Consider the following 1,153,433-nt stretch of genomic DNA (forward strand, 5'->3'; position numbering starts at 1 on the left):
AGGCGGATTTTTCCGGTCTTGGAGTGAGCATTGCCAGAAAATGCCGCCCCACGAATGTGGCGACTTCGACCATTTGGACCTAGTTGATGATGTCATGTTGTGCACCAATTTTCTATTTATCTATAACTTTCATGCACGTTCAGTCTCATCCCTGCAGAAAAGAACCACAAAATTGTATTCAATCCTTTTGAAAGTCCTTGAAAGTGATGGGTTCACGGCCACTCCCGTTCCAAAGCTCCTTATGCTAATTCAATTCCATTATTCATGACATATTTCCTTTCATCTCATATCTGGTATTTGCCATCCTCTGAATTCAGTGAGGCCTTTGTTTAACCAATTGCCTCTCTGATCTAATACTTTCTGCTAAACCTTCAGCAACATTCTTCGCTTGTATTTGCATGGCTCATTTTCAATCCTATCTGCAAAGTTCAGATACTTGCCCTGCTTTCATGTCCAAGTCATTTCTATAGATCGGAAACAACATTGGACTCCAATGTTTTTAGTTTAGCAAGTACATCTCCTCACTTAGTTAAGTGTTCGTTGATGCCACAATTAGTCAGCCTTCATCCTGATGTGGAGAAATGTGATGCGTTCTGGAGGGAAGGTGAGAGTGACTGTGTTCACATCCATTCAGCACTTGACCCTGTGTACTTAAAGAACCACAAGAACTTGGAGCAGGAGTGAGAATTCAGCCCCACAAACTCCGCCGTTTCATACAATCATGGCTGATCTCATCTTGGCCTCAATTCCACATTCCTCCCCATTCACCATTGCCCTTCAAACTCGCATTAATTAAAAGTCTGTCCACCTCTTCCTTAAATTCACTCAAAGTCACCAAGGAACTTAGTTAAAAGTAAGTGTCAGTGGCAACCCGGGGCGAAGTCCTTCACTGGTTGGAGGTGGTTGTATTTTTTGGTGGCCAATCATCTCACTCAGCCCGCGGACATTTTTGCAGGCGTTGCTCAAGTTAATTTTCCAGATGCAACCGTCTCAACTGCTTCATCATTGACCATCTTTGACCATCACCTGGGACGTGGAGACATTCGCTGACGATTACGCAGTTTTCCATGCCACTCCCAGCTGCTCCAATGCTGAAGCATGCACAGCAAAGACCAGGGAATGACCATCTCCAACGGGAGAGAAAATCTAACCGCCTCACCTTGGCATTCCAGAAATTACCATTGCTGGATACCATGTCAGCAACACATTGGGGTGATTACTGAGCAGAAACATAACTGGGCCAGCCACAGGATTACTGTGGCTACCACGGGAGGCAGGGCTGGGCATTCTGTGGTGAGCAACTCACCTGACACCATGTAGATGGATGAAATGCTCCCATGAATGCAGCTCGAATTACACTAAAGAAGCATAGCAGTATCAAGGACAAAGCAGCCCATTTGTTTGGCATGCCTTCTAGAACCTTAACCATTCCCTCTCTCCACTACTGGTGCATCATGGCAGCAGGATCTACAAGGTGCAGTGCAGCAACTCCCCAAAACCCCATTGATATCAGCTTCCAAACTTGTAACTTTCACCATCCAGAAAGGCCAGAAGAGCAGGCACATGGGAACATCATTACCTGCAAACTTCCCTCCAAGTCACACACCAAGCTGACATGGTAAACTCTTGTTGCATCAGCCACTTATGGTGCCCAACCGGGCACTGCCAGGCAGACCCTGCCTGATGACACTGCCTACCCAGGGGCTTCAAAGGCGTCCGACCCCATCCCGGAGCATGACTATGACACCTGGTCCCTGCTATTGCAAAGCACCAGTGAATCATGCTGGTGGGGCATCACGCTGGCAAGGGGACAAATTCTAGGATGCCAGAAGATGGCGTGCAGGAACAGGTAAGTGGTTTTAACTCAGATTACTCTTATGTAAATCGGCTTTGTGCCTTTTTTGGGTGTGAAGCAGTTCTCATCAACAAGACAGGTCCCCTCGTGCTGTCTTCCCAGCTCGCTATGCCGATTGATCAGCGTGGCAAGCCGGTAAGATTGCAACCGTAGCTCGCACACGTTTTAAAGAGATCCTCTTTGCACAGAACAGAAAGTGAAACTAAGACAGAAGCCTGTGAAACACCCCAATGACCTCATGGTCAAGTCATGTGACTTGCTCTTAAAGCAATCATGCAACCACTTAAATATATAATGCCATTCATTAGCATGGTTAAGCGAATTGGCCATGCTAAATTAACCTTTAGTGTCCTAAGATGTGTAGGTTAGGGAGATTAGCCATTGGAATCCCTGCTCTCTGGAATCATCCCCCCATGCTGAATCATGGGTCCGTGACCTGCACTTCACTCCGCACTTCGAGGTTCGTTCACCTACTTCATTTTGGGAAGCGCTGGCTGTACTCAGTGCCAGGCCTTGCCTGGTGTGTTGGCATGCTGGCACTTTCACCTCGAACTGAAGGCGGGCGGATGGACTCCTCCATCGACCATTGCAATCTGAGGAGTGCAGCTGTCATTCCTTCACGATATTCCTGTGCTTGCTGCTGCTGATCCAGAAACCGATTCACGCCCAAGTCTGGTGACCTATCACCTGACTCGGACTCAGCAGAATCGTGGCCTCTGGCAGTCCTCCCCGTGCTGGTAACCTCGGATCTCTCTTCCTCCGCCTGCTGTAGAGCAGGTAACCAGGGCTCGGTAACCTTCGTGGCCTTTTGTTATCCTTCATTTATTTTGATGTTTTTGGGTTGTTCCAGTTGCAATGTGGCTGAGCTAGATTTTGGAGCATATTTTTCACGCTATGTGAGTGATCTTATAGGAACTGTGGTAAACCACTGTTATCTGTTGTGGTTAACCACTGTTAGTTAGTATCTGTTATTACCTGTATATGTGGCACATCCCTGTCGGCTCCGCCCAACTCTCCCCCCCCTGGTCCAGGTATAAAGGCGATGGCTCCTCCCCTTAGCCTTTAGTACAGACCAGATCTCCGACAGGGATGGCTCCAAGTTCTTGTAAATAAAAGCCTATTTGTTCTTGCATACAACTAGTCTTTGCTTGATTGATGGTGCATCAATTTTATTAACAAGATTTTAAAATGGAGCAGATGTTAAAACCCGACAGATTGAATCTGGATCCTCAAACTGTAGGAGCGTCAAACACGTTTGATCATTGGCTGAAATGCTTCGAAGACGACATCGACGCCTCCGCTGCTGTCCGTACGGATGCCGACAAACTACGAGTGCTCCACGGCCAGGTGAACGACGTAGTATATTCTACAATTCAGGACGCAGAAAATTACAAGGACGCCATCGAACTTTTAAAGGGCCAGTATAACAAACGGCCTAATGAAGTTTACGCGAGACATCTCCTCGCTACGTGCAGACGGCAGCCAGGAGAATCGGTTGACCAATTCCTGCGCGCGTTGCGACAGCATGGCCGGAACTGCAACTGCAAGACTGTGACTGCCACCCAATATACAGAGGGCTTAATCAGGGATGCCTTTGTCACGGGCATTGGGACGACCTATATCCAAAAACGGCTACTGGAACAGGGTGCGCTGGACTTAAAGAAAACTGTGGAACTGGCCAAACCCTTAGAGGTGACCACCCAATATCTCGAGGCCTACTCACCTGGCCTACTCACCGCAGCCGTCGTTACCCCTGTACTTGGGAGGGCCACAGACCTACGCCGCACCACGTCTCACCGGTGATCTGACCGCTGCAGCAGTCTCTGGAGGCCCGAAGTGCTACTTCTGCGGCCTGGGTAAGCACCCCCGACAACGCTGCCCGGCGAGGGAGTCGTTCTGCTCCGCATGTGGCAAGAAGGGACACTATGCCAAAGTCTGCCGTAGGTCCACCTCCAAATCCACGAGCGCCGCATGTGACCCGCGGGGGCCACCATCTTGGACGACCCCGGCCGCGTGTGACCTGCGGGGGCCGCCATCTTGGATGACCCCGGCCGCGTGCGACCCGCGGGGGCTGCCATCTTGGATGACTCCGGCTGCGTGCAACGTGTGGGGGCCACCATCTTGGATGATGTCATCGGCCGCCGGTGACCCGCGGGGGCCGCCATCTTGGACGACTTCGGCCGCGAGCGACCAGCAGAGGCCGCCATCTCCTACCTCATCAGCCCCCTATGGTTATCTGCAAGACTCAACGGTGGCGTCAGTTACCCTGGACCAGTCCAAGCCTCATCGACTCGCCAAGTCCATTATGGACATCGAGGTAAACGGGCACAGGGAGCATTATTTGTTTGACAGTGGGACTACGGAGAGCTTCATTCACCCTGATACGGTGCGTCGATACGCCCTTTCCATGCAGCCCGTCAAGCAAACAATCTCCATGGCATCGCAGTCCCGCTCTGTAAATGTCCTCGGGTACTGCGTGGTGACCCTGAAGGTGCGGGGCACGGTATATGATAACTTCAGGCTCCTCGTGCTGCCACATCTCTGCACTGCTGTACTCCTGGGTCTAGATTTCATGACCTATCTGAAGAGTGTCACTATACAGTATAATGGGCCATTTCCCCCGCTCTCCGTCTGCAATCAGCAGCGTCTAAATTGCCCACCGTGCACCACCTGTAGTCTATCGACCCTTAAAATCGCCCCTCCCTCCTTGTTTGCGAATCTCACCCCCGACTGCAAGCCCATTGCCACCAAGAGCAGGCGGTATAGTGCTGGAGACAGGGCCTTTGTCAGGTCCAAAGTCCAGCGGCTCCTCAAGGAAGGGATCATCGAGGCCAGTACCAGCCCCTGGAGAGCACAAGTGGTAGTCGTTAAGACTGGGGAGAAACACAGAATGGTTATTGACTACAGTCAGACCATTAATCGATACACGCAGCTGGGCGCGTACCCTCTTCCCCGCATATCTGACATGGTCAATCAGATTGCACAATATCGGGTGTTCTCCACCATTGACTTGAAGTCGGCGTACCACCAGCTCCCTCTCTGCCCGGAGGACCGCCAATATACAGCGTTCGAGGCGGATGGTCGCCTTTACCACTTCCTTTGGGTCCCTTTTGGCGTCACCAACGGGGTCTCGGTCTTCCAGTGTGAAATGGACCGAATGGTAGACCAGAACGGGCTGCGGGCCACCTTCCCGTACCTGGATAACGTCACCATCTGCGGCCATGACCAGCAGGACCACGATGCCAACCTCCACAGATTCCTGCACACGGCTAGCCTCCTTAACCTGACCTACAATAAGGAGAAGTGCGTATTCCGTACACACCGCCTCGTCATCCTCGTGTACGTAGTGGAGAATGGAGTCATCGGCCCCGATCCTGACCGTATGCGTCCCCTCCTGGAACTTCCCCTCCCCACTAGCCTCAAAGCACTGAGAAGATGCCTGGGTTTCTTCTCGTACTATGCACAGTGGGTCCCCAAGTATGCGGATAAAGCCCGTCCGCTCATAAAATCCACCTCTTTTCCCCTGACGGCAGAGGCCCGTCTGGCCTTCGACTGCATCAAAGCTGACATCGCGAAGGCCATGATGCACGCTATAGACGAATCCATCCCATTCCAAGTAGAGAGCGATGCATCTGACTTCACCCTAGCCGCCACCCTTAACCAGGCGGGCAGATCCGTGGCCTTCTTTTCACGAACCCTCCAAGGCCCCGAAACTCGACACTCCTCTGTCGAAAAGGAGGCCCAAGCCATAGTGGAAGCTGTACGGCACTGGTGCCACTATTTAGCTGGTAAACGGTTCACTCTATTCATGGACCAACGATCCGTTGCCTTCATGTTCAACAATACGCAGCGGGGCAAGATCAAGAACGATGAGATATTGCGGTGGAGGATCGAACTCTCCACCTACAATTACGATATCTTGTATCGGCCCGGGAAGCTCAATGAGCCACCTGACGCCCTGTCCTGTGGAACATGTGCCAGTGCGCAGGTGGACTGGTTACAGGCTCTCCACAACGACCTCTGCCACCCGGGGGTCACCAGGTTTTTTCACTTCATTAGAGCCTGTAACCTGCCCTACCCTGTTGAGGATGTCAGGTCTATAACTCGAAATTGCCAGGTCTGCGCGGAATGCAAGCCACACTTCTACCGACCAGACAGGGCACACCTCATAAAAGCCACCCGCCCGTTTGAACGCCTAAGCAGCGACTTCAAAGGCTTCCTCCCCTCATCTGATTGCCTCAATGTCATTGACGAGTATTCACGTTTCCCCTTCGCGATTCTCTTCCCAGATATGTCCTCGGCCACGGTCATCGGGGCCCTGCGCAGTCTCTTCACTCTGTTCGGTTTCCCTAGCTATATTCATAGCGACCGGGGATCCTCCTTCATGAGTGATGAACTGCGACGGTACCTGCTCTCCAAAGGTATAGCCTCGAGTAGGACTACTAGCTACAACCCCCGGGGAAATGGACAGGTGGAGAGAGAGAACGCAACAGTCTGGAACACCGTTTTACTAGCGCTACGGTCTAAAGGCCTTCCAGTCACCCGCTGGCAAGAGGTCCTACCGGAGGCACTACACTCCATTAGGTCCCTCCTGTGCACGGCAACCAATGCCACCCCCCACGAACGGATGTTCGTTTTCCCCAGGAAGTCTTCCTCAGGGACTTCACTACTGTCGTGGCTGGCATACCCGGGCCCTGTCCTGCTTCGGAAGCATGCCAGGACCCGTAAGTCTGACCCCCTGGTCGAAAGGGTTCAACTCCTCCACGCCAACCCCCAGTACGCCTACGTGGCGTACTCCGATGGGCGGAGGACATGGTATCTATCCATGACCTAGCACCCGCAGGTGACCCAGGGACCACTATGGTCCCCAACCCCTCACCTCCAATCCCCAACTTTGTCCCTACCACATCAGAACCACTATTCACTCCTCTCACCCCCGTATACAGCTCGCCTGAGCCCCAGGAGTCGTCACCATGCACTCGACGATCGGACGAGACTACTGATGACAACAACGTCCTGGCGCTTGAAACAACACCGCGGCCTGAACCTACATCGGAACCGGCACCACGGCGGTCGCAGCGGCAGAGCGAGCCTCCAGATAGACTGAACCTGTAAATATTGCTCATTCTGCCTCACCCCCGACGGACTCTTTTTTTAAACAGGGGGTGAATGTGGTAAACCACTGTTAGCTGTTATCTGTTGTGGTTAACCACTGTTAGTTAGTATCTGTTATTACCTGTATATGTGGCACATCCCTGTTGGCTCCACCCAAGACTCCTCCCCCTGGCCCGGGTATAAAGGCGATGGCTCCTCCTCCTAGCCTTTAGTACGGACCAGATCTCCGACAGGGATGGCTCCAAGTTCTTGTTAATAAAAGCCTATTTGTTCTTGCATAAAACTAGTCTTTGCTTGATTGATGGTGCATCAGGAACATTTAGCCTGTTAAACCTGCTGCGTCATTAAGTTAGACCTCAGTGTCACTTCCCCGATTTCAAAGCTCACTGACTGAGCTTACACAGACATCTGGAGCAGAGAATTCCAAAGGCTCACTGTCCTCATCCCAGTCTTAAATGTCCTGCTTCTTATCCGGAGATACTGCCCTTTGGTTCCAGACTAACAGTCATTGGAAACACCCTGTCCACCCTGACACCCCCTGCCAGCAGTTTGTAAAGTTTCAATGAGATCACCTCTCATTCTTCGAAACTATGGGGAGAATACAGGCCCCAGTTTCCTCAATCTCTCCTCGTGAGACAGTCCCGCCATCCCAGGAATTATCACAGAATCATAGAATCCTGACTATGCAGAAAAGGCCATTTGATCCATTGAGTCTGCACCAACTGTCTGACAGTATATCTTACACAGACTCTATCCCCATAACCCCACGCTTTTCCCATGGCTAATCTCCCTAACCTGCACATCTTAGGACACTAAGGGTTAATTTAGCATGGCCAATCCACCTAACCTGCACATCTTTGGACTGTGGGAGGAAACCAGAGCACCCGGAGGAAACCCACGCAGACACGGGGGGAACTTGCAGACTCCACACAGTCAGCCAAGGCCGGAATCAAACTCGGGTCCCTGGAGCTGTGAGGCAGCAGTGCTAACCACTGTGCCGCCGTGCCACTGGGAATATTACTGGGAAAATTATCTGAGGAATTGTATCAACCAATCAAATGCGTGCAGATGAATCAAAGGCAGCATGGATTTGTAAATGGAAGGACGTGTTTGACTGAATTGTCTGAAGAGGTAACAAGGAGAGACGATTAAGCCCATTCGATGCAGCAGACGTGGATTTTAACAAGGTTTTTTTTGACAAGGTCCCACAGGGCAGTCTGGTCAGAAAGATAGAAGATTGGAGGCATGCGTCCCTGGCTCCACAAAGGCTGGTAAATTCTGATATTTGTTTGGGATGAAATCCCAATGTTGACAGTCGTGCTTTGTCTTTGTTTAAAAAGAGAAAAATTGACAGAGAACCTTGAGGTCCAGCTGTTACAATAGATATTTGCCAATTCTCTGCAGATTGCGAGTCTTCTCAGCACCACACAAACGTCGTGTCCCCAGCACTGTGACAAGAAGTGATTTGTTGTGTCTGTTTCCTCTTCTAATCTTCCGGAAATCAAATAAGACCCAAAGCCTCTATTTATCAATTTGAGCCTTCTTTCAGGCTGCCGGCTCGCAATGAGTTTGGTGCAAACAGTCATATTGTGATAATGAGCAACTCCAGCTTCAGTCGCTGCCTCCTGTCCTTCACCTTCACTCTGCTGCAGCTTTTGTACAGGCCTTTTGGAGCTGCGATCTTGCTAATTAGCCGGGTAGCTGCATGTTCTGATATTCCACACTCTCTGGATACAACCAGCAGCGCTCACATGCAGTGTACATTCAGATTGCTTTCAGGAGTTTGAATGCCCGTCTCAACAGCAATATTTTATTTTCTCCACACAGAGTTTCTGTGACGATGGAACTTCTAACTGGGAGCATCCGTTCATCAATCCAGTTTTCCTCTCCTTAATGTTTGACTGGCCTTCTCTGTAAGAACTAGTTTGTGCTGCTCTTTGATGCTGCTTTCTGAAAGAACGTCAGTCTCCATAAACAGGCTGGGGCTCAGACTTTCACCATGACAGCGAGGCTCTCCATCAAAGAAAACACAACAAAGAAAAGTATAGCACAGGAACAGGCCCTTCAGCCCCCCAAGCTCATACTGATCATGACGCCCTAACTAAACTATCAGAACCTCTGCCCTTACTCAGACCATATCTCTCTATTCCCTCCCTATTCATGTACCCATCCAGATGCCTCTTAAATATTGCTCATGTGCCTGTTTCCACCACCTCCTCTGGCAGCGCGTCCCTGGCACCCAGCACTCTGTGCGTGAAAAACTTCCCCCGCACATCTCCCTTAAACTTTCCCCCTCTCACCTTGAACCTGTGCCCCCTTGTAATTGACTCTTCCACCCAAGGAGAAAGCCCTGACTATCCACCCTGTCTATGCCTCTCATAATTTTGTAGACCTCTATCAGGTCTCCACTCAGCCTCTATCTTTCCAGTGAAACAATCCTAGTTTATTCAACCTCTCCTCATAGCCAACGTTGGCATTGGCCGTGGTGGTGGGGGCGAGACTGGAGTCAGGCCGCAGTTCACAACTCGCAGCCGACCATTTCAATCACCAGCTGCCCCCACTGAAGTGGGGTTTTGGAAGGCCGTTGCCCATTCCTAATTGCCCCTTGGGAAGGTGGTGGTGAACTGCCTTCTTCAACCGCCGCAGTCCATGTGGTGTAGGTACATCCACAGTGCTGTTAGTGTGGGAGATCCGGGATTTTGACAGAGATAGAAAATGTGAAGGAACGGCGGTAAGGCCAGGGTGGTGTGCAATTTGGAAGGAGTCTTGCGCAAGTGAAAGTGTTCCCATGCAGCTACACGGAAGGTTCTGGAGCACGAGTCTTCAGTACTATTGCTAGAATATTGTCAGGGCCCATTGCCTTTGCTGATCCAGCCTTCAGCCGTTTCTTAATATCACATGGAATGAATTGAATTGGCTGAAGACTGCTATCTGTGATGCTGGGGACCTTTGGAGGAGGCCGAGATGGATCATCCACTCGGCACTCCGGGCTGAAGATTGTTGCAAGTTCTTCAGCTTCATCTTTTGCACTGGGCGTTTTGCTGAGCTCCTCCATCATTGAGGGTGGGGATATTTGTGGAGCCTCCTCTTCCAGTGAGTTCTTTAATTGCCCACCACCATTCACGACTGGATGTGGCAGGACTGCAGAGCTTAGATCTAATCCCTTGGTTGTGGAAATCTTCGCTCTGTCCACTACTTGCTGTTTATGTTATTTGGCATGCAAGTAGTCCTGTGTTGTAGCTTCACCAGGTTGACACCTCATTTTTAGGTTTGCCTGGTGTTGCTCCTGGCATGCCCTCCCGCACTCTCCATTGAACCAGGGTTGATCCCCTGGCTTGATGGTAATGTAGAGAGGGGGTTATGCCGGGCCATGAGGTTACAGATTGTGGTGAGTACAATCCTGCTGCTGCTGATGGCCCACCGTGCCCCATGGATTCCAGTTTTGAGCTGCTCGATCTCTCATAGAACTCCTACAGTGAATAAGGAGGCCATTCGGTCCATCAAGTCTACACTCATTCTCCAACAGAGCATCTTACTGAGGCCCATGCCCTGTCCTAACCCCGTAACCCCACGCATTTACCCCACTAATCCACCAAACCACATCTTAGGACACCAATGGCCAATTTAGAAAGGCCAATGCACCCAACCTGCACATCTTTGGAGTGTGGGAGGAAACGGGAGCACCCAAAGGAAACCCACACGGACACGGGAAGAATGTGCAAACTCCACACAGACAGTGACCCAAGCCGGGAATTGAACCCGGGTCCCTGGCGCTGTGAGGCAGCAGTGCTAACCACTGTGCCACCCTTGTGTTTCTGTACCATTTAGTATGGTGGTAGTGCCACACAACACGGAATGTGTCTTCAATGAGGAGTATGTCAGGATGACCAACGCTGACCATCAGACTTTTGAATGGACCTACTTCACACTAAGTTGATCTTTCTCTACACCCTAGCTATGACTGTAACACTACATTCTGCACTCTCTCCTTTCCTTCTCTCCAATGTGCTCTATGAACGGTATGCTTTGTCTGCATAGTGCGCAAGAAACAATACTTTTCACTGTATACTAATACATGTGACAATAATAAATCAAATCAAATGCTGCCATCAGACTTTTGAATGGATCTACCTTGCATTAAGTTGATCTTTCTTGACACCCGAGCTATGACTGTAACACTACATTCTGCACCCTCTCGTTTCCTTCTCTATGAACGGTATGCTCTGTCTGTATAGCGCACAGAAACAATATTTTTCACCGTATGTTAACACATGTGACAATAATAAATCAAATCAAATCAGGATGGTGAGTGATTTGGAAGGGTCCTCCAGATGCTGGTGTTTCCATGTCCTTCTCGGTGCTTGAGACTGTGGGTTTGAAGGCTGCTGTGGAAGTTTACCTCTCAAGCCTCATTTGTTGGCTGTTTTCACTCTCCCCTGTCCCTTCCCTGCCTCGCTATTCATGTTGGAGCTAATTGCTAACACCACCTCCAGCTCCCAGTGTAATGGACTCACTTACTGAGTAATCAGTCAAAACTATCACCTTGATTGAGAAACCTTCAGCTGTGGTGAACGTATTGAATGAAAACCATTCTAGCTTCAGAGGTGAAAACAGCTTTAGTGCTGCCGAGTGTCTCGAAAATTCTCTGATGACTGTGTGTGAGATGACACAGGCTGTTTCATCTAGTATTCTAATTAATGACCTTAATCGAAATCCCACATAGCTTGTGTGGGTCACTGAGCTTACCCTCTGTAAATTAAATCGACATTTGTAGCATATTGGTCAAAGCAAAATCCTATCCCAGATTAATGATGCTGATAACATTTCAGAATGTTGTACATGTTGCAGAAAGTGGATTGAGAGACAGACAGATGTTGTTCATTGTGTCCACTCATCTGCATTTGTGGCATCTTTGAGAAACTTGGGCGGACATAAGGGTGGCACAGTGGTTAGCACTGCTGCCTCGCAGTGCCAGGGACCGGGGTTCAATTCTGGCCTCGGGTCACTGTCTGTGTGGAGTTTGCACATTAGCCCCGTGTCTGCGTGGGTTTCCTCCGGGTGCTCGTGTTTCCACCCACAGTCCAAAGGATGTGTGGGTTAGGTGGATTGGCTATGCTAAATTGACCCTTAGCGTCAGGAGGATTGGCAGGGTAAATACGTGGGGTTACAGGAATAGGGCCTGTGTGGGATTGTTGTTGGTGCAGGCTTGATGGGCCAAATAGCTTCCTTCTGCTCTGTGTAAGCCAATCACGTGTAGGGCAGACCAGGTAAGGATGGCAGATTTTGTTCCCTAAAAGACATTAGTGAAGCAGAGGGTGAGTTTTCATGGCAATCAGCTATGCTCACTATTACTGAGACGAGCATTCATTTCCAGATTTTCATGAATTGAATTTAAATTGTTATTGTGCTCTGATTTGACCCAGTGAGCATTAAACCTGGAGATTACTACTCCAGTGACATTAGCACTGTGTCACCATCCCCCCAACCAGCCATTGCTAGTTTCAGGCATTCAGCATTGCTCCTGCTGTCAGCACGAGTGTCCCATTTCAGGTCATTTTGTGTTCATTGTGCAGTAATGGGAATGGAGGGAGACTGACCAGCCTCCCTCGCCCTGAATGGAGGGAGACTCACCAGCCTCCCTCGCCCTGAATGGAGGGAGACTGACCAGCCTCCCTCGCTCTGAATGGAGGGAGACTCACCAGCCTCCCTCGCCCTGAATGGAGGGAGACTGGGCAGCTTCCCTCGCTCTGAATGGAGGGAAACCAGCTTCCCTCGCCCTGAATGGAGGGAGACTGGACAACTTCCCTCACTCTGAATTCCGTCAGTTGTTGTTGTAATTCACCAGGACACAGAAGGGAGGGGCGGCAATGAGTCTAGCTGGTGGTGGATGAAGAAAGTAGAGATCTTATTCCTCTGGGTGAGATCCAGCAGCAAGCTGGTCTGCCACCTTCTGCCCAGCCCCTCTCGGCTCCCGATTCTGGGTGGTACAGAGCAGGAGGAATTCTTGTGCGGTATTCCTACGAGGTGCTGAATGAGGTGCTTTTCTCTCCCTCGATTTTGTTTCAGTACAAATCACCCCTAGATGGGGCTAAGAGATTCTTCCCTTTGTGCAACCTTGTTCTCACTTTAGAAATGAACTGCAATTTAATTTCTGTATTGAGGTCATTTGTCTAAGTTCACAGTCGATTTAAAAAGACTGAAGCAATCTGTTAGGGTAATTCCGTTCCAAAATCAAGTGTGACAAGCTGATGACTAATAGAGTAACAAAACCGCCAGGAGCTCTGGGCTGAACGATAGGCCCCAGAAAAACAGCAGCAGGAGCTCAAAACATAGATACTAAGCTAGGCCACTGACAACAACTCATTTCGTAACATGGATCAAGAAATACTGGAAAATCCTGCACTCCCATAAACCCACCAGTCTGCTCGATTCTCCAAAAGCACACGGATAAAAGATTCCGGTGTCATTAATTGAATTTAAATTCCACCAGCTGCCATGGTGGGATTTGAATCAATGTTCCCAGAGCATCCTCCTGTGTTTCGGGATCACCAGTACAGCAGCAAACATTAAAAAAAGGAGCAGGGGGAGGCCATTCGGCCCTTTGAGCCTGCTCCGCCATTCATTATGATCATGGCTGATCATCCAATTCAATAGCCAGTCCCGCCTTTCCCCCATTTCCTTTAATCCCTTTCGCCCCAAGAACTATATCTAACTGCTCCTTGATTTGATTTATTATTGTCACATGTATTGGGATACATGTTTCTTGCGCGCTATACAGACAAAGCATACCGTACATAGAGTACATAGGGGAGAAGGAAAGGAGAGGGTACAGAATATAGTGTTACAGTCATAAACATTATTAGAGAGCCCTTCCAGCTAATCCCAATTTCTCATGCTTGGCCCATATCTCTCTAATCCTTTCCCATCCATGTGCTTATCCAAATGCTTTTTAAATGTTGCTATTGTACCTGCCTCAACCACTTTCTCTGGCAGCTCATTCCATACACGCACCACTCTCTGTGTGAAGAAGTTGCCCCTCAGGTCCCTTATAAATCTTTCCCCTCTCACCTTAAACCTATGCCCTCTAGTTTTCAATTCCCCTACCCTGGGAAAAAGACTATGCGTTCATGCTATCAATGCCCCTCATGATTTTATACACCTCAATAAGGTCATAGGTCATAGAGTCCTACAGTGCAGATGGGATGAGCAATAAATGAGACTTTGCCAATGAATGCATTTAAAAATAAATTAAGTAAGACTCGGCCCATTGAGTCATCACTGACCACAATCCCACCCAAGTCCTGTCCCCACAACCCCATGCGTTTACCCTAGTTAGTCCCCTTGATACTAGGAGGCAATTTAGCATGACCAATCCACCTAACCCACACATCTTTGGACTGTGGGAGGAAACGCACCTGGAGGAAGCCCACACAGACACGGGGAGAACATGCAGACTCCACACAGACAGCGACTCAGGCTGGGAATCGAACCCAGGTCCCTGGCTCTACGAGACAGCAGTGCTAACCACTGTGCCACTGTACCACCCCTTTATTCACCCCTCATTCTCCTACATTCCAAGGAATAAAGTCCTAGCCTGGCCAACCTCTCCCTATAAATTATCTATGTTTTTTATTTTGCTCTAATTTGAACTAATGTTGCTTGGAATCTGATGGCGTCAGGGACAAGCATCATGGATAACCCACAGCCTCCCCTCCTCACAGTGCACCACATCATTATTTTCCAGACAGCATCTACCAGGCTCGGCTGCCTGCTGAAGACTGTCTCCTTGAATACTTTGGCCGTATTCTTTTTACAACGTGTCATGTACAGTCCTTCCTAAATTAAAATGAAAAAATAAATTACAGACTTGAAATGGACAAAGTGCACACAGCTTGTTACAATTAACATAACAGAAGCTTGTATTCATGTCAGCGTTTGACTCAGTGCTGCCTCGGGTGCAGCCTGCTTCTATTCCGGTTAAAGGATTGCAGCAGATATACATACAGTGTCTGCAAGAGGTTACCTTCAGCAAGTGAAGAGGCCTCTTGCTGAATGGAGATGTTGTAAACAGCTGTTATGTAAATTAGTTGCCTTCCTAGCACACCAAGAGTGTACTCACTCCAGTGTGAGCTGCAACAATATTTATTTAACATTACAATTCCTCCTGTGCCTTCACTGACGGCTACTGACCCATTTTTCACTCAGCTTTTTAAGGATATAATTGGGTGGGACTTCACTGGATCTGCTGGCCCTATTTTCCTTGGGTTGAGGGGTGGGTGGTGCCATTTCGTACCCAGGGTGGGTTTGGAACCGATCCTTATTGGTTCTTCACTGCAGTGTGTGTGTGTGTGTGGGGTGGTGGGAGGGGGGGGTGGGGGGTGGGGGGAGTGTGGGGGAAGGAGGGAGTGTGGGGGGAGGAGGGAGTGTGGGGGGAGGAGTTGAACCTCAGCTCTTTAAAGGCCACTTGCAGCTTAATGAATAATGCATTAGAATGAGGGGGAGGGGGGAGGTGGGTGGAGGGGGAGAGAAACTGTGTGTGAGATAGCCTATGTAGAGTAATGGGTTAAATAATATGTTGCTGATACTACCAGGGGGCATGGTGGCACAGTGGTTAGCACTGCTGCCTCACAGTGCTAGGGACCTGGGTTCAATTCCTGGCTCGGGTCACTGTCAATGTGGAGTCTGTATGTCCTCCCTATGTCTGCATGGGTTTCCTCTGATGCTCTGGCTTCCTGCCACAGCCCAAAAAACATGCTGGTTAGGTGCATTGACCATACTAAATTTTCCCTCAGTCTACCTGAACAGGTGCCAGAGTGTGGCAACTAGGGGATATTCACAGTAACTTCATTAAGCCAGCTTACTTTAAACTTGTGACACTAATGAATAAACTTTTTTTAAAATAGTAATATCAGTGATAAAACTATGGCATCAATCTCTCTTTGGGATTTGGCACTGACCACCCACCAACTCATAATAATATCTTTATTTCTTAAACCCCAGGACCCTATGCGCCATTTTAATCATTTTCTCAGCCTGCCTTGTCACCTACATGTACAGATACCCCAGCACTCTCTGTTCCTGCACTCCCATTTGAATTGTGGCCTGTATTTTATCTTGCTCTTCCCTGTTCTCCAGATAACCCTCTTGCAAGCACAGGGTTCAGAGTCTAATGATTTTCACGGCCTGGATCGCGGGGTCATCTGTCTTGGTGGACTGTGTAACTGTTCTCAATAACATCCTCCTTTTTAGAAGACAGAAATGCAAAAGCAGAATCTGTTTATTCGAATTATCTTTAGCTGCCTTTGGTTTATCCAAATTTAGAAACTTAGCAGGCCATTCAGCCCTTGATCCTGTCACTGCCTCAGTATTTAACCCCCATTTACCCACCTGAGATCCATATCCCTTAATACACTGACCTAACAAAAATCTATTTATTGAGGTCTTAAAAATTGCAATAGACCCTCGCTCCCCCTGCCACACCACACCCACCCCTCCCCCCCCACCCCCCCAGCCTCATCTGCTTTTGGGGGAAGGGACTTGGAGATATCCACTACCCTTTGCTTTCTGATTTCACCCCTAAATAGAACCCACAATTTAAAGATCTGGTCCCGTTCTTCTGGAGCCTCCAATCAGAGGAAACCTTTCTTCCAATGGTGCTGTTGAATTATTTTATCATTTTCAATACTTTGACCCCAAGGCCTCTAAGCTCAAAGGAATACAAAGCGTGTATCTATGCAACCTGTCCAGGTATTTAATCTCTTGAGTCCTCATATCATTCCAGTAAATCTGCAGTGTACCTCCAAGGTCAAAAACGAAAGCATTACTCCACACTGGGTCTGATCTTGACTTTGTACAACTGAAGTACAACCTTTGAGTTGCCGTAATTTGAGATAAAGACACAGATTCCATTAGTCTTTTTCAAGTCCTTTTTGTACCTGTGTGCAATGACCTAGCTATGTTAGAGGTTGTGGGTTTTAAACAAAAAAGAAGTTGTGGCTTACACACATGGATTCAAAATAACACATAACAAGTTTATTGCAGGAGTTGTTGCCTGTCCAGAGTAGAAAATGAAACTAAGCCGGAGCTTGTCAAACACCCCAATGACATCACCATCAAACCATTCGACTGGCTTTTTTATTTATTTGTTCGTGGGTTGCGGGCATCGTTGGCTGGGCCAGTATTTATTGCCCATCCTTTAGTGCCCTCCAATTCAGAGGGTATTTGAGAGTCATAGAATCCTACACTGCAGAAGGAGGCCATTCAGCTCATTGAGTCTGCACTGACCACAATCCCACCCAGGGCCTATCCCCATGACATTTACCCAAGCTCGTCCCCCTGATGCTAAGGGGAAATGTAGCATGGCCAATCCACCTAATCTACACATCTTTGGACTGTGGGAGGAAAGTGGAGCACCCAGAGGAAACCCACGCAGACACGGGGAGAATGTGAAAACTCCACACAGACAGTGACCCAAGCCGAGAATTGAACTGAGTCCCTGGCACTGTGAGGCAGCAGTGCTAACCACAGTGCTGCCCACATTGCTGTGGGTCTGGAGTCACATGTAGGCCAGACTAGGTAAAGATGGCAGATTACCTTCCGTAAAGGACATTAGTGAACCAGATGGGTTTTTATGACAATTGGGAATGGTTTTATGGTCATCGTTAGACCATGCTCTTAAGGCAATCATGCAACCACTGAAATATATAACACTGTGCACTAGGCTTTAGTGATGCACTCACATGGACACCCAATTGCTTTTGCTTCTGTATATCACCAAGTCTCTCACCCTATCTCCATACTCCGAAGTTGCTGAGCATTGCTGGGTTGATGGATGCCAGCCACCAGTCCATCACCAGGTACCCTTTTTACATATATGATTGTGAGTATGTTTAAGCAGATGGAGGGCACCAGAACAGCTCTCCCGATCCTCGTCAATGTTCACCCATTTGGCAAATTCTGGCAGAGATCCGGATTTTTCCCTTTCATCACCCCAGGGATGGTGAGCTAACTGTAATGTCTCCTTACTGTCTTCACTGTGATCGACTCTCCCCGTGCTACACCTGCCGATTACCTGCTCTCATGATCTTCAACCTGTCGGTGAAATAAAGTCGCAGAAATACTCTGTGTTCCTTTCTGTTTCAGAGTTCTGTACCAGCACATTCTTGATCTAACATGAGTACAACCTTTCATTGAAACAAACTCTTCCAAAAAAAGCCATGCTGATTTAAACTAATTTGATTGAGACAGTGATAGTAATTAGGTAATTAAGAAAATTACACACTTAAGGCCATACAAGTCCTGAGTGATATTTGCAGTTTATTTCCACTTAACAAACTGTGTCCAGCCTAGCAGAAAGCTCAATGACTACACAGAACATTGTCACATTCATTCTGTTCAGTATGCACAAACCCAATGAAAGGATGGAAAGAAGAGGAACGATTACTGAGGGAGACAAGAGAGGAAATTGCTGGGCCTCTAACAGAAATCTTTGTTTCTTTGTTGACCACAGCTGAGGTCCCAGAGGATTGGCGGATAGCCAATGTTGTCCCGTTATTTAAGAAGGGTAGCAAGGATAACCCAGGTAATTATAGGCCAGCGAGCTTGACGTCGGTGATAGTGAAATTGTTGGAGAAGATTCTTAGGGATAGGATCTATACACATTTGGAACTGAATGGTCTTATTAGCGACAGACAGCATGGTTTTGTTCGAGGCAGGTCATGTCTCATTAATCTGATTGAGTTTTTTGAAGAGGTGACCAAAATGATTGATGAGGGAAGGGCCATGGATGTTGTCTACATGGACTTTAGTAAAACATTTGACAAGGTCCCTCATGGCAGGCTGGTGCAAAAGATTAAATCACATGGGATCAGGTGTGAACTAGCTAAATGGATTCAGAACTGGCTTGGTCATAGAAAGAAGTCTCACAACACCAGGTTAAAGTCCAACAGGTTTATTTGGCAGCACAAGCTTACGGAACACTGCTCCTTCATCAGGTGAGTGAGGACTTGTGTTCACAAACAGGGCATATACAGACACAAACTTTTGAGTTTGTGTCTGTATATGCCCTGTTTGTGAACACAAGTCCTCACTCACCTGATGAAGGAGCGACACTCCGAAAGCTTGTGCTGCCAAATAAACCTGTTGGACTTTAACCTGGTGTTGTGAGACTACTTACTGTGCTTATCCCAGTCCAACGCCGGTATCTCCACATCTTGGCCATAGAAGACAGAGGGTAGCGGTGGAAGGGTGTTTTTCTGAATGGAGGTCTATAATTAGTGTTCTGCGGGGATCAGTGCTGGGACCTCTGTTGTTTGTAATATATATAAATGACTTGGAAGAAAGAATAGCTGGTCTGATTAGCAAGTTTGCAGATGATACTAAGCTAAGATTGCTGGAGTTGCAGGTAGTGATGAAGATTGTCAGCAGGAAATAGACTGGAAAATTGGGTGGAGAAATGGCAGATGGGATTTAATCTGGACAAATGTGAGATGATGCATTTTGATAGCTCCAATTCAAATGGGAGCTATAAAATAAATGGCAGAACCATCAGGAGCATAGACACACAGAGAGATCTGGGAGTACAGGTCCACAGACCCTTAAAAGTGGCAGCACGGTGGAAAAGGTGGTGAAGAAAGCATATGGCATGCTTGCCTCCATCGGCCAGGGCATCGAGTACAAAAGTTGACAAATTATGTTACAGTTATGTAAAACGTTGGTTAGGCCACATTTGGAATACAGTGTCTAATTCTGGTCACCACACTCCCAGAAGGATGTGGAGGCTTTGGAGGGAGTACAGAAAAGGTTTACCAGGATGTTGCCTGGTATGGAGGGTATTAATTATGAGGAGAGATTGAATAAACTGGAATTGTCCTCCCTTGAAAGACAGAGGCTGAGGGGCGACCTGATAGAAGTTTATAAAATTATAAACATAGATCAGGTGAACAGTTGGAAGCTTTTTCCCAGGGCAGAAATGACAATTCCAAAGGGGGCACAAGTTCAAGATAAGGGGGGAAAGGTTCAGTGGAGATGTGCGGGGGATGTTTTTTTACACACAGGGTGGTGGGGGCCAGGAATGCACTGCCAAATGAGGTGGTTGAAACAGACACGTTAGTGACATTTAAGACTTATCTGGATAGACACATGAACAGGCGGGGAATGGAGCGATACAGACGGTTGGTTTAGACAGGACAATGTGATCGGCGCAGGCTTAGTGGGCCGAAGGGTCCGTTCCTATGCTGTACTGTTCTTTGTTCTTTGAGAGTGTAAGGATGAGAGAGTGAGCCAGAGACAAAGATAGATGTGGGAGACAGCATGAAAGAGAATTTGAGAAAAGATAAGCAGAATGATTAGGCCATATTAGAGAGCTTTATTTCAGAGAAAGAAAGCTTAAAAACCGGTTTGACCACCTAGCTATTGGTAACAAATGAATTGAACTGTTTTGACAACCCTGAACCAACCACAACGTGAAGCCGACAGCCACTGCCTGTCACTGTTGAACAAGGCAGAATTACAAATGCCTTCCCAGCAGCCGTACAGAATTTCAGATAGAGAGGAGGAAACCACAGAACACCATGAAAGACAACTGGAAAATAATTGGGAATACAAGAGCAAAATACAATGGAAAATTGAAATAAAAAAAGGAAATATTCAGCAGGTCAGGCAGAATCTGTACAGATAGAAACAGGGTTAACATCTCAGGACAATGGCTGGAATTCTCCGGCCGTTCATGCCGGTAAGATTCTCCGGTCCCGGAGGCAGCGCACCCCCCACCCCCCCCCCCCCCCCCCCCCCCCCCCCCCCCCCCCCCCACCCTGCAGGTTTCCTGCCAGCGTGGGGTGATGTCAATGGGAATTCCCATTGACAGCAGCGGGACCCGGGAATCCCACCGCCAGCAAACAACGTGCCACCTCCCGATGGTGGGAAACACGCGGCTGGTGATGCCGGAGAATCTCACCCACTGACTCTGCGTCAAGAACTTGTAAAGACGAAGGGGAAGAAGACAACAGACTGAGATGGAGAGGAAATGGCTTTAAATGAAGCTGATGTGAACATGATTGAAAATAAAAATGGGTGAGTCAGATTAGAACAAGCAATGTGAGTTTATCAAAGTGGAGCGTTATAGCATGTTGAATATCACAGCTAGGGCATCCAGGTAATGATGTCAATGGCGATCCTGACTGCTTTGCGGACTGCCTCGCTGGGGTCCTGCAGCTTTTCCTGTAGGAACGGCACATGCTCCAGCAGCAGTTTCCTGCCCTCGGGACTCTCAGACACCGTCGTGATGGCTTTGATGACATTGAGCCGCACTTTAGTCATCGGATCGTTCACGAGGACGAGTAAGGATGGAATGATGTCAGCCTTCAGTGCTGCATATTTTCCTGTAAAAGCATAACAGAGTCCACGTTACGGACACACTCACTCACCATGGTCAAAGACTACTTGGCAAAAGTTTTGAAACATTAGTAACAAAACAGAGCCAATCCTACAAAAGCAATTAGTTGATAAATCCATAAGAGTGCAAATATTTTTTTGAAGAACAAGATAAACCATTAGGCCTAACAAATCCAGCCACAACTTCACCCACATCCCTTCTCACTTACCTCAATCCATTCTCTCCTCAGAAACACATTAGCTAGCTGCCTCTTTTATTCTTTTATTGGCATCACAATTACAAGACAACATAGTCTAGACATTACTATTGCCAATATTAATGGATCATTGCTTAATGCACTGATACTGGCTGCTATGGTATCTCATTCTTCTGTCCGCTGTTTGATAGAGGCATTGCCCTTTCATTTTAAATGGATAACTCCCTACCCTAACAGTGGTTTGCAATCACATTCATAACTCATACCAACACCAGGCACTTCTGAGTTCAAATCTTAACAAAAAGTCATGATTGTGCTTCTACTTTCCACGCCTAATGCTTCAGGGATTTAAGATAAAAGGGTATAAACTTTAAAGGCTTGTAATGTTATCATACTTTGGGTGGGATTTATTCGTCATCCTGATTGCTCTGATCAGTCCTTATCCACATGACACATTTTTATGGTTCAGGTTTAGTTTAAGTTTATTTATTAGTGTCACAAGTAGGCTTACATTAACACTGCAATGAAGTTACTGTGAAAATCCCCTAGTCACCACACTTCAGTGCTTGTTCGGGTACACTGAGGGAGAATTTAGCATGGCCAATGCACCTAACCAGCACGTCTTTCAGACTGTGCGAGGAAACCGGAGCACCCGGAGGAAACCCACGCTAACACGGGAAGAACGTGCAAACTCCACACAGACAGTGACCCAAGCTGGGAATCGAACCCGGGTCCCTGGCGCTGTGAGGCAGCAGTGCTAACCACTGTGCCACCGTGCTGCCCACACGCTATGTTTATGAAGAAAGTAACTGTCCAGTAATTGGACCAAGGGGTTGAGAGGCAGCTTTTGGAGTAGAACTTAGAGTCCATCATCTTCTGGGGTCAATTTTCAAGTCTAGACACCACTTGATTTTTTTTATTTCTCTCAAAGTCAAGTTTACGAAGGATACCGGCCTTACTCATGGGTGACAAATTGAACATCCAACTCATCACATGGGACCTTGAGCAGAATCTTCCCCACTTTAAAGTTTTTCAGACATTGGGCCCACTTGGCACTCCTGGCCCTGCTTGTTTCCAAGCACCCAGCAGTGAAATGTTACAGGAAACGGTCATTTAACAGTCTGTCCCTTCATTCGCCATCCAATTAAGGATGGCAGGTGGGACATGAATGCAGGAGGTCCAGTGGAGTGCCTGTAGGGATGGCCACACAGGAGCACCACTGGGAAAGCTACGTGTTGCTGAGGGGGTTGCAAAGCATGACGATGCCTCAAAATGGAGGTGCTATTGAAAGGCTTTGGGGTTCTGAATATAAATGAAGGGCCTTGAGTGTGGAGAGGCAACCTATGCACTAAAATGCTTTTTGCCAAGGCTGGACCTGGTTAGGCCTTGTGTTACGGACAGAGGACAGAATTTTCCTGTCCCACCCACAACAGGGATCGTAGCGGGCAGAACACGGCCATGCAAAGGTCCATTGACCTCGGGCGGGAGTTTCTGATCTTGGGGCGAGTGTGGCCAGAAAATCCCACCCAGAATTTATGTTTTTTGTTTAGTGCCTACGATCAATATATTTGTATGTAAGGGGTGTGTATTTTCTTAGCTCAGAGTGATTGTCCCATCTAATAGGAAGCTTTATTATCACATACTTGTCCCAGATGGTTAAAAAAGCAAGATGACTCACTCACTCATCTCTCACAAACTATCAAACATGCCAAGATTAGATAAAGATGAAAGTAAAACAATGCCAGGTGTCTAAGACCACCATGCCAAGGAATAACAGCAGAGACCCTATGGCAGCAGGAATGGAAACAACACGTCACCATTACAAACCACCTCCCCACCAGACGATTCCACAGCCGTCCACCCGGCTTCAACATGTCAACATTGGGCACTCCTCAACCGTTCCGCACCAAGCCTTTGTGCTGCAAATTGGCACAAATGGGGCCTGACAGGCTGGACTGCAGCTGTGGTACACCTCAATCAATGATTCACATTAGGACTGCCCACTGACAAAATACAGTGGAGGGCTCAGAGCTCCATTTCGCCACTGCGGAAGCTATTGCCTGGCTTGGTCCTTACTGTACACATGGAAAAAAATATGGGAGCGATTCTCCCAGCCGCTGCACTGCTCTAGCAACACAGCAGGCCGGGAGACTCGAGCGGAGGTCATGGAGCAGGCTTCCCGCTGGGTGCCATGCCTTCCACGCGTCTCCGGTCGCCGGATTTCCAGAAATTGGCGTAGAGCTGAATGAATGATTCAAATGCTGATTTTAATCTCATTGGCGAGCCGGGGACTGAAGCCTTTGGGCCCGGTATTCCCCCCCAACCTTCCCTCGTAAGGAGTGTTTCACTCCAGTGGGTTTACAATAGCTCCCCACTATCTGGGAGCTGGCGGCCCGATCCCGCTGGAGTGAAGGGAGGTCATGGAGGCCCCCCCAGAGGGTCGAGGGTGAGGGGAGGTGCCCCGTGTGGATTGCCAGCTTGGCAGTGCCAGCCTGGCCCCTGGCACTGCCCAGCAGGCATCGGGCAGTGCCAAGGGGCGGGGCAATTGGGGGCAGGCCCTTCAGAGGCAGGGCCTCTGGGCGGGAAGTTGGTGGGGATGAGTGGTCCCGCTGCCTCTCTGCACTCAGCGGTGACAGAGAGAGGGTGGCCAGCGATCGGGCTGGCCATCGGTTTGGGGGGGGGGGGGGATGGAAATCGGCCTGCCAGGGGGATCGGGGCTGCTGGTGGGCGGAGGGGATTTCCGAGTGGGGGTGAGGCGGGGAGACCGAGGCTGGCCCGGACACATCAGGGAGCCCAGCAATTGGGTGGTGGGGGGAATCGCACAGCCAGCAATGCAGGGTCGCGAGGCTGGCCAGTGATCGGGAGGCCAGCAGTGGGGGCTACTGCGCATGTGCCGATCTCGGCGCTGACAGATCAGCACATGCACAGTGGCCCACTCAGCGCTATGCTGCCGGCCTCTCCAGCAGGAATAGGCTCTGCCCCCTGATTTTCAGCGTGATTTCACTAGTGCACTCTGAGGTGCTCAGACTATGGGAGATTCATTTTGAAACTGAAAAGACCAGCGCGATTTACTCCAGTTTTTACGTGAATTCGACACATCAGTGTGACAACTCAAAGCTGGGGCTGTTTGGGGAAATCTCTTCTCCCATTTTGAAGATATTACTGTTTGTTGCCCTGGTGCTTCGATGACCTGCAGCTGGTTCAATTGATTTCTTCTGGAACTCTGTCTCTGCAGAGCTGTTTCTTGCTGTTATTTTAAAAGCAAATAATATGCTTTCTCATCATGTGACTTCCACAAGTTCAAAGTGTTTTTCTAAATCAGGAAGGTGGTTAAGTCAATGGTATACCTTGTATTGTGGCTTTCACAGCTTGAGAGTTTGAGATAGCTAATGTATTTGAAAAACCCATTCAATTCACAACATCCTTTTGAATTGGTTTCAGGAAAAGGCATTGAGTCAACATCAAAGAAGGTTCTTTTTGTCGATGATCCATCCTTAAACAAGAGGAGGGATGAATTCTTCTGATGAGTGTGAATGTCCATTAGAATCTTAGAATCTCTACAGTGCAGAAGGAGGCCATTCGGCCCATCGAGTCTGCACGATCACAATCCCACCCAAGCCCGATTCCCATAACTCCACTTATTTACCCTCGCTAATCCCCCTGACACTACGGAGCAATTTAGCATGGCCAATCCGCCTAACCCACACATCTTTGGAGTGTGGGAGGAAGCCAGAGCACCTGGAGGAAACCAACACAGACACGGGGAGAATGTGCAAACTCCACACAGTCACCTGAGGCTGGAATTGAACAGTGGCTAACCACTGTGCCGCCCCTTATTAGGTATGTGTTTGATACTCAGGACTGTCTGGAGCTCGAAATGCCAAAGGTCACTTGATTTTCAGCAGAAATTTTAATTGTTCATGTTCAAAATTATAAAGTATTGGCTGAAAGTTCATTCTTTACTAGAACATGATACTTGCAACTCCCTGAAAGTACCATAGCCAGCAGTCTGCAAAGTCCCTCTGATCTGCTACCATGACACCTCCTTTGATGCCCTGCTGGGTGCCTGGAAGCATAGGATCTTTCAGTAATCCTTTTCAACAAATGAACTCAGCATTTGTAACAATCAATTTTTCAGGGATTGACTTGAAATAATCCGTCAACAGTCCGATAAAGTTAATAGTACTGGCGGATGGCATTGTAATGCTGAGCCGTTCAAAAGGGGCAAGGTTCCAAGTGATGGAAAGCACCTTGCAGTACGGAGTTCTATTTCTTCTTCCTTATTTTTCTTGTGATTGTGTTTGATGTGTTTCCAGGGTTTCCCTTGATTGAGTTGCCCAAACACAGCATCTCCGGCTCAGTTCAGCACCTTCTCGGAGAAGGCAGTGCCGGTACAATGCTAAGCGCCAATGTGGAGCTTCTCTTGAACATCAGGTGGTGAACCCGCCTCAGCACCGGCCATCTTGTATCAGACTCCATTGCTGCTCACACTTAAAGGCTAATTGGCGTTTTACAAACTTGGATTGGCTGTACATCCGCAGGAAGTCTGCCCGCCGCCTCTGGGGGAATATTAGGGAGGTAGTGAGTGAATTTGAAGTGCCTCAGATTAAATTTTCACATTCCTGTGCCTCCAACACTTGTCCCTCCGTGATGCTATATTTGGGCATTCCACTGTGCCACTATCAGATTACGTTCAGATTTTCTTTGTATCTCCTCCCAAGGTAATCTGGATTTAGAAATCATAGAAACCCTACAGTACAGAAAGAGGCCATTCGGCCCATCGAGTCTGCAACGACCACAATCCCACCCAGGCCCTACCCCCATATCCCTACATATTTACCCACTAATCCCTCTAACCTATGCATCTCAGGACACTAAGGGCAATTTTTAGCATGGCCAATCAACCTAACCCGCACATCTTTGGACTGTGGGAGGAAACCGGACCACCCGGAGGAAACCCACGCAGACACGAGGAGAATGTGCAAACTGCACACAGACAGTGACCCAAGCCGGGAATCGAACCCAGGTCCCTGGAGCTGTGAAGCAGCAGTGCTAACCACTGTGCACTGTGCTACCGTGCCGCCCTTATTTTGGTGCAGGGAGAAAAGCCTGAAATGATTGAAGCTGAAAACATCCGAGTGTGACAGTGTGGTTAGAAAGTCAACTTTGACAAATAAAGGCATTATCAGTGTGCTAACTCAGGTTGATTTCTGACTTCTCGTGTGAGGAACATTGCACTAATACAGTTATAACAATGTCCAATAACAGGCATAGAAACAGTCCATTGGGCCCAAAACAATGCATGATTCACTCGAGCCGACTTCCATGGGGCGGCACAGTGGTTAGCACTGCTGCTTCACAGCGCCAGCGATCAGGGTTCAATTCCAGCCTCGGGTCACTGTCTGAGTGGAGTTTGCACATTCTCCCCGTGTCTGCGTGGGTTTCCTCCAGGTGCTCCGATTTCCTCACACAGTCCAAAGATGTGCGGGTTAGGTTGATTGGCCATGCTAAATTGCCCCTTAGCGTCAGAGGGATTAGCAGGGTAAATACGTGGGGTTACGCTGATAGGGATTGGGTGGGATTGTTGTTGGTGCAGGCTTGATGGGCTGAATGGCTCCTTCTGCACTGTAGGCATTATATGGTTCTATGATGCTCCCTCATCTGAATCTACCATTGTAACCCGCTATTCCCTTCCCCCTCATGTGTTTGTCGAGCATCCCTTCAAATGAATCAATATTATTCACCAACCATTCCCTGTGGTATCGAGTTTCCCACCACTCTCTGGGTAAAGAAGTTTCACTTGAATTCCCTGTGGGGCTCCTTGCTGATTATCTGATATTGATGCCTCTCGTTATGCTCTTCCCCATTGTATCTAATCCATTGAAACCTTTCATTCTTGTAAAGATCTCGATTAAGCCATCCCTCAGTTGTCGCTTTATGGAGAAAAGAGACCCAGCCTGTTAATCGTTTCCTGCTATTTATATCCATGCATTGCTGGGATCATCCTTGTAGATTATCTCTGCACTCTCTCCAATGTCCCTATTTCCTGATAATATGGCAGCTTGAACTGCACACGGTATTCTCATTAATTATTTCATGAATTAGCTATTTAACAATTGCCAATAATTTGCCCACTCTAAAGTTTATGAATAAGAACAAAGAACAAAGAACAATACAGCACAGGAACAGGCCCTCCAAGCCCGCACCGCTCCCTGGTCCAAACTAGACCATTCTTTTGTATTCCTCCATTCCCACTCCGTTCATATGGCTGTCTAGATAAGTCTTAAACGTTCCCAGTGTGTCCGCCTCCACCACCTTGCCTGGCAGCGCATTCCAGGCCCCCACCACCCTCTGTGTAAAATATGTCCTTCTGATATCCGTGTTAAACCTCCCCCCCTTCACCTTGAACCTATGACCCCTCGTGAACGTCACCACCGACCTGGGGAAAAGCTTCCCACCGTTCACCCTATCTATGCCTTTCATAATTTTATACATCTCTATTAAGTCTCCCCTCATCCTCCGTCTTTCCAGGGAGAACAACCCCAGTTTACCCAATCTCTCCTCATAACTAAGCCCCTCCATACCAGGCAACATCCTGGTAAACCTCCTCTGTACTCTCTCCAAAGCCTCCACGTCCTTCTGGTAGTGTGGCGACCAGAACTGGACGCAGTATTCCAAATGCAATGACCTTCTGTCATTTGTTTTAGACCTTCTCAGTGTTGACTATTCCTCCCCCACAACAGAGTGTTGTGTCATCCACAAATTTACAAATTGGGTGGAATCTTACGGCCTCGCTTGAATGAGATCAGAAATTCTCACCCGAGGTCAACGGACATTTCCGTTGTCCGTCCCTCGCCCGCTCTGATTCCGTGGCGGGTGAGGAGGCAGAATTCCGGCTATTGTTTTTTGATTCCAAAGTCTGAATCGCTGATGTAAATTGTGAACAGCAGTGGTCCCAGCATTGATCCTTTTCCCAGTCTCCATCACTACCGCCAGTAGTAAATAATTATAATTTCACTTGGGTTAACACAGCCAGGGCCCATTCTGGCTAACATCAGGCAGTATCAACTGATAAATCACAATAGGAATCTGAGTATTGCAACATTCACATATCATAGGATCATAGAATCATAGAATCCCTACAGTGCAGAAGGAGGCCATTGGGCCCATCAAGCCTGCACTGCCAACAATCCCACCCAGACCCTATCCCTGTAACCCCATATATTTACTCTGCTAATCCCCCTAACACTGAGGGGCAATTTAGCGTGGCCAATCCACCTAACCCGCATATCTTTGGACTGTGGGAGGAAATGGAGCACCTGGAGGAAACCCACGCAAACACGAGGAGAATGCGCAAACTCCACACAGACAATGACGCAAGCCGGGAATCGAACCCGGGTCCTTGTCGTTGTGAGGTAGCAGTGCGAACTACTGCACCACCGTGCCACCCCCGGGCATGAATGAAAGGAGAGAACATTGAAGGGTGCATGATTCCATTCTCTGAACACAACCTCTGCCCTGGTTTTCCAATCCAGCATTCAAAGTTTGCAACTCTTGCTTTGTTACATAACTGCTTGGATGTTAATTAACTCTCTGGACTGTACAAAAATATGAAATATTCAAGAAAGCAGCAGTGAGTAGTCTTTTTGATTATTCTCGCATGTGGCTGTGCCAGCCAATTAATGAAATGCTGTAAATCCTTTTAAATTATGCTTCGGTGTGTATTTTCTATCCTCCCCTGAAGATCTTGAATCCTTTCCTTAATTAATTCTGTTGGATCTGTGTTTAACTCTTTCATTTAAAATTAATTTTTTAGTTTTGATACAATTTTTAGGCATTTTATGCATTTGGGGGCGGGGGGGAGATTTCAGTTTGAGGTAGGGGTGGATATTGATTTGTGAGACAACTGCCGATGCTGGAATCTCAAACAAAAACAGAAAATGTTGGAAAATCTCAGCAGGTCTGACACCATTTGTGGAGAGAGAATAGAGCCGACGTTTTGAGTTTGGACAAAGAGTCATCCAGACTCGAAACATTGACTCTATTCTCTCTCCACAGATGCTGTTAGGCCTGCTGAGATTTTCCAGCATTTTCTGTGATCGTTTTATACCTCTCCAGATTCTTATATCCAAAGAAAATTGGACTATTTCTTTCATGGGTAATCAATGTCAGGACATTCGTTTTAAGACTAAGTAACAAGCTAAAGATCAATTTCAGCATCTCAAACTACTCCCATAACCTTTGTACCTGATAATGCTTTCACCAGAAATTTGGGTGCATTTGTAGTTGCCCAGGGATCACACGGGCAGCTTCTTCACTTTTGTTGGGTTACCTGGGCAGAACTTAAACTGAGAAACAGGTGTGGGTCCGGGTGCAGGCAAGGATTCAACCTCCCCAAAATGTTGGCATATCCAAGACTCAAGAGGAACCTGTTCACCTCCAGCTTTTAACTGGCGTTCCAGAGCTACACAGGAAAACTCTCATGATGACAAATCACTATGTGGCAACATAGAATTCTGGCTTTAACAGTCAATGGCTTCCTGGGCCGTGTGAAAGTTGCCAGCATCAACACGGAAATAGTGCAGCCAGGGTTTGTTACATGTGGTGACCCACTGTAATTAGATGTTGTATGCCTGGACACACCCCTGCTGCGCCTGACCCAAGACTCCTCCCTTTCCACCTGAACGAGGTATAAAGGTGACGGCTCCTCCCCCCTGCCTCAGTCTGGGCCAGGCTAGCTACAAGGGTGTGTTCCAGTTCTTTGCGATTAAAAGCCTGTTATTTTCACTCACTCGCTGGAGTCCTCGTAAATTGATGGTGCATCAATTTTAATCGCAAAGAAAAAAAAACAGAACTCATAGGATGGAGCAAATTTTAAAGCCCGATAAATTAGACCTGGATCCTCAAGCTGTGGGAGCTGCCAACAGCTTCGATCACTGGCTGAAGTGCTTTGAAGCCTTCGTCAAAGCCTCCGCTGTCGTCCAGTCCGAATCAGACAAGCTGCACATGCTCCACGCCTGGGTAAGTGATGTGGTATATTCTACCAACCGCGACGCTGAGATGTACAGGGACGCGCTAGAGCTCCTAAAGAGCCAGTATAGTAAACGGACGAACGAAGTCTACGCCAGACACCTTCTGGCTGCCCGAAGACAGCTGCCGGGAGAATCGAGTGCGCAGTTTCTCCGCAAACTACGGGTACTCGGCAGGGCCTGTAATTGCAAGGCTGTATCCGCCGCGCAGTATACGGAGGACTTAATCCGCGATACCTATGTTACGTGCATCACGTCCAACAACATTCGGCAGCGACTGCTGGAGCAAGGTGGGCTGGACCTACCAAAAACAGTGACGCTCGCTGAATCTTTAGAGGTGGCCTCCTGTAACCTCGAGGCTTACGCACCCGACCACGCGGTTGCATCGTGGGCACCACGGCCACTACCACCCCAGTATCTAGGAGGGCTGCAGACTTACGCCACACCGCGCCTCACCAACGACTCGACTGCTGCGGCTGTTGCAGGTCCGAAGTGTTACTTTTGTGGCCTGGGGAAGCACCCACGACAAAGCTGCCCAGCAAGGGAGGTGTTCTGCTCTGGGTGCGGGAAGAAGGGCCACTATGCTAAAGTCTGCAGGGGCGGCACGGTAGCACAGTGGTTAGCACTGCTGCTTCACAGCTCCAGGGACCTGGGTTCGATTCCCGGCTTGGGTCACTGTGTGGAGTTTGCACATTCTCCTCGTGTCTGCGTGGGTTTCCTCCGGGTGCTCCGGTTTCCTCCCACAGTCCAAAGATGTGCGGGTTAGGTTGATTGGCCATGCTAAAAATTGCCCTTAGTGTCCTGAGATGCGTAGGTTGGAGGGATTAGTGGGTAAATATATAGGGATATGGGGGTAGGGCCTGGGTGGGATTGTGGTCGGTGCAGACTCGATGGGCCGAATGGCTTCTTTCTGTACTGTAGGGTTTCTATGATTTCTATGATTTCAAAGTCGTCCTCGAAGCCAAACAGTGCTGCGTGCGACCTGAGGGAGCCGCCATTTCGGACGCCATCGGGCACGTGTGAGTCAAGGGAGCCGCCATTTTGGACGCCATCGGCCGCGTGTGAGACAAGGGAGCCGCCATTTTGGATGCTGGTCGACCATCCTCCAGGATCCACGGTGGCAGCTGTCCAGCTAGATCAATCCCGTCCGCATCAACTCACCAGGTCCATGATGGACATCCAGGTAAATGGCCACGTGGGAAATTGTTTGTTCGACTGCAGGAGTACGGAGAGTTTCATCCACCCCGATACAGTGCGCCGCTACGCCCTTTCTGTGCAGCCAGTCAAACAAACCACTCCCTTGGCCTCGAAGTCCCGCTCGGTGGATGTCCTCAGGTACTGTGTGGTGACCCTTACGGTTCGGGGGACCGAGTACGAAAATTTCAAGCTCCTGGTGCTGCCACACCTCTGCGCTCCTGTACTCCTGGGGCTCGATTTCCTGACCCATCTCAGGAGTGTCACGTTGCTGTACAACGGGCCTCTTCCCCCGCTCTCCGTCTGCAACCCACAGTTCTTAGACTGCCCACCACGCACCACTTGCAGCCTTTCGATCCTTCAAGTCACCCCTCCGTTAATATTCGAACACCTCACCCCTGAATGTAAGCCTATTGCCACTAAGAGCAGATGGTACAGTGCGGGGGACAGGACCTTCATTAGGTCCGAGGTCCAGCGGCTCCTGAAGGAAGGGATCATTGAGGCTAGAACTAGCACCTGGAGAGCACAAGTGGTGGTGGTCAAAACTGGGGAGAAACACCGTATGGTCATCGATTACAGTCAGACCAACAATCGGTACACGCAGCTGGACGCGTATCCCCTTCCGCGCATATCTGACATGGTCAATCAGATTGCGCAATACCGGGTATTCTCCACTATTGACCCTAAATCGGCCTACCACCAGCTCCCCACCCGCCCGGAGGACCGCAAATATACTACTTTCGAGGCGGACGGCCACCTCTATCACTTCCTTAGGGTCCCCTTTGGCGTCACCAATGGGGTCTCGGCTTTCCAGCATGAGATGGACCGAATGGTGGACCAGAACGGGCTGCAGGCCACCTTCCCGTACCTGGATAATGTCACCATCTGCGGCCATGATCAGCAGGACCACGACGCAAACCTCAATAAATTCCTTCACATGGCCACTCTCCTTAACCTGACTTACGATAAGGAGAAGTGTGTCTTCCGCACTCACCGTCTCGCCATCCTGGGGTATGTAGTGGAGAACGGGGTCATCGGCCCCGATCCTGACCGCATGCGCCCCCTCCTGGAACTTCCCCTTCCCACCTCAAAACACTGAAGAGATGCCTGGGCTTCTTCTCATACTACGCCCAGTGGGTCCCTAATTATGCGGATAAGGCCCGTCCGCTTATCATAATCCACCCTTTTTCCCCTGTCGGGAGAGGCCCGTTTGGCCTTCGACTGCATCAAAGCGGACATCGCAAAGGCCACGATGCACGCTGTGGATGAGTCAATCCCCTTCCAGGTGGAGAGTGATGCGTCTGACTTCGCCCTGGCCGCCACCCTTCACCAGGCGGGCAGACCCCTGGCCTTCTTCTCACGAACCCTCCAAGGCTTGGAAATTTGATACTCCTCTGTCGAGAAGGAGGCTCAGGCCATCGTCGAAGCGGTGCGACTACTTAGCTGGCTGACGGTTCACTTTGCGCACGGACCAACGTTCAGTGGCTTTTATGTTCAACAACGCGCAGAGGGGCAAGATTAAGAATGATAAGATACTGAGGTGGAGGATTGAGCTCTCCACCTACAATTATGATATCTTATACCGGCCCGGGAAGCTCAATGAGCCCCCGGACGCCCTGTCTCGCGGAACATGTGCCAGCGCACAAGTGAACCAACTACAGACTCTCCACAATGACCTCTGTCACCCGGGGGTCACCAGGCTCTACCACTTTATTAAGGCCTGTAACCTGCCCTATTCTGTAGAGGACGTCCGGTCTATAACCGGACACTGCCCGGTCTGCGCGGAGTGTAAGCTGCACTTCTATTGGCCGGACAGGGCTCACCTCATAAAAGCCACCCACCCCTTTGAACGTCTCAGCATTGATTTCAAAGGGCCCCTTCCTTCTTCTGACCGCAACATCTATTTCCTCAACTTTATAGATGAGTACTCCCGATTCCCTTTCGCCATTCCCTGCTCGGATATGACTTCAGCCACGGTCGTCAGGGCCCTGCACGACCTCTTCACCCTGTTCGGTTTCCCTAGCTACATCCATAGAGACCGGGGATCCTCCTTCATGAGTGATGAGCTGCGTCAGTACCTGCTCTCTAAAGGCATAGCCTCGAGTAGGACTACCAGCTATAACCCCAGGGGTAACGGGCAGGTAGAGAGGGAGAATGCGACAGTCTGGAAGGCCATTTTACTAGCGCTACGGTCTAAAGGTCTTCCAGTCACCCGCTGGCAAGAAGTCCTCCCTGATGCACTACACTCAATTAGGTCCCTCCTGTGTACGGCTACCAATGCCACCCCCCATGAGCGGATGTTTGCTTTCCCTAGGAAGTCCTCCTCGGGAATCTCACTACCGTCGTGGCTGACATACCCAGGCCCCGTTCTGCTCCGGAGGCATGTGGGGCCCATAAGTCGGACGCCCTGGTTGAAAAGGTCCAGCTCCTCCACACCAACCCCTAATATGCCTATGTGGCATACCCCGATGGGCGGGAGGACACGGACTCTATCCGGGACCTGGTGCCTGCGGGTGCCCCGGAGCCCACTATGACCTCCCATCCCACATCCCTAGACCCCTCTGTTTTTAAGGTAGCACCAGGTCCTTCTTTGTTCCCTGTATGCAGCTCGCCTGAGCCCCCGGAGTCACCGCACAGTACCCGACCAGAAGGGACGATGGCAGACTCGAGCGGTTTCACCCTGCCATCTGAAACAACACCTCAACCGGTACTACGGCAGTCGCAGCGACGGATCAAACCGCCCGACAGGCTGAACCTGTGAGGGGTCGATGTCTTACTTCAGCCGTGACTCTTGTATATATTTTTGTGCCTCTGTTTATATTATTCCACCCATCTCACCCCTGCCGGACTCTTTTTTAAAAATGTGGTGACTCACTGTAATTAGATGTTGTATGCCTGGACACACCCCTGCTGCACCTGATCCGAGACTCCTCCCTTTCCACCTGAACGAGGTATAAAGGTGACAGCTCCTCCCCCCTGCCTCAGTCTGGGCCAGGCTAGCTACAAGGGTGTGTTCCAGTTCTTTGCGATTAAGAGCCTGTTATTTTCACTCACTCGCTGGAGTCCTCGTAAATTGATGGTGCATCATTACATTATGATACTGACAGGCTATAAACTCTTTAAAGACCCAAATTGTACAGCTGCTTCTCTGTCTGTGAAATACTTGTTTCCCTGTCTGTGTGAAAGACTTGTTTCCCTGTCTGTGTGAAACACTGGTTTCTCTGTCTGTGTGAAAGACTTGTTTCTCTGCCTGTGTGAAACACTGGTTTCTCTGTCTGTGTGAAAGACTTGTTTCTCTGCCTGTGTGAAAGACTTGTTTCCCTGTCTGTGTGAAACACTGGTTTCCCTGTCTGTGTGAAACACTGGTTTCTCTGTCTGTGTGAAACACTGGTTTCCCTGCCTGTGTGGAGAGATAGTGTTCTAAGAGTGTATCTTCACAGCTTCATTGGTGATTCCAAAATGTTCCAAATGTTCCCTCATGGTGTGCTTTTTTTGTTGCCAGTGCTGCCAGTGGAACGGGAGCAGTTTATGAAGTTCGGGTTTGGGCCATGACTGAAAAGCAGCCCCAACCCCAAAAGCAGCAGGAGTAACCATAGCAGCTGCCTTTAGCTCAGCCACATGCTGCTTCATAGGCAGAGGAGATGGGTATAGGGGCCCAACCAGAAGGAGGAGATAGCCGATAGCACAGCATATAAGGGCAGGCAATCAGCTTTCTCGACATGCCAGGCCCTCAGCAGACCCAGGCCTTCCCAGTAGCGTGTGGTGATATCTGCAGCATTGCAGCACCTCCAGCTCCTTGCAGGTATTTTTATGGTGGCACCTGCAGGACTTCACAATCTGCTGCCCACACGTGGCCGATGCCATGTTTGCCAGGGCCACCACTTACAACCACTTTGCTACTGATGAGGACAGTCAGAAGCAGAGGGCTCTCGCTTTTTGCTGCAGTGGATGAATCTCCACAGGTGTACAGTTTTACTGTACAGTTTTGGTCACTATCTAGTTTCACTATTCACTACATTGGAGTTTGTCATTGGGTTATGGGGAGAGTTACAGAGCAAAGAGATCAAGGGGTACATGTTCATAGCTCCTTGAAAGTGGAGTCACAGGTGGACAGAGTGGTGAAGAAAGCATTCGGCATGTTTGGTTTCATTGGTCAGAACATTGAATACAGGAGTTAGGACGTCTTGTTGAAGTTGTACAAGACATTGGTAAGGCCACACTTGGAATACTGTATACAGTCCTGGTCACCCTATTCCAGAAAGGGTATTATTAAACTAGAAAGAGTGCAGAAGAGATTTACTAGGATGTTACCGGGACTTTATGGTTTGAGTTATAAGGAGAGGCTGGATAGACTGGGACTTTATTCCCTGGAGCGTAGGAGGCTTAGGGGTGATCTTATAGAGGTCTATAAAATAATGAGGGGCACAGTTCAGCTAGATAGCCAACATCTTTTCCCAAAGGTAGGGGAGTCTAAAACTAGACGGCATAAGTTTAAGGTGAGAGGGGAGAGATACAAAAGGGCCCAGAAGGGCAATTTTTTCACAGAGTGGTGAGTGTCTGGAACAAGTTGCCAGCGGCAGTCGTAGAGGCAGGTACAATTTTGTCTTTTAAAAAGCATTTAGTTACATGGGTAAGATGGGTATAGAGGGATATGGGCCAAATGCGGGCAATTGGGACTAGCTTAGTGGTAAAAACTGGGCAGCATGGACAAGTTGGGCCAAAAGGCCTGTTTCCATTCTGTAAACCTCTATGACTCTAGGTACAGGGAGTTAGCGTCTGTACACAAGTGGTTACTGAGGCACTCTCACATCAACTAGCAGTCGTGGTCATTAGAAAGGGGTTTCATTCCATCAATGTTCAGCTGGTATATGACAACAGGGTGGACGTGATGCATGTCTGGGCAAGATATCCAGGAAGCTGTCCTAATGCCATCGTTCTGAACCAGCCACATCTCCTATAGGCCGACACACCTTTCAAAAGAACCAGTGTGCGTCTTCTTGGAGATGAGGACTGTCTTTGAAGGATGTGGCTGGTGATATCAGTGAGGAGTCCTGCCATTGATGCAGAGCAAAGACACAGCCAGAGCCACACAAGCACAAGGGCACTTTTCGAACTGCTTATTCCACATGTTAACATAGAAAGGTGATCGCTCTGAGCAGTTCCATAGTTGCCAGTGCTTCAACCACAGTGGCCACTCTTTACACTTGAATGTGGGCATTGGTTGGCATGGGGTAATTCGGACATGAGCTACATCACAGCTCAGCACAGTCTCATCTGCATGATGCATCCACTGTCTCCCATAAACAGCTGGATGGGAATCAGGATCCCTCTGTGGGAGAATCTAGGACTTGGGGCTCATTGTTTAAGAATAAGGGCTTGCCCATTTAAGAGAGCTGAGGAGAATTGTTTTTCTCGTGTGAGCCTCAGGGACTCTCTTCCCCAAAAGGCATTGGAACCAGAGTCTTTGAATATTTTTTAAGGCAGAGTTAGATAGATTCCTGATAAGCAAGGGGTCGGTGGTGGTGAAAGGTTACCATGAGTAGGTGGGTGCCCAGAACACGCTGCCAGAGGAGGTGATGGAAGCAGACATATTAACAAAGTTTAAGAGGGATGGGTACATGAATAGGGAGGGAATAGAGGAATACAGACCGAGAAAGGACAGAAGGTATTTTTTTGTAGTTTAGATAAGGCATCATGATCGGCACGGGCTTGGAGGGTCAAAGGGCCTGTTCCTGTGCTGTAATTTTCTTTGTTCTTTGTTCATTACAATCATATGAGCCATGATTTTATTGAATGGTGGAGCAGGCTCGAAGGGCCGAGTGGCCTACTCCTGCTCCTAATTTCTATCTTGGAGCAGGAGTACTGGTTGCTGTTTCCCCCATTCATTAATTTCACCGTGTGCCTTCAACATTGCCCTGGCTGAGGTGATCTGATTCAGAATAAACCAGGGATGGACCTGGGGACCATTATGGTCTATATTACAGAATATACCTTACATTCAGCCACACAATCACTGAGAAAGTCTTGCTATTCTGTTTTTATCAAAGTAAAATAAATTGGACAAAAATATAGAGACATATAAATACACGGAGACAGAGGAAATCTCATTCTGTTGTGCGCTGTCTATACAACCATCGTCAGAAATAACCCAATTATTAGTCCCTGTGTCCCATAGCTGCATCATTCGCTCAGGCAAATGATAATTTCTTGTAAATTTCAGATCCAATACAGAGTGTGCAGCGTAACTTCCCACTGAAGTGCCTGTAATTGGAAGGACTCGTGGTAATTTCCATCTCCTGTGGCTTATTTCCTCTTTCTTCTTCACTGAATGTATCAAATATTCAAACTCTGTGACCTGAAGCAATCCATTCAGCCAGCCATCACACTGCAGGACTTTGAGGACATGAAGAGCACATTGATGGCTCCCAGAAGAACAAACTACATCACCAGATTGCAACCACTGTCAGCCACTCATCCTAATCCTCCCTATTTCATGACAGGGAGTTGAGAGTTTGGGGCTCGTATGGTTTAAGATATTGTTCAGTAAGAGAGAGGTCACAGAATCATAGAATCCCCACAGTGCAGAAGGCAATCCCACCAGCCCCTATCCCCGTAACCCCACATATTTAGCTTGCGAATCCCTCTAACCTATACATCTTGTGACACCAAGGGTCAATTTACCATGGCCAATCAACCTAATCTGCACATCTTTGGACTGTGGGAGGAAACCAGAGCACCCGGAGGAAACCCACGCAGACATTGAGAGAACGTGCAAACTCCACACAGTCACCCGAGGCCAGAATTGAACCCGGGTCCCTGGCGCTGTGAGGCAACAGTGCTAACCACTGTGCCACTGTGGCGGTAAATGGTAGGAAGTAGTCCTTGTTAGAATGTAACCGGTGACAACCTTGTATCAGATGTAATTTGACCAATGGTAACAAGCTGTAAGTGTCAGCTGACCCAGTAAACCATGGAACCAATTACAGAAAGATGTGATGGTCAGCTGACCAGCAGACTTACTATAAATAAGAACCTGTTGGGGATTGTGGGGAGCTTGGAGTGGCCCAGGGCGAGGCCCCACGTTTGGAGTAATGAAGTTTCTTTATTAAATCCTTTCTTTGATTTATAAGTTGGAGTAATTTGTGTTATATTTTTATTGTCTGCATTTGAAGAGTTCCTTCTGAGGAAACATCCCTCCCTGTTCTCTTTGCAGAATCACAGATTTCTTACAGCATAGAAGGAGGCCATGTGTGCTGGCTATCCACAGGAACAATTTACCTTGTGCCACTCCCACCTTCTCCCTGTGGCCCTGCACATTCTGACTTTTCAGATAATAATCCAATTCCCTCTTGAATGCCTGTGGGTTAGCACTGCTGCCTCACAGCGCCAGGGACTCAGGTTCAACTCCAGCCTTGGGTCACTGACTGTGTGGAGTCTGCATGTTCTCCCCGTGTCTGCGTGGGTTTCCTCCGGGTGCTCCGGTTTCCTCCCACAGTCTAAAGACGTGCGGGTTAGGTGGATTGGCCATGTTAAATGCGCAGGGTTAAGGGGTGGTGGGAGGGGGAGATGGTCTCCTTCTACAATGTAGGGATTCTATGAATCTGCCTCGGCTACACTCAGGCAGTGAATCCCAATCCAAATGAGCTGTGTGGAAAAGATTTTCTTCATGATGTCATTGCTCCTTTTGCCAATTAATTTAAATCTATGTCCTCTTGTTCTCAATTCTTCCACCATTGAGAACAGTTTTTCCCTATCCACTCTTTTTGATTACTCTAATGGCCACTCTGAATAAAAGGAGGAACAGTTTGTTCCTACACCTCAACTTGGGTATAGTCCGGAATGCTCACTGATTCTACAATTAAAATTTGGTCCTTAACAAGGTGAGGACAGGGGAGGGGAGGAGGAGACGGGTGGCCCATGTTGGGGGGAGGGGTGGTGGGGGGGGGGGGTGGGGGGGTGGAATGGCAGTTCCATTGCATGTTTCCAGAACAGTGCACTATTCCGTGCATGGACCACAATCAAATATTGGAAAACTAAGCACTCCCAACCTGTGATTTTCCATCCGTTAACTTCATTGTAATTATTTGCTGCCAGCACATGTCAACAACAACAACTTAAATTCATGTAGTGCCTTTAAAAAAGAAAGACTTTTCACCACCGCCCGATATCTCAAAGCATTTACAGCCAATGATGGACTTTTCTTGGAGTGCAGTTGCGGTTGTAATGTAGGAAATATGGCAGCTAATTTATGCTCTGCAAACTGTCACAAAAGCAATTCCATATTATTTTATTTATTAGTGTCAAAAGTAGGCTTACATTAACACTGCAATGAAGTTACTATGAAAATCCCCGAGTCGCCACACTCCGGCACCTGTTTGGGAACACGGAGGGAGAATTTAGCATGGTCAATGCACCTAAACAGCATGTCTTTCGGACTGTGGGAGGAAACTGGAGCACCCGGAGGAAACCCTCGCAGACACGGGGAGAACGTGCAGACTCCTCGTCAGGAATCAAACCCGGGTCCCTGGCGCTGTGAGGCAGCAGTGCCAGCCACTGTGCCACCATGCCGCTGAATGAGCTGATAATCTGTTTCTTTGTGATGTTGATCGAGGGATGAATATTGGTCAGGACACCAGCGATAACTCTTTGAAATTGAGCCATGAGATTTTTTAAACCCATCGAAGCAAGCAGGTGGGGCATTAGTTTAACATCTCATCTGAAAGGCAGCACCTTCGGCAGTGCAGCACTCCCTCAGTACTGCACCGGAGGGTCAGCCTCCATGTTTGTGCTCGGGAATGTCTGATCAGCCATGATCCTATTGAATGGTGAAGGAGGCTCAAGGGGCCGAATGGCCTATTTCTTCTGGTCTTCAGAGCTTTGAGTTTTTTGTTGAGTTTTTGACTCAAAATGCTAACTCTGGTTCCCTCTCCCGTACTTCCGATTTCATTTCAGTTTGCAGCACCAGCCGTATTTTGCTGTTATTTGACATTCCGAGAGGCTTAACGGGGAAGATGCTGAGAGGATGTTTCCCCTTGTTAGGGAATCTGGAACTCATTTCAGAATAAAGGATCTCCCATTCAAGACAGAAATGAGGAGGAATTTCTTCTTTCAGAGGGTCGTTATTGTTTGGAATTCTCTTCCCAAGAGCACAGTGGAGGCTGGGTCATTGAATATATTCAAAGTTAAATCAGGCAGAATTCTAGTTCACTCGGGCGTTAAGGATTGTGGGGCAGGGCAGGCAAAATAATGCAGTTAAGGACACAATTGGATCAATCTTACTGAATGACAGAGCGGGCTCGATTGGCCAAATGGCTTCCTGCTCCTATCTCTTGCAATCTCCAGCACTCAGTTCAATCCAGCCCAGGAGCGCAGCTGCAGACTAGTGAGTTTGATGTGTTTCCCAGTTCAATCTGCATTGGTTGACAAGATGGGCATCGATTTTCCCTGGATGCTTTAGGTGCTGAGGAATCTAAATGGTGGTCAGGATGGCATCCTTACCCTGCCCCCCCCAAGTTCAGCCATCTTGGTAAAGGAGCTGGAGGATCATTAAGAAAACCTGGAGGATCATTAAGAAAATGTGTTGGTCAGGTGCTCCTCTCTTAACACTGACCAGCTGACTGTAAGTAAACAGTTCATATTGTTCACTTGCTGCTGCTGGTTTGAAGAGGACTTTTGGAACACATCAGAGACTTTCTCGGGCATTTTATCAAGACTTCCCCAACAATTCAACAGCATTCATTCTGGAAATTTCCTGACTAGTTCATTAAGTGCTGTGCTGCTGTAGCTATTGGACAAGAATCATAGAATCCCTACAGTGTAGAAGGAGGCCATTTGGCCCATTGAGCCTGCACCGACCACAATCCCACCCAGACCATATCCTTGTAACCCCATATATCTACCCTGCTAGTCCCCCTGACAATAAGTGACAATTTTCAAAGGCCAATCTGCCTAACCCGCACATCTTTGGACTGTGGGAGGAAACCAGAGCACCCAGAGGAAACCCACGCAGACATGGGGAGAATGTGCAAACTCCACACAGACAGTCATCCAAGGCCGGAATTGAACCTGGGCCTCTGGCACTGTGCCACCATACCAACTTATAAAAGACAGCAAGAGAAAGGGAGTGTTTGATTGTACGCATCTTCACCCCCTTGGTCTGTACGAGGAATTGGAAGAGGGCAAGAGGCCAGGTAGAGCAACCCAGCTGCTGCAGAGGAGAGGAACAGAAGAAAGCGGTAGACCCCTGTCTCCCCTCAGCCCTTGTGTACAGGACATCCATCCTCTGCATCTTCTCCACCAGACCACTGGTGCAATGTGTGAGAAACATGTGTACCCTCCTCCTCGGTCCCTGATGAAACCTAAAGTTTTTTTTAATTCATTCATGGGACATGGGCGTCGCTGGCTGGCCAACATTTATTGCCCAGAGGGCTGTTGAGAGTCAACCATATTGCTGGGCTCTGGAGTCACATGTAGGCTAGACTGGGTAAGCGTTGCAGATTTCCTTCCCTAAAGGACATTAGTGAACCAGATGGATTTTTCCAACAATCGACAATGGTTTCATGATCATCAGTAGATTCTTAAAACCAGATTTTTTTTATTGAATTCAAATTCCACCACCTGTCATGGCGAGATTCGAACCCAGGTCTCCAGAACACTAGCAGAGTTTCTGAATTAATAGCCTAGCGATAATACCACTAGGCCATCACCTCCCCATATCGAGAGTTAGCCAGGACACTCCACACATTCAGTGGGAGTGGGTGTGTATAGCTCAGATTCTCTGCGTCACAAAACTTGTACCTAATCACAGCTTGGATGGTAAAACCTGCAGGGGTCTGCTCAGCACCTCCAGGCAAATTCAAATTCAAGTCATCAGCAATTAGGCCCAAAACTGGGTGTTAAAGTCAGACTTTCAAATAGGCACATTGTATTATTACAGCACCGATTCAGCACCTGTTTGTACCCTTCCATCAAAATAACCTCCAACGACTATATCGACTGTCGATCACTCACCTTGTGTGGTGATGGTGGCAAACATTAACGCTCCAGCTGCCGCAGCCCTGACCTCAGGCTCTGAATCATTTAGCAACTCCACCAGGATGGGAATCACCTCCTCATTGCAAACTTTATTCTTCCCTTCTAAAGGCACACTGAATGACAAAGAAAACACAAGATGTAGTCAACAAGGCACACTTGTTCCTGTATATCAGACTAGAATCTTAAAAAGAATTATATAGGCAGAGTAATTTCCTACAGAAAACAGAGTACATGATTAATCTGCAGCCATTCATCGCGATGAAGCCAGCATGTTAAATTCACCACTTTAGGTGATTGCTGCAAACAACCAGCACAAACTGCATTGGTTTCACACGCAGGGAAACCAATAACCTAAGCGCTACTCAATGGCAGCCTATACCTCTTAAAGGGGAGGCGAGAGTGGCTGGAATAGTTGTTGGGAGTCTTTTGTGAACTGAATTGGTGCCATCAAAGATTAAAGAATGATGGAACATTATAGAGAGTGTCGCCAGGTTTTCACTGGAGGCTTTGGGGAAAGGGATGGAACAGAGGGTCAACGTCCTAGGGGGCAGGACATCTGCAATGCATGCTGAGGAGGCAATGGGAAGAAAAAATGGCTGGGATTCTCCGGCCTCGTCCGCGGCTGAGATTCTCCAGCCTCACCCGCGGCTGGGAATCTCTGGCCTCGCCCGCGGCTCGGATTCTCCAGTCTCGCCCGTGGCTGGGAATCTCTGGCCTTGCCTGCGGCTGGGATTCTCCAGTCTCGCCCATGGCTGGGAATCTCTGGCCTCGCCCACGGCTGGAATTCTCCAGTCTCGCCCGTGGCTGGGAATCTCTGGCCTCGCCTGCGGCTGGGATTCTCCAGTCTCGCCCACAGCTGGGAATCTCCAATACTGTGACTGTGAATGGAGATTTGGCAAAGCACCAAATTCCCCATTCTCACTGGTAGCGGAGAATGCAAGACCATTTTCTGGTGGGGGGCAGTGGCGGGGGAAGGAGGGAGGGCCCGATCGTTCTCTGGTGGGGGTGGGGGGGGTGGCCAAATGTTTCTCTGTTGGGGGGGGCAGGGGGGGACCGCTGCCACTCTGCGGGCGATCAGTCGGGGGGGGGGGGAGGTGGGGCAGGTGGTTGCGATCGATCTGGGTAGCGGGGGATTGGATGGATAAGTTATGTTGTGGGAGCGGGGCGATGTCCTGCTTTACGCCTCGTGCCGCTTTAGCTGCTTTTTGCGGCCCGGGAGCAATGTGACAGGGACGTGTTTTTCTAATTTTTTTTCACTGCGCATACAAAGTTCAAAACTGCGATCGGAGCTGCAGCGTTTCGGGCGCGATAAGCCCCGCCCACAGCGCAATCAGACACGCGACTTTTTTTTCAGGCTGAGTGCGTACAGGGGCGCCTGAGAGCAGATTCCCAAGTCGGATCTGAATTACGCCCAGATTCAGCACTTAGAATCAAAATGGTAAAACCGGGCCCAGTGTTTCTTCTTCATCACTGTCTCCTGTTCTTCCATCTCCTGCTCCTCTATCACCACCAGGCCAGGATGCAATATTTCAGTATCTGTAAAGCAAAGGCTAGGGTTATGGTGGAGGGAGAGTGCAAGGTGTCTGGATCTCTTTTCCCCTGTGGATAGATCACATCTTTATCCCCTCCACAAGGCTTCTAGTGCATTGTCAGTGACATTAGAGCACCATCTCTCCCTGCTACACCAAATTCATTCTTCTTCCTGTCCAGACTCTCCACTCACACAATCCCAGCACCTGGTGCAGCCAGGATGCGCCTCCGCTTTAAGAGATACAGGTGCCCTCACAGAGAGCTGGGCCTCCTGCTGAGGTGTGCAGTCACTCAACAGCATGTGTAGCACTTACTGCACGCAGCAATCATACAGATTAGCAGGCAGCACTAACCTGGCAGCCAGCACACTGCAGCAGCCAACATGGTGCCGCTTCTCATGGCCAATGTCTCAGCTTCCCTTGAAGCAAAAGCTGCCAGCACCAAAGGGGTGAGCATTGCAGCAGAGGCTCCAATTCAAGTCAAACAAGCTTTGACTGCCACCGTCCTGGCTCTGGATGCTAATGTTCAAAGAGGCACCCAAGGCATCACAGCAATCCTTCAATCGGTTTGCGACAGATTACTTGGTGTGAAGCTCGGACCTGGGAGATCGCCAGAGGCTCCTGGAGTACAAACCTGATGCCATCTCTCAGGGTGACAGCTTTCATACTCTCATCCTTGCAACCAGTGCCCCTGTTGTTGGTGCCAGCCAGCCAGCCGTGATTGCTGGAGCCCAGGCTGTGCTGCTGCAGTCTGAAGCTGGGTCTGATAGACCCAGAGCCATTCAGATTCACTCTCTCAGCCTGGCTGCTGTCTCCTCAATTAGTTGAGCAGCCTTCCCTCAACCGTGGTGCAGTCACCGGGGAAGCAACTCATTGAACCAAAACAGATGTCTAGAAGAACGCAAGGGAAATTGTTTATTTTTCTATGGCATAGAATAGAATCCCTACAGTGCAGAAGGAGGCCATTCGGCCCATTGAATCTGCACCGACCACAATCCCGCCCCGGCCCTGTAACCCCACATATTTACCCTGCTAATGCTAGTCCCCCTGACACGAGGGGCAATTTGGCATGGCCAATCAACCTAACCTACACATCTTTGGACTGTGGGAGGAAACTGGAGCACCCAGAGGAAACCCACACAGACACGGGGAGAATGTGCAAATTCTACACAGACAGTGACCTGAGGCTGGAATTGAACCCAGGTCCTTGGTGCTGTGAAGCAGTGCTAACCCCGTGCTACCGTGCTGCCCACATATCATGAATTAATTTATAAATTTGGATTAGAATGTAAATTTTCTGTTTTTTTAAAACATTTCTTGTGTCAGGAAGGCTTTATGGTCAGTGATGGAGGAAACACTTTGAACTGCTGATGAACGGGGAGGTGTAGCTGAGTTTACCTCTATCACTCTGAACCGTGAGGAAGCCTGCAAAATGAACAAATCTTTCCGCTTGTTTCCAACTGCTTAGCTCTGGCAAGAGTCATAGATAGTCATGATGTGGAGATGCCGGCGTTGGACTGGGGTAAGCACAGTAAGAAGTCTCACAACACCAGGTTAAAGTCCAACAGGTTTATTTGGTAGCAAATACCATAAGCTTTCAGAGCACAGCCCCTTCGTCAGATGGAGTGGATATCTGTTCTCAAACAGTGCACAGACACAGAAATCAAGTTACAGAATACTAATTAGAATGCAAATCTCTACAGCCAGCCAGGTCTTAAAGGTACAGACAATGTGGGTGGAGGGAGCATTCAACACAGGTTAAAGAGATGTGTATTGTCTCCAGACAGAACAGCTAGTGAGATTCTGCAAGATCAGGGGAAAGCTGTGGGGGTTCCTGATAATGTGACATAAATCCAACATCCCGGTTTAGGCCGTCCTCATGTGTGCGGAACTTGGCTATCAGTTTCTGCTCAGCGACTCTGCGCTGTTGTGTGTCGTGAAGGCCGCCTTGGAGAACGCTTACCTGAAGATCCAAGGCTGAATGCCCGTGACTGCTGAAGTGCTCCCCCACAGGAAGAGAACAGTCTTGCCTGGTGATTGTCGAGCGGTGTTCATTCATCCGTTGTCGTAGCGTTGTCAGACCGCAACCCGCTTCCCGGGGAGGGTGCACTGTGGCGGCCTCTTAAACCAATCTCCCCTCCCCTCCCCGCCTGTGCGCCTAATGGGGCGGCTGTGCCGGGGCTCCGGCCTGGCTGGCAGGCCGGGCCGGTAACCTTGGCGCGGCCTCCCAGGGTCAGAGCAGCCGAAAGGAAAGTGGCGAAGCCGGAGTCGCGGCCTCTCCTCAGTAGCCACTCCCTGGGTGAGGGTGGGGCCTACTTATCCTGGGGAAGATGCAGGCAGCCCGGGGGGGAAGCGTGGAGTGGGTGAGGGTCCCCCAGGGAGATTGGGGTAATGTCCAGGTGGAAATAATCAATTGGGTAATCATAAGGAGAAAGGGCCGAATGGTCAGCTTGTGCTTTCTATTGTGTAAATGTGAATGAGGGGCTCAGGTGAAAAAGATAATAAATTTAAACAAACGAAAGGAAAGTGAGTTAGATTAAAATTAAGGTAGCAATTGATTGTGCTTTAAGCAATATGGGAAAAGGCATAAGTTTTGAAAAAAAGGGTGGCATGGACAAGTTGGGCCGAAGGGCCTGTTTCCATACTGTAAACCTCTGACTCTAATCTGATAAATATCCCCTGAATTTTCTGCTAGAATGATTATGACTCCCTTATACTTAAAACTCCTAGTTCCGGCCTCCCCCCAAAGCGAAGAATCTTCATATTTAATAGAATTTTAAAACCAATTTCTGCATAATTTATTCTATTGAATATTTGAAATCCATGAAGGTTAAGAGTTCATTCCTAATTAATTTATTGTAAAACACATTGATACCGAGGGATTAATTTTCTCTGGTAACACACAGGTTAATATGTTCAGCGAAAATTCATTTCTGCATCATATTAATGCGGTGAAGATTAATTTTCAATGCATTAAGAACACACATGCGAAGGATATTAAACCCCTCAGCATATATCTATCTCATTCTGTGCTCATCATCATGACTGCTTGATGAATATATTTGCACTCTATTTTTTAAAACTTTTGTTTATTCATTCTCGGGATGTGAGCATCGCTGGCTAGACCAGCATTTATTACCCATCCCTAATTGCCCTTGAGAAGGTGGTGGTGAGCTGCCTTCTTGTACCACTGCAGTCCACATGCTGTAGGTACACCCATAGTGCTGTTAGGGAGGGAGTTCCAGGATTTTGATCCAGCGACAGTGAAAGAACGGCCGATATATTTCCAAACCAGGATAGTGAGTGGCTTGGAGGTGACCCTGCAGGTGTTCCCATGTGCCTGCTGCCCTTGCTGTTCTAGGTGGTAGAAGCCACAGGTTTGGAAGGTATGGGTCAAAGGAGCTTTGGTGAGTTGCAGCAGTACATTTTGTAGATGGAAACACTGCTGCCACTGTGCATCAGTGGTGGAAAGAGTGAATGTTGAAAGTGGTGGACAGGGCGCTGATCAAGTGGGCTGCCTTGCCCGGATGGTGTCAAGTTTCTTACGTGTTGTTGGGGCTGCACATATCCAGCCAAGTGGAGAGTATTCCATCACACTCCTGACTTGTGACTTGCAGATGTTGGTCAAGCTTTAGGGTGACAGGAGATGAGTTATTTGCCACAGGATTCCCAACCTCTACCCTGCTCTTGTAGCCTCTGTATTTATATGGCTGTTCCAGCTTAATTTCTGGTGAATGGGAACCCCAGGATGTTGACATTGGAGGATTCAGCAATAGCAATGAAATTGAATATCAAGGGGAGATGGTTAGATTCTCCCTTTTTGGTGATGGTCATTGCCTGGCATTTGTGTGGCGCGAATGTTATTTGCCACTTATCAGCCCAAGCCTGGATATTGTCCAGGTCTTGCTGCAGATGGACAAGAGCAACTTCAGTCTATTCTATTCTATTCTGGAGCTGCTGTGTCTTGTTAGATGACAATTCGAAGGATACTGGTGGGCATTCTGTACCTGACTATGAAGACTGTCGTACTTAATGCCAGGAGCTGGCTGTTGCACAACAAACTGTGCACAAGACCCAGTTACATCTCTGAATGGGTGGCACACTGCAGCATTGCTCAGAGCAAGTCCATCAGCAAGACTTTCCGCTTTAGGGAACACCTTCACTCAGCCCACAAGCATGACCCGAACCTTGCTGTTGCTTGTCATTTCAACTCACCATCTTGTTCTCATGCCCACATGTCCATCCTTGGCCTGTTGCAATATTCCAGTGAAGCCCAGTGCAAACTGAAGCCGCGCTCGCCCTGAAACCGGAAAATCCCGCCCAAGGTCAACGGACCTTTCTATGGTCCGCCCCTCAATCACTCTGATTCCTGTGGCAGGCAGAATGGGAAAATTCGCCACCTCATCACTCGATTAGGCATGTCACAGCTGTCATGACTCCATATTGTGTTCTATAACTTTAACTGTGACCTTTCTCCTCCATCTTGACCCTATTTTAAAATCCAAACTTTTTTTTGTCCCAACGCAAACCCACCAATGCCCGCCCTCCCCCATTGGACCATTTGTCACTTGTTCTTAAGTTTTGCTTTCACTGAGCACTGACTTTTGTTCTCCTAAAAACACACACTGCTATCTTATCTTTCTGCCACAATCAGCAGCTCCCATAGTCCTTCACACTGCCATTAACACTTCTTCTGTCTTGTGCCCTACACGTCTTTGTTGCAATTTCTCCCAACTCCCACCTATCACTGACCTTCGACTCTGCTCTCTACCCCCTCTTATACCAGATAAAATTCAGCACGTGTCTCCCTCTCTTTAGCTCTGGAGAAGGGTCATATGGACCCGAAACATTAACTCTGTTTCTCCCTCCACAGACGCTGCTGGACCTGCTGAGTTTTTCCAGCATTTTCTGTTTTTATTTTTTATTTCCTCTGTCCATGGGAATATAGATTTTACCCTTCAGCGCCATGTTTGAGCCCTTCACGTGAAATTAGGACATTACAATAACAAACCCTTGCATTTATATCGCATCTTTGAAATACAATTTGCAAATGCATAATCATTCTACTGAATTCAATGGAGGGTAAAATGGAGGGTGGGGTGAAAAGCCAATCCAATCCAATCAATTTCCCACTGGACAGGTTAGGTTAGCATCTATTGCTCTCTGGTGTTTGGAGTAGGATATTGACTGATGTCCAGTTATGATTATGTATCTAATTCAGAAAGCACGTCCTTTACCTGATGTCCATGAGGTCTTGTGCAGCCAGGGTCCTGATGATTGGTGAGCTATGAGTGAGTTTGGTCTTCAGAACTGATATGCCGTTGGCGTCCAGGGCCTGCTTGGTGTCCACAAGCAAACAAAAGTGCAGGGTCTTCAATATTAACTCCTGAATCTCATCCAGCTCTGTGCGAAGCTTTCTAATCAGATCAGGAATCAGCCCGGCGTAGACAATCGCAGTCGCACCTGAAGGGGGAGTTTGATGCAAGCATTTAGGAGACATTGTAATCAGCTCTGTAATGAAGTCTGTATTTCAGCTGTCACAGTTAGTGGGTTCAGGCAGGGAATGGGGATGAGATACAGTTCACATTCCTGATCACTGTCCTGTGATTCCTGCTGCTCAATGTATGTGCGCAGATGTGGGGTGTGGGCAGGATACCTGAACTGTTGCTAATTCATTTGTAGGTGAGGCTACAGAAATTGGAGCCCCTGGAGAATAGAAGGCACAGAGGGTGCTGGAAATTTTATGGCTAAAGGTACTGTTGCCTCAGAGCACCAGGGACCTGGGTTTGACTCCCGGCTTGTGTCACTGTCGGTGTGGAGTTTGCACATTCTCCCCGTGTCTACCTGGGTTTCCTCCGGGTGCTCCGGTTTCCTCCCACATTCTGAAAGATGTGCTGGTTAGGTGCATTGGCCGTGCTAAATTCTCCTTCAAATGTACCCGAACAGGTGCCGGAGTGTGGCGACTAGGGGATTTTCACAGTAACTTCATTGCAGTGTTAATGTAAGCCTAGTTGTGTCTAATGAATAAACTTTTTGCATAATCATAAGCAATACAAAGTATGTGAAATCAGGTTCAGAGAGCAAAGGTGAACAAAGATGGTGGTGAGTGTCTTTTGAACATGGAGATATACTGCCATACACAAGAAACATTTTGTATTAAAGTTCCATCTAACTCTGTTACATGCTATAATGGTTCATATTTATATAAATATAGATACAGCACATTGTTCTCTAATTTTTAGTTAGGTTTATGTTGTATCCAAAACTGACAGCAAAGCTTTTGCGGGAGGAACTCAAACTTATTCACATATAAACAGTACAACAGTTAGATTACAGAAATCAGTATCCTGTAGACAATCAGATTATCTAACAAATACATACGGAAGAATGTTTAAGTTCCTGTAGACTGATTTGATCTCTATGGTTACAAGAGTATTCGTTTTATTCATATCTTTCCGTGTTTTCAATTTTTGTGTAATTAGTTTACTTGTAAATAAATTAGTCGGTTAGTTTTAGCCTGAATCTGACATTTACCAAATGTTAGTATGGCCAGGAGAGTCTGGTGGGCAGTAAAGTTTCACTGTTAATCCTGGGACACACTATCCCCCTCCCCCCAACCCCCTGACCATCTCTGTGTATCAGTTCAGGACACAGTAAGAAGTCTCACAACACCAGGTTAAAGTCCAACAGGTTTATTTGGTCGCAAATACCATGACAGTAGTCTGCGGGGACTTTTAAGAGGCTCAAGGGGAGGACTGTTGCTCCTACACACTACAACAAAAATAGTCGGCTGCCAGGCCATATTGTGAGCAGCTTCCTGTTATCCCTGTAAGGACAGCTGGTAGGGCTGCTCTAGGCCTGGCAGACTGGGCAGAAGTGCATGGCACTTGTGTCTGAAAATTGTATTGGGGGATCTTGGGTGTTAAAGAAGGAATGGGCCAGTTGCCTCCCCATGCTGACCACTTGCCTTTCAGATGGGAACAGGCAGCCAAGTGTTGACAATCGCCCTCCCCCCGGCACTCTTATAATCTTTGCCAGTCCAAAGATGTGCGGGTTAGGTTGATTGGCCAGGTTAAAAATTGCCCCTTAGAGTCCTGAGATGCATAGGTTAGAGGGATTCGCGGGTAAATATGTGGGGGTAGGGCCTGGGTGGGATTGTGGTCGGTGCAGACTCGATGGGCCGAATGGCCTCCTTCTGCACTGTAGGGTTTCTATGATTTTATGATTCTATGATAACTTTTCAGAACATTTTCATCTGCCTCTACGTTTGGGTTTGGCTGTGAGAGACCTTGTGGATAAATAGCCTTGATGTGGAGATTCCGGCGTTGGACTGGGGTAAACACAGTAAGAAGTCTCACAACATCAGGTTAAAGTCCAACAGGTTTATTTGGTAGCAAAAGCCACTAGCTTTCGGAGCGCTGCTCCTTCGTCAGGTAAGTGGGAGTTCTGTTCACAAACAGGGCATATAAAGACACAAACTCAATTTTCAAAATAATGGTTGGAATGCGAGTCTTTACAGGTAATCAAGTCTTAAAGGTACAGACAATGTGAGTGGAGAAAGCGTTAAGCACAGGTTAAAGAGATGTGTATTGTCTCCAGACAGGACAGTTAATGAGATTTTGCAAGCCCAGGCAAGTCGTGGGGGTTACAGATAGTGTGACATGAATCCAAGATCCCAGTTGAGGCTGACCTCATGTGTGCGGAACTTGGCTATCAGCTTCTGCTCAGCGACTCTGCGTTGTCGTGTGTTGTGAAGGCCGCCTTGGAGAACGCTTACCCGAAGATCAGAGGCCGAATGCTCGTGACCGCTGAAGTGTTCCCCAACAGGAAGAGAACACTCTTGCCTGGTGATTGTCTAGCGGTGTTCATTCATCCGGATACTGGAGACAATACACATCTCTTTAACCTGTGCTTAACGCTCTCTCCACTCACATTGTCTGTACCTTTAAGACTTGATTACCTGTAAAGACTCACATTCCAACCATTATTTTGTAAATTGAGTTTGTGTCTTTCTATGCCCTGTTTGTGAACAGAACTCCCACTCACCTGACAAAGGAGCAGCGCTCCGAAAGCTAGTGGCTTTTGCTACCAAATAAACCTGTTGGACTTTAACCTGGTGTTGTGAGACTTCTTACGATAAATAGCCTGCCCATGTTCATTGTCTAAGTTCATTCACAAAACGTAGGAGTGAGTGCAAAGCTCCGGTAGATAAGACTCATATCCCTGTGTGAAATCAGAGACGGCCTCACCTCACTAGAGAAAATTTAAAGCAGAAAAACAACACTTCCTGACATTCAAAGAATAGATGAAGGAATGAATGTTGCTTTTACAGAAATAATAGTCCCTCGAAGGCTTAGTAAGACATCCTTTGATGTTTAATTCATTCTCATTTATATTCTGATTCAGTTGTGTAATTGACGAGACTTTTTATATCCATGTCAGTTTGGTCACAAGTTAAACCATCATCAAAGTTTAATGGAAGGGACATAATCTTCATTTCAATCCGTTCAGTAGTGCATGTGCACAGTCAATCATCTTATAACACTCACGCCACTGGTCACATTCCACAAATTAATGATTTTAAAGCTCATTGGTGAGAAAAATCTGCTTTGCAAAACTTTGCAGTAGAGTAAGTATTGCTTGTACAGCAGCTGCAGAGAGGCCACACTGGTTATGCCGAAACTTAGCAAATCTCAGTGTGTTCGCTAAAAGCAGGTCCTAAACCCACAGGGACAGACAATGAGGCACAGAAGGGATTTCTCTGGCCAACTAGGAGACCGATGCTGGGATCACTATCCAATTGTGGAAGGTTGCCTCCCTCTCAGTTACTTGTCCAATCAGAGGGTCAGTCTTCTGGCCCAATCAGAGGGTCAGTAGTCTGGCCCAATCAGAGGTTCAATAGTCTGGTCCAATCAGAGGGTCAGTAGTCTGGCCCAATCAGAGGTTCAGTAGTCTGGCCCAATTAGAGGGTCAGTAATCTGGCCCAATCAGAGGGTCAGTAGTCTGGTCCAATCAGAGGGTCAGTAGTCTGGCCCAATCAAAGGTTCAGCAGTCTGGTCCAATCAGAAGGACAGTAGCCTGGCTCAATCAGCGGGTCAGTAGTCTGTCCCAATCAGAAGGTAAGTAGTGCGGCCCAATCAGAAGGTCAGTAGCGCGGCCCAATCAGAGGACTGGCAGCTTGGGCAACCTCAGCAGCCGCACTGAAAGAATTGGCTGCTGCTAAGTCAGTAAGGGGAAATAAGAGGGCACCTTCATGTTGAGGCATCTTCAAGGCCAGATTTTCTTTTACAGTGCTGGTTTCTGAACCCTCCAGCAGTGGCATTAGAGCTGTAGGATTGGTCATTGGCAAAGGCTGGCCAGTTCCCCAGAACATAAGCTAACATGAAGGAAAGCCCCACTCCCAGACCCCCCGGATTTTGGAAGTAAAGCTATGGGACCTAATGAAGAATGTTGTTAAAATCAGTAGCAGCCACATTAAACATTTATACACCCACACTAAACATAGCTCCATTAAAACAAAGAATATACAGTGAACCAGTAAAATGCTGGCTGGCACAGGCTGTTTACAGGTGAAGAGATGCTGGTGGTTTGTGGGGGGGGCAGAGTGGGAGTGGTGCCAATGTATTGAAGGGTGTTGCGGCTTGTTGAAATGTACCCTGGCAACAATTGGTCATTCAGAATAAGAAGTGAAGAAAAAGAGGAATAGTGTAGAAAACACAAACTCAAATCTTATAGAATAACAATATTTTGGGGAGGTGATGGCCTAGAGATATTATTGCTAGATTATTAATCCAGAAACTCAGCTAATGTTCTGGGGACCCGGGTTCGAATCCCGCCACGGCAGATGGTGGAATTTGAATTCAATTAAAAAACTCTGGAATTAAGAATCTACTGATAACCATGAAACCATTGTCAAAAAAACCCATCTCGTTCACTGATGTCCTTTAAGGAAGGAAATCTGCCATCCTTACCTGGTTTGGCCTACATGTGACTCCAGAGCCACAGCAATGTGGTTTGTTCTCAACTGCCCTCTGAACAAGGGCAACTAGTGATGGGCAATAAATGCTGGCCAGCCAGCGATGTCCATGTCCCATGAATGAATAAAACAAAATCCCATTGCACCACATTGGAAGTAAAGCTATGGGACCTAATGAAGAATGTTGTTAAAATCAGTAGCAGCCACATTAAACATTAATGCACCCACACGAAACATAGCTCCATTAAAACAAAGAACATACAGTGAGCGGGATTCTCCTGTCTCCCGCTGGTGATTTCTCAGTGGCAGGAGGTGGCGCGCCATTGATTGATGGCAGGTTCCTCTAGTCCCGCCAATGTCAATGGGAATCCTCACTGAAGCCATCCCCCGCCACTGGGAAACCCGTGGTAGGGGGTGCGCCATCTGAGAATTCCGGCCAGTATTTCCGTTTTGAACTATTAAAATGGCAAGTTGCTAAATTGAATTTGAAACCATGGATGAGATTTTACGACCTCGCTTGTCCCAAAACCGTAAAATCCCGCCTGCGGTCAGAGGACCTTCCCATGCTCCCCCCTCGCCTGCTCCAATTCCTGTGGCAGGTGGGCCAGTAAAATTCCGGCCAATGTGCTTTGATATCCACACTATTGACTCTCCAGATGTGAGGGGAGGAAAAGAACAGAAATGGCATTCAAGATTTTAATCAAAGCATTCAAAATATTAATGCACCTATGTTGATGAGACGGTGGTGTCTCTTTCTATCTCTCTCTCTCTCGCACCCTCTCTAATTTCTGTTGCTCCAAGCATCTTGGATTTATGTTTTATGCTTGTATCGGTCTCTGTGTGTCTCAATTACAAACCTGTATCAGCTTTATACTGACCCAGATGGACTGCACATTAAGAAACCTAAAGAAGGAGCTTGGAAAAATGGTTATATGCCTGTCACTTTAATTAGAGATGTTGAGAATGTCTAAGAATTGGTAAGTAGCCAACATAGCACAAACCCTGTTAAAAGGGAATACGGGTAACCTAATGTCACGACCGGGATGGGAGGAGTGCATAGATTCCCTTGCTCCACCACTCCACAGGTTACAGCAATAGTGTAAATATTTAATTCACTCACCAGAATGGCCAACTGTTTACCATTGCTACTGACGGATGCAGAATAAGAGAGAGACATTAAACAGGCTTCTTCCAACAAACTCAGAATAATTTATTTATTATGAGACAAAACTTTTTTTTATAACAATTCGTAAAACTTGAGCATACAATTTATAATCCTTAAGTATAATGATTTACGCCTTCCAAAAAATCTCAACACACACAAAATAAAAGACAAGATGAATAAGATCTCTGCAGAGGTTAACATCAGGGAACACTCCCTCGTGCCAGGATCCGGGATGTTTCTGATCGCGTCCAAGAAATCCTGAAGTGGGAGGGAGAAGAGCCAGAGGTCGTGGTACATATTGGTACCAATGACATAGGTAAGAAAAGGGAAGGGGTCCTGAAAGGAGAATATAGGGAGTTGGGAAGGGAGTTGAGAAGAAGGACTGCAAAGGTAGTAATCTCGGGATTGCTGCCTGTGCCACGCGACAGTGAGAGTAGGAATGGAATGAGGTGGAGGATAAATGCGTGGCTGAGGGATTGGAGCAGGAGGCAGGGATTCAGGTTTCTAGATCATTGGGACCTCTTTTGGGGCAGGTGTGACCTGTACAATAAGGACGGGTTGCACTTGAATCCCAGGGGGACCAATATCCTGGCGGGGAGGTTTGCTAAGGCTACTGGGGAGAGTTTAAACTAGAATGGTTGGGGGGTGGGAATCAAATTGAAGTGACTGGGAGAGAGGAGGTTAGCTCACAAATAGAGAAAGCTTGTCGACAGTGTGAGAGGGAGGATAGGCAGGTGATAGAGAAGGGGAGCGCTCAGACCGAAGGTTTGAGATGTGTCTATTTTAACGCAAGGAGTGTTGTGAACAAAGTGGATGAGCTTAGAGCGTGGATCGCTACTTGGAAATATGTGGTGGCCATTATAGAGACTTGGATGACTCGGGGACAGGACTGGTTACTTCAAGTGCCGGGTTTCAGATGTTTCAGAAGGGACATGGAGGGAGGCAAAAGAGGTGGGGGAGTGGCACTGTTGATCAGAGATAGTGTCATGGCTGCAGAAAAGATGGACACCATGGAGGGATTGTCTATGGAGTCTCTGTAGGTGGAGGTTACAAACAGGAAGGGGTCAATAACTTTACTGGGTGTTTTCTATAGGCCGCCCAATAGTAACAGGGATGTTGAGGAGCAGATAGGGAAACAGATCCTGGAAAGGTGTAATAATAACAGAGTTGTCGTGATGGGAGATTTTAATTTCCCAAATATTGATTGGAATCTCCCTAGAGTAAGGGGTGTAGATGTGGAGGAGTTTGTTAGGTGTGTTCAGGAGGGTTTCTTGACACAGTATGTAGAGAAACCTACAAAAGGAGAGGCTGTACTTGATTTGGTATTGGGAAATGAACCTGGGCAGGTGTCAGATCTCTCAGTGGGAGTGCACTTTGGAGATAGTGATCATAATTCTATCTCCTTTACAATAGCATTGGAGAGAGATAGGATCAGACAAGTTAGAAAAGTGTTTAATTGGAGTAAGGGGAATTATGAGGCTATCAGGCAGGAAATTGGAGGCTTAAATTGGAAAGAGGTTTTCTCAGGGAAATGCACGGAAGAAATGTGGCAAATTTTCAGGGAATATTTGTCTGGAGTTTTGCACAGCAACGCTCCAATGAGACAGGGAAGTTATGGTAGGTTACAGGAACCGTGGTGTACAAAGGCTGTGATGAATCTAGTCAAGAAGAAAAGAAAAGCTTACAAAAGGTTCAGGAGCTAGGTAATGTTAGAGATCTTGAAGAGTATACGGCTAACAGGAAGGATTTTAAGAAGGAAATTAGGAGAGCCAGAAGGGTTCATGAGAAGGCCTTGGCAGGCAGGATTAAGGAAAACCCCAAGGCATTCTACAAGTATGTGAAGAGCAAGAGGATAAGACATGAAAGAATAGGACCTATCAAGTGTGACGGTGGGAAAGTTTGTATGGAACCGGAAGAAATAGCAGAGGTACTTAATGAATACTTTACTTCAGTATTCACTATGGAAAAGGATCTTGGTGGTGGTAGTGCAGACTTGCAGCGGACTGAAAAGCTTGAGCATGTAGATATTAAGAAAGAGGATGTGTTGGAGCTTTTGAAAAGCATCAAGTTAGATAAGTCGCCGGGACCGGATGGGATGTACCGCAGGCTACTGTGGGAGGCGAGGGAGGAGATTGCTGAGCCTCTGGCGATGATCTTTGCATCATCAATGGAGACGGGAGAGATTCCGGAGGATTGGAGGATTGCGGATGTTGTTGCTTTATTCAAGAAAGGGAGCAGAGATAGCCCTGGAAATTATAGGCCGGTGAGTCTAACCTCAGTGGTTGGTAAGTTGATGGAGAAGATCTTGAGAGGCAGGATTTATGAACATTTGGAGAGGTATAATATGATTAAGAATAGTCAACATGGCTTTGTCAAAGGCAGATCATGCCTTACGAGCCTGATTGAATTTTTTGAGGATGTGACTAAACACATTGATGAAGGAAGAGCAGTTGATGTAGTATATATGGACTTCAGCAAGGCATTTGATAAGGTGCCCCATGCAAGGCTTATTGAGAAAGTGAGGGGACATGGGATCCAAGGGGATATTGCTTTGTGGATCCAGAACTGGCTTGCCACAGAAGGCAAAGAGTGGTTATAGATGGGTCATATTCTGCATGGAGGTCGGTCACCAGTGGAGTGCCCCAGGGATCTGTTCTGGGACCCTTACTCTTTGTGATTTTTATAAATGACCTGGATGAGGAAGTGGAGGAATGGGTTGGTAAGTTTGCTGATGACACAAAGGTTGGAGGTGTTGTGTAAAGTGTGGAGGGATGTCAGAAGTTGCAGTGAGACATTGATAGGATGCAAGACTGGGCGGAGAAGTGGCAGATGGAGTTCAACCCAGAATAGTGTGAGGTGGTTCATTTTGGCAGGTCAAATAGGACGGCGGAATAGAGTGGAAGATCAGAAGGATCTTGGGGTCCGAGTTCATAGGACGCTCAAAGCAGCTGTGCGGGTTGAGGCTGTGGTTAAGAAGGCATATGGTGTACTGGCCTTCATCAATCGAGGAATTGAGTTTAGGAGTCGTGAGATAATGTTGCAGCTATATAAGACCCTGGTCAGACCACACTTGGAGTACTGTGCTCAGTTCTGGTCGCCTCATTACAGGAAGGATGTGGAAGCCATAGAAAGGGTGCAGAGGAGATTTACAAGGATGTTGCCTGGGTTGGAGAGCATGCCTTATGAGGATAGGTTTAATGAGCTCGGCTTTTTCTCCTTGGAGAGACGGAGAATGAGGGGTGACTTGATAGAGGTGTATAAGATGTTGAGAGGTATTGATCGAGTGGATAGTCAGAGGCTTTTTCCCAGGGCTGAAATGGTTGCCACAAGAGGACACAGGTTTAAGGTGCTGGGGAGTAGGTACAGAGGAGATGTCAGGGGTAAGTTTTTCACTCAGAGGGTGGTGAGTGCATGGAATGGGCTGCCGGCAACAGTGGTGGAGGCGGATTTGATAGGGTCTTTTAAGAGACTTTTAGATAAGTACATGGAACTTAGTAAGATAGAGGGTTATAGGTAAGCCTAGTAATTGCTAAGGTAGGGACATGTTTGGCACAACTTTGTGGGCTGAAGGGCCTGTATTGTGCTGTAGTTTTTCTATGTTTCTATTACAGTAAAGGATAAAGTTCAAAAAGGTCTTGACGCTGTCGATCTGACAGCATTGGTTACAGTAGCTATCGGGAAGTCTTCAGATGGATCTTCAGGGAAACACTGTTTTTGTTAATTCTTGCTTGTCACAGCTTCAAGATACAGATGACATACTTAGATGAGAATTGTCTGGCTACAGGTGAACACTCTGGGACTGCAGGAAATACAAGGGAAGAGAGAGAGGGAGAAGCAGTCTTCCTTCACAGTTTGTTCCCAAGGCGCACGCATGCATGCACGTGCACACAAAACTGAGTTCAAAATAAAATACTCAGAGAGAATTTCTCCCAGCCCAGATGTTTTCAGCCAATCAGCAGGAGCTCAAGGTCTGGCAACAGCTGTTTATTTTGTGTTAACTCAAGCAAACAAAATAACTGTTATCTCAGCAGGTATCTTGCTGGTCATCTAGCTGAGCTCCTGTGATTTCTTGCAAAAAGCAGCTTGCTCACAGACTAAAGTGATCTTGTATTAAAATTATTCAAACAATGAAATGTCCCTCCAGTTCTTCAAAAGAACATGTAGTTCCTGGAGATATGGACTCCTAATACTCAGAAACTGTATCGACAGTGAAGAAACAGTGGCCCAATGTCTATTGTACAGATGTTTCACAAGGCATCATGAAAGAGGGATTAAGTGTACAATTGAACTGGTGTATTACATAGAATCGACGGCACAAAAATAGGCCATTCAGCCCACATGGTCTCTGCCAGTGTTCATGCTTCACACAAACCCCATCGTATTTCTCTACATCCAACCATATCAACATATCCTTCTATTCCATTCTTTTTCACATGTTTGTCTAGCTTCCATCTAATGCGTCTAGATCTTTTGTCTATAGTTGTGAGTTCATAACTAATGGATTTGGTAAAGACTTTTCTCCAGATTTCACTGCTGGGTTTGTCTTATATTTAGAGCCAATAATATTGTACTTCATTATAGTTTTCACTTATACACAGGATAACGGTGGCACAGTGCTTAAGCACTGCTGCCTCACAACGCCAGGGACCTGGATTTGATTCCCGGCTCGGGGGTCACTGTCTGTGTGGAGTCTGCACGTTCTCCCCGTGTCTGCGTGGGTTTCCTCTGGGTGCTCTGGTTTCCTCCCACAATCTGAAAGACATGCTGGTCAGGTGCACCAGCCATGCTGAATTCTCCCTCAGTGTTCCCGAACAGGCACCAGAGTGTAGCAACACACAGTTACTATTTTCACAGTAACCTCATTGCAGTGTTAGTGTAAGCCTACTTGTGACACTAACAAATAAACTTAAAAACTTAACCTCTGTAAACCTATATTCACAACATTTTATTTAATTGTTTCTAGACATCATTTCAAACATGAAAGTGCTCACTCCCTTTTCTAAGACTCCCTGTGCCAATTCTATTGCATTGTTCATCACATGTTCTTTCACATTTCATTTCATATCTGGCATTTGCTAGCATTAAATTTAACTTGGCCTTGGCATGGCCAATTGCAGCACAGATCTTAAACCTTTAGCAATATTTTAAACTGTATCCTTTGCTCATAATGCACTGCCTATTTGAATAGAGGCTGCAAAGCTCAGAAGTTTACAAATGGCTGTGATCAGGTCATTTATTTAGATAAAAACAACACAGGTTGAAGCATTGACCTTGCAATAATCTATTAAGTTTCACAGGTACACCTCCTCACTGGTTTAAATATTCATTGATACCACAATTGTATTGCATGCAATTCCATCTAAATAATTGGATTGTGAATCTATTCCTTCCTCCCTAGTGCACATTTCTGAAAGATAAACATTAAGTTAATTGAATTATTTCCACTTTATCTTCAATTTTTATTTATCCGTTCACTGATTGTGACTCTTTTTGGCAGGGCCAGAATTTACTGCCAGGCCATCAATGCCCTTGAGAAGGTGGTGGTGCGCTGACTTCTTGAACTACTGCAGTCCTGCTGTGTAGGTACACCCACAATGCTGTGAGGGAGGGAATTCCAGGATTTTGACCCATCGACAGTGAAGGAATGGCGATATAGTTTCAAATCAAGATGGTGAGCGACTTGGAGGGGACCTTGCAGGAGGTGGTAACCCCATGTGCTTGCTGCCCTTAGGGAGGCAGCAGGGGTTTTGGGTTTGGGAAGTGCTGTCGAAGGAGAGTTACTGTGGGGCATTTTGTATATGGTTGAAGTGGGGAAAAACATAAAGATGGGTACGTAACACATAAAATAGCTGCCTGGCACATAAACAGTCATCTGGGAGAGAGACATTAAACAGGCACTGACTTTTAGTGCAGACAGCTACTTGAAATTAAAACATGAAGGACAGACAGTTATTTAAAGTTAAACATGCAGGAATCAGGTACTGAAGGAAGCCAGCCAGGGCTTGAGGCACTTTAAGATAAGGACAATAGGGTCTGATAAAGAGATTAGCCACAGATGGGAACGGGAATACATAAATGCAGGAAAATCAATTACTGTATGTATAGACTGAAACTAAAGTCATTGATAAATCACTGAAAGAGGAAATGTATCCATTCTATGAAACAATGCGATGTCAAAAGCTAATGTCTGTATATGTCTGGCTGTAACGATGTGTTAACTATCGATCCTACTCAACTGTAACGATGTGTTAAATGGCTAATGTCCGGACTATCCATTGTCTGAAAAGTATAAAAATGAACCACTCCTATTGTATCATTGAGAGAAGGTAGCTGCCTAAAGCACTGTGGAGTGACAGTGCCTTTTCTCCATGAAGCTTCGTCAAATAAAACTATATTGTTGAACCTCCAGTCTGACTCCGGTGGTTTTCCCACAACATGGTACACACTGCTGCCACTCTCCAAAGTGGTGGAGGGAGTGAATGTTTAAGGTGATGGATGGCGTGTCAATCAAGTGGGCTGCTTTATTTTGGATGGTGTTGAGCTTCTTGAGTGTTGTTGAAGCTGCACTCATCCAGGCAAGTGGAGAGTATTCCATCACACGCCTGACTTGTGCCTTGCAGATGGTGGACAGACGTTGGGGAGTCAGGAGGTGACTTATCATTTTTAAAAAATCCTAACAGTGTGGTAAGAGGGAATCAGCACAGATTTATGGGAGGGAAGGAGGGAGGCATCACCTAATTGAAAAACTGGAATTTGTTGAGGAAATGATAGATTACTGGTGTTGCACTCTGTTACACACCATTCAATTCCTCAGATTGTCCATTCCCAATTCTCAAGCAGTTCATTCCCACATGCAGCAAGACCTACATAAATACAGGCTTCAGCTGATAGTTGGCAAGTAACATTCATGCTATCCAGGTGCCAGGCAATGGCTGTCTCCAATAAGAAACAGTCTAACCACCTCCCATAACGTTCAATGGCTTTACTATTTTCAAATCCAAACCTCCGTCCACCCCACCTTCCCAACCCCATTTCCCCCCCCCTCTCCAGTCAACATCCTGGAGGCTGCCATTGACCAGACCTCAACTACAACCACATAAGTACCATTGCTCCTACAGCAGGTCAGAGAGTGGGAATTCTGCAACGAGTAACTCACCTCCTGATTCCCCAAAGCCTGTCCATTACCTACAAGGTAGAAGTCAGGAGTTTGATGGAATACTCCTCGCTTGCCGGGATGGGTGTAGCTTCGGCAACACTCAAGAAGCTCCAAACCATCCAGAACAAAGCAGCCCACTACCTTAAACATTTACTCCCTCCACTGCCAGTGCATGGTGCCTGCAGTGTGTACCATCGAGAGAATACACTGCAGCAACTCATCAAAGCATCTTCAACAGCATCTCCCATACCCACAGCCTCCAATACCTAGAAGGACAAGGGTACATGGGAACACTGTCACCTCCAAGTCATACACTACCCCAGCTTGCAAATATCTCACCTTCTTCGACCACTTTGTCAAAAGCCTGTTGTTCCCTATGTCAAACAGTACTCCTTGTACCTCCACTATTCAAACTGCAAACGTTCAGAAAGCAGCTCATTACCAACTTCTCAAGGGAAACCAGCAACAGGTTGGCCTTGCCAGTGATGTCCATATCCCAGGGCATGATGATGGAAAATTTAGATCCCAGCCATACTGTAGGCGAATTGAAAATTGGCTGAACTGGAGAGAATGAAAGGTTAGCTGTGAGTGAAGCAGCTTCGCTGTGGGAGGGGATGACACCGGGCTGTCATCAAGATCAGTCCGAGGGACATTACTGGTTGAAATGTTTTTCAATTACTTGGAAGCTAGGGGCAGAAACAAAAGCGTCCAATTTTGCATTTGACACTAAGTTGGGTTAAGGGATAGGGGATAGGGATGTTAAGAAATATGGAAGATCCAAGCCAAATACTAAGGCACCTGGGAAATGATGAGGGGGCTGATGAGTGGCAAATGGCATTTAAGGTGATGGATGCAAACCTGGGAAGAACAGTAAATATGCCAAACTCACTGCCACTAAGCAACAGTATAACACAGGAGAGAGCTTATTGTTGGACAGATGACTGAGGCCAATAGAGTAACCTTCAGCATCAGGGAAAGATAAAGGAAGGCAACCGGATATTGGGATGTATAACTAGAGGAATAGTGCACAATTTCCAATAGCTGATAGTGTCCAGGAATTTCTCCTGCTTCACTGCCGTAACTTCACTGGTGGTGAGGTGGAAATCCCACTTGTATAGGTAAACGGGTGAGACTGCACTAAGAGCAAAGCTACGGTGACAAAGTCCGAGGTAACTCCCAGCTACTGAGTGTCTAGATGGCACTGGTACAGCTATGTCTGGAGTTCTCAGTTCAGTTGGGCACTGAGCAATAGTAAAAACATCCAGACACTGAAAACAGGACAGGGAACAGCAACCAAACTGAGAACTAGTTTAAGAAATCAAAGGTTTAAACATCTTTTCACACAGGAGAAACAGGACTTGGGAGAGACATTATTAAATGGTACTTAAGTACTTAAAGGAATCGATAAACTGAACCTGAAAATGTAATGGAGATTGGGAGAATGTAACTCTGGGACCATGGAACACGGGCCCACGTGTAGCGGAGGGGAAGGACCTAGGATTGCCAACTCTCCAGGAATTTAAGATCAATCTCCCTGACATTTTCTATGTGAAACCCTGTCATAGGCAGATTAAAAAAAGCCAACTTTTTAAAAAGTCCTTTCAATGTTTCTCCTTACCAGATATAAAAATGTTGAAAATGTAAATTAAAGGTTGTTTGACTGACAGTTAAGCATCATCTAGTTGGGTAATGAGACTTTATGCTTTTGGATTGGTGTAGGAAGTCGGTGTGTCACAAGAATGGATGTGTTGGTTGACTAATGAAGTGTGGGGGCAAGTCATGTGATGAAGCCTCCAGGAAAACATTGAATCACAGTTGGCAACCCTAGGAGGATTACAGTTCAAATTAAACTATTTAATGCAGAGATGAGGACACATGGTGTAGAAAAAAATTAAAAGAAAATTAATGGCAGTATGGTGGCACAGTGGTTAGCATGGCTGCCTCACAGCAACAGGGACCCAGGTTAAATTCCGGACTTCGGTCACTGTCTGTGTGGAGTTTGCACGTTCTCCCAGTGTCTGCGTGGGTTTCCTCCGGGTGCTCCGGTTTCCTTCCACAGTCCAAAGATGTGCAGGTTAGGTGGATTGGCCATGGTAAATTGACCTTTAGTGTCGAGGGATTAGCAGGGTAAATATGTGGGTTTAAGGGGATAGGGCCTGGGAGGGATTGTTGTCGGTGCAGGCTCGATGGGCTGAATGGCCTCCTTCTGCACTGTAGGGATTCTCTGAAAATTGGATAACATTTGAGTGGCGGGTGATTGAATGGGAGTAATTTTTGGGAGCAGACAAGTGTACTGCAAACTTCTCTGGTTGTACATTTTCCAATGAGAATATGTGTATAATGTTCAAACTAATATAACTTTAAACCTTTCAGTGACCCGCTCTCAGCACATATCTGCTGTTAAGCTTCTTCGGCAGGCAGGTTTGTGTCCCTCACTAACCTGACCAGAGAGGACTGTTCAACTTTGCGTTTTTGCGAATTATTGCTGACAGAGTTCTGAACCCAGTTTAATTAAATGGTTGTTCCAAGTCACTGATGCATCAGATTAATGGTTTGGCAAATATTTACCTCAGCATCTCCTGCAGCATGTGACAGTGCTTTTGCATGGACTGTTGATTCGCGATGATAGCACCAAATTCTCAAGCCCAGAGCTGCAGTGGATTTTCTGAGCTAGGCCAACAATTAAGCATATGGCCCAGTTCAAAGTCTAATGTTTAGCTGATACTGCTGCCATTTGCTGAGCTTGGCTAACATCTATTTGATCTGTAATCACCTAGCTGTGTTTGAAGCCTAGATTTCACAATATTACACCTTCTTTGATTTGTGTTTTTGCAGCAGTGTGAGATAACGATAGCTTCCATTTTAATTAAATCTTGTCAGAACTGCAACAGAACGTTAAGTGAACAGGGTTTCTGGCAATAGTCCAGATACTTGGCCATGCAGTTTGAAGCCTGAAGCCTAAACTGCATTAGTGACCTTTTACCAATCAAGGTCTCCTTGTACTGAGAGATATTCCTGTTTAATCTCTGCCCTGTGCCTTTTTAAAATTTATTCGTGGGGCAAGGGCGTCGCTGGCTGGCCAGCATTCATTGCCAAAACCTAATTGCCTGAGAGCAGTTGAGAGTCAACCACATTGCTGTGGCTTTGGAGTCACATGTAGGCCAGACCAGATAAGGAGGGCAGATTTCCTTCCCTAAAGGACATGAGTGAACCAGATGGGTTTTTCTGACAATGGTTTCATGGTCATCAGTAGATTCTTAATTCTAATTCTTAATTGGATTCAAATTCCACCATTTGCCATGGCGGGATTTGAACCTGGGTCCCCAGAAAATTAGCTGAGTTCCTGGATTAATAATCGAGCGATAATACCACTAGGCCATCGGTTCCCCTAGTGAACTGATTCTCAGCATTTTCATGCAGTGAGCGCACTTTGAGTCACCTTACCAAGACCGCAAGAAACTACAAAAGGATGTGAATGTAGCCCAGTCCATCACGCAAACCAGCCTCCCATCCATTGACTTGGTCTACACTTCCCGCTGCCTCGGGAAAGCAGCCACCATAATCAAGGACCACACACACCCCATACTCTCTTCCACCTTCTCCCATCGGGAAAAAGATACAGAAGTCTGAGGTCACGTACCAATTGACTCAAGAACAGCTTCTTCCCTGCTGTCATCAGACTTTTGAATAGACCTACTATGTATTAAGTTGATCTTTCTCTACATCCTAGCTATGACTGTAACACTATATTCTGCACTCTCTTTTCCTTCTCCCCTATGTACTCTATGAATGGTATGCTTTGTCTGTATAGTGTGTGTGGTGAACCATTGTTGGTTCCCACCAGGTAGTGCTGAGCCATGGTCTGGCCAGTACTATGAGTCTGTATATATGTTACTGTTGGGGTTAGGGTTGGGCTGTTCTACCTGTTAATATAGTTGTTATGGTACACCCCAGTCGGCTCCGCCTCCTGGGAGAGGTATAAAGGTCACTGCTCTGCCTGGTGACCTTTAGTCTGGGATCGTGTACTGTATATGGTAGCTCTGTTATTGTTGGCAATAAAAGCCTTTATTTCCCGAGTACATCATGCCTCTCGTGTGTTATATCGCGCTTCAATTTTATTGCCAACAAGTAAATTCTTTTTCTTTGAAAAAAAAACGACAAAGAAAACATGGAGCAAATGCTTAAGCCCGAACGGCTTACGTTGGACCCACGTGCGGCAGGAGCTTCGAACACTTTCGACCACTGGTTGAAGTGTTTCCAGGATTACCTTGACGCCTCCACAGCGGTCAACGACGACGCCGACAGATTCCGGGTCCTCCACGCGAGGGTAAGCGACGCTGTATACCTGGCGATCCGTGGGGCCACCGACTACAAAGGGGCCCTCGAGCTTCTCAAGAAGCGATACAACAAACCGCCGAACGAGATGCATGCTCGATACCTTCTAGCCACTCGACGGTGGCAGCCCGGCGAAACGACGGAACAGTACGCGTGCGAGCTTCAACAGCTAGCCAGAGCCTGCAACTGCAAGGCAGTGTCGGCAGACCAATACATGAACGACCTAGCTCGAGATGCGTTCGTGGCGGGAATCGGCTCGTCGTACATCCGTCTTCGGCTGTTGGAGCAAGGTAACCTCGATCTCACTAAATCCATAGAGTTAGCTGACGCTCTAGAAACGGCCTCCAAAACTCTGGCGATGCACCCCGACGACCACGTGGAGACAGCGTGGCAGGGGCAGTCACAGACCCCACTTCATTCAGCGGGACCGAAAAACTGCGCGATCGCGTTCCCAGCCTCGGACCTGACGACGGCAGCAGCTCCAGGTGGCCCGCGGTGTTACTTCTGTGGGGGGGGGGGGGGTGAAACACACTCAGCAGCGATGTCCAGCTAAAGCGGTGTTGTGCTCCGCCTGCGGCAAGAAGGGGCACCATTCCAAGGTATGCCGGTCCAAACCTCCATCCAAGAACAGCAGTGCGGCGTGTGACTCCCCGGAGCCGGCCTCCTTGTCTTCTGCATCTTCGAGGTCTTCCGCCACGTGCGATTCCAGGACGTCGCCATTTCGAACGATGGAGTCACAAGACACGTGCGACCTGCAGGGGCCGCAGGTTTTGGCGCCATCGTCCACGTGCGACCCATGGGGGCAGCCATTTTGGTCGGCACCGCGAATGACCAGCAGGGGTCGTCATCAACCATCTCAGCTGCCTGCAGTTGCGCCCACGAACCAACGGTGGCGTCGATCATCCTGGACCAGGCCAAGCCTCACAGACTCGACAAGTCCATGATGGACATACAGGTAAACAAACGCCCGATTTATTGTTTGTTTGACAGCGGGAGCACGGAGAGCTTCATTCACCCTGACACCGTGAAGCGGTGTGGTCTCCAGATTCGGACTGTCAAGCAGACAATTTCGATGGCGTCAAGGTCCCGGTCTGTCACCGTGCTAGGGAGTTGCGTGGTAAATCTGACGGTGCAGGACACAGTCTACGAGAACTTCAAGCTCCTGGTGTTACCGCACCTTTGCGCGCCAATACTCCTAGGACTAGATTTTATGGTCCACTTGAAGAGTGTAACCCTGCAGTACGGTGGGCCACTCCCTCCGCTTTCAGTGGGAGACCCGCAGCCTCTAAATTGCCCAACGCGCTCCACATGTAGTCTCTCAACGCTTAGGATTACCACACCCTCCCTATTCCAGAATCTTGTGCCAGGCTGCAAGCCCATCGCAACAAAGAGCAGGCGTTACAGCGCTGAGGATCGGATCTTCATTCGATCTGAGGTTCAGCGGCTCCTCAAGGAAGGGATCATCCAACCTAGCGCTAGTCCTTGGAGAGCGCAAGTCGTGGTGGTTAAGAATGGGAACAAACTCCGGATGGTCATAGACTATAGTCAGACCATTAACAGATACACGCAGCTGGATGCGTATCCCCTCCCGCGCATATCTGACATGGTCAATCAGATTGCGCAGTACCGAGTGTTCTCCACCATCGACTTAAAATCTGCTTACCACCAACTCCCCATTCGCCCAGAGGACCGACAATACACGGCCTTTGAGGCAGATGGTCGCCTGTATCATTTTTTAAGGGTTCCTTTTGGTGTCACGAATGGGGTCTCGGTCTTCCAGCGTGCTATGGACCGAATGGTGGACCAGAACGGACTGCGGGCTACCTTCCCGTACCTGGATAACGTCACCATCTGCGGCCATGACCAGCAGGACCACGATGCCAACCTTCTTAGATTCTTACGCACTGCATCTCGCCTGAATCTGACCTACAACAGGGAGAAGTGTGTATTCCGCACGCGCCGCCTAGCTATCCTCGGATACGTGGTGGAAAACAGGGTCCTTGGCCCTGATCCAGACCGTATGCGTCCTCTCCTCGTACTTCCCCTGCCCACTAGCGTCAAAGCACTGAGAAGATGCTTAAGCTTCTTCGCATACTACGCACAGTGGGTTCCCAATTACGCGGACAAAGCCCGTCCGCTCATCAAGTCTACCTCTTTTCCCCGAGCAACAGAGGCTCGCTTAGCCTTTGCAAGAATAAAAGCCGACATCGCGAAAGCCACGATGCACGCTATCGATGAGTCCATCCCCTTCCAGGTGGAGAGTGATGCATCTGATTTCGCCCTGGCCGCCACACTTAACCAGGCGGGCAGGCCCGTCGCCTTTTTCTCTCGCACCCTCCAAGGCCCTGAAATTCGACATTCGGCGGTGGAAAATGAGGCCCAGGCCATTGTGGAGGCCGTTCGGCATTGGCGCCATTACTTGGCGGGAAAACGGTTCACTCTGCTCACGGACCAGCGGTCCGTGGCGTTCATGTTCAACAACACGTTACGGGGTAAGATCAAGAATGATAAGATCTTGAGGTGGAGAATCGAGCTCTCCACCTACAATTATGATATCATGTATCGTCCAGGGAAGCTCAACGAGCCCTCGGATGCCCTGTCGCGTGGAACATGCGCTAGTATGCAGGAGAATCGATTGCAGTCTCTCCACAATGACCTCTGCCATCCGGGGATCACTCGGCTCTTCCACTTCATAAAAGCCCGGAATCTACCCTACTCGGTGGAGGATGTCAGGTCCATAACCAGAAGCTGCCGGGTATGCGCGGAATGCAAACCGCACTTCTACCGACCTGACAGGGCACAACTCGTTAAGGCCACTCGTCCCTTCGAAAGACTGAGTGTGGACTTTAAGGGCCCCCTTCCCTCGACAGATCGGAACGTGTACTTCCTCAATGTGGTTGATGAGTACTCACGATTCCCTTTTGTCATTCCCTGTTCTGATATGACCGCTGCCACGGTTATCAAGGCATTTCGTGATCTTTTCACCCTGTTCGGTTACCCCTGTTACATCCACAGCGATAGGGGCTCGTCGTTCATGAGCGATGACTTGAGGCAATACCTGCTCTCGTATGGGATTGCCTCTAGTAGAACCACGAGCTACAACCCAAGGGGTAACGGACAGGTCGAACGAGAGAATGCTACAGTCTGGAAGGCTGTCTTACTGGCGTTGAGGTCTAAAGGTCTTCCAGTCTCCCGTTGGCAAGAGGTACTCCCTGATGCGCTCCACTCCATACGCTCACTCCTGTGTACGGCAACCAACGCTACTCCTCATGAGAGAATGTTTTCATTCCCTAGGAAGTCTTCCTCTGGGACCTCATTACCGTCTTGGTTGACGTACTCAGGAACTGTCCTCCTGCGGCGACATGTTAGGACCCGCAAGTCCGACCCTTTGGTTGAACAGGTCCATCTCCTCCACGCCAACCCTCAGTATGCCTACGTGGCATATCCTGACGGGCGAGAGGACACGGTCTCGATTCGAGATCTGGCGCCAGCAGGGGGCTTGGAAACCCCTGTCGCTCCCACACCTACTGTTAGGGACCCCCCAACCATTATTTCCCCTCCTGACATGGCGCGGGCAGTATCGGGACCACCACTTAACCCTCTTACTCCCGTGTACAGCTTGCCTGAGTCCAGGAGATGGTCGCCACTTCAAGGCGTGCCCGAGTTCAGCGGATTGTCACCACCTCGGGGTCTACCGGCCTGTGAGGCACTGGAGGAGTCGCTGGACATCGCCTTGGAGAGAACGTCACCGCGATTGCCTGAACCGGTGTCATCGCCGGTGTTGAGGAGGTCACAACGACGGTGCGGTCCCCCAGACCGTTTGAACGTATAGACAATTGTTCTGTGTTTTGTACCCCGCCGGCCTTTGTTTTCAAAGGAGGGGTGAATGTGATGAACCATTGTTGGTTCCCACCAGGTAGTGCTGAGCCATGGTCTGGCCAGTACTATGAGTCTGTATATATGTTACTGTTGGGGTTAGGGTTGGGCTGTTCTACCTGTTAATATAGTTGTTATGGCACACCCCAGTCGGCTCCGCCTCCTGGGAGAGGTATAAATGTCACTGCTCTGCCTGGTGACCCTTTAGTCTGGGATCGTGTACTGTATACGGTAGCTCTGTTATTGTTGGCAATAAAAGCCTTTATTTCCCGAGTACATCATGCCTCTCGTGTGTTATATCACGCTCCAGTGTGCAAGAAACAATACTTTTCACTGTATCCCAATACAAGTGACAATAATAAATCAAATCAAATCAAAAATAAGTGGTTAATGGTGGAGAAACAGATCAGTCATGGCCCTGGCCCCTGATCACTGCTTTTGAAGCTTGCTAGTAAGAATCGATGCGTTGAGGTGGCCTGGATATGATTGCTCCCACAGTTGAATAGTTCATTGGTGCGATGCGGGTAGTTTCCCAGTCAGCCACTGTGACGTCAGGGGAAGGTCGGAAGAAACTTCACATCCTTGGTTAATCTGCAGTTCTGCTGAAGTTACAGCAGCTGATCAAGCGCCCCGCCACTCAACACACGCCTCAGAGGAACAATTGTCTTGGGTCTTGAACGCAGAATAGTTTCTCCGACCCGGATAAAGAGGGCAAGTATTAGCTCCACTTACAACCTGAAATTGTCTCTCCAAAAATGAAGCATTGAAGTGGCACAGCACTTGTTGATTTCAGAGAAGCAAAACATTGGAGCCAGCCAGCATCTGAAATGGAAAAGATTTGTTCAATGTTTTAGGAGTGCTGCAACATCACAACGGGTTTGACCAGAAGGACAAGGGCTGACCAGAACAATAAGCAGAGATTATTCATTCAAATGTGGCAGAGTTCAGTGGAATGGGTTTGAGGGGCTAGAATGATCGAACTGCTGTTCTGTTGACTTTTGTTAAAAAGGGGTCAAACTGATTTTAAAAGTTCTAAACAAATTTTAAAATGGAAGATTTGAAGGAGTTGTAAAAGATTCTTTACAATTGAAATTTCATCTCCATCAGGCATGGATTGCTCAGTCACAGGCTCATGGTGATACAGAAGGAGGCCATTCAGTCCACTGAGGCTCCAAAATGGAAGGGAAAGCACTGGGTTATGAGCCAGTGGATAAGGGGGAAGTCTGGTGGTGCAGTGGGTAGTATCCCTGCCTCTGAGCCAGAAATCCACATTGGGACTTGATGGCTGAGGAAGATGTGTTCAGAATGCGGCCAAGTAGGTTGAGTATCAACTCTTCAATCCTTCCAATATGCCTATGGCAGGTGGTAAGAGTGTGAAAGTCTCCCGGTCAGCTTGAACCCTGCAGAAGGCAATGGCTAACCAGTGCAATGTCTCACCAAGCATAACCATGGAAATCCATGGTTGTCAATGCCCCCTTAGGGCATGGTACCTGACGAGAGAGAATGAGAGAGAGAGAATTGATAGGCATGTTTACCTTGCGGGTGTCAAATGTGCACACAGCCTCAAAATAGTCCAGAGCTAGGGGTTATAGTGTGAGGATAAGGGGTAAACCTTTTAGAACTGGTGAGAAGAAATTTCTTCACCCAGAGAGTGATGAATGTGTGGAATTCACTACCAGAGAAAGTAGTTGAGGCCAAAACATGATGTGATTTCAAGAAGAAATTAGATATGGGTTTAAAGGGATCAAGGGATATGGGGGGAAGGGGGTATCAGGATATTGAATTCGATGATCAGCCATGATCAAAATGAATGGCGGAGCAGACTCAAAGGGCCGAATGGTCTGCTCCTGCGCCTAGTTTCTATGTAAATTTCCTGAGATTGAGTTAAATATAAGGTGATTATCCATAGTCTACAAAAGAGCATTGGCATCTCTCTTCATGAGAGAGAGGCAATTGTCTATGCGTAGCTTGAGGGGCACCACGACAGAAGTAGGATACAAGTTGAGGAAGCAGGCCTCCATGAACTACTACAACTAGTATGGAGATTGAGCCTGTGCCCTGGGTATCAGTCTGCATCACACTCTCGCCATCTAAGTAGCACTTTGAGATTTGTAAAGTACACATCCTGGGTTGTAATGGATCCTCTACATTGTTGCTGGACTAAATGCCTTCAGCCCTGGCCTGTAAAAACCATGTGAAGCCACTTCAGTCGATCAGCTTGCTTCATAGTCTGATGAAAAGTAGCATCTTGATATAATATACTGACGCAAGGGAGCAATACAGCATCTAACTTCCCTGGGCAAGCTCAAAGAGTGTATGATGGCTTTCTGAACTAAATGAATTACAACTTACTGTTAAAGCAGATGTTGACAAAATCAGTAACAATATAAATAAAGAGGAAGATCATTCCTATATCCAGATTTAAAGTAATCCACTCATTCATTTATTTTCAAATTTATTCTCAGTCAAGTTTTACACTAACAGCAACAGACAAACTACTGGTTGCTTCTCCTAAATTGGAATATTAATATTTTATTACATATAATTAATTCCTACGAAACTCATCTCCAAACTCCGTGGCCTGGGCCTCGGCTCCTCCCTCTGCGACTGGATCCTGAACTTCCTAACTCACAGACCACAGTCAGTAAGGATAGGCAACAACACCTCCTTCACGATCATCCTCAACACCGGTGCCTCACAAGATTGTGTCCTCGACCCCCTACTATACTCCTTATACACCTATGACTGTGTGGCCAAATTCCCCTCCAACTTGATTTTCAAGTTTGCTGACGACGCCACCGTAGTGGGTCGGATCTCAAACACTGATGAGACAGAGTACAGGAATGAGAGAGAGAATCTGGTGAACTGGTGCGGCGACAATAATCTCTCTCTCCCAATGTCAACAAAATGAAGGAGACAGTTATTGGCTAAAGGAAACGTAGTGGAGGACATGCCTATACATCAATGGGGACGAAGTAGAAATGGTTGAGAATTTCAAGTTTCTAGGTGTCTAGATCACCAACAACCTGTCCTGGTCCCTCCATGCAGACGCTATCACTAAGAAAGCCCACCAACGCCTCCACTTACTCAGGAGACTAAGGAAATTTGGCATATCAGTTACGACTCTCACCAACTTCTACAGATGCACCATAGAAAGCATTCTTTCTGGTTGTATCACAGCTTGGTATGGCTCCTGTTCTGTCCAAGACCGCAAGAAACTGCAAAGGGTCATGAATGAAGCCTAGTCCATCATGCAAACCAGCCTCCCATCCATTGACACTGTCTACACTTTCCACTGCCTCAGAAAAGCAGCCAGCATGATCAATGATTCCACGCGCCCCGGACATACTCTCTTCCACCTTCTTCCATCGGGAAAAAGATATAAAAGTCTGCGGACACATACCAACCAACTCAAAAACAGCTTCTTCTCAGGTTTGAGATTCTTGCTCCCTATGTGGACAAGAGCGGGTACTGTAGGGAGGATGAACAAACTGACCACGGCACCGTGGTACAGGGAGCTGTTCAATTGCAGGGGGAGAGAAAAGAGAAATGTAGTTCTAATTGGGGACAGTATAGGCAGGGGTATATTCACTATTCTCTGTGGTCAGGACCGAGCATCCCAAAGGCTATGTTGTCAACCTGGCGCCAGGGTTCGGGATATCTCATCTGGGCTGCAGAGGAATTTGGACAGTGAGGAGAAAGATCCAGTGTCATGGTCCACATAGGTACCAATGATATAGGTAGAACAAGGATGGAGTTTCTGCTGAGGGGATATGAGCAGCTCAGGGCTCAATTAAAAAGCAGAACCAAAAGGTAATAATCTCCGCATTACCAGATGAGACATGAGCTGATTGGCGCAGGGTCAATAAGATTAAAAACGTAAATGCATGGCTCAAAGGTTGGTGTAGGAGAAATGGGTTCTAATTCATGGGACAGTGACACCAGTACTGGGGAAGGAGGGAGCTGTTCCTTTGGGAGGGGCTCCACCAGAATTATCCTGGGACCAGAGTCCTGGCAAATCGCATTACTAGGGCTGTAGATAGGGCTTTAAACTAAATAGTGGGGGGAGGGTACAGATGCATGGAAAATTAGAAAATCAAAGTTAAAGGAGAAGGTAGGAGTGCAGGTTAGTGATGAGGCTGATTGTTACCAGAAAATAGAAGAGATAGAACATGTGAACATCATATTGCACTAAGGAATCATGTAAAAGTAGGGAAATTTGATAATAAAACAAACTCAAAGGCTTTGCATATGAATGCATAAAGCATGGTTGGCAAGATGTAACTAGTAGGTACAGTAGGTAATAAGGCAAGCAAATGGAATTTTAGCATTTATTGCAAAAGGAATAGAGTATAAAAGTAGGGAAGTGTTGCAACTATACAAGGCATTAGTGAGACCGCACTCAGAGAATTGTGTACAGTTTTGGTTTCTTTACTTGAGGAGGGATATAGCTGCATTGGAGGCAGTTCAGAGGACGTTCACCAGATTGATTCCAGGATGAGGGTTTGTCTTATGAAGAGAGATTGAACAGTTTCGGCTGATACTCTCCAGAGTTTAGAAGAATCAGAGGAGGTCTAATTGAGGTATAAAAGATGACAAAGGGATTTGACAGGGAAGAATTGGAGAGGATGCTTCCTCTTGTGGGGCAATCTGGAACAAGAGGTCAAAGTTCTAGGATAAGGGTAGCAGAATTAAAACAAAAATGAGGAGAAACTACTTCTTTCAAAGGGTGATGAGTCTGTGGAATTCACCTCCCCAGAGTGGGGTGGATGCCGGGACATTGAGTAACTTTAAGCAAGAAATAGGCAGATTTTTAATTAGTAATGGGTTGAAGGGTTATGGAGAACCAGCAGGAAAGTGGAGTTGAGGCTGAGATGAGATCAGCCATGATCGTATTGAATAGCGGAGCAGGCTCAAGGGGCAGAATTGCCCACTCCTGCTCCGAGTTCTTACATTCTTATAACTGCAAGAATCCCTTTTCTATTTTCCCTGCAGACATGTTCTGAAGTTACTCTCAAGGACCCCTCCAAAATCATATCCATCCAGCCCTAGCCCCCACAACCTCTGCATCAGGAAGGATAAGAGAACAAATGTCATGGGAATACTATCAGGTGCAAGTTTCCCTCTAAGTCGTACATTCATATGTATCAACATTCCTTCATAGTTGCTGCTGGGTCCAGGAATGCCATTGTGTGTGTGCTGTCACCACAAGGATTAAAGTTGTGCAAGGAGAAATCCTGCCACCATTTTCTTGGAGCAGGAAGTAAATGCATTGACAGCGTTGCCCATATCCACAGAATAGACAGGGAAAATTATATCGAGCCTCTGGTTTCAGAACTGGCCTCCAGGAAGCACAGTAAGAAGTCTTACAACACCAGGTTAAAGTCCAACAGGCTTATTTGGTAGCACAAGCCACTAGCTTTCGGAGTGCTGCCCCTTCATCAGGTGACCCGATGAAGGGGCAGCGCTCTGAAAGCTAGTGGCTTGTGCTACCAAATAAACCTGTTGGACTTTAACCTGGTGTTGTGAGACTTCTTTCTGTGTTTGCCCCAGTCCAATGCCGGCATCTCCACCTCCAGGAAGCACAAAAAGACCAGAATTCAATGGTAATAAAATTGGAGAGATCGTGACTGCAGGTCACACTGGTGCCATTCCCTCTGGTCCTAGTCTGTTTCTAACTGTGTGATGCCTGCATTGACTGACTGAGCTTACAGGCTGTTGGATTATACAACTGACATCATTTGTTCCTTTACTTTCCAGTGAACCACCAAATCCCATCAGCCTTCTGAGTATTCATGTTATAAAATTGCTTAATCTCAAAGAATTGAATCTGAACCTTTGGAACATTTTCAATTGCAAGTAAACAATATTACGAGAGCATTAAGGGACCATTACAGAACAGTGGCTGCATTACTTTCAGCAGGGACCTTAATTTAAACAATGTCCTTTGAAGATTTGCATTCAAACTTGCAGTTCCCTGAGCAATCATGACTACAGAAGTAATCAGATTTTCTTGCAGTAATGATGCGAATGAGTCACAGGATGCCATTTCTTTGCACTGTGGAGTAATGAAAAGACAACTTTTCTGATAAAAGAGTTTATTGGCATAGGAAACATAGTGCATATAAACCTGTGTAAAAACTATGGTGCACCAACAGGAGAAAAACATCTTGGAAATCTGACATTGCTTCGAACGGAAAGGATTTACTCACATTTGGGAAGGATATTCAGACCTATATCTCCACTGGAGACTGCAATTCTGCCCTCGCGTGATGTATTGCCAATATGGCACCTCATGTTGAGAAGGGCACTCGTGCAGGCGTCCCCTATCTATGCCAAAAACAGCCTCTGCCAAGTTGGAGCCGGGCTCCTCCATGCTTGGGTGGCCCAGTGGCATGATGGGTTACACTGCAGCCTCTCAGCGCCAGGGATCCGGGTTTGAATCCAGCCTCGGGAATGTGTGGAATTTGCACATTCTCCCTGTGTCTGTATGGGTTTCTTCCAGGTGCTCCAGTTTCCTCCCACAGTTCAAAGATGCGCAGGTTAGGTGGATTGGCTAACTTGCCCCTTAGTGTCAGGGGGACTAACTAGGGTAAAATGCATGGGGTTACAGGAATAGGACCTGCATGGGATTGTGGTCAGTGAGACTCGATGGGCTGAATGGCCTCCTAATGCGCTGTCGGATTCAATGATTCTATGCTCCTTGACAGTGACAGGAGGCTGTCTGATAGGCAAGCCATTGTATACAGCATCTCAGTCTGCATACTGATTAGCCCTTGCCTGTATTCTGGCTATTTGAGGGTCTTATTTGAATCCTTTGGAGTAGAACTCAGCTGTAACTTTGAGCGGTGAGGAGTTGGCAAATGAGCCATCTTTTACCCCTGTGCGGGTTGCAGCTCGCTCGTGCCCGGTGACTCATCACATGTTGACCCTGAATCTATATTCCGAAACTAAAAGTAAGGATGTTACACTTCAGTTATGATGTGGAGATGCCGGCGTTGGACTGGGGTAAATACAGTAAGAGTTTTAACAACACCAGGTTAAAGTCCAACAGGTTTATTTGGTAGCAAACACCATTAGCTTTCGGAGCGCTGCTCCTTCGTTTCCACTCCATTTCCACTCCATCTGACGAAGGAGCAGCGCTCCGAAAGCTAATGGTGTTTGCTACCAAATAAACCTGTTGGACTTTAACCTGTTGTTGTTAAAACTCTTACTGTGTACACTTCAGTTATACAGGGCATTAGTGAGACAATATCTTGAATATTGCGTGCAGTTTTGGTTTCCTTGTTTAAGAAAGGATGTCAATGAGTTGGAGACGGTTCAAAGGAGGTTTACTCAATTGATATCTTTCCTCATTAGACAATCCATTCATTCAAGGTATCAATCGAGTAAACCTCCTCTGAACCATCTCCAACGCCCTGTATAACTAAACCATAACGTCCTTTTATGTTCAATTTCTCTCATAATAAAGGATAGCATTCCATTAATCTTCATGATTACATGCTGTATCTGCATACGAACTTCATGCAGGAGAATGCCCAGATCCCTCTGCACTTTGGAATTCTGCAGTCATTCCCTGTTTAAGTAGTACTCTGCTTTTATTATTCTTCCTGCCAAAGTGAACTTCATGTTTTCTCACAATATCCCCCATCTACCAGACTTTTGCCCACTCATTCAACCTACCTATATCCATCTGCAAACTCATGAAGGCTCACCTTGTCAACCTTGCCCCTTTGCCTGACTTGTGGTGACCCTCACATTAAATCACCACCAATCAGTTCTCCCCCTCAAAGGTGACAGCAGCCTATGGCCATCTGGGACTATGGCAACTTTACTTTTTTATCTTTAATTGAAGACAGAAGAAAAATATTTAATTTCATCCGTCATTTCCTCATTATCTACTATTAACTCCCCATTCTCACTCTCAAGAGGACCAACACTCACTTCATTTACTCTTCTCCATTATAAAAGATCTGTAGAAAGTCTTGCTATCAATTTTTACATTCCTATCTTTCTCATACTATAATTTCTTTCTCCTGATTAATCTTTTAGTCGTTCTCTGCTGTGCTTTATATTGTTAGCGAGCCAGATCAGAAACCCCAAGGTATATTCCGAAGCCAGACTAGACCCCAACAATTTTCTATTTTGGCATTAATGTGAGGACAGGATGTTTCAATCCAGGCGCGATTCTACTGACAAACTCGGAAGCTTTTATCAAAACAAGCTTTAATTAACAATACAGTTTAACTATAACAAATGAATTCGCTTAACCTTTAACAATTAACAAGACTTAATGACGAGATACAATTTGTAACTGTAACCTATCACTGTGAGTTCCAATCAAGCAAAATTTCCCTTATAGACTTAAACCTCTCTTTAAAATTAGTCAGCAAAACACAGATATACTTGTGTTGACTCAGGCTACCTAGCCTAGAGCCTTCAGAAAGCCTTTGGAGAGAGAGAGAGAGAGAGAGAAAGACACTGCTATCTTTTGCCAGCCCCAGACAGCAAATGCTTGTACCTTAAGATGAAACTGAAACTCTTTCTTTCCTGCAAGCTTAGCTCCTACCATTAATCACATGATTCTGTCTCTGTAAATCAACCTAATCAAAACTCCACTCTGAAACCCTCTGGGAAATCCAAGTAAACACAAATGCATTAGCTCTGCTTAAACAAACACTCTATGTCCAAAATGAGTATTTACCTTGTTCTCCTCGCTACTAATTTAAAGGTTTTCCTAGATTGATCATTGCCTTACAAAACAGAGCTGAATGTTAAACATGTCCCTTACAAGAAACATAAGGCACAATATCATCAGAATATTCTGACCAATCATCTAACCTGCACAGTCATATGTTATTTCCTTAATTATGAGGCTTTCTTTAACTTCTTTAGTTAACCATGGATGGTGGGTCCTCCCTTTAGAATTTTTCTTTAAATAATTGTATTCTGAGTATCCTGAAATATCCCTTAAATGTCTGCCACTGCTACTCTATTGATCTATCCCCTGGACCAGTATCCCAGTTCACTTCGGCAAGCTCAGCTTTCATGCCCACATGGTTGCCCTCATTTAAGTTTAAAATACTAGTCTTAGACCCACTCTTCCCTTCAAACTGGATGTAAAATTTAATCATGCTGTTGTTGCTGCTACCTCGGGGTGCCTTTATTCTGAAGGTCATTAATTAATTCTGTCACATTATACAATACCAAGTCTAATATAACCTGGTTGGTTCCAGAACGTGCCACTCTAAGAAACTATCTCAAAAGCATTCTATGAACTCCTCATCCAGGCTACTGCTGCCAATCTGATTTTTCCAGTTTATATGGAAATTAAAGTCACCCATGATTATTGCCATCTCTTCATCACAAGCACTCAATTTTTTTCTGGCATACTTCATTCAGCATTGTGGTTACTGTTAAGGGACCTGTAGACTAGTCCCATGAGTGATTTATTTCCCCAGCTACTCATCTCCACCCAAACCAATTCTACATCCTGATCTGAATAAATTCTTTTCTAACTATTGCACCAATGGCATAATTGATTAACAATGCTACCCCAGGCACTGCTGCCTCACAGCGCCAGGGACCCAGGTTCGATTCCTGGCTTGGGTCACTGTCTGTGTGGAGTCTGTATGTTCTTCCCATATCTGCGTGGGTTTCCTCCGGGTGCTCCAGTTTCCTCTCACAGTCCTAAAGATGTGCGGGTGAGGTGCATTGCCCTAAGTTAGGTGCATTAGGTGCTAAATTCCCCCTCAGTGTACCAGAACAGGTGCCGGAGTGTGGCGACTAGGGGATTTTCACAGTAACTTCATTGCAGTGTTCATGTAAGCCTACTTGTGACACTAATAAATGAACTTAAACTTTGCCCAGCTTCCTAATCTTCTTGAATGTCATATACCCTTTAACATTGAGGACCCAATTCCTGTCATCCTGCATTCCTGTCTCCGGGATGTGTGCTAACAATTCATTTACTTTGGTATGAATGCTGCGTGCATTCAGATACAGAGTCTTTAGTTCTGTCATTTTGTTTTCTTTGTCACATCCAGCATTGATTGTTGGTACCTTCTTGAGTTTTTTCTCTCTGTGCCTTCCTGCCATTCTCTGGCCCTCGTTTCCCATTTTATTATTTTCCTCTCCTACCTGATCTCTATTTGATATATCACATCTTTCCACATTTGATCCCTTGCCCCTGCTATGAAAGTTGAACACCCTCTCTACTTCCTTGGTTATGTGGTTCACAAGAACACTGGTGCCACGTGGCTCAATGCACAACCTCTTTCCTAGTTCTATCTATGTCATTGGTGCCTACATGGACCAGAACAACTGGATCCTTCCCCTTCCACTGGAGCAGATGTCAAGAGCCCTGGCACCGGGCAAACAACATAGGAATCTGGACTCTGGTTCTTTGCTGCAGAGAACAGTGTCAATCCTCCTCACTATACTGTCCCCTACCACTGTTACATTCCTTTTCACTCACCCCACTTGAATGGCTTCCTGTGCCATGTTCAGCTTGATTGTCACCCTGCATACACTTTCATTGCTGTACCTGAAGGAACGCTCTGTAACAGGTTTGGCGGATTGACCATGCTAAATTGCCCATACTAAATTGCCTCTTAGTGTTAGGGGGATTAGCAGGGGTAAATACATGGGGTTATGGGGATAGGACCTGGGTGGGATTGTTGTCGGTGCAGGCTCGATGGGCCGAATGGCCTCCTTCTGCACTGTAGGGATTCTAATACAGTTGAAGCATCTCTCGGCCAGTTCAGTTTCATTGCTCTCTTTTCAAATGATGCGAAATATCCTTCAACTCCACCCTCTAGACACTAACTGAAGGTTCTTGGCGTGATTTTCTAGTTGCCCCCTTCCCTGGACCAGAAACTCCTGCCTGAGCTAAATGGACCAGTCAACAGTCTGTGAAATTGTCCGTCCTGCCCGTGACGATTCCTGCAGTGGGCAGGACTGGAAGGTTCACCCCTTAGTGAAATCAGACTTCTCAAAGGAACCAATGTCACACTCTGAATCACTATCTCTCCTTCTTTCATTTTAAGTTTCACTTTAGAGAGTTCATACTGTTTCACTTCTTTCTTTAGCAGGGTAATTGTGTGGGGTTATGGGAATCAGGCCTCGGTGGGATTGTGGTCGGTATGGACTCGATGGGCGGAATGACCTCCCTCTGTACTGTAGGGATTCTATGATTCTCTCTCTGAAGCTCTCTATCTCTTAACCTATTCCTTTCCTCACTAATCTGTCTCTCTGAAGTTCAAGCTTTCGCATTTCTACCTCTTGCAATCTCTTCTTTTCCTTATCCTACCCCTTTTTTCCCATTGAAACCTTTTCACTTCTATTTCTTTCAATCTATTCCCTTCCTTTTCTTTTGCCTTTCTTTCTAACTCGAGATTTTTCTACCTAACTCCTTTATCAGGGAATCTTTGCCACCTCCAACCAGGCCCATGTTCCGAATTTACTTTCCCCACTCCTCTCCTGGGGCTGTTAACTCTTACTGGGATCTAGTTCCTGGCATGAACAGTTCTCCATTACCATCCCCCCAGTCCATTCTTCATAGGTTGGGCCTTGGTAGTGAGGGTCAATGGGCTATTCAACACAGAAGACATCACACTTGCCTCTGAAGTTCTCAATGCTCACACACTATCCCCCTTTACACAGTGACCAGACAACAGTGAGGAATGACATCCCAGAGCGTTTGCCCTCTCTCTCTCTCTCTCTCTCTCACCTAGAGTGCTGAGGAGAATTCTGCTGCTGGGGTACCTTTTTTTATTCATTCATGGGATGTGGGTGTTGCTGGCTGGGCCAGCATTTATTGTCCATTCCTGAGGGCAGTTAAGAGTCAACCACATTGCATGTGAATGTGGAGTCACATGTAGGCTGGGTAAGGACATAGAAACGTAGAAAATAGGAGCAGGAGTAGGCCATTCATATTTCCTTTCCTAAAGGACATTAGTGAACCAGGTGGGATTTTACAACAATCGGCAGTGGTTTCATGGTCACCGTTAGACTTTTAATTCCAGATTTTTAAAATTGAAGTCAAATTCACCATCTGCCATGGTGAGATTTGAACCCGGGTCCCCAGAGCATCACCCTGGGTCTCTGGATTACTCGTGCAGCGACAATACCACTACGCTGCCACCTCCCCTAATGCCCTGGCTGAGATCAGCAAACTGCACAGACCATGGAGCAGATGCGAGTTGGCAGGCCTCATGCACAGCTCTGCGTAATAGCTTAACTCACTGAACCACCCATGAAGCGAACATAGTAAAACTACGTACGAATGGGTGACTACATGTTTGAAATATCATACCAGGCTAGCTGGCAAAACAAAACCTCATCGCAGGATCACACTGCTCAGTGGGAAATTACTGTCACCTACATTGTGCATGCAGCTCAAATGTTGCCGAATAATTGGATTTTCCAGGTGTTTGATTTCACATCTGATTCTCAAAGATCGGAGCTACCTGCCCTTTTCCAACACAAACACTTCCACCTTCGGTCAACAGCAACATTCCAAACTAAAGGCAGCCAACACGAGGATGACAACAAAGGGAATAATTAGACAGAACAGGCACCTGAAAGAACAGGCACTTCCGTGTCGCTAAGGAAGACTTGCTTGTTGCTAGGAGAACAGCTGTTGCTCCAAGCGACACATTTAGCTTGGAAGAAATTTCTGTGAATTTAGCATTGAGCAACTGTTAAAGACTCACAAACTGGTGAATGAGGAACAGTCTCTTCTCAGCTCACAGGCTGGAATTCTCCTCTCCCGCCCACAGCGGAGAGAGACAGAGAATCTAGCGGGAGACAAACGTCAGAAACCCGCCAGTGTAAAATGCCATTGTAATTCTGTCAATGGTGGGTCATAGAATCCATAGAGTCCCGACAGTGCAGAAGGAGGCCATTCAGCCCATCAAGTCAGCACCGCCCACAATCCCACCCAGGCCCTATCTCCATGACCCCATGCATTTACCCTAGCTAGTCCCCCTGACATTAAGGGACAATTTAGCATGGCCAATCCACCTGCACATCTTTGGAGTGTGGGAGGAAACCAGAGCAGACATGGGGCGAATGTGCAAACTTCACACAGACAGTGACTGAAGCTGGGAATCGAACCCGAGTCCCTGGCACTGTGAGGCAGCCATGCTAACCACTGTGCCACTCTTGATGAGGGGGTTTGGTCTTCCCATTGGCTGGTGGCGTGAATTCTATTTGCATTCATTTGCATCTCATGAATGCTCATTAAAACAGCCCATCAGGCCAGTGGGAACTCCTGTTGGCATCAAACTCAATTTCCAAAGACTGGTGGTCCTCAGCTGGTCAGAGACTTTGTGGCGAGTGCAATTTCTGTCATCATGCTGTGCCGTTCCTGATGCGCTGTTCACCACTCTGCTGGAACAGACTGGTTCCTCCATCTCCATGCCAAGCTGGGCTTCATGGACCATGCCACTGGACCCTCCTGTGTCACTGTCTCGGTTCAGTACTGAGCCTGGGGCTGGTGTGTACAGGGGTCTCCTTCCCTCTGGTGCCACACACCAGTATCTATCTGAACAGCACTGTGCAGTGGGACTCATGCGGCCACCACAACAAAGGTCCGAAGTTTGACCAGGGCTGGAGAGGGAGGTGAGGCTGGGTGGCTAGTGGGCCTGATGAAGACGAAGGGGCAATGTGGAAGGCCAGAATGCATCCGGTTTGAGGGAAAACTGACCTTTTTCTCATTCTATGTTCTCTGAATGCAAGCACACCCCAAAGAAACAGAAACATTTGTTATATTCATGTAGAAACAGCGTTTCCACCATTCCGTTTTAAATGGTGGGTCCTCAAAGGGCCCAGAGGAAATCACTAGCTTTTTGCAGCTGATATATCTTCAGTTCTCAAGTCTTGAGTCTTGCACGGACATATTTTACTTGTGTGTTTGTTCCCCTCCCATTTACTGTTTGTTAAATATTTCTAAAGCACCCCCCCTTCCCCCCCCAGCCCACCCTCCCCCTTCCCACTAAACAAATATTTTGCATTGCGCTGTGGAATGGCCAATGCTGGGAATGGGTGAGGGTCATAGCGAAAGGAAAGAAAAGAAGAAAATGCATCTATTTTCCGTCATTTTCTTTCTAACCAACCAATTTAAAAGAAAACATCCAAAAAGTCCCTCAAACTTGATTTTGAGAATTTGGAATGTGAGGAAATGTGAATTTAATTAGAAAGGGAAATCTTTGCATAAAATTAGATCATTATTTTGTTTCAAGGGTTGGACTTTTGCCCCAGTCAGGAGCCTCCCACCCCCCCACCCACCATCCTCTCACCGCCCCCCCACTCACCATCCTCCCACCCCCCGCATGCACCATCCATCATCCCCCCAACCACCACCATCCCCCAAAGCCCCCACCACTGCATCTACCACCCAAACCTCTCCGACCACCCCATCTACCACCCACCACGATCCCACAAATCCCCCCACCACCACACCAACCACCCTCACTGTCACCCCCGCACTCCTCCACCCCCACCATCCAGCAATCCCCCTCACCACTCCATCCATCTACCACCCAAACCCCTCACCAGCCCATCTACCACTCAACCCCGCCACTCCCCACCATATCCACCCCTACCCACCATCCTCACCCCTGCCTTCCGACCAAGAATACCTCCGTGATCAAGATTTCCCACTGCAAAAAGGATTGCCTCTTTTGAAGGGTGTGCCCCCCACATCTTCCACACCCCCCCCCCCCCCCCCCCCACCGCCCCTGCCGCCACCAGCCCCTTCCTACAGAATTCCTCCCATTGAACAGGATTCATCTCAAGATCAGGACTCACCCGCACGCCCATCGAGAATTCTCCACCCCATCCTGGATATAAATGCACATTGTTGCCATTGGTATGAAGGAGCAGGGCTCACTTCCAGGACTGTATAAATGTGTAATTTCCCTCCTACTAGTATGAACCTCAAGAATTGGATTCTTATTTCCCATTCAAACAAATAACACATCAAGTAACCATTGCTGATCAGGCTTTTTGAATTGTCGCTATTTACAGGAGCTAGGCTGCGTTGCTGTGGCAATAAAGACACTTTATCATTTTATATTGATGGCAAAGAGAATAATTCCATGCCTAATTCTGCAGTGTATTTTGTTTTAGCTTGGACATGATCTGTCACATTAAGCAATGCATTCTCCTGACTTGAAGCATTTTTTCCCATAGTTTTTTTAGATAAGGGCCAGGATTCTCCAATCTCGTCCGTGGCTGGGATTCTCCAGTCCCGCTGCTGTGAATGGAGATTTGGCTGAGCGCCAAAGTTTCCGTTCTCGCTGGCAGCAGTGGCAGGGTGAACAAGATCGGAGAATTTCGGCAAGGGTTGTCTGCCTCCCTACAATATCAAAATCCATCCTAAAAGATCTCAAAGTCTCTCCTCCACTTGCTCTGTCCTAAAACCTGCGTACAAGTGAATCTTGTCACTGTTTCAGGGCCAATGAAGTATTGGGAAGGGTTGATGAGAGAAGTACAGTAGTTGCATAGATGGACATTGATAGGATATTTGATACAGCACCACATTCAGAATAGAGGAGAGCAGACGATTAAAGGGACAGTAATAATTTGGGTGTTTGTAGTGTTCTGAAGAGGAATCAAATTGGATTTGAAACATAGGTTGGAATTTTCCAGCCCTCTCCTGTGGGCTGGCAAGCTATTGAAATGTTCGTTCACATCAGCGGAACCGGAAGGTCCCACCGGTGTGAAGGTCTGGAATATTGACTGGAATTCTCCCAAAGTGTCGAATTTGCATGGAAACTGGAGTAATTCACGCTGGCTTTTTCAGCCGGAGTTCAGAGAAGAATCTCCCACACTCTGTGCACTGCAGAGGCCACCAACCTGTATATCATAAAAAATCAGGGGGCAGGGCCTATTCCCGCTGGAATGGCTGGCAGTGTAGCGCTGCCGCTCTCCCGATTGCTGGCCAACTCAATCACTGGCCAGCCCCGCACTCCCCTCCTGAGCCACACTCCCCCACCGCCACCCCCCGCCCCGATCGCTGCCCCCCAACCATTCCCAAGCCCAGCTTGGAACCCCCCCCCCTCCTGGCCTGCCCCGGACCCACCCCCCCCCCTTCCCCCACCCCAGCCTGCCCTGAACACCCCTTCCTGGCCTGCCCTGATCTCCAGCCCCCGCTGCCCCGGGGAGTCCTGACCACATCCCCCGCAGTCCCGACCCTCAAAAAATTAGCACAGCGGGATGGGAGAATTGTGGCAATTAACTCTGTTTCTCTCTCCACAGATGCTTCCTGACCTGTTGGGTTTTTCCAGCACTTCCTGTTTTTATTTAGGATTTCCAGCTTCTGCAGCATTTTGCTTCTATTACTGGACTATTTAACTGGTTAAGGGATAGGAGGCAGTGATTAGTGATGGACAGATGTTCTCTTACTGGAGAGAAGTATACAGTGGGGTTCCCTGAAACTGGTATTAGCAATGGCTTTTTGTATTATTTTGAAATGACCGAGGAGTACATTTTTGTGGTTTGAAGGTGATATCGAACTTGGTCACAGTGAGAAAGCAAAAACTCAAGGGTAAAATATGACACCCACAGGATTTTACAGTGGTGTTGAGTCAATGGAGTTTTGTACGGTTCACCGGGACAGGCTGTAAAATTCACTCAGGTTACAAAGCTTCACTGCAAAGTCCAAACACAGTGAGAAATAAGTGAGAACGGAATAGAAGGGTATGCTATTCGGTTTAGGTGATGATGGTGAGGAGGAAGCTGGTTTGCAGCATATTCCCATTCACTCCAGTTTCGCTAGGGCTTCTTGATGTCAAATGTTGCCTCTGGAATTCAACTCATTTGTCTACAGGGTTTAGTTTGACCAAGGCTGTAATGAGGTCAAGATCAGAGTGACCCTGGTGGAACCCAATCTGAGCGTCAGTGAGTAAGTTTTGCCGAGGAAGTGTCTTAATCTCTAGAAATCCTATTTTGATCCCAACACTTCCGCTAACACTCAGTCCTAATCTCAGTCCTAACTGCTGAATATGTCTTCATCAGCAGGTAGGAGCCTCCCATTTGCACCAATTGAAGGGTTTGCAAACCACCTTCAGGTTAGTTGCTGACTGAGTTCTACTGGCTCTTACTGAGTTATTGGAATTGTTTGGAGGTTTTTACTGCTTCTTAAAATGGGTGAGGTTCACAGGGATTGGTGTGGCATGTGCTGAAGGCACTGACATCTGACTCAGAGGTCAGAGATAAAAGGTTGGGAGCCGCCTGAATTGATTTCGAGTAAATATTCTGCCCCCATCTGGGAGTAAGTCGCACCTGAGAGAGCAGCTTTGTGGTCGCAGCAACACCAGGATCAAGCAATGGCCATTGCTGTTGGGATGCCAGCCAGTCCCCAAGGAGGCAGAGTCATGGAGGCCGGACTCTGGTATTTTGGATGGGCCAGGCTGGAAGATTTGGAGGGGTGGGGAGGGGGGGGGCGGAGAGAGGGTGGTAAAGGGTGGGGCTGGGTTAGAGAGGTTAGGAGGGGAGGGTTAAAGAGGGGGTGGCGTCTGATTTTGAGGGGGCCTCCAATGGGCACAGGCCAGTCCCGAGAGGAGGCACCCTCTTTCTTGCCCGGCAGTCTGGGCTAACAGCTGCTGGTCTACCTGCCTTGCCCTGTCGCACGTAAAATAATTGGAGGTGGAATGAGGTCCTTACGTAGCTATTAGTTAGCTTAAGGACGGGCTGTCTGACACCCTCCCCAACCACCATCGTATGGGAGACAAGTTAGGGGTGGCTGGACAGGCAGTGCGATGGTCACTCATGGTCATGATCCCTCCCGCTGGGGTGGGGGTGGGTAAAACGGACAGCGTACTGTTTGTGAGCAGTGTGGGGAGAGGCAGTGTGTGTGTTCAATCTGTTGTTCTGTTGAAGTGAGTGGAAAGCACAATCATGTCTCTGAACAGTATTACAGTCAGCTGCCGTTTACAACTTATAGCAGGTCCCTTCATGAATGTTCTAACTTCTGAAAATTATTCACAAAATATCATCACCGTTCTTCAGTTCTGGCTTTTCACTGCAGAGCTGGGTAAATTTGCAAGATTCAGGCACGCAGAAACATAAATCAATCGGCTGCGGCACTCCAGAAGCTGCCTCGGCCCAGGGTTATTTCATTGTCCTCTCTGGGCCTTTGTTAGTTTAATGCTCTTTTTTTGCTGGCTTATGGAGCTGAAGGACAAGGAGTGGAGGAGATGTGCCAGACCGTTACACTGGCAACGTAAACGCTTCTTGACAAACACACTCAACAACACACAGCTGTACAGAACCAGACATCTGTATCTGTACCTGGTTGTGCACAAATACAGTTGCACACAGTAACAATGATTTGCCAAGTCAACCATGACACAACTGAGCACAATCCTGCAGCCACACTTGTAAACCACCTCCGTGACAGGGCTGGCTCTAGTAGGTGGCCGTCAAGGTAACATGGGCTGCAAGTCCAGTCTCCTGACCTATGGAACACCCAGCTTCCCAATTGAAAACATACAGGCCGGAATACCAGGGCGGGCGAGGCTCGCAGAACGACATTCTCTGTTGGCCTCGGGCGGGATCTTAGAAGCCTCGGGCGGGTGAGGCGGTAAAATTCCGGCAACAGTCACACAGTGTATCCTCTGAAGGGGACTTGCCATGAGGCAGAGAGGAGGAAATATGGTGGAACACAAATATGTTTTAAACACTGTCCATCTGTCCATTCTCGCAAAATTTACAAACTCTTCTGAGTGAAACTGAAGTCAGTTATTGGAAGCAGTTTCTTCTGGGAACCCAAAGCAGCAAATACATGATGCAAATTGTCTAGAGTTTTGCTAGTTCTTGTTCGATTCATCCAGAATCTGCCAACCCACTTCAAATGAATAGGATGGGAATAGAGGGATATGGTCCCCGGAAGGGTAGGGGGTTTTAGTTACGTCGGGTAGCACGATTGGTGCAGGCTTGGAGGGCCGAAGGGCCTGTTCCTGTGCTGTAATTTTCTTTGTTCTTTGTTCTTTTAAATGGTGATCACAATGAACAGCTGTTGCCCTTCAATTTCTGTGAATTCTATGAGCAGCCATTTTCATGTTTGCGAAAGTGCTGATGGTGGCTTCTGTGGTGGCTTCCCTGCTGCCATCAGACTTTGGAATGGTCCTATCACATATTAAACTGATCTTTCTTTACACCCTATCTGTAACTGCAACACCAAATTCTACATACGCTCCTTCTTCCCTATGTACTCTATGAACGGTATATTTTTGTCTGTAATAGCGCGCAAGAAACAATACTTTTCACTGTATCCCAATGCATGTGACAACAATAAATCAAATCAAATCAATTTTCTACAGTTGACATATTCCACACTGTTCCACTCTGTCTTCTATGGCCTTATCTAACGCTGGACGCCAAAGATAGCTTCTCGCAAGACTCTTTGCCAAGCTCAATCTCAAATGTTAATCATGAAGATCACATTGCAATGTACCTTTCAGGAATTGTAATTCTGGCTCCCCTAAAAACAACTTTTATCAACTGACGGCTCATTCTTATGCATAAAAAATGGCCTGATTTCTGTATCAGTATCTGTGATGGCCACCTGTTTTGATCTGGTCATATACCTTTGCCAAAACACGGTATCTGTGAGCTGTTCCACAGCTGTTAGCAGCGGTGACACCTGACAACTCATCCATGTGTGAAAAGAAAAATACATCTTCCCTGTCGTGCTGCACGTCGGATGGGGATGGTAATCTAGACCTTGCATCCTATCATCCATCTGTACTTAATATTGTTCTTATAGACAAAATCAAAGCCAATTACTGAATGTGGGTTGCAGCTAAAGTATGTACTGGAGACCTTGGATTCAATACTCAATGCCATTGATCAGTTTTGATTGTGAAACTACAGCCAGACAGTGTTTATGAAATCTTACTCCAAAAATCAAAGACAATGCTTCACTTTCTATCTGAGTATAATTTCACTCACTGGCACTGAGAATGGGTGAGGCAAATGAAGTCAGTCTCCCCTCACCATAATCCGACGCGTGGACGATCTCAGCACCTACTCTGTACAGAGAGACATCACACGCTAACTTAGTCTTTTTGGACACATTGCAATGTATACTCATTGTACCGTCAACCAGACTTACACACAACTTGAATGCTTTATCACACTCTTTGTCCAATTTCACAGAACATCCTTCCTCAAGCGCTCATTCAATGGATGTAGTAAGGTTGTCAATAATTGCAGTAATTCACTACAAGAAACCTAAAAAGGATCTAAGCTCAGGCATATTGTGAGGGTGTGGTGCATTTCTTATTGCTTGGACTTTATTCTCGGTGGGATCCCATCTTTTTCTACCCTGTGACCCAAATACACTGGAGAGTTGAAACATTTTACATGAGTGTTCCTTCCCCTGGACTTCATGCTTTTCCAAACATTGGAGCACCCTTTTCAGCCTATCACCATGGATCTACCTGTTTGGAGCTGAAATAAATACATCGTCCAAATAGCACGCGACTCCCTGAACTCCTTGCAAAATTGGGTTGGAAAATTCTGGGAGCTGAAGAAACACTAAATGGCGACCAGTGGGCAGAATTTTCCCTGGGTTCAGCCTGGGTTTGTAAACTCAGGGCATTCCTTGGAGGCTTCCCACTGGGCTCTTGCCCACCTCAACCTCTCTGCAATTAATTGTCTGGTGAGCCAAGTGAGGCCAAGGCCAACATTCTTTTGGGTAAATCAATTGAATTGAATAAAATGAAGTAAGGGACAGAAGGGCAGCCCCAAAAAGAAGGGAAAAACATCAGTTCAGGCACTTAAGAAAGCAATTAATTACCACTTAAGGGATGTTTCCTGCTCAGCCTCAGTTTTCAGGCTGGTGGGAAGAGTTCAGGTGCAGGAAAGTTTTGAAAACTCTGCTCATGCCTCAGGCAGGAAGGTGAAGCGGAGGGTAGGGTAGGGTGGGGGAAATGGCATCTTCATAAATGGCCTCCTTTCAACAACAGGCACCCCTCTCATGAGGTCTGTGCCAGATGGGTGATCCCTGTCCCACAAGGTCACCTTCCACAGGGAGGTGAGTCCCGGGGTCTCACCTCCCCTTCCTGTACTGAGACCACACTTAGCTGTTCCTGGAGTCCTGGGATGTAGTTTCGGGGGACTACATGCAACCCCGCCCTGTCCATTGCAGCTTCTGTTGGGACTAGACAGCTGCTGGCCAATCCAATTGGTCCTCAGCTCTCTGAGGTGGGATTTCCTCCCAGCACCAGTCCCATCTCCAACCAATGAACATTCTTGGGAGTGTTCAATGGCTATGGGACAACCAGTATTGGCGGCATTCTCCACCAACTCTTTGGGTGGCATATTGGGAGACCCCACCATCCTAAAAACCCGAACCTATGAAACTGAATCACCCCATGCAGGTATTATTAGTCTTAGACTCAGAGACTTAGACTCGTCTAACTCACCATGGATCAATAGGCATTTGTCAAATCTAACTTCCAAAAAATATGGTCTCCTGACAACATTGCAAACAAATCCTCCACGTCTGGTAACGTATTGGGGTGATTACATTCCAATACCTGATTTACAGATACCTTATATTCCTCACCAATTCTTACACACCCATCTGACTTTGATACTGCCATTATGAGACTACTACTCTGTTCTACTGAATAGAACTACTAGTAGAACTACTCTGTTGTACTTTAAAAATATTCCCAGTCTCAAGCCTTTTCAGCCTTTCCTCTACTTTGTCCCTGAGAGCATAGGGTACTGAACAAGGCCTGCAATAAATGGCTCATGCTCCTCTGAACCTGTACATTAGCCTTAGGGTACTTGTTAATCATGTTGTGTGGTATTGTGAATTTTGCTTCGAAACAAGAAAGCTTATCACAATTTAACTTAGGGTGTTAACCAGTTTCTCTTTCTAACAAGACTCATATTTCACTCTTCACCACAATGAAGGGCAATTTTGTGTATTGCTCATTGCATATGACTGGAATTAACATTTCCAATTATGGGAGTTCTCTCTCTTCTCTATAACTGTAACTCAATGTGAGATTTCCTCAAGTGATGCTGACTGAACTTTTGAAGAGACAGTCATTAAGGAATCACAATAACTGATGCATCCAGGTGGCACAGTGTGGCACAGAGTGGCACAGTGTGGTATGGGATGGCACAGTGTAACGTTAGCACTGCTGCCTCACAGCACCAGGGACCTGGGTTCAATTCTGGCCTTGGGTGATTGTGTGTGTGGAGTTTGCATGTTTTCCCCATGTCTGCGTGAGTTTCCTCCGGGTGCTCAGGTTTCCTCTCACACTCCAAAGATCTGTGGATTAGGTTGGCTGGCCATGATAAATTGCCTCTTAGTGTCAGAGGAATTAGGGCCTTCCCCTGGTGTGGGGTAACGGGGTTAGGGCCTGGGTGGAATTCTTGTCGGTGCAGGCTCGATGTGCCAAATAGCCTCTTTCTGCACTGTAGGGATTCTATGATCTGTGTTGACCTTCATGTTTACTGGAGTTCCATCCAACTCTATTTGGACCACAATGCCTTATGAATTTCTACTAGACATCCTTGTGCTTTGGAATGTATGGGTCTCAACTGACCCCTCATCGACCTGCCGTTCAACAGCTGTATGCAGTGACTACCATTTCTGCCAACCAGCTTTCAATGTGTCTTGGCAAGACAACCTTTCCTTTTGCACTGTAGCACTCTGCCTTCAGAAATTCTGTGCCCAGTGTTGGCCTGAGCACTAGTAAGAGGACTTTATTGTACCATGGCTACTAATAACTGCCTTCATTGCAGCCTCCAGCTTACTCAGCTGCAGCTTATTTACTTCAGCAGACAACAGACGCTTGTTAATTCTCGTAAGTCACATTCCACCTTGTCCATGGTCAATACTGTTTGGTAAGCAATGTCGAAAGTTACATTTGGCAATGTCAGCAAATGTGTTCACTTTTTAAATCACACATAAATCCGTCCTACAATGCTCTCTCCGAAACTCTCCAAAATGACAATGAATCGATAGTTTTCTCAAAGCCACAATATACTCTCCAATGTCCCCACCGAATCCTGGTTATAAATTTCAGCTTTCTCCAACGGCTTGGGACTGTGGTGCTGCTCAAGCTTACAAAAACATGTCCAACAGTGATGTGTCTTTTAGTTTTACTGGAATGAACAAATTCTTGAGTATTTCATACACTTCAAGGCCTTCTTCAGTCAAGAGATGTCCCTTTTCCTTTCCCCATTGCTTGGTTAATAGCTGGATTAACAAGATCGTTCAAGATATTGCTGACAGCAAAAAACATCTCCAGCTGCTCTGTATATGCAGCGAAAGATGCTCAAATACAGATATACACTTCCAGTCGCACAATAATGCGTGCTAATGCAGCCATCTTCAACAATCTGCCCAGCCATGTGTACAAACAGCTTTTTCACCAAGAGCAGATTTTTAAATTCAAGTTCTTCTGCTGGGTTTCTGGAAGCTTCTCCAACCCAAATTCGTTCGGCTAGAGAATCTGCAATCCTATCCTTATTGCCTGACTATGATATATTTGCAGGACGAAAAAGACTGTGTGCCAGGTGGAGTTTAAGTACCCAACTGAATTGGTTTACTCCAGTTGTGTTTATATACGCATATGCATACACAAATGACCACAAGATGGTGCTATTACAGGAAGTGAATCATAGAAATCATAGAAACCCTGCAGTGCAGAAAGAGGCCATTTGGCCCATCGAGTCTGCACCGACCACAATCCCACCCAGGCCCTACCCCCATACCCCTACATATTAACCCGCTAATCCCTCGAACCTACACATCTCAGTACACTAAGGGGCAATTTTAGCATGACCAATCAACCTAACCCGCACATCTTTGGAATCATCAAGTGATCACTGAAATTACATTATGTAAAATAATGTAAAAATCAAAGCACAGCCACAGGTCATTCAGCCCAACTCCACACAAACATCAGGGAGTATTTCATGGAAATACCCACTCTCCACAAATCCTTGAAGGTGGCAACACAGGTGGAGAAGGTGGTGAAGAAGGCATATGGTACGCTTGCCTTTATAGGACGGGGTATAGAGTATAAAAGCTGGAGTCTGATGATGCAGCTGTATAGAACGCTGGTTAGGCCACATTTGGAGTACTGCGTCCAGTTCTGGTCGCCGCACTACCAGAAGGACGTGGAGGCATTAGAGAGAGTGCAGAGAAGGTTTACCAGGATGTTGCCTGGTATGGAGGGTCTTAGCTATGAGGAGAGATTGGGTAACCTGGGGTTGTTCTCCCTGGAAAGACGGAGAATGAGGGGAGATCTAATAGAGATGTACAAGATTATGAAGGGGATAGATAGGGTGAACGGTGGGAAGCTTTTTCCCAGATCAGAAGTGACGTTCACGAGGGGTCACGGGCTCAAGGTGAGAGAGGCGAAGTATAACTCAGATATTAGAGGGATGTTTTTTACACAGAGGATGGTGGGGGCCTGGAATGCGCTGCCAAGTAGGGTGGTGGAGGCAGGCACGCTGACATCGTTTAAGACTTACCTGGATAGTCACATGAGCAGCCTGGGAATGGAGGGATACAAACGATTGGTCTAGTTGGACCAAGGAGCGGCACAGGCTTGGAGGGCCGAAGGGCCTGTTTCCTGTGCTGTACTGTTCTTTGTTCTTTGTCCTGATGAAGGTGCAGTGCTCCATAAACTCGTGATTCCAAATAAACCCGTTGGACTTTAATCTGGTGTTGTGAGATTTCTTACTATTTCATGGAAGTAATGGGGTTCTCACCAGCCTGCTGGAGAGCTGGTGAGAATCCCTTGTCATCTCTTTTTGGGAAGGCCTGCCAGTCAGGCACTTAGCTGGGAAGCTAAATCCAGGACCCCAGGGCCGGAAAGCTCATCCGCTGAGAGCTGCCAGCCAATCAGAATAATACACACACCTGAGTGTAAGGATCACTAATGGACCCAGGCACAGGTAAGTGAAGGTGGGACAAGGATCACGAGGTGGGGTTGTGGTGGAGGGGGTGCGGGGGTTGGCAGCAAAGGGAGGGGAGTGGCTCTGAATAGGCCTCCCTTTCCTGATCCTGAGTTCTTTGAACAAGCTCTGTGTGTCTTTGAATTTGGAAGTCCTCATGCAACGCTGACAGGGTTTGCTCTTCATGCTTCCTGCATGACCACTGCTGACTGAATACCAACTGCTGCCGGATTAAACCCTTCAATAACTATACTTACCCACTTCAGAGCCTCAACTGGCTGTCGGGTGGGAAGGTGGACCATGGGCATTCCTGCCATGGACCTAATCGGCAGAGTTGTTGGCATAGTGGACAGTGAAGAAAGTTATCTCCAATTGCAGCGAGATCTTGATCAATTGGGCCAGTGGGCTGACGAATGGCAGATAGAGTTTAATTTAGACAAATGCGAGGTGATTCATTTTGGTAGATTGAACCAGGGCAGAACTTACTCAGTTAATAGTAGGGCACTGGGGAGAGTTACAGAACAAAGAGATCTAGGGGACATGTTCATAGCTCCTTGAAAGTGGAGTCACAGGTGGACAGAGTGGTGAAAAAGGCATTCAGCATGCTTGGTTTCATTGGTCAGAACATTGAATACAGGAGTTGGGACGTCTTGTTGAAGTTGTACAAGACATTGGTAAGGCCACATTTGGAATACTGTGTAGTTCTGGTCACCCTATTATAGAAAGGATATTATTAAACTAGAAAAGGTACAGAAGAGATTTACTAGGATGTTACCGGGACTTGATGGTTTGAGTTACAAGGAGCGGCTGGATAGACTGGGACTTTTTTCTCTGGAGCGTAGAAGGCTGAGGGATGATCTTATAGAGATCTATAAAATAATGAGGGACACAGATCAACCAAATAGTCACTATCTTTTCCCAAAGGTAGGGGAGTCTAAAACTAGAGGGCGCAGGTTTAAGGTGAGAGGGGCGAGATACAAAAGCATCCAGAGGGGCAATTTTTTCACACAGAGGGTGATGAGTGTCTGGAACAAGCTGCCAGAGGTAGCAGTGGAGGCGGGTACAAATTTGTCTTTTAAAAAGCGTTTAGACAGTTACATGGGTAAGATGGGTATCGAGGGATATGGGCCAAATGCGGGCAATTGGGATTCGCTTAGGGGTTTAAAAAAAGGGCGGCATGGACAAATTGGGCCAAATGACTCTATGAGTTGGGAAAGGGGGGATGGGGGAGGGGGAAATCATGCCTCCCAGCTGATTAAACGCACCACACCACCAAACTTGCCATGGGGAGGAAGGTATTAAATTGCACGCTTCCTCTCACTCCTCTTCATCTAACTCTATCAGCCTAACCTATTCTTTTCAGTTTATCTAGCTTCTCTCTCAATGCATCTCTGTTAATTGTCTTAACTATTTCTCAGAACATAGCTCTGTAAATTCTGTATTAGCCACAAGTTCAGGTGTGTCGGAGAATAAAATGGCATTTGGCTCTAATTCATTTTATTTTGTTATAAGGTTATTTATTCTTTTTTATGAACCATCCCTCTTTCTGTAGATATTAATTTTCCCTTACACTTGGGGCCATTGCTGATCTATTTCGCATTTTGATACGTGTGTATTTTCCAGCAGGGACCAGTCCTGCTTACTCACTGATTTATTTTCTTTCTTTCCTATTTACATTTCTCTCTTTACCAATTACCCTTGGCAACAAGCACACCTCCTACCTCCTCCCCACTCAAAATTCAACACATCCCACGGCTCCCTATAGATACATCCCCGAGCTAAGAGTTGCCAGGAATGCTGAGCGACCATGTCCTCCACCATTACTGCATCCACTGTACGCACGTAGGTGACAAATTTTCCCCCTTTCCAGCACAGCACCGGGTATACTCAGGAAAACAACCAAACACAAAGATCCCCTTCCTGCAGCTAGCAAGCTTAAAGATTACTGCTCCACGTGTTCTCTATGGTGTGAGGCAGGCAAGATCCCCTTCTCTTCGTCCTACTTACCATGCAAGCATTTCAAGAGGTGTTAATTATTATGCAGCTGATATAGAGGGAGGACAGTGTGGCAAATTATATTTCCCTAATACAAACTGCAGCAGAATGGTTAAGAATCTTGCTGAATTCTCCAACTTCCCATGAGCAACACAATACATTTAACAATTGCGCTGTGTGCTGAAAGCAAAAGATAACAACCTGGTTTAATAAATCTCTCAGGAGATATTCGTAAACCACTAATGATTAGGTTATTCATTTCAGCATGAGGGATATAATTGCTGCACTGCAGGCGAATCTGATTTAAAGGTCAGGACATATTGTTATGCTTAGACATCTTGCACTAGATGTGCAACTATAACCATCCCACTTCTTGAAAGTGTTACATTCCAAAAAGCGTCACGCTCCTATATGGCAATAAAGATTGTGACTGTGTGATCTCAGACCCTGTGGGGTGGCACGGTGGTTAGCACTGCTGCCTCACAGCACCAGGGACCCGGGTTTAATTCCAGCCTTGGGTCACCGTCTGTGTGGAGTTTGCACGTTCTCCCCGTGTCTGCGTGGGTTTCCTCCGGGTGTTCCAGTTTCCTCCCACAGTCCAAAAGACATGCTGGTTGGGTGGATTGGCCATGGTAAATTGCTCATAAGTGTGCCAAGGTGCGTAGGTTAGATGGAATAGCCATGGTAAATGTGTGGGGTTACGGAGATAGGATGGGGAAGAGGGCCTAGGTAAGATAATCTCTCAGAGACTTGATGGGTCAAATGGCCTCTTCTGCACTGTGGGAATTCTAACCATTGACTTGTGCTATTGGATCCGGTTAGATGTAAGGTTGATGTGTTTACTGTCCTCAGAATTAACAGGTCCGCTGGGGTGGTCAATTTGGCCAAAGGATGAACACAGGTGTTGAATGGGGGTGACACTAATAGGGTTAGCCTGTTTGGGAGTCTGGGTTTAGCACACCGTTTTAATCCAAATTGCTGATTGCTGTAATTAGAACGTGTTTGGAGTCTTGAGAGAACTGTCCCAAAAAGTCACCTGATTTATATCACAGGTCCATCTCATAGCTTCAACAGTGACTATGAGATGGTGAGTATCCCTTTAAGGCGTGAGTATTCCTTTGAGTAGTGCTTCAAATCGAAATCAGTGATTTATGTGGAGAATTAGGGGAATGAGCAGAGTAATTTAGCAGCCTGAGGAACCCCAGGAGAAAATATTCATTCTTGAATTGCATAAACACTAAACCAGGTTCTTCGGTCTAAGCAATCTGTGCAGGTGGTCATTCTGTTCTACACGAGCAGGACTTTCCATGTGCCTTCCCTGTTCCCGTATCTTGTTATTCCCTTTCCTTCCGCATCTAACCTATTTAAACGCTGATATACTATATCTGCTTCAATCACGAACTCTGCAGCCACATGATTCGGAATTATAGCACAGAAACAGAGAACAGTTACAGCAGGAGGCCATTCAGCCCAGCTTCTCTGTGTCAGCTCTCTACAGAGGCAGTTCAGCTAGTCCCACTCTCCTGCCTTTTTCCCTGTAGCTCTTACAGTTCTTCACTCATCAGATAATTTTCCAATCCCTTTTTACAAGCCATGACTGAATCTACCCTCCACCATACTCTCAGGAGATGGTGGCTTAATGTTAATGTCACTGTACTAAATATTCTTGATGCCAGGTTAATGCTGAGATAAAGGTTCAAATCCCACCACAGCAGCCGGTGGAATATAAATTCAAATATAAAGCTGGAATTGAAAGCTCGTTTAAACAATAGTGACTGTGAAACTATCGTTGATCTTTAAAAATAAAAACCCATATGGTTCACTAGTGTCCTTTAGGGAAGGCAATCTGACATCCTTACCCGGTCTGGCCGACATCTCACTCCAGACTCACACAATGGGCCCGATTTTACCATTGCGTTGCGCCTGTTTCCGGGCGTGAAAATGTGGTAAAGTCGGGCATGAGACCATTAACGCGATCCGTGCCCGCGTCTGTGCAGATGGCCACTTTACCGAGGCTCGGGAATGGCTGCGATCCGATTCGTACCCGAAACGGGCGCAACGGCGATTTAAATGTATTTGCATGTATTTAAATTGAATTAATGAACTGCCCACCCAACGTTATCAGCATTTCCCCCTTTACTGCTGCGATCACCAATCTGGAATCGCGCTGAAATGGACATGCTAAATAAGTCTGTTTCGGGTGCTCCAGCTGCTGAAGAGGTAAGTTCGGAGCTTCCAATGGCTCTCTGACTCAGATTGGTGGTTGCGGGGGGGCGGGGGGGGAAGGCGGGCCAGATCATTCTCTGGTGAGGGGGGTGAGGGAGGAGGAGGGCCGATCGTTTTCTGGTGGGGGGGGGGCGGGGAGGGCAGATCGTTGTCAGGTTGGGTGGGGGGAGGGAGGCAGGCCAGATCATTCTCTGGTGAGGGGGTAGGGAGGGAGGAGGAGGCAGGTCAGATGTACCTCTCGGGGGGAGGGGAGGGAGGCTAGATCGTTCTCTGGTTTGGGGGGGGGAGAAGGAAGGTGGGCAAGATGTATCTCTGGTGTGTGGGGGGTGGGGGGAGGCCAGATGGATCTCTGCTGGGGGGAGGGGGGGGAGAAACAAGGGGGCAGGGGGGTCCGCTGCCACTCTGCGGGCGATCGGTGGGGGAGGAAAAGGAAGGGGGCAGGAGGTCGTGATCGGTCTGGGTAGTAGGGGGAGGGTGGATAAAGGGGACAGTGATGTCTGTGGGGGCCATTGCTCCCGCTTTTTGCTCCCCGGCTGCTTTATCCGCTTTCTGTGGCCCGGGAGCAATCTGACACAGGCGCGTTTTTTCAATTTTTTTTCTAATTGCGCATGCGTAGTTCAGAGCTCCGGTCGTTTCAGGCGCGCTAAGCCCCGCCCACAGCACGATTCAGACCCTCAATTTTTTTTCAAGCTAAGTGCGTATGGGGGCGCCTGAGAGCAGATTTCCAAGTCGGATCTGAATTGCGCCCAGATTCAGCACTTAGAATGAAAATGGTAAAATTGGGCCCAATGTGGTTGACTCTTAACTGCCCTCTGAGATGGCCAAGTAAGTCACTCAATTCAAGGGCAGTCAATGATGGGCAACAAATGCTGATCATGCCAGTGATGCCAACAGCCCAGGAAAGAAAAAAAAAGTCTGGCATCAAATTTTCTTGGCTACTCTCTGTTTCCTACCACTCAGTCAGCTTCTTACCATACTGCCCCTGTTCTCTCCCTTTTATTTCATGGGCTTCAACTTTTATGAGAAGTCTGTAATGTAGCACTTCATCAGATATCTAGTACTCTCACGCACCCTCTCTGTTACTCAAGCTGGTTAGTTAAACATGATTCACCTGTAACAAATCTGTGCTGGTTTTCCTCAATTAATCCACATTTATCCAAGTGACTGTTCATTTTGTCCCAGTTTATTGGCTAGGACTTTGTGTCAGCGTTCGCCACAAACGTAAATGACGACTTGGGCGCAAAATCCCACGAGAGGCCAAAAGCAAGATTATCACCATCAAGATCTCACAGTGCGATCGTCCCCACTCCCAGCTGTTGAGGCAACAAAGTTCCATCCCAGCAAGTTCGGGAACCTCATTTTTAATACATTAACATTGCATTAGTGAGCTTCCCCCAGTGTATTGTTCCCATCACGGTGCACAGGTGAATACAGCCCTCAGTGGGGAGAGGGACATGATTGAGCAGTGCCAAAGGCGGGGGGGGGGGGGGGGGGGTGGAGAGAAGGGTTCCTCTGGGGAGCTCCATGGCGGGGAGGGAGGGGGTGGGGAGTCCCTGTATACATGTGCATGTTGGGAGGGGTCCCCGGTGGGCAAGGTTCCTGTATACATGAGGGGGGGAATTCCTCGTGTGTGTGTGTGTGTGTGTGTGGTGGGGGTCTCAATGTCTATTGGAGCATAAAATTGATTGGATGGAATTCCATGGAGAACCTGCCCACCCAAATCCAGATGCAATTTCACGCTTGAGCAGGTGAGGCCTCAGGCAGGAATCTGCCCATTCACCATTTAAGGCTCTTAAGTGGCCACTTAATGGCTTTTTTCCACCCAGCCTCAATTTTGAGGCTGGTGGGAATGGGTGCAGCGAGGTTGGGAAAGCGACATTTACACATTTCCCATCTCAGGCAGGAAATGGTGGGGCAGGGGGACGCCACACTCTGAAGCCCCCTCAGAGCTCGGGTGTCCTCCCCCCGGGACATTGGAGCTCCGGGACCCCCTCCCAACCTGGCTTACCCCCCCAACGCCATGTTCACCCCCCCTTCCCCCAGCGCCCCTTACCCTTCCACCCCCCCGAACTCCTGGGACTTATCTTTCAAAATTCCCAAGGCTTAGAATTCCAGGCAGAGTGCTGCAGTACCGCTTCTGGCCATTGTAGCGCTGTGTCTGGCCAGGTTGAAGAGCTGTCAGCCAATCTGATTGGCCATTAAAACAGTTGCTTAGAGTATCTTAATACTCACTCAAGTTAACACACAGGGGTGGCACGGTGGCACAGTGGTTCGCAGGAGCAGGCTGAGGGTAAGGCAGTGTGTTTGTGCATGTGATTTATTTATTTAGTTTTCAGTTAAATTTGTGTAAAAAAACCGGAGGTTTTTTTAATCCAAAACAGGAGAAGCCTGGGAAGGTTTTTGGAGGGTTTAAAAGCAGGCCGCACTTTTGAGCGGGCAGTGTCGGGAGCGGGCAGCAGAGTGAGCAGGGAGTAGAGTGTGAGCTGTAAGGGCTTTGGCTCACAGGGCTTCGGGGGGAAAGGGCGAAGCAGAGTAGGTTTTTTTTTTCTTCTCCATTCCTATAAAGGAAAAGGGTAGCTATGAGTGATAGGCCAGTTTGTTGCTTTTGGTGTGGAATGTGGGAGTTCCCGGAAACACCTAGCCGCCCGGAGGTTCATATTTGCGCCAGGTGCGTGGAACTGCAGCTCCTGAGGGACCGCGTCAGGGAACTGGAGCAGCGGCTTGATGACCTTAGTCTAGTCAGGGAGAATGAGAGACAAATAGACATGAGTTATAGGCAAGTAGTTACACCGGGGCCTCAGGGGGAAGACACGTGGGTTACAGTTAGGAGGAGTAAAGGTCATAAGGGTAACGTACCAGAGAGTACTCCAGTGGCTGTCCAGGGCTTGGCGACAGGTGTGAGAGGGGAAGGGTGTGAGCAATTAGTGGCGGGGTCACCTGTGGTTGTCCCCCTCCAAAACAGGTATATTGTTTTGGATAGTGTGGAGGAGGATGAGTCTCCAACGGTAAGCCACAGTGACCAGGTCACTGGTACACAGTCAGGCTCTGTGGTCCGGAAAGGAAAGAGAGGGATTAGGAGAGCAATAGTGGTGGGGGACGCGTCGGTTAGAGGCACAGACAGGCGATTCTGTGGGTGTGAACGGGAATCCAGGATGGTAGTCTGCCTACCTGGTGCTGGGGTACTGGATGTCTCCGAGTGGATAGGAGGCATATTAAAAGGGGAAGATAAAGAAACGGATGTCATTGTACACATTGGTGCAAATGACGTAGATAGGAAGAGCAGGGGGATCCTACGAGAGCAATTCAGGGAGTTGGGAAATAGGCTAAAAAGTAGGGCCTCCAGAGTGGCCATCTCTGGACTGCTCCCAATGCCTAGGGCCAGTGAGGCTAGGAATAGGGAGATAGTACAATTGAACGCTTGACTAAAGGACTGGTCCAGGAGGGAGGGTTTCATATTCCTGGATCACTGGGAAGTTTTCAAGAGAGGAGGGCACCTGTACAAGGATGGGTCACAACTAAATTGGAAGTGCACGAATATCCTGGCTGGGAGTTTTGCTAGTGCAGTTCGGGTGGGTTTAAACTAATATGGCAGGGGGGTGGGGATCAAAAAATTATGTCTACAACTGTAGAGGCTGGGGACGAGCTTGGGGCCAGGACAAGGCTGGCAAAGAAGAAGAGCACTCTGGGGGAGGATGACCTCACTGGGCCTGGAGGTCTGGAGTGCATCTACTTCAATGCAAGGAGCGCAGCAGGTAAGACAGATGAACTTAGGGTCTGAATACTTACGAGGAATTTGGATGTGGTTGCGGTGACAGAGACTTGGTTGAAAGAGGGACAGGCCTGGCAGCTGAATATTCCGGGGTACAAGTGTTTTAGGCGAGACAGAGGAGGGGCCAAAAGAGGTGGGGGAGTAGCAGTATTAGTTAGAGAGCATATTACAGCGGTGCAGAGGGAGGACAATTCAGAGGGGTCGTGTAACGAGTCACTGTGGGTGGAGCTCAGAAACAGGAAGGGCGCAGTCACTATGTTGGGGGTATACTACAGGCCCCCCAACAGCCCAAGGGAAGTGGAAGAACGGATGTGTCAGGAGATAATGGATAGGTGCAGGAAAAATAGGGTTGTTGTAGTGGGAGACTTCAATTTCCCTGGTATAGACTGGAAATCACATAGGGCTGGGAGTCTGAATGGGGAGGCATTTGTAAAATGCGTACAGGAAGATTCTTTGGAACAATATGTAGATAGCCCGACTAGAGAGGGGACTATACTGGACCTGGTACTGGGGGATGAGCCCGGTCAGGTCTTCAAAGTTTCGGTAGGGGAACATGTGGCAAATAGTGACCACAATTCTGTTAGCTTTAGGATAGTGATGGAAAAGGATGAGTGGTGTCCCAAGGGTAAGGTGTTGGATTGGGGGAAGGCTAACTTTAGTGGGATTAGGCAGAATTTGGCAGCTGTTGATTGGGAGAGGCTGTTTGAGGGTAAATCCACATCTGGCATGTGGGAGTCTTTTAAGGAACAGTTGTTAGGGCTGCAGGATAGGCATGCGCCTATAAAAAAGGATAGGAAGGGTAGGATTCGAGAACCGTGCATAACCAGGGAAATTGAGCGATTGGTCATAAAGAAAAGAGTGGCGTACGTTAGGTCCAGGCAGCTAAAAACGGAGGGAGCTCTGGAGGAATACAAAGAAAGTAGGAAAGAACTCAAACGAGGAATTAGAAGGGCAAAAAGGGGTCACAAAATGTCCTTGACAGACAGGATTAAGGAGAATCCCAAGGCATTTTATTCATATGTTAGGAGCAAAAGGGTTGTCAGGGAAAAAATCGGACCTCTCAGGGACAAAAGTGGGGAATTATGCTTCGAGCCCAAAGAAGTAGGGGAGATCCTAAATGAATACTTTGCCTTGGTATTCACAAAGGTGAGGGATGTGTTGACTGGGTGTGTCTCGGAGGGGAGTGTTGACCCGTTAGAGAAAATCTCCATTACAAGGGAGGAAGTGTTAGGTTTTTTAGGGAATATAAAGACTGACAAATCCCCAGGGCCTGATGGAATCTATCCCAGGCTGCTCAGGGAGACGAGAGATGAAATCGCTGGGCCTCTGACGCAAATCTTTGTCTCGTCACTGGACACAGGTGAGGTCCTGGAGGATTGGAGGATAGCTAATGTGGTCCCGTTATTTAAGAAGGGTAGGAAGGATAACCTGGGAAATTATAGGCCGGTGAGCTTGACGTCCGTGGTCGGGAAGTTGTTGGAGAGGATTCTTAGAGATAGGATGTATGCGCATTTAGAAAGGAACAAACTCATTAACGATAGTCAGCATGGTTTTGTGAGAGGAAGGTCATGCCTCACTAACCTGGTGGAGTTTTTTGAAGAAGTGACTAGAATGGTTGATGAGGGAAGGGCCGTGGATGTCGTCTATATGGACTTTAGTAAAGCGTTTGACAAAGTCCCACATGGTAGGTTAGTGCAAAAGGTTGGATCTCATGGGATAAAGGGGGAGGTGGCTAGATGGGTGGAGAACTGGCTTGGTCACAGAAGACAGAGGGTGGTAGTGGAAGGGTCTTTTTCTGGCTGGATGCCTGTGACTAGTGGTGTTCCGCAGGGCTCTGTATTGGGACCTCTGCTGTTTGTGTTTTATATAAACGATCTGGAAGAAGGTGTAACTGGGGTGATCAGTAAGTTTGCAGACGACATGAAAATGGCTGGACTTGCAGATAGTGAGGAACATTGTCAGAGGCTACAGAAGGATATAGATAGGCTGGAAATTTGGGCAAAGAAATGGCAGATGGAGTTCAATCCAGATAAATGCAAAGTGATGCATTTTGGTAGAACTAATGTACGGGGGAGCTATATGATAAATGGCAGAACCATAAAGGGTGTAGATATGCAGAGGGACCTGGGTGTGCAAGTCCACAGATCCTTGAAGGTGACGGCACAGGTGGAGAAGGTAGTGAATAAGGCATTTGGCATGCTTGCTTTTATAGGACGGGGCATAGAGTATAAAAGTTGGGGTCTGATGTTGCGGTTGTATAGAACGTTGGTTCGGCCGCATTTGGAATACTGCGCTCAGTTCTGGTCGCCACACTACCAGAAGGACGTGGAGGCTTCAGAGAGAGTGCAGAGGAGGTTTACCAGGATCCTGCCTGGTATGGAAGGGCTTAGTTATGAGGAGAGATTGGGTAAACTGGGGTTGTTCTCACTGGAAAGACGGAGGATGAGGGGTGACCTAATAGAGGTGTATAAAATTATGAAAGGCATAGATAGGGTGAACGGTGGGAAGCTTTTTCCCAGGTCGGTGGTGACGTTCATGAGGGGTCATAGGTTCAAGGTGAGGGTGGGGAGGTTTAACACGGATAGCAGAAGGACGTATTTTACACAGAGGCTGGTGGGGGCCTGGAATGCGCTGCCGGGCAAGGTGGTGAAGGTGGACACACTGGGAACGTTTAAGACTTATCTAGATAGCCACATGAACGGAGTGGGAAAGGAAGGATACAAAAGAATGGTCTAGTTTGGACCAGGGAGCGGCGCGGGCTTGGAGGGCCGAAGGGCCTGTTCCTGTGCTGTATTGTTCTTTGTGGAGAACATGGAGAACAGTGACCACGACACCACACAACCCTGCCACAGCAACCTCTGCAAGACGTGCCGGATCATCGACACGGATGCCATCATCTCACGTGAGAACACCATCTACCAGGTACACGGTACCTACTCTTGCAACTCAGCCAACATTGTCTACCTGATACGCTGCAGGAAAGGATGTCCCGAGGCATGGTACATTGGGGAAACCATGCAGACACTACGACAACGGATGAATGAACACCGCTCGACAATCACCAGGCAAGACTGTTCTCTTCCTGTTGGGGAACACTTCAGCAGTCACGGGCATTCAGCCTTGGATCTTCAGGTAAGCGTTCTCCAAGGCGGCCTTCACGACACATGACAGCGCAGAGTCGCTGAGCAGAAACTGATAGCCAAGTTCCGCACACATGAGGACGGTCTAAACCGGGATGTTGGATTTATGTCACATTATCAGTAACCCCCACAGCTTGCCCCCTGGGCTTGTAGAATCTCAACTAGCTGTTCTGTCTGGAGACAATGCACATTTCTTTAACCTGTGTTTAATGTTCCCTCCACCCACATTGTCTGTACCTTTAAGACCTGGCTGGCTGTAGGATTCGCATTCTAATCAGCATTCTGCAACTTGATTTTGTCTGTTTGCACTGTTTGAGAGCACATTTCCACTCCATCTGACGAAGGAGCAGTGCTCCGAAAGCTTATGGTATTTGCTACCAAATAAACCTGTTGGACTTTAACCTGGTGTTGTGAGACTTCTTACCGTGTTCACTCCAGTCCAACGCCGGCATCTCCACATCTTGTTCTTTGTTGCCAGGGACCCGGATTCAATTCCAGCCTTGGGTGACTGTGTGGAGTTTGCACGTTTTCGCCATGTCTGTGTGGATTTCTCCAAGTGCTCCGGTTTCCTCCCACATTCCGAAGGACGTGCTGGTTAGGTGCATTGGCCATGCTAACTTCTCACTCAGTGTACCCGAACAGGTGCCAGAGTGTGGCGACTAGGGGATTTTCACAATAACTTCATTTCAGTGTTAATGTAAGCCTACTTGTGACGCTAATAAATAAACTCAGATAACTTACCTACATAACTCACCCAGCTAACTGACCCTGTTACCTTAGCCAGTTACCTTAGCCAGTCAGCTTATCAGCATAACACACCTGAAATAATCCACCCTGATCATTCCCAGATAATTCATCCAGCCAGCCTACCTGAGCTAACTGACCTCGATAAATTACCCAGATAACTTTCCAAACCACAATTTTAGAAGCTGTGCAGAAATTCACCACAACCCTTAGATCTGAAACAATTATCCAAAAGATTTGAGCAGATTGTTGCTTCATAGCAGCAGAACTAATAATTTATCCGAAGCAGCTGGAATCCTGATGGTCATCTCTTGCTTTCAAGTTCCAATTCCTGCCACATTCATAAACATAGTAACTGTGATAATAGGCTGCAGTGTAATGATATGCAATTATGCTAATATCTCAATCATATTGTCAAACAAAGTTGGAATGTAAATTATTCTGCAACATCAGGGCTTTTGGATCTGACTGTGGTGAGGCCACCAGGAGCTGAGTAACAGCCAGCATTGTAATCAGGTCCTTTCAAAGTGACACAGTACCAAGGTCAGGGTGTGTTCCCAGCTGCTTCACCCACATGGAAATCTGCCTGGCTTGAACGGCTGGCTCTCAGCATGGCGGGGAAGCAGAGTTGGGGGTGGGGGAACTACTGCTGGGTTTTATCTGTTGGTTGGTAGCCTGAGTGAGAAGAAGACTCTCCAGGTTAAACTCCACCCTGCTCAGCTTGATGGCTTTGACTGAGACATTGATGCCGCGTCGAGCTCCTTCTCAGAGCCTGAGGTTTTCAATTTCTTCTGTTTGGAAATTCCTTTTAAGCAATGTCAACATGGTGCTGACTCAAAGTATTGTAGATGCTTAGAGTTTGCACTTTCTGATTAGAACTCCTTTTATTATTATCACAGACTAGTCAAGCAACAGTCAACTTCATATTCATAGAATCATACCTTCCAGACTATGTCCCAGACACCACCATCAACATTCTTGGGTACGTCCTGTCTCACAAGCAGGAAAGACCCAGCAGAGGTGGTGGCACAGTTTTTAAAGTTTATTTATTAGTGTCACAAGTAGGCTTACATCGACACAGCAATGAAGTTACTGTGCCACCAAAGACCGAGCTGGCCGGGTCCTAAAGGACAGAGCTGCTAGACTGGGACTGCAGCAGGTGGTGAGAGAAAAACAAGAAGGAAAAACATACTTGACCTCATCCTCACCAACTTGCCAGCCGCAGATGCATCTGTCCATGACAGTATCAGTAAGAGGGACCACCGCACAGTGCTTGTGGAGACAAAGCCCCACCTTCACATTAAGGATGGCCTCCATCGTGTTGTGTGGCCTATCACTGTGATAAATAGGATAGACTTTCAACAGATCAAGCAGCTCAAAATGAGGCATCCATGGGGCACTGTGGGCCATCAGCAGCAGCAGGATTGTACTCACCACAGTCTGTAACCTCATGGCCCGGCATAACCCCCTCTCTACATTACCATCAAGCCAGGGGATCAAGCCTGGTTCAATGGAGAGTGCGGGAGGGCATGCCAGGAGCAATACCAGGTATACCTGAAAATGAGGTGTCAACCTGCTGAAGCTACTACAACACAGGACTACTTGCGTGCCAAACAGCAAAAGCGGTAAGTAATCGACAAAGCTAAGCAATTCCACAACCAATGGATCAGATCCAAGCTCTGCAATTCTGCCACATCCAGTCATGAACAGTGGTGGACAATGAAACAACCCACTGGAGGAGGAGGCTCCACAAATATCCCCATCCTCATTGATGGAAGAGCCCAGCACATCTGTGCAAAAGATAAGGCTGAGGCATTTGCAACAATCTTCAGCCAGCTATGCCAAATGAATGATCCATCTTGACCTCCTCCAGAGATCACAGAGTCACAGCGTCATAGAGGTTTACAGCATGGAAACAGGCCCTTCGGCCCAACTTGTCCATGCCACCCTTTTTTTTAAACCTCTAAGCGAGTCCCAATTGCCCGCATTTGACCCATATCCTTCTATACCCATCTTACCCATGTAACTGTTTAAACGCTTTTTATAAACCAAATTGTACCCACCTCTACTACTACCTCCGGCAGCTTGTTCCAGACACTCACCACCCTCTGTGAAAAAATTGACCCTCTAGACCCTTTTGTATCTCTCCCCTCTCACCTTAAACCTATGCCCTCTAGTTTTAGACTCCCCTACCTTTGGGAAAAGATATTGACTATCTAGCTGATCTGTGCCCCTCATTATTTTATAGATCTCTATAAGTTCATCCCTCAGCCTTCTATGCTCCAGAGAAAAAAGTCCCAGCCTCTCCTTATAACTCAAACCATCAAGTCCCGGTAGCATCCTAGTAAATCTCTTCTGCACTCTTTCTAGTTTAATAATATCCTTTCTATAATAGGGTAAACAGAACTGTACACAATATTACAAGTGTGGCCTTATCAATGTCTTGTACAACTTCAACAAGATTCCCAACTCCTGTATTCAATGTTCTGACCAATGAAACCAAGCATGCTGAATGCCTTCTTCACCACTCTGTCCACCTGTGACTCCACTTTCAAGGAGCTATGAACCTGTACCCCTAGATCTCTTTGTTCTGTAACTCTCCTCAACGCCCTACCATTAACTTAGTAAGTTCTGCCCTGGTTCAATCTACCAAAATGTATCACCTTGCATTTATTTAAATTAAACTCCATCTGCCATTCGTCAGCCCACTGGCCCAATTGATCAAGATCCCGTTGCAATCGGAGATAACCTGCTTCACTGTCCACTATGCCACCAATCTTGGTGTCATCTGCAAACTTACTAACCATGCCTCCTAGATTCTCATTCAAATCATTAATATAAATGACAAATAACAGTGGACCCAGCACCGAGTCCTGAGGCACACTGCTGGTCACAGGCCTCCAGTTTGAAAAACAACCCTCTACAACCACCCTCTGACTTCTGTCATCAAGCCAATTTTGTATCCATTTAGATACCTCACCCTGGATCCCGTGAGATTTAACCTTATGCAACAACCTACCATGTGGTACCTTATCAAAGGTGTCAGTCACAGATGTCAGTCTCCAGCTGATTCGATTCACTCCACGTGATATCAAGAAACCACTGAAAGGACTGGATACTGCAAAGGCAATGGGGTCCTGACAATATTCTGGCAATAGTACTGAAGATTTGTGTTCTAGAACTTGTCGCTCCCCTAGCCAAGCTCTTCTAGTACAGCTACAATTCTGGTATCTACGTGACAATTTGGAAAATTGCCCTGGGATGTCCTGTATACAAAAAGCAGGACAAATCCAACCCAGTCAATTATCACCCAATCAGTCTACTCTCGATCATCAGTAAAGTGATGGAAGGGGTGATCAACAGCGCTAACTCAGCAATAACCTGCTCAAAGACGCTCAGTTTGGGTTCTACCAGGGCCACTCAGCTCCTGACCTCATTACAGCTTTGGTTCAAACATGGACAAAAGAGGCGAGACTGACTGCCCTTGACAGCAAACAACTTTAACTGAGCGTGGCATCAAGGATCCCTAGCAAAACTGGAGTCAATGGGAGTTAGGGGGAATGCTCTCCATTGATGGGAGTCATGCCTGCACAATGGAAGATGGTTATGGTTGTTGGAGATCATTCATCTCAGCACCAGGACATCACTGCAGGAATCCCTCGGGGTAGTATCCTAGACTCAACAATCTTCAGCTGCTTCATCAATGTTCTTCCCTCCATCTTAAGTTCAGAAGTGGGGATGTTTATTGATGATTGCATGCTCAGAACCATCCACAACTCCTCAGATACTGAAGTAGTCCATGTCCAAATGCAGCAAGAAGGGCAATATCCAGGCTTGGGCTGACAAGTGGCAAGTAACATTTGTGCCACACAAGTGCCAGGCAATGACCATCTGCAACAAGAGAGAATCTAACCATTGCCCCTTGACATTCAATGGCAATACCATCACTGAATCCCCCACTATCAACACCCTGAGGGTTACCATTGACCAGAACCTGAACTGGACCAGCTATATAAATACAGTGAGATCTTGCGAAAAAAAATTCTAAGTGCCAAATGAGTGAGATAACGGGGGAGAATCGCGCTGGTTTTTTGGGTGAACTGCGAGTCGCAATTTTAAGGCACTTAGTGCAAAGAAAGTGCCAGGGTGCGATTCCTACCAGCGGAGGGACACAGCCTGAGCTCGCTGGGAAGCCGGCAGATGAGCTGTTGGGCCATTGTGCAGGCATCCCGATCTCCCAGCAATCTCCTGCAATCTTCCCCCACCCGCCCACGGACATCAGGTCCCCCCACTGCCCCCCCTCCCCTCCACCCCACCCGCCAATCATCCCCTGTGCCAGTCTAACCCCCATTCACATCTGTCCCATGGTCATCGGACCACCCCCTCCACCGGCCTCAAAAGACATCGGACCCCTCCGCCGATCTCCCCCATCTGCAGAGTTCCCTCCCTCCCACTCCTGCACTCCTGCGGAGCTCCCCTTAACTACCACTCCCTACCCCCCCCCCCCCCCCGCCCCCCACCCCGGTCATAGCTCCACTCAAATTCTTACTCTACCCCAACTCAGGCCCCACCCCATTGGCACTGCCACTGGCACAGATATGGTGCTGGGTGGTCAGTGCCAGGTAGGCAGTGCCAGGCTGGCACTGCCCCATGGGCACTCCCCGACCCTGTCCCCCACCACCCAGGGGCTTCAATGCCCTCTGATCCCCCCGACGAGGCCATCATATCTGCTCTCCCACTGGGGGAGACCAGCTGTGTTTCTTACTGAGGAGAACCTCGGTCAGAGAGCAGGTACAGGCAAGTGAGCCTGGACAAAGCATCCGAGACTCGCTCATGATGTCATTAGTATTGTAAGGGCGTGAGGCTGATTACACAGGCAAATCAGGGCCGCTACGATCACTGAAAGTCGGGTAGACAAAGTCATAAGATTGCACCCTGAGGCAACAAGAACAGGTCAGAGGCTAGGAATCCTGTGGCGATTAACTCACCTCCTGATACCCCAAAGCCTGTCCACCATCTCGACGGCACACGTTGGGAGTGTGATAGAATACTCACTACTTGTCTGGATGAGTGCAGCTCCAACAACACTCAAAAGCCTCAACACCATCCAGGAAAAAGTAGCCCCACTTGATTGGCACCCGACCCACAAACGTTCACTCCCTCTGATGAACAGTGGCAGCCGTGCGTACAATCTACAAGATGCACTGCAGGAACTCACCAATGGCAGCACCATTCAAACCCATGACCACTATCATCTAGAAGAACAAGAGCAGCAGGTAACTGGGAACACCACCACCTTGAAGTTCACCATGTTGACTTGGACATATATCTCTGTTTCTTCACTGTCGCTGGGTCAAAATCCTGGAACTCCCTCTCTGACAGCACTGTGGGGTGTACCTACACCACTGTAACTGCAGTGGTTCAAGAAGGCAGCTCACCAGCACTTTCTAATAAATAAACTTAAAAATTTGAACTTAAAGGGTAATTAGAGATGGCAATAAATGTCGGCCTGGCCAGCAACGCCCACATCCACAAATTAATTTTTTAAAATAATTGATTTTTCAGGAGGATTTCCCTGTCAATCCTGTTCCATCTACAGGCAACCTAGAGTATCTGATTCCAGAGCTTGAATAGATTAATCTATTTGTTTTTCAATACAGATTTGTGTCAATGAGAGCATTCTGTACCTCAGGTGATATATAGCTTCTGCCATGGAGTTCTCAATAATACTTGACTCCAAAGCCAGCCTATCGTGGCAGACTTTGGTGAAGATAGATGTGAGAGGCAAAATTGATCATGTGCTGATCAATTAGGGAGGTAGGAAGAAAACAAAGTGACCAATCAATAAATGTTCCTCCAGTCAGACAAGAAGGAATATTCTACCTCAGTGAAATGCTCAGCCTGACTGAATTGACTGGGTTGGTTCTGACATGGTCTGATGGAAAAACTAACTTTTGAATGAACCATAAGTGGAAGAGTATATTTTTGGGAAAGGATCACTGGAAGTCGAGCGGACAAAGTCGTAATATCGCACCGTGAGGCGACAAGTACAGGTCAGAAGCCTGTCAGCAGCTCGCATTAAGAGAGAGCTATTTACCTCCGCTTTAGCAGGTAAAATCTATGCAACTTGAATTTGTCAGAGTCCATCAGGTGTAACCGACTGAGGTGTGACTGATGGCAGACTGGTGCAGAAGGTGAAGTCGCATGGGATCAGAGGTGAGCTGGCAAGGTGGATACAAAACTGGCTCGGTCAAAGAAGACAGAGGATAGCAGTGGAAGGCTGTGTTTCTGAATGGAGGGCTGTGACAAGTGGTGTTCCCCAGGGATCAGTGCTGTTTGTAATATATATATATAAATGATTTGGAGGAAAATGTAACTGGGTTGATTAGTAAGTTTGTGGATGACACAAAGGTTGGTGGATTTGCGGAAAGCGATGAGGACCATCAGAGGATACAGCAGGATATAGATCAGTTGGAGACTTCGGCGGAGAGATGGCAGATGGAGTTTAATCCGGACAAATGTGAGGTTATGCATTTTGGAAGGTCTAATACAGATAGGAAATATACAGTAAATGGCAGAACCCTTACGAGTATTGATAGGCAAAGGGATCTGGGTGTACAGGTACACAGGTCACTGAAAGTGGCAATGCAGGTGGAGAAGGTAGTCACGAAGGCATACGGCATGCTTGCCTTCATCGGCCGGGGTATTGAGTTTAAAAATTGGCAAGTCATGTTGCAGCTTTATAGAACCTTAGGCCGCACTTGGAATATAGTGTTCAATTCTGGTCGCCACACTACCAGAAGGATGTGGAGGCTTTGGAGAGGGTACAGAAAAGATTTACCAGGATGTTGCCTGGTATGGAGGGCATCAGCTATGAGGAGAGGTTGGAGAAACTTGGTTTGCTCTCACTGGAGCGATGGAGGTTGAGGGGAGACCTGATAGAAGTCTACAAGATTATGAGAGGCATGGACAGAGTGGATAGTCAGAAGCTTTTTCCCAAGGTGGAAGAGTCAATTATTAGGGGGCATAGGTTGAAGGTGCGAGGGGCAAGGTTTAAAGGAGATGTACGAGGCAGATTTTTTACACCGAGAGTAGTGGGTGCCTGAAACCCGTTGCCGGGGGAGGTAGTGGAAGTGGATTCGGTAGTGACTTTTAAGGGGCATCTTGACAAGTACATGAATAGGATGGGAATAGAGGGATATGGTCCCCAGAAGGGTAGGGAGTTTTAGTTAAGTCGGGCACCGTGGTTGGTGCAGGCTTGGAAGGCCGAAGGGCCTGTTCCTGTGCTGTAATTTTCTTTGTTCTTTGATTGAGGTGTAACTGACTGAGGTGTAACTGACTGAGGTCATAGAGGTTTACAGCATGGAAACAGGCCCTTCGGCCCAACTTGTCCATGCCGTCCTCTTTTTTTTAAAAACCCCTAAACTAATCCCAATTGCCCGCATTTGGCCCATATCCCTCTATACCCATGTAACTAACTAAATGCTTTTTAAAAGATAAAATTGTACCCGCCTCTACTACTACCTCCAGACACTCACACCACCCTCTGTGTGAAAAAATTGCCCCTCTGGACGCTTTTGTATCTCTCCCCTCTCACCTTAAACCTATGCCCTCTAGTTTTAGACTCCCCTACCTTTGGGAAAAGATATTGACTATCTACCTTGTCTATGCCCCTCATTATTTTATAGACCTCTATAAGGTCACCCCTCAGCCTCTTACGCTCCAGAGAAAAAAGTCCCAGTCTATTCAGCCTCTCCTTGTAACTCAATCCATCACGTCCTGGTAACATCCTAGTAAATCTTTTCTGCACTCTTTCTAGTTTAATAATATCCTTTCTATAATAGGGTGACCAGAATTGCACACACTATTCCAAGTGTGGCCTTACCTGTACAACTTCAACAAGACATCCCAACTCCTGTATTCAATGTTCTGACCGATGAAACCAAGCATGCCGAATGCCTTCTTCACCACTCTGTCCACCTGTGACTCCACTTTCAAGGAGCTATGAACATGTACCCCTAGATCTCTTTGTTCTGTAACTCTCCCCAACGCCCTCCCATTAACTGAGTAAGTCCTGCCCTGGTTCAATCTACCAAAATGCATTACCTCGCATTTGTCTAAATTAAACTCCATCTGCCATTCGTCAGCCCACTGACCCAATTGATCAAGATCCCGCTGCAATTGGAGATAACCTTCCTCACTGTCCACCATGCCACCAATCTTGGTGTCATCTGCAAACTTACTAACCATGCCCCCTATATTCTCATCCAAATTATTAATATAAATGACAAATAACAGTGGACCCAGCACTGATCCCTGAGGCACACCGCTGGTCACAGGCCTCCAGTTTGAAAAACGACTCTCTACAACCACCCTCTGGCTTCTGTCAAGAAGCCAATTTTGTATCCATTTAGATACCTCACCCTGGATCCCGTGAGATTTAACTTTATGCAACAACCTACCATGCGGTACCTTGTCAAAGGCCTTGCGAAAGTCCATGTAGATAACATCAACTGCACTGCCCTCATCTACCTTCTTGGTTACCCCTTCAAAAAACTCAATTAAATTTGTGAGACATGATTTTCCACTCACAAAGCCATGCTGACTGTCCCTAATCAGTCCTTGCGCCTCTAAATGCCTGTAGATCCTGTCGCTCAAAATACCTTCCAACAATTTACCCACCACAGATGTGAGGCTCACTGGCCTGAGTTCCCAGGCTTTTCCCTGCAGCCCTTTTTTAAACAAAGGCACAACATTTGCCACTCTCCAATCTTCAGGCACCTCACCCGTGACTATTGATGATTCAAATATCTCTGCTAGGGGACCCGCAATTTCCTCCCTAGCCTCTCACAACGTCCTGGGATACACTTCATCAGGTCCCACAGATTTATCTACCTTGATGTACTTTAAGACTTCCAGCACGTCCTTCTCTGTAATATGTACACTCCTCAGGACATCACTATTTATTTCCCCAAGTTCCCTAACATCCATGCTTTTCTCAACAGTAAATACTGATGAGAAATATTCATTTAGGATCTCGCCCATCTCTTGTGGATCCGCACATAGATGACCTTGTTGAGCCTTAAGAGGCCCTACCCTCTCCCTTGTTACTCTTTTGCCCTTTATATATTTGTAGAAGCTCTTTGGATTCTCCTTTGCCTTATCTGCCAAAACAATCCCGTGTCTCCTTTTTGCCCTCCTGATTTCTCTCTTAACTCTACTCCTATACGCCAAGAGATTCACTTGATCCCAACTGCCTATGCACGTCATGTGCCTCTTTCTTCTGCTTGGCCAGGGCCTCAATATCCCGAGTCATCCAGTGTTCCCGACTTCTGCGAGCCTTGCCCTTCACTCTAAGAAGAATGTGTTTACCCTGAACCCTGGTTAACACACTTTTGTAACCGACTGAGGTGTAACTGATTGAAGCATAAACAATTGATGTGAAAATAATGCATTTTACCATTATTAAAAAAGCTCTGTATTGCTCTCACCCTGATTGGATACCAAAAGACTGCTCCCATATGTCTCTGAGTTGGCAAAGTATTGATGTTGGTTCTATATAATCACTGAAACATCGAATGCCCACTGCACAGAAGGAGACCGTTCTGGCCACTAGCTCCCAGCTGGATCTCTGGAAGGGCAACTATCTGTTCCTACTCCCCACCTTTTCCCAAAAAGCCCTTGCAAACATTTTCATGTGTTAATCCAATTCCCTTTGGAAATTCAACTGAATCTGCTTCCACCGTACTCTCAGGCAGTGCATTCCAGATCTGAGCCTATCGTTGCATTAAATAAGATTTTCCTCGTGATGCCAATCTCCTTAAACCAGCACCTTCTGATTCTCACTCTTCCACCACTAGGAACAGTTTTTCTCGATCTACTTTGCCTTGACTCCTTATTACACCTTCCTTAAGATTTAGAGGGATAGAGAAAACAGGGAATGGCAGACCTGTTAGCTTTACATCAGGAGTAGGGAAAATGCTGCAATCTTCCAAAGGATGTGATTAATGGACGGATAATAATGATCGGATTGGGTATAGTCAATATGGATTTAGGAGTGGCAATTGTTTGATGAACCTGATGGAGATTTTTTGAGGATGTTACTAACATAATGGATAATGGGGAGTCGATGGATATTGTCATGAATAAGTCACTGAAAGCATGTACAACAAGCAATTAGGAAGGTTAATGGCATGTCAGTCTTCATCGCATGAGGATATTGCACAAGGCTATGGGCCAAGTGCTGGTAAATGGGATTAGGTAGGCGGGCGGGCAGGTGTTTCTCACCTGTCAGTGCAGACTCGATGGGCTGAAAGGCTCTTCTGCACTGTATGATTCTACGATTCTATGATTTGAGTTCAGGAGTAGCAAAGTCTTGCTTCAATTGTGTACCTAACAAGAAGGCAGCTTAGTTAGACCGTGTTCCCTTACCTCAGCAAGGATATTATTGCCATAGAGAGAGTGCAGCGAAGGTTCACCACACTTGTTCCAGGGATGGCGGGACTGTCTAATGAAGAGAGATTGGGGAAACTGGGCCTGTATTCTCTGGAATTTTCAAGAATGAGAGGTGATCTCATTGAAACCTGCAAAATATTTAAAGGGACAGACAGTAGAGACAGAGTAGATGCAGGTGAGATGTTTCCCTTGGTCGGGGAGTCTAGAACCAGGGAACAGAATTTCAAAATAAGTGGGAAGCCACTTGGGACCGAGGTGAGGGGAAATTCGTTTACTCAGAGGGTTGTGAGTGTTTGGAATTCTCTAACCCAGAGGGCTGTTGAAGCTCAGTCATTGAGTATGTTTAAAGCAGCGATCGACAGGTTTCTAAATACCAATCATATAAAGGGATACGGGGTAGTGGATGATCAGCCATGATCATATTGAATGGTGGGAGCAGGCTCGATGGGCTGAATGGCTTACTTCTGCTCCTATGTTCCTATGATACTACTTCTATAAAATATTCCAACCTTCTATCAGGAAAACAATCCCAGTTTCTTCAACCTATCCACATAACTGGAGTCCCATGGAACCACTTCTGCACTTTTGTTGAAGCCTTCACATCTTTGCTAAGGTGTGCTGCCCAGAGTTGAGACCAAACCCGAGTTTTACAAAGGTTCAGCATAACTCCCTTGCTTTTGTATCTGTCTCAAGGCCGAAGAATTCATGTGCTTCATGTTTTCAACCTGCCCTGACAGCAGCTGTGGCTTCCTCAGTGGCCTTGCTGAGCGGATGAGCTCCTGACTGCTGCCACCAGGGTCTTGATCCTGGGATAAGGGCAAATGAATGCCTTGTCACTGCCTGACTGTCTTCTGCTTCAGAGGACCTTCAAGTACCTTGGGCGGCATGGTAGCACAGTGCTTAGTACTGCTGCTTCAGAGCTCCAGGGACCTGGGTTCAATTCCCGGCTTGGGTCACTGTCTGTGTGGAGTTTGCCCATTCTCCTCATGTCTGCGTGGGTTTCCTCCGGATGCTCCGGTTTCCTCCCACACTCCAAAGATGTGCGGGTTAGGTTGATTGGCTATGCTAAAAATTGCACCTGTGTCCTGAGATGCGTAGGTTAGAGGGATTAGCGGGTAAAATATGTTGGGATATGGGGGTAGGGCCTGGGATGGATTGTGGTCGGTGCAGACTCGATGGGCCGAATGGCCTCTTTCTGTACTGTAGGGTTTCTATGATTCTATGAAGACCCCACAATGGTCTCTCTGCCTCTCCAGCCAGCAGGCAAGAACCCCAATGCCTCAACAGGATTCTGCCCCATGTTACCTCCCCCCATCGGCTCTTCCAAAATGCATCACCTCACATTTTTCTGTATGAAATTCCATCTTTTCCCTGTGTACACATTCTGCTAACCTTCCCACGACCTACTGCGGGCATTTTGTATTATCCTCGTGTTTACTACTCTTCCAACTTTGGTATGATCTGCAGATTTTGAAATCTGTATTCCAAGATTCAAGACCTTTATGCATAGCAAGAGAAGGCAATGACCCTAACAATGACTCTATGGAGAACATCACTGGCTACTACTCTCCAGTCTGGAAAACAACCACCTACAACTGCTGTCTGTCCTTAGACCAAGGCACCTTGGGACCAAGTCTACCTCAGCATAGTAATACACCAAACAGTACCTTCATCCACTATCTATAATCTGTTAAAAAATCTTGCATCTGTGCGAATGTCCAGTCAACACTGACATTACAAATTCCTACAGCCACAGGGATTGTGCAATTTCAATTAGTGGGGAGATGTCAGAAGTTATTCTCCTGGAGCAGAGAAGTTACGGGTATATCTGATTGACATGCTGAAAACAATGAAGGATTACGTTGTTTAAAGTTTATTTATTAGTGTCACAAGTAGGCTTGCATTAACACTGCAATGAAGTTACTGTGAAAATCCCCTAGTCGCCACTGAGGGAGAATTTAGCATGGCCAATGCCCCTAACTAGCACGTCTTTTGGAGGAAACCGAAGCGCCCGGAGGAAACCCACACAGACACGGGAAGAATGTGCAGACTCCACACAGACAGTGACCCAAGCCGGGAGTAAGCCCCAAGTAAGGAGAAGCTGTTTCTGGTGACAAGGGTTTTAAGGTAATTGGCAAAAGAACCAGAGGCTTTCAGATTTGTGGACCTAGCAAAAACAATCTACAATTCTGCTGGTGGACAAGGGATTGAAACATTGAAGTTAAATGCAGTGAGTCTCAAGATAGATCTGACTGAGCTTCTCCGCAATCACAGTTTAACATTTTGAGATGGGCACCTGAAGATTAGTTGCTTATGCACCTCTGAAAATTAGAGTTGAAGAGCTATCTTCTGTCCCGGCCGGAGGTGCGGTTAAATTTTAGATTCTTAGAAGAAGGATGATGGATGCAGTAGCAAATGAAGGATGTGTGGTTTTAGTTTAGGTTTTGTGTTTCGGGGAAAATTGAAAAGCAGGAATGTGTTCCCTAACAGGTTACAGATGTACTTGAAGCAGCTCTTTTAGAACATGTGTGAAGTTATTGAACCTGAGAGGTGGACAGCGGATACAGATCATTGTGCTCCCCACAAGATGTGGTAACTGCTTCTGAGATGCCTTTTGGTCTCTCATTTTCTTCACTCGTTTTCCCTTGGTGGTTCTTGCAACACCTTATCGTAGACGCGAATAAAGCAGCATTTATATTGGTGGCACGGTGCCACAGTGGTCAACACTGCTGCCTCACAGTGCCAGGGATCCAGGTTCGATTCCCAGCTTGGGTCACTGTCTGTGTGGAGTCTGCACGTTCTCTCCGTGTCTGCGTGGGTTTCCTCCGGGTGCTCCGGTTTTCTCCCACAGTCTGAAAGACGTGCTGGTTGGGTGCATTGACCATGCTAAATTCTCCCTCCGTGTACCCGAACAGGTGCCAGAGTGTGGCGACTGGGGGGTTTTCACAGTAACTTTATTGCAGTGTCACTTGTGACAATAATAAATAAACTTCATAAATTTTATAACTTTTATTGATAAGACCAAAGCCAAAATACTGCAGATCCTGGAAATTTGAATGAAAACAAAGTGCTGGAAGTATTTGCTGTTATTTTGATCCCAAGGCTGTTTGTGAAGCATGAAACAAGACACTAATACTTTTCTTGATAATGGGTTTATTTACAGAATGCAGCATTAGGTATGTCTGCTTCCTACCTGCCAACCCCAGTGTCCCAGCCATCTCTCTTTACACTCTTTGAGTACCGATGACAGAAAACTAATTGATCGATAAAGAAAAGCCAATTAACCCAACTGATAGCCTTTTAAAGGGCACTGTGACTAAATAACCAAGCAAGAATTTAAAGCAAGCTTACATAATTAAATGAGATTGTAATTTTTGTGGGCTAATAATGCACTTCCGACCCTGCAGTGCCCACTGGTCATGGAAGGCCTGAAGCGTGCCAGTGGAGACTGCATGTTCCCTCCATGAACAGAGGGACAGTCAGGCTAGGCCACTCCCTGAACCACCCACTCCCTGGACCCATTTAGTCTCGCTTTATACTCTTTTTTTTAAAAAGCAGAAGCAATTAACAAACAGATTAAAGTAATAGCACCTTAAAGAGGCACAGTAACAGAAAGAAACTCCAAAGGAAACTATTCTTAATTAATATGCTGTTTTGGGGGCCAATGAAGCACCCCAGTCCCTGGTCACGTAAGGCCTGAAGACTGCCAGTGGACACCATGTACTCCTTCTGCAAGGGCACCTGGCCATGAATATAAATGCTGCTTTGCTCTAGCCGTGAAAGAGGGGCAAAAAGACAGTCCAGATGACCCCCTCGATCGCTGTCTATTTAGCCTTGCTTTATACTCTTGGGTAAATCAGTGTAAAGAAAAAGATTAATCAAATTAACCAATTACCAAGTTAAATGGAAGTGATAGTCTCGGTCTCACTTTATACTCATTTGAGTATGAACTTCAAACAAATGAGAAAATCTACAAGTTAACAAATCAAATAAAATAATAGCCTCTTAAAGTGACACTAACAGACCAACACTCCAAAGGAAACTAAATGTCACTTTGTGGAGTGAGTGCAGTCCAGTCCCTGGTGGTGCCCATCAGTCATCGTGCAGGCGGACACCGCATCCTCCCTATCTCGGGCCACCCAGCCACAAACATAGCCACGTAAGAGGGGCAGACAGTCAGGCCGGACAAGCCCCTGACCACCCGCTGCCTGGACCCATTTAGTCTTGCTTTATACTATTTTAGGTTGAAAGAATTGGAATAAATTAAACAATCCAAGAGACAAATCAAGAAAGCGGCCTCTTAAAGGGACGCTGCCTCAAACAAAAAAAACTAATTGCAAAGGAAACTTAAAACATCAAGCTAAAATGTGATTATTGGACTGGATAAAACACCCCATTCCCGGTGGTGCCTATCAGGCCTCTACGGTGCGGGTAGACACCATGTTCCCCCTCCAGGGTCACCTAATTGTGAACATAACTATGGAAGAGGGGCAGACAGTCAGGCCAGACGAGCCTCTGGACGGACCACTGCCTGGACCTGATTAGTCTCGCTTTATAAGTGTTCTAAAGACTTGACTGAACAATGCACTTCCCCTGTGTATCCTAACAATATAATTAACATACGAGTAACACACATATGGTCAGGCAGCATCTGTGGCGAGAGAGAGTGAAACTACTTTGATGCCATTGTAAAGAGGCAAAGAGGGGCAACAAGTTTCATTGTTCACATTCAGCCTAGAAGAATGTAAGGAAGACTGTAATTATAGCATCACATAATAATCAATGATCATCACCATAAAGAATTTACATTTAACTGTACTGTGGGCGGCACGGTAGCCCAGTGGTTAACACTGCTGCTTCACAGTGCCAAAGACCTGGGTTCAATTCCCAGCTTGGGTCACTGATTGTGTGGAGTTTGCATGTTCTCCCTGTGTCTGCATGGGTTTCTTCCAGGTGCTCCAGTTTCCTCAAACAAGTCTCAGACGTGCTGGTTAGGGTGCATTGACCTGTACAGGCACCGGACTGTGGCGATTAGGGGAATTTCACAGTAACTTCATTGTAGTGTTAATGTAAGCCTTACTAATAAATAAACTTTAATTTTACCAAAATCAACCTTTATTATATTAATATTTCATTTCTTGAGCATTAGTGACCTGCACCCTGATACATTTTCCATGCCCATGCGTGGCTCTCCAGCTGAAAAGTTTCCCATTCCTGTACTTAACAGCTGGCAAAAGTTTGGAACTAATTCCCCCTGACACACTAACAATAATGAATCAAAAGTCCAAGGTGCCTAACTAACCGTATCATCTTCATTATTCAACTCTGGACAGTTGTTTTTCACAGACAACATTCCAATGGCCTCAAAAACATTGTGATCCTTGAAGTTCATATTCACTTGTGTTCTTATCCACATGACCTTCAAGACAAATCAAAACAGATTGTCCTCTTGCTATTTTGGAAGAACGTATTGAAGATGCAATCAACACATTCTGTTGGGAGTCTTCAACATATCCATCACAATCTGGAGGTTAAAAGATCTGCTAACTTCTATTCTCATCAGCTGTATGTCCCGGAAATATCTTCTCTGAAGCTTTGTCAAGATATAAATACCATTTAAGAGCAAGGAACTGAGAATTGTACATAGCTTTGACTGTTAACTCAGACCTACTAAGTTGAAGCAGATGACACAAAGTTGGCCTATGTTGCTGACTGTAATTTTTGCAAGGCCAGCTCATTTGCAGAATAATTTATCTTGGTACAGCTTTCAGCTTGTACATGGGGATTTCCAAAGGAGACGTGGAGCCACTACATCAGCTACGTAAAGATCAGCAGCTGTATATTGGGGGTGTTAAACACTAAAACATTTAGCGGTGCCGGAATTCATTTCAGCTCCTTGGTAGGTTCTGGAAAGATTGGAGGGAGAGTTGAGAGAACGAATTGTCAGGAAACTAGCTGAAGGAAACCATGAGCCGTGACATGAAATAGAATCCGCTGGCAATTGACAACAACAAATTGCATTTATATAGCACAAGGTGCTTCACAGGAGTGCTGTCAAATCAAATCTGACTCTGGGTCACGTAAGAGATTATTGAGGCCACCCCCGTAACCCCACTCATCAATCCATCTAACCTGCACATTTCTGGACCCGGAGGAAATGGGCAGGAATGGGGAGAACGTGCAAATGCCACACAGTCACCCAAGGTCAGAATCGAACCTGGGTCCCTGTTGCTGTGAGGCAGCAGCGCTATATCAATGGCTTTTGACTGAAACTCCTTCACTTTGAAAGACCACCATTTGCTTTTCATTGTGTATCAATGGCCATTCATCATTTGATTGAAACTGACCCGTGATCCAAAAACTGAGAAAGAGGGAGACGGGGCTGTCTGCAGACCACCAGGAAAAGAAATGCAAAGAAAGACTGTATCAGCTCATCTTTTCATGACTTGCAAAACTTTTAAAAGCCTCTTCCAACTTGTTTCGAACAGTTCCAAGTTCACCTGGAAGGAATTGCACCTCTGGTTACAACAGCCATCGGTGCCAATCTACACACCCTGCTGAACAGTCTTTATTTCGAAGGAACCATGCAGTTAATCCAGCCGTCTGAACATACCTAAAATTTAATTCCAGGATGGGAAAAGCTGCCTCCTTGACTGGACTCTCAAAGACCCATGAACTGCTAACTATGCTGTTTGAATTTAGTATTTGTCGAAGTGCACAGCTGTCTTTAATTGTATCTTTCCTGGGTGTATGTTGTGTGATTAGCGTAGCAATAGACATTTGGGGAGGAGTGTGTAAATAAATAATACTGTTTTTAAATCTGTGAAAATCAGCTACTGGTGTCTTTTAAATTGGCAGCAGATTAAGGTGAGGGAGGAGACAGGGTGGAGATTGGGATCACATATCAGAATTACATGTATTCTGTTCTGATTAGACAGAAGGCAAATGAAATTGAGGGTTTCAGCCTATCTCTCTCCCGTCTGTAACAAACGACATGATCACTGCTTTGACTTGAATTTGAAAAGTACATTTAAAACCATGATGTATGGTGTCATCAATGATTGTCTCTGCTGTTTCTCCTTAACCAGCTAATTAATGTGACAGTATGGATGTTCAAATCATCCATAATTCACAGAACACGTTAGCTTAAGATTAATCAGTTAATCAGCCCACCGCCGCCCCCTGCCCCCATGCCCCACAATATTGACCATTTATCATACATTACCCGTAACAAAGCAAAAAGACTTCAGTACAGCATCTATTGCCAGCTCTCTACAAACACAGCTTCATGAGCTAAGAGAAGTCAAGGCTGTGCTGCAGACATGTAGAGATAACAAGCTGTTCAAAGCTCCCGAGCCTGCATCAAATCTCGTTTCCAAACAGCTTCCATTGTCTTGACCTTCACTGCACCCTAGCTGTGCAAACGTGTCCGTGTCAGTGCAAGTACTTGCCGATCAGTTTTTGCATTTTCTTCAATGATGCACACAGTCCTGGAGTATTCTGAAGTGAGCATTCTGCTTTGGGTCCAGAATCGAAGCTTTTTAATTTGAAATACAACAACTTTAATCATAATACCCTGAGGGTAATTGCAACAGGAGTTGGAGATGGTAATGGGAAGATGGTAGGGTTGGAATTCTGGATGGATAAGATTGAATGGGTCCAGGGCCCTCCCCATCAATAGGTTGTGGGGTATAATGTGCTGTGACTGCCTCAAACATAGCTTTCACTACAAATAACTACTTTAGCACTGAAATAAGCCCTTTGATTCAACTGATCCTTGCTGATGTTTCTATTCCTCTAGAGTTCTATTCACCTTACTAATCTCACCCTATCAAGTATCCATCTATTCAGTTCCATCTTGTGTGTTTATCTCAATTCCCCTTAAATGCACCCAAGGCTATTCACCTCACCCAGGGACCCGGGTTCAGTCCCCGGCTTGGGTAACTGTCTGTGTGGAGTTTGCACGTTCTCCCCGTGTTTGTGTGGGCTTCCTCCGGGTGCTCCGGTTTCCTCCCACAGTCTGAAAAGACATGCTGGTTTGGTGCATTGGCCATGCTAAATTTTCCCTCAGCGTACCCCCGAACAGGCACTGGAGTGTGACGACTAGGGGATTTTCACAGTAACTTCATTGCAGTGTTAATGTTAGCCTACTTGTGACACTAATAAATAAACTTAAACTTTTACTTCACACAAGAGTGAGTTCCATATTCTCACCACCTTCAGGGCAATGTAGCTTCTCCTTAGTTCCTACTGGATTTGCTGCGGGTTGTCAAATGTCAGGAGCTGTTGGGCGGTGACTCCTGAATCCATGCCAACTTTAGGAGCATTCAAAGTTTCCCACATCGAGTGAAACAAGTTGAGTCTCCAGTCAGCTTTTCATGAATTGCCATGAGACATGTGGAGCACCTTTACAGAAGATGGGTAGGACAGAAAAAAGTGGAAAGGTTTTTGATGATGCAAAGTAAAAACCAAATACTGCGGGTGCGGGAAATCTGGAATAAAAACAAAGAATGTTGGGACAACTCAGCAGGTCTGGCAGCATCTTTGGAGCGAGAAACAGAGTTAGTGGGCAGGATTTTCCATGCCCCCCCCCCACCATGTTTCACGGCAGCAAACTCAGCGCGCCATAGGTCGGCGGTGGGTTCTTTTGGTCCCATCACTGTCAACGGGGTTTCCCATTGTATGTACCACCCCCCCACCTGTGGCAGGGATCTGCAGCCGATGGGTCCGGAAAATCCCACTGGTGGGAACTGCCAGAAGATTTCGGCCAATGTCACGTGTGCGCCTGACTCTTCAGTAATATGGACTCGAAACATTAACTCTGTTCCTCGCTCCACAGCTGCTGCCAAACCTGCTGAGTTCTTCCAGCATTTTCTGTTTTGTGATGCTGCAGATTGGCTATGTTAAAACAGAACATAATTTGTTTGCGTGCAAATACGGACTGCAAGTGCTGCATCAGAGGCTGATCCAGGAACAGTGCCCGTCCAATAAATTCTCTCTCGTATCCCATTGAGGAGCCAGCGTGCTTGGACAGAACTTTTCCCAGTGTTCAGTAACAACCAGGTCTGATCTCTGATCTGTTGATTCCAGTGAAGGTGGCAGTACAGAACCTTCAATCTTGGAGAAGGAATAAAAATGAGCTCGGTTTTTTACTCCTGAACAATAGTCACTGTAAAATGCAAGCACATGAACATTGACTGAGGATACTATTTGGTTTAACTGTAGCATCCTCATGTTACATGCTGACACTCTGTCTGGGTGAGTGATTATACGACACACGACAGCGCAGAGTCGATGAGCAGAAACTGATAGCCAAGTTCCGCACACATGAGGACGGCCTAAACCGGGATGTTGGATTTATGTCACATTATTAGTAACCCCCACAGCTTGCCTCCTGGGCTTGTAGAATCTCACGAGCTGTTCTGTCTGGAGACAATACACATCTCTTTAACCTGTGTTGAATGCTCCCTCCACCCACATTATCTGTACCTTTAAGACCTGGCTGGCTGTAGAGATTTGCATTCTAATTAGTATTCTGTAACTTGATTTCTGTGTCTGTGCACTGTTGGAGAACAGATATCCACCCCATCTGACGAAGGAGCTGTGCTCCGAAAGCTTATGGTATTTGCTACCAAATAAACCTGTTGGACTTTAACCTGGTGTTGTGAGACTTCTTAGAGTGATTATATTGCAGAAATGTTGCATTGTCACTACAACTGGTGGAAGCATCGAATCCCAACACAGGTCCAATACATCAAACAGGGGAGATGCTTCCTTTGTTGCTTGTTGCAGTTTTATGAAGATGGGTTTGAATTCTGATTGGCTTTGTAAAATTTTGTAAAAGACTGAGCAAATCTCTCCATGGCTTCATCCCTCTTTCTCCCTGTAAACCCTTGTACCAGAGAACCAGTGGGCTTCCTGCAATTTTCCTCTTGCGTATCCCCTCACTTCCTTTACCCCACCATTGTTGGCCATTCAGTCTTAAGGGCAGCACAGTGGTTAGCGCTGCTGCCTCACAGCGCCAGGGACCCAGGTTCGATTCCCATCTTGGGTCACTGTCTGTGTGGAGTCTGCATGTTCTCCCAGTGTCTGCGTGGGTTTCCTCCGGGTGCTCCGGTTTCCTCCCACAGTCCAAAGATGTGCAGGTTAGGTGGATTGGCCATGTTAAACTACCCCTCAGTAGGGATTAGCAGGGTAAATGCATGGGATTATGGGGATTGGCCCTCGGTGGGATTGTGATCAGTGCAGACTCGATGGGCCGAATGGCCTCCTTCTGCACTGTAGGGATTTTATGATTCTAGGTCTTAACTTCTGGAATTCCCTCTCCACATTTCTTCACCTCTCCTTCCTCCTTTAAGACGTTGATTAAAATCTACATCTTCAACCAAACATTTGGTCACCCATCTCCGTGTCTCTTTTTACAGCTCAGTGTCTGATGAATGGTCATCTAGACTCGAAACATTGGCTCTATTCCCTCTCCACAGATGCTGTCAGACCTGCTGAGATTTTCCAGCATTTTCTGTTCACATATTGAATGTTTTTAAGGGGAGGGTCTTCCACCTACAGACATTTGAATGATTTTTCAGAACTAGGTTCAGACATGAGTTAATCCTTGTCCACCCAGAAATCGCAAAAGACCACCGAACCGTCAGCCTCATCTTGTAGCATAATGTCCACTTTTTAAAGGAGAAATCAATTGCAAAGAGTCCCCATGATTAAAATCTGTATCTTGAAGGCTCGGAAAATGCCAAATCAGCACTGGGCATGACACTCGGCCCTGTTCCTCGAACAGTGCAGCACTCCTTCAATGCTAACCCTCCAACAGAACAACACTCTCTGAGTACTGCTCCTCCAAAATTAAAGCACTCCCTCAGTATTGCTCTTTTGACAGTAAATCACGACCTCAGTGCTATTCCTCTGACAGTACAGGACTCCTTCAATACTGTTCCTCTGACAGTCAGAGTGCTCACTTGGTACAGATCCTCCAACAGGGTGGCACTCCCTCAATAGTGATCTTCTGACAGTACAGTATTCCATCAGTACTGTTCCTCTGACAGAACATCACACCCTCAATACTCTTCCTCTGATGTTTGAGCCTCTTGGTTGCTGTAAAGGAGACACGAGTTCTGTTTCTTCATAAAATACCTTTATTTCTTTGATCCAACTTTACACACAATTCTCCACCAACAAAATAGTGCCACCTGTGACCCCTTTATATATCACTGACTTCTATTGAACAATTGACATCAAATTAGGACTTAATTGGAGGGTCTGTTAACCCATTCTCACATCTGACAGTAAAGGTCTCTCTCATTACAGCTCCTCTGACAGTGTAGCCTTCCCTCAGTACTGTTCCTCCAATAGTACAACACTCCCTCGGGACAGTTTCTCCAACTGTGGAGCACCCCCTCAATATTGTTCCTTCGACAGTGCAACTTTGTCCTCTCCACCTGTTTTTGTGAGAAAATCTTTGGTGTGGAGCACATTTCAAAATGCTTAGATAAGATAAATTATTTAGGATAGGTTTTGCTGCACATATCCAAAGCTGCTGGAATAACTCCAATGAGCTTGTCACCCTCTCCCCACTAAAAAATATCCACATTATTAACACAAAATGCTCAGAAAACATGAATCAAAGCAGATTGCTGCTTCATGCTGACATTCTGAATGAGGTAAAACAATGTAGGATGATGGGGTGGGTACACAGTCTACTGCATGAGTAAAGATTGAGATATAATCAGAGATCAACGTGTCTCTGAATTATAGAAGTCTTACTCAGAAGAATACATATTCCTAATCCTCCTGGCTTACTCTAATGAACCCACTCATGCACCAAACTTGGCAAGTATCTTCATATCAAATTTATATCCTATGGAATTTGACACAAATCGGCAAAGATATTCCTCTGGCTGTCATGGCGACCGTGCACTTGAACTGAAGGGCTGATTTTAACTCTTAATGGGAGCAGGTTTTAACTACTGGCCCACACTGCAATGCTGCCGCTGAGGAGATAGCACATTTCAGGCAGAAAGAGGCAGCTGGTCGGGGGTAGGTGGGGGAAGGGCTTAAGTTTGGATGCCCCAGAGACTTACTAAGAGAAAGTTACTGACAGCAAGGTAACGCGCTGCAAGTGGTAGCTATAATGAGGGGTTCCTGGTGGAGAAGGTCAGTAAGAAGTCTCACAACACCAGGTTAAAGTCCAACAGGTTTATTTGGTAGCAAATACCATAAGCTTTCGGAGCACTGCTCCTTCGTCAGATGGAGTGGATATCTGTTCTCCAACAGTGCACAGACACAGAAATCAAGTTACAGAATACTAATTAGAATGCAAATCTCTACAGCCAGCCAGGTCTTAAAGGTACAGACAATGTGGGTGGAGGGAGCATTCAACACAGGTTAAAGAGATGTGTATTGTCTCCAGACAGAACAGTTAGTGAGATTCTGCAAGATCAGGGGGAAAGCTGTGGGGGTTACTGATAATGTGACATAAATGAAACATCCCGGTTTAGACCGTCCTCATGTGTGCGGAACTTGGCTATCAGTTTCTGCTCAGCGACTCTGCGCTGTCGTGCGTCGTGAAGGCCGCCTTGGAGAACGCTTACCTGAAGATCCAAGGCTGAATGCCCGTGACTGCTGAAGTGCTCCCCCACAGGAAGAGAACAGTCTTGCCTGGTGATTGTCGAGCGGTGTTCATTCATCCGTTGTTGTAGCGTCTGCATGGTTTCCCCAATGTACCATGCCTCGGGACATCCTTTCCTGCAGCGTATCAGGTAGACAACGTTGGCCAAGTTGCAAGAGTAGGTACCGTGTGAAGAAGGTGGCAGGGGTTGGAAATCCAAAAGCTGGTCTTTTCTTCATATACCTTCAGAGGCCTTGCTGGTCCCATGACAGCTTTATCTGGCTGAACAGTCTCAGCAGGAGGCCCAGGAGCAGGTTACCATAACAACTAGGATCCCAATATCACTAGAATTAGAAGTGGGGTGGGTGAACTCAGTGGGAACAGAATGGCAGCTGCTCCATTTTAACTACTCTTCATTCCTTTCCTGTTCATTGGGTAAAGTTCCCTCCCTGGCCGCCATGCTAGTTCATATTATTAATGGTTTTCTCTCCTCGGGTATTGTCTGCCTCCTCTTCGAATCTGTCATCACCACCCTTCCTCTCAAAGAACTGACTCTTAACTCCTCTGTCCTTGCAAACAGTGTCTATTTTCGACCTTGCTTTCCTCTCCAACCATAAATCTCTCACTTTCCAAATCTGTGCCCATCTTTCCTGGACCTCTATATTTGGATCTTTCCAAACTGGTCCCAGCCTCTTCTACACTACTGAGGCAGTTCTTGCTAAAATCACAAATGATACCTTATGTAACTGTCACTGTGATAAACTTTCCTTCTTTATCCTTCTCGACTTATTCACAGCTTCAACATGGTTGATCATACCATCCTAGTCCAGCTGGGTGGGACTGCTCTCACCTCGTTCTGTTGTTATCTATCTAGGTGTAGCCAGACTACTACTTGCAATGGCTTCTCTTCCTACTCTTCACCGTTCCCTCTGATTTTGGTTTATTCATATGGCTGGGGGAAGCAGTTAAAGATCAATGTCAAGCTTCCCTCTGATGGTAACCAAGGATCTAATCCTGGGCACCTCCTGTTTTCTATTTGCACGCAGCCCTTCAGAGATACTATCTAAAAACACAGCTTCATTTTCAATATGTACACTGCCATTCAGCTCAATCTCACTACCACCCCTCTGAACTCTCCACTGTCTCCAAATTCTCATATTACCAATGTAAGCTAGTACTGGATAATCTGAGATACCCTTCAATTAGTGGAGTTTGCACATTCTCCTCGTGTCTGCGTGGGTTTCCTCCAGGTGTTCCGGTTTCCTCCCACAGTCCAAAGATGTGCGGGTTAGGTTGATTGGCCATGCTAAAATTGCCCTTTAGTGTCCTGAGATGCGTAGGTTAGAGGGATTAGCAGGTATGTATGTGGGGATGTGGGGGTAGGGACTGGGTGGGATTGTGGTCGGTGCAGACTCGATGGGCCCAATGGCCTCTTTTTGCACTGTAGGGTTTCTATGATTCTGTGATAAACATTGGAAAGACTAAAGCCATCGGCTGGAATCTTATCACGGTTCACTCTGGCGGGATTTTCCCATCCCGCTGCAGCTCACCGCCAAATTCTCCGACCTCGCTGCAGCGGGAGCATGGCGTGAACGGCAGGTAAGATCGCACACATTGTCTTTGGTCCCTGCCACAAACTCCATTCCCAAACCACTGATTCTATCTCTCTCCTCGGCAACTGTGTGAGGATGAACCAGAGTGTTGACCAGCTTGGTGTCTGACTTGATCCCGAAATGAGCTTCCGATTACATTTCTGTTCCATTGCCATGACCTCTACCTCCTGACTCCATCCACCTCAACTCCTCTGCTGCTGATGAATGCACACTGGTATCTCTGGTGGAGCCATTATTCTCACACAACCATGTGTGCTCCAACTCTTTAAAGGCCAAAGAACAGCGAACATTGTCTTTTGGTTTACCCATCTGGAATCAGAGGTGCTCTTGTATGATGATAAAGAATGGTCTTACAGCTGTTTCTCCCAGGGAAAGCTGCATCATCCAAATCCCTGTTATTACTATAGACCACTTACCCCCCGCAATCCTTCTCTCAGGGATTTCAAAACATGCTGATGGCAATACTGAAAGTGGGAGAGGAATCTTTGGATAGTCAATGGGAACACATCCCTGCTGATACTGGCTTCCTTTTAACATTCAGCAGGGCATTAATTGACTCAGGACAAGACCCCCATCTGGGGAGAAAGTCCCACCTTAGAAAGCTGCTGGCTAATTCAATTGGCTGGCAGTTCTGTGGTCTCAGCTGTGCCAAGTTCAATCTCCACTGATGGGACTGAAGTCCCTGAAGAAGAGGAATGAATGGAGGCCCTACTTCAGGCAAATCCTCGGTGTTGGTGGGGCCTGTCTGGTAGTCCCCACAGAAAAGAGGGGTTAGGGGCTAGGTTTTAGAAGCCGTGTGGGGTGGTTAAAGGAGGGTATGTGGAAGGGTGCCTTCAATGGGCATGGGAAACACGCAAAGTAGGTTCCCCCCCTTGTCAAACACCAGCTCACCTGGTAAAGGCTGCCAAGCTACCCACTAGGTGTGTGTAAGATAGAAGTAGGGATGGGATGAGACACTTCAGTTGCCATGAATTGGGAGACAGGCTGGCAGTGGGACGGTAGGTGGTGGTAAGGCCATGTGCTACATTCTATGAGCTCCTTTGCCTTCAAGGCCGGGTTCTGGAAAATTCTGCCACTGGTATGATCAGAATCCTGTTAATGGTTGGTTGAGGATGTTGTTAAAGATACAGAGGTGATGGGAAATGTTTGATTGAGGACTGGGAGCAGACAAAGAGAATCAGACGAGCTTTCTCACTCTCAAGGCCTGCCCATACATAGCTGCCCTTTTGTTCAAATTGAGAAACTATTGCAGCTCAAGGTCTTTCTGCCCTTCTGGCCATTGCTGTCTCTCTGCAACACACCGATAAAGAGAGTCAGCTGGGTTAGGGTTTGGAGGCAAAGATCAATAATGCTGCCTCTTGTGAACAAAACTACTAACAAGGAAAAAATCTCAGCAATGTTTCATACTTTACCATCTAGCTTGGATCCAGTGAACAGACCCTGGGGGAATCACTCACTCTAACACAGTATGGAACTGTGTGACTCTCTAGAGGGCGGGACTTTTGGGCTACACTTAGCCAAAGACCGGAAAATCCTGCCCAAGGTCAACAGACCTTTGCATGATCCTGTCCCGCCGCTACAATTCCCGAGGGAAAATTCCGCCCCCTCTGTCAGTGTGTAGCACCCGAGGAAACTAGAAGACTTGAATTGCTTCCTGTCAATCAGATGCCAATTTTTATAATGCATGTCCCACTTGCAAAATGCAAAGAATACTGTAGTAAATGTTATTTGTTTGGAATAAACAAAATATAAAACAAAGGCAATGAAAGTGGAAGAAAGAATGAGGAATGGCAGGAAGAGACTAAATTTCAAATTGTTCTTAAGCATTTTATTTTATAACCTGTGAAATATGAAGTAATAAAGCTAGCCCTGATATTTAATCAGGTACACTGCTACAATACTAATGTTCTTTTCAGCGTCACTGTATGTGAGTTAAAAACGTTCATAGCCAACGTGCTAATTCGAGAGGTTAAAAGAGAAATGAATTGTAGGAAGCCATGCGCAGCCGAGTCAAGTGTTACGGTGAGACATTTTTCAGGTGACTATTTATCAATTCCGAGAGGCCACTTCAGCTACACAGAAAATAAAAGCTGGGGAGTCATTGTCTTCTAAACGCCAGATTATGATTTATGCGGGAAGGCAACTAATGCCCAGCCAGGGACTGTGCGATTCATATTATTATGCCCAGCAGAAGATTACAAAAGAAACTGTGGCTCAGACTGTCAATTTATAAAACTGGGGAGAGACTTCCATGCCGGCGAATGCAGTTGCTTTAATGAACTATTCTGATGTCTCCTTTTTCAACATCATTGGGGGCATGACAACACACTGTGGTACCAGGCGAAAGATGGATGGCACCTTTCTTGCATGTGCCAGTTTGAGCTAACATCCGCCTCTTGCCATGGATCATTGTGCTTCATAAAAATGAAGAAGCAGAGGTGTGTGCTCTGAATACCAAGCCGCCGGGACACACCAAGGTTAACACAATAAGAACATTCATAACACATAATCACTGCCTCTTGCCAGTGTAAGAACATAATGGAGTGTTTCAGTATTCTGGGAAAATTACCAGTGTACCATATTACATCATACTATCTGCACAATTTGAGATTTTTATTGCCTGATGGAGAAATAATTCACACTTGCAAAAGAAAATAGAAGATAATTGAGGAGTCTGAAATTACTCTTAACCTTACAAATGCTGAAATACATTTTCACAGATTCACTGACACAACCTGGTGTAAGATTTAACTCTTATGCTGGAACTCTATCACCTCACCCGCCACAGAATCGGAGCAGGTGAGGGGAGGACAACGGAAATGTCCACTAATCTCGGGCGGGAATTTCCGGCCTTGCTCAAGCGAAGCCGTACAATCCTGCCCTTAAACTCCAAAATGTATAGCCCTAACCTCTTCAACCTTTCTTCATAAGATAAGTCCCTCATCCCAGAAATGAGTCGAGTGAACCTTCCTTGATCTGCTTACATATTTTTTCAAATAAACGGACCAAAACGGTACACGGTATTCCAGATGTGGTCACTGCAATAAAGCTTCCCCACTTTTATATTTCATCCCACTTGCCTTCCTAATCATTTGCTGTACCTGCATGCTAACCTTTTGTGATTCATGAACCAGGACACCCAGATCCCTCTGTACATCAATTTCTGAAATCTCTCTCCATTTAAATAGTATACTGCTTTTCTATTCTTCCTGCCAAACTGGACAAGTTCACATTTGCCCATGTTATATTCTATCTGTCAAATTTTTGCCCACTCTCATAATGTGTCTATATCCCTTTACAGACTCTCTACCTCCTCTTGGCAACTTACTTTCCAACCTATTTTGGTATCATTGCCAAATTTAGCTATCATACACTCAGTCCCTTCATTCAAATAATTGATAAAGACTGTAATAGTTGAGGCCCCAGCACTGATCCTCGTGGCACTCCATGAGTTACAGCTTGCCAACTGCAAAGAAGACCAATTTATCCCTACTCTCTGCTTCCTGCTAACTAACCAATCCTTTATCCATGCTAATATGCTGCATCCCTACACCATATGCTCTTACCTTGTGTAGTTACCTTTGATGTGGCACCTTATCAAATGTCTTTTGGATATTCAAGTACGCCACATCTACCAGTTTCCCTTTTTCCACCTTGGATGTTACTTTTTTCAAAAACTCCAACAGATTGTTTAAATATGATATTCCTTTCACAAAGCCACTTTGGCACTGCCTGATTACATTGTGATTTTCTAAGTATCCTTTCCATCATCTTAATAATGGGTTTTAGCACTTTCCCTATGGCAGGTGTTAGACTAACTGGCCTATAGTTCCCTGCTTTCTGTCCCCCTCCTTTCTTGAATATTGGTGCTATATCAGCTATTTTCCAATCTGATACAGTCTTTCCAAAACCTAAAGAACTTTGGAAGTTTATAGCCAATGCTGCCACTTATTTTAAAACCCTAGGATGCAGGTCATTTGGTCCTGGGGACTTGTCAGCCTTTAGGTCTAATAGTTTTCCCAGTTCCTTTTCCCTGGTGATGGTGATTGTTTTAAGTTCCTTCCTCCCAATCATCTCTTAATTTTCAATTATCTTTGAGAAATTTTCTAAGCCTTCTACAGTGAAGACAAATACCTGTTCAATGCCTCTGCCATTGCATTGTTTTCCACTATCAATTCAGACTCACTCTCGAGAGAACCAAAATTAGCTTTAGTTACTTGTTTCCTATTCAAATACTTGTAGAAATATTTACTATTTTTATATTACTGGCTACCTTTCTCTCATACTCTGCTTTCTGCCTCTGTGTTATCTTTTCAGTCATTACTTGCTGGCTCTTAATGCCTGTCCAATCCTCTGACCTACACCAATCTTTGCAGCTGTGTACAGTGCTTCTTTCAATTTAAAATGATCCTTACCTTCCTTATTTAGCCAATGATGTATCCTTATCAGTGAGCCTTTCTTTCTCACTGCGATAAATCTTTGCTGAGAGTTATTAAATATCTCCTTAAAAGTTTGCCACTACAACTTTTAGCCTAGTTCCCCAGTTCACCTCAGCCAGTTCTGCTTTCACACCCTTGTAGTTACCTTTATTTAGGTTTAAGATACTAGTCAAGGACCCACATTTCTTGGTTTAAAATTGTCATTGTCTCCCCTTGAAAGGTACTCAGATGACAGTTCGCGGTTCTACTGTGAGCCCCGATACAAATAAGTTGTTTAGAATATCTACCAGCATTGGTTAGTCAAAATTGTGTCCTTCTCAGGATCCTTCAGGTGCCCTGAGCACCTGTTTGCTCTGAATATATTTACAAAAACCTTTCACACACTGCATTTTATATTCACCACAATCTTGACCTGTATCTCAATGTTAACTTTCAATCTCTTTTACAGCTGTCCTCTGATCTGCAGAAACATTAAAGAAGCATTTAGATCACCACTTGAAATGTCATAGCATACAAGGCTATGGACCAAGTGTTGATCTGATAGATGGCTAATGCAGACACAATGGGTTTTTGTGCTGTAAAACTCTATGGGGTAAATTTTCTGGACCCGCCAATCGTGAGAATCATCATGGGGGGATGGGCGATTTGATGGACCATTGAAAGCTCATCGAATCCCTACAGTGCAGAAGGAGGCCATTCAACCCATCAATTTTCTGCCCCAACAACAATCCCACCCTATTCCGTAACCCCACATATTTACCCTACTAATCCCCGTGACCCTAAGGAGCAATTTTGCATGGCCAATCAATCTAACCCACACATCTTTGGACTGTGGGAGGAAACCAGAGCACCATGCAGACACGGCGAGAACGTACAAACTCCACACAGGCAGTCACCCGAGGCTGGAATCAAACCCGGGTCTCTGGTGCTGTGAGGCAGCAGTGTTAGCCACTGTGCCACTCCACAGGGTCTGAGATCACGCAGTCCATTGTCCTTGAGTGGAATTTCCAGCATTGGGGTGGGCGGGACTGGGAAATCATAGAATCCTAGCGTGCAGAAGGAGGCCATTCAGCCCATCAAGTCTGCACTGACCACAATCCCACCCAGGTCCTATCCCCATAACCCCATGCATTTACCCTAGCTAGTCCCCCGACACTAATTTAGCATGGTCAATCCACCTAACCCATATATTCTTGGACTGTGGGAGGAAACCGGAGCACCCGGAGGAAACCCACGCAGGTACGGGGAAAACGTGCAAACTCCACATAGTCACCCAAGCTGGGGATTGAACCCGGGTCCCTGGCGCTGATTTGATTTATTATTGTCACATGTATTAACATACAGTGAAAAATATTGTTTCTTGCGCGCTATACAAAGCATACCATTTATAGAGAAGAAAGTGGGAGAGTGCAGAATGTAGTGTTATAGTCATAGCTCGGGTACAGAGAAAGATCAACTCAATGCAAGGTAGGTCCATTCAAAAATCTGACAGCAGCAGGGAAGAAGCTGTTCTTGAGTCGGTTGGTACATGACCTCAGACTTTTGTATCTTTTTCCCGACGGAAGAAGGTGGAAGAGAGAATGTTTGGGGTGCGTGGGGTCCTTAATTATGCTGGCTGCTTTGCTGAGGCAGCGGGAAGCGTAGACAGAGTCAATGGATGGGAGGCTGCTTTGCGTGATGGATTGGGCTACATTCACGACCTTTTGTAGTTTCTTGCGGTCTTGGGCAGAGCAGGAGCCATACCAAGCTGTGATACAACCAGAAAGAATGCTTTCTATGGTGTATCTGTAAACGTTGGCGAGAGTTGTAGCTGACAAGCCAAATTTTCTTAGTCTTCTGAGAAAGTAGAGGTGAGGCAGCAGTGCTAACCACTGTGCCACCGTGCCGCCCCAATCCCACTATATCACTCTACGGCTGTACATGGAGCTCCATGCTTCAGCATCATTTCATTATTTGTTGCCCACGTCAGCTTTCTTCATTGTCTGCTTTAAATTTAAATTTCAACTGTTTGCAATATAAAATAAAACACTGCAGTGCAATGAGGGCAGGTTGAACAGGCTGAAGGTAATGACTGTGGTCTAACAAGGCAATGAATCTGATGTTGTAAATGCCTGGTCCCCCGGCCTGTAACTGGCCTCATTGCATTGGAGACCTAATGACAAGGAAACCATTAAATTTAAAATTTACATCTTGTAAAATTGCACTTAGTCCATCAGATGTACAAGTATCATTTCAAACGTTATACAAGTTCAAAGGTATCCCAATGCAGTCTACTTTTTTATACAGTGTATTTACAAGCATTCATCACAGTAGATGACTTACTTCCAAGCAATGGCTTAGCTTTTCAGATCAACGGACACCATCTGCTGTTCAATAATAACTACAATAAACAATGCAAGCAAGTGAACTCTCCCCACCACCAAAAACCATCCACTTCACAACTTTTCTATAAATGCTGGGTGTAAACAGGTTTTTTCATTTAAAAAAACGCCTTGGACTCACCATCAAAGTGGACCCTCATCATTCCTTGTGCAAAGTTTTCCCCAGGTTACTGGAACCTTTGCCTTCATTACAGTTAAAGGCAGCCCTGTGTTTTGAAACAGCCATGATATTGCAGTTGGTTTCCTTGTCATTAGGTCTCCAATGCAATGAGGCCAGTTACAGGCCGGGGGACCAGGCATTTACAACATCAGATTCATTGCGTTGTTAGACCACAGTCATTACCTTCAGCCTGTTCAATCTTCATTGCGCTGCAGTGTTTTATTTTATATTACAAACAGTTATCAAAAATCACAAGTGGGAAATAACTGGTGAATTTCATAACCGAGATATGGAGTGCAGCAGAAACAAAGCCCACAGCTTCAATAACCACACTCATACACCAACATTTTGTCTCCTGAAGTTCCTTGCAACGAAAAAATTATTTGAATGTTTTTTCATTTCGAGGCAGCAAAATCATCAAATGCCAGCTGTCCAGTACCGCAAGAGCTGTATATATTTTAACATAGAACCTAAAGTTTAAAGTTTATTTATTAGCCACAAGTAAGGCTCACATTAACACTGCAATGAAGTTACTGTGAAATTCCCCTAGTCGCCACAGCCCGGCGCCTGTTCGGGTCAATGCAACTAACCAGCACGTCTTTCAGAAGGTGGGAGGAAACCAGAGCACCCTGAGGAAACCCACACAGACATGGGGAGAATGTGCAAACTCCACACAGACAGTGACCTGAGCTGGGAACCGAACCTGGGTCCCTGGCACTGTGAAGCAGCAATGTTACCATTCCGCCCGAACCCGAACCTCTGAACTATAGTTATCTCTGTATTGAGATATGTATCTATATACATAGTAAGAAGTCTCACAACACCAGGTTAAAGTCCAACAGGTTTATTTGGTAGCAAATGGTATTTGCTACCAAATAAACCTGTTGGATTTTAACCTGGTGTTGTGAGACTTCTTACTGTGTTCACCCCAGTCCAACGCCGGCATCTCCACATCATGTCTATATACGTACCCAGAAATATATCATTAAATAGTTTCACAGTTTCATCTCATGCTTGCTGACCTTGCAAATTGCCCCTTCCCCATAGGATCTGCCCTTTTCTGTCTCAAAACCACACATATTACCCTCTCTGCAAAAAAACTCACTCTTGACTGCTCTCTCTATGCAAAGTACCGCTGCATCAACTCCCTTTCCTCTTCAATGTTACTGATCATGTTGTCACCATTCAAACCCCTGCTTCTCTTTCCTATGTTTGAATCTCTCTATTCAGGTCTCTCCCCCCCCACCCCAATGTGGCAGCGCCAGAATGATTCTAACCCAAGTCACAAATGACATCCTTAGTGACTCTGGCTATGGCCATGGATCATTATCCCCCCCTCATTCTTCTCCACCTCTCCATAGCCTTTGACACAGTTAACCAGAGGTGGATTTACAGTTAGTGGGTCCCTGTGCTGACCTTCATTTCTGAGACCCTCCAACTGAACCGCACCCCTCTCCCCTCGCTCCCACCTGCCTCCAGAACGCAAAGGCAGAAACCACAAAAAACACCTATTGATCATGGCTTCTTCCCTTGTAAAAACATGCCTGTATGAATAACTGCTTTGCTGAAATCCAAGCTTATCTCTTGTATGTAACTGTGATTCTGATCAGGGATTTTCTGTAACACCCGCTCTCGCCCCACCCATGCCACGCTCATATGCTCTCCCTCCCATCACACACTCCCACTCTCACATCGCTCACCTCAGGGGTCTCCATTCTGCTCTACTGCCTCCCCTGGGGCTGCCATTTGCTACTGGTCTGGGGTCCGCTGCCTCACCCACACCTGGTGCTCGTTGTGGCCACATCTCACTCACCTCGGGGCCTCGCTCTCCTGCTATCTCTGACTAGGCCTGTATTCACTGGAGTTTAGAAGAATGAGAAGGGATCTCACTGAAATGGATGCAATTCTGACAGGACTGGACTAACTGAATGCAGGGATTGGGAGTCTAGAACAAGGGGTCACAGTCTCAGGATACTGGGTAGGCCAGTTAGGACTGAGGTGAGGGGAAATTTATTCAATCAGAGGGTGGTGAACCTGTGGAATTCTCTACCATGTTTGGCTGTGGAGACCAAGTCACTAAAGAAAGAAATAGATAGATTTCTAGACACTATAGGTGTCAATGGGTATGGGGAGAATGAAGGAGTATGGCATTGAGATATAGGATCAGCCATGATCATATTGAATCATGGAGTAGGTTTGATGGGTTGAATGGCCTACTCCTGTTCCTATTTTCTATGTTTTGGTGTAATTTGGAATTTAAAAAAAGGATTTACGCATGGAGGTATAGGGCATGGCTGAGGTATTAATTGAGTATTTGAGTATCTTTACAAAGGAAGAAAATGCAGCCAAAGTCATATTGAAAGAGGTAGTTGAGACTAAAAATTAAGAAAGACGAGGTATTGGAGAGTTTGGCTGTACTTAAAGTTAATAAGTCACCAGGACCAGGTGGGGTCTGATGATAGTGAAGGAAGTATAGGAGGAAGTTACGGAGGCACTGGCTGCAATCTCCCAATTCCCCTGTTACATCTTTGTTCAAGAAAGGTTGTAAGGATAAACCCAGCAATTACAAGCCAGTCAGTATAATCACAAGGTTGGTAAAGGTTTTAGAAACATTAGACCAGAACAAAATTAACATTCACTTAGCAAGTGTGGATTCATTAAGAATAGGTGGGATGGACTTGTTAAAGGCAAGGCATGTTTAACTAACTTGATTGAGATTTTTGATGAAATAACAGAGAGGATTCATGAGGATAATACAATTGTTGCAGTGTACATGGACTTATAAAAGGCATTTGATAAAGTAACAGAAAATACGCTTGCCAGCAATGTAATAAAATGGAAAGTGGCAGCATGAGTACGAAGTTGACTGAGTGAGAGGGAAAGGAGACATGGTGAAAGGTTGTTTTTCAGACTGGATTGGTACCAGCATCATTGCTTTTTTTAACATACATTAATGACCCAGACTTGGGTGAGCAGGGCACAACTTCAAAGTTCGCAGATGATATAAAACTTCATAGAATAGAATCATAGAATCCCTACAGTACAGAGGGAGGCCGTTTGGCCAATCGAGTCTGTGCCGACAACAATCTCACCCAAACCCTATCCCCACAACCCCACATATTTACCCTACAAATCCCCCTGACACTGAGGGAGAATTTAGCATGGCCAATCAACCTAACCCGCACATCTTTGGACTGTGGGAGGAAACCGGAGCACCCGAAGGAAACCCACGCAGACACAGGGAGAACATGCAAACTCTGCACAGACAATGACCCAAGCCCGGAATTGCCAGGAATTGAACCCAGTCCCTGGTGCAGTGAGGCAGCAGTGCTAACCACTGTGCCACCGTACTGCCCATCACTTGAAGCATTGTGAACTGTGAGGAGGACTTTAAGAGGTCAGAGACAGGCTGATGGATTGGGTGGACATGTGACAGATGAAATTTAATGCAGAGAAGTGTGAAGTGGTACATTTCAGGCAGCAGAATGAGGAGAGACAATATGAAATAACAGATACATTTCTATAAAGGGGTGTAAGATCCCACAGATAAATGGCCAAAGGTGGCAGGGCAGGTTAAGAAAGACACCCTGGGCTTTACAAATAGAGGCATCGAGGACAAAAGTAAGCAAGTTGTGATGAATCTTTAAAAAACACTGGTTCAGCCTCAATTGAAGTATTGTATCCAAAGACTAGGCACTGCACTTTAAGTAGGCTGTGAAGGTTTTAGAGTGAGTGCAGAAAGGATTTGCAAGAAAGGATCCAGGGATAAGAGAGTTCAGTTACGAGGATAGATTGGAGAATTGTGGGCTGTTCTCCTTGGAGAAGAGGAGACCTGGTAGAGATGTTTAAAATTATGGAGCATCTAGACAGTGAATAAAGAGAAACTGTTTCCACTAGTGATAAACCAGAAGGCACCAACTTAAGGTGAATGGCAAAAATACCCGAGGTGATATGGAGAAAAGTGTTTTTACACCTTTTAAGGGCCTCCTCTTGTACTGTAACTGTGGCCACCTGATACGCTGCAGGAAAGGATGTCCCGAGGCATGGTACATTGGGGAGACCATGCAGACGCTACGACAACGGATGAATGAACACCGCTCGACAATCACCAGGCAAGAGTGTTCTCTTCCTGTTGGGGAACACTTCAGCGGTCACGGGCATTCGGCCTCTGATCTTCAGGTAAGCGTTCTCCAAGGCGGCCTTCATGACACACGACAATGCAGAGTCGCTGAGCAGAGACTGATTGCCAAGTTCCGCACACATGACGACGGCCTCAACCGGGATCTTGGGTTCATGTCACACTATCTGTAATCCCCATGACTTGCCTGGGCTTGCAAAATCTCACTAACTGTCCTGTCAGGAGACAATACACATCTCTTTAACCTGTGCTTAACACTCTCTCCACTCACATTGTCTGTACCTTTAAAACTTGATTACCTGTAAAGACTCGCATTCCAACCATTATTTTGTAAATTGAGTTTGTGTCTTTATATGCCCTGTTAGTGAATAGAACTCCCACTCACCTGACGAAGGGGCAGCGCTCCGAAAGCTAGTGGCTTTTGCTACCAAATAAACCTGTTGGACTTTAACCTGGTGTTGTGAAACTTCTTACTATGTCTGCTAGTCAATGTTTAGTTCTACTGTGCTAGTGTGTGCCGTGAAGGTCACAGTTGAAGAACATCCACTAGGCATCTATGTAATTACAGGTAAAAGTTCTCACTCCCTCTGTTTGCTGGAAGCAAATTGTAAGTCATAAAAGCCACAGTTGAAAAGGAATCAGGACAATTGCTTTCAGCTAGTCTGCAGAACCAAGAATCTTCAAACCAATTGCTCACCTGCCAAAGTCAGTGCGACTGGAATCACCCAACTTGACAGCAACAATGTTTCATCATCTACTCATCATGGATTTCACTGTGTAAATCATTTGTTCAGATAGACTGTTAGATCTAAGGCAGTGGTTTCCATACTGTGGTTCACCTGTAGAATGTTTCAGGGGTTCATGGGATAAATCCCATAATGGCCGATGCAGAAGTGTCTGTCCACCAAAATTAATCTCGGTTCGAGAGTAGCCTGTTACTCAGGGTGGTCAATGTCCAAGGGAGCCAATCAGGAATGTAGACCATTCTGATTGACAGGCTACTTGGCCAATGTTGCCCGAATGACAGCAGCCATTAGCCCAGCAGAATAATACATTGCGTAAGACCATCGGCGGTATACTTTGAGAAAGGGGGTTTGGTCTACTATAAAAGAGAGGGCCTGAGACGGAGGAAGGGACCCGGGAAAGTGATAGGGACAGATAACAAGATAATTATATTATAATTATACACGGTAACCAGATAGTGCAAGCCCACTCTTCAAGAGTAGCGTGAATGGGTATGAATTTGGAGCATTTGAGCAAGATGTAGAAGTGCAGGAGGCACCTTGTACCTCGCATACATATATCCTGAGCTATGATGAGGATCAGTCAACAATAGATGAGGGGGAACCTGATGATCAACAAAGTACCAGTGAAGCAGGGGATAAAGCTGCTACTTCAAAGGTTCAGCAACCCAAAGTAGGCACAGTGATATCAAACATACCCGAAGGGTTAAGCGAGTGGGGGGAGGCCACTATAATCGGGAAAGCAGGAAAGGCCTCAGGAAAGTACAAACACTGGCTCAACATCCAAGAGCGGTGGAAAGAAGCCAAAGCTATAGATTGGGAAAATGGAGTGGACAGATGGAAGGAACAAAAGCGAGGTCTAAGTCCTGAGGGATGAGACAGTAAGCATTCGTGAATCCAGGAAAAAGTCACAAATCTGTGACCGAAGTTGTGTCAACAGAGACCAGTGGTCTGAGAGTAGCAGCCCTGACAGGAACAGACACGGCAGTAGAGACTGGAGTTTAACGAGGAAGGCGAGGAATCAAACCGATGATAGCAATAGGAGTAGAAGTCTCTATGATAGGGAAGTGTTGGTAGCTGCCCACAAAATGGAGCTCACGGAAATAAGAGAGGCAAAACAAAGAGTTGCACAGGAAAGAGTTTGGGGTGTACACCAAGATACCAGATGAAGGGCAGCTTGCTTTGTCCCATAGGTGGGTTTGCACAGAGAAAGTTTTGCAAGATGGGACGGATAAAGCTAAAGCCAGATGAGTAGCCCATGGGTATGAGGAGCATTTGGATAGGAGAAACGTTAGGGCCGATTCACCCACAGCAGGGAAAGTGGTACTGAAATTTTTTTTTGCTGTTCTAGCATCTAATAATTGGATGCATAAATCAGTGGATAATAAATAGAACATAGAACATAGAACATTACAGCGCAGTACAGGCCCTTCGGCCATTGATGTTGTGCCGACCTGTGAAACCAATCTAAAGCCCATCTAAACTACACTATTCCAATATCATCCATATGTTTATCCAATGACCCTTTAAATGCCCTTAATGTTGACGAGTCCACTACTGCTGCAGGCAGGGCATTCCACGTCCTTACTATCTGAGTAAAGAACCTACCTCTGACATCTGTCCTATATCTATCGCCCCTCAATTTAAAGCTATGTCCCCTCATGCTAGCTATCACCATCCAAGGAAAAAGGCTTACACTGTCCACTCTATCTAATCCTCTGATCATCTTGTATGCCTCTATTAAGTCATCTCTTAACCTTCTTCTCGCTAACGAAAACAGCCTCAAGTCACTCAGCCTTTCCTCATAAGACCTTCCCACCATACCAGGCAACATCCTGGCAAATCTCCTCTGCACCCTTTCCAATGCTTCCACATTCTTCCTATAATGCGGCGACCAGAACTGTATGCAATACTCCAAGTGCTAACTTTCAGGGATCTATGCACATGGACACCGAGATCTCTCTGCTCATCCACACTACCAAGTATCTTACCATTAGCCCAGTACTCTGTATTCTTGTTACTCCTTCCAAAGTGAATCACCTCACACTTTTCCGCATTAAATTCCATTTGCCACCTCTCAGCCCAGCTCTGCAGCTTATCTATGCCCCTTTGTAACCTGCAACATCCTTCCGCACTGTCCACAACTCCACCGACTTTAGTGTCATCCGCAAATTTACTAACCCATCCTTCTACCCCCTCATCCAAGTCATTTATAAAAATGACAAACAGCAGTGGCCCCAAAACAGATCCTTGCGGTACATCACTAGTAACTGAACTCCAGGATGAACATTTCCTATCAACCACCACCCTCTGTCTTCTTACAGCTAGCCAATTTCTGATCCAAACCGCAAAATCACCCTCAATCCCATGCCTCCGTATTTTCTGCAATAGCCTACCATGGGGAACCTTATCAAACGCTTTACTGAAATCCATATACACCATATCAACTGCTTTACCCTCATCCACCTCTTTGGTCACCTTCTCAAAGAACTCAATAAGGTTTGTGAGGCACGACCTACTCTTCACAAAACCGTATTGACTATCCCAAATCAAATTGTTCCTTTCTAGATGATTATAAATCCTATCTCTTATAATCCTTTCCAAAACTTTGCCCACAACAGAAGTAAGGCTCACTGGTCTATAATTACCAGGGTTGTCTCTACTCCCCTTCTTGAACAAGGGGACAACATTTGCTATCCTCCAGTCTTCTGGCACTATTCCTGTAGACAATGAAACAATAAAGCAGCATTTCTGCAGGGGAAAACATTTCAAAAAGTTTTTTGAGTCTGCCCAAAGAAGCAGGTAACACACAGTGACATTTGTGGAAATTGAACAATATGGGTTAAGTGATGCATCAAGGGTTTGGTATTTCTCTATACGTTCTGTATTGCTGAAGACTGGCTGTGCCCAGTTAAAAGCAGATCCTGCAACGTTTTACTGGAAGGCTAAAGGAAAATTAGCTGGAATTTTTGTGATGCATGTGGCTGATTTCCAATGGGGTGGCACAGAAGAGTTTGAGAAAAGGATAATTGAGAAGCTGAAAACAGAATTTAAAGGAAGGAGTCAAGCAGCTGGTGCTTTTCGATATCTCGGTCTTGATATCCGATAAAGTACCTCTGCGATAACGATGAGTTAAGAGAGATATCTAAACAGCATTGATCCCATTCCCATCACCAGAGAAAGATCAATGGAAAAAGAGGAATGGGCCAATGAAAAAGAAACAGAATTGTTGAGGAGTATGATAGGACAGCTAAATTGGCTATACACACAGACAAGACTGGATGGGAGCTATAATGTCCTAGAGCTAAGTAATATGTTGAGGCGCACCACAGTTGGGGAGAGATCTTGCAGGCTAATAAAACTTTAAAAAAGCTAAAATTAGAGGAATGTGTAATTAAATTCCCAGAACTAGGAGAACCAGAAGACATGAAGTTAGTTATGTTTAATGATGCTTCACATGTCAAACTACCAGACGGACATTCGAGCGGTAACGGATTCATAATATTCTTGGGAGGTAAGGAGTTATTTTTTTATGGCCACATTGGGAAAGAAAGTACAAATTGAGTCAGGAAAGAAAGTACCAATTGTAGACAATGTTCACTCAACAAAAAATGTAACAGAAAAGCGACTGAGAATTGATTTGACCAGCATTAAACAAGGAGGTTTCAAAGCTTAACTGGGTTGGTGCAAATCTACAACTATCTGACTGTTTTACTAAAAGGGGTGCAGGTACTGGAAAGTTATTAAGAATACTGGAGGATGGTTGGATTAAATTATTTTGAAAAAACACAATAAAGGGAATCTGTTAGAATGTAACCGGTGATAACATTGGATCTGTTATAATGTGACCAATGGTAATAAGCTATAAGAGTCAGTTAACCCAGTAAACCATGTAACCAATGACAGAATGATGTGCTGATCAGCTGACCAGCTGACTCAGTATAAATTAGAACATATTGGGAATTGTGGGGAGCTTGGAGTGGCCCAGGATGAGGCCTCAAGTTTGGAGTAATGAAGTTTCTTTATTAAACCTTTGATTTATAAGTTGAAGTAAGTTTTGTTATATTTTTATTGTCTACATTTGAAGAGTTCCTTCTGGATTAACATCCTGATCTCTGTGCAGCCGGGTCGTGCTGGTATGTTGAGGCCACCCCACCCCTCCCACCCCACACATGACAGCGTGAATCATGCCCCCTTGATTTCTTTTTAGCAGTGTGGTAAGATCTGGAGAGAAAACCGCCATGTTTCTCTGGAGAGAAACAAAATTCTGCCATTTTAGGTAAGTTTTCCTCCAGAGCGCACACAACAGTTGTGCTTGACATATTGGGCAGCTTTTGAATAATGGGGTTCTGGGTGAAGTTGACGATGAAGTCAGTGTCATGAACATGAAAGAGGTTGGATATGATTTTTGGACCAAGGATAGGTGGCGACTTCATATGGAATCAATGGTTCTTTGTGCTGAGTTGGCATATGCTCTTGACATATCTCACACGTCATGACAACTTCATGTCACTGTTCACATCCAACCAATAGACTGTCTTGCTTGAGAATCTTCTCGTCCAATCTATGCCCGTGAGTGAGTGATGAAGTTGTTGGAGAATATCAGATTGCAAAGGATTGATGACCTGCCTGACTTTATAAGTGACTCCCCTGGAGATGCCTGGCTTGTCCCACTAATGTCAATATGGTGTCCTCATGTGTTCGTGGATATGTTGATTTGAATCAGGTCATCCTTCGACATTGGTTTTCACAGTTTCTGTAGTGTAGAATTTTATTGTCGTTTCTTCTTCTAACTGATGGCATTAATGTTGCACAAAATGTATCAGACTGATTAGAGCATCTTCCAGTTTGATGTCTGTAAGTTGTAGATCTAAGGATTTATCTGCTGCTTTCACTGGATTAGGTAATTTGCTATGTGTATCCGACGTAATCATCAACTTGAATCTTTATCAAGAGACATCACAAGCTTGGTGGTGCATTAGTCAATGGTTTCCACCAAATCATCTCCAGTTGCTTCTGGTCAGTCTCCATCACAAATGTTTTGCCAAATAGATACGTATGAAAATGCATGATTCCAAATACTAAAGATAATGTTTCCTGCTAAATGTTGGAGTAGTTAGATTGTATTATGGACAGAGATTTTGAAGCAAATGCAAACATTTTGCCTTTTTGCATGTTGCATACTCCATATATTCCTGTGTGGCATCTATCTCCAGGATAGCTGTCTCCCTACGATGGTAAAACTACAATGTTGTTGTTTCTGATAATGACTGTTTTAATGCATTATTAAGAAATTGGTGACCTTTGTGCCACAGAAAAGGCACATCCTTTCTCACAATTCTCTTAGCAATGAAGATTTTTGAGTGAAATTGATGGGGCCAAGAAATTAAAAAGACATACATTTTTGAAGATCGTTCTTATCTTGAGGCATTGGCATGGCTTTAATACTCTATTTTACATAGAAACTAGGAGTAGGCCATTTGGCCCTTCAAACCTGCTCTGCCATTCATTATGATCATAGCTGATCATCAAATTCTGATTCACCCCTTCACCCCATATCCCTTTAATCCCACTTTACTTGGATTGGGACATATGCCAGCACTGAAATAAATAGAATTGAAGAATTTGATCAGCTACATGTTGATGTCACATTTCAGACTGTTGAACACTAATCATTCGTTACATGTCGCTTGCATCAATAAGTGCAGATTATGATCATATTCTCATTTTGTTCTTCCCACAACAACTACATCACCTGTGATACAGATTCATCCTGGTACAGTGCATCTAATGCAGTCCTGGCGAACAGCCTGAAAGGAAGTAATTGAAAACAATGGCGTGCAAAATGTAGTAAGCTCTGGCGACTTCTCCATGAGATGGACTGACGAGTAACCATGGTCATATAATAGAGGTAGTATGTTGGCACTTGCCCCTGTGTCAATCTTGGCCAATAACCAACTTTCTTAGGGCAGGTATTTTGAATCTTGGCAAACACTTTGGGCAGTGTGATGGGATCTATGTTTTTCATGAGATTAATGGTTTAAAACATGTGTATGCCACTCTTCGTCTTGTCATGCACATGGTTATTTCCTGGTTTGTCAGTCACCTCTTATATGTTTCTGACAAGACACTGGATGATCATCCTTATTGCTTGAAGGTACTTGTGGTGTATGGTCTTTTTGGATCAGTGCACAGCTCTCTGTAGCTGCATCAGCCTTTGTTTCAGTGCACTTCCGCTGCCAATGGCCCTTTCTGTCACAGGTCTTGCAGAATTGGTGAAAAGCTGGGGGGCACCAATTGCTCATAAGGGATAGGGCAAACATGCTGTGTGTTAATTAAAGCATGAGAACAGTTATATATAGGCATCAGAGCTGTGTAGTGTGTGATCTGCTCAAAGCAAAAGTGAAACCAAGACTGGATCAAATGACATGTTTTCCTTTTATTGATGTCATACAGCTATTCCTTGAAGGCATATTACAACAACTACAATAGGTTAACAGCCTGATGTAAGTGAGGAGCATAATGGGTTAATTAACATTGGGAGCAAGCAACCATGGGCATGTATAGAGAGCCTGTAGATTGAGGTTAGAGATACCTTTGTGCAAAAACTAACTACTCAAGCAAGACAAAGTTTAACAGTAGATTGAAATGTAGCTGGTGAGTTGTCTTCACTATAGTTTGATCAAACTTAGTTTAGACAACAGAATTTTAGATGAAACATATAGCCCATGAATTTATGAGTGTATAAGTTAAAATTGGAGGAGTTAACATAGAACACAACTGGAACAGCAAGCAATTGCAGAAAGGTACTGAAAGGGGCAAGAAAAACGCGAGGCAATAACCGGAGTAAGAAAAAGAGCTGATGCCTCATGCTTGAAACTCTGTCAAGTTTCGGACAAAGGGATAGCACATCATGCTAGAGCTATTTCATAACTTTGTAACAAAATGTATAAATGTAGGTTGCAATGTGCCTTCAGGGCATACTGCTGATCACGAACCAGCCTGAATTGTTGATTCTCTAATTTTCTTGTAGTTAGGCTACTTCTATGCGTGATGCAAGAGCAAAATACTGCAGAGGCTGGCAATCAAAAAAGAAAACAGAAAATGCTAGAAATGCCCATGCAACATGCAAAAATGCCCTTCAAAGGAGAAATTTTGAGAGTGCAGAGTTTGTATGTTCCTGTCAGGATTAAAGGCAAAGTAAATAGGAATAAGGAACCTTGGTTCTCGAGGGAGATTGTAACACCGATTAAGAGGAAGAGAGAGTTGTATGAAATGTACAGGCAGCAAGGAACACATCAGATGCTCGAGGAGTATAAAAAGTGCAAGAAGCTACTTAAGAGGGAAATCAGGAGGGCTAAAAGAAGACATGAGGTTGCTTTGGCAGACAGAGTGAAGGAAAATCCAAAGAGCCTCTATAGGTATGTTAGGAGCAAAAGGATAGTGAGGGATAAAATTGGTCCTCTTGAAGACCAGAGTGGTACACTGTGTATGGAACCAAAAGAGATGGGGGAGATACTAAATGGTTTTTTTGCATCAGTATTTACTGAGGAAACGGGCATGGAGTCTACGGAAATAGGGCAAACTGGTAGGGAGGCCATGGAACCTTTACAGATTAAAGGGGAGGAGGTGCTCGCTGTCTTGAGGCAAATCAGAGTGGATAAATCCCCAGGACCGGACAGGGTATTCCCACGGACCTTGAGGGAAGCTAGTGTTGAACTTGCAGGGGCCCTGGCAGACATATTTAAAATGTCAGTATTCACGGGGGAGGTGCCGGATGATTGGAGAGTGGCTCATGTTGTCCCGTTGTTTAAAAAAGGTTCAAAAAGAAATCCGGGAAATTATCGGCCAGTAAGTTTGACGTCGGTGGTGGGCAAGTTATTGGAAGGTGTGATAAGGGATAGGATCTACAAATATTTGGATAAACAGGGACTTATTAGGGAGAGTCAACATGGCTTTGTGCGTGGTAGGTCATGTTTGACCAATCTATTAGAGTTTTTCGAGGAGGTTACCAGGAAAGTGGATGAAGGGAAGGCGGTGGATGTTGTCTACCTGGATTTCAGCAAGGCCTTTGACAAGGTCCCTCATGGGAGGTTAGTTAGGAAGGTTCAGTCGCTAGGTATACATGGGGAGGTAGTAAATTGGATAAGACACTGGCTCAATGGAAGAAACCAGAGAGTGGTTGTGGAGGATTGCTTCTCTGAGTGGAGGCCTGTGACTAGTGGTGTGCCGCAGGGATCGGTGTTGGGTCCATTGTTGTTTGTCATCTATATCAATGATCTGGATGATAATGTGGTCAATTGGATCAGCAAGTTTGCTGATGATACAAAGATTGGAGGTGTAGTGGACAGTGAGGAAGGTTTTCAAAGCTTGCAGAGGGATTTGGACCAACTAGAAAAATGGGCTGAAAAATGGCAAATGGAATTTAACGCAGACAAGTGTGAGATATTGCACTTTGGAAGGACAAACCAAAGAAGAACGTACAGGGTAAATGGTAGGACTCTGAAGAGTGCAGTTGAACAGAGGGATCTGGGAATACAGGTACAGAATTCCCTAAAAGTGACGTCACAGGTGGATAGGGTCGTAAAGAGTGCCTTTGGTACATTGGCCTTTATAAATCGGAGTATCGAGTATAGAAGTTGGAGTGTTATGGTAAGGTTATATAAGGCATTGGTGAGGCCGAATTTGGAGTATTGTGTACAGTTTTGGTCACTTAGTTACAGGAAGGATGTAAATAAGATTGAAAGAGTGCAGAGAAGGTTCACAAGGATGTTGCCGGGACTTGAGAAGCTGAGTTACAGAGAGAGATTGAATAGGTTGGGACTTTATTCCCTGGAGCATAGAAGATTGAGGGGAGATTTGATAGAGGTGTATAAGATTTTGATGGGTATAGATAGAGAGAATGCAAGCAGGCTTTTTCCGCTGAGGCTAGGGGAGAAAAAAACCAGAGGGCATGGGTTAAGGGTGAAAGGAGAAAAGTTTAAAGGGAATATTAGGGGGGGCTTCTTCACGCAGAGAGTGGTGGGAGTGTGGAATGAGCTGCCGGATAAAGTGGTAAATGCGGGGTCACTTTTAACATTTAAGAAAAACTTGGACGGGTTCATGGATGAGAGGGGTGTGGAGGGATATGGTCCAAGTGCAGGTCAGTGGGACTAGGCATAAAATGGTTCGGCACAGACAAGAAGGGCCAAAAGGCCTGTTTCTGAGCTGTAATTTTCTATGGTTCTAGGTCTGGCAGCATCTGGGAAGGGTATATTACTGGCAATGCTCTTATCTAAAGATGAGCGAGAGGCTTACATCTGCCAGCTTGTCCAGTACGAGCTGTAGCTGCAAGGACCCTATAGGAATAGTGTGTAAATCCTTGTCTGCAATGAGTGAATATCTGTCCAGGTGCTCTTTAAATATGGCACCCGGACCTTCGAGCCCATGAGGTAATGGTGGAATGGGCAACTTCCTGCTTCCCATGCAGCAAGATTTACTGAGTTCCTCGCAGATGCATAATTAATGAGCTGAAAAGCAGAAGAATGCATTCACCTGCCCTGCCTCCCAGTGGGAATCACACTGAACTTCCTACCCTCCACCGTACTTAGTCTCCAGAATACAAAATTGCACCCTAAGATAGAACATAGAATCCCTACAGTGCAGAAGGAGGCCATTCGGCCCATTGAGTCTGCGCCGACTCTCTGACAGAGCATCCCACCCAGGCCCTATCCCCTAATCCTACGTATTTACCCTGCTAATCCCTCTAACCTATACATTTTGGGACACTCAGGAACAATTTAGCATGGCCAATCCACCTAACCTGCACATCTTAGAACTGTCGGAGGAAACTGGAGCACCCGGAGGAGGCGCTACTCACCTCACACCTGATTTTACCAAGTTTTCAAGCCCGAAAATGGGCACAACGTGATGGTAAAATCAGGCCCATCATGTCTCAAGTCCATCATACACTATATCCCTAAATGTTATTTCCTGAAAGAGATCTATTTAATTTGCAGGTAAGGATGACATGTTTCCTTCCCCAAAGGACATTAGTGAACCAGATGAGTTTTTACAACAATCGACAATGATTTCATGGTCATTATTAAACTTTTAATTCCAGATTTTTAATGAATTCAAATTTCACCATCTGCCATGGTGGGATTCGAATCTGGGTCTCCAGAGCCTGAGTCCTTGGATTACTAGTCCAATAAAAATACCACTATATCACTGCCTCCCTATACATGCCTATTCTGTGTGATGAAAGATTTTTCCAATTAGTTGTACCTTTTTAATCTCCCTTAATCTTCTCTTATTAGTCTAAATGAGACGATTTTAACCTGTAGTCTTCCTCCATATCCGTAATAAGAAAAGATTAGGATAGATTTTTGTCTTTATCACCTGTACAAAGAGATCTGGTTGGGGATGTTGTGGGGTGGCACAGTGATTAGCACTGCTGCCTTATTAGCGCTAGTGACCTGGGTTTAATTCTGGCCTCAGGTAACTGTCTGTGTGGAGTTTGCACGTTCTCCCCATGTCTGTGTGGGTTTCCTCCGGGTGCTCCGGTTTCCTCCCACAGTCCAAAGATGTGAGGGTTAGGTTGATTGGCCATGCTAAATTGATCATGAGTGTCAGGGGGATTAGTAGGGTAAATACATGGGGTCACGGGAATACAGGTGAGACTGTGGTTGGTGCATGCTCGATGGGCCGAATGGCCACCTTCTGCACTGTAGGAATCCTATGATGTTCACATACTGGTAACAGAACAGGTCTGATTTATGGGGATGGTTTTCTAGGGGCCTTGGTGATCCTCCCAGTGAGATTTTCCTCTGTGTCCTCTGCTCAGGCAATGCTTAACATTCAGATGATCAAGTTGAAAATCCAGCACATTTGGGAGAAAGAACTGTTTACATGATCCTCTGTGGGCTCTGGAATTCAGTTGGGATTGAGTGACCCTGAACTGGAATTTGATTTTGGTCAGAGTTTTACAGCTTTTTGTAAATCAGACAAATGGCACACAGCATTAGCCTTCAATATCCATCAGATGAGTTTGTTCAGCTGACTGTCCTCGCCTTCCAGGGGCCATGGATCAGCACAATCATTCATTGATGATCCTTCCCGATTGAATGTGTTTTTGTATGGGGGCAGAGATTGATGTAGTCACATCCATGAATCAACTATGTCATTCTTTATGACCTTGGCATTCAACCAGCTGAATAACAACTTCTGTAGCTGTTTATGTCCAATTGAATGGTACATTTTTTAAAAATTGCCATCCAATAATTGTCAGTAACTGCGGAGCCAGGAAAAAAAATCCTTTAACTGGACAATTTTGAAATGAAAAGAGATTTTACAAAAGGATGGAATATTCTTGAATACAAAGTAAAGATCAAATTAAAATGAAAGATAAAATATAAGGGACACAGAATAAAGAAAAATAGGGAAAAAAAGGACAAAGCAAATAGAAATGAGCTTTATTTCTTTACTGTTGTTTAAAACTATCTTGTAAGTAATTATTTTTGAGGCAGCACGGTATTTCAGGCGGCACAGTAGCTCCAGGAACCTGGGTTCGATTCCCGGCTCGGGTTGATGTCTGTGTGGAGTTTGCACATTCTCCCTGTGTCTGCGTGGGTTTCCTCCGGGTGCTCCGGTTTCCTCCCACAGTCCAAAGATGTGCAGGCGAGGTTGATTGGCCTTTCTAAGTTGCCCCTTAGTGTCCTGGGATGCATAGGTTAGAGGGGTTAGTGGGTAAATATGTAGGGATATGGGAGTAGGGCCTGGGTGGGATTGTGGTTGGTGCAGACTCGATGGGCCAAATGGCCTCTTTCTGCGCTGTAGGATTTTATGATTTAAGAGAGACTTTAATTTGTATAATGCTTTAATGTGCCTTAAGATGTCTTAATTACCAACCAACAAAATATATTTGAAATGCAATCATTGATTTTCTGCTAAGCAAAACATTCAATTTGTTTACAGAAAGCTCATACAGCAAATGAGATAAGCAAGTTTTTTTTATTGGTGGAGGTGATATGGGGAGGAATGTTGTCCAGAACCCTGAGAGATCCCTCCTCGTCCACAAATGCAGCCGGAAGAGGCACCAGTTCAATATCACATTGAAAGGAGGACACTTCTTAGAATGCAGGACTCCCTCAGAACTGAACTGAAGTGTCATCCTTAGATTATGTGCTCAAGTCCATAGTAGGACTTGGCTGGATCTTGTGCTCTCTCCCTAGTGAATCTGCCAATGGGATAGACACTTAATCAAGCAAGCCCTGACGTGTTTTCTGGCAGACTCCCCGAGGGGGTCCCTCACTCAAAGGCACTCAGTACCTGATTAAGAGACCTGGCATTGGGAAGTGAAGACCCGCTGAGAGCCTGCCCTTGCTGCTGACTCCTCTACACCTTCCTCCCCTGCAAACTTCCATTCAGTGAATCGCCGCCTCTTGCCATTAACCTGTGTCCTGGGTCCTATACCTCGGGTGGTTGTTGTTCCAGCAGCAGCCACTGCCTGCCCAGTAGTGCTAGTGTTCAAAAGAGCTGCTAACCACTGGTCAGCAATTCATGATGGATGCATCAAGATCCTGCCCAATGCTACATTCATAAACAAGACATTTGTTTTTATTCATTCACCTATGGGATGTGAGCATAGCTGGCTGGTCCATCGCTAATTGCCCTTGAACTGAGCAGCTTGCTGGGTTATTTCAGAGGGCATTTAAGAGTCAACCACATTGCTGTGGGTCTGGAGTCACATGTAGGCCAGATCAGGTAAGGATTTCCTTCCCTAAAGGACATTAGTGAACCAGATGGGTTTTTACAACAATGGTTTCATGGTCATTGTTAGACTTCTAATTCAATTTTTTTTTAAAATTCAAATTTCACTACCTGCCATGGTGGGATTCAAACCCTAGTCCCCAGAACATCACTCTAGGTCTCTGGATTGCTAGTCCAGTGACAATAGCACTGTGCCACTGCCTCCCCATCTGAATTTTGACGTTTGTTTCAGAATCACATGTGGGAGTTGAAGACCATTCCAGTGAGACAGTGATTTCCCTGGACCTGCTAGCAGTCCTCAGTTAAATTACATCCAACATGGGCACAACATGAATGAAACTAGAGAGGAAGTAAGATAATCAGCATAGTGTTGTCCACTGACACAAGCAAATGGAGGAGGGATGAAGTGAAGGTGCACTAGGTGTTATGGGAGAGGCTGGTCATGGTGACAGCATGAATTATTTCATGGAATGTGAGTGTCCCTGGCAAATCTAGCATTTGTTGCCCGTCCTTAACTGCCCTTGAACTGTGTGGTTTTCTCAGCCATTTCAGAGGACAGTTAAGAGTCAATCGCATTGCTATGGGACTGGAGTCACATGTAGGCCAGACCGAGTAAGGCATTCGTGAGTCAGATGGTCACCATTACTGAGAATGGCTTTATATTCCAGATTTTAAGAACCAAATTTGAATTCCACCAGCTGCTGTGGTGGGAGTTGAACCAGTGTCCCCAGAGCATGAGCCTGGGTCTCTGGATTAGTAGTGCAGTGCCACTGTACCTTAATCAGCCCATGAAAGCCTCTGCTTGAATTTGTAGACTGATAATACTTAGAGTTTTTGAAGTTGTTTGAAAAAAAACTAAATTTGATATATTTTGTGTTGAGTGTAAACATATTATTTAAACATTTTTTAATGTTATTTAATTATACTGAGCATGTTATATGGCTCTAATTACTAAATTTGTCATCCATAGTAAGAGGTTACTTATTAATGAAATCTATCATCTGTATTTAGTGACTTTACATTTACAGTTGCTATTGGCTCTGATCCAACCAGCTGAAACCTATTAGATGGGGAAATACATTTGGCCAATAACAGCCACAAATGTACAATTTCCAAATTTGCAGTTAATCTTACCTCATTAATGAGCAAGCTCAGGTGGTAGAGTAAAGAAAGCTTACAATGGTCTCGGGACAGCTGGGGCAATAGGTTTCTCAGGCCTTCAATATCTTAACTAAACCGAAAGCTTGATTACTACATGAGATGATGCTCCCATCGGGCATTGATTCTGTAATGTGCAGGATTAATGGCTGTAAAAGTGTATTAGACACAGATGGTCAACTCTGTTTTGTATCAGGCAGTCCTGGACAGACAGGATGCTTGCAGTAGGTGAAATCAAAGCACAATGAAGTGTGTGTGCAGAATTTATTAGGCATCAAAATTGTAGACAACGCCATTGCCTGTGTTACTAATGACTTCCAATCAGAGACCCCCTCCCTGAGATTTTCAGACAGGCAGTGACGCCCGTGCAAACAGACGGGAGTCTCATTACGCTATGAAAATTCAAGTCCTCTGATGTAGTTAGGACCCAAATGTCATTTTGGCAAAATACAGCCCAGCGTATCCTGGATATTGAACCTGTTTACTATACAGACTGTGAAACAGCAATAACAGTGCTGTCAGAATTGGGAATGTTCGCTAGTGATTCTAGAGTGTTCAGTATCATCCACACCTCCTCAAATACTGAAGTCGTGCATGTCCATATGAAACAAGACACACACAACATTCAAGTCTGGACCATACAATTGCCAGCAATGACCATCACCAGCAAGAAAGGACCTACCCATCTTCCCTTGACATTTATAGCATTACCATCACTCAATCCCCTGCCATCAACATCCTGAGGGTTACTATTAACCAGGAACTGAACTGGACTAACCATATAAAAACTGTGGCTGCAAAAGCAGCTCAGAGGCCAGGAATACTGTGGACAGTAATTTACTTTCTGACTCCCCAAAGTCTGTCCACCATCTAGAAGGCCAGGTCAGAAGTGTAATGGAATACTCTCCATTCGCCTGGGTGAGTGCAGCTCCCACAACTCTCAATAAATTTGACACCATTCCCCAGGACACAGTAGCTTGTTCGATCTGTACCCCGTCCACCAACTTAAACATTCATTCCCTCCTCCACTAGTGCACAGTGGCAGCAGTGTGCACCATATAGAAAACACACTGCAGCAACTTGCCAAGGTTCCTTTAACAGCCTCTTGTAAACCTCTACCAGCTCTAAGGGCAGCAGGCACATGGAACACCACTGCCTGCAAGTTCTCCTCCAAGCCACTCACCATCCTGACTTGGGACAATATTACTGTTCCTTCACTGTCCCTGGGTCAAATCCTTTCCTAAAGCACTAAGAAGTCTGCAATGGTTCAAGAAGATGGTTCATCGCCATCTTCTCAAGGGCAATTAGAAAGGAGCAACAAATGATAGCCTTGCCAGTGACAGTCACATCCTATGAACGAGTAAAAGAAAAGTGAATATATCCATGCAATCCCTGTCTCGGGACATGGAACTTAGCTGTAAGCAACATTTCCTATTAATTACTGCACTGAACTACAATTTTGCAATAAACATTAACTGTAATTTTCTCCCTAGAGAGGGACAGTGTGACAGAAGGGAGAAACACTTTTGGAAAGAAGCTGATAGCTGCCTGTAAACCATGAGCCTGATTCAGAATAGCAGAAATCAGCTTCAGAGAGCGGGTGTTGTCAAGCACCATGGACAGAAGCTGACTGACAGCCTGAGGGGACTCCTGTGATTGTGTCAGATATGATGTGGAGATGCCGGCGTTGGACTGGGGTAAACACAGTAAGAAGTCTCACAACACCAGGTTAAAGTCCAACAGGTTTATTTGGTAGCACAAGCCACTAGCTTTTGGAGCGCTGCCCCTTGCTGTGTCAGATACACAGGGCACCTTACTGCTCAGCCTTCCATTTCAATAGCGAGCCACTCAGCTCTCAGTCTACGTTTTGCTGACGCAAGGATCCTCTCCACAGGGCACTAAATTTTTGTGGATCACTGGTTAGCAGACTGTATCGAGCGTAATGTGAAACAAACCTGCGTTAAAATAGAGAGCAGGCGAAAATCGCAAGGACTTCTTAGTGGTATCGCCTGATAATATTGCCAAAGATTAATTCTCGGCACATGATGTTTTCATTCTTATTACGATAGGGACAAGAGTTGGCCATTCAGCCCCTCATCTGTTCTACCATTCACCTAGCCCATGGCTGATGTGTGGTACAAGATGTTGGTTTCTAGAGGACACTGCAATTCTGTACTCTGCATCCATTCAGGTGAATTTTGTAGTTAGAGGAACGAGATCAGGGCTGACAGAGGATATTTCTCCCCAAATGTTGCCACTCAGAGTCAGCACCTAGTATCCCAAGGGGAGCTTTAAACAGCAAGGAGCAGAATGAAAGGTTTACTTTACTCTGCCTGAAGTAACGTAATGTAACCCTAATCTTAGTACCAAGATGACAATTTTTCATTCTCCATACCAGCTAAGCCCTGGTGTCTGGAAATGAGCTTTGTAGTATTCATCTTTCAGTTCTGATTCTGTGAACCCCGACTGGGTCTTAAGCTGTTAAATCTGTTTTCCACAGTTCCACAGCAAACTCACAGACTGAGTCCAGACACCTGCCACCAGCCTCCAGAAAATAGATGTCATACTGTTACCATGGGTTGATGACTCACTGACCCGCGCAATTGAACAATTTGGAAAATATTCTAATGTCAAGTTAAGGAAGTGAGAATATCGACATGAAGTAGATTGTAACCTGGTCCTGCATGACGTGAGCTGCAGGAGTGAGATGAATGACCATTTTGGGGAAAGCAACTTCTCCCATTTAGTCCAAACCTACACCGTGTTATTTTGCATTCTTGGTGAGTTCAATATGACTATCCAGCAGTGTAGAAGACAAATAGATTGTGGCAATCAATAGTTTGTTCCACCCAGGGAGCTAAGAACAAATCATGTCAACAAAGTCACGGTCTGAATGGCACATCCATAAAGGAGTGTGGAAACACAGAATTTGCTTTACGATTAATGCTGTAATAAATAAGGCTATATTTTTTGACTGAAATTCTCATTACTATTTCACTACCTGAACAACTTCAAAAATTCAGAGCTACCATAAAAAAATTACGATGTCAAATATCCGGGGTTTTTTTTCTGTCCCTTGCGGTTAACTTTGATTTAAAGACTGGAAGTGATGATTTTGTCGGGATTCTGAAATGTGTCAGGCCTTGCTCAGTGGGTAGTACTCTCACTTTTCAGTCAGTAGCTTGTGTGTTCAATTCCCACTCTGGAGATTTAAGCACTAAAATCCAGGCTGACAAGCCCGTGGCACCTGACAGGGAATAAATTCCTAGGGTACAATATTTAGTGCATTTCAAAAAGTGCTCCTTTGGCTGTAAAGTACTGTGGAATGGCCTAAGACCATGGAACGTTGTGTATAAAGACAAGTCCTTTATCCTGAGCAAGTGTTCGTTCTTTTCAAAGAGATGTTAAACTTCCCAGGTGAGTATAAAAGATCCTACGGCACTATTCCAAGGAGCAGGAGAGTTCACCTGAGTGTCCTCGATTTGATTTATTATTGCCACATGTATTAGTATACTGTGAAAAGTATTGTCTCTTGCACGCTATATAGACAAAACATACCATTCATAGAGTACATAGAGGAGACGGAAAGGAGAGGGTGCAGAATATAGTGTTGTCGTTTCAGGTAGGGTGAAGAGAAAGATCAGCTTAATATATGGTAGGTCCATTCAAAAGACTGAGAGCAGGAAAGAAGCTGTTCTTGAGTCAGTTGGTACGTGTTTTCAGATTTTTGTATCTTTTTCCCAATGGAAGAAGATGGAAGAGCATGTTCAGGGTGCGTGGGGTCCTTAATTATGCTGGCTACTTTTCCAAGGCAACAGAAAGTGTAGACTGTCAATGGATGGGAGGTTGGTTTGAGTGATGGACTGGGCTACTTTCACAACCATTGTAGTTTCTTGGTCAGAGCAGGAGCCATACACCAAGCTGTGATACATCTAGAAAAGATGTCTTCTATGGTGCATCTGCAAAAATTGGTGAGAGTTGTAGTGAATATGCCGAATTTCCTTAGCCTCCTGAGAAAGTAGAGGCATTGGTGGGCTTTCTTAACTATAGCATCAGCATGGAGGGTCCAGGACAGATTGTTGGTGATCTGTACACCCAGAAACTTGGAGCTCTCTACTTCATCACCATTGACGTAGACAGGGGCATGTCCTCCATTACATTTCTTGAAGTTGATGACTGTCTCCTTCGTTTTACTGACATTGAGGGAGGAATTATTGTCGTCGTACAATTTCACCAGATTCCCTATCTCTTTCCTGTGCTCCATCTCATCATTGTTTGAGATCCAACCCACTACAGTGGTGTCATCAGCAAACTTGAAAGAATGCTTGGGAGTCTAGAACAAGGAGTCAGGAGAAGGGGATGCCCAGTTAGGACTGAGTTGTGGAGAAATTTCTTCATTAGGAGGCTGGTGAATCTTTAGAATTCTATATCCCGGGGGATTGTGGATGTTCAGTCATTGAGTATCGCAAAGGCTGAGACTGATAGATGTTTAGTCTCTGAGGACATCAAGGGATATGGGGATGGGGTTGGAAATAGAATTGAGGTCTAAGATCAACCAACATCTTACAGAGTGGGAGAGCAGGCTCTCGGGCTTTGGCCTGCTTCTGCACATGTTTCTAATGTTCTTGTCTGCTTCAGGTTGCCTTGTGATGAGGGTGTTGGCAATGTTAAGCCTTACTGAATTCAGTGTGATTTAGCCTTTAAGACTTGTGCACTTCCATGGTTCCTGGTAGCTCAAGCTTTAGTTTGCTCGTTGTATACGTAAAGAGTGTAAAATCCAAAGATTTCAGAAACATGCAACAAAGCAAATTAAAATAAAGGTAAGAGAATAGTCTGAAACAACGCACACAAAAATCGTGTCAAAATATACCTTTCAAATCGGAACCACGTAACTTGTGACTAACTCAATGACTCATCAAAAATCAATTGTTGATACTCTGCCTCACAATGCACGTCAGAAGCTGTAGTGCTAGAACAGCAGGAATTAGATTGGGAACACTAGTTTATTTTGCTTGGCAGATTTCACCAGCTTGGTAGTAATGAGTCCCACTGCTGCTTTCCCTAGCAGCACCAGTTAATGTTGCAACATCTTGATTAAAATGTGAGCTGTGTTAACTGCTTGTGATCTTTTCCAGAGAATATAAATAATAGTTTAATATCTTACAATCGTTCTTAAATGTTTTGATTTATGTTATTGACATTCATTGCTAAGCAAGGTGTCATATGCCAGGATGTAGGAAAATTCCATCCAAGGACACAAGAGTTGAAATAACATGAACTTAGCTGACAATAGATAATTGGTGCAAAGTGTGATACAGTCTCTGCATTTACTATCTGGCAGGTCACATTTGGTCCCAAAATACCACAAGGGTTATCTCCAGCCCCACCTAAACAACACAAAGCAATTTACATAGTTTAATAGGGACTCCTTGGGTTATGGCAGGAGATTGTGAGAATTGCTTTTGAATATCAGGATCTGTGTTTCTGTATCTGACAGACCAGTCTGTGCTGTTATATCTTGTCTCTGCTGAATCAGTCTGTGCTGAATCATTTCTGTATGTCTGTACCAGCAAGTCTCTGCTCTTCCACAACTACTTTGTCTGTGCATGCCAGAGATTAGTTTGCATCTGTGTCTAAGTCTGATTCAGTTTAGTCAATGTGCTATTTGCCCTGGGTACTAACAGAATTGAAACCTCTGTCTTTATTCACAGTTGCATCTGGGCAGGTACTGCAGAAGTCTAACAATTAAGGTTGACTATAGTAGGCTATGGGAGTGTAGGGGTAGAGTAGTGTAATGTCCTAACTATGTTAGCGATCATGGGTTTTAAACAAAAAGAAAAAGATGTGGTTTGCACACATAGATTTATTAACAGGTTTATTGAAAGAGAGGTTCGCTACACAGAACAGAAAATGAAACTAAGACAGAAACCTGTGAAACACCCAATGACATCATGATCAAGCCATGTGACCTGCTCTTAAAGCAATCATGCAACCACTTAAATAAGTAACATCACGTCTCCTTTACTTCTGTGGTCATGACAACAAATTACTAAAATGTTATACTAGAATCAATAATACCCTGGACACAGTACTATCCATCATTAATCAAAATACACAGTCAATAAGAAAGTTGGATTGGATGTTCTGCAATTAGTCTGTTCTTGATGCTGGAAATATGATTTGGAACTCTAGAAGACACTTCCTCACTTGGAACTAATTCTGCATCTGTTCTGAATTCGGGGAATTACTGTGGATGGCTTGGCCCCCTTAACAGGATGGTCATGTGACCACTCCATGGCATCACCGGTGTCTCCACATCTGATTGGCAGTTGGGGATTGGAACCTGCACAGTGAACACCTAAAATAAACCTGCCGGTTGTTTTTATTGAAACCTGTGTGGACCTCCTGAATAGAACTTATCTCTGCACCCCCTCCCCAGCCACAGACAACACAACAGCATCATTCTCACATGGTATAGTAGCAAAGACACAACCATCAGGCATCTCAGATTCAACTAACTTTTCCCTAGTAGTATTGGCAACACTAGGGACTAAAGAAGTTGGTACTTCTGGAGATGATTTGGAGAAATCATTTCGCGATGACAATTATTGGTTAGCATGGCGCCACCAAACTAATTCATCTTCAGTTTGAACCGTGTAAGAAATTAGACCTGTTTTTACTAAATCTCTGGCTGGTATCCATTTCTCACAGTGGCATAATTACCGCTAACACTCAATCTCCTTGTTAAAATGAACGCTGTTTTGCCCTCACTTCTCGTCTAGTAGTTTGAGGTTGTTGTTGATGCTCTACAATCTCTGAAGTTTCTGCAGGTAATAACAAATCAACTCAACTTTCTCTTTAAGAGTAGTAATGCAGCTGAACTCTGGGTAGTTGCATTAGGAGTGTTTCTGTAAGATCCAAAAAACTGTTCACACAACATGACAACGAACTTTGCTCTCTTGAAGCTTTTAAAGAACATTTCAAGGATTGTACAAATCTTTGAGCTAATCCATTGGTTGATGGATGATGAAGTGTATATATTATGTACTGAATATTATTTACTTTTAGATAATCTCCAAATCTTGCAATGGTTTTGTTAACTTTTTCAATGGTTTGTTCAGATGAAGTAGATCACATGATAGCAATTCTGGCCGGTTTGAGTGAACATCAGTTATGACTAAGAACATAGAACCCTCAGGTTGACCAGCAAACTCTGCATGCAATCATCGCCATGGTATTTTAGGCCACTCCCAAGTGTGTAGTTCCTTCATCCGGACTATACCAGGATGTCCTTCCTATAGTTGTTCAAGAACCTTTCCCACGCAGACTAGGGGAAATGGTCACTCAGATTCCCCACAATAGACTCCCACCTTGGACAGAGAAACATACATAGAAACTAGAAGCAGGAGGAGGCCATTTGGCTCTTCGAGCCTGCTCCACCATTCATCTTGATCAAGGCTGATCATCAAATTCAATACCCTGATCCTGCTTTCCCCAAATCCCTTGATCCCTTTAGCCCCAAGAGCTATATCTAATTCCTTCTTGAAATCGCACAAAGTACTGGCCTCAACTACTGTCTGTGGCCGTGAATTTCACAGATTCACCACTCTCTGGGTGAAGAAATTTCTCACTTCAGACTTAAAAGGTTTACCCTACTCCTCAAATTGTGACCCCCAATTCTGCGCCCCCCCACCATTGGGGGAACTTAGTCTCTCCTCATATGACAGACCTGCCATCCCAGGAAGCAGTCTGGTAAACCTTTGCTGTACTCACTCGATAGCAGGAACTTCCTTCCTCAGACAAGGACACCAAAACTGCACACAATACTCCAGGTGTGGCTTCTCCAACACCCTATACAATTACAGTAAAATATCCCTATCCCCATACTCAAATCCCCTCACAATGAAGGCTAACATACCCTTTGCCTTCTTTACTGCCTGCTGCACCTGCATGCTTACTTTCAGTGACAGATGCACGAGGCCACCAAGGTCTTGCTCTCAATTTACACCCATTCAAATAAAAATCTGCTTTCTATTGTTGCTACCGAAGTGGATAACTTCACATTTATCCACATAATACTGCAGATGCCCACTCACTCAGCCTGTCCAAATCACACTGAAGCATCTCTGCACCCTCCCACCCAACTTTGCATTATCTGCAAATTTAGAGATAATACATTTAATTCCCTCATCCAAATCGTTAATATGTAATGTTAACAGTTGGGGTGCTAGCACAGATTCCTGCGGTATCCCACTACTCACTGCTTGCCAATTGGAAAAAGACTCATTTACTCAAACTCTTCACTTCCTGTCTGCTAACCACCTTTCGATCCACCTCAAGACACTACCCACAAACTCATGCGCTTTAACTTTACATAATAATCTGCTATGTGAGACCTTGTCGAAAGTCTAAATAAACCACATCCATCAGTTCTCCCTGGTTAACCAATTACATCCTAAAAGAATTTCAGTAGATTTGTCAAGCATGATTTCCCTTTTGTAAATCCATGCTGACTTTGTCTGATTATATCACTGCTTTCCAAATGCTGTGCTATGAAATCCTTGATAATGGACTCTAGCAACTTCCCCAGTACTGACGTTAGGCTCACTGGTCTATAGGTCCTGTTTTCTCTCTTCCTCACTTTTTGAATAATGGGTTTACATTAGCTATCCTACAATCTGTAGAAACCAGTCCAGAGTCCAAAGAATTTTGGAAAATGACCACCAATGGATCAACAATATCTAGGGTCACTATCTTAATGTACTGTGGGATAAAGATTATCAGGATCTGGAGGTTTATCCACCTTCAATCCCATTAATTTCCCCAAAACCATTTCTCTACTAATATTGATTTCCTTCAGCTCCTCACTAAAACTTGTGTTTCTCAAAACTTTTGGTACATTATTCATGTCTTCCTTTGTGAAGACAGAAACAAAGTACTAATTTATTTCCTCAGCCATTTCTTTGTTCCCCGTTATTAATTCCCCAGTTTCTGACTGTAAGGGGCCTACATTTTTGTCAATCTTTTTCTCTTTACATACCTATAGAAACTTTTGCAGTTAGTTTTTATGTGCCCCACCATTTTACTTTCATACTCTATTCTTCCCTTCTTAATCAATCCTTTGGTCCGCCTTTGCTGAATTTTAAACTGCTCTCAATCCTCAGATATATTGCTTTTTCTTGCCAATTTGTCTGCTTCTTCTTTGAACCTAACGCTATCTCTAATTTCCCTTGTAAGCCATGGTTTGGCCACAGTTCCCTTTCTGTTCTTGCGCCAAATGGGAATGAACAACTTCTGGAGTCCACTTAGTCATTTCTTGAATCCCTGCCATTGTCTGTCCACTAGTAAGACTACTGCCCCGGTGCCAACTTCTATGGTAAAGAATTCCACAGGCTGGCCACTCTGGGTGAAGAATTTTCTCCTCATCTCCAGTCCTAAAAGGTTTACCCCGTAGCCTCAAACTGTGATCCCTGGCTCTGGACACCCCCATCATCGGGAACATCCTTCCTGCATCTACCTTGTCTAGTCCTGTTAGAATTTTAAAGGTTTCTATGAGAGCCTCCTTCATTCTTCTGAAATCCAGTGAATACAATCCTAACTGACTCAATCTCTCCTCATATGTCAGTCCCGCCATCCCAGGAATCAGTCTGGGAGGTAGCAGGAAGGGGTTGAACTGTTAAATGGATGCACTCTGAGCCTAATCCACCACACGAAAGTGTGTTTAGTGTTTTACAATGGTAGGTTTCAGGGTTCTGGAGTGCCCTGCCACGGGAGGTGAGACTTCATTAATATCCTTGTATCAAGTTCCAGAGAGCAATTGGAATTCCGATTTGAGAGTCCTTGCTTCTGCTGCATAGGCTTCCTATGGATCAGCAAAGCTAAAGAGAGGCCAGAGCTGCCAGGTCAGAGGGTTTTGCACTGTTTCATTGCTACATGGCGGCCAGGAGCAGTAGGAATGCTCCCACCAATCCGTGGAGGAAGTCTCCAACCTCCTCCAGATTTCTGCTTACATCCCAGCCACCATCTTCCCTCACATATTATCTTGAGCTCCCCTTAGCCCAGCCCCAACTTACCCCCAGCCCAATCTCCCTCTTCTGTGGCCTATATCACCCCCTTCTATCCAAGCCCCGATCTCCTCTCCCACTCAGTCCCAATTTCCCTGCCCCTTAGGATCTGATCTCCCTCCCCACTCAGTCACAATCACCCATCCCCCTCAGCCATGACCTACTCTCCCCCATCCCGATCTCTTCCCCTCCTCAGCCCCCATCTTCCTCCCCCCCCTCCCTCCATTCCCAATCTCTCCCTGCACCATGAGCTCCGACCTCTCTCTTTCCTCCTGCTGTGATAGCTGAGCACACTGGTCCCCCTCTGCATTGTCTGACTGTCCCCTCACCAGATTGGCAACCTCCAAATCCCCAGCTAATTGGGTCCCCAGTTTCAGCTGCTCATGTCCCTCTCTCCAACTGATGACCATTTGTCTGGCTGCCTGAGGAAAATGTAACTAAAAAATTGTTGAGAGCCTGAATTTGACAGAATCCTCTCAACCCAGCGTTGACTAATTCTTTAGATGTTTTAATATTTCCTTTCACTCCCCCATTCCCTTCTCCTTTCCTCTCCCATTCCCTCCCTACTCCCTTTCCGGTCCCTTTCTTGTTCCCACCCTTATTCCCTCCTTCACTTCTTCTCTGCTCCCTCACTCATTCTCTCCCTCATTCTATCCCCCATTCCTTCCCTCGCACCCTCCCTGCTCCCTGTCATTCAATCCCCATTCCCTTTCTCATTCCCTCCTTTATTCCCTCCCTCACTCCATCCCCCCCCCTTCTGTCCCTCACTCCCTCTCTCATTCCTCTCCTTTTCCTTTCTCATTCCCCCTTTTGTTTCCTCCCTCATTCCACCTCCCTATTCCCTCCCTCTCTCCCTATCCCCCTCCACCTGAAATAATTTGGAACATTGAAACAAAACTGATGTTCTTTCTCCTTTACTCCCTTTGTAAGATGCACAGGTGGGTGCGGGATAGGTGATGTGGAGCTGTGAGTGATTCCTGTGTTGTTCCATGCTGTTTTACTGTGTTTGAGTTGATGTTTTGTGTGTGGAGCACCCCCATTGTGACACTGTGAGTTGAACTGACAATGCAGACATTGTGGACAATATTTCCCATTCACCGGCTCCCTGCAGGTGGACTGAGAAGCACAATGTCTTCTCGCAGGTGGTCTCTGAACAGAGGGTTTACAAGAGTGAAATAAGGGAAGCAGGGAATCACTGCAAACTCCACCGGCTCCACATGTGTATCTGTCTGTGTACGAGCACGAAGCAGGCACATCTTTGTGCAACGCCCACTTGCATTTATCAATGCGGGAAATCAAACTGAAATGACAGTGAGTTGAACCTCCCAGGGCTGTTAGTGACCCATTCTGTAAATTGTATTCACCTGCACATCACAATAGGACAGGACTGGGTTGTCTGTCCCCTCCACGCCCAACATCTCCATGTCACCGACACTTGGTAGTAACACATCAAAAAATGTCTACTAAGACACCAGAAAATTGCCAGATCTATGGAATAGTATTCCAGCAAGAACCAATGGCATAATGTATCTGCGTAGCAACCTGTCAGGGCAGATCACCCACCATTTGACAATACATCCAGTTCTCAATCCACTGCTTTCAACAGTATAAAAATCAATTAGGTCCATAAAAGGATGATTCTCCAGCTGATTACGGCCCTCTGTCATGGATATGCCAGCAAGTTCAAAGCCACCAGCATTTTGAAAGAAATTTCACAGAATGTGAGTCTCAGTAATGGCAGTGCATACAGGCCAGACGCATACATCGTTCTGCTAATAGGAAACACTTTGGGTAGACAATTGCACTATCCAGGGAAGGCACACATGTATTAATCTTTAAGAACTAACAGAAGCTGACGGGACAGACAGCAAATGTACAAAGAGAATCTTCAAAAGGAAACAATGGTACACATGGCAACCTTTTCGTGGAAGCAGGGGGAAGATTCCACCTGGCAGCCCGAGGGGCAGAGTCCACCTAGCAGCCCGTAAGCTGGTTCTAGCTAGCAGCCCAGAAGCAAGAGTGCAGAAACCTTTGTGGAGACAGTTAAAATCGTATCTTCACTGAACCAAGTAGAGACATTCCCCAGAACTCAATCATATACATTGTGGTAACTATAAGCTGGGCTTTACTTATGGGTCTATTGAATTGGACGTTGTTTGAGAAGAGAGAAGTTCTGGAAGAATTCAGATCTCGTAAATGTATTTTGAATCAAAAAGGGTAATTTCTGTGGGTGTGTTTAGTAGTTTCTTATACATAACTGTCTGAGATCATTATAGTCCTGTTCGTGTATATGTGTATTTTTCTTTATTGTAATAAATAGATTTAAATAAGTGTTATACTGCAACTGGACTGATTACTGCTCTCACTGGGTCTTGCACGTGACTCCTCACACAATTTCTGTAGACAAAAATATATACCACCACGAACTGGTGTTTCCAGCTGAGACACCCTCGCAGATAACATCACCCAAGTTTGTGAAACTCCCAACTTCACAGGATCAGCCACAAAGCAAGGGAAGGACATATGAGGACAGGTGATCAAAGAAATAGAGAGAGGAGAAAAGGGAGGGAAAAACAGAGTTTGGGGACCAGTCAGCCAATGGTGCAGCGCTTAAATTCAGGAAGCTCGAGAGACCAGAATTGGAGGAGGGCCCTGAGCTCGGAGCGCTGTAGGACTGGGGGAGATTGCTGCGATGTGGAGAAGGGGAGAAAGTGCCCATCACCAGAGTCCTACTGTCAATACAGAAGGCACAATAGCCTTACGGGAGCTGAGTTGTGAGGGGTGTTTACAATCAAACAAACAGACAAAAATAAAGTGTGAATAATTCCAAGCAACATTCACTACAGCAACACAGAGAGAGGCCGTTTCATTTTAATTACAATCATTGCATCTTTTCAGCAATGTCTCACCAGATCAAAGGTCTCATTTCTCCATTACTACCTGACCTGTAAAACCAAGCTGCAGGAGGAACATAAGAACATAAGAAATAGGAGCAGGAGTAGGTCATCTAGCCCCTCGAGCCTGCCCCGCCATTTAATAAGATCATGGCTGATCTGAAGTGGATCAGTTCCACTTACCCGCCTGATCCCTATAACCCCTAATTCCCTTACCAATCAGGAATCCATCTATCCGTGATTTAAACATATTCAACGAGGTAGCCTCCACCACTTCAGTGGGCAGAGAATTCCAGAGATTCACCACCCTCTGAGAGAAGACGTTCCTCCTCAACTCTGTCCTAAACTGACCCCCCTTTATTTTGAGGCTGTGCCCTCTAGTTCTAGCTTCCTTTCTAAGTGGAAAGAATCTCTCCACCTCTACCCTATCCAGCCTCTTCATTATCTTATAGGTCTCTATAAGATCCCCCCTCAGCCTTCTAAATTCCAATGAGTACAAACCCAATCTGCTCAGTCTCTCCTCATAATCAACACCCCTCATCTCTGGTATCAACCTGGTGAACCTTCTCTGCACTCCCTCCAAGGCCAATATATCCTTCCGCAAATAAGGGGACCAATACTGCACACAGTATTCCAGCTGCGGCCTCACCAATGCCCTGTACAGATGCAGCAAGACATCTCTGCTTTTATATTCTATCCCCCTTGCGATATAGGCCAACATCCCATTTGACTTCTTGATCACCTGTTGCATCTGCAGACTGGGTTTTTGCGTCTCATGCACAAGGACCCCCAGGTCCCTTTGCACAGTAGTATGTTGTAATTTTTTTCCATTTAGATAAGAATCCAATTTGCTATTATTTCCTCCAAAGTGAATAACCTCGCATTTGTCAATGTTCTCCTCCATCTGCCAGATCCTCGCCCACTCACTCAGCCTGTCGAAATCTCTCTGCAGACCTTCTACGCCCTCCACACAATTCACTTTTCCACTTATCTTTGTGTCGTCAGCAAACATTGTTACCCTACACTCAGTCCCCTCCTCCAGATCATCTATATAAATGGTAAATAGTTGAGGCCCCAGTACCGATCCCTGCGGCACGCCACTAGTTACCATCCGCCAACCAGAAAAGCACCCATTTATTCCGACTCTCTGCCATAGGCAAAGTCATTCTCTGTCATAGGCAAAGTCACATACCTATCTTAAAACAACTACAAATGCATGTCAAAAATGAATGGCAATTGTTTATAAACACCAAATATAAAATCACATGCAAATGCAGCGATGGTATTGCTTTTTTGGTTCAGTTTCAAGAGTATCTTAAAAAACAATGAAAATAATTTGTTTTTTGTTCTTTCTCGCCTCATCCTAAGACGCTTAAGGGACACAATTTCAAACTATGGGAAGTCACGAAGGATTGAGATAAGGCAAACTTTGTTTTACTCTGAGGATTGTGAATCTTTGGAATTCTCTATCCCAGAGGGCTGTGGAAGCTCAGACATTCAGTATGCTTAAAACAGAGATTGACAGATTTTTAAATGTCAATGACGGAAAAGGATATGGAGATAGTGGGGGGGAAAGGCACTGGAGTGGACGATCAGCCATTGATTGTATTGGATGGTGGAGCAGGCTCGATTGGCCTGAATGGCCCACTCCTGTTCCTTGGTTCCTTTGCCCAAGTGCTCTTCCTTTACATTTGAGTGGGATAGTGAGGGTTGGCAGCTGTCTAATGAGGCCTGTGTAGAGTTGAGCTCATTGTCTTGTTCTGGCCAGTTAACCTGTTCTTTGTGGAGTTTGGGGAGGGTTGGGAGGGACTGTAGATCTGTTCTGCCCACCAGATTACATTGGACCGAGGACTAACCATGCCTGGGAGATGCCAAGGCGCAGTGCTCGGACAGGGGGTGTTATCTGGGGGGGGTGATTCCGTTTCTGTGGTGGCGATGGGGGTCAGGTTCCATAGGAGAAGTGGGATGGGTGGAGTTGGGGAGGAGGGTGTTCCGTAGTGGGGGGGGGAGTTTCTATTTTTATTATTTTACATCGAACACCCTTAACCTGAGTTGCTGGCGCGACGGTTTCAATCAGGACCTGCCTGACCTGCGTTATGTCGAGGGAAATGCCCCTTCCTTTTTATCGTCCATCATTTTAAAAATAAGGCGGAGAAACCTGCCATCGCTGCGGTGGGCTAACCTCTGCTTTTCCCGCCTGAGATAACACCCATGATGTTGCAACTTAGAACTAACCACCTAGAGCACCACACCGACTAACTTAATGATCCTTGTTTTCAAATATCTCCACAGACTCACCCCACTCTATCCTGAAACCTTTTCCTCCTGTCCACATCATCTGTTCTGCGGACTCTGGATTACTGCGCTGCTCCTCCAGCTGTTACCCTCCTGAATACTCTTCCAAAACCACTTTGCCTAGTTCAGGGGTCTGTTACATGTGGCTCCAGAGTTACATGTGGTTGATTAAGGACTTATCTGTGGCTTCTGACCCTGATCAATTAAACCCATTTAAATAATAATTAAATGCTTGTTTCATTTAGAATCCTACAATGCAGAAGGAGGCCATTCGGCCCATCGAGTCTACACTGACCACAATCCCACCCAGGGCCCTATCCCCATAACCCCATGCGTTTACCTAGCTAGTTGTCCCCCTGACGCTAAGGGGCAGTTTAGTATGGCCAATCCACCTAAACTGCACATCTTTTGACTGGGAGGAAACTGGAGCACCCGGAGGAAACCCACATAGACACGGGGAGAATGTGCAAACTCCACACAGACAGTGACCCAAACCGAGAATTGAACCCAGGTCCCTGGAGCTGTGAAGCAGCAGTGCTAACCACTATGCTGCCATGCAGCCTCTTTTATTCTTAAAAGCTTTTATTAATATTGTACTTGAAAGCATCATTCAAGTAATAACATGCAACAAGTTTAAAATATTGTTCAAATGTGACTCCTTCTTGCTTACATTATTATCCATATTCAAGTAACCGCATTGTAGCACTTAAGATATCACATTTTTGACTAAATGTAAAAATAGAGCTTCTTGTTATTCAGGTGCCAAGCCCTGGTCTAGGCAGTTCACTCCCGACTTTCTAAACACACCTAAACATTGACTTTTACTTTTGACTTTAACTCGATTTTCAAGTTTGCTGATGATACCACTGTAGTGGGCCGAATCTCAAACAATGACGAGACAGAGTACAGGAATGAGATAGAGAATCTGGTGAATTGGTGCAGCAACAATAATCTCTCCCTCAATGTCAATAAAACGAAGGAGATTGTCATCGACTTCAGGAAGCGTACTGGAGAACATGCCCCTGTCTACATCAACAGGGATGAAGTAGAAATGGTCGAAAGCTTCAAGTTTTTAGGTGTCCAGATCACCAACAACCTGTCCTGGTCCCCCCCATGCCGACACTATAGTTAGGAAAGCCCACCAACGCCTCTACTTTCTCAGAAGACTAAGAAAATTTGGCATGTCAGCTACGACTCTTTCCAACTTTTACAGATGCACCATAGAAAGCATTCTTTCTGGCTGGGTCACAGCTAGGTATGGTTACTTCTCTGCCTAAGACTGCAAGAAACTACAAAAGGTCATGAATGTAACCCAATCCATCATGCAAACCAGCCTCCCATCCACTGACTCTGTCTACACTTCCCGCTGCCTTGGCAAAGCAGCCAGCATAATTAAAGACTCCACACACCCCGGACATTCTCTCTTCCAACTTCTTCCGTCAGGAAAAAGATACAAAAGTCTCTTTGTACCAACTGTCTCAAGAACAGCTTCTTCCCTGCAGTCATCAGACTTTTGAATGGACCTACATCATATTAAGTTAATCTTTCTCTATACCCTAGCTATGACTGTAATGCTACATTCTGCACTCTCTCCTTTCCTTCTCTATGAATGGTATGCTTTGTCTGTATAGCGTGCAAGAAACAATACTTTTCACTGTAATACTAATACATATGACAATAACTAATCAAATAAAATCACATCAATTTAAAAAAGTCTTTCATGGGGTTTTAACATCGTTGACTCAACCAGCATTTCTTGCCAATCTCTAATTGCGCTTGAGAAGGTGGTGGTGAAACGCTGCAGTCCATATGGTGTAGGTACACCCACAGTGCTGCGAGGGTGGGAGATCCAGGATTTTGACCCAGCGACAGTGAACATATAGGGCCCGATTTTACCATTTTCATTCTAAGTGCTGAATCTGGGCGCAATTCAGATCCGACTTGGAAATCTGCTTTCAGGCGCCCACATTAGCACTTCGCTTGAAAAAAAATCACGGGTCTGAATCGCACTGTGGGCGGGGCTTAGCGCGCCCGAAACGATTGGAGCTCTGAACTGTGCATGCGCAGTTAGAAAAAAAATTGAAAATCGCGCCGCTGTCACATCGCTCCCGGGCCGCAAAAAGCAGAGAAAGCGGCCCGGGAGCGAAAAGCGGGAGCGGCCCCCACAGACATCACCCCCACCCCTACAACATAACCTCCTCCCTTATCCACCCAACCCCCCACTACCTAGACCGATCGTGAACCCCTGCCCTCTTCCCCCCACCGATTACCCACAGAGTGGCAGCAGACCCCCCTTCCCCCCTCCATCCCCCCCACCAGTGAGCGATCGGGTCTCCCCCCGCCCCGCCACCAGAGATGCATCCTACCCTCCTCCCCCGCCCCCAACCAGAGAATGATCTGGCCTCCCTCCCCTTCTCCCCATTCTTCCCCCCTCCACCTCCCCCCCCAGAGGTACATGTGACCCGCCTCCTCCTCCCTCCCCACCCCCTCACCAGAGAATGATCTGGCCCGCCTCCCTCCCCCTCCCAACCAGACAACAATCTGCCCTCCCCCCGCCCTCACCAGACAGCAATTGGGCCTCCCTCCTCCCTCACCAGAGAATGATCAGGCCTGCCTCCCCCCCCCCCCCCCCCCCCCCACTACCGATCCGAGTCAGAGAGCCGTTGGAAGCTCTGAACTTTACCTCTTCAGCAGCTGGAGCGCCCGAAACAGACTTTTATTCAGCATGTCCATTTCAGCCTGATTCCGGATTGGCGAACACGGTGGTAAAGGGGGAAATGCTGATAAAGTTGGGCGGGCAGTTCATTAATTCAATTTAAATGCATGCAAATGCATTTAAATTGCCGTTGCACCCGTTTCAGGCGCGAATCGGATCGCGGCCATTCCCGGGCCTCGGTATAGTGGCTATCTGCGCGGACACGGGCACAGATCGCGTTAACAGCCTCACGCCCAACTTTACCACGTTTTCGTGCCCGAAAACGGGCGCGACGCAATGATAAAATCGGGCCCATAGCAACATATTTCGAAGTCAGGATGGTGAGTGGCTTGGAGGAAACTTGCAGGTGGTGGTGTCCCCATGCCACCTGCCCTTCACATTGGTAGAGGTTTTCAGTTTGGAAGGAGCTGCGACAGAGCCTTGGTCAGTAGCTGCATTGCATCTGGTATATTGTACATCCTGCTGCCACTCTGTATCAGTAGTGGAGGGAGTAAATGTTTAGATTGGTGGGTGGAGTGCTGATCTAATGTGCTGTTTTGTCCTGGCTGGTATCAAGCTTTTTCAGTTTGTTGGAGCTGCACTCAATCAGGCAAGTATTCCATCACAATCCTGACCAGTGCATGTGGATGATAGACAGGCTTTGGGGAGTCAGTGAGTGTGTGACTTGCCAGAGAATTGTCAGCTTCTAGCCTGTTCTTGCTATTTATATGGTTGGTCCAGTTAAAATTCTGGTCACTGGTAACCCCCTGTTGGCAGATACTATTGAATGTCAAGCGGAGGTGGTTAGAATCTTTCTTGTTGATGGTCTTTGCCTGGTAAATGTGTAGCACAATTGTTATTTGCCAGTTATCAGCCCAAGCCTGAATGTTTTCCAAGTCTTGCTGCATTTGGACATGAACTTCTGCTGCTTCTGAGAAGTTGTAAATGATACTGAACATTATGCAGTCATCCACAAACATCCTCACTTTTGATGGAAAGAAGGTTATTGAAACAGCTGAAGATGTTTGGGCTTCGGACACTACCCTGGGGAACTCCTGCAGCAGTGGCCTCGGATTGTGGGTTGGTTGGCCCCCAACAATCACTATCATAAGAACATAAGAACTAGGAGCAGGAGTAAGCCATCTGGCCCCTCGAGCCTGCTCCACCATTCAATAAGATCATGGCTGATCTTTTTGTGGACACAGCTCCACTTACCTGCCAGTTCACCATAACCCTTAATTCCTTTCCTGTTCAAAAATTTATCTATCCTTGCCTTAAAAACAGTGCCAGTATATCATTTCTCAAGTAAGGAGACCAAAACTGTACACAGTACTCCAGGTGTGGCCTCACCAGCACCTTATACAGCTGCAACATAACCTCACTGTTTTTAAACTCCATCCCCCTCACAATGAAGGACAAAATTCCATTTGCCTTCTTAATTACCTGCTGCACCTGCAAACCAACTCCTTGAGATTCCTGCACAAGGACACCCAGGTCCCTCTGCACAGCAGCATGCTGCAATTTTTTACCATTTAAATAATAGTCCATTTTGCTGTTATTCCTACCAAAATGGATGACCTCACATTTACCAACATTGTACTCCATCTGCCAGACCCTCGCCCACTCACTTAGATTATCTATATCCCTTTGCAGACTTTCAGCGTCCTCTGCACACTTTGCTCTTCCACCCATCTTAGTGTCATCTGCGAATTTTGACACACTACACTTGGTCTCCAACTCCAAATCATCTATGTAAATCGTAAACAATTGCGGTCCCAACACTGATCACTGAGGCACACCACTAGTCACCGATCGCCAACCAGAAAACCCCCCATTAACCCCCACTCTATCCTTTCTGTTAGTTAACCAATCCTCTATCCATGCTAATACATTACCCGTAACACTGTGCGCCTTTATCTTATGTAGCAGTCTTTGGTGCGGCACCTTGTCAAATGCCTTCTGGAAATCCAGATACACCACATCCACAGGTTCCCCATTGTCCACTGAACATGTAATGTTCTCAAAAAATTCCACCAAATTAGTCAAACATGACCTGCCCTTTATGAACCCATGCTGCATCTTACCAATGGGACAATTTATATCCAGATGTCTCGCTATTTCTTCCTTGATGATAGATTCAAGCGTTTTCCCTAGTACAGAAGTTAAGCTAACTGGCCTATAGTTACCTGTCTTTTGTCTACCTCCTTTTTTAAACAGTGGCATCACATTTGCTGTTTTCCAATCTGCGGGAACCACCCCAGAGTCCAGCGAATTTTGGTAAATTACCACTAGTGCATTTGCTATTTCTCCCGCCATCTCTTTTCGTACCCTGGGCTGCATTCCATCAGGATCAGGAGACTTGTCTACCTTTAGCCCCATTAACTTGCCCAACACTACCTCTTTCGTGATAATGATAGTTTCTAGGTTCTCACCTGCCATAGCCTTCCTGTCATCAATTTTTGGCATGTTATTTGAGGATGTTATTTGAAGATGTTATCATCTTCTTTTCTGCTAGGTCTTATGGACAGGAGGGGGTTTAGTTTAAAACAGTCCCAACAGCTCCTCTCACTAGCCATCTGTAAACAGAAAGTTGTGTTTTTGATTTTTGATTTCCTCCTTTATAAGTGGTGGCATATTTTCCCAACCCTTCAGTTTTGGAATGATCCAATCCTCTACTAATAACTCCACAACAAACTCGCGATAGGATAAAATCAGAGGGTTAGTTTATTCTACAAACATTCAAAACGCAGGAAGAGAGTTTGCAATGTTCCCTCCTCCTTTTTGCATCCATCCAATATGAAGGATAAGGGAAAGAAAGAGGTGCAGGGTAAAGACCACCGGCAAAATACGAATCTTGTTTCACCTGAATCCAGAATCCAAATCCAATGACATGTTCTTTCAGAGAGGCTATCAGGCTGAAATCGATGTAGGGTGATCCACCTTTTCAGTAGTGCTAACTTCCACAATGGAGAAGCTCGTACAGATGAATTAGACTTGTAGTAGACACTGGTACAGAAGTTCAAACATTCCAGTGGAGACAGATTATGAAGGCCAGGCAATTTAAACCTGAACAGAGCACTGGCTCTGTTGCTGTTTTAATTGTTGGAAGATGACAGACTGCCTCCTTTAGCTTCATGAGGCAATATTACAGGTTCTAGCAGCTTGGGGGGGCAGGGGACATGTGACATAACTCCCACTTCTTCCCTTTGGTTTGGACAAAGGATGTATATTCTTGACTTTACTGGAGGTATCAAGGTCTTTTGTCCTCACAGATAGATTGTTTCCTTGGCCAGGGATGTAAAGGGGTCTTTGCGCATTTTCTTGGAATTTGATTACTGTGGTTTTCTGAAGGCTAGAAATTCCTTTTGTGTGAGTCATAGCCAGTCATGGTTTTGGTCAGTGTAAAGACTTTGTCCACATATTATTTTAATATTGATTTTAATAAATAATATTGATTTTATGTCTCTTGGCCTAACATTAGCATGACCCTAACCAGCGGAGAGTTTCCCCACTGTTTCCCAATGACAATCTCACTAACTGTCCTGGCTGGAGACAATACACATCTCTTTAACCTGTGCTTGGCCCTCTCTCCACTCACATTGTCTGTATCTTTCAGACTTGATTACCTGTAAAGACTCGCATTCCAACCATTATCTTGTAAATTGAATTTGTGTCTTTATATGCCGTTTGTGAACACAACTTCTCACTCACCTGAAGAAGGAGCGAGACTTCGAAAGCTTGTGCTGCCAAATAAACCTGTTAGACTTTAACCTGCTGTTGTGAGACTTCTTACTGTCCCAATGACTTCACAGAATTGTTATGGTGCAGAAGGAGGCCATTCGGTCCATTGTGTCTGCACTGGCTCTCCAAATGAGCATTATAACTTTGTGCCATTCTCCTGCCTTTTCTTCATATTCTTGTAGCACGCTACTTAATGCCCTCTTGAATGCCTCAATTGAACCTGTCTCTATCACACTTCCAGGCTGTGCATTCCAGACTCCAACCACTCATTGGGTGAAAATGTTTTGAATTTTGCTTGGGCTCCTTGATGCCACACTTGGTCAAATGCTGCCTTGGTGTCAAGGGTAGTCATTCCCACCTCTGGAATTCTGCTCTATGGTCCATGTCTAGACCAAGCTTGTAATGAGATCGGGAGTTGAGTGGCCCCGGTGGAATGCAAACTGAGGTTATTGCTGTGCAGTGCTGTTTGATAGCACTGTCAGTGATACCTTTCATCACTTCCCTGAAGATCAAAAGAAGGTTGATGGGGTGGTAACTGGCCAGGTTGGATTTGTCCTGCTTCTGTGGACAGGGCACACCTGGGCAACTTTCCACATTTTCAGGTCGATGGCTGGGTTATAGCTGTACTGGAACAGTATAGCTAGTTGCAAGGCTAGCTCTGCAGTACAAACCTTCAGTATTATTTATGGGATATTGTCAGGAGATAGTCATTGACTTCAGGAGGACAAGCCCCTGTCTATATCAACGGCGATGAAGTGGAAATGGTCGAGAGCTTCAAGGTTCTAAGTGTCCAGCTCACTAACAACTGTCCTGGTCCCCCCACATTGATGCTATAGTTAAGAAAGCCCAACAGCACCTCTACTTTCTCAGAACGCTAAGGAAATTCAGCATGTCCGCTTTGATTCTCACCAATTTTTACAGATGCACCATAGAAACCATCCTTTCTGGATGTATCAGAGCTTGGTATGGCTCCTGCTCTGACCAAGATCGCAAGAAACTAGAATGGGTCGTGGATCTAGCCCAGTCCATCATGCAAACCAGCCTCCCATCCATTGACTCCATCTACACTTCCCACTGCCTTGGAAAAACCTCAGAAAAACAGCCAGCATAATCAAAGACTCCACACAGCCCGAACATTCTCTTTTCTGCCTTTATCCATCGGGAAAAATATATAAAAGTCTGAGATCACGTACCAACCGACTCAAGAACAGCTTCTTCCCTGCTGCCATCAGACTTTTGAACGGACCTACCTTGCACTAAGTTGATTTTTCTCTACATGCTAGCTGTGACCGTAACACGATATTCTGCACTCTCTCCTTTCCTTCTCCCCTCTGTACTCTATGAACGGTATAGAAACAATACTTTTTACTGTATTCCAACACATGTGACAATAATAAATCAAATCAAATCAAAGGACCTCTAGTCTTTTCAGTAACCAATACCTTCAGTTGTTTCTTGATATCATGAGTATTTAACTAAATTGGCTGAAGACTGGCATTTGTATTGCTGGGGACCTCAGGAGGAGGCTGAGGTGGATCTACTTGGTTGAAGGTGATTGCAAATGCTTCCACTTTGTCTTTAGCACTGATGTGCTGGGCTGTCTCATTATTGGGAATGGGAATATTTGTGGAGCTGCTTCCTCTGGTTAATAGTTTAATTATCCACCACCATTTAAGACTAGATGTGGCAGGATTGCAGAGCTTAGATCTGACCCATTGGTGTGGAATTTCTCAACTGTACCTATCGCATGCTGCTTTTGCTGTTTGGTAAGTAGTCTTGCGTTGTAGCTTCACCAGATTGACACCACATTTTTAGGTTTGCCTGATGTTGCTCTCCCGTACCCTCCTGCACGCTCCATCGAACCAGGGTTGATCTTCCAGCTTGAGGGTAATGGTAGAGTGCGGGATCTGCTGGGACTATGAGGTTACAGATTGTGGTTGAGTACAATTCTGCTGCTGCTGATGACCCACAGTACCTCATGGATGTCCAGTTTTGAGCTGCTAGCTCTGTTTTGAATCTTTCCCATTTAGCACTGTGGTAATGCCACACAACACGCTTGGAAGGATGCTCAGTATGAAGATGGGACTGTTGGGTGGTCACTTCTGCCAGTACTATTGTGGACAAATGCATCTCTGGCAGTAGAATGGGGAGGACAATGTCCAGGAGTTTTTTCACCCTTGTTGGTTCCTTCACCACCAGCCACAAGCCCAGTCTGGCAGATACATCCTTCAGGTCTTGGTCAGCTCAGTAGGTCCTGGTAATACTGAGCGACTCTTAGTGCTGCACATTGAAGTCCCCAACCCAGAGTATATTCTGTGTCCTTGCCACCCTCAGTGCTTCTTCCAAATAGTGTTCAACATGGAGGAGCACTGATTCATCAGCTGAAAGAGGCTGGTAAGTGGTAATCAGTTGAAGGTTTCCTTTCCCATGTTTGACCTGATGCCATGGGACTTCATGGGGTTCAGAGTCAACTCCCAGGGCAATCCCCTCCTGACTGTATACCACCGTGGCCTCTGCTGCCACTGTCCTACTTATGGGATACCCAAGGATGGTGATGGCGGTATCTGGGACATTGTGTATAAGATACGACTCTGTGAGGATGACTATGTCAGGTTGTTGTTTGACTAGACTGTGGTACAATTTTGGCACACTCCCCGTGATAGACTTTGCAGGGGCAACAGGGCAGGCGTGCAGTTGTCGTTTCCAGTGCCGAAGTTTTATTCCTTTTTGACTTTTCTGTCGTGGTTGGGTACAACAGAATGGCTAAGAATCAGCCACATTGCTGTGAGTCTGGAGTCACAGGCAGACCAGGTAAAGATGGCAGATTTCGTCCCCATGGAGGGTTTTAGATCAATCGATGATAGTTTCATGGTGCCATTACTGAGATCAGTTTTCAATTCTTGATTTTTATTTTAAGTAATTCTAACTATTGCTATGGAGGGATTTGAACTTGTGTTTCTGGAGTATTAGCTTGGGACCTTTGGATTACTATTCCAGTGCCATTACCACTGCATCACCGTCTCTCTATTGTGCCTTTGGCCTCACAATAAATTTGCTTTGTTTCACTGTCTGTGTCCACCTCCTTTGTAAAGGACACTGACATGTTCACTAGGTAAAGAGGATTATGTAATTCCAAGGTGCTGCTGGGTTAGAATGATGCTTAGATAACTGGGAATACTCAGAGGGGTAGAACCTCTGGCCTCCTGTCCTAACTTTGGCAGAGGTTTAGCGAAGAAAGCCACAGACACAGAAATTTCACCAGGTTTCTGGCTGGTTACAGCAGAGTTGAAAGATGCTCATCAGTGTGAAGGAGAAAAGCCAAAAGGGACATCCGATTGAATCCGCCAGCTGCACGGCCTTGTCCCCCCAGCTGGGAATGTCACTCAGCAGACGAGACTAAAGAGAAGGGTAAAAGAAAGCTGGAAAGTTTAACTAATCAAAAGTGATTTCCTCTTCACTCTTGGTGCCAAAGTCACCTCACAGATAGGGCTGCGTCCCAGCTTTCAGTGTCCTCAGCAGTGGTTTCACCTTCAGTCTGAATACTTTAATCTTCTTTTCAAACTACAAGATTGGCATCACGACTTGTTGATTTATAGCACATTTTCTTTCCTATTTTAGTCGACGTCCTTGTACTGCATTATGGACCTTGGGCCTTTACCTCGATTCGTTATTCTTCCAAACTGACTTAAAACAGACTAAAGGAAAACATTTGCTGTCAGAAATAAAGCTGGAAGATTCTGAAATATCCAACAGCCCAGAAGGAGCTAAGATGAGCTGCCAGTTCCAGTTGGGGCTTTTATTTATTGATGCCTGTGAGCAGCAGTACTCAGAAAAGCCACTAGATGGGGCAGGGCCATTTTGTTTTTGGGAGGGTGAAAGAGAAGACATTTTCCTGACATTTGAGGGTAATTTTCTGCCAGTCCCCAGGTGCTCCCTGTTTGGGAGCACGCCCACACTGGGGGCGGGTGGGGTGGGATAGATGCAGTAAATAAAGTGATGCCGCAGGATATAAGGTCTTAAAACCATTACCAGCATTGCTTCATTTGCAAGAAATTATTTTATTCTTATCCCGGAAGAACATACGAACCCAAGAAAGAAGAGTAGACCATGCGGCCCATCGAATCTGCTCCACCATTCAATCCTATCATGGCTGATTGGCAGCCTCAGCTTCACTTGCCTGCCTGTTGCACACATTCCCCTTGATTCTCTGAGAGATCAAAACTCCGTCTATTCCAGCCCTAAATATACTCAACAATGGAGAATCCCCACTCTCTTGGGTAGAGAATTCCAAAGGCAAATCTCTGAGAGACGAAATTTCTCCTCATCTCAATTCTACATAAGCTGATAACTGATAAACCCAACTTTCACTCTGTGTTGCTGGAGGTCAGGATAGAATTGAGTCAGACCCATCAGCCCCGGAAGCGACAGCCCAGGTGAGCTGGCTACAAGGCCTGCCTCGGTTCTCTGGGACTCGATCGAGTTGAGTTAGAAGCTGATTTAGAAGCACTCACCCTTCACACCCCTCCATCCTCACCCATGCCCTCTCATATTCCCATGGCACCTCCATGCTGCAAGAAGTCTCACAACACCAGGTTAAAGTCCAACAGTTTTATTTGGTAGCACAAGCTTTTGGAGTATCACTCCTTCTTCATATGAAGAAGAAGCGACACTCCAAAAGCTTGTGCTACCAAACAAACCTGTTGGACTTTAACCTGGTGTTGTGAGACTTCTTACTGTGCCCACCCCAGTCCAACGCTGGCATCACCACATCATGACCTCCATGCTGAGCAGCTAAACAAAGCAAAGCAGAGGAGCGTTTTTAGCCTATGCTGAGTTTACAAGCTCACCCGCTACTGGAGGAAAAGAATATCTGAGGCACAATGGGAGACTTTCTGGGAAAGAACTTGAAACCAAATAGCTATTCCATAAAAGGATGCTGGGTTAGCAACTGGATTTCCATTGATCTTAGTTCAGCTCTCTTACACATGTCATTTTAAAACTGTTTCTGTTATAAAGCTTCACTTTGTTGCTGTACTAAGCCACAAAGACCAGAAAGTCCCAGGTTCAATCTGTGCTGAGTTTCCTGATCACAGCAGTATAATTGGCCATAAGTTGCACGGGGACCATCAGACTGGGAGCCTGCTCCTATCGTCAGCTTTAGGTTAGTTATGGATAAAGACAAGAAGCAGTCGAGAGTAAAAATACTGAATTGAAGGAGGGCTGAGAATGGTGCTGACCCAGGTAAACTGCAATCAAAGATAGGCCAGCAAAACTATAATGGAATAATGGCCTGCCTTTAAAGAACAGATGGTTCAGGTACAGTTGACATACATTCCCAAGATGGTTAAAAGTAGGATTAACAAAGTCAGTACTCTCTGGACAATGAAAGAGATAGAGAGTAAGATGAAACAGAAAAAGGGTGCATATGACAGATATCAGGTTGCTAATACAAGTGAGAACCAGGCTGAATATAGAACTTTCACAGGGGAAGTGAAGAAGGAAATAAGAGAGACAAAGAGAGAGTATGTGAAGAGACTGGCAGCTAACATAAATGGGCACTTCAAAAGACTTCTGTGGCCATATAAGTAATAAAAGGGAGTAAGGTGAGGATTCAGTCAATTCGGAATTAAAAAGGGATCTATTCAAAAATGAATACTTCGTAACTATCTTTACCAAGGAAGAAGAAGCTGCTAAGATCATGGGTAAAGGGGAGTTAGCAGACACTAGATGAACTAAAAACTGATAAACAGAAGGTATTAAAAGGGTCGGCTGTTTATAAGACACCAGGATCAGATGAGGATACTGAGAGAAATTGTGGAAGTACTCTTTGTAATCTTCCAATCTTCTTCAGCTATGAGGTTTGGTGTCAGGGGACTGGAGAACTCTGAATGATATTCCTTTGTTCAGAAACGGGTCTAGGATAAATCCAGCAACTACAGGCCAGTCAGTTTAACCTCAGTTGTGGGAAAACTTTTATAAATGGAACTCCATTCCAATTCTCTTCCTGCACCTAGTGGTGCATTAGGGCAGACTTTTATCTGTTTCCATAGCTAGTAATTCCCAGCACAAGTCACTAGTCTTTAGCAAGGAACTTATAGCTTAATGGCCACCACTCCACATCAAGCGTGGCTGACTAGGAGTCTCTCCCGCACTTACCACCAGCCATTGGGAATGTTTGGAAGGATTTGCAGACACACTCACCTGTCTCACACAAGCACTTATCTCTCTCTCACCTGTCTCGCACAAGCTCTTATCGCTCTCTCTCACCTGTCTCACACAAGCACTTATCTCTCTCTCTCTCACATTCTCAAGTGTGTATATACACACACACACACACACACACACACACACACACACACACACACACACACACACACACACACAACATACATTCAACCTGTTTGACTGTGTTATAATGCATCTTCCTTGACCATTACATTCTGAGGTAGGACTCGAACCTGAATCTTCTGAATCAGAGGCAGGGACATTACCCACTGCACCACAAGACCATTCAGAAATGATAATCTGGGACAAAATTAACAGTCACTTGGGCAAGTGTAGATTCGCAAAGTTTTCCAAACTATTCCAGCCATGAACTCTTTTGGCCTCTAAAGAGTACCAAAGGAACCCATGAGAAACATTCTTGTTGTGTTGAAGATCTGAACCAAAAATGATTGCTTCCCTGCACCAGGTATTAACATACAAAACCTAATTTATAGAAATATATTCTATTTCTTAAATGCATATATTTAAGTTCTCTTATTAATAAACATACTTAGGTCTTATCTTTCTTGTCATTTTTAATATGAAGAGTGCTGCTGGAATGTTGGACTCTCTCTCTCACACACACACTCTCAGACACACAGACTGGCGCACTCTCTCATCTGTTACACACACTCTCTCTCTCTCACACACTCTCACCTGTCTCGCACAAGCACTTATCTCTCTCTCTCACACACTCTCACCTGTATACACACACACACACACACACACACACACGGTTTTCCAAACTGTTCCAGATAGCCGCCGATTGGATGGGCTGGAAACAGTGCGAAACTCAAATTGTATCAATCCGCCTGGTCTGCTGTGGAAGCCCCGTGAGGATCCGGGTTCTGTGGAACCTGGCTTGGGAACCCTGAGTTATGAAAAGCAAGCACTAATTTATTAAAGGCAAATCACATTTACCGGACTTGATTGCGTTTTCTGATGAGGTAACAGAGAGGGTTGATGAGGGTGTTACTGTTGTAGTGGTGTACATGGACTTCCAAAAAGCAGCTAATAAAGTGCCAATAATCAGTTTGACAGCAAATCTGAAGGCTATACAATAAAAGGGACAGCAGCAGCATTGGTACAACATCAACTGAGTGGCAGGGAACAGACAGTAGTGGTCAATGGTTGGGTGCGATCTTACGACCTCAGTGAGACAAGGTGGTATGGTTAGGTGAGAGGCAAAAATCAGAAACATACCAGGTTTCTCACCTCCCCCGATCGTACTGGCCCGGTTTTGCCGGTGAAATCAGATTTATGACATGCTTACAGTGTCATTAGCGAGTCAAGGACATTATCATCTGGGATCACTTGCATTAACCCCCTCGCCAGCTGGAAACCTCCGACTGGCGAGAATCACAGTTGGTCTCCATCGGTGGAGACCAGATGTGATGGCCTTGCCAAGGGAATCAGAGACCATTGAAACCCCTGGGTGGTCAGGGGCAGGGCCAGGCAGTGCCCATTGGGCAGTGCCAGCCTGGCAATGCCCACTAGGCACCCTGGCACTGCACACTGGGTACCCCAGCACTGGCCACCGGGCACCATAACATGCCAAGGTTGTGCCAACAGGGTAGGGCCTGAGTGGGGGTGGGGCTATGACGGGGAGGAAAAGGGGGAGCTCTGCAGGGGTGGTAATTGGGGGAAGCAGATGAACTCCGCAGGGAGGGTCGATCAGGGAGGGAAGGGGGACGTCTGCAAAGGTGATGATCGGGGAAGGAAGGGAACTCTGCAGCGGTGGTGATCAGGGAGGGAAGGGAACTCTAGAGGGATGGTGATCGGGGGGGAACTCTGGAGGGGTGGTGATCGGGGAGGGAAGGGAACTCTGGAGGGGTGGTGATTGGGGAGGGAAGGGAACTCTGGAGGGGTGGTGATCAGGGGGGGAACTCTGGAGGGATGGTGATCAGGGAGGGATTGGGGGATCTCTGCAGCAGTGGTGATCGGGGTGAATGGGGAGGAACTGTGCAGACGGGGGGGTGGAGGGGGCGCTGATCGGGGGGAACTCTGCAGATGGGGACAATCGGCGGAGGGTCTCGATGTTCTTCGGGGGGTGGCGGGGATGGCAATCTCCCTGTACACTGGGAGATTGGGGCACCTGTGCAATGGCGCCCCAAGAGCTCAGCAGTCGGCTTCACCGGCGAGCACAGGCTCTGCCCCCACCCACTCCCCTCACCCCCCCCCCCCCCCCCCCCGCCCCTCCTCAACTCACTGGTGAGAATCACATCCCAGCATTATTTTGTACTAAGTGTCATGAGATTGTGAATTGCAGTTCCCCGGGAAAAAAGACTCGATTCTCTCCTGCTTTCTCACTCGTTTGGCATTTAGGATTTTTTTCCGTAAGATCACACCCATTGTTTCTCCAACTGGATTTAGGGAGAATGTGAAGAGATTAGAGAGGGTGCAGAATTGATTTATGAGAATATTTCCCAGGCATGAGGAACTTCAGTTAAGTGGATAGTTTGGAAAAGCTGGGGTTGTTCTTCTCAAGAAGAGGAGGTTGAGAGGAAATTTGACAGAAATGTTCAAAATCATGAGTGGTCCGGACAGAGTAGACGGAGAGAAATTCTGAGCATTGGCGGAAGGGTCAAGCTGATTTAAGGTGACTTTCCAAGGAAGCAATGACAGCATGAGAAAAAATATTGTTACATAGCATGGTTAGGATCTGGAACACACTTCCTCAGATTGCAGTGGAGGCAGGGTCAATTGTGACTTTCAAAGTGAATTGGGTAATTATGTGAAGGGAAAAAAAATTCCAAGGCCGCGGGAATAGGGCGTGGAGGAGGCTGAGCTGAATTGTTCTTGCAGAGAACCAGCGTGTTCGCAATGGGCCAATGGCCTCCTTCTGTGCCGTAACCATGTTATGACTGTATGATGTCTAACTGCTACCCCTGGTGCAACATGTTCACATGCAAATGTGAAATGGAAAAAGAAACAGGCTCAAATATGAAGCCCACCAGAGTCAAATAGTCCTGCATCATCCTATGTCTAGTTTCAAAGAAGTAAGTCACTTGAGGTACTGGAGGGTCGATGTCAATTGAACATGGAGTCAGAAAAATAGATAAAAGCTTCACTGGAGGAGAGGAGGACAAGGGAAAGGTGAGGAAGGAAGAGAGGAGGGCATGGAAAGGTGAGAGGATTGAGGAGAGGCAAGAGGAGAAGAATGTGGAGAGGACAGGAGGGAAGGAGAGGAGAGGAGGGAAGCAGAGAGTTTTGGGGAGGAGGGGAGCAGAGAGGAAAGAAAGTAAATGGGAGAGAGATGAGAGAGAGAAGATGAGGGGAGGGGAGAGGAGAAAAAAGGAGAGCAAGATGAGAGGAGGATAGGATGCAGGACAACAAAAGAGCGAGGTGAGATGAGGTGAGGGGAGAGATGAGAAGGGAGAGAGAGAGAGGGAAGAGGTGAGAAGAGGCAAAGAATTGAAACAGAAGAATTTTGTTTTGCTATTTAAAACTCTAATCCGATCAGTGCTTTGTGATTTTTTTTCACTTGGACAAGTTATGCCTCGTCCCTTCCCCCAACTAATCAAAGGGATGATGATCCAGCTACAGATTTACTCACATTTTCTGTGATGTGCGTTTGCATGAATGCTCTAGTGCCTCTCCATTTGGTCAAGGGTCATAAATCAAGAGGAACCAAATTGATCGCGAGTATTCATAATGCTTTAACAGGACCTTTGATTAGTTACGTTTCTTCTTCACTAGCCACATGTAGTTTCTAATCATTATAAATCATGTCATTCCTTGGATGTGTTTTATCCGTGAAGTTTTCTTGGGGGGGTGGGGGGGAGGGTTCATTCGGAAAATTCTATTATCTGTGCAATTATCAGCAATGATTTTCAAAATGCCCGTGCTTTTTCTGGTCTATATATATTTGTACATAAGTGGTTTAAATATCCTTTTTTCATTTAACTGTAAGTCTTTTACTGAAATCCACCTACTGGATCCTGAAAGCTTGATTGTGGTGTTCTGGAACAGTAGCTGCCTTCATATCATTTCAATCACTTTGCCTGCCTCTGTCCACAGACAGTGTATTTTCAGAAATGAAGAAACCTCACTTTCAACAAATCATACTGTAACAAAATTATTCTGTTTGTTCTAAAAACCAGTTAAAGCAAGAGACTTGCGGAAAATTTTCATCATTTTCAGTTTTTATTTCAGATTTCCAGCATCCGCCGTGTTTTTGGTTTGTTAAGCTAAAACCCTGATTAGAAGAATAACTTGGAGCCCGAAGGGTTTGCAATAACACAAGTGCAGTTCTCTAACTGGTTTTAAAGCCTCTTTCATGGAAATCTGGAGGCAAGTCATACCTCCTATTTACTGTTGAGCTGAATACAGAAGAAGAGACCTTAATTATTCAGACTTGGCCCACGTTCAATAAATCTTTGCCTACACAACAACAATCACTGCATTTCAAAGTAATTTATTGGATAGGAACTGCTTTAGGATGTATCTGAGAAACCTGATAAGGTGTAATATACAAGTGAGTTCCTTTCTTCTTAACGTACACAGAATGCCACCTACAGCAACTGGCAAAAAAAGAGAACATTTCAGAATGTAATTAATCTCCTGAATTCAGTCAAAAGGCTTATCACTATCGGCTAATGTCATTCACTTCAGCAACAGCTTCTTGGCCTGGGGGGAAGGGGAGGTGGGGGGGGGGGGGGGGTGGTGGTGAAGGAGAATAACGTTTGCTGTGGTTAGTGGGGAATGGGGTTCAGCCAGCCCCTCCATGCTGCCTAATATCACAAACTCGCAAGATAATTGTAGATGAAAGACCTTCATCCCCTCTTGACACATCCAATGAGAAAGATCCCAACACATCCCTATTACAACGTCCAATACGTTCTTAAATAATGCATCCAGCCACTTGCTTATCCATTCCCAGTGTTTACCCATTGCTTTGAGTTTAATTAATAACCTTTCCTATGGATCTTTATCAAAGGCCTTTTAGAATTCACAATACATTAAAGAATCCACCTGGATTGTCACCTGTAACAGAAGCTGAAGAACTTGCTCAGGCAGGATTGTCATACTGTCTGCTTTTGGATGATACTGGAGTAGCTGTGATATCTGAATGACCCCCAGGGTGTGATCAACCCGGCCCTTTTGCGAGGCTCAGGTCCAGCTAGCCCAGTTGATGGTACAGTGCCAGCCTGGCAGTGCTCAACAGGCACCCTGGCACTGCCCACCAGGCACCCAGGCAGCGCCCCTGCTCAGGGCGCTGGCCAATGGAACATCTGGCAAATTCTATGGTGGTGAAAATGGAGGAGCTATGGCCTCAGAGGACAATGGCAGGCTGGTGCAAGGTGGAGGATCCTCTGGGACGAGGGTCTGTGTTCCCTTCAAACACACATGAGGAAGACAATGGGAAAGCATCTCATGCTTCCCCCCTCAAATATGGTCAGCACAAACAATTCAGATGGAATGGGATTGGCACCACTCACTGCCAACAGCTCACTTGGTACGGACATCCATAAACTTGGTCATCCACTGTTGCTGCTGAGAGTTTGGAAGACCATGGTGCCTATGCCACTCACCATGGTGATGATTGCTGTAATATAATCCTGGTTTATTCCAGATATATATTCCTTTATTTTCCATGGAATGGAAGTGTGATCAATGAGTCTATTGCTGAGTCTGTAGCCAGGATTTTCTGGCCCCCCCTGCAGCGGGTATTCTGGTAGCAGAGGCGGTTCTCCAATGGCCACCTCCGGGATCTCCCAGTCCCGCTGAAGTCAATAGCCATTTGTGTTAGTCACCAGCCATACCACCGGGGAACCCATGGCGGGGGGAGTTGACTTCGGTGGGAGTGGAAGATCCCACTGGTGGGAAGGATCCGAAAATCCCAGCTTGTGTCATTTTTGTCGTCTTTATTTTATGTGAACACTTTATTGGACTATTTGCAGTTGACTGCTAACCTCCAGGTCTCCTTCATAACTGTCAGTGCCTCACAAATCTCTTCCTTGGTCCTACTGAAAATGCTGCTAAAATATATTTGATTCCTGAGGAACTTAGTTGCGTGAGACCTGATCAGCTAGGCTAAGATTTCCATCTTATATATGATAAAGTTACAGATAAAAGTCTATCCAGAATCAACTTATTCACAAAAAATGCTTCCATGATATTTGGGTCAGTAGCCATTTTTAAAAAGGACATGTTCATTTAAAAGGCATTGCAGCATGGCGGTTCTGCTATTCTGCTCCAAGTCAGCGCAGCAGGAGTTCCCAGGTCCAACCATCTTCAGCTGCCTCATCAATGACATTCCTTCAATTGTTTGATCAGAACTGAGTGTGTGCAGTGTTTGGTTGCAATCAGAATTCCTCAGACACTAAAGCGATCCGTGTCCTCAGACAGCAAGACCTGGACAACATTCAACTTTGGGCTTATAAGTGGCAAGTAACGTTCAACACATAGGTGCATGGCAACGATTGCCTCTGGGAGAGAATCTAACCATCCCCCCATAACGTTCAACAACATTACTATCTGTGACTTCCTCATCACCAACATCCTGATAATCATCATTGATCAACTGGACCAGCCAAATACATCCTGTGGTTAAAAAAGCAGATCAGAGGCTGCAAATTCTTCAGTGATGGTTCATCTCATGACACCCCAAAATTTCCACCACCTACAAAACATAAGCCAGGAGAGTGATGGTATACTTCCCACATCTCCACTTGCCTGGATGAGTGCAGCTCCAACAACACTCAAGAAAGCCTGGTTAAATTGACCCCTAGTTAAACATAATTATTGCATCTAGCAAAGGGAAATTGTTAGCTTAACCCTTTGTTGCCACCAGCGGAGGGTGGGTTGAATACAGACAAGGAACCAGTCATCCCTCCTCATCCAAGTTTGTAACAATTTGGATGTATCCCAGCTGGACAGTGACAAATCAAGGAGTCTCGTCCAGATCAACAACTTCTGGCGAATCTCACCTGAGGCTGGTCATAACAGTAGCAAAAAAGTTTGGATATTGTTACCAGGGATTCAAGGTCATTACTATGGTGTTATGATGTACTATGATGAGGTCAGTTAGCTCAGTTGGCTGGATGACTGGCTTGTGATGCAGAGCAACGCCAACAGTGTGGATTCAATTCCCATACCGGCTGAGGTTATTCATGAAAGGGCATGAGGTGTGGTGATCCTCAGTTTAAATCACCACCAGTCAACTCTCCCCCTCAAAGCAGAGAGCAGCCTATGCTCATCTGGGACAATGGTGACTTTTTATCCCTGTATCATGCTTCCTGTACAGCCTAACAAGGTACCATGCAGACATTGTTCATTCTAGCCTGCCCTTAAATTATAAGGCTATCATGCTCGTGTGTACTGCTTTACGTCACATACAATGCCTTTTATTTGAGTTAGCCTTATCTATCCAATCAATGAGCTGACAACCAGCTTTACAATACAAAAAAGGAGGAAAATGTATTTGGTGATGTTCATTTCTTGGTTGGTAATACGTATCATCAAAAATGGCAATGCAAGTACATAGGACTTTGAAAAGGTTATATCTGTGCCACACAAGTGCCAAGCAATGACCGTCTCCAACAAGAGAGAACCTCACCATCTCCCCTTGACATTCAATGGCATTACCATCACTGAATCCTCCACTATCAGCATCCTGACTCACCAGAATTCCATTCACCCGAAATTAAACTGGAACAGCCATATAGATACTGTGGCTATAATAGCAGGTTAGAATCTTGGAATTCTGAGGCAATTAACTCACCTCCTGACGCCCCAAAGCCTATCCACCATCTACAAGGCACAAGTCAGGAGTGTGATGGAATACTCTCCCCTTGCCTGAATGAGTGCAACTCCAACAGCACTCAAGAAGCTCAACACCATCCAGGACAAAGCAACACACTTGACTGGCACCCCATCCACTAACTTAAATACCACCACCTGCAGAAAGTGACAGCAATGTGTACCATATATAAGATGCACTGCAGCAACTCACCAAAGCTCCTTCAACAGCACCTTTCAAACCCACAACCTCTCATACCTAGAAGCACAAGAATAATAGACGCAAGGTAACATTACCACCTGCAAGTTCCCCTCCAAGTCACACACCATCCTGCTTTGGAAATATATTGCCGTTCCTTCACTGTCACTGGGTCAAAATCCTAGAACTCCCTCCCTAACAGCACAGTAGGTGTATCTACAGCACATGGTCTGCAGCGGTTCAAGGAGGCACTACCTGCTTTCAAGGGCAATTGGTGATGGGCAACAAATGTGACTCGCACGCCCATGAAAGAAGCAAAAAGCCTGACACAATCCTCAGCTTTATAACAAGAAGCACCAAATACAAAAGGCCAGGGTAAATGCTGAACTTGTACAAAACCTTATTTTGGCTGTAGTTGGAGCACTGTGCGCATTTTCAGGTACACCAGTACAGGATGTTTCTGAAAGCAGAGGGTATAGGTTCACCAGGACAGTACCAGCTATGCAATAGAAACTTGAGAAGTTTTGGTTTTGTCACCAGACCTGAGAAGGTCCAAAGATGTACGGGTTAGGTGGATTGGCCATGCTAAATTGCCCCTTAGTGTCGGGGGACTAGCTAGGGTAAATGCATGGGGTTATGGGGATAGGGCCTGGGTGGGATTGAGGTTGGTGCAGACTCGATGGGCCGAATGGCCTCCTTCTGCACTGTAGCATTCTATGATTCTATAAGGTTAACAGGCAACCTGATGGAGGTGAAGATCATAAAGGGTCATGGGAAGATAAACAGCGATATATATTTTCTATTGATCGACACTATTGTAGCATGGGGACACAAAGTTAAGATAATCCCAAAAAAGAATGTAAGTAATTAGAAAATAAATCTTCACACAGAGAGACTGAGATTGTAGCATTCTCTCCCATGGATCACTGTTACATAAGTTCATAGGATTTAGGAGCAGGAGAAGTCCATTCAGCCCTTCGGGCCTGTTCTGCCATTCAATAAGATTGTAGCTGATCTGATTGTGGTCTCAACTCCACTTTCCTGTTTGCCCCCATAACCCTCAACTCCCTTATCTCTCAAAATCTATCTAGCTCAGCCTTGAATAAATTCAATGAGCTCCAGTGCTTTCTGGGGAAGCGAATTCCACAGACTAGCAACCCTTTGAGAGAAAAGACTTCTCAGCTCTGTCTCAAAAGAATGACCTCTTATCCTGAAACTGTGTCCCCTAGTTTTAGTCTTCCCCACAAGAGGAAACATCCTCCTGGTATCCATCCTACCGAGCCTTATATGTTTCAATAAGATCAGCTCTCACTCTTCTAAACTCCAGTGGATAAAGGCCCAACCTGTCTTCAGAAGATAAACCCTTAATTGAGTGAACTTTACCTGGACTGCTTCAAACACAATTATATCATTTTTCAAATAAGGAGACTGAAACTGTACACAATACTCCAGATGTGTTCTCACTAAGGCCCTGTCCAGCTGCAGCAAAACTCCCCTACTTTAATATTCCATTTCCCCTGCAATAAGTGCCAACATTCCATTTACCTCCCTCATCACTTGCTACATCTGCATGCTAACTTTTTGTGACTCGTATCAAGACACCCAGATACCTGTGTACCACCAAGTTCTGCAATGTCTGCAACATTTGAAATAATATGCTGCTCTTCTATTCTTCCTGCCAAAGTGGACAAGTTCACGTTTTCCAAATTTTTGTCCGTTCACTTATCCTGTCTATATCTCTTTGTAGACCCCTTACCTCCTTTTGACAACTTATTTTCCGACCTATCATGGTTGCATCAACAAATTTAGCGACCACTCATTACATCCCTTAATCCAAGTCATTAATATAGATTGTATATAGTTGAGGCTCCAGCATTGATCCCTGTGGCAGTCCACTAGTTTCAGCTTGCCAACTGCATAAAGGGCCTGTTTTTCCCTATCTCTCCGCTTCCAGTCATCGAGCCAATCTTTTATCTATGTTAATATGTTACCTCCTACACCATGAGCTCTTACTTTGTGTGGTAACTGTTAATGTGGCACCTTATCAACTGCCTTTTGGAAATCCATGTACACCCCATCTACAGGGTCCAAGTTATCCACATTGTTCGTTACATTTTCAAAGATACCATTTCTTTTCCATAAAACTGTGTTGATTCTGCCTGATCCTATTATGATTTTCTAAGTATCCTGAGGTGATGCACGCTCACAAACTTTATCAGAACACAAGAGGTATTTATTGACACGGAAAATCTTTACAGAGGCCAGCATCACCCCCCTGCCTAGTCGACCCAATATTTTCTCATTGGACAAGTCCCTCATCCCTAATCAACCTTTCTTGCACTCCCTTTAAGAGAAGTATATCCGTCCATGGGTAAGGAGACCAAGTTTGTACACAGACCTCCAGGTACGTCACACCAAGGCCCAAAATAATTTTAGTAAGACTTATTTACCCACGCTGTCATCCTTTCATAATGAAGTTTGCAATCAGTCATTTTATCTTGTTTTAATGTCTTCTCTAGAGCTTTAATTCCTTTTGCTGATTCCTTTTGTGTTTAATAGTTTCTAGTTTCTTTTGAAGTCTTTAATTTCTGTGTTTTCTCCAAGGGAAATTCATCATTTTCTTACTGGACATATGTATTTTATAAATGGAATCTACTTGTCTTAATTTTTTTGGCTTCACTGTTGGTCAGGTCTGATTCTGACAAAGGGTTGACTTGTTTCCATTCTGCAATTGTCTCATTGTCCTTCATTTGGTCTTTTAAAGTCTTCCGTTGCCCTTCTGGGGTCTTTCGGTGCCTTCTATTCTGGGGTCTCTGGGTGGTAACCTTCCGGAGTCCTCAGTGCCTTCTCTGGGGTCTTTCTTTGTCTCCTCTGATGCTTTCCGTTGCCTCTTATTTGAGGTACTTGTTGCTAATGGACCTTTTTTGAAAATTACTGTCTATCTGGGGTCTTCTCCAATTTTCCTGTCCAATGCCCTCTGTTTCTCCTTGTGCTTTCTGCTTTAAATGCATTACCACATGAAATGCATTTCCGCTTTAAGACTGTCAACTTTTTTTTAACTGTCTGCAGCTGCCAGTTCTCTCCATGTGCTTTTCCCATGTTTTTGAAGTTTTGGCAGGAATCCTGGCTGCTCCTTTATGAACCTTTTAAAACACTTTTAGAACTTCTCTTCTGGTAAAAAGCCCTTCTAGCGATCTCTGCAGCTTTCTTCCTTTGGCTGTATGGAGATTCAGTTCTCCGTCCTCTCCCCGATGTGCTGGTTTCTCTCGTCCGTTTCAAGAGGAGATCCAGAATGTTCTGTTCAGGGCTGTTCTAAAAAAGCTTATAAACAAGTTGGGCATTTCTCTTCTCCTCAAAACTTTGGAACCTCACTGCCTGCACTCCCTCAGTGCCTATTTTTTAAAATGCATTCCTTTCTCAGAGTTACAAAGCCAATGTGCAGAATAGACAGGACAAAGCCCTGGATTGAGGCCCCTAATCCAGCTCCTTGCTTGCTCCTAAAAACAATTCAAATTCACATTGAATCCAATTCATGGAGCTCACCAGAGAGACAAACTAGATCCAAGCTGACAAGAGCAGGCATTACATTGAGGCCGGAATCCTCCCATCCCACCCACCACTGGAATTCTAGCGGGCGGGGGGGGGGGGGGGGCGGACCATGTGAAGATCCATTGAACTCGCTCGGGCAGGAATCTCCGGTTTTCAGGCAAGCGCGGCAGGAGAACCCCCTCCCCCCCCCCCCTCAATCTCTGGCTTGATCCTACGCTTGATCTTAGTCAAAAGGCCGATATAAAGTGCCTGTTTGTAAACCTTCAGGTTCAGATTGTGCTGCAGGTTAAAGTGGCCTTTTATTAACTCAGTGTCTTGAGTCACACCTGAGGACTGATCACTTGGAAAGAGGTACCAAGAGGCAGACAACACCTGTGATTCTTTCAGGGGATGAGAAAAGTGGAGCGACAGATATGGCAAATGCTGACAGCCTTTGCACTTATGATTATGAGTAACAGTGGTGACAGTACAGGGTTAAAATTTGAATAGTGTTGACTAGCAGTCTCTCCAACCCTGTATCCATATTCATGCAATTTATGAAAGCAGGTTTAAAAATGGTCCAGGTCTGCACAGTAATGGTGGAGGATCTTTCAGTCTCATTCTCTCTCCTCAATCCCAATCACTTTCCAGTGATGCTTTGTAAATGAAGTGTATTGGCTGAATTATAGGATCTGTTTGCATTGTTAACATTTGCCTGGATTTACGTATTTCTGGGTGTTCAGTCACAGCACAATAGGGTACAGAATATAATGAGAAATGGACAACGTAACATTTACTCAGCTTCTCACATTTCATATTGGGCACAGGGCTGTCCAGGGATTTGTTGACAAGTTTCATTGAATCCAAATGGAATTATTCTGTATCAGAGTAATATTTAATCAGCTGACAGGAGTCAGTCATTGCTTAGCTATTACTATCACTGTCCTTCGGAACTCAGCAACAGGAGACAATTTTACCCTGGCCAGGGAAAAATAAAATACATTTTGTCGTTTGAAATGAGAAACAATTCCAGGTGCAGCTCGCCTGATTATTTTTACTGTCGACATGGTCTGGCTATTACTGCTCTTTTACACTTCAAAGCACATCATCTCATTTCCCTCCCCCAGTATCCAAGCTGATAAAGCTGTATCACATGTACAATGTAACAACTGCCTGTTTTCCGCTGGTCAATTAGTTTTGTCTCCGGGAGGTTCGTTTTCAGCTACCTAGTTGCTATAATGTAGGAACAGTAGCAAGTGATATTAGTGTACAAAACAAGCAGGACTGTGCTGTCTGGCTGCTCATCTCCATTGTCTTCCACAGAGCTGAACATTGCACTGAAATGTAACAGGCAGCCGATGCTATTTCACCTGCCTAATGCCAATTCTCCCTCCAATTTCCTTTTGCTGTGCACATTTGTTGTACTGCATGCTCCCGCTAAGTTTGCTGCGCAGCCACACGCATGAACATTTGTACACAGTTTGTATGTTCTCTGCATGGTAAGTTGGGTGGCACAAGTGGTTAGCACTGCTGCCTCACAGCGCCAGGGACCCGGGTTCGATTCCCGCCTCGGGTCACTGTGTGTGTGTGTGGAGTTTACACGTTATCCCTGTTTCTACGTGGGATTCCTCCCACACTCCAATGTTCAAAGATGTGCGGGTTAGGTGGATTAGCCATGGTAAATTGTCCCTTAGTGTCAGGGGAATCAACAGGGTAAATACCTGGGGTTACAAGCATAGGGCCTGGGTGGGATTGTTGTCGGTAGAGGCTCGATGGGCTGCATGGCCTCCTTCTGCACTGCAGGGATTCGAGGATTCTAGATTGCCATGTGGCCGTGCATTCACATCACTTAAAGGGTACACCGACTGGCTCTAACACCCAAAATGGATTTCTACCTCATCTCATTCATATGAATTTTCCAGTTTTAAAATCTATTCATTCACGGGACATGGGCTCGGCCAATATTTATTTCCCATCCTTAATTGCCCCTGAGACAGCAGTGGTGAGCCGTCTTCTTGAACTGCTGCAGTCCATCTGGTGTCCATAGTGCTGTCAGGGAGGGTGTTTCTGGATTTTGACCTAGCGACAGTGAAGGAATGGCGATATAGTTTCAAGTCAGGATGGTTTGTTGCTTGGAGGGAAACCTGCGGATGGTCCTGTTTCTATGTATCTGATGCCCTTGTCCTTCTAGGTGGTAGAGGTTGTGATTTGAGGGATGCTGTCATTTATGTGAGGCTTTAAGTAGTAAACTATTTAAATGAGGCTGTAACTATTAAACAGGTAAATAAATATCTGTTAAAATAGTGGACAAAGTCACATAATACAAACACTTTAAACATATCACTCAGTCATTCCAAAGCCTCGAGGCTGGGTGCGGAATCAGAACAACCGTCATGTCTCAATTCTGGAAGTATTTTGCCACACCTGTGCTAAAACACCAGCTGTAATTGAAACACTTTCTCTCGCTCCCTGCAAACACTTTGAGAACTTGACTGCTTTAAGGCGTATTTGAGCAGTCTGACTGTTGAACTGTCAGAGGTTTCCTTCCATTGCTGCCAGGTTTGGGGCGGTTTCAGGCTGATATGGATATGGGGCATTGGTGAAGTTCACCCAGTCTGGAACAGCACCAGCTTCAGGTCTCAATGCACTTTCTGGTGGGCAGGACTAGAAACGTCAGAATACAAATTTCAGTCCAAAGATGTGCGGGTTAGGTTGATTGGCCATGCTAAATTGCCCTTTAGTGTCCTGGGATGCGTAGGTTAGAGCGATTAGTGGGGCAAATATGTGGGGTTACGGGGATAGGGCCTGGGTGGGATTGTTATCGGTGCAGGCTCGATGGGCCGAATGGCCTCCTTCTGCACTGTAGGGATTCTCATTCAATATGCATTTGGGGGTTTGGATGTGCCGGACACATATTAACTTTAAGCAGATGTTTAGGACTGTAGCAGACTGTAGAGTGTGAGGTCATGAAATAGATAACATCCATATAAAGATAAGAGCAAGGACAAAATTCAGACTGGCATTCCAGTGAAGCAATCCTTCAGGTAAGAAGTTAAATCAAGGCCCTCTCTTTCCTCTGAGAGCGCAGATGGAGAAGTAGCTTAATATCATTCTGGAAAGACAGTGCAACACTCCCTCATTACACTGCCCTGCACTGTTAGCCATGATGTGGAGATGCCGGCATTGGGCTGCATTGTTAGCCCAGATTTCATGCTGCAGTCAGCGGAGTTGGCTTTGAAGGAGTTGGAATAAATTTCTCAATGGGGTATCGGAGCTCTGATGAAAGTTTCCACTCACATGGTTAAGCTGCTTTTTCTCTTTACCGCTCATTTTACATTTTTTTTTAGTGCAGCGAAGCACTGTTGCTATTTATTCATCGACATCTGTTAGATATTTGTGAACTCCACCTACACTGCCTGTGAAACTGTGACTTAAACTGAAGGAGGGTTTAGCAGCAAACCACAAAAATATCCTGTAGTGATTCAGAACTCTAAATCGCAGTAGCACCGACGTTCCTTTATCCCAACTTTGCAATCAATTTAGTTGTTCTATTGAAGAATCCTGATTGGAATTATTTAACATTGGGCATAAGAAGGATCCAGATGTAGCCATTTAAATGTTTATGTACAAGATACACGTCAGTTGGAATCGTTTGCAAAGAATTAGCTTAGCAGGGGTCCACGTGACATCATAAACCAGGGAGAGGAGTGTGAATGGATCATCAACACCCTCTCCAGCCCATCTGATTCTGGCAGACACAAAGAGGGGGAATGGAAGCAATGCTCAGGATCCAATCTTCTCATTTTTTAAATAAAAGTACAATCATAAATTAAGTTGTAATCTCACATAGTCCCTACTGTAACCGCAATAGCTCTGGTGCACCCTCAATAGAAGCTGTTATAATATTCTTGGTATTGATAGACTAATACAGAATATTTACTGAGTCCACAAAGGTCAAAAGAACAGGAGCTTTACTGCAATACATCTTACTGCAATAGCTACTGCATCTTACAGGAGACAGCAAGAGAAAGCAAATTTTGCTGATGTACAAGGTATCTGATTAACATATTACACAGTTTGAATTAACCCTTATACATCTCCCCTCAAGTTTCTGACTCCCATATCATTGCAAAGATCAAAGAAACTGCATACATCTGGATATGTTGCAGCCTTTAATCTTGTTTTCTTAGGTCCTCTTCTTTCCTCCAAGGACAACTGCTGTGGCGGTTTCATCAGCCTACCAGAATTGGTCTTGTTTGGAGGGGACCGCCTGCGGGTGGTCTCTCAGACTCTGCTAGACAGGAGGGGAGTTACTGGATGACTCAGATTCACCAGTCAGGTTGTCATCTGGATTGGTGGATGAATTCAGCACCTCTGGTCAGTTAAGATTGGGTAGATTACTGCTTCCACAGGGTAAGAGGTTGCTTCTACGTGACAACCAGTGCACATATGTTCCATCTCACTGTGCCGTGCTCTGTTTGGATGAGGTCGGACTGTGGATGTGCTGCCCGTAAAACCGCTTGTCCATAGCAAGTTTGGTCTCAAATCCACACTGGCTCTCCTGGTTGGAGGTTTGGCAGGTTGTATGCTTTGTGATGCTTGTCATAGTTCTATATCTGGTGGGAATGATATTTGTCCTCTTACCCTCTCACTTTGTCCAAGTCATCAGCTTGTACTTGCGGCAAGTGTGCGCATGGGAGAGTAGGGAGTTGAGTTCTCAGTCTTCTTCACTTGAGGAGTTCACATGGTGATAAACCATGAACAAAAGCTCAGAAGTGTAAGATGCATCAGAAGATGTCATCATTCTTCTTCTGCAATGCTTTCACTGTACACACACCTCTTTCAGTCTCACTATTAGCTTGAGGGTATCTTGGTGAGCTGGTGATATGGACAAATCCATATGTTGCTGTGACCTCTTCAAAAGTGTTCAAAGAACAAAAGAACAAAGAACAGTACAGCACAGGAAACAGGCCCTTCGGCCCTCCAAGCCTGTGCCGCTCCTTGGTCCAACTAGACCAATCGTTTGTATCCCTCCATTCCCAGGATGCTCATGTGACTATCCAGGTAAGTCTTAAACGATGTCAGCGTGCCCGCCTCCACCACCCTACTTGGCAGCGCATTCCAGGCCCCCACCACCCTCTGTGTAAAAAACGTCCCTCTGATGTCTGAGTTATACTTCGCCCCTCTCAGCTTGAGCCCGTGACCCCTCGTGATCGTCACCTCCGACCTGGGAAAAAGCTTCCCACTGTTCACCCTATCTATACCCTTCATAATCTTGTATACCTCTATTAGATCTCCCCTCATTCTCCGTCTTTCCAAGGAGAACAACCCCAGTCTACCCAATCTCTCCTCATAGCTAAGACCCTCCATACCAGGCAACATCCTGGAAAACCTTCTCTGCACTCTCTCTAACGCCTCCACGTCCTTCTGGTAGTGCGGCGACCAGAACTGGACGCAGTACTCCAAATATGGCCTAACCAGCGTTCCAAACAGCTGCATCATCAGACTCCAGCTTTTATACTCTATACCCCGTCCTATAAAGGCAAGCATACCATATGCCTTCTTCACCACCTTCTCCACCTGTGTTGCCACCTTCAAGGATTTGTGGACTTGCACACCTAGGTCCCTCTGTGTTTCTATACTCCTGATGACTCTGCCATTTATTGTATAACTCCTCCCTACATTATTTCTTCCAAAATGCATCACTTCGCATTTATCCGGATTAAACTCCATCTGCCACCTCTCTGCCCAATTTTCCAGCCTATCTATATCCTGCTGTATTGCCCGACAATGCTCTTCGCTATCCGCAATTCCAGCCATCTTCGCGTCATCCGCAAACTTGCTGATTACACCAGTTACACCTTCTTCCAAATCATTTATATATATCACAAATAGCAGAGGTCCCAGTACAGAGCCCTGCGGAACACCACTGGTCACAGACCTCCAGCCGGAAAAAGACCCTTCGACCACTACCCTTTGTCTCCAATGGCCAAGCCAGTTCTCCACCCATCTAGCCACTTCTCCTTGTATCCCATGAGCCTTAACCTTCTTAACCAACCTGCCATGTGGGACTTTGTCAAATGCCTTACTGAAATCCATATAGACGACATCCACGGCTCTTCCTTCATCAACCGTTTTTGTCACTTCCTCAAAATCTCCACCAAATTTGTAAGGCACGACCTCCCTCTTACAAAACCATGCCGTCTGTCACTAATGAGATTGTTTCGTTCTAAATGCACATACATCCTGTCCCTAAGAATCCTCTCCAACAACTTCCCTACCACGGACGTCAAGCTCACCGGCCTATAATTTCCTGGGTTATCCCTGCTACCCTTCTTAAACAACGGGACCACATTCGCTATCCTCCAATCCTCAGGGACCTCACCCGTGTCCAAAGAAGCGACAAAGATTTCCGTCAGAGGCCCAGCAATTTCCTCTCTCGTCTCCCTGAGCAGTCGAGGATAGATGCCATCAGGCCCTGGGGCTTTGTCAGTTTTAATGTTCCCTAAAAAACCTAACACTTCCTCTCTTGTAATGGAGATTTTCTCTAACGGGTCAACACCTCCCTCCGAGACACTCCCGGTTAACACGCCCCTCTCCTTCGTGAATACCGATGCAAAGTATTCATTTAGGATCTCCCCTATTTCCTTGGGTTCTAAGCATAATTCCCCTCCTTTGTCCCTGAGAGGTCCGATTTTCTCCCTGACAACTCTTTTGTTCCTAACGTATGAATAGAATGCCTTAGGATTCTCCTTAATCCTGCCTGCCAAGAACATCTCGTGACCTCTTTTTGCCCTTCTAACTCCCCGTTTGAGATCTTTCCTACTCTCTCTGTATTCCTCCAGAGCTCCATCTGTTTTCAGTTGCCTGGACTTAACGTACGCCTCCCTTTTCATTTTAATCAGATCCTCAATTTCCCTGGTTATCCACGGCTCTCGAATCCTACCTTTCCTATCTTTCCTTTTTACAGGCACATGCCTATCCTGCAGCCTTATCAATAGTTCCTTAAAAGACTCCCACATGCCAGACGCGGACTTACCCTCGAACATCCTCTCCCAATCAACATCCACCAATTCCTGCCTAATCCGGCTATAGTCAGCCTTCCCCCAATTTAGCACCCTAATTGGCAGACCGCAATCCATTGTCTCAGATTACAATGTCTGGGATTCCATACGTTGCAAATATCGCTTTCAGAACATAATCCATCTACGATCAAGAACATCTTACCACTGGTGTTTAAAAAGGTCCATCCCAAGACATTCCCTTAGTCATGATGGGAAGAAGATAACATCAATGGTTCTCTTGTCTCCTGACAATGAATAGCCCAAGTAAAATAACTTGACATCACCTCTTCCATTGACTTTGGGAGACCAGGCTCGCAAACAGAATATCTTACCCTGACTCAGCATTTTGCGATGATGGAGATTGAATTCTTTCCCAAGTTAACTAAGCTCTCATCCACAGACAGCATAGGGTGAAATTCACATTAACTACTTTGTTCAGCAGTGTAAGATCTACACAATTTCTACTCGATCCATTGGGTATTGGCACTGGGACATTCCCGAATGCTGGCACGTTGGTTCTGTTACAGGTGAAATAATCCCTGCTTCAACATAGAATCAATTTCCTTCTTTAGCTTTGGCAGGAGTGGATGGGGAAGGTTTCTGGGGTTAGACAGTCACACACATTGGCTTTGTTTCTGGGTGTAGAGTTGTGTGGTATTTGGTCTTCAGCTTTCCTAGTCCTGTGAACAGCTGTGAGAATTCAACTCTTGGAATCTCTGTGCTGATCCTCTTGGCTTTTCAGCTCTTCTGCTCTGCCGATTAGCTCTGGTCGGTAGAGTCCTTCCTACTGGACAGTGAGCAACTCTGGTTCTGAATCACCAGAAATGGCCCAAACTTTTTCCTCAGTGTGAACTCAAAGTCAGCGCGGCTGGAAGCAGAGGCAAAACCCACTCCCACTCAGGGTCACATTTTCCAAGCGATACTATGCCCAGCGTGAAACACATTCCCAATTGGATCTCTGTGGGGTGGGGCCGGGAACACGTCGGGTGCCAGGAGCATGGGGCACCTGGCAAGTGGGTTGTAGAAGTGCAGGGGCCGCTGTCCATGAACGCTGCCAGGAGGGTGTCTGGGAGGCTGAGGGAGCTCTAACAATCGAGTGCTGCAACAGACATTTATATAGAATCCATAGAAGCCCCACAGTGCAGAAGGAGACCATTCAGCTCATTGAGTCTACACTGATTCTCCAAAAGAGCATTTTACCTTACGCCCTATCCCTGTAACCCCACACATTCACCATGGCTAATCCCCCTAACCTACACATCTTGGGACACTGAGGGTCAATTTAGCATGGCCATTCCAACTAACCTGCACATCTTTGGACTGTGGGAGGAAACCGGAGCACCTGGAGGAAACCCACGCAGACATGTGCAAGCTCCATACAGACAGTCACCCGAGGCCGGAATTGAACTCAGGTCCCTGGAACTGTGATGCAGCAGTGCTAATCACTGTGCTGCCCATTTGACCATGGTCTCAGCGCCTGGCGGCTACTGGAGGTAGCAGAGACACCCAGTGGCATATGGCCCTCCACTTCTCAGATATCAACCTGGATGTCCTTGTTCAGGAAGTAACAGCCAGGTAAGACATCCTGATGCTCAGGGATGGCAGGAGAAGGCTGCCCAACTGCCCAAGAAGGATTGAAGTAAGGTGGAAGTTCAGGTCAGTGGGCATGACATGGTGCTCCACATCTGGATGTAGTTGTGCAAGAGGTTCAATGATCTGCTGCAGTCGGCAAGGGTAAGTGCTGAGATGACATGGAACTGTGCTGAGAAGTGTAATTGGGTATCTGTTCCTTGGATCAGGTAAGATTGCAAGGTGGATTGTGATAACTAGTTCTGAAGCATGTGATTCCAAGCCTGGAATATCTGACCACTTGGCCACTGTGCATTGGAGGGTGAGGTGTCCCATAGCATTAGTAACTAGCTTGACACAACAGTGTGTGGCAGGCGGACTGAGAAATGCCGCACAGATCCCCCACTGAGCCCTGAAATGAAGCAGAGTTGTAGAAGTTAAGGGTCACTGGTGATCTTCAACACCACCAACATGAGGTGCCTCCCATGCAGTTGGAGACAATCTTGGGACCTATGACGTCAGTATGTCCCTGGAGAGGTGGAGCATCCTGCGGCATTGAGCCTCAGACATCTAGAGGTTGTTGGTGCACTGCCTGTATACTTTAACCTCTGGGTAGTGGTGCCTTGGTATTCCATCTTGCCTTAGCCTCCCTGCAGGCCCAGCACTAACTGAGCCGTGCCTCTCATCTTACAGGTCTCTGCCTGGGATGCTGCCTGCAATCACCTTGCCTCTTCTCCATCCTGCCTCTCTCTTCCTCTTCAGAGGAAGTCTGTCTCTATTGGAGTAGGTGCAGGGGAGTAGTGCTTTGCAAATGATGGAACACAGTCCCAAATCCTCAGGAAAACCTTCCAGGGAAGTGCTGAAATGCTAAAAGTCACACCTTAAATGCTAAACAATAACTGGGAAATCCGTTGAACTCTATACTCACACAGCTATGAGCTCTATCACAGAGAAAGTGCTTTTATCCTGCCCTTGGATGAGGTATTGCAAAAACTTATAGGTGCCCAGCTCTTTTCCCCATGAGCTAGAAATTATATGGGCAGCATAAAATCACTGCTGATTGGCCTTTTAACAGCTTCAATCGTCAGTGGGCGTTCATCCAAATAACGCACAAGCCTGCTGAGCTCAGAATTGTGCACATGCAATCCCCTCCCCCACTCCCTCCCCCAATCCCCTCTCCCACTCCCCTACCCCACTCCCAATCCCTCCCTCTCCCCCAATCCCTCCCTCTCTCCCCAGTCCCTCCCCCTCTCTCTCCCATTCCCTCCTCCTCTCTCCCAATCCCTCCCCCTCTCTCTCCCATTCCCTCCCCCTCTCTCTCTGATTCCCTCCCCCTCTCTCTCCCATTCCATCCCCCTCTCTCTCTCCCAATCCCTCCCCCTCTCCCAAGCCCTTCTCCCTCTCTCCCCCAAACCCTCCTCCTCTCTCGCCCAATCCCTCCCCCTTTCTCCCAATCCCTCCCCCCTCTCCCCCAATTCCTCCCCCCTCTCCCTCCCCCTCTCTCTCCCAATTCCTTCCCCTCTCTCCCCCAATCCCTCCCCCTCTCTCCCAATCCCTCCCCCTCTCTCCCCATCCCTCCCCCTCTCTCCCCCAATCCCTCTCCCTCTCTCCCAATCCCTCCCCCTCTCTCCCCATCCCTCCCCCTCTCTCCCCATCCCTCCCCCTCTCTCCCCATCCCTCCCCCTCTCTCTCCAATCCCTCCCCCTCTCTCCCCATCCCTCCCCCTCTCTCCCCAATCCCTCCCCCTCTCTCCCCATCCCTCCCCCTCTCTCCTCAATCCCTCACCCTCTCTCCCCAATCCCTCCCCCTCTCTCCCCAATCCCTCCCCCTCTCTCCCAATCTCTCCCCCTCTCTCCCAATCCCTCCCCCTCTCCCAATTCCTCCCCCTCGCTCCCAACCCCTCCCCCTCACTCCCAGTCCCTCCCCCTCTCTCTCAATTCCTCCCCCTCTCTCCCAACCATATTGCTGCCACCCATGACACAGAACACAATTTGCATTTCTATTGTGTTTTCACATTAGGAAAACAGCTCAAGGGGCTTTATGGAAACATAGCAATATCTACCAAGCCAAAGGAGTAGATGTTAGGAGGAAGGACCAAAAGCTTGATGAAAGATATGAATTTCAAAGAAGATATTAAAGGAATAGAGAAGGGAGAATGGTCGAGGGGTTTTGGGAGAGAATTTCAGACCCTGAAAGCTCAGCAGCTAAAGATATAGCCTTGAGTGGTAGAGCAAAGTGAGCTGGATGCACAAGAGGCCAGAGATAGACAGAAGCTGGCTCATTCTAGATTAGCACTCGTGTGCGCCTGCATTTTTATCCATGGAGTGGATAGCAGAGTTGGAGACGGTATAGAGGCAGCTGGACAAAGCAGGATTGACTCATTTTAGCTGACTCAGACACACACAACATTAATGATCTCCCTCAAGTAGTCACAAAATATAATACTGCACATAATGCAGAATAAATTGGTGCTGAGATTGTTTTGAGCAGCACATTCACCCAGAGCATTGACGTCACTGACATTTCAAATAAACATGAGCAATATTAGCATAACATGTTTCAAGACAGCCTCTCCAGAAAAGCAATGTTTTTTGAAAAATAGTTCCTTCATACATTATCGTAATGAATGCCAGTTAACCATTGAAGAAATCTTAGGCAGCTCTGAGAAAATCTACCCACATTCATATCAATGCTTCTCTTATACTAATCCAAGTGAGCAAGTGAGCTATTCTGCATCACGGCACTTATTCCTGCCAGCCAGCTGAGCTGGTCATGTAGAATTTGTACACTAGCACAGTGCTGCATCTTTTACATTTGATGTTAAAACAACTGCCTTCTCAGGTGGATACAAAAGATCCCAAAGTAGTGGTCAACATCTGGCCACTTTCACATTGCTGCTTCTGGAAGATGTTTGTGTGTATATAGAGGCACAGCTCTGACATCACAGCAACACCGCTCTGACATCACAGCGACACTGCTCTGACATCACAGCAACACCGCTCTGACATCACAGCGATATCCCTCCAACTTTCTGACAATACAGCTTTGACGTGCAAAGATGAAGAGCACCGTGGGATGAGTAACTCCTCCAGGACATCAGGCAGCAAGCTGAACAAAACTGTACCGGCATTTATCGAGACCAGTTACCAAATGTTAAAGTTTCAGCTTGAAGTGACCTTGATGGTGGTCCTATTGTTCAATGGAAGTTACTGTACAAATAAAAGTTTGATTCTTTCACTGTGGGAGAGATTGGAACATAAGGGAGTGCCTATGAACAGAATTTATCTGGATTTGCAGGAGACATTAAGCTAGATTCCACCTAAGCGTTGGTTGAGAGTGGATAGAATTTGAGTCAAACAATTGGTTAAATGGGGAGTTGGTTAGAAGATAGGAAACAGAAAGGGATCATGAGTGTGTACTCAAACTGGCAGAAAATGTTCATTGGTGGCCTCAGGAATTTGTAATGGGGCCTCAGCTTTTTAGTACATTTATAAATTACTTAGATGAAGGAATAAAGGGTTTCTACATTTGTCTACATTTGGTGACACAGTAAACAGTGGATGGGATTCCAAAATTGCAAATGGATATTGAAAAAATTTATTTATTAATGACAAGTAGGTTACTGTGAAAATCCCCTAGTCGCCACACTCCGGCGCCTGTTTGGATACATTGAAGGAGAATTTAGCATGGCCAATGCACCTAACCAGCACATCTTTGGACTGTGGGAGGAAACCGGAGCACCCAGAGGAAACCCACGCAGACACAGGGAGAATGTGCAAACTCCAACAGACAGTGACCCAAGTTGGGAGTTGAACCCAGGTCCCTGGCGCTGTGAGGCAGCAGTGCTAACCACTGTGTCACCGATGGATGAAGTGAGTGGGCAAAACAGTGAAAAGTGGATTTCAATTCACTTTGGCCCTGAGAAAAGGTTTGTAAAGGAGCCTTTATTCCTGAAGTAAAGATGTCTTATTTCAACTGCACAGAACCTTGGTGAGAGCACAACTGGGGCATTGTGTACAGTTTTGGTCTCCTTATCTAAGGAAGGATATACGTGCCATAGAGGGAGTGCAACAGAGGTTCACCAGACTAATCCCTGAAGTGATGGAATGCCTTATGACAGAAGATTGAGGAAACTGGGCCCACATTCTCTAGAGTTTTGAAGAATAAGAGGTGATTGCATTGAAACTTACAAATGTTTTACAGGGTGTGATAGGATAGAAGGGACAGAATGTTTCCTCTGGTTGGTGAGTCTGGAACTAGTAGACACAGTCTCAGAATAAGGGACAAACCATCTAAGTCGGAGATGAGGAGGAATATTGTCACTCAGAGGGTGATGAACCTTTGGAATTCTTTACCCCAGAGGCTGGGGAAGCTCAGTCATTGAGTGTGTTCAAGACAGAAATCAATAGGTTTCTGAATACTAATGGCACCAAGGGATATGGCGACAGTGGGGAAAAATGGAGTGGAGGCAGATGATCGGCCATGCTCTATTCAAATAGCAGAGCAGGTTCAATGGACCGAATGGCCATATTCCTGCTCCTATGTTCTATTTTCTAAACAGTGAAAAACTAAGAAACTGGACCATTTTAGGAGTCCAGGATTTAAGGATCCAAGCACAATAATCGCTGATAGCTAATGGACAGGGACAACAAACAATTTTAAAAATCTAATGGAATGTTGGCCTTTATCTCAAAAGGCTTTGGTTTTGTCACTTGTCTGATACAGATCTCTGACCAGGTAGGGAAACCATCGATGAAAGAAAAGCTGCAAAAGGAGGAAGGAAGCAGGGACAGGTGAACAGATCAATATCAGTTGCAGAATTCAACATTGACTGTACAAACCATAATTGTTGGAATTGCGTTAGTTTATGAGCAAGTTGTGAATTATTCATTCATATCAGAATACATTTTCTCAGTTATTCATGCGGCTGCCAAATTGTAGGGTCAAATTAGGGGGACATTTTATCCGGGTGACAGTTGACTCTGCTCCAGCCTGTTTTTATGCTTGTTAATATATTTTTTAATACATGGAAAGTACACCAGAGCCTGTATTAACACAGCAATTGTAGGTACATGTTAAAGAAAGCTTATTAGGCCTGCTCTAGGGAGAAAATTACACTGTTTCCTGCAACAATGTACAAGATTTGGATGCAAAATCATACAATCAGAATAAAGGGATGAATAATTAGACACTTCAGAGTGTCACAAACAAGAGGAGATTGTGATGAGAATAAATATTTGCCTCAGGAGAATATCTCATTAAAAAAGATATTGCATTGTGACATTGCATGGATTCCAAAGAGATTTTTAAAAAGATAGTCCATCAGCAACTTGTGGCTTCTCTATTTCAAATATGGAACGGTTATCAGTCCAACCACAGATTTCAAGGGTAACTAGATAGTTCAGCTTCAAGATGCGTAGAATCATAAGGTTGCACAGAACAGAAAGAGGCCATTCAGCCCATCATGACTATGCCAGTCCTTTGAATATACTGTCCAACTGATCCCATTGCTCTTTTCTTGTGGTCTTGTTTTCTTTCTCCCTTTCAAGAATATATTCATCTCTTTATTGAAAGTTACTATGAAATCTGCTTCCACCATTTTTTCAGACAATGCATTCCAGATCTTAACTACCAAATGCATAAATATTGTTAATATGCTTTATCCTGAGAGCAATCCTCAGATACAGGCTAAAGGCAGACTTTTCAGTCATTGTACTCAAGACCGGCCAGTTACATAGAAAATTGTTTCGAATCTGATGAGACTTCCAACCAATTAACTTTTGATTGTATTTAACATAATACACTGAAATGAAATATTACCAGGAGAAATGCAGTGGCTTGCTTGGATTTGGACTGAGCACCAGACTAATGCGATTAAAGCGTTCTCTCTCATTGCCAGTTGTGAGGATCCTAAATTGAAATTAGTTTGGGAAGTTTCAATCCAAGTTTCAATGGGCAAAAGTCCAGAGCACAAATTGGCAAGTTGGCTGCCAACCCATTTCTCTCTAAGCTGCAGGCCTTCCTTCCAGAATGGTTGCCAAGAATTGGTACAAGTTTAAAGATGAAGGAAGAACAGAGAGAACTCGGTACATACCTTTTTCAAGATGGCAGTACAAAGAAGGCTGCTAAAATACATATGCTTTTATAAACATAAGCATAGAGTAAAGAATATCAAACCTTTCCAAACACTGTTAGGTGCCAGCTGCAACCATTTCTGGGCACCACATATTAGGAAAAGCCTTGAAGAAGGTGCAAAGGAGATTAACTTGTAGAATCGTAGAAATGTGGAACATCAGTTACCTGGAGAGACTGGAGAAGCTGAGGTTGTTCTTCTTAAAGCAGAGAGCACAAAGGAGACTGAAGAAAGAGACTTTGTGAGGCAAACAGAGACTGAGAATAGATTAGTGGTAAATATGAAACATTATAAGTATCTTATAAACACATAAATAGAAAAAAGTGTAGTGACAGGAAGGGTGGGACTGATATTGGATAACAAAGGAGATCTTCTTGTGGAGGCGGAGGACATGGCTTAGGTACAAAGAAGAGGATGTTGCCAACGTCACGGTGCAGGGGGAGAAATTGGATAGGATATAAACAGATAAAAATTGGCAGTACGCAAAGTAGAAAAGTCCCTTAATTGAGATAGGACACATCCAAGGTGACTGAGGGAAGTGTAATAAATGAGATGTGGAGTGCACATGTGCTGTGGCCATGTTGGGGTGAGCATCATGTGGTCAACATCATTGTGAAGGAGAGACCCGAGATGCTTGTACACAAATCTTTGAAAGGGGTAGGACAAGTAAAGGCAATTGTTAAAAAGGCACAGGGGATCCTTGGACATCACTGGTGTTTCCAAGATTATTGAAAGTAACACGCAGGCTAGTATGCTATCTGTTCCAGTTAGCAAGGGCAATATTAACACCACCATTTTGTTGCAGTTACTACCAGGTTATAGCTACTTGGAAACTAGTGATCAAATTCTGAGTGAATCCCCACATTGCTGATTTTAATCTGAGCTCGAAGAATAGATTTGATAAATGCAGAGCCTGACTGCCTTTCTATTCTGTGAAGGTGACTAACTCCAATTAGTCTAACATTGTGAAGTCAGATTTGACGCACAGGTGTGGATTTTCTCTTGACAAATGGCATGTTATCAGTCAGTTTTAAGAGTCAAAAAGGATCAAAATGCAGCAAAAGTTGTTTGTGAATATTGCTGGTTTCCTTCACCCAGCTAACGACACAGAGAGTGAATGATAGATAAGGGGACATGGTGGGGGGGAGGGAGGTCATGCATCTGTGATTCTTACAGGATATGGATAGGAAATTGTGTCTGCACTTAGCTTGGACAGCCTTGTGAGATCAGTCCTGCAGGATTCTGCTGTGTCCTTTTTCCTACACTGCCTCCCCTGAAGGGTGCTCCTTCAGTCATCCTTGGAGTCTTTCCAAACTCAACATAGGTTGCATGGCCCTCTATTCAGCTACAATTTGACTTTCCGCCCTTCAAGCAGTAATAAGCCAAGGATTAGCACGTTTACCATTGTAAAGCTCCTCCACATACATAAAGAGAGTCACTGCAGGAAAGATAGTGGATCACAGGCCTAATATGGATAGCAAAACTTTCACTCCGTGAGTAACCACCAATTAGAGGTAAAGCCAACTCACAGTTGAAGATACCTCTGTGAATACAAAGGGGGAAAACTGGATAAAGCCTGAAAGAAGGCACAGGGGCGGCATGGTGGCACAGTGGTTAGCACTGCTGCCTCACAGCGCCAGGGATCCGGGTTCAATTCTGGCCTCAGGTCACTGTCTGTGTGGAGTTTGCATATTCTCCCCGTGTCTGCATCGGTTTCCTCCAGGTGCTCCGGTTTCCTCCCACAGTCCAAAGATGTGCGGGTTAGGTGGATTGGCCATACTAAATTGCCCCTTAATGTCAGGTGGATTAGGAGAGTAAATATATGGGGTTATGGGGATAGGACAGGATCTGAGTGGGATTGTTGTCGGTGCAGGCTCGATGGGCCAAATGGCCTCCTTCTGCGTGTAGATTCTATGCCTCTATGAACCCCTCCCTGTTTCCAGACAAGGTACTTCTAAAGGCATTCAGAGACTGATTACCATCTCCAGTAAAGACTAAGGGATATAATGGCCATCTGATCTCAAGAAATCCTATGAGTAATGCCTAAACAGAATAATGGATTCACCATTCACTTGCAATATACAAAGAATGAGCTTAAAGCCAGCAAAGAAAGCTGTTCCAGTGTAGTCTGTGTAAGCTCTATGAGGATAAGCAGCTGGGAGTCACTCACACTGAAGGTGTGGAACACAGTAACATAAGCAGCAGCAGTGTCCTGCAAAATAGCAAATTTTGCAGATATATCTTGAATCTGTCTCTCTCTCTCTGTAACCGTGGAAGTCAGCCCAGCCAGCAAAAAGGTCACAAAGAGACCTGGGGAATTTCTCTGGCAAACCATAGAATACTGGAATTGAAGTTCCAACTGTTTGCCTGCTGAAAACAATGCTACTAGCATCTCAAATCATAACAACCTCAACATTTCATCATCTACTCTTCTCAAGCCAACTGTTCTGTGTAGTTTGTTAATGTTTACTTCTTTGGAATCAATTCTCACTTCTAATCTGTACAAATGTGTTTACTCCTTGCTCTTTCAGTAGTCAACTTTATCAAACTCACTTTCTCTTAACTCAAGAAAGCCTGGTTAAATTAGCTCCTTTTAAAACATAACTATTGAGTTTGCGAAAGGTGCGCACGGGAAAAGGAACCTTGTGAGATTAAATCTTCTTGTTACCAGCAGAGGGTGGGTTGAATAAAGACAGAAGCCTATTCACCCCTCCTCACCCGGGTTTCTAACAATGTGGTGGTTTCCTTGCCAAATGTTGACAAATTGGATCAACAATTTTGGGAAACCTCACCTGGGAGGTGGTCATAACAACAACACCACCTGCATATTCCATCCTAACTTGGAAATATATCGGCCGCTCCTTTACTGTCACTGGGTCAAAATCCTGGAACTCCCTCCTTAACAGCACTGTGGGTGTACCTACTTACATGGACTGCAGCGGTTCAAGTTGACAGCTCACCACCACCTTCTCAAGAGCGATTAGGTACAGGTAATAAAACGTACTGGCCTATCATGTAATAAATAGAATGTGGTATACCAGATAGAATTAAGCAACATTAAAATAATCATTGAAAATAATAGCAATGAAGAGAAGGCCAGCTAAGGCAATTTGAGTTTAAATATATTAGTTCTGGATGAATGTTACAATAACAAAAGCTCTCTTGATAATTATTCGCTTTATTAGTTTAACATTTGAATTGTTCTACTGTCACATTAGAACAATTTCCAGCAAGGCTGAACTTTCCCTGAACCTGTTGGCAATCAAAGGATTAAATCTGATCTACAAGTAAATCACGATTGTGAAAACACCACTGTTACATTGTCAATGGCCCAAGGTGTTTCTCATTGAAGAAAACATGCAGTAGGTGGTAGTGAAGGAGCTTTGAAAAATCACAAAGTCTGGTGGATTGGAGGAGGGTTTAGGTGAAGAATATTAGACAGGAGTTAGGATTGGAATTGCTGATGGCTGTATCACCAACATAGAGAGGTGAGGGGTGGGATACAGAGGGGGCTAAGGTCAAGGTCAATGACACAGGATGGAGCATGGGGCTGGAGCAAAGCACAGCAAGCCCATGTTAAATGTATAAAGACTATGATTTAGTGAGGCTATTAATTTATGGTGTGGTTCTTAATTTGTCTTCATAAATACAGCTGAAGTAAACAATGTTGAAAGAAGGAACAACAATGGGGAAGGACTTTCTCTTCTCCCTCATTAATTTCAATAGAAATGACTTAACTGCACAGTAATTGCTGGTCCTCATATTTTACAATTATAGGGGGTTATTCTATCACTTTGACATTTACGCAGTCGTACCTGGGAATTCCATTTTCTTACAAAAACACCAACTCAGTGAGCATAATAATAAGATACCGGACATGTAGCTTTAAGCTCGAGTCTCTATGACAACTAAGCTGAGTTGGTATTCAGAGGAGGATATCAAACGCCATAAATATCGTGTCTGAATTAAATGCAAGGGCATAATTAACGCTTCCTAACACAACCTATGTGCTGGGCTGATGAAGTAACTGTAAGCTAAGAGTGCCACTTTGCTGATCTAATTATTACTTTAAGGGTCCTTATTCGTTATCAGTCACTTTCATTCTTAAAGTAATAATAATTAGTGAGTGTAGTATAAGGGTCTGGCACAAGCGATGCTGGAACCAAGTAACAGCTATCCATTGATGACAGTGCACCGCACAAAAGCAAAGGTGAGCTTACTACCCAGCCACTTCCTCACAATGGGAAGAGCCATCTTTCATCCCAGCGTCCGTCACAGTGAGCTGCACAAAGGAAGAAAAGGAAAAAAAACAGTACCAACAAGCCCAGAGTTCACCTGCCCCTAAAGAGTGGGATAAACCAATCGGCATCGATCACTACAACTGGGGAATCGGCATCAATCACTACAACTGGGGAATCGACAAAGAGCAATTCAATGCCAAAGAATGGAAAAAGAGGATGAAAAGACACCCAGATGCCAGGCCAACCTGGCACGGTGGAGGGGTGGAAATAGAGTATAAGTAATGATTTAATATGTGAAGTAAACTGGAATAATTTGTAGATATGTTGGATAAAGACTTGGGGGTAGGTGTATTTAAGGCACACAAAGAGTTAACATGGGACTGAGTACAGTATCACCCACATACTGATGCAAGAGAACACATGACCTGCACCTAGGGATCAAAAGAGTGTTGAACAGAGCCATGTGTAGAAGAAAGCATGGAGCTAGCTCCTAACTATACCTATGTAGATAGTTTCTGATAGTATTTAATAAATAGTTACTGTTGAACTACCTAAGATTACAAACACCTTAATAAGATCTACCAAACTATGCCCAACACCGTACAACAGTGAGTTGTGCCAGGTTGAATTATCTATTCCTGGACCTCAGTACAGTTCCTGATCTCCATTTGTAAGATTCAGTGAAGTATCAGATTAATAAAATGATGCAGGCTTTAGATTCTAGGACATTGGGACCAGTTCAGCAGAAGGTTGGATCTGTACAGGCCAGATGCATTGCACCTTATCAGGGCTGGGACCAGGGTTGGATTCTTGCAGGTAGAGTAGTTTACTAGCAGTTTTGGGGAAGGTTTTAAACTAAGTTTGCAGCAGATGGGAACCAGGATGTAGCATTAGGAAGGATAAACAAGGTGCACAAAGAATTGGGAGAGGCAAATAGCACAAAATAAATAAATATTAGATGGGGTCAGACCAAATAATAAGATCTAATTTAGGTGTACAGTACATGTTACTCAAATGCACGGAGCATGGTAAATAGTGTCAGAAGGGCTGCAAGCACAAATAGCCAGATGGGAATCTGATGTCATGGCAATGGCAGAGACCTGGCTCAAAAAAAGGAAAGAACTGGATCCTAAATATTCCTGCAAGTAAGGTGTTCAGGAAAATAGAGAAGGAAAGGAGGAGGGTGCAATATTGATTAAAGAGAATACCACAGTGCTAGTGATAGAGTATATCCACAGAGCATGTCCGAGAGGGGTCAAGGGCTAAATCTGTTGGGTTAGAGTTAAAAAGAATGACGGAGGTGCCAATACACGGGAGGCACGGTTGCACAGTGATTAGCACTGCTGCTTCAGGCGTCAATGACCCAGGTTCGATTCCTGGCTTAGGTTACTGTCTGTGTGGAGTTTGCGCGTTCTCCCCATGTCTGCGTGGGCTTCCTCCGGGTGCTTCAGTTTCCTCCCACAGTCTGAAAGGCATGCTGGTTAGGTGCATTGACTGTGCTAAATTCTCCCTCAGTGTACCTGAACAGGCGCCAGAGTGTGGTGACTAGAGGATTTTCACAGTAATTTCATTGCAGTGTTAATGTAAGCCTACTTGTGACACTAAGAAATAAAGTTAAACTACTGGCTATATTCTACAGGGCACCAACTACTGGGAAAGATATAGTGGGCAAATTTGCAGGGAAGTTGCAGTGAAGTGCAAAAATCATAGAGTGACAATGGGGGACTTTAATTAGCCTTATACTGGGATAGTCAGTGTACAAATTCTGAAGAGAATGTTCTTGATCAGTACATTTCCCACCCAAGAAGGAATGAGGTATTGCTGGATCTGGTGCCGTGGAATGAGGTAAGTCAAGTCAGTGAGCAACATTTAGGGAACAGTGATCATAATATCATAAGGTTTAGATTAGCTATGCTAAAAGAGAAGAGAAAACCAGAGTAAAAGTACTTAATTGGAGGAGGGCCAATTCTGGTGGGTTATAATTGGACCAGTCTGGGTAAATGAATGAAACGAAAACTATAACACAATAATGCGTTGCCCTTAAAGAAGAGATCCTTCGGGTATATTCTCGCAAGGGAGAAAATAAGGTGTGACAAAAGCTAGAGCTCCCTGGATGACAAAAGAGATAAAGTAAGATGAAGTACAAAAAGGGGATATATGACAGATCTCAAGTTGATAATATGGGAGAAGCATGCTGAAAATAGAAAGTTGAGAGGGGCAGTGAAAAATAAATAAGAGTGGCAAAGAGAGTATGAGATGATACCAGCCACTAAAAGTGGAATCCAAAATATATAGACGTATAAATAGTAAAAAGAGTAAGGCAAAGGTCCTAGTCCTAGTTGATCGTACACTACTTTGAGAGGGAGAACTGACTGGTTGTGATTTAACCTGAGGATCACCATGCCTCAGGCAAGGGGTAAGGTTGAAAAGGTGGACCTTCATGAATAACCTCAGCCACAGGAATTGAACCTGCACTGTTGGCATCACTCTGCATCACAAACCAGCTGTCCAGCCAGCTGAGCTAAGCTGATAGTAATGAAAGGAATGAGGCTGATTAGTGACTGTGGAGGAATTCTATACAAGGAGGCAGAGGGCATGGCTGAAGTACCAAGTGGATATAAAAACAGAAAATGCTGGGAAAACTCAGCAGTCTGGCAGCATCTGTGAAGAGAGAAAGGGTTAATGTTTTAAGTCTGTATAATTCTTCTACTCAACTAAATGGATACACTGCAAACGTCTTATCAAAGAAGAAGGTGCTGCCAAGGTCATAATTAAAGAAGAAGCAACCAATACACTGGATGGGCTAAAAATTGACAAAGAGGAGGTATTAGAAAAGTTGGCTGAAAAAGTTGATAAGTCATCAGGATTGGATGGGCTGAAATTGTAGAGGTACTGGCCATAATTGTCCAATATTCTATAGATATAGGGGTGGTGCCAGAGGATTGGAAAATTGTTCAAAAAAGGGTGTAAGTATAGAGTCCTAGGCTCAACCATCTTCAGCTGTTTCATCAATGACTTTCCATCATAAGGTCAGAAGTGGGAATACTCGCTGATGATTGCACAATGTTCAATACCATTTGCAATGCTTCAGATACTGAAGCAGTCCATGTCCAAATGCAGCAAGACCTGGACAATATCCAGGCTTGGGCTGCCAAGTGCTAAGTAATATTTGAGCCAAGAAATAACCATCTCCAACAAGAGGGAATCTAACCATCATCTCTTGTGATTCAATGGGATTACCATTCCTGAATCCCCCATTATCGACATCCTGGGAGGTTACCATTGACCAGAAACTGAATTGACAAGCCATTTATGTACTGTTGCTACAGGAGCAGGTTACAGGCTGGGAATTCTGCAGCAAGTAACTCACCTCCTGACTCCCTAAAGCCTGTCCACCATATACAAGGCACTCTCCCTTGCCTGGATGGATGCAGCTCCAACAGTGCTCAAGAAGCTCAATGCCGTCCAGGACAACGCAGCCCATTTGATTGACACGCCATCCACAAAAATTCAATCATTCTACCACTAAAGCAGCAGCAGTGTGTACCATCTATAAGATGCAATGTAGGAACGCACCAAGGCTCACCAGTACCATCCAAACCCACGACCATTACCATCTGGGTACAAGTTAAAAACGATGTGCGGGAAGAGAGCGAGACCTGGGTGGCACATCGTTGAAGGTGGTAGGGCAGGTTGAGAAAATTATACAGGATCCTGTACCTTATTAGTGAAGTATTGCATACAAAAGCACTTTAGCAAATATATGAAACCTTAAAGAAGGTGCAGTAAACACTTAATAGAATGGTTCCAGGGTTAGAAAGCTTCAGTTCTGAGGATAGATTGGAGAAGCTGTGTTTGTTCTCCTTTGAGAAGACAATGTTGAGAAGAGACTTGATGGAGGTGTTTAAGATCACGAAGGGTCAATAGATTGGTAGAAGAACAAAAGGAGACTTAAGAAAACATATTTTTTACACAGTGAGTTGTTAGAATCTGCTTGAGAGCGTGGTGGAGGCAGGTTCAGTCTTGGCTTTCAAAATGGAATTGGATAAACACCTGAAGATAAAAGAAAGTGCAGAACAATGGGGGAAGGATGAGGGAGTGGGAGTAGCTGAACTGTGATCGTAGAGGCCCAGCAGATCACATGACTCCCTCTGGGCTGTAACCATTTTATGATTTCTGATTTCTAGTGTAACTTGAGTGCAATGAGTACACCCAAGAGATTCTATTCCTATCACATTGGTTGTTATTCTTTTAATGGACCTCCTGTGGTTTTGCTCATGCCAATTCAGGGAATATGTTATCTCTTTCACACCTTTCTATCTTTTTTTTGCAAAGTTTCATTCACTGCTTTGTGTGTCTTTCTCTCACCCCTCTGTCTCTTCTGCCTCTCTCTCATCTTCTCTCGTGGTTCTCGTTCCTGATTTAATGTGGATGATGAGACTCAGGAATTAATATCTGAAGCTGTTGGTGTTGACTGTTTCCTGTCTCTCCTCCTGGTCCCTCCTTTATCTTTTTAGATGAAAATTAGTGAGGCATGTTGTGAGGGAGGAAAATATGTTTTTAGTGTCATTAGGGTGCCATGCGGGGGAGATCTATTGGTTGTAAGTGATTTTTGGGATGCTACTGGGGTGGGAGGTAGTAGGATGCAATGCAACTGCCAATATAACTGAAGCAAGATTGTGTTCCTCCTCCTTCTCCTTTTGGTACCCTGTCTGAAGAGGATGTTGGCGACCATGAGTTGCATTGGATTGATCCATGATTATGCATGATAACTTACTGCAATGGTTTACCATTGCTTTCTGCAGTGTAGCTCACCAGGAAACTCTCTTGCTCTTCCCACCTGCCATCAGGCATTCAGGAAGGGTTTATAGACTGATTAATCAAACTGTTTGGTTACTTTATGAACACACCTTTTGTGGCCATCAAATCCTGGTGTGGCTCTTGAAGCTGGAGGTAGGGACAATAACCACTCCGCCACGAGACTCTGAAGGTCATATGGCCCATAGATTAAGGTGCAAAGCCACCATGACAGGTCATTGCGTTGTCACATGGCACATCACAAGGACAGGAGCAGGTGTTGAAGATAGGAACAGCATTGGACAGTCTGTTGGAGGGCTCAGGGTATTCCGAGCTCTACTCATTTGGATGTGGATGATGAGCCTCAGGAATTGTTGAAGGAGAGGACAATTCAGGGGCAGCAACAGAAAATGTGTCAGCAGTTCCAGGGACAGAGCATGATGGGAGAGAGATTGGGGGAAGCATCGCTAGCATGAGTGGTGTGAATGTCTCAGGCCTTCTGAACGCAATGAGGGATGGTCAATGAATGCTGGCCTTACTAAAAAAAAATGCAATGGCTACATCCATGGAAAGAGTGGGCTACATTGACCAACAGACGCAAGCTGACCCTCACCAATGGCCTACACAATCAGTCTATCCGCTAAAGTAGAGTTGACCTTGGCCACCCAAAGCCTCATTAAAGTGACACAAAGTGCTCTCTGTATCTAGCCTTTCAATGAAGTGCAGGTGGGCCATGAGGAGAAAGATGGAGAAAGGGCACATCAAACTGGGGACTATGTCTAAAGCATTGGATCTGTCTCCTCAGTCAGAGACCCACACACTGCCTCCGGTCCAAATGACCAAGTCTACCACCACAATGCAGGTAGAGCAGTCTTTAGCTTGGCTCTCATAGACTCCAAAATCCAACAGGCATCAGCCAAAAGCATCTGAATGGTCAGAGCAGAGAGATGAGCAGCCTGCCCCTAGCTCTGCTGAAGCCATAGAGATTGCAACACACTGTAGGAAAAGGAAGAGAAAGGCTTTGTAGTTGTACCTATTGGGTGTTTAACACTGTTATATTGATTTCTGTTCAGTGTTTAGGAACTGTAACATTTATTTCAATCTTTGCCTTCTGGCTGGCCAATGACCTTCTGCCTTGTGAAGAATGGTATGACAAGGATAAGAGATGAGAAATGGGTGTCTGTAAAATGATGAATTGATGATTGTGGGAGTGCTTAGTGCTGGGCCTGGTGGTTGGACAGTGGGTTCAGAACTGGAGTGTCAGAGTTGAGTGCTCTTCCTCAAATTAGCTGAAGGGTTGACAGCTGAATCAGTGCCCCCCGCGCCCCCCCCCCCCCCCACCCCACCCCCACCCAGCATTCCTGAGAGTTGAGTGAGGGATTCCGGGTGCCCATATCCCATCAAGCTCCCCCTCCTCTTCTTTGGCTCCTTCAAGGATGCAGAGTAACCACCACCTTTTCCCATCTGCAGTTCCAGTTTTCTCTGCTGTGCAATGTTGTGTAAGATGCAGGTCGCTATCATTCTGGGAACCCTGACTGAATACTGAAGGGTTCCCCCTGATCTTTCCAGGAACTTCAATGGCATCTTCTGTATCCCGATTGCTTGCTCAATTACAGCTCTTGTGTTCATGTGGCTTCTGTTGTACCTTTCCTGTGTGTCAGTGGCAGGGTTCTTCACATGTGTAGTCAGCCATGTCCTTTGAGGTTAGCTCTTGTCTCAAAGAAACCTCCAGCTGGCTCGGTTTGGAGGTATCTGGAAGAGGCTTGACTGGCACAGAATCAACCATCATTGCAACTCCCAGGGCATCTTGCATAAGGACCGTTTGGTGGTTACAGACCAGCTAGACATTAAAGAGGTGGAATCCCCTATAATTGATTAATATTGTTGGTTGTTGAGAGAGAACCTTGGTTGCTACTTGTGTGAAGTCTATGACTCCAATTATCTGTGGAAATCCAGTCTGAGCAACAAATGCGAATGTCCTCTCATTCTGGCTGGCTCCATTAGTTGCCAAGTACATATAAGTACCAGCTCTGGCAAACAGTCCAGCACTCACTGTGGCAATGTACTCGTGGAAAGCAAATTGCGAGATTTGAAAAATAACAGTAGGAGATGCCTGGAAGGAGCCAGGATGTGGAGATGCTGGCTTTGGACTGGGGTGGGTCTTTAACCTGATGTTCTGAGACTTCTTACTGGAAGGAGCCAGATAAAAAGAAATTCAAGGCTATGGTGCCCTCGACAACCACTGGCAATACATGTTTCCCAGCGCACCAGTAGTTTCTAATCTTTTAACCTGAACCCCACCTACCCTGGCGTTTTAAAATTCCTTCAGAATTCTAGAGCTTGGAGCTTTGGTATCTGAATGCATGGCTTCCAATGGTGGGAGTGATTGTAATCAGGGATGCTCAAGAGGCCAAAATTGGCAGAGTTTTCAGGGAGTTCTAGGGCTGGGGATGATGACAGAGATAGGAAGGGCAAAGATCATGGACAGATTTGAAAAGGTGCATGAGAATTTTTAAATTGAGCTATTGTTTAACCGCGAGCCAATGTAGATCAGCGAGATCAGAGGAGATGGGTGAATGAGATTTGATGCCAGTTAGGACTTGAGCAACATAGATTTGAATGGCCTTAAGTTTGCAGGGGGTAGAATATGGGGAGTTGGCCAATAGATTAATCAAGTCCAGAGGTATCAAAGGCTTGGGTGAGGGTTTTGGCAGCAGATAAAGGGAGCCAAGGGTGGAATCGGGCAATGTTCAGGAGTCGGAAATGGGTGGTTTTAGTGATGGTGCAGATGTATGGTTAGAAATTCATCTCAGACTAAATCTAATAACAAGGTTGGAAACAGTTGATTATAGCCTTAGACGGGAGAGGAATAGAGTTCATAGCAACTGGGCTGAGATTTTGGTGTGCAACAAAGACTATGGCTTCTATCTTCCCAATAATTAATTGGAGGAAATTTTGGAGGTGATGGGTGATGAGAGTAGATCTGAAAGAAAAGGGTCTATAGCAGAGGGGGAGAGCTATTAATAACATCAGTTAACACGAGAGCCAGGAAGGGAAGTTGGTGATCAGCAATTTGACGGAAAGGATGTAGAGAGGCAAGAGGTGAGTCTCGTGGACAAGATGAGCTCGAAGAGAGCACAAGAGGACATAGGCGAGAAAGGGCCTGAAAAAGGTGAATCAAGGGCTATGTGAATCAAGGGCGATGGCGGGCAGGGTGGACAAACTCCATGGGAAAAAAGTAACAGGCGTTGTCGCGATGAGGGGAGGGGAGGTTTATCAATGGTGGTGAGAGGTGGTGAGGAAGAAGAGGGTGGGGGCACTAGTGACCAGAGGAAGAAGAGGGTGGTCTGCTGCACTCTCCATAATAAGGCCCTCCAAAGAAATGCGGATGTTGAAGGTGATGAGGCTCTGAAAATGGACAGCTCATCAGGGGAGACGCAGGAAGAGAGGAGAGGAGGCAGCATTGGAGGCAGAGGGAGATTATGCTGAACAGAGAGGTGTCCCTGCTGCCACCCTCTGAGGACAGGACCTCTCTCTTCTCACTCTTCACTTTCCTGTGGTACACAAACTCTGTCCTCCTCAGGACAACCGGCAGCCTCAGTGAGGACTGCCGTGGGTGCTTGAATAAATCCCTCACTTCATTTGACCTGCTCCCATTGCTGCCCCGCTGGCTGTAATTGGACAGGAAAGCCATCTCCATTCAATTCAGTTTCCCACTGAAGGCTGGATCCTGACACAGAAACAGACCCACCTCCTGTTTCCTGCCTCCAGGTGAAAATCCAGATCCAAAATAAATCCAATAAGGAATTCAACAGATACCTTTTTCGGAGTGTAATGAGAATACGGAATTTGCTATCATATGGGTTAATTGATAGCATAGATAGATTCAAAGGGAAGCTAGATAAACATAAGATATAATTGGAAGATTTTATGAATTGGATGAGATAAAGTAGAGTGGGAGGAAGTTCATGTGGAGCATAAACATTGGCATGGACCAGTTGGGCTGATTGGCCTGTTTCAGTATTTTTGTGTAATTTGCCAAAAGATATGTAATTGGGGAAAATGTTTATTTTCTGAAACAATGACGAGACAGAGTACAGAAAGAGATAGAGAATCTGGTGAACTGGTGCAACGACAATAATCTCTCCCTCAATGTCAACAAAACAAAGGTTGTAACACAGCTTGGTATGACTCCTGCTCTGCCCAAGACCGCAAGAAACTACAAAGGGTTGCGAATGTAGCCCAATCCATCACGCAAACCAGCCTCCCATCCATTGACATTGTTCATATTTCCCGCTGCCTCAGAAAAGCAGCCAGCATAATTAAGAACCCCATGAACCCCGGACATTCTCTCTTCCACTTTCTTCCATCGGGAAAGAGATACAAAAGTCTGAGGACACGTACCAACCGACTCAAAACCAGCTTCTTCCCTGCTGCCGTCAGACTTTTGAATGGACCGACCTCGTATTAAGTTGATCTTCCTCTACACCCTAGCTATGACTGTAACACTACATTCTGCACTCTCTCCTTTCCTTTCCTATGTACGGTATGTTTTGTATAGCAGGCAAGAAACAATACTTTTCACTGTATACTAATACATGTGACAAGAATAAATCAAATCAAATCAAATTATTTGGAATCAGGATTTCCTATTTCGAGTTCAGGCCCAGGTGCGGGTGAGGAGCTATGGAAACTGACAAAATTATGACACCACCCATTCCCCACCCCCAGACCCCACTTCCACCTCACTAGGAACAGGTCGATTACCCCAGCCCTCCAGGAGTTCCTTTCACTGCCATTGCATCGTAGGCAGCATACGGACCTCCGAGACAGAAGACTGTGGGTTCAAGTGCCATTCCAGAGGCTCGGGTTCAGTGTAGTCCTGAGGGATTGCTGCACTGTCAGGGATGTCATCTTTCCAATGAGATATTAAACTGAGCCCCAGCCTGCCTTCTCGGGTAAATATAAAAGATCCCACAGCACTATTTAAAGAAGGACTTTTGCCCAATGTCCTAGCCAACTATCTGAATAAAGAATTTTCTCCTGATTAATCATCCAGTTGTTAATAATTGGCAGGTTAAAAGGAGCACCCGATTAGTTGCATTTCATCCAGTTTCACGAAGATTTCCTTTTGTAATTTACATTGAAATCTACAGTGATTCAATTTTGTTGCACTGGTAAAATGACTTTGGAACAACACAAGGACGTTTAACAGATTGGTGCTGCCATCTGTCCATCCCGTTCATGTGCAAGTTTTATCGGCACTGCACCGGAGGACTAACATCCCTTGTTACATTCAAATTAATATAATACAGTCGGCATTCAAAGATGAGCAGAGATAACTGAAGAAAATAAAGCCCACTGAGCAAATGCATCACCCCATTGATTTAACACTTAGTCACAAGAATCTGAAGATCATACCTCCTGTGCAACAGAACTCATTTTGTTCTATAGAAATTCTTGTGTAAAGGAGTTATTTGCATAAAGTGTTAGTTTTCAGACTGATTCCCATCTGATCTTTCTTTCATTTATCATCCCCGCTCGGGCTCCTGCTCTAATGGGCCACACACTGTGCCCTGCTTTGCCAGAAAAGGATGCATTAATAGGCAACTGCAAATTAAATTGGCTCACTGTATGAGTAATTTAGATTGTGTTTCTGACATGTTATCAATGGGACAAAATGGTTTGCATTTAGGGACTTACACTGATTTTTCAGCCATTGCATATTCCTTCATAAAGCTTCCAGACCCCACACACTCATACAATTACAATCACCAGGCAGAAGTGTTCCCTTCCTGTCAGGGAACACTTCAGCAGTCAAGGGCATTCAGCCTCTGAGCTTCGGGTAAGCGTTCTCCAAGGTGGCCTTCAAGACACACAACGCAGAATCGCCGAGCAGAAACTGATAGCCAAGTTCCGCACACATGAGGATGGCCTCAACCAGGATCTTGGGTTCATGTCACACTATCTGTAACCCCCATGACTTGTCTGGGCTTGCGAAATCTCACTAACTGTCCTGGCTGGAGATAATTCACACCTCTTTAACCTGTGCTTAACCCTCTCTCCACTCACATTGTCAGCACCTGTAAAGACTCGGTTACCTGTTAAGATTCGCATTCCAACCATTATCCTGTAATTGAGTTTGTGTCTATATTTGTTTGTGAAACAAATCCTGCACTCACCTGATGAAGGAGCAGCGCTCTGAAAACTCGTGCTACCAGATAAACCTGTTGGACTTTAACCTGGTGTTGTGAAACTACTTTCTGTGCCTACCCCAGTCCAACGCCGGCAACTCCACATCATAATTAAAAGCAAGGTGAGATGTTGTCATAAAACAGAAGACTGAAATCGCACGGTCATTTTCGCAAGGTGAGGATTATATTTAAACAGGAAAGATATACTGTGGATACTGGAAATGTGAAACAAACACAGAAAGTGCTGAAAATACTCAGCAGCTCTGGCAGCATCTGTGGAGAGAGAAACAGCATTAACCTTTCTGGTCAATGACCTTTCACAGATGCTGCCTGACCTCCTGAGCATTTCCAACATTTTCTGTTTTTGTTCAATAACATTCATTCAAGGTAACAGTAAACTTGCCACGCTCATACATGCTAATTGTATTCTATTTTTACCGCTATTAACATTGGCAATTACTGAACCAATGGCAGAGTTAATGGGTGGAATTTTACACTCTGTGTACAAGGTGCTGGCTGAGGCAAGGAAATGTGTAGCATTTGCCAACGCCTGTGCCAGATCCCTGACTGGCATGGAATTCCAAACGCTGATCCCAAGCTGTCCTAGCAGTGGGTGCCCTGTAAAAGTTCACCGTGTCACATAGCCACCCCCCACCTCCTGGACATTGAATCGGATGGTTGAGCCCCCAGCCCTCATTCAGACACTCACTATCTACACTTCCCACTGCCTCGGCAAAGCAGCCAGCATAATTAAGGACCCCACGCACTCCGGACATTCTCTCTTCCACTTTCTTCCGTCAGGAAAAGATACAAAAGTCTGAGGTCACGTACCAACTGACTCAAGAACAGCTTCTTCCCTGCTGCTGTTAGACTTTTGAATGGACTTACCTCGCATTAAGTTGATCTTTCTCTACACCCTAGCTATGACTGTAACACTACATTCTGCACTCTCTCGTTTCCTTTCTATGAATGGTATGCTTTGTCTGTATAGCACGCAAGAAACAATACTTTTCACTGTATGATAATACATGTGACAATAATAAATCAAATCAAATCAAATCAGACATGGGCCCAGGTGCCAGTGTGCAGTCAGAGAACACTTGTGTGGCACCAGGGCTGCATCACAGCATGCTGCATAGCAAGTTGTCATCACCCTCCCGCCTGGACCAGTAACTCACTAACATGGCCAACCCAGGCCCATCACCCTGATGTGATGTCAATGGGACCCATGGCGAGGGTATGGACAAGGGTTGGAGGGGGGTGCAGGGTGAGGTTGCAGGCTCTGGGGGGAGGGAATGGGGGTTGGAGATGGTGGACTGCATCCCCCTAGTCGTTGAACTTTGTGGCAATGCGGGCCTCCCTTGTCACCCTGCCCTGTTGGACCCTTGCTGCCACATGTCCTCTATCCCGGCTCCTCCTCAGCCTCCTCCTCCTCCATCCACATCCTCTTAGTCCCCCTCCTCCTCAGGGGTATCTGCCTGCTCACCCTCCTCCTCCAGGAAGCCTTCCCCCTGCTGCGCCAGGTTGTGGAGCGCACAGCAGACCCACTATGATGTGGGAGGCCCTCAGGGGGGCTGGCACGATATGGGTTTCCATCGAGGGCAGCACTGTGGAGTCCATGCAGAGTGAGGAGCCGTGTTAACACCTGCAGAACTCCCTTGATTGGAGCAGTAGCTAACAGAGCTGCTGTTTCTGTTTGTGGGGTCTGGGATGGAATGTCTGCAGTCAGCCACAGAGCCTGCCCAGCAGACAGATGACAAGGTAACCATGGCGATGTCAGTGGGGTTGAGGGTTGATCTCATATGCAACCCCTGTGGGTCGTTCAGTGAGCAGCGGATTGCGCACAACACAAGCCACGCCAACCTCCAACTGTTGGAACCCAGGATTGGCATGAACACCCCCCCCTCCACCTCCCCCAAACCACTGCACCCATGCAACCTCCCCCCCCCCCCCCCTCCCATACTCTGGAGGCTGGTACTCACTCCTTTAACACGACTCTGTCTGAAACTCACTCACATAGAGCAACTGTAATTCTCGCCGGTGTCATGTCTGACCAGCGAGGTGGTTAACGTAAGTGAAGAAGGGATGATAGCGTGCTGCACTTGCTAATTATATTGAAATGCATTCAAATGTATGCAAATAGACGTCTCAACCATTTTGGGCGCGAAACTGGTCATGCCCAGAAGGTGGCTGGTAAGATTGGAACTGGCGTGAAACTGGGGCATGTTTCTGAAATTTCACTTCATACACAATCTTACCACCTCGCCTTGGCAAACGACGGTCAGGACGGGGTCATAATACCTTGATGGCTGTGATAAATGTGGGGAATTGCGTGGTTGCCTGTCCCTGTAAGCTGCTGCAGGCATTGGTCTCTGCAGCATTGGCTACATGACATAAAGGATTTATTTTTCATCTGTATTGCAATTTTTAACAAAAAATATTTCTGTGCCATTGGAATTGGCCTGGAAGAAGTTAACGCCATCAGCCACACAAAGTAGCTCATCAGGCAAAAGTTAACCGCTCAAAGCAGATATTCCACATCCCTCTCCTCGAGATGTAAACTCATTTCAGCTCACACAGTGGAGTCAGATGTGTTAGTTAATTCAGGCAGACTGGAGTTTATAATCTCAAACATCTTGTGCAATGTTGGAGATTGTTTCACTGGCCTAAAGAACTACCATCGTAACACCAGATTGCTTGATCTGATCCAACCAATTCCTGAACCAGCTCCCAATTATCAGCAAACTGAAGAAGAATCCAATAATCAAGCAACATCCACTCACCAACAACCTGCTCCCTGAAGTTCAGTTCGGGTTCCACCAGATCTGCTCAACTCCTGAACATTTTCACAGCCTTGAACCAGGAAAGCAGAGCTCGGAGTAGCTGCCCTCAAAGTCAAGGTAGCATTCGATTAAGTGTGGCAAAGTCCTAGTAAAACTGTCAACCGGAAAGCCCTTCAGTGGCAGGAGTTAAACCCGATACACAGGAAGGTGGTTGTGGTTGTTGGAAGCAGTGAGTTCAATCCAGGCAAGTTGCTTCATAACCTTCTTCCTGCTACAAGGTCAGGAATGGAGATGTTTTGTGGAAGATTCCACTGTGTTTAGTTACACTCATAACTCCTTTGATAATGAAGCACCTAGCACAGGATCAACATAACATATAGCCTTTGAATGACATGTGAAAGGTAACATTTACACAACCTAATCGTCAGGCCATTACCATTATTGAACAGTAAAAGTCCCAATCAATGCTCCTTAACCTTCAAATTCCCTGTCTCCAATAGTTTGGATTCACCATTGACCAGAAGCTCAATTTGACCATCTATATCAACACCTTGGCTGGAAGAGAAGGGGAAATGCTGAGCTCTCTAATGAATGGTTCAGCTCCTCATCCCTCAGTGCTTCTCCAGCACAGACATGGTTCAAGTTAAGATTGTGATGAAGCTCTCAGCATTACTCAGATGGCAGCAGCACTATACCAGTTAAGAATCTTGACACCAGCTTGGTAACGGTCAGGTTACCAGCAGTCCTATCAGTGACGTCAATGTCCATCAACCCAGCCATTAATGTACTGAGGTTGTAGTGGAAATAATCTACCTAACACACTGTAACATTGGCCAAAGGTTACAGTAACAGCATTGTTATCACCTAGAACTACAAGATCTTCAGGATCATGGCAATCCTGATCTCAATGCTCCCCTCCAACTCAGGCACCATTCTAACTTGGCTATATATCACCCTTGCTTCATTATCACTGGGCCAAAATCCTGGATTTTCTTCTCACCATCACCCCAAAGAACTGCAGCAGATGTAAAAGAAAGTCCCTCAATTACCTTCTCAGGAAAGCAAGGGATTGTCAATCACTGCAGCATTGCTTAGGCTCTGAGGCGATTTTCCCATTGTGACCCGCAACTTTTCTATCGGGTCAGGCCGGGAGATGCGCGTGTTGGCCATTTCGCGGATTCCTCGACAGCTTTTACGAACCGCGCGCATCTCCCAGCCAGAGAAAAATGGCGCCGCAAGGAACCTGCTGAAAATCGGCGGGCCACTGATTAGCATGAGTTTACATACCTTAACATGCCATTATCGGGATCCACACGGCAATCTCCGCCCACGTCTGCGTCTCCCACCTCTTTGGCGTGATGTAATTTTGACGCAAATCAGAATAGGTATTTAAAAGTTGCAACCTGGCGTGGCAGCTTTCAACTGGCGTGAGGAGGTAAGGGCTGCAAGTGGAGCATGGGAGATGTTGCAGGCAGGCCCTGGAGATGCCTGGTGGCCTTCCTCCTGCTGTCTTCAGGTTTTGGCCAATTGACGAGTGACATCTGTGGAGGCGGGGGGGAGGGGGGGGGGGGGGAGAGTTGTCGGAGGGGGCTTCCATTTCCTCACAAGTCCCTGGGTGAGGTTCCGCTCCTCCCCCCACCCACCCCCTCCAAGCAGTGCTGAAGCTCACTGTGAGAGGAGCGTCAAGTGCTCCCACTCCCCCTGCAACCCCCCCTCCAAGCAGTGCTGAAGCGCACTGTGGGAACCAGCCTCGAGCCCCCCCCCCCACAGCATTTTGCAGTGGCATTGTCTTTCTGCGGGTGTGGTCAGGGACTCAACTAAATGCTGGTGTTCTGGGATGGGAGAGGAGTGTACCATGTGCTGACTGAGGCCTAAACAGATGAAGTAGCTGCATCTCCAAGCCGGGTTGCAGAGATTCAGACATGGACTACATGGAATCTGCTGTCACTGGGCACACTTTGCAGTCTGTCCTTGCCCTGCGACACGGACCAGCAACACATGCCTGTAGCAGATGCTGCAGTTGCACATGTAGCAATGGCTCAAGGGTGCGCATTGCCCATGTCTGCACACTGACCTGCATAATCTGTGCTAGCATTTGTCATGATGGGAATCTCACACAATCCTAATCGGGCCACGGATGGCACCATGGATTGTATGGAGTTGCCAGCTCCCACAAGTGGGGATTCTGGCCAAGTGAGGGATTGGGGTGGTTCTGGGTCTATGCAGCCAATGAGAATAATCCGTCATTCTTTGCTCTTTCCAAACCCCACTGTGCAGATGGATCGCGGTTTGCTCGATCTGGAGCTGGCCATGTTGGTGGCAGCAGGGGCGGAGGAGGAGGCGGCTCAGGAGGTGGCGGGCATGGAGAGACTACCGCAAGAGCAGCCACCACCAGACCCTCAGGAAGGAGGGCAGGGGGCTGCCACTGAGGGACAGGAGGTGGTTGAGCAGGCTTCCGAGAGGGTGCACAGAAGGCGGACGGTGTCGAGGCTAAGGAGGTACAGGTCCTGCAATTCCAGCCGCGCCTGTCAAAGACCCCTGTGCGACACATTTGTGAGGTGCTCTCACACCTAGCACCTCGGGGGAGGGGCGGCCATCCGCTCCCTGTGGATGTGAAGGTGACGGCTGCCCTCAATGTCTATGCCTCCAGATCATTCCAGGCACCCAGTGGCGACCTAGCTGGGATCTCCTCGGCCTCCGTGCACAGATGTGTGCGGCAGGCCACAGATGCCCTGTCTCCCCGGACAGGGCAGTTCACTCATTTCAATGTGGGCCGTGCACAGCAGGAGGCCCAGGCTCTCGGCTTTGCCTCCATCACCGGGATTCCAAATGTGCAGGGTGCAGTGGATGGCACGCACATCGCCTTGCGGCCCCCCATGCAGAGCCGCAGCAATTTTTGAACCGTAAGGGGTTCCACTCCATGAGCGTTCAAATTGTCTGTGACCATTGGCTCAAGATCCTGCAGGTCGATGCACGTCACCCAGGGAGTGTCCATGACAGCTTTGTGATCCGGCAGTCGGACATCCCTGGGCTGTTTGAAGACTATCCCAGGCTCCCGGGATGGCTACTGGGTGACCAGGGTTACCCGCTAAGGTCATGGCTGATGACGCCTGTGCGGAGGCCCGAGACCGAGGCGGAGACCCGCTACAACGAGGCTCATGCAGCCACCCGGTCCGTCATTGAGCGGTGCATCGGCCTGCTAAAGATGCGGTTCCGCTGCTTGGACCACTCTAGGGGGCCCTCCAGTATGAGCCTGTACATGCTTCACGCATCATTATCGTTTGCTGTGCTCTTCACAACATTGCCCACCAGCAGGGAGACCAGCTGGAGCAGGAGGAGGAGAGGAGGAGGAGGAGCGGCAAGGGGGTGAAGTGGGTGCCCCACCACATGAAGAGCTGGAGGAAAGACAGCGGGCGGCGATGGCAGGTGTCTGGCAAGGAAGGGCAGCGACGGACGCCTTGATTGCAGCCCGCTTCTCCTAGCTGGTGCTGTGCAGTAAGGAGGGTGCAACCAATACACATCCTCCACACCCCAGGAGCAAATGCAGCCGCTATTCCCCCTCCAAATCGACCTGGGCCCTCAAACCACCACATCACCCTTCCCCTGCTCCTGTCATCCCACCACCCTTTCCCCCAGAAACATCTGACCCTATTAATGTGCCTGGGCTGGCAATGGTTGTGAGTCTTGGTTGAAGGCTGGAGGATGATGATGACTTGCTGTTGTGCACACTGGGATCCTGCCCCTGGTGCAACTCAAGTCTGGCTCCTACCTGTACTCCGAATACATGCTGCCACCGTGGCCCGCGCATCTGTAAGGGTTGGGGACACATGTTTTTTGCCCGTTGGGGTGGGACCACTTGCACCAAGGGTCTGATGGATGTTGGGGAAGGTAGGACAGGCACTCTGAAATATGGGCTGAGTCTGCAAGGCTCAACAGACAGCAAGACAGCACCTCTATGTTTGGGCATTGGGGGTGAGGGGAAGGGGTTAGATTCTGTTCCTGGGGGAAGGGTAACTTGTTGCATGCCCTTCAGGTGTCTAAGCAGGATTGGAGATCTGTGCCAAGCATGTGCGGGGTTCCAAGTGGAATGCTCCCTCTTGCTGCTCGCAGAAGATCGTACATTTTTTTGCGACAGTGCCGGCCAGAGCACGGTGTCAGGCTTCTGGCATTCACCACTTCTGCCATGTCCTCCCACAATGCTGTGGCAGATACACCGCTTGGTATAGGACTCTGGCCAGGGAACAGACGATGACGCCTCTCCTCCATGGCATCTAGCAGGTGCTCCTGGTCTACCTCTGAAAATCTGAGAGCCGGTTTACGAGCACCCATCCTTGTGGCGTGACTGACTGGCTGAGTCCATTCCTGCAGCTTATATACAGCTCTGGCTTATTAGGGGATAATTCAACCCTACGGCATCTCCTCCGGAGCCTTCAACATGTCATTGATGAAGACGAACATCTCGCCAAGGCCATCCCCACACCCCCACTTCTTTCCTTCAAACAACCACGCAACCTCAAACAGACCATTGTCCGCAGCAAACTACCCAGCCTTCAGGGGAACAGTGACCACGGCATCACACAACCCTGCCACAGCAACCTCTGCAAGATGTGCCAGATCATCGACACGGATGCCATCATCTCACGTGAGAACACCATCTACCAGGTACACGGTACCTACTCTTGCAACTCGGCCAACATTGTCTACCTGATACACTGCAGGAAAGGATGTCCCGAGGCATGGTACATTGGGGAAACCATGCAGACACTACGACAATGGATGAATGAACACCGCTCGACAATCACCAGGCAAGATTGTTCTCTTCCTGTGGGGGAGCACTTCAGCAGTCACGGGCATTCAGCCTTGGATCTTCAGGTAAGTGTTCTCCAAGGCGGCCTTCACGACACACGACAGCGCAGAGTCGCTGAGCAGAATCTGATAGCCAAGTTCCGCACACATGAGGACGGCCTAAACCGGGATGTTGGATTTATGTCACATTATCAGTAACCCCCACAGCTTGCCCCCTGGGCTTGTAGAATCTCAACTAGCTGTTCTGTCTGGAGACAATACACATTTCTTTAACCTGTGTTTAATGTTCCCTCCACCCACATTGTCTGTACCTTTAAGACCTGGCTGGCTGTAGGATTCGCATTCTAATCAGTATTCTGCAACTTGATTTTGTCTGTTTGCACTGTTTGAGAGCACATTTCCACTCCATCTGACGAAGGAGCAGTGCTCCGAAAGCTTATGGTATTTGCTACCAAATAAACCTGTTGGACTTTAACCTGGTGTTGTGAGACTTCTTACTGTGTTCACCCCAGTCCAACGCAGGCATCCCCACATCATTATTAGGGGAGTGCAGGTGCAGTGAGTGCGGCCAGTCAAGGGCCCATTGGCAACAAATACTTGTGAGAGATTTTGAAGGCTGCATTCAGTTGCGTGTCATTCATCCCTCAGGGTGCTGATTGGCTGCCATTCAATAGGCTGCTGTGTCCGAGTGGGTGCAATACTCAAGGCTCCCATTCAGGAGAGGGAATGATCACAAGCTGGGATTGTGCATGTCAGCACAACGCTAGTTTTCTGCAGGGCAGCAGTGAGGACAGTATGTTCAAGGGGTGGAGGGATTGCGTTCCCACATTATCCGGATCCATGGGGGCATGAGGTGAGCGGGCAGCCATGTTTGTGTGTGGGGGGGGAGTCGGGAGGCGGGCAACGAAAAGGCCAGTGATGTGTGTGGGGGGGGTTATGGGGGCCAACAATGTGTTGGGGGGGGGGTTGTGGGGGCCAGTGATGTGTGTGGGGGGGTTGTGGGGGCCAGCGATGTGTATGGGGGGGTTGTGGGGGCCAGCGATGTGTGTAGGGGGGTTGTGGGGGCCAGCGATGTGTGTGGGGGGGTTGTGGGGGCCAGCGATGTGTGTGGGGGGGTTGTGGGGGCCAGCGATGAGCCAGCGATGTGTGTGGGGGGATTGTGGGGGCCAGCGATGTGTGTGGGGGGGTTGTGGGGGCCAGCGATGTGTGTGGGGTGATTGTGGGGGCCAGCGATGAGGCCAGCGATGAGACCAGCGATGAGGCCAGCGATGTGTGTGGGTGGGTTGTGGGGGCCAGCGATGTGTGTGGGGGGGTTGTGGGGGCCCGCGATGAGGACAGCGATGTGTGTGTGGGGGGGGAGGGGGGGGTTGTGGGGGCCCGCGATGTGTGTGGGGGGGTTGTGGGGGCTAGCGATGTGTGTGGGTGGGTTGTGGGGGCAGCGATGAGCCAGCGATGTGTATGGGGGGGTTGTGGGGGCCAGCGATGTGTGTGGGGGGGTTGTGGGGGCCAGCAATGTGTGTGGGGGGGTTGTGGGGGCCAGCGATGTGTGTGGGGGGGTTGTGGGGGCCAGTGATGTGTGTGGGGGGGTTGTGGGGGACAGCGATGTGTGTGGGAGGGTTGTGGGGGCCAGCGATGTGTGTGGGGGGATTGTGGGGGCCAGTGATGAGGCTAGCGATGTGTGTGAGGGGGTTGTGGGGGCCAGTGATGAGGCTAGCGATGTGTGTGGGGGGGTTGTGGGGGCCAGCGATGAGGCCAGCAATGTGTGTGGGGGGGTTGTGGAGGCCAGCGATGTGTGTGGAGGGGTTGTGGGGGCCAGCGATGTGTGTGGAGGGGTTGTGGGGGCCAGCGATGTGTGTGGAGGGGTTGTGGGGGCCAGCGATGTGTGTGGAGGGGTTGTGGGGGCCAGCGATGAGCCAGCGATGTGTGTGTGGGGGGGGGGGGGGAGGGGGGGGGGGGTTGTGGGGGCCAGCAATGAGGCCAGCAATGTGTGTGGGGTTTGATGGCATTGATCTGGATGCTGAGAGGTCTATTCCACGATCTCCCAGCGATGTGCACATGCGCGGGTTCCCACTCATCCCACCGATTTCAGGCTCTTTGGACCCGCCCCTCCCGAGCAGTTAATGAGATTCACGACTGGGCCCTCTGCAGTGCACAGAGTGCGGAGATTTGGGTGAGAAGCTGAACTGAGAAAACAGTCAGGATTTAGAACAGTTCTCCCGCCAATTCAACACTTTTGGGAGAATCGCGGTCATTGTGTGTCGGTGTAGAGCTAGGTAGTGGGCTTGGTCACACATTGAACGATAAGCAGGCCCTCAAATCATGGGAAGAACTTTGATTAGTTGTCACCCTCTGTTATTGTCAGGGGCTTGATCACACAGACATACAGCAATCAACTCTGTGGTCTATAAAGAAAGGAAATTTGATGGAGAGTTTTCCATTACAGTCAGTGGGCAATGCTACTGAATAACTCAAAAGGTAAAGGTGCACCTTTCTCACAAGTGAAGTCCATTCTATGGCTGACCAGTACTGCCAAACCTGACAAAATATTGAATATTAAAACCCCATAAATCAAGCATGGTGTCACTAATCACCACTTCCTGCTTGAGTTACATCGCTTTCCTGTTTAATGGTGTCCTTCGCTATACTACTTCAACGGAATTGTACAGTTTAAATTGAGAAAGCCTCCGTGTCCGATTGTCAGTTGAGGATAGGAGCAGGTTTGCCAGTGGTGCCTCCTGGATATAAACAGCCTACGATCATTCAGGGCAGGACATTTCTCCCCCGCATCCCCCCGCTCCCCCCCCCCCCCCCCCCCACCCCACCCCAGTGAGTGGTGAGGTCTCTGGAAATCATACAGAAAATAATTACTGACCCCGAGAGCTTTCTGTGGGTCAACATTAGGCGACTCTGGCAACTAAACATTCTATCCAGCCAATGTCATGAATAGTCACTTGTACATTACACAGAAGGGCACTTACGGAGGAGGGTAATCTTCAGCCTGAATTTACTCCACCAGCAGAGGAGGGGAAAATATTAAAGTGATGGGGAAAAAAAGTTTAATAAAAGATACCCACTTATATTTGTAACACAAGTGCAGTGTAAATGAATTAGCAAAGTCTGAACAGCTATTGAAACAGAAATATTCAATGATAGAATTGCTGGCTTGAAGGAAAATTAAAGTGGTGAGATTCATTTTGTGTTCCTCTCTTTTATTAGTCTCATGAGGTCATTAATAAAACTCCGCACGGGACTTTACAGCACCTTCCCTGTCTTGAAGGAGGGTTAATTGATGCATCATCCTGATTGGAAAGGCTTCAACACATCGATCATTGTAGTAGCACTGTCAACAGTGACAGCTGGAGAGTGCACCTCTGAGCTATGCAGCAAATTGAAAGGCTCCGCAGACCCCTGGTTACTTTTACAACACTAATTCCTGGAAATTTCTGCTCCCCACCTAGCAGGTATCATGTCGGATTACTTGGGTAAATACTTTTAGTAACACAAACAGCAACACCTGCTGTCTCCTCCCACGTGCAGATATCAGGCTATCAGGCGTTGCCAGGCATCATCATGACTTCAGGCGCATTTTACCGTGAAGACCAGTTGCTGAAGATGCCAAATTGTATTCCTGTCGGACTCTGCATGACCACTGGACTTGAAGACTTTCTCACTTGTTGAGAAATTCATCACAATATCCCCCGGCACGGTGGCACAGTGGTTGGCACTGCTGCCTCATAGCACCAGAGACCCAGGTTCGAATCCCGGCTTGGGTCACTGTCTGTGCGGAGTCTGCACCTTCTCCCAGCGTCTGCGTGGGCTTCCTCTGGGTGCTCCAGTTTCCTCCCATGGTCTGAAAGACATGCTGGTTAGGTGCATTGGCCATGCTAAATTCTCCCTCAGTGTACCCGAACAGGTGCCGGAGTGTGGCGACTTGGGGATTTTCACAGTAACTTTGTTGCAGTGTTAATGTAAGCCTACTTGTGATACTAATAAATAAACTTTAAAAACTCCCCTGCAACTCGAAATTATAAAAAGTTATTCTTGGAATGTGAGCATCAGTGGCTCGGACAGCATTTATTGCCCATTCAAAGAACAAAGAACAAAGAACAAAGAACAGTACAGCACAGGAAACAGGCCCTTCGGCCCTCCAAGCCTGTGCCGCTCCTTGGTCCAACTAGACCAATCGTTTGTATCCCTCCATTCCCAGGCTGCTCATGTGACTATCCAGGTAAGTCTTAAACGATGTCAGCGTGCCTGCCTCCACCACCCTACTTGGCAGCCCCCACCACCCTCTGTGTAAAAAACGTCCCTCTGATGTCTGAGTTATACTTCGCCCCTCTCAGCTTGAGCCCGTGACCCCTCGTGATCGTCACCTCCGACCTGGGAAAAAGCTTCCCACTGTTCACCCTATCTATACCCTTCATAATCTTGTATACCTCTATTAGATCTCCCCTCATTCTCCGTCTTTCCAAGGAGAACAACCCCAGTCTACCCAATCTCTCCTCATAGCTAAGACCCTCCATACCAGGCAACATCCTGGAAAACCTTCTCTGCACTCTCTCCAATGCCTCCACGTCCTTCTGGTAGTGCGGCGACCAGAACTGGACGCAGTACTCCAAATGCGGCCTAACCAGCGTTCTATACAGCTGCATCATCAGACTCCAGCTTTTATACTCTATACCCCGTCCTATAAAGGCAAGCATACCATATGCCTTCTTCACCACCTTCTCCACCTGTGTTGCCACCTTCAAGGATTTGTGGACTTGCACACCTAGGTCCCTCTGTGTTTCTATACTCCTGATGACTCTGCCATTTATTGCATAACTCCTCCCTACATTATTTCTTCCAAAATGCATCACTTCGCATTTATCCGGATTAAATTCCATCTGCCACCTCTCCGCCCAATTTTCCAGCCTATCTATATCCTGCTGTATTGCCCGACAATGCTCTTCGCTATCCGCAATTCCAGCCATCTTCGTGTCATCCGCAAACTTGCTGATTACACCAGTTACACCTTCTTCCAAATCATTTATATATATCACAAATAGCAGAGGTCCCAGTACAGAGCCCTGCGGAACACCACTGGTCACAGACCTCCAGCCGGAAAAAGACCCTTCGACCACTACCCTCTGTCTCCTATGGCCAAGCCAGTTCTCCACCCATCGAGCCACTTCTCCTTGTATCCCATGAGCCTTAACCTTCTTAACCAACCTGCCATGTGGGACTTTGTCAAATGCCTTACTGAAATCCATATAGACGACATCCACGGCCCTTCCTTCATCAACCGTTTTTGTCACTTCCTCAAAAAACTCCACCAAATTTGTAAGGCACGACCTCCCCCTTACAAAACCATGCTGTCTGTCACTAATGAGATTGTTCCGTTCTAAATGCACATACATCCTGTCTCTAAGAATCCTCTCCAACAACTTCCCTACCACGGACGTCAAGCTCACCGGCCTATAATTTCCTGGGTTATCCCTGCTACCCTTCTTAAACAACGGGACCACATTCGCTATCCTCCAATCCTCAGGGACCTCACCCGTGTCCAAAGAAGCGACAAAGATTTCCGTCAGAGGCCCAGCAATTTCCTCTCTCGTCTCCCTGAGCAGTCGAGGATAGATGCCATCAGGCCCTGGGGCTTTGTCAGTTTTAATGTTCCCTAAAAAACCTAACACTTCCTCTCTCGTAATGGAGATTTTCTCTAACGGGTCAACACCTCCCTCCGAGACACTCCCGGTTAACACGCCCCTCTCCTTCATGAATACCGATGCAAAGTATTCATTTAGGATCTCCCCTATTCCCTTGGGTTCTAAGCATAATTCCCCTCCTTTGTCCCTGAGAGGTCCGATTTTCTCCCTGACAACTCTTTTGTTCCTAACGTATGAATAGAATGCCTTAGGATTCTCCTTAATCCTGCCTGCCAAGAACATCTCGTGCCCTCTTTTTGCCCTTCTAACTCCCCGTTTGAGATCTTTCCTACTCTCTCTGTATTCCTCCAGAGCTCCATCTGTTTTCAGTTGCCTGGACTTAACGTACGCCTCCCTTTTCATTTTAATCAGATCCTCAATTTCCCTGGTTATCCACGGCTCTCGAATCCTACCTTTCCTATCTTTCCTTTTTACAGGCACATGCCTATCCTGCAGCCTTATCAATAGTTCCTTAAAAGACTCCCACATGCCAGACGCGGACTTACCCTCGAACATCCTCTCCCAATCAACATCCACCAATTCCTGCCTAATCCGGCTATAGTCAGCCTTCCCCCAATTTAGCACCCTGCCCGTAGGACAGCACTCATCCTTGTCCATTACTATCCTAAAGTTAACAGAGCCACCTGTCAGAAGGTGGCAGTGAGCTGTCTTCTGGAACTGCTGCTGTCCAAGTGGTGGAATTGTCTAATTACCCATCACCTCCCAGATGTGGAAGGACTGCAGATTGATCTGATCCATTGATTGTGGGAACTATGTCGGTAGCTTCCACTGTTTATCATACATGTAGTCCTGTGTTGCAGCTTCACCAATACCTCATATTTAGATATGCTCCTGGCATGCTCTTCAGCAGTCACGGGCATTCAGCCTTGGATCTTCAGGTAAGCGTTCTCCAAGGTGGCCTTCACGACACACGACAGCGCAGAGTCGCTGAGCAGAAACTGATAGCCAAGTTCTGCACACATGAGGACGGCCTAAACCGGGATGTTGGATTTATGTCACATTATCAGTAACCCCCACAGCTTGCCTCCTGGGCTTGCAGAATCTCACTAGCTGTTCTGTCTTGGAGACAATACACATCTCTTTAACCTGTGTTTAATGCTCCCTCCACCCACATTGTCTGTACCTTTAAAACCTGGCTGGCTTTAGGGATTCACATTCTAATCAGTATTCTGCAACTTGATTTTGTGTCTCTGTGCACTGTTTGAGAGCACATTTCCACTCCATCTGACGAAGGAGCAGCGCTCCGAAAGCTTATGGTATTTGCTACCAAATAAACCTGTTGGACTTTAACCTGGTGTTGTGAGACTTCTTACTGTGTTCACCCCAGTCCAACGCCGGCATCTCCACATCATGCTCTCCGACACCAGGATTCAACCAGTGTTGGTCCTGAGATTTGATAGTAATGGCAGAGTGAGGGATTTGCTGAGGTTACACATTTGTGGTTGAGTACAATTCCACTGCTATTGATGGCCTGCAGCACCTCATTAATGCCCAGTTTTGAGCTGTTGGACCAGTTTAGCATGATAGTGTCAAACAACATGAAGGAGGATGCCCTAACTCAAGTGGAAATCATACAGAAAATAATTACTGACCCCGAGAGCTTTCTGTGGGTCAACATTAGGCGACTCTGGCAACTAAACATTCTATCCAGACAGGACTTTGTCTCCACAAGGACTGTATGGTGGTCACCCCACCAATACTGTCATGGACAGATTCTCCTACAACAGTAGATTGGTGAGGGAAAGGTCAGGTAGGATTATTCTACTTACTGAATCGCCCATCAGCAGCTACAGTTGACAGCTATGTTGATCAGGACTCAGCCAGTGGTGGTGCTATTGAATCATTCTTGCTCATGGACTTGATGTCTTCCAGGAGCTTATGTTGCGTGCAGTGCTGCCCTCAGTGTTTCTTCCAAGTGGTGCTCAGTGTGGAGGAGTACTGATTCATCAATTAAGGTGGACGGGGGGGTGAAGGGTTTGTAGAAGATTTCTTTACTCAGTTGACCTGATATCATGTGACTTCATGGGGTCCCCAGTCAATGTTGAGGACTCCCAGGGCAACTCCCTCCTAACTATATACCACAGGGCTATAGCTTTGGTGGATCTATCCTGTCGGTGGGGCAGGTCATACCCAGAGATGGTGATGGATAAGTATGTGTGTTGGCTATAAGGTATGATTCCGTGAGTATGGCTATGTCATGCTGTTGCTTGACTAGTCTGTGGGACAGCTCTCCCAATTTTGCCACAAGCTCCTAGATGTTAATAAGGAGACCTTGCAGGGTTTTCTGGGCAGAATGACTGGTGCCTAAGTGAATTTCAGGTGGTCTGTCTGGTTATATTCTTATTTTCATCGCAGTTTGATACAAATTGAGTGGTTTGCTTGGCCATTTCAGAGAGCTACTCAGAATCAACCATCCTGCTGCAGGTCTGGAGTCTTGTCTGGGTCAGAATGGGTAAGGACAACAGATCTATTTCCTACAGGATAGAGTGAACCTGATGCGCTTTATAAAAATCCAATAGCTTCATGATCACAAAAAAAGGAAAATCAACAGAAAATTCTGGAAACATTCAGCAGGCCAGGCAGTATCTGTGGAGATGGACTTACCTTCCATCATAAGGTCAGAAGTGGGGATGTTTGCTGATGATTGCACAATGTTCAGCACCATCTGCGACGTATCTGATACTGAAGCAGTCCTTACCTATATGCAGCAAGACCTGGATAATACCCAGGTTTGGGCTGATAAGTGGCAAGTAACATTCTCACCACAAAAATATCAGGCAATGACCATCTCCAACAAGAAAAGATCCAGCTATCTCCCACTGACATTCAGCAGCATTATCCTCACTGTATCCTGCATTATCAACATCCTGGGGCTTACCATTGAGCAGAAACTGAACTGGACCAGCCTTATAAATACAAGAGCAGGTCACAGGCTGGGAATTTTGCTGAGAATAAATCCCCTTCTGACCTCCCAAGCCTGTCCACCATCTCCAAGGCACAAGTCAGGTGTGTGATGGAATACTCTCCACTTGACTGGATGTCCATAGCTTCAACAACACTCAAGAAAATTGACACCATTCAGAACAAAACAGCATACTTGATAGGCAGCAGTGTGTGCCATCTATAAGATGCACAGCAGCAATTCACAAAGGCTTCTTCAACAGAACCTTCCAAACCCAAGGCCGCGACCACCTAGAAAGACACGGGCAAGAGACACATTGATGCGCGTTAGAACATAAGAACATAAGAAATAGGAGCAGGAGTAGGCCATCTAGCCCCTCGAGCCTGCCCCGCCATTCAATAAGATCATGGCTGATCTGACGTGGATCAGTACCACTTACCCGCCTGATCCCCATAACCCTTAATTCCCTTACCGATCAGGAATCCATCCATCCGCGCTTTAAACATATTCAGCGAGGTAGCCTCCACCACCTCAGTGGGCAGAGAATTCCAGAGATTCACCACCCTCTGGGAGAAGAAGTTCCTCCTCAACTCTGTCTTAAACCGACCCCCCTTTATTTTGAGGCTGTGTCCTCTAGTTTTAACTTCCTTACTAAGTGGAAAGAATCTCTCCGCCTCCACCCTATCCAGCCCCCGCATTATCTTATAAGTCTCCATAAGATCCCCCCTCATCCTTCTAAACTCCAACGAGTACAAACCCAATCTCCTCAGCCTCTCCTCATAATCCAAACCTCTCATCCCCGGTATCAACCTGGTGAACCTTCTCTGCACTCCCTCCAATGCCTATATATCCTTCCTCATATAAGGGGACCAATACTGCACACAGTATTCCAGCTGCGGCCTCACCAATGCCCTGTACAGGTGCATCAAGACATCCCTGCTTTTATATTCTATCCCCCTCGCGATATAGGCCAACATCCCATTTGCCTTCTTGATCACCTGTTGTACCTGCAGACTGGGCTTTTGCGTCTCATGCACAAGGACCCCCAGGTCCCTTTGCACGGTAGCATGTTTTAATTTGTTTCCATTGAGATAGTAATCCCATTTGTTATTATTTCCTCCAAAGTGTATAACCTCGCATTTATCAACGTTATACTCCATTTGCCATATCCTCGCCCACTCACTCAGCCTGTCCAAATCTCTCTGCAGATCTTCTCCGTCCTCCACACGATTCACTTTTCCACCTATCTTTGTGTCGTCTGCAAACTTTGTTACCCTACACTCCGTCCCCTCCTTCAGATCATCTATATAAATGGTAAATAGTTGCGGCCCGAGTACCGATCCCTGCGGCACGCCACTAGTTACCTTCCTCCAACCGGAAAAACACCCATTTATTCCGACTCTTTGCTTCCTGTCGGATAGCCAGTCCCCAATCCACTTTAACACACTACCCCCAACTCCGTGTGCCCTAATCTTCAGCAGCCTTTTATGGGGCACCTTATCAAACGCCTTTTGGAAATCCAAAAACACCGCATCCACTGGTTCTCCTCCATCAACCGCCCTAGTCACATCTTCATAAAAATCCAACATGTTCGTCAAGCACGACTTTCCCCTCATGAATCCATGCTGCGTTGATTGATCGAACCATTTCTATCCAGATGCCCTGCTATCTCCTCTTTAATAATGGATTCCAGCATTTTCCCTACTACAGACGTTAAGCTGACCGGCCTATAGTTACCCGCCTTTTGTCTCCTTCCTTTTTTAAACAGCGTTTAAACAGCGTTATCACACACGAGGCTTGAGATGCTCAGGAAATAAAGGCTTATATTTACTGTTACAACGAAGCTACTATGTATAGTACACGATCCCAGACTGAGGGGTCCCAGACAGAGCAGTGACCTTTATACCTCTCCCAGGAGGCGGAGCCCGACTGGGATGTACCATAATAACTATAATACAGGTGTAACAGCCCAACCCTAACCCCAACAGCAACAAGTAGAACAACCCATCCCTAACCCCAACAGCAACATATATACATACTTGTAGTACTGGCCAGACCCTGGCTCAGTTATATCTAGTGGGAACCAACGATGGTTCACCACACACATGGAACGCCATCATCTGCAAGTTCCCGTCCAAGCCTCTCACCAACCGGACTTGTAAATATATTGCTGTTCCTTCCCTGTCGCTGGGTCAAAATCCTGGAACATCCTCCCTAACAGCACTGTGGGTGTACCTACACCACATGCACTGCAGCGGTTCAAGGCAGCGGCTCACCACTACCTTCTCAAGGGCAATTAGGGATGGGCAATAAAAAATGCTGGCCTAGCCAGTGACGCACACATCCTATTAAAAGAATAAAAACAATGTTAACTTTGTTGCTTTCCACAGGTTCCACCAGACCTGCTGAGTATTTTTAGCTTCATGATCACCATTACAAATACTATTGCCCTGTTCCTAGTCTATTTAATTAACTGAATTTAATTTCCCAGCTGCCATGGTGGAATTTGAATTCGCATCTCTGGATCATTAGCCCACGTGTCTGGATTATAGTACAGTATATATAGCCAATTTGTTACCACACTAGACTTCCTCTCAATGCCAGGCTTCTCAAGAATCTCTTCACTTATCTTCACTTATCCAAAGCATGCACGTCACACTTCTACTCTGTGTCTTTGTACACAGCCACCTTTAATGTAGGCACTCACCTGAAGAAGGAGCAGTGCTCCGAAAGCTCGTGCTACCAAATAAACCTGTTGCACTTTAACCTGGTGTTGTGAGACTACTTACTGTGACTACCCCAGTCCAACTCCGGCAACTCCACATCACCTTTAACCCTGTTGTGGTTAAACAGGAGAATGTCCGTGTTCCTGCCACACGACACTATAAATTAGCTCAAAATAAAATGTAAGTTGTCTTCCTTTACCCAATTTTCAAAATAGAAACTGGCAGATGAAATGTATTTGGAACCAGGTCAGTTTGATTAATCTGGGATTTAATATTTCAGGTACTAACTGAGTTATAAAATGCTGGGTATGTGAGATTTAGACATTGTGTGAGCATTAACATCGTATCCAATATTTTCTACCATAATAACCAGAGACTTATGAGATTTACTTCCATTCCATGTAAAAGAAAGGAATTGATGATCATGAATAAACATAAGGATTGTCACAACAATAACTCAACCAGATTCAGTCAGCAGAAGGAAACTATCCTGCCTGACCAACTTCTTTAGCTTCTTAGAGGAAGCGACAGCTACTGTAGACTACAGAAAGCCTTATGATGTGATGTGTCTTGACTTCTAAAAAACTTTTGATAAAGAGCAACATGAAATGCTATTAATTAAAGTCAAACCTGTGGGGATTCAGGATAAACTCTGGGAATAGATTAAAAAATCAGCTGTCGGGTAGGAACCAAAGAGGAACCTTTTACAAACACATGGAACATACACATTAGGAGCAGGAGTAGGAGACTGCTCCACCATTCAATAAGCTTATGGCTGATCTGATTGTAACCTCCACCACATTCCTGCTTATCCTGATAGCCTTTCATCCCCTGTTAATCAATAATCTATCTAGCCCTACATGAAAATTGTTCAAGGACTCTGCTTCCATTGCCTTTTAAGGAAAAGAGTTCCAAGACTCACAGCCTTCTGAGAGAAAGAATTTCTCCTCATTGCTGTCTTAAATGGGCAACACATTGGGCAAGATTTGCCGGCCTCCCAGCCAGGAGGTGGCGCGCTGTTTGCTAGCGGCAGGATTCACTGGTCTCACCGCTGTCAATGGGAATTCCCATTAACATTACCCCACGCCGGTGGGAAACCCGCGGGTGGGGGTGTGTTGCTGGTGGGACCAGAGAATCCCGCCGGAGTGAATGGTCAGAGAACTCCAGCCCTTATTTTTAAACAGTGACCCCCCCCAGCTCTAGATTCTCCCACAAGAGGAAACATCCTCTCCACATCCACCCTGTCAACTTCCCTCAGGATCTTAAAGGTTTCAATCAAGTCTCCTCTTACTCTTCTGAACGCCAGTGGACACTAACCTAGCCTCTCCAGCTTTTCCTCATAAGACAATCTGCCCATTCCTGGTATTAGTCTAGTAAACTTCCTCTGAACTGTTTCTAATGCATTTACATCTTTCCTTATATAAGGAGACCAATACTGTCAACACTACTCCAGAAGTGCTTTTACCAGTGCCCTGTACAACTGAAGCATAACCTCCCTAATCTGGAATCAATTCTCCTCACAATAAACAATAACATTCTAGTAGCTTTCCTCAGTACTTGCTGTACCTGTATACTATCCTTCTGTAATTCATGTACAAGGACACCCAGATCCCTCTAAATCTGAGTTCTGCAACCTCTCACCGTTTAGATAATATGCTCATTCTTATTCTTCCTGCCAAATGGACAATTTCACATTTGCCCACATGTTACCCCATTGGCCAAATCTTTGTCTACTCACGTAACTTATCTATTTCACTTTGTAGCGTCCTTACATCCTCTTCACAACTTACTTTCCGACCTATCTTTGAGTTAGACACGATATGTAAGTGGGCAGAGAAATGTTGTTTGTGTTAAATGTGACACAGGAAGGGGAAATGGACAACAGATGCACTTAATGAATGGGGTTGAAATATCTAAGGGTGAACCTGGAAAAAGTAGATTTGATAGTAAACATGTCCAAATAATGCAGAGTAATAATCCAATAACATATTGAACTATACAAATTGTAGAGTTTCAAATTCTAGAATTGGCCATGCCCCTCGCCAAGCTGTTCCACTACAGCTACAACACTGGCATCTAATCAACAAAGTGGAAAATTGCCCAGTAATGTCTTCTGCACAAAAACAGGACAAATCCAATCTGGCCACTTACCACTCCATCACTCTGTTTCCCAATCTCAGCATAGTGTTGTTGGCAGTGCTCAGTTTGGGTTCCATTTGGACCACTCAGTTCCAGAGCTTACTACAACCTTGCTCCAAAACATGGACAAAACAGTTGCATTCCAAAGGTGAGTAAAGTGGCAGCCTTTGACTTCAAGGCAGCATCTAACCAAGTGTGGCATCAAAGAACCTATAAAACTGGAAGTCAGTGCAAATCAGAGTGAAAACTCTAATGGTTAGAGTCATGCCTAATTCAAAAGAATATGGCTGGTGCCTGTTTGAGGCCAATCATCACAGTCACAGGACAGTGTCCTACGCCCAACCATGATCAACCGTTTTATCAATGGCTTTGTCTCCATCATAGGGTGAAAGTTGGGGATATTACCTGATGATTGACCCTTTCATATCTCCCCAGATAATGAGGCAGTCCATGTCTACATGCGGAAAATCTGGACAACATTCAGAATAATGGAAGTAATGCTCACATTGCCAGGCAAAGGCCATCTTGAACAAGAATCTAACATCTCCCCATAACATTCATCTGCATTACCATTGCCGAATCTCTTACCGTCAACCAGAACCCTAACTGGATCAGCCATATAAATGCCGTGATTATTAGTGTAGGGCAAAGGCTGAGAATTCTGCGACAAATAACTCACCTCCTGACTCACCAAAGGCTGCCCAAAGCCAAGAGTGTGATAGAATAATTTCCACTTGTCTGGATATGTACATCTCTAACACACTCAAGAAGCTTGACACCATCCAGGTCAAAGCAGCACACTTGATTGGCACCCCATCTTAAGCATTCACTCCCTCCAAAACTGATACACAGTGGCATTAGCATCTACCATCCACAAGATACAATTTACCAAGGCTTCTTTGACAGCATCTTCCAAATCCACAACTTCTACCAATTAGAGGAACAATGGCAGCAAATGCATAGAAATACCATCACCTGCGAGTTCATCTCCAAGTCACACACCATCCTGACTGACCTACATCGCTGCTCTTTCAATACCTTTGGGTCAAAATCCAGGAACTCTAAGACACTAGTTAGACCTCAGCTGGTACTGTTGTGTAAAGTTCTGGGTGTCACATTATGGGAAAGATATGAAAGCATTTGAGAGAGTGAAGAAGAGATTTACAAGAATTGTTCGATGGATGAGAAACCACTGTTTTGAGAATAGATAGGAAAGGTTGGATTGTTCTCCTCGGACAGAAGGGGATATTTGATAGATGTGTTCAAAATCATGAGGAGGTTGGACAATAGATAGGGAGAAACTGTTCTTGCTCATAAAAGGATCGAGAACAAGAAGGCTCAGACTTAAAGTGAATGGCAGCAGAAGTAAATGTGATGGAAAATAAACTTTTTCACGCACTGAGAGGTTCAGGTCTGGAATGCACTGACTGGAAGTGTGGTGGGGGCAGGTTCAATTGAGGTATTCAAGAGGGCATTAGATGATTATTTGAATAGAAACAATGTGCAGAGGTACAGGGAAAAGGCAGGGTAATGGCACTACATCATAATGCTCATTTGCAGAGTCAGAATGGACAAATAGCCTTCATCTGCGCCATACAAATTCTGTGATTCTGTGAACTCCTTCCCTAACAGCACTATGGGTGTATCAAGACCACATAGACTGCAGTGGTCCAACGCCGGCATCTCCACATCGTGGTTAAAGAAGACAGCTCGCCACCACCTTTACACAGGCAATTAGGAATGGGCAATAAATGCTGGTCTTGTCAGCAAAGCCCACATCCTGAGAATGAATAAAACATTATCAATCAGGAGATCCAGCAATCAAGTTCTTTTGTGTTTTGGGCATACCATACTTTGAACGCAGATTCCAGTTCTGGTCGCTAAGAATTAAGAGAAACATTGGTATGTTAGCACTGTGGCACAGTGGTTAGCACTGCTGCCTCACAGCGCCATAGACCCAGGTTCGATTCCTAGCTTGGGTCACTGTCTGTGTGGAATCTGCACATTCTCATGTCTGTGTGGGTTTCCTCCGGGTGCTCCAGATTCCTCCCACAGTCTGAAAGACGTACTGGTTAGGTGCATTGGCCATGCTAAATTCTCCCTCAGTGTACCCGAACAGGCACCGGAGTGTGGTGACTAGGGGATTTTCACAGTAACTTCATTACAGTGTTAATGTAATAATGTACTTGTGATAATAATAAATAAACTTTTAAACTAAACATTAGAGACAGTTCAGAGACAACCACAAAACCACTTCTTGGTCTCAGTGAATTGCAAGAAAAAACTGGAGAACCTTGAATTTTGCAGCTGAGAAATGAAGCATTTATCTGTTGGGGGTACAAGATTGCAGAGGTATAGATAAAAGGTGGAGGCAATTTTACACTAAATTAAAATATTTGAGTAGAATAGGGAGATACATCTTCAAACCAGTGAAAGGTAATTTTCGGGCTTCTGTTAGGAAATTTGTCTCAGAGCTCCAAGGTGAGCCTTGATCATCGAATTCAATATCCTGAACCAACCTTCCCCCCAATACCTACAAGGCCCCTTAAGCAGCACCTTCCAAACCCACAACCACTACCATCTAGAGGGAGAAGGGCAGCAGAAACCGATCCAACCCCACCGCCGGAGATTCCCCTCCTAGCCACTCACCATCCCGACCTTCAGGGAGGTTTCTCTCAAGTTGAATGTTCCCAAGTCTGCGTACCTGACTCATGAACGAAGGTTCAGCTCAAAACCTCTGGAATCGTTAAAGATAATTGTATTTAAAATGACAGGGTGTTTGGATATCTCTGGAAGGATTAATTAGTATTAGTTAATTTCCACTCCATCTGACGAAGGAGCAGCGCTCCGAAAGCTAATGGTATTTGCTACCAAATAAACCTGTTGGACTTTAACCTGGTGTTGATAAAACTCTTACAGGATTAATTAGGACAGGCTGAGTGACCTTTTCTTCCTTCGTTACCCTCTGGTTGTGCCTTTGATCGGGGATGATTTATAAAACTGCCCCCAGTAATCTTTGATCTGAAATAAGCATCGAAGAATTCTCTACTGTTGTCATTCCTAGATAGAAATCGAAACTCGTTGAATGAACAGAGATTTGTATGATCAATATAAACATTTGCATTGTGAATGTCCACTAAGCCAGTTTCATTGATAAACCCTGTCCATTATCAAATTGGTGAAGTATAAGCTTAAAATTCAAGCTGGGGTTCTTTCGCAAATGGTGTGCACACTGAAACACGTTGTCTGTCTGGTTTCCTGGGAATTCCATTAGTCTTCCATTGATGTTACGTTGGAGGTCAGTCAAACCCCCATGGAATTCAAGGTCACAATCTCAAAAAGGCATTCAACACATTGAGTTGAATTTCAATGTGTAATATTGTTTCATTACATTGCTATATTATTACAAAATGATTTAGGAACAATATTGTCATGCGCATGTAACATGCATACCCAGGATATGCTACATCATTCACTACTGCACCACAGTCTGTGTACCAAACCAACATTCGATCATTCTGCCACACATATGGAGTGATGTGGAAAGTATACTCTCTGAAAGCAAGTTCCAGTATCGGTGCCTAAATGTGTGACTACTTCAGACTTCTGGGAACCACAAGACATAGCATGGTGGCAGCAGGTGTTTGTGAGTAAAACCCAAATGACATAAATGAAATAAATACTGAATTAGATGGAGAAATTCAACATAAATTACTGCCAGAGCGAGAAAAATACTTGAGTGAATCATGCGAAAACAAAATGGTTGCCCCCACAGCGATGAGTGTGTGATCAGGACAAATTGGAAGGCCCATGATATCATGGAGGCACTTGAGAAGTTTAAAACAAAAGTGCAGATTGACATTCAGTGGTTTTCTGAAAGGCACTAACAAAGTTAGGGCAGGGTCAGCTACATTCTTTAATGGGCAGGAGAGAAAAGATTAGATTTTTAAAATAGCTGTAAAACCGGTGACAAGTGGTGTCCCGCAGGGTTCAGTGTTGGGGCCACAGCTGTTCTCTTTATATATTAACGATCTAGATGACGGGACTGGGAGCATTCTGGCCAAGTTTGCCGATGATACAAAGATAGGTGGAGGGGCAGGTAGTATTGAGGAGGTGGGGAGGCTGCAGAAAGATTTAGACAGTTTAGGAGAGTGGTCCAAGAAGTGGCTGATGAAATTCAACGTGGGCAAGTGCGAGGTCGTACACTTTGGAAAAAAGAATAGAGGCATGGACTATTTTCTAAACGGTGACAAAATTCATAATGCTAAAGTGCAAAGGGACTTGGGAGTCCTAGTCCAGGATTCTCTAAAGGTAAACTTGCAGGTTGAGTCCGTAATTAAGAAAGCAAATGTAATGTTGTCATTTATCTCAAGAGGCTTGGAATACAAAAGCAGGGATGTACTTCTGAGGCTTTATAAAGCACTGGTTAGGCCCCATTTGGAGTACTGTGAGCAATTTTGGGCCCCACACCTCAGGAAGGACATACTGGCACTGGAGCGGGTCCAGCGGAGATTCACACGGATGATCCCAGGAATGGTAGGCCTGACATACGATGAACGTCTGAGGATCGTGGGATTATATTCATTGGAGTTTAGGAGGTTGAGGGGAGATCTGATAGAAACTTACAAGATAATGAACGGCTTAGATAGGATGGACGTAGGGAAGTTGTTTCCATTAACAGGGGAGACTAGGACGCGGGGGCACAGCCTTAGAATAAAAGGGAGTCACTTTAGAACAGAGATGAGGAGAAATTTCTTCAGCCAGAGAGTGGTGGGTCTGTGGAATTCATTGCCACAGAGGGCTGTGGAGGCCGAGACGTTGAGCGTCTTCAAGACAGAAATTGATAAATTCTTGATTTCTCGAGGAATTAAGGGCTATGGGGAGAGAGCGGGTAAATGGAGTTGAAATCAACCATGATTGAATGGTGGAGTGGACTCGATGGGCCGAATGGCCTTACTTCCGCTCCTATGTCTTATGGTCTTATGGTCTTAAAATGACTGAGGATGACAATTAAAAACCCAGACAATATTTCAGAGAAATTCAGTACATATTTCCAGGCAAAGTCAAATCATCGGATCCACCAATTTAAATTTTAGAACCTGAGGCAGAACACAAGTAAGCTTGTTGACAATTTCTTAAATAGATTGAGAAATGTATCAGGCAAGTGTAAATCCAAGGAAGCAGATGAAAGGCTGGTAGATAGCTCATTTGAGGCTCTGCACCCACAGATATGCAAAAAGCGTTAATCGGAAAGGACAAACTCACAATATCACAGGAGGTTGACACTGCCTGAGCACACGAAGCCATCAGTAGATAGATGAAGACGTTGACAATCTGAATGGTTACTTTCAGTTAATTCAAGGAAAAGGTAGACGGGCTGACACAATGAAACAGCAACAAAAAAAACTGCACTCCAGACAGAGAGAAAGATGGAACAAAAACAAGAGCGGCGGATGAACACATGTGTTCACAGACTGAAGAGAGTGTTCTGCATACAGATCAAATTGAAGAGCTTGTGTAAGGCCCAATCACTGGAAAAAGATGTGCAGAACAAAGAAAGCAGTTGGGATTACCAGAGGCAGAGAAACAGGGTGAATGAGAAAGAAAAGACATCAAAATATCCATTCCCTGGAAGATGACAGTAATTTAAGGATACAATAAACAAAGGGGCTATACAAGTACATGAAATGTTAGAATGCAACAACTCGCAAAGAAAAGAAATTTGCACAAGCATTCCACTCAGGAAGGAGGTCAATGGTACAAGGCTATGCCCCCTTATTTTTGAAAGTATGATTTTTCAACTTGTAGCTGACTGGAAATTTTGCAATTTGAACTGAGACAGAGCAAACTGCTTAAAAATGCAAGGCCACACTCAAAGCGAAGGTAAGAAACAAACTAATCACCCTCAGGGAAGTGTGAAGAGAGAGCCATTTCCTATAATCCAGACACCCATCAAAATTCATAACTGTCTAGGGAAGAACTATTAATAATGCAAAGTATTGGATATTGAAACAACGCTGTCACAGACAAAGACATCAAAAATCTCTTGGAAATGTAAAATGGGTGAAGTATTTCAAGGTAAAGCTTCCCACTCGAGAGAGATTGGGGTTGACACTTGAGCAGAGGAAACAAGCTGAGGGCTATTCTCTCTTTTTCTGCTTTGGAATTAGTGCATTGCCCAGTTTCAGAAGGCAACAAACTATCAGCGAACCGAGATCTCACGAGAGCTGCAACTTCTTCCACATTCGACTGTCTTCAATAAACCAGCCAACTCAAATCAGCTGCAGCATTTAAAATCTACACCTCAAAGAAAATCAAAGGACACTTAACCATATATTCCTTTACCTTTTTGTTACTGTACTCTAACTCCCCTTATATCTGATACATATCTGCATCTGCATGTGCACCTTAGGAATGTGTGTGCATGCATGTTGGCCTAAATGAGTGCATGGGGGTTAATACTAACTATCTGTATATGATGGAGGAATAATCCAGCAGCTTGCCTTTTACCTTCGGCAAGCATATTATGTATTCAACTCGGCAGAGATACAAACTCCATATAAAATCTCCACATTAAAAAAAAAATTCATTCATGGGACATGGGCATTGCTGGCTGGCCAGCATTTATTGCCCATCTCGAGTTGCCTTTGGAGGGCAGTTGAGAGTCAACCACACTGCTGTGACTCTGGAGTCACATGTAGGCCAGACCGGGTAAGGGCAGCAGATTTCCTTCCCTAAAGGAGATTAGTGAACCAGATGGGCTTTTCTGATAATCAACAATGGTTTCATAGTCATCAGTAGATTCTTCATTCCAGATATTTTTTATTAAATTCAAATCCCACTAGCTACTGTGGTGGGATTCAAACCTGAGTCTACAGGAAATGAGCTGAGTTTCTAAATCATTAGTCTCGCGATAATACCACTAGGCTATCACCTCCCCATACCTCTGTTCAAACTGAGTCCATTCATGCTCCTTTGGAGGTTGAGCCAATAACCATCACCTGTCTCTGACAAGGCAATTAGTCCAACAATGCAATTTGCCAAAGCATGCACTTGCTGATACATTGACTCATGGACATAAGGGTTTTCCTCACATTTAGTGGTTAATAAATGTGCTCTTTCTTTGACTCCTTGTTTGACTGGCTCCTTATTACTAACAGCTTAAAAAGTAAAATGCATTCTGATTTGGAAACCTTGTGAAACCTTTGTTGTGACCAGGTTGAATAGAGAAGAGCCAGTTCATCCTTCTCCACCTGGCCAAAACAGTGAGAAATACACCCAACACCATAAATCTGAAGCTTGGTACCGGAGCACAGAGTAATATCAGTCTGCTCAGGCCATACCAGAAAATCTTCCCTAAAAATGTGAAAGAAAATGGCTACCCAAAGTGAGATGCTCTGAAACCGAGCAAACACTATGCTGACAACACATGGTGAAACTGAGATCTGACAGCTAGGAACAATCCAAATCAAAGGGACACGTAAAGGAAAAGACTTTACTTGTATGTTCTCAGTCACTGAAACAGCTGATCCTATTATCCTGGAGTTGAATTGTTGCAAAAAACTGCAGCTGGTCTCAGTAAACCAGAATGTGAAGGAGGTGTCGCTGACAGTTAAAAGTAGTACAACATTAAAACCACGCTCCAATCAGAAGCAAATCAGACCTGGTCCAAATGTATCCAGTGTTTTGATGAACCAGCTGGATGCTTTGAAGGTTTTGTGTACCATATCACCATTGACCCAGAGAAAAGAACAGTGATTCATCCCCCAATAAAGTGCTATTAGTGGTGGTGGTGGTAGAGTGGTATTGTCGCTGGACTAGTAATCCTGAGACACAGGGTAATGCTCTGGGGATCTAGCTTTGAATCCCGCCATGGCAGGTGGTGGAATTTGAATTCAGTAAAAACCTGGAATTAAAAACCATTGTCCAATATTGGGCTATAATTCAGGACTACTTGTGTGCAAATAACATAAGCAGCAAGTGATAAACAGAGCTAAGTGGTCCCACAACCGATGGATCAGATCTAAGCTCGACAGCCCTACCATATCCCACCATGAATGGACAATTAAACTTACTGGAGGAGGTCACTCCACAAATATCACCATCCTCAGTGATGGGGGAGCCTAGTATATCAATTGAATATTTGGCTGAGGCAAAGGTAAGGCTGAGGCATTTGCTACAAATTTCCATGTTGAGTGGATGATCTATCTCGGAATCTTCTGGAAGACTCCAGCATCACAGTCTTTAGCCAGTTTGATTCAGTCCACTTAATGCCAAGAAACATAGAAAATAGGTGCAGGAGGAGGCCATTCGGCCCTTTGAGCCTGCACCACCATTCAATATGACCATGGTTAATCATGCACTTTCAGTATCCCATTCCTGCTTTCTCGCTCTATCCTTTGATCCACAAGGGCCACATCCAGTTTCCTTTTGAACATATCTAATGAACTGGCCCCAACAGATTTCTGTGGTAGATGTCAGGCTAACCGGTCTATAATTCCCCGTTTTCTTTCTCCCTCCTTTTTTAAAAAGTGGGGTTACATTAGCTACCCTCCAATCCACCGGAACTCTTCCAGAGTATATAGAATTCTGGAAAATTATCACCAATGCGTCCACTATTTCTCGGGCCACTTCCTTTAGTACTCTGGGATGCAGAGCAACAGGTCCTGGGGACTTATTGGGTTTTAATCCCAGCAATTTTCTCAATACAATTTCCTGACTAATAAGGATTTCCTTCAGTTTCTTCTTCATGCTAGACCCTCTGTCCCCTAGTATTTCTGGAACGTCATTTGTGTCCTTCTTAGTGAAGAGTTGGCGGGCAGCTCCACTTTAGATGCCAATTCTTATGATGGTAAGAGCCAATCGGTCACTATCCTTTAAATTCTACCGCATGACTACCATCTATGTGAAACTGTGAAGAAAACCAAGGAAACTGGGATCAAGCTAAGAGCAAACAAATGCACTGTGAAGGTGACAGAATGACAATTCTTCAGAATGGTGTACACACCTGACAGACTCAAGCAAAGTCCTGAAAAAGTCAATCATCTCTGAGACGGAGACTCCAAGAGATGCAAAAAAACAGAAGTTTCCTTAACCCAGCACATGAAGCTAACATGCAGGTGCAGCAAGCTGGTAGGGAGGCGAGTGGAATGTTAGCCTTTATCGCAAGATGATTTGAGTACAGGAGTAATGAGTTCTTGCTTCAATTGTATAGAAACTTGGGTTAGACTGCACCTGGACAATTGTGTGCAATTTTTGTCCCCTTACCTCAGAAAGGATATTATTGCTGGAGAGGGACTGCAACAAAGGTTCACCAAACCTCTTCCAGGGATAGCAGGACCGTCTTATGAAGAAGATTGGGCAAACTAGACCTGTATTCATTTGGAAGAATGAGAAGATGATTTCATTGAAACCTACAAAATAGTCAGAAATAAAAGGAATAAGCAGGGTAAATACAGGTAAGATGTTTCCCTTGGTTGGGGAGTCTAGGGACACAATTTCAAACTAAGGGGGTTGCCACTTAAGACTGAGATGACAAAGAAATTTATTTACATAAAGGATTGTGCATCTTTGGAATTCTCTACCCCAGGGGACTGTGGAAGTTGGTCATTCAGTGTGTTTAAGGTTTTAGATTTCAGATTAACGATAACTTAAAGGATTGTGGGGATAGTGTGGGTAAAAGGCATTGAAGTGTCCCATCAGCCATGATTGTATTAAATGGCGGAGCAGGTTCGATGGGCTGAATGGCCTACTTCTGTTCCTATGAAATCTTTCATTCCTCACATCAGACACAACCAACCTAGGAGAGCTGATGAGGGAAGATGCTAAGTATTAGTGGTCAGAGTAACATGGGAGGAGTTTCAGTAGACCCAAAAGAAGTAGAATAGAGAGAAGCGAGTCATTCTGCAATTGATGTTTCTACAAAAGGTCTGTGAGCAGCCCTGGCACAAGGAGGAAAGCCAATAAAGAGCATTCACATCTAAAGCTCTAACACCTGCTGAGACTGGAGACTATTATTCAAAGTTCCCATTCATCAGAAAGGTGAAGGATCTGAGAGCGACAACAATCACCACAGCAGAGTCCTATTTGTTGAACAAGGTATTCCTGAAAGATTAAATTGTGATACTGGAACCCAATTCATCTCCAGAAACATTTAAGGGGTTTGCTAAACAATATGGGTTCAACATCATGAATTCATCTCCACGTTACAACACATCCAAATGGTCAACAGGTCACTTATCAAGTGCCAAGAGACAAAAGAAGATCCAAACATTGCCTTATTGTTACTTTGAGCCAAAACTCTCAAGGTTCACATGACATTGCCTGCAGAGCTACTGAACAGCAGAAAGTAGAAGCAAACTTCGACAAGCAAAATACATCCTCCAACAGGAGGAAGTAAGACAGTAATTCAGGCACAGGTAGGAGGTCAATGATTCAAGCAGCATGCTAATTCCTTGCCTGAGCTGTTGAGAGGACAAACTGTGCATGTACAAGACCCAATCTTGAAAACCTGGAACTCAGCAAAAGTTATTGGTGAAGCTGAGACCGCATCATTGAGGCTGAAACTTGCAAGCAGCTGAGAAGGAACAGAACCCATATCTGACCTACACCAAAACTGGTAAAGCAGTAAAGGTCACCAGCAAAACCAACATGTGACACAACATCAAGCACAACTCCTACAACACCAAGAGGAACATCGGCAGTACAGCACACCAAATCATCACTGCGAACGATAACTACCAAATCCACGAAATGGAGGTACAGCATCTTACCACCTAGTGAGCCGTGAATAATGTTTTTTTTTTAAGAAAACAACCTTAAAGTGTTCAGAATGACAAGTTTAAGTGTAAAAGTCGATTGTAAATTTTCACCCTCTGCTGCCCCAATGGACAAACAAAATTCTTAACTGTGCTTTATAATAGTCATATTCTCCATGCTGCTGCACCCCACTGTCAAGAACCCGCAATACCTGATTATGACACCATTTAGTGCACCCTCATTGTAGCAACTAGACAAACTTCATTTGAAATTGACCACTCCCTTCCCATACACAGAACATCCTGGGCAGATCTCTAGGCTTACCTTAGCTGGCCAAATGTCACAAACGCCTCCAGAAAGATCTGAAACTGACTTTGACTCATACGCTACAACAGACTCAGTGTTGTGGCGAGCTGCCTTTCATAGGTTTCCACAGATCTCGCCCATTTCAAGTGTTTCATTGACTCTGCTGAATAGCCATTGTCATCCTTCTTTACTTCCTGTGATGATACTGTGCCTTTAAGAAATGTATTTGAGTCATGTTCTTGTGCAGGGTCTGTTGTAGCAGTTCTCTGCTCTCAGAGCCATTCTGTCTACAACTGGCATTCTGTATTGTTGCTGCGGCAGCCTACTTGCTTAATCTGAACTGATGCTGTTCTGCTGTGTGTGGTGTTCTCCTGAGTGGGGTTCGATTGGGATGATTGACAGATATGGTGATGTGATGGGGTGAAGCTGGGTTTACACAGAATATTCAAGCTTAGAGGCTGTTTTTGAGTTGAGAGACAGGAGTGCCTCTCTTTTACCCTCTCTGAAGTTGGAGACTGGAATCTGCCAGGAGATAAATCTGTTTCTCAGAGATTCCACTGTACGAGAGTGGATCTTTCTCTGGGAGTTGCCCTTTTGGAAGTAGCGGAGAGAAAAGGATCCCTTTCTATTACTGATGTCTGGAGACTGGGAACTGCCAGAGACGAGGTTTACTTCTCTGGGGTTTTGCTGTTTTGAGGATATATCCTTCTCTGTAAACTGCTGATTGGATCACTCTCCAGAAGTGTCAAAAGGCTGGCAATCTAGTATCTACTTTGGTTTCTGTGCTAACTTGTTCTAAAGAAGGAATTCATGCCTATATAGGGATACTGCTGAATTGGAACAATAGGGATAGCTAGCTGTTAAGAATTATATTTTGTCATGTTTAAGTATTTCAATTGGTACAAGTTATGTTAATTATTTTTGTTATATTCTGCGTTCTTAAACAAAGTTTGTTTTGATAAAAGCTTCCTAGTGGGTCACTTGAATCATACTTGGAGTGAAACACCTTACGCTCACTCTAATGCCAAAATCAAATGTAAAAGTTGGGGTCTACGTTAACTTCACAAAATACCTTGGAGTTTCAGATCTGGTCCTTAACAAGCTTCTTACAGCCAAATTACTGTATTCTCTTCTTCTATGTGAGAAGCAACGTGTTTCTGTTTGGTGGCTCCTTGAGTAGATCAATCTAGGATCTCGCTGCAAAAGAAACTGAATTGCCAACCTGGTAGCAACACTTTCTATGCAAGTCTAGCAGTCATCAAGCCACTATTCCACTTTCAGTACAATTAATTAATATTACACTACTTCAAACTAAAGACTCAGAAAGTGCACTGGCATTAACATATGGGACAGTGAAATACTGCAGAAGCCTGAATAAGAGTCCATCTACCACAGCATCTTGGAGCCTGTGTCACTGGTCACAGTGTGGAGGTACAGTGGGGGGTGGGGGTGATGCACAGCCAAATATAGAAGATAAACCAAGTCAGACTGGAAGGCAGTGCAAAGAGAAACATGGTAAAGCACAGGGAATAAGGCAAGGCTGGAAGGCATTTATTTAATGCCAGCCCCCTGATTGCCATCCCCCTGATTACCGCTCCCCACCCCCCAATGCAGAGCTCCCCCCTTCCCTCCCCTCCTATGAACATCCCCACCCTGACTTCCCCTGTTGGGCCTTGCCCTCTATCATGGGCTTGCTCCGTTCAAGCCCTGTCCCTCCTCTTAGGATCCAGCCCTTTGGCTTGCCCGGTGCCTAATGGGCAGTGCCAAGGTGCAAGACCGGCACTGCCAGGGTCCCAGGGGTGTACGACCTTACCCCTGACCATCCTTCAATGGGAAAGGAAAGTGAGCCCAGACAATTATGTCCCAGACTTGTTAATGACATGTAGAACGTGCAATTAATATTTAAGTCAGCCTTGTGTCTTTCCCGGACGTGAGGCTGATTTTGCTGGCTGGCAATATCGCGAAAAGCGAGGAATTGGGTGGGGGTGATAAATTGGGCGAGAGATGAGAAATCGAGCGGGAGGTGAGAAATCAGGTGCGAATCCAATTTTTCGCCTTTCACTCATATTTCCCGACCCACTACACTACTCAACCAGTGCAGCGGGGTAGAAAAATACCGCACATTGACTCCATTTGCTCAGTGCTCTGAAACCTACTGTACAAGCCATACTATCTTGTAGATTTTATGTCTTCTAAGTACAGTATGAGGGGATGGGTGGCTCCTTGGGCTTTAACCCCCATTGGGACTGGTAATCTATGAAGATTAGAGTTGCTACCCTGCCCATTTTCTGAAAGTTTCCACAAATTACAGCCTCATATCTTCCCATGCACTCCCGCAAACAACATTGGAACACAGGAATAAAAAGGGAAACTGCTTCCAAAGAAGAATCATACGGATTAGGAATGTTGACTCTGTTTCTCTCTCCAGAAGTGCTGCCTGCCTGCTGCATTTTTCTGCCACTTTGTTTTTATTTCAGATCTCCAGTATCCACAGTATTTTGCTTCTATTATTGGAACATATGATTTGGACGGCATGGTAGCACAGTGGTTAGCACTGCTGCTTCACAGCTCCAGGGGCCTGGGTTCAATTCCCGGCTCGGGTCACTGTCTGTGTGGAGTTTGCGCATTCTCCTTGTGTCTGCGTGGGTTTCCTCCGGGTGCTCCGGTTTCCTCCCACAGTCCAAAGATGTGCTGGTTAGGTTGATTGGCCATTGTAAAATTGCCCCTTAGTGTCCTGAGGTGTGTAGGTTAGAGGGATTAGCGGGTAAAAATAGGTAGGGATATGGGGGTAGGGCCTGGGTGGGATTGGCCTCTTCCTGCACTGTAGGGTTTCTATTTCTATGATTACCGGGTGTGGGTGGAAATTGAAAATCGTAGTCTCAGTGAGTTCATTTTGGCTTCCCAACACCTCCGCTGCTACCTGCCTTTGTTGCTGGCACGAGGCAGACAGCTCTCATCTCCTACACTCAGTGCCTTCGAATTAGGGGCAAAACTCACTTCTTGGCTGGTTCGGCCATTTATATTTGAACTTGGCGTCCAGCTCAGATTCCCAACCCCACATTGAAATTCCAGCCCCGCGCCTTTAGCGCAGTAAAATGCCCTAAGGTATCTCTTAGGAGCCATTATTTGAAACATTTTGACACAGAGCCACATACAGAGATTAGGAAAGGTGTGGTAAGCTTTAAGATGCAAATAAAGGAGGAACTGGTGGTAGTGAGGTAGGGAGGTCTGGGGAGCGAATTGCAGAATTCATGCCCGGACAGCTGAAGGCATGGGCACCAATGGTGGATCAGTGGAAATCCACAATGTGCAAGGGGCCAGAATTGGAAGAGTACAGAGGGTTGGAGGGTTGGAGGAGGTTGCAGAGATAAGAAGGGACGTGATCATGGAGGGATCTGAATATGGAAAGAAGTACCGCAATATTGCATAAAAGGATTTTAAAAATGAACTATTTAATTAACCATTATTACCTTTATTGCCAATGATCTATGTCAATTGCATGTTGTGAAAGTGATCAAATTAATTTATCACCATTTCTATTTAAAAACACAAGCAAATGTTAAAAGTGCATAACCATTCAAATGCTATTTTATAGATCATAAAAATTTTACATAAAATCCCTTCAGTGAAAAGATTTTTTAAAAATCAAAATGGTTTAAGACGTATAATTACTTAAATTATTTTTTTAACATTTTAAATTCCATTCATAAATATTACTTTTGTTTTTTTTAAGAGTTCTGTCTATCTCTTTTGTCAATATTCCAACATGGTAACTCAGGCAGCTGCCAGCATCTCTCTCCCAAGTCTCCACCATGGGAGTGCTTGAACCAGTCAGAGGGATACACATTAGGGCAGCCTGCATTGGCTCCACTGCCCTCAAAATGTCCTTCCTCTGTCCTCGCGAGGAATCATTGACCTTCATTATGGCCTGGAGCAGAGTTGCATCATTTTACAGTGATGTGCACTGGAACCCTCTGGCTAGTGGAATCTTTTCCTGGCTGGCGATTATAATGAGTGAAAAGACATACACTGTGGAGGTCATTCAGCCTGAATTTTTAGTTTAATAAGTTTCCAGGTCATTTGTTTATGGTGAAATGAGATGAATCATTGCATTTATGCACATGGCAATATGCTTTTCTGCAACTTACTCTACAAATAAAACTACTGGTCTGTACTAAATGAGGCTCTGCAGTGCACATCTAATTGAACCTCAAACCTTGGATCTGAAATCAATAACATAATTTGTTCTACATCCTGCACAGTCACCTTCAAACACAATAGCATTGCACCACAATGGCATTTTACGGGGAACAAAATCACTACCATGTGCAAATTATTTACAGTAGCAGCAAATGGAAGAATATAACTGATTATTGCTCAGTCGACTATCAGATCAGACTTAAGTAAATTATTCTAACCACAAATACATCACTGGTGAGGCTACAATTTTTAAAACTGCACTGTTTTGAGCACCACGCCTCCAGAAAGGGAGTTGGTGTAAGGGTGAGAATTCAGAAAAAGGTGGCAAGGGTAGATTTAAGCATCAGAAATTAATTACACAGCCCCAGTAGGAGCAGCACATTTTAATTGTTGTTAGTAGTGGCTTTGATGGGGATGAATCAAGTGAATGTGTACTCCTGGGGCTCTGATGATGCTGTCAGACCCGCTGAGATTTTCCAGCATTTTCTGCTGTTTCAGATTCCAGCATCCGCAGTATTTTGCTTTTATATATTTGAATGTGTGCTGATCTCCAATAAGTCCAGGTTGAAGTGGATATTTGGCAATGGCAGGTTTGGGCTTGGCTGTGAATCAACAGAGGTCAAAAATAGCCTATGGACATCATTTTTCAGGTCTATTGTCCTTTAGGTGAGACAGGTTCCAGCATTAGTCAACAGAGAACTGGATTTCTACTTGAAAAGAAAAAACATTGCAGGGCAATGGGGAAAAGCTGGGTAGTGGAGTTAACTGATAGCTCTTTCAAAGAACAGGCACAGATACACTGAGTCGAGTACCCTCCTGTACACATAGGCACAATGGATCTAATGCCTTCTGTCTGTGCTACATCATCATTTGAAACGGTAGATGTTGCACTGGAAGGGAAGAAATCTTCAATATGCACAATTGACTGATGCCCTCTTCATTCCTATTGTTTTAATACCACCTCACTCTATCATTTTGTCTTTCTTTTTTAGAGAAAACATTTCCACTTGTGTGGAAGTCCAAAACCAAGAGTCATACATATAAGATAGTCACTAATAGTAAGGAATTGAGAGAAACTTCTTTACTCAGAGTGTGATTAAAATGAGAAATCGGATACCACAGGGAGTGGTGCAGACAAATAGCATAGATGCATTCAAGGGGAAGCAATGTAAGTACATGAGAGAGAAGGGAATAGAAAGTGACGCTGATAGGATTAGATGAACAGTGATGGCAGGAGGCTCATGTGGAGCATAACCAAGCTCAGAGACCACTTTACATTCCATGTAAATCTATATATCACTTATGTTAAAATAGCAATTATTTCCAAAATTAAAACACCACCTATCTGTAGGATTATTTATTAACTCCAATCTGTTGCTATTTTAATTTTTGGTTGTCTTCAGCAACAATTCTGATGTTCCATCGCTTCTGGGGCCAATGTTAATTTTGAGTAACAAAGTGTCATCAAGACTACCAAAGGTTCTATTAGCCACCTGCAACACCTGCTGACTGCATAATAAATCATTAACAGGTACAATTAGCTCAGAGATATTAACACAGCAGCCAGCAGCCTTCTTCCAATGCCTGAACTATTTCCTGAATAACTCGGAATGTGCTTGATTTCCTCCACATAAACATGAGAGCCTTCAAGCGTTGAGTTTTTCAATGTGACTTGAAAGACAACAACCTGTTTTCTGCAAATTTTAACCAATGCATCTGTCAGCTTTGTTTGTAAGTTCACTGATTCAGAGCTATCTTTTAAAAATGCCAATTTTACGAATCCATTGTGAAAGCTTTTGATTCATTTTACACGGGAAGGCAATCACATTGCTTTTCTAAGAACAAAATAGTGAGGGAAGCTGACAACAGTAAAACATAACATTCATTATAAGATTCTAGTTACATGAACATGTAAAATATTAGTGTGGGAAATATCGGGAGCTCTCCCAATGCCCTTGTGAGTAAATGAGCTGTTCGAGGTAGCACGAAGCTAAGCAGCTCATGAGGTACGATGAGGGATTAATCTGTGGTCAGCACTGTTAGCGAAGTTACACATTTTCATAACTGCAGAACTAATTTCATGAGAATTCACATCTGAGCAGCTGAGCGGAGGAATTATGGAATAGTTGGCAGAACATGGAGTTTTGTTACAGAACACAGAGTTCTCAAGCTCAGTACCTAATCCTTAAATCCAGTATTAAAAGTGGTGTATTCCCTTCTATAGACAGACAGGCAAATCTCTGAAATTCAGTTTGTGTTCTGGATACTGGCACTGATTTCACTGGAAGGCATAATATTTCAACAGAATTATGAAAACAGACTAATTAAGAACAAATTATGAGGATACGAAGAAAGTGGCAATTATTTTAGTCTGAGTTTCACTGCAGAACAAAATACATGAAAGGGGATAACATTGAGCTTTAAAGATAATGTCATTAACTGATCAACTTCCTTTCTAAATTACAGAAGTTTGGGCCTGGAGTAGACCAAGGAATAATTCTCTCATGCAGAGTTCCTCTGAACTAAATTAAGAGATTAAAAAATGCCGAAAAGGCCAGGAGTGGGTCTGTAGCTGCACAAAATCTAAAACCGAGGGCTGCAATGGTTGCCAAATAGAGCTTGAAGCTGCCCAAAGCCAAATAATGCGGCACAAAATGGGTCATGGTTGGTGTTAAGATTGCTAGATGTTTTAAGATGGTTACATTTTAAACTGTCTCCTTTCATTCAAGGTAAAATGGGTTCATTTGGAGTGGGGGATGTGACCTCCATCGGGATCTGCCGAGAGACAAGCCCATGTGACTCAATACTAAATCTGCTCAGAGCCAAGCCCACAACACCCACTTATTACGGAGACAGAAACTCAAATTTAAACTTATTCCAAGTCAGGTGCAAATTTTAACACCTTGACACAAAAGAGGAGGCGGGCGTTCTTGCTGTATTTTGACTCTCACACTGTTAGAGGCAGTCAGACCAAAAAGATTTGGGAGAAAAGACCAAAAGCAGGTTCTGCTGTTCCAGGCAGGATAAAACGACTGCTTTTGGGTTAATGGTTAGTGAGGACAGAGGGAACAAGGATTGTGGAGAATTAAAAACCAAGTAGTCACCAGAGGCTGCCATGCAAACGGAAGTCCATTTGATTATGCTCAGAAGATTGAGTGAAGGGGACTTTGGACTTTGTTTAACAGGACACTGGAAAATTAACCCCATTGGGGCGGAGGGTGGGGAGGGGTGGGTGTGGGGGAGAGATCCTGTTAAAGAAGGGAGGAGCTTGAAATTTTAAAAACAAGGCTACATTTCTGCGGAGCACATGGTATAATGTAGAAATGTGACGTGGAGTTTGTGGTTGTGTACAGAAGTTATGAAGGAATATCTTTTCGGTAATTTGGAGTATTAGTTGCTGACCAAACAATATTTAGTCAATCTTAGAAATCTTAGAATCCCTACAGCACAGAAAGAGGCCATTCGGCCCATCGAGTCTGCACCGACCACAATCCCATCCAGGCCCTACCCTCATATCCCTACATATTTACCCACTAATCCCTCTAACCTGCACATCCCAGGACACTAAGGGCAATTTTAGCTTGGCCAATCAACCTAACCCGCACATCTTTGGACTGTGGGAGGAAACCGGAGCACCCGGAGGAAACCCACGCAGACACGAGGAGAATGTGCAAACTCCACACAGACAGTGACCCAAGCCGGGAATCGAACCCAGGTCCCTGGAGCTGTGAAGCAGCAGTGCTAACCACTGTGCTACCGTGCCGCCCAATGTTGATTTTAGTTTGTTACAGTAAAGGTATTGAAATGTGAAATTTTGCCATGTGATTCTTTCCCTAAATCACTGGGAAATTCATATTTTATTTAAATTATTGGTCTTCCCTGAGTTTGTAACTGCTTATGTTTGAGAAATGGTTGTGAAATAGATTCTAAGGGCACAATCTCATTAGCTCATCCCACCGGTTGATCGGGCAAGCCGGTAAGATGTCACAAGAGGCTAACAATCAGGATCGCACCTGGTTTCTCACCTCTCATGATCTTACCAGCGCTGATTTGCCGGCGAAATTGGCTTCAAGCCCAGAAAGCCGATTTAAATATGCCTGACATGTTTAGCAAGTCATTGGTGAGTTCCGGAAGCTTTCGCCTGGGCTCACTTGTATTTAGCCCCATGCCAGTCAAGGTCCTTACCGATGAGAATCACGCATGTTCTCCACCAGCGGAGACCAGATGTGATGGCGTCACCAGTGGGACCGGAGGTCATTGAAACCCCCGGCAGGGTCGGACAGTGTCAGCCTTGCACTCTGGCAGTGTCCCCCGGGCAGTGACAGTGCCAAGGGGGCAGAACCTGAGAGGGGTTGAAGCCTAAGAAAGGGTGCAGCCATGACAGGGGGTGCAGGGAAGGGGAAACTCTGCAGGGGGTGTTGGTCAGTCGGTGGGGGTGGCGATTGGGGGGTGGGAGGAACTCTGCAGGGTTGGTGATCGGGGGAGGTGGGGAGAACTCTGCACAGATAGCGTTCAGCGGTGGGTCTCGATATCCATGGGGGGAGGTGTGGGGTGTGACAGGAGATCTCTCAGTGCACTGGGAGATCAGAATGCAATGGCGCACCAAGGGCTCAGCAGCCAGCTTCACCGGCGAGCTCAGACTCCACACCCTCACTACTGATGAGAATCGCAAGTGGGCTTTTTTTTTTAAGTGTGTACAATTGAGACAGGGAGCCCCCCCCCCAAAAAATCAGCGCAATTCTCCCGTTTTCACACTCGTTCGGCACTTAGAATTTTTTCGTAAAGTTCCCCCCTAAGTGTAAGTAAAAGAGATAGCCACAGAACTCATGTTCAGCAATGCACAGATTTTGCCATTTGGATTAGATATGCGTCCAATAGCACAATAACCACAGCTTCAACTAGAGATCAGATAACAAAGTTCAGCCAACAGACCAACCTAATTAAAGCAGTGACAGTCAAATTTGTCATTTCTTTAATATGTCAAAGATAACAGGGTAGAAGTTGGACTTTGTTTTATGTTCCATGCCCCAGGGATACCTGCAATATATGCAATGATCTGACATTTTTTCAGGGTTCTCTGCCAATCACCTAAAACAGGTGTTTGGCCCCCTACATATGTAAATGAGGAGTACAATCACCTGTGTAGTCCCCCCTTTGCAAAAAAAACTGATTGCAATGAGCAGAGTAGGCACTGACTCCACATCCCTAATCTCCACTCCACCATAATCTAGAGTCACCACTGGCGAGGCAAACAGCCCGGCATTCAGCTATTTAAAATGGGTGAGGTGGCAAGTTGTTTGCAACTTGCCCAAACCGTATAAATAAGCTCTGAGGTCCAATTTCCAGTTGACCTCCTGGTTTGAGCATTGCTAACCTTATATGGTTAACGAGGCAAAAATAAGTTTTGCCCGAATGTCAGCAGCTGATAAACCGGACAGTATTGAAGTAGAATGTATAACAACAATAATCTGGATTGCATTCTTTTCTGGATGTGGGCATCACTGGCTAGGCCAGCATTTATTGCCCATCCCTAATTGCCCTAGAGAAGGTGGTGGTAAGCAGCTTGAACCAATACAGTATACATCTACAGGCAGGAAACTAGCATCTTTAATGTAATGAAGTATTCCACGGTGCTAAATGCAATCAAAAATATCTATTCAGAGCTTTTTATAACCAACATTCTGTTCTGTAGTTTTCCCCCTTCATGTCCTAAAGGCAGTTAATGCTCTCTCTGAGGTGCAGTCTGATGCGGCCCTGCTTTAGCCAAATCTAATCTTGTGTCAGCCAATGTGATTTTTCAGCAGCTACTGTTTGCAAGTAATAAAACTCTGACTAATTTTTCCTCCTCACTATCCCAGAGGCCCCCAATTGCCATTACAGTGCACTTACCACTGTGCCAACTGAGATCCAGTAAATCAAGACAGACTGGGGGCAGAGTGATGAAATCTGGGACAGTGCATTTCAGTACAACAATGTAGGAGTGGAGTGAGAGCAGTGTGGACTGTGTACACACACTCACAATCATTGATTTACATACTGCAAACCTCCAAAACAGGAATCAGGCACCAGTAGGGACAGAGATATCGCTGCTGCAGTATGTGGCAGTTCAAATAAGTACATTGACTTTTAATCCTATTTAGTTTTCAGTTTGTGCCAATTTTTAATACAGCCAGGAGTTGAAAGTACCAAAGTTGCTTGGACATTATGGAAGTTAATTATACAAAAAAAGGAAGCTTTGCCAAGCTCAGCTTCAGATTAAAGCACTGATATTTGTTTCCTTCCAGCAAAGCAGTAATATCTGAATTACGGTGTTGCTGTCCCTGGCACTCCATCACATAGTTCCTACCTCCTGACCACTTAAACCCATTTGACTTCTTGCTATCTGACTGTGTGATTTTTCATTAACCTGAACATTTCTGATGGAGATTGGCCAGTGGAAGTGGATTGTGCAGCATCACAAGCAGGATTTAGCTGCATTCTTTCCACTGAGGATTACTGAATTCCCTGATGCTCAGGAGCATTCATTAAGTTGCAGCATGTATTTAAGGTGTACCACCAGCACTGGGGAGTTCCTTCTCGCCCTGCGCTCGATTGTAAACAGTCTATGTTATTTGCGTGCTGATAGTCATTCTTGATCACATTTTAGTGACTCTGGGCACAATTCTCCGAAGAAAATCTCAGTGCTGCTGCCAGCGGGAGAACTGGAGTATTTCCCGTTGGTGCTGGGAACGCTAACCAGGTGGGATTCAATCACTGTATGGTTACAAAAAAACCCCAATGTGAAACATGCTGGCAAGCACGGTTTTACAGAGATCAGGGTACCATTTTTAAAGGGTGCCCCAATCTCACAGTACCAGCTCCCCTCCTCCCGCCCTCCACAGACATTGCAACCCACCCACAGAGTACCGCCAACCATTCACCACAGAGGGGCAACATCCCCACCACCACTAAATGTTCTGGACATGCCCTCTCCTGCATTATGCAGGCATGAGGGTGACCCACACCCCCTCAGTCAGAGGCCTCACCCATGCCTCACCCCCACCCCATCCTCAGTTAGAGGCCTTATCCTCACCGCAACCCCCTCTTGGCAGTGCCAACCTGGCACTACCCATAAGCTCATAAGATATAGGAGCAGAATTTATGCCATTTGGCCCGTCAAATCTGCTCTGCCATTCAATCATGGTTGATAAGTTTCTCAACCCCATTCTCCTGCCTTTTCCCTGTAACCCTTGATCTCCTTACCAATCAAGAACCTATCTATCTCTGTTTTAAATACACTCAATGACCAGGACTCCACAGCCTTCTGTGGCAATGAATTCCATAGATTCACCACTCTCTGGCTGAAGAAATTCCACCTTATCTCGGTTACTCAGAGGCTGTGCCCTCGGATACTAGTCTCTCTTACTAATGGAAACATCTTCCCCACATCCACTCTATCCAGACCTTTCAGTATACTGTAAGTTTCAATAAGATCCTCTCTCAGCCTTCTAAACACCATCGAGTACAGATCGAGAGTCCTCAAACGGTCCTCATTTGTCAAACTTTTCAATCCCGGGATCATTCTCGTGAACCTCCTCTGGACCCTTTCCAGAGCCAGCACATCCTTCCTTAGATACGGGGCTCAGAATTGTTCACAATATTCCAAATTATAGTCTGACCAGAGCCTTATAAAGCCTCAGCAGTACATCCCTGCTTTTGATTTCTGCCCACTAGCATCCTGGCAGTGACACTAGGTGTATTTAAATGTATTTAAAACAGTTATGACCTGCCCTGGGCAGGCACAGTGGGCCAGGAGACTCACAACGGGATGGACGATTGGTGAGAATCCCAGTTTGGCCCTCTTGCTTGATTCAACAGGCCATTGAAATTCCCAGTTGGGGCTAGAGGTGAAGGGGGAAACGCCCCCTCTGTTGGAAAGAGGTTTGTGTCGAAGAGAAACAGGTAGTCACAAACACGAGGAGATTGATCTAAAATGATTTTTAAAAGCCAAGGGAGAGATGACAATTTTTTATTTTCACTCAGCAAATTGCGATGTTCTGGAATGCATTGCCTGAAAGTGGGTGTTGGGGGTTGTGGTTGGAAATAGATTCAACAGTAACATTCAAAATATCTACTTAAAAAGGGAAACATTTGCGAGACTATGGAGAAAGAGCTGATACGGGAATGATGGACCAAATGGTCTCCATTTGTGCTATATAATTCGACCAAATGGCCTCCTTCGATATGATATAATTCATTGACTATAATTCTACAAGGCTAGAATAAGTATGCAGAAATGCATTCTTTTTCATCCTTCTTATTCTTGTCCTGCCACCACTAGTTTTTAATTTTAGAGTGGGGCATGTCAGCCAGGAACAAGACAGTGACTTCCTTCACGTGTACCATCATCCCATTTTCTCATCAGTTGTGAAGGCAAGGATGGCTAAAGCATGAATATATTAAAGATCAGTTCTCATATAACATGCTCATTTTCTTTCATCTGACTGCGGGTGTTCAGTCAAAAAACAAGTGTTTAAGAAACAGGCGAAACTGAGACTTCTCTTTGGAGTGTGCAATCATCTCACATTCCTTACTCAGTGCAAGAAATGTACCAGCTTTGGCTCAAAGTTGCTGCTACTCTGATCTCTCATGTAGATGTTGGGTTTAAAACCCCTCTGCAGATTGTGAAGATCATTTTCAACTTATCTGCTGGGCGTGAAACCAGCAGCAACGGAACTGGGACAGTTTCTGTGGTGAGTGGTTGATCCACAAAGAACATAGAACATTACAGCGCAGTACAGGTCCTTCAGCCCTCGATGTTGCGCCGACCAGTGAAGCCAATCTAAAGCCCATCTAACCTACACTATTCCAATATCATCCATATGTTTATCCAATGACCATTTAAATGCTCTTAATGTTGGCGAGTTCACTACTGCTGCAGGCAGGGCATTCCACGCCCTTACCACTCTCTGAGTGAAGAACCCACCTCTGACATCTGTCCTATATCTATCACCCCTCAATTTAAAGCAATGTCCCCTCGTGCTAGCTATCACCATCCGAGGAAAAAGGCTCTCACTATCCATCCTATCTAATCCTCTGATCATCTTGTATGCCTCTAATAAGTCACCTCTTAACCTTCTTCTCTCTAACGAAAACAACCTCAAGTCCCTCAGCCTTTCCTCATAAGATCTTCCCACGTTCCCACGCAACATCCTGTAAATCTCCTCTGCACCCTTTCCAATGCATCCACATCCTTCCTATAATGCGGTGACCAGAACTGTACGCAATACTCCAAGTGCGGCCGCACCAGAGTTTTGTACAGCTGCAACATGACCTCCTGGCTCCGAAATTCAATCCCTCTACCAATAAAAGAATCTGAGATGATTCGAAATAATAAACTCCTAACAGTATTTCATTCTAAACTGTCACCTGTTACGATCCTAGCTGATACTGGGCAAGTCAGATCCCAGAGTGAAACCTGGCTACATAGATCCTCAATTTTATTTCATTTTTTTAGAAACTCTGGAGGTTAGTTACTGAACAAATTTATGGGAATCTGCTGAGGAATGTTTAAATAAGAAAAATGAACTATATTACACCAGACTAAAAGGTTTGGAATGATCTCAATAGAAACATGAGGGCCGGAGTTTTACAGCAGTTCACGCCCCACCACTGCTGGAAGCAAGGACGGAAAATTTGGTGCTCAGCCAAATCTCTGTCCACTGTGGGTGGTACGGTGGCACACTGGTTAGCACTGCTGCCTCAAAGCACCAGGGACTGGAGTTCGATTCACGTCTTGCGGCACTGTGCGGATTCTGCACGTTCTCTTCGCGTCTGCATGGGTATCCTCCGGGTGCTCCAGTTTCCTCCCACAGTCCAAAAGTGCTGGTTAAGCGCATTGGCCGTGCTAAATTCTCCCTCAGTGTACCAAAACAGTAGCCAGAGTGTGGCGACTAGGGGATTTTCACAGTAACTTCATTGCAGTGAAAACATAAGCCTATTTGTGGCACTAATAAATAAACTTTAAACTTTGCAGCGGGAACAGAGAATCCTACCGGCATGAATGGCTGAAAAATTCTGGCTGAGAAAATTACTCAAATATTCACAATTCCTTCACCCCAGCTAATCTTTACAGACACATACAAACTCGGAAAGAGAAAATAATTTACCACATTTATTTTATGTTCTAATCTTCAGAATAATACCCAACTGGTGATCTATGGACAGACACACCACACTCCAAAGTAAATGACAGATATGACCAACACAGATTTGATGGATTTCTTAGCAATTTATCCAAAAGCTTGCCACACCATGAGCCAACCGGTTTCACTGAAACACTATCTTCCTCATGGGGGTTTCAAATCTCCACATTTGAAGAACTCACCTTGGAATTCTCTCCCAAAATTCACTCCTACTCAGACAGCTTCAACAATCCATCTCCACGGTTTCAACCTCACCCTTTGAGATTCCTTTCCATTTTATTTTACCTTCCAAGCACAATTTCAGATCTTTGGCCACATCAAGCAGAACACCACTGCTCCAAAAGGGTACCTTTGCCCTTATAATCCGCAGAATGGAGTCACCAACCTTCAGCTGACCTGCGGATCGTCATTACTTCTATCGAGCCCATTTTCCTTCAAGTCTGCTTCCTGCAGCTCTTGCTCTTTAATTCGGATACAATGGCTCTGCTCCTTTCTGTCAACTTTGTTTAATAGGATCTATTTCGGATCTCCCTCCTCATTCTTTACCAAGGACTGACTTCTGGGATCTGTTTCTGTCCCACTCCTTTGTTTGGGACTTTCTGTCTGCTGGAAATTATTTTCCTGAACTTTGAACTCTTAAGTTTATTCTCTCTTGGGTTTCATCACTTACCTCAGCATTCTACTCAGTTGTTGCACTAAAGGAGATGTTACCTTTCAAATAAAATATTAAACCAAGGGCCTATTTGGCCTCTCAGGTGGGTGCGAAAAATCTCACACTGCTATTCAAGGAAGAACCTGGGAGTTTTCACTGAGGTCCTAATCAATAAATTGTCTTATTTTTAAAGAATCACAGAATTGTTACAGTGTCGAAAGCCATTCAAACCATCATATGTACACCGGCTCTCCGAATGAGCAATTAATTTGTGCTATTTTCCTGCAAATTCTTCCTTTTCAGATTACAGTTCAAATCCCTTCTGAATGCTTCAATTGAGCCTGCCTCTATTACAATCTGAGGCTGTGCATTGAATGTGACACAGTGGTTAGCGCTGCTGCCTCACAGCACCAGGGACCCGGGTTCAAAATTCCAGCCTTGGGTGACTGTCTGTGTGGCGTCTACAAGTTCTCCCCATGTCGGCGTGAGTTTTCTTCGGGTGCTCCAGTTTCCTCCCACAGTCCAAAGATGTGCGGGTTAGGTGGATTGGCCGTGCTAAATTGCCCCTTAGTGTCAGGGGGACTAGCAGGGTAAATACGTGGGGTTACGTGGGCCTGGGCAGAATTGTTTTTGGTGCAGTCTCATTAGGCTAAATGACCTCCTTCTTCACTGTAGGAATTCGATGATTCCAGACCTTAACTACTGGATGTGTGAAAACATTTTCTCTCATATTGCCTTTGCTTCTCTTGCTGCTGTTTCTGGGAGCTTGCTGTGGGGGAAATTGGTTGCTGCATTTCCCTACATTGCAACAGTGACTACAATTCAAATGTACTTCATTGGCTGTGAACTGCTCTGGGTTATCCTGAAATATGCTATATAAATGTAAGTTCTTTATTTTTAATTAACCATTAGGCCAGGCTAATAAGCTGCATTTAAAGTCCTGCCTTTAAATCTGACCAGTGTGCAAAAAAATGTAGCACTCCCAGATGTGCCCTATGAAAATGTAGCCTAATCATTTGAGAATTGATGTTGCTGTTTCACAGCAAAACCATAGCCCAAAGGTAGAACGTACAACACTTGAAGATTAAATAGAAAACCGGCCTTGGCTTTCAGGGAGGTGGTGCTGTTAAATACTGTGACTAATAGCTTGCTATTACAATCAATTTATCAACTGTTGACATTTCACTACATCAATATTTTACACACGTTTTGTATGTCAATAAATTGTGACTTTCAGAGTGATGTCAACCTTCATAACCTATGGATATCTTGACTTTGGAGTTGAGCAAGACTCTTTCTTTCAGGAAACTATTCTGAAATGGAAAGACTATTACAATGTGCCTCAGATGTGCTGTTGTTAGCATTCAATCAACTGCTGTGTAGAACAAGCTGCTTACAAAGCTAAGACTTATCTAGATAGACACATGAACAGGCGGGGGAAAGAGGGATGCAGGTGGTTGGTCTAGACAGGACAACGTGATCGGTGCAGGCTTAGTGGGCCTAAAGGCCTGTTCCTGTGCTGCACTGTTCTTTGTTCTAAGTTGCATGCTTGATTTTACTCAGTAAAACTACACTCATTCTTCCCCAAATAGGGGTATAACACGATAGATGCAACACAAACATATTGTATAGCCATATTTTTATTCAAGTCACGTTAGTTCTATATCGGACATTGTCCTGGAGCATTTGGTCATAAAAAATCTACAACACAGGAGGCCATTCAGTCCATTGCGATGAACAAAGACTTTCCCAGCCTAATCCCACCTTCCTGCTTTAGGTCCGTATCCCTGCATTTCGCGGATCTTCAAGTGGGTGTCAAAGAACTTAAGTGTAGTGAGAGTTTCTGCCTCTATCACTCTTCCAGGTAGAGATCTAGGTCCTTATCAACTCTTTCCACCTCCTCTCCACTTCTTTTACCATTTATTTTAAATCTTTGACACCTATATTTGATGTCTTAAATGTCCCTATTTACTCTATTTAGGTCCCTCATAATTTTATACACCTCAATTAAGTCACGTCTCAGCCTCCTCTGATCCAAGGAATACAACAGCAGCAGATCCACCTTTCCCATCACTGCAATTCTCCAGTCCTATCAACATTTTCTTAATCTCCACTTCACCCTCTCCAGTGGAATCACATTTTTCCTGTAATGTGGTGACCAGACCTGTTGGCTGTCCTCAAGCTGTGGTCTAACTAATATTATATACAGTTCTAGCACAATCTCTCTGTTCTTATATTGAATGCCTCAGCATATGCCTCCTTAACCACCTTAACAAACTGTCCCTAATTTATGTTACTAAGCACATAATTGTGCTGTGTAATTCTACCTTAAGATTCTGGCCAACATGTTGTCAATAAGATTGCCCTTCACAACCCAGCATGCACACACAGATCAGCTTGCGTTAATCAGTAATTAATAGGTATTGTGAGGACATTATTGAATTGAGCCTATTGTTTAAATGCAATATCTAAAGATGTTGGAACATGAATAAACTTTCAATTGTGCAAAATGCACATCCTAATTATGGCTTGAGACTATCGACTCCAATCCTCTTGTGTGCTGCATGCTAACAAACTGTGGGATTATGTTGTAGAGAAAAATAAAACTCGGATCCCACTGTCTTCATCTTTGGTTTGTTAATGAGACTGCATCAGGATACGCATTCAACAAAATATCACATCAAATACCTCTCTCACCTGTGAGTCGAGCTGTTAATAATTTTACACACACTGAGAAAAACCATAAGCACAGAACACATGTATTTATGTTTCTTCTCAATATTCTCCCCTCCTCTGCTGAAAGTGCAAACACTTTTTGTCACAAAGTGTCTTGGTCTCAATGTTGCACACTATACTTTATCCCGGATTGTTGCAGTCATAGCGATTACGAAACCATTTAAGATAACAGGGCAGAACCCAATCCTGGGATTCTGTCCCCATTCCCAATTCTTACACACTAAGGGTGTAGTAGGGAGCCTGCATCCTGCTTTCCTGACCTGGCCAGCTCCATTGTGGGGATGGGCATCTGCTAGCCCCCTACGATATTCGTGGAGTCGGGCCAGCTTCTGGATGACTCGCGTTTTACGGCCCCTCAGAGGGGTTCCGAACCATAATCTGATATTGGGAACCTTTCAAAGTAAGTTCAAAAGATCTTACCCATGCCCCCATGTCAGGTGCCCAACATGTCAACACATGTCCCCCACCCATCCCTATGGTTACTCCAAGTCCTCATGGCACCTTAAACCTGCCCATTTACCCAGTCTATGCTATGTACAGAAATAATGAGCAATATAGTAATAATAGCATGTGTGGAACTGCTCAGAAAAAAACACCCATTTATAAATCCTCTTTTATAAAACCTGCTATTCCTACAACCCGATAAAAATGTCAATCAGACAGGCCATTCAAGTATCAAAGACAGAGGGGCATGATCTTAACGGATCGGTAAGATAGGGCGAGATGCAAAAAATTGGGTTCACCCCTGGTTTCTTGCCTCTCCAGATCATACCTGATTGAGGTCTTCACTGGCGAGAATTACAGCATTAAGAGCATTGCACTAAGAGCCATAAGATTGCGACACGAAGCTCATCCAAAAAAATGCCACAATTCTCTTCCATTTCCCCACTTGTTAGGCACTTCGAATTCTTTTCAGAAAATTCCACCCAGAGGTTTCAAACATTTCACACCTCTTCACCGTATATAAATAAATATAGAGACATTAACAAAAGAGATCATAGAAAGAACCACTTAAAGATGTCAATCAAGCAGTCAACAAGTCAACAATTTTCTCCAGCTCTCAAAACAGAACTCCATTGAGATAATCCTGTCATGTGTCTGGGCTGTCAGTTAGGCATATATAATGAGATGGCATGGGGAGTGGGTGGGCCTGGGTGTGGAGCATATGAGGGCTAGAGGGTCTTGAAGGTGACCATAGAACTGGGACAAAGTCCCAGAAAACTGAGGCTGCCCTTCTAACCAGTCTGCCTCAGCTACCCCTGTGGGTGCCCTCGCTCAGCTTCCAGGGGGCAGCAAACCCAACTCCATCCTGCACCCATGCTCTGCACTATTTTGGAACCTTTCTACTATGGTGGGTTCAGCAAGTCACAAAATTCCCTGACTCTGTAGCGAAGATCCAGGTTTTTGTGTCAGACAGTTTCAGGCTCAAATTCCACTCCAGAGACCTCAACATATCATCTAGTTTAGCGCAGTACTGAGGAAATGCAGCATTGTCAGAGCTGCTGTATTTCAAATTGGAATCAAAACATACATAAAATCAAAAATAAAATATAGCCTGGTCATAGGGGAGGCGATGGCCTAGTGGTATTATTGCTAGACTATTAATCCAGAAATTCAGCTAATGTTCTGGGGACTCGTGTTCGAATCCCGCCATGGCAAGTGGTAGAATTTGAATTCAATAAATAAAAATCTGGAATTAAGGGTTTACTGATGACCATGAAAGCATTGTCGATAGTTAAAAAAACCCATCTTGTTCATTCATGTCCTTTAGGGAAGGAAATTTGCCGTTCTTACCTTGTCTGGCCTACATGTGACTCCAGAGCCACAGCAATGTGGTCGATTCTCAACTGTCCTCTGAATGGCCTAGCCAGCACTCAGTTCAAGAGCAACTAGGGATGGACAATAAATGCTGGCCAGCCAGCAACACCCATGTCCCACGAATGAATTTTAAAAATGCATGCTGTTGAGGGGTGTGAATACACAACACCTAGGGCAGGACTTTCCAGCCACACTCGCCCCAAGACTGGAAAATCCAGCTCGAGGTCAACGGACCTTTGCATGCTACGATTCCCGTGGCGGGTGGGACGTGAAAGTTCCACCCTTGAGCATAAAATTCACACAGTTTTCAAATTCCTTTGTTTTCAAATGCCTCTATGGCCTCATGCTCCTAATCATCATAACCCCATCCTGCCCTAAAATCCTCTAAGAATGCTTCATTCCTCCAATTCTGGTCTCTTCTGCATCCCTGATTTCATTCATCTGATTCCCCAACACGGTGAATCTAAAGAAGACCATGTACTGATGGAAATTATATTTGACCATCTTATTTTGCTAAATGGAGTGGGTGGGATTCATTGCAGAAGACCAGAGTGTGGTCAAGCTGTCTATGCTGGTCAGGCAGGCAAGCAGAACTGAACAGATGTGGGTTCTGGGCTCCTCCAAAAATGATCCCAAACCATACAATTCGTTTGGCACTATTCAGTAGTGGGCAATTTACCAGCTGAAGTCAGAAGTAAAGAACATACAACTTGTGGTTTGCTGCACTCAACAGGGAGTTTTTATTCACTGACAGTCACTGTAAGGTTCCAGACAGGACTGAAACTAAAGGCTAATTACATCACCAGTGCTCACATGACTCAAGGGGCATAACAGGCACACCAGCAAAATACTAATTATAGCAAGAGCTGCTGATGCCAAATAACTTTTGTACACTAGCTCCGTGAAGTCCGATTCCTGGACTGGCAGCTGCTCAAACGAAAGGGCTATCACTGCAGCCAGCAGATTCTGTGGATGTGACCTTACCAGCCATTCACCCACGCTCCCAATGCAGCAAGGTTGGAAAATTTGGCATCCAGCCAAATCTCCATTCACTGCAGTGGGATGGGAAAATCCAACCGTGTAAACGGTTGTAACGTTCCAGCCACATCTTGAAATTCCAGTTGCGTTTGCTTCTCTTGTTGTATTTCCCCACATGCTCCCTCCTGGAATTCACAAAACAACTCCTCCGCTATACCTGAAGTCTACATATCTGTTTTGGTACTTGCTACTGTGGGCATGGGTAACAGTGGGGGGTGCAGTGACATGCTTGGTTGAGGATGATTATTATTATTAGGAACCAAGAGGAACTGCATATGAGCAGTTGAAAAAAAGCTAACAGGGAATCCCTCCATTAAGCAGAGCTTTATATCGCAAAACATTGCCACAATATGCGTCCAAAGGAAGATAGGACAGTTGTCAGCCATTTTTTCCCTTAGCCAGCTGCCTGCCATTCAATAAGACCATGGCTAATCTGAAAGCATGACTTGCATTTATTTAAATAACGTCTCCCATAACCTCAAAGCACTTTACGGCCAATTAAGAATTTTTAAAGTGCAGTTGCTGCTGTAATGTAGGAAACACAGCGGCTAATTTACGCACATGTCGATTTAAACACAGCAAACACTCCCACAAATAGCAAAATGATAATGATCAGATAATCTATTCTTTTGATGCTTATGCAGGATAAATATTAGACAGGGGCGAATTCCCCTGCTCGTCTTCAAAGTTGTGGCACAGGCTCCTTTATGCTCACTTTAGAGAGCAGATGAAGCATGGTTTAATGTCTCATCAAAGAGATTGTGGAATTGTATGAACTAAGCAGTAGCATGCTGGGAAAATTGGTCAACTCTCTGGTATAATGTAAGAACGCTGACCAAAGCTATTTCAAAATGCCAGACCCCTGTAAGAGTTAATAAGGCTGCATGAGTAAATAAAACAAGATAAGGTCAGGGAGGAAGGAGTCACCGACCTTCTTCTGTTCCATTAAAGGACAAAATAAGGGTATGAATAATGGGACGAGTTCTGGGAGGTCAGCAAGTTAAAACCTGATTAATGATATTGCTCACGATTCTATTACTAATCGAATTCCTGAATATGCTCTGGTCACGAAAACTTATAATGATTATGTACAAATACTGAACTGTTTCTCTGTGTAATTGCGGACTTGTGGAAGAATCAGCAGCTGTATCAACTGCTCTCTGACCTCAAGTCTCAGCCATATACTTCATGCAGTTATTAGTAAATAAATGCTTGTTATATTGACGAAACAAATTTTGTAGAGTCTATTTTTCACAGTCAAGAAGCAGGAAAAGTTTCCACTTCAACGTTTGGCGCTGCTGGAGCAGAAACCAATATCCTGGGTGAATTCCGTGAGGGACCGAAGAAGTGATCGAGCCACGGCCCGGAGGGCAGAGACGGACGCCGGCACAAGGTAAGATTCACCTGGGTCTCTCTCTCTCTCTCTCTCGGATCGGTGCTACGACCCCTCGTCCCTAACGGAGGACACTGACAGGTGACGGTATTCGAACCCATTTGTGACTGTGAGTAGAGTATTTAGGGTCAGCGGCCCGATAGAGTGTTTAGGGTCAGGGACCCGATTGTGTTTAGGGTCAGGGACCCGATTGTGTTCAGGGTCAGGGACCCGATTGTGTTCAGGCATCTAGCCTGAGGTCAGGGACCCCTTGATCCCGTGTTGCATCCGGATCAAGGTTACACAGGCTTAGTTTGGGTCAGGGACCCTGTGATTTGAATATTTTGGGTCAGGGACCCTGTGATTTGACTTGGTACCAAGAATTCTTTTTTTTACCACATTTTTGCCAGGGGCACAGTATACTGATGCTATGGGACAGACTTTAGACAAAACGGGGGGCAACTCTCCGTTGCTTTTTATGTGTTCTGAGTCCCCTACTCAAGAACAAAATTTACGTCGCTTATCTGCCTCACTGAATAGTAAATGAGGTACCGATATTTGGCCACTCGGCGGGACATGGAACTTGGCAAATTGCGCTGCTGCAGAAAAAGCTATTTGGGAGAAAAATGCAGGTTGTAATTGGAAAACTTTAATTACAAATTGGAAAAAAGAGTCGACTAGGCACCATGAACAATCACTATTAATGAGTTGGAGGGATAACGCCCGCAAAAAAGGGATTGATGAGTGTGTGGACGGGAAACCTAAGGATTGGGAAACTTTAAAATTAGAATGTGGACTTTGGGATAGGAAGCATCAGGGGACAAAATGACAGGGTGGGGGTACGAAATCATTGGGTGATAGGCAGGTTGGGCTAGCCCATCAGGTTAAACAACAGGAGGATCCTCCCAGTTGCTCTGGCATGCCGCTGTTTCCCTATTCAGGCCTTTGGTGTAACCCACGATTTTGGCCGCCTCTGGCAACAACGAGGTTTTCTCACCTCTGCAGGAACTCCCATTCAAAACGCTCTTTGGGTTAAAAATCTCCTCGATGCTGTTCAGCTTCCTCGTCAATTGGCTGTTATTAAATGTGCTGCGCACACGAAGGGGAACACTCCTGTGCAATTAGGGAATGCCCGTGCTGATTCAGCTGCTAAGGAGGCAGCTGTATCGGCCTCTGTGATTGTTCCCACTGGGGGTAATCAGGCTCTAAACCAGGTACCTGCATTGGGAACGAAGGGCATGCCGGAGATAACTGAGGCTCAACAATTACAGAGGGGCGCCTCTGATTCTGAGCGCAAACTATGGAAGTCAATGGGATGTTCGCACTACTTGGCACGGGACCTCTGGCTTACCCCAGTTGGTCAAGTTTGTATTCCGGATTCTTTATTGCCGGTACTTATTGACTATTTGCATTCTTGTACCCATCTCGGCAAGGAGGGAATGGTACAGCTACTTCTAAAGACTTGATGGCACCCAGATTTGAATACAGCAGCGCAAACGCGGCTGGATCGATGCCTCATTTGCATGAGAAATAATAAGGGTAAAGGCATTAAATGCCCTCCCAGAACCACTCCCTCGCCAGATGGCCCTTTTGCCTGTATACAGCTTGATTTTATTGAATTACCAAAAGTAAATGGCTATAAATATTGTTTAGTAATAATCGATGTGTTTAGTAAATGGATTGAAGCCTTCCCCACCACGAATTGTACTGCACATACGGTGATGAAGTTATTGTGGACAGAAGTTATTCCCCGTTTTGGGGTACCCAAAATGGTGAGCTCAAATAATGGACCACATTTTGTGGCGCGGATTAATACTGAATTGTGCGAAGCACTCGTAATTAAACAACAACTGCACTGTGTGTATCACCCGCAGGCAGCAGGAATTGTGGAAAGAGACAACGGGACTTTAAAAGAAAAATTATCTAAATTGATTGAAAATACTGGGTTAAATTGGCTAAAGGTATTGCCCTTGGCACAGTTTCACATGCGGGTGACTCCTCATTCGCGGACCGGACTGCCAGCTGCAGAGACAGTCTACGGTCGGCCAATGAGGACTCCCTGGGATGCCCATGAAAAACCCCTGGAGGGAGTAGACCGCCATGTGATGGGGGAACAGATGCAGAATTATTTGAAGCAATTAACACTTTCTCTGAAGTTTCTCCACTCACAGGTGAAACAAGCCCATCTCCTAGTACCAGGAGGGACAGCCACCCTTCGATATCCAGCGATCGAACCCGGAGACTACGTATTGGTGAAGCACTGGGATAGAAAGAAGCTAGGACAACGCTGGAGTGGTCACGAAAACTAATTATGATTATGTATAAATACTGAACTGTTTCTCTGTGTAAGTGCGGACTTGTGGAAGAATCAGCAGCTGTATCAACTGCTCTCTGACCTCAAATCTCAGCTATATACTGCATGCAGTTATTAGTAAATAAATGCTTGTTATATTGATGAAACAAATTTTGTAGAGTCTATTTTTCAGTCAAGAAGCAGGGAAGGTTTCCACTTCAACAAGATGGCACCTCTGACAGTGCAGTATTCCCTCAATACTGCACCAGAGCGTCAGCCTGTATTTGTGTGTGCTAGACTCTTGCAGTGGGGTTTGAAACTCACAATGTTCTGACTCATGGGTGATGGTGCTACCAACTGAGCCACAGATGATATGGATTATCTAACTCCATATATTCACCTTTATCCTATATCATTGAATATCTTTGGACAACAAAACTATGTCAAGGTCAGATTTAAAATTTACATTTGATCTCGCATTAATTGCCACTTGTGAAAGAGAGTTCCAAACTGTTGTGTGTAGTAGAGCTTCCTGATTTATTCCTGAAAGGACTGGCTGTAATATTCAGGCTACGCTTCCAAGTTCTAGATTTCCCACGCAGCTGAAATTGTTTATATGTACTCTATCTGTTCCCCCAATACCTTGAAAACTTCAATCAAATCACCCTTTGCCATCTAAAATCAAGTGAATACAACTCTAGTTTGTGTAATCTCTCACGGTCATTTAACCTTTGGCTTTCAGGTATCATTCTGGAAAATCTCCTACATTACAACAGTGACCACACTTCAAAAGTATTTTCTTGGCTGTAAAACTCTTTGTGGCATCCTGAGGTTGTGAAAGGTGCTATAAGGAGAGGCGATGGCTTAGTGGTATTATCACTAGACTATTCATCCAGAAACTCAGCTAATGTTCTGGGGACCCAGGTTCAAATCCCACTGAGGTAGATGATGGAATTTGAATTTAATTTAAAAATCTGGAATTAAGAATCTACTGATAACCACGGAACTGTTGTTGCTTGTCGGAAAAACCCATCTGGTTTACTAATGTCCTTTAGGGAAGGAAATCTGCTGTCTTTACCTGGTCTGGTCTACATGTGACTCCAGAGCCGCAGCAATGTGGTTGACTCTCACATGCCCTCTGAACAAGGGCAACTAGGGATGCCCATCTCCCATGAATGAATTTTAAAAAAGTATTTCTTCCTTTTCTTAAATCTTTGCTGCATTCCCTGCAAGGCCACTATCCCCTTCCTAACTTGTGGTGCCCAGAACTGATTACAGGTGTGGTCTAACTAACATTTTGTAAAGCATGACCTCTCCCCCTTGTATTCCAGTTTTCTAGATATTCATGATCCTTCGTGATTACTTTTTAATCCTGTTCATGACATTTTAACAATCTATATTCCTTTGCAGCGCCACTGTTTCTACCTTTTCACCACTGTGAAACTATCCCGTTCAATCCTTTCTCGTTCCCAAAAGGATCATAGCACATTTTTTTAACACTGAAATTCATTTGCCATTGTTTTGTCTATTCACTTGATTTATTGATATCTGTGTGCTTTTGTGTTCATTTACATTGCTTACAATGCCTCTTCTTTTTGTGACATTGGCTTTCTATCTCATCATCTAATTATAAAATGGTGAATGGTGAATAGCTGAGGCCCCAACACATTTCATACAGGATCACTTGTGCTCCTCTCTCCTCCAGGGGGGCAAGTTGGCAGGCTGGTGTGTGCAGAATTGAATACCGTGCCTTAGGCACCGATCATGGCACCTTGCCAGCTTCCCCCATCCCTGCTGCAATTTGACCAGCAGCAGGAGAGGTCCATGTCAAGCGAGCAGCAATGGTGGCTGCTCAAGAGGGGAGGATGCTTCCTTTGCACGCCCCCTTTGCTTATCGGAGCGCCCCCCCCCTCCCCCCACCCCCCCAACCTTTTCATCCCTTTCCCTTCCCACCCTGTCCATCCTCACCCAAGCCTGCTAGCCTGGCAAACCCACCTCCTCCCCTTCCCTGCCACCACTCCCACTTACTGGCCTATCTGAAATCACCGTTGGGAGCTGAATGTAGTCTCAGCAGTGGTCACTGTTTTTTGTGGCAGTGATGGAACCAGAGTTCTACCGTCCACTTGACTGACTGGAAACTCTCAGAAGCAGAACTTCCTCCCTAGATGTGAGCCAAAGGACCACTTCTCACCAATTAACCAACTGTTAAATGCCTGCAGGGAGAGTCGGCAAAGCGGGGGCTGGCTGAATGCTACCTTATGTAAGTACAGTGTGCATTTGGGAAGCAAGTGAACAGCTGAAAGAGAGTCATGCATTGTTCATCTGTAATGTTGCACCATTATGAAGCCTTGTAGAACAACACAGCTGGATTATACAAATTGTGAGTGCACTTACCTGATGTAGCCCAGCAAATTTCTTCTTCCTCTGGCTCCAGGTTCAGGCCATTGGTGAAGCAGCATTAATGCTATCTGTCACCACATGTTCAAAAAAGATTGGCTATTTTCTAAAGCATTTCCTTCAAAGCAGCCCCTTATAAGCTTCAGCCACTGTACTGCATTTTCCAATGACTTTGTACCTGTGTGGAATAGTCACTTTGGTCTAACAGTGAGAGAAACACTCAGCAAGCCGGGATGATTCAGGTAAATAGGAGAAGGTTGGTGTAAAAATAAAATGAAATATTGTGGATACTCTATAAATCTCAAAATGTAAAGTACCGACTGAAACAGGTTTAATAATGTTTATAATTCTGTATAAGACTGGATATGGAATTGAATACATGCTATTTCCATATTTTAATACAATACAATAAAGCTGAAAAATCCACCTAGGACGGATCGATTTATACATTAATTAATGACTAAATATTACTCCACTGATCAAGACCATTTTTACAAATTATTATCTCTCGGTGAATACTGTAGATAAGCGAGCTATTTCATTGTTAGGTGAAATCTCACCTTGTTTGTTTAAGTAATTACCACAGCAATGCATCACTGATGACAGGTAAATAATTTACCCACAAGGTCAGACTGTGGAGGATTGCTGTATTGCAGCAGGATATGTGACACAGTCGGATGGCAAAATCTTGACTGGACTCAGACACACAGGGTGGAATTTAATGCCCTCCCCCAAGATAGCAAGGGCATTTAATCAGTCAGATGGGTGGCAGGTGGGCACACCCTTTTATAAGGCAGGTCTGGGACCGGGCCAGCTGAACTGTAGTGCCAGGCAGGGACAAGTGTGTGTATACCATGGTAGTGGTTTTACTTTGCATTCTGTAATAAACTATGTTCGTTTCCAGTTGAGCTTCCTGAGTCATTACAATGAGAATGGTTCCAGGGATAAGAAACCTCAGTTACATGGATAGATTGGAGAAGTAAGGCCTGTTCAGGAGATTTGACAGAGGTATTCAAAATGATCAGGGATCTGGACAAAGTAGGTAGCGAGAAACTGAAGATCAAGAACCAGAGAGCACCAATTTTAGATGATGGGGAAAAGAAGCAGTGGTGACATGAGGAAAATTTTTTATGTGCAGCAAAGGGGTTAGGAGCTGGAATGCACTGCTTGAGACAGTGTGTGTGTGTGTGTGTGTGTTGGGAGGGGGGGTGGGGGTGGTGGATTCAATTGTGGCTTTCAAAAAGGAATTAGTTAGCTGAAAACAAGAAAATGCAGGACTATGGAAAAAGTCAAGGGAGTGGGATTAGGTGAGCTGCACCTGCAGAGAGTCAGTATGGACGGAAAGGATCAATGATTTCCTCTGTGCAGTAACCATTCTATGGTTCTATGGAACTTAATCAAGAATTGCATTTGGTAACATATGCTTATTAGTGAAGGAATATTCCCAATTTTCTTCCACGTTTGTCTTCCGAAATGACCTCCCCGGAGGGCGATTTTCCAAAAAATAAATCATGCCCATTTTTTGGGCGAACCTAATTGGTTGAATCTCTGGCAATCAGTGCTTCACAGAGTCTGCTGGGGGATTCACACCGGGAGTTGGGGGGGGGGATGGGATCCAATCCCATCCGAGAGGCCAGCGTCAGCACGCTGAGCAAGCCACTATGCATCCGCCAATCACCCAGAAGGGCTATCAGCACATGTGCACTGGCCCCTCCCCCCAATCCACCGGCCCCAACACCCCACTGTCCCCACCAGCGAGGCCATCATGTCTGGCCTCTGTTGCTGGTGACCAGCTTTAACCTCCGCTGGTGGGAACCTCCCCCACTGGGGTCGGAAACGTTAGCGAGCCCGAATGATACCGTCCCGGGCTTGCTAATGAGACTCAAATGCTGATCATATTATGGTAATCAGCCTCATGCTGTTTCCTGGCGTGAGGCTGATTACGTCATAAAAGATGGCCTGGGAAAGTCGCAACCAGCATTCAATTCCCATTTCAGGCCTCCCACTGTATATCCCTGCCCACTGCATTACTCGAGCAGCGCAGCGGGAAGTGAAAATCACACCGTGAAGTCAACTAAAACTACTTGAGAAGAAATGGAGATACATAACATAAGCATATTGGCAAGCTATTAGACAATGGTGAGCATCACAGCCGAGTTTAAACATGCCCACAACACACATAAAATATGAGGCCATTGTCCAAAGTATTAACCTGGCCCATCTGAAAAGCCGGTTATAATTCTAGACATAGAATGATGAGAAAGTCAACAGAGCATTGCAGAGGGTGTGTGAAGGGTAACTAAATTAATAGCTGGTGGTAGACATGTGAGTTAAGAAGAGAAGATGCAGAAGCTGTGAATGTTTACACTGGAGTAGGGAGGGTTCATGGTTAATCTTGTGGAAGCATTCAATATTCTCAAGATAAATAAAATAAATGTCAATGCATTTAATGCAGTCACAGATTATATAAGCAGAGGAAGTTAGAAGTGGGAGAGAGGTTAACCGCATTATTTAGATTTAACTACTTTACACAGAGGATGGTGAATTTATGGATCAAACTGCCAAGGGAGATAGTGGGTGATGAATGTATTATCAAGTTCAAGAGAGAGCTAGTTAAATTCGCAAAGAAGAATTTGATAAATGAGGTGTGGCAGGTATTGTATGATATGTTACGCTATGGACACTAGAGGGCAACTTTTCATGGAGGAGACAGGAAGGTTGCGTCAGGAGGTTTCCCAACTTGGCAGACCCATCCACTTTAAGAAGGCCTTAGGGAGGTGGGGTGGGGGTGGAATGTAATCAGGCTCACCGGCCCCGTTAGTCAGGTCTAAGGCAGCAATGGAGGCAGGCAATCGGAGAGCAAAATCAGAAAATCATCTTGATTGATTCCTCAAACCTGTTAAATTTGCCAAATTATTCTGAAAGCTGATACTGTTAATGACTCTATAGGAAAGTCAGCTGGTTTCTGCATAGCTTGAACTGTTTCCTTTCCCCAAACAAATAAATGGGTTCGGGATGGTGGCGGGGGTGGGGGGGGATGACGGTGAAGTATCAGCTACCTTTAATACTTTTTAATCATGAATGGGTGAAAGGCGGTAGTAATCCATCACATGTCCTTGGAGAAAGAATCTGTTTCCATAACTTAGCTGTAATAGCACTCCCTTGAGTCCATTTGTGTATGTATGTATAAGTAAAACAGAAGAAACCAGTTCAGTTGGGTATTAGAAATCCACATATATATTTCAGTATTTCTGTCCTGCATTGTGATCACTTGAAATTCTCCAAATTGAAATAGATAAACTGCTTTTTCAAAGTCATGATAAAGTCTCAGATATCCTCATTGGGCAACCGATTCCAAATTGTCCTTGTTCCAAATTGATTGCTTTCTGCAACCTTCAGTGGCTTGGGACTGTGCTGCTGCTCCAGCTTCCACAAAGTGTCCTACAATAGCGTATCTTGTGGCTTAGCAAAGGCAAGAAAATTCTTGAGAGTTTCATACACTTCTGAGCCCAGAAGTGCAAGTTCAGTGGTTGGATAAACTTCCACTGTGGAAATGCCAAAGGCATTTGAAAATGCTGAGTCAAGTTGAAGCACTAAGCAAAATCCATCCTTAAAAGAAAGGAAAACATTACCAGATTATTCCAAATATTTTCTGAAAATGCCATCAGCTGTCCCTTGGGTTCTCCAATAAGCTGTGCACTTGCAACGTACAACCCAATTCTGTAGCATTAAATAGGCTTTCAAAATTAAAATGTGATTAAAACTATTGACTCAACAACATTTTTAAACGGGAAAATTGCCCTCGTATTTCCTAAACAAATTTCCAAAACAGGACAAATCCAATCTGGGCAATTACTGCCCCATCAGTCCAATCTCAATCATCATCAAAGTGATGGAAGATATCATTGACAGTGCTGTTAAGTGGCAGTTACTCAGCAATAACCTGCTCACTGCTACTCAGTTAGGGTTGATAGATCATAGAATCATAGAATCCAACAGTGCAGAAGGAGGCCATTCGGCCCATCGAGTCTGCACTGACCACAATCCCACCCAGGCCCTATCTCCATAAGCCCATTCATTTACCTTAGTTAGTCCGTCTGACACTAAGGGGCAATTTAGCATGACCAATCAACCTAACCCGCACATCTTTGGACTGTGGGAAGAAACCGGAGCACCCGGACGAAACCCACACAGACATGGGGAGAACGTGCAAACTCCACACAGACAGTGACCCGAGTCGGGAATCGAACCCAGGTCCCTGGCGCTGTGAGGCAACAGTGCTAACCACTGTGCCACCACGCCGCCCCAACCACTGGGTTCCGCCAGAAGTACTCAGCTCCAAACCTTATTAGAGCCAAACAAGGACAAAAGAGCAGAATTTCGAAGGTGAGCTATGGATACTGCCCTTAATATCAAAGCAGCATTTAATAGTGTGGCATCAAGGAGACCTAGCAAAACTGAATTCAATGCAAATTGGGGGAGAGAATCTCTCCACTGGATGGAATCATACCAAGCACAAAGGAAGATGATTGTAGTTGTTAGAGCCTAATCATTTCAGCCCCGGAACTTCATTGCAGGAGTTCCTCAGGTCTTGGGCCCAACCATCTTCAACTGCTTCATCAATGACCTTGCTTCCAACATAAGGTCAGAAGTAGATTTGGTTGTTAATGATTGCACCGGGTTCAGTGCCATTTACAACTTGTCAGATGCTGAAGCAGTCCACGTTCACAAGCAGCAAGACCTGGACAATATTCAGGTTTGGACTGATGACTGCTAAATATAATTAGCACCACACAAGTACGAGGTAATGTCAAAAGAAAATCTAATAATCGCCCCTTGACATTCAACAATATTACCATAGCTGAATTCTACACTGTCAATAAACCGCTTGCGGTGGCGGGGAGGGGAATCATTTACCACTTAACTGGCCCAGCAATGTAAATACTATCAACTCGGTCCTGAAGTCCAGGTGTAGCAACAGCATTTTGATGTTCCAGAGCAATGGCATTGTTCACAAATTAAAGTGAGATTGGTTCTGTTTGGGAGGATCACTACACTGGGCTGTGATGCTCCTGTCTGGGAGGCACACTCACATGTTGGTGCCATTACAGTTGACAGAATCCAGGTCAATTACAAAGGAGAGAAACCCCGTTGTCCAGGATGCAACTGAAAGCCAATCATTTCATTCGGCATAGCTAAAGGGAAAGGCAGAACTCAATAGTCTCAACATCAGCTGAGTATAAGGTGGGAATGCAGCCTTGGAGCGTGAATGCAAAAAATGGAGAATTCTGCCCTCTGTGTATAAGTAACAGAAGAAACTTAGATGAGTATATATTTTTTTAAATGCACAAAATCCAAAGGGAAACAGCCAGTTTCTAGTGAAAGAAAACAAATGCATTAAATTATTATTACAGATTTATTAATGTAATCTGTGAATGAAAAATCACAGTCAATTGTCATATAAATCAGGATAATGCTTTAAAAAATTTGCAATGAAAGCTAGGGATGGAAGATGATGGCTAATACTGGTTGCTAATGATACAAACATTTGCCATAGTTCAAAAATAAACACTCCCACATGGGATTAAATCAAATACTGGCAATATTTATTTACACTCTTGCCTGCAGACACTTTGATTACCTCGCTCTTTAAAGAGCTTTCCCCAACCAGTTCTGACATTCACACAAAGACTAAGCTCCACAAGGACACTCTGGGAGACCTGCTAATGTAACTTCAATGTTCCATGAAATAGTTTGGTTTCACTAGCAGATCTCCTATAGTATTGCTCATTGTTAGTCTGATGTGAAGGTCCTCGAAGGAAGACCAAACCTCGTTAAACCTTGGGCTGGTAAGTGGCAAGTAACATTTGCGACATACACGTGTGAGGCAATGACCATCTCTAACAGGAAAGAGTCTATACAGCCACCTCCTCTCAACATTCAACGGCATTGCCGTCATCAAATTCACCATTCCCCAAAGTCACTATTGACCAGGAATTGACTGGACTGGCCAAATAAATTCAACAACTGCAAGGTCAGGTCAGAGGTTGAAAATTCTGTGGTGAGTGACTCGCCAATGTTCCCCAAAGCCTATCCACCATCTACAAGGCATAAGTCAGGAAAGTACTGGTGTTCTCTCCACTTGTCTGGATGAGTACAACTCCAACCACACTCAAAAAGCTCGACACCATCTACAACAAGGCAATCTGCTTGACTGGCATCTCATCTGGCATAATCAACATTCATTCCCTCCACCACCAAAGCACGGTGGCAACACTGCAGCAACTCATCATTGGCTTCTTTAACAGCACCTTCAAAACCCATTACCTCTACCACCCAAAAGAACAAGAACAACAGACACATGGGAATACCAGCACGTGTCAGTTCCTGTCCAAGTCACCCACGCATCCTGACTAGGAATGACATCACTGTTCCATCATCTTGTATAAGTCCCTCCCCAACAGCACTGTGGATGTACTTACACAACATGTACTGCAGCAATTCAAGAAGGCATCTCACCAGCATCTTTTCAAGGGCAAGTAGGAATGAGCAAGAGCTGGAAGAGCTGGAACTATATGTAATCTTGTCTGTTCCTTCAAGCCCAATGTAGGAAAATGGTCAAAGAATGTTAATACTAATGTCAATTAGAGACTAAATGTAGACAAAGTTTTTGTAGGTTGAAAACTACTTGTAAATCCTGTACTTATTATTCATACTCCAATATATTTTATCTTTGGATTCATAGAAGCAATCTTGGTTCTGACTCAGAGTTTCGAATCATCAGACATGAATTCAGATCTAGAATTCTGGTTTGGCATGAAGGCTACTCATACCCAGTGGGTGTAGTTGCCCTGCTTCATTATTTGGACTGTGAAAAGCCATGAAACCTCCCTCCATACATGGTACAAAATTGCTTATGGCCATTAGAGAAGCATTCACATCACAACCTGTCAGAGTGATAACCATCCTGCAATTCCTTCCACTACTTCATTCAGTTCTCCAAAGGGGAAGTGTGAAGATATGTAAACAATATCATTGCCATCAGCCAGAGCTCCTGTGATGGTGGACTGAGCAGGGATGTGAATGTTTTGTTCGGGACAGTCCATGGTCGCCTTTCATTGACCTGTTCTGTGGCTATGTCACAGCTGCAGATTGTGCACACTCATCGTCATTTTGATGGCATTTCTTCTATCGAGAGTCCTATTGACACTCCTCCAGGGACCCACCTACCCAAAGCCAATGGTACTTCTGACTGTGGCCACTTTACTTCTCCTGCTCATTAGATGAAAAAACAGAGAGTATATCTAAGTTTGCTGACAATACAAAGTGGTGAGAATGCAAGCTATGAGGGAGAAACAAAGAGGCTGTAAAGAGATACAGACACATTTGTTGAGTGGTAAATCCCATTACAATACTACCCAAGTGTCAGGAACATAAGAAATAGTGTCAGATGTAGACTACAGCCTGCGAAAGCTAAAGTATAATATGGAAAAGTATCAGGTTATTCATTTTGTTGAAAGAACAAAAAGGCAGAATATTTTTAAAAGGCATAAAACTTGTAAATGGTAATGTTCAGAGGGACTCGGGTGTTCTCATACAAAGAAGACCAAAAGTTACAATGCAAGCAATTAGGAATGCAAATAACATGTTGGCCTAATTGCAAAGGGGTTGGAGTGTGACAATAAAAAGTCTTGCTACAATTGTACCGAGCTTTGGTGAGACCACATCTGAAATATGGGGTGCAGTTTTGGTCTCCATATTTAAGGAAAGATAACTTTGCATTAGAGGCAATATAGCGAAGGTGCACTAGATTAGTCTTTGGGATGAGAGAGTTGTCCTACAATGAAAGGCTGAGTAAATTGGTCTATATTCTCTGAAGTTTAGAAGAATGAGAGGTGATCTCATCAAAACAGTCAGGATTATGCAGGGATTTGACAGGGTACACGTTGAGAGGTTGTTTCCCCTGGCTGGGGAATCAAAAGCACAAGGACAGTCTCAGTGTAAGGGGCTGATTACTTAGGACTGAGGTGAGGAGAAATTTCCTCACTCAAATGTTGCGAATCTTTGGAATTTTCTACTCCACAGGGTTTCAGATGTTCCATCATTGAGTATACTTAAAGCTCAGATATATTAGGAGCAGACAGGAAAGTGGAGTTGAAGCTGAAGATCAGCCATGATCATATTGAATGGTGGGCTGGTTATGTTCCTGAAACCTGGCATTGACTGGTCATGGGTAGTGCTGTCTACTATCATTATGGTAATGGGTTTTACCACCTCACCTGAGCACTGCAATTATTTTGGAAAAGACTTTACCCAAAAATTCCAAACAAGAAAACAAGATCATATCGACTCTATTGAAGCATGCAAGTCATGAGGTGATGGCCCAATTTCTATGTAGCAATCCAATCCAAACAGCAATCAACCAGCTCAGACTGACTTCTGTATTCATTTCAACTGTAATGCTGAATGCACCAAAACCCAAAGCTGAAAAATGTGACATTGATGGTTGAATTGGATTGGAGGAGAATGACAAAGCCTGGGAGATAGTGGGGCGGCTTGGCCACAGCTCAGGCCTGCGCATCAATTTGGACTCTCATTTCTGTTATGTCCTTTCCCACTTTGCATGCCATGATATTTTGACTCTCTAGAAACCCGAGGTCATGGGCATAACCAATGAATCTCCAACCTTTGTCCCACACTGTCTATTTCACTGACATTGTAAGGGGTGAGCACAAACCATTCCCTCACAAGAGCCATTCTGCAACTCCAGCACAGACCTGGACTAGTATGCAGCCCTTCTCAGGAGTGTTGTGGTGCGTGTGTGTGTGTGTGCGTGTGAATGCATGCGCGTGTGTGTGCGCGCGCGTGTGTGTGTGTGAATGCGTGTGTGTGTGTCCATGTGTGTGTGTGTGCATGTGTGTGTGTGAATGCGTGTGTGTGTGTCCATGTGTGTGTGTGTCCATGTGTGTGTGTGCGTGTGAATGCATGCGCGCGTGTGTGTGTGTGCGCGCGTGTGTGTGTGAATGCGTGTGTGTGTCCATGTGTGTGTGTGTGCGTGTGTGTGTGTGCTTGTGCGTGCTTATGTGTGTGAGTACATGTGTGTGTGTGTACATGTGTGTGTGTGTGTGTGAATACGTGTGTGTGTACACACTGTGGAATTTCAGCTCTTCTATGCTTTATGCTGTATAAAAAGAATAGTGAGTTAAAAAAAATACCCCTTTATTCTCACGCCATTGTAAATAATTTGGAATCTTAGGAGGCATTTGTCACTTGTTAATAAAACAATGGCAGCCGTTGCATATTCCAGATTTATTGTGACAAACCCCAGTCACTATAATATCAGCAGGAATTAATTCTTCCAACTTCCTCCCCATCTCCTCTGGATTCTCTTGAATTTTACAGAGTGATCGAAAATGTGGTATCGAGGTACGTCAGGGAAGATTCATAGGCAACTGTCATTGCCCACCAGCCTAAAAATTGAGGTTGAGCAGGAAAAGACCCTTAGGTGTTCATTAAATGGCCACTGGGGTCCTTAATTGGGACACGTTCAGGCTTCTTCTCTAAGGCCCTGCCTGTTCCAGTGTGAAATCCCAGAGGGAATCCCAACCACTCAATTTCACAAGTATCCCACCCACCTCAGAACCTGCTGAGAGGGGAGCATAAATTCCGTCCTAAGACTATGAGAAAAACTAAGGAAAGACTAGGGGAATTTCACAGTAACTTCATTGCAGTGTTAATGTTAGCCTTACTTGTGACTAATAAATAAACTTTTGGGTTCATAAAAAACTGAAAAGGTAACGTGTGGAGGCAGAAGATATGGGTATAGTTCGTAAGGAATAATTTGCATCTGTCTTTACAAAAGAGGGAGATGATGTAGACTTACAGTTGAAGTGATTATATAGATTATAACTCTAGCCCCAAGTATAGATTATCCAAGATCAAAAGCACTCCCTCAACAATCACCCTCATCCGAGTTCAAGGCAGCAACTTCACACAGACACTTATTTTGGGTCTGAGAAAGTGAATCACATCTCCCATAAGGAAAACGACTATTAAGAGATATATTATCTTTTCCCAGATAGCTTGTTCTATCATTTGTTTTGCCAAGTTATAACTACCCGTGGTTATACAAGTTATAACTATGCGTGGAGCCAGAGGAAATGGGTGAGGTAATAAATGAGTATTTTGTATCAGTATTCATCAAAGAGAAGGACTTGGTGGATGATGAGTCTGGGAAAGGATGTGTAGATAGTTTGAGTCATGTTGAGATCAAAAAGGAAGAGGTATTGGGGTTCTTGAGAAACATTAAGGTAGACAAGTCCCCAGGGCCTGATGAGATATACCCCAGAATACTGAGAGAGGCAAGGGAGGAAATTGCTGGGGCCTTGAAAGAAATCTTTGTATCCTCACTGGCTACAGGGGACGTCATGATGTGGAGATGCCGGCGTTGGACTGGGGTAAACACAGTAAGAAGTTTAACAACACCAGGTTAAAGTCCAACAGGTTTATTTGGTAAGGACGTCCCAGAGTATTGGAGAATAGCCAATGTTGTTCCTTTGTTTAAGAAGGGTAGGAAGAATAATCCAGGTAATTACAGGCCGGTGAACCTTACATCAGTGGTAGGGAAATTATTGGAGAGGATTCTTCGAGACAGGATTTATTCCCACTCGGCAATAAGTGGACGTATTAGTTAGAGGCAACATGGTTTTGTGAAGGGGAAGTCGTGTCTCTCGAACTTGATCGAGTTTTTCAAGGAAGTGACGAAGATGATTGATGAGGGTAGGGCAGTGGATGTTGTCTACATGAACTTCAGTAAGGCCTTTGACAAGGTCCCTCATGGCAGACTGGTGCAGAAGGTGAAGTCGCATGGGATTAGAGGTGAGCTGGCAAGGTGGATACAAAACTGGCTCAGTCAAAGAAGACAGAGGGTAGCAGCGGAAGGGTGCATTTCTAAATGGAAGGCGGTGACAAGTGGTGTTCCTCAGGGATCAGTGCTGGGACATTTGCTGTTTGTAATATATATAAATGATTTGGAGGAAAATGTAACTGGATTTATTAGTAGGTTTGCGGACGACACAAAGGTTGGTGGATTTGCGGATAGCGATGAGGACCATCATAGGATACAGCAGGATATAGATCAGTTGGAGGCTTGGGCGGAGAACTAGCAGATGGAGTTTAATCCGGACAAATGTGAGGTAATGCAAATGTGAAGGTCTAATGCAGATAGGAAATATACAGTAAATGGTAGAATCCTTAAGGGTATTGATAGGCAAAGGGATCTGGGTGTACAGGTACACAGGTCACTGAAAGTGGCAATGCAGGTAGAGGAGGTAGTCAAGAAGGCATACGGCATGCTTGCCTTCATTGGCCAGTGTATTGAGTTTAAAAATTGGCAAGTCATGTTGCAGCTTTATAGAACCTTAGTTAGGCCGCACTTAGAATATAATGTTCAATTCTGGTCGCCACACTACCAGAAGGATGTGGAGGCTTTGGAGAGGGTACAGAAAAGATTTACCAGGATGTTGCCTGGTATGGAGGGCATTAGCTATGAGGAGAGGTTGGAGAAACTTGATTTGTTCTCACTGGAGCGACGGAGGTTGAGAGGAGACCTGATAGAATTCTACAAGATTATGAGAGGCATGGATAGTCACAAGCTTTTTCCCAAGGTGAAAGAGTCAATTACTAGGGGGCTTAGGTTTAAGGTGCGAGGGGCAAGGTTTAAAGGAGATGTACGAGGCAGATATTTTACACAGAGAGTAGTGGGTGCCTGGAACCTGTTGCCGGGGGAGGTAGTGGAAGCGGATACGGTAGTGACTTTTAAGGGGCGTCTTGACAAGTACATGAATAGGATGGGAATAGAGGGATATGGTCCCCGGAAGTGTAGGGGGTTTTAGTTAAGTCAGGCAGCATGGTCGGTGCAAGCTTGGAGGGCCGAAGAGCCTGTTCCTGTGCTGTAATTTTCTTTGTTCTTTACCCGGATATTATAAGGGTCCAGGGGTCTCTCTTCAAAAAATCTATCTTTCCACTTTCAGAAAATACAAGAGAGATTGGTTCTTTTTTTTGTTTTGTTTTTATTCCATTTCAATCAAATCAAGTCCAATTCAGAGTCTCAACAAGACAGGGCTCTCACCTCCTGCCTTGTGCTTGATCTACATGATCCAAGCTGATTGGAGTAGGCATAGCTCCTCCTCCAAGGCTTGATCTCATTTGCATCCTAGCCAAAAGGCCGAGATGCCGCTTTTAAAAATTGCTTCAAATGAAGCTAAAATGTAACCTAATGATTTCAACCAAGCACAGCATGTCGATAATACACTTGATCTTAGCCAAAAGGCCGAGATTGGTTCTTTTTTTTTGATTCTCATACTACATGCGGAAGACTACAAGAGACATTATTCTATTCCAATTTATTTACAAGTTTATTACAAAACTACTTAGCATGCAATACACTTTAAACTGAGGAGCATGTGAGAGGACTATGCAACGTTAATGACTATAAAAGATAACAAACATAGCCTTAGTTCTAATACAGAATCCAATAAAACTTTAAAAACACAATACTACAGTTAACCATAATTTAGGAATACCTATCAATATTCAAAGTAATGTTTTATTTAAATCCCCAAGTAAATCAGTTGTTGGCAGTTGGGCAAAAAAGCTATCTGCTTTACGGTATCCAAAATATTGAGGGTGTTCTCCCTGCACCCTTCTACAGTATTCCTCATGTTCTGAAAGGAAACTGGAACAGTCATACTCTTCTAAACCAGATCACATCATTCTTTAGCAGCAATGGGTGTTAGCTCTTTGATTAACTCATCTTAGCTGTCCCCTTATTTTTCTCTAAGATGCAAATGAGATCAAGCCTACTCCAATCAGCTTGGATCATGTAGATCAAGCCCAAGACAGGAGGTGAGAGCCCTACTCCAATCAGCTTGGATCGGGAATGTCTCAACTTGTTGAGACTCTGAATTGGACTTGATTTGATTGAATTGGATTTTTTTTTTAAATTTTTTAAATTTAATTGTTAAAATTGTTTTATTATTCACACTGAGAGTCTGACATATGGTCATACTATTCTAAAATATGTCTTTAATATCTTTCCTGTTTCCCTCCAATTGTTTCTATTTTTTAGAGAAGTGATTTCAAACTTTTAATAGGGGAATAGATTTTTTAAAGCTTGTTTGAGGTAAGATTTAAGAATGACTTCTGAATAGATAAGCAGATGCAATACCATGATACAAGCTTTTAAAGCTCCTTTGAAAATGACTTTAGAGCTTTTTCTTAGCTTTCCTTAGTGTGAAGAGAACATGAAAGGCCCTGATGTTACTTTAAGCGTGATACAGATGATGTTTGTTTAACACCCTTTGAAACCAAAGCTGTCAGCTAGCACCGCCCATGCTTTAAGGCTTTTGGAGAAAAATGGTCATATAAAATATAATATTGGAATTCCAAATTAATTCTTCTATTTATTCATGCATTTCCTTCACAGAAGAGGAGTGTGAAGTAAATGTTATGATAAACAAAAGAGTGAGGAAGTACTAAGGGGATAGACATCCTTGCAAGTAGCTAAATCAGCAGGGCCAGATAAGTGTGCTCTAGGCTGTTGGGAAGAAACAGAGAAAGGGCTTATCATCAATTCCTGATCCTCACTGGACATAGGTGAGCTCCGGAGGATTGGAGGTCTGCTAATGTTGTACTTCTGTTTAGAAAGGGAGTGAGGGATAGACGGAATAATTATCGCCATTAGGCTAACTTCAGGAGTGGAAATATTCTTGGAAACAAATCTGAGAGACAGGATAAACTGTCACTTAGAAAGGCATGGATCATTCAAGGATAATCAGCATGGATTTGTTAAGGAAAGGTCATGTCTGAGTAACTTGATGGAACCTTTTGAGGAAGTAACTAGGAAGATTGATGAGGGTAGTGCAGTTGATGTGGTCTCCATGGATTTTAGCAAGGCTTTTGACAAGGTCCCACATGGCAGACAGGTTGAAAAAAAAGCCCATGGGATCCAGGACAATGTAGCAGGCTGGATGCAAAATTGGTTCAGTGGCAAGAAACAAAGGGAAACTATTAACAGATGTTTTTGCGACTGGAAGGCTTGGTATTGGATCCCTTGGTTTTTGTGGTATTAACTCTTTGGAGATAAATAATCAAGAACTTTATAGGTGACCCAAAAATTCGCCGTGCAGTTGATAGTGAGGAGGATTGCTGTAGTGAGGATAGACTGCAGGAAGATATCAATCGACTGGTCAAGTGGGCAAAAAAATGGCAAATGGAATTCAACCCAGAGAAGTGTGAGGTGATGCATTTGGGGAGGTCAATAAGGCAAAGCATTACACAATAAATGGGAGGATACTGAGAGTGTAAAGGAAGTGTGAGAACTTGGAATGAATGTCCACAGGGTGAAAAGGTGGTTAAGAAGCCAATGGAATCATTTTCTACATTAGTCAAGGTGTAGAATATAACAGCAGGGAAGTTATGCTGAAACTATATAAAACATTAGTTAGGCCACAACTTGAGGTTCTGTGTGCAGTTCTGGTCACCTCATTATAAAAAGGATGTAATTGCATTAGAGAGGGAACAGAAGAGATTTATGAGGATGTTGCCAGGACTGGAAATTTTCAGTTATGAGGAAAGATTGGATAGGCTGGGGTTGTTCTCCTTGGAACAGAGGAGGCTGAGGGGAGATTTGATTGAGATGTACAAAAGTGTGAGGGGCCTTAATAGAGTGGATGGTAAGTGTCTTTTTACCTCAGCAGAGAGGTCAGTGAATAGGGGGAACAGATTTAAAGTGATTGGCAGAAAGATTAGAGGGAAAATTAAGAAAAGACTTTCACCCAGATAGGGATCTGGAACGTACAACTTGAAAGGGTAGTAGAGGCAGAAAATCTCATCTCATTGAAAAGGTGTCTGGATGTGTACCTGAAGGGAAGTAACCTGCAGGGCTATGGGCCGAATGCTGGAAAGTGGCATTAGGCTTCTTAAAAAATGGCCAGTGCAGATACGATGGGGCAAGTGGCCTGTCTCCATGCAGTACACTTTCTATGATTCTATTAAATGAACGATACCAGAGATGGCTATTTTGTTCATCGTTGAGAGCTGGTATTATTCCAATACCGTTGGCGATTCATTTTCCTATTATTAATATATATCCACACATAAATTTGAGATTTTACAAAGCTGCTATTATGAAATGGTACTCCCCATGATGCAGGGTGATAATGGATTATGTTGATTGCAGTGACCATCTAAAGTAGCTCAACACATATCCAAACATCCCTTTGATGACTGATCGCTGCTCTGATAGAGCACTACACATATTGAAAAGAAGAAAAATTTCATTTTATCCCATGCAGTTTTATACAGGACCTATAAATAATGAAGCTGTGTTTCTAGCTGACCTTAAGGCACGATAATGTACTATTCATCAAGACATAGGAAACTGGAATCACAGGCAGACCCTGCTATTCGCATGAACACACGCATGCTTTGTGTTATCACAGTTTACCTTGTGATCTGTTATTGAAAAGATGGCATTTTCCTCAATAGGCCATGTAACAGTGACATGCTGCCAGGGAATGGGGAAGGGATGCATACTGTTCTTTATAAAGCTACTTTCATGTGTCCTTTACTCCTGTGACAGGACTGTCTCAGGCCATGTCCTCACACATCACATTTGCCAGCTACCAGAATGCCTGCAAGAGCAGCTTATGGAGTGGCTGGTTTGCTTTCTGTCCCACTGCACTGGGTTAAAAGCATGGCCTCTGCTCAGCATCTACCCGAAGTAACATGCATGGCATGGTCAATCCTACATTATCACCTTGCTGTGGCACTCTGCACTGGTTCTCCTTCATACTGTGGACATCTTCAGCAGCACCACTGGAAATGGAGAATAGACACCATGTGAAAAACACAAGAGTTCACTACACAGACAGATGAAACTTGCATTTATATAGCACCTTTTGCATCTCAGCCAAAACACCATTCACAGCAGTGGGAGTGGAGAATGTTAGTCGCGGGTTAGGTCGGAGAATCCCGGCAATACTTCTGACAAGCAACACTCCCCCATTATTGCACTGGAGCATCAGACTGGATTTTGTATCCTGGGGTGGAAGATGAACCTACAACCATTTGACTCAGAGGCAAGAATGTCACTTCAGAGCCATGGGCAACACATTCACCCAATATAGCAGATGGCAAAGAAATAGTTACTCACTGACCTGTGTCAGCTTTTATTTACTTGGCTTGAAGAGAAATATTACACAGATATTGTTACTTAGTTCCTTGTTTGCACACTTAACATTGAGATATGTTCCAATGATTTTTGAAGGCTTAAACAGTGTACAGAAGTAAATATAATTAGGTGAATCATTCTTAAAAAAACAGCCAGTGAATATTGTGATTGGGAGAGTCAGGAAGGCAATATGAACCGTCAGCTGTTCTTTCATTTACTACTTAGTTTACAATTGTTTAGACAGACAGGGGACAAAATTTAACTTCAGTTTGGTGATAAATAGACCAGTGCTGATACTGGATACTGCAAAGGCTATGGGCCCTGACAATATTCCATCAATAGAACAGGACAAATCCAACCTGGTCAATTACCTCAGTTTACATCAGTAAAGTGATGGAAGGGGTCATCAACAGCGTAATCTAGCAGCACTTACTTAGCAATAACCTGCTCACCAATGCTCAGTTTGTGTTCCACTGGGGTCACTCAGTTCCTGACCTTGGCTGAAATATGGTCAAAAAAGCTGAATGCCAGAGATGAGCTTAGAGTGACTACCCTTGACATCAAGGCAGCATTTGATCATGTGTGACACCCTTAAAACTCAAGTACCCTAGCAAAACTGGAGTGAATGGGAACCGGGAGAAAATCCTCCACTGGCTGGAGTCATACCAGGCACAAAGGAAGGTGATTGTGGAGATTGATGGTCAATCATCTCAGTTCCAGGAGATCCTCAGATTAGTGTTCTGGGCCCAAAATACTCAGCTCTTCAGCATCAACGTTCCTTTCATCATAAGGTCAGATTTGGGGATGTTCACTGATGAGGAAATCTTGTATTGGTTTCAGAATTGAAAATGAACTACTATGTGTTTTGCGCACAGAATATTTGCTGGCTGTATATTATCTATACTGTGTGCATGTTTAGTTGATGGTGATCTTCGGGGATTGATTTATAATCAAACACTTGGGTGCCGAACTCCAAGTGACCTAGCTCACCAGATATCTGGCTAAACGTGAGAACCCAGTTTAGAAATTTGTGTTGAATTTAAAGAAAAGAGAGGTGTACATTTTCAGCACGGTGGCACAGTGGTTAGCACTGCTGCCTCACAGTACCAGGTTCAATTCCGGCCGTTCTCCCTGTGTCTGCTTAAGTTTCCTCCGGGTGCTCCAGTTTCCTCCCACAGTCCGAAAGACATGCTGGTTAGGTGCATTGGCCGTGCTAAGTTCTCCCTCAGTGTACCCGAACAGGCACTGGAGTGTGGCGACTCGGGGATTTTCACAGTAACTTCATTGCAGCGTGAACGTAAGCCTACTTGTGATACTAATAAATAAACTTTAAAACTTTAAACATTCGCGACTCCTCAGGCAGTGAAACAGTCCATGTCCAAATGCAGCAGGACCTGGGCAACATCCAGGCTTGGGCTGATAAGTGGCAAATACTGTTTACACTCCACAACGTAATGACCATCTCCAACAAGGGAGAATCTAACCATCGCCCCTTGACATTCAGCATTACCATCCTTGAATCCCCAACTATCAACATCCTGGGTGTTACCATGGACCAGAAACTGAACTGGATTAGCCATATAAATACTGTGGTTACTATAGCAGGTCAGAGGCTGAGAATCCTGTGTCAAATAAATCACCTCCTGACTCCACAAAGCTTGTCCACCATCTACAAGTCAGAATGTGATGGCATACTCTCCACTTGCCTGGATGAGTGCAGTTCCAACAATATTCATGAAACTCAACATCATCCAGGACAAAGCATTCCACTTCATTGGTACCCCCTCCACAAACATTCACTCCCTCCATCACAGATGAACACTGGCAGCCATGTGCATCATCGACAAGATGTACTGCAGAAACTCATCAAGGCTCCTTATGCAGCATCTTCCAAACCCAAACTGCTACCATCTAGAAGGACAGAGGCAGCAGGTACCTGGGAACACCACCATTTGGAGTTGCCTCTCCAAGTCACTCACTTGGAAATATACAGCTGTTCCTTCACTATCTCTAGGTCAAAATCTTGGAATTCCCTCCCTGACAGCATTGTTGGTGTACCTACACCTCAGGGACAGCAATGGTCAAAGAAGGCAGTTCATTATTGCCTTCTCAAGGGCAACTAGGGATGCGCAATGGTCAGCTAGCCAGCGATGTCCACACCTCATAAATTAATTTTGAGAAACCATAGCCAATTGGCCACCCCACCTGTCCTTTCTTTCCATTCTGCAGCCCACAGATGTACTATGGCAGGGACGGAGCATGTTTCCTGCTGCAGAGGTTAACGGGAAACCACATAATGGGGTGAATTTTCCCGTTCTGCCCACCGTGGGAATTGTAGCGTGCGAGGGACGGCCCATAGAAAGGTCCATTGATCTCGGGCAAAATTTTCCAGTTTTGGGACGAGCGCAGTTAGAAAATCCCGCCCAATGTCTTCTGGTCCTGACCGGCTTAATTATGCATCCAGGTGTTTTGCTTCATCTTCGGTGGCAGGGTAGGCTTGATAGTACCATCAGGGTAAGAGGCACATTTTCAGGATGGCAACCTGTAGCTTAGGGAGTGCCACAGGGTTCAGTGCTGGGGCCACAATTAGTTACAATATATATTAATGACTTGGACGAGGGAAGTGAATGTACTATTGCCAGGTTTGCAGATTACACGTATATTGGTGGGAAGGCAAGTGGTGAGGATGACACAAAGTGTCTATAGAGGGATATAGACAGGTTAGATAAGTGGGCAAAAACTTTGCAGATGGAGTATAAAATAGGAAAATGTAAAGTTATCTTGGTAGGAAGAATAAAGGAGCTGAATATTATTTAAATGGAGAAAGATGGCAAAAAGCTGCAACACAGAGGGATTTGGGAGTCCTCATGCATAAATCACAAAAAGCTAGCATGTAAGTTCAGCAGGAATTGGGAAGGCAAATGGAATGTTGGTCTTAGGGAATGGAGAATAAAAATAGGGAAATTTTCCAAAAACATACAAGGCACTAATTAGACTACACCTAGAATATTGTGAACATTTTTGGTCCCCTTATCTCAGGGAAGATATTGGGGGGGGAATTGGGGTAATACTGGAGGGCGGATGTTGCAAAGGTCTAGAACAAAGAACAAAGAAAATTGCAGCACAGGAACAGGCCCTTCGGCCCTCCAAGTTCCAGACATGTCCCAGAACCGTGTGTTTTCCCGCTGGTATTGTGTAAAATTGGGCATGCGGCACAATTCCGGTCAGGCCTCCATCTGCATCCTATTAGCAGGATGCAAATTGGTTTCATGAGGAATCCCAGATCCACCATAGTGATCACCAGTGGAAGATCCCACACACAGGAAATTCATGGTAGCCTGAAACCAATTTTTGGGCCTCCTACCAAACTCCCCCCCTCCTTCCCCTGCCCCCCCAATCCTGCCATTGAACCTGTTGGTGGAGGCATGGGAGAATACTGCCTATAGTGTTTTGTACATGGATAAGGGTTCTGCTAAATATGTTTTGTTTATTGCCAAATGGCAAAAAGATGGTTCACTGAACATTGTTGCAAAGTCACCACGAATGGCACTGTGTTAAATCAAGGCCCAGGGCTGTGGGGAGGCCCAGGTTCGGTGCATCAGAGTTTCTTGTCTTCCACACTGAATAACCAGAGCTTCAGACTTGACAAACTGGCTTAACAAAAACATCGATCGGGCTGAGGGATATACAGAATTTTCCTGTCCCGCCTGCCATGGGAATCGTAGCAGGCAGGACATGGACCAAGCAAAGGTCCGTTGACCTGGGGTGGGATTTTCCGGTCTTGAGGCGAGCACAGTGGAAAATCCTGCCCATGATTTTTAAAGCCAGTCTGCCAGTGTCAGGTTAGTTTCATTGCGTTGTTGCCGTGCTTCCAACCTTTAAGCAGCTTTGTAGCTGTGATTTTTTTTTGGAACAATTACAAGAAAATTAGCAGAAAATTACGAAGTTGCCCAAAGGTCAGCAGCAGACGCATAACAAATGAGAGTATGGCTTGCTTGAAATATGGGCTGGAATCCTCCAGCTGCTCATGCCGGCGGGATTCTCTAGTCCAGCCAGCAGTGCACGTCCTGCCACGGGCTTCAATGGGAATTCCCATTGACAGCAATGGGACTTGAGGATCCCGCTGCCAGCAAACAGAGTGCCACCTTTCACTGCTGAGAAAACTGCAGAGGACAGAGAATCTCAGCCATGGTAAGTCAAACCCCTATTTCAGAGCCAACTGGATGCTGTGTGCGTCGGCGTGCGTGTGAGAGAGAGTACAGGTGGGCAGGAGGGTGTGTGGCTGGGGGTTACAGGAAGCATTTGCAGGGAGATTGGAGGGAATGTTGAGAGAGATTGAAGGGGGCTGGGGGTGAGATTCAAGGGGGACTGTGGGGGAGTTTGATATGGAATTGGAGTGTGATTGAAGGGAGTTGGGAGAAGTTAGAGAAGTGGTTAGAGGGGATGTTGGGGGGAGGTTAGCTACTGTGGTGAACCATCGTTGGTTCCCACTGTGGGGTTGTTCTAATGTTGTTGTTGGGCTAGGGTGTTCACACTGTGGGATTGTTCTAATGTTGTTGTTGGGCTAGGGTGTTTACACTGTGGGATGAATACACCTGTGGTTGTTGCTGTTGTGGCACATCCCAGTCGGGCCCCGCCTCCTGGGAGAGGTATAAGACCCCCTGCTCGGGCGGGACCTCGTCAGTCTGGAGTGGTGTACTTATGTTCTAATAGTTCCATTGTTAGGCAATAAAAGCCTTCAGTTACCGAAGCCTTGTGTCTTGTGCTCGATTGACGTGCATCAATTTTATTGCCTAACAATAAGCTCTCGACGGAAAGGAGAGTATGGAACAAATACTAAAGCCAGAGCGTTTGACGCTGGATCCACGTGCGGTCGGCGCCTCTAACACCTTCGACCACTGGCTGAAGTGTTTCGAGGACTACCTGGCAGCCTCTGCAGCGGTCATCACAGATGACGACAGACTCCGGGTCCTCCATGCGAGGGTAAGCGACACTGTCTACCTCGCGATCCGTGCGGCCACCACTTACCCGAGGGCCCTCGAGCTTTTAAAAAAGCGCTACACGAGACCTCCCAACGAGATCCACGCTCGTTACCTCCTCGCTACACGACGTCGGCAGTCGGGCGAAACCATGGAGGATTACGCCAATGAGCTCTTGCAGCTTGCCAGGGGCTGCGACTGCAAAGCTGTGTCGGCTGAGCAGTACATGTACGACCTCGCCCGAGATGCGTTTGTGGCAGGGGTAGGGTCTTCGTACATCCGTCTCAAGCTGCTGGAAAAGGGGAATCTCAACCTGACCCAAGCTATGGAGACGGCTGAAATGCTTGAGGCGGCTTCGAAGAGCTTGGTCCTGTATCCGGAGGACCACGTGGAGACAACGTGGCAGGAGCAGTCACAAATCCCTCCTCGCCCCACGGGCTCGAAGTGCAGTATTATGGCGTGCTCCCATATAGACCCGACGACGGCGGCAGCCCCAGGCGGCCCGCGGTGCTACTTCTGCGGAGGAGCCAAGCATCCACGACAAAGGTGTCCTGCTAAAGCGGTGGTCTGTAATCAATGCGGTAAAAAGGGGCACTACGCGAAGGTCTGCAGATCGAAGCCCAAGAACGGCAGTGCAGCCTGTGACCCTCCAAAACGGGGATCATCACCATCGACGTCGAAGTACCCACGGGGTCCGTCCACGTGCGAGTCCAGGACGACGCCATTGTGGTCGGCGGAGTCGGAGGAGGATGACCACCAGGAGTCGCTACACTTGGCGCCCTCAACCATGTGCGATTCATGGGGGTGGCCATTTTGGTCGACGACGACCAGGAGCGACCAGCAGGGGTCCTCAGCATCGACCTCAGCTGCCTGCAGTGACGTCCAAGGGCCAACGGTGGCGTCGATCACCCTGAACCAGGCTAAGCACCACAGGCTTGACTGTTCAATGATGAACATTAAGGTAAATGGTCGTACAGTTTATTGTCTGTTTGACAGCGGGAGCACTGAGAGCTTTATTCACCCTGACACTGTAAAGAGGTGTGGACTCCAGGTTCTACCTGCCAAACAGACAATTTCTATGGCATCACGGTCCCGATCTGTACTGGTTCAAGGACGTTGTGTGGTAACTCTGAAAGTGCAGGGCACAATTTACGAGCGATACAGGCTCCTTGTGTTGCCGCATCTTTGCGCACCAATTCTCGGACTAAACTTTATGGCCCACATGAAGAGTGTGATCCTACAGTACGGTGGGCCACTCCCTTCGCTGACAGTAGGGGACCAGCTGCAGCCTCCAAATTGTCCAAAGCGCCCCGCATGCAATCTTTCCACATTAAAGATCACCACACCCTCTTTATTTAAGAATCTGGTACCAGGCTGCAAGCCCATCGCTACTAAAAGTAGGCGTTACAGCGCTGAAGATCGGATCTTCATCAGATCTGAGATTCAGCGGCTCCTCAAAGAAGGGATCATACAGCCCAGCGTTAGTCCGTGGAGAGCACAGGTCGTGGTGGTTAAGAGCGGGAACAAACCCCGGATGGTCATTGATTACAGTCAGACCATTAATCGATATACGCAGCTGGATGCGTATCCTCTCCCGCGCATATCTGATATGGTCAATCAGATTGCGCAGTACCGGGTGTTCTCCACCATAGACCTTAAGTCCGCCTACCACCAGGACCGACATTACACGGCTTTTGAGGCGGATGGTCGTCTGTATCAGTTTCTTAGGGTTCCATTTGGTGTCACCAATGGGGTCTCGGTCTTCCAGCGTGCTATGAACCGAATGGTGGACCAGAACGGGCTGCGGGCTACCTTCCCGTACCTGGATAATGTCACCATCTGCGGCCGTGATCAGCAGGACTATGACACAAATCTCCAGAACTTTTTGCGCACTGCATCTCGCCTGAATCTGACCTACAACAGGGAGAAGTGTGTATTCCGTACGCGCTGGTTAGCCATCCTGGGATACGTGGTGGAAAACGGGGTCATCGGCCCTGATCCAGACCGTATGCGCCCCCTTGCTGAACTTCCTTTGCCCGCTAGCGCAAAAGCACTGAGGAGATGCCTAGGCTTCTTCTCCTATTATGCGCAGTGGGTCCCCAACTACGCGGACAAAGCCCGTCTGCTTATTAAGTCCACGACTTTTCCACTCACGCCAGAGGCCCAATTGGCCTTCAAGGCATTGAAACACGACATTGCGAAAGCCACGATGCACGCGGTGGACGAATCCATCCCTTTTCAGGTGGAAAGTGATGCATCTGATTTCGCCCTGGCCGCCACACTAAACCAGGCAGGCAGGCCCGTCGCGTTTTTTTCCCGCACCCTCCAAGGTCCCGAAATTCGGCATTCAGCGGTGGAAAAGGAGGCCCAGGCCATTGTGGAGGCCGTCAGACACTGGCGCCATTACCTGGCGGGGAAGCGGTTCACCCTGATCACGGACCAGCGGTCCGTGGCGTTTATGTTCAATAACACGCAGAGGGGCAAGATCAAGAACGACAAGATCTTGCGGTGGAGAATTGAGCTCTCCACCTATAATTACGATATCATGTATCGTCCAGGGAAACTCAATGAGCCCTCGGATGCCCTCTCGCGCGGAACATGCGCTACTATGCAGGAGGACCGCTTGAACGCCCTCCATAATGACCTGTGCCATCCTGGGGTCACTCGGCTCTACCACTTCATCAAAGCCCGCAACCTGCCTTACTCGGTGGAGGACGTCAGGTCAGTGACAAGGAGCTGTCGGATTTGCGCGGAATGCAAACCGCACTTTTACCGACCTGACCGGGCACATTTGGTCAAGGCCACTCGCCCCTTCGAGAGGCTGAGTGTGGATTTTAAGGGCCCCCTTCCCTCAACAGATCGGAACGTGTACTTTCTTAACATCATAGACGAGTACTCCTGGTTCCCGTTTGTTGTCCCCTGTGCAGACATATCGATTGCCACGGTGATCAAGGCATTCCGTGATCTTTTTACCCTGTTCGGGTACCCCAGCTATATACATAGCGACAGGGGCTCGTCGTTCATGAGTAATGACTTGAGGCAATTCCTGCTCTCATACGGGATTGCCTCTAGTAAGACCACGAGTTACAACCCTAGGGGTAATGGACAGGTGGAGAGAGAGAATGCTACAGTCTGGAAGGCTGTCCTATTGGCGCTGAAGTCCAAAGGCCTTCCAGTCTCCCATTGGCAGGAGGTCCTCCCAAATGCGCTTCACTCCATTCGCTCCCTCCTGTGTACGGCAACCAATGCTACTCCCCACGAGAGGATGTTCTCATTCCCTCGGAAGTCGTCCTCGGGGATATCTTTACCAGCCTGGTTGACGTACCCAGGACCCGTCCTTCTGCGGCGACATGTAAGGGCCCGCAAGTCCGACCCCTTGGTCGAACCGGTCCACCTCCTCCACGCCAACCCTCAGTATGCCTATGTGGCATATCCTGACGGGCGAGAGGACACAGTCTCGATCCGAGACCTGGCGCCCGCAGGGGACGTAGCAACTCCTGTCGCTCCCATACCCCCAGTCACGAATCCCCTATCTCTTATTTCTCCCCCGGACGTGGCGCGGTCAGCACCGGGACCAGTGCATAACAGTTATACTCCACTGTACAGCTTGCCTGAGACTCGGAGATCGGCGCCATCGAAGAATGTACCGGGATCCCCTGCACTACCGCTTCATCAGGGTCAACCGGCCCGTGAGTCCGCGAGAGGACAGCCGGACGCTGTTTTGGAGAGAACGCCACCGCAAGCACCTGCTCCGGTGTCACCGCCGGTATTGAGGAGGTCACAACGACGGTGCGGTCCTCCAGACTGTCTGGACTTGTAGATTGTTGACTTTTTTTTATATAGTCTGTTTTCGCACCCCGCCGGCCTTTGTTCTCAAAGGAGGGGTGAATGTGGTGAACCATCGTTGGTTCCCACTGTGGGGTTGTTCTAATGTTGTTGTTGGGCTAGGGTGTTCACACTGTGGGGTTGTTCTAATGTTGTTGTTGGGCTAGGGTGTTCACACTGTGGGATTGTTCTAATGTTGTTGTTGGGCTAGGGTGTTTACACTGTGGGATGAATACACCTGTGGTTGTTGCTGTTGTGGCACATCCCAGTCGGGCCCCGCCTCCTGGGAGAGGTATAAGACCCCCTGCTCGGGCGGGACCTCGTCAGTCTGGAGTGGTGTACTTATGTTCTAATAGTTCCATTGTTAGGCAATAAAAGCCTTCAGTTACCGAAGCCTTGTGTCTTGTGCTCGATTGACGTGCATCAGCTACAGAGTTGAATTGTTTTTGTAAATATGATTAGGAGGGATTGAGGGGTTTGAAGGGAAAATTGGAAGATTGGTTGGGGGAGTTTGGAAGAGGATTTGGAGGAAATTGGAGGATTGATTTGGGGGTGTAGAGTGGAGAGCGAAAGGTTGGGGGAGGTTGGTTGGGGTAATGTTGGAAGGGATTTGGGGTGAGGTTCGAGAGGGGTTTAGGGGGGAATGTTAGAGGGTGGTTGGGTGAAAGTTGGAGAGCTGTTTGAGGGAGGTTGGAGAGGAGATTGGGGGAGGAAATTTGAGGGCAGTTGAGGTGGAGGTTGGGGGCAGACTGGAGGGGTGTAGGTGTAAAGTTAGAAAAAGGTTTAGAGAGGGAGTTGGGAGAGTTTGATTGGGGATAAGTTGGAGTAGGGGTTGGGGGGAGACTGGTGAGAGATTGTCAGGGGTGGGATGTTGGGGGAAGTTAGCTACAGAGTTGAAATGTTTTTGTAAACGTAGTTACGTTTTGTAGCCACTTTCCTAACATCAATTGACTGTTCTGTGATTAATGATCCTTAGAGATTCATTATTGGGCCTCCAGTTCCATCATTATTACCGTCACACTGCTGACTGCATGCAGGTGTATTGAAAAAAAGACAAAACCTACATTTATACAGCACCCTTCACAATGTCTCAAATCATTTCACAGCCAATTAAGTACTTTTGAGTTTGTAGTCACCGATATAATGTAGCTAATGTTATTAAATAACAGAGCATGCTCAAAGGGCCAAATGGCCGACTCCTCTTCCAATGCCAATGTTCATATGTCATTCTGGGATGGATTGGTGAATGTCGTAGATGGTAAACACTGCGGCTGCTGTGTGTTGTTGATGGAAGGGATGACTGTTGAAAGTGGTGGATGGGGTGCTAATCAATTTCAGAGAATCCATACAGTGCAGTAGGAGGCCATTCAACCCTTTGAATCTGCACTGACTCTCCGAAAGAGCATCTTACCCCAGCCCAACCCTATCCCTCTAATCAAGCACATTTACCGTGGCTAATCCACTGAATCAGTACTTTTTAAAATATATTATTTTCAGTTTCTAATTCTTATTAGATCTTTGGTTCGCCACAATGTCCAATAGTTTCTTTGTGTCTTCTGCCATGATAACATGCAAAGTATTTGTTTAAAATCTCCACATTTCCTTGTCCCCACTTTAATTTCTCCTCTCTCTGCCTCTAAGATCTTCATCATTCTCTTGCTTGTTAGACGCTTATAAAATTGATTCCAAACTGTTTTTATATTTCTTGTTAATTTACTCTCATATTATTACAGCAAAGGAACAGGCCCTTCGGCCTTCCACGCCTGCACCGACCATGCTGCCCGACTTAACTAAAACCCCCTACCCTTCCGGGGACCATATCCCTCTATTCCCATCATGTACTTCTGAAAACGCCCCTTAAAAGTCACTACCGTATCTGCTTCCACTACCTCCCCTGGGAACGAGTTCCAGGCACCCACCACACTTTGTGTAAAAAATCTGTCTCATACATCTCCTTTAAACATTGCCCCTCGCACCTTAAACCTATGCCCCCTAGTAATAGGCTCTTCCACCCTGGGAAAAAGCTTCTGACTATCCACTCTGTCCATGCCTCTCATAATCTTGTAGAATTCTATCAGGTCTCCTCTCAACCTCTGTTGCTCCAGTGAGAACAAACCAAGTTTCTCCAACCTCTCCTCATAGCTAATGCCCTCCATACCAGGCAACATCCTGGTAAATCTTTTCTGTACCCTCTCCAAAGCCTCCACATCCTTCTGGTTGTGTGGTAACCAGAATTGAACACTATATTCTAAGTGCGGCCTAACTAAGGTTCTATAAAGCTGCAACATGACTTGCCAATTTTTAAACTCAATACACCGGCCAATGAAGGCAAGCATGCCGTATGCCTTCTTGACTACCTTCTCCACCTGCATTGCCACTTTCAGTGACCTGTGTACCTGTGCACCCAGATCCCTTTGCGTATCAATACTCTTAAGGGTTCTGCCATTTACTGTATATTTCCTATCTGTATTAGACCTTCCAAAATGCATTACCTCACATTTGTCCGGATTAAACTCCATCTGCCATTTCTCCGCCCAAGTCTCCAACTGATCTATATCCTGCTGCATCCTCTGATGGTCCTCATCGCTATCCGCAAATCCACCAACCTTTGTGTCATCCGCAAACTTACTAATCAATCCAGTTACATTTTCCTCCAAATCATTTATATATATTACAAACAGCAAAGATCCCAGCACTGATCCCTGAGGAACACCACTTGTCACAGCCCTCCATTCAGAAACACACCTTTCCACTGCTACCCTCTGTCTTCTTTGACCGAGCCAGATTTGTATCCACCTTGCCAGCTCACCTCTGATCCCATGCAACTTCACCTTCTGCACCAGTCTGCCATGAGGGACCTTGTCACAGGCCTTACTGAAGTCCATGTAGACAACATCCACTGCCCTACCTTCATCAATAATCTTTGTCACTTCCTCAGAAAACTCGATCAAGTTTGTGAGACACGACTGTCTTTATCTATTTCTTGGTCTTCCTTTGTTGATTTCTAAAACGCACATAATTCTCACATTTTGTGCTCTTTTTGGCAACATTGTCAGCCTCTTCTTTTAATCCAATACAATCCCTAGATTCTCTAGTTAGCTCAGGCTGGGCCCCCTTTCCATGGAACTTCCATTTCCTGAGGGAATGCATGTTTGTTAAGAATGATGAATTATTTCTTTAAATGTTAGCCATTGCTTATCTGCTGTCATATCAGATAATCTACTTTCCCAATCCACCTTAGCCAACTCACCACTTAGGCCTATGTAATTGCTTTGTTTAAATATGTCAGCCATTTCCTACTTGATGTTTCATTTAATTCAATTAACTGAGACAGCTCTACTTCAACAGTAATTTAAGAAGATGACTTTTGCCTTATCTCACTCGAGACTAACAAAAAGGTGCTTGTGTTCACCTGTGGCTGGTAGCTTGCTTGCGGATTAACCAGGGTTGGCAGCCAAGGTGTGGACGGCCAAATTAGGAAAACGGAACATTGAAGCATCTGGCACTATGTTTTCACATGAAGATATTTTTTTCACAATTTGCACCTTTCACTGTGAAATTACATCCTTCTGTTCCTCTGAACAAATATAGGCAGGTGATCCATTCCTAAAGTCTCTGTTTATGCTGCTGAAAAATGCATGAGATATGTTTGTTAGATATCTCACTCACACTTTATGTGGGATGCACCAATAGCACAGTCAAAACTGCAAACACTTCTCTGGTAAACCATGGGGTAAATTCTCTTGTATTGTCCGCCACGGGAATCATAGCGGGCAAAGGGCGGACCACACTAAAGTCCGTTCATCTCGGGTGGGATGCTCCGGTTTTAGGGCGAGTGTGGCCAAAGAACCCCACCCCATGTGTTTAAAGGTAGTGACGGGTTGGGAGCTCTTAAAACAAACTAGATAGGTTGTTTACTACCTACCCACCCACCTCTCCATTATCCTACATTACGGTGGCTGCGGAAGGCAACAGGTAGCCTGTCTGCCCTTTGGCCCAATTAATGACAACTTAAGAGCTTCATTCTGCCTCTGCCACTATGTTACATGAGGCAGGGAAAGGAAGAGGTAAGACAGTCTGCTTTTAACAGGAAGGAGGGAGTCTCCCATTTGAGGGTGTGTCTTGTGAGCCATTGGAGGACCCCAGCCCCCCCACCAAGATCATAACGGCGGGCCTCTAAAACCTGACACACTGCCACCCCTTAACACCCCTCGTTGGGTTCTGCCAGGCATACAAATCCAAATCTGTGGTTTATCTGAAGCCTGGGATCCATTACATTCCTCCTTCAGGACAGCAGTGACCACTATTTGTTTCTGGTGCTGCCAGTAGCTCTCTCAGACAGACTTCCTTCCAGGTGGGGGTGGAAGCCCAATCTAGATCAATTAAGGCTCCTCCGAGTGAAATATCGCTGCAAGGCAGCCGGCTTTCAGGTGGGCAGGTTGACGGGTGAGCAGGTTGACAGGACGGGGGAAGGGGGGTGCAGGGACTATATCCTGTTAGAAAATCAAACCTTCAGAATCATAGCATTTCACTTCAGTGCTGCACCACAGAGCATCTTGGCCATGATTTTACCACCTCATCACACCTGGCGATCAGCGTGGCGAGCTGCGAAAACAGTGTGCAGAGCTAAAAATCAGATTCAAATGGTTTGCTATCTACCCAGCTCCTTTTTAATGGCACAGGGGGGGCAGCTGTTTCCTTGGCTCCGGCAAAACTTCACCTAACTGATCCCTCGGAGGTTCCTGCCTCTACCAGGCTTGCATATAGGGCAGTGTGATGCACATCAGAAAGTGTCCCAGAAGCCTCACCACCAGTGAGTGTCCCACCATGGTGACTGTATCCATGCTGGTGGATGGTGCTTGTGATGCCTGTGCCGACTGCTCGATGCTTTCCTCCGAGGTGTGGACAGGGGCCGGAGCGGGGGGCACGGAGTCATGACGACCCGGCTTCATCGGCTCATCTCCTGCAAAAGACACATGGTCCAGTGTAAGAGAGGGACAAGTATCTGGGCAGATTGCAACTTACTTGAGATAGGTCACATGAATGAAGGTTTTGTGGCTCCTCACTTCCGTGGCGCACGCTGACCTGGCTGTCAGTCGCGGCTCTCTCCTCGGTCCAACATGTGCGACTCAAAGGGAGTCAGGAGACCCGGCTCCGCTTTTCTCCTGTTCCCTCCTGTTATGGGCCACCTTTTCCTATGGGGACAAAAGGGGCGATTGAATGTCAAATGCCAGAAGGCCACCGGGATGCCAGGGAATGAATCAACGTGGACACTCCAGGCATGACTTATGGGACTGATGCCAGGAAGAATGGACACTTACTCTTGCTGCCCGAACAAGGTTGCTTATTTTCTTTTGACCCTGGTTGCCAGTCCTCTATGCCAGTGCACGGGCACCGACAGCCGCTGCCACCGCTTCCCAGACCGCATTGCTGGCCCGACCGCTGTATCGTCGACCCACTCGGGGGAAGAAGATGGCCTTCCTCTTCTCCATGGCGTCCAGCAGCCCTCCCAGCTCTCCCTCTGTGATGCGTGGAACTGCTCTAGGTTATGCCATCTTTCTGGCGTAACTGACCGTGGGTGCATTGTTAGCGTTTAAGTGCTTGTTAACGGCTCACAGTTGTGGCCATTTTTGGCAAGTCACGCACCCGGAGTCTCCATGATTTGCATGGAGGCTCTTTCATTGCACTGAGTGCCAAATGCATACAATGTGCCTGAGACTGGCACGGGACACTCCTGCTTTCTCGCCGTTATGAAGTATTTTGGGAAAATACCGTCCAAAGTCTCAGTTCCCAATCAAAGAACAAACCAAAGAACAATGCAGCACAGGAACAGGCCCTTCGGCCCTCCAAGCCCGCGCCGCTCCCTGGTCCAAAATCCTCAATCCTCAATAAAAATTTATTAATCTATTTTAATTTATCATGAATGTCTTTCAATGTACTTTTCCCAGTTGATATTTTGCTATGATAATTGAGCATTAACATTGCCCCGCTGTATTTTTAACTGAAGGCTTATTTCTGGTGAGTACAAAAGCACTGCAGAGGAATGCAACGTTCAGTCAAACAGAGCTGATTGAAGAGATAAGCACAAGGCTGTATCACAGGACTCACATCAGATAAAAGGTGATAGTTTCTGATTGCTGCAAGGGCAGTAATCAGAGTGTGAAAATTTGCGAGTCATTCCTCGACTGTGAAAGAGAAAAGAAGCACCAGACTCCTCTTTCTGATTGGAATTAAGGATTTTGCTGTAAAAATTATAGAACCACAGGAATTTACAACAAGTCCAGAAAGGGGCTTTCCAGCCTAATCCCACTTTCCAGTTTTTGTTTAGTAACCCTCTAGGTTATAGTTTTTCAAGTGCATATTCAAGAGTGCACATTCAAGTACTTCTTTAGTGAGTTCCAGAACTCTCTACCCTCTGGCTGAGAAAATCTTGTCTCAAGTCAGCTCTAACCATTCTACCAATTACATGATTATATATGCCCCCTATTTGCTGGTCTCTCTGCTTGGGAAAGTGGGTCCTTACACTTTATCTAAGCTGCTCATAATTTTATACACTACAATTAAATCTGCCTCAGCCTCCTCTGTTCAAAAGAAAACAGCCTAGCTTATCTAGTCTTTCTTCATCGGTAAAGTTCTCCATTCCCGGCAACATCCTCCTAAACCTTCCTTGTACCGTCTTTCATGTGATCACACTCTTCCTATAATGCTGTGACAAGAACTGTACTCAGTACTTTAACTGCGGAACAAGTCATGCTTTTAGACAGTTCTCTCGTAACCTCTATGTTCTATGCCTTGGCTAATACAGGCAAATATCCCATATGTCAATTTAAAGTTATTCCAGATTTACTCTGCTAAATATCTAAACAAATATCCTCAAATGCCCCACAAACCTGGCTCCTATTTCTAAATTCTACTCTAATTAATAATAGATTTCTCAAATTTTACAGACCACTCCATAACAAGGAGAACTATCATACAGCACAGAAGGCAATTTGGGATTTCATCCACAGATGAAATGATATGACTATATCCTCCAACCATTTGGAGTAAATTCTTTGCATGCCAAGGCAATAACTTGCAGTTGATTGGTTAAAATGGCGCGGTGGCACAGTGGTTACCACTGTTGCCTCACAGCACCAGGGACCCAGGTTCAATTCCCAGCTTGGGTCACTGTCTGTGCAGAGTCTGCACGTTCTCCCCGTGTCTGTGTGGGTTTCCTCCGGGTGCTACGTTTTCCTCCCACACTCCAAAGGTTAGGTTGATTGGCCATGCTAAATTGGCCCTAGTGTCAGGTGGTTAGTAGGGTAAATAGGGTTATGGGGTTTGTGGTCAGTGCAGACTCAATGGGCTGAATCGCCTCCTTCTGCACTGTAGGGTTCTATGATTCTGGAAAACTTGATCGCGACATGATGCCTTGCATTGGCTCTATTGTTGAAAGGACTTTCAGCTGTTGTATTCATGTCTATGATGTTCATGTTTTCAAACACGTGTTAGAATGCTTCACTGGTAAATTCCTCTCCATTATCAGTCAGAAATGTCATTGTTCCTCAAAGTCTGGTCCCAATCTGTTTCTTCGTGTTTTTGTCTATCATAACCCTTCTGTCCTTACTAAATACTTTTATAGAAAGACTAAATCTGGTAGCCAGGTCTACAAAATGCAGAAAGAAAATATTTTTGATTTGATTTGATTTATTATTGTCACATGTATTAGTACACAGTGAAAAATATTGTTTCTTGCACGGTATACAGACAAAGCATACCGTTCATAGAGAAAGAAGGGAGAGAGTGCAGAATGTAGTGTTACAGTCATAGCTAGGGTGTAGAGAAAAATCAACTTAATGCAAGGTAGGTCCATTCAAAAGTCTGATGGCAGCAGGGAAGAAGCTGTTCTTGAGTCGGATGGTACGTGACCTCAGACTTTTATATCTTTTTCCCAATGGAAGAAGGTGGAAGAGAGTATGACCAGGGCGTGTGGGGTCCTTAATTATGCTGGCTGCTTTTCCAAGGCAGTGGGAAGTGTAGACAGTGTCAATGTGTGGGAGGCTGATTGAGTGATAGACTGGGCTTCATTCACAATCCTTTGTAGCTTCTTGAGGTCTTGGACAGAGCAGGAGCCATACCAAGCTGTGATACAACCAGAAGGAATGCTTTCTATGGTGCATCGGCAAAAGCTGGTAAGAGTCATAGCGGATATGCCAAATTTCCTTAGTCTTCTGAGAAAGTAGGGGCATTGGTGGGCTTTCTTAACAATAGTGTCGGCATGGGGGGACCAGGGCAGGTTGTTTGTGATCTGGACACCTAAAAACTTGAAGCTCTCGACCCTTTCTACTTCATCCCCATTGATGTAGACAGGGGCATGTTCTCCACTACGCTTCCTGAAGTTGATGACCATCTCCTTCATTTTGTTGACATTGAGGGAGAGATTATTGTCGTTGCATCAGTTCACCAGATTCTCTCTCTCATTCCTGTACTCTGTCTCATCATTGTTTGAGATCCAACCCACTATAGCGGTGTCATCAGCAAACTTGAAAATTGAATTGGAGGGGAATTTGGCCACACAGTCATAGGTGTATAAGGAGTATAGTAAGGGGCTAAGGACACAGCCTTGTGGGACACCATTGTTGAAGATGATTGTGGAGGAGGTGTTGTTGCCTATCCTTACTGATTGTGGTCTGTGGCTTTGGAAGTTGGATTAGGTTTGGATCTGTCGACACTTCCCACTGCCTCGGCAGAGCAGCCAGCATAAAAATGGACCCCCCGCCCCCCCCCCGCCCGGACATTCTCTCTTCCACCTTCTTCCTTCGGGAAAAAGATACAAAAGTCTGAGGTCACGTATAGCGCACAAGAAACAATACTTTTCACTGTATGTTAATGCATGTGACAATAATAAATCAAATCAAATCAAGTTCAGGATTCAGTCGCAGAGGGAGGAGCCGAGCCCCAGGCCATGGAATTTGAAGATGTTTTTTGCAGGAATAATGGTGTTGAAGGCTGAGCTGTAGTCAATAAATAGGAGTCTAACATACGTGTCTTTGTTATCTAGGTGTTCCAGGGTTGAGTGCAGGGGCAGGGAGATGGCGTCTGCTCTGGACCTGTTGTGGTGGTAGGCGAGCTGTAGTGGATCCAGGCAATCTGGGAGACCGGAATTGATTTGTGCCAAGACTAACCTTTCGAAGCACTTCATAATGATGAATGTCAGAGCCACCAGATGATACTCATTAAAGCACGCTGCTTGGCTTTTCTTAAGTACCGGGATAATGGTCATCTTCTGGAAGCAGATACAGAACTCAGATTATTGTAAAGAGAAATTGAAGATGTCTGCGAATACCCCCGCCAGCTGGTCCGCGCAGGATCTGAGTGCTTGTCCAGGTACCCCATCCGGGCCAGTCACTTTCCATGGGTTGACCTTCGAGAAAGCTGTTCTGACGTCTGCAATAGTGATCCCGGACACAGTTTCATCCAAGGCTTCCAGGGTGGATGGCGGGCTCTCGCAGACCTCTTGCTCAAAACAGGCATAGAATGCATTGAGCTCATCAGGGAGGGGTGCGTTGGTGCCGGTGATTTTACATACCTTCATCTTGTAGCCTGTTATGTCTTGCAGACCTCGCCATTGTCAGCGGGTGTCTGTGTGGCTAGCCTGGGACTCTTGCTTGGTCCGGTACTGTCTTTTGGCATCTTTGATGGATCTCCTTTTGCCCCATACCTTGCTAAAATCAGGTGCCGATGGACAGCTTATAACAGGACATCCCCTACTTTTATAGATTGTACTTTCACTAATCTCTTTTATTAGACTCGAGTATTCTTCATCAACCAGATCTGAATTTAAAGTTTTAAAGTTTAAAGTTTATTTATTAGTATCATAAGTAGGTTTACATTAACATTGCAATGAAGTCACTGTGAAAATCCCCGAGTCACCACACTCCAGTGCCTGTTTGGGAGGGAGAAGTTAGCATAGCCAATACATCTAACTAGCATGCTTTTTGGACTGTAGGAGGAAATCAGAGCACCTGGAGGAAACCCACGCAGACGTGGGGAGAATGCGCAGACTCTGCACAGTCAGTGACATAAGCCGGGAATCGAACCCAGGTCCCTGGTGCTGTGAGACAGCAGTGCTAACTGACCACTGTACCACTATGCTGCCCCAGTTATTAGCAAGGTTTTTAACCATTGACAAGTAGAGTGAATAAATTATCTTTGTAACTTAAAGACAATTTTGATTTTTTTTCTCTCTGAATTTTATCACTTGTTGCCATTAATACTTGATTAACACTCTGGTGAGACTCATCAGGTTTTGTTAAGGTGATACAATAATGTCCTGACTGGTAAACTGCAGATCCATTGACTTTCCAAAAGTAATTGCGTTATTTTACTAGAAAGTATATCAGTACTATAAACAGGCTTACTCCAGCCAATATTGTCATGACAATGGATCACAGCGCCAAATAACATTCGGCATATTGAACTTTTAAATAAGACATGATTTTTTTTAAATGACATAAAAGCAAAAACTGGTTGAGACTACAAGTAACCACTTGCTGGAATCCCTCCATTTACTGTACTCAGTTCTGAGAATGTCACAGCCACTTTCAGACAGCAACAATTTAAAAGGAAGAAACTTAACTCTGAATCACCTATGGACATAATAACTAGGAGCAGGAGTAGGCAATTCAGACCCTGGAACCTGCTTTACCGTTCAATGTGATCACGGTTGATCTTATCCTCATCTTTGGTCCTCAAGACCCAACTAATTAAAATCTATGTTAATGACTTGGATGCAGGGACAGAATGTATGATAGTCAACACTAGAATAGGTGGGAAAGCAAGTTGTAATAAGGAAATAAAAGAAATTTACAAATGGATATGGCTAGGTTTGGCGAGTGGACCAATGGAATTTAATGTGAATAAGTGTGAGGTTATCCATTTTGGTCGGATGAATAGAAAAGCAACTTATTATCTAAATGGGGTGAAACTTCAAAATGCTTCAGTGCTGAGGGATCTGGGTGACCTCACGCATGAATATCAGAAAGCTAGTATGCAGGTGCAGCAGATAATAAGGAAAACAAGGAAAACAAATGAAATTTTAGCATTCGTTGATAATGGAATGAAGTATAAAAATAGGGAAGTGCTGTTGCAACTTTATAGGGCATTGGTGAGAGCACATTTGGAGTATTGCGCACAGTCTTGGTCCCTTTCCTTGAGGAAGGATGTAACTGTATTTGAGGTCGTTCAAAGGAGGTTCATTAGATTGATTCCAGGGCTAAAGGAGATTGAACAGTTTAGGCCTATACTGACTGGAATTTAGAAGAATGAGAGGAGAACTAATTTAGGTGTATAAGATGATAAAGAGGATTGACAGGGTAGAGATAGAACAAATGTTTCACCTTGTTGGAGATTCTAAAATAAAAAAACATAGTTTTGGGTGAAGGGGTGGCAGATCTAAAGCAGAAATGGACATAAATTACTTCAGTTAAAGGATCATTGTGCATTGGTGATGAGGAAGTGTATGTTGAAGGTAGTGGATGTGGTACCGATCAAATGGACTACTTTATCTGGATGGTGTTGAGCTTCTTGTTGAACATATCAGTGTCTTCTGGTTCTCGGCTCTTACACTAAGTCTCTTTCCATCTATTCTGGCCAATTCCCTCATGATTTTGAACATTTCTATCTCAACCACCTATTTTCTGAGGAGAAAAAAACCCCAGTTTTTTCAACAAGGCACAGAACAGAGGGAGACCATTTGGCCCATTGTACCTGTGTTAGCTCTTTGGTGGATTGGTCCCAGTCGCTGATTCCTTCACACTGTCCTTTTGACAGTTACCAATTAATCTGTTTCTACCATCCTTTCAAGCAGTGCATTCTTGATCCTAACCACTCCATGTATAAAAAGAATGTTTCCTGATGTTGTTTCTGGTTCTTTTGGCCAATCACCTTAAAACTGTGTCCTTTGGTTACTGATGCTTCTGCCACTGGAAACGGTTTCTCTTTATTAGTCCATCAAAATCCTTCATGATTCTAGGGGCAAAAGGTATGTAAAGCCCCTGTGTCACTTCAAGAAAGCCCAGTATTCCTGAAGATAGACAGTCACTCAATTTCACCCTCGCAAGCACCATCTCCAACACTGCCACCAGGAATCCTTCATGCCTTTGATCACCTCCCTCTAACCATCTCTGTTCTAAGGATGTCCACAGGATAAAAGTTTGGCTTGAACAGTGTCATACAGGCTGTCTGTTACTCACCCCGTTCGACATTCAGATTGAACAAAGTCAGCTGCAGATTGGGGTGTAACAGGCGCTGATGTGATACTACTCATTTTGTAATATTGATCAAGACAAATTTCTACCTTATTAATCCAAAGCAAAATACTGTACGTGTTGGAAATCTGAAATAAAAACAGATAATGCTGGAAACACTCAGCAGGTCAGGCAGTATCTGTGGAGAGAAACAGAACTAATAGGTGGAATTTTACAGCCCCATGCCCCAGTGAGGCTTTCCACTCCAGCCAAAGTCAATGGACTATTGATCAGCTACATTTTCCAGCCCCGCCCCAGCCACGACAGGTCTGTAAAATTCCACTCAATGTTTCAGATTAGTGACCCTTCATTAGAATCCATGACGAAGGGTTGTCATCAACCTGAAATATTAACTCTATTTCTCTCGACAGATACTGTATGACCAGCTCAGTATTTCCAGTGTTGTCTATTTGCATTTCAACTCGTTTGACTTGTGTAAGTGATCATAGAATACATAATGACATTTTGTATTGACTTCACATTGCATTTTACTATGCTGATAGACTGATCCAGTGACAGAATACTGCCTCCCTCAGTGGCGAATTCTTGTTCTCACTTCATCCATCTGAGAGGGAGCTCTGAGGGATGGAGACAGCAAATAATGCTCCATAATTCCTCCTATTTCTACTTGTAATAATGCTCCTATCATTTTATCGGGGTAACCTGGAGTTGAACCAACTAACTATTGGACCAAGACAAGAACAGTCTCCAAACACCTCACAAGGATGTCACTAACAATTTCTTATTTTTTGCAGGAAAAGAATGTCACTAAGCAGGCAGAAACGGCCTGTACGTGCACTCACCTCTCCAGGTAAATGTGTTGGCCATCACATGAAAGGCAACAGTCAGGACTGTAGCAATCAGAGGTGTTGGAGGAGACATTGTGCAGGTTTTGTCATGCCTTCTTTTCTTGTACCACACTGTGCTTGGCAATCTACAAGTGCTTTCACAAGTCAGTTCTTTCTTTGCTCTCCCTCCACATGCAAGCTAATCTGTGTCCCTCTCTTTCAATTTTAGGTGCAGAAAATGTGGAAGCCCCCGTGTCACTTCAAGAAGTTCGGGCATTCCTGGAGATAGATGGTCACCCGATTTCACCTTTGCAAGCACTAGTTCAGAGATTGGCACCAGGAATACTTTGGCAGGTATGGTAGAGGAGGGATCTTGACTTGATGGATCACTGGTCATATGTTCAGAAAAGAGGGTAGAGGGGATAGGACATCAGAAATGCCAATTCACCAGAGGACAAGATCAGTATTAAGTTAACTCCTCCTCTTCCTCGGGCATCATTCCCTAACAGAATGTTGATGATCATGGACATTTGATTAGTCCATGGTGATGCATGGTAACTTACTGTAGTGGTTTTCCATTGCCTTCTGCAGTATGGCTGACCAGGAAGCTCTCCCCCCTTTTACCACCTACCATCAGGCATATTGTAAAGATTTACAGGCTTATTATCAAACTGTTTGGCATATTATGACTGCACCTTCCACGGCCATCAAGTAATGAAGTTGAACTTGAACCTGGAGTTCTGCCCAAAGGTAGGGATGCGACTTCTTGCACCACAAAACCACCCTTTGAGTCAGATTGAATTACAGAAATTTGAAAGTTAAGACACATACGTAACAGCAAAGTCTTGATGTAAACAGCTGAAACAGTTGGGATGAAATATTTCTCTGCACATTATCACATGGGGGATTATGAATCATCAATCACAAAGCAGCGGGCAAACTTTGTTCTGCCATCTTATGTGCCTGTTTTCTGTGTGCAGCCATTGCGACCTACACTACTGGCCTTGCTGCACAGGGGTTCACGCAGCATGAGGACAGCGTATGATCCAGCTAGCCTCCAGCTTTTAAAAGCCATCTGTTGGCTTTAAACGGAAGCTTCGTTGACTGAAAGGAAGCTGCTGCTGACTGTCAGCATTGCAATTGGTGCGATTGTGGCACTGTCGAGCACAATCAGTATGACAGCATTTGTGTTCCCACTATTGCCATTCTGCCAGTGCTTTTGCTGTTGCTTGTCAGTCAGCCCGCCAGCCAGCACAGACTGCTACTTCCAATTCCGAATGATGTCAGCCAAAGCCAGGCCTTTTAAACCCAGAGCTGCTGTCCGGCAAGACCAACTGCATTCTCACCCACTAAAAGTCAATAGCCATGCTGCAGCCATTGGGGTAGCGCCGCACTGGGGGTGGGGCGGGGGGGGGGGCTAGAAAAGGCAAAGCAACACTGAAGAGAGACGCCAAGGGAATGCATAACGTGATTAGTTCATTATTGGTTATAAAAGTGGATGTGTTTTTGAATAAATGTGTCATAGAAAGCTGATTGGTGGTGGCTTTTTTACTTGATAAAAGGGGACACTGATGAGGCTTCCCAGATAAATGATAAAGTGCAGAATCATTGGTGGTGAAGGAATACTCCCCAAAGAGTAGGAAGGCAGAGCAGGTGTTCTTGGGCAGTCCATCTAGAATGAGGGCTGCCTCCTCCCTGCCACCTCCACTTCCTCCTCCTGAGGTAGCCTCTGAATTCCTGGTGGCTGTTTCCTCATGGTAATCATGTTGTGGAGAATCCAGTAGACCACCATGAACTTGGGAACACACTCCAGTGGGTATTGGGGAAGGAAGGAGGAGGGGGAAGAGGAGGAGGGGGAGGGAGGGGGGGGATTCAGTGAAGAGGGGAAAGCAAATGTTTGCTCCCCTTTGCTTTCTCTATTTTTCTCACCCTTTAGGACCAGATCCTGCTCTACTACAGGGAAAGGAGCTAGCTGTTCAGTGAGAATCTGTTAAGTGGGTAAGTTCTACTCTCTTCCAAAGGTTTGAAACAGTACACAACGTGGTGAAGTGAATAAAATATAGAAAAAGCACGTTGGGCAGGATTTTATGGCCTCGCTCAAGTGAGACCGGAAATTCCCGTCCGAGGTCAAGGGACATTTCCGTTGTCTGCCCCTCACCCGCTCTGATTCCGTGGCGGATGATGCGGTAGAATTCCGGTGCATAAGTTTATAAATAAATTAAGTAATTAAGTAAATTAAGTTTCCACATTAAGATGGCAAGACAGGTGATATGTCAAGGCTGCAGCATGTGGGAGTTCCGGGATAACATTGTGATCCAGGGAAAAACCCCTCTGCAGTAAGTGATTGCGGCTTGCGGAACTTTGGCTCAGAGGCATTGAGCTGGAGGCTGAGCTGCAGACACTGCGACACAGCAGGGAGGCGGAACTTTACCTGAATGCTTTGTACCTGGGGGCAATCACATCACAAAGGACAGGATGTTCTGAATTGGTCAGTGGTCAGGGACAGGAGAGTGCGATTGTGAGTGAGGCAAGTGAAGGGACCCAGAGGTCAGGAGTGCAGGAGTGTCAATCTCTGCAATTTCAGCTTGTTTGGATGAGTGGGAGCTGTAGGTTGGATGAGCTGACTGACCATGGCACTGTGGTACAGGAAGTCATTCAAGTGAGGGGAGCACATAGGAATGAAGTGGTAGTAGCGGACAGGATAGGAGGGGAATTGACACTTAGAATCATAGAAACCCTACAGTACAGAAAGAGGCCATTCGGCCCATCGAGTCTGCACCGACCACAATCCCACCCAGGCCCTACCCCCATATCCCTGCATATTTACCCACTAATCCCTCTAACCACGCATCTCAGGGCTCTAAGGGGCAATTTTTAGCGTAGCCAATCAACCTAACCCGCACATCTTTGGACTGTGGGAGGAAACCGGAGCACCCGGAGGAAACCCACGCAGACACGAGGAGAATGTGCAAACTCCACACAGACAGTGACCCAAGCCGGGAATCGAACCCAGGTCCCTGGAGCTGTGAAGCAGCAGTGCTAACCACTGTGCTACCATGCCGCCCTCTGGAGCAAGGAACAGGAGTTCTGTGCTACTTCTCTGTAGCAAGGAACGGGAGTTCAAATGGCGATGTTGCCTACTTGGTGCCAAGGTTCAGGATATCCACTTCAGGCTGACGAGGAACTTGCAGTGGGAGGGGGAATGCCCATGTAGGTACCAATAACACTGGCAGGATGTGGAAGTGGGTTCTGCATAGTCAGTATGAGGGATTAGGCATCAAATTAAGAAGCAGTACCTCAAAGGTAATAATTTCTGGATTAATACCAGAGCCACGTGCAAATTAGCATTGGATGAATGTGTTGTTCAAAGATTGGTTCAGAGAAGTGGGTTCTGGCTCTTGGGGCACTGGCACCAGTAGTGGGGAAAATGGGATCTGCACCGCTAGGATGGTCTATATTTGAACTGTGCTGCTGCTGTAAAAAAAAAGCAAAGTAAAGTTTATTTATGTGTCACAAGTAGGCTTATATTAGCACTGCAATGACGTTACTGTGAAAATCCCCTAGTCGCCACACCCCGGCGCCTGTTCAGGTATACCGAGAGAGAATTTAGCATGGCCAATGCACTTAACCTGCACATCTTTGAACTGTGGGAGGAAACCGGAGCACCCGGAGGAAACCCACACAGACACGGAGAGAACGCACAAACTCCACACAGACAGTGACCCAAGCCAGGAATTGAACCCAGGTCCCTGGCGCTGTGAGGCAGCAGTGCTATCACTGTGCCACCCTGCTGCCCCATGTTGTAGCAAGCAGTATAACTGGGAAGTAGAGAGAATTTTAAGCTGAATAGTGGGGTCAAGGGATCAAATTGGGGAAGATGTGTAATACCAAAGTAGAGATAAGGCAAGGGAGAAAGGTACTAATATGGAAAATGATGAACAGACTGTGGCAGGCAGCAACAGAGAGTACAAATCTAAGAGTAAATCAGCAGGTAAGGCAAGATGTTACAAAAATAATAAAAGGACAAACCTAAAGGCTCTGTATCTAAAGTATGTAGCATTTGAAACAAAATAGTTGAACTGATGGCGCAAATACAAATGAATAAGTATAATCTGACAGTCATTACAGAGACATGGTTACAGGATGACATAGATTGGGACCTGAATATTAAGGATTATGTGACAATAAGAAGGACAGGAAGTTAAGAAAAGGTGGAGGGGTGGCTCTGTTAGTTAATTATGGTATTAGCACATTAGCAAGGGATGACCTAGTTCAGGAAACCAGAACATAGAAGCAGTTTGGGATAAGATGAGAAATGATAAAGGCAAGAAGTCACTTGAGCCAGTGGTGTACAGGTTCCCTAATTGCAATTACATGGTAGGAGCTTTTCAGAAAGATACAGCAATTATCAGGGGGGATTTTAATCTGCATATAGATTGGAAAAATCAGATGGATAAAGGTAGCATAGAAGAGGATTTCATAGTATGTTTTAAACAGCATGTACTGGAGCCAACCAGATGGCATGCTGTACTAGATCCATACAGCAGGAGCTTTTCAGAAAGACACAGCAATAATCAGGTGGGATTTTAATTCTCCCCCCCCCCCCCCCCCCCAACCTCCCTCCCAACTGCACCCCAGAAACTCTGCCCCACACTTTTCCCACCAACCACAGTGCCCCCCCCGCCCTCCATGGACAGGTAACCCCTCCCACGGAATATCCCCCTGGCATTGCCTAGTCAGTGCCAAGGCAGTGCCGACGGCAGTGTCTGGACAGTGCCAGGGCAATGCTGGAGTACTACCTGGTCATGACCGTTTCACCCATGAGGGCTGTACTCACCTGCGTGCCTCTGGCAGGTTCTGCTTGCCAGGTGCATGTCATGAGGAATGTCTTATGATTATTGCATGCCTTCATGCCGATGTGAATGGATTATCCAAAGTCGGGGGGTGGCGGGGGGGTGCGCTATCAGACGTAAAGGCCTGATCATTATACTGAACAACATTCAAAATTGGGATTCTCATTATGTCATTGACAGGGTGCAGGGACATTCAATCCGGGAAATCCCATCAGCGTATAGGCCGTTTTGGGACTGCCGCAGGATTTTTCCACCCCTATTGCTGTTCCCAGCCCCCAAAAACATGAGTAGAAAATCCAGCCCCCTAGTATTTTAAATGTAAATTAGGGCAGTCATGAGGGCATGAAAGTGGAGCTGTCTAGAGTGAACTAGCAAATAAGCTAAAGAGATTGATCAATAGAGATTCAGTGGCAGACATTTAAAGGAATATTTCAGAATACACAGAATAGACACATTCCAATGAGAAACAAAAATTACAAAGGGAGGACTTGTCATCAGTGGTTAACCAAAAAACTTAAAGATGGTATTAAACTTGAAGAAAGAGCACATATTTGCACAAAGATGTGTGGCAGATCAGAAGATTGGAAAGAACATGAAGAACATCACCAAATGACAAAAGGATTGATAAGGAGGGAAAATCAAGAGTACATAAGAAAACTAGCTAAGAATATTAAGATGGAGAGTAAAACCACAATCATCCCACAGGTCAATCAGTGAGACGAGCTGGTAAGATAGGGCAGGAGGCAAAAAATCAGGATTGCGCCCAGTTTTTCGCCTCTTGCGATCTTACTGGCACTGATTTGCTGGCAAAAGAAAGGGCATGAAGCGGATTTCAACATTCATTTAATGTCATAAGTGAGTCCCAGACACTCGAGGTCTTTGCGAGTGAGGATCACATAAGGTCCCCGCCAATGGGAACCAGACGCAGTGGCCACGCCAGAGCGACCAGAGGTCATTGAAGCCCCCCTGGGTGGTCGGGGGCAGTGCCCACCAGTCACCCTGCCATTGCTCACTGGGTGTCTCAGCACTGCCAGCCTGGCACCGTGGCAGTGCTAGGGTCAGTGCCAAGGGGGTGGGGCCTGAGAGGGGGATGTCTGGGGTAGTGATCGGGGGTCATCGGTGGCACAATGTCTGGAGCGGTAATTGGGGGTGTGGGAGAACTCTGCAGGGTCAGCAACAGAGAGGTGCATGGAGCTCTGCAGGTGTGGCGATCGGCTGGGGGACGGGTGATGTCTGGAGAAGTGCGGAGGGGAGATGGCGGGGGAAAAAGCAAATGCACTAGTGGTAATTTACCAAAATTTGCTGGACTTTGGGGTGATTCCCGCAGATTGGAAAACAGTAAATGTGACGCTACTGTTTAAAAAAGGAGGTAGACAAAAGGCGGGTAACTATAGGCCGGTTAGCTTAACTTCTGTAGTAGGGAAAATGCTCGAATCTATTATCAAGGAAGAAATAGCGAGACATCTGGATATAAATTGTCCCATTGGTAAGACGCAGCATGGGTTCATGAAGGGCAGGTCATGTTTGACTAATTTGGTGAAATTCTTTGACAACATTGCATGCACAGTGGACAATGGGGAACCTGTGGATGTGGTGTATCTGGATTTCCAGAAGGCATTTGACAAGGTGCCGCACCAAAGACTGCTACATAAGATAAAGGTGTACGGTGTTACGGATAATGTATTAGCATGGATAGAGGATTGGTTAACTAACAGGAAGCAAAGGGTGGGGATAAATGGGTGTTTTTCTGGTTGGCAAACAGTGACTAGTGGTGTGCCTCAGGGATCAGTATTGGGACCGCAATTGTTTATGACTTACATAGATGATTTGGAGTTGGGGACCAAGTGTAGTGTGTCAAAATTTGTAGATGATACTAAGATGAGTGGCAGAGCAAAGTGTGCAGAGGACGCTGAAAGTCTGCAAAGGGATATAGATAGTCTAAGTGAGTGGGTGAGAATCTGGCAGATGGAGTACAATGTTGGTAAATGTGAGGTCATCCATTTTGGTAGGAATAACAGCAAAATGGACTATTATTTAAATGGTAAAAAATTGCAGCATGCTGCTGTGCATGGACTTGTGCATGAATCACAAAAAGTTGGTTTGCAGGTGCAGCAGGTAATTAAGAAGGCAAATGGAATTTTGTCTTTCATTGCTAGAGGGATGGAGTTTAAAAACAGTGAGGTTATGTTGCAGCTGTATAAGGTGAGGTTATGTTGCAGCTATATAAGGTGCTGGTGAGGCCTGGAGTACTGTGTACAGTTTTGGTCTCCTTACTTGAGAAAGGATATACTGGCACTGGAGGGGTGCAGAGGAGATTCACTTGGTTGATTCCGGAATTGAGAGGGTTGGCTTATGAGGAGAGACTGAGTAGACTGGGGCTATACTCATTGGAATTCAGAAGAATGAGGGGAGATCTTATAGAAACATATAAGATTATGAAGGGAATAGATAAGATGGAAGCAGGGAAGTTGTTTCCACTGGCAGGTGAAACTAGAACTAGGAGGCATGGCAGAAGCAGATTTAGGACTGAGTTGAGGAGGAACTTCTTCACACAAAGGGTTGTGAATCTGTGGAATTCCCTGCCCAGTGAAGCAGTTGAGGCTACCTCATTGAATGTTTTTAAGGCAAGGATAGATAAATTTTTGAACAGTAAAGGAATTAAGGGTTATGGTGAGCGGGCGGGTAAGTGGAGCTGAGACCACAAAAAGATCAGCCATGATCTTATTGAATGGCAGAGCAGGCTCGAGGGGCCAGATGGCCTACTCCTGCTCCTAGTTCTTATGACTAGCAATGGGAGCAATCAGCGGCTGGTCCCAATGTCTGTGGGGGAAGGGTGGGGGGGGGGGGTGCGGCAGGAGATCTCCCAATACACTGGGAGATCGGGCGCCTGTGCAATGGCGCCCCGAGAGCTCAGCAGCTGGTTTCACCGGCGAGACTAGGCTCCGCCCCTATTGCATCTGGGTTTTTATTACTACAGTGTCGTACGATTGTGACTGGGAGTTCACCCAAAAATTTGGTGCAATCTCTCCCATTTTCACAATCATTCGGCACTTAGAATTTTTTTTCAGAAAAGTCTGCCCTTAGAATCTCTGTAGATATATCAATACAAAAAGAGTTAACAAAGTGAGCAAGTGAGCATTGCTCCTGTTAAAAGTGCGTCTGGGAAATTGATCATGGAAAACAGGGCCATGGCAGATAAATTAAACAGGTATTTTGCATCGGTCCTCAGCAGAGGACACAAGTAACATCCCAGAAATAGCTGTAAATCAGGAAGTGGAAGGGAGGAATTCAGGAAAATTTAAATTAACAGGGAATTGAGCAAATTGTTGGATCTGCAGACTGACAATTCTCCGGGTCCGAATAGACTACACTCTAAGGTCTTGAAAGGAGTGTATTTAATTTTCCAAAATTCCCTAGATTCAGGAAAGCTGCTATTAAATTGGACAATAACAAATGTAACTCATTTATTGAAAAATTGAAAGCAGAATATTACAGACTAGTTAGCCTAACATCTGTCATTGGGAAAATGTTAGAAGGCATTATTAAACATATTATAGGAGAACACGTGGAAAAATTCAAGGCAATCAGGCGGAGTCAACATGGCTTTGTGAAAGGGAAACCATGTTTAACCAATTTATTGGATTTCTTTTAAGGAGTCACATGTGCTGTAGATAAAGGGGAACTGGTGAACGTACTGTCCTTAGATTTCCAAAAGATATTTGATAAGGCATCACATCAAAAGTTATTGTGGAAAATAAAAGTGCATAGTGTATGGGATAACATATTGGCACGGATTGAAGATTGGCTAACACGAACAAAGAGTTGACGTAAATAGGTCTTTTTCTGGTTGGCAGGATGTGATGAGTGGTGTGCCACGGGATCTGTGCTGGGACCTCAACTATTTACAAATTATATAAATGATTTGGATGAAGGGACTGATGGTATGGTTGCTGATAGGTAGGAAAGTAAATTGTGAAGAGGACATAATAAGGCTACAAAGGGACATAGATAGGTTATGTAAGTGGGCAAAAAAATGGCAAATGGAATATAATGAGGGCAAATGTATATTTAGGCAGGAAGAATAAAGAGCAGTTTACTATCTAAATGGTGAGAGATTGCACAGCTCTGAGATGCAAAGGGATCTGGGTGTCCTAGTGCATGAATCACAAAAGGTTAGTATACAGGTACAGCAGTAAATAGGAAAGCTAATAGGATGTTATTGCTTATTGTGAGGGGAATTGATTACAAAAGTAGGGAGATTATGCTTCAGTTGTACATTGGTGAGACCACATCTGAAGTATTTGGTACAGTACTGGTCTCCTTGTTTAAGGATGTAAATGTGTTAGAAATAGTTCAAAGAAGGTTTACTAGACTAATTTTTATTAATTAATTTGTGGGAAGTGGGCGTCGCTGGCTGGGCCAGCATTTCTTATTTGCGGAAGGATATATTGGCCTTGGAGAGAGTGCAGAGAAGGTTCACCAGGTTGATAATAGAGATGAGGGTGTTGATTATGAGGAGAGACTGAGCAGATTGGGTTTGTACTCATTGGAATTTAGAAGCCTGAGGGGGGATCTTATAGAGACCTATAAGATAATGAAGGGGCTAGATAGGGTAGAGGTGGAGAGATTCTTTCCACTTAGAAAGGAAACTAGAACTAGAGGGCACAGCCTCAAAATAAAGGGGGGTCAGTTTAGGATAGAGTTGAGGAGGAACTTCTTCTCTCAGAGGGTGGTGAATCTCTGGAATTCTCTGCCCACTGAAGTGGTGGAGGCTACCTCGCTGAATATGTTTAAATCACGGATAGATGGATTTCTGATCGGTAAGGGAATTAGGGGCTATGGGGATCAGGCGGGTAAGTGGAACTGATCCACTTCAGATCCTTTTTCTTATGTTCTGATGTTCTTGCCCATCCCTGAGGGTATTTAAGAGTCAACCTCATTGCTGTGAATCTGGAATCACATCTAGGCCAGACCAAATAAGGACTTCCCTCCCTAAAGGACATTAGTGAACCAGATGGGTTTTTACAATAATCAACACTGGTTTCATGATCATCATTGGACATTTAATTCCAATTTTTATTGAATTCAAATTTCAGCATCTGCCATGGTGGGATTTGAATCCGAGTCCCCAAAGCATCTGCCTCCCCTAATATCAGGAATGGGCGGGTTGCCTTATGAGGAAATGTCGGAGAGGTTAGGTTTGTGTCCACTAGAGTTTAGAAGAGTAAGAGGTGACTTGATTAAAACTGTTATGATCGTGAGGGTTATTGACAGGGTGGATGTGAAGAGGATGTTTCCTCTTGTCGAAGAATCTAGAACTAGGAGGCTCCTGTTTTTTAAAAAAATGTCGCTCATTGAAGATGGAGCTGAGGAGAAATATTTTCTCTCAGAGGGCTGTAAGTCTTTGGAACTCTTTTCCTGAAAAGAAGAGGAATCATTGAATATTTTTAAGGCAGAGCTAGATAGATTCTTGATCAACGAGGCATAAAAGATTATCGGGGGTAGGCAGGAATTTGGGGGTGCCTGATCAGCCATGATCTTCTTGAGTGGCAGAGCAGGTTCAAGACACTGAGTGGCCTACTCCCGTTCCTAGTTTGTATGAATGTTTGCAGGTAGTGGTAATGTTACTGAACTAGTAATCCAGAGACTCAGGATAATGTTCTGGGGACAACACTTTGAGATCTCTGAAATCCTCCAATTCTGGTTTCCTTCTCTTGATTTCCCACTGTTGTGGTAGCAGGAAGCTGGTGAAACCTCCAGAATAGCAGCACAAACTGCTGCAAACAGGCATCTGCCCTAATTATGCAGCTCGGTGTCAGATTTTATTTGATAATGCTCTTGTGAAGTGCCTTGGGGCAAATTATGACATTAAAGGCACTATATAAATGCAACGAGTTGTTGTTTCCTTCAGGTTCTATGCAGCTCCCACTGATGTTCTGCTGGATGAGTGGGAGAGACCCACACCCCGTGAGAGCAAGGACAATATTACTGATACAGCATATATGGATAATGACAAGGCTGTGGAAAGAAACTGAGCCTGAGGGCGTGTGAGAGCTGAATCAATTTGCACAGCCTGGTTAATCCTCACATGGAGGTTCTGACTATACTGTAGCGTGGATCACTGCTGTCAGGAAATCAAAGACAAAAATAAAATTACCTCAGTGGCAATTTTGAGTCACAGTTTGATTTCTAAAAGGCATACTACTGAGGAGAACATTTTCTCATCAACTTAGCAATTCAGCCATTTGGTGCACCAGCCAAGAATCACGCAGATACACTTCAGCAACATAAAACATTGCTGGAGCATTTTATTATGAATCAACCGCATGGAACAAGGCCAAAATGTAGAATAATTGGGAAAAATATCCTTCATGTTGGCAATGTGCTTCAAACAGATACAGCTTTGTGTTTCCCTACATTACTGGAATGCCAGTTCTGCTCGCAGTGAGGATGCTAGCACACACTGCACCATCCAGATGAAAAGATGAGTTCTAATACTGACTTTTCTATTCATAGTTACTTTCAATTACAAAAGAAATCCACATTTCTGCTACGCGTTTGTTGCTGCTTATTAAATCAGAGGCATCTGGTTAATGAAGGATAGAAATAATAATCGATTGGAGGCTTTATTTCCAAATCCCCCCCTTTTCCCTGAACAGCTATGGAGTAGGCAGCAGGCAAATGATTTGCCAGCAGTAATGGCAGTCCAGACAGCATCCTCCACTGGCAGCCAATCGGGGGCCATTCTGATTTTCTGTTAGCGCGCACCTCAAACAGATCAGCTGTGCTACTGTAGCTGATGTGAGTGGGTCTTGGTAAGAGCTGCTCAAACCTTCCTGTCAAAAGGAATATCGGCTCTGTGGCTGGTGCTGGCGTGGACCAACGTGTGCCCCCCACCCCCTCTCCCACATCATCCCCACCCTCTATATACACACATACACACAAACACGACAGCTTGATCACTGCACTCGAATCAAATCACAGCCATGCACATTCTGGAGGAAGCAGGGAGAAGCAGGGGAAAGGAAGACTGCTGCTAGCTGCTGGCTGCTGAGGTCTGTCTTCAACACACAGTACTGCAGTGATCCTGGCTTCCTCCCCCGGCAGGCATTGATGCTGCTGTGAAGGACAGGGAGGCACTCTAACAGTGTGTGTACACAAAACAGCCCGACAGGACAAGAAGCTGACTGCTGAAGCGCGCAGGGGTAAGTGGAGCTCTCCTGTCTTTTGCTCAATACGCTCACCCTCTTGCTGTGCTCTCTTGTGGGTTTGCTGTACTTTCAAATAAAGGCTATTTTTTTGGTCCATGTACTTCTCTGTGAAACTTGGATTGCTGCCATTATTCCCCCATAAATAATTTGCAATAGAGTGTTAGAAAAAGTGGTGTATGGATTGGAAGTGAGGATGAGGGTGAGGATGGGGGAAAATTGATCTGGGTATCAATGCTATTCAAGGACCCCTGGACTGCAGTGCAATGCATTTATGAATGATTCAATATCACTCCAATAATTGTGAGATCGTTCAGCTATGATTGTGCAATGCTTTTCACAGCAATCATTCCAGTTACTAATGTATGAAAAAATCCAAAACCCAGTCTCGGGGTTAAAAAAATCATTGAGGAAAGGGAAAAAATAACATTTGAGGTTTTTGATACAAGCTTGCTGAATATTGTTGTGAGTGTTTCTAACCTGCAGAGTATGTTGGCTTCCTTATAAAGAAGATTGGACAGCGTTTGTTCCCGATGCCATTTCAGATATGATAGTCCAAAGGAATAAAAGACCTCAGGGAAATGTATGCTATTTTGTACTGCCTATGAGCATCCAGTGGTCAGCTCCTGTTTCATTTATTGTAATGATGTCATCTACAAGGTATTTCAATTGAGCATTTTTTTGCCTGTTCCCTTGTAAGATTCTGTGCCAGGATTTCAATAGGTACATTCCGAATGCAGCTCACACAGAGACAGATCAAGCTGGACCCTTTCTGTGTTTGGACTTCTTACTGAAACTGGGATCCAGACTGTGGTTCCAGTCACAGATGCTCTTGAAACATTGCCACAGCCCATTTGAAGGTTGGATTAAAGGGCAACCAACTAAAATCAATCTTCCCCCTTTACATTCACCTACATTCAACATCCCTGCCTGCAAGAATTGCCCCTGTAATTAGAAGGACAAGGCAGCGTGTGACCTCTGCATGGGCACGATAGCTGCCAACAGGCAGGTTTTAGAGGGTGGGACAGATTTTACTAACATCTCTTCATGCTGTCTGAACAGTATGTTCTGCTGCCACAACATGTTATATCTTAGGTGCACCTGTCATCCACCCAGAGGATTGCTGGAATTGGTTCTGAATGCAGGAATTTTTTGGAACTAGTAATCTACCTTGAGGGTCAGTAGTTTACACTATTTAGGTGTCCCAATAATGAGGTTGTTTAATTGCATATTTTGCATTTCTGTCGATCCAACTTCATGTCCTAGGAGAACCTTGCACTTTAATCCAGCACCAAGGCAGTTGATTAATTTCATTAACTTCACCATTATTACTGTACTGGGTTTATTTTGTGGTAACGACAGCACTTCAGTTCTTTGGGGAAAGGTGGAAAGTGACGGCTTTAATCATGGGATGTGTTTGCTTGTGCTACATTGTGGAGCCGCCCTTGAAATCCCTGTCACAAAACAACCGTGGTTCTGACATCTTTACTCTCATAGCTGAAGGAACAAGAGACTCAGCATGGGAGTAGACCAAATGGGGAGAGTGTCAATTTTTAAAAAGAGTATTGTTGATTTAAAAAATTGTAATGAAATTCTAGTCTGCATATTATAGAAGAAGCATTTTTTGAATATCTGAAAGCATCAATGTTCCCATTTCGCTATGTGAGAAAGGCGGCTAAAGGGATTAGACTTTTCTGCAAATAAAGGACAGGTAGGTGGGAAACAAATTTAAAGGGCAAGTCTACATACATATTTGCACATCTCCCTGCAGTTAATTTTGAAGGCAGCTCTTTGTTAATGCTCGTGAGTACCCTCAGTTAAAGAATAATACAAAGGCTGGAGATTTAAAAGGGGAAGGAAGGGGAATGAAAAATTGAATTGGAAAGAACCAAATGATCTGGTGATAAATGAACGGCCTCTCTACTCAATGGGTTCAGGTCCTGTTGTCACCACTGAAAAGAGTTTGGGGAATTTTTGATCTGTTGGACTGCAAAATGTGCCAAGATGTCATCCTAGGAGAGTTGCAAAAGAAGTGAATTTGTCTCCTCCCATGACAAGCATGTCTCATGACATACAAATATAGTGGGTGGGAATTTCTGCACAATCCACCGCGTGTTTTGTGGAGGCAGACCGCCATTTGCTGGCAGTGGGATTTTCTAGTCCTGCCATTGTCAATGGGGTCTCCCATTGAATGCTCCCCTTGCCACTGGGAAACCCAAGGCGGGGAGTGCGTTGGCGGCAGAACCAGAAGATCCTGCTGGCGTGAACGGCCGGAAAGTTCCGGCCAATGTGTCAGTTACAGCTAGGATGGTATCCACTGCCCACTCAGGTAGTAATCCGGAGCGGAGGAGGTCCTGCAGAGAATTTGGGGTAAGAACATGAAGGGAATTAGCACAGACCAATGTAACGGAAACAGGAATGTGCTGTGAACACTCAGCAGTTTTGGCAGCATCTGTGGATAGAGAAGCAAGGTTAATATTTCAGGGTAATGACCTTCTATCAGAACCCAAAGTATGGCTGTTTGACATCATGAAGTCCGTTCTCTTCAAAGGCAATTTACAATTAACCCTATTACCGATTCCACCCATCCCTCCCAATTGGGACGTGGGTTCAAATCCCACCATGACAGCTGGCAGAATTTAAATTCAATTGATAAATCTGGAATAAAAAGCTCGTCTCAGTAATGGTGACCATGAAACTATCATTGATTGCTGCAAATACCTATTTGGTTCACTGGTGTCCTTTAGAGAAGGAAATTTACCATCCTTACCCATCTGGCCGACTCCAGGTCCACAGCAATGTGGTTGACTCTTAACTGCCCTCTGAAATGGCCTAGCAAGCCAATCAGTTCAAAGGCAATTAGGTATGGACAACAAATGCTGGCCCAGCCAGCGATGCCCATTAAAGAACAAAGGACTAAAAATCTCTGAATTAAATTTATAAATAACAAGTAAAATGGATAAGATTCCTTACTGATCTACGTCCTCCATCCAGGCAAACAAATGTAATGCCAGGATACTCCTTCTTCCAGTACCAGTGCCCCAAGAGGGGATTGGCAACCATGGACTTCCATTGGATTGGTCCATGATTATGGGTGATGAAATATTGCATTGATTTGCCATTGCCTTCGGCAGTTTGGCTGACCAGGAGACTCTCCTGCTCATACCACCTGCCATCAGGCATATTGGAAAGATTTAGCAGCTGACCATCAACCTGTTTGGACACATTACAAACACACCTTTGTGACCATCAAATCTGGCCTAGTGGTAGGGATACAAACCACTGCACCACAGGACCTCTCTAGATGCCAGGATATTAACCAAATCAAACAGTACAATCGTACACATAAAGTACAATTTTACAACACTGAATGGTTCTTTTTGCTCACAAGAGGGTTTAACCAGACCAATGTCAACCAAATTCTTGTGGAATGTTTTTGAATAATAAATTTGTTGGAAGACACCAAAAGATTCCTAGCGCATATGCAGAATAGTGAGATTTCACTATCAGGTGTGAGATCATCTCTGCAATGAAGTGTCACAATAATTTACAGAATCCTGCAGCCCCTCCAAAGCATATTTTCACACTTAGAAATGATAAAAACTTCTCAGCGCCCTTTCCCATGGCCCAGCTTGTTCACCCAGTTGTGGATGAGTGCAAAGGCTAGGAAAGCTCCAGGTATCAGCCCAAAAGGTATGGGTTTAGTCCATCTCAGCTAGGGCAGTGGCAGATGTGAGAAAATTGATCTTGCAGAGGGTGCAGTGCAAATTCACTGCAATTAGGCCCGAGTTGAAAGGGTTATATTATAATGTTGCACAGACTAAGATTATATTCTCTGGAGTAAAGAAGATTAGGGCTGATCTAACTGCAATGCTTAAGATGGTTTAAAATGTTGATAGGGTAGAGAGAAAGAAACCATTTCCTCTGGTAGGGGAATCAAGGACAAGGGGAAAGAACTTTAAAATTAAAATTAGATGTTTCACGGGTGATGTCGGGAAGAAAAGGGCCGTGGAATTCTGGAAGACTCTCCCTCAAAAAGCTCTTGAGGTCAACTGAAAAATTTAAGACTGAGATCACTAATTTTTTTTGTATGTAAGGCTATTCAGGGTTACAGAATCAAACCGGTTGGTCAAGTTAAAATACAGATCAGCTGTGATCTAACTGAATGGCAGAACAAGTTCAATAGGATGAATGACCGACTCCTGTTCCATGGCCTCATTCATTTTGAGGGGGAGGTTGGGAGAAGTCAGTGGTGCAGTAGTAATGTCACTGAACTAGTAATCCAGTGACCCAGGATAATACTCTGGGGACAAAAACAGAAAATGCTGGAAAATCTCAGCAGGTCTGACAGCATCTGTGGAGAGAGAATAGAGCCAACGTTACGAATCAGGATGACCCTTCATTAGAGCTAATGATCTGGGGACATGAGTTCAAATCCCACCATGGCAACTGGTAAAAGCTATCATCAATTGTCGTAAAAATCCATCTGGCTTTTTAATGTCCTTTAGGGAAGGAAATCAGCCATCCTTACCTGGTCTGGCCCACATGTGACTCCAGACCCACAGCAATGTGCTTGACTCTTAACTGCCCTCTGAAATGGTAAGCCACGCAGTTCAAGGACATATAGGAATGGGCAACAAATGCTGGCCTTGCCAGCAATGCCCCTATCCTGTCAAAGAATAAAAATAAATCCTGAGTTAGGGAAGGGAATGCTGGCCAGAATGCAACATATATATTCTTGAAGAATTGGGTTTCACTGTAATACCATTTTATTTCCTTCCGCAGTTAAATAGCATAAAAACATGCACTTGTATTTATAGCCCCACATCAAAAATTTTATAACGACTTGGACTGCATATTAAATTAGAAATCTGTAGGCACTTCACTGTGATAATGATGGTTTGATTTGACTTATTATTGTCACATATTAGTATACAATGAAAAGTTTTATTTCTTGCATGCTTTACAAAGCATACCATTCATAGAGAAGGAAAGGAGACAGTACAGAATGCAGTGTTACAGTCATAGCTAGGGTGTAGAGAAAGGTCAACTTAGTGCGAGGTAGGTCCATTCAAAAGTCTGATGGCAGCAGGGAAGAGGCTGTTCTTGAGTCAGGTGGGACATGACCTCAGACTGTTGTATCTTCTTCCCAACGGAAGAAGGTGGAAGAGAGTATGGCCGGGGTGTGAGGGGTTCTTAATTACGCTAGCTGTTTTCCCGAGGCAACAGGAAGTGTAGACAGAGTCAATGGATAGGAGGCTGGTTTGCGTGACGGACTGGGCTTCATTCACTCATGGGGGGGGGAGGTTTAACACGGATATCAGAAGGACGTATTTTACACAGAGGGTGGTGGGGGCCTGGAATGCGCTGCTGAGCAAGGTGGTGGAGGCGGACACACTGGGAACGTTTAAGACTTATCTAGATAGCCACATGAACGGAGTGGGAATGGAGGGATACAAAAGAATGGTCTAGTTTGGACCAGGGAGTGGCGCGGGCTTGAAGGGCCGAAGGGCCTGTTCCTGTGCTGTATTGTTCTTTGTTCTTTGTTTGACCCTTTGTAGTTTCTTGCAGTCTTGGACGGAGCAGGAGCCATACCAAGCTGTGATACAACCAGAAAGAATGCTTTTTATAGTGCATCTGTAGAAGTTGGTGAGAGTTGTCGCGGACATGCCAAATTTCCTTAGTCCTCTGAGACAGTTCAGGCATTGGTGGGCTTTCTTAACTATAGTGTCCGCATGGAAGGACCAGGACAGGTTGTTGCTGATCTGGACACCTGTGTTGTGGATTTAGACATGTACAACAAATCCAAAACGATAGCCCTCAGGCTTATGTGAATGGATAAAGTGAAATAGAAAGCATTGATTTTTTTTTAAATTGCAGGCTTCTTCTTTAAAAAAAAGGCTCAGAAATGTAAATGCCTTGACAGTTTCCTTGATAGTTCCAATGAGTTTATCCACATTTTCCTGCACATTCATGTATACTTTAAACAATCCTAAAGAGCACTTAATCTCTCCCATAGGACACTTAATGTCACCCAAAGATTATTTGACCTCTGCGAAAGGTATTCCTGGACCTATCCAAAATGGGTATCCAACCTTTCCAAATAGGTCCAGCAGCTTCATACCTTCTTCTGAAAAGTGTAAAATCGACAAGTTGTGTTTTGACATCCCACCAGTGAAAATTTGATCTTTTTGAAGCATTTTAACATGTTCAGCTGCTTCCATGAATGTCAGATGAGAAAACTACAGCCCCGTTTCCCCCTACCCGTCGAAAATGCTGGGTGTCAGATTTGGGGGCATGTGCCATTTTGGCTCAGCTGGAGACCTTCTCTGTCTTTCTGAAAATGCAAATCTCGGTTTGTGTTACAGAGCTTTGTCTTTTCTGACTAAACAGGCGGGCAAGTGTAACTTTGTCCCAACTGCTCCTACCACTCTAGAAATGAACTGCTGTCAAACATACCTGCAGCCCATTTAACAATGGCCAAATGGCCCCACATGTAGCATGCACATAATCCCGAGAATCTGATGTGTTCTTTGATTATTTTCATCCATTTCATCTTCAAGCCCATTTTGTAACAGGAAACTAGTCAAGTCTTATTTAAACGAGTTAGGCAACGTGGTGAAAGCTGCTTTTACTGGACACTCATTCATCAAATACACTATTCTTATGATGGGGTAAAGAACCTTATTCTGAAGCATTATAATTTGGTGGATATGTCCTCAAGTGGGTCTGAGTTCAATGGTTTGCTGAAATCTATATCCTGTCTGTCATTATTTCATGTTCCCTCTCAATCTTCCTCTCCCTAGTGAAAAGAAGTTCACTCTGGAAGTCACTGTTCATAACTTTATGCCCAAACCCTGCCATTAGATCAAGGTTGAAGAAGAATTGTCGGAGCTAAAAAGCCTTTTTTAAAAAAAATCAATAGTTTTTAAAAATGTTTTTGACAGATTCCTCAGCTTGTTCAGAGAAAAGCAGAATTTACTCAGCTGAACAAACTATTTTGAGTAGAAACATTACAGGACACAATGGCCCTGAAATTCCATGGGAGTTTGTTCAGTCTCCTGTTGTAACTCTGGCAGCAGAACCTCCCCAAAAAATGCTGGACCATCAGGGCTGGTAGTGTTAGGGTAAGTTTCAATGGTGATAAAACAGAAAGTCATGCAATACAATGGCAACCAAGAGTATCTGTAATGAAGGCAGTAGAGGTGAGCATTGTCTCCGAAGTACTTAGGGGCTAGAAATTGGTCCATGCAGTACCTGTGTATCAGGCACTACTCAGACTACTATTGCCCCAGTATGATGGGCAGGAAGCTTGCACACATTTCAAGCTATAAGGGCACCCATCATATTGGTTTGGGCAAAGAGAGGGCATCTTCACTCACACATTAAGCTGTCTTGAGCTCTTAGCACGTGTGTTTGAGCTCCTCACATCAAACTGGTTTGCATTGAGACAGTCAGCACCATCACAGGTTTTACTATGTGATAGCAGGGCTAAGGGTCACATGCATCAATAAAGGCATATTATTTATATGTAAGCACTCCTGCTGCTCCATACCAATTGCTGCAACTACCAATGCCAGTATCCTCTCTGGTTCCCTCTTCCTAACTCCACCACCTATCCTCCTCTCTTTATTCCTCCACCAGCTTTGCCTGCTAGCTCCAATCATTGTCCACCGGTCTCCTCTGCTGATCCTGGGCCCAGGTCAAACCCCCAGCCCAGTTCCATGGCTCTCACTACTCAGTTCAGGCATCAATCTGATACTTAGGTGTAGGTTTTTTCTTGGAGGACAATTAAATTCTGCCCAAAGGCCAATATCTGGAGAATTTCAGCACTCCTCACTCACCTGGGAGGGAGATTCCACAAATATTCCCATCCTCAATGATGGAGGAGCCCAGCACATCAGTGCAAACAATAAGGCTGAAGCATTCACAACAACTTTCAGCCAGATATGCCAAATGGATGAACCATCTTGGCCTCCTCTGGAGGTCACCTGCATCACTGATCCAACCCAGCCAATTACCGCCTCATCAGTCAACTCTCAATCATCAGTGAAGGGATGGAAGGGGTCATCAATAGTGCTGTCAAGCAGCACTTGCTTAGCAATAACCTGCTCACTGATGCTCAGTTTGGGTCCCACCAGGGTCACTCAGCTCCTGACATCAAAGCAACATTTGACAGAAGGTGGTACCAAGGAGTCCTCACAAAACTGAAGTCAATGGGGATCAGGGGGAAAGCTCTCCACTAGTTGGAGTCATACCTGGCATAAAGGAAGATGGTTGTGATGGTTGGAGGGCAAGCATCTCAGTTCCAGGACATCACTGCAGGAGTTCGGCAAGGTACTGTCCTAGGCCCAACCATCTTCAGCTGCTTCATTAATGATCTTCCTTCCATCATAAGGTCAGAAGTGGGGATGTTCGCCGATGATTGCACAATGTTCCACACCATTCACAATGCCTCAGATACTGAAGCTGGAGTAGGCCATTCGGCGCTTTGAACCTTTCTCTGTCGTTCATTATGATCATGGCTGATCATCCAGCTCAGTAACCTGTTGCTGCTTTGCCCCATAATTTTTATTCTCTTTCATCCCAAAAGCTATTTCTAACTCCTTTTGAAACAAAACAATGTTTTAACCCTAACTGCTTTCTGTGGTAGTGAATTCCACAGGCTTACCACTCTCTGGGTGAAGAAATCTCTCCTTATCTCAGTCCTAAATATCCATATCCTTAGACTGTGACCCCTAGGTCTGGACTTCCCCACCTTTGGGAACATCCACCCTATCTAATCCTGTTAGAATTTTAGAGGTTTCTATGAGATCTACCCTCATTCTTCTAATCTCCAATTAAATATAATCCTCAAAAACTCAATCTCTCCTCATATGTCAATCCCGCCATCCCAGGAATCAGTCTGGTAAACCTTCACTGCAATCCCTCCATAGCAAAAACATCATTCCTCAGATAAGGAGACCAAAACTGCACACGGTATTCCAGGTGTAGCCTCACCAAGGCCCTGTATAATTGCAGCAAAACATCCCTGCTCCTATACAGTCGCTATGAAGGCCAAAATACAATTTGCCTTCTTTACTGCTTGCTGCATGCACCTGCATGCTTACCTTCTATCTCAATCTATAGCCATCCAGATAATAATCTACCTTCCTGTTTTTGCTACCAAAATGGATAACCTCACATTTATCCACATTATACTGCATCTGCCATGCATTTCCCACTCACTTAATTTGTCCAAATCACACTTAAGTATCTCTGCATTGTCCTCACAGCTCACCCTCCCACCAAGCTTTATGTCATCTGCAAATTTGGAGATATTACATTTAGTTCCTTCATCTAAATCATTAACATATAATGTGAATAACTGGGGTCCTAGAACTGATCCCTGTGGTACCCTACTAGGCACTGCCTGCCATTTGGAAAAAGACCCATTTATTCCTACTCTTTGTTTCCTGTCTGCCAACCAGTTTTCTATCCATTTTAATACCCTATCCCAATCCCATGCACTTTAATTTTACACGCTAATCTCTTATGTGGGACTTTGTCGAAAGCCTTTTGAAAATCCAAATAAACCACATTCACTGGTTCCCCCTAGTTTACATCCTTGAAGAATTTCAGTAGATTTGTCAAGCATGATTTTCCTTTCGTAAATCCATGCTGACTCTGACTGATCCTGCCACTGTTTTCCAAACGCTCTGCTATCAAATATTTTATAATGGACTCTAGCATTGTCTCCGACATCAAGCTGACAGGTCTATAATTCCTTGTTTTCTCTCTACCTCTCTTTTAAAATAGTGAGATTACACAAGCAACCCACTAATCCGTAGAAACTGTTCCAGAGTCGATAAAATCTGAAAAGATGACCACAAATGGATCCATTATTTCTAGAGCCATTTTCTTAAGTAGATTATCAAGGCCTTGGGGATTTATCATCCTTCCATCCCATCAATTTTCCCAGCACCATTTCCCAATAATACTGATTTCCTTTAGTTCCTCCCTCTCACTAAACCCTGTGTTCTCCTACATTTCCGGTACGTTTTTTGATTTTATTTGATTTATTGTTGTCACATGTTTTGATATACAGTGAAAAGTATTGTTTCTTGCGTGCTGGACAGACAAAACACACCATTCATAGAGAAGGAAATGAGAGTGCAGAATATAGTGTTACAGTCATAGCTAGGGTGTAGAGAAGGAGCAACTTAATGCGAGGTAAGTCCATTCAAAAGTCTGATGGCTGCAGGGAAGAAGCTATTCTTGAATTGGTTGGTACATGACCTCAGACTTTTATATCTTTTTCCCCGATAGAAGAAGGTGAAAGAGAGAATGTCTGGGGTGCGTGGGGTCCTTCATTATGCTGGCTGCTTTGCCGAGGCAGTGGGAAGTGTAGATAGATTTGTGTCCTCCGTTGTGAGCCCAGAACTAAAGTGTGTATTAAGTTGGTCAGCTATTTCTTTGTTCCCTGTTATAAATTCTCCTGTTTCTGACATTTGTCTTCACCAATCTTTTTCTCTTAACACACCTTTTGAAGCTTTAACAGTTATGTTCCTTGCAACCTTACTCTAGTACTCTATTTCCCCTTCTTAATCAATCCCTTCGTGCTCCTTTGCTGAATTCTAAACTACTCCCAATCCTCAGGTCTGCTGGTTTTTTTTGGCCAGTTTGTATGCCTCTTCCTTGGATCTAATACTACCTCTAATTTCCCTTGAAAGCCTTGATTTGGCCACCTTTCCCATTCTACTATTGCACCAGACAAGAATGAACAATTGTTGCAGTTCACCCGTGTGCTCTTTGAATGTTTGCCATTACCTATCCACTGTTATCCCTTTAGTTCCCCCAATCCATCGGAGCCAACTTGAGTCTCATACCATCGTAGTTTCCTTTATTAAGATTCAGGACCCTTGTCACAGAATCAACTTTGTCACTCTCCATCCTGATGAAAAATTCTATCATATTATCAAGGGTCTTGTACAACTAGATTGCCAATTATTTATTTCTCATTACACAATACCCAGGATAGAATAGCCTGTTCTTTAGTTGGTTCCTCAATGTATTGGTCCAGAAAACCATCCCATTTACACTCCAGGAATTCCTGCTCTACAGTATTGTGACTAATTTGATTTGTGCAATCTATCTGTAGATTAAAGTCACCGATAATTAAAGATGTTCATTTATCACATGTGTCTCTAATTTCCTGTTTAATGCCATTCACAAAATCACAACTACAGCTTGGGGATCTATATACAACTCCCACTAACATTTTTTTCCCCTTGGTGTTTCCCAGCTCTACCCATACAGATTCCACATAGTCAGAGCTGATATCTTTCCCCACTATTGTGTTAATTTCCTCTTTAACCAGTATTGCAACCCCACCACCTTTTCTTTTTTGTCTGTCCATCCAAAATAATGAATACCCCTGGATGTTCAGTTCCCATCCCTTGAAACCCTGCAGCCATGTCTCCGTAATCCTGACTATATCATACCCGTTTACATCTATTTGCGCCATTAATTTATCTACTTTATGGCAAAAGCTCCGCACATTAAGGCACATAGCCTTAAGGCTTGTCTTTTTAACATTCCTTCCCAGAAGGAGAAAACAGTTCGGGCCAGTAATTTTACTTCCCTGTTTTACTAGTGTTCCATTTTAAAGCATACAAGACCAGTTCAGACCAGTATTCTTATTTCCCTGTTTTTCCCCCTCTGGGTTATCCTGTCCTGTTCCCATTATTTTTCACTATGACCCAGTTTAATTCTGACCTTTGATTTCTCTGCCTATCACTTTTCTTATACCCGTTACTGTCTTTCGTTCTTGTCCTTGATTCCCCCTTCTCTAACGGCTGCCATTTTAGTTTAAACCCTCCCCCATCACTCTAACAAATACTCCCTCTCGGACATCAGTCCTGTTTCAGTTGCTTCTTCCCTTCATTCTCCTCCTCCTTCTCTTCATCCTCCTCCTCAGCTGGTCACCATTTAGCTGGTGTGGGCTGTGCCCCCATGATGGTGATGTGATGCAGCATGTAGCCGATGACCACATATCCTAGCACATGCTCTGCCAAGTACTGCAGGGCTGTTCCAGAGTAGTGGAGGCATTGTTTCATCACCCCTGTAGTCTGCTCTAATTACATTTTGTATGGCAGCAATGTTTCCATTAGCTACTTAACAGAATCATAGAATCCCTACAGTGCAGAAGGAGGCTATTTGGCCCATCGAGTCTGCACCGATCACAATCCCACCCAGACTCTATTCCCGTAACCCCACATATTTACCCTGCTAATTCCCCTGACACTAAAGAACAATTTATCATGGCCAATCAACCTAACCAGCACATCTTTGGACTGTGGGAGAAAACCCACATAGATACACGGAGAATGTGCAAACTCCACACAGACAATGACCCGAGGCCGGAATTGAACCCGGGTCCCTGGCGCTGTGAGGCAGCAATGCTAACCACTGTGCCACCTTGCTGCCCATCTGTGCATGGATTGCATACCGGAGTCATGAAACGGGTCAAAGGATAGTCCTTGTCACCCAGTAGGCACCTCTAGTATGGTGACCTCAAATGCAGATGGCACAAATGTCTGCCACTGAATGAAGGCATTTGGTTGCATAGCATCTCCGAGTTGATATGTGTTACCCACCGACATGCATTTAGTCAATGGAATCTTGCACATGGAGAAAACTACTACCTGTGTGCAAACTCCACACAGACAGTGACCCAAGCTGGGAATCAAACTTGGGTCCCTGGTGCTGTGAGGCAGCAGTGCTAACCACTGTGCCACCGTGTCACCCTTTGCTACTGTACATTTGCTATCCTTCCATCAGGTCATCTGATCCAGGAGATTTGTCGACATTAAGTCCCATCCATTTCTGCAGTACTATTTCTTTATTAATATTATTCCTAAATTCCTCAATCTCATTCGACCCTTGGCTCGACACTATTCTTTTGCCTTCTACTGCAAAGCCAGTAAGCCGGGTTGGATTTTCGCGTTGTTGGGCTGTCTCTGGAGGTCTTTACAAATGATGGATGAAATGCAGGGGAAGTCCCATCCCATTTCTGACAGATCCCATTTTTCCCAGTCAGGGAGAAGGGGCGTGAATCACACAGATGGGAAACCTGGACTCAGCAGGACCATTTTGTTATAGAGTTAGGTGGCTGCAGGTTACTTTAAGAGCTGATCAGATGATTTGTGATGTTATTAGGGTGTTGCAGAGGCTGCTGTTCTACTTTCAGTTTGTATTCTGTACAGGAAAAAGCTTCTAGAATAAATCTGTTGCTGTTCGCTTGAACATACATGTGTAAACCACATATTTTCTTTTTGTTAAATACTATAACCCCTAACATAGTTACCAAAAGAAAATTGGCGATGAGTCGGGATTTTGTTTCATCGAGAACATTGAGAAAAGATCCTAAGTAGATGAAAAAAAACATCGTGCGTCCTCACACTTCGAATATGAGATGGCTAGGAAAAGTCAACCACAGGATTAAAGATTGCAGTGCCAATCCAGGAAGACAAATAAGAAAAAGCTCTCTGTGCGGTTTTAAAAGAGGGGATTTTTCTGATCAGAGATGGGTGAGATTTCTGGCAGTGTCTGGCATATTTGAAAAGAAGGGATGCTCTGCTGTATGGCTGGGGCCGTACAGATGAAAGGACTACATAAAGCCAATGGTCACCAGGGTAAAAAGGGCACTGGGAAGACAGTAAAAAAAATATATACTGAGAAATTTCGAGTGGCTCGTGTCTGCAAGAGAAATGGCAGATCAATTAGGATCCATGGGTACATTTATTGAAGAAAATGAATTATGGAGTTCCAATGCTGAGCGTTTTCAGTACTTTATACAAGTGAATAAAATTGCAGACAAGTTGCTTATACCAGCTTTTCTCAGTGCAATAGAAAGTAAAACCTTCAATTTGCTCCGGAACTTGGTTGATCCAAAAAAGCCAGGGACCAAAACCTATGACGACTTGACAAAGATTCTTGAAGGGCATTACTCTCCAAAGCCACTGATCATCTCAGAATGGTTCAGGATCCACCAAAGGAATCAAGTGGAAGGCAGAAGTATTGCTCAGTTTGTGGCAACCTTAAAAAGGCTGGAACGGAGAATCAAAGATGGAGCTGGTGTGAGAGGAAGCATGATCCACAGGTGGCAAGATCCTTCTTGAAATCCAGCTGTTTGTTGAGGTCTGGAGAGAAGTTAATGTACATCAAGCAAGCTTTAAACATACCTGGAGTGCAGTTGCAAAGAGAGAACTTTGAAAGTCCAGCTGGAAAGGGTTATTTTTAGATTCCTTCCTGCCAGTTGGAATTTACTGTGTGCTCAGCAGGGGGAGGGGCTGTGGATTTCAGCTCAGTCTGCAAACTCTCTCTTTGTTCCTTTTTCACCCAAGAAAGGGTGAATTAAAGTGGGAAGCAGGAGCTACTGAGGTCCTGCTGCAAATTGCAAGCTGCTACTTCTACTTTTGGATTGCTTTTTTTGCAGCTAGAGCTCTATGAGGGGCATGTTGGGACTTGCAGCTCAGCTTGGAACCATCTTGTAGTTTTTCAGTCAGTCAAGTGTGAATTGGTTTAAAGTGAAAGGGAAGAACTCCTGTGTCATAAAAACTGCAACTGTCAGATCAACCTGGGGACACCGTGCTGTTTCTTTTTTCACCCAACCAAGGGTGAATTAAAGTGAGGGACAAGAGTTGCAACTTGCAGCTCGGCTGGGAACCCTTTGCTGCTTCTGTTCGCCCAGTTAAGGGTGAAGTAAGATGAAAAGCAATCCATGTAAGAACTCTGGTAGATCGAACAGCGAGACAGCTTGATACGTGGGCCAAGAAATCGCGCTCCAGGCTGGAAGAAATGGGTAAGCCCACAGGCGCTGACACTGGCAAAATGGCAGGAGGCAAACCAAAATCGAAAAGTGAGACCACAGGGGCAGAGGGGAGGGGTCCCCACCACACGCTCCTGGAGGGATCTCTGAACAGAGCATGATGAGTGAAAGGACAGGGGAAGCTATTATAGAGGCCATGCAATGATTGGACAGTAAGTTGGACCGGTGGGCCACTGAGTTGCAGGCCAAGATGGACAAACTGAGAGAGGAGCTAGGATCATCTGTTAAGTCTCTCCAAGGTGCCACCATCGCCCATGAGAACCGCTTGAAGGAGCTTGAGGACTCGGAAACATTTAGTGGAAACACTACCTCCGAGCTGAAGAGCCAAGTTACTCATTTGACATTGGAGGTTAAATCCCTAAGGGAGAAATGTGATGAGATGGAAGGACGCCAAAGACGAAATAACATCTGTCTGATAGGCCTTCTGGAGGGAATCGAGGGCCCAAATATCACAGACTTTGTCGCCCGGCTATTGAAGAATGTGCTGAAACTTGAGGATGAGCTGCTTCTGTATTGCGCATACAGAGTGTTACGGGCAAAGCCCAGACCGGGAGAAGCTCATCGGCCCATTATTGCACGAGTACATTACACCTCAGCATGAGACAGAATCCTGCGGCAAGCAGCACAGGCTACCACTCTGAAGTACCAGGAAAATAAGCTGTTGATATTTCCAGATTTTACCCCGGTGGTGGCAAGGAGAAGGGCAGCCTTCGCTGACGTCAAACGACTTCTGTGTGACTGTCCTGGAGTCAGGTTTGGGCTTCGCTTTCCAGCCTGCTTGAGGCTGACTCTCAACAATGGAACCGAGCACAAGTTCATGGATCCGGCAGCGGTGATGAAATTTGTGGAGCAGACTTTTGAATCGGGTGACCACAGGGCAGATGTAAATTGATATTTGTTTTTTTATGAACCTGCATATTATACCCGGATCGAATTGTCGGCCAGGAAAGGATAATGGGTTTTGTGACTGTTAGGCTAAGTGTTAGGTATTTCTACAGAGCTTTTCAGGTTATAGCGCCTGTGACAGCGATGGGAATGGAGATCGTGGCCCATGCGGAGTGTTTGAAGGCGCCACGATAAGGAGGTGTTGGAGGCACAGGCGCCCTGTTTGGGAGGGCGCGTGCGGGAGTGGGGGGAAAACGCTGTGTTTGTGGGTTTGGTTTGTGTGCGTGTTTTTGTGCTTTGCTGTATTTGTTTTTCTCTGTGGGTGTGGTTTGGCCTCTCTCAAGCCCACCCTCTCTTTCTCGTGGTTGGTTCCTCGCGGCTGGAAAGGAGGGTGGGGCCCTGGGGTGTGGCATCTGCCGATGTCAGTGGTTGGGGGGAGACTCCCCAGTGAAGAGGGATACCAGGCTACTGTTAGGAATGTGGGATGCTGGCTTGGAGGCCCTTACGCTCCGACTTCGGAGCGATCAAGTTCACTAGCTGGAATGTCAGGGGATTAAATCATCCGGTTAAGCGTGGTAAGATACTTCAACATCTTCAACAACTGGGTACCCAAATTGCATTCCTCCAAGAGACCCACTTCAGGCCAGTGGACTATTTTAGGCTCCGTAGAGGAAGGGGGGGGGGCGGTCAATGCTTTCACTCAGCTTTTCACACCAAGACGCGGGGACAGCAATCCTCATCCACAAGTCCTTACCCTTGGTAGTAGCCAATGTCATTTCTGACTCAAATGGCCGATACGTCATTGACAGGGGTAAACTATTTGGGATTCTCCTGGTGTTAGCCAATGTGTATGTCCCAAACTGGGACTGTGAAAACTTTTTCCAGACGTTTTTCGCGCTACTTCTAGATTTGAATTCACATCGGTTGATACTGGACGGAGATTTCAATTGTTGGTTGAATCCTGTCCTAGACCGCTGCTCCCCCAGGACCGCTGTATCTTCCAAGTCGGCAGAAATTATTAAATTCTCACAGAATAGGCGGTGTCGGACCCATGGAGGTTTCTTAACCCCACTAGTAGGGAATATTCTTTTTTTTCACCTGTCCACTGAATGTATTCACGTATAGATTACTTTTTGGTCGATAATAAGTTGCTCCCGGCTGTGTGCTTGTGTTCCTACCAAACCATTGCAATCTCGGACCATGTTCCCTTGACAATAGACTTGGTAGTGGGGAGGAGGGTGGGCCCTCGTACGCCTTGACAATTTGATACTTTTCTGCTCTCTGATGAATTTGTTAGATTTCTGTTAACCCAGATCGATGATTTTTTAGAGTTTAATGATGCTCTGGGAGTCTCGGAAGCTACCTTATGGGAGACATTGAAGGCTTATTTAAGGGGCCAGATCATATCTTATTAAGCGCATGAGGTGAAGCAGAGGTAGGAGGTTATTGGAATTGCTGGGGTGTATTGCCCAGGTTGATGCCACGTACGCTGTGGGCCTGTCCCAGAGGTATATAAGGAACATTTACTACAAAGGCGGAGTTTGAGACCTTGTCCTCACGTCAAGTGGTAGAGATGCTGTTCAAATCTAAGTATACACACTATGAGCATGGGGACAAGGCAGGCAAGCAAGCTACTAGCTCATCAGCTGAGCCAATTCTCCGCCAAAAGTCTAATACCACAAATGCAGACTCCGAATGGGGTCTCTACTGATCCTCAGCGAATAAATGAACTGTTTAGGGACTTTTACTCAACCCTCAATAGCTCGGAGTCTACCGCCAATGAGGCCGACTTTCAGAAGTTCTTTGGGGCACTGAATCTCCCCGTGGTGGACAGGGGAGAGGCTGCGGCACTGGAGAAGCTAATCGATGTTGAAGAAATTGTTAGGGCAGCCAGAACTATGCTGAGTGGGAAATGCCCGGGACCAGATGGATACCCCATCAAATTCTACAAAAGATTTATGGATAGGTTGGCTACCCTGTGACTGCGCATGATCAATGAATCATGTGAGAACCGCTCTCTCCCGCAGACTTTGAGGCAAGCGACAATTTTGCTTATCCTTAAAAAGAATAAGGACCTGTAAATTTACAACTCCTATTAACCAATCTCATTGCTGAATGAGAATCTCAAACTGATCTCTAAGATTCTGGCCATTCGCTTGGAGGACATTCTGCCCTCTATCATCTCGCCTGACCAGACTGGGTTCATTAAAAACAGACATATGTACTCGAATATTCGGCAGCTGTTTATGTATGTGCCTGCCACCTCCAAGCTGCCAGAGATGTTAATCCCGCTGGAAGCTGAAAAAGCATTTGATCGGATGGAATGGGATTATTTATTTTATGCTCTCGGGAGGTTTGGGTTCGGCCCAAAACTCATCTCCTGGATCAAAATACTGTACTCTACCCCTCTAGCCTCGGTTCGGACAAACGATGTGCATTCAGCTTTTTTCCTTTCATCCCAGGGCACTAGGCAAGGATGCCCCCTCTCCCCCCCTGTTATTTGCCATTGCTATTGAATCTCTTGCTGCGGCTTTTCGCAACAGCAAATGAGTGGTGCGGATTGGTTGGGGGGGAATCCAGTGGAGAGTATCACTGTATGCGGATGACCTACTATTGTATGTCAGCGACCCCTCCAACTCGATTCCCGAAGTCTTATCTATACTAGAGAGGTTTGGTCGTATTTTGGGGCACAAGCTTAACTTGAATAAGAGTGAGCGCCTTCCTTTGAATGCAGCAGCTCGTAGCCTCCCGCTCCACACCCTGCCTTTCAAGATTGTCACTAGGCAGTTTACTTAATTGGGAGTGCAAGTGAGTAGCAAATTTAGTGGGCTCTTTGGAGCTAACTTTACTCCACTCAGGGGGCAGATGGAACAGGACCTCAAACGTTGGTCCATCCTCCCGTTATCGTTAGCGGGCCGTATCAATGCGGTGAAGATGAACATACTACCTAAGATTTTATGTCTCTTTCAGTGCATCCCAGTGTTCATCTCCAAATCCTTTCTTCACAGACTTGATCAGCTCATTTCAAGCTTTGTCTGGAATAGAAAAACCCAAGAATGTGGAGGACAGTCTTGCAAAGCCCTAAACAGGAGGGGATATGGGATTGCCCAATTTTCTGTTTTATTATTGGGCAGCCAATATGAGAGTGATAGTGTGTTGGGTGCAGAGAGAGAGGCAATAGGAGGTTCCTTGTTGGCTGCAGTTAGAATCCTCCTCCTGTGCTCCGTCTTCTTTGGCTGCCTTGATATGTTCCCCGGTAAATTTTCCCTCCTCCCAGTATACTAGGATTGCACTTGTCAAGTCAACTCTTAGAATTTGGACGCAATTTAGACGCCACTTTGGGTTTCAGGCCTGGTCGATAGCCTTCCCAGTATCGGCTAACCATTTCTTTCCTCCATCTGTTTTGGATGGTGCCTTCAACACATGGGTCAAGCACAGGATCAGAACATTCCGGGACAGCGCATTTGCGTCATTCTAGCAGGTGGGTGGATACGTTTGCTTTACCTGCAACGCACTTTTTCAGATATTTGCAAATTCGAGACTTTGTACGTAGGACCGACCCCCAATTCCCGATGCTCCCACCTTGTGCCTCCATTGACATCATCTTAGCGCCTTCTATTACTGTGCATGGTGTCATTTCTGTTCTTTATTCTCAAATTCAGTCCCAACAAAACTCTCTATCAGTGGTTAAATCTTTATGGGAATGAGATCTGGAGGAGCAGTTCTCGGAGGAGGATTGGGACATGGTGCTGCATCAAGTACACTCCTCCTCAATATGTGCCAAGCTGGGTGTGATACAATGTAAACTCCTTCACAGAGCATATCTAACTAGGGTTAGACTCCTAGAATACACCCAGGCACAAGCCCCATTTGTGAATGGTGCCGGCAAGTTCCCACCACCCTCATAGAATCATAGAATTCTCACAGTGCAGAAGGAGGCCATTCGGCCCATCGAGTCTGCATTGACCACAATCCCACCAGGCCCTATTCCCGTAACCCCGCATAGTTACCCTGCTAATCCCCTGATACTAGGGTCAATTTAGCATGGCCAATCAACCTTACCTGCACATCTTTGGACTGTGGGAGGAAACCAGAGTTCCCAGAGGAAACCCACGCAGACACAGGGAGAAGGTGCAAACTCCACACAGACAGTGACCCGAGGAACTGAACCTGGGTCCCTGGCACTGTGAGGCAGCAGTGCTAACCACTGTGCCACCGTGCCACCCTCTTACATATGTTCTGGACTTGCCCATCACCGTATAACTACTGGACATCGATATTTAAGACGATTGCGGCAACTGTAGATCGGGACATAAGTGCACCCCCCCCCCCCCCCCCCCCCAGGCTGCCCCGTTTGGGGTTGTGCCTTTAAATCCGCCACTGCCAAAATTCCAAGCAGATTTTGTAGCTTTCACTACACTCCTGGCAAGACGACTAATCCTGTTTAGGTGGAAATCAGGTGCACTCCTGACACACTCACAGTGGGTGAAGGACGTGGTAGATGCCATTAAGCTGGAGAAGATAAGGTGCACGCTACATGGGTCCACTGCTAGGTTCTATAAGACCTGGCAACCATTTACAGTGTATGTTGGGACGCTGCAGTTGGAGCCGAGTGAGTAGATGCCCGATGGCCCCAGGACCCCGGTGCTCCCACAGAGCCCTCCCTCCCCCGATTTGGACGCACCCTGGCCCTTTACCTGAGTACATCCGCCCACCCTGCCGAGGTGTGGGGACCAACACAAGAACTTTTCTCTTTTCCCCCTCACTCTCTTTCTTCTCCCTCCTTCGCTGTCTCTCTTTCTTTTCTCTGCTCACTAGTTTATAGCCTGGGCTGCATGGGCACTCAGTTGGTTCTCCACTCTGCCTTTTTGTTTTTATATTATTACCGTCAATACCGATGCAATTAGATGGGACTTGGACGGGGTGGATGCCGGGGGTACCAGGGCCTTGTTCCCTGGCCACGGAGAGCCCTGTGCCCAGTCATGTTGAAATGTACACGCAAGCACTGTGTGAATCTGTATCTGTGTTTGTTTGCTATGTAAAATGTTAGAAAATGTTCAATAAACATACCAAAAAAAGGCTGGCACAACATTTTGAGTTTGGCGAGTCATTTGAAGATACTCTTCAAGATCGTCCAGTTTGTGGACTTCAAAATGAGGCTATCCAAACAAGATTGTTTACTGAACATGCTTGGACTTTAAAGACAGCAGTAGTAATCTCGGTGTCAATAGAACTGGCTGCGAAAGAGGCTTTATAATTTGGTGCAGGAATGAAGATCCACAAATTGGGAATTGCCCAATAGAAATCTAAACAGCAACAAGCATGTCACAGAGGTGCCAAAATTAGCCATTCAGCGAGTGAATGCTGGAGCAAGAAGGTCAATGCAAAAATTGTGGCAAAATGGGTCACACTGCAAAAGCTCGTAGGGCTCGGCCGGCTTCCCCTGAGAAGAATATTCAGAAGAAGAATCTGGGTACCTATAAGAAGTAGACCAAGTTGCATTCTACAAGGGAATTTACAACATGGAAGAAAAGAATTATGACCGTGAAGAAGAGAATGGGATATGATGAGAGCTTCAACTGAACGTCTTATCAATACAGGATGGGTCACATAGATTCTGGTTGATTCTGGAGTTAAGTGGACAACATATTAGGATGGAGGTTGATACTGGTGCTGGTGTATCTTTAATTCCTGAGACTACATACCAACAAAAGCTGAAGCATCTTTCTTTAAGACCAGCTGATGTGATTTTAAGGGCATACATGGAAGAGATTGTGCTGTTAAAAGGTTACATCATGGTCAATGTAGAGTTGAGTGGACAAACAAGGAAGTTGCCTCTCCATGTGGTCGGTGATAATTTTCCAGCTCTATTGGGGAGATCATGGTTGGAGAAGATAAAACTTAACTGGAGTGCTGTCAATAGACTGGTTAATGTCAAAACAGTCCTACAGTACCTTCTGGATAAATATGAGAGTGTATTCGAAGAGACACCTGGCTCAACGAAGGGAGTTCAAGTGAAACTCAAGATAAAGCCTAATAGTTAACCAAAAAGTCACAAAGCAAGAGCGGTGCCATATGCAATTTGTCCAAAAGTCGCAGAAGAATAAGTACAACCTGTTAACACTGGTGTGTTAGAGCTGGTTACAATGAGTGATTGGACTACCCCCATTGTACCTGTCATGAAATATCTACTGTACAATGTTATCTGAATGATACTTATAGCGGTCAGTGAAAAGGAGCACTTGAATAGAAAAGAAAGTTTATTTATTAGTCACAGGTAAGGCTTACATTAACACTGCAATAAAGTCACTGTGAAATTCCCTTAGTCGCCAAAGTCCGGCGCCTGTTTGGGTCAATGCACCTAACCAGAATGTCGGAGGAAACCGGAGCACCCGAAGGAAACCCACGCAGACATGGGGAGGATGTGCAAACTCCACACAGATATTGACCCAAGCCGAGAATCGAACCTGGGTCCCTGGCACTGTGAGGCAGCAGTGCTAACCACTGTGCCACCGTGCCCCTATTTAGAATAATTTAGAAGCAACACTGGAACGTCTTCAAGCACATGGTCTGCGTATCAAGAAAGAAAAGTGTGACATTTTCCAGACGTCAGTTTAGTATATGGGTCACATTATGTAAGGCCTACATAAAGCACCTAAAAAGATCGACACTACTTTAGAATCGCCACATCCGCAAATGTGAAGCAACTGAGGTCCTTTCTAGTATTAGTAAGTTATTATGGCAAATAGCTACATTATTGAAGCTATTGCATAATTTACTATGTGTGAAACAGTCATGGGACTGAACAACAGAATGTGAGAAAGCATACAAGGATGTCAAAGATGCCTTGCAGAAATCTGAGGTATTGATCCATTTTAATCCAAACCTATTATTATTGCTTGCTTGCGATGCATCACCTTACGGACTAGTAGCAGTGGTTTCACATATTATGTCTTTAGGAGATTAATGACCAATAGCTTTTGCTTCGTGAGTTCTGACTGTGCTGGGTCTAACTATGCTCAGCAAGAAAAATAAGCATTGAGTATAAATTTTGGAATAAGAAGGTTTCATCATAATAAATAATAGTCGTCATTTCACATTCATGACTGATCATCAACCCTGAACCACAATTTTTGGGCTGTATAAAGGTAGACCTTTGTTAGCTGCTCGCTGATTGCAAAGATAGTCAGTGATCTTGTCTACACATTCTTCAGAGTGCCATTATCATGCTTATCTTTACCTATCGAGCTGATGCCACCAACTAGTTTTGCTAATGTTATTTATTTGTTGCTAGTAGATCATTTGCCTGTGACAGCTTCTCAAACTCCCCAGGATGGGGAAAGTGATGGATATGATATTGAAAGGAATGATAAATGAAATGCATCATCCGCATCCTGATTTAAAACCATATTTGTCAAGGAAGCTTGAGTTTACTGTCTAAGATGGGTGTCTATTGTGGGGATTCCAAATGATCATTCCTCCTATTCTGCTTGGAAGAGTTCTTGAACAACTACATGAACAATCTCCTGGTATAGTCCAAATGAAGGAATTAGCATGTACTTATTTTTGGTGGCCAGGTCTGGATGCTCAGATTGAAGAAAAAGTGGGACACTGTCAATCCTGTGCACAAATAAGAAATACACCACCATTGTCACCTTTCCATTCTTGGGAGTGGCCGAAAATGCCATGGCAATGATTACATGCAGATTTTGCTGGTCTGTTTGAGGGTTACACGTTCTTAGTCACAACTGATTCACACTCAAAGTGGCCAGAAGTCATCATGAGATCTACTACATCTAAACAAACTATTGAAAAACTTGACAAATGTTTTGCAAGATTTAATAAACCAGAATGGATTGTTAGCAATAATGATTCATAGTTTACTTAGCAAGAGTTTGAGGATTATCTCAACGTCAATGGTATTCAATTTATAAAATATACACCTCATCATCCATCAACCAATGGATTAGTTCAAACTGAAGGTAAACTAGTTTGGCGGTGCCATGCTAATTGTTGTCATGTCAAACTGATTTCTCAGAATCATCTCCAGAAATATGAACTTCTTTAGTCCCTAGTGTTGTGAATACTACTATGGAAGATTTAGTTGAATCTGAGTTGCCTGATGATTGTGTCTATGTTACCATATTACATGAAGATGATGAAGAATTAGTTCCATGAGAAGAAGCGTCTACTGAAGTTCCAAATCAAACTACTAGGGTCAAGGAAAGCCAAATTCCAAAAGAATATTAAGGTCTCTGCCCCTGAAATTTCCACTTTCATCTCCTTCAATGTCTTGGGATGCATCTCATTGGATCGCGGTGCGTTGTCAGCTTTAAGTACCAACAGTTTATTCAATACCTCTTCCTTATTAATTTTGAATCAATATACTGAGCATCCACATTTCAAAGACTTCTAACTTCTTCTACAGATCTTTATTTGTTGTCCAGGTTTCTGAAGCATTCAGGATAGTGGATAGAATGTAGCGTCTTCTGTGATTTTTACAGTTCTGAATTTTCTTGTCGTTTACACCCCCTTCAGCTTCACAAAATTAGTTTTGACTACCCTTCTAATTTCGGTATTGCATCGACCATCTTATTATCATTTGTCTTAAATAGACAAACTTTTTGCTGTTCATACTCAATTCATACACTAAACTTTATTTGATTTGATCTACAACATTTTGTAGGGTGTCTTCTGATTCTGCAACTGGTGCTGTGTCATCAGAGTACAAGTTTATACTTGTTATGTTGTCAACACAGAAATGATAAAAAAAGACCAAATGGCCTATTTATTTCTTTTCAAAAACATTACATTGAACACAAATGAATTATCACCACTCAACTGATCAGCGTAGTAGTTGGTGTATAATTTCATGAATTAATCCCATAAATAGAAGTATCACATGTAAAATATTAAATAAAACAGTCCTGTGATTGTAATGGTTCCGTCAACATCCTGACTGAAACATGCATCACATTTCTGTAATATTAGTTCCAAACTGAGGAAAACTAAGAGCACTGAGAAAGAGGCCAGTCAGCAAAGCAAGATTAGAAACTGCTCGCAAGGACATTTTGTAACTGACCAGTTCATCTTCTAAAGGCTTTTTGTACCAATTCATAACTTATGTTGCTCATAATGGAGTAAGTTTTCATTAATTTTTTGCATTATGGTAGTCACTGCTTTGAGCTCAACTAATTCAAATTAAAATGGCATCCCTGAGGGTGATGATGGATCCCAGCCCCCGCGGTGCCCACCGGTCACGGAAATCCTGAAGTGTGCCAGCGGACACCGTGTGGTCCCTCTCTCAGGTCACCCTGCCGTGGTGGTGTCACCATGCAGCTGCTGTTCTTCTGGGTGGTAGAAATTGTGGGCTTGGAAGCAGGTTGCTGTGATGCTGATGTAGATGGTATATACTGCTGCCACTGTGCACTGGCTGTGGAGAGTGTGAATTTTTGAGGTGGCAGATGGGGTGCCAATCAAACGGGTTGCTTTATCTTGGGTTATATCGAGCTACTCGAATATTGTTGAAGCTGCACTCATCTCGGCAAACGTAAAGTATTCCACCACCCTTCTGACTTGTGTCTTGCGGATGGTGGACAAGTTTTGGAGAGTCAAGAGGTGGGTTACCCACTGTAGGATTCCATTATGACCTGCTTTGGTAATCACAGTATTTATATGGCTGCTCCAGTTAAGATTCTGGTTAATACTGATCCCCAGGATGTTTTGATGGTGTGGTATTCAGTGACAGTAATGTCATTTAAAATCCAAGTGCAAGTTAGCTTCTTTTTCATTGGAGATGGTCATTGTGTGGCACATCTGTGGCACAAATCTCACTAAGCACTTATCAGCCCAAGCCTAAGTGTTATCCAGGTCTTGCTGCGTGCAGTCATGGACCACAAATTTCTGAGAAATTGCAAATGGAACTAACATTGTGTAATTATCAGCAAACATTCCTACTTTTGACCTTACAATAGAAGAAAGATCTTTGATGAAGCAGCTGAAGATGGTTGGGCTCAGGACACTGAGAAAGAACTTCTACAGTCTTAGCCTGAGGCTGAGACAGTTTGGTTTCTGTGCTGCAAGTTCTCTGCATGTAGTTCTATATGGAACTACATTTTATATGGTTGGGTAAACAGAATGGAATACTCAAACAAAGTACAGAACTTAAATCTTGCTGAAAAGAGAGACATGTTGCTGAAGCCTTGCATCTTGCCCTCGTCAAGACAAATGCAATAATGCCAAATTTCAAATGATAACAATTTTTGCTACAAGAGAAAAGGTTGCTGATTGGTTGGCAAGTCAACTCTGATTAGCAATCTCCAGTACCATTCTAGTTAATCATTTCTGTACCCTCTCCAAGGTTTTGACATTTTTTTTCTAAAAGGTGGTGCTCAGAATTAGACACAGTAGTCCAGCTGAGGCCTAACAGTGTTCTATAAAGATGTAGCAATTTTTTTCCAACTGTACTCTATTCTTTGGTTAATAAAGCCAAGGATCCCAGACATTTTTTTAAGCAACCTTCTCAGCTTGTCCTCCACTTTGAAGATATATGTACAGACACTCCCAGATCTCTCTATTCCTGCATCTACTTTAAAATTGTACCATTTACTTCATATTGCTTCTCCTCATTTTTTTACTAAAATATATGACTAAACATGTCTATGTATTACATTTAATCTTCCACCTGTCTGCCCATTTTACCACTCTGGACATGACCTCTGTAAGTATATTACTATTCTCCTCACTGCTAGATGCATTTTCAAGTGCAGGCGATGTAATTTATATGGATTTCAGCAAAGCCTTTGACAAGGTCCCACATGGGAGACTTGTAAAGAAGGTAAATGCACAAGAGATATAGGGTAAAAATGGGCAGATAAGTGGCAGATGGAATTTAACCCTGAAAAGTGTGAGGTACTTTGGAAGGAGTAATTTGGCAAGGAAGTATTCAATGAATGGTAGGACACTCAGAAGTTCTGCAGATTAAAGGAACCTTGGCGTGTTTGTCCACAGATCTCTGAAGGCCGAAGGGCATGTTAGTACAGTGGTGAAAAGGCATATGGGACACTTGCCTTTATCAATCGAGGCATAGATTATAAAAACAGGGAGGTCATGTTGGAGTTGTATAGAACTTTGGTGAGGCCACAGCTGGAGTAGTGTGTGCAGTTCTGGTCACCACATTATAGGAAGGATGTGATTGCACTGGAGGGGGTGCAGAAGAGATTCACCGGGATGCTGCCTGGGATGGAACATTTAAGTTGTGAAGAGAAGTTGGGTAGTTTGAATTCTTTTCACTGGAGCAGAGAAAATTAAGGGGCAATCTGATCAAGGTGTACAATATTATGAGGGACATGGACAGAGTGGATAAAGAGCAGCTGTTCCCTTAGTTCAAGAATCAGTCAGGAGGGAACATAGGTTCAAGGTGAGGGGCAGGGGGTTTAGGGGAGATGTAAGGAAAAACCTTTTCACCTAGATGGTGGCGACGGTCTGGACTGCACTGCCTGTGATGGTGGTAGAGGTGGGTTGCCTCACATCCTTTCAAAGGTACCTGAGCACTTGGCACATCATAACATTCAGGGCTATGGGCCCTGCTGGCAGATGGGATGAGGTGTAAGTTCAGGTGTTTCTAATGTGTCGGTGCGGACTCAATGGGCCGAAGGGCCTCTTCTGCACTGTATGATTCTATGATTCTAAGTTTCATGTCATATGCAAACTTTGAAATTATGTTCCGTATACCCAATTCCAGGTCATTAAAAGTATCAAAAAGAGCAGTGGTTCTAATATTGACCCATGGAGAACACCATTGTATACTTCCCTGAAGTCTGAAAAACAACCGTTCATCACTACTCTCTGCTTTTTAACCCTTAAGTCCATTCTGAATCCATACTGCCACTGTCCTTTTAATCCAATGAGTTTTAATTTTTCCAAAGAACTTCAATATGTAGTACAAACTTTCAAACTTGAGAAAGTAACCACTCAGCACATGTACTTTCACACAAGCAGACAAGAAAACAGCTGTAGAGTTAGAGTACTTATTGGCATATTTCCCCATCATGCCTTCAGTTCCCTAAATTGCTGTTGCATTCTCACCTTGCTTTCACTGGTGAGTTTCAGGAAACCTGGGAAAGCCATGCATCCACAGTTAAATTCCAAAAGCCATATTAATATTGCTGCAATTGAGCAATTAACATTGGAATAGACAGCCCATCTCTCCCAAGGGGGTTACTCTCACGCAGCAATTAAATGCAGAACTCAGAAGGCTGAAGCGGCTCCCAGACACACTATTGATTGTGGCCTTTTAATACCTTACGTTCTTCCAAATTAAAATTCATCACAATGTTTCTGTTAACAGCTTTTGATGAGAAGGTCAACTAACACTCCTTTTGATGTGCTACCATTATCAATGCTGAATTTAGAAATCCTTCATATGATGAGAAAAGACTTCTCTGAAAAAAATAGTCAACAACACTAATAACCATGTGAGAGTACTGAAAATCAGTTAGGAAGCATTGCTACATGGTTATTATCAGATTGAGGGTTCTAGATGTGCCTGTAATTTGATGTACAATGGACTCCTTATTATCTTTTCAACGCTTTGTGATATCAGGGTTAAGAATGCAATGTAGCACAGTTCACCTGAGGAAGGATTTATTGGCTTTCGAAGAGAAATAAAAAGATTCACCAGAATGATCCCAGAGTTAAAATGGTTGCAGAGACTAGGTCTGCATTCCACGCAGGATAGAAGATTAAGGCGCGATCTAATTGAATTGTTGAAGAAGTTAAAGGATTTTACAGAAATCATAGAATCCCCACAGTGCAGAAGGAGGCCATTCAGCCCATCAACTCTGCACCGACCACAATCCCACCAAGGGCATTATCCCCATAACCCATTAATCCCTCTAACCTACACATCCCGGAACACTAAGGGACAATTTAGCATGACCAATGCACCTAACCCGCACATCTTTGGACTTGGGGAGGAAATCCACGCAGACACGGGGAGAACATGCAAACTCCACACAGACAGTGACCTAAGCTGGGAATTGAACCCAGCTCCCTGGAGCTGTGAGGCAGCAGTGCTAACCACTGTGCCAGCGTGGTTAAGGGTAGAAAGAGAAATACTGTTTTCTCTGGTGGGGGAAACAAGGGAGCAGAATCTTAAAATTAGAGCTAGACAGTTCTGAAATGAGGTCAAGGATGTCTTCTTCACACAGAGAATGATGTAAATCTGAAAATTTCTCCCCCTGAAGAGCTGTTTAAAGCTAAGGTCAATTGAACATTTCAAAACTCAACTGATGTATTTTTGTTAGGCAAAGATATTAAGAGATATGAAACTCAGGCAGATTTGTTTTTATTATTTATTCGTGGGACATGGGCGTCACTGGCTGGCCAGCCTTTATTGCCAATCCCTAGTTGCCCTTGAACTAAGTGGCATTATATCATCCAGAAACAAAGAACTTGCATTTTCAGGATGCCCAAAAGCATTCCACAATTAAGGAAGCACTTTTTGAAGAGTGATCACTGTTGTTATGCAGGCAAGCATGCCAGCCAATTTGTACACTGCAAAATCCCACAAACGCCAATAAGATAAGTGACCCAATCATCGGTTTTGGTGATACTGGTTCACAGATAAATGTTGGTCAGGACATTGGAAAAGCACCCCTGCCCTTCTTCGAATGGTGCCACTGAATCTTTCATGCTTGCTTGAACAGGCAGACTGGCCCCCAGTCTAATGACTCATCCTGGGTGGCACAGTGGTTAGCACTGCTGCATCACAATGCCAGTGTTCAATTCCCGGCTTGGGTCACTGTCTGCAAATTCTGCACCTTCTCCCGTGTCTGTATGGGTTTCCTCCGGGTACTCCAGTTTCCTCCCAAAGTCCAAAAGATGTGCCAGTTAGGTGCATTGACCATGCTAAATTCTCCCTCAGTGTACCCGAACAGGCACTGGAGTGTGGCGACTAGGGGATTACAAACCAGTTTCGATTATCTAAAATATTTGCAATTTGAAGTGCCTTAAACAACCTTGTGCCGCAAAAGTACATTGTCAATATACAGATGGAGAAGAGAATTTGACTTGATGAATGGTAGAAGAACATTCCAACTAAAATATATAACTGCACAATCAACCATTTGCTCGGCAAGAGTCTTAACATTGGGTGTAATAGTGTCCAAGCTTTCATCTTTTTAGACCACATTGGCATGTGACACAGAGCTTGGGGGCCACATATATAATTTAAATTTATATTCCCATTAACATGCATATGTATATCTGAAATTGCTGCTATTAATAGATCATGGTGTTCTGATTTAAGATTTAGTGATTAATTAAGACATCTGCATTAAACAAAGTGCTTTTGAAACCACCAGCACCAAACAAGACAAGCAAGACATAAATGCAAAAGCGGCTGAGCTTTGAGTGACACAGTGGTGATGCCTGTGGAACATGTGACTCCAGTTCCACAGATTGGATATTACTGCGCTAACAGATTATCAATTACTTGTAATATCCAGTGCCCAAAGACATCTATCTACTCATGTGTTCAGTACATTGGGAAAGAACAGGGCCACTGCCATTACTCCCAACCTTATAGCAGAAACCAAGAATAGTGCAACATTTCTTCACAAGTACCTTAATTTATTTCATCCAAGGTGAATTGCCTCAAAGATGGCCATACCCAAAAATGTGCGTTGCAAAAGTATATTCTCCTTCATGTTGTTGCATGGTTTGTGGGTTCTAGTTCCTAACCATGTACCCGTTCTGTTTTCCATGAAATGTATATATAAGTTAGATGGATTAGCCATTGTAAATATGTGGGGTTACAGGGATAGGATGGGGGAAAGGGCTTGGATAAAATACTCTGTCAGAGAGAATCAGTGCTGACTCGATGGGCCAAATGGGCAGCACGGTAGCACAGTGGTTAGCGCTGCTGCCTCACAGCGCCAGGGACCCAGGTTCAATTCCTGGCTTGGGTCACTGTCTATGTGGAGTTTGCGCATTCTTCCCGTGTCTGCTTGGGTTTCCTCTGGGCACTCCAGTTTCCTCCCACATTCTGAAAGACATGCTGGTTAGGTGCAATGATCCGAACAGGCACCGGACTATGGCGACTAGGGGAATTTCATGGTAGCTTCATTGCAGTGTTAATAAGTAAGCCTTACTGGTGACTAATAAATAAACTTTACTTTACTTTAAGAATGGCCACTTTCAGCACTGTAGGGATTCTATGATTCTATTGGTTGCTGTGTCTACATCAGTAGGTGATGATGGCCCACAACCTTTTTTGCTGGGTCAGTAGATTCCCTGCTAATGAAAATGCTACAGGTTTTGTTTCTGCGGACACCTGTGATTGTATACCAACTAACACATGTCAAGGAAATTAGAAAAGCTGAGTTTTAAGAATGCAACATTCTGAGAGACACGGTTCACAACTCTCCGAGCTCCTTAATTGGATTTGATTTATTATTGTCACATTTATTAGTATACAGTGAAAAGTATGGTCTCTTGCATGCTATACAGACAAAGCATGCCATTCATAGAGAAGGAAATGAGAGAGTGTAAAATGTAGTATTACAGTCATAGCTAGGGTGTAGAGAAAGATCAACTTAATGCAAGGTAAGTCCATTCAAAAGTCTGATGGCAGCAGGGAAGAAGTTGTTCTTGAGTCGGTTGGTATGTGATCTCAGACTTTTGTATCTTTTTCCCAATGGAAGAAGGTGGAAGAGAGAATGTCCAGGATGCATGGGGTCCTTAATTATGCTGGTTGCTTTGCCAAGGCAGCGGGAAGTATAGATTGAGTCAATGGATTGGAAGCTGGTTTGCGTGATGGATTGGGCTACATTCACGACCTTTTGTAGTTTCTTGCTGGTCTTGGGCAGAGCAGGAGCCATACCAAGCTGTGATACAACCAGAAGGAATGCTTTCTAGTGCATCTGTATAAGTTGGTGAGAGTTGTAGCTGACATGCCAAATTTCCTTGGTCTTCTGAGAAAGTAGAGACGTTGATGGGCTTTCTTAACTATAGTGTTGGCATGGGAGGACCAGGGCAGGTTGTTAGTGATCTGGACATTTAAAACACTGAAGCTCTCAACCCTTTCTACTTCGTCCCCATTGATGTAGACAGGGGCATGTTCTCCTCTACGCTTCCTGAAGGTGATGACAATCTCCTTCGTTTTGTTGACATTGAGGGAGAGATTATTGTCGCCGCACCAGTTCACCAGATTCCCTATCTCATTCCTGTACTCCGTCTAATCATTGTTTGAGATCCGACCCATTACAGTGGTGTCATCAGCAAACTTGAAAATTGAGTTGGAGGGGAATTTGGCCACACAGTCATAGGTGTTCAAGGAGTATAGTAGGGGGCTGAGAACACAGCCTTGTGGGGCACCAGTGTTGAGGATGATCGTAGAGGAAGTGTTGTTGCCTATCCTTACTGATTGTGGTCTGTGGGTTAAGAAGTTCAGGATCCAGTCGCAGAGGGAGGCTACGGAATTTGGAGATGAGTTTCATAGGAATAATGCTGAAGGCTGAACTGTAATCAATAAATAAGAGTCTGACATAGGTGTCTTTGTTATCTGGGTGTTCCATGGTTGAGTGCAGGGCCAGGGAGATGGCGTCTGCTGTGGACCTGTTGCAGCGGTAGGCAAACTGTATGGATCCAGGCAGTCTGGGAGGCTGTAATTGATTCGTGCCATGACTAGCCTTTCATAGCTCCATCCTATTGCTGGATGATTCATCAGCATGGTGGAACATTTGTGCACAAATAGGCCATGGGCAGCAATAAGGTTGTTGAAGTCTAGCAAATGCTTGTTTTAATCTGACTTTCCAAAGTGCTGAATCCAGACTAGGTAGACTGCACAGATTGAACAGCAAGATCTCCAGAGCCCTAGCCAGAGTATTCATAATGGAAGCTACACCTAACTTTAGGACCTCAGCCAAGGAGATTTCTCTACAACAGGCACTGCAATGGCCTCCTCCACAATTGGAGTGGATCAGGGAGCACTGACTGTGCCCCCAAACTATGCAAACTACACACACTCAAATGACTGCATGAATTGTTGACACTCCACTATCAAATTGTATTTGTAGAAAGGCTCTGTGAGATACAAAGTCTTCACTTGCCAAGGGGCAAAATGAAGAAGAAGGAAGAAAATAAATCCTTGGGGGTTCTAAGGTTAACAGTGCAGTGGCAAGAAGAGAATACATTGTTGGAGATGCTTTGGCAGCAATTAATTGGAATGCAGGACATTGGAGAAAAATACTCATCACAACTTACAGTTAATGTAATGAAATGTCCCAAGACACTTAGACGAGCTTTATAAAACAAAATATGACATTGAGCCAAAAAAGGAGATCGTGGGTCAGACAACCAAAGGTTTGGTCAAAGAGGCAGGTTTTAAGCAGTTTCTTAAAGGAAGAAAGTAGAGAGGTTCAGAGGTGTCGGGAGGAATTCCAGAGTTTGGGATCTAGGCAACTGAAGGCATGGCTACAAATGGTGGAGCAATTATAATTGAGAATGCACAAAATTCTAGGATTAAAGAATTCACCAAGGATCCTTAGGCAACACCTTCCAAACACATGACCACTTTCATCTAGAAGAACAAGGGCAGCAGATATATGGGAACCACCTGCAAGTTCCCTAAGCCACTCATCATCCTGACTTGGAAATGTATCGCCGTTTCTTCACTGTCACCGGGCAAAATCCTGAAATTCCCTCCCTAATAACATTGTGGGTCAACCACAGAAAGTGGAGTGCAGCATTTCAAGAAGGCCACCACTTTCTCAGGGGCAACTAGGGATAGGCAATAAAGGCTGGGCTAACCAGTGACACCCATCTCCCACGAATGAATAAATAAAAAGTGCAGAAATCTCAGAGGACTGTGGAGGTGGAAGAAATTACAGAGATAAGGATGGGCAAGGCTATATATCATGTCAAAGGATACAGATAGGTCAGGATGGACAAAGAGGGATGGTGCACCATGGTCAAAATCACAGAGAATATCAATTGTCATTTTGATTAGAGCTCTTTCGATCCTATGTCAAGGCCAGAACTTTGACTGGAGACACACAGGACAGAAATTAATGGAGGGCACTGGGTGTCACCCACCAAAGTCCCATCAACTGAGAGCTGCTAACCAGAGACGAGCAGCTCTTCATTACTCAGCAGCACCATCGGGGAGGCGGTGGCTACTGCTGCTATTATACCTACCCATAGCCCAGGATCACTGATGGACCCCTTTCCATGAAGCCTCGCAATGACTGCAACTCAGACTCCAGCTCAGCAATGCGGGGTCAAAGTTGCTCAAGCTGTTGACACTTACCATAGGTATGGCTGGCTGGGACTATAAAGCATTCCACAGATTCCCACATGTTGCAGACATGGCATTACACCAGTCCTGCCATGTCTGTCTAACATTATTGATTTATTTGATTAACTAATTAGCCACTAAGCCAGTTGGCTAAAGTAATAGCGAGTAACAGTCTCCTAGCTTAGAGAGAAAAAAGACATCCACCAGCTATAGGAGGTAAAAAAAGAATAAAAAGCAACATCTTCTCCTCCTCTGCAACATATTCTCTCTTAAACCAAATTCCCAACATAACACTTGGTTCACGAAGCACTGTATTCTCGGATTTCTCTGAGCTTCCCCATTCTGGCATTTATTAAAACCTACCCCTGACCAAGCTTTTGGTCTCCCCATCTGACGTATCTGTCTTTGGTTCATTGTTCATCTGATTATGCCTCTGTAAAGTGCCTTCTATGTTAAAGGTACAAATGCAAGTTGTTGTTGAGCACAACTTGAGAAAATTACCTTCCTTATTGCACCAGTGTGAATGAGATTTCCAAGCAGTCAAGTTCGAAGAGAGCCCATAACTGCTATGAAATGGACTGAAGTTACATTTATTTCACATGGGCCCTGCAGAGCTAACTATATCATCAATCTGCACTGGATTTGAACCCAAGCACCAGAGAAAAGATATAATCAATATGTAACACATCATTTTTACATTAAATCTTTAAGATAAAAATCAATGACAATATTTTATACAATTAATGATGAATGGGCACCATGCTGTCAGTTGCTTTACTATGTTTTCCTCTGTATATAAAGGGTGTCTGGCAACAAACTGCACCTTTGTGCCTAAATGGAGCATTCTCCTTGTGAAAAAGAACGTGGTGGCAACATTTTATTTGCACATAAAGACATGTAAATTCAAGTGCTTCAATACTGTGTTTCCACCATTGACATTATTGCAATGCACTTGTAAACAAATATGGAAAACAATTGCCAAACCCTCTTCACGCAGATGGTATTTTAATCGGCTATCTGCTAGCCACATTACATTTGGTCGAAGATGAGGAATTACATGATTGTGAAGGTGAGGAGTGAAGGTGTTTACAGTTTTCACAGTCAGTGCTGGTATTACCAGTTGTCCAGTAAAGTAGAAAGAGGAGTGAGGTGTGCTGGCATATTTTAGGTAGCTGAGAAACGAATTAAAAAGTGGAACCACAAAGATAGCAATTTCTGGATTACTCATGTTGTCATATGATAGTGAGTAGAGAAATGAGCAGGGTGTAGAGATGATTACCTGGCTGGAAAGATGGTGCAAGAGGAAGGACTTTAGATTCATCAGGTTTTGGAATCAATTCTGGGGACCTGTATAGGCCTGACTGGGTTCACCTCATCAGGGCTTAGAACAATATAAAAGTTTGCTGGAGCTGTTGTGGAGAGTTGAAACTAACTTGGCAGGGGATGGGAACTCAAGAATGGACTTAGAATGGAGAGAGCAAAACTGTAAATGGAAGGCAGAAAATTAATAAAGGAGAATGGAGGGCAGAGAAAACAAGGCTAGAAAATAGATTAATGGTACATACCTCAATGCAAGGTGGCTAGTGAATGAGGCAGATGAGCTGAGGGCACAGTTGGACACTTGAAAGTATATCAGAGTTATTATTGAAACATGGCTCAAAAGGCAGCTCAACATTATTACTTACAGGATTTTCAGACAAGATCGAGAGGGGGAAAAAAAAAGGAGGCTTGCAATGTTGGTTAAAGAACCAATCATAACTGTGAGTAGGGATGATATGCCTACTCACAGGATGATATGAGGATCATCAAATGAGGCCACATGGGTTGAACTGAGGAATTAAAAAGGGGCAATTGCATTAGCTTCTTGGCCTTTTGGCTAAGATCAAGTGTAGTATTGACATGCTGCGCTTGGTTGAAGTCATTAAGTTACATTTTAGCTTCATTTGAAGCAATTTTTAAAAGCGGCATCTCGGCCTTTTGGCTAAGATGCAAATGAGATCAAGCTTTGGAGGAGGAGCTATGCCTACTCCAATCAGCTTGGATCACGTAGATCAAGCCCAAGACAGGAGGCGAGAGCCCTGTCTTGTCAGCTCGGATCGGGAATGTCTCAACTTGTTGAGACTCTGAATTGGACTTGATTTGGCTGAATTGGAATAAAAACAAAAAAAAAATTGTGTGTGTAGCAAAGACAGTCAAACAATCAGAGATAAAAGAGTAAATATGTGGACAAATTGCTGCAAAGTGTAGACGCAATAGTACAGTAATAGTGGGAATTTCAGCGATCCAAATAATATTTGCAGCCAGAGGTAGTACCTATGGTACTAATGACATAGATAGGAAGAGTGACGAGGTCCTGCAGGAGCAGTTTAGAGAGTTAGGTAGAAAGTTAAAAAGCAGGACCTCTCGGGTTATAATCTCAGGATTACTCCCCGTGTCATGTGCCAGTGAGGCTAGGAATAGGGAGATAGTGCAGCTCAACACGAGGCGAAACAGCTGATGTAGGAGGGAGGGTTTCAGATATCTGGACCATTGGGATCTCTTCCGGGGCAGGTGGGACCTGTACAAGGAGGACGGGTTGCATCTAAACTGGAAACGCACAAATATTCTGACCGGGAGGTTTGCTAGTGTCACACGGGAGGATTTAAACTAGTTTGGCAGAGGGGTGGGAACCAAAGCAAAGGTGAATTAGCTGAAGGGGAACGAGGGAGTAGGGCCAGTAAGACTCAGAGAAAGAGCAGGCAGGGTGGGATTGCAAATCAGAGAGGGTCTGGTGGACTGAAGTGCATTTGTTTCAATGCAAGAAGTGTAAAAGGTAAGGCAGATGAACTTAGAGCTAGATTAATACTTGGAACAATGATGTTGTTGCTATTACAGAGACTTGGTTAAGGGAAGGACAGGAATGGCTGCTTAACATTCCAGGATACAGATGTTTCAGGTGGGATAGAGGGGGATGTAAAAGGGGTGGGGGAGTTGCACTATTGGTTAAGGAGAAAATCACAGCTGTACTGCGGGGAGGACACCTCGAAGGGCTCATACAGCGAGGCAATATGGGTAGAGCTCAGGAATAGGAATGGTGGAGTCACAATGTTGGGGGTTTACTATAGGTCGCCCAACAGCCAGCGGGAGACGGAGGAACAGATATGTAGGCAGATTTTGGCAAGGTGTAAAAGTAACAGGGTTGTTGCAGTGGGAGATTTTAACTTCCCTTATATTGACTGGGATTCACTTAGTGCCAGGGATGTGGATGGGACAGAGTTTGTAAGGAGCATCCAGGAGGGCTTCATGAAACAGTATGTTGATAGGCCAACTAGGGAAGGGGCCATACTGGAACTGGTATTGGGGAATGAGCCCGGCCAGGTGGTTGACGTTTCAGTAGGGGAGCAGTTCGGGAACAGTGACCGCAATTCAGAAAGCTTTAAGGTACTGATGGATAAAGAAAAGTGTAATCCTCTAGTTAAGGTGCTAAACTGGGGGAAGGCTAATTACAACAATATTAGACAGGAACTGAAGAATGTAGATTGGGGGTAGATGTTTGAGGGCAAATCAACATCTGGCATGTGGGAGGCTTTCAAGTATAAGTTGATAGGGATTCAGGACTGGCACATTCCTGGAAGGATGAAGGATGAGTATGGCAAGTTTTAGGAACCTTGGATAATGAGAGATATTGTGAGCCTAGTCAAGGAGAAAAAGGAAGCATTTGTCAAGGCTAGGAGGCTGGGAACACACAAAGCAAGTGTGGAATACAAGGAAAGTAGAAAGAAACCTAAGGAGTAAGGAGGGCTAAAAGGGGTCATGAAAAACATTGGCCAGCAGGATTAAGGAAAATCTCAAGGTTTTTTATACATTTATAAAGAGCAAGAGGGTAGCCAGAGAGAAGGTTGGCCCACTCAAGGACAAGGGAGGGAATCTATACGTGGAGCCAGAGGAAATGGGCGAGGTATTAAATGAGTACTTTGGTGAATACTGATGCAAAGAGAAGGACTTGGGGGATAATGAGTCTGGGAAAGGGTGTGTAGATAGTTTGAGTCAGGTTGAGATCAAAAAGGAGGTGGTATTGGGGTTCTTGAGAAACATTAAGGTCGACAAGTCCCCAGGGCCTGATGGGATATACCCCAGAATACTGAGAGAGGCAAGGGAGGAAATTGCTGGGGCCTTGAGAGAAATCTTTGTATCCTCACTGGCTACAGGGGAGGTACAGTAAGAAGTTTAACAACACCAGGTTAAAATCCAACAGGTTTATTTGGTAGCAAAAGCCACACAAGCTTTCGGAGCTCCAAGCCCCTTCTTCAGGTGAGTGGGAATTCTGTTCACAAACAGGGCATATAAAGACACAGACTCAATTTACATGAATAATGGTTGGAATGCGAATACTTACAGCGAATTAGCTATTTTATATGCCCTGTTTGTGAACAGAATTCCCACTCACCTGAAGGGGCTTGGAGCTCCGAAAGCTTGTGTGACTTTTGCTACCAAATAAACCTGTTGGACTTTAACCTGGTGTTGTTAAACTTCTTACTGTGCTTACCCCAGTCCAACGCCGGCATCTCTACATCATGACTACAGGGGAGGTCCCAGAGGATTGGAGAATAGCCAATGTTGTTCCTTTGTTTAAGAAGGGTAGCAAGAATAATCCAGGTAATTATAGGCCGGTGAACCTTATGCCAGTGGTAGGGAAATTATTGCAGAGGATTCTTCGAGACAGGATTTACTCCCACTTGGAAATAAGTGGACGTATTAGCGAGAGGCAACATGGTTTTGTGAAGGGGAGGTCATATCTCACTAACTTGATCGCGTTTTTCGAGGAAGTGACGAAGATGATTGATGAGGATAGAACAGTGGATGTTGTCTACATGGACTTAGTAAGACCTTTGACAAGGTCCCTCGTGGCAGACTGGTGCAGAAGGTGAAGTCGCATGGGGTCAGAGGCGAGCTGGCAAGGTGGATACAGAACTGGCTCGGTCATAGAAGACAGAGGGTAGCAGTGGAAGGGTGCGTCTCTGAATGGAGGGCTGTGACAAGTGGCGTTCCTCAGGGATCAGTGCTGGGACCTTTGCTATTTGTAATATATATAAATGATTTGGAGGAAAATGTAACAGGTTTGATTAGTAAGTTTGCGGACGACACAAAGGTTGGTGGATTTGCAGATAGTGAAGACCTTCAGAGGATCCAGCAGGATATAGATCAGTTGGAGATATGGCAGATGGAGTTTAATCCGGACAAATGTGAGGTAATGCATTTTGGAAGATCCAATACAGATAGGAAATATATCGTAAATGGCAGAACCTTTAAGAGTATTGATAGGCAGAAGTAACCTGGGTGTACAGGTGCACAGGTCACTGAAAGTGGCAACACAGGTGGAGGACATAGTCAAGAAGGCATACGGCATGCTTGCATTCATCGGCTGGGGCATGTCATGTAGCAGCTTTATAGAACTTTAGTTAAGCCGCACGTGGAATATAGTGTTCAATTCTGGTCGCCGCACTACCAGAAGAATGTGCAGGCTTTGGAAAGGGTACAGAAAAGCTTTACCAGAATGTTGCCTGGTATGGAGGACATTAGCTATGAGGAGAGGTTGGAGAAACTTGGTTTGTTCTCACTGGAACGACGGAGGTTGAGGGGCGACCTGACAGAAATCTACAAGATTATGAGGGGCATGGACAGAGTGGATAGTCAGAAGCTTTTTCCCAGGGTGGAAAAGTCAATTACTAGGGGGCATAGGTTTAAGGTGCGAGGGGCAAGGTATACGAGGCAAGTCTTTTTAACACAGAGGGTGATGGATGCCTGGAACTCACTGCCGGGGGAGGTAGTGGAAGCTGATATGATAGTGAGTTTTAAGGGGCATCTGGACAAATACATAAATAGGATGGGAATAGAGGGATAGGTTCGTTGGAAGGGTAGGGGGTTTTAGTTCAGTCGGGCAGCATGGTCGGTGCAGGCTTGAGGGCCGAAGGGCCTGTTCCTCTGCTGTAATTTTCTTTGTTCTTTGTAATGTCAATGAGAGAGATATAGAGGACACAAAATTCTTAAAATGCATTCAGAGGAAAATTTCTTGCTGGTACACAGCAAGCCCGAAAAGAGAAGGGGCAGATCTGGATTTCGTTTTTGGAAATAAATCTGGGCAGGTGGAAGGGGTATTAGTAGGAGATTATTTTAGTGGTAGTGATCATCATCCAGTTAAAGTTAGAGTGGTTTTGGAAAAGGACAAAGATAGATGAAGAGCAAAAGCTTTAAATTGGGGTAAGCCAATTTTACTTGGCTGAGATGTAATTTGGTAAAGGTAGTCTGGTAACAATTATTTGCAGGTAAACCAGCGTCAGAAAAGAGGGAGGCTTTCAAGAAGGAGATAAAGAGAGTTCAGAACAAATGTATTTCCAGAAAGAAAAATGGTGGATCCCCTTAACCAACCACCCCCCAACCCACAACCCAGGTGTCAAAAAGTATCCAAAGTAGGACAAGAAGCTTACATCATATACTGAGGGCTCAATGCTTGCAGGAAGCCTTTAGAATATAGAAAATGCAGGGGAGAAATTAAAAAGGAAATTAAGAAAGCAAAGACAAGGCATGAAAAAATATCACTGCACAAAATCAAGGAAAGCCCAAAGATGTTTTATAAATACACTAAAAACATGAGGATAATTAAAGAGAGACTAGAGGTTGGATTTTCCGAACGTGCTCGCCCCAAGAAATTCCCACCTGAGGTAAACGGACCTTTGCATGGTCCATCCCCGCCCGCTATGATTCTCATGGTGGGCAGGTTGGGAAAATTCCATCCTAGCGCTGCTTATTAGAGGCCATAAAGGTAACCACTCTGTGAATTTGGAAGATGTAGGCATGGTTATTAATGAGCATTTTGGCTGTGATTTTCTGACCCTTCTCGCTGGCATGATCTTTCGTTCCTACCAAATGTGACCCCTGTGGTGGGTTCCCCAGCAGCGTGATGGGCGAACCACGCAAAACACTAGACGTCAGTGGGCTGGAAGATCCCGCCGGCGGCCAATGGTGAGCTGCCTCCGTTGCTGGTAAACACATCATTGAACCATAGAATTTCTACAGTGCAGAAGGAGGCCATTTGGCCCATTGAGTCTGCACCAACTCTCTGAAAGAGCATCTTACTCAGGTCCACATGTACCCCCTCCCCGCCCTATGTCTGTAACCCCACAACTTTGCCCCACTAATCCACCTAACTTAAACATCTTTGGGCACTGAGGGGCAATTTAGCACAGCCAATCCACATAACCTGCACATGTGGGATTGTGGAAGAAACCCACACAGGCACGGGGAGAACATGCAATCTCCATCCAAGGACGGAATCGAATCGGTCACTGACGCTATGAGGCAGCAGTGATAACCACTGTGCTACATTGCCATGGGGAGCTGGAAAATCCTGCCCTTAGTGTCTGTCTTTATATGAGAGGGACAATTCGAACATTGGAGCCAAGGAGCAAATGTGTGAAAGATTAGATAACGTGTGAAATATTGGAAATATAAATACAGCGAGAGGGGAAATAGTAAGGGGTTTAGAACCTTGAAGGTAGATAAATCACAAGGGCTGGATGAAATATATGTCAGGTTGGAAAGAGAAGCCAAGGTGAAAACGGAAAGAGATGCCAGGATGAAAATAGTGGAAGCTTTGACCATCATCTTCCACTCCTCTCTGGTTATAGGACATGGTGTCAGAGGACTGGATGACTGCTAACTTCTGGCTTTTTTGCTGTTCAAGGTATATATCGATAACCCAACTTAAGTTTAGGAGGCATGATTAAGAAGTTTGCAGATGATATTAAAATTGGTTGTCTGCTTGACAGGAAGGATAACAGATATAAATTACAGCAAGATAAAGTTCTGGTCAGGTAAGCAGAAAAGTGGAAAGCAGAATTGAGTTTGGAGAAATGAGACATAATGCATTTGAAGAGGGCAAACAAGGCAAGAGAATACGCAATAAATGCATACTGAGAGGTGTCGAGAAATAGAAGCACCTTTGAATGTCTATCCATAGAGCCCTGAAGGTGGTACAGGATGATTTCCTTTATTAGCTGAGGCATGGAATGTAAGAGCACAGAGGTTATACTAAAATAATATGAATTACTAATTAGGCCATAGCTAAAGTACTATCTTTGGTTCTGGTCACAGTATTGCACACTAGAGGGTACAAGATTTACAAGATATGGTCAGGAATGGATAATTTTAGCTGTGAGACAATATTGGATAGGCTTGGTGTTATGAAAGCCATGGAGGACACGGGGTATCTTCAGTAAATCTCCCCATGGGCTTTGTGGAGTACAAACTCCTTTATTGAGTGAGCGGAGACTTGCCCAATGGGAAGTGAGCAGCAGAGGATTAAAACCCGTTGCTTCAATCTGCTTCAATTCTGTAGGTCCCTAAATACTGAATTACATGTTCTTTCAGAATTCAAATCCAATACATGCTGATAGGATTGTATGTTGTAGCAAAAATGCAGGCAAGGCATTTCATGCATGAGGAGCCCATAACTGCGTAGCAACAGCTTTTTGAAAAAGCACCATCCATTGCCACCAATGATCCAGTTTCGGACATGGCTCACTGCACAGAGTACATTCTGTGACAAATGCAAATGCAGCAAAGTACTGGGCACAGCAGATGACCAATATTACTTGCAAGATACACAGCTTCTCGAATTGTGATGCCTACACTTAGGTTGGCATGTAACACTTCAGTACAGATGAATGTCTTGCACCCAGAACTCATGCTGCCTAGTATCTGTTGAGAGAGTCTGGTCACTGAGTCTCTCTTAAAGTCACATTTGGATGAACAATGAAAGATACAGAGAACATCTCGGTGCTTGAGTCTTTGAACATTGGAATCTTATGTGATACAGCAGAGAAGGAAGGAGCATCACAAATCAGATCCTGTTGATAGTACATTGAAATAGAGCTCAGTATGCCACCCTTATTATTACTGGTGAGAACCGCCTTCATAATGTTACTGTTCTTTTTGACCTCTCTACAGTGTACAAACACTCACCATGCCATGTACAAGTGTAAAAATAATTCAGAAAGTGCTCAAACATCCTATATGCAATGGCAAGGGCGGGGGGTTACAGTTTATCTTTAGCGCAGATCAGGGAGCCCATTAAAGATGGCTCCCTGATCTCTGTGGAGCTGTGTTTGCCAGCTCTATCAGACCCCACCCCGCAAGACTGATGGTGTAGCCCACAACCTCACATTTTCTCTTGCAAGTCCCAGTAAATCTGGTCTAAAAACTCGGCTGTGCATCTGGAGAGATACGTGCTGGTTTTTTATCAGAGCATAACACTCTGACAAATTTTGAACACTTGTATACGATGTCCCCATATTGCCCAAGAGGCAGTGGCAGCAGACTGTTCACTTCGCTGTCAAAATGAGCAGTGTGATGGCACCCATTGGGGCCTCCTTCAGACTGCAACCTCCGTATCGGCAGTCGTGTTCACCGGCACATGAGCCAGATGAGGTTTCTGGTAGAGGGGCTAGGGAGGTGGAGGAGGACGGGTGCTGAAGAACTTTCAGTACCTTCATCCTCCTCAATGACTTACATAGCCTTATGTTGGCCTTCAAGACAAGCTGCTGGCACACAAGAGTTTCATTCCAGTGTTGTGGGAAAATCACCACTCGGAGTCAGACTTAAAGATTCAACACGCAGTTTTATCGGACAAAGCTTTGGGAGAAGCGTTGGGCTCTCCGCAGTGTGTGCAGTCACCTTCTCAACTTTACAATGGCAGTTGAGCATCTTTATACTTTTTCAAATAATAGACAAGTACGGACATTAGCCGTTCGCACATCGTTATACATAGAGTAGACAAGTACGGACATCGGCAGTTAACACATCATTACACATAGAGTAGATACATTTATGCATTTATTTCCCCCATCAAAGACTGATCTCGTTACAAAAACTCATTGTTTTGGTCCTGCTTTTATCTCAAGCTAAGTTGCCTCAAGGTCTGATCTGTTTCCTACAGCAATTCAAACACTAACAGGTTTTAACTTGCTGTGCAATGTCTGTGCCCAAGTCAGCACATCTTAATGTCTTTTCCCAGAGTCCATTTTGTGCCAGGTAACCATCTTGTGTCCTTTAATTTTGTTTTTACTCCAACAACTCCCTCTTTTGGTCAGGATTATGATTTAATAATCCAATGGACCAACAATAGCAGCATCACGGGTTCAGCAATTGATATGCCTGACTCACAACCAACAGGTCACACGTTCACAGGAAGACGTCCACCTTCTCGCTCTTTCCTTCATCGTCGCTGTCCTTGGTGTCTTCGGGAGTTCCCATCAGGTGTTCTTCTTCGATGACGACACTGGCTCCTGGCACAATCCGAGGCATCATGACTTTGCAGCAGACATTAAGACATCCGACAATTAGGCAACAGAAAATTATTATTGCAACGAGAATGATCAGTCCAAGCATTAAATAGGACCCCCAGCATCTCCCCACTAATCATTCGAGCCAGCTATTCCCCTTCTTGGGGCCTTGTCTGAAGTCTTGGGTGATGTTGTAAGATTCATCTGTAACATGCGTTCTACATTTGTCTCCTCTTATTGTGCATACACCCCCCTGTTGGGCTAACTGATAGTCTACAGCATAGCGGGTCTGCTCTGCGTATAATCTTAATTCAGCCAATTCTTGGTTGACGGCCTCCAGTGCCTTTGATGTACTGTTTCCTAGGATGGTTAGTCCACAGAAAATATGGTTTCTATTTTTGGCACTAATTACTCCTGCTGCAGGGCCCCAAGGAACCCGTAGCCGAGTGACGATCCCAGTGTAGTCGGGACTTCCCAATCGGCACAGAATTCCTTGCTGATTGCCTATCTCACTATCTTTCTTCGGATATGCCCCTTTTGAGGGCATGGAACAATGAGTGGTCCTATTGTCCCCACTGCAAAAAGGATCGGGAGGGTTGGTGTTGCCGTCATGAAGGTGCCGTTGAAGAGGAACACAAATCCCTTCTTAGCCCAGTAGCATTTAATATCCTGGTTATTGGTTTGTGTATACCGCCAATTGCTTGGTTCACTTGACTCCCTGCCTGATCCTACCACTTGGTAAGTATCAAACGGGTATGTCCATTCGGCTGAGCTGACATGAGTCCCATTACACTGACCACAAATGAGTTGCCTCCCCGCGGTTATGTTCAGGCATCTTTGCTCGTTACAGGTACAAGTAAATTGACCTCTATTTACCCAACAGTGCTGATGGACACACTGCGTCTGTACGCAGGAAACATTCTTGGGGACCAAGGCATATGCACCTCCCCATCCCTGCCCCGAGAAGCAAAGCAGGTAGCTTGCATCATCTGAGCATACTCTTCCTCCCACTCCCTGGAGCCCCCTGCACACAGGATCTGTGGGATTTATAAGTTCCACACATCTTCCCTGTATACCCCTTTTATATTTGCCTATTTGTCCTTGACAGGGTGCGTCTGAGGTATCTGCCGTATATAAGTCATGGGGGATCCACCCAGGGGTGGCCACAAATAGGGCCTCTACAGATTGGGCTAGCGGGTAACACACGGTCCGATTACCGTGTAAATGTACATGAGCCTTGTAGAATAAGTTATCCTCTAGCCCAGTCAATTTTACAATCGCGACAACATAGAGTAATGCAATCATATACGCGAGCTTAGACATGTTCGCAACAGGCAAGTATCGATCTTATTACTTTATGTTAACAACTTTCCAAAGGCTGTATCTCCAACCCGAACGCGTCAGTTAATCTTGCTTGTAGTCGTGACCTGTTTTGGGGAAAGTACTCTGCTCACTTTAATATCACTCATTCGTTTCTTTGTACAATTTCAGCTGGGTCCAATGTTTCCATACACCTTTCCCCCTTATGTCCAGACAGGCACAGGTATCTCCACTAATTATGACCTCATATGGCCCATTCCATTTTGGTGCAAACCCTGGTTTTTCAGGTAATGTTTTTACCATGACACGACTTCCCGCTGTTGGGACGTCAGGGAGCATTTCAAGCTCTCTCTGTGCGTCTCTTTCTTCCTGAATATCCTTTACTAATTTACGCATCCCTTTTAGTTGGGCGCTTAGTTCCAAAACATATCGTTTAATTTTGTCTTTTAGTGGGCCTACATCAGCCCCACCTGTTATGATGCTTTCTGGTAATTGCATCGCCCTTCCTGTCATCAGTTCATAAGGGGTTAATCCGGTTGTCCGGTTTGTTAGTGGCTCTTAACCTCATTAATATAGTAGGTAATACTTCTGTCCATGTTTTTCCTGACATTTGCATGGCCTTGGCCAGGGCATTCTTAAGGGTTCTGTTCATGCGTTCCACCATTCCAGAACTCTGTGGGTGGTAAGGGATGTGGAATTTTTGTTTTATTCCCATTAATTGGCACACTGTTTTTACCACCTTTCCGGTGAAGTGTGTCCCTTGATCCAAATCCCCATCTAGGGATTACCTCCTCCGCCAATATTCTAGCCACCGTGGTAGCAGTACAATTTTTAGTAGGGAATGCTTCTACCCACCTGGTAAACTGGTCTATAATAACCAGACAATAGGTTTTGCCGTGGGATTGTGGTAGTGGCCCTGTGAAATCTATTTGCAGATGTTCCCAGGGCCCATTTGGCCGGGGCTGGTATCCCATCTTAATTTTTATGGGTTGACCGGGGTTGTGTTGCGTGCATGTCACGCATCGGTGACAATGTCGGGCTATGTCCCTTCCCATTCCTTTCCACCACCATTCTTTTCCTATACTAATTGCCATGGCCTCTCTTCCCACATGTGAGAGTCCATGGTGTAGTTCCAAGAGGGTGTTTTGTATGCACTCCACTGTCATTACCTTGTCATTTTGTCTCCAAACGTTATCAGTCCCTCTGCTCGCTCCCTGTGCTTCCCACTTCCCCTTTTCCTCTTTCGAGGTATCCTCGTGTAAGTCCCAAATATCTATTTCGTCTCCTGTCTGGCCCGTTACTGCTATTGGCAGCTCGCCAACTGCCTCCTGCTCTAATGCTATTTGCGCTGCTCTATCTGCGGCTTGGTTCCCTTTGTAATTTAACCAATCGGGGTTATCTCTTTCTGGTTCCTTCGGATGCGCTTTAATTTTTATTACTGCCGCTTCTCGGGGTCTCTCGCTGGCTTTTAGTAATGCCTCAATCCTTTGTTGGTGTTTAATAGGAGTTCCTCCCCTGGTTACAAACCCCCTTCTACCCCATGCCATCATATAGTCGTGTATTGCCCCGAATGCGTACCTACTATCGGTATATATGTTTACCGTTTTTCCTTCAAACAATTCTAGTACCTTTGTGAGTGCCACTAGTTCCGCCACCTGCGCGGATAGACCTCCGTCAATTCTTTCTGACTTTACCGTTTCCAATTTGTCATTTACTACTGCCCAGCCTGTCCAGGGTGATCCTTCTACGTATTTACATGAGCCATCTACAAAAAGGGTCTCCTTAGCTGTTGCTAAAGGTACACCCTTTACCCTACCTTCTTCTATATCCATATCTATGTCTCCACAGTCATGTGGTTCTCCTGTATCCAAAATTCCTTCTGCTGGGTTATCTCCTGTGTCCCTTACTATTATAACTGATTTGCTGGGAGGTAGGAGGACGGCTTCCCATTTAGCCCTTCTTATGTTCGAGACGGACCTTAACTTTCCTGTATTTAGCATTTCCACCAAGGTGTGTTTGGTGTGGAGGATTATGTTCCCTGTCATTACTATTGGTTCGCTAACCTTTACGGCCCAGGCGGCGCAATCTAAGGCGGCTATGCACCTTGGCAGTCCGGAAACTACCGGCCCTTCTGCTGTTGAATAGTAACCTATGGGTCTCCGTTTATCGCCATGATCTTGCGTTACTACTGCAGAGTAGAACCCCCCTTCATTATTACAGTGGAAATCTTTATTGGAATCTGGTAGTTCCAGTCCGGGGGCTGATATCAGTTCTGCCTTTAATTTATTATAGGCCTCTTCTTGTTCAGGTCCCCATTCTACGGAGTTTAAAGCTGGCTTTCTCCCTTTAACTAGTCTCTGTATCGGCTCTGCCAACTTTGCGAATTCCGGGATAAAACTTCGGCTATAATTAAACAGTCCCAGCACCTTCCTGACTCCTCTTACGGTGACTGGCCGCGGCATTTGTTGTACCGCCTTCTTTCGGTCTGTTGACATTTCTTTAAGCCCTTGTGATATTAAGTGTCCTTGGTACAGGATTTGTGCTTTCCCGATTTGTGCCTTTTTGGGGCTCACTTTTAACCCTGCGGTTTTCAGTTCATTCAACACTAGGTATAGTGCTCCCTGGTGTCCTGACTTAGATTCTGAGGCTATTAATATATCATCCACGTATTGTAGAACCGTGCTACCCTCTGGTAGTTCTACCCTGTTCAGGATGTCACTCATTACTCGATGGAAGATAGCGGGGCTATTGTGGAATCCCGGCGGTAGGCGAGTCCAAGTGTACTGTTTGTCTCCTACTGCAAAGGTGAATTTGTCTTGGGATTCGGGATCCAAGGGTAGGGACCAGAATCCATTGGTTATATTCAATACAGTAAAGATTTTATGCTCCGGTGACAATCCATTCAGGATTGTCGAGGGGCTTGCTACAATGGGGTGCAATTTGGACGTGACTTTATTGAGGCCGGTGTAATCTATGGTGAGTCCGTAACTTCCGTCGGGTTTGCTCACTGGCCAAGTTGGGGAGTTAGTGGTACTCGTAGTTTCCCTCAGGATTCCTTTCTCCACTAACCCTTTAAATATTTCTACTACACCTGCCTTTCCTTCTGGTTTTATCGGGTATTGTCGGTGGGGCACCTTTATCGGGTCAGTTTTGGTTAGGCCAGTGTCTAATTTTGTTTCGGCCCATACTCCGGGGATGGAGGCACAGATGGCCCCAAACCCCTCTGTTTCTAGTCACCAATCTCTGGTGGTGGCTGTGGCCACCTTGATAGTTTCGAGGTGACTTGTGAGTTTTCCTATTCCGGTTTTCCTGCCGTCCCGTTTTGGCCAGATTAATTCTCCCTTCCCACAGTCAATCAAAATCTCATACTCCTTCATTAAATCATTTCCCATTATTGCACCCTTGTTATTTTTACATACATAGAATCTCATAGGTATATACAAATTATTTATTTCTACTAACGTGGTCTCGCTCAGGTAGATGGGTGTTTTGTTCCCTCCTATCCCTGTTAGATAAATCATCCTACTTGTAGTGGGTAAGGGAAGGTCAGTGACAGATATCGATGCTCCTGTGTCCACCAGCATCTCACATTGCCTGCCCCCTACTAGTGCAGACACATAGATCCTTCCCTCCTTCTTACCCTTATGAATGGGGGCTGCAGACCGTCAATCTTGCTGACCTCGGAGGTTCCTTAGTTCCTCCGATTCTGCTGTGGTCATGGATCGGGTCGGGGGTCTCCCATGTTTGTCCCAACACACTGCTTCCATGTGTCCCTTTTTATTACAGTGATTACAATGTTTCCCACTGTTTCCAATTTTATTTCCTTTCCTTGGGACCCAGCACTCCTTTGCAAAATGTCCTTGTTGGCCACAATTGTGACAGGTCAGTTTGGGCTTAGTTCCGCTCCCGCTACTGTAGGCGGCTACTCTCTCCGGTTTTATCTTCATCGGAGAGCTCTCCTCCCCGCCTCCAAGTAGGCCACTAGGCCATTCCACTAGTTCATCATAAACCTGGGACATGATCACTCCCATCTTTAGGATGGTTTGGTGAGCGCTGGAGAGCCCTACCTTGAAAGCCTGGATGAAAGCTCGATCCCCACGGTCTGGGTTTCCTTGCCCTGAGCATTCCTGGTATACTTGGAACAATCGTTCCCCATATTCAGAAGCTCCTTCCCCCTTTTGTTGCTTGGTCGTTGTGATTTTACTCCAATTAGTAGGAGCATTTCCTAAAACTCTCTGGACTTCTGTTTCAAACAGGGCGAAGGATGCCTGTTGGGCATCTATTTCTGCTGTTAGGGCTACTGCGTGTGTCCAACATCCCCCACTGTAGTCTTGTGCCGGGGGAATGGCGGGCCCTCTGGCTACTTGCCTCCATTTATCCGCTGGACATGCGACCCTAACCAATTGGTGTATATCCCTTAGGTGCAGTTGGTGTCCTGCCCAAACCGTATCTAGTTCTTCCCAAAATTTCGTATTTGCGCTTCTAGGTTGTAGTTTACCCAGGGAGGCCATTATCTGTTGTCTTTTGCCCGGGGTAAATGGTTTGTAATTTGCTTTTAGCTGCGCGTCTGTTCCCCCTCAGGTTACTGGTGCCAAGTTGTGTTCTAATGCTTCTCTTTCCACTGGAGGGGCGGTTGGTCCCTGTTGTATGGACTCATAAGGGGGCAGAGGAACAGTTTCCCCTCCCCATTGATTCTCCTCTAATACTCAATTCTTTTTCTCCAATTCCCTTCCTCTGGATTCTAATTTTTTAATCTTATCCTTATCCTCGTTCCACCTTTTAGTGGAGGCGACTACTTGTCCAATTAGTCCCTCTAACTGATGTACAGTAACACCCCTGCCTTTTTTGTTTTGTCTCTCCTTTCCCCATCTACCCACTTTCTCTGTTGTTCTAAGGTCTGAGAAACATCCCAGCCATCCCTTTGCATCTTCTTAATCAGCGCATGTCTGTCTATCATATATTTATCAATGAGAGAACCCGCAGGTCCCCACTTAGTTTCTCTATCTGCCATCTTGCAGACTTCTGCACCCCCAGCCACGATTACCTCCTTAGCAACGTGTTTTCTCCACTGTTAGGGTTTCTATTTATACTCACGGCCACGATTACCTCCTTGGCAACGTGTTTTCTCCACCGGAGTCCGGCTCTAGGTCAGAGTGATCAGCTCCTTTTCCGCACCGCTTTACAATGTGACAGACAAATACCCAACTACACAAACTTTTATGCAAACAGGTGGCAAACTCTGCGTTTGTTCGCCACTACAGAGTTTGATGCTAAATGACCTTTGTCACTTGTGCTTCACGATCCTAAGTGCCCTTGTGCCTCTATGCGCACTTCAGGGTCCTGACCTTCGCGCGGGGGATTTCCCCTCTTAACAACCGGTCTAAGGCTGCGCGTTTGAGACAGGCACTTCCTTGTCCTTTAGTCGATCAGCACAGGTAACAATCAATACTTATTTCTATCCAATAGTACCATAAATTCCCCTAATTTTCACCCATTTCTAACTGCATTGTTGGCTCAGTCTGACTCCCACAGATTCAATCATCTCTACTCCAGTTCGCCGATCGAGGCCAACGATCAAACTCACCAGCAGTGAGATCCTGCCGTCTACGCCAATTTGTTGTGGGAAAATCACCACTCGGAGTCAGACTTAAAGATTCAACACGCAGTTTTATCGGACAAAGCTTTGGGAGAAGCGCTGGGCTCTCCGCAGTGTGCACAGTCACCTTCTCAACTTTACAATGGCAGTTGAGCATCTTTATACTTTTTCAAATAATAGACAAGTACGAGCATTAGCCGTTAGCACATCGTTATATATAGAGTAGACAAGTACGGACATCGGCAGTTAACACATCGTTACACATAGATACATTTATGCATTTATTTCCCCCATCAAAGACTGATCTCGTTACAAAAACTCATTGTTTTGGTCCTGCTTTTATCTCAAGCTAAGGTGCCTCAAGGTCTGATCTGTTTCCTGCAGCAATTCAAACACTAACAGGTTTTAACTTGCTATGCAATGTCTGTGCCCACGTCAGCACATCTTAATGTCTTTTCCCAGAGTCCATTTTGTGCCAGGTAACCATCTTGTGTCCTTTAATTTTGTTTTTACTCCAACACCAGCAACCATTGTGCCAACAGTGCAACTAGTGCAGTCCTCTTAATGGTATGAGCTCCTCATTTATTCCATGGATGTCAATGTTCACAATCTGAGTGGACTGATCGAGGCTACTGAGGGTGGCTTGCACCCCTTCATTGGCCAGACACTGCTTTGCATTGTTAGAGTACGAGACTAGAACCCCATGGTATGTTATGAAACCAGACTAGACTCCAACAATTCTTCTATTTTAGCATAACTGTGATGGAAGGATACTTCCTTCCAGGAATTGCTCCATTGACAAAGTAAGGATTTTTCTTTATAGTGAATCAAACTTTACTTAATAGCACAGTTTAAATATAACTCCAACAAATGAAGCAATTTAAACATTAACAGTTGAAAAATATTTTAAAATGAAAGGAACCGATTTTACTTTCTAGTTTATGACTGTTCCAGTTCTAAATAACCCCATTCATACACAAATCAAATCCACTTTTAAAGAAATAGTTAGCAAACCCAGGCATACTTGCCCCATTTGGTTAACAGCCTTGGAGCTCTCAGAGTCCTTATGACAGCAACCAGTCTTCAGCTGCAAACTAAAGCATTTTCTCTCGGTTACAGACCCAGCACTGAACACAAACCACACCATCACATGACCCTGTGAATCACTCGAGTCAGAAATCCCAGGGGAACTTAAATAAACAAAAGTCCATTAACTCTATTAACATAAACACTTGCAAGGCTGAAATGAATAATTATCCTGTTCTTTCAGCATCCGAGTTATATTCCCTCCATACATACCGACTGCCTGTAGCATAAAGCTGAATTATTAAACATTCCCCTTAAGCTCTTATATATATTTTATATATATATAGATATCTATATCAATTGCACTACTATTATCACAATTCTCACTGTGTGCTGTTTCTTGTGATTGACCAGTCTCTCATGGTCAGAGCTCATGTGTTTAACACCCAGGATAATGTGGACTCCTCCATTCACACTCCAATATCTTCCACTGCCAGATCATAGAATTCCTACAGTGTAGGAGGAGGCCATTCGGCCCATTGAGTCTGCACTGACCACAGTACCACTCAGGCCCCACTCCCTCAATCCCTCACATTTACCCTGCTAATCCCCCTGACACTAGGGTTAATTTAGCATGGCCAATCAATTTAACCCGCACATCTTTGGAGTGTGGGAAGAAACCTGAGCACCTGAAGGAAACCCATGCAGACACGGGGAGAATGTGCAAACTCCACACAGATAGTGACCCGAGGCTGGAATTGAACCCGGGTCCCTGGCGCTGAGAAGCAGCAGTGCTAACCACTGTACCACCGTGTCGTGTCCACACATCCGCTGCTAATTATCTAAATACTGTGCCCGAAGGTGACTCCTGAGGCTGTATCTTCCTGCCCAGTGGAGCATCATTGTGGCTTCCCTCCCTCCTCCAAGGGCAACTGTGCACAGATGTCTATGACTCTTCCTCCTGCACTTGAGTGCAGTGACTGTCACCCTGTGCCATCGACTCTGCTCACCTGCGACATTCTTTGAACTGCTTGGTTATGAATTGGCAGAGTGTGGGTTAGTGGGTTAGTCAGATGTGAGACTACCTCCTGCTCAGACACTTCTTCCTTTGCTGATGATCAATCCTATGGGGGAGTGTGTGTGTCTGTGTGTGTGTTGGGGGGGGGGGCGGGGGGGGGGGATGAATGGTGAGGGAGCAGTGCTGTGACCTGAGTGAGAAACAAGTGGAGTTATTTAACTATGGCCCTTCACATTGTGAGTGCACTCTCTGATGCACGGTCACTGTCAAAACCATGTTTGTACTGCCCTTATGACACAACCCTGTTCTTGGCACTCCCTCTTTAAAATTAAAGTTTTATTTATTAGTCACAAGTAAGGCTTACATTAACACTGCAATGAAGTTGTTGTGAAACTCCCCCAGTCACCACACTCCGGCACCTGTTCGGGTCAATGCACCTAAACATGGCTAACCTCTCATGCCAACATCCCTTTATGCTCAGTGAAGTGACCTCTGCCAGAATCACCATGTCCCAAGGTGATTTTAACACTGTCTTTATCACCTGTTAACAGCGATTCACCATCATGAAGTTGTATCCTTCAATATTTTATATGAGGAATATGAGAAAATTGATTGAATCTCATGTTGTAAACTTTAATCGTTTCATCCAGATATTTCATATAAAATCTTAGTTGGTTGACAATTTAAGCAGCTTCCCAACTATTGCCCAGGAGAGGTCAGCTAACTCAGCACAGACATGGTACTGAAACCAAAACTTTTGTGCACTGGATTGTGTAACTATTTGTTGTTTTAATTAGTTGGGCTGTCAACCTTGTTTATGGTCATGGAGCCATTCAGAAATCTTCAGCAGGATATATTTCCAATCTGAAGCACTTTCTTATCTCTTTTTCAGCCAGTCCATTCCTATTCTTGCAGCAAAAGTCAATGAAATTTGTTTATCGGCAAACCTTGCCTCTCCTGCAATATGCAACTAATCTGTTCTCTAAATCAGAGTAGGTTAGTTTCAAACTCCAGGCAAGTCAAGGATTGTCTTAAGCATTCCCTGCTTCCGGCTGCCAGTGGAAGATCAAGAAACACCAGACATTTACAGAGGCAGGCAGCCAGGCCGGACAGGAGGTGAAAAAAGCATTTCAGAGACAGAAGTAATAGGGGAAGAAGTTCATAGAATCATAGAAACCCTACAGTGCAGAAAGAGGCCATTTGGCCCATCGGGTCGACACCGACTACAATCCCACCCAGGCCCTACCCTCTTATCCCTACATATTTACCTGCTAATCCCTCTAACCTACGCATCCCGGGACACTAAGGGACAATTTTAGCATGGCCAATTAACCTAACCCGCACATCTTTGGACTGTGGGAGGAAACCGGAGCACCCGGAGGAAACCCACACAGACACGAGGAGAATGTGCAAACTCCACACAGACAGTGACCCGAGCCGGGAATCGAACCCAGGTCCCTGGAGCTGTGAAGCAGCAGTGCTAACCACTGTGCTACCGTGCAGTTCCTACAGGCATGAATTTCTCCAGTCACATGTAGCAGAAAATAGCAGAGAGTAATCGTAAAAATGACGGGACAAAGTAAATGAGAGAAGGCAAGCAAAGAAAAAACAGTAAAAATGAGAAATAAAAGAGCAGAGGGAAGCCTGGGGTTTAATATGGGAAAGTTGTAGGAAAGATAAAGAGTATAAAATTGTAAACAGTATTAAGAAAGCAAAATGACCAGGAAAAGGAAAAGAGAAGCAACATGTGAGTGAACAATGAGTCATAAATACAACAGAGAAATGTTATATACTTAAATTGTAGCTTTGGCATTTGTGTGTTAAATGAAAATACATAAACAAGAAATCCAGGAATGATGTGAATAAAATAAATCAGGTTTCTGCTTTTTTAAATGTTTACAAAAACACTATTTTATTCTTTCACAGAAAGCAACTGTTGCTGAGAAGGCCGCATTTGTTGCCCATCCTTAATTGTCCTTGAACCTAGCTTGCTGGGCCATTTCAGTCAATAACATTGCCGTGGGTCTGGAGTCACATGTAGGTCAGACCAGGTTATGTTGGCAGATTTCCTTCCCGAAAGGACATTAGTGAACCAGATGGGTTGTTAGGACAATCATTGATTGTTTCACAATCACGATTACTGAGACTAGTTTATATTCCAGATTTATCAACTGAATTTAAACTCTACTAGCTGCAGTGGTGGGATTTGAAACTATGTCCTCAGAACATTAGTCCAGTGACACTGTCACTGTGCCACCGTCTCCCCATTTATTATAAAACCTTTGCTTTATCGTGGAAAACAGTGAAATCTGGAAACAGTAAATAAAAGGCCGAGAATCTCCTCAGACCTGCTCCTACTTCATTGCATAAGTTGACATTTACTCACACACACATCATTTCTATTGTGCTTCTGGCAAAGTTGAGACAGAGGAGCAGGAACAGCTCTGAGGAGGGTCCAGACCTTCTGTGAGAAATTTCTATTTCCCTTAACCCAAGAGCAGGAAAAGGAGGAAAATAAAACTTGTTCAGGACTTGTTGTATAGGGGGAATTTTCTGGCTTTCATGCCAATGGGATCTTCTGGGATATCTGACAGTGTGGGGTTTGGTCAATGTGAAATCCCATTGACAGCAGAGGGACCAGAAGATCCTGCTGCCGGCAAACAGCACACCATTTCCCGCTGTGAGAAACATGCTGCAGGGAGGCCAGAAAATCCCCCCTCTTAGTCTAGCCTGGCACCCCAGTAGTGCTGCTTTATTGAAGAAGCTATTCCAGAGATTAAATATTATCCATATTCCTGTCTTTCTGGAAGAGAAGTGGACTCAGGTGGACATTGAAAAGACCATTCAGAGAAGAAGGGAGAACAGTAGCATTGTGGTAGTATTACTGGATGAGTAATCCTGTACTAATTCTCTGCAGGCATGAGTAAAAATCACAACATTTTAGTTGAGGAAATTTAAATTAAATTAATTAATATATTGGTATTAACATGTTAGTCTCATTAATAGTGACTTTCAGAAAAACCCAACTAGTTAACTAATGCCCTTCAGTGCGACCACTGGTCTTACCCAATCTGGCCAAAACCACAGCAATGACTGCCCTTTGAAACATGTTCGGGACCAAGGTATATTATGAAGTTAGACTAGACCCCAACTATTTTTGATTTTGGCATTAGTGAGAGTGCAAGGTAGGAAGCATTTATTGAAACAAACTTTATTTTACAGTACAATTTAACTATAACAAAAATAATTAGCATAACTTTTATCAATTTAAATACTTAAACATGACAAGATGCAATTCTTAACTGCTAGATTATCTCTATTAGTTCCAATTTAAGCAATATTCCTCATATATGTAAACTCTTCTTTGGAATCAGTTAGCAAAAACACACAGGCTTACATGAGTTGCCAGTTGTTCAGCCTTTTAACACCTCTGGACAGCGATACAGAGAGAGAGACACCTGTCTCCTGACTCTCAGACAGCAGAACTCCAGAGAGAGACTGGTTGTCACCCAGCAGAACTCCAGAGAAAGAGAGAGAGGGAGAAAACACCCCTTTCCTTTGCAGACCTCTGAAGGGAGAAAACTATTTTCTATCAGGTCTCAGACTTCAATTTCCAGAGAGAGAAAGAAAAAGAGCTACTACTCTAGACAGTTTCAAACAGCAACTGCCTGTTTGTCTCTCTGTAAGCCTAGCTCCGTCCATTGACATAATGTTCTTGTGTCACTCAACCTAACTAAACACTATTCTGAAACCCCAGGAGACTACCCTAAAAACAACAAAACTGCATTAACTCTAATTAAAACAAATAATTAGGAGCAAATGCTCTTCTGCATGCTCAGCAAATGGGCTGCCGACTGCAGACAATCGGCACTGTAATCAGAGCTGCATTATAAATCAGTCCCTTCACAAGAAACATGGCACAAATGCATTTCTGTAATGTATCGTCACAAATGTCCTGGCAGGTCAATTAGTTGCATCAAGCCACTACGAAAGAAAATACACGGATCATAGCGGTGCAAGAAGGCAAATCATCTCCATCTTCTCGAGGGCAACTAAGGATGGGCAATAAATGAAAGCCTTCCGAGTGACATTCACTTCCCAAGAACAAATAAAAAGGAATAGCTTTTCCGTGACCAGCATTCTTCTCCCAAGCAATAACGCAATTCACTACATTGCAATGTGTGGGATCTTGCTGTTATCACATTTTTCGACATAATAGCCACTGCATCTCATTTCTGAGAGACATTGGGTGTGAGCTAATGTTAAAACAATGACAAGGCTAATGGCATAAATGGTACAACAACTTTAGGTTAAGGGCAGATGCAGAATTGAAGGTATGCAATGCAATGCGAGGTTCACAAAAACATCTCACTATTTGCCTCGCCATTGAAGTGCATTGAATGGTGCAAAGTTGCTTCATTTGCTTGGTAGGTACAAACTAAACAGAACAGAAAGTATACGGTAAATAATGCAATAAATATTCATTACTGCCAATCAATCTTCAGCTGGCACTGAAAATTACCCACCTCAAGCATAAATTATCATTTTTTCATATTTTAATTAGAGATACAAAAATATAAAATGCAAAACATTTTTACTTCTTTCTGAACTTTTTACTCTACTTGATTTAATCTTTCTTTTCTTCCCTTCATTTCCCTTTCTGTACAAGATTTGACAGGGAATTTACCCACTAAATTATACATCCTTTTCAGATCCTCTGTGCTTATTTCGCAATCCTACAAACAGACTGGATAAAGAAATATCGTGTTGCTTGACCTGTTCCCTTGGGTCTCAGATGCTCTGTTTTTCTTGCTGATATGTTAGCTTTGCAGGACGCTTTCTGCCACTTGCCAAGCACAAAAACATTAAAATCCTAAACACACAAGGGCAAGTCTAGCTAATGACACCATAAGGTACAAGTACTACATAGCTTTATTACACATTCATTCCCAGGACATGAGGTGTCACTGACAAGGTCAGTACTCAGTGCCTTTGAAATGATCGTGGCAGGCTACTGTCTTTAACTACTCAGTTCATTTGGAAGACTCTGACATGGATTTTTGCAATTTTGATTCAGCAACAATGAAGAAACAGCAACATACGTTCAATTCAGGCTGATATGTGATGTATTGGGGAATTTACAAATTATGGTACTCCCACTGCCCTTATCCTTCTAGGTGGTAGAAACCACAGGTTTGAAGTTGTTGTCAAAAAAGCATTGGCAAGTTGCTGCAATGCACATGGCAGACAATACACGTTGCATCCATGGTTCATTATGGTGGAGGGAGTGGATGTTTAAAGTCGTGGAAAGGTTGCTGATCAAGTGGGCTGTTTAACTGGGTTGTCTTTTCTTAGAAACAACAAATGATGTTAAATGGAAATCAATCTATACGGGATGCTAAATTTAGTGAATGTCTAATTATGAATGAACTGTTGAATAAACAGTTTTGACATATCTGTGGGATAGAGAAGTGTATAGAATAAAAATTGGTCTCTCTATTCATCAACCTACAATTTTACATCAATGAAAGTAAATGGATGCAAAATCATGGGTGGTTAGTGCTGAAGTGGAATTTTTACCCCATAGAGTTAGACATAATGCCAAACTGGATGAGATGAACAGCAAATAAATTCCAGTTTCTGAAATGGGCTTTGTAACTTGGAGTTCAGGAAATGGAATAGTTTAAATCGGTTCTAAAGTTTGGCTCTCACTGTAAACTATGCCAGTCATGGCTTACTGGCGAGCACACTCATTTCTGAGTCAGGAAGCTGTGGATTCAAATCCCACTCCAGAGAGGTGAAGACAAAATCTAAGCTGAAGAGTGAGTAGCTGAGCCGTTCATTGGGAAAGCCAGCCTGTTGATAGCCTGCTAGCCTGCCAGGTATGCAGTGCCTCACCAACCTGTGAAACCACCCAACCGGAACCAGCAGCCTGTAGCTAACCAGTGTTGCTTATCCCAGTCCAACGCCAGCATCTCCACATCATGCTTACAATAAAGTCAGCAACAGCAACATCATTTTAACCACAAGCTGAGTTTTAGGAGAAAACATCTCACATCGAGCACAGGTAAATGTAAGTCATGGCTTACAGATTTACTTTACATCTTTACTTTGCACTAATATGCAAGCAAAGCAATAAATCACTCAACAATTAAATAAGAACCACACCCTCTGTATTTTGTCTCAGTAACATATAAAAGGTTAAAGTACACATGTTGATGCTATGCGAAGAAATCACATAACCAAACAAGGAGTGTTGCATTTTTTAAAACTCCTAACCAGAGATGCAATTAGCCCCACTTGGATTTGCAATGAAAGAACAAAAACACCTCTGAATCACATAATTATTACAGCACAGAAAGAGGCCATTTGGTCCATTGAGCCTGCACTGGCTCCATGAATGTGCATTTTAACTAGTGCCATTTACCGGCTTTCTCCCCATAACCTGACGCATTGTTTAATTTCAAATAAGCTAGCACCACCACCAGCAGACAGCCAATGACAACCTGCACCATTACTAGCAGACAGCCAATCACGAATAGCAGTACCAACAGCAGCCAGTCGACCGTAGCCAGCACCAGGCCAGCATTTTGCCCACAGCAGGTGAAGAGCAACCACCATTCAACTATCAAACAGCTATTAGAAGTCAAGCAGCCAGAAAATTAGCCCCAATCCAACTAATCATACCCATAGATTCATTGAATGATTACAACACTGAAGGAGGCTTCTTGGCACATTGGCTGCGATTCTCCCATCACGCTGCAATAACTTTTTAGCGCAGTGAACCAGGAGAATTCTGCCGCGGCTGATTCACGGGGTTTGCACAAGCGTTCGCGCCCCGCTTGCATCTCCCAGTGCTGGGTTTTCGGCAGCATCTACTCTGCTCCGGAAATCAGCGGGGACACATGGAAATTATTTAAATAATTATTTCCTGACAATTTAAATGAGATTTAGCGAACACGGAGACTGTCTCCAGGCCTGCCAGCCTTTCCCACCCCACCCGAATGTTTCACTCCAATGGGGTTTACACTTGCTCCCCACTTTCCAGGAACTAGCGTCCCAACCTTGCTGGAATGAAGGGGAGACAATCAGGGCCCCCCAGGGGATTCGGGCGGCGGGGAGTGGTGGGCACCATGGCAGTGCCAGCCTATGTCCCTGGCACTGCCCATGGGGAAAAGTGCCAATGCCCAAGGGGCACCTCGGCACTGCCCATCAGGCATTGGGCAGTACCATTGGGGTGGGGACTATTGAGGGTGGGGCCTAAGAGGCGGGGCCTGATGGGGGACAGGGTCTAGGGGGCAATCGTTGGGTGTGGGGGGTCCCACTGCCACTCCGCCTCGGGATCGGTCCGGGAAGAAGGGAGGCCAGCAATCGGGGTGGGTCTGGTGGGGAGTGGGGGGGGGGGGGGGGTGGTCAGCCTGCTGGGGTTGGAACTGCGTGGGGGGGAGGGAACGCAGGGAGGGTTAACTGCCATGGGAGGGTAGTTGGGGGCAGGGGAGGGCTCGGGGCTGGGGCCCAGTGATCGGGTTGTGGGGGTGGGGGAAGAGCCGGCGTTGTGGGGCTGGCTATTGATCAAGCTGGCCAGCAAAAAGGGAGGCTGCCAGTGCGGAGCCACTGTGCATATGCCAATCTTGGCACTGACAGATTGGCACATGTGCAGTGGCCCGCTTAGCACACTGATTTCAGGTTGTCCAGTGGGAATAGGCCCCACGCCCTGAAATTTAATGCCACAGTACATTCTGAGCCCTTGCCATCCTCAGTGCTTCCTCCAAATGGTGTTTAACATGGAGGAGTAGTGATTCGTCAGCTATGGGGGTGCTTGGCTGTATGTGGTAATGAGCAGGAGGTTTCCTTCTTGATGCTTGACCTAATGCCATAGGACTTAATGTGATCCAGAGTTGATGTTCAGGACTCTAGGGTAACTCCCTCCCGACTGTATGCCACTATGTCGCCAACTCTGGTGGATCTGTCCTGCTGGTGGGACAGGATACATCGAGGAATGGTGATGGTGGTATCTGGAACACTATCTGTAAGGTATCATTCTGTTAGTATCACTATGTCAGGCTTTTGCTTGATTTGTCCGTGAAAGAGCTCTCTCAATTTTTGCACAAGATTGCAGATATTAGTAACTAAGTGTTCAGTTACAACAAATTACTTGCTCCAATGAATAAAGTGATCTTCTAAATTCAGCAGTATTGAAATTAAGATTTCGAAGTGTCAATTTTCCCCCATAATTTAACCTTTTCTTTGATTGACAATCCAGTCATCTGTTTAGCCATTTGAAGCAGTGGGGCAAATGGCCATCTGCATTTAATATATTCAGCTCAAGAACCTTTGTTGACACATCAGTGCATAGGAATACCATTATGAATTTTTAGCTCAATTCCAGGCCCTACAATGGATAGAGCTTAGCAGGGGTTGCTGATACCAATGCCAAGGGGACTGCGAGCTTCGTTTTTTATTGATAGTTTTATGAGGAATTAAAATGATTAAAAGTTTTGAAGAAATTTATTGGTTACATTTTTTTGAATACTTCAGAATATTAACTTTTTAAAGTTAATTTTGAATGGCTATGCATTTGATTGACAGTTTTATGAGCTCCTAAAATGATTATAGTTTTCTAAGAGGTTTTTGAATGGCTGTTTGTTTGACAATTTAATGAACATCTGTCAGACTTCCCAATGTTATAATAGGGATCCTCAGTTCTGTCCAGAGTGGATACATAATGAGTAGGCACGGGAACATGAGGGAATATGGAGGCATAAGGAGGCATGGGTAATGGAGGGGGTGAAAGGGATTTGAGAGAGCATTGGTGTGTGGAGGGGGCATTGGCAATATGAGGGACATTGGTGTAATATCAGGGAATGACATATGGGAGGCAGAGAATGGATATCAGGGGGCATGGGGATGGGTGGGTAATGAGGGCAAAGGGTTGAGGGCAGATGGTAATGTCACTGGAGTAGAAATTCAGAGGTCCAGGCTAATATCCTGGAGACAGGTGTTCAAATCCCACCATGGCAACGAGTAGAATTTGAATGCAGTTAATAAATTTGGGCAATAAAGCTAGTCTCAGCGATGGAGACCATGAAACTATCAGTCATTGTGGTAAAAACCCATCTGGGTCACCAAACAGCTTGAGGGAAGGAAATACGCCGTCTATACCTGGTCGAGCCTACATTTGATTCCAGACCCACAGCAAGTGCTTAACCTGCCCTCTTAACTTCCCTCTGAAATAGCTGAGCACGCCAGGGGCAATTAGGATGGACAACAAATGTTGGCCTTGTCAGTGATGCCCACAACCCACAAAAGAATTTTAAAAACACTCATTTATAGAACTGGATCGATGTCCCACTGAACAGATGAGGGCCTTCTAGTCTAGCCAATTTGGCATACACCCGCCTCCACTCATGCCAAGGGTCTGCTCTGGAGGCGACGGCCCACAACTTCAGCTGGTTCTCATCACCCCACCACGAAAATAGTGGCAGACACGAGGCAGGATCGTGACATTGGCCCGACTCTTGATTCCTGCTTCCAGAACGAAGATTGAGGCCCAAATGCTGCTTTATTGTTTTTCAACTCTAACCAAATAGATGGCTTTGAATCTTCGGTGTCACAAGCAGGCTTACATTAACACTGCAATGAAGTTACTGTGAAAATCCCCTAGTCGCCACACTCCAGCGCCTGTTCGGGTACACTGAGGGAGAATTTAGCATGGCCAATGCACCTAACCAGCACATCTTTCGGTCTGTGGGAGGAAACTGGAGCAGCGGGAGGAAATGCACACAGACACGGAGAGAACGTGCAGACTCTGCACAAGCTGGGAATCGAACCCAGGTCCCTGGTGCTGTGGGGCAGCAGTGCTAACCACTGTGCTACCGTGCTGCCCATATTGCCACTATAAACTCTATCTGGCTGTGGGGTAACCAACTCCTGGAACCTGTGATCACACTAAATATTCAGCAACTTGTATGCCACCCATCAGGCTCAGAAACACACAGGGAGAATCTAAGCTGCTAGAGGCACTTCCTCAAAACATGAGCCTCTGCGGCACACGAAGCATCTTGAAGTTCCCACGTGGCCCAGGAATTGCAGGCTATAGGTCATAGCTGTCTCTCCATTTTAGTCACTAATCTAAAATAAATTCCACAGAAAGGAAGTAGTTATTTATAGAATTGCTGTTATCTGTGTCAAACTGACATTGCTATTTTTCGACTCGCTCCTCAAAGCGAACTGACCAAAGACTAAATTAATTTACTCAGGATCAATAAGAACCACTGAGATACTGAACACAAATTCCTAAATATTAGATATCTATATACTAAACCTAGATACCTATCTGATAATCCTTAGGGTCTGTCATTCCACTTGTTTGCCGCCTCCTCGCGACGGAATTCCGATCATCAACAAATTCTCAGCTTCCACTCTGTTTGCAAGTCACTCAGCTCTGTCTCCAAGTTCTGTGACTAAATTCTCCAGTCTCACATAACTTCCTCATCTCTAATAAATCTTTTCTGCATTCTCTCTCTGGCTTCAACATCCTTCCTAAAGCGTGGTGAGCAGAATTGGATGCAATATCTCTCCATTTCAGCAAAGGAGGACCAAGAAACTGATTAAGAAAAGGTAATAGCAAATTAGCGAGGAACATAAAGGTGGATTGTAAAAGCTTCTTTAAGTATGTGAAAAGGGAAAGATTAGCTGGGATGAATGTGGGCCCATTACAGGTGGGGATGGGAGAATTTATAGGAGAGAACAGGGATATGGCAGAGAAACTAAACAGTTAGTTTGTGCCTGTCTTCACAGAAAATACAGAAAATCTCCCAGAAATGATCAGCAACCAAGGGACTTGTGAACTGAGAAACTAAAAGAAATTAGTATCTGTAAAGATATAGCGAGTGATTTTCCGGCCTCGCCTGGCACACGTGGAATGCTGGCCTTAAAATCGGTTCCGAACCCAGCACCAGGTTTGCAATCGTCCCACTCCCTTTCTACTGGCACAAACTGTATCGCACCCTTTTTGGGCAATTCCAGCCATCTGTCTGCTGGACAGACTCTGTGGTTTATTGCAGACATTCCAGCCCAGACCCCATTAACAATTACAAGCACAACATCTGGCAGCTGTTGCCCCAATTGCCAGGAATTAACATGGCACTTCACACAGCATGAACCCTGCAGTGCTCCCTACAATGGGCACCTGTCACATGAAGGTCAGGAGGGTGCTTTTCTACCGTCTGTCTGAACAGCACGTCATGTCTGGAAGCTGGTTTGCACCATACGTCCAGGCGGGTGCCTGCAGGTTTATTCTGCAAGGGTTTCTCAATGAGGACCTTCTCACAGCCACCTTTATGGTCTACATGAGCGCCACAGCACTGAGCCCAGTCTGCCTCATGCTGCCGTCAATAGCCATTGGTATCAGGAGTCTGTATCTGTGGGAGGACCGGCCATCTGGAGGGGCTGCTTTTCACCTCACACCAGCGACCACGCAACTGCACTGGGGGTGCAGAAGGCATCAGACCGCATCATGTAAAGGAGGGGGGGGGCGGCGAGTACAGCCGTGTGGGATACCATTAGTGGCCATGAAGGGACATGGGCAGTGCCCGTGGCCACTGAGGCGATGATGTGGTAATGGTCGGCAGCCAATTGAAGTGGTGCATGGCACCGGGGATGGTGTAGGGTTGTCAGCTTCCAGAATCATGACACGGGGTGCTGAGATGGATTGAGGGGCCCGAGATGGGTAACCTTATGGACTGTCACTCCCTCTTTCTCTTCCCCTCCCCCCGAGGAACCATGAATGTTGGGATTGAGCCAGCAGAGCTGGCAATCATCCTTGTTGCTGTTGTGGAGGCTGATCTCGCTGACTGCGGAAAGGCCTGCCCAGGCTGGAGGCCACACCAGGACAACAGGGAGCAGTTGATCAGGGTCAGGATCCGACCACCTATCGGCCCAATGAGGGGACCAGAAGACAGCAGAGAAGGAGACCTCAGCTGTACAGAACTGTCATGTCCTATAACGAGCTACCAGAGACTTCGCCTGAGCAAGGAGACAGTGCAGCACCTGTATCACGTCCTCATGGATCTATCATCTAGTGGGAGAAGAGGACACTTGCTCCCAGTTGCTGCAAAGGTCAGGGCAGCCCTGAACTTCTTCGCTTCCAGGACTCACGCAGAGACTTCTGTGGCATCTCCCAATCATCAGCCCACAAGTACATCTGGGAGGTCACAGATGCCCTGTATGCCTGGGCAGCCCACTACCTCCATTTTGACCTGGGCCATGCCCGAGATGCCCGGGTTGCAGGCTTCACCGTCATTGCCGGTATGCCTCAGGTGCAGGGGTTATAGATGGCACACATGTCGTTCTGCGAGCCTCGTTGCACCAACTGCAAGGGGTTCCACTCCCTGAATGTCCAAATTATGTGCGACCACCTGCTCAACATCATGCACATGTATGCATGCTACCCGTGGAGAGTGCATGACAACTTCATCCTGCGACACTGTGATACACCCGGGGTCTTCGAGGACCACCCCAGGCTGCCGGGATGGCTCATGGGGGACCAGGGCTACCCGCTGAGGCCATGGATGATGATGCCAGTGCGGAGGCCGCAGACCAAGGCGGAGACCCACTACAATGAGGCCCACACTGCCACTCGATCCATCATTGAGTGGTACTTCAGGCTGCTCAGGATGCGGTTCTGCTCTCTGGTGGTGCTCTGCAATACAGCTCCCAAAATGGACTCCCACACCGTGATGGTCAGCTGTGTGCTCCACAACCTGGTGCAGCAGTAGGGCGACATTCTGGAGGAGGACTACGTGAATTCTGAGGAGGAGGAGGCAGACCAGGGGGAATGGAGGCTGAAGAGCACTCGGAGGATGGGGACTGGCAAGGGTCTGGCATGCCAGGGGCCCAGGGAGGCTCTCATTGCTGCAAGCTTTTCCAATTAGGAGGCACAGTGTCCGGCAGCTCCAACCATTGTCCCCACCCACACAAAGCCTTTAATCCTCACTTCCAGAACCCTTGTCTACCCTTCCAGAATCCTTGTCCACACTCCCCAACATAGCGCCTTCTCCCCTCTGAGGGTCTCATTGACATCACAGCAGGGTGATGGACCTGGGTAGGCTATGTTAGTGAGTGACTTGTCCATACAGAAGGGTGATGACGACTTGCTGTGATGCTGCCAAAGTCTGACTCCTGCCTGTCTTCTGACTGTATACAGGCACCCAGGCTGATGCCTGAGGGAGGTGGGGGGAACAGTGTTAGCAAATGTCACTTGCTTAGCAATAATCTAGCTGCTAATGCTCAGCTTGGGTTAGACCAGGGTCACTCAGCTCCTGACCTCATTAGAGCCAAACATGGACAAAAGAGCTGAATGCCAGAGGTGAGTGAGTGGAGAGTGACATCAAGGCAGCATCACAGAGCCCTAGCAAAACTGGAATCAATGGGAATCATGGAAAACCCTCCACTGCTTGAAGTCATACCTGGCACAAAGGAAGATGGTTGTGGTGGTTGAAGATCAATCATCTCAGTTTCATCATTGCATGTAGTGTCCTAGGCCCAACCTGCTTCAGCTGCTCAATTGATGACCTTCCTTCCATCACAAGGTCAGAATTGGGGATGTTTGCTGATGATTATAATTATACAACATTCAGCACCATTCACAGCTCCTCAGAAACTGAAGCAGTCTATCTCCAAATGCAGCAAGACCTGGGCAACATCCACTCTTCGGTCAGCAAGTGGCAAGTTACATTCATGCCAAACAAGTGCCAGATAATGACCATCTCGAACAAGATTCTAATCATTGCTTCTTGACATTCAATGGCATTGCCATCGCTGAATTCCCCACTATCAATATCCTGGGGATTACCATTGATCAAAAAAATGAACTGGGCTAGCCATATAAATACTTTGACTACAAGAACAAGTCAGAGCTTTGGAATTCTGCAACTAGTAACTCACCTCTTGACTCCCCAATCCCTGTCCACCATCTACAAGGCACAAGTCGAGTGTTGTGGAATACTTTCCACTTGCCTGAATGAATGCAGCTTCAACAACACTCAAGAAGCTGAACAGTATCCAGGACAAAGCAGCCCGCTTGATTGGCACCCCATCCACAAACATTCACTCCGTCCACCAACGCACAGTGACAGCCATGTGTACCATATACGAGATTCCCTGCAGAAATTCACACAGGCCCCTTCGGCAGCACCCATTTCAAAATCCATTCACAGGATGTGAGTGTCGCTGGCTAGGCCAGTATTCATTGTGCATCCTTTGAGAAGGTGGTCTTCTTGAACTGTCTTAATCTTCTTGAGCTGCTGCTGTCTTCTTGAACTGCTGCAATCCCTGTGGAGTTAACAATTTGAGTCCAATATGACTCCTTGCAAAAGTTCTGAAGATGAATCATATTAGACTCGAAATGTTAACTGTGTTCCTCTCTCCACAGACGCTGCCTGGCCTGCTGAGTTTTCCAGAACTTTTTGTTTTTATTTCATTAAATTAAGCTTCTAAATTACAAATCTTGTAGCATACTACCACTACACTAATCAATTGAAAGGGATAGGGCTGCCAAAGTCAGTTCTGCTGCTGGATATTGAAGTTTCCATTTGATTCTAAATGGCAAAACTCTCCATTAATTCGAGGCCTGACTCATGACAACAAAAATGTAAAGCTGAAAATACTAGCTATCAGTTTCTGCTCAGCAACTCTGCGCTGTCGTGTGTCGCGAAGGCCGCCTTGGAGAACGCTTACCCGAATAACAGAGGCCGAATGCCCGTGACCGCTAGTGAAAAAGGTTGGATCTCATGGGATAAAGGGGGAGGTGGCTACATGGGTGGAGAACTGGCTTGGTCACAGAATGTGACCGCCAAGTTCCGCACACACAAGGACGGCCTCAACCGGGATATTGGGTTCATGTCACACTATCTGTAACCCCCACAGTTGCGTGGACCTGCAGAGTTTCACTGGCTGTCTTGTCTGGAGACAATACACATCTTTTTAGCCTGTCTTGATGCTCTCTCCACTCCCATTGTTTTGTTTCTTAAAGACTGGATTAGTTGTAAGTATTCGCATTCCAACCATTATTCATGTAAATTGAGTCTGTGTCTTTATAAGTTCTGTTTGTGAACAGAATTCCCACTCACCTGAAGAAGGGGCTTAGAGCCTCGAAAGCTTGTGTGGCTTTTGCTACCAAATAAACCTGTTGGACTTTAACCTGGTGTTGTTAAACTTCTTACTGTGTTTACCCCAGTCCAACGCCGGCATCTCCACATTCTGTGACCAAGCCAGTTCTCCACCCATCTAGCCACCTCCCCCTTTATCCCATGAGATCCAACCTTTTTCACCAGTCTACCATGAGGGACTTTGTCAAACGCTTTACTAAAGTCCATATGGACGACATCCACGGCCCTTCCCTCGTCAACCATTCTGGTCACTTCTTCAAAAAACTCCACCAGGTTAGTGAGGCATGGCCTCCCTCTCACAAAACCATGCTGACTATCGTTAATGAGTTTATTCCTTTCTAAATGCGCATACATCCTATCTCTAAGAATCTTCTCCAACAACTTCCCCACCACGGACGTCAAGCTCACCAGCCTATAATTACCCCGGTTATCCTTCCTACCCTTCTTAAATAACGGGACCACATTAGCTATCCTCCAATCCTCTGGGACCTCGCCTGCGTCCAGTGATGAGACAAAGATTTGCGTCAGAGGCCCAGCGATTTCATCTCTCGTCTCCCTGAGCAGCCTGGGATAGATTCCATCAGGCCCTGGGGATTTGTCAGTCTTTATATTCTCTAACAAACCTAACACTTCCTCCCTTGTAATGGAGATTTTCTCCAACGGTTCAACAGTCCCCTCCGAGACACTCCCAGTCAACACATCCCTCTCCTTTGTGAATACCGACGCAAAGTATTCATTTAGGATCTCCCCGACTTCTTTGGGCTCCAAGCATAATTCCTCACTTTTGTCCCTGAGAGGTCCGATTTTTTCCCTGACAACCCTTTTGTTCCTAACGTATGAATAAAATGCCTTGGGATTCTCCTTAATCCTGTCTGCCAAGGACATTTTGTGACCCCTTTTTGCCCTTCTAATTCCCCGTTTGAGTTCTTTCCTACTTTCTTTGTACTCCTCCAGAGCTCCCTCCGTTTTTAGCTGCCTGGACCTAACATACGCCTCTCTTTTCTTTTTGACCAGTCCCTCAATTTCCCTGGTTATCCACGGTTCTCGAATCCTACCCTTCCTGTCCTTCTTTTTTACAGGCACATGCCTGTCCTGTAGCCCTAACAACTGTTCCTTAAAAGACTCCCACATGCCAGATGTGGATTTACCCTCAAACAACCTCTCCCAATCAAGAGCTGCCAATTTCTGCCTAATCCCACTAAAGTTAGCCTTCCCCCAATCCAACACCTTACCCTTGGGACACCACTCACCCTTTTCCATCACTATCCTAAAGCTAACAGAATTGTGGTCACTATTTGCCACATGTTCCCCTACCGAAACTTTGAAGACCTGACCGGGCTCATTCCCCAGTACTAGGTCCAGTATAACCCCCTCTCTAGTCGGGCTATCTACATATTGTTCCAATGTACGCATTTTACAAATTCCTCCCCATTCAGAGTCCCAGCTCTCAGCGATTTCCAGTCTATACCAGGGAAATTGAAGTCTCCCACTACAACAACCCTATTTTTCCTGCACCTATCCAGTATCTCCTGACATATCCATTCTTCCACTTCCCTTGGGCTGTTGGGGGGCCTGTAGTATACCCCCAACATAGTGACTGCGCCCTTCCTGTTTCTAAGCTCCACCCAGAGTGACTCGTTACACGACCCCTCTGAATTGTCCTCCCTCTGCACCGCTGTAATATGCTCTCCAACTAATACTGCTACTCCCCCATCTCTTTTGGCCCCTCCTCTGTCTCGCCTAAAACACTTGTACCCCGGAATATTCAGCTGCCAGTCCTGTCCCTCTTTCAACCAAGTCTCTGTCACCGCAACCACATCCAAATTCCTCGTGAACATTAAGGTCCTAAGTTCGTCTGTCTTACCCGCTACACTCCTTGCATTGAAGTATAAGCACTCCAGACCTCCAGGCCCAGTGAGGTCATCCTCCCCCAGAGTGCTCTTCTTCTTTACCAGCCTTGTCCCAGCCCCAAGCTCGTCCCCAGCCTCTACACTTGTAGGCCTAATATTTTGATCCCCACCCCCCTGCCATACTAGTTTAAACCCCCCCCGAACTGCACTAGCAAAACTCCCAGCCAGGATATTCGTGCCCTTCCAACTTAGTTGTGACCCGTCCTTCTTGTACAGGTGCCATCCTCTCCTGAAAACTTCCCATTGATCTAGGAAAATGAAGCCCTCCCTCCTGGACCAGTCCTTTAGCCAAGCATTCAATTGTACTAACTCCCTATTCTTAGCCTCACTGGCATGAGGCGTTGGGAGCAGCCCAGAGATGGCCACCCTGGAGGCCCTACTTTTTAGTCTATTTCCCAACTCCCTGAATTGCTCTCGTAGGATCCCCCTGCTCTTCCTATCTACGTCATTTGCACCAATGTGTACAATGACATCCATTTCTTTATCTTCCCCTTTTAAGATGCCTCCTATCCGCTTGGAGACATCCATTACCCCAGCACCAGGTAGGCAGACTACCATCCTGGAGTCCCGTTCGCACCCACAGAATCGCCTGTCCGTGCCTCTAACCGACGCATCCCCCACCACTATTGCTCTCCTAACCCCTCTCTTTCCTTTCCGGGCCACAGAGCCTGACTCTGTGCCAGTGACCTGGTCACTGTGGCTTACCCTTGGAGAGTCATCCTCCTCCACACTATCCAAAACAATATACTTGTTTTGGAGTGGAACAACCACAGGTGACCCCGCCACTAATTGCTCACTCCCCTCCCCTCTCACACCTGTCGCCGAGCCCTTCCTATTAGGAGAGACAGCCACTGGAGTACTCTCTGGTATGTTACCCTTCTGACCGTTACTCCTCCTAACTGTGACCCACGTGTCTTCCTCCCGATGCCCCGGTGTAACTAGTTCCCTATAACTCATGTCAATTATTCTCACATTCTCCCTGACTAGACCAAGGTCAGCAATCTGCAGCTCCAGTTCCGTGACGCGGTCCCTCAGGAGCTGCAGTTCCACGCACCTGGCGCAAATGTGGTGCTCCGGGAGGCTAGGTGTTTCTAGGAACTCCCACATCCCACACGGGAAGCACCGAACTGGCCTATCATTCATAGTTACCCTTATCCTATATAGGTTTGGATAAAAATAACTTACCCTGCCTCGCCCTTTCTGCCTAAGCCCTGTGAGCCAAAGCCCTGACAGCTTTCACTCTGCCTCCCACTCACTCCACTGCCCGCTCCCGACGCTGCCCGCTGTATAGAGTGACTTTTATACTAAAAAACACAATCTCCCAGAATCCCCTGCAGCCTACTCCCACTTCCTCAGAGTTAAAACCTTTGAAAAAAGCCCGCGAAAAAATGGATTAAATAAATAAATCACAGCACTTTACTCACCCTCAGTACTCCTGCTGAAATCTCTCCCTCTGTGCTGCACCACTTCGAACAAGTGGAGCATGTACAGCTGGATCTAAGCTGCAGCCTCTTCCAGGCGGTGCATCTTCTATCTTCAGAATCTTCCAAGATGTGGCTCATCTTCTTCAATGGTGGGTAAGTTGATGTCTGGACGCCTATGAAATTAGGTGCCAGGATATGATGGTAAGTCATTGTCTAGTGTGCCTCGCTGTTCAAAATGTCAGGAAACCGTTGGTTGCATAATGAATTAGGCCAGCATCTCACAGTACAGCACAAATTCCCACTGGCCTCTGCGGCGGGAAATTCTTCCCAGTCCTGCCCTTGCCACAGGGCTTGGTCCCAGAATGGAAAATTCCACCTGATAATCTATTTCCTATATGTCTGCTAAAGGAACGGGCAAAGTAATGTCATGTTACAGTGTATTGCATGCGTGAACTGATTTTACAGGCATTCTCGAGATTGTGTCCCTTTAAATATACTTCATTTTCATGACTGAGGCCTTGTCACAGAAATAAATTCAGGCAGGTGTAAAGTGCCAGGGAGTTGGGTATCAAATGGGTGAGTCTTGAGAGTGCAGGACATATTCCTGGTACATTTAAACACTGTTTTTCATAACTACCAAGTGAAAGCAAGTGTCATCATCACGTGTCCTTTAACGAAAAAGTGAAAATTAATTTAGTATTCCTCCTAGGATTGAGCTGTGCTGAAGGAGAGAGATAAAGCTAAACCAACTAATTCTCTGATCCATGCTCCTGTCAAATGCAGTTCTGCAATGGGAATTTTCTTTTTTTGGGGGCAGAATCATCAATTCTGGAGACTAAGGGGGGATGGTGGGGGGGAGGTTTCCATTCACATTTTCGTCAGGCAGAATCAGCAATAGGGATGGAAAATCTCGTTCAACATCAGGAACAACATTATAATGCATTTACATTTCATTATCAGGCCTCTATACCTGAATAATTCTCCCTCCATCTCTGTAAGAAAATTCATTCACCTCGGCGTGAAGGCAGACTGATGTGAATCATGACTGGTCTCCCACAGTGTGCACCCAGCAGGCAGACCTCCTGGAGGAGCTCAGGTGAGTGCATCGCTTATGGGAAGAGGGACATGCCTGTGCATTGCCCTCTGATCTGGCATTGCCAAATACAAATAAAATTCTGCTCTAAGGCCGGGACTTCCCATTCCCGTTAGGGTCGGGCAGGTTCAATGACGGGAGCAGAAAATATTATGAGCAGACCAAAGTCACATTTTACATCAGTGTGAAAGCTTGCTGTGATTGTCCCCTCCCCCAGTCAGTGGTGGGCTGCATTTCCCACCATTCAATTTCAGGAACATTATAATACATTTGCATTTCAGGGAACAGAGGGAACAGTGCATAGATCTTCACAGAGCTTCTGTGAATGGTCGATTTCTGTCTGGCTGATTGCAGCTTGCTTGATCTCAATGACTAGGGACATATCATGGTGATGCGGTCGGGAAAGTTTCATCTCTCCTGATCTTACGCCATCCTTTGTGAGCTGTACCTTTGAAGTTCGGTGTCACTGGAGGCTGAGGCATATGGGTAGGAGGACCAGCTATACCTCAAAAGGTGCAGAGATCACACGTGGACAATGACTGGAATGAATAACATTAGCCCTGTCAAGATATAAGCATAACTGATGTGTTCAGTTACTGTCACACAAAAGCATAACAACACCTTGCACAAAGCACACAAAGGAATCTCTGGACTGAGCACCCTGTCTTTTTCTGTTGCAGGAACCAGTTTTCAGGTCGGGACTACAGGAACACAGCTAATCAGAACAAGAAGCCATAAAAAGGATGCAATTAGTGGGAGTTTATTTACAGAGGTGAACGTTATGCACAAGTGCTTAACACCTAAACCCACGCTGTGCAACTGGAGCTTTTTAACTGTTCTAACCTTGCTGCTACATCTTGGTGCATCCCCAACATCCACAGTGGAGGCGGAGGCAGTCTGCTGTCTGCCATGCCCTGTTGTCTGTGATGACCTTGGCAGGTGTCCTCTGGAGGACTGAGACCTGGAGGGCCGTGGCCTGCTATCAGGGTCCTGCTGTATGGCAGTGTCACCCTCCTTGGCATGTGGAGCTGAAGCGGTCACAGGAAGAGGGGATTTCGACGGTCTGGACACTCTTGGAGTCAGCTGGGTGGATAGCCGCAGAGTGCATACCAGCTGATCCTCCTCCCTACGGGTGGCTGAGGGCCCGGCTTCCTCTTGGGATACAGGATCAGTTTGAGTGGGTTCAAGAAGCCCTGCTATTGTCTGGCATTGGCACTGTCAGATCCAGCAAGTGCCTGCACCAAGGAGTGCATGACCTGCAGTTGTGCAGGACAAAAGTCTTGAACCAAGGTCTGCATGGTGGCCTCCACCCGAGCTGTGTTGACTCTGTTGCGTGGAGTGTTGGCACGATCACCTCAGCTATAAGGTGAATGGACTCCTCCATGCAGCCTTTCAATCTGAGGACATCCCTTTCTGATTTTCCCGAGTTTTCCTTTGGTACTCCAGCAACTGAGGCATGAAGAAGCCCAGAGGCTCATTATCTGACTGGGACTCAGCAGATTCCTGATCTCCAGCAATCTTCTGAGTGCCGGCACCCTTGGACGAATCTGCCTCCGCCTGCTGAGGCACTGAGAGAGAAGTCGGCAAAGGCTGATGGCATGGTGAAAAGGGGCGTTGAGCCTGCCGATGGCAATGGGGGATTTTCCCATCATATAGTGCGGCACATACGGCCAAAAGTTTACATCCATTGGTTCTACGCTGTATTGCTGGCGAGGCAGCCTCTGATGCACATGCCCTGCAATCATTGGATGCCACATTTAAAGGCTGCCACAGTGTTCACCCATACCTGTCATCAGCACAGAGATAGGCACCTCGGTTACCAGATTATGACCCCAAGGCTACTCTAGAATTACGTCCACCAAGGTGCCTGTCCCTGTGATGGTCCAGCACAGGAATGTCCTCTACCGGCTCCTCATGGAGCAGCAGTTATGAGAGGAGCAGCCTCTGCATCTCCCAAAGTGAATCAGGCTGGTGATAGATTAAAAAGAGACGGTGTGAGTGACAGATCCAGGGCCAGACGAAGGGCAGAAAAAAGTTTAAAAAGGTGGAATTTTGTGTTCAGGAAGTTGGAATTGCACCAAATGCCGGAGATTTCTCATCTCTATAGATGTGAGGGGAGAACTATTTGATTGGGTAAACAGACTGAAAGTACCTTGGGTAAGTAGAGAGTGGGGAATATTTAAATAAGTATTTCCAAATTTTGAATAAAATTATGTTTCATTAATAAACAAAAACTCAGAGAAAGAGCCAACTGAGTTTACTGGGGAAGCTAAGGATCATATTAGATTAAAAGAAGAGGCTCATAATGTTACAACGAATAGAATAGGATCATAGAATTCCTACAGTACAAAACGAGGCCATTCAACCTATAGGGTCTGCACCGACCCTCTGACAGAGCATCTTTCCCAGGCCCTTCCCTGTAACCCCACGTATTTACCCCGTTAATCCCCTTAGTCTGCACATCTTGGGCCCCAAAGGACAATTTACCATGGCCAATGCACCTAACAGGCACATCTTTGGACTGTGCGAAGAAACCAGAGCACCCGGAGGAAACCCACGCAGACACGGGGAGAATGTGCAGAATCCACACAGACAGTGACCCGAGGCTGAAATTGAATCCGGGTCCCTGGAGCTGTGAGGCAGCAGTGCTAACCACCGTGCAACCGTGCTGCTGGATTTTCGAGTAGGGTTGGGAAAATGTGAATTGGGCCCACCTGCAGCTTCTGAAATGCGAGCCTGCCACTAAACTCCATTGTCGCCATACTTATGTCCCTGAGAGACAAACGGGTGAGGAAGGATTGGTTTTGTGTGCCGCAAAGCAGTGTAGGAGGAGTGTGGGCGTGGAGGCAGATTGGTTGGAATGTCCTCCTTGGTTCTCAGGTTGAACAGCCCAGCTCCCAACATCATTATTTTGCCCCTAAACCTCAGCCCTCATGCCCCTTCATTGTTTTCATCCACCTCCATGCTTCCTGTGCCCTCTGTAGGGGCAAAATTCTCCAGCAGTCCCAGGTGGATGTTTCCCATCGGCGGGAGGTGGTATGTTGTTTGCTAGCTGTGGGATTCTCTGATCCCGCCACTTTTAATGGGAATTCTCATTGACATCACCCACTGTGGGTGGGAAACATGGGGGTGCACTGCTGGTGGGACAGGAGAATCCCCTGGTGTGACCGGCCAGAGAATTCCAGTCTATATCTTCTCATACCACCTCTACACCCTCTTGTACTCCAATGCTGCTTCCATGCCTCCTCAGACTCCTCAATAGCTTCTCGATTCCTTCTCATACCCCCTCCATGCCACATTCATGTCCCCATGTACTCTCTATAAAGTCAGCAGTCTGCACTTGGGTAGACCCCACGATGTCTGAACTGGATATTAAAAAACCTTCAAATGATCTAACAGAACCGTCATTCAAACAAATTTCATACTGAACAAACACTGATTCATCAAAGCCATTAAAAAAAACTCTAATACCCTCAACTGGTCAATCTGTTGCAAAAACAAACAAACACTTATTCACATACCACATCAAAGGCAGATAATCCTTTAATAACCTCTCAAAACTGCCAATCAAAATGTGAACCCCGGCCACTGCTGAGATATCTGGTTACCAGATTTTGAAACTCATTCCTAATGAGCTCAGCTATACTGAAACTGAAAAATAACAAATAGCCATTTTTCTAAGTTAAACCAGATGTCCTTTAATCGAAGCAGTCCATGAGTAGGTATCCGCTTTTCTTTTGTAGGTAAAAGTTGCTTAAGTTATTTTTTTCAATTTAAAGGAACTCTGGGCATTTAAATCACTTCAGATTCTTACAATATATGTCCAAAAAAATGTTATCTTCAGTGTTGAATGCATAAGAGCACATTTTCCAATGGGAAAAGTACTCTAATATATCTCAACACTTAAAGAATGCTGGGCAATGCAGTGGTCAACTTATTTTTTCAGGACTGAGTCATCACAATACAGCATCTAGTAGTGACATTTGAAGTTGTCAAAACATTTAGCACTTACCTGTCAATATTCCCAACTCCTCAGCTGGCTACCCCCCCAGTGGTCACAAACTCTCTAATGAGGCGGGATTTTCTTTAGGGCTTTCAAATCCTGCATGAGCAGAGGTAAATAGCAGGGCAGGAGGAAATCCATATTTCTTTTAGAGCTTACAATGGTAATGTATTTAGGCTCGCAACCCAAGGCATCCGTGACCCATGAAAAAGCCACACAAAATAGCTTGGGGTTGGGAAGGATAGTAAATTCATTTTAGCAGTGAAAGTCTCAAGATTTCAGCTTTCCCAACCCTATTCCCACCCCCATTGGGAGATGAAAATCTGGCTCTAACAATAAACTTAAACATTGGGAGAGTTTCAAAAACCAGTAAAGGGTGATCAAAAAGTTAATAAAATGGAAGAAAATAGAATATGAGATTAAACTAGCCAACAATGCAAAAACAGATTGTAAAAGCTATTACAAATATATAAAAAGGTGTCTTAGAGGCAGAGACAGGAGAGATTATCACAGGGAATAGGGAACTAGAAGAAATATTGAGTAAATATTTTGTGTCCATTTTCACAGTAGAAGACACAACAGAAATAGGGAATAATCAAGAGACTAATAAAAGTGAAGGTAATTAATATCAACAGAGAAAAAATATTAGAGAAACTTAAAGTACTAAAAGCCAACAAATTCCCAGGAGCTGGTGATTTATATCCAAGGGCTCTAATAGAAGTAGCCGCAGAGGTAGTGGATGCACTGATTATAATTTTCCAGAATTTCTAGTTTCTAGAACTGTTCCAGTGGATTGGAAGTTGGCAAATGTAAGTCCACTATAAAAGGAAGGAGAAAGCAAACAGTGAACTACAGGCTAGTGAGGCTGACAGCACTCATTAGAAAATGCAGATGTCTAATAATAAGGATGTCTTAGGAATGCACTTACGAAAGCATAGTTTGATCATGCAAAGTCAATGAAAAGGAAACCGTTTGTCAAATTTAAGAGGGTTCTTTGAGGACATAACTAGTTTGGTAGATAAAGGACAACCAGAGTGTGCTTGGATTTTTAAGACATTTGATAAAGTGACACATGCAAGTTAAGGGTTCATAGAGTTAGCAGCATAGTAGTACAGATAGAAGATTGGTTAAATGACACAAAGCAGAAAGTTTTCAAGTTGGCAAATTAAGTAGCTAGGATTAGTGTTGGGGCCTCAGCTAATTATAATTCTTATTACTATTATTCATATTATTTTAAAGATAATGAAATTTGTAAGTGTTATTCTGAGGGAGTGAAATTCCAAACTCACAAAATAGGCGTTTCAATATCAGAGAGGCTGTACATCAGAAATTATGGGCTGCATTTTACGTACCCCTGCCAGGTTTGTTTTTTCTGTAGGGAGTGGGGGGAATGTTTCCCACCACCTTCCCAGCCCCCCAGCTTACTCCAATAATATGGAAAGCGGCAGACTGCACAGCATATTTAAATAGGTAAGCAAGGGTCAATTAGACTTAAAGGGAACGATCTTGCAATTTCACCCCACTGGCCGATGGGCGGCGAGCCATTAAAATTGCGAGAGAGTCAAGAAACCAGATTCACTCCCAATTTCTTGCCTCTCGTGATCTTACTGGCACCGGATATCAGGCAAGATAAGCTCAATGCCTGAAAAGGACCTGAGGCTGATCTCAATATTTAAATTCTATTTAAAATAGAATATCTATGTTACTAGAGAGACCAGGATGCAATTGTCCGCGAGACGCATAGCCCCGCAGAAGCCGGGGGCAAGTGGGCGGTATGATCGGTTCGGTTGAGGGGGGGGGGAAATCAGACCTGGAGGGGGCATCTCAGTGGCACAGTGGTTAGCACTGCTGCCTCACAGCGCCAGGGATCAGGGTTCAATTCCAGCCTTGGGTGACTGTGTGTGTGTGTGTGTGTGAAGTCCACACATTCTCCCCATGGCTGCGTGGGTTTCCTACGGGTGCTCTGGTTTCCTCCCACACTTCAAAGATGTGCAGGTTAGGTTGGTTGGCCATGATAAATTGACCTTGTCAGGGGATTAGCAAGGTAAATATGTGGGGTTATGGGAATAGGGCCTGGGTGGGATTGTGGTCGGTGCAGTGGGGATTTTATAAAAAGACTAGCGGGGGTGGGGGGGGGGGAATTAGCCGCGAAGACCAGCGGCAATGACAGACAGATCTCTATGTTCACAGAATACAGAGATTTGAGCATGCGCAATTGCGCCCTCTGCTGCAAGCTGCAGGCTTCCAGTAAGCTTAAGACCTGCCCCTCCCCCTGCTGGTGGAAAACAAACCTTGCATTCTTTTTTACAGGGTGAGTAACATTCGATTTTTAACTCGCCCGAAAAACAGTACGATTCCCATTTTCATGCTCATTTGGCACTTCAACTCGTTTTGATAAAATCGCCCACAAAATGTTTGGTGTGGACAGTTGGACAGGAGTGGGCAGTCCAATTTTTTTTAAAGGGCAAGAAACTAATGGGGTGGGAGTGTTTCTATCTATTGGGGTTACCCTTTATAGATCAGGGTCAGCACCCCTACCCCTCCAAAATAAAAACTCTGTTTCTTCCTACCTGCCGACAGTCTTAAATCCACAGCCCCTAATCTGCCTAAATCCTCCCTGACCAAGATCCCAGACTTACCTGTCTCCGGATCCAGTTCCTCGTTACAGCTCAAACAGCATTCACCAATGCACTCTTGATGCCGCTGGGACTGATGGAACTGCCAGATAATCTGAACTCACGAGAGGAAGCTCTCCTCCTCAGTGAGTGGCGGAAGGTCCACATCGCCCTTGTAGCCTGCCCGCAGCGTGTTATGGCTGTGGTGGGCTGCATACCAATTTTGCTTCTGGGAGGGCAAGGCATCTGCCCCCTCAATATTCAGCCCCCTGACTTAGCATACCATAAAGACAGTTACACTTTATTCAACAAGGCTTATACTGAGTCATTTTAACGATGAGAATAGTGCATAAAAAGCTGAAACTCACATCAAATCATTGATTCAGTGTTGATTGCATCTGTGAAGATTGCACCCTGTGGAGTAGCAGGAACCTGCAGCAATTTCCAGATTTCTACATTTAACTGCCCACGTGCAGACATCAGAAGCTGTCAGTTTTACACAATAACGATGGCAAGTGCTGATAATTTTGCCGCCACTGGAATCACAACTTCTGGGCTTACATCTATGGCAGGCAAACAGCAAATGATGGACGTTCCTGCAACTACCATCAGTACTTCTTTTAGTGCATCAACTAATCAACTGGCTGCAGGCACGGGAGACTGCAGCACAGTTGGAATGAGACTCCCAGTACTGTACCAATCCATCTTCAGCTGAGCATTAACAAACTTCTCATGTGTACTAGTACTGGTGGGAAATATGATATCACTGGGAACTGATGACAAAAGTGAAATGAAGACAGATACCAGTGTGATATCACAGCAGAGGAGAGAAAGCTTACTGGTGCATGTGCAGTAATCACCTCTATTCGTAGAATATTGCCTTAAGGATTCTTCTGGTACAGAGAGGACTATACATCACAGGAGACTCCAAAGAATTACATTGTTAAATAGGGAAGCACAAATAGATGTCAAATCTAAACTTATTTCTGGGGGTGTATCACACAGCTTATTTAGAAAATATTTTCTTCCCAAATTAAAACAAGATTTTGTTCTTAATAGTGCTAGCTACAGAACAAACCCGCACACTCTCTGGTTTAACTGAGGATCTGTTTTAAATTTTGCTACCTCTTGATTCCTGCCATCCTGCATGTTCTCCCTCCTCACTTTGTTTCCAACAAGTCTCTTATTCTAACAATCTCTCATCAAAACTGACACAATGCCACATTCTTCCATTCTGCCTTCAAATTGAATGCTTTTAAATGCCAAGCCTGAAGTGGCCTCTTCCTTTCTTTACCTTCTGTCAACCTTGCCAATATCTGGCATTTCATGTCACCTTGTAAATCAGTTTAAAAAATGTTTTGCCGCAGACAAAATACTTCTTTCGGAAAGAAAATGGGAAATAAAGACATCTTGATTTTATTCAACACTTCCATTTTATTTCAAGATATTTAATCAAGGCACAGAATGACCAGTTTACATTGAAATGTTTTATAGCACCATAGAAAAGTTCCAGCACAGGAGGCCGCCATTCAACCCATCTCGTACATGCCAGCCCAAGGACACCCAGGTGCCCTATCTAATCCCACTTCCTGCACACGGCCCATAGCCCTGAAGCTTACAGCACTTACAGCGCAGATCCAGGTACTTTTTAAAAGAGTTTAGGGTCTCTGCCTCTACCATCAACTCTGGCACGAATTCCAGACACCCACCACTGATGCACCATTGATTCACGCAAAGACTAGATGTTGCGAAACAACAGGCTTTTATTAACAAGAACAGAAGCACTCCCAAACTGATGGCTAACCCGAACTGAGGCAAAAGGGGTGGAGAGCAGCCACCTTTATACCCCGAGGAGGGCGGAGCCCCGGATTGAGGCAGCAGGGGCGTGCCCAGGCATATCCCATATACAGACAGTATTACAGTGGTTCACCACATTCACCCCCTGTTTAAAAAAGAGTTCGGCGAGGGTGAGGTGGTGGAACGACAGTCACAAGTTATTGATTCAAGTTACAAGTTCAGTCTCTCTGGGGGCTTGATCTGTCGCTGCGACCGCCGCAATGTCAGCCGTGGTGCCGGTTCAGGAGGCCGCGGTGATGGGTCAGACGCCAGTCCATAACCGGTGAAGCCGCCCAGACTGCCGGGTGTGTGGAGGCTGCTCCTGGGGCTCAGGTGTGCCATACACGGGGGCTAAATGAGCGTGCTGAGACTCTGGTGCATCATGGACGATGTTGGGAGCTGGGGGTGAGGGGCCATGGGACGTAGTACCTGCGGGGGCCAGATCGCGAATGGAGACCGTGTCCTTCCGCCCATCGTGATACGCCACATAGATGTATTGGGGGTTGGCGTGGAGGAGCCGGACCGTTTCGACCAGGGGGTCCGACTTATGGGTCCGCACATGCTTCCGGAGCAGGACAGGGCCAGGGGACATCAGCCACGATGGTAGTGAGGTCCCCGAGGAGGACTTCCTGGGGAAAACAAACATCCGTTCATGAGGGGTGGCGTTGGTAGCCGTGCACAGTAGTGACCTTATTGAGTGTAGCGCATCAGGGAGGACCTCTTGCCAGCGGGAGACTGGAAGACCCTTAGACCGGAGAGCTAATAAAACGGCCTTCCAGACTGTTGCATTCTCCCTCTCCACCTGTCCATTCCCCCTGGGGTTGTAGCTGGTGATCCTACTCGAGGCTATGCCTTTGGAGAGTAGGTACTGGCGCAGCTCGTCACTCATAAAAGAGGAACCCCGGTCGCTATGAATATAGCTGAGGAAACCAAACAGGGTGAAGAGGCTGTGCAGGGCCCTGACGACCGTGGCCGAGGTCATATCCGGGCAGGGAATAGCAAAGGGGAACCGCGAATACTCATCAACAATATTGAGGAAGTATACGTTGCAGTCAGAGGAGGGGAGGGGACCTTTGAAGTTAACGCTCAGGCGTTCGAAAGGGCGGGTGGCTTTGATGCTCTGTCCGGCCGGTAGAAGTGCGGCTTGCACTCCACGCAGACTTGGCAGTGCCTGGTTACAGACGTGACTTCCTCAATGGAATATGGCAGGTTCCAGGCCTTGATGAAATGGAAGAACCTGGGAACCCCCGGGTGGCAGAGGTGATCGTGGAGGGTCTGTAACCGGTCTAGGTTCATGCTGGCACAGGTCCCCCGGGACAAGGCGTGTGGGGGCTCATTGAGCTTCCCAGGCTGGTATAAGATGTCATAAATTGTAGGTGGAGAGCTCGATCCTCCACCTCAAAATCTTATTGTTCTTGATTTTGCTCCGCTGCGCGTTACTGAACATAAAGGCAACGGACCATTGGTCCGTGAGCAGGGTGAACCGTTTGCCAGCTAAGTAGTGGCACCAGTGTCGCACAGCCTCCACGATGGCTTGTGTCTCTTTTTCGACAGAGGAGTGTCGAATTTCAGGGCCCTGCAGGGTGCGCGAGAAGAAGGCCACGGGTCTGCCCGCCTGGTTAAGAGTGGCGGCTAAGGCAAAATCAGACACATCGCTCTCCACCTGGAATGGGGTGGATTCGTCTACGGTGTGCATTGTGGCCTTCGCAATATCCGCTTTGATGCGGTCAAAGGTCAGCCGGGCCTCCGCCGCTAGGGGAAAAGATGTGGATTTGATGAGCGGACGGGCTTTGTCCACATAATTGGGGACCCACTGGGCGTAGTATGAGAAGAAGCCTAGGCATCTCCTCAGCACTTTGAAGGTGGTGGGGAGGGGGAGTTCCAGGAGGGGACGCATGCGGTCGGGGTCGGGTTCTCCACAACACAACCAAGGATGGCGAGGCGGCACGTGCGGAATACACACTTCTCCTTATTGTAGGTCAGGTTGAGGAGTGCCGCAGTGTAGAGGAATTTTTGGAGGTTGGCGTCGTGGTCCTGCTGATCATGGCCGCAGATGGTGACGTTATCCAGGTACGGGAAGGTGGCCCGCAACCCGTTCTGGTCCACCATTCGGTCCATCTCACGCTGGAAAACCGAGACCCTGTTGGTGATGCCGAAGGGGACCTGAAGGAAGTGGTAGAGACGGCCATCCGCCTCGAAGGCAGTGTATTGGCGGTCTTCCGGGCGGATAGGGAGCTGGTGGTATGCAGACTTCAAATCAATGGTGAAGAACACCCGATATTGTGCAATCTGATTGACCATGTCAGATATGCGGGGAAGGGGATACGCGTCCAGCTGCGTGTATCGGTTGATGGTCTGACTGTAGTCAATGACCATGCGAAGTTTCTCCCCAGTCTTGATGACCACCACTTGGGCTCTCCAGGGACTGGTACTGTCCTCAATAATCCCCTCCCCAGGAGGTGTTGCGCCTCGGACTTGATGAACGCTCTATCTCCAGCGCTGTACCGTCTGCTTTTGGTGGCAATGGGCTTGCAGTCGGGGGTGAGGTGCTCAAAGAGCGAGGGAGGGGCGACTTTGAGGGTCGAGAGACCACAGGTGGTGTGAGGTGGCTGGTCTGTTAGCTGTAGATTTTGGACGGAAATTGGGGGAAAAGGCCCATTATACACCATAATGATGCTCCCAAGGTGGCACATGAAATCTAGCCCCAGTAGTACGGCAGCGCAGAGCTGTGGCAGCACGAGGAGGCTGCACTTGTCGTACACTGTGCCCCGTACAGTCAGATTTGCTACACAGTACCCGAGGCCATTCACTGACCGGGACGTCGAAGCCATGGAGATTGATTGCTGCATTGGCAGTACTGGCAGTGCGTAGCGCCTCATCGTATTAGGGTGGATGAAACTCTCCGTATTCCCACTGTCAAATAAGCAGTTAGTAGTGTGGCCGTTTACCTTAATGTCCATCATCGATCAGGCGAGCTGGTGAGGCCTGGACTGGTCCAACGCGACTGAGGCCACTGTCGGATTAGGCGATGCGGTGGACGGTTCCCAAAATGGTGGCCCCCGTGACTCGGCTGACATCACCCAAGATGGCAGCTCCCGTGGGTCACACGTGGCTGGTGGCGTCCAAGATGGCGGCCTCCGTGGGTCGCATGTGGCTGATGGCGTCCAAGATGATGGCTTCCTTGGGTCACACGCGGCCGCTGGCGTCCAAAATGGCGGCACCTGCGGATCGCACCCGGTCGATGGCGTCGAAGGCAGTCCCTCCCGTGGATCGCACACGGCGCTGCTGGGCCTGGGGGCCAATTTTGCCCTGCAAACTTTCAGGTAATGACCCTTCTTACCGCAGCCAGAGCAGATTGCGTCTTTCGCCGGGCAGCGTCGTCGTGGGTGCTTCTCCAGGCTGCAGAAGTAGCACCTCGGGCCTTCGGGGACTGTCGCAGTGGTCAGTTCGGCTTCGGGACGGGGCGTGGCGTAGGTTTGCGGCCCTCCCGGGTACAGCGATGGCTGCGGTCACGGTGTCCACGGTGCGCCCTCGTGGTCGGGGTGTAGGCCTCGAGGTTCCGGAACACTACCTCCAGTGAGCCGGCAAGTTCCACAGTTTTCTTCAGGTCCAGCCCACCTTGTTCCAGCAGGCGCTGCCGGATATAGGTCGACCTGATGCCCGCGACAAAGGCATCTCTGATCAGGTCGTCGGCGTTTTGGGCGGCTGAAACGGCCTTGCAGTTGCAGGCTCTGCCGAGTGCACGCAGTTCGCGCAGGAATTGCTCAGTCGATTCCCCCGGCTGCTGTCTGCGAGTGGCCAGCAGGTGTCTGGCGTAGACCTCGTTCGGCTGCCGGTTGTACTGGTATTTGAGGAGATCGATTGCCTCCTGGTAAGTCTCTGCATCTCGGATCAGCGCGAAGACATGAGCGCTGACGCGGGCGTGGAGCACATGCAGTTTGTCGATGTCTGTTACGACGACGGAGGAGGAGGAGGCGATGAAGGTCTCAAAATAGCGCAGCCAGTGATCGAAAGAGTTAGAGGCGCCAACTGCCTGCGGATCCAAATCCAATTTGTCAGGTTTCAGGAGTTGCTCCATTTCAAAAATTTTGTTAATAAAATTGATACACCATTGATTCACGCAAAGACTAGATGTTGCGAAACAACAGGCTTTTATTAACAAGAACAGAAGCACTCCCAAACCGATTGCTAACCCGAACTGAGGGAAAAGGGGCGGAGAGCAGCCACCTTTATACCCCGAGGAGGGCGGAGCCCCGGATTGAGGCAGCAGGGGCGTGCCCAGGCATATCCCATATACAGACAGTATTACAGTGGTTCACCACAACTACCTTTTGGGTGTAAAAGTTCTTGCTCATGTCCCCTCTACACCTACCCTCACTTATCTTGAATCTATGTCCCCTGGTTCTAGAATTCTCCATCAAAGCAGACAATTTTATCCTGTCCACTCTATCTCTACCTCTTATAATTTTGTACACTTCTATCAAATCATCCCTCAGCCTTCTTTGTTCCAAGGAAAATAATCCCAACCTATCCAATTTCTCCTCATAGCTACACTTTTCTGGCCCCTGGCAACATTCTTGTAAATCTCCACTGCACTCTCTCCAGAGCAATTACGTCCCTCCTGTAATATGGTGACCATACACAATACTCCAATTGTGGCCCCACCAGTGTTTTATACAATTCAAACTTTATATCCTCACTTTTATATTCCATACCTATTCTATATACCAATGAAGGAGAGCATTCCATATGCCTTCTTTACAACCTTATCTACTTAAACTGCTGCCTTTTAGACCCCTGTATACTTGTACGCCAAGATCTCTCACTTCTCTAACCTTCTTAGTATATTCCTATTTATTGTGTATTCCCCATAACCGTTTAGCCTCCCTAAAAGCATGACCTCACACTTCTCCATGTTAAAATCTATCTGCCACATTACCGCCCACTCCATCAACCCATTGATATCAGTTTGTAGACTACTCGGCCAATCTTTGTTCCATTTGCAAATTTTCCACTTGTGCCCCCCACATTCACATCCAAATCGTTAATATATAATACAAACAGCAAGAGTCCCAACACTGAACCTTGTGGAACACCACTTGAAATAACTTTCCATTTGCAAGGGCATCCATCCACCATTATCCTTTGTTTTCTGTTAAGCCAACTTTTGATCCAGTTTGCCACATTACCCTATATCCTATGGGCTTTTACTTTTTGACCAATCTGCCATGTGGGACCTTGTCAAACGCCTTGCTAAAATCCATACATACAACATCCACTGCACTACCTTCATCAATTCTTCTTATCACTTCCTCAAAAAATTCAAACAAGTTTATGAGGCAAGACATTCCTTTACAAATCCATACTGACCATCCCTGACAAGTGCATGCCTTCATACATGGCAGTTAATGCTATCTCTCAGCAATGATTCTATTAATTTGCCCATCACCGATGTAAGACTAACTGGCCTATAATTGTATGGCATTTCCTTCGGTCCCTTTTTAATCAATGGAACTACGTTTGCATTTTTCCAGTCCTCCGGAACCTCTCCTGTATCTAGTGAGGATTGGAAAATCATCCTCAGAGCATCTGCTATCGCCTCCCTAACCTCCTTCAGCAGCCTCAGAAACAATCCATCTGGCCCTGGCAACTTATCAACTTTCAAGGAAGTAATGTACTAAGAAAATTCTCTTGAAAGTTTCAGCAATTAGTTGGCATTTCACCTAACTGTATTTTTATTAATGCACAATCCCAGCATAGAGTATAAACATAAGAAAATCCCAAGGGTTTCTATCTATTAAAGTGGGTTCAAAACCCCATGGGTTGGGTCTGTGTGATTTTGCAATGCCCAAAGCGTGGTCAGTGAAGCTCTGTGCTAGGAACAGCAGTTGCAAAATCTGCCTCATGACTTTGGGATTTGTGCTGTTCATGCACACGCCACCATATAGTTCAACAAATTGTACCATATTTTGTTTCCTAAAAAATAACCAAGCCTGTGAGTTGAAATTGGCTTTGGCAGATGTGCAAAACTAGCCTGGCTAATTGCCTCTCCCTCCTAATCAGAAGGCATATTCCCTCTTTGGTTTGGCTTCCTTCCAAAGAGCATTAATATGTGAAGAATAATGTACACAAGGCTATGCCCTCTCATCCTGGCATGCAGCATCAGTCTGATGTACACATGAAGTGAAGTATCAGGAGAACACCATGTAAAGGGAACAATAACGTGACGATAAACAATTCTAAAAGTATAAATTTTCAGTGCTCTACAAATGCTGTATTGGAAAATGGGTTTTTAAAAGTATTCATCAATTTAAACTTGCATTCCAACAAGTTCATGTTACTCATGCAAGTTTGAAAGGATTCTTCTGTTCTTAAGTTTTTGATGTCAGCCAGCATACATTTTGTAAACAAATGTTCGCCTGTCAATTATAATGACGTCAGCAGTGACCTGTGGGTCACTTCACTTCAAATTTGTTCAGCTGTTGCCTCAGTGACAGAAAATGGCTTTCCTTAGATGGGGAGAGAGCAGTGAGGAAGTCAATGGAGGTCATTATTAGAGAAACAAAATGAAAAAAAACCTTGACAGGTTGGAGTAAGTTTTAAGAGGAGGCAGATCAACATCCTGTTAAATAAAAGCTCAAAATTAGCAACCTTCAGATTTCCTCCCTGTGTTTCCGATGACTGTTGAAAATGTTGTAACAAGTGCATGCTAATTTTTTCATCGGGATATATGGTTGTAACAATTTCACAGTCTCACAGTTGTAAGGCAGCTCAATTAGCATTATTGGATAGAACCATTATCAACCATTAGCCATTATCCTCATTGCAAGTATCACTGTTTTATCAGCTGTTTCAAAAGGTCAATGACTCTTCCAAACCCATATCACTTCCGCTGTTAAACAATATTCTCAAAAAATCAACAATAATAAACAGAAAAACACAGAGGATTTAAATCAGCAACTACTTCTCACAGTCTAGACAGTTTTATTGGAGGGCCCCTGATGGGAAGGCTCCCTAAAAGGTAAAAAATAATTAAATCAGAGCAATAAATCAGCTCCTCTGTTTCCAGCACCGTAAACTCACTGGAAACGCGGAGGAAACCTGTTAATACAGGTCAAGAGGGTGTTGGCTGCAATGCTGGTGCAGCTGGAGCAGGAGTCAATCCTTGTATAGATAGAAAAGGGATGAAAGAGATACAACCATATTGGTCAAAAACTACCAGAACAGTGTGGCCTGATTTTATGCTTATGCCTCTAGGCACATTTAAGGACATGTATTGTAATAACATTGCTGATAATAACACCACATATTCTCCCACTCAGCCAGTGCTACTTCTCCATATTGTGATGGGAAGCCTCTGATGTCTTGTTTGTGCTACTCTGTAGAATGAAATCAGATCAGGGTGCAGGTGGGCCACTACAGCAGCTGTTATCTCAGCCCAGGTGGAAAATAATGCAGCATCCTGCTTAACATCGCATTTTGTTAAACACAAGGAAAAATTCCCCCCTCAGGTCTAAAGACATTTTTATTTTGGCAATGTTTTTAGTGACTGGGGGGGGGGGGGATAAGTTCTGCTGTGCCTTAGATACAGCATGACAACCCTTTGAAGTTTTACTGAAGAGAGAGCTAAAACTGAAGTGTAGACATTCAGAATTGTGCTAAACGGCAAGCTGCAGGCAGAACATAGTAAAAATATAGATTGTATATAATTTGTCAAATTACAACATCATTTAACACATAGCTGGCTGGGCAGGCTTCATTTGATATTCTAATTGCAATAAATCTTTGCACAGTAGCTGCATCTCCTGGTATGATTGTAATGTTACATTGTTCACTTAGTTTATTTGATTTACTTTAATTGGTTACTCGTTTAGCTCAAAACAGTATGTAAGAAGGAGAATTCGGGGTACGCACAGGTTTTTGCATTTTTTGACCCTAACAGCAGCTTTATATTGGAGAAATGTTTTTCACTCAACATCTTTATTACTTGTTCTGCTCGAAAGGGGGAGGGGGGGGGGGTTGTGGAACCTTTCATTTCTACGTACATCTTTGAGTGGGTGGCAAATTAAAATAACAGTTTAGGCACCTTTAGTGAAAAACTGAAATGAAGGAGGTACAAGACAAGAACTTACATTTATATAGTGCCTATAGTCACTGGTGTGGTGGAGGAAAGTAGCAATTGGAAAGTTTACAATTGTTAAACAATTAAGCAATCCCTTAAGTTCAGTTCTAGAGTTTAGTTTGGCCCTGTGTTTAAAAGCAAGCCCTTAACTACTGAAAAATTCCACATTGTTTACATAATGAATAGGAAAGTCACCCAAAAACACACAAAGCCAAGACCGAAAGGTGGTTCAAAAGAGTGATACACAAACACAGTGCACTGGAATTCAAAGTAGTGCACACTAAATCCAATTTGGCTCAATCATCTGTTTGGTGCCAAATCCTGTTCTCTGGAGCTTGCAATAACTGGAGGATGTACAACTTGGTCAGTTGCCATTTTGCTCAACTATGCCAAAAGTCAGGCTCATAGTGGCTTTCGCTGCAAGCATTACTGTTCATGAGGCGGGGGGCACAAGACAGCTAATCTTCATATTAAAAACCCGTATGTACGCCGGATTCTCCTTCTTACGTGGTTAACCCTTTGCTACACAATTCCTGCCATATACAAATGAGTAGGGAAAGTTTTTGAGAGAGGTAGTTTAGTGAGAGCAGACAACTGAAAGGCCATTACAGACAGGCGGAAATACTTATGTTTTGGCTGAGTTCAGGCCAGCCAAATGACTTGGCAAATTTGAGCCATGGATTCTTAACCTAATGCTCAACCACGTTTCAACGGTGAGAGCAATCTTATTCATAAAGGAAACTCTGTATATAATTTAAGGCATTTCATGTTGCTCCAGGAAAAGACAAAAATTATACAAAAGCTGTGCTTTGTTGTGCTTATCTGAACAAATCAATCCAGTAGCTTTTATTACAGGGGGGGAGGGGAAGGGAGACATAAAACAGCTGAACATCTGCACTGTGTCAGAATAAATAAACCCATGAAAAAGCATAGTGTGAAAAAAAGCAATTTTAAAAAAAGAGTATTACTAAATTCAATTGAGCTACTGCAAGATATTATCATGAGTGGGTGAAAGGCATCAAACATCCACTTCAGAACAGTGGCACAATTATTAAAGCAACAATTTGGAACACTGTATGTACAATTTGCATTTTTCTAAAAATTTCATCTTTTTAAACTTCATGTGCCAGAACTTGGAGATTTCCTTTCCCCCCTCCCCCCCATCTCCACTCTGAGGCTGTTGCTGTGATATTGAATGCTGATTGTTCTTTATTATTGATGGCTGCCTTGCCTATGACGTTACTGCACCAAATGAAATTCTGCCATGATTCACTTCAGAAAGAAAGAACAAAGTGCTTTGTATGTATTGATCAGAATGGTGGTATTTGTGAGACGAGTTAAACACATTTAAGAAATGCAGTGAATTTCTGGATAGTTTATTTTTTGATTGTATTCTTTGGGGTCCTAGATCTGTTATGGTATTGCTGTTGAAAATATGATATTTTTAATTGTTATATCATACAGAAATTAATATTCATAAGATGAGTACAATTATATGGCTGTCAGATAATTACAGACGATAACCATAGGTTTGACTTTAACCCAACCTGCTCAATAAAAATGGGTGTTTCTTAGCTTTTCGTAATCTGACCCCTACCTGCCATTGCTCATTTTAATCTGCAGATTCTGCAGTAGGTGAGGAGGCTGCTTAATGGAGGCATGCACCTTGTGAATGGATGCAACTCAGGATCCTATTATGTTATAGGATCTGATTGCATTTTAACCAGGGCATGATCGGGGAACCGGCGTAAATTTCTCGGCAGGCTGAAGCAGGTCTGCAGATAGAAAAGGCGCTCTCGGGTAAGTCAAACCTTTGTCTGTGGGGTTTGGAGCTTCGGGAGTGCTCCATCAGACCCCACAACAAAAGCTAGTTGTGGCCTTCCCCAGCCAATGTTTTTCCTCCCTCCCAAAACCCCTCCCCAGGACTTCCCTGCCTGCTGGAGAACTGCGTTGGACTGGATCTCTGAGCAACCTCGCCACTTCTGCCGGCTTCGGGCAGACACCCAATCTTGGCATGTTGGTGAAGTGGGGCTCAGCAACTGAAATACCCCAGACCTCAAACTTAGGTCAGCAACTGCAGTTCACCCATCTGAAAATTGGCAGGGTTCAAATTGAATTTCTCAGTTGTGAATAGATTTAACAAGCCATTCTTGGGATTTGTAACATTATCTAGAATTCTCATTCAGGTACTGGCATGAAGCTCAAAGTTAGGCTTGTTCAATTCTAAGCTAGCAATGGGTCAGTGTCTATACAAGTGATTCATTCATCATGTCATGTCTTGTGTAACTTGCGTACCAGCCCACACCTCCAGTTGTAATTCACGCAATCTCCAATTAGAGGTAACTACATTGATCGAGTGTCAATTCAGTAACGTAAGAATGAAGAGAAACTGTCTCAGCTGAGGTATCCCTTGAACTCATTGAAGTTACGGGGATAGATCACATTTTTAAAAATCACCAGCTTTCTGATGTGGGATTAGTAAATGTACATAAATACTTAACAGCCTATTGTTCTCTTTCAAACAGTCACCATGTCAGTTCAGAACCTACAGGAAAAGCAGTTCTAATGATTCACTTTGCTTTGTTTGGCAGATAAATTGGTCACTGATGGTTATGCACACTGTTCAGGTTTGAAGTAACAGAATCAGAGAGCTGTGCAATTCTTCTGTGCACTTGCTACCATTCCCAAGAGACAGAGCTAAGTGAGAGGGAACTGAAGCCCACCTGAAGCTACCAGTCATCTCCAGAAGGAATGGATATTAAATAATGATGTTTAGGTGGAACAGAGATTTAAAGACACAAACTACATTGCAGAAAAAGGAAAAGCATTCTAGCAACAGGAATGAGCCATCTTTCTTGCATAAAGGAGGGGAATGCCATGACATCTACTGAATTGAGGACCTATCAGTGGATGCTGCACTTCTCTGCTCACCCCTGCTGGGACTGACTGAATTGGTACTTACCTGTTTGATCATCAGCCACTGCTTTTACTTTTGTGTGAGGTGCACAGCACACCTGACAAGCCCACTGCAGCAATCACTGCTGTTTTTGCGAGGTACACTCTCCCTCCAGCCAACCACATCGGAAGGAACATGGGATGTCGTCAAAGCTCTGAGGAGAAGGAGGCAGCCCGGCGCTCTCGGCGGATTGATCGGCACCTACGCTCAGAGAGTCAGCGCCAGCGCCGCGAGATCAAGCTCCTGCTGCTGGGGACCAGCAACTCCGGCAAGAGCACCATTGTTAAGCAGATGAAAATTATCCACAGCGGCGGCTTCAACTTGGAGGCATGCAAGGAATACAAGCCCCTCATTATCTACAATGCTATCGACTCTCTTACACGCATCATCCGCGCACTAGCTACTCTCAAAATAGAATTCCACAACCCAGACAGAGCCTATGATGCTGTCCAACTCTTTGCCCTGACTGGGCCTGCTGAGAGCAAAGGAGAGATCACACCCGAATTGTTAGGGGTAATGAAGCGCCTATGGGGTGACCCGGGCGTCCAGGAGTGTTTCTGCCGGTCCAACGAGTACCACTTGGAAGACAATGCAGCCTACTACCTGAATGATCTTGACAGAATTGCGGCGTCTGACTACATCCCAACAGTGGAGGACATTCTGCGGTCAAGAGACATGACCACCGGCATAGTGGAAAACAAGTTTACTTTCAAGGAGCTGACATTTAAAATGGTGGACGTAGGAGGGCAGCGATCTGAACGCAAGAAATGGATTCACTGTTTTGAAGGGGTTACGGCAATAATTTTCTGCGTGGAGCTGAGCGGATATGACCTGAAATTGTATGAAGATAATCAGACAGTAAGTAAATGCTTTTTTCTTCTTGGTCAGTATGTTTTTAGATCCTTCATTTGGTAAGCGGCAAGTGCAATTCTTGTAGTCTGTTCCACCAAGTGCTAATTTTGTAACCAATTATAATTTTGACGTTAGTTTAATAAATAAGCAGCTTTCTGGAATAGACCAGAAATGGAGGATGAATAGAATAGATTTCACTAATGCTTACTATATTTATTTTTCTGTTTCAAGTTTAGATAGTTTGTTACCATGATTAAATTATTAGCCATGTGAATTATTAAACTTTTTCTTTAAGTTCACAAAAATAGTTGTTGCCTAATAACAGCAATGAGTGCTCAATTGTCGCAATATTGAAGGGGATGTCTGTAGTACTGTAACTTGTGTTGATTTCCTCAGTCCTCCTCAGGGTAGTCAATGTGGAGCTTACAGACAATCAGAATGCTGCCACAGCATGCTCAAATTTTGCTACTTCTTCATGCAAGCTCATCAAAGGTTAAATAGACAGGTCGCAATTTTAATGAAGGTTTTGGATTTCAAAAATGCTGGCTGGAAGTTAGGTCATTTGAAGGCTGCATACTGAGACTGCGCTGTTCTTTGGAGAAAAAAAAGCTGATGCTCCCTGAACTTCATCTGAACCCTGGATTCTCACATCTGTTCCAATCCTAGTTACAATAATGGCCCAAGTTCTGCATGCACACTTTCAGAGAAAAAGAATAACTCTGTAAAACTCCATTCCAGGGCCTTAACAACTAATTCCCTAAAATGTGATATTTGAAGTTAGCTGTTTTAAGTTAGGTAAACCATTTAGTATCATTTAGTATTTTTATTGTTTCTAATATATTTAAAGTATTTCTTTCAAGGTGTGCTCCTTTGCTACATGCCTTGAAACGTCATTGCGCAAAATGAAAGGTCACTCTCTGAAATTAATTTGGGTTAATATTTTGCCTGGATTCAAAGCCCAATGTGCAACACTTTAACTTCCTGCTTGTTAAAGAGTTAAGCAGCACACTTAGGTTTCTTATCAAATATTTCATGCACTATTTGCCAGATGAACAGAGATCACTATGAGTCAGCTGAGCTTTAGTGCAACACGTTGCAGTAACTATTGCCATGGTTACTGAAATGGAAGAGTTTGGATTAAACTGTGATCAATTTGCTATTGTGGCTTTTAGAGGCCACAGACCATATTACAGAACAAATAAACAGTTGGACTTCTTAGCCCCCTCTCTCCCTCCTGCCCTTTCCACCTTTCTCTCCTCCCCTCACCAAACACTTGCCTACATGTGGCTTGTTCCAATGTGGCTGGTTGCTATAGTGCCAGTTTTTCAGGGCAGCATGGTGACAATCTCCCATTTCCCAGCAACCAGCTAATCAGCTCTTAAACCCCGGTTGCCAAATGCTGCTGCACTATCTTACATAAATTCAAGAGTCATTTGATGGGTGTCAAATCCTTTGATGACATTTTGTCCATGTAATTTGTACTACGAACGACAAATTATCATTTGATGCAGAAGCTGTCAGTAAGCCAGCAAAATTATTGTGGCTTCAACTGGTTGCGTACATCTATTAAATCTTTAGGTTTTTGCGATATGCCATATGTACCAATACACGGTACCATACGTGATCAACCTTAGCTATCCATACACTGAAAATCCCCAGGAACAGTTTAATTTAATACTTCTGCAGAGTGCAATGAATATATAGGACAGTGACTGTGAGGTAGTGCAGGAAGATAACGTTGTTAAATCCAAGAGAACTGGGAAGATAAATAATTGGAACAAAATTGAAGGTATGAAAGACTGAGTTGTGGAATATTTTTCATGTTCCTACTATTCTTGGTAGAATAATGTAAGTTACAGAACGGGAGACTCCAGCCCACTATATCAGTGCCAGTATTCAATTGCAATTTGTATATTTTTTTCCATTGATGTTACAAAACCAAAATAAAAGAAACATGTCCAGACTATATTGGGTGATTCAGTTCCAAATTAATTGTATCTATATTTTCACCTAAACAAGGCCTGGATAATTCCAGACAGCTTAGCTATGTAGCTCCGCTCGCATGCATCTCATGGGAAGCTACAATAAGAAGGAAAGATAAATGGGAAATGGTTGGAATAGGTTGTAATGGGAAACCGAAGACACAGTTGAAGAGAAAGATTTTGCAGATATTTACAATGTCAGAAAGGGAGTGGGGAAGGCAAAGGGAAGTGGGTAGAGAATCTAGGTGTGTAGAGGCTTCACAAAAGACCAATAATGTTTGCATGGATAAGTAGTCGGCAGACAGAAATCTGGTATGAAATGTATAAAAGAGCATAAGGCAGGAAGAGATCATTCAAGTTGTGTTGGCAAAGCATGTTGGGGTTTCAAAACAAGCATATGTTTTAAAATTGACATTTTGGATAGGGTTGCGATCCTCCAGCATTGTCCTGAAGTCTCTAGGAATTAAAGGTTAATATCCTGTTGCTGCTACTACTATTTATTTTTTTCTTACGTTTCTGAGAACACTTTTGTTTATTAATTGTAAAAATATTAAAGATGTGGCAAAAAAACAATTTCACCAAGCTGTGTAGGTAAAAGACACCATGAAATCTCCATGAATACTGCCCTACTGTAGGGGCCTGCCTTGCCAATGGTGTTTAGAGAGGACGGGCAAGGTAATTGTAAGACGTTAGAACAGTTGAGGATTCAGGTTGCGGGGCTGTGGTTGAGTTGAAGCTTGTGGAGGGCTAGTGTGGGCAGACTAGCTAAAAGTGTTTAGAGGGGATGGAAGTGAGATTTCCGCAGCAGATTGGAATGGACAGAGATGGAGGCAAGCGACTTTGCAAAGATGGAAGAAAACAGTTTTGGTAGAAGAGCAGACACGGGGTAGGAAGTTAAGCTCAGGATCAAAAAAGACCAAAGGTTCCATATTTCCTGACCCAATTTGAGGTGGTAGCCAGGAACAATTGAAAGAAGCCAAAGTAATGTTAATGATTTGTTTATTACTCAAGTGCCAATTAGGTCTGGCTAATAATTTCTTCAATCCTCATTCTATGAGGTGAAATTTCCCACGTCAGTGTCCTTGGCACACACGAGAACTGTGTAGCGAGGTGTTGTGCATCCCCAGCTGGTAGTCCTTTTGTCCATTTTTGAATAGCACTATTGATAGCCAAAGAAATAATAAACTTGCGGTGGATGCATCCATTGGCAACTATGAGATAGTATCTGTTGGATACTCAGCAGTAGATGAGAAATATTAGGCTGACAAAGCCCTAATGCTGCAGTGGTACAGAGCTTGGTAGAATAAACATTACGCAAGCTAGGACACCTTCAGAAACATCAATTACAACACTAATAAGGGCTGTTCAGCTTACAATAATACCCCTTGAAAAATATTTAAACTAACTTGAATCCTAATATGTAATTTATTTTATATATTCCCTGTCTCTGGCTAAAGCCAGTATTTATTGCCCAGCCCAATTGCCCTTGAGAAGATGATAGCAAGCTGTCTTTTTGAACAGCTGCAGTCCACGTGGTTTATGTATACTCAGTGCTGTGGAGGGAGTTCCATGGCTTTGATCCAGTAATAGTAAAATGACAGCGATACAGTTCCAAGTCAGGATGGTGTGTGACTTGGCGAGAAAATTGCAGATGGTGTGTTCCCATGCATCTGCTGTCCTTGTCTTTCTAGATGGTAAAGATCGTAGGGTTGGAAGGTGCTGTTGAAGGAGCCTTGTTGAGTTGCTGCAGTGTATCTTGTATATGGTACACACTGCTGCTACTCTGTCAGAGATGGAGAGAGTGAATGTTTAACATGGTGCACGGGGTGCCAATGAAGTGAACTGCTTTGTCCTGGATAGTGTCAATCTTCTTGAGTGTTGTAGGAGCTGCACTCATCCAGACATGTGGAGGATATTTGGACTTGTACCCTGGAAAATGTGTACAGGCCTTGGGGAGTCAGGAGGTGAGTTACTCATCACAGAATTCCCAGCCTGTGACCTGCTCTTGTCGCCACAGTATTTATATGGCTGGTGCAGTTCAGTTTCTGGTCAATGGTAACCCCCAGGATGTTGACAGGCGTGGGTTTCCTCCGGGTGCTCCGGTTTCCTCCCACAGTCCAAAGATGTGCGGGTTAGGTTGATTGGCCAGGTTAAAAATTGCTCCTGAGATGCGTAGGTTAGAGGGATTAGCGGGTAAAATATGTGGGGGTAGGGCCTGGGTGGGATTGTGATCGGTGCAGACTCGATGGGCCGAATGGCCTCCTTCTGCACTGTAGGGATTCTATGATTCTATGATTGCTGATAATTTTATAAACATTTAGTATGTGTGAATTGCCACTCACTCCTTCAATGTTAGAAAGCATTAAAGGACAAATAAATTAATTTGAAATAATAATGAGCATTCAAGTATAGTAGTGTGGTATACTTGGGATAATTTCACTTTGGGTGCAATTGGGAAATTGGGTGCAAATTTAGCTGGTTATGTTATGGCTCAAGTTTCCAATAATTTGAATCTGCATTATCACAAACGTAAAATCATCCACGAAGCAGCACAATCCATGAACATAATAGAAGAGATGTTTAAAAAACTTGGCATGAAAAAATATCTCTTAATATTCCTTAAGAGTGGTAGCCTGGTGCAGTTTATTTAATACAACTAAAAATGGGTTTATCACAAAAAACAGGCTTTTTAAATAAATAACTTGATCTTAAATCAGAACCGTTTACCAGTTTCATTGGTGTACACTAGTCAGTTTTAGTAAATTAAATATTTTTTAGTCTGTTAGCTCAAACGTATTAGTGCCCATGCAATGAAGGAAACACGCTTCTCAATCAGTTCTTTGAGCCAAGAATGGCTGCAAACATGCACAATTGGCTGAAACAGGCTCAATATTTCGAAATGGGGATGTGGGCAGTTTTATGGGTGGGATCAGCTTTGGGTGAAATGAATTTTAAACCATTGTTAAAGATTTCAGAAACTTAATTTACTCTTGACATGATTTCATTTCAATTTTTCCAACCTAGTTTGGCCAATTTCACCCAGATTGCATTGATGAAACTAGCAGGAACTCTACTCATTTGTCAGTATTAACTTTTAATCCGAAGTAAACAAAAAGTTAATTGCATACATTTGTAAAGCATATCTTGTTTGCAAAAGAAACCTAGAGAAGTCTTTTACGAGATGGATGAAAGATAGTGAAGCAAGGTGAAAAATAGAGTTTTCTGAGAGCTGGAAGGGTCCATGGAGAAACTTCAGGAGGACAAGGGGACAAATATCAGAGAAGGAGAGGGCCACAACGAACAAAGAGCAAGGTATGCCCTGGTTGACCGCTAGTTTTCTTGTGGCATTGCTGGAGAACTTATGCATTAGGGTAATGAGTTGATGTAATGCCTTCAGTACTTGTGGATTTAGGTCTGCTTTATGGGGAGTTAGAATCATAAAATAAAATAGAATCATAGAATCATACAGTGCAGAGAGGTGCTTTTGCCCATCGGGTCTGCACCGACATACGAGAAACACCTGAACTCCCACCTAATCCCATTAATCAGCACTTGACCCATAGCCTTGAATGTTATGATGTGCCAAGTGCTCAGTTGTGGGGTTTATTTATTGATATTCGATGTAAAGATTTGGTTAGTATACATTCATATGGAATGTTCTTTACAGAATGCAGGTAGAAGAATCACTGGGTCTGCATCTTGCCTCTTCAGTCCAATGTTTTGAACTTTGAGCTTTCAATGTAATGTTATGATTTCCAATAACCTGTTATTGTTCCATCTACACAGCATCAATTGCTGGAAAATCTCTTTAAGGTAGGCTTGGCTCAGTTGGAAGCATTCCTATTTTGGAATCAGTAGATTGTGGGTTCAAGTCCCACTATAGATAGAGCACAGAATTCAAGCTGGCACTTCAGTGCAGTAATGAAGGAATGTTAAACTAGCAGTTGTGCGGTCTATTTCTTCTACTCTTTTAGGTGGGTGTAAAGCATCCTATGGTACTATTCAAAGAGGATCAGAAAATTCATCCGACACCCTGGTCAATATTGCTTCCTCAAGGAAGGTCATGAAAAGAATTACATGCAGGGTTTTATTGTGCACAAATTGATTGTTGTGTTTGCTTACTTAAAATCTGGGATGATATGTCAATGGTTGTGAAGTACTTTTGGATATTTTGAGAATGTGATAAAGTAGTAAATAAAATTTCTATCTTAAAGTTACTAAAACATTAGTTTCATTTGCTGGACTTTGCATTGTGTTTAAGAAATCCATTAATAATTTCTAGGGCAATAATGTCACATGGAATCTCCTAAGCTTCACCAGGCTATTGCCTACAATTAATAGGCACTGGTACATCTCTGATCATGGACTTGTATAAACCAATTACAAGTCGCATTAATATTTGAAATTTACAAAAGCTTAATGTTAGAATACAAGTTAACAGAGAAACAAAAAGTTTACATATAACCTATTAAAATGTTTAATCAGTTTCTAAAACATGTTCAGAAATCCTTGCCGTACACAAAAGTGAAAGTTCTTGTTCTCCGATTTAGAGAATGTGGGTTGGAATCCGAGGGCAACCAAGGATTTGTAAGTCATACGTGTGATGTGTTTTGTTAGTTATTTATTATATGTTAGCAAGAGTAATTTCCTGTTGAAGGACATGTTCCATCTTGGCTTTGGCACATTCTGCCTGACATCATCCACTTTGCCCTGCTACTAATTTGCCTGTTGCCAGATTGAATTTGTAATCTGATTACCCTGACCTCCCAGTTTAGGGTAGGTATCTAAAAATCACAGTGGAAGTAGTGAAAAGAATGAGAATGAGAATGGGAAAATGTATGATTTCAAAATGCCTCTTTGATGAATGGGGAAAATAGATTTTATAAGCCTTGAAATTACAATAAAGGTGTGATACCACCAGTGCAGTGAGCCAGTAATGTTGGCCAAGAGGCAGAAAATCAGGCGCAGAGTTTTTTGCCTCTTGTGGTGTTACCAGCCCTGTTTGGTGTGAAACCAATTTCAATATCTATGACCTCATTTAAATATGATTAGTGAGTCCCGGACTCTATCGTCCAGGCTCACTTGCCCTTACCTGCTCATCGGTCGAGATCCTCATTGGCGAGGATTGCGCATGGTCCCCACAAACGGAGACCATACGCGATGGCCTCACCGATGGCAATGGTCACCATCCCTGCAGAGCTCCCCATCCTCCCCCTCCCATCTTAGCCCCATCCCCCATTCAGGATACAAATCCACTCAGGGCCAACCCCGTTGGCACTGCCCCTGGCACAGCTATAGTGCCCGGTGGGCACTGCCAGGATGGCACTGCACCATGGGCATTGTCTGGCCATGCTCCCAGCCACGCAGGGGCTTCAATGTCCTCCGATCCCCTGGTGAGGCCATTACATCTGGTGTTCACTGGTGGAGACTAGTCGTGATTCTTGCCGGTGAGAAGCTCGACTGGCGAGAAGGTGAGTGCAAGAGAATCCAGGCAATAGCATCTGGGGCTCACTAATATGACATGCAAATCATGTCATTAATATTGCGTGAAGCCAATTTCGCCGGCAAAACAGGGCCGGTACAATCGGGGGAGGCGGAGAAATCAGGCGCATCTCTGATTTTTCAGTCTCTTACCCAATCGCACCACCAGTCTTCCCAAATGACTGCTGGGACGAGGTTGTAAGATCATGCCCTCAGAATTTTTTTCGTAAGATTGCACCCTTTGTCAATAACAGCATTGTTAGGGTGTCAGATCAGAAACCTCAAGGTATATCATGAAGTCAGATTAGACCTCAACAATTTTTCTTTTTTGGCATAAATGTGAGGAAAGGATGTCTTGCCTCAGGAGTAATTCCACTGACAAACTAGGGGATCTTTTTACCAAAACAAGCTTTACTCATAACACAGTTTAAATATGACTCTAACAAAATGAAATAGTTTAACACAACTGTTGAACAATCTTGAAACATGAAAAGAAACAACTCTTAATCTTTAACTTATCATCAATTCAGTTCCACTCGGCATATTTCTCTAAAGACTTAAACCCCATTTTACATATAGTTAGCAAATCCAGGCATACTTGCTTTAAATTGGTTAACAGCCTTGAAGCCTTCAGGGAGAGAAGTAGGAGACCTCTTCTTTTAACAGCTCTCTCTAGCAACTGAACACAGAAAGCTACTTTGTTCTCTACTACAAACATAGCTCCATCCACTTCCAGTGTCATATGATTATTTGACCCAGTAGCTAATTCACCTTACATTACTTTAATGACAAAAAACATCCGGGGTCCTTTCCATGGGTAAACAAAAGCACATTACATCTTCTGTTAAATAATCATTACATGGCTAAAATAAGTAATTATGCTGCTTTCCAGCATCTGCTGCATTCCTACCAGACAAACCGACGCCCTTTAACAAAACTCTGAATCTTAAAGCAATCCCCCTTAAATATCAAATATATTAATACCACAGTAATACAGCATATAGTACTTACAATTTACATTTTGTAGCAACATATTAAGTAATGGGTTCCACCTCTTCTAAAGAAAACAAATTAAAGAAAATTTATACCAAACTGCAATATTCAGGGCTAATAACTGAACAACATATTTCAAGGGCATAGTGACTGATTATCTTCTAAGTACATTATTCAATGACTGTGCTACATGTTAACTTGCAAAAGAGGAAGCAAGAGCTCTTTTGTCAGATTATTTCATTTATTGCTTTTATCTTCAATATTTCAATCTTTTGACACCATAAATGCACTCTGAATGGAAAGACAGGAAGAACTTTCTATAATATCTTTCACTACCTTAGCACATCCCAAAGCACTTTAAAAGTACTTTATTGACTGTAAAGTGTAGTCGCTATTGTAATGGAGGAAATGCAGGAGCCAAGTTGCATTCAACAAGTTCCCACAAACAGTAATGTGCTAAAAAGCAGATATTCTATTTTTATGGTAAGGGATAAACACCAGCCAGGATACCAGGGAGAATTCCCCAACACATCCTTGTTGCATTGAATGTTATATTTAATGAATTGGTTTCTTCCTTATTCCTGTTGTAATACTTTGCAATTCCAACATTGACTGGAAACTTAACTGGACTAGCCATATAAATACTGTGGCTACAAGAGCAATGATGTGGAGATGCTGGTGTTGGACTGGGGTAAGCGCAGTAAGAAGTCTCACAACACCAGGTTGAAGTCCAACAAGTTCATTTGGTAGCACAAGCCACAAGCTTTTGGAGCACAGCCCCTTCATCAGGTGAGTGGGAGTTCTGTTCACAAACTGGGCATATTGTGGTGAACCATCATTGGTTACCACTGTGGGTTATTCCTATGTTACTGTTGGGTTAGGGGGTTGCCACTGTGGGGGTTGTATAAGGTTGTTGGGTTAGGGTGTTTACCTGTGGTAGATGTTGTTATGGCACATCCCGGTCGGGCCCCGCCTCCTGGGGAGAGGTATAAGACCCTCTGCTCCGGCGGGACCCCTCCAGTCTGAACTGGTGTACTCGTGTCAGTTAGTTCCATTGTTTGCTAATAAAAGCCTTCAATAGCTGAAGCCTTGTTCCACGTGCTTGATTGTCGCGCTTCAATTTTATTAGCAAACATAAAACTCTCAACAGTAAAAAGGGAGTATGGAACAAATATTAAAACCAGAACGTCTGGCGCTGGACCCACGTGCGGTCGGTGCCGCTAACACCTTCGACCACTGGTGGAAGTGTTTCGAAGACTACCTGGCAGCCTCTGTAGCTGTTACTACAGACGACGACAAACTCCAGATCCTCCACGCGAGGGTAAGCGACACGATTTATCTTGCGATTCGTGCGGCCACCACTTACCCGAGGGCCATCGAGCTCTTGAAGAAACGATACACGAGACCACCCAACGAGATACACGCTCGTTACCTCCTCGCTACACGACGTCGGCAGTCGGGCGAAACCATGGAGGACTACGCCAATGAGCTCTTGCAGCTTGCCAGGGGTTGCGATTGTAAAGATGTGTCAGCAGAGCAATATATGTACGACCTCGCCCGAGATGCGTTCGTAGCAGGGGTAGGGTCCTCGTACATCCGGCTTAAGTTATTAGAGAAAGGGAACCTCAACTTGACCCAAGCGATGGAGATGGCTGAGATGCTGGAAGCAGCGTCGAAAAGCTTGGCTCTGTACCCCGAAGACCACGTGGAGACAACGTGGCAAGAGCAAGCACAAATCCCTCCTCGCCCCACAGGCTCGCGCTCCCATATCGATCCGACGACGGCGGCAGCTCCAGGCGGCCAGCGATGCTATTTTTGCGGCGGGGCCAAGCATTCACGGCAACAGTGTCCTGCAAAAACGGCGATCTGCAGCCAGTGTGGTAAAAAGGGCCACTATGCTAAAGTTTGCAGGTCGAAGCCCAAAAACGGCAGTGCAGCCTGTGACCCTCCAGAGCGGAGACAATCTCCTTCGGCGTCGCAGTACCCACGAGGTCCGACCACGTGCGAATCCAGGACGGCGCAATCGTGGCTGACGGAGGAGGAGGAAGACCACCAGGAGTCGCTACGTTTGGCGCCCTCACCCACGTGCGATTCATGGGGGCGGCCATCATGGTCAACGACGACTAGGAGCGACCAGCAGGGGTCCTCAGCATCAACCTCGGCTGCATGCAGTGACGCCCAGGGGCCAACGGTGGCGTCGATCTCTCTGGACCAGACAAAGCATCACAGGCTTGATAATTCCATGATGAACATCAAGGTAAATGGTCGTACTGTGTATTGTCTGTTTGACAGTGGGAGCACCGAGAGTTTTATTCACCCTGACACTGCAAAAAGGTGTGGACTCCGGGTTCTACCTGCCAAACAGACAATTTCCATGGCATCACGGTCCCGGTCTGTACCGATCCAAGGACGTTGTATGGTAACCCTAGAGGTACAGGGCACAATTTACGAGCAATACAGGCTCCTTGTGTTACCGCACCTTTGTGCGCCAATTCTCCTCGGACTAAATTTTATGGTCCACATGAAGAGTGTGATCCTACAGTACGGTGGGCCACTCCCTTCACTGGCAGTAGGGAATCAGCCGCAGCCTCCAAATTGCCCAAAGCGCCCCGCATGCAATCTCTCCACACTAAAAATCACCACATCTTCTTTATTTAAGAATCTGGTACCAGGCTGCAAGCCCATCGCTACTAAGAGTAGGCGTTACAGCGCTGAAGACCGGATCTTTATTAGATCTGAGGTTCAGCGGCTCCTCAAGGAAGAGATCATACAGGCCAGTGCTAGTCCGTGGAGAGCGCAGGTCGTGGTGGTTAAAAGCGGGAACAAACCTCGGATGGTCATCGACTACAGTCAGACCATTAACCGTTATACGCAGCTGGATGCGTATCCTCTCCCGCGCATTTCTGATATGGTCAATCAGATTGCGCAGTACCGGGTGTTCTCTACCATAGACCTTAAGTCCGCCTACCATCAACTCCCCATCCGCCCAGAGGACCGACAATACACGGCTTTTGAGGCGGATGGTCGTCTATACCATTTTCTCAGGGTTCCATTTGGTGTCACCAATGGGGTCTCGGTCTTCCAGCGTGCTATGGACCGAATGGTGGACCAGAACGGGTTGCGGGCTACCTTCCCGTACCTGGATAACATCACCATCTGCGGCCATGACCAGCAGGACCATGACACGAATCTCCAACACTTTCTGCGCACTGCATCTCGCCTGAATCTGACCTATAACAGGGAGAAGTGCGTATTCCGTACGCGCAGGTTAGCTATCCTTGGATACGTGGTGGAAAACGGGGTCATTGGCCCTGATCCAGACCGTATGCGCCCCCTTACTGAACTTCCCTTGCCCGCTAGCACAAAAGCACTGAGGAGATGCCTCGGCTTCTTTTCGTATTATGCGCAGTGGGTCCCCAACTACGCGGACAAAGCTCGTCCGCTCATCAAGTCCACGACCTTCCCACTCACGCCGGAGGCCCAATTGGCCTTCAAGGCTTTGAAAAGCGACATTGCGAAAGCCACGATGCACGCGGTGGATGAATCCATCCCTTTCCAGGTGGAAAGTGATGCATCTGATTTCGCCCTAGTCGCCACACTAAACCAGGCAGGCAGGCCCGTCGCGTTCTTTTCCCGCACCCTTCAAGGCCCCGAAATTCGGCACTCAGCGGTGGAGAAGGAGGCTCAGGCCATTGTGGAGGCCGTCAGACACTGGCGCCATTACCTGGCGGGGAAGCGGTTCACCCTGATCACGGATCAACGATCCGTGGCGTTTATGTTCAGTAACACGCAGAGGGGCAAGATCAAGAACGATAAGATCTTGCGGTGGAGAATTGAGCTCTCCACCTATAATTACGATATTATGTATCGTCCAGGGAAGCTCAATGAGCCCTCGGATGCCCTCTCGCGCGGAACATGCGCCATCATGCAGGAGGACCGCTTGAAGGCCCTCCACAATGACCTGTGCCATCTTGGAGTCACCCGACTCTACCACTTCGTAAAAGCCCGCAACCTGCCCTACTCAGTGGAGGATGTCAGGTCAGTGACGAGAAGCTGTCGGATTTGCGCGGAATGCAAACCGCACTTTTATCGACCGGACCGGGCACAATTGGTCAAGGCCACTCGCCCCTTCGAGAGGCTGAGTGTGGATTTTAAGGGCCCCCTTCCCTCAACGGACCGGAATGTCTATTTTCTCAATATAATAGATGAGTACTCCCGGTTCCCGTTTGTTGTCCCCTGTAACCCCCATGACTTGCCTGGGCTTGCAAAATCTCACTAACTGTCCTGGCTGGAGACAATACATATCTCTTTAACCTGTGCTTAAACCTCTCTCCGCTCACATTGTCTGTACCTTTAAGACTTGATTACCTGTAAAGACTTGCATTCCAACCATTACCTTGTAATGCTCTTTGTATCTATATATGTGAAGCGCGACAATCAAGCACGTGGAACAAGGCTTCAGCTATTGAAGGCTTTTATTAGCAAACAATGGAACTAACTAACACGAGTACACCAGTTCAGACTGGAGGGGTCCCGCCGGAGCAGAGAGTCTTATACCTCTCCCCAGGAGGCGGGGCCCGACCGGGATGTGCCATAACAACATCTACCACAGGTAAACACCCTAACCCAACAACATTATACAACCCCCACAGTGGCAACCCCCTAACCCAACAGTAACATAGGAATAACCCACAGTGGTAACCAATGATGGTTCACCACATTCACCCCTCCTTTAAAAACAAAGGCCGGCGGGGTGCGAAAATATGTCATGGTCACTGTTCTCATAGAAACCCTACAGTACAGAAAGAGGCCATCTGGCCCATCAAGTCTGCACCGATCACAATACCACCCAGGCCCTACCCCCATATCCCTACATATTTTACCCGCTAATCCACACATCCCAGGACACTAAGGGGCAATTTTAGCATGGCCAATCAACCTAACCCGCACATCTTTGGACTGTGGGAGGAAACCGGAGCACCTGGAGGAAACCCACACAGACACGAGGAGAATGTGCAAACTCCACACAGACAGTGACCCAAGCCGGAAATCAAACCCAGGTCCCTGGAGCTGTGAAGCAGCAGTGCTAACCACTGTGCTACCGTGCCGCCCTGAAGGCTGGGTAGTTTCAGGAGGTGGTCATGATGTGGAGATGCCGGCGTTGGACTGGGGTAAACACAGTAAGAAGTTTAACAACACCAGGTTAAAGTCCAACAGGTTTATTTGGTAGCAAAAGCCACACAAGCTTTCGTAGCCCCAAGCCCCTTCTTCAGGTGAGTGGGAATTCTGTTCACAAACAGGGCATATAAAGACACAAACTCAATTTACATGAATAATGGTTGGAATGTGAATACTTACAGCTAATCAAGTCTTTAAGATACAAACAATGTGAGTGGAGAGAGCATCAAGACAGGCTAAAGAGATGTGTATTGTCTCCAGACAGGACAGCCAGTGTGACTCTGCAGGTCCAGGCAAGCTGTGGGGATTACAAATAGTGTGACATGAACCCAATATCCCGGTTGAGGCTGTCCTCATGTGTGCGGAACTTGGCTATCAGTTTCTGCTCAGCGACTCTGCGCCGTCGTGTGTCTGTTGGACTTTAACCTGGTGTTGTTAAACTTCTTACTAGTTTCAGGAGAACAGTGACCTTCAGGAGAACAGTGACCGCGACACGACACAACCCTGCTACAGCAACCTCTGCAAGACGTGCCGGATCATCGACACAGATGCCACCATCTCACGTGAGAACACCATCCAACGGGTACACGGTACATACTCTTGCAACTCGGCTAACGTTGTCTACCTGATACATTGCAGGAAAGGAAGTCTGAGGCATGGTACATTGGGGAGACTTTGCAGACGTTACGACAACAGATGAATGAACACCGCTCGACAATCACCAGGCAGGAGTGTTCCCTTCCTGTTGGGGAACACTTCAGCAGTCACGGGCATTCAGCCTCTGATCTTCGGATAAGCGTTCTCCAAGGAGGCCTTCACAACACACGACAACGCAGAATCACTGAGCAAAAACTGATAGCTAAGTTCCGCACACATGAGGACGGCCTCAACCGGGATCTTGGGTTCATCTCACACTATCTGTAACCCCCACGACTTGCCTGGGCTTGCAAAATCTCACAAACTGTCCTGGCTGGAGACAATACACATCTCTTTAACCTGTGCTTAACCCTCTCTCCGCTCACATTGTCTGTACCTTTAAGACTTGATTACCTGTAAAGACTCGCATTCCAACCATTATCTTGTAAATTGAGTTTGTATCTATATATGCCCAGTTTGTGAACAAAACTCCCACTCACCTGGTGAAGGGGCAGTGCTCCGAAAGCTTGTGGCTTGTGCTACCAAATAAACCTGTTGGACTTTAACCTGGTGTTGTTAGACTTCTGGGCGGCACAGTAGCAAGCACTGCTGCTTCACAGCTCCAGGAGCCTGGGTTCGATTCCCGGCTTGGGTCACTGTCTGTGTGGAGTTTGCACATTCTCCTCGTGTCTGCGTGGGTTTCCTCCGGGTGCTCCGGTTTCTCTCCCACAGTCCAAAGATATGCGGGTTAGGTTGATTGGCCATGCTAAAATTGCCCCTTAGTGTCCTGAGATGCGTTGATTAGAGGGATTAGCAGGTTAGATATGTCAGGATATGGGGGTAGGGCCTGGGTGGGATTGTGGTCGGTGCAGACTCGATGGGTCAAATGGCCTCTTTCTGCACTGTAGGGTTTCTATGCTTCTTACTGTGCTACAAACTCACCTCTTGACAACCCCCCCCCCCCCCCCCCCCGCCGCACGCACGCGCACGCACACACACACACAAGCCTGTCCACCATTTACAAGGCACAAGACAGGAGTGTGGAGGAATATTCCCCACTTTCCTGGATGGGTGCAGCTCCAACAGCACTCAAGAAGCTCTACATCATCCAGAACAAAGCAGCCCACTTGATTGTCATCCCATTCACAAACATTCACTCCCTCCATAACTGACGAACAGTTGCAGCAGTGTGTACCATCTGTAAGATGCATTGAAGGAACTCACAAAAGGCTCCTTAGATAGCACTTTCCAAATCCACAACCACTACCATGTAAGGACAAGGGAAGCAGATACATGTGAACACCACCCCTCCACCTCTTGGAGAGTTCCTCTCCAAGCCACCTACCAACCTGACCTGGAAATATGTTGTTGTTTATTTACTGTCGCTGAGTCAAAATCCTAGAACATCCTCCCTAATAGCATTGTGGATGTATCTACACCACATGGACTGCAGCAGTTCAAGAAGTCAGCTCACCAACACCTTCTCAACAGCAATTTGGGATGGGCAATAAATGTTGGATTAATCAGTGATGCCGAAATCTGACGAAGGAATAATAAATCTCAGTCGTCAGCACATAAATGTATCAAGGGGGTGACAGACGTCCTCTACAATAAGGCTGATCATTATACTAGATTTCTAAGGTTTGCAGCTATGTCAGACTCTCTTAGAGTACAGGGTGCAATCGATTGTACACGTGCGGCATTGACAGCTCCATATCACCAGCCCCCGATGTTCATTAACGAGAAAGGGTTCCATTCCCTGAACATTCAACATGCAATTATCAAAAGCATATAATGCACATTTGTGCCATGTACCCTCGAGTTCCCCATGATTCACACATCCTGACTCACTCCCAGGTGCTTCACATTCTTTTATTTTAATTTATTTACGGCATGTGGCGATGACTGCGCCATATCCTTTGACACAGCATTTGTGCTGTTGTGCTGACATTCGCTTCCCAGAGAGCATGGATACAGGGAAGCTTCTAGAAACAATAATGCAGGACAAAATTGATAGTCACAAATGCAGGTTAATTAAGGAAAGCCAACAAAGGACCCTTAGATCTTGGTGTACAGGGCAAAATTTCAAAATTTGCAGCTGATGTGAAACTTGGAACCATTGTGAATTGTGAGGAGGATAATGCAGACCTTCAAAAGGACATAGACAAATTAATGGAATGGGCGGACAAGTAGCAGATGAAGTTCAATGTAGAAAAGTTTGAAGTTTATTTATTAGTGTCACAAATGGACATAGATTAACACTGCAATGAAGTTACTGTGAAAATCCTCTAGTCACCACACTCCAGTGCCTGTTCGGGTACACTGAGGGAGAATTTAGCATGGCCAATGCACCTAACCAGCACGTCTTTCAGACTGTGGAAGGAAAACCGGAGCACCCAGATGAAACCCACACAGACAAGGGGAGAATGTGCAGACTCTGCACAGTGACTCAAGCCGGGAATGGAACCCGGGTCCTTGGCACTGTGACGCAGCAGTGCTTACCACTGTGCTGTCCCCAAAAAAGTATGATAATATTAATTTTTGGATGCAACACAGAGAGGCAATATAAAACAAAAGATAAAACTCTAAAGGTGGTGTAGGAGCAAAGGGATCTGATTGCATTTGTGCATAAACCATTGAAGCTGGCAGGCCAGGTTAAGAGAGCAGTTAATAAAGAATACAGTATCTTAGATGTTATTAGTAGAGGCAAGGAGGTTATGTTGAACTTGTATAAGACATTAGTTCATCTCCAGCTGGAGTACTGCATCCAGTTCTGGGCACTGCGTCCAGTTCTGGGCACTACAATTTAGGAAAGATGTGAAGACATTGAAGACACTGCATTAAAGATTTACGAAAATGGTTCGAAAGTTGAGGGACTTCAGTTACTTATGTTGATTGAAGAAGTAGGAACTGTTCTTGGAGAAGTCAAGGTTGAGAGGAGATTTGAGAGAGGTATTCAAGATCTTGAGAGGTCTGGACAGAGTCGATAAGGAAAAACTGTTCCCACCCTTGAAAGGATCGAGAAAGAGAGTGCAAACTTAAAATAATTGGCAAATGAAACAAACATAACATGAGGGAAAAGTTTTTCATGCAGCAAGTGGTTAAGGTCTGGAAGGCACTGTCTGAGTGTGATCAAGGCAGGTTCAATCGAGGCATTCAAAATGAAATTAGACAGTTATCAAAAAAAATGTGCATGGTTACAGGGAGAAGACAGCGGAATGGCACTAGGTATAATGGTCATTCAGAGAGGTGGTGCAGACATAATGGACAGGATGGTGTTCTTCTGCTCTATAACAATTCTGTAATTCTGGCGTCAGAAGTCGCAATCAGAGGCTGGGAGATCCTCATAGTCCTCAGTGCCACGGGGGATGGTGACAGCTTCTGACATGTACCCACCAGGAGCCTAGAGTCGCCTAGAAACCCTACGTCAATCAGAGTGGGATAGGGATCACAGGAAAGGGGCGGACATGAGGGTTGGAGGCAAAGACAGAGAGGTGGGTTTCAGTGCCACCCATTCCCCCCATACTAAGTCCCTCAATCAGAAACATAATGCCTGGTAATAGGGGTTCTCTACCTGCGCACCGCCCCCCACCGCAACCCACACTCCGTGATGCTACTAGAAAACCCAATATAGGATTTGCTGAGTGGCCTTTGAAAGGCCTTTTGTGGCTCTCATTTAACCCCTGAACCATCATTGAAATATCATTGGCCAGGGACAATGGGTATCAATTGGCATAATGTTGAGCTAAATTCACATCCTGCCACTGGTGACCAGGAATCCTGCGTCAGCCCTTCAGTCCTCCAACTTTATAGGAGAAGGTTTTGCCGCAACCTGGAGACTAACATAGAGCCTCTCCCCATGCCGCCATGCTTTTGGCCTCAAGAGGCTGCATGAAATTCTGTGTGTTGAAACTGAATGATTTATAATTTAGCAATATTTGAAATGTTAAAAGGTTATTATAAAAGAGCAAAACTTAAAGCTGCCCCACTGGACAATGTACAGGCTTGTTAGAGCTGTGTCTGGCTATAGTTTTGAACCTTAATAACTTTATTAACTTCAACTAACAGGATTTTGAATGGATGGATGATATCTTCTGCAGAGAGATAGAAGCTGCTTCACACTCTGTGGTAAAATAGAATCTTCGGCCAGTGTCATATTTATAACATACCTGTAATGTAAATGGAGCACTTGGTAACTAAACACTGACTCTATCTCCCTTGCCAGCAGGAGCTCATTAATGCCTGTGAGCTATTTGATTCTTTTCAATTGTGCAACGAAGTTTATATTAATAGTTTTCCGTCAAGCGTCCTCTACTTAGACAGGAACACACAGGGGCTTTAATCAAAATAAATTCTCACATCCAATTAAACCACTTAAATCCTATGATAATTGGACAAAGATAACACATTTTCTGGTAAAGGGATAGATGTATGGCACAGAAGGAGCCCATTTGGGTCACTGATACCATGCCTTATTCAATGTCATTTCTGAATCTACTGTGGTTTAAATCATAAAAATAAAACTCAGCAAACGCTACAAGCTCCCATTTGTCATGGTTGTGCAGGTAGGGATATAACAAGCCCTGCAATTCTGCAAGGATTTGACCAATCACTTTAACCTATCCAATTATAAAATACTTAAAGATTTTGTGTGTCCTCTTTAAACACGACATCTCAAGATATTTTGAAGTATGGAGATTGTTCTGTGAAAAAGAGTACCGCAGGTAAGTGCAATTATACTCGTTGACATGCTTGGAAAGACACTTTGTCATAGACTTGAAGGGCTAAATGGTCTGTTTCCTTCTGTGATGTGCCCTGATTCTGAGATACCTTGATCAGAGATGGTTCCTATTGCTGCTGTATCTTTGGCTGCTGGCTTCTCTGTATAACTTGAGTACAAACACAATTTCAATACTTTTCTCACATTATTTAATATATTATGCAATGAGTGGTTAGAATGTGGAACTTGCTAACACGTGGAATCAGTTGAGAAAAATCGAATAGATGCATTTCAGGTGAAAACTAGTTAAGTACACGAGGGAGAAAGGAACAGAAGGGCAGCTGATGAAGTTGGATGGCAGGAGGGATATGTTTAGCATTATCAGCATAGAGCAGTTGGGCCGAATTACCTGTTTTTTGCTGTAAATTCTATGTATCATGTACAAGCTATTTACTTTAACTGAACAAATTCCAGTATGAGGTGTTTTTCCAATAATTTTCCTGATCAAAGAGCCATTGCTTGTTACTCTCCAATACAACGAACATCCCTCCACAGCAAAAGAATCTTTGCAATCATTTGTGGGTTTTTACTCTTCAGTATTTTTGATGAATTCACAGTTCTGTGGGAATCAGGCCAAAAATGGGGAAAAAAATAAAGGAAAAAAAAAGAAAGAATTCAGAGAAATGGTTTAAGGTTACGAGCAATACACTGTGCATGATCTATCGACACTGCAAATATCTCAAGTTTGAACTGATGGTCTAAATATAATGTTAAGGGTTCAAGTAAAATGTATTTCAACATTTCTATTTGAATCACCCTAAAAAGAGGGAGTAATTCATTCCTATCACTGACACGTTGCAGAGATAGTTGGTGTGAAAAATGGTTAGAAGAGCAAAATCAAAGTAACTGAAAATGCTGTGGGCGGTTTGCATTTCGGTACATCATTTCAGCAATGTCTGGGAAGGAGTTGCACCTGACACCTGAACTGGAAGAGTCCCCTCCAGTCAAAGCACATTTGTCTTATCTTCCTTTCCTGCCTTTCTTCTGAGAATGTGCAGTATCACCAGAAAATTAGATCTCTGAGGAAGAGAACCATGTATGTCCAGGACAAAAAGTTATTGCCAAAATGTTCTGTCACAAATGTATAAAGAAAATCTTTAAGATTGTCGTTTCATTCATGAGTGTGTCAAGCCCCTTCATCCATGCCACAAACATTAGCAAATGATTCACTGTTCTCTGTAGCTGAGAGTGTAAGTTCCAAAGGCTGTCTATACTTAATGCTGCCTCGGAAAAGCAGTCAGCATAATCAAGGGCCCCATGCACCCCGCATATACTCTCTTCCACTTTCTTCTGTCGGGAAAAAAGATACAAAAGTCTGAAAACATGTACCAGACTCAAGAATAGCTTCTTCCCAGCTGCCATCAGACTTTTGAATGGTCCTATCATATATTAAGCTGATCTTTGTCTTCACCCTACCTGTCGCTGCAACACTATGTTCTGCACCCTATCCTTTTCCTTTTCCCCTATGTACTTTATGATTGTATGTTTTACCTGTATAGCACACAAGAAACAATAGTTTTCACTGTATCCCAGTACATGTCACAATAAATCAAATCAAATCAAATCAACGATATAGATAGGACTTAAAAAAAGAGGTTCTGCTGAGGAAGTATGAACAGTCAGGAGCTAAATTAAGAAGCAGAACCACAAAGGTAATAATCTCTGTATTACTACCCAAGCCATTGGTCTAGGGTAAGCAAGACTAGAAAGTGGATGTGTGGCTCAAAAAACTGTGCAGGAGAAATAGATTTCAATACATTGGGCACTGGCACCAGTTCTGGGAAAACAAGTGTTGTACCATTGGGCCTTCATCTGAACCATGCTGGAATCAGTATCCTTGGCAAATCATATAACTAGGGCTATAGAGAAGGTTTTGAACTAAACAATTGGGAGGTCAGGGGAGGATTACTGCGAAGAGAGATTTGGTGAGTTAAAGAGAAAGGACAAGACAATAATGTCGGGTGGCTGTGTGGGTGCGACGGAAAAGACTGAATGAACAATGGGTGGCATGGTGGTACAGTGGTTAGCACTGCTGTCTCACAGCGCCAGGGGCTTGGGTTTGATTCCCAGCTTGGGTCACTGTCTGTGCGGAGTCTGCACGTTCTTCCTCTGGGTGCTCCGGTTTCCTCCCACAGTTAGAAAGATGTGCTGAATAGGTGCATTAGCCATGCTAAATTCTCCCTCAGTGTACCTGAACAGGCGCCAGAGTGTAGCGATTAGGAGACTTCTCACAGTAACTTCATTGCAGTGTTAATGTAAGCCTACTTGTGACACGAATAAATAAACTTTCAAACTTTATAACAGTGAAATAGCAGATAAGGTTAAAAGAGGGAAAATGCTAAAATAAAGAATTAAAGGCTACTTATCTGCATGTATGTATCATTCATAACAAGACGGATGAATTGAGAGCACAAATAGAATTCAATTAGAATGATACAATAGACATTACAGAGACATGGTTGCAAAGTGACCTTGAGGCCTGAATATTCAAAGATATTTGACATTTTGGAAGGACAGAAAGCAAGGAAAAGTAGATGGGTGACTCTATGAATGAAGGATGAGCTTTGTACAGTATTGGGAAATGATCTTACTCCAAAATATAGGATCAGTTGCATGGAGAGAAAAAATAGTAAAGGAAAAAAGTCACCGACAGTAGCTACACTGTAGGACACAGTATAAATCAAGAAACAATTGAGACTCATAAGAAAGGCACTGCAATAATTGCAGGATACTATAATCTTTATATAGATTAGACAAATCAAATTGGCAAACCTAGCCTGGAGGATGAGTTCATCAAGTGTATTCACGGCAGTTTCTACCTTCTGGAACCAAGCTATTTATACCTAGTAATATGCAAGGAGATAGGATTAATTAATGGCCTCATAGTATAGGATCGTCTAGGTAAGAGTGATCATAACATGACAAAATTTAGTATTTAGTTTGAGGATGAAAACTTTGGTCAGAATTGAGTGTCTTAAACTTAAATCAAATCAATTATAAGGGCATGAAGGCAAAATTAAGTGAAATGGAATGGGAAAACTGGTTAAAATATAGAGTGATAGAAAAGCAATGGCAGGCATTTAACGATATATTTCATAATTCTCAACAAAGATATATTCCGAGAAAGGAAAATGCTACAAGAAGAGTGCACCATCCATGGTTAACTAAAGAAATTAAGGATATCAAAATGAAAGAAAAAATGTACAATGCTGCAAAGAATAGCAGTAGCCCAGAAGACTGAGAACATTTTAGAAACCAGCAAAAGACGACTAAAGAAAGAGGGAAAAATGAGAGTATGAGAGAAAACTAGCAAGAAATATAAAAAGGGACAGTAAGAGCTTCTACAAGTATATAAATAGAAAAACAGCCAAAGTAAGTGCTGAGCCCTTAGAATGTGAAATTGGGGAATTAATAATGAATTACAAGGAAATAGCAAACATTTTGAAAAAGTACTTTTTATCTGTCTTCACAATAGAAGACACAGCATGTATCCCAAGAATAGCAGAAAAATAAGAGGCAAAAGGGAGGGAGGAACTTGAGACAATCACGATCACTAGAAAAAAAGTACTATGAAAACTAATGGGACTAGAGGCTGACAAGAGTGAAGCACAGAATCTTTATGGAACAGAAAGAGGCCATTCAGTCCATCATGTCTGCATTGGCTCTCCAAATGAGCATTATGACTTAATGCCATTCTCCTGCCTTTTCCCCATAACTTTGCATATTGTTTCTATTCAAATAATCATCTAATGCCCTCGTGAATGCCTCCACCATACTTCCAGGCAGTGCATTCCAGACCCAAACCTCTCGACATGTGAAAAGTTTTTTTCTTGCATCATATTTTCTCCTTTTGCAAATCACTTTAAATCTCGTTCTTGATCCTTTTATAAGCAAAAACATTTTCTCCCTACCTACTCTGCCCAGCTCCCTCATGATTTTGAACACCTTTATCAAATCTCCTCTTAACCTTCTTCTCTCCAAGGAAAACAGTCCCAATGTATCCTCATAACTGAGTTTCTCACCCCGGAACCATTTTTCTAAACCTCTTCTGCACTCTCTCTAATGCGTTCACAATCTTCCTATAATGTGGCACCCAGAACTACACACAATACTCCAGCTGAGGCCTAATTAATGCCTAGTATAATACATCAAAACATCCTTGTTCTTGTACTCTATGTCCCTATTAAAAAAAGCCCAGGATATTGTATGCTTTATTAACTGCTCTCTCCACTTGTCCTGACACCTATTGTGAAGTTGTACGAACTAAGGAATAGCATGATGGGAAAATTGGTCAGTTATTTGGTACAATATAAGCAAGGCTGACTCTGCATAACTTTAAGACTGTATGAGTAAATAAAACAAGATAAGGTCAGGGATGAAGGAGTCACAGACCTTCTTCTGTTCCATCAAAGGACAAGATAAGGATATGAATGATGAGACAAAAAGTTCTAGGAGGTCAGCAAGTTATGACATGATTAATGACATTGCTTATGATTCTATTACTAATCGAATTCCTGAATATGCTCTGGTCACGCAAACTGATAATGATTATGTATAAATACTGAACTGATTCTTTGTGTAATTGTAGACTTGAGGAGGAATTAGCAAGTTGTACCAACTGCTCTCTGAAATCAAGTTTCAGCCAAATATTGCATGCAGTCTTTCGTAAATAAAGACTAAGTTATTTAGTCGGAATGAATTTTGTTGAGTCTTTCTATCACAGTCAAGAAGCAGGAAAGTTTCCACTTCAACACTATAATGACTTATGCACAAATATACTCAGGTTCCCCTGCTCCTGCACACCCTTTAGAGTTATACCCTTTATTTTATACTGCCTCTCATATTCTTCCTTCCAAAATGCATCGCCTTCTCTACATTGAACCTCATCTGCCAACTATCTACCCACTCCACCAACTTGTCTATATCCTTTTGAAGTTCTACTCTGTCCTCTTTACAGTTTACTATGCTTCCAAGTTTTGTGTCATTTTCAAACTTTGGAATGGTCCCCTGCATGCCAAGATCTAGATTATTAATATATATCAGGAAAAGCAAGAGTCCCAATACCAATCCCTGGGGAACTCCACGACAAATCTTCCTCAAGCCCGAAAAATATCCATTGACCATTTTGCTCTGTGCCCTATTATTTAGACTATTTTGTATCCACGTTGCTACTGTCCTTTTATTCCATGAGCTATAACTTTTCTCACCAGTCTGTTGTGTGGCACTCTATCAATGCCTTCTAAAAGTCCACATGCACCGCATCAACAGCATTATCCTCGTCGACCCTTTATGCTACCTCTTCAAAAGATCTGATGGTGTGTATCCAAGAGTCTTAAAGGAAGTAGCTGCAGAGATAGTAGATGCTTTGGTTGTAACCTTCTGAAAATTCAAGAAAGGTCCCAACAGGTTAGAAAACAGTAAATGTAACATCACTACTCAAGACAGGAGGGCTACAGATAGCAGGAAACTATAGGCTAGTTTGTCTAACATCTGTCATTGTGAAAATGTTAGAATCCATTATTAAGGGGGCAGTAGCAGGACATTTATAAAATCATAATACAATCAGGTAGAGTCAACATGGTTTTATGAAAGGGAAATTGTGTTTAAAGTATATCAGCCTTCTTTGAGAATGTAACAAGTAAGGTGAATAAAGGTGAGCCAGTAGGTGTAGTGCATTTGTGTTTCAAAAAGTCATTCCATAAGGTGCCACATAAAAGGTTACTCCACAAGATAAGAGCTCATGGCATTGGAGGATGATATATTAGCATGGAGAGAGGATTGGGGAACCAACAGGAAATAGAGAGTTGGGGTAAATGGGTCATATTCAGGTTGGCAAAATAATACTAGTGCACTGCTGCAAGGATCAGTGCTCAGGCCTCAACTATTTATAATCTATATGAATAACTTGGATGAAGGACCAAACTGTTTTGTAGATGCATTTGCTGATGATACAAAGATATGTAGGAAACCAAGTTGTGAGGAGAATATGTCTGCAAAGATATGCAGATAATTAAATGAGTGAGCCATAAATTGGCAGATAGAGTATAATGTGGGAAAATGTGAGGTTGTCTACTTTGGCAGGAAAAACAGAATATCATAGAATCTACAGTGCAGAAGGAGGCCATTTGGCCCATCGAGCCTCCACTGACAACAATCCCTCCCAGGTCCTGCTCTATCCCCATAATCCCACATATTTACCCTCCTAATCCCCCTGACATTAAGGGGCAATTCATCATAGCCAATCAACCTAAACCAGAACATATTTGGTCTGTGGGCGGCACGGTAGCACAGTGGTTAGCACTGCTGCTTCACAGCTCCAGGGACCTGGGTTCGATTCCCAGCTTGGGTCACTGTCTGTGTGGAGTTTGCACATTCTCCTCGTGTCTGCGTGGGTTTCCTCCGGGTGCTCTGGTTTCCTCCCACAGTCCAAAGATGTGCGGGTTAGGTTGATTGGCCATGCTAAAATTGCCCCTTAGTGTCCTGAGATGCGTAGGTTAGAGGGATTAGCGGGTAAATGTGTAGGGATATGTGGGTAGGGCCTAGGTGGGATTGTGGTCGGTGCAGGCTCGATGGGCCGGATGGCCTCTTTCTGCACTGTAGGGTTTCTATGATTCTATGAAACCGGCGCACTTGGAGGAAACCCATGCAAACATGGGAGTATGTGCAAACTCCATACAGTCACCCGAGGCCGGAATTGAACCCAAGTTTCCTGGCGCTGTGAGGCAGGGAACCACTGTTAACCACTGTGCTGCCCCTTTAAATGGAGAGTGCTGAACGTGGCAGTATCGAGGGATCTGAGTTTCCTTTTACATGAATGACAGAACGTTAATGTGCAAGTACAGAAAGTAATTAGGAAGACAAATGAAAGCCTGGAGGACTCTTAGGGGTGTCTTGCTATGGAGGTACAGTACATTGAGACCATACCTGGAGAATTGTGTCCAGTTTTGATCTTACTTGCGATTGTAACAGTTCAGAGAATGTTCACTGGGCTGATTCCTGAGATGAAGGGGTTGTCTTTTGATGAATGTTTGAACAGTTTGGACCTATATTCATTGGAGTTCAGAGAAATGAGAGACAATCTTCTTGAAACATAAGTTTCTGACGTGCTTGAAAGGGTAAATATTGGCAGGATGTTTCCTCAGGCGGGGAATCTGGAAATGGGGGCACAGTTTAAAAGTAAAGGGGTCTTCTATTTAAACAGAGGTGAGGAGGAATTTCATCTGAGAGAGTTGTTAGTCTTCCACACAGAGCACGGGATGCTGAGTCACTGGGTGGGATTCTCCAGTCTCGTCCATGGCAGGACCCATTATGGATGAGAATGGAAAATTTGGCATTCCAGCCAATACGCCATTCCCTATCAGTGGTACACAAAAATGCCAGCCGTGAACAAAAATGGAAGATTTCAGCCATTGAATATAATCAAAGCTAAGTTAGACAGATATTTGATTAAGAAGGGAGTCGAGGTTTATGGGGGCTCGCAGGAAAGTGGAGTTATGATGGTGTAGGCTCCATGAACACAATGACCTAGTACTGCTTCTATTTCTTAGATCTTAGTTCTTTTTTTTGATTGCTGGTTGACAATGAGGAAATGAAGAATGTGGAAAAAGATAGAACAGTTTCTTCTGAAAATTGGGATGCATGTGTCTCATTTGAAGTTTATTCTTAGGTGACAAGTCATATGCTAAGGTGTCAAAAGAAAATAACAAAGACTGCTGCAACATGTTCTAAGCTGAGTATCTTCAGTCAGCAGTAACCTGTGCATTGAACTGCAAACCAATTGTGGCTGAATTTTCCCAGCCCTGTGAAAGGTTTGGAGGGAAGGGAACCAGTAAAATAGGAGGGGAGCCACAGTGGAAGTTTCCCAGCATGGATTGGGGATTGGATCAGCTACCCTCTCCACAGAGCCGTATAGCCAGTTACACTTGTTAAGACCAGAGTTTGGCGTGATTTTATGGTCTCATCAGCATTTTGCAGAGCCGCATCCCCACCTCCCGCCTGTTGTGAGCATTGGGCACCAGCTCAATGGAGGTGACATCTCAACAGAAGGTTTTGTGGGGGATGAGGGGGATCATCAGTGTTTGAGACTCCATGCTTCATTGACATTGCTGTGAGCATTATAGGCCACAATGGTGGCCATACCCAATTCATCAGAAGGATTTCCTCTCCAACACTACAGACCTGCTGTCCTAGATTTTACTTTTTCACTATTGTGGAGTCCAGTAAGAGCACCTTTTCTGGTGGGACTGTCAAGGTTCCAGTGCCGTTGGTGCTCTGCTTAGACCTTCAGCGTCAAGAGTCCAGCCTAAAACCGATAGGTGTGGTCTTGGGACCCCCCATTTTGTGCTGACATTAGAGTCCTGAAACCCACTGCAAAATCCAGACCAATTGTTTCAAAGTGAGTTTTACGCTGATCATTTTAAAGGCTGAATGGTGATTTCATGACAGGTGAATATTAATTGATTTATATTAGTCAGTACTTCTTTCATTTTGTTCTTCTTTGGAAATGCTGATTTATCAGCACGTGTAAGTCTACTGTACTGTGCATTTTGTCCGGGAGGCATTTCTTAACTTTGGGTGATCTTCAAGGCAAGCAAGGATGGGTGATAAATTCCAACCTCAACAACACCCACATCCCAAGAATAAATAAAATACTTATTGCTAGCATCCTCTGGTAAAACTAGAAAATATTACATCCAAGAGTTAGCATTTCCCTTTAGAATCGTTTTGATTACTCTTTGAATGAATCAATCTGAATGATGCTGGTACTAGGAAATAGAATAGTATTATTCAGCATCCCTTTTTCTTCATTGTGGCTCAGAAAAATAGTTCCCTACTGCACCAGAGTGAACTTTTTTATTTCACAAACAAGCAATATTTAAGGTCTCTCCGAATACCAGTGCCAAATTATGCTGAAATTTGTGCAATTTTTGTTCCGAGGCCGTGCTTGCAAGGAACTTCTATTGATTCAAGCCATACAGGAATTTTGTAACATTCAGTGACTCCTCCTGCTAGTATGTTTGGATTTCACCCAGGTCATGGAGCTGAAAGTACAGCTTGTTCACTTGGTATGTATCTGCCCAAACCCCTGTTGTCTCTTACCTTGATTAAAAACAAATTCAACAATAAAATTAACCATTGCAACAGCAGTTCTGAGAGTAGCTTACTGCGCATGAACATGTGTTATTAACCTGACCACACACCCATGATCGCACAGACCAAAATCCAACCAAAGGGCAGTTGTGTGATTGGGATGAGGCTGGAGGTTGATTAAGAAGGTGGTGAAGCATGTGAGAGTGGGCCGGATTCTCCAACCTCGCTCGCAGCCGGGATTCTTCCATCCTGCTGCAGGGAACGGAGATTTGGCTGAGTGCCAAATTATCTGTGCTTGCTGGCAGCGGGATGTGTACGGCTGGAAAATTCTGGCCATTAATATTACAAAAGAACGAAAGACGGGAATAATGATGGTGATGAAATAAACAAGCAAACAGAATAGAGAATAAAGAAGATACAGAGAAGATCAGGAATGGAGAATGGTTTCACAGTCACGTGTCACAATGATAAATGTGGAAGAAGTTGAAATTTTCAATCTTTAAAGCAATCCATAATTTTCCATTCTAAATACTGTCACCAGACAACAGGAGCGGAAGCCTAGACAAATTACTCTCACCCTGTCTGATAACAGCACCCACATCCCAAGAATAAATAAAAATACTTATTGCTCATTCAATGGATCTCAGTGAAACTAAAATTGAATGAAACTATATATTTTTTTCAACGCAAAAGATGGTTTGAAATAAAAAGGTTGTTACCAACAGTTCCTTGTTTAGAATTGTCTTAAGATATATTCTTAGATACAACTGTGCTGGTCCCTCTTAAAGGTGGTCTGAGCACCTGATATTTATATATATTGCCCCGTATCAGACTTTAAATAGGGTAATCCACTAATGACAAGGTGACTGACTCCCTTGTGATCTGAACTGGATATTGTGTCACTGCACAAGCACGAACATTTGCTGCTCCATTATTTCGAAAGATGAACTGAAACAGGAAGTATTTCATTTGTATACACATTTTTGTTTAATTCGTGAGACATGGGCGTCGCTGGCTGGCTAGCATTTATTGCCCATCCCTAGTTGTGAAGTGTGGTTGCTGCTGTAATGTAGAACACTTGCAGGAAAGAGACCAGAAAGTGAAGATACAGTCAGAATAACCACCACTTAGTTCAATCCCATTAATGAAGTGAGAAGTCACACACTCTGTTCCTTTAGTGCACTGACTTAACATAACCGTTCTTTCAAGACAATGGGCGCAATGTTCTCCTTTCTGCACAGAGTTTTGGCTGAGGCAAGAAACTCGGCTGCGACACAGCCTGCGTTTCTTGCCAGATAATCCAGCACTTGGTGCAAAGAAATCTGCAGGCATAGCCCACACCATTTTGCTGGCAGGACAAGAAAATGCTGGCAAAGCCAGGAATTCCTTGTTCCAAAAGGGGCACCTCGATCTCCAATTTTAAAAAATGAACCATCTCCCCCGCACTTACACAGAATCGCCCCCTCCCCCCCCCCCCCCCCCCCCCACACACACACACACACACACACACATACTCAAAGGCAACCCACTCCACCTCCCCCCCCCTCCACCCCTCCCTAGAGACACAGGGAAGCCCTCCTTCACTCATGGACATGGGAAAACACCCAACTGCTGATGTAGGAAACCCCCTCTTCTCCATGGAAGGGGCCTCATGGCACTGCCCCCTGGGAGCAGTGCCAGGATGCCACATCAGGAGGCAGTACCTGGGTTCAGTTGCCAAGGTGTCAGGGGACAGTGCCCATCATGGAAATGGCAGGACAGTGCCGGGGGTAATGCCAGGGTATGCCGCTGCACCTACCTGAAATTCTAGTTTCGAGCTCCAGGCCCAGCTTCTGTACCATTGTTTCCTGAGATACATCCTGAGTGCCAATGTGACCCTCTGGCACCCTGCACCCACAACCAATGAGAGGGCTCATGCGCTCACTTCCTCCCCAAAATGATTTCCCAGCAGCAGAGTCTGTCACAAGAACAGTCACTTCCTCTTTCCTTGGGTTAAGGTTAAAGATGAAAATAAATGGGAGCAATCCTGGCTAATGAGGCTAATTGGATGCCATTACATAATTTGTCAATTCCACAAACCAGTCCATTTGGCTTTAATACACTACCTGCCTAGTCTTCTTGCTCTGTCTAGTGGTCAGCCATTACCTTCCTGCCTTTTGAGTCTTAGCCTGCAGTGTGAACACCTCTTTATACATGCTATCCATGATATACTCTGCCTCGTGGTTCTCCACAGTGTCCCCAGCCACCGCTCCAGTTTCAAAACCCAGGTTTCCAGGAGCTGCAGCTGGAGATACTTCCCGTACACATACTGGTCCTGGGCACTGTAAATGTTCCCAGCTTCCCACATGGAGCAGGAGGAGCACACCATGGCTTGGAGCTCTCCTAACATGACTTACCCCTTTAAATTAAACCTTTTGGAAGATCTTCAAAATCAAATAATGCCAATTATTCTAGGGCCCTTCTTCCCTGGTCCTCAGTACTACAGAACATAACCCTTAAAAACTAATACACATGGAATTGCCCAAGGTATACAGCACTGAAAACAGCTATTCATCTCCAAACAGCTCCACTTGAGCCTCCTTCCATCCTTCCTTATCTAACTCTATCACTAGATCTCTCTATTCCTTAGTATTCATGTCTAAACCACTCTTAGATGCATTATTTGATTTTTCTTAACCACTCCCTGTGACAGCAATTTCCACATTCTTGCTATTCTCCGGGTTAAGAAGTTTCTTTTGAATTTTCTATTTGATTTCTTAGTGACTAACTTTTATTTGTGGGCTCTAGATTTGATCTTCCACACAAGTAGAAACTTGTCTATCAAAACCTTTGGGGCGGCACGGTAGCACAGTGGTTAGCACTGCTGCTTCACAGCTCCAGGGTCCCGGGTTCAATTCCCGGCTCAGGTCACTGTCTGTGTGGAGTTTGCACATTCTCCTCATGTCTGCGTGGATTTCCTCCGGGTGCTCCGGTTTCCTCCCACAGTCCAAAGATGTGCGGGTTAGGTTGATTGGCCAGGTTAAAAATTGCCCCTTAGAGTCCTGAGATGTGTAGGTTAGAGGGATTAGTGGGTAAATATGTGGGGATAGGGCCTGGGTGGGATTGTGGTCGGTGCAGACTCGATGGGCCGAATGGCCTTCTTCTGCACTGTAGGGTTTCTATGATTCTTTCAGAATTTTGAAGACCTCTCTTAGGTCACCTCTTATCCTTCTTTTAAGGCGAAAGAGACCAGCCTACTCACCCTTTCCTCAACACCTGCAGCCCACGCCCTTTGTTTTAAAACACAATGCTTAATCACAAAATAACTTCCATGGAAAATAGGATGATTAAAAAAAATCCTGAAACATGACACTGATCACGGACTTGTACACATTTAACTGGTGACCTGCCTCGAGCCAACAAGAGATTGCAAACGTTTACTTGTCTTCATAGAGAAGACTGGAGAAAGAATCAAACTCAATTCCAGTTGCAGTACTAAAGCAGTGATCAGATTAAACAGACCTGGGTGAAATAGCTCTACTGTGTACTCAGGTGTGTTTCTGTGAAAGCGATCAATATGTGGCAGGAATCATTGAATCCTCACATGGAATTAAAAATTACAAGGTCTGGACCTGGAGAAAAATACCAAAAAAAGCAACCAACTTGTGGAAAGTCATGTAATTATGGTACTGACATAACCTCTAGTGGTAGAAACCTGATATTGTAAGACAATAGAACAGCACTGATTGGACTTGTATATTATAAGAATCTTAACATTCTGGCCCAGATTATGCCCCAAAATAATGTTCAGTTACCTATTTTTGCATTCAGAACTCTAAAATAATAATCATTTTAAGCTCGAGCAGATTTGACTGTATTCCTTTCTGAGGTTAGTCAGGTTAGTCTTTTGACTAGATCACTATGCAAGGGTTTTAGACATTGAGCTAGTATAAATCCAGTCCTTGTGAGATTTAATTCCAAGATGTCTAGAATAATGGTACCTGATAACTTACTTTAGTGAAGACAAAAGGAATGTAACAATTTTTTGACAATGGAATGGTATTGTTAGTAGCAATAAATAAGCAATGACAAATTAATAAATGTCCATAAGATATTGGAGATTGGAGAGTGGCAAATGTTGTGCCTTTGTTTAAAAAAGGCTGCAGGGAAAAGCCTGGGAACTACAGGCCAGTGAGCCTCACATCTGTGGTGGGTAAATTGTTGGAAGGTATTTTGAGAGACAGGATCTACAGGCATTTAGAGATGCAAGGACTGATTAGGGACAGTCAGCATGGCTTTGTGAGTGGAAAATCATGTCTCACAAATTTAATTGAGTTTTTTGAAGGGGTAACCAAGAAGGTAGAGAGGGCAGTGCAGTTGATGTTGTCTACATGGACTTTAGTAAGGCCTTTGACAAGGTACCGCATGGTAGGTTGTTGCATAAAGTTAAATCTCACGGGATCCAGGGCAAGGTATCTGAATGGATACAAAATTGGCTTCTTGACATGGTTGTAGAGAGTTGTTTTTCAAACTGGAGGCCTGTGACCAGTGGTGTGCCTCAGGGATCAGTGCTGGGCCCACTGTTATTTGTCATTTATATTAATGATTTGGATGAGAATATAGGGGGCATGGTTAGTAAGTTTGCAGATGACACCAAGATTGGAGGCATGGTGGACAGTGAAGAAGGTTATCTCCAATTGCAGTGGGATCTTGATCAATTGGGCCAGTGGGCTGACGAATGGCAGATGGAGTTTAATTTAGACAAATGTGAGGTAATGCATTTTGGTAGATTGAACCAGGGCAGGACTTACTCAGTTAATGGTAGGACGTTGGGGAGAGTTACAGAACAAAAAGATCTGGGGGTGCATGTTCATAGCTCCTTGAAAGTGGAGTCACAGGTGGACAGAGTGGTGAAGAAGGCATTCGGCATGCTTGGTTTCATCGGTCAGAACATTGAATACAGGAGTTGGAACGTCTTGTTGAAGTTGTACAAGACATTGGTAAGGCCACACTTGGAATACTGTGTGCAATTCTGGTCACCCTATGATAGAAAGGATATTATTAAACTAGAAAGAGTGCAGAAAAGATTTACTAGGATGCTACCGGGACTTGATAGATTGAATTATAAGGAGAGGCTGAATAGACTGGGACTTTTTACTCTGGAGCATAGGAGGCTGAGGGGTGACCTTATAGAGGTCTATAAAATAATGAGGGGCATAGACAAGGTAAATAGTCAATATCTTTTCCCAAAGGTAGGGGAGTCTAAAACTAGAGGGCAGAGGTTTAAGGTGAGAGGGGAGAGATACAAAAGTGTCCAGAGGGGCAATTTTTTCACACAGAGGGTGGTGAGTGTCTGGAACAAGCTGCCAAAGGTAGTAGTAGAGGCGGGTACAATTTTATCTTTTAAAAAGCATTTAGATAGTTACATGGGTACAGAGGGATTTGGGCCAAATGCGGGCAATTGGGATTAGTTTAGGGGTTTTTAAAAAAAGGGCGGCATGGACAGGTTGGGCCGAAGGGCCTGTTTCCATGCTGTAAACCTCTATGACTCTCTGACTGTAAGACCATAAGACATAGGAGCAGAATTAGGCCACTCGGCCTACCGAGTCTGCTCCACCATTCAATCATGGCTGATATTTTTCTCATCCCCATTCTCCTGCCTTTTTCCCCATAACTCCTGATCCCCTTATTAATCAAGAACCTATCTATCTCTGTCTTAAAGACACTCAATGACCTGGCCTCCACAACCTTCTGTGGCAAAGAGTTCCACAGTTTCACCACTCTCTGGCTGAAGAAATTCCTCCTCATCTCTGTTTTAAAGGATCGTCCCCTTAGCCTGAGGTTGTGCCCTCTGGTTCTAGTTTTTCCTATTAGTGGAAACATCCTCTCCACGTCCACTCTATCCAGGCCTCGCAGTATCCTGTAAGTTTCAATAAGATCCCCCCCCTCATCCTTCTAAACTCCAACGTGTATAGACCCAGAGTCCTCAACCGTTCCTCATACGACAAGCTCTTCATTCCAGGGATCATTCTTGTGAACCTCCTCTGGACCCTTTCCAAGGCCAGTACATCCTTCCTTACATATGGGGCCCAAAATTGCTCATAATACTCCAAATGGGGTCTGACCAGAGCCTTATACAGCCTCAGAAGTACATTCCTGCTCTTGTATTCTAGCCCTCTTGACATGAATGCTAACATTGCATTTGCCTTCCTAACTGCCGACTGAACCTGCATGTTAACCTTAAAAGAATCTTGAACAAGGACTCTCAAGTCCCTTTGTGTTTCTGATTTCCTAAGCATTTTCCCATTTAGAAAATAGTCTATGCCTCCATTCCTCCTTCAAAGTGCATACCCTCACACTTTTCCACGTTGTATTCCGTCTGCCACTTCCTTGCCCACTCTCCTAACCTGTCCAAGTCCTTCTGCAGCCCCCCGCTTCCTCAATACTACATGACCCTCTACATATCTTTGTTTCATCTGCAAACTTAGCAAATGTCTTCAGTTCCTTCTTCCAAATCGTTAATGTATATTGTGAAACGTTGTGGTTCCAGCACCGACCCCTGAGGTACACCACTAGTCACCGGCTGCCATCCTGAAAAAGACCCCTTTATCCCCACTCTCTGCCTTCTGCCAGTCAGCCAATCCTCTATCCATGCTAGGATCTTACCATTAACACCATGTTATCAGTTTAATGTATGTTCTAATTTTGTGTTAAGGAATAGTACCAGAATTCGAACTTGGCTGGAAATCTTATTGATAAGACTCATTAAAAAAAATGAAATCAACATATAAAACAATATTAATCAGAGCAGCATTTTCATAACTTAGCGAGGGCTAAGCTCCATATTCTGTCAAAGGTTACAATGGAAAAGGTTTGGTCCAACTCTGGAGACAAAGAGAGGGAATTTACAACCTCCTCGGGCATCAACGGAGATTTCCGTTGTCGGACCCTCACCAGGCAAGGTGGTACAGTTCTGGACAGAGGGTGAAAACCACCATAAATGACTAATAATATTAATTTCAGCTCATAAGCATCAAGATCTCATATTCAACCAGATATTAGAGCCCTGGTTATTTGACCAAATATACAACATTTCAGGAGGTTTAATGACTACTGTTACTTCCAAAATGGTGTCCCCAGTGCATGCACATATGTCTGGTTTGATTCCAGCACTGCCACTTTAAAGTTCAATGCTCTATGACACCATCACCTAAACATACACAGCTAGCCACATATTCAGGAGCAGGAAGGATGCCCCATCTCTCTCCACTCCTCAGCCTATTTAAAGGGATCATCAACTAATTTCAGGTTAGTTGCTGATTGATTTGCACTGGTTCTTGATGTGATCGTAGAAGTTTATGGAGTTTCCAGAGTTGTTTGAAGTTGCTTAAGTCCGACTGGGAGTAGTTGGATTTCACCCTGATTTCAAGTATTCTGAAGAAAACTACACCCCCAGACATGGGTGCAATACTGTGTATTCCCCAACAGCATGACAGGGGAGAAAGAGCAAAGGTGACACACAGCAGGACAAGCTAATGGAAGTGGAAGATGATGAAGGAAAAAAGATTCTCAGTGGGAGGCCATATCTGCTCAGGATGTTCAAGAAAAAAACTCTCTTAACTGAACTTCAATAAAGAACAGTATGTGAAATCTGCACATTACTAAGAATGTCCTCACTAAATTCTGCCACCTGCTGCAACCGCAGCTGCAATCTCAGAGCAGAATGAGAATAGCACTGCCAGTGGCTGTGTAGGTGATTGTGATTAACTTTTTGTACATCTGGATCCTTGCAGACTGGAGCAGATGATGTTAACAGTGTCTCCCACTTTGCCAACAACTACTGCACAAGAGAAATTACTGAGGTTCTGTACTCCATGAGAGTTGAAAGAATTTCATTCTCTCCGACCAGAGAGAAGCAGGTGGAGCGAGTCTTTAATTTTGTAAGGATGGTAGGCTTTCCTGTGATGCAGGGTGCCTGCACGCCACAAACATTTAAATTAGCAGGCAGCATGAAGATTGCGTGTTCACATTGGAAGTAATGGATAACAGGTTAATCGCACATCACAATCACCATTTCCATTTTTGGGGATTATTAAACTTTTAGAATTTATACATTATTAAATTTGAGGGAAAGCTGAGTATTATTTAAAAAAAGTTTGTTCATTTACATCCTGAGATTAATTAAGTGAAGTATCTATTTCCTGGGACTTTCAGTTTTTGGCTGTTGACAATCCAGCAGATTTTTGTAAATTCAGATTGGTAAATTTCTAAGGTTTGTTTTCCAATTCCGGCTCTATTGCTTTCAAATAATGCATCATGAATATAATAGGCTTTACCCACAATAGGCTTTCAACAATACGGCTTAAAAGGGCAATTGTTTTATTGTGTATTGTTGCATCAATATACTCATTGCTGCTGCCATTTGGAGTAGGACCTAAAATCATTTTATGATGAAAATGAGCATCAAATGGAATTGATCTGAAAATAGGACAAAATTAAATTATTTAAAAGGCTTATCATTGTCTCAATTCAGTCTTGAAGAGAGCCATCCTATTAAAAAGTACTGGGTATATTTTGCGATGTAATCTATTCGTGTCAGTTATCTTCCTGCGCTTGACTACCTATAAGCAGCAGCAATGGCTCCACCGGCCAGGTCACTTTGTATTCATGGTCACAATAATCCATTTTTAGATGCCCAGTTCCAGGTACAAAGAGGAAATGGGGGGAGGTGACCACCAGAATTCTACTGGCCTGGCCGCACCCCGGAACCCGAGAGGGCGAGGGACTGACAATGGAAATATCCGTTCACCTTGGGCGGGAACTTGCGGTCTCGCTCGAGCGAGGCGTAAAATCCCGCCCGCGCGCATCATGATAATTCTGAAACTTCCCCTGAGGGAAGCACAAAGCACATTGTAGATTGTAAAACACACGCAAATCAGGCGAGAGAGTCCGATTTGAACTTTCTGTCTCAGTTTCTTCTGGTAATTCCAGCTGAATGCCATTTTGAGGGGAACTGCAGCCAGAAAGTCCCACAGTTGGGGTGACCATTTCTGCTGGGACAGAGACTTTAGCCCCGCGGTCAGGCTGGCTTGTAAGCTCCGGTTTGGGTTTGGAACCATGCCGGAGAACATGTCTGCACTTGGACGATAATAATGACCTGAACTTCCAAATCCAGGAGGTTCAGGTCAGATCAGGTCTGCTGCTGTTCATATCAACTACCCTGTGTGCTTTGTTTCCCAGTCTAGACAGAGATGAATATCAAGGCAACTGTTCCCCCCAACTGTGAGTCAACCGTTCCCCCATAAATGGCAAGCGTTCCATGTATGAATCATCTATTCCTTCCCTGATTTAATAATGATACATGACTTCGATGCTGTTTTCTGGCAGCTACTCAATTGATACTCAATTGAGTCAGATAAGTCAGAATTTAGTGGCACATTATTCGATCCAGTCTTTCTTTATTGGAAAATAAATTTTGGGAGTGAATTTTCATGCCATTGTCACCATATTTCCACTGTATAAACTCACTCAATTTTGTGACAGGAAAATTGGGTAGAAATCATTTCTTATGTTTCTTTCCAAATGTCCTTATATAGCCTCTGCTCCCATGGCTAATGATCCAAGTAAGAACGACCCAATAGCATTAAGAGAAGTGCTGCAAAGAGATGTGTGATTATCATGAGGATTGTTGAGTCATAAAGAGATGCTTTCTCTGCCTAGACAGTTTTTGAGGGCTCTGCAGCATGCTGCAGATCTTGTAGCATTCATAGTTAAGTAGCCCTTAATGCTTTCGTTGCGATATGTCCTCAGAAAGGTTCACATATGAACTATGTTGCTTACTGAAAACATAAAAAGGACCTGGACTTTGAGTGCTGGCAAGAATACCTTGGCTTTGCTGGAGGAAGAGGCACATGGAAGAGTTTATCATGCTTATTACCTGATTCCCACAATGGGTTTCCATCAGACTGCACCTCATCACTGAATTCTCCTCTTTCCAAATAGTGTGCTTCTCTCAAATGGCTACACGTGCATTTCTTTCACATATCTTTGTGCTTTTAAGTTTACCACAGGACCTGTATTATGAGGTGATTGGTTGCTGATGTTATACAGATGTTTATGAAATTGATGTGGGCCTCCTCTTATGGCAGTTCGCTTTTGGCAGACAGCTAATGTTGGCTAATCTCTGCAGTATATGTTCCAAGTGTTAACTCCAATGGTCTACTGGATTCAAAGGTAGAAGGCCTGGATTTGCCACCTTCCTTAGAAATGTTAGTGTCAATCGAAAGCCAGGTAACAGCATACCCTGGCTGATGAATCTGTATCGCCCCTGATCATGATCTAATTGATATCTGGCATTGGCCCATTGAGTCTGAAATTGTAGCATAAATTGTGGCTGCCATGGTCTGAACAGAACTCTAAAGGATGCTGTATACTCCCTCATTTTCCCATCAAAACTGCAGTCTTGATTTGATTTGTCACATGTATTAGTGAAGTGAAAAGTATTGTTTCTTGCGCGCTATACAGACAAAGCGTACCATACATAGAGAAGGAAAGGAAAGAATGCAGAATGTAGTGTTACAGTCATAGCTAAGGAGTAGAGAAAGACCAACTTAATGTGAGGGAGGTCCATTCAAAAGTCTGTTGGCAGCAGGGAAGAAGCTGTTCTTGAGTCGGTTGGTACGTGTCCTCAGGCTTTTGTGTCTTTTTCCCGATGGAAGAAGGGGTGCGTGGGGTCCTTAATTATGCTGGCTGCTTTTCTGAGGCAGCGGGAAGTGTAGACAGTATCAATGGATGGGAGGCTGGTTTGAGTGATAGACCCTTTGTAGTTTCTTGCGGTCTTGAACAGAGCAGGAGCCATACCAAGCTGTGGTACAACCACAAAGGATGCTTTTTATGGTGCATCTGTAAAAGTTGGTAAGAGTCGTAGCAGACATGCTAAATTTCCTTAGTCTTCTGAGAAAGTAGAGGCAATAGTGGGCTTTCTTAACAATAATGGCAGCATGGAGGGACCAGGACAGGTTGTTGGTGATCTGGACACGTAAAAACTTAAAGCTCTTGACCATTTCTACTTTGTCCCATTGACGTAGACAGGGGCATATCCTTCACTATGCTTCATGAAGTCGATGACTATCTCCTTAGTTTTGCTGACATTGAGGGAGAGATTATTATTGTCACACCAGTTCACCAGATTATCTGTCTCTTTCCTCGAATGTGTCTTGTCATTGTTTGAGATCCGACCCACTATGGTGGTGTCATCAGCAAAATTGAAAATTGGAGGGGAATTTGGCCACAAAGTCATCGGTGCATAAGGAGTATAGTAAGGGGCTGAGGACGCAGCTTGTGGGGCACCGGTGATGAGGATGATCGTGGAGGACGTGTTGTTGCTATCCTTACTGATTGTGGTCTGTGGGTTAGGAAGTTCAGGATCCAGTCGCAGAGGGAGGAGCTGAGCACCAGGCCACGGAGTTTGGAGATGAATTTCGTAGGAATAATGGTGTTGAAAGCTGAGCTGTAGTCAATAAATAGGAGTCTGACATAGGTGTCTTGGTCATCTAGGTGTTCCAGGGTTGAGTGCAGGGCCAGGGAGATGGCATCTGCTGTGGACCTGTTGCGGCAGTATGCGAACTGTAGTGGATCCAGGCAATCTGGGAGGCCGGAATTGATTTGTGTCATGACTAACTTTTCAAAGCACTTCATAATGATGGATGTCAGAGCCACCGGATGATAGTCATTAAGGAATGCTGCCTGGCTTTTCTTTGGTACCGGAATGACGGTCATCTTCTTGAAGCAGATTGTTGTAAAGAGAGGTTGAAGATGTCTGCTTATACCCCCGCCAGCTGGTCCGCGCACGATCTGAGTGCTCGTCCGGGTACCCCATCCGGGCCAGTCGCTTTCTGTGGGTTGACCTTTGAGAAGGCTGCTCTGACGTCTGCAATGGTGACCTCAGATACAGGTTCAACCGAGGCTCCCGGGGTGGAGGGCTTTTCCACCCTGTCCGGGAGTCTGCTCTTCTGTGGAGGGTGAGGCTTGCTCCCTGATCATTTCTTAGATTATAAAGTAGTCATAATCCCCACAGCCAAAATTGTATCCTCTCCCCACCAGCCTCCAACTGGCTCTGAGGTGGGGAGGGGGGGGGGGGGGGGGGGGGGGAGGATTCATTCCAGGTGCCTGCCTGCCCTGTTAGCAATTTCATGGTGGGGTGGGCAGGGCCTCAGAGAGGAAGCCTGCCCTTGCACCAATTAAGACCCTTAAGTGGGCATTTAATGGCAGCTCATCTTTACCCATCTAGTCTCAATTTTTGGTAAACGTATGACAGCTCATGTATACATAAATGAACATCGTTGCATCTCGAGTGGGAAGGGGGGGGGGGCGGGGGAGTGGATGGTGCCTCCATCAGAACCCCTCTTCTAACAGGGGCACCTTTCCCTTAAGGTCAAGTGATCTTTGGTCTCCCTCCTCCTGGCAGCCTACCCAGCATCAGGGACCCAAGTTTGATTCCCAGCTCGGGTCACTTTCTGTGTGGAGTTTGCACGTTCTCCCCATGTCTGCATGGGTTTCCTCCGGGTGCTCCGGTTTCCTCCCACATTCTGAAAGATGTGCTGGTTAGGTGCATTGACCCGAACAGGCGCCAGAGTGTGGCGACTAGGGGAATTTCGCAGTAACTTCATTGCAGTGTTAATGTGAGCCTTACTTGTGACTAATAAATAACTTTTTTTAACTTTCGAGACTCCAATCGCCTCTCTCACCAATCTCCAGGTGTTCCCTACACTCCCTGCCTTGAGACCTCTGCCACTTATCTGTCCTCTGGTTCCCAGGGCAGGCAGCTCTCTGCTGTGCCTCTTCTTGCTTGAGGGACTGGAGAGCTGCTGGCCAATAGAGTTACTCCCAAGTGAGGGATGAAGTTTTCTGTCAATCAATGCACATTAGGGCATAATATGGCATTGAGGCTGCTGGAGTAGGTGGGTATGTGTTCCCCGCTGTTTCTGCAGTGCATCTTGTAGATGGCACACACTGCTGCCACTGTGTGTCAGTGGTGGTGGGGGGTAATTAGCAAACACTCCAGATAGATCATACATATTTCACAGGGAATGTAGGCTAATCAGTACTCCCATGGGTACACAAACGAGGAAACATATCTTTCCACACCACTGCCTGGTATAAAAGCACGTGGAATTCAACAATTTGTGCTGTACACAGTATGCAGACAATCTTATAGAACAGTTCCTCCTGTAATCTGTACTTTAAACAGAAGTGGATTAAAGTGACTGCAATTCTGAATATAAAAATGAACACTGGTGCACGAAATGCTTGCCTTTAACTTAAAAAAAATGCTACTTTTTATAGCTTGTTTGAGGGCTGATGAAACCCACCCACTTGAGGTAAGCATATTTGAATATAGCAACTTCAGAAATCTACTGACTTTCAGCTACTTTTATTCTACTTATTCAGAACAAACCGATGATTCTATCTAACCTGTGGAGGTAACCGAGTTCCCTGTGACATTTTTCATTTCACATATTAACAGTTTAAACTTCAATTCCATGGGCACAATTCTAAATGACTCAAATTACTTCCTAAAGTATTAGGCATTTTTTTCCTGGGGAAAAACATTATATATTGTTCAATTATTGAATTAAACATAGTCAAAAGGATTGACTTTCATACAGTTAGCACTGCAAATTTTGCATCTGAATAATTATTAATAAATTTATTAATAATTTTGCATCTGAATAATAATTAATAAAAAGTGTCTGAATTTATAAGTTTTGAAATTATTTTTACTTAGGGTGAAACAAAACACATACTCCATCTCCTGTTCCCAGTAGACAGGTTGTACATAGATGGATTGTACGTACATGTGTTAGGGTACAAGAGCAGAAATCCCGAAGTATGTTGTGAAAGCTGACTAGATCCCAACAGTTTTGTTTATTTTGGCATTAGTGTGAGGAGAAGGTGTTACACTCCAGGTGACACACTGGGAAGCTTTTATCAAAACAAACTTTATTTAACAATACGGTTTAACTATAACTAATGAATTAGCTTAACTTTTTACCAATTGAATAATACTTAAGCATGCCATGATACAGTTCTTAAACGTTAACCAATCTCTCTTCAAATTAGTTCGCAAATACCCAGGCTTATGTGCTTGATAACAGTCCTAGAGCATTCTACAGAAAGACACCTCTTGTTTTTTTCAGAAACCTGACTGTTTTAAAATCAAAGAGAACTTTGTATTTTCCCTGCAAGCTTAGCTCCACCCATTCATATGACTCTAATCAAACTCCTGCTCTGAAACCCCAGAGGAAAAACCAAATTAAACAAAAATGCATTAACTCGGATTAAAACTAACATCCCTAGGTAAAATCAATCATTAGCCTGCATTGTGAGCTGCTTGGTGCAGACAAATCAGCACCATGTAAAACAGAGCTGACTTTTAAACATATCCCTCTCAAGAAACAGGATAGAAATACATTTCTTAATGGCACAGTATCATCACAAATTATAAAGATTTCTTTTCATGCTTCATTTTTAAAGTAATTGGTAGTTGCTTTTGACAGCTTTATTAAATTGGAAAATGTATTTTTCGATGGATACACATATTTGTTTTTTCTGGGTTTCAATATTTGAAATCCAAAAGAATGTGTGTCTGGGCAGTAATATTGTAACTCTGATACTATGTCTCATCAAAATACAATGAAATCCATTAATTTAAATGGTACATTCATATACTTGCTGGGTTAGCTACAGTATAAATTTTGATTCTTGCACCTATTTCACTTTCCCCGATAACGCTTCAATCACAAAAAGTTGCACAATAGGGCTGAAAGGTCAGACTAAAAGCAAACCAGGCGCTAAGAATTTATTGCGAGAAGGATGGAATTGGATAGTACAAAGCTGTGCTAATCCTGTGGTTGCCTCACACAAAGTACTGTGTGCAGGTTTGTCATCATATTATAAAAAGGGATATAGAGGCAATGGAGAGAATGTAGAGATTATTCATATCAGAAAAAATTGGCAGCCTTGAAAAAAGGCTCAGAACTGACCTAATAGAGATTTTAAAATTATGAAAGATTTTGATAAGAATGGGCACAGAGAAGGTTTCCATTATGGAAATAGCATTTGGGTCAAAATCCTGGAACTCCCTGCCTAACAGTGCTCTGGGTTTACCTACCACGCATGGCTTGCAGCAGTTCAAGGAGACTCACTATCACTTTCTCAAAGACAGTTAGGGATAGGCAACATATGCTGGCGTAGCGAGCGATGCGCACATCCTGTGATGGAAAATAAAAAAGCTAAAGCTATCAATGTCAGATAGTCACCAAGAAATCCAACAGGAAATTCAAAAGAAACTTCTTCACCCAAAGTATATTAAGAATGTGGAACTCACTACCATAAGAAGTGATAGTTGCAAACATACTGCAAATTTTTAAGGAGAAAGTAGACATGAATACGGGAGAGAAGTGAATAGATGGTTATGATGGTAGATTTAGGTGAGAGGAGACTCGAGTGGAACATAAACACCAGCACCAATTGGCTGGGCCGAATGGCCTGTTTCTATGTTTTGTATCCTATGTATTCGGATGCAATGATGGACCAGATTCTCCGACCTCACCTGCAGCTGGGATTCTCCGGTCCCGCTGCTGTGAATGGAAATTTGGCTGGGCGCCAATTTCTCCATTCTCGCTGGCAGTGGTGGCGGGGCATGAATGGCTGGAGAATTCAGACGTTAAATTTGTATTGCAGTGGTCTGAATTTACATGGTGTGATTTTCGTATTATTGTTTTAGGAATTAATATTTTGTAAATTAAAGTATTTCATGTGTGATATGAGCATCTGATGGTAAGCTCTACCTTAACAAAAACAAACATGTCAATACTTTATTCATTAACAGGATTCTCTGCCAGGCATATCACATGTTTCAGAAAATCGGAGTTACTGCTAAATGTTATGCCTCAAACTGATTTTAAACATTGGAACTTACTGAGGTAGTTAATCAGAAAGTATATCTAAGCACCGCACAGACATATGTAGGGCCGGTTGGAGAAGTGGGAAACGGAAGACAACAGCGCAACAGACAGCCAGAGCTTCTGTCATACAGAAGGAGGTCGCCAGAAAGCAAGGATTTATCTAGAGTTCAGAGGTTGCAAGAAAGTAAAATCTTCTGAACCAGAAACAATCTTGCAGCAAATACTATTTTTATATTTTGTTGGAATTTTACAATTCTTAACACTACATTACTGGTGTCTTTTCAAGGAATATTTTTAAAAATTCATTTAGGAGATGTGGTTGCCAGTGGCTAGGCCAGCATTTACTGTCTATCCCTAATTGCCAATGAGAAGATAGTGGTGAGGTGGCTTCCTGAATAGCTGCAGTCCCTGAGGTATAGGTGTACCTGATGTGGAGATGCCGGCGTTGGACTGGGGTAAACACAGTAAGAAGTTTAACAACACCAGGTTAAAGTCCAACAGGTTTATTTTGTAGCAAAAGCCACACAAGCTTTCGGAGCTCTAAGCCCCTTCTTCAGGTGAGTGGGAATTCTGTTCACAAACAGAGCTTATAAAGACACAGACTCAATTTACATGAATAATGGTTGGAATATAGGTGTACCCACAGTGCTGTTAGAATTTTGAAAAAGTGACAATGAAAGAATGGCGCTTTATTTCTAAATCAGGATGTTGAGTGACTTGAAGGGGAACCTCCAGGTGGGATGTTTCCATGTGTCTGATACCCTTGTCCTTCTAGATGATAGTGGTCATGGATTGGAACATGCTGCCTAAAGAGCCTTGGTGAGTTCTTGAAATGCATATTGTAGATGGTACAACTGCCGGCACTGTTCGTTGGTGGTGGAGAGCTTGAATGTTTGTGGAAGGGGTAGCAATCAAGCTAGCTGGTAATTACCTGCTAGTTCTGTGGCGCAAATTTTATTTGCTAATTGCTAGCCCAAGCCTAGATATTGTCCAGGTACATTTGGACATGAACTGCTTCAGTATTTGAGGAGTCACAAATGGTGCTGAACATTGTGCAGTCATCAGTGAACATCCCCACTCTGACCTTATGATGGATGGAATATCATTGATGAAGCAGCTGAAGTTGGTTGAGCCGAGGTCACTACCCTGAGGAACACCTGCAGTGATTTTCTGGAACTGAGATGTTTGACCTCCGGCTACGACAACCATCTTCCTTTGTACCAGGTATGACTCCAAGCAGCAGATAATTTTCCCTCTGATTTTCATCGACTCCAGTTTTGCTAGGCTTCCTTGATGCCATAATCGGTCAAATACTGCCTTGATGGCAAAGGTAGTCACTCTCACCTCAGCTCTGGAGTTCAGCCTTTTTGTTCATGTTTGAGCCAAGTCTGTAATGAGGTCAGGAGCTGAGTGATTCTGCTGGAACCCAAACTGAGCGGCAGTGAGCAGGTTATTGCTGAGTAAGTGCCTTCTGATAGCAATGTTGATGGCCCCTTCCATCACTTTACTGATGATTGAGAGTAGACTGATAGGCCGGTGATTGACTGCGTTAGATTTGTCCTGCTTCTTGTGTACACGACATACCTGGGCAATTTTCTACATTGCCGGGTGGATGCCAGTGTTGTAGCTCTTCTGAGTTAGCTTGGCTGGGGGCGTGGCAAGTTCTGGAGCACCAATCTTCAGTACCATTGTTGGAATATTGTCAGAGTCCATAATCTTTGCAGTATCCAGTGCCTTTAACCATGTCTTGATATCGTATTGAGTGAATTGAATTGGACCTGTGGTGTTCAACATGGAGTACTGATTCATTAGCTGAGGTGGTACGATACGTGGTAATCAGCAGGAGGTTTCCTTGCCCATGTTTGACCTGGTGCCATGAGACCTCATGTGGTCTGGAGTCGATGCTCAGGACTCCAAAGCCAACTTCTTCCTGACTGTAAATTACTGTATACATCTCTGCTGGGTCTGTACTTGTGGTGGCACAGGATCTACCCAGCAATGGTGATGTCAGGAAAATTGTCTGCAAGTATGATTCCATCAGAACGATTACATTAGGCTGTTGCTTGACTAGCCTGTGAAGCACCTCTCTCGATTTTGGCACAAATCCCCAGATGTTAGTTCGGAGGACTTTGCAGGGTTGATAGGGTTGGGTTGGATGTTGTTTCCAGTGCCTAGATCAATACCGGGTGGTCCACCCAGTTTCATTTCTCTTTGCTTTCTTTTCTTCAATTGAGTGGCTTGCGATGCCATTTCGGTGGGCATTTAATCGTCAACTACACTGCTGTGGTGCAGGAGTCACATGTAGGCCAGACAGGGTAAGGATGACAGGTTTCCTTCCTTACAGGACATTCATGAACAGGGTGGCTTTTATGACAATCAACAATGGTTTCATGGTCATCATTAGACTTATAATTCCGGTGTTTTATAGAATTTAAATTCCACAATCTGCCATGGTGGGATTCAAACCAGAGTCGCCAGAACATTACTCTGAGTCTCTGGATGAGTGGTCGAGCGACAATACCGCTATGCCATTACCTCCCCTTGGGAGCATAACGAATTTCTTCGAACACAAATTGATGTCCTATTTCTATTGCAGAATTGTCAGCACCAGCAATGGTACCACGTGATATAACCCTGCTGCTGAATCTACTGCGGGACAAACTCTACAGCAGCATGGTGCAAAGTGGTTAGCACCACTGCCTTACAGTGCCAAAGTCCTGGGTCTTCCATTCCGGCCTTGGGTAACTGTGTGGAGTTTGCATGTTCTGCCCCGTATCTGCTTGGATTTCCTCTGGGTGGACCAAAGATGTGCAGCTTAGATGGATTGGCCATGGTAAATGCGCGGGGTTACGGGGATAGGATGGAGAGGTAGGTCTGGGTGGGATGTTCTTTTGGAGAGTCAGTGTAAACTTAAAGGGCTGATTCTGCACTCTAGGGATTCTATGATTCTATGAATAATGAAAAAAGCTAAATACTCAGGATTAACAGTTCAATATTCTTAAGAGTTGTGCTCGTGACTTTAAATGCCGGTGCGTGCTCCAATTTCACAATGTATGGGTTAAGCAAAGGATCAGTATCAGAGGCAGATTGGTTATTGCTACCAAAATACAGTATATTTAGAAAAAAAGTCAAAGCAAAGCTGACTCTCTCATCTCTATCGTCTTAACTGTTAATAACTATGGCCAGTCGTTCTTATCTGCTTCAGCCAGATAAATACAAATCAGCTTTTGCTTTCTAAGGCAGGCAACATTGTGTGCATACAGAATCAAACTTTTTTCATTAATGGTGTAGATGTTTGGAACATGAGCTGTAAATTTGAAGATTATATTAAGATCTGTGCAGCACTGCTTCAGGAATATTTGATGTGCTTATAATGGACAAATGATGCTTAACTTGGAAAAAGTGTAGCATTTGCATTAGGCAAGCTGAATGTGCAACATACACACATCCACATGGGAAAGGCATTAAAGAATCACAGAAGATGGCAGAAGAAAGAGATCTGGACATTCTGAAAGCCCTAAAGATTCACCAGCAATGCCAAGAAGCAACTGCTGGAGTGAACAGGATGTTAGGTACACTGAAACGACTATTGATTTTCGGACTATTGTACCATGGCATAGTAAATATGTCAACAAAAGCATACAATTGCACAGAGTCATAAGTGGATAAAACCGTAGCAGGTGGATTTCAGTGCAGGAAATATGAGGTCATTCATTTTGGGTCACAAAAGGATTAATCCAAGTATAATTGAAATAGTAAAAAAAAAAGGACCATTGGAGATTCAGAGAGATTTAAGGAGCTCTGTACACAGGCAGTAAAATGTAATGTCAGGTCTAAAATAATCAAATAGATTAGTATAATGTTGCTCTTTAGGACTAGATTTTCACAGTAACTTCATTGCAGTGTTAATGTAAGCCTACTTGTGACACTAACAAATAAACTTTAAACTTTAGAGGGCGAGAATATAAATGTTTTGCTCCAGCTATACAATGCCTTGGTTAGAGTACATCAGGAGCAGTGTGTGTTTTGGACACAACATCTTTGAAAAGCTATGTATCGGTCTTGGAAGGAATGCAACAGAGATTCATCAGAATGTTACCAGATTGAGGAGAGATTACAGGAACTAGGAGTGCATCTCCTGTAATATAGAAGTCTAAGAGATGATTTGATTGAGTTTTTAAGATTTTGAACGAAATTGATAGGGGAGATAGGGCAAAACCTTTTCTCTTGGGTAGGGTATTCAGGGGAGAAATTGGGAAACATTTTTTCAAGCAAAGGGTGGCCAAAATGTGAAAGTCACTTCCACAAAAAGCAGAAGATACTTGCTCAGGTAGGAAGGGGAGGGACCTACAAGAAACCTAAGCAACCTAATCAAAACAGAGCAAGAGAACATAAGAAGGAATAAAGTTAAGGAGGACATTGATGGCAAGGGAAAGATGGTTCAACATAAAGAGGGAGGAAATCCTGTTAAAACTGAATTAAAATGTCTGTTCAGTAATGTACACAATGTTCAGACTAAAACAGAGAAGCGGAAGGCAGTCATACGTTGCTGCAAGGAACCAGACATAGTAGTGATTGCGGAGCCATGGCCATGGATAAATTAGGACTGGAAATTAAACATTGCACAATGTAACATTTAGAAAAGATAGGAGAACTTCCTGGCATTATATGATGGCAATAGAAAAAGGGATGCACCTATCAGCAAGACAAGAATGGAATCCATATGGATAAAGATAAAAGAAAATTAAGGGTCAATCACGCTATCAAATGTAGGGGGGATTCTCCAGCTCCGTCACACAGCCCATGGGAATCCCGATGCCCACTGAATGAGGCATCAGCCAAAAACTGGGATTCACCCAACCCACCCCACTGACCCCGATCAGCAAAGGGGCAAATGACCACTGGACCTGTCCTTGACCCGCACCCCCCCCCTTTCCCCCGGCTTCAGGGTCCAACGCACCAGGTCCACACAGTTCATTACCAGCACCAAAGCCCACCAGGTGCATTTCTTGCTGGGGAGGAGAGTGTATGATGGGAGACCACTGAAATGGGCCGTCCAGCTCGCTAATTCTGTTACAATTAGTGGGTTTGCAAAATTAAATGCATCTCAAGTACCCCCATTGTAACCACAATGTTTACACAAAAGAGGAAGTGAAAGCACTTGGCTCTTTTGAAGTTGTCTGCAGCTACTTGTGGTCACAGGAACAATGGGGGTACTTGAGATGTATTCAAGCATGAAGAGAAAGGAAAATAAGCCATTAAGCTGTCAATCAAATGAGAGTTTAAAAGACTGGACTGAAATTGAATGGAAACAAAGGGCGGCACAGTGAGTAGTACTGTTGCCTTGCAGTGCCAGGGATCCAGGTTCAATTCTGGCCTCGGGTGACTGGGTTGCACATTCTCTCCGTGTCTGTGTGGGTTTCCTTTGCGTGCTCCAGTTTCCTCCCACAGTCCAAAGATGTGCAGGTTAGGCTGATTGACAATGGTAAATTGCCCCTTAGTGTCAGGGGAACTAGCTAGGGTAAATACGCAGGCTTACAGGGATAGGGCCTGGGTGGAATTGTGTGACCAGCATCTGGGGAGATCTGATGAAAATCCACAGAGATTATATTGAGTGGCATTTACCACTTGGTTTCAGAACATGGTGTGCCTGTCCACATTTCACCTATTAATTTACGTAGACTGTATACTTATGGAGAACATTAGAAGTTAAGATACTTTGTAATTTGTGTAATCCTTGTAATTTTGTGTATACATCTAAAGGTATAGTGGCAGTGAGAGTAGTGTGTTATAGTTAATCTTTTCTTGTTTAATAAATGTTCTATTCTCTTGTTAAAAGTTAATTGTCAGTCCTGTGGCCCTGGTCATTCATGTCTCTGATCAAAAAATTAAAGTTACAGTCTATCGAGTCAGGGTTCCATTCTTAGACTTGACTGTCCAGTAATAGAGTCATAGAGGTTTACAGCATGGAAACAGGCCCTTTGGCCCAACTTGTCCATGCCGCCCTTTTTTTTTAACCACTAAGCTGGTCCCAATTGCCTGCATTTGGCCCATATCCCTCTATACCCATTTTAACCATGTAACTTTTTTAAAATGCTTTTTAAAAGGCAAAATTATACCCGCCTCTACTACTATCTCTGGCAGCTTGTTCCAGACACTGTGAAAAAATTGTCCCTCTGGACACTTTTGTATCTCTCCTCTCTCACCTTAAACCTATGCCCTCTAAGTTTTAGACTCCCCTAGCTTTGGGAAAATATGCTGACTATCTAGCTGATCTATGCCCCTCATTATTTTATAGACCTCTATAAGATCACTCCTAAGCCTCCTACGCTCTAGCGAAAAAAGTCTCAGTCTATCCAGCCTCTCTTTATAACTCAAACCATCAAGTCCCGGTAGCATCCTAGTAAATCTTTTCTGCACTCTTTCTAGTTTAATATCCTTTTTATAATAGGGTGACCAGAACTGTACATAATTTCAAGTAACATCAGCTGGGATCATAACACAATTAATAGATAACAGAGGACGAGGGGTCACAATTTTAACTTGTATAAAGTCAAATCTGGGTTAGATATCAGGAGATGGTTCTTTTCCCAGAGAATGACAAACCTCCGGAACAGAATGCCATCTTGTGTGCTTGGTGCAAACTCTTTGAATTGCTTCAACTGAGAGCTGGACCATTTCTGTCTAAGATTGAGGTACAAGGAATTAATGTCAGAGTGATCTCCGGAGTTGGATGAGAGAGGAATTCCTCACGTTTCTTTTCCCAATTTACCTGGGAGTTTTATCTGCTATATTGCTTCTGCTGGGAGATGGAGAACATATATCTTGTGAGACACAGGGTATCAGAATTGTGAGGAACAGGCCAGATAGATTGGAATGTCTTTTCCTGTCTGCCACTGTTTGTATGTAGCTGTCCAAGCAGACTCGGCAGTCAACCAGCCTATAATCAGCCAGCCTCTACTTCCGACGTGAGCCTTGCTGCTTCAGCTGCGAGAATCAATAATTCAAAAGAAATGAACTTCAAAATTTTCTTTTGCTGTTAATTAAATATGCAGTATGCCAAATTGAAAAGCCGTCACCTGCTTCTGTGCTTTCCTAATGCATGATTTACACCATTATTAAAAATGTATTTTAGAACAATTTTGCTCTTTGTTGCTAGTACTGTACCATTTCAGTGCTGTTTTTGTCACTTCGGGCAATAGAATGGAGATTTCACTTGATCTCACTGACATGAAAGTTGCCATATATTGTTTTGATTATTATCTACATGAGTCACAAAAGCTACATTCCTACAGTGTGCACCTTTGCCTTATCGGGTTTATTTAATATTACTGCAAACAAGACAAAGTGAATGAGTGAAAATAACAACCCAATGCAGACATCTCAGCTATGCAGATAATTATCTTTCAACTGAGTGCGGACATTCCTGATTAGTGTTCCCTTTCCCTGAGGAGCCCATATTCACATCCTGTCAAGCAGAACAGTGCTGAAAATTTAGGCTTCATTCGCTGTTCCAGTGATGAGCATGTGCGGAAACAGCAGAGCCAGGGCTGTGATTTGCCAATGGCGCTATTGTGAATGCCATCAAAATCTGTTTCAGTCACTGTATTCTCCCAGAACTAGACTGAATAGTGATAAGAGCAAGCAGTCGCTGAGGTGCTAATTGAAATCTTCTTGAATTCAAGATTTAGCTGACAGTCAGTCATAATATGAATAAATATTACTTGCCTGATTGATAAAAAGTAGGGATGACAACATATTTAATATTATTGGAGTGAGAGTCCGAATTGTATTGATAATACACTGCATATGCAACAACATTAGAAAGGCATCCAGAGATAATTTCCCCCAAAACACCCATTTGTGCTTAATATGATCAATTCTGCATCTTGTAAAAGCTACACACATTGTGGTGTAGATTTTACTTGCCACACTTATATGGGAATAGCATCTCAAGAAATAAAAGTCAAATTTCATCAATTGGCATGTGAATGGTTGGTTTGACTCCTCTGAGACTGCTGTCAAGGAGCTGAGTGATTTTCAGTCTGTACTTAGGCAATTTACATAAGTAGTGCCGACATGATAACTATTGTCAGGGATCGGAGAGCAACAGAAGGTTCACAAGGTGTTTTGCACAAATATATATTTTATATGCACAGATTTCTCGAAGTTCTGGTTTGGAAATTCTTAAATAGAAGGTAAGTTGCCATAATATCTGACTGACCAAAAAATGGAAATAAATTAATTGCCAAAAATATGAAGTTTCTACCAAAGAAGGTATGTGTAAATATATAACACATACATACATATCTCTTCTACGGCATACACTTACTGTTGATATGAACCTTACTGTATCACAATATTTGAGCCCTTCTCTCTATGTTGATGCATTTATGGCAAATCCTATTGGCATATCATAGTGTAATTGTGCCCGACTCCTCCCCATCTATGTTGACTGCACAAGTTGAAAATCAATGGTCAATTAAGTTTACAAAGCCAATTGTGAGCAGCAAGATCTTACGGACAGCACTGTGATAACAATCAAATTATCTGTATCAGAGATGTTGTTTGAGGGATAAAATTGAATAGGACACAGAGGAGAATCCTTCTGCTATTCTCTAAAATAATGCCATGGGATGTTTTGTATTCACCTGAGTGGGCAGGTGGCACCTTTGGCTGTGCCGTACTCTCTCAGTACTGCACTGGAGCATCAGTCTAGATTTTGGGCTTAAGTCTCCAGAACGGGAACTGAGATCATGACCTTCTGACACAGGTGAGACTGCTACTCACTGTGCCAGCACAAGCATTAAGGTTTTTCAAATATGTGTATAATTTATTGCCATTATTATTCTCATATTCATTGAAGATTAATCTGCCTACCTCTGTCCCATTAATTTGACAAATAAAAATAGCACTGCTGTCATCACTTCTGATGTGGAGATGCCGGCGTGGACTGGGGTGAACACAGTAAGAAGTCTCACAACACCAGGTTAAAGTCCAACAGGTTTATTTGGTAGCAAATACCATAAGCTTTCAGAGCACTGCTCCTTCGTCAGATTTGGCTGTGTCAGATTCGTCACATTTCCACTCCATCTGACGAAGGAGCAGTGCTCCGAAAGCTTATGGTATTTGCTACCAAATAAACCTGTTGGACTTTAACCTGGTGTTGTGAGACTTCTTACTGTCATCACTTCTGCCAAGGGTCTCAGCCTTTGCTTCAACCCTTGAGATTGCTCTAATTTTGGCAATTTTTATTAAAATGGTTGAATTAAATTAAAATGACATAATTCCCAAGCTTTTTCCCCACTGCTAATTCTCCTCCTCTCCAAGCAGTAATCTTTCTTGGTCCATCATTCCTGCTTCCCATCAGAGCCACAGAATCAACCTCTGCAGCATCTTTCCCCCCACAGCTTCCTCTGACTGTCTCCCCCTAAAATCTTATTAAAAACATACTGTGTCTCATCATTGCCTCATACCACCAATAATTTCTAAAAGTGCCAAATGTTTCTTCTAACCTGAATTGTAACAAGGTTTAAATAAAATAAGAACGTTTAAAAAAAATTTCACAATAACTATTAAATAAATCCACCGAATTATTTTTCTCTATTTTAATTCTTTAAGTAAAAATTTTATTTTTGCCCAGAACTGTATCTGTAGAACTGATTTTAACTCGACCTGCTCATTGGAAGACAAGATCGGATGCAACACTGGCATTACAACCATCCGATATTGGGCAGAGTGTAAAACTGGTCTTGTAACCCAATTTTACAGGTTCCTGCCTGGTTAGTTAAGTTATAATTACTCCTCCACCACTAAATAGCTGAAGGCAAATTTTATAGTCTGTGCATGAACATTATGCATACCATCAGAAGATGCATCAGCTCAACAGCTTTTCTCATCTTCCAGCAGCTAATGTTTTAATGTAATTAATCAACATTGTTGAAGGAATCCCAGATAAGGCAGCTGGGATACTGCCTTATCCCAGCAATTTCCGATGTAAAGATGTCCATGTAAATTGAACGCTTTTTAAAAATAGAAATAACAACTTATATTAAATAACATAATAAACCGTCCAAGGCACTTCACAGGATATTTATGAAAGTAAATATGACATAGAACAACATGAGGGGAAATTAGATCTTTTATGAAACCTTTATACAGCTACAGGGCAAGAGTTGTGTCATTATATTGTTATAGCACCAGATCAGAAACCCCAAAGTATGTTATGAAGCCTGACTAGACCGCAACACTTTTTCTATTTTGGCATTAGTGTGAGGACAAGGTGTTTCACTCCAGGTGACACACTAGGAAGCCTTTATCAAAAACTTGATTTAACAATACAGTTTAATGATTAAAAATGAATTAGCTTATCATTTACCAATTGAACAATACTTAAACATGACATGATACAGTTCTTAAATGCTAACCTATCTCTAGTAATTCAAATTCAAGCAATATTCCTCTTATAGACTTTAACTCCTCTTTAAAATCAGTTAGCAAAACGCACAGGCTTAGGTACGTGTATTTGTTAACAGTCCTAGAACTTTTGAACACCTTTGGAGAGAGAGAGGGAGACAGAGACAGACCTATTTCTCCTAGCAGGTCCCAAACAGCAGCCTCCAGAGAGAGAGAGAGAGAAAGAGAGACAGAAACACCTCTTGCTTTTCCCTGTAAGCTTAGCTCCTCCCTTTAAGCACAATACTCTGTCAATCAACCTAATTAAAACTGATACCTCAGGGGAAAAAAAAATCAAATAAACCAAAGTGTATTCACTCAAATTAAAATAAACACATCCCTAGCTAAAATCAATTATTAGCCTGCATTCTCTACACATGAGCTGCTTGGTTTGCAGACACATCAGCACCATGTAAAACAGAGCTGAACATTTTAAACATACCCCTCACAAGAAACATGATATAAATACATTTCTTAAAGGAACAGTCTCATTGCAGTATTCCCAGGAAATACACGAGTTACCTAAACTGACTTTACACTGAAACAGTGCAATGTGCTAATTTGCACCACTTCTGAGTTACATTTTCCCAAACTCCACTTAGCTGATTAATATAGCTCTGTCCCCACACAAAAGAGAATAAGTTCCCTGCAATTACATCAGTTCTAATTAGAGATTTTTTGAGTAATTTTTTAAAAATCTTTCCTTAATGAAACTTACAGAATTTCCTATATTTTTCAATTCTTTATTATGGCATCAGAATCTTTTCACAGTTGTATTTTCTTAAATATGTTAAGCTTAGTGTATATAACTGATTGCTTTATGGGTTTAAACATTAGCTCATCATAGGATCAACAGCACGGAGACAGGCCCTTCAGCCCAAACTGATCCATGTCAACCAAAATGCCCATCTAAGCTAACCCCATTTGCCTGCATTTATAGAATCATAAAATTTATGGCACGGGGAGAAGTTGAAGAACATCAATAAAATAGAGAGGGATTTGAAGATGGCAGGGTAAAGTTTGGGCTGAGCAGTACCTGGTTTCTTGGGCATTACTTAGGGCTCCAATTGGCTCACAAAAAGATTCTCCAAAGCCTGTCTATCATCTCCAGGGCTCATTGACAGGAGTGTGATGGAATAGTCTCCACTTGCCTGGATGACTGCAGTGCCAGAAACGCTCAAGAAGTTCAACACCATCCAAGACAAAGCACCTCATCCACCACCTTAAACATTCACTTCCCTTCCCATTGACGCACAGTGGCTGCATTGTGTGCCATCTACAAAATGCACTGCCACAACTCACCAAGACTCCTTCAAAAGCACCTTCCAAACCTATGATCTCTATCACCTTGAAGGACAAGGGCAGCAGATGCATATGGACACCACCGTCTCTAAGTTCCCCTCCAAACTACCCACCATCCTAAATTGGAACAATATTGCTGTTCCATCACTGTCACTGGGTCAAAACCCTGGTACACCCTTCCTAATAGCACTGCGGGTGTCCCTACATTATGTGAACTGCAGTAGCTCACCATTACCTCCTTATGGATAATTGGGGATGGAAAACAAATGCTGGATTAGCCAGCAGCACCCAAATGCCATGAAAGAATAAGTAAAAAATTGAGGTCTGTGGTGTGAAACAAAGCAGACCACATGTCACACTGGTAAAGGATTTAGCACACATGTGCATGTATCAACCCCATCAATCTACCTGCCACATATGCATCTATCTAATGACAAATGTTATAGGAGTGACGACCACACAGTTCTTGTGGCAAAGCAGTCCCATTTTCAGTCTGAGGAAATCCCCCAACATGTGTGCTGCACTTCCATAGTGCTAAATGGGATAGATTCAGAACTGTTCTAGCAGCTCAAAACTGGGCATCTGTAAAGCACTGTAGGTCATCAGCAGTTGCAGAATTGTAGTCAACCACAATCAGTAACCCTATGTACCTCACTCGACCATTAAAATCAATCCAGAGAATCAACTGTCACTCAATGAAGAGCATAGGAGCGCATGTCAACAGCAGCACCAGACCCACCAGGAACAGTGAGAACAGTACAGTATAGACAGAGTTAAGCCATCCCACAACCAACAGATCAGATCACAGCTCTGCAGTGCAGCCACATAAAATCATGAATAGTGGTGGATAATTAAACAACAATAGATGGAGCTTCCAAAAATCCCCATCTGCAGTGATGGGGGTGCCCAGCATGTCAGTGCAAAAGACAAGACTGAAGCATTTTCAAGCATCTTCAGCCAAAGAGGTGCCGAGTGGATGATTAATCTTGGCCCCCTCCTGAGCTCCCTGCATCACAGATGCCAATCTTCAGCCAATTCAATTCACTTCTTGTTTTATCAAACATCAGTTGCAGGCAACAGACGCTACAGGCCCTGAGATCACCCCAGCTATAGTACTGAAGACTTGTTCTTCAAAATCAGTGCATACCCAGCAAAGCTGTTCCAGTACAGCTACAAACAGGGGGTGGAAAATTGCCAAGGTATGTCCTGTTAACAAAAAGTAGGAGAGATCTATTCCAGCCAATCACTGCTCCATCAATCTACTCTCAATCATCAGTAAAGTGATGGAAGGTGTCACTGACAGTGCTATCAAGTGGCATTTACTCAGCAATAACCTACACACCAATGTTCAATTTGGATTCTGCTAAGGCCAGTCAGCCCCTCACCTCATTGCAGCCTTGGTCCAAACATGAACAGAAGAACTAAACTCATGAGGTGAGGTGATAGTGATTGCCCTTGACATCAGGGGCACATTTGATCGAGTGTAGCAACAAGGAGCTAGAGCAGGATGAGGATGACCATGGTTGTAAGATTTATTCCCCTGGCTTCTTCCAGACTTATGCTAGAAATACTGGCAATATCTCTCAGTTTGCAGTGCACTTTTACATAAGGGAGATCAAAGAGAGTGTTATTCAATCCCTCTTGCCAGGGAGAAGCATGAGGGATTGCAACGTGTCATTGACTGCATCCATATTGTTGTCTGCACTTCATGTCAACTCTGCCACGTACCTGAATCAAAGATATTGCATTCAAAATGGAGCTGGTCATACATGGTGCATCATTTGGGCCAATGCACGATATCCTGACAGCAGTCATGATGCCTTCATTCTGTGGTAGCCTGACATACCAACTTTATTTTAAGCACCATGGCAAACCAAAGAGTGGTTGCTGGGTGACAAGAGCTAGCTGCCAACATCATGGCTCATGGCACTGGTCCACAACCCATGTACATCTCTGCAGCATGTACAATATGAAAGTCACAAAAAATGTGATGGAGCAGACCACTGACATGCCGAAGCAAACATTACACTGGACTGCTGTGGAGGAAATGTCTGTGTGGTGTCTGCACATTCTCTCCTTGTCTGCCGAGTGCTCCGGTTTCCTCAAACAGTCCAAAGCTGTGCAGACTAGGTGGATTGGCCAAGCTAAATTGCCCATTAGTATCCAAAGACGTGTAGGTTAAGTGAATTAGCCATGTGAAATGTGAGGGGTTATGGGGCTACAGTGGGGGAGGGGGTGTGTGCCTGGGTAAGATGCTCTTTCGGAGAGTTGGTGTAGACTCGATTGGCCGAATGGTCTCCTTCTGTACCATAAGGATTCTATGGTTCTATAGCCAGCTGGGTGGGTCTTAAGATTTGTGGGGTGTTTTGCACGCATGAGGACACAGCCCTTACCATCAGCTGTCAGTTAAGAAGTTAAGCAGCAGGGATATGAGGGAGTTGCACTGGAAGCCCCTTTCTGCATGGTCTGTACATGAAAAACTAAGTGCCACACTTGTAACCTCAACCCTAATTCCCATTTACCAATAGTCCCAACAATGCTTAGCTCCCCTCTGTCACTGAACATCACTGTCCTCTTGGTCATAATGAAAAAAAGCCAACGCATTGGCCTGAACTTTCCAACTGTTCACATAGGCAGAGTCTTCTGGTCCCACAGATAGCGCACCCTCAATGTGGGTTTCGGGACGATACAGGGTGGAGTGAATGGGAAATCCCATTGACAGTGGCAGGGCCAAAAGATCCCGCTGGCTCCCAACAGAGTGCCACCTTCTGAGAGAAAAACGCTGCGGGGAGAACAAACAATCCTGCCCATAATACACATTTCAAACCAAATTTATGAATTAAATCATGCTAACTTGCATACAAAATTAACCCAATTCCAGATGTGTTGGGTGGTGTGGTAGATTGTGTAATGGAACTGTGTGCAAGCTGTGAGATGTGGGTGTGAAGCTTTCATGTCAGCTATGTGTCCTGATTGATAGAGGTTGTTGGCAGGTGAATGTTGGGGGTCTTGTAAATTTAATGTGATTGGACTAGTAATGGAGTTTGGAAAATTTGGCATTTGATAATATATTCACTAACCCTGATCCCTCATGTAAAGTCATTAAACTTCTTGTGGGATTGCTTTCAGGTCCTTGGGGCTGAACTCCTGACATTGTCCTTCACACTATACTCAGAATCTCTACAATGCAGAAGGAAGCCATTTGGCCCATTGATTCTGCACCAACTCACTGACAGAGTGTCTTATCCAGACCCTCTTCCCTACCATACCCCCATAACCCCACACATTTTACCATGGCTAATCCATCTTACCTACGCAATTTAGCATGGCCAAGCACCTAACCCACACATCTTTCGGACTGTGGGAGGAAAACAGAGCACCCAGAGGAAACCCATGCAGACATGAGGAGAATGTGCAAACTCCACACAGTCAACCAAGGCCGGAATTGAACCCGGTCCCTGGCACTGTGAGGCAGAGTGCTAGCCACTGTGCCGCCCCTCATCATGTATCTGGAGGGTATCCTGCCTTTATGGGATGCAGCTCATTTCCACTCTTTTCACCACCAAGACCCTTGGTTATCTACTGTTGATTTTTGCAGTTTTCTCAGCACCTCCAGCAGCAACAATGCACCTCCCCTTTAAAATATGCAGGCTAGCTTTAAATAGTGTAGGAGAGAAATGATATTGGGTCCCCTGTTAATGTGTGAAGCCAATGAAGAGTGCAGTTAGCACTGGCTGCAAGCAAAATTCATTTTAATGAACAAACAACACAAAGTTGGCAGACTGCCTGCATTACACTGAAAGGCCGTGGGGACACATCGCAACCGCTTCGCTTGATTTTGGGGCTATCCAATTTGGCTCCCAGCACAAGTTCCATCCTTTCTTCAGGCTCTGCATTGTTACATCTGGCTGCTATGCTAATAAGATCCTCTTGAGAATCTTATTTTGATAACTATTAAGAATTACCTCCCACTATAGCACTCATTAACTTGATTATTGTGTTGGAGTTGTTGTCTCAACTTGGCACTTTTCCTTATAGTGACTAAACTTAATCTCTTCTTAACTTGAAGTACCTCATTCAAATTACTTGTTAATTCAATGCTTTTGAGCACAAGAGAGATGAATCCCGTTTTAATTAAGTTGCTTGAATAATTTGAATATTTGTGCCCAAAATGAATTCAGTGTAATAAGAGAAGACTATATTCCTGCTTTAATCATGCACCTATTTTTTCACTAAGAATTACAAGTAAGTGAAAAATAGAGCCCCTGTTTATTTAGTATACATAAGCAACTTGATGGGAAGAAAACACTTGTGTATGATTACTTCATTTAATTCTAACATCGGAATATATATTTTCCATTTTGGTACTCATTCATTTAATTGTTTTGTTGTTCTGTCAGGGATTCAAATATAAGGATAATTACAAAAATGAAAAAGAAGTTTTTTTAAAAATGCCCATAAGCAAAGCTACTAAAGACAAACTTATAACAAAAACAGAAAATGCTGGAAAATCTCAGCAGGTCTGAAGCTCTGTTAAAGGGTCATCCAGACTCAAAACATTGGCTCTATTCTCTCTCCACAGATGCTGTCAGACCTGCTGAGATTCTCCAGCATTTTCTGTTTTTGTTTTAGATTCCAGCATCTGCAGTATTTTGCTTTTAATATCACGATGAACTTGTGGTTAAAATGTATGTGAAAATTAAATCTGGGTCTATTGTGCTATGCTTTTAAGAAATAATAGAATAAATGGAGGTCTGAACTTAATTACAAAATAACACAGAACTCTTCCTTGGCACCATGTTTCTTTTGCTGATGTACTGATTCTGCACAGTGTTACACACTCAGCCAAGAACTCAGGACAATCCAGCATCTGAATTACAATTTACAATCTGAGCCAGAAATTCGGATGTGATATGGCTGTGGGTTTATTTGTACGGTATTTTTAAATATTTCAATACCCAGTCAGCTGCATCAAATGATCCTGTTAATTTTCACGCTGTGCCCAAATGACATTAAAACACAATGTCATCATTGTTAAATAATGGTACATTAAACACATTTGATCAGCTCAGTAGTCATGCTCACTGCTTTCTCTTTTTGTGACTAGGGTTTGCAGATTTCCTTACAAATGATTTCAGGACATTTTGAAATATTTTGGTTTGAATTGTTCTTATTGTTGTACCAACAAGTTAAAATTTCCATTTTGCCCTTGCTGGGTCAGTTTCTGTCAATTTGTTTTTTTAATAGCTGTGTTGGTGCTGTTTTGATGCCTTAGCCCTCTTTGGTATTGTAACTAAACTTCATCTCATCTTTTTAATTTGAAGTGCTTCACTCAAATCACCTGTTAATTCAATGCTTTTGAACTCAAGAAAGACAACCCCCTGTTTTGATTACGTTGCTTCATTTGAATGTTTGAATAATTTGAATGTTTTGTGCCCAAAATTATTTCAAGTCAGTGTGATCCAGATTCCACCTTTATTCATGAGCCTAATTTTTTCTCTAAAAGTTGCAATTAAGTGCAAAATGTAGCCCACATTTATTTAGTAACTAAGTCTTTTTAAACGGGATGAAAACACTTCGGAGGTGATCTTACTGGCTCGTCCTGCCGGTCGATCAGCGAGGTAAGATCGGGAGAGAGGCAAAAAATAAAATCGGGTTCATGCCTGGTTTTTCGCCTCTCGTGATGTTACCATTTTGCCAGCAAAATTGGTTTCATGTGGAAGACGATTTCAGTATTCATGACATGATTACCCTATCATTGGTGAATCCCGGATGCTATTGTCCGGGAAGAAAAGAGCTGACGTTTCGAGTCCAGACAACTCTTTGTCAAAGGGTCATCTGGACTCGAAACGTCAGCTCTTTTCTCTCCTTACAGACCTTCTGAGATTTTCCAGCATTTTCTCTGTTGGTTTCAGATTCCAGCATCTGCAGCAATTTGCTTTTTATTACATATTGCTATTGTCTGGGCTCACTTGTCCTTACCCGCTCGCCAGTCGAGGTCCTCACCGGTGAGGATTATGTATGGACCCACCAATGGGGACTAGATGTGATGGCCTTGCCGGTGGGACCCTCCATTGAAGCCTCTGGATGGTCGGGGAGGGCCAGGTAGTGTCCCTTGGGCAGTGTCGGTTTGGCACTACCAGCCTGGCATAGTGGCACTGCCCACCGAACACCCTGGCCAAGGAGATGGGCCTGTCCATGATGGAGGTGATAGGGGGAGCTCCATCAGGGGAGGGCGGGGGAATGGGGGAACTCTGCGATCAGAAGGCTAGGGATTAGCCAAGGCGGCGATGGGGAGGGGGAGGAGGACTGGTACGGTGAGCAATCGGTGGTGTGTCCCGATGTCCATCAGGGAGAGGTGGGGAGGGGGGGGGTGAGAGTGACAGGAGATCTCCCAGTATACTGTGAACACTGTGTGTACTCAGTACACTGGGAGATCAGGGCACATGCGCAGTTGAGCCCCTCTAGCTCAGCAGCCAGCTTCACAAGTGAGAATAGGCTCTGCCCCTCCCCCTATTAGTGAGAATCACATCCTGGCTCTGATTGCATCTGAGAGCTTGCCCAAAAAATCTGCGCAATTCTCTCCCGTTTTCATGCTTGTTCAGCACTTAGAATTTTTTGGGGAAGAGCCCCTCTACACATTGTGAATGCCACTTTGCATGCAATATGATCCCACAAATAACAGTTAGTCTGTTTTTGGGATGCTGTTTGAAGGAGGCATGGAAACTGAGAAAATTCTGCTTCTTATTTCTGGATGGACAGATGGGATCCAGGTTCATTGTTTAATCGGTAGGACAAGACCGACATACGGCACTGTGCCTTTATAGATTGTGTGCTCAGACCCTGGAATAGAATTTGTAAGTGCAACTTCTGACTCAAAAATAGAATTGCGACCAACTGACCCAAGTGTACACCATGGAGCTGGTTTTCAAAATGACGTCCAGGTTCAAGCTAAGCTTGGGAATCAAATGGATTTCATTGCTACTCAATTTTCAGCTCCCATAATGAAATTGTCTCTGACAAGCCAGAAATTTGTCCCAGTCTCTGAGTCAGGATTTTTTTTTTTGGTTTTATTTACAAATCAGGATTTAGTACTTCCAATCATGCACTGGAAAAGCAGATATGTTATCTTTATGATAAACATATTATTAAGTATTTAGAAAGGTCCAATATTTCCACCACATTGCATCGACACTCCAACTTGGATTATCATTCACATAATAAATAATTACTGGATTATGTTTTCTCACCCACCACTCCTGTGGGAAAACAAAACTGGACTCAGTCTTGAGCTGCCAAGCTTTGCATGAAAATAGAAGAGTAAAAGAAAGACGGACAGGTGGAGCACTCTGCCGCCTTTCAAAATCTCAGCGTATTCCAAAGCACTTTACAGCCAACAAAGCATTTTTGAAGTGTTGCACTCTTCTTTTGTATGAAACACAGCAGTTAATTTGCGCACAGCACCAAGGCCCTACAATCAACACTAAAATAAATTGCCAGATAATATGTTTAGCTTTTGGTTATTTCAGCTTCTGCACTACCAGCACACGGGAAGAATAGAAAGAGTTTAAAATGAATGTTTGGAAAATCACAGGCTGGCAGTGCACATTTCTGTGAAATGGGGTAAGGGAATGGGGCTATGTGGATAGTGTTTTTGGAGGATCTGTCCGTCTCTACAAAGACCATGCAGACGCTACGACAACGAATGAATGAACACCGCTCAACAATCACCAGGTAGGAGTGTTCCCTTCCAGTTGGGGAACACTTCAGCAGTCATGGGCATTCAGCCTCTGATCTTCGGGTAAGCGTTCTCCAAGGCGGCCTTCACGACACACGACAATGCAGAATCGCTGAGCAGAAACTGATAGCCATGTTCCGCACACATGAGGATGGCCTCAACCGGGATCTTGGGTTCATGTCACACTATCTGTAACCCCCACGACTTGCCTGGGCTTGCAAAATCTCACTAACTGTGCACAAATTAACTGCTGGAGACAATACACATCTCTTTAACCTCTCCACTCTCCACTCACATTGTCTGTACCTTTAAGACTTGATTGCCTGTAAAGACTCGCATTCCAACCATTATCTTGTAAATTGAGTTTGTGTCTTTATATGCCCTGTTTGTGAACACAGGTCCTCACTCACCTGAAGAATGAGCTTGAGGCTCCGAAAGCTAGTGCTGCCAAATAAACCTGTTGGACTTTAACCTGGTGTTGTGAGACTTCTTACAGTCTCTACAAATGCAGGGGTATTCAGATGACTTTCTCTGCTATCTGCTCAGTCAGCAAGCCTCTTCTTTTCACGCACGTAGAGCTTACAGAAATATCACAGAATTATTTATCACCAGCAGTAGTGATCACTGACAATTCACTGATGCTGGTGTCTGATTAATCCCATATTCAACAGAGGTCTCCTGTGAAGCTCAGTGTATAGAGCAAAAGTATAACTTAATGCTGCAGCAACATCCATTGATCACCGAAACCTTGGTGCTTTTCCAGTGTGTCTGGTTCTGTAACTTTGCTCTCTGTGGTGAACCATCGTTGGTTACCACTGGGGGTTGTTCTTATGTTACTGTTGGGTTAGGGTGTTGTCACTGTGGGGGTTGCACAATGTTGTTGGGTTAGGGTGTTTACCTGTTGTTAATGTTATTATGGCACATCCCGGTGGGGCCCCGCCTCCGGAGGAGAGGTATAAGACCCTCTGCTCCGGCAGGACCCCTTCAGTCTGAACTGGTGTATTCGTGTTAGTAGTTCCATTGTTAGACAATAAAAGCCTTCAATACTGAAGCCTTGTTCCACGTGCTTGATTGTCGCGCATCACTCTCTGAAGGATGTGTATGTCATTAGTGGACAGGGATGATGTTCTTAATTCAACCCAGGAAGATTATACAGTGTTCAGTTCCTTTCAGGACAGAAAATTCTTATTTGTCATAAAGGTTAAATAGCTTAAATTTATTTCATGCAATAATGTACTTGAAGCACATTGTTATTGTCAGTATTCAAGTTCTACCACTTTTAATGGTCTTGATACAATTTTACATTTTTAACTAAGAAACCTAGTTTTTGGACTAAATCCTCTTACTACAAGACATTGGAAAATGTGGAAGGGAAGTCCAGCTAAGTCAGCATGTAGCAAATAGTTAACAGAATGAAGCTTTTGGATGGCAAGGTGGCACAGTGCTTAGCACTTCTGCCTCACAGCGCCAGGGACCCGGTTCGATTCCAGGCTTGGGTCACTGTCTGTGCGGAGTCTGCACGTTCTCCCAGTGTCTGCGTAGGTTTCCTCCGGGTGCTCCAGTTCCTTCCCACAGTCCAAAGATGTGCTGATTAGGTGCATTGGCCGTGCTAAATTCTCCCTCAGTGTACCCGAACAAGAGCTGCAGTGTGGTGACTAGGGGATTTTCACAGTAACTTCATTGCAGTGTTAATGTAAGCCTACTTGTGAAACTAATAAATAAACACCTTGAACTTGAAGACTAATGATTTGTCCAGCTTATTGTTCCAAACCATTCATGCATCTTTCGTCCTAATATAAATTTATCTACGCCTTGCTTTAAATCTGTTTCCCATTCCACCACCCTGATGATAATATGTTCCACAATCTTATCACCCTTTTACTGCAAGAAACTGTATCTATTTTATGCTGACACTTGTAGTGTACATTGCAAGATGTGAGTATTTTTATACCTCTGCAACCCTCTCAGTTGCAGAGGTATAACTAAAGTTAGATCAATAATGGTTGTCTGCAGTTGAGTATGTGTTAGTCTTACTGAGTGTGATACACAATTGAAAAATGACAACAAGCTGGGATGAAATTGTCTTTTACATTTCATTTGAGAAATTAAGGACTGATACATTTTGGAACTCCTGAAGTTGATTTTGAGCTATTTTAAATATTACTTCAAGTAGTGGCGGCATGGTTGCACAGTGCTTAGCATTGCTGCCTCACAATGCCAGTGATGTGGGTTCAATTCCAGCCTAGGGTGACTGCATGTGTGGAGATTGCATGTTCTCCCCATGTTTGTGTGGGTTTTCTCCGGGTGCTGATTTCCTCTCAGTCAGAAGAGCAGGTTAGGTGGATTGGCTATGGTAAATTTCCCTTTACCGTTCCAAGATGTGTAGGTTAGACGGATTAGCCATGGTCAATATGTGAGGATACAGGCATAGGATGGGGGAGAGTGTCTGGGTGAGATACACTATCAGAGAGTTGGTGCAGACTCGATCGGCCAAATAACCTCCTTCTGCACTGTAGGGACTCTATGGATGTGTACATTGCGTTCATCAAGTCAGCACAGTACATAATTTTAAATAAATGAGGGCATATTAGGATACAATGAGGGAATTAACCCCCAAAGAGGACTGACTGTTTGGTTACAAACAGAGGTTACACATTGAGCTGAAAATGAATAAAATAGATGAGGATAATGTAAATATTATCCTCACCATGATGGGGCCAGATGATTTTCAGTGGTATCTAACCAATGTTCCATATGAGACCCCAGTGTTGAGAACCCCTCAGAAATTAATGAGATTCTGGACTCATATTATGGCACAACTCAATGAGATTGCACTGAAGTTGCATTCTGTAAAAGGAGTTGCCAAGTGTGACTGTGGCAGGTCACATTCTCAATTAAAGAAACTCCCTCATCACTGTGGGTTCGGCACAAACTTAGAAGTCAGCCTTGGAAACATGTGCGTAAGAGGCCTGAAAAACAATAAAATCCAGGCAAGTTTTTGAGCAAAGGCTATTATGGAAGGAGGTTTGCAATTAGGTCACAGCCTTGGGAATGACAGAAAGGGATGGTTGAAAATTGCAAAGAGGGTTATTTTCTTGAGCCACAGGGGGCATCCACCAGATTTCAGCGAGATCAAGCCTATGGCATCCAAGTTCACTGTCTGAGTCAGAAACATAGATGCTGCCTTTGCCAAAGTAGCCACCGACTGTTCAAACACCCTCATTTGCAGTTAAAGTGCCATGGCTGTGGGAAAGTCAGTCATATCCAGACAGCGTACAAGGAAACACTGTAGGTTGTGATAAAGTTCCAGATCTCAGCCATGCACTAGGTCAAGACCATGGTGGATCTAAAACTAGTCCAGGTGTCTGCACATTTGGTAGACGAAGAATTATTGGACTCAGTCAGAGGCAAGCAAAATAGCACTTGGAAGATAAGGATAATAGAGCTGAAGATAAAATTCTAGCTCCCCCAGTACAAATGAAAGTCAGAGATTCACAGCTTACTTCATTCATTGAAGCAGCTGCAGCCACGTCTGTTATCCTGGAAGGAGAATACAGGAAGTCTCTAAGTCACATTACCTAATGCAACACTGGTGTGAAATTGACTCATGTTCCCATAACAGTATTCCAGTGCTAGGTCAGATTAGTGTTAGGGTAGAAAAGCTCCCTGATGCAAAGGCATTAGTTTAAGACTCAAGTTATTTACGGTAAGGATCAGTGAGAAAATGTTTGACATTGAGGAAGTGCTAAGAGAGCACAAAGTAGTCTTTGAGTAAGGAGGACAAAATGATAAAATTAGACAGCACAAGGTCAATGTCAAGATAAAGGACAATGTATAGCATGTAGCAAACATTTTACAAGGTTAGGCCAGTGCTTCCTGCCTTAGAAGCAGTAAGAGTTGGATAGATTAGAAAGTAAGAAGTTTAACAACACCAGGTTAAAGTCCAACAGGTTTATTTGGTAGCAAAAGCCACACAAGCTTTCGGAGCTCTAAGCCCCTTCTTCAGGCGAGTGGGAATTCTGTTCACAAACAGAGCATATAAAGACACAAACTCAATTTACATGAATAATGGTTGGAATGCGAATACTTACAACTAATCAAGTCTTTAAGAAACAAAACAATGTGAGTGGAGAGAGCATCAAGACAGGCTAAAAAGATGTGTATTGTCTCCAGACAAGACAGCCAGTGAAACTCTGCAGGTCCACGCAACTGTGGGGGTTACAAATAGTGTGACATGAACCCAATATCCCGGTTGAGGCCATCCTCGTGTGTGCGGAACTTGGCTATCAGTTTCTGCTCAGCGACTCTGCGCTGTCGTGTGTCGCGAAGGCCGCCTTGGAGAACGCTTACCCGAATATCAGAGGCCGAATGCCCGTGACCGCTGAAGTGCTCCCCAACAGGAAGAGAACAGTCTTGCCTGGTGATTGTCGAGCGGTGTTCATTCATCCGTTGTCGCAGCGTCTGCATAGTTTCCCCAATGTACCATGCCTCGGGACATCCTTTCTTGCAGCGTATCAGGTAGACAACGTTGGCCGAATTGCAAGAGTATGTACCGTGTACCTGGTGGATGGTGTTCTCACGTGAGATGATGGCATCTGTGTCGATGATCCGGCACGTCTTGCAGAGGTTGCTGTGGCAGGGTTGTGTGGTGTCACATATCGACACAGACATCAAGTTTCTACATTAAAGACTTGACTAGTTGTAAGTATTCGCATTCCAACCATTATTCATGTAAATTGAGTCTGTGTCTTTATATGCTCTGATTGTGAACAGAATTCCCACTCACCTGAAGAAGGGGCTTAGAGCTCCGAAAGCTTGTGTGGCTTTTGCTACCAAATAAACCTGTTGGACTTTAACCTGGTGTTGTTAAACCTCTTACTGTATTTACCCCAGTCCAACGCCGGCATCTCCACATCTAGATTAAAAAGAACAGGGACAGTTAAGAACGTGAAGAACTAGAGCAGTAGGAAGGTGAAGAGCAGTGAGTAGTGAACAGCCGTGGACTGCACCAATTGTGATGGTATTAAAAGCAGACAGATCCATTTAGAGTTGTGGAGATTATAAACAAATGATAAATAAGGTGATCGAGAATGATACTCACCAACTACCTACCATTGAAGATTCGTTTCTAATGTAGCCAATGGAAAGGTGTTCTGGAAGATAGATTTGTCAAGTGCATATTTCCAATTCGAATTAACTTATAAAAGCAAGGAAATGCTCATCATTCATTCACACAAAAGGTTGCACCAGTACTAAAATTTACAATTTGGGGTGTACTGTTCTTGTTGTGTTCCAGAGTATCAAGGATCAGGTATTACATGGGATGAAAGGAGAGTGCTACTTCTTAGATGACAGTGTAATTATCAGTAAGACAGAGGAGCTCATTGTATGGTTGAAAGAACATATAGAACAGTACAGCACAGAACAGGCCCTTCGGCCCATGATGTTGTGCCGAGCTTTATCTGAAACCAAGATCAAGCTATCCCACTCCCTATCGTCCGTGGTGTGCTCCATGTGCCTATCCAATAACCGCTTAAATGTTCCTAAAGTGTCTGACTCCACTATCACTGCAGGAAGTCCATTCCACACCTCAACCACTCTCTGAGTAAAGAACCTACCTCGGACATCCTTCCTATATCTCCCACCATGAACCCTATAGTTATGCCCCCTTGTAATAGCTCCATCCACCCGAGGAAATAGCCTTTGAATGTTCACTCTATCTATCCCCTTCATCATTTTATAAACCTCTATTAAGTCTCCCCTCAACCTCCTCCGCTCCAGAGAGAACAGCCCTAGCTCCCTCAACCTTTCCTCATAAGACCTACCCTCCAAACCAGGCAGCATCCTGGTAAATCTCCTTTGCACTCTTTCCAGCGCTTCCACATCCTTCTTATAGTGAGGTGACCAGAACTGCACACAATATTCCAAATGTGGTCTCACCAAGGTCCTCTGCAGTTGCAGCATAACCCCATGGCTCTTAAACTCCAACCCCCTGTTAATAAAAGCTAACACACTATAGGCCTTCTTCACAGCTCTATCCACTTGAGTGGCAACCTTCAGAGATCTGTGGATATGGACCCCAAAATCTCTCTGTTCCTCCACAGTCTTCAGAACCCTACCTTTGACCCTGTAATCCACATTTAAATTTGTCCTACCAAAATGAATCACCTCACATTTATCAGGGTTAAACTCCATCTGCCATTTTTCAGCCCAGCTTTGCATCCTATCGATGTCTCTTTGCAGTCTACAACAGCCCTCCATCTCATCCACTACTCCACCAATCTTGGTGTCATCAGCAAATTTACTGATCCACCCTTCAGCCCCTCCTCTAGGTCATTAATAAAAATCACAAATAGCAGAGGATCAAGCACTGATCCCTGTGGCACTCCGCTAGCAACCTGCCTCCAGTCCGAAAATTTTCCATCCACCACCACCCTCTGTCTTCGATCAGATAGCCAGTTACCTATCCAATCGGCCAACTTTCCCTCTATCCCACACCTCATAGAATCATAGAATCCCTACAGTACAGAAAAAGGCCATTCGGCCCATCGAGTCTGCACCGACCACAATCCCACCCAGGCCCTACCCCCAAATCCCTACATATTTACCCACTAATCCCTCTAACCTACATATCTAAGGACACTAAGGGGCAATTTTAGCATGGCCAATCAACCTAACCCGCACATCTTTGGACTGTGGGAGGAAACCGGAGCACCCGGAGGAAACCCACGCAGACACGAGGAGAATGTGCAAACTCCACACAGACAGTGACCCAAGCCAGGAATCGAACCTGGGACCCTGGAGCTGTGAAGCAGCAGTGCTAACCACTGTGCTACCGTGCCGCCTCCTTACTTTCATCATAAGCCGACCATGGGGGACCTTATCAAATGCCTTACTAAAATCCATGTATATGATATCAACTGCCCTACCTTCATCAACACACTTCGTTACCTCCTCAAAAAATTCTATCAAATTTGTGAGACACGACTTGCCCTTCACGAATCCGTGCTGACTATCCCGGATTAATCCGCATCTTTCTCCTCGATCAACTTAACCATATGGTATCAAAGCTAAAAAGCACAAATGTTGCTTTATGGTGTCAAGTGTAACAAAGCTGGTTCACCAAATAAATGGTGAAGGTATCCGCCCAAAGCATAATGTTGAGGAGATTTTGAAAGCAGAGACCAGAAAATAAAGAACTTAGAACATTCATAAGGATAGTTGTGTATTATTAATCTCTGACAGAGCTAATAATTTTACTCCACTGTATCAACTACTTAAAGATGGAATACATTGCAAATGGAGCGGGTCCAGCGGAGATTCACACGGATGATCCCAGGAATGGTAGGCCTGACATACGATGAACGTCTGAGGATCGTGGGATTATATTCATTGGAGTTTAGGAGGTTGAGGGGAGATCTAATAGAAACTTACAAGATAATGAATGGCTTAGATAGGATGGACGTAGGGAAGTTGTTTCCATTAGCAGGGGAGACTAGGACGCGGGGGCACAGCCTTAGAATAAAAGGGAGTCACTTTAGAACAGAGATGAGGAGAAATTTCTTCAGCCAGAGAGTGGTAGGTCTGTGGAATTCATTGCCACAGAGGGCTGTGGAGGCCGAGACGTTGAGCGTCTTCAAGACAGAAATTGATAAATTCTTGATTTCTCGAGGAATTAAGGGCTATGGGGAGAGACCGGGTAAATGGAGTTGAAATCAACCATGATTGAATGGTGGAGTGGACTCGATGGGCCGAATGGCCTTACTTCCGCTCCTATGTCTTATGGTCTTATGGTCTTTGGAATGTCAGAACGTTTTTGAAGAAGTGAAGGAAGTACTGACTCGTGATACTGTCGTGACCCAGTACCATGACATGATCATATGTGGTTCAATGAAGGGAGTACCATCCCTTGTGACAGCACAGCTTCACAGATGTGCATTGATTTTGATGGTCCACCAGTATGATATTAAATATTGTAAGTCAGCAGATCATTAAAATACAAATTTTAATGACTGATATGGATACTGATCCGTTTCTAGGTGAAGCTGGTGATTTACTTGTACCTCTTTCAACTTAGCGTACTGTATTCTCTGCTCACAATGCGGCTTCCTCTACATTGAGAAACCAAACGCAGACTAGATAACCACTTTGCAGAACACCATACCTCTGTTCAATCTGCAATCATGACTCCCAACCTTCCAGTAGCTTCCCACTTCAATTCACCATATTTCTCTCACACTCACATTTTGGACCTTGAACTGCTGCAGTATTCCAGTGAAGCCCAACACAAGCTGGAGGAGCAGCACCTCATCTTCCCATGAGGAACTTTACAGATGTCTGGACTCAAAATGGAGTTCAACAACTTCAGACCATGAAGTCTGTTCTCCATTATGATTCCCCCTGCCACCATGCCTTTGCTTTCAGATGGAGCAGACCTTTATTGTGCTATTTGCACCTACTCTTGACCAAAGGTTTGTTTCTTTACCACTACCGTTACCACTCCCTTTGCCTTTTGTTTCATGACAGCTTTGGTATTTAATCTCTCCTACCCTATAATCTACCTTGACTTTCCCATTTGCCACACCTGGCTATCCCCACTGCCACCCCCCCTCCCCCCAACTTTTTTCAAAAGTATAAAACCCATTGCATTCCTATCTCTCTTCAGTCCCAAAGAAGAGTGATCTTGGTCGCAAAATGCTAATTCTGTCTCTCTCTCCGCAGATGCTGTCAGACCTCCTGAGTTATTTCAGCATTTTCTAAATTTCATTTCATTTCTCGCTGCCACGTGGCCTGTAAATTACTTTACAGACATAAATAACATGCCAGTGTCTGCCAAGAAATTAGTGCAGAAACTTGCAAGGATGTGGTGCTCAGTACTTAATTATGCCATGAATGGCTGGTCAAAGAGTGTGATGATGAGAAATTGCAGAGTATTTCACACATAAAAATAAACTTAATGTAGATAAAAACTGTCTCCTATGGGGTTGAAGAGTCATTATTCTTTCAAGGTTTAGAGACAGATTATTGGAGGAACTTCATTAAGAGCATACATGGATAGTCCATTTGAAAGCAGTAGCAAGAAATTATTTTAAGTATCCAAAAGTAGATGCTATTAAAGAGTTAGTCAAAAGTTGAAAAGTGTGTCTCAGAGTGAGAAATGATCCAGGTAAGATTTCTTTCATTCATAAGAAAACAGTAGGAACTAGTACATTTCAATTTATTTGAAGGGGAAGGGAAAGAGTACCTTGTTTTGCCACAGCTATAGAAAATGGATAAATATTGAGTGTATACCACAAGTGCCAAAACTAATAATGCTTTGAGAAGTTGGTTTGCAATTTATGGGTTGCCAATCGTGTTGGTGTCAGATAATGATCCACAGTTTATGTCAGTAGGGATTGCTATATTTGAGTAAGAATGAAGTTAACTGCACTCTAATAGCATCCAGCATTGAATGGTGCTGCAGAAAGAAGTGTAAAGCAATTTTCATGTTTCTCTTCGACACAGGTTAGACAATTTTCTGTTCTCTTACAGAAGAGCCTCACAGTCCACAAAAGATTGCTCACCTTTGGGTTTAAAAACATTCTACTAGGACACTGTTTAGTTTGCTTAAGCCTGACGCCAATAGCAAAAGAAAAGAAAAGCAAGACAAAGAGAAGAGTCATTATACACCAGGCAGAAACTTGGGAGAGTTCATTGCTGGTCAGAAGGACATGGTGAAAAATCACCTAGATAATAAAGTGAAGCATGGTGATTTGAGTCCTTATTTTTGTAAATCATTCGCTTCAATGACAAAATCTGCCAAAGGGAGAACAGGAGAAATATTGTATGATCCAAGTTGCAAGCCAGAAAAAAAGTGAAAGTCAAAAAGAAACGTAACTTTTGCCTGTATTACAGAATTCTCCGGTAGAGCAAAATGAGTCAGGGTCTTGATTGAGGCAAATCAATCAATACCACAGTCTCAAACATTAATTGGAGTTGGTAGTCAAAGTTCAGGTTTGACAGTCAGAGGTGTTGAGGGAGCAAAGTCAAGCAAATGGAAATGGAAAGAGAACTCAAACAGAAAGAGAAAGGAGCCAGGTAGGGTAATTGAAATATGTAGGAGGAAGGAGAAAAAATTTATACTTTGCATTATTTCTTGTCAAATTATGATATTTTTGTTAAATATAAACTAGTTTTAAGCAAAACATTTTTTTACCTGTAAATTACTCTAGCAATATCAGTCATGTATGTTTTAGGTGTGATGACAGTAAAAACAAGTCTGGAACATCGGAACAGGAGTAGGCCATTCAGCCTACTCCACCATTGGTATTTAAAAATCTGTCAATCTCTACCTTTAAACATACTCAATGACTGAGCTTCCACTGCCCTCTGGGATAGAGAATTCCAAAGATTCACATCCTAAGTTTAAAAAAGTCTCCTCATCTTGGTCCTAAATGGCTTCGCCCTAAGGGGCGGCACGGTGGCACAGTGGTTAGCACTGCTGCCTCACAGCACCAGGGACCTGGGTTCAATTCCTAGTCTCTGTGTGGAGTCTGCACGTTCTTCTCGTGTCTGCGTGGGCTTCCTCCAGATGCTCCGGTTTCCTCCCACAGTCCAAAAGACGTGCTGGTTAGGTGGATTGCCCATGCTAAATTCTCCCTCAGTATACCTGAACAGGTGCCAGAATATGGTGGCTAGGGGATTTTCACATTAACTTCATTGCAGTTTTAACGTAAGCCTATTTGTGACACTAATAAATAAACTTTAAACTTTATCTTGAAATTGTGTTCCCCGGATCTAGATTCCCCAACCCAGGGAAGGATCTTAACTGCCTCTACCCTGTCCATTCCTTTGAGTATTTTGTAGGTTTCAAAGCAATCACCTCTTATTCTACAAAACTTTTAAGAATACAAGTGCAGTTTCTCCAATCTCTCTTTATACAACAGTCCTGCCACCCCGTGAACAACTGGTGAACGCTTATTGCACTTACTGCCCAGCAATATCCTTCTCCAAGGGCAATTAGGGATGGGCAATAATGCCCATCTGCCTAACTAATGATGCTCACATCCTAAGACTTAATAAAAAAGGGACAAAAACAACACACAGTATTCCAAGTACAGCCTAATCAAGGTTCTATGCAATGGAAGCAAGACTTTGCTATTCCTGTACTCAAATCCTCTTGCAATAAAGACTAACATACAAAGCCTTCCTCATTGCTTGCTGCACCTGCATGTTAGCTTTCAGTGACTTATTGATGAGGACATTCAGGTCCCTTTGCACATCTACGTACTCTAATCTCTTGCCACTCTGCACATCTGACCCTCTTACCAAAGTGGAGGTCCCCCCATTTTTCCACATTATATTCTATCTGCTATATTCTTGCCCACTCACTAAGTCTGTCCAAATCCTCTTGAAGCTGTTTTGCATCTTCCTCACAACACACATTCCCACCTTAGTATGCAGCCCAACCTGTTAAATGTTTAGACATTGCTGACGTTGGTTTAAGTATATTGCATTCTGGGAACTTGTCTACATGTAGCATTTTAATATATAAGCTGTTTGTTTTGTAAATGGAAAGGAGTGTAGTATATTGTACGATCTAAGTATTTTGTTATATTGCTTTCTCTGCCCCCACCCCCGTCTCGGTTGGTGAGGTTTAACTAAGGTTGGCTCAATTAAGCATGTGTTAGTCTTACACAGTGCAATACACAACAATGTGTTTAATTTCAAACTGTATCACCTAGAGCTTAGCCCCTGTGCCTGTCAGAAGTGCTTTGCTGTATCTAAATTCTCCGTATCCAAGAAAATTTTAAAGATCTCTATTAAGTTCCCCCTCTTCTTTCCTCTTCAGGAGTGAACTCTGGGGTAGCACTTCAGAAGGAACAAAAAAGTGAAATGAGGAAATAAGAATATTGGTCTGAACAGTTTTTTTCCTTCTGGGACTTCTTTCCTAGTAAGTCAGACCTGTAATTTCAGGGAACAGGACCTCGTCTCTTTGCTCCAAAAATAATTCTGTATCTTTCTTATAATAAGGGCAACAAAACTGAACGCTGAGTTGACACCCAATTGATCCCACAGTCTGAAAGACATGCTGGTTAGGTGTATTGGCCATAATAAATTCTCCTTCAATATACCCGAACAGGTGCCGGAGTGTGGCGACTAGGGAATTTTCACAGTACCTTCATTGCAATGTTAATGTAAGTCTATCTGTGACTAATAAATAAAAACTTAAAACTTAAACATTTGATTGGGGTAAAAGAGGAATCAAAGACTAGGCAGTCAGTCTTTCTTCCCTAATTCAGGTACAGCACGGTATTAAATATCAAACAGAAAATACAATTTCTATTCGTAGCACATTTCCACTGTTCCTGCACATAACATTTCTGTCTGTTGTATCTACATGCAATTCATTTGGAAATCAAACATGAAGGGCCTAAAAGCCAACAACTTTTGACTCAGAAGCAATATTTTTCATAAATCCCTCTCTGAAGAGCTTAACTTTGCATTCAAATTTGCCCTAATGCGTACTTATTTTACTTTAAGCCGAGGATAAAATGTCATTATTGACCCAAATCCTTTTCGAATCACCCTATTGCAAAAACTCCAGTAGCACTTAAGGGCCTGGATTTCCCTAGCAAAAAACGCTCACTTCCAGATAGTTTAGTGACAGCATGTGAAGGGATTTAGAACAAGGGAAATCATTTCTCTGTTTCTGTTACAGGGGAGGAGGAAGAGGCTGAATGGGAGGGAGGGAGACTGAAGAATCATGGATCAGAGAAGCGTTACTCATGCTAGATGTATTTTTCTGAATATTGCCATGTTCCGTTCACCCAGTAATTTGTACACAGAGGAATTAAGGGCTATGGGGCTATGGGGAGAGAGCGGGTAAATGGAGTTGAAATCAACCATGATTGAATGGTGGAGTGGACTCGATGGGCCGAATGGCCTTACTTCCGCTCCTATGTCTTATGGTCTTATGGTCTTATGATGTGCATGAAGATTAGTCACACATCTAACAGCACTTCAAACAGACAAGAGGATTTGTGCTTGCATTTAGCTTAGCCAGGGAGGCCATTAAAGCTCTGCCAGAATCAAAATGCAGTATGTGGGGAAGTGGAAGTTACATTGATTGCATCTGTCACAACATTCCACAATCCCTGCACCTGTCTCTTATCAGAATCTCATTTTGTCAGGCTGCATTATACGGACCCTCCTTGATCTTATTTTGGAATGAAGCACTTGAACCAATACATCTGAAAGCCTGGGAGCTCTTCCTGCTGCTACCCATCTTCCAAGGCTACTCGTTCTGCTATTCTTCTATCACAAAAAGCATGTGGCCATTTCAGCATTTTAAATGTTGCAGTAAAACATCCTTTTACTGTCTTGACATGGTGATAACCTATCAGGAGTCAGGCTACTATTCCAAGCCCACCACACAGTTAAGTCCCCCAACAAAAAAAAAACAGAATGTTCAAGGTAAGCTCACATAGTTGGGTACAAGTCCCAACCCACTTCCTAGTTCTCCGAATGGAATTCAGTCCAAAATGCTTCCAAATGAATTGTACACACGTTTCTTGCCAATGTGGCTTTAACTAACCCATTTCTGTACACATCAGGGAAATTCAGTTGCATTGTGAAATATGCTTTGGGATGTTCTGAGGACCTGAATGGCATTTAATAAATGCACTTTTGATTTGAATGTGACGTAACAGGTGAAACTGACAACGTAACAGATGGATCATAAGCTTGCTCAGGTGAGTCAGACACTTGCAAGGACATTTTTGGGATGTAGGAATAGGGCAAGGATGTACAAGGCTGTTAAAAGTGTTCGGAAAGAGGCTTATGAGAGATGTGCTGGCCAGACAATTAAGTGCTTTTAGACGGATTCCTGTAAATTAAATAAACTACATTTACCTTAACCATTGCAGGTAGCTAAACAAATTCATCTGTTTTCCAAACATGTTATATAACAGAAATCAATAAAGCTCGAGCTCTAGTCATGGGAAGAGAAAGGACTACTATTTATCATTAGTTACTCTGTGCTCTGTTTCTGTAGTTTTTTGGTTAGTAAACTGACATTTCTGTCCCTCTCACACCCCTTCACATTCACATAATAATCAGTCAAAACAAAATACTGCAAATGCAGAAAATCTGCAACAAGAACAGAAAACACTGGAAAAGTCAGGGAGTAAAGAAAGAAATGTTAACATTTTAGTCATTGCCTTTCATCAAAACTGGAAGATATTTAGATAAACAGAGAAAGGGGAAAGGCTGCAAATATAAACCAAATACTCAAAATAATGTCAAATAATTAGGTGGCCTACAGGAAGTTGTTATATAACAGAAGTTATGTAAATAATAGCTGCAGGAGACAAAAAAAGGACATGCCTAACATTAGGGAACTTGCAAATAATAAGTTAGAAAACGAAATGTGAAAGACTGTTGAAATGGATCAGGCTCCACTGACTTCAGAGGAAAAGGGCAGTTCAACCTCATGGGCTGAATTTAATGGCCACAGCCCTGGCCATCAACTGAAAAGCCAGTGGTAACCACGCCACGGCCATTTTCAGAAACTCCAAAAGGATTAAAGATCAATCAGGTAGTCAGTTGTCCACCATAAAAAGTCTCACAACACCAGGTTAAGTCGAACAGGTTTATTTGGAGTCATGAGCTTTTGGAGCACTGCTCCTTAATCAGGTGCGTGGAGAGGTGGGTTCACAAACACGGCATATATAGAGAGAGACACAATTGCAAGGTAATGGTTGGAATGCGAGTCTTTACAGGTACAGACGGTGGCGAGTGGAGAGAGGGATAATCACAGGTTAAAGAGATGTGAATTGTCTCAAGCCAGGGCAGTTTGTAGGATTTTGCAAGCCCAGGCCAAATGGTGGGGGTTACATGTAGTGTGACATGAACCCAAGATCTCGGTTGAGGCCATCCTCATGTGTGCAGAACTTGGCTATCAATTTCTGCTCAGTGATTCTGCATTGTCTTCTGTCTTGAAGGCCACCTTGGAGAACGCTTACTCAAAGATCAGAGGCTGAATGCCCTTTACTGTTGAAGTGTTCCCCGACTGGAAGGGAACACCCCTGCCTAGCAAGTGTTGCGCGGTGTCCGTTCATCCGTTGTTGTAGCATCTGCATGGTCTCGCTGATGTACCACACCTCGGGACATCCTTTCCTGCAGCGTATGAGATAGACAATGTTGGCCGAGTTGCATGAGTATGTACCGTGTACCTGGTGGGTGGTGTTCTCACATGAGATGATGGCATCCGTGTCAATGATCCGGCACGTCTTGCAGAGGTTGCCGTGGCAAGTTGTGTGGTGTCGTGATCACTGTTCTTCTGAAGGCTGGGTAGTTGCTGCGGACAGTGATCTGTTTGAGGTTGTGCGGTTGTTTGAAGGCAAGTAGTGGGGGTGTGGGATGACCTTGGCGAGATGTTCATCTTCAGCGATGACATGTTGAAGGCTCCGAAGATTTCATAGTTTCTCCACTCTGGGGAAGTACTAGACGACGAAGAGTACTCTGTCGGTCGTGTCCCGTGTTTGTCTTCCGAGGAGATCGGTGAGGTTTTTCGCTGTGGGACGTCAGAACTGTAGATCGATGAGTAAAGCACCATATCCCATTCTTATGAGGGCGTCTTTCAGCGCCTGTAGGTGTCTGTTACGTTCCTCATCTGAGCAGATCCTGTGTATCATAGAATCCCTACAGTGCAGAAGGAGGCCATTCGGCCCATCGAGTCTGCACCGACCACAATCCCACCCAGGCCCTACCCCCACATATTTTACCTGCTAATCCCTCTAACCTACCCATCTCAGGACTCTAAGGGGCAATTTTTAACCTGGCCAATCAACCTAACCCGCACATCTTTGGACTGTGGGAGGCTACCGGAGCACCCGGAGGAAACCCACGCAGACACGAGGAGAATGTGCAAACTCCACACAGACAGTGACCCAAGCCGGGAATCGAACCCGGGACCCTAGAGCTGTGAAGCAGCAGTGCTAACCACTGTGCTACCGTGCCGCCCCGTATACGGAGGCCTTGTTGTAGGGAATGGCTTCTTTAATGTGTTTAGGTTGGAAGCTGGAGAAATGGAGCATTGTGAGGTTATCTGTGGGCTTGCAGTAGAGTGAAGTGCTGAGGTGACCGTCCTTCGTTGTCCACCATCACAGCTCCTGTAAGCGTGAAAAATCCTCTTCCAAGAGCTGCCAGTTAATCAGAGGGCCAACAGTTGAGTGGTAGCTACTAATGGGACAGCGGCAGGCCTTGGAATGCTGGAGTCCTGGGAAAACAAGGGACTGTATCAGGCTTGCTAGGACCAGTCAGGCAGGCCTCAGGAAGGGTGGGGTGTTGTGAAAAAAGGGTGGCTCTTACTGCAGGGGTCAAGGTAGTCCTCCCTAGTCATAGGATGCCCAATCGGGATGGCCCTGTCCCCTGGGCTCATAGGGAGGTCACCAGGATATACCTGGAAGCCTCCCCATGTGGCATATGATAACCGCACCCCCCCTCTGCACAACCCCCACTACTGGCAGAAGACCAGTAGTAGGAGGATGGGATCCCTAATTGGCCACTTGAGGACTTCAATTGGTCTCCAGGCAGGATGGCTGTCCTTCATCCTCTCACCTCCAATGTAATCAGAGGGGGGGTGAAATTCATGAAGGCGACAGACACTCCACCCCATGCCTTCCCACTCATTTTTATGCCCCTCCCTGCCTCCCACTGGTACAAAATTAAATTTCACTCCATGAGTGTAGACCCCTTCCACCAGCAGTTAAATGGAGGATCCTAACCTCAAGTCCAAATCCACTCCTTTCAGCCCCAGACACACTTGTACACCCATCATCAGCACATTCTGCTGGAGAGCGCCTTAACTGCAGCTTCTCTGTGTCAGAATTTTTATCTTACTTTCTACCAATTTATTCATTGTAACAACACATAAGTCAGTTGTAATTGGTAACTATTTTATGAAGCTGAAATTTTATCTAATGAAGTGCTGACATAGGAATTTGTGTACAGAAAAGAGTGCAGTAGATTTTCTTCTACTCTCTATCAGATGCAGTGGGTCAGAGATTATGATCGCCATGATGGGGGCGGCATGGTAGCACAGTGGTTAGCACTGCTGCTTCACAGCTCCAGGGACCTGGGTTCGATTCCTGGCTAGGGTCACTGTCTGTGTGGAGTTTGCACATTCTCCTCGTGTCTGCATGGGTTTCCTCTGGGTGCTCCGGTTTCCTTCCATAGTCCAAAGACGTGCGGGTTAGGTTGATTGGCCATGCTAAAAATTGCCCCTTAGTGTCCTGAGATGCGTAGGTTAGAGGGATTAGCGGGTAAATATGTAGGGATAAGGGGGTAGGGCCTGGGTGGGATTGTGGTCGGTGCAGACTCGATGGGCAAATGGCCTCTTTCTGTACTGTGGGGTTTCTATGATTCTATGATGTGGATAAGGGACATAAACCCACAAAGATTTGGTAGTGGCCTGCTTTCTGACTGCTCCATGTTGGGACACAGGATTTTTACCCCAAATCTTGGGTAGTACAGTGGCACATCTGCTTCACAGTGCCACTGCTGCCTCACAGTGCCAGGGACCCAGGTTCAATTCTGCCCTTGGTTGACTGTGTGAAGGTTTGCACGTTCTCCCAGTGTCTGTGTGGGTTTCCTCCGGGTGCTCTGGTTTCCTCCCACAGTCCAAAGATGTGCTGGTTATGTGGATTGCCCATGTTAAATTGCCCCTTAATGTCCAAAAATGTGTAGGTTAGGTGGATTAGACCTGGTAAATGCATAGGGTCACGAGGATAGAATGGGTGGGCTTGGATAAGATGCTCTTTCAGAGAGTTGGTGCAGACTCGATGAGCTGAATGGCTGCTCTGTAGGGATTCTATGGATCCTGGCAGAAGTTTGAGGCTTGTATATTTCACAGAATAAATTAAATGAACTTAAAAAGCAATTTGCTTGATAGGACTCTAGAAATTTGGTCTACCTATGATGCTCATGACACAGTGATCTTCCACAGTCCATCTAACACATTGGCATTCTATATTCATGCAAGACTCTCACGTAATGTTTGAAACATGTTCCCTCATTCGGCAATATGTTCTGTAGTAGCTGATGACATTTATGACATCTTGTCAATGTTGCCATCACTTGATGCCAATTGATTTAGACATTCAAAACTTCAATACTGACAATACATTAGCATTCCCTGGAATATCTGATGGAATAATTACACCTTTGAAACTTAAAACTTCCCCTTAGACCTGCAGAATAACAACAATTGAATAGGCCAAAGGCTGTGTAAAGATTGTCAGTTTAATAGACTGATATCAGTTCACCAAATTCGTACACACAAACATAAGACATTGACCGGCAGGGAAAGACTAGCTGGTCCATCAATATTATGATAGCTGGAGCAGCAAGACAAAAACACTTGCCTTCCCTCCCCCTCCCATCCATTTGCAGTAAGTGGTAAGAAGCAGTAAACCAGAGAGAAAAACGAAGGCAAGAAGACAAAAAGTAATCCTGAAAATTCCTCTCCAACCCGCTGAGATGGGTCCAGGAGATCACTTGGACAAAGTGCTAACTGTAAAGCCACTTACCTTCATGGCAATGCAATCTCTGTTGTCCTGGTCAAGAACTCTGGAAAGCCTGCAGAGATTCAGCAACCACAGCACAGCCAGGAATGTATTCCAGATGTTCACTTACTCTTTTGGAGTACCAAGAAGTGTCAAACAACACTTTTCCCCATAGTACACATGGAACCTATTGCGGCAACAGCTGATTGTTAAAACTACTTGTGGTAAAACCATCAGAGCTGCTTTCATCTTCAATCAGAAACTTAGTGACTTCTCAGATAGTTAAAAATAAAGAAACCTCTGAGTATGTTTAAGTATATAAATATGTGTACAAGAAAGTCCTTTTTAAACTTTTTTAAATTTACATAGGGCACCACTGGACTGGTTTGCATCCAAACATGAAAAGCTCCAAGTCACAAAGTAGTACAAATGTTCCAAAAAATCCTAACTAAGCCTCTCCTTCTCTCTTTTAAAAAAGGGTGCTCTGGGCCACCCCTGGATACAGTCGGTATCAATCAAGGCTCCAAAATCCTTCCCTATATCCTCTGGTTGAATAAACACTGGTTTAGGGGGCAGGCAACTACTAACCCAGTCTGAGCTGGTTTTCTTAGTCCCTCTCAGGATGGATGTTCTGCCAGGGCATGGTGAATTATCAGCAGGTTCACACTGTTGTGCACTCCATTGCATATCTGCATTGAAATATAACAAATTTGGAATACAAACTGCAAACACAGACAAACACTCTCCCCCAATTACCTCCTCCTCCAGCTCATTGCTGAAATCTGCCATTCTTTAGATGCCCTTTCTTTTACTTCTGTTCAAGAGTTTGGCCAATTGCATTCCAACTTTGGCAACAGGCTTCTTTGAAATGGTTGTATGTGTAGAACTGGTTTTGAATAAAATTGGAGAGGAACATAATTCTTTTCCAAAATCCCTGGAGGGGGGGGTGCTTTGCTCCTGCATTCTCCAGGATTGCAAATGGCGACGGGTGCACAATCCCCCAAGAGCTGGAAAACAAGAATATCGCTTCCCTGTCACGTCAGCAAGGTTTGTGACTAATTTTCAAATATGGGAACCAGGCGAAGGGAACACGCTAGAGGTTCACAGGTAAGTATAGCCCTCAGGGGGAAAGGGACACACGTGTATACTGGCAATGCCACAGTGTCAGAGGGCAGTGCAGGGTGGGTGGGGCTTCAGTTGGGGAGGTCCATGCAAGGGGGTTTCCCATGTAAGGGGGGTCCCCATGTCCTGGAGGAGTGCATGGGAGAACCCATGTCAGGGGGTGGTTCCTTGAGAGGAGAGGGGCCTCCAACTCCATGGGGGGGATCTTTTTCTTTTTTTAAAAAATCAGGGTGTCCTTTAAAAAGGGGGCCCTGATCTCTGGAGAGTCAATGTGGTTCTATCTGCCCACCACCAGCAAGATGGCATGAGACATGCCTCCAGCATTTTATTTTTTTACTAAGTGCTGGAAAATATGGAGAGAAAGGCCAGCTGTGCAGCTGGTGATCTGCAAACCTAATTTCTCATCTGGTCCAGCACTTAGGAAAATTTCATCTACTATATCTCTGGAGTTGATTTTAACTCTACTCACCCAGTGGAAACAGGATTGGATTGATGGGTGTTTAAAAATTTGATACCTACTCAGTCAGATCCCAACCATTTCTGATGCTAAATGGCGGGGTTTTGTGTTTGTGTAAAGCCATTGCAGCTTCATATTTATAAAAACTGGAATCTTATTATGTCAATGAGACTCCAATGCAATTTTAAACAGGGCCTGAGTGAGGAAGCAATCTTTTAAGTCAGCTTAAAACCTTCCTTTGTGGAGCCAGGAGCACGAACATGGAACAAAGGACATAATGGCTTGCCTGTTTTGATTTCCACATTCAGCTATGTCCCTTACTGCGTAAGACCCTGCTTACGACCCTTACCTGGAAACCAAATGCTTCCCAATCCCGGCCAACAGGTTTGCAACTTCTTCACCTCTATTTCAGGTAAGATGTAGAGTTGAGGCATTAAGGGAGGACTGGTGGCCAAAATCACCATGGTTTCCTGCTGCTTCTACTGGGCGGAACATTACCTCTTGTTTCCCGCCAGATTTTGCTTTCGGGTAAAATCCACCCTGTCCTCATATTCAGCTCTTGCAGCCTCATTCCAAATTTTAATTCCTCTAAATATCATCTAGGAGATTATCAAAATGAATCACAGCATTGTTTCAAGACCAGGCTTTCTCTGTTGAACACATATGGAATTGTATGGCATAGTTTCAAATACTATAAACCAGAGTGGGTTGACTCAACACAGTCAGATTATACCATTTTTTTCCCCTCCACCTCAGAAGGAACCCTTACAATTGTTTGAATGTTCAATCCAACCTCCTTATAACAAACAGATCTTATATACCCAACTGAAGTAAAGCTTTGAATGAAACCCAGTTCCGACACACAAACTCACTGCCTGGCAAATGCAATTCAAGCATTCAGCCCGATGAACCAGTTCGGCTGTTGATTTTTGAATTAAACCAATTGCAATCGTTCAATTTTTAATTCTTTAAAAACAATGCTCTAAAAATAATATTTTTTGATATTAAATCAATTTGCTCGGAACATAACTGATCTATTTGTGCTTTGACTCAGTCTGGACCTATTGGATAAACCAAGGGTATGATGGTTCTTTCCAAGGGCTGAATTTAAATGTTTTGCCTGGCCAGTTTGTTTAAAATGCTGCTGCTTGTTCAAAGGGAAGTATCTTTTGGCAGGGCTGGCAGAACAGTAATGAATGAGGAAGGAACATCATCAGAAGTGGGGTGAGCAGCAAACTTACTTATGCAAAGATGTTCAAGCAAACAAAAAAGGTCCAGAAGCAAGTAGTTGGGAGCTGATAGCAGGAAGCCCCAAAATAAACTAGTCAGACTTTATAGAGGAAGGTAGCAGAAGCAACTGATGCAATCTGAAGTCCCACACAATGCAGGAAAAAGTTTAATTAGTTCAGAAGAATTCTCAAGGTTGGCCAAGCTAGATGAAGATACTGTTTCCCATGCCTGGGAAGAAGAATAGAAGCATGACTCATTGTGTTAATTCTCATGCAATCTTGTCTGTCTCCTTACCCAGGTAGCAGGAACTGTCTTATTCACAGGAAGTTCTGGAAACAATAATACACCATTTAACTTGGACATACCATAAGAACTCATGTTGCATGGCTCTACTTGTCACAATGGAGAGGTACTTAAATGGTATCTGACCTGCAAGTCTGATAACAATGGTATACATATAGGTACATGGCTGGTAAGAAGTACACTTGCAAGTCACATTTTTTTTTAAACTCTGCATCTTCTCGATACCAAGGAATATCAATGCTTGGACTGGGGTAGAGATTGTGATGAACCAAAAGTTGATTAACCATTGGCTATGTGCTGGTGGTTTGCATATCCACTTCTGCTTCCACTCACTTCCTCATCCATGTTTTGCAGGCTCTGGTTTCTGTCCTTGTCAGACTGCAAGGTCGTTCAGAATGCAGCAGATCACCTGCCGTGGGTTAAACTGCAGAAAGCACCAAGACATGCCTAGTTTATTGTGAGCAGTCTCTGTCTCATCAAATTGATGTCAGCCTTACATAATTCCAGAGTCTTTGCAGCTGTTTCATGATTCTCCCTTTCAAACATTGGGCCCGATTTTACCATTTGGAGTCTAAGGGCCAGATCCGGGCATAATACAGATCCGAGCCCGGGATTCTCTCTGCAGCGCGCCCATATGCTTTTTGCCGGCTCCGGTCCAATCCGCGCAGTGGGCGGGGCTTAGTGCTGCCAGAACGATTGGAGCTCTGAACTGCGCATGCGCAATTCGAAAAAAAATCTGAAGCAGCGTGCCCGGGCGGGAAAGAAAGAAAAGCAGAGAGAGCGGCTCTCTGACACATAGAAGAGTTGGCAATAATTATACCTGCTCTTGTTAGAGAAAATATTGTTCTAACAATCTGATAATGCTATTAAACTCAAAGCTTTGGTCGAAAGATTACACTTGCATCTATTTCAACTGTCTACTTTTGTCTCAGTAATGAATGTGAGCTGCTTGGGTTATTTTGGGCTGATTGTGTCTACTTACAGGGCTCAAGTGAAAAATAAAGTGTGCATTTCTGAGAATCTTCGACCACACAGAAGAAAGTATATCCATATCATTTTGAGTGTCTGTTCATTCCTGTTGTCACAGAGACGTCTCCCCATCAACATATTGTAAAATAAATATATAACAAACCCAGTACTTGTAGCATATATCCTGAAGCAACAGTTCTTTAGAAGAAATTTCTAGTCCCAGGAACATCTAGGATATACTTAAACAATGTCAGAAGTTTAATATTTCAGATCAAGTGAATGTAATGGTAGTTTATGCAGAAAAATTAGTTTATTAACTTTCTAAAGTGTAACAATATTTTGAAAAGAGATGCTTTTTACTGTTAAAGGATAGGAATTAAAACATTCAAATGTTTCAATTCCTATCCTTTAACAGTAAAGATAATGAATGGTTTGGAACATACGAACATAAGAACATAATAAATAGGAGCAGGAGTAGGCCATCTAGCCCCTCGAGCCTGCCCCGCCATTCAATAAGATCATGGCTGATCTGATAGTGGTTTAGTTCCACTTACCCACCCGCTCCCCATAATCCTTAATTCCCTTATTGATCAGAAATCTATCTACCTGTGACTTAACCATATTTAACAAGGTAGCCTCCACTGCTTCAATGGGCACAGAATTCCAGAGATTCACTACCCTCTGAGAGAAGAAGTTCCTCCTCAACTCTGTTCTAAACTGACTCCCCCTTATGTTGAGGCTGTGTCCTCTAGTTCTTGTTTCCTTTCTAAGTGGAAAGTATCTCTCTGCCTCTACCCTGTCTAGCCCCTTCATTATCTTATATGTCTCTATAAGGTCTCCCCTCAGCCTTCTAAACTCCAATGAGTACAGGCCCAATCTACTCAATCTCTCCTCATAAGCTACACCCCTCATCTCCGGTATCAACCTGGTGAACCTTCTCTGTACTCCCTCCAAGGCCAATATATCCTTCCGCAAATAAGGGGACGAAAATTGCACACAGTATTCCAGTTGCGGCCTCACCAGTACCTTGTACAATTGCAGCAAGACCTCCCTGCTTTTATACTCCATTCCCTTCGCGATAAAGGCCAACATTCCATTTGCCTTCTTGATCACCTGCTGCACCTGCAAACTGAGTTTTTGCGATTTATGCACAAGGACCCCCAGGTCCCTCTGCACAGTAGCATGTTGTCATTTTTCACCATTTAAATAATAGTCCATTTACTATTATTCCTTCCAAAGTGGATAACCTCACACTTGTCATTGTTATACTCCATCTGCCAGATCCTTGCCCACTCACTTAGCCTATCCAAATCTCTCTGCAGACTTTCCGCATCCTCCACGCAATTCGCTTTCCCACTCATCTTTGTGTCATCCGCAAACTTTGTTACCCTACACTCGGTCCCCTCCTCCAGATTGTCTATGTAAATGGTAAACAGTTGAGGCCCCAGCACCGATCCCTGTGGCACGCCACTAGTCACCAACTGCCAACCAGAAAAGCACCCATTTATTTCAACTCTCTGCTTCCTGTTAGATAGCCAATCCTCAATCCACGCTAACACCTTACCCGCAATTCCGTGTACCTTAATCTTCTGCAGCAACCTTTTGTGCGGCACCTTATCGAACGCCTTCTGGAAATCCAAAAACACCACATCCACCGGTTCCCCTGTGTCAACCGCACTCGTTACATCTTCATAAAAATCCAGTAAATTCGTCAAACACGACTTTCCCTTCATGAATCCATGCTGCGTCTGCTTAATCGAACCATTTTTACCAGGTGTCCTGCTATTTCTTCTTTAATGAAGGATTCCAGCAATTTCCCAACTACGGACGTTAAGCTAACCGGCCTGTAGTTACCCGCCTTTTGTCTACCTCCTTTTTTAAACAGTGGTGTCACATTAGCTGTTTTCCAATCAGCCAGCACTTCCCCAGAATCTAGCGAATTTTGATAAATTACAACCAACGCATCTGCTATTACTTCTGCCATTTCTTTCAGTACCCTGGGATGCATTCCATCCGGGCCCGGGGACTTGTCTACCTTTAGTCCCATTAGCCTACCAAGCACTACCTCTTTAGTAATAATGATCGTTTTAGGGACCTCACCCTCTACAGTCCCACGACCGTCAATTTTCGGTAAGCTATTTGTGTCCTCTACCGTGAAGACCGACACAAAAAAATTGTTTAAGGCATCGGCCATTTCCTCGTTTCCCATTTTTAAATCCTCCTTCTCGTCTTCTAAGGGTCCAACATTTACTTTAGCTACTCTTTTCCTTTTTATATATTTGTAAAAACTTTTACTATCAGTTTTTATATTTTGTGCGAGTTTAGTTTCATAATCTATCTTTCCTTTCTTTATCGCTTTCTTAGTAGTTCTTTGTTGTTTTTTAAAGCTTTCCCAATCTTCTAATTCCCCACTAGTTTTGGCCACTCAGTACGCATCGGTTTTTAATTTAATACTCTCCTTTATTTCCTTAGTTATCCCATGGCTGGTTATCCCTTTTTTTACATTCCTTCTTTATCACAGGAATATATTTTTGCTGAGTACTGAGAAAAATCTCCTTAAAAATCCGCCACTGTTGCTCAGCTGTCCTACAAACTAGTCTGCGTTCCCAGTCTACATTAGCCAATTCTGCCCTCATCTTATTGTACTCCCCTCTGTTCAAGCAGTTTACGTGCCTGGAATGGTTTACATCCTCCCCCCGGCAACCAGAGATCCACCCTCCTCCTCCCCCCCCCCCCCCCCCCCAACCAGAGATCCATCCTCCCCCCCCAACCAGAGATCCATCCTCCCCCCTCTTTTCCCCTCCCCAACCAGAGATCCATCCTCCTCCCCCCCCCCCAACCAGAGATCCATCCTCCTCCCCTCCCCCTCGCAGAGCTGCCACCGACCCGGGACGGCGGAATGGCTGCGACTACAAGACACCCGTAAGTAGCGGAGAGCTTTCGGATGCCATGCACCTACCTCCTCGCCAACCGTCACTGAGGAAGCACCGACTTCCAACTTTTATTTAGCAGGTCGCTAAAAGCGCGGATCCGGATTGGGCCGCGCAGTGGTAAAATGGGATTTGGTGGTAGGGTTGGGCGGGCAGTTCATTAAATCGATTTAAATGCATGCGAATGCATTTAAATCGTCAGGCCGCCCGATTCAAGCGCAGACCGGATCCGTGCCCGAATCGGTTGTCGGTAAAGCCGCGATCTGCTCAGATTCGGGTGCAGATCGCGTTAAAGGCCCAACGCCCGAATTTACTGCAATTTCGTGCCCAAAAACAGGCGCGAATCTTTGGTAAAATCGGGCCCATTGTGTTGAACTTGATCATATCATGATGGCTATTAGGTTGGCCGTTAACTATCTCATTACTCAAATAAGCCACATTACTGATTACCAAACCTCATGTGTGATGTGCGATTAATCCACTCGGGAGGCTAGATCGTACCCGGGAATAAAGGCTTTTATTCGCAACAAGAATAGAGCATACTGCTTAACAATACAATCCCAGACTAAGGGTCACTAGGAAGTGCAATGACCTTTATACTCCTATAGGAAGGCGGAGCCAAACGGAGTGTACCACAGAACAATGCTAACAGGTGGAACACCCCAACCCTAACCCCAACAGTAACAAGAGTAACATATGTACAAGTACCCATAGTGATAACCATCTATGGTTCAGTACCCATAGTGGTAACCATCTATGGTTCACCACAATGTGGTATGCCTCTTTCTTGACATTTGGACATATTGCTGTGGAAGTCTTTTCTGAACACTAACCTTCTCTGTGCTAGTCTGCTTATCCTACTATATATGAAAGTGAAAATCTCCCATTAAAACCTCTCTGCTTTAACTAATTGCTTGTCAAGTCTCTGTATTTAAACAATCTTCTATTTGACAGCTGATATCAGAAGGCCTGTGCACAACACCCACTACAGTCTTAAAATCTTTTCTATTTCTTAATTGTACTTATGAAGTCTCCACTGCCTTCTCGTTATATCCTCTCTTATCATTGAAGTGATTTCTTCCTTAATCACCAAGGTTTCTTCTCCTCTTCTAACATTTCCTGTAGAATTTCCCTGGCCAACTTGGTATCAGTTGTTGATTTTGTGCAAGTTAAAATGTCAAGGTCACACTGATACCATCAAATGTCATATTTTGCATTTTACAGAAGTTTGTTTTTGCCTACCTCCTAAAACACAAGGGTTCAATGATCAGCGTGAATGCAACCTTCAGCCGGAGGGCAGTACCACTTTGCACGACCCTTCCAAACATATCAGACACAGGAGGTTAAAATTGGCTTTTGAGAGTTACTAATAATGGACATCTGAAATTAAAAACAGGAACACAGAATAGAAACACGTTGTGCCATCAGCATCTCTAAGGGAAAACAAATATTAATGTTTCAGCTGTTGGCCGTTAACCATAATTGGAAACTAAAAAGAAAGTAAAATGACTTTGAACTGAATGAAAGAGAGAAATTTAAATAATAATGAAGACATGAAGAGCATCAGGGTCAAATTCAATAACCACCCCCAAAACAAGGGCATGGGGATCGAGACACACAATCAATCTACACTCAGACTGCAATCCAGGCAGCACGCCAACTTGATGTTGCCTTCTATTCAAATGATTCCAGCATCCAGCTACCCACTCCGTTGATTGGCTGGACTTGGCTAATATTGTGCGAGGTTAGCACCATTTAATCCAGTTTGTATCTCTTAAAGCGGGGAAGGGAGAGGGTGAAATGGGTTGCATTATGGCTGTAAGATGCTGACAGTTGTGCAGAACAAAATCTCACCTGTGAATCAGTGAAGAATGGCACAACATGTGAAACAGTAGGCTTCAACATTTTCATGCACCAGCCTGAGGGCCTTGATGGAGGAGAAGGAAAGTAGGAGAGATGTCTGTATCTGCAGGGGACCATCCAGTCAATTGCACAGAAGGCCATAGAGGCTTACCTCTGTGAGGATTAAACCTGAAAGTCCATGAGTGGCTCCCCAGAGGCGCTGGCTGCCCTGATGGTAAAAGCACCACCTGTCCTCACCAATAGCACCCCAGCTTCATATAATGATGTGTGCTCTTTCTCCAGGCGCAGCCCAGTAGTGCTGTTCAGGCAGCTAAGCTGTTGGCCCCCTGTTTCGCCGGCAGCTGTTGGGGGCTGGTAGCCATCCTTAATAGAGACAACAGTTCTAGTGACAGCTAATTATTTAGCTGCTGTTGACAAGATACGACCCGAGTCTCGCTGACCGACAAAATGAGTTTGTCTCCCACTTTTGGACCCAGTGGCAGGGTTGTTGCTGCCAGCACTATATTCAGTCCAATGTGTATTTTCATTTTCTTCGAACATTTTTATTTATTGTACAATATTAGAAATGGAAAAAGGGCTGTTTGACATTACAGGACCATTGGAGTTGGAAGGTCATGTGATAAAATCAGAGTTGGCAGTTCCATCTTCAGAGTGTGTAAAAACACTCAGAATCTCAAACTGGGATCACTGACATGACTGTGCAGGCATATATTACCTGTAATTTTTGCAAGAAAAAAGATCGGCCGCTGGAACAGAGCTGTGTGTGACATCTCAGTGGGAAGCCAGAGTTCCATAGAGGCGAATCATAGAATGGTTAGAGCACAAAAGGAGATCATTCAGACCTTCCTATCCATACTGGCTCTCTGCAATAGCAACTCAGTTAATTCCACTCCCCAACCCTATCCCTGTAGCCCTGTAATTTTTTCTCTAACATTCATCATCAAATTCCATTTTGAAAGCTAAGACTGAGTCTGCCTCCACCACACTCTTAGGCAGTGCATCCTAATCACCTGCTGCATTAACAGGTCTTTCCTCATGTCACCTTTGGCTCGTTTGCCACTCACCTTAAATGGTTGTCCTCTGGTTCTCAATCCTTCCCCCAACGGGAACAGTTTCTCACTATCTACTCTGCCCAGACCCCTCAAGATTTTGAGCACCTCTATCAAATCTCCTTTCAACCTTGTCTAAGGGGAACAGTCCCATTAGTTGTCCAATTTATTCAAACATCTGAAATTCCTCAGCTCTGCAACCATTTTTGTACATTTGTTTTGTACCCTCTTTAATGACTTCACATCCTTCCTCAAGTGTAGTGCGCAGAATTGGACATGATGGGCAGAACGTTTTGAGAAAAATTCTCAGTGTCAAACAGGCGGGAAAATGGGAGGTTTTCTCACCCGTTTTTCCAGCAAGCTGAGTTTCGTGAATTTATGACACACTGTGCAATCAGAGGCCATAATCGGATTCCTGCCAGTGGGGGGAGTGGGCGGAGCCTATTCATGCTAGACAGCTAGAGGCGCTATCACACATGCGCCCTGATCTCCCAGTATACTGTGTACCATGGCCATGTCCTCTGCCTTGATGCATAAATTCCCTTTTGGGTCCCAAATCTGTCTGACCCCTCATTTGGCTACCTTTTTTCCTACTTATATGCCTACAGATGGCTTTTCAATTCCCTTTTATATAGCTGTCAGTCTCTCCTCATACTCTCTGCTTCTCTCATTACTTCGCTTCTGAGTAACAAGTTAGAAATCCACTTGTTGGTGCACATGATACACAATCCAACATCCAAATATATGTGAAAGACTTGGATTGTCTAACCTGCTTTATGTACTTAAAGCCAACCTGCATCCAATGCAAAATTCCCCAGGTTGTTGCGCTGCATATGCAGGTTTCAGATGGATCCAATACTTCTCAGTATTGCCATTACACTGTGTCTAATGAGCCAGTCCCTGTGACTAGTATAACATAATGGATCTGTTAACTATTCTAACATTGTACTACAATGATTGGAACTTCTGGATTTACTGCAGAGCTCTATTAGATACTAGCATGTTTATGTAGAAACTCACATTTACAATCTAAATTAATAGTGCAGTATATTGATTTTGTTTTGAAGCTCCTGAGCACAATGAATATGAATGATTTTCAAAGCTTTCATTCCAATAGAGAATGATGGTGCTGACATGCTTGTAACGTTGTACACAAAGTTTCACATCATGAACATCAATGTTTTGAGATTTGATTTGAGATTATGAACTGTGGTACTTAATGTGGCACAAGAGGGCAAAAATATCACAAAAATTTCCAGGATTGAGTTCAAACCATGTCGAAATAAATCCCTTCGTTTATCTGTGTTGTTGAATTACTAAGGTCAGAGATAAAGGACATCAAGAAATTAGAGTGATTGATCAATATTACAGAAATTTACCTTTCCAATGACTCCATGCTCTCAGTGAATAGATTCCATCAATTATGAAAGGCATTTCAAGCTTATGTCAGACAGTAAAGAATGTTAGATTATGATTTACAGATTATTTTTTACTCTTCATGCCAAAATAGGCATTGCAGTTTTCAAGACATTCACCTGAAATATTAAAAGTGGAGGGAGTCTCTCAAGGTCCTTATATGAAAGATGCCAAAAAAGACATGAGGATAAAAAAAAATGGTTTTGACAAAATGGTGGGGGGAGTGGAATTTGCACAGGATGTGACTCACCATCCCACTGTCTGCTGATGAACAGGGAAAGCACTATCACAAGATAACTTGTTCTTCCAGTACCCAATTCTCACAGCACACAGGCAGCTTATGTGAAATGATATTCAGCATACAGAAAACAAAGGGCAGGCAAAAAAACAACTCACCGAGACTGCATTTCACATGAACTTCCATTATAAAACAAATCCACCAAAATTTACTGAAATTCTGAACAAATATAAAGAATTTTGTGAATCCCAAACCTTCTCGTGATTCTCTGCAAATTGAAAAGTTGTCCTTATTTGGATAAGCCCATGAGAAGTAATAATTGTGAATTAAGAGTTTAACATTTTCTAATTTCTGGAAGTTGTTGTCACCAACAGGAATCATAAAGGGCACAATGACAGCCTGTTAACTCATAAGGAGAGCAACTCCAGGTTGGCACCACAGTTAACTCGCCACAGAAAGGGAATGAAATCTGGAAGCTTCTGGCTTGTATTCTCCAGTGGAGTACTGAGGGAGTGCTGCACTGTCAGTTTTTTGGCTTTCAACTGAAGCATATAAACCTGCTCTCGTAAGTAGATGTAAAAAAATAGCATGGCACCATTTTGAAGAAGAGTAGAGGAGCTGTCCTTGGTACTCAAGATTGTTACTTAACCTTCAGCTAACATCAATTAAACGGGGGCAGGGTGGGGGGGGGGGGGGGGAGAGGGGGTGTAGGAATTAATGATGTAGCTGATCTATGTCACTGTAACTGTGTGAAACTACACTTAAGAGTCATAACGTTTTACAGCGCAGAAAGAGTCCCTTCGGCCCCTCATGATTGCACCAACCATTAAGCACCTATCTATTCTAATCCATTTTCCAGCACTTGGTCTGTAGCCTTGTATGGTTATTTTACTCAACAGGATTTTTGGGTAGTAGATTAGAGTGAGAAGGAAATGCACAAACTTTCAAAATAAGCAGAATTTTGCAGCCCATGGTGGGAGGCTGGGAGGTGGAGGAGCCGATAAAATAGCGGGATGCCACATTGGGATGGCTCCCCGAAGGAATCCTATTGTGAGGCACTTTCCCAAAAGTGAGACCGGATGCGGAGTGGCTGCCTGCTCCAAGGTATTGGGCAGCTGATTCACACAATCAAAGGCCCTATTAAGGGCCATTTTATGGAGTCACCAGCATTTTGCCAATGGCGGAACAACATGCTGCCACGTGGGGAGACCGCCAGCTGAATGGAGGCGACTTAGGGATAGCCATTAAAGACTCAAGCTTCAAGGCCTAAAGAAGGGGCTGTGGGTGTGGGAGGCAGGCTCCACGACTCCAACTATCTTCCAGCAGGGGTTTCCCTCGAATCCTCGTCCCCCTGAATTTTTCTTTTTGTTTTACTTACCTGTTGTAGGTTCGAGGTCTCCTGCCTGCCTCAACAGTAACCACTGCCTTTGTAGGAGCTGCTAAGGCTTCATAGCCCCCAGCCCATTGATTAGGCTGGCAGTATCAGGAACCTAGCTTTAACTGGATGGTGAACTAGCAGGCGGCCAGGTAAAGGCCACCTGCAGTAAAATTGCTGAGCCAGGCCTGCTGCAGGTAACTCCAAGCTTGGAACCTGCTTGCCTCCGAATGCAGGATCCCAAAGCCTGCGGCAAAATTCAAGCCAATATCTTGGCTAAAATGCGCATGAACAAAATTAATTTTATTTAAATCTCTTAATAAGCTCAAATGAAAATCGGAACTTTTTTTTCTTGAGGAAATGTTTAACGGGTCGATGTGCTAGAAATGTAGCCTCCAGCTTTCAAACAGAAGGAATGTTAAGCTTCATGAATCCCTTTAGAAAGCAACTTATAAATCATGTTTGTCACGAAACAAAGGATACTGTGATACTAGACCAACTGCAAGGCAAAATAAAGATTTAGTCATAAAAATAAAGAAACTTTAGTGGCCTGACACTGAGAATAGCTTTTTAAGACCATAAGACCATAAGACCATAAGACATAGGAGCAGAAGTAAGGCCATTCGGCCCATCGAGTCCACTCCACCATTCAATCATGGTTGATTTCAACTCCATTTACCCGCTCTCTCCCCATAGCCCTTAATTCCTCGAGAAATCAAGAATTTATCAATTTCTGTCTTGAAGACGCTCAACGTCTCGGCCTCCACAGCCCTCTGTGGCAATGAATTCCACAGACCCACCACTCTCTGGCTGAAGAAATTTCTCCTCATCTCTGTTCTAAAGTGACTCCCTTTTATTCTAAGGCTGTGCCCCCGCGTCCTAGTCTCCCCTGTTAATGGAAACAACTTCCCTACGTCCATCCTATCTAAGCCGTTCATTATCTTGTAAGTTTCTATCAGATCTCCCCTCAACCTCCTAAACTCCAATGAATATAATCCCACGATCCTCAGACGTTCATCGTATGTCAGGCCTACCATTCCTGGGATCATCCGTGTGAATCTCCGCTGGACCCGCTCCAGTGCCAGTATGTCCTTCCTGAGGTGTGGGGCCCAAAATTGCTCACAGTACTCCAAATGGGGCCTAACCAGTGCTTTATAAAGCCTCAGAAGTACATCCCTGCTTTTGTATTCCAAGCCTCTTGAGATAAATGACAACATTACATTTGCTTTCTTAATTACGGACTCAACCTGCAAGTTTACCTTTAGAGAATCCTGGACTAGGACTCCCAAGTCCCTTTGCACTTTAGCATTATGAATTTTGTCACCGTTTAGAAAATAGTCCATGCCTCTATTCTTTTTTCCAAAGTGTACGACCTCGCACTTGCCCACGTTGAATTTCATCAGCCACTTCTTGGACCACTCTCCTAAACTGTCTAAATCTTTCTGCAGCCTCCCCACCTCCTCAATACTACCTGCCCCTCCACCTATCTTTGTATCATCGGCAAACTTGGCCAGAATGCTCCCAGTCCTGTCATCTAGATCGTTAATATATAAAGAGAACAGCTGTGGCCCCAACACTGAACCCTGCGGGACACCACTTGTCACCGGTTGCCATTCTGAGAAAGAACCTTTTATCCCAACTCTCTGCCTTCTGTCTGACAGCCAATCGTCAATCCATGTTAGTACCTTGCCTCGAATACCATGGGCCCTTATTTTACTCAGCAGAGATAAAAATAAATTCCTGCAAAGTTGAAAAGAAATGATAAAAGATGGAAATATAGAGGAGGTCAGTGAGCAATAGAAATGAAATAGGTTACTATTTCAGGTTGGATCATTAGTCAGAGCTGCGGTTGAAAGGCCCCACTCAAAATCTTAACCTGTCTTTCGATCTCTTTCAGTTAAGTGTGGCTTAGTATGTATTTCCACAACTTTGTCTTTTTAAAGTGCATTTTTCGAGACACCCATGAATGTTGATTATAGAACAAAGAACAAAGAGAACAAAGAACAATACAGCACAGGAACAGGCCCTTCGGCCCTCCAAGCCCGCGCCGCTCCCTGGTCCAAACTAGACCATTCTTTTGTATCCCTCCATTCCCACTCCGTTCATATGGCTGTCTAGATAAGTCTTAAACGTTCCCAGTGTGTCCGCCTCCACCACCTTGCCTGGCAGCGCATTCCAGGCCCCCACCACCCTCTGTGTAAAATATGTCCGTCTGATATCCGTGTTAAACCTCCCCCCCTTCACCTTGAACCTATGACCCCTCGTGAACGTCACCACCGACCTGGGGAAAAGCTTCCCACCGTTCACCCTATCTATGCCTTTCATAATAGTTTATTATAGTGCAATTCATAATTCATTATAGTGCAAAGCTTCTTTAAATACAATCTTTTTTTGTAATCTTCAATTAAGTTTCATGTTAATGGCATTGCCTATATTCTTAATGGTCAATCTGACAGCAATGAACTTCAAGAGCTCACAGAATTTTTACAATGCAGAAGGAGTCCATTCAGCCCATCACGTCTGCACTGGTTCTCTGAAGAAGCAATTTACTTTGTGCCATTCTCTTGTTTTCTCTCCATAACCCTGCACATTCTTCTTTTTTCAACTAACTGCCCGATTCCCTTTTCAATGTCTCAATTGATTCTGCCTCTACCACACTGTCAGGCAATGGATTCCAGACCTTAATCACTTGCTGTGTGAATAAGTTTTGTTCTCGTATCGCTTCTTTTGTTAATTACTTTAAATCTGTGCCCTCTCATTTTTGATCCTTTCATGAGTGGTAACAGTTTCTCCCTATCTATCAAATCTCCTCTCAGCTCAATTAATATTTATCAGGAAAAGCAAGGGTCCCAACACTGACCCCCAGGGGACTGCACTACAAATTCTCCTCCAGCCTGAAACATCCATTAACCACTAATTGCTATTCCCTGTCACTCAACCTATTTGTATCCATATTGATACTATCCCTTTTATGACAAGAACTATAACTTTGCTCACATCTGTCGTGTGGCCTTTTGGAAGTCTACGTACACCACATCAATAGCATTGCCCTCGTCAACCCTCTTTGTTACCTCTTCAGAAACTTCAGCAAGTTAGTTAAACATTATTTTACATTATTAAACATTATTAAAACATTATTAAAAACATTATTTTAAGAAATCCATGCTTACTTTCCCTAAATTAACCTGGATTTGTCCATGTAACTATTAATTTTGTCCCAAATTATTGTTTCTCAGTTTCCCCACCACCAAAATTAAACTGACTGTCCTGTAGTTGATGGGCTTATCTTTACACCCTTTTTTGAACAAGGTGGAATATTTACAATTCTCCAGTTCTCTGGCACCACACCTGAATTTAAGGAAAACTAAAAGTTATGGCCAGTGCCTCTGCAATTTCCCCTCTCAATTCCCTCAGTTTTCTTGGGTGCAATTCATCTGGTCCTGGTGCCTTAACTTAATTGACCATTCCATAATTTATTTTCCCAATTTGTAATAATTGTCACAGTAAGTGATTCAGCTTAATTTTCTTCTAAGTGTCCAGAGCAAAGGTCATACCGTGTCTCTAATGCTATTAACAAGAGTGCAAAATATTTGTGCTCTACTTAACCTTCAAATAGTAGCTGCTGTTCATACCATACACAAACTACTTGCTCCAAATTTCAAAGATCAATCACATAACCTTTAGCTACTTTAAGCAACTTTATTTAAAATATTGCTACATAGTAGGTTCACATAGAAATAAACAGCGTGGTAGGATATGGGAATGGGGAAACTGACCTACAATCTTTGTTAGTTTCCAGCATTAGTTGAATGCCGGTTGTGACCTAGTTAAAATAAATGTAATTGCTGGGGTTAAAATGACGCTAATCATTTCAAATGGAAAATTTAGGAGCTTTGGTCTGAATAGACAGAGGTAATACTGTAGAAATTAATGCCTCTCAATGAGAGAATCCCTACAAATAACTCAAAACCTGTTATCTCCACCCACCTCCAAACTCAAACAAGGGCTAGTTAACCTCATGAATACCTATGCTACAGCATTGTGTTCCAGTACAGGAATAAAAGACCTGTTTCGTGATTCTGCTATCAGCAGAATTCCTGAGTCAGAACATCTTTACCTACTGGGGAATTTCAATGCAAGAGTGGGCTTGTACCATGATGTGTGGCCCTGCTGCCTCTGACATCTTGGTGTGTGTCATGCCCCAGCACACTATGAACTTTCAGACAATACTTGTAAAGTTTTGGACACAGTTTGTTAAAATGGACACTGCAAACCACATGACATGTGGCATCCTGAGCCAGACAGTCCCAAGTCTCAAGCAAATACCTAATTTATTATGGACATTCATAGGCAGCTGGGAACTGAACACATCTCTTTATTTAAAATGGACCATCGACAACAGAACTATAATTTTTGGCTGAAAGTGTGTGCTCATGTCACCCGCCGTATTGGATCTTTGCATCTCAAGTGTGCAAAGTATCACTGAATTTTATGTCCTAATTTCCTCTGAATAGTCTCTTCTGAAGAACTGATTTGACAACAGGGATGTCCAAAAGGTCTCAAGAACTCAGCTAAGGGATGGAAGTTAGCAAGACTTCCACTACTGACTGACAGCTGTGAGGATTGGGAATCACTTGTAACATCCTCCTTTTTGTGGTAAAATAGCATGCCTATTCTCATGGTCCAGGATTACACAGGGAAAATTGGCAAATTGCTGAGGCACCATGAAACCAAAAACTCTGAGGGAAAAAGACAACACCTCAGGAGGAAAGTAAAAAAATCCCGCAAAGAAAAGTAGATGCATTGCTCAATGAACCATCAAATATGGTTTCAAAAAATGAATTAAATAAAAATACACTGAAAAACAGCCACTTAAAATAAGCTGAGGAACAGTGCCAAAAAGTATGCAATATGATTTTGAAAATTGGGAATTGAATTGTTTGGAGTGATATATCCAGCCACAGCTGCCAAAATAATAAATACAGTATTATTTGTGTGTAAATTATGGGATGTTGGCTCTATACCATAACAAAACTTGCATTTTATTGCAACTTTAACATAACAAACTTGGCAAGGTACTTCAAAGTAGCATTATTGGACTAAAATTGATAATGAGCCAAATATGATACAGTATTAGTAATGGTAATTAAAGATTTGGTTTAATAGGTTTTAAGAAAGCTTTGAAAGGAGCAGAGTGTGTGTGCGGGTGTTACGACCCGATGAGAAGGGGAAAATGGCTTCCCTCTATTCAAACTCTTCAATTGGTCGCAAAAAAGATTTAAGATTCTTGTTTTACAAGTGTATGTCTTTTCCATCTCAGAATGAATTTTACTGTGTAAGCTGTGAGCAATAAGGAGCCAGTCAAACAAGATTTTCTTGGGTGAAAGAAAGAGGAATTATTAACCACTAAACCAAAGAGAAATAATAAGCATGCCTTCAGCCCTCATGCAGGCATTAGGATATGCACACATATACATCAGAAATAAGGGGAGGTAGAGACAAGAATTTTTTTTAAAAGTCAAGTTTTTTTTATTGTCCTTGAGGCATAGATTTTAGACATTGTGATCAATTTTTTGGTTTCTTGGATGCAGTCAGATGTTGAAGATGTTGCAATTATTAAGAGGTCTTGGTTAGCTAGTAGGTTTCTAGTAGAGTTAGCTACTCAACCAGGTAACAGACTTATTCCAAAAGAGGGAGAGAGAGAAACCCTCAGCTTGTTTCCTCTGCTGACAGTTTTTTTGACACGATCAGCGTCACTTGCAATCTCTCTCTCGAGTGGTGGGCAGCCTGGTCATGAAATACTTCACCCATTGTGTATTTCCAAGAGGTTTTGTGTGTGTCTGTCAGTGGCAGCCATTGTTTTAATATCCAGTACTTTGCATTTTTAATGTCTGTTCCCGAGCGAGTTACGAGTTTCAATGAGTGTCTGGATTATAGGAAATGTGCCTCTCTCCACACTCCCCTGCAGCCGATTTGTTAGTTTCTCACCGGAATGCAGGCGTGCATTTTTAAGCGGTTTACTCTGTCAAATTGCAAAATTTTCAGTCAATTGAAAAATCATATTTTCAAAGATAAGAGGCATAACCTTGTAACAAGAGGCTGATAGGTTGGGGGCAGGAATTACTTAGAACCCAGATGATTGAAGTCACAACCACCAATGGTGGGGCTAGGACATAGAGAATAAATTTTAAATTTGACCTGTTGCCATTTGGGACTGAGACCCAAGGCTGATCAGCAAGCAAGGGCATAAGTGATCAGGACTTGGTGAGAGTTAGGACTTTGGCAGCTTAATTTTCAGTGAAGTAAATTTTATGGAGGGTGAGAGATTGGCTAAGAAAGCATTGGGATATATTGAAGTCTGGAAAATAAAGTGCATGATGCGTGTTTCAGCAGTAGATAATTAAGGTGGGGTGGAGTTGGGCAATATTGCGGATGTGGCTGTAGATGATCACATAGAACGCCATGGTTGCAAACAGTGTGGTCCATTCTGAGATAGCGATCAGGGAAATGGAGAGAGATGAAATTGGTGATGAGGGGAGTTCGTGCCAGAGCCCAAAGATAATGGTTTTTACTTCTCAATGCTTTATTGAAGGAAATTGTGGCTCCTATTGAAATTAACGTTTGACAACACAGAGGCAGTGAAGGGTCAACAGCATTTATAAATCCAACTTAGTTCTCACTTCAAATCGAGACCGATTAAACAAACTCCATGTAATGTGAATTCTGTGTAATAAACTGTGCTGCATGATGTAGTGTTGGAAGAAGCTAAGAACACTTTCACACAAGTAGCTGAATGGTTCTTTGCAGTTTCCATAACAACTAGATGTGTGAGCAGTCAAGCAAATCACATTATAATATGCAGAGACCACTCATTCCCAGTAGCGTTGCTGCAAGCTAGATGAATTCTCAGGCTTAGCTGAAAAAGGGAGAAAAATTGGTATCTTAACAGCTTGTGTGAACTGTGGTTCAGCTATTAGTCACAAGATGTCACACTACCAATGCCTTCACTGAGGTTATACTTCTGTGAAATGGACACATTGACTTCACACAAGTCTAGTCAGGGTGGATGTTAATTGTTTCTTCTTTCCTATAATTTTGGCACAGCTCACTCTTGTATCACTTCCAGGAAAATGGATTGCTCTGGTGACCTAGTCCTCTACATTTCACATTGAGGATGGAGACAGAACTGGCAGTGCTGCAACTTGGCATGATGGAATTGAAGAAACAGGACAAGTGATTCAGCAACAAAGTGTTGCAATGTTTTAAAATTGCCTTAGAAAGGGCATAGAGGAAGTTTGCCAGGCTATTACCAGGATGAGGGACTTCAGTCATGAGGAAAGGTTGGAAAAGTCAGGGTTTTTCTCCTTGGAATAGAGAAGGTTAAGGCGTGACCTCATAGAGGTTTCCAAGATGATGATCTGTTTTGATAGAGTAGAGTAACAATTTCCTCTAGCAAGTGGGTTAATATCAAGAGGTCATGTGCATTTGTATAGTTCTTTCCATGACCACAGACGTCTCAAAATGCTTTACAGCTAATGAAGTATTTCATTGTAATGTAGGAAATGTGGTAGCTAATTTGCACACAGCAAACTGTCTCAAACAGCAATGTGGTTACCATGAAATGTATTTTTGTGATGACGATACAAGGATAAATATTTGTCAGGACACCCAGGTATCTCATCTTTTACAGAGGACATTGGAATATAGGATTTAGAGGCAGAAGGCAGAAGGCCATTAGGCCCTTCAGACTGTTCTGTTGTTAATAAGGTCTGATTGTAGTCTCAACTCCTCCTTCCTGTCTGCCCCTCCTAATTCTTGACTCCCTTGTCTATCAAAAGTCTATTTAATTTACCCTTGAATGAATTCAATAACCCAGACTTCATTGCTTTCTGGGGGAAGACAATTCCACAAACTAATAACCATTTGAGAGGAGAAAATTCTCCTTATCCCTGTATTAAAAGGGAATCAGACCTCTTATTCTTACTGTAGACCCTAGTTCTCATCTCCCCCACAAAACAAACATCCCCTGGTATCCACCCCATCAAGTCCCCTCAGCATGTTTAATTCTTCTAAACTCAAATGGATATAGGCCCAATCTGTTCGACATCTCTTCATAAGAAAAGCCCATCATCCCAGGAATGAGTTGAGTGAACCTTCCCTGAACTGCTTCTAATGCAATTAAATCCCCCTTCAAAATAATGCCAATGGATCTCTTACATCCACCCAAGCAGATAAAGGGGATCATGGTTTAATGTTTCATCCAAAAATTGGCACCTCTAACAGTGAAGCTTTCCCACAGTACTAAACTGGAGTTTCAGCATTGATTTTTATGCTCAGTCCTGGAATGGAACTTGAATCCAGAACCTTGTGACTCAGAGGCAAGAATGTTACCAACTCGGCCAATGCCGACACACACAGATTCAAAATCATTGGTAAAAGATCCAGAGGCAGTTATTTTTTAAAAATTCCAAATCATCAGGATCTGGAATGTTCTATCTGAAAAAGTGATGAAACAGATTCCATAAATAATTTTAATAGGAATTAAAAGGTACTTGAAGATGATGAATTTACAGAATTACAGAAAAAAGGTGGGGATGCAACATTCTTTCAAAAATCTGGTACAGGCACAATGAGACAAATGGTTTCCTCAGGTTTGTACAAATCTAACATTGGTGATTTTCAGCCATGGCTAGTTTCAGTACTGCATTTAACTGAAGCCTGTGATTTCTTTGTTGTGACTGTCACTGCTGAATTACAGGGACTGTTCTGCTGTTGGGTGTTGCGTAGTCACGTACTTGTTTATTGCTGTTAGCTTTTCATTTTGCTGGTGTCTGGTTTGTTTTATTTAATGAGTCTATTTATAAGGCATGTGTGAAAAATGATAAGACCTGAACCACAGGAGAGAGGGGTAACTGCCAATCTACAAGAACATAGAAACTGAATTTAAAGCAACTTCTTGTTAAACATTTAGGAAGAATTATTAATCCAAGTATCATAGATCAATGTATATGGATCAGGATAAGAGGATACACAGCAAGAAGAACATAAGGACATCTCAATTTCACTCTACTGGGTCCTAAGCTTAAAAATATACTTATGTTTAGTTTATAACTTGTTTGTGTTGGCAAATGCTGAGGTAGATTTTGTTTATTGGGAATCTTGTTAATTTAGCTTGTTCAGTGCATGTCCAGATTTAAACATAACAAAGAACAAAGAAAATTACAGCACAGGAACAGGCCCTTCAGCCCTCCAAGCCTGCACCGACCATGCTGCCCAACTTAACTAAAACCCCCTACTCTTCCGGGGACCATATCCCTCTATTTCCATCCTAGTCATGTACTTGTCAAGACGCCCCTTAAAAGTCACTACCATATCCACTTCCACTACCTCCCCCGGCAACAAGTTCCAGGCACCCACTGCTCTCTGTGTAAAAAATCTGCCTCATACATCTCCTTTAAACCTTGTCCCTCGCATCTTAAACCTATGCCCCCTAGTAATTGACTCTTCCACCCTGGGAAAAAGCTTCTGACTATCCACTCTGTCCATGCCTCTCATAATCTTGTAGACTTCTATCGGGTCTCTCCTCAACCTCCGTCACTCCAGTGAGAACAAATCAAGTTTCTCCAACCTCTCCTCATAGCTAATGCCCTCCATACCAGGCAACATCCTGGTAAATCTTTTCTGTACCCTCTCCAAAGCCTCCACATCCTTCTGGTAGTGTGGTGACCAGAATTGAACACTATATTCCAAGTGCAGCCTAACTAAGGTTCTATAAAGCTGCAACATGACTTGCCAATTTTTAAACTCAATACCCCGGCCAATGAGGGCAAGCATGCCGTATGCCTTCTTGACTACCTTCTCCACCTGCATTGCCACTTTCAGTGACCTGTGTACCTGTACACCCAGATCCCTTTACCTATCAATACTCTTAAGGGTTCTGCCATTTACTGTATATTTCCTATCAGTATTAGACCTTCCAAAATGCATTACCTCACATTTGTTCGGATTAAGCTCCATATGAATGAGGCTCCTGCTTGCATTGGCTGTCTGTCTATTTTGATGTTCACTCAAAAACCTTTGACCTGCTGCTACACTAACTGTTGAAAGGTCATTAGATGAAAATTGATCTCCCTTGCTCCTTTCACTGCTGTTGTTTTGCAAGCACCTTGCATGGGATACAAACAACTGGGAGAGATTCAGCGTGTCAAAAACAAAATGCAGTGTGATGATTAGAGAATGACAAAAAAAAGGTGGGGATGTAGCATTCTTTCAAAAATCCAGCACAGGCACAAAGAGACAAATGGTTTCCTCAGGTTTCTACAAATCTAATGTTGGTGAATCAGCCATGGCCAGTTTCAGTACTGCATTTAACTGAAGCTTGTGACTTCAGCAAAATGAAAGCTAACAGCAATAAACAAGTATGTTACTATGCAACACCCAACAGCAGAACCAGTCCCTGTAATTCAACAGTGACAGCCACAATAAAGAAGTCACAGGCTACCTCAGATATTCTTGGCTAATCCTTTTATTAAAATATTCCAGTGGTAGCTCTAGTTTCGATGAGGCATTCAAAACACCATGTAAGGAAGTGTTTATTTTCTCAGTTTCTGCAACTCTCAATCATGGAAGTGTATTGGGAACTCAGGCAGCAGGTGGAAATGGTGAGGAGAGTGCTGGCCAGGGAGACTTGCTGGTCCCTGTGGACCCCTCCATGCAGGGAGCTATGTCTTTGACAGACTAGGGGGCAGGAGGGCAGAGCCAGATGCCATGAGGCAAGGGAGACAGCAGCAGGAATGAGCAGGAGCAGAAATGCAGGACCTAAGTTGCAGCAGGGTAAGTGCCAAGGCAATTCCCTTTGATGGTGGCTGTAGAGAACCAGGAAAGGAAATCGGAGCAGCATACAGCTGGTGGAGATCTTGGCCATTCGCCTGAGTAGCGTCCCTGAGTTCAAGAAGCTCCAAGGAAAGGAAGAGTCCCTTCATGGGAAGGCAAATGGGATGTTGGCCTATATCGCAAGGGGGATAGAATATAAAAGCAGAGATGTCTTGCTGCATCTGTACAGGGCATTGGTGAGGCCGCAGCTGGAATACTGTGTGCAGTATTGGTCCCCTTATTTGCGGAAGGATATATTGGCCTTGGAGGGAGTGCAGAGAAGTTTCACCAGGTTGATACCAGAGATGAGGGGTGTTGATTATGAGGAGAGACTGAGCAGATTGGGTTTGTACTCGTTGAAATTTAGAAGGCTGAGGGGGGATCTTATAGAGACCTATAAGATAATGAAGGGGCTGGATAGGGTACAGGTGGAGGGATTCTTTCCACTTAGAAAGGAAACTAGAACTAGAGGGCACAGCCTCAAATTAAAGGGGGTCAGTTTAGGACAGAGTTGAGGAGGAACTTCTTCTCTCAGAGGGTGGTGAATCTCTGGAATTCTCTGCCCACCGAAGTGGTGGAGGCTACCTCGTTGAATATGTTTAAATCACGGATAGATGGATTCCTGATCGGTAAGGGAATTAGGGGTTATGGGGATCAGGCGGGTAAGTGGAACTGATCCACTTCAGTGAGCTTGACGTCCGTGGTGGGGAAGTTGTTGGAGAAGATTCTTAAAGATAGGATGTATGCGCATTTAGAAAGGAATAAACTCATTAACGATAGTCAACATGGTTTTGTGAGAGGGAGGTCATGCCTCACGAACCTGGTGGTGTTTTTTGAAGAAGTGACCAAAATGGTTGACGAAGGAAGGGCCGTGGATGTTGTCTATATGGACTTTAGTAAAGCATTTGACAAAGTCCCTCATGGTAGGCTAGTGAAAAAGGTTGGATCCCATGGGATAAAGGGGGAGGTGGCTAGATGGGTGGAGAACTGGCTTGGTCATAGAAGACAGAGGGTGGTAGTGGAAGGGTCTTTTTCCGGCTGGAGGCCTGTGACTAGTGGTGTACCGCAGGGCTCTGTATTGGGACCTCTGCTGTTTGTGATTTATATAAATGATCTGGAAGAAGGAGTAACTGGGGTGATCAGTAAGTTTGCGGACGACACAAAACTGGCAGGACTTGCAGATAGTGAGGAACATTGTCAGAGGCTACAGAAGGATATAGATAGGCTGGAAATTTGGGCAAGGAAATGGCAGATGGAGTTCAATCCTGATAAATGCGAAGTGATGCATTTTGGTGGGAATAATGTAGGGAGGAGCTACACGATAAATGGAAGAACCATAAAGGGTGTAGAGACGCAGAGGGACCTGGGTGTGCAAGTCCACAGATCTTTGAAGGTGACGTCACAGGTGGAGAAGGTGGTGAAGAAGGCATATGGCATGCTTGCCTTTATAGGACGGGGCATAGAGTATAAAAGTTGGGGTCTGATGTTGCAGATGTATAGAACGTTGGTTCGGCCGCATTTGGAATACTGCGTCCAGTTCTGGTCGCCACACTACCAGAAGGACGTGGAGGCTTTGGAGAGAGTACAGAGGAGGTTTACCAGGATGTTGCCTGGTATGGAGGGGCTTGGTTATGAGGAGAGATTGGGGAAACTGGGGTTGTTCTCCTTGGAAAGACGGAGGATGAGGGGAGACTTAATAGAGGTGTATAAAATTATGAAAGGCATAGATAGGGTGAACGGTGGGAAGCTTTTCCCCGGGTCGGTGGTGACGTTCACGAGGGGTCATAGGTTCAAGGTGAAGGGGGGGAGGTTTAACACAGATATCAGAAGGACATATTTCACACAGAGGGTCGTGGGGGCCTGGAATGTGTTGCCGGGCAAGGTGGTGGAGGCGGACACACTGGGAACGTTTAAGACTTATCTAGACAGCTATATGAACGGAGTGGGAATGGAGGGATACAAAAGAGTGCTCTAGTTTGGACCAGGGAGCGGCGCGGGCTAATTGTTCCTGGTTTCTCGTTTCAAGGCTTCATTCTACGATCATCTTGCTGGTGCCAGTACAGAGTGAGACTGCGGATAGTTGGGAACCTGTCTCGGGGGCAGGAAATTCATATGGTGTTCGTGGAAGTGGAAATGACTAGGGTTGGGAAGCATTTTCCGATCGGGGCCATTGTGATCTCCTGGACTCGTTTCGATCGCCTCAGGGGGTCGGAGAGGAATTTCCCAGATTTTTCTTTCCCCATATTGGCCCTGGGGTTTTTCACTCTGGGTTTTCGCCTCTCCCTGGAGATCACATGGTCTGGAATGGGGGGGTGGGGGTAAGTTAATAGGTTGTAATGAACAAAGCATCATAGCTGTGAGGGACAGCTCGGTGGATAGGATATTGGTATGTAGATAGGCTGGAAAATTGGGCGGGGATCCTGGATTCAGGATTCAATCCTGGACCGGGGAGCGGCGCGGGCTTGGAGGGCCGAAGGGCCTGTTCCTGTGCTGTATTGTTCTTTGTTCTTTGTTCTTTGTTCAGATCAGCCATGATCTTATTGAATGGCGGGGCAGGCTCGAGGGGCTAGATGGCCTACTCCTGCTCCTATTTCTTATGTTCTTATGTCTGGGGGCCAAGGTAATCTGGTCATGGGAAATTAGCAGTAAGAACTCCACTAACTGAATCTGCTACCTAGCTGATTAGCGATCGGGGGTTAAGCTCGCGACAGTCTCCTGGTGAAACTGCAATGTTGGTTGCAAATGTTCTCTTGTAAATAGTTTGTTTCTTAGACTTCAGCTTTTCCATTAATTTTCATACGGATCTAATGCCAGTGGAATAAAGCTTTGTGTAGTTCAAGTTCTTGAATCGCGTTCTGGTCACCTCATTACAGGAAGGATGTGGAAAAGATTGAAAGGGTGCAGACAATTTACAAGGATATTGCCTGGATTGAGTGGCATGCCTTATGAGGATATGCTGAGGGAGCTCGGTCTTTTCTCCTTGGAGAGACGTAGGATGAGAGGAGACCTAATAGAGGTATATAAGATGTTGAGAGGCATAGATCGGGTGGACTCTCAGAGGCTTTTTTCCAGGGTGGAAATGGCTGCTACGAGAGGACACAGGTTTAAGGTGCTGGGGTGTAGGTACAAGGGAAATGTTTGGGGGAAGTTTTTCACACAGAGGGCGGTGGGCGAGTGGAATCAGCTGCCGTCAGTGGTGGTGGAGGCAAACTCAATAGGGTCTTTTAAGAGACTCCTGGATGAGTACATGGGACTTAATAGGATGGAGGGTTATAGGTAGACCTAAAAGGTAGGGATATGTTCGGCACAACTTGTGGGGCCGAAGGGCCTGTTTTGTGCTGTAGTTTTCTATGTTTCTATAATTCAAGAATTTGAAAATGAGGATGAGAAGTTTAAAGCCGAAGCATTGCTTTAACCAGGATACAATGTGTCAGTGAAAGTGGGTAAATGGAATTGAGTTTGAGTTAGAGTACAAATAGCTGAGTTTTGGATATACTTAACTTTCTGCAGGGTAAAAGATGTAAGGTCAGGCAAGATTGTATAATTGGAATGGTATAATGATAAGAAAGACATGGATGAGTGTTTTAGCAGCAAGCTGAGGCAAGGATGGAACTGGGCAATGATACAGAAGTGGAAATAGGTGGTGTTAATGAACACACAGATATACAATTGGAAACTCATCTTGTTGTGAAATATGACACCAAGGGTGCAAACAGCCTGCTTCAGCTTCAGACAGTTGCCAGGGAGTGGGATGGAGACAGTGGCTACCTATGACATAATTATAGCAGAAGCTGATATTAATGGCATTGGGCTTCTCAACAATTCACAGAATCACAGCATTGTTACAGTGCAGGAGGAGGACATTCAGCCCATCATGTCTCCACTGGCTCTCCGAATAAGCATTTCACCTCATGCCATTCTCCCTGTAACCCTACACATTTTTTCTTTTCAGTAAATAAACATCTAATTCTGCCTTGAATGCCTCAATTGAACCTGCGTCCATCGCACTGTCAGGCTGTGCATTCCAGACCCTCACCACTTTTTCTCATATCACTTATGCTTCTTTTACCAATTACCTTAAATCCTTTCAACAATGGGAACAGTTTCCCCCTATTTACCCTGTCCATGCCAGTCATGATTTTGAATAATATCAAATCTCCTCTCAGCCTTTCACCAAGGAAAAGAATCCCAACTTCTCCAGTCTATCTTCATAACTGAAGTTTCTCATCCCTGGAAACATTCTCAGAAACCTCTTCTGCATTCTCTCCAATGCCTTCACATCCTTCCTAAAACGCAGCGTTCAGAACGATATGCAATACTCCAGCTGAAGTCTAACTGGAGAATTTTGTACAGTTCTGAGTTGGCCACACAAGTAGATAGGGTGGTAAAGAAGGCATATGACGTGCTGGCTTTTATTGGTTGGGGCATTGAGTACAAGAGTCAGGAAGTCATGTTGCAGCTTTATAAAACTTTGGTTCGGCCACACTTAAAGTATTATGTTCAATTCTGGTCGCCATGTTACAGGAAGGACGTGGAGGCTTTGGAGACGGTGAAGAAGAGGTTTACCAGGATGCTGCCTGGATTAGAGGGTATGAGCTATAAGGAGAGGCTGGACAAATTAGGGTTGTTCTCTCTGTAGCTGCAGAGACTGAGGGGAGACCTGATAGAAGTCTATAAAATTATGAGAGGCGTAGATGAGGTTGACAGTCAGATTCTTTTTCCCAGAATTGAAATGTCAAAAACCAGGGGGCATGCACTTAAGATGAGAGATTCAAAGGGGATGTGAAGGGCAAGTTTTTTTTTTCCACAGAGAGTGGTGGGTGTCTAGAACGTGCTGCCAGGGGTGGTAGTGGAGGCAGATACGATAGGGACATTTAAGGGGCTTTTAGATACAAACATGAAGATGTAAGGAATAAAGGGATATAGACCAAGGAGGGGATTAGATTAATTTGGTGTCATGTTCGACACAAATTCTTGGGGCAGAACGAATGTTTGGGCATACAAGTATAATGGATAAAATGATGAAATCCCTCTGAAAGCACTGTCAGCTAAATATATTTTTTGATGCAAAGGTACTCCTGATGGATAATTTCCCACTTAACAGGTTTATTTTCCTTTAACAGAATTCTGTTTCATCTAGATTAACAATGCAGAGTGAATCTTGATTAGATTGTAAAGAACAGTAACTACATAGCTTTGTTTTTCCCTATTCTTTTTAACTAAACCAGGGGTCTCCAAACTTTTCAGTACGAGGGACACATCATATATTTTACACATTTTCGGAGCCAAAGAAAAAAAATTAGTTTTATAAATGAACTGGTGATGATTAAGCCCGTGAGATCGAATGAAATTCACTGTTGAAACAACAGGTTTCAGAACACAAGACATATCCACATATTTTCCGCACAATGCTTGTTGATGGATAATGCAATGCAGAAACATGGGCTTTGAGAATCCACCAACCTCACAAGCTTTTGTGATTTGTCCAACCAAACCTTTCTTCACCCCAGACATGTTCTTTCCTCCATCAATTGTCACGCATTGCAGTTTATTCCACTCCAGGTTATATTCTAACACAGTTTTTTGCAATTCTTTGAAGATGTCTTCTCCAGTTACTGTGCTGTGCATGCTATGCACTGATGCTAATACTTGTGTCACATTAAATTCACTGTCGCGCCACGGATGAACAAAGAACAAAGAACAAAGAACAGTACAGCACAGGAAACAGGCCCTTCGGCCCTCCAAGCCTGTGCCGCTCCTTGGTCCAACTAGACCAATCGTTTGTATCCCTCCATTCCCAGGCTGCTCATGTGACTATCCAGGTAAGTCTTAAACGATGTCAGCGTGCCTGCCTCCACCACCCTACTTGGCAGCGCATTCCAGGCCCCCACCACCCTCTGTGTAAAAAACGTCCCTCTGATGTCCGAGTTATACTTCGCCCCTCTCAGCTTGAGCCCGTGACCCCTCGTGATCGTCACCTCCGACCTGGGAAAAAGCTTCCCACTGTTCACCCTATCTATACCCTTCATAATCTTGTATACCTCTATTAGATCTCCCCTCATTCTCCGTCTTTCCAAGGAGAACAACCCCAGTCTACCCAATCTCTCCTCATAGCTAAGACCCTCCATACCAGGCAACATCCTGGTAAACCTTCTCTGCACTCTCTCCAATGCCTCCACGTCCTTCTGGTAGTGCGGCGACCAGAACTGGACGCAGTACTCCAAATGTGGCCTAACCAGCGTTCTATACAGCTGCATCATCAGACTCCAGCTTTTATACTCTATACCCCGTCCTATAAAGGCAAGCATACCATATGCCTTCTTCACCACCTTCTCCACCTGTGTTGCCACCTTCAAGGATTTGTGGACTTGCACACCTAGGTCCCTCTGTGTTTCTATACTCCTGATGACTCTGCCATTTATTGTATAACTCCTCCCTACATTATTTCTTCCAAAATGCATCACTTCGCATTTATCCGGATTAAATTCCATCTGCCACCTCTCCGCCCAATTTTCCAGCCTATCTATATCCTGCTGTATTGCCCGACAATGCTCTTCGCTATCCGCAATTCCAGCCATCTTCGTGTCATCCGCAAACTTGCTGATTACACCAGTTACACCTTCTTCCAAATCATTTATATATATCACAAATAGCAGAGGTCCCAGTACAGAGCCCTGCGGAACACCACTGGTCACAGACCTCCAGCCGGAAAAAGACCCTTCGACCACTACCCTCTGTCTCCTATGGCCAAGCCAGTTCTCCACCCATCGAGCCACTTCTCCTTGTATCCCATGAGCCTTAACCTTCTTAACCAACCTGCCATGTGGGACTTTGTCAAATGCCTTACTGAAATCCATATAGACGACATCCACGGCTCTTCCTTCATCAACCGTTTTTGTCACTTCCTCAAAAAACTCCACCAAATTTGTAAGGCACGACCTCCCTCTTACAAAACCATGCTGTCTGTCACTAATGAGATTGTTCCGTTCTAAATGCACATACATCCTGTCTCTAAGAATCCTCTCCAACAACTTCCCTACCACGGACGTCAAGCTCACCGGCCTATAATTTCCTGGGTTATCCCTGCTACCCTTCTTAAACAACGGGACCACATTCGCTATCCTCCAATCCTCAGGGACCTCACCCGTGTCCAAAGAAGCGACAAAGATTTCCGTCAGAGGCCCAGCAATTTCATCTCTCGTCTCCCTGAGCAGTCGAGGATAGATGCCATCAGGCCCTGGGGCTTTGTCAGTTTTAATGTTCCCTAAAAAACCTAACACTTCCTCTCTTGTAATGGAGATTTTCTCTAACGGGTCAACACCTCCCTCCGAGACACTCCCGGTTAACACGCCCCTCTCCTTCGTGAATACCGATGCAAAGTATTCATTTAGGATCTCCCCTATTCCCTTGGGTTCTAAGCATAATTCCCCTCCTTTGTCCCTGAGAGGTCCGATTTTCTAGGAGTTGTGATGTGTCACACACATCAGTCGATTCATCAAGTGCGAGAGGATACAACTGAAAATTTCTTGCTTTGTCTGCAATTTGATGAAATATATTGCTTCCTATATCCTCAATTCTACGAGCAACAGTATTTGGCGTAAGACTGATGATTTTGAACAGATTTGTTTTTTCTGGGCCATAACTCTTCCACTGCTTCCATCATAAATTCTTTGATGAGATCTCCATCGGTGAATGGCTTTCCTCTTTTAGCCAACACATAAGCTAGTTTGTAACTGGCCCTGGTTAAAGCTTCATTTTCAGTTATCTTCTGCGTAAAAAAAGCTTGTTGGGAAAACAACCTGCGTTGCATTGATTCAAATTTTTCCGAACGCTGTGTTCCTGTGAATTGGGAATAACTTGGTTCATGTTTGGTCTCATAGTGCCGACGTACATTGTACTCCTTCAAAACTGCAACAGTTTTGTTGCATATGACACACAAGGCTTTATCACCTGCTTGTACAAAGAAGTACTTTACACCCCATTCTTCATTAAATAGGCGGCACTCACTGTCCACTTTTCTTTTCTTTTCTCCTTCCATAACTGAATTGCCGCCATCATTGTCATTGTTCTCGCTCATTTCAGACAGATGGAGCTTATGGATTGGATAAAGCAGCTGTCACTCAGTCAGTGCAGAGCGGCAATTGGATAACATGTCTCAATTGCTGATTCGTTTAATGAACTGTCAGTCACAGGACGGCAGCTCTGATTGGACAATAGGCCGGTAAAGAGGGCGGGGATTCCCATGGGTCCATTAGATACCGCGTGGAGCGGCGGCAAATGTCCGGCCTGTGGCTTCTGTCCCCGCATCCGGATCCTGAGTCAGCGGCGGGGTTCCGGACACGGGAGTGTTTTCGGCAGCGGGAATCCCGTCCCACCCCACTGGCTGCGGGCCAGATGTTAGCCCGCTGCGGGCCGGATGTGGCCTGCGGGCCGTAGTTTTGAGACCCCAGAACTAAATCAATAAGGTGATTTGCCATATTTTTATTTTTACCTCGGTATATCTTTGACGTTAAGTCAAAATGGCAGGTTGTCAGGTTTGCCATTGTGACCAAAACCAATCCTTGGTATTACCGCTTATTATTACCGCGGTGCAGAGGGTAGACAACTTAGAGGGGTCATGTACTGAGTCGCTGTGGGTGGAACTCAGAAACAGGAAGGGTGCAGTCACTATGCTGGGGGTGTACTACAGACCACCCAACAGCCCACGGGAAGTGGAGGAAAGGATATGTCAGGAGATTCTGGATAGGTGCAGAAAAAATAGGGTTGTTGTAGTGGGGGACTTTAATTTCCCTGGCACAGACTGGAAAGTGCTTAGAGCTGGGGGTCCGGACGGGGAGGAATTTGTAAAATGCGTACTGGAAGGTTCTTTTGAACAGTATGTAGATAGCCCGACTAGAGAGGGGGCTATACTGGACCTAGTTCTGGGAAATGAGCCTGGTCAGGTCGTCAAAGTTTCGGTAGGGGAATATGTGGCAAATAGTGACCACGACTCTGTTAACTTTAGGATAGTAATGGACAAGGATGAGTGCTGTCCTACGGGCAGGGTGCTAAATTGGGGGAAGGCTGACTATAGCCGGATTAGGCAGGAATTGGTGGATGTTGATTGGGAGAGGAGGTTCGAGGGTAAGTCCGCGTCTGGCATGTGGGAGTCTTTTAAGGAACTATTGATAAGGCTGCAGGATAGGCATGTGCCTGTAAAAAGGAAAGATAGGAAAGGTAGGATTCGAGAGCCGTGGATAACCAGGGAAATTGAGGATCTGATTAAAATGAAAAGGGAGGCGTACGTTAAGTCCAGGCAACTGAAAACAGATGGAGCTCTGGAGGAATACAGAGAGAGTAGGAAAGAACTCAAACGGGGAGTTAGAAGGGCAAAAAGAGGTCACGAGATGTTCTTGGCAGGCAGGATTAAGGAGAATCCTAAGGCATTCTATTCATACGTTAGGAACAAAAGAGTTGTCAGGGAGAAAATCGGACCTCTCAGGGACAAAGGAGGGGAATTATGCTTAGAACCCAAGGGAATAGGGGAGATCCAAAATGAATACTTTGCATCGGTATTCACGAAGGAGAGGGGCGTGTTAACCAGGAGTGTCTCGGAGGGAGGTGTTGACCCGTTAGAGAAAATCTCCATTACAAGAGAGGAAGTGTTAGGTTTTTTAGGGAACATTAAAACTGACAAAGCCCCAGGGCCTGATGGCATCTATCCTCGACTGCTCAGGGAGACGAGAGAGGAAATTGCTGGGCCTCTGATGGAAATCTTTGTCGCTTCTTTGGACACGGGTGAGGTCCCTGAGGATTGGAGGATAGCGAATGTGGTCCCATTGTTTAAGAAGGGTAGCAGGGATAACCCAGGAAATTATAGGCCGGTGAGCTTGACGTCCGTGGTAGGGAAGTTGTTGGAGAGGATTCTTAGAGACAGGATGTATGTGCATTTAGAACGGAACAATCTGATTAGTGACAGACAGCATGGTTTTGTAAGAGGGAGATCGTGCCTTACAAATTTGGTGGAGTTTTTTGAGGAAGTGACAAAAACGGTTGATGAAGGAAGGGCCATGGATGTCGTCTATATGGATTTCAGTAAGGCATTTGACAAAGTCCCACATGGCAGGTTGGTTAAGAAGGTTAAGGCTCATGGGATACAAGGGGAAGTGGCTAGATGGGTGGAGAACTGGCTTGGCCATAGGAGACAGAGGGTAGTGGTCGAAGGGTCTTTTTCCGGCTGGAGGTCTGTGACCAGTGGTGTTCCGCAGGGCTCTGTACTGGGACCTCTGCTATTTGTGATATATATAAATGATTTGGAAGAAGGTGTAACTGGTGTAATCAGCAAGTTTGCGGATGACACGAAGATGGCTGGAATTGCGGATAGCGAAGAGCATTGTCGGGCAATACAGCAGGATATAGATAGGCTGGAAAATTGGGCGGAGAGGTGGCAGATGGAGTTTAATCCGGATAAATGCGAAGTGATGCATTTTGGAAGAAATAATGTAGGGAGGAGTTATACAATAAATGGCAGAGTCATCAGGAGTATAGAAACAAGTCCACAAATCCTTGAAGGTGGCAACACAGGTGGAGAAGGTGGTGAAGAAGGCATATGGTATGCTTGCCTTTATAGGATGGGGTATAGAGTATAAAAGCTGGAGTCTGATGATGCAGCTGTATAGAACGCTGGTTAGGCCACATTTGGAGTACTGCGTCCAGTTCTGGTCGCCGCACTACCAGAAGGACGTGGAGGCATTGGAGAGAGTGCAGAGAAGGTTTACCAGGATGTTGCCTGGTATGGAGGGTCTTAGCTATGAGGAGAGATTGGGTAGACTGGGGTTGTTCTCCTTGGAAAGACGGAGAATGAGGGGAGATCTAATAGAGGTATACAAGATTATGAAGGGTATAGATAGGGTGAACAGTGGGAAGCTTTTTCCCAGGTCGGAGGTGACGATCACGAGGGGTCACGGGCTCAAGCTGAGAGGGGCGAAGTATAACTCAGACATCAGAGGGACGTTTTTTACACAGAGGGTGGTGGGGGCCTGGAATGCGCTGCCAAGTAAGGTGGTGGAGGCAGGCACGCTGACATAGTTTAAGACTTACCTGGATAGTCACATGAGCAGCCTGGGAATGGAGGGATACAAACGATTGGTCTAGTTGGACCAAGGAGCGGCACAGGCTTGGAGGGCCGAAGGGCCTGTTTCCTGTGCTGTACTGTTCTTTGTTCTTTGTTTTGTATCAAAATTAATTTGCAAATCTTGAAGGACACATATGTGGAAGGTGCTCATGTTAATGATAACGACAAATGTATTTGTGGCTTTCCACTGTAAAGATGTTTCTTTCTCCGATTCTGATTTAATTTACAGCATGGTATGAATTTTTTTTAAACTGCAAAACCATAAAAGACAAGGGGCCGAATTTTCATGGAGGAGGCAGGAAGATTGAGGTGGGGAACTTCCTGACTTAGCACACCCATCACTTTCAAAAATGCCCAATCTGCTTGTTGTCAATCTATGGAGTCAGGGGCATGATGAAATTCAAAGTTTATTTATTAGTGTCACAAGTAGGCTCACATTAACACCACAATTAAGTTACTGTGAAAATCCCCTAGTCGCCACATTCTGGTGCCTGTTCGGGTACACTGAGGAAGAATTTAGCATGGCCAATGCGCCTACCCAGCATGTCTTTCGGACTGTGGGAGGAAACCAGAGCACCCGGAGGCAACCCACGCAGACACGGGGGAACGTGAAGACTCCACATAGACAAGCCGGGAATCGAGCCCGGGTCACTGACACTGTCTGGCGGCAGTTCTAAGCACTGTGCCGCCCAAACGTGGGCAGAAAAGGAGGTGGTAGATGGGCTGGCTTCTATTTACTTGGATATCAGCCCTCATTGCAATAATGAACGTTAGACCCTCAAACGCTCAACTTTCACACCCCTTATGCTCTCTCCCTGCCCCCCATGCCCTCTCATATTGCCCAATGGCTCTAATGTATCCTCCACATTACTCTCACAATTATTCACTACCACTACTATTCACTATGGGCAGACTTCAGGTATCATATTTTTGAAATGAACATGAAAAAATTTAATTTTTAACAATGGAATATAGCTGCCAATGAAATGCACCTCATACCGAAAATAACTTTCAGGGCCATTCAAAAATAGTTAACTTTTCTCAAATGGTCAGTCAGTTGTAAAAACAAATAAACACTTATACATTGACCAGTAAATAAAACTCAAAGCTGTCAATCAAACTGCCTGTACAACCCTCCCCCCGCTGAGCTCAGTGGTCCAAGAGCTTCTGAAATTCAGCCAAGCATTCATAATGGCCCCAGCTGTCTAAACAAACCCATGGAAATGCAAACATGGAGCATGAAACATGCAAAAACAATGGCTAGATATTTTTAAAACTATAGAAACTGCAGATGGCTTGTTAATCAAAGCAGTCCAGGACCAGAGCAAGATTTTCTGGCCCTCCTCACCAGCTGTATATTCTTATCAGGCCAGAGTCGACCCCGCAGTGGGTGCCCTGGCAGCAGGATGGGTGAGCCATGCAAATTACCACTGACTTCGGCGGGACCAGAAGATCTCACTGGTGGCCAATGGCAAGCGGTCCCCACTGCAGGAAAAGCCAGTAGTGTGAGGGAGGGGCTAAAAAATTCCAGTCTAGGAGTCTGCTACTGAAAATTGAAGTTTTGTCTTAATTTAAAGCACTTTGGGAATTTAAATCACTTTACAGCATGACAGCTAAGAGTTCCCAAATACTGTTTTCTTTAGTTTTGAATGCATAATAGTACTTTACCCAATGGCAAAGATACTGCATTACACAATCAATCCAATGGTCAACTTACCTTTGAAAGTCATAGCATTATGATTAATCACTGCAGTAAAAACACATCTAAGACCATCATCGGCGGTGGTGGTCCCTCAAAATTAAGGATAATGTCCGTCAGGCTTGGTGAGTCTTCAGATGACTGAGGAGCCAAATGCTGGAGCCACAGGTTCTTCCACAGTAGGAGCATGTTGATGCATGGGGGAGTGGAATTCATTGCCCCGGGTCAGCTTCCCTCTCCTTTCTCTGTCACTACCGCTCAGCCTCGCTACCAAGTCACTGAGCCTCAAAGCAACTTGTATCTTAATGGACCAGGTGGAGCTTTGCTGAGCAGTCTGCAGCCTTCTCCTCCCAGTCGACAATATTAATGCCTTCATGATTTAAGGTGGCCTTGAGCTTATCTTTATACCTTTTCCTTTGGCTACTCCTAGGCCGCTGGCCAACAGAGAGCTGGAAGGAGAGAACCTGCTTAGCAGGTGCTTTCCGGGCATCCGAACTCAATAGCCCGTCCATCGGAGTTGATTCCGCAGGAGCAGGGTTCAATGCTGATAGATGCAACATCATGGACCTAACTATTTAAATCAAATGAACAGTTTTTGTTTGCATTTAAAAACCTGATATTGAAAGAATTCCAATAGCAGCTCGCTGTTTCTGTTTTTGGTTCCCCATTGGGGACTAAGGTCCTCTTTGGTTCACAACTCCTCTGAGGGGCTGTGAACAATGTATAATTAAGGAAGGGGCCAGACTACAGAAAAATTGTTAGGGCGAGATTAACTTCCCATCCCCGCAATGGAGAAGGCAGGGGAGGGTATGCTGTGTGCAGACAGGATACCACACCATTATCGTGCATCAGCAATAATTGCCTGAATTGGGAATGCTTGCAGGAATCCCAGAGGTTGGTCCACGTTCCATTTTACAGGGTTTCCGTTCAGACTGCCTCTTCAAAAATCTAGGCCAGGAACTTCGTATCATTAAAGATGCTGAAAATTATTGTGTGCTGAATAAAATTAAATGTTCTGTTGAATAGCACTAGATCCAATATTTGGATAAGGATCTGAAGCTCCTCCAATTGCTCATCAAGTTTATCTAATGGTACGCAACTAAATCATACAGACCAACAAAGTGCCAGGTTTGATCTCTGGTATAGGCTGAGCTGTTGATGTCAGCAACGATGATAATAGAGGTACAATATGTAGCCACAGAGCCTCTAAGTTAGGTGAACAATATTTCTGATTGTTACCATTGCTGGTGTTGCATCTGTATATATAGGACTCGAAATGTTCAGGCTGTCCAAACCATCTGTACTGAAGTAACTAAGGCTTACACAAGAATGACAGCTGTTTAGGTAATGCAATGATGGGACTATTGCACATGCAACCATACCCCAGCAAGGCTCCAATTCCAAAGGAGAAGATCGAAAAGTTTTATCAAGAAAATGTAAATCAAATTGTTATTAAAAATGGTGGAAACTAGAGCAAAAACAAAATACCAGTAATTTAAATTCAGTGACATAAAAATCTAGTTTTTGACAATTTATTTCCCCTCATCACTGTAGATATGTCATTACTGCTTAATTCCTTCATTCTGGGGATGATTATGTCACCAAAATAAATTTGTGCACCTTCTGAAGTTACACAAAGCTATTATGGTCCAAGATCCTCATAGTTGTTCCAGCAGGCTGCTGTTCTAAGTTTAACTGTCATGATCTCATCTCAGCAAGTTTTACAAGCATCTTTAAAAAGAATGAATCAGAATTGTCCTTGAAACTTAGCAAGAAAAAGTGCATAAGACAGACATAGCACAAGACAAACTAGATGATTACAGACTTCTCTAGTTCAAACTCACACATGCCTCAGGAAAGATGAGGAACACATTAATTGCCTCTCTGTTAAGCTTGCATATAAGAATTAGTCTTGTAGGATCAGGTAAGTAACATTCAATGTAAAGGACAATAAAATGGGCATTTAAAGAGGACAGCTCCTAGAGTGGACTCAGTCAAATATCTCCAGTTAACCTTCAAAATGTAAGTTGATTATTTCTTAAAAGGGGTGAAATTGAACTTCACCAGTCACACGAAACAGGCTCTTAGTGAACTGGCAACCAATTTTCTCACCGCATCCAATCTTTTTTCCACTGAAGCTCACAGAACAATAGGTTAAACTCCTTTTGGAGACTAATTTCCTACTCTCACTGTTGCTTTTACTTGGTTTGAAATTAAAAACCTTAGCAATATTTTCCAAGTCGATGGAAAATAAAAACTGGTGATGTGTGAAAGAGGCTGCGGATTCACTGTTTTGTGCTGCTGACACAGACTAAATTCACGCACAAGGACTGAGAAGATAAATATGAGACCCAGGTTGACAGCTCAGGCTCCTCCGTGACTGAACAGTCTGACAACACTCTTTGCTTCGGCTCACAGAGTAACATTCCCACCTGGGCTAGATATAAAAGGAGACACTAGAAAAAGAAAAGTAATTGCACATTCCCATACAAACTCATCTACAGTTTTCTACCTTTCAAATCGCCTTCCAAGAAAATACTGCGAAAAATTGATTATAAAAATGGTTCAATGGGGGGCTGTCAGAGATTGTGACACGTTACTTTAATACCTAACATAGAATGAAATTCTTGCATGTGTACACATACTGGTATATGTGTACAATTTACCATCAATAATCAATACCATTTTTAAAGTCCTGACACTATATATAACCTGAGGATAAGTTAGTGTGTTTTGTAACTAGCAGCACGTTAGACTAGTTTTGATCCTTATTGTCCTTAAAATTCAGAGTGATGTAATCCTAAGCACCCCATCTTAGTCCGATGCAATGTGCTCTTTAACTCATTGAGATACCACAGGCAGGATTTTTGTGGAGTCAGATCCACAATCAGCTTCCAACTCCAGAGACCTTTGAAAATGGCATGCAGAACCCAGATGCAGAAGTCACACTCCTATTTCCCTGGATCCCATTTCTTTTCAGCAGGGGAAAAGAGGTGGGGCATGTATCCCAGACAGGAAACCTGAACTTAGCAAGATCATTTGAAATTTGTGCCGAGTTCAAACAGACCCCATTTTGCTATTTCAAGGGCCTCAACCCACATAGTATTAGTCACAAATTCATGGAGCAGGCATAAACATTCCTGAAGGCTGGATTAGGTCTGTTTATTTGTCAAGATCTCAAGTTATTTAAATCCCCCTGTTCTTTAAACATTAAGTTTTCAGTTAAAGTTAAAAAATACCTTCTTGAGGATTGCTTTAGTTGATAGGTCATCAGGTGTAAGTTATAAAAAAAACCATTATGGGCGGAATGGTAGCACAGTGGTTAGCACTGCTGCCTCACAGCTCCAGGGACCTGGGTTCGATTCCCGGCTTGGGTCACTGTCTGTGTTAGCAATTGTGGAAAGAGTAAAAATAGATAAGTCCCCTGGGCCAGATGGGATTTATCCTAGGATTCTCTGGGAGGCTAGAGAGGAGATTGCAGAGCCTTTGGCTTTGATCTTTGTGTCGTCATTGTCTACAGGAACAGTGCCAGAAGACTGGAGGATAGCAAATGTTGTCTCCTTGTTCAAGAAGAGGAATAGGGACAACCCTGGTAATTATAGACCGGTGAGCCTTACTTCTGTTGTGGGCAAAGTATTGGAAAGGATTATAAGAGATAGGATTTATAATCACCTAGAAAGGAATAATTTGATTAGGGATAGTCAGCACGGTTTTGTGAAGGGTAAGTCGTGCCTCACAAACCTTGAGTTCTTTGAGGAGGTGACCAAAGAGGTGGATGAGGGTAAAGCGGTTGATGTGGTGTATATGGATTTCAGCAAAGCGTTTGATAAGGTTCCCCATGGTAAGCTTTTACAGAAAATACGGACACATGGGATTGAGGGTGATTTAGTGGTTTGGATCAGGAATTGGCTAGCTGCAAGAAAACAGAGGGTGGTGGTTGATGGGAAATATTCATCCTGGAGTTCAGTTACTAATGGTGTACCGCAAGGATCTGTTTTGGGGCCACTGCCGTTTGTCATTTTTATTAATGACCTGGATGAGGGCGTGGAAGGATGGATTAGTAAATTTGCGGATGACACTAAAGTTGGAGGAGTTGGAGACAGTGCGGAGGGAAGTGGCAGGTTACAGAGGGACATAGATAAGCTGCAGAGCTGGGCTGAGAGATGGCAAATGGAGTTTAATGCGGAAAAGTGTGAGGTGATTCACTTTGGAAGGAGTAACAGGAATACAGAGTACTGGGCTAATGGTAAGAAACTTGGTAGTATGGATGAACAGAGGGATCTGGGTGTCCATGTGCATAGATCCCTGAAAGTTGGCACCCAGGTTGATAGGGTTGTTAAGAAGGCGTACGGTGTGTCAGCTTTTATTGGTAGAGGGATTGAGTTTCGGAGCCAGGAGGTCATGCTGCAACTGTACAAAACTCTGGTGCGGCCGCATTTGGAGTATTGCGTACAGTTCTGGTCGCCGTATTATAGGAAAGATGTGGAAGTGTTGGAAAGGGTGCAGAGGAGATTTACCAGGATGTTGCCTGGTATGGTGGGAAAATCGTATGAGGAAAGGCTGAGGGGCTTGAGGTTGTTTTCGTTAGAGAGAAGGTTAAGAGGTGACTTAACAGAGGCATACAAGATGATCAGAGGATTAGATAGGGTGGATAGTGAGAGCCATTTTCCTCGGATGGTGATGACTAGCACGAGGGGACATAGCTTTAAATTGAGGGGTGAGAGATATAGGACACATGTTAGAGGTAGGTTCTTTACTCAGAGAGTAGTAAGGGCGTGGAATGCCCTGCCTGCAGCAGTAGTGGACTTGTCAACATTAAGAGCATTCAAATGGTTATTGGATAAACATATGGATGATATTGGAATAGTGTAGATTAGAGGGGCTTTAGATTGGTTCCACTGGTCGGCGCAACATCGATGGCCGAAGGGCCTGTACTGCGCTGTAATGTTCTATGTTCTATGTGTGGAGTTTGCACATTCTCCTCGTGTCTGTGTGGGTTTCCTCCGGGTGCTCCGGTTTCCTCCCACAGTCCAGAGATGTGCGGGTTAGGTTGATTGGCCATGCTAAAAAAAAATTGCCCCTTAGTGTCCTGAGATGCGTAGGTTAGAGGGATTAGTGGGTAAAATATGGAGGGATATGGGGATAGGGCCTGGGTGGGATTGTGGTCGGTGCAGACTCAATGGGCAGAATGGCCTCTTTCTGTACTGTAGGGTTTCTATGATTTCTATGACCTGTTTCTGTGGTTTCAATTGAATTCTTTGTTGACATTCCCCAAAGGCTATATTACAGCTCAGTTCTTTTGAATGCTTGGCTGAGCTTCAAAAACTAAGAAATTGGACTGGAATGTACCTTGCCAGGCATGTTTTTGGCAAGGAGCACTAAAATTTGACAGGCAGCTAGTCCACAACCTCTCCTCACCAAGGGGAGGGGAGGGAACTGAGTTGGCATGCTGGGGTAAAAGGAACTGTGTTGGTGTCTGGGAGTGTGAGAGCTAGAGGGACTAACAGCTTCTAAAATAATTGGGAAAAGTCCCAGAGAACAGAGGTATACCTTCTAACCAGCCAGCCTCTCTCCTCTCTTTCCCGTGGCCAACTATGATCTGCTTCCAGGGTCAGTGGGCCCAACTCTATTCTGCCCGCCCAGTGTCAGGGTTAAATCGCACATGTTTAGAATACTCCCAGCATGCTGCACTGCTCTAGTAGCACAGCGGGCCAGGAGACATCAGCGGAGACTGTTATCTCCCAGCCAAAGAGCTCCAGCATCATCCGGCGCGGAGCTGATTACAATAGGGAAATCTTCATTTCCACGTCATTAGTGGGCCCGGAACTGAAGTCTCCAGGCCCACTAGCATCTCCTTAGGCAATGCCAGCCCTGGCACCCTGACACTGCTCTAGGAGCAAACTGGCACTGCGTTCAGGGTCAGGATTGCCTGGGGGCAGGGGGAAGTTGGGAGATCACGCTCTGCTGGAGGTGGTGGGGGGAACACGAGGGCTGGCCCGGGGAGGTCCAGAAGGCCAGCGATCAGGGGGTGGGGAGGCTGGCATGGGCAGTGATGGGGTGCTGCGGGGCTGGCCAGTGATCAGGCTGGCCAGCAATCAGGCTGGCCCGCGATCGGGAGGCCGGCAATGTGGGCCACTGCACATGCGGCAATCTCCGCACCGACAGATCGGTGCATGCTCAGTGGCCCGATCAGTGCTATGCTGCTGGCCTCTTGGGTGGGTACAGGCTACACCCACAGATTTTGAGAGTGAATCCCGCTCGGGCACTCTGTGATGTAGTGTGTTGGAGATTCATTTTGAAAATCACACTAAAAAAAAAATTGGCAGAGTTACCCCTGTTTTCATGCGAACTGGGGACTTGGAATTATTTTGGGATCATCCCAGCCGACATCTATTTTCATTAGTTTGGAAATATGAGCTTCTTCCTCTCAATTTCAGTGGGAGAGGGGACTGGTGACAGGGGGAGAGACAGTGCAGACAAAGTAAAGTACATTTCTTTCTTGCATTTCAATCAGTTTGGTGTAGAGCTTAAGGAAGAAGTGCCACGATAAGCAAAGATATCTGTCAGCTACTCAGTTGCGAGCTGCTTTTCACAACCAGAATCAAAATTGACATTTATCACATCAAAAACAATTTATAACACATGAAAAAAGGTGGGTTTGGGTCAGGTGTGAAGTCAAAGTTTCAAAATTTCAAACTTGATCCCAACCTGTCTTTAGTCTGTCCACTTCCAGTTTTAATGGAGGTCAGTTGGAGTAAGGGCAGGGCAACCAATGCGCTTTCAGGAGACGAGTCAGCCATTGAAAGCTTTTAAAGGATGCTGCATGTCTCCATTTTATACCAACCTGCTGTTTTTAAACTCATGTTGGCTAGATTTCCCTGACCTCAGAAAACCTCGCGGTAAAAGTAGGTAACAAGGCTTGGATAAGATGTGGATTTGCAGCACTTGGTGTTTGGCCAGGAATAATTTCCCCATGGCCTGGAGGCTTACCAGTAAACCGCAGCTCTTACACCCCCACAACCACCAATTCTCTAACCATGCTCTCCCTCCTGCTGCAACCACCATCTCCCCCTGACCATGCTCTACCCCCAGAACTCTTTCCTCCCACCCTACCCAATTCCCCCACTATTCCAAACATGTACCTTGGTAAATATCAGTGCTATTGTTCCTCATCACAAGAATAATTGATAAGCACAGGAAAAACTGAAATGGGCAGTTCTCATCTTGTATTCATGATCAAAAGACTGATTGAATTAATTAAGCCTCATTCACCAATTCAGAGTCACATATCTGCTTACGGGATTAGAACAGGCTGCTCATTCAGGAACGTTCAATCATTATATTTACACCACAGGGTATATTGTTCAGCCTACAATATAACACCCAACCGGAACAGTTAAAGAATTTTTGTAAACTTTATGCAAATATAATTGATTTCCCAAAGCGTATAAACCCCCCGAAAAATGTCTTCATCCACACGTTGCATGAGGTAACGCAGTAAACAGTAATCTTCCATAATCATCCATCCCACTGTCAATGAATAGAAAATCTAAGCCAATTATAGCTATCACAGCAGTTACAATTATAGTAATAGGTTTGGGATTTTCAAAAGATATATGCAAAGAATAAGAGGATTCCCCCTGCACCTATAGAAAGCAGTAAAGAATGGAATTGGAAGGACATGTTTTCTAATATCCTCAGGGATGGTGAGGGTCAGTTTGGTGTGCAAGATTTGGATATAACAGGAAGAGAGGCAGAGAGTAACAGACCTGCGAGAGAAACACAGACCGGGAAGCAGATAAAGAAAGTCTGAGGAGTAAGGTCTACAGCAATGATCTTCAGGGAGAAGTCCAGCAGTGCCCCGAGTTTGAAAACAAAAGTAAACAGTGACTTTGCAAAAAAGCCACAAGTTGGCTATTGAAGATGCTGCTTAGGGTCTGAATAAAAACAACTGAGAGTTTACTAAACATTAAAAATATTAACCATTAATAAACAAATAACAAGTGCTGTAGAGTCTTATCTTCTAATTTAAATCATGGTTATTGCCACTAGTAAGGTGTATTAAATGTATTAAATTAGTAAGATTTGTTATTAACGGTAATGTTTATTAGTATTGGTAAAGCTTTATTAGTGAGGCACAAGCAGAAGGGAAGAGGATGATGAGTCTAGAGTTTTATTTTTAACTGGTGAGGTTTATTGCATTAATAAGAAGTACATTAAGTGGTGGTGAGAAGAGGCATTATTTTAAAAATCATTAAGAAATAAATAATTTGCTAATTGGAGGGTGGCAGGAAGGAGCGAGAGCTGAACAGGGCATAAAAAGCAGCTGACGGGAATGGGTCATAGGCATGTTTTCAAACGTGATGTCAGAAATAAAAAGGAATGTCAACACGTGATGAAGCTGATTGGTAAGTAACTGATGAGGAATACTATTTTCTACTCACCAGTTTATAATGAATAGTCTGTAAAGTAAAGGTAAGACAGAGCAGCTCGGCGGTGTGCATTCCACATGGGGTCCTTAATTATGCTGGCTGCTTTGCCGAGGCAGCAGAAAGTGTAGACAGAGTCAATGGATGGGAGGCTGGTTTGCGTGATCGATTGGGCTACATTCACGATGTTTTGTAGATCCTTGCGGTTTTATGCAGAACAGGAGCCATACCAAGCTGTGATACAACCAGAAAGAATGTTTTCTATGGTGCATCTGTAAAAGTTGGTGAGTTCCTCTCCAAGGAAAACAATCCCAATCTATCCTCATAACTGAAGTTTCTATAATGTGTTTACATCCTTTCTGATGCACATTCCTAGTGTGGCGCCCAGACTGTACACAATACTCCAGCTGAAGTCTAATTAACGTCTTGTATAAGTTCAGCATAATCTCCTTGCTCTTGTACTCTTTGCTTCTACTACTAACGCCCAGAATTCTAGAAGGTTTATTAGCTGCTCTCTCCACCTGTCCTGCCACTTTCAATGATCAATGCACATATACCCATAGGTCCTACTCCCATTTGAGAATTTTACCTTTATTTTACGTTGTCTCTCCATGTTCTTCCCACCAAATGCATCACCCCACTCTTCTCCACATTGCACTTCATCTGCCACCTATCTGCCCATTCCACCAACTTGTTCATTTCCCTTTGAAGTTCAACACTGTCCTCTTCACAGTTTATAATACTTCCAGGCTTTGTATCATCCACAAACTTTGAAACTGTCCCCTGCACACCAAGATCTAGATCAATAGTATATATCAGGGAAAGCAATACCAACTCCTGGGGAACACCACTACAAACCTTCCTCCAGCCCAAAAAATATCCATGTACCATTATTCTCTGCAGTGGTAAGGGATTCAATGGTTAGAAGAACAGGAAGACCACAAATACGAGTCCAGGATGATATGTTGCCACCCTAGTACCAAAATCAAGGATGTCACTGAGTGGCTGCAGGTCATTCTCATGGGGGAGGGTGAACAGCAGAGGTCAAGGTCCACATCAATACCAACAACAGGTAGAAAGAGGGAATGAAATCCTGAAAGCAAATTTTAGAGAGCTGCTCTTATTTCCAACATTCCTATATAATCTTTATCAGAACAACTTAAACGAAATAGCTTCTGTGGAAAGGGAGAAACCACCTCACAAAATAATTTGGTTAGAGGTTTTCAACAGAAGACCAAACAAAACCAGGAGTTGTTATGAATAGAATACTTTGTGAAGTAATGCGGAGGACAGCTCATGATGGGGAGCCAACACTAATGGGAAATTCTATTCAATCTAATATAATTAGGTACATCAGGCAGCTTAAAGCAAAAATTGGTAAATATAATGCATAATTCCTTCATCAACCGCTCCAGTTTTTGGACAGTGGATTTGATGCAAGTACAGGTACAGTGTATGTGAATAATCTAATAAATAACAGCCAACAGGGTTTTATGAATGAAAACCTGATTAACCTTCTGAACAAAGAACAAAGTACAGCACAGGAACAGTCCACCACGCCTGCGCCAATCACATTGTTCTATCTAGACCAACTGCCTGTATTCCCTCTATTTCCTGCCTGTTCATGTGTCTATCCAGATAAGTCTTAAATGTCACTAATGTGACTGCTTCAAACACCTCACTTGGCAGTGCATTCCAGTCTCCCACCACACTCTGTGGGGAAAAACGTTCCTCGCACGTCTCTACTGAACCTTTCCCCCATTACCTTGAACTTGTGCCCCCTTGTAATTGTCATTTCTGCCCTGGGAAAAAGCTTCCAACTGTTCACCTTATCTATGCCCTTCATAATTTTATAAACTTCTACCAGGCTGGCCCTCAGCCTCTGTCTTTCCAGAGAGAACAATCCTAGTTTATTTAAACTCTCCTCATAGCTAATACCCTCCATATCAGGCAACATCCTGGTAAACCTCCACGTCCTTCTGGTAGTGTGGCAACCAGAATTGGACATAGTATTCCAAATGTGGCCTAACCAACGTTTTACATAACTAACATTTGCTAACTTTTATACTCGATGCCCCGGCTGATGAAGGCAAGTGAATTTAGATTTCTGTAAGGCTTTCAATGAAGTTCATCATTTAATTTTGCTGCTGAAGCAGATTGTAATGAGAATGCCAGATAAAACTTGGTTGTGGATAAGTTTGGGAAAAGAAATCATCAGCGACTATCTTTTAGTGGAGTGTTGTCAGGATTGGGTCAGAAGATGGTGGCGTTGAAATGTCTGAGTTAGGTGCTTGAACTACTTCTGCTCCTAAAGTTCAACCATAACAAACGCAGAATCCAATCCCAGTAGGGGCAGCACGGTGGCACAGTGGGTTAGCACTGCTGCCTCACAGCACCAGGGACCTGGGTTCAATTCCCGGCTTGGACCACTGTTTGTGTGGAGTTTGCATGTTCTCCCTGTGTCTGCGTGCGTTTCCTCCGGGTGCTCTGATCTCCTCCCACAGTCTGAAAGACATGCTGGTTAGGTGCATTGACCCGAACAGGCGCCGGAATGTGGCGACGAGAGGAATTTCACAGTAACTTCATTGCAGTGTTAATGTAAGCCTTGTGACTAATAAATAAATAAACTTTAAAACTTTAAACAATGCAATAGGTCAAGAAAACTGGTCTGTTGAGATGGACTCACAAAAGGAGAGATGAGGAGAGATAAAATGTGCAATTGAGCAAAAAAGAAGAATAGAATACAAGCTAAAGTACATTAACAGAGAAAAATGGATCAGCTAATTGAAGTGCCCAAAAAAAGAAAATAGCTCAGTTCAGCACTTCAGTAAAATGACAGATCAAACGATGGAGCAGCGAGGGAGATTTCAAGATACAATCATTAAGTTATGGATTCATGATGTGGACTGCAGCAGTTCAAGAAGGAAACCCATCATTAACTTCATAACACCAACTAGGGGTGGGCAAATCATGGAAGGAAGCCATGCAATTCCACCTGTTCATGCCAAATATAATAAATGCCAGATTTGCCAGTGACAAACACATCCCAATAATTCATTTTTAAAATTACATTATGACTTGGGGAAAAGTAAGGATGTGTATATATGGAATTAATAAAGACAAATTGAATCCAGGAAAAACTGATAATTATAAAATGGTTTAGGAAGGAAGCAAAAAAGTGATTTGCAAGAAAAATATGAAAAACTGCACATTCAGGAAAATAGAAGGGCTTTTCTGAGCACAAAAGTAAAAAGGCAGTCAAATAATGAATAGGAACACCTGTATTTGAGACAGGCAATGGCCAACATGCTAGAAGTATTTTACATTAGTATCTAAGAGGGATGTTGAAGTGCAATTACTGATGAAAAATGAACTTTTAAGAAGTTAATGGATTTTTAAAGTAGAAAAGATACTAGATCTGAACAATACATATTCTAAAATGTTGAAGATTTTAAGAGAGTTAATTGTCAAAGACCATTTCCACTGGCAGGTGAATAGGTAACTCGGGGACACAGACTGAAAATTATCAGTGCAAGAATGAAAGTGGCAGGTAGCATTTCATACATTACTCGAACTTTACTACAGAAGCAATGAAAGTGGAGATAAAATTGAAAGAGAAGAATATAAAGGAATATGGTGAAAGGACAAAGACATACTATTAGACTGCTTCAGTTGAAGAGGTAGCACCTGCAGAGGAACAATGGAACTTGCTTCAGTGCTGTTACTTCTGTGATTCTATGTAATGGCAGTGATGTAGATATTTGACCCAGAGTTCAAGGACAAAGATAATCCAAGTGGCTTGCTTCATCTGAAAGTGCCTGAAATTTATAATGCCTTTCATATCATGGAGATGCCCAAAGTGCTTTACAGGCAATTAATAGGTTTTGAAATGTAGTTATTGTTGTTCATTGGCAAACACGGCATTGTTAATGCCTACTTTTTGTGCCACTCTGCCCATCTTCAAGATGTCCTCCTCCAATGTGACCAGGGTGGATACAGCTACAGGTTCACCCCAGTTATCTGTCTCTCATAGAATTGTGCATTTTATTTTCCAATGAGAGAAAGTTGAAAGTTAGAGCATGATAAATAGACTGTGTGAAGAGGATGGAATGATAATATTTGTGGAGATTGACTGTGAGGGTTGGGTGTATGAAAGCAATAGGATAGGTGCAACACTGAATTGTGGCTTTTCAGATGGAGAATTGATGAAGTGCCTTGAAGATAATGGACTGTGTGACAAAGTCCGTTGGTCATGGGAGTGCATTATAGGAGAATGCTCAGAAAGTCAGAGTGTGATGGCTGATGCCTGAAAGTAGTATGCCACTCACCTTTCCTCACTTGATATATTGAGGTCATTAACATTTTCTGAACTCTGTAGCCAGATTCAGAACAACACATTCCTGCTGCCCACAGGTTCAGCTACTTCCATCGACTTTGTCAACAAGGCTACCCTTTTTCTCCCATCTTGAGGAAACACATCCTTCTGGCCCTCAGAGAACAGGAGAGGTCTTCTTTCCATTTCACTGTCTCCACAACTCTTAAGAAGATAGAACATAGAACAGTACAGCACAGAACAGGCCCTTCGGCCCACGATGTTGTGCCGAGTTTTATCTGAAACCAAGATCAAACTATCCCACTCCCTATCATCCTGGTGTGCTCCATGTGCCTATCCAATAACCGCTTAAATATTCCTAAAGTGTCTGATTCCACTATCACTGCAGGCAGTCCATTCCACACCCCAACCACTCTCTGCGTAAAGAACCTACCTCTGATATCCTTCCTATGTCTCCCACCACGAACCCTATAGTTATGCCCCCTTGTAATAGCTCCATCCACCCGAGGAAATAGTCTTTGAACGTTCACTCTATCTATACCCTTCATCATTTTATAAACCTCTATTAAGTCTCCCCTCAACCTCCTCCACTCCAGAGAGAACAGCCCTAGCTCCCTCAACCTTTCCTCAATTACTTGGCAAAAAAATCAATCTCATGATAAAATTAAGAGAAGATCAGCAACTGGTGGATGAGAAGGACAAGGTACTCAAAGTGTCTCATAGCTCCCAAAGTCCAATCCAGAAGCAGGAAGGGAACAGACAACAACTGAGATGGAGACCCAAGGAGTACATTTCAATAATAAAATAATTAAGCTGCAGTACACACACATTGCAAAAATTATTTTCTTACATCTACATCAGTGTTGCATTTATTTCATACGGGTCAAAAGAACTTTCTCATAACCTGAACTGGTTATATGGTCAACCTGTGTAATACGGTTCAGGACTCATTGTTAAAATAAGCTATTTTGAAATCAATAGCAAGGTAAATTGGTGGTTTCAATAACAGGCGACAGATCCGCAATGTCAGTTTTACACCCTGTCACCAAGTTTGAAATCAACCCCAAGATGATAGCTACTCTTGTCATTTCAACATATGGCATCCACTGGTGTATTTCCATTAGATAATAATGTTTTATTGCAGGTGGAGCAGGAGAATTTCCTGCATTTCTTTGAATCCTGTTTTTAATAATAGAAATGCAATGTCAAGCAGGCCTCACAGTCATTAGGACACGCACACACACAATGCGTTCAACTATCAGAAATAAGGGGAGTTAAAGTTCAACAAAAAAATAAAAGAATATCCAATGAAATGTCTTTTGATTGTTCTTGAATTTTTAAACATGGTGGCCAATTTAGGTTAGGTTTCTTGGATATGATCAGATGTAGATGCTGTTGCAATTATCACAAGATCTTGATTTGCTGGTTGGTTTCTAGTGGTTGGCTCCAGAGTTGACTTTTCGAAACAGGCGACATGCTTATTCCAGAAGAGATACAGAGAGCAAATCTCAACTTGTTTCCTCTACTGAAAGATTTCTTAACACTGTTTGTGTCACTTGCAATCTCTAATGACGGGCAACCTTGCCTATAAATATTTCACCCATTGTCTGTCCAGGAGGTTTTGGGTGTCTCGGTCTTTGGCAGCCACTATTTTCATTATTTCTCATTATTAATGGTTCTTCCTTAGACAGAGACGAGTTTCAATGGATATCTGGATTATAGGAAATATCTCTCTCTTCACATTACCCAGAGGGTGATTTGTCGATTTCTTACCATCACCATGGAATGTGGCATTGTATTTTTAAGCAGATTGCTCTGTCTCAGTTCAAATAGCAAAAGGGGATGAAGTAGAAATGGTCCAGAGCTACAAGTTTTTAGATGTCCAGACCACCATCAACCTGTCCTGGTCCCTCCATGCTGATGCCATAGTTAAGAAAACCCACCAACACCTCTACTTCCTCAGGAGACTAAGGAAATTTGGCATTTCTGCTACAACTCTCACCAACTTTTACAGATGCACCATGGAAAGCATTCTTTCTGGTTGTATCTTTCCAAGACCGCAAGAAACTACAAAGGGTCGTGAACGAAGCCTAGTGCATCACTCAAACCAACCTCCCATTCATTGACACTGTCTACTCTTACTGCTGTCTCAGAAAAGAATCCAGCATAATTAAGGACCCCACGCACCCCGGACATACTCTCTTCCACTTTCTTCCATCGGGAAAAAGATACCAAAGTCTGAGGTCACATACTAACCGGCTCAAAAACAGCTTCTTCCCTGCTGCCATCAGACTTTTGAATGGACCTACATCACATTAAGTTGATCTTTCTCTACACCCTGGTTATGACTGTAACACTACATTCTGCACTCTTTTTATCTATGTACAGAAAGCTTTGTCTGTATAGCTCGCAAGAAACAATACTCTTCACTGTAAAATAATACATGTGACAATAATTCAATCAATTCAGTTGAAAGTTGAAAAATCATATTCTCAAAAATAAAGGGGCATAGCCTCGTAACAATTTGTTTTGAATAATATGCAAGTTAATTAAACCTTATTAAATTTGAGTATTAATTGTTGTACTTTACTTTCTTGACATTAAATACTGAGGCAGGTATGGTAGAAATGTTGTTTTTTCTTTGTCAAATGTTGCCTGCATTACATTTTTGCCCATTGTAATTCAGTCACTAATCGTCATGAATTATTGTAATTAACTTTGATTTCAATTACAATTTTCAAACACAAAGATAAATTGAATGTATTATAAATAATAGCAGCTGCCTTGGACCACTTGTTAGCAAGTTACAGCACCATCTCAAGCTTGAGAATAGATTTCATTTGATTTTAACTATTAACAACAAAGTCTGCAGCAAATCACAGAAGTTGTAGCTAACAACGTTATTATGTAACTTCAATTTACATAGCACTGAGACTCAAACTTGCTCACAGATAATTCAATATATTCACATTCCCTATTGAGATCACTGGCTCTCAAACGTGAAATGAAAGGATTCACAATCTGACAGGCTGTGACATGAGAACTCCTAGGCTGTGACCATTTTTCTGCCAGCTGATAAGTGATTAATCCTACATGGTAAAAATGTTTAATTGGCTCCTCCAACCCATATCATGAGGTGAGGTTTGTTAAGGTTCAGGTCAGAAACTCCAAAGTTTTTTTAAGGAGCACGCCTGGATCATAAGTTTTGCATTTTGAATTTGGCTAGGATAAGCATGACAGGTTTCACTTCAAGTATGTTCCAAATGACCTACTATGGAGCTTTTATCAAACAAAGTTTATTTAAGAATATAGTTAACATGTATAGCATGAAAATTAGCAAGAATGCTCATCAATTACAAACAAGAAATAAAACAACCTTTATAATGTATAACCCTTAACAAATATCAAACCAATCCCGTAGATAAAAGACCCTTCAAACACAGTTTTAACACAGCAAAGACTAATGCTCACATGATACTGGACTTGAGACCTTTGGATGAAGGTGCAGTTCTCTGGGTAGACTCAGAACAGCTCGAAGTCGAAACAGCTTCCCAAAACACCAGGGACTCTAGGCAAGCCTCCAACAGCTGATTCCGCCCCCCTTCAGAAAGGCAAGAACTTGCTTTCAGCTAACCAGCAGAATTTCCAAAACCAGCGAGAGAAAGAGAGAGATTTCTTTTCGGCTTGATGCCTCTTCTAAATCTAACACTCAAACTAAACAGCGATCATGAGAATCCAACTGGATGTCTGCTGCAGACCATCTGGAGCAGGGTTTCTTCTGATTCAATAGTAGGAGATCAACTGCCAAACCAAAGCCTCATTACATAGACACATAGAAACTAGAAGCAGGAGTAGGCCTTTCGGTCCTTTGAGCCCACTCTGCCATTCATTTTGTTCATGGCTGATCATCAAATTCATTATCCTGATCCTGCCTTCTTCCCATACGCCTTGATCCCTTTAGCCCCAAAAACTATATCTAATTTCTTCTTGAAATCACATGTTTTCGCCTCAGCTACTTTCTATGGTAGTGAATTCCACACATTCACACTTTCTGGGTGAAGAAATTTCTCCACACCTCAGTCCTTAAAGGTTAACCCCTTATCCTCAAACTATGACCTCTTGTTCGAGACACCCCTACCATCGGGAACATTCTTTCTAAATCCACTCTGTCTAATCCAGTTAGAATTTTCTAAGTTTCTATGAGATCCCCTTCCATTCTTCCAAGCTCCAATGAATACAATCCCAACTGACTTAGTCTCTCCTTATATGACAGTCCTGCCATCCCAGGTAAACCTCTGCTTCACTCCCTCTATAGCAAGGACATTGTTCCTCAGATAAGAACACCAAAACTGCACACAATACTCTGGGTATGGCCTCACCACACCCTGTACAATTGCAGTAAAATATCCCTATTCCTGTACTCAAATCTTCTTGCTATGAAGCCAAAATATCATTTGGCTTCTTTACTGCCTGCTGTACCTTTATGCTTACTTTCAGCGACTGATGCACAAGGACACCAATGTCTCACTGAGCATCTACCTCTCTCAATTTACACCCATTCAAATAATAATCTGCCTTCCTATTATTGCCACAGAAGTGGATAACCTCACATTTATCCACATTATACTGAATCTGCTATGCAGCCTATCCAAATCACGCTGAAGCATCTCTGCATCGTCCTCACAGCTCACCCTCACAACCAACTTTGTATCAACTGTAAATTTGGATATAGTACATTTAGTTTCCTTTCCAAATCATGAATATATAATATGAACTGTTGGGGTCCTAGCACAGATCCCTGTGTTACCCCACTAGTCACTGCCTGCCAATCGGAAAAAAACCCATCAATGCCAACTCTTTGCTTCCTATCTGCTAACCAGCTTTCTATCCATCTCCAAACACTACTCACAATCACATGCGCTTTAACTTTACATTGTGGTCTGTTATGTGAGACCTTCTTGAAAGCCTTCTCAAAGTCTAAATAAACCACATCCACCAGTTCTCCTTGGTCAACTCTATGAGTTACATCCTCAAAGAATTCCATTAGATTTGTCAAACATCATTTTCCCTTTGTAAATCCACACTGATTTTGTCTATTGAGCTACGAAATCCTTAATAATGGACTCCAGAAACTTTCCCAGTACTGTGGTTGGACTCACTGGTCGATAGTTCCCTGTTTTCTCTCTACCTCCCTTTTTGATTAGCAGGCTTACATTAGTCCCTACAATTTGGAGGGCAGCTAGTCTAGTGTCCAAAGAATTTTGGAAAATGACCAAAGGATCTACTATTTCCAGGGCCACTTCCTTCAGTGCTCTGGGATAAAGATTATCAGGCCCTGGGGATTTATCCATCTTCAATCCCATCAATTTCCCCAAAACCATTTCTGTACTAAAACTGATTTCCTTCAGCTCCTCACTAAAACTTGTTTCTCTCAGAACTTCTATTCATGTCTTCCTTTGTGAAGACAGAAGCAAAGTACGAATTTAGTTCCTCAGCCATTTTTTTGTTTCCCCTTATGAATTCTGTAAGGGGCCATTTGTTTTTGTCACTCTTTTTCTCTTCACATTCATATAAAAATTTTAACAATCAGTTTTTATGTTCCCCACTACTTACTTTCAGACTCTATTTTCCCCTTCTGAATCAATCCCTTGGTCCTCCTTTGCTGAATTTTAAAATACTCCCAGTCCACAAGTCTATTGTTTTTTCTTGCCAATTTGTATGCATCTTCTTTGAATCTAATATTATCTCCAATTTTCCTTATAAGCCATGGTTTGGCTACAGTTCCCTTACCACTCTTGTGCCAAACAGGAATAAACAATTTCTGGAATTCACCTATTTGTTCTTTAAATGCCTGCCATTTCCTGTCCACTGTCCTTCTTTTCAGTAATGTTTCCCAGTCCATCATCGCCAATTCATGACTCAAACCATCATCATTATCTTTATTGAGATTGAAGACCTGGTGGCAGAATCAACTACGTCACTATCCACCTTGACAAAGAATTCTATCATAAACTTGGTGTCACAATTTCATTTTAGATTGGAACACGGTTATTTTTTGCCTTCTGTAGCATGTGTAGAACACAATCTGGAATGTGCTAAATGATAGGAACATAACAGATGTTGAGAAAATGTCAAACCAGATGTGGCCTTTATCAATATAATGTCAACCTCAAGGAGATGCCAGCGTTGGACTGGGATGGGCACAGTAGAAGTCTCACAACACCAGGTTAAAGTCCAACAGGTTATTTGGTAACACAAGCTTTCGGAGCGCTGCTCCTTCATCAGGTGATAAAGGAGCAGCGCTCCGAAAGCTCATGCTATCAAATAACCTGTTGGACTTTAACCTGGTGTTGTGAGCCTTTTTACTGAACCTCAACACATTTATAGCCTTAATATGTATTCCAACTTTATTATTCTATATCTAGGAACCACTTCCCAGAATTTATCTTATATCACTCCCACCTGTTTAGTTCTCTCCCCTCCCCTCCCCTCAACCCCACTCCACCCCCTCCCCACCCTCTCTCCTCACACACCCTCCCTCTCCCCGCTCCCTCTCTCCTCACACACCCTCCCTCTCCCCGCTCCCTCTCTCCTCACACCCTCCCTCTCCCCGCTCCCTCTCTCCTCACACCCTCCCTCTCCCCTCACACCCTCCCTCTCCCCGCTCCCTCTCCCCTCACACACTCCCTCTCCCCGCTGCCTCTCCCCTCACACCCTCCCTCTCCCCGCTGCCTCTCCCCTCACATCCTCCCTCTCCCCGCTCCCTCTCCCCTCACACCCTCCCTCTCCCCCGCTCCCTCTCTCCTCACACACCCTCCCTCTCCCCACTCCCTCTCTCCCCCCTCCCACCCACACCCTCCCTCTCTCCCTCACACGCCCTCCCTCTCTCCCCCCTCCCTCTCCCCGCTCCCTCTCTCCCCACACACCCTCTCTCTCTCTCCCCGCACCCTCTCTCCCTCACACACCCTCCCTCTCTCCCCGCTCCCTGTCTCCCTCACACACCCTCCCTCTCTCCCCGCTCCCTCTCTCCCCGCTCCCTCTCTCCCTCACACACCCTCCCTCTCTCCCTCACACACCCTTCCTCTCTCCCCGCTCCGTCTCTCCTCACACACCTTCCCTCTCCCCGCTCCCTCTCTCCTCACACACCCTCCCTCTCCCCGCTCCCTCTCTCCTCACACACCCTCCCTCTCCCCGCTCCCTCTCTCCTCACACCCTCCCTCTACCCGCTCCCTCTCTCCTCACACCCTCCCTCTCCCCTCACACCCTCCCTCTCCCCGCTCCCTCTCCCCTCACACACTCCCTCTCCCCGCTGCCTCTCCCCTCACACCCTCCCTCTCCCCGCTGCCTCTCCCCTCACATCCTCCCTCTCCCCGCTCCCTCTCCCCTCACACCCTCCCTCTCCCCGCTCCCTCTCCCCTCACACCCTCCCTCTCCCCGCTCCCTCTCCCCTCACACACTCCCTCTCCCCTCACACACTCCCTCTCTCCTCTCGCACCCTCCCTCTCTCCTCACGCACACTCCCTCTCTCCTCACGCACCCTCCCTCTCTCCTCACGCACCCTCCCTCTCTCCCTCACACACCCTCCCTCTCCCCGTTCCCTCTCTCCTCACACACCCTCCCTCTCCCCGCTCCCTCTCCCCTCACACACACTCCCTCTCTCCTCACGCACCCTCCCTCTCTCCTCACGCACCCTCCCTCTCTCCTCACGCACCCTCCCTCTCTCCTCACGCACCCTCCCTCTCTCCTCACGCACCCTCCCTCTCTCCTCACGCACCCTCCCTCTCTCCTCACGCACCCTCCCTCTCTCCTCACGCACCCTCCCTCTCTCCTCACGCACCCTCCCTCTCTCCTCACGCACCCTCCCTCTCTCCTCACGCACCCTCCCTCTCTCCTCACGCACCCTCCCTCTCTCCTCACGCACCCTCCCTCTCTCCTCACGCACCCTCCCTCTCTCCTCACACACCCTCCCTCTCCCCGCTCCCTCTCTCCTCACACACCCTCCCTCTCCCCGCTCCCTCTCTCCTCACACACCCTCCCTCTCCCCGCTCCTTCTCTCCTCACACACCCTCCCTCTCCCCGCTCCCTCTCTCCTCACACCCTCCCTCTCCCCGCTCCCTCTCCCCTCACACACCCTCGCTCTCCCCACGCACACTCCCTCTCTCCTCACACACCATCCCTCTCTCCTCACGCACCCTCCCTCTCTCCCCCTCCCTCCCTCCCTCTCTCCCCCTCCCTCTCTCCCCACTCCCTCCCTCACGCACCCTCCCTCTCTCCCCACTCCCTCCCTCACGCACCCTCCCTCTCTCCCCACTCCCTCCCTCACGCACCCTCCCTCTCTCCCCACTCCCTCCCTCACGCACCCTCCCTCTCTCCCCACTCCCTCCCTCACGCACCCTCCCTCTCTCCCCACTCCCTCCCTCACGCACCCTCCCTCTCTCCCCACTCCCTCCCTCACGCACCCTCCCTCTCTCCCCACTCCCTCCCTCACGCACCCTCCCTCTCTCCCCACTCCCTCCCTCACGCACCCTCCCCCTCTCTCCCCACTCCCTCCCTCACGCACCCTCCCCCTCTCTCCCCACTCCCTCCCTCACGCACCCTCCCCCTCTCTCCCCACTCCCTCCCTCACGCACCCTCCCTCTCTCCCCACTCCCTCCCTCACGCACCCTCCCTCTCTCCCCACTCCCTCCCTCACGCACCCTCCCTCTCTCCCCACTCCCTCCCTCACGCACCCTCCCTCTCTCCCCACTCCCTCCCTCACGCACCCTCCCTCTCTCCCCACTCCCTCCCTCACGCACCCTCCCTCTCTCCCCACTCCCTCCCTCACGCACCCTCTCTCTCTCTCCCCACTCCCTCCCTCACGCACCCTCTCTCTCTCCCCACTCCCTCCCTCACGCACCCTCTCTCTCTCCCCACTCCCTCCCTCACGCACCCTCTCTCTCTCCCCACTCCCTCCCTCACGCACCCTCTCTCTCTCCCCACTCCCTCCCTCACGCACCCTCTCTCTCTCCCCACTCCCTCCCTCACGCACCCTCTCTCTCTCCCCACTCCCTCCCTCACGCACCCTCTCTCTCTCCCCACTCCCTCCCTCACGCACCCTCTCTCTCTCCCCACTCCCTCCCTCACGCACCCTCTCTCTCTCCCCACTCCCTCCCTCACGCACCCTCTCTCTCTCCCCACTCCCTCCCTCACGCACCCTCTCTCTCTCCCCACTCCCTCCCTCCCTCCCCACTCCCTCCCTCCCTCCCCACTCCCTCCCTCACACACTCCCTCCCTCCCTCCCCACTCCCTCCCTCACACACCCTCTCTCCCTCCCCACTCCCTCCCTCACACACCCTCTCTCTCTCCCCACTCCCTCCCTCACGCACCCTCTCTCTCTCCCCACTCCCTCCCTCACGCACCCCCTCTCTCTCCCCACTCCCTCTCTCACGCACCCTCTCTCTCTCCCCACTCCCTCCCTCACGCACCCTCTCTCTCTCCCCACTCCCTCCCTCACGCACCCTCGCTCTCTCCCCACTCTCTCCCTCACGCACCCTCTCTCTCCCCACTCTTTCCCTCACGCACCCTCTCTCTCCCCACTCCCTCCCTCACGCACCCTCTCTCTCCCCACTCCCTCCCTCACGCACCCTCCCTCTCTCCCCCCTTCCTCCCTCACACATCGTCCCTCTCTCCCCCCTCCCTCCCTCACGCACCCTCTCTCTCCCCACTCCCTCCCTCACGCACCCTCTCTCTCCCCCTCCCTCCCTCACGCACCCTCCCTCTCTCCCCCCTCCCTCCCTCACGCACCCTCCCTCTCTCCCCCCTCCCTCCCTCACGCACCCTCCCTCTCTCCCCCCTCCCTCCCTCACGCACCCTCCCTCTCTCCCCCCTCCCTCCCTCTCTCCCCCCTCCCTCACACTCTGTCTCACACAGTGCCCCATCACACACTTGGATTCCTGTGGCCCCTACTCCTGCTGCCTCGTGCTCTGATTTGGCTGCTCTGGACTGCCAGGCCCCACTCCATGGCACCTGTGCTTCCCAGCACCTCTGCTCCCTGGGCCATGCACTTTTAACTGATATCCAATTTTAGTCTTCAAGTTGTTTCACATTTCTATAAAAGTTAATAAGGGATATGGAAAATGGGCAGGTGTATAAAATTAGGTCGCAGATCAGTCATGATCTTGTTGAACAACAGAACGGGCTTGAGAAGAGAAATGGCCTATTCATGTTTTAATATTCCTATTATTTTTATAGTGCTTATTGTGCTGTGGAATTCAGGAGGGAAATCTTATTCAATTTAACTTCTTGATGATATCTGCTGAAATACAGAAAGCCCTGATGTGTGATGGTGTAAATTTTCAACTTGCTTACCCGAGGCATAAAACTGACTTTGCGATTGATCGCCATAAAAAGGTTAAATTGGTATAATAATTCCTGGGAAATAATACAATTTAAATATATTGTAAAAGGTACACCTGTGTACTTCACAATTCATATTATGTTCTGCATTCCATAATCTCTTTAAACCAGGTTTGTCCAACATGTGGCCTCAGGGACAAATGTGGCACCTGAAATCCCTCCATGCCATTCTCTGAGCCAGTGTTTGAGTGGATGAATCTGCAAGGAGCTGCTCCTCCCATCATAGCCCACTTCTTCCCATGTTTGCTAATCATAGGTTCACTCGTGAGTCTATATCAGCAGCAAATGCAAGAGAGAAACAATCTGACAGGAGAAGCATCGAAGACGAGCGGCAGGGAGTTCAGAGTCTGGGGAGCCGAGGAGCAGTGCCTAGGGAGCTGAGTGTTGGGGTGTCGAGGAGTAGGATTCAGGGAGCCAAAGCCTATGGAACCAAGGGCCAGCAAGTCAAGAAGAGACGTTGGAAAGCCAGGAGCTGAGGGCTGATGAGGATTGGGAGCAGTTTAGAATTCAAAGGAAGACAAAGGGATTGATTAAGAAGGGGAAAATAGAGTACGAGAGTAAGCTTGCGGGGAACATAAAAACTAACTGTAAAAGCTTCTATGGGTACGTGAAGTGAAAATGATTGGAGCCTGCTCTGCTAATCATTATGATCATCCAACTCAGTAACCTGTTCCCACTTTCCCCCCATATTCTTTAATTCCAGTGGTCCTTAAGGACAAATGGAGGCCACCAAGCGCAGTGGAGTCAGCAGTACTCCTAGCTCCACAGCAAAATAATAACTTTCATTTCTTGGTTGAAACTGAAGTCCAAATTCAAATTCTTTTAGTTTCTGAAATTATAAAATCAGATGCATTATTAATGAAGTACAGGTGGTTTAATTTAAGATATTGCTCAAATGTTTAAAACTCAAGCAGCTTCCACAGTAAACAGGCTTTGAGCAAAGAGTAAGAATGAAGAGTTATTGGAAACTTTGCAGAATAAAATACAACATGCTTCTCAGGGCTTCTGCACTTTGAAGAGCCTTGTGCATCGGGACCATTTTCAGGTCCCGTTCCCAATCACAGTGGCAGCAGGACTTTAGGCATGATCTTATGTGGGCCAGCCAATTAAGAGCCGCATTCAGATGGATGGTGGCACACTCTGGAGGTAGAAAGTGTATAGGGCAGTCTTCACAGTGACAGCACTGAGGGGTAATCAGCAGGATCTGCAGCGATGCAATGGAAATGTTTCATCAGGAGAATGGCTGGCACTACATCAGTCCCAGTATCATCAGAGATAACAGCTTCCAGGAAATCCTCAAGTTGTGGCTAACCATTAACATGAGGAATGCAGCAGCTTTGCCACTTCTTGCCAGTAAACATCGAAGAAGTCCAACTCACTCACGTGCTTTAGCAGAAATCATCTCTTAGAGAAACCTAGTTTTTAAAAAATATATACTTTTATTGAAGATATTTCATTTTATATAAAAAAAGCAACAAACTCTCAAAGATTGGTACAGTACAGCAGGATCATTTTCAAACGAGAGAGAGAAATAGAAAACAAAACAGTTGCTTCAGGTTATTCATCGTATCCAGCGCCTCCCACAATACAAGTAATGAAAGGTTATATCGAAGGATGAGGGGGAATAACAGGATACAGCCACAACTGGTCAGCAATGCACAACCAAGCTCACAGGATAATGGAGACAGAGTCACAGAACGCAAAGAAAACCTTGCAGAAGTAAACTAGACAATGTGGAGCCCAGAACTTTAAAATACTTTAATACTGTGTACAGTTCTGGTCACCCTATTGTAGAAAGGATATTATTAAACTAGAAGGAATGCAGAAGAGATTTACTAGGATGCTACCGGAACTTGATGGTGTGAGTTATGAGGAGAGGCTGGATAGACTGGGACTTGTTCCTCTGGGGCGAAGGAGGTTGAGGAGTGATCTTATAGAGATCTATAAAATAATGAAGGGCATAGATCAGCTAGATATTCAATATCTTTTCCCAAAGGTAGGGGAGTCTAAAACTAGAGGGCACAGGTTTAAGGTGAGAGGGGAGAGATACAAAAGGGTCCAGAGGGGCAATTCTTTTCCACACAGAGGGTGGTGAGTGTCTGGAACAAGCTGCCAGAGGTAGTAGTAGAGGCGGGTACAATTCTGTCTTTTAAAAAGCGTTTAGACAGTTACATGGGTAAGATGGGTATAGAGGGATATGGGACAAATGCAGGCAATTGGGACTAGCTTAGGGGTTTAAAAAAAAAGGGCGGCATGGACAAGTTGGGCCGAAGGGCCTGTTTCCATGCTGTAAACCTCTGTGACTCTATAAGGGTCACAAACATTACTTCGATCTAAATTGGATACATTCCGTAAAGTCAAAAATTCCATTGGTACACATTCCAGAATGATTTTATGCCAATTCTGAATTGAAGAAAGCTTATCACTAATCCAGAGCAAAGGACATTCTTCCAGGCTGCAAATGTTAGGATGCTATTTTCCCATTCCTATTATTGATCTTTTGTCTGGGAGACCCAGTACCAGATGCAAGGGATCAAACTCCAAGGCCATATCAAAGATCATCTCAAGCTTTTTAAGAACATTAAATCAATAGGCGTTAATCTTGACACAGGACCAAAAGCCCTAACCCCCACATCCACCCTGCACTTTTGGCACAACAAGGATATGGTGAGGTCAAACCTGTGCCACAAGCCTGAAGTAATATGCAGATGGTGCAATATCTTAAGCTGAATTTCTTTTGTTCTATTACAAACTGTAATTGTATGAATTACAATTCCCAAATATCACCCCATGCCCCCTCGTCAATATTTATTTACTAACTAAATATCTGGGCTCCACAGATAGTAGGATTTTTTCAACCGGGGAAATCTTAGCAGCAGAAAGAAAAGTTGTATTGCTAAAAACAAAGTCGCTAAGTTGCAAATATCCAAAAAAAGGACCATTTCAGAATATCAAACAGGGTAGTGCCGTCAAACACGTTCCCCAGTCTAGAGAGATCTTTATCCCTCCAGATATCAAAACTATGGTCCATAAGACCTGGCGGGAAATCTGGATTACCCTGAATTGGAGAACGAGTGGAAGTTAAATTAGATCTCCCCTCCAACTCATGGACCATCCTCCAAGCCTTTAGAGTGTTAATAACAATAGGATTATCACACTTTTTTAAAACCACCTTAGGCTTCCTAAGAAATAAAGTGACTGCAAGGAGTGCAGGACTGATCAGCTTCAACATCAAGCCGTATGGAGGAGGGGTCCCCCTAACGTATTCACATATAATTCTAAGGTGAGAAGCTAACTGGTACATCTTAATATCTGGCACCCCTAATCCTACTTTAGAGCCTGGAAACTTGGCCAATTTTAAACGAGGCTGAATTTTATTCTAAACGAAAGAACTAAACAACACAAATTTCTTTAATGACCTTAGCGGACAATAGGATAGGCAGCATTTGCAGAGGATAAAGTAGCCTAGGCAATACATTCATCTTAATCAAGGCAATCCTACCCAATCAGGAAATCGGTCAAGGTGACCAGTGATGTAAATCCAATTGAATAATAATGGAGGAAAGTTTGCCTTATATAGCTGTCAAAAACCAGGGGTAATACGAACGCCCACATAAGTAAACCACTTGCCCACTTCCCTGCAATGGCGTTGCTCATTTTAATCATAATTGCAATAAAGGATAGTGGTGAAAATGTCCGCCAGAATTTAAGGCAAGAAAATTGATAAAAATTGCACAGCTTTAATTCCATACAACCTACACAACACACTCCTTCAGAACAAGAAGTACGTTGTAAGATGTATTCCATTAAGGATAAATGAATGTTCCTTGGTACATCAGGATATCAAACGAAAATTTTCAATCATGGACACTCATAGGATTGCCCCTATCAATGTGATAATTCGTGTAATAGGATCAATTAAGAGATGGAACTACAGGACTAAAGTTGCCATAGTCCTGGGTGACCATAGGCTGCTCTTCCCTTTGAAGGGAGAGCTGACTGGTGGTGGCTTAACATGAGGCTCACCGCACCTCAGATGAGGGGCAAGGTTGGGAAGGTGGGCCTTCATGAATATCCTCAGCCGGTACGGGAATTGAACCCACAGTGTTGGCTTTGCTCTGCATCACAAACCAGCTGTCCGCCAACTGTGCTAACTGACTCCCAATTACAGGTGATACATTCAATGATTAACAAGGGTTGACAAAGAACTGCAAAATATGACTCTAAACAGGATGGTGGACAAAATTTGCCTCAGGATATCAGGATCTCACAGAAATTCCTTTATCAATGTGACAACTCAGGTAACAATCAATTAAGAGGTGAAATTACAGGGGATAAGGATGAATGAATGTCCTTGGACTCTTCAGGATAACAGGATATCAGGCAAGAATTCGCTAGCATACCCACTCACAGGACTGCCCCTATCAGTGATAAATCACGTTACAGGATCAATTAAGAGATGCAATTCCAGGGGTTACATTTAAGGATTAATGACAACAAACTGCAAAATATGACTCAAAACAGGATAGTCACCGAAATTCACCTCATGGCGATGTCACAGGATTGCCCCCACCAATATGGAAAAGCAGAGAACGTGATCAACAGGAGGAAATAATTACAGGGGGGACAGTCCAGGATTAACAAGCAGCAGCTGCGAATCACAATTCTGAATCATTGTTTTTCATGGATTCTAAAACAGCCGCACCTCAGCAATATTGTCGAAAATCCTAACGGATCCTTCGAGGGTGACCATTAGGACAGAAAGATCATGCAGGGCCTACTGAATTCCAAAAGCCTTCAAATGCTTTCTGACCACATTTAAGCCTTTGTGTTTTTGCTGCACTGCCGCCAAGAAGTCCTTGAAGAACAAGACATTCGCCCCATTATAGAGCCAAGTCCCACCACACTTGCCAGCCTCCAAACTCGCCAGCCTCCAAACTCTCAGGTGGTCCCTGAAGCTATGAAAGCCTATGATAATAGGCCAGGGCCATTGGTTGTCACTGGACCTCGAGGATAGGGTATGATGCACGCCTTCAAGCTTGATCTGCTTTGCCTTTGTATCGCGATTAAAAGATCGTGACAGCCAGCCTTCAAAAAATTAAATGAGGAGCCTGCCTTAAGCTCCCAATGGAAAACCGATCACATGGATATTCTTCTTCCAGCCCTAATTTTCCAGATCCATCAGGATATCTGACATATCATGCAGCTGATTCGCTAAGATTTGCAGCCAAGCCTCGATTGAAGAAGCAACTTTAAGGATTCTATCTTCCGCCTCCCTGAGCCTCTTGCCGGTATTCTGCGGTTCATCTGAGTCAGCATTAATATGCTGTGTCAAAACACTGAGTTTGTCATCTATAACTTTGATAACATTTATACTCATCTCCGCAGCCCCTTCGAGAACACCAGTCCCAAAGCCTGCTCCCCAAACAGGTCATGATGTAGAGATGCCGGCGTTGGACTGGGGTAAACACAGTAAGAAGTTTAACAACACCAGGTTAAAGTCCAACAGGTTTATTTGGTAGCAAAAGCCACACAAGCTTTCGGAGCTCCAAGCCCCTTCTTCCCCAAACAGGTCGCCATGTTCAGGGTCCTCTGACTGCTCCTTTTTATTAAGGATTTTCCTGACACTCCTTGGCATTCTGTCATCAATGCCCCCTCAAAAATATTCCAAGGACATAGCACAGAGTATACATTCCAGGATAAAGCGACTGAGCTAAAAAAGGATTAAAAAAACAAGCAGCGCCAGGGTTTGCAGAAATACCACTATTCCCTCACTCGCATCAAGTGACCCCCCCCCTCCTCCCCAAAATGAAACCTAGTTCTTAACTATCACGGCAACACAAAACATAGATTTTCTCTCAAAAGCACATGAGCCCTTCACAATATTTCTTTCGAAAATGCACCTGAATTGAGCAATTATCTCAGTGGAGAAAATATTTTCCAATCTTTTAACGGCTACTTATCCTTCACAACATTCCACTTTTAAATCAAAATATCTGATTATTTATTCTTTGCTAGCTCTAAATGCCTACTTTGCAGTATTTACTTTACTTAGTTCAAATTATTGGATAATTGGATACTTTTTAATGCCAAAAGAGGTTTGTATTATCAGGAAAGAGTGCATTGTGTACAATTTCAATATTTGAATAACAGATCACAAAGAAAAATATTGCATCACTTCTTTATTTTCTGTCAAGTTCATTAGATGGTTTTAATTAAAAATCTTTTTTTATCTGCTGCATTCTTTTCTAAATAGTTAGATACCACTTTGCTTGCGCACATTCAAAAAGGCTTCCTGCTGAGTTTTTTGATTAATTTCTTTGCTGTCTAAGAAGCTCAGCCTGTGATGTTAACCTTCCCTCTGTCAATGAAGGTCAAGCTATGAAAGAAAATTGGAAACACTGAGCTGGTAGCTATCTTCTGTAAGCAAATTATCTCCACTGGCATACTGCTCTGACAAAAGAGAGTGTGGTGGTATAGCACTGTTTAGTTTAAGTTATCCACGAATAACATTTGCAATAACCATTTTTTTAAAGTTGATTGACATTTCTTAGAGTATTGTGAGAAATGTTTTTATTTTTATATGGTCTAATGCAAGAAGATTTCGCACATTAAAAAAATCTCAGCAGATGTCCAATGTTTGCCGCGATTGGCTTACTGTTCAAAAGGAGTAACGGAAAGAAATGAACAGAAGATTTACTGGTGAGACGGATGGAGTGCTCATTCTCCTGACAGTCAATTCATAGTGATATTTCTGTCTTCTTTACCTAAATTGCAGCATGACACCAGAAAATGATGGAAGTAGGACAAAATAATTAGGCAGAGTTCATACCCATTAACTTTACCAGAGAGCAGAGTTACAACCAGTCCATAATATTTTATTTTCTTGCTCATTTAGTAGGTAATTGCATCGCCTCATTGATTCAACTTGAGAAATAGAAGGTCTAAGGCATTTTGTAAATATTCGCTCACAGAATGAGCATCATTGCCAAAGCCAGCATTTATTACCCATCTCTAATTGCTCCTGAGAAAGTGGTGATGAGTTGCCTTCTTCAACTGCTGGAATTCATGAAGTGTAGGTACATCACTTTGCTTTAGGAAAGTAGATCCAAGATATTCAACCAGTGAAGGAATGGCGATATAGTTCTAAGTCAGAATAGTGTGCGACTTGGGAGGGAACTTACAAATTGTGGTGCTCCCATGCGACTGCTGCCCTTGACCTTTAGGGTAGGGATCATGAGTTTTGAAGGTGCTGCCAAAGTGGCCTTAGTGAGTTGCTGCAGTGCATCTTGTAAACAGTACACGCTGTTGGCTGGGTGTTGGTCACTTCCGGCATAAATATTTAAAGGTGCCGATCATGCAGGTTGCTTTGTCCTGGATAGTATAGAGTTTCTTGAAGCATGCATTCATAGAGCTGCATTCATCTGGCAAATGGAGAGTATTCCATCCTGACTGAGCCTTGTTAACAAGCAGGTTATTACTGAATAAGTATTGTGAGATAGCATTGTTGATTACTTTGCTGATGATATAATGTAGACTGATTGCGGGGGGCAGTAATTGGCCAGATTGGATCCATCCTGCTTTTTGTGAGCAGGATATACCTGGACAATCTTCTACTTTTTCAAATAGATGTGAGTGTGCTCGCTGTAAAGTTTGCGTAGAAGCATGGCCCGTCCTAAAGCACAAGTCTTCAGCACCATTGCTGGGATGTCGAGAAGGTCAAGTCTTTGCTGTTCCCAGTGCCTTCAGCTGTTTCTTCACAGACTGAATCAAATTAGCTGAATACTAGCATCAATGATTATGAGACCTCAGGAGGAGGAGACCTAGATGGATGAGATGGTTGCAAGTGGTTCAGCCTTGTAGCTGCAGCTGTTTGTGGAGCCTCCACCTCCAGTTAGTTGTTTAATTGTCTACTGTAATTTATAACTGGATCTGGCAAGACTGCAGAGCTTTGATCTGAACTCATTGGTTGTGAAATTACTTAGCTCTGTTAGTGTACTGCTTCTATTGTTTGCATGCGTGCAACCGTGTTGTAGCTTCACCATTCACTCTTAGGTATACGCAGTGCTGCTCCTGGCATGCTCTCCTACACTCCTCATTGAACCAAGGTTAATCCCTAGCTTGATGGTAATGGTAGAGTGAGGGATGTGCCAAACCATGCGGTTACAGATTGTGGCTGAATACAATTCTGCTGCTGCTGATGGTCTACGATGTCAGATAGATGCCAGTTTTTAGTTGCTGCATTGGTTCGGAATCTACCAAATTTACAGGATGGCCGTGCCGCACAACACAATGGATGGTATCCTCACTACTTGTGACAGGCCCACCATAGTAAATATGCTTTTCAGAACTTAGCCAGCTGGGCGGGCAGTGGTGTTACAGAGCCATATCTTGGTAATGGACATTAAACGCTCCCCCCCTCCCTCGACCCAAGCCAGAGTATAGTGTATGTTCTGCGCCCTTGCTATCCTCAATGCTTCTTCCATGTGGTGTTCAATGTGGAGGAGTACTGATTCATCAGTTAAAAGAGGTAGTAATCAGCAAGAGGATTCCTTACCCATGTTTGACCTGATGCCATGGGAGGTGATGGTAGCATAATGTCACTGGACTGGTAATCCAGAGGCCCAGGCTAATGTTCTGGGGACACAAGTTCAAATCCCACCACAGCAGCTGACAGAATTTAAATTCAATTAATAAAATCTGGAATAATAGTGATGATGAAAGTGTGATCACTTTTAAGAACCCATCTGGTTCACTCATGTTCTTAAAGAAAATCTGCCATTCTTACCTGGTCTGGCCCATATGCGACTCCGGATCCACAGCAATGTGACTGACACACAATTGCCAACTGAAATGCCTACCAAGTCAATTCAAATGCAAATAGGGATGGGCAACAAATACTGACTTTGCCAGCGATGCCCACATGCCATGCAAGAATAAAATTTTAAAAGTGAGACTTCATGGTCCGGACTCCCAAAGCCGCTCTCCTCTGCCACCACCTCTGTCCAGCCTGTTCTGTCAGTGGGACAGGACATACCCAGAAATTGTGATGGAGGAGTCTGGTTGTAAGGTATGATTTTGAGAGTATTGAATGGCATAGCAGGCATGATGGGCCAAATGGCCTACTCCTGCTCTTATTTTTTGTGAACTTATGAGTATGACGATGTTTGTGGAATAGCTTTCCCAATTTGGCACAGGTCCTCAGATGTAAATGAGGATAACTGACTAATTCAATGCTGGATGGTCTGTCAACTGTTTCTGTGGCAGTTAAATACAAGTAAGTGGCTTGATAGCCCATTTCAAAAGGCAGTTAAAAATCAAAACTGTGGGCCTGGAATCACATGCAGGTCAGGCCAGGTAAGAACAGCAGATTTCCTTCCCTAAAGGACCTGGTCACCATTACTGAGACTAGCTTTTCATTCCAGAATTATTAATTGATTTACATTCCACCAGCTGCTATGGTGGGATGTGAACCAGCGCCTCAGGGATATTAGCCAAGGCCTCTCGATTACTAGTTCAGCAACATTACCATTATGCTACATCCATTATGGGCAGCACGGTGGCACAGTTGTTAGCACTGCTGCCTCACAGCGCTAGGGACCCGGGTTCAATTCCGGCCTCGGCTCACTGTCTGCATGGTATTCCTCCGGGTGCTTCGGTTTCCTCCCACAGTCCAAAGATGTGCGGGTTAGGTTGATTGGCTATGCTAAATTGACCCTAGTATCAGAGGAATTAGCAGGGTAAATATGTGGGGTTATGAGAATAGGGCCTGGGTGGAATTGTAATTGGTGCAGACTCATTGGGCTGAATGGCTTCCTTCTGCACTGTAGGGATTCTATGGTCCACTGGTTTTCTTTATCTATCCTGTCACTTACACCCTCAAAAATGTGCTTAATAGATTTATGAAGTACAATTCCTCCTTCACTAAAGCATGCTGACTCTTCCGAAACATTGTGATTTTCGTGTGTTCTGGTTCCATGTCCTTAATAATAGATTTTAGCATCTTCCCTTCTGTTGATGTCAGTTTAACAAGCCTGTAGTTCCCTAAAACGTCTTTTTTTTTACAAGTCATGAAAGGCAGATGTTGAAATCTAGATTAGTTAAATGATAAGACTAAGGGGTCATGAACTGTGGGTGTAGTCCTAATCAATGTAGATAATTATGACCAGTGGAGTATCTAAGGAACAGCATTGAAGAATGCTGTTCATAATTTTGATAGGTGGCCTTGATGAACATACTGAAAGTAGAATATCAGCAAGAATTTCTGAGAGAATCAAGGTATCAAAGCCTGTGGTGCAGGATACAAAATATGTTGAAAAGAATAAAAGGGATGAGATCAATCAGAAAGAAATTTGGTGACGCCTGACTCCGATGTGTCAGTGCATACTCGATGGGCCGAAGGGCCTTTTCTGCACTGTATGGATCTATGATTTTATGATTCCATTTCCTTTCTCACTCCTTTCCTGAACTGTGAGATTACATTTAATCAGGACAGAAAGTAACCGGTTCAATTTCTAAACTGTGCTGAGTTGCTAGACTTTGGATATTATGTTTGGCTTTCATGTCTCAATCTGCTTTGGATGAAGAGCATTAGCTGTCTTTCTTTCTGTGGTGAACCATAGATGGTTACCACTATGGGTACTTGTACATATGTTACTCTTGTTACTGTTGGGGTTAGGGTTGGGGTGTTCCACCTGTTATCATTGTTTATGTGGTACACTCCGTTCGGCTCCGCCTTCTTACTGGAGTATAAAGGTCACTGCTACTTCCTAGAAGCCCTTAGTCTGGGATAGTATTGTTAAGTAGTGTGCTCCAATCTTGTTGTGAATAAAAGCCTTTATTCCCGGGTACGTCCTAACCTCCCGTGTGAATCAGTCGCGCATCAATTTTATTCACAACAGAATACCGAAAATTTTGTTCGAGGAAAAATGGAGCAGATGCTGAAACACGATCGGCTAACCTTGGATCCGCGTGCCGCTGGGGCGTCGAACACTTTCGACCATTGGTTGAAGTGCTTCGAGGATTACATTGAGGCCTCGACAGCAGTCCAGTCCGACGCCGACAGATTGCGGGTCCTCCACGCAAGGGTGAGCGACACTGTATGCAACAATTCGCGATTCCCAAAATTACAAAGACGCCATCGAATTACTCAAGAAGCTGTACAATAAACAGCCGAACGAAATTCATGCTCGTCACCTATTAGCCACTCGACGGCGGCAGCCCGGCGAAATTACGGGACAGTACCTGCGCGAACTTCAACAGCTAGCCAGAGCCTGCAACTGCAAAGAGGTGTCGGTTACTCAATACACCAACGATCTTATTCGGGACGCGTTCGTGGCGGGAATCGGCTCATCCTATATTCGCCTGCGGCTGCTAGAGCAGGGTAACCTGGACCTGGCTAAGACGGTAGAATTGGCCGATGCAATGGAAACGGCCTCCTGAAGTCTCGAAACCTACCCCACCGACCACGTGGGAACAGCGTGGCAAGCACAGCCACCGCCTCAATTGTGCTCGGCGGCTCCTCGGAACTGCGCGATAATGCTCTCAACTTCAGACCTGACAGCTGCGGCAGCTCCTGGAGGCCCACAGTGCTATTTCTGCAGATTGGCGAAGCATCCTCGCAAGAGATGTCCGGCCAGGACGGTGTTTTGCTCCGCCTGTGGAAAGAAAGGGCACTATGCAAAAGTGTGCCGAGCAAAGACCCCTTTCAAGCCCAGCAGTGCTGTGTGTGACTCCCCAGGATCCATCTCTTCGTCTCCGGCCTCGTCGATGTCTTCAGCCACGTGCGATCCACGGGCGCCGCCATTTCCTACGACGATGACACAAGCCACGTGCGGCCTGCGGGTGCCGCCGTTTTCAACATCATCGACCACGTGCGATTCGTGGGCGCAGCCATTTTGATCGACACCGGCCGCAGAAGACCAGCAGGGGTCCTCGTCGTCGGCTATCTCAGCTGCCTGCAGTTACACTCGGGATCCAACAGTGACATCAATCATCCTGGACCAGGCCAAGCCTCACAGACTCGACAAGTCCATGATGGACATAGAGGTAAACGGGCGCCTGGCGCATTGCCTGTCTGACAGCGGGAAGCACGGAGAGCTTCATCCATCCGGATACAGTGAAACGGTGTGCTCTCCGTGTGCAAACTGTCAGGCAGACAATCTCCATGGCGTCGAGGTCCCGATCTGTCCTCGTTCTTGGGAGCTGTGTGGTAACCTTAACGGTGCGGGGCATAGTCTATGAGAACTTCAGGCTCCTCGTGTTACCGCACCTTTGCGCTCTGGTACTCCTGGGGCTAGACTTTATGGTCCACCTGAAGAGTGTGACCCTGCAGTACGATGGGCCACTCCCTCCACTTTCAGTGGGAGAACAGCAGCCTCCAAATTGTCCAGCGCGCTCCACATGCGGCCTCTCAACACTTAAAATTACCCCGCCTTCCCTATTCGAAAATCTCGTGCCAGGCTGCAAGCCCATCGGGACTAAGAGCAGGCGTTACAGCGCTGAGGATCGGATCTTTATTAGATCTGAGGTTCAGCGGCTCCTCAGGGAAGGGGTCATTCAATCTAGCACTAGCCCATGGAGAGCACAAGTCGTGGTGGTTAAGACTGGAGACAAACCCCGGATGGTCATAGACTATAGTCAGACCATTAATAGGTACACGCAGCTGGACACGTACCCTCTCCCACGCATATCTGACATGGTCAACCAGATCACCCAGTACTGGGTGGTCTCCACCATCGACTTGAAGTCAGCCTACCACCAGCTCCCCATTCGCCCAGAGGACCGAAAATACACGGCCTTTCAGGCGGATGGCCGTCTCTACCACTTCTTAAGGGTCCCTTTCAGCGTCACTAATGGGGTCTCGGTCTTCCAGCGTGAGATGGACCGAATGGTGGACCAAAACGGGCTACGGGCTACCTTCCCGTACCTGGACAACGTCACTATCTGTGGCCATGACCAGCAGGACCACGACGCCAACCTCCAGAAGTTTTTACGCACTGCGACTCTCCTGAACCTGACCTATAACAAGGAGAAGTGCGTATTCAGCAAGCACCGCCTAGCAATCCTCGGATATGTGGTGGAAAACGGGGTCCAGACCGTATGCGTCCCCTCCTTGAACTTCCCCTACCCACTAGCATCAAAGCACTGAGAAGATGCTTAGGCTTCTTCTCGTACTATGCACAGTGGGTCCCCAATTACGCAGACAAAGCCCGTCCGCTCATAAAATCTACCTCTTTTCCCCTGACAGCAGAGGCTCGCCTCGCCTTTGAAGGGATAAAAGCCGACATCGCGAAAGCCACAATGCACGCTGTCGATGAGTCCATCCCCTTTCAGGTGGAGAGTGATGCATCGGATTTCGCCCTGGCCGCCACACTTAACCAGGCGGGCAGGCCCGTCGCCCTTTTCTCTCGCACCCTCCAAGGCCCTGAAATTCGGCACTCCTCTGTGGAGAAAGAGGCTCAGGCCATTGTGGAGGCCGTACGGCATTGGCGCCATTATTTGGCTGGCAAGCGATTTACCCTGCTCACGGACCAGCGGTCCGTGGCCTTCATGTTCAACAACACGTTAAAGGGAAAAATTAAGAATGATAAAATCTTGAGGTGGAGAATCGAACTCTCCACCTACAACTATGATATCATGTACCGTCCGGGGAAGCTCAATGAGCCCTCAAATGCCCTGTCGCGTGGAACATGTGCCAGTGTGCAGGAGGACCGGTTACAGGCCCTCCACAATGATCTCTGCCATCTGGGGATCACTCGGTTTTTCCATTTTGTAAAGGCTCGGAATCTGCCCTACTCCATAGAGGATGTCAGGTCGATAACTCGAAGCTGCCAGGTATGTGCAGAGTGCAAGCCGCACTTCTACCGGCCTGACAGGGCACACCTCATTAAGGCCACTCGCCCTTTGGAACGACTGAGTGTCGACTTCAAGGGCCCCCTTCCTTCGACAGATCGGAATGTGTATTTCCTCAACGTGGTTGACGAATACTCCCGATTCCCCTTTGCCATCCCCTGTTCTGACATGTCCTCTGCCACGGTCATCAAAGCCCTGCGGAGTCTTTTTATCCTGTTCGGCTACCCCAGTTATATCCACAGTGATAGGGGTTCGTCGTTTATGAGCGACGACTTGAGGCAATACCTGCTCTCTAAAGGAATTGCCTCAAGTAGGACTACGAGTTATAACCCCAGGGTAACGGACAGGTCGAGAGAGAAAACACTACAGTCTGGAAGGCTGTTTTACTGGCGCTAAGGTCTAGGGGTCTTCCAGTCTCCCGTTGGCAAGAGGTACTTTCTGATGCACTCCATTCAATCCGGTCCCTCCTGTGTACGGCAACCAACGCTACCCCACATGAGCGGATGTTTACCTTCCCCAGGAAGTCTTCCTCTGGGACCTCACTGCCGTCTTGGTTGACGTACTCAGGACCTGTCCTCCTGCGGCGGCATGTTAGGGCCCGCAAGTCCGACCCTTTGGTTGAACAGGTCCATCTCCTCCACGCCAACCCTCAATATGCCTATGTGGCATATCCTGACAGGCGAGAGGACACGGTCTCTATCAGAGATCTGGCACCTGCAGTGGACCTGGAAAACCCTGTCACTCCCGCATCCCTGGTTAGGATTCCTTTGCCCATTCTCTCCCCTCCTGACACGGCGCGGGCAGCATCGGGACCTCAACTTAATCCTCTTACTCCCGTGTACAGCTTGCCTGAGTCCAGGAGAGTGTCGCCACCTCGAGGTCCACAGGCATGTGAGGAACTGGAGGAGTCACTGGACACCACCTCGGAGAGAGGGTCGTCACCACGGTCACCAGAACCGGCGCTGGAGCCAGTGCTGCGGAGGTCGCAGAGACGGTGCGGACCTCCGATACGGCAGAACTTGTGAACATATGGACAGTCCGTATTGTCTCCTTACCCCACCGGCCTTTGTTTTTTAAAGGAGGGGTGAATGTGGTGAACCATAGATGGTTACCACTATGGTACTTGTACATATGTTACTCTTGTTACTGTTGGGGTTAGGGTTTGGGTGTTCCACCTGTTATCATTGTTTATGTGGTACACTCCATTCGGCTCCGCCTTCTTACTGGAGTATAAAGGTCACTGCTACTTCCTAGTAGCCCTTAGTCTGGGATAGTATTGTTAAGTAGTGTGCTCCAATCTTGTTGTGAATAAAAGCCTTTATTCCCGGGTACGTCCTAGCCTCCCGTGTGAATCAATCGCGCATCACTTTCCAAGCCTGAAAAATCCACACTTGAAGAATAACCACCTTAGCAAAGTACATTAGCGTCATTGGCACCCAGGGGACTACATCCGGCAGGAATCAGCACATTCAAAAAAGGAGAGAAATTGAATGAAAATTGAAGGGAAAACAGGAGATGGACTTTAATGTACCCAGTCTGTGGATAAGCAAAATATTAGACAACACTTTGAATCGAGAGGAGGTCTCACATTAGAACCCACAAAGATAACTGAGATAAATTAGATTTAATTACAATCTTTGTGACTTGCACCACTTTATAATCGCTGGTTATCATTTTCGTGCTGACACTCAAGGCATTGGTTTGTGTTTCTGAATTTTCTTCTCCCCTCCCCTGCATAAACTCAAATGTTATTCCTTAGAAATTTCAAAGTAAATTCAAAAAATTTGCTTAGTTACTCTGAGGTCTCAGTCAGATTGTAACTGTCTTAAAACCAAGTTATCTATTCAACGGCAAATCGTCTCCACTTTACATTATACATACGCACAATGTGACTTGGCTGCAAAAATCTCTCAGATTATATAAATGCAAAAAGTCTGGGATCACTTCTAGGAGATCATTACAGTCCAAATAAAACTCATGTAAAGCTAAGATTTACAAAGTGTGGTGCAATGGACTGGAAACATAGTTATTAGTCTGTTGCAATGATGCAAGAGAGCCTATTGATAGTCACTGTTTACTAATATTAACATTTAATCAGCATTCAGAGATCAGTCAGAAAAAAGGATGCCTCCTCATAATTTTAATACTGTGTATTTTCCATAAGCTTTGCTCAATCATTGCTATGTCAGTAAAATGTATGCCAGAAAACTTTGATAGAAATAGTGCAACGTGCGTGTAATTCTGGAAAGAAGGATATGACATTGGGTTGGAACAGGATAGTTTCTTGCAACTTTATCACGCAAGTATAAGGATACCCCAAAGCAGTCCCTGAAATTTTACCCTAAACACCCAGGCAAATAACCAGAGCTTTAATGTCCTGAGAACAGTTGTTGGTCCCAAAAGTGATCAGGTCAAGATTACAGAGGGATGATTGCTGTTCTTCATGTCTGCCCTCCATCTCCGATTCTTACCATTCTTCATAAGTACACCCTTAGCATAGCAGTGGCCTGATCTTCAACCATGCTTCACTGGGCAATGTGCTTCATCCTCCCTGCATTTCTGCAGCTTTATGGAAATATGCCCAATAATGCGAGTGCCTTGAACCTCATTCTTCAGGTGCACATCTGCAATGCTGCACCTTCCATTTGCCCAAAAATGGGCATGCCCAAATTTCTGGAACATGATCTGTTATAATAGTGTGCATTTAGGATCTTGTGGCTGAGTAAATTAGAGTTCGAGTTCTTTGAGGAGGTAACAAGGGAGTTAGATAAAGGAGAACCAGTGGACATGATTTATTTAGATTTTCAGAAGGCCTTTGACAAGGTGCCACATAGGAGACTGTTAAATAAGATAAGTGCAAGATCCCGGCATGGATAGAGGGTTGGCTGACTGGCAGAAGGCAGAGAGTGGAGATAACGGGGTCTTTTTCAGGATGGCTGCCAGTGATTAGTGGTGTGCCTCAGGGGTCAGTGCTGAGACCACAACTTTTCACAATATACATTAACGATTTGGAGGAAGGAACTGAAGGCACTGTTGCTACGTTTGCAGATGATAGAGATATGTAGAGGGATAGGTAGTACGGAGGAAGCAGGGGGGCTGCAGAAGGCCTTGGACAGGTTAGGAGAGTGGGCAAAGAAGTGGCAGATGGAATACAATGTGGAAAAGTGTGAGGTTATGCACTTTGGAAGGAAGAATGGAGGCATAGACTATTTTCTAAATGGGAAATCAGGAACACAAAAGGGACTTGGGATCATTGTTCAAGATTCTCTTCAGGTTAACGTGCAGGTTCAGTCGGCAGTTAGGAAGGCAAATGCAATGTTAGCATTCATGTCGAGAGGGCTCGAATACAAGAGCAGGGATGTACTTCTGAGGCTGTATAAGGCTCTGGTCAGACCCCATTTGGAGTATTCTGAGCAGTTTTGGGCCCCATATCTAAGGAAGGATATGCCCCATATCTAAAGAATGATCCCTGGAATGAAGAGCCCGTCGTATGAGGAATGGTTGAGGACTCTGGGTCTGTACTCGCTGGAGTTTAGAAGGGTGAGGGGAATCTTATTGAAACTTACAAGGTACTACGAGGATGTTTCCACTAGTAGGAGAGGATGTTTCCACTAGTAGGAAAAACCAGAACCAGAGGGCATAACCTCAAGCTAAAGGGGCGATCCTTTAAAACAGAGATGAGGAGGAATTTCTTCAGCCAGAGAGTGGTGAATCTGTGGAACTCTGCTGCAGAAGGCTGTGGAGACCAGGTCATGGAGTGTCTTTAAGACAGAAATAGATAAGTTCTTGAATAATAAGGGGATCAGGGGTTATGGAGAAAAGGCAAGAGAATGGGGTGAGAAAAATATCAGCCATGATTGAATGGCGGAGCAGACTCAATGGGCCAAGTGGCCTAATTCTGTTCCTATGTCTTATGGTCTAATGATAGCACCTTGGCCTCAAAGCCAGAAGCTCTGGGTTTAAGTCCCACTCCAGGACTTGATGACTATGTAGGTGCCTTCATAATTTGGCTAAACAGGTTGATTATCAGCCTGTAAATCTTTCTAATACAACTGAAAGTAAGTGATAAGAATGAGTGTGTTTCCTGGTCAGTTAAACTGCTGAAGGCAATGGGAAGACCAAGAATAATCATGGACCAATCCAAAGGAAGTCTAAGATTGCCAAAACTATCAATATCACAGTACCAAATACAAATCAGGTAGCTTTGCTTTGATTGTTAAGGTTGTCATACACTGCATAAGATTGACAATCTTCATTACATATGCTTGTGACATGCTTGTCTTACAAGGTTGTGGCTCAAGGTTAAATGCTTGTTTTAGCCTCACTGCATTGTAACTGCATTGTACAGCAATATCATAGTTAAATGAATTACTTAGAAATAACATGCCTGAAAATATTTGGGTCACAATACCAGGAGTGCTTTCTAGTGTTGATTCCAGTAAAGTGTATTTGAGGGTGCCTCATTCATACAAGGGAGAGAGCAGGTACAAGCTTGGACCACATTGCTGGTGTCGGCCTGCTCATGTCTGTAGGAAACTCAGGAACTCAACTGTTTGTGGGAGAGAATTCTCCTCCTCCCGACTCCATTCTTTCCCAGTCTTTTGCCTTGTAAGGAGTGACTGGATGTTCCATACCATATAAGATAATGAGCGCATCACAGTAACCTAGTCTAATCAGGCCTCCACAGTTTTTCTGGCAGTTGTGCCTTTTTCCAGCTAGATCCAGCATGGAAATTTGACTTTAACATATTCTTCCTTAATCAACAATGTCCTTATCATTGAGCCGATAACAGTGTGAATTTGATCCTAACCTTGTTCTGCTAAATTGCCAGCTGTTTGCTTCAGTTATAGAATGTTCAACTTAATTGTAGTTCTGAGTTTTGATCCCCCAAATAAACAACTTCAAGGGCTTCTCAAGTATAATTGTTTATTACTCAGTACCCAGTGCAAGGGTTTTCTTTCCTATGCTTATTGATTTGTTTGATATTCATCTGTTTGCTATATTACTTAATATTGGACAGTCTCCAATTCAGAAAAAAAATAAAAATGCTAACTTTGAATCGAGGATGCAGACAGTCATAGAGAACAGAGTGATTGAAAACTCCTTGAATTGGCGATGGAAAAATAATTAATTGCCTTTCAATTACGTTTCTGGTTCTCTCATCTTCTCCCTCCTTTTCTGAAGATTAAATCACACAGATGTGATTTTATCAACAGGAACTGTTTTGCAGTATCTCACCCAAGTGGCCCTTCTTTGTGTGTGAGCATGAACAGCCAGCATCATCAGCAAGGTATTGAACTTTTGGGAGCATCGCAACCAAACAGGCCCACAATCTCATCTCATGCCTGTGGAGCTTTGCCTGTTTGAAGCATATTTTAGATAGTTGTGCTCTCCACAATTTTCTGTTCACTAACATTAAATTCCTGTCAGGTATTTTATGGATACTCTGATAAAATCAGCCATGGATTATTTAGCTGGATCATCAACCAACTGAATAAATCTCTTTGCCAGTTAAGTGCTAATTTGAGATATTTTAATAATGGTTATTCAAGAACACTGAGAAGAGTACTCAAGCACTGTGAGTGCTTCCAGAAACAACATGCATTTATATAGTGTCTTTAGCAAAATAAGATGTTGTAAGGCACTTCACAAGAGTGTTTTCAAACAGAAGATTATTGGAATGTGGGATACACTACCAGAAACAGTGCTGGAAATAGAGTCATATCCTAGGATTTAAGAGGCAAGTGCTTAAACATTTGGAAAAGGAAAATTAGAGGGGATAGTGATAAGGCACTGTTCTTTCAGAGACACAAAGGGCTGTGATGGGCAAATTCATCTTATTCAAACTGTGGAAGAAAGCTGTTTGTCTATGAACCTGCAAACAATTTTGTTTTCAACTTGGTTGGTAGATTTTCACAAGGTATATTAAAAAAACATTGATACCATCCCTTTCAAATACATGAAATGCTTCAAATTAAAATAAGACGAACAGACTGCCTTTCAGAACAGAAGGCTGGCTGCAGCATGCGTTTCCCGATTGTGCTCAGCAGGGAGCCAGAGGCAGCCACTCAGCCTTACGTTACAATTGTATGGATAAGGTGGCAGAACCCCTGCAACTGAGAAACAATGCAAATCACTTTTTTAATCCCTTTGGAGACTGCAGTTTGTTTTTTAAGTTCTGCTCTATTCAAAAACAAAATAAAGTCAATTGTGGATTGAGTTTACAGTATGAGCTTGCATTTACATATTTTCATGACCACCAGACATCTCAAAACACTTCATAGCCACTTCATAACAGCAAACAAGTTGATAGATTTTATCGGATCTGTATGTTTTACTGATGACTTAATATTCCAGCTCTGCACTTATCGTCACTGGCTTGATTGCATATTAACAAATTGTTGTTTCCCTTATGCTGATCTCAGAGATCATTAATAATTCAACTGTTATCAGACTGTTTTACCAGTATTTGTCCGAGTGAATCCCAGGGATGACAGAAAGGAGATGTACCATTGATACAGCAGCAAGTAATTAACAGCAACCACCTGGCTGTTCAGCATCATTTGTTTTCTGTCTGCCTGCAGAGTGAAATTTGGCCTAAAGTTATAAATTATCTGCACACATAGAGGGATTATGAGCAGAAACTTGTTGGAAGCATTCCCTGTGGGTCACAATGACAACTTTCAAAATCTATAAGCTGGTGGAAGACAGCAGCTTACACTTGTTCTGACAGCAAGTCTTGCAGTATTCCAGAATTTTCAACAAGCATGTATGGCATATGTGATGATAAAGAATGTCCTTTACTACAAAAGGAAATCCAAATGCCATTCCATGACTGTGGAATTAGGCAGAAATATTTACATGATATAATAATTTAATTATTGTTATTTCATATCATATAAGTGACATTTCAACAAATTATCAAAATACCTCTAGTATAAACTATAAACAAATGTAATGATGTACAGATTATCAAGGGATTATTAAAGCAGATCATGTTTCATGTTTGGAAGAGAAACAGACTTGATGGGCCAAAGGGCCATTTCTGCACTATACGACTCTATGACTATGACTCTATGAGAAGCAACATTGAAAAATCTAAAGCCCCATTCACTCATTCGCCAGAATTTTACCGCCCCTCCTGTTACAGAATCGGAGAAGTTGAGAGGTGGACAATGGAAATGTCTGTTAACTTCGGGCGGGATTTTACGGTTTCGGGACAAGCAAGGCCATAAAATCCCATCCATTATCTGCGTACCCACTGACTCCAGTGCTTCACCCTTCACTGTCTCTGTAATCACCACCAAGGTTTCTGCGCTATTCCAATTCTGCAGTATCCATAATTTTAATGAGATGTTACGGCAGGTGCTCGGACACAAAAGGTAGATTTTAGGAGTACATACAAATATACGAATTAGAAGCAGGAGTCAGCCACTTGGTCCATCGAGCCTGCTCCACCATTCAGGAAGATTATGGCTGATCTGGTTGTAACCTCAACCCCTACATTCCTGCCTACCCCCAATAACCTTTCACCCTCTCATTAATCAAGAATCTATCTAGCTCTGCCTTTTGGGAGCGAGTTCCAGTCAATCCGAGAGAAAATTCTCATCTCCGCCTTAAATGAGCAACTCCTTATTTTTAAACAGTGATCTCCCCCCCCCCCCCCAGCTTTAGATTCTCCAACAAGAGGAAACATCCTCTTCACATCCACCCTGTCAAGACCCCTCAGGATCTTAAAGATTTTGATCAAGTCGCCTCTTAATCTTCTATACACCAGTGGATCCAAACCTAACTTCTCCAACCTTTCCTCGTAAGACAACCTGCCCATTCTTGTTATTAGGCTAGTAAACCCTCTCTAAACTGTTCTAATGCATGTACATCTTTCCTTAAATAAGGAGACCAATACTGTACACAGGGGTGTCATAAAGGAAGAGGGGGACTGTTAAGAGGGGAATTAAAGAGCTTAGGGCTCAAGCAGCTAGAGACATGGCCACCAATAGTGAAGTGAAGACAGTCTGCTCCAGATCTCATTACAGCCTTGATCCAAATACTGAATTCAGAGATAAGTTGAGAGCGACGCTCCTTGATATTGAGGCACCACTTGTGGGTTCAAAAAAAAAACCTCGTCAAATTTACATCAGTGGAATAAAAGGGGAAAGTCTCCACTGGTTTGGAGTAGTATTTAGCACAAAAGAAGATAGTTGTGGTTGTTGGAGGCCAATCATCACAGCCAGAGGATATTCTTTTCTCAGGCTAATCTTTTATACTCATCACCTCAGCTGTTTTATCAACGATTTTCTCTTCATCCTAAAGTCAGATGTGGGGATATTTGCCAGTGTCACTCACACCTCCTCAGATGCTGAAGCAGTCTGTGTCTGCATGCAGTAAGCCCTGGACAACATCCAGCCCTGGGCTGATTAGTGGCAAGTGATAATCATGCAACAAGTGCTAGGTTAATGACAATCTCCAAGAAGAGATCATGTAACCATTTGCCATTATTATCATCACGAAATTTTCCTGACCATCAACATCCTGAAGGATACCAAAGAGCAGAAATGTAACTGGACCAGCCATATAGGGCATATTCCTCCCAAGGGGAATTTGACAGAAGGCCCAAAAATCGGTTTTACGCTAGCACAAATTTACAGCAGGATCTTCTGCTGGTGCACGTCATGGCAAATTGGGAAATCCACTGGAGACTGACGTGAAATTCATTTGCATCCCACTAATGGGATGCAGCTGAAGGTCTGACCATCCACAGCTGATTCTCCCACAACACCAGCGGGAAAACATGTTTATGTGAAACATGTTTGGAACAAGATGGCATGCAGATGTTAGAACTCACCCGAACCATGCTTGGGACTGCCCCTGGAGTGCAGGATGAAGCCTGGACCCCTGAACACCACAGCAATGGATGGGGGGGGGAGGCGGGGGTGGGGGGGAGCATCTACAGGTAGACCTTCCAGATTCTGTCCTGGAGGGGATCTATCTTCCAGGCTAAGTGCTCCCAGAGATCAATATTCATTTTCAGGAGGTCTATCTTCTTTCCTCGATAGTGAGTCAGTGATGTTGATATGTTTTCAATATGGTGCCCGGATAGGAAAGCAGGTTACACGCCATTTGACCTGCCCCACTGTGGAACGCAGTGCAACACACCTGGTTGCGTAATCAATGACATCGGGGCCAAAAGATTTGACATGTTTACTCACAGGCCTCCACAGCAGGAAATACTACATGTTCCCACCCCTGTCAGAGGACGTGGTCCCCAGATTCCACCCATGAATTTTGTGGCTAGAAGAGCAGGACAAAGATTGAGAATTCTTTGCAACCATCTCCTGAATTCTCAATATCTGCCCAGTATCTACAATGTACAAGTCATGGGTGTAACAGAACCAGGCCCCCACCACCAGTTCCTGGATGACTGCGATCTCAACAACACAAAAGCATGTCACCATGACAAAGAGCACTTGATCAGCAGCCCATCCACCTTAAATATTCACTCCCTCCATCGCTGATGTACAGTGGTAGCAGTATGTGCCATCTACAAGATGCACTGCAGAAACATGCCAGTTCAATAGCATGCCAAAAACATTACCTCTACTGCCTAGAAGAACCTGTGCTGGCACCATATGGTAACACCACCACCTATAAGTTCCTCTTCAAGTCACACACCATCCTGACTTGGAGCTACATCACCATGCCTTCACTGTTACTCAGCCAAAATCCTGGAACATACTCCCTTTCAGCATTGTGGGTGCACCCACATCACATGGACTGTAGTAGTTCAAGAAGGTGGCTCATCATCGCATTCTCAATGGCAATTAAGAATAGCAATAAATGCTGATCATGTTAGTATGAATCATAGAATTCCTACAGTGCAGAAGGAGGCCATTCGGTCCATTGAGTCTACACCAACCCTCCAACAGAGCATCTTACTCAGGCCCTATCCCCGTAACCTGACATATTTACCCCACTAATCACCCTAACCTACACATCTTGAGACACTAAGGAGCAATTTAACATGGCCAATCCAACTAACCTGTACATCTTTGAACCTTAATGATCAGATCCCATGAAAAAAAAATCACCTCATCCTAATGGGGCAGCTTTCCCTCATCAATTTTGGGCCGTTGATATGGGGCAATTAGGAGCCATGTTAAATTCCTGAATTCCAGAGGTAATTTTGATTATACCTCACAGAGGATAGTGATATCATGGTATATAATAAAACATTCCTATGGCAGTATGAAAAAAATGCTTGAACAAAAGAATACATAGTCATTTGCATAGCACTCTGCCTTTCTTTATTTTTATTTTCCTTGCCTCTAGCTTTACCGTCAATGCTGATTTCACTCAGAGCTCTGGAACAGAATGCAAACTCCCTCTGGTTATAATATGATGATAGTTAAGCAAGACTTGTCTTTCTTTGGTTAGATCTTAATTCTGATACCAGTGAAAAAGGACCAGCTGTGATCCTAATGAAAATTTACTGGGACGAACAAGGTGTTGCTGCGTTAAAGGTCAGGATGTCTCACTGTGGTGAAATCAGGGTAGGTCTTATTTTGATAATGGTATGCAGAGTTGGTGCCTTTGTCACCACCACAAAAGCAAACTGATCCAGTCTTGCTGTGCATATATTAGCATCAAGCCAGACCTTGGCTTGCTCTGATCATTTCTGGGTGATTCAGGTTCTCCTAGCAGCATGGTCAAGCTGCATTAAGTCTGGTTGCGATGACTACTTGTAAGGGGATTTTCTCGAGGTGGTCCCCTGGACGTGTCTTGTATTCAGCTGATCTCAGTTAACAAGACTTGCAAAAGACAGCATGCAATTAAAGACATTCTTTATTTGACCAACACATATTGGGAGAGAGATAGTCAGAGGATTCCAACTTCGCTCTGACGTTACATCACATGAGCACAACAGATATACATTTCTGAAGATTCGATCCTCCCGCCCAACCTGTCATCCAAGCTGGATGGTCCAATTAAATTAATGCACTTTATGTATTTTGGCCAATAGCATTCTACCTTCCGGCTAAAAACCTTACCTACGCACATCGTGTAGGTTCAAGGGTCACTACTACCACCTGCAGTCCTGGGAACGATAAGGGAGTCATCTTTCTTGTCTGTTTTCTGTCCCCATATCAGTGGAAGATGAATATGTCTATTCATTGCAGCTAAACGGTTCTATTCATTTTCAAAAACCTTGGTAGCATGTTGCTGCCTGGCCAGCCCCTGATAATAGGGTGAATGTGATGCGCGACAATCAAGCACGTGGAACCAAGGCTTCGATATTGAAGGCTTTTATTGTGTAACAATGGAACTACTAACACGAATACACCAGTTCAGACTGAAGGGGTCCTGCCGGAGCAGAGGGTCTTATACCTCGCCACCGGAGGCAGGGCCCCACCGGGATGTGCCATGATAACACTTATAACAGGTAAACACCCTAACCCAACAACATTGTACAACCCCCACAGTAACAACACCCTAGCCCAACAGTAACATAATAACAACCCCCAGTGGTAACCAACGATGGTTCACCACATTCACCCCTCCTTTAAAAACAAAAGGCGGCGGGGTGCAAGAAAAAACAGGTCATATATACAGAATTCACAAGTCCAGACGGTCTGGAGGACCGCACCGACGCTGTGATCTCTTCAACACCGGTTGCGAAACCGGAGCAGGTGCTTGCGGTGGCGTTCTCTCCAAAACAACGTCCGGCTGTCCCCTCAAGGACTCCCGGGCCGGTTGACCCTGGTGAGGCGATGGTGCAGGGGATCCTGGAACCTTCGGTGGTGGCGCCGATCTCCGAGTCTCAGGCAAGCTGTACATGGGAGTAGAACTGTTATGCACTGGTCCCGGTGCTGACCGCGCCACGTCTGGGGAAGCAATGAGGAGTAGTGGATTCGTGACTGGGGGAATAGGAGCGACAGGAGTTGCTACGTCCCCTGCGGGCGCCAGGTCTCTAATGGAGACAGTGTCCTCTCGCCCGTCAGGATATGCCACATAGGCATACTGAGGGTTGGCGTGGAGGAGTTGGACCGGTTCGACCAAGGGGTCGGACCTGCGAGCCCTCACATGTCGCCGCAGAAGGACGGGTCCTGGGTACGTCAACCAGGCTGGCAATGAGATCCCCGAGGACGACTTCCGAGGGAATGAGAACATCCTCTCGTGGGGAGTAGCATTGGTTGCCGTACACAGGAGGGAGCGGATAGAATGGAGCGCATTTGGAAGGACCTCCTGCCAACGGGAGACTGGAAGGCCCCTGGATTTCAGTGCCAGTAGGACAGCCTTCCAGACTGTAGCATTCTCCCTTTCCACCTGTCCGCTACCCCTAGGGTTGTAGCTCGTGGTTCTACTAGAGGCAATCCCGAATGAGAGCAGGAATTGCCTCAAGTCGTTGCTCATGAACGACGAGCCCCTGTCGCTATGAATGTAGCAGGGGTACCCGAACAGGGTAAAAAGCTCACTGAATGCCTTGATGACGGTGGCAGTCGACGTGTCCGCACAGGGGACAACAAACGGGAACCGGGAGTACTCGTCTATTATGTTGAGGAAATAGACGTTCCGGTCCGTTGAGGGAAGGGGGCCCTTAAAATCCACACTCAGCCTCTCAAAAGGGCGAGTGGCCTTGACCAATTGTGCCCGGTCTGGTCGATAAAAGTGTGGTTTGCATTCTGCGCAAATCCGACAGCTTCTCGTCACTGACCTGACATCCTCCACCGAGTAGGGCAGGTTGCGGGCTTTGACGAAATGGTAGAGTCTGGTGACTCCAGGATGACACAGATCATTGTGGAGGGCCTTCAAGCGGTCCTCCTGCATGATGGCGCATGTTCCGCGCGAGAGGGCATCCGAGGGCTCATTGAGCTTCCCTGGACGATACATAATATCGTAATTATAGGTGGAGAGCTCAATTCTCCACCGCAAGATCTTATCGTTCTTGATCTTGCCCCTCTGCGTGTTGCTGAACATAAACGCCACGGATCGTTGATCCGTGATCAGGGTGAACCGCTTCCCCGCCAGGTAATGGCGCCAGTGTCTGACGGCCTCCACAATGGCCTGAGCCTCCTTCTCCACCGCTGAGTGCCGAATTTCGGGGCCTTGAAGGGTGCGGGAAAAGAACGCGACGGGCCTGCCTGCCTGGTTTAGTGTGGCGGCTAGGGCGAAATCAGATGCATCACTCTCCACCTGGAAAGGGATGGATTCATCCACCGCGTGCATCGTGGCTTTCGAGATGTCGCTTTTCAAAGCCTTGAAGGCCAATTGGGCCTCCGGCGTAAGTGGGAAGGTCGTGGACTTGATGAGCGGACGAGCTTTGTCCGCGTAGTTGGGGACCCACTGCGCATAGTACGAAAAGAACCCGAGGCATCTCCTCAGTGCTTTCGTGCTAGCGGGCAAGGGAAGTTCAGTAAGGGGGCGCATACGGTCTGGATCAGGGCCAATGACCCCGTTTTCCACCACGTATCCGAGGATGGCTAACCTGCGCGTACGGAATACGCACTTCTCCCTGTTATAGGTCAGGTTCAGGCGAGATGCGGTGCGCAGAAAGTGTTGGAGATTCGTGTCGTGGTCCTGCTGGTCATGGCCGCAGATGGTGACGTTATCCAGGTACGGGAAGGTAGCCCGCAACCCGTTCTGGTCCACCATTCGGTCCATAGCACGCTGGAAGACCGAGACCCCATTGGTGACACCAAATGGAACCCTGAGGAATTGGTATAGACGACCATCCGCCTCAAAAGCCGTGTATTGTCGGTCCTCTGGGCGGATGGGGAGTTGATGGTAGGCGGACTTAAGGTCTATGGTAGAGAACACTCGGTACTGCGCAATCTGATTGACCATATCAGAAATGCGCGGGAGAGGATACGCATCCAGCTGCGTATAACGATTAATGGTCTGACTGTAGTCGATGACCATCCGAGGTTTGTTCCCGCTTTTGACTACCACGACCTGCGCTCTCCACGGACTAGCACTGGCCTGTATGATCCCTTCCTTGAGGAGCCGCTGAACCTCAGATCTAATAAAGATCCGGTCCTCAGCGCTGTAACGCCTACTTTTAGTAGCGATGGGCTTGCAGCCTGGTACCAGATTCTTAAAGAGGGATGGTGTAGTGATTTTCAGAGTGGAAAGATTGCATGCGGGGCGCTTTGGGCAATTTGGAGGCTGCGGCTGATTCCCTACTGCCAGTGAAGGGAGTGGCCCACCGTACTGTAGGATCACACTCTTCATGTGGACCATAAAATTTAGTCCGAGGAGAATTGGCGCACAAAGGTGAGGTAACACAAGGAGCCTGTATTGCTCGTAAATTGTGCCCTGTACCTCAAGAGTTACCATACATCGTCCTTGGATCGGTACAGACCGGGACCGTGATGCCATGGAAATTGTCTGCTTGGCAGGGAGAACCCGGAGTCCACACCTTTTAGCAGTTTCAGGGTGTATGAAACTTTCGGTGCTCCCACTGTCAAACAGACAATTCACAGTTCGACCATTTACCTTTATATCCATCATGGAATTCTCAAGCCTGTGGTGCTTAGTCTGGTCCAGGGAGATCGACGCCACCATTGGCCCCTGGGCGTCACTGCATGCCGCCGATGTTGATGCTGAGGACCCCTGCTGGTCGCTCCTAGTCGTCGTGGACCATGATGGCCGCCCCCATGAATCGCACGTGGGCGAGGGCGCCAAACGCAGCGACTCCTGGTGGTCTTCCTCCTCCTCCGTCAGCCACGATGGCGCCGTCCTGGGTTCGCACGTGGTCGGACCTCGTGGGTACTGCAACGCCGAAGGAGATTGTCTCCGTTCTGGAGGGTTACAAGCTGCACTGCCGTTTTTAGACTTCGACCTGCAGACTTTACCGTAGTGGCCTTTTTTACCGCACTGGCTGCAGGTTGCCGTTCTTGCCGGACACTGTTGCCGTGGATGCTTGGCCCCACCACAAAAATAGCATCGCTGGCCACCTGGAGCTGCCGCCGTCGTCGGATCGATCTGGGAGCGCGGGTTAGCGGGGCGAGGAGGGAGCTGAGCTTGCTCCTGCCACGTTGACTGCACGTGGTCCTCGGGGTACAGCGCCAAGCTTTTCGACGCCGCTTCCAGCATCTCAGCCATCTCCATTGCTTGGGTCAAGTCGAGGTTCCCCTTTTCCAGCAATTTAAGCCTGATGTACGAGGACCCTACCCCTGCTACGAACGCGTCTCGGGCGAGGTCGTACATATATTGTTCGGCTGATATGTCTTTACAATCGCAACCCCTGGCAAGCTGCAGGAGCTCATTGGCGTAGTCCTCCATGGTTTCGCCCGACTGCCGACGTCATGTAGCGAGGAGGTAACGAGCGTGTATCTCGTTGGGTGGTTTCGTGTATTGTTTCTTCAGGAGCTCGACGGCCCTCGGGTAAGTGGGAGCCGCACGAATCGCGAGATAAATCGTGTCGCTTACCCTTGCGTGGAGGACTTGGAGTTTGTCACTGTCTGTAGTGATAGCTACAGAGGCAGCCAGGTAGTATTCGAAACACTTCCACCAGTGGTCGAAGGTGTTAGCGGCACCGACCGCATGTGGGTCCAGCGCCAGACGATCTGGTTTTAAGATCTGTTCCATACTCTTTTTTGTACAGCTGAGAGTTTTCTGTTACACAATAAAATTGATGCGCGACAATCAAGCACGTGGAACCAAGGCTTCGATATTGAAGGCTTTTATTGTGTAACAATGGAACTACTAACACGAATACACCAGTTCAGACTGAAGGGGTCCTGCCGGAGCAGAGGGTCTTATACCTCGCCACCGGAGGCGGGGCCCCACCGGGATGTGCCATGATAACACTTATAACAGGTAAACACCCTAACCCAACAACATTGTACAACCCCCACAGTAACAACACCCTAGCCCAACAGTAACATAATAACAACCCCCAGTGGTAACCAACGATGGTTCACCACAGAATGCTCCGTGCTTCATTGTTCCAAAAGAATGCAGTCTGTCTAATTAAGCTTATTCCCAATATGCTGGAGGGCTAAATGGCCTGTTGGCCAAAGCTCACAAGAAAATACAAAAATACAGTTTAAATCTTTCATACTTGTTCAAAAATTATATATGTGCTTATACAGATGTTTATATATGTGCTTATACAGATGTTTAATATATAAGTGATATATATAAGTTTAATATATTGTGATACCTTTGATAGATAAGGCACACTGTGGTCCTTATTTTAAACTAATCAACTTTGTTTTAATAGTCTTCAAAAAGCAGGAGTTTCTATATCCCCTGCTACACTACTGAACAAGGTTGAGACTACCTGTGTAGATAGTGGGCTTCACATTACATCTCTCTGAAATAGTACTTTGGCTAGGCGAAGTCTATCTTTAGTCTCAGTGAGACAAGGCTGAGATTTGCTATAAGAACGGTTATTCTCAGACATACCATTTCTTTCTAAAATGTATAATAGTCACATTTCTAAAACGTACAACATTCATATTTCACTTAGAAATATCTTTTGCACAAGATCCCATGATACTATTTTGACGAAGAGCAGAAATCTCTGAATTCCTGGCCAATATTTATCTTGCAACAAGAAAAAAAAGACTGGATTTTGAATTTGGTTTTTGGAGCAAGCAAGGTTTGCCCAGTCCATTCTGAGCATTGGCTTTGTAATTTAGAACAAGGTGGTCAGGCATTTCCTCATTAATAGTTTGCAATAATTCTTAGTTACAGTCTCAAAAAAAAACTTGCTTGACAAACATTGCATACAATGTACCTGTTCATGACAATCATAGATTCAGAGTTTTATAGCACAGCAAGAGGCCTTTTGAGCACCTATCTATTTTAATCCCATTTTCCAGCACTTGGTCCGTAGCCTTGTATACTATGGTGTTTCAAGTGCTCATTGATGCACTACACTCGATTAGATCACTCCTTTGCACAGCTACCAATGCTACTCCTCACAAAAGAATGTTTGCTTTCCCCAGAAAGTCCTCCTCGGGGACCTCACTACCATCGTGGCTGACGTCCCCAGGCCCTCTCCTGCTCCGGAAGCACGTGAGGACCCATAAATCGGACCCCCTGGTCGAAAGGGTCCAACTCCTCCACGCCAACCCCCAATATGCCTATATGGCGTACCCCGACAGGCGGGAGGACACGATCTCTATTCGAGACTTGGCACCCACAGGTGCCTCAGGGACCATGACGACCCACAACCCCACACCCCCAACCCCCGTATACAGCACGCCTGAGCCCCAGGAGCCACCACCACGCACCTGACAATCGGAAGGGACTACAGACGACTCGAGCAACTACGGCCTGGCGCCTGAACCAACACCACGGCCACCGGAACCAACACCACAACCGGCACAACGGCGGTCGCAGCGGCAGATCAAGCCCCCAGAGAGACTAAATTTGTAAATTTGTAATTCTGTAAATATCGTTCCACCCACCTCACCCCCGCCAGACTCTTTTTTAATAGCAGGGGGTGAATGTGGTAAACCACTGTTAACTTATTGCCTGTGTGTGTGTGTGACATGCCTGGACACATCCCTGCCTGGGACTCCTTCCCACCCAGTCCAGGTATAAAGGTGACTGCTCCCCACTCCCTGTCTCAGTCTCTGGAACAGTTCATCAGCATGGGTGTGCTCCAAGTCTTTTGCTAATAAAAGCCTATTTGTTCTAGCATACAAACTAGTCTTAGCTTGATTGTTAGTGCATCACCAGCGGGTGACTGGAAGACCTTTAGACTTCAGGGCTAGTAAAACGGCCTTCCAGACTGTCACGTTCTCCCTCTCTACCTGTCCGTTCCCCTGGGGTTGTAGCTGGTGGTCCTACTCGAGGCTATGCCTTTGGAGAGCAGGTACTGTCGCAGCTCATCACTCATAAAGGAGGATCCCTGGTCACTATGGATATAGCTAGGGAAACCGACCAGGGTGAAGAGGCTGTGCAGAGCCCTGACGACCGTGGCCAAGATCATATCCGGGCAGGGAATAGCGAAGGGGAAACGGGAATATTCGTCAATGATGTTGAGGAAGTATATGTTGCGGTCAGAAGAGGGGAGGGGGCCTTTGAAGTCGACGCTTAGGCGTTCGAAAGGGCGGGTGGCCTTTATGAGGTGTGCTCTGTCTGGCCGATAGAAGTGCAGCTTGCACTCTGCGCAGACCTGGCAGTGTCTGGTTATAGACCCGACTTCCTCAATGGAGTAGGGCAGGTTACGGGCTTTAATGAAGTGAAAAAACCTGGTGACCCCTGGGTGGCAGAGGTCGTTGTGGAGAGTCTGCAATTGGTCTATTTGTGTGCTGGCACATATTCCTCGGGACAGGGCGTCTGGGGGCTCATTGAGCTTCCCGGGCCGGTATAAGATGTCGTAATTGTAGGTGGAAAGCTCGATTCTCCACCTCAATATTTTATCATTTTTGATTTTGCCCCGCTGCGTGTTATTAAACATGAATGCAACTGACCGTTGGTCCGTGAGTAGGGTGAATCGTTTACCAGCTAAGTAGTGTCACCAGTGCCGTACAGCTTCCACTATGACTTGGGCCTCCTTTTCAACAGAGGAGTGTCGAATTTCAGGGCCTTAGAGGGTTCGTGAGAAGAAGGCCACGGGTCTGCCCACCTGGTTAAGGGTGGCGACTAGGGCGAAGTCAGATGCATCGCTCTCCACGTGGAACGGGATGGATTTGTCTACAGCGTGCATCGTGGCCTTCGCGATGTCTGCTTTGATGCGGTCGAAGGCCAGGCGGGGGCCTCTGCCGTCAGGGGAAAAGAGGTGGATTTAATGAGCGGACGGGCTTTATCTGCATAATTGGGGACCCACTGGGCGTAATACACGAAAAAGCCCAGGCATCTCCTCAGTGCTTTGAGGCTGGTGGGGAGGGGGAGTTCCAGGAGGGGACGCATGCGGTCGGGATCGGGACCGATTTCCACAACACAACCAAGGATGGCGAGGCGGTGTGTGCGAAATACGCACTTCTCCTTATTATAGATTTAGGAGTGTGGTGGTGTGGAGGAATTTGTGGAGGTTGGCATCGTGGTCCTGCTGATCATGGCCGCAGATGGTGACGTTATTCAGGTAGGGGAAGGTGGCCCGCAGCCCATTCTGGTCTACCATTCGGTCCATCTCAAGCTGGAAAACCGAGACCCCATTGGTGACACCGAAGGGGACCCTAAAGAAGTGATCGAGGCGGTCATCCGCCTCGAAGGAAGCATATTGGCGGTCTTCCAGGTGGATAGGGAGCTGGTGGTATGCTGATTTTAAGTCGATGGTGGAGAACACCCGATATTGCGCAATCCGATTAACAATGTCAGATATGCGGGGAAGGGAGTACGCGTCCAGCTGCGTGTAGCGGTTAATGGTCTGACTGTAGTCAATGATCCCCTCCCCTAGGAGCCGTTGTACTTCGGACCTGATAAAAGCCCCGTCTCCAGCACTGTACCGTCTGCTCTTGGTGGCGATGGGCTTGCAGTCGGGGGGGAGATTTTCAAACAGTGAGGGAGGGGCGACTTTAAGGGTCGAGAGGCTGCAGGTGGTGTGCGGTGGGCGATCTAAGAACTGCTGATTGCAAACGGAGAGCGGGGGAAAAGGCTCATTATACTCCATGGTGATGCTCTTAAGGTGACACAGGAAATCTAGCCCCAGGAGTACGGCAGTTGTTGCAGCACGAGGAGCCTGAAATCTTTGTACACTGTGCCCCGTACAGTCAGGGTCGCCACGCAGTACCCGAGGACATCCACCAAGTGGGACTTTGAAGCCATGGAGATAGTTTGCTTCACTGGCAGTACTGAAAGGGCGTAGCGACTCACTGTGTTAAGGTGAATAAAGCTCTCTGTACTCCCACAGTCAAATAAACAGTTTGTAGTGCAACCGTTTACCTCAATGTCCATCATGGACCTGGCGAGTTGGTGAGGCCTGGATTGGTCCAGCGTAATCGAAGCCACCGTTGGATTTTGCGACGCGGCTGACGGCGTCCAAGATGGCAGCCCGCACGGCTCACACGCGGCTACCGACGCCCAAGATGGCAGCCCCCGCGGGTCGCACGCGGCCCTACTGGGCTTGGAGGTCGATTTCGCCCTGCATACCTTCACGTAATGGCCCTTCTTTCCACACCCGGAGCAGATTGCATCCTTCACCGGGCAGCGTTGTCGGGGGTGCTTCCCCCGGCCGCAGAAGTAGCACTTCGGGCCTCCGGAGACTGCCGCAGTGGTCGGGTCGTTGGTGGGACGTGGCGTAGGCCTGCGGCCCTCCCGAGTACAGAGGTGGCGGCGACCACGGTGTCCACGATGCGCCCCCGTGGTCGGGGGTGTTGGGCTCAAGATTACGGAAGGCCACCTCTAACGAGTCAGCAAGCGCCACAGTCTTTTGTAGGTCCAGCCCACCCTGTTCCAGCAGTCATTGTCGGATATAGTTTGACCTGATACGTGTGACATAGGCATCTCTGATTAAGTCCTCAGTCTTTTGGGTGGCTGTTACGGCCTTGCAGTTGCAGGCCCTGCCAAGTGCTCGCAACGCACGCAGGAATTGATCGCCTGATTCTCCTGGCTGTTGTCTGCGAGTAGCCAGAAGATGTCTGGCATATATTTCATTAGACTGTTTGTTGTACTGGGCTTTTAAAAGTTCAATCGCATCCTTGTAAGTTTCAATGTCTCTAATCATCGAGAATACTTGATCGCTTACCCGGGCGTGGAGCACGTGTAGCTTGTCGGTTTCGGTCCGGACGATGAGGCGGAGGCGGAGAGGAAAGTTTTGAAACATCGCAGCCAGTGATCGAAGCTGTTAGAGGCTCCTACAACTTGAGGATCCAATTAGAGTCTATCGGGTTTTAGTATCTGCTCCATCCCAAAACTTGTGCTAATAAAATTGATGCACTATCAAGCAAGCAAAGACTAGTTTGTATGCTAGAACACATAGGCTTTTATTAGCAAACGACTTGGAGCACACCCATGCCGATGAACCGGTCCAGAGACTGAGGCAGCGGGTGGGGAGCAGTCACCTTTATGCCTGGACCAGGGGCCAGGGGTCCCAGGCCGGGCCGGCAGGGGCAACGCACGCCCGCACACAGGCAATAAGCTAACAATGGTTTACCACACTCATCTAAATGCTTCTTAATCGGTGTGAGGGTTTCTGCTGCTAGCACCCTTTCAGACAATGAGTTCCAGATTCCTCCCAGCCTCTGGATGGTGAAAAGGTTTTTTTCTCAAATCCCCTCTAAATCTCCTGATCCTTACCTTAAATCTATGCCCTCTGGTTATTGATCCCTCTACTAAGGGGAACAGTTTCTTCCTATGTGCCTCATAATTTTGTACACCTGAGTCAGGTCCCTCCTCAGCCTTCTCCGCTCCAAGAACAACTCCAGCCTAAACAGCCTCTTTTCATAGTTAAACGTTCCAGCCCAGGCAACATTCTGGCGAATCTCCTCTGCACCCTTTCTAGTGCAATCACATCCTTTTAAGAGTGGCAACCAGAACTGCACAGAGTACTATAGCTGTGGCCTAGTGAGTGTTTTATACAGCTCCATCAAAATCTTCCTGCTCCTATATTCTATGCCTCGGCTAATAAAGGCAAGTATCTCATATGTCTTCTTAACCACCTTATCGATCTGTCCTGCTGCCTTCAAGTATCTTTGGATATGCAACCCAAGATCCCTCTGTCCTCTGTACTTTCCAGCATCCTGCCATTCATTGTGTATTCCCTTGCCTTGTTAGTTCTCCCAAAATGCATCACTTCATACTTTTCAGGGTTAAATTCCATTTGCCACTGTTTTCCCCAGCACCAGTACCTGTGGTACACCAGTGAACACAGGCTCCTGTCACAAAAACTACCTTCAACCATCACCTCCAGCCACTAAACCAATTTTGGATCGACTTTGCCCTGATCCCATGGGCTCTTACCTTCTTGATCAGTCTCCCATATGGAAATTTGTCATACTATTAATTCAGTTTCTCCAATAATACCTTCAAAATCACAGATTAGCTAGGTGAACCAGTCAGCATACCTTCCAAGAGTAGCCAGAGTTTCAGGACACCTACTGTAACCCAGACCATGGATAAGGGCATTATTCTGTTCATGGGCTTTACACTGATTAGCATTCCAGGAGATTAGTGATTTGCCTTTTGGACAAAAGAAGATGCCTGCCAAGTATTCTGGATACATAGCTGGAGGCTATTCTTCACACTTGTTGTGCTGTAATGTGGACTGAAAGGCACTGCACAAATGTGAACATCCAAAGAAAAAAGTTGGGTTAATGTTTCAGTGCAGATAATGACATTCCCCAAGGATCACACAAACAATAGAATTAAATTAAATGTATTCAATCAGTAGTTAACCATGGCACCCTGCTGAACCCATTCATAGTCCCACATGCTGAAGTCTGGTAGTGTTCACTGTTCACATGTAGGTTGCGGTATTATGCAAGCATGCTGTAACAATATGTAGAGAGCAGCAACTGTAAGCTGGTTATGAACATCTCATCTTGTAAAGTCTGCTGGAGTAAGTAACTGATTCCTGCATCGCAGAAAATAGCTCGGGGGCTATAATACTAGACTTACGTGACTGGATATGACTTGGAAATCAGTTTTTGATTTCAATTTTTGTTTTACAAAAGTAAATGCACAAGCGTTTAGACTCGAGCAGAAATCATCCATTGGCTATGGTTGATCTTTTCCATAATTTCTTAATAGCTTCACATCTAAAATTGTTCAATGATTCATAAATTGCTATTGCATCAGTTTTCATTGTTTTCACCCTCAAGTATTCATGCATGTTATGCATCTTAACTGCTAGCCAATATTCTTTATTAAGAATCCTATCATAATATGTACAGGTTGGGCCTGTATCCATTGGAGTTCTAAAGAATGAGAAGTGATCTTATGAAACATAAAAGATGCCGAGGAGAATTGGAAGGGTAGGTGCTGAAAGGATGCTTCCTCTTGTCGGAGAAACTAAAACTAGGGGACACCGTTTAAAGATAAGATGTCTCGCACTTAAGGTGGAGATGAGGAGAATTTATTTCCTTCAAGTGTAATTAGTAGATGGAATTATGTTCCCCGGAGAGCAGTGAAGGCAAGATCATTGAGCATACTTTAGACTGGATTAGACAGATTCTTGATTGATGAGGGAGTCATAGGGTACACACAGAAGCTTACACAGAAAATAGAAGCAGGAGCAGGCCATCCACCCTTCGAACCTGCTCCGCTGTTCATTATGAACATGGCTGATCATCAAATTCAATACAATGATCCCGCCTTCTGCCCATGTCACTTGGTCCCTTTAGCGCTAAGAGCTATATCTAATTCCTTCTTGAAATCACACAACATTTTGGCCTCAACTACATTCTATGGTAGTGAATTCCATATATTCACCACCCTCTGGGTGAAGAAATTTCTCCTCACTTCAGTCCTAAAAGGGTTACCCCTTATCCTCAAACTATGGCCCCCTAGTTCTGAACTCTCCACTATCAGGAACATCCTTTCCAAATCAACCCCGTCTAATCCTGTTAGAATTTTATAAGTTTCTATGAAATCCACTCTCACTCTTCCAATGAATATAATCCTAACCGACTTTGTCTCTCCTCATATGACAGTCCTGCCATCCCAGGAATCAGCGTGGTAAACCTTTTTTGCACTTCCTCTATAGTAAGGGCATCCTTCCTTAGATAAGGACACCAAAATTGCAACAATATTCCAGGTGTGGCCTCACCAACGTCCTACACAATTGCACTATGGCTACGCATAATTTATATGTTCAGGTGTAACAAAGAATATTTCAGGAGATCCTTGCAAACAAAGGTGTAGGGGGTGCTTTGGGGACCAGTCCTGCTGTTCTTTACCCCATTAGGAAAATACAATTCTTTGAAAGGAAAGTTAGCATTGCTCCAGGGATCCAGGTTCGATTCTGGCCTTGAGTCACTGTGGAGTTTGCACCTTCTTCCCGTGTCTGCGTGAGTTTCCTTTGGATGCTCTAGTTTCCTCCCACTGTCCAAAGATGTGTAGATTAGATGTATTAGCCATGGTAAATGCGTGGAGTTGTGGGGATAGGGCAGGGGAGTGGGGCTAGGTAGTATGTTCTTTCGGAGGGTCAGTATAGCCTCAATGGACCAAATGGCCTCCTTCTGAAACTGTAGGAATCCTATGCAAGATTTCCTCTTCCCACTGCATTGATCCATTGGGAAAGTCACAATCGCTTTTCCATTCAGGCCTTTATTTAAATTATTCAGGTTCTGATTGCATCATTGGAACCTTACTTGTATAATGAGAGAAGGGTTTTGACAATTTTGGCAAATGGCTCTCTCAGCTTTTTTTAAATTCTCTCTCAGGATGAGGGCATCGCTGACATGGCCAACATTTGTTGCCCATCGCTAATTGCCCTTGAAGGGTGGCACGGTGGTTGGCACTGCTACCTCAATGCCAGGGACCCGGGTTCAATTCCAGCCTCGGGTGACTGTGTGTGGAATTTGCACATTCTCCCCATGTCTGCATGGGTTTCCTCCAGTTGCTCCGGTTTCCTCCCACAGTAGATGTGCAGGTTACCATGATTGGCCATGGTAAATTGCCCCTTAGCGTCAGGGGGATTTGCAAGGTAAATGAGTGGGGTTACAGGGATAGAACCTGGGTGGGATTGTTGTTGATGCAGACTTGATGGGCTGAATAGCCTCCGTCTGCACTATAAGAATTTTATGATTTCTATTCTATTCTAACTGTGAGAACAGGAAGAGACTGTTCTCTTCCTGTGGGGGAGCACTTCAGCAGTCACGGGCATTCAGCCTTGGATCTTCAGGTAAGCGTTCTCCAAGGCAGCCTTCACGACACACGACAGCGCAGAGTCGCTGAGCAGAAACTGATAGCCAAGTTCCGCACACATGAGGACGGCCTAAACCGGGATGTTGGATTTATGTCACATTATCAGTAACCCCCACAGCTTGACTCCTGGGCTTGTAGAATCTCACTAGCTGTTCTGTCTGGAGACAATACACATCTCTTTAACCTGTGTTGAATGCTCCCTCCAGCCACATTGTCTGTACCTTTAAGACCTGGCTGGCTGTAGAGATTCGCATTCTAATTAGTATTCTGTAACTTGATTCCTGTGTCTGTGCACTGTTTGAGAGCACATTTCCACTCCATCTGACGAAGGAGCAGTGCTCCGAAAGCTTATGGTATTTGCTACCAAATAAACCTGTTGGTGTTGTGAGACTTCTTACTGTGTTTACGAGTCTAATGACAGTATCACTACGCCACATGTGGCAAAAACAGCTTTGTATGTGAAATGTCTGCAGTCAGTTTTCTAGAGATTGAATTTTCCATTTCTAGTTCAATGTCACATAGCTGGTTATTCATCACTTGCATAAGACACGAACATGTTAAGCATGTGACTAAAATTAGGACTATTCTGGAGCAGCAACAGAAAATAAGTGAGATTGCGTTCGCATTTCCAGAGACATTGCACAGGATTGGAAACAGAAATGCATCTCAAGCATATGTCATGTCGTCTCCGGCCTTTGCTCCGATTCCTTCCTCCAGGGAAATGAGTGGCCATCTGCATCAGACATGGCAGGCAACCATGTTCTTGCTCATCCTGACCAATGGCCTGTACATTCAGTCAGGCTGCTTAAATGGGGTGGAGAAAAGTCTCACTTTTAGTTGTTCAAGGCTATCTGAAGAGTAGCAAAGTGCTCTATAGCTCTTAACTAGCAGCAAAGTGCAGATGGGCCTTGAGACGGGAGATGGTGAAAGGTAACGTAAAAATAAAACGCTGCTCAATATGTTCCCACTCCTGCCCCAGACTCCCTTAAGACTGCCAACTCTGCAGGGGTGGACTCGGCCACCGACACAGGAAGCAGTTTTGACTGTGGGGTGGGAGTCACCAGCCACCCCTTAGAGGGTAGCTCTTGCCTTCAAGGAGCCATCTGCTGATTCGACTTGCAGGTGAAACTGTGACAGACTTGACTGGCACAGAATGGAGGCACCTTGGCAGTTCCAGTGTTCTTGGCCGGACATGCATGAAAATCTTCTGGTGGTTACATACCTGGGTCAGAGGTTTGTTGGCCTGCCCATGCATCCCACCAAAGATGGGCAGGTTTGGGGTGGGTAGAGATCAGGTTCAAGATTTAAGATTTTAATTCCCCATCCAACCAAACCCACCTGGATTTTGGGGGTTAAAATTACAGCCAAGGAATACCATGAGACAAAATAACAAAGCACAAAGGTGTGTGAGAGAGTAAGGAGTGAAGATTTCCCTCCATTTAAATATGAACTGACCAGGCTCCAAATAAAGCAAAAAATGCAAAAGGTAAATTACTTTGCAGGTTGTTTCATCTCAAATAGGCAGACACGCAAAAATAATGCAATCCTTGCCAGATGTGAAATGTTTCAATTCACAGTCTCAATCTGAAGTCTGCTGCTCCCTTTCAGATCTGCACAGAGATAATTCCATTGCACAGAACGTTAATGGAGCAGTAGCCTGCTCAATTGATGAATATTGATGGTTGATCTGAGGGCACCTTAGCTGACAGATGTGTGGTCTATGGCTGGTTCCCTGTACCTGTGGGAATATAGTCAGAACATCAAATCCGAGTGGCCTTTCATTCTGACTTGTGTCATTAGAGGAAAGGTGACATAGCAAACATTGCATTGTTATGTCGGAGATGCACTTGTGCAAAGCAGATGTGAGATTCTCTACATTGCGCCAGAGGAATCAAAGAAAGAAATTCAGGGCGCTGTGACCATGATTGACATTCTGTGCCCACTTGACACACATGGTAAAGAGTTCTTGTATAGGAGGCAGGAGGTGTCAGCAACAGCCCCGCCATGAAGCCAAAGCCTCTTGAGGCACTGCTTCTTAGTAATGTCCAGAAAGTTCATCCTTTGCTTCTATACACTGTCAGATGGAGTTCTGTGCTCATCTGCCCTTTCCTATAGAGCTATAGATTTCTGAGGAGAAGGTGACTACGGTTCCTGTTCTTGTTGCTCCTGGTGCTGCTCATCTTGTTCCTCATTGCATGTCCAAGTTAGAGCTGCATAACCAACTCCATACTGCTAAGACAGACAGACAGACAGACAGACAATCAAAAAAGTTCAAGGCAATAGAAATGATCTTCAAAGTCTCAGAATTCACCTTTAAAGAAATGAAAGCACACTCTCAGATCTAGTCCTGTGAGCAAAAGTGTTGCAGTTGGACAAAAGTAGCTGTCATGTTCCAGTATTGAAAGGCTTTTGAACCTGCCATTTGCTCAGTTCCATTAATTCCCTTGTCCTCTCTGCTCATTGAACCTGGCAAGGTTCAGATAAGTTAGGAAATCCCTGTGATGGCAGTTAAAGCCCAAATCCTAAGTGCAATCAGTTCTGTTTTAATACATGTTATTCAGTTGTGTTTTAGCACATGCTAATCGCAGACCTGTTTGTCCCGTGGAGGTTTTCCATGCACTCACAAATGCACACAAGTTAAATGTGGAATTTGAGGGTTCCTACGAGTGTCCCAACAATGCTTCTTTTATCTCCAATATATGCGCATTCTCGTAGATTAAAATTCGGTCCATACAATAAAAATGTCTCACAAATGTTTGGTAATTATAATTGAAGACAAAATCAGTTATATTTCTAAATTTCAAGCTTTTTCATATTCTGCACCAACTACAATCACTGCTCACACCAGCAATTTTGAACATATGGCTAAAAGTTAGGAAGTTGAGGTAAATCAGACAGACCTTCTTTTATTGAATAATAATGAGTTGTAAATCAAATTAACAGAATGAATCACTGAAGCAAATGTCATTAATGAGTTCATGAGACAACTGAATATGAGTGTTGAGAAAAAGAGATTAAGGGATGCGGTGAAAGTGTTAAGTCTGGATCATGACTGTCAAATTGTGTCCAGCTTGTTAGATTTAATCACATTTTCCGATACATAAATTCTCCACACTTCAAAATAAAATTAATTTGTGATGTCCATCAGCACAATTGTTAATGAAAACACTTTTTGCTATTAAGTCATGCTGCTATCCAATCTTTTATCAAACTGACATAAAATATTTAATTATAGCAATCTGGCATCTGAGTTATATGAAAATGCGCCAAAAGACACCCACGCAACAAGCTGTTCAAGTCAGCAGGTGTGAATTCAGCAATCTGTTCCATCATTTCATTTCAGAGGTCACTAATCTTATAGATGCAGCAACTAGGACCTTGCAGGTGGTGTAGAAAAGTTTTACAAGAGTCATGTCAGATATGAGGGATGTCAGCTATGCAGAGAGGATAGAGAAGCTGGGATTGTTCTCCCCAGAGCAGAGAAGGACAAGACAAGATTCAATAGAGGTTTAGGAGCAGGAGTAGATTATTTGGCCCTTGCGACCAGCTCCACCATCCAACATGATCATGGATGATCCTCTATCTCAACGCCATACCCCCACACTCTCTCCATATCCCATGATGCCTTTCGAGTCTAGAAATTTATTTCCTTCTCAAATGTATTCAGTGACTTGGCCTTCATAGCTTTCTGTGGTAGAGAATTCCACAGTTTCACCACCCACTGAGTGAAGAAATGGCCTACCCTATATCTTCCAGCCAGCGGAGGGTCATTCCTGCATCCAGTCTGTCCAGCCCTGTCAGAATTTTATATGGTTCACTGAGATCTCAGTAAATACAGACATAGTTGACCCAATCTCGCCTCATTCGACAATCTTGCCATCCCAGGAATCATTCTGATGATCTTTTGTTAATCTCCCCCTATGGCAAGTATATCTCAAAGAGACGAAAACTGCACACAATACTCCTGGTGCAGACTCAGCAAGGCCCTAAATGGCTGCAGTAAGACATACCTTGCTTCTATACATGAATCCTCTTGCAAAGGCGGCCAACATACCACTTGTCTTCTTAGCTGTTTGTTGCACATGTATGCTTGCTTTCAAACTTTGGATCTGCCCAGTTTATAGCTCAGTTACTGACATAAAAATAGAGCCATTGAAGGCAAGGCAATTTTATTAATTGTGGAAGAATTATACACCCTAAACACAAGGTAAGTTGTCTGAAGCATATTAGAAGAATACGTTTTTTTAAAATTAATACTGGATAGGTTAACAAGTTAATTATCAGCTTGTTACAAGAGAGTTCATTTACAGCTAACATTTTTACTGAAACTCATTTTTTATCTGGTAATAAGAAATCCGTAACAATACGGTTTGTATTGTTACAATCGTCTGGGCAACAAAATGCTGGAAATGAGATCATTTCTAAAGGCTCCTCTCAAAGTTTTGTTTTAATATTGTATGGCCTTACTCGTTAGCTTAGACTAATTCCAAACAGTGCTATACCAGAGAACTACTTTCCATCAGAATTTACATTGAAATTTCTTAGCTTTTATCAAGCTAGAAGGACTGAGTTGCCAAGTCTTACCCTGACAACTCTACTTCACCCCCAGGTCTAATAGCCCATCCTCAACTATGAGCTTCTCTCAAAATTCAGACCAGACCTTTGGTCCACATCCTTAGCTGGCCTGTTGCATCTGAGAAGCAGCCAGATTTCCCACTTGGTTCTGAGTATCTGTTCCAGTCCCCAGCCTTATATCCACACCCTTTGAGCCAGTTCTAACCTTTAGGCTCTTTTGTCAACTTGTTTTTATGATATAGAGTGATCAATAACTTTTTTTAAAAAATAGATTCAACTTCCCATTATTAGGTGAAAGAATTACATTTTTAAACTTTCACTGTAACAAATGACAAAAACATTATTTACTAAATACTATTTTCTTTTTGTGAGCAATTTCTACCTTAAATTGAAGAACGGTACATTCTTCTTTATACCTATCACACAGATTAACATTGCCCACAGAATTACAGCCCTTATATGGCAAACAGTCCACCATTGCTCGCATACTCCAATGGGTTGTTTCTTTTTTAAACTTTCCCAGCTGGGTAACTTCTTACCCCAGAACAGACTTATACTGAGATTGTTTCCAACTATCCCCAGCTAGGTGACTATTCCTTTAAATCCTCATGAACTCAGTCACCTCAATCTGAGCATGGGCTCCCACCAGAGTTCTGCATGACAACCAAAAGAGTCAACATTTTCTCTGCTTCAGGTGCAGAACTGGCTGCCTCTATCCCTTGCTCTCTGCCTTTCAGGTGGCTGCAGACCACACAAAACCAACTGCTGGCTACAAAGGTTTGTGGTGAAACCTTTAACCTGATCTCATAAATGTTTTCCTCCCCATGGCAACGTGAAACACAAAATCTTGTAAGTGAGGTACCGATAAACCATCTTAGGATTGATGTGTTTGAATATTTTAATTTCCACATATGTAAAAGTTCATGTGAAGTATATGATGTTATGATCACAGCTGATGTTAATACTGGACAAGTCAGATCACAGAGCAAAAACTTGGCTTGATAGATCTTAACTCCTTTTTCAGAGGCTGTGAAGGAAAGTTACTAAACAAATTCACAGGAGTCTGTTGATGAACTTGAACACAAATAATAAAATATTTATTAAAACAAGAAAAAAATAATGATATTACATCAGATAAAAAGTTTGGAAGGATGTCAAACACAAGAGGAAGATTCAATTTCCCAATATTCCCTTTAACCAGCAATATCTTTACAGATACATAAAGTAGTGAAGGGTTACCATTAGCTTGATACAAAGTCTCCTTGCTTGGAACCGACAAACGTGCAAACGGTTTTCTTCCAGGGAATTCTTCAGCATTCATTTGATGCTTCTCACCCAACTCCCCGACACACCCAAAAATAACCACATTTTAAACTCATTGTTTTAGTAGTAATATCACTAAACTGATCACATTGAGTCCGATAGCTGACTATTCAGTTGACTACTGTCCCACTAGCCCCTCAGAGAGCTGAAAAATCCCCGTTTTTACTCATGGGGAGGCAGTTGTGTAATGGTATTGTCACTGGACTAGTAATCCAGAGATCCAGTGTTGTGCTCTGGGGACCTGGACCTACCTTGGCAGATGGCGAAATTTGAATTCAATAAAAATCTGGAATTGAAGGTCTAATGATGATCATGAAAACATTGTTGATCATAAAAAATCTATCTAGTTCCCTTACCTGGTCTACACAAGACTCCAGATCCTCAGCAATGTGGTTGACAATTAAATGCCCTCTGAAATGTCACTCATTTCAAGGGCAATTAGGGATGGATAATAAATGCTGGCCCAGCCAGCAAAGCACACAGTGTCGTGAAGCACACAGTCCAATAATGAATAATAAACAAACTCCCTGGCATTCACGGTCTTTTTCTGTCACTTTTGGCCACTGTCACTAGACAACACTTTTTTACAAAATCACTAAACTTCTAACCCCCTTTTAAGCTCAGGGATTGTAACTCCTCATTTACAACATATACCCATCGCTAAACAAACTGACCTTTCAGCCACAAGTCCAGTCAGCCTGCTAGGCACCAAGACTTATAAACAACTAGAAATGAAGCTGAAACCATTTTACCTTCCTTGGAACACATATATATTCAACTTAAAAATTATCCAAGCTCCTAATAACAGACAAGGGCAAGTTTAACAAAAGTTACACCTTATGTATTTGCCACTTACAGTAAATTCTGACCCAATGTAATGAGCCCATAAGAGGCTATTAAATATTAAGAACAGGAAACACACTTAATGCATCTGTTTACAAATGCCAGTAAATTACAGCACCACGACCTCTCAGGGAAGTTGCCCTGCATTGTAAATTTGACTAACGTCCAACAAAGGTCTTAAAAATAGCTGCATTTATGTAAAATGCATGTGAGTACAGATCAAGTCTCGGTCAAAACTACTTCGAAAGTCTGTTTTATTTGTGGTACAGAAACCTTTTTCATCTAAATTCCTGAAAGATCAGGGGGACAGTAGAGAGATGAAATTGCACAAACCCCTGAGTCACAAGGTAGCTTTAATAATCTCAACTTTATGTATGTAGGGGTTACAAATCTTTGAAAGTGGCATTACGAAGCAAATACAGTTCTTCAGCAAGATTTATCAAGAATACATCGTGTGCTAGTTAGTTTAGCCTGGAGACACTAGATCACTTAAATGAAGTCCAAGGCCCAATATCAGGAGTACATCAGGCCAATTGTTCAGATGCAAAGTAGTTCCCTTGCACTGCCCTGAGAATTTCTACGTCAAGGTTTCTAAAAAGCAACAATTTGTATTATTAGAATCCTTGATGTGATGCCCCCAAACAGTTGGATTCAATTATTAAAAAATGAATGGTACAATAATAAACTGTGGCAGATAATGCCAGATTGTTTCAAGAAATTATCACACACTTACTTTACATCATGGATATAAACATAATATCTATAATATACTAAAAATGGTAAAATCAAGTATCAACTTGATCAGATGTTTAAAACCTAGTATGAGGCTTGAACCAAAACCTTTCTAACTAAAATAACAGTACTGAGAACTGGGATAAACTGTTGCTTAAGCAGAATTAATGCATAATAAACAGATCTCCATATTCGATTAAAGTGAAAACTGAAATACTAGAAACAAACTTAATAAATTTTAAAAACATGAATCTTATCATAATGAAGAAATGTGACACTCTACAGATATAAAATTGGTACGCTGTTAAAAGCTCAGCTATGCCTCATTTAACAAACTGAATATTTTTCAACGGGTTTGCAGTCAGACTAATAACATATAAAGATAAGTTCTCAGCAGTTTGATTCCTAATTGACTGAAGTCTGGAGGAACTTCAACACCACATTCTACGGAGAAGCATAGAGTCACTTCTGGGTGTCTGCTCTGCATTAACTGCACCTAAGTGTGTTCCAGAAATGCAGTCAGTTTCAGAGAAGGAAGAATGGTAAATACTGACAGTTTCACCATTATTCCTACCACATAATCTGGGCCATTGAGGGACACAGATGTGGTATTACTTGCAAAACTTCTGTTGCTAACCTATAAAATTTGGCTTGTGCCTATGCCTATAGACAGTACAGCACACATCTTGTATTATTTAAATATTAAACTGCTTAGTTTTGAAACAAACGGCACAAAATATATTTATCATGAGGTTGGCCAGAAGTACACATTTCATGGTTTGTAACTATTATTCTCAATCGCCGTCAAATCCTTACAAAGTAGGTATATTGGTAAATGGGTTCAAAGTTTTGAATAATGAATACTTATTTGCAATATCTGTGCACTTGAAATGGCCTTAAAATAACTCATTCATTCTATTTGTGTTCACAGTTCAGCTTGAGTTTGTAATATGAAGATTTCTTATTGTGAACCTGTCAGGACACCATATTTCAAATAGGTTTTTTAAAAGTTTCCTTCATCCAGAGAGTAGAGAATTATACAGAAAGGATTAAAATCCAGTTGGGATAAATTGGCTAACCTCCAAAAAATGGCCGTGAAGATTTTGATTAACTTGGACCCGTTCATTTTGTTGCAACGAGCACAATAAATTGCTGCTTGTTCTTTTAAAAGATTGTTGCACATTGCCAGCTCTCTCCATAATGCTCATTAGCTGCAAGCATCAGCAAGGGGCTTGATATTCCAGGGGGCTCACTCTACTTAAAGGGAGCCTGTAACAGGGCAGCTGCATTAAGTGATGGAGTTTGTTTTCAAAAGTGAATTTGGCTACGAGATGAATGTGGGAGTATGCGCATCAAGGTTTTCAGAAAATGGCCTTGAGGTATGGGCACAAGATTTGAAAAACAGGAGAGGTGTCCTGTATATCCAGAAGGGGCAGGAAGCTCTCCAGAAAGATATCAGGAGGTGATGGGAAGAAGGGGCTGTGAAGGTCATGCCAGAGGTGTTGTTCAAGGGTATGAATGCCCAAGTGGCACATCCTATGAACTGCACAGATAGCCTTATCCACTGCTTAATTCCCTACATTGCCATCCCCGCTACCATTTTTTATTAATCAGTTACCAGCTCTTCAGTTCACCTTCACACACTTAGCACCATTGCAAAACACTATGTATTGGCAGTTATTTACCACAACAGCCAAATCATCCAGACCCATTGCAGGTCACTCGCACATTTCCACATTTTCCTGCAAGAAAGAGGTAAAGGAGGCAGATGCAATGACCTGGTGGAGGAAAAGCACACCTGAATGTTTAAACTTCATGCAAAAACAGTGCTATGCTGCCACAGGAAGGGGCATTTCTGAGGCTGCAGCCATTGATCAATAAATAACAAGGATATCTCCATACTGAAGTCTCTTTCTCTCATCCCACTTCTCCCTCATCCCACAATCTTTTCTGATACATTTGTTACAGATGGCATAAGCATGCACTTCTTACTTTCGCCTCACCACAGTTCAAACCTTGCTGTTTTTTCATTCCAGACAACCTTCCCAATCAGAGAAGGAAGAGATAGAAGGCAGTAAAAATGAAGAGACACCATCATACAATCTGGGTGGAAGCAGCACAGTGGTTAGCACTGCTGCCTTACAGCGCCAGGGACCCGGGTTCAATTCTCGGCTTGGGTCACTGTCTACGCGAGTTTGCACATTCTCCCCATGTCTGCGTGGGTTTCCTAAGGGCGCTCCGATTTCCTCCCACAGTCCAAAAGACGTGCTGGCTAGGTGCATTGGCCTTGCTAAATTCTCCCTCAGGTGTACCCAGAGGGGCGCTGGAGTGTGGCGACTAGGGGATTTTCACAGTAACCTTTTTGCAATGTAATGTAAGCCAACTTGTGACCAATAAACTTTAACAAGCTAACTAACAATCTCCCATTCTCTGCCATTAGCTCAAAGACAGACAGAAGGGGTATTAGAGAGGTTAGGATTGAGGTAGGACATGGTAAGACATCAAACAAGAATGCACATGTGTAAGGGTGGGAGAAAAGGGTAGTGCAGTTGCCAGCTTGTCAGAAGACAAGGTCACAAACTCATCCTGCTGCTCAGGAGTCAGGTGAGGACTGCGATGAGCCAGAATACAAAAGAAATCTCACAGGTGCACTGGAAAGTTTGCCAGAAAGTATGTCAAGGAGGATTCCAGAACAAAGTTGGCACAAGACCGATTGCAAAATTTGAAGCCCATTCATTCCAATATGGCATGTCATGGATAGGAGGGGAGTGGGGGGTCAATTTAAGAAGCCCTGATTTCCCCACTCTCGACTAGTCTGTAAATTCGGATTTCCCCCTTTACAAATGGTGGCATATATTTTTGGAATGTTCCAATCCTTTATTAATGACTTGCACTACAAACGCGAGGCTAGATGAAAATAAAAGGATATTTTGTGTGTGTGTTCTATTCACACACAGGCAAGTGTGTGCAAGAGGAGTTTCTCAACATCCAACCCCTCTTTTTCACTCATACAATAAATGGGGGATAAGGAAAAAGAAAAAGTGTGTTCCGGGCACAGCCACAATAAAAATACAAGTATTGGTTTTACATGTGTTCAGAGTTCAGAACCATAAGTCAATTGGAATGTTCCTTCTGAGGGGAGGTTGGCTGACAGTACAATGCTCCTTCTTCCGGGAGAAGACACATAAATGAACTAACCTGGAGGCACAAGATCCAAGGTTTCAGCAATTGGCAGGTTTGACGAGGGTCCAAGTTCTTTCTGCTACCACTGGCTTGATGGTAGACAGCACAGGCTCTTGCCTGGAACTCTGTTCACCTTGGAAGTCAAACAGGAACTGCCGAGGTTCTGTTCCAACAGACAAGATCCCAGCGAAGCTTAGGGTGGCCATGTGACATAACTCCTTGATGTTGGATACAGGGTGTGTATTCCCAAGACTGGAATCTAGGTGTTTGATTGGATTCCTTTTGTTTTTGGAAACATGGGTGTCTGGTTAATTTAACTGATGTTCTCTTTGTCAAAACTGTTGTGTTATGACTGCCAATGGTTTGGCCATTAGCACCATTATGGGAGATTTCAACTAGCAAAGGTTTTCCTTTGTTAAGAATTAACTGGACCAAACTCCTCATCCCTGTGGCCATTGTTATCTTGAAACTGCTACAAGGCGTCAAGTGACTGGCTGAACCATGTGTCAGCTCAGCAATTCTCTTTTTTATAACAGTACAGAAAAATTACTTTAAAATAGTCCAGTTTAAATATTATTTATTTTTATTTTATCACTCACATCTCAACAATGACACATGGGTGGTCACCTCCATCAGCATGCACATGAAACCATGATGGGGTGTCTGTTGGCTCATGCCAAAGCTTGCATTACAGCATAAAGATCTTCCATCATAGGTCTGAGCACTGTCGGAAAGTCTCAGAATGCTGCATTGAGCTCAGACAGCTACTATTGCGGCATTGGGTACCACTGTTCAAAGGGACATCCAGGCCATCACAGCAGTCTTTCAATTTGTTCTGAAAAAGATCTGTAGGATTGCTGATGTGCTGCCCCCGGACAATGCTAGTGGCTTCACAGAGTACAAACTAGAGCTGTCCTCTAGCGGGATAACAGTATTTCTGACCTCACTCCATCAGTGACTTTGCTAATGCTTGTTAGCTAGCTAATCCAGACTGCTGCTGTCCAGGCTGAGATAGTGTTCTGTGAAGCTAAGCCCTCCAGACTCTAAGAGGCTTAAAGTTACCCTCTATGGGCATCTACAGCCTCCACATCTTCCAATGACAGCCCAATGCTGCAGTGACTGGGGAAGTATCTTGCAGCGCACCAAGACGACAGGTACTAAAGTTGATTATTTTTTCATTCATGGCGACATGGTGGCACAATGGAGCAGCAGGGTAGCACAGTGGTTAGCACTGCTGCCTTAGTTCTGGGTGACTGTCTGTGTGGTGTTTGCACATTCTCCTCATGTCTATGTGGGTTTCTTCCAGGTTCTCTGGTTTCCTCCCACTGTCCAAAGATGTGCAGGTTAGGTGGACGGACCATGCTAATTTGCCCCTTAGTGTCCCAAAACATGTAGGTTAGATGGATTAGCCCTGGTAATTGTGTGTGGACATGATCTGGAGATGCCGGCATTGGACTGGGGTAAACACAGTAAGGAGTCTAACAACACCAGGTTAAAGTCCAACGTTTGTTACCAAATAAACGGCACCGTAGCACAGTGGTTAGCACTGCTGCTTCACAGCTCCAGGGTCCCGGGTTCGATTCCTGGCTCGGGTCACTGTCTGTGTGGAGTTTGCACATTCTCCTCGTGTTTGCGTGGGTTTCCTCCGGGTGCTCTGGTTTCCTCCCACAGTCCAAAGATGTGCGGGTTAGGTTGATTGACCAGGTTAAAAATTGCCCCTTGGAGTCCTGAGATGCGTAGGTTAGAGGGATTAGCAGGTAAATATGTGGGGGTAGGGCCTGGGTGGGATTGTGGTCGGTGCAGACTCGATAGGCCGAATGGCCTCCTTCTGCACTGTAGGGTTTCTATGATTTCTATGATAAACCTGTTGGACTTTAACCTGTTGTTGTTAGACTCCTAATTGTGTATGTATACAGGGATAGGGCAGAGGAGAGGGCCTGGGTAAGATACCCTGTCAGAGAGTCAGTGCAGACTCGGTGGGCCAGGTGCCCTCCTCTGCTGTTGGTGAATGGGGAGGTGTAGCTGAGGTTTCTGGTATTGCCCACGAACTATTTAATCAAATAAAGGGTCTGTTTGTGCTAGATCTTCCCATCCTCATGTTCTTGCACTGACTCCTCTTCCTGCTCTTCAACATCTCACCCAAGAGATAGGATACCACCATAAATCTTAATACATGGTTAGCTGAGCACAGTATAAGAACATAAGAACATAAGAACATAAGAAATAGGAGCAGGAGTAGGCCATCTAGCCCCTCGAGCCTGCCCCGCCATTCAATAAGATCATGGCTGATCTGACGTGGATCAGTACCACTTACCCGCCTGATCCCCATAACCCTTAATTCCCTTACCGATCAGGAATCCATCCATCCGCGCTTTAAACATATTCAGCGAGGTAGCCTCCACCACCTCAGTGGGCAGAGAATTCCAGAGATTCACCACCCTCTGGGAGAAGAAGTTCCTCCTTAACTCTGTCTTAAACCGACCCCCCTTTATTTTGAGGCTGTGTCCTCTAGTTTTAACTTCCTTACTAAGTGGAAAGAATCTCTCCGCCTCCACCCTATCCAGCCCCCGCATTATCTTATAAGTCTCCATAAGATCCCCCCTCATCCTTCTAAACTCCAACGGGTACAAACCCAATCTCCTCAGCCTCTCCTCATAATCCAAACCCCTCATCTCCGGTATCAACCTGGTGAACCTTCTCTGCACTCCCTCCAATGCCAATATATCCTTCCTCATATAAGGGGACCAATACTGCACACAGTATTCCAGCTGCGGCCTCACCAATGCCCTGTACAGGTGCATCAAGACATCCCTGCTTTTATATTCTATCCCCCTCGCAATATAGGCCAACATCCCATTTGCCTTCTTGATCACCTGTTGTACCTGCAGACTGGGCTTTTGCGTCTCATGCACAAGGACCCCCAGGTCCCTTTGCACGGTAGCATGTTTTAATTTGTTTCCATTGAGATAGTAATCCCATTTGTTATTATTTCCTCCAAAGTGTATAACCTCGCATTTATCAACGTTATACTCCATTTGCCATATCCTCGCCCACTCACTCAGCCTGTCCAAATCTCTCTGCAGATCTTCTCCGTCCTCCACACGATTCACTTTTCCACTTATCTTTGTGTCGTCTGCAAACTTCGTTACCCTACACTCCGTCCCCTCCTCCAGATCATCTATATAAATGGTAAACAGTTGCGGCCCGAGTACCGATCCCTGCGGCACGCCACTAGTTACCTTCCTCCAACCGGAAAAACACCCATTTATTCCGACTCTTTGCTTCCTGTCGGATAGCCAGTCCCCAATCCACTTTAACACACTACCCCCAACTCCGTGTGCCCTAGAGTAGAAGTATTGTCTTTTAGAGTAGAAGTATTGTCTACCAACACGGATGGTGGACTCTAATGCTGCTAATGGCAGCATAACAACTATAAATGAATCCCGGGTTCAGGATAGAGTGATAAGCCATGTCATTACTGCAAAATCCCTATCGTCTATTTTTTTAAAATTTATTTGTGTCAAAAGTAGGCTTACGTTAACACTGCAATGAAGTTACTGTGAAAATCCCCTAGTCACCACACTCCGGCGCCTGTTTGGGTACACAGTGAATTTAGCATGACCAATGCACCTAACCAGCACATCTTTCAGACTGGGAGGAAACCGGAGCACAGGAGGAAACCCAAGAGACACGGGGACAACGTGCAGGCTCTGCACAGACAGTGACCCTAGCCAGGAATCAAACCCGGGTCCCTGACACTGAGACAGCAGTGCTAACCACTGTGCCATCGTAGACAGCCTTTGAATTTACATGATGGGTAAAATACAGGCAATATAGAGGCCTGCCGCATAATGTAAGAATCACGACTATTGCCAGGATAATGGGCACTCGTCTGCTTGATGCGCTCAGTATGTTGGCATAGATTCCCTTTTGCTTCATAAAAATGCATGCATTTGTGAGATACACACAATGCAATGTGTCTTTAGTCAATGACTTCCAGCAACATGGGAAAGCCTGTGATTCAAGCAAAGCAAACTCTCACGCGTATTTTGTCCTATTCTCTAGCAAAAGAGAATGTGATGTAGCTGTTTTACTACCTGCTAAACTTGTTCAGTGATGTTCTAATAGTGCATTGTAAAACTGAAATATTGCTTATATCTTCAGAAGTAACTCAAAAGAAGCCAGATGCATGAAAGTTAATAGCCATGGTGACCTTGACAGCCAGAGCTTGTACTTGCAACGGTGACTGTAGCAGTTGATAGATTTCAGCCACAAATTCTTTAATGAAACAAAGTTTTCTTATGCATTGGACCCCACTGAAGTTCAGGTAAGAGAATTTGTCCAAGAAGACCCCTGACAGTTATGGCCTCCTGTGAGGAGACTATTTTCCTCACCTCCTCCTTCCAGCAGATTGGAGTACTCTGGGTGGCTTCTCTCCCTTCTTCCAATCATGCTCAATTCCTGGAGGAGCCCTAACAGGCCACCATGTCTGGAAACAATTTTTTTCAAACGATCCTTTAAATATGCAGAAAAGTATTCAACATTAGCCACACCACTCCTACAGACTATTGAAACTTTAGCTAAGCATTAAAAAAACACAACACAATTGCCTGAGAAGCAGAAAGAAATAATAAACAACTAACAAGTATCTGATGATCCCTTTAAGTAGTGCCATTTGAGGGAGGGGTTTCATTCATGATGTTTTAACGTTGTGTTAAACTTCTATTACAGTTGTTTGGTTTATTGTTGCCCCCATGTATTGGGATACAGTGAAAAATATTGTTTCTTGCAGCTAAACATACCGTTCATAGAGTACAGAGGGGAGAAGGAAAGGAGAGGGTGCAGGATGTAGTGTTACAGTCATCGTTAGGGTGCAGAGATAGATCAGCTTAATATGTGATAGGACCATTCAAAAGCCTGATGACAGCAGGGAAGAAGCTGGTCTTGGTTGGTACATGTTTTCAGACTCCTGCATCTTTTTCCCCGACAGAAGAAGATGGAAGAGAGTATATCCAGGGTGCGTGGGGTTCTTGATTATGCTGGCTGCTTTCCCGAAGCAGCGGGAAGTGTAGAGAGAGTCAATGGATGGGAGGTTGGTTTGTGTGATGGACTGTGCTACGTTCACAACCCTTTATAGTTTCTTGCAGTCTTGGTCAGAGCATCACAAGCTTATATCCATATTCCATCAACATTTATATGAGTAGCACTAGCTTAACCAGGTACGCATGATCTGCTGAAATGATAACCCTGATATTGAAAACTTAAATGGAAATAATTCCTTTGGCAGCATTTTCTATTGTGAGATTGTCCTTAGGGAAAAGATACATTGTTTGATGCATTGTCTCAGAAACAAAGAATCTTTGTAGTACCTGTGGATGGCTACTTCATGTTCTGTCATTGCAGGAGGGCATTAGGTGTACATTTCTTCAATTCCCAGCAGTCCATTTCATATTTTATAGAACATGGTCTATTTCTCACCCTCCTTTGAAGTGATTCTCACTCCAAATCAAGGAACACTTGTGTATTTCCCATACTGATCTGTGCAGAACTGTCATTGCATCACTTCAGTCTTTGAAATGTTTCTCACCATACAAGGATCCCACAGATAACTCCAGGATTGGGCAAACAAATGTTGGTAAATTACAACACTGATTTTTTTATTGCAATACCAAAGATTCCTCCTCAGATGTTATCTGCAAAAGGGGGAATCCTCACTGTATCCCCAACTGTATGAGGTTAAGGCAGGGCTTTGGCTGGAGTGTGCAGTTTGCAAATGGCCGTACTTGCGATATTAAGTAAATGTACTTTTAAGGGTGCATATCTTAAAATGCTGAAAAATCACTACCACCTCAACAGGATGTGATATATTTATCCCAGAATTTGTACTCAGTTTACAAGCAGCAGCAGTCATAGAAACTAGAAGCAGGAGTAGGCCATTTGAGCCTGCTCCACCATTCATTATCATGGCTGATCATCAAATTCAATATCCTGATCCCCCCTTCCCTCCATATCCCTTTGATACCTTCAGCCCCAACAGCTATATCAAATTCACCACCCTCTGGGTGAAGAAATTTCTCCTCACCTCAATTCTAAAAGGGAACAGTTCTAAGTTTACCCCTTATCCTCAAACTATAACCACTAGCTCTAGATTCCCCCCCACCATCAGGAACATTCTTTCTATATCCAAGCTGTCAACCCTGTTGCATATCCTTGTTCTGTGCCTTTTTTTGAAAGAGCTAAAAGATCTGCTGTTTAATTACTTCATGGTAACACTGAAATAACCGAACAAAGGAACTGGCGCCTCCTTGTTTGTTGAGGTGGTAAGAGAGCAGCAGCCATATGATAAGACAGTGGCGAGTCCAAGAAAAGAGACTTCCAACCATCTTTTCTATACCTTTTAACTAGCCCAGAACATAACCAACTAAGGCACTCCAAATTTGGCCTCACCTGAACTGGATCAGAGGTGTGTTATTTATGACTCCAAGTTCTGAACATACTGATATTAAGTCCCCACTGTAAGCTCAAACTGCTGGTCTCACTTTGTAAGCTCTTAACAAAATGTTCATGTAGTCGCCAAAAATTAGAGTAAAAGATTGGAGCTTGTGTAGATTTATTTTCTTAAAAAGTGTGAATTTTACATGGTATTTTTGCAACGATTTCTGCAGTACAGATCTGTGTTTAACTCACTTGACCAAAGACAACCATTCAGTTTCAAAGAAATGTACTTTGTCATTACCAGTATTACAGTTTCCTGACCTAAAGTCAGTTAAAATGATGGTTGTGAAAGAATTCAAAGACAGGCCTCAGTATTCACTCCACAAAGACGCCTTGGGCGTTCATCCCACTGCCTGTGTCCGAACATAGGCGGGGTTAAAAATGGCAGGTAGGACCCAATTCTTCAATTCCCATCCCCCATTCCTGTCATGTGGGATGACGGTTTGGGTAGCAAGCCCGTACAGAGCAATCTTGCCCTTGCTTACTCCATTGTGGGGCTGGGAATTTTAGACACCCTGCCATTTCCATAGAGTCACGCCCATTTTAGTCATCAACATGGTTCACAGCCCCGCCCAGAGGTATCATGAATCGTGGGAGAAACCTGGTTTGGAGTCGGGAATCTTTTCACAGACAAGTTCAAAAGGTGTTGACAACTTCACATCATAACGTAATGGTATATGATCAGTTAAGTATGTTTTTAATACTGTGGTTCATGATAGGGCTTTGTTTAGAAAAGATAAGTGACAATCAAATTGACCAGTATTGCGAATGTGTCCAGTTCCATTAAAGCACTTTACCCAATGGATAAAGTGCTCATCTGCATTCAACAGATTTTAACATGCGAATTTCCCCATTACTTTCTTTGATTGACAGCGCAGCCATCTGTTGAAACATCACATCAGATGACATCTGTTCCTTTTTTCAGAGGTTTTAATATCTTCAGCTCTGGAAGTAATGATGACAGTTGTTCAATGAATCCATTATGAATATTTAGCTGAGTTCCAACCCCCACTAATCAATTTAGATCAGGAGTGTTGACACAAACTCAAATGGACTGAGAGCTTTGATTTGATTGACAGCTTTCTAAGTATTTAGTTGGAGAATGTTTTGTTTTAACAATTATATGAGTACTTAAGTGATGATCACCACTCAAGTGATGATTGAATGCTTGTTTGTTTAATTAACAGTTTTATGAACAGTAAATAGGATTAAGGTTTTTGAATGGCTGTTTCTTTATTTTGGCAGTTTCATGATCATTTCAAAAATACTTCCCAATATTATCATAGGGCTCATGAGTTCTGTCCATAGTTGGTACTGGGTGAATGAGCATAGGAGAATGAGAGTGGGGGTAAGGATGAGGCATGGGATGAGGTATGAGGCGTATGGGAGTGAGGTGAGAGGGCAAAAGTTCTTAACAGTCAAGTACAGAACAGTGCTGAAGCCCCAGTGAACAGAGTAGGACCTTCCAACATCCCTGCCACAGCACACACCCACCTCTGTCCTGCTTCTGGAGACAACCTTGCTACCCTATCAACGGCAGGCACTGCCAGGCAGGAGGAGCAATTACAACATCAGGAAAAGGCCCAGCTCACAATTCCTACATCATGGATAAAACAAACTGGGCCCACTGAAGTTAGCAAAGCTGAACTGAATGCAGCATGCTAACATAACAATTTAGAATGGTGTTTGTTGATAGGCAAGCATGACCAAAATTCATGAAAATAGGAAGTAGGGTTTGAAGATTTTAATGATAAAATATCACTTATTACTCCTAAATTACAACATCCTTACAGATGGGGCCAATAAGTGGTAATGCACAAACGTTGTGGTATTTATTTAAGGGGTAGGGAAATCTGAAATGAAACAGAACAAACTTGGAAAAATAAGAATGTTTTGCAAATTAAGTTACAACGAATTAATAATGATAAACAGATATATATTGTATTTCTGGTGCTTATTTAGCAGAATTGTTCAGGAACACAACAGGTCTCAACTAATGTTAAAATTTCCTGCTTAAAATTGATAAAAACGATATCTCACATGACCCTTTGCAAGATCATTTGATTTGGAGAGGGTGGGACTTGAGGCTGGAAATCCCTTGCTCTCTAAATTACTCAAGTGCTTGGGTTTCTAAACACGCAATGTTGAAGGGCACCCAAACTGCATTCCCCCTATTAATCCCCTATATACTCTGGTCGGGTCAATGTTGATGAGCACCAAAGGCATGATGCTGGAATAACAAGCAGGATCATACTCAGAGATTTTTGAATCCAGCGAGTTCAATAATTTATCACAGCAAGAGATTTGGCAGTCCATGACATCCTGCAACGATTCTCACAAATTTCTACACTTACCACATGTTGCAAGGTTTCCTGCCAATGTGCTGCAGTCCTTGGGGGAAAAAAAAAGTGTGTACATAGAGATAACAAGTCAACTGCCACATCAAATTGATCACCCTCTTTATCAATCTTGTGATTATAAATATGGAATTGAAAGCAACTATGTAATACTGAAAGCAATATGTATTCATTCATTATCTAAAAACAGGTAGCAAATACAGAAAATAATATAGTTTGTTTCATTGATGACCCCTTCATCTCCATTCTCTTTGGAAAATTATTAACCTTAATTCCAACATATACATGTTGTTACTAAATATATCTTCTGCTTTTAACGACTCTATTAACGTTTTTGTTTCAGAGTCGAATGGCTGAAAGTTTGCGTCTCTTTGATTCTATCTGCAACAACAACTGGTTTATCAACACCTCACTCATCTTGTTTCTGAACAAGAAAGATCTCCTTGCAGAAAAGATCAAACGAATTCCATTAACGGTATGTTTCCCGGAGTACAGGGGCCAGAACACATACGAAGAGGCCGCTGTCTACATTCAGCGGCAGTTTGAGGACCTGAACCGCAATAAGGAAACAAAAGAAATCTACTCCCACTTTACCTGTGCCACAGACACCAGTAACATCCAGTTTGTTTTTGATGCAGTTACTGATGTGATAATTCAAAATAACTTAAAATACATTGGGCTCTGCTAGACAATACTCCACCTACCATTGAACAAAATCCACACAGGGATTCAGGAGGTTAAGAATAAGTATAAACAGGAGAAATGCTGGATTTGGCAGCAAAAGAGGGTGAGGAAAATTACCACAATGACGATAACTGGATGAGGTCTGAGCTACTACACTGAACAGCTTAACAATTCACTAAGATTCTAGTGATTCACAATCCAGCATCATGAGTTCCAGTATGGAATCATGAGAAACACTGTGATCTCTGATGTAACTTGTCCTTTTTATGTGACGTGACTAAGCTCTAGTTTATTTTCAGTGACTTAGTAAGCTCCCTGTCATTCCAGACATCAAACTTGCAATCTGAAAAACCAAAATCTGAGTTCGCTGTATGTCATGTCAAAGATAACCAGTCAAGAGAAATGCGGGCATCAGTTATTTTCCTCTCCTTCAGCTAAAAAGGGGCCACTTACTCTTTGGCTCCTTGTAAATAAGAAATAATATTGTTGAAAGTTTTTTTTTAAATGAACATTTAATTTCCCAGATACAAGTGATGTGTGTAATGTTCCGTCCTCCATTTTTGTTCTGAATTGCACATGTTGTTCAAACAATTGATACCAAGATTACATCGTACTGGCCTCACTGCAATGGAATCATTGATCCAATTCCACAATTCAGTACAGAAATTCTACAGGGAAGAGCGAAAAGAACAACATCGAAACTGTGGAAATTGTTGTGCTCTACAGACTTTATACTTTTTGGTTAGAAAATGGAAACAATTAAAAAACCACTGACTGATAAATGAAGCAGTTTTACTATTCTGTAAACTGTTCTGACAATTGTTCCAACTTGCTGAATTGATAAAGGCAACTTTTGATGGCCAAAAGACACATTTGTAACTAAAACTGAAATGCTCAGCATACAGCATTGATTTTTCTTTCGTTTCTCATGCAACATTCACACGACAGAAGTATGTAAATACATTAGAAAAATATAAAGCACACTCGGAAATGAAAATGAAAAACACGTAAACAAAGTCCAGTATGTGTATTAACAGTAAAGGGCTTTGAGACAAATTTTAAAAACTGTTCACTTGAAGAAATGAAATAAAATGAATGACATTAGTGGGTAAGATGTGAGATATCCATTGTGATGATTTATGGTAATAACTGCCTATAATAACTTAGAAAGAGATTTGATTTCCTGGCATTCATCAGTGTGATATTTATCCAAGGTGTAAAACAATCTCTCAGCATAAAATAGGTCATTTTTTTCAAAACACCCTGGGAGAAATATTTGTCTTTACTGCCTGTGTGGCAATCTAGGGAAACAGATCACCCACTTGTACAAGAACACACCTCATTTTCATTCCAGAGTGGTACACAGACAAAAACAACACCATTCGCATCAGATGAGAACATTTTCCCATTTTCACGAATGAAGCAGAGAAGTTTAATTATTGCTAGAATCACACCTTTTATTGCTTAGGACTGGGGACTCAATAGTAGGATTTTGATTACAGGATTCATTATGCACTGAAATATGACTGGAAAGTGGCATTTAAGTCTCAAGGAAGCAGTGGATTACTTTGAACCGGTTTAATTCCGGGTCATTTATCCCTCCTTTTACAGATGTGTTTTTTTATTTTATTTGTTCTTGCTTCTTCTTTTGAACCCTTCTCAATTTCTGTTTTATCTTTGCTTTAAAAACAACTTATGAATCACCTTTTCATGAGCCATAGATCAGAAAACTGATGTGGGTTGGTCAATATTGGGCTGAACCTGACCTTGCAAGAAATGGATGGGTTGGGTAGTGTCTGGGGTTAAAATGCAAAAAAATCTGGAACAGGAACTAAAGCAACCTCAAATCAGCTGACTTCCAATTTTAATGAAGGGAAGAGAAGAAAGCAAACAATCCCCTCATGGGGAAACAGTTAAATATTATAAGGCTGTGTGCCATCATTTTAATACCTATTCTATTTTAAAATCAGAGGAAACTCAGCAACTTAAAGGAGACAAGGAGGGCAGAATATATAAAGCCTTTTACATCACTGCTTGCTGAGGTGAAGAGGTTATTATGAGGAAAGGTTCAGCAGGTTAGGCCTATACTCATTGGAGTTTAGAAGCATGAGAGGTGACCTTACTGAAACATAACATTCTGACGGCGTTTAACAGAGTAGATGCTGAGAGGAGGTAGCCCCTCATGGGGGAATCCAGAATTAGGGGGCACAGTTTCAAAATAAGTGGTCTCCCATTTAAGACTGAGATAAGGAGATTTTGTTTTTCCTCTCAGAGTCATTAGTCTGTGAAATTTCATTCCCCAGTGAGCAGCAGAGACTGGGTCATTGAATATGTTCAAGGTTGCATTAGACAGATTCTTGATCAGTAAGGGAGTCAAAGGTCATCGTGGAGGCAGACAGAAAAATGATCACAATCAGACCAGCCATGATCTTTTTGAATGGTAGAGCAGGCTCACGAAGGCGTGACATATTCTTGCGCCTAATTCAAACAATTGATACCAAGATTACATCGAGATCTTGTCTTGTGGGCCAGGAGGAACAGGCAAGTTTCCTTCAAACTCACCAAACCAACCCACTTTAATTCCCACCTAATCCCCCATTCCCAGTGATCTGCTGATCACTGATATTTTACTTTACAATCCTGACAGAAATCCACTGAGAATACATGAGGGAATGGTGAAAGATGCAACAAATGAGTTCTACCACCACTTCATCTTCCTGTCTCTCTTCTCCCGTGTCTCCACCAGCAATTTTATTCATTTCTTCTCAAACTGCAAATGCTAACAATGGTGGAAGGTTATCCCTTGTCCTAAGTGGATCTCCCTCCTGTCCACTCCAGTTACTTCCAAGGTTTCTGTAAGAAAATTGATGCTCAGCCTTGGGAAGCAAAAATTATCACCCCAAGGTTCTCACATGGAGAGAAATTACCTTGAGCAGCTTTCAAATCTTGCTTCTCATTAACTTCCTGCCATATCTCCAAAACCGACCACGATACTGATCTTCTGAGCTCTTCTGCCTTTACCTGCCAAGCTAAAGTGTGTTGCATTAATGGTCCTGTTGCAGCAATGCTGGAATTTCAAAGTGGGGCCATGACATAGAGGTGGGGCCACCGGTGGCAGGAATCCCATTTGACATCCAATGTCCATATGAAACGAACCCCGAGGAAAATGGCTTGGGGCTCCACCAGTGAAAGAGAGGCAAGCAAAAGGACAATCTTCGCCTAATTCCTGCTGTACAGAAATTGTTATGTGCAAATTATTCAATCATCTGTGTTTTTCTTGATCCTAACGCCCTTGAATCTAATTCAGGAACAGATGTTCAACCCCTTTTGAAAGAGAGATGAATAAAGAACAACATATTTATAGCTTTTGTTAGGGTTCTGTTCAATTCTCTGGGCAATACATTTTTTGATCTCATATTTTCTTGAGGCTTGTTAATTTTGTAGTTAAGTCTTTTAATTCTACAATCAGAATCAACTTGTTTTAACCACATTATTCACCTAGACAATCGAAAGTATTCCATCACACTCCTGACTTAGTCTTTTCAATAGTGGAGAGGTTTTGCAGAGTCACCTACTGCAGAATACCCGAACTCTAACCTGCCATGCAGACACAATATTTATGTGGCTGGTCTAGTCTTTCTAGTCAATGCTGATCCCAGGATATTGATGGTGGGCGATTCGGCAATGAAGATGCTGTTGAATGTTATGAGGAGATGTTTAGATTCTCTCTTGTTGGAGGTGGTCATTGCCTAACACTTGTGTGGCACAAATGTCACTTGCCACTTTTCATCCCAAGCCTGAATGCTGTCCAGATCGTGCTACATGCAAAGATGACTGCTTCATTACCTGAGGAGTCGCAAATGAGATTGAACACTGTAAAATCATCAACAAAAATTCCCATTTCTGACCTTTTGATGGAGGGAAGGTCATTGATGAAGCAGCTGAATTTGGTGGGACCTAGGACACTGCCCTGAGAAACTCGCAGGATGTTCTGGGACTGAGATGATTGACCTCCAACAACTACAACCATCTTCCTTTGTGCCAGATATGACTGCAGTCAGTGGGCTCCAATGAAAACATTTTGCTTCCTCAAATTTGTCTTCTAAATCACCCTTGGCACTATCAATCACAATCCCACAAATCATGTTTTTGCAACTACCTGTTTCTGCCACAGCATGTAATACACACATTAGTAGTCAGATCTCATACAACCCATGAGATCAAGAGGTGCCTGCAAAGAAATAATACCCAAATTACAGTTATACTAGTGGGTCTAACATCCATGGTTTAAACTTTGAATGTGTGCCTCAAAAAGCCACACAAAGATCATGTTCATCTTGAATGGATGACTGATGGAGAAGAAACCTTCACAAAGAGTGGAAGCATGGATATTTTGTGTGGTTTAATCAGAAAATCATGGGAGGTTATTAGTGTACAAAGTGTCATCAGACCATTCAAAAAGTCACATTCTATCCTATTCTGGAGATGAGATGGAGATGATTTGTTGCAGAAGGATTATGAAACCAAAAGTGCCACATCTGATCCAGAGTAAGATCCTTACGATGATGCCATAGTCAAAGTCATTCCAATGATATCAATGAACTCTACCGAATGCTGAAGACAAAAATTTGAAGGTTTAAATGCTTTGGTTGTGGTTAAATGTGTCTTTGTAGAATAAATTCATTTAATAAAATGTGCCACACATGTCTATGAAATACTGGTGTTTTTTTTACATTCAGAATTGTGACCACCCACGCCAGTGGTTCACATTTTATACTCAAGCATATAGGTTGACCGCCTTTTTGGAAGGTATTTTGTAGGCAAAGGCAGATTTATACATGGCGAGCTGCGGTATTCTTCTTTAAATTCCACCAAATGCAGAAGGTTTAAAATATTCCCTTGCCAAGGAAGTGCACAAGGCTACCAAAAATAAAACCCTATTTCAACTTCTTAATCATGCCCATATTTTTTCTGTATTTTTATTTCAGATGGTTTTACATTGTTCCCAACTGCCATTAACATTTCATTTTCAGCCTCTTATTCCAATCTAATTTTTAAATGAATAGGCCGAGTTCCTGACTCTGTGGACACATCTTTAATAAAATCATTCATTTTAGTCGCAGGTTTACAAAAAGTGTTTGCGTCTTGCACATCAAACTTTTCTTCTACAATTTCAGTTTCAAGAGCCTCAATGGACATTCCCAAAACCACTGGAGACAATGATATGTAACCCATAGCAAAGTGATTTCCCAACACAAAACAGTAAAGTAGGAACGACATCCATTATACCAGGACTACTAACAGTCACATTGTAAATTAACCTTGAAACAAAAGGAATGGGTAAACAGTTTCCATCAAGACCTTAATACCTTTTCATTTAACAAACGTTTTGGAGAGATTCATGTTGCTTGCCAACATCAGTGATTGTGCTGATCCCATATCTAAGGATAATAATCAATTTGCCTGGTTCACCAGATGACCGTGGGAACACCCTACCATTGAACAAAAAATCTTTACAGCTTTACATCACCCGATTCATCCTCTGTGAAAATGGGGGAAACTCCCTGCTTGGAATGAACTTTACTGATCAGGACATTATCACCCATTGACTGGACAAATGTGACATGCTTGCTTTTTAACTTCCAACATTCAGCCTTCATGGCCAGAATTCTCCCAAAAAATTTCTAAGTGCTGAATTCATGTAAAAACTGGAGTAACTCCCACTGTTTTTTTTTAAGCAGTATTTTCAAAATTAATCTCCCACACACTGAACATCAGTATGCCCGAGTGAGATTGACATTGACCTATTCCTGCTGGAGAGGCCGGTAGCATAGCGCTGAATGGGCCACTGTGCATATGCCGAACTGACAAAGTGGAGATCGGTGCATGCACAGTAGCCCCACACTGCCGGCCTCCCAATCGCTGGCCAGCCCCAGTCCTCCATCGTTGGCTTACAGAGCCGCCCCCACCCCCCGATCATTGGCCTCTTGGTCCTCTTTCCCCCCCCCCAACCAGCCCCGATCTCCCCAACGCCACCTCCCCCTCACCTCCCCAGCCGTCCCAAGGTCCCCACCCCCCTTCCTTCCCACCCCGAAGGCCAGCTCCAATCAGCCCTTTCCTCCCTTTGCCATTGATCCCAAGTGCAGAGTCGCAACAGGACCCCCCACCCCCACAGATCTCTCCCTGGTGGGCAGTGCCAAGGTGCCCCTTGGGCATTGCCACTTTGCCCCTGGACAGTGCCAGGTCATGTTGGCTCTGCCAAGCTGGCAATGCCTAGGGGGCATCCCCCCCCCTTACTCCTGAACACTCCACCGTGGTCGGGTCGCGGGAAGATGTTGCAAACCCCGCTGGAGTGAACCACTCCTCTTAGATGTGTGCGCGGGGGGGGGGGGGAGTCTGGTGGTGGAAGAGAGGCTAGTGGGCCCAGAGCCTTCAGTCCCAGGCCCGCTAATCAGATGGTAATGCTCATTATAATATTTAAATCAGCTCCACACCAATTTCTGGCATGGAGCTGATGTCGCCAGAAATCTGGGACCCAGAGAAGCGCAGTGACCATGGCACCGAGCGGGGAGCCTGCTAAACGGCCTCTGCTTATTTCTCCCAGCCCACTGCACTGCTAGAGCAACACAGCCGGCTGGGAGAATCGACCCCCATGTGACCATTCTTGCGACAAAAGTTGCTCGTCAGTCCTCTTCAACTAAACCTGTCCTCCGTACCCTCACTTCCACTACCCAAGAAGGGCTTGGTTTTTACCTTCTACTACCCCTTTGTCACCATGGCCTGACCTTCCTATCATTCCATTTCTCTGAATGGTTCCAAAATGGGACCTGTGACTAATCTTCGAGGCTTCTGTTATTTTATGGACTTTGTGGTCTTCCAGGTGAGACTTTAACCCCAAAGGAACACTAATTTTTAATCCCTCCATCAACATTATCTCCCTAAGGTTACTGAAGTTCTGTTCCAGCTTCCATCAACTTACACACCTATCGAACACAATTCCCTTTCCCCTGACAAATTCTAAATACATCTGATCTATTCTTCTCAAATTTCTAAATTTTTGTCTGCAGGCTTTTGACACCAACTCATAAGCATTGAATACAGCGATCTTCATTGCCTTTTAATCACGAGTGCTCTGTTGAAAGAGATGAGTACACCTCCAAAACCTTGCCTACCAAAACACGTCTTTGGTACACAGACCACTGTTATTTTGGCCATTTAGATACATGATAATTTTCTCAAATGACAGGAAGTACACCTCTATTCAGCTACTGTGAAAATTCTTTGCCAAATCAACATAAAGAAGAGTTCTTGCTGAGTCAACCTCATTTACAGTAACTTCACTGCAGTGTTAATGTAAGTCTTACTTGCGACTAATAAATAAACTTTAACCTTTATTCCTTCTCACCAACTCAAGTTTACATAATTGGAACTCATGCTCCATTTTGAGATTTTTCATGGCTCTATCTCCTTCCTCGCTTGTTAATTTCACTCTAAAACAATCTTAGTTGTTTTTTCAATATTGACCAGTTGTACTCAATCACTATACAACCATTCCTTTCTTACTCAAACCCCAGACACTCAAGGATCCTGTCCCGCTTCGCTCTTGATCACATGTTAATCCTCACATACTCTGCTAACTCGTCTTTTCCCAACTGCTTTAAGTCTCTGAGAGCCAGATCCACTCTCTGAACAAGGGCTCGACCAATGTTACCTATGTCAATTTCCCAATACATTGAAGCAAAAGCAAACATGAAATCTTATTTGTTTAAATGTTGGAAAGTTCCAATGAACCCTCTTTAGTCTCTGGGATCATATCATTCGGACTTGAGACCTTGATTTTTTCATGACCCCCGTGGGGGAAACAAACCAGAATAAACATACTGAATGATCCCCATATGAAGAAATTACCAACAAGATTTCACTTTTTGCAGCTTTTACATGAAAACAAATCAAAACCAATGCAAACTACACATCAATTAACAGGCAAATAATACTTCAACTAAAAAGGTAGATTTCACTTTAAGTAATTGATAAAACAAAGATACATATTACGTGACTACCAGCACCTGCATCACTCTCCGCATAAATGTCACACTACATAGCTGCACAATTCCACGACATGCTAATCTTTATTCATGCAAGGAAGTGCAGAGTCCTATCCGGCAACAGCTTTTACATTTGACTTCCATGAGTATGATCATCATCAGCAAGGCACACTTCTACAAGCCCCCTCTCTTTCGGAGATCTGATAGTGTAGCTTTCCAGGGTTCCTTTTACACAGAGCAACAAATAAAACCTCAGTTGTTCTGTGAATCGGGGAAACTCTCTGTTGGTTGGAGTCATACCTAGCACAAAGTAAGATGTTTGTGATTGTTGAAGGTCAATCATCTCAATTGCAGGACATCATTGCAGGAGTTCCTCAGGGTAATGCCTAGAATCAATCATCTTCAGTTGCTTCATCAATGACCTTCCATCATAAGACCAGAAGTGGGGATGTTCGCTGATGATTACACAATGTTCAGCATTATTCATGGTTCCACAGATACTGAAACAGTCCATATTAAATGCAGAAAAACCTGGACAATATCCAGGCTTGGGCTGACAAGTGGCAAGTAACATTCACACCACACAAGTGCCGGGCAATAATCATCTCCAACAAGGGAGAATCTAACCATCATCCCTTGACGTTCAATGGCAATACCATTGCTGAATCCCCCACAATCAACATGCTGGGGGGTTACCATGAGCAGAAACTGTGCTGGACTAGCCATATAAATACAGTGGTTATAAGAGTAGGAGAGAGGCTAGGAATCCTGCGGTGAGTAACTCACCCGATTCCCCAAAGCCTCTCCACCATCTAAAAGTCACATGCCACCAGCATGATGATATATTCTCCATTTACCTAGATGAGTGCAGCTCCAAAAACACTCAAGAAACTCAACACCATCCAGGACAAAACAGTCTATTTAATTGGCACCCAATCCACATTCAGTCCCTTCACCATTGAAGCACAAAGGCAGCAGTGTGTACCATCTACAATATGCACTACAGCAACTCACCAAGGATCCTTAGGCAACACCTTCCAAAGCCATGACTGCTACCATCTCAGCAGACATTACTAGATGCTCAAGAACCACCACCTGGATGTTCCCCTCCAAACCACATATAAACTGGACTTGGAAAAATGTTGCTTTTCCTCACTGTCACTGAGTCAGATTCTTGGAACTCCCTCCCTAACAGTATCGTGGATGTATTTACACCATATGGACTGTGGCATTTGAAGAACCTCCTCATGGGCAATTAAGGATGGGCAGTAAATGCTGGCCTAGCCAGTGATGCCCAAATCCCATGAATAAAAAAAGTTCATGGTTTGGCCACTTCTGGGAAAACACCCAGATCTTTTTTTAAAATAAATTTACTCCATCCTTAAAGTTACAAATCCAATACTCAGAATGGACCGGGCAAACCCAAATACATTCTTTGCCTGCTCCAAAATCCAAATTCAAAATCCAATTCATGATCCCCATAAGAGAGACAAACAAGATCCAAACTGACAGGATAAGGCTTCGCACCTCATCATCTTGGGCTTGATCTTAGCCAGAATATCCAGCTTTAAAGCGCTTCCAACCTATTTACACAACTTTCCAGGTTTCAGTCTTTTGTAGCTAGCTTGCACAGGGTGTCCATTAATTCCTATCTCCTTTCATATCCTACAGAAAAACTGACCTCTTTCTGAGAGTAACTTGCTTCTTCTCCTCACAAAAATTCGTCATGTTGGTCTGTCCACTTCCTCTTTGACTCTGTATCTGTGCCTTCACCCTCAGATCCTCCGCTTGTACCTCTCCTTTTCTGTCTGCCAACCACATGACTTCTTTCTTAACTTCCTTTCTGGTGGTACTGCTTCCTGGTCATGTTGCAGGTCATAAGGACAAGTATCTCTTATTATCCAAGAAATTTGCGATTAATCCCTTCGCTATTAGTGGAAGCTTTTAAAAGTCATTTTCAAACATCCTCAAAACCAATTACAGATTCCACAAACATTTTAAAGAAATTACAAATTCCCTTACAGTTCTGCTTCCAGGTCAAAGGTCATCACACTTTGACCCACTCACCAGCTCATTTAAATTTTTCTAATTCTCATTGAGGATTTACTCAAGCAAGTACACAAAGTAAATTCAGTTCTTTATTTTTCTTTAGTTCTTTTCTAAGAGACTTCCATCTTACTGTTGGAATGTTCCCTCCCCTTGTATTTAATCATTATTCCATGGCATATTACATTGAAAATCCAAAACAGTCAGCCAGAGAGTGCCAACAACTGATTAAAACAATTTAAGATGTCATTTCAACGATTTAAGAGAATTTCCAGCCACTAAAGAAATCATGAAAATAATGCAATTTCATTTATTTTTGATATGGCTCAATTGTCAGGAAACACTTTCAATCGTGACTTTCCAAGCCCAGCCAGTGTATTAGGATATTTGATTTACTTTTAGTTTTTTTTATTACAAATCCTTCATCTAAACTAAAATTTTTCCAATTCTTCCTCAGCAATTTCCAGTTGTTGTAAGGATTGTTTGAGTGGTAACAGAGTTTAACTATTTTAGTATTTAATAAAACAAGCTCTGAGTGATTACAAATTGAGAATTACCAAATGAGAAATGAACTACCAGTTCAAATCTGGAATTGTTTTGAAAGGATATTTCAATCCAAAAATTTGATTATAGAATTGTTCCTTTTTTTTATTTCTTTTTTTTTAACCAGATTCTACGTCAAATAAAATTTCTTATGTCAGTTTGCACTTTGGTGGCGAGAGATTTCAGCAGGAAATGCATCCTATGCACATAATGAGATTTACACAAAGGTAATTAAGAACTCCATTACTGTAGGTTTGTTGCAAAATGACTACATTTGTTTACTGGAATTTTTACAATCAATTGTAACTTCTAAACTCTTAGTTATGTGCACTTTCAGTGAACTACGAGAGAACACATTTGTTTTTGCAATCTAATGGTCGCTAATCATTATGGTCACAAACCAATGCAATCTATTTTTAATTCAAAATTGGTCAATTCAAGTGATTGGATTATTCAAACTTTTGGCACAAATAAACAACTTCAAATTATAAGGACTAGACTGTCGATAGTAGCGTGAACAATGGTTTGTTACATTTCACATATACAGTAGATTTAAATGTACTTTAAAGATGCTAATACATTACAAAAATTATGAAGCTCAGATTTAAAATTTCTGAACCTTTTTGGTAACCAATGGACTGGAACCTGCTAACATAGCAATCATACGTATAATGGCACTTTCCAATATTTATGTAAGATTATAAAAGGTAAATCATGTTTGACAAATTTGCTCAATTTCTTTGAGGATATAGAGAGGGTAGATAGAGGGGAATCTGTAAATGTCGTGTATTTAGATTTCCAAAAGGCATTTGACAAGGTGCCACATAAGAGGCTGGTGCATAAAGTAAAAAGCCCATGGAATTGGAGGTAGTGTGTTTGCATGGATGGAACACTGGCTGTCACATAGAAAACAGGGAGTTGGAATAAATAGATCCTTTTCAAGAGTAGAAAAATGTAACTAGTCGAGTACCACAGGGATCAGTTATTGGCCCACAATTATTCACTATTTACATTACTGCCCTGGAGAAAGGGACAGAATGTAAGGTTTCCAAATTTGCCAACGATACAAAAATAGATGGAAGGACAGGTTGTGATGAGAATGTTGTGATTCTGCGACGGGATACAGATTAATTGGGAGACTGGGCGAAAACCTGGCAAATGGAGTTTAATGTCATGAACTTCGGTTGGAGGAATCAAAAGTCAGATTATTACCTAAATGGAGGGAGAGATTGCAGGTGAGTGAAGTACAGAGGGACCTAGGTGTTCTGCTGCATGAATCACAAAAAGCTAGCAGACAGGTCCAACAAGTAGTTAAGGAGGCAAATGGCATTTTAGCCTTTATTGCAAAGGGATTGGAGTTTAAAAATAGGGAAGTTTTGTTGCAATTGTACAGGCTGTTGGTGAGGCCTCACCCGGAATACTGCATACAGTTTTGGTCCCTTTACCTAAAAAAGGATACAGTAACATTGGAGGCAGTCCAAAGGAGGTTCACTGGGCTAATTCCTGCATTGGGAGGGTTGTCCTATCAAGAGAGACTAAACCATAGAATCCCTACAGTGCAGAAGGAGGCCATTCAGCCCATCAAGCCTGCACCGACAACAATCTCACCCTGACCCTATTCCTATCACCTATCTATTTACCCTGCAAATTCCCCTGACACTAATGGGCATTTAGCATAGCCAATCAACCTAACCTGTATATCTTTGGGCTGTGGGAGGAAACCAGAGCACCTGGAGAAAACCCATGCAGGAAGGACATGCAAACTCCACGCAGACAGGCACCCAAGGCCAAAATTGAACCCATGTCCCTGGGACTGTGAGGCAGCAATGCTAACCACTCTACCACCGTTCCGCCCTGTCTAGGTCTATATTCCTTGGAGTTTAGAAGAGTGAGCAGTGACCTTATTCAAACATACAAGATCCTGAGGGGGCTTGACAGGGTAGATGGTGAGATGTTTTCACCAGTGGGAGAGTCTCGAACAAGGGGGATATGGGTACAGGATAAAGAGCCAGACATTTAAAACTGAGGTGCGTAGAAATTTCTCCTCACAGAGGGTGGTGAATCTCCGGAATTATCTACCCCAAAGGGTGGTGGAGACTGGATCACTGGAAGTATTCAGAATGGAGGTGGATAAATATTTGATAGATCGAGGAATAGAGGGCTATCGGGAAATGGCACAGAAAAGGAGCTGAGGCCGGCATAGATCAGCCATGATCGTATTGAATGCCGGGACAGGCACGAAGGGCCTGGTGGCCCATTCTTGCTTCTATTTCTTGTGTTCAGGCAAGGAGCAGATGAATGGCTATATGCAAATATCAGGAAACGGCTCCCTGAGTTGTACAGCTCTGCCCTCAACCCTTTAAAATACAGCATCTTGCTGTCTGCTTCAGCATTGCACTGAAATATTTTGAAGTTGCTGTAATTGATCGATGGATATGAACTAGACCCTCCATGGAAAGTTAAGTCCAGTCATTTCAAATCTAATTACCCTCTTAGCATAATTAATATTAATTATTGCCAATCAATCTCTTGAACAATGAAAATTAGCCACTGCATGTATGGAGTCTCAATCCTTCAGCTTTTAATTGTTCAAGATTTTTAAAATGTCAAATTTAAATATTTTTAAAAATTGTTCCTTTTGTCTCTTTTCACTCTCTCTTAATTCCAACTTTTACTCCCTCTGTCTATTTCTCTTTCAGTACTCCAGTGAACATTGAATTTGATCCTTTCCAATTTACAATTCCTTCTCAATCCTCCAAAAGTAGTTTCACAATCCTTCAATCTCATTGCTTAAGGAGATATTGGGCCCGTTCCTCCCAAAAAGAATTCTAAGTGCTGATTTGGAGGGAAAAATGGTGTAATTCACGATTGTTTTTTCAGTGGGAGTTCAGACTCGAATCTTTCACACACTCTGCTATGCAGAGGTCACAATTGTGAATATCATTAAAAGCTCAGGGCGGGGCCTATTCACGCCGGAGTCTGACAGTTACGGAACTCTGCGCATGCGCGGTGGCCCTGAACTGTTAGACTGCAGTTTGCTGGCCAGCGATCATCCACAGTTATGCAGTGCTGTCCCTCGCAACAGCCCCATGGCCCGATCGCAGCCCACACAAGCATTCCTGGGCCAGCCCCAAAACCCCCCCCTCCCCCTCCCCCCCGGAGCACTACAATCTCCAGCACCTCCCCAGCAGTGTCGATGCCCCCCCACCCTGGGGAGGCAGACCCTCAGGCAGACCGCTCACCTCCCTGCCAGCCCGCCCCGATTGCGGCCTCCCTCCAGCCCCGACCGATCCTACCTGCAGAGTGGCAGCGGGACCCCCCACTCCCACCGATTGTTCTATAGGCGCTGCCCACAATATGCCCCACCCCTTCGGCCATGCCCCCTGGCACTGCCTGTTGCCCCTTGAGCAGTGCCAGGGATAGAGGCTGGCACTGCCAGGGTGCCCATGCCCGGGGGTACCAACCCCCTGCTGCCCAACCCCCTGGGGGGCCCCTTCACTCCCGTGGGGTCTCCTGTTAGATCCCTGAATGTGGGGAGCTACTCTAAACCCTGCGGAGTGAAATGCTCCTGGCGGGGTGGGAGATGCTATTGGGCCCAGAGAATTCAGTCCTGCGCCCAATAATGGCATTTGAATCACATTAAAAACAGATTAAAAGCACTTACCTTGTCTTCTCGCCGGTTTCCAGCGTGGTCTCAACTGCGCCTGCTCTCCCAACGCGACGCACCAAAAAATGTGCACGCGGGATGGGAGAATCGGGCCCATTGTGTGGTTGTCCTGTTCATAGTTCCCAGATACTCTATTTCCCTAGTTGTGCCATTATCATCTCACACTTTCAACAATTTGCTATACAAAAAACTAAAATGTGAAAGGGTAAGTCAAACACTGGACACCATTAGATGTTGTACCACAGCAAATCCAGGACATGATAGTGATTTTAATATTGTTTGAAACAAGTTAAAATGGAAAATTGCTTTGCCTGATATTTGGAAATTGAAGGACAAAATTGATAAATAATTTTATCGGCAAAACATCGAAGAGAAAGGTTTGATGTTCAACAAACAGGTTAAAAAAGTTATTAGAATTACCTTCTTTCTTAATATCCGATTAATCCTCAAAACTTGCTACACTAGCACAAATTTGCAGCAATACTGCAGAAATATCACCTGGAATGTAGCATTGGTGAGTATAAAGCATGTGAATGAATTTCGGATTCAGCAATGGGTAGAGAAGCATGGGTTTGGGTCATCAGAATAGTTTTTAACAATGGCACAATGACATAAAGAATAAGGTAGGCTGAAATTCCATTCCTTAGTCAACATTATCAGGTTAAAGTTATGTGGAATGGGGGGAATCTCCTAACTCCCTCCCTAAGGGGTGACACTGTAGCACATCAGTACTGCTGCCTCACAGTGCCAGGGACTCGGGTTTGATTCCCGGCTTGGGTCACTGTCTGTGCGGAGTCTGCACGTTCTCTTCTTGTCTGTGTGGGTTTCCTCCGGGTGCCCCAGTTTTCTCCCACAGTCTGAAAGACATGCTGGTTAGGTGCATTGGCCATGCTAAATTCTCCCTCAGTATACCCGAACAGGCGCCGGAGTGTGGCGGCCAGGGGATTTTCACAGTAACTTCATTGCAGTGTTAATGTAAGCCTACTTGTCATTAATAAATAAACATTATTTATGTGTTTATCTGGAGTAAGGGGAAATATGAAGCCATCAAGCAGGAGATTAGAGGCGTAAATTGGAAGGAGGTATTCTCGAGGAAAAGTACTGAAGCAAGGTGGCAGATTTTCAAGGAATGTTTGTCTGGAGTTCTGCATGACAACGTTCCGATGAGACAGGGAGGTGTTGGTAGGTTACGGGAACCATGGTGCACGAAAGCTGCGCTGAACCTAGTGAGAAAGAAAAGGAAAGCGTACAAAAGGTTCAGAGAGCTAGGCGATGATAGGGATCTAGATGAGTGTACGGTTTGTAGGAAGGGACTTAAGAAAGAAATTAGGAGAGCCAGAAGGGGTCACGAGAAGGCCTTGGCAGGTAAGATTAAGGAGAACCCTAAGGCGTTCTATAAATAGGTGAAGAGTAAAAGGATGAGATGTGAAGGAATAGGACCAATAAAAGGTGAAGGTGAGAAAGTCTGTACAGAACCAGAAGAAATAGCAGAGGTGCTTAATGAATATTTTACCTCGGTATTCACGGTGGAAAAAGACCTGGGTGGTTGTACTACAGGATTGAGGCGGACTGAAAAGATTGAGTATGTGGACATTAAGAAAGAGGATGTGTTGGAAATTTTGAATAGCATCAAGATAGATAAGTCGCTGGGACCGGATGGGATGTACCCCAGGTTACTGTGGGAGGTGAGGGAAGAGATTGCAGAGCCTCTGGTGATGATCTTTGCGTCGTCGATGGAGACGGGAGAGGTTCCGGAGGATTGGAGGATTGCGGATGTGGTTCCTATATTCAAGAAAGGGAATAGGGATAGCCCAGGAAATTACCGACCGGTGAGTCTAACCTCAGTGGTTGGTAAATTGATGGAGAAGATCCTGAGGGACAGGATTTATGAACATTTAGAGAAGTTTAGTATGCTCAAAAGTAGTCAGCACGGCTTTGTCAAAGGCAAATCGTGCCTTACAAGCCTGGTGGAGTTCTTTGAAAATGTGACTAAACACATTGACGAAGGAAAAACGGTAGATGTGGTTTATATGGATTTTAGCAAGGCGTTCGATAAGGTCCCCCATGCAAGACTTCTCGAGAAAGTGAGAGGGCATGGGATCCAAGGGGCTGTTGCCTTGTGGATTCAGAACTGGCTTGCCTGCAGAAGGCAGAGAGTGGTTGTAGACGGGTCTTTTTCTGAATGGAGGTCGGTCACCAGTGGAGTGCCCCAGGGATCTGTTCTGGGACCCTTGCTGTTTGTCATTTTCATAAATGACCTGGATGAGGAAGTGGAGGGATGGGTTGGTACGTTTGCCGACGACACAAAGGTTGGTGGTGTTGTGGATAGGTTGGAGGGATGTCAGAAGCTGCAGCGTGACATAGATAGGATGCAAGGCTGGGCAGAGAAGTGGCAGATGGACTTCAACCTGGATAAATGTGTAGTGGTCCATTTTGGTACGTCAAATGGGATGAAGGAGTATAATATCAAGGGTAAGACTCTTAGCAGTGTAGAGGATCAGAAGGACCTTGGGGTCCGGGTCCATAGGACTCTAAAATCGGCCTCACAGGTAGAGGAGGTGGTTAAGAAGGCATATGGTGTGCTGGCCTTCATCAATCAAGGGATTGAGTTTAGGAGTCGGGAGATAATGATGCAGCTTTATAAGACCCTCATCAGACCCCACTTGGAGTACTGTGCTCAGTTCTGGTCGCCTCATTAGAGGAGGGATGTGGAAATGATTGAAAGGGTGCAGAGAAGATTTACAAGGATGTTGCCTGGATTGGTTAGCATGCCTTATGAGGATAGGCTGAGGGAGCTCGGTCTTTTCTCCTTGGAGAGACGAAGGATGAGAGGTGACCTGATAGAGGTGTACAAGATGTTGAGAGGTATAGATCGGGTGGATTCTCAGAGGCTTTTTCCCAGGGCTGAAATGGCTGCTACAAGAGGACACAGGTTTAAGGTGCTGTGGAGTAGGTACAGAGGAAATGGCAGGGGTAAGTTTTTCACTCAGAGGGTGGTGGGTGAGTGGAATCGGCTGCTGTCAGTGGTGGTGGAGGCAAACTCGATAGGGTCTTTTAAGAGACTTCTGGATGAGTACATGGGACTTAATAGGATTGAGGCTTATAGGTAAGCCTATATATAAGCCTAGGTAGGGACATGACCGGCGCAACTTGTGGGCCGAAGGGCCTGTTTGTGCTGTATTTTTTCTATGATCTATTATAAACATTGTAACTACAGCAGGAGATCCTTGGGAGCCCCAAAAAATAAGCATGAATAGCTATGGCACCATTTGACTGAGGTTTCCATGTATCATCTGCTAAAGTTATGGCAGATGATTGGTAGAACCTACATGAAAATTCAGCCCCATGTTCTTATGCACATCTTGTGCAGTATTTGACCTCATACAACAGATTAAAGCCATTCTGCTATTCCAGTGAAATGCGTATTTCCATAAATCCTAACAATATTAAGTCATTTGGCCATGGTTTGCATTCTCAAACTAAAGACTGAAACAATTAGTAAACAGGAAGACACGTAGCTGGGGAGACCTTGAAACATTTTAAAAAATAAAGTTGAAATGTATTAGCCTAGAAATTGAACTTGCTGTGCTGACCCAGAGGGAATTTTAGGGAACCAAAATCCTTCGCCTCAAGGATACCTGAAAAGGCCTTGTGCTTCCTAGTTCTTGCAAATGTTACAGCTGCTTCAGAGCCTTGGACCTGAAACTCAATGATGATAAATGTGCAACCTATCAATGTTACTAATAGTGGGGAAATTCAACAACATTCTATGCAACACAAGTCATTAAAATTAAATCCAGATTACTGCACAACTATTAAATCCTCATTTTAAACTGAGACTACACAACTAATTTACAGAAAAAGAATATTTTCAAGAAGTATATTAACTGAACAGCAATAACCTATTAAAGCAAATAGACAAAAAAACTAATCCACAGAATAGGTTCATGAAATAATTTATCTACTGGTTCTGTTGATTGCCATTTTAAGGAGCACAATGTCAATTCTATGAAATAACTTGCTTTGTGGTTCTTTGTATTTCATGTAAACAGGCCAATATTTCACTTACTATTAACCACATGACTGGCACTGTATCATCATTGATCACATAATTTTGGGAGACCCCTTTGCTTCTGTAAGCAGAATCCAGTCTCTTGCCCAGAGATGGGCACTATTTTCTCCACTGCCAGCCACCTTCCTGTGGCTATTTTCCTGCTACTGACTCCATCGTCTACTGAGATGGAATGGAGACAGAGGAGCACAAGTAAAGAAAAAACAAAACAAATAAGAAAATCAAAACAGAGAAAAAAAAATGAAAGGAGAAAGAAATAAAGGCCACGATTTTCCCCAAAAATGACGGTGCCATAATGGGTAGAAAACCGGAGCGATCCCTGCTGGTCTGTCCGGTGCGGTCTGGGCCATAATCATCCCACACTTAATCATTTTTGGGAGAGAGGTGAGTTGTGTGCCGGTTCTGGGAGGGGTGTGACCTAAACGGGCCAGTGAACCAAGCTGCAAAGCGATCGGGCGCTATTTTGAAAGGGTGCCCCGATCTCAGTGTGCTAGAAGAACCCCACCATTGACATCGGGACCCCCCCATCATCATCGGCAGCATGTTTCCCCACCCATCTCACTGACATGGATCGCCGGCATCAGGGCATTGGGGCCCAACCAATGGGTCCCCCTTCATGACCCCTGACATGCCACGTCTTCATGCCCCACCTCATCATGCCTCATTCCCTTAATGCCCACTCCTTCATGACTCCCCTGTCAGAGCACCCCTCATCATAGCACCTGCTCAGGCCTCACCCAGGCCCCACACCCTTGGCACTGCCCCTGGCATACTGGCAATGCCCAACTGACACTTTCAGGGTGCCAGATTAGCACTGCCAGGGTGCCAGGTGGGCACTGCCAGATGAGCACTGCCCAGCCGCATCCCCGACCACCCAGGGGCTTCAATGGCCTCCGAATCCCTCGGCATGGCCATCCCACCTGGTCTCTGCTAGTGCAGACCAGTAGTGATTCTTGCAGGGCTCGTACCGTACCCAAGGGCTGGAAGATCCTGGGAGCTAGGAGAATCTGGCGTTGAATGGGCTAAGCATATTTAAATGCTCCTTGAAAGATGCTAATCGATCTCGTGCCTCGATCCGGTTTGTGTCGTAGAAAGGGACGACTGCAAGGTGTTTGGCACCAGGTGCAAAGCCCATTTTTATGCCCGCTATTTTCCGGGACCGATGCGGTCTGTGCCAGGTGCGGTGAGGCCAGAAAATCACCCCAAAGTACTAAACTAGAGTTAGAGCTAAATTATAGAGAAACAAAAACAAGGGCAGAAAAACAAAACAAACAGAATAACAATAATGAAATGAGAAAGAGAAAAGTTAAGAGCTAAAGAAAGAACCAAAAGGAAAAAGAGACAAGAGAGAGAAACATATGAAAAGGTGCAAGCAGAAGAAAAGTGTGAGAGAGAAACAAAAACAAAGGTCAGAGAATTACAATAATATAGTGTCAGAAGACCTTATCTTATTGGGATGTTTGCTGGAAAGACAGTATTTTACATTTCCACTTTTTGCTCAGAAGCCTTCATGAGTTTTCACAATGGTTTAATTTGCAATGTTTGAAATTTTCTGGTTCAGATACTTCTAAAAAAAGTTAAATAAATTGAGGTTAATAGTGGCCCAGCCCATGAAAATTATGTTGACCATTAGCCACTGCAATTTCCTGGCCTTGCATTGCAACCCCACTGCAAATGCAGCTCCATTCACACTAAGATAGATGATGAAAGATATCCATTCTAAATACAGACTTATTCAGCAACCCCTATTCACGCCGGTGAGCCTGGCTTCAGAGTGCTCAAACACCATTTTGCAAGGGTGCCTTCCTCCCTGAACAGATGTGGGACCCCACCCCCCCTTCCCCGACCCTCATCTGCAGCATATTCCCCCACCCTCCCCAGCATGGGTCACCAGAATCAGGGCCCTCTTGATAGGTTTCCTCTTCACGTCCCTGACATGCTCCTCCCCCCCACCCCCGGTCAGAACCCCTGACAAGCTCCCCCAGATCAGGACCCCAGACAGGATCCACCCCTTCTTGGCCCCACACATGGCCCCTCCATCATAGACCCCATGCATAGCCCCCACCCAGGATCCATCCCCTTCCTGCTGCCCCTGGCACACGTGGTGTCCAACTGGCACTGCGGGGGTGTCTGGTGGGCATTGCCAGCATGCCAGGTGGGCACACCTGATGGGCAGTAGTGATTTCCGCCGGTGTGGCCTCCCACCAGAGAGGTGGGAGCATTTCAGGAGAGGGGACAATTGTGCAGAACTTGCTAATAAGATTGAAATCCATCATGCAAATTGGTCTCGTACCCATTCTGGGCGCAACTTGTTTCGCGCCATTGGAAAGGGGCCAGGATGATTGCAAACTGGTTGGCGCTGGGTGCAAATCCAATCTTTAGGCCCGCACACTATTCTCCGGCATTAGTGCAATCTGTGCCAGGCAAGGAGAGGTCAGAGAATCACCTCTATGTCTCAAAATTAAAATGATTACAATGAAAACTTGTTCCTTAATAAATTTTGAAACTGAAAAATCAGAGAGTAGATTGTTCATAAAGAGATTCAAAATGTTCATAATTTCAGGCCTTGGTTTGATATTGGACCTAAATGATGTGAGAAATCAGTCATGACAATGTCATGCATTCTTCTTATTTATCCTGACCTTGAAATTTGAGACAATAGTATCTTAAAGATCCAGAAATTGTTTAAGGGCTTTGGAGGGTGGGTTTCTTCTGTAATATTCAGTTCTTACTGAATAATCTGAACTTGTTGGGATGATTGGTTGGTTGTGTCACCTATGTAAAACATTTCATGAAAGTTTATGACAGACTGTTCCATCAAAAAGCTTTGCCAATTGTCAAGCTGTGCAAGGAATACGTTCTAAAAGAAAAGTTTCAACATTTGTGGACCGACTTGCCTGGTGGATAAATTCTCTTTGTGGACTGATTCTATCTTTACTGCTTTCTTTAACTCTGTACTTTCATTTATGTGTCTTTCTACAATTGTGCAATACTCAACCTATAAATAATTCTGTCATGTTCCCCAAGCTCATCCATTTGATGGTGTGATATTTATTGCTTTTCAAAGATGGCAGAAGAACTGTTGGAATCCCATGTAATCCCTACATGGCACATTGTAATCAGGAGGAATTGCTAATTCTGTGTGACACTATTCCACTGCATGTCACAGAATGTAGGTTTTGGTTCTTAATGCAGAATGCTTGAGATAAATAGAAACATAGAAAAACTACAGCACAAAACAGGCCCTTCGGCCCCACAAGTTGTGCCGAACATATCCCTACCTTTTAGGCCTACCTATAACCCTCCATCCTATTAAGTCCCATGTACTCATCCAGGAGTCTCTTAATAGAAACATATATGTATTTCATTACAAGTGCAAACCAAGATAGGTGGGTGAAATGCTGAACAATGACAACTGATGACAACTAAAGTGGGATAAATATCACATACAGCCAGCAAGTGTTTAAAATGAGTATTTTATAAGAAATGTATAGAAGTTACCTGAGCACAAGAGACCTTAACAAGGAGTTAGAATCAGCTTCTCAAACAGCAGGTAAAAAGGAAACAAGTGCTCTCTGAAGCTAATATGCATTACAGGAGAAAAGTATACAGACAAATTCAAAAAGGGAGGCATCAACATGAGGGGTGCAAACACTAGAAGGAAAAGGTTCCGTGCAAGTCTGAGATTAAGTGAAGAGAGTGAAAAGCAACAACAATCGCTTGAATTGGCAGGGAAAAGCTGGTAAACAATGGAACAGATGGACAGAGCTCAAACGGTTCCAAACCATGGAATAAAAATCAATCTGGGCTCAGGCACTGTATATGCAGTGTGCACTTGAATAGGGGTCACCCAAGGCGAGTCTGAAAATGGGCCTTGCTTTCAATTGCACATTTAGGACAGATTGCTGCTGCCGATCACACCTCAGGCAGCTCACCCCATGAGAAAAGACATTTCCAGCCATTTACCTCGCCAGCAGCAAATCCATTATCCTTCACAAGCTGGGTTGGAGCAGGTAACTGGCATACAGAAGGAGGGGGGTGACTGTCAGAACTGTGAAGACACTACATGATAAGAGGGAACCATTATCAATATCAGCAAATATGGGGATCTGGAAGAGCAGCAACTTAGAGAGAATAGGCTTGAGGGAACAAGTAGGTCTCATAGATAAGGTGAGCTCAAAAGGCATGATGAGAAAAAGGAGAGAAATGAGTTCAAGGCAAGAATAAGGGGGAATCTTGGAGAGGTTTGGCACAGTGAGCTACAAGAAGAGAGGGAAGCAGCAGAGGGAGTTAAATGGATGGTCTCAATATTAATGATGAGGTGAGGTGCATGTGCATCACAAATCTGCTGTCGGAGGCGAGCATGGTGAAAGCAGGGGAGGGTGGCTTAAGACAATTTATAGTGAAGGAATAAAGTCAGGAGTATCTTTAAGTGATGTTCCTAGAATAGAGAGCAGTTTTGATAGAGCAGAACCCTGTAATGCTATAAATGGGCCAGCCAAATGTGGCAATGAATGGCCAAATAGTTATCTGTCATTAATTTTCAAGAATACCTCACTTCGATCTAAGAGAGTGAAGTTGAGGACTGTAGCTGGTAGAATGAGCATGGTGAGAGATCGCTAGAGTTTCAATGGGGAAATGGTCATTAAAGGTGGAGATAAGGATGTGATCAATGCAGGATGTAGCTGCAGAAATGGTGTATGGAGGACCAAAGGCTCGATGGTTGAGAAATTGAAAGCGCAGTTATAAGTAACTTCAGAGAGAGTTCTTCCAGGAGCGGACACAGAAATAAGTGGAGATGGGAGTGGGAAGTGAGATGTGAGTGGAGAGTGATAGAAGAAAGTAATCAGCGATGGCCTTTTCCGTGACTCACATGACGCAGGTAGTGAACTCTTGTGAGAAGGCAAAGTCAAAGACATGGCTGTGAAAATGTGTTGGAGAGTTTATGTGGAGGGAGAAATTAGGCGAAGATACCAGAGCAGTGAACTCAGAGAAGATAGAGCATGGTGAGTTCAGAAGATGATTGAAATCACGAAGATGAAAAGACGCTCTGTGCAGAGGTTGAGTGAGGGAAGCAGTGAAGATATCTCAGAGAGAAATTTGGCATGGTACTGGGTGAGAATGGATATTTTGAATGAGAGGCAAGAGGGATGGAGAAAGGTAAGCCGGTCAAAGGAGAAGAAGGTGACAAAGGATTAGGGAGTCAGAACAATGTGTGATTTGGTGATAAAGGCTGCACCACCATTGCAATGGTCTAGGAAAGACAAGTGGTAGAAGATATATTTAAAAGGGGAATTTGCATTTAGAATGAAGGCATATCATTACCTCAGTCAGATTTCTCTAAACACTATGATGCTGGTGCAATAATCCACAATAAGATCATGTATTGCACGGAATGGTCATTCTCAAGAGAGACGTGGAGAGCAACAGTGATAGCTGATCTGCTGGAAAAGTTCACTGGGCCTTTCCTACACTGTCACTGGAGCAAATTCATGGAACTCTCTCCCTAACAGCACTGTGCATGTACCTACACTACAGGACTACAGTGGTTCAGGAAGGTAATTCATCACTACCTTCTCAAGGGCAGTTAGGGATGTAAAATTAATACTGGCCTAGTCAGTGATGCCCGCATTTTGTAATTTTTTTTAAGTATTGGGAGGGGTGAGTGGGGATGAGAAGGAGATTGAAAGGATTATACCCCAGAAGAGCCAGTGAACAGGCAGGTCAGCCAGAAAGAGTAGGATGGGCAGTTGGTGTTTCTGCTTATGAAGAGGCAGCAATGATTACACATCGATCAACATGTCAATGTCCCACAGTGGTAACCATACATGGAATTAGCTAGGTACTGAAAGGCAGATAGATCAGCATCAGTAGATACACCTATACATTACACAAGGACACTAGTGCCAGAGTCAGTCTATTGACTGGGTATGAACAATGACACTGAAGTCACAGTTAAGAAGCGCAGGACATATCAGGGAACCATGCCAGCACAAAGGATCACTTCTACTGCACAAAGCTTTGCTTCCAACTTATTCTAAATCCAAGGAAGATGAGTTGCCAGTGATTATTTTTCTAAATATCCTTGCATCCATCAACTGCATGACGCATAAAGCACAACTGGAGCACACACTCTTAAGTGCTAATTTTAGTCATTCAGGGCACCCAGGGAGATGATCTCAGATCATAGTCCCCAAATTGCTGCTAAGTCATTCAGGAACATGAGTGAGATTTGGAGAATTTTTCATACTCCTTCTCCGCATGGCCGCAAGAATGCTTTGTATAGTGAAATCTTTAACATGCAGACAAACTAACCAAGATCTACATGTTGCAATGCTACGCCTTACAGCAACACCTCCAAGTGCACCATTCCATCGCCAGCAGACCAGTGTGGACAATCTATCTAGTTTTCAACTATCGATCTTTAAGAGCTTTTGAGAAAACAAGGGAGGATGAAAGATATGCATGACAGGTATGCAGGTGAAAAGTTGCCAAGTTTAATGATAGGATAACAGGCTGGAATTCGGCATCCCACAGAAAGTAGATGGCAACCAGCCAAAGTGATAAGGTTCTATCTGGAGTCAAGATCAGACATCACACTCAATGGTGCAACTGTGAGGCAGAACGGAAGACACATCAAGGAAGTACCAAATCCTCAATCACTGTGCAACTCCATTGCATCCAGGACAAGATCCAAGGCAAAATCCAAAGCAACATTCCCACAGACCACTGAAAAAATTCAACAACCTCAAGCTAACATTATAGTTAGTAAGTCAATAAGTATAAGCAGACACTTACAAGTTTATGTGTTTCTTAACTCATATTTCTGTAATGTTTAAATATGTATTTCCATGCATTGTAAGTAGTTCTGGTTATTTGTAGGGGGAGTTATTTATTTTTTAAAAAGGGATGTTGTGGTATATCTTTAAGTTGGTGTGGCTATATTTTCTGTATTCATCACTAGAGAGGGAAATGATGAAGTTATCATGTGATTCAATTTGTTCTGAGGAAAAGCTACCAACTCAGACATGTGTACAAGTTCTGCAACTCCTCAAATCCTTAAAATAAGCCAAATATTTTTTATGTTAACAAATCCCTTATGCGTGCTTGATGCCTTTATGTTTATCTACTAAGTAAGCACAAGGAGAAGAAGAACACAAAGAGCCATCCAATAAAGGTGGCAGAGGCTGCAAAAGATCATACCAAGAAGCAGTGGTGGCATATTTAACGAGTCGTTAGCACACTGTCAAATAGAATCAATCATATAAGCAGCACAGAGATGCCTAAAGAACAAGGTCTCACTTGAAATAGCTGAAGGTTTATTGATGCCTCCCTGCAGGTTCTCCTCTAGGCTGCTTGGGCAAGGAGGGAGATCTCCATCTTCCGAGACTAAAGGAGATCCTGGCCAGCAGACCAAGCAAGCCTAGATGGAGATCAGTGGATGTCAGCAGCCTTGGGGTTATCTCTTGAACCTGGTTTCATGATTTCATGCAATCCACCAAGGTGAGTGCATCACATGTTGCTTACCCTACAGTTGACCCGGTATGAATAAGAAGTTAAAAAGAAGAAGCCACCCAGTTGTTGGAAATAGCCAGACAGCAGAACTGCCCGTCAAAAAGCATGTCAGCCTCTTAGTGAAAGGTCGCAAGATGTTAGTGTTAACTCCTGCACTGCCATTAGTTAGTGGTTTTAAGCAGTAGGGATTCCTGTGGTACCATCATGGATAGCCAGGCTGCCACCAGCAAAGGCACTGTGCATGTCTTAGGCTGGTGACAAACAATGGATATTTATGTGCTTGTTGGACAAGACAGCGCATAATACAAAGGATGAGGCCAGGATGGACGACATCAATGGAGGAACATGCTCTGGCGCTGAGAGTCCTGAAGTGGACTGGTTCATTGCTGAGAATGAGATGGGAGTGGAGGTCCGAGAGCATAGGTGGCTTAACAAATGAGCACAAGAGAGTCTCTGGTGGATACAAGGCACAGTATCCACCATTGGTCACATGCTAGAAGTGCTGTGAAAGATATGATGGAATATGTCTAGCCTTCTAATTGCTCTTCTCTCTCTCTCTCACAGATCAAAGACAAGAGCAGCTAGCTGTTACAACCGGGAAATAACCACCACCTTTGAGGAGGAGGAGGGAACCTCAGAGAATGATCTATCACATTATTCCTCACACCATTGCACCAGCAGATACTCTCATGCCTGTGGATATATGCTTGTGCATAGATTTAAGATCACAACTTGGTAAGTACAGCTCAGACATACCCTAGTAGATGACAGAAGTTGTGATGACCAAGGCCACTCATTCCTGGAGGACTGTGGAAAGTCATGTCAGGAAGCTGCGTTTGCTAATGACATGACTCTAGAATTGTCAACAAGGTGGCAGATGGTGTGTTTGTCATGAAATGTGTGAACATCTAGTCAAGCTTCCAAAGCATGGACAATGGAGCACTCCATCCAGACCATGAGTGCCGCCATGAACATGGTTTCCTCTACAGAGTGTCAATCCTCTTGGAGAGCCACATCCAGCATACCACCCAATGCTTGCCAGAGATATGTATGGACCTGCATGCCATTGCCACCTCCTTGAGTTCTGTGGAACAATGGCTGGTCCAGAGGGGCGCATGAAGCCAGGAGTCACCACCAGGTCCTCAAATTCCTCACTTGAACAGAGAGGGACAAGTGTTTCATGAAAGATTATAGGAGTGACAGCCCAATGCATTTATAGCCTCAAGTTGCCAAAGGGTGGCTGCTCAAATCATAAAATGTCACCAAGCATAAAGGTCAGCAGCCTGCCTCCACAATGTAGGAGCACATGTAAGACCACCAGTCTCGTCAGTATCTTTTTCTTCATCCTCATCATCAGAGGATACATTATGCTCCAGCATTCTCTTTGTTCAAAGCCTCTCCCCTCTGTAGTGCCAGGTTTGCTCCATAACCTACTGTGACCACTGTATAACTGGGATGCTTGATATACTGTCAGCTACCATACCCAATTTTCATCAGGGATATGTAGTTATGCGAAGCAATTTGTCAGCACATAGACAAACAATATGGTGCCAGCTCAGCAATGTCTGTAACACTTATCACGAAAAGAATGAAGTGCAAGTGATCATTGCAAGAGGCAATCATTGCAAAAGAGATATGTTTGACAAAAGAGCACTTTGATTGAAAAGACCTGTCAACATTATTCAGCACAGAATACCTGATCAAGCAATGGTCAGCTTTTCATTAGTGGCAGACAGGAGATGATCATACTGAGAAAAATGCAGAGTTTATTTCTGTTGCAAGAGAATTAAGTTAATCTTTATTTCATGGTGTTATAAAAATAGCTTGGGTTCAGATGGAAATTACTTCGACTAAATTTTTAATAGGATACCCAAGTCAGGTCATCTCCTGGAAAACAGCCCAGACTGCTTGATCAGAAAACTAAGGAAATAGTGAAACCATTCCATACGACTGTGGCCCAAAATTCTACAGGCTGTGGTCGATCTGGCTACATGAAGATCATACCAACTAGTGCAGTCTAGCACTGACCCTTAGCAGTTTCTATGGTCAGTGCAAAGGCACCTCATTTAGATGGGGAAGTGGGTGCAACTGTCACTTCAGGTAATCCTGATACCTGGTCCAGGCCCCCTTCCCTCCAACACAGGCAATGTTCTAATGGGGGTCTATCGGGGTCTTTTCATACAGAGAAATAATTTTCAAATAACTCACTGTGGGACCCACTACATGTACCATTGGGCATACTTGTACTCTTTATCTGACTGGAACATAGGACTAAGAGCAGGCATACTCCCTCAGGCTTGTTCCATCATTCAATCTGATGGTGGCCGAACAGCAAATTAGCTCCACTGTTTTCCCATATCAATTAATACTCTGGACTAACAAAAATCTACCAATCTCAGATTTAAAATCAATACTAAATTTACCATCAATTGCTTTTTCCAAAAGAAACATCCCTTTCCTATTTTCACTCCTGAAAGGTGTTATAAGGATGTGTTTTTGTGTTTTGGCTGGATATAAAAACAGACTAGAACCCTCTGAAGACAATGGAAACTGCCCAGATTGCTACAAACAGAGATTGCAATCCACCAAGTGGAATGGAAAAAAAGATAGTCTACCGCTGCAGATCGTGAAAGACCCCATTTCCTGTTGGCTTTACATTATCCTGAGACCTTTTGAATGTTTTATGGACAGTATGGTGGCACACAGCGCCAGGGACCCAGGTTTGATTCCGGTTTTGGGTTATTGTTTGTGTGGAGTTTGCATGTTCTCCCATTGTCTGTGTGCGTTTCCTCCCACAATCCAAAGTTGTGCAGGTTAGGTGGATTAGCCATGCTAAAGCTAGCTAGTAATATAAAAGAAGATAGGAAGTTTTTTTTTTCAATATATACAAGGTAAGAGAGAGGCAAAAATAGCCATTGGACCACTGCAAAATGAGGCTGGAGAAGTAATAACAGGAAACAAACCAATGGCAGAGGAACTGAATAGTTACTTTGCATCAGCCTTCACGGTGAAAGACACCAGTGGGATGCCAGAGCTCCAGGAGAGTCAGGGGGCACAGGTGAATGTAGTGGCCATCACTAAGGAGAAGGTTTTGGGGAAACTGAAAGGTCTGAAGGTAGATAAATCCCCTGGACCGGATGGACTACACCCCAGGGTTCTAAAAGAGATAGCTGAGGAAATTATGGAGGCATTGGTGATGATCTTTCAGCAATCACTGGAGGCAGGGAGGATACCAGAGAACTGGAAAGTAGCGAATGTAACACTGCTGTTTAAGAAGGGAGGGAGGCAGCAGACGGGAAATTATAGGCCGGTTAGCCGGACTTCAGTCATTGGCAAGATTTTAGAGTCCATTATTAAAGATGAGATCGAGTGTACTTGGAAGTGTATGATAAAGTCGGACTGAGTCAGCACGGCTTTGTCAAGGGAAGATCATGTCTGATGAATCTGTTAGAGTTCTTTGAGGAGGTAACAAGGAAGTTAGATAAAGGACAGCCAGTGGATGTGATTTATTTAGATTTCCAGAAGGACTTTGACAAGATGCCACATAGGAGACTGTTAAATAAGTTAAGTGCCCATGGTGTTAAGGGTAAGATCCTGGCATGGATAGAGGATTGGTTGACTGGCAAAAGCCAGAGAGTGGGGATAAAGGGGTCTTTCTCAGGATGGCAGCCAGTGACTAGTGATGTGCCTCAGGGGTCAGTGCTGGGACCACAACTTTTCACAATATAATTAACCATTTGGAGGAAGGAACTGAAGGCACTGTTGCTAAGTTTGCAGATGATACAAAGATATGTAGAGGGACAGGTAGTATTGAGGAAGCAGGGGGGCTGCAGAAGGACTTGGACAGGTTAGGAGAATGGGCAAAGAAGTGGCAGATGAATACAGTGTGGAAAAGTGTGAGGTTATGCACTTTGGAAGAAGGAATGGAGGCATAGACTATTTTCTAAATGAGAAAATGCTTAGGAAATCAGAAACACAAAGGGACTTGGGAGTCATTGTTCAAGATTCTCTTAAGGTTAATGTGCATGTTCAGTCGGCAGTTAGGAAGGCAAATGCAATGTTAGCATTCATGTCAAGAGGGCTAGAATACAAGAGCAGGGATGTTCTTCTGAGGCTGTATAAGGCTCTGGTCAGACCCCATTTGGAGTACTGTGAGCAGTTTTGGACCCCCTATCTAAGGAAGGATGTGCTGGCCTTGGAAAGGGTCCAGAAGAGGTTCACAAGAATTATTCCTGGAATGAAGAGCTTATCATATGAGGAACGGTTGAGGACTCTAGGTCTGTACAAGGCGGATCTTTTACATAGAAACATAGAAACCCTACAGTGCAGAAGGAGGCCATTCGGCCCATCGAGTCTGCACCGACCACAATCCCACCCAGGCCCTACCCCCACATATTTACCCACTTATCCCTCTAACCTACGCATCTCAGGACTCTAAGGGGCAATTTTTAACTTGGCCAATCAACCTAACCTGCACATCTTTGGACTGTGGGAGGAAACTGGAGCACCCAGAGGAAACCCACGCAGACACGAGGAGAATGTGCAAACTCCACACAGACAGTGACCCGAGCCGGGAATCGAACCCAGGACCCTGGAGCTGTGAAGCAGCAGTGCTAACCACTGTGCTACCGTACCGTGCCGCCTTATTGAAACTTACAGGATACTGCAAGGCCTGGATAGAATGGACGTGGAGAGGATGTTTCCACTAGTAGGAAAAACTAGAACCAGAGGGCACAACCTCAGGCTAAAGGGACGATCCTTTAAAACAGACATGAGGGGGAATTTCTTCAGCCAGAGAGTGGTGAATCTGTGGAACTCTTTGCTGCAGAAGGCTGTGGAGGTCATTGAATGTCTTTAAGAGATAGATAGGTCCTTGATTGATAAGGGGATCAGGGAATATGGAGAAAAGACAGGAGAATGGGGATGAGAAAAAAATCAGCCATGATTGAATGGCAGAGCAGACTCGATGGGCCGAGTCGCCTAATTCTGCTCCTATGTTTTATGGTCTAAATGCGCAGAGTTACAGAGATAGAATGTGGGGCTGGACCTGAGTAAGATGTTCTTTTGAAGAGTCAGTGCAGACACAATAGGCCAAATGATCTCCCGGAGGCAGTGGCTGTACAGTGCCAGGGGGCAGTGCCCTGGCAGTGCTGGGGGCACAGCCAGGGGGCAGTGCTGGGGTACAGGAGGGGGAGATGGATGTTCTGTGAGAGTACAGGTTGCCTTCACTTTTATTTTTTGATATCAGGATGCCCTTTCTAAAGACATCTGCACCCAAAGAGCAGAGAGAGTATATAAGTCGCCATCACAGGGAGTGGCTGAAGTGGGGAAGTTAGAGAAGCATTTGAGGGAGAAAGGAATAGAAGGTAACAGTTATAACTTTAGATGAGAAAAATATGGGAGGAGGCTTGAGGGCAGCATAAATATCAGCTTGCACTGTTTGGGTTAAATAGCTGTTTCTATGTCATATAATCCTATAATAAAAGTAAAATACTGGAGACCTGGAATAAATACAGAAAGTGTTGGAGAAACTCAACAAATATGCAGCATCTGTGGTGAGAGAAACACAGTTAAAAATGTTTTAAGTTGACTTCTTCAGAACATAAATACATAACCCACATTACAGTCTTAAATAGTTACCTACTTAATTCTACCCATAAAATCTCCACAATCAGCTTACCTCTCATTATATTCACTCTCATCACTGAAGTGATTTCATCCTTTGTCAGGAATGTTACATAAAGAAAGAGAGAGGCTGGATAGGCCGGGTTGTTTTCTTTAGAGCAGAGAAGGCTGAGGGCAGGCAGGAGGATCCCATTTGAGGTGCATAAGATTATGAGGGGTATGGACAGGGTGAATAGGGAGCAGCAGTTCCTCTTAGTTGAAGTCGAGGGGGCATAATTTTAAGGTAAAGGGCAGGAGGCTTAGAAGGGATTTGAGGAAAACTCTTTTCACCCAGAGGGTGATGGAAGTCTGGAATGCACTGCCTGGGAGGGTAGTAGTAGAGGTGGGGAACCTCACAATCTTTAAAAAGTGGATGAGCACTTGTAATGTCATAACATTCAAGGCTGTGGGCCAAGTGCTGGAAAGTGGGATTAGAGTGGATTTAGTGTAGTTTTGACAGGCTCAATGGGCCGGAGGGCCTCTTCTGTACTGTATGACTCTATGACTCCTTTCCCTTGACTATTTTCTCCATCTTTCCTATTGGCTTTATAATCTGGCTCATTTAGTTCCCAGTTCTGAACATCTTGTAGCCGTATCACCGTAATGCCCACAATACCCCTTGAAGTTGAGTTTGGGCCTGTAATTCATTCAATTTTTTCCTTTTACTCCTTGGCACCAATATAAAGAACACTAATCTGAGCCACACAGCCTGTCCTTCTGCTCTAACATTTTAAACATGTTTCCTATTTCTCCCTCCTGGTTTTGAATCTTCTAGTTTCCTCTTTACTTGCAGTGCCTAAAGCACATTTTGGTGTCCAGATCGAGTCACCTCTCATGGTCAGAACTTAAAAGTCCAAGCTTAATTAGTGAGCACACCAGCCTGGTCCAAAATTTGTCTAGTCAAGAAATCTGGTCAGAGCTTCTGTTCCCTTAGATTGCAGCAAAAGCAAAGATCCAAGATTAATGTCTTTAATGATGGGTATTTCAAACACTGGGCAGAATGTTTACCCCAATATGGCAGTGAAAATGGAGGTAAGTGGGCAGGTACTTTCATACTGCCGGACCATGCGCCAGTTTAGTGGCACTATCCTGTCCCGAGCCATTTTGGTGGAGGCTGGTTGCAGCCATAACACCCATCCACAACCAGACGGTAACTTGTTCGATAACTTTGAAGGTCAGTTATCAGAGGTCAACTGGACTTTTTCAGTTGGCCTGAGGGTCCTTGCTGGAGAGCAAGGCAACTTCCTGGAAACATCCTCTCATCTGCAGACCGGGCAGGGAGGCAAGGATGCATTTGAAGCCGTCCTCCCTCCCACATCGCTGCAGTTGCAGCCACAGGCTGATTTCCACAATGGCAGCCTGACAGCTGTAGCCATTGTTTGCTTTTTTAAAAGTTGTTGAGAGGGAGTCTCAATCTCTCCCCATTCCGTTGCAGGCTGCAGCTTTTTCTGTATTGGAGGACCTCCTACTGGCCGTGCAGGTTTAAGAACCCCCCCCCCCACCCGTCCTTAATTGGTCGATGAGTGTCTTCTGGCCACTAATTGGCCAATTCAGACAGAATTACTGGAAGAAATAGCAGCAAAATACTGCAGATGCTGGAGATATGAAATACAAACAAAATGCTGGATAAACGCAGCAGGTAGCAGCTGTGGAGAGAGAAAGAGTGTTAACATTTTGAGTCCATATGACTCTTCTACAGAACTGGGGAGCCTGCTCCCCAAATCATTGCGGGACCAGGACCAATATTTGATCCTGACATCATTAGGGTCCTGACCCAAAATGCAAAATCCTGCCCATTGTCTTTGGAAACAAAATCATAAAGAAACTGAGGCCAGAATCTTATCACCGTTCATTCTGGTAGGATTTTCCCATCCCACTGCAGTGAATGGAGATTTGGCTGGCTGCCAAATTCTCCAACCTCGCTGCAGTGGGAGCGTGGCGTGAACAGGAGGTAAGATCGCGCCCTGAGAGTTTTTCCTGCAATCTTCAGTTTCTGAATGGAGAATGTGAACTCTGAATCAGATCACACATGTACAATATTGCTTCCTATAGGTTTTCAAAAGATCATCTCTGAAAAAAATCATTCAGCTTGAACAGAAAATTTCAGGGAATACCAGGGCAATACGAAATGGGAAATTGCCAAGTGTTATGCTGCTTCCAACTCTTCAAATTTTCTGCTGGAAGTAGCAGTAGACACCTGATACTAATGGAGTGATAATGCTGAATTACTTCATTAGTTGCATGTAATGTCATTACCTCCATTGCACAGGACAATTTGCCTGTGTACAACAGGAGTCCACCATTGCTGCACACTATAAAACATTTCTGGAAATTTCATCGCCACCCCATTCCCAAGATCTTGCTGCTCCCTGCTTACTGGCAGAGGAAGCCAGTAGTCAGAATTAGAAACATAGAAACATAGAAACCCTACAGTGCAGAAGGAGGCCATTCGGCCCATCGAGTCTGCACCGACCACAATCCCACCCAGGCCCTACCCCCACACATTTTACCCGCTAATCCCTCTAACCTACGCATCCCAGGACTCTAAGGGACAATTTTTAACCTGGCCAATCAACCTAACCCGCACATCTTTGGACCCTAGAAATTACCCTAGAAAATTCTCTAACGATCTCATCAGACATGATGGACAGTCTAAAATCCTATCCAACCACACTTCTGCCAAAATCTGCATGAATAAATCCAGCCCACAATTTTAACCCCATGTGGAAAGATTCATTCTTTATTGGGACATTGAAGCATTGAACTTTAGTAATTCGTGCATCTGTGCTTTACTCAACTTGTAACTAAGTTCATTAATTGGAGCCTCTTTGTGTGGATCTGACATGTTAATATAAACCATTTAACAAAGGGAAGAGGAGAGCATATCACCATGTGACTGATGCTCCAGTTCAATACATAAGAAATAGGATAACTGATAATCCTTTGGTATAGTACTTACACTGAGCGCATGCAAGGATGCAGATTTAATTTCACAGAAAGCTCAAGCTACCATTTCATAACCTAAGCACAAAGTAAAAGTGCTACAAGAAAGCTCAGCATAATAATCACTACCGCAGTCTTGAGAAACCATTCAATTTGGTCAGCTTAGCGTTACCTAATCTTATTATTGTTATACTGACAGCAGAGTTCAATTTCTCTTTAACTTTTTGAAAATCATAATATATGCCTTGGCAGAGAGTTAATGTTATTTTCCTTGGTAAACACTGATGCAAAGCTACATGAGAAATGATATTTATCAAGAATAATAAAAGCTAATATCTTTGTTGTCGGATACTGATGCAAGGTTCTCTTTTGCCTCTCTAAATATGTAGCTGTCAGAATGTGTGCTGATTCAGTACAATTGACATTTTTCATTTTGCATCACTCACAGAATATACACAGAACAAATTTTCTATGAATAAACACAGAATTTTCCAACACCACTGTGATTTAATCACTCTTTAGACTACTGTAGCAATTCTGAGGAAGGAAAATAATGATTCCTATTTTGCAATAGAGGATTTGATTTAGACTGTCTACTTAATACTTATGAAAAAGCACATCAGGTGTTCATGACATGAGGAGAATACTCAAATCAACTTTGATTGACTGGTACAAAATAAGGTATTAACTACTTTTCTGGAAATAAATTCAATGTGATCCTGCACACATAAAACCTCAGTGCAGTGTATAACATGTCTTTGGCTTAATCTATGCATGAACTATCTTAATTCATTAATAAATTAGTTAATCCAGTATCTTCCTGAATGCATAGCCGAAGGCTACAGAAACGAAAGATGCTTACGTGATGCTAGATTTCCAGCTTTTTACACTTCTGGACAGAGATCCAGTCAGCAGTTTCCAGAGAAGAATATGTCCTCAAAACAGCAAAACTTCAGATAAGTAAACCCAGTCTCTGGCAGCTCCCAGTCTCCAGACTTCAGAGAGGGGAAAGAAGAGACACCACTCTTTCTCAAGTCAAAAGCAACATCTAAGCTTGAATATCCTGTGTGTAAGCCCAGCTTCACCCCATCACATGACCATGTCTGTCAATCATCCCAATCAAACCCCACTCTGCAAAATCCTAAAGATGTGCGGGTTAGGTTGATTGGCCATGCTAAAATTGCCCTTAGTGCCTTGAGATGCGTAGGTTAGAGGGATTAGCGGGTAAATATGTAGGGATATGGGGGTAGGGCCTGGGTGGGATTGTGGTTGGTGCAGACTCGATGGGCCAAATGGCCTCTTTCTGCACTGTACGGTTTCTATGATTCTAAAGGAACACCAAGAACAGCAGAACAGCATGAATTCAAATTAAGCAATTATGCTGCTGCAGCAACAATACAGGATGCCGGTTGTGGACAGAACGGCTGCAATAAAATAGAAGGGACTGCTAGAAACATCCTGCACAGAAACATGACAAAAATATCTTTCTTAAAGGCACAGTATTGTCACAAAACACCCTTTGAAGGGAGACAAGGTGGCACAGTGGTTAGCACTCTTAGCTCAAAGCGCTAGGGACCTGGGTTCGATTCCAGCAATGGGTGACTGCCTTTGTGGAGTTTGCATGTTCTCCCCATGTCTGCGTGGGTTTCCTCTGGTTGCTCCGGTTTCCTCCCACGGTCCAAAGCTGTGCAGGTTAGGTGGATTGGCCTTTCTAAATTGTCCCTTCGTGTCCCAATATGTGTAGATTAAAGGGATTAGTGGGGTAAATATATGGAGTTATGGGAATCGGGTCTGGATGAGGTGCTCTGTCGGAGAGTCAGTGTAGCCTCAATGGGCCAAATGGCCTCTTTCTGCACTGTAGGTATTTATGATTCTATGAATGCTGATTTGCTTCATTTACAATCCATTCAAAAGAAAGATTGGCTGGGGAAACATATCATGCATTGTAATCCTTACAAATAGTTGTGTATTTTTACTCACCTAAAATTACAGCCTGGGTTATAAATATTCATGATACATATTTTCAGCCTATTTTGCCTCAAACCACATATAACCCAGCATTTCTAGAAGTTATGCAATGAAACTGAGACCATTAGCAGCCTGTTTTTCATCTGAATCATAACTAAAATAGATTTTCAAGGATTTTCTCTGACAACTATTCAGCTTGAGGTCATTTGGAATCAGACCATATATACATCTACTGTCTAATTGAACAGCACAGCTTTAAAATAACAAGAATTGTTAATATAACTTTACCTCTATCTTTTCACCACTATCAACTAAAACACTGTGGTAACTTCTTTACCACAATCTCATCATCTTCCTTTAACATCAGAGGAAATTGCATTTGCAGAATGCTTTTGGTAAATTAAACATTGAGTGGCTCAGGTATAGTACGGTTCACAAGGTTTCAATGTCAAGTTCTGTGTATGATGATTATAAACACTGCAAACAGAATAAACTGTGCTTGCTGTACAGGAAGTAATATTTACTTATTCTCAGGCTGCGGGCATTGAGAGTATTACATCGCACTGCTAAATTCTATCTTTCAAGTGGTGGAATGCTTTAGGGAGTCAGGAGATAAGTCAGTCACCACAGGACAACCAGTCTCTGACCTGCTCTTGTACCTATTGTGTTTATGTGGCTGGTTCACAGAACTTTAGAATCACCGAATAATGCAGCACAGATAAGGTAATTCAGTGCATCGAATCTATGAATAAAACAAAAATGATCTCTCTAGCCCAACACCCCTGCCCTCACACATGCTTCCCATGCCCTACTGATACCAACCTAGACCATGTCAAGTCCTGCTACCCACTCCTTATGACCTCCATGCCCCCTATGCCAACCCACATCCATTACTAATAGCAAAAAATCTGGAATTTAGGGTCTCTTATTGGAGATGGTCATTGCCTGGCACTTGTGCGATATCAACATTATTTGTCTCGTGTCATTTCATGCCTGCATGCTCAGAACCTTTAGTATGGAGGAAGACTATTTGTCCATCGTGTATCCACCAATGAACAAGCAGCCATCCAATCTAATTCCACTTTCCTACTCTAGGTCCATAACCTTCTAGGTTATGGCTCTTCACAGACATCCATGTACTTCTTAAATGCCATGAGGTTTCCTGCCTTTCCTACCATTTTGGGCAATGAGTTCAAGATTCCCACCACCCTCTGGGTGAAATAATTCCCTCTCAAACACCCTCTAAACCTCCTATCTCTTATTTAATTGGTGTCCAGATCTTCCTGCATGCTGGCTTAAACTACATCATTATGTACAGTGGGGAGGAATGAACCAAAATTGCGATTCACTGGAATAGCAGAAATCTGAAAGGAATCTGAAAAGGAGAGGATAAAACAGCAAATTGTATGCATTAGAGTGAATTAGACAAGCATTGATAAATATAACTCACTGCCTTTACCTGAATTTGAGAAGTTTTAATAAGATTTTGCTGGAATCTTAAGCATATCATAAAAATATACTGCACAGAATCTTGGGACACTCAAGAGACACTTTGCCACGCACAGCAAACTCAGAGACTTATGACAGATAACGCGTGCTTTGCATACACCTGTGACTTGGAGCACATCACGAGCAACCCCTTATACCCACATTCCAATGGCTTGGTGGAATGAATGATAGGCTCAGTTAAGCATCTCCTCAAGAAGTGTGACCAGGATCACAAATACAATTACACCGCACTTCTCAGCCTGCAAATCATGCCATGGCAGAGTCTTCCCTCATCAGCGCGGCGACTATTCTCCAGGTGCATCAGCACTACGATTCCTACTGCCAAGGCTCTTTTGCAGCTCAAACTTGAAATCAATGTGAGTGGTGTCCTCATGGAACAACGATTAACAAACTGTACTATGAACACAATGCTCACAGACTCAGCCCAATATCACCTGGTTAAAAATGGTCAGGATCCAGACCACACATGGCCATTACAAGTTGGCAGTGGTTCACAGTCATGCCCCTCAGCTGAACAGTTACATGGTAGCCTCAGACGGTACCCATTTTGTACAAAACCAATGTCACCTACTACAGGTATTGGAACCAATACCAACAGAAACCTCAATACCCCAGCCATTCAGCCTACAACACAGCTCCTTATATATGTGGAATTGCAGGCCCCTCCAGAGGCCTACACAACAAGCCCTGCACCCACTAAGCACACCAATGGAGCATTCCAGGTCGTCTATGCTGAGGACACCAGCCCGAGGACATTTAGAGCACAGCAACTGGCACAATCATTAGCTCAGGGCCAAACCAAACCCAGGGTCCAGGACTATGTAACAAACTAGTGTATAACTGCCCTTCGACTTTCTTTTTTACACAACAAAACGAGGTTGGCGGGGGAGAGACGTAATGGTCTGTGCACCAGCTGAAACAGCTTAATCTGTTTTTCCTAAGTAAATAGTTATGTACTGTTAGCCTGTTCAATCCGTAGGTTATAAAATGGTTTGTACACAATTACTGTTTACGCACACTGTTACATCTTCAGTACCACCAGTTGTCCGAGTGGTTACGTGTTGACGCGGTTTCTTAAGAGGTCACATGACCGAAATGCAGGCGTTCTCCCCAGAGTGTGGGCAGAGTACAGGCATGTATTAGCTGCTCAACTGTTGAATCAACTATTGTTGGTTATAAGTCCTTGGTTGCCCAACTTTGGGAAACCCAGTACGTCTACAAGGACCACTGTTTTCTTGATCTAGGCTAATGACAAGACTTAGGTGTGGAAGGCACAATTTCAAAATATGCAGATGATACTGTTAGGAGATCCATTGATCTCTGTGGTGATTGTAGCATTTAAGGTACAGCATGTTGCAATGCTGTTATAATGGTTCCTGTCAAGTAACGAGCGTGAGACCCTATGGCAGTGCACTGTTACGTTATAGATCAGTTCAAGAGTCAGTGAAGAGCATTTCACGCAGCAGTCAGAGTCAAAAACAGGCAGAAGAAGACGTGTCGTCAGTCAGGCAGTCAGCTTTGGGGGAGCCAACCAAGAAGTGTCACAGACAAGACAGAGGCCCCAGTTAAATTAAATTAAAGCAAGAACTGCAATTAACAGATCATCTCCATATGTGAGCCGTGGAGGAAAGGAAGGTACCGATTTAGGAGCAGTAGTGACTTTTGAAGAGAATTCCAAGACAGGATCTTCAAAGCTGGGTATTGGAAACCCTTGTGAGAAAGACAAAGTTGCAGTGAGATTTGTTATCTAATATCTGGGTGAGTTCTTGCTAAATCAAAGGACTCTACCTTGGTTGCATCTGTCATTTACTGTGTATTGTGGTGTATCCAACCACAGTTTTTCTGTGAATTCATATATATCTCACGTTAATTCTGAATGTTGGAGTACAAGACACACACATATATCTTGTAAATAAGATAGCAGATTATTTTACTTTCCTAACTTTGCGTAGTAAAGTTGACTGTTTTTGTTCAAATCCTGTGAAATCTTGTGGCTTTATTCCAGAAATCAGTATATTTAATCCCAATCTTTACTTAAACAAAATGTTACTGGTCCCTGAAAAAGCCTCTCCCTCCCAAAGGGGTCTTGACAAGGATTGAAGCAAAAAAAACTTGGAAGCACTGTGAACTGTAAGAAGGATAGTTAAAGATTTCAAGAGGCTGGTGGAGTTAGCATACATGTGCAGATGAAATTCAATGCAGAGACATATGAAGTAATACATTTTGGTAGAAATAATGAGGAATGGCAATATAAAGTAAAGAGTGCAATTCTGAACTGGAGACAGGAACCTGGGGGTATATGTGCACAAATATGTGTGAAGGTGTCAGGCCAGGTTGAAAAAGCAGTTAATAAGGCATACAGCATCCTGGGCTTAACAAATAGAGGCATAGAGTACAAAAACAATGATATTGTGGTGAACCTTTATAAATACTGGTTCAACCTCAACTGCAGTGTTGTGTCCAATTCTGGGTTTATAAAGACAGTGGAGAGGGTACAGAAAAGATGAGAGGTTCCAGGAATGAAGGACTTCAGTTGCATGGATAGGCTGGAGAAACTGGGGTTGTACTCCCTCTAGGATAGAAAGTTGAGAGCAGATTTGATAGAGGTGTTAAAATCATGAGTAGCTAGAGAGAAACTGTTCTCCTTAGTGGAAGCATCGATAACCAGAGGGCACCAACTAAAAGATCATAGAATCATAGAAACCCTACAGTACAGAAAGAGGCCATTCGGCCCATCGAGTCTGCACCGACCACAATCCCACCCAGGCCCTATCCCCATATCCCTACATATTTTACCCACTAATCCCTCTAATCTACGCATCTCAGGACACTAAGGGGCAATTTTTCAGCATGGCCAATCAACCTAACCCGCACATCTTTGGACTGTGGGAGGAAACCGGAGCACCCGGAGGAAACCCACGCAGACACGAGGAGAATGTGCAAACTCCACACAGACAGTGACCCAAGCCGGGAATCGAACCCAGGTCCCTGGAGCTGTGAAGCAGCAGTGCTAACCACTGTGCTACCGTGATGCATGGCAAAACAAAGGTAACAGGAGGAAAAACCGTTTTATGCAGCAAGTGGTTAGAATCTGGGATGCACAATGTGAGAGTGTCAGAAGGCAAATTCAATCATGGTTTTTTACCACAGAAAAATATTGCACGCCTATGGGGAAGGGCAACTTGCAGAGAATTGATAGACATGATGGGCTGAATGACCTCCTTCTGTGCTGTATACATTCCTTCATTCTGCACAACTGAATTAACAAGTAGAATGGACTTCCACAGATATAATTTAAGAAGTAACTAGATGCTTTAACTGAGTCTGTGTAGGGCATGGTCATTCTGTACGAATGATCATGCGAATGACTTTCCTTCCAGTATCTTGTGACACCATCAATTTCAAAGTATTAAATTAATATCGGCACCTTTTAATAATACAGATGGAGTTCCAGTTGTCTTTTAATTTGTAAAAGATGAAAAAGATTGAAAAGATTTGGTGGCTGAAAAGGAAGATCTTGCTACAAAACTCAATTTCTGGCACTGGGGTGGAAGTTTTCCTTTAGAATTAAAAGAAAGGTAAGTTGTACCATCATTCTAATCATCATTTTAATCTCTGGATTCTATGCAAAGCATTAATAATAATCTGGGAAGCCATCAAAAGCAGACACTCTATTTCTTGGAGCAAAACATCCAATTCTAGGTGAAGTATCAAACAAAACCGTCAATGTTTAAGATCGACAATTGGCAAGAAATTAAATCCCAACTTAAAGAACGGGTGGGGTGGATTCAGATGTGAGCAAGGTCTACAACCCCAAAGCGTGGTATTGGGTCAAAAACCCAACATGATACTGCCTGCTTCCATCTTTGATCCAGGAAGGTTTGCAAATGGGTGGGAAACCCCAATGAAGCTGTTGGGTAAATTATAAATATATAGATCCCCAATTAATTCAGAATTTAACTAGCTTCAAACAGCCAACACATGGGTTTTCTGAACTGTGTGGAAGTTGAAACATCGCTTGGGTCATGTAGCTGATACCACCGTCAGGAGCATTTGTGCAGTGAAACTGACAAGTTGGGAAGCCTCCAAAGCCTGATAATGACAAGCTCAGCCCTGCTGAGGTGAGGGGCTGCTGCTCACAACATTTCTTCTGAAAGTGTGCTTTCACTGCTTGACAAGTGATTTCCACCTTTTTGGAAGTCATTTCACCCTTCTTGGACCTAACTCATCTTAATCTGCGCTTCCCTGCTGTCAACTTTTACTTGCAACATGGAGCAGTTTACCCATCTCTACCTCAAACCTCTAATGAGTAACAAGAGAAACAACACCATAAACAGAACGAGCAGCAGGAGCAACATGAGCAACAACAGCAGCAGATGCCTGCTCCTCACAACATGTCGCTCCATGGGACACGAAGGGAATAGAAACAGAAATCCAACTCCAAGGAGATGAGACCCCCAACACAGGACCTACAGAGAATTAGCTCTTCAACATATATGAGCACCAGTGCCTCGAATGCACAGTCTTTCACAGCAGGTCATTGCAGATAGCTACAACTTTCTGCAAATCTGCAGCCAAATGACAGACAGGCACAAATCACTGCCAAGGCTTATGAGAATTTCAGCTGTGGGAGGAGAGGAAGGAAAGAAGCTTGGCAGGAAAAAGATTGAAAAAAAGAAATGTGTATCTCACCCCCTAAGCAAAAATCACATGTTTCAGAGTACTTTTTAAACCAAGGTGAGTCGTGAAATTCCCAACTTTCCGCTTCAAGATACACAGATCATTAAAATGTCATGAACAGGTACAGAAAATAATCAGAATGACTCATGGAATACAGGCCTTTTGGAAAACTTGAATAAAAGGAGTCGAAATCATACTTCAACTATACGAAGCCCTGGTTAGACCACACCTGGAATACTGTGAACAGTTCTAGATGCCACATCATGGGAAGGATATATTGGCATTGGATCTTTAAGGGAATGCAGCAGAAGTTTACCAGAATTATACCGTGGGCTGGAATTTTAGGTCCTTTTAGGAGAGGGAAAACAAGTGGGAAGGGGATGAAAATACCGGCACCAGCTAGTGTGCTAGTTTCCCATCGCTGTTCAGTGCCAGTGAATGTCATCTTGGTGGGGAGAGAGCACAACCCCAAGAATCTGCTTAAGCCAGTAATAATGATAATCGAGGTTATTAAAGAGCTAATTGAGGGCCATGTTCAGATCTTGGCAGGGGCGCATGGATTGCATGCTGCGTCTGGGACAGGCTAAGCGCATGAAGCCAGATACACAATAGAGCGTCAGTTACGGCTGCCTCAAGGAATTAAGACTCAGCCATTAGGACATAGCTGTCATTGGATGTGTAAAGCGTGCAGGGTGAGTTGTCAGCAAACATTTGGACAACACAGTGGGTTGTTACCCTGCTGGCATCATAGGGGCATAACAAGAGGTGGGGGGGGGGGGGGGGGGGTGAGGCCACCTGAGCACAGGGAAGGCAACAGCTGGCAATGGGATTGTAATTCTCGGATTTTGGACCCAGTGGCCACGAGGTGGGACACCCTCCACAGGAGAGGCAGAGCCATGGGCATCAGGAGGGCAGAAGAAAGGGACAACAGGCAGTAACGTCATTTAGTCCATATCTTCAATATAGGATCTACGTCAGAACAAGTGCCGGAGGAGACTTGAACTCTCCGGTCAGATAGTCACAGGGGTTTGTGCCATCATTACGAAAGGAGCAGCACGGTAGCACAGTGGTTAGCACTGCTGCCTCACAATGCCAGGGACCCAGATTCAATTCCGGCCTCAGGTGACTATGGAGTTAGCACATTCTCCCCGTGTCTGCATGGGTTTCCTCCGGGGGCTATGGTTTCCACCCACAATCCAAAGATGCGCGAGTTAGGATGATTGGCCATGGAACACTGCCCTTAGTGTCAGAGAGATTAGCAGGGTAAATGTGTGGGGTTGTGGGGATGGGACCTGTGTGGGATTGTTTTTGGTGTAGGTTCGATGGGCTGAATGGCTTCTTGCTGCACTGTAGGGATTCTATGATTCTATGAAGACCCCACACCTCACAGAACTGATCACCATTTCCTGCCAGTGGCCATCAAAGTCACTGGTATTGAACTTCTTCTGGCTCCTTCCAAGGATCAGCTGCACATCTTGGTGGCATTTCATAAATGGTTGCATCTTGCAGGTCACTATTTCCCAAAAGCTGGACCAACAATCCCAAACAAATGGGGCTTCGCGGGCACTAAGGGCAGTAGGTTTCAAATCCATTTCTGGATTCTTTCAGGTGCAAGGCATTATAAATTGCACTTATGTGGCCATCAAGGCACCAAGTGATTTCCCAGTGAGACTCATGAATAGGAAGGGCATCCATTCCCCCAATTTCCAACTGGTCTGTGACCGCAATAGGTGTTTCTTGCTTGCTTTCCAGGTAGCTGCCATGATCCCTTTATCCAATGGCAGTCAAGGCTGCCATTGCTCTTCATTCCAGCCACTAATCTTTGTGGATGGATTTTAGGGAACAAGGGCTTGAAATGATGGCTACTCACCCCTCTATGAGAATCTGAGACAGGCACAAGTCCATCTCACTAGGACAACCATTGAACAGGCCACTGGCCTTCTAAAGATGCGTGTGGCTGTGGGTCCAGGGCTGATTGGATGGCTTGCTGTGGTATACTCGTAGAAGGATCTTGGGCATGGTGATGGTTTTTTGTGTTTTACATAAAATGGCCCTCCAAAGAGGGTGAAGCACTGGATGGACAGAGCTCATTAGAGAAAAAGGAGGGGCAGGATGTGGAAGAGGAGAAGATGAGTAGAAAGAAGATGCAGAACGCAGGGCTACCCCAACTATAGAGGAAGGGGGCTGGGCCTGGTACAGGGTTTGAGGGTCTAATCAGGATGACATTAGTTCAGGGATCATTTAATTCTGGCGCATTTCGGCTAAGTCCCTCTGACCAGGAGAAAAGGTATGGTAAGAAACTTTGAAATGCCTGTGAAGACACACACTGTTACTGTTAATGAAAGATCTGTCCAAAGCTTCCAGCGTCACTGTGCATGGATCCTTAATCTCCTTTACCATTTCAGCCCTCTCTCCCTGCATAGCCATTAATATAAAGAAGCCCACTCATCTGGCTTCATGTGTAAATATTTACATGTTGATTGAAAAGACCAAAAGTGCACAATTGGATATGATAAAACACCCAGTGACCCAATTAGTGCTCTGCCTGACACTGTGAACTCTGCTCTTGGCTACTTCTATGGCCTCAGAGGAGGTGGAAGCAGGCTGCTCATTTGTTTTGGCTTGCGGCTGCAATGGCACGTGACGGTTGTCCTCATTGTGGAGGTGCCAATGGGGGGGGAGATCTCCAATGTTGCACTCACAACATTGCAGGGGTAGCCTCCATCATTCAGCCCTGCTGCACATATACTCCCTCAGTCAGTGGTGGCACCCTCATCCTCTTCAGTGACAGCCCTGGCCCTTGGACAGCGCAACCAGCTGCAGCATAACTGGCATTCTCTCCAATCTCTGTTTGGTCATCAGGAATTATACAGAGATATCTCTTGGGTGGGAGCACAAAATAGGTGGTATCGCATGGGCCACCTATATACACCTTGCACATATGAGAAGCTGAGATCAAGTATTTAATGACCATGAATGGAACAGAAATCAAATCTGCTTTGACTTTTTAAACACTTCAAACATTGCCGTGACACCTTTTAAAACTACAATTTAGTTTATCACTGACATACATGACTTCTGTTGTGTAAATTGATGTGTATTTCCTCAATACTGCCTAAAAAATAACTTTGAAAAATAGAACAAAGGGTTCACATCTGTAAAGTACAACACAAGTTATACTGCTCAAGTTTACTGCTTATGGGCTTATGTATGTCAAACTTCATATTATATGGTTTATCCACACAGCTGTTGCTCTGTTTCCTGTGGGGGTTCCTACCATCAGGATATAATCTTGTAAGTTTTTTCACACATGAAAACTACACTTGTTTTGTTTTAATTTAAACTTCATTCCAAGAATATGCCCAAAAGGTAGAAGCTTGTGAAATATCTAGTTGCTATGATACTGTGCTGGGTTTCACTGTAATTATTATTTGCCACATTGCTGCATTGTGCTGAGCTGTGAAAGACATTGTGAAATGGCGTTTAAGCTTTGCAAGTAGATATGGGGAAATAACCATCATTAAGCATCGAACATTCAATTATGTTGGCGATAGGTTTAATAATAGGTGTATGATTAAGATGCATGGCAGCCAGTATGTATGATAAATGCCCCCCATTTAAAAGGGAACAATGATTCCGATGAGGAGTTCCACACATTTTACAAATTGCAAATTAAACAGAAGCATCTGTTATAAGAACAATGATAGATCATACAGACAATTAGTAATATGCATTTTCAATCAAATAAAATCATCACTTTAAAAATCACAAAAACTAGTAAATAGAAAGAACAGGCAATCCTTCATAAATTATTGCGGCAAATAGTAAATAATGGATAAAGCAGCACTGGTTGGTAAACTGGATATGTGTCTACTGTGGTCTGTCTTACAATAGATTTTAACCAATGTATGGCATCAGCAAGTCCCAATCCATTATTTGATTTTGTTTAACTAAGTGTATAGCTAAGACATAAAGACCAGAAGCCGCACCGTCAATTTCACGTCACTGTTGGGTAGTCTTTTGAACTCATGACAGGAGGACTACACCCCTGGAATAAAGAATAGAAAAATCAGCTTGATTGTTGGATGATGTGTGTGTTTATACGCGAGTGTGTATCGAAAAATTGAATCAGAACCATGCCTGTTGCATTTTTCGGGCATTAAACATGAAAAGGTTTCCAAGTGCTTTATTTCAGGTATGGCAAGGCAGCCCAAGACCATGGTTGCATGTAGCAGCTGTGATGATAGTAGTGCAATTGATATAGATGTATTTAATTTTTAATATGTTTAAGGGGAATGTTTAGAAATTCAGCTCTATTCTACAGACAGTCGGTATGTCTGGTGAGAATGCAGCTCAGATGCTGGGAAGGCAGAATAATCGCTCATTTTAGCTATGCAGTGTTTACTAAGATAGAGCTAATGGATTTTTGTTTATGAAAAGGAAAGGGGGATGCATTGATTAAAGGAATAACATGTGAGTCTAGGGAGGCAGGGTCATATGATGATGTGGTTAATGGGTGGAGCTAGGTCTGGAGCAGCAAGTCTCTAATTTGTCAGTGTGATTACCCCTGGAGCAAAACATCCTATCCTCACATTTTTGCCAAAATTGTTGTGGTCTAGTCTGGCTTTAAAATAGGGTTGCTCCTGGACTCTACCACAGTGGATTCTGCTGGTGAAAAAGTTAAAGTAAAGTTTATTTATTAGTCACAAGTTGGCTTACACTAACATAGCAATGAGGTTACTGTGAAAATCCCCTAGTCGCCACACTCCGGCGCTGTTCAGGTACACTGAGGGAGAATCTAGCGTAGCCAATCCACCTAACCTAATCTTTGGACTGTGGGAGGAAACTGGATCACCCAGAGGAAACCCACGCAGACACAGAGAGAATGTGCAAACTCCACACAGACAGTGACCCAAGCCGGGAATCGAACCAGGGTTCCTGGCACTGTGAGGCAGCAGTGCTAACCACTGTGCCACCAAAATGACAGCGACTTCATGATTTTTAACATTTATTACTTTTTGTGCTGGTTCCGTTTCAGTTAGAGTTCTGCTAAATTCAGAGGGACTTGCAGGCTGTTCCTGAGAACTCTCTCTCTCTCCACAAAATCTCTACAGGATCTTCAAGACTGTCTACACTTATTATCTGTGTTGGCTAACTTTATTTAAAAGTGGGTTTGACCTATAAATGAAAGTGGCTTATTTGGAACTAGAACAGTGATAAGTTGGAAATTAAAGTTGTTCCCTTTTTTTTTAAAGTATCGTTCTACTGTTAATAATTAAGCTGTTCCCTTTGTTAGTGTTATATTTAAACTGTGCTATGAATAAAACTTGTTTTGATATAAAGAATCTCTAATTTGTCAGTGGAATTACTCCTGGAGTGAAACATCCTATCCTCACATTAATGTCAAAATAGAAAAATTGTTGGGGTCTAGTCTGGCTTCATAATATACCTTGGAGTTGGTCTGAGACCTCAACACAGCAGATTCTGCTGGTGGAAATGACAGCATCTTCATGATTTTTGACATAATTTATTACTTTTTTATGGAATGCTCAAAGTTAAAAATAAGTTCAGAGAACAGGGGGTACCTTAAAAATTGTAGTCATAGTTAGCGACCAGATCAGAAATTTCAAGGTATGTTATGAAGTTAGCCTTGAACCCAACTTTTTTTGATTTTGACATTAGGGTGAGCATATGGTGTTTCACTCCAGATATGATTCAAGTGATCCACTAGAAAGCTTTATCAAAACAAAATTTAAGAACACAGAATATAACAAGAAGAATTCGCATAACCTTTACCAATTAAATACTTAAATATGACAAAGTATAATTCTTAACAACTGTCCGGCTCTATTGTTCCAATGTAAGCAGCATACTCAGACAAATCTCCACTTCAGAATCAGCACAAAACAGATATGCTCATGTGGGTGCTACGTTTCCAACCTTTTAACCCCTCTGGACAGATACAGAAAGATACCTGACTTCTGACTCTCATGCAATGACCTCCAGAGAAGGATATATCCTTAAGCAGCAGAAACTCAGAGAAATAAAGCTAGTTTCTGGAAGATTTCAGTCTCTATACTTCAGCAGCTCAGAGCTATTTTTTCTTTCTACAGCTCCCAAAAAGCAACTGAGCAAGATTTCTCTCTGTGAGCCTAGACCCGCCCAGTCAACTGCTATTACCAATTATCAACCTAATCAGGCCCTACTCTGCAAAACCGCAGGGGAAAACATGAAAATAACAGAATAGGATTAGGCCAGATTGAAAAACATTCTAGCAATTAGGACCAATTATGCTACTGCAGTAACAACAGGGCTGCCAGACCCAGACAAAATGGCAGCAAATAAAACAAACTGCTAAAATAGATTGTACGCAAGAAACATGACTCAAATAAATTTCTTAAAGGCACAGTATCGTCACATCATGACCAACTCCCTGTTTGCAGCATAATCCTTCTGCCTCAGATAACATTGTACCCTAGACTCCAAATTGGGCAAGGAAGCCCTATCTTACTGCGAATTGGCTACCTTCCTGCTGAACTGTCACTAATTGACCATCAGATACTTGATTCACTGAGATGAGATATCAGAGGACAGTGGTGGGGTGGGGGCGAGTGGACAACTCCATTTTGTTCCACCTCCTTCACATCACTGAAAAACATAAAATTCAATCCATGGAATAAAAGGGACAGTAGTAACACAGATACAAAATTGGCCGAGTGACAGGATGGATACTGTCTGGAAGAAGAGCTGCAGTGGAGTTCTTCAGGGATTGATGTGAGAATCCTGGTTCTTCCTGATATATGTTAATGACCTGGATCTTGGTATACAAGGCACAATTTCAAAATTTGCATATGATACAAAACTTGGAAGCAGTGTGAACAGTGAGGAGGGTAGTGTAGGACTTTGAAAGGATGTAGGCAGATTGATGGAATGGGTAGATAAGTAGCAGGTGAAATTTAATGTAGGGAAGTGTGGAGTGATTCATTTCGGTAGGGAGAACACAGAAACAACATAAAAGGTACAATTCTAAAGGGGATACAGGAGCAGAGGGACCTGGGTCCATAAAGGAGTCATTGAAGGTGGCAGGAAAGATTAGGAGCGCAGTTAATAAAACATCCAGCATCCTAAGCTTTATTAATACGCACAGTAAGAAGTCTCACAACACTGGTTAAAGTCCAACAGGTTTATTTGGAATCATGAGCTTTCGGAGCATTGCCCCTTCATCAGGCTCCAGTCACCTGATGAAGGAGAAGTGCTCCAAAAGCTCATGATTCCAAATAAACCTGTTGGACTTTAACTTGGTGTTGTGAGACTTCTTACTGTGCCCACCCCAGTCCAACGCTGGCATCTCCACATCTTTATTAATAGGGGCATAGAGCACAAAGATTTTATGCCAAACCTATATAAAACACGAGTTCAGTCTCATCTGGAGTCCAATTCTGAACATCATACTTTAGGAACAACTTGAGGGCTTTAGGAAAAAACATGAGGGCAGTAGAAAAAGTGCAGAAAAAGTTCATAAAACTGGTTCCAAATATGGGGAACTAGTTACTTGGATAGATTGGAGAGGTTGGGATTATTTTTCTTGGAGAATAAAAGGTTTTGATGGAGGTATTCAAAATGATGACAAGTCTGAATGGAGTACACCGGGAAATCTGTTCCCACTGGTGGAACGGTCAAGAACAAGAGAGCAAAGATTTAATGTAACTGGCAAAAGAAGCAATGGAAGAAAATTGTTTTCATGCTGCGAATGATTGGATCTGGGATTCACTGCCTTAGGATGTGGTGGAGGCAGGTTCAATTTTGATATTTAAGATGGAATTGGATTATTATCTGAAAAAGAATGAATATGCAGGGCTACGGGGAGAAGGTTGGAGACTGAAGGAGTGATAGGTTATCGGTAGGCAGGAATGTGGGGATAAAGTTACAAGCAGATCAGCTATGATGTTATTGAATGGCAGAGAAGGCTTGAGGGACCGAACGGCCTATTCCTGCTCCTAATTTGTATGTTTGTAGGAATGACACTAAGTAAACTACTCCTTTGGAGAGCCAGCATGGAAGCAACAGGCCAAATGGCCTCTTTCCATGCTGCAACCATTCTGTAATTCTAAAAAGGGAGAAGTAATTAAAATGTTACCCTCAATTTAACTGAAAATAGATCAGAAGAGCTAGTGTTTACACAGGTTTACATTAGCGTTATACTGAGAGATTGCTGCAATGTTATAGCTGCCTGTAATAAAAGCAAAATCATGAATGCAATTTCTGCAAGTGCTCCCAGTCTCCCATTATATCTTCATTACATCAGTGAAAATCTCAGGAAAGCAATATAAACAGCTATACAGGGTGACTAGGCTTTAATGTGCCCATGGTCAAGGAGGCTGACCCTGTCAAAACTCCTGAGATATATTATTTGATACCATGAAAGCACCTTATTTGTTTAAGCTTGTATGGTGACAATGCCCAGTTCCACCTAAGTATCACCTTTCCCAACTGTCTACCATTTGCTAAATTATCAGACTGCTAATTCGACATCCAGTACTGGACTGGCAGAAATTTTCTCCAATTAAATATTTGTAGGATTGAAGCCATTTGGTGGTGATTCTCCCAGCCCACTGCGCTGCGAGAGATATCAGCAGAGGCTGTTTAGCAGGCTCCCGGCTGGGCGCCACGGCCTCCACATGTCTCCGGGGCCAGGATTTTTAGCGTAATCAGCTCCTTGCCAGAAATCGGCACGGAGCTGATTTAAACATTAAAATTGTATTTCCATGTCATTAGCGGGCCCAGGACTGAAGTCTCCAAGTCCACTAGCGTCTCCCTCATCCCTGCCAGGAGTGGTTCACTCCAACGGGGTTTAAACTGTTCCCCACTAATGGGGAACAGGTGGCCAACCCCGCTGGAGGGAACAAAGGCCATGGACACCCCTCAGGAGGTCGGGGTAAGGGTGGTGCACCCTGGGCATTGCCAGCCTGGCAGTGCCAGCCTGGCCCCCTGGCACTGGCCAAGGGTCAAAGTGGCAATGCCCCAGGGGAACCTTGGCACTGCCAAACAGACATCAGGCAGTGCCAAGGGGGCGAGGCCAGAGAGGGCGGAGCCTGTTGGGCACGGGGCCTGCAGGGGGAGATCAGTAGGGGTGGGAGGTCCCGTTGCCACTCTACATTGTGATCAGTGGCACAGGGAGGGAAGGGAGTGATCAGGGCTGGCCATCTGAGCGGGAGGTGTCGGGGGGTTGGGGCTGCCGGGGTGGGGAGGGTCAGGTCCACCAGGGGTCAGGGGAAATCGGGGAGATCAGGGCGGAGGGAGGTGGGGGAAACGTCGGTGCTGGCCCAGAGAGGTCTGGGAGGCCATCGATCAGGAGTGGGGAATCAGTAGGCCAGCAATGGGGGGTAGAGGCTGGCCAGCGATCGCGTTGGCCAGCAATCGGGAGGCCGGCAGTACAGAGCCATTGTGCATGAGCGATCTCCACTCTGACAGATTGGCGCATGCCCAGAGGCCCGCTCAGTGCTATGTTGTCAGCCTGTCCAGCGGGAATAGGCTCTGCCCACAGATTTTCAGCATGAATCTCCCTCAGGCACTCTGCAGTGCTCAGAGTGTGGGAGATTCATTTTGAAGATCCCGCTTAAAAAAATTGGCGGGAGTTACTCCAGTTTTTACACAAATTCAGCACTTAGAATCTTTTTTGGGAGAATTCCCCCCATTGTTTTTGGTACTTGTAACTCCATTCCCTTGTTACCAACTCCATCCCTCTCATTAGCAACTGTCTGAGACTACACCAACCTTGATGACATCTTTGACCCTGCGATGATGTCCCAACCGCATATTCACACCATCACTAAATTACACCTCCACAACAGCACCCAACTTAGCCACTGCCTCAGCTCATCTGCTGCAGAAATACTCATTTGTGCACTGTTACCTCTGGACTTGACTATTCCAAAGCATTCCTGGTTGGTCTCCCACATTCGAAACTCCATGAATTTTAGGTCATCCAAACTTTTGCTGGCCATGTCCCAAATTGCACCATGTCCTGTTAATTTATTACCCCTGTGCTCGCTGATCTACATTAGCAGCAGGTCAAGCAATGTCTTGATTTTAAAATTATCATCCTGTTTTCAAATCTTTCCATGGACTCCCCTCCCCCCACCCCCCATCTCTGTAGGCTCCTTCAGCCGCACAACCCTCCGGGATGTCTTCTCTTATTTAATTCTGGCTTCATAAGAATCTCCAATCTTTATCTCTCCTCATTGGGGGCCACAGTTTTGGCTGTGTAGACCACAAGCTCTGAAATTCTCCCGCGACACCTCTCCAGCTCACTTTTCTCCTTTAAGACTCTCCTTTGAGTTTTTGGTCATCTAATTGAATACATTGTAATCTGTCTAGTCTGGGATGCTTGGAACCAGGTCATTCCTGAATTTTCTGAATTCTCTCGATTATAGAATTACATTAGAATTCCTAACTACAAGTGTGTGAACCAGAAAACACTATAGATATAAATATTTATCTAAATAATAGAACATTGATAAAACATTATAAAGCACTAATAAAAATTGTTTTACTGAAACAAATCTTCTGTTCCCAAAGTACTACACTAAAATTATGTCAAGAGTATCTTGGTTCTGTTCAAAAGAATTCCGTACAATTGGGGGTGTTTTTGAACAGTAGATTTTTCCTTCATGGCTTCTTTTGGTCTCACTAAGACGACTTTTGACCCAATCTAGAGGCCTTCTTACCCACTCAGTTAGATTTTAAAGACCATTAGCCAAGGGCCGTCCTCATGATATCATAGGACTTTAATGCATAGGCTGTGGTCATAAGCTGTTTCTATTTTTAAGTCTGATATCTGAGAAGTTAAATTGCTAAAAAGGATTTACATTTCCATTTGTCTAACATCACAATGCTTCCTGTGCATTAACTTGTTCAGATACTTAATGCATCAAAGGAAAAAAACACAGCACTCTCATAATGAAAAACAGAATATTGTGTGCGAATGCTAGAGATGTGAAATTAAAACCGAAAAAGCTGGAAATACTCAATAGGCCCGATGCTCTTTGGAGGGACAGAAGAAGTTAATGTTTCAGGTCAATGACCTCTTGTCAAAACAAGGAAAAGTTAGAGAGTATGTCATAAGTTTTGAGCAAGGGGTGGATGGAATAAAATAGGATGGAAGACAGGTGTGGTTGAATGAGCTGATGTGGCAAGCAAAGAATAAAGGAACAAAAGCTGTGCCTAGAGCAGGGGTGTTACTGTTTGAAAGCAAAAACAGGAGAAAAGCTGAAACAGGCAATGAAAGGAAACAAAATGGGGGAGACGGAGTTTACAATCTGAAATTGTTGAACACCATGTTGAGTCTGGAAGACTACAAAGTGCCTAATCACAAGATGACGTGCTGTTTCCCAAGCTTCTACTGAACTTTACTAGAACAGTGCAGTAGGCCAAGGACAGAGATGTCAGTGTGAGAACAGGGTGTAGAATCGTCAGGGTGTAGACTGGCCACTGGAAGCTCAGGGTCATACCTGTACATTGAATGGAGGTGTTTCACAAAGCAGTCACCCAATCTTCATTTGGTCTCCTCATAGTAGAGGGGCCCACATCATGAGCAGTGAATACAGTAGACTAAATTGAAAGAGGTACACATAAATTGCTATGTCAGCTAATGTGAGCATTGAGGGCCTTGGGTGGCATGGGAGAGAAAAGGTAAAAGGGCAGTTATTACATCTCCTGTATTTGCATGGAAAGGTGCCAGAGGAAGTGGTGATTCAGGAGTGAACCAGGGTATCAGAGAGGGAACCGTCCCTTCAGAATGTTGAAAGGCAAGTGGGAGATGTGTTTATTGGCAGCATCAAGCTGGAAGGGGCAGAAAATGATCCACTGAATGCGAGACTGGTGGGGTGTAAGATGAGGACAAGGAACTCACTGTGGTTCTAGGTGGGAGAAGAGGGGAGAACAGAAGTGTGGAGAACTTGGTTAAGAGCTCTATCAACCATGGTGGAAGTGAATCCATGTTGAAGGGAAAAGAGAAAACACTAATGTGAAAGTATGCATCATCGGAATAAATGTGATGGATATGAGAAATAGGGAGTGTCATGCCGAGAAGATATGAAGGAGTATATTATTCTGGCTACTTTTTTTAATGGACAAAGACTTTACACTAACTGAAGTCTGAGTAGCCACAACTACTCACTAACTACTCACTAACTACTCACTAACTCACAAACAGAATTTCTAACCTTCAGAAAACACCAAGGATCTTGTTATCTCTAAGGATGCACTAATGCCTCCTGTGATTGCAGAAGTCAAATTCCAAGGAAATGCACAAAGATCCTTCATATTTCTAAGGCAAAACTTTGGCCAACAGAGACAATACATCTGTGAGGACAAAGGGACCCTTGAACCCTTTGAAACTTATTAATGGATGAAACATTAACCATTTCAAGGATTTAGACCAAGAACAGACCCTTTGTCCAAATCAAGGGAGAACAACCACTACACAAAGGCAGTTTGCTATCTTCACTCAACAAAGCAGCAGAATATGAGTTCTGTTCAGATTTAAATTGCCTAACCCTCATTTACACTGTTTTCTACTGGAACATCTGAACTTCCATACCAGTGCCTGCTGCGTGATTGATTCATCTCTCTGTACTTCTCCCATCACTGAAGTCAGCGCTACTGGAAATGTGGATCACCCCTATCAATTTCAGCCTGCTAACTCTCTGAAGGAATATACTACTGGACTTTGGATTCTGAACTCTGGACTTAATGAAACAATAATTCTTATTTTTGTCTGTGATCTTTGCCCTGCACGTCTTTCTTTCCCTTATCCTTCTTATGATGTGGTGTACTTGGGTGAAACCCCACTTATGTTTTGAACATGTGTAGAATAAACTAACCCTCTAATTTTACCCTATCTCGAGTTTGTTGTGGGGTTATTAATGGAGGATTGGATCACTCCAAAACTGAAGGGTTGGGAAAAAGGGGAAAATTAAAAATCAAAAAACACCTTTCTGTTTACGGACGGGTGATGAGAGGAGAAATAAAGGGGGTTTTAAATTAAAACCCCTCGTGTCCATTACAGAAGAATGGGATGGAGTCCTTACAAGGTGCAATATCATAATGAAATCAGGAGATGAATGTAATAGTCATATGAAATATTAAAGGTTATCTTAGAAATGCAAAGTAAGACTCAATTAATATCCTTCACTCACATAACAATCACCAGTGTACACATCTCAGCTCAAGGTGACAGCTGACAAACATGGTTAATTCCTCTACTATCTCCCATCAGTGCTGTTTTGTCAGAGAACTAGCAAAATAAAACGTCAGAATGGTCACGCGGCCCTCACTGAGTACAGCTCACCATTGGCAAAAAGAATTGCAAGCACAGAGGTAATTATGAAATGATGCAGGAAGGGCAGGAAAGCATCTTTATTCACTGCAACCGACCAAACGTTGCAATAAAGCACCTCCGATAAAAAAAATTCTGACACTGTTACCAGAGCAGTACGTCACACAGATGAAATATCACTCTGATATCAGACAGGAAATTCTATTGGTTTGTAGAGACCAATGTAGTTCAGCAGCTACAACATATATCCTCCATTTTATAGTATTTAATATCCTGTCATTTTGATTTCTTGTTGCTGTGGTATTATTACTTCAGAAAAAGCACAGGAATGGCAAAGGAGAATATTACCATGGAAAATAAGGATAAAGTACTTTCAATGCAATGTAATCCCAGCACACAGATGATGAAAATAAAATGTTTACCTCTTATTCTGTTGATGATGATGCTGTCTGACTGGGTTAGATAAAATAGGTCAAGCACAATCACAGAAATGTGGCAGCCATAGATCAAAATTGTTCAGAGGCCAAACTGATTTTCAAAAAAATCCTAGCCAAATTTGATTATTTAAAAATTTTTAATTCACTTTGGCACTCAAGTCTTTAACTCCCTTGGCCCAAGTTCCTAAAACAAACGGGCGGCACGGTGGCATAGTGGTTAGCACTGCTGCTTCACAGCTCCAGGGACCTGGGTTCGATTCCCAGCTTGGGTCACTGTCTGTGTGGAGTTTGCACATTCTCCTCGTGTTTGCGTGGGTTTCCTCCGGGTGCTCCGGTTTCCTCCCACAGTCCAAAGATGTGCGGGTTAGGTTGATTGGCCATGCTAAAATTGCCCCGCAGTGTCCTGAGATGCGTAGGTTAGAAGGATTACGGGGTAAATATGTAGGAATACAGGGATAGGGCCTAGGTGGGACTGTGGTCGGTGCAGACTCGATGGGCCAAATGGCCTCTTTCTGCACTGTAGGGTTTCTATGATTCTATGATTCTATGAAGCTGTGAGTCAAACATTACAATGTGGTCATTGAATCTGGCATTGTACAATTTCTATGTAATAAAGATAGGATAGAGTCATAGAATTCTACAGTGCAGAAGGAGGCCATTCGACCCATCAAGTCTACACCGAACACAATCCTACCCAGGCCTATGCCCATGACCCCATGCATTTACCCAAACTAGTCCCCCTGACACTAAGGGGCAATTTAGCATGGCCAATCCACCTAACTCGCACATCTTTGGAGTGTGAGAAGAAACCCATGCAGACACGGGGAGAATGTGCAAACTCCACACAGACAGTGGGATTCGAACCCAAGTCCCTGGTGCTGTGAGGCATCAGTGCTAACCATTAACTAAGATAGCTCACTAAAGATAGCTAGACTTAGAAGCAAAGGCAGAGAACAGTGAGAATTGTCATTTATGCACATACGAAACCAAAAAAAGACTGGCCTGTCTTGCAAATTTAGCAGAATATTTCTTCTTTCACAACATTCAAGATGTAACAATTAGATGCTTGATTTTCTCTTTACAAGTGCTGACAACGTTTGGTTTTATTTCAGATATTCATTTGAAGGTTTTCTTTCAGTACTATCTGGAGATTACTAGCTTCCGCTCACAATTCTACATGGGTAGCAGAGATGCATCATTGAAGTTGTAGTTGTAACGACTGGAACTACAGTGGTCAGCATATGTGTTAAATATTTAAGTGGTTGCATGATTGCTTTAAGAGCATGATTTGATGGTGATATCATTAGAGTGTTTCATAGGCTGCTGTCTTAGTTTAATTTTCTGTGCTGTGTGGAGAATATCTCTTTCAATAAATCTGCTGTGTCTTATTTTGAATTCACATGTGGAAAACCACATCTTTTCTCTTTTGTGTAAAACCCATAACTACTAACATAGTTAGGACATTGCAAAAAGAAAATTGGCGACGAGTCACGGTTTTCGTTGAGAACATCAAGAAAAATCCTAAGACAACGAAAAAAATATTGTGGATCCTTACACATCGAATATTAGAAGGCTAGTTGGGAACTACCCATAAGAAGTCAAAACAGTAACAAGTCACAAATGTGCCAAAATGGACCAGTGAATGAATGCTGGAGTAAGGATAGTCAATTCGAGAATTGTGGCAAAATGGGTCGCATTGCAAAAGCTTGTTGGGCGAGACTAGCTTCCCTTGAAAAGAATATTCAGAAGAAGAATTTGGGTACCTTCAGGAAAAAGAACAAGTTGCATTCTACAAAAAGAATTTATAACATGAAAGAAAAGAATTATGACTGTGAATAAGAGAATGTCCAGAAATATGTTGAAGAGCTCCAACTGAACATGAATTATATAGGGTGAATTACATAGTCTCGAGGTGATTCAAAACTTAAATGGACAACATATTAGGATGGAGTTTGATACTGGTGCATCTTTAATTCCTGAGGCTATTTACCAACAAAAATTGAAACATCTTCCTTTAAAACCAGCTGATGTGATTTTAAGGACATGTACAGAAGAGCCTGTGCCGTTAAAAGGTTACATCATGGTCACTGTCGAGTTGAAGTTGAAGTGAAGCTGCCTCTCCATGTGGTCAGTGGTAATTTTCCAGCTCTATTTGGGAGATCATGGTTGGAGAAGATAAAACTTATGGAGTGGTCAATTCCCAAACAGACCAGCAGCACCTTCTGGACAAATACAAGAGTGTATTCGATGAAACACTTAGCTCAATAAAGGGAGTTCAAGTAAAACTCAAGATAAAGCCCAACAGTTAACCAAAAAGTCTCAAAGCAAGAGCAGTGCCTTATGCAATTAGTACGACTTGTTAACACTGGTGTGTTTGAGCCAGTTACAATGAATGACTGGGCTACCCCCATCGTACTTGTCATGAAACCAGATGGTTCAGTTTGCATTTGTGATTATTTTAAAACAACCATAAATGCAATATTGCGTGCTGATAAATTTCCACTTCCTTTAATTGAGGATTTGTTTGCTGCGTTATCAAGTGGTCGATCTTTCACAAGTATATTTAAAGATGAATGTAGCCACTGAATCGCAACCATTGCTTACCATCATTCCTCATAAATGAATGTTTCGAAATGAATTTTAAAAGATTGCCTTTTGAAATAACATCCACACCAGCCCGATTCCAAAGATTGATAGATCAGGTTTTAAGTGGTCTCTGGTGTACAATGTTATCAATGTTGATAATACAAGTCTAACTCAGGCTTAATAAAGAAAGTTCAGAGGGAGAGTGAAAAGGCAAATGCAGAAGCAAAGAGAGAGAATGAGAAGATACTTGCAGTTAACATAAAGGGAATCCAGTAGTCCTTTACAGGCATATAAATAGTAAAAGGATAGTGGGGTGGAGTCAATGTTCCCTCTATTTTCTTCCAATTGTGTGTAGAATTAATTTTGTTATGTGCACTAATATCAAAGTAATGTGTGGATGTGCACCACCTGCGAAGGCATAAAATAAAATTATCCAATTTCTTGGGTTGGGTGAGGGGAAGCCAGCTGCTGAGCTCTCGGGGCACCTTGTGCAGGTGCCCCGATCTCCCAGTACTGGGAGATCTCCTGCCGCACCCCCCCGCCCCCCTCCCAGCCTGCCCTGCAGACATCAGGACCCCAACCTCCTACAGACAACAGGACGCACCACCCCACGGACATCACCAACCCCCCCCACCAATTGCCCCCCCTGCAGAGTTCCCTCCCTCCCCAATTGCACCCCCGCAAAGCTCTCTCCCTCCCTCCCAGAACGCCCCCTCAGCAGAGTTCCCTCCCTCCTTCCCCTGCAGAGCTCCAAGCTTGTCATCCTCATTGTCATGGCTCCGCCCCACTATGGCTGCCCCCACTCTAGCTACATCCCTTTAGCAATGCCCCGGGTACAGTTATGGTGACTGGTGGGCAGTGTTAGGGTGCCAGACAGGCGTGCCTGCGCACTGACCGGCCCTGCCCCCAACCACCCTGGGGCATTCATGGCCTCCTATTCGCCTGGCGAGGCCATCATGTCTGATCCCCGTTGGTGGGGACCATTTATGACCTTGACGGGGAGAACCTCAGTCAGTGAGGTGGCACAGGTAAGTGAGCGATAGCGTCCGGGGCTCATTAATGACATTCAAATTATGTCATTAATATTGAAATCGGCTTTGTGCCCAGATTTTGCCAGCAAAACAGTTCCAGTACGATCCGGGGCGCAAAACTGATTTTGTGCCTCCCGCCCGAAAGTCGGACGGGACGAGGTCGTAAGATCGTGGCCACTATCTCTTGGCTTGACATGTGAAAATGCAAAAAATATATATATTCTCATTTGTTGTGACATAAAATTGTTGTGACGTAAAAAGGCTGTGCTCCCGGCTTACAAGCAAAGACTGAAGCAGGAGAATCCATCAAAGAAAGCAACGCAATGTTGGTCTGAGGAATCGGATGATCTCCTAGGGGACTGCTTGGAGTCAGTGGACTGTATTTAAAACCTCTGCAACCAGCCTGAATGAGTACACCACGACAGTAACTGATTTCATTTATAAGTGTGTAGAAGACTGTGTGCCAAAGAAGCAAATCCGCATGTTTCCCAGCCGTAAACCATGGATGAACAGGGATATCCACTGCTTGCTGAAGTCTATGTCTGAGGCATTCAAGTCATGTGACCCTGACCTACACAAGAAACAGTAAGCTATCTGACATCTGTAATGGTGCTTACCCTATTCCAACGCTGGCATCTCCACATCATGGCTATACAAGAAAACCAGATACGATCTAAGGAGATCCATCAAAGATGTCAAAAGACAGTACCGGACCAAGCTAGAGTCCCAGGTTAGCCACACACACCCCCGGCGACTATGGCAAGATCTGCAAGACATAACAGCTACAAGATAAAGGCATGTAAAATCGCTGACACCAACACACCCTTCCCTGATGAACTCAATGCATTCTATGCCTGTTTTGAGCAAGAGGTCAGCCTAGCTCTACCCTGGAAGCTTCGGATTAACCTGTATCTGAGGTCACCATTGCAGATGTCAGACAGCTTTCTCGAAGGTCAACCCACAGAAAGTAACTGGCCCAGATGGGGTACCCGGACAAGCACTCAGATCCTGCGTGGATCAGCTGGCGGGGGTATTCACAGACATCTTCAACCTCTCTTTACAACAATCTGAGGTCCCTATCTGCTTCAAGAAGACGATCATCATCCCAGTACCAAAGAAAAGCCAAGAAGCGTGCCTTCCTAACTATCATCCGGTGACTCTGACATTGATCATTATGAAGTGCTTCGAAAGGCTAGTCATGGCACGAATCAATTCCAGCCTCCCGGACTGCATGGATCCACTACAGTTCGCCTACCGCCGCAACAGCAGACGTCATCTCCCTGGCCCTGCACTCAACCCTGGAATACCTAGATAACAAAGACACCTATGTCAGACTCCTATTTATTGACTATAGCTCAGCCTTCAACACCATTATTCCCACGAAACTCATCTCCAAACTCCATTGCCTGGGCCTCGGCTCCTCCCTCTGCGACTGGATCCTCAACTTCCTAATTCACAGACCACAATCAATAAGGATGGGCAACAACACCTCCTCCACAATCATCCTCAACACCGGTGCCCAACAAGGCAGTGTTCTCAGCCCCCGACTATACTCCTTATACACCTATGACTGTGTGGCCATATTCCCCTCCAATTCGATTTTCAAATTTGCTGACGACGGATCTCAAACAATGTCGAGACAGAGTTCAGGAATGAGATAGAGAATCTGGTGAACTGGTGCGGCAACAATAATCTCTCTCTCAATGTCAACAAAATGAAGGAGATTGTCATCGACTTCAGGAAGCGTAGAGGAGAACATGCCCCTGTCTACATCAATGGGGACGAAGTAGAAAGGGTCAAGAGCTTCAAGTTTTTAGGTGTCCAGATCACCCTGCCCTGGTCCCCTCATGCCGACACTACCGTTAAGAAAGCCTACCAACGCCTCTACTTTCTCAGAAGACTAAGGAACTTTGGCATGACAGCTACGACTCTCACCAAGTTTCACCGATGCACCATAGAAAGCATTCTTTCTGTGATGCGCGATTGATTCACACGGGAGGCTCGAACGTACCCGGGAATAAAGGCTTTTATTCACGACAAATAGGAGCACACTACTTAACAATATTATCCCAGACTAAAGACTGCTAGGAAGTAGCAGTGACCTTTATACCCCTGTAAGAAGGCGGAGCCGAACGGAGTGTACCACATAAACAATAATAACAGGTGGAACACCCAAACCCTAACCCCAACAGTAACAAGAGTAACATATGTACAAGTACCCATAGTGGTAACCATCTATGGTTCACCACATTCACCCCTCCTTTAAAAACAAAGACCGGTGGGGTAAGAAAACAATACGAACTGTCCACATGTTCATAAGTTCAGCCATTTCGGGGGTCCGCACCGTCTCTGCGACCTCCGTAGCACTGGCTCCAGTGCCGGTTCTGGTGGCCGTGGTGACGACCCTCTCTCCGAGGTGGTGTCCACTGACTCCTCCAGTTCCTCTCCCGACTGCTGACCTCGAGATGGCGACAATCCCTTGGACTCAGGAAAGCTGCACACGGGAGTAAGAGGGTTAAGTTGAGGTCCCGATGCTGTCCGCGCCATGTCAGGAGGGGAGAGAATGGGCAAAGGAATCCTAACCAGGGGTGCGGGAGTGACGGGGGCTTCCATGTCCCCTGCAGGCGCCAGATCTCTGATAGAGACCGTGTCCTCTCGCCCGTCAGGATATGCCACATAGGCATATTGAGGGTTGGCGTGGAGGAGATGGACCTGTTCAACCAAAGGGTCGGACTTGCGGGCCCTAACATGCTGCCGCAGGAGGACAGGTCCTGAGTGCGTCAACCAAGACGGCAGTGAGGTCCCAGAGGAAGACTTCCTAGGGAAGGCAAACATCCGCTCATGAGGGGTAGCGTTCGTTGCCGTACACAGGAGGGACCGGATCGAATGGAGCGCATCAGGAAGTACCTCTTGCCAACGGGTGACTGGAAGACCCCGAGACCGTAGCGCCAGTAAGACAGCCTTCCAGACTGTAGCGTTTTCTCTCTCGACCTGTCCGTTATCCCTGGGGTTATAACTTGTAGTCCTACTTGAGGCAATTCCCTTAGAGAGCAGGTATTGCCTCAAGTCGTTGCTCATAAACGACGAACCCCTATCACTGTGGATATAACCGGGATAGCCGAACAGGGTAAAAAGACTCCGCAGGACTTTGATGACCGTGGCAGAGGACATGTCAGAACAGGGAATGGCAAAGGGGAATCGGGAGTATTCGTCAACAATGTTGAGGAAATACACGTTCCGATCCGTCGAAGGGAGGGGCCCCTTGAAGTCGACACTCAGTCGTCCAAAAGGGCGAGTGGCCTTAATGAGGTGTGCCCTGTCAGGCCGGTAGAAGTGCGGCTTGCCACTCTGCACAAATCTGGCAGCATCGAGTTATCGACATGACATCCTCTATGGAATAGGGCAGATTCCGAGCCTTTACAAAATGGAAGAGCCGAGTGATCCCCAGATGGCAGAGATCATTGTGGAGGGCCTGTAACCGATCCTCCTGCACACTGGCACATGTTCCACGCGACAGGGCATCTGAGGGCTCATTGAGCTTCCCCGGACGGTACATGATATCATAGTTGGAGGTGGAGAGTTCGATTCTGCACCTCAAGATTTTTTCATTCTTAATTTTTCCCTTTAACGTGTTGTTGAACATGAAAGCCACGGACCTTTGGTCCGTGAGCAGGGTAAACCGTTTGCCAGCCAAATAATGGCGCCAATGCCATACAGCCTCCACAATGGCCTGAGCTTCTTTCTCCACAGAGGAGTGCCGAATTTCAGGGCCTTGGGGGGTGCGAGAGAAAAAGGTGACGGGCCTGCCCGCCTGGTTAAGTGTGGCGGCCAAGGCGAAATCAGATGCATCACTCTCCACCTGAAAGGGGATGGACTCATCGACAGCGTGCATCGTGGCTTTCGCGATGTCGGCTTTTATCCCTTCAAAGGCGAGGCGAGCCTCTGCTGTCAGGGGAAAAGAGGTAGATTTTATGAGCGGACGGGCTTTGTCCGCGTAATTGGGGATCCACTGTGCATAGTACGAGAAGAAGCCTAAGCATCTTCTCAGTGCTTTGATGCTAGTGGGTAGGGGAAGTTCAAGGAGGGGACGCATACGGTCTGGATCGGGGCCGATGACCCCGTTTTCCACCACGTATCCGAGGATTGCCAGGCGGTGCTTGCTGAATTCGAACTTCTCCTTGTTATAGGTCAGGTTCAGGAGAGTCGCAGTGCGTAAAAACTTCTGGAGGTTGGCGTCATGGTCCTGCTGGTCATGGCCGCAGATAGTGACGTTGTCCAGGTACGGGAAGGTAGCCCGTAGCCCGTTTTGGTCCACCATTCGGTCCATCTCACGCTGGAAGACCGAGACCCCATTAGTGACGCGGAAAGGGACTCTTAAAAAGTGGTAGAGACGGCCATCCGCCTCAAAAGCCGTGTATTTGCGGTCCTCTGGGCGAATGGGGAGCTGGTGGTAGGCTGACTTCAAGTCGATGGTGGAGAACACCCGGTACTGCGCAATCTGGTTGACCATGTCAGATATGCGCGGGAGAGGATACGCGTCCAGCTGCGTGTACCTATTAATGGTCTGACTATAGTCTATGACCATCCGGGGCTTGTCTCCAGTCTTGACCACCACGACTTGTGGTCTCCAAGAGCTAGTGCTAGGTTGAATGACTCCTTCCCTGAGGACCCGCTGAACCTCAGATCTAATAAAGATCCGATCCTCAGCGCTGTAATGCCTGCTTTTAGTCGCGATGGGCTTGCAGCCTGGCACGAGATTTTCGAATGGGGAAGGCAGAGTAATTTTAAGTATTGAGAGGCTGCATGTGGAGCGCGCTGGACAATTTGGAGGCTGCTGTTCTCCCACTGAAAGTGGAGGGAGTGGCCCATCATACTGCAGGGTCACAATCCTCAGGTGGACCATAAAGTCTAGCCCCAGGAGTACTGGAGCGCAAAGGTGCGGTAGCACGAGGAGCCTTCTCGTAGACTGTGCCCCGCACCGTTAGAGTTACCACACAGCTCCCAAGAACGCGGACAGATCGGGACCTCGACGCCATGGAGATTGTCTGCCTGACAGTTTGCACACGGAGAGCGCACCGTTTTACTGTATCCGGGTGGATGAAGCTCTCCGTGCTCCCGCTGTCAAACAGGCAACGCGCCAAGCGCCCGTTTACCTCTATGTCCATCATGGACTTGTCGAGTCTGTGAGGCTTGGCCTGGTCCAGGATGATTGACGCCACCGTTGGATCCCGAGCGTAACTGCAGGCAGCTGAGATAGCCGACGACGAGGAACCCTGCTGGTCCCCTGCGGCCGGTGTCGACCAAGGTGTCTGCGCCCATGAATCGCACACGGTCGAGGATGTTGAAAATGGCGGCACCCACAGGTCGCACGTGGCTGGCGTCGTCGTCTTAGGAAATGGCGGCACCCGCAGGTCGCACGTGGCTGGCGTCGTCGTCATAGGAAATGGCAGCGCCCGTGGATCGCACGTGGCTGAAGACATCAACGAGGCTGGAGACGAGGAGATGGATCCTGGGGAGTCGCACGCAGCACTGCTGGGCCTGGAAAGGGTCTTCGCTCGGCACACTTTTGCATAGTGCCCTTTCTTTCCACAGGCGGAGCAAAACACCGCCCTGGCTGGACATCTTTGGCGAGGATGCTTCGCGAAACCGCAGAAATAGCACCGTGGGCCTCCAGGAGCTGCCGCAGCCATCAGGTCTGAAGTTGGGAGCATCATCGCGCAGTTCCGAGGAGCCGCCGAGTACAGCTGAGGCAGCGACTGTGCTTGCCATGCTGTTCCCACGTGGTCGGTGGGCTAGGCTTCGAGACTTCTGGAGGCCGTTTCCATTGCGTCGGCCAATTCCACCGTCTTAGCCAGGTCCAGGTTACCCTGCTCTAGCAGCCGCAGGCGGATATAGGATGAGCCGATTCCGGCCACGAACGCGTCCTGAATGAGGTCGTTGGTGTATTGAGTAGCCGACACCACCTTGCAGTTGCAGGCTCTGGCTAGCTGTTGAAGTTTGCGCAGGTACTGTCCCGTAGTTTCGCCAGGCTGTCGCCGTCGAGTGGCTAATAGGTGACGAGCATGAATTTCGTTCGGCAGTTTGTTATACAGCTTCTTGAGCAAGTCGATACCACCTTTATAATTTTGGGAATCGCGAATTGTTGCATACACAGTGTCGCTCACCCTGGCGTGGAGGACCCGCAATCTGTCGTCGTCGGACTGGACTGCTGCCGGGGTCTCAACGTAATCCTCGAAGCACTTCAACCAATGGTCGAAAGTGTTCGACGCCCCAGCGGCACGCGGATCCAAGGTTAGCCGATCGGGCTTTAGCATCTGCTCCATTTTGTTCGAACAAAATTTTCAGTATTTGTCGTGAATAAAATTGATGCACGATTAATTCACACGGGAGGCTAGAACGTACCCGGGAATAAAGGCTTTTATTCACGACAAATAGGAGCACACTACTTAACAATATTATCCCAGACTAAAGACTGCTAGGAAGTAGCAGTGACCTTTATACCCCTGTAAGAAGGCGGAGCCGAACGGAGTGTACCACATAAACAATAATAACAGGTGGAACACCCAAACCCTAACCCCAACAGTAACAAGAGGAACATATGTACAAGTACCCATAGTGGTAACCATCTATGGTTCACCACATTCTGGTTGCATCACAGCTTGGTATGCCTCCTGCCCTGCCCAAGACCGCAAGAAACTACAAAAGGTCGTGAATATAGCCCAATCCATCACGCAAACCAGCCTCCCATTCATTGACTCTGTCTACACTTCCCGCTGACTCGGCAAAGTAGCCAGCATAATTAAGAACCCCACACACCCCAGACATTCTCTCTTTCACCTTCTTCCATCGGGAAAAAGATACAAAAGTCTGAGGTCACGTACCAACTGACACAAGAACAGCTTCTTCTCTACTGCCATCAGATTTTTGAATGGACCTCCCTTGCATTAAATTGATCTTTCTCTGCACCCTAGCTATAACTGTAACACTACATTCTATACTATCTCGTTTCCTTCTCTATGAATGGTATGCTTTGTCTGTATAGCGCGCAAGAAACGATACTTTTCACTGTATGCTAATACATGTGACAACAATAAATCAAATCAAATCAAAACATCAAATCAAAATAAACATTTAAAAAAGAATGTTCTTGATTTTAACAGTGACCACAATCCTTCAAAAATACTTCATTGGTTTCAAAGGGCTTTAGGATATCTTACCATTGTGAAAGACTCTACAGGAATCCAATTCTTCCTCTGTCTCTCACGATCTCAAAACCTCTTTCATTTTCTCTTCTGATAATACTTTCTCACTAATTATTTCAGCTAAGTCTTCTTCTTTTGTTCTTTTGATCCTCCACTTTTTCTAGTCTTTAATCCTACTTTGCCCACCCATTGTCCTATTCATTTAAAACTTTGTCAATTATTCTATTTACCCTCTTCACAAGCATATTAGTGGCATTTTGATTCATGTAAAGACTGTTCTTTGATATTGCCTTGCCTTGTTACAGAAATCATTTCACTGTCCTAAGAAAACAAACCCTTCCTTCTTCCACCAATCCTGCAGCCATCCATTAACCTTCTTAATGTTCATTTCCTTAATCTAGTTGATCGCCTCCTCCAAGTGGTCTTATATGGAGGTTCCCAGTCAGTCCACCTTCTTGAAGTTTGGGCTCCCCTTGGCAGGCAGTGAACTGTTTCTTGTGCGGCTTTGTTGTTCTGTTCCTGGTATTCTTCCTGCGAAAGTGTATGCTTAAAGACCATATCTGGCATCAATTGAATAATTGTGACGCTCCTCTATCTTTGGGGTTTCCCTTCTCTATCCAAGTAGTTGAGGTGCTGATATAGGTTCTGATTTGTTATAGTTCATTCTAGAAGGTTTCCCTTATCTTGTCAGGAGGAGGAGAGTCGTATTTTTCCCCGAGTTACCCAGTGGATTGGTGTCTTGATTATCTTTCTTCTTCTTGTCAGTGGGGTTTCCTTGGTGGAAAATAGTTTAATTTTCTGGTGATGGTGGGGCCTGATTGGTGCTTCTGATATAGCTGGAGAGGAGGGAGGTTTGTTGTGTTGCGAGCGGAGGTGAGGTTTATGAATTCTTGGGTTACTGGTTCCTGTATACGACAGCATACACTGCCACTCCATGTCTCGGTGGCACAGTGGTTAGCACTGCTGCCTCACAGCTCCAGGGACCTGGGTTCGAATCCTGGTTTGGGTGACTGCCTGTGCAGAGTCTGCATATTCTCCCCGTGTCTGCGTGAGTTTCCTCCCAGTGTCCGGTTTCCTCCCACAATCCGAAAGACGTGCTGGTTAGGTGCATTGGCCATGCTAAATTCTCCCTCAGTGTACCCGAACAGGTGCCGGAGTGTGACGACTAGGGGACTTTCACAGTAACTTCCTTGCAGTGTTAATGTAAGCCTACTTGTGACACTAATAAATAAACCTAAACTTGTACCGCTGGCAGTATCTTGATGTTCCCCTTTTTCTAGCTAACCTTTCATTGCTTGGAGGTCCTGGGACACTAAGTTAGATCCCAGTTGGCTCCATATTTCCATAGAACCATAGAACCATAGAAAATTACAGCACAGAAACAGGCCTCTTGGCCCATCTTGTCTGTGCCGAACCATTTTTTGCCTAGTCCCACTGACCTGCACTTGGACCATATCCCTCCACACCCCTCTCATCCATGAACCCGTCCAAGTTTTTCTTAAATGTTAAAAGTGACTCCGCATTTACCACTTTATCCGGCAGCTCATTCCACACTCCCACCACTCTCTGCGTGAAGAAGCCCCCCCTAATATTCCCTTTAAACTTTTCTCCCTTCACCCTTAACCCATGCCCTCTGGTTTTTTTCTCCCCTAGCCTCAGCGGAAAAAGCCTGCTTGCATTCACTCTATCTATACCCATCAAAATTTTATACACCTCTATCAAATCTCCCCTCAATCTTCTACGCTCCAGGGAATAAAGTCCCAACCTATTCAATCTCTCGCTGTAACTCAGCTTCTCAAGTCCCGGCAACATCCTTGTGAACCTTCTCTGCACTCTTTCAATCTTATTTACATCCTTCCTGTAACTAGGTGACCAAAACTGTACACAATACTCCAAATTCGGCCTCACCAATGCCTTATATAACCTTACCATAACACTCCAACTTTTATACTCGATACTCCGATTTATAAAGGCCAATGTACCAAAGGTACTCTTTACGACCCTATCCACCTGTGACGTCACTTTTAGGGAATTCTGTACCTGTATTCCCAGATCCCTCTGTTCAACTGCACTCTTCAGAGTCCTACCATTTACCCTGTACGTTCTACTTTGATTTGTCCTTCCAAAGTGCAATATCTCACACTTGTCTGCGTTAAATTCCATTTGCCATTTTTCAGCCCATTTTTCTAGTTGGTCCAAATCCCTCTGCAAGCTTTGAAAACCTTCCTCACTGTCCACTTAAGGGATCCCATAGATTGCAAAGCTCTGCCCCCCTTATCCTGTAGAGGAGGGCGTGCATCATGGGATCATGTGCTCATGGTTTTATCCTGTTATCCATAGGCCCCCACTCTTTCTGATATTCTTTCTTTATCCGTATAACAGGAGACACCGACCATAACAATTGCAATAATTGATAAATTTGAACTATTTGTATGAATATTCATTGGACCTTTTTTCACATGTATATGTGGAATAATGATGTGGAGGTGCTGGTGTTGGACTGGGGTGGGCACAGTAAGAAGTCTCACAGCACCAGGTTCAAATCCAACAGGTTTATCTGGAATCACAAGCTTTCGGAGCGCTGCTCCTTTCTCAGGTGAGTGAGGAAGGAGCAGCATTCCGAAAGCTCGTGATTCCAAATAAACCTGTTGGACTTTAACTTGGTGTTGTGAGACTTCTTACTATGTGGAATAATGATTACTCTACTGTACTAGATTTTGGGGATTTGTTGCTGTTTGTGGTAAAATGGAAAACTTTCAATAAAAACATTCTTTAAAAACAGTAGATTGCCATTTACTACTGAAAAACTAATACTGATCTAAAATAAGAGTTTATCAGTAGTTTATTTCATCCACAACTGAATGAAAGTCAGGCAGTTCCTACAACAGGTGGACGATAAACTCTACCACTTTCTGGTAGTAAGGACAAACTGCTCCCCACATTTAATTTCACCCCCTCCTCCCCATTTTTGGATTTGGAACTCTCTTACGCTTAAATCTCTCTACCACATTTTTTAAAATTACCAGTGTAACTTATGTGTAGAACAGTGCAACAAATGTGCAAGAAACCATTGGATGGAACACCTCTCTGTTGAGTAACTATTATTCCAATGTTTCCCGGATTGTTCTGAGTTCCAGAACAGATTGACAGAAATTGTGAGGATCCTCAGCTGAGCCACCACCTCCGCACCAGCAACATGAGACAAACATTGATACTGCATTCAGTGTAAGCAATTCAAATCTTTCCCCACCTTCCTTCACCATATTACAGTTGGTCAATGACCTGACTCAATAATTTGGGGGAAAACTGACAACACAGTTGATTAATTTCAAAAATCTTCATTTATTTTCAGAAAAGCATTTAATTACACATGGTTCTCACCCCAAAAATGAAAAGAAGTTTTGTGTTTTGGTTCTAGATAGTCCTGTATTTATTCTGTGCTATTTTCACTCTAAAACTTCAGATAGATATTGATCTGTGGAAAGTTAATATTTGATGGGAATTGAAGCCGCTTCAATCCAGAGAGCAATGCCTATAATTTACTTGCCGGGAGAGAACTCTCCATTCCCTGCCAGGATCTGAAGTTACAGCCACTCTAACAGTGAATTATTATTCCTACCCACCGAGTCAGCAAAGACCACAGCTGAAATGGAACAGGGAAGCCTTCCCCACCAAACTGCAGGACACCAGAATCTCTGAACCAACTATTCACCTGCTGAACTCAGTACTACTGAAATCTCAAATCATAATGACCGTAGTGCTGAATCATGTACTATCCACAATGCAAGGACTGTTTTGTATACCTTTTTTTAAAACTTACTTACTTTGGACTCAGTTCTCACTTCCAATTTGTATGAATGTATATGCATGTGCCTTTTCATTTTCTTGCCATTAGTAGTTAATGACATCACTCTTTCTTTAACTCAGGAAAGTCTGGTTGACTTATTTTAAAACATAAGCATCAGGACTGGGAAAAGGCATCTATCTGCAAAGGGAAGGATCCTTTTTATATTAATCTTGTGTAACCAACAGGGAGGGTTGAATAAAGAAAGAGCCAGTTCACCCTCCTGACCCACTGTCTGGAGGTATCCCAACCAGACAGTAACAAATTGAGTGATCTTGTGAGGATTAACAAATTTGGGGAACCCCACTTGGGGACCAGTCGTAACATGATAAGCACAAGACATGGCTGAGGTTGTGAGTGGCTGCAATAATTAAGTACGCAGCTGTTAATGGACTGTTGCGCAGCAACACAGGCACAAAGCATAGAGGGAACATCGGTCAGCATATAAATCATCCTTTGAAGCCTTGAAAAATCCATCCAAAAACAGGAGTTGACTTATGTGCCAAGTACAAAAGTAAACCATTCCCATGTGAGTGGTAGCCATTTTGAAATGCCTTGAATTCCTGTGCATCTTTGCAACACAGCCCATATCACCTGCTTGATCTCCTCTGCCCAGTAATAACATAGAACATAGAACAGTACAGCACAGAACAGGCCCTTCGCCCCACGATGTTGTGCCGAGCTTTATCTGAAACCAAGATCAAGCTATCCCACTCCCGATCATCCTGGTGTGCTCCATGTGCCTATCCAATAACCGCTTAAATGTTCCTAAAGTGTCTGACTCCACTATCACTGCAGGCAGTCCATTCCACACCCAACCACTCTCTGCGTAAAGAACCTACCTCTGATATCCTTCCTATATCTCCCACCATGAACCCTATAGTTATGCCCCCTTGTAATAGCTCCATCCACCCGAGGAAATAGTCTTTGAACGTTCACTCTATCTATCCCCTTCATCATTTTATAAACCTCTATTAAGTCTCCCCTCAGCCTCCTCCGCTCCACAGAGAACAGCCCTAGCTCCCTCAACCTTTCCTCATAAGACCTACCCTCCAAACCAGGCCGCATCCTGGTAAATCTCCTCTGCACTCTTTCCAGCGCTTCCACATCCTTCTTATAGTGAGGTGACCAGAACTGCACACAATATTCCAAATGTGGTCTCACCAAGGTCCTGTACAGTTGCAGCATAACCCCACGGCTCTTAAACTCCAACCCCCTGTTAATAAAAGCTAACACACTATAGGCCTTCTTCACAGCTCTATCCACTTGAGTGGCAACCTTTAGAGATCTGTGGATATGGACCCCAAGATCTCTCTGTTTCTCCACAGTCTTCAGAACCCTACCTTTGACCCTGTAATCCACAATTAAATTAGTCCTACCAAAATGAATCACCTCACATTTATCAGGGTTTAACTCCATTTGCCATTTTTCAGCCCAGCTTTGCATCCTATCTCTGTCTCTTTGCAACCTATGTACATGACATCAACTGCCCTACCTTCATCAACACATTTAGTTACCTCCTCAAAAAATGCAATCAAATTTGTGAGGCACGACTTGCCCTTCACGAATCCGTACTGACTATCCCGGATTAATCCGCATCTTTCTAAATGGTCGTAAATCCCATCCCTTAGGACCTTTTCCATCAATTTACCAACCACCGAATAATAAGGTCCAGGAAAGTAATTTGTGGGGTGAAAAGTTGAGGCGAACGTCTCACACGAGTACAGCACAGCATGGCTGAAAATAGTGGTTGACTTACAGACTGAATATATGCAAATATATGATTTTTGGGAGTGGAAAAAATGGGATTGTCTTAAATGTTGGGTCAACTTATAAGCTGCGATTTATGGTAAATAAATATTAATAATTCATCATGGGAGCAAAAGATACGTAACTCTGTGATGAGAACAAAGGAATGCACAATCAAATGTGGAAATTCAGAATTTGTTGTCAGTTGATTCTATGCTTCTCCAAAGGGTGCACTAAACACCCCAGACTTCAATCAATGGGAAATCCATGAACTGATGAGAACCTCCATTCTTACACTATTCATCTCACTATAAAAACTCCTGAAAATTTTATTCTTTGTTGAATAAAAACTGGATTTTTGACGGTATACCAAGTTCATAATTCCTGCTGAGAAACATTCCTGGCCCTGAAAAACATTACGACCAAAAAAACCTTTCTGACCTTAAGTGGCTAATTTTATATTTGTCAAATTTCTCCACAATTACAAAAATTTCTACATATTCTGAAAATACTTTTTTCATACAAGCTTGTTCATAATATTTCAGCATCTTACTTAATTCTATGTGTGTGTCCCAATTATTTATATCACTCTGTAAAGCTTCTAATTAAAGTTAAAAATTCAATGCATTTTACTTCCTACTTTATCGTCTGTGAAATCTCCTTGATCTGGTTCCAGATTCAAAGCAACATCAGGAAAGGAGCAATGCACGCCATAGAGACTGAGATATCTTTTTGGATAGCTTTCCTAGATGTCAGCAGCAAACACTATTGTTTTGCCACTGACTGCAAAACCTGGGCAGATTGAAAAGATAGTAAGGTTGTAGGTTGGTATTAAATAATATTGCAGTGTTTTTTTCTGATGTCTGTCTTTTTCTTTGTCACGAGGTTTACACGTTATTTGAGTGATACGACGCTTCAATAAATCTGCTTCATTACTCTGATGGGCAAATCGCATTTAATCTGCAGCCGGACTGACAATCATACAAGTTATACTATGGTTCCATACATCCTGTGATTAATGCAGTTATCCCATGTAAATTAATGACAATAATCTGGAAGAATTAAAGGAATCCTGGTTGAACCAAACCAACTCAAAAAGTAAACAACCAGGATTTAACAATGGAGCATGAACAAACAAACTGAATGGCCACTGAACACATTCACAGCTATAAGACTGAATACAGCTTTAAAATTTAGGTGCTTTGCACCATCTGGTGGCAAGTCACACAACACAAATGAATTTTGGAGAGGCATAAAACTGGTACAATTGTTCTGGGTAGTGGGCCTTCTCAGATCATCATATATATCAGAAAAATCACAGACAGAATGGTCTCATTTAATTTGACAACTCAGAGTCCCTCATAACCACTGAAATGAGGGAAGTAGTATGATCCTCAATCAATTAGAATGGACCTTTGTTCTAAATTATAGTGCTTCATGTAGAGTGCTGGGAAACAGCAGAACATCATTTTTCAAATGCTAACATCATAATACCAAATAGGCAAATTAACCACAAGGATCTAAGGTGCAATACATTTGGAATAGGATAACTAGAAAATGGTTTTAATTTTCCTCCTCTGTGGTTTAAGAAATTCAACATAATAAAGCGTTATAATTGCTTTCTATTCCTATTAAGATGTGATTGTACTTTGAGCAAGAAATACTGTTGATCTCATGAAAACAAATAGAAAAGAGGGGATATGGAGCCCACAGGGAAGATGGAATATCTAAGTCTGGGTTAACCATTTACCAGTAGGAAGGTGAAACAGCAACTGTGCTCTATGCTTAAGCATTTTCAGACCGCTTTTTTTTCATAACCTATTCCCTCAAGCATTTTACTGATCTAGTGTCAAAGTAACTAATAAATGTGAATAAACGCATTGTATTACAGATATAGAACCATAGAACCATAGAAAATTACAGCTCAGAAACAGGCCTTTTGGCCCTTCTTGTCTGTGCCGAACCATTTTATGCCTAGTCCCACTGACCTGCACTTGGACCATATCCCTCCACACCCCTCTCATCCATGAACCCGTCCAAGTTTTTCTTAAATGTTAAAAGTGACTCCGCATTTACCACTTTATCCGGCAGCTCATTCCACACTCCCACCACTCTCTGCGTGAAGAAGCCCCCCCTAATATTCCCTTTAAACTTTTCTCCCTTCACCCTTAACCCATGCCCTCTGGTTTTTTTCTCCCCTAGCCTCAGCGGAAAAAGCCTGCTTGCATTCACTCTATCTATACCCATCAAAATTTTATACACCTCTATCAAATCTCCCCTCAATCTTCTACGCTCCAGGGAATAAAGTCCCAACCTATTCAATCTCTCGCTGTAACTCAGCTTCTCAAGTCCCGGCAACATCCTTGTGAACCTTCTCTGCACTCTTTCAATCTTATTTACATCCTTCCTGTAACTAGGTGACCAAAACTGTACACAATACTCCAAATTCGGCCTCACCAATGCCTTATATAACCTTACCATAACACTCCAACTTTTATACTCGATACTCCGATTTATAAAGGCCAATGTACCAAAGGTACTCTTTACGACCCTATCCACCTGTGACGTCACTTTTAGGGAATTCTGTACCTGTATTCCCAGATCCCTCTGTTCAACTGCACTCTTCAGAGTCCTACCATTTACCCTGTACGTTCTACTTTGATTTGTCCTTCCAAAGTGCAATATCTCACACTTGTCTGCGTTAAATTCCATTTGCCATTTTTCAGCCCATTTTTCTAGTTGGTCCAAATCCCTCTGCAAGCTTTGAAAACCTTCCTCACTGTCCACTACACCTCCAATCTTTGTATCATCAGCAAACTTGCTGATCCAATTGACCACATTATCATCCAGATCATTGATATAGATGACAAACAACAATGGACCCAACACCGATCCCTGCAGCACACCACTAGTCACAGACCTCCACTCAGAGAAGCAATCCTCCACAACCACTCTCTGGCTTCTTCCATTGAGCCAGTGTCTTATCCAATTTACTACCTCCCCATGTATACCTAGCGACTGAACCTTCCTAACTAACCTCCCATGAGGGACCTTGTCAAAGGCCTTGCTGAAATCCAGGTAGACAACATCCACCGCCTTCCCTTCATCCACTTTCCTGGTAACCTCCTCGAAAAACTCTAATAGGTTGGTCAAACATGACCTACCACGCACAAAACCATGTTGACTCTGCCTAATAAGTCCCTGTCTATCCAATTATTTGTAGATCCTATCCCGTATCACACCTTCCAATAACTTGCCCACCACCGACGTCAAACTTACTGGCCGATAATTTCCCGGATTTCTTTTGGAACCTTTTTTAAACAACGGAACAACATAAGCCACCCTCCAATCATCCGGCACCTCCCCCGTGAATACTGACATTTTAAATATGTCTGCCAGGGCCCCTGCAAGTTCAACACTAGCTTCCCTCAAGGTCCGTGGGAATACCCTGTCCGGTCCTGGGGATTTATCCACTCTGATTTGCCTCAAGACAGCGAGCACCTCCTCCCCTTTAATCTGTAAAGGTTCCATGACCTCCCTACCTGTTTGCCCTATTTCCGTAGACTCCATGCCCGTTTCCTCAGTAAATACGGATGCAAAAAAACCATTTAGTATCTCCCCCATCTCTTTTGGTTCCATACACAGTCTACCACTCTGGTCTTCAAGAGGACCAATTTTATCCCTCACTATCCTTTTGCTCCTAACATAGCTATAGAAGCTCTTTGGATTTTCCTTCACTCTGTCTGCCAAAGCAACCTCATGTCTTCTTTAAGCCCTCCTGATTTCCCTCTTAAGTAGCTTCTTGCACTTTTTATACTCCTCGAGCATCTGATCTGTTCCTTGCTGCCTGTACATTTCATACAACTCTCTCTTCCTCTTAATCAGTGTTACAATCTCCCTCGAGAACCAAGGTTCCTTATTCCTATTTACTTTGCCTTTAATCCTGACAGGAACTTACAAACTCTGCACTCTCAAAATTTCTCCTTTGAAGGCCTCCCACTTTCCATTTACATCCTTACCAGAGAACAGCCTGTGCCAATCCACACTTCCCAGATCCCTTCTCATTTAATCAAATTTGGCCTTTTTCCAGTTCAGAAAGGAAGATAATGGTGCAACAGTCATGCTTTGACCGTTGCTGGCTTCATCTTTGGCATTGTCATTGTTTATAGCAGCAGCATGAAGGCTACATCAAATACCTCCAAATCATAGTCGCAAATGTCATTTTTGTTAATAGGCATATTATTTAATAGTACATGTTCACTCGGGTCTGGTTTGCTGTATGTAATAATTATCTACAATATATTAAATCTGTGCATTACATTAAAAACAGTGAGCTGTGTCAACATTCTATAGATACTGCATCTGTAGGTGAAAGGTGGCACTGCAAACAACAATATGTAACAAACTAATTGCAAAAGGACATCACTTCATGTTGTGACAACCACCAGGCAGCACACTGAACTCTCAATGGTTAAAAGGCATTTCTGTTCAAAAATATATAAAACCCACTTCACACTGTATGGGCAAAATGTATTTGAACTTCACAATATAGCAAATTTTCCAAATTGCAAATACATCCAGCAATCGCAGAATGCTGCATTATAGGATTAGAATCAATAGGCAGCAGGAAAAGCTAGACAGGGAGTTCTATTGCTTGCAGATAAATCATTCAAACAACAGCTTGTTGTACATGTAAATCCAGGAAAACATCGTCAACAATCCACCCATCTCAACCGTAAATATAAGGACACTTTCCCCCTGAAACACACATGGCAAAGACAGGCCACTGTGAGGATGACCTCTAATAGGCTTAATTCAGCCACCTCTATCTGTGTAGGCATTGGCAATTATATCTGAGGTGTAAATCAAGCTTCCATCACTAGATCACCCAAGTAAATTCATTTTGAAAAAATTCTAGACCAACCGTATCACAAATCAAAAATGACACATGGAGAAGGAATCCAGAATAAATATATTGACAGTACAAATTGTGGAAAACAGCACTGAGCAAAACAAAAACAAAATACTCCAGATGCTACAAATCTGTAATAAAAGTGAGTGATGACTGTTTCAACCACAAACATGGTGCACTTTCTTTGTCCTTCATATCTCCAACTCCCCTTTTGCAACGTTTCTAGTTTTCATCAACATACATAGGATGAAGTGGGAGATATGGCACAGAAACAAGCCATTTGGCCCATCAGTCCATGTCAGTGTTCATGCTTGAACCTCCTCCCATCTATCCTCATCAATGACTACCCAAACAAAAGTAATAAATAGGTCAGAATCTTATCATCGTTCATGCCAGTGGGATTTTCCCATCCCATTGCAGTGAATGAAGGTTTGGTTGGCCGCCAAATTCTCCGACCTCGCTGCAGCAGGAGCATGGCGTAAACGGCAGGTAGTCTTTCACCGTCTATTCAATTGAGATACCTCACAATTTTAAAAACCTCCAGAAAGTCCCGCCAAATTATTTTCTTGCACATTTCAATAATGCTCTATAAATACTAGCAATTAGATATCACATAACCTTTGTCCAATTCCAGTCTTGTGTACATACAGGTCAGTAACACAGTTTTATCACAATTTCAATTTCACCTTTAGAAAAATAGAACGTATCCAGAGCTTTGAAGTTTCTTAAAATATATTACAACCTCTCATGCATAGAGAGAAATAATCTTTTCTTATCATGCAAAAGCTGTTAAAAGTGTGCAAACTGTGTCCAAAAGATACGCTTTGCTACTCAAAAGATATGTTTGAATTGTCACAAATACAAGTTATTTAACAGAGCAATTAATTCTAAATTTCTAATATCAAATTCATATCTCCTCTGACATACGACTGTACTATACAGGGAAAGTATAACAAAACTATGACCATGTGATATCATCTCCCTTCAGATCTTCTGTTACTAAGAGAATATATCAATCTGTGTGATGTTCCTCAATTATGAAATAAAATTGGTCACAATTACTCACTGAACATGTTGAATAAATGGTGTGTGGGTAGCTGAACAGAGCGAGAAGCACATCACACAATTTTACATTTAAGAATTATATATTTTTCATCAGATAATAGTGGAATGACACATAATTCTAGGAACACATATCAGTTTTAAAGGAGTTCAAATGTCAGTTCAACACTGGAAACATTTCAGTTTCTCAAACAATCCAACTTGCTATAGTTGCCCTAAACTCATGTGAAATTTTAAAAAACATACATGTCACTCATAACATTCATTTCTTTGCTCAATACATTTTTTTTTAACCCTGCTGAATTAAGATCCTACCTGCAGGGATTTGAGAGAACATCTCCATAACCATGTGCATGTTTTTACGACAGATATCCTCAGGATCATTAAGCAGATCAGACAGTGGTATAATCACATCGTATTCCAAAAATGCAAACCTGCAGGAGAAAAGAAAACAAGGAGTAAATAATAATAAAAATATTGTGCAACAAACGTGGCATGACTTGGTATCATTAAACATACAATGAAATTTGTATTTGTTGCACTTCATGAAAGACTATATAAGCTGTTCACTTGTATGCATCTTTAATTTCAGGAAAATATTCGCTCGAATTACTTTTTTTAATACTGGCATTGTGTTCACTTCATCTTTTACATGGCTGAAATTTCTCTCACTTTCAGAATAGCATTTACACATTAAACACCATGTTTGATGGCCGGCTCAGGCACGATGGGCCGAAGAGCCTCTTTCTGTACTGTTAAACTCTATGACTCTAGTGCAGCTCACTTCTATTTTGTCCAGTTTATCAAGTCCTCCTCTTTAGCATAAGTGATTACACTTTGCTTTGTAAATAAAAGGCAAATATGGCATCAGATTCCAATGCCATTGTCACTGCTCCTATTCTTGATATAATCTAATAATAAAGTTTCAGAATGAAGAACATAGCAGCAAAAGACATTTAAAACTGGAATACACTCCCTCAATCCAATCCAAAATGGAGCAGAATAGCAGCAGAGAATGGAGTCTTTCATTGGTCACTCCTTCCCTGTTGGAGAATGACAGTGTATGAGAATCCCATCAGATTTCCCTGGCATTTGCCTCAGCTATCACAATTTCCTGGGACCATAAGAATTAGGAGCAGGTGTAGGCTTTACAGCCCATCGAGCCTGCTCCACCATTCAATATGATTGTGATTGATCTGATCATGGTCTTAACACCATTTTCCTGTTTGTTCCCATACCTTTCACTCCCTTGCAGATCACAAATCTGTGAAAGTTTATGTTAGGTATGAATCCAGCTAGTAGAGAGTTTTTCCTTTGACACCCACTGACTTCAATATTACAAGGGCTCTTAGCTGTCACACTCAAATGCTGCTTTGATGTCTTGGGCAGTCGATCTCATCACACTGTCGTTTCAGAAACTCCAAGTTATAGACCCTAAGTTTTACTTTTGATTTTGGCATTAGGGTGAATATAAGGTGTTTCGCTCCAGGCATAATTCAATTGACCCACGAGGAAGCTTTTATCAAAACAAGCTTTATTTAAGAACACAGTTAGAATATAACAAAAAGAATTGGCATAACTTTTACCAATTAAAATACTTCAACATGACAAAGTGTAATTCTTAATAGCTATCCATCTCTAATGTTCCAATTTAGCAGTATCCCCAGACATAAATTCCTTCTTAAGAACCAGTTAAAGCCAGAAACAGATGAGCTTCTGTCAATGCATGATTTCCAGCCTTTTAACACCTCTACACAGAGATCCAGACTGATACCTGTCTTCTGACTCTCATACAGCAGACCATCAGAGAAAGATCCACTCCAACACAGCAGAATCTCAAAGATAAGCCTCATCTCTGGCAGATCCCAGTCTCCAAACTTCAGAGACTCAAGCTGGAATTTTACCACCTCGCCCACTTCGGAATCAGGCTGGTGAGGCTCGCAGAACAGCCTCGGGCAGGATTTTATGAGCCTCAGGCGGGCAAGGCGGTAAAATTCCAGACTGAGAGTTACTTCTTCTTTTCACAGCTCCCAAGAAGTAACTGAGTTGTTGTTTTGTTTGTAAACCTAGCTCCACTCAGTCACATGATTGGTTCCCTGTCAATCATCCTAATCAAGCCCTACTCTGCAAAACCCCAGGGAAACACTAAGCACAACAAAACAGCATCAGTCCAGATTAAAAGAAACATTCTAGCAATTAAAAACAATTATACTGCTACAGGTTATAGACCCAGCAGCACTAATAAAATGGAAGAGACTCCTAAAAACAACCTGCACAGAAACATGACTAAAATATATTTCTTAAAGGCAACAGTATCATCACCTCTGAAATTAAGCTCCTGTGAGGATTCTAGAACTTGTGAAATTTACAGAGTTTGATTATTTTAAAACTGAGGCACTGGGGGAAGGGAGCCAGGGATGATTGTTCAGGGGGATTTTACTACTGTGATATAGAATACCAAATTTTCTTTAACTGATTTGCCTGGTTTTTCATAGACCAGTTAAAACCATCTGGAGCCTGTTCATGTATTTTCTTCTGATTTGCAGAATTTAATTATTATTATTTAGTCAATGCAAATCATTGAAGCCAAACAATAGCCTCATTTGTGGAGTTTTAGGCGATTAATCAACCACTTAGTCTGTAGGAGGGACATTGTTAGATGTTTGATTTCACAAAGAAATTAGAGAGAAGAGATATAAGATATTAGGGCCAAAGGGATCATGGGATATTGGGGGGGAAGGAGGGATCAGGATGTTTATTTTGATGATCAGCCATGACCAAAATGAATGGCGGAGCAGGCTCGAAGGGCCAAATGGCCTACTCCTGTTTCTATTTTCTATGTTTCTATGTTAAACTGGCCTTTTTAGTAGATGTTAAACTGGCCTGACAGCTTCTGCAGGAGTTGACAATTATACCCTGGTTCTCTCTTTGATTCTGTCTGCTGTACATTGGGGAGTCTGTCTCTTGCATTCCTTGACTTTCAAAAATTAGCATCTGTGTGCTTCCACTCATCTCTCAGTCATCTAGGTTAACTGCTTCTTGATGATAGGCGATTTGTATCTGATCTTATCTCGATTTCTGCTAATATTGTTACTGGAAAAAGGATGTATCTTATCATCCCCTTTGAATGTTGGCACCCGCTGTCACCAGGCATATTCTCCCCTGTTGCTGGACAGATTACATTCTATCATTCCCTTTATTAATTCGGGTTCTGCTGTTACCAGGCAAATCCATGACAAGGTGCTGAGTGTCAGAACTTGATCACATGTGCTGTACTCTTTACAGAAACCAACTTGGTCAACACTAAGGATGGTCTCCACTTGCGGAGATATGCATTGCAGGATAAGACACTCAAATATCTTAAAGCACACAGAAAGTACTGAAATCTGTAGTATAAGTGTCTACTACATATGGAGTTAATATGGGACTGAGTACAGTCCTGCCCACACATTGATGAAAGAGAGCATATTAGAGAGCACCAAATAATGACATCATGGTGGGGTGAGAAATAAACAAAGAAATAACTGATGCATGTAAAAATGGTACAGCAATTATCATGGAGGATTTTAATCTACATATCAAGTGGTCAAACCAGGTCGGTCAAGTCAGCCTTGAGGAAGAGTTCATAGAATGTATCCGCGATAGCTTCCTCAAGCAATATGTAACGGAACCGACAAGGGAGCAAGCTATCCTAGATCTGGTCCTGTGTAATGAGACAGGAATAATTAATGATCTTGCAGTTAGGGATCCTCTTGGAAGAAGCGATCACAGTATAGTTGAATTCAAAATACAGATGGAGCATGAGAAGGTAAAATCCAATACCAGTGTCTTGCGCTTAAACAAAGGAGACTATAAAAGGATGAGGGAGGAGTTGGCTAAGGTAGACTGGGATCAGAAACTTTATGGTGAAACAATTGAGGAACAGTGGAGGACTTTCAAAGCGATCTTTCACAGTGCTCAGCAAAAGTATATACCAGTGATAAGGAAGGACTGTAGAAAAAGAGATGATCAGCCATGGATATCTAAGGAAATAAAGGAGGGTATCAAATTGAAAGAAAATGCATACAAAGTGGCAAAGATTAGCAGGAGCCAACAGGATTGGGAAATCTTTAAAGGTCAGCAGAAGGCCACGAAAAAAGCTATAAAGAAAGGTAAGATGGATTATGAGAGTAAACTAGCTCAGAATATAAAAACAGATAGCAAAGGTTCCTACAAATATGTAAAACGAAAAAGAGTGGCGAAAGTAAACATTGGTCCTTTAGAGGACGAGAAGGGGGATATAACTGGAAATGAGAAAATGGCTGAGGCATTGAACAGGTATTTTGTGTCGGTCTTCACAATGGAAGACAGAAATAACATGCCAAAAATTGTTGACAGGAAGGCTATGGCAGGTGAGAACCTAGAAACTATCATTATCACGAAAGAGGTAGGGTTGGGCAAGTTAATGGGGCTAAAAGTAAACAAGTCTACTGGTCCTGATGGAATGCAGCCCAGGGTACTAAAAGAGACGGCGGGAGAAATAGCAAATGCACTCGTGGTAATTTACCAAAATTCGCTGAACTCTGGGGTGGTTCCCGCAGATTGGAAAACAGCAAATATGACGCCACTATTTAAAAAAGGAGGAAGACAAAAGGCAGGTAACTATGGGCTGGTTAGCTTAACATCTGTAGTAGGGAAAATGCTTGAATCTATCATCAAAGAAGAAATAGCGAGACATCTGGATATAAATTGTCCCATTGGTAAGACGCAGCATGGGTTCATGAAGGGCAGGTCATGTTTGACTAATTTGGTGGAATTCTTTAACAACATTACATGTGCAGTGGACAATGGGGAACCTGTGGATGTGGTGTATCTGGATTTTCAGAAGGCATTTGACAAGGTGCCGCACCAAAGACTTCTACATAAGGTAAAGGTGCACAGTGTTATGGGTAATGTATTAGCATGGATAGAGGATTGGTTAACTAACAGAAAGCAAAGAGTGGGGGTAAATGGGTGTTTTTCTGGTTGGTGATCAGTGACTAGTGGTGTGCCTCAGGGATCAGTGTTGGGACCACAATTGTTTACGATTTACGTAGATGATTTGGAGTTGGGGACCAAGTGTAGTGTGTCAAAATTCCAGATGACACTAAGATGGGTGGAAGAGCAAAGTGTGCAGAGGACGCTGAAAGTCTGCAAAGGGTTATAGATAATCTAAGTGAGTGGGCGAGGGTCTGGCAGATGGAGTACAATGTTGGTAAATGTGAGGTCATCCATTTTAGTAGGAATAACAGCAAAATGGACTATTATTTAAATGGTAAAAAATTGCAGCATGCTGCTGTGCAGAGGGACCTGGGTGTCCTTGTGCAGGGATCTCAAGGATTTGGTTTGCAGGTGCAGCAGGTAATTAAGAAGGCAAATGGAATTTTGTCCTTCATTGCTAGAGGGATGGAGTTTAAAAACAACGAGATTATGTTGCAGCTATATAAGGTGCTGGTGAGGCCACACCTGGAGTACTGTGTACAGTTTTGGTCTCCTTACTTGAGAAAGGATATACTGGCACTGGAGGGGGTGCAGAGGAGATTCACTAGGTTGATTCCGGAGTTGAGAGGGTTGGCTTATGAGGAGAGACTGGGTAGACTAGGGCTATACTCATTGGAATTCAGAAGAATGAGGGGAGATCTTATAGAAACATATAAGATTATGAAGGGAATAGATAAGATAGAAGCAGGGAAGTTGTTTCCACTGGCGGGTGAAACTAGAACTAGGGGGCTTAGCCTCAAAATAAGGGGAAGCAGATTTAGGACTGAGTTGAGGAACTTCTTCACACAAAGGGTTGTGAATCTGTGGAATTCCCTGCCCAGTGAAGCAGTTGAGGCCACCTCATTGAATGTTTTTAAGGTAAGGATAGATAAATTTTTGAACAGTAAAGGAATTAAGAGTTATGGTGAGCGGACGGGTAAGTGGAGCTGAGTCCACAAAAAGATCAGTCATGATCTTATTGAATGGCAGAGCAGGCTCGAGGGGCCAGATGGCTTACTCCTGCTCCTAGTTCTTATGTTCTTATTAGCTGCACCTAGGGGTCAGTGTGGTGTTGGACAAAGCTATGTGCAAACCTAAGCATGGAGATGGTTCCTGGCTTGTACCTTTTACTGTATATTTGTAAATAGTTCGAAAAGACTTACAGTTAACCCACTTCAGACTATGAAGACTTCATTAGAACCTACTGAGATGTAAACAGCACCCCACAACAAAATTTGTTCTTAAAAATAGGTGCAGGAGTGGGCCATTCAACCCTTCAAGTCTACTTCACCATTCATAATGATCCATTATGAACCATTCTCTGGTTCCTTTAGCTCCAAGAGCTATATCTAACTCCTTCTTGAAAGCACACAATGTTTTTGGCCTCAACTGCTTTTGTGGTAGAGAATGCCACAGGCTCATGATTCTCTGGGTGAAGAAATTTCTCCTTATCTCAGTTCTAAATAGTCTACCCCATATCCTCAGCCTGTGACCGCCTAGCTCTGGACTTCCCTGCCTCCGGGACTATCCTGCATCTGCCCTGACCAGTCCTGTTAGAATTTTATAGGTTTCTATGCGATCTCCTTAATTCTTCTCAACTCCAGCAAATATAATCCAAACCGACTCAATCTCTCCTCATATGTCAGTCCTACCATCCCAGGAATAAGTCTGTTAAACTTTCACTGCACTTCCTCCATACCAAGAACATCTTTCCTCAGATATGTAGACCAAAACTGCACACAATATTCCCGGTGTGGCCTCATCAAGGCCTTGTATAACTGGTAAGACATTCCTGCTCCTGTACTCGAATCCCCTCGCAATGAAGGCCAATATACCATTTGCTTTCTTCACCTCCTGCTGCACCTGTATGTGTACTTTCAGTGACAAGAACACCCAGATCTCATTGCACATTCCCCTCTCTCAATCTATAGACATTCAGATAATAATCTACCTTCCTATTTTTGCCACCGAGGTGGATAACCTCACATTTATCCACATCATACTCAGGGCAGAGAAGGTTGAGGGGGGACATGATTGAGATGCATAAAATTATGAGGAGCATAGATAGACAGGAAGAAACTTTTCACCTAGGTGGAGGGATCAATGACGAAGGGGCATTGAGATAAGGTAAGGCGCAGGAGGTATAGAAGGGATGCGAGGAAAATCTTTTTTCATCTAGAGGGTGGTGGGAGTCTGGAACTCACTGTCTGAAAGGCTGGTGGAGGCAGAGACCCTCATAACATTTAAGAAGTATTTAGATGTGCACTTGCGATGCCAAGGCATACAAGGCTGTGGACAAAGTGCTAAAAAATGGGAATGATTCCCTTTTGTAAATCCTTGCTGATTCTGACCAATCGTGTCATTGTTTTCCAAGTGCTCTGCTATTAAATCTTCCATAATAGACTCTAGCATTTTCCCCAATAGCAACACCAATCTGACTGGTCTATTTTTCCCAGCTTTCTCTCGACCTCCCTTTTTAAATAGAGGGGTGACATTAGCTACCGTCCAATCCGTAGGGACTGGTCTAAAGTCTAAAGGATCTTGGAAGATGACCACTGAAGATGGTAGTTTTCTCTCAGGTGCTAAGTATTGAGCTGAACAGCTAAATACTCGCCTAAATACAAAGACTCGCCAAAGACAGTAAGCTGCTTAAAGTCGTTCTTTATTGACCACCACATGCTGGGAGAAAGGCAGCTGAGTAATCCAACTCCTTTCTTAAGTTTACAATGCAGTGTCAAAACGGTTATACATTTTCGAAACTTCAATTCTCCGCCTACCCTGTCATCCTAACTCTTGGTACACATTATTTATCTTGGCTAATCGCATACTACCTTCCAGCACAATTAGGAATTCATTGGTCTATGGGACCCGGAAGTTCCTATCCACTGTTACTAAGCAACCTCACTTATGTAAATCTGTGAGATTCAAAAGTTGCCTTCCCAATGTAATCCACAGAGTTGAAAAGGTGAAGTTCCCACTGTCTCGTTCTGCTTCATTATCAGTAAGAATTGAATACTTTATATACATTGTAAATATTTCTATTCACATTGTGTATACTTCTATTCACTGTCTAAAGTATGATAGATAATGGTATTCTCCTTGACTCTTTTTGTTAATATGACTGTATTCTGTGGCTTATTGTTCCCAAAGAATGTGGCCTGTCTGGTCTAACCCTCTTCCCATGATGCTTCAGGGTAGCTTGCAATTTGACCAAGGTGTACAATACATTTAAAAAATACTTGTTTAAATCTGAAATACATGTTTAATTTCTATAGCAGCAGTTGTGTATGTGTCAATGCAAGTAGTACCTTGTATAAAATAAGTATAAGGCACATTGTGGTCCCTATTCTAAGTTAATTTCTCCTGTTTAGTAATTTTATTAGTTTTTAAATCCCAGGGTTTTCTGAATTCACCCAGGGTTTTCTGACTTTCTCTAACACCACTAATGCATCCATTATTTCTAGGGCTACTTCCTTAAGTGCTTGAGATGTAGATTATCAGTCCCTGGGAATTTATCGGCCTTCAATCCCATCAACACCCAATTTCCCCAACACCATTTCCCTACTATTATTGATTTCCTTCATTTCCTCCCCCTCAAGGGGGGAGGAAATTTCTAGTGTTATCTGTGTCCTCCCCTACGGAAACAGAACCAAAGCATGTATTTAGTTGGTCAGCCATTTCTTTGATCACAATTATAAATTCCGTTTCTGGCTGCAAGGGACCTACCAATCTTTTTCTCTTCAGTTCTTATGCACCCACAAGCTTACTTGATTTTCCCTTTCTTAATCATCCCTTTATCCTCCTTTGCTAAACTGCTCCCAATTATTAGGTCTGCTGTTTTTTCTGGCCAGTCTGTATGCCTCTTCCTTGGAACTAATACTACCTCTAATTTCTCTTGTAAGCCTTGGTTTGGCCACCTTCCCCGTTCTATTTTGCATCAGACATGAATGAACAATTGTTGCAGTTCATCAATGCGCTCTTTGAATGTTTGCCATTACCTATTCACCATCATCCCTTCAAGTAATGTTCCCCAATCCATCATAGCTGGCCACCGATGTGAGAATCTCAATTAAATGTGTTTAAAAATTAGATCTGCCAATGTGTGATAAAGAGAATGGCAAAGCAAAGTGCTACTACATATGATTGCACCAAGATGTAGTAGTAATGGTGTCTTCTTTGACAAAAAAAAACTAGTCTTTTATTCTGGGTGCAATCTTTCATAAATGATCTGTATATTTTTTAGATTTTACTTTTCGGAATGGTGTAAAAGAGAAAGAGAGAATAAATTGTTGCCAGTCATTCTTAAATACTGCCTTCCGAAGAATATGTTTCCCACAAAACAACTTGGTTCATAATTTCACGACCCACACAACATGCTCTCCTTTTCCTGACACCTTCCTGTTTAAGTGGACAAGATACTACAAATGTTCAACCTTCTCCATTGTTTAAGACTGGAAACACACATTCCATGTGCCATCACAAGTTACAGAAGCAAAACACCAACTGGGTTGCAGCTTGTCAAAACACCTCAATTTTGTCAGCAAGTGCACAACAAAGCTTTCCGTTTTGCAACACATTGCCACTCCAAACTCTCCATTTGTGACCTACTACACTAATCTAATGAAGCTCAATGTAAACTCGAGGAAAAATGTCAGTGAGTTATACTTATAAAGCGCCTTTAACAACAAAAAATATCCCAAGGTGCTTCAGAGAGTGGTAATTGAAAAATGGATACTGAGCACTCTCCTGAACCAGAGGTCACAGTCTGGGGATCAGTAGACCGTTTAGGGCAGAGATGAGGAAACATTTCTTCACCCACAGAATGGTCAGCCTATGGAACTCATTACCACAAAAAGTAGTTGAGGCCAAAACATTGTGGGTGCGATTTTCCCAGCTCGCTGCCCTGCTTAAGTAGTGCAGCGGGCCAGGTGATCTCAGCATGGGGCTGTAGTGGGATTCGTTGGTCGCAACTTTCCCAGGTCATTTTTTATGGCATAATCAGCCTTGTGTTGGAAACTAGCATGAGGCTGATCACCATATTTAAATTTCAATTTCAATATCATTAGCGAGCCTGGAACAGTATCATCTGGGCTTACTAATGTTTCCCCCCCCTCCACTAGGAGAGGTTGCCACCGGGGGGATTAAAGATGGCCCCCAACAGTGGGGACCAGGTATTATGACCTCACTGATGGGGGCAGAAGCCATTGACGCCCCCGCGGGAGGGTACACTTAGGGCAGTGTCAGCTTGGCACCCTGGCAGTGCCAAGGGAACAGGGCCTGAGGTGGGGGGAGATTCCTGGGGTCAAGCCAGGTGGTGGTGGGGAGGATGCTGCAGAGTGTGCATTAAGGATCGGTGGAGGAGGGAGGGAGAGGTCAATTGAGGCTGCCCATGGGTGGGTGAGGGGGGATCAGAGCTGGCCCAGGGGGGCTGGCGATCGGGGTTGGCGATATGCGGGGGGGGGGAGCAGGCAGGATCAGGCTACTGAGTTGGATGATCAGCCATGATCATAATGAATGTCAGTGCAGGCTCGAAGGGCCGAATGGCTTCCTCCTGTGCATTTTCTATGTTTCTTGGGACCAAAGAAAGAGATGTTAGGAGGGGCGGTTGGTGAAAGGAATGGGTTTTAGCTTGAAGAAAGAGAGATGTAAAGATTTCAGCAGGAATTTAAGAGCAAGGGCCTGGGCAGCTGATACAATGGCAGTCTATGATGGAATGAAAGTACACAGGAAGCACAAGCAGCCAGAGTCAGATAAAAGACGGTTTTGAAGGGCTGGAGAATTTACAGCAATAGGAGTGAAAAGGGTGATCCTTTAAACATAAAGATGAAGATTTTAAACTTGAGGCAGCAGCAGAGAGTTTCAGGTATGCTGACAAATGCATGTCAAGGAACCAGATAAATCTTTAATCCAGCTCAATTAAATACTCACTAAGGAACCATCTGGGGTTTAGCATTCAAATTTTACGTCTCGGAGTGAATGATGCCTAAATCAGTTTGCCAAACCAATTAAAATATCCAGTTCAGAGTAAATTTTGCACACATTATCAAAACGTAATAATGATACCTGCAAGCTACTGATTGAATTAATTCACTCTTTCTTGATTAATTGAGGAACACGTCAAACAACAAGCCTTGTATTAACATAATTTATTGACTACAAAATCAGAACTTGCAGGCAAATGAGCAATTAATAGATGTAATCAGAGTCAAATAACAGTGTGAATGACAGTCAATTTATAAACAAAATATGTAAGGCAACTCCATAGTATCACCATAATTCAGCACCAACAAAGTCAGTTATGAAATTAATGTTGAGATCAGTGTGTGAGACTATTGAAAACTGATTAAGTTAAATTTGGGTTAATTCACTCAATAACTGACTCGGTAACAGCTTTAGACAGCTGATAGATAAACATTATTGTATTAGTGGTTAGCAATGTTTTGAAGCTTACACAACCTGGTGATAATGAGACTTCGGTTGAATCTACTTTCTACCTTGTCTGCGCCACCTTGGCTGTAGGTTTTCACATTCTCCACTTGGATACTCTGTTCTGGTTGAGATCATCTTCAGGAGTGATAACATTACAGCTGACTGCCTGTTCTCCAACCTTTCCTGACATCACACACTATTTCAATCTGACTTCTGCAACCTTTGTTCTGAATATATTTCTTTTGATAAGGGTACCTATGTCATTAAGTTACTTATATGAGTAGATGAGAAAATGCAAAGGTAATCTTCTTCAAACTAATGCAAGAACTACTGTAAGAAAGTCTGAGACTACTTCTCCTCCCTGTTATACTACTTCTACCACTAACTATATGTATGCCTAAACATTCTGTCTTATATCTTCAAAGAGAAGTTTCTTCAACACATCATACTGTGGACTTCATGAAGGTGCAAGTCTCTGGCTCTAATATTAATCTGGAGACAGATTCTGCGAGGTGGCTGGGGGGTTGAAATCGTGTGAGCAAAACCCAGTGTAGAGCTCAGTAGTTTGGCTTTTGCAATCACAATTGAATTGAAGCAGTTCATTTGACCTTTGGGTTTTGCATATCCATCTCCAAGCTGCACAGCTGACATGATGCACAGCTGAGTGACACAATCAACTGGAATTAAAGGGACAGATTTGAGCAGTATTCAGCCTTTCTATGCACCTCATCACCTCCCCGGTTAGCAGTCACTCTAATCTTCATGAAGCATGGTGCATCTGTTTCAGATGCATGGTGCATCCACCCTCACCAAGCGCACTGCATCCATCAGGTAAATACTTCACCATAACTCACAACGCCCCTTTGAGAAAAAGAGAGACAAAATGCAAAGGAGACCTGAGGACTGGAGGTAGTCTACCACAAATAGTTCAGCTAGCAAATGCACAAGAAAATGTCCTGGATATAAGTGCCATATAAGTGCAATTGAAGATGGAGAGACAGAAAACTCAAGGCAGATGATGCAGAATTAAAAATATCTCTGAAACACCTATGTTGACATTATGTTATCAGTCACTGAACTTGTGAAGGAAGTTCCCCATCAACATTGATGGGGAACCCAGAACATCAGTGCAAAAGACAAGGCTGAAGCATTCGCAACCACCTTCAACCAGAAAAGCCGAGTGGATGACCATCTTGGCCTTGTACCGAAGTGAGGTCCCCAACACCATAATTGTCAGTCATAAGCCAATTGATTCACTCCATGTGATACTAAGAAATGGCTGAAGGCACTCAACAGAGCAAAGGCTATGGTTTCTTACAGCATCCTGGCTATAGCACTGAGTACTTGTGCTCTAGAATCAGCCAACTAAGCTACAACACTGGTATCTATCTGACAGTATGGAAAATTGCCCAGGATGTCCTATGAACAAACAAGGCAAATCCAACCCAGCCAATCTTCGCACCATCAGTTTGCTTGCAATCATCAACAAAGTGACACATGGGGCCCGATTCTCCCAAATAAATTCTAAGTGCTGAATTAGCGGAAAAAATGGTGTAATTCACGATTGTTTTTTCAGTGGGAATTCAGACTCGAATCTCTCACACTCTGTGCAATGCAGAGGTCACAATCATGAATATCATTAAAAGCTCAGGGGCAGGGCCTATTCACGCCAGAGTCTGACAGTTCTGGAACTCTGCGCATGCGCAGTGGCCCTCAACTGTCAGCCTGCAGTTTGCTGGCCAGCTCAATCGCTGGCCAGCCCAGGATCCTCGCAGTGTCGCAGTGCTGCCCCTCGCAACACCCCCATGGCCCGATCGCGGCCCACACAATCATTTTTGGGCCAGCCCTGACCCCCTCCCCACATCAGGCCCGGAGAATTCAGTCTCAGGCCCGATAATGACATTAAAAACAGATTAAAATCACTTACCTGGTCTTCCTGCCGGTTCCCAGCGTGGTCCCGACTGCGCCTACTCTCTGGATGTGGGAGATGCGCATGCGTCGGGAACACATGGGCGAATCCTGCAAAATGGCTGACACCTGCATCTCCCAACCCAATGCATCAAAAAACATGTGCGTAGGGATGGGAGAATTAGGCCCAAGGTGTCATCACAGTGCTACCTGGCAGCACCACACAGCAATAACCTACTCAGCCATGATCTTATTAAATGGCCGACTGCTGCTCCTTGTTCATATGTTCCTATGTACAAACTGATCCTCAATTTGGGTTCCACCAGCGACACTTGACTCCTGACCTCATATAGCCTTGGTCCAAATATGGACAAAAGAGCCAAACTCCAAAGGTGAGGTGAGAGCATCTGTCGTTGACAGCAATGCAGCATCCAACTTAGTGTCACATCAAAACGACCTAATAAAATTGAAGCCAATGGAGATCAGCGGTAAAACTTGATTGGTTGGAGTCACACCAAGCACAATGGAAGATGGTTGTTATTGGAAGCCAATCATCTCAGCCCAGGACATCACTGTAGGAAATTCCCATGGTAGTGTCCCAGACACAACCACTTTCAGCTGTTTCATCAATAACCCTCCCTCCCTTAAGTCAGAAGTGTGGATGTTCAGTACCATTCACGAGTCTGACACTGAATCAGTCCATGTCGACATTCGGGCTTGGGCTGATAAGTGGCAAGTAACAGCTGCGCTACACATCTCCCCTTGACATTCAACAACTTCTAAATTCCCCACCATCAAAATACTGCGGGTACTGTTGATGGGAAACATAACTGGATCAGCCATCTAAGTACTGTAGCTACAACAACAGGTCGGAGGCTGAGAATTCTGCAGTGTGAACTTACCTCCCGACTCTCCAAAGCCTGTGCACTATCTGCAAGACATAAGTCAAGAGTGTGACAGAATATTCCCTACTTGCCTAGATGAGTGCAGCTCTGACAACACTCAAGGAGTTTGTCACCATCCAAGACAAAGCTCCCTGCTTGATCGGCACCACATCCACTACCTTAAACATTCACTCCCTCCACCACCAGTGGCAGTAGTGTGCACCATATACAAGATGCACTGTAGCAACTTGCCCAGGCTCCTTTGACAGCACCTTTCAACAGTGTTGTAGTAGAAAATTTTGAAGTCCAGGTACTCCAAGAAAATGTGCTGGCCATATCACTTCTAAATCCACATTTGCATGGTCTTCCTATATATTTATCACTTCAGTCCCCAACCATCATTAAAACTATGCTTTTTAAGTAAAAAATATTAATGCCAGTAGGCATGTTATTTTAAACCATGTAGTATTTTGAATCAATAGTCTTTAGCATAGCTAGAATTTCATTTTGCAAGTGGAGACATGGGGATAGGGCCTGGGTGGGATTGTTGTTGGTGCAGACTCGATGGGTCGAATGGCCTTCTTCTGCACTGTAGGGATTCTATGATTTCTATGAATAGTTTAATTATTTAATTCAATGAATCCAAACATGAAGTATAGATGACTTTACTTACTTCTGACTGGGGGATGGTATATGGAGGGGTCACTACTTTACTTGATTTATATTTATAACCAAGACCTGGGTTTACAGGGTACAATTTCAAAATCTGAAGATAGTCATAGAGGTTTCCAGCATGGAAACAGGCCCTTCAGCCCAACTTGTCCATGCCGCCCTTTTTTTTAAACCCCGAAGCTAATCCCAATTACCCGCATTTGGCCCATATCCCTTATAGCCATCTTACCCATGTAGCTGTCTAAATGCTTTTTAAAAGACAAAATTGTACCCACCTCTACTACTACCTCTGGCAGCTTGTTCCAGACACTCACCACCCTCTGTGTGAAAAAATTGCCCCTGTGGACCCTTTTGTATCTCTCCCCTCTCACCTTAAACCTATGCCCTCTAGTTTTAGACTCCCCTACGTTTGGGAAAATATGTTGACTTTCTAGCTGATCTATGCCCCTCATTATTTTATAGACCTCTATAAGATCACCTCTCAGCCTTCTACACTCCAGAGAAAAAAGTCCCAGTCTATCCAGCCATCCAAGTAAATCTTTTCTGCACTCTTTCCAGTTTAATAATATCCTTTCTATAATAGAGTGACCAGAACTGTACACAGTATTCCAAGTGTGGCCTTACCAATATCTTGTACAACTTCAACAAGATGTCCCAACTCCTGTATTCAATGTTCTGACCAATGAAACCAAGCATGCTGAATGCCTTCTTCACCACTCTGTCCACCTGTGACTCCACTTTCAAGGAGCTATGAACATGTACCTCTAGATCTCTTTGTTCTGTAACTCTCCCCAACTCCCTACCATTAACTGAGTAAGTCCTGCCCTGGTTCAATCTACCAAAATGCATCATATAGAAATATAGAAACATAGAAAAACTACAGCACAAAACAGGCCCTTCCGCCCCACAAGTTGTGCCGAACATGTCCCTACCTTTTAGGCCTACCTATAACCCTCCATCCTATTAAGTCCCATGTACTCATCCAGGAGTCTCTTAAAAAACCCTATTGAGTTTGCCTCCACCACCACTGACGGCAGCCAATTCCACTCGCCCACCACTCTCTGTGTGAAAAACTTCCCCCTAACGTCTCCCCTGTACCTAGCCCTCAGCACCTTAAACCTGTGTCCTCCCGTAGCAGCCATTTCAGCCCTGGGAAAAGCCTCTGAGAGTCCACCCGATCTATGCCTCTCAACATCTTATTTACTTCTATTAGGTCTCCTCTCATCCTATGTCTCTCCAAGGAGAAAAGACCGAGCTCCCTCAGCCTATCCTCATAAGGCATGCCACTCAATCCAGGCAACATCCTTGTAAATCTCCTCTGCACCCTTTCAATCTTTTCCACATCCTTCCTGTAATGAGGCGACCAGAACTGAGCACAGTACTCCAAGTGGGGTCTGACGAGGGTCTTCTATAGCTGCATCATTATCCCCGGACTCCTAAACTCAATCCCTCGATTGATAAAGGCCAGCACACCATCCGCCTTTTTAACCACCTCCTCCACCTGCGGGGCCGATTTTAGAGTCCTATGGACCCGGACCCCAGGGTCCTTCTGATCCTCTACAGTACTAAGAGTCTTTCCGTTTATATTGTACTCCTTCATCCCATTTGACCTGCCAAAATGGACCACTACGCATTTATCTGGGTTGAAGTCCATCTGCCACTTCTCCGCCCAGTCTTGCATCCTATCTATGTCCCTCTGTAACTTCTAACATCCCTCCAGACTATCGACAAACCCACCAACCTTCGTGTCGTCGGCAAACTTACCAACCCATCCCTCCACTTCCTCATCCAGGTCATTTATGAAAATGACTAACAGCAAGGGTCCCAGAACAGATCCCTGGGGCACACCACTGGTGACCGACCTCCATTTAGAAAAAGACCCATCTATACCCACTCTCTGCCTCCTTTGGGCAAGCCAGTTCTGGATCCACCGGGCAGCAGCCCCTTGGATCCCATGCCCTCTCACTTTTTCTAGAAGCCTTGCATGGGGGACCTTATCGAACGCCTTGCTAAAATCCATATAAACCACATCTACCGCTTTCCCTTCGTCAATGTGTTTAGTCACATTTTCGAAGAACTCCACCAGGCTCGTAAGGCACGATCTGCCTTTGACAAAGCCATGCTGAGTATTCTTGAGCATACTAAACCTCTCTAAATGCTCATAAATCTTGTCCCTCAGGATCTTCTCCATCAGCTTACCAACCACTGAGGTTAGACTCACTGGTCGGTAATTTCCTGGGCTAATCCTATTACCCTTCTTGAAAATAGGGACCACATCCGCAATCCTCCAATTCTCCGGCACCTCCGCCGTCTCCATCAACGACGCAAAGATCATCGCCAGAGGCTCTGCAATCTCTTCCCTCGCCTCCCACAGTAACCTGGGGTACATCCCATCCGGACCCGGCGACTTATCTATCTTGATGCCATTCAAAGATTCCAGCACAACCTCTTTGTTAAAGTCCACATACTCAATCTTTTCAGTCCACCGCAAGCCCGCAGTACATCCACCCAGGTCCTTGCATTTATCTAAATTAAATTCCATCTGCCATTCGTCAGCCCACTGGCCCAATTGATCAAGATCCCGTTGCAATCGGAGATAACTTTCTTCATTGTCCACTATGCCACCAATCTTGGTGTCATCTGCAAACTTACTAACCATGCCTCCTATATTCTCATCCAAATCATTAATATAAATAACAAATAACAGTGGACCCAGCACGGATCCCTGAGGTACACCGCTGGTCACAGGCCTCCAGTTTGAAAAACAACCCCCAGATGATACAAGATTTGGAAGAATTATGAACTGAGAGGAGGGTAATGATAGACTTCAAGAGGATATAGACAGGCAGGTAGAACGGGTAGACATGTGGCAGACAAAGTTTAATATCGAGAAGTCTGACGTGATACATTTGGGTCAGAAGAACAAGGAGTGGTGACATAAACTAAAGGATACAATTCTAAAGGAAATGCAGGAACCAAGGGACTTGGGTGTTGTCACGATGATGGAGAAAAAAAACATGAAATTATACACAGACTTTAAAAAGACCTGAGTTTCATATTTTAAACAAAGGACACAAAGTCTGAAGATGGCTGACAATGTACAGTTAGCCACCTGCAGGAATGGCTGCAGGATGATTCTCTGAGGGACAATCGAACCCTTCCCTGTTTCCAGACAAGGTGCTTCTAAAAGCATCCAAAGATTGATTACTGTCTCCAGCAAAGTCACAGGAACATAACATCTATCTCATCTCAAAGACCCTGGATGGAATTGCCTCGACACAATAGTGTATTCCGGTTTCCTCTGGGAATATACAAATAAGGGGGTTAAAAGGTGACTTAAAGAGCTGCCCCAATGCCTGTCTGTCTGCTTCTGCTGTGAGGGTAAGTAGCTGGAAGCCTTTCCTCCCTGGAGGTGTATGGTACAGTAACTGAAACAGTGCCCCTGCAAAAAGACAATAGCCATTCTTTGCAGGAATATCTCAAAAGACTCTCTCTCTGACTGGGCAAGTCAACCAGCCAGCAAAAGGATTTCAACTGGAAAGAGAAAGCTGGAAAAAGAATTGAAATCTCTTTACTAAATCACAGAAAACTGGAATTGAAGAATCAGCTATTTGCTTGCAAAAGTCAACAATACTGGAATCAATTTGTAACAGTTGCAAGCTTCAACATCTACACCTCACAAATCAAGGACTGTTCCAGATGACTTTTTATTTATATTTACTTACTATTGGACTCAATTTTTACTTCTGAGCCCCATGAATGTATAATACATGTTTTACCATTTCTCCTTCCCATTTTAATTGTTCATAGACTTAATCTATCTTAACTCAAGAAAGCTTGATTGAATTGGTTGCTTTCTAAACATAATTATTGGGTCTGGAAAAGATACCCGAGGGAATGGGTATCTTGTTAGATTAAATCTTGTTGCTACCAGCAGAGGGTGGGCTGAATAAAGAAAGGGAGCCAGTCATCCCTCCTCATCCAAGTTTATAACAATTGGAGGGTATCCCAGTAGACAGAGAGAAATTGGGGGGGTCTTGTGTGGATCAACAACTTTTGAGGAACCTCAGCTGGAGCTGGTTGTAACAATGTATATCTGCACACATCTTTGAGGTGACAGGACAGGTTGAGAAAGCTGTTAAGAAATTATACTAAATTCTGCATTTTATATATAAAAACACAGGGTATGAAAGCAAGTAAGTTAAGAAACTTCAACAGGAAGTATGTGAAAGTTTTAGGAAGGGTACAAGAAGGGTACAAGGATCTAAAGATGTGCAGGTTAGGTGGATTGGCCATGCTAAATTGTCCCTTCATGTCAGGAGGACTAGCTAAGATAAATGCATGGGGTTATGGGGATAGGGCCTGGATGGGATTGTGGTTGGTGCAGACTTGATGGGCCGAATGGCCTCCTTCTGCGCTGTAGGATTCTATAAGAATGGTTTCAAAGATGGAAGACCACAGTTATGTGGATAGATTGGGGAAGGTGGGGCTGTTCTCCCTGGAGAAGAGCAGGTTGAGAGATTGATTAGACGTGTTCAAAATCACGAGGGGTCTGGAGAGTGTAAATGGGGAGAAACTAGTCCCATCAGCAGAAGATCAAGAATCCTAAAGTGATCAACAAAAGAATCAGAGGCGACATGACAACAACCTCATTACACAATAAATGGTTTGGATCTGGAATGCACTGCCTGAGCATGTGGTGGAAACACTTTCAATTGCGGTTTTCAAATGAGAACTGGATAATTATCTTTTTTTTTATTCATTCGTGGGACATGAGCGTTGCTGGTTGGCCAGCATTTATTGCCCATCCCTAATTGCCCATGAAACTGAGTGGCTTGTTAGGTCATTTCAGAGGGCAGTTGAGAGTCATCCACATTGCTGTGACTCTGGAGTCACATGTAACCAGACCAGGTAAGGACGGCAGATTTTCTTCCCTCAAGGACAGTAGTGAAGCAGATGGGTTTTTCCAAAAATCGACAATGGTTTCATGGTCATCAGTAGATTCTTCATTCAATTTTTTTTTAATTGAATCTAAATTCCACCATCTGCTGTGGCATGATTTGAACTCAGGTCCCCAGAACATCAGCTGAGTTTCTGGATTAATAGTCTAGCAATAATACCATTAGGCCATCGCCTTCCCCTATCTAAAGAGAAAAGATTTTACTGGGCTACAAGGAGAAAGGTCGAGGAGTGGGACTAGCTGAGTTGCTGTTGCAGAGAACTGACACAAAGCCAATGTGCTGAAGGAGGACTTTTCAGGATTGACTGGGCAGGGTCTACCTTTGTTATTTCCAGTGCCCAGGTCGATGTCAGGTGGTCCATCCGATTTTAATCTTCTTCCATATTTCTGTGGCAGTTTGATACAACTCAGTGGCTTGCTAAGCCATTTCTGAGGCAGTTAAGAATCAAACACATTGCTGTAGGTCTGGAGTTGCATGTAGGCCAGACTGTGTAAGGACACAGATTTCCTTGTCTAAAGGACTTTTGTGAACCAGAAGGATTTTTACAACAATCCATGAGTCCCATGGTCATCATTACTCATGTTTTTATTTACAGAATTATTAGTTAATTGAATTTGAATTCCCCAGCTGTCTTGGTGGGATTTGAACTTTGTCCCTGGTTTAAAGTTTATTTATTCGCGTCACAAGTAGGCTTACATTAACACTGCAATGAAGTTACTGTGAAAATCCTCTAGTCGCCAGTGCGCCTGTTTGGGTACACTGAGGGAGAATTTAGCATGGCCAATCCAACTAACCAGCAAGTCTTTTGGACTGTGGGAGGAAACCGGAGCACCCGGAGGAAACCCTTGCAGACACAGGGAAAATGTGAAGACTCCGCACAGACTGTGACCCAAGCCAGGAATCGAACCCGAGTCAGCAATGCTAACCATTGTGCCACCTCTATGCATTACCACTATGCTACTATTCTTCACCACTTGCGTTGACCTGGTGATTTCCCAGTCAACCTCCAACAATAGGTCAGGAAAATGCCTATAATTGGATGAGTTGACAACCTGGTGCTTTCCTTTCATTTTTTTGTGGGATGTGGGCGTTGCTGGCATTGATGTTTGAACATCCCTTACAAGTTTATAAAACCTTTTGGTTGTTGTGTTGGTGCTCTGATTGCACACACTTACCAATCAATGGCACCTGTCACTAGGAAATCCAGCCTGACTGGCAAATCCAGGTGATCGCTCATTCTCACTAATATCACTGAAGGACAAGTTTAATGGCATGCAATCCATTGGTCACCCACCTTATGGTAAGCCAAAAGAAAGAGTTGCATTTATTAACATACAGCCTTTTATAACATTAGGATATCCCAAAGCCCTTTTAAAGTGTAGTCACTAGATTAAATTTTTAGGCCCTGAAAGATTGGGTGTGAAGCTGGGTGAGCATGGAATGTCACACAGTTGATTGACATACCGATTCCAAGGCTTCATTCCACCCTGAGCCATTTTCCCAGAGACAGGATGAGGGTAGAGGAGGTTGGGGGGAGGGGGTGCAGGCTGCCTGTCCATAAGTAGCAGGTAGCCAACTCAAACAATTAAAGAAAGGCCCATTAAGACCAATTATCGAAGGCCCAATTGGCTTCCAGGTTCCTGGACACGATAGTGCAGCTGCCTGGAGTTGGCCTCCAGGTGGCAGACCTGGGATTCAGCACTCCAGCTAGGTTAAGCAAACCTTCCTGCCTGCCAGGCTTTAACTGCAGTCACCCATTCAGGAGGCAACCCCACATTGATGACCCGACTGTTTGATCTATTTGTTTCAACTTTTAAAAGTGAGAGGGCGTCTCCATCTTGGGACACACATTCCCACTCTTAACCTGAAAGGCATCATGGTGGTACTTAAAAGGCTGGAGGGCCTTCTCTTAGCCCTCCAGTTTCAATAGCCCATCCACACTTAAATCAGACAGCGAGCCTCGCTTTAGCCATTGATTGGCTAGTTAGGGGAAATTCACTGATAACTTATTGTTCCCCACGCAGTGCGGGCTTCTGACCCCCATTTGAGTCTTCCAGCAGAGTCCTGTAGCCAGTGGGATAAAATCCAACTCACTGTTTTAACATAGGAAATGCAAGGACCAGTGTTGCACACAGCAAGTTCCCCCACAAACAACAATGACATAATGACCTGATGATCTGTTATTAATAATGTTGCGTTAGGGATAAATATTGGCCAGAATTCTGGATAATCCCCTGCTCTTCTTTGAAATAGCGCCAGGCAACTTTTTTAATGTTCACCTGACAGAGTAGGTGGGCCCTAGATTTAACATAACATCCATAAGACAAATGATAGTGTGCCATTTTCTCTATGTTGCACTGGAATGTCAAAGTATGATTTTTTTTTCAAGCCCCAAGATCGGTACAAGAGACTCAATCATCCTGGTAGCACCCTGAAAAGAACCAAGGTTAAAAAAAAATGAGCATGGTGGTAAGTTTCACACCAATTGGTAATTTACCAGTAGTCGGTCCTATTCTAGTAGGCTGCAGGTGTCTGTCACCATCTGACAGTCTCAGCCTGCAAAACCACTGATTTTGCAAGAAGTGGAAGACGCCTGTGACATTGGTAGCGCCTCCTGCAACCTCCGTCCCTCTCCTGTACACTTCACTCCTGTGCATTTCCCTCCTACACACACATTGATCCCACCACAGTACATTGTCACAGTTGTGGATGGCAGTAGTCTTCTTCTGATGTACCGACGCAGACATCCAGCTTCCCAAGCCCCAGGAAGTGTGCTGGATAAGTTATTTAAATGCAAGCAAAGTTGGATTTTAAATACCTCATTATAATATCTCCAACGGGCATTAATTGAAAGAATAAATATCCACCGCTTACATCACCCAACTTTAACGAGTAGGTTACATGTAAGCCAGTGGTTTTCAACTGGAGTGCCATGGCACACTGGTGAGCTGTGAGAGCTGTCCAAATGTGCCATGGTAATGAAAATCAATGTAAAACAAACATATTGGCCGGAATTCTCCCATCCCACCCACCACTGGAATTCTAACGGACGGGTTGCGGAGAGTGTGAAACATTGATGGTCAGCGGGAATTTCACCCTTTGTAACTCAGAGAATTCCGCCTATTGTTTCATCTTAAACAATATTTAATCCAACCAAAATTACAACTCATAAGACTTGTGAAAATCAATCATCAAACATTTTAAAAGTGAGGTGTCGGTCTTTTAATTCTGAAATGTGAACATTCTAAATTCATCTGGCCAAAGGGTGACATGGATAGTTTTTACTAATCACCATAGAAACCAAGCCACAGTGTTCATGCAGTTTTTATTTCACTTTTTTTCCGACTCATCCGAAAAACTGACAGTGAAAGAAAACGTGCTCCAGATGGATAGTATAATGAAGCTGAAGTTTGGTCAGGTGTCTTTAGATGTGTTTTGACAGAATATCTGACGATCTCTGACCATGCTATTTGCTGTACTCTTGCCATTTCCGATAATATACCGCTGCAAGCCAGCATTTTCAACAGTGGCATACGTAAGAAAAAAACAGGAGGGAGCGCTTGGCATTGGAGCAAGATTTGCGGGAGGCCCTCGCATCAATTCCTCCCTGGATCAAAAAGCTCTGTGCACACCAGCAGCTCCAAGATTTCCCACTTAACCTGGTAAGTTGCCATTTACTCTATTTGCGTTTTGCTCTGAACCTTTGAATTTCAATTGTTTATCGGTTCAATTATTTAATAAAAATTAAACTTTTAAAAATATTGTTACAAATATGAAATTCATAATGCAAAAATGCAAAATTCAGGCGCCTGAACTGAGCGCTACATGTGGAACAGATTTAGGACTATGAATAGTTAGAAATAGTTCAGTTGAGCAGATTTTTAAAATGTGTCTGTGCTCGCTGTCAAAATGTGGAGATGCCGGCGTTGGACTGGGGTAAACACAGTAAGAGTTTTAACAACACCAGGTTAAAGTCCAACAGGTTTATTTGGTATTTGCTACCAAATAAACCTGTTGGACTTTAACCTGGTGTTGTTAAAACTCTCGCTGTCAAAGACAGTGTATTAGAACCATAGAACCATAGAAAATTACAGCTCAGAAACAGGCCTTTTGGCCCTTCTTGTCTGTGCCGAACCATTTTATGCCTAGTCCCACTGACCTGCACTTGGACCATATCCCTCCACACCCCTCTCATCCATGAACCCGTCCAAGTTTTTCTTAAATGTTAAAAGTGACCCCGCATTTACCACTTTATCCGGCAGTTCATTCCACACTCCCACCACTCTCTGCGTGAAGAAGCCCCCCCTAATATTCCCTTTAAACTTTTCTCCTTTCACCCTTAACCCATGCCCTCTGATTTTTTTCTCCCCTAGCCTCAGCGGAAAAAGCCTGCTTCATTCACTCTATCTATACCCATCAAAATTTTATACACCTCTATCAAATCTCCCCTCAATCTTCTACGCTCCAGGGAATAAAGTCCCAACCTATTCAATCTCTCTCTGTAACTCAGCTTCTCAAGTCCCGGCAACATCCTTGTGAACCTTCTCTGCACTCTTTCAATCTTATTTACATCCTTCCTGTAACTAGGTGACCAAAACTGTACACAATATTCCAAATTCGGCCTCACCAATGCCTTATATAACCTTACCATAACACTCCAACTTTTATACTCGATACTCCGATTTATAAAGGCCAATGTACCAAAGGCACTCTTTACGACCCTATCCACCTGTGACGTCACTTTTAGGGAATTCTGTACCTGTATTCCCAGATCCCTCTGTTCAATTGCACTCTGTGGTGGATTTCAAACATTAATGCATTTGATCCTTATTTAGCTTGTTGTATGCATTATGTTGCAAACCCCTTTAGTAAGACTGTAACCATAGGAAATGCAAGTAAATATGATGTTTATGAGCAATCAATTCAGTTGAAAAAACATGGGTGGGCCATGGAATTGTTTGTCGCATCGAAGTGCACCATGTTACTGAAAAGATTGAGAACTACTAAGCATCAAAACATGCCTCCATTAAACCGGAAGTAAGTTTATTTATTGGTGTCACAAGTAGGATTACATCAACACTGCAATGAAGTTACTGTGAAAATCCCCTAGTCGCCACACTTCGGCGCCTGTTCGGGTTCACTGAGGGAGAATTTAGCAAGGTCAATGCACCTATCCCTAACCCTAAGTAGATCCATTGGGTCATGATCTAAAAATCAATTATTTCAACTACCCAACTGTTGTACCTGTTATTGGGGGTTACAATTGCCCTCTTTGTCACCATCGTCATCCTTCCTCCCCCATAGATATCCTGGGGGGTAAATTTGCTAAGGCCATGCAGGGAGGTTTAAACTGATTCGGGGGGGGGAGGGATCCTGAGTAGTGGGGCTGAAAGTGAGGGATGCATGGATGGGGACTGCAATGCACGGCATTGCAGAGGTGGGGTGGAGCAGGGTTTGAAATGTGTATACTTCAATGCCAGGAGTATTCGCAATAAAGTGGGTGAACTTGCAGCGTGGATCAGTACCTGGGACTTCGATGTTGTGGCTATTTCAGAGACATGGATAGAGCAGGGGCAGGAATGGATGCTGCAGGTCCCGGGGTTCAAATGTTTTAGTCGAAGTAGGGAAGGAGGTAGAAGAGGGGGAGGGGTAGCATTATTGGTCAGAGATTGTATCACAGTGTCAGAGAGGAGGTTTGATGAGGACTTATCTGTTGAGGTAGTATGGGCGGAGATTAGAAATAGGAGAGGAGAGGTCACCCTGTTGGGAGTCTTTTATAGACCTCCTAAAAGTTCTAGAGAGGTTGAGGAAAGGATTGCGGAGTCAATCCTGCTTAGGAGTGAAAGTAATAGGGCAATTGTTATGGGGGATTTTAACTTGACTAATATTGACTGGAATTGTTATAGCTCTAGCTCGTTAGAGGGGTCAGTTTTTGTTCAAAGCGTGCAGGAAGGTTTTTTGACTCAGTATGTAGACAGGCCAACTAGAGGTGAGGCTATATTGGATCTGGTGCTGGGAAATGAGCCAGACCAGGTGCTAGACTTGGAAGTTGGTGTGCATTTTGGTGATAGTGACCACAATTCGGTTACGTTCACCTTAGTGATGGAAAGGGATAGGCATGAACCTCGGGCCAGTGGTTTTAGCTGGGGGAAGGGTAATTATGAGGCTATTAGGAGAGAATTAGGAAACATAGGTTGGACTAGGAGATTACAGGGACTGGGAACGTCCGACATGTGGAGTTTTTTCAAGGAGCAGCTACTGCGAGTCTGTGATAGGTATGTCCCTGTCAGGCAAGGAGGAATTGGTAGGGCTAGGGAACCGTGGTGCACCAAAAAAGTTTCTTTGTTGGTTAAAAAGAAAAAGGAGGCTTATGTTCGGATGAGACGTGAGCACTCGGGTAGTGCACTAGAAAGCTTTAGATTGGCTAAGAGGGAGTTGAAGAGCGAGCTTAGAAGGGCTAAAAGGGGACATGAGAAGACTTTGGCGGATAGGGTTAAAGAGAATCCTAAGGCGTTCTATAGGTATGTCAAGAACAGAAGGTTGGTTAGGGCAAGTTTAGGGCCAGTTATAGATGGCAGAGGGAAGTTATGTGTGGAACCGGAGGAGATTGGTGAAGCATTGAACCAATATTTCTCTTCGGTGTTCACGCAAGGGGACATGAATATAGCTGAGGAGGACACTGGGTTGCAGGGGAGTAGAATAGACAGTATTACAGTTGATAAGGAGGATGTGCAGGATATTCTGGAGGGTCTGAAAATAGATAAATCCCCTGGTCCGGATGGGATTTATCCAAGGATTCTCTGGGAGGCAAGAGAAGTGATTGCAGAGCCTCTGGCTCTGATCTTCAGGTCGTCGTTGGCCTCTGGTATAGTACCAGAAGATTGGAGGTTAGCGAATGTTGTCCCATTGTTTAAGAAGGGGAACAGAGACTTCCCCGGGAATTATAGACCGGTGAGTCTCACTTCTGTTGTCGGCAAGATGTTGGAAAAAATTATAAGGGATAGGATTTATAGTTATTTGGAGAGTAATGAATTGATAGGTGATAGTCAGCATGGTTTTGTGGCAGGTAGGTCGTGCCTTACTAACCTTATTGAGTTTTTTGAGAAAGTGACCAAGGAGGTGGATGGGGGCAAGGCAGTGGACGTGGTATATATGGATTTTAGTAAGGCGTTTGATAAGGTTCACCATGGTAGGCTTCTGCAGAAAATGCAGATGTATGGGATTGGGGGTGATCTAGGAAATTGGATCAGGAATTGGCTAGCGGATAGGAAACAGAGGGTGGTGGTTGATAGTAAATATTCAGCATGGAGTGCGGTTACAAGTGGTGTACCTCAGGGATCTGTTTTGGGGCCACTGCTGTTTGTAATATTTATTAATGATCTGGATGAGGGTATAGTTGGGTGGATTAGCAAATTTGCTGATGACACCAAAGTCGGTGGTGTGGTAGACAGTGAGGAAGGGTGTCGTAGTTTGCAGGAAGACTTAGACAGGTTGCAAAGTTGGGCCGAGAGGTGGCGGATGGAGTTTAATGCGGAGAAGTGTGAGGTAATTCACTTTGGTAGGAATAACAGATGTGTTGAGTATAGGGCTAACGGGAGGACTTTGAATAGTGTGGAGGAGCAGAGGGATCTAGGTGTATGTGTGCATAGATCCCTGAAAGTTGGGAATCAAGTAGATAAGGTTGTTAAGAAGGCATATGGTGTCTTGGCGTTTATTGGTAGGGGGATTGAATTTAGGAGTCGTAGCGTTATGTTGCAACTGTACACAACTCTGGTGCGGCCGCACTTGGAGTACTGTGTGCAGTTCTGGTCCCCACATTACAGGAAGGATGTGGAGGCTTTGGAGAGGGTGCAGAGGAGGTTTACCAGGATGTTGCCTGGTATGGAGGGGAGATCCTATGAGGAGAGGCTGAGGGATTTGGGATTGTTTTCGCTGGAAAGGCGGCGGCTAAGAGGGGATCTTATTGAAACATATAAGATGATTAGAGGTTTAGATAGGGTAGATAGTGATAGCCTTTTTCCTCTGATGGAGAAATCCAGCACGAGGGGGCATGGCTTTAAATTGAGGGGGGGTAGTTATAGAACCGATGTCAGGGGTAGGTTCTTTACCCAGAGGGTGGTGAGGGATTGGAATGCCCTGCCAGCATCAGTTGTAAATGCGCCTAGTTTGGGGGCGTTTAAGAGATCCGTAGATAGGTTCATGGACGAAAAGAAATTGGTTTAGGTTGGAGGGTCACAGTTTTTTTTTTAACTGGTCGGTGCAACATCGTGGGCCGAAGGGCCTGTTCTGCGCTGTAATGTTCTATGTTCTATAGATATGAAGGAATTTGCCACCTATAAGCCCCATTAAGTACAATTGTGGGTCTGTGTGCCATATCTTTTAACTCAAGGCCCCACTTAGGGTCTGATAAAACATGAGATGTTTATATTACCCTTCGGAGTTATTTTCTTGGCCTGATACTTCCAAATGATTTTCTAACATTAATAAAGATGTCTGGTTTATCTAAACAAGTCTTTATGGATTTGTTATTTCCCATATTACAATACCTGATTAGCTGTAAAGTGTTTTTGTTATGAGGTTGTGATAAAAATGCAAGTCTTTCTTTGTCCGAGAAGCCTTCATGGTTAAATTAACTCAGAAACATGCTTTACATTCCAGCTAATTCCCAATTGTTAGTCTAACTACTTAAATTGGAACTTCATTCATCCTTATATTGGAGAATGTTTGGTGATCCCTCATAGAATGCTAGATCATTGGAAGCCATTCAACCCAATGGTAATCCAATTAGTCAATCTATCCTGCTTTTTCCATATAATCTTGCAGATTTCCACTTTTCAAATATACATCTGGCTCCCACTTGAAAAGTTACGACCAGTTACTCAATTTGTTCCTTTTCACTTGCATTATGCTAGTGTAAAGTGCATGTCTTGCTGCAGAATGTCACTATGTTCATAACCAAAGCTTATTTTAAAATTGAGAATGACTTTTGTTAAAAATAAGTAAAATCAACGAGAGTGCAAGAGTTTCACCAGGACATCAAACGAGGTTCAATTTATTAAGGTACATCATTCTGTCATTAACAAATTGAAAATATCAAAACCTTGCAAATCAAAAAAAAATTTAGTTCTTTAAATCGGTGATCTCTGGTTTGTCAACTGCCCTGAGTGATGGCAGGTTTGCTGATGATATTTGGTAGTTGTTGGCAGGTGATTGACTCTGGCGAATTTCTCCTATTCCAACATGTGAAATATTAATGGTACAAACTAAATTAATGACATCATAATTCTTGGCAAAATATTTGCGTGATTCTGACAAAAATAAACTATCCCTCCTCATCCTTTTTGCCCTGTCTGCAGCCTCTGGCATGGTTGCTCTCCACTATCATCGAACTGCATGAGATTGCACTCACCTAGTTCCACTCATATCTATCTAATCGTAGGCAGAGAATCAGTTGCAATGGTTTCTGTTCCCACTTCCATACAGTAATCTCTAATGTTCTCCAATGATCTATCCTAAGCCTATTGCTCATCTATGTGCTGTCCCTCAGCAATATCATCTGAAAATACATTAGTTTCTTCATGTACACTGATGACATCCAGCTTTACCTCACCATTACCTCTCTTGACCACTCTGTTGACCCAAAACTATCACACTGCTTATCCAACATCCAGTGCTGTATAAGTGGAATATTCCTCCAATTAAATATTGAAAAGTCTGAAATCATTACACATCAATCCCCACTCCAAAGCCGACTCTCTAGGAACCAGCTCCATCCCTGTCAACTGTCTGAGGCTAAACCAAACCATTCACAACCGTAGCATCATGTTTATCCCCAAGATAGGTTTAACCAGATATCTGCGTAATCACTAAGATTGCATATTTTCAACCTTAATAACACCATTCAACTTTGCCCTTGCCTCAGCTCATGTGCAGCTGAAATGCTCATCCATGCCTTTCTTACCTCCAGACTTGATTATCCCAATGACTCCTGGCTAGTCTCCCACATTTGCCCCTACGTAAACTGGAGGTCACTGAAAAATGATGCTGCCCACATTCTAACTCACACTTAATCCCATTCACCAATCATCTCTGTGCCTTTGAACAACACTGGCTCCTGGTAGCCATTTTAAAGTTATCATTCTTGTTTTTAAACCCCTCCATGGTCTGGTGCTTCTCTGTAATCTTCTCCATCCCAACAACCCTCCCAGATGTCTGCACTCTTTTAATTCTGACATCTTGGACATCCAAAATTTTAATTCCTTCACTACTGATGAATGTGCCTATAGTCGCCTTGGCCTTAAATTCTGGAATTTCGTCCTTCAACCTTTTCCCCCTCCCTTACCTCATTTTCCTCCATTAAGACAGTCCTTAAAACCCACCTCTTCATTTGTGTCTTTGGTCGTCTTCCATACTCCCTTATATGGGAGTCATCTGTTGTTTTATAAAGTAAAAGGTAAAGTCGCCATAGTCCCAGATGACCATAGGCTGTTCTCCCCTTAGAGGGAGAGAACTGACTTGTGGTGATTTAACCTGAGGATCACCACAACTCAGGCGATGGGTGACTGAGCTAACCAACCGCCCGATAACGCCCCTTATGTTTTATAATGTTATGTTTATAATGTTTTGTTTATAATGTTTTATAATGCCCCTGTGAAGTGTTTTGCCATTTTATGTACAAGTTGTTGTTGACATTCTTCAGTCCATTCATTGTATATACCAAATACTAAATGGTTTTTGACAAATTCCCAAGCTGAAAACCCTATGGAAGTGCTCCACAGTCTACTATCTTCATTAGTATTGTGAGTTAACTCAGTAGTAAACCATTACATATCATAGCACTTGATGAAATACCCTGCATCAGCAAAGCAACCTTTATTATAATTAATCTGATCACCATCTGAAAGCATTAAGAATAAGCATTCATAGCTGATGAGCATAAATGTTTATAATCTGTATTGTGCTTCATTTACCATTACTTCATTGCTGTTAGCATAATATATAAAGTGTTGTATTCTGCACAGCATCTTGGAATCCCAATAAGGAGAGATCCATCCAAGACAGTTATTGCTTTTTTCAGGACGGTGGCTGACTACTGGACATTTCCAGCATTTTAATTCCTTTACTTCAAATTTTTTACATTTGCTCTTTTTCTTTATTAATTTTGGTATTCCATACATGCTCAGTCTTTTTCAACAAAGTCTCTTCAAAGAGACTTTTAAGAGATTCTCTTACCTCCCGATGGTATGTGTAACCAAAACGTAGAAAATTTCTGTGGTCTTGCGACGGACAGTAGCATCTTCATCTGCCAAAAGTGATTTCAAGTTATCCATACAACCTTAAGGAAAGAAAAAATATCCAGCATTAACCTCATAGCTAAATAACTACATTGTAGTCTATGAAATAGAATTACAGCATACTTGCAGACTCTAACTTGTGTCTGGCTATGCTTTCGTATAAGATGCATCCAAATTTGACAACTTCCCTGGAAAAACATACATTGACTATGAATTCAGGTTGCACACATTGCTTTAATAAAATGCAGTTTAAATGTTACTACAGTATAAGTTCAAATATATATGAAATTGTTATAATTAATGCAGCCCCAATAAGCCAGGGAAAATTAAGATAAAAAGCTGTATAAATCAATCATAGCAAAATTAAGTGAATTTCACATAATAAATCCCTTACTCGTTGCAATTAACAGGAAGCAAAAAATTCCAGAATGTCCACCACTCCATCGCAAATGAGGCAGAACAGACCTTGCATACAGCAAGAACTCCCAATGTTCATCCCACACTGTATCTCAGGTTCAGCCAATTTGAATAATACAGGGATAGAATACATGGCAGAGACTGAAGAATTAAGTTGTGCTGGTTGCTTCCAAATCAAATGTTTGATAAATGGCAGCCTTTTGCATTCAGACAATGAAGGAGCTTCGTAAATGTTGCTCAATGGTCACAAGTGCTAGTTTTGAGCTACCCCAAGAGAAGCCAGGCACTTGGTAAAATTGCAATGCTCTCTTTATCTTCTACAAGAGAGGGCGAAGACCTGTAGCACATTGTTAAACAGCATCTTTGGAAATCTAACAAATGTAGACAAGGACAGAAATCTTAGTCGGACTTTGTATTGCACCCTGACAGGAGTCAGTAGTAAGGAAGTTGATGGAAGAGTTGACTTTCACACAAGAGAATATAATTTCAGAATTCTTGAGAGATTGGAAGCCAACTGATTACATACTTAAAGCACTTTCTTCACAGAGCACACCCTGTTGAGACACAGCTACTGGTTCATAATATGGAAGGAGTAGGATCAATATACTATTTTAAAGAGTAATAGAAAGAAGATCAAAGCCTCCTCCTTTGTTTTGATTTATTATTGAAACATGTATTGATATACAGTGAAAAGTATTGTTTATTTTTATTCATTCATGGGACAGTCATAGAAGCATACCGTTCAGAGAGTACAGAGGGGGGAAGTAAAGGAAAGGGTGCAGAATATAATATTACTGGCATAGTTAGAGTGTAGAGAAAGATCAACTTAATATAAGGTTAGTCCATTCAAAAGTCTGATGGCAGCAGGGAAGAAGCTGTTCTTCGATTGGTTGGTACGTGATCTCAGACTTCTGTACCTTTTTCCCGACGAAAGAAGTTGGAAGGGAGTATGTCCGGGGTGCATGGTGGGGTCCATGATTATGCTGGCTGCTTTTCTGAGGCAGTGGGAAGTGTAGACATTGTCAATGGATAGGAGGCTGGTTTGCATGATGGATTGGGCTACATTCACAACTCTTTGTAGTTCCTTGCAGTCTTGGTCAGAGCAAGAGTCATATCAGGCTGTGATACATCTAGAAAGGATGCCTTCTATGGTGCATCTGTAAAAATTGGTGAGAGTCATAGTGAACATGCTGAATTTCCTTAGCCTCCTGAGAAAGTAGAGGCATTGGTGGGCTTTCTTAACTATGGTGTCGGCGTGGAAGGACCAGGACAGGTTGTTGGTGATGTGAACACCTAGAAACTTGAAGCTCTCGACCATTTCCACTTCATCCCTATTGATGTAGACAGGGCATGTCCTCCACTACACTTCCTGAAGTTGATGACTATCTCCTTCATTTTACTTGTATTGAGGGAGGGATTATTGTCATCACACCAGTTCACCAGATTCTCTATCTCGCTCCTGTACTCCACCTCATCAATGTTTGAGATCCGACCCACTACAGTGGTGTCATCAGCAAACTTGAAAATGGAGTTGGAGCAGAATTTGGGCACACAGTCATAAGTGTGTAAGGAGTATAGTAAGGGGTTAAGGACACAACCTTGCGGTGCACCAATGTTGAGGATAATCTTGGAGGAAGTGTTGTTACCTATCCTGTGATACCATTCATATATTGCCTGAAGTCCTCTTCTTTTTCCCATCAACATCCTCTTCCTGCATTAAAATGGTACATAGAATAAGACATTGCCATGAATAATTCCATCCGGAATTATAAAATCAATCACTTTCCCAGTGTTCCTAATGACATCTGCTGGAAGCACAAAGCGTTTTGCAGGTTAAGATCTAGTAACAGAGCAAAAGTCAAGTGAAATAATCAAAATTTATTTGATTTCAGGTCCATTTTAAGCAAGTTTGTCTAACACTGCATACATATTTGGTGGAAATGGTGGGATTTGGACTGCCACTTCAGAGAAAAATAGACAAGATCCACAGAGATGTACCATTTATATCTGGGAGTTCAGCTGGTCTCCTGAATTTCAAGGCCATCTAGTATTAATGAGATGTTAATACCCAACCTGACTGCAAATCAAAGTGGAATGAGACTATGGCTCATAACATGTCAGTTAGCTCAGCCGGCTGGTTCGTGATGCAAAGTGATGCCAACTGCACGGACTCAATTACCATACCGACTGAAGTTATTCATGAAGGCCCATCTTTTCAACCTAGCCCTCGTCTGAGGCGTTGTGATCTCAGGTTAAATCACCACCAGTCAGTCTATGGTCATCTGGGACTATGGTGAATTTATCTTTACCTGCAGTAAAAGTTTGGCTAAGATCGCTTCTCAGCCTTTTGGCTAAGATCAAGTATAGTATCGACATGCTGTGAATTGGACTTGATTTGATTGAATTGGAATAAAAACAAAAAGAGTTTGGCTAAGATCAAGTGTAGTATCAACATGCTGTACTTGGTTGAAGTCATTAGGTTACATTTTAGCTTCATTTGAAGCAATTTTTAAAAGCGGCATCACGGCCTTTTGGCTAAGATGCAAATGAGATCAAGCCTTGGAGGAGGAGCTATGCCTACTCCAATCAGCTTGGATCATGTAGATCAAACCCAAGGCAGGAGGTGAGAGCCCTGTCTTGTCAGCTTGGATCGGGAATGTCTCAACTTGTTGACACTCTGAATTGGACTTGATTTGACTAAATTGGAATAAAAACAAAAAAAAGAGTGGAAAATTCACCCTTAGTGACATTACCTGAAAATACAAAAAGCTGCTTTATGATCTGTTACATGATTTTTCTGGTGGCGTGAATAACATTACATTTCTTCTAACTACACATCATCAGCACCAAATTGAGTACATAAAAGCATTTTGAACCTGTGTTAAACAATCCAAATTCAAGTGTGGCCTCAAATGTACATCAAATTTCAATCCCCATGTTGTTTCCTGAGCTGGAATTGATCCTGAGAACATTGGCTGTATTTTTCAAATTGTTTATCATCTTCAAGATTCAGATCCTCTAAATACCACTCATTTATCTTACAGCTGTATCCAAGAATAAACAGGGAGGAAAATGTTGTAAAAGCAAGTTTTCAGAAATACAATTTTCTACTGGCTTTTGGTTACCCATGCCACAATAAGTAGTAAAAGCTTTTCCCAAACCAATTCGACCCAGAAATACTAATGCTCATCAAGTGGACTCAGTTTACTGAATACATGTTGATGTTTGGGAATCTCACCCATCACCAACGCGCCCAATAGTAAAATCATGTGCTGAAACCCATCAAAATAGCTGGGAGGGCACCAGGGTCAGCATGAACTGGTTGGGTTGAAGGGGCTGTTTCTGTGTTATATTGCTCTATGACTCTATAAAATTCCTCAGAGATTCTCAGAAAACTACATCCAGTATGAATACAGTTGATGGAAATTACTTTCACAATATGCAATATGATTTGGAATGACAATTCCATGTCAATCATCCATAAATATAGAGAATTCCTCCAAATTTATATATCCTATGAAGCTATAATTCATACAATCTGATTGCGTTAAGAGATCATCTATACTTTCTAGTGACCTTTATTGACCAAAAGTGACCATAGCCTTTTAAAATAATAATTTTAAGCCAATTCATGGCTGAATAATGGCCATGTAATTATTTTACCCGTGTCACTTTCTAGTAGTGTCATTAATTGTAACTAATCATGTGACTGACAGGATTGTGCTGCAGTTTGAATTGTTTGAATTGATTTGATTTATTATTGTCACACGTTTTGGGATACAGGGAAATGTATTGCGATACTGACAAAATAAACTGTTCATAGACTACATAGGGGAGAAGGAAAGGATGGTTGCAGGGTATATAGTGTTATAGTTACCGATAAGGTGAGAAGAGAGATCAGCTTAATATGTGATAAGACTAATTCAAAAGTCTGGTGGCAGCAGGGAAAAAGCTATTTTTGAGTCAGTTGGTATGTGTTTTCAGACTTTCGTATCTTTTTCCCAATGGAGAAAGGTGGAAGAGAGTATGTCCAGGGTGTGTGGGGTCCTTGGTTATTCTGGCTGCTTTCCTGAAGCAGCAGGAAGTGTTGATGGAGTCAACATATGGGAGGTGGGTTTGCATGATGGCCTGGGCTGCGTTCACAATCCTTTGTAGTTTCTTGCGGTCTTGGTCAGAGCAGGAGCCATACCAAGCTGTGATGCATCTGAAAAGGATGCTATCTATGGTGCATCTGTAAAAATTGATGAGAGCCATAGTGGACATGCCGAATTTCCTTAGCTTTCTGAGGAAGTAGAGGCGTTGGTGGGCTTTCTTAATTATAGCATCAGCGTGGAGGAGACAGGACAGATTTGGGTCATCTGAACACCTCGAAACTTCCGACCATCTCCATCCACTTCATCACCTTTGATGTAGACAGGGGCATGTCCTCCACTATGTTTCTTGAAATTGACGATTATCTCCTTCATTTTAGTGACATTGAGGGAGAGATTATTGTCATCACAGGGTTGTGAACCAATACCATTGAAAGCAGGGGCAAGAAATTGGCAGCTTCTGTTTATACAACAAAATTTCATTGGTCCCTGATAACAACATGGTCATTAAAAATTACATCACAATGACAAATTTCCATCATAGGCCAGATCCAAGTGGATAAAATATTTTTAAAAACCTTGAAAAATACACTGCATTTTCCAGATCATACAACACACCACCATTATATAAACAAATATTCAGGAAAAAATATTTCAGTCCATGAAAGTATTTAATAATTTATCATTATGGAACAAAAACAACAATGCAGCATGAAGTCTTACTAATCATAGAAACCCAAAAAGTCCTTCCTCATCACTGCAGTCACATTCATCATCACTGGGGTTATGTGAACTGTCACTTTCTTGAAATAGTACGACATCTTCACTGCCATCTAGGCCTAGGGCATTGCTGATAGCACATTTCTTGATTGACTACACAATTTCATCAATCATTGCCACAAATTTCTCACCCACATGCATAGCTGCAAAAGAGTGGGCAATTTAATTCGCCCCCATCAGTGCTAAGTCAGGATTTGGTGCCTCCATCCATTCAGAACATTCCTCAAACAAGATTTAAATAACTTGTTTACTAAAAAGTTCAGAGGCTGTAACTGGCAAGTAAGACTGCCTGAAATCACAGCTAGTTGTATCTTCAATTCCACAGCCTTGCTTTTTGTGGCATGTGTATTCAGCCCTGCTCACACTACTAAGGATTTTTTTTTGAAGGAGGCCATCTGGATGCTTTGATAACACTTTCTCCAGCCAGATAAACATGAACAAAAATTCCTGTAAAATTTCAACTTTGGTGCTTTTTTCTCGAAGGATAAGTAGCAGCAGCAGTTTTTTGTTGGCAGAACAATGCTCCAGGACAACAGTCTTCTTTTTATTGGCATTATTCTAGCACTTTTCATGTCCACAATCTTGTTCAATGAAACCTCAACTGTTAGGGAAATTTTAGCCAAATTGCTTATCTGTCCAAGTTCAGAAAATAATTTCTTCCTTGCATTAATCACGAAGCTATGCAATTATCTTTGCATTTTCTGTGCTATCCTAGTTCTAGTACGCATGCTAAGCCCATGCCTTTTCATAAATCTGTAGCACCAATATCAGTAACGCCACTTACTCTCTCTTCTTGCTTCACATACAATCATTGGTAGATGCAGAAATTTCATTTTTCCTGTGGTCCAATTATCTAATGTTTCATCTCTTCTTCCAGCAGCAAATCCATGAAAAATGAAAAGGGCAGCATGGTGGCAGTGGTTAACACTGCTGCCTCACAGCGCCAGGGACCCGGCTTCAATTCCCGGCTTGGGTCACTGTCTGTGCGGAGTTTGCACGGGTTTCCTCTGGGTGCTCCGGTTTCCTCCCACAGTCCGAAAGATGTGCTGGTTAGGTGTATTGGCCATGTTAAATTCTCCCTCAGTGTAACCGAACAGGCGCCGGAGTGTGGTGACTCGGGGATTTTCACAGTAACTTAATTGCAGTGCTAATGTAAGCCTACTTGTGACACTAATAAACTAAAGTGTGCTTGCTCTTTTCCATTTTCATTCATTCTTCCTTTTCCTTCTTCAATTCCTGTATCATTTCTCCAGTTGGAGGTGGACCAAAATGTATTTCATCCAGTTTGAATCTTCCAATATGAGGAAACCTTTTCTGTTTTGCGTCCATTGGGTTCACATCAGGTTTTACAGAAAACCCACAACAAACTATCAGCATCATACTTACTATCTGCAATGCCAAAACACATGATAATGATCTTTGGAATGGGATAACCTTCGGACCATAAGCCTTGAGGGAAATTTTTCCAGAAAAATAGTACATCTTATGGTCCAACAATAGTATTAGCAGCATCGGAGAACATAGGTCACGAGGACAGAGTGGTGGGTATTGCAAAATTAACAAATTGTAAAGTCAGATGAGTAATGGAATAAGGATAAAATTATACACAGTAGGATACATATAATATAGCAAATATAACCTTTTGGTCCATGAGCAGCAGTGGGGGAGTGGCAATATAGGTGCGGGAGGGGGGTGGGGTAGGCCCCAATTCTATGGAGGGGGTCCTGATGTCTGTGGGGCGGGGGCATGTTTATTGGGGGGAGGGTGTGCAACGTTGCAGGTCCTTTTTTTTGGGCAAGGTCAGGTTCACTCCAAAGATACATGCCAGGTTTGATGGGTTCATTTTATTAAAAATACTCTCCTGGCACACCATGTTAAGGAGGCATATTAGGTACCCTAGGAAATTTGGACATGTGCGGCTTCCCTAGCAACATCAGGCTCCCCCCCCCACCTCCCCCTTCCCCACCCTCATTGGCGAAAATCATATCCTGGCACTTTTTTCGCACTAAGTGCCATAAGATTGCATTTTCAAACTCGCCCAAAAAATGAGTCTCAAACTCTCCCGTTTTCTCACTCATTCGGCACTTGGAATCTGTTTTTGTATAATTCTGCCCAAGGAGACAATTTTTGTCCCACAGGTGAAAGAGCGGAATGCACTTGAACTAGGACATGACTTCAGCACCAGAACCTCATGCCACATTGAAATATTGCAAGTCCAAGTCACAGCACACGACTGAACATAGGCCAACAGGGAAGAGAAAGCATAATTGTGTCTTCTCTGCGGTTTCTAATTGCAAATTGCACTTTAACTTTTACTCAATGTAATATTGGCAGTATTTCCACCCCCTCCCACTCCGCCCAGTGCAGTGTTTTTATTTCTTTTATATTAGAAGTTATGGAAATTAAGAGACGCAACAGAGATGAATTGATGATAGTTCCATGGACAGACAACTTGACAGTTTTTCATTGTACATATAATTAGTGACTGGCAATGTGCCCTCTAATTGTTCTTCATTTAATTTACATTGCTGGTTCTCAGTAGTCTGATAAAGCAAGTTCAAAGTGGGATTTGAAAACTGGAAACAGATCATCAATGGGGCACAAAGCCACTGGTGGAAGGGCAGGAGCGCTAAGTAATGTGCAGAAGAATAAAAAGTTACAAAATTCCAAAAGAGCTAGAATTTCCATTGAAGCAGGCCAAAATGAGCTGGAAAATCCAGTTCTGAAGATAATGAGGGAATATCTAGCTGGGGATGTTTACAATAGTCTAGAGGTGACAAACTGGATGTTGAGTAAAAAGTTTGGCTCAGGTTCCGATAGAATGTATGTATACATTGGGTTTCAGCCTAAGAGGATAACCAAGAAAAGAAAACAGAAAGTCCTGGAAAAACTGAGCAAGACTGGCAGCATCTGTGGAGAAAAAAAGAGTTAACTTTTTGAGTCCAACATGACATCTGCTTCTTTGGTAACCAGGAATATTGATGGAGTTGGGTGGGAGTCATGCAAGGGGCTTACTGAAAATGACAAGGCATCACTGAATAATAGGTTTTAGCTTTGGAGGAAAATTGCCCCCACCCAGGACTTGGTTTTGGTAAATAGAGATGTGCAGTCTTTTGAGAGCTAACCTCATTTTTTTTGTTTGTCTTCTTTCATGTACCCACTGCCAATCTTAATTTGGTAAATCTACATCTGGAATGGATAACTGAGGGGTGGCACAGTGGCTTGCACTGCTGCCTCACAGCGCTGGGATCTGGGTTTGAATCCTGGTTTGGGTCACTGTTTGTGCGGAGTCTGCACGTTCTCCCCGTGTCTGCGTGGGTTTCCTCTGGTTTTCTCCGAAAATCATGTTGGTTAGGTGCATTAGCCGTGCTAAATTCTCCCTCAGTGTACCCGAGTAGGTGCCAGAGTGTGGGAATTTTCACAGTAACTTCACTGCAATGTTAATTAATGATGTGGAGATGCCGGCATTAGACTGGGGTGGGCATAGTAAGAAGTCTCACAGCACCAAATTAAAGTGGCCACTCACTTAATGAAGGATCGGCGTTCCGAAAGCTCATGATTCTAGATAAACCTGTTGGGCTTTAACCTGGTGTTGTGAGACTTCTTAATGTTAATTAATGTAAGTCTACTTGTGACATGAATAAATAAACTGCAAAAACTTTGCAGTTTGATTATAAGGTAGCAGCGTCTTGGGAAAATGCATTCTCAGTCCTCAGGTTTATTGAGCACCTGAATAAATGGTACGGGAGGGGAGGATGTGGAGTTAGTTTGGATTCCAGCTTCACAGAAGTTGACATCCTCCCCTTTTCTTGAGTGTGCTGTGCAGGTATGGTGAACAGTTTGATGTGGAAACGGTTCACTTACCGACCTCCACCGCCGTGTAAGCTAACTCGGGGTCGTGCAGCAGGTCGCACAGAGCCATGAGCGCCCGTTGCCGGGTCAGGAGCTTGGGATCCGCCAGCTCCCGGTTCAGCTTGGGCAAAGCCCGGTCCCCGAAGGCAATGGGCGCTTTGGTCGGGTCGATGTGAGGAGGCATTTTGGCGGAAATTCTCGTGTGAGCCATGCTGTCGCCGCTAATTTTAACGAGCAACGACGATGATGGGGGAGCAAATTGAGGCGGGCGGGCGGACGCTGCTCCAGCGTTTCTCCGCCGAACGTTTGAAAGCTGGGCTCGCGGCTTGACTCTGTCGCTATAGCAACGGCCGAGGCCTACTCCTCCCGGCGCGTCTGTCGCCAGGTAAATGGGTGGCCAACGACAAAGGTCCGCTTTGCACGGCCAATTCAAACGTAGGGAAAACGTCCCAATGCGCTACACAAAGGGCATCATCAAAACAAAGTGGGCTTGTAGCCAAAAAAGGATTTTTTTTCCCTCAGCGTTGAAATGTCTCATAGTCAAGGGCATGCACTTAAGGTGAGAGGGGGGGAAAGTTCAAAGGAGATGTGAGGGGCAAGTTTTTTTACACAGAGAGTGATGGGTGCCTGGAACGTGCTGCCAGGAGCTGGTGGTGCAGGCAGATATGATAGATTTGATTTGATTTATTATTGTCACATATATTAACATAGTGAAAAGTATTGTTTCTTGCGCTATACAGATAAGATGTGGAGATGCCGGCGTTGGACTGGGGTAAACACAGTAAGAAGTTTAACAACACCAGGTTAAAGTCCAACAGGTTTATTTGGTAGCAAAAGCCACACAAGCTTTCGGAGCTCTAAAAGCCCCTTCTTCAGGTGAGTGGGAATTCTGTTCACAAACAGAGCATATAAAGACACAAACTCAATTTACATGAATAATGGTTGGAATGCGAATACTTACAACTAATCAAGTCTTTAAGAAACAAAACAATGTGAGTGGAGAGAGCATCAAGACAGGCTAAAAAGATGTGTATTGTCTCCAGACAAGACAGCCAGTGAAACTCTGCAGTTCTAGGCAACTATGGGGGTTACAAATAGTGTGACATCAGATGCCATCATCTCACGTGAGAACACCATCCACCAGGTACACGGTACATACTCTTGCAATTTGGCCAACGTTGTCTACCTGATACGCTGCAAGAAAGGATGTCCCGAGGCATGGTACATTGGGGAAACTATGCAGACGCTGCGACAACGGATGAATGAACACCGCTCAACAATCACCAGGCAAGACTGTTCTCTTCCTGTTGGGGAGCACTTCAGCGGTCACGGGCATTCAGCCTCTGATATTCGGGTAAGCGTTCTCCAAGGCGGCCTTCGCGACACACGACAGCGCAGAGTCGCTGAGCAGAAACTGATAGCCAAGTTCCACACACACGAGGACGGCCTCAACCAGGATATTGGGTTCATGTCACACTATTTGTAACCCCCACAGTTGCCTAGAACTGCAGAGTTTCACTGGCTGCCTTGTCTGGAGATAATACACATCTTTTTAGCCTGTCTTGATGCTCTCTCCACTCACATTGTTTTGTTTCTTAAAGACTTGATTAGTTGTAAGTATTCGCATTCCAACCATTATTCATGTAAATTGAGTTTGTGTCTTTATAAGCTCTGTTTGTGAACAGAATTCCCACTCACCTGAAGAAGGGGCTTAGAGCTCCGAAAGCTTGTGTGGCTTTTGCTACCAAATAAACCTGCTGGACTTTAACCTGGTGTTGTTAAACTTCTTACTGTCTATACAGATAAAGCAGACCGTTCATAGAGAAGGGAAGGAGAGGGTGCAGAATGGAGTGATACAGTATTAGCTGGGGTGCAGAGAAAGATCAACTTCATGCAAGGGAGGTCCATTCAGAAGTCTGATGGCAGCAAGGAAGAAGCTGCTCTTGAGTTGGTTGGTACGTGACCTCAAACTTTTGTATCTTTTTCCCGACAGAAGAAAGTTGGAGAGAGAATGTCCAGGCTGTCTGAGTTCCTTAATTATGCTGGCTGCTTTGCCGAGGCAGCGGGAAGTGTAGACAGAGCCAATGGATGGGAGGCTGGTTTGCATGATGGATTGGGCTACATTCACAACGTTTTGTAGTTTCTTGCGGTCTTGGGCAGAGTAGGAACCATACCTAGCTGTGATACAGCCAGAAAGATAGGGGGTTTACCCTTAAATTACCCTTTTAGATAAACACATGTATATGCAAGGCATATGAACCAAGGGCAGGCAGAAGGGATTAGTTTAATTTGGTGTCATGTTCGGCACAACATCATGATCTTGCTTGGCAACTTCAATGCATGAGTAGGGTGTGACTCTGCATTCTGGCCGGGAGTCGTTGGGAGGCATGGAGTAGGCAAGTGTAACAGTAACAGCCTACTCTTACTGAAGACCTGTGCAGCACACGCCCTCCTCATCACCAACACAACCTTCCATCTGCCTACCCGTAACAAGACCTCCTGGATGCACCCCCATTCTAAGCACTGGCATCTTATCGACTATGTCGGGGACAAAGGAGGGGAATTATGCTTAGAACCAAAGGAAGTAGGTGAGATCCTAAATGAATACTTTGCATCAGTATTCACAAAGGAGAGGAACATGTTGACTGGTAGTGTCTACGAGAGATGTGTTGACCCGTTAGAAAAAATCTCAATTACAAATTGCGAGAGATGCAATTGCTGGGCCTCTAACAGAAATCTTTGTCTCTTCACTGGACACAGGTGAGGTCCCAGAGGATTGGAGGATAGCAAATGTGGTCCCGTTATTTAAGAAGGGTAGCAAGGATAACCCGGGTAATTATAGGCCGGTGAGCTTGACGTCCGTGGTAGGGAAGTTGTTGGAGAAGATTCTTAGAGATAGGATATATGCGCATTTAGAACTGAATAATCTCATTAGCGATAGACAGCATGGTTTTGTACGAGGGAGGTCATGCCTCACAAATTTGGTTGAGTTTTTTGAGGTGACGACAAAAACGATTGACGAGGGAAGGGCCGTGGATGTCGTCTATATGGATTTTAGTAAAGCGTTTGACAAGTTCCCGCATGGTAGGCTGGTGCAAAAGGTTAAATCTCACGGGATAAAAGATGAGCTAGCTAGATGGGTGAAGACCTGGCTTAGCCATAGAAGACAGAGGGTAGCAGTGGAGGGGTCTTTATCCGGTTGGAGGTCTGTGACTAGTGGTGTTCCGCAGGGCTCTGTACTTGGACCCTTGCTGTTTGTGATATATATAAATGATTTGGAGGAAGCTGTAGCTGGCGTGATCAGTAAGTTTGCGGACAACACAAAGATTGCTGGAGTTGCGGATAGTGATGAACATTGTCAGAAAATACAGCAGGATATAGATAGGCTGGAACATTGGGTGGAGAAATGGCAGATGGAATTTAATCCAGATAAATGCGAAGTGATGCATTTCGGTAGATCTAATGTAAGGGGGAGCTATACAATAAATGCCAGAACCATCAGGGGTATAGAAACACAGAGGGACCTGGGTGTACAAGTCCGCAGATCCTTAAAGGTGGCAGCACAGGTGGAGAGGGTGGTGAAGAAGGCATATGGCATGCTTGCCTTGGACGGGGCATAGAATATAAAAGTTGGCATATGATGTTGCAGCTGTATAGAACGATGGTTAGGCCACATTTGGAATACTGCGTCCAGTTCTGGTCGCCACACTACCAGAAGGACGTGGAGGCTTTGGAGAGAGTACAGGGAAGGTTTACCAGGATGTTGCCTGGTATGGAGGGTCTTAGCTATGAGGAGAGATTGGGTAAACTGGGGTTGTTCTCCCTGGAAAGACGGAGGATGAGGGGTGACCTAATAGAGGTGTATAAAATTATGAAGGGCATAGATAGAGTGAACAGTGGGAAGCTTTTTCCCAGGTCGGAGGTGACAAACACAAGGGGTCACGGGTTCGAGGTGAGGGGGGCAAGGTTCAACACAGATGTCAGGGGGATGTATTTTACACAGAGGGTGGTGGGGGCCTGGAATGCACTGCCAAGCAAGGTGATTGATGCGGACACGCTGGGATCGTTTAAGACTTATCTAAATAGCCACATGAACAGACTGGGAATAGAGGGATACAAAAGAATGGTCTAGTGGGCACATGAATGGCGCAGGCTTGGAGGGCCGATGGGCCTGTTCCTGTGCTGTATTGCTCTTTGTTCTTTGTTTGTTATGTCATTGTCAGGAGAAAAGACAGGCAGGATGTCAGAGTGACCGAGGCCATGTGTGGTCCTGACTGTTGGACAGATCACAGGCTCATTGTCTCCAAAATGAGGCTCCGCATCAGACCCAAGAGGCGATCACAAGGAAGCAAGGTTATGAAAAGAATCAATGTGGCCAAGCTAAAGAACTCCAGCATAGCTTCAGCACTGGCTGAAGACTTAGAAACCCATGACCTACACCTCGCAGGCAGCACTAAGGACGACTGGAAGCGCCTCAGGGATGCGGTCCATTCATCTGCACTGAAGATGCTCGGGCCCTCTACCCGCAAGCAGCATGACTGGTTCGATGAGAATGATGAGGAGATACAGGCTCTATAGAACATAGAACAGTACAGCACAGAACAGGCCCTTCGGCCCACGATGTTGTGCCGAGCTTTATCTGAAACCAAGATCAAGCTATCCCACTCCCTATCATCCTGGTGTGCTCCATGTGCCTATCCAATAACCGCTTAAATGTTCCTAAAGTGTCTGACTCCACTATCACTGCAGGCAGTCCATTCCACACCCCAACCACTCTCTGCGTAAAGAACCTACCTCTGATATCCGTCCTGTATCTCCCACCACGAACCCTATAGTTATGCCCCCTTGTAATAGCTCCATCCACCCGAGGAAATAGTCTTTGAACGTTCACTCTATCTATCCCCTTCATCATTTTATACACTTGTTGAAAAACATCGTCTTCATCGTGCCTGTCAGAACGACCCACCATCAGCTGCCAAGAAAAACGCCTTTACCAGTGCTCGCAGGACAGTCCAAAATAAACTGCGTAAAATGCAGGATGCCTGGCTGAGCGCCAAGGCAGATGAAATACAGGGATACGCTGACATAAACGACTTGAAACGGTTCTATGAAGCCCTCAACACTCTCTACGGACCTCAATCTCTCAGGAGTTCCCCCCCTCCTGAGTACAGATGGTACAACTATCATTACAGAGAGGGCTCAGATCCTGCAGAGATGGACTGAACACTTTGAAGCCATCCTCAACCGACCGTCATGTCAAAGTTCGGCTGCCCCCCCAAATTCGTTCAGATGGTATGCCAGTTCCATGATGGCATGATGGCCAGGGTACTGGACGGCGGAGAATCCTCTGAGGCATTCCCAGTCCCAATGGTGTCAAACAGGGCTGTGTGCTCGCACCCACACTGTTCAGCATGATGTTTACTGCCATGCTGAATGATGCCTTCCAGGACAGTGTTGTTGGAATCAGCCTTAAGTACAGAGTGGATGGGAAGCTCTTCAACCTGAGGAGACTTCAAGCTGTTACCAAAGTGAAGGAGACTGTTCTGAGAGACTTCCTCTTTGCCGATGACTGCGTCCTGTATACTGGCTCAGAGCCAGAGATGCAAGTCGGTATGGACAAATTTTCCACGGCTTGTGACAACTTTGGACTCACCATCAACATTAAAAGACCGAAGTAATGCACCAGCCTGCTCCTCATGCACTGTACACAGAACCCATAATCACAATCAAAGGGCAGAAACTACAGGCAGTGGACCAGTTCACTTATCTTGGCAGTACCCTCTCCCGAGCAGTGACTATTGATACAGAAGTTAACTGCAGAATAGCAAAGGCAAGTTCTGCTTTTGGTAGACTGCGTTCCACTGTATGGGAACGTCGAGGAATCAGCCCAGCAATAAAACTGAAGGTCTACAGCACCGTGGTACTCACTACCCTCCTGTATGCCTGTGAAACATGGACTGTGTATCGAAGGCATGCAAGACAGCTCAATCATTTCCATGACTTGTCTTCGCAGAATATTACGCATCAGATGGCAAGACAAAGTACCAAACATTGAAGTTCTCTCTAGAGCAAGTCTACCATCAGTCCACACACTGCTGATGAGAGCACAGACCCGGTGGGCAGGTCATGTCATCCGTATGCCGGACGAGCGCATACCCAAGCAGCTCCTTTTTGGGGAACTCTCTGCTGGAAGACGCTCGCATGGAGGGCAGAAGAAACGTTACAAAGACACACTCAAGGCCTCCCTGAAGTCGCTTGACATAGACACGACCATCTGGGAAACGCTGGCACAAAACCGCGCTGCCTCATCCACAAGGGCTGTCAAGCTTATGAAGCAAGGTGCAATGCTGAAGCACAACTTAAGCGCGAGCTGCGCAAGTCCAGAGCCACCAGCGCCACAACTACAGCGTCTACACAAGTTTGCCCAATATGTGCCAGGACATTCCGTGCCCGAATTGGCCTGATCAGTCACCTTCGGACACACCGCATCAAGTCTCATAATGACTAATGGTGTCGAGGTCCTCATCGACGACGATGGACGAACAACAACAACCCTTTTAGATAAGCACATGAATATGCAAGGCGTATGAACCAAGGGCAGGCAGAAGGGATTAGTTTAATTTGGTGTCATGTTCGGCACAACATCATGAGCCAAAGGGCCTGTTCCTGTGCTGTACTGTTCTATGTTTATTGGGAGGGGGAGGAGTTAACTCTTTCACAGAAGGGGACTAGGGGACATAAAAGGAGGGATTCTCCCAAAAAAAATTCTAAGTGCCGAATTCACGTAAAAACTGGAGTAAATGCCACTGCTTTTTTCAGCGGGACTTTCAAAATGAATCTCCCATACTCTGTGCATCACAGGGTGCCCTAGTGAGAATCGTGAAGAAAAGCTGGGGGAGGGGTCTTATTCCCGCTGGAGAAGCCAGCAGCATAGCGCTGAGCAGGCCACTGCACAGGTGCAGATCTGTCAGAGCGAAGATCGCTGGCCTCCCAGACATGTCCGAGCCAGTCCTGCAACCCCCCTCCCCCAGCAGCCCGAAACCCCTGGCAGGCCACCCCACCCCCCCGGATGGGCAGCCCTTCCCTCCCTCATCACTGATCCCAAGTGCAGAGTGGCAGCAGGAACCCCCACCCCTACCCCCACCGATTTCCCCCCCCACCCGAGGCCGCACCCCTATAGGATATGCCCCCTCTTCCTCACCCCTTTGGCACTACCCAATGCCTGGTGGGCAGTGCCAAGGTGCCCCTTGGGTATTGCCACTTTGTCCCATGGGCAGTGCCACGGGGCCCCTTACCCCTGATCCTCTGGGGGACCTCCATGGCTCCCTTCACTCCAACGGGGTCGGGCCACCAGTTCCCCACTGGTTGTAAACTCCGCTGGAGTGAAACACTCCTGGCAGGGTGGGGGTGGGCCCAGAAACTTCAGTCCCGGCCCGCTAATGATATTGAAATGGTCATTTAAATAACTTATTCAGGTCCGTGCCAATTTCTGGCACGGAGCTGACAACGCCGGAAATCCAGCAGCTGGGGACGCACGGAGTCCGTGGCACCCAGGGGGAAGCCCGCTACACGGCCTTTGATTATGTCTCCCGGCCCGTTGCATTGCTAGAGCAGCGCGGCGGGCTGGGAGAATTGCCCTCATAGTTCTAAGTGGAAGGGGAATGGAATTAGGTCAGTCAGAGAAAGGGAATTAAGAGTTGTCGGACTGAAGGAGTAAGGATGAGCAACTCTTTTGACATAAAATAAGCGTGACTTTGACTGTGGGGGATGGTCAGCATCAAGGAGGGAGGGGCAATTTTCAGCATGAGAAAGGGTAAGCAGAAGAGGGGAGTGAAATCAGTTCAAAGTTTAAGAATCAGTTCACTTATCACAAACTGATCACAAGGTCAAATAAGACACCAATTTTGACAAAAAGTCAAGATCTGTATTAAGACAGTTGCCAGACTAACAGATGGCGTCAGTGGTTCGGCAGCAGTGTTTGTGATGGACACACAGGATAACGCTATGGGCCAAGTGCTGGTAAATGGGGTTAGGTGGGAGTTTAGGTGTATCTCGTGTGTCGGTGCAGACACGATGGGCTGTATAATTCTATGATTCTAATGGCTTTAATCTTCCCAATATTTAAATTGAGGAAATTTCTGCATTATGCATTACAGATGATGAAAAAGCTGTGTTATAAATTAGATGTGGAGATGCCGGCGTTGGACTGGGGTAAACACAGTAAGAAGTTTAACAACACCAGGTTAAAGTCCAACAGATTTATTTGGTAGCAAAAGCCACACAAGCTTTCGAAGCTCTAAGCCCCTTCTTCAGGTGAGTGGGAATTCTGTTCACAAACAGAGCTTATAAAGACACAGACTCAATTTACATGAATAATGGTTGGAATGCGAATACTTACAACTAATCAAGTCTTTAAGAAACAAAACAATGTGAGTGGAGAGAGCATCAAGACAGGCTAAAAAGATGTGTATTGTCTCCAGACAAGACAGCCAGTGAAACTCTGCAGGTCCACGCAACTGTGGGAGTTACAAATAGTGTGACATGAACCCAATATCCCGGTTGAGGCCATCCTCGTGTGTGCGGAACTTGGCTATCAGTTTCTGCTCAGCGACTCTGCGCTGTCGTGTGTCGCGAAGGCCGCCTTGGAGAACGCTTACCCGAATATCAGAAGCTGAATGCCCGTGACCGCTGACGTGCTCCCCAACAGGAAGAGAACAGTCTTGCCTGGTGATTGTCGAGCGGTGTTCATTCATCCATTGTCGCAGCGTCTGCATAGTTTCCCCAATGTACCATGCCTCGGGACATCCTTTCTTGCAGCGTATCAGGTAGACAACGTTGGCCGAGTTGCAAGAGTATGTACCGTGTACCTGGTGGATGGTGTTCTCACGTGAGATGATGGCATCTGTGTCGATGATCCGGCACGTCTTGCAGAGGTTGCTGTGGCAGGGTTGTGTGGTGTCTTGGTCACTGTTCTCCTGAAGGCTGGGTAGTTTGCTGCGGACAATGGTCTGTTTGCAGACGCTGCGACAATGGATGAATGAACACCGCTCGACAATCACCAGGCAAGACTGTTCTCTTCCTGTTGGGGAGCACTTCAGCGGTCACGGGCATTCGGCCTCTGATATTCGGGTAAGCGTTCTCCAAGGCGGCCTTCGCGACACACGACAGCGCAGAGTCGCTGAGCAGAAACTGATAGCCAAGTTCCACACACACGAGGACAGCCTCAACCGGGATATTGGGTTCATGTCACACTATTTGTAACTCCCACAGTTGCGTGGACCTGCAGAGTTTCACTGGCTGTCTTGTCTGGAGACAATACACATCTTTTTAGCCTGTCTTGATGCTCTCTCCACTCCCATTGTTTTGTTTCTTAAAGACTTGATTAGTTGTAAGTATTCGCATTCCAACCATTATTCATGTAAATTGAGTCTGTGTCTTTATAAGCTCTGTTTGTGAACAGAATTCCCACTCACCTGAAGAAGGGGCTTAGAGCTTCGAAAGCTTGTGTGGCTTTTGCTACCAAATAAACCTGTTGGACTTTAACCTGGTGTTGTTAAACTTCTTATTATAAATTAGAGGCAGTGGAAGAGGCGAGAGAGTTGGTGAATGGAAAGAGAATCCTTTGCGAGGTGATTTTCTTGCTCCGTTGGTTAGATATAAATTAAACAAAGTAAGTGCAGTCCCACCCAGCTGGACACCTGTGAAGAGGCTTTGGACAGAGATGTGGGAGTTGACAACATGTTAAAGGGCTTTGGAGAGGGAAAGAATGGTGAAAGGTAGTTTATCATGACATGGAGACAGGGGTTGTGTTTTGAGAAAGTTGATGACAGATTTAAAAGAGAAAGAACCTTTTTAAAGATCCAGCTAACTTCAGAGCTGGGAAGGCAAATTGACTGGTTACCATTTTAGAGGAAGTAAGGTCTAGGGAGTGTATCATAGACAAGGACAAGATGAACTCAGGGAGGGCATGAGAGGAGATATGAAAGAAACTAGGGAAAAATGTGAGTTCAGGGCTGCAGAGTTAGGGGGGTGGGGGAGTGGATTCTTGCAGGAAGTAGGCTAGGGGGCTGGAGGAAAGCAGCAGGGAGAGCTGACCAGATGGACTCACTCAGTGACAAAGTAATTCAAGAGCTCTTTGCACTTGTTATTGGAGGAAAGAGTGGAGGAGACAGGGTAGATAGGTTTAAGAAGACATCTTGTAGCAGAAAAAAGAAGACAGTGATTATTTTTACATTATTGGATAGTCCTGTATCAGTGAACAATTTTGACAAACGAGCAGAATCCACTTGATGTACACACAGAAGGAATTAGGTTTAGGAAAGGGAAGTGGGACTTCGATGAATAGTGTTACAGCCAAGTGAGAAGGGGTGAAACGACTACTCTTTTCTGCCACTCCAGTTCTGACCACCACAGATTTTTGTGTGAATTTAGAGAGGATGTGTTTTGCCAATGCTGCAAGAGTCCCACTATTTATGATTTCAAATGATAAAGAATTGGTTTTCTGAGTTTAAATGAAGAACAAGGTAAGTTTATTTAAATTATTTTCCAAACTTAAAAAGTCACAACCACCATTCAGCACAGATATTCCCTGCAACCCCCCCCCCCCCCCCCCCCCCTCCCCGCACACACACACACACACACAAGTACCAATGGTAGAATAAGAGGATAGGTTGTAAGATCTTTTATAGTTTGTGAAGATGATAAAATGAGAATATATGGGTTAGCTGTACTTTGGGCTGGTTTTGATGCGGTGATTCATTGTTGTGGCTGTTTTGTTCATTTGTCTTCCTGGGTTTTGTTGTATGGAGCAGATTTCCACATTTTATTTCCAAAATATCTCGGTTTGCAATAGATTTCTCTTTTCAGGAAAGTTATTTTGCAAATTGAGGCACAATACTTTTGAGAGGGAGATAGATAGAGAAGACAAACAGCTTCAGCTTGTTTTCAGTATAGCATTCTGCTCTCTGATTTGGACAACATTATTCTGCTGGCTGCATATTTCAGAAGCATTAGATTAATCCATGTCTGCAGCAGCCATTGCTTTTAGAACAGGTAATTGCATTTTGATATCTCATCTCTGAAACATTTGAAAAGTTTCAGGAAAGTGTAATAGGAGATAGGCGCCGGAACTCTACCACCTCACCCACCACAGAATCAGAGCAGACGAGGGTCCAGCAACGGAAATCTCCGTTGACCTCAAGTGGGAATTTCCAGTCTCGCCCGAGCAAGGCCGTAAAATCTTTCATGCTTCCCAACGGGTTTGAGTGTCTGTCCCTTTTCATCCTACTTGGTGGAATGAAAGCTTGTATATTGTAGCTGGATAGCAGTCCTCCATTGTCTTAATTGGATTTTAGTTTATTGCTTTTTTAAAAATCCAGCCAGATAAAGAAAAATTAGAAATAGTTTTTTTTGAAAAAGACATCCACACAACAATAGTGATACAAGGAAGGGTGGCCTTATCTGTGAGTAACAAGATGGAAGTTGAGACCACATGAAATTGTAAGGTCAAAGAGGGGGTTTGTACAGATGGATTGGGAAGTTTATGGAAGGAGAAATTAAGGAAGGATTAGAGAGCAATGAACTCCGAGGAAAGAGAGCAAGAGGGATTGAGATGGAGGTTGAAATCACAACTCGATATTGTTGCTGAGAGAGGAAAGCAGTGGAGATACCTTCGCCATTTTCTTTGCTGTATTTCAGTGACTAATGTGGCTCATCAAGGATAGAGGGGATATATGGGCAGTCCCTGGTACAAGGAAGGATAAATTATGTCTATCCTACACATTGATTCGAGATGGTTTCTGAGCTGGCATGCTGCCCACTACACAATTCAAATAAAATGTTTCAGAATAATTCATTCAATAGTTTTCTGTATTTTCCAGCACAGATGGACTTTCGTCTGTTAGTTTATGGAAAACATTTCCTTCAATGATACCATTATTTGATTAGCTGACAGTCTTTCAGGAGGTGGCACAGCAGGTGCCTGAGTGTATGTCAGTACTTGCCCCAGATTCCCTACAAAGAAAATTGCTGACTTAGTGAACAAATCTGCCAGATGTCATCTACATTGTTAGCAGCAGTCACAGTGCAATAACAAGATGTTCCCAGGTGGCGGTCTGTCTAATCTAATCTGAGTATTACACTAATATTATTGTAAATATGACACTTCCCACAATTTAAGTTCTTCTTGAACTTGACATAAATATCATTCTACATTTGCTTATTTTAAATCTCATATGCCATCCATAACTCCTGATAAATTCTGACTTATCTTTCCTTAATGACACTATGATACTCCTAATAGCCATTGATAAGGCAGTAAAAATGGCAGTAACTTAATACTCCATTGAGATCTTTATGATACTGCATATTACAAAAAAGACCAACAGAGAAATTTTTCATTAACTAAGGTCAGGAGTCAAAATTAGCCATGAGGCAGATAAATGACCAAATAGATGTGTAAATATAAATATATTCAAATTCTTATTTTCTTTATTGCTGCTGCAGTTGAGTAGATTACTACATATATTAATTATGTAATGATTTTGAATGGAAAGGAGCTCTGACAGTAAAGGATGACATAAGGGCATTAGTAACAAAGGATTTTAGCTCAGAAGATCAGGAACTGGAATCGATATGCGTGGAGATTAGAAATGACAAGAGTCAGAAGATGTTGGTGAGAGTAGTTTATAGGCCCCCTAACAATAGTTATATTGTTTGACAGAACCTGAAGCAGGAAATAATTGGAGCTTGTAACAGAGGCAATATAATAATCACGAGCTTCATTTAGACTAGAAAAATCAAACTGGCAAAGGTAGACTGGATGGTGAGTTTGTAGAATGTTTTATGAATGGCTCCTCATGCAGACTTTCCGGGCCAACTGGCCTCTGTCTACACTGTAGGGATTCTATGGATTATATGCAAGTGGAGTACATTAACTGGAGTTTAGTTTGAGCACATATGAAGAGACTCTTATTAAACTGGTTTGGTTGAGTCGGAAGCTTTATGTTTGTAATGTTTCATTCTGTAAATAAAAGTAAGACTGAATAAGGATTGTCTCAAGTATTACCCTTTACCAACTGGCTTTCTGGAATAAAACACAATACATTGGATCCAATGAGGGACAAAACTCTTTAGATATAATTTTGTATAATGAAGCAGTGTAATTTTTGTATAATTTCCTCATGGCAGACTGGTGCAGATGGTGAAGTCGCATGGGATCAGAGGTGACTGGCAAGGTGGATACAAAACTGCCTCAGTCAAAGAAGACAGAGGGTAGCAGTGGAAGGGTGCATTTCTGAATGGAGGGCTGTGATAAGTGGTATTCCTCAGGGATCAGTGCTGGGACCTTTGCTGTTTGTAATATATATATATAAATGATTTGGAGGAAAATGTAACTGGATTGATTAGTAAGTTTGCGGACGACACAAAGGTTGGTGGATTTGCGGATAGTGATGAGGACCATCAGAGGATACAGCAGGATATAGATCAGTTGGAGACTTGGGCGGAGAGATGGCAGATGGGGTTTAATCTGGACAAATGTGAGGTAACGCATTTTGGAAGGTCTAATACAGATAGGAAATAGACAGTAAATGGCAGAACCCTTACGAGTATTGATAGGCAAAGGGATCTGGGTGTACAGGTACACAGGTCACTGAAAGTGGCAATGCAGGTGGAGAAGCTAGTCAAGAAGGCATACGGCATGCTTGCCTTCATCGGCCGAGGTACTGAGTTTAAAAATTGGCAAGTCATCTTGCCACTTTATAGAACCTTAGTGAGGCCGCACTTGGAATATAGTGTTCAATTCTGGTCGCCACACTACCAGAAGGATGTGGAGGCTTTGGAGAGGGTACAGAAAAGACTTACCAGGATGTTGCCTGGTATAGAGGGCGTTAGCTATGAGGAGAGGTTGGAGAAACTTGGTTTGTTCTCACTGGAGCGACGGAGGTTGAGGAGAGACCCGATAGAAGTCTACAAGATTATGAGAGGCATGGACAGAGTGGATAGTCAGAAGCTTTTTCCCAGGGTGGAAGAGTCAATTATTAGGGGGCATAGGTTTAAGGTGAGAGGGGCAAGTTTTAAAAGAGATGTACGAGGCAGATTTTTTACACAGAGAGTGGTGGGTGCCTGGAACTCATTGCTGGGGGAGGCAGTGGAAGCGGATACGGTAGTGACTTTTAAGGGGCGTCTTGACAAGTACATGAATGAGATGGGAGTAGAGGGACATGGTTCCCGGAAGCATAGGGGGTTTTAGTTAAGTCGGGCAGCATGGTCGGTGCAGGCTTGGAGGGCCGAAGGGCCTGTTCCTGTGCTGTAATTTTCTTTGTTCTTTGAAGCAGCGTTCATTCACAATCTCACAATAAAAAGCACTCTGGGTAAAAAAATGATCATTATACAATTCAATTCCATATTAAGTTTGAGAGAGCCATATTTAAGTCCAAAACAAAAGATCTTAAATGCCAATTATATGGGCATGACAGGAGTGCTGACTAAGGTGGATTACACAGTAGGAAGTCTAACAACACCAGGTTAAAGTCCAACAGGTTTATTTGGTAGCAAAAGCCAAAGGTGGATTAGACAGCTAGACTGAAAGATACTGTGGGAAACTAGAATCATAGAGTTGTTGTGATATAGAAGAAGGCCCTTTAGTCTCACATTTGGGCCAGTTCTCTGCAAGAGTAACTTAGCTCGTCCCATTCCTCTAACCTTTCTCCATAGCTGTGTAGATATTTCTCTTCAGCTGCTTATCCAATCCCACTTGAAAACCCTGATTGATCTGCATCCACAAACTCAAACTGTGCATACTGGATCCTAACCATTTTCAGAAAGGCGTTTCCTCATGCTGTCATTCAGTTTTTTATCAAGTAATTGGTGACTTCTGATTTGATTTGATTTATTATTGTTACATGCATTAACATAGTGAAAAATATTGTTTCTTGCGCGCTATACAGACAAAGCATGCCGTTCATAGGGAAGGAAACGAGAGAGTGCAGAATGTAGTGTTACAGTCATAGCTTGGGTGCAGTGAAAGATCAACAAGACCTCAGACTTTTGTATCTTTTTCCCCACTAGTGGAAACAGTTTCAATCTCTACTCCATCTAGATTCTAGACTCGATTCTTCTCTCAACCTTCGATAGGGAAACAGCCCCAGCTATTTCTAAAATGGTAAAAAAAAGAACAAAGTGCCTTGCAACTTTCCTTTCAATTCTTAATAGTTCAAAGATTTAACCATCTTAGGAATCCAGATGAGGGATACATTTCCCTTGTCAAAGACAATGTGTAGAGGTGAGAACATAAGAACATAAGAACATAAGAAATAGGAGCAGGAGTAGGCCATCTAGCCCCTCGAGCCTGCCCCGCCATTCAATAAGATCATGGCTGATCTGACGTGGATCAGTACCACTTACCCGCCTGATCCCCATAACCCTTAATTCCCTTACCGATCAGGAATCCATCCATCCGCGCTTTAAACATATTCAGCGAGGTAGCCTCCACCACCTCAGTGGGCAGAGAATTCCAGAGATTCACCACCCTCTGGGAGAAGAAGTTCCTCCTCAACTCTGTCTTAAACCGACCCCCCTTTATTTTGAGGCTGTGTCCTCTAGTTTTAACTTCCTTACTAAGTGGAAAGAATCTCTCCGCCTCCACCCTATCCAGCCCCCGCATTATCTTATAAGTCTCCATAAGATCTCCCCTCATCCTTCTAAACTCCAACGAGTACAAACCCAATCTCCTCAGCCTCTCCTCATAATCCAAACCCCTCATCTCCGGTATCAACCTGGTGAACCTTCTCTGCACTCCCTCCAATGCCAATATATCCTTCCTCATATAAGGGGACCAATACTGCACACAGTATTCCAGCTGCGGCCTCACCAATGCCCTGTACAGGTGCATCAAGACATCCCTGCTTTTATATTCTATCCCCTTCGCAATATAGGCCAACATCCCATTTGCCTTCTTGATCACCTGTTGTACCTGCAGACTGGGCTTTTGCGTCTCATGCACAAGGACCCCCAGGTCCCTTTGCACGGTAGCATGTTTTAATTTGTTTCCATTGAGATAGTAATCCCATTTGTTATTATTTCCTCCAAAGTGTATAACCTCGCATTTCTCAACGTTATACTCCATTTGCCATATCCTCGCCCACTCACTCAGCCTGTCCAAATCTCTCTGCAGATCTTCTCCGTCCTCCACACGATTCACTTTTCCACTTATCTTTGTGTCGTCTGCAAACTTCGTTACCCTACACTCCGTCCCCTCCTCCAGATCATCTATATAAATGGTAAATAGTTGCGGCCCGAGTACCGATCCCTGCGGCACGCCACTAGTTACCTTCCTCCAACCGGAAAAACACCCATTTATTCCGACTCTTTGCTTCCTGTCGGATAGCCAGTCCCCAATCCACTTTAACACACTACCCCCAACTCCGTGTGCCCTAATCTTCTTCAGTAGCCTTTTATGGGGCACCTTATCAAACGCCTTTTGGAAATCCAAAAACACCGCATCCACCGGTTCTCCTCCATCAACCGCCCTAGTCACATCTTCATAAAAATCCAACATGTTCGTCAAGCACGACTTTCCCCTCATGAATCCATGCTGCGTCTGATTGATCGAACCATTTCTATCCAGATGCCCTGCTATCTCCTTTTTAATAATGGATTCCAGCATTTTCCCTACTACAGACGTTAAGCTGACCGGCCTATAGTTACCCGCCTTTTGTCTCCTTCCTTTTTTAAACAGCGGCGTAACATTAGCCGTTTTCCAATCAACCGGCACTACCCCAGAATGCAACGAGTTTTGATAAATAATCACTAACGCATCCACTATTACCTCTGACATTTCTTTCAATACCCTGGGATGCATTCCATCCGGACCCGGTGACTTATCCACCTTCAGTCCCATTAGTCTACCCAGCACTGCCTCTCTGGTAACATTAATTGTATTAAGTATTTCTCCTGCTGCCAACCCTCTATCGTTAATATTTGGCAAACTATTTGTGTCCTCCACCGTGAAGACCGACACAAAAAACTTATTTAAAGACTCAGCCATATCCTCATTTCCCACTATTAACTCCCCCCTCTCGTCCTCCAAGGGTCCAACATTCACTCTAGCCACTCTATTCCTTTTTATATATTTATAAAAACTTTTACTATCATTTTTTATATTAATTGCTAGCCTAGCTTCATAGTCTATCCTTCCTTTCTTTATCGCTTGCTTAGTCTCTCTTTGTTGTTTCTTAAACTTTTCCCAATCACTTGTTTCTCCACTATTTTTGGCCACTCTGTACGCAGCTGTTTTTATTTTAATACTCTCCTTTATTTCCTTCGTTATCCACGGCTGGTTCTCCCTTTTCTTACAATCCTTGTTTTTTGCTGGAATATATTTTTGCTGAGAACTGAAAAGGATCTCCTTAAAAATCCTCCACTGTTCCTCAGCTATCCTACCTGCCAGCCTGCTCTCCCAGTCTACCTTAGCCAATTCATCCCTCATCCTATCATATTTCCCTCTGTTCAAACAGAGGACACTGGTTTGGGACCAAACTTTCTCCTCTTCCATCTGAATCAGAAATTCGACCATATTGTGGTCACTAGACCCAAGAGGGTCCTTCACAATAAGATCCTTAATTCTACCTACCTCGTTACACAATACCAGATCCAAAATAGCTCGTTCCCTCGTCGGTTCCGTAACATGCTGTTCAAGGAAACTATCCCGACAGCATTCTAAGAACTCTTCCTCCATTCCACCCTTACCGACTTGAGTCTGCCAGTCAATGTGCATGTTGAAGTCCCCCATGATTATTGCCGTTCCGTTTTTACACGCATCCCTTATCTGCTTGTTTATAGCCCTCCCTACCTCAACATTATTATTTGGGGGCCTATATACCACACCTACTAGTGTCTTTCTCCCTCTACTATTCCTCATCTCTACCCATAATGATTCCACGTTTTGTTCCTCAGAGCCTATGTCATCCCTCAGTACTACCCTGATATTATCTCTTATTAATAGCGCGACCCCACCACCTTTTCCTTCCTGTCTATTCTTCCTAAACGCCTGATACCCCTGGATATTCATCTCCCAGTCCTGGTCACCTTTCAGCCACGTTTCTGTAATGGCCACTAGATCGTACCCACTCGTGCTGATTTGCACCATCAACTCATTTACCTTGTTCCGAATGCTTCGTGCATTCAGGCAAAGTGTCCTTATTCCAGCTTTTATCTGGACCCGCTTTGATGAGTCGCGAACACCCTCTCCCTCTACTCCCTTATCTAAATTACCGCCTTCATTCACTTGCACCCTCTCCTCTACCATTAATTTTGTAATTCCCCTTACCCCTGCATCCTCCACCCCATCAATTAGTTCTTTGATCCTAGTCAACTCTTCTAGCTCCCCTCCCCCCAACCTATCTAGTTTAAATTCTCCCCAGTAACCTTAGCCAATCTACCGGCCAGGATATTGGTCCCCGTGTGAGAGTCATGTGATAGGGACCTCTAGCTTGTGGAACCAGTAATATTGCTTTGTTGTGTTGGAGTGAAATCAAAGTAAAGGTCACAAAATGGTTACCCGGCACAAAATGGACTCTGGGAAAGGACATGAAGAGGCACTGACTTTGGGCACAGACGTTACACAAAGAGTTAAAACCTGTAGTGTTTAAATTACTGCAGGAAACAGGTCAGACCTTGAGCCACCTTAAACTTGAGATAAAAGCAGACCCAGAACAATGAGTTTGATAACAAGATCAGCCACTGATGGGGACATAAATGCATAAATGTATATAACAAGATCAGCCATTGATAGAGGACATAACTGCATAAGTACAATGATGTGATAACTGTTAATGTCCATACTTATCTATGTATAACGATGTGTTAACTGTCGATGTCCGTACCTGTCTACTCAGCTTGTAACGATGTGCTAACGGCTAATGTCCGTACTGTCTATTATCTAAAAAGTATAAAAGATGCTCAACTACCATTGTGTAGTTGAGAAGGTGACTGCCTGTACTGCAGAGTGCCAGCGCTTCTCCCAAAGCTTTGTCCGAATAAAACTGTTTGTTGAACCTCCAAGTCTGACTCCGAAGTGGTGAATTTCCCACAACAGTTGTACTGCAAAATCTCAGTCTTCCATTTTAACCATCTAATTAGCAGCATCACAGAATAGGTCTAGATTGAATGCCTGGCCCCATCTACACAATGTTTACTGGAACTTCTATACCATCATCTACAAGATTGATTCACCTCCATGTGCCTATCAGCATGTGAAGTCAACTCTACTGGAAAAGTGAATTATTTATACAGCATCTGTTTCAGCCTGCTGAGCTCAGGAGGAAGGAAAATCTCATTGAACTTTGATTCTGAGTCGACATGTGTCAAAAGTGCTCTGGATAGTATGCTGCACCTCAGTATAAATGTTCGGGGTGAGTCCATCTCAAAATGATTGCCTTACTCCACTTCACTGACAGGCCTTTAACTATGATGGGGTGAGAATCTTGCCCCTCTCCTAGTGAGTGGAGCAGGTGATGGACATATTGGAGAGGGCAGGAGGGAAGGGTGCACACAGAGGAAAAGCAGTGGGACCTCTGATTGGCACCAACTGTCTGATAGGTACCAGAGGTCCAACAAGGAGACCATCCCCTTTCACTGTCTGGCAGGACGCAGGGTCATGACCTGCATCTTGGGTGGAGGCCTAACCTGCTGCTCATAAAATCGTGGCGGGATGCCTGCGCAGGCAGCAGACACGTCTTCAATTATATAGCACCCTATTTTCTAAGTCCACCTGTGTGCTTTACTGCCCATGGGTGACCCATAAAATCCAGTTATGTTTCTGTTTTCACAGAGGAAGATGTGCGGGTTAGGTTGATTGGCCAGGTTAAAAATTGCCCCTTAGAGTCCTGGGATGTGTAGGTTAGAGGGATTAGCGGGTAAATATGTGGGGGTAGGGCCTTGGTGGGATTGTGGTCGGTGCAGACTCGATGGGCCAAATGGCCTCCTTCTGCACTGTAGGGTTTCTATGAAGACTCAAATTATGTCCCAGAAATGGAGGGTAATGAAAGAGCTAATAAAAGTAAGGAACTTGAGGTAATTACATCAATAGAGAATTATTGGAGAAATATAGGAGACGGAAAGCTGATGAATTTCCATGACCTTGCCTTTATTATAAGGACAGAAGCGGGGATGTTTGCTGATGATTACACTATGTTCAGTCGCAGTCGTGTCCAAATGCAGCAAGACCCAGTCAACATTCAAGCTCAATTGATAAGTAACAAGTAGCACGCGCACCATTCAGGTGCCAGGCATTTGCCAGCTCCAACAGGAGAGAATCAAAACACCTTTCTTGACATTCAAAGGCATTACCATTGCTGAATCCCCCTGGGGGTACCATTGACCAGAAACTGAAATGGACCAGCTGCAAGATCAGGTCGAAGGCTAAGAATCCTGTGGTGAGTAACTCACCCCCTGACTCCCTAAAGTCTGTCCACCACGTACAAGGCTCAAGTCAGGGATATGATAGAATACTTCCAACTTGCCTTGATGTTTGAAAGCCTTGGTGCACGCTCTCTTCCCACGTTCAGATATTGTTCAACAGATCACAGGACAGATTCCGTTTTCAAATGATACCCACCATTCCTTGCAGCCACAGAGCACCTCCCCTTTCAGAAGTCCTCAGCCCCTTACTATACTCCTTACACACCTATGACTGTGTGGCCAAATTCCCCTCCAACTCGATTTTCAGGTTTGCTGATGACATCGTGGGTCGGATCTCAAACAATGATGAGGCGGAGTGCAGGAAAGAGATAGAGAATCTGATGAATTGGTACGACAACAATAATCTCCCTCAATGTCAGCAACACGAAGGAGATAGTCATTAACTTCAGGAAGTCTATTGGAGAACGTGCCCCTGTCTACATCAATGGGGATGAAGTGGAAATGGTTGAGAGCTTCAAGTTTCTAGGTGTCCAGATCATCAACAACCTGTCCTGGTCCCTCAACGTCGATGCTATTGTTAAGAAAGCCGACCAACACCTCTACTTCCTCAGGAGGTTAAGGAAATTTGGCATATCCACTACGACGCTCACCACAGATTCACAATCCTTTGAGAGAAGTAGTTTCTCCTCCTGCTCTGTCCAAGACCGCAAGAAACTACAAAAGGTTGTGAACGAAGCCCAGTCCATCACGCAAACCAGCCTCCCACCCATTGACTCTGTCTACACTTCCCGTTGCCTCAGAGAAGCAGCCAGCATAATCAAGGACCCCACCACACACCCTGGACATACTCTCTTCCACCTTTTTCCATCAGGAAAAAGATACAAAAGTCTGAGGTCATGTACCAACTGATTCAAGAACAGCTTCTTCCCTGCTGCCATCAGACTTTTGAATAGACCTACTTCATATTAAGTTGATCTTTCTCTGCACCCTAAATATGACTGTAACACTAGATTCTTCACCCTCTTCTTTCCTTCTCTATGTACGGGTATGCTTTGTCTGTATAACATGCAAGAAGCAATACTTTTCAATGTATACTAACACATGTGACAATAATAAATCAAATCAAAAAACATCAGAAACCGTAGGACCCCAGCTAAGAACAAAGTAGTGTCCAGCGATATGTTCGAATTAGCTGATCTAAAAAGAATCCCTTTTATGGACATGCATAATTAAAATGACACACAAGACAAAGACATTAATAACTGATTACTTGTTGGGCTGTTTAAATGTGGAATCCAGCAGTTATCATCCATTATCTTCTTACCTTCAGAAGCGTAAAGACTGTTGACATTTTGGTTGCTCGACTGCTTCAAAGAGATTGCTTGAACTTCAAATTAAAGCCTCCTTATAACTCAGCAATCTGTTCACCGGAGATAGTGGCTTGAATTCTCTGATCTTACCCGTGCTGGGATTCTCCAGTCCTGCTCCAGAGAATAGAGCTTTGGCTCAGCACCAAGTTCTCCATTCTTACTGGCAGCGGTAGCAGGGCAATCAAGATCGGAGAATTCAGCTCAGTATTATTTTAAGAGTTTGCCAGAAGTAACTTGAATAATCGGGATTCACTTTGAACAGTCAAATTAATCCCTATGCTGTGTATTATCTTACCTTTGAGATTTTGCTTCTGTGAATTATTTTTAAGTGTAAATGAACTGGATAGGGATTCAATTTTTGCAAAGTGTTCAAATAGTGTGATAATTTCTGTCATTTAAATTTCAGGAATTATAGTGAACATCGTAATTGCTGCTTTAGTGAAAAATACTTATGATTGGAATTAAATGTTAGGTCTGAGCTCTGTTGGCAGTTAAAGTGATAAATCTTGCTTATTTAGAGTCCAAACTGGATTAAATTATCACAAGCAAGTGACATTCCTCTGAACAAATAACTGCATGTGAGGTCAAAAAGAGAAACATTTAGTATTGCTAGATTGGTAGTGATGTCCCCCTGTGGGAGGATGAACACTAGGTAAGCAAGTTTAGAGTTGCAGTGAATTTTACAGCAATAGCAAGCATGACTCAACCCTGCAGTTCACCCACAAAGCCAATGAATTCTGAACCCACCATGTTCCAAGTTCAGCAATCAACATATTGCTCCTGAGATGGGGGCCACTCTGTTGAGGCAGCATTTAATCTCGATGCTCTGTGGCCAACCACATGGTATGGGACTTTTGGGGGGGGGGGGGGGGGTGAGGAGACATGTCCCCTTCCCAGAAGGATATTTGTAAACCAAAAGTTAGATTTTTACTGCAATCTGCACCTTTGATGAACATTTATTTTCTGGTGCAAGCACACAAATAACAAGATAGAATCCCAACAGTGCAGAAGGAGGCCATTCAGCCCATCAAGTCTGCGCCAACTCTCCAAAAGAGCATTTTACACACACCCCCACCCCATCTCTCCCACCCTATCTCTGTAACCCCGTGCATTTACCATGGCTAATCCACCTAACCTACACACATCTTTTGGACACTAAGGGGTAATTTAGTATGGCCATTCCAACTAACCTGCATGTTTTTGATCTGTGGGAGGAAACCGGAGCACCTGGAGGAAACCCACAAAGAGAACATGCAAACTCTACACAGTCACCCAAGGCCAGAATCAAACCTGGGTCCTTGGATCTGTGAAGCAACATTGCTGACCATTGTGTCACTGTGCCACCAATTTATTAAATTCACTTTCACAACTTACTATGGTGCGCTCTGAGCTCAGTCTCTAGGTTGTTAGTCCAGTACCACAGCCTAGACATTTATAAATATCTATCATCCTGATTTTAGCTTCTCCTGCCTCCAACTGCTTCCTTGCTAGGACAAAATGGTGTTGAGGTAGCATGTTAACATTTTAATGTTTTTCTCTTTTCAAAGAAAAGCAGATGTTGGCATTATATACAGAACCAAGTAGAAAGACACGAGTTTGGGAACAAGAGCATCTTGAAATGATGGTGTGGGATTATAATGAATGAGAATCTAATGGATGTTTTAGTTGATGCCTCCACTCAAAGAGCAGAGGGAGCAATTTTGAATTAATGTCATTAACTTTTGTTTGCAAGTGTTACACATATTTTTTCAAACCTGCATTCTTTGAAGCTGCTAGACTCGGGTAGCTGATATTATTTAAAGGTACAATTGAATGAAACAGTTTTCAAAAGCACTGCGTTGAAGTTGTGTACATTGTAAAGAAAAAAATAAGAAATATATTGCTTATGAATGGGAGACGAAGAGCCAGATTTTCCCCTCCTGCACGTTCCTGGAAAAGAGTCAGTACTTGGCAAAATGAGGCCTGCAGGCCCCCAATTTAAAACCTAGCCCTCCATTCCAACCCACACCATCCTCCGCTTGGCGGAAAATGTCACAGGTTGTGACCCTTCACACACATTCTGTGAAGCCGGTGTCCCATTATAAAGGCCGAGGGGAAATTAGCTTTTAGTCGTAACAGGAGGGATTTGGAAGCCTGTGAGAACTCCACCGTGTAAGACAATTCATGAACCTTGGGGGAAGACCTTTGAAAGGTAAAATTTGACAGTCTTGACAACTTCAAATGACATTATTAGATGCTATCTTAAAAATGCCCATCTGTCCCTGGACTCCGTTGATTGACATACCATTTACAGTCACTTTGAAAAAATCTAACGACCTATTTCTTAAATTTAAAAAGGGTCCAATGGATTCAGCTGTAATGGTTTGTTGGCACAGCTTGTGACCATTCTGAATACTTGGCTGAGTTTCAAAAGCCACAAATGGACTGAGCGTTGCTATGAGTTGTTTACACAAATGTGGAGGGGACTGAGAGCTTGGTTTGATAGTTTTTGAGGTAAAATATTAGGATCCAAATGTGTTTTGAATGGATGTTAGTAAGTGGCTTTAAGTTCTTGTACAATCGAACAAGAGTTTCTTTCACTATAGTTTGAAAGAATATATGCTTGAATGATGGTTTTATGAGTTTATAAGACGTTCAATATTTTAAAGGTCCATTTCAGAGGCTTCCTGTTGTTATGAATGGCTCATGAATGAGCTCTGTACATAATGGATGCGAGGCAAGTAACCATTGGTGCTGCATAGAGGTCTGAAGGGCCATGAGGAGTTCCGCTGAACCAGAAAGCAGCTTTCAGTTGAGATTTCAACATTTTATTGCACTTTACAAAAAGTAATTTCTGTTATCCTTTTTAGATACAAATGCACTTATGGGTTAACCATTGTCAAATAATTACTGAAAGTTCAACAAATGATAATTAACAATTGTTTGGCAGGAAATAGTATATAAAGATAATTCATGATCAGAGGATTGAGAAACTATCAGAAATTACAATGGTAAATCTTTAGTAGCTTATAAAACAATTTGAAATTCTTCTTTGTGAACCTGTGAATATGATACTGGTCATTTGTTAAAATTATCTGGGGAAATTTTGCACCCTCGTTTTCAAGGTCGGAAATCATGGAGGGTGTGGACAATCCAGCAGCAGGATTTCCCATTGAGATTGCACTGCCCCCACCAATAATGTCATGGGGTTCTTGCCACAAAAGGTTGGTAACCCTATTAGCATATATTTAAATACTCTTAGCAGGTCTCCCTGCTGTATCATTCCCCCCATAGAGAGAATTGCCCCCCCCCCAACCACCGTGGCGTGACGTAATGTCAATGAGGTTTACAACAGGTTTTGACAAACGGGATCTGGCGGACAGAACCTGCCGGGGGCGCACGGTTAAGTACAGCCCCCAGGGCGAAGATGGTCATGCTGGGCACTGCCAGTGCCAGGGGCATCATGCAAAGCCCACCCCAAGATAATGACATTGTGGAACCCGCCACTTCAATTTACTTTCCTGTATTAATATAGCAGGAAAACCCAGCAGGGCAGCTGGTAGGCTGCCCTCCGCTCTTCCCACCGGAGATAACACTTAGAAAAGAAAATTGAAAAATTGTATCACTCGACTATTTTGAGGAGGTTTTGCTCATGATGCTGAATTTTTTGCTGTGACTGCAGTGTGTAAATTCGTTGTGTTTGAGGGAAGGATATAGCAAGATGTGACTTGGTAATCAGGGATTTTTTTAATTCATGTGCCTGGGGAAGCAGTTATTGTACTATACTGAGGTTAACAATCCATTAAACGGCCTCAGCTGATGCAGTGCAAATGTCAATGATGCCACCAGAAATGGATCCCTCAGGACAAATGTTCAATATATCGATAATGGTCTGACATGGATAGCTACAGCCACAATTTGCTGTCCCTCATGTCCCGCTTGTGGCGCAAGTGGCCACATCTTCCTTGGCCACATCTTCCTTGGCCCATCCTCAGGCAGTTGAAGGTTCTCCAGATTTTGCATGGGAGGTTGAAACCTGGGACTTCACCACTCGGGTCAGTTTCCAGGTTGTGCTTGGTGATTTTTGCAGTCGACCAGGAAGGTCAACACATTGAGAGGTGGGGCTGTCGCCTGTTTGTAGGGTATGGAGCGTGTTCCAGGTGAGAGTACGGGATTTCAGATGAGCGAGTGTTTTTTCTGCGGCCTTTTGTCAATGGAAGTGCTTTATTAGCTGTCCATCAGTGGTGTTCTCTCAGGAAGATGTTTTCCCTGCCGATATCAGAAGATTCAATGTATGCTAATACAAGAACCCAAGCGAGCTTGGTTGGTCTCAGTGGCCCAGAAATAATCCTCTTGGCTTTCCAGAGACTAATGCCGGAATTTTACCAGCACGCCTGCCCCAAAATTGGGGCGGGCGAGCCTTGCAGAACGGCATTCTCCGTTGGCCTCGGGCTGGACCTTACGAGCCGCGGGCAGGCGAGGTGGTAAAATTCCGGCATAAGTATTAAACTGGCTTTTACTTAATTACGGGTCAGATAACACAATGACTTGCAGAGACTAATATTCTGGTTAAAGATGTATCTTTATTTTCCAACCATGGTCAATGTACAAGGAAGAGAGATTTGGGGCTGTTCAAAATCACTCTGAAATTACATTACTCTCAGTATTACAATTATACAATTTTCAAAAGCCATTTGCCCTCCCCTTGCTCACCCCAACCGGGTGTAAGCCAATCATTATTAATATGGATTATTTACCTTGGCCAATAACATTTACTCTGTGACAACATGGGACTACATGAGTTCATGGATTTTGAAAGTCTTTCTCACAGTCACCTGACACTCTTCCCAGACCTCCTTATCTGGTGTAATGTATGTCCTATTCATTAAACTGTCTGAGACCTCTGGCGTTATCCTTGGCTCGTGAATATTCTATTCATTAGGGCCATCCAGAGACATTGATAAGAATTGCTCTTCCCTTCACTCAGTAGCTGCATTTGTCAATGTTTTTACTTGAATACGCCCCATTATGCCTTAGAGCATTGTGTCATTAGCCAAGGTGTATGCTCTTAATACAGAATATGACAGGTTTTCAAAAATGCATATCTAAATTCTCTAACAGTGATTATATGAGTCTCTATACAAACAATACATTTGTAAACTATATTCCAGGCACTTTGTGGCTTTTCTATACTCTATTGACTCTGATCTAATCTACTCTGATCTGTTAGTCTTTTAATCCCAGATTCTCAACTACTCTTATACCAGACATTAATATCCCCAACCTTTATGAAGCGCTACCTGAGCCAGGCTGAGCAGCAGTACTCTGCCATTGGGTTGACTAGGGCAAGTGAAGTGATGCATACTAGGTTGGATCTGCTGTCCCAGGTGGCAGCTGCCTGTTTTTGTAGAGGGAGGGAGCAGAAAGCAGGCAACTATCGGTCAGTTAGCTTGATGTCTGTCATGGGGAATGTACTAGAATTGATCGTTAAGAAGGTTATAGCTGGGCACTGAGAAAATCTCAGGAAGAGTCAGCATGGTTTGGCGAAGGGAAATAATGTTCAGCGAATGTTCTTGGAGTTATTTGATGGAGTAACATACAGTGTGGATAAAAGGAAGTCTGTAGATGTACTATACTTGGATTTTCAGAAGGCATTTGATATGATGCCACATAAATGTTATTGCAGAAAACAAAAAATATCTCATGGTGTAGGGGTTAACATATCAACATGGATAGAAGATTGGCTGGCTGGCAGAAAACAGAGTATACATAAATGGGCCTTTTTCTGATTGGCAGAATGTGTGGAATGGCATCCCATAGAGGTCCGTGTTGCAGGCTCAATCTTTTCCAATTTGTATCAATTACATATATGAGTAGAGTGAAGGCATAGTAGCTGCATTTGCGGTGACACAAAGATAGCTAAGAAATACATTGTGTAGCAGACATAAGAGGTAGGGTTCTAAATGAATACTTTATATTGGTGTTCACCAGTGAGAGGGACGAGGTGTGTATAGAAATCAGGGAGAAGGACTGTGATGCAATCAAATAAATTAACATAGACAGAGAGGAGGTTCGGAGTTGTCTGGCGGACTTAAAAGTAGATAAATCTCCAGGGCCTAATGAAATGTGTCCCAGGCTGTTGAGTAAGGCAAGAGAGGAAATAGCAGGGGCGCTAGAATAATTTTCAAGTCCTCTCTAGCCACAAGAGAGGTGCCAGAGGACTGGAGGACAGCCAGTGTGATACCATTATTCAAGAGGAAGGAAGGGATAAACCAGGGAGTTACAGATCAGTCAGTCCTCCATGGTGGGGAAATTATTGGAAACAATTCTGAGAGACAGAATTAATCTGCATTTGGAGAGGCAGGGATTAATCAAGAACAATCAGCATGGTTTTGTTAAGGAGACACCATGTCTGAATGAATTTTTCAAAGAAGTGACAACGTGTGTAGATGAAGGCAGTACATTTGACGTAGTTTACTTGGACTTCACCAAGACTCTTCATAAGGTCCCACATGGGAGACTGATAGCGAAGGTAAGAGCCCATGGGATTCAAGGAAATTTGGCAACTTGAATCCAGAATTGACTGGGTGGCAGGAAGTAGAGGATGATGGTTGAGGAGTGTTTTTCTGACTGGAAGCCTGTGTCAAGTAGGATCCCACATGGATCAGTGTTGGGGCCCTTGCTGTTTGTGATTTATATAAATTATTTTGACTTGAATGTAGGAGGGTTGACCAGTAAGTTTGCTGATGATATAAAAATTGGTGGGATGGTAAATCGTGATGAGGAGAGCCTTAGATTACAGGAGGATATAGATGGACTGATCAGTGGCAAATGGAATTCAATCCAAATAAGTGTGAGGTGATGCATTTGGGCAGGACAAACAAGGCAAGGGATTCATGATGAACGGCAGGACCCTGGGAAGCACTGGGGATCGGAAGGACCTTGGTGTGCATGTACACCGGTCCCTTAAGGTAACAGGACAAGTGGATAAAGTGGTTAAGAAGGCATATAGTATACTTGCCTTTATTAGCCAAAGCACATAGTTTAAGAGTAAGGAGGTTATACTAGAACTTTATAAATGTTGGTTAGGCCACAGTGAGAATATTGTGTGCAGTTCTGGAATCCACATTATAGGAGGATGTGACAGCAGTGGAAAGGGTGCAGTGGAGATTTTCCAGGATGTTGCCTGGGCTGGAGAGTTTTAGTTATGAAGAGAGATTGGATAGACTGGGGTTGTTTTCCTAGGAGCAGAGGAGACTGAGAGGGGACATGATTGAGATGTCTAAAATTATGAGGGGCATAGATAGACAGGAAGAAACATTTCCCCTCACAACATTTACGAAGTATTTAGATGTCCACTTGCGATGCCAAGGCATACGAGGCTATGGGCCAAGTACTGGAAAGTGGAATTAGAATAGTTAGGTGGTTGTTTTGATTGGTGAAGACATGATGGGCTGAAGGGCCTTTTCTGTGCCGTAGATTTCTATGACTCTAAAAAGGCTGCAGATGGATACAAGTAGGTTGAGTGAGTAGGTAGAAGTCTGGTAGATGGAGCATATTGTGAGAAAATGTGAAGTTCACTTTGGCAGGAAGAATAAAAAGGCAGAGTATTACTTAAACAGAGAACACCTGCAGAATTTCAAGGTGTGGAGTGATCGAGGTGTTCTCATATCGGAGTCATAAGAAGTTAGTATGCAGGTACAGCAAGTAATTTAGAAGGCTAATGGATTCTGTCCTCTATGAAATGTGATCTGAGATTGGGCTTGCTGCCCCATCAAGGAAGGGATGGTGTTTGTTGCTAGAGTGAAGGGGGCAGGGTGGTGGTGGGGTGTGGGGGGCAGCTGGAAAGCTTAACAACTACAGCGGTGGGAGGTGAAGAACATCACTGGATTTGTAGCCAGGCCCCTCCTGGGCTGAAGATCCCGAGTCCTCCCACCCACTGTCTGCTGACCGAGGAACATCATACCCCACCCCCCTCTCCCCACCCCACCATCTCCTGCCCTCTTTTTAGGTCAAACCAAATAAACAAACTCAGATTAAGTCAGGACAAAGTAAAAGGGGCAGCTCCCCAAAAAGGAGGGGGAACAGCCCGAACAGAAATCAAAGTACAAAGGAAACTTAAAAACATCAAATTAAAATGTGATTATTAGGGTCGATAACGCACCCCAACCCCTGCGGTGCCCAGCGGGCGCGGAAGGCATCAACCGTGCCCGTGGACACTGCATGCTCCCTCTCCAGGGACACCCAGCCATGAACGTAGCCGCGGTAGAGGCGCAGACAGTCAGGATGGACGGCCCCCTCGATCGCCCGCTGCCTGGACCGGTAAATGGCGCGTTTCGCCAGGCCCCATCTCCTGCTGACCTGGGGCACCTGCTCACCTTGGTGCCCCATCCCTCGTTCTCCCTCTGGTGCTTCCTGCTCCTCCCTCTCTGCTCCATAGATGACTTACCATCTGGGGAGAGCACTCCTGTTCCATCTTCTCATCCTTTCCCTTAAACACGTACACGGGGTGACCTGGGGTGGGTGTAGCACAGCCCAGTAGCAACGGCACCATCCTCCCAGTGGCAGGGCCCTCCAAGTCTGAAAAATCTGCAAATGTTTGCTGTGAGACTCTTACACATATTTATCTTTACAAGCATCTATATTAGTTAAATTCTAGATATTTACATTCACAGCTTGATGGCACTAGCATTGAGCAGTGCATTCATTATCCTTTATATGCAGTGTTGCCACACCAAAGCATTAGTGACTATGATGCAATGGATTAGATTTTGTCAATGTGTGAGAGTGGAAAATGGTGATAGTGAATCAGCAGACCATTTTGCAGCTCTCCTGATTAAAGTCAATGAAAATAACCAAGAGTGATGAAAAACAGTTTTCCATTATCTCACAAAGTCAAAATCTACCCCAATTAGTGCAAGTTCAGTGGTGATCAGCAGCCGATCACCAGGTAATTCAACAGCTTAGTTATACACAGCATACTAAAATAAACTCAAATGGAGATACATCAGTGCTCAACATTCTCCAGTCCAGAGACATATGCGCACCGTCTTGGCTAACACGCCAGTGTAATACTGAGAGAATGCTGCAATGTCAGAGATACTGTTTTTCAAAGAAAACATTGAAGTAAGGGTCTGGCTGCCACTCAAGTGGAGGTGAAATATCTCCTGGTACTATTTTCCCCAATGTTCTGAGTGATGTTTAACCCTTAATTATGTGGAATTTTGCCCAGTCCAATTTAACTGCCATGTCTTCTACATTACAACAAGGATATGCCGCTTCAAAACAACTTCACTGACTGACCTGGGGCACCTGCTCACCTTGGTGCCCCATCCCTCGTCGTCCCTCTGGTGCCTCCTGCTCCTCCCTCCCTTTATTTTAGGACATACAGTGGTCATGAAAGATGCTTTAAAAATGAAAGTATTTTATTGAGAGGGGAAATAGCTGACACATGTTTACTGAACTGCCGGGTTAAGTCTGTAAAACAGATTACAATGGGTGGCACATAGGTTAGCACTGATGCCTCATAGCACCAGGGACCCGGATTTAATTCTGGCCTTGGGTGACCGTGTGTGTGGAGTTTGCACGTTCTCCCCATGTCTGTGTGGGTTTCCTCTGGGTGCCTCAGTTTCCTCCCACACTCCAAAGATGCACAGGTTAGGTTGATTGGCTATGCTAAATTAGCATCAGGGGAATTAGCAGGGTAGCAGGGTAAATACATGGGGTTATGGGGATAGGACCTGGGTGGGATTGTTGTCGGTGCAGGCTCGATAGGCTGAATGGTCTCCTCCTGCTGCACTGTAGGGATTCTATTGTTTTAATATAAATTAGCATATTCTTGGAGACAGGAAAGACATGTGAACAAAGAAAACTAAGCACAACTTTGTTGAAAACATGAGCTCATCACTTGCAAAACATCCCCTGTAACATATCCAACAAATCCAAAAAGCTAGGGCAGCAGCTTAACACTCAAAATAAATTCACACCTTTAAAAATTTCTGCTGTGTGTCAAATGAAGTTTAAAATCGACATAAGGGTCAGTCTCCTCTTCACAGATCAATATGGTATCACACCTCATAGGACATGACAAATTGAGATCATAATCTAACAGATTGGATCACACACAACTGTATGAAGTTTCACTCTGGAGTTTTATTAATACTGGTCTTACTATTAAAAACATTTTTAATAAGGAGTGTCTAGTTCTACACCCGGATAACTTTATTTTAAATAACATAATGAAATTAAGAAAACTAAACTGGACCGTTTCCTACTTACATTGGTATATGCTAGTTGATTTCTTCATTAATTAATTATTTTTTAAGAATGCTTTTATTGAAGGTATTACAGGGTTCTCTGAAGGCTAGGTATCACCAAAGACTTCAGCCAATACAAAGACTCACGAAAGCTAGTGTCCCAGTTAAAAACATATCTTTATTGACCAATGATCGATGGGAGAATGAGCATTGGGCAGTCCAATGCCTCCCTACGAGAAAGGGCCTTGAGCATTCCCATACCACTCCGAGGTTATAGTGCATCAGAGAGGTCAATTATACATTTCTCAAGTTTACATTTCCCGCCCTCTGTTAGTTATGAACCAGTCATTTTCAAGAGAAATCAATCATTGTTAATACCCGTCATATACTTCAGTCAATTGCCTCATGGGATTTCATTCGTCCGTAGATTCCAGATGCTTCCTCCCTCCTGACGCTTGGCTACAAAAGGTCAAAGTTAATATTCTCATCACCTCTTGCTTACGTAAGTGGCTAGGCCAGACAGATGTACATTCTTGTGTCTGAAAAGGCCTACCTTATCTGGTTAAATGTGAACAACCCTTTACATAAAGAAGACTTGTCTTACCTGGACAGTATGAACTACTCTATTCATGAAGGGGCTGAGAAGATCTTACTACACAAAACTGCTGTTGATAAGAACTTGCACATTCTATCGTTCCATTGTCCGAAAGAATGTGGTTCGACTCAGTATGCCTCTTATCCCATTAGGCTTTGCGGTAACTTGCTTTTGGCTAAAGTATACAGATTTCTTTAAAATATAGCTAAAATACATTTTTAAAGATACAAAATACATGTTTAAATTAGAAACACTTTTTCAAATCTCATATTTAGTTAAATCTCTTACTGTGTTTAACATCGAAATTAGAAGCAAGAGGAGGCCATTCGGCCCTTCGAACCTGCTCCACCATTCATTTTGATCGTGGCTGATCATTGAATTCAATATCCTGATTCCCCCCTCCCCCCCATATCCCTTTAGCCCCAAGTGCTATATCTAATTTCTCCTTGACATCAGATCTCTACGTGTTTATATGTGTCTTTATGTAGACCGTTCCCCTGTTAGCTTGTACGTCAAATCTAAGGTAATTTCACTTATTAGTATTTTATTAGTAACTGACCCCAAGCCTCAAACTGGATATAGTAGCTTCATCGAACTCGAAACGTCCAGCCTTGAAATTAGAAACATGACAGCCAGTTCTCAAATTCGGCCGGGAGTTCATCCCCAGCACCTCACGAGAGGCCGGGTGCACGGATACTCCTTCTCCGGACCCAGATCAACCCAGATATCCGACATACCGTGCAGCAGGTTTTCCGAGGATTGATGCCCCCACTGAGGAAACTGCCCTATTGACAGGATTTTCTTTTCCGCTTCATCCATTCTCTTTAGGACATCTCACAGTTCATCAACGTGAACATCAATAATCTGTGCCGGCGAGCCGAGACTGTCGTCACAACGTCACTCATAATGGCAACCATCATTTAGATGCTAATGGCATCGCTGAAGCGTAGGCCCACTCACAGCTAAACTGCCGCTACAAATCCCCCCCCCCCCCGCCAGTGACAGCTGTGGTTCAGTTTCAATGGCGGGGTCCGAGAAGTCTCCCTTGGAGCTGCGGAGTGACTCCGGCTGGCTGCGCCTGTTCATGCTTATTGTGGTTGAGTTTGTCTTGCAATGAAACAGATAGGGATAACGTAGGCAGGAGTTATGAGATTGAAGTTGGTCATGAGGTGTGGTACATGTGGAACTTGAATGGGAGCTGGAGTGTGAGGAGCATAGCAGCTAATTGGGAGAACATGATGATTAGGGGAGGGGGAGGAGGGCTTCATACCTGGTGTTGGCAACTGGGTGAGAAATGGAGTTAGAGGTGCGCTATGTGGTCCAGAGAGAGACTGGAGGTGGGTCAATTATCCTGGTTGAGTGAAGAATATCGTCTACCTTCTTCCCAACACTGCTGTCCCACCCTCTTCTGCAGTGAACTGACACTCACAAGGGCTGCCACTGCATCTCGGGCAGGGGTGGTAACCTTGTTGGAAGCCTATCTTCTGGAGTGGGGGTAGAGTGAATCCCATTTCTGCTGCACACCATCCAATGGTCTGATCAGGGCTACCTCTGAAAAATGAGGATAGATGTTGAAAAAGTGCTGGGGAGCTCCCCAGTGATTGCAGCGATTAAGTATTAGTGAGTGCAACATGATTCTCATAGCCATAAAAAAATTTACAAATGAGGGATAAGATTTGGTCAGAAATCACGTTTGTAGCATTGGTGGGAATCACTCAGTTTTTTGCACTGGAACCAACACTTTGCCTAATTCTGGTAAGATCGCACCGAGTCTTTACCTAGGAATTGGACCACGATTAATACTAAAAGTCTATTAACATCAAGTAACAGTTCAGATTCTAGGATGTCAAGCTCAAATTTCTTCAGTCTCTAATACCACCTGTCAAAGTCCTTGATATATTCCTTCATGGATTGATCTTGTGCACGTTAAGTGGGAGAAAGCCTGAGTGAGGCAGCCAGAGTGGGATTGAAACTTGGTAATTTGGAGCAGTGTGCTAATTAAAGAAATAAGTGATAAATCTAAATTTTTCTCCTTTTAAGTTTAGTGGTCTAGTTAGTTGGTAAAAAGGTGCTGCCCCCACCCAAATAGATGAGTGGCAGTTATCTGTCAATCACAGAAGCCTAATTAGAGACAAAAGATGTAAATTGCATTCTTCTGTTTGAAACCTAACTGGTGTGTGAGTCATCTCCACTCAGCTGAACTCTATGGAAGAGAGAGGCATAAGTGCACTCTCAGTGAGCTTTGCACACATGAAGTGGGAGACAGCCTGAGTGAGGCCGCCAGAGTGGAATAGAGGGATTTGATCCCCAGAAGGGTACGGGGTTTTAGTTCAGATGGGCAGCATGGTCGGTGCAGGCTTGGAGGGCCAAAGGGCCTGCTCCTGTGCTGTAATTTTCTTTGTTCTTCTGACTTCATACACTTCCAATAAGTCATCCTTTTTGTAGAATTTATCCAAAAGCTGTAACAATATGTCCAGTCCCTTGTCATTATCCAAATCATTTACATTCCATTCTAAAAACACTTTACTCCTAATTTCATTTTTCACTAGTAATGATAAAGCCAATGCCATACCTTGTTTCATTTTGGCTAATGAAGTAAATCGTGCCTGCATCTCAACTTCAGTTTTCCATTGCCCACATAGCTTTGCTTCAGAGTAAATTGATGGATAATCAAAGCCTGACATCCTCTTTCTGCCATCTTGTAATTTAACTTTATCAGCAGCAGTATACTTCTTTTCCAGCAACCAATCACCAAGATTTAACATTCATCCTCTGCTACCATGATAATACTAACTGTCAGTGTATGATGGAGAAATTATACAGCAGCTTGTCTTTTAACATCAGTAAGTTTATTATGCCACCAACTAAGCAAAGATATAAATTCCCACTGCAAGTGTTGCAGCTGTGTCCATTTATATTCTGAGACCAGCCTCTGTCTTTAATAAGGCAATTAGCACAACAATGTAATTGTCACAGCATGCACTTGCTAATTCTATGGGTGGGATTTTCTGGCCACGCTTGCCCCAAGACTGGAAATTCCCACCCAAAATCAACGGATCTTTGCATGGTCTGTCCCCGCCCACAACCATTCCCGTGGCGGATGAGATGGGAAAATTCCGTCCTATGATTCCAACTACTTTCTCAGCCTTTTGGCTAAGATCAAGCGTCAGATCAAGCCCAAGATAGGGTGCAATGCCTTATCTTGTCAGCTTGGATCTTGTTTGTCTCCCTTGTGGATATCTTGAATTGGATTCAATTGGATCACCGGGCTGGGGTGGTTTTCGGAGTAAGCAAGGAATGGATTTGGGTTTGCCCGGTCCATTCTGAGCATTGGCTTTGTAACTTTAAGAATGGAGTAAAAAAAAAATTTTTAAACTATTTTCAAAAGATGGCATCTCCTTTATTGATCTACGTTTGACAGAATTTAAAACTTCTATAATAACATTGCATATAATTTTCAAACATAATCAACTGTTTTGTCCATTCAATAAATTCACTTTAAGTAGCCCAGCTAATATCCTCCTCTTTGCCTAGTTTCGATCTTTTATTTGCTACATATTTGTCCTCATTCACTCTGAATAATTCACTGATATTTTTTGAGTTCTTCCTGGAGTTAATCATTTGCGTACTCCAAAGTTAATCAGTTATATATTGCATTGCAGAGTGAAATTGACTTTAATTCTTCATTGAGTCAGCCATTGGGTCAGTCAATGTATGCTAAATGAATGATGTGGAGATGCCGGCATTGGACAGGAGTAAGCACAGTAAGGAGTCTAACAACACCAGGTTAAAGTCCAACAGGTTTATTTGGTAGCAAACACCACTAGCTTTCGGAGCGCTGCTCCTTCGTCAGGTGAGTGGGAGATCTGCTCATAAAGAGCAAACAGGGCATATAAAGACACAAATTCAATTTACAGAATAATGAATAATGATTGGAATGCGAGTCTTTACAGCTAATCAAGTCTTAAAGGTACAGACAATGTGAGTGGAGAGAGCATTAGCACAGGTTAAAGAGATGTGTATTGTCTCCAGACAGGACAGCCAGTGAGACTTTGCAAGTCCAGGCAAGTTGTGGGAGTAACAGATAGTGTGACATGAACCCAAGATCCCGGTTGAGGCCGTCCTCATGTGTGCGGAACCTGGCTATCAGTCTCTGCTCAGCGACTCTGCGCTGTCGTGTGTTGTGAAGGCCGCCTTGGAGAATGCTTACCCGAATATCAGAGGCTGAATGCCCGTGACCGCTGAAGTGCTCCCCAACAGGAAGAGAACACTCTTGCCTGGTGATTGTTGAGCGGTGTTCATTCATCCGTTGTCGTAGGGTCTGCATGGTTTCCCCAATATACCATGCCTCAGGACATCCTTTCCTGCAGCGTATCAGGTAGACAATGTTGGCCGAGTTGCAAGAGTATGTACCGTGTACCTGGTGGATGGTGTTCTCACATGAGATGATGGCATCCGTGTCAATGATCCGGCACATCTTGCAGCGGTTGCTGTGGCAAGGTTGTGTGGTGTCGTGGTCACTGTTCTCCTGAAGGTTGGGTAGTTTGCTGCGGACAATGGTCTGTTTGAGGTTGTGCGGTTGTTTGAAGGCAAGAAGTGGGGGTGTGGGGATGGCCTTGGCGAGATGTTCGTCTTCATCAATGACATGTTGAAGGCTCCAGAGGAGATGTTGTAGTTTCTCCGCTCCGGGGAAGTACTGGACGACGAAGGGTACTCTGTCCACCGTGTCCCATGTTTGTTTTCTGAGGAGGTCGGTGCGGTTTTTCTCTGTGGCACGTCGGAACTGTCAATCGATGAGTCGAGTGCCATATCCTGTTCTTATGAGGGCATCTTTCAGCGTCTGGAGGTGTCTATTGTGATCCTCCTCATCTGAGCAGATCCTGTGTATACGGAGGGCTTGTCCGTAGGGGATGGCTTCTTTAACGTGTTTAGGGTGGAAGCTGGAGAAGTGGAGCATCGTGAGGTTATCCGTGGGCTTGCAGTACAGTGAGGTGCTGAGCTGACCGTCCTTAATGGAGATGCGTGTGTCCAAGAGTGCAACCGATTCCGGAGAGTAGTCCATGGTGAGTCTGATGGCGGGATGGAACTTGTTGATGTCATCATATAGTTGTTTCAGTGATTGTTCGCCATGAGTCCGACCAAAGAATACATCCGTCAACTCAACACTCTGATCAAGACCTTTGATCGGGACCTTCAGAACACCCTCCGTGCTCTCATCCCATGTACTCTCCGCGTTGGAGATCTCTACTGCCTCCCAAAGATACACAAGGCAAAAACACCCGGCCGTCTCATCGTATCGGGCAATGGGACCCTGTGCGAGAACCTCTGGATGTCGAGGGCATCCTGAAACCCATTGTACAAAGAACCCCCAGCTTTTGTCGTGACACGACGAACTTCCTACAGAAACTCAGCACACATGGAGCAGTTGAACCAGGAGCACTCCTCGTCACATTGGATGTCTCGGCACTCCACACCAGCATCCCCCACGATGATGGCATTTCTGCAACTGCCTCAGTACTCAACGCCGACAACTGCCAGTTTCCAGATGCAATTTTACAACTCATCCGCTTCATCCTGGACCACAATGTCTTCACCTTCAACAACCAGTTCTTCATCCAGACACACAGAACAGCCATGGGGACCAAATTCGCACCCCAATATGCCAATATCTTCATGCACAGGTTCGAACAAGACTTCTTCACCGCACAGGACCTTCAACCGATGCTATACACTAGATACATCGATGACATTTTCTTCCTTTGGACTCATGGCGAACAATCACTGAAACAACTGGGCGGCACGGTAGCACAGTTGGGCGGCACGGTAGCACAGTGGTTAGCACTGCTGCTTCACAGCTCCAGGGACCTGGGTTCGATTCCCGGCTTGGGTCACTGTCTGTGTGGAGTTTGCACATTCTCCTCGTGTCTGCGTGGGTTTCCTCCGGGTGCTCCGGTTTCCTCCCACAGTCCAAAGATGTGCGGGTTAGGTTGATTGGCCATGCTAAAAATTGCCCTTAGTGTCCTGAGATGCGTAGGTTGGAGGGATTAGTGGGTAGATATGGGGGTAGGGCCTGGGTGGGATTGTGGTCGGTGCAGACTCGATGGGCTGAATGGCCTCTTTCTGTACTGTAGGGTTTCTATGTTTCAACTATATGATGACATCAACAAGTTCCATCCCACCATCAGACTCACCATGGACTACTCTTCAAAATTGGTTGCATTCTTGGACACACACATCTCCATTAAGGACGGTCACCTCAGCACCTCACTGTACCGCAAGCCCACGGATAACCTCACAATGCTCCACTTCTCCAGCTTCCACCCTAAACACGTTAAAGAAGCCATCTCCTACGGACAAGCCCTCCGTATACACAGGATCTGCTCGGATGAGGAGGATCGCAACAGACACCTCCAGACGCTGAAAGATGCCCTCATAAGAACAGGATATGGCACTCGACTCATCGATCGACAGTTCCGATGCGCCACAGCGAAAAACTGCACCGACCTCCTCAGAAGACAAACACGGGACACGGTGGACAGAGTACCCTTCGTCGTCCAGTACTTCCCCGGAGCGGAGAAGCTACGACATCTCCTCCAGAGCCTTCAACATGTCATTGATGAAGATGAACATCTCACCAAGGCCACCCCCGCACCCCCACTTCTTGCCTTCAAACAACTGCACAACCTCAAAAAGACCATTGTTCGCAGCAAACTACCCACCCTTCAGGAGAACAGTGACCACGACACCACACAACCTTGCCACAGCAACCGATGCAAGACATGCCGGATCATTGACACGGATGCTATCATCTCACGTGAGAACACCATCCACCAGGTACACGGTACATACTCTTGCAACTCGGCCAACATTGTCTACCTGCTACGCTGCAGGAAAGGATGTCCTGAGGCATGGTACATTGGGGAAACCATGCAGACGCTACGACAACGGATGAATGAACACCGCTCGACAATCACCAGGCAAGAGTGTTCTCTTCCTGTTGGGGAGCACTTCAGCGGTCACGGGCATTCAGCCTCTGATATTAGGGTAAGTATTCTCCAATGCGGCCTTCACAACACACAACAGCGCAGAGTCGCTGAGCAGAGACTGATAGCCAGGTTCCGCACACATGAGGACGGCCTCAACTGGGATCTTGGGTTCATGTCACACTATCTGTTACTCCCACAACTTGCCTGGACTTGCAAAGTCTCACTGGCTGTCCTGTCTGGAGACAATACACATCTGCACAGTGGTTAGCACTGCTGCTTCACAGCTCCAGGGACCTGGGTTCGATTCCTGGCTTAGGTCAGTCTGTGTGGAGTTTGCACATTCTCCTCATGTTTGCGTGGGTTTCCTCCGGGTGCTCCGGTTTCCTCCCACAGTCCAAAGATGTGCGGGTTAGGTTGATTGGCCATGCTAAAATTGCCCCTTAGTGTCCTGAGATGCGTAGGTTAGAGGGATTAGTGGGTAAAATATGTAGGGATATGGGGCTAGGGCCTGGGTGGGATTGTGGTCGGTGCAGACTCGATGGGCCGAATGGCCTCTTTCTGTACTGTAGGGTTTCTATGATTTCTATGATTTCTATCTCTTTAACCTGTGCTAATGCTCTCTCCACTCACATTGTCTGTACCTTTAAGACTTGATTAGCTGTAAAGACTCACATTCCAATCATTATTCATTATTCTGTAAATTGAGTTTGTGTCTTTATATGCCCTATTTGCTCTTTATGAGCAGATCTCCCACTCATCTGACGAAGGAGCAGCGCTCCGAAAGCTAGTGGCGTTTGCTACCAAATAAACCTGTTGGACTTTAACCTGGTGTTGTTAGATTCCTTACTGTGCTAAATGAATGACATTTGCATCAATTTCTCGGGACCAGTTCACATGTATAGACATAGCTCTGAGATAGAAAATACATAGGAGATCTAAAAAAAGGAATAGTGGTCAAAGAGGCTGTACGAGACCGGAATGGTGGCTTACAAAAATAGGAATCCAAAAATCATTTATAAATTAATAAATAGTAAAAGGGTAGTTGTAGGAAAGGTAGGGCAAATTCAGAATCCAAAAGGAAATAATCTTGTGGAGGAAGAAGCAGTAGCTGTGGTGCTAAATTAGTACTTTGCATCTGTCTTATCGAGGAGGTCTTTTGGAGCAATGGGTCGCATTCCTCCTTCTGAGCAAGTAGCTCCGGGTTCAAGTGCCACCCCAGGATTTGATGCGGCTAACAGGTTGAGTGTCCACCTGCAAAATCCTCCCAACATACCAACAGCAGGTGGCAGGTGGTAAGAGCGGGAGAGATTCCTGACCAGCCATGCTTGATGTGGAGCGATGCCCTTCAAGCTATAAGCCTCCAGTGACAGACTAGCGACCTGTTCCAGTAATAACTACCAATGGAAACAGACTAAAGTCTGCCTTAGCGCACCACTAGGTGTGGGAAGAGAATTGGAATCTGTCTTCAATAGACATTTGCATCAACTCCTCACAGCCCAGTTCCCACATATAGACATAGTTCTAAGAGAAAAAATGCATAGAGATTTAAAAAAGGAATAGAGGTCAAAGAGGCTGTATGAGAACAGAATGGTGGCTGAAAAAAGGAACCCAAAAATCATTTATAAATTGATAAATAGTAAAAGGGTAGTTGTAGGAAAGGTAGGGCCAATTCAGAATCCAAAAGGAAATAATCTTGTGGAGGTAGAGTCTGACTGCAGCAGTAAAGCAGGAAGCAATATCTTTATCTGATAGGATAAAAATCGAGGAGCTCCTTTAAATGTTAGCAGGATTCAAAGTACAAAAGACACTCAGTGGGTGGTATTTTATGACCTCGCTCGGGCAAGACCGGAAATTCCTGCCTGAGATCAACAGAGATTTCCATTGTCAGACCCTCGCCCACGCCGATTCCGTGGCGGGCGAGGCGGTAGAGTTCCAGCCCCTGGTCCAGGTGACATACATCCAGGTAGCTGAGGGGAGTAAGGGTGGAAGTTGTGGAGGCTTCAGCCACGATCTATCAATTTTCCTTGGACATGGAGTGGTTCCAGAGGATCACTAATCACAAATGCTGCAGGCCAGTCAGGTGGTGAAATCTCTAGAGACAATAGCCAGAGTTTTCTGGGTACTTCGAGGGTTGGCTCAAAGGTATTAGTAGGGAGGGGTGAATAAAATTGCATGGGAAATTACGTCAATTATAACATCCCTTTAATCCAAATTTTGCAAGAAGCTGATGGCCTGGAGTGACAGAATAAGTGCCTTGACTAGCAAAAAGGTAATTGAGTCAATTAAAGTGCCAAGAAAAGCTATTTTATGGGCTTGTTTTAAGGTTTTCACCAGATTCCCACACATGCAGAGCTACACACGCGATCAAGTTTCACCACCATTTTCACCAACAGAATTTTATGAGCATTTGAAGGAAATAAACTTGCAGGGCTATGGGGATAGAGTGAGGGAGTGGAACTGGATTGCTCTGTGGGGAGTTGGCATCGACTCAATAGGCCAAATTACCTCCATCTGTACCTTATATGACTCTTTTCCTCCATTCCATCAATGTCCAAATGGTCTGTGACCATCACCAACGTATCCTGCATGTGTGTTCTCGGGACTCTGAAATTAGCCACGACGCCTGCATACTCAGGCACTCACAGCTGCCTGAGATTTCCCTTCCACCACACACTTTCAAGGTTAAATTCTGGGTGATGTGGGCTACCTACTGAAGAGATGTTTATTTATTCCTGCGAGGAATCCAAGAACTGATGCTGAGGAGAGATGCAACTTCATCCATGAAGCAACCTAAGCAACCATCTAAACTCCTCCAAGCCCTCATCATCAGAGGGAGCATAACATTCCACAATATCCTTGTTGTTCAGTGCACTCCTCTGCAGAATCAAGTTGTGCAGAGCACAGCAGACCATCAAGATGTCCGTGGTCCAGATGTCGTACTTACTTACATCACAGTCATCAATGTAATAAAAACAGAAAATGCTGGAAAAACTCAATAGGTCTCGCAGCATCTGTGGAGAGTAACAGAGTTAACAGTTTGGATTTTCCGGTCGTTTACATGCCACTGCAAGCGAGGATAGAGAATTTGGCTCTCAGCCAAATCTCCATTCACTGCGGCAGGACCAGAAAATCCCGCTGGCGTGAACAACTGGAAAATTCCGCTCTGTATCTTCTTCAACGCTTCTACTTTCTCAGAAGACTAAGGAAATTTAGCATGTCAACTACAGCTTTCACCAACTTTTGCAGATGCACCATAGAAAGCATTCTTTCTGGTTGTATCACAGCTTGGTATGGCTCCTGCTCTGCCCAAGACCGCAAGGAACCACAAAGAGTCGTGAATGTAGCCCAATCCATCACGCAAACCAGCCTCCCATCCATTGAATCGATCTACACTTCCCGCTGCCTCGGCAAAGTAGCCAACATAATTAAGGACCCCACACACCCCATTCTCTCTCTCACCTTCTTCCATCGGGAAAAAGATCCAAAAGACTATTTCCTCGGGTGGATGGAGCTATTACAAGGGGGCATAACTATAGGGTTCGTGGTGGGAGATACAGGACGGATATCAGAGGTAGGTTCTTTACGCAGAGAGTGGTTGGGGTGTGGAATGGACTGCCTGCAGTGATAGTGGAGTCAGACACTTTAGAAACATTTAAGCGGTTATTGGATAGGCACATGGAGCACACCAGAATGATAGGGAGTGGGATAGCTTGATCTTGGTTTCAGATAAAGCTCGGCACAACATCGTGGGCCGAAGGGCCTGTTCTGTGCTGTACTGTTCTATGTTCTAAGTTAAGTCTGAAGTACCAACTGACTCAAGAACAGCTTCTTCCCTGCTGCTGTCAGATTTTTGAATGGACTTACCTTGCATTAAGGTGATCTTTCTCTACACCCTAGCTATGACTAACACTACATTCTGCACTCCCTCATTTCCTTCTCGATGAAAGATATGCTTTGTCTGTATAGCGCACAAGAAACAATACTTTTCACTGTAAATACATGTGACAATAGTAAATCAAATCAAATCCAATTCAGAACATCAGTCACCCAGTGTAACCTGTCTACAGAGACCACGGTAGGCCACCGCTCAGTTTGACTCTCCCAAAAATTCTGAAGCTGATTATCTGACTTCATCTGAAAACAATGCAGGGTTGCAAACTCCTGAATGGGAGAAGCTGGAAGTTTGAGGCTACTCCAGTGAAGGATTTTGAAAGGGTTAAAAGAAAAGGTCAATTTCTTGAAACAAGCCCCTCCTCTCCTGACGTCAGTATTGGAAGTGAGAGACGCTTGTTGCTGTAGAAACAGCCAACAGGCGGCTGTGCTGGGAGCTGGTAAGTTTAGTGCTGATATTTGCGTCTAATGACTTTTTTTACTTAATGCCCTGGATCAGGACAAAATGAAAAGGTGTCACTGCCTTAGCTCCCCCCTCCAGGAGTTGCTGTGTCCTCCTGCCCTGATAATGCCCAGCTTTCTCTGAGTGCTGCAGCTCTGCTGGACTGTTTGGTTGCTTGCTCTTCACGTCTCCCGTTTGATCTCATGCAGAAAATAATCGGAAGAATTTCACCCGGAGTGGGGGAAGGATGAATAACGGTATCTTGCACGCCCCGCCTGTCAGCAGGGACCGAGTCATCTCCAGATTTCCCAAGGTCACGGTTTGCCTTTGATACTTTTCATGTTCTCTCGGCAATGCTGCAGTTTATCTGGTGCGAGGCATGGCGTGTTTCTCTGGCCGAGGATCCGGGCTGTTGTGGGCTGGAACATAAATGTTGTACTGAGGGTTGTTAACACTGGCAGCACCAGGAGTAACTACAAACTCAGTGCCAAACTTCAGGGCGCCTCAGTCATGGAATTTAGCTGAAAGGTGAATGGGAAAGATGCAGTTGTACATTTTGAGGGGTGAGGGGAGGAGGAACTGACTTTATTTCGATTGAAGACTCAGTAGTAAGTCTGGAGTTAGTAGCTTGATCCCGCTTCCTAACCCTTTGACATTCCAAAGTTTATTAGTCACAAGTAGGCTTACATTCACACTGGAATGAAGTTACTGTGAAAATCCCCCAGTCGCCACACTTGGGTGCCTGTTCGGGTACACTGAGAACTTGACATGGCCAATGCACCTAACCTGCACAGGAAACCAGAGCACCCGAAGGAAACTCACGCAGACACAGGCAGAATGTGCAAACTCCACACAGACAGTGACCCAAGCTGGGAGTCGAACCCAGGTCCCTGGCTAACTACTGTGCCACTGTTCCGCCCCCATTCCCCTCATTCCAAAACAGTTACCACCAGCAACGACAAAATATGAGTCAAGAGAGGGAGGTGGTGTCACTTGGTTCTGACCACATCAAATGTAACATTTCACTACCAATGAAACTTGGTCCCCATTGGTTTGCCTTGAATCTTTGAAAAGTAGAAATTGAGCTCCAAATATCCATTTTTTGAAATAGAAATTTGTTTTATTTTAACTTCGATGATGGCCCCAGAGAGAAGATCCTGGGATGCTTCCTGTTGTTTGTGTATCAATCAGGAAGTAATTGTATTGTTGGTTAGTACTAAGGGGTTTCTTTGACACTAGCCGTAACTTATGCCACCTAGAAGGACAGGAACAGCAGATGCATGGAAACACCACTCTCCAAGCACATTTCCCTCCAAATTACACACCATCCTGACTTGGAAATAAATTGTGGTTCCATCACTATTGCAGGGTCAAAATCCCAGAACTGCATTACGAACAGCACTTTGGGTGTTCCTGCACCAGATGGGCTGCAGCAGTTCAAGAAGACAGTTCACCACCACCTTCTCAAGGACAATTTAAAGATGGACAATAAATTGCCAGTCTAATCATCACCCACTTCCTGTGGAATAATTTTTAAAAAGTGTTACATAGAATTTCCATGCTTGTCAAATGGGCAGTTGCAAACATCAATTCAACATATTTTCCTTGTTTTCCCAGTTGGTACCTGATGGGCCTGTCTCAGCCAGTGTGATTTTGAAGTGAGTCGAGGGTTATGGAGGTAGGAAAGTGGAGTAAGACAATGATCAGATCAACCATGGTCTTATTGAATGGTGGAACAGAGTTGAGGGGCCAAATGGCCTATTCCTGCTCCAGGTCTTATGCCATGGTTGGTACAAGTTCCCAATGAAAGTTGTTGTTTTCTGATCAGTTAACATCTTTAAAGGGAGCTGAATCAATATCAGCTAATAAAGAGAATTGAGGGTTATGGATATTAATAGTATTATTTGATTTAACTTCAGGGATTAAGGAAAAGAGTTTGATGTTCCACAAAGTACAGTGTGTTGCAGGAGCGCACAATAATCACACCTGGACTCCAGATGGAGAGCGTTTAATGGATTCAGTGGCCTCTTCTCACTGCTTACAGTGAAAGACATTAAATTTTAGTGAAGTGTTGGCTTTTTAAAAATTCATTTGTGAGATGTGGGCATCGTTGGCTAGGCCAGCACTTATTGCCCATCCCTAGTTGTCCTTCAGAAGGTAGTGATGAACTGCCTTCTTGAAGCGCTGCAGTTCCTGAGATGTAGGTCCACCCAAGTACTGTTAGGGAGGAAGCTTCAGAATTTTGACTCCGTGACAGTGAAGAATCAGCAATATAGTTCCAAGTCAGGATGGTGTATGAGGGGACTTGGACATGGCGGTGTTCTCAGGCAACTGTCCCTTGCCCTTCTACATGGTAATAGTTGTGGATTTGGAAGGTATTGCCAAAGGAGCCTTGGTGAATTATTGCAGTGCATCTTGTAGATGGTACACACGGCTGCCACTGTGTCAGTGGTGGAGGGAAGGAATGTTTAAGAAGGTGGATAGGATGTCAGTAAAACAGGCTGCTTTGTCCTGGATAGTGTCAAGCTTCTTGAGTGTTATTGGAGCTGCACTCAACCAGGCAGTGAAGAGTATTCCATTACACTCCTGACTTGTGCCTTGTAGATGGTGGACAGGCTTTGGGGAGTCAGGAGGTGAGTTAATCTCTACAGAATTCCTAGCCTCCGGTCTGCTCTTCTTGCCAAATATTTCTATGACTAGTCCAGTTCAGATTCCGTTGGTGGTAACCCCTCCACCACTCCCCCTGGGATGTTGATAGTGGGGGATTCAGCAACGGTAGTGCCATCGAATATCAAAGGAGATGGTTAAATTCTCTTGTCGGAGATGCTCATTACCTGGCACTTCTGTGACATGAATGTTACAGACAACTTGTCAGATCAAGCCTAAATATTGTCCAGGTCTTGCTGCAAATGCACAGGGACTGTTTCAGTATCTGAGGAGTTGCAAATGGTGCTGAACATTGTGCGATCATCTGCAAACATCCCCACTTCTGACCTTATGATGCAAGGAAGATCATTGATGAAGCAGCTGAAGATGGTTGGGCCTAGGATATTATCTCAAGGAACTCCTGCAGTGACGTCCTGGACTAACCTCCAATAACATCCTCTTTTGTGGTCGGTATGACACCAACCAGTAGAGTTTTCCTCCCCAAATTCCCATTCACTTTAGTTTTGCTAGGGCTTCTTGATGTCACACTCAATAAAATGCTGCCTTGATGTCAAGGGAAGTCGCTCTCACTTCATCTCTTGAGTTAATCTCCTTTGCCCATGGAACAAGGCTGTAATAAGGATAGGAGCTGAATGGCCCTGGCAGAACCCAAACTGAGCATCAGTGCACAGGTTATTGCTGGGTAACTGCCACTTGATGGCACAATCAATGACATCTTCCATCCCTTCGCTTATGATCAAAAGTAGACTGGTAATTGGCCGGGTTGGAAAGTTACCCAATTAGTCTGACTCTCCTTTTCTTTCCCCATAGGCTGTATTTTTATTTCCTGTTAAAGTATGTATCTAATTCACTTTTGAAAGTCATCCTTAAATCTGCTTCTGATATCACTTCTGCCTATGCAGAGAAACAGAGGTCAGTGGCCCTTCGTCAGAACTCATGCACAATGAAGACCTGAGACATTGATTGTGTTTCTCTCTCCACAGATGCTGCTAGATTTGCTAAGCGTTTCCAGCATTTTCTGTTTATATTTCAAATTTCCAAAATCTGCAATTCTTTGCTCAGCAATATATACTCCATGCTGAGTGTGGTTAGAAAAAAAGAAAAGTGTATTTTTTTGTTTACAAAACCCACTTGTGTGGATAGAAGTAGCACATAATTGCAGGTGAATTGTGCCAATTTACTGGAAGGTTTTGCCATTTTTAAACTTGGAAGTGAAACAGGAGTTTTGTGGAAAAATAATGTCATTGTTAGTGCATGATTTTCTCATTTGTACATAGCATTGTTTTTGCAGTGCTTGAGGTTCAAGTCTTTTGGATGTTGCTGTTCAGATATTGCATAGGGCCAGGTTCAAACAAGTGGGGCTGGTTCCATAATATGAACGACCAAGTTGTGTGTAATTGTCTGATAAAGCCGTGGTTGAAAAGTCTATCATACTGAAACCTGAGCTTTCGATGGGTTTTATAAATAAAGGTGTAGAGTACAAAAGCCAAGAAGCTAAATCTGTATGAAACAGTTGAACCCCACTTTGACAATGGTTACCAATTCTGGGCACCCGACGGATGTACGGGGAGGGAATAAGGGGCCCAGAAATAGGAGAAGCACCAGGGCCCTTGATTTCTCGTCCTGGCCCTGGGTGCAGCCAAAGCTCAGCCTGGAAGGCGCTGTACAGGTGGGCACCCATTAAAAACATTTACAGGTATAGGGCATTTAAAAAAACTGGCCTCACAGGGCAGCAAATTTTTAAAGAAACTTTGGTACCAAGATTTTTGTTATTTATTGTCTGTTCACAATCAGTGACTTTAAGAGAATGCCTACTGCCTATGCAGTCGTTTCATGATTCTTAATGGATATAGTCAGCTTCATGGTACGATTGAATGCTCATAACTAAGAGGAACTAATTTGTTCTATCATAGAAGCCAAGAATATTTCTGCAATGTATGTGGTGCATTGATATGTGAATTCCACTTCAGGATGAATAGCCAGTAGATCATTATGACATCCTCTGCTTCATTTCATTTTGATATCTGAATGAAACAGAAACCATTTATATTAAGCCTACAGATAAATTACTCATTGTTCTCCAGGGACCACTAATTCAATTATCCTCGCAGAACCAAACTATCCTGGTGGATACAAATATCTTATAGGCTAGCTACTCATTTAGACAGCTCGGGGATGATTTTTGTCGTACAACTGCCTGCTTCCACCTGTAAATGGGAAGATAGTGGGATGAAAATTGTTGCGGGGGTGGGTAAAGTTCACTGACCTACATCCGTTACCAATCTTCTCGCATAACTTGATTTATATAGGTGGTCAGATTGCTGTTGGAAACTGTAGATTGACTAATCAAAATATTTAACCTTGGGTCCACTGCTGTTGTCACGACCCCCAATGCCGATCAGCACTACCTCTCCTGCACCCTGAATCTACCAACATACTAGAGATGGTGCAGATTGGGTGAGGGGAGGGGTGGTTCTTTAGAGTTTTGACACTTAAGGTACCGTGAGATAATCTCCTTGCTGGTGTGTGTGAAATTTCCCTACCACTGAGCTCTGATACTTTGTTTAACTCAGCCTTGGCCTTTTAGGTACTGCTGTAGGGCTGTGCTGATCATCTGCATTGTTAGGTTTTCTGATCTGCCAAATAATGAGTTACCTATGAGCACTGGCAGCTCACCTATTCAATTTAAATAGGGCAAGCCCACCAACATCAGTTGGGCCTCCTGCTGATTCTAGCAGCGAGTGAGGTAGGGTAAGTGTTATGACCACAAAGGCCACAGGGGATCATCAGTAGATCTACCCGTGGGCTTTGTGGAGTATGAGCTGCCTTATTGAGCGAGCAGAGGCTTGTCCAATGGGGAGTAGTCAGCAGGGGTTTTTAAGCCTGTAACTTTACCTGGACAGGAGGTGTAAGTCCCAAGGTGAAGACTACCTGACCATAAGCCACGGGCCTGCCTTTATTGGTGCACAATAAAGGCTGTTGATGATGGGGAGCTAACGTTTGGCTGAATTAATACGGTAGGGCTGGTTGGGTTAGAGTGTGGTGTTTAATGGCATCAGTGGTGCGTGTTTGTTGCCCTTACAAGCTGAGGTAGTTCTTTGGGCCTGCCTCTTCTTCCTATCCCATTGTGATACCATGAGAAGATATCACTACTTGAGAAAATGATGCGTGGAGACCCATGATTAGTTCTGATGAAGAGAGAATGTGAAGCAGGCCCACCGCCTGTCCAGTTACTCCATGCTAAAAGCAGCCCCTTTGTGTCTCATATTAACAGAATAGTTATTGAACACTTTTGTCACAGTCACAAGAACACCCTTGAGGTTAGAATCAAACAAAGCAAATTTTTACTTTGCATCAATCTGTTCTCTAAAGTCATACTTTAAAAAAAAAGATTAAGCACTGAAATATTTCCCATTTGGAATAGGGGGCCACTTATTCCATCAAATCATATGTAAACATCTGCCTTTAGTTGTGGCCGAGATGTCTATCACTTGAAAAAGTTCCCAGTGTTACAGGTCAAGGTTAATTTCAGTGCAAATTAAAATTTTAAGTGAATGAGGTGATGGCAGTGAAAATGATCACTTCTCAAGATTCAGGTGAGATAATTCTCTCTCTATTTCTAGTTATATTTTTATCTAACTACCTCAGTAAGTTCTCTTTCTTTCATAATAATTCACATGCACCACTTTATTTATTTACCTATAACAAAGATCATAACTACATATTTTACTGCAACATCCACTTCAATCCCTGCCAATCATACAATAGGCACACATCTGAGATTTAAAGGGGCTAAATTGGATAGCCCTGAATACAAGCACAGGGATTGCGATGTGCATCTTTGTACTGAAGTTTGATTTCTGCTTGCAGCCCCAGTGGTAACCATTCTGTTGACTGGCTTGCACCCCTTAGCAGGGTGTTCAAACTCGATACTTGTTAACAGCCTGCCAGCTTAAAGCTAGCCTCCCTCTCTTAACACGGAGTTTCAGTGTAGCTGAAGCAGGAGTTGGGAGTCAGTTGTGAGCTGAATGACCTGGGAATGGCTGGACAGATGAGGAAGTGTAAACCCAGGATTTCTGAAACTGCACTGGGTGAGTTGGTGGAGGAGGGGGAGAGAAGTGTAGTCTCCACAATGGGCTAGGAGGACCTTCAAAAACACAGTGAAAGGGCAGTGGGAACAGATAGCCATTGAGGTCAATGCTAGGAGCTTAGCCTAACAATCTGGATGCAGTGTTGTAGAATGTTAGTAACCTCACGCAAGTGATAAAGAATGCATCTTCAAGCGCCATATCCTACCAATTGCCTCAGCCAGTGCCCAATTCATTAAACACTCACTTGAGAATAACTCATATCATTCAGAACTCATAGCATGCATATATGCACCTCACCTTCACATGCTTATCACTATTGTAAGCTCTGTTTCCCAGCTTGCACATATGGCTAGCTAGTCAAACATGACTGCCACATCATCCAAATGTACTGTATGGCAATCACTGGCTAGGATAAATGAAGGGAAACTAGTGGATGTGGTGTATTTGGATTTTCAGAAGGTATTCAATAAGGTTGTATTACAGGATTGAGGCACATGAAATTGGGGGTAATTTATGGGGGTAACAAATACACATGGATTGTCAATTATTTAACAGACAAAACAAAGAGCATTAACAAATGGGTAATTTTCAGGATGGCAGGGTTTTACAATTCGAGTAGCATCAGGGCCAGTGCTTGGACTTTAAATGTTTACAATCTATATCAATGACCTAGATGAGGAGACTATAATATGTCCAAGTTTGCTGATAATACAAGGTTAGATGGGAAAGTAAGTGTGAGTAGGATTCAAAGAGGCTGCAGGTTAAATGAATAAGCAAGAGTGTGGCAGATGGAATATCCTGTGGGAGAGTATGAGGTTATTCATTTTGGTAGGGAGAATGGAAAAGTAGAATGTTTTTTAAACTCGGGACACTAGTAAACATTGGTATCATAGGTGTCCTTATACACAAATCACTAAATTAGCATTTGGGTACAGCAAACAATTAGGAAGACAAATAGTATATTAGCCTTTATATACTACTACTGAGACATTCTGAAGGAGTTTTGATATCAACTTTGAGTCCCAGGAAAAATTTCCCAGACTTGCAACCAAATAAAATAAACTTTAGGGCCTTCATGAAAATAGCCCATCTATTTCACTGAGTTTGTCTTTCTTTTACCTTCCTTCCTGAGAAGAATGCTCAGCAGCAACCTGGGAATGAACCAACTGTACATCTTTTCCTTCTTCCTTGTGGGAAAATACTCCATGACGACATGGCTGAGTTTGGTAACTCAGCTTGTGGGAAATCATTGCACTAACCAATGTCCTGCCATTCTGTGACCCAGCACAGTGGGCACCTAATTATAGGATAAGGGAATTTAATGAGAGTCATGCCTCTGCAATTCTCCCATGATGCAGCATTATGATCATTAGAATGTTGCATTAAAAATATTGTTCCAGTTGATCAGAAACAATTCAAGTCTGCATTATCACATCTGCATTAGGCACAATACAACGCTAGGTGAAAAGCAAGTTGCGAGAGCACAAAGAGTCTGCAAAGTGTTATAAGTAGGTTAACTGAGTGGGCAAAAAAATTGGCGGATGGAATGTACATGGGAAAATGAGCCTGCCCACTTTGGCAGGAAGAATAGAAAAACAGAATAGTATTTAAGTGGAGAGAGACTGCAGAATGCTGTGATACAGAGTGATCTGGGTGCCCTTGTACATGAATCACAAAAAGAAAGCTTATGGGTACAGCAGAAAATTAGGAAGGCAACTGGAACATTGGTGTTATTGTGAGGGGCTGGAGTGTTAAAGTGGCAAAGTCTTGTTCCAACTATACAGAAAATTGGTGGGATCACATCTAGTTTACTTTGTGCAGTTTTGGTCTCTTTACTTGAGAGATATATTTGCTATGGAAATAATTCAGAGAAATATGACTCGGTGGATTCCTTGGATGAAGGGGTTATCTTATGAGGAAAGGCTAAGCAGATTGGACCTATACACAATGGAGTTTGGAAGAATAGGAGAGGATTATGTCAAAACATGTAAAGTTTTAAGAGGGCTTGACAGAGTAGATTCTGAGAGGATGTTTCCCCTCATGGGAAATCTGGAACTAAGGGGTGCAATTTCAAAATAAGGAATCTCCCATTGTGGATGAAGTTGAGGAGGAATTTCTTCTCTCAAACAGTTGTTAATCTTTGGAATTCTCCCCCAGTGAGCTGGGGAAAGTCTGAAAGATGTGCTGGTTAGGTGCATTTGCCATGCTAAAATTCTCCCTCAGTGTACCTGAACAGGTGCCAGAGTGTGGCGACTAGGGGATTTTCACAGTAACTTCATTGCAGTGTTAATGTAAGCCTACTTGTGACAGTAAGAAATAAACTTTAAACTGTGAAGGCTGGATCATTTAATATATTAAAGGTTGAGGTAGACAGACTTTTAATCTACAAGGGAGTCAAGTGATAAAGTAGCAGATTTGTGCAATCTGCAAAGCTATAGAACAAGTGCCTGAAAGTGGGATTGAAATGAGTGGCTAGTTTCTTGTTTCTATTTACTCTTGGCTGGTGCAGACACAATAGGCTAAATTGACTCTTTCTGCACTATAGCTTTTCTATGGTTCTAAGGCCATGATCACTTTTAAAATGTAGTCAATGTTGTAATATAGGAAATGCAGCAGCCAAATTGTCCACAGCAAGCTCCCATGAGTGGCAATGTGATAATAGCGAGATAATCTGTTTTTGTAATGTTGATTGAAGGACAAATATTGGCCAGGACACCAGGGAAATTCTCCTGCTTTTCTTCAGAATAGTGCCATGGGATCTTTTGTATCCACCAGAGCAGGCAGCTGGAACCTCAGTTTAACATTTAACAGGCAGGAGTGTTCCCTTCCAGTCAGGGAACACTTCAGCAGTCAAGGGCATTCAGCCTCTGATCGCCATTGCAGCCTTCAAGACACACGACAACACAGAATCGCCGAGCAGAAACTGATAGCCAAGTTCCGCACGCATCAACCGGGATCTTGGGTTCATGTCAGGCTACGTGTAACCCCCACCACCCTGTCTGGGTTTGCAAAATCTTACTAACTGTCCTGGTTTGAGAAAACTCGCACCTCTTTAACCTGTGATTATCCCTCTCTCCACTTGCACTGTCTGTGCCTGTAAAGACTTGATTACCTGTGAAGACTCGCATTCCAACCATTTTTCACATTCCAATCTGTAATTATCTTGCAATTGTGTCTTTGCCTATATATTCTGTGTTTGTGAAATAAACCTGTTGGACTTTAACCTGGTGTTGTGAGACTTCTTAGAGTAGAAAGACAAGGGTTGCTAAAGTTATAAATAACCTTGCCGAGTAACCTAAATCAAAATACTCTCTGTTAAAGCCATTCACATAAACAGACAGGTATCTATCTATTCCTTAATTGACTAGACACTCAATGACAATACTGTGTTTTAAATCTTGTTACAGTGTTACATACCTGAAGCCTGTCTCCAGTTTAAAGATCAGTTCCATGTTCAAGTTAAATATGCCTGCCAAGAACGACAGACCAGAAATGTTGGGTAAGTAATTTGAGACATGAAGTGAAAGGTATCCAACACTTGGCTCAATCAGCTTCTTTGAAGGACAATTTAATTAAAAGATACAGTATTTCTTCTGTTGACCCATGGAACCTGAGTTTAAAGAAAATGGTTAGTTGATTTATTACTTTTTTTGAGTATTCGTAGGCAATCCTTGCTCAACAATTACTCTACTGAATAAATGGGAGCTTTATTTGTGTTGAGCAATGAATATCAACTTACCTTAAAGGCCAAGAGCCTTACAACATTATACTGAGAAGATAATGTGACTGAGTTAAGCAATGGTGTTTTTATATGCTAAGTTACGTGGCACAGTGGTTAGCACTGCTGCCTCACAGCACCAGGGACCTGGGTTCAATTCCAGCCTCGGGTCACAGTTTGTGTGGAGTTTGCACATTCTCCCCGTATCTGCGTGGGTTTCCTCCAGGTGCTCCAGTTTTCTCCCACACTCCAGAAATGTGCAGGTTAGGTTGATTGGCCATGCTAAATTGACCTTGGTGTCAAGGAATTAGCAGGGTAAATATGTGGGGTTACGGGAATCGGGCCTGGGTAGGATTGTGGTCAATGCAGACTTGATGGACCGAATGGCCGCCTTCTACACTGTAAGGATTCTACTTGTGGACCTGTTGTGAAGAGCAGGGGAATGGCACTAATTGAATACTCTTTCAAAGAGCTGACACAGACACATGGATTGAGGTTGAATGATCAGAAATATAGTCTAAGGGGCATGTTTTAAGAAGTGTTTTCAAAGAGGAAAGTCAGGTAGAGGGGGGAGAGGTTTAGGAAGGGAATTCCAGAGCTTGGGCCTAGACAACTGAAGGCACCAAAGGAATGCACAAGAGGCCCAAATTAGAGGAGCCCAGACATTTTAGAGGGCTGTGAGGTTGAAGGACATTACAGAGTTAGAGAACAGTAAGAAATCTCACAACACCAGGTTAACTTTCAACAGGTTTATTTGGAATTACAAGCTTTCAGAGCACTGATGAAAGACCTCACCTGATGAAGGAACAGCGCTCTGAAAGCTCGTGATTGCAAATAAACCTCTTGGACTTTAACCTGGTGTTGTGAGACTTCTTACTGTGCCCACCCCCGATCTGAAGCCGGCTTCTCCACCTCAGAGTTAGAGAAGGCCAAGGCCATGGAAGAACTTGAAAACAAGGATGAGACTTTTAAAATAAAGACATTGCTTGACTGGGAACCAATGTAGGCCAGCGAACACAGAAGTGCTTTCATTCTCTGTCCTGTTCCAGTTTCTATTACCTTGGAAACTTGTTACAAATTCTAAATAAAACATGTTTTAATGTTGGTAAGCATAGAATCCATACAATGCAGAAGGAGGCCATTCGGCCCATCGAGTCTGCACTGACAACAATCCCACCCAGCCCCTATTCCCTTAACCCCACATATTCACCCTGCTAATCCCCCTGACAGGGTCAATTTAGCATGACCAATCACCCTAACCCGCACATCTTTGGACTGTGGGAGGAAACCGGAGCACCCTGAGGAAACCCACGCAGACACGGGGAGAAAGTGCAAACTCCACACAGACAGTGACCCGGATCCCTGGCACTATGAGGCAGCAGCGCTAACCACTGTTCCTGGTAATTATGGCTATTTTTGATTCTTTTCATGAAATGGGCTTGTATTCCTACCAGAAATAAGGATACAAAATTGTCACTAAAATAACCAAATAGCAGCTAAAAGCTGAAATAAACACTAGGTACAAAAGTCATATTCACTTTCGATTGCCTCATTCTCTCAGCTTTCATTCTTTCAATTTGCGCTGTTGGGCACTGAAATGAAGCTCATTACTTGAGTAATGTATAGGCAGGTTTATGTTAATCAGTTTTCCTAAAAAATATTAATACTAATACCATACACTTGCCAAAGATTGTTAAAATAACGCACATCCCAGAGGTTTTCATAAGGTGGGATTCAGAGCTGAGAAGGAATTGGAGAAGGCTGCCAATTCACAATTAAAGAGGGCATTTTTTTTTTGGAAACCATTTTATTGTCAGGGGATATGCAAAGGCAGAGTGATCAATTGTGCAGGAGAGCTGCAGGGAAGGAAGACATAGAGGAGACCAGGAGTTGGGAGGTGCAAGCAGGAATAAAAATCACTTCACATAACAGTGAAGCTTTGTTATGTTGTTGTCCCTACAGACACAAAATGTCAAAGGTCGTGGTGGTTGGGGATCTATATGTGGGGAAGACGTGTCTTATTAACAGGTGAGTATTTGCTTGCCCCATTTATTACCATAAACGGAATCTGGGGAAAATCTAATGTGTTTACATTGCACAGGCACGAAGTTATTTTTCTGTAGTTGAAGAAAAAAGTAATTATATGATCACAGTATTGTTACTGTGCAAAAGGAGGCCATTTGGCCCGTCATGTCCACACCGGCTCTCCAAGTGAGCATTATGACGTACTGCCATTCCCCTGCCTTTTTCCCATACCCCTGCACATTGTTTCTATTCAAATAATTATCTTGAATGCCTCAATTGAACCTGCCTCCACCATACTTCCAGGCAGTGCACTCCAGACCCAAACCACTTGCTGAGTTTTCACATCACATTTGCTCGTTTTGAAATCACTTTAAATCTGTGCCTTCTCGTTCTTGATCCTTTTTTGAGCAGGAAAAGTTTCTCCCTATCTACTCTGTCCAGCCCCCTCATGATTTTGAACACCTCTGTCAACTTTCTTCTTCTCTCCTAGGAGAACAGTCCCAACCTCTCCAATCTCTCCTCATTATTGAAGTTTCTCATCCCTGGAACCATTCCTTTAAACCTCTTCTCTACTCTCCCAATGCATTCACATCCTCCCTATAGTGTGATCAGCTGGGCAGGGGAAAGGATCTCATCATCTGTACGGAGTACAGAACTACCATCAATCCCAAAGGTCCATGTGTCCCCAACAGCCGCAATGGAACAACAATAGTTGCCAGAGTAACTAGGGCTACGGGAATTGACACACTGGTGGACAAGAAACATCACTCAGATGAACAACCAATGTCAATACTCACAGATTCAATTTAGAGACCTGCACAATTTAAAGACTGTGGGCAATGCATGTGCAGAGACAAATTAGGAGAATAAATAGTTGTTAATCCATGAGGACAGTGGGTGGAGAGTGGGTAACGTGGCTAACACAACATCACATAGGATCATGCATGAAAATATGTCTTTTGCTCGCTAGGAAAAAGAGGATGTTTATATCTCTTGTTCGGTATGAAAAGTGGAGAGTTTGATTTTTGGAAATGCAATCTTATGAGGTATGCTACATGACTAACTGGCTTTCCATTGTCATGTAACTCTGACATGAGGCAGGCTGCCTGTAGTCTACCATTTCAAATGAATTAAATAAAGGTTCTCACTGTATACACACTGAAGAAGTACAGCAGTCCATATACATGAAACAGAGGGAGTGTGGTATTGGCTTGCCATTTACTCGAAGACTTAGATTATGCGGAGAGATTATACAAAGTAGGGTTGTTTTCCCTGAAATTTAGTAAGTTAAGGGGTGATTTGATCTAAGTTTTCAATATATTGAGGCAAATGGGGAGGCAACAAATGCTGGCATTGTCAGCAAAGTCCATGTCCCGTGAATGAGATAGGGTAGATGGAGAGAAACTATGTCTCTGTTGGTTGGGGTATCTAGGACTTGGGGGAAAAGTCTAAAACGTAGAGCCAGATCTTTCAGGAGTGAAGTTAGGAAAAACTAATACACAAGAAGATGATAGAAATTTAAAACTATCTTCCCTAAACAATTGATGCTAAATAAATTGTAAATTTTAACACTGTGATTGATGGATTTTTGGTAGCCAAAGCTATTAAGGGATAAGATGGGGTTAGGTTGCAGATCAGCCATGCATGATCTCATTGAATGGTGAACAAGCTCGAGGGGCTAAGCAGCCTAGTCCTATTGCTCTGTTCCTAAACTTGATTGGTGTTTGCACCCAGCACCAACGAGAAAATGACTACGGAGGAGTTGAGGATGCGGGCTGGGACTGCCTATTCTGGGAGATCTCTCTTCCATGATCTTAATGTGCTCTGCTCAGATATAAGGCATAGCAGTCTACATATGGCTTGTGACTTAACCAGACTGGGATCAGGGCCTAGAGAATCACAGATCACAAGAAAAATTTGTATCATAACAGTTTTTGTGTGGCCGTCAATGCAGAGGGACACTTGGGATCTTCCCCATGGAAATCTTACACCAACTTTTCGAAGATTATTTGTGGGAAGTGTATTCAAATATGTCTCTAATTATTGAAGACCTCACCTGCATGCTTCTCCACTTAACTCTGTCGACATTGTGGAGGAGGAGCCACGCATCGGGTAAAGGACCCACGTGACAAGAGAAAGAAATCATGGGATGGGGGAGAAACCTGGAGGTGGGATATGGTCACAAACCAGGAAGAGGGAGAAATCCAGAAGAGGAGCAAAGTGGCAAGAGAAGGAGTTCCACAGTGGGAGGAAAGGCCTGGCAATTAAGGGTCTCACAATAAGAGTTGGAGCACAATCCTGGCATTCTGTCGTGGTAAGAAGTTTAACAACACCAGGTTAAAGTCCAACAGGTTTATTTGGTAGCAAAAGCCACACAAGCTTTCGGAGCTGCAAGCCCCTTCTTCAGGTGAGTGGGAATTCTGTTCACAAACAGAGCATATAAAGACACAAACTCAATTTACATGAATAATGGTTGGAATGCGAATACTTACAACTAATCAAGTCTTTAAGAAACAAAACAATGGGAGTGGAGAGAGCATCAAGACAGGCTAAAAAGATGTGTTTTGTCTCCAGACAAGACAGCCAGTGAAACTCTGTGGGGGTTACAAATAATGGGACATGAACCCAATATCCCGGTTGAGGCCGTCCTCGTGTGTGCGGAACTTGGCTATCAGTTTCTGCTCAGCGACTCTGCGCCGTCGTGTGTCGCGAAGGCCGCCTTGGAGAACGCATTCTGTCGTGGGTCAGTCCAAAAGATGGGTTTCTATTCCTGGATATCTTCCAGTGTGTGACTAATTATTTGACTCCAAACTAATAATTCACTGAAGTTTTAGTTCTTTGTTTCACCTCTATGTATTTATTTTCATCAATTTAAGTATATTTGTGCTACAGATTGAGTATCCTTTATCCGAAACCCTCTGGGCCGATTACATTGGGGAATCAGATCATTTCAGTTTTCAGATACTGCATATAAACTTACATTACATACCTAAGGCAAGGCTAGCTATAGTCTAAAGTAAATAAAATGGTTATAAGCGTGAGGTGTATCATTGAATAATAAATACAGGCTCCCTGTAACAAGTTTCTTTTTTTACATGTTCACCTCAAAAATTGTAGATTAAACAACGCAGACAAATAACTTGACTTGCCATGCTAAAGGTCGATGAAGTTCAGAAAAAGTGCTTTTTTTGGATGTGTTCGGTTTTTGGAATTACAGATAAAGAATTCTTTTAGTGAGGCCTTCCCATTTTATCGAAATAATATTCAATTTGATCCTTTTTTAAATTTCAGATTTTGTAAAAATGTGTTTGACCGAGACTACAAGGCCACAATAGGGGTTGATTTTGAAATTGAGCGATTTGAAATTGCTGGAACTCCATACAATCTACAAATGTGAGTACATAGTAAAATCTACATTACCAGAACTTTAAAGTTTTGCCTATTTAGTTATAAATTGTCATAATATTGAATATCGAATTGTTTTTCTGTGGATAAAAGCAAATTACTGCAGATGCTGGAATCTGAAACCAAAAGAGAAAATGCTGGAAAACCTCAGCAGGTCTGGCTGCATTTGCACTCTTTTCTCTCCTTACAGATGCTGCCAGACCTGCTGAGATTTTCCAGCATTTTCTCTTTTGGTTTCATATGGATATATTCTTTGGCAGATGAGTTGAATCTGCTGTTTCTTCTCTCAGCAGCTAGTGACTTCAGTGAAGGATGCCCCTGTCAGATGTAATACCAGGACAGACAGTGTAGTTTAGAGGTTAACCAGCAAAGAGTCTGTTTCCCAGGCCTCAAAATGATGAGCAGGAGCCTTGCACACACAACTGGACTGAAATGCACTAACCACCATACTGAGAAGGACAAACAAGTGGGCATCCATCACTTATGCCTGTGCATGTGCAAATGAAGAGTCTAACATCAGTTTGAGGTTCCTGCCACAAATATTGTATTTTCCTGCTGGAGCAATTATTACTTGGGGAAGCCAGCCCAATGGAACAAACTCTCACTCCCCTGCTATTCATCCCAGACCAGTCCCCCAGCCTCACTTACCTGAGCGCTGCTGCAACTCTACCAGTAGCCCCATTTCTCTTCACACTTCTCGCGGTCTTACCTAATGGACAATTGCACTGTGCCAGCTCCATGATATCACCATCTCAGGAGCCTCAAACCTCATAATTCTGGCACAGGATACTTGCCCATCGTGCCCAACCAAGCGCTCTCAAATTGCTAGACCAGTGAAGAGCTTAGCTGTGACAGTGCATTAGCATCAATCTATTGCCCTCATGACTATAATCTTGCCAAGGTTAGGATATCAAATTAATACAATTGACAACGTGCTTGAAAGCTACTTTTGTTCATGCACTTTGAATTGAAGTTGCCATAATTAATTTTACTTGGGACATTTTTTCAACAAAATTGAATCTTTTATTACATTTTAAATCTTGTTAAGTCCATGCCAAGTATTCTGAGATTATGGATTGATTTATGGGCCTACACTTTTCTCAATTTCTACTTCCTACTTTGAAAGTTAAGATAAATGAAAATGCAGTTGTAGTTTGTTGAAGAATTTCAGTGAAATTAGAGCAGAGACTTTAGATTTTCTGGTGATTGTTTTGAAATCCAACCCAGGCTGCTCACTCTCACTTTTCACCCTCTGCATTTGTATAGGGGTCCTCCTTAAAATGAGTTTTTGGGTGGGTGGTCTTAACCTTGATTTAATTTATTATTGTCACATGTGTTAACATATAGTGAAAAGTATTGTTTCTTGCACGCTATGCAGACAAAACATACCGTTCATAGAGAAGGAAAGGAGAGAGTGCAGAATGTAGTGTTACAGTCATAGCCAGGGTGTAGAGAAAGATCACCTTAATGCAAGATAAGTCCATTCAAAAGTCAGACAGCAGCAGGGAAGAAGCTGTTCTTGAGTTGGCTGGTACGTGACCTCAGACTTTTATATTTTCCAGAAGAAAGAAGGTGGAAGAGAGAATGTCCGGAGTGCGTGGGGTCCCTAATTATGTTGGCTGCTTTGCCGAGGCAGCAGGAAGTGTAAACAGAATCACGCTGGTTTGCGTGATCGATTGGGCTACATTCACGACCTTTTGTAATTCCTTGTGGTCTTGGGCAGAGCAGGAGCCATACCAAGCATTTGCGATAACCCAATTTTTAGTCAGAATTACACTACAACAGAAATATTCGGGATCCCGGTTATGTCATTGACCAGGTGCGGGGACAATTGAGCAGGCACATCCTCTGGTGTAAAAGCCGTTTTGGATCTCCCGCTCGATTCTCCGTCCCCTCCACTGTTTCCACACCCCTAAAATGGGAGTGGAACATTCCCCCCTCCCCCCCCCCCCTCTATTTGGCTCTCCACAGATGCTGCCAGACCTGTTGAGTTTATCCAACATTTTCTGTTTTATTACAAAAAACACATTGACTGGTCATTATCTCACTTCTGTTTGTGAGACCTTGCTGTACGCAAATTGGTTGTTGTGTTCCCAACATTACAACAGTGACCACAGTTCAAAAATGCTTCACTGGATATAAAGCACTTTGGAGCATTCTGTGATTGTGAAATTCTCTATGTAAATGCAAGTCTTTTCCTGTTAACACTGGTTGCTTGAAACAGGACATCAGGATTTCCACCCATCACCACTAAAATACTTTGCTTTTCCAATCAAGAAAGTTCACGCCTATCCCAAAATCCTGGAAATCAGGTATTGTTAACCCTTCCTGGTTTGTTAACTTCCTGGGTTTGATTACAAACCTAGGTGAGTCTTTCTAGTGCATTTGCCATCCTGCATTTCCTCACTATGTTCACTGAATAACTAGGCCAATGTTCAATGCCTGTGGTAGTAGCATTCAGGCATTTCAGTGCAGCAAAAACGCTGGAATAAAACAGAATCTATTCACTTACAGTTAAATCAAACCACCAGTTTGCAGTCAGTCTCTTCAAAGGATTAATCTGATAGTTATTTCTATTGATTTTAGCTGGGACACAGCAGGGCAGGAGAAATTCAAGTGCATTGCTTCTGCATATTATCGAGGTGCTGAAGGTAAGCCTGGATTAGCAGCAGGCAAAACAAAGTGATCATTGTGAGGTTTTTTTAATGTTATTATTTAAATAATGTTTTAAATTTGTGTTTCCAGCCATTATAATAGCCTTTGACTTGACTGACATACGGACCCTGGAACACACAAAGTAGGCCTTGAATTTTCATCATTGTGTGAATGTACTGAATTTTATTTTCAATTCTGTTTACTGCAGTTATTATAACCCAGCTTATCTGTGTTTGTTTTTATTGGTGACCAGTCACAAGAAAAATGAGGTTATAAAATGTGTTACCATAGCAACAGTAGACAGCACAATCTGCACTAGCCAATGCCAGGAGTGTGTTAAGTGCCGCTGACTTCAGGCGGGTAAGCCCCTGGGGGAGGCCCATTAAGACTGCTGAAGGAGGAAACACCATCAAAATAGCAGATGAGCTAATCCTAGTTGATGGTGTCCACAGCTGGCAGCAGTGACGCAGCCACAGGACAGGAGAGGTCGATGACAGGGTGACCACGGGCCATCCCAAACTCAACACCAAAATTTGCGATCCAAATTTATAGAATTATAAGAAATAGGAGGAGTAGACCATTCAGCCCATTGAACATGCTCTGACATTCAATAAGATCATGGCTGATCTGATTGTGGCATTAAGTCAAATTTCTTGCAAAGCTCCCATATCCCTAGACTCCCTTAAAAATCAAAAAAGAATAAATTCAATAGCCCTGCCTCCACTGCTCTCTGTAAAAGAGAATTCCAAAGGCTAACAACCCCCTGAGAGAAGAAATTCCTCCTCATCACTCTCTTAAATGAGAGACCCCTTATTTAAACTGTGTGTCCTAGTTCTAGATTCCTATGCGACGAAACATCCTCTCAGAATTTACCATCAAGCACCCTCAGAATCCTATATGTTGCAGTGAGATCAGCTTCTTTTAAAACCCAATGAGTATGCATAAGTATGCAATCTTACCAACCTGCTCAACCTTTACTCATAAGACATCCCTTTTATCTCAGGAATCGTCCTAATATCCCTGCTTCCAATGCAAGTTATTCATTCCTTAAATAAAGAGACCAAAGCAAGTACAGTACCTCAAGTGCAAAGAAATATGGGCAGGTTAGCTGAGCGGACAACAAGATGGCAGATGGAGTACAATATAGGGAAATATGAAGTTATTCACTTTGATCATAAGAATAAAAAAGCAGAATATTTTAAAAAATGTCAGAAACTGCTAAGTGTTGATTTCAGAGAGACTTGGATGTGCTGATACACAAGGGTTGCAAGAAGTTAGCATGCAATAAGGAATTAGAAAGGCAAGTGCCATGTTGGTCTTTATCGCAAGGAGATTGGAGTACAAGAATAAAGAAGTCTTGCTACAATTGGACTGGGTTATGGTGAGACCACAGCTGTGTGTAGTTTTGGTCTCCACATTTAAGAAAGCATATACTCGCATTGGAGGTGGTACAGCGAAGGTTCACTAAATTGGTGCCTGGGATGAGGTGGTTGCCAGTGATGAGAGGCTGAGTAAATTGGGCTTATATTCTCTGGAATTTAGAATAATGACATGTGATCTCATTGAAACCTACAAAATTCTGAAAGAACTTGATAGGGTGGACACTGAGAGATTGTTTCCGCTGGTCAGGGAATCTAAAACACGGGGGCACGGTCTCAGAATGAGGAGACAATCATTTAAGACAGAGGAGGAGAAATTAATTTACTCACAGTTTATGAATCTTTGGAATTCTCTATCCCAGAGAGTTGTGGATGCTCAGTTGTTGAATACATTTAAGGCTGGGGTGGACAGATTTTTGGTCTCTCGGGGAATCAAGGGATGTAGGGAGTGGGCAGGAAAGTGGAGTTGAAGCTAATGATCATGATCAGATCGAATACAGAGCAGGCTTATTGGGCCATGTGGTCTACTCCTGCTGCTATTTCTTAAGTTCTTCTGCTCTTGTGTAGGTGCAATCTTACCAATATCCTATACAATTGTCAAAAGCCTTCCCTACTTTTATAGTTCATCTCCTTTGCAACAAAGGCCAACGTTCCATTTGCCTCCCTCATTACCTGCTGTACCTGCAAACCAACTTTTTTGTGATTCATGTACAAATACGTCCAGATCCCTCTGTGACACTCTATTCTGCAGTATCTTTCCATTTAAATAATATTGTTTTTCTTTTCTTCCTGCCAAAGTGGACAATGTCACATTTTCCCACATTATATCCCTTCTGATGGCCAACCATCACAGGCGCTCCAACAATAGGCAACCGATAGTGATAATAAACCAGAAGTACCCCAAATCATTTGTGTTGGCTTAATACTGATTTGATTCCCCTCCCTCAGCAGGTTTGCTTTGTCTGGCAAAATCGTTTCCCACCCAATAGATGTTCATGGGGGGAGGAGAGAGAGGAAGAAGGGAAAGCCATGATTGAATCTCTGTTAAGGCTGCAAATTCATATTAAGAGCTGGATCTTCCAATAGAAATGTTTCAATGTAGAAAATTATAATAAGCTCCTATAAAAACACAACTATCCAATGTGAAAATCCAAAGTAACCTGTCTTTATGGTCAAGATTTTCTCACCTCTCCTATCACACTCGCTACAGTTTGCATCTGTTCTTTTGTTTCCTTGGAACATTTTTCTACTGGAAAGTATTTACATGGATGAACATTATTATTGATGTTAATTCTTTACAAGAATGCAGAAGTGCTTTGCAAATCCATGTAAAGAAGTAAATGTTATGTTTTCAATCAGTCTATTACACAGACAAAAGTTTTGCCTGACGTCTTACTTCTAACTCCCTTAGTTTTAATTTGTATCCATGATAGAGCGAACAACTTCATTAACCCCCCCCCCCCCCCGCCCACCATTATATTACAAATGTCAGTTAGATCACTCATAGTTCTTCATTTTAAAATGAGAATAAGTGCAAATTCCTTAACCTTTCCTTATAACTTAAATGTTGATGCCTGCAATCATTTTGCTTACTCCCTTTATCATTTTCTCAAAGACAATAATATTCTTTCTTGCTATAGGCAGTGGCTGGAGGATGCACTGAAGGAAAATGAACAGGGTTTAAGTACGATTTTTCTCGTAGGCTCTAAGAAAGACTTATTGGTGAGTAGTAATTATTTTCCCAGTAGCTTGGAGGTTCATCAGGCGTAGGTCGCTCATACTGTCTTCCTGAAAGAGGACAGCAAGTTTATGTTCCATGGATCCACAGCCACTCCTCCAGGGTAGTGCTTCAACAATCCTTGTCATCTGTTGGAGTACAGATTGTTGAAGTGCTGTGAGAGGTCTTTTGAACATTGGTATCCAAAGCCACGATGGCAGCACTCTGCGTAACTTCCAGTCTGGCGGACATTTGGCGGAAGCTGCGTGTGCTACAATGGAACCGGAGGCCTCAACCATCATGCTTGGGTCCATAAGTGTGAAAACAAAGTTGGCCACCAGTTCCATGCTAGAAAGGGTGGGCTCAAAACTTTATGCAAAGTGGATTCCTCACTGCTCCTTGGCATCACATGCAAGCTTTCCTGCAGGCTTTCCATATTGTTGTGTATGCCCATCAGTCTTTTTCTGTAATCTGGACCATTGAAGTTTTCATGAGTCCTCTGCAGGAGAACTATTGTATAACATCATCCTCTGGTGAAGTGCCACCTTGCTATCCTTATTCCCTAACGTTGGCTGCAGTGCACTTGTGCTTGGTGTCTCACCACTTGTAGGTCTCACCTCTCTGTTAAGAGGTGCAGGTTAGATTTAAACAGTGTATGCTATCTTTAAATGGTTAGCAAGTAGTAATAATGGGCTCCCTGCTGATGCATACAACCAATGAATAGCACAGCAGTCATTACAAGAAGCATGGAGCAGAAAGGAGTTGTGTTGCCCATATTACATGGAACAAGTGCGGGGTAATTACACATCATAATCCACGCACATATTTTTGGGAGCTATCCAATTTTGACTGTGCGATGTAGCTATGAAAATAATGAGGGCATACGTAGGAAAGTCAGTTGTCCCCTGATGTTGCAGGCTGGGTTACCTCAGCCATTTAAATGTACCCTATAAAGCCAAGCTGGCCAGTCTGTCTCATGTTATGAATATTTTTAAATGCTAAAGGTGAGTGAATCGCTCTTGACAGGTGCTGCTAACACCAGCTGGAAACACTCTGGTTTTCCCACTGGCAGGAACACTTGGAGAGCAGTTGGGTGAATCGCACCCAAGATCTTTTACAAAGTTTATTTGCAAAGTGAAATTCACAAAATTGCATTGTACTGAGCTCCCAGGAAGATTGATGTATTGATTGATGTAAAAATAGAAGAAAACTACCAAATGAATAAAAATATTGACAAATAACGTACTCACTTAATCATACATTTCTTGCCCATTTTAACAGATGTACTAAGTTGTTTTCAGTTCCCACTTCAAATGCCATTCTCTAGCTACGTACTCCAGCTTCCCCGATAACTGTTTGAGACTAAACCAGAATGTTTGTAACATGGCTGTTATATTTGGCCCTGAGATGAGGTTCTGAACATTTATTGATGCCATCACTAAGACTGCCTATTTCCACCTCCATAACATCACCCAGCTTCATCCCTGCCTCTGCTCCTCTGTTGCTACAGCCATCATTCATACCTTTGGTATCTAAAGTTGACTATGTCATTGCAATCCTGGCTGCCCCCTCACATTCTACACTCTTTCTACACATTCTACAATGACTTGAGGTCATTCAAAACTCTTCTGCCCATGTCCTGACTTGCACCAAATCCCATTCACCTGTCTCCCTGGGCTCACTGACCGACATTAGCTTCCAGCGAAGCAACATTTTAGTTTTAAAATTCTTGCCCTTGTTTTGAAGTCCATCCAAGGCCCCTCCCTACCACTGTAATCTTCACTAGTGTCATAACTCTCCAAGATATCTGTGCTGATCTAATTCTAGCCCCTTGAACATCTATCTCCAACTTTAATCACTGCACCGTTGGCATTCATGCCTTCAGTTGCCTCAAGCCAAAGCTTTGGTATACCTACCCTACATCTCTCTGTCTCTCTACCTCACTTTCTTCTTTTACGATGCTCCTTAAAACCTACCTCATAGATCTTTTAATCATCTGACCTAAAATCTCCGCATATGACTCAGTGTCATTTTTTTTGTGTGTTTATCCACCAGTCACAGGCTGAATATGAACAAACAGAAGCTGATGCCATTAAAATAGCATCTGAGATGCAAGCAGAGTATTGGCCTGTGTCTTCTAAAACAGGTGAGTGTTTGGAAAAGCATTAGCAGCTGTACATGTGCACTGTAGAATCAGTAGGCGCACACAAACAACATTTTGTATTTATATAGCATTTGTGTATGTTGCAAAATGTCCCAATGTTCTTAACATTTAATTTGATTTATTATTGTCACATGTATTAACATACAGTGAAAAGTATTGTTTCTTGCGCGCTGTACAGACAAAAACATACCGTTCATAGAGAAGGAAATGAGAGCGTGCAGAATGTAGTGTTACAGTCATCGCTAGGGTGTGGAGAAAGACCAACTTAATGCAAGGTAAGTCCATTCAAAAGTCAGACAGCAGCAGGGAAGAAGCTGTTCTTGAATCGGTTGGTACCTGACCTCAGACTTTTGTATCTTTTTCCCGAAGGAAGAAGGTGGAAGAGAGAATGTCTGGGTGCGTGGGGTCCTTAATTATGCTGGCTGCTTTGCCAAGGCAGCGGGAAGAATAGACAGAGTCAATGGATGGGAGGCTGGTTTGCGTGATGGATTGGGCTGCATTCACGATCTTTTGTAGTTCCTTGCGATCTTGGGCAGAACAGGAGCCATACCAAGCTGTGATACAACCAGAAAGAATGCTTTCTATAGTGCATCTATAAAAGTTGGCGAGAGTCGTAGCTGACATGCCAAATTTCCTTAGTCTTTTGAGAAAGTAGAGGCGTTGGTGGGTTTTCTTAACTATAGAGTCGGTATGGGGGGACCATGACAGGTTGTTGGTGATCTGGACACCTAAAAACTTGAAATACTGGACAAAAGGTGTCCCTTAAGAAACACGGGACAAACAGCCAAAATGAGGGATCATCCCTTCAAATATGGGGGAGCTGGTTGCTTGTATTCAAAGCTGAGTTAAGCAGATTTTTCATCTACAATAGAGTCAAGAGTTATGGGAGCAAGGCAGGAAAGTGGAGTTCGGAGCACATTCAGATCAGCCATGCTCTTAATGAACGACAAATCAAGCTTGAGGGAGGGGCCAAATGGCCTACGCCTGCTTCTATTGCTTATGTTTTTATGGCCATCCAGGAGGTGGGGCTTATTGGGTTGATGTGGGTGGGGGGATGGAACGGGGGATGGAGCCTGAGCAGGTATATAACGGACCATTCCTGGCACCCAACCCTCTGCCCCATTCCATCCTTCAATTCCTCAATCCTTTCCAAATGTAGTCGTGCAGTTCCACTTTCCACACATTATTAAATTTCTCCCTCTCCTGATAATCTCAGTGCCAGTGTTCATCCAGTAAACACTTCATACATCAAACTTTTCTTTCATTGGCTGAAGTAACTGGGAGAAATTATTTGCTGGCATTTTGCCTGCATAAATATTGCCTGCATAAATATTTTTCAGGGAAACAAATTCCAATTTACAGTGAGTAATTTGAGCAGACGTATGGGTGGAAAATGTAATGTGCCCATTTTGAAATTAAATTAATTCACAAATTACATGACCAGTTTACAGTAATTGGGTAATTTGTTCCCCAGTGGAGCATTCTGTCAGCAAACATTTTCTTCCCTGGTGTATTGTAAGCCATGTGCCTTTCAAGATACGTAGCGAGCCTGTTTGAATGTCTCCATCCATGTTATGCTGGGTTCCTGCCAAGATGACACTGTCATTCTGCAGGGCTGTGGGTGTGCCCGACTTCTCCAAGACATATTATTGTCTCATTATTTCAATTGTTGGGACCCTGTTTTACTTGTTAAGTAGTTCATTGTTCAACAAAAGAAACTGCCCCAAGAAAGCATTCCCAAGACAGTGACAGCGTAATATCTAAATCCAGGCATTCCCCAATACATTATCCTGCAGCTTTGTTCTATCTACTATGCAATAAGTAACAACAACTTGCATTTATATAGTACATTTAGTAGTGAAACATCCCAAAGTGCTTCACAGGAGCATTTGAGAAAAAAATGTGGCACCAAGTCACTTTGAGATATTAGGGCCATGATCAGAAGGTTGATCAAAGAAAGTTGGCACAAGGAAAGTCATAGACGAGGGACGGAATTTTCCCACCCCGCCCGCCACAGGAATCATAGCAGGCAGGGCCGACCGCGCAAAGGTCCATTGACCTCAGGCGGGATTTTCCGGCCTTGGGCAAGCTGTGGCTATCCTGCTCAAGGAATGAGAGTTGGAGAGGTGGTGATGTTTATGGAACAAATGCCAGAGTTTAGACAGATGAATGCATGGCCACTAATGGTGGAAGAGTGGGTGGAAATCAGGGATGTGTTAGAGACCAGGATTGGAGGCAAGCAGAGATCTCAAAATGTTGTAGGCTGGAGGAGGTTACAGAGATGGGGAGGGGCAAGTCATGGAGAGGTTCAAACACAAGGATAAACGTTTTAAATTTGAGGTGTTGCCAGACCAGGAGCTAATGCAGGTCAGGGGGCACAGGGACAATAGTTGAATGGGACTTTGTGTGAGTTAGGACAGCACAAAGAGTAGAAAATGGAAGACCAGTCTATAAAGTATTGGAATGATGTTGCCCCCTCATGACAACATTTCTCACACATAATTTGGTACTCTGAGAAAAAACGTATTCACACATCAAGTGGTTAAGGTCTGGAATGCACTTCCTCAGAGTGTGATGGAGACAGATTCAACTGAAGCATTCAAAAGGGACTAGGACTGTTTCTGAAAAGGAAACTTGGACAGGATTAAGGAGTGGAAGTGGGAGAATGACACTAATAAATTGCTCATTCAGTGAACCAATGCAGAAATGATGGGCTGAATGGCCTCCTGCTGCACTGTAACTATTCTGTGATTTCATGTCCATCACCAAGAGTGGCTGACTTAGCTAGCCGAGTCCTGAAGGAAATGTTTGCCAAACTGGGTCTTCAAGTGGTGAGGGAACAAAAAGTGAGAAAAACCTACTAGATCTTGTTCTCACCAAGCCACCTGTCAGAAATGCATCTATCCCTGATAGTAAAGGAAACGTAACCACCACACAGTCCTTGTGGAGATGAACTGTCATTTTCCCACTGAGGATACTCTCCATCTTGTTGTGTGGCACCAGCACAATGCTAAATGGGATAGATTCAGAAATGGTTTAGCAGCTCAAAACTGGCCGTCTATGAGGTGCTGTGGCTATCAGCAGCAGCAGAATTGTATTCAACCACAAAATGGATGGCCCAGCATATCGCTCACTCTGCCATTACCATCAAGCTAGGAGATCAATCCTGATTCAATAAGGATTGCAGGAGAGCAGACCAGGAGCAAATGAGATGCCAACTTGGTAAAGTTACAACACAGGACTACTTGGGGAGGTGGTAGCATAGTGGTATTTTTTTTAATTAATTCGTGGGACATGGGCGTCGCAGGCTAGCCAGCGTTTATTGCCCATCCTTAATTGCCTGAGGGCGGTTGAGAGTCAACCACATTGAACCATGGTGCAATAATGCAGAAAGAGGCCGTTCAGCCCATCGAGTCTGCACTGACTCTCCGAAAGAGTATTCCCATTCCAGATATTTTTTATTGACTTCAAATTCCACCAGGTGCCGTGGTGGGATTCGAACCCAGGTCCTCAGGACATTAGCTGAGTTTCTGGATTAATCGTCTAGTGATAATACCGCTAGGCCATCACCTCCATTATCACTGGACTAATAATCTTGAGAACCAGGGTATGCTCAGGGGACCTGGGTTCGAATCTCGCCACAGCAGATGGTGAAAGTTGAAGCTGTGGGGCGGTAGGGTGGCACAGTCATTAGTATTGCTGCCTCACAACGCCAGGGACCCAGGTTCAATTCCAGCCTTCGGTGACTGTGTTTGTGGAGTTTGTCCGTTCTCCCCATGTCTTCCTGGGTTTCCTCCAGTTTCCTCCCACAGGCCAAAGATGTGCAGGTTAGGTGGATTGGCCATCTTAAATTTTCCCTAGTGTTCCAAGATGTGTAGGTTAGGGAGATTAGTAGGGTAAATACATGGGGTTATGAGGATAGGGCCTAGGTAGGATGCTCCGTTGATTGTCGGTGCAGACCCGATGGGCCGAATGGCCTCCTTCTACACTGTAGGGATTCTATGATTCTATGATACTTGCACATTAAAAGGCAGAAGCAAAATGTGATAGATAAGCAATCCCACAGCAAACTGATCAAAACAAAACTCTTTAATCCTGCTCCATCCAATCATGAATGGTGGTGGACATTAAACAACTAACTGGAGGAGGAGACTCCACAAACATTCCCATCTTCAGTGATGTGGGAGCCCTGCACATCAGGAACAAGACTGAAGCTTTTGCAACCATTTTCAGTCAGAAGTGCCAAGTGTATGATCCATCTCTATCTTCTCCTGAGGTCCCCAGCATCACAGAAATCCGTCTTCGCCAATTCAATTCACTCCATGTGATATCAAGAAACAGCTGAAGGCACTGGATACAGCAAAGGCTAAGGACCCTGACATCATCCCAGCTTTATTATGGAAGACTTGTGCTCCAAAAAAAGCTTCCGAGATGTTCCAGCACACCTTAAATACTGGCATCTGCCTGACAATTTGGAAAATTGTACCAGGTACTCATAAAAAGCACGAGGAATCCAATCTGGCTAAGCACTGCTCCATCAGTCTACTCTCAATCATCAGCAAAGTGATGGAAGATGTCATTGACAGTGCTATCAAGCAGCGCTTACTCAGCAATATTTTGCTTATGGATACTTAGTTTTTGCCAGAGCGACTCAGCTTTAGGTCTCATTACAGCCCTATCCGTGGTCTTTCACTCTCAGCAATAGCCATTGCTGGCGGTTGTGATGTTAAGCTGCTGACTCTGATTGGACTGGCGGCTTTTGCTCACCTGTTGGTGGGGGAACCCAAGATTCTGTAAAAAGGGATGCAGACAAATAAAGCATCCAAGCTAGTTCAGAACAAATAATAATGGAGTGAATTCATTCAGCCCCCTCCTCACTTCTGATCTAGGGGATGGGAATTTATTAGTCATAGTTCATCATGTTTCAAATGAAATTAACCTATGATTTTGACATTAACTAGTTAAATATACAATAGATTAATTGCATTTTCAGCTGGTGATCTTTGGGGGATGTCAGGAATTGTAAGTTTATAAACACTGTGGTTAACAAAATCCATATCCACGGCAATCAAACACAAGAATCATAAACCAATCCGTGAAGTGGTTAAGATGAAATGAGGAGAACATCTTGCTGGAATTGAAGTTGCAGTACATTCTGCCCACAGGTGAAAACGTGAGGGAATTCTTCTTCAGAGTGGCAGCCCTGGCATTTGAAGCTTCTTTACTGAAAGAACTGGAAAAGAAAGACTTTCCTTCTGCGAGGATCGGTGAGGGAAGCACCATCCGTAAGTATTCACTGGAATGAAGTGGAATTTTGCACAATGAATGTACTCTCAGCTTGCTGGTTCTAAAAGTTCTTAATTGAAAGTTTTGGCCATTGGCAAGGACGGCAAATAGCTCTCAGCTGAGGATTCTCTTCCGTCGCTGCCCCACTTGAAACCAAACACCTTGTTCTCTTCCTTTTGTTATGGGCACTGCACAATTCCTGCCACCCAGTCCCACCTCCCACCCTTATTTCCAGTGGAAACATGAATTGCTCTAGTCCAAAAAGTCGACCATCCTCTTTCTCAAGGGCAGGTAAGGATAAGCATTAAAAATTGGCCTTGGCAGCGATGTCCTCATCCAATGAACAAGGACAATAAAAATATATTTCCTGATCTTGGCCACAAGCAGGTGTGGGATGACAAATGGCAGATGTGATGATATGAAATTATCCTGTTAAAACAGTCAGCCAGTTTAAAAGATGTATAATAGTTTCTTCAACATAACTGTTTCTGAATTTCTTAGTTTAATTCAGGAAATACATCCCAAAAAATCATTCAAGAAGTGCACTCAGGGCAAATATACTTACTGCCGTCATTCCAAAATCCATCATCATTCTGATTGTGTCGCCTTTATGATGGTTAGCTATAAGAATTCATACAACAGCTTGGGTGGCACGGTGGCACAGTGGTTATCACTGCTGTCTCACAGTTCCAGGGACCCATGTTTGATTCCAGCCTCAGGTCACTGTCTATGTGGAGTTTGTACATTCTCCCCGTGTTTGCATGGGTTTCTTCCAGGTGCTCCGGTTTCCTTCCACAGTGCAAAGATGTGCGGGTTAGGTTGATTGGCCATGCTAAATTGCCCATTAGTATCCCGGGATGTGTAGGTTAGAGGGACTAGCGGGACAAATGTGTAAGGTTATGGGGATAGGATCTGGGGTAGGATTACTGTCGGTGCAGACCCGATGGACCAAATGGCCTCCTTCTGCACTGTAGGGATTCTATGATTCTAATGATAGTTCAACATTTTTTGTTTGAGTTCTGTTCTGATTTAAGCTATTAGACAAGAATTTGTAGCAGTTTAGAGTGAATATATATCTCCATCCTTGTGCATTATTTGATGGCTTTATTGAGGCACTCATAACAACTAGTGAAATTAATACATGTAAATGAGTTTAATGTATGGAAGGAAAGGGGAATTTTACAGTTCGCTTGGCTTTCATTTTAAAAAGGGTGAATGTTAATAATTGCTCCTTTCTTATCTTAAATTATAAGATTCAAAATCTTTCACTTTGCGATAACCAACTAAGTTGACAGCCAGTATTATGCGGGTGGAGGCTCCCTGGAAACAATACATGACCAATTTCCAGGCAGTCTATCTTCAAACGGAATCCATTTTAAAACGGGAGGGAGTCACCAATGAGGTTTATTTCTTTCGAATGGAGAAACATATCCAATGGACATTGGTGTCAAAGTGATTCGTGTCCTTACTGCTGTCTTTAATGGATAATTAATGATATTTGGTGGAGATTAAGTGACAGTGGTTGGAAGAAGTGGCCACTGAACCTGTAAAAATTCTGACATTGAAGAGGACTCAATTTACCTTTGAGCTGATACCATAAAGCATGAGCAATGCAGTCCCATGGTGGTTCTCCTGGTCCACTGTTGAAATTTTGGCCATTTCAGCAGTTTGCACAGTTCCTCGTTTGGCCCTGCCAGATTCCCACTATTGTTACAACAGGAGACTTGCAGAACCACCATGGAATCTCACAACCAGGATAAATAGGTCAGTCATCACCCATGGGTGGACTTGGGCACTGCTTCTTGTTTATCTTATTCTTTCATGAAATTTGGGGGTCATTGGCAAACACCAGTATTTATTGCCCTTGAACTGAGTGGCTTCCATGTCACATGTAGGCCAGGTTTCCTCCAGATGGATTCTTATAACAATCTGGCAATGGTTTCATGATCATCATTAGACTTTTAATTCCAGATTTTTAGTGAATTCAAATTCCATCATCTGTTGTGGTGGGATTCAAACCCAGCCCATAGAATGTCATGGAATCCCTACAGTGCAGAAGGAGGCCATTTGCAATGACTCTCCAAAAGAGCATCTTACCCAGGCCCAGCCCCCCACCCAGGCCCAACCCCTCACCCTAGGGAGGAGCTATACGATAAATGGCAGAACCATAAAGGGTGTAGATACGCAGAGGGACCTGGGTGTGCAAGTCCACAGATCCTTGAAGGTGACGTCACAGGTGGAGAAGGTGGTGAAGAAGGCATATGGCATGCTTGCCTTTATAGGATGGGGCATAGTGTATAAAAGTTGGGGTCTGATGTTGCAGATGTATAGAACGTTGGTTCGGCCGCATTTGGAATACTGCGTCCAGTTCTGGTCGCCACACTACCAGAAGGACGTGGAGGCTTTGGAGAGAGTGCAGAGGAGGTTTACCAGGATGTTGCCTGGTATGGAGGGGCTTAGTTATGAGGAGAGATTGGGTAAACTGGGGTTGTTCTCCCTGGAAAGACGGAGGATGAGGAGAGACTTAATAGAGGTGTATAAAATTATGAAAGGCATAGATAGGGTGAACGGTGGGAAGCTTTTCCCCAGGTCGGTGGTGACGTTCACGAGGGGTCATAGGTTCAAGGTGAAGGGGGGGAGGTTTAACACAGATATCAGAAGGACATATTTTACACAGAGGGTGGTGGGGGCCTGGAATGCGCTGCCAGGCAAGGTGGTGGAGGCGGACACACTGGGAACGTTTAAGACTTATCTAGATAGCCATATGAACGGAGTGGGAATGGAGGGATACAAAAGAATGGTCTAGTTTGGACCAGGGAGCGGCACGGGTTTGGAGGGCCGAAGGGCCTGTTCCTGTGCTGTATTGTTCTTCTTTGTTCTTTGTTCTATCCTTGTAACCCCCTGCATTTACCATGGCAATCCCCATAATCTACACATTTTAGACAGTGGGAGGAAACCAGAGCACCTGAAGGAAACCCACATAGACATGGGGAGAACATGCAAACTCCACACAGACAGTCACCCAAGGCCAGGAATTGAACCCGGGACCCTGGCGCTGTGAGGCAGCAGTGCTAATCACTGTGCCACAGTGCTGCCCTTCATTCCTGACAGGCCCACTCCCATTTCCCATTTCACACTCTAATGAGCATTGATTGATAGGATGCAAGATTTCCAGCTGTATTTGGAAGGAAGTCCCACCTTGAAGAGCAGTTAACCAATCTATAGCTCATCCAGGCACTGCGCTGCAGTAGCTGGAAAAGGTACTGCAGTGTACCAGGACTAAGTACCAGAAACCACAATAATGGTGAGTACATGAGATCCTGGGGAGGGTAGAGGATATATTTAGGGGCTGGGATTGATCCTGCTGTGGGTGGGAGGTCTTTGGTCCATGAGGGAAGGGCACTTACAGCCTTCTATTGGAGCGCGCACCCCCCCCCCCCCCCCCCCCCCCCACACCAGCCCCTCTCCACTTCCAATCTGGGATTGAGGGTCAGAACTTTTTCTGTTTCCCACCCTCAGTCATCAGCCTAAAAACGGAGGTTGGGGGTAAAAGTCCACTAACTGGGCCACTTAAGGGCTTTATTTGAGGCATGGGTGGGCTTCCCGTTCAAGGCCCTGTCTGCCCCACCGCACAATCATGTCCAAGTCGGGTCGGGGCAGTTGGGATACCAGAGGGAATCTCATCCATGCTGTTTTATGCTCCCCCCTGCCTCAGAACCCACCGAGAGGAGAGATTAAAATTCTGGCCCATATTAACATGTGTTAGGTTCACAGTTCAAAGCCCAGTCTGAAATGATTCCCTTTTACCATAAGAGCAGACTTTTCAAGTTCTTTGATTGAGGCTTTCCATTGGATTTTTAATTCTACTTGTGGTTCGATAGGGAAGTAAATTTGGCAAATCTGTCGACATTCTGAGTTACTGGAATCACCAATGGTTGTGTTGTAGTGGCAGACACTGCCATGAAGTGGTAGAGTTGGGGTTTGCAGTCTTCATTGTTAATAAGGTATTAACTGTAGACTACACTCTTTTTTCTTTGAAAGCCACTAAATGTAGGAAAGGGATAGGAGACATGTGAAGAGAAACTAATGAAAAAGCAAATACCCTCTCTAGCTGCAAAAGGACAGTTCATAAGCATTTTACAGGCGTGGGAGTGGTTAAGCTGGTCAACTCAGCAATAAATGGCGTAGAGTGAGATGATGGATCTAAAGAGGATACAAAATACAATGACTGCTAAGTTTCACAGTAATGAGAAAATAATGTTCGTTATAAAGTTACAAATATTCTTTTTCTTCCAAAAACACAGGAATGGATAAAAGCACAGCTGAGCCCTCTGGAAACGGGACCAATACCAGCAGCAGCTGCTGTTGAAATCCAATATCCAGACTTTTGTAACATTGACTAATCCTCCATTTGGTTCCATTTTTGTTGGCAAACACAAAGAGGTTGTAGATTTAAAAAATGCATTGACTGCAGTCTGATGTCAGGTTGAGGTCTGATAACTCTAGACATGCATTGCCTGTGATTTATATAAATAGAAAAATCTAGGCTGGCTAGAAGCTATAGAACACTAGGGTGCAATCTTACCGGCTGTTCACGCCTTGCTCCCACTGCAACAAGGTCGGAGAATTTGGCGCCTAGCCAGATCTCTCTCCACTGCAGCAGGATGGGAAAATGCCGCCAGAGTGAACGGTGGAAACATTCCAGCCTAAGATTCTGAACAGAAATTGAGTTGTGGGCTGAAATGAGTCTATTAGATAGGTTATCAACAACTTCTGAGGGAAAGGAAAAAAATATATCAATTTAATAAATATATAAGGCAAAACTATTTGAGACAAATACCACTGAAGATCAGTTATTTATTAATCTAGATTTAGGATTATTTAGTTTCTAATATGACTCATATCAAAGGCCACTTCAGTGCGACCTTAATGCCTTTTTTTAAATTGCCCTTCTGTGAAACAGTAATGGGTTTTGCTAAATAGCTGAAGATTCTGGAGCTCATTGTGTAATCTTTGTAAAATATAAGCATACTTAGGGTTTGCAGTCTGCACTTTTAATAAGATATTAATTGCAGACTAGACTCTTTTTTTCTTCTTTTTCCATCATTAACAAGACTATTTTAACGATCAAGATCTAAATATGGAACCCTGATGATGGGGAGGAATCATTAATATTTCTTGGTCTGAAGACAAGTGAACATTGATAATCTGAGGTGAGAGGGGACTAGAATTATCCAACAGTCCTAAATGAAGTGCCCAGTGTTGGCATGGAGTCTCTGCTTTCCATCAAACAGAATGAGTGTTTTATGAATTTCCTGTTCTGTCTATAAGTATGCTTGGAGTTTAGAATCACCAAGAGATTACAGCATGTTTGAGGTCAATGTCTCGCATCCCAAGAACAAATATGAAATGAAATGACAATTTGAAGTGCTCCATCGGAATGAATGACACTGTTATCAAAACCCATTGAGGATTGGTGGCCTTTGGCAAGAAGGGGAGAAAAACTGAAAACAATTAATCATTCATAGGCCACATCTTCATAGTGCCCTAAGTGTGAAAGATGTCAAGCTACAGTGGTTAGCACAGCTGCTTCACAGCTCCAGGGTCCCGGGTTCGATTCCCGGCTCGGGTCACTGTCTGTGTGGAGTTTGCACATTCTCCTCGTGTCTGCGTGGGTTTCCTCCGGGTGCTCCGGTTTCCTCCCACAGTCCAAAGATGTGCAGGTTAGGTTGATTGGCCAGGTTAAAAATTGCCCCTTAGTGTCCTGAGATGCGTAGGTTAGAGGGATTAGTGGGTAAATATGTGGGGGTAGGGTCTGGGTGGGATTGTGGTCGGTGCAGACTCGATGAGCCGAATGGCCTCCTTCTACACTGTAGGGTTTCTATGATGATATGATGATGATACTGTGGATTAAAAGTTTGGAACGTGCTGCCTACGTTGTGTAATAAAATACAAAGTCCTGTAGTCTCCTAAAACAAAATTCCTGTTTGTACCAGTTTCATTCATTTCATGTTTTATGTATGAGCATTACATGAAAAATAGGATAACACAAAGTGGCCATGATTTTATAATTTAAAGACAGCTCCAGGGCAGTTCTGAATTTATTAAAATGCTGCAGAAGTGAAGGAATGGCTTCAACATTAAATGCAAATGACTGCCAATCAGACAAAATTGGTAGCCTTTGAACATTAGCGTTGCAGACCTAGTATATAGTTCTATATTGGCCAGAATTCTCCAATGTTGTACACACTGCCAGCGAGAATGGAGAATTTGGCAGTCAGGCAAATCTCCATTCACTGCAGCGGGACTGGAGAATCCCAGCCGAGGACGAGGTTTGAGAATTCTGACCTTTATCTATTTAAAAGAAAATGTTGGGCGCGATCTTATCTCGCCACGCCAGTGGGAAGATAGCGAGAGAGGGCAAAAATTTGATTTGCACCAGCGCAAATCGGATGCTATCTTCCCGGCCCCATTTTACCGGTGAAAACGGCATCAGTGCAAATCTCATTAACATAGGATTGCCTGGGTCTGCATACAATTAGTGGGTCTGGCACAGCTGCTTCCTCCTCCTAGTTGGTTCCCAACTCACTGGCGCCCAGTGCTGCTGGTACCCTGATCGGCCAGCAATTCTGGAAGGCAGGGCATCCGCCGCTTAGGAGAACGGCAGTGGGAAATTTCCCCCACATGGAGCTGGGAACACCGACAACAGCAGCAGGCTGCCTAACTGGGAACTAATGCAGGCAGGCGTCACAGAAATAGCCACAGCAGGGTTACCATCCGCTCTTCAGCTGATGGTAAATTCCACATCAACTTTAAACAAGAAAACACATCCCTTAACAAAGGTCCTTGTACATTTTCAGTTTAGGTCAGAAATGAAATGACTGGGTTATTAAAATCTTTTTGGTACCTTAAAATTATAAAATAGATGTTTTTGAAATGTTTACATTATATTACAGATGGATTGGTTGCTGTAAAAGTAAAAGGAACAATTTTCAATCTGTGTATCTCAGTGTTTGTTTTGAATTGGAGATGCCAACAGCGACGTCTCTGAATACAGACAAACACGTCACCCTGATTGAAGATTGGGAGATAATCACTGTAAACATCTTAATTTCTGAATGTGTTTAATTGTAAATGACTGTCAGTTTTCAGGAAGCACTCTCCCAACATTAAAGAGTTTCAGTCATTGGCAACATGTATAATGGAAGGTGCTAGAGCTGGGAATTTCAAAGAGCTGTCATTGTGAGATCCTCTCACCTCTTGGACTTGGGGGTTTCATTTAACCTCCTGACCTCTTGGTTATCAGCTTCTAAACTGAGATGAGCTGTACAATACTTGTCCGATTTCTGGTCTGGGAGAATCTCTTGCATTCAACTAACTCCCTCTAACCTTGTGCTAGTCGGCAAAGTCATTCAGGAAACCATCAGTCATTTCTGAGGCTCACAGAATTGTCACTCTGGCATCTAAAGAAATGTGCTACATTTAAGTACTTAACCTTTAAGTCTTTTACTAATTCTGTTCTTGTTCCATTGCGCCACAGCCATCTCTGTGACAAGTATTAAGCAGCCTAAACTGAGGTGAACAGAGTCATGCAGGTGTTGCTGCTGGCGTACATACACACACAAAACTTTTGAAACTTTCTACTCACCAGCCCCGTCCTGCTGTCTGAGGCTCCGCTGCCATTCTGAAGATCCAGGTAGAGCCAAGGCAGTCATTTTGAGCACCACTGAGGAAAACTGGTGCCTGGAACATATTTTAAAGCAGCAACTTACCACAGCAAATGCCTTTTTTCCTGACACCGAGGACATGGTAACTTTTGATGCCCGGCTATGGGTCAGGCAAGGAGATGTGAATGATGAAACATTAACATCCCTTAGCAGAGAGCAATTTAAAGCCACAGCTCCAGTTAAAATTACTCAGCAACGTGAAGTGAACTGATCCAGTTGCAGGTAGAGGGTCAGATCTCACATACCCAACAGAACAGGGAGAGGAAGAGCCCAGTCCAGATTCCAAATCCAGCCCCTCCACTCCCCCTCCCCACCTCCCACCCCCAACCTCACACACCCCCACCACCCTGGCCAAATTCAAACCTGAAAAGTTCAGAATGCAGATAGAACTTCACGAGACATAAAGAGAGAGGAGAGGCTCAGGAGAGGGAAAGGGAAAGAGAATTCCAGCTCTGAAAATTGGAAATGGAGCAAACACAAATGGAGAGTGAGAGAGAGCAGACAGCTTAAAGCTGTGAGGAAAAATCTCTCTCTACCCAGTGGCACCCTATATCTCCCAAATCCAGAACCCTCAACTACACCAGATTTTCTTTGTCTTCAGCTCTGCCGAAGGCTCATCCAGACTTGAAACGTTGGCTCTATTCTCTCTCCACAGATGAGATTTTCCAGCATTTTCTCTTTTTGTTTCTCCACCCCACTGCACTTTTATTTTGTTTCATTTCTTTTTATCTTATTCATCCATTTTTATTCTTTCTGATTATTTTTAGTTTGCTTCCATTGTTTCATTTGTCCACTTCTAAAATCTCACTTTCCAACTTGTTCCTCTGCCCTGCACCCCCACCACCATTCCCCCCCCTCCACCCCCCACTCCACAGCACCCCCCCCCACTAGGGTCACCACCTGGCGGTTCCATTCCCCAAAGTCACTTACCATCCTGACTTGGAAATATATCACCGTTTATTCACAGTCGCTGGGTCAAACCCTGGAATTATCTCCCTAACAGCACAGTGGGTGTACCTACACCTCAGGGCCTTCTGCCGTTCAGGTCGGCAGCTCACCACCACCAACTGAAGTGCAACAAGGGGGGGGCAATAAATACAAATTCTGGCCTCTAGCCAGTGATGCCCACATCCTGTAAATGAAACAAAATAAAATGTTGGGGTACCCTTTTGTCAAGGTGCAGGGTCCCCTTTGGCAAATTCTCAAAAATGTATTAACTGGCAAATAATCATTCTCCCCTAATCCGTGGGAGGGGGGCGTTGCTGGACTTGGCAGGGCAATTTTTTTGCCTCTACAGATTCTGGAACCCAGGTGTCAGGAAGGCACATGTACCATGGAAACGCCTAGATAAATGCCAGTGCCTGCAGATGATATGCCAAAGCTGCTACCCTGTGCATAGATACCATTATGACTTCACACTCAATACATGCTGATGTGATTGTATGTGCCAATATACATGCAGATAAGGCACATCATACAGGATGAGACCATGACTGTGCAACAACAGCTCTTTGATCGAATATACAGCATCTATCCTGGCCAATAGTCTGGTTTCTGGAGTGGGCACCACATTCAATGTTCATAGCTTCCATAAATCTCAGTTACCCTCACAAAACCATAAGATCAAAAGATACTCTGCTAGCTGGAATGTAATGGCATCCAAAGTAATGGGGACACCAGGTGAGGAGTATTCTCTGGAGACTGCATGTGTGGCATATATCTAGGCCAATGTGTAACACTGTCATGGTGATGAATGTCTTTCACTCAGCATTCATGCTTGAGATGCATCTGCTGATCTCCATTGTGCAGCCTAACCATTGAACCTATATTAAAGCTGAGCATGGATGGACAATGATTGATGGAAGAAGGATCTCAGTCTGTGACCCTCTGGAAATTCTAACTTTATGTGAAAGATCAGAGGAAGAAGTAGCCTTCGAATGCCTCACAAACGTGGCCTCTCCCTGGCTCCTGATGATGTCACTGTGAGATGGACCTCAGCAAGCTTCCTTCAGTGTCATTCCTAAGAAGGCCATGCATTATGTTAACATTCCTATTGTAATTTACAGTGTACAAAAATACACTGAGACAACTATGAGTGCTTATACATATATTCAAAAAGTGCTCAGCTGTGATATTTACAAATTAGAAAGTCACCACAGTGAACCCATTAATGCTGTAGGTGAACGGTGACATATTTCCAAGTCAGGATGGTGAGTGACTTGGAATGGAGCCATCCTGAGCTCTCTCACACTCCTGTGTAACTAGCACCTTCTGTAACAATATTTTCAGTAGCAAGATTGACGTCCATGACATGATTAGAGCCATGACTGCATGAATGTGAGATTGACTAAGGGACAGAAAGCAAAGAACAGTGGTGTTCTGTTGATGTTGTGTCCAGAGGGAGGAAAGCAGTGATGTATCCCAGGAGTTAGTGTCAGCAGCACTGTGCCCTTTGATAAATGTTAATAACAGGGCACAATTTCAAAGTTTGCAGATGATACAAACCACAGATTGTAGTAAAGATCAAGGATGTTAACATACTCCAGAGGAGATAGAGAAACTGTGGAAATGTGCAGATGCTGACCAGTGACATCTAGTGGAGAGAAGTGCGAAATGATTCATTTTTGCAGGAGAATGAAGAAAGGCAATATCACTAATCGTTACAATGTTAGTGGGAGTGCAAGAACAGAGAGACCTGACGACGTACGTATACAAATCTTTGAAAGAGGCAGAACAAGTTGTGAAGGCAATTCAAAAGTCAGATGGGATCTTCAACTTCAAAAACAAGCATAGTTTACAAAAACAAGAAAATGATTGAAAACCTTAGGCCCAGTGGCATATTGGGGCATCACTCTTTAGGAGCTCGACTTATTTTGAGGGGAGGCGATGGCCTAATGGTATTATCGCTAGTCTATTAATCCAGAAGCTCAGCTAATGTTCTGGGGACCTGGGTTTGAATCCCGCCATGGCAGATGGTGGAATTTGAATTCAATAAGAAATATCTGGAATTAAGAATCTACTGATGACCATGAAATCATTGTTGATTGTTGGAAAAACCCATCTGGTTCACTAATGTTCTTTAGGGAAGGAAACCTGCTGTCCTTACCCAGTCTGGCCTACATGTGACTTCAGAGCCATAGCAATGTGGTTGACTCTCAACTACCCACAGGCAACGAGGGATGGGCAATAAATGCTGGCCAGCCAACGACGCCCATGTCCCATGAATGAATAAAAACAACATTTCAACAATGTTATGTGTGAAGACTAGAGACTGATTTTGTCCTCCTTAGATTAAGAGGAAATTTGATTGAACTGTTCAAAATCACGAAGGGCTTTGACAGAGTAAATAAGGATAAACTGTTTCCCAGTGAGAGAGGGATCAGTAACCAGGAGACAGATTGACAGTAATTGGCAAAAGAATCAATGGTAACATGAGTCAGTATGATCTGGAGGGCACTGCCTGTAAGGAATGGAAGCAGACTCAATAAAACCTTTCAAAAGCGAATTGGATAAATAGTTAGGAAAGGTCGGCGGGGTTTTGGGGAAAGAGCAGAGAGATGGGAGCAACTGGAAACATTTTAAAAGTGACAGCACTGGCACAGTCGGCTGAACAGCATTCTTCTGTACTGTTACCAGGGAGGCAGTGCTTGTTAGACTAACGGGACTGAAGGTGGACAAGTCCCAGGGCCCGGATGGAATGCATCCCAGGGTACTGAAAGAAATGTCAGAGGTAATAGCGGATGCGTTAGTGGTTATTTATCAAAATTCGTTGAATTTTGGGGTAGTGCCGGCGGATTGGAAAACGGCTAATGTTATGCCGCTGTTTAAAAAAGGAAATAGACAAAAGGTGGGTAACTACAGGCCGGTTAGCTTAACATCTGTAGTTGGGAAAATGCTGGAATCCATCATTAAAGAAGAAATAGCAGGCCATCTGGATAAGAATGGTTCGATTAAGCAGACGCAGCATGGATTCATGAGGGGAAAGTCGTGCTTGACGAACTTGTTGGATTTTTATGAAGATGTGACTAGTGCGGTTGACGGAGGGGAACCGGTGGATGCGGTGTTTTTGGATTTCCAAAAGGCGTTTGATAAGGTGCCTCACAAAAGGTTGCTGAAGAAGATTGGGTCACACGGAGTTGGGGGTAGGGTGTTAGCGTGGATTGGAGATTGGCTAACTGACAGGAAGCAGAGAGTCGGAATAAATGGGTGCTTTTCTGGTTGGCAGATGGTAACTAGTGGCGTGCCGCAGGGATCGGTACTCGGGCCTCAACTATTTACCATTTTATATAGATGATCTGGAGGAGGGGACTGAGTGTAGGGTAACAAAGTTTGCCGACGACACAAAGATCAGTGGAAAAGTGAATCGTGTGGAGGGCGTAGAAGGTCTGCAGAGAGATTTGGACAGGCTGAATGAGTGGGCAAGGATCTGGCAGATGGAGTATAACGTTGACAAATGCGAGGTTATTCACTTTGGAGGAAATAATAGCAAATTGGATTATTATCTAAATGGAAAAAAATTACAACATGCTACTGTGCAAAGGGACCTGGGGGTCCTTGTGCATGAGACGCAAAAACCCAGTCTGCAGTTGCAACAGGTGATCAAGAAGGCAAATGGGATGTTGGCCTATATCGCAAGGGGGATAGAATATAAAAGCAGAGATATCTTGCTGCATCTGTACAGGGCATTGGTGAGGCCGCAGCTGGAATACTGTGTGCAGTATTGGTCCCCTTATTTGTGGAAGGATATATTGGCCTTGGAGGGAGTGCAGAGAAGGTTCACCAGGTTGATACCAGAGATGAGGGGTGTTGATTATGAGGAGAGACTGAGCAGATTGGGTTTGTACTCGTTGGAATTTAGAAGGCTGAGGGAGGATCTTATAGAGACCTATAAGATAATGAAAGGGCTGGATAGGGTAGAGGTAGAGAGATTCTTTCCACTTAGAAAGGAAGCTAGAACTAGAGGGCACAGCCTCAAAATAAAGGGGGGTCAGTTTAGGACAGAGTTGAGGAGGAACTTCTTCTCTCGGAGGGTGGTGAATCTCTGGAATTCTCTGCCCACTGAAGTGGTGGAGGCTACCTTGTTGAATATGTTTAAATCACGGATAGATGGATTCCTGATCGGTAAGGGAATTAGTGGTTATGGGGATCAGGCGGGTAAGTGGAACTGATCCACTTCAGATCAGCCATGATCTTATTGAATGGCGGGGCAGGCTCGAGGGGCTAGATGGCCTACTCCTGCTCCTATTTCTTATGTTCTTATGTATTATTCAATGATTCTAAGAAGAATGCAAAATTATTGTACTCATCAATTAAGATGAGTATTTATCTCTTGCACCTTGATCTGAATAAAGAAGGAAATCGTAGAATTCCTATATTGCAGAAAGAGGCCACTTGGCCCATCGAGTCTGCACCGACTCTCCAGCAAAGCATCCCATCCCCATAAGATTCATAGAAACCCTACAGTACAGAAAGAGGCCATTCGGCCCATCGAGTCTGCACCGACCACAATCCCACCCAGGCCCTACCCCCATATTCCTACATATTTACCCACTAATCCCTCTAACCTACGCATCTCAGGACACTAGGGGCAATTTTAGCATGGCCAATCAACCTAACCGCACATCTTTGGACTGTAGGAGGAAACCGGAGGAAACCCACGCAGACACGAGGAGAATGTGCAAACTCCACACAGACAGTGACCCAAGCCGGGAATCGAACCCAGGTCCCTGGAGCTGTGAAGCAGCAGTGCTAACCACTGTGCTACCATGCCGCCCTAAAGTCATGAGTGGGATTTGAACCCACGCCCCTAGAAAGGGACCAGAATTCACCAGCCTTAACACAAGGCAAGGAATCACACTCCTTGAGTCTGGCACCTTAGACCACTCGGCCATCCTGACAACTGATATAACCCCATGTTTTTACCCCGCTAATTCCCCTAGCCTATTGTAAACGTTCTTGGCTTATTGATGATTTTGATGAAGAATAAGGAGGAAAGAAGATCATCCATTTATATAATTCCCTCAATGCAAAAAGACATCCCAAAGCATCTAGCAGAGACATGTGGAAAATGGCCACTCAGACACACAAACGGATATTACGAGGGAAGGGTGACAAACAGTTTGCTTAAACAATTGGGTTTTTAGGACACTCTGGGAGAAAGAGTAGCAGTAGAAGGATTGTGGAGAAAGTTCCAGATGACAGGGAAGCTGGCAGCTGAACACAGAGCTATCGGTGGTTTAGCAAAGGGAGGAGGTATGTCAGAGGCTGACTCAGGGAGAGAACGATTGGAGGGTGAAGGTTTGGACAGTTGATGGAGATAAACTCAATGGGAGCAGAGAGGGATTGAAAGAGAGGCATGAGAAATTTTTCAGTTGTTGGGGATCTGGGATGCAAGATGAATACCAGTTGCAGGATTATAGACAGATTAGATTTTCTGATGGCTGGAGGATGAGCGATATTGAAGGGGAGCCCTGAAATAATTGAATCTGGAGGTGAATAAATGTTTCAGGGGTGAATAAGACAATTGCTGGTATAAATAGAAGGTATAAATTCTAACCAGATATTGGGTCATTAATCGGCCTTAGTTTGATTTTATTTGGTGGAAGTGCTGCTGTGATATCTTGTTTGAATTGTATTACTTTATTATGGGGATGATTTTGATTCAATTTTCCTTTTTCATGATTGGCAGTATCTATTTGGTATCATGTGATTAGCAGGACTAACAGCTCAGCTGATCCAGGATCACAGCTCAGGAGTAAACATCAGGGATCGTGAGACTGGCAGTACAATACTGATCCTGATCATGGATTGACCAAATCCACACATTGAAATGATGGGATTGTTGGTACAGTGCAAATAAGGAACAACAGTGTGGATCCAGGATCAAGGATCAATAGTTGAGGATCAAATATCCAATATGTCAGGAGGGATTGTAGAATTGTTTTAAATTTTATTTATTAGTGTCACAAGTAGGTTTATGTTAACACTGCAATGAAGTTACTGTGAAAATCCCCTAGTCGCCACACTCCCAATACCTGTTCAGGTACAGTGAGGAAGAATTTAGCAGGGACCAGCACATCTTTCAGACTGTGGGAGGAAACTGGAGCACCCGGAGGAAACCAACGCAGACACGGGGAGAACATGCAAACTCCACACAGTCCCCTAAGCCAGGAATTGAACCCGGGCCTCTGGCATTGTGAGGCAGCAGTGTTAACCACTGTGCCACATTGCCCAGTGCACATTGGGGGATCATGGGATCTGGCGTATGCATTGCAAGTGCCTACCTTGTGAAACATTAATCAGTTAATCATTTAGATTTTGAGCAATTTTGTCAGTATGTCAATATTCCAGTACAATACATTTTTTTTCCTTTTCTGTATGTGTTTGTGATGTGATTTCCACAAGGGACAAGAAAACAGTGAAGGAAGCTTTATTAATATTTATTCAGTTATCTAACTTGACATCCACTTTCAACAGGAGAGGTCCCTGTCAAGATTTTTATTTTCTTTGTTATATTTGGATTGAGAAAAGCAGATGGCTGCTGTACGATCGCAATTACAAATATCACTCTCACAGGGATCATTCTTGCCTGAAAAAGATAACATTGATAGGTTATTTACCTTCAGCACCGCACCTCTTAACAGGAAAAGGCCAAATGCCTCAACTGGTTTATTTAAAACATTCCCACCTCAAAGCTGTTGTTAGGGTATCTCGCCTGGTGCCTCATCATCTAAATGATGCTTCATCATGAGTGAGCCTAATCAGTCAGCATTACAGAGCTATTCAATTGTTGTGGCTCAGTCCAATCCTACCAGCCGGTGAGGGTGTTGGATAGGATTGGTGGCAGAGTGGGTTTCAGTGGGTGAAATTAGGAGGAAGAATCTGGCTGAATTATTACCTTCTGGCACTAAGGCCAATTGTAGCAACATCACCATTAATTACCCCACAAAACACAGCTGATCAACTCAGACTCGGGACCACTGGGGAAAGTGGTGGCGTAGTGGTATTGTCGCTACGCTAGTAATCCAGAAACCCAGGCTCATGCTCTGGGGACCTGGGTTTGAATCCTGCCATGGTAGATGGTGAATTATAATTCAATAACAATCTGGAATTGAAAGTCTAATGATGACCATGAAACCTTTATCAATTGTTGTAAAAAACATATCTGGTTCACTAATGTCCTTCAGGGAAGGAAATCTGCTGCCTTTACTTGGTCTGGCCGACATGTGACTCCAAATCCACAGCAGTGTTTTTGACTCATAAAATGCCCTCAAGAATGGGCAATAAATGCCGGTCCAGCCAACATCCCAAGAGCTAATATAAAAAAATTTGGGACCTTTACAGTCGCCACACTCCAGTGCCTGTTCGGGTACACTGAGAGAGAATTTAGCATGGCCAATGTGCACCTTTTGGACTGTGGGAGGAAACCGGAGCACCCGGGGGAAACCCATGCAGACACGGGGAGAACATGCAAACTCCGCACAGACAGTGACCCAAGCCGGAAATTGAACCCGTGGCACTGTGAGACAGCAATGCTAATCATTGTGCCACGATGCCACCCCATTTTCTCCTCATGGTCTGCACCAGACTGACCACCGCCCTCTGGCTCAAAAATATTTCTTCTCAATTCCCTTCTCATCCACCTATCAATTATTTTAAATCTATGGCCCTTGGTCACTGAGCTCTCTGCTGAGGGAAATGGGTCTTTCCTATCCACTCTAAACAGACCCCTTATCGTTTTATACATCTCCTCTCAGCGTTTCCCATATCCCATTGTTTATAACCGCAGTGGTGTAGCTCTCTGCTGTTCTGAGATTCATTTTATTCACTATTCAGCATGTGTACATCACTGAGGATTTGCAATGCTAATTTCTACAGCTTTGAAAGGCTCAGATACTCACCGCTGCAGTTGATTTTGTTCCCAGCGCAAGAAGAGTAATAAACTTCAAAGTATGGGCTGTCTATCAGATACCTGCAGTGATCCTTTTTTGCTTGTCTGTAGCACCTGTCATGTTCTAGGCAGCACCTATAACAGAAAGAAAAAGTCAATGCGTGCAATGTTAGTATCAGAGGAGTGCAAGGTGATTGGCTCATTGTATTGGGTGATTGACAATCGCTTCACTCTGTCATATTTCGATGGTGTGACTGCACGTAACTACTTGAGGACTTTAAATAAATGTCTCACACAGTGAGTTGTTGTGACTTACACTGTGACACCTTTAGGGATGGTGGAAGGAGACTCAACAGTAAGGGAACTGGATCTTATCTGGATAGGCATATGAACAGACGGGGTATAGAGGGATACAGCCGGTTGGTCTAGGTAGGACAATGTGATCAGCACAGGTTTGGCAGGATTGTTCCTGTGCTGCACTGTTCTTTGTTCTTTGAATCTCCACTTTATTTTCTCCAATTTTATGAGCGCTGACATTTTGAATATTTCCAGGTTATGTTTAGTTATTCCCACACACTCACACTGTGGCCTGAATTTTCCACCCCACTGCCACCACGGCAAACTATTGGCCACCGGTTGGATTTTCCTGTCCTGCAAAGTCAATGGCAATTTGCATGGCTCACCAGCCCCACCGCCAGAACCCACTGCAGGAGATTGACTTCAGCGGGTGGGAAAATCCTGTTGGCAGGAAGGGCTGGAAAATTCCAGTCTGTATGACAGAGGTGCCTGATGAACTGGGGGAGTTTCTGTCCCATTTCTACATTGGGGGCAGGATTTATTGAGAAACCGCTGTGAGTTACGCAGCAGCGCAATGTGACCCGTCCTGTTGTCAATGGCATTTCCCGTTAAATGTGCCCCTCACTGCTGGAAAACCCATGGTGGGGGCATGCTGTTGGCGAGACCAGAAGATTCCACCAGTGTGCACAGCAACTTCCTGCAAGCTGTGCCCAGCATACCCTCTAATTCCTAACTTTAACTCTTGTTCTAAGCTTTTAAAACTTTATTCTAACTCTTTTAAACTCTGTACCAATGCTACATTCTGCACCCCCTCCTTTCATTTGCTATGAATGGTATGCTTTATCTGTATAGCGCAAGAAACAATACTTTTCACTGTTTACCAATACATGTGACAATAATAAATCAAATCAAATCAAAAGCCAGAAAGTTCTGGCCTGGGTTAAAGAAAGAACACTTTTCATAATCCTCGGGCATCCTAAAGCATTTTACAGCAAATAAAATGTTTTTATTTAATGTGTAGTCACATTCATAGGAAATTCAGCAGCCAATTTATGCACAGCAAGATCCCACAAACAAGAGTACGTTTATGACCAGATAAATTGAGTGAACTTTGATTTGAATGGTCAGTATTGGTCAGGGCTCTGGGAGGAAATACTTTGCTCTCTACTCAGTCCTCCTTTAAGACCCTCCCATAATATCCACTCCTACTGAGTTTTTGGTCACCTGTGCTAATATTTCCTTCTGTTCTTCAGTGTACTTCTTTAAAGGTGATATGTAAATGCAAGTTGTTGTTATTTATGCAGTCTCTCCAGATCTTCCACCAATTGTCTGCAGGTTGCTGTAGGAGACTGGGAGAAATCCAGTCAGAGATTCAGTGCCGCAGAATTGTCAGGGAAGCTATCTTCCCTTACCCAAGTGCTGAATCCTTTGCGGAAACAAACTATGTTGATGGGTTAGTCAAGATACACCGAGTCTGTGTGTATTGGATTATTTTTGATGTCTTTGCTTGCTCAAGGCAGTTAGCTGGTGTAAGTAACCTGGTGACAGGAAACACTTGTTCATTAGCAGTTAATGCAATAATTTCCCCAATTGTGACTTTAATTGGGGATATTCAAAGAGCTGGCACTTATAGCTACTTGGATTATTTAATCATTGGCTGTCCTCTAATTTCTTTCGTTCTGACTGGAGATACAAACACACTGGGTGTACTGGCAATTCACACCATCAGTGTACAACACATTGTAAAGGCCGATGAAAGGTGGTTTCATTCAAGAAGTCCTGTTGCTTAATGAAAATAGTTTTAAAAATATATTTTAACCCTGTGTGAAGTGTGGCTTCATCAAGGTTGCAGGCTTTCCCCTGGTGGACACTTTACAGTCATTGTGTGTCTCAGATATACAACAAAGTTGGGATACTGCTCCCTCAACATGCAGCTGATGTGCGACCACATGCTGTTACAAGCAGGTGAGAAGGGATAAACTGGCTCCCCTCTAGTCAATCTTCTTGATTGGTCACAACAGAGATTAAAGTTTCTTATTTGTGAGACTTTGCCTCTTCACATTGGGATGTATTTTATTATTTAAGCTGTGAACTATTAATAAGCAGCCAAACAAATAAGATTTTCTTGAGTCAAAGAAAGCGAATCTATTGGCCCCTAAACCTGAGAAAAATAATAAAAATGCAACTTCAAGCATTCAGCCCTCATACAGTCATAAGGGGACACACACACACAGGTAAAAGAATATACAGTTAAGGGTACAGTCAGATGTAGAAGATGTTGCAATTATTATGAGATCTCAGTTTGCTGGTAGGTTTCTGGTTGAGTTAGCTTCTCGAACCAGGCGACATGTTTATTCCAAAAGAGAGAGAAGGAGAGCCCTCCACTTGTTTCCATAGTTGAAAGCTTTCTTGACACCATCTGTGTCACTTGCAATCTCTTTTTTCTGGCTGGCAATCTTTTCTTGAAATACTTCACCCATTGTGTATTCCCAAATGGTTTTGGGAGTATATGTCAGCAGCGACCTGCTTGAGGTGTTCAAGATTATGAGGGTGGATAGGGAACAGCTGCTCCCCTAAGTTGAAGGGTCAGTTACGAGGGGACACAAGTTAAAAGTGAGGGGTGGGAGGTTTAGGGGGGATTGGAAGAAAAACTTTTTTACTCAGAGGGTGGTGACGGTTTGGAATGCACTGCCTGGGAGGGAGGTGGAGGCGGGATGCCTCACATCCTTTAAAAAGTACCTGGATGAGTACTTGGCCAAAACCTTCAAGGCTATGGGCCAAGTGCTGGCAAGTGGGATTAGGTGGGCAGGTCAGGGCCTTTCATTTGTCGGTGCAGACTCGATGGGGCGAAGGGCCTCTTCTGCACTGTAGTATTCTGTGATTCAGCCATTGTTTCAATGACCAGTGCTTTGCATTCTTAATCTCTCTTCCCTAGATAGTTAAAAATTTCGATGGGTGCCTCGTTTATAAGAAATGTCTCTCTTCACACTCCCCTGATGATGATTTGTGGTTTTCACCTTCGCCTTGGAATGTGGCTGTGCATTTTTAAATAGTTTGCTCTTCTCAATTCAAAATATTAAAGTTCCAGTCAGTCGAAAGATGAAAGAAATCATACTTTCAAAAATAAAGTTCTGAGGTTGTAATTGTGGCTGCTCCAATAATGTCAATCACTATCTCCTCCATGGGGCGAGGGCACAGAGTCGCACCTTTCCCCATCAGTTAGCAGCTGTGGCCTCCAGTTGTCTATCACTTTTCCAGCAAAACAGAGAGAAGTGTGTAAGTGAGTGATGGAATCCGATTGGGTGATATTACTATCATGGGTAAAGAGCTGGCAGTGTGTGCAAACCTGGTGTGAAAGGGACTGCTAAATATGTGCAGGTGAAGAGAAATTACGAAAGTTAGGTGTAAGTCCTAGCAGAGATTGCTGGTAGGTGAGCGATGATGGTGCGGTGCATTTCCCAGAATCTGAGGCTAGTGGTGCAATTGGTAGGATGTGGCATTGGAAGACACATTCACTAACCTCGACTAGTCATGTGAGATCATTGAACTTTGTGCACCACTGAATTCAGGTCCTTAGGATTTGACTCCTGGCATTGATCATAATGGCTTTCTGGTCCCACTGCCTTCTGAGAGTTTGTCTGTAGGGCCTCCTGTGACCAAATGCAATTTGTCCTTGACCGAGGTCTCCAGTGCAGCATTGGAAAATCTCGAAGCCTGTCCTGTACCGTGCTGTGCCATTTTCCTGTCATTCCCACGTCAGAATCAGGTGCAGAATTCCTTCCAGCACATGCTCCAGCCACAATGCACTTCCCTTCCATGAGACAATGGCTGACTTTAAGTAGTGAAGGCCAGCTTTAGCTGTTGCTTGTCTCTCACGATGTTGGGCCCTTTGCTTGAGAAGTCCAATTACCTGGTTATTGATGGCTGTATGCTGGAATCATGTTCACTAGCAGATAGTGCAAAGTTAGTGTGCTGCCTGCATTGGAAGAAGTGAGCAAAGGTTGATCCTGCATCATGAGCCCTGCACCCATTTTTGGTGGGCTGTGGAATTTAGCCACTCTAGTCCCAAGCACGGAAGTAAATTTGGACTATGTAGGAGTTTTGGACTATGTAGGAGTTTAGCCTGCTCACAATGTGGTGCTTTTAGAGCGAATCAGAAAACTATTTAGTAGCACAGAATAATTGGTAATCTTGGGCACATTACCACACTCACAGCTGGTATTAGGGGAGATGTTTTAGCTCATAGATCTTGCCTATTCATGAAAAATTGCCTTGTGATCATGGGCACATAGAGGAAACTATTGGGAGTTGGATTGAACTGTGATGAGCCGTGTGGTTTAAAAAGAGAAGCTGAGAAGCCAAATGAAATTAATTTAAAATCTTTGAGACTGAGATATGTGAGTTGGTCATTTGCGATGTTGCAGAGAGTGGGGGAACGCTGGGTGTGGAGGAGAGAGATGAAATGTTAGAAGGGAGCAAGGAACCAGGAGATGGCCACAAGCAGTAGTTGCTATGAAAATAGATGTTTCAGCCTTTCCTTATATGGAATGTGAGGCTTGTTTCCTTCCAAGCTCTGATTATCATTATGACCCCTCACATTGCCAAGTGGTGGGTCCCATAGTGCTTCTGTCACCTCACTTCTAACTCTTAATGCAACGAACAAGTTACATTTCCTCCTTTCAGAACCCAAATGAACAATACCTTTGTAAGTTCTGATCAGCCGTAAGTGGAGTCTTAAAACTGCTAGAAATCATAGAATCCCTACAGTGCAGAAGGAGGCCATTCGGTCCAACAAGCCTGCACTGACAACCATCGCATCCAGATTCTATCCCCGTCACCCCACGTTTTACCCTGCTGATCCTCCTGACACTAAGTGGCAATTTAGCATGGTCAATACACCTAACCCGTACATCTTTGGACTATGGGAGGAAACCAGAGCACCCGGAAGAAACCCATGCAGACACGGGGAGAACATGCAAAATTCACACAGACAGTGACCCGAGGCTGGAATCGAATCCGGGTCCCTGGCGCTGTGAGGCAGCCATGCTAACCACTATGCCACAGTACTGAGGGAGTAATCGGATTACTGAATTAGAAAGTATAGAGTTTAGAAGAGACATGAGAACATTTTGCAATAGATTATTATTGAAAATTTTATCATTGGTAAACTTTACAGATTTAGTGGCCAAGTTCCCAAAGTGCACCTGAATGACTGGAACCCAATAACGGTGTGCCCAAGTTTCCAGGCTGACCCTTTGGGGCTTTTGACTAAAGTGAGAAAAGGGCAAAAGCAGGGATGCCAAACATGGAAGTTTCTTTCCCTTGAGCCTTCTGCAGGATACAGCAGGACACCAGACATAATGGCTCATTGAGGGACTGGAGTCTCCCAGAAATATTGCCAAGGCCACATGATTTTTAAGTTTTATGGCAACTACCTTTATAGGAAGCTTTAGAAACATCTAAATGTTATTTCTCAGGGGGTATTTTACAGGAATAATTCAAAATTAATCCCACTTTCCAATTTGGCTGTCCAGTTGAGGAAGGCAGGAGCTTTCCATCAACCACAACCACAACCACTGTTCCAATTAAACGTGATGAGCACATCAGCCAGTTACCCATGGGGTATGGATTGTCAAGTGTTGCCATTAATGGACGTACTTGTCTAATTCGTCAATGTATGTGCCGGTACCACCAAATCCACAGTTACATCCATAACCATTGTAATCCAGAATGGGAGAACTCTCCGGAAGCACGCACAAAATCATCTTCCTGAACTGCAATAGCGAGTAAGGTGTCACCCTGGCACTTGCAGCAGCTGTGGAGAGACACATAATAAATATTAATATAAAGCAATATGGGCAGCTGTTCATGTTTGTCATGGCAACCCAGCACATTTTCAGTCCTTCCAATTGACAGTAAAATGTTCGTCCAATGGCTCGACTGAATGAAATTTAATTTCTGCTTTTTTTCCTGGGAAAATTCCAGATGAGCATGGTGTGGCGTGCTTTCACAGCTTGATTCATGTTTTTTCTGTAAGTGACTAGTTTAGAATTGCCCTTTAGTGTCAGGGGGACTAGCTAGGGTAAATAGGTGGGATTGCGGGGATGGGGCTTGGGTGGGATTATGGTCAGTGCGGACTTGATGGGCTGAATGGCCTCCTTCTGCACTGTAGGGATTCAATGAAACTATGGAAAGTAAATGTTCCCATCAGATAGAATAAGAACTTTAATGGAGGTCATACTGAATGGCATATTCGGCTGTCTATGTGAGAACATGTTTCCTTGCTCTCATGATGTGGAGATGCTCGACAATCACCAGGCAAGACTGTTCTCTTCCTGTTGGGGAGCACTTCAGCGGTCACGGGCATTCGGCCTCTGATATTCGGGTAAGCGTTCTCCAAGGCGGCCTTCACGACACACGACGGCGCAGAGTCGCTGAGCAGAAACTGATAGCCAAGTTCCGCACACACGAGGACAGCCTCAACCGGGATATTGGGTTCATGTCACACTATTTGTAACCCCCACAGCTTGCCTGGACCTGCAGAGTTTCACTGGCTGTCTTGTCTGGAGACAATACACATCTTTTTAGCCTGTCTTGATGCTCTCTCCACTCACGTTGTTTGTATCTTAGAGATTTGATTAGCTGTAAGTATTCGCATTCCAACCATTATTCATGTAAATTGAGTTTGTGTCTTTATATGCCCTGTTTGTGAACAGAATTCCCACTCACCTGAAGAAGGGGCTTGGAGCTCCGAAAGCTTGTGTGGCTTTTGCTACCAAATAAACCTGTTGAACTTTAACCTGGTGTTGTTAAACTTCTTACTTCCTTGCTCTCATTCAGAGGTTTGGGCTGCCGGGGACAGCTTTGTTTGAGCATTTGACTTAGCAGCTAGCTATTGAAGCAATCACAATTAGCAGCTAATCGTTTACCTTTCGCCTGCAGAACCTGGCAACTTGTTAGCAATGTCATCAGAGAACACAAAATGCACTTTATGACAAAAGCAAATTACTGCCGATGCTGGAATCTGAAACAAAAACAGAAAATGCTGGAAAACCTCAGCAGGTCTGACAGCATCTGTGGAGAGAGAACAGGGCCAACGTTTTGAGTTTGGACGAAGAGTCATCCAGACTCGAAACGTTGACTCTATTCTCTCTCCCCAGATGCTATTAGGCCTGCTGAGATTTTGCAGCATTTTCTGTTTTTGTTGCACTTTATGACATTCCTCTCACCATTATTTTAATAGATATTAATCATTTCGCATGAATACGTAAATATCTCAGTAACAAACGGTAGAACGTATGACAAATATCCTCAGTGTTGCAAAGCAAGCAGTAATTTCTTTTAAGTAAAAAATAATTGATAGACTGCTAACAACAATACAGCAAGCTTGCCACAGATTAAGATTTACAATAATAACAACAATGTTCTTTTAGATCACTTGCCCCATCCCCTTAACAATAAGTACGACGAGTTTACAGACTTTTTAGTCATGAGGTTCAAGGCATCTGATCAACTGCCTGTCACTTTCCTCCTGTCCAATAGCCCACCAGGCCAAATTGTTTTTGACTCTCACCCTAACCCTAACTCTAACCACTTCCCCCCCACCCCCCGCCCCCCTCCATGACTTCGTCCTGAACTCGCAGCTCTCTCTAGTTTCTCTCCTATCTCTCCTGTCATGCCCTCTCTGAGTTTAATTTGTCCATTAGATACACCTTCATCTCTCATGACCCTATTCCCACTAAAATGTTGACCATCCAACTTTCCCCTCTAACTCCATGCTAGTCGATATTGTTAATGGCTTACTCTCCAAGATGTGGAGATGCCGACGTTGGACTCGGGTAGGCACAGTAAGAAGTCTCACAACACCAGGTTAAAGTCCAACTGGTTTATTTGGTAGCACGAGCTTTCGAAGCGCTGCCCCTTCATCAGGAGAGTCCTTCAATCATATTTCTATGATTTCTATGAGTTGTTCTCTTCTTGAAATCTGCTGTTATCACTCATCTCCTTATTAAAAAACAGCCCTTGCAAACCATCGTCCCATCAACAAACTCCCTCTCCTCTCCAAAGCCATTGCACAGATTTGGGATGTCCCCTCCCAAATCTGTGTCTATCTTTCCCAAAACCCCATGTTTGAATCACTCCAGTCAGGCTTCTACTCCTGCCATGGCACCAAAACAGCTCCAATCAAATTCACAAATGACATCCTATATGGCTGATAAAAAGGTAAAACCATCCCTCTTCGTCCATCTCGATCTGCCTGCAGGCTTTGACATGGTGACCACATCACTCTCCTCCAATACCTCTTCACTTTTGTCCAGTTGGACTATTTTTTGCCGAGTTTCATTCTTATCTATCTAGTCATAGCCAGAACAATGGCTTTTCTTCCTGATCCTGCATCAGTTGTCAGGATGGCCGAGTGGTCTAAGGTGCCAGACTCAAGGAGTGTGATTCCTTGCCTTGTGTTAAGGCTGGTGAATTCTGGTCCCTTTCTAGGGGCGTGGGTTCAAATCCCACTCCTGACTTTTCACCAAGGAGAGGGGCCATGTTTTTGAGGAAGAGAAGGTGTTACAGGCTAATAGGCTGAAGGAAATAGATGTTCGGAGGGAGGATGTACTGGCAGTTTTGAATAAACTGAAGGTCGATAAGTCCCCTGGGCCTGATGAAATGTATCCTAGGATTCTTTGGGAGGCAAGGGATGAGATTGCAGAGCCTTTGGCTTTGATCTTTGGGTCCTCACTGTCCCCGGGGATGGTGCCAGGGGACTGGAGAATGGCGAATGTTGTTCCTCTGTTTAAGAAAGGGAATAGAAATGACCCTGGTAATTATAGACCTGTTAGTCTTACTTCGGTGGTTGGTAAATTGATGGAAAAGGTCCTTAGGGATGGGATTTACGACCATTTAGAAAGATGCGGATTAATCCAGGATAGTCAGCACGGATTCGTGAAGGGCAAGTCGTGCTTCACAAATTTGATTGAATTTTTTGAGGAGGTAACTAAGTGTGTTGATGAAGGTAGGGCAGTTGATGTCATATACATGGATTTTAGTAAGGCGTTTGATAAGGTCCCCCATGGTCGGCTTATGATGAAAGTAAGGAGGTGTGGGATAGAGGGAAAGTTGGCCGATTGGATAGGTAACTGGCTATCTGATCGAAGACAGAGGGTGGTGGTGGATGGAAAATTTTCGGACTGGAGGCAGGTTGCTAGCGGAGTGCCACAGGGATCAGTGCTTGGTCCTCTGCTCTTTATGATTTTTATTAATGACTTAGAGGAGGGGGCTGAAAGGTGGATCAGTAAATTTGCTGATGACACCAAGATTGGTGGAGTAGTGGATGAGGTGGAGGGCTGTTGTAGGCTGCAAAGAGACATAGATAGGATGCAAAGCTGGGCTGAGAAATGGCAAATGGAGTTTAACCCTGATAAATGTGAGGTGATTCATTTTGGTAGGACTAATTTAAATGTGGATTACAGGGTCAAAGGTAGGGTTCTGAAGACTGTGGAGAAACAGAGAGATCTTGGGGTCCATATCCACAGATCTCTAAAGGTTGCCACTCAAGTGGATAGAGCTGTGAAGAAGGCCTATAGTGTGTTAGCTTTTATTAACAGGGGGTTGGAGTTTAAGAGCCGTGGGGTTATGCTGCAACTGTACAGGACCTTGGTGAGACCACATTTGGAATATTGTGTGCAGTTCTGGTCACCTCACTATAAGAAGGATGTGGAAGCGCTGGAAAGAGTGCAGAGGAGATTTACCAGGATGCTGCCTGGTTTGGAGGGTAGGTCTTATGAGGAAAGGTTGAGGGGGCTAGGGCTGTTCTCTCTGGAGCGGAGGAGGCTGAGGGGAGACTTAATAGAGGTTTATAAAATGATGAAGGGGATAGATAGAGTGAACGTTCAAAGACTATTTCCTCGGGTGGATGGAGCTATTACAAGGGGGCATAACTATAGGGTTCATGATGGGAGATATAGGAAGGATATCAGAAGTAGGTTCTTTATGCAGAGAGTGGTTGGGGTGTGGAATGGACTGCCTGCAGTGATAGTGGAGTCAGACACTTTAGGAACATTTAAGCGGTTATTGGATAGGCACATGGAGCACACCAGGATGATAGGGAGTGGGATAGCTTGATCTTGGTTTCAGATAAAGCTCGGCACAACATCGTGGGCCGAAGGGCCTGTTCTGTGTTGTACTGTTCTATGTTCTATGTTCTATTACTGATGGCACCCAAAAATCTTTCCTTGGGCCCTTCTTATTTATTTTCTACATTCTGCCTCTCAGCGATGTCATCTGAAAACAGTGTTAGTTTTCACATACCAACAACACCCAGCTTTAGCTCACCACCAACTCTCTCAATGTCTCCACTGTCGCTAAATTATCAAATTGCTCATCTAACAGTCAGTACAGGATGAGCAGAAATTTTCTCCAATTAAATATTGGGAAGACTGAAGCCATTGCTTTCAGTCTCAGCTCCAGACTTCCTTCCCTACTTAACTGGGGAAGCGATGGTCTAGTGGTATTATTGCAAGACTCTTAAACCAGATACCCAGCTAATGTTCTGGGGACCTAGATTTGAATCCCGCCACGGCAGATGGTGGAAATTGAATTCAATTTTTTAAAATTAAGAATTAAGAATCTACTGATAACTATTGTCGAAAAAACCCATCTGGTTCACTAATGCCCTTTAGGGAAGGAAATCTGCCATCCTTACCTGGTCTGGCTTACATGCGACTCCAGACCCACAGCAATGTGGTTGACTGTCAATTGCCCTCGGGCAACTAGTGATGGGCAATAAATGCTGGCCAGTCAGCGACGCCCATGTCCCATAAAAAAAGAATTTTAAAAAACTAACTCCATCACTCTCCTTAGCAACAGTCTGAGACTAAACCTGAGTGTTTAGAACTGTGGTGCCATACTTGATCGCAGGATGAGCTCTTGACTATATATTTGCACCATCACTAAGACAATCTATATCCACCTCACAAAGTCCTCTTCCTCTGTGATCTGCCTCTCAGTCAGGCAAAGTCGTGAGTTTAAAACTCTCATCCTTGTATTCAAACCTCCCCATGGCTTTCCCCATCCCTATATCTGTAATGTCCTATAACCTCACAACCCTCCGAGCTGTCTGGGTTCAACTCACTCTAGCCACTTGAACATCTCCAATTTAAATCTTTGCCTACTGAATCCCTTTACCTCAGTACCTCTCGACCTCACTTTGTTCCTATAAGACACTCATTAAGACCTACCTCTTTGGTCAAGATTACCGAAGATGTATCTAGATGTCAATTTTTGGTTTATAATGCTCCTGTGAAGCATCGTTTATCACATTAAAGGATAGATATAAGTTGCTATTGTGTTTTAATAATTCACATTTTAAAAATAACCCATAACATAGAAAAACATCTAAAATTGATTTTCAAATTGGTAACGGCACAAAACTGAAAAGTGACGTAAAGAAGAAAAGGGAAGTTAACCAAGGGCTTCAACAAAACAGATAGGTTCCAAGGAGGGTCTTACACTCGGGGAAGGGGTTAGAGATATGGCAAAAATTAAGGAGGGAATTCCAGATATGGGGCTAGGATAGCTGAAGGCACAGCCATCAAAAATGGGTGAAAGGAAGTGGGAATGTTCCGAAGAGCAGAGTCAACAAAGAAAGAGAATTTGGGCAGGAGAGTTTTGGGCTGGAGCAACTCACAGAGAAAGCAGGAGGAAAACCATAAACCAGAAGGATATAAATTGTGAATTGGAAATATGGGAGCCCAGAAGCCAGCAAGGGTAGGGTTGATGGGTCAACAGGATCTGTTGTGAGATAAGAGACAAGCAGCAGAGTTTTGGGTGAATTGAAGTTTCCGAGGGTGGATGATGGAAGGAAACCATGAACACTGGAGGCAACCGGTATGAATGAGATTTTCCGCAGCAGATGAGTTGAGGGTAGGGGCGGGAATGGAAATGTTACAGAAGTGGAAGTAGGTGATCTTTGTGATAGCATGGATATAGGGTAGGGAGCTCTTTTGATGACTGTCTGCTTCAGCTATAAACAGTAGCTGATGGAAAGGAAGGAGAAGGTGACCAACATGGATGGATTGACTGCCTGGTCCACTGACTGTAAGATGCAGGATTCTCATGGATAAAGGCGTTGCCAATAATACAGCACCATATGGATCCATTCATAGAAACATAGAAACTAGAAGCAGTAGGCCATTTGGCCCTTCGAGCCTGCTCCGCCATTCATTTTGATCATGGCTGATCATCAAATTCAATATCCTGATTTCCCCTTCCCCCACCCCCCGCATATCACTTGATCCCTTTAGCCCCAAGAGCTATATCTACAGAAACAGGGGCACTCAAGAAAGCTCCCTGTTTCCCAAATGGCCTGTCTGCCCCTTGTGCCAGGGATGTGGACTACGTGGGTGGAGCTGAACTATAACATTGGCCTTTCCAATGTTTAACAGAAGGAATTCATTCAAGACTGGATATTGGACAAGAGGGTAACAAGCTCTGTCCACAACCAGGCAACTCAATACCCTGAGGACTAGTTCTATTAAAATCGCTCCTGACCTCCAGAGGTAATGAAGCGAAGGATTTGACCATCTTCACTACAATATCGCACAGTGATTTGAGGAAAATAGATCTGAAAATTGCCAACTTCCAAGTCCTTAGTAGCTGCAGGAGTCACTGAACCAGCAACAGTACAAAATACTTCCTACCGTTACGCTTCAGTCAGCAGCATGTTGAAGATGGAACATCTGTTCTGATGGAATAGCAGCTGGAAGGCAATCCTACAAACACCACAGGGTCTATCATGTCCCACTGAGTCTTTGATGAGTTCAGTTTCTATCCATTCCATAATCCCACCCAGAACCCAGGCGTTTACAGAAAAAATTTACTGCAAAATGCAAACAAGGGCTATCAAAGAACTGTTTGTCATGCAGAAGAAATACAGGAAATGTACATCATTTGTACACCTATATCCAGGAAAATACTGGCTCCTTGTGGCTTGTCCTGGTCCTGACCTCTCTTTGTGGAAACTGTAATCCAGACACAACACCTGGTTGCCAGGACATTAACACATACAAAGGCAGTGCGGTTCTACATATCAACATATTTTCATCTGTTGCGCTGTATATAGTACAGTTGCATACAGACCTGTACATTGCTCAGTTAATATTCATAATGTGAATATAGTCAGATACATAAATAAGCAACATAATTGGATCCACCCTTGCGAAAAACTCTGCTTTCAACTCTGTAAGCCTGTGTGTTAAAGCTGGTAACATCTGCTATAACAGATGGAGGTGATGAGCACAACACCACTATTTCCAATGCTTGAAATATCCTGACCCCTCCATGCCTTACTGAATACTAAAAATGTATGAAAGGTAGCAGCATATTCCCCCTTTCTCATTCACGCAGCGAATGTATTGGACATTCTTTCTACATACCTGCAAGCAGCATTGTGAGAACCAAGGAGCGCATTTTCAATTCTCTTCCAATGTTCAAGAATGTTCTTCTCAAACCCATCAGATTTATATCCATGCTTTGTCCTTGAGTGTGTGTATTTTGAAAAGAGAAAATTTGTAAACTACAGATGGGACTTTCTCAAATTAACAGTGGAAACTTTAAACGAAAATATCACAAATATTATAAAGGCTGATAACATAAGGTATGGAATTTCACAATGTGTACTAAACCTGGTGAAAGGTGGGCATTGATACTGGCAAGGGTGGCAGACACATTCGAGACCAGTGCTGAGCCTTGGCTAGATACTAACTGCAATTGGAACAAAAGTACTCAATATGGACTTGAGGATTTTCCCAGCATCAGTGATCTGTGGGAAAGCAAGTACAATGAGCCTACTGTCAATAAATTGGTTGTTCACTCTGTCAGATGGTTAGAACAAAGAACATTTCAGCGCAGTACAGGCCCTTCGGCCCTCGATATTGCGCCGACCTGTGGAACCAATCTAAAGCCCCTCTAATCTACACTATTCCAATATCATCCATTGTGGTGAACCATCGTTGGTTCCCACTGTGGGGTTGTTCTAATGTTGTTGTTGGGCTAGGGTGTTCACACTGTGGGATTGTTCTAATGTTGTTGTTGGGCTAGGGTGGGATTAATACACCTGTGGTTGTTACTGTTGTGGCACATCCCAGTCGGGCTCCGCCTCCTGGGAGAGGTATAAGACCCCCTGCTCGGGCGGGACCTCGTCAGTCTGGGATGGTGTACTTACGTTCTAGTAGTTCCATTGTTAGGCAATAAAAGCCTTCAGTTACCGAAGCCTCGTGTCTTGAGTTCAATTGACGTGCATCAATTTTATTGCCTAACACTAAGCTCTCGACGAAAAGGAGAGTATGGAACAAATCTTAAAGCCAGAGCGTCTGACGCTGGATCCACGTGCGGTGGGCGCCTCTAACACCTTCGACCACTGGCTGAAGTGTTTCGAGGACTACCTGGCAGCCTCCGCAGCGGTCATCACAGATGATGACAGACTCCGGGTCCTCCATGCGAGGGTAAGCGACACTGTCTACCTCGCGATCCGTGCGGCCACCACTTACCCGAGGGCCCTCGAGCTTTTAAAAAAGCGCTACACGAAACCTCCCAATGAGATCCACGCTCGTTACCTCCTCGCTACACGACGTCGGCAGTCGGGCGAAACCATGGAGGATTACGCCAATGAGCTCTTGCAGCTTGCCAGGGGCTGCGACTGCAAAGCTGTGTCGGCTGAGCAGTATATGTATGACCTCGCCCGAGATGCGTTTGTGGCAGGGGTAGCATCTTCGTACAACCGTCTCAAGCTGCTAGAAAAGGGGAATCTCAACCTGACCCAAGCTATGGAAATGGCTGAAATGCTTGAGGCGGCTTCGAAGAGCTTGGTCCTGTATCCGGAGGACCACGTGGAGACAACGTGGCAGGAGCAGTCACAAATCCCTCCTCGCCCCACGGGCTCGAAGTGCAGTGTTATGGCGTGCTCCCATGTAGACCCGACGACGGCGGCAGCCCCATGCGGCCCGCGGTGCTACTTCTGCGGAATGGCCAAGCATCCACGACAAAAGTGTCCTGCTAAAGCGGTGGTCTGTAATCAATGCGGTAAAAAGGGGCACTACGCGAAGGTGTGCAGATCAAAGCCCAAGAACGGCAGTGCAGCCTGTGACCCTTCAGAACGGGGATCATCACCATCGACGTCGAAGTACCCACGGGGTTCGTCCACGTGCGAGTCCAGGACGATGCCATTGTGGTCGACGGAGTCAGAGGAGGATGACCACCGGGAGTCGCTACGCTTGGCGGCCTCAACCATGTGCGATTCATGGGGGCGGCCATTTTGGTCGACGACGACCAGGAGCGACCAGCAGGGGTCCTCAGCATCGACCTCAGCTGCCTGCAGTGACGTTCAAGGGCCAACGGTGGCGTCGGTCACCCTGAACCAGGCTAAGCACCACAGGCTTGACTGTTCAATGATGGACATAGAGGTAAATGGTCGTGCAATTTATTGTCTGTTTGACAGCGGGAGCACTGAGAGTTTATTCACCCTGACACTGTAAAGAGGTGTGGACTCCAGATTCAACCTGCCAAACAGACAATCTCTATGGCATCACGGTCCCGGTCTGTCCCTGTTCAAGGGCGTTGTGTGGTAACTCTGAAAGTGCAGGGCACAATTTACGAGCGATTCAGGCTCCTTGTGTTGCCGCATCTTTGCGCACCAATTCTCCTCGGACTAAACTTTATGGTCCACATGAAGAGTGTGATCCTACAGTACGGTGGGCCACTCCCTTCGCTGACAGTAGGGGAACAGCTGCAGTCTCCAAATTGTCCAAAGCGCCCCGCATGCAATCTTTCTCCATTAAAGATCACCACATCCTCTTTATTCAAGAATCTGGTACCAGGCTGCAAGCCCATCGCTACTAAAAGTAGGCGTTACAGCGCTGAAGATTGGATCTTCATCAGATCTGAGGTTCAGCGGCTCCTCAAAGAAGGGATCATACAGCCCAGTGTTAGTCCGTGGAGAGCACAGGTTGTGGTGGTTAAGAGCGGGAACAAACCCCGGATGGTCATTGATTACAGTCAGACCATTAATCGATATACGCAGCTGGATGCGTATCCTCTCCCGCGCATATCTGATATGGTCAATCAGATTGCGCAGTACCGGGTGTTCTCCACCATAGACCTTAAGTCCGCCTACCACCAACTCCCCATCCGCCCAGAGGACCGACACTACACGGCTTTTGAGGCGGATGGTCGTCTGTATCAGTTTCTTAGGGTTCCATTTGGTGTCACCAATGGGGTCTCGGTCTTCCAGCGTGCTATGGACCGAATGGTGGACCAGAACGGGCTGCGGGCTACCTTCCCGTACCTGGATAATGTCACCATCTGCGGCCGTGATCAGCAGGACCATGACACAAATCTCCAGAACTTTTTACGCACTGCATCTCGCCTGAATTTGACCTACAACAGGGAGAAGTGTGTATTCCGTACGCGCCGGTTAGCCATCCTGGGATACGTAGTGGAAAACGGGGTCATTGGCCCTGATCCTGACCGTATGCGCCCCCTTGCTGAACTTCCTTTGCCCGCTAGCGCAAAAGCACTGAGGAGATGCCTAGGCTTCTTCTCCTATTATGCGCAGTGGGTCCCCAACTACGCGGACAAAGCCCGTCCGCTTATTAAGTCCACGACTTTTCCACTCACGCCAGAGGCCCAATTGGCCTTCAAGGCATTGAAACACGACATTGCGAAAGCCACGATGCACGCGGTAGACGAATCCATCCCTTTTCAGGTGGAAAGCGATGCATCTGATTTCGCCCTGGCCGCCACACTAAACCAGGCAGGCAGGCCCGTCGCGTTTTTTTCCCGCACCCTCCAAGGTCCCGAAATTCGGCATTCAGCGGTGGAAAAGGAGGCCCAGGCCATTGTGGAGGCCGTCAGACACTGGCGCCATTACCTGGCGGGGAAGCGGTTCACCCTGATCACGGACCAGCGGTCCGTGGCGTTCATGTTCAATAACACGCAGAGGGGCAAGATCAAGAATGACAAGATCTTGCGGTGGAGAATTGAGCTCTCCACCTATAACTACGATATTATGTATCGTCCAGGGAAACTCAATGAGCCCTCGGATGCCCTCTCGCGCGGAACATGCGCTACTATGCAGGAGGATCGCTTGAACGCCCTCCATAATGACCTGTGCCATCCTGGGGTCACTCGGCTCTACCACTTTATCAAAGCCCGCAACCTGCCTTACTCGGTGGAGGACGTCAGGTCAGTGACAAGGAGCTGTCGGATTTGCGCGGAATGCAAACCGCACTTTTACCGACCTGACCGGGCACATTTGGTCAAGGCCACTCGCCCCTTCGAGAGGCTGAGTGTGGATTTTAAGGGCCCCCTTCCCTCAACAGATCGGAACGTGTACTTTCTGAACATAATAGACGAGTACTCCCGGTTCCCGTTTGTTGTCCCCTGCGCGGACACGTCGACTGCCACGGTGATCAAGGCATTCCGTGATCTTTTTACCCTGTTCGGGTACCCCAGCTATATACATAGCGACAGGGGCTCGTCGTTCATGAGTAATGACTTGAGGCAATTCCTGCTCTCATACGGGATTGCCTCTAGTAGGACCACGAGTTACAACCCTAGGGGCAATGGACAGGTGGAAAGAGAGAATGCTACAGTCTGGAAGGCTGTCCTATTGGCGCTGAAGTCCAAAGGCCTTCCAGTCTCCCATTGGCAGGAGGTCCTCCCAAATGCGCTTCACTCCATTCGCTCCCTCCTGTGTACGGCAACCAATGCTACTCCCCACGAGAGGATGTTCTCATTCCCTCGGAAGTCGTCCTCGGGGATATCTTTACCAGCCTGGTTGACGTACCCAGGACCCGTCCTTCTGCGGCGACATGTAAGGGCCCGCAAGTCCGACCCCTTGGTCGAACAGGTCCACCTCCTCCACGCCAACCCTCAGTATGCCTATGTGGCATATCCTGACGGGCGAGAGGACACAGTCTTGATCCGAGACCTGGCGCCCGCAGGGGACGTAGCAACTCCTGTCGCTCCCATACCCCCAGTGACGAATCCCTTATCCCTTATTTCTTCCCCGGACGTGGCGCGGTCAGCACCGGGACCAGTGCTTAACAGTTATACTCCAATGTACAGCTTGCCTGAGACCCGGAGATCGGCGCCATCGCAGAATGTACCAGGATCCCCTGCACTACCGCTTCATCAGGGTCAACCGGCCCGTGAGTCCGTGAGAGGACAGCCGGACGCTGTTTTGGAGAGAACGCCACCGCAAGCACCTACTCCGGTGTCACCGCCGGTATTGAGGAGGTCACAACGACGGTGCGGTCCTCCAGACCGTCTGGACTTATAATCTGTTGACTTTTTTTTAGTCTGTTTTCGCACCCCGCCGGCCTTTGTTCTCAAAGGAGGGGTGAATGTGGTGAACCATCGTTGGTTCCCACTGTGGGGTTGTTCTAATGTTGTTGTTGGGCTAGGGTGGGATTAATACACCTGTGGTTGTTACTGTTGTGGCACATCCCAGTCGGGCTCCCCCTCCTGGGAGAGGTATAAGACCCCCTGCTCGGGCGGGACCTCGTCAGTCTGGGATGGTGTACTTACGTTCTAGTAGTTCCATTGTTAGGCAATAAAAGCCTTCAGTTACCGAAGCCTCGTGTCTTGAGTTCAATTGACGTGCATCATCCATATGTTTATCCAATAACCATTTGAATGCTCTTAATGTTGATGAGTCCACTACTGCTGCAGGCAGGGCATTCCACGCCCTTACTACTCTCGAGTAAAGAACCTACCTCTAACATCTGTCCTATATCTCTCACCCCTCAATTTGTATAATAATAGAATCCCTACAGTACAGAAAGAGGCCATTTGGCCCATTGAGCCTGGACTGCCAACAATCCCACTCAGGCGCTAGAATACCGTAATCCCATATAGTTACCCTGCTAATTTCCCTGACACTAAGGGGCAACTGAACATGGCCAATTGAGATGGGTTCTGCGTCAAGGTATCGAACACGAGAACCTCCCCAACTGTGACACCAGCCCCACCAGTTGAAAGTTCAAGAGCAGCATCAATCAGATTGGGAGATAGACTCTAATAGCAAGTGATAGATTCAGATTTGGGGGAGCTCCAGTCTTGATCGTAGGGACCTGATGCTGTAGGTTCATGTCAGGTGAGTGGGATAGCTGTTGAAATATTACCAATCTGTGTGCTGTTCTTACTGCGTTAAGAGCACAGGGGGCACAGGCAGCAGAATCAGGCACAGGAGGTGTCAAAGTGTGGCAATGATTCAGTCATCAGGAGCCTTACTGACAACTGAAGTAAAGGCAAAATAATAGTACCAGAAGTGAAGAGGTACCCCCACTTTAAATTGGAATGTTGGGAAGAGAATGACAGCCAGGTAAGGAATAACCTTGGTCGGAAAGAGTCTAAAATCAATGTGAGGATCAGAGGTGTGTGAATTAGAATTGGGATTCTGCTTGAACGGTATAATATCAGAGGAAAGATGAGATGGAGGTCCTGAAGGCAGATAAATGAGGGGAAAAAATTGGTTTTGAGTTCGTTGATCTGTAAAGTGGAGAAAAAAATCAACTGTAATCCTAATGCCTTTTGCTATTCAGTGACGACTATTGGGAAAGTGCCCTTGTAAGAATGTTGGGCAAGAACAGGATCAGGTGCAGTTGTGCTGCCTCCGATGTATTTTAAAGTGTATTTATTAGTGTCACAAGTAGGCTTACATTAACACTGCAGTGAAGTTACTGTGAAAATCCTCTCGTCGCCACACTCCGGTGCCTGTTTGGGTACACTGAGGGAGAATTTAGCATGGCCAATGCACCTAACCAGCACGTCTTTCAGATGTGGCATGTTCTAACACTTATAAGAACATAAGAACATAAGAAATAGGAGCAGGAGTAGGCCATCTAGCCCCTCGAGCCTGCCCCGCCATTCAATAAGATCATGGCTGATCTGACGTGGATCAGTACCACTTACCCGCCTGATCCCCATAACCCTTAATTCCCTTACCGATCAGGAATCCATCCATCCGCGCTTTAAACATATTCAGCGAGGTAGCCTCCACCACCTCAGTGGGCAGAGAATTCCAGAGATTCACCACCCTCTGGGAGAAGAAGTTCCTCCTTAACTCTGTCTTAAACCGACCCCCCTTTATTTTGAGGCTGTGTCCTCTAGTTTTAACTTCCTTACTAAGTGGAAAGAATCTCTCCGCCTCCACCCTATCCAGCCCCCGCATTATCTTATAAGTCTCCATAAGATCCCCCCTCATCCTTCTAAACTCCAACGAGTACAAACCCAATCTCCTCAGCCTCTCCTCATAATCCAAACCCCTCATCTCCGGTATCAACCTGGTGAACCTTCTCTGCACTCCCTCCAATGCCAATATATCCTTTCTCATATAAGGGGACCAATACTGCACACAGTATTCCAGCTGCGGCCTCACCAATGCCCTGTACAGGTGCATCAAGACATCCCTGCTTTTATATTCTATCCCCCTCGCAATATAGGCCAACATCCCATTTGCCTTCTTGATCACCTGTTGTACCTGCAGACTGGGCTTTTGCGTCTCATGCACAAGGACCCCCAGGTCCCTTTGCACGGTAGCATGTTTTAATTTGTTTCCATTGAGATAGTAATCCCATTTGTTATTATTTCCTCCAAAGTGTATAACCTCGCATTTATCAACGTTATACTCCATTTGCCATATCCTCGCCCACTCACTCAGCCTGTCCAAATCTCTCTGCAGATCTTCTCCGTCCTCCACACGATTCACTTTTCCACTTATCTTTGTGTCGTCTGCAAACTTCGTTACCCTACACTCCGTCCCCTCCTCCAGATCATCTATATAAATGGTAAACAGTTGCGGCCCGAGTACCGATCCCTGCGGCACGCCACTAGTTACCTTCCTCCAACCGGAAAAACACCCATTTATTCCGACTCTTTGCTTCCTGTCGGATAGCCAGTCCCCAATCCACTTTAACACACTACCCCCAACTCCGTGTGCCCTAATCTTCTTCAGCAGCCTTTTATGGGGCACCTTATCAAACGCCTTTTGGAAATCCAAAAACACCGCATCCACCGGTTCTCCTCCATCAACCGCCCTAGTCACATCTTCATAAAAATCTAACATGTTCGTCAAGCACGACTTTCCCCTCATGAATCCATGCTGCGTCTGATTGATCGAACTTATTGTCCAAGCTCAGTGTGTGAGGAATGACCACTCGCACAATTTTTTTGAGGACATGTGGACAAGAATTGTGGTACATGTTTTTGAGGAAAGAGGGGAGAAAATACAAAGAAATGTACTGAAATTGTACATGACAAACAGAACAGGATTACGAGAGTTGTCAAATAACTTGATGGGCTAAAATACAACAACCCTTCTCCTGAACGTATGATTGCTCTTGTCCTTTCTTGTGCCAATTTTCTTGCCATTCTTCATGTGTGTCCTAAAAAATTTAATATCAGCAGGATATTTGACTGTGACGCCAGAGACATGCCCTCAATTCCCACAGTGAATGCTGATAGCATGTGATATTATCTGTGGTTATTCAGTCCAATTATTCTGTACAATCAGCAGATAGCCTGACCAATCAAGAGAAAGTATCCTAGCCAACTTTCCGCTCAGTAATCCAAGGTCAATCGTGATGACCCAGATTGGCTAACATGGGACCTTTTTTTTGTTTTCTTTCATGGGACATGGGCGTCACTGGCTGGCCAGTATTTATTGCCCATCCCTCATTGCCCAAGGGCAGTTGAGAGTCAACCACATTGCTGTATCTCTGGAGTCACATGTAGGCCAGACCAGGGGGTAAGGATGGCAGATTTCCTTCCCCAAAGGGCATTAGTGAACCAGATGGGTTTTTCCCGACAATCGACAATGTTTTCATGGTCATCAGTCGATTCTTAATTCCAGAGATCTTTTAATTGAATTCAAATTCCACCATCTACCGTGGCGGGATTCGAACTCGGTCCCCAGAACATTAGCTGAGTTTCTGGATTAATAGTCTAGCGATAATACCACTAGGCCATCAGCTCCCCTCAGACCTTCCTGATCTGTATGGGTCAACTTTTCCCATGACATAGCTAGCTTTTCCTTTAATTGTTCATGGGATCGCTGACATGGCCAGCTCTGTAATTACCCTTGAACTATTTCAGGTGAAGAGGAAATTTTTTTTTGCTGTATTTAATGTTTTGTTTTCTTTTGGGAACTGAATCAGCTGTGGGAGTGAGCATGAGTCTTATCAGAGTTTAGAGGCATAAAAGTATTTACGCATACAGGTTATCTGTCAACTTTCAAGGCTTCCATTTATTTTCCAGCACTAAATTTGAGTGTGTGTGCGTTTGTGAGAGAGAGAGGGCAAAAGTTGAAACTACAGGGATGTTTGCAGTAGGGAACAGCTTTGTAAGTGATTTGTGTTGGGCTGATTGGATTTGAGCAAGCCAAGTTCAGTTCAATTTGAATCAGTTTTGATTTTAATTTGTAAATCATATTCCTTGTATAAGAAAGTTTACAGCCGCGATTCTCCTATCCCGCTGTGCTAAAGAATTAGCGCAGCGGGACGGAAGATTCTCACATCAGTCAAATCGTGGGGTTCACATGACGTTCCCACCCTGATAACATCTCTCAGCGCCGGATTTCCAGTGGCGTCAGCTCCGTGCCGGAAATCAGCAGGGAGGTGCCAAGACCATTTAATAATTTAATAGAATTTAAATTTCATCAGCTATCCCGGGATTGAGTTCTCCCGGCCCGCTAACATCCCCCCCACCCCCCCCCCCCCCCACGCCCTGGGCCAGAGTGGTTCACTCCAGCGGGGATTACAGTAGCTCCCCATTAACAGGGAGATAGCAGCCCGACCCCACTGGAATGAAGTGGGGATAATCGGGCCCCCCCCCCCCCCCCCCGAGGGTCAGGCAGTGGGGAGGGTGTCCCCTGGGCATTGACATCCTAACAGTGCCACCCTGGGCCCCCTGGCACTACCCAAGGGGCAAAGTGCCAATGACCAGAGGGCACCTGGGCCTAGGGCAGAGCCAAGGGGGGGCGGGTCTATGGGGCAAGGTCAGATGGGGGCGTGGACTGGTGTGGCAATCGGGGGTGGGGGGGTCCCGCTGCCACTCTGCAGTCAGGATCGGTGGGGGAAGGAGGGAGGCCTGCGATCGGGGCAGGCTGGGTGGGGGTGGAGAGGTTGCTGCAGGAGGGAGGGGGAATTGATTGGGGGGGCTGGAGATCAGGATGGGCCGGGAGGTGGGGGGGGCGGTTTGGTGCTCGCCTGGGAATGGCTGGGGGGGCCTGTGATCGGACTGTGGGGGAGCGGAGGGCTGGCAATGGGGGGGCACGGCGTATGCGCCGATCTTGGTGCTGACAGATTGGCACACGCGCAGTGACCCACTCAGCACTGGCGTCTCCAATAGGAATAAGCCCCGCCCACTGAAGTTTAATGATATTTACGCTGGCTGCCTCTCAGAGTGTGGGAGATTCTTCTCTGAACTCCCTGTGAAAAAACCTGTGATGACTTCAGCCAGGCTAATGAGGTTGGCTCGCTAGAGTATGAACGACCTGATAAGTCCTCCCGTACAACCGTAGGTTATTTCGGTTCACGGGCTCCCAAGCGTGCCCTTTTTGCAATCTTGTGGAGTCTGTGGACCATGTCTATGTTCTGTGTTATAGGCTGCACAACCTTTTCAGTTTCCTCAAAAATCTTTTATTGATATTTTGTTTGCACTTCAGTCCCACACTCCTGATCTACGGGCACCCGGTGCAGAGGGAGGCGGGTCAGGAGGAGGGCCTCCTCGTGAACCTGCTCCTGGGCCTGGCAAGGCGTGCCATCAACAGGTCCAGGCAGCAGGTGATTGACGGGGTCGTCCATCCCGACTGTTTGCCCCTCTACTCATAGAGTCATAGAGGTTTACAGCATGGAAACAGGCCCTTCAGCCCAACTTGTCCATGCCGCCCTTTTTTTTAAAAAACCCCTAAACTAATCCCAATTGCCCGCATTTGGCCCATATCCCTCTATACCCATCGAACCCACGTAACTATCTAAATGCTTTTTAAAAGATAAAATTGTACCCGCCTCTACTACTACGTCTGGCAGCTTGTTCCAGACACTCACCACCCTCTGTGTGAAAAAATTGCCCCTCTGGACACTTTTGTATCTCTCCCCTCTCACCTTAAACCTATGCCCTCTAGTTTTAGACTCCCCTACCTTTGGGAAAACATATTGACTATCTACCTTGTCTATGCCCCTCATTATTTTATAGACCTCTATAAGGTCACCCCTCAGCCTCCTACGCTCCAGAGTAAAAGGTCCCGGTCTATTCAGCCTCTCCTTATAACTCAATCCATCAAGTCCCAGTAGCATCCTAGTAAATCTTTTCTGCACCCTTTCTAGTTTAATAATATCCTTTCTATAATAGGGTGACCAGAATTGCACACAGTATTCCAAGTGTGGCCTTACCAATGTCTTGTACAACTTCAACAAGACGTCCCAACTCCTGTATTCAATGTTCTGACCGATGAAACCAAGCATGCCGAATGCCTTCTTCACCACTCTGTCCACCTGTGACTCCACTTTCAAGGAGCTATGAACAATTACCCGTAGATCTCTTTGTTCTGTAACTCTCCCCAGTGCCCTACCATTAACTGAGTAAGTCCTGCCCTGGTTCAATCTGCATTACCTCGCATTTGTCTAAATTAAACTCCATCTGCCATTCATCAGCCCACTGGCCCAATTGATCAAGATCCCATTGCAATTGGAGATAACCTTTCTCACTGTCCACCATGCCACCAATCTTGGTGTCATCTGCAAACTTACTAACCGTGCCTCCTATATTCTCATCCAAATCATGAATATAAATGACAAATAACAGTGGGCCCAGCACTGATCCTTGAGGCACACCGCTGGTCACAGGCCTCTAGTTTGAAAAACAATTCTCTACAACCACCCTCTGGCTTCTGTCAAGAAGCCAATTTTGTATCCATTTAGATACCTCACCCTGGATCCCGTGAGATTTAACTTTATGCAACAACCTACCATGCGGTACCTTGTCAAAGGCCTTGCTAAAGTCCATGTAGACAACATCAACTGCACTGCTCTCATCTACCTTCTTGGTTACTCCTTCAAAAAACTCAATCACATTTGTGAGACATGATTTTCCACTCACAAAGCCATGCTGACAGTCCCTAATCAGTCCTTGCATCTCTAAATGCCTGTAGATCCTGTCTCTCAAAATACCTTCCAACAATTTTCCCACCACAGATGTGAGGCTCACTGGCCTGTAGTTCCCAGGTGTTTCCCTGCAGCCCTTTTTAAACAAAGGCACAACATTTGCCACTCTCCAATCTTCAGGCACCTCACCCGTGACTATCGATGATTCAAATATCTTGGCTAGGGGACCCGCAATTTCCTCCCTAGCCTCCCACAACGTCCTGGGATATACCTCATCAGGTCCCGCAGATTTATCTACCTTGATGCGCTTTAAGACTTCCAGCACCTCCTTCTCTGTAATAAGTACACTCCTCAAGACATCAATATTTAATTCCCCAAGTTCCCTGACATTCATGCTTTTCTCAACAGTAAATACTGATGAGAAATATTCATTTAGGATCTCACCCATCTCTTGTGGATCCGCACATAGATTACCTTGTTGATCCTTAAGAGGCCCTACTCTCTCCCTTGTAACTCTTTTGCCCTTTATGTATTTCATAGAATCCTACAGTGCAGAAGGAGGCCATTCGGCCCATATTTGAGTGTTGAGGGGCGGCACAGTAGCACAGTGGTTAGCACTGCTGCTTCATAGCTCCAGGGACCTAGGTTCGATTCCCGGCTTGGGTCCCTGTCTGTGTGGAGTTTGCACATTCTCTTCGTGTCTGCGTGGGTTTTCTCCGGGTGCTCCGGTATCCTCCCACAGTCCAAAGATGTGCGGGTTAGATCGATTGGCCATGCTAAAAATTGCCCTTAGTGTCCTGAGATGCGTAGGTTAGAGGGATTAGTGGGTAAATATGTAGGGATATGGGGGTAGGGCCTGGGTGGGATTGTGGTCGGTGCAGACTCGATGGACCAAATGGCCTCTTTCTGTACTGTAGGGATTCTATTTCTATTCTATTTCTAACAACACGCAAGAAGCTTGGTACAATTCGGGACAAAGCAGCCCGCTTGATTGGTATCTGATCCAGCACTTTAAACGTTCACTCCTTTCACTGCAACCGTACATTGGCTGCAGTGTGTACCACCTACAAAAGGGACCTCAGCAACACATAAAGACATCTTCAACAACATTTTCGAACCTGCATCCTAGTAGGACAAGAGCAGCAGAGACCTGTGACTGTCACCCTCTTCAAGTTCCCCTCTAAGTTATGCATATCCTGATTTAGAAATATATCACCATTCCTTCATCCTCACTGCATCAAACTCTTGTTAGTTCCTCAATAACAACTCTGTGGTTGGCTCATCCTCACCTTGGTGGTTAGCACTGCTGCCTCAAAGCGTCAGGGACCCAGGTTTGGCTCCAGCTTTGGGAGACTGTCAGTGTGGAGTTTGCACGTTCTCCTCGTGTCAACGTGGGTTTCCTCTGGGTGCTCCGGTTTCCTCCCACACTCCAAAGATATGCGGGTTAGGTTGAATGGCCATGATAATTTTCCCCTGAGTGTCAGGGGGATTAGTAGGGTTAATACGTGGGGTTATGGGTATAGGGCCTGGGTGGGATTGTTTTCGGTGCAGGCTTGATGGACTTCTGCACTGTAGGGATTCTATGAAGTTTCAAGTGCACATATACCCCTTGCAGTAGAAGAGTAGGGGAACAGGAGTGAGGAGAGGCTTCGAACAACATGGCTTGGAATGCATGTCAGCTTCTGTAATGTATTATGAATACTTCTAAAATTCTAAAATGTCATTAAATAACGTTTTCTGATACTCGTGGCTGCATCAATTTCCAAACATGACATGAGGAAGGTATCTGACTTGTTTCTGGTGATGTTTTTGAATCATTAATGAAATAAGTAACTGTAGGATCTGAATCTTAATGTGGCGTGTTTTCATAAGATTATTTATTTCCATTGGATTTTTTTTTGCAAATTATCATAGAATCCCTGCGGTGCAGAAGGAGGCCTTTCAGCCCATCGAGTCTGATTCAACTCTCTGACAGAGTATCTTGCTTAGGTCCTCTGCCCCAACCTATCCCCGTAACCCCGCACATTTACCATGGTTAATCCATCTAATCTCCACATCTTGGGACACTCAGGGGTAATTTAGCATGATCAATCCAACCAACCAGAAACCGGAGCTCCTGGAGGAAACCCACACAGACACGGGGAGAACGTGCAAACTTCACCCAAGACCAGAAATTTGCTGTGTCCATCGAGATTGAAATGGGCAGAAGTGTTTGAGGTAAATTGCCATCTGTATATATGGTCATTCATTTAATTGCTGTTTGTGGGAGCCTACTGCGCACAATTTGGTTCCAGCATTTCCTACACTAAAACCGTGCCTACATTCCAAAAGTAGTGATTTGGCTGTAAGCTGCTTTGGGATGTCCTGAGGTCATGAAAGGTGCTACATAAATGTAAATCTTACTTTCTTTCATTATAGACCTAATCCACATTGAGGCTATATTTTCCTTCTGCACTTTCATTTTTAATAGTATTTTTTATTTTCTCTTCACATCTTCCACAATAATATGATTGTCAACTGTACAGAAATTCAATAATTATATCTCCTGGCCCCTGAAAATCAGCCTATGTTGGAGAATTAACCAAATGCATGAGTTTGAAGAATTTTCAGTGTTAGTTAATAGCCGGTCATCACATTGACGATTTTAGTTTCAGACTGTGATGTGTTCCAGGGACCAACATGCTGTGTGCATTGGTGGTTCAGTGGTAGAGTTCTTGCCCGCCATGTGGGAGGCCTGGATTCGATTCCTGGTCAATACAAAGCCCTTTCTTTTGGTGGCGCAGTGGTTAACACTGCTGCCCCACAACGTCAGGGACCCAGATTCAATTCCGGCCTTTGGTGACTGTGTGGAGTTTGCACGTTCTCCCTGTGTCTACGAGGGTTTTCTGCGGGCGTTCCGGTTTCCTCCCACAGTCCAAAGATATGTAGATGAGGTCGACAATAAATCGCCCCTTTGTGTCTCAAGGTGTCTAAGTCAGGTGGATTAGCCATAGTAAATGTGTGAGGTTACGGGGATAGGGTGGACAGAGGGCCTGCGTAAGGAACTCTGTCAGAGTAGATGGGCTGAATGATCTCTTCTGCACTGTAGGAATTCTATGATTCTATGACTATTTCAGAACAGAATGTGGGCTGGAATTACAGTGCAGTTAATTACACAGCAAGCAACACAGAATACCACCTTTCATTCATTCTGGTTCCCAAGAGTGTAGAGTGAATGGATAGCAGTTATACTGCGCACTGAGATATCTCGGTTTATTTTGGAACTGCTGCAGTTCTCTGGAAACAGTTTTTGTATAAATTTCTACTGAATTGTGGAATGTTGGGTCCAAAAGCAACAGTAAAATTCCTGAAATTCAAATGTAATAAGGATTTTAGCATATTCTGTTGCCAGAAGCGGTGACCCTGGGTTTATTCAGAGATATTTCTGTTTAATTTTGATGTTTTTAAACTGTTCAATTTCTCTGGCAGGTACGAGTTGCGATTTAATGAATTCAAAGAAGTGGAATAGAAAATTAAATTGAGATTGAGCTTTATTCATTTTTTGCCCCATGTAATTGGGTCGTGTTTTTAGACGCAGTGCTTCTCTGTGTCCAGGTGTTTATATTCTTCATTGTACGGTGCTTCAGCAAAGCACATGGCTGCTTGCCGATCACATTCACAGATATAGGCTTCACAGGGACTGTTATCAGCTGCAGAGAGAAGAAGGGAACAAGGTGTAAAGCACTTTGGAACCAGATCTCGTACCGAGGCCAGTTTCATTTGGTGCAAAGTCTATCTTCAGCGTTTACAGAGAGATTGTCCAGATTTCTAACCACGGAATCCAGAGGGCATAAAAGAACAAAGAACAAAGAACAATACAGCACAGGAACAGGCCCTTCGGCCCTCCAAGCCCGCGCCGCTCCCTGGCCCAAACTAGACCATTCTTTTGTATCTCTCCATTCCCACTCCGTTCATGTGGCTATCTAGATAAGTCTTAAACGTTCCCAGTGTGTCCGCCTCCACCACCTTGCCCGGCAGCACATTCCAGGCCCCCACCACCCTCTGTGTAAAATACGTCCTTCTGATATCTGTGTTAAACCTCCCCCCCCTCACCTTGAACCTATGACCCCTCGTGAACGTCACCACCGACCTGGGAAAAAGCTTCCCACCGTTCACCCTATCTATGCCTTTCATAATTTTATACACCTCTATTAGGTCACCCCTCATCCTCCGTCTTTCCAGTGAGAACAACCCCAATTTACCCAATCTCTCCTCATAACTAAGCCCTTCCATACCAGGCAAAATCCTGGTAAACCTCCTCTGCATTCTCTCTAAAGCCTCCACGTCCTTCTGGTAGTGTGGCGACCAGAACTGGGCGCAGTATTCCAAATGCGGCCGAACCAACGCTCTATACAACTGCAACATCAGACCCCAACTTTTATACTCTATGCCCCGTCCTGTAAAGGCAAGCATGTCATATGCCTTCTTCACTACCTTCTCCACCTGAGACGTCACCTTCAAGGATCTGTGGATCAGGTCCCTCTGCGTATCTACACCCTTTATGATTCTGCCATTTATCGTATAGCTCCCCCCTACGTTTGTTCTACCAAAATACATCACTTCGCATTTATCTGGATTGAACTCCATCTGCCATTTCTTTCCCAAATTTCCAGCCTATCTATATCCTTCTGTAGCCTCTGACAATGTTCCTCACTATCTGCAAGTCCAGCCAATTTCATGTCATCCGCAAACTTACTGATCACCCCAGTTACACCTTCTTCCAAATCGTTTATATAAATCACAAACAGCAGAGGTCCCAAAACAGAGCCCTGCGGAACACCACTAGTCACAAGCATCCAGCCGGAAAAAGACCCTTCCACTACCACCCTCTGTCTTCTGTGACCAAGATGTGGAGATGGGGCTTGCAGCTCCGAAAGCTTGTGTGGCTTTTGCTACCAAATAAACCTGTTGGACTTTAACCTGGTGTTGTTAAACTTCTTTCTGTGACCAAGCCAGTTCTCCACCCATCTAGCCACCTCCCCCTTTATCCCATGAGATCCAACCTTTTGCACCAACCTACCATGAGGGACTTTGTCAAACGCTTTACTAAAGTCCATATAGACGACATCCACGGCCCTTCCCTTGTCAACCATTCTAGTCACTTCTTCAAAAAACTCCATCAGGTTAGTGAGGCATGACCTCCCTCTCACAAAACCATGCTGACTATCGTCAATGAGTTTATTCCTTTCTAAATGCGCATACATCCTATCTCTAAGAATCCTCTCCAACAACTTCCCGACCATGGACGTCAAGCTCACCGGCCTATAATTTCCCGGGTTATCCTTCCTACCCTTCTTAAATAACGGGACCACATTAACTATCCTCCAATCCTCTGGGACCTCACCTGTGTCCAGTGACGAGACAAAGATTTGCATCAGAGGCCCAGCGATTTCATCTCTCGTCTCCCTGAACAGCTTGGGATAGATTCCATCAGGCCCTGGGGATTTGTCAGTCTTTATATTCCCTAAAAAGCCTAACACTTCCTCCCTTGTAATGGAGATTTTCTCTAACGGGTCAACACTCCCCTCCAAGACACACCCAGTCAACACATCCCTCTCCTTTGTGAATACCGACGCAAAGTATTCATTTAGGATCTCCCCTACTTCTTTGGGCTCTAAGCATAATTCCCCACTTTTGTCCCTGAGAGGTCCAATTTTTTCCCTGACAGTTCCTAATGTATGAATAAAATGCCTTGGGACTCTCCTTAATCCTGTCTGCCAAGGACATTTCGTGACCCCTTTTTGCCTTTCTAATTCCTCGTTTGAGTTCTTTCCTACTTTCTTTGTATTCCTCCAGAGCTCCCTCTGTTTTTAGCTGCCTGGACCTAACGTACGCCACTCTTTTCTTTATGACCAATCGCTCAATTTCCCCGGTTATCCACGGTTCTCGAATCCTACCCTTCCTATCCTTCTTTTTTACAGGCACATGCCTATCCTGCAGCCCTAACAACTGTTCCTTAAAAGACTCCCACATGCCAGATGTGGATTTACCCTCAAACAGCCTCTCCCAATCAACAGCTGCCAAATTCTGCCTAATCCCACTAAAGTTAGCCTTTCCCCAATCCAACACCTTACCCTTGGGACACCACTCATCCTTTTCCATCACTATCCTAAAGCTAACAGAATTGTGGTCACTATTTGCTACATGTTCCCCTACCAAAACTTTGAAGACCTGACCGGGCTCATTCCCCAGTACCAGGTCCAGTATAGCCCCCTCTCTAGTCGGGCTATCTACATATTGTTCCAAAGAACCTTCCTGTACGCATTTTACAAATGCCTCCCCATTCAGACTCCCAGCCCTACGCGATTTCCAGTCTATACCAGGGAAATTGAAGTCTCCCACTACAACAACCCTATTTTTCCTGCACCTATCCATTATCTCCTGACATACCCGTTCTACCACTTCCCTTGGGCTGTTGGGGGGCCTGTAGTATACCCCCAACATAGTGACTGCGCCCTTCCTGTTTCTGAGCTCCACCCACAGTGACTCGTTACACGACCCCTCTGAATTGTCCTCCCTCTGCACCGCTGTAATATGCTCTCTAACTAATACTGCTACTCCCCCACCTCTTTTGGCCCCTCCTCTGTCTCGCCTAAAACACTTGTACCCCGGAATATTCAGCTGCCAGGCCTGTCCCTCTTTCAACCAAGTCTCTGTCACCGCAACCACATCCAAATTCCTCGTAAGCATTCAGGCCCTAAGTTCGTCTGTCTTACCTGCTGCGCTCCTTGCATTGAAGTAGATGCACTCCAGACCTCCAGGCCCAGTGAGGTCATCCTCCCCCAGAGTGCTCTTCTTCTTTGCCAGCCTTGTCCTGGTCCCAAGCTCGTCCCCAGCCTCTACACTTGTAGACCTAATTTTTTGATCCCCACCCCCCTGCCATATTAGTTTAAACCCACCCGAACTGCACTCGCAAAACTCCCAGCCAGGATATTCGTGCCCTTCCAATTTAGTTGTGACCCATCTTTGTACAGGTGCCCTCCTCTCTTGAAAACTTCCCAGTGATCCAGGAATATGAAGCCCTCCCTCCTGGACCAGTCCTTTAGCCAAGCGTTCAATTGAACTACCTCCCTATTCCTAGCCTCACAGGCCCTCGGCATTGAGAGCAGCCCAGAGATGGCCACTCTGGAGGCCCTACTTTTTAGCCTATTTCCCAACTCCCTGAATTGCTCTCGTAGGATCCCCCTGCTCTTCCTATCTACGTCATTCGCACCAATGTGTACAATGACATCCATTTCTTTATCCTCCCCTTTTAATATGCCTCCTATCCGCTCGGAGACATCCAGTACCCCAGCCCCAGGTAGGCAGACTACCATCCTGGAGTCCCGTTCACACCCACAGAATCGCCTATCCGTGCCTCTAACCGACGCGTCCCCCACCACTATTGCTCTCCTAATCCCTCTCTTTCCTTTCCGGACCACAGAGCCTGACTGTGTGCCAGTGACCTGGTCACTGTGGCTTACCGTTGAAGACTCATCCTCCTCCACACTATCCAAAACAATATACCTGTTTTGGAGGGGGACAACCACAGGTGACCCCACCACTAATTGCTCACACCCCTCCCCTCTCACACCTGTCGCCGAGCCCTGGACAGCCACTGGAGTACTCTCTGGTACGTTACCCTTATGACCTTTACTCCTCCTAACTGTAATCCACGTGTCTTCCCCCTGAGGCCCCGGTGTAACTACTTGCCTATAACTCATGTCTATTTGTCTCTCATTCTCCCTGACTAGACTAAGGTCATCAAGCCGCTGCTCCAGTTCCCTGACGCATGTTACCTTTATTTCTCCTGTTAAGTTCCTGATACTCTTTGGAGGAGATTGAGGTCAGGAATTTCTGGCCACGCTGTGATGGGACTTGTGTGGGCGATGCAGTGGGTCAATGGCAGGGCCAGAAGTCTTTTTATTTTTGTATATAAATCCTTAAGAATTTTTTTGGCACAGGAAAAGGTTGTTTGGCCTTCTATGCCCATCCCTCATTGAATAATATCAACACCCACAGTTTTGCCCCTATTCTTGCAATAGGCTATTAAATAAATTTACCACCTCTCAGTGAAAGGAGTCAGCAGCCTGGACTTTTAAAGTTAACCAGCCATTATTTATAGAGCATGTTTATCTTCTAGTTCCAATATCAAGTGAAAAGTCTTCAACTTGGATGTTAACTCAATTTTCAGATACCCATGGACTTTACCCTGTATTTAGAGCAATTTTTATGTTGTATCTTTAACCTGACAATGATTAACCAAGAACAGGGAAATGGGAGAAATTAGGAATATCTTTGCAATTTAAAAAAATAGTTCAGCATTGTTTAGTCTGATAACTGGACAATTCAATATGGTTTCCTTCTCACAGATCAGATTGGGGTTGTTGTTTTAATAAAATGTATTTACAAAGATTAAAAATGTATCAATGCTCGGTGTTATTAGGGCAGCACAGTAGCACAGTGATTAGCACTGCTGCCCCACAGTGCTAGGGACCTGGGTTCAATTCCGGCTTGGGTGTCTGTGTGGAGTTTGCATGTTCTCTCCGTGTCTGCGTAGGCTTTTGCCAGGTGTTCCTGTTTCCTCCCAAAAACTTGCAGGTTGGGTGGATTGGCCATGCTAAATTGCCCCTTAGTTTGTGTCCGAGCCGGAATTTTACGGCCCGCTTGCCACGGGAATCGGAACAGGCAAGGGGTGGACAATGGGAAGGTCCATTGACCTCTGGCGGGATTTTGCGGTTTCGGGATGAGCGAGGCCATAAAATCCCGCCCTGTGTTTGAGTGTGGCTATGCCTGGTGTGGTGTAGTGTCGTTCAAACTGTAAGTCTCTGGCAACAGGCCAGCAACTTGTTCCAGGAATAATTAGCTACAGAAACGGATGAAAGTCTGACCGACACACTGTCAGGTGCAGAAAGGTTGAGAGAGAGAGAGAGAGATTTTTATGTAAATAATTAATACAACAATTTAGAGCTGAGTGAAAATCCTCCTATGAAACCCAAATTCTCTAAACTTTAGTGGAAGGTTTTGGCATCAAGTCCACAGGTTACAACGTTTCATATCAACTGGGATAGCACTAATGGAAAAATAGATGATTCTAAATAGACAGATGCTAATGTACAACACCTTCTTTCCACGAATTCACTGCCTTCAGCTTCATAGGCTTTCAAAGTTACATCAGGGAAAAGTAAAGTTAATACTAAAGCCATTGGGGGTGATCTTACCCAAAAATATTCGAGGTCCCAAATGAGCGTAAAAACGGGAGAAATTCACACCGTCTTTTTGGGCGACTTAAAAATCGAATCTTACCTGATTCTGGCAATAAAATCAGACAAAACTTGAAATCCACCAGCGGGGGAGTGGGCGGAGCCTAAATTGCCCAAAAGAAGGCAGCAGCGGGCACCATTGCGCATGTGTAGGTTTCTGTCACTGTCTCTGCTGCTAGGCTGGCCTTTGTGGTTGATCATCCCATTCCCTGCTACCGCGGGGCCCCATGGCCGATTGCCAGACCTCGCCGAGAGCGATTGCTATCTCCCCGCCCTGCCCGGAACGATTGCAACTCTCCCACCACCAATTGCTGTTGCAGAGTGTGCAGGGATCCCCCCATCTTCCCCCACCAACCACTGTTGCAGAGTGTGCAGCAGTGTCCGCCCCATCTCGTCCCGCCCCCTCAGTTGGCCCTGCCCCCTTGGCACTGCCCAGTACCCCATGGGCACTGATGGGTGCTAGGCTGGCAGTGCCAGAGTACCCAGTGGGCAGTGCAAGGGTGTGAGGTTGGCACTGCCCGCATGACAGGCTGGCAGTGCCAGGTTGCCATTGCCTAAGGGGCACCTCCCTGCTCCTGACCTCCCAGGGTTGGGGGAGGGGGGGCGGCCTCAATGGCCTCCAGTTCTACCAGTGAGGCCATCTCATCTGGTCCCTGTTGATGGGACCATACGTTATCCTCGCTGAAGAGAACCTTCCCCATGGAAGGCCACTAAGGCAAGTGAGTCTGGACAATAGTGTCCTGAGCTCATTAATAATATTTAAATCCAAATTATTTCCATCCATTGAAGGATGGCCCACAGGTGAGGACTTGTTGTCCTGGACAATACGACAGTTTGACAGTCGGAATGATAGAAGATTAAGGGGAGAAATACTTACGGCCACAGGTGGCTATGTCACCAGAACAGGAGTATTTGTACAACATGATGTAGGGGTTATCATAGATTGGCCGGCATTCCTTAACTTTGCTGGTTTCTCCATAGCAGTGATCATGGACGTGGCAGCATCTGAATTAACACACAGGGGAAACATGTTAGTCACCATGAGGAGTAGCTCCCTCTGAAACTGGGCGTGAAAATAATCAGCTTCCCAACTCTGGATTCAGATTCCAATCTACAATCTCAATTTACAGGCATTCGAATCCAACTAAAACTGAATCCAACAGTGAGGTTCAGATGGAGTTAGGGGATGAAAATAATTGGGATTGACTAAATTCAGAGAAAACCTATCACTCGGCAGTTATGCCCTGACCTGCAATTGCATGGAGCTGTGGTACACATTGGTGTCCACAATTCCCCTCATCCCAGCTCCCCAATCTTGCCCAATCCTGTCCAAAGCACCAGTATGTCAACTCTGGATTCACATTCCAATCCTCAATCCCACTTCCCTAGAAAAGAAAAGGCCAAGGCGTGATCTGATTGGGGTTTATAAAATTATGAAGGAGTTTGTTAAGGTAAATGTACAGAAGATATCTCCACTTGCGGGAAAGACCAAAGCTAGAGAGGTTAGAATGTGGAAGTCCCAACCATACAGAGTAGTTGAGGTGAATAGCGAAGGTGCATTCAAGATCAACAGGGAATATTTTGATAGGGTTAGACAAAATACATTGGGATGTGGCTTGTGTGGGGCATAAACAGCGAAATGGCCAAATTAATCGAATCCCTTGATGATCGATGGCATTTCCATCACTAAATCCCCCACTTTCAACATCCATCGGCCAGAAACTGAACTGAACTAGCCACTGTGGCTACTGGAGCAGGTCAGGGGTTGAGAGGCAATGTTATTATATTGACAGCCACAACGTTATGTTGACAATGACGTTATATTGAGCAGTGATCAGGTGCTTCCCCCACTCAGAATTAGAGGAGTGGTTGGCCCACGCCAGTATGTTGCCCTTTATTCAGGTAGTTAGATTAGGAGTGATCTTAATTGGCAGGAATTAAGAACAAAGAACAGTACAGCACAGGAACAAGCCCTTCGGCCCACCAAGCCTGTACCAACATATGACACCTTCCTAAACTAAAGATCTTTTGCCTCTGCACTTTCCATATTTCTCTATTCCCCCCCTATTCATGTATCTGTCAAGATTCCTCTTAAATGTTGCTACTGTATCTGCTTCTACCATCTCCTCCGGCTGTGCATTCCAGGCACTTACCACCCTCTGTGTAAAAAACTTGCCTCTCACATCTCCTTTAAAATTTTCTCCTTTTACCTTAAACCTATGTTCCCTAGTAACTGACATTTCTACCCTGGGAAAAAGACTTCGACTATCCATGCCTCTCAATTTTGTAAACTTCGATCAGGTCGCCCCTCAGTCTCCGATGTTCAAGTGAAAACAAATCATTTATATAAAAAAAGATGGTGCCAGAGCGTGGGGTCTTTTTTGTAAGCTGTCCCGGTACTCCTTCAAATTCTTTCTTTTACTCTCGTTCTGACTCTGTATTCTGCATCCTCTCCTTTCCTTCTCCCCTATGAATGGAATGTTTTGTTTGTGTACCGCGCAAGAAACAATACTTTTCATTGTATCACAATGCATGTGACAATAATAAATCAAATATATATTACAAACAACAGGGGTCGCAGCACTGATCCCTGCGGAACACCACCGGTCACAGATCTCCAGTCAGGAAAACACTCTTCCGCCGTTACCCTCTGTCTTCTATGACCAAGCCAGTCCTGTATCCATCTTACCAGCTCACTGCGGATCCCATCTAACTTCACCTTCTGTATCAGCCTGCCATGAGGGACCTTGTCAAAGACTTTGCTAAGGTGAATGTAAATAACATCCACACCCTGCCCTCATCAATCATTTATGTCACTTCTTCGAAAAACTCAACCCCACACAAAGCCATGCTGCCTATCGCTAATAAGTCCATATTTTTCCAAATGGGAGTAAATCCTGTCCCGAAGAATCTTCTCCAATAATTTCCCTACCACTGATGTAAGGCTCACCAGCCTGTAATTTCCCGGATTATCCCTGTTGCCCTTCTTAAACAAAGGAACCCACATTGGCTATTCTCCAGTTCTCTGGGACCTCTCCTGTGACTAAAGAGGATACCAAGATTTTGTATAAGGTCCCTCGCCTCCCTCAGTATTCTGTTATAGATCCCATCAGGTCCAGAGGATTTGTTTACCTTAATGCTTTTTTAAATACCCAACACCACCTCCTTTTTTATATCAACATGCCCTAGATTATCAACATATCCCTATCTAGACTCACCATGTCCTTCTCCTTTGTGAATACCGATGCTAAGTATTCGTTAAGGACCTCACCCACTTCCTCCAGCTCCACACATAAATTCCCTCCTCTGTCCTTGAGTGCACCTATCCTTTCTTAATGTTTGCCTGTGATGCGCGATTAATTCACTCGGGAGGCTAGAATGTACCCGGGAAATAAAGGCTTTTATTACTGACAAGAATGGAGCACACTATATACAATACAATCCCAGACAAAAGGGTCTCCAGGCAGTGCAGTGACCTTTATACTTCCCCTGGTAGGCGGAGCCAACTGAAGTGTACCACAGAACAATATCAACAGGTAGAACAGCCCAACCCTAACACCAACAGTAATTACAGTAACATATCTACAAACCCCATAGTGCTGACCATCCATGGCTCAGCACCCATAGTGGTAACCAACTGTGGTTCACCACATTCACCCCTCCTTTAAAAACAAAGGCCGGTGGGGCAAAAAAAACCAGAACACCTGTTCATATAATCACAAGTTCAGTCGTATTGGAGGACCGCACCGTCTCTGCGACCTCCTCAACACTGGCGGTAACGCCGGTTCTGGTGACCGTGGTGACCTTCTCTCCAAGGCGGTGTCCAGTGACTCCTCCAGTTCCTCACGGACAGGTGGACCACGAGGTGGCGACAATCTGCTGGACTCGAGCACGCCTCGAGGTGGTGACAATCTCCTGGACTCAGGCAAGCTGTACACGGGAGTAAGAGGATTAAGTGGTGGTCCCGATACTGCCCGCGCTGTGTCAGGAGGGGAGATAAAGGTCAGGGGGTCCCTAACTAGGGGTGTGGGAGCGACTGGGGTTTCCAAGTCCCCTGCTGGCGCCAGATCTCTAATAGAGACCGTGTCCTCTCGCCCGTCAGGATATGCCACATAGGCATATTGAGGGTTGGCGTGGAGGAGATGGACCTGTTCAACCAAAGGGTCGGACTTGCGGGTCCAAACATGCCGCTGCAGGAGGACAGGTCCTGAGTGCGTCAACCAAGACGGTAATGAGGTCCCAGAGGAAGACTTCCTAGGGAAGGAAAACATCCTCTCATGTGGAGTAGCGTTGGTTGCCGTACACAGGAGTGAGCGGATACAATGGAGCGCATCAGAAAGTACCTCTTGCCAACGGGAGACTGGAAGACCTTTAGACCTCAACGCCAGTAAGACAGCCTTCCAGACTGTAGCATTTTCTCGTTCAACCTGTCCGTTACCCCCTAGGGTTGTAACTCGTAGTTCTACTTGAGGCAATTCCTTTTGAGAGCAGGTATTGCCTCAAGTCGTCACTCATGAATGACGAGCCCCTATCACTGTGGATATAGCTAGGGTAACCGAACAGGGTGAAAAGATCCCGTAATGCTTTAATGACCATGGCAGTGGTCGTATCAGAACAGGGAATGGCAAAAGGGAATCGTGAGTACTCGTCAATCACATTGAGGAAGTACACATTCCGATCTGTCGAAGGAAGGGGGCCCTTAAAGTCCACACTCAGTCTTTCAAAAGGGCGAGTGGCTTTAATGAGGTGTGCCCTGTCAGGTTGGTAGAAGTGCGGTTTGCATTCAGCGCATACCTGGCAGCTTCGGGTTATGAACCTGACATCCTCCACTGAGTAGGGTAGATTCCGGGCCTTTACGAAATGGAAGAGCCGAGTGACCCCCGGATGGCAGAGGTCATTGTGGAGAGCCTGTAATCGATTCTCCTGCACACTTGCACATGTTCCACGCGACAGGGCGTCTGAGGGCTCATTGAGCTTCCCTGGACGGTACATGATATAATTGTAGGTGGAGAGTTCGATTCTCCACCTCAAAATTTTATCATTTTTGATCTTACCCCGTAACGTGTTGTTGAACATGAACGCCACGGACCGTTGGTCCGTGAGCAGGGTGAATCATTTTCCCGCCAAGTAATGGCACCAATGCCGAACGGCCTCCACAATGGCCTGGGCCTCCTTTTCCACCGCAGAGTGTCGAATTTCGGGGCCTTGGAGGGTGCAAGAGAAAAAGGCGACGGGCCTGCCCGCCTGGTTAAGTGTGACGGCCAAGGCAAAATCCGATGCATCACTCTCCACCTGAAAGGGGATGGACTCATCAACAGCGTGCATCGTGGCTTTCACGATGTCGGCTTTTATCCCTTCAAAGGCTAAGCGAGCCGCAGTTGCTAGGGGAAAGGAGGTAGACTTGATGAGCGGACGGGCTTTGTCCGCATAATTGGGAACCCACTGTGCATAGTAAGAGAAGGAGCCTAAGCATCTTCTCAGTGCTTTGATGCTAGTGGGCAGGGGAAGTTCCAGGAGGGGACGCATACGGTCTGGATCAGGGCCAAGGACCCCATTTTCCACCACGTATCCGAGAATTGCTAAACGGCACTTGCGAAATACGCACTTCTCCCTGTTGTAGGTCGGATTCAGGCGAGACGCAATTCGTAAAAATCTAAGGAGGTTGGCATCGTGGTCCTGCTGGTCATGGCCGCAGATAGTGACGTTATCCAGGTACGGGAAGGTAGCCCGCAGCCCCTTTTGGTCCACCATTCGGTCCATTGCACGCTGGAAGACCGAGATCCCATTCGTGACGCCAAAGGGAACCCTTAAAAAGTGATAAAGGCGACTATCCGCCTCAAAGACCGTGTATTTTCGGTCCTCTGGACGAATGGGGAGCTGGTGGTAAGCTGACTTCAAGTCAATGATGGAGAACACCCGGTACTGCGCAATCTGGTTGACCATGTCAGATATGCGCGGGAGAGGATACGCATCCAGCTGCGTGTATCTATTAATGGTCTGACTATAGTCTATGACCATCCGGGGTTTGTTTCCAGTTTTAACCACCACTACTTGCGCTCTCCATGGACTAGAGCTAGGTTGGATGATCCCTTCCTTGAGGAGCCGCTGAACCTCAGATCGAATAAAGATCCGATCCTCAGCGCTGTAACGCCTGCTCTTGGTTGCGATGGGCTTGCAGCCTGGCACTAGATTCTCGAATAAGGATGGTGGGGTGATTCTGAGTGTCGAGAGGCTACACGTGGAGCGCGCTGGGCAATTTGGAGGCTGCTGTGCTCCCACTGAAAGTGGAGGGAGCGGCCCATCGTACTGCAGGGTTACACTCCTCAGGTGGACCATAAAGTCTAGTCCCAGGAGCATCGGAGCGCAAAGGTGCGGTAACACAAGGAGCCTGAAGTTCTCGTAAACTGTGCCCTGCACTGTCAGGTTGACCACGCAGCTCCCTAGCACGGTAACAGACCGGGACCACGACGCCATCGAAATTGTCTGTCTGACAGTCCGTACTCGGAGACCGCACCGTTTCACGGTGTCAGGGTGAATGAAACTCTCCGTGCTCCCACTGTCAAACAAACAATGAATTTGGCGTCCCTTTACCTCTATGTCCATCATGGACTTGTCGAGTCTGTGAGGCTTGGCCTGGTCCAGGATGATTGACGCCACCGTCGGATCTTGGTTGCCGCTGCAGGCAGCTGAGATGGTTGATGAAGATGACCCCTGCTGGTCGTCCGCGGTCAGTGCCGACCAAAATGGCTGCGCCCATGGATCGCACGTGGTCGGTGTCGCTAAAAGTGGCGGCCCCTGCAGGTCGCAGATGTCTTGCGTCTCCGTCGTCAGGAATGGCGGCGCTCTGGAATCGCACGTGGTGGAGGACCTCGAAGACGCTGGAGACAAGGAGACAGGCTCAGGAGAATCACCCGCCGCACTGCTATGTTTAGAGGGTGGTTTGGTCCTGCAGACTTTGGCATAATGCCCTTTCTTTCCGCACGCAGAGCACAATACCGTTCTGGCTGGACATCGTTGCCGAGGGTGCTTCGCCAATCCACAGAAGTAGCACCGCGGGCCTCCTGGAGCTGCCGCCGTCGTCAAGTCTGAGGTTGGGAACACAATCGCGCAGTTTTTCGGAGCCGCTGAATAAAGCAGAGTCGGTGGCTGCACTTGCCACGATGTTCCCACATGGTTGGTGGGGTACGTTTCTAGGCTTCTGGAGGCCGTCTCCATAGCGTCAGCCAATTCTACTGTCTTAGCGAGGTCTAGGTTACCTTGCTCTCACAGCCGGAGGCGAATGTACGACGAGCCGATTCCCGCCACGAACGCATCACGGATCAAGTCGGTCGTATACTGGGCCGCCGACACTGACTTGCAGTTGCAGGCTCTGGCTAGCTGCTGGAGTTCACCCAGGTACTGTTCTGTCGTTTCGCCGGGCTGCCGCCATCGAGTGGCTAGAAGGTGTCGAGATGGATCTCATTTGGCGGTTTGTTGTACCGCTTCTTAAGTAGTTCGATGGCCCCTTTGTAGTCTTGGGCATCGCGGATTGCTAAGTATACGGTGTCGCTTACCCTCGCGTGGAGGACCCGCAGTCTATCGTCGTCGTTTTGAATGGCTGTGGAGGCATCGATGTAGTCTTGAAAACACTTTAACCAATGGTCGAGAGTGTTCGACGCTCCTGCCGCACGTGGGTCTAGTGTAATCCGATCGGGTTTCAACATTTTCTCCATGGTTTTCAAAATTTTGTCAGTAATAAAATTGATGCGCGATTAATTCACTCGGGAGGCTAGAATCTCCAGGCAGTGCAGTGACCTTTATACTTCCCCTGGTAGGCGGAGCCAACTGGAGTGTACCACAGAACAATATCAACAGGTAGAACAGCCCAACCCTAACACCAACAGTAATTACAGTAACATATCTACAAACCCCATAGTGCTGACCATCCATGGCTCAGCACTCATATGGTAACCAACTATGGTTCACCACAGCCTGCTTTAGCTTCTTGACCAGGGAAAGAAGGAAATGAAATAAAAACAGAAAATGCTGGATTAACTCAGCAGGTCTGGCAGCATCTGTGGAGAGAGAGTTAACGTTTCCAGTCCATATGACTGTTCCTGACAATGGGAACATTTCTCTCTATCTACTCTGTCTGGAACCATCATAATTTTGAATACTTCTACCAAACCTCCTCTCGACCTTCTCTTCTCGAAACATAACAAGCCTAGCTTCTCCAATCTACCCTCATAATTGAGATCCCTCATCCCTGGAACCATGCTTGTAAATCTTACCTGCATCTTCTCTAAATCTTCACATCTTCCCTAAAGTGTAACCTTGATAAAGGTTATCATAACTTCCTTGCTTTTATAGAATCCCTACAGTGCAGAAGGAGGCCATTCGGCCCATCAGGTCTGCACTGACCACAATCCCATCCAGACCCTATCCCTGTAACCCCACTTATTTACCCTGCTAATCCCCCTGACACTAAGGTCAATTTTAGCATCAATTTTGCCAATCAACCCAATCTTTGGACTGTGGGAGGAAACCCATGCAGACACGGGAAGAAAGTGTGAACTTGGGGCATTGCGGTGGCACAGTGGTTAGCGCTGCTGTCTCACAGTGCCAGGAACCTGGGCTTGATTCCCAGCTCGGGTCACTGCCTGTGCAGAGTCTGCATATTCTCCCTGCGTCTGCATGGGTTTCCTCCGGGTGCTCCGGTTTCCTCCCACAGTCCGAAAGACGTACTGGTTAGGTGCATTGGCCATGCTAAATTCTCCCTCAGTGTACCCAAACAGGTGCCGGAGTGTGGCGACTAAGGGATTTTCACAGTAACTTCATTGCAGTGTTAATGTAAGCCTACTTGTGACAAATAAATAAACTTTACTTTACTTTAAACTCCACACAGACAGTGACCCGAGGCTGGAATTGAACCCGGGTCCCTCGCGCTGTGAGGCAGCAGTGCTAACCACTGTGCCACCATGCCGCCCAAGAAAAACATTAGAGCTTGTATCTTACTTCCGGCCCTTTTTATAAAACCCAGTATCCCATATGCTTTATTAACTACTTTCTCAATCTTCCTGCCACCTTTAATGATTTGGTGCATAAATACCGCCCCCGGCCTCCCTCTTCCTGCACTTCCTTTAGAATTGCATCATTTATATTATATTGTGTTTCCTCATTCTTCCTACAAAAATACATAATTTCCCAGGTGTCTGCATGAGATTTCATCTGCCATGTGTCCACGCAATAAGCCTACCTACGTTCTTTTGAACCCTATCGCTATCCTCCTCGTAGTTCGCAATACTTCCAAGTTCTGTGCCGTCTGTGAATTTTGAAATTGTGTTCTGTGCGCCCAAACCATTAATCTAGATCAAGAAAATCAGTGGGTCCAGCGCCGACCCCTGAGAGACCCCACTGTCTGCCTTCCACAAATATTGAAAAATAACCACTACTCCCCGTTTCCTGTCACTCAGCCAGTTTCATATCCATGCTGCTGCTTTCTCGTTTATTCCATGGGCTTCAACTTTGCTGGCAAGCCTATTCTGCCGTAATTTGTCCAACACCTTTTGCAAGTCCATGTACAACACATCAACCCTCAGCAAAAAACTGAAAATATACACATCTCACCCGGCAAATCAATTTAAACTCCTGCAGAATTGAAAATTAAATTGCAGCAAAGCTGAAATTAGCTCACATTTGCCTTTATTAATGAAACCCAGTGGCCCTGCTGCTTCTGACAGAAAAATCTCCATCCAAATCATTAACTTGTGGTTTCGCTTAGCAGATACTGATGGATGCCACGGGCTAAAAATTATATTTATTATTTCATTTTTTTGGGATCGCAATTCACAACCTGCCAGTGCCAGTTCCCTTGGAGATAGGCAGGACAAAGACTTGGTGTTTCCACCTCATTACCATGATTACAGCCCAGTGCTGCTGCTGTCCTCTCTGTACAGGCGGGGGGAGGGTGCCAATCATCGACTGCACGAGGTGCAACCAGCCTGCTCTTCTTCAAGGCAGACTGTCCCTCTGACAGGGAAGCTGCAGTGAATAATGCTGCTGGAGTTTAAAACATAGAAAATCGAACACTGGAGCAGAGAGATGCACAGCTGAGGGGGTTAACAGATGAGGTGGGCAACAAGAGGGATGCAATGCTTCCCGAAGGGGCCAGGAGGTCCTCAAGGGTCACCGACAGAAGGCAGCAAAAGCAGTGGCCAGAGATAATGTATAATGTAACCAATGGTAACATGCTGTGAGGGGCAGCAGACCCCGTAGACAATGTAACCGATGGCAGAATGATGTGGTGGTCAGCTAACCTGGCATAAATAGAAAGCAGATGGGAATTGTGGAGAGCTGGTATGGCCCAGAACGTGGCCCCAAGTGTTGGAGTAATGAAGTTTCTTTATTAAACCTTTTTCTTTAAGTTCACTTTCTGAAGTTAGTTCTTTTGTTGCTTGCATCTGAAGTATTCTTACTGCCGGATGAAGAGCGCAGTGGCAGCAATGCCACAAGAATTCCGAAAACTCAGCCTGGCAATCAAGGTCAGCGAATGCATCTTCACACATTGGCAGGAATTCTCCAGTCTCATACGCCCCGCCACCATTGCCAGTGAGAATGGAGATTGACACTCGATCAAATCGCCATTCACTGCAGCGGGACCGGAAAATCCCAGCCTCGGGCGAAGTCAGAGAATTCCGGCTGATATCTCTCAGCTGCCACACCACCAGCCTCTTATTCTGCTCCATGCACCAAACTCTGATCACTCACCCAGCAGCGCTCCTTGGCATTCAAGAGTCATGTCTATTCGCACATCCACCTCTCGCTGCCTCCAAAACAGAACAGCTATTCAGTTGTGACAGGCTCAGAACACAAACACACTGCTACACAATAATTGACATTCTTCCCTCTGTTTTGCAGGATGAGGGTGGCATACAATGGAAGTGAACGGAGGAGAACCAACAGGGGACAAGAATAACTACATCGCCTCAACACTACGACAGTGATGACTCTCAACATCATGGAGCCCATGGATTCTGTTGCAGCAGCTCAGTGATGCTGAGGACTGTGACCACCACCAACTGGATGTACCAGGAGAGCAGGAGCATTGGAAAATCATCAACTCCAAGTAACACACCAGCTCGACTTGGGACGACATCACCATTCCTTCATCATTGTTGGGTCAAAGTCCTGGAACCTCCTAATCTAACAGCTCGGTAGGAGTACCTGACCACACAGCTCACCACCACCTATTTACAGGTAATTAGAAATGGGAAATAAATGCTGATCTCGTTTGTGATGCCCATATCCCAAAAGTATTTTTTTTTAAAAAGGCTTCGGTACTTCTCCCGCTCTGTGATGATTGGCACACGGCAGTTTAATCTCCTGTCTGGTTCCACTTTGTTCATTCAGTGACTATGATTCTCCTTTGCACAACATCTCATAAAATCATAGAATCCTACAGTGCAGAAGGAGGCCATTCGGCCCATCGAGTCTGCACCGACCACAATCCCACCCAGGCTCTATCCCGTAACCCCAAACATTTACCCTAGCTAGTCCCCCTGACACTAAGGGGCAATTTAGCATGGCCAATCCACCTAACCCGCTCATCTTTCAGACTGTGGAGGAAACCGGAGCATCCAGAGGAAAGCCACACAGACACAGGGAGAACGTGCAGACTCCACTCAGACAGTGACCCAAGCCGGGAACCGAACCCAGGTCCCTGGCGCCGTGAGGCATCAGTGCTAACCACTGTGCCACCGTGCCGCCCATTCTCATCTCATTCTCCAGTGATCTTTGATCCTCCATCCCAAGTAAACGGTAAGAGCTTACGTTACCTGTCCAGTTCATCAACTGGAATTCCAGAGCCTCCAAATCCACAGAAACATCCGTAATCACTGTAGTCAAAGACAGGGCGGCTGTTTGGAACAGCACACTTGATCATATTGCGGAACTGCCAGAGGGCGTTGGGCCCAAAGCTTTTTCCAAGAGTACCTGAAACACAGAAATGGACCAATCAACTTGGACTATCCCCCACACTGAGACCTGGGCTCCAAACATTCAGAACTTACATTTCAACAGTGTCTTTCATAGCCTCAAGGTGTCTCCAAAGGTTTTGCCATTAACGAAGTGTAGTTACTGACGTAATGTTGGGAAGCACAGCAGCCAATTTATGCACAGCAAGGTTCTACAAACAGGATAATGACCAGATAAATCGGGGTGATTGTTGGTCAGTATAGTCTCCCCCCCTCCATTACCAACCACCCCCCCCCCCCTCCCCCCCCCCCCTCCACCCGTGCTGGGAGAGGTTCCCACCAACGAGGACCAGGTGTGATCACCTCGCTGGTGGGGACAGAGGCCATTGAGGGCGCCCCCCCCACCGCCAGAGGTCAGGGGGAGGGTGGTTCCCCTTGGGCACTGCCCATCAGATACCAGGCAGTGCCAAGGGGGTGGGGCCTGAGGGGGCGGGACCTACTGAAGGGGGGATGGGCCAATCTGCATTTGGGATCAGTGGGGTTGGGAGGGAGGAGGACGATCAGGGCTGGCTATGGGGGTGGGGTGATCAGGGCTGGCCATGGGAGGTTGGGGGATCGGGCTGGCCGTGGGGAAGGTGATCGGGGTTGGCTGTGGGGAGGGTGATCGGGGCTGGCCGTGAGGAGGGGTAGCTGGCGATCGGAGCTGGTCCCCGAGGTGAGGGGGGTGAGGGAAGCTGGCAATTTGGGAAGGAGAGGGGGGAAGACACTGGGAGGCCGACAATGGGGCAGGCCAATGCACATGTGCCAATCTCTCCACTGACAGATTGGCGCATGGGCAGTGGCCCACTCAGTGCGCTGGTGTCGGCCTCTCGGGTGGGGTTAGCACCTCCCCGCCCCCCCCAGCCTCCCCCAGCCTCCCCCCCCCACCCGGTGTCAACCACCCAGTAGACTCTGTGAAGCACAGTGCTGGAAATTCATCCCACTAAATACGTCCAAAAAGCGGGTGGGAAAATCACCCGTTTTCCCGCCATTGGGCACTTAGTTTCTTTTGGGGGGAAAATCGCCTCCTTTGTCTTTGATTCCCACCACAAGCTCCATTCCGAGCCACTGAGTCCATCCCTCTCCTTGGTCACTGTCTGAAGCTGAACCAGACTGTTTGTAACCTTGGCGTTCTACCTGATAGCTTCTGGCTCCAAATCTGCACCAACACCAAGCCCACACTCACTTTCACCTCCGCAATACCACCCATTCCCAACCCTACCTCAGCACATGCACTGCTGAAACCCCCATTAGGCTATTGTTACCTTTAGGCTCAACTATTCCAGTGCTCTCTTGACCAGCCTCCTACCTCACTTTCTGTAAACTTGAACGCATCTAAAACTCTGCTGCCCATTGCCTAACCCATACTAAATCCCACTCACCCGTGAGCCACCCACCGAGCTGGGTTAGCTCCTGTTCCAGCAGCAGCTCAATTTTAAAGTTGAAATCCATGTTATCAGATGCCTCCTCTCCTCTTCCCTTTCTGTCTAACCTCCTCCAGCCCGACAATCCTCCAACATCTCCATGCTCCCACAATCCTGGTCCCTTGTTCATCCCTGATTTCCATCGCTCCACCACAGACAGCTATGTCTTCAAATGCCACAATCCTAAAGTCTGGAATTATCTCTCTGCCTCGTGCCTCTCTCTCTAACTTTAAGACACTCCCTAAAATCTACCTCTTGATCTAATTTTTGACTACCTGCCCTAATATCTTCTTATGCACCTTGATGTCAGAATTTGTTTGATAGCGCTCCTGTAAAGCACCTTGAGATGTCTTAAGGGTGCTATATAAATTCAAGATGTTGTTGTATTTAACAACTTTTTTTAAAAAGACATTCAGACATAGGTTATTATTATTTTAAAAGTCAATGTTCTGAACTAAGCAGCCTCTCTGCACAAACGGTCTCTGTGCATTCATTAATCATCTCCATTTCTTACCAGCAAACAGAAAAGTGAAGACCAGGCGCCACATGTTTCCCTCTTGTTGTAGCAACTGGGTTGTGAACTCAAAGAACTGCAAGGGAGGAACCCAGGGACTGACTACAAACTTTATACCTCGACACTGACCTTCAGGGTTCGAAAGACCCCGTGTAATCAAACCAGAAGCTGACTGGACAGGTGGACCCCTTCACAGAGAGTGAAAGGGCAAACTAATCAAACCCTTGCTGACAGCTTCAGTGAGCAGTGTTGATGTTCCGGCCTGCAACAGCAAATCACTCGAATGATGCTAAAATACTGAACAGCCATTGGTTGCTGTCAGACTCTGACTTTGTAACTTTGACCAATATAAACTTGACTAGCATAAACTCAACTAATATAACTTTAACCAGTATTAGCTCAACCAGTATAATCTTAACCTTCATAACTTCAACCAATATAACTTCAACCAGTAAACTTTAACCACCAGAACTGCAATCAGTAAATTCATGCCCTCAAGGCAACCCAAAATGCTTTAGTCTGTGAGGTCCTCTTGAGTATAGTCGCAGTGTCAATCAGTGTGACTTTGACTAATCTCATTTCAACCAGCGTAACTGCAACGAGTGCAGCTTTGACCAGTATAACTGCAATCCTGTTACTCTTAGCTACTTGAACGGATTGGGGGCAGGTCCTTTATTCACCATCTTGCACCCTGAGTAATGCATGTTGCTGGGATGCATGCAAAGAGAGAAGGGAAGGTCAAGAGAGTGGAACAAAAAAGTCTTGATGAACTCTGGATGTCAAGGCATATACAGATATGGATAAGGAAATAAAGGGAGGCTTATGGCAGACACAGAGGACTCAACACGGCTATGGGAGACAGTGAAACAAGTGTTTTTGGAAAGGATGACGTGGAATTTACAGCACAGAAACAGGCATGGGGCTTTACTCATCAAAGCCTGTGTTCCACACAAACCTTTAAAATGCCTCTTGCCGCACTGCTCCTGAATCCCTCTATTTCTTTCTCCTTCAGGTACGGGTCTTGATTTTGAATGCAGGGAGGATGCAGGAAGCAGGGGGAGAGGGCAGTGCCTGTATGTGTAGCTTGGAGAGGATTAAATCGACAACAAAGGCCGGGGCTTTCCCACACATCGACAAAAGTCAATGTCGGGCAGGTCAAGCAGTGTGGAAGCTGCTGACAGCAATGGTGGCTTTCCCTGCCATATGTTCATCCAGCAGGAAGGATGCTTCAGTTGTAAGCAATAAAAGAACTAGCTTCACAAAGTAAAGCAAAGAAAAAGGTTTAATAAAGAAACCTCATTGCACCAACACCTTGGTTTATGCCCTGGACCACACAAGCTCCCCACAATCCCCATCTGCTTTCTATTTATACCGGGTCAGCTGACCTTTGCAGCATGTTACCATTGGTTACATTATAACATCATATAGTCTGACACAAACTTTAAGTAACGGGCCCCATGATGTGTCCCTGGTCAGGCGGCCTCTGATTAGCTTGGCCTGCCAGCAACCTAGATACTCAAGGATCTGGGGTGTTATTTATAAAGGCTGCCCCAGGGCACAGCTATTCACCCTGGCACTTTGCTGGCAACCCTCCCCAGCGCTGCCTGGCAGTACAGTGCCAGGGTATGGGTTTAAACTAAGGGAAGTGGGAGTAGGCCGCAGGGGATTCTGGGAGATTGTGTGTTTTTTTTTAGTATAAAAGTCAGTTACCTGGGGGGTCTGGACAGAGGGAGAGATTCTCAGCAGCAGTGCTGAGGGTGAGTAAAGTGCTGTGATTTATTTATTTAATCTGTTTTTTCATGGGCTTTTTTTCAAGGGTTTAAACTAAGGGAAGTGGGAGTAGGCCACAGGGGAATCTGGGAGATTGTGTGTTTTTTTTAGTGTAAAAGTCACTCTATACAGTGGGCAGCGTCGGGAGCGGGCAGTGGAGTGAGTGGGGAGTAGAGTGTGAACTGTAAGGGCTTTGGCTCACAGGGCTTCGGCGAGGAGAGGCAGGTAGGGTTTCACTTTTAAATTACACCAACTTATACAAGGTAAATTGGTATGGAGGGATATGTAATGTGCTGTTTCTGCATGATGTGGGAGCAAGTGGACTCCAAGGTGGACCCCAGGGACCATGTCTGCAGTAAGTGCTGGTTGCTGGAGGATCTCCAGCTCAAGGTAGATGAACTGGACTCTGAGCTACAGACACTGAGGCTTATCAGGGAAGGGGAGAGCTATCTGGATAATGTGTATAAAGAGAATGTCACCCCCTTAGACTGACTAACTTAGCTGGGGGTCAGGGACAACAGGGAGTGGCTGTGGGTGAGGCGGGCAGTGGGGGGAAGAAGGCGGGCAGAGGGGGGAAGAAGGGAAGTAGTGTGCGGGAGGTAAAGTCCCAAGAACCTCAGCCCTTAAATCTGTGCAACAGATTTGAGGTTCTTGCCACCAGTGTAGATGGGAAAAATGACTGCGAGAAGGACGAGCAAACTGCCGGCAGTACCAGGGTGCAGGGTGCTGCTGCAACAGTGAAATCAAAGAGAAATGTAGTAGTAATTGGGGATAGTGTAGTTAAGGGCATAGACATTGTTCTCTGTGACCAGGATAAGGAATACCGTAGGTTGTGTTGCCTGCCTGGTGCTCGGGTCCAGGATGTATCATCTGGGCTGCAGAGGAATTTGGAGTGGGAGGGTGAAAATCCAGTTGTTGTGGTCCATGTAGGTGCCAATGACATAGACAAAACAGGAACTAAGGATCTGCAGAGGGAGTACGAAGAGCTAGGGAACAAATTAAAAAGCAGAACCAACAAGGTGGTAATCTCTGGATTACTACCTGAGCCACACGCAAATTGGCGCAGGGTTAATAGGATTAAGGAGACGAATGTGTGGCTCAAGGATTGGTGTGGGAGGAATGGGTTTGAATTCATGGGGCATTGGCACCAGTATTTGGGCAGATGGGACCTGTATAGATGGGATGGTCTCCGTTTGAACCGTGCTGGGACCAGAGTCCTAGCGAATCGTATCACTCGGGCTGTAGATAGGGCTTTAAACTAATTTATGGGGGGAGGGTGCAGAGGTAAGAGGAATTACGAAATCAATGGTAGAGGAGAGGGAGCGAGTGCAAGTGAATGAGGCCATTCAAGTAGTTAAAGGAGTAGAGGGTGAGGTTGATAGCGTTTCATCAAATCGGGTCCAGATAAAAGCTGGAATAAAGACACTTTGCCTGAATGCACGAAGCATTCGGAACAAAGTTAATGAGTTGATGGTGCAAATCAGCATTAATGGGTATGATCTAGTGGCCATTACAGAAACGCGGCTGCAGGGAGACCAGGACTGGGAGATGAATATCCAGGGTTATCAGGCATTTAGGAAGAATAGACAGGAAGGAAAAGGTGGTGGGGTAGCTCTGTTAATAAAAGATAATATCAGGGTCGTAGTGAGGGATGACATAGGCTCTAAGGAACAAAACGTGGAATCGTTATGGGTAGAGATAAGGAATAGTAGGGGGAGAAAGACACTAGTAGGCGTGGTCTATAGGCCCCCAAATAATAATGTTGAGGTGGGGAGGGCTATAAACAAGCAAATAATGGATGCATGCAAAAACAGAACGGCAATAATCATGGGGGACTTCAACCTGCATATTGATTGGCTGACTCCAGTTGGAAGGGGTGGCATGGAGGAAGAGTTCTTAGAATGCTGTCGGGATAGTTACCTTGAACAGTATGTTACAGAACCGACGAGGGAACGAGTTATCTTAGATCTGGTAATGTGTAATGAGGTAGGTCGAATTAAGGATGTTCTTGTGAAGGACCCTCTTGGGTCAAGTGATCACAACATGCTCGAATTTCTGATACAAATGGAAGAGGAGAAGGTAGGGTCCCATACCAGTGTCCTCTGTTTGAACAGAGGGAAGTATGATAGGATGAGGGCTGAATTGGCTAAGGTGGAATGGGAGAGCAGACTGGTAGATAGGACAGCTGAGGAACAGTGGAGGATTTTTAAGGAGATCCTTTTCAGTACTCAGCAACAATAGATTCTGGTGATAAAGAAGGACTGTAAGAAAAGGGATAACCAGCCGTGGATAATGAAGGAAATTAAGGAGAGTATTAAATTAAAGACCAATGCGTACAGAGTGGCCAAAAATAGTGGAGAATCGGAAGATTGGGAAAACTTTAAGAAACAACAAAGAATGACTAAGAAAGCGATAAAGAAAGGAAAGATAGGTTATGAAGCTAGGCTAGCTCTAAATATAAAAAATGATAGTAAAAGCTTTTACAAATATATAAAAAGGAATAGAGTGGCAAGAGTGAATGTTGGACCCTTGGAGGATGAGAGGGGGGATTTAATAGTGGGAAATGAGAAAATGGCTGAAACTTTAAATAAGTTTTTTGTGTCGGCCTTCACTGTGGAAGACACAAATAGTTTACCGAATATTAACGATAGAGGGTTGGTAGGAGGAGAGGTACTCAATACAATTAATGTTACCAGGGAGGCAGTGCTTGGTAGACTAACGAGACTGAAGGTGGACAAGTCCCCGGGCCCGGATGGAATGCATCCCAGGGTACTGAAAGAAATGTCAGAGGTAATAGCGGATGCGTTAGTGGTTATTTATCAAAATTCGTTGGATTCTGGGGTAGTGCTGGCGGATTGGAAAATGGCTAATGTTACGCCGCTGTTTAAAAAAGGAAATAGACAAAAGGCGGGTAACTACAGGCCGGTTAGCTTAACGTCTGTAGTTGGGAAAATGCTGGAATCCATCATTAAAGAAGAAATAGCAGGCCGTCTGGATCAGAATGGTTCGATTAAGCAGACGCAGCATGGATTCATGAGGGGAAAGTCGTGCTTGATGAACTTGTTGGATTTTTATGAAGATGTGACTAGTGCGGTTGACGGAGGGGAACCGTTGGATGCGGTGTTTTTGGATTTCCAAAAGGCGTTTGATAAGGTGCCTCACAAAAGGTTGCTGAAGAAGATTGGGTCACACGGAGTTGGGGGTAGGGTGTTAGCGTGGATTGGGGATTGGCTATATGACAGGAGGCAGAGTCGGAATAAATGGGTGCTTTTCTGGTTGGCGGATGATAACTAGTGGCGTGCCACAGGGTTCGGTACTGGGGCCTCAACTATTTACCATTTTATATAGACGATCTGGAGGAGGGGACTGAGTGTAGGGTAACAAAGTTTGCAGACGACACAAAGATAAGTGGAAAAGTGAATCGTGTGGAGGGCGTAGAAGGTCCGCAGAGAGATTTGGACAGGCTGAGTGAGTGGGCGAGGATCTGGCAGGTGGAGTATAACGTTGACAAATGCGAGGTTATTCACTTTGGAGGAAATAATAGCAAATTGGATTATTATCTAAATGGAAAAAAATTACAACATGCTACTGTGCAAAGGGACCTGGGGGCCCTTGTGCATGAGACGCAAAAACCCAGTCTGCAGGTGCAACAGGTGATCAAGAAGGCAAATGGGATGTTGGCCTATATCGCAAGGGGGATAGAATATAAAAGCAGAGCTGTCTTGCTGCATCTGTACAGGGCATTGGTGAGGCCGCAGCTGGAATACTGTGTGCAGTATTGGTCCCCTTATTTGCGGAAGGATATATTGGCCATGGCGAGAGTGCAGAGAAGGTTCACCAGGTTGATATCAGAGATGAGGGGTGTTGATTATGAGGAGAGACTGAGCAGATTGGGTTTGTACTCGTTGGAATTTAGAAGGCTGAGGGGGGATCTTATAGAGACCTATAAGATAATGAAGGGGCTGGATAGGGTAGAGGTGGAGAGATTCTTTCCACTTAGAAAGGAAACTAGAACTAGAGGGCACAGCCTCAAAATAAAGGGGGGTCAGTTTAGGACAGAGTTGAGGAGGAACTTCTTCTCTCAGAGGGTGGTGAATCTCTGGAATTCTCTGCCCACTGAAGTGGTGGAGGCTACCTCGTTGAATATGTTTAAATCATGGATAGATGGATTCCTGATCGGTAAGGGAATTAGGGGTTATGGGGATCAGGCGGGTAAGTGGAACTGATCCACTTCAGATCAGCCATGATCTTATTGAATGGCGGGGCAGGCTCGAGGGGCTAGATGGCCTACTCCTGCTCCTATTTCTTGTGTGTTCTTCTCCCTGAGTGCTGCACTCACCTGAGCTCCCCTTGGAGGTATGCTCACCAGGTATGTGCCTTCAGAGACCAATCGGATTTCACACCGTTCTGCTGTCATGGCAACGTGGGTGGGGATTTTTTAATGGGGTGGGGTGGGGTGGGGAGGGGAATAATTCCAGCATATGGGCCTGAAAATGATATGTTAATGTCTTCAAATGAGGTCCTGACCTCCAACACCACTTGATGGGGAGGGGGGGTGGGGGGGGGGAGGCCCAATTGCGTTGTGCATTCCTGCCAATGTAAAATGTGACTTTTCGCTTCTCTTGCACGTCACTGAACCTGCCCGACACAAACAGCAGCGGAAAATCCCAGCCAAAGCTTCTGACAGTGCGAGGAGAGACGTGTGATTATTAGAGTGCAAACATTATGGCGGGATGTTATTTATTTAGGAAGAAACACTTCCTTTGGGAAATGAGTCAAGGAAAAATAAAGGATGGTGATAATACACCAGCTTGAACAAACACTTCTACTGCATGCTTTCCCTTCTTTGATCTGCTAATAAATATAGACTCAGCAATGGAGCTTGGGTAAGGAGAATATTGATCATTAACGTTAATCATAGAATCCTACAGTGCAGAAGGAGGTCATTCGGCCCATCGAGTCTGCACCGACAATAATCCCACCCAGGCCTTATGTCCATAACTCCATGCATTTACCCTAGCTAGTCCCCCTGACACTAATGGGCAATTTAACATGGCCAATCCACCTAACCTGCACATTTTTGAACTGTGGGAGGAAAATGGAGCACCCCCTTGCAGGCACGGGGAGAATGTGCAAACTCCACACAGACAGTGACCCAAGCTGGGAATTGAACCTGGGTCCCTAACGCTGTGAGGCAGCAATGCTAACCACTGCGCTGCCCCTTAATACACCAAGTAGGTCAGGCCACCAAATCTTCCATATCAGTATTAGTATCCTTGGACTCTTTAGAAAGAAGGAAGCATCTGATAGAATTGCCGTTATCAACACCTTGTGCTGATTATTATGTACTTGGCACATGACAGCCGATAATTAGATTGAGTAGTCAGCTTGTTAACGTCAATTCAGTGGCTGTAATTTCCATTTCGTGTGTTCCCACGTTCTGCTATCTCAGATTACAACTGAGTCTTTCTGAGTCTTTTCTTCCACTGGTCACACTGTATGACAGCTTCCATTCATTGGTTACTGAGCTGTTTTCTGGTTTCCAATGCAGGCTGAGCTGTGAATGTAACAGATGGTGCTAACAAATGGTTCACTCTTTCTGACAACTTAATGTAGTAAAACGTCCCAAAGCACTTCACAGGAGCAATTATCAAACAACATTGGACACTGAGGGTGGAATTTTCCTGTCCCACAGGAATCGTAGCAGATGGGACACAGACTATGGGTCACTGTCTGTGGAGTTTGCACATTCTCCCCGTGCCTGCAAGGGGGTGCTCCATTTTCCTCCCACATGCAAAGGTTCTTGACCTCGGGCAGGATTTTCCGGTCTTGGGGTGAACACGGTCGGAAAATCCCACCCTGAGTCACATGAAGAGATATTCAGACAGCTGTTCGGCGGATTGGTCAAAGAGGTCCAATCTAAGGAGAGACTGAAGAAAAGAGAGTGGAGAGGGCTAGGGATGTAAATTCCAGAGCTCAGGGTTTAAGCAGCTGAAGGCAAGATCACCAACAGTGGATGAATTAAAATCGGGGACGTGCAAGAGACTAGATTCGGAGGAGCACAGAGATCTTGGAGGATTGTGGGGCTGGAGGAGGCAAAGACTCACCTATATCCTGAGAACCGACCATTCATATCACCATTGTGAGCTTCAGGCTTGCGGCCAGCAGCTCACCCAGGAGGTGATGTGGGAAGTGATTCAACAAGAAAACAGCCCTTAAAATGCTGCAGCAACACAAATATAAGTGGCTGTATTTCTAGCCAAAAATGGTTTCAGTCTTCCAAAATGCTAAAAGAAATTTGCACATGGTTCACACAACTTGTTTACATTACACTTATTTCTGTGTTGTATTTTAGTTAGCCTATCAAGGTTAGAAAAAGCCCATTTAAACCTGTTAAAATCTCACCATGTTGGTTTATTGATGACAAATGGAATCACTGAAGAAAGATTTTTGAGAAATATTCAAGTGTCATTTTTCTCAGTAACTAAAATTTTATTCCTGAAACAAAAAGTAAGGTCATTTTATAAAATCATTTTATAAAACTGCATCTTTACAATAAGGTGGTTAAATTGGTGGGATTGAAAGTGGAAAGAATATGAGTGCATTGGAACAGAGACACCAGCCTGTTGACCTCTGGGTTTAAATGATGCATGTGAGGCTGGTTCTGTACCTGTACCCTTGGGATAGGTGGCTTGCCTATTGGCACATGCTAGGTGTCCATTAGAGTGAGATACCAACTCACTTTTACTGTTACCGTTGCATCTACAGATTTGCTGAGCTTCCTCACATTCACCTACTTGCTACATAATTTCTTACCTAGCTCATACTGACACAGGGAATAATACAGTAAGAGTTTTAACAACACCAGGTTAAAGTCCAACAGGTTTATTTGTAAACCTGTTGGACTTTAACCTCGTGTTGTTAAAACTCTTACTGTGTTTACCCCAGTCCAACGCCGGCATCTCCACAACAGGGAATAATAAACAGGGGTTTGGCACAGAAATATTTTGCTCCAATAGTTATGGTTATGCTGGGTTTAAATCTATGGGCAAGAGCAGTCTATCTGCGTCTCACTCAAATGCTCTCTCTTCATGAGTCTGCCTAAGGCCAAAGTTATCGTCCCTCCTGTTAGCCTATACAATCTTCCAGCTCCTTTGGCTTTCTATTTTTTCCCTTAAATCTTGGAACATTTGACTATAAAAAAAGACCGATGTAAATACAAATTGTTGTTGTAATAGTGATGGGAACCCATAAAATGATTGTGTTGCCTCTGGCATTACTGCTGAATATGTGGAGATGCCGGCGTTGGACTGGGGTGAACACGGTAAGAAGTCTCACAACACCAGGTTAAAGTCCAACAGGTTTATTTGGTAGCAAATACCATAAGCTTTCGGGGCACTGCTCCTTCGTCAGATGGAGTGGAAATGTGAGAGCACATTACTGCTGAACCCAGGCCTGAATGTCAGTAGACTATTTGGGTATTGTAGATAAGCCTGATAAGGTCCTCACGAACATCCACACATGTCCAAGGGCCATTTGCTTAACAAAACCCAAGGCAGAAATCATAGAATCCCTACAGTGCAGAAAGAGGCCATTCGGTCCATCAAAACTGCACTGACAACAATCCCAACCAGGCCCTATCCTCATAACTCCATGTATTTACCCTGCTAATCCCCCGACACTAAGGGGCAATTTAGCATGGCCAAACAATCTAACCTTTGGACTGTGGGAGGAAACCCAAGCAGATACGGGGAGAATGTGCAAACTCCACACAGTCACAATCACACTGCAAGACAGCTTCCATTCATTGGTTACTGAGCTGTTTTCTGGTTTCCAATGCAGGCTGAGCTGTGAATGTAACAGATGGTGCTAACAAATTGTTCACTCTTTCTGACAACTTAACGTAGTAAAATGTCCCAAAGCACCTCACAGAAGCAATTATCAAACAACGTTTGACACTGAGTGTGGAATTTTCCTGTCCCGCTTGCCACAGGAATCGGAGCGGGCGGGACACAGACCCGAGGCCAGAATTGAACCCAGGACCCTGGTGCTGTGAGGCAGCAGTGCTAACCACTGTGCCACCGTGCCACCCCAGGAATGTTTCCCATCACTGGCTCATTGAAGTTGAGGCCAATTGTAATGCACCAACCACTGCCCTGACTCAATACAAATCGGAATTAAACCTGGGATCTTGAATCAATCCTGAGCCATGTGGAGCATTTATCCAGCGAATGTGGGAAGGGGTGGGAGCAGCTTAGTGATGTACACTGCCTGGTTTGGTAATGGGTAGCAGTGTTAACTCCCTATCTGTGGCATCACGGGGGATTTTATTTCAGAATGCAGTCTGAACTCCACCCTTATCTTCTCCAAGGCAGCCTCCCATCCATTGACTCTGTCTACACTTCCCATTGCCTTGGAAAAGCAGCCAGAATAACCAAGGACCTCACGCACCCCGGACATTTTCTCTTCCACCTTCTCCTGTTGGGAAAAAGATACAAAAATCTGAGATCATGTACCAACCGACTCAAGAACAGCTTCTTCCCTGCTGTCGTCAGACTCTTGAATGGGCCTACCTTGCATTCAGTTGATCTTCCTCCACACCCTAGCTATGACTGTAACACTACATTCTGCACCCTCTTCTTTCTTTCTCTATGAACGGTATGCTTTGTACAGTGCACAAGAAACAATACTTTTCACTATATACTAATACATGTGACAATAATAAATCAAATCAAATCAAATTAAAGGCTAACTGAGGAATCCAGTCACTGGATTTTGTGTCTCGAATGAGTTTGACTGACTGATTGCGACGGGGTGTGAGTATGCTCATCAGAGACTAATTCCTCAGCTAGCCTTGGAGATGATTGGGGTGGAGTTCAAGCTGCATTCTGAAATAAAATCCCCTGTCATGCCACAGATAGGAAGTTAACACTGCCAGTCATTACCAAACTAGGCAGTGTATCATTAAACTACTAGCTTCATTACTGAGAAGCAATGCTCCAATCTATATCATAAGAACATAAGAAATAGGAGCAGGAGTAGGCCATCTAGCCCCTCGAGCCTGCCCCGCCATTCAATAAGATCATGGCTGATCTGAAGTGGATCAGTTCCACTTACCCGCCTGATCCCCATAACCCCTAATTCCCTTACCGATCAGGAATCCATCTATCCGTGATTTAAACATATTCAACGAGGTAGCCTCCACCACTTCAGTGGGCAGAGAATTCCAGAGATTCACCACCCTCTGAGAGAAGAAGTTCCTCCTCAACTCTGTCCTAAACTGACCCCCCTTTATTTTGAGGCTGTGCCCTCTAGTTCTAGCTTCCTTTCTAAGTGGAAAGAATCTCTCCACCTCTACCCTATCCAGCCCCTTCATTATCTTATAGGTTTCTATAAGATCCCCCCTCAGCCTTCTAAATTCCAACGAGTACAAACCCAATCTGCTCAGTCGCTCCTCATAATCAACACCTCTCATCTCTGGTATCAACCTGGTGAACCTTCTCTGCACTCTCTCCAAGGCCAATATATCCTTCCGCAAATAAGGGGACCAATACTGCACACAGTATTCCAGCTGCGGCCTCACCAATGCCCTGTACAGATGCAGCAAGACATCTCTGCTTTTATATTCTATCCCCCTTGCGATATAGGCCAACATCCCATTTGCCTTCTTGATCACCTGTTGCACCTGCAGACTGGGTTTTTGCGTCTCATGCACAAGGACCCCCAGGTCCCTTTGCACAGTAGCATGTTGTATTTCTTTTCCATTTAGATAATAATCCAATTTGCTATTTCCTCCAAAGTGAATAACCTCGCATTTGTCAACGCTATACTCCATCTGCCAGATCCTCGCCCACTCACTCAGCCTGTCCAAATCTCTCTGCAGACCTTCTACGCCCTCCACACGATTCACTTTTCCACTTATCTTTGTGTCGTCTGCAACTTTGTTACCCTACACTCAGTCCCCTCCTCCAGATCGTCTATATAAAATGGTAAATAGTTGAGGCCCCAGTACCGATCCCTGCGGCACGCCACTAGTTACCATCCGCCAACCAGAAAAGCACCCATTTATTCCGACTCTCTGCTCTCACATCTGGTCCTTGGTCCTTCACTCTGTCAGATCATTAGCACTCATGCCACAAAACATTTACCCTCTTTCTTATAAGCAATAAGGAATAGAAGCTCCAGTAACTCCTGGATGCCACTCCAACAATCCCTCTTCCTCATCACTTCCTTCTGACACCCTCTCTCTATTGGATGGCACGGTGGCACAGTGGTTAGCACTGCTGCCTCACAGCACCGGGGGCCTGGGTTTGATTTCCGGCTTGGGTCACTATCTGTGTGGAGTCTGCACATTCTCCCCCGTGCCTGCCTGGGTTTCCTCTGGGTGCTCCGGTTTCCTCCCTCAGTCCAAAGGTGTGTGGGTTAGGTGCAATGGCCGTGCTAAATTGCCCCTTAGTGTCAGGAGCACTATCTAAGGTAAATGCATTGAGGTTATGGGAATAGGGCCTGGGTGGGATTGTGGTCGGTGCAGACTTGATGGGCTGAATGGCCTTCTTCTGCACTGTAGGGATTCTATGATTCATCTATCTCTGGAATTTTTCACTATTCCCTGTGATCTTACTTTTCCTACTTCAACGAATTCCAAGCTTGACACTGATTAGACAGGCCACAGGTATTTTCAATTCATTCCTGTCAATGTCACTGGAGTACAGCAATGGACCCACCACCACCTGTTTGTATCTGGTGCATAACTGTGTGCAGCCCTGCCCTCTGCTGGTGAGCAATGGATTACAAGTCTGACCAAGGGCCCATGGAAATGAAACGAGATTAAAAAATGCAAATGCCAGAAATATTGAATAAAAGCACAGAAAAATTCTGGAAATGCACAACTTGTCAGTCAGTGGCTGCGGAGAGAAAAGACAGTTAATGCTTTGCGTGTAATCACTTCTTCCAAACAGTAAAATTAAAGGTAAATTAAATAGATCTGGAAAAAGCTAATATCAATAAGAGTGGGCCTGAAATCACTGAATTGTCTTCAAAACCCTGGTTTATTAATGTCCGTACACTGACCTGTGTGATTTCAGACCCATGGCAATGTGGTTGACTTTTACCTTCCATTGTAAGCCACTCAGTCGTATTCAAGAAGGAAACATGGTCACTATCTTCCAAAGGGCAATGAGTGCTGACACTGACAACTCTACCTCCATTCTGTGAATAAGAAGATCTGGGATAAGGAGAAGTTTCTTCACTCAAGGGGCAATGTTCCTTCTAAGCTGCGCAGCAGCCTGAACGATCTTGAGAAGACCTCATACAAGTCAAACCCTTTATTTTACCCTGTTTGCGCTGCTGTTAATAAAAAAATAAATGGACCGTGTAAATAAAGAAATCACCCACACACTACCCCCAACCCCCTCCCCCACACTGAAAAATAGCAGGGTCCAACGTCAAGGCATCATGAATTATTGAAATTCTCTACCCCAGTTACATGCTCAGTCATTGAGTATAGTCAAGACAGAAATCAAAAGATTTTTGGATACTAAGGGCAGAATTTTACGCTCCCCCAAAGCAGGTACTGAGGCAAGGGGAGGGGTGAATGTAAAATAGGTTGGACAAGAATCCACCCAAATCCAGCGGCCTCAGGCAAGGCGAGGGGCGGTGGGGTCTGCCTTCTCATCAACATCTCTTGGTGCTCAGACTTAGCAACACTGGTGAGTTTCTGCTCCCTGGACCTAGAATACTAATGCTGAAATACTGCTCCTACTACCCGCCATGGGGGTTCACCTCTGTTATCCTGACAGAAGTTTACATCCCACCCCATGCAGACATGAAGACCGTGCTGGACGAAATATACACCACCACAAATAGCCTTAAGCTGAAACATCCCGAGACCTTGTTCATCGTGGCTGGGGACTTCAACCAGGCCTAGCTGAAGAGTTCCCTACCAAGATACTACCAACACATCTCCTAGACCACACAGTCATAGGTTATAAGGAGTATAGTAAGGGGCTGAGGACACAGCTTTGCAAGGCACCGGTGTTGAGGATAATCGTGGAGGAAGCGTTGTTGCCTATCCTGACTGATTGCGGTCTGTGGGATAGGAAGTTTAGGATCCATTCACAGAGGGAGGAGCCGAGATCTAGGCCACGGAGTTTGGAGATGAGTTTTGTAGGAATAATGGTGCTGAATGCTGAGCTGTAGTCAATAAACATGAGTCTGACATAAGTGTCTTTGTTATACAGGTGTTTCAGGGTTGAGTGTAAGGCCAGAGAGATGGCGTCTGCTGTGGACCTGTTGCGGCAATAGGTGAACTGTAGTGGATCCAGGCAATCTGGGAGACCGGAGTTGATCCTTGCCATAACAAACCTTTCAAAGCACTTCATAATGATCAATGCCAGAGCATAGTGGGCAATAGTCTTAAGGCACGCTGCCTTGCTTTTCTTTAATACAGGGATGATGGTTTCTTCTTGAAGCAGGTAGGAACCTCAGATCAGTGAAAGCAGGTGTCACCTATTCACTCTTTTCATGCACATCCTTAAGCTGAAAGGTGACCACATCTGGTAACGTGCTATCCACATAGCTCTCAACCTCATGGATGCACCACAGAGTTGCCAGCTGAACAAGCTCCAAAATCCAGAGTCTGGAGTGCTCCAGCTAACACTTACATGTGGTTTTCCAGGACATGAGAAGCATCTTGGAGTTCCCACATGGAACAAGATGTGCACTCCATCGCTCTGAGATCCACTGCCAGGGCTCTATTTATTAGATTAATAAACCTAACAGAAATAAACTAAAGACTTATGTAAAAACCACACATCAGCTATTCACCTATCAGCACCTTTCCTGATGCTGATAGCACTTTTAGTTTGTTTTATCTTGCCCCCCCTGAGTTTTGCAATACACTGCACTGTTGTCCCACCCCCAAACTCCTTCAGATTCACTCTTCTTATTTCCAGGCTTTCTGAAATTAAACAAATTATGGGTGGGATTTTACGGCCTCGCTTGAGCGAGACCAGAAATTCCTGCCCAAGGTCAACAGACATTTCCGTTGTCCTCCCCTCGCCCATTCTGATTGTGTCGAGTGAGACGGTAGAATTCCAGCGTACATCATTTTTACTCACCTGATTCATCACCCTCAGAGCTCCACCTTCATACTTGCTGTCATGTCAATGTTGACACCACTATTTTGGAATTCCAAGAATCCTCCGGTGTTTGCGTTTCAACATCTCCTACCTCTGTGATCTGCTCTGAACATAGATTTTTCACTCACTGTCATTATTTTTGAAACTGGCTATGGAACTCACTTGGTGCTTGGCGCTTGTTACTGGGAACATAGAGACAGGAATAGGCTAGCCCTTCACATCGATGAGATCATGGGTTGTGGTGACCTAACTCCATATGTTAGCCTTGGCCCCATATCCCATGATAACTTTGAGTAACGTAAATCTATCAATCTCAGATTTAAAATTTAAAATTCATACGTCAATTGCCATTTACAGAAGAGAGTTCCAAATCTTAAGCACTCTGAGCTTGAACGAGTGTTTTCTAATTTCATACCTGATAACTCTGGCTCTAATTTTAGACGATGCCCCACCTCATGTCATATCTGTTCCTCTTAATAACTTGAAAACTTTGATCAAATCACACCTAACCTTCTGAATTTCAAAGATGACAACTCTACTTTGTGTAATCTCTTCTTGTAATTTAACTCCTGGAGTCCAGGCATCATTGCGGTAAATCTATGCTACACTCCCTTGAAGGCCAATTTACCCTCTTCAGCTGCAGTGTCCAGATCTGCTCACAATCCTCCAGGTATGGTCTGATCAGGGATTTGTATAGCTGAATGCATAAATCCAACCCCTCTAAGCATTAAAGAAAACATCATTCCATTCGACTTTTGATTATTTCCTGTATCTGTTCTCAACATTTGGACTCCCAAGTTTTTTCTAGCTTTTCATTATTTAAAAAGTACCTTCTTCTGCCCTTTTGGGTGCAAAGTGGATTATCTTATATTTGCCGACATAGAAATATAGAAACTAGAAGCAGGAGTAGGCCATTCAGCCCTTCAAGCCTGCTCCGCCATTCATTTTGATCATGGCTGATCATCGAATTCATATAAACATAGAAACATAGAACAGTACAGCACAGTACAGGCCCTTCGGCCCACGATGTTGTGCCGAACCTTTTCCGAAACCAAGATCAAGCTATCCCACTCCCTATCATCCTGGTGTGCTCCATGTGCCTATCCAATAACCGCTTGAAAGTTCCTAAAGTGTCCGACTACACTAACACAGCAGGCAGTTCATTCCACACCCCAATCACTCTCTGAGTAAAGAACCTACCTTGTACATCACTCCTATATCTTCCACCATGAACCTTATAGTTATGCCTCCTAGTAACAGCTACATCCACCCGAGGAAATAGTCTCTGAACTTCCACTCTATCTATCCCCCTCATCATCTTATAAACCTCTATTAAGTCACCTCTCAACCTCCTCCGCTCTAAAGAGAAAAGCCCCAGCTCCATCAACCTTTCCTCATAAGACCAACCTCCAAATCAGGCAGCATCCTGGTAAATCTCCTTTGCACTTCAATATTCTGAATTCAATATCCTGATCTCCCCCCCTTCCTCTCACATCCCTTGATCCCTTTAGCTCCAAGAGCTTTATCTAATTTTTTATTGAAATCAGACAATGTTTTGGCCTCAACTACATTCTCTGGTAGTGAATTCCTCATAAGGCTCCTGTATAAGGCTCTGGTTAGACCCCATTTGGAATATTGTGAGCAGTTTTGGAAGGATGTGCTGGCCTTGGAAAGGGTTCAGAGGAGGTTCACAAGAATGATCCCTGGAATGAAGAGCTTGTCGTATGAGGAATGGCTGAGGATTCTGGGTCTGTCCTCATTGGAGATTAGAAGGATATGGGGGGATCTTATTGAAACTTACAGGATACTGTGAGGCCTGGGTAGAGTGGACATGGAGAGGATGTTTCCAATAGTAGGAAAAACTAGAACCAGAGGGCACAACCTCATGCTAAAGGGATGATCCTTTAAAACAGAGATGAGGAGGAATTTCTTCAGCCAAAGAGTGTGAAACTGTGGAACTCTTTGCCCACAAGGCTGTGGAGGCCAGGTCATTGAGTGTCTTTAAGACAGAGATAGATAGGTTCTTGATTGATAAGGGGATCAGGGGTTATGGGGAAAAGACAGGAGAATGGGGATGAGAAAAATATCAGCCATGATTGAATGGCGGAGCAGACTTGATGGGCCGAGTGGCCTAATTCTGCTCCTATGTCTTATGGCCTTATACATTCATTACTCTCTGGGTGAAGAAATTTCTCCTCACCTCAGTTCTAAAAGGTTTACCCCTTATCCTCAAACTATGACCCCTAGTTCTGGACTCCCCCACCATCGGGAACATTCTTTCTGAATCTAACCTGTCTAAGCCTATGAGAATTTTATAAGTTTCTATGAGATCCCCTCTCACTCTTCTAAACTCCAGTGAATATAATCCTAACCGACTTAATCTCTCCTCAGATGACAGACCTGCCATTCCAGGAATCAGCCTAGTAAACCTTTGCTGTACTCCCTCTATAGCAAAGACATCCTTCCTCAGATAAGGACACCAATACTCCAGATGTGGCCTCACCAACACCCTATACAATTGCAGCAAAACATCCCTATCCCACACGCAAAACCTCTTGCTATGAGGGCTAACATACCACTTGCCTTCTTTACTGCCTGCTGTACCTGCGCGCTTACTTTCAGCAACTTATGCAAGAGGACTCCAAGGTCTCATTGAGTATCCACCTCTCTCAATTTACACCCATTCAAGTAATAATCTGTCTTCCTATAGTTGCTACCAAAGTGGATAACCTCACATTTATCCACATTATACTGCATCTGCCATGCAGATGCCCACACACTCAGCCTGTCCAAATCACGCTGAAGCATCTCTGCATCCTCCTCACAGCTCACCTTCCCACCCAACTTTGTATCATCTGCAAATTTGGAGATAATACATTCAGTTCCCACTTCCAAATCATTAATATATAATGTGAACAATTGGGGTACTAGCATAGATCCCTGCAGAACCCCACTAGTCACTGACTGCCAATCAGAAAAAGACCCATTTATGCCAACTCTTTGCTTCCTATCTGCTAACCAGCTTTCTGACAGAAGACAGAGGGTAGCAGTGGAAGGGTGCATTTCTGAATGGAGGGCTGTGACAAGTGGCGATCCTCAGGGATCAATGCTGGGACCTTTGCTGTTTGTAATATATATATAAATGATTTGGAGGAAAATGTAATTGGTTTGACTAGTAAGTTTGCGGATGACACAAAGGTTGGTGGATTTGTGGATAGCGATGAGGACCATCAGAGGGTACAGCAGGATATAGATCAGTTGGAGACTTGGGCAGAGAGATGGCTGTTGGAGTTTAATCCAGACAAATGTGAGGTAATGCATTTTGGAAGGTCTAATACAGATAGGAAATTTACAGTAAATGGCAGAACCCTTAAGAGTATTGAAAGGCAAAGGGATCTGGGTGTACAGGTACACAGGTCACTGACAGTGGCAATGCAGGTGGAGAAGGTAGTCAAGAAGGCATACGGCATGCTTGCCTTCATAGGCCGGGGCATTGAGTTTAAAAATTGGCAAGTCATGTTGCAGCTTTATAGAACCTTAGTTAGGCCGCACTTGGAATATAATGTTCAATTCTGGTCACCACACTACCAGAAGGATGTGGAGGCTTTGGAGAGGGTACAGAAAAGATTTACCAGGATGTTGCCTGGTATGGAGGGCATTAGCTATGAGGAGAAGTTGGAGAAACTTGGTTTGTTCTCACTAGAATGACGGAGGTTGAGGGGCGATCTGATAGAAGTCTGCAAGATTATGAGAGGCATGGACAGAGTGGATAGTCAGAAGCTTTTTCCCAGGGTGGAAGAGTCAATTACTAGGGGGCACAGGTTTAAGGTGCGAGGGGCAAGGTTTAAAGGAGATGTACGAGGCAGATGTTTTTACACAGAGAGTGGTGGGTGCCTGGAACTCGTTGCCAGGGGAGATAGTGGAAGCAGATACGGTAGTGACTTTTAAGGGGCGTCTTGACAAATACATAACTAGGATGGGAATAGAGGGATATGGTCCCCGGAAGGATAGGGGGTTTTAGTTCAGTCAGGCAGCATGGCCGGTGCAGGCTTGGAGGGCCGAAGGGCCTGTTCCTGTGCTGTAATTTTCTTTGTTCTTTGTTCTATCCACCTCAAGACATTACCTGCAATCCCATGTGTTTTAACTTTACATAGTAGTCTATTATGTGAGACCTTGTCGAAAACCTTCTGCAAGTCTAAATAAACCACATCTACTGGTTCTCCTCGGTCAACTCTACTAGTTCCATTCTCAAAAAATTCCAATAGATTCGTCAAGCATGATTTCCCTTTCGTAAATCCATGCTGATTATACCACTACCTTCCAAACGCCAAATTATGAAATCCTTGATAATAGACTCTAGCAACTCCTCCAGTACCGACGTTTAGTTCCCATCTTTGCTCACTTTGGAGCCACTTCTCTGTAATGCCAACTATATCATATCCCTTTACATCTATCTGTGCAACTAATTCATCCATTTTGTTTCGAATGCTCCGAGCGTTCAGGTACAAAAACTTAAGGTGGGCAATTTTAACATTTATTTTCCCTTTCCCACTATTTTTTTACTCAGTCCTTATCTGAGTCTGACCCCTGATTTCTCTGCCTATCACTTTCCTTATTCTCTCGTTCTTAATTCCTACATTCAATCAATCTGCCATAGTTTTGATCAGTCACTTAATCTATTACTATCTCCTTGTAATGTTACACTTCCAACTCCATTACTTTGAATGCCATCTATCTTTGTGTCACAGGCAAATTTGTGCATGTTGCTATCTCTCCCATCATCTAAGTTGTTAATAAATATGGTGAAGAGTTGAGGGCCCCACACCGATCCTTGTGGAACTCCTCTGGTCACATTCTGCCAATTAGAGAACCTTCCCAATTTTCCTATTCTCGGTCTCCTATTCAACTGCTTTCCTAACCAAGTCAACGATATGCCTTCAATTTCATGAGTTAGGGGAGGCAATGGCATAGTGGTGTTGTCACTCGAGTAATTATCCAGAAACCCAGGGCAAGATCTGGCAACCTGGGTTCAAATCCCACTGTAATAATTAAGCCAAACACCAGTTTCCCATCACCAAACACCCTTTATTGTGTACCAAGGAGAAGGGACAAGCCTGTGGCTTACAACTAGACAGTCTACATCTCAGGACCTACAGCGCCAGTCTGGGTTGAGCAGCAGGTTTGAAAAACCCCCGCTGACCACTCCTCATTGCGCAAGCCTCCGCTCGCTCAATAAGGCAGCTCATAGTCCACAAAGCCCACAATGATCCCCTATGACCTTCGTGACCATCATAACATCCACCATGGCAATGGTGAAGTTTGAATTCAATAATTTTTTTAAAAAGTCTACTGATGACCATGAAACCATTGTCGATTGTCGTAAAAATCCACCTGTTTCACTAATTTCCTTTAGGAAAGGAAATCTGATGTCCTTACCTGGTCTAGCCTACATATGACTCCAGACCCACAGCAATGTGGTTGACTCTCAAATGCCCTTTGAAATGGAGGGCAGTTAGGGATCGGCAATAAATGCTGGCCCAGCCAGCGATGCCCACATCTCATAAATGAATTTTTAAAAAGTTTCAATGTATTAAAGTCTCTTATGAGACTTTATCAAATGCTTTCTGGATGTCCACTTTAATTATATTCAATGGAAATTCTACTGTCCACGACTTTAGTTATCATTTCAAAACCTTCAATCAGATCAGTCAGGTATAAGCTCCATTTTACAAATGCATATCATAATCTCTTTCTCACCAGCTGAGAATTCTCAAGGTGTGCCGTCAGCCCACAGGTAATTATAGACTCAAGTAATTTCTCTCAAAGTTGTTAGGCTAACGAGTGCAGAATTCCTTGGTTTCCCTTTGTTGCCTTTCTTAAATAATGGAGTGATATGCATTGTTTTCCAATCTAAAGGAATGGTTCATGGATCAAGAGAACTTTGGAAAATATAGTTAGGGAATTTGAAATGTTTTCATCTTATGAAACTGACATTTCTGTCAGTTCGGTTGGTAGTATTCTTGCCGGAGTCAGAAGGTTCAAGTTTCAAGTTCACCTCCAGGTCTTGGATGTAAAGACAAGGAGAAAGAAATAGGAAAAGTATGGGATTGAGAAGGTGGGCCTGCATGGTCCAGGAATTCAGAGAATCTATACAGTGCAGGAGGCCATTCGGCCCATTGAGCCTGCACTGACAACAATCCCACCCAGGCTCTATCCCTGTATCCCCATGTATTTACCCTGTTAATCCCCCTGACACTAACAGGTAATTTATCATGGCCTATCAACCTAACCCGCACATCTTTGGACTGTGGGAGGAAACCGGAGCAGACACGGGGAGAATGTGCAGACTCCTAACAGACAGTCACCTGAGGCTGGAATTGAACCCGTGAGGCAGTAGTGCTAACCACTGTGCCACCCCTGTTCGCGTGGCTCTGCATCACAATCGAGCCATCCAGCCAACTGAGACAACCAACTCCCGAAAACTATTATTGAATTATGGACAGAGAGAGGCTCAACATAACATTAGTAGAAAAATTAACGGGGACAAAAATCAAGGCTGACACTCCAGTGCAGCACCGAGGCAATGCAACTCTGTTGGAGGTGCTGTCTTCCTAATGAGATGTCAAGATGAGACCCATCTGCTCTCTCTCAGGTGGGGAGGCGATGGCCTAGTGGTATTATCGCTAGACTATTAATCCAGGAACTCAGCTAACGTTCTGGGGACCCGGGTTCGAATCCTGCCATGGCAGATGGTGGAATTTGAATTCAATAAAAAAAAATCTGGAATTAAGAATCTACTGATGACCATGAAACCATTGTCGATTATTGGAAAACCCATCTGGTTCACTAATGTCCTTTAGGGAAGGAAATTTGCCATCCTTACCTGGTCTGACCTACATGTGACTCCAGAGCCACAGCAATGTGGTTGACTCTCAACTGCCCTCGGGCAACTAGGAATGGGCAATAAATGCTGGCCAGCCAGCAATGCCCATGTCCCACGAATGAACTAAAAAAAAAATCCCATGGTACTGTTCAAAGAGGAGCCATGGAGTATTCCCCGAAGTCCAAGCCAATGCTTAACCCAGAATCATCATTATAAAAAGAGAAAATGCTGGGTAAACTCAGCCGGTCTGGCAGCATCTGTGGAGAGAGAAGCAGAGTTAACTTTTCAAGTCCAATAGGACTCTTCTTTGCAACTCTGGGGTATTGTACTCAAACCATTAACTCTGTTTCTATTGCCACTGATGCTGCCAGACCAACTGAGTTTTTCCAGCACTTTCTACTTTTATTTCAGATCTCCAACACCCGCAGTATTTTGCTTCTACCATAAAGATAGGTTATCTGGTCCTTATCACATTGCTGCTTGCAGGAGTTTGCTATGTGCAAGTTGACTGCCACGTTTCCAACAATACTAGACTTCAAAAGAACTTAATTGGATGTAAAGTGCTTTGAAACACCTTGTACCTCCTTCCTTTAAAACCCTGTAATGAAATCATCTGGCTCTGGGGATTTGTCATTTTTTAGTACCATTAATTTTTCTATTAATGTCATATTGAGCCTCTGTCCATGATTCAGTAATAGTTTCCTTGAGTCAGTTATCTCAGTTGGCCAGATGGCTCGATTGTGATGCTGAGCCACTCCAACAGCGTGGGTTCAATTACCGTAACGACTGAGGTTATTCGTGCAGGCCCAACTTCTCAATCCCATACATTTCCTATTTCTTTCTCCTTGTTTTATCTCTTTACATCTTTTAGTTTTTCCATTACCTGCGATGCTTAAAGCACAATTTCTGCTGTTACTCTACGCCATTATGTTTGTTTTTGAACGATCATCTGTACTACATTTTCTGTTTGAGCCCTCCATCTGCATTCAGTAATTTATAGTCCTTATGGCTACCTTATTTATCTTACCCGCTAAGACCTTGGTCCTACCCCAGTTCAGGTGAAGTCCCCCCCACTGGTACAGTTCCTTCCTGTCCTTGGCCAGGTGACACTATCCCATGAAATGGAGTCTCTCTTTTCCATAACGCTCCTTAAGCCATATGTTCACCTCTTTAATCTGTTTACTCCTGTGCCATTTTGCACGTGGCCCAGATAAGCGCTTACCACTCTTGAGGTCCTGTCATTTAATTTAGCTTCTAGTTCCTGGTAATCCCAAAGGCACTCATTTCCTATTCTTCCCAATGTTGTTGGTCCCAACATGGACGCAATGACTTGATCCTTCCTCCCTCCCTCTCCAATATCTTCAAGATGTTCCTCATCCTGGCATCATATAAATAATGTGGGACTCTGGATCCAACTGACAAAGGAAGCTGTCTATTCCCCAAACGATTGAATCCCTCACAACTGCCATATTTGGCTTCCCCGCCTCCTCCATTTGGATTTCCCCCTGCTCCAAGGTACCATGGTTCGCATTCTAGCTGTCCTTCCAACAGTAACTTGTACTTATAGGCAGCAAGTACATGGTACCTGCTGGATAAGATCAGTTTCAGCGGTTTCTCATTCTCCATCTCACCTGGATTTCCCTTAATCAAATTGAATAACTTGGGCTCCAACATCTGTCACCTTAAGACCCTGAACTTTCATTTCTGTTACTTGCTGACCAAGGTCCATGAGCTGGAACAGACCAAATGAGGTAATGGACTAATAAATGACTAGTGAGTACATAAAATAATAACATTTTATCATGTACTTTAAAATCACAGATTTTCATATTTATATGATGTTTATATGTATTATGCAGTACATAAACTTTAGTCATTATATACTGAATGTAACCATGCTGCTTTTTTGCTGTTTTGTTTTTGTTGGCCTCTGGGGTCATTCATTTTCAAATGTTAAATAGTTTGTAAAGCACTGTCTTATTCCACACACGGTCACATTACCAAGCCCATATTGTACCTGGGACTTCCTGCGAGACCAAAGTTAGGAGCAGACTCTTCAGGTGCTGCACCCTGTCTTCTGTGGCAAAGAGTCTCCAACTCACATTTCAGCTCAACGACTCTGAGGGGAAGAGAATAGAGATGGAGACATCACTGCAGATGCGTTTGCTAGCTAACTACAAACTCCCACATACTGGAGTCCTGACACACAGCCTGCTCTGCCATATCTTCATCGATATTGTCTCGTTATTTGTATCTAGTTTTGAGTCTGTCGTATATTTTTCTTTTTCTAGACACTAACTTGCATTGAGCACTGGATAAAAATGCTGAAGACTTACTGCCTCAGCTTCTTCTACAACTACTTGGAGTTAAGAAAAAGCAGCATCACCTTTCTCCTCTGTACCAACTTCTCACTTGCACCAATTTCCTTACTTCAGCACTCGATTCAGGTTGCAGTCATATGGGTTGGAGGGGAGGTTACGGAGTTACAAACATAGAATCCCTACTGCGCAGAAGGAGATCATTCGGCCCATTGGGTCTGCACTGACCCTCTGACAGAGCATCTTACTCAGGTCTACTCCTCTGCCCTATCCCAGTAATGCCACATATTTACCCTGCTAATCCCCCTAACCTACACATCTCGGGACACTCAGGGGCAATTTAGCCAATGGCCAAACCACCTGGCCCGTACATTTTTGGACTGTGGGAGAAATCTGGAGTAACCGGAGGAAACCCACGTAGATATGGGGAGAATGTGCAAACTCCACACAGACAACCAAGGCCAGAATCGAACCTGTGCTCCTGGCGCTGTGAGGCAGCAATACTAATCACCATCCCGCCCCAGATGAATTAGAAGTAGGCAACTCAACTCTTCGAGCCTGCCCCACCATTCAATAAGATCATGGCTGATCTGGTTGTAACCTCAATCCCATTCTCCTGCCTACCCATTGATAGCCTTTCACCCTCTCATTAATCAAGAATCTATTGATTTCTATGTGAAAAATATTCAAAAACTCTTCTTTTACTGTCCTGAGAGAAAGAGAGTTCCAGAGACTCAGACCCCTACAATACTCCTTATACACTTATGACTGTGTGACCAAATTCTGCTCCAATTACATTTTGATGTTTGCTGATGACACCACTGTAGTGGGTTGGATCTCAAACAATGATAAAATGGAGTCCAGCAAAGAGATAGAGAATCTGGTGAACTGGTGCAATGACAATAATCTCTCCCTCAATGTCAGCAAAACGAAGGAGATAGTCATCGACATCAGAAAGCATAGTGGAGGACCTACCCCTATCTACATCAATGGAGGCAACATGGAAATTGTTGAGAATTTCAAGTTCCTAAGTGTCCAGGTCACCAAAAACCTGTTCTGGTCCCTCCACATCGACGCTATAGTTAAGAAAGCCCACCAACACCTCTACTTCCTCAGGAGACTAAGGAAATTCAGCATGTCCACGACGATTCTCACCAACTTTTATAGATTCACCATATAAAACATCCTTCCCGGATGTATCACAGTTTGGTATGGCTCCTGCTCTGCCCAAGACTGCAAGAAATTACAAAGGGTTGTGAATGTAGTCAAACCATCACGCAAATCAGCCTCCCGTCCATAGACTCTGTCTAAACGTCCCCCTGCCTCGGAAAAGCAGCCAGCATAATCAAGGACCTCACATACCTGGACAAATTCTCTTCCACCTTCTTCCGTTGGGAAAAAGATGCAAATGTCTGAGGTTACGTACCAACCGACTTAAGAACACCTTCTTCCCTGCTGCCATCAGACTTTTGAATGGGCCTACCTCGCATTAAGTTGATCTTTCTCTACACCCTAGCTATGACTATAACACTACATTCTGCACTCTTGTTTCCTTCTCTATGAACGGTATGCTCTGTCTGTATAGCGTGCAAGAAGCAATACTTTTCACTGTATACTAACACATGTGACAATACGGGTGACAACACGGCCTCTATGGGCAGCATGGTGGTGAGCACTGCTGCCTCACAGTGCCAGGGACCCGGGTTCAATTCCTGTCTTGGGTCACTGTCTTTGTGGCGTTTGCACATTCTTCCCATGTCTGCGTGGGTTTCCTCCGGGTGCTCCGGTTTCCTCCCACAGTCCAAAGATGTGCGGGTTAGGTGGATTGGCCATGCTAAATTGTCCCCAGAGTCAGGAGGACTAGCTAGGATAAATGCATGAGGTTATGGGGATTGGGCCTGGGTGGGATTGTGGTCAGTGCAGACTCGATAAGCCGAATGGCCTCCTTCTGCACATAAGAACATAAGAACTAGGAGCAGGAATAGGCCATCTGGCCCTTCGAGCCTGCTCCGCCATTCAATAAGATCATGGCTGATCTTTTTGTGGACTCAACTCCACTTACCCGCCCACTCACCATAACCTTTAATTCCTTTACTGTTCAAACATTTATCTATCCTTGCCTTAAAAACATTCAATGAGGTAGCCTCAACTGCTTCACTGTGCAGGGAATTCCACAGATTCACAACCCTTTGTGTGAAGAAGTTCCTCCTCAACTCAATCCTAAATCTGCTTCCCCTTATTTTGAGGCTATGCCCCCTAGTTCTAGTTTCACCCGCCAGTGGAAACAACTTCCCTGCTTCTATCTTATCTATTCCCTTCATAATCTTATATGTTTCTATAAGATCTCCCCTCATTCTTCTGAATTCCAATGAGTATAGCCCTAGTCTACCCAGTCTCTCCTCATAAGCCAACCCTCTCAACTCTGGAATCAACCTAATGAATCTCCTCTGCACCCCCTCCAGTGCCAGTATATCCTTTCTCAAGTAAGGAGACCAAAACTGTACACAGTACTCGAGGTGTGGCCTCACCAGCACCTTATACATCTGCAACATAACCTCGCTGTTTTTAAACTCCATCCCTCTGGCAATGAAGAACAAAATTCCATTTGCCTTCTTAATTACCTGCTGCACCTGCAAACCAACTCCTTGAGATTCCTGCACAAGGACACCCAAGTCCCTCTGCACAGCAGCATGCTGCAATTTTTTACCATTTAAATAATAGTCCATTTTGCTGTTATTCCTACCAAAATGAATGACCTCAAATTTACCAACATTGTACTCCATCTGCCAGACCCTCGCCCACTCACTTAGATTATCTATATCTCTTTGCAGACTTTCAGCGTACTCTGCACACTTTGCTCTTCCACCCATCTTAGTGTCATCTGGAATTTTGACACGCTACACTTGGTCCCCAACTCTAAATCATCTATGTAAATCGTAACCAATTGCGGTCCCAACACTGATCCCTGAGGCACACCACTAGTCACTGATCGCCAACCAGAAAAACACCAATTTACCCCTACTCTTTGCTTCCTGTTAGTTAACCAATCCTCTATCCATGCTAATACATTACCCGTTACACCGTGCATCTTTATTTTATGCACTGTCGGGATTCTATGATTAATAAATCAAATCCCAACCCTCAGAGAGATAAACATTCTCCTCATCTCTGTCTTAAATGAGCGACCCCTTATTTTTAAACAGTGACAAGGAGATGGAGAGGGGTGAGGCCACACAGGGATTTAAAAAGCAGTTTGAGATTAATGTCTCTGGCTGTTAAATCCCATCTCCATTCACAGTATTGTGCACTCTGGCTCAATGTGGCTGACACACAGCCCGCAGCCGCTGTTGTTGCTGAGCTGTTGTCTAGTGACCAGGTTCCCGGGCAACCAACCTCGCCCCTCTCCCGGGGCTGACAGGCGACCCGGAAGCAGTAACCCTTCCTCTTCCGGCGTGTCGTGGAAAATGGCGACGGACACGCAGGTCTGTGCTGGCGCTGGCGGAGCCGGGCTGTGGGGAATGTGGGGCTGAGCTGCGGGAAGGAGCTCAGAAAGCGCCGGGGAAGAGGGAGTGAAGAGGCGGGGGAGACAGACAGTGCGGCCCGGGGGGGAGGGGTAGACGTTGTTGGGGGAAGAGGGTGACCCGACGGGGGAGGGGAGTCAAATATTAACCCTCCCCTCACCCACTCACCCCTCCACTCCCCGGGGTGAGTGAGGGCTGCCACCGGGGGGAGGGGGGTGATGGCAGATCGGAGGCATTCTTGCACTTCCTTTAAGGCTCATCATCTCATCATGGGTGGCACAGTGGTTAACACTGCTGCTTCACAACGCCAGGGACCTGGGTTCGGTTCCTGATTTGGGTCAGTGTGGAGTCTGCACGTTCTTCCCGTGTCTGCATGGGTTTCCTCCGGGTTCGCTGGCTTTGTCCCACAGTCTGAAAGACGTGCTGGTTAGGTGCATTGGCCGTGCTAAATTCTCCCACAGTGTACCTGAACAGGCGCCGGAGTGTGGCAACTCGGGGACTTTTACAGTAACTTAATTGCAGTATTAATGCAAGCTTACTTGTGACACTAATAAATAAACTTCAATGTTAAAATCACCTGGGGTATTTGGTCACAGGGGTACATAGGCCATCCTGTGCCCGGAAGGTTGTGCTGTAAATAGGACCACATATTGCAAATGATTGCTTATGGGATGATTTGCTGGCTTGAGATTTTTTCTCCTTTTGCTGGTGTATGTTTGCTTTTGAAGGAGGCTGCAGCCTTATCGTTTGGTTGTGCAGTAGTCCTGGACGCGCTTGTCTCAGGACTCAAAAGTCTATTTCAAAACTTCTGAGTGAATCCTCCTAATGCATCCTTTGACTACCAGGAGAGCACATCCTAGACTCAAGCTCTGCATTGGAGATTTGCTTTGGTAATCAAGTGTCAGACATTCTGGCTTGGCTTCACAACCAACCCAACTCAAGTTGTGAGGATGACGGATGAGAGAAAGATGATGAGTATGGCTTGTGTGTAAATTGGATTATAGTGAGAGTGAGTTGAGAGCGCTGAATCCTAACCACTAGACAACGATAAAATACTCATCAGCCTCTCTCTCCCTCATACTGACCTATCTTGGTCCAATGGCAAGATGAGTCAAGACAGCTCAAGATTGATCTGCATGCAGTAGATGAGGATGACTTCTATGTCTTGTCAAGCTCTAGATGTTCCTTTCACACATGATTCTGACCAGGCTTCAAGACTGTTGAACCTTAGGTTGGCTCATCTGCTCAGTCCACCAGAATCAGTCTTTCCATGCCAGAGTAGATAAATTCGTAAGTCGCTGAGGGTCGGAGACCTGATGGTTACACACACCTAGTCTGACCCAGGTTGTGGCCCCTGTTTCATGCTAACGACTGCTTGGAGCTGCAAGTGAGAGCTGGGTGGAGGTGAAGACCAGTACAGAATGGACCACTCCAAAGAATGCAGTGAACCTGCCTGTGAGGGTTGCTACCCCTCCCTTGTACCTCTCACCAATATAAAGTGGGTCTTGAAGGTGGGTCTGCCCACTGTTTTAGAACATGAAAGTTAAACAAGGCAGAGATGCCCTGGTTACCAACTGCATCCAGATCTATCTTCAGTCATCTTGCCACCGGACCAACATTGGAGCGAGAGAGGCTGACAAAGTGCAATTTTCTCTCCCTTTAAACTTAGTCATGCTCATTATTTTTCTATCAGAGGCACTCACAACCTGACAGGAGCAGAAGTTAATCATTCGGCCCATCGAGCCTGCTCTATCATTCTTTATGGTCATAGCTGATCATCCAACTCAGTAATCTTTTCCCGCTTTCCCCCCATATCCTTTGATCCCTTCAGCTCCAAAAGCTATATCTAACTCCTTCTTGAAACATACAATGTTTTGGTGTCATGTTTCAGTGGTAGGGAATTCCACAGGCTTACCACTCTGAGTGAAGAAATTTCTCCTCATTCCAGTCCTAAATTGACTAATATTTAACTAACATGTCAAAAGCGAGGATGGGCTAAACAAAACCCCATATCCTCAGACCCCAAGTCCTGGACCCTTGGAGATGTGAGAGATTGTCAAATGGAGTGCGGGGTGATCGACCCTGAGCCAAAAAGCTAATCATGGTAAATCCATGCCATGGGAGAGAGTTGGCAGTCCCTCACAAAGGAAGAAAGAGACTCTGGGCACTAAGACCATGCACTGGGCTATGCAGAAGAGATTTTTCAGATTTTTGGGGCATTGGGTTCAGTTCTAGAGAAAGCGCCACCAATTTGAAAGGGATGTTTTGCACCTCATCCATTATTTTAATGAGGCGGTTCACAAGTGTGGTTGGGGAGAATTTAAATTGAAATAGGCAGGAGGTTGGGCATCATACAGAAGTAGAAAAGAGCAGTCGGGTGCATAAAGGAGCGAGTCTGTCAGATAGTATGAGAGAAGGAATTAGTACCATTTTAGATAGGAACAGACTAAGGACTATGAGAAATGCAAAGACAGGTTTAGGATGCATGTGTGTAAACACAGAATGGTAAATTAGGTTGGTGAGCCGCAAGCACAAATAGCCGTGTTGGAATATGATATGGCAATAATGGCAGCGTGGCTTAAACTGGTGAGAAGTGCGCACTTAATATTCAAGATAAAAAGTGTTTGGAGTAGATAAAGAAGGCGACACTGTGGTTAGCACTGCTGCCTCACGGCTCCTGGGACCTGGGTCTGATTCCCTGCCTGGGTGACTGTCTTGGGAGTTTGCAATTTCCCCATGTCTGCATGGGTTTCTTCCGGATGCTCCAGTTTCCTCCCACAGTTCAAAGATGTGCGAGTTAGGTTGATTGGCCATGCTAAATTGACCCTAGTGTCAAGGGATTAGGGTAAATATGTGGAGTTACGGGAATAGGGCCTGGGTGGGATTGTTGTCGATGTAGACTTGATAGGCCGAATAGCCTCCTCCTGCATTAGGGAAGATATGTTGGGAAGAGAGGATGTCTTGAGCAGGAAAAGACAGATTCCATTTGGTTTGAGGTGAGAAGCAGAAAGGGGGCGATAACACTGCTGGGATATTCTATAAGCCTCCAAATAGTAAGAGAGATAGAGTTGCAGAGATGTGCAAGAACAATAGAGTGATAATGGGGACTTTAATTACCCAAATATCAATTGGGATAATTTTGGAGTGTAAAGGGGAGGAGGAATTTCTGAAATGTGTTGAAGAAAACTTCATTGATCAGTGTGTCCTCGATCCAGTTGGGAAGGAGGTATTGCTGAATCTGGTGCTGGGGACTGCAGTGGGCCAAGTGTCTGTGGGTGAACACCTGAGACCAGCATATCAGATGCTTCAAAATAGTAAAGGAGAAGAGCAAGAAACAATGTAAAGCACAATTCCGAAACTGGAAGCGGATGAGAGAGGATCTAGTCAGGGTAGAATGGTACCAATTGGGACGCAACAATGGATGATAGGGGAAAGATGCCAGAGGATTGGAATGTGTATATATTGACACCCTTGTTCAAGAAAGGGTGTAAGGACATTTCTAGTAACCACTGGTCGGTCAGTTTAATATCCGTGATGGGTAAGCTTTTGGAAACAAATTAACAGGCATTTAGAGATGTTTGATTTTATTAAAGAGAACCAGCATGGATTTGTAAAAGGCAGATTGCATTCAACTAATCTAATGCAATGGATGTTGTCTATATGGATTTTAAGAAGGGTCTTGACAAATTACCACACAATAGGATGGTTAATATAAATGAGGCTCGTGGAATAGAAAGGTCAGTGTCAGCCATGGATAAAAATGGCTTAAGTAAAGAAAACAATGAGTTATGAGAAATGGTTGTTTTTCAGTCTGGAAGATAGTGGTATCCTCCAAGAATTGGTGTCTTGGACAAATGTCTTGAAAAGGGGAATACAGAAAAATATCAATTTGCTGGATACCAAACTTGGATTTGTCAAAAGCGAGGATGATACCAATTGACTGCAACAGGACAAAAACAAGCTAGCAAAATGGGCAGGCGAGTGGCAAATAAAGTTAAATATGGAGAAAGTGGGAGGTGATGCATTTTTAGCAGAAGGAATAGGGAGAGGCAATATAGTCTGAATGACACGGTTCTAAAGTGTGTTGGGGCAGAGGCTGACTTGGGGATGCATTCACATAGATTTTTGGAGATCTATGACAGGATTAGAGAAGGTAGATTTTTTAAAAAGCTGTTTGCTACAGCTGATTGTGCAGTGACTGGGAGACATGGATTTACGGTTGTGGGGAAGTGATACAGGGGAATGTGAGGATGAGCTATTTTTATGCAGTGGGTAGTAATGATCTGGAATTTGCTGCCCATGGGAGCACTGGAAGTGGAGGTAGAATCATAGAATTCTATAGTGCAGAAAGAGGCCATTCGGCCCATCAAGCCTGCACTAACAACAGTCCCACCCAGGCTTTTACCCCGTAACCCCACGTATTTACCCTGCTAATCCCCCTGACACTAATGGCAATTTACCTTGGCTAATCAACCTAACCCCCCACATGTTTGGAGTGTGGGAGGAAACCCATGCAGACACGGGGAGAATGTGCAGACTCCACACAGTCTCCCAAGGCTGGAATCGAACCCAAGTCCCTGGTGCTGTGAGGCAGCAGTGCTGACCACTGTGCCGCCCAATGATTTGAAAAGGAAATTGGACGCTCACTTGAAAGAAATAAACTTGCAGGGCTCCAGAGGTAGAGTGGAGGAATAGGACTGACTGGATTGTTCTACAGTGAGCAGGCATGGATGTGGTGGGCTGAATGGCTCCTTCTGCGCCATAACGACACTATAGGAACCTGGGGTTATGCATGTACCCATTCTTTCTGTTCGTAAGTTGACTCCAAGTTCATGTTCAAATGTAGGTTGACAGATCCTGTGCTGGTCCTTACGTACTCTGGTCCTTGTGTCTTTGCTTAGAATTTTCTCTCTGTGAGGGTGAAGAATTGTCTTCATTCGAGACTAAAATAGAACTTGTTGTCGGGCTGAGTCACAGAGCTTGATAAGGTCAACTTGGCTCAATTATGCTGGAGTGCAATTTCACAGCTTCCAATTGGTACTTTACTCAGCTGTTTGCAATGGGTGAACCCAGACTGTTTATAACAGCAAATTATTTATGTTATGGGGCATTGCATGACCTGACGTATCTATGTCCATTTCCAGCAGGGGTCTCTGGGTAATGATTAGGAGTGAGATCCATGGCCTTTTCTATTTGCTTCAGTCTCTTCCCTCCCTACCAACCGCTCCCACCCAGAGCACCAAGATGAGCAATAATGCCTCTGCTGCTGACCAAGCTTACCTGGCACTGAGCGGAGATCAAACTCTGTGGCCTTCACAGTCTGTACTGCGTGCTTCTCACTCTTTTAACTGGCTGGGCTTTGGAAGTTCTACACTTTGTATTCATTCTTAGAAGTGGGTGTCTCTGACTAGGCTAGTATTTATTGCCTTTGAGAAGGGGGTGGTGAAGAACCTTCTGAAGAAAGGTCCTTGACCTGAAACGTTTCTCCACATATATTGCTGAACCTGCTGAGTGTTTCCAGTGCTTTTTATTTCAGATTTCCAGCATCCACGGTCTTTTGCTTTTGTTTTCTTCCTGAGTATATGTAGTGATGGTACAGTACTGTTAGGAAGGCAGTTCCAGGATTTTGAACCAGTGACAATGAAGGAACAGCAGTAGATGTCCAGTTCAGGATGGTGTTTGACTTGGAGGTGATTGTGTTCCCATTCACCCGCTGTCCTTGCCCTTCCAAGGGTAGAGATCGCAAGTTTGGAAGGTGCTGAAGAATTAGCCTTAGCGGCTTGCTGCAATGTGTTTTGTATATGATGCACACCACAGCGACAGTGTGCTGGAGGTGGAAAGTGTGATATATTATGATTGCAATTATGAATAGCTCTTTTAAATAGTCATATTGAATATTTATATTGTGTCCTGCTTCTGTGCCTTAGCTTGTATTTTAAGCAAAGATGGGTTGTTATATTCAATTCTTTGTCCTCACTTGGAATATTTTGAGATTATAGTTTCACCATCCTGGGGGGAAAGAGTCATGATGTGGAGATGCCGGCGTTGGACTGGGGTAAACACAGTAAGAAGTTTAACAACACCAGGTTAAAGTCCAACAGGTTTATTTGGTAGCAAAAGCCACAAGGTGTGGCTTTTGCTACCAAATAAACCTGTTGGACTTTAACCTGGTGTTGTTAAACTTCTTACGGGGGGAAAGAGAGGCATGCCTTATTGAAGGGTATTCCCGCATTCCCACAGTCAGAATTGCCCCGCTTTTATAGATGGCGTCATTACATTTGGACTATTTGACCCATAATCAGCTTGTCAAATCTGATGGTATAAGCAGCTTTTTTTTAGTTCTTACTACAATATGAAGGAATATACCAATATAAAAGCAAAACGCTGCGGATGCTAGAACATGTCAATAGTCCTTTGAACACACGGGCCGTAACTCCCCTGGTCCCCAATGATGCGCTGGGAAATCCCGCTTGGAAGTTCCCATGTAAGTGTTTACCCAGGAATTGTCTAAAAGGGTTAACTTCCCCTGGACAATTGCGCTGGATTGGGAACCATCTGACAAAGCGATTTAAATCACTAACTTTGGATGGCTCTGCCAATTTTACCCTCATAGTTACTCTGTAAGAGTTAGATAAAATGCACTTCTAACTTCAGAGTAACTATTTAAAAGACCCAGACCGAGGCATCCCCCCACCTCTCGGACTGAGTTTAACTAACTCAATCTTAAAAATATTCAACAATGCTGCCTCCAGTACTCTTGGGGAAGTGAATTCCAGACTAATGACCCACTGGGAGAATGACGTTATGCTCATCTCTGTCTTAAATGGTAGATCCCTTTTTAAATTATGTTCCCTCGTGTTAGTTCCTCCCATAAAGGGAAACATCCTTTCAGCATCCACCCTGTCCAGTCTCCTTGGGAACTTATATGTTTCAATAAGATCGCCTCTCAATCTTCTAAACTTCAATGGATACAGGCCCAACCTTTTCTCATAAGATAACTCCCATCCCACATCCCAGGAATCAGTCATGTGAGCCATCTTTGAACTGCTAATGCAATTATATCCTTCCTTAAATAAGGAGACCAAAACTGTACATAGTACATCCGGCATGGTCTCACCAGCACCCTGTACGAATGTAGCTAAACTGCCTTCCTTTTATATTCTAATCCCCTTGCAATAAGTGACAGCATTCTATTTGCTTTCCTACTCACCTGCTCTGCTGACATTTTGTGATTCATGTACCAGGACACCCAACTCTCTCTATTGCAGAGTTCTGCAATCCCTCTGCATTTAAATAACATTCTGCTTTTCGATTCTTCCTGGCAAAGTTCATGTTTTCCCACATTACCTGCCAAATGTTTGCCCACTTGCTTAACCTAGCTATGTCCCTTTGCAGTCTCATTATGTCCTCATCCCCTCTTGCTCTCCTATCTATCTTTCTGACATCAGCAAATTGAGGCACCATACATTTGGCCACTTCATCCAAGCCACTGATAGGTTGTGAATATTTGAGGCCCCAGCACTGATCCCTATGGCACTTCCACTAGTTACAGCTTGCCAACCTGAAAATGACCCATTTATCCTTAGTCTGTTTCCCTGTGAGCTAGGCAATCCTCAATCCATGCTAATATGTTACCCCCGACGCCATAAGCCCTTAATGTGTGCAGCAACCTTTGATGCAACATCTTCTCCAATGCCTTTTGGAAATCCAAGTAGACCATATCTACATAGTCCCGTTTATCGACCTTGCTTGTTCCTTCCTCAAATAACTCCCAATAAATTAGTCAAACCAGATTTCCCTTTCACAAAACCATGTTGATTCTACCTGATCACATTGATTGCTATAACCACCTTAATAACTGATTCTAGCATTTTCCCTGTGTTAAATGTTAAGTTAACTGGCAGGTAGTTTTCTGCTTTCTGTCTCCTTTCTTGAATAGAGGAGTTACATTTGCTATTTTCCAAACTGATAGGACCTTTCCAGGATCTGGGGAATTGTTGAAGATAGCCAATGCATCTACTATCTCAGCTTCCATTTCTTTTAAGACCCAAGGATGTAGGCCATAAGGTCCTGGGCACTTGTCAGTCTTCAGTCCCTTCCCATGGTGATTGAAATTGGTTTAATTTCCTTCCCTCCTTTCACCTCTTGGTTTGCAAGTGTGTATGGGATGTTATTTGTGCCTTTGACAGTAAAGGCAGACACAAAATATCAGTTCATTGCCTCTGCCATTTCCTTATTTCCCATTATTAATTCCCCACACTCTCTCGAGGACAAAGCTCACTTCAGTTACTCTTTTCCTTTCTAAATACTTGTAGAACTTTATAGTATCTCTTTTTATATTTCTAGCTAGCTTTCTCTTGTACTCTAATTTCTCCCTTATTTTCCACTGGTTTTTCAGGCGGTGGTCTAGTCGTGTTATCACTGGATTATTAATCCAGAAACTCAACTAATGTTCTGGGGACCTGGGTTCGAATCCTGCCATGGCAGATGGTGGAATTTTAATTCAGTAAAAAAATAATCTGGAATTAAGAATCTACTGATGACCATGAAACCATTGTCGATTGTCGGAAAAACCCATCTGGTTCACTAATGTCCTTTAGGGAAGGAAATCTGCCGTCCTTGCCTGGCCTACATGTGACTCCAGAGCCACAGCAAAGTGATTGACTTTCAACTGTCCTCTCAACAAGGACAACTAGGGATGGGCAATAAATGCTGGCCAGCCAGCAATGCCCATGTTCCACGAATGATTTTAAAAAAAATTCTGTCTAGTGTTCTGACCTACCACTTATCTTTACAGAATTCTGTTTGATGCTACCCTGGACTGCTTTAGCTAGCCATAGATGGTGCATCCTTCTCAATCTTTCACCTTCACTGGGATGTATTTTTGCTGAGAGTTATGAAATATCTGCTTAAATGCTTATCATTGCATTTCTACTTTCCCACCCTTTAACCTAATTTCTCTGTTCACTTTGGTCAACTGTCTTCATACCCATGTAATTTCTTATGTTTATAACCTGAGTATTAGGTCCACTCTTCTCACCTTCAAATTGGATGTAAAATTTAATTATTTCATGATCACTGCTGCTGAGAGACTCCTTGGATCTGAGACCATTAATTAACCCTGTCTCAGTGCACATTATGTGGAGATGCCGGCGTTGGACTGGGGTAAACACAGTAAGAAGTCTCACAACACCAGGTTAAAGTCCAACAGGTTTATTTGGTAGCACAAGCCACTAGCTTTCGGAGCGCTGCCCCTTCATCAGGTAAGTGGGAGTTGTGTTCACAAACAGGGCATATAAGGACACAAACTCAATTTACAAAATAATGGTTGGAATGCGAGCCTTTACAGGTAATCAATTCTTAAAGGTACAGACAATGTGAATGAGGAGAGAGGGTTAAGCACAGGTTAAAGAGATGTGTATTGTCTCCAGCCAGGACAGTTAGTGAGATTTTGCAAGCCCAGGCAAGTTGTGGGGGTTACAGATAGTGTGACATGAACCCAAGATCCCGGTTGAGGCCGTCCTCGTGTGCGGAACTTGACTATCAGTCTCTGCTCAGCGATTCTGCGCTGTCGTGTAGGCCGCCTTGGAGAACGCTTACCCGGAGATCAGAGGCCGAATGCCCGTGACCACTGAAGTGTTCCCCAACAGGAAGAGAACGCTGTTGCCTGGTGATTGTCAAGCGGTGTTCATTCATCTGTTGTCGTAGCATTTGCATGGTCTCCCCAATGTACCATTGTCTGCTGGAGGTCCGCACCGACCTCCTCAGAAGACAAACACAGGACACGGCGGACAGAGTACCTTTGTCGTCCAGTACATCCCTGGAGCAGAGAAACTATGACATCTTCTCCAGAGCCTTCAACATGTCGTTGATGAAGACGAACTTCTTGCCAAGGCCATCCCCACACCCCCACTTCTTGCCTTCAAACAACTGCACAACCTCAAACAGACCATTGTCCGCAGCAAACTACCCAGCCTTCAGGAGAACAGTGACCAAGACACCACACAACCCTGCCACAGCAACTGCTGCAAGACGTGCCGGATCATCGACACGGATACCATCATCTCACGTGAGAACACCATCCACCAGGTACATGGTACATACTCTTGCAACTCGGCCAAAGTTGTCTACCTGACACGCTGCAGGAAAGGATGTCCCGAGGCATGGTACATTGGGGAGACCATGCAGTCGCTACGATGAATGAACACCGCTCGACAATCACCAGGCAAGAGTGTTCTCTTCCTGTTGGGGAACACTTCACCGGTCATGGGCATTCGGCCTCTGATCTTCGGGTAAGCGTTCTCCAAGGCGGCCTTCACGACACACAACAACGCAGAGTCGCTGAGCAGGGACTGATGGCCAAGTTCCACACACATGAGGGCACCTCAACCGGGATCTTGGGTTCATGTCACACTATCTGTAACCCCCACGGCTTGCCTGGGCTTGCAAAATCTCACTAACTGTCCTGGCTGGAGACGATACACATCTCTTTAACCTGTGCTTAACCCTCTCTGTCTGTACCTTTAAGAATTGACCACCTGTAAAGACTCACATTCCAACCATTATTTTGTAAATTGAATTTTGTCTTTATATGCCCTGTTTGTGAACACAACTCCCACTTACCTGATGAAGGGGCAGCGCTCCGAAAGTTAGTGGCTTGTGCTACCAAATAACTAGGTGCACATTACCAGGTCTAGAATTACTTGCTCTCTGGCTAGCTCAAGAACATGTTGCTCTAAGAAATTGTTCCAATGGACTCAACGAACTCATCATCTCGGCTACTTTTGCCAATCTGATTTGTGAAAATCGATGTGAAGATCAAAATCACCCCTGGTTATTGCTGAACCTTTCTTGTAAGCCCCCATTATTTCTCTTGTATACTCCATCCTAGAGTGTAGGTACTATTAGGTGACCTATAAACTACTCCCCCAAGTGACTTCATACCTTTTGCTATTTCTTATTTCTATGAGAACTGATTGTCTAAATTTTGATCTTTACTACTAAGATCAGCACTACTGATTGCACTAATATCATCTTTAATTAAACCTCTCAGTCTCTTGAATCTCTGACCAAATCATTCACAAAGTTGAAGTGGTGAAGACAGCTTTATTCACAAAAGAAGGAGGTTAAGCAACAAGAATGAAGCACTTGTTGCAGTGTGAAATTTTCCATTATCCCTGACTGTGGCTTCAAAAGGTCTTCCCAAAATGTGATTTACTATTGCTGAATGTTTTATTTTTTTTCTGACAATGTGTTGGCTGGAAACAAAGCCAGGGCTCGTTGGGAAACTTGAACCGGGCTGTGATCTGTTAAAAAGGCAGATTACAAGGAGAATTGAAGTTTGTAAAGTGTCCTAACAGTAAATCACCAATACCGTCTCCAATCCAAAGAACAGCACAGGAACAGGCCCTTCGACCCTCCAAGCCTGCACGGATCACGTTGTACCATCTAGGCCAACCGCATGTGTCTCTCTATTCCCTGTCTGTACATGTGTCTATCCAGATAAGTCTTAAACGTCGCTAACATACCTGTCTCAACCACCTCATTTGGCAGTGCATTCCAGGCCCCCACCACCCTCTGAGTAAAAAAACTTACCCTGCACACCTCCACTGAATCTTTCCTCCCTTATCTTGAACTTGTGCCCCCTTGTAAATTGTCATTTCTGCCCTGGGAAAAAGCTTCCAACTGTTCGCCTTATCTATACCCCTCAGAATTTTATAAACTTCTATCACGTCGCCCCTCAGCCTCCGTCTTTCCAGGGGAACAATCCCAGTTTATTCAATCTCTCCTCATAGCTAATATCCTCTATACCAGGCAACATCCTGGTAAATCTTTCCTGTACTCTCTCTAAAGCCTCCTTGTCCTTCTGGTAGTGTGATGACCAGAATTGGACACAGTATTCCAAATGTGGCCTAACCAATGTTTTATACAACTGTAATATAATTTGCCAACTTTTGTACTCGATGCAAGCATGTCATATGCTTTCTTCACCAAGGAAAGGATCTGTGGATCTGCACGCCCAGATCTCTGTGTGTCTATGCTCCTGATGGTTTAATCCATTAAGTAATTTTGAATTACAATTATCTAAATAATCTTTACTAAGGATAAACTATATCCATGAAGAATCTTAGGAGCACTGATCTTTCCAATCTGTATTAATGACCTGGACTTGAGTGTACAGGACAGAATTTCAGAGTTTGCAGATGACACAAAACTTGGAAATGCAGTAATGAGAATGATAGCAGCAAACGTAAGGAAGACAAACTGCTGAAATGAGCAGACACTTGGCAGGTGAGATTTAATGCGAGGTGTGAAGTGACACATTTGGAAGGTAGAATGAGGAAAGGCAATATAAAATAAATGGTGTAATTTGAAAGCGGTGCAGGGTTCAGGGACCTGGGATTGTCTACACAAATCTTTGGAGCTGAAATGGCAAGTTGATAAGACACCTGGGATTCTTTGCTTTATAAATAGCACAAAAGCAAAGAAAATATTCTTAACGTTTATACAACAACGGTTAGACCCCAACCGGAATATTGGCTCTGATTCTGGGCACCATCTTTCAGGAAGGATGTCAAGGCCTTGGAGAGGGCTCAGAAGAGATTTACCCGATTCGTTCCATGGATGAGGGATTTTTACTACATGGAAAGATTGTAGAAAAGCTGGGACTGTTCTCCTTGGAGCAGAGATGGAGATTTAATAGCAGCCTTCAAAATCATGACGGTTTTTGACAGTAAATAAGGAGAAACTGTTTGCATTGGCCAAGAAGTTGCTAATAAGAGTACAAGGATTTAAGGTAAATGGTAAAAGAACTGGAGGTGAGCTGAGCAAATATTGTTCTACACAGTGAGTTATTATCATCTGGCAAGCAATCCAAGAAAGGATGGTGCGCGCTGACTCACCAAGTACTTGAAGGAAGAAAGTGTCAGCTCTGTGAGTAAAGAGCAGGGGAGTGGGACTAATTAGAAAACTATCGAAGGGCTGGTACAGGCATGGTGAAAAACACTAACCTTTGTAACTGTACAGCTTTGGCAACTGCAAATCTTTAAATTTAGTCATCACCCATTACAAGCAGCCTGGGGAAAGCACATAGGCTTCAACCTATAGATTAAGTTTAAATCAAAAAATTGTTAAAATATGGAATCGATCATATCTGAATCGGTCGCAACATTGAACAGAAAATTGGGTCAACATTTTGAAGGCGAGGACAGTGGTTAGCACTGTGCCTCACAGTGCCAGGGACCCAGGTTCAATTCCAGCCTTGGGTGACTGTTTGTGTGGAGTTTGCACGTTCTCCCCATGTCTGCGTGGGTTGCCTCCGGGTGCTCCGGTTTCCTCCCGCAGTCCAAAGATGTGTGGGTTAGGTTGATTGGCCATCTCCCTTTGTGTCAGGGAGATGAGCAGGGTAAATGTGTGGGGTTACAGTGATAGGGCATGGGTGGGATTGTTGTCGGTGCAGACTCGATGGGCCGAAAGGCCTCCTTCTGCACTGTATTCTATGGTTCTCAAGAAAACATGGTGCAAGCAGAGGATTTGAAATTAGAGGGAGCCGTTGTTAGCTCCAGTTTCAGGCTGGCATGAATGCAATTGGTTAAATTGCCTCTCCATGCTAAAGTTTCTGTTGGAACTGTAGTTTTTCCATTGTTGGTTTAGACCTTAATCAGCAATTCAGCAATTCTTTTTGTTCTGTATATTTTGTCCCTTCTGTTCTCTGCAAATACTCACCTGTGTAGAGCTGTAGTCCCACATTTACCAAGCTCTTTGGGGACCTTTCTCACGTGGGTGCCCATGCTGTGTGAGCCCAAACATGGAAAGTCGGTGGACCATTCAAGCAGAGGGCATCACAGCTGAGGTTGAAGTGCACTCTTCATCAGGCATTTGGCTTTCACTTTGCTCGCCTGAGGTGGTGCTGAGGTGAGTTTTATCCTCCCTCTGTTGTTGCATGGATGAGGGTTTGACCCTTCCTGGGCTGTGGGGCTTAGTACAAGTTTCAGCTCTGTTGTCCTGGTGCCCTGTGATCAGCTTTGTCAGTGTAAACTGAGCGGGTCCTCTTCTTCTTCCATTAAGTCCATGACTGGGTGTGAATCCAGTCAATCTGGTCTAGTCAGTGGCTGTTTCTGTCAGTAAGTGTGAAGTGTTTGGAACACTGGGATAAATGGATACTTTGCTTAGTGGGATTTAGAGTGAGACCAGTGTGATTGACTTGCAGGTTTCAGACACCCTCAAGAGGTTTGCTGCGAAAGTCACAACAGCCAGCGTGAAGGAGAGACAGCAGATACTTTCGGAATTGGGGAGCTGTGTCAATGGAAAAGGTACGTGACTGTCGAACCAAATCATCCCTCTAAGCATCCAAATGTTGGGGCAAAAGTGGATCCCAAATTGGAATTGTAGTTTTGAATGTTAAACTGTTCTACATTTGACAGTGGAAATCTGGTGCACCTGTTTTAAGGTACCTCATTGTCTCCCACAGCACTTGGCTTCATTTCAGATTTTTTAAGTGCGCAGTGATATAACCTTGCTGAGTACTGGAGCTTGTGGCCGTGCCTTAGTTCAGAGCTGTGTGTTAATGCTGCAGTGCTGTCCACTGTGATGTGCTGAAGTGTAGGTCAGCAGTATGCTTCAAACGCCACCAGGTGTCTACCCACAAGCGGGGGTTGGGGTAGAAAGCCAGTCTATAGCGGCCAGAAGTCGAGGAAGCCCATGGCTGGCAGATGGGGGAGCTATGAGGGTGGGTTTCCTGTCTGTCTTGTCTTTTGGATTGTACACACTCTTTAAATGTGGGTTTTCCTCCATGAACCAATCCTTTGTTTGAGAGTTTGACCCCCCTTCACAAGAAAGAACTTGTATCTGAACAGTGTCTTTCACATCTCAAAGTACCTCACAGCCACTGAATCATAGAAACCCTACAGTGCAGAAAGAGGCCATCTGGCCCATCGAGTCTGCACCGACCACAATCCCACCCAGGCCCTACCCCCATACCCCTACACATTTACCCGCTAATCCCTCTAACCTACGCATCTCAGGACACTAAGGGGCAATTTTAGCATGGCCAATCAACCTAACCCGCACATCTTTGGACTGTGGGAGGAAACCGGAGCACCCGGAGGAAACCCACGCAGACACGAGGAGAATGTGCAAACTCCACACAGTGACCCAAGCCGGGAATCGAACCCAGGTCCCTGGAGCTGTGAAGCAGCAGTGCTAACCACTGTGCTACTGTGCCGCCCTGAAGTAAATCACTTGTATAATGTAGGGAACTATTTTGTGCTTGGCAATAAGGTAAATTGTCAAATAATCTGTTTTGATAGTGATGTTGGTTGAAGACTATTATTGGTTTGGATCCTCTGAGAATTCCCCTGCTCTTTGAAGAGTGCTGTAGAATCTTTTACATCCACTCAGGCAGGCAGGTGCTGAGGTCTATAGGGGGGTTAAAACCCACAACCCTCTAATTCAGAGGTGAGTGTGGTACCCACTGATTCGAGACTGATGGAGATTGTTTCTTTCGTTCTGAAAAAAACGGAATGAGGATCCCTCTAACTGGAGGTTCTTGCATTACCGATGCATGAGGTGTCAAATTCTCTCGAGCACTTGCAGGTGCACCATATACAGGATGTTCAGTACATTAATATAGATGAAGGCAATACCACTGGGGGCATTTATTGTATTATTTAGCAACTATCTGAGTACCCTAGTTTATCCTTGATGTCAGCTGCTTCTCCTTTGTCTTTTCAGACCTACCCGACGCTGCTGTGAGAGGCTTGTGCAAACTTTTCTGCTTGACACTACATCGCTACAGGTTGGTACCACAGATTGCAGTTCAATTACCGTATTTTCTTCAGGACCTACTATATGCCAAATATATCATTTCCAAGTTTGCTTTTGACACAAAGCTGGGCGGAATTATGCGTTGTGAGGAGGATGCAAAGAGGCTGACAAGTTGAGTGAGTGGGCAAACACATGGCAGATGAGGTACATTGTGGCTAGATATGAAGTTCTACACTTTGATGTGAAAAACTTAAAGGAAGAGTATTACTGTATTTAAATGGTGATATATTGGCAAGTGTGGATGTATAGAGGGACCTGGGTGTCCAGTCAATTAAAATGGTGAGACAGGTGCAGCAAAGAATTAGGAAGGCAAAGGGTATATTGGCCCTGATTGCAAGAGGATTTGAGTTCAGAAGTTGGGATGTTATTGCAACACTACAGGACCTTGGTGAGACCACCTGGATTAGTGGTCTCCCTAACTAAGAAGGGTGGCAGCTGAGGTTCACTAGGCTGATTCCAGGGTTGGTGGGACTGAACTGTGACGAGACATTTATTTGACTGGGCATGTATTCACTAGAGTTTAGAAGGCTGAGAGATCTGATTAAAATGTATGAAATACTCGAGGGCTGGACAGACCAGATGCAGAAAGGATGTTTTCTCTGGTTGGGGAATCTAGAACCAGGGGATACAGTCTCAGGATACGGAGTAAACTATTTCGGACTGAGATGAGGAAACATTTCTGAGTCAAAGGGTAGTAAACCCATGGAATTCATTACCACAAAAGGCTGTGGAGGTCAAGTCACTGAATATATTCAAGAAAGAGATGGTTTTTGTTTTTAGATTTTAATAGCATTGAGTGTCATGGGCAGAAAGCGGGAATATGACATTGAGGTAGAGGATCAGCCATGATCACATTGAAGTTTCTATACTAACTATACATTACTAAATCTCATTGCTATTGCTTCATTGTTTGTTTTATCTTAATATGCTTTTCAATTTGAGCTCAACTGTTATCCCATAATTTTGCAAAGGCCTGAGCAGTGGCCTGAAGATATCCACCGCTATTTTTTCTAATCACCATCATTTCACCATTTTTACTCACATTTTTAGTCAATTTTGGTTAACTTTCAAATTGTCTTGATTATTTAGTCTCATTTTTTTTATTTTAAAACAATTTGTGGCGAGGTGAATATTGCCATTTCCAGTTGTCCTGAGAAGGCAGTGGTGAATCTGAGTGGTTTACTCTGCCACTTCAGGGGAGTTTAAAATCAAACATGTTGGTGTGAAACTGTATTCGCATCTAACTGGACCACATGGGTTTCTATAGTAATCTTGACAACTTCATTGTCAATTTTATTGAGACTTCCTTTTATTTCCAAGATATTTTTCGAAAGTAAATTCCAATTCTCAAACTGTCTAGTAGAATTTACCGTGAGGCGCTCTGCATTATTAGTTCAGGCCTCTGGATTAATTCATCTGTAGTTTTGGTCCAAACATGGACCAAAAATAGGCTGAATTCCAAAAGTGAGGCAAAAGTGCCTGCTGTTGACACCCATGCAACATTTGAGGGAGTGTGGCATCAAGGAACCTTAGTAAAACTGAAGTCCGTGGAAATGGAGCATAAATTCTCCACTGACTGGAGTCCTACCTATCACGGAGGAAGATGGCTGTGGTTGTTGGAGGTCAGTCACTTCAGTCCCAGGAGTTTGCTGCAGAGGACCCAGGGCAATGTCATAAGCCCAACCAACCCAAGCTACTTCATCAGTGATGCTCCCTCCATGTCAGAAGTGGGGATGTCCACTGATTACCTGTGCTGTAAATGGAGATATCACTGTGCAATGAGGAATTCTGTGCCCACATGCAACATTCATGTTTGGGCTGAGAAGTGACTACATGGGAGATTAGTTGCAGCTTTCCCCATCCTCCAATTAGTAACATATCTCAAACCGGCCACTGCTGAGCAGGGCACTGCACAAGTTCAAACCTTCCATCTCAGTGGCCTTCTGAATATTTGAAGTGATTTGAAGCAGTAATTCCAAGTGCATGAGTCTGTGCTTTCCAATTAGGCTGCTGTTTACTGAGGCTTTTGAAAAGCACTGGAATTAACTTAAAGATTTGTTTTGTTATTATTTGGCAGAGATGCAGCATCCCAGAGAGCCCTGCAAGCTGTTATTCAGCAATTGGTTGAAAGTCATGCTGAGGCAACAACAAAACACCTGATTCAATGCCTGCAGTCGACGGGAATCACTTGTAAGAAAGGCAATCCAAGGTATGCAAAGCCAAGAACAAGGATGCTGAACTGTGAGGCTAGTGCCAAGGAGATTTGTGTTGATTTTTACAGCAGTTTGTGTTTACTGGAAGAGTTTGAAATTTATTCTTTCATGGGATGTGAGCACCACTGGCAAGGCCAGCATTGGTTGCCTATTCCTGTTTGCTCTTGAACTGAATGACTTGCCACACCATAGCAGTTAAAAGCCAATCACATTGCTGTGGGCCTGGAGTTACATGTAGGCCGGACCAGGAAAGGAAGGCTGATTTCCTTCAGTGAAGGACATTAGCGAACCAGGTGGGTTTTTACAGCAATCAACAAATGGTTTCATGGCCATCATAACTTGCGATTAATTTTATATTCCGGATTATTAATTGAATTGAAATTCTACCAGGTGGGATTTGATCCTTTGTCCCCAGAACATTAACCTGGCGCTCTGGATTACTGGTCCAGTGACATTACCACAGTGCCACCATCTCACCGACTGATGCAAATATATCATCATCTGAAATGGAGGCTTCATGGTCTTGATCGCAAGTCAAAATGGAATTGATGTAAAGCAGAGATTGAATATTAAATGTCCTCAGGTTCAGCTTTTCCAGAGAACTGGCTGAAGGTGCTCTTTCTGTGCTCTAAGGTGCTATGCTTCCTCCTTTGCTAATTGGGTCTTTTGGCTATGGCAAATGAGATAATCCTGCTTCCCAACGGAATTCCTTTGAACAAACAAAGAACAATACAGCACAGGAACAGGCCCTTCGGCCCTCCAAGCCCGCGCCGCTCCCTGGTCCAAACTAGACTTTGTCATCTTTCATTGGAAGCTGATGGGGCACTGCTGTGATTCCCAGCTCCATCGTGATCCAGTTACCACCTTTATTGATTGCAGTCGAGTGTAACAGGACAGTTGAAAGCATGGATAATATCCAGCACTTTTCCAACCCAGTAATGTGCCGAAGGGTGACTGAAGACCAATCGGATGTGGTTTTGCTGGTTGCCGTTCATGTTATTTTTGAGCCTATGCTTGTTTGAATGCTTATGACTGTAATAATCTAATGTCACTTACTCCTAAGCACACTCTCACTTGCTCTCTCTCATCCTGACAGTAAGAGCAGTGCGTCAGCAGCTTCCCTTGCTCTAAACTGGACATTACTGCTGGTCAAGACAGCCTTCACAACCCCTGAGAAACGAGCAACTGAGATGTGGAAAAAGTTGGTGAGTGAGGGAATGTGGAAGTGGCTACTTACTGCATGTGGTTACTAAGGCATGGATTGGGAGAGTTATTGTAATACTTAGAAAATACAACTGGAGCTGGTTGAATCTTCAGCTGAAAGGAAAGCAGCTATGCCTGAATGAATATGGTAGAATCATAGAATCTTATAGTGCAGAAGGAGGCCATTTGGCCCATTGAGCCTGTACCAACCACAAGCCCTAACCCCATGCATTTACCCTAGCTAGTCCCCCGACACTAAGGGGCAAATTAGCGTGGCCAATCCCCCCTAACCCGCACATCTTTGGACTGTGGGAGGAAACTGGAGCACCCGGAGGAAACCCATGCAGATACGGGGAGAAGTGCAGACTCCACAGTGACCCAAACTGGAAATTGAACCCAGCCCAGGTCCCTGGCGCTGTGAGGCAGCAGTGCTAACCACTCTGCCGCTGTGCCGTTGTTTGATGTTCAACAGTTTTTGCTCAAGTCACCTGTTAGGGGGCAGCACAGTGGGAGCTTTTTACAGGAATTCTCAGGTAGTGAATTCGGTGGAGCATGTAATAAAGCGGGAAGTGCACAGACTGCAGGGAATGAGCTTGATGATCGGTTTTGGACACTCGATGCTTAACTTCCCAAAGCTGTTAATTTCTTGAGAAGAGTAAAAAAGATTGTTTTGCTTCCTGGCTGAAATTTCAACCTTTTTTTTCATAGTGTGCAATTCATTTACAATAGCTCTCACTTGGGAGAAGCCATGTATACCGCCTCTATTTATAAATTTGAGGATCCCATTTGTGTTTTTAACCATTTTATCAAACTTCCTATCAATATCCAGTGATAGCAGTTGGCCGGAACTCCCCTCTTCTTCTAATAGTCCACACAAGAGGATGGACAGGACCTCACTTTAACATCTCATCCAAAAGAGGGCTCCGCTAACAGTGAAATTCAGTATTGGGCTGGAGTGTTAGCTTAGATGATGTATGGAAGTCTCTGGCATGGGATCTGAACTGAAAACATTCAAACTCTGATACAAGAGTGTTACCAGTGACAGAATGGCACAGTAAGAAATCTCACAACACCAGGTTAAAGTCCAACAGGTTTATTTGGTATCATGAGCTTTCGGAGCACTGCCCCTTCATCAGGTGAGTGGAACAGGGCATATATAGACACAAAATCAGTTACAAGATAATGGTTGGAATGCGAGTCTTAACAGGTAATCAAGTCTTTACAGTTACAGACGATGTGAGTGGAGAGAGGGTTAAGCACAGGTTAAAGAGGTGTGAATTGTCTCAAGCCAGGACAGTTAGTGAGATTTTGCAAGCCCAGGCAAATCATGCCTCCACCTCACACTCGGGTCAAGCATTCCAAATTCGGGCCAGCTGCTGTGTAAAAAGGAAAGTTTTTTTTCCTCGTTGCCATTTGTTCTTTTGCCAGTCACCATAAATTGGTGTCCTGTGATTCTCAAACCTTCCGCCAGTAGGAACAGTTTCTCTTTGTCTACTCTGTCCAGACCCCTCATGATTTTTAACACTTGTATCAAATTTCTTAATCTTTTCGAGGAGAACAGGCTCATCATCACCCATCCCTCATCCCTGGAGCTATTCTCTTAAATATTTTCTGCACCCTCTCTAAGTAGGCGGCACAGTGATTAGCATTGCTGCTTCACAGCATAAGGGACCCGGGTTCGATTCCTGGCTTGGGTTACTGTCTGTGTGGAGTCTACACGTTCTCCCTGTGCCTATGTGGGTTTCCTCCGGGTGCTCCAGTTTCCTCCCTGAAAGATGTGCTGGTTAGTTGCAATGACCCGAACAGGTGCTGAAGTGTAGCAACTAGGGAATTTCACAGTAACTTCATTGCAGTGTTATGTAAACCTTACTTGTGACTAATAAATAAACTTTAACATTCTAAAATGCAGTGCCCAGAATTGGACCCAATGTTCCTCTTATTGTTGAGTCACTATTTTACATAGGTCCATCATAACTTTCTTGCTTTTATAATGCCTCTATTTATCAATCCCAGCATCCCATAATGTAACTTTCTCAATCTTCTCTGCCACCTTCAATGATTTGTGCACATATACTTGCTTCCACTTCTGTCCTTGCACCCCTTTAGAGTTTTACCCTTTATTTTGTATTGCTTTTCTTCGTGCTTCCTACCAAAATGGATCTCTTCACATTTCTCTGCATTAAATTTTATCTGCCACATTCGCCAGCCTGTTGGTGTTTTCCTGAATTCTATCACCATCCTCATTACAGCTCTCAATATTTCCAAATTTTATGTCATATGCAAATTTTGAAAGTGTGCCCTGCGCACCAATGTCTAAGTCACTAATACATACTGAGAAAAGCAGTGATCCTTGTGCAGGCCTCTGAGGTATCCCACCTGCACTCTTTCCTCCAGTTTGAAAAACAACAGTTCACACCCGCTCTCTGTTTCCTGGCACTCAACCACGCTTGTATCCAGGCTGCCAAGGTCCATTTATTCCATGCACTTAAACCTGGCTGGCAAATCTCTTATGTGGCACTTTATCAAACATCTTTTGGAAGTTCATGTGCACCATAGCAGCTGTGTTCCCCTCTGTTATTTCATCAAAAACTTCAGTTGAGTTTGTTAAACCTGATATGCCTTTAATAAATCCAAGCTGGTTTTCCTGAACTAATTCATCCAAATGAGTGTTCGTGCTTTTCCAGATGATCATTTCTAAACAAGTACTTACTTGGTTCATCTTTGCTTCGTATTTGAACAACAATGTTTCATCCACTCCTAATCTAAGGAGGATTGGAAATTTATGGTCAGCAAGTGGCTCCCATTGGTCCTGGTGATTTATCAACTTCTTTTTGTCAACTTTTAAATACACCCCAGCCTTTCTCATACCTGCACTTTTATCATTTTTTAAGACCTATGGAGCCTCAAATATGATAAAAGCAAAAACTACGGATGCTGGAATATGAAACAAAAAGGGAAATGTTGGAAAATCTCAGCAGGTCTGACAGCATCTGTGGAGAGAGAATAGAGCCAATGTTTTGAGTCTGGATGACCCTTCGTCACCTGCTGAGATTTTCCAGCATTTTCTGTTTTTGTTGGAACCTCAACTATCTTCTCTTTCACTATAACTTTGGTAGCATCTTGTCCTTTTGTAAAGGTAGATGTGTCGTGCTCACTTAGTACTGCAGCCTTGTCCTCTATCTCGATGTAGATCCCCTTTTTGGCCCATAATCAACAAGAAATTGGAGCTCAGGACCAATCCAGATTGAAAGATTACAGAGATTAATCTGTAGTTAGACCTTCAGATACACAGATGCATGTGCCTGGTGTGGACATTGAAAAACTCACCGGTGCAGTAGATGCTGCCTCCTTCTGTTTGGAGTTGAATCATGCTCTTGAGCAGAGAGCCTTAATTCTGCACCTAATTCATAAGAGTGAACTGTGGAAACACTCCACTTGTGCAAAGATTTAGTTTTAAAATCAAATGGATAAAAAAGCCAAGCCTGTGAATCAGAGGTTTTGAATTCCACGGGATGCTGCTTTGTAGTTAGTGCTAACCGCATCGTTTGTACAATTTTTATGCTGATCTAACTGCGTGTATCCTGATAGGTGGATGTACAGTGCCTGCTCTTAACGGAGGTTGTGGGTGGCGGTAACAAGCATGCGGTGAATGGAGTCCTGAAGAAACTCAAACATCTGTGGAAAGAGGTAAGGAAAGAACAGAATCGTTGGGGTCCTGGCGATAGAGTAATCTCCGGATCGGGTGTTTGGGGGCGGGGGGGGCAAGGGTGGTTTGGTGGCTAGGAAGGTGTTGCCTAAGTGAGGGGGTGGGTGAGGCTGAGTAATGGGAGAGCAATAAACAAGGGCATGTGACTACACTGTATGAGGCTATGTTTGGGAGAATTGGAGGCAGTTGGTGCTGATGGATGACAGGAACTTTCCGTGAGTGTATATTGTGCCTGTTTGTATTCTCTGTCAATGTTGTGGATGGACATAGTGCTGAAACTCTGCCACAGAATGAATGCAGCTACTTCATTGCAGTATTCTGGAGTTTTGGGTCTTCTGCTGGTCAAAGAGCTCGGAGTATGGCAGAGTGGGGGAAACACACGTGATCTGATAGTTGCATTTGAAGTAAATCTTACAATGAGATGATTTTCTGTGGAGTAATGGGAAGCTTTTCACAAACTCAGGATTTCTTAAAATGCTTTACTCCCGATGAAGCGCTTAGAACAATCAATATTATAGACCAAAGAGTACAATCCTAACGTGAACACAGAAATATCAAGACCTGCGGTATATGTTGAAGGTGGCAGAGTGTGTTGAGGAAATGTTTAAATAGGTATTTGGGATTCGAGGCTACTTAAGTCGAGCCAAAGTGTACAAAAGCATAGTTATAATGAATCTTTATAAAGCACCAGTTCAGCTTCAGCAGAGGAATTGTGTCTGATTTTGGACATCAGACTTTAGGAAGGACTCAGGCTTTGGAGAGGGTGCAGAAAAGATCTCGGAGAATCGTTCCAGGGACTTCAGTTACGATGTCAGATTTGAGAAGCCAGTGCTGTACTCCTTGGAGAAGAAATGTTTGAGAGGTGATTTGATAAAGGTGTTCGGATCATCAGCAATCTAAATAGAGCAGATAGGGAGAAACTGTTCCCATTGGCGGAAGTGTTCGAACCGGTGAACATAGATTGAAATTGGTTGGTAAAAGAACCAAAGGCCTGTGAGAAAATATTTTTGTTCGAAGTGAGTGGTTAGGATCTGGAATACAATGGCTTAAGAGGGTGGAGAGAGATTTGGTTGTAGTTATCAAAAAGAGGATTGGGTAAGCACCTGAAGAATTAAAGGATTGCAGGGAAAGGGCAGAGGAGTGGTCAAGCTAAATTACTCTTGCAGAGAATTAGCACTCATGGTTGTTAAACGTTCTACAACTGTTGCGATGTAGGATCTGTGAGCCAATTTTACACACACCAGCATTCTACAAATAGTAATGCGATGATCAGTGTTTAGTGATATTACTTTGGGGGATAAACATTAGCCAGGAATCTGGAGTTCTTTTATTCAAGCCACAAATGCCATCCTCTGTGACTGTGACCATCACTCTGGATCCTCTCGATCAGTCTGCAGTCTTTGACATAGTTGACCATGCCATCCTTCTCCAATATCTCCACGTTGCCGAGCTGGGTGGCATTGCACTCTTTAGGTTCCAATCTGATCTAATTGTAGCCAGGGTATCACTTTAAAATGGCTTCTCTTCCTGCTCCCACACCTCTGGTGTCCGCGAAGGATCTTTATTTGGACCCCCTCTTGTGCCCCTCGGCAACATCATCCGAAAGCAGAGTGAGAGTTTTCACATGTACACTGACAGCACCCAGTTCTACCTCATCAACACCTCTCTCGACTCCTCCACTCTTGCCAAGTTAGCAGACCGCTTGTCTGACATCCAGTACCGGATGAACAGTAATTTCCTCCAACTAAACATGGGGAAGACCAAAAACTATTGTCTTCGGTCCGTGCCACAATCTCCAACTACTGACTCCATTTCTCTCCCTGGCAACTGTCTGAGGCTGAACCTTGATGTGATATTTGACCCCAAGATGAACTTCTGACCTTGTATTCACACCATCACTGATGCTGTCTAATTCTACGTCTGTAAAATTGCCTAGTCCCCACTGCAGCTCAGTTTGTCTCCGCCAGAAGCTCTTTGTTACCTCCAGACATAACTATCCTCCCCTTGGTAAGCTCAAGTTCATCCAAGACTTTGCAGCCTATGTTCTTAGTTGCGTCAAGTCTAGTTTACCCATCAGCTTGTGCTCACTGACCTATACTGTCTTCTGGTCAAGCAGCACCTCAATTTTAAATTTCTCATTCTTGTTTTAAAGTTTATGGCTGGCTTCGCACCTCCCTATCTTTAATGTCCAGCCCCACAAACCTCGGAGATGTATGTGCTCATTAATCCAGCCTCCTGACCATCCCCGATTTTAATTGCACTACCATTGGTGGCTGTGCATTTGCTGCCAACGCTCTTAACCTCTGGAATACCCTCCCTAAACCTTTGCCTCTCTAACTCTCTTTTCTTAAGGTGCTCTTTAAAACCTACTTCTTAACCAAGCTATTGGCCGTTGGCCCTAATATTGCCTTAATTTTTGCTTCACAATGCTACATTTGAAACATGTTGGGAGGATTTTTCATTACAGGTACTGTGTAAATACAAATTTTTGTTATTGAAAATTCCCCAGCCCTTCGGAATAATGCATTGCAGTGTTTAATGCACTGGAGTAGACCGGGCCTCGCCTCATCTGAAAGATGTATCAGTGCTGTACTCCCTCTGTACTGCACTGCCTCTGCTGTATTGGAGTATGATGTAGACCCAGGCGAGAGCTGACAATTCCTCATAATATGTGGAGACTGAACTTTTCAAGAATGATAATCAATTGCGATCTGGCTGCATAAATTAGTGGTAGTTAACTAGAAATTACAGCCACTGTCTGAGGTTATATTTGAGAATGGGTCTGACAAATTTGGCCGTGCTCGAAGGTATGCAGTGCGCTGGTTAGCTGAGTCCCACAGATACTTGAGATCAAGGCCTATATGGGAGAGCATCGTTGAACAGCACTGTGCTGCCGCCGTGCAACTTGTCAAGTTGATATGTTAACTGTTTTACTTCTGGTCTCTTCAGAACCCAGACCTTACACAGGAGTATTTGGCAACAACAGTGGGTCTGGACCCAAACCCATTACACTTAGCAATGCTGGGCGTGCTGGTGCAGTATTGTACAGACCAGAAAGACATTGCCTCCATCAACAAACATAAGGTACGTAGACCATCCCACACTGGACACATTGCTTTCCGCTTTTGGGAGAACCTTGCTTTGCAAATTTTGGGATCTATTTGATTTGGTTTGATTTGATTTGATTTATTATTGTCACGTGTTGGGTTACAGTGAAAAGCATTGTTTCTTGCGCGCTATACGGACAAAGCATAGAGAAGGAAAGGAGAGAGTGCAGAATGAAGCATTACAGTCATGGGTAGGGTGCAGAGAAATATTAACTTAATATAAGGTAGGTCCACTCAAAAGTCTGACAGCAGCAGGGAAGAAGCTATTCTTGAGTCGGTTGGTATGTGACCTCAGACTTTTGTATCTTTTTCCCAATGGAAGAGAGAATGTCCGAGGTGTGTGGGATCCTTAATTATGCTGGCTGCTTTTCCGAGCCAGCGGGAAGTGTAGACAGAGTCAATGGATTGGGAGGCTGGTTTGCGTGATGGATTGGGCTTCATTTATGACCCTTTGTAGTTTCTTGCGATCTTGGACAGAGCAGGAACCATACCAAGCTACGATACAACCAGAAAGAATGCTTTCTATGGTGCATCTGTAAAAGTTGGTGAGAGTCGTAGCAGACATGCCAAATTTCCTTAGTTTTCTGAGGAATAGTAGTTCTAATAGTAGTTCTGCTTTATGGAGCCACTTTCTTCACTCCTCCCTAATCACAGCTTACCTTATTGAATCATCCCGGGCAGTGGGAACTCAGAAACACAAGCAGAAAGAGCTGGAAATACTTGTGAGGAAGAGTCCTATTCAACTCGAAGAATTAACTCTTTTGACTTCTCCGCAGAAGCTGCATGAACTGCAGAGTATTTCCGACAGTTTCTGTTTTTAGCTCCGTTTCCAGCATCTGTGGCATTTTGCTTTTATTTTAGAACTCAGCAGAGTTGGATTGAAGTGGGTATCTCTGATTGTGAGTGTTGTAGATTGCAGCTGACTTGTGTTATATCTCCTATCACCTTGGTTCCATAAGTCTTAATACCCTTGCTTCACCAAAATCTGGCCATCCCAGTTTTCAATTTCCCTTTGGCCCTCAACCGTAACAGCATTTTAGGGCAGAGATTCCCAGATTTCCAGTCTTTTGTGTGAAGAGTTACTCCCTGACATCATCTCTGACCGAGCTCGAACTTGTTGAAGTTTATATTCTGTTCCAGAGGAAAATGGTTTCTCTCTTTCTTGTCAATCTTGTCAACTCCTTTAAAAGTATCATATACACCTTGATTAGAGAGTGTCACAGTGGTTAGCGCTGCTGTCTCACAGCGCCAGGGACACAGTTCAATTCCAGCCTTGGGTCACTGTCTGTGAGGCGTTTGCATGTTCTCCCCGTGTCTGCGTGGGTTTCCTCCGGGTGCTCTGGTTTCCTCCCACAGTCCAAGGATGTGTAGGTTAGGTGCATTGGTCATGCTAAGTTGTCCTTTAGTGTCAATTAGGAGAATTAGTGAGGTAAATGATGGGGTTACGAGGATAGGGCGGGGAATGGGCCTGAGTGGGATGCTCTGTCGAAGAGTCAGTGCAGGGATTCTATGTTCTGTGTCGATTACCCCATAATCTTCTACTATCAAGGGAGTACCAGCCTAGACTATTCAATCTCCTCTTATGCTTAAACCCTTTTAGTCCCAGCATTATTCTGGTAAATCTCTGCTGTACCCCCTCTATAATCTGCGTAACTGCACAGCAACCTGAAAGTCCCCCTCAGGCCAAGCACAAGTCAGCCCTATATGTTACCATACATGCATGGCTGCACACAAGAAATATAAAGGCCAATGTCTCATTTTGTGCAAAACTCTGCACAGGTGTGTCCAAGAGAATTCTTGAACCTAGTGATCAGAAACTGGGAGTGGTTTGCAATGTCTTATCTTTGGCATCATTGTTTTTAAATGCTACGGTAATATACATTAATCAGTTCTCCTGGAGAAAGACTAACCGATTTCCCCTCACGATTGTGTTGTAGGCCCAGATGTTAGAGCTCTACCTGAAGACTATCCTGATGAGCAAGACCAAACCTCCCAAATATATCCTGGTGAGCAACGATTTGGCGTCATTCCGAATATTTGTAAGAATTTCAATAAAATGAGCACGTGGTTTCTTTAGTCAGTTGTCTCCAGTTAAGCTGTCCATTCAGGTTATTGGTTATGGGGCACTTTTGTGTTTCATTGCTCACAGCTGTGAAACGGACTTGAAACTTTCTACTTAGTATCTGGATGAGCACAGGCACATCATATCATTCAGGGCTATGGGCCAAGATTAAGTGGGAAATGGGATTAGGTGGGAGTTCAGGTGTTTCTAATGTGTCGGGGTGGACTCGATGTTCTGTGCTGTGATTCTATGATTAGAAAGTCTTTGCTTAACCAATTGGCGAATAGGATGGCTTCCAAGAAATTCAGGGTGGTATAGTTTTATACGTGACCATGAAGAAAATGTACATTTTATTGTCATTTAGTGCAGAAACAACCACCTTTTGAGTCTATACTGCTTGTTTTTGCAGGAACGCTGTGAGTCGTTGCTTCGACACGTGTCCCATCAAGAATTCAAGGACTCCCTGCTCCCGACAATGCATAAATCTATCCTGCGCAGCCCTGAGAATGTAATTGAAAGTAAGTGAGATGCACATTGGCCTGCCTTGTTAATGCCAAGCCATTTATTCTGTCCTTCCAATCTTCTCTTGTCTGGCTGTTAGTTTTCCAGCATCGTCAATCTACTGTTTCTCAGAAACTGAACTGGACCAGCCATATAAAGATTGTGGCTGCAAGAGCAGGTCAGAGGCTGGGAATTCTGTGGCAAGTAACTTGCCTGACTCCCCAAAGTGTGTAGACCATCTACAAGACACAATGTGTGTTCGAATACTCTCCCATTGCTTAGATCAGTGTGGCTCCAACAGCACTCAAGAAGCTCGACAATATCCATAACAAAGCACTCCAGTGATCAACAACCCATCCACTACCTTAAACATTCACAGCCTCCGCCACTAGTGTGTACCATCTACAGATGCATTGCAGCAACCCAATAAGTCTCCTTCGACTACATCTTCCAAACCCGAGAGCTCGACCACCCAGAAGGACAAAAGAAACAGGTGCATAGGAATGCCACCACCTGCAATGTTCCCGACAACTCTCACACCAACCTGACTTTGGAACTATATCGCCGTTCTTCAATGTTGCAAGGTCAAAATTCTGAAACTCCTCTCCAAACAGTACTGTGGGTGTGCCTACATCAGATGGACTGCAGTAGTTCAAGATGGCATCTCACCACCACCTTCTCAAAGGCAATAAGGCATGGGGAGTAAATGCTGGCCTTGCTAAAGTCACTCCAATCTGAAAAACAAATAAAAACAAAATTATCACATGAACATGCTTCGTGCAAGGCTAGGTAGTGAACGTTCTCTAGCTGTTTCACCATCATGATCATTGTGGCTGATTCGATCTGATTTTCAAACACCCCACATCTGCCCTGAACCATTACTGAAGCTAATTATAAATCCGCAGAGCTCCCTTCAGCGACCGAGCAGGGACCATGACAAGCAGAGTCAGGAGGCTAAATGCTTAAGGTCTGTCTTTAGTTGATTGACTTGCTCTGTTTTTAAATGGAGCTGGGGCTGCCAACCTATGGAAAATGCAACCCACCACCCCCGCCCCCCCCAACCTCGCAATCCCACAATGCTCACCCATTTCCTCAACCACCAACTGCTCACCAAACCCCACCCAACCCTGAAGAATTCTCATTCCTTCTCCCTGCGCAGCTCTTGACAATGCCGGAGCCGAGGTCTCCAAAAGGTGAATTGGGTGAGGGGGTGAATATTGTCATGGGGTGGGAGGGAGAGCTGGGGTTTATTGTTACTGCGAGGGGTTGCTGAGCATTGCCGGGTTTGGGGGGGTGTGTGGAGGAATGATGAGCTGAATGCTGTTGGGTTACAGTGGTGTTGGAGGTTTTGACGCTGCAGTTGATTTACCTAGTGCTATGTCCTTGAGCAGCCTTTACATCTGCTAGGGAGAGCTCTCAAGTAAATCTGTGTGAGGTGAGTATAGGACAAACAGCTCTATTGTGATTCTGGCCATCTGACCCCCACCATCGCACGGAATTGTGCAGCAGGGTCAAACCAGCAATCGGAAGTTTAAACTTCTTGCCTAAATACCGCATGTGTGCTTGTCAGGACTTCCTCATGATCACAAGGAATTTGAACCACAAGTTGAATTTGAAATGTTTCTCTCTCGTTGGTTTTAAATGTTTCTACAGTACATGCCAACTGTGCCTCAGATACACCCTCGGCTCGATTGTGAGCACAAAATTCCATCCTGACCCTATAATGTGACCCTCCAAGGGAATGCTGCACTGTCAGATGGCCCATGTTTTGGATAAGATATTAAGCTGAGACTGTGTCTGCTCTCTCGTGTTGATGCACAAAATCCCATGGCACTATTTTGAAGAGTGCTCCCAAATACCCTGTCCAATATTTTTCCCTCAGATAATTTACAATCAACATCATCAAAAGCAGATTATCTGCTCATTATCACATGTTGTTTGTGGGAACTTGCTGTGCACAAATCGGCTCCCATCTTTCCTAAATTCCACAGCGACTACACCTCAGAAACATTTCATTGACTGTAAAGCACCTTGGAGTTGTGAAAGGTACTTTATTAATGCAAGTCTTCATTTTGACACAGTTGTATTGAATTACTGCTGGGTGAAGTTATGTACTGAGTATTTCTTTGTTCACTTACCGAATCTGATTGTTCTTTCCAGCCATCTCCTACCTATTATCTTCAGTAACTCTTGACCTTAGCCAATATGCCTTGGACATCGCCAAAGGCCTTGCAAGTAAGTGTGAAGCCATGTACTGAGTTGTCCTCAGCCCTAATTAATAAATAGACCACATTTATAGATTTACTACATTGCCCCATAAGCCTGTTAATGGAGATCTGATTGTATTTATTTCCTGTATTGTGATCCAGCTAAACCTTAAATCAATAAAAAGGGAGTAAATTAACTCATTCGGCAAGCTGCTTTGTTTTTTTGAAAAAATGATGGCTGCGGATTGTTGATTTGACTGCGTTAAGTTTGTCACTTTCTTTCTTATAGGTCAGCTGAAGTCTAACAATGCCCAACTGATGGACGAGGCGGTGATAGCTTTACGCAACTTAACTCACCAATGCAGTGACCCGGCTGCTGCTGAATCTCTTGTCAGGCACCTCTTTGCCATTCTCGGGGGTAAGTCATTGCAGAACAAAAATTCACGAATGCCCCCTGCATTTATGTGTGTATGTATTTCTATGGATGTACATCCTGCTACTTTAATAGTGCATGTAACATTTCACTTTGTTATGTTATTTATGTCATGTTTATTTTAGTGTAGTTAATGTAGTACTAATACTGGTTGTCTAACTTAACGTGCTGGTTAGTTGCTGCTGCTATGGTACTATGTTACTTGCACCATTTGTTGACAGAAGAGAACTGCGTTACAATAGTCCTATCTCCATTGTGCTAAAGTTTATTTATTAGTGTCACAGATAGGCTTATATTAACACTGCAATGAAGTTACTGTGAAAATTTCCTAGTCGCTACACTCTGGTGCCTGTTCGGGTACACTGAAGGAGAATTTAGCATGGCCAATACACCTAACCAGCATGTCTTTCGGACTGTGGAAGGAAACCGGAGCACCCGGAGGAAATCCACACAAACATGGGGAGAACGTGCAGACTGCGCACAGGCAGTGACCCAAGCCGGGAATCAAACCCGGGTCCCTGGTGCTGTGAGGCAGCAGCACTAACCACTGTGCCTACAAGCCGGCCAATTCCAGAAGAAGTTCTCTTGCAATAAGTTTCTCCCATCTTGCTGCTTCCTGGCTTGTGTTTTTCTCTTTTTTTGCACTTATTTTTGTTGCCATCCATGCTGGTATTTTTTAAGGTTTATCTTCTGCTGTTTTTTTCAGTTGGCCCCACACAACCTTTCCATCCCAATTCTGTTTGTTTAGTACTCCATTTCTTTTCTGAAATACCTGGTTTCATGCTGCTTTTTTACCATCCCAGTGCTTTTTATCGGCCGCATTCCTTGTTCACTTTCTGATTCCTGCCATTTTCCCAGCCCAGTCACCAGCTTTTCTTTTCTGTCAGATTCTCAGACGAGCTCTTGCTTTTTTAAACCCCCTTATACAGTTTCCCCTGTTTAAAATCCTATTGTATTATTGGACAAGAGCAGGAGGGTTCGCCTTGTGTCTTGGCTATGATCATAAACAGTTTTCATAGTCATCGATCACATTGTTGGTTGTGGCATCTTTTGTACAATTAGCTGCTGCATTTTTCAGAAGTATTTAATTTGCTGCAAAGTACCTTGAGACCTGGAGTTGTGCAATGCACTCTATAAATGCAAATTTGTTTCATCGATTTCTGGTCTTGGGTGATCGCTGCTAATTTCTCTCTCTCGTTTGTTTCTTTACTCTAGGTTCTGAGGGTAAACTGACTGCTGTATCCCAGAAGATAAGTGTACTATCAGGTTGGTGATATAAACCATTTCAAATTGGACCAAAAGGCCAGAGACTTGCTCATACAATCTCTACTAATTGTGGAATAAAATGAAGATATATTGTGGAGAGGTGTTGTTTCCTGAATTAGAGGGTTTGTGCTTGTCTCTCTGAGCAAACTGGAGATGCGTTACTCGCTGTCTGTGGCTTGGATTGTCAAGCACGTCAAGATGCCTGTAACCATTGGCCCTGCAGAAGTCCCACACCTTGCTGACTGGTTGATTTGTTCAGTGAGCCTGGCACGCTGATGGAAGCTGCAGAGTAGACACACTGTAGGGATTCTGTGATTGTATCATTGGGAGTTTGGTTCTCTTCACAAGACACTCGACAATGATGCTCCAGATCAGTGACTTAATGGGAAGAGATCAGCCCTTACTGGATAAGTAGTGGATGCTCACCAACACTCTGCCGATGCTTTAGCCTGTTGAATTGCAACAAAGTAGCTCTGCACACATTTGGTGTCCAGAGGGGTGGGGTTCATAAGATTCCAATCTGCTAATCTGTCCCCGTGTTCATTGACTATGTGGAATATATCCCTGCAGGACGTATATGTGCACTCTGCATTTGAGTTGGTGATTCTTTGAATGTCATATTGGGTCTCTGTCTCAAACACTCAACTAATCAAAAGAAAACCGACGAGAAAATTCAGTCACTGGATTGACTTATGCGTTCTGCTCATTCATTTATATTTTTGTTAGGCTACAATCAGTTAAAGGGGATAATTATGAGAGAGTATACTTTTTTTTAAAGAAACTTTACTGTAGCTCAGTGAGTTCCGCATTTTATTTTCCCTGATCTCCTTCCCCGACCTTTCGATGCATCCTTTGGCCTCTGGTCTCTGTTCCTGTACTAATTGTTATTGTCTTTCTGTTCCTGTCACATGAGGGAAAAATCTGTGTGCGCTTGTTTGTTCCTTCCTCCCCTCCTCCCATATCCTCCTCTTCTCTGGTGTTGAAATCAAGTTGTGTTGGTGAACAGCTTCATTAGAGTTTTCAGATTATCATCGCATTGTTGCTGCTGTCTATTTTACTTAGATGCAAAACCATTCACTTCATCTCTTGCCCAAATTGTTGTAAAACTGAATGACACTTGATTTTTTTGTTTTGTTTTCTGCATCTCATATCTGAGCTCAACCTTTGGAAAAGTTACAGTCAAAAGCTGAAGTTTCACACTGTCTGGATTCAATTTGGCTGTGGCAGATCCAGGCTGGGCGTAGAATGATAGAATTCTGCAGTACAGAAAGAGGCCACCCGGCCCACCAAGTCCGCACCAACCACAATCCCAACGAGGCCCCACCCCCGCAACCCCACACATTTATCCTGCTAATCCCCTGACACTAGGGTCAATTTAGCACGACCAATCAATCTAACCCGCACATCTTTGGACTGTGGGAGGAAACCGGACCACCCGGAGGAAACCTACACAGGCACAGGGAGAATGTGCAAACTCCACTCAGACAGTGACTTGAGGCTGAAATTGAATCCGGGTCCCTGGTGCTGTGAGACAGCAGTGCTAACCACTGTGCCACCCATAGACCATCATGGCCAAGATTTCCCTTGTGTTTATATTGCACCTAGTTTACAGAGCAAATATTTGTTCCAGATTCTTTCACAAATTAGTTCAATTCCAACTTAGCTTACTGACAGCTTTGCCAGGATGAGTTGTCAGTTTAGTTTTAAGACATTCTAACTTTCAACAGCTTGTGAAAGCTCTGCATAAAGTATTCGCATTTGAACCTGTTGCATAATCTTTAGACATTTTGGCACTCATTGGCTGCTTGCAAAAGATTTCATTAATGTTTCTGGACACTGCTTGATACAGAGAGCTCAAACGACGTACATGCCTCTCTCAATTTTGACTTCTCCAGCCTTTCTGCAAGAACAGGGTCACCCAGCATGGCTACATACATAGTGGCTCTTGAATCTCCAAACTCAGTTAACTTCATGTCAAGTGTAAGAATTTTCCACACGGCACGATGACACAGTGGTTAGCACTGCTGCCTCACAGCGTCAGGGTTCAATTCCGGCCTCGCGTGATTGTGTGGAGTTTGCACATTCTTCCCATGTCTGCCTGGGTTTCCTCCGGGTGCTCCGGTTTCCTCCCACATTCCAAAGATGTGCGAGTTAGGTAGATTGGCCATGCTAAATTGTCCCTTAATGTTAGGGGGATTAGCAGGATAAATATGCAGGGTTATGGGGATAGGGCCTTCGTGGGATTGTTGTCGGTGCAGGTTGATGGGCCGAATGGCCTCCTTCTGCACTGTAGGGATTCTATGAATTTTCAGAAGGATCCCTGTAGTTGGGGACTTGACATCTGAGGCATTCATAGAATCCCTACAGTGCCAGAGGAGGCCATTGGGCCCATGGGTCTGCACTAACTCTTCAGCAGAGCATCTTACCCAGGCCCACCCTATCCCCGTAATCCCACACATTTACCCCACTAATCCCCCAAACCTATACATCTTTGGACATTAAGGGGGCAATTTAGCATGGCCCATTCACCTAATTCACCTGCACAAATTTAAAGTGTAGGAGGAAGCCGGAGCATCCAGAGGAACCCCACGCAGACACGGTGAGAATGTGCAAACTCCACACAGATAGAGACCGAAGGTTGGAATTGAACCCAGGTCCCTGGCACTGTGAGGCAGCAGTGCTAACCACTGTGCCACCGTGCTGCCCATTGTGTTGAATACAAAGGCAGCAGATATTCTGTTGCGAACACGATGTTATGTGTAAGAGTGTGTGTGTGTTAGGTATTATTCCATGAAATGTAGAATTATGTTCATTAACAAGTCATTTCTGTGCACAGGAATTGGAAGCTGCAGTCACCATACAGTCAGTGGCCTGTCAAGTCAAACCCTCAGTGGTACAGTAACTGAGCTATTCATCCCCTTCCTGCAGCAAGAAGGTGAGTAACTCCAGTTCTCTCTCCTGTCATTTTTGCCAGAAGATTTCTTCCTGATGAGATTAAGTGCATTCTTTAAAGGGCAAGAACAAGTGAGGATGAGAGCATACGTTGGCTTATCTCTCTGATATCCTAACACTGTCAGCTTGGTATCCAACACAATCTGGAACACTACCCATTGTTTTCCTCCACTAAAAGTGTCAAAGCTGTTTTAGCTTATTCAGGGATTTGGAGCCAAAGTGGACAAGTAGAACTGAGACATCCATCGGCCATGCTCGAATTGCATTTCGGAACAGGCTCGCCAGACAGAATGGCCACCTGTTTTTTGCGTTTTCATTTCAATCATTTATAATTATATATTCCCTGATCCTATGAGTTTGACTTCTCGGCAATATTCTATTTACCTTCATGATAAATCATTTCATGCTTTATCTGGAGTTTAGAAAGTTAGAAAGTTTATTTATTAGTGTCACAAGTAGGCTTGCAATGAAGTTACTGTGAAAATCCCCTAGTCGCCACACTCCGGCGCATGTTTGGGTACACTGAGGGAGAATTTAGCATGGCCAATGCACCGAAACAGCACGTCTTTTGGACTGTGGGAGGAAACTGGAGGAAACCCACGCAGACATGGGGAGAAAGCGCAGACTCCGTTTAGACAGTGACCCAAGCCGGGAATCGAACCTGGGTTCCTGGCGGTGAGAGGCAAGAGTGCTAAGCACTGTGCCACCGTGCTGCCCAATTCCAGAAGAAGTTCTCTTGCAATAAGTTTCTCCTGCCTTGCTGCTTCCAGGCTTGAGTCTTTCTTTTTTTTTGAACTTATTTTTGTTGCTATCCATGTTTTTTTAATGTTTATCTGCTGTTTTTTCCCTGCTGGCTCCACACAATCTTTCCAGCCCAATTCTGTTTATTCTTCAGACTGCTGAGCTTGTGCTTGTCTAATCATTCTCCACAGCTCCTCACCTTGTGTTTTGTGCTGAATCATGTTGCTATTCTTTGAGCTTTGTACAATCCACAAATGTCCTTTCTATGGCATGGTGACCAGTATTGAGCTGAGTACTTTGAATATGCTTTGATCAATGTATTCTAAATAAGTATGTCTGTCAGTAAGTCCTTTCCCCACAAAAAAGCTGAAAAAAAATCCATTGCAGACAAGGCTTTTAAATCACACATGATCAGCTTGCCTTACCACATGTTTCAAGAGGAAATGAACATACGTATGTTAAATAGTGGGATCTTGAGACACTCACTGATCGGGAACCTCTCCCACTGTTAATACTTACCATTGGAGAATAGAAGGACTTACAAGTTCATCTTCAACCTGTTTGACTGTGTTGTGAATGCATCTTTCTTGACCAGCTGGAGTGGGACTTGAACCTGCAGCTTTTGGGTCAGAGGCAGGAACACTATCTCTGCACCATGAGACCTCCCTAATTAATTTAGAATTAAAAGAAGAATAGGAAACTCTCCCCTATCCCTGAGGCAACTGACACACGTCAGGGAAGTAGGACATGAGGATGATTTCAAACTGAACAGAAGGTTTTGAGGTGATGTCAGGAATCTCCTCTTGTATGTTTTAAGATTTGAAATGGCTCTTTGCATAGGGTAGTGAATTCAAAAGCTTTTGAGTCATTTAGGGAATGTTTGGGTAGATTTTTCAATCATTGTCAGTTTCCTAGATGTATGAGGGTCTATCTAATACGATTCCATGCTCTTTCTGCAGTTCATGAGGGCACATTGCTTCACGCCATCTCTGTCCTTACACTCTGGTGTAGCAAATTCACCACTGAGGTTCCCAAGAAGCTAGTCGAATGGTTCAAGAAGGCCTTCACCTTAAAAACCTCGACATCTGCCATCAGACATGCTTACCTGCAGTGTATGCTGGTCTCATTCCGTGGTGAGTATGGTTTTTAAAAAAATTGTGCTTTTGCTTCTGATACTTGATGTCTCCTGATCTGCACTAATGGTTTCACCAATCCAACCTAAAATTGGAATGCAATGATCGCAGTGTCGATATCATCTATTAAGTTGCTCATATCTATAAGAGCTTCTTTATTTTAAAGTTTATTTATTAGCTACCAGTAAGGCTTACATCAACACTGCAATGAAGTTACTGTGAAATTCTCCTAGTTGCCACACTCTGGCACCTGTTCGGGTCAATGCACCTAACCAGCACGTCTTTCAGACTGTGGGAGGAAACCGGAGCACCCGGATGAAACCCACGCAGACACAGGGAGAAGGTGCAAACTCCACACCCAGACTTGCTCCCATTTGCCTGAACCAGAGCCCGGCAGCACTGGACAAAGCCTCTGAGCTTAGAAACACTTGACTGAGATTTGCCACCATGGAATAGCTTGGAGAGCACAGTGGGACCTGGGAATAAGTCCAAGAAACTGGACAACGGTGTGGGGGGCAGGAATGGAGCAATGGCCTGATCTTCCAGGCAAGAATTACAGCTTCCTAAACTCTGTCTGTATTAATCCATGCACCACTTGTGTACATAATTGCAGTGGTAATTCGCGAAACTGTTTCCCTCACGTGGGACACTACACAGGTATTAACATACTAGACATGCAGATGAAAGGACCTTGCACACTTGGATAAGAACTTCAACATTAGCAGTAACTTTTCAGTCAAAACTCATCATTGAATGCTTTTCAAATTTCAGACCAAAGTTTGAAGGACAGTCATTGTACTCCTCAATGAGCTGCCATTAATGACGAATTATCAGTCTCCTACTATAGAACTTTTTTTAAAAAACCATTCGATGGTTGAGGCTAGTATTTATTTTCCATCCCTAATGATGGAATTGCCTTTTTTTGCAGTTTAATTGCATTTGTGTAGCACCTTTCCTGACCACCGGATATTCCAAAGGGCTTTACAGCGAATGAAGTACTTTAGAAGCGTAGTCAATGCTGTAGTTTAGTAAAAGTGGCAGTCAGTTTGTGCGCGTAAAACACCTACAAACAGCAATGTGGTGATGACTGGATGATCTTTCCTTTTGTGATGTTGATCAAGGAATAAATATTGATCAGGGCATCTGGGATAACTTTTCTTTTTGAACGTATTTTACACAGAGGGTGGTGGGGGCCTGGAATGCGCTGCCGGGCAAGGTGGTGGAGGCGGACACACTGGGAACGTTTAAGACTTATCTAGATAGCCGCATGAACGGAGTGGGAATGGAGGGATACAAAAGAATGGTCTAGTTTGGACCAGGGAGCGGCGCGGGCTTGGAGGGCCGAAGACCTGTTCCTGTGCTGTATTGTTCTTTGTTCTTTGAAATAGTGTCATGGGATCTTTCACATGCACCGGATAAAGCGATGGGGCCTCAGTTTCGTGTCTTATTCAAAAGGTGGCACTGCCAGCAGTATAGCACTCGGTCAATACTCCATTTGATTTTTGTGCTCAAATCCCAGTGTGCGACTTGACTTCATATCCTTGTGGGTCAGATGAGAACTGAGTCACAAAAACAACTCTCATCTCTTGTGAGGCCAGTGGAGAGGGTCGTAAAGAGTCAACCACATTGGTGTTGCATACCGGCCAGACTGGGTAGGAATGGCAGGCTTCCTTCCCAGTTACATCTTTATGACAAACCTGACAGCTTCAAGATCATTTTTACTTTTTATTTCCAGATTTATTTTGTAAACTGTTCCTAAACTCCTGTGGTGAGATTTAAATTTGCATTCTGAGTTACTAGTTCAGATCCCTGGTTTGCTAACCGAGGAAATGACCACTATGTTACTGGAGCTCTGATTTAAGACTGAAAAAGAACATCAGGATCACAGAACACTTCAGAAGGGATGAGCAACTGATAAATTGTACGGCCTCTTAACTCAAGCTGGCCTTGTTCAGCATTTTATAAAACAGGTTTGGAATAATCTCCCACATAGCACTATTGATATAATGGGAAGATAGTTATTCAAGAACCTTTTTAGGTTACTTGCTCAACCTTTCTTTCTTGACTTTAGTTGTAGCATTATTGTGCATATTTGTATTTCTAGGATGCTATGTGGCATGAAAAAGCTTAGGAATACATTGGGAATACTGGTTAGTACAGGCACAGGAGGGCAGGGCGGGTGTTGGTGGGTTGAGGTGAGGGAAGGAGGAAGCAATAGCATTTCAAGAATACTAGATTCTTACTCTCATTGGGGTAACAGCCTTTTCCATTGTGCAGAGCAATTAAACTTCATTCAAAAGTTGAGGCAGTTACAAAGGTGTATGTGACTTCATATAGACAGTCACAAGGTATTTATTTCCACCTGCCTCCTGTTGACTTGGATGGTTTTGTAAATGTGTTCACCTTTCTCACTGACTCATGCAATGTTGCTTTTTAAAAGAGGAAAAAACACCTGCAACAATCTCACTCACGGTTCAGTGATACTTTTCCACCCACTCAGGTGACACTTTACTTCAAGCATTCGAGCTATTGCCGCTGTTCCTGCAGACTGTTGAAAAGGTGGCCTCACAAAGTACCCAGATTCCCATTGTAACAGAAGGTGTTGCAGCTGCTGTTCTGATCTGCAGACTGTCTTTGATGGACACGACAGTTGGTAAGCAGCATCTACTCTTTGGTATCACAAGAATTGAATTTAAGCTTCCAGTTCTTTTTCTGCACAGTTGGTTTACTGGGGATGCAATTGATATCAAAGAAAGAACTTGCATTTATGTATTGCCTTTCACAACCTCAGGAAGGTCCCAAAATGTCTTGCAGTCAATGTTTTAATATGGGGATACATGGAAAGATTCCAGGAAGAGAATTGATAGAAAATCTGTTTTGTGTACTGTTGGTTCATAAGATATAGGAGCAGAATTAGGCCATTCGGCCCATTGAGTCCACTCCGCCATTCGATCATGGCTGATATGCTCCTCATCCCCATTTTCCTGCCTTCTCCCCATAACCCTTCACCCCATTACCAATTAAAAATCTGTCTAACTCCTGAAATTTACTCACTGTCCCAGCATCCACCGCGCTTTGGGGTAGCGAATTCCACAGATTCACAACCTTTTGTGAGAAGTAGTTTCTCCTCAACTCTGTTTTAAATTTGCTACCTCTTATCCTAGAATGTCCCACAAGAGGAAGCATCTGCTCCACATCTACTTTACCCATACCTTTTATCATCTTGTATCCCTCAATTTGATCTCCCCTCATTCTTCTAAATTCCACAGAGTATAGGCCTAAACTGTTCAATCTCTCTTCAAACGACAAACCCCTCATCTCTGGAATCAATCTAGTGAACCTCCCCTGAACTGCCTCCAATGCCACTACGTCTTTCCTCAAATAAGGGGACCAAAATATGAAATTCCTGGGCTTCTGTTCAAATGGATCTTTTATGTCTGTCTGTCTGCGAGGTGACAACACGTGAGCACTACTGGGCTGGAGCCCGCCCCGAGATCCGGGGGGAATCGGAGACCCGCGTTTTGTGCAATCATGCAAGCTGTTGTCAGTCTCCACTTATCTGTGGATATGCAAGCCTTCATTATAGGGCCATTGATTAAAACAAAAGAGGAGGTTGATGCATACTTTTGATTGCTACTTTCTAGAGACTGGTTACATATATAGATATTCTTGAAACTTTATTCACCTTAAATGTGTTGACTGTCACTATGCCTAATTAGAAGAAGCTGGGAGTGAAATCCATTGCTGTAACGACACATTATGGCTTTTCATGCAATAGTTGTGCTTCTGTCATCACTTCAGGTGATTTTTTTAAAAATCTGTTTGTTTCGTAACACACTTATTTGTACTGAGTGGTCACAGAGCTAAAGGTCAGGTAAAGAGAGGAGGTTAACTGTGTGACTACACAACCCCAATTTTATTGTGAAATAGAAGGGGATTTATTTCTCCCTCTTGCTAACCCAGCCCAGCAGTTGGAGATTTTCAACTCAGCACTTAGTTTGACAGGAAAATGAACTTCAAGACAATTGTCGGAGGACACAACTTCTAAGTTAGAACTCAATGATTTTATGTTGGTTTCACTTTATTTTCAGAGTCCAAGTTGACAGCTTTCTGGCCATTACTTTTAGATGAAAAGAAACAGTTCTTTACCTCAGAGAAATTCCTCTCTCTCGCTTCCGAGGATGGTGAGTGCATGCAAATTATAATGAATATTGTTAGTTGCTTCCACCATAATGTTTCGTTTTACTAAACAGTATTAAAAATTTGTTGCTTGTGCCAATTGAATGTAGAGCTGTCATCAGATGCAGCTCTGCCTCAGTATTTACTGTGGTGCCATAATGTAGCCAGCCTGTACTCGTGTGAGCTGACAGCAAAGTGGCTCTCCCCAAACCACTGCGATAAATAGCACAATTAAAAGACCGGCTGCATAAATTATAGTTCAATAAAAGCAAGATGGCTTTGCAACAGCAGAATTGTCTCTGTTATAACGGGGCTGTACTTGTTTTCCTGTTCCATTGCATTGCATGAAACCAGTGGCGGCAAAGTGGCACAGTGGTTAGCACTGCTGCCTCACGGAGCCAGGGACCCGAGTTCAATCCCCAGCTTGGGTCACTGTCTGTCATGCTAAATTCTTCCTCGGTGTACTCAAACAGGCGCCGGAGTGTGGCAACAGGGGGATTTACACAGTAACTTCATTGCAGTGTTAATGTAAACCTACTTGTGACACTAAGAAATAAACTTTAAAAAAACTTATTTGTGGTGTAGCAAATCATCCTAAGATGCTTCACACAGGTATGGGGCACCTCCTTAGAGGGTTTGTAGTATATGCCTGCAAAGTTACCTATGTAACCGGGATGAAAAAGATTGCTAGTGTAAAAAACCTATAGAATTGGAGTGCGGTCTGATACCTGCACACTTTGGGGAGAGTAATGGAAAGAGGTTCCAGGGAACTGGTGAGCATTAAGTAAGAATTGGGAGGTGTCGGTGAGTTTCTGCAGGAGGAGAATCTGGCAAACACTTCCTGTGTTTAGAATGTCCAATGGTCTTAACATAAAATAATTAAAATATATTCTAATAGGCATGATGTAGGAGTAGCTACTCAATTAAAGAGAGCTAGCATGGAGTTAAGAGAAAGAAGTTCCGGCTTGACTTGCTGCCTCGACTTTGAGAATATCAGATGAAGTAGACAACAGAACTCGCCATGACTTTAGACTCTGAAATTTCCACGTGATATTTCTGATTAAGTAAAAAGATAGTGATTGTAGAGCAGACATTAGACTAATTAATAAATCAACTAAACTGATGACTGAGAGATGTAATGACAAAACTACAGGCAGGTATCGTGGAGGCTCACAAGGGGCAATGCTTGGGCTTTACAATGATCTGCATTGTCAAACTAGATGTAAGCTGATCCAATTTACTGATTTCCAATCATGAAGAGAGCAGTAGAGACTAAGGATGCAAAACAGATTTGCAAAAGAACCTATGCATTAATGAGATGCATTGCACATGCATAGAAACATAGAAGATAGGAGGAGGCCATTCAACCTTTCGAGCCTGCTCCGTCATTCATCATGATCATGACTGATCGCCTAATTTAATAGCCTAACCCTTTCTCCCCGTAACCATTGATCCCGTTCACCCCAAGTGCTATTTGTAGCCGCCTCTTGAACACATTCAATGTTTTGATAGATTTTGATTTAGACGTGCAATCTAACAGTGATGTAAATTTGGAATATTCTTGATAGTTTGAAAATACATGCGATGCACAGTGCACAGAATTCAATCAGCATAGGAAGACTTAGAAAAGGATCTGGGAGCCATGGTAGATAGATGTGTGGCAAGCCCATTTGAAAAGATAGTGGAGTATCGGATGTATGGCCAGGAAAGTGGAATCTAAGGCTACAGAAGCTCTTGCTACCTTAACGATGCTTTTATACGGTTGTGCTTAAAAAGACTGCTTGGTTTTCATTAAGCCAAAAAGCACGTGCAATGGAAAAGGGAGAGGAAACAGAAAGAAGGCTGATTCCTTGTTTAATGGGAATGAGCCAAAAAAGAGGTGACTGAAGTTTAAACTTTATAGCCCTTTTTTCAAAATGGATGGTTGAGGAAGAATGCAGAAGAACAAAAACACAAGAAATAGAATTAGGAGCAGGCTACCAGGCACTTCACGCCTGCCCCACCATTCAATACAATCATGGCTCATCTATGCCGGCCTCAACTGCTTTTCTGTGCCATTTCCCCATAGCCCTCTATTCCTAGATCTGTCAAATATTTATCCACCTCCACTTTGAATACTTCCAATGATCCAGCCTTCACCACTCTTCGGGTCAGAGAATTCCAGGGATTCACCACCCTTGGCGAGAAGAAATTTCTACGCACCTCAGTTTTAAATGACCGGCCCTTTATCTTGTAGCTATGTCCCCTTGTTCGAGACTCTCCCGCTAGTGAAAACATCTCACCATCCACCCTGTCGAGCTCCCTCGGGATCTTGTATGTTTGAATAAGGTCACACCTCACTCTTCTAAACTCCAAGGAATATAGACCCAGACTATTGAGTCTCTCTTGATAGGACAACCCTCTCATCCCAGGAATTAGCCTGGTGAAACTCCTTTGGACTGCCTCCAATGTTACTATATCCTCTTTTATGTAAGAGGACCAAAACTGTACGCAGTATTCCAGGTGAGGCTTCACCAACACCCTGTATAATTATAACAAAATCTCCCTTTTTTTAAACTTCAACCCTTTTGCAATAAAGGCCAAAGTACTGTTTGCTTTTTTAACTACTTGTTGGACCTGCCTGATAGCTTTTTGTGATTCATGCACTAGAACACCTAGATCCCTCTGTACTTCACTCACCTGCAGTCTCTCTCTATTTAGATAATAATCTGCCTTTTGATTCCTCCAACTGAAGTGCATGACTTCGCACTTCCCCACATTAAACTCCATTTGCCAGGTTTGCACCGAGCCTGAGATGCATCTTATTTATTGGTGTAAGTAACATAACAATTTATCTTATCCCAAAATACCCAATGAAAATAGGGCCCAAGTACAAATTAAAATTCATGAGTAGTGAATTTAGGATCTATTTATTCAATGATAAATATTTAAACAAGCCTACTAATCAAGATAAAAGAGATCAGATGAGTGGATAAATGTGCCAGAGGTGGGACTTTTGGTGACTTGGAATAAATGGGTTTCTCATCTCTGGACTTTGTGTCTGTGAAATTTGGTTAGGGGAGAGGGAGAGGGAGAGATAAATATTTTTCCCTCTATATTTGGTTCTACTTTATTTCTCTTTTTTTCCACAGCTCTTTGCACAGTGTTGCAACTCACTGAGCGACTGCTTTTGGACCTTCCAGAAATCAAGGGCCAGTGCGTATTAGTTTTACTTTCACATGTTGCATTTTTCTGTGTTCACCAAATGAGCTCCCTGCATGTTTATAGCTGGTCAGTAAGTTAATGAGCCTTTCTACACAGATGTTCATAAGTAAGAGCAGCAGAATTAGGCCATTTGGCCCATCCAGTCTGCTCCATCATTCGATCATGGCTGATATGCCCCTCATCCCCATTTTCCTACTTTCTCCCCATAACCCTTCAACCCCATTACCAATTAAAAATCTGTCTAACTCCTCAAATTTACTCATTGTCCCAGCATCCACAACACTTTGGGGTAGCGAATTCCACAGATTCACACCCTTTGGGAGAAGGGTTGTGAATCCTCAACTCTTGTTTTATATTTGCTACCCCTTATCCTAAGACTATGAACTCTCGTCCTAGAATGCCCCACCAGCGGAAGCATCCAATCCACGTCTGCTTTATCCATCCCTTTTATCATCATGCATACTTCAATTTGATCTCCCCTCATTCTTCTAAATTCCAGAGAGTATAGGCCTAAACTGTTCAATCTCTCTTCATACGACAAACCCCTCATCTCTGGAATCAATCTAGTGAACATCCTCTGAACTGCCTCCAATGCCACTGCATCTTTCCTCAAATAAGGACCAAAACTGTGCACAATACTCCGGGTGTGGTCTTACCAATGCCTTGATGTCCAGAACATCTAAACTTTCTCTAAACCCTAGCAGACATAATGTGGAGGGGGATGTGATCTTGCTTGAACAGGGATGGTTTAAAAAAAAGGCCTTATCCCCTTCAGTGGACTCTGTAGCCTCTGCAGTGATCTGTTGAAGATCCTTATAGATACAATTTCAATCTTCATAATGATTAATTGTTTCCTCGCTCCACTTTAATTTCAAGAAAATGTCCTTGAGATGAACTTTATGATTAACATGGACCTTTTTACCCAACTCGTAAATTTATATAGTAACTTGCTCCTTGTGTCATAGTTGTTTCTAAGATCAGTTCTGAGTGTGTTAACATGCTGGTTGACACATCCTTTCACTGCAAATTATGTGATCTTTGCTATTTACAGGATGTATCACAAAGCCCTGGTGGTTGTGCTGCTGTGTAAAACGTGGCGAGTTCGGAAACAGGCTCAGCAGACAGTCAGGAAGTTGCTCTCGTCTCTGGGTGGTGTTAAGCTCGCATATGGGCTACTGGATGAGCTCCAAATCATTCTGAACACCCACAAGGTCTGTCGTTTCTTTTAGCGAGTAAGCAATTCACATGGTTAAATTGGTGTGCACTTATTTCAACAATTTTGAACGAAGTGCACAGTAAAAAGTCAAAAGAAAATACCACTCTATTAATCCTACACATTGTGCTGGGATGACCAAACATATGAATTATGAGCAAGAGTGGAAGCCATTTGGCCCCTCGAACCTGCTCTGCCATTCAGTAAGATTATGGCTGATTTGAAACTCCACTTTCCTTCCTACCATGGAATGCCTTCTCAATCAAGAATCTTCATAGAATCCCAATAGTACAGAAGGAGGCCATTTGGCCCATCGAGTCTGTACCGACCAAAATCTCACCCAAGTACTATTCCCGTAACCCCACAGATTTACCCTGCTAATCCCCCTGACACCAGGGTCAATTAAGCACGGCCAATCAACCTAACCCACACATCTTTGGACTGTAGGAGGAAACCAGAGCACTTGGAGGAAACCCAAGCAGACACGGGGAAAGTGCAAACTCCACACAGAGTGTGACCCGAGGCTGGAATTGAACCTGGATCCTTGGTGTTGTGAGGCAGCAGTGCTAACCACTGTGCCACCCTTATTTTCTTTCTTATAGTCAATGACCCTGCCTCCACCGCTGTCTGGGGAAGAAAGTTGCACAGATTCGTGACCTTCTGAGAGAAAAAAATTCTTCAAGAGAAGACACTTTATTTTTAAACTGTGATCCCTAGTTTTAATATCTCTGACAACCGGATATATCCTTTCAGCATTCACCCTGTCAAGGCCCCCTCAGGATTTTATATATTTCAGTAAGATCACCTCTCATTCTTCTAAACTGCAAATTGATACAGGTTCAACCTTTTCTCGTAAGATAACCCCCTCATCCCAGATTTTTGAAGTATTTTAAATGTTAATAGATTTATGATTATATGTGGTGCAGGATAAAAGATGGAGCTGGACATTCATTCTTTTCTCCTTTGTTTAGAATAGAATATAAATATATGTTTTTTTAAGTTTATTTATTAGTGTCACAAGTAGGCTTACATTGACACAGCAATGAAGTTACTGTGAAAATCCCCTAGTCACCACACTTTGGCGCCTGTTCGGGTACACTGAGGGAGAATTTAGTGTGACCAGTGCACCTAACCAGCACGTCTTTCGGACTGTGGGAGGAAACCGGAGCACCCGGAGGAAAGCCACGCAGACAAGGGGAGAGCGTGCAAACTTCGCACAGACAGTGACCCAAGCCAGGAATCGAACCTGGGTCTTTATACCCCTAGAAATTGAAATTCAGTATCTGACATCAACACACCTCCGTAATCATATGAAATTCCCATAAGCAGATTTTCATTTTATGGGTTTTTGTTGCAGTGTGATCATTTTTATATTGTAATCTGAGGATGCCTGGATCTGGGTCTTCAGGTAACAGATATTTGATGAGGTGTATCCTCTTTGATCCACTGGCTGTTCTCTTCACTGAATGATTAAGGAGCAGTGAAGACAGTCCTGTAAAGCTCTTTGTGTGAGAGTCGCTATTATACTATCATCGCTATGTCTACATTTAGTTTGTCATTAGTCTATAGTGAGTTGTTTATGTGCTAGTAAAGGAGTACTAACCTTTTATTTTGCTGCGTTAAACCACAAATCAAAACAATATTGTCCTTCCACTAGGTGATGCCTCTGGAAGCATTAGTGACTGAGTCAGGTGAACCAACAGAAGCTGGGAAATCCTATATCCCACCTCGGGTGCTGCTAGAAGCGTTGTGTGTGATAACAAGTATCCCAGGATTGGAGAACGATGTCAGCGAGGCTGAGAAATTGGCGAGAAAAATCGTGTTTGTGGCACATCACCCTTCCATAGGTAAAAGAGGCATTAAATTGCACTTATTTGAAAGGATGTCGTTTGTTTTAACGCTTAAAACTTAATCTGCATGTAAGTGGAATGCAAGCACAATCAACAGTCTTCCCAAATATAGAAAAATGCAGCATTCAAAATTACTGCCTCAGCTGCACATTACTGTGTTTCTGAGCATTAAAATATGTCGTAAATTGTTTAGTAAGTAGCTAATGTATAGTAGAATTGCTGCTTTGTTTCTTTGTTCCTATTTGGTCCAACAAGTATGTGCCAGAATTTATTCTAAGAGCCACGCATTCTAATTCCTATCTTCGAACAATGCTCTTTTTCACCAACTATCTAATACCCTCCTAGAGTATTTGTAGATGTTGTTCAACAGTGGTTTCTGGCAGGGAATTCGGAGTTTAACCACACTTGTTCAAAGAATTTGTTTCTAATGTTCTTTTTAATTGCTTTTGTAATTTAAAATATTTGCCCCATTATGCCTGTCCTATCCTGTCAGCAGAAACATAGAATCGCTACAGTGTAGAAGGACTCTCCCAAAGAACATCTAACACAAACCCCCCCGCCTGCCTGCCCATCGTAACTCCGCATATTTACCTAATCTACATAGCTTTGGACATTAAGGGGCAATTTAGCATGGCCAATCCACCGGACCTGCTCATCTTTGGACTGTGGGAGGAAACCAGAGCACCCGGAGGAAACCCATACAGACACTGGGAGAATGTGCAAACTCCACACAGTCACTCAAGGCTGGAATTGAACCCGGGTCCTTGGTGCTGTGAGGCAGCAGTTCTAAGCACTGTGCCACCATGAAGTCTTTATCTTATGTTTTATTAAGTTACCGACAGCTTTCTAAACCACAGTGAAAAAAGTGCCTCTTGACAGTAACCAGTCATCATCCAGTGGACAAATTGTAGGAACACTTTTACCAGGCTAACCATTCTCTTTTCTGTACCTCACTGATGGATCTGCTCTATAACTATTTTCTCCTGATAACTCGTCTTAGCAGAATAACCAAGGAGCAAGTTTAATTAAAACTCAATGTAGTCACTATTTTTAGCCTCACTTCTGTGCCAAATTTGTTTGTTGTGGTGACTCACATGTTTATTACTCCTTGGATCTCAAATGTGTTTGAGGGTGAAAGTTCATAACCCCACCCAGTCAAAAAAAGATATTGAAATCCTGGTGGCCAGTTCTTCGAGCCATTCCAAGTACTGTCCTGTTGAGGTTTTTTTCATGGCATTGGGAATTTTAATTCATTTTACCTTGTTTGTTTAACCTTCACAAGAGAAATTAATGCTTCATCACTCAAGCAATGGAAAAGTACAGAGATATTCAAAGTAGTTTGACATGTAATGTCTGCACAGCCTTCTATTAGTCTAAACCCATGTATCTAAAGTACGTTTGTACATTTTGATTGGATAATTGTAAGTCCTGAACTGTTTGGCATTCTCGCTGGTTTTGTTCAGAAAGCCAGTCTGCCCCATAAATCTCACAAAATAACAAACCAAAAATCACTTGAGTGCATTGATGAGAAAACCAAATAATTTGGCTCCCCACCCCACAGGAAAATGTGTAAATTGGATTTTCTTGGCTACATTTGATTGAAATAGCCACTTAGTTTTTATTCACTTACTAGCTTTTATTTACAGTGACACACATTCTATACCTTTTAACAAAAATGAGCTCCTCTTTCAACCTGCTCCATTTATATACGATCTGTTTTTACGAGCACGAGTCCCCAATGAATAGCCATCTGAATAGAGTTAAACATTCATTGATGTGCAATTAACATCACACCACCCCATATAAATGTATGAGAAATAAAATCAGACTTAATGTTAGAATGTTTTCTAGATCATTTTAATAAGTCTATCTATCCCAGCAATTCTTTTAGCATTTTTAGTGGTAGAACAAAGATATGGAAAACGGAATCAAAACAGAAAACTGCTGGAAAAACTCAGCAGGTCTGGTAACATCTCTGGCAAGAGAAACAGTGTTAACTTTTCAAGTCAAAATGATTCTTCAGCGATCCAAGAATTCTGCCCACAAAAATCTAGTGATCTCTGTGGCATGAGTTTCCCTTTTCCCAATGTTAGTTTGAATCTGGAGTCAAGTCATGGGATCTCCAGGCCTCCAGGAGCGACAGTGTCATTGGGCAGGATAAGCAGCCAATTGCCTTGAAATATTCTCTCAGACAGCGAACCAGGAAGTAAACTGCAAAAGGTTATCTTTCACTTTTAATCAAATGTTAGAGAGTGAAATAAATGATTGGGACTTGCACATAGGATTAACATATAGAGCATTATCATAGAATCCCTACAGTGCAAGGAGACTATTTAGCCCATCAAATCTGAACCAACTATTACCCCCAGGCTCACCAATCAACCTAACCCGCACATCTTTGGGTTATGGAAGGAAACCGGAGCACAGAGAGGAAATCCACGCAGATGCAGGGAGACCATTCAAATATGTAGAAGTTAAAATTTCATTAATTTAAAAATAAAGTAAAATTGTCAGTGATAATTAATTGTAGTCTGCAGGGACTTCAATAACGCAACCAATGAACAAGGTTAGGATGGCTAATAACATAGGAGCAGGAGTAGACCATTTGGCCCATTCTCCACCATTCAATTAGATCATGGCTAATCATCTACCTGAACACATCCCTATGTATGGCTCTTTGTTGGAATTCCCTGCATTATTCACAAAAATATGTTCTTTTCTGCTGGGTGTAGAGCTGTGATCTGAAAATGGAGAGCAGAGTAGGTTATGTTGCCACGTTGTCTGTACTTAAACACAACTAGATTTGGAGTATAGTATGTAGAATTGCACTTAACATGAAGGTGAAATAAGTTAGGCTGTATAATTTCCAGCTCTTTGCAGCTTCTCTTGCCTGGCCCTGATTGTACCTTTATTGTTTTTGCAGAGGCTGCACAAGCAGGTCTGTGGTCAACCATTCTCCTGAGACTGAAGTTGGACCCTTCCGAGTTCATTAAAAAGCATCTGACTGACATCCTGCCCAGTGTCACTTCACAGTCAGTCAAAAGCCAGGTCAGACAGCACGGCTGTTTTGTTGTCTGAATTCCTTGTAATAGACAGACAGTGAATGTTCACCACCTTGTTAGATTAACTGAATGTATTGAAATGGGATTAGCCACAAGAATATTGACCAATGGGTAGGGCATGAAAGAGATAAAGGTTGTTTGGCAGTCAAGGCTGGCTCTTCTGTCACATTGTGTGCAATTTCAGAGCCATGGATTTTCCCTGAGTACTTTCATCATACGAGGGCGATTAGAAACTTTTAAGTAATTCCACAAAAAATAATTTGTGAATTTCCGATCTAAATTTTCATAGTTCCTTCTTCTTTCTTCCACCGCCACTTGGGAAGAGTGCAAGTGGAGAATTTCAATCCCTTATTTCAATTTTCATATGCAATTGAATATTCTCCCATCAAACTCACTGAAATCTTCGACGTAGGCATTGACAAATTTTTTCCATGCTATTCGACACACTAGAATAAGGGCTGACAAGCCAAGGATGCTCATTTCACTCTTATATATTGAACAATGCAAACTACCCTGTTTCTAGACACTCCAGAGGCCCTGCCATCAATGAAATTCCACCCTGTTCCCCTCAAGGAAACCCGAGAAACAGGATGATATGCTCACCGTACATTCCATGAGCTAAGTCATCAAGTAACCTCTGTCACTACGTGCGCAGCCAAGTAAATATAGGAGACCAACCCAAGAAAGGTTAAATATCCAAGGATTAGCTGACCACGCCCGGGCGTGCACCTGTACATATTTCCCCCTACTCCAACAACACCAGAGGCACGAACGACAAGAACTCAGTCTTTTCCAGGATACATTATGTCTGTATCTTCATAGGAGACTAACAAGGATTCATTAATCCCAAAATAACAAAGTACAAAAAAAATGGGACCCCAGCAGGGGGATTTTCCTCACCCACAATGAGCATTTATAAGGCCATACCAACCACCTCTATACCAAACCACTTACCCACCACCATGCTGTGGTGCTACTTATCCACAAATAGTGAAAGGTACCAAAGTGTAAATGCAAGGATTACAGCACATTAAAAAAAACAGGTGACGATCTCACAACCCTCATGTCATACAACCAACTCAGCATGCTCACATTAGAAAGAAGAAGACTCCACAAACAATCCCCAAACAAGGAAATATTTCCGTGTTGCAAACATTGAAACCCAAGAATTGGAATTTGACACAGGGACAGAAGCAGGGTGGGCGACCCCCTTACCCACCCCGTTCCCCCGGTACCATACATCAAAACCAAGATTGAATGCAAACAGCAATGCACGTTCAGCTCAGGCCTCCCCCATTCCACCATTGACGCACGCCGTTGGACAAATACCATGAAAGGGAAAAAATGGTCAATCCAGATTTTCGCAGTGTAACAGGTGATAAACGCCTCTGCTCACATACCATATGCCCATGTCAGGATAAAAGGTAATAACATAAAATCAGGAGTGCAATCACAAGGGAGCAAAGTTCAGAGTCAATGATGAACTGCAGGATAACATAGCCATCCACGGAGCTTGAAAAGACCATGACAGGATTGTTCAAAAGCATCCATGATCCATCAGCGAAGCCTTTGCTCCTTCACCATGTCGTCGTCGTCGTCGCGAAGCCCCGCTAAAGAGAAACCTAGGCCCTGGTGGGTGGTAAAGACCATTGCTTCCGGCAGCTTCCAGCCCTTGTCCTCTGTATTCATGGAGAAGACAACACGAGACCAGTGGTCTAAGTCTTCGACCAACCCCAGGCCTCAAAGAATGGATACAATTTGCTCCATTGAACTCAAAATGCCCGAGTCTTCAAATTGGGATTGTGAAAGCATGGCAGCTGGTTCTCAAATTCAACCAAGAATTCATCCACAGTACCTCATGGGCGACTCCTTCTCCAGCCCTATCACCCTGAATCAATCAGGATATTTGACATATCATGTAGCAGGATTTTCAAGGATTGAAGGTGAGCCACCACTGAGGAAACTGCCCTATTGACAGGATTCTCTTCTCCGCTTCACCCATTCTCTTTAGGACATCTTACAGTTCATCAATGGTGAGCCCCAAAAATCTGTGCCGTGGAGCCGGGACCATCGTCCACAACTTCACTCTCAGTGGCGACCATCACCTCAATGCCTGTGGTACCGCCGAAATGTAGGCCCACTCACCAGCAAAACCGTCACCGCGAACAGGGCCCCACCCTGACTGTCTCCGGCGGCCTCAATCAGACAAGGATTTTCTTGACTTAACTCAGCTCCCCATCACCAAACTTTAGCCAGCATCCTCCAGGAACATAGTGCAGATTGTACACTTCAGGATCAAATAATTATGGGTTGTGCACCACGATTTTTAAAAAATGGATCGCAAGGTGAGTAGCACCAGAGCTCATGAAAAGGCAGCAGCTGCTGCTGTGCTTACATCACATGACCCGCTCATTGAACAAGTTTAACATCCCTTGGTGCTTCACAATATCAGTAATGTGAAAGTTGATACTGCGCCAAAGGAGGTGTTAGGACAGGTGACACACTGGTCAGAGAGGTAGGTTTTAAACAGAACCTTAAAGGAGAAGCAGGAGGTAGTGACACAGAGGCTTAGGGAAGGAATTTGGAACTTGGTCCCAAGAAGGCCACCAATTCAGGGGAGCAAAAGAAGTGGGTTTGCAGGAATATAATTAGGAAATAAAACTGGTTACCAACCCATAAATCCTATTGAGTAGTTGAGCTATCAGCTAATTGGTTCTGGTTGGATTTGACTTTCTCTTGCTTCCTAGGCGGTTATGAATGCCGTGGGCTCCTTGTCTGCCCTTGCTTCAGCAATCGTGTTGCCACACGTGAGTAGCCTGATCGCGAGCATGTTGGAAAACCATGCTTTCCACCAAGTGACTAAAGAAGAGTATGAGATCATGCTGGTTCCTGAGGGAGTGCTGTATGACAAGTCCCTCATCCAAATGTAAGTCATGATTTATTTCTCATATTTGGGCAGTCTACACAAAGAATACGAAATTTAAGGAAGTGGATGAATTGAGCTCTTGAAGCCACAGCCTTTGCTGCTGTTTTGCCGTCACGTTGTAATAAACTTTGTACGGTGTATTTGTCCCCACCTCAGTGTTGACAGCAGTTTCATAAAGGTTCCCTACTATTTTATTCCTCTGCCCTGTGCATTAGTGAAGTTTTATCATCCAGTAGGCCTACGCAGTCACTTCTTGCCCCAATTTGTTTTACAAGTTGCCAGAGCAGTTATTTTTGGTAACATAGTTTGGCTCTGCTTGATGCAGGAATAAAGTTTCTGTAATTTGCATCAGACATTTGAAGTCAATTCACACGTCTGGAGCGAAAATTGCTGTATGTTACTGTCAACCTATAGACGTCTCACTTTAATGTTCTAGCAATCAGTGAAGATACTTCATCTCCTTTTCTGCCTGTGGGTTCACCTGTTTTCGTTTATTTATTTAACACTGCAATGAAAATCCCTCAGTCGCCACACTCTGGTGCCTGTACGGGTACACTGAGGGAGAATTAGGTGCTCATGCACCTAACCTGCACATCTTTGGACCGTGGAAGGAAACCGGAGCACCCGGAGGAAACCCACACAGACACGGTGTTCCACATGCAAACTCCACACAGACAGTGACCCAAGCTGGGAATTGAACCTGGGTCCCCGGTGCTGTTAACATTCCCCTTAAGCTGTTCCATCCACCAAGCAACTTTAAAGACATGGATAGAAGCGTGGAGAACACTTTCAGGGCAGACCATTCTCATCAATGCTGTAATAAATTTGCCAGGTACATGTATTGGCTGACACTACAACAGGACCTCGTGTTTCTGCGATGCAGCTGCGTGAAGTTTATTATTAAAACAAATTCATCCTGCCTAAAATTATACAATCCCAACTGCAGAAATCTGCTTATTTTGCTCCATTTGCTTTATGTAGTGAGAGCTTTTGGGGGCAATGCAGAAAGGCAAATTGAGACAGTCTCTTTCATTCTTTGAGATAAGTTCTTAAATTCCATGGACAAAATTACTTTGTTTTTCTTTTGTTCTCTTGCTGAGTTGGTGCTGTTGGAACTGTGGGTTTATATTTTTGCATGGGAGACTGCTTCCTCACTGTTTGCTGCCATGTCTGGTTAAGTAATCACATCCACTTCAGATTCATGCCATACGGTGGCACAGTGATTAGTACTGCTGCCACACAGCGCCAGGGACCTGGGTTCAATTCCCGGCTTGGGTCACTGTGCAGAGTCTGCACTTCTCCCTGTGTCTGCATGCGTTTCCTCCGGGTGCTCCAGTTTCCTCCCACAGTCCGAAAGACATGCTAGTTAGGTGCAATGGCCATGCTAAATTCTCCCTCAGTGTACCCGAACAGGTGCCAGAGTGTGGAGATTTTCACAATAACTTCATTGCAGTGTTGATGTAAGCCTACTTGTGACAATAATAAATAAACTTTAACTAGGAAGAAGCGAAATCCCCTGACCAAAATGGCAATGCAAAAAGAGTAAGAAGTTTAACAACACCAGGTTAAAGTCCAACAGGTTTATTTGGTAGCAAAAGTCCAACAGGTTTATTTGGTAGCAAAGTGCTACCAAATAAACCTGTTGGACTTTAACCTGGTGTTGTTAAACTTCTTACTGTGTTTACCCCAGTCCAACGCCGGCATCTCCACATAATGCAAAAAGAACCATTTCTTAAAATAGCTCGTGTCCCTCGCATTCTCCTCTTCCACTCCACCCCCCCCCCCCCAGCACAACTCACTTGACGAAAAAAGTTCAGTACAGAGAAGCGTGAGGTGACTCATTTTGGTAGGAAGAACATGGAGCGATCATATAAAACAAAAGGGTACAACTCTACATGGTGTGCAGGAGCAGAAAGACCTGGGTGTACACTTGCATAAGTTATTCAAGGTGGCAGGAGAGATGGGGAGAGCAGTTAATAAAGCATAGTGTCCTGGACTTTATTAATAGTGGCATAGAGTGCAAGAACAAGGAGATTGTGCTGAACTTGTATTAGACACTAGTTAGGGATTAAAATGAGTGGCTAGTTTCTTTTTTCTTTGACCAGCGCAGACACAATTAGCTGAATGGCATCTTCTGCCCAGTAACTTTTCTATGGTTAGACCTCAGCTGAATTATTGTGTACAGTTCTGGGTGCCACACTTGAGGAAGGATGTAAGCATTTTGGAGAGAGTGCAGAATAGGTTTACAAGAATTGTTCCAGGGATGGGAAGCTTCAGTTGTGCGGATAGATTGGAGAAGTTCTCCTTAGAGCGGTGAAGGCTAAGAGAAGATTTGATAGTGATGACCAAGATCCTGAGGGGCTGGTTGGAATAGACAGGGAGAAACTGTTCCTGCTCGTAACAGGATCACAAATGAGGGACCACAGAAACACGAGGTCCTGTGGTAGTGCCGGCCAATCCATGTACCTGGCAGATTTATTACAGCATTGATGACTTAAAGCCAAGGAAGGAAATGCGATGCTGTATTTCTTCATACAATAAGTGGTTTGCGTCTGGAATATACTGTCTGGAAGTGTGGTGGAGGCAGGTTCAGTTGAGGAATTCAACAGAGCATTAGATGATTATCTGAATAAAAGCAATGTGCATAGTAATGGCGGAAGGGCAGGAGAATGGCACTAAGTCCTAATGCTCATTTGGAAAGTCGGTGTTGACACGATGAGCCAAATAGTTGCCTTCTCCACTGAAACAATTTGGCGTTTCAAAGTGGATGATGGTAAAACCTTAATTTTAATGGAAGGCAGCCTAACTTGTGGTAGGTAGCCAACAAATCTGTCAATCTGGCATGGCCCCACAAAATTACTGCTGTTCTCCCCCACCCTCTAACCCGGTTTCCCATCTCTCAATGTGATTATGTGGCCGTAGGGTGGGGAGAATGCCTCGACACAATGCTGTAGCCGCTGTATTCTGTAATGAGCTTGATTGGCCGTGTACTCTTTTCCTTCCCAACAATTTGTATATTCATAGGTTTTGAGAATTCATTCTATTCTGTATTAGTACTCAACAGGAAACTACAAAGAAAGCTAATCTGAAACGAGAGAACAAAGCTTATTCGTTTAAGGAACAGATCATTGACATGGAACTTAAGGAGGTAATTAGCAATTCATTTCATTGTCTCTCTTAGTCAGCCGTGTGATTTTTTTTTAAAACATCCTAATGACTGCTTTCCTACCACCAGCCTAACAACTTTGAAACTCCCCTTCCCCTGGATATGAATTTGTATTCCTTGCTGGGAAGATAGTGGAGATGGTGAAGCCACTGGACTAGTTATCCAGAGGCCCAGCCTCGTGCTCTGGGGACACAGGTTCAAATTCCACCATGGCAGCTAGTGGAGTTTAAATTCAATTAATAAATCTGGAATTCAAATCGAGTGTCAGTAATGGTGAACATGTAACAATCATTGTGAACTATCTGGTTCACAAATGTCCTCTCGGGAAGGAAATCTTCCATCCTTTCCTGGTCTAGCCTACATGCGAGTCCAGGCAATGTGGTTGACTCTTAACTGACCTGTGAAAGGGCCCTCGCAAACCATTCAATTCAAGGGCAATTAGGGAAAGGCAACAAATGTTGGCGTTCCCAGTGCCACTCATATCCTATGATAGAATGAAGAAAATAGCGGAAATTCCTAAATCTTAGCACACTTTCTCAAAAACCCTGTATTATGATATTCTTTCCTGAATCATGCTTTTCACTAATATGAAATGAACCAGACCAAATATCCAACACTCTGAAGTTGTGGGAAGTGTGAAATAAGCACTCATTTATGATTGCAATTTTTAATGGCTGTAAAACAAAACGCTTGCTAACGATCGACTAACTTTGATTTAGGTTTCCAATGAAGTTGTAACTGGTTTTGACAGATTCACAAAATAGGCAGGGAATAGAGGGATATGGACCACATAGAGGCAAAAGGTCTTTAGTTTAAAAGTCGTCATGTGTCGGCTTGGTGGGCTGAAGGGCCTGTTCCTGTGCTGTATTGTTCTTGGTGTGTTACAGCCACTGCTAACAGTGTTTTAATTTGTGATAGGAGATAAAGAAGAAGAAAGGTCTGAAGGATGAGGTGCAGCTGAGCAACAAGCAGAAGGAGATCATACAGAGTCAGCTGGAAAAGGAGTCTGTGATCAGGAAGAGGCTGCAACAGGTTTAGACAAAACCACAGGCTTCATTTGCAGGCTCTTTATTTTAAATTTTAAAATTTTGGATGACTTTTGAATTTCTCAAAAGCTGAGGGATAAACAGATCTCATTCCTTTCCACCCCTTCAGTGTGCGAGCCATCATGTTGTTATCATGGTATTACAGGTAGTTGGAACTTTACAGAGCTTCCTCCACCTGATTTAAATAAAGCCCCTGGTCTTGCTCCAGTTTCTTTTCATCCCACACCTAAAGTTTTTGCTGCCAAATGCTTGGGACAAAATCTGGAGCCTCTCCAGGACAGAAGATTAGATTATTCTTTAACTTTTGTCAGGGTCACAAGTAGACTTACATTAACATTTCATGAATCTGCGCAATCAGGACCCTGACCTTCCGGGTGCTTGCCATTTTAACACACAATCCTGCTCCCATGCCCACATGTCTGTCCTTGGCTTGCTGCAATGTTCCAGTGAAGCTCAACGCAAACTGGAGGAACAGCATCTTATCTTCCGACTAGGCACTTTACAGCCTTCCGGTCTCAACATCGAATTCAACAACTTCAGATGATTAGCTCTACCCCACCTCCACCCCTTTGTTTTAATTCTATTTTATTTTATTTTTTACTGTTCCATTAGTCGTCTTTTCCCCTGGTTTTTGTGGCTATGACTCATCTTTCATTTCCACCCCCTGCAGTATAAATACCTCCCACTTTCTATGACTTTTAGCTTTGACAAAGGGTCGTCTGGACTCGAAACATCAGCTCTTTTCTCTCACAGATGCTGCCAGACCTGCTGAGATTTTCCAGCATTTTCTCTTTTGGCTACAATAAGTCTACTGTGAAAATCCCCTAGTCGCCATACTCCGGCGTCTGTTCAGTTACACTGAGGGAGAATTTAGCATGGTCAATGCACCTAACCAGCATGTCTTTCGGACTGTGGGAGGAAACCGGAGCACCCGGAGGAAATCCATGCAGACACGGGGAGAACGTGCAGACACTGCACAGACAGTGACCCAAGCCGGGAATCGAACCCGGGTCCCTGGCGCTGTGAGGCGGCAGTGCTAACCACTGTGCCACCGTGCTGCCCATTAGTAATTTTCTCAAAACTTCTATTGTTTTAGGCCTGTTTCGGTTCCTCTTGTCAAGTTTCCCAGGAACTGTAGGTGCCAGTATTGACACTGAACTGTCAGAAAATATGACCTGTTATTCTATTCAGGGCAAGTGTAAATGCTGGAGGTCATATGATAATCCCAATGTGGCCTAGCCTCCTCGAGACCAAATAAAGCAATAGAAAATTAACTAGCCACAGTCCTGACCCACTTATGTATATTGTCGGCTTCAGAACTGTGGATATTTTGAGCCAGATCAGCACATTCACCTGCCAAAACCTTTTAAAGTTATGCTGAATGCAAATGGCTAATAACACTTGCGGAATATCGCATTCATTTCACGTAGAAAGCCTTCTCAAATGGGTTTTACCTAAAGAGAGCGATTATGAATTCTGAAGGCGTTTTAATCCTGTGGGCCCACACAAATCATTTCAAACAGGGCCCTTACTGTTCACGTCACAAGGCCACCTGCACCATCTGTGTGGGTTGGATTCAAACCTGCTGGTGAAAATTCAGTATGCCAGCTTACTGCTGCTCACTCTCCACAGTGGATGTCTGCCTTGGTGTTTATAATCCTGGGGACCTCATATCCACTGAGGGATTCAGATTGAGCAGGTACAGTTTGAAAAGAGAATGAACTTTCTCTTTTGCGAGGCATTGATAACATGACTTCTGTCTCGGACTCCAGCTCTGGAAGTCCACTGGACACCTGGTACCAAATATGTATGTAAATATGTTCTTAGTCATTATTTGTCTCATGTTGACTGTGTTTAAATGAACATTTTATTGAAGGAACGCTGTTGCAATCCATTGTGTTCCCACAGTTAGATGGGGATGTGCAATCCGCTCTGAATGTGCTGAATGCTGTCATCAAAAAGAACCCGTCTGGATTGTCGCAACAAATTCCTACGCTGATTCGCTCGTTCCTGCCACTCTTCCAATCACCTCTTGTAGCTCCCAGGCTTAAAGATACGTTCTTGGCATTGGGTACATGTGTCTTGCCAGCAGATCTCAAAAACCTGGGCAAGTATCAACAGTGTTTCAAACTCCCGCCTTTTGACGGTGAATCTTTACTTTGGTTACTGCACACTGAAGTTATTGTCTCTCGAATTCTGCACCACCTTGACATCGAGGGGCCTGCGCCCTGCGGGCGGGGGCTATGGTGTGACAGCACAATTCATTGCATTCTGTTTTATGATTTAGGCTCCCTAATTGGCCACGTGACTCTTCGGCTGTTAAAACCTGCCTGCAATTTGGATGAAGCTTGGTGTCAGGAAGAACTTTTGACAGCTACCACCCGTGCTGTGTGTCTACTGCGTTCGCGTACTGTGACTAACCGTACTGGCAAAGTTGAGGCTGGTACGTCATTCAAAGGAAGTGAAATTCCATCATCAAATTCCATCCCTTGTGGTAATCACTGGGTTTTGAGAGAACTCAAATTTTAACAATCCCAATTGCAAAACTCCATGATGTAATCTGTAAATTATCTATGTGTGAAAGTGTACAATGTGAAGTTTTTGTTTCCTTTTGCAAAGTTTTAAAGTTTATTTATTAGTCACAAGTAGGCTGACTTTGACACTGCAATGAAGTTACTGTGAAAATCCCCTAGTTGCCAAACTCCGGTGCCTGTTTGGGTACACTGAGGGAGAATTTAGCATGGCCAACGCACCTAACCAGCACATCTTTTGGATTGCGGGAGGAAACCCACGCAGACATGGGGAGAATGTGCAAACTCCACACAGACAGTGACCCAACCCAGGAATTGAACTCCGATCCCTGGCACTGAGAGGCAGCAGTGCTAACCACTGTGCCACCATGCCGCCCTCTTCGAGCATTTTATTGTGTGTTCTGTGTTGATTCGTGTCCAATTCCTGTTGCGTTGCTGTGACAATACTTCTTTGTGCTTATGTTTGATTTGCCGCTTATTTGAAGTAATTCCATTATGTTTATGGTTGGGATTTGAGCTTTGGTAGGGCTTGACTTTAAGTACTTCAGTATTGGAGTTTTACTATATTGTCTTGTCTCTTGCAGGTGTAAAACCCTTCATAGCTCCAGCCTTTGCATATTGCTTCCCACTCTTGAAGATGGTTTTGATTAACACTGTAAATGACAGTGAGGAGAAGGAAGGGATGCTGATTCAAGCACTTCAGGTGATCAATGAGCATGCTCAGCTGAGATCCGCAACTGACAGCTTTCAGTTGATTGATGAGGTAATATTTGTGGTTTTTTAAAATTTATAACACAAACATTTAACTTATGTTTTTAAAAAAGTGCATTCCAATATTTTGTACGGTCACTGTCCATTTTTATCATAGTAAGAAGTCTCACAACATCAGGTTAAAGCCCAACAGATTTATTTGGAATCAGGAGCTTTCAGAACTCTCGCCTGATGAAGGAGCGACGCTCCGAAAGCTCCTGATTCCAAATAAACCTGTTGGACTTTAACCTGATGTTGTGAGACTTCTTACTGTGCCCACCCCAGTCCACGCCAGCATCTCAACATTTTTATCATGACATTCAACGTGTAGTGATATATTCAGGGTTGTTGATGTGTCTGCGCACTCTGGAAATTCAAGTTGTTTGACAAGGCAATTGAAAAAAGTAATGCAGTTTATTCCAGTTCGGGAGGATAAGGGGACCACAATTTTAAGTTGTGTAAGGCCAGATCTAGATTAGATGCAGGAGGTGGTTCTTTTCCCAGAGGGAAGTGACCCTCTAGAACAGACTACTGTCTTTCCTGACAGGGAATTCAGGAAGGGAGTGATCTCTTGTCTCATTCAGATTGCCTCGCCGTGCCCAAGAACATGTCTCCCAGATATTTTTCTCTCATTTGTCTTGCTTGCCTCGTCAGGTAGTCCTGTGGGGTGCAGCATGTATATAATGTGATGCACACAATATCACAATTGAACAGACTGGATGGATGGTCCGCCATTAAGTTCCAGAAGTTTCTTTCAAGGTGTTATCCAGGATCCCTTGCACGTGTAGGATAGGGTTTCAGCTCTTGGAGGGAGGTCCTTAGTTTGTGGCCTTATTCCGTTCTTCAACCAGGAAAATTGTACTGTATCTTGGGTTGTGAGTGAACCCATGCATATACAGATTCTTAACCCAGCTATTTGTGGTGTTACTTGGCCGCATTGTAGTGATGTCGCTCTTGTAGCCAGCAGTTAAATTTGAATTAGCCTGCAGATTCCAGGAGGGTGCAGATTCCAGGAGGGGCTCGCTCTCCTCAGGGCAGGCACTGCGGTAAAGAGATCAGGGTGCAGGAATTTCAAGGCTGTTGTGCTCTTGCAGCATTTCTGAATACATCCAAGCATGATGCTCTTCAGGACACAGCATTCACTACCCCATCGCACCACCTGGTGGGGTGGGGGTGCAGGGGGATACTTGGAGTGCACTACACTTGGTTGTAGTACCTTGAATTGGCTATTGTATATTCCACTCATGCTGTTTGTGAAAAAAAGAACTCCAAAGCACGTTCCAGCCAGTGATGTAATTTTGAAGTATAACACATGTCATAACGTAAGAAACGAAGCACACAAGATCCCACAAATAGTCGCGAGACCATATATGGTGTTGGTTGAGGGATAAATATTGACCTGGTCAGTGGGAAGAGAGCCTCTGCTCTTTATCTGAATAGTGCTCTGGAATCTTTTATCTACACGAAATAGGCTGATAGGACTTTGGTTTAATGTCACATCTGAAAGATATGGGGGGGTGATCTTACCAAAAAAATTCTAAGTGCCGAGCGAGCGGGAAAGCAGGAGAGATTCTCACATTTTTTTGGACAAGCCCCCAGACGCAATCTTATCGCACTTAGAAAAAAAAGAGGCAAAATGTGATTCTGGCCAGCAGGTGGAGTGGGAGGAGCCTATTGACAGCGGGAAGTTGGCTGCTGAGCTGTAGGAGTGCTATTGTGCATGCGCCCTGATTCCCCCGCCCTCGATTTTCAGAGAGATACAGATTTGCTTCTAGGCTGAAGGCGTTTTATTATAAGGCCTACCTGTCTTGTTTCAGGGAGAGGAGGTTGTTAGTTACCGTGGGCGGCACGGTAGCACAGTGGTTAGCACTGCTGCTTCACAGCTCCAGGGTCCCGGGTTCGATTCCCGGCTCGGGTCTCTGTCTGTGTGGAGTTTGCACATTCTCCTCGTGTCTGCGTGGGTTTCCTCCGGGTGCTCCGGTTTCCTCTCACAGTCCAAAGATGTGCGGGTTAGGTTGATTGGCCAGGTTAAAGAAAATTGCCCCTTAGAGTCCTGGGATGCATAGGTTAGAGGGATTAGCGGGTAAAATATGTGGGGGTAGGGCCTGGGTGGGATTGTGGTCGGTGCAGACTCGATGGGCCGAATGGCCTCCTTCTGCACTGTAGGGTTTCTATGATTTCTATGATTAGTGGGGTTTACTGACAAACCCGAGTCTCCAATCCCAGTTGTGGCATCTTGCCAGATTTCATACTATGATTGCTTGAAGTTGGGTTGAGAGGTCGTAGTGCTGGTACTGAATACTGAACTCTTGGTGTTTATTTGAGACGGTGTTGTTTTGACAGACGGGTCCTGAGCTGCTGCCACGGATGGAGATGCTGCTGCTGCTGACAAGGGTCATTGCCACAGGCTCACCACGACTCCAGGTACAATCTCCACTTTCCTCCTCCTGTGGGACATAGGATAAACGTGTTCTGCTTTTTATTCACTGATTCTGTGCATTTTGATTGGATTATTGGCATTTTATTTCTGTCCACTTGCAGTTTATTTCAGCATGTTTTTTTTAAACTGGAATTTCTTGCATTCATCTCAGTGAGAGCCACTTTGATCTTGCAGGTTAAGTTTTTTTCAATGAGGGCCCGTGGTGGTTTAAAGTTTATTTATTAGTGTCACAAGTCGGCTTACATTAACACTGCAATGAAGTTACTGTGAAAATCCCCTAGTCTCCACATTCCGGCGCCTGTTCAGGTACACTGATGCAGAATTTAGCATGGCCAATGCACCTAACCAGCACGTCTTTCGGACTGTGGGAGGAAACCGGAGCACCCAGAGGAAACCCACGAAGACACTGGGAGAATGTGCAAACGTCACACAGACAGTGACCCAAGCCGGGAATTGAACCCAGGTCCCTGGAGCTGTGAGGCAGCAGTGCTAACCATTGTGCCACCGTGCCGCCCTCATCTCCATTCTGGCCGAGTTATCCTGGACCTGGGCCAGTGCCAGTGCACAGCATGAGTGCAGGATCCTAATACCTCAAACTGTCTCGCGTCCATTCTTTTCCACCTGGATTGTTGTTGCGAACAGTGGCCAGGCGAGCCTGCTTGGTCTTCTGTTCCTCTCTGTCCATGTTAGGGAAGTTGTTCCTCGTTCCCCATGAAACAGTACACAGACAGACAGCTGAGATGCTTGTGATTATTGTCCACGTTAGAAACTAGAGTTGGTGAAAAAAGAACTAAGTTGCATTTATATAGTGCTGTCATGATCTTTGCATTGTTCCAGTGGCAGCACGAAGCTCAGGAACAGTCTGAATGGATATTAGTCTTGAAAGATTTTAGGTCTGGTTTATGTCAGATGAAGAATGTGATTGATAATCACACAGATGCCAGGCTGCAGTGAAGCAGCGGGTAGATTGAAAGAAAATACTTGGATAAAAACAAATTACTGCGGATGCTGGTATCTGAAACCAAAAGGATCATCTGGACTCAACATCAGCTCTCCTTACAGATGCTGCCAGATCTGCTGAGATTTTCCAGCATTTTCTCTTTTGGAAAATATTTGGATCCCTGGTTGTGTGTGGAATATTTAAAGTATATTTCTGTTTTCTAGGTCCTGGCTTCAAACACGCTCACATCTTTGTGTGCCAGCAGCAGTGGTGAGGAAGGATGTGCATACGCTGAACAGGAGGAGGTTGATGTCCTGTTACAAGCATTACTATCGCCGTGTTCTGCAGTGCGAGACGCTGCTCTGAGGGTAAAGAAGCTTCCATAAATATTGATTGACAGGGAGATACAGGCAGAGAGTTGGCTTGCTGCATTAGTTCCTGGTTTCCTAGTGCATCAAGATTAAAGTTCTCATTCTTGTATCGTATTCAGTTACCAACCATGGCCTCAGATCTCCCGACCTCCAGCTCTGTCGCCTCGAAGAACTTTCCACTACTCCAACTTCTTGTATATTCATTCCCTCTTCACTGATGGATGTCCAGACCCAACAATTCTCACCCTCAACTTCTGTTCTATCTTGTTGTTCTAACGCAGGAAAATCTCAGAACATCCTAAAGGGCTTTACAGTGCTTTCGAAATGTAGGCACTATTGCAATGTGTAGATCCTTTCTTATAACCCACGTATTTGACCAAGCTTTTGACTGCTCATACTAATATCTCAGTGAGTTTTTGTTTGATTGTATCCCTGTAAAGCCCTTGGGATGTTTTCCTACATTAAAGGTGCTTAAATTGCTTTAATCTGACATCAACGGGGCCATGGGTTTGGTACAATGAGTACAGTGCACTGAAAAGGTTCAGCAGTGTTTTCTATTGTACTATTTTGGTACATGTCTATATTTGTGGGATATAAATGAGTCAGGGTAAATATTGTGTTACTCACAGTGGGTATGGTCTTCATTCTCTGACGTTCACTAAACTTGTGCATCACCTTCCGTGTATGCCAGTATGTTCAAGGTTAATCTCAAAGCCCTTGACAAGGCAGCAACTGGAAGCTTATATCTGGTTTACTAAAGTTTGTTGTTTTAATCTGACTGTTTAGCGAGGTCTGGATCCCAAGTGCGGCTCCTGCAAATTCACCATTTTCTGCATCATTTTACAGCGCAAATTGAGAAGGTTTTTAAGGTAGAAACTGCCCTGAAGATTTTCACAAAGGAGTTTTCTTTTAATGGGGCTACCCAGTCAGAGAGACGGTTTTCGGATTGTGACCAAAAGTTTGGAAATGAAATTCCAGAGACTGGAGGGGCTGAATGCACAATCAGTAGTGGGGAGGATGGATAAGAGGCCTGAGACATAAGAGCACAGAACTTAGCAGCAAGAGTTGGCTATTTGGCCCTTTGAGCATGTTCTGTCATTCAATAAGATCATGGCTGATCTGGTTGTTGACCCAACTTCACCTTTCTGTCTCTGCTCCCTATAACCTTTGATTTCCTTGTCTATCAAAAAGCTAACTCAGCCTTGAATAAATTCATTGACCCAGCCTCCATTGCTTTCTGGGAAGAGAATTCCACAGACTTCCATTTACCCTTTGAGGGTAAAAAATTCTCCCTATCTCTGTCTTAAAAGGGAGACTTATTTTTCTTAAGCTGTCCCGTAATTCTTGTCTCCCCATAAGAGGAACAGCCTCCCAGTATTCACCCTATCGGTCCCCTCAAAATCTTACACGTTTCAATAAGATCACCTCTTTCTTCTAAGATCCAGTGGATCTTGGCCCAGTCTGTTCATCCCTCCTTCAGAAGATAAGCCCTCTACCCCAGGAATCAGTCAAGTGAACATTCTCTGATCTGTCTCTAATGCAATTGTATCCTTTTTCAAATAAGGAGACTATGACTGTACATAGTACCCCCAATTTGGTCTTATTAAGCGACAGTGAAACTTCCCTATTTTTATATTCCATTCTCTTGGCAATAAACGCCAACATTCCATTAGCATTCTTAATCACTTGCAGTACCGGGACACCTGGACCCCTCTACCACCGAATTGAGCAAAATTTCTCCATTTAAGTGGTACACTGCTATTCTACTCTTTTTGCCAAGTGGACATGTTCACTATTTTCCAGTATTATACTTCATCTGCCAATTTTTTGTCCACTCACTTAACTTGTTTGTTATCTATTTGTAGACTCTGACTTCTCTTGACAGTTTACTTTCCTACTTACCGTGGTGTCATTGGCAAATTTAGCAACCATATATTTCATCCCTTCATCCAAATCATTTCTATAGGTTGTAAATGGTTCAGACGCAGCACTGATCCCTGTGACACTGCAGTATTTATGGCTTGTCAACTCAAAGCACACCAATTTATCACAACCCTCTACTTCCTGTCAGCTAACCAATCCTTTATCCATACTCATGTGTTATCATGTGCTCTTGTGCACTAACCTTATAAAATGCCTTTTGGAAATCCATGTACACCACATCTACAGTTTCCCCTTTATCCACATTGTTACTCAAATAATTAATAAATTAACCAAACACAATCTTCCTTGCACAAAACCATGTTGACTCTGCCTCACCCAATTTTGATTTTCTAAATATTTTTCTAGAACTTCCTTAATAATGGATTCTAGAAATTTCCTTATGACAAATGTCAGACTACCTGGCCTGTAGTTTCCTGCTTTCTGTCTCCATCCTTTCTTGAATAAAGATGTTACAGTCCCCAGACTTACTACACCAGCTTTAGTTACTCTTTTCCGATTTAAATACTTGTAAAACTCTTACTATCTGTATCTCTCATACTCGACTTTCTCCCTTTTTATTTTTTTTAGTCATTCTTTGCTGGATTTTAACATCTGTCTAATTTTCTGACCCACCATGCAGATTTGCAAAGTGTTTCTTTCCATTTGATGCTATTCTTAACTTCCTTAATTTAGTCACGGATGGTGCATCTTTCTCAAAGTGTTTTTGTTTCTCACAGGGGTAATTCTTCATTAAATAACTTCTTTCGAAGTCTGTCGCTGCATCTCTCCTGTCCCAACTTTTAACCTAGTTTCCCAGTTGACTTTAGCTAGTTCTGCTTTCATACTCGTACAATTATCTTTATTTGGGTTTAAAACACTTGTCTTTGACCCATACTTTCCATGAAAATGAATATGAAATTCTGCCATTTTATGATCACTGTCATCTAGAGGCTCCAATACCATGGGATAATTGGTTCATTCTGTTTCATTGCTCATTACCAGATCCAGAGTAGCCTGCTCGCTGGTTGGCTCTAGAGCATTCTACTCTAAGAAATTGTCCCCAATTAAATCATTTTTCAGGATACCCATGCCAATCTGATTTGTCCAATCTGATTTGTCCAATCTGATTTGTCCAATCTGATTTGTCCAATCTGATTTGTCCAATCTGATTTGTCCAATCTGATTTGTCCAATCTGATTTGTCCAATCTGATTTGTCCAATCTGATTTGTCCAATCTGATTTGTCCAATCTGATTTGTCCAATCTGATTTGTCCAATCTGATTTGTCCAATCTGATTTGTCCAATCTGATTTGTCCAATCTGATTTGTCCAATCTGATTTGTCCAATCTGATTTGTCCAATCTGATTTGTCCAATCTGATTTGTCCAATCTGATTTGTCCAATCTGATTTGTCCAATCTGATTTGTCCAATCTGATTTGTCCAATCTGATTTGTCCAATCTGATTTGTCCAATCTGATTTGTCCAATCTGATTTGCCCAATCTGATTTGCCCAATCTACATGTAGATTCAAGTCACTCTTGATTATTGTGAGACCATTCTAAAATGCCCCATGCAATTCTCCCTGTGTACTCTGACCGGCAGTGTAGCTGTTCTTAGGGGCCCTATTGACTACAAGTGACCTCTTACCTTTCCCATTTCTTATCTCTACCCAAAACTGATTATCTTTGCTAATATTATCTTTAATTAACAGCGCTACCCCACCAACCTTTCCTAATTTCCTGCCTTTTCAAAATGTCAAATGTCCTTCAGTATTTGGGCCTTGGTTAGCCTACAACCCTGTCTCATTAATGGTCATCGGGTCATACATATTTTTTTCTATCTGTGTTAACAATTTATTCATTTTATTATAAATGCTGTGTGCATTCAGATACAAATCATTTAACTCTCTCTTTCCCACTTTTGCAAGCTCTGGCCTTATCTGCTAGTGCACTCTGAAGCTTGTACACACTGTAGCACACTGTGGTTATCATTATCCAAATCATTACTCTGCTCCATTAACTCATTATCTTCCTTTGATTTACCACATCTTTCCCCGTCCCCACCCCACCCAACTATTTAAAGCCCTCTCCACCATCCCAGTCACTTTTGTAAAAGAGCTTAAGCAAATACAGAGAATTCTCACTTACTAGCCTTGAGGTTATTGTTCTGTTTATCCCAGTCTTTGAGGTTGGAGATGAACATCTAGAGATTCTCCTTGATTTTAACCCACCACTTTTTTGTCATCTTTCCCTGCTTTGAGGTCATTTTCATCCACTGTTCATTCACAAGTGACAGGTTTTTGGATGCAGGGGCCCTTTCACATCCAGTTCTAATGGAATCTGTGTCTCCTTGTAAGGCACAAGGAGAGTACTATATTCTGTGTCTGTAGTATGAGGAACATGGTTTGGAACAAGACCTCAAAATTAAAAAAGGGAAGATCATCCAACCCATGCATACTGTTGAGTCTTTGGGTACCTTTTGCCTGACATTTTTTTTGAGATTGATCAGATTACCTGCAGGGAAAGAGAGAATTACATTTATATAGCACCCTTCGCTATTCCAGGGCCTTAATGCAGCATGAAAATATTTTTAAATTATAGTCATTTTTGTGATGTGAAAAAAGAGGCAGCCAATCAGCTCACAGCAAGATGTCACAAACAATAATGACTAGATGATTTGTCTTTATGATTATGTTTGGGTGATAAGTATTGTAAGAAGTTTAACAACACCAGGTTAAAGTCCAACAGGTTTATTTGGTAGCAAAAGCCACACAAGCTTGTGACAAGCTTGTGTGGCTTTTGCTACCAAATAAACCTGTTGGACTTTAACCTGGTGTTGTTAAACTTCTTACTGTGTTTACCCCAGTCCAACGCCGGCATCTCCACATCATGATAAGTATTGACCAGGCCACAGAGAATAATTCCCCTGTTTGACTTTAAAAGATGAGGTGTTTTACTTCCACCCAAGAGAACGATGTGACCTCAGTTTAATGTCTCGTCTGGAAGATAGAAGTTGGAATTTTACCACTGTTCACGCCAGCAGGATTTTCCCATCCCTCCGCAGCAAACGGAGATTTGACTGGCCGCCAAATTCTCCAACCTCGCTGCAGCGGGAGCGTGGCGTCAATGGGCGGTAAGATCACGCCTGGTATTTCCACCCCCTTGTACCCACAACCTTCTCTCGCTGGCTCATATGTTACTACCACTGAACCATTGTCATATTCTGTGCTTTCCTGTGTTGGCATGATGTAATGATGTGAATAATTATTTGATCTCGTAGAATGAGGCAAGTTGTGTAAATGATGGAAGTTATCTTGTGTCTCTGGCTGTTTTGCAGGGACTGCTGGAGATGAATATGGTGTTGCCCACCCCAGACAGCGATGAAAAGAATGGATTGAACCTACTGCGCAGGCTGTGGGTTTCTCAGTTTGATGTGGATGAGGAGACCAGACTGCAGGCTAAAAAGTAAGGAACCAGTTTATCTGTGAGCTACTGGAACATATAACATTTATTTTCAAATGTCTTAAAGGAGCGTCAACGTTCAAAGCCCAATACTATATTAAATGCTACATGATATAGCTTTGCTAGTTAAAGATAAAAAGGCTGATCAGGCTCACTCATGAATGGGAGTTCCAGTTCCAATTTGATTTGATATTGTCACATTAGTATACAGTGAAAAGTATTGTTTCGTGTGCACTATACAGACAAAGCATACCGTACATAGAGAAGGAAAGGAGAGAGTGCAGAATGTAGTGTTACAGTCATAGTTAGGGTGTAGAGAAAGATCAACTTAATGTGAGGTAGGTCCATTCAAAAGTCTGACAGCAGCAGGGAAGCAGCTGTCCTTGAGTCGGTTGGTATGTGTCCTCAGACTTGTGTCTTTTTCCCGACGGAGGAAGGCGGAAGAGAGTATGTCTGGGGTAATATCTGTTTAATATCCAACCTTCAGGCAACTGGAGAACAAATTGCAGGTGAAATGTTGCAATTAACATAGTGATTACCTTTAACTTCAGTACGGTTATGCCTTCACTTGCATGCCTCTGTGGTAAACATTAGGCAGAGAATAAAATGATGTGCAATAATAATGTGCCTCTTGGTCAAACACACCATGAATTTCTAGAATGGATTGCAGATCTGTTCTGGATTAGCTTACTGAGGGTGCAGCAATAGATCTCAGCATCTCTGGCCTGCAAAGGAAAGAAATTGTATTTCCTGCTCCTAATCACCATTTAGTGACTTGTGTTAGAAAGTGTGCATCAGAGGACAGTGGGTGAGGACAGGATTGAATTGGCTGTGATGTTTCCCCTGGTTGAATGTCCAGCCAGTACTTGGGCCAAAGTTCACACCTGAAGCTTGGGTACGGGCGAGGTCCTGGAGGGTGCTTGTGATATCTTCATCTGGCTGGAGTGGATGTCTCTAGAGGAGGATTAAATTATCGCAAATAAGTGTGTGGAGCTCCAGGCTTCCTGTTTCCATATCTGACTAATGATGATCTTAGAGCTCTCCACATTGTCTTGTCTGTCTGTCTGTCTGTGTCAGCTCTCCTGTAATCGTCACTCCTTTTCAGGTTGTGGGATACCATGGGGCTGGAGCTGCAGCCAAATCTCTGTTCGCTGCTGATTAAGGATGTGATATACCACGAGGATGCAATACGCCAAGCAGGAGCCGCAGCGCTGTCTAATGCCGTGGCACAGTATCAGAGCCAGGCTGCCGAAGTGATGGCCAAGCTGATTGAGATTTATCAGGAGAAACTTTACGTAAGCTCGCTTTGGAGAAGTGTGGGGAAAGAATGTTCAGGGTTTTTGGGGAAAATTTGGAAACAAAGGTTGCTGGATATTCCTCATTGATTACTTAGGGTGTGAGAAGGAATGAATGGGGCAATTGAGTTTTGTGTGGCTAGCTTAATGGAACATGCAGAAGGGAATTTACTTTCTCAGGTAGAGATTGTATAGGAGGGGTGGGGCGGTTCGCACAATCATAGAATCCTAGAATCCCTACAATGCAGAAGAGGCCATTTGGCTTATCAGGTCTGCACTGACTCTCTGACAAAGTATCTTACCCAGGCCCTCTCCCTCACCCCTGTCCCCGTAATCCCACTTTTACCATGGCTAATCCCCCCAACCTACATATATTTGGACACTAAGGAGCAATTTAGCACAGACAATTCACCTAACCTGCACATCTTTTGGACTGTGGGAGGAAACCTGAGCACCTGGAGGAAACTCATGCAGACACGGGGAGAATGTGCATATTCCACACATACAGTTGCCCAAGGCCAGAATTGAACCTGGGTGCAAAGTTGAGTTGGGCGTGGGAAGCATATTATAGTTGAAATTTGTGCCCAATCAAGCATTGGAAGGATCAAAGCAAAGAAGAAACTGGAAGTTTGACATGGTGTTGCGCAAAGCGCAAGTTTAAATAATTTATGCTCATTTCAAAAACTCTTTCCATAAACTTTTAAAACTAGTGAAACAGGGAGAAAGTTGAAGTATTGATCCTGATATTAAAGAAACATAATTGCAAGTGGAAGATGGACAAAAGAATTAATTAAGATTTCTAGTTTTAAAGGTAGATTAGGTAGGGACGGAATGGCGGCACAGTGGTTAGCCTCATTGTGCCAGGGACCCCAGTTCGATTCGCAGCTTGGGTCACTGTGTGGAATCTGCATGTTCTCCCCATCTGTGCGTGGGTTTCCTCCGGGTGCTCCGGTTTCCTCCTACAGTCCAAAGATGTGCTGGTTAGGTGAATTGACCATGCTAAATTCTCCCTCAGTGTACCCGAACCGGCGCCGGAGTGTTGCGACTAGGGGATTTTCACAGTAACTTCATTGCAGTGTTAATGTAAGCCTACTTGTGACACTAATAAATAAGTAAGATTAATTCTTGTCACTGCTGTTGTACAGACGTTTAAGGCTGCGAGAGTTGTTTACTTTCAAAATTAGAATGCAGTGCATATCTAGTTTATGATGGTATAGGAAACTGCATTGCACATACATTTCTGATTTTGTATCGTACAAGAGAAAACTGGGGGAAGAAAATGATCTTTTTCGATCTATATTTTGCATGCTTGTTATGCTTCTTGTTCAGTTCCTGGTAATTGCTGATAAATTAATTGTTTTGTATTAATTAGAGGCCACCTCCCGTGTTGGATGCCCTTGGTCGAGTTATATCTGAATCTCCACCTGATCAGTGGGAAGCCAGGTACTGTGTCTGAACATTTGATAGTGACTAAAGTGAAATGCTATTTTATCCCCCAACTTCCTCTCTTTTTTTTCTTTTTGAACCCTCCTGCCCCCTGATCCTAGGACCTCAGAATGAGCTCCAATTTTTTTAAATGGTTCTTGGGTTGTGGGTATCACTGCGTAGGCGATCATTTTAAATCCATGGTGTGTTGGATAGCCTACTTAGAACCATAGAATCCCTACAGTGCAGAAGGAGGCCATTCAGCCCATCAAGCCTGCACCAAAAACAATCCCTGTCACCTCACATATTTACCCCACTAATCCCTCTAACCTACGCATCCGGGACACTGAGGGGGCAATTTAGCATGGCCAGTCCACCTAACCCGTACATCTTTGGACTATGGGAGGAAACCGGAGCACCCAGAGAAAACCCATGCAGACACGGGGAGAATGTATATTTCTTATCTATTGAGCTCAGTGTGAGTGATGTTAGAGTCACTATGTTTTGGCCTCAGTAGCCCAGATGATGGAGGGAAAAAAATTAGACTGGGTTCCTGCTCTAGATCAATATTCAAGGACTCCTCCACAATGTACCATTGCAGATGCTTGTTGTGGATAAGATGAAACTCATCTGTAATGTCCTTTAGGAAAGGAAGTCTGCTGGTCTGGCCTACATGTGACTCCAGAGCCATAGCAATGTTGTTGACTCTCAACCGCCTCCAAGGGCGGCAACTAGGGATGGGCAATAAGTGCTATCCAGCCAGCAAGGCCCAAGTCTCACAAATGAATAGAAAAAAGAATGATACAAATAGCCTGCTGACTCGCTGTTCAGGCTGGTGAGGTGCTGAAGGCCACCTGGCATTTGTGGAATTACATTTCAGTACCTGGAAGAGGGGAGGCGGTATTGTCACTGGAACAATAATCCAGAGACCCCAGGTAATACTCTGGGGACCCAAGTTCAAATCCCACCATGACAGATGGGGAAATTTGAAACTGGAAAAGTCTGGAATTAAAAGACTAATGATAACCATGAAACTATTGTCAATTGTTGTAAAAGCCCATCTGGTTCACTAATGTCCTTTAGGGAAGGAAATCTGCTATAGTTACCTCTATGTGACTCCAGACCCACAGCAACGTGGTCCACTCTTCAAATGTCCTCTGAAATGGTCTAACAAGTCACTCAGTTCAAGTTGAGCCTGGAAGTTCCTCAATTTTGACCAAATGACCCTAAAGGAACAAAGATACCTGCCTAAGTCATGATTTGGAGCTGATATAGATGAATAGAATCCTACAGTGCAGAAGGAGGCCATTCGTCCCATCGAGTCTGCACCAACCACAATCCCAATGATTGGAAATGCAGGTGTATCGGCCTTTTCCCAATAACCCCATGCGTTTACCCTATTTAGTCCCCCTGACACTAAGCGGCAATTTAGCACGGCCAATCCACCTAACCCGCACATCTTTGGACTGTGGGAGGAAACCAGAGCACCCGGAGGAAGCCCACGCAGACACATTCCATAAGCACGGAGATTCCCTCCGGCCTGTCACCTAAAAGACTATTCTTGTGACCGGGCCAGTGACTTTGTATAAGATATTTGACTAGAGAGGGAATTGCTGTTGAGATAAATCCCCTCAAATTTCTATCCACCTGCATATCCAACAGGAATCAATGGACCTGATCGAGAATGGGTTGAATCATTATACTACTACTAGTATTGTAGGCATTCCAGCTGCCTTCTGTTTTACGAGATCAACTCATGCAACTAATGAAATCTTTGGGCCCTCTGGAATGTGTGGCTTGGTTCTCCACCAGTTACATTTACCCACTCGGCATTCAGGGAGCTGTGCAATTTGATTTAAAACATTTTGACAGTAATGGAGTATTTGGGAGATTGCGTAAATGAGAGTTTAATACAGTTTATAGTGAAGAGCTCCTCTTTTTTCTCAAGGTGTGGGATCGCTCTGGCTTTGAACAAACTTTCCCAGTATCTTGATGGATCACAGATCAAGCTGCTGTTCCAATTCTTTGTACCTGAAGCCTTGAACGACCGTCACCCTGAGGTCAGAAAGTGCATGTTGGATGCAGCTCTCTCTGCACTGAATACCCATGGAAAGGTATGTCTCTGTTCTCCAAGTAACGGTAGCTTTTGTGGCTTAACTCACATTGGATTGTTAATTTTGAATGACCTTCAGTGAATAATGAATTCCTGACAAATTACTGTCTAGACTCTTGCATCAAGAACAGGCACTTCACACAGCTGTTGTAGGCAGCTGTTTCATTTCTGAAATGTATCGATACTCTTTGCATGGTGAAGGCTCAGTTCAAAACAGGACAATATAATTCTATATATCATCAGTGAGCCAGTCACCGGCATTCAATAGTTTGGATTGCATTCAGCTCAATCAGACCAGCCCGGTTACCATTCCCACTCAATCTTCGTAAGGGAAAACTTTGGTAGTTATCAGTTTTCCCCACGTGTCCTGGGGAAGGAGGGGCGGGAGGTGGGGGAGGGTGAATCCATGATGCAAATGAAGGAACTTTGGCAGTCCCTCTGCCCTTGGCCCTTTGCTGCAAGATTTCACTCACCCACACCACTCCCTCGGGTGGTCTACAGAATAATTGATACCCAAAGTTACCAAATAAAGGCACGTAACCAAAAGTCTGGGACTTTAATGGTATCCTAGCCTCTGACAATCATGGTGACAGTTTATGAAAGAAACATCTAGCCTCAAAATCAACAAGAGCGACACACACAAGCAGGGCTGCCCTATGATAGCAGCACACAGTCTTCAAGCTTCCTATATGCCCCTAGAGATCAAAGTCAGACGAAGGTGTGCCTAACCTGGCAGTTCCGCAGCAAGGCCCAGGAATGTGTATGGCCTTTTGAATTAGTTGAGCACTCAACGAGACAGTAAAATAATCCATTCTCATCTCATCTCGCAAACCTGAGTGTGACTGATTCATATTATTGGCTATAGCTCAATGTGACTGAACCATAGCCGGTAATTGGAACATTGTCAGTTGTGGCACAGTTGATAGCACTCCTGTCTCTGAGTTAGAAGGATGTGGATTCAAATCCCAATCTGGAGACTTGAGCCAAAAATCTAGGCTGATGGCCCAGTGCTATAGTGAAGGAGTGCTGCACTGTCAGAGGTGTCGTTTTTCAGATGAGATACTAAAGGGAGGCTCCAGTTGCCCCTCGTTAACAGGCAGGGGAGCTCTGACCAACAATTATTCCCCAAGCCAACATTACGAGTCGTTTTTGCATACCTATTTGTGGAATCTCGCTGTGCAACAATTGGTTGCTGCCTTTCAAACATTTCAGCGGTGAAGAAGCTTCACTAATCATGCTCGTGAAACACTTGATGAAGTTGTGACAAAGTTTCAATGCAGCCCCCTGAATTTATTGAGGGAAATTCTCTATCTTCTGGCTGTCTGTAAGGAGCAGAGAGTGTCTGAGATAATCTGGACAAGTGAAACACTGATTCTGTGAATTGTAGACGAGTTCACACGACAGTAGGAAAATGCTTGACTTTTTTTTGGAAGTAAAGCATAGGGATAGGGGCGAGGAGCAGTCACCGGCAGCAATGAGGCGTTTCTCCTAACACTTTCCAAATATTTGAGAAATTGGGTGAATTGGCAAACTATCCATTGCTTTCAGTTACTGGAATTTCAGGAGATGCCTTGCTAAATTCAACATGTACGGCTTATAAAGAAAGAATTAATGTAAGTTGGCTAGTGGATTGAAAACTGACTTGTAAACCATTTGTAAAGTAAAGTAAAAGTTTATTTATTTGTCACAAATAAGGCCTACATTAACACTGCAATGAAGTTACTGTGAAATTCCCCTAGTCGCCACACTCCGGCACCTGTTCGGGGTCAATGCACCTAACCAGTGCGTCTTTCAGACTGTGGGAGGAAACCAGAGCACCCGGAGGAAACCCACGCAGTTACAGGGAGAACGTGCAAACTCCACACAGACAGTGACCCAAGCCGGAAATCAAATCCAGGTTCCTGGCACTGAGGCAGCAGTGCTAGCCACTGTGCCGCCATGCCACTCCAGTGATTTGATCATCAGGCCTACTCTTTTGGTTGTAAGGCCCAACTCCCTGGACACTCTGTTACTCCCTTCGATCACTTCCTAAATGCTCTTAGCGTAAGCCTTTGACTTCTCCACAAATTTCTTCCCTTTCCTGGTTGATATCCTTCTTCATTAAATGCTTTCAAGATATGAGGATGATTCACTGATATTTAAATGTCTAGTGCTCATTGTATATGATCTGTTTGAAAGGGCAGATTAAATTATGTGTTCATACTTGTTTAAACATGGAGCTGACCTTCCCGGTTATTAACAATGAACTTTATTGGGGTTGGTTACAACAAAATAGAAATCGGGTAAATGGCTTGCAAGATTTAACACAAATTACTCGCATCATCTCTGCTGCATCATTTTTTCCTTTAGGATAACGTCAATTCCCTTCTGCCGGTATTTGAGGAGTTCCTGCGGAATGCTCCGAACGATGCCAGTTATGATGCTGTGAGACAGAGCGTGGTCATCCTCATGGGTTCACTGGCAAAGCATTTGGATAAGAGCGACCCCAAAGTGAAACCCATTGTGGCAAAGCTTATCACTGCCCTCTCCACACCATCTCAGCAGGTAACGTACTCCAATGCACCAAAAGACTTTCAGAAATTTACAGAATGGGATACTCCCTTGACTCAGTGGTAGCACTGTCACCTCTGAGTCAAATAGTCATGGGTTTAAGTCCTGCTCCAGAAGCTATAGCACATAATCGAGCCTGACACTCTAGTGCAGTAGTGAGGGAGTGCTCAAATGTCAGATTTTCTGGATGAGGCATTAAACAAAATACCTCACTTTTCCTCTTTGGGTTTTAAAGGGATCATGGTAAGAGGAGCAGGAGTTTTTCACCAGTGTCTTGGTCAAAACTTATCACTCAACCAACATTTCCAATATCACATTGGTGTTTGGGAGCTTGCTGTGTGTAGTTTTCTACATTACAACATTCTCAAAAGTACTGAATTGGTTCGAAAGTGTTTTGAGACATCCTGAGGTCATGAAAGATGCTATATAGGTGCAAGTCCTTTCTGTGCTGTAAAGACTACATGGATGATTTAATACATACAGATTTACAAGGATGTAACCGGGACTGGAAGGTTCCATAGATTCACAACCCTTTGTGAGAAGTAGCTTCTACTTATCTCTGTCTTGAACCTCCTCCTCTTACTCTACAACCTCTTGTCCTAGACTGTTCTAGAAGGGGGAACATTTGGTTAACATTTACTTTATCAATTCTGTTGAGTATTTTATATACCTCAATCAAACCCCCCACTCCTCCTTCTGTACTCCGAGTTCAAGCCCAAGCTATTCAACTGCTCCTCATACGGCAGCCCCTTCAAACCTGGAATTAATCTAGTGAACCTCTTCTGAACTGCCTCCATTTAAAAGACATTTAGACAGGCACATGGATGGGAAAGGTTTAGAGGGATATGGACCAAATGCAGACAATGGGACTAATTCAGTTTTGGAAACCTGGTCGGCATGGACGAGTTGGGCTGAATGGCCTGTTGCCATGCTGTATATCTCTATGACGTACATATATATCATGTAAGCTTTTATAGCATTTCTGACACTTTCTGGACTGAACCCATTTTATATAATTCCATACTTTTTAATAAAAGATAGCTTTTTTTAATTGCACACTGTGCGGATGGGAATAGTTTGTGCAGCAGTACATTTCCAGAAGGTTTGGCTCAGGTCACATGGCTGAAATGGCTGTTCTTGGTGCTGCAGGTTCAGGAGTCAGTGGCCAGCTGTCTACCTCCTCTGGTCCCGGCCATCAAAGATGATGCCACTGGGATGGTTCAGAAACTGCTGCAACTGCTATTGGAGTCGGATAAATATGCCGAGCGGAAAGGGGCAGCGTACGGGCTGGCGGGGCTGGTGAAAGGACTAGGCATTCTCTCTCTGAAGCAGCAGGAAATAATGGTAACATTAACAGATGCCATTCAGGACAAGAAGAACTTCCGGAGGCGGGAAGGTGAGATGCGCGTCTGTTTATTTCTAAATTTAAAGATCTGAGCTGCTTATGACAAGGTGACATAAATACTACCCACAACATGAAAGGCCCTTACAAACTGGTTAGCTCCAAATATTTTATCTATAGAAGCAGGAGTGGGCCATTTGGCCCTTCAAGCCTGCTCTGTCATTCATTTTGATCATGGCTGATCATCGAATTCAATATCCTGATCTCTCTCTCTCTCTCTCTCTCTCTCTCTCGCTTCCCCCCCCCCCCCCCCCCCACCACCACCACTCCCCCCAGAACCCTTTAGCCCCAAGAGCTCAATCGATAGAAACATTTTTGTTCCTCATTTGTTTTTCACGTGCAAATAAACAGCAACACAGACAGCAGGGATACTGTCCTGTACAGGGATTGATCGTCAGTTCTCTGTGTTCCTGTTGTGTACGAGTCACTTTTCTGAAAAATCTGATTCAATGGCAACAGTTTCACTGTCAGCTGACCAGGAAAATCATTCTTCATTTGCATGTTTGTTCTTCAAGTAATCCAACAAATTCTGTGGGATTTTTTTGTACAGTATATTGGGTCATTTTGATTTCTTTCTCTGTAGTTTTTATTCTCCACAGCACCATCCACCAGCTTTGGAACATGTTCGACATCTTGCATGTTTCAGTTTGTTGGTGAAGTTGTGCATCAACGACTATGGCTCCATCGATTAGAGGCGGTCTTTGAATGGAACAGAGATGGTTGATCTATTATTTTGAAAAATTGTTCAGGGTTATGAAGGAGTTTCAGGACAAACCAAAAGATTAGTCACACTGGCTGGTAAATTGGTAACAAGGATCCTAAATTTAGGGTGAGACCCAGAAGCCTAAAGGGTCAGGTTAGGATTCTCTTCATGTAAGGCGCCGTTAGAGTATGAAATGCATTATTATAAAGGCCTGTTGAAGCTGATTTGCTCCATGTTAAAGAGGGAATTAGGGAAGTATTACAGGATTCAGATAAATAGCACTACAGTAGTTGACTATGGGGGGCAGTTGGCAGTGGCACGGACACAATGGGGTTAAATGGACGTCTCAAGTGCTTAAATTTCAGTGAGTGTTTGCACAAGGTCTCAAAATGGGTTTATCTTGTATTTGATCTTAGCCACTGACAATACCATCAAAACAATTTCAATGCTCCAAATTAAGCTGCAATTATAAATATTGAGGATTGCTGAAAAAAGAGACATGCTGTCAAAGCTTTACGTCTTGCACTCATCCGGACAAATGCAAGAATGCCAAGTTTCAAAGGGAGTCACAGTTTATATACTGCATGAGAAAAGGGTGCTGATTGGTTGGCAAATCGACTCTGATCGAGGTGTTGCCATGACAAATGCCAGCAGAACTATTGTCCCCCATGCTTTTTTTAATTCAAAAAAGATGCAATGCCTAGGCATGTCCCTGGTACATTCTCCATGGCAGCAACTCAACCAGAGTCGCCTTGCCAACCAATCGGCACCCTTCTTGTAATGCAGTTTAAATTTGTGCTCCCTTTGAAATTTAGCATTCTTGCATCTGCCCTGACGAGTGCAAGATGAAAAGCTTTGACCAGCTGTCTCTTTTTTTCAGCAAGTTCTATACTGCCAAGAAACTATTAATAAATATCAAATTCAGTCAGTGGCACAGTGAGTACCTCTGGATCAGAAGCTCCAGATTCAAGTCCAACGCCAGGGCTTGTCGGCCACAAGCATGCAAAAACATGGTTCAACAAGCTGAAAATCAGCTCGGGAATCCTTCCACCGCTTCCCTGCTATTCCCCAAAGGGAAAAACAGTGTGTGTGGAGATATGCCAAACAAAAACTCAGCAAACTTCCCTGATACCTCTCTAAAAGCTTCAGGGCTGTTAACCCAAATTAGACCAAGTGCATCCGTAGTTGCTAACTATATTTAAAGTGGGTTTTAAGTCCATGGGAAAACTTACCTGATACCCAGGACAAATTTCTAGGTAACTCTAAATGCAGACAGGTGCAAGCCATTTAGCTGAAGTATGCTTCACCCAATCCATTGCCTGCTATTGTTCCTGTTTTACACTTGCTTACTCAGTGTCAGCAGAAGCATTTACTGTTTCATTAATTCCTTGGTAGGTGCTCTGTTTGCCTTTGAGATGTTGTGCAATATGCTGGGAAAACTCTTCGAACCGTATGTAGTACATGTACTCCCTCACTTGCTGTTGTGTTTTGGTGATGGAAACCAGTACGTGCGAGAGGTCAGTGTATCTTGTATTTGTATCAAGCAATGTCAAAGTGACTTTCTGTATCTTGTCACTTTTTTTAATGCATAGCCTGTGTCATTAGGTATCCAAAATGAAAACCTCAGTTGAGGCACTTTTATTATCTATGTAAAATTTACAGATGAAGTGGTTACAGTGGTTAGCACTGCTGCCTCACAGCGCCAGGGACCCGGGTTCAGTTCCGGCCTCGGGTCACTGTCTGTGCAGAGTTTGGACATTCTCCCCGTGTCTGCGTCAGTTTCCTCCGGGTGCTCCGATTTCCTCCCACAGTCCAAAGATGTGCGGGTTAGGTTGATTGGCCATGCTGAATTGACCTAAATGTCAGGGGAATTAGCAGGGTAAATGAGGGTTACAGTAATAGGGCCTGGGTGGGATTGTGGATGGTACAGACTCGATGGGCCAAATGGCCTCGTGCTGAAGGGATTCTATGAAAGAGCCTCAGTAGTTTTCCCAATGGGAAAATGTTATAACTCAGTTGTGCTGTTTGCTTCACTCTCCAGCTCTCTAGTTTGACTAATATGTATGTCTGAACTCCTTTTCTCCACAGGCGTCTGATGACACTGCCAAGGCGGTGATGCGTAATCTGAGTGCACACGGTGTGAAGTTGGTACTGCCATCGCTACTTGTGGCTCTGGAGGAGGAGTCTTGGAGAACCAAAGCAGGTATTTAGCAAGCAAAACACAGCGGGGCCATTCTAATCTCACTGGCCTGCCAGAAAATGGGCTGATAGCCTGTTAAAATCATCATGAAAATGATCTCCCTTGGCACCATCAGGAGCTGTTACCAGTTCTGCCTGACTGAGCAAACAGCAAAGTGCCCCATCCAAAGCTGAGGGGGCCTTTTTCCTTACTGGTGCACGTTGGGCCCAGTGACATAAGTTGGACCCACCTGCACCTTTAACTCGATACCTAGCTGCCCTACCAGCTGGAGACGGTGAGGAAGCGAATCAGAGCTGGGAGAGGCCCTGATGGGTAAGTTTTCTTTTTACAAGCCCGAGGAACCAGAAGGATCAGGAGCGTTACTTTTGGCTTCATAAGAAACTCTTGGGCCTTCCCACCTTGTGTCAGGGGTCAGCCATTGTGCAATTCTTTACAGTTTCCTGCCACATTGTGGCTTGGAACAGGTGGGAGGTCAACTGGTGGGAGTTAAAATAAGTTGATTTGTGGAGCACACTGAGTTTCTAACGTAGGCCTCTGCCAAATCCCATCCAAGTTATCAGGGCCTAAGATGCTGTTCTTTACATTTGGTTTCCCAGGCTTTTTCCATGCTAACTGCAAAACAGTACTAAAGATGAGATGAACAGTTTTCTTGTTCTGCTATGAGTCTGTATGACTTTGATAGTTAGACCAGTCTGTGCTCAATGTGCATCCTTGCACTGAGTGTCTGTTTCTGTGCCTTTAGGTTCTGTTGAATTGCTCGGTGCCATGGCATACTGTGCTCCCAAGCAGCTGTCCTCCTGTCTACCAAGCATCGTACCCAAGCTGACTGAAGTACTGACTGACTCTCACGTGAAGGTGCAGAAGGCAGGGCAACAGGCCTTGCGACAGATTGGCTCAGTCATCAGGAACCCTGAGATCTTGGGTGAGTTTGCTGCACAAACCACTGCATGTAGAAAATTGACAACCTGTGCCAACCATCATTTACAAGCCTTCAGATGGTACATTTCTCAAGTTATACATCTTATTTTCTGCTGGAAATGTTCTCTTGCTCCACATTTGTTTAAAAAGTGCAACATTGCATTGTATCTGGAATGGTCTGAGGCATTATGAATTAACATTATAAGTGCTACCCTTGGACAAGCCATGTTTCCCCCACCCTTACACACCTTACTCGAGCTAATTTGATACTGCACTTTGTGAAATTATTTTTTCCAATCACTGTTGGCAATGGTCATCCTTCTATCGAAAGTGTAGGACTGAACACTGAGCGTCATAGAAATGTATGGCACAGGTGGAGACCATTCTGCCCATCTTTTCTGGCTGCTGATAGAGTTATCGCGCCATCTTCCACTTTCCAGCTGGTCCGTAGTCTTGTAGGCTACAAGTACAAATCCAAATCCTTTTTAAAGATGGTGGGAGTTTCTGCATCTGTAACCCTTTCAGGGAGAGTTGCAGACCCCTGCCATTCTCTGGGTAAAAAATATTCTCAACTCCCCTCTAATCCTTGTGTCAGTCATTTGAAATTTATGGCCCTTCATTACTGACTTCTCTAAGTGGTATAGCTCCCTCTAATCCATTCAAGCTAAAATCTCCCCTCAGCTTCCTGTGCCCCAAAGAAACCAACTCCAGCCTAGCCAATTTTTCCTCATAGCTAAAATGCTCCGATCCTGGCCGCATCCATGTCAGTCTCCTCTGTGCAATCACACCCCTGCAGTAATGCAGCGGTTACTACTGTACATAGTATTCCAGAATCATAGAATCCCTACAGTGCAGAAGGAGGCCCTTCGGCCCATCAACCTGCACCGACAACAATCTCACCCAGGCCCTATTCCCGTAACCCCACGTATTTACTCTGTTAATTCCCCGACACTAAGGGTTCATTTAGCATGGCCACTCAACCTAACCCATACATCTTTAGACTGTGCGAGGAAACCAGAGCACCCAGAGGAAACCCACACAGACACGGGGAGAATGTGATAACTCCACGCAGACAGGAACCCGAGGCTGGAATTGAACCCAGGTCCCTGGTGCTGTGAAGCAGCAAAGCTAGCACTGCTACCATGCCGCTACAGCTGTAGCCTAACTAGTATTTTGTACAGTTCTATCATAACCTTCCTGTTCTTTCTTTCTGTGCCTCTTCTAATAAAAGATAGTATTCCATATGCCTTTTTGACCAGCTTATCTGCCTGTCCTGCTATCTTCAGGGCCTGTGGGCATGCACCCTAACCCTCTATTCCTCTGCACATCTCTGCAACCTCCTGACCAGCCACACCCCACCTGACACCCCAAAGTCTGTCTACCATGGACAAGGCACAAGTCAGGAGTGTAATGGAATATACTCCACTTGCAGTGCAGCTCCAACCACACTCAAGCTCGACACCATCCAAGATAAAGCAGCCCATTTGATTGGCACCCCATCCGCAAACATTCATTCCCTCCACCACTGACGTACAGTGGCAGCAGCATGTGCCATCCATAAGATGCACTGCAGCAACTCAACCAGGCTGCTTTGACAGCACATTTCAAATCTGCCACCCCCACCATCTCGAAGGACAAGGGCAGCAGATGCATGGGAACACCACCACCTGCAAGTTCCCCTCCAAGCCACACACCATCCTGACTTGGAGCATCATTGTTCCTTCAATGACCAGCAACGTGTGACTAAATAAGAGGGAGAAATAGATTGAAAGTAAACCAGCAAGAAATATAGAAGCAGGGTGTTTGAGCCTTTCTGCAAGTATGTAAAACTGGTTAGGTGCATTGACCCGCTGGACTGTGGCGACTAGGGGAGTTTCACAGTAACTTCATTGCAGTGTTAATGTAAGCCTTACTTGTGACTAATAAATTAACTTTAACAAGGAAGAGAGCCACTCAAATTGGTCTCATTGTAGAATGGGAACTACTAATGGCAAACGGCAGTGATTTTGAACAAATATTTTGAATTTATCTTCATGGTAGAGAGACTAAAGCATCCCAATAATCCATGCTGGATCTATCATGAAGGAAGTATGACAGGAAATTTGGAAAATCATAATAAAATCAAGTGGTGTCAATATAGTTCTGTGAAAGGAAATTCATACTTGACAAATTTATTCAGGTTCTCCAAAGTTCCCCTGTGGGGATGAGACTCATATCAGCCGTGATTGAATGGTGGAACAGACTCGATGGGCCAAATGGCCTAATTCTGCTCCTGTATCTTATGGTCTTGCAGTGAGTAGGGTTATTAAGGGGGGACCAGCCAGTGTAGTTAAATTTGGATCTCCAAAAGACATTTAACAAGGTGTTCATTGGGGTTATATATCAGCATGGATAAAGGATCGGCTGACTAACGGGAAACAGTGAATTAGCACTAATGAGTCATTTTCTCCTTGATAAACTGTAACTAAAGTGGGCTACCGCAGAGATCATTGTTGGGCTCCAACTACTTGCTATATATATTCAATTATTCTTATCTGAAAAGGAACAATGTGCATGATTGTGGGGAGAAGGCACTAGGCATGCTGCAGTTCAGAGAGCCAGTGCAGGCACGATAGGCCGAATGGCCTTCTGTGCTGTAACAACTCTGATTTTGATATTGGGCCAAAATCCTGGAACTTCCTTCCTACCAGCACTCTGGGTGTTCCTGCATCGCACGTACTGCAGCGATTCTAGCAGGTGGCTCACAACCACCTTTCCAAGGACAATTGGGGATGGGCAGGAAATATTGGCCGAGCCAATGGTGCACACATCCTGTGAAAGGATGTTTTTTAAATGAGTTGTTTGCCTTCCCTCTCAATGCTCCAGATTGAATTCTATTTGCCACTTTTCTGTTCACCTGGCCAGTTCATTGCAGGGAACAGCTTTCTTCCTCACTATCAAACACGCAGCCAGCTTTTGTGACAGTTGCAAACTTTTTAATCATGTCCCCTAAATTTAAGTCTAAATCATTGAAATATAGCAAAGAGAGCAAGGGACCTCGCACTGAACCCTGCAAACCCCACTTGAAACAGCCTGCCACAAAAGTGCCCATCAACCATGATCCATTGCTTCTTGCCACAAATCCAATTTTGGATTTGGCTTTCCACTTACCTGATGATTCTGTGGGGATTCTCTGACCAGTGTGGGACCTTGTCAAAAGCCTTGCAAAAATCAGTAACAACTACAGTGATCATGCCAGCTTCATTGACCTTATAACCACCTCAAAAAAAAATTAACTCAAGTTAGTCGGACACGACCTTCCCTGCTTTGCTTGTCCTTCATTAATACCTTTACAAAAAGGCAATTTGAGCCTGTCCTGTATTTAATCAGTCCGCCTCTTTTCTTAAAAGTAAAATGTTACCCGTGCTCCAGCATCATGCCTGTAATCAGAGGGGATTGGAAAATGGTGCTCAGAGCCTCTGTTGTTTCCTCTGTTGCTTCTCTTAACAGTCAGGGACACATTTTATTCAGTCCTGGCAATTTATCTCCTTTCAATGATGCTAATTCCCTTAATATTTCCCCTCTTGCCGTTTAATCCCTCCAATATTTCCTCCTGAACGCACACCTTGTTAGCTGCGTGTTTGTTTTGTTTCCCTTTTATGAAGATGCACACAAAATATTCATTGGAAGCCGTGTCCAAGTATCCACACACTAATTACCTGTTGATCACTAATGGGACCTATTCATTCCTTTGTTATCCTATTACTCTTTATATTTTTAGAAGACATCTTTGGGTATTCTGTGCCAGTATTTTTCATTCCTCTTTCTGCTTTCCTAGTTTCCTTTTTTAAGTTCATCCCTGCACTTTCTACTTTCCTCTGGGCTTCTGCAGTATTGAGCTACTTGACATCCCGATGAATTGAGACTTGGGAGCCCCATCCTTTTCCTTTGTGCTCTGAACCCTCAAGTTTCCTTGAATGCCCCCTTCTGCTCTGACACTGATTTGCCTTCAGATTGCTGTTTCTAGTCCACTTCTGTTAAATCATATCTCAGCCTAGGAGAATTGACCATCTCCAAGCCAGGATTTGTGCTTCTGGTCTATCTTTTGTCCTTTTCCATAACAATGTGAAGTCTACCTGAATTATGAGAGCTATCACCAAAATGTTCTTCCACTGATACCCCTCCACCTGCCCAACTTCATTTCTCAACTAACAAATGAGTAAATAGCTGCACCATCTATTTCTGTTTTTTTTGACTGTAGTAATTAGGGGGCACACAACTTCCTGATTCTCTCTGAATGGTGCCTTAGGATTTTTCTTTTTATCTAGCTAGTTGCCAGACTTTGGTTTAATGTCTTATCCAAACAATAGCACCTGACAGTGTAGTTCTCTATTAGTACTTTACTAGATGTCAGCCTGGGTCTAATTGGTCCTAGTACGGTTGACCCCTGAATGGGAATCCAAGATTGATCCCCTCAGAATCAGATAACACTGCAAGCCAATGCTCCAACGAGTGGGTAAGCCAATCTGGCTCAAGTGTCAGCTCTGCCACCCTGCACTCAAATGTTATGGAACTGGGTAAGTGGATGTTTTCCAAAGAACTGAGTGTTGCACAAACAGACAGCCTGCAGTTAGGTAGAAACTTGCTTGTGGAGGTTATTAAACATGGTGCAAAAGCAAAATGCTGTGGCTGCTGAAAGTCCAAAGTAAAAACAGAAATTCTGGAAATACTCAATAGCTCTAATGGCATCTGTGGAGAAAGAAACAGAGTTGATTCACGAATGTGACCTTTCATTGGGTCTTGTGATAGGTCACAGACCTGAAACGTTAACTCTTTGTCTCTCCTGGGAGTCTCCCAGACCTGTTGAGTATTTCCAACATTTACTATAGGTTTCCAGGCGTGTCTGAAACCTGAGTGACTCCCGCTCCGAAATACAGGTATTTGTGCCTGACATTTCCTGTACTTGTGATAATGCATTGTATTTAGAGCAGTCTAATTTGCTTGGCTTTCTCATTCTATTGAACATTGCCTCAATTCTTTGCATTAATGTGTTGACTTATTTGTTCAGCAATCACACCCGTCTTGTTGGATGCCCTGACGGACCCGTCCAGGAGGACCCAGCTGTGCCTTCAGACTCTGCTTGATACCAAGTTTGTCCACTTTATTGATGCTCCATCTCTGGCCCTGATCATGCCAATTGTACAGCGTGCGTTCCAAGATCGATCCACAGATACCCGTAAAATGGCTGCTCAAATCATTGGGAACATGTATTCCCTTACAGACCAGAAGGTAATGTTTGTGACATTGCAGATGATAAACATGTCATACTTTATCCCTTCCTGTGTTACTGGAAAGGGTTTGATCCCATTTAATTACTGCACCAGTCGATATGTAATCCAGTGGCTGATGAGCCTTTTACTTGGAGGTACAATATGGGTCTACATCTGTTAGTCCAAAAACAAAGCAAGATGTGCGGTTATCCTGAACTGTGATGGGCTTGTCGGTGTTAAGTGCAAGTTAATGGATAAATAAAATGAGCATTGTGTTCAAAGCAGAATTTTTGACTACTTTCCATTGGTGTGTGTCCAGGATCTTGCACCATACCTGCCCAGTGTGATGCCTGGATTGAAGCTATCTCTGCTCGATCCTGTTCCAGAGGTAAGAATCTTTACTGCCTCCTGTTAACGTGATTTTCACTATGTTCAACATACTTGCAACCAATTTCAAACTGTCTATTAAACCAATTGTTATCTCTGTCCTGGAAGTACTTGACAAATAGAAGCGTCAATGATTTGGAATTTAACCAGTTTTGGTTAGTGGCTGATGGCTTGTACTATATTGAACCCAGAGTCTCCTGGATCATGCTGCTGATGTTAAACTGGCTATACTGTATTAGGTTGCTGTTACTGAACTTGCATGTTATCTACAGTGCCTGAACACTCTGCTTGTTGGGTCAGACTCAAGCTTGAAAGTTTTGCTTTTGTGTGCAGTCATGTTGTTCATGCAGTTGTGTCACATGCCAGGTTCGTACAGTGTCAGCAAAGGCTCTGGGAGCGATGGTGAAGGGAATGGGCGAGTCCTGCTTTGATGACCTGCTACCTTGGCTTATGGAGATGCTGGCTTCGGAGCAGAGCTCCGTTGATCGATCTGGAGCTGCACAAGGTGAGGAGACAGGACATCAGAAAGAGGAAGTGTTCCTATGATAGCTGATTAACTGCAGACTACACACACTAAAATCCTTCAGTCGTCTAACGTGCAGAATATCAACAAGTTTGTTGTCCACTAGACAAGGAAACAGTTGATTGCTGCTGTTTTGTTTTGCGCACTTAATATTCTGTTCAGCATTGAGAACTTTGTTTTTTTTAAAAACCCTATTTTTCAGTGGAATATTTGAGCAGTTTCTTTTACAGAATAGAATAGTTTGTTTTGCCTGGTCTGATGCCTGTGGCCAAGAGCCCAGAGCAATATGTCCCTGAAGTTGACTTCCAACAACTGCTGTTTCTCTCAGATTTTCACTATTCTTTCTCTCTCCAACCCCACTGCCGTCTCTTTATGTAGGTTATCATGTAGATTTCTGTTGAGTTCCCATCATGAAAGGTGACCCCAGTTAGGAACTGAACAGAATTGCTTTGTGCCACTAAATGCCACTATATTTTATTTGAAAAGTTTATCAATTTTTACCATTTGCCTTTCAATTTGGAGCTTATCATTGATTCAGTCTCGTTTGTTCTGTCAAGTAATCGAAGTCTATGCTGACAGTTCATCTCCATTGATTTATTTTTGACATAAAATGAGACCAATGCTACAAGTAATTAGTTGAATCTTCTCCCAAGGTCAGCACCATTTTATAATTTCTCTAGAAGAACACAGATAATGTGCTTGTTCATCCTGCCCATTTAATCTGTTATATTTTCATGCACAATGCTAAACAGTTACTGACTCTCTAAACAATTCATGGAGAAGTTGTCTGGGATCTCGCACAATTCCCAGTTGATGTCAGACCATTGTCATCCATGCAGCTTCCCACACTGGGAACTCTTGCAGGTTGATCATTCAAGATCTTTTATAAGAAAGTAAGACAAAGAATGGGATGTTCAGCCCCATAAGCCTGTTCCAACATTCACTGAGGTGATGGCTGATCTTTGACCTCAGTTCTGATCTTTGACCTCAGTTCCACTTTGCTGTCCAAAGCCCATTTTCCTTGATTCCTCAAGTGTCCAAAAGTCCATCAATCTCGACTATTTTTGTGGACTAAGCAGCCACAACTTTGGGTGGAATATATCAAAGATACACAACCCACTGAATGAAGGCATTTTTAAATGGCCAACACTTTACCCTGTGACTCTGTCCTGTGGTTGGAAACTCTACAGCCAGGGAAATAGCCTGTCACCTTCTACCCTGTCAAGTCTTTTAAGAATGTTATAAATTTCAGTGAGAGAAAGATAGAAGGCGCAATATCCAAACCAGAGCCATCCAAACCAGAGCCATCCCAACATGGTTACCAAGGAACAGTGTTTAATTTTGATGTGCAGTCATGTAAAAGTTCAACTGAGGCATTAATTAAGGAAGGTTGGACATTTAATATTCAACTTGCTATCAACACAATTGGTGAATTTTCATCCCATTTTCCAGGGCGGCACAGTGGTTAGCACTGCTGCCTTAGCGCCAGGGACCGGGTTCAATTCCGACCTCAGATCACTGTCTGTGTGGAGTTTGCACATTCTCCCCGTGTCTGCATGGGTTTCCTCCAGGTGCTCCGGTTTCCTCCCACAGTCCAAAGATGTGTGGGTTAAGTTGATTGGCCATGCTAAATTGATCCTAGTGTCGGGGATTAACAGGGTAAATATGTGGGATTACAGGAAAAGGGCTTGGGTGGGATTGTGGTCGGTGCAGACTCGATGGGCTGAATGGCCTCCTCCTGTAGGAATTCTATGATTCTATGACATGACCGGTCATTGGACCTATAGATTCCATTCCAACCGCAACGGTAACACTGCGCAAAACCTTCATTGTTCTGTGAAATTCAAAGCAATCTAGTTTTTAATACTTTCTCCTTGTATTTCAGGTTTGGCTGAAGTAATGGCTGGACTCGGAGTTGAAAAGCTGGAAAAACTCATGCCAGACATTGTGGCCACTGCCAGCAAGGTGGAGATTGCCCCACATGTCCGCGATGGTTACATGATGATGTTCATCTACCTGCCTGTGACCTTTGGAAACAAGTTTACAGCATATGTGGGAGCCATCATACCTTGCATTCTGAAGGTAAAGGACCAGTTCGAAGCTGGCAAAACAGTTGCACCATCCGCACTTATCCCAAACAATCATCTATATCTGGAAAATGGCCAAAACCATTTGCCATCATCATAGGCAGCGTTTAAAACTTAGTGTGTATGCCAAATATTTGGGGCGGTGTGGTGGCACAGTGATTAGCACTGCTGCCTCACAGCTCCAGGGACCTGGGGTTAATTCGGGCCTTGGGTGACTGTCTTTGTAGAGTTTGCATATTCTCCCCACATCTGCATGGGTTTCCTCCCACAGTTCACTGATGTGCAGTTTAGCTCAATTATAGGGGCAGTTGGGGGTGAGTTAAGATCAGACGCACTTTTGGAGAGTCAGTGCAAACTCAATGGGCCAAATGGCCTCCTCCTGCACAGTTGGGTTTCTATGGTTTCTATTGCTCAGAACGGTACATACAGGTTCAAAAGCTTTGCTGTTTTCAAGCAAAGTTTGATCTTTATACAGCTTCAATCAGCTGACTGTACTTAACTATGGGAGACACATAGAAAATGGAGACTTGGGCAGCTTCATTAAGATGGCTGCCATCCACCATACATAGTGGGCAATTAATTGGCATATATGAACCTGCTTTTTGTGATGGCTTGTATTGGTTTACAGTGGGATAAAAAGGCAAAGTAACCGAATTGCTTTTTGCTTTGGGTTTTGAAAATGTTTCACATCAATCAATACTTCTGAGGGGTGAGGGCAAGGGGGTGGGTGGGGGTGGAAGCTAATGTTGTCGATTAGCCGTTAGCTAAGGGTGGCTGAGGATCACTTTGATCCCTTCCCATCTCGGCAGCTGTTGGGGGAGAATGATTGTCCATCCAGCCCACTCTTACCATCACTTGAGAATGAGTATGTGGAAATAATTAACCTGTATGAGAATGTTGCTAGATTTTTAACTGGACGGTTCCATGCTTCAATAAGAAGTGTTATTGAGGGAGAGTTATCTTTTATTGCCAGTGTATATCTTTGTAATGCACAATGAGTGAGTGCTCCCTATTAACGTCACTTTTCTTCATCTGTGACTTGAAATTTGAACCTATAAACTTGCTCTTGCATAGGTAGCACAGATAATTCCAGCTGAAGTGAACAGCCACTCACCGTCTTCTGTTACAAGAAGCTTAAAATGTGAAGAGAATTATCATTTGTGGTTACCTGAGGGATGAATTTTAACATCAAAAACCGGTGGGTTGGGGATGAGTAAAATATTTAACTTGCTTTGCACGGTTCAGGTTTTTAAAATTTTAACATCTGACCTAACCCCCAACCCACCAAATCACAGGGGGTAACAAGGGATGGATGTGGGCCGAAAGAAAAGAGGCAGAGCAGTGCACAAGATGTCCTCTCTCTGTCCGACCCCAGAAACCCCAACACACCAATATTGAGTGTTAAAATTGACACTTCAGTTGTTTGTCTCTGCCCTCTTTGATAATTAGCTTCCAAAGATCATTATCTTCACATTGTAAGCTGCGTTCCTAACAAAAGAAGGTTGCACACTTTAGCTGGGATTAACCAATGCCGAAGAGAGACCAAGACAGTTTTGGAGAGAAAGTAAATAAACTAACAACGCTACTCGTGGGGCAACAATGCTTCCCTCTCCCCAGGCCCCCTCAGATTTCATCTGCCCAATCAGCAATGCAAACACTGATGTTGAGGAACGGACTTGCAATCTCCAGAGTCCTCCCTGCCCTACTGGAATCCATGCTTCACTCTAGCTGACTTCCAGGTGGAGCACTTCAAGGACAATAGATGCTCTTACGTACACGCGCATGCACACATACGTCAGCATTGCACATGGAAGGAGCAGCCCCTATATCATCACTCAACGGCAATGTGGCTTGCTCGCTAACAATCGCACCAGAATCAAAGCAGTGGGTGCAACCTCCCTCCCCCTCCACAACTTCCTTCCACGACCAGCATTCATAATCTATGCTGATGCTCCAGTGTGATATTAAATCACTCGTACATGTCTACAGCTAAGAACTCAATTTTAACCCTGCCTGATTTGATTTGATTTATTATTGTCACAGTGAAAAGTATTGTTTCTTGCATGCAATACCGACAAAGCATACCGTTCATGGAGAAGGAAAGGAGAGTGTGCAGAATGTAGTGTTACAGTCATAGCTAGGGTATAGAGAAAGATCAACTTAATGCAAGGTAGATCCATTCAAAGGTCTGATGGCAGCAGGGATGAAACTGTTCTTGAGTCAGTTGGTACGTGTCCTGAGACTTCTGTATCTTTTTCCCGACGGAAGAAGGTTAAAGAGAGTCTGTCTGTCCATTCTTGTGGTTCAGGTGTATATTTAAGAACTGAAAGGGACTGATAGCATTGCCCTGCCCAGCGTCCCTCCCTTAATCAACAGATTAAGTGGGCATTCGTCTCATCACTGTCTGCCTGTGGGATTTGCTTTTTGCAAAGTCACTGCTATATTTGCCAAGAGCATCTGCACTTCAGTGCAACTCCTTATGAAATATTTTGAAATGTCTATGGGGAATGGTACGGTGTAATGTAAATGGAAGTCTGTACAGGGAAGCAGTTCTGTACTGTGTGCACAAGATGTCATGTATTATCTTCTCCCCGGCAGTTCTAGACGAGAGATAATCTATTGAGTGAATGCTTTGAGCATTATCGAAAAGTAGGAACGGGTACAATGTGGTTATTTTCAGATAAAGTGTCAGGAAGGGACCAGGGCATGAATATATCAGCAAGGCAGTAAGTGACAGTCTTGTAGCTGGTTATTATCTAATAAGTATTGGTTTGTCTAGGCTCTGGCGGATGAGAATGAGTTTGTTCGTGACACTGCCCTGCGTGCTGGACAGCGAATTATCAGCATGTACGCAGAGACTGCCATCGCACTACTACTCCCAGAACTGGAGCAGGGATTATTTGATGATAACTGGAGGATCAGGTACCAAGAAGATTGCATTTGACGTTACACCGACACTTGTATCTTATTGTAGCTATTAGCTATCAGATCATGTTCTCTCTTTTTTTTTAAAAAAGTATCTTTTTGATAAATTTGGAAAATGGATATACCTTGAGGGAGGAGTGGCAGAAATTCTTGCACTTGACGAACAGCAGGATTTAAAGGTGAACAAGTTCACATTGAAAACCCTACGAAGGTGGAAGTCCCTATTCATTTCCACTTAGTATTGGCACCGCTTTCAAAAGACGTAACTTCTGTTTCTTAGGAACAGAATTGGCCATTCAGCCTCTCGACTTTGCATCACTCTTTAGTTAAATCATGGCTGATGTGTATCTCAAATCCACTTACCCACCTTTGGTTCACATCATTCGATGCCCCAATCGAACAAATATCTCTGTCTTGAAAGCTCCATTTGTCCTAACATCCACAGACTTTCAGAGGGGAGTTTTCTAGACTCCTGCTCCCCAATGTGTGAAAAAGTGCTTCTGATTTCACTGCTGACTATCTAGCTCTAATTTTTACATCATGTCCTCTTATTCTTGATCCTTCCACCAGAAGAAATAGTTCCTCTGTTTCTACCTTATCAAATCCTTTCAACATTTTAAACAACTGAATCATAGTCAGGGGAATAAGCTTTTTATGCACCTTGCCCTCATAATTTAACCCCTTTTAAGTCCCAGTGTCACTGGGTGGGCCCCATCAAAGATCGGTGAAGTGTGGTGCCCGTGATTGAACACAGTACTTCAGATGTAGATGAGGTCTGACCAATTGAAGCTTCCTTCCCTCTGTATTCCAGCCCCCCGCTGATGGTCTGTAAGCAGAATTACACTTGCCGTACGACATTCTCCCTTTAGGCCACAGATTGAAAGGATATGTTGACAAATTCCTGACTACTTTTAATTTATTCAGTTTACAAATACAAGCAATTGGCTCATCATCCAAGGGAAGGGAAAAATAATTGAGATTGCCCCTTAAAAATTACTTCCATGGGTTCCTGCTCCAGGCCCCTATTAGATGAGAAAATGTGCTCAGAATTTCCCTGTTAACGAACCAGGGAAAAGCTCTTCTTCACTGCGATTGTATCTGAATGCATGTTGATCAGAGTCCTTGTGCTCGGTGCAATATGAGTACCCTGTTTGTTTGGTGAGTGCTGATCAGTGTACCTAATGGGACAAACATTTCCTCCAGATCAAGCCATTTGGCTCTGCAGCTACACTGATGTGTTCCAGTGCAGAAATATTATCGTCTTTATCAGCTGTGGCTGATGGGTCAAAACTGCTTCAGATTTATTTCCTTTGCTATAGCAAGAAGAGGGGACTGTCACCCAGCAGTCTGCTGGATTCAACTCCAATCCCAACAGCACCAGAATCACAGTGCAGAAGAGGCCCTTCGGCCCATCGAGTCTGCACCAGCACGAGAAACCCCTAACCTACCAACCTACCTAATCCCATTTACCAGCACTTAGCCCATAGCCTTGAATGTTATGACGTGAGAAATGCTCATCCAGATACTTTTTAAAGATTGTGAGGCAACCTGCCTCTACCACCCTCCCAGACAGCGCATTCCACCATCACCATCTTCTGGGTAAAAAAGTGCTTCCTCACATCCCCCCATAACCTCCTGCCCCTCACCTTGAACATGTGTCCCTTTGTGACTGATCCTTTAACTAAGGGGAACAGCTGCTCCCTATCCACCCTGTCCGTGCCCCTCAATCTTGTACACCTCGATCAGTCTTCTCTGCTCCAATAAAACAACCCAAGTCTATCCAACCTCCCTTCAAACTTAAATGTTCCATCGTAGGCAGCATCCTGGTGAATCCCCTCTGCGCCCCTTCCAGTGCAATCACGTGCTTCCTATAATGTGATGACCAGAACTGCATACAGTACTCCAGCTGTGACCAAAGTTCTGTACAACTCCAACATGACTTCCCTGCTTTTGTAATCTATTCCTCAATTGATAAAGGCAAGTGTTTCATATGTTTTTCACCACCCTCCTAACATGCCCTTCCACTTTCAGAGATCTGGGGACAAACACTCCGAGGTCCCTTTGTTCCACAGAACTTCCTAGTGTCCTACCATTCATTGAATACTTCCTTGTTAAATTACTCCTTCCAAAGTATATCACCTCTCACTTTTCAGGTTAAATTCCATCTGCCCATTTGACCATCCCATCTATATCTTCCTGTAGCTCAAGACACTCAACCTCACTGTCAACCACCCAGCCAAACTTTGTTATCTGCAAACTTACTCATTCTACCTTCCACATAGTCATCTATGTCGTTTAAATAAATGACATTATAGGAGACCCAGCACAGATTCCTGTGGTACACCCTGTGGACACTGGTTCCAATCACTAAAGCAGTCTTCTGTCATCACCCTCTGTCTCCTACAACTGAGCCAATTTTGAATCCACTTTATCAAATTACCTTGTATACCATGTGCGTTTGCCTTCTCTATAAGTCTCCTATGTGAGACCTTGTCAAACGCTTTGCTGAAATCCATACAGACTACATCAACTGCACTATCCTCATCCTTCTCAAATCAAATTCAATTTGTTAGGCATGACCTCGCTCTGACAAAGCCATGCTGATCAAACCTTGCCTCTCCAGGTGGAGATAGATTCTCTCCTTCAGAATTTTCTCCAATAGTTTCCCTATCAATGAAACGAGACTCACTGGTCTGCTGTTTCCTGGATTAACTCTTCAACGCTTCTTAAATAGCAGAACCACATTCGCTGTTCTCTGGTCCTGTGACTAGAAAGGAACTAAAAATTTGGGTCAGAGACCCCAGAAATCTCCTCCCTTGTCTTCCATAGCAGCCTGGGCCACAATTCATCTGGACTGGGCGATTTATCCACTTTCAAGCCTGCCAACACTCCAATACCTTGTCCTTCCCTCTGTCAATTTGCCCAAGAACCTTGTAGTCTCTCTCTCTGAATTCCATACCTTCATCCTCATTCTCTTGGGTGAAGACAGATGTGAAGAATTAATTCAGCACACTACCAATGTCCTCTGGCTCCACCCTTAGATTTCCCCTTTGGTCCCTAATAAACCCCACTCTTTCCCTGGTTATCCTTTTCCCATTGATATACTTATAGAATATCTTGGGATTTTCCTTACTTTTACCAGCCAGAGCTTTCTCATATCCCCCATTTGCTCTGCTAATTGATTTCTTAAGGTCCACCTTACACTTTCTGTATTCCACTAACGCCCCCACTGATTTGCTCCCCCTGTACCTGCTAAAAGTCTCTTTTTTTCCTTCTCATCGTATCCTGAATATCTCTGATCATCCATGGTTCTCTGGGCTTGTTGCTCCTTCCTATCACCCTAGAGGTAACATGTTGGGCCTGTACCCTCCCCATTTCCTTTTTGAACAAACCCCCCCCCACCATCCCCGCCCGTTCTTCTGGAGAATTTCCTGTTAGTAGGTGTTCCCAGTCTAACTTGGCCAGATCCTGTCTTATTTTACTAAAATCCACTTTTCCCCCAAACCAAAACTGTTTTTTGCAACTTGTCTATTGCTTTGTCCATAACAAGCTTAAATTGTACCATGGTGTGATCGCTATCACTAAAATGCTCCCCCGTCACTGCCTCAGCCACCTGACCAGCTTCATTCCCCAGAATTAGATCCAGCACTGCGCTGTCCCTTCTTGGACACTTGACGTATTGACCTAAAATGTTCTGCTCACATTTTAAGAAATCCACTCCATCCGCGTTCTTAATACTGCGGCTATTCCAATTAATGTTGTGGAACTTGAAATCACCTACTATAATTACCCTATTATTGTGTTTCCACCTCCACGAACTGTGCACATACTTTCTTCTCAATTTCCTGCTGACTATCTGGGGGTCCATAATAAACAGCAATGTGTCTGCCCCTTTTTTTTATTTCTAAGCTCTACCACCAAAGCAATGTAAAAATCTTGGCTATGCTATTGAAATGCTGGTGAAATTTTGTTACTGAAGTGAAGGCAATCAAACGTTTGTCTGATTTTGGCTCTCAACTCCATGTGAAGGCCCTGGAGAGCAGCTGCATCTGGAGGACGCACTTAATAACACAAGGACCAGGCCGGTCGCGGTCTCCCAAGCACTTTTCTTTTTTTGGCGCAGTCAGCTCCATGCCAGAAATTGGTGCAGAACTGATTATCATATTGAGATTAGAATTTCAATATGATTAACTGGCCCGAGACAGTATTCTCTGGGCCTGATGGTGTCTCCTTCTCCACCACCATCACGCCCCCTCCAGCGGTGTTTACAACTGCTGCTCACTAACAGGGAACAGGTGTCCTGACCCGGCTGGTGGGTACAGAGGCCATTAAAACACCTCCCTGCCCCCCCCCCCCCCCCCCCCCCCAATGGGAGGTCGGAGGCAAGGAGGTGTGCCCCTGGGCAGTGCCAGCCTGGCACCCTTGCAATGCCCAAGAGGCACCATGGGTTTGGGGCATATTGGGGTGGGGATCAGTGTTGTGGGGGGGGGGGGGGGTGGGGGGCGGTCTCTATCTGGCCCTGGGGACTTGTCCACCTTAATGTTTTTCAAATCTCCAATACCTCCCCACTTTTTATCTCAACATGTCCTAGAATCCTCCTTTCTACAATCACCATCCACCATCTGATTCAGATTGTGTGCAATTTACTTTTTCTATTGGATCATCCATCTCTGCTTTCTTCAAGAGTTGAGGCATTGTGGTGAAACAAAGCATTTGTGTGTGGATTGGGGAAAGCCAATGTACTTAATTGGCCCTAGTCTTCCATTCTGTCTCCTCCACTCCTGCCTTACTTCAGATTTAGATGAGGGATTATTTTATTTGACGAAGACTGAATTGCAGTGAAAGAAGAGTCAAGCCAAAACAAAGATAACATGAGGTGATTTAGTCTTTTATGGTTTGGATTTTAGGTTCAGTTCAGTCCAGTTGCTGGGAGACTTGCTTTTCCATGTCTCAGGGGTGACTGGCAAGATGACGACAGAGACTGCCTCAGAAGATGACAACTTTGGCACTGCCCAGTCCAATAAGGTAAGGTGCAAAAATTGGCACAGCTGCTATATGGGGCGTGCAGATAGACAAAGACCCAGCATTTTCCAATAATGTGAAGGGACACAGGCTAATATGACTCTGGGTGTGAACCTCTGTTTAACTGGCCTTCCAACCAAACTATCCTTGCAATGTCAAGTTGTTCATTTGGCTCTATTTTACGTGTTCTGGACATCATGTGGGTTGGTTTAGTGTGGATTGACTTAAGGTTCTGTCCCTCGGGTGTCTGTCTAGGTTGACTTTATTGGCCTAGTTCATGCCTTGCCAACATTGTCATTTGGTTTGTGTACCTGTCACTTCAATTACATGAAGAAGCAAGTCTATCCCTATGAAGACCGAACAGGCTGGGACTCTAATGTTTAGAAGAAGGCATGACCTAATTGAGCACGTTATAATATGAAGTGATTTGACATGGTCGGCATACAGAAGATATTTCTACTTGTGGGGAGTCCAAAACCAGGGTCCTTAATTATAAGATTGTCAGTAATCAACCCAATAAAGATTTCAGGAGAAAGTTCTTGGCCCCCCCCCTCAAGCGAGGTGAGAATGTAGAACCTGCTACCACGTTGATATTTGTGGCATGCAGCCTGTGTATGTATTTAAGGGGAAGTTACATATATCTGGAGTCAGAGGTTTACCGAATGGAAACAGACACTTCGGCCCAACTTGTCCATGCCGCCCATTTTTTACCATTAAGCTAGTCCCAATTTCCTGCATTTGGCCCATATCGCTCTATATCAATCTTACCCATGTAACTCTCTAAATGCGCTTTAAAAGACAAAAATTATACCCTTCTCTCCCACTACCTCTGGCAGCTTGTTCCAGACACTCATCACCCTGTGTGAAAAAAATCACCCCTCTGGACCCTTTTGTATCTCTCCCCCCTCACCTCAAACCTATGCCCTCTAGTTTTAGATTCCTCTACCTTTGGGAAAAGATATTGACTATCTCGCTGATCTATGCCCCTCATTATTTTATAGACCTCTATAAGATTACCCCTCAGCCTCCTACGCTCCAGGGAAAAAGTCCCAGTCTATCCAGCCTCCCCTTATAACTCAAACCATCAAGTTCCGGTAGCATCCTAGTAAATCTTTTCTGCACTCTTTCTAGTTTAATAATAGCCTTTCTATAATAGGGTGACCAGAACTGTACATAATATTCCAAGTGTGGCCTTACCAATGTCTTGTACAACTTCAACAAGACATTCCAACTCCTGTATTCAATGTTCTGACCGATGAAACCAAGCATGCTGAATGCCATCTTCACCACTCTGTCCCCCTGTGACTCCATTTTCAAAGAGCTATGAACTTGTACCCCTAGATCTCTTTGTTCTATAACTCTTCCCAATGCTCTACCATTAACTGAGTAAGTCCTGCCCTGGTTCAATCTACCAAAATATATCACATCGCATTTATCTAAATTAAACTCCATCTGCCATTCGTCAGCCCACTGAGCCAATTGATCAAGATTCCGTTGCAATCCGAGATAACCACCTTCATTGTCCACTACGCCACCAATCTTGGTGTCATCTGCAAACTTACTTACTATGTCTCCTATATTCTCATCCAAATCATTAATATGAATGACAAATAACAGTGGGCCCAGCACTGATCCCTGAGGCACACCGCTGGTCACAGGCTTTCAGTTTGACAAAAGCTCTCTACAACCGCTACCTCACCCTGGATCCCGTGTGATTTAACTTTATGCAACAACCTACCATACGATACCTTGTCAAAGGCCTTGCTGAAGTTCATGTAGACAATGTCGACTGCACTGCCCTCATCTACCTCCTTGCTTACCCCTTCAAAAAACTCAATCAAATTCGTGAGACATGCTCTTCCACTCACAAAGCCATGCTGATTGTCCCTAATCAGTCTTTGCTTCTCTAAATGCCTGTAGATCCTGTCTCTTCGAATACCTTCTAACAGCTTACCCACTACAAACGTTAGGCTCACCACCTGTAGTTCCCAGGCTTTTCCCTGCAGCCCTTAAACAAAGGCATAACATTTGCCACTCTCCATTCTTTAGGCACCTCACCTGTGGCTGTCGATGAGCCAAATATCTTTGCTAGGGGACTTGCAATTTCCTCTCTACATGAGGAGAAATAGAAAGACACATTGATGGCATTAGGTTAAGTGGTATTGGAGGAGGTTTATGTGGTGCATAAGCTGGCAGCCCACTTGGGCTGAATGGCCCGTTTCTGTGTCGAAGCTCCAATTCTCTGCTTTGAGGTTAAATGTGGTGATAGAATCTGATCTGGTTATCCTTTCTTTCAGGCTATCATTGGTGCGCTTGGTCTGGAGAGGCGAAATCGTGTCCTTGCTGGTCTCTACATGGGCCGTTCCGACACCCAGCTGGTGGTGCGTCAAGCTTCACTACACGTCTGGAAGATTGTTGTGTCGAACACACCACGGACACTGCGGGAAATCCTGCCGACACTCTTTACTCTCCTGCTGGGGTTTTTGGCCAGTACTTGTGCTGACAAGAGGACGGTGAGTTTGAACTCTGTGTGCACAGAGGGTGTGGTCAAGCTTATGCAAGGAATGCTGACTGGTGATCTGCTGAAGTATTGGTATAAATAGTTGACTTCTCTCATTATCCAGTTTACTTTAGGGTCAATCGTTAAAGGGAAGGGCTGATAACTTGTCATCTTTCTTTTGCCACAATGACACCTATAAACAATCCCCTTTTCTGTAAAACTTAATTTGTATAACTTTTATAATTGGTGCGCATCATTTTGACACACAAAAGGAAATTAAAATAGTTGCAACACTGAAAATCTCAAGCATCACATGCAAGAAATTTGTAATAAACTTTAAAATCATTAAAATGAATCCATCAATTCCTTTACATGGCGTATTCAATCATATTGCCTGTATTCTCAACAGCAATTCCTCATAAACAGACTAGTAACACTGCTGTTTTTTTAAACTCATTAATGGGATGTAGATGTCACAAGCAAATACCAGAATTTGTAGCCCATCTCTAATTGCCCTTGAACTGAGTGCTTTGCTGGGCTATTTCAGGAGGCAGTTAAGAATCAACCACATTGCTGTGGATCTGGAGTCATGTGTAGGTCAGACTGGGTAAGGATGGCATATGCTTTCTTGAGGGACATAAATGAATTCACTAATCGACAATGGTTTTGTGGTGGTCATTAGACTTTTAATTCAATTCAAATACCACCATCTGCCATGGTGGATGCGAACCCCAGAGCATTACCCTTGGTCTCTGGATTGCGAGCCCAATGACAATACCAATATGGCCCCATCTCCCCTTGCCACTACATTGCAACCCAGTCAGAATAGTGTGAACTGAATAGATGGGATCTATCCTGGCATGACACCAGATTTAAAACACTGATCCAACTCTGACACAAACATTGAAACATAAATTAGAAACTCCACACGGGATAAAACTAAAGCAAACCTTGACTCAAACTTTCCAAGGCTCCTCTTTCAAATAAATGTGCTTTTGGGTTGAAAATCAGCCCATGTGGAAAACTGTCAGAAATGATCCGACTTGTTAGCATGAAGCTGCATTACCGAACACTTCGCTTTCATAATAGCTCCTGAGCCCTTTGAGCAAGGAGAAATCTCAGCCATCCAGGGAATTGTTGCAGAACAGCCAGGACTTTGGTGTTTTTCGATAAAACAATGGAGAAGATGCATTACTTACACTACAGTCACCATATATGCACGGTGCAAATGTTTAAAATGTAACTGCTGGGAAAGGGGCAAACACTCGCCAGGCTAGTGGAATTTAAAATCCACACTGGAAATATAGATAAGACGTTGCAAGGCTGCAGACTGAACTATTGGTATTCAGGTGGTGTCTTAGAGGCATCTTGAGTCTCCATTTGGACAAGCAAACCTATTTAATGAGCAGCAAATGTGTTAGTTCTCCAGGGGTAACTTGAAACTATTACATAAACGAATGAATCTCAAGGCTCCTGCTGTAGCCTAGTAAGTTTATCTACTGAATACCTGAATGGTAGAGTGGTCGAGTCCAGTATAGTTTCATTTTTGCTCTGACTGTTTTTTAACTTTGGTGATGTTAGTAGCTGTTCATAGAATCCTTACAGTGCAGAAGGAGGCCATTCGGCCCATCAAGTCTGCACTGACAACAATCCCACCTCAGGCCCTATCCCCACAACCCCGCACATTTACCCTGCTAATCCCTCTAATCTACACATCCTGGGACACTAAGTGGCAATTTAGCATGGCCAATCCACCGAACCTGCACATCTTTGGACTGTTAAATAGGTTAGTGGGGAAAATGGGCGTGAGTGACTGATCCGACTCCATACTCATTGACTTCCGCCGAAAAGTACATTGGGGTAGAGCAGGGCCAAGTTCCGCCACCAAATCCGCCCTCTCTCATTCCCACGATCAAACAGTTTGTCACAATACCTGATGTCGAGGCTTACAAGTGAATAGTGTGGGTACTTGGTGAACAGTTCCCTGCCTCAAGTGGAGCAAGGGGGATACAACAGAACAGCGTCTCCCTTAAAATTCTAGATCAGCCAAGGAACTGAAGTTGAATTTTGTCTTATCTGGGTAAACAGCTAAAAGAAAGGGACCATCCAGGCAGTATGCCATATGCATTTGGTTGGGAAGGAGGGGAGCTTTGAAAGGAAAAAGACCAGAGCTAATTGGAAAAGCCTTGATGAACCACATGATGCCACTGACTGGTGCTAGCTGTGGATAACGGCTGGCTCCTCCACTTTCAGTCTGTCAGTAACAGCCTCTAGCTTGCATCCATGCTCTGTTTTTGGCATGAGAAATGTCACAGAATAATAACAGATGTTGGGCGAAGATGTCACACTGACGCAAGGGTTATAAAAAGATAAATGCAATTTGCCACCGAGCAGCAGGCGAACATGAGCAAGTACGCAAGTGAACCACCACAAGCAATTATATTCTTGTGCAGCACCAACATTAGGTTGATAATCAATCCTTTGACACTCCAAAATTATCTATTTACATAAATAGAAAAGGACGCTGGTTTTGGTGTGAGCATTTGGCCAACAGTGTGCGTCCGCTTGTGTGTTAGGAGGTTGGATCTAATTGTGTAAACGTTTGTTTAGATATGATGTCTGCTATCTCCCATGAAGAACTCAAAATGTTAAAATAGTGAGATAGCTAATGTTGCAGCGTTGTAAGCCAGCTCATCATACTAACTATCCTCAACTGCTATCTAGGTTTTCCATGTTCTGGTGGAAGGTTATTGAACTGAAATATTAATTGTGTTTCTCTCTCCATAAATGCTGCCAAACCTGCTGTGTGTTTTCAGCACTTTCTGTCTTTATCTCAAATGCTGTTGAATGTTGTCTAAATTCAGAATTCGTACCAATTAATAAAATAGCTTCTGATTTGCTTGTTGCTATTTACTACTTTTCACATATCCACGGTGCACAGTCTTGCACCTGTTTCAATTATATAGATTGCATCAAAGTGCTGAATGGAATGGTATTCACATCTAAACAATCAAGGGTAGAGAAAAAGAGGTATAATAAATGTCTGTCAGAGAGCTTTAGAGCTGGTTTGATGATTGATCAACTGAATCATAGAATCCCTACAGTGCAGAAGGAGGCCACTCGGCCCATCGACTCTGCACTGATCACAATCCCACCCAGGGCCTATCCCCATGCATTTACCCTAGCTAGTCCCCCTGACACTAAGGCGCACTTTAGCATGGCCGATCCACCTAACCCGATTAGGTTTTTGGACTGTGGGAGGAAACCGGAGCACCCCGGAGGAAACCCACGCAGACACGGGGAGAACGTGCAAACTCCACACAGACAGTGACCCGAGGTCGGAATTGAACCCGGGTCTCTGGCACTGTGAGGCAGCAGTGCTACCCACTGTGCCACCATGCCACCCCAATTGATCAGCGCTCCATCTCTGCACAAATTGTTGGCACATTAAATTATTCCAGAACACACGATAAATCAAAAATTGATGAGTTACCTGTTGATTTGGCCTGTATGGATGTGCCACACAGTAACTTTTGCTTTATACAGACATTTTAACCATTCTGAAACTCGCGTTCTGCTGATTAATACAAATCTAAAGCTCAAAAGGATTTTATACTGATACATGGTTGCCGTTCTCCCTGTAGATAGCTGCAAGAACACTGGGCGATCTTGTGCGGAAGCTCGGCGAGAAGATTTTGCCAGAGATTATTCCAATCTTGGAAGCGGGGCTAAAGTCGGAGAAAAGTGATGAGCGACAGGGAGTCTGCATTGGCCTCAGTGAGATCATGAAATCGACCAGCAAAGATGCAGTAAGTAGCTCATGAAAGCCAATGTAATATTGAGTTTGTGGAATTGTATGGTGTCACTATCCTATCCAAGAGCTCTACAGTTAAAAGGAGAGCATTGACTTTACAGGTAACAAGGGAATGTTCTGAGGTAGATGGGATCTTCCTGTACCTTTTTATTGTGCACACTAGCAGGTACTCGGCTCAATCACACCATCACTTCCACTTTTGCCCATGTCCCCAGTAAAACCATTACTCCTTCTCAGCATGGCCAGTTCCTGGGTTCTGACCCTCATCTCCACCCCTATATATCCTGACATAGACTTGAATGTTTGTGGCACCAACTGGTTTCACCATTCATCTGGTGAAACCACAAAGCACTACTGGGTACTGCTCTCCTCTGCTAAAACTGTTCACTATCCCAGGTTCATCTTGAAATGCAAAGATAATACCCAACTTCTTTTCACGATATGCAGTTTTCTTAAACCCTGCTTCCTTGCCTCCTCCAACCTTGTCTCCAACTACAAGTTTGAGGATTTTGTCACAAAAGTTGAAACCATGTATTTAACAGCCTGTGCCATTTCTCTCCCTTGCACTAGCCTGTCAGGCCAAACTTCTTAGAATCCTGACAGTGCGGAAAGCGGCCATTCAGCCCATTGAGTCTGCACCAATGACAATCCCACCCAGGCCCTATCCCCATAACCCCACTAATCTCCCGGACACTAAGGAGCAATTTAGCAAGGCCAATCAACCTAATGCGCACATCTTTGGACTGTGGGAGGAAACCAGAGCACCCAGAGAAAACCCATGCAGACACGGGGAGAACAGCAAACTCCACACAGACAGTCACCCAAGACCAGAATTGAACTTGGGTCCCTGGCGCTGTGAGGCAGCAGTGCTAACCACTGTGGCACCGTGCCTCCTTCTAAGATTCCTCCAGCCCTAGCCCTGAACTTGGACCTTTCTGCACTTTCTCCCGTCTCATCTTGTCCATGAGTTCCACCTCCTGTTCCTTTGATCCTTTTCCTAACAACTGCTGACTCGAGAACATTTTTCCAGGTATCCACATTAGCTGATATTGCTAACTGGCTTCCCTGCCTTCAAGGCTGCCTCAAAAAAGCTAACCCTTGACTCCTGCAAACTGCTGTCCAATCTCAACTTCCCTTTCCTCTAACAAGTTTTTGAACTTGTAGTTGCCTCCCAAATCCATTCCAAGTTTGAATCACTCTAATCCAGTTTCCACCCTAGCACAATTCAAAAAGAGTCCATATCAAAGTCACAAATAATGTTCTAAGTGACAGTAACAATGATAAACTATCCCTCCTCATTCTTCTCAGCCATTCTGCAATCTTTGTCATGGTTAATGCACAATACCCTCTACCATCCAGAAGACAGGGTCTACACTTGCCTGGTTCCAGCTTTACCTATCCAGTCATAGCCAGAGAATTGCCAACATTGGCATCTGTTCTGACCTCCACTGTTCCCTCTGAAGTCCCCTAGCAGTATCTTAGGGCCCCACCCATTTCTTATTTCCATGCTTTTCCTCAGCAACAACATCCGTAAACACAATGCCAGGCAAGAACACCAAACTCCTCTTCACCACCACATCTCTAAACCTCTCCATTGTCTCAAAATTGTCAAATTGCTTGTCTGGCGTTCAGCTCTAGATGAGCACAAATTTCTTCCAGGTTCATATTGGGAAGTTCGAAGGCTGTAGCCATTCCCTTCAGTCCGTGCTGTTCCCTAGCCACTGATTCCACCCCTCTCCCTAGCAACCGCCTGACACTGAACCAGACTATTTGCAACCTTGTTGTCATATTTGACCCTGGGGTAAGCTTCCAGCCACATCAGCTTCATCACCAGAATCACCCACTTCCACCTCTGTAGCATTGCCTAATTCCGCTCTGCCTCAGCTCATCTGATGCTGGAACTGCCATCCATGCCTTTGTTATTTCTATATTTGACTATTCCAGTTCTCTCCTGACTCACCTCCCATCTTGCACTCTGTGTGGACTTTAACCCATCCAACTTCTGTTTCCCTATCCTAACTCTTGTCAAATCCTGTTCTTTCATCATCCCTGTGCTTGCTGACCTGAATTGGGTCCAACTCAATAATGCTTAATTTTAAAGCTCTGACTGGACGGCACAGTGGTCAGCACTGCTGCATCACAGCACCAGGGACCCGGGTTCATTTTTCAGCTTGGGTCTCTGTGGAGTTTGCACATTCTCATCGTGTCTACATGGGTTTCATCTGGGTGCTTCCTCCCACAGTCCAAAGATGTGCGGGTTAGGTTAATTGGCCATGCTAAATTGCCCCTTATTGTCAGGCGGACTAACTAGCAGGGTAAATACCTGGAGCTACCGGGATAGGGGCTGGGTGGGATTGTGGTTGGTGCAGACTTGATGGACTGAATGGCTTCCTTCTGCACTGTAGGGATTCTATGACTTCCCTATACCCTCACCTCTCCCCATCGCTGCAACCCTACAAGATCTTGAGATCTCCATACTCTTCCAATTCTGGCCTTCTGTGCATCCCAGTTTTAATTACTTCACCCTGTCTGTCTTGGTCTTGCACTTGGGATTCCCTCCCTAAACTTCTCACAAGTACTACTTTAAGATGCTCCTTATATCCTAACCTTTTGATGAAACTTTTGGTTATATGTCCTAATATCTCATTATAGAACATAGAACAGTACAGCACAGAACAGGCCCTTCGGCCCACGATGTTGTGCCGAGCTTTATCTGAAACCAAGATCAAGCTATCCCACTCCCTATCATCCTGGTGTGCTCCATGTGCCTATCCAATAACCGCTTAAATGTTCCTAAAGTGTCTGACTCCACTATCACTGCAGGCAGTCCATTCCACACCCCAACCACTCTCTGCGTAAAGAACCTACCTCTGATATCCTTCCTATATCTCCCACCATGAACCCTATAGTTATGCCCCCTTGTAATAGCTCCATCCACCCGAGGAAATAGTCTTTGAATGTTCACTCTATCTATCCCCTTCATCATTTTATAAACCTCTATTGAGTCTCCCCTCAGCCTCCTCCGCTCCCTCAACCTTTCCTCATAAGACCTACCCTCCAAACCAGGCAGCATCCTGGTAAATCTCCTCTGCACTCTTTCCAGCGCTTCCACATCCTTCTTATAGTGAGGTGACCAGAACTGCACACACTATTCCAAATGTGGTCTCACCAAGGTCCTGTACAGTTACAGCATAACCTCACGGCTCTTAAACTCCAACCCCCTGTTAATAAAAGCTAACACACTATAGGCCTTCTTCACAGCTCTATCCACTTGAGTGGCAACCTTTAGAGATCTGTGGATATGGACCCCAAGATCTCTCTGTTCCTCCAGTCTTCAGAACCCTACCTTTGACCCTGTAATCCACATTTAAATTAGTCCTACCAAAATGAATCACCTCACATTTATCAGGGTTAAACTCCATTTGCCATTTCTCAGCCCAGCTTTGCATCCTATCTATGTCTCTTTGCAGCCTACAACAGCCCTCCACCTCATCCACTACTCCACCAATCTTGGTGTCATCAGCAAATTTACTGATCCACCCTTCAGCCCCCTCCTCTAAGTCATTAATAAAAATCACAAAGAGCAGAGGACCAAGCACTGATCCCTGTGGCACTCCGCTAGCAACCTGCCTCCAGTCCGAAAATTTTCCATCCACCACCACCCTCTGTCTTCAATCAGATAGCCAGTTACCTATCCAATCGGCCAACTTTCCCTCTATCCCACACCTCCTTACTTTCATCATAAGCCAACCATGGGGGACCTTATCAAACGCCTTACTAAAATCCATGTATATGACATCAACTGCCCTACCTTCATCAACACACTTAGTTACCTCCTCAAAAAATTCAATCAAGTTTGTGAGACACGACTTGCCCTTCACGAATCCGTGCTGACTATCCCGGATTAATCCGCATCTTTCTAAATGGTCGTAAATCCCATCCCTAAGGACCTTTTCCATCAATTTACCAACCACCGAAGTAAGACTAACCGGTCTATAATTACCAGGGTCATTTCTATTCCCTTTCTTAAACAGAGGAACAACATTCGTCACTCTCCAGCCCTCTGGCACCATCCCCGTGGACAGCGAGGACCCAAAGATCAAAGCCAAAGGCTCTGCAATCTCATCCCTTGCCTCCCAAAGAATCCTAGGATACATTTCATCAGGCCCAGGAGACTTATCGACCTTCAGTTTATTCAAAACTGCCAGTACATCCTCCCTCCGAACAACTATTTCCTCCAGCCTATTAGCCTGTAACACCTTCTCTTCCTCAAAAACATGGCCCCTCTCCTTGGTGAACACTGAAGAAAAGTATTCATTCATCACCTCGCCTATCTCTACTGACTCCATACACAAGTTCCCACTACTGTCCTTGACCGGCCCTAACCTCACCCTGGTCATTCTTTTATTCCTCACATAAGAATAAAAAGCCTTGGGGTTTTCCTTGATCCGACCCGCCAAGGACTTCTCATGTCCCCTCCTAGCTCTCCTAAGCCCCTTTTTCAGCTCATTCCTTGCTAACTTGTAACCCTCAATCGAGCCATCTGAACCTTGTTTCCTCATCCCTACATAATCTTCCCTCTTCCTTTTCACAAGACATTCCACCTCTTTTGTGAACCATGGTTCCCTCACTCGGCCATTTCCTCCCTGCCTGACAGGGACATACCTATCAAGGACACCCAGTATTTGTTCCTTGAAAAAGTTCCACTTTTCATGAGTGCCTTTCCCTGACAGTTTCTGTTTCCATCTTATGCCCCCTAATTCTTGCCTAATTGCATCATAATTACCTCCCCCCCAATTGTAAACCTTGCCCTGCCGTACAGCCCTATCCCTCTCCATTGCAATAACAAAAGACAGCGAATTGTGGTCACTATCTCCAAAGTGCTCTCCCACAACCAAATCTAACACTTGGCCCTAGAGCGGGAGTATGACGGTGAGGAGAGGAATAAATTATGTAGCTCAATATCAATTTCTTGTCTGGTCGTTCCTGTGAAACACCTCAAGACATTTTACTACATTAAGGTGCAATATTTTTATTGATGAAAGTAAATGAGCACATGCTTAATACATTTAAGGAAATGTTCAGGGTATAGGAACTGAAACTAATATAGCTTCAATTAACTGTCATGGACAGAAGGTGTAGAATATTTCATATATGCTTAGTAAACTTGGGCAGTGCGTTATTACTGAGAGTCTTGCCCCAGTAACTCGAGCTCTGAAATCATGGTGCAGTATGTTGCTGATTCACTCTTTCTGGCCTCTGTCCCTAGGTACTTGTCTTCTCCGAGTCTCTCGTTCCCACAGTGCGGAAGGCCCTCTGTGATCCTCTTGAAGAAGTTCGAGAGGCTGCATCAAAGACATTTGAGCAGCTTCACTCAACAATTGGATACCAGGCCTTGGATGATATTCTACCATTCCTGTTGGAACAGCTTGTGAGTCTTTGGAGGAGGGGAGGTTATCGTGCAGACAAGTTTTTTCTTTTATATTTTATAACTCAAATTAGAACCCAAACCGGCATTCCCCACCCCATCCCAACTCATTTTAATAGCAAGGATTCAGAGGACAGACGGGTAATGAGGTTGCAAACTTCACCTTTAACTTGTTTTACAGATTTAATGCTGGCTGGCAGGGCTTCCCAGGCTGCTTGTGCCTCTCTTGTGCCCTTTAAAACCTATTTCCTTGACAAAGCTTGTCTGAATGACCTATTAAGTTGCCTGTTGTCAGATTGTGTTTAATGCTGTGATGTGCCTTGGAAAGGTGTTAAAAGTGCTATATAAATGCAATTTGTGTGCATGTCAGTAACTGCCCTATCCATTGCAGAACAATGAGGAAATGTCAGAGTTTGCTCTGGATGGATTGAAGCAAGTGATGGGAGTCAAGAGTCGTGTTGTTCTTCCCTACCTAGTGCCAAAGGTATGTAACCAAGCACGCAAACACAAAACAATATCTGGGTATGCGACAAGACTGCTGTTCTGTATTGCTCAGTCATTGAGCAGAAGAAATTACCAGAAGTGACGAGAACAGAAAAACGCTGGAAAATCTCAGCAGGTCTGGCAGCATCTGTGGAGAGAGAATAGAGCCAATGTTTCAAGTCTGGATGACCCTTCGTCAGAACTCTGACGAAGGGTCCTCCAGACTTGAAACATTGGCTCTATTCTCTCTCCACAGATGCTGCCAGACCTGCTGAGATTTTCCAGTGTTTTTCTGTTCTTGTTTCAGATTCCAGCATCCGCAGTATTTTGCTTTCACCAGAAGGGACATTTTGTTTCAGGAGCTTTAATAAATCGCATTCCTTGAACGAGGTTCTAGAACATTGGTTTCTAACCGCTGAGCCACGGCACACCGCTGTTCTGCGGGAAGCTTGAAAGTCTGCCATGACCTGTTGAGCGTTTCAAACAGTGCGCACTGCAGGAGCCCGAGAATGGAAAACCTCAGGATAGGGACCTGAGAGTGTGGCAGTGAGGAGAACAGGGGGAGGGGAAACCGGGAGTGTGGCGGACCTAGAGTGGGAGTATGATGGTGAGGAGAGTAGTAAATATATGATTGACAGAGAGCTACTGATTCTCTTCTACATTAAGTTGCTGTTGATGAATGAAACTGTGAGCTTTGCAGTTGTTGTTTCAAAAACTATTCATTCTCAATTTCATCTCTCCTGCTCTGTTCTGTAACTCGCCGTGCAGCTGCAGTTTCTTGTTTGTAAGTGGAAGCTAATTCCTGCACAGTGCAACTGACACATAACTGGAACTGAGCCCCTAAAGAGTTCAGGATTTTCACTGTTCTTTGTGCGAGGGATGCGCCTGGCATCACCCGTGAATGGCTTATCTCTCGTCTGAAGATTATTCCCCCTACCCTCAGTAGCCAGTGTTGCTTCAGAGATTTTTGACAATTTTTAAAAATAGTTGTCAGGATGGCTGAGTGGTCGAAGGCGTAAGACTCAAGGAGTCTGATTCCTTGCCTTGTGTTAAGCCTGGTGAATTCTGATCCTTTTCTAGGGACGTAGGTTCAAATCCCACTCTTGACATTTCCATTTTACAGGTAACACGGTGGCACAGTGGTTAGCACTGCTGCCTCAGAGCGCCAGGGATCCAGGTTCAGTTCCGGCCTTTGGTCACTGTCTGTGTGGAGTTTACACATTCTCCCCGTGTCTGTGTGGGTTTCCTCGCACACTCCAAAGATGCGCAGGTTAGGTGGATTGGCCAAGCTAAATTACCCCTTGGTGTCAGGGGGACTAGCAGGGTAAATATAAGGGGTTGCGGGGGTGGAGCCTTGGTGGGATTGTTTTCGGTGCAGACTCGATGGGTCGAATGGCCCCCTTCTGCACTGTAGGGATTCTATGATTTGTTGACAGCTGCCCTTGCTGGGGTGTGTGGAACTTTGCAGCTTCACCTTCTGCAATGTTCGCACTGGACTCAAATGGGATTTTCTACCATTCCCATCCTAACGTCCAATTCTCGGACACCCGGATTAGTTTCTCATGATGAACGGCTCGAACTCCCAGGCTTGGCGTGAGAAAACCGAGTCAAGCCGCTTATATCGAATGAGGAAAAACAACAAATCGATTTGAAAAGCATGGATAGCATCCCAGACTCTTCATTAAGCAGGGTAGACAGCTTAGTTCCTTTTACCAAATAGCATTCTGATTAAAATAAGAAAAGGCTGGGAATGGTTAAATTCTGGTAGAATGTAATTTAATAAGAGCATTTAGGCAGCACGATGGTTCAGTGGTTAGCACTGCTGCCTCTCAGTGTCAGGAACCCGGGTTTGATTCCAACCTTGGGTACCTGTCTGTGTGGAGTTTGAACACACTCCCTATGTCTGCGTGGGTTTCCTCCGGGTGCTCCGGTTTCCTCCCACGGTCTAAAAATGTGCGGGTTGATTGGCTATGCTAAATTGCTCTTAGTGTAAAGGGACTTAGCAGGGTAAATACGTGGGATTATGGGGATAGGGTCTGGGTAGTATTGTTGTTGGTGCAGGCTCGATGGGCTGAATGGCCGCCTTCTGCTCTAGGGATTCTATGATTACAGCATTTTAGAACTGGGGTGTAATTGCGCTGTTGACTGTTGTTCTCGATATTTAGACCTTGGTCTGGGAGTATTTAACATCAAAACGTTTGCAGTTTTCGTTACTTGTATTGTGTTTGATTGAGAGGAGAGCTGCACAGCCAGTGGTACTGACTTGCCGAGGAGACTGTAGTTTGAGCCCTCCCTTGTGTAGTGTCCAACATTTATCCGTGAACACCTAAACAAGACAGCAGATTAACTAATAGCCATTATCACCTCATCTGAGGAAGAGCCATCCAGACTCAGTGTTAGCTCTGTTCTCCACAGATGCTGTCAGACCTGCTGAGATTTTCCAGCATTTTCTGTTGTGTCATTAGCACCTTGATGTTTATGGAACCTTGCTAGGTGTAAATTGGGGGTGCTGTGTTTTCTCCATTTGGGCAGGGACCACATGGGGCTTGGGGATGGTTTGAATACAGACTTCAAAAAAAAACTGAAGTCAGTTGAAACATTTAATAAAAAGCACTTTTAAATTGCGTACATTTTGAATAAAGTGTTGTATTTCACATGCAAATGACAATGCTTCCAATGAAAACTTCTTAAACGAATGAAAATTGCATTAAATGGTGCCTTGGTGTGTTTTTATGAGCTTTTAGAGATGAAATGATTTTGCTCGGAGAGCTCATTTGGAGAATATGAAAGGTGTGCCTCAGTATTTTTATAGTATGAAGGTGTGCTGTGACGGATAAAAGATTGGGAACCTTTTGCTTGCTCCTTCATCAGTGACTGATGTAGGACAATTTTGAGCATAGTTTCATTTCTCTTAAACCACCTGGCTTTCTGACAGGCAGCTGGGATCAAGTGGCTCCCTTGAAGGGTATAGGAGTAGAGCTAAAAGAGAAATCAGGAGGGCAAAAAGGGGACATGGGATTGCTTTGGCAGATAAGGCAAAAAAGAATCCAAAGAGCTTCTACAAATATACAAAGGGTGAAAGAGTAACTAGGGAAAGAAAAGGACCTCTTAAGGATCAACAAGGTAATCTATGTGCGTGCAGATCCACAAGAGATGGGTGAGATCCTAAATTAATATTTCTTATTAGCATTTACTATTGAGAAAGGCATGGATGTTAGGGAACTTGGGGAAATAAATAGTGATATCTTGAGGTGTGTACATATTACAGAGAAATGGGTGCTGGAAGTCTTGAAGTGCATCAAGGTAGATAAATCCCCAGGATCTGAAGTGTATCCCAGGACATTGTGGAGGCTGGGGAGGAAATTGCGGGTCCCCTAGCAGAGATATTTGTATCATCGATAGTCACAGGTGAGGTGCCAGAAGATTGGCAAATGTTGTGTCTTTGTTTTAAAAGGGCTGCAAGGAAAAGCCTGGAAACTACAGGCCGTTGAGCCTCACATCTGTGGTGGGTAAGTCGTTGGAGGTATTTTGAGGGACAGGACCTATAGGCATTTAGAGACGCAAGGATTGATTAGGGACAGTCAGCATGGCTTTTGAGTGGACGATCATGTCTCACGAATTTGATTGAGTTTTTTGAAGGGGTAACCAAGAAGGTAGATGAGGGCAGTGCAGTTGACATTGTCTACATGGACTTTAGCAAGGCCTTTGACAAGATACCGCATGGTAGGTTGTTGCATAAGGTTAAATCTCTCGTGATCCAGGGTGAGGTAGCCAATTGGATACAAAATTGGCTTAATGACAAAAGACAGGGTAGTTGTAGAGGGTTGTTTTTCAAACTGGAGACCTGTGACCAGCGGTGTGCCTCAGGGATCCGTGCTGGGTCCACTGTTATTTGTCATTTATATTAATGATTTGGATGGGAATTTAGGAGGTATGGTTCGTAAGTTTGCAGATGACACCAAGATTGGTGGCATAGTGGACAGTGAAAGAGGTTATCTAGGATTGCAACAGGATCTTGATCAATTGGGCTAGTGTGCTGATGAATGGCAGATGGAGTTTAATTTAGATAAATGCGAGGTGATGCATTTTGGTAGATTGAACCAGGGCAGGACTTACACAGTTAATGATAGAGCATTGGGGAGAGTTATAGAACAAAGAGATCTAGGGGTACAGGTTCATAGCTCTTTGAAAGTGGAGTCACAGGTGAACAGAATGGTGAAGAAGGCATTCGGCATGCTTGGTTTCATTGGTCAGAACATTGAATACAGGAGTTGGGACGTCATGTTGAAGTTGTACAAGACATTAGTAAGGCCACACTTGGAATGCTGTGTACAGTTCCGGTTATCCTATTATAGAAAGGATATTATTAAACTAGAAAGAGTGCAGAAAATATTTACTAGGCTACTACTGGGACTTGATGGTTTGAGTTATAAAGAGAGGCTGGATAAACTGCGATTTATTTTTTCCCTGGAGCATAGGAGACTTAGGGGTGATCTTATAGAGGTCTATAAAATAATGAGGAGCGTAGGGGAGTCTAAAACTAGTGGGCATAGGTTTAAGGTGAGAGGCAAGAGATCCAAAAGGATCCAGAGGGGCAATTTTTTCACACAGATGGTTGAGTGTGTCTGGAATGAGTTGCCAGAGGTAGTGGTAGAGGCAGATACAATTTTGTCATTAAAAAGCATTTTACAGTTACATGGGTAAGATTGGTATCGAGGGATATGGGCCAAACATGGGCAATTGGGACTAGCTTAATGGTAAAAACTGGGCAGCATGGACAAGTTGGGCCGAAGGGCCTGTTTCCATGCCAAAACCCTCTATGACTCTGACAGTGTAGTGTGCAAGAGTCTTTTGGCACTGACGGCAAGGCTTCTATCCAAATGTTATCAACCATGGGACACCAAGGTCAAGCAGAAGGCAGCCAGCACTTTACCATTCTTGGCAGGAGTCAGCCATACTAGGTGGATTGTGATTATAAATTTTACCACAATCCAACTTGCCTAAGTGACAAGTGGTCCAGACATAAGAGATCTCTTAAGGGAGCAGTGCAAGTCTTTGCCCATATAGATGTAAGCTTGTTCATTTGTACTGCTGGTCTTAATCCCAGATAACAAGGAAGGCTGTGCCTGCAGTAAGATAACTCCAATAAAAGGCATCAGTAGCATCCTGTTTGAAGATTAAAGAATTATTTATTCCCAGTGGTTTTTGGTTTTAAATGGTTCAACTGGTATTGGGTCAATAATATTAATAACAGGGAGGGAGAAATGTAACTGAAGATTTTTTGCGGTTTACAAAAGTAAAATTGGCACAAAAATGCAGATTGCAGAACAAGTTTGCAGTAAAACACATGATCCAAAATATAATAAGTATTCCATAAAAGAAATTGGCTGTGACAGGAAACATAAGTAGTGGTGAAGTGTTATTTTTCAGCCTGGATGCTGGTATATGATGAGTTCTTCCGGGAGTTGATGTTGAGACCCATACTCTCACTGATCATAGAACCCTCCAAGGCAGAAGGAGGCCATTCAGCCCATCGAGTCTGCACAGACAACAAACCCACCCAGGCCCTATCCCTGTAATCCCTCACATTTACCCCTCTAGTCTTGTAACCCGCACGTTCTAGAACAATTATGGGGCAATTTAGCATGGCCAATTCACTCAATGTGTTAATGACCCAGACTTTGGTGTACAGGGCACAATTTCAAAGCTTGTGAATGATACAAATTTGGAAGCATTGTGAACCAAGAGGAGGAGACTGTATAACTTCAAAAGGATATAGACAAGTTGGTGGAATGGATGGACAGGTGACAGATGAAACTTAATGTAGAGAAGTGTGAAGTGATTCATTTGGTAGGAAGAACGCAGAGAAACAATATAAATTTAAGTGCACAATTATAAACGAGATGGAAGAGTAGAGGGACCTAGGGGTATATGTGCGCAAATCGGTGCAGCTGGTAGGGCAGGTTGAGAGAGTGGTTCATTAAACATTCAGGATTCTGGGCTTTATAAATAGAGGTACAGTGTACAAAAGCAAGGCAGTTATGATAAGCCTGTTTAAATATGGGCCTCAACTGAACATTGTGTCTAGTTCACTGCACCACATTGTAGGAAGGATGTCAGGGCATTAGTGAGGGTGTAGGAAATAATCACGAGAATGATTCCAAGGGTGAGGAGCTTCAGTAGAAGTTGTTTGAACTGTTTTCATGGGAGAAAAGAAGGAAGAGAGGCGATTTGATCGAGGTATTCAAAATCATGAAGGGTCTGGACAGAGTGGAGAGGGAAAAGCTGTTCCCACTGGTGGAAGGATCAAGCACAGTAAGAAGTCTCACAACACCAGGTTAAAGTCCAACCTGTTGGACTTTAACCTGGTGTTGTGAGACTTCTTACTGTGCTTACCCCAGTCCAACACCGGCATCTCCACATCATGAAGGATCAAGAACCAGATCGCACTAACTTTAGCTCATTGGAAAAAGAATTAAATGCGATACGAGGAGAAGCGTTTTTACAAAGCGAGTGGTTCGGATCTGGAATGCATTGCCGGAGTGGTGAGAGGCAGATCGACATGGCATTCAAAAGGGAATTGGATCAGCTGTGAAGGAAAAATTTGCAGGGCTACAGGCAAATGCAGGGGAATGGGATAAGGTGCATTGCTGTTCTACAGAATCTGCATGGATATACCAAGTCTCCTGTGCTGTAACCATTCGTATGACTCTGGATCCCAGTTCCCGACCAGAAGTAGGGAGCAACTACTCTACAACAAACTAGGTGTCCTCCTTCATTCTGTCCTCTTTCTCTTATTCTCTGCAGCTTATAGCGCCACCAGTAAACACCAGAGTGCTGGCTTTCCTGTCTTCAGTGGCAGGTGATGCGTTGACACGCCATCTCAATGTGATTCTGCCTGCTGTGATGACTGCACTGAAGAACAAAATGGGAACCAGTGAAGAGCAAGAGGTGAGTCTGCAGAGAAGATACCACAAACCGTGCAACCCTGTGCCACTATCAATGAGTAATAAACCCATGGCTTGTTTCCACAGAGCACACAGTCCTAGATGTTCTGGAGCCTTTGCATTATTAAGGCATCCACATGTGTAGCAGGGTTATCTTTTTAAGATTCTTGTTCAGGTCAACATCAATTGCCCAGCTAAAGTTTTTAAAGGAAGTTGCATTGATTAAGCAAAGATTTAACCAATAGAGCCATATTCAACCAACATTAATGTCATAACATTCTCAAATTTAATTTATTTTTAATGTAGCCCCACAACAGCAGTAGACTATTATACACTGCCAACCTTTACCTTCAACGCCTGTGACAGCATTCAACTCGAGTCATCCCCTAACGAGATGCTTTCCTTTTCTGTAGGAGCTGACTAACTGTCACACAGTGATTCTGTCTGTGGGGGATGAGGTTGGTCAGAGGGTCATCTTGGAGGATCTGCTGGAGGCAACAAGGAATCCAGACGTCGGGATGCGCAAAGCTGCAGCAACAATCATCAATGCTTACTGCTCGAAGACCAAGGTCGACTATTTCACCCACGTCAGGAACCTGATGTCCGGTTTGATCAGATTGCTTAATGACACAGATGAGACTGTCCTGAATGAGAGTTGGGATGCTCTAAATGCAATAACCAAGGTACTAACTCTTCGTATGTGGATGGTAAGGTGCCTTGCCCTGAGCTACTTAAATTGCACTGAAGCTTTGTAATGGGACCTGTGACCAGAAGGAGTTAACTGTCTGCCTCTGGTACAGTATTCTTCTACTGCTGAACCCACTGGATATTTCGGTGGAGTGGTTCACTAACTTGTGATTTATAAACTCTTACCGAAGATCTTTGGCATGTTAATTTATTTTTTAACCCTATTGACAGATACTTCAGTTTTATAATTTTTCCCCTCTATCAGAAGTTAGATGCTGGAAGCCAATTATCACTTGTGGATGATCTGCACAGAGATATCCGTGCAGCAGCTGCAGAGGCCAAGGGGGATCATCTGCTGGGATTCTGCATTCCCAAGAAGGTAAGAGAATCCATGACTGGTGGCAAATTCACACCTCCCATAATTCACAATCTCAGGATATCCAAAAAATTGCTTTACAGAAATTAACTACTTTTGAAGTGTAATCACTGGCGTCATGTAGAAAACGCAGTGGCCAATTTACACTCGGCGAGCTCCAACAAGCTGTGTGGTCAGGAATAAATTATCTGTTTCAGTGAAGTTGATTGCGGGATAAACAATAGAACTAGTCCCTCAGAATCTTTTGTGTCTACCTAAGAGGACAGGCAAGTCTTCTGTTGACATCCCATCTGAAAACCGACGCCTCCTTCAGAGTAATGTCTGATGCCAGCCTGGTGGCATTTCTGTGCAGTGGGACCTTCTGACCCAGAAGCAAGAATGCTATCACGGAACCACGGTGATGAATGTTAAATGGGATGTGCTCGGTTAACTGTATAGATGCTGTGGCAGGTTCTCCCAGAATAGCTGGTGCAAATGAAATTTTGCTTTGTAATATATTTTTGGCAGTGCACTGGAGGAAAACAAAATAACAGCAGGCCATGGGCCAAGCAGCTGAAAGCTGCACCAAACTAAATTTTGAGACTTACAGAAATGGAGAGACGTGGGGTGATTTTGAGCTGCTGCATTTATATTTTAGATTGACAGTGGACAGCAATAACTGAGGCCCAGAAATTTATTTGGCAATTGATTAATATCTTCAAATGAAGCAGGCTTACTTGACTGCAGTCAGGCGGGAGGGAGAGGAGAAGACAGTTTGGCGATGAGACTCGGGGGTAGAGAGATCGTGAGTCACACTACTGACTTCCCAACAAATTAAACCTCTGCATTCACACACGTCGCTATGGTTCTCATGGCACAATAACAGGGTGCTCTGTTTGAAACCTAAGATTTAATTAGCCAGCGAGGCATTTGGTTGTGCAATGATTTGCTAACTTAACCAAAATAAGTAATTTGAGTAAATGATCAGAATATTAGTGTAGAGACGTGATAAAAGCTTGGTGCCTTGAATCAGTGCAGTGTTTTGTTGCAGGGTGTTACATCGATCCTGCCCATTCTGAGAGAGGGCGTGCTGACAGGAAACCCTGAACAGAAGGAAGAGGCAGCCAAGGCCCTGGGGCTCGTTATCAAGCTAACTTCTGCAGAAGCACTGAGGCCATCTGTGGTGAACATCACTGGACCTCTGATCCGTATCCTAGGCGACCGGTTCAGCTGGAATGTGAAGGTGGCTCTCCTGGACACACTCAGTCTGCTGCTCAGCAAGGTAAGAGCACGGGGTCTCAATCAGATCCCAGTTGTGTGCAATATGCTCTCCCAGTCACCACCTAGTCCTTCATATCGAGAGAGGATGTGTTTTAGGGAATTAAGAAGCTATTACAGAAGATGAGTAATGTTACTTTTGAACCTTTATGGGGATGATGAGATATTCTATACATTGACCAGGAAGATGAAATTTGGTTAATACTTGGGAGAGAATAATTGAGTTGTGTGGAGTTTCATGTTGACACTAAAATGGATTTGCAATAAATAATCAAGCTTTACTGATGAAATATCGCTGTGGATTCCACAACAGTGGAATCCAGGTTTATTTGAGGGGTACAGAAACGGGTTTTTTAATAGCTGAAGCATATCTTCCAGGTTTCATTTTTTTGCCATGTTTGTTTGTATTGTGATGTGTAGGTGGGGATTGCCCTGAAGCCCTTCCTTCCGCAGTTGCAAACAACGTTCACAAAAGCCCTGTCTGACACCAATCGTTCTGTCCGCCTGAAAGCAGCAGAGGCTCTTGGGAATCTGATAGTTATCCACACCAAGGTGGACCCGCTGTTTACTGAACTTCTGAACTTAGTGCGAAGCGCAGACGATTCGAGTGTAAGGTATGTGTCATGCGAGGTATGAGCCACAAATTAGAAGGATAAATGATCTCAACAGGAACCTCATTTGCATTAGTCATCATGGAGTAGTTGGATTCTTCCACAGACATTTCAAGTTGCTCCGTGAATAGCCTTGCTTCTCATGATTTTGATTTGATTTATTACTGTCACGTATTAGTATACAGTGAAAAGTAGTGTTTCTTGCGCGCTATACGGACAAAGCATACCATTCATAGAGAAGGAAAGGAGAGAATGCAGAATGTAGTGTTACAGTCATAGCTAAGATGTAGAGAAAGATCAACTTAATGCAAGGTAGGTCCATTCAAAAGTCTGATGGCAGCAGGGAAGAAGCTGTTTTTGAGTTGGTTGGTACGTGACCTCAGACTTTTATATCTTTTTCCCGATGGAAGAAGGTGGAAGAGAGTATTTTCGGGGTGCGTGGGGTCCTTGATTATGCTGGCTGCTTTTCCGAGGCAGTGGGAAGTGTAGACAGTGTCAATGGATGGGAGGCTGGTTTGCGTGATGGACTGGGCTTTATTCATGACCCTTTGTAGTTTCTTGTGGTCTTGAGCAGAGCAGGAGCCATACCAAACTATGATGCAACCAGAAAGAGTGCTTTCTATGATACATCTGTAGAAGTTGGTGAGAGTCGTAGCGGACATTCCAAATTTCCTTCGTCTCCTGAGTAAGTAGAGGCGTTGGTGGGCTTTCTAACATAGTCCCACATGGAAGGACCCAGGACAGGTTGTTGGTGATCTGGACACTTAAAAACTTGAAGCTCTCAACAATTTCTACTTCGTCCCCATTGATGTAGACAGGGGCATATTCTCCACTGCGCTTCCTGAAGTCGATGACTATGTCCTGCATTTTGTTGAAATTGAAGGGGAGATTATTGTCATAGCACCAGTTCACCAGATTCCCTATCATTTTCCTTTACTGGGTCTGGTCATTGTTTGAGATCCGACCCACAACGGTGGTGTCATCAGCAAACCTGAGAATCGATTTGGAGGGGAATATGGCCACACAGTCACGGGTGTATAAGGAGTGTAGTAAGGGCTGATGGCATAGCCTTGCGGAGCACTGGTGTTGAGGATAATCATGGAGGAGGTATTGTTGCCTATCCTTAGTGATTGCAGTCTGTGGGATGGGGACTAGGATATTCCTTTTTAGGAGTCTGGTGCTCCACAATGTTAGCAGAAGCTACAGAACTATACATGAGCACCAGTCTGTACTACGAGGAGTTAAAGTGGTGCAAAGGAGAGAAATTGTAAAATAAATCCAAAATTGTAATCTCCCATGATGAGTTATTGGATATAATGAGAATGTGAGAAGAACATTTCTATCATAAATGGTGCCAAATCCTTGAAGGATGTTGTTTGGTTAGATGACAGTCTGTTTATTTGAATGGGGTGAGGAAGTTGTGTACAAAGAATGAGGAAGAGCATGCCTGCATTAACAAACTCATATCTGAGCCTTTGCGCAAGAGAATTTTATTAACTGTTTCCACGTGAAGAACATTGGAACAGTTGGCATTCTCTGTATCGAGGGTTTATATACCTTCAGGGTCTCTGAGGGAAAGTGTTAGCAAAGTGTTTTTTTTAAACTTAATCCGTATCTATACTGATTTCATTTCTCCTTTCAGAGAGACACTGCTTCAGGCACTGCGTTTTGTCATTCAGGGGGCTGGTGCCAAAGTTGATGGAACAATTCGGAAAAACATCACAACTATGTTGTTAGGAATGTTGGGGCATGATGAGGTATGGATCCAGTAGGTTCACTCATTACTGTATAATAAATAAGCCAAGTGACTTGCTCCAATGTGGAAGTGACACTTTCTAAGACAGTTTTATAAAATTGTGGGGAGTAAACCATTTTGTCATGCACGAAATGTGACAATCGCGTGATCTATTGATGCAGACTGAACAACCCTATATTTTGTATTGTTCCTTATGCAGTACAGTAATGGCTATCTCTTCCCCTCAGGATGCCACTCGCATGGCCTCAGCTGGCTGCTTAGGAGAGTTGTGTGCATACTTGCCAGATGATGAACTCAGTATTATTCTAAAAAATCACCTTTTGGGTAAGTAATAAGCAACATGATAGCAGTGCCGGCAATTTGACTGTTGGTCAGGCCACACTTGGAGAAGTGTACACAGTTCTGGTATCCAGCTGCAAGGTGGCACAGTGGTTAGCACTGCTGCCTCACAGCGCCAGGGACCCAGGTTCAATTCCTGGCTTGGGTCACTGTGTGGAGTTTACACGTTCTCCCTATGTCTGCGTGGATTTCCTCCGGGTGCTCCGGTTTCCTCCCACGGTCCGAAAGACATGCTGGTTAGGTGCATTGGCCATGCTAAATTCTCCCTCCGTGTACTCAAACAGCGCTAGGGTGTTGAGACTCGGGGATTTTCATAGTAACTTCATTGCACTGTTAATATAAGCCTACTTGTGACACTAATAAATAAACTTTATTTGTACTTGGCACACCATAATGTTCAAGGTTGTGGGCCAAGTGCTGGCAAGTGCGATTAGATGGGCAGGTCAGGACCTTTTGTGCAACTGGCCCTTCGAGTCTGCACTAAGGGCCATCTTCTGCACTGTAATATTCTGTGATCCATATTATATTAAAGAAAAGATATAGAGACGTTGGAGAAGGTGCAAAAAAAATCCACAAGGATGATACCAGAACTAAGAGATTGTAACTTTTAATTGGGGACCAAACATATTTCCAAGTTCATGGATGACACAAAGCGAGGTAGGAATTACGTATTGTGGGGAAGATGCAAAATTGTTTCTAGGGGATTTGGACAGACTGGTCAGTGGGCAGAAACATGGCAGATGGAACAAATGTGAAAAAAAAGTTAGGTTATCCACTTTGGTAAGAGGAACAAATGCAGAGTATTTCTTGAATGGTAAGAGATCAGAAAGTATAAATGTATAAAGGGACTTTTTTGCACCTTCTCCAATGCCTCTATATCTTTTCTTTAATATAATACGGATCACAGAATACCACAGTGCAGAAGATGGCCCTTTGGCCCATCGAGTCTGCCCTGTTGCATGAAAGGTCCTGACCTACCCACCTGATAGCACTTGTCAATAAGTCACTAAAAGCTAACATGAAATGGTTGCAAGCAATTAGGAAGACTAATGGTATTCGCTTTATCGCAAGGAGTGCAGGAGTAGCCAAATCTTGCTTCAGTTGTAGAACCTTGGTTAGACCACACCTGGAATAGTGTGTGTAGTTTTGGTTCCCTTATCTTAGGAAAGATATTCCAGGGAGGGAATGCAGCGAAGGTTCACCAGACTCGTTCCCAGGAAGGTGAGGCTGCCTACGAAGAGAGACTGGGGAAACTGGGCCGGTACACTCGAGAGCAGGGGTCTCCAAACTTTTCAGTACGAGGGCCACATCGTATATTTTACACATTTTCGGGGACCAAAGAAAAAAAATTAGTTTTATAAATGAATGAATAAAATTTAAATGAATGAATAAGTTTTATTTGGATCATCTTTGTAATCAGCATGATATGATTCAGAACAAAAGAGAAATGTGACAATTACAAAGAAACAATGCCGTGCTTACACTGAGAAATGATATATAATGAGTAAAAATGTCAAACATTAGCAAATGCTCTGACAAAATAATCAATTACTTAACTGCAGATGAGAAAAGCAGGCTATTCATTTTTTAATTAATTTTATTTACTGAAATTTTACAAATGTTTACTTGAAATGAGAATTTGCCCAATTTTGTGGCACACAATAAGAAAAATAAACTCGCCCCAAGAAAGAACTTCAGTAAAACAAAGCAAAGAAATTCAAAATAAACTTGAATCATTAATAAAGGTCGAACAAAAATAAATTCAGTCTGCACCTTTCTACACAATTCTGGCAATTGGAGTTTTCAATCATAACCAACAAATCATGAAGTTTTGCACAAGATTAATGGGAATGATGGAAGTGCTTTTTTAATTTGAAAATATTGCTGAACTGAGGTTTCAAGCTTGAAATTTTTGAACATGTTTGTTCACACAGGTACGTTGTACCAAAAACTGATACAAATCCACAAGCAAATCGCTTCAAATTTGGAAACTGCTCAGGCTGCAAAGATTTATAAAATTGGATCAGATTTCCTTCTTTATACTTGTCTTTCAGCATGTCATCTGATTGGAGATCAATAATTTCCATTTGAAACTGACTTGGGAGTGTTTCAACATTGCAGCCAAATGGATTTTGAAACAGCTTTATTTCATCTGTGTTTCCATCAAGATCAGAAAATCGTTCCTGAAATTGTTTTTGCAAGTCTTTAATGATTTCTGTTGCAAATGAAGAAGGAAATTCTGCTTCACTTCATGAAATTGTTCACAACATGGAAAATGAACCAAGTTATGAACTTTCAGCTGTCCTTAAAATAGCATCAGTTTTGCCCTGAATGCCTTGACATGCACGAATAGATCACAAATCAAATTTGTTTCACCTTGCAACTTCAGATTCAATTGATTCATATGGCCTGTCATGTCTGCAAAAAATGCCAATTTCCAAAGCCAGTCAGTATTTGATAAAAGTGGTTTGGGTCGATTCTTCTCTGTGAGAAAGGAATCAATTTCCTCTCTCAGCTGAAAGAACCGTGATAGAACCTTTCCACAACTAAGCCATCGAACTGTTGTATAATAAGGCAAGTCACCGAACTCAGAATCAGTTTCTTTCAGAAAATCACGAAACTGGCAATGATTAAGCCCGTGAGATCGAATGAAATTCACTGTTGAAACAACAGGTTTCAGAACGCAAGACATATCCACATATTTTCCGCACAATGCTTGTTGATGGATAATGCAATGCAGAAACATGAGCTTTGAGAATCCACCAACCTCACAAGCTTTTGTGATTTGTCCAACCCAGACATGTTCTTTCCTCCTTCAATTGTCACGCATTGCAGTTTATTCCACTCCAGGTTATATTCTAACACAGTTTTTTGCAATTCTTTGAAGATGTCTTCTCCAGTTACTGTGCTGTGCATGCTGTGCACTGATGCTAATTCTTGTGTCACATTAAATTCACTGTCGACGCCACGGATGAATACTAGGAGTTGTGATGTGTCACACACATCAGTCGATTCATCAAGTGCGAGAGGATACAACAGTATTTGGCGCAAGACTGATGATTTTGAACAGATTTGCTTTTTCTGGGCATAACTCTTCCACTGCTTCCATTATACACTCTTTGATGAGATCTCCATCGGTGAATGGCTTTCCTCTTTTAGCCAACACAAGCTAGTTTGTAACGGCCCTGGTTAAAGCTTCATTTTCAGTTATCTTCTGTGTAAAAAAAGCTTGTTGGGAAAGCAACCTGCGTTGCATTGATTCAAATTTTTCCGAACGCTGTGTTCCTGTGAATTGGGAATAACTTGGTTCATGTTTGGTCTCAGTGCAGACGTACATTGTACTCCTTCAAAACTGCAACAGTTTTGTTCCATATGACACACAAGGCTTTATCATCTGCTTGTACAAAGAAGTACTTTACACCCCATTCTTCATTAAACAGGTGGCACTCACTGTCCACTTTTCTTTTCTTTTTTCCTTCCATAACTGAATTGGTCTGAATTGCCGCCATCATTGTCATTGTTCTCGCTCATTTCAGACAGATGGAGCTTACGGATTGGATAAAGCAGCTGTCACTCAGTCAATGCAGAGCGGCAATTGGATAACAGATGTCTCAATTGCTTATTCGTTTAATGAACTGTCAGTCACAGGACGGCAGCTCTGATTGGACAATAGGCTGGTAAAGAGGGCGGGGATTCAGACACCGCGCGGAGCGGCAGCAAATGTCCGGCCTGTGGCTTCCGTCCCCGCGTCCGGATCCTGAGTCAGCGGCGGGGTTCTGGATGCGGGAGTGTTTTCGGCAACGGGAATCCCGTCCCGCCCCACTGACTGCGGGCCAGATGTTAGCCCGCTGCGGGCCGGATGTGGCCCATGGGGCGTAGTTTGGAGACCCCTGCTGTAGAGTTTCAAAGAATGAGAGGTGATCTCATTGAATTCTACAGAATATTTAAAGGGATAGATGAGGCAGATATAAATAAGATGGTTTGGGGCACAATATCAAAATAAAGAGGACCGAGATGAGGAAAATTTTTATTATTCGGAGGGGTGTGAGTCTTTGGGACTCTACTCTGGATGGCTGTGGAAGCTCAGTCATTGAATATGCTGGAAGCAATGATCTACATATTTCTATATGCCAATGGCATAAAGGGATACAGGGTAGTGTGGGCAAAAAGCGTTGAGGTGGATGTTCAGCTGCGATCACATTGAATGGTGGACCAGGCCCAAAGAGCTGAATGGCCTACTCCTGCTCCTGTATCCATATTAAGAAATGCTGAAGACTGGGGCTCTCTCCTCTTAAAAAAAAAAGAGGAGGCCAAGGGTTAATAAAATGGAGGCCTTTAAGATTATAAAATAATTTGATAAGATAGATGTGGAGAATTTGTTTTTCATTTGTAGGGGATACTTTAACATTGTCACAAGTAAATCCAATAGGAAATTCAGGATATCCAAGGATTGGTCAGAATGTGGAACTTGCTACCATGAGGAACAGTTGAGGCAAATGGCATAGATGAACTTAAAGGGAAGCTAGAAGAACACATTCGGGTGAAATGCTGATAGGTCTCTTCCCATCCCTTTTCATTTAACCCGATGTGGAACATAAACACAGTCACAGACCAGTTGGGCCAAATGGCCAGTTTCTGTGCTGTAGACGAATGGGAGTATGTATTTATGCCAGCTTGTCCCAGTCTTAAATTTTATCACTTCCCACTTAGTCTCTGAGATTAGACCTGACCAAATAATTCCCCAATACAGTAAGAAGTCTCACAACACCAGGTTAAGGTCCAACAGGTTTATTTGGAATCACAAGCTTTTGGCGCGCTGCTCCTTCATCAGGTGAATGTCCACTCGCCTGATGAAGGAGCAGCGTTCCGAAAGCTCGTGATTCCAAATAAACCTGTTGGACTTTGACCTAGTGTTGTGAGACTTCTTACTGTGCCCACTCCAGTCCAACGCAGGCATCTCCACATCACGAATACAGCAAGGAATCAGTGGCAATGGACGTTTGAATTTCCTTTAATGTTTGCGCAAATAAAACGTGATTCCACCAATTTTTAAAAGTAACTTGTTTCCACGAGTGCGGGTGAAAAATATAAACTCTGAATGCATAAATTGATTTGTCCTGTTGGAGTTTGGCCTGTGCATGCTTTACTTCCTGTTCCAAAGGCTCTCATCTGTGAGATGAGAGTGAGCTCTGATATATTTCAAAGGTACACCGATGTTTATTGGATAGTCCTGCTCCTGGGTCAGAGGTTGCATGTTCAAGTCTGAGCTGGCACTCGAGTGTTGCACTGTTGGAGCTGCTGTCTTTCGGCTTGGGGGGGGGGGGGGGGGGGGGGGCGGTGGTGGAGGAGACGGAGTTCACGCTGGTGACCTGGCCCAAATGTATCCCACAGCCAAAATTACAAACAGGTTATCTTGTTATTATCACATTGCTGATTGTGGGAGCTTGCTGTGCACAAGTTGGTTGCCATATTTCAACATTACAACAGTGACTTTGTTTCAAAAGTACTTAATTGGTTGTAAATTGCTTTGGGGGTGTCCTGAGGTTGTGAAAGACGCTATGTCAATGCAAGTCTTTCTTCCAAGTTTCTTTACATTTAGGATCTGCTCAATTCTGCACTGAGTCCAAGGGCAGAGCTGTGATGTAAAGATATGCAGACAAGTTTAAAATAAACAAAATACTGTGGATAGTGAAATCTGAGACAAGAACAGAGAATGCTGGAAAAACTCAGCAGATCTGGCAGCATCTGTAGGGAGAGAAAACATTCCAAGTCTAACTCTACATCAGAACTGAAGAGAGGAAGAAATGTGATAGATTTTGAAGTGTAGTTGTGAGAAATTGCAACTTTCAGAACAAAAGACAAGTGGTCTGGTGTGGGAGGGAGAAGGGGTGGGGAAAGGCGGGGTTATTGCTATGATACAATAAATGTATGGGTTATTTAAAAAGTTGCCTCTTCTGCTGCTCTCTTAAAGCCGAAATCTTTAGAGTTGTCCTCGGACAACTAAAATTGGTGTAATGTGTGCTTCCTACATACAATTCTCAATCTCTCTCATTTTCTATCAAAAGCTAAATCTAGAGAATAACTTTTCCAATTTTAACATTGTAATCAATGTGTATGCCACAGGTGAAGATGTTGATGGTACCAGGAAACCAGTGTTCCTGGAGCTCTCAGAAGTATTTATAAGAGAGAATTGTCTTCAGGTTTGAAAGTAAAGATGCCTCTTTATCCTTGCGGGTCATATTGCTGGATTCTTCCTCAGATAATCACTGAGAACTTCAACTCTATTATTAATTATAGTTATTGTGTTCCACCAACAAGATAATGGTCGATGTAGGCATAACATTTGTATGTTTATTTATAAAGAGCCTGTATCACAGTTAATAGCTACTTTTCTTTCTATATCAGATGTTTTTCCAAGCACATGTAGTATCAACAATCTGACCAGCCAAGCAGTTACGAGTCTTTTTTTTCCACAGCTGATGTATCGGGTATTGACTGGATGGTGAGACATGGGCGGAGTGTGGCGCTCTCGGTCGCAATGAAAGCGGCACCCAGCAAGCTATGCGCGCCCGAGTATAACACGAGTGTGCTGGACATGATTGTTGCCAGTGCTACAGCAGATAGGGTAAGCGACACTCCATTTTCCTGTTGTTTGTTAAATCCTCATAGACCTCAGTGGGGTTATCCTGCAATCTTCTCTAGTGGGAAGAAAACCTGAATTTATCATCATGTCATCCCTGGTGAATCTTTTCCATTATTTTAATCCCTTTTTTACTTGGGCTCTGAAATCTGTACACACTATTCTAACCGCAGCCTGTCTCTTATAATTCAACATTGATGTTTGTTCTTTATTCCATTCCTCTGGACATAAAATCAAGGACTCTATTTGTCTTTTAAGGATCTTACCTCTTTGCAAGCCACTTTTGAATGACTCGTGTGCCTGGGCACTCGGAACCTTCTGCTTCTCACTTTTAAAATCTTGCCATTTGTTGTACTTCCTTCTCCTTTTTCTTCTGAAATGTTTGATTTAAATGTGTCTACATTTAATGTATTCATCTGCATCTGCCCATCTTTCACAGTCCTCAGAAAATTTTATATCTCCTTATTGATTTCATCAGTATTCGCATCCAGATCACTTGCAAATGTAGCAAATAACTGTGGCCCGTCAAAGATTCCTGCAAAATCCCACTCATTCTTTCCAGTTCTTAATTTTTTGATTGCTTCCTTCCGACTATCACTACTAATTCTGCATCACCGTCTGTGCCATTATCTCTTCAGAAATCTCTTTAGTGGGGTATCTACTGATGAGCTTTTTGAAAATCCAAAGTAAAAGTATCCACTGTTTTCTGAATCCATCTATCAAAGAATTATATAATATTGTTCAATCATTATCTATCTTCCAGCAATGTATGCTGACCCTGATTGGCATGTGTTTCTCCAAGTCCTTGGTAATTTCATCCCATTTTAATTTACCGGCAACTGAACTCAGACTAACTGATCTGTACCTCCCACCTTATCCACATTTTTTAAGAGGGGATGTCACATTTGGCATTCTCCAATTCTCCTGACGATTCTCCTTTGATGTGGAGATGCCGGCGTTGGACTGGGGTAAACACAGACGTTTAACAACACCAGGTTAAAGTCCAACAGGTTTACTTGGTAGCAAATGCCACTAGCTTGCGGCGCGCTGCCCCTTTGTCAGGTGAAGTGGAGAAATGCATTTCTCCACTCCACCTGACGAAGGGGCAGCGCTCCGAAAGCTAGTGGTATTTGCTACCAAATAAACCTGTTGGACTTTAACCTGGTGTTGTTAAACGTCTTACTCTGATTCTCCTTTGCACAGAGTTTTGACATTATGGTCTAAGCTCATGCTATTTCTTCCCTAGTACCACTGCTTGGTATCTTTGGATATAAACCGTCAGGTTTCAATGATTTCTCAATCTAAAAAGTAACTTCTTTAGCATCATTTCTCTTTGAGGAATAACCACAAAGAGTTCTACGTCTACCTCTAGTGGTCCCACAGTAACAGCAACCTCTATTTATATGGATCCTTTAACATATTAAAACATCCTGCACTTCACAGGAACATAAGGACCAGTGTAAACTGTGCAAACTGTAATGAATCTCTGGCATTCCCCTGATCTATCCTAAGTCTGCCTTCAATCCTTTCGGGTTCTGTGCCTATCTTTATTAACCACATTAATAATCTGCCTGTCTTTTTCATTATGCCATTTTTGATTTCCTTTCCCTTTTTTACATACTGATAGAATTCTAAGTTTCCCTTTATAAAGTTTTCTATATTACATTTATGTCCTGTTGACATTAATTAAGTTTCAAATTTTATCCAGTCCCCCTATCTGGTCTTTGATTAAGTTGTTTTTTTATGTACTCTGATTCGTACCTCTTCCAGTTCCTGTTTAAATACTTCCCATTGTTGGTCCAAATTTATGATTCCAGTTTCACCTGGCCAAAGTTTCCTGCCCAAAGTATTTTTTTCCAGTGAACTTTGCTTCTTTCTCTCTCTTTGGGCTGGGTCTATAAGGTAGTAATTCTCACCTCAATGCTCCCAAAACCTTTTGGGAGCCTACTTGTTTCATTACCTTAGAACAAGGCTCCCTCCATGTCAAAGAAGCTACATATTGACTGAGGATGCCGTTCTGGGAGCTTTGCGAAGAAGAAACCTCTCCATTGACATTGCGTTTTCCCTATCCGAATCTAGTTTTGGATTATTAAATTCTCCAATCATAACTCTTACAATTTATGCATGCCTGACCTCCTTTGTCAAAGTAGTTCATTCTCCATTTCCTACCTGCTGTTTGCAATCTATAACACGTTTCCAGATGGCCAATACTTGCTGTTCTTCAGCTCAATCTCATTGACATTATTTTAGTGCAGTGATAGGAATTTTACAGCTACACCATGCTCCCTTATTCCATCCTTATCCTGTCTAACTATTATACCCAGAACTATTTGCTTCCTAATCCTGATCCAGCTGCAGTCAGATTTCAGTTGTTGTCATTATGTCATGATTCTTTTTAATTTCCTGAGATGATTCTGGTTCCCCAATTGTTTATTCTGAGCTTTATTATACATCTAAATTTAGATTTCTTCATTTGCAGTTTCTCTTTTATGCCTTCAATCTAATTTTTTTTTTCTAACTATCTTGTTCTGGTTTAACTCTAAATGTTTCACCACCCCCAAGTCCTACACACCTAAAGTTTACTTTCCTTTCTAAGCAGCTGCACTGTTAATAGCAGTTTTTCTTTTTACTACCATATTAGTTTAAACCCTTCCGCACGGCTTTAGTTAGCAACAGTAACAACTTGTATTTATATAGCGCCTTTAATATAATAACAAATCCCAGGCCCTTCACAGGGGTATTCTAAAACAAAAGATGACAGCAAGCCAAATAAGGAGATATTGGGAAGATAACCTAAGGCTTGGTCAAAGAGGTTAGTTTTAAGGAGTGTCATTAAGGAAGAAATTGAGGCGAAGAGGTTTGGGAGGGAATTCCAGAGCTTTGGGCTAAGGTAATTGGAGGCACAGCTGCCAATGATGAAGCAATTTAAACTTGGGGATGCTGGAGTTAGAGATGGGTAAATATCTCAGGAGAGTATGGAGGTTGAGTGGTTGCGGGCTGCAGGAGATTATAGAGATAGGGAGGGACAAGACCAAGAAGGGAATAGAAATTTATGAGATGAGAATTTTATAATCAAGATGCTGATTGACTGGGAGCCAGTGTCAGTCAGTCTGAGTGCAGGTGTGATGGGTGAAGAGGACTTGGTGCAAGTTAGAACATGAGCAGCAGAGTTCTCAAGTTTACAGATAGTAGAATGAGGAAGGCAGTGTTAGGATAGTCGAATCTGGCGGTGACAAAAGTATGGATAAGGATCTCAGACACAGATGAACTGAGGCAAGGGCATAGTTGGAGTTAAATCTTCCCAGCTCTTTTCTGTATATGTCACCTTCCTGACAGTCCATTGACAGGATAGCCTGAAGTGACCGTAAACGCAGTGGTAACTATCTTTTGAAGTCCTGTTAATCCATGGCCTGACTCCCGGAAAGAAGAAAGAGTTTCCATTTACGTAGTGCCTTTCACATCCTTAGGACGGCCTGAAATAATTGGTTTTGAAATTCACTCAGTATAGTTATATAAGCTTATGCAGCAGCCAGTTTGCCTACAACAATGTTCCATAACAGCAAATCTGATAAATGGTCGGTTAATTGTCATCTAAATGGAGGAGGACTGGTGGACAGGGCAAGGGGAAGTCCCTGCTCTGCTGCTCATGAGATGTTTTATATCTTCCCGAATGGGCATCTGAAAGGCAGCATCTTTGACCGTTCTTCTTCCCTGCACTGAAGTGTCAGTCTAGGCGTATATTAATACCCATGGTGGACCTTGAAGCTATAATCTCCTCTGCGGGGCCTGAATCTTGTTCTTTACTATGTAATTGATTCTGACATAACCCATGATGTCCAGCTGATTCCCTCCCAAGTGTTTCTGCTGTTTTGTCACTTATCCTGAGAGCCATCGCATTGCTCCGCTTTCAAATTCAAAGTTACAAACTGACGGCAACAACTTGCACCTTTATTGTAGCAAAATATCCCAAAGTTTTTCACAGCAGCACAATCAGACAAAAATTGGCACTGAGTAAAAGGAGGAAACTTTAGAAAAGGTGACTGATGAGGAGATAAGAGTGTCTTGAAGGAGGAGAGGAAAGTGGACAGACTTGGGGGCGGTATTCCAGAGCCGCGGCTGAAGAGAAGACCACCAATGATGAGGTGAAGGAAATGTGGAATGAAGAGGCGGCTAGAGTTGGAAGAACAGAGTTCTCAATGGATTGTCGATCTGAACAAGATTACAGAAATGGTGGGGGGACAAGATAATAGAGGAATTTGATCACAAGGAGGAGAATTTTCAAATAGCATGCTTGATGTGGTTCAGCCTGATCTGGTGATGAATCGCTAGGCCAATTGTGCACCTGAAGTGTTCAAATCCGTATCCATTGGAAAAAAAGAGTAGATTACCAAGGGGATTACCAGAGCATGAGGTGAATGCATCTTCCCTTTATAGAATCTTCCACTATCACTCTTTGCACACCTTGGCAGCATCTTTTCCATGGTGGGGTGATATTGCTTGTGGCTGCCCTCTCCAAATTCTTGCCGATAAAACAAGCATTGGAAGCATCTACTAAGAAAATGTCCTCAGATCTGCACTTGATTCACATTCCCCTTTTCCCCTTAATAGGACAGCGGCTCACTTTTAATCTATCCTCTGTCACTCTGTCTACCTGTGGAACGGCCACGTCTTGGAACATGTCCTCTCTGCCCCTGAATGTGATTAATTCCTATCCTTCCACAAGCTCGAGTGACTACAGCTGAAAGCACTTATGCAAGTGTAAATATTCAGAAATGTGCACATCCAGAAACCCACATATCCATAGAAACATAGAAAATAGAAACAGGAGTCGGCCGTTATAATCCCAATAAACCTCCTAACCTTCAATTTATGCCATACTGAGTATAAAATTTAAGTGTATAAATAGTTCAAAAATCTAAGTAATGAGTCTTGAACTAATTGCAATATATCATTGAGTGCCTGTCTTGAGAGAAGTTTCCTGTGAAAAAAGAAATGTTTAGGCTCTATCTAATTCAGCGCAATATTGTAGCACTGATGTCAATCCCACAATGGCAGTTGAATTTCAAATCTAACAAAGTTTCTTTTGTCAGTGAAATGTAGGTACCCCGTCCCAACCACCTGTACTCCCATCAGTGAATCTTGTTGATCCAGCATTTAACCTGCAGCATGCCTCAAAGCTAAAATGAACAACATCTAATTAACCAACTGGCTTTTCGGATTTACATTTGGGAGCCACAAATCGTCACTGGTAACTAATTACTCAATGCCACTTCCTCCCAATATTGCATGACTTCTCCTTGTTTGAAGTGTCTCTCTGAAACAGCAGAAGGATTTGTCCTGACAACTCATCATTTGGAAGATATTCTTGGCCAGTGGTGTTAGAAATCTGTTATCCAGGCCTGCTGCAGCTACTTGGAGTATGTGGCCTCAATTAGGAAGCAGACTGAGCATCTTAATTATGTGAATTAATGCATACGTATAGTCCAATAGATTCATTTTGTGATCTGGGCAGGATATATGCTTCCTCATGTTTTCTCATGTGGGCCAAGCAAACCCTTGTTGAAAGAAGGCTGAAAATCAATTATTAAATTGCTTTAGTTTACAGTTAAGTACCAATTGCTGTATGATCATACATGTGCAACTCCATAATATAAAAGAAAGTGTAACATTGCCCCGTGTGTTTCTTGAGTTAAGGCGGTTTCTAACTATCCTTTTGAGTTTCTTGTCTCAGTAAAAGTTTTCACAGTTGAAGGATGTGGTTGGGAGGCACGGATTAGATGGTGGAAAGGATTGCTCAACGTAATTAATTCCTATCCTTCCACAAGCTCGATGGACCAGCTGCTTTTCATTCACAGGTTTCTCTCACTGTCAAACCTGACAGAAGTCACAGCCTCTTCTGTTCCAGGAAATTCCCTGCCTGAGTTTTGTTTGCATTCTTTGAGGTGCTTCTTACTTTCCAAGACAGGATTAATGAATTTTAATTTAAAGTAATTCATTGCATGAAGCTCGGAAGAATTGAGGGTAGGGGGAGGTTCGTGGTAAGGAGCTATAGAAATGCTTATTTCTTTATTTTCTTTTTGCACATTTCAGTTCACTGTGGCAAGCACCCAGGTACAATAACCCTATTGCTAGACAGGCAGTAATAATTCTGGGAAACGGTGTGGTCTGATTTCGATAGGATCTTGAATTTGAGAAACTTAGTACCATCCGTTTCACCAACTTGAAAATGAAATGTCATCTTTCCTTGTACTGTAGATTCCCATCGCTATGAGTGGAATCCGAGCCATGGGTTTCCTGATGAAGCACCAAGTACAGATGGAGGGTGAGACAGTGTCTCCAAAGCTCATCACACTGCTGGTGAAGGTAAGATGGAACAGACCCAGTCAGATAGAGTTTTACTCAGCAGGGTTGCTCGTAATGATAGGACTGAGCAGGACTAATTAAACAACAACTGGAATGGGCACCAGGGAGCTAGCCAAGTATACAAATACACGTTGAGCTGGATGAGTCTGCACATTCTCTCCGTGTCTGCATGGGTTTCTTCCAGGTGGTCCAGTTTCCTCCCACACTCCAAAGATGTGCTGTTTGGGTTGATTGGCCATACTCAATTGCCCCTTAGTGTCAGGGGGATTAGCAAGGTGAATATGTGGGGTTATGGGAATAGGTAACTGACTTTGTAAGCAAATATCAACGATAACCCACTACCATCAGACCGGCCGTTATGGGAATAGGGCCTAGGTGGGATTGTCAGTGCAGGTTTGATGGGCCAAATGGCCTCATTCTGCACTGTAGAGATTCTATGCTAAAATAAATGTGTTGATGTGATTCAAATTTTCAATTGTGAAGAACTTGCATCATCTTCTTTCAGCCCCACACCAGACTTTTTTATGTTTGGAATGACAGGCCAGTTCGCATGACATCACTCATTGGGAAAATATTGGAAGCTATTATTATGGAAGTCTAAATGCACTTTTAAAAAATCATTATATGATCAGGCAGAATCCATGTGTTTTTATAGAGGGAAATCGTGTTTGACAAATTTATTTGAGTTTTTTAAGGATGTAACTAGTAGGGTAAATAAAGGGAATGAGTAGATGTAGTATATCTGGATTTCCAAAAAGCATTCGATAAAGTGCCACAGGAAAGGCTAATTGGCACAATAAGGGTTCATGGAGTTGAAGGTGACATATGAGGAAAGAGGATTGGGCAGGAAGCAGAAAGTAGACAAAATGGTGCGTTTTCAAGTTGGCAAGCTGTGACTAATAGTACTGCGACGCCAGTGCTGGCAATTACCATACATCACATCTTTTGCTCTTGTGGCTTTATTAAATATGAAATGCAGAGTTAAAAGGAATTATGTATTGAAATAGTTTTAAGAGGAGGAGGCGATAGCCTAGTGGTATTATCGCAATATTATTAATCCGGAAACTCAGCTAAAGTTCTGGAGACCTGGGTCGAATCCCGCCATGGCAGATGGTGGAATTTGAATTCAATAAAAAAAATCTGGACTTCAGAATCTACTGATGACCATGAAACCATTTGGGCGGCACAGTGGTTAGCACCGCTGCCTCTCAGCGTCAGGGACCCGGGTTCAATTCCCGGCTTGGGTCAGTGTCTGTGTGGAGTTTGCACGTTCTCCCGGTGTCTGCGTGGGTTTCCTCCCACAGTCCAAAGATGTGCAGGTTAGGTGCATTGTCCATGCTAAATTGCCCCTTAGTGTCCTGGGATGTGTAGGTTAGAGGGATTAATGGGGTAAATATGTGGGGTTACGGGGATAGGGCCTAAGTGGGATTGTTGTCAGTGCAGACTTGATGGGCTGAATGGCCTCCTTCTGCACTGTGGGGTTTCTATGATTCACTGTTGATTGTTGGAAAAACCCATCTGGTTGAGTAATTCCCTTTAGGTATCCTGGTCTGGTCTACATGTGACTCCAGAACCACAGCAATGTGGTTGACTCTCAACTGCCCTCCAAGGGCAACTAGAGATGAGCAACAGATGCTGGCCAGCCAGCGATGCCTAATATCCCATGAATGAATGTTTTAAAAAAGAGGCTGCTGATGCTGAAGACCAAGAGCTGGTAGAAGGAAATGAACTTGGAGGAGAGAGGAAAGTAAATCCAGATGGGTAGGAACTGGGACCAATAATATGTTCCACCCCATTTGAAAAGAAATATGGAAGTTAGTTTAATGAGTGATAAGTGAGACTAGTGTATCTGGGAGCAATTATGGTATTTGTACATCAAATGTCAATGGGGCAAACAACTGAGACCAAATCTGTTCATGCTCGCATCATATTTGTCTGTCTTCAATAACAATAACTTGCATTTATATAGTTCTTTTAACATGGCTGCTTCAAGGAAGCATTATCTCTCAAAAGTGGACACCATAATGTGGGTGATAATTGTGTAGATGACCAATCGACGGTCCAAATTAAGGCTTTAAAGATCATAAGGAGGGAAGAGAGGTACAGAGAAGGGTTTATGGAGGGGTTTAGCTGAAGGCATGACCACCAATGATGGAACAATTAAATTGGGGATGCTCAGGAAGTGCAAGTAAATGAGTCTGACATACCAGGACAGTAGATTGCCTGGTGGGAGTAATTACAAGCTGCACCTGTTTTGGAAGCCAGGATTGGGGGATCTAAGATATCTGAGAGTTCGGGAACCGAGGAGATTAAAGATTAGGAAAGGTGATGTCATAGACAGACTTGAATTTTAAAAGCAAGTATTTTTTAATCATGGGATGTGGACATCGCTAACTAAATCAGCATTTATTGCCCATCCCTAATTGTTCTTAAATTGGCTTGCTTAGGCCATTTCAGAGGGCATTTAGAGTCAAATCACAGTGAATCAAATATGGTTTTTTTAATGACAATCAATAATGGTCATCATTAGACTTTTAATTCCAGATATTTATTGAATTCAAATTCCATCATCTGCAGTGGTGGGGTTCGAACCTGGGTCCCCAGAGCTGGGTCTCTGAATTACTAGTCCAGTGACAATATCATGACACCATCACACCCCCTTTCTTAGCTGGGAATCAGTGTCGGTCAGCGAACACAGACGTGATGGCTGAATGAAACTTCATGTGAGTTTAGACAAGAGTGGGAGAACATTGGAGGACATCAAATTTACAAAAAGTGGAACCTGAGAGGCCAGCCAGGAATGCATTAGAATAGTCAAGTCTAGAGGCAACAGAGGCATGAATGAGGGTTTTAGCAGCAGATGAGCTGAGGCAGGGGCAAAGTTGGACCATACTATGGAGATGGAAAAAGGCAGTGCTAGTGATGATTTAGATATGTGGGCGGAAGTTCACCATGGTTGCTAACAGCCTGGTTCATGCTTGGACAGTTGCCAAGCAATGGGGTTTATGGCAACAGCCAAAGACAATGGCTTATGTCTTCCCAATATTTAGTTGGAGGAAATTTTTGCTCATCTGTTACTGGACAGGCAGTGTGACCATTTTGAGAGAGTGGGAAGATTGTGAGAGGTGGTGGTGAGGTAGAGCTGGCTGCTGTCAGTATACGTGTGGAAACTGGAAGCTGTGTATCTGAACACTCACCAAGGGGCAGTGTGTAGATGAGAAATAGGAGACGAACGATAGATCCTTGGGGAACACCCGAGTTAGTATAAAGATAAGCCGTTTGTATTTATTTATTTGGTTTGTTGATCAGTACTTAACCCTCTCCCTCTCACCATGCAGAATTTGCAGAATTCATCGAGCGATGTGAAGTTAGTGGCAGAGAAAATGATCTGGTTAGTGAATAAAGATGCTGCGAATCCACTTGACCCCCAGACAATCAAACCTATTCTGAAAGCCTTGCTTGATAATACTAAAGACAAAAACACCAGTGTGCGAGTGTACAGTGAACAGGCCATCGTCAGCCTGCTCAGGCTAAGGGAAGGAGAGGAATTGTATCAGGTATGTGGAATATTCCAAACAATTTTGCCTCTCCCCACCCCTCCCTAAACTTTCTAAATATAAATAAATAGAACTTGTTCTTTTGAGATTTTTAACAGTGGTGTATCGTTATTGAATCACATCTGAAGTTTTGTTAAAAGTTGCTCACCTGTCTACCTTTGTCTGATCATGACTTTAACCAGTAGTGATGTCCAGTTTCAAGAATTGCCGCCTTGTTTTAGATAGATCCTTTCCTGGGGTCAACATTCCAGACAGAAAGACTTTATACTTAAGCGAGCAGAATTTCAAGGTTAGGTCCTTCTTGGGGCTTATCCAAACAGCAACGCCCAAGCAGTTATATTTTGTATGAATTCAGAGGGTGGTCTTATAGCACACTGGGTAACATCCCTGCCTCTGAGCCAGAAGCTCCAGGTTCAAGCCCCACTCTAGGACTTGATGGCCAAGGAAGGTGCATTCATAACGTGGCCAAACAGGTTGAGCATCTACTTGTAAATCCTTCGAACATACACCAATGCCAAGTGGTAAGAGCAGGAGAGATTCGTGATCACACGGGTGATGTAAAGAAATTGGAGCCTCCACCATCACTATCCATAGCTTTAAATTACGAGCATGTAAAAGTGTGTGCTACCAGAACAACTCAGACTCCTTAGGAGGTCGGTTGGCTGGATGGCCGTCTGGATCAGGTTGGTACCAACAACATGGAAGAGGGATTCAAAGGCCATGAAAGAAGGCTTCACCAAATTGTTCTCCAACTCTCCAAAATCTTCAGAATTATATTGCACTGAAACACACAAGTTAAAATAAGTTTACCGAAGCTTCCTTTTTACTCATTCATGGGGTGTGGATGTTCCTGACGACATCAGCATTTATTGCTGATGCTCAATTGCCCTTGGTGATAAGTCTTGAATACTAATGAGTGGCATCCTAAGCCATTTCAGAGGACGCTTAAAAATCTAGAGTGACATATAGGCCATACTAAATAAGGATGGCAGATTTTCTAAGGGACACTAGTGAAGCAGGTGGGTTTTTGCAACATCTAATAGTTTCATGGTCATCTATGCTGTTGTTAGCTTTTTATCACTGGTTAATTTAATTAATTGAAATTTCCCAGCTGCTGAATCGTGTATCTGAATCACTAGTCTGTGCATCTGGATAACTAATCCAGTAATGTAACCACTCTGCTACAATGCCCACTAAACCTCGTGACAAATTTTGAATACAAAGAATATTGGCAGAGCTTGTTACAAGGATCAAGTTATTGACCTGTGGCATTGAACAGTTCCTCATTATGTTAAGAAAGAAAATTTCTGCACAGATTTCATCCTCTTGTTCTCGGGGCCACTCACAGACTTGGAATGAGTTCACAACAGTACTAGTTCTGATAACTCTGTATGAGTTAGGGGCTGACTGATTCTCCAACTTATTGGATTTCAGTATTAATTACCCATTTAGACACTATACAGACAAAGCCTTTATGTTTTGTTATGAGGAACTAGATATGCTTGAATTGTGGGAGGGGGTTGGGGGACCACTTGGCAGTGTCAGACTCGCACATCTTGATACCCGAGGAAAGCTTTTGCATTCAAATCTTACAAAACCGAGTGGAAATGATTTGTTGCAGGAGAATGAATACAGCCCCTTGGGGAATTATCTATTGTATTTACCTGATCAAGATCTACCACCCAATTCTGTGTTCAGGTAGATATTACTGTAATTTAGCTCACTCCATGAGCAGTTCATTACCTGCTGAGCATGCAATGGTTTCTAGGTTCGTGGAAGGCACCGGAAAAATGAAACCATTCCTGACTGAAATTTGAATCTCATTTTGGACAAAAGTAGGCACTTTGGTGAAACAGCATGATGCAATTCTAGCTGTCTCTCACACATTTACTCAGGGTATTTAATTAAATCAAGAATTGACACGGCAAATCAGGTCACTCTATTTATCATACGCCCATGTTAAATGATTGGTTTTCTCACTATCTGCAAGATGGCAGCATGTCGTACCTGTTCTTTTATAGTGTCGCACTCTCAACCTGAGAGCACTCTGCTGCTGTACTACAAACTGGCCTCCACGTGAATTCCCAGGGCCAGGTATTCATTTTCTGCAAGATTTTATCATAATTCACATATGTGGCAGTTCATGGAATGAGAGAGGACATTAACTACCTAGAATTATGTTTTTTCTCGGTGTAATTTAACCTTTTCATACGAAAATAAAAATCTTGCCTTACCTGGCCTTTGCTTCTCTTTCTGATGGCACAGCTTGGAGTTTCTATATTTTTGTGTGTTCGAGTTCCTTGTTCTTTCCTTTAGTCGCGGCTGCTTCACTTCCAGAGAGCTGAAGTGCGCTCCCTTTTGAAGGTGGTCTAGTTCAGGGGACTCCATGACCAATGGAAATGTGGAAGCAACTTTTAACAAAAAGCTATTTTAAATACAGAGAAAACCACAGTAAGAAAGGTTATCTTTTGATAATGGACTGGGTATATGTGTGCCTACGTGTCTATCTGATGTTTTGGTGATGGACTGGGTATGTGCCTCCCTCTCTCTTTAACATTTTGATGTCACTTTGGTTTTGAGATAAATTACTGAGCGACTTCTGAGATGCTTTTGTGAGCTGATGGATCTTGGGTTCACATGCTTAAAAGAGGGAAAAAACTTACTTTTTTTTCTTTCGATCTAGAATGTTTCTAAAATTCTTGATACTGCCAGTCTGGATCTACTGGCTGAAAGCTATCGACGATCGTTGAAGAAACTTGCCGGACAGGCAGACTCAACAGAACAGGTCGACGACACCATTCTGACATGACATTGGATTTTTTTTTTTGCTGCACCACCTTTGTGAAAAGTTTTATCTTCTAATTTTGTTTCAGAGGGCAGGCTGTTGGAATTGAACATGCTCCTGTGTTTTAGTATTACTGCATTCGGTTTGTGTGTAACACAAATCAATGTGTTTGTAGTGTCATGCTGAAAGGGTTGTCAGTAACCAGCATTAACAGTAGTGCAAGGGACCTCGATATAATGAGCCAGAGAGCGATGAAATCCACAGGCCTTCAAAAAAGTAATCATTTAATAAAACTTTGACTCAGACAATTTTTGTGTACTCTGCTTCCTTTGTGGTTTATGAATGATCTCTGCTCTGGGATCACTTCAGCTTATTTTTGCACGCATACACACAGACACAAGCAATAGTCTTCAGTCAGCAAAGAAAAAATAATCCATGGGATATGTCCTAACTGCAGCTTTGTGGTCAACCAATGTAGAGATGAACCTGGGTGACATGATCAATTGTAGCTGGTGGTTTGGATCGGGCCTTTTGTAAAGAGCTTGATTGCAGCCCCAGTAAGCAAACTCTTGAAATTGAAGCCTCAATTACCACAGCCCATTTTTAATAACTAGTACCACCTTCCCATAGCTGAACATTGCTTAGGATACTTAAGATATATTTTTTAGAAACCCTACAGTGCAGAAGGAGGCCATTCGGCCCATCGAGTCTGCACCGACCACAATCCCACCCAGGCCCTACCCTCACATATTTACCCGCTAATCCCTCTAACCTACGCATCTCAGGACTCTAAGGGGCAATTTTTAACCTAGCCAATCAACCTAACCCGCACATCTTTGGACTGTGGGAGGAAGCCGGAGCACCCGGAGGAAACCCACGCAGACACGAGGAGAATGTGCAAACTCCACTCAGACAGTGACCCAAGCCGGGAATCGAACCCGGGACCCTGGAGCTGTGAAGCAGCAGTGCTAACCATTGTGCTACCGTGCCGCCCCCATATTTACTGTGTATTCTCCAAATCCTGAATGGGTAAAGTGTCAGTGCTGAACTATTGATCATGGACAGGCAGCCCTGACTGTGTTTGAGTCCATTGTTTGCCTATATCCCCTTTCCAAATTGGGTCAACTGCCTAAAGGCCATGTACTCCTCTTCCAGCTTCTCTATAGTCCCGATTATGGCCCAGTGGTTAACATTGCTGCCTCTCAGCGCCAAGGGTCCAGGTTCAGTTCCGGCCTCAGGTGACTGTGTGGAGTTTGCACATTCTCCCCATGTCTGCAGGGGTTCCCTCCCACACTCCAAAGATGTGCAGGTTACGGTTGATAGGCTATGGTAAATTGCCCCTTAGCATAAGGGGGATTCGTCAGGTAAATACATGGGGTTATGGAGACAGGACCTGGGTGGCATTGCTGTCGGTGCAGGTTTGATGGGTCGCATGGCCTCCTGCACTGTAAGATTCAATAGCCAAAGCCCAGAAGCAAGAAACTGCCCACAATCTCCGATGATAAACCTAAGTGCTGCTTATGGAATTCCACTGCCCCTGACCTTTATACTCTCAGATGAACAAATCGTTTTAAAAGTAGCAACCATCCCATCTGATCTTCATTGGGGTAAATCAAACTGTTTCTTTGAGACCTCGAACAGAGCAGTTTGTATGTTTACTTCAGCAAAATGATAACTTGCAGCAGTTGTGTTTTCTTCCTCAGACTGTGACAAAATGGCAGAAGTGATCGCAAACTCTGTCCAGTTAAATCTAAGTTCCATGTCCGGTCAACTTAGGGATGATGGACTAAAATGAATTTCATTGCTGGCTTTCACAAAAACACTGATACAGCAACTAATCTGTGAGACATTGGCCACTTTCCTCGGACAGACTTCACAAACTAGTTAACTGATATGATTGGGGATGGTGAATCCAACAAAATAACTAATTGAAAATAAGCTGTATTTATAAAATGTTTTTTGCAACAGCAGGACATACCAAAGCATTTCACAGTAATGCAGCAGCTAATTTGTGCATCGCGAAGTACCACAAATGACAATGAGGTAAATAACCAGTTCAGTTAGAGCTTATTAGTCACAAGTAGGCTTACATTAACACTGCAATGAAGTTACTGTAAAAATTCCCCTAGGCGCCACACTCCGGCGCCTGTTAAGTACACTGAGGGAGAATTTAGCATAGGCGATGCACCTAACCAGTATGTATTTCAGACTGTGGGAGGAAACCAGAGCAAGCATGGGGAGAACTTGCAAACTCCACACAGACAAGTCACCCAAACCGGGAATTGAACCTGGGTCCATGGCACTATGAGAAAGCAATGCTAACCACTACCACCCACTGTTAAACTCTTTTTGCAGTACTGTTGAGGCATAATTACTGGACAGCAGGAGAATACTTATGAAGATAATTGAGCTTTGCAAGCTGCAGCACTTTACCTTTTGAAACTGCGCAGCTATTTAAAAACACAAGTATTGTCAGCCTTCCTTTGACAACAGTGCCTTTGAATAAAAAGATTAGTTCTTCCATGATCACCTATAAACCAATAACTTGACTGGCATGAGAAGGGCTAGACTTTATCTGAAGGTCAACGTGAAGCTGGCCAAAGATGTGGCAGAACTTGCCTTTTGCAAGTTGGTACATTTGGGTCTCATTGTCAACAGATCATTATAGAATCACTGCTGCTCCTTTTCTTTCAAGTGAATAAAATTCATTAGAACAAAAAAAAGTCCAAATCTTTCACAGACCATGGACACAGTATGCACCAGCATGAATTCTCCATCTGTCAGCCTAGGGAAGAAGTTTGCAAATCTTATCATTTCCTTTCAAAATATAATTCAGCCAAAATTACAAAGAACAACTTGTAGTGACGTGTTCCAAGGTGTTATCTAATTAAATGTGACACCAATCCAACCTCAAATATTAGCGTAGATGACTAGTATCTTGGTCAAGGTGCATCTTAAAGGAGGAGAGGTGATGAGGTTTAGGAGCAAATTCCAGAGCTTTGGGGGCTGGCAGTTAGAGACATAGCCACAAATGGTGAAACACTTAAAATTGGGATGCTCAAGAGAATTAAGATGGCTGGAGGAGATTATAAACATATGGTCATGCCTTGGAGAGATTTAAAAACAAAGGTGAGAACTTTTGAATCAAGGTGTTGTTTAATTAGGAGTCATTGTAGGTCAGCAAGAACAGGAATGGATGACTGGGACTTGATGTGAGTTAGGACACGAGCAGCAGAATTTTGGATGATCCCAAGTTTAGTGAGTGTAGAACAAGCAAGTGTTGGAATAATGCCGTTTTTCTGGTACCAGAGGCATGGATGAGGAGTTAAGCAGTATATTAACAGAAGGAGGGATTGAGTTGCCTTTTATTCATTCAAGAGGTGTTGGTGGTGCTGGTAAGGAAAGCATTTACTGTGTATTCCTAATTTTTCTTGAGTAGCTGGTGGTGAACTGCTTTCTTGTATCACTGCAATCTGGATGGGGAAGGTACTCCCACAGTGCACTTATGTAGGAAGTTCCAGCATTTTGACCCAGTGAAAATAAAGGATTTTTAAAAAATTCATTCGTGGGACACCGGCGTCCCTGGCTGGCCAGCATTTATTGCCCATCCCTAGTTGCCCTTGAACTGAGTGGCTTGCTAGGCCATTTCAGAGGGCAGTTGCTGAGGTTCTGGAGTCACCTAGGTCAGACCGGGTAACAACGGCAGATTTCCTTCCCTAAAGGATATTAATAAACCAGATGGGCTTTTCCAACAATCAACAATGGTTATTAGTAGATTCTTAATTCCAGATGTATTTTGTTGAATTCATATTCCACCATCTGCAGTGGTGGGATTTGAACCTGGGTTCCCAGAGCATTAGCTGAGTTTCCGGATTAATAGTCTAGCGATAATACCACTAGGCCATTGCCTCCCCTAAATGTATTTTGAAGTCAGGATGGTGTGTGATTTGGATGACCTATGCTTTGGTGATGCTGTTGTATCATGATGATGGCCGCCATAATGAATGATGATGTGGATGACGGTCTCGGCTCCCTGGCACGGATTTTTGGTGCTCATTTTGAACTGTAAGATATCCTAAAGAGAATGAGTGAAGTGGAGAAGAGAATCCTGCCAATAAAGAGGGCAGTTTCCTTGGTGAAATCTCACCTTCACTTCTTGGAAATCCTGAGGCGGCACAGTGGTTAGCAATGCTGCCTCACAGCACTTGGAACCCAGGTTCAATTCTGGCCTCGGGTTACTGGCTGTGTGGAGTTTGCACTTTCTCCCCATGTCTGTGTGGGTTTCCTCCAAGTACTCCTGTTTCCCCCCACAGTCCAAAAATGTGTGGGTTAGGTTGATTGGCCATACTAAATTGCCCCTTAGTGTTAAGGGGATTAGCGAGGTAGATGGGGTTGCAGGGATAGGGCCTGGGTGGGATTGTTGTCAGTGCAGGCTTGATGAGCCAAATGGCTTCCTGCACTGGAGGGATTCTATGATGCTGCATGGTGTGTCGTACATCCTGGCTGACTCGGGGAGTATGGGCCAGACAAGCAGTATCTGTGTGCCCGGTTTCCCGAGGTGTTCTGGGGTGAATTCCTGGCTGGGCATCTTGAGTTCGAAGAAGCACATTTGTGATGATACTGTACCTTTAATAAATGTATTTATATCATGTTTCTTGTTAAGGGATATGTTTAAAATTTGGCTCTGTTTTACATGGTGCCGATTTGTGTGCAAAACCAGGCAGCTCACATGCTGAGAATGCAAGCTAATTGATTTTAGCTAAAGATGTGTTTGTTTTAGTCTGAGTTAATGCAATATTGTTTATTTGGTTTTTCCTCTGGAGTTTTAGAGTGGAGATTTGATTAGGTCGATTGACAACAATAGTCATGTGCTTAAGGGGAGGGGCTAAGCTTACAGGAAAAAGCTCTCTCTCTTTCTCTCTCTGTGGAGGCTGCTGTTTGAGACCTGTTAGGAGAAATAGGTTTCTCTCTCTGTCTCTTTCTCCAGAGATGTTCTGGAGGCTTGACTGGTAGCTCAACTACAAGCACATAGCCTGTGTGTTGCTACCTGATTTTGAGGAGGAGCTTAAGTCTATAAGAGGAAGATTGCTTGAATTGTAACTAATAGAGATAGGTTAGCAGTTAAGAATTGTATCTTGTCATGTTTAAGTATTTGATAGGTAAAAGTTAAGCTAATTCATTCATTATAGTTAAACTGTATTGTTAAATACAGTTTGTTTTGATAAAAGCTTCCTAACATATCAATAGAATCATACCTGGGGTGAAACACCTTATCCTCACACTAATGCCAATTTAGAAAAACTGTTGGGGTCTAGGCATAACATACTTTGGAGTTTCTGAACCGTACCTTAACACATTGTATCTGGTCTTTGAGGTTTAGGGTTGGTCGGAGAATTCGACCACTGGTCTTACATTGTCTTGTCCTCTGTGTTAGTTGAGAAGAGTTGGAGGCGGCAGACATGTTGGGTTCTTGCCACCCACGGGGGCCCAGATTTTTCATTGCCAGGGCTTCGGGATGATCCGTGGTGGAGGTCCAAAGGCTTCTGTGAAATTCTGGCTGGATCCTAGATGTTGCTTGATGATCCTGTCATGGCTTTGGTCTTTTCAAGCTCTTTGTTATAATATCCTGTAGTTCATCATTAATCCTGAACTTTATTCCCTTGAGATTGAATCCCTATTTGCTGATTCTGGCTTTTATCCTGACAAGGATGTCAACATCCTTGGGGTTGCAATTGACTCGCCACATAAACACAGTGACTACAAGAGCAGGTCAGAAGTTAGGAATACTGTGGTGAGTAACTCACCTCCTGACTCCCTAAAGCCTGCCCATCATCAACAGGGCAAAAGTTAGGAGTGTGATGGTCCCCACTCGCCTGGGTGGGTGCAACTCCAACAACATTCAAGAAGCTTGACACCATTCAGGACAAAGCAGCCCGCTTGATCGGCACCACATCCGCTCCCTCCACCACCAACACTCAGTAGCAGCAGTATGTACTGCTTCCGAGATGCACTGCAGCAATTCACCAAAGATCCTTAGACAGCACCTTCCAAACCCACAACCATTTCCAGCTAGAAGGACAAGGGCAGCAGATATATGGGAACACCACCCCTCCAAGCCACTCACCATCCTGACTTGGAAATATATCATCATTCCTTCTGGTCGCTAGGTCAAAATCCTGGAATTCCCTCCCTAACAGCATCTGTCAACCCATAGTATGTGGACTGCAGCGATTCAAGAAGGCAGCATACCACAACTTTCTCAAGGGCAACTTGGGATGGGCAATAAATGCTGGCCAGCCAGCGACGCCCATGTCCAACTAATGAATTTTTAAAAAGCACAGAGGCGCTTTTTGCCTGTCATCCTGTTATATTGTGAAAATCAGGATTGTCTATTTTGTTTTTTGATGGTATTTTTCCACCTGCATACTCTGATGGTGGAACGAGGGAGGCTGTAGTTTAATTGTTTATGGGTTCCTTTTTTATTGGGGAGTATGACATGAGGTTGTATGACATGAGGGTTGTGCAGGGTTTATCTGATTTTATGTGCTATAATCACCACACTTACATTTAGTATAATTCACTTCATTTCTAGATGAGTAGCGCCACAGCTATAGGGTGGATAGTTTGATGGAGAGATAGTTGGTATGGGCTGATAAGTCCTCATTGTGGGTGAGAAAGAACAATTGGTGTTGCAGTTCTCTTTTGTACTTTTGGTATCTTGGCATTAGGGGATCCTTGCTTGTTTCCTGAGTACAAACAGATCACGATGTACCCTGGAAAAGACTGGGCCCTTTTGTCTTTTTCATTGGCGTCTCTGGTTTTGGAGTGGGGCAATTATATTCTAGTGCACCCCCAGGTGTAGCTGACTTATCTTTGGATATCTGGCATTTTAGGTTGCTCTCTATTATGGTTTGGCCGTGCAGGTAGTGGCGGTGGTTGTTTGATTGCACGGTTCATGGAATGGATGTGGGCATATTATCCATTATTATTTTGGGGTTTCTCTGATGAAGAGAAAGGGGTCGAATCTCGTTAATAGTGGGGCTTAAATGGTGCTTTTTGGGTACCTAGAGAAAGGGATATTTGCTTTGTTAAATGTATAGGAGTGATGTGAGTATTCGTGGTCCTCATTTTAGAGTGTCATTGAGCAAATTTGGGCAGTAATGGCTGTGTTTATCAGGGTCAGGTGGAGGGTATGTAGGGCCTGGGCAAGGTTAAAAAGGTGCAGACTCAACGGGCCAAATGGCTTCCTTCTGCCCTGTAGGGATTCTATGGTGTGGAATATGAGTCACTCTGCATGTACTAGATTTTGGGATTTGTTGCGTTTTGTGGCAAAGATAAAATTGAAAACTTATTTTAAAAATATTCTTTAAAAAAAATAACATCGAGGCTACCACCAATTGCCAAATCAAGGGATGGAGATGGTGGCTAATGAGCAGAGTTTATGGTGGGGACCTTAAGACAATGCCTATGATCTTCCAATATATGGTTAAGAGGAAATTTCTGTTTATCCATCAGATAAGCAAAATGATGATTTAGAGATGGTTCAGAAAGTACACTCCAAATGTACTTCATTGCTGTAAAACCCTTTGAGATGTTTCGTGGCCATCTTTCTTTATTGAACTTGGATGTCATCAGTGTACATGTAGAAGCTGATGCTGCCATTTTGAATGCTGTTGCCAAGGGGAAGCATGTGGCTGAGAAATAGGGGAGGTCATGAATAGATCCTTGGGCGGATACACCAGAGCAACTGCTGCAAGAGAAGCCGTTGCATATGATTGTCCAGCTCGGATTTGATAAACAAGACTGATGAGGGAGATAGGGGAGAGGGGTTTAGTGCTGCAGTTTAAAGTAGAGAAAAGAAGATGGGGTTATCTTAGTACATTCAAGGAAATCCTGGAATAATGAGCAGTTTTGACAAAGACAGGATAATAGTTCTCATACAATCCCTACAGTGCAGAAGGAGACCATTTAGCCCATGGACAACAATCCCATCCAGGCCCTATCCCCATAACTCCATGTGTTTACCCTGCTAGACACTAAAGGGCAATTTAACATTGCCAATCAACCTAACCCGCATGCCTTTGGAGTGTGGGAGGAAACCCACGTAGACACAGGGAACTCCACACAGTCACCCAAGGCCAAAATTGAACCTGAGTCTCTGGTGCTGTGAGGCAGCGGTGCTAACCACTGTGCCACTGTGTGGTCCTGCAAGATCTGGCAGCCCACCACCTCAATTCAGGTGATGTGGTTGATGTGGTGTGCTTCCAAAAGATATTTGCTTGTCAACAAAGCTTGTGGAATTAAAGGGAATTAGAGCTCATGGAATTAAAGGGATTGTGACAGCATGGTTACCAAATTTGCTGAGTGACAGGAAACTGAGAGTAACTCGTGGACTGTTGTTTTTTGGTCTGAAGGAAGGTAGTGGGGTTTCCCAGGCGTCAGTGTTAGGATCACTGTTTTTCTTTAATAACAACTTAGACCTGGGTGTACAGGGCATCATTTCAAAATTTTTAATGTCACAAACTTTAAAGTTGTTGTGAACTGTGGAGGATTGTGATAAGATTTCGAGAGTGTGTGCATTGGTGGTTCAGTGGTAGAATTCTCTCCTGCCACACGGGAGGCCTGGGTTTGATCCCCGGCCAATGCAAAGCCCCATCTTGGGGTGGCACGGTGGTTAGCACTGCTGCCTCACAGTGCCAATATCTGGGTTCAATTCCCAGCTTGGGTGACTGTCCGTGCTGAGTTTCCACATTCTCCCTGTGTCTTTGTGGGTTTCCCCCGGGTGCTCTGGTTTCCTCCCACAGTCCAAAGATGTGCGGGCTCGTTTGATTGGCCATGGTAAATTGCTCTTAGGGATGTCAGGGGGATTAGTCAGGTAAATATGTGGGGTTACGGGGATAGGGCCTGGGTAGGATTGTTGTCGGTGCAGGCTCAATGGGACGAATGGCCTCCTTCTGCACCGTAGAGATTCTATGATCCGATGAGGACATTGATAAGCTGCTGGAATGGGCTGACTATGGCAGATAAAATAAATAAACCTTGTTGGACTTTAACCTGGTGTGTGACTTCTTACAGATAAAATTTTATGCAGGAAAGTGTGAAGTGACACATTTTTGGGAGGAAGAACAAGGAGGCAATATTTATTAAGGGATACAATTCGAAAGAGGCTGCAGGAACATAGACCTGGGGATATAGGCATCCAAATTATCGAAAGTGACATTGAATGTGGAGAGTAATTTAAAAGGCATATGGAATCCTGGGCTTTATAAATAAATGCATAGGGGACAAAACTACGAAAGTTACGGTGATCCTTAATTAATACTTGTTCATCCTTTTTGCAGTGTGGTGCCTCAAATTTAACATAATGCCCAGCTGAGCTTTTAGAAAAATGTGCAGGAAGGATTTATGAGAATCATTCCAGGGATGAGGGATTTTATAGTTAAGTGAATAGATTAGAGAAACCGGGCAGTTCTCAAGAGAAAAAAAATTGAAAGATTGTTTGGGTTGTTCAAAATCATGAAGGATCTAGGTAGATCTGGGTAGCACGGTGGTTAGCACTGCTGCCTCACAGTGCCAGAGATCCAGGTTCAATTTTAGCCTTGGGTAACTGTCTATGTGGAATTTGCACATTCTCCCCGTATCTGCATGGGTTTCCTCTGGAGCTCCGGTTTCCTCCCACAATCCAGAAATATGTAGGTTAGGTTGATTGGCCATGTCAGGGTAAATATGTGTTAGACAGAGATGGGGCCTGGGTGGGATTGTTGTCAGTGCAGGCTCGATGGGCCAAATGGCTTCCTTCTGTACTGTAGGGATTCTATGATAGAAACAAATTGTTCCCATTGGTGGACAGCCCAAGACTATTGATTCAGAGTAAATGACAAAAGAACCAGCAGTGTCATAAAGAAAGAATTATTTTTAATGCAACGTTATTATGGTCTGGAATGTGTTTGCTGAGGAGATGGTTTGGGCAGATTCAATCGTGGCTTTCAAAAGGATGGGCAGTTGAAGAAAAATCATCTTGCAGGGATGTTGGAAATGTGGGGATGAGCTGTTTCTCTTGCAGAGATCCAGTAGGGCTATGATGGGCTGAATGGCCTTCTGTGCCGTAAACATTCAATGAAGTTTGTCTCTCTTGATCTTTGGAGATGAAGGACGGTCCACAGAGGGTAACTTTAAACTCTACATCTATGGCTCCTCAATTGTTGTTTCCCTGAACAAGATATTTAACGATTAGGATCCTCAATAATTTCATTACCTCCACCATCCGCCCAGCCCAGAGCCCTGACAGGAAAAAGCCGAGAGTCTCCGGAAAGAGCCAAGCCCAAGATGGCGACTCTCTCCGGAAAGAGCCGAACTCTGGCGAGAGGGAGAGCCACGGAGCTGAGCGTCTCCGGAAAGAGCCGAACTCCGGCGGCAGGGTGAGCCGGGGATCTGAGCGTCACCGGAAATAGCCGAGGTGCAGGAGGCCGGAGCTACTTCCGGAAGGGAGGCAGGTGAAGGCTGTTGAGGAGCCGAGTGATTCCGGAAATAGCCGAACTCCGGCGGCCGGGAGAACGGGGGGGGGGGCTGAGCGTCTCCGGAAAGAGCCGAAATCCGGCGGCAGGGAGAGCCGGGGATCTGAGCGTCACCGGAAATAGCCGAAGTTCAGGAGGCCGGAGCTATTTCCGGAAGGCAGGCGGGCGGACTGTTGAGGAGTCGAGTGGTTCCGAAAACAGCCGAACCGAGCGGGAGCCGGATAGTCGCAGCCGCCCTGCACAAACAGTCGGAGGAAGCGGCGCCGCCACTGAGAGACTGAGCCGAGCTTCCCCCGCTCAGCGCCGCCGCCATGGCCAGGGATTACGACCATCTCTTTAAACTGCTTATCATCGGGGACAGCGGTGAGTAGCAGACGGGGGAGACCCGAGCAGTGGACCCGGGGCGGCGGCGGCAGGAAACAGGCCGATCCCAAGGCCCCGACAACAGCGTCCGCACAGACTGGGGAAGGGGAGCCAGAGGCAGACAGGCCGCAGCCCTCGGTGCCTCCACTCACTCTGTGCTGCCGGGGGGCGGCTTGTCGGAAAGAAGTCGGGGCTGGGATTAGAGTGTAAATATCCGGGGCGGAGGGACTGGAGATTGCCGAGCTCCTGAGATGGAAATAGAGTGGATGAGGGGGGCAGGAGAGGGGAGGGGGGCAGGAGAGGGGAGGGGGGCAGGAGAGGGGAGGGGGGTGTAGTTAGTGAAAGAGGAGGGGAGTGCTGTGAGTGAGGGGACCAGGGCGAGGGGAGTGCAGTGAGTGAGGGGACCAGGGCGAAGAGAGTATAGTGAGTGAGGGGGGTGTAGTGAGAGGGGGGGGGGGGTGTAGTGAGTGAGGGTGACCAGGGAGAGGGGGGTGTTGTGAGTAAGGAGGGGGAATGGAGAGTAAATACCTGCGGTGGAGGGACTGGCAATTAAGCTCCTGAGATTGAGATAGGGGAGGAGAGACTGTGAGAAGAGCAGGGAAATGGTGGAGTTGCAGGTGAGGCAAGTGCAATGAGTGAGGAGGGTGCTTGGGATTGGGGTGAGTGTGTTGAAGAGGTGGGGTGAGTGGGAGAGGGCAGAGTTGGCGAATGAGGGAAATCTCGTGTGCTGTTTATTAAGAGACTGGGTGTGAAGCATGTGTATATTGGGGACTAGGACCAGTGTATAAAATAGAAGCATATTGGCAGAAAGAGGTGTAAAAGCCTGAGGATTAGATGATTATACCATTGTGACAAAAGTTCAGGGATGGAGTGTGTGTGCCTTGGTGCCAATAAATGCAAAGCAGCCCGAAGATGGCATAATCTTGCGGTCTCCTTGAGTGTTGGAACCTTGTAATGTCAGCAAATCATGGGGTGGTTACAGCACACATTTGGCCTGACCTATCTGTGCCAGCTTCCTGCAAGAGCAACTGGGTTACCCTGACTCCCAGGCCATTTCCCTGGCACCCTAAAAAATATTCCTCTTTGTATGTTTTTGTCCAATTCCATTTTGAAGGCCATGATTGAATCTGTCTTCACCACAAACTGGGGCAATTCATTCCGCATCCTAACCAACAGGCTGCTTTTCCTTGTGTCACTATTGTTTCCTTTGCTTGTCACCTTAAATTGTCTTTCTGCCATTGGGACAAATTTCTCCCTATCTACTCTGATTAGACCCTTCATGATTTTGAACATCTCTTTGAAATCTCTACTCAGCTGCTTTCTCTGAACAATCCCGGTTTCTCTAATCCATCCACTTAACTGTAGTCTCCCATCCCTGGAACCTTTCACACAAATCTTTTCGGCACCCTCTATAAAGTCTTCACATCCTTCCTGGGGTGTGTACACAATACTCTGACTGAGGCTGAACTAGTGTTTTATAAAGAATAATCATAACTTCCTTGCCTCAGCATCCCATCTTCCCTGTTAAGCGCTATCTCAATCTGCCTTGCCACTTTCAGTGATTGTTGCAGATGTTCTCTCAATCCTCTCTGTTCCTGCACCAACTTTATAATTATACCCTTCGGTTTAGATTGCCTCTCTTCATCCTTTCTACCTATCAGTGTATTGCTTCACACTTCTGCATAGGTTTCCAATGTCTGATGTCCATGCTCTTTCCACCAGCCTGTCTGTGCCCTTTTGAAGGGTGTTACTCTCCATAAGATATAGGAGCAGAATTAGGCCACTCGGCCCATCGAGTCTGCTCCGCCATTCAATCATGGCTGATATTTTTCTCATCCCCATTCTCCTGCCTGATCCCCTTATTAATCAAGAACCTATCTATCTCTGTCTTAAAGACATTCAATGACCTGGCCTCCACAGCCTTCGGCGGCAAAGAGTTCCACAGATTCACCACTCTGGCTGAAGAAATTCGTCCTCATCTCTGTTTTAAAGGATCATCCCTTTAGCCTGAGGTTGTGCCCTCTGGTTCTAGTTTTTCCTACGAGTGGAAACATCCTCTCCACGTCCACTCTATCCAGGCCTCATGGTATCCTGTAAGTTTCAATAAGATCCCCCCTTATCCTTCTAAACTCCGAGTACCTCAACCGTTCCTCGTATGACAAGCTCTTCATTCTGGGGATCATTCTTGTGAACATCCTCTGGACCCTTTCCAAGGCCAGCACATCCTTCCATAGATATGGGATCCAAAACTGCTCACAATACTCAGAAGTACATCCCTGCTCTTGTATTCTGGCCCTCTTGACATGAATGCTAATGTTGCATTTTCCTTCCTAACTGCCGACTGAACCTGCACGTTAACCTTAAGAGAATCTTGAACAATGGCTCCCAAGTCCCTTTGTGTTTCTGATTTCTCCTCTCATAATTATCTACCTATGTTTTATTGGCTGCACAGTTTGAAATTGTTCCCTGTACATCCACGCCTCGGTCATTTAATATGGATCAAGGAAAGCAGTATGTCTAAAACCAGTGAGTGAGTGAACTGAAGGATAGAATCCCTACAGCGCAGAAGGAGCCCATTTGGCCCATTGAGCCTGCACTGACCACAATACCACCCAGGCCCTATTCCCATAACCCCACATATTTATCCTGCTAATCCCCCTGACTAAGGGGCAATTTACCATGGCTAATCCACCTAACCCGCACATCTTTGGATAGTGTGAGGAAACCTGGGATTGGTACCACTGCATCTGATTACCCACCACCTCCCTCTCTCTAGAATAGTTGGTTTGTGTGAATCCAGGTCTTGGCCTAGTTTGTGAGTCAAGGTGTCAAGGGATTATGCATGGTTCTCCCCACTCTTTTCTCCTCCAGGGATTGAGAATGAGTGTGTGCATGTCCAGGGGTAGGGATAGTATGTCAGTGAGTGAGTGCCCAGGGATACCTGCCCACCCTGATTAGGAGAGTCTGTAAAATTAGACTTTATCTTATTGTGCAGACTGTGCAGAAGGAAGCAACGCAGTGACTTTTGTTTGTGAAAGATGCACACGGGTCAGTCAGACATGATTCAGAATGGGAAACTTTGTACCAAATCTTAATCTTTCATTGACGACCCTCATACTGAACCCCCCTCTCCTTGCCCAAAAAACAAAACTAAACTGGCGAAGTCTCCACTTACAATTTAATTACAGTGAGTGTACACTGGCAGCAATCTTGTTCCATACACGTTTGGATGTGTGTCTTGTGTTTCTCAAGGGAAAATGCATGTCTCATTGTTATTTTAATTTGTATAATGCTGCTTAGAGGAAGAATATTTTGCATCTCATAACTTGAGCATGTCTAACGTGGTAAAACATCCTTATGCTCCTCTGAAGTGCCTTATCAGCCAAAAATTGGAGGAGCTATGTTTCTTAGAATGGTCTTTAAAAGAGAGAGTGGTGTAGAGGGGGAATTTTGGGGCCTGCACAATTTGATGTGGTTCAGCCTGAGACAGTGGCCAAGGAGGAGAATGGATTTGCTTGTTAGGGGTTGGTTTGTGGTGGAAGCTAAAGACAATGACTTGAGTCTCCCCAATATTTAATTAGAGGACATTTTCAGCTCATTCAGAACTGGTTATCGGACAATTTATCTTTCAGGGGTTGAGAGATGAGTGGTTGGAAGGGAGAGCTGAGTGTTAGCAGCATACTCGCACTGAATCCACTATTGATGTCACCGAGAAACAGCATGTGGATGACCAAGAATGTAAGGGGCCAAAGATATGCTTTTGGGCCTCTCCAGATGTAGGAGTGCGAAGAGAAGCCATTAGAATCAGAGTCCCTATAGTGCATGTGGAGGCCTTTTGGCCCGAGCATGCACCGACAACAATCCCACCTGGGCCCTATCCTCGCAATCCCATGTATTTACTCTGCTAATCCCTTTGACACTAAGGGGCAATTTAGCCAATTAACCTAACCCACACATCTTTAGTCTGTGGGAGGAATCCCATGCAGACACGGGGAGAATGTGCAAACTCTACACAGTCAGCCAAGGCTGGAATTGAACCCGGCTCTGTGAGGCAGCAGTGCTAACCACTGTACCACCGTGCTGCCCATTGTTGGAGATTCCCTAGCCAAAATGGGACAGCTAAGCATGGAACCAAATAAGGGCAATCCCACTCAGCTAACCAATGGGACATTGCTTTAGGGCAAGGGACAGGAGATTCAAAGAGGTTTTGTCAAAAAAAGTTTTCATTCAAAGGGTGGTGGGAACCTGGAATGCACTGCCTGAGAAGGTAGTCGTGGCTGGAAACCTTACAGGCTTTAAAAAATATTTGGTGAGCACTTGAAATATCATAATATTCAAGAATATGGGACAAGTGCAGGAAAATTAGTGCACCTTTGGTGGTAGATATTGTTGGTGCAGACTCAATGGGCCAAAGGACCTTTTCTGTACTGTATGACTCTAATGCAGGAGGATGTGGTCAACTGTAGCAAAGGCTGCAGACAGATTGCGAAGATGACATGGGGGAGTACATCACAGTCAGAAAGGGTGCCATTTGTGACTGTTACTTCGGCTTTTTGAGTGTTATTTCAGTGTAGCAGAATACTGCAGAAGTGTTTGCTCTCAGTTCATTGGGGTCAATGATCGATCTTGATACCCCAATGACATGTAACTTTTCAGGATATCCTGTTTCTGTTGAGGAGCATTCTCTGAATCACGTAAGACTGTAAGATCTATGAAACCTGTGGCTATGTAAAACATCAAAGTGTGAACACTACCATACAGCTAACTATGGCCAAGATCTGTTTCATTGCAAATACTGTCTGGTTTATCCCAGGACTAACTGTATTTGTCACTGGATTAATAACACAAATAATGTGTTCACTCTGAATTGTAATTCCGTTTTAAACAAAATGAAGCTGGTATTGTTATGATGTTTAAAAACCGAACTGGTTCACTGATGTATTTTAGGGAAAGAGTCCTGCTGTCCTTCCCATCTGACTCAGTGTGACTCCAGTCCTATAACAATGTGGTTGACTCTGCCTCTTGCACAGGGCAATTATTAAACCATGTAAGTCATTGACGGATGGCCCGGCATCTCGCTAAATGCAATCCTTACCTTTTTGAAGCTCACATCCGGAGTATTCAAGTCCAAAAATGGTGAAAACCACAAAACCCTGTTCTGGTTTGCACATTTTAAAAAGAAAATTCCTGTGCAGATATAGCAGTTTGCACAGTCTATTGAAACTTTGAGGGGATGGGGAGAAAATATCCAGCAGTGCAATTATAGATCATCTTTCCAAATGTCAGTGGTCTCTGGAGAGTATTTTGAGCTGTATGACAGGACAGGTTACAAGGTGGTTACTGACCTGTCACTGATGGTGAGGACAGTTTAAGGTGAGGAGGGGTTATGAGTGTCACAAAACTATATCGACCTGTCTGTGTTTCATTTTTTTTTGGTACCTACCACTGTCTTGTATCATTACTTGTTGTAACAAATATTGTGAGGAATGCCCAATATCAGAGGGCTTTATAATATGGCTTTAACTTTGAGTTTAAAATATTTAAGCAGAAATAAAGCATTGACTAATCAAATTACTAACTTGGTCTTAATTGAGAGGAATTGTGTGTCTCCTGTTTAGTGTAGGGTTGTCAGGCTGAAACTATGGAGGAGAATAATCAGAATGTAATTATTTAGTGCTGGGAAGCTTTAGTTTGACCACCTGAAGATTGTACGAGGAAGTAGGGTTGTGGGAAGGAAAGAGTCAGTAGGAGGCAATGCTGTGAGATTTGACTGCATTCTGGGTGAAAACTCGGTTAATAATCAGGGCAAAATCGAGGGGAATAATCCAATAAGGACAGATTGTTGCTATTTACTGCTGGTTGGCTTACATAAGAACATAAGAAATAGGAGCAGGAGTAGGCCATCTAGCCCCTCGAGCCTGCCCCGCCATTCAATAAGATCATGGCTGATGTGACGTGGATCAGTACCACTTACCCGCCTGATCCCCATAACCCTTAATTCCCTTACCGATCAGGAATCCATCCATCCGCGCTTTAAACATATTCAGCGAGGTAGCCTCCACCACCTCGGTGGGCAGAGAATTCCAGAGATTCACCACCCTCTGGGAGAAGAAGTTCCTCCTCAACTCTGTCTTAAACCGACCCCCCTTTATTTTGAGTCTGTGTCCTCTAGTTTTAACTTCCTTACTTAGTGGAAAGAATCTCTCCGCCTCCACCCTATCCAGCCCCCGCATTATCTTGTAAGTCTCCATAAGATCCCCCCTCATCCTTCTAAACTCCAATGAGTACAAACCCAATCTCCTCAGCCTCTCCTCATAATCCAAACCCCTCATCTCCGGTATCAACCTGGTGAACCTTCTCTGCACTCCCTCCAATGCCAATATATCCTTCCTCATATAAGGGGACCAATACTGCACACAGTATTCCAGCTGCGGCCTCACCAATGCCCTGTACAGGTGCATCAAGACATCCCTGCTTTTATATTCTATCCCCCTCGCAATATAGGCCAACATCCCATTTGCCTTCTTGATCACCTGTTGTACCTGCAGACTGGGCTTTTGCGTCTCATGCACAAGGACCCCCAGGTTACTCTGCTATGTTGGTTCCAATTGCTCAAATTGGAAAAGGATGGGGGAATCATTTGAAGCAGGTAAATGCAACTCATTGCTTTCATGTTAGAATGGCTTAATATGGAAGAGGCCGTGCTTGTTTAGTGGCAAGACTGAGATGGTGTTTTTAAAAAAATAGTGGGGATTGGGAGCATGCGATTGCTCCCCCGTGAACTTTACTTAATTAATTTCTTTCCCTCAAAGAGCATCTGAAATCAACCCAGTGTGTGTTTTCACGATGGAATGTGAAGATGCTGGGCTGGTGGTAATATCGCTGAACTAGTAATCCAGAGCTCCAGACAGAATGCTCTGGTGACAAGGGTTCAAATCCCACCATAGCAGCTGGTAGAGTTTAAATTCAATTAATAAAATCCAGAATTGAAAGCTAGTTTCAGTAATGGTGACCATGAAACTATCATGTGTTGCAAAAACCCATCTGGTTCACTGATGTCCTTTGGGGAATGAAATCTGCCATCCTTACCCAGTCTGGCCTACACGTGACTCCAGACGCACAGCAATATGGTTGACTGTTAAATGCCCTGTGCAGTGGCCTCGCAAGCCACTCAGTTGAAGGGCAATTAGATATGGGCAACAAATGCTGCCTTGCCAGCAATGCCCACAGCTCTTGAAAGAAATGAAGAAGAAATTGCAGCTGGGTTTACAGGCTCCAACGGGCAAGCTGATAAAGGCCACGTCATTCAACAAGAAAGCTGCTTTAGGTCTCATTGGGACCCTACCCTTTTCCAGTGGCCTTTACAGATCACCTGCCAGCCCATGGTTTTTGCAGGAGGAGGTTGGTGAATTGTGGGAAGTGAAAAAAGAGTTTTTGAAATATGTCAGGCACAGCTTAAGTTTGTAATAATGCAATGCTTGGTTACTGATTGAGAAGATTATTTTAATTGGAATAGAAAGAGTTGGCAGTGATAGGAGGAGGAGAAAACCAGCCATCATTGCATGATTTAATTTTGCAACAAAGGTAGGTTTCAATTTGAAACAAGTGGGAAAGGTATAGGAAGACTGACAAGTGGTCTGCATGTGAAAGATGAGACACTGAGGAGAATGAGGTCAGCACAGGAAGGTGGATTGGGGAAGGCTGAATTGAAAACAGAGGCAGAGGTAGTTAAGTATTACTCTGAAATCTGCTCATTTATTTAAGAGGTTTTTTTTTGGCAAAGCAAGCCAGCAATAAAGTCAGCTTGGCAAATGTACTTGTGCTTTGAGTATTCAGCGATGTTACTCCATTGTCGTCTTGTGCTGCTGCAGGTCACTTTCCTGGAGTTTGATTTGAATGGGGTTTTGGTGGATGCACTTGGATGAAGCTCAGTGGCTTGTTGAGGGAAGTTCAAATGCTTTTGGAGTGTTTGTTTAAAATCGCAGCATGTTTCAGCTGAACAAACTTGGTTTGGACATCAAACTAATGCAGTCCAAATATGCAAAAACACACATTATTGTCATGTTCTTGAGGTCCAAATAAAATAGTGCGCTGCTCCTCAGCACCACCACCTCAATGAAATGAAGTTGAGATGGCCTTGAGAATATTCACTGTTAATGAGTGTTCATCTCCATTCATAGAAATCCACAACTGCGGCAAGGCCAGGACAACATCTAACGTAGGCTGCTAAATATTAAGCTCAGGTTCCAGAAGATGACCACCTCTAACAAAAGAGAACTTAAACTACCTCTGCCTTGGTTTTTTTAATGGCATTATCATTGTCAGGTTCCCCACCTTCGACATTCTTGGGGGCAGAGGTAACTGTTGAAACTCAAATGGAGCAGTTACATAAATGTTGCGGTGATTAGTCCAGGTCTTGGTTTAGACATTCTTTGAATGGCTCACCTTCTGGCTCTCCAAAGTGCCTCACTTTCTACAAAGCACACATCAAAATACTCTCCATTTGTCTATTTTGTTGCAAATGCAACAATACACAAAATTCAACACCATCCAGTATCTCCGTTTATTTGACTGCCATCTCATGCATTAGTCCAAACCTCTGTTTTCAACCTAATAGATGCACTGCAACAACGAGCCAGTGCTTCGACAGTAACGTCTCCTGAACCTGCAACTTCCACCCGGGAAGGACAAGGACAATAAGTGCATTGGATTGCCATCATCTGCAAGCTCCCCTCCAAGTCTCATACTGTTCTACCTTGGATATATATCATTGGTGATGTCAAAATTCAGACATTCTTAACATGTGGGAGCATCTTCACCACATAAACCCCACTGTTTCAAAAAGACAGCCCAACAAAACCTAAAGGGAAACTAGGGATGGGCAGTAAATGTTGACTTGCCAGTAATGCCAAGAGTTAAGTGGCTACCCACTACCCATAGAAGTGCAACTCTTAAATTTTTCAAATTAAACGTTGCCATTTCGGCCAAGGAGATTGGGAACGTTAATTCAGTTACTGAGTGTATAATGAACAAATTCACATGCACTGAACTCCACGAATTCTGTTGTGAACTGGACTTGTCTTAGGGGAATGTGTCAGAAAGTGGCATATGTAGGTTCTGGTACAAAGCTTATTCAGGGAGTCATTGTTGTGAATATGGATCGTTCGACTGCTCTCTCTCCTCTTTGACTCCCAGATAGATTCTTCAACAAGAGGTTACTGGACACAGAGTTGGGAACTGTTATCTGGCTCTAAACTTAAATCTCTTCCCAGGTACTTATTTTAGTATAACAAACCAAGGACGGGAGTCGATACATTCGTCTAAACAAAACCTTTACTTTATTTAACACTAGCAAACTCAAACTTACAACAGATGCAACACTTTGCTCTCTTTGACTTTAATATTAACCTGTTAACTGAAAACGAAGACAACATGGTTTGAAGAACTGGCCAAGTCTGTTCCCGATGCATATTCTTTCTTGTGATTCTTTGTCTTCTCTGAAGATGTTCCTCCAGGGCACACTTATGGTGGTGGGTCTTGGTTATCACTGGAGACAAAGGCTGAACACATCTTTTTATCCCCAAACTTTCCCAATCTTCCAGCAAGTTCTCTGACACTCAGCCAATCCACAATGTTCGATCACAGCCAATGGAGTTACTCGGAAACAACTCCATAATGTTTATCCCAAACTGCACGTAGGTCTCACAGCCTCAACCATGTATGTAAATGCTATGTAGATCACATGTCTGGAGCCTGTATCTCATTAAAGGGGGCTATCCGAAACCCGTGGAGCACTTTCATTTGTTTAAACTCATTTTGACACTGACATGGAGCCTCTTGTTAGAAGTGTGGTCACATTCACCACTGAATGATTCACGCATTAAGATATTTCATGAGCAAGTGCTAGCAAGCTATTCAACTATGGACTGTGCTCATAGCCCTGATGTATTATGGATGGAAACATCTGGAATGAGTGACACCTGTGAGGATTTAAACTCTTGTATATTAAAACTCAATGCCATAATAGTGCATGGTGGGAAACCTTGGTGCCAAGATGTTTGAAATAACCCAAATCTCTACCCTTATTTGGTCAACACGGGAAGTGTCAGCTCACCACTTGCAGAAGCCTTCTAACTTGCATCTGGCATGCTTGACTCTCATTGACACAATTGCTCTTCCAGCCAATAGAACCGTTGTTGTTGTCCATCTGACCACAGAACCCTGGTTGATTGTCACCATTTTTTGAGCCTCTGCCTATTCATAATGGATGTATGCTTTCAGTGCATTTCTCTAGTCAGTGCTGCAGCATTTTAGTTAATAATGAGGGACTGTCAACTATCCCAGGATGTAGAGTGCAGAGGTTTTGCCATGAGGGAGTGTGATGTGGAATTAAGGAGAGGTCATTTTAGTTGCAGATGGTTCAGTGTGGCATTAGTGCGCAAGTGCTGAGGTTTGTCAGAAATGTTTCAGAATTGGGGAGCAGACTAAGGGTACCAAGAATAGATGGTTGGAATAAGAACAAAGAACAATACAGCACAGGAACAGGCCCTTCGGCCCTCCAAGTCCGCGCCGCTCCCCGGTCCAGGATTGAATCCTGAATCCAGGATCCCCGCCCAATTTTCCAGCCTATCTACATACCAATATCCTATCCACCGAGCTGTCCCTCACAGCTACGATGCTTTGTTCATCACAACCTATTAACTCACCCCCACCCCCCCATTCCAGACCATGTGATCTCCAGGGAGAGGCGAAAACCCAGAGTGAAAACCCCAGGGCCAATATGGGGGAAAAAAAATCTGGGAAATTCCTCTCCGACCCCCTGAGGCGATCGACACGAGTCCAGGAGATCACACTGGCCCTGATCGGAAAATGCTTCCCAACCCTAGTCATTTCCACTTCCACGAACACCATATGAATTCCCTGCCCCCGAGACAGGTTCCCAACTATCCGCAGTCTCGCTCTGTACTGGCACCAGCAAGATGATCATAGAATGAAGCCTTGAAACGAGAAACCAGGAACAATTAGACCGCGCCGCTCCCTGGTCCAAACTAGACCACTCTTTTGTATCCCTCCATTCCCACTCCGTTCATATAGCTGTCTAGATAAGTCTTAAACGTTCCCAGTGTGTCCGCCTCCACCACCTTGCCCGGCAACACATTCCAGGCCCCCACGACCCTCTGTGTAAAATATGTCCTTTTGATATCTGTGTTAAACCTCCCCCCCCCCCTTTACCTTGAACCTATGACCCCTCGTGAACGTCACCACCGACCCGGGGAAAAGCTTCCCACCGTTCACCCTATCTATGCCTTTCATAATTTTATACACCTCTATTAAGTCTCCCCTCATCCTCCGTCTTTCCAAGGAGAACAACCCCAGTTTCCCCAATCTCTCCTCATAACCAAGCCCCTCCATACCAGGCAACATCCTGGTAAACCTCCTCTGTACTCTCTCCAAAGCCTCCACGTCCTTCTGGTAGTGTGGCGACCAGAACTGGACGCAGTATTCCAAATGCGGCCGAACCAACGTTCTATACATCTGCAACATCAGACCCCAACTTTTATACTCTATGCCCCGTCCTATAAAGGCAAGCATGCCATATGCCTTCCTCAGCTGTGACGTCACCTTCAAGGATCTGTGGACTTGCACACCCAGGTCCCTCTGCGTCTCTACACCCTTTATGGTTCTTCCATTTATCGTGTAGCTCCTCCCTACATTATTCCCACCAAAATGCATCACTTCGCATTTATCAGGATTGAACTCCATCTGCCATTTCCTTGCCCAAATTTCCAGCCTATCTATATCCTTCTGTAGCCTCTGACAATGTTCCTCACTATCTGCAAGTCCTGCCAGTTTTGTGTCGTCTGCAAACTTACTGATCACCCCAGTTACTCCTTCCAGATCATTTATATAAATCACAAACAGCAGAGGTCCCAATACAGAGCCCTGCGGTACACCACTAGTCACAGGCCTCCAGCCGGAAAAAGACCCTTCCACTACCACCCTCTGTCTTCTATGACCAAGCCAGTTCTCCACCCATCTAGCCACCTCCCCCTTTATCCCATGAGATCCAACCTTTTTCACTAGCCTACCATGAGGGACTTTGTCAAACGCTTTACTAAAGTCCATATAGACAACATCCACGGCCCTTCCTTCGTCAACCATTTTGGTCACTTCTTCAAAAAACACCACCAGGTTAGTGAGGCACGACCTCCCTCACAAAACCATGCTGACTATCGTTAATGAGTTTATTCCTTTCTAAATGCGCATACATCCTATCTCTAAGAATCTTCTCCAACAACTTCCCCACCACGGACGTCAAGCTCACCGGCCTATAATTACCCGGGTTATCCTTCCTACCCTTCTTAAATAACGGGACCACATTGGCTATCCTCCAATCCTCTGGGACCTCACCTGTGTCCAGTGACGAGACAAAGATTTGAGTCAGAGGCCCAACGATTTCACCTCTCGTCTCCCTGAGCAGCCTTGGATAGATTCCATCAGGCCCTGGGGATTTGTCAGTCTTTATATTCTCTAACAAACCTAACACTTCCTCCTTTGTAATGGAGATTTTCTCCAACGGTTCAACACTCCCCTCCGAGACACTCCCAGTCAACACATCCCTCTCCTTTGTGAATACCGACGCAAAGTATTCATTTAGGATCTCCCCTACTTCTTTGGGCTCCAAGCATAAGTCCCCACTTTTGTCCCTGAGAGGTCCGATTTTTTCCCTAACAACCCTTTTGTTCCTAATGTATGAATAAAATGCCTTGGGATTCTCCTTAATCCTGTCTGCCAAGAACATTTCGTGACCCCTTTTTGCTCTTCTAATTCCCCGTTTGAGTACTTTCCTACTTTCATTGTACTCCTCCAGAGCTCCCTCCGTTTTTATCTGCTTGGACCTAACATACGCCTCTCTTTTTTTTTTTGACCAGTCCCTCAATTTCCCTGGTTATCCACGGTTCTCTAATCCTACCCTTCCTATCCTTCTTTTTTACAGGCACATGCTTGTCCTGTAGCCCTAACAACCGATCTTTAAAAGACTGCCACATACCAGATGTGGATTTACCCTCAAACAGCCTCTCCCAATCAAGAGCTGCCAATTTCTGCCTGATCCCAATAAAGTTAGCCTTCCCCCAATCCAACACCTTACCCTTGGGACACCACTCATCCTTTTCCATCACTATCCTAAAGCTAACAGAATTGTGGTCACTATTTGCCACATGTTCCCCAACCAAAACTTTGAAGACCTGACCGGGCTCATTCCCCAGTACCAGGTCCAGTATAGCCCCCTCTCTAGTCGGGCTGTCTACATATTGTTCCAACGAACCCTCCTGTACACATTTTACAAATTCCTCCCCATCCAGAGTCCCTGCCCTCAGCGATTTCCAGTCTATACCAGGGAAATTGAAGTCTCCCACTACAACAACCCTATATTTCCTGCACCTATCCAGTATCTCCTGACATATCCATTCTTCCACTTCCCTTGGGCTGTTGGGGGGCCTGTAGTACACCCCCAACATAGTGACTTTGCCTTTCCTGTTTCTAAGGAATGTGTGGAACAGGTTTCTGACTCTTTTGGGATAGTAAACATTGTGATAGAGAGAACAGGATTTAAGTTAGTGAGGCAGTAAGGAGACAAAAGAAATCCTGCCAGTGGAAAACCAATTGCACTTTGCTTCTAATCTAGTCTGCAGTATCACAGGGTTAACTTGGACTAGGCAATAATTTTGCCAGTTCTGGGCACTATTATGGCATTGAGTTTTAATATACAAGAGTTTAAATCCTCACAGGTATCACTCATTCCAGATGTTTCCATCGATAATACATCAGGGCTATGAGCATAGTCCATAGTTGAATAGCTTGCTGGCACTTGCTCTTCAGACTTGCACATGAAATATCTTAATACGTGAATCGTTCAGTGGTGAATGTGACCACACTTCTAACAAGAGGCTCCATGTCAGTGTCAAAATGAGTTTAAACAAATGAAAGTGCTCCACGGGTTTCGGATAGCCCCCTTTAATGAGATACAGGCTCCAGACATGTGATCTACATAGCATTTACAGCATAGAAACAACCCATTCACTCCAACTGGTCTATGCTGGTGTTTATGCTCCACACAAATCACCTCCCATTCAGTGCATGGTACCTGGTAAGGAGAGATGAAACAAAGAGGGCACTGGAAATGACAGACCTCCCACATTAATCTTATCCTATCAGTATATCTTTCACAGAATCACGGAATTGTTATGGCACAGAAGAAGGCCATTCAGCTTATCGTGTCCACATCGGCTCTCCAAATGAACATTATGACCTAGTGCCATTCTCCTGCCTTTTTCCCATACCTCTGCACATTGTTTCTATTCAAATAATCATCAAATGCCCTCTTGAATACCTCAATTGAACCGATCTCTACCACACTTCCAGCCAATACATTCCAGACCTGAACCACTTGTATGAAAGTGTTTTCTCGCATCACATTGGCTGCTTTTGCAATTCAGTAAATCCGTACGCTCTAGTTGTTCCTTTTATGAATGGGAATGTTTTCTCCCTGCATACTCTGTTCATGATTTTGAAGATCTCTATCAAATCTCTCTTTGCCACTTTCCCTCCAAGGAGAGAAACCCAACCTCTCCAATCTATCCCCTTACCTGATGTTTCTCATCCCTAAAACCATTCTTGTAAACCTCTTCTGTAGTCTCCAATGCATTCACTTCTTCCTATAGTATGGCACCCAGAACCGTACACCATATTCTAGCTGAGGTCTAACTAATGTCTTGTACAAGTTCAGCATAACCACCTTGCTCTTGTACTCTCTGCCCCATTTTATCCTAGAATACTATATGCTTTATTAGCTATCTCCACCTCTCCTGCAACCTTGAATGCACATATACATGCAGGTCCCTTTGCTCCTTCACCCCCTTAAGGATTTTGCCCCTTATTTTATATTGTCTCTCCATGTTCTTCCTACAAAATGCATCACCTCACACTTCACAGTTCTACACTGTACTCACAATTTACAGTACTTCTAAGTTTTGTATCATCCACAAACTTTGAAATATTCCCCGTACACCAAGATCTAGATCATTAGTTTATATCAGGAACAGAACATCGAGGGTCCTTTCTCATGTAGTTACCTAGCTTCGTCATGAATACATCTGTACACCTCAACGATTGTGTGAAAGTGAATTTCTCTGTTTTTTAAAAAGAAACTTTCTTCTGAATTCCTTGTTTGATTCACCAATGACTATCTATATATTTCCAACCTTTATACTGGATACCACCATGGGGGAAACATCTTAACGCCCACCTTTATCGAAAGTGGTCTGGTCCTCGGTTAGGTCGCCCTTTTTGAATGCTGCTGCATCCACTGGAAACCTGTTGTCTGGTCCATATTGGCAGGTTGAGTCTTTTGCCAGAAGAGTAGATGCAACTAGGAGTTGTACTGAATAAAGGACTGTTACCCCAAAAGCTTCATAAATAACTGCATTTGTAATTGAATGCTTCAGTCGTCTCCTTTCTGGAATCTTCATCTTGGGATACTGTCTCTATTTTATCCCTGGCTATAGCACCACTGTAAACTGGATTACACCTGCTTTGAAGCCTTATGTAGATACTTCCCTTGTATCCATCAGGAGGTTATCAACTCCTTTCCAAGCTAGGGAGCAAAGAAATATAAAAATAATGAATATTTGGCTGGAATACTGTATCATTACAGACTGTACTTCGAGTAAGACATTTCATGAAAGGGGGAAGAGTATCACTTGATTTACTTGCTAACATAGTAACACACGTCTTGGGGTTGAACAGCTAAAGAACAAAGAGCAAGATACTTGCCTCTAGTTGACCAGGGTGACATTATGTGCACTGCCCCCCAAGAAATGTTGGCATATTTCTCAAGCTCTCAGTTTTGGTGTGATCCAATTTCTATTAATAACCTCACACCAAATTTGAGATGGGATGAGCTCAAAGGGCTAGTTTATCTGAGAGCACTCCAAACAGGGGATGTGGGGAGGGTTTGCAGCATTACCCCTTTTGCATTCATATACTCAGAGGGATAAAAAAGGAAAGATTTAGAGTGCAAAGACCACAGAGAAAAAAATGGTGTTTCACGTAGGTTTCAGTATTCCTTCGGAGGTCGGGGTTGAAAACTGATGCTGCATAATTCATTTTTCTGGTGGAGCTGACTTTACATGATATTGGCATGCAGAGATGAATCAATCTTGTAGATGATGGGTACAGAAGTTCCAACAGAAGCAGTGCAGATGGGGCCAGGTATTTAATCTGGTCAGTCCCTTTTCTGCTTGTTGGATGATGAACAGTAGACTGAGATTTTGCAGGACGACAAAGCAATATTACTGGTTACACCAGCTAGAGGTCCGTGTCACGTTAGTCTCATGTCCATATTGTCTTTGACAAGGGATGTGTATTCCTCATCTGGGTCCCTGAGATGGTTAAATGTCTCAACTGTTAGGAGTTGAAAGGAAAGTTGAGGGGCCCTTTGTCCTAGCAGACGAGTAGAGTCCGGCCAACCTGGATTATGAAATGTAGGTGGCCTTTGTATAACTCTCTTCGGCTGCACAGACCAATTCAATGATTGTTAGTGGCTGTATGTGCAAGTTTCCCTGATAATGCCAGGTAGCTCAGTCATAGATTCAGACATTTTAAAATATTTTTATCCAGTTTTAAAACTTTAGGAATAACCATGAGGATATCTCTATTTAATAAAAGATATACAGTGTGGTTTGAGTCCCGTCGCAACATCCATGCCCTGCTTTAAGTCATTTTGGATCGTGAAATTTCATTTTTAAGTGGACAACATCACTAACTTGTACGTACCACTTACCCTGTTTTATAAAAGCAGTTAGCCAAAAATATTGATGCCCATCCTTATTGTGGATGTAGTTCAAGATCCTGGGCTTGACACAGTGTTCGAGAATGATTTTTGATACACTATCCAATGCACAACGTTCTGCACGTGCCCACAGAGTCTTTGAGAAGGCGCACGACTCGCAAAATTCTGCGTATGTGAAAATTGCTCAAGGTGTATTAGCTGGAATTGTATTGTTTTGTTGGTTCCCCCTGTAATGTGAGAGAGTCGGCAAGATGGCCAGCAAATGTGCATTAAGTGATGATTCCACTGCTCCCAAAAGGAAGAGACTAACCATTAATTTGGAACAGGAATTAGAGACAACCATAGTGAGTTCATTAGGCTTCTGCTATCAGCGATGCACCATTGAGAAGAATAAAGACAAAATGAAGGCAAGTGGTCAAAGTGCTGCAATCCTTGATGTAGATACCCAAGGTAAAACTGTCAACAATGAATGTTGTATGGCAAAAGTTCTTCCCTGAAGCTGCTCATACCTCTACATCTTCGATAAACTAACTGAATTAGTTCACCAAGACATAGTGACTACAGCCAACAAGGTAGCATTTTCTGAAATGGACTAAGATGACATTGAGGAGGTGCTGGATCCAGCTCTGATGAAAGGTCATCTAGACTCGACGTTGGCTCTATTCTCTCAACCAATGCTGTCAAACCTGCTAAAATTTTCCAGAATTTTCTGTTTTTGACTCGGAGCAAATGCGCAAGATGCAGCAATCCATTTGCGCATTCTTCAGAGCTGCAATTCACCAAGGTGTACAAATACTGCAAAGTGTGACAGAAGAAAACATTCTTGTCTTCCAGTAACTCCTTCCCATCTCGTTGAGTGTTAATTGTTTGTGCTTTTTGTTTATTTTTGACATGAATAAAGTGTATTTTAATGTTTAGGTTAAATATTTGGGCTGAAACTCTTGGGTTGGGAACGCCTTTTATATTATTTTAAATGGGAAAACTTGCTCCAGTGCAAGTAGTTTTGATTAAGCAGTGATTTCTGGTATTGTACTGTATATACTGAAAAGCAGGTATTAATTTGTGAATGGAAAAGATTCTCTTGTCAGTTGCCCATTACAAGCGATGGATGGTTAACTGAAGAGACTATAATGAACAACTGTAATTTAATATTCAGTGGTTACAAACTGGTCTTAATACTTTTCTGACTGTGCACCAGCTTATAAAAGTGTTGCTGACTGCCTAATTGATTGAATTCCACCATTTCAGGTTTTATTATTAAAATTCTCAGCCACTGAATTGAATCTCATGCTGCTTATTGTGTCCTGACAATCTTTAAATTTACCAGCTGCTATACACTAAATAGCAAGTCTGCTCAACACCACTGTTAAGTGGCCATCTGTTTAATGTACATCAGCTGATAACATTCAGAGCACAAGAAATGAGAAGTTGCAGCCTAATTAGTAACAATGACTTCGCTTTTAATTTTTTCATTGCTTGTGAAGGGGTTGGATGGATTAGAAGCATCCATGCATTCCAGGACACAGGCAGGCAACAGTTCCTTCGGTCCTAAATTGGCTTGCTAAAAGAGATTTTATTGAGGTAAAAACATAATGGAAAAATGTGTACATTGGGATGACTTTGTTGTAGTGATGGGTGGCACAGTGATTAGCACTGCTGCCTCACAGTGCCAGGGACCTGGGCTTGAATCACAATCTGTGCGGAGTCTGAACGTTCTCTCCTGTGTCTGCGTGGGTTTCCTCTGGGTGTCCCGGTTTCCTTCCAAGTTCGAAAGGCATGCTGGTTCAGTGTTGTTGGCCATGCTAAATTCTTCTTCAGTGTACCCGAACAGGCGCCGGAGTGTGGCAACTAGGGATTTTCACAGTAACCTCATTAGTGTTAATGTAAGCCTACTTGTGACACAAATAAACTTAAACTTTAAACTTAAGTGAGTAATAAACCATATCTATTGAATTCCACTGCTGGCATGGAGTTTGGCTTTCTTCTGCGTTGGCTTGTTTGTTGGCGAGAATGTGCATTTATAGCGCTTTATCAAGCCAGGATCGATCTCCTGTCCCAAAGCATAGTTCTTGTGGTGAGTGATTTTTAAGAAGCTATTTTCTCCCCCACGACAAATCAAATCTGTATTTGAATACACAACCTCTTAGGCAGGTGCTAGTTTCACAATTCTAGCTTGCTTTAACTGTGTGATTGTATCATTTTGTTTATGCTTTCACACAGGTATAGTTTTGTAGCTGGAGTAATTGACTAATAAATCGTTTGGTTGAAGGAAAAGCTTTTTGCATGTTTCAGCGTTCAAGCAGTGCATGTTTCTACAGGGAGGAAAAATTGTTTTTTCATGCTACTTTAATTATGGGTATTTTATAACAGAAGCTCCCTGTTAGTCTGGAGCAGATCAGTATTGCCTCTTGTCTGTGGTCAGATTCCTCTTTGCTTTTTTAATGTCACATGCTTGTCGCCATGGTAATAGTGCAACATTTAAGTTTCCCTTCCTAAGCGCTGTAGTTGACGTTGAGAAATGACTGGCTTTTTGTTGCTGTACTACACATACAGGTGTTTTCAGTATTAAATCTTTTGCAACCTTGCTTCAGTCCTCCACCAGATTGTTATTGGGTGAGGGGGGAATCGGTGAATTTCAGCTTAAAGAAAGGTTAGCATCATTGGTGCAATTTGATTTCTTATTTCCAATGTTTGATTTGATTAAGTACAGTTTTCCTGACTGTCGTGCTCTGTTTTTTTACAGGTGTGGGGAAAAGTAGTCTGCTGCTGCGATTTGCAGATAACACATTTTCAGGTAAGCACACTAGGTTTGGCTGGTTTATATTTGTGAAGTTTTTTTTGTCTCTATGTACAGTTTCATTCCTGAGCATGCTGTAATTTTTCCCTGACAATTATTTTGTGGCTTCTTAGCAAGTTGATTTTCTCAATTCTGAGTCATGTTAGTCTGAGTTGAAGGTTGCAGGTTAAAATGTCTCTTCAATTTGTGCTTACAATCCAGGCTGACACTCCAATGCAGTACTGAGACATCTCTGTTTGCTGCCTTGAGTAGATGTTAAAGATTCCATGGCACGATTCTGAAGAGGAGCAGGAATAAATACCCCTCCATCTCTTTTAATGATGGTGGTTACCTGTTCATTATTGTTTCTTCAGAAGGAACTCTTCAAAATGCAGCTAACGAAAATACAACAAAACTTACTCCAACTTGTAAATCAAAGAAAGAGTTTAATAAAGAAACATCATTACACCAAACTTGGGCCACTCCAAGCTAGCCACAATTCTACATAGTTTCTTTCTAGTGAATCAGCTGACTATTACCTAACTCTGTAATTTGTTCCATGTTTTATTGGGTCAGCTGATCCTTGCATCTTGTTCCCATTGGTCACATTGCATCCAATACAAAGTTATCACTGGTTACATTCTAACAATTATCACATACCATTTGTGTGAACTTGCTGTGCTCAAATTGGTTGCTAGGTTTTCTACACTACAACAATGACTATACTTCAAAGAGTACTTCACTGCAGAGTGTTTTGGGGCATTGTTGGAGGCCTTGTATAAGAATATGGTTGCTTCCTGTTCTTTTACTGTCCAGACTTCTGCAGCCCTGATTTAATAAGATGAGCAAAATTCTGCAGATGCTGGAATCTGAAATAAAAACAGAATGCCTGGAAAAACTCAGCAGGTCTGGCAGCATCTGCAAGGAGAGAAAACAGAATTAACATTTCGAGTCTGTGAGACTCTTCATCAGAAATAGAGAGGGAAAATGTGTTGAATGTTATACTATAGCTGGGAGAGATTGCAACAAAGAACCAGAGACAGATAGCCCGGTGTTTGAGGGTGGGGGGGAGAGTTTTGTATTGAGAAGATGTATGGGATGTTTAAAAAAAATTGTGGGGGGGGGGGGGGGGAGGAGGGGTGCAGATAAAATGAAGGAAAAAGGTCACAGTCTAAAGTTGTTGAACTCACAGGGCGGCATGGTGGTTAGCACTGCTGCCTCACAGCGCCAGGGATCCGGGTTCGATTCCCGGCTTGGGTCATTGTCCGTGTGGAGTCTGCAAGTTCTCCCCATGTCGGCGTGGGCTTCTTCTGGGTTCTCCGGTTTCCTCCCACAGTCTGAAAGACATGCTGGTTCGGTGCATTGACCCAAACAGGTGCCGGAGTGTGGTGACTAGGGGAAGTTCACAGTAACTTCTTTGAATGTAAGCCTACTTGTGACTAATAAGTAAACTTTGCACATTGAGTCCTTGGGGGCTATAATGTGCCTAATTGGAATATGAGATTCTGCGGGCACCCGGTCCGCGTTTCGTCTCCCCGGTGTGACTGCATTGGGAGCAGCAAATAAGTAGATCAAATTGAAGGAGGTGCAAGTGAAACACTGCTTAACCTGAAAGGAGTGTTTGGGGTCCTGAGTGGCGAGGAGGGAGGAGGTAAAGGGGCATGTGTTGTGGTTTCTGCAATTGCAAGGGAAGGTGACGGGGAGTTAGGTGTGATAGAGGAGTGGCCCTTGGAGCACGCTGTACAATAACCAACATACTTGCCCTCTCAGTTTTGATGAAACGTCAGTGGGGCTCGAAACATTTACTCTTTTTCTTCCTACAGATGCTGCCAGACATGCTGACTTTTTCTGGCATTCTGTATTTGCCTCAGATTTATTAGTTTCTTTCATCAGTTTCCATTGAGTTGAGTCCATGGCACCGATGTCAAGTGTTGGATCTTGTTAAACGCTACCTGTCCAAGCTGCTTCTGTTAAATAATCAACTGCCCACTTCTGCTTTTGCACTGTCGGAACCTCTCCTGGCTGATTAGGCTGTGTAGGTGACGTGAAACTTGTGTGTACGCTATTTTGATTAGACAAAAGTTGGCAATTGGGGTTGGGGAGGAATCAAGGAAGTGGATTGAGTGCAAATCCCATAGTTGGTGCCAGTTTGTGGTGTTCAGGTTGCCGGGTGTGGCTTTCAAAGGATTTTAAAAATATGTCAGGCACTCTTGCACTCTGTTACCATGGATCCACGTCAGCCATTCACACACATCATTGTCTTGTTTGTTTATGCAGTTCCATTTTGTTCATAAGAATGAAGTTTGGTCTTTCTTGCAAACCACATGAAGCAAGAGAGGACTTGCATTTGACCTCAGGATTCCATCACAAAGGCTTTCATGCCTTGAAATGCTTCTAAAGTACAGCAGAGTTACTATTGTAAATTCACAGAAACAGAACCTCAAGGTCCCACAAAAAGTCATGAAGTAAATAATCCATTGGCAGAGCTCATTACTCTTCTTTTGAAATACTGCCATGGGGTCTTCAACACCCGCCTGAGTGGGCAGCCAGAATTTCTGTTTAAAATCTCCTCCTCCATGCTTGTGGGTCAGGTTCTTTGACTTCCTCACGTGTGTTTTTATGGAACAGCTCAGGAAAAGAGGACTTGCACCTTTCACAGTATCAGGCCTAAGCATCCTTACAGCTGATTGAGTATTTTTGAAGTTCAGTCACTCTTGTGAAGTAGGAATAGAAGATGACAGTGAGAACAGTGTTGCTTTTTCTTTTTCTTTGAAGTATTGTGAATAGTAATTCAGAGATCCAGCTACCTATCTGCTACTGGAATAGTGTATCTGATGGGAGAATTCTCAATTTTAAGTTGTTTTCATAGACCTACATTAGGGTTTCAGTATGAGTGAAGTTTATTAATAGTTACTTGATCAGTGTTTGGCCCTTGCACCTGTAGCCCTCTTGCACCTCTAGCCCACTTCTAAGTCTTCATGAGTCATTGTTTGACTTCATGGTTGTGGAGACACGCACATTAAAGGTCATATTTGAATGACATTCTGTTTGATAGCAAGAATTTTTAGTAGTCTGTACAATTATTGATCCAGTCAAATTAATGCATTCTGATGCACGCACTTTTTCACAGCAGTATACTCCCACATGCAGGAAACTATTGTGCACAGTTTATCAAACCACCCTCAACTTGATCTCTATGTGCAATGTACAGAAAGGGACCATTTTGTGTTTTGTTTTCCCAACTGCAACTAATAGTTGTGCTTTTTGTCTTGTATCAATTTTGCTGCCTTCTCTTTTCTTTTGCCCCAAAAGGCAAATCCCATTCTCCAGAAACATGGGGAGGGGACCCTCTATGACAATACTGCAGTGTGCAAGAATGAGCCGGGTGTCGTTTGATCAACTTTCAATACTTACTGTACTTGTTTAATACTTGTGCTGATATTTGTACAAAAGAGTACAAATGATTTTTGTTTTGGTACAATTTGAATGCAGTCAATGATAGTGCACACTCTTCAAAAATGATGTCTGCTGGTTAATCTAATGATGTTTCATAATTCTAACCTTGCCCAGATGTAAAGTCACACCATGTTGACATTTCTACTCATTGCACCAGTCATGTGCTTCTCTGGCCTCTTGAGTTAGAGAAATGTCTTTCTTTCTTGCTGCTTGGGAGGAGTTCCAGTTTGGCAGGAAATATCATGAGATGAATAGAGCATCTTTCTCTCCCTCCCATGCATGCTTGTGTAATGTCCAGTGTCAAAACTGCCCAGCTGTTTTTGTGCAGCCTTAGTGGGGTGTTGCTTCGACCCAGTCACCAGAAGGCCAACTTTATTTTTGAATGACTTAAGTTCTTTGTGCTCTGTAAGGCGAAAGGAATGCTGATACGTAAATATAAAGCATAAGGGAATATCCTTCCCACAAGCTGGAGATATATCTACTGTATACAGAATATGTAGCACGTAAAAGTCTCATCTCAGCTTTGTGTTGCCCAGAGCTAGTTTGCATTCCATACTGGGGGTCATCTCTGTTTGCAACATAGGTGAGAACGTTTCTTCTTGTATTGAATTTTGAGCGATTACACTTTTTTTGTTTGCAGGCAGCTATATTACTACGATAGGGGTAGATTTTAAGATAAGAACTGTGGAAATCAATGGAGAGAAAGTAAAGTTGCAGATCTGGGACACAGCTGGGCAAGAGCGATTTCGAACCATCACTTCCACGTGAGTCCAATTTCCACCCATCCCGCATCAAGGTCTAATACTGTTGCACTCCTACAAGTTTTATTTTGTTGGTTGTTTAATGGAGCAGTCGACTGCTTACTTGCTGTTTAGATGCTGTGGTTCAGGCCAAAGTACAGGCATGGGAGCCACTTAGTTCCATTGTCTGGTAGACGTGTCTTTGTCGAGAGAACCAAGAAAATCCATAAGGCAAAACAATTATTTATATCCTAGTCTGCAAATTGGGTGTGTCCATTTCCACACGGAAGCTTGTAAAGTGCTTAATGGGCATGTACGTTTTAAATGTTTCTGGCAAGGAAAATCATGCTTATGGTGCCTGGAGCATGTGACTGAATGTGAAAATCGATGCCCTTGGAAATCATTTTATTTTCCTTTTTTTGTAGGGGTTACTTGCCAATTGTCAGTAATCCTAAAAATGAGTTCATTCAAGAAGTGCAAAGTGATTTACTTTCTAAAATTACAGAAAAGAGTTTCCTTAGGATTGGGATACTCAAATCATTTACCTCCAGCCTTGTTGCTTGCAGAAGAATGGGAGATTTTTGATCCATATTGGACCACTTCCAATGGTGTATTCTGCGGTATAACATTCAACATAAGAGAAGAAAGCGACCAATCCAGAATTTCAGTCAGTGTTTTCCTATAATTGACACAGATTCATGTATGCCTCACCTTGCGATAGAGTATTTTTAGTGGGAGTTCAGATGCACCAATGATGACAGCAAAGTTCTGAGTGCAGCGGGAAGGCTTAGTTTCCCAATCTCAAATGTCAACTTGTCCTTAATTCCGCAGCAGTGAGAACCTGGTAGCAGTGATTCGGCAGCTGACTGAAACAGCTGCTGGAAACCGTAAGCCTCTGTTAATAGAACATCATTGATGTGTCTCTTGCTTTCTGGAACGGAGAGATTTGACAAAATGGCATTGAAGCTCATAATCAAGTCTTTCCAGGAGCTATTGGCTTTGATACTGGCGTTTTGCCACTCGAAGTCAGGTGGCTTATAAATGCAGAACACTTGCAAGTTGTTGAATTTTTAAGTATACTAATTACCCATGAACTGAATGACTTGCTAGACCATTTCAGAGGGCAGTTTGAGTCATCCGCATTGCGGTGGGTCTGGGGTCACATTTAGGCCAGGCCACGCAAGGAAGGCAGATTTTCTTCAGTAAAGGACATGTGTTTTTACAATAATCGACAGTGGTACATGGTCACCATCACTGAGACTAGCTTTCCAATTCCAGATTAGTATTTCAAATTCCACCAACTGCCATGGTGGGATTTGAACCCTTGTTCCCTAGAGCCTTTCGATTAATTTGGCATTACCACTACACCATTAGTCTCCCCCAGTTACATCTTTAACTTCCATTTTTGTCATGCAGCATGGAAGTGAACGCTGGCGTAATGTCTGACTTTTGGCCCATATCTAGGCCTTTTTGTTTTTGCCTGACTTCTCATTATCCCTGGAAATGTTCGTATTTTGATCCATTTTCTTGCTGCTGCTGGTTTGACACTTTATTCATGTACATTGGTCATTCTTGCCACATCTATACTGCAAATAGGCGTTCTATATAATATTCACTTGTACATAGTGATTAGACAGAATCAGTCCCTCAAGACTGGATAGGTCATGGCTGATTTAAATCTTGATTCAATAGCCTTTAATATTGTTGTCGAACAAAATCTACTCTTTTTAAAATTGCAATTGACCTCGTTTCAACAACTCTTGACACCACTGTAAGGGTGTTACTCTGGGCTCCAGCAAGTTGACTAATCAAGATCTCTTTATCAAGCTGCAGTTTTTTTCTGCACAGACGTGAACAGACACAGGAATTATCTTTTGTGTTGCGCAAATGAACCCAAGTTTGAGAAAATTTTCATTTGTCAAGAGTGATGCTCTCTATACATCCTGGAGCAGAAAGCCTTTGCACGATAGAGTTGGGCAAATTAGTGTATTGTTCCCTAATTTTGGAGTTTGATCTTTTGGTACAGTTTGTATATACCATTATTTATCATATTAGATGATCACATTTGGTACCAATTGTTTTAGTCGTGATTGGTTTCAGTTGCACGTTGTTCTGGGCAGTAATCCTAGGTGGGAATGTGAGTGGTGAGGAGGAAGTAAGGAAACTTCAAGGTGATTTAGACAAATTGAGTGGGCAAATACATGGCACATGCAGTAAATGTGGATAAGTGTGAAGTTACCCACTTTGGACAGAGAAATAGAATGGCAGAGGACTATTTAAATAGTGATAGATTGGGAACGTTGATGTACAAAGGGATCAGGGTGTCCTTGTACACCAGACACTGAAAGTAAGCATGCAGGTATAGCAAGCAGTTAGAGAGGCAAATTGTATGTAAGCCTTTGTTGCAAGGGGACTTGAGTACAGGAGCAAGGATGTCGTTGTACCAGGGCCTTGATGAAACCACACCTGGAGTACTGTGTGCAGTTTTGGTCTCCTTCATCTAAGAAAAGATGTGCTTGCCATAGAAGGAGTGCAGCGAAGGTTTGCCAGACTGCTTCCTGGGATGGTAGGATTGTCATATGAGGAGAGATTGAGTAGACTGGATTTGTATTCATTGGAGTTTAGAAGAATGAGAGGGGATTTCATTGAAACATATAAAATTCTGACAGGTCAGGCAGACTGGATGCAGGAAAGATGTTGCCCTCAGACTGGGTGGTCTAGAGCAAGGAGTCACGGTCTCTGGGTACAAGTAGGACATTTAGCTCTGAGATGAGAAATTTCTTCATTCAAAGGGTGGTGAACCTGTGAAATTTTCTACCACAAGGTTGTATTTAAGAAATAAATAGATTTCTGGACACTAAAGGCATCTCGGGGTATGGGGTGAGAGTGAGGGTATAGCGTTGAGGCAGACGGTCAACCACGATTACATTGAACAGCAGAGCAGGCTCGAAAGGCCGAATGATGACCACCTATTTTCTATGTCTCTGATTTGCTGTGTTCATTTTGGAATAAACCCATCCACCTGACCTTGAAGCATTGCAAGACTCGACTTGGTAACATACTGTGGCTTAGGTTTTGTGACATCACTTCCTATGGCACTCCGGTTTGGGACCACAGACAGGAAATTAAACGTAGAATGAAAGTAGTTTTAGCAGCAGCTCTAATTGCTGCCAACAATGTTTAACAGTTTTTTAAAAATTCACTGTTAGCAGTTTCCATTGTCTGCTTCTCTGACAAATCTGTTAATTCTCTCTCTATCGTAAAAGTGGCCTTTAACAGAAGGTTTAAAAGAGTGGTGTAAATTGGCTTTAGGTAGTTAGCTTGAAATCTTTAGTTTTCAGACTAGATCTGGAAAGATTCTAAATGTGTTCCCTGGTAGAGAATCAATTCTGATTTATTTACTGGATGATGAGGAAAAACTGATGACCTCTGAGCACCAAGAGGGTTTAAATATCATTTCTAGAACCTCTGGGTCTGCTTGTGAATAGGTAGCTTGGTACCCAGGTGTAGCTTTTGTGGCTTAAGTCTAATGCTTTCCCAATTGAAGAGTCCATTAGCAAACATTAACTCACGCCTGGCACAAGAACCTGGGAAGCAGCCCCAGGTTTAGGGGAAGGTGGTTTATGCAGTGACCTTGTTTTTGGTGTTTCAGTATAAAGTTAAAGAGTTACACTCATGTCAGCAAGACCCATGACAGATTGGAAAAATAGCATCTCCAATTTATAGTTGACTGTAATTCTGATGTGTAAAATAGACTGCCTGATACCTGTGTTTATTTTCCACTGCAAGTGCCATACCCTTTCTTCCTTAGTCTCTCTGTGTCCCTACCCAGGCATCATAGAAATCATAGAAACCCTACAGTGCAGAAGGAGGCCATTCGGCCCATCGAGTCTGCACCGACCACAATCCCACCCAGGCCCTACCCCCACATATTTACCCGCTAATCCCGCCAACCTACGCATCTCAGAACTCTAAGGGGCAATTTTTAACCTGGCCAATCAACCTAACCTGCACATCTTTGGACTGCATGTGACCTGCTACATGTCAGAACAGTATTAACTACCTTCAGTCTGAATTCCTATTTCGTGCCCTGTCTGTACAGGTGACAGAATGTATGTCATGCTGCAAAAGATGAGAATGGGACCTTTTACTATAGTGTCGCGAGAAGTATGATTCATTCTTGTTTGTTCATGGGACCTGGCTCTTTTAACAGATTGGTGATTGTTCTCTGGCTTGGTATTCTTCCCAACCCTGAAAAAGAAAACACAAGAAAAAGTTATTCTGTTTTGAAGTGATGAATTTAATCTGCATACTTCTGGTAGTTTTCCCAAACTTATAGTAGATTTTATAAACTTCTAAAAAAAAAAGGTTAAGATATGCAATGTAGCTTTCAATGGAAATTACAGTCGAGGGCAAAGCTGTCTTTATGATGATTTATCTACATTTGTCATTGTCTAACTTAAAAAGTAATGTTAATAGAAGGATGGAGTGAATAGGGAAGTTAAAGAGCCTCTGTTTGTATAGTGCATTTGACCTTAGGATATGCCAAGCAATTCACAACCAATTAAGTACTTTTGAATTATAGTCAATGTTGTAATGTAGAAAAGCAGGTCTGTCAGATTGTCTATAGCAATGAAGTCAATGGTCAGATAATCTGTCTGGTGGTGATGATTGGGAGATGAATATTGGCCAGGACACTGGGCATAACTCCCCATCTCTACAAAATAGTGCCATTGAGTCTTTTATATCCGCCCGAGAGGGAAGGCTGAGTCAAAGTTTAACATTGTGTTCAAAAGACGGAACCTCTGACATTGCTGAATTCCATCAGTGTCACCCTGGATTGTGAACTTTAACTTCTAGAGTGGGCTTTGAATCCATCACCTCTGGACTCTTGAGGTAAAAGTGCCATCACCTGAACTAAGTTTAAGAGTATTTATTAGTGTCACGAGTAGACTTACATTAACATTGCAATGAAATTACTGTGAAAATCCCCATGTCGCCTGTTTGGGTACACTGAGGGAGAATTTAGCATGGCCAATGAACCTAACCAGCACATCTTTCGGACTGTGGGTGGTAACTGGAGTTCCCGGAGGGAATCCACATGGGGAGAACGTACAGACTCCACACAGTCATCCACCCAAGTCAGGAATCAGACCCAGGTCCCTGACGCTGTGAGACAGCAGTGTTAACCACTGTGCCGCCTTGATAAGGCTGATAAATGGGGAGAATAACAGCAGCAAGAGACAGGACAAGCACAAGTTAAGAGTTTATACATTTAAAATTAGCTTTATTATTAAGGTGTTTGGCAGTTTAGAATTAATCCTTCACGTTTTCTATTTGGACATAGGAACAGGAGCAGGGGTAGGCCATTTGACCCATTGAGTTTACTCCGCCATTTAAAAAGATTATGCTGATCATCTATTTCTAGGCTATTTTATCCCAAAATCGGCATACCCATGATGTATCCATTCCATAAATCTATTAATTTCTGTGAGCTTCCACAGCCCTCTGATGTAGAGGATTCCAAAGATTCATAGCCCTCTGAGTGAAAAACAATTCTCCTCATCTCAGTCCTAAGTAGCCTGCTCCTATGCCGAGACACTGCCCTCTCGTTCCAGATGGACCAGTCAGTGGATCATCCTATCTACATTTAGGAATCTTTAAAGTTTCAGTGAGATCACCTCTCGTACTTCGACATTCTGGAGATTTCAGGCCTAGTTTCCTCGATCTCTCGTCATAAAACAATCTGTCATCCCAGCAATCCATCTTGGCTCTCCTTCTGTTGCAACTTTATCCTTCCTTAGATGAGGGGACCAAAACTCTACACAGTACTTCAGATGCAGTCTAACCAAGGCAGCAAGACATCTTCACTCCTGTACTCAAAGCCCCTTACAGTGAAGGTCAGCATAACTTTTGCCTTCCTAATTGCATGCTGCACTACTTATGAGCTTTTAGCAAGGACACTCTGGTCTCTTTGAACATAAACACTTCCCAATCCCTCATCACTGAAGAAATACTCCGCCTTTATAAAGTGGATAATTTTACTCTTATTCACGTTCCATCTACCATGTTCTTGTGCATTCACTTAATCTATTCAGGTCCCCTTGAAGCCCCTTTGCATTCTCCTCACAATTTGTGTTCGCATTTAGTTCTGTATGATCAGCAAATTTTGCATTATTACATTTGGTACCCACATCCAAATCATTTGTAAAGATTCTCAACAGCATTGATCCTTGCGTTGCCCACTAGTAACAGCCTGCCATCCTGAGAATGACCATTTTATTTCTACTTTTTTTGTGTGTTAACCAATTCTCAATCCATGCCAGTATATTACCCCCAGTCCCATGTCCCATGTAATTTACATCACATCCACTGGTTCTCCTTTTTAATCTATGCTACAAGTAACACCCTCAAACAAACCTCTCGGCAGGTTTGTCAAACATGATTTCCCTTTCATAAATCCGTGTTGACTCTGCCCAATCATATCATTTTCTAAATATCCAGTTATTGTATCCTTTATAATAGGTTTCACATTTTTCTTCTTACTGACATAAAGCTAACTATTTTAGATCTCTGCTTTCTCTCTCCCTCCCTCTTTAAATAGTGGGATTATGTTTGTGAAATTCCAGTCCGCAGGATCCTTTCCAGAATCTGTAGAATTTTAAAAGATGATCACCAATGCATCCAAATTCATTTGAGTAGTTTTAACATAATACGATAGTATTAAAGTATGCGAGTGAATGTGGTGACGGGCATTTTCACAACTTGCTAAGAGGTGGAACATTAATCCTTAGAATGCAGCAATATCAAAATATTCCATGTAGATAAAGGACACTCCTGATCTACCTATCACAGCGTGTGAAATTGGTTAAAAGTCCAATTCAAGCATGTGATTGTGGAAAAGAGTACTGATTTGTGATGTGCGTGAAGATAGCTGCCCTGTGCAAGATTAATCCTGGCCCTGTCACAATGATGTGGCACTTTCCTGGTGTCCCTGTAATGTATCTCCTGTTTCTGGGCACTGCTTTCTTCCTTGATTTTGTTCACTCATGTGCTTCACTGTTGGGTAAGGTGTAGTAATTCAGGGTCTGAGTAAATAGAAGTATGAATAGCCCGTTTCTCTCCCCTACATTTTTAGAAAAGATTTCAGCACTTGCTGTTATCGGATTCACAGGCACTTCATTCTAATTTTCCACAATGGGTTCAAAGGCACTCCCTATTGTAGACATCCGCTGATGAAAACCACACTTGTGCAGTTACAGGAAGTTCTGTCTCCACTGGGGTGCATTCTGCTGACTCCAGCTAGCCTCTGGGCTGATCCTTAATCTTTTACACTTGTCTTCAAGCTGGGAGGGGAGGCAGAGTGTTATCTAGAATGGTAAATTAAAATTTGTGTTGAAGCTTTAAAATGTTTGTGAACCGAGGCTGTGGTTATCGGTCGCAGTGTGGCTGTATATGATAAGTGTACGCATATTAGGATCTGAGCTGGGCTTAGTCTTGCAGTTGCTTCAGCTGAATTGAAAGTAGGGCTGTGACCGATTACGGTTCATGTTGGCACTTTTCACTTTCAGTTTCATTAAAAAAATGCAGAATACCAGAATTCTTCCCAGGAAACTGTTCCTTATTATTGGACTGAGAACAGCCTCATAATCTAGTCTGGTTATATTTAGTGCAGTCAGCATGACCTGTCTCCAATATAGTGATCATGGTAATTATGGATTTTAAAAAAAACATTTGTCCCATCTTGGTCCATTCATCCTGAAAGGCCCTACATTCCCCCTCTGTGATATGACTTTATTTTAACCTCTCCTGTCTGTTGGTCCTTTCTGTGTGTTGCTAACTATCTGTGTGAAGAACATCACAATAAGTCTTAATTTTCCTCTAACTAATTAGAACCTTTGGTCCTGTTATGTGTTCTCAGTTTACAATAGTCTAGATTTATCTTTTCTACTCAATTAACCTTTTTCTCTGGATGATAAGGGAAAGGTAATGCTCTGGGCACTCAAAGGTACTGTGAACACTTCTCAATGCTTTTGTGCCATTACAGAAGCTGCCTTTACAGGCTGCTAAGCCAAAGTCTTGCCCCATTGTTCTCATAATTCAGACCTTTGGTTCCTTTCATCCACTGTTTGATTGTCTCCCTTGCCTCAATTATCAGGACTGGACACAGTAATCAAGATGCAGACTTTCACTCGTTTTACTCTTCTGGAATAGTTCAACGTATTTACCAAGTCTACTAACTTCTAGGTCTCTTTTGCTTTTGATTAACTATTTTAATTCCATTTATGGGACACATTTTGCCATTGTTCCTTCCTATAATGCAGTACATTGCAATGCATGCAACCAATGTCACTGTGTTTGGTCTTTTTATTTTAGCTGCCTCCTCCAATTCCACTGCTCCAGCTCGTGATGTCAGCAAATCTGGCTTGGTTTCTATGTTGTTGATGTAAATTGGAAATTAATTGGCGCCACACTCTTGAGCCAAAAAGAGCATGGATCATAGAATCATAGACTCCCTACAGTGCAGAAGGAGGCCATTCGGCCCATCAAGCCTGCACCGACAACAATCCTATCCAGGCCCTATTCCCGTAATCCCATGTATTTATCCTGCTAGTCCCTCTGACGCTAAGGGTCAATTTAGCATAACCAATCTGCCTAACCTGCATATCTTTGGACCGCGGGAGGAAACCAGAGCACCCTGAAGGAAACCCATGCAGTCATGGTGAGAATGTGCAAACTTGTTACCTGAGGCCAGAATTGAACCCCAGGGTCCCCGGCACTGTGTGGCAGCAATGCAGTGATGGTAGATGAATGGAATTTGGCACACAATGTTGTGTGATAATGGCTTTGGGTATGGTAGTGTTTAAATGTATAGTGAGCATATAGGCTTAAGGGTAGCATGATGGGCATTGGAGAAATCAAACCTGGAAGTGACTGAAGCATGGATGAAGGTTTTTATTGAGGCACTTTGGTTTTGGCGATGGGCTGAACGGGTTCAAAGCTTGGAGCGATAAATGATGTATCGTGTCAGGTGGCGAAGTTAAATTTGGTGGTTAGGGCCTGGAGTTTCTGGTATGCAAGCTGCGCAAAATGATTTTGTCCTTGCCAGTGTTTAATTGGAGGATGTTCTGGCTTTTCTCTTGAACAGACCCTATGAAGGTAGCAGTTGTAGAGATGTCATCTTTTTGGTTTGCCTGAAGCTTGCAAATATTTAATTTGCCCAAGCTATATCACGTAGTATCGTTACTGTACCTGCAATTAGGACCAGCACAGTGCACAATTTCACATAGTAGTGCCTCAAACTGGAAAGAACTTCAGCAGCTTTGCACAGCATTGTTGGTTTTCCCTGCCGTCGTTTAATCTCCTGCCTAATAGTTACCTTTTTGAAAAAGCAGAATTCTCCATAGTAAAATCTCTTGCCCTCGATCGCCATCAGCCTTGAGCTGGAGAGATGTAATATATAACGTCAGTGCCAATGTCTTCAGTATTAGATATTGCTAATTAAACAAATCCTGGGCAGGCATTAATTATTTCTCACATTTTGAAGGAAGTTGTTACAAAGTCAGTCATTTCATCACAGGGGCCATTTGACCCATCAAGTCAATGCTCTCTAAAGTAGTCCAGTTATTCCCACTCCCCTACTCTAGAGCCCGCCAAGTTTATTTCCCTCCAGCTTCTATCCAATTCTCTTTTGAAATAATTCTGGCTGGTGGAAGCAGTTCTGCTTCCACCAGCCTTTTTAGACACTAATTTCCAGGTCACCTAACACTCGTGTTTTCAATTTCTTACACTCAATGCTCTATATCTTGGCCAAAACCTTAAATTTCTGTCCCTAGTCCTGCTTCCTGGAGTTGAGTGTAACAGCAGATTTGTAAAGGCATCCCCTCACTTCAAATGCCAGCTTTCTAGGGGATTTTCACAGTAACTTCATTGCAGTGTTAATATAAGCCTACTTGTGGCACTAATAACCTTTTCTTGATATGTGAATTTCATCATTGTAGAGGTCTCACCAAGTGGCCATTTAAATGTCAATGTTAGCCTGCAGGTGTCTGACCCAGAACACCACCTAGTTCAGCTGAGAGGGCTAACTTGAATCAGAGCAGGAACTTTTTTAAGGAGAGCTTTGCTCAATTCCAACATTCAACAGTAGTCTATTTGAGACATATGTTGAAGATGCTGAGTGAACATGTTCGGGAGACTGTCAGTGGTGACTGTCATTGAATTAGTGCAGGTCCTTACTGGTTCTAGTAAATCCACTGTCACTAGGTAGTTTAAAAATTAAGCAGAGTTGTTGATAGACCAGCTCGATCCTTGAATCTTCTAGCACTAAGCATAGTTTAAGAGAAAGTGGCTTGCAGTGTGGAGGCAATTAATTCTCAGTTTGACTTGTAAAGAGTGTATGCAGCCTTTGATGGTCTGCATTTGTTTGCACAAATGCTTTTTAAGGCATTTTTATATTAATGCCTGGGGCATTGGGCAAGCAGCATTCAAACAGAGATCTGGGATTACTAAATGTCCTGCTGCCCATTTTGCATGAATAAATCAGTGTGCTGATGACCACTTTTTGGGCAAATGCCAATTTCCACCAGTCCCTGTTTACACATGCTGCTGTGCCACTAGTCCCGGGTGGATTATTCGTAAACTAACAGGAATCGCCCTCTGTCCCTGGGCAGGCACTCTGCACACGCGTTATCAGGGATCCCAGACATGATCAGAAACGCACAGTTTGTTTCCTTTAAATTTCAGTTTATAGGCAACGCAGTCATTAAGTGGCTTAAACTCTCCGAGTTAATGACTTGAGCAGTAACCCAAGGATTATTTTAAATTGCAGTGCCATTGATGACTGCCTTTTGCTTTTTAATCATACTTCCACCCTCCACATCCCCTTCTGATTCCACTGTACAACGTTTGAGCAATCGTTTCCTTTGTTGGTGTGTTGCAGTGAAAGTTCTCCTTTTTATCTGAGCTAAATGTACAAATCAAAATCTAGCAAAGATATTAAGTTGTCCGACACGAGAGTGGGTTTTGAAATCAGATGGGATGTGTTCCCAGTACCATGGCCCTATATCTGCCAAGCAGTTAAGAGCTGCCAACTTGTAAAATTGAAAGGTCTCGTTCCTGAGGGATGGGAGTCAGAAGGTTGTTATTCCATTGAGTACAATGGAATTTGTGCAGTGGCCTGTGAGGTCAGCTGGTGAACAATAGCAGGATCTGTTGAGTGTTGTTACGGTGGTGTGACATGTGTAGCAGGTCATTCAGCCCAGTAGGTCCATGTCAGTGTTTATAGGGAAGATGTGGTGGAGTGGGGGGTAATGACAGGGGGTGACAAAGAAAGGTCTGTGGTGTGCATTTCAAATTAAGACACATTTGCAGCAATGAAAACCTTTTTATTCCAAAGATTATAGGTACTATCAAAATGACCTCCATTACAGAGGACCACTTTTACCGTGTACACTTTTTGTTCTTTTTCCCTCTGCATTAAGTTGGTTTTGTACTTTGTGCTAAGCTGTTCCTAAGTTTGGCTGCCTCTATTTTCCCACGGTCACGAGCTCATTGCTAATCAGTAGCCACATACAAAGATGGCTTAAGCTTTTTGTGTACCTCCTTCACCACAAGTCTTTTTCGTCCCCATTCAGCTTTGGTGTATGTCAGGCGCAGGTTGTTAAGGGAAAATCCCTACTGGTTGCTAGTGGCATTAGGAGTAATTGGTGTCCATGACAACTCTATGCTACTATAGTGAAAACCCATATCAGCACATGTCAATGCAAACAATAAGCTACTGAGTGTTGCTGGTACTGTAAATGAGCCCTCATCTTGCAACTTATTATCTATTCTAGTACGTTATCCCTTGAATTTACTTTCCCTGGTCTCCACATTTGTACTGCCAAGAAGGTGAGTTTGTGCTGTGCTCCCAGATCTTTCCAGGCCTCCCACCCCCTCCCCGACAAAGTTAAACACCAGGTGGTATAGGAGAATTTGCTCTCTTTTTTTTTCTCCCCTTTTCTTTTCCATGGCCTCTGTGCTCTTCCCCCACCTCCCCGCAATCTTAGAAAATTTCCTCCTGCGAGCGAGTGGATTATTTTTCTAAGGAACTCAACTATAGATAACTTTTGTCGCATTTAATTAGCTTTTTCCAACCAGTGCTTTCTCCATGCAGGCCCAGGCCGCAAGTGAATTTGCATTGCTGCTATTGGACAACATTTACAGATGGCTGTGTTACAATAATCCAAGTTATGGTTCTTTAAACTAGGAATCTTACTTGGAGCTCTCCATGTGGCAAGACAAGAAAGGGGCATAGCACTTCAGAATAGGTCAAACCATAGCCCTGTATAATGACTGTGGTGTCCTCTACACTGAATGTCATCAAGTTGCTGTATTGGCCTTCAATGTCTGTGGCAGATTTGATTCTTATCTACTGCACAAAGATTGACAGCATTTTGTGATATTTAGTACACGTTGATGGTGAGGCAGACAGTGAAATGCAGATCCTGCTGTGCCCAGGAACTAATTTACAATGGAGGCACCTGCCTTGTTCAGGAAGGGTAATGCTTGCTGTGTGCCCAGAGATTAATTAAGCAGGAGGCCTCTGCAGCCCTGAGAGTTGCCTGTAGTCATCGGTTGTTTCTTCTGGGCGCCATTCAGTGATGAATGTGGTCAGGTGCAAGGACGGATATTGTATTCGCATAACGTGCCAATGATTTTCAGACGTAGATCTGTGGTATGCAGAATATATGCTCAGACTTTGTGGTTTCTTCATTGAGCTCAGTTTCTTTGGCGAGACTGAGATGTGCTCAGTTGAAAGCTAGATTGAAGAGGCCCAACTTTTAATTTGGAACAGAAATTCCATTCTCAAAAATGTTTCTCATTGATAATATCTTGATCTCTGTGGGAAAAGTCTGTTTTTGGATCCTCCCTGATCTGTTCCTTCAGCTTTGGCTTCTTATTCAGCCTCTCTTTGATTCTAGTTTATAAGCAAGAGAATGGCTTGCACTTGTTCGGAAGAACTTGCATTTATGCAGCTCCTTTTGCAATCTCTGGACGGCCCAAAGACTTTGCAGCCAATGAAATACTCTTGAAGTGTAGTTACTGTTGTAGGAAATGCTGCAGTCTGTACACAACAAATTCCCCGATGTCCTACATAGTCACAATCAGTTGGTTGAGGGATAAATATTGGCCATTTTTATAAATGTGGGATCTTTTATCGGTGGGATTGTTGTAGGTGCAGGTTCAATGGACTGAATGGCCTCCTTCTGAACTGTAGGGATTGTATGTTCAAATGATAGGGCAGGCTGTCTGATCGTCTCATTAAAAATATGGCACTCCCTCACCACAGACTATATCAGTCTAGATTACGTGCTCAAGCCTCTGGAATGGGACTTTGGGAGTGCACAGCACTCTGACTCCAATGCAAGAGTGCTACTCGGAGTTATTGCTGATAAAGATCATGACATAAAACACTTCTATGCAGCACAGTGGTTAGCACTGCTGCCTCTCAGCGCCAGGGACCCGGGTTTGATTTCCTGCTTGGGTCACTGTCTGTGCGGAGTCTACACGTTCTCCCCGTGTCTGTGTGGGTTTCCTCCGGGTGCTCCGGTTTCCTCCCACAGTCCGAAAGACGTGCTGGTTAGGTGCATTGGCCATGCTAAATTCTCACTTAGTGTATCTGAATAGGCACCGGAGTGTGGCGACTGGGGAATTTTCAGTGACTTCATTGCAGTGTTTAGGCAAACCAACTTGTGACTAATAAATAAACTTTAAAAACTTTACTTCTATGTTGATATACTTTGATGATAACAGTGTATTCTAAATGTCTTAAAATTACATCCATTATTGCTGAATTCAAAAACAGTACCCTGTAGATATTTAATGTAAATGCAGGTACAGCTGTTTCCAGATATCATGTTGAACTGTTGGAGTGATATCTGCTTTAGGTTTCTCAACCAGTCTTGGTAGAGTTTTAGCTGAACTGTTTCAAATGAGAGGGGCTGAGTACAAAAAGAGCTACTGAATCCCCATTTCCTCCGGTGGAAGAGCCCAGAATAAGGGGACGCAATCTTAAAATTGGAGTCAGGCTAATCGAGAATGAAATCCGGAAACACTTTATATGAAAAAGTGTAGTGGAAATCTAGAGCTCACTTGCTTGAAGTGGTAGATACTGGAGGTTAACATGAATTTAAGACACAGGTAGATTTGTGTTCGGTGAAGTTACCGGGGGTATGGAGCAACGTCAAATAAATGGAATTGTGACTCAGGAGTAAGATGTAATTTTGAACGATGGAGAAGGCTTGAGGGGCTGAATGGCCGATTCCTGTTTCTATATTAAGCAAAACAACATGAGACCCTCTTTTCCCCCTTTCCCCAGATTCAGTGAGGGAGTCAGCTGCCTCTGTGACTCATCATTGCATAGTCAAACTGTGGCAAAGAGGCATTCCCTTCCTCAATTTGTTGTGGGTTTTGTAGCTGACAATTCTTCTCAGAATGTAGATCCCAGTAAATACTTGCTGAACAGTTAGTTACAATCTCTTGAGGTTTGTTCCAGCAGCATATTAACATCAATCTATTTCTTTTTCTGGGACTTGTTCAAATGGCCTCTCATATTTTAAAGAAAGCAGCCAGGAATTAAGACGGGTCCCCCCCCCCTCCCCCAAAACATCCTGTTTTCCCCTCTGAGCTTTGGGCACTGACTTGGTGCAGATTGCAAATTCTCCACTGCCGCCTCCGTGCAGATGAGCTAACTCAGCACAGATCAAGTCAAACCTGGAGCCATCTGGTCTGCATGAGTCAGCACCATACCATGGTGCATATGGCCAGAATGCCATCTGAGTAGCTGCTATTGCTGGGATTGTACCAAACAGTTCAAGGGCAGTCTTCCTTCCTGTGCAGCTCGTATGAGCCAAACCTGAGCCCTGACTCTCGCCCACATGAATAGCCATCAACTTGAGAATGTTTGAGTGCTCCAATGATGCTGATAGGCTGGTGTATGTGCTACATATTGAGCCTTTCAGAAACCTCATTACAGAAATGCTTCCTGTCTGCCAGGCGACTGTCTTATTGCTGTGCAGATTTTATGGCTGTGCAGAAAATGGGAAAACCAGGTACGCTATATCAAAGAAAATTAGTGTCTGTAGATTTTGTATATAAAATATTGACGTTAAAAGAATCTACAGAGAGTATGACACTTTGTAACTATACCCTATGTCGAGGGTGAACTTGCTGCCCATTGGCAGAGCCTTCCTATTTGTATTGGTGGGATATGGGAAGCTTGTGCATTGTCACAGTTCAGAGTTAATACAGGAAATTCTCAGCTAGATATTTGTCTCTTGCTTGTTAAATATAAGGATTGACATTGGACTAGTAAGAGACCCAGGGTGATGCTCTGGGGACCTAGTTCGAATCCCAACATAGCAAATAATGAAATTTGAATTTAAGTTGTCAGGATGGCCGAGTGGTTTAAGGCACCAGATTTGAGTGTGATTCCTTGCCTTGTGCAAGCCTGGTGAATTCTGATCCTTTTCTAGAGTGATGGGTTCAAATCCCACTCCTGACATTTCCTTTTGGGGGACGGCACAGTGGTTAGCACTGAGGCCTCCGTGCCAGAAACCCGGGTTCAATTCTGGCCTGTCTGTGTGGAATTTGCACCTTCTTCCCTTGTCTGCGTGGGTTTCCTCCAAGTGCTCCAGTCTCCTCCCACACTCTAAATTGCCCCTTAGTGTCAGGGCAATTAGCAGGGTAAATACATCGGGTGATGAGGATAAGGCCTGGGTCTGATTGTCGGTGCAGGTTCGATAGGGCCACATGGCCTCTTTTTGCACTGTAGGGATTCTATGATTAGCTATTGTCCTAAGATGAGTACATCAATAGTTAAGATATGGTAGATTATTTCACTTTGTCACTGACTCCATCAATAAATCTGTCAGGAAAACATTACAGGAACAGAGCGAAGTGCAACACCAGGTAAAAGGAGTTTGAAACTGGATTTAAAATATTGGTAGTTTTGACCATTCAAAGTAAAGAAAAGTTGCATTTAAAAAGTGTATGTTGCAACTTTTGAGGTCTTAAAAGGTAATGGAGGTAAACAAGACATTCAATTTAAGAACAGCAGGGTCCCACAAACCGTAGTAACCACATAATGTGCTGGAGAATGAGATGTTGACCAGGACATCAGGAGAATTCTGTACTGTACTTCAAAAGATGTCGTGGGATATTTTACATCAACTTGTGTGGATAAATTTTAGCATCTCATCTGAAAAACAGTGCTTCCAACATTGCAGTGCTCCCTTGCTACTGCACCGAGTCGATCTGGAACATGTGCTCAATTGGAAGTTAGTTTTTAAAGGTTTTAAGTTCAAGAGAGATGAAATTTGATTCCCTAAATTACTTTTTCTTGTTGCTGGCTATGTATGAACGTAAGGAATAGGGGCGTGTGTAAGCATCATTGACCCTCAGCCCCAATCCACTGAAGGTGTAATAGGTTATTGACTATATCAAAAGCAATGTCTCTCGTAACCTTTACCTCTTCTTGTTTGGCAGGTATTACAGAGGCACTCACGGGGTTATAGTAGTATATGACGTCACCAGCGCAGAATCCTTTGTAAATGTGAAGCGATGGTTACATGAAATAAATCAGAACTGTGATGATGTGTGTCGGATACTAGGTATGTATAAACTTGCCACTGTGCCCAGAGTAACATCTGGAGGTTACCTGATGATTTACCACTCCCTATCTCTTTATTTTCCTTCACCCACACCCGCAGTGAGGGTATGATTTGATTTATTATTACGTATTAGTATACGGTGAAAAGTATTGTTTCTTGCGTACTATACAGTCAAAGCATACCGTTCATAGAGAAGGAAACAAGAGTGCAGAATGTAGTGTTACAGTCATAGCTAGGGTGTAGAGAGGAGGATGTTTAAAACAGGGCCTGGTTGAGGATTTTTCAGGAGTTTGAATTATCCTTTTCTTCACATTCTGTGAAACAGGCACCAAAGTTTATATCATTTTTGCCTTTTGATGGGTGACTAAAGTAGAAAATAGTAGCACTTAGCTGTTCTGAAGAAAAGTAAACTCAATCCCTCAAGTTACTAAAGCTTCTGTGTCAGCATCAGATGTGTTTCGATTTATTATCGTCAAGTATTGGTATACAGTGAAAAGTATTGTTTCTTGAGCGCAATACAGACAAAGCATACCGTTCATAGAGAAGGAAAGGAGAGAGTGCAGAATGTAGTGTTACAGTCATAGCTAGAGTGTAGAGAAAGATCAACTTAATGCAAGATAAGTCCATTTCAAAAGTCTGACAGCAGGAGGGAAGAAGCTGTTCTTGAGTCGGTTGGTACATGTCCTTAGACTTTTGTATCTTTTTCTCGACAGAAGAAGGTGGAAGATGGTATGTCCGGAGTGCATGGGGTCCTTAATTATGCTGGCTGCTTTTCCGAGGCAGCGGGAAGTGTAGACAGTGTCAATGGGTGGGAGGCTGGTTTGAGTGGTGGATTAGGCTTCGTTCACGACCCTTTGTAGTTTCCATGCGGTCTTGGACAGAGTAGGAACCGTACCAAGCTGTGGTACAGCCAGAAAGAATGCTTTCTATTGTGCATCTGTAAAAGTTGGTGAGAGTCTTAGTCTGCGAAAGTAGAGGTGTTGGTGGGCTTTCTTAACTATAGCGTCTGCATGGAGGGACCAGGACAGGTTGTTGCTGATCTGGACACTTAAAACCTTGAAGCTCTTGACCATTTCTACTTCATCCCCATTGAGGTAGACAGGCATGTCCTCCACTACGCTTCCTGAAGTTGATGACTATCTCCTTCGTTCTATTGACGTGCCACTCAATTGATTTGTGGTCCTCCATTTCCGGGCAACTTGCCCTCAAAGCTGTGTGGGGGCACGGCTAGGTATCAGTGTAGACTTTACTGTGCAGGGGACAAATGGTCCAGTCAGAGCAGCGGTCCCTTCAAAATGTGGGCATGTACCGGGCAGTTGCTGTGTTAAAGGAACCATGCAGTGCTGCAAAGGGTCACAGATGGCAAGGGGAAATTAGAGGGGGCATTGCTGCTGGAGAAATTACGCAGCATTTTTATTGTTCTTTGAAGCTTTTATTAATTAGGATGGAGGTTTTTGAAGCTTCTGTTGTCGTGGCCACTCGGGTATGTTTGTACCCTGAACCCTTGGAGCCACTTCTAAAGTTTAAAGCCACATTCCCAATAATATATATCATTCATCTCAATCTCCATATCCTGACACATCCCGGTGTTTTGATTCAGGATTTACCCAACATTAGGCTAAAGTGCTTTTTTAAAAAAAAATTCTAGCCACACTAGCACATGAGTATTACACAGAGAAATGGGTCCAACCTGTGAGCATTGTCCAGTCAGAGAGCCTCCAATTGGTTTCCTTGGGTTCAGCACTGAAATATTTCACTATTCTTGTACTAGTCATGCTCTGGATACAGCCTCCAAGCAATTATTGTAGGCTATTGGTGAGATTACATTCCGTTTGACTTCCCCATAGCTGGAGGTATTGTATTTGGAGTGCTCAAAATCGATTGGGCACAGCACGCAGCACTTTTCACCTATAAGTCAAACTAGATCTGAGAGGTGAAGGGTCAGTGGCAAAGTGGACTGGCACAATCAGCTTCTTCTTCACTTTTTCCCTCCTGTTTTTCACTTACAATTTTGTAATAATTAAGAGATGTTCAAAGAAAACCTTGTCACCCAGAAGTAAAATCACTTTATCCCTGGTCCCATAAAGAAGTTTGCACATCATAAAAGTGTAGAATCATAGAAGATACCATGCAGAGGAGCTGTTGAGCCCATCACGCATGTGCTGGCCCATTCCATTCCTCGGCTTCCCCACAGCCTGACAATGTTTCCTCTCCAGTTATTTACCCAGCTCCCTTTTTGGAAGTGATTATTGAATCTGCTTCCACCACCCTTGCAGGCAGTGGACTCCAGATTTGCCAGTTCCTTTAAATCTGTGTCCATGGTTACTGACTCGTCTGTCACTGGAAACACTTTCTTAATTAATCTCTCAATATTATTCAAAATCATGAACACCTCAATTCAGCCTCAAGTACATCAGCTCTGCCCTTTGCCTCCAATGGATGATGTCCCTTTTCATCCCTATTAAGCCCCACACTTCCTTTGCCTACCCTTTTACTAATATATTTATAAAAATGGTTTCTTGTTACCCAATTCACTGATCTGTCCTCATCCTCTTATTTCATTTTCAGTTCTCTCCTTTACTTTGTTTTCGGCTTTGCTCTCTATTGTGTTAGGAGGCTGATGTTTATCACTAGGCTTTTTCTTCTGTCTTTAATCTCTATTTTTAGTTATCCACTGAGCACCAGCTTTGGCTGCCTTTTCTTTCATGGGAATCTCCTGTGACTCAACTTATCTCCTCTTTGACAGTGTCCCATTGCACTTTGAGCACTTGCGATCTTCCATTTGTACTACAGCACAGAATGCAAGGATAGAATTGAAATTAAACCCAAAATGAAAATCAAGAGCACTAAGCAAACCTTTTGTGACTTTTCAAGTGGGATGAGTAACTGGAAAGAATTGAGCATACTTTGCATGGCAATGGTGATACCCTCTGTTCGAATAGCCAAACTACAACTTGCATCTATATAGCACCTTGAAATATCCCGAGGCATTTTGCAGGTTGTTATCAAACAAAATCTGACACCTGAGTCACACGAGATGTTGGGGCAGATTTTTTTAAAAAAAATCTAGGTCAAAGAGTTAGATTTTACACAGCATCTTAAAGAAAGGAGGAAATGTAGGAAGATTTAGGGAGGGAATTCTGGAGCTTGGGGGCCTTGGCAGCTAAAGGCATGGCTGCCAATAATAGTGTGATCATCATTGGAGTGCAAGAGGCTTGAATGGGAAGATTGTAGGAATGGATGAGAGTAGGGGAAGGGATGAGACCACAGAGGGATTTGAAATCATTTTTTTTAGAAAGTGGAGTGTTGTTGAATTGGGAGCCAGTGTAGATCAGTGAGCTCAGGGGTGACAAGTAAAGGGAATTGGAGCAAGTTTTGAAGGACCTTGTGGTAGCTGGGAGGCTGGCCAACAAGGAATTCATTTAGAATAACCGAGTGTAGGGGGCAACAAAAGCAACAATGAGGATTTCAGCAGCGGATGAGTTGAGGTAGGATAGAGTTGTACAATAGGAAACTGGCAGCCTTAGTGATGGCGTAGATATGTGGTCAAAAACTCATCTCTGGTCAAATGTGACACCAAGGTAGCAAAGACTCTACTTCAGTTTCCGATACTTTCCAGAGCAAGAGGTGGAATCAGTGATTCGGGATCAGGGCTTGTAGCGGAGATGGAACACTATCTCTGCTCTTCACAATAATTAGTTGGAGGAAATATTTGCACATCCAATATTGCATGGTGGCTGAGCATTGTGACAAATCAGATAGTGAAGGGACTGAGTGAAGCGGTAAGGAATTAGAATTGATGCTGTGTTTTTGTATAATCTTGCTGAGGGGCAACATGTAGATAGAAGTATGAAGAATCCAAGGACAGATCCTTTGGGGAACACCAGAGGTGAGAGGAAGAAGCAAAGCCATTTGAGTTGTTTCTCTGGCTATAAGTGCATCGACTAGTTTAGTCCCACTCAGCTGGAGGACAGTGGTGAGGCATTGGAGGAGAATTGTATGGTCAGCAATGTGAGAGGATGCTGAGAAAGTGGGACAGTTTACCACAAGTCCAAAGACAGGCAGGTTTGATGGATTGACCATGCTAAATTCCCCTTAGTGTAGATTGGGTGGCTTAGTCGTGGTAAATGTGTGGGGTTACGGGGACAGAGTAGAGGGGTGAACCTGGGTAAGATGCTCTGTTGCGAGAGTCGGTGCAGACTCTGGTTGAATGGCCTCCTCTGCACTATAGGGATTCTATTGTTCTATGTACGGTTACGTAGAATGTCATTTATGATTTTTAAGAGCCGTTTTGGCACTGGAGAAGCAAAAATCTGGAGGAAGATGAGCACAGAGTTTCGGGGAAGATGGACATGGAGTTGGGAGGGAGTAACACATTTCAAGGAATTGAGGGGGGTTGGAGATGAAGGGGACGGGGGATCAAGTTTTTTTTTGAGACTAGGTGATGATTGCAGATTTGAAGGCAACAGGAAAAGTGCTCGAGAGAGAAGCATTGACCATATCAGCTAACGTAAGGACCAAAGCCTGTGTCGAAGCAGAAACCTGGTCAGTAACCGTTTGCCACCAGGGTGTGTGTTGACAGACTGATACCAGCACAGTTCTTGCAGTAGTTATTCCCAGGCATTCCCTCAGCATGTTTACTGCAAGCATTGTCTACCCTGTCTTTCAAATTGTGATTGCACTGTCTGTAAAATTTATCCCACCGTATTTATTTCTGGGGACAGCTGTTTTTCTGGCATATCCAACAGTGGAGGCCGATCTTCTCCTTCAGAGGACAAAAGGGCCATGGGTGGGGCAATAATTTAGAAGTGAATTATCTCTGTCAATCATCCCCTTGAGCTCTAGAATCTATCTTCTGTCTTCCTTATCCTTTTGAGGTGAAGATGACCTTATTCTGGGCTGTTTGGTAGGGTTCCAATGAGGTATGTAGGTGACTGCTAAGTCCAATCTGAACCCGGGGGATTCTGCTGCAAAAATGGGACATTGCAATTGATTGAGCGAGTTGCTGGCATGGGATTTGCATTCCCTTTCCGCCACTGAAGTGCGCTTACTTTTGGAGGAGGCCACACCATTTTTACTTGGTGTGCTCGGCAGCAATCCAGGGCCAGTTTCTCCCAGGACTCTGAAGCCACTATCGAACTCCTAAATGAACCCTTCAGAGTTTCCTTGGAGTGTTTCCTACGATTGCCATGTGAGTACTCCCCAGCCTCAAAGCTGTCATTGGAAGAATTGTTTTGATAAGCCAGTGTCAAGCATTCTGTCTCCATGACCAGAGCACTCCCATTGTGACTGTCTCACTGTGGAGAGGATGCTCAGTATGTCAGCTCGGCTGAGCACCTCGGGGTCTGATATTTTATCCTGCCATCTAATCACCAGAAACTTCTGAAAGCTGCTCAAGTGTTAAGTAAATCACAGTAATGTGATAGATGTCTGGCATTCTCTAATGATGACAGCTCAACTATTCAAAACCCTCAGATTGAGGGGGATTAGGACATATTTCCTTAGACAGTGTCATTACAGGATGGGATTCTTTGCTGTTCATTTGGACACTTGTAATAAATTCTTTGGCATGCAATGCTGCTTTCAGAGTTCCTCCTCATTGTAAAAGCCACTGTCCTGTCGGAGTGTCAGTGTGCAAATTCCACAGAGAAACCTGCAAATTGACATCTGGGGCAGGCCCTAGAAGGGGATGAGGAAGATTCTGTACTTGCGAGGATGTTGATCCGAGGATTTCTTTCTGGAATTGTTAGCTGAGAGCAAGCCCACGATTCTGGGTCAGGTTTGGGCTGCCTCAGTGTATCTGTGTTGTGCATCTTTAACAGCAGTGGAGTGTCCAACCCTCCGTCCCTTCCCACATCTCGAAGTGAACCTGCCGCATCACTGTTCTGTCCATCCATTGTCCCTGTCTCTTGTTCCCCTTTTCATTATTCTGTTCCCAGTTTAACCTTAGTCAGTGTTGCACCTTTTGTCAGGAATGTTCAAGATTTTGCTTCCCTTTCAGTTGGCAACAAGAATGATGACCCAGCGCGTAAAGTGGTGGAAACCAATGACGCACAGAAATTTGCAGAACAGATGGGCATTCAGCTTTTCGAAACCAGTGCAAAGGAGAACCTCAACGTTGAAGAGGTAGGCTGTCCTGAACAGGGGCTGAGCCAATTAAGTTGGCCACCCCTTTCATCTTGTCATTCAGCTCCTGGACATTGAGCTCACACTGTGTGTTTCTTCTCAGATGTTCAACTGCATCACAGAGCTAGTTCTGCGGGCCAAGAAAGAAAACTTAGCCAAACAGCAGCAACAGCAGCAGAATGATGTCGTCAAACTGTCCAAAAATAGTAAAAAGAAGAGAAAGTGTTGCTAACGAGGAAAAAAAAACAGACTTCTTTGCAATGAACAGTCCCTTTCACTTGGACTTGTGTATCATGAAGTCAAAAATGGACATTTTTTTCCACACCCCCACCCCCCACCCCCAGGAGGATGATGTACAAGAGCAGATGTGGGATCTTGCCGGCTCGGTGGTGTTGCTCCCAGATTTCAGCTTCCGAATTATGTTTTTTCCCCAAAATGAAAGTGACTGCGCCGATGTAGCTCAGTGCCAAGATTGGATCAGATCGTCTCATTCCAGTTTGATTTGTATGGATGTACGGAGAAGATCAACGAGTGACTTGTCTCGCCTGAGGGTTTTTAAAACCCTCTACATAATGTACACCTTTCAGCTTCTAACGCCACCCCCTTTTCATCAGCGCTTCGCCTAATACTTTCAGATGCCAAGAAATGATGAACCTTCTTCCTTTTTTTTGATAAAAAAAGCAAACTTCTTCGAATCAAGCTGCTGACTAATGTTGACACAAGGCCACTCGCTCCCTCCATTTTTGCACTGTTCCTGCTGTATTCAATTCCCCTTGACATCCCGATTTTATAGTTTGTGTTGGCAGGGGGAGGGTGGGGGGGCGCGATGGTGGAGGGGGAGGGAAGCTAAGATGAAGGGGCAGGGGCTCGCTATTGGACTAGGCATTTTTATGAACAGAGTTCAAGAGCCCCTTTTTGATTTGGAATTTTTACCATCAATTAACTACTCTGCTATTTATACCAAAAGTGGGTCCAGAAACTTTGGTTAACGAGTTTATCTTCTGTAGAATGGTAATTAGCCTTGTACTATACTGGGGGGAGGGGGGGGGGGGGAATACACAGAGAAAAAACCCTCAACAAAATAGTGTGAAGTAAGGTGAATGAACAGTGTTTTTAATAAGCCTGTTGATCATGCGTGTTAATGCCTCAAAACCTTCAGTGTGGAAGGCAGATGATGATTAATGATGGGGTCTCACTGCAAAGAGCACAAAACCCATGTCCCACAGCACAAATACATGAAAAATGTGCAAAAGTGCACCTTTTACAGGGTGGGGCTGTTGCATTTTAAAATGGACGTGGCTAAAAGTAAGTCCAGCTTGTACATGGGAAAAGACCCGAGTCTCTATCTCGGCCACATGGGTGAAATCAAAGTCTGTTATGAGGGGCCTTGCACAGAATGAGTTTTTAGTCAGTTTCAATCCAGTTTCTAATGGGAAAGCCCCACTTCACTTTGGCAGCTACAGCCTGAGAAGCCACCAGGTGGCTGGAAAATGGGCAAAATATCATGTTGGAAGTATAGATGCTGTGCTGAGATTGGAGCAGAGTTGAGGGAGCTTTGCTCTACCCACCCCTGACTTGGGAGTGCTGGAGGGCGAAATATGGAGAGCTTGACTTTGTGTCTAACCTTAGTGTACCCAACCAGCGTGATGTTGACACAGGGTGCCTGAAATGGAAGTGTCCTTTCCCCCAGCACTAACATCCTACACCTTTTTTTAAAAAGAAACATGCAAACCCACCAACCCCTCCCCAAAAAGTATATGCCAGTGAAACATCACTTGATCTGTGCAGAAATATAGCCAATCCTTTTGAGAAAGTGGACTGTCATTGGTTGTAACAACTCCAAGTGCAATTTGGCTGGGTGGAATCTGCAGCACAAAACTGCTCAAAATTGAGTGCTGATTGTCATTAAATTAAGAGTCTAGTGCCATGGAGTTGTGGGGAATGAAAGGGTCACCTGGTGGGAGAGTGAAGCCTCATTGGTCACTGCACTGGGAGTTCTACCCTGGGTAAGAACTGTGTATCTAACCATGCAAGTACTTGATTGGGAATTACGGATGCCAATATTTTTTAATGGGATGTTGAATAAAAGTAACTTAAATAACTATTATTTTAAGGGTTACCATTTACTGACTGTTTTAAAGAAAATGTGTTCTTTATTTGTGTACAAGGTGGATGTTACATCAAAAGAGAAGGCCTACTTTGCAAGGTGTAATATTGTGGAATCCCTTCTGTTCAAAGGTGTATCTTAAAATATCTGAAATCTTGTGGCAATTGGTTATGCAACTGTTCGTAATGACAATTATGTATTAAAACAGAAATTATTGCAAAATGTGGTACGGGCTGCAATGTCATCTGTTTCCCATGTATCCCTGATGTACCACCTCCAGGTAAGGCATGCTCACCCCTCTGTACACAATTCCTTCATATGTATCTTCCATCTACCCAAGACACTATTTTGTCTGTCATGCTCAGGTATGGGTATATGCCAGATGTTTTTTGAGTGTCAAACTTGCATGTACTTTTTTTATGGTGACTTGCCTTGGGAGCAGATGATGTATGCACAAGTGTCTAAGTGTCCCTGTTACTTCAAGTGTCTGTGCATGTGTGAATCTCGATATTATACTCCCCAACTCTGGGCACCACACTTTTTAGGAAGGTGTCAAGGTCTTTGAGAAGTTGCAGAGATTTACTAGAATGAAAGATTTGGATATGCGGCGATGCTAGAAAATCTGGGATGGCCTTTCTTACGAGCAAAGAAATGAACGAGAAATTTGATGGTGTCTAAATCATGAAGGATTTTGACAGTGAATAAGGGAAAATTGATTCCCGTGGCAAATGCGTGGAGTAACCGCTCAGCACAGATTGATTGGTAGAAGGAAGGAAAAATAAATTGCCACTGTTATGTTGTAGAACGCATTATGGGAAAGGGTGGTGGCAGCAGATTCAACAACTACAAAAACAGAATTAAATAAATACTTGATGGGGAATGATTTGCAGGGCTATGCGAGAAACAGTAGCAGAGTGGAACAAATTGGATTGCTCTTTCAAAGAGCTAGCACAGGAATAATAGGCCAAGTGGCCACCTCCTTTGCTGTACATGAAGACCGTAGTATGCATGCCTTCATGTCTCGTGATGGCTAATACACACACACACTTGCATATGTATTTGCATTGTGTATCTGCCTGTTTTGTGTCAATATCTTGTCTATGCAAGAGTTGTATGTGATCTGAATTTAAATGCGTGTTCTTGCACTCCATATTCAGCTCATTTGCATAATTTGTGTACATTTATATCTCTGCATGCATACCCAATTCTTGTTTCTTGTTTGTGCTTGCAAATATCTATTGTGTCGATGCCTTGTGTGCAAATCTACCTTGTTTCAGTGATTCCTTGAAGCTGAACACGTGAAGCAATCTTAATAGTACCGCACAAGCTGCTTGCAGGATACCCACTTTTAAGATGCTACCCATACCGGGCTGTGCAATAAGTTACTAGCCCATTGACATAAACCAGCATCGTGCAACAATTAAAATTTGGAGGATTGTTGTCTTTGCATGTTGTTTTTGTCTGCCACTGGCTGCACTTGCTTGTGAGCATTGTATGTTTTGAGCTTCCTTGGAATTCCTGCGTGTTTGTGCTTTGTATGTGGTGGAGAGGTTTGCACTCGCCTCAACTGTGCATGTGCCAATGATTTTACTTTTGTCATTGCTGTCTGCAGTTCCTTTCTAAGCATATTATGTGCTCTTCATGTATATGCACCTTTAAGTGTCTGTATGTCATTTCTGCACTTCCGATGATGGGTTGTGTTCCACAAGGTATTTGTGGCCTTCCATGTTGTGGACAGACCGTTGCACTTTGGAATTTATTACCACTGATGTTTGAAGGAGAATTGTAAATCCTCAAGTCCCCACTGTCAAGTGTGTTCATGCAAACACAATTGCCCGTTACGCACAATGAATGGAACGTTTGATAGACTTTAAGGTGAGTGTCAGTTCCACAGCTCTTAAGTAATGAACATCACCAAGCACTGTAGGTTGGCAGAGAGCATCATGACTCGTGTAAGCAACTTTGAACCGAAAGGTGCTAAAAGTTCCTGAATTAGTAACTCTTTCAGAAATTGACATTTGGTAAGAGCTGTATCAAAAAAGTATTCTGCCGAAGACAGTTGGTCTGAAAATCTCATTCTCAACACTTTATTAAAAAACTAATATACATTAAACCAGTGCGGTGGGGGGGTGGTTGATGGCAGGTGAAAGGTGGTGACAGCTCCCCCCGCCCCCACCTCTGGCTGATATGCCCAAAATAGACTTCATACTGTTTTTAAGCAATGTCCTTGGAATTGATGTCTGTGGTGATGGCAAATGGCTTGCTGGTCAGGCTGTCTGGAATTAACAGGGTGCTACGGACTGTTCCTGTATCTTATGTAAGTGTGCCATGGTTAAATTTGACGTTTGGTATAGATGTAACAAATATGCAAGTGCCTGCATACATTTTGGGAAATTTTTACCCCCACTGTATTGCAGCTTTCATTTCTTTGTCTCTCATGCACATCTTTCAGTTATGAAATCTTGGTTTATGTTTTTTCTTTTCAGTTTGTTGCTTTGTATATTCCCTGTCAACACCAGGCAAGTATGTCGAGTATTTGTCTTGTGTAAAAGTTGTGCTTTTTAGTGAGGTTTAAATATTTGTGTATTTTTAGCTACAGCACATACAACCTGTGTATGTTACGTAAGGATTTCACTGTGCTTCTCGTATTCAGGTCTCTTATTTATGGGTCTTGCACAAAAATTGGTCATTTGGTAAATAGCGAGGAGGAAAGCATTAGATTACAGGATGATATAGATGGGCAGAACAGTGGCAAATGGAATTTAACCCTGAAGTGTGAGGTGATTCCTATTTGTGAAGACTAACAAAGCAAGGGAATACAGAATGAACAGCAAGATGCTAGGAAGTACAGAGGACCAGAGGGACCTTGTGGTGCATGTCCAAAGATCCTGAAGGCAGCAGGACAGGTAGATAAGATGGTTAAGAAGGCATTAGAGATAATTGCCTTTATTAACTGAGGCATAGAATACAATAGGGAGGTTATGATGGAGCTGTATAAAACACTGGTTATGCTACAGTTAGAGTACTGTGTGCAGTTCTGGTTGCCACACCATAGGAAGGATGTGATTGCACTAAAGAGGGTGCAGAGGAGATTCACCAGGATGTTGCCTGGGCTGAAGTGTTTCAGCTATGAAGAGAGGCTGGTTAGGCTGAAGGTTGTTTTCCTTAGAACAGAGAAGGCTGAGGGGGGAACCTCATTGAGATGCACAAAATTATGGGGGATATAGATAGGGTAGGTAGGAATAAACTTCCCCTTTAGTAGAGGGATCAATAACCAGGGACCTAGATTTAAGGTAAGGATTGGGAGATAGAGGGGATTTGAGGAAAAACCTTTTCGTCCAGAGGGTGGTAGGAATCTGGAACTCGCTGCAGAGAGGCAGAGGTGGGAACCCTTAGCATTTAAGAAACATTTAGATGAGCACTTTAAACACCATAGCGCACAATGCTACAGATCAAGTGCTGGAAAATGTGATTGGGATAGGTGCTTGATTGCCAGCACAGACACAATGGGCTGAAGGGCCTCTTTCTGTGCTGTGAAACTCTGACTCTATACAAGTGCTGCAATAGACAGCTGTTGGTGTACCTTTTGGCTATTGACAAGAGATTGAGCTTGACATGCATGCACACAGTTTGACTTGAAAAACTTTGTATAATTCTGTATGTGAGCACCCAATCCTGACAGCCATTCATTATGTAGAGCTGTGTATGTGCACCTTTCCCGTGCATCTTGTATTTGATTCCTCATGGCGATGCATCTTGTATATGTACCGCAGGTTTTCATTGTGTTTGCATGCACACGGTTGTAAATTATCTGAATTCATGCTTTGTCTGTGTATTTGTGCCTTTCCATTTGTATATGTGCTGAGTGGTTATATGGGATGCCAGTGTCCTCTTGTACCCATACCCTATTAGCTCATGTGGCTGTATGACCAACAACTAGTCCATCTTGGGTTTATTTAAAAGTGTGGCCTGTCTTGATGAGCCTGTGTGAAGTAGGTTATAGTGCTGTTGTACACGTACACTCCAAGTATGAATAGATCTGATCTACGTACCTCATCTGCATGTAAGGAGGCAAGGACAATTGTTAATCAAATCTGAAAGTTTAGAATTTGTGCGAATCTTGCCAGTCAGTCATTTCTCTCGTAATTTTATAATTTCGCACTGTGTCCAATTTGCACTCCAGAAATTGAAAGTCAATTGGATGGGCCATTTAAAAGGCAGTCACAAAAATTCTGCAAACCTTTTTGAAGAGCCTCAGGTTGTCTCATAGAATCATGATAGTGCAGAAGAAACCCTTCGGCCCATTGAGTCCGCACCGACACATTAGAAACACCTGAACTCCCACCTAATCCCATATGCCAGCACTTGGTCCATGACCCTGAAAGTTATGATGTGCCAAGTGCACATCCAGATACTTTTTAAAGGATGTGAGGCAACCTGCCTCTACCACCCTCCCAGGCAGCGCATTCCAGACCACCATCACCACCCTCCTGGGTCAAAAACGTTTTTACACTCATTCTCTCTTTCCCCCCCCCCCCCCCCCCCCTTTTGCGCCCTCATCTTGAACCTATGCCCCCTCCTGACTAACCCTTCAATTAAGGGGAACAGCTGCACCTTATCCACTCTGTCCATGTCCCTCATAATCTTGTACACCCTATTGGAAATATTTTTGCCTGGATTGAATTGGCAGTGAACAGAGGCACATGTGTGCAGTCTTGAGTGTCAGAGCAACCTAGTCCCCTGTTTTCACTGCTGTGATGAATGATGTACTTGGATGGAGAGTTGCCCTCTTTGCCACCCCACTGCGCCATCCTCATGAATCAGCCCCTGCCATGTGCTCACAAGGAAGGGAAACCTATTGAACCATTGCCGTCCCTGTATTCACCAACCTAGGCCACATGGTTACCTCGTGTCCCTGCAGCAGATGGCAAAGCTTTCTATCTTTCTGCTCGGCCAGACTCTGAGGTGGCATATTACCTGACAGGTGTATGTAAGGACCTGGTAGAAATGGCTGGTATCTTGTTGGCTCTCACCCAATATTGTCCTACGGGGGGTATAACATTTGTCATAACCCTTTACCTCTATCAAGATCATCCATCAGCTGATTAAATCTCCTAAAAGCAGTGCATACAAGATTGGTACTGATGAAAGCTCTCAAATCAGAGGTTGAAAGCAACTGCTTCCACTAACCTCAGCTAGCCTAGACTGAGGTTTCCCAGGAGCTCCAGCAGGTTGTCGCTCTGTTTTATTGGTTTAATTATATAGGACAAGCGTGGGTTCCATGTTGAATTTGTATACTGTGATATGTAAGCTCATTTAGTGACAAGGTGAAATGTTGCAGTTTGGTTTGCAGGGCCATTAAAGGCTTGGGCTGTTCATTACACTTTGCACACATTCGTGATCAATGGTTCTCTAACATTCAAAGTTCAATCTAGCCTTTGCAGAATGAGTTGTGATATATCTTTGGCAATCCTACCTGTTTAAGTTGATGTGCCCAATGACAGCATGCCATACTTTTCATGCTGCTGTATTATACACGGCTTCTTTGAAGAGGAGACAAATCCCCTCCTCTCCCCAACACTACTTTGGAAAATGTGGGCCACATGACCCCTCCATGGCAAGCTGCAGGTGGGTGTGGTTGACAGTAGGAGGGCACAGAACACTTGGGCAATCAGTCGTGCCTGGCATCCCCCTACAGGTGGACACCTCTGTTCAGAGAGCTCCTTTTGATCGAAACATAGGAAATAGAAGCAAGAGTAGGCCATTCGGCCCTTCGAACCTGCTCTGCCATTCATTTTGATCACGGCTGATCATATTCAATATCCCCCCCACCCCACCCCCTGATCCCTTCAGCCCCAAGGGTTATATTTAATTCCTCCTTGAAATCCGACAATGTTTTGTCCTCAAGTGATAGTGAATTCCACACATTCACCACCCTCTGGATGAAGAAATTTCTCCTCACCTCAGTCCTAAAACGGTTTGCCCCTTGTCCTCAAACTGAACCCCTAGTTCTGGACTCCTCCACCATCAGGAACATTCTTTCTGAATCTACCCTGTTAGAATTTTATAAGTTTCTGTGAGATCCCCTCTCACTCTTCTAAACTCCAGTGAATATAATCCTAACCAAATTAGTCTCTCCTCATAGGACAGACCTGCCATCCCCCCAAGAATCAGCCTGGTAAACCTTTGCTGTACTCCCTCTATAGCAAGGACATCCTTCCTCAGACAAGGACACCAAAATTGCACCGTTAGACAAAGGAAAATGGAGGGGGGCCAGGGTGGGGGGGGGGGGGGGGGAATACAAAATAAATTAAGGGTTTTGGGCATTAAGACTCATTAGCAGGAAAATCATTTCTGTAAGTGACCCAAAAACACTTGCTGTATCATTCTTGACCTTCCAATACTCTTTATGGTTTAAGCAACCCTGGGTGTCAATAGCTGGAAATTGCACGAGACATCATAGAATGGTCCACTAATGTCCTTTAGGCAAGGAAATCTACCGTCCTTACCTGGTGTGACCCACATGTGACTCCAGTGCTACAGCAATGTGGTTGACTCTCAACTGCCCTCTGAAATGACCCAAGCAAGCCACTTAGTTCAAGAGCAACCAGGGATGGGCAATAAATGCTGATGTGGAGATGCCGGCGTTGGACTGGGGTAAACACAGTCAGAGTTTTAACAACGCCAGGTTAAAGTCCAACAGGTTTATTTGGTAGCAAATGCCATTAGCTTTCGGAGTGCTGCTCCTTCATCAGATGGCAGATATCCATTCCATCTGACGAAGGAGCAGCGCTCCGAAAGCTAATGGCATTTGCTACCAAATAAACCTGTTGGACTTTAACCTGGTGTTGTTAAAACTCTTGCAATAAATGCTGGTCAGCCAGTGACACCCATGTCCACAAATGAATTAAGGAAAAAAAACCAGAATCCTACAGTGCAGAAGGAGGCCACTTGGCCCATCGAGTCTGCACGGACCACAATCCCACCCAGGCCCTATTCCTGTAACCCCACATATTTACCCTGCTAATCCCCTGACACTAGGGTCAATTCAACATGGCCAATCAACCTAACCTGCACATCTTTGGAAAGTAGGAGGAAACCGGAGCACCCAGAGGAAACCCACGCAGACACGGGAAGAACGTGCAAACTGCACAGACAGTAACCTGAGGCTGGAATTGAACTCGGGTCCCTGGTGCTGAGGCAGCAGTGCTAACCACTGTGCCACCGTGCTGCCCTATATGTTCCTATTCCAACCTGGAAATGAAGACCCAGTCTGCATCAGATTGGATCGTCCATTGGTTGCTCTAGATTAAACCAACAAATATTCTAGAGCTGTAAACCAGTAAATCCCAGCCTTTCCCTTACAGCGTGTAATAAGGACCTTTCCCTGGTCCAAAAGAAGACAAAAATCAGCCCTGGTATGCATCTCTTGTCTACTGTCTGGTTCTTGCATTCTTGTCTCAGGTGTGCATTTTTGTGTTTTTTTTAAAATGTTGTGCATGTGAAGACTCAGGTCCTTGCTGCACAAAATAATTTATTTAACCTGCATGTACTCGTGTGCATGTCGCTGTATCTTTTGTATACTCGTCTGACATTTCTGTCATTGAAAATAGGAGCAGCAGTAGGCCATTCAGCCCTTCGAGTCTGTTCTGTCATTCAATCTGATCATGGCTGATCCTCTTTCCACGCCATAGCCCCAGTCCCTCTCCATACCCCTTGACACCTTTACTATTCTCCCAATCTCTTTTCTCAAATATATTTACTAACTTGTCCTCCACAACCTACTGTGGTAGAGAATTTCACAGATTCCACTCTTGAGTGCAGACGTTTCTCCTCTCCTTAGTCCTAAATGGCCTACCCTGTATCCTGAGACTTGACTCCTTGTTCTAGACCCTCCAGCCAGAGGAAATAACACTCCTGCACCCAGTCTGTCCACCCTGTCATAATTTAACACATTTGAATTAAATCCCCCTCATTTTTCTAAATTTCAATGGGTAGACTGGGCCTGTATTCAATCTCTCCTTGTACAACATCCTGCCATCCCAGGAATCTGGTGAACTTTCGCTGCACTCCCTCTGGCAAGTGTATCTTCTCTTAGATAAGGAGATCAAAACTGTACACAATGCTCCAGATGTGGTCTCACCAAGGCCTTGTACACCTGTAGTAAGAAGTCCTTGCTCCTGTACTCCAGTCCTCTTGCAATGAAGGCCAACATGCCATTTGCCTTCCTAACTGCATGCTTTCGGTGACTGGTGTACAAGGACACCCAGCGCCCCTTGTACATCAACATTTCCCAGTCCATCACTATTTAAATATCCTGCCATTCTAATCCTCTATTCAAAGTGGCTAACTTCATATTTATCCACAGTATATGGTATCAGCCACCTATTTGCCCAATCACTCAACTTGTCTAAATCACCTTGGACCTCTTAACATTCTCCTCACCACTTACCTCCCCACCAAGTTTCGTATCATCAGCAAACTTGGAAATATTACATTTTGGTTTCTCCATCCAAATCATTGTATATTGTGAATAGCTGGGGCCCAAGCACTGATTCCTGCGGGACCTCACTGGTCACAGCCTGCCTCTTCAAAAAAGATCTATTCATTCCTGCTCTGAGTTTCCTGCCCGCTAGCTAATTCTCAATCCCACATGCTTTTAATTTGGGACACTTCTATGGGACTTTAGCAAAAGCTTTCCGAAAATCCAAATGCGCCATATCCACTGGTTCACCCTTATCTATTCTCCTGTTTACATCCTCAAAAGAAAACTCCAGTAGATTTGTCGGACACTATTTCCCTTTCATAGATTCATGATTTTGTCTAATCCCATTGATAATTTCTAAATGTCCTGTATTATTGACTCTAGCATTTTCCCTACTATTGATGTTAGGCTAATCGGTCTGTAATTCTGTTTTCTCTCCTTCCTTTTTTATTTAAATAGTGGGGTTACATTTGCCCACCCCTGAATCTGCCAGGAATGTTCCAACATTAGAGTTCTGGAAGATGACAGACAATGCATCCACCATTTCCATGGCCGCCTCATTTAGTGCCCTGGGAATTTATTGGCTTTCAGTCCCATTAATCTCCCCAGTATTTTTCTAGTAATTTCCTTCAATTCCTGCTTTTCACTAGACCCTGGGTTCTTTAGCATTTCTGGGAAGTTCTGCGTCTTCCTCCATTAACTAAAATAGTTGTTTAATTTCTCTGGTCTTGTTCTCTATTATAAATTCTCCTGTTCCACACTGAAGACATGTCTTCGCTAATCTTTGTGTTTTTATATACTTTATAGAAGCTTTTACAGTCCACTTTTATGTTACTTGCAGGTTTACTCTCATACTTTTCCCTCTTAATCTCTTTGTTTTCCTTTGAATACAAAACTTCTCCCAATCCTCAGGCTTGCTTCTTATGACTCTGGTTTTACTTGTGCTGGGACATGTTACACTGTTACAACATGCTGAGACATTCACAGCTCATGACCACCTGACCTTGACAGAGACCACAAACTTGTGTATAGTGCATGATCAGAGGTCAGAACTAATTAATGTCGGCCACCTCTGCAAATGTGTTTAATTAACCAATGAATATGAAGGGGTGTTCTCTGAAATAATGTATAATAATGACTTTGTAAGAGAGAGCCGAAGTAGGAAGGAAGAAGGAACTCCGAATAAACTCGTACGCTCATCCCAGTCCACAAGGTGTCGGCAAATTCTTGGACCTAACAATTCTGGCGTAGTCAGGCAGGATCACTGAACGGATTTCGACTTGAGCACCAACAGACACCTCGGCGCTGAGAGGTAAAAATCCCTCTTAACAAAGGTTCTTCGTTATGCAACTCTGAGTCAGCCGCTTGTGTGATTCCATATTTGTCCAACACCTGGTCTAAGCATTTCGGCTCAAGAACCTACGGAGTGCCCTCCCTCGACTAAAGGTTAGCCCACAGTCATTTTTTGACCCCAACCGGCTCGCGTCTCCACAAGTACTCGGCGTTGAAGATGGCAGGGAAAAGCAGTAAAAGTCATTTACCTACTGCAGAGAAGTGTGGCAGTGCCCCTCCGAATGTAACAAAGCAAGAAATGATGTGACAACTGAAAGAGTTTGTAGAATAGTAGTTCGATTTACAGAAAACATTTATCAAAATTGAACAAAAGTATGGAGCCTCCAAGGGACAATGGACCCTGGATGATATTAAGCGGACATGAGGGGAAAAGCTTAGAGATTGCCTGGCAAGGACTGTATTTGTTGTTCCCTCACCGTGATGAGTCAACTCAGATAGCAAAATGAAACTATTGGTCGTGCAGAATTGGACCGAAAGGTTAAGGGACTTCAAGATCAATTAGCTGGAGTCTGTGTCTCCTTGAAGGAGGAGAAACAGAAATGTTGAAAATTTGCAGGTGAGAATTTGATCTTGAGGCACAGTAAGCCCCCGTCAATGCTTATCCCCAGAATGTATCCTATTCTGCAATGAATAGAACAAGTGTGGGCAAGACAGCTAAGGGAAGTCTATGAGGGAGATGAGTCTTCCTCGGAGAATGAGGGAGAGAAGGTGGCACATAAAAAGACTTTTTTCCCCCTGAAATAGAAGAGTGAAGATTGAGTCTGAAAGAATAACAGATTGAGGTGGGGTCAGTCATACCCAGTATGGTAATATGGCAGTCCACATACCCGCAGACCCAGAAAAGATCGATAAATGGACTAAAGAAGTACCCACCCTTAAAATAAAAAACTGGAGCAAAGACGTGGGATGTTTTGAAGCACCTAAAAGGAATTTATGGGCTTCACCCATTGGATGGTGCACAGATATTATCCTTTATGGTTTCAGACAGGAAAAGTGGACCGTTAATGAGTGTTGTCTTGGCAGGGCTGGGTGGTGATAAACAAAACCTCGATGGAGGATGGAACCAGATCCAACTGTGGGGTGTGGTGTACGTGCCATGCAAAACAGACGAGTAAAATAGCGTCATCTCAACAGAAAGTGAGTGAAGAAGCATCCGACTATGAAGATCAATTCAGGACGACTTGGCTCACGCATTTGGGAAGCAACTGCGGAAAACCGATCAAAGCATGTTGATGCCATTAAAATCAGCGTTTGTAGCAGGCCTGAAATCGGAATTATACAAGATGCTGAAAGTTAACAAACCTGATTGGGAAGAGGAAGGCACCACCTATACTCAACTGGTTCCATACATTAGTCGACTAGAACGGGATAGGGTTATGAATGTTCGAGCTGCCCAAGTGACACACCCAGGTCGGCATCATAATTGTGAAAAGGAAAGCCATCAGGCACAAACATGTTGAGTACAAGAATGAGCCTGAGGAAGACAGAACAGGAATATATATAGAATGCTAAAGTTCAACCAGACGGATTAGTGGAGCAATTTAAGCAGCTCACTGCATGACAACAGGAAGCTGCCTACAAGTAGCAAAAAAAGGATAGATCCTATCCTCGCTTTACCCCTGTTGGCCCTTTTTACAGCAATGAACCGACGACCTTTATGTGGACATGAGGATAGGTGAAGAATCAGTAGATTGTTTATTGGACACTGAAGCAGTTAGATGTATACTCAGGAGTCGGCTACGACAGGTTCCCCTGTCTGACAATGAGATGTGGGCAAGGGGGGGAGGGGGGGATGAATACATATGGATGAGACAGTTCCCAGACATTACAGTTAGGACCACACAGATTTGAGATGCCTGTATGGGTGGGACTGGTTACCCAGGCCCTCCTGGGAATGGATGTGCTTATCCAGGTAGATTTGTCTCTGCTTCTCTAAGGGGGAAAGTCACCTGGAATATCAGGCTCCTGGAGAGAGACGAACTGAAGGGACACCCGATTTGGACTATTATGAATGGACCCAGTAACCTTTACTGGGACCCCTCCGCCTTACACTCGGCAATATGCCATTAGTCTGACATCTATAGATGGGATCTTGCCCATTGTGGTGGAAAGGGGAATATTGATTAAGACTCAGAGTACCCAACATTTCTGTTTGGTGAAGAAAGCAAACGGAACCTGGAGATTGACGGTGGATTATAGGAATGCTAATAAACAAGTGCACCAACTAACCTCCTTGGTAGCCAATCCTTCGACCATCTTTAACACCCTATCACCGGAGCTCAAGTGGTTTTCAGTAATCGACATGGCAAATGGTTTTTGGTCTGTTCTTTTAGCATCTGAGGTTCAGCCTTGGTTGGTTTTTACAAAAGACCAGCAACAGTACACAGGGACTGGGCTCCCTCGAGGATTCCACAACAGCCCCGCAGTTTATCATGTGACATTGCGAAACCACCTTCAAGATGTCGCAGACTAATTCGGTTATCATCCACTATGTAGATGATATTTCGATAGCCTGAGATGAAGGACCGCACGGGAGTGATGTAAGGGCTTTGTTAGACTACTTGCACTAGAAGGGCCATAAGACCAGCATTGATAAAGCCCGGAATGCTCAGGAAGGAGTTGTTTATTTGGGTCAGAAGATATCCCAGGGCAAGAGGACGGTAACTTAGGATCGTACCACCACTATACAGACCACCAAGCAGCCCACCACGGAGCAGGAATTAAGAGCATTTTTGGGCCTATGCAACCACAGTCGATGCTGGGTAGATTCGTGTAACACAATTGGCACAACCATTGGTGGACATCCTTAAGGGAAAATGGGACTCGAAGGAAGAAAGGACAAAAACAGGTTTTTATGACATTGTCTAGCACTAACCAACGCTGTAGATTCTGTTTCCTAACAGGCTGCTGCTGTTTGGGAGACACCACCCAAAGGCGGACACATCGTTCCAGGCAAGTGGGTGTATATCAAGAAACCTCACCATGAACCGCTTGATGCTAAGTGGGAAGGTCCCTACCAAGTTCTGCTCGTCTCACAGTCTGCAGTGAAAGTCAAAGGCAAGAAAACTTGGATCCAGAGAGAGAGGCTAGATACTGTTAATTGCCAAAATGATTAAACCAATGTATTTGTGGAAAACATGTTTTTCTGTATCCATTCTCATGTTAATTTCACTATTGTTGAATCCAGCGAGTCCACCATCTGAGGATACCCAGCGCTCCCCTAGGGAATTACAGGTTAATCCTTATCTTTACTTGTCCTATACCTCTGCTAAAAACCTTAACCGCTCTAAATGTTGGATCTGTTCACATGTTCCCCTCCATGGACAAGATGGGATGCCATTAAGAGGCTTCCCACTCAATGCCTCTGAACTCCTATCTTGGCGGTATTTCAATAATGGAGCCCGTTCCCCCTCATTGCTCATCCTCTGAGATGTATTGCAATTATACTGCCTTCTACACAGTTTGGTATCAACCTTCCTTTAATATATCCTGCGAACCACCCTCGCATGAGCTTCATAATAAACGTTTACCCCATGGTGCTTCCAATGTGATGGCACCATGCTGGGGAGCTCTATCTCCTGTCGTGCCAACATCATAGTTTGCACTGCTAATGGCACACAGTTTCCTTTCCTCATTACCGAACCTTCTCAATGGAACAAATTGGATCTGTGGTGACCATATCCATGGTTACCTGCACAGTGGCGTGGATCATGATACCTTGGCCATGTTATCCCTTACATCTATCACTCTCCTCCTTTGCCCCCTCTCCCCTCTCCTGCAAGGAAAAAGAAGGCCAAAACAGAGGCTCAGCGCTTCTTCTCTATTCTGTTTCCATTGTATGGCGCAGTCAAATCTCGCGAAGGAGCATTGCTCCGAAAGCTTATGGTATTTGCTACCAAATAAACCTGTTGGACTTTAACCTGGTGTTGTGAGACTTCTTACTGTGCTTACCCCAGTCCAACGCCGGCATCTCCACATCATGGCAGTCAAATTGGCCAGGGAAAGTGTCAATATGGCCTCTATCCTGGAGAAGGCAGCCAATAACACCTTTTCAGTGCTGACTAAGATTAATGATGAGATGATAGCTATTTGCACGGTAGCCCTCCAGAAGCGTATGGCGTTAGACTTTGTCTTCACAGCCAAGGGGGGAACGTGCGCTTTAATCAGCTCTGAATGTTGCACCTATATACCAGATAACTCAATCCATCACCGATTTGGCCAAGCATATCAAAACGGAAGTCAAGAAACTCAAACAACCTCCATCATCTACCCAATGGAGCTGGGCTTCAGGGTAGTTGAGCTCCCTGGGAATATCTATAGTGTGGGGAATTGTGTTTTTCTTGTTTTTCTTGATTTTTGTATCTCATTTTAGTAGTCTTTAAATATTGTTGCAAGAGATCCATGGGCGAGGCTTTGGAGGTCGCGAAGCTTCTCCCTGTCACATTGGTCTCCCCTCGTAATGACCCTTATGTCAACGCAACATATAATCAAGCTCAATACACATGCTAGCCAAGCTGTGCCTTCTCTTTTTTATTGAAGACTGCTCTATAGAAAAGGATTGGGACTATTAAAGATAGATGAGAATATAATATATGCTGCTTGCTTAATTCTTCCATAAAGTATCATGAAGACTTAAAGGGGAGACTGTTTTATTTTTTATTTTTATAACATTTTTCTACAGTATTTGTGTTAACATTTTCTCACAGGATAAATCCTGCTGAGGTCTCAGGTTTTGCATGTTACAATGTTATAAAATGCTGAGACATTCACGGCTTGTGATCAGCTAACCTTGGCAGAGACCACTAACTCGTCTACAGTGCATGATCAGAGGTCAGAATCAATTAGTGTCGGTCACCACTGCAATTTAATTAACCCAATGAATGTGAATGGGTGTTCTCTGAAATAATGTATAATGATGACTGTGTAAGAGAGAACAAGAAGGAGACTAAAGATCATGCATGGAAAAAGGAACTCCTAATAAACTTGTCCGCTTGATATGCTTGGCCAAATCGGTGATGGATTGAGTTATCTGGTATATAGGTGCAACATTCAGAACTGATTAAAGCGCACGTTCCCCCCTTTGGCTGTGAAGACAAAATCTAACGCCATACGCTTCTGGAGGGCTACCGTGCAAATAGCTATCATCTCATCATTAATCTTAGTCAGCACTGAAAAGGTGTTATTGACTGTCTTCTCCAGGATAGGGGCCATATTGACACTTTCCTTGGCCAATTTGGCTGCGCCATACAATGGAAACAGAATAGAGAAGAAACGCTGAGTCTCTGTTTTGGCCTTTTTCCTTGCAGGAGAGGGGGCAAAGGAGGAGAGTGATAGATGTAAGGGATAATATGGTAGCATGATCCACGCTACTGTACTAGACCACGAGGTGTCGGCAAATTCTTGAACCTAACAAATGCATACCTTTGTTCCTTAAATATTAGCCATTCCCTATCCTCTTCCATGCCTTTTAATGATGTTCCCCAATCTATCTTAGCAAACTCATGCCTCTTACCTTCATAGTTTCCCTTGTTTAGATTTAGGACCCTTGTTTCAGATCAGACTTCATCACTTTCCATCCTAATGAAGAATTCTATCATGTTATGGTCACTGTTCCCTCAAGGACACTGCCCATCCAGATTATTAATAAACCCCTTCTCAGTGCGAAACACCAAATCAAGGATCGCATGTTCTCTGTTGGTTCCTCAACGTATTGGTCTAAAAAAATTATTTTGCACGCACTCCAGGATTTCATCTGCCCAATCTATATGTAGATTTGAGTCACCCATGGGTTCCTGCAGTACGCTTGTTACATGCACCTCAAAGTTCCTGTTTTAATGCCATCCGTCTGTGCACATTTACATGCTGCAGCATTCTAGATGTTCAGACACGTGGCTGAAAGAGATCAGCCAATTGAGTTCATGCACACATGTCTCTTGTGTATGCAGTTATCCTCTCAAGCTTGTATATGTTAAGGTTTGTGCATGTCATAGAACAATGCGAGATAACAGATGGTTATTTGGCTAATGGTGCTGGCTCTTTGGTCGAGTTAACCACTTAGTCCCACACCCTGATCTTTTATCTTTGGCCTGTAACCCTTTTCCCATCAAGTATTTATCCAGCTCTCCTCTGGATTTTATTATCTGTTTCCACCATCCTTGCAAGCAGAGCATTCCAGATCACAACTCTTCCTCGTGCCTCCTCTGGTTCTTTCCCTATTCCCTAAATCTCTGTTCGCCTGCCAGTGGAATTGGTTTCTCCTTCCTCTATCAAACCCATTCATGATTTTGAATATCTTTATCAAATCCTCCCTCGGCTGCCTTTGCTCTAAAGGGAGCCACCCAGTGTTCCAGAATGGAACATTTAAAAAATGTTATTCTTTCATGGCTGCTAGGCCACCATTTATTGTCCATCCCTAATTGCCCTTGAGAAGGTAGCAGCTTGAACTTCTGCGGTCCAGTCACAGTGCTGTTAGGAATGGACCTCCAAGATTTTGATCCAGTGACACTGTAGGAATGGTGATATAGCTCCAAATCAAGATGGTGAGTGACTTGAAGGGAAACTTGCAGGAGGTGGTGTTTCCATTCATCTGTTGCCCTTATCCTTCGAGATGGTGGAGGTCACGGGTCTGCAAGGTGCTGGCTAAGGAGAGCCTTGGTGTGCAGTGCTGCCACTGTGCATCAGTGACGGAGGAAGTGAATGTTTAAGGTGGTGGGTGGGGTTCTAGTCAAGTTGGGCTGTTTTGTCCTGAATGACGCTGAACCTTTTGAGGTTTGTTGGATCTGTATTCATCTTCAGGTAAGTCTATCGCACTCTGCACTTGTGCCTTGTAGATGGCTTTGGGGTGTCAGAAGGCAAGTTACTTGCTGCAAGTTCCTACCCTCTGATCTGTGGCACAGTGGTTAGCACTGTTGCCTCACAGTGCCAGGGCCTGGGTTCAATTCCTGGTTGGGTCACTGTCTGTGTGGAGTTTGCACATTCTCCCCATGTCAGCGTGGGTTTCCTCCCACATTCTAAAGATGTGCAGGTTAGGTTGATTGGCCATGCTAAATTTCCCCTTAATGTCAGAGGAATTACCAGAGTAAATGTATGGGGTTATGGGGATAGATTGGGTGGGATTGTGGTTAGTGCAGACTCGATGGGCTGAATGGCGGCCTCCTGCACTGCAGAATTCTATGATGCTATGATTCTGCTCTGGTAGCCGCAGTATTTATATGACTAGTCCAGTTCAGTTTCTGGTCAATGGATCCTCCAGGATGTTGGTATTGGGGGTACCATCGAATGTCAAGGGGCGATGGTTAGATTCTCACTTGTTTGAGATAGTCATTGCCTTGCAGTTGTGTGGTGCAAACGTTAACTCATTAGCCCAAGCCTGAATGTTGTCCAGGTCTTGCTGCATATGGACACTGACAGCTTCAGTTTCTCAAGAATCACAAATTGCGCTGAACATTGTGCAATCATCAAAAAATATCCCCACTTCTGACCTTATGATGGAGGGAAGGTCATTGAAGTAGCTGAAATGGTTGGACCTAGGACACTACCCTACGTAATTCCTGCAGCGATTTGATTTATTGTTATATGTATTAGTATACAGTGAAAAGTATTGTTCCTTGTGCGCTCTACAGACAAAGCATACCGTACATAGAGAAGGTAATGAAAGAGTGCAGAGTGTCATGTTACAGTCATAGCTAGAGTGTAGAGAAAGATCAAAATGCGAGGTAGGTCCATTCAAAAGTCTGACAGCAGCAGGGAAGAAGCTGTTCTTGAGTCGGTTGGTACGTGACCTCAGACTTTTGTATCTTTTTCCTGATGAAGAAGGTGGAAGAGAGAAAGTCCAGGGTGCGGTCGTCCTTGATTATGCAGCTGCATTTCCAAGGCAGTGGGAAGTGTAGACAGAGTCAATGGATGGGAGGCTGGTTTGCGTGATGCATGCACTGGGCTTCATTCACGACCCTTTGTAGTTTCTTGCGGTCTTGGGCAGAGCAGGAGGCATACCAAGCTGTGATACAACCAGAAAGAATGCTTTCTATGGTGCATCTGTAAAAGTTAGCAAAAGTTGTAGCAGTCATGCTAAATTTCCTTAGCCTCCTGAGAAAGTAGAAGTGTTGGTGGACTATGCAGGTTTTCAAGATATTAAGTGGGGCAGATAATATAGATTTAAGGCAGCATCATTTAAAAATTAGAGCCAGATACGTCAGGAGTGAAATTGGGTAATACTCTTAAGACGAGGGGTGTTAGAAGTTTGGAATATTCTTCCCAAAATGAGAATAGTTCTTGCTCAAAAGTTAATTACAAATCTGGGATTTTGTTTTCTGTTTTAAGGGATAGACGACAAAGGTGGGTAGATGGAGTTAGTTCACAAATCAGCCATGATCAGTGAATGGCAGAACAGGCTCGAGGACTGAATGGCCTCCTGCTCTTGTGTTCCAATTTTAAAAAAAGATTCTCATCGCATTACCTTTTATTCTGAATCGAGCAACTTCTCATCTTTGATTTCAATCTCAATCTTGATTGAGAGATTGTGTTCACTCTCACAGATAAGGTCATCTCTGATCATCCCTCTTCACCCACATTCCCCCTTCCCTATCCTACGTCCTCCTTGGCTGCTCCTCGCAAAGAGATTCTCTCCCAATTCACTCGCTATGGTACCTTTCAACAATTACCCATCTGCCCAGCCCTCCCCTCCCACCCTTGATGCCTAATCCTCTTTAAAACCACTCCTCTCTCTGACCCATATCCCTTCATTATAAGGAGCACATAATTGATCAGAAATACAGTGGTTTTTGCTACTCTCTGCAGATCTGGCTGGATCACGTTAAGGCTCCTGCTCTTGTTGGTCTCCTTCACCCTCACCTCCGACAATAATTGTGAGGAGTTCAGTGGCTTCTTTGTCACTGAGATGAAGACCATCCAGTCAGCTGTCTCTGTCACTTCTCTCTTTTTAGCCCACTGGGAAAACTTCCCCGGAGTTTCCCGCTACTCTGCCTCGCCCTCTTTCTTTCCTATCTTTCCTCACGCCTTCTCTGAGCACATCTTGTCCATGAGACTCACCTTCTATTCCTTTGAACCTTTTCCTACTAAGCTGCTGATGACCAACTCCCTTCCTGACCCCAGATTAGAATCATAGAATCCTACAACGCAGGGAGGCCATTTGGCCCACCAAGTCTGCACCGACCACAATCCCACCCAGGCCCTATCCCCATAACCCCATGCATTTACCCTAACTAGTCCCCCTGACACTAAGGGGCAATTAAGCATAGCCAATCCACGTAACCTGCACATCTTTGGACTGTGGGAAGAAACCAGAGCACCCGGAGAAAACCCACGCAGATACGGGGGGAATGTGCAAACTCCACACAAACAATGACCCAAGCCATGAATCGAATCCGGGTCCCTGGTGCTGTGAGGCAGCAGTGCTAACCACTGTGCTACCGTGTCGCCCTATGACATTCTTTATAGTTCTCTTGTCAGTTGTCGCCCCTCTAATTTTAAATCTGCCCGTCATTACCCCTTGCCTGAAAAAAATTCTCAATCCTACTGTCCATACAAATTACCACCCCATTGCCAATCTCCCTTTCCTCACAGCACCCTGAATGTGGCACTATCCCCCAAATCTGTGCACATCTTTGTTTCAATTCCTCCAATCAGGTTTCTGCCCCTACCTCAGTTCTTGTCAAAGTCACAAATTGCAATAGTCACAATTGATGTGACTATTGGAGCCTCCACGATCCCTCTTCTGCCTCCGCAACCTACTTGCAGCCTTTGGTAAGGTTGCCCACACCATCCTCTTATTTATCCAGGCTTGTATATGGAGTTGGACTGTAGGCCAGTGGTGATTTCATTGAGTAATGAGACAGACTTGAGGGGCTGAATGGCATCCTCCTGTTCCTCGGCTTGTTCATAACAATAAAGCCCCATAAACCATTCCCCCAGATTCCAACAAACATGACGCACACAATTCCGTGCCCCTGATAACACTATTTGCCATAGTACCCAGGATCTAATAAAACATTTGATTCAGAATGAACAATGCCAGGGGGTTAAGCCACTTGTGTATATTCAAAGTGCGGACAAGGCTGCTGCCCCTGTCCCAGTGGTTTCACATCAGATAAACCTAAAGCATTTCCAATAGTTCATTCAAAACTGACTTGCCTTAATGCATTCCGTGCCTGGGAATCCATTTGTTACTCTTGATTAGACATAGAAACATGTACCAGAGCACAAATAAGACCATTCAGCCCATTATGTCTGTGCTTGTCCATTGCCAAATTATTATGACTGCCCTGTATCTATCCTCTTCTGGTTGTCTGAAGGAAGCAATGGGCTATGTCTCACCCACTCCCTCTGTGACCAATTATTCCCAATTCTCTGAGATCTGTTGGCCTCTCCTCACTTCTATACTTTTTAAAAGATAATAACAGAAAATGCTGGAAAATCTCAGCAGGTCTGACAGCATCCGTGGAGAGAGAATAGAGCCAAAGTTTCAAGTCTGGCTGACCCTTTGAAGGGTCATCCAGACTCGAAACGTCTCTGTTCTCTCTCCACAGATGCTGTCAGACCTGCTAAGATTTTCCAGCATTTTCCGTTTTTGTTTCAGATTCCATCATCTGCAGTATTTTGCTTTTATTTAAACAGATAATCCTGACTCTCAAGCCAAAGTCCTTTTTTTTTTGAACAATATGAATAGCTGCTGTAAAATGAAAGGCTCCATCGGAAAACCCATTCCTCACCATCAACTCCTTGCCTTACGCGCTCAATGTTAACTTTGAACTGTAAGGCCTCTTATCTGTTGTTTTGAGCCCTCTGCTTCAGTGGTTAGTCCCAGTATCTCGTCTCTGCTGCTAAGGTTCAGTACTCGTAGGCGAGCACATTGGGAATGCACCAAGTGACCGTTTGATCACTTGATCATAGCTGATCTCATTGTGGTCTTTACTTTCCTATCCCCCCCCCCCCCCCCCCTCTATTTGACTCTCATCAGTGAAGTATCTATCTAACTCCGCCTTAAAGATATTCAATGACGCTGGTTCCACTGCTCGCTTGGGGAAGAGAAAGGCACAAACTAATGACCCTCTGAGAAAAGATTTCTCCTAATCTCCATCTTAAATAGGAAACCCTTTATTTTAAACTGTGTCCCCTAGTTTGTAATAAGGGGAAACATCCTTTCAGCATTCACCCTGTCAAGGGGTGTACGGTAATACAGTGGGTTAGCACTGAGGCCTCACAGTGCCAGGGACCCGGATTCAATTCCGGCCTCGGGTCACAGTCTGTGTGGAGTTTGCACATTCTCTTCGTGTCTGCGTGGGTTTCCTCTGGGTGCTCCGGTTTCCTCCCACAGTCCAAAGATGTATGGGTTAGGCTGATTGACCCTTAGTATCAGGGGGCTTAGCAGGGTAAAAGTGTGTGGTAATGGGGATAGGGCCTGGGTGTATTGTAGGATTCTATGAAGTTCCCTCAGGATCTTCTGCTTCAATAAGATCACCTCTCATTCTTCTAAACTCAAATGGATACAGACCCAGCCTGTCCAATCTTTGCTCATAAGACAACCTCTTCATCCCAGGAATCAGTCGTGTGAACCCTCAGATGCAATATGTTCTTTCTTAAATCAGGAGAAGAAAACTGCACACAGTACTCCAGTAGGTGGCAGTATTGGCTCAGTGGCCACACACTTTGCCTCCAGACTGAAAGTTCTGGGTTCAGGTCCCATTCCAGGCATTTGAGCACATAATCCAAACTGATCCTCAGTGCTGTGTCTTGTCAGAGATGTTGTCTGTCAGATGAAATAGTAAACCAAGGTCCCTTCTGCCTGCTCAGGTGGCTGTAATAGACCTCAGAGCAAGGTCCAATGTTCCTGCTCAGACTTTAACAAATATTGTTGAGAAACGTTTAACCTAATTTGGCAGAGGAACGGGAACCATGAAATAGCAGAGAAAAGCAGAAATGGAATCAGAGGACAAACCAGCAGTAGCATTAGAAATATCCCAAAATGGTAAAAGCGACCAGACTGAGGAAAATGCCAAAAGTGACAAAGGCAACATTCAAATTGTCTGTCTGTGGATGTCGTCTAAAAAGGGCACAGGTTGACATGTGGGTTTGTCACTGAGCCTCGGCTCCAACTCAAATAATGTTAAGAAAGGTTTTTTTAATATTCCTGGCAACCCAATAGAGGCCTCAGAGGGTTGTAAGTCTTTGGAACTCCTTGTCACAGAGAGCTGTGGGGGCAGAGTCCTTCTGTATATTTATGATGTGGAGATGCTGGCGTTGGACTCGGGTAAGCACAGTAAGAAGTCTCACAACACCAGGTTAAAGTCCAGCAGGTTTATTGGAATCACGAGCTTTTGGAACACTGCTCTTTCCTCAGACTCACCTAATTTTAAAAAGAAGTTGAACATTTACTTTGGGATGAAGAATTTATAAAGATTACAGACACAAAAGGGAACATTAGATTAAAGATTGTTGCTCTTTCAAAGAGCCCAGCAGAGGCACAACTGGCCAAATGGCCTCCTTCTGTACTGTACGTTTGAGCAGGGAAGTTCTCCGTAGGATATTTATCCCTCCAGCATCTTAACAACAGATTACCAGGTAATTATTTTCTGTGTACAGCTAGATTGCTGTGTTCCAACACTAAACGCACATCAAAATTATTTAATTGACTGCAAAGTGGTTATGGCGCAAAGTTCTTCCTTCCTGTAACTTTGTGATAAACCTCCTCTAGTTTCCAATCTCTATAACTTTAATCAGCTTACAGCAGGCACCTCAAAGCACTGGAGAAGTACCACAGCTGGTGTCTTCATGAGATCCCCTAAATCCAGTGAAAGAAAGGTGATCCATCAGAAATTCCTCTCCCAATCCAACATGCCCAGCATTGAGGTGCTAATCACTTAAAACTAGCTCTGCTAGGTGGGCCAGGCCACTTGTAATCCTAACACCACGTTTTAGAAGGATCTGTTCTACTTGGAACTCTGTCATAGCAGTGATGCGCGATATAACTCACGAGGCTAGAGATGCTCGAGGGAATAAAGGCTTTTATTGACTACTACAATAGAGCTACCATATATAATACACGATCCCAGACTGAGGGGTCCCAGACAGAGCAGTGACCTTTATACCTCTCGCAGGAGGTGGAGCCCGACTGGGATGTACCATAATAACTATAATACAGGTAGAACAGCCCAACCCTTAACCCCAACAGTAACATGTAGAACAACCCAACCCTAACCCCAACAGCAACATATATACAGACTCATAGTACTGGCCAGACCCTGGCTCAGTACTACCTGGTGGGAACCAACGATGGTTCACCACATTCACCCCTCCTTTGAAGACAAAGGCCGGTGGGGTACAAAAAAACACAGAACAATTGGTCATCAGTCTATAAGTTCAGACGGTCAGGGGGACCGCACGGTCGTTGTGACCTCCTCAACACCGGCGATGACACCGGAGTAGGCACTCGCGGTGGCGTTCTCCCCAAGGCGGTGTCCAACGGCTCCTCCAATGTCTCACGGGCCGGTTGACCCCGAGGTGGTGACAATCCGCCGAGCTCGGACATGCCTTGAAGTGGCGACCATCTGAGGGTTGGCGTGGAGGAGATGGACCTGTTCAACCAAAGGGTCAGACTTGCGGGCCCTAACATGTCGCCGCAGGAGGACAGGTCCTGAGTATGTCAACCAAGATGGTAATGAGGTCCCAGAGGAAGACTTCTGAGGGAATGAAAACAGCCTCTCATGGGAAGTAGCGTTGGTTGCCGTACACAGGAGTGAGCGTATGGAGTGGAGCGCATCAGGGAGCACCTCTTGCCAACGGGAGACTGGAAGGCTTTTTGACTTCAACGCCAGTAAGACAGCCTTCCAGACTGTAGCATTCTCATGTTCCACCTGTCCGTTACCCCTAGGGTTGTAGCTCGTGGTTCTACTAGAGGCAATCCCGTATGAGAGCAGGTATTGCCTCAAGTCATCGCTCATGAACGATGAGCCCCTATCACTGTGGATGTAACAGGGGTACCCGAACAGGGTGAAAAGATCACGAAATGCCTTGATAACCGTGGCAGCGGACGTATCAGAACAGGGAATGACAAAAGGGAATCGTGAGTACTCATCAATGATATTGAGGAAGTACACATTCTGATCTGTCGAGGGAAGGGGGCCCTTAAAGTCCACACTCAGTCTTTCGAAGGGACGAGTGGCCTTAACGAGTTGTGCCCTGTTAGGTCGGTAAAAGTGCAGTTTGCATTCCGCGCATACCCGGCAGCTTCTAGTTATGGACCTGACACCCTCCACCGAGTAGGGTAGATTCCGGGCTTTTACAAAGTGGTAGAGCCGAGTGACCCCTGGATGGCAGAGGTCATTGTGGAGAGCCTGCAAACGATTCTCCTGCATACTGGCGCATGTTCCACGCGACAGGGCATCCGAGGGCTCGTTGAGTTTCCCTGGACGATACATGATGTCGTAATTATAAGTGGAGAGTTCGATTCTCCACCTCAAGATCTGATCGTTCTTGATCTTGCCCCGTAACGTGTTATTGAACATGAACGCCACGGACCACTGGTCCGTGATCAGGGTGAACCGTTTTCCCGCCAAGTAATGGCGCCAGTGCCTGACAGCCTCCACAATGGCCTGGGCCTCCTTTTCCACCACTGAATGTCGAATTTCGGGGCCTTGGAGGGTGCGAGGAAAAAAAGGCGACGGGCCTGCCCGCCTGGTTAAGTGTGACGGCCAGGGCGAAATCAGATGCGTCGCTCTCCACCTGGAAGGGGATGGACTCATCGATAGCGTGCATCGTGGCTTTCGCGATGTCGGCTTTTAGTTTTTCAAAGGCCAAACGAGCCTCTGGTGCTAGGGGAAAAGAGGTAGACTTGATGAGCGGACGGGCTTTGTCCGCGTAATTGGGAACCCACTGTGCGTAGTAAGAGAAGAAGCCTAAGCATCTTCTCAGTGCTTTTGCGCTAGTGGGCAGGGGAAGTTCGAGGAGGGGACGCATACGGTCTGGATCAGGGCCAATGACCCCGTTTTCCACCACGTATCCGAGGATAGCTAGGCAGCGCGTGCGAAATACACACTTCTCCCTGTTGTAGGTCAGATTCAGGCGAGATGCAGTGTGTAGGAATCTAAGGAGGTTGGTATCGTGGTCCTGCTGGTCATGGTCGCAGATGGTGACGTTATCCAGGTACGGGAAGGTAGCCCGCAGTCCGTTATGGTCCACCATTCGGTCCATAGCACGCTGGAAGACCGAGACCCCATTGGTGACCCCAAAAGGAACCCTTAGAAAATGGTACAAGCGACCATCCGCCTCAAAAGCCGTGTATTGTCGGTCCTCTGGGCGAATGGAGAGCTGGTGGTAGGCAGACTTTAGGTCGATGGTGGAGAACACCCGGTACTGCGCAATTTGGTTGACCATGTCAGAAATGCGCGGGAGGGGATACGCATCCAGCTGCGTGTATCTATTAATGGTCTGACTATAGTCAATGACCATCCGGGGTTTGTTCCCACTCTTGACCACCACGACCTGCGCTCTCCAAGGACTAGCGCTAGGTTGTATGATCCCTTCCTTGAGGAGCCGCTGAACCTCAGATCGAATGAAGATCCGATCCTCAGCGCTGTAACGCCTACTCTTAGTCGTGATGGCCTTGCAGCCTGGCACGAGATTCTGGAATAGGGAGGGTGTGGCAATCTTAAGCATCGAGAGGATATAGGTGGAGGGCGTTGGACAATTTGGAGGCTGCGGTTCTCCCACTGAAAGCGGAGGGAGTGGCCCACCATACTGTAGGGTTACACTCTTCAAGTGGACCATGAAATTTAGTCCGAGGAGTATTGGCGTGCAAAGGTGCGGTAACACCAGAAGCTTGAAGCTCTCGTAAACCGTGCCCTGCACCGTTAGATATACCACGCAACTTCCTAGCACGGTGAGAGACTGGGACCTTGACGCCATTGAAATTGTCTGCTTGACAGGCTGGATCTGGAGGCCACACCGCTTCACGGCGTCTGGGTGAATAAAGCTCTCCGTGGTCCCGCTGTCAAACAGACAATAAATCGTGCGTTTGTTTACCTGTATGTCCATCATGGACTTGTCGAGTCTGTGAGGCTTTGCCTGGTCCAGGATGATCGACGCCACCGTTGGTTCGTGGGCGCCACTGCAGGCAGCTGAGATGGATGATGACAACCCCTGCTGGTCATTCGCAGTCGGTGCCGATCAAAATGGCTGCTCCCATAGGTCGCACGTGGACGATGGCGCCAAAATCAGCGACCCCTGGTGGTCGCGCGTCTCTTGCGACTCCGTCGTCTGGAATGGCAACATCCTGGCCTCGCACGTGGAAGAAACCCTTGACGATGCCGACGACGAGGAACCCAGCTCCGGGGAGTCGCACGCCGCACTACTGTTCCTGGAAGTAAGTTTGGATCGGCATACCTTCGAATAATGCCCCTTCTTGCCGCAGGCGGAGCACAACACTGCTTTAGCGGGACATCGCTGCCGAGTGTGCTTCACTCCCCCACAGAAGTAACACCGCGGGCCGCCTGGAGCTGCTGCCGTCGTCAGGCCCGAGGGTGGGCACGCCATCGCGCAGCTTTTCGGACCCGCTGGACGAAGTGGGATCTGTGACTGCTCCTGCCACGCTGTCTCCACGTGGTCTTCGGGATACATCGCCAGGCTTTTGTAGGCTGTTTCTAGCGTATCCGCTAGCTCTATAGACTTAGTGAGATCGAGATTACCTTGCTCCAACAGTCGAAGTCGGATATAAGACGATCCGATTCCCGCCACAAACGCATCTCGAGCGAGGTCGTTCATGTTCTGGTCTGCCGACACTGCTTTGCAGTTACAGCCCCTGGCTAGCTGTAGGAGCTCGCACGCATACTGTTCCGTCGTTTCGCCGGGCTGCCGTCGTCGAGTGGCTAAGAGATATCGAGCATGCATCTCGTTTGGCGGTTTAATGTAGCGCTTCTTAAGAAGCTCGAGGGCCCCTTTGTAGTCGGTGGCCGCACGGATTGCTAAATATACAGCGTCGCTTACCCTCGCGTGGAGGACCCGGAGTCTGTCGTCGTCTGTGGTGACCGCTGCGGAGGCTTCGAGGTAATCCTGAAAACATTTCAACCAGTGGTCGAAGGTGTTGGAGGTGCCCGCTGCACGTGGGTCCAGTGTAAGCCGTTCGGGTTTAAGCATTTGCTCCATGCTCTCTGTGTCGTTTTTTTTCCCAACGACGAGAGTTCAATTAGTAGTCAATAAAATTGATGCGCGATATAACTCACGAGGCTAGAGATGCTCGAGGAAATAAAGGCTTTTATTGACTACTACAATAGAGCTACCATATACAGTACACGATCCCAGACTGAAGGGTCCCAGGCAGAGCAGTGACCTTTATACCTCTCCCAGGAGGCGGAGCCCGACTGGGATGTACCATAATAACTATAATACAGGTAGAACAGCCCAACCCTAACCCCAACAGTAACATGTAGAACAACCCAACCCTAACCCCAACAGCAACATATATACAGACTCATAGTACTGGCCAGACCCTGGCTCAGTACTACCTGGTGGGAACCAACGATGGTTCACCACAAGCAGGAGACTCCCAGGATGATAGCGGAAACCTTTTAGGCACGTCCTCAAAGCATCCCTGAAGAGATCAAACATCTCTGCCATCTTATGGGAGTTCTCGGTTTGTGACCGGCCAAGAACATTTCTTTGGGAAGGCACTGAACACAGCGAGAGACTGTGGGAACGTGCAGAGGCAAAGTTGAGGTGATGGAGAGAACACACAAACCTCCGAATACACAAACCTCCAAACACCTCATCTGCCCAACCCTTCAAGTAGCATCTGTCCCGCATGTGGCATAGTCTACAGGTCACACACTTCACTTCTCAGCCATCTCCAAACCCAACAACCTGAAACGGAAACAAGTCATCCGTAATCCTGAGGGACTGCCTGAGGAAGAATTGCATCTATAACTGTACCAAATACTGTATCTGTGACCTAACTATTGCCTTGTATAAATTCATCTTTGCTTTTATTCTCAATGCTCCATTATTTGCAATCTAAATGACTATTGTCCTTTCTATGCTCATACTTTCCGAATGTTTTTTACGTTGATTAATGCGGGCAGATCAAAGAATAGCAGAGATTGACAAATTTCTGATTAACACTAACATAAATGGTTATGGGGATAGTAAGTGTCTGATCAACTGTGATTGTTGAATGGCAGAAATAAATAAAATAAAGGAAAATCCAAAGATGTTTTATAAGTGTACTAAGGGCAGGATAATGACCAGGAAAAGGTCATTAGGGTCAGAGTGGCAATTTGTGTGTGGAGCTGGAATACTTGTGTAAGGTTTTAAATGAGTACTTTGCATCTGTGTTCACTACGGCAAAGGATGATGTCAGTCTCGAAATCGGGGAGGGATTTACTTGAACAACTTAATACTGAGAGGAAGTATGAACAGTTTTAATGAGCCTAAAAGTGGATAAATCCTGAGGCCCAGATGAAATGTCTCCCAAGGGAGGCAAGGGAGGAGATTTCAGCAGTTCTGACAATTTTCAAATCTTCCCTGGCCACAGGAGAGGTGATGATGTGGAGATGCCGGCGTTGGACTGGGGTAAACACAGTAAGAAGTCTCACAACACCAGGTTAAAGTCCAACAGGTTTATTTGGTAGCAAAAGCCACTAGCTTTCTGAATATAAGAGCAGGGAGTTTACCCTGGAGCTTCATAAAACACTGGTTAGGCCACAGTTAGAGTACTGTGTGCAGTATTCGAAGGGGCAGCAAGCGCTCCGAAAGCTAGTGGCTTTTGCTACCAAATAAACCTGTTGGACTTTAACCTGGTGTTGTGAGGCTTCTTACTGTGTTTACACAGGAGAGGTGCCAGAGGATTGGAAAGCAGCTAATATGGTACCATTATTCAAGAAGGGAAGTGGGGAAAACCAGGAAATTACAGGCCGGTGAGTCTAACTTCAGTTTAGGGAAACTATTGGAAAAAATTCTCAGTGACAAGAATTAATCTCTACTTGGAGAGGCAAGGATTAATCAAGGAAAGTCAGCAAAGCTTTGTCAGGGGGACATCATGTCTGACAAATTTTTCGAGGAGGTGACTAGGTGCGTAGATGAGGGTGGGGCAGTTGATGTAGTCTGCATGGACTTCATTAAGGCTTTTGATAAGGCCCCGCATGGGAGGCTGATGAATGTAAGAGCCCATGGAATCCAGGACAATTTGGCAAACTGGATCTGAAATTGGCTGAGTGGCAGGAGGCAGAGATTGATGGTCGAAGATTGTTTTTGCGACTGGAAACCTGTGTCCAGTGGTGTTCCGCAGGGATTGGTGCTGGATCCCTTGTCGTTTGTAATGTACATTAATGATCTGGACGTGAATATAGGAGGTATGATTAGCAAGTTTGTAGGTGACGCAAAAATTGGTGGTGAGCTAAATAGCGAGGAGCAAAGCCTTAGAATACAGGATGATACAGATGGGCAGAACAATGGCAAATGGAATTTAACTCTGAAGAGTATGAGGTAATGAATTTGGGGAGGACTAAGAAGGCAAGGGAATATACAATAAATGGTCAGACTCTAGGAAGTGCAGAGATTCAGAGAGACCTAGGTGTGCATGTCCGTAGATCTCTGAAGACAGTAGGACAGGTAGGGAAGGTGGTTAAGAAGGCATTTGGAATACTTGCCTTTATTAACCAAGGCATTGAATATAAGAGCAGGGAGTTTACCCTGGAGCTTCATAAAACACTGGTTAGGCCACAGGTAGAGTACTGTGTGAAGTTCTGGTTGCTACACTACAGGAAGGATGTGATTGCACTGGAGAGGGTGCAGAGAAGATTCACCAGAATGTTACTGGGTTTGAGTGTTTCAGCTATCAAGAGAGACTGGATAGGCGGGGGTTGTTTTCCTTGAACCAGAGGAGGCTGAGGGGACCAGACTGAAGTGTATAAAATTATGAGAGGCATGGATAGAGTGGCTAATAGGAAGAAAACTTTTCCCCTTCGCAGAGAGGTCAATAACCAGGGGGCATAGATTTAAGGAAGAGGCAGAAGGTTTATAGGAGGTGTGAAGAAAAACGTTTCACCCAGAGGATGGTGGGAAACTGGAACTCTCTGCCTGAAAGGGTGGTAGAGGCGGGAACCCATCGAAGTATTTAGATAGCTCTTGAAATTCCATAGCAGCCAAGTGCTGAAAAATGGGATTGGAATAGATAGGTGCTTAATGACCAGCACAGATGCAATGGGCTGAAGGGCTTCTTTCTGTACTGTAAAACTCTATGGTGGAGCAGCCTCAAAACGCTGAATGTTCCTATGTTCATATTTACTGCACCCTACTCCAGGTGGGTGACAGTACAGGTAGCCATCAGTTGGTGGCAGTAATGAGCTATCATTCTCAGCACTGCCACATCGTGGAATCTGATTGAACAAGTTACAGAGTAAGAAAGGATCTAAAAAACCTAAAAATAATAAAAGATAATTTATTTAGCTTTATTAAAGTCTGTACTGCTCAGCACTGGGGTCCAGGATGCCTAGTTAGAATAAGCATTATTTTTTGCCATTGTTGAATGTCAAAGGCATAACAAGCCAACTGTACTCCAACTACATTTAAATATTATAACAAAGTGCTCGCTATTTGAAGTAAGAGCTTCTTCTTGCACCAAAATCATGTTTCACAGGCAAAAAGAAGTGGATGACTTGGCATTGAAACTCAACCCTATCTTTTCCCCCTCTGACTCCCCAAAGGCTCAGATAGACCTAGTGTTTCTCACTCCATTAACACCATGTGAGATTTGTGCTCTGTCCTTTTGATGGTACGTTTCGATCCCAGTCTTGCTGCTGCTACACTCTATTGATTTTCGTGAGCCCTTCTACCAACAGCCGTGGATCTCTTTCCCTAGTGCCTGCAGTAATTCAGTTAGTTCTCCAAGGTGGGTGACATGGTGGCACAGTGGTTAGCACTGCTGCCTCACAGCACCAGGGACCCAGGTTCAATTCCAGTCCCGGATCACTGTCTGTGTGGAGTTTGCACATTCTCCCTGTGTCTGCGTGGGCTTCCTCCGGGTGCTCCGGTTTCCTCCCACAGTCCAAGGATGTGCGGATTAGATTGATTGGCCATGCTAAATTGCCCCTTAGTATCCCGGGATGCATAGGTTAGAGGGATTAGCAGGATAAATATATGGAGTTGTGGGGAAAGGGCCTAGGTGGGTTTGTTTTTGGTGTGGACTCGATGGGCCAAATGGCCATCTTCTGCGTTGTAGGGTTTCGATGATTCTATGAAAGTGAATTGTGGCACTGCGTCCAAAGTTCTGGATTTTGTCGGTTTCAATGGCAGCAGGTGACCATTTATTCCCAAAACAGCTCGCTGCTGTCCAGGGAGAGCATGCACCTCTTCATCAGCCATGGTCAGGAAACAAACAAGAATAGCCCTTTCAGATCCTTGTCTTAACTTCACTATCTGTTTCATAGTTCCATTTACCCACCTGGATTCCATATTCTGAATCTCTCTCCCAAAAATCCATTAATCCAATTTTGAAATGTTTTAGTTGATTCCCGGCCTCGACAGCTTTCGCAGGAAGAGATTTGTAGATTTCTCTAACCCTTCGTGTGAAGAAGTGCTTCATGACACTACCTCTGAAAGGCCTAGCTCGAAGTTTAAGGTGATGTCTCCCTTGTTGTGGGACCTTCCCCAACCAGAGGAAATGCTGGGGAGATCCAACCAAAACCCTTCCATCATCTTGAGCATCTCAATTTGATCAGGCAACCTATGTTCTCACTATTTAATCCTTATCATCGTCACAACATGAAATCCTATTTCCAGCCCACCGGACCACTTTTCCCGACCTATCTATCCATTTAGCATTTTGTTTGGTTCAGCAGCAGAACCAAACTATTTAAAAACCCATTTCTCTACCACCCTCCCCAACCTCCCAATTTAGTGCCATCTAGAAATACTGAGTTTTGTTTCTGGCCCCAGTTTGAAGCTTTTACACAACATTAGCTCCAGTACTGACCCTTGAAGCAGCCTATCCGTAATGGAGGCATGTGAGAATGTGAAGCATCAGTTTAAATAAATTGAAACAGAACAGACAGAGCGATGTTGTAGATTTTTTCTATTAAAAAAACTACAAATCTAAGTAATGGAACATGGGAAACAAAGCCACAATTACCAAAACCACTTTAGAAACATCATCAATGTCAACACTAGGAACATAAATAAAAATGAAATATAAATTACTCAAAAGAAAACTAGAGGGGGAAAGGAATAGAAGGATATGCTGATAGGGTTAGACAAAGTAGGGTGGGCGGAGGCTTGTGTGGAAACAGTTGGGGTGAACTGTCAATTCAATGTATTAGAAATCTACATGTCACATTCCCCACACATAAGCAGCTTGTTTTGATAGTTTAAGAGTTTCCAGCTTCATATAAATGATGTCACCAAAAGATTTAAGGGGAAGTTCACAGATGGTGGTCGAATATGGAAATCTGGAGTCCAAAGTCAGAATTAGATGGTTAGATGTTCGCATGGAGACAGAGACAGGCAACCACCACGTTCTCATAGTCTAGGGTCAGTGTGCTGTCTTGTGTGTGCCTCAGCACTGGCAGCTTGATGACCAGGTTAACAGCGGCGTAGCTGGGATTGTAGGCATTATTAATGAAGCAGGATGAATTGCTGCAGCTTGCATACCTCAGAAGCTGAGGAGTTCGACTGACATCAAAGTCATTTCTGTAAAGAAAATACATAGATCAGTGTCATTCAAGTTTCTCGGTGTCCAGATCACCTACAACCTGTCCTGATCCCTCCATGCCAATAATATAGTTAAGAAAGCCCATGAACACCTCTACTTTCTCAGAAAAGTAAGGAAATTTGGCATGTCCACTACAACTCTCACCAACTTTTACAGATGCACCATAGAAAGCATTCTTTCTGTTTCTATCACAGCTTGGAATGGCTCCTGCTCTACCCAAGAGCGCAAGAAACTACAAAGGATCATGAACGAAACCCAGTCCATCATGCAAACCAGCCTCCCATCCATTGACTCAGTCTACACTTCTCGCTGCCTCGGAAAAGCAGCCAGCATAATTAAGGACCCCATGCACCTCGGACATACTGTCTTCCACCTTCCTCCGTCGGGAAAAATATACAAAAGTCTACCAATTGGCTCAAGAACAGCTCCCCTGCTACCATCAGACTTTTGAATGGATCTACCTCACATTAAGTTGATCTTCCTCTACACCCTAGCTATGACTGTAACACTACATTATGCACTCTCTCTTTTCCTTCTCTATGTACGGTATGCTTTGTGTAACGCACAAGAAACAATACTTTTCACTGTATACGAATACATGTGACAATAAATCAAATCAAATCATTAACATCTTATAAGTCACCAGCTCTGATAGCTCTCTTTTGCTCAGAGTCCAATTTTGCTCCTGTGGATACTTTACTACGTTAAAAGAATAATATAAATGCTAGATTTATTGTAACTGTGGGTGGGATTTTCCACACAACACAAGGAGGCAGCCTGGCCAGTGGCAGGTTCTTCTGGTCCCCTGTTATCAGCAGGGTTTCCTGTTGAATGCACCCCACGCAGCTGGGAAACCCACAGTGGGAATGTGTCGTCGTTGGGACCGGAAGATCCCACTGGCATGAACAGCTAGAAAATTCCGCCCTGTGTAACTGGGCCACATCAAAGACAGTGGGTGAAATGCTAATTATTTCCTGAACTGCGTTTGAAGTGGAATAAAAGCAAAGTGCAGGAAAAATTCATCAAGTCTGGCAGCATCTGTGGAGCAAGAAACAGAGTTAACGTTTCGAGTCCGCCATGACTCTTCAGAGAGTCTCTTCAGAGTTAAGGCTGTGCTAATTGCCCATTCCCTTGGGAAGGTGATGTTGAGCCACCTTCTTGAATCACTGCAGTCTGTGTGATGTCGGTGCACCCACAGTGCTGTTCGGAAGGAAGTTCCAGGATTTTGGCCCAGCCCCACTGAAGGAATGATCATATAGTTGCAAATCATGGTGGTGTATGACTTGGACGGGAACTTACAGTTGGTGTGTTGCCATGTGCCTGCTGTGCTTGCCCTGCTCAGCAGTAGAGGCTGCAGGTTAGGGAGACACTGTTGGCAAATTACTGTGATGCCTTAACTTCATCGGAAAATCTGGAAAACACCAGAGAAATTCTAACCCTTTGTGTATCGCAGTCAGGTAAATCTTCAAATCCTATCATGGTAAGTATTAGAATGGAATGCAGTAATATAATTTGCTAATTTGTGGGCTGGTAGTTTAGGGGAAAGAAACCCCAAGGGTTCCAGACTATTATAAAAATCCAACTGGTTCGCTAATGTCTTTCAGGGAAAGGAATCTGTCATCCCCCACCCAGTCTGACTTAGACTTAAACTCCAATCCAACATCACCTTTTATAATGCCTATACTAATCACTCAGTTGTAAAACAAAACATTTACCTCACACTACTGTGGGAGCACCATCAACTGACTCGAGGACTGCAGCACTTCGAGAAGGTCCATCATCACTTTTGGGGGTGGGCAATAAATGCCACCTTGTACATGGCAGCCCGTAACCCAGGACAAATAATTTTTTAAAAGATATAACCTTATAGAATAAGCATTGCTAGGAATATTCTTGATAATTTTCAGGCGAGTGCTTGATACAGTCTCTTACCTGTATGTCCACTGAGCTACACTATTCTGCTCAGCATCTGAAAGACCAACAGGTTGTGTGTTCAGTTTCTGAATCCAGTTCTCGATGTCCTTGCGATGAAAACTGGAATGGGAATTGACCGGTTTCCCTGAAGCTGCTGAATGGTTTTTGATGGAAATCACTAGCAGGGTGATAATGTAAAAAGTGAGCTGTAAGAAACAGAGAGCGTACATCAGTGAACAATCTCATTATTTGCCATCAGCATCTTACCCAAGAATTAACTTGATGCAATCAATAGTCAAAAAAGCCAGCGAAAAAAATAAAAGCCATCGCCAGCATACCTCAGTTTCTGAACTCAGTGGTCTGCTGTCCATGGGTATAACCAATATCTATGAGCCAACAAGCTCTAGTGTGCGTCCATGTTATTGGACAGGTAGCTGTACAAGTTTGCTCACATTTGTTAATAGCAATAGCAACACCAAGGGGTCAAACTGTGCCCTTGTCAAACCAACAATCATGCAGTGGACCTCTCTCCCTATGTTTGCTCTTTCTCACTATGTATCTGTGTTTCAATAAGTATTGTGCACACTTACTTCTCCAGGCATGTAGGTATTGTACAAACTCATTGGTCCAAATGGGCAGGTGTCCTGCAATTTATGACTTCCCATGTTTAGGTTCAATCCAGATTATTGGACAAAAGGGTAGCACATTGTCTTTAGCATCTGGATTGTAACTCAGGTCAACTCAATCATTCTCATTCTCAGCTTGGAAAGATTGTGCAGTTTCTTATTATTCTACTCCCCACTTCTCAACGCTGACCAGGTACACTTTAAGTAGGACATTAACTTGGCCCCAGCAACAAAAGGACAGCTTTGCTGCAGAGTATTTCATTCTCTGTCAGTATTGACACCAAATCCCAATCACCCCTCTGCTCACTGATTTACAATGGCTCCCAGTCAAAAAGCACCTCAATTTTAA

The 1,153,433-nt window shown here is 44.5% G+C and overlaps 7 protein-coding genes, 3 non-coding genes and 1 pseudogene across 12 annotated transcripts; 7 read left to right on the forward strand and 4 right to left on the reverse strand.

Moving 5' to 3' along the window:
* Positions 1 to 21,109: 21,109 nt before the first annotated feature.
* rsph14 (radial spoke head 14 homolog) lies at positions 21,110 to 749,906 on the reverse strand. The gene is made up of 6 exons (XM_078226841.1): positions 749,708 to 749,906; positions 740,494 to 740,596; positions 709,725 to 709,843; positions 49,582 to 49,807; positions 42,792 to 42,928; positions 21,110 to 21,348 (listed from the first exon to the last, which is right to left on the reverse strand). The coding sequence occupies exons 1-6, from the start codon at positions 749,904 to 749,906 to the stop codon at positions 21,110 to 21,112; spliced, it is 1,023 nt and encodes a 340-aa protein (XP_078082967.1).
* LOC144503233 (U2 spliceosomal RNA) lies at positions 372,458 to 372,656 on the forward strand. Its single transcript, XR_013499454.1, has one exon. It is a non-coding gene; the product is annotated as a U2 spliceosomal RNA (small nuclear RNA).
* gnaz (guanine nucleotide binding protein (G protein), alpha z polypeptide) lies at positions 429,145 to 630,599 on the forward strand. The gene is made up of 2 exons (XM_078226840.1): positions 429,145 to 429,867; positions 630,255 to 630,599. Exons 1-2 carry the CDS (start codon positions 429,145 to 429,147, stop codon positions 630,597 to 630,599), a joined length of 1,068 nt encoding a protein of 355 aa, XP_078082966.1.
* On the forward strand, positions 743,304 to 743,480 carry LOC144503263 (U2 spliceosomal RNA; annotated as a pseudogene).
* A 43,680-nt stretch (positions 749,907 to 793,586) lies between the features above and the next one.
* rab36 (RAB36, member RAS oncogene family) lies at positions 793,587 to 828,713 on the forward strand. The gene is made up of 11 exons (XM_078227632.1): positions 793,587 to 793,633; positions 793,845 to 793,948; positions 803,801 to 803,892; positions 806,074 to 806,139; positions 809,428 to 809,529; positions 812,128 to 812,192; positions 812,287 to 812,338; positions 815,216 to 815,297; positions 817,348 to 817,438; positions 822,622 to 822,741; positions 827,047 to 828,713. Exons 2-11 carry the CDS (start codon positions 793,883 to 793,885, stop codon positions 827,109 to 827,111), a joined length of 801 nt encoding a protein of 266 aa, XP_078083758.1. The 5' UTR covers positions 793,587 to 793,633; positions 793,845 to 793,882; the 3' UTR covers positions 827,112 to 828,713.
* Positions 828,714 to 836,246: 7,533 nt separating this feature from the next.
* On the reverse strand, positions 836,247 to 836,366 carry trnal-caa (transfer RNA leucine (anticodon CAA)). Its single transcript has 2 exons — positions 836,329 to 836,366; positions 836,247 to 836,292 (listed from the first exon to the last, which is right to left on the reverse strand). It is a non-coding gene; the product is annotated as a tRNA-Leu (tRNA).
* Positions 836,367 to 837,892: 1,526 nt separating this feature from the next.
* LOC144502655 (phospholipase A2, minor isoenzyme-like) lies at positions 837,893 to 853,478 on the reverse strand. The gene is made up of 5 exons (XM_078226833.1): positions 853,336 to 853,478; positions 853,087 to 853,188; positions 845,315 to 845,471; positions 839,370 to 839,494; positions 837,893 to 838,057 (listed from the first exon to the last, which is right to left on the reverse strand). The coding sequence occupies exons 2-5, from the start codon at positions 853,178 to 853,180 to the stop codon at positions 837,939 to 837,941; spliced, it is 495 nt and encodes a 164-aa protein (XP_078082959.1). The 5' UTR covers positions 853,181 to 853,188; positions 853,336 to 853,478; the 3' UTR covers positions 837,893 to 837,938.
* trnal-caa (transfer RNA leucine (anticodon CAA)) lies at positions 848,059 to 848,178 on the forward strand. Its single transcript has 2 exons — positions 848,059 to 848,096; positions 848,133 to 848,178. It is a non-coding gene; the product is annotated as a tRNA-Leu (tRNA).
* Positions 853,479 to 868,346: 14,868 nt separating the features above from the next.
* On the reverse strand, positions 868,347 to 911,440 carry LOC144502259 (phospholipase A2, minor isoenzyme-like). Its single transcript, XM_078226085.1, has 5 exons — positions 911,334 to 911,440; positions 888,978 to 889,093; positions 885,908 to 886,064; positions 874,972 to 875,099; positions 868,347 to 868,502 (listed from the first exon to the last, which is right to left on the reverse strand). Exons 1-5 carry the CDS (start codon positions 911,438 to 911,440, stop codon positions 868,381 to 868,383), a joined length of 630 nt encoding a protein of 209 aa, XP_078082211.1. The 3' UTR covers positions 868,347 to 868,380.
* A 4,143-nt stretch (positions 911,441 to 915,583) lies between these two features.
* Positions 915,584 to 1,058,723, forward strand: gcn1 (GCN1 activator of EIF2AK4). Of its 2 annotated transcripts, none has more exons than XM_078226837.1 (58): positions 915,584 to 915,614; positions 929,863 to 929,965; positions 931,386 to 931,449; positions 933,556 to 933,687; positions 934,788 to 934,896; positions 938,483 to 938,581; positions 941,550 to 941,684; positions 943,645 to 943,713; positions 944,179 to 944,287; positions 946,431 to 946,505; positions 946,767 to 946,895; positions 948,126 to 948,176; positions 951,013 to 951,111; positions 952,829 to 953,002; positions 955,503 to 955,655; positions 957,094 to 957,186; positions 960,313 to 960,376; positions 961,437 to 961,596; positions 963,256 to 963,445; positions 966,372 to 966,496; positions 969,258 to 969,436; positions 972,491 to 972,584; positions 973,521 to 973,634; positions 975,557 to 975,755; positions 975,936 to 976,091; positions 976,764 to 976,942; positions 979,273 to 979,353; positions 980,534 to 980,677; positions 985,940 to 986,067; positions 987,170 to 987,359; positions 988,732 to 988,802; positions 990,733 to 990,898; positions 993,247 to 993,441; positions 994,597 to 994,843; positions 996,948 to 997,069; positions 997,641 to 997,755; positions 998,495 to 998,674; positions 1,003,718 to 1,003,938; positions 1,004,239 to 1,004,307; positions 1,004,673 to 1,004,811; positions 1,006,715 to 1,006,911; positions 1,009,696 to 1,009,838; positions 1,014,749 to 1,014,866; positions 1,017,161 to 1,017,376; positions 1,021,008 to 1,021,172; positions 1,026,447 to 1,026,608; positions 1,026,997 to 1,027,089; positions 1,033,896 to 1,034,039; positions 1,034,449 to 1,034,718; positions 1,034,988 to 1,035,101; positions 1,036,129 to 1,036,359; positions 1,036,776 to 1,036,969; positions 1,038,609 to 1,038,723; positions 1,038,950 to 1,039,046; positions 1,045,538 to 1,045,686; positions 1,051,957 to 1,052,064; positions 1,055,403 to 1,055,621; positions 1,058,305 to 1,058,723. In XM_078226837.1, exons 1-58 carry the CDS (start codon positions 915,597 to 915,599, stop codon positions 1,058,428 to 1,058,430), a joined length of 8,001 nt encoding a protein of 2,666 aa, XP_078082963.1. In that variant the 5' UTR covers positions 915,584 to 915,596; the 3' UTR covers positions 1,058,431 to 1,058,723. The 2 variants fall into 2 exon arrangements, with proteins under 2 accessions (XP_078082963.1, XP_078082964.1); XM_078226838.1 differs by lacking the exon at positions 915,584 to 915,614 and adding an exon at positions 928,217 to 928,449.
* A 10,223-nt stretch (positions 1,058,724 to 1,068,946) lies between these two features.
* On the forward strand, positions 1,068,947 to 1,118,221 carry rab35b (RAB35, member RAS oncogene family b). Of its 2 annotated transcripts, XM_078226835.1 has the most exons (6): positions 1,068,947 to 1,069,283; positions 1,088,879 to 1,088,929; positions 1,093,008 to 1,093,131; positions 1,109,638 to 1,109,762; positions 1,115,764 to 1,115,888; positions 1,115,992 to 1,118,221. In XM_078226835.1, exons 1-6 carry the CDS (start codon positions 1,069,232 to 1,069,234, stop codon positions 1,116,118 to 1,116,120), a joined length of 606 nt encoding a protein of 201 aa, XP_078082961.1. In that variant the 5' UTR covers positions 1,068,947 to 1,069,231; the 3' UTR covers positions 1,116,121 to 1,118,221. The 2 variants fall into 2 exon arrangements, with proteins under 2 accessions (XP_078082961.1, XP_078082962.1); XM_078226836.1 differs by lacking the exon at positions 1,115,764 to 1,115,888 and having other exon boundaries at positions 1,069,074 to 1,069,283; positions 1,115,992 to 1,116,221.
* Positions 1,118,222 to 1,153,433: the final 35,212 nt, after the last annotated feature.

Source organism: Mustelus asterias, chromosome 13, assembly GCF_964213995.1.
Source record: "Mustelus asterias chromosome 13, sMusAst1.hap1.1, whole genome shotgun sequence".
In the NCBI taxonomy this organism is placed as follows: Eukaryota; Metazoa; Chordata; class Chondrichthyes; order Carcharhiniformes; family Triakidae; genus Mustelus; species Mustelus asterias.

Coding starts and splice junctions, on each gene's coding strand:
- gcn1 (XM_078226837.1), top strand. Junction 976,092..976,763: donor TACTGGCAAAGTTGAGGCTG/GTACGTCATTCA, acceptor TGTCTCTTGCAG/GTGTAAAACCCTTCATAGCT. Junction 1,038,724..1,038,949: donor GAATGTTGGGGCATGATGAG/GTATGGATCCAG, acceptor TCTTCCCCTCAG/GATGCCACTCGCATGGCCTC.
- rab36 (XM_078227632.1), top strand. CDS start 793,883: ATGAATAACGGTATCTTGCACGCCCCGCCTGTCAGCAGGGACCGAGTC. Junction 809,530..812,127: donor ACTCCATACAATCTACAAAT/GTGAGTACATAG, acceptor TATTGATTTTAG/CTGGGACACAGCAGGGCAGG. Junction 822,742..827,046: donor CGGTGAGGGAAGCACCATCC/GTAAGTATTCAC, acceptor CCAAAAACACAG/GAATGGATAAAAGCACAGCT.
- rab35b (XM_078226835.1), top strand. CDS start 1,069,232: ATGGCCAGGGATTACGACCATCTCTTTAAACTGCTTATCATCGGGGAC. Junction 1,069,284..1,088,878: donor GCTTATCATCGGGGACAGCG/GTGAGTAGCAGA, acceptor GTTTTTTTACAG/GTGTGGGGAAAAGTAGTCTG. Junction 1,109,763..1,115,763: donor TGATGTGTGTCGGATACTAG/GTATGTATAAAC, acceptor CTTCCCTTTCAG/TTGGCAACAAGAATGATGAC.
- gnaz (XM_078226840.1), top strand. CDS start 429,145: ATGGGATGTCGTCAAAGCTCTGAGGAGAAGGAGGCAGCCCGGCGCTCT. Junction 429,868..630,254: donor TGTATGAAGATAATCAGACA/GTAAGTAAATGC, acceptor TTTTTGTTTCAG/AGTCGAATGGCTGAAAGTTT.
- LOC144502655 (XM_078226833.1), bottom strand. CDS start 853,180: ATGGATATAAATCTGATGGGTTTGAGAAGAACATTCTTGAACATTGGA. Junction 845,472..853,086: donor TCTCACAATGCTGCTTGCAG/GTATGTAGAAAG, acceptor GTCTCTCCACAG/CTGCTGCAAGTGCCAGGGTG. Junction 838,058..839,369: donor GAACAAAATCAACTGCAGCG/GTGAGTATCTGA, acceptor TATCTTTTTCAG/GCAAGAATGATCCCTGTGAG.
- rsph14 (XM_078226841.1), bottom strand. CDS start 749,906: ATGGCTCACACGAGAATTTCCGCCAAAATGCCTCCTCACATCGACCCG. Junction 709,844..740,493: donor GTTACACATACCATCGGGAG/GTAAGAGAATCT, acceptor TTTCTCCTGCAG/GTTTGCATTTTTGGAATACG. Junction 21,349..42,791: donor TGCCACCATCACCACACAAG/GTGAGTGATCGA, acceptor ATGCTTTTACAG/GAAAATATGCAGCACTGAAG.
- LOC144502259 (XM_078226085.1), bottom strand. CDS start 911,440: ATGGAGAATGAGAAACCGCTGAAACTGATCTTATCCAGCAGGTACCAT. Junction 886,065..888,977: donor CGGCAAGAGGCATTTTAAAG/GTTTGTGTGGAA, acceptor TCTGTGTTTCAG/GTACTCTTGGAAAAAGCTTT. Junction 868,503..874,971: donor TGACATAGCCACCTGTGGCC/GTAAGTATTTCT, acceptor TTCTCTCTGCAG/CTGATAACAGTCCCTGTGAA.